This window comes from Chelonia mydas, chromosome 8 (genome assembly GCF_015237465.2).
Source record: "Chelonia mydas isolate rCheMyd1 chromosome 8, rCheMyd1.pri.v2, whole genome shotgun sequence".
Lineage (NCBI taxonomy): Eukaryota > Metazoa > Chordata > Testudines > Cheloniidae > Chelonia > Chelonia mydas.
Window position 1 is genome coordinate 29090208 of NC_057854.1, and position 1098529 is coordinate 30188736.

Below are 1098529 nucleotides of genomic sequence, written 5' to 3' on the forward strand. Positions count from 1 at the left end.
CTAGTTCACTGATGGGCAAACAGACACGGGAAGACAAAAAGTGACTTGCCCAAGGTCCACCAGGGGGATAATGTCAACAACAATAATAAAATCCAGGAGTTCTTGGCTCCCAGTCATAGGATGCTCTTCTCCCACACACTTACATTTAATTCTTCTGGGAGAAAAGAATGCTCCATGCTCTTGGGGAAGGATGTATTAAGGCAATAATGGGCCCTTACACAAGAGCACATCACCAGCGAATTACAATTCTATACAGCGAAGCCATTTCTCTCCAGCCTGTTTGTGTGAATTGGTGCTACAGTGAGATTTACAGTGATGTAGCATCTAGGCTAAGGCTTACATAGATGAAACCCAGGGCATGAAATGAGCAGCATCCTCAACAAATCAGAGCAGCACATCATTACCAGATACTGTACGATACAGGCTTATTGTGCAGGGAGCAATTAACACAGGGGCCTGTTGTGGGAACATCAGAGGCAGGAAGTGATATTATTTATTTATTTAATTTATTTAATATTTAGAACTCGCCAGAAAATACAGTTTTGAAATAGAAATTGCTAAAAGTCTAACTAAGGCTTAAGGAAAGGGGAATGTTTTCCTTCAAACGAAAATGTCTGTAAAAGCTCATATTTTTAGAGTCATGAGTTTAGCTGAAGATGCAGAATGGAAATATCCCTCCTGTAATCTTATGAACACACATGAAAATATGTTATCGCCTAAAAGTTATCCCCTTAAGACTTTTCTAGATTCCTTCCAACATTATGTTTACTCCTAGTTCTGTTTGGTGCTGACTTCACCTACGTCTGGATTGTCTTCACCCACTTATTTTGTCAGCTGTAGGACTCTCCTCTTGAGAAAAGAACTGTACACTATGAGGACCAGAGGTGGAAGTAAGCCGATACGGGCCAGTACAGCACACTGGTAAGAAAGTGGCCGCTGGTACGGGCTGGTATACAGCAGATGTTAAAGTGCTGCTGTGGCAGCTCTTTAAGCACCGTACCAGCAGGGCTGCTGACGGGGTGCAAAAGGGGCAGCGGCCTTGGGGCCCAGCAATTTAAAAGGGCCCAGCGCTTCTGGCAGTGGCTGGAGCCCCGGGCCCTTTAAATCGCGGCCAGAGCCCCAGGGCTCCTGGCCACCCCCGCCACTAGTGTGGCAGCAGCCGGAGCCCTGGGCCCTTTAAATCGCCACTGGAGCCACAGGCGGCACCGGCTGGGCAGTGCTGAAGGGCTGGCTGGGGGAGTCTGGCCCCAGCCCCGCCCCTTCTGCCCGAGGCCTGGCCTCTTCCTGGGGCCCAGAGCCGCCCTGCCGCCACCTTCCCAGGACCCTGGACACCCTGCATACTGGTAAGTTCTTTAAGTTACTTTCACCCCTGATGAGGACTGAAAAAGTTATGCATTCATTTTTCTGAATAGCATGATTTCCACAGTTGTCTGGCCTTCACACAGAAATGACTTGGTAGAAACCTGAGCTTGTTACTGCTGACATGGTCCTGTGATTCCCATCAATAATACATATGATAAAAAATCCAAAGAATTATGATCAAGTAAAACAAAACCTGTTAGTGCAGGTCAAGAAAATAGAACTGCATTTTCACAATTTTTAAAAAGGAAGGACAATGTTTAGTTCAACGTTTTTCTTTTTTTTGTTTGTTTTTTGACTCAAAGTGTTGCGCTATTTTACTCTTTCTTAAAAAATTGAGAGAAAAGGAGGGGGGGCAGTTCGTCCAATGAAATCTGACCAAAAGCATGCCATGAACATTTTTGTTTTGAAAATGGTATTTGAAAAAAAGATTTTTTTCCATGAAAATGTCTTTTGCTCAACAAGCCATAAAAAAATCTTTGATGGAAATTTTTTGACTAGCTCTAGTCCCCTGGAGATTTGTGTTAAAAGAAAGAGGGGTCTGACCCTGACCTTCATTTCACTGGTATAACTCAGACCTAACCCCATTGAAATCAATGGTGTTAAACCAGCATGCAATCAGAATTGGTTTGAATGTATCAAAACAGATTTAGATGATGACATTCTTAAAAAAATTCTATAATTCTGGAATTTTAACCCAGTAGATTTGAATTTATGTGCTACTTTTCTATTCAGCTACTTTTCTCATTGCTTGTATGCAAGTACGATATCTGTCATCAGTCAGCAATTTCGGCAGTAATCAATGTAAACTGTGTGTATCTCTGCCCTATTATATTTTACGCCTCTTTTGTAGGAAATTTTTTTTCTTGGAAGGTCTAGGACTTTTTGGCAGCCTCACTGTAATGGATTTTATTTTGGAATATAGTTCTTTGAGGTTTTGTTTCTTGCAGGTCAGTCTCCCACAGATTTAATAGAGTTTAATGTCAAAAGACTCAAAATAGCTCATCTAGGCTGACCTCCTGTGTATTTCAGGCCATTAGATTTCACCCTGCTGTCCATTGGTTGAACCCAGTAACTTTGGTAAGAATAAAGCAATCCAGTTCTTGGGAGACCAAACTGTGGTGTACCACAGGCAGAGAACGGGAAAGACCAAGGTGCAACCAATGCCGAAGACCCCTGCAATGGCAAGGAATTAAGAGATACATAAATTCCAAGGTCAGAAGGGACCACTGTGATCATTTACTCTGACCACCTACATAACACAGGCCAGAGAACTTCCCCAAAGTAATGCCTAGAGCGTATTTTTTTAAATAAAAAAAACCAAACCAATCTTGATTTTAAAATTGCCAGTAGCTGGAAAATCCACCACAAACTTTGCTAAAGGTGGGATTTGATAGGATAGGCCCAAATGATGCTCATTGATGATCTGTGTTCCATGCTGCAGAGGAAGGGAAAAAAACTCCAAGGTCTGCCAGTCTGACCTGGAGGAAAATTTCTTTCTAGACTCCAAATCTGGCTACCCTGAGAATCTGCTGAACATTTAAGAAAGAGGACCTCATGTGGACAGTTCATGTGAGTAAAGATTTGCAGGGTCAGACCAGTATCTGTATTCTTATTAGCTGGGATAAAATAAAAAGGAAAGCAAGGGAGAGCACTTGCCCCACCTATGCTAAAAGCATAAGTAGCACTTTCTCCACTCTCCTTGTGGTCTGAGACAGCATTGTTCTTCCTCCTCTGATGAGTTAGTATTACCAATCCTAAATGTTGAAAAATCATGAGGCAGGCCCCCCCAAAATCAGGGGACTTTTTATGTAATACATTTGGGGTTCTAGTTCTTTTCCTCCTGACTGGTCCCTTGGGTCACCTTTTCCAGCATTTCTCTGCAACTAACAAGGCTAGAAACATTTTTTAAATAAATGAAAACGAAGATTCTCACTTAATCCCAGGACTCCAGGAGCCAGGGCTGAAGGATACAGATTTTGCAAGACTTGTGGTACAATCACAACGGTTCACAACAGTGGTTTCTGGAGCTGACGGAAGGGTTGCTTGCTTTTAAGTCCCACTGTTTGTGTGCTTTTTTCTACATTGGCTGAGAACACCTTTGCAGTTCCTGAGACCATTGTGTACAACAGTGCCACCTCGTGGCATGTGCTGCACAATGCGGCTGGGCCCATACCCACTTTCTAGAGTAATGTTTCTCAAACTGGGGGTCCTGACCCAAAAGGGGGTCACAAGGCTATCGTAGAGGGAGGGTCGTGGTATTGCACTACCTTTGAAGGCAGTGGCACTGCCAGCAGCAGTGCACAAGGAAGAGTGGCATGGCATGAGGGGGGAAGGGGATCAGTTTTTTTTTTGGGGGGGGGGGTCAGCACAGCCTGAAATATTTTCAAATATTTCCAGTAAAAAAAAAGTTTGAGAACCCCTGTGGTAGAGCATTGTGCCATGCTTCTCCAGGCCCCTACCCAGATGAAACTCCTCTGGCGCAGCAAGGGACAAGCAGAGGGGAGCACAAGCCTTTCTGCTGGTCAGCAGCATGTGGAGGAGTGAGGTAGGCTAAAGTTGCTGAGCATCCTCTGAACCAGTCCCTCAGACCTGGAGGCCTTGGCATGTTTGGGGTGAGCAGCCAGCCGGGATCCCAGCAATGAGATGATAGTGTTGGGGCTGGAGAGGACGAGATTGAATTGGGGGAGGGGTTAAGTCCTAGGCCTTAAATATGTTGATCTTTCTCGCCTCTGAAGGCAGGCCTAGGGTTGCCAGGCATCTGGTTTTCGATCGGAATGCCCGGTCGAAAAGGGACCCTGGCGGCTCCACTTGGCACCACCGACTGGGCCATTAAAAGTCCGGTCAGCGGCGCAGCGGGCACCTGGGGCTAAGGCAGCCCCCTGCCTGCCCTAGCACCGCGCGGCTCCTGGAAGCTGCACCAGGTCCCCGTGGCCCCATGGCTCATGGGCGGCCAGGAAGGCTCTGCACACTGTCCGCGCCCCGAGTACAGGCTAAGCATCTCCCATTAGCCGGAAACCGCGACCAATGGGAGCTGTAGGGGTGGCATCTGCAGATGTGATGGCAGCGGAGCATGTAGAGCCTCCCTGGCTGCCCATGCACATAGTGGCCACAGGGATCTCACGGCCACGGCCACGCCGGGACCCTGCACCCCGAATCCCCTCCCACACTCCAACCTCCTGCACCCAAACTTCCTCCCAGAGACCGCACCCCCCACCAACACCTCAACACCCTGCCCAAGCCCTCTCCTGCACCCCATACCCCTCATCCCTGGCCCCACTCCAGAGCCTGTACCCCCAATTGGAGCCTGTGCCCCCTCCTGCACTCTGAACCCCTCAACCCCAGCCTGGAGCCAGGGATGAGGGGTTTGGGGTTCAGAAGGGGGCTCCAGGCTGGGGCTGAGGGGTTTGGAGTGTGGGAGGGGGTGCCTGATGGCCCAGCTTAGTGCAGCTGTGGCAAGGAACCTGGGGAAAGAGTGTGGTGGGGGAGGGAGGCAGCACTGACAACTGCAGGAAGCAAGAGAAGTGGTGAGGGCCGCACACAGAAGCCCTGTGGGTGGAAGCAGAGGAGGAGTGGGTGACCTACTCGGGCGTACCCCAATGGAAGGAATAGCCACCAGGCCTGCAGGGAGAGGAAGGAGCAGGAACTGTGTTGCGCCAAGCAAGGTTGGGTTCGGGTGCGGGGCAGGAGATTCGGAGGAACCACTGAGGGGAGCCTGCCCCAGCGGGAAGAGCAACTGAAGGGAGCACACTCCATGAGAAAAAAGCCTCAGGAAGGTGGGTGAACCCTGATGCTAGGCCTAGTTGTAAGAACAGGGAGTTAAAGGGCGATGCAGGCAGCAGAACCCCTGAGGAAAGTCCAGGCCTTAGCAGAGGAGGTGGTAGGTTGGGCAGGTGAAGAAGCCAGGTGAGGCCTCACCCAGGCAGCAATCACAGAGGGTGTGTGACATGGGCGTGGGGGGGGCCCCGCCCGGGGGCCCCGACCCCATCCCCCACACCTGGACATGACCTCGCTAATCACTGCTTGGTATCCATTTCCTAAAGCTCATGAATCTTTCCCCCTAATTATACTTAAATGAGAGGGAAAAAATGAGAGTTGGGCTCCATTGGAAAAAAATCTTGGGGGGAAGGAGTGGGGAAAAAAGTAAGAAAAATAAATGAGGTGAAAGATGTGGGTTGACCACATTTCCCAAAGAGAAAACAGGGCACCGCATGGGGCTGGCCCCAGCTGCTCACTCAAGCCCCCTTCCCCACGTGGGGCTGGCGTCGCTGTTTGCCTGAGCCCTGCCTGCCCCCCTGTGCAAGACTGGCCTCTCCACTCGCCCCCCCCCCCACGTTCTTTTGCACCCCACTCTTTTGACAAAAGTGGGCATTTGTCCCATTTGCTTTTGCCAGCTGATCAAGCTGGCAAGATTAAATGGGAGAAATGTCCACTTTTGCCATAAAAAGTCAGGATGGCCAGGACAGGGCTTAAAAAAGGGACTGTCCTGGCCAAAACGGGACATATGGTCACTCTAGAAAGATCGTTTCCTTGGGCCCAGTCCTGCAAAGTGCTGAGCACCTTCCCCTGTTAACCGTCCCTTGCAGGGGCAAGCTTAATTTTCAGCTTAATCCACTGACCTCTGCAAAAGTGGTAAATTGTAGGCTAGATTGGTACAGTTTAATGAAGCAGTGTACTCAAAATCCATACCCACTGATATGTGTAAGTGCTATGGAGCCTAGCTGATTTAGTCATGCATAAAGTAGTGGGAAGGAAGCAGGTGTCAACTCACAGTGTTGAGGTTAAAATTTGAATAAAATTGGGTCATGAAGTTATAGCTTCATATATTTTAGGGACCATTGTGGTCATCACGTCTGAGCTCTTGCATAAAACAGGCCATAGGACATCACTGAATTCATTCCTTAGCCTACGCATACTGGTGACATATGCTGAGTAATACATTCAACATCCTTTCCCGCGATTCAGCTACCTTTAGTTGTAACACTTTTATAATATTCTATCAAATCAAAAGTTTTTTCACAATATTACAAGTAAATAAAGTAAGCAATAAACATTAAATTTTACTTTTAAATTGCAGAGGGCACATTGGGCTAGTATGTTTCACCCTGGGTAGTTGGCTTAATCCTCAGGTTTGTTAAGTGTTGGCGAATAAAATATAAAGTTGCAGGGGTTGTAAATTTTTCCCAAGTGCTGTTGGGACAACTAAGAAAAATGATCAAAAGGTGATGGTTAGGATTGGGGTTATGTTAGCCAGTGAGCAACGATTGTCAATAAGCATATTATTTCTAATGTCAGCTAATAAAAGTCACACAACCCTAGTCTGACATGCTATGAAATGGAAGTGGAAAAGCTAGTTTAAAAAGAATATCCAAGCGATTTATAGACCATCTGTCCCCTCTCTCTAGGTACTTTACTGTGTAGTATTCGGTTCTTGTGGATCAGGGGCTGAGAAAAAAGGGTATTCCTCAAAGACACAACCATTCAAGGTCATTGAGCTAAATATTTTAGGTGCCACAGTCTCCTAATCCTTCCATAACTCTGACACCTTACTTATTTGGTTTGTTGTAGCACGACTGTGCTAAACACTATAAAACATTACCCCCCCCGCACCCGCACCCGCACCCACACACAACCCCTCTAAACAGTTTCTGCCACAAAGAGTTTACAATCTATGGTCACTAGCAATATTTAGCAACAACTGTTTAGCAGCAAATTTAAAATAGGTGATTAATGTACATTGGGGTTTTGAGGGGGGCCATGTTACTCCCTTGACGGCAACCCGTTTTGAGGACTCAACTTACATTAATAAGTGTTGTTGTGGTCCGTAAATGCTCAGCGCCATCCATGGGTGGATGGGTGGTTGTGCTCATGCCCACTATATTCTTTGCATGCTCTAACCACTAGAGGAAGGCAAAGCCTCTTCTTGCAATTTTTTACATGATTACTACAATGAGAAAATGTGCAGGACAGTAGAAACTGGGAGATGCAGGCCAGATTCTGTGGAAGAGGCTCTCCTTGGAGTTGCCCCCTAATCATTCTATGTGATGTAGGGGTTCCATGGAAAAAGTAGTACATCTGTAAGCAAACATTGGATCAGGATCTGCGAATGGGTGGTAATATTTTACTATGTTCTTAATGTGTTGTACAGCACCCTGGGCACACGTGTGTGTGGGGGGGAGGGAGAGGAACTATAAAAATGATTGGTTAGCTGCATTTGTTCACTCAGGGTTTGTAGGGCTCGTATGACGTTCTGTATTCTGAATGTGTTTTAAGTTTCACAGCAGAACTCTGCTGTCTTACAACACCACTTGCTTGATGTGTGTGAATGGTCTGTGCCTTCTGCTACAGCAATAACAGTACTTATTTTTGTTAGCAGGCAGCCAAGAACAGATGACTTAAGCCACACTGCTTGCCTAGCATGGCTGTTTTCTTAAATGCGCGCTTTCAGTGCTGGTCTTTTAACCCACTTCTTTTGGGCTCATCTGTGCTGTTGCTTTGACTTCAAGACTGGGAAGTAGGGTTAACAAAAGAATACTGGGATGTCAGTGTCTAGGACAGACTGATCAGAAAACGGGAGAGAATGTCCCCTAGATAACACCACAAAAGTGTTTCAAAATAATCAGCTTTCGAAAGCTCTGATTGACAGATTTGGGTTCTTTTGACCTTGCCCTGTCTTGGTTGATCTCACTGGCTTTCCTACCCTGTGTTATCATAAACACCACATTATGGTTCAACCAGTTTCTATTTCAATCATATCTCTCATTGTTTGGAAAATCCTGAAGATTATTTGATGATTTAGGGCCACTTTGTACTCTCTGCAATCACAGGCTACAGGGATCCAGAGGATTCCAACCTTGGGTGGTCCAGGTGTGAGCAGTGCCACCTCCATAGCAACATATCCCTGCCTTCCTTCCCCACCACAGAAGGGTCTTAGTGGGAGTCAGGGTCTGTGTGGAGAGGGCATGGGGCCAAGGAGACATCACTCACTGTCATCTCATAGACTTTTCATGGGTAATCTTACACTGCTCCACTTTTTCCCTCTGTACCACTGAACTCCCTCTTCGCTGGTGAATCCTGTCAGCAAAGGCTCATACTGACAGGGTGCTGGAAGGAGCAGAGGTGCAGAGACTGTGCCAGGGTGACTTCATGTCTCTGGATTCATGAAAACCTCTAGCAGCTGCTGGTTTTTGTGGCAGACCCTCTGTGCACAAGGGTGGGGAGAAGGGGCAATTTTGAGTAAGTCCTGTGAGTGCTACCATAATGTAAATGTTACTACTATGGCTTCTTCAGTGGGGCAAATGCAGCCCCTTTATGCCCAAAGAAAGAATGTGATGGAAACTCCAAGAGGAAAAATTTTTCCAGACCTTCTTTGCATTGGAGTTGCCCGTACAGGAAGTTATGTTGTCACTGTGACCAAAGTTGTGTATGTTCTCATTGCAATACTTTGGCTACCTCACTGGTACAAGAGACGTGAAGTGGCCAGACGATGATACCCAACATACACAGTTGAAAGAAATAATCTGCATCACACCACAGGATATGTTATAATCTTCCATAACCCAACACTTTATTTAAAAATTACATCACAATGAGAGTCTGTTAATAAAATACACTAATTCACACCAGTCTGCATTGCCTTCTTACTTGGTTTTTTCTTTTTTTTAGGGTTAGCATCTTTCTTCACTTTATTAAAAACTTGATATTTTTTAACATTAACTACTGCATTGTACCTACAGTAGCTGATATCTACCGTAACAGGCAGGTTACAGAGGAAACTTACACAGCTAATTAACACTTCAGTTAAACTGATATTTTTGGCACCATTAAGTTTTTTTAATTAAACCAAGCAAACTACTTCCATATTAAGCCAGTAAAATCACTGATCTGAAACATGGCAGTGATTGTCACGCAACTGCTGTCTAGAAATGTGTAAAAAATGCTTCTTTTGGTTTAAAAAATAGGAATTCTGAGTTATTTGTATGTCACAGCACTTGACTGTGATTACAGAACAGGGCCAGCCCCATTGCACTGTAGCTATTATCATTTTGCTGTGAAGTTTTGGTTAACACGTCAATCTGGGATTCATTTAAGCGGCCGTTGATGGCTTTTTTGCCTTTGGTAACAGTCACAATTTAAAAACCTGTCAGAAGATTGGGGTGGGGGAAAGAAGGAAACATTATTTTCTCTCAGTCATGCTGCTGTTTGGATGAAACCATTGGCTACAATTTCAGTTAAGTTTTCAGGGAAGGCAATGCCACACAATGTTTTGGCGGTTTACTGGCAGCCAATTATCCATCTTACTAATGAGACTTTAAAACATTAAGAGTGCGGAAGAAGTGCGATTCACTGGTCAAGTCTTAATTTCTCTTCCCTGAAATGATGGCTAACTGCATCTATGAAAATGCACTGAGAAAGAATGTATCAATAATAGTAGATTTGTACCAGGGCCATGTTTATACAAGCATGTGCAGTTAGATGCTTTTGCAAATTTTTAGAATCTACAGATTGGGGGGCAGGGAGGATTTTGTTTTTTTAAACTTTATAAACTCCAGCTGCTTCTAGCGTCACATATTATCACTCAAAATGAAATGAAACCTATGCTATATATAACTGTTTTTTTTCTGGCTCCTGAACTGTACTATTTCAATCAAGTTTTGGCACATTAACTCGTGATTGTTTTATGTTTCACTGATTGCAGGCTCTATTGTACTAGTATTTATTCTGAAAGACTTCTATTGTATCACTTACTTCCCTCCTGCCCAAATTACTCTGGGAAACAAAAAGGAATGCTGACTACACTGTTATGAATAAAAAGGGTTTTAGTTAGAATAAAGCCTATAAGCATCTTAGGGCTGCTGGTTCCAAAAAAGGACAAAGATTTACATTGTAACTGCGATAGTGTCTGTTTTTTTTTCCTGAGGGGAATGTAAATTTGTACTGGCTATGACAGGAATCTGTTTCATGCTCTTTTTTTTTTTTTTTTTTTTTTTTAAAAAAAGCCTCATTCAGGCAAAAGCACTAATTTACTTTTTTTTTTTTTAATAAAACTGATGAGCTCTCTTTCTGCCCCTGCTCTTAAAGGGCCTGATCTTTTCCATTGACTTCAATGGGCATTGGGTCAGGCCAAAACTGCAGGGCATAAGCTGTGTCTTAGCTGTTTCTCACAAACATACTCATTGAAGAAAGGACCACTGTACTCAGTACCCTTACAGGGAGAAAGAGAAATTACTTGAGGAAACAATGGAACAGTAATTGACAGGAATTAATTCATGGTAATAGAACACTTCAAGGCTTGTGTAATGTAATCAATGTCCCTAACAGGTAACCCTGGCAAAACCCCCAACACACTAAGGGTAAAAATATCACCTCTCAGATTCACACTGAGAATTTGTCATCTACACCAGTGGTTCTCCAAGCTGGTCCGTCACTTGTTCAGAGAAAGCCCCTGGCGCGCCGGACCGGTTTGTTTACCTGCCGCATCTGCAGGTTCGGCGAATCGCGGCTCCCACTGGCTGCAGTTTGCTCCTCCAGGCCCATGGGGGCTGCGGGAAGGGCGGCCAGTATGTCCCTTGGCCCATGCCGCTTCTTGCAGCCCCCATTGGCCTGGAGTGGCGAATCGCGGCCAGTGGGAGCAGCGATCGGCCAAACCTGTGGACGCGGCAGGTAAACAAACCGGTCCGGCACGCCAGGGGCTTTCCCTGAACAAGCGGCGGACCGTTTTTCAGAACCACTGATCTACACGGATCTCTGCTGCATACTCAGAGTTCATTCTGCACGCATGGCTCCTGTTAAAGTCAACGGGAATCCTGCGGGAGGAACAAATGCAGAATATACAACAGTGCAAGTGAAAACATTTTTAACGTGGATTAGTCAATCTATATAGTGAAAAGTGAGAGCAAAACTATATGGAGATATCAAGAGTCTCCTTAAGAACAGATGAAATCTCTGTTAAGGTGGGACAGACAGCAGACCTATAGGAATTCCACATGCATATTGTGCAACTTACACTAATTTGAGAAGTAGCAGGTGGAGAAGCAGCATGTTGGCCATTTACCATAGAGTGTGCATTAATAGGCAACTGTGGCAAGGAGTAAAATTTTGGCTGAAGTAAATGAAAGTAGGAATAAAGTACAATATATTAGCAAGGTAAATTCTGGTTCTTGGGATATTTTCACTCTCTTTTAAAATGGATTTATACATGAACTTTGAAAGCTGCAGTGTCTAGGTTTGCCAAACTTCATTGTAGTGTATTCCCCACATTTCATATACAAAAAAGAACTCAAGGCTGAGAGCAGTGAGGCATAAACCTGGGAAATAACACAGGAAGTGTAAGTTGAAATAGTTAGTATGTTGCTTAATTGGAGTCACTTAGCACTTATTTTTGCCTTTTTGGACAAAAACTTCCCAAAATGTGTTTCCCACATTCTCTCCCCCACTTCCTTTTGGATAGAGTTGTCTGTGCTATAGAGATACCGTCGCTCAAGTATATACTGGGAAAACAGATAAAAATATAAAATACAAAACAAAAATGCATTACACTATTATAATATTTGAGTAATGGAGTCAATGTCAGACCGATGCACTTTTTGGGGAACTGATTCAAGAGTATCAAGCTGAGCCACTGTACAGAAACCAAACACAAACTAGCATTGTTAGGCAAGGGTAAGAATTGAGAGGGAGACATTTTCAGGGTGCACAGATAGAAGAGATGGCAGTCAGATGTGAGAATGTGCTTTCCTGTTGTACCCACCAGAACCTCAGAAAATATTTTTTTCAGTCTGTATCTATCGTTTTGTGGCAGGTCCTTGAAATATCTTCACATTTGGCCATCGTGCATGCTTATAAACTTACCCCATTTCTCCTTTTGTTAGGCTATGATTTCTTTATTTTTAAAAAACATTTTAAATTTTTTTAACAACTGTTAAAAAAGTTTTATGGTAAAAATAACTCACTATATGATACATATACCCGAAATGGTGTGATACTTTATATAATAAAAGATGAAAATATTCACTTTCCATAATAAAAATAAGTTCTATTTTTTGTTTATTTTACAATATACTTAATATTCTTTTCTTCTTCTTCTTCTTTTTCTTCACGCTGAAAGTAAATAGGTCCGATTAAAGTGGCAAGAGACTGGAGAATGCCTTATAAGCATTTTGAGCAGCCGCATTCCACATGCCTCTCCAGTTCTTCCATGAAGGAGGATCCATCCACACACTGAAAGATGTATTTCCGCCTTTTGCTCCGGAGGGGAACGCAACACTGCCCATTACTGCAACTGCCACGACATTCCATCTGGGGAACTTTGGAGGCAGTGACACACGAGCTGTAGCCATGCTGCTTATGGATCACTTCTCGGACAATCTCCCCCTGGCAAAGATTCTCTGTTAAGACAACGGAGAGTGCAGAGATAGGTTTGTAGAAGATTATAATTTAGAGATGCTCCCTCATAAGGGACAGTATTATGAACATAGGATTTTGGAGATGTGCCCTAAAGGCATGGCTGCGCACAGCAGTTCACCAGAGACGCTCCCCAGTTGTGTTATTAAAGTTTTATTCCTTTCTCATTCACTGGCTTGTTACTTAATGAACCCCAAGATCGTTAGAGAGAGGAAGGATGGGGAAGGTGATAATTATCTTGTAACCCCCTCCCTACCAAACAGCCCTGTGCATGTACTGACATTTATTTTATTAAAGACAAACAACAGTGCACTGGGTCTCCATTCTCCACTGCTTTGTACCAGGTGTAAAATGCTATCAGGACAGACTAGAACTCTCTTTGTGCAGGTATATATTTATACAAGGCCATGTAGAATCAGGCCTGTTGCCTTCAACAGAACTGGAGATGCTTAAACAAACCATAGTTATTTAAGCTTCCAGAACCCTTTAAAGTATATATTATCCCCATATTAGATGGAAAATGGAAAAAATATATTAATAGTAAGACCATTATTCACCATGGGAATGGTTTAATGGCATGAGACTCACATTTGAAACACTTAAGTTCCCGAGAGCCACAGGTACAAATCTCGGTAAGGCTGATCTGTCCTTACATCCTTTCAGATGAGATATATGGAGTTCCATACAGCTTACTCTGTGTAGGTCTTTAGAGGAGGCTCTCAAACCCAACATTCAGCCTACTTGTATGAACTTTAATAATCTGGGGTTTGCCCAAGTATACTTGGCAACATTTCCTGTCCTAACCTATTGTGCAGTCACTGTGCAGCAGTCAGATTCATGGAATTGGCAAAGACTGTGATCCTTTCAGATGAAAGCTGCTACCTAAATAAAACATGATGGGCCAAACTGTTGCTTTTGCAGGGGAACAAAGGAAGGACTAGAAGACGGAGTTATAACTTTCTTAGTTTCTAATAGGCCATTTCATTTGGGGGCAAAACAGGTGTGGAACAGACAGGGGGCTTGGCCTCCCCAAAAGACCAATAGGAATATAGGAAAAGCTAAGAATTCTCCATGAGATTCCATTTCAAACTTGTACAGCTCAGGAGAGGGAAGGAATGAGGGCAACTCACATTAATCATCCTACACAGCATGGTTCCTAAAGGAGCAGTGCTTCCTGGGAATTCTGCCTTTGCCTTTCTGAACTTCCCCATCGGGGATGTGTTTGTGTTCTGGGGGGAATTTTCATCCCTAATAATGCAGTGAGGACAATCCTTATAGTGTATGAAGGGAAAGATGCCACAGAAAAGCACCCACATCCCAAGCCTTCTCCACTCAGACGTCCCACTCAGAAACCACAGAGCTACAAACCTCCAGGATTCAGGAGGAACAGAGCTATTACCATAGATCTAACTTTTCCATGTGTTCAGACATCTTCTGGCCAGCTCTTGTGTGGTTTCCCTCTCCTCCTCCTTCAATAGCTCTGAAGGGGCCATTGTCCCATTAATAAGAGTTAAATGGAGGAAGAGTGAAGACAAATGTGAATAGAAATGACAGCAAAGCAGCATCCCAGGCACTGTAGCCAGGCATACCTTTGTCGCAGTGTTCTCCGCTATAGTTAGGGTCACATTCGCAGTATGGCTCCCCATGTTCTGAAATTTTACACTGCCCATGGTTGCATTTCATAATTCTGCAGGGGTTTGAGGAGTCATTCTTCCTGTCGCAGTATATGCCCATATAACCCTCTGAGCACTTACATGTGTAAGCAAAGTTGACAGCCATGCATTTACCATGGATACACCTGAGAAAGAAGAAAAGTTTAGAGCTGGCTTATGCTTGTGGGGTTTGAATTAGGGCAGGAAGAGACCTCAAATTTTCCAGGAATGTTTACTTTGGATGTGTTAGCTCCCATTCAATTTCTGGCCAATATTCTAAAGTGAAGAAGTTCAGTGCCAGGCATGCTGGCAGAAACTGCAAGTGAATATTAGATAATATTCACAGAAAGCAAATTCTGAACTTAGTGATCATGAAATGTTCTCATGGGAAACCTGAGAAAGGGTTAGGCTCATTCAATCACAGATCAAACAATACAATTTATCCAAACAAAATAGCTCAGATTCAGAGTATCAATACTTGAAAGAAATTGCTTGTGAACAATCCACATGTCAAAGCGTACTTGGAAAAATTATTCTACAGATTACATCACATGATGAATAAATGCGAGGAAAATGGTTATCTGTCTGTGGAATTTGTGGACAAAAAAGAAGCTAAATTACTCCAAAAAACTTGACTCAGTTCTAGTTTAATGGTTTCATGATTCAAGAGTCCTGCAGTGGGATTTGGTATTTCTGGAGAGGTGGTGCATGATAAGGAAGTGCAATAGATCCCTCTATTCAGTGGGTAGATGAAGACTCAGATTGTGGAAGCAGGAGATGAAAGGGGGCATCTTTATGCGGGGAGATGCCATCCAGCATACAAACATCTCATAGATACAAAGCTCTCGCTTACATAAACTTTTCCCCGTTTGTTATTTTTACTCCTGGAATTTTAAATTATTTCCCATTTAAAAAAAAAAGTTTATTTTAACCCTTGCCAGTTTCATATGTGTGCAAAATAGGCAAAAATAAAAAACAAGAAATAATAAAAGCAACAATGAGGTCAGGATACAGAAAAAAAGGGTAATTAAGTGGAGTCACATTATTTAAAAAAAGGCAACACTAAACTAATTGCTGCTCCTCGATCACTAACCCTTGTTACTCCGCCCCCACCCCCGTCTCCTCCGTATTATCACATCTCCACTTAGATTGTACACTCTTTAGTGTACTTGCGGCACCTTAGAGACTAACCAATTTATTTGAGCATAAGCTTTCGTGAGCTACAGCTCACTTCATCGGATGCATCCGATGAAGTGAGCTGTAGCTCACGAAAGCTTATGCTCAAATAAATTGGTTAGTCTCTAAGGTGCCACAAGTACTCCTTTTCTTTTTGCGAATACAGACTAACACGGCTGTTACTCTGAAATCACTCTTTAGTGTGGAGATCATGTCTCTGTCTGTATGGCACCTACCACTCTTTTGGACACCCAGGGTGAAACAAACCTTCACCATTTAAACAACTGCAAGTCCCTCTTTCTTTCCTTGCCCAGCCATCCTGGCTATTTGCTGATTTTGAAAACTCAGGGGACTGCTTGTGCATCCTCATTGGTGAAATACAATTACAAAAGGCTAGTTTAAATAAAAATAAAATCAATATTTCAGCATTGTTTAGGGTTAGGGTCATGTATCCAGATCTGTCTCTTATTTTACTCTACCTAGTTTTACTAAGGCTTACAACTTAAAGGGTTTCAATCCTGTGAGGTGCTAGGCATACTCAGATCTCCAGCATTGAGGGAGCTCAATACCTGCAGGATTGTGCCCAGAAGCTAGTTTAAAATGGTTGCTGTGCCAAGTGAAATTCCTGTTCACTGCAGTCAGTCACACAGATAATTACAGATTGGGTCACTCTGCCTGTCAAAACCATGTGTTTGCAATATCCCTTTCCCACAGATTCTCCAACAGCTTACCATGGGAGTAGCTTCTAACACAAAAGTATTTCCATCTGTTTGAGATAAGACACAGGGCTACATAGACCATTGGTCTGTGCTAGTTTGTCTATTTGTGTTCCTGTCAGGAAATTAATGTATCTATCCAGTACTCTGACATGAATGTGCACTTTGTTTCTTTGAATTATAAATACTTCACACATAAGCCCGTTCCCTGAGACTATACACTATTCCTTACTCTATTGCTGTTCCTCAGATGTTCTACTCCAAAGGGAACTCTTAAGGACAGCTGAGTTTTGGGGGATTCTGAACGAGTTTAAGTTGGAATACATAGTTCTAAGAACAACATTTATGGCCTTTGGAGAGTTAGACTCTGAACATCATGTCCAGCACATGCTGTAATGGGCACTTTCTTTTGGATGTGGATGCATCAAAAAAATGTGCACCATCCCCCTACAGAAAACTCATCCCTGGGTAACGATATGCAATCAGTGGATCAAATGCAATGTGTGTGATTGATGTGGGGTTTATGTATGCAATGTGGGGCTGTGTATTTTGGCAGGCACATCCACTGCTGAAAATGTAGCTCTTGATATAAATGCCTCAACTTCCCCTGAACTGGAGAACAGATCTATGGCCTGCCTGCATTCTAAACAAGAAGTGGTTGATGTAAATTTTCAGAGGTAAAGAGGCCTCAGAACTCCTAATGGCTTCAGTGGGAGTTGTGGGTATTCAGCACCTCTGAAAATGAAGCCTGGCTCTGCAAGATAAAAAGTTAAATGTCAGTTCATTGAAGAGAGCATTCCCATCAGCACCAATGACCTTACTTGTTACTAAGGCAGGGGTCTCCAATTTCCTGGTCACACAGTGGGCCTGTCCAGCCTGGGTGACACTCACAGATAACGCTTGTCTTCTCTATGGACCGGCAGATGCCATGCTTGCAGATGTTACAGGATTTGCAGCCAGGAAGGACTCCTAATGACTGCTGGGGTAGATCCTTAAAGTCCTGCAGCTCGTTATTAATGCGGACATCATGGATACATCCATGAAAGCCGTTTGACATCCTATCTGTGCCTTGGCGCAATGAAGATAGCCCAGTAGACGTTGGGATCCCTTCAGATAAAACAAAATATAAAGATTATCTTGCATTCACAATAATACTGGAATAAATTATAATGGCTAGCATCTTCCCTTTGAGCATCCCAAAGCCCTGCATAAACACTAATCTAGACAGGCATAAAATAGCTATTCATATTGGATGGGACACTGTGATTAACACTTGGGACATTTAGTGAGTATAACTGGGCACATCCTTGGTTTTACATTGCACTTAAAACATGATCCTTATAGAATCTTCATGGAAGTAACATCACATTAGTCCTTTGAATTTATAAAGCTCTCAGTCAAATGTTTACATTTTCAATTATAAAAGGACAGAATTTCGCAATATGTCTAGAGAGGAGCGATGTTTAGCAGAGCTATGTTAGGAAGACATTGAGCTTGCAAAAGGAAGTAGTCAGAAGCCAAGACTACTTTAATGCTCCCCCATTATATGCTTATGCATTACAAAAGTCTAATTACACGATCTTTTTATGCTTATTTCCATAGGATATACTATTTATGTTGGGTGGTTCAGGGGAGATGGTCTCCTAGGACATACTATTTATGTTGGGTGGTTCAGGGGAGATGGTCTCATAGGACATACTATTTATGTTGGGTGGTTCAGGGGAGATGTTCTCATAGCTCTGTTGCCAGATCATCTCTGCTGCATGAGGCTCTTTAATCTCTGACATTCTTAATATGAGCCAATTGTTAAGGTTCAGCTCTGGCCAAAACAAGATTATCCAGTTTTCAGATTTGTGAGGATAATAATTCAGCGGCCATGTAGAAAAGGGATTATTAAAAGGGATTATTCACAAAAGGCCTGATCCAGCACACAGTGAAGCCAAAGGGAATTTTTATCATCAGCTTCAATGGTTTTTGGATCAGGCCCAATGGCCCTTAGGGATCTATTATAAACCTGCAGCCATTTGTGCTTGGTTTTAATCTAGCTAATTTGGAAAAACCATGGCTGAGGAGGAGATGCTCCCTATCCAATCCAAGTTCTGCCATCCCTATCATTGCAATATCTCCATGCATCCCTTCATGGCTTCACAGACTGTTGAATTAACGGGGCTATTAACATCTCGTCAGACCATAACACTGGAATGTCTTATTTTTTAAATCTCTTAATGTCTTTATTCCAGGCAAATCATTTTCATAGCAGTAACATGATCTGCTGGGAGATGCCAGCTGTATTATTAGCTGAAGAAACTTTTGGAAAATTGTCAAGGACTCAGCTATTCTTGCGAAGAGTGACTGAACATACCTCCAATGTAGAGCGGGGTGTTGATGCTGACTGTGGGTTGTTTCTGCAGTTTGCCAAGACTCTTGGGGGTTCCTTTATCCACAACCAAGTTCAGTGTTTGGTTCAGCATAACCAATTCCACACTGTGAAACTGCCCATCATTTATTGTTTCCACACTAAAGGAGAAAACAAAGAAGGAAGAGAATCAGAAGGAGCTTAGCTGTGACTTTCTTGCTTCTGTTACAGGCAATCACCCACTTCTATCCTTGGAAAGAAAATGGCATACTGTTGGCTGCTTTGTGATCAGTTATCTTTTTTATAATAAGCACTTTGCTAAGGGTAAAGAACTTAAAAGGTGCAATTTCAGACCTGTGTCAACTCTCATGTAATCAATACATAAACAGATTCAACTCTTAAGACACTTGTTAGTTATTGGGGAGGTTGGGAAGATTAGAAACAATTTGTGGGAATAATCAATTAACATGACATGAAAATGAACTCCATATTTGTTGTTCTACACCTACAGATATTTTTATATGCGAATAGAGTTTCAAATAAGTTAGGCACACAATCTCTCCAATAATTGCACATGCTAAATGTCAGTTTGGATCACTTGTACAACACACAAAATTACCTGTTCTTCACATGCAGTCAGAGTAATTACACAGAAATTAGGAGCACAATTGTGCACCTAAGCTTTTCTGAACTCTAGCCCACTCGATACATTGGAATAAATTTAATCCTTAGAGCAACTTAAACTCTCAGCCCTGTAAATTGCACACTGCAGTGCCATGAAACAATATGGAAATTTCATTCTACTCCAAAGTGCAGAGAAAAGAGAGGGAGGTAGGAGAGGGATGCAATGGATACACAAGGGATTAACTGCTCTTTGACAAATGAGTGGGTTTTTCAAAGTGCACTCATAGTGATGGAAGTCAACAGATTTTTCCACTGATGCAAATTTAACGAAACATTATAGTCTCTCTTCATTGTACACATGTGAACTTTAATACATAATGAGATACTAATAGCAATGGCTACAGCAGGTGTTGAATAATGTGCTACGTAAGCTACCCAGGCACTCAGCTTTGCCAATGAATATCATTCTTGACCTGCTGCAAGCCCTGTCCAGTGCCAGGCCTCTCCTGAATAGATTCCCCAGTTGTGTGGTGGTTCTGCCAGGAAAGCATGGGGGCAAAAAGATGTTGTGTGGAAAAGAAGAATTCCAAGATGTTGCTTAGTCTAGAAAACTAATTTGGAGTTGCTGGACAAAACATGGTGACAGATGAATAGAAGTCCATCAACTCATTTATTCTCAGTCAACTGGAACATATGCCCAGCTTCATATAGCTGATTAAGTTAAAAGTATTTAGGGGCCAACCCTGAGTCACTGATGTCTATGGAAATTTTGGCCTTTAAGACGAGACATTTAGAAACAAGATACCCAAAGGCAGGGGTGAAAGTAAGTCGAGTGACTTACCGGTACGCTGGGGCCAGCTCTGGCCCCTGGAATGGGCGGGGCTTAGGGCAGAAGGGGCAGGCTGAGGGGGTCAGAGCCAGCCCCAGCCCACCCTGTAAGGTAAGTGCCCCCCATCTTTCTCCTCCTCCCCCACCTCTCCGGGGTAGCAGCAGCAGCCCAGGACTCCGGGGGCTATTTAAAGGGCCCGAGGCTCCCCTGGTTCTACTGCCTCGGTCCTTTAATTAGCCACCGGACCCCTGGGGAAGCGGCGGGACTCCGGCGGCTATTTAAAGGACCGGGGCGGCAGAGGCAGCTGGAGCCCCCGCTACCCCAGGGCTTTGGGGGCTATTTAAAGGGCCTGTGGCTCCCCTGCTTCTACTGCCCCGGTCCTTTAAATAGCCCCCGGAGCCCTGGAGTAGCGGCGGCGGGGCTCCAGTGGCTATTTAAAGGGCCGGGGCGGTAGAAGCAGGGGAGCCCCGGGCCCTTTAAATAGCCACCGGAGTCCCGCAGCCGCTACCCCAGGGCTCCAGCAGCGGGGCTCTGGAGGCAATTTAAAGGGCCTGGGGCTCCAGTCATTGCTGGGAGCCCCAAGCCCTTCAAATTGACCCCTGGGGAAGCCGGGCTGCCCCAGTACGGTGCACTGGCTCTTGCCGGTATGCCGTACCGGGGTGTACCGGCTTACTTTCACCTCTGCCCAAAGGAGGAAATGACCAAAATTGACTTGTTCATGGAATAGTTACAATTCTACAACCACTACAATAGACCTGGTACAACTGATCATATGCAAGCAGGATTAGGCAGAAGCCACCAATATGGAGACTTCTGAAGAACACCAGGGCGCCCAGAGAAGTGGCATTGCTGACTCAGTAGGTAACACTCTGAGAAAGGACTGAACCAATGCCCCAACACAGTGTTGGAGGTCTTGTACTGGGAAGGCCTTCCGGATGAAAGAGGACATGAGCACTTGTGGTTTTTAAAGGTCATGTGAAATTTTATGGAAGTATGAGGTGCTTAAATACTATGGCACCATATAAGAAACCAGATAGACATACAGTAGATTCCTGTTAAAATGTTGTAAAAGTACTTCTTCTGCAGAACAATTCCCACAGAAATGATGCTTATGGAACTTTGTGAACTTGCATTTCCAGTGAGTCCTTGCTGTTCATTCTTAGGATGGAGAGAGGACTCTGGGGAGGCAGGTATTGGTAGTTTGCACTTGGTGCTGCTGTAGTTCTCTCTGAGACCTAGAAGTGTTCCTTAGACAAAAGAGACCTCACACCACACAGAGGGCTAAAACTTATTTAGCTGCATTCCTGAAAGATTTGATAGAACAGATTAAACCAGTTTCCTGGACAAATTCCATCTGGTCATATTTTACCAATTGAAATTCCCTCTGCAGTGTCAGTTGGACAGAGTGGTGTTGACATATTGCTATAAACTGCTGCTTAGATGTTCTTGTGTGCTATCTAATATCTGCCAAATTCCACCGAGGAGATGGCTGTGTTTCAGTGGTGGATTAAATGACCCCTATATATCCCATAACAACCTCACAGGAGTATTCTGAGGCTTAATTCATATTTATAAGCATTTTGAGATTCTCAGAGCAAAGATGTTATACAAATGCAAAGGCATATTTTTAATTGTTAAGCTCTGTAGATAAGTCAATGAGAAAGGAAGAAGAATAGGCAAAAATATTTGCTCTGAAGCATGTGCGTTGAGGAGCAAGGATGAATAGCTGTTTAACAAGCAACCCCTGTCCTAGTAGGATTGATCTCTGAAGATGAAACAAGACCACATTCTTATCTGAAGAAGCCCAAGCTGCGACTATGTGGCAGAGGACAACATTATCACATTTGGCAGTGCTAGTTCTTATTTGGGCCAGGACTTCACAGACATTAATCATTAACTCCTCCACAGCATACGGTTTTCCAGATTAGATCTTAAGTGCTTTGATTAACAGGCAAATGGAGGCCCATGTGTCCCGTTGATGGCGTCTAAGCTTCAACTCCTAATTCTTCACTATTTTTAGTGTACTCAGAGCTAACATTTTAATTCCAGTGGGGAACTAGAGGTAGGGAGGGCTTCTCTGGTGCCATTCTGAAGCTGTAAGTGGTTGTTGTCAAATTCTAACCTTTCTCCTTTAACCCACGAAAGAAAAATATTTCACTCCCAAACTTTGCGAAACAGAAAATCATTTGTTGCCCTAGCCAACCATTTCAGTTTTATGAAGCTGAAAAAGTCAAAACAACCCGAGCACACATTTTCTTTTAAAATAAATGCTCATACTCAAGGAAGGGGCCAAATGCTAACACCCAAAGGAAAAGGGGCTCTGAGAAAACTGAGATAGTGGATAAATCAAAGCATTTGTTGTTGTTGCTGTTGACAGAAGAGACTTTTAAAAAGCTTTAGATTCCGAGAGAGAGAGACACAGAGTAAGGGTGAGGGGGAAGTGCTACGTGAATTCTTCCTTACAGCTTAGTGTGCCATTCGGCCTCTAGGAGACTCAGCAATCGTCTGAGACAGTTGGAGACAGTGGCTTGGCGAGAGATAAAGGGAAGAAAGCCACAGATGCTGAACAGTGCATTGTAACTGGGCTCAGCACAAACTTGCTGTGCTCTACTTTTTTCAAGGGGCTTCTTCCCGACCCGGCTCTCTGTGAGGTTTTTATTAAAATGCTAATTGAATTCTTTTTGGTGATCCGGTGGTTTTACAGCTTATCCACCTGAAACAGCCCTCAGTATATAACTACCTATCTGAGTCAGGGATTTGTTGCCTTTTATTGGTATTTTCATTCTACAAAGCTACAGTGCCAGAGGCACTTTAGCTTTTAAACCTGCCATGTTGACACTGGCAATGATGCGACAAACATGAGCGGTGGTGTTAAGATAGAAACAGTAAGATGTAACCATTTTATGCATCTGCAATGCCCAGAGGCAAGAACTCAGAAAAGGCAGCTATGTTCACTGTGACAGGTTTCAGAGTGGTAGCCGTGTTAGTCTGTATCAGCAAAAACAACGAGGAGTCCTTGTGGCACCTTAGAGAGTAAGAAATTTATTTGGGCATAAGCTTCCATGGGCTAGAACCCAGAACCCACTTCATCAGATGTACATCTGATGAAGTGGGTTCTAGCCCATGGAAGCTTATGCCCAAATAAATCTGTTAGTCCCTAAGGTGCCACAAGGACTCCTCGTTGTTTATGTTCACTGTGATGCACAATGTACTCTAAAAGTCTACCACTAGATGGAGATGCAACATCACAGAAAGGATTGTCAAGTTTGAGAAAACATTCATGGATATTATTCTTCCAAATCCTCACTCCACACCAGAATGTTAACAGCTTGATACACAAATGAATATTGCATTAGGTTATAAAGTCAGGATACACAGCTACAAAAATTAAAACATTAGAGGATGGAGCTGAGGGTTTGTTTTGGCTTGTTAGAATTTATTGACTAAAAATAAGCTTTTGTAAAGTTACACACCTGCTGGCTGAGATTACACAGTTTGTCCCTTTTTGCAAATGCTTTTGTGATACGTGATTAAACCATAATCACTTATCTGAACAAATGTGGAGGGAGTTGAGTCAGGGTAAAACACGAGCTGGATCAGAACCAACTCTGGTTTTGGAGTAAAAAACCAAGTGCTAGCTCTTGAGATTTTCCAGCCGATTAAAAACCAGTCCTGAACTTTTCATCTTGAGCAGCTTCCAATGGAACAATTACAATATTGTGGGCCTTTACGATAGAATAGCCTAAGTTTATAATAGATACTTATTAAATAAAGGAAGGAAATATTTTAAATGTAAACATCTGAAGGATGAGCAAGGGTTGCCATGATTTTGATTTTACAGAACAACTTGCCCAAAAGTAAACAGTGGAAAGAGCCTACACACCAGTTTTATATCCAAAATGTGGGAATTGCTGCACCAACTGTTACAAACAGTCTGTAAAGGACCCCATGTTGGTCACTGACAGTTCACTGATTTTTACTACAGTAATTAAGATTTATACAATACCTTCACCCTGAAGCATTTTACAAACGTTACATGGAGGAACCATTTCACCTACCATCTAAATGCAGCCATTTCTAGCTCTTTGCCCATAGGCATATCAAGCAACAGAGTAGAAGAGGAAGTGAGAAATTATCCCATTGAAACTGCAGGGGAGAATTCATTAGCCAAAGTCTTTAAATAATGTTCTGAGGACATCAGTAAGTCAGCCAGAGGTTATGGGTCTATTACAGCAGTGGGTGGGTGAGGTTCTAGATGATCACGATGGTCCCTTCTGGCTTTAAAGTCTCTGAGTCTATGAGACAGTAATGACCTAGATGCAGTCTTACTCTTGCCAAAAGTGCCATGGGAGCACTAACAGTCCAAGAGCTGTGGTTCTTGGTTTTACTAGTTTTCTTCCAACAGTGCAGTACCCTTGCACACCAGGCAGAGGCATTAGTTCAGCACTGACGTAAAGAAAAGAGTGGCACCTACAGAATCACCACCACCACTTCACCCTGCATCTAGATATTAGTGGGAGGTCTCCTCTCCAGTTACTTATTGGTCCTGGCTCTGTTTAGCTTATAAGATCTGACAAATCACATCTTCAAGTTTTATAGCTATGGATTCTGATGTTCCTTCAGATCTGCTAACTCTCCCATTTTCCTTGGAAGATTCCTGCTTTCAGGTATCCTGTCCTGGGTGCTTGTTTGGGTGCTTGAATTTTGTGGGAAACCTACTCCCACATACTCCTAGTCTCTATGGTCTCAGCAAGGTTGAACCTATGGCTGAATCAACCTGCCTGAGACCATACAGACTAGTAGAGAACCTCACCACCATTTTCCGACCTCAGAGCTATGACAATTTACTCCAGCCAAAGATCTGCCCCACAGATATGAGCAAAGCTAGGTCCAACACCAATTGCTGCATTACCTTTTGATGACTCCCCCAAGTGGATATTTTGTCCTGGATGGAAAACTGGTTGAAACGTCAGGAGTAATGGCAGTGTTCATATACATATCTGGGTATAGCACCTTTGACTCCCTCTGTATGTGAGGCTGGTGGCTTTCAGAGTGTGAATTGTGCTGATGGCAGCGATAGCATAGCAGGGCCTGGAAGTGGCCTCTACAGTCCCAGCTTGCCAGAAGTTGGTCTTGTCTGTCTGATACAGAAACCTCAGAGACAGACAGACAAAAGTGACTCCCTTTGAAAGGCCCAGGAGCCTGACTGAGGCTCTGTGGGACATTGCTAGAAGTAATCACTTATATGACGATGGTGCTCAAACCCAGGGCCCTATTGTGCTGGACACTTTACAAACAAAAGACAGCCCTGAAGAACGTACGCTCAAAACCAGAAACAGATGAAGGGGATGGGATACAACATACAAGCCAACGGAGTATGGTGAAGAATTTTGTTAGTTAAATGATAACAGGAAAATGCACTGAAATAAAAGCCATGTAAAAAGAATTTCTTCCCTTCTATATTTCCTCTCTCCCCCACACTCTGCTGTCTGAGCCCCTCACGCCCCACTCCTCAGTGGCTGTCAGAGATTGAGAAAGGAACCACCACAATTTTGTCAGCAAATAAAAATACTTTTTCAACCACACCCCAGCATTTAAGTTAATTTTGTAACAGGATTATTTAAGTGCCTTTGGCTGTAGCAGAGCAACTGATACTGTGCAGGAGATGGAATAGAGGTAAGAAATAAAAACAGCTTTTACTAAAAATACAAAACACGTAAATGAGGTAATACATAGCCACCAACGATGCAAATTAGGGTATGTATTCATTAGCAGAAGTCTCCACATTTCCAGATCTTCCATTTAAACAACTCCATGCCTCACTTAGACTACAGCACTATGCAAAAGTAAAGCTGTGAGTGACTGCGGGGGTGAAGCAATGGAAAAGGCTAAAGTGAGGGAATCGTTAAAGTGCAGAACAAAAGAAAGCAACGTGAAACCATTCTTCAATAGAATCTAATAATCTCACAGCAGAGCAAGACAAATTCTGGAAGAGGTGTGCCAAGGTGAAGAAATATCATTTGGGGTCTGCAATGAGGTATGGTGGGGCAGGAACAGGGAGCTCCATCTCTGACAGCTTTGTACCTCTGCTGAGTTTTACTTGCAGTTCTCGCCCATTCTTAATTCCAATTATAATTTAAATTAGCCCCTGAGCTAAAATAAACTTTAAAGTTCCTCACGGCAATAAAAGCAAAATGAATGAATCAGAGTAGCATTTGTAGTTCTGTCACTTGTAGTACTAACATTATCTGAAGCCAAATTAAAATTTATATTATACATGAAAATTTATGTGAATGAAACTCAGGATCAGAGAAATATAAGTGCAAAAAACCTATCAAATTACTTATAGCCAGCCCCTTGGCCAGTGCAGGATTATTCCCCACAGCATATTTTGTGTTGTTGTGTTCACTCCAGTTTGAAATGACTCTAGTGTCAAGGCTTCGAGTCAGTTCCACAGCCTATCAGATCTCACCACTGATGTCTCAGTTTCTCTTTGCTTTTTTTATCCCATTTTGCCCAGTTACAGCTCCTTGGACCACCCTAAACAATTCCCCTCTCTCCTTGGTGTTTATAACCTTCAGATGCTTACAGCTGATTATGGTATGTATCTCCCTTAATGATCATTTGGCCAAGCTGTGTGTATCCAATCTCCACTCATAATTCGATCCCGGCAGCACACCTGCCAACAATGAAAGCTATAATGCTACAAACATTTGGAGAGAAAAAACAGACTTTTTATGCTATTGCAAAATGTAATTAACATGCTCTTGACCCCCCTCTCCCAGATTATTAATACAGGAAAGATCCTCATCTGGTGTAAATTGTCCCTGCTTCCATGTCAATGGAGCTATGACGTTTTACTCCAGCCAAGGATATGCCCCACAGATGTTAGCAAGACTAGACCCAACATCAATCTCTGCATCACCCCTCAGATGCCTCCCCCAAGTGGATATTTATGTCCTGGATGGAAAACTGGTTGAAACATCAGGAGTAATGGCAGTGTTCAGATCCAAGTCAATCTGAATTTATTTTTCAAGTCAGAGATTGATCCTGGATGTTATGGCTGTCAATTAATCACAGTTAACTCACATGATTAACTCAAAAAAATTAATTGTGATTAAAAATAATAATGATAAACAATAGAATACCAATTAAAATTTATTAAATATTTGTGGATGTTTTTCTACATTTTAAATATATTTATTTCTATTACAACATAGAATACAAAGTGTAGAATGCTCACTTTATATTATTTTTATTACAAATATTTGCACTGTAAAAATGATAAACAAAAGAAATAGTATTTTTCAATTCACCTCATACAAGTACTGTAGTGCAATCTCTTTATTGTGAAAGTAGCAACTTAAAAATGTAGATTTTTTTTGCACTCAAAAACAAAACAACGTAAAACTTTAGAACCTACAAGTCCACGCAGTCCTTCTTCTTGTTCAGCCAATCGCTAAGACTAACAAGTTTGTTTACATTTACAGGAGATGCTGCTGCCTGCTTCTTATTTACAATGTCACCTGAAAGTGAGAACAGGTGTTCGCATGCCACTTTTGTAGCTGCCGTTGCAAGGTATTTATGTGCCAGATATGCTAAACATTCATGTGCCCCTTCATGCTTCGGCCCCCATTTCAGAGAATATGTTTCCATGCTGATGATGCTCGTTAAAAAATAACGTGTTAATTAAATTTGTGACTGAACTCCTTGAGGGAGAACTGTATGTCTTCAACTCTGTTTTACCTCCATTCTGCCATATATTTCATGTTCTAGCAGTCTCGGATAATGACCCAGCACATGTTCGTTTTAAGAACACTTTCACAGCAGATTTGACAAAACGCAAAGAAGATACCAATGTGAGATTTCTAAAAATAGCTACAGCACTCGACCCAAGGTTTAAGAATCAGAAGTACCTTCCAAAATCTGAGAGGCAAGAGGTGTGGAGCATGCTTTCAGAAGTCTTAAAAGAGCAACACTCAGATGTGGAAACTACAGAACCTGAACCACCAAAAAAGAAAATCAACCTTCTGCTGGTGGTATCTGACTCATATGATGAAAATGAACGTGCATTGGTCCACTCTGCTTTGGATTGTTATCGAGCAGAGCCCATCAGCACGGACACATGTCCTCTGTAATGGTGGTTGAAGTTGAAGGGACATATGAATCTTTAGCACATCTGGCACATAAATATCTTGCGACGCCAGCTACAACTGTGCCACACGAATGTCTGTTCTCACGTTCAGGTGACATTGTAAACAAGAAGCAGGCAGAATTATCTCCTGCAAATTGTAACCAAGTTTGTTTGTCTGAGCGATTGGCTGAACAAGAAGTAAGACTGAGTGGACTTATAGGCTCCAAAGTTTTACATTGTTTTATTTTACAGTGCAGTTATTTTTTGTACATAATTCTACATTGGTAAGTTCAACTTTCATGATAAAGAGATTGCACTACAGTACTTGTATGAGGTGAATTGAAAAATACTATTTCTTTTATTTTGTACAGTGTAAATACTTGTAATCAAAAATAAATATGAAGTGAGCACTATACACTTTGTATTCTGTGTTGTAATTGAAAACAATATATTTGAAAATGTAGAAAACATTCAAAAATATTTAAATAAATGGCATTCCATTATTGTTTAACAATGCAATTAATCAAGCGGTTAACCGCAATTTTAAAAATCATGCGATTAATCATGATTTATTTTTTAATCGCTTGACAGCCCTATTGGATATCAGATCATGGGGCTGTTGCTTTTCCAAGTTAATCCCATAGCACAGAACAAGCGTGTGTCAAAGTTCGGACGAATGTGTCATGATGTTGCTGTCAGCACATTGCAATGAAGTGGCTCTTTGCCTGGCAACATCATGATATCATTACTTGGGTAAAAACAGTTTCATGACATAGACTTCTATCAATCCAGAAATGATGTCAGGATTCATGAGAATCCCATATATTACCCCGAGAAAATATGGATGACTGCAGACATCAGAGAAGGACTGGCAAAGTCTGAGGGCATGTCTACACTACCCAGTAGATCGACACTACTGAAATCGATGCAGCAAGTGTCAATTTAGCGGGTCTGGTAGAAGACATGCTAAATCGATGGGAGAGCACTCTCCCATCAATTTGTGTACTCCACCTCCCCGAGAGGCGTAAGGGAAGTCGACGGGAGACGCTCTCCCATCAACACAGCATAGTGTAGCCACTGCGGTAAGTGGATCTAACTATTCACATAACTGAAGTTGTGTAAGTTAGCTTGATTTACTGCGGTAGTGAAGACCAGCCCTGAACGACTTGTAGCTCTAAGACAAGTGACTTGTAGAAGACAAGTACTGAATGCAAGGATCCTAACTGGTCAGAGAATAGAATTATTTTACATTGAGGTACCTGTATCACTCGCAAGAATGAAGCCACCAAGCAGAGGGAAAGCTTGACCTGCACATTCATGCCTCACAACAAAACATGGCTGCTAGGTTTAATTTTTAGACCAAGTGTCAAATCACCACTGAAAGCAATGTTGGCTTCAGCATTCAGTATGACAAATTCTTTGTCTCTTCTGACAAGAAAAAGTAGCAAGTATCTTCAAGGGTCCATTCTAGAATAAGGAGTGCTTAACCCCCCCCCCAACAATGGTCCTTCTTTTATGCTTCTGAAAATGTGTTGGTACACACCATTCACTAGCAGTTGCTGGTGACAGTGACTACTGCTTCTGCTGAAAGTAATTAAAAATGCTTCCAGCTTGAATGACTGGGAGCGAATGAAATTGTTCAGCTGAAATTGGAAACTAGGCACTAAGAAAGAGAACTAGTGTCTAGTTAGAAACCTGATATATGTAGACAGGAAATGAAATACCTTCCACTTTATTTTCTGGTGGCAGTGTATTCATAAGTACGTGCTTTCCCTGCCCTGAAAATAAACAAACTCCACTCCTGTTTGGAGACCTGGAGAGTAGCAAATGTCTTACCTACCTGCTAAAAAGGCAGTAGGGTGATCCTGGGAGTTATAAAGGAGCAAGCCTAACTTCTGCACCAGGTACATTTATTGAAATAACTCAACAAAGAATTCTAGAACACTCTTACGCTTTGGGCACTTTACATCAGTAGCTTCTTTGGGTGTAAACCATCTACTAGTGCAGGGGTGGGCAAACTTTTTGGCCCGAGGGCCACATTGGGGTTGCGAAACAGTATGGAGGGCCGGGTAGGGAAGGCTGTGCCTCCCCAAACAGCCTGGCACCCGCCCCTATCCGCCCCCTGACTGCCCCCCTCAGAACCCCCGACCCATCCACCCCCCCTGCTCCTTGTCCCCTGACCGCCCCCTCCCGGGACTCCCCACGGGACCCCAAACCCTATCCAACCGCCCCTGCTCCCTGTCCCCTGACTGCCCCGACCCCTATTCACACCCCTGCCCCCTGAGAGGCCCCCTGGGACTCCCGAGCCATCCATCCCCCCGCCTTCCAGGACTCCTGTCCCTAACTGCCCACCCGGGACCCCACCCCCTATCCAACCCCCCTGCTCCCTGTCCCCCCCCAAACCCTGGGACCCCACCCCCTATCCAACCCCCCATTCCCTGTCTCCTGACCGCCCCACCCCCCGAACCTCCGCCCCATCCAACCGCCCTCTGTCCCCTGACTGCCCCCCGGGACCTCCTGCCCTCCCCACCCTGTCCCCTTACCAGGCCGCTCAGAGCAGCAGGACAGACTTATTTGAAAGCCTGGGAGGTGGGCGGGTGCAAGCTGCACTGCACACGCGGTGCACTAAGGCTGCGGGGGAGGGCAGATGGTGGGGTGGGGGTCGGGGACTAGCCTCCCCAGCCGGGACCTCAGGGGCCAGGCAGGATGGTCCCGCAGGCTGGATGTGGCCCGCAGGCCATAGTTTGCCCACCCCTGTACTAGTGGGTGGAGAGCTTAGAAAGTTATTTTCCCGATAAGCAGTTTTATTCCATAATATTGCATTATGGGGGTCCTTGCACCTTCCTCTGAAGTATCTAGTATTGGCCATTGTTGACAACAGAACATTTTATTGTGGACCAATGATCTTTTAGGACATTTAGAAAACAACTGGCTTGGGTTTGCATACCTCTCTCACATATTCACTGGAAGTGGATTTCAGCATGAGACCATGGTTCCAACATGCAGAAACAGAACTACCCCGTGAAAGCTGGTCTAGTATCAGTTTGCTTTTACTTGTGCTCACTGGGTGTCAGAAAACTTTGTTCTGCTCTGTCATATTTTAAATGTTAACTTCTCATAAAGGAGGCAATGATATATTGTTGATAGACTGAATCAATTACCTGCTGGGGTGGAGGACAGTCTTATCATTTAACAATTACACCTGCTGTGGCCATGCAGTTCCTAACTGAAAACTTGCACTGAATTTATCCCAGCTCATCCCAGACACTCAATACAAGGAACAGGTGACAAGTAACCTCCAACACACCCAAATGGAATCTTTACTAGCAATTTCTGTTCACACTTAAACCTCCACAATATCAGGCAGAATGCTACAGAAATAAAAGGAAATAGTGATATCCTGATTTACAATCATTTTCTTCTCATTGGATAAGGATTTAAGGACCTGATCCTGGAAAGTAGAAACCCTGGAACTGCCACTGTAGTCAACAGAGTTACAGGTACTCAGCATCCCTCAGGATGTAACCCTACCTACCCACCATTGATTCAGCCTATTACAACATCCACCTTCCATTTGCTTTATTTATTAAGTCCCTATATACACACCACCTCTTAATTCTTCTTTTGACCAATACTGCTGAACTGATTCATGTACAATAGAAGGCCCTGGAAACCCCATTACATTTTGACTCTTGTCTGCTGCTTAGAAGCAGTTTTATTGTATGGAAGCTGCATAGGGTGTTGTAGTTTTCTCCTTTTTACAACACCATGACACAATATTGCGGAGCAATTTACAAACTAGAGTGTGCCTAATGCTAACTTACAACTTAGAATAGTGATACTGACCTTCTTTGTAATGTGTTTGGAGAGCTACTGATGTAAAGTGCTTTTTAAGAGATAGATATTGTTGTTATAAAGTCAATGGTACTGGTTTAACGGAGGTTGGAAATAAAACCTATAAAACATTAACATGGAGCATCTGGATTTGGTTTCTAGATGTTAATATTGTTTTTAGGCACTCCGTTATTGTGTGTTGAGTGCAGGACAGATAGCTAAGATGTAAAAAAACCCCAATATCATTTAAGCATATATTCTCATCCCAGATAGTTGAGGGAATGACATATAAAACATTCATTAATGCCAACAGGATTTTGCCTATATAAATCCAAATGAATCCTGAAGAATGAAACTATACCCGCAAAGCATTCAGAAGCAGACTGTTCCTGAATAACACAAAATCAAGTATTTCATTCCTAAGCCTGAATTCATCCATCCTTTGCCTTGGCTCATGCAAGATGTATAAGTACATTTGAATTTTACAACATTTACTGTGCAGGTCAGAGATTAATGCCAGTTGCTTTCATTATATTTGATGCAAAATCTCTAAGGGGATCTGAAAAAATGAAAGTGCGGTAGAGAGAACAAAATGAATTGCAAATACTCATAACTGTTAAGGACCTTCTGATGTCTCATGGAAATCTCTGAAAATGGTCTATTTGGAGACCGTTCAGCAGCATCAAATAGAGATCCCAGTGGGGATCAACACAGCAAAAGCTGCAGGGGATAAAGGTATTGGAATAAAAAGGACCAGTCATACAGACAGTCAGCTTCTGCAATCAGACTTCTGGTGAATATTGTATTTGACAAATTCTAATAATTATTCTAATGATAATTAATGCTTTTGCACTCCTATAGTACTTTCCTTACATGGAGCTCAATGCATTAAAGAAGTAATGATCAACTCTGTTGGGGGCAGGGAAGTCATATTACCCTTTACTGATGAACAGTTGTAGGTACAGAGATATAAGGGGAACATCCTGTCTCCTTTTCCCTGCCTGCTGTGGGTGTGGAGGCTTCTACATACAGGGGAACTACTGCAGTTCCACTGCTTGAGGAAGGATTTGCTGCACAGTACAGAACCCAGCTCTGCAGGGGTTGACAGTTACCTATCACAAGCTTTGGAGTATGATTGAAAGTGGATAGGGATAGATGGTTGAGATCTGGTGGACCTCATGCTCTTCTGACCCATCAACCATTGCGCTCTGTAAACAGGTTCAGCAGCAGGCACAGACTAACATTCGAGCACTTTGAGGGCCCTTCTCTGGGCATGAGAAAATCCATTTCTGTTCTGCAGCCTTGTGGAGGAAGAAATCCTCTGAGAGATCCCCTGCACCTAGCCCAGTTACTTGAGGCATGTACCATGAACAGGATTTACACCTGTGTCCTTCGCAAAGTCACATAGAAAGCATGTGGCAGAACCAAGGGAAAAAAATAGCTTCAACTATCCTGACTTCAGGTCTTGTGCTTTAACTATAAGAACAGCCATTCTTCCTATACACATACTAATCAGATCACTAATTTTTTTTGTAGACTATTTTATTGCATTTTATGTAATGTCTATATTTTATGCAGTAGATAGTAGCTGAACATTCTTCTAAATTTTTTAAAGAACTCTGACATTATTTGGGATTAGACACTGAAAGAGAAACAGCCAATCTGGTAAGCAGAATTAATAATAATAATTTACATTTCTACATTTTTATTGCGGCCAGGAAATTTTCATGAAAATACATTCTATGTTTCTTAGGAGATCATTGACTTCTGCTTCTCATTTTTCACCTGAAGTGACAGTCTGTTTGCAACATGTCAGTTACCGTGGAGAGCATTACATTATCAGATCATTGGCCAAAGTCTGATCTCACTCAGAGCCATTAAATAAGGAAAAATTCCATTGAAGTCACTGAAGTTTACATCAGTGTAAATAAAGAGGCAGAGAATAAGGTCATGCTCTGGATCAAGAACATAACAGAAATAGAAGATAGCTGAAATTAAGAAGCTCTTTACTCTAGAAGACAAACTCATGAAGTAAATCTAATGGCTTGAAGTTGGATATCAAAAGTGGCAACTTCGTTCCAATTTGGAGTTTTAACCATTGGAACAGCTCAGTAGGAGGAAGTAGTAAGTTCATCATCACTTGGAGTTTTTCAACTGACTGGTTATCCTTCTAAAAGATATGTTCTAGCTTAACCACTCATTATTGGGTTCAATAGTGTTCAGTAATATAGTACGGAAGAGTAATTCTCCCCACTGCAGAAATTACTGGGTGAAAAGTCTATGGAGTATGTTATACAGACTATCTTATTGGTGCAATCTGGTTTAAAAACTAGAATGCTCACAAAACAGAATTTTGTTTTCCTACATATATCCTCAGCAATAATTAAAGTGATAAGAGGAAGCAATGAATTGCAATGCCTCTGTACAGAGTGGATCTTTTGTAAAATGTTTGTCATGAGGTTCAGGTTGTCTTTAATTTGCAATTCAAAAGTGATCCTCACTCATAATAGGACAGTAGGGTGTTCTCTTAAAGGCCAATATTAATGTAGAGTTTTTCATACATTAACTTACATCTCCTTACAACTTGGTGATAAATGGCAATATACTTTGTATAATCTCATACAATGGATATTTGCTGACTTCTACCTGACTTTATGGCTAATACTCAAGAAAACATTAATTCAAACTTTGACTTTTCCATCCATGTCATAATGCAGGAGTGGAGAAATTTAAAGTAGGTCCAGAACGAACAGCCAATTAGTCTTTTCCTAGCTAACTTTGCATTACAATTCTACTTAAACAAATCCACTGAAGGGAGCAAGTAAGATCCTGTAATGGGTTCCCCCTAATCCAATCAGAGACCACAAAAACAAAGCAACACACCTAACAGGCAGTATAAGCTACTTTCACCAGGCGTGCTAGCAAGCCACTAACATTTCGCTTCACCATGCTTGATTAATCCCCCAGGGTAACAGCCCTAAGGAAGCCTGTCGTCTCAAAACTCCAAAGCAGGTGAGGTGAAGTTCAAACTTATAGATACAGATTTTCCGTTTCCTAATAATACCATTTGAGGAATACAACATGTTACTGGAACCATACTAACAAGAGGGGAAATAAATCCAACAGAACCCAACATACATTCCTCATCCATCTTTCTAGCACTCCTTACACCATCATTAGCTTGTGGGGATGGTTTAATAATCTAAAGCCCAAGTTTGAAATACACTGAAACAGCAGGTTCAAAGCCAGGGAGGGCCAACTGAGCCCATTATAATCAAATAAACTGAGATCATTCCAGGCAGTTTGCCATGCATGGGTCTTTAGGATGACATTTTTAAAAGAACAATGCATGGACATTATGGATCACGTGGCTTTTGAGACAAGTCAAAGGAAAATTTTTGAAAAACACTAAGTTAGAAAGCCAAAACAACATCTTATCTACCCCGGAGATTAACTATATTAGTCACTCATTATCTTTGTTTCATTGTTATTCAACAGTTGTAAGTCCACTGGGCCACTTTCACTCAACTATGCAGACTATGGCTCAGAATCACCAATGATGGAAAGACTGCTAGTGGGCCTGTGACCCATCCACAGCCAGGACAGCCCCAAAGGTCACAGAATAGCACAGGGGCTGGTACAACAGAAAGAAGGTGATCTGCATCTTCTCTGCAGCCTCAGCTGATGAACAGCCAACTGAAGAGCTCCTGCTTGAATGTAAAGCCTCCCTCTCTCCCAGCAGATACTTCTGAAGGACAGTGGTGAAAACACTGCTTATCCTTGCCTGGGGGTATATTCCCCTTGGGGTGCAACAGCTCTTGGTGGTGCCGGTTGGCTAAATCTGGCCCAAAAGATTTGAGTGAGTTCCTCAAAGCGGGCCTAGGAGTGTTCAATCGCTTTACATAACCCATTTGACCACATTAGACAGGGAAGGAGCAAGTAGCCTCTGTATATGGCACCGGTGAGCCCAATACTACAATACTATGGGCAATTCTGGGGCTCACATTCTTAAAAGATTATTAAAAAGTTGGAGCTGGAGAAAATGCCTCACACTGAGAGATTTAAAGAGCTCAATTTGTTTAGATTGTAAAAATGGAGATTGAGAGGTGACTTGATTACAGCGTACAAATACATCCACAGGAAGAAAGTACCAGTATTAACAGGCTCTTTAATATGTAGAGAAAGGCATAATGTAAACCTATGGCTGGAAGTGGAAGCCAGACAAATTCCCACTGGAAACAAGGCATACATTTTTAACAGTGAGGGTGATTAATCATTGGAACAAACTACAAGAGAAGTGGTTGATTCTCCATATCGTGCTATCTTCTGAATGTCTTTCTGGAAGATACGTTTTAGCCTAACACAAGTTATGCATTAGTCAAACCCAAGTTACTGAGGCTCAATACAGGGATAACTGGATGAAATTTAATTGCCTGTGATGTATAGAAGGTCAAACTAGATGATCTAATGGTCCCCTCTGACCTTAAACTCCTTGAATCTGTGGAGACAAGCAGGTTTCTCTCCCTTCCCCCATCCTTAAGGAAAACGTTTTAAAATTCATTTAGAAGTCTCTTTTTGACATTCTATAGCTGCAGTTTTTCTCAATCAGCGTCATCTTTTCCCATCAAGCTTCATGCTAATCCCATTCTGCTGTACTCCTTAAACTAATAAAAGATTAGGGTGACATTTCAGAAAGGGCATCGCATTAAGCAGCAACTTTCCCATCTCAACAGATCACATGGTGCAAAACGTAGTGAGCAGGCCATTAATCTTATGGTAACGAGATGTCTTTCTGAATGGAGACCTCTTCCTTGATCAATACGAAGGGCACTGGAATAATGAGGGCACTGATGCTTGCCATCTCTGGCAACTTCACCAGAAGGTAGTGGATCCATAAAGCACTCTGATGTCAGAAACAGCTCCTGTCACTGCACCATTCTGCCATTGACAATTGAGAGCAGGCTCCCACTAGGATCTGTCACCTGGTGTGCCGTCTGCAGATAATGAGCCTTTTCCTATGTTCTAATTAGTGGCATAAAACTGTTTAACAACTTTGGCTTCGCTCTAACATGGAATCAATTAGGATTAGCAGCTGAATAAAGAGTAAATTTTCACGCCTCTCACTAAGCCTGCATCACTGGTGAAAATCACTAACAAAACCCTTTGTTCCTTCCTAGGGTGGACAGAATAGCACAGACCTAATCACTGGCCTTTCTGTTCCAGTACAGGACCTGCTGATATCATTACATTGCCTAATTAGTCTTTATACCCCAAGAATAGAAAGCAGCCTACTGATTTATTTTCGTTTGTTACATATATCTCAGCTCTCAAAATGAAGAGACAGCAACTACAGACAGAGGCAATTATACATCTGCCTTGTTTCTGGGGGACTAAAATCTCACATGAAGAATTGAGAAAATCTTTAGGGAAAAAGTTTAAGCATCATCCTCTTTATCTGCATATAAACTGCATTTTTATACTTGCTCTGATAGGGCACTACCCCTTTAAGAGCAAGACAAGCTGGGTAATCTCACCAGCATATAAAATAAAGGCCTGATCCCTGCAATGACATCCATGCAGGCAGACCTTGGCACCTATCATTGAATTCAACAGGCTCTGTATGGGTAGAGGGGTATGACCATATGGAACAAATTTAGCAGATCATGGATTAGGTTAGCAGAGGGAAGTCAGTCTGGGGCAGGCTCTGGTGGAGGAAAGACCTGTGGGCACTGCTGTCAGGGTCCTAATAAAAGAAACCCACTTTGGATATGGCTTATACCCTTTTTGTCTTTGGTTCTCTCTCTTGTGGTTAATGAATTGAGATTTTCTCTTGTTATCACTTGGAGTGTTCGAAATTGCAGGCTTCTGGAATCCAGATGACTCTGTGTCACACTTGCCCTTCTGTTTAATTCCATTAGCTATGGTTCTTTAACCTTTTTATTTTGTTGTTGATGCAGGTATCAGTGCTTCTAAAAACATCTGCCCTGTAATAAAGTCAATCCCTTCCTGTCCCATTTTATCTAACTGCAATCCTGTAACACTGGCATTACATTCTATTGCTTTCTCTCTCAGGATTCAGAGTTTACTGTAGATATCAACAGGAGGAAATTGATTACAGCGGACAGTTGCAAAGTCACCAAAAGCTACCACACTGTAATATCTGTGAAATCACAGTATTTCCTTACTCTCAGAATAGGAAATAACTGCAATAACTCATATACATCTGGGAAGTACCTGATTAACCTCTGCTAAGAAGTCAGTGTTTATGCAACCATCCTAATTTTGCAGTCTGTGAAGACAAAAGATTCCCAGCTAACGAAACAGGTGTATTGGATATTGGCGCGGGGGGAGGGAAGGCAATTCCAACTTGGGACAGATAAGTAAAAAAAAAAAAAAAAAAAGAGCTTGTCACATTCTTTGACAAAGATTTTTCATAGAAAGTCCCACCTCTCCATCATTTGGAGAACAGTGCATCCTGTAATAGCTTAGGTGGAGGAACTTACCTGTACACCGTGGTGGGTGGAGAGGTCCGTGTGTCGTAGATAAGCCTCACATGTCCTTGATACAACTCCAAAGCCAAAGGGTCATTGTCCCCTTTGTACAATAAGATGCCATTGTCTTTATCTGTTGCTACCTGTGAAACATCAACAGTTTGGTGAGGACGCTTTAGAGTTAATAAAAATGGAAACACTAAACTTGTATCATATGGAAGGATCCTACATTTAGATTAACAACTCTACTGACATTTTAAAAATCAGATACAACAAGAGCAGTAGCAATGCAAATTCCCCCAAACTGCCTCAATCGTTGACCATGAGCTGAGGGTGTAATTCCACACCCATTCTATCCTTGGTGTCTCTTAAGACTGCCAACGAAGGTTTAGACTGTAATGGTGAGTTTTGCAAGGTGGACTCTAGGTATTGGAGAGGAGCTGCTAAACTCATTTTATATAGGTTGTTCAGCTGCCATCATAAGCATTGGTCAGCAGAGTCAGGTCAATTCTGCAGATAATGTTCTGCTGAGATCCATTCCCATTTTTAAAGTATTTACTTAGGCCCTTTGCAATGTATTCCCTGAACATTTGTGCAATGGAGTTTACTAGTTCAAATGCTCATGGGCTGTGAATTTTAAATCTTGAACATTCAAATGTTAATGGAAATTGAACCCAGTTGTGAAAACCTCACATCTCACTAGGAAATGTGATTAACCCTGATGTAGTGTCTTTGTGTGAATGAGCAAGTGACTGAGATGTCATTTAGCTGCTGGGTCTTGACACAAAAAAAGGACCTACCATAGCCACTAGTCCAAGGTGCTTTTTTTAGTTCAAATGGTAGAGACCTGTATTTTAGGAGATGAAGGCACGATTCTAATTCCAATCTTTCTCTCTTGAATCTCTGAGCGTGAATTGTGACTGTTTTTTGGCAGCACATGATTCATTTCACAGTTCAAGCAACAGCTTGAATTAGGGATTTAGAAAGGCCAGGTAGAGAGTAAATTAAGTTTATCAAAATTGCAAACAAATAAACTTGAGAAAATTTCAATCCGATCATGGATATTCTGTGAACACAAAGAGAAACTAAAGTGTGCCTAATGGCTTATACATTATGAATTTTTCACTCAACTCTAGTTATCACCAAGCCAGACTGAGTTCAAACTGGTGACCCAGAGGGTCAGAGTATAAGAACCTTCCAGTCCCTCCTAGATTTCCATCTTTGGTGTCCTAAGATACCCAAAAGCCTAAACCCACAGGTGATGAATCCACCTTCCCATGAGGTGCCCCTAAAAGTGAGAGTAGAAAAAGACAGAAAAAACTTTGAACAAAATCTGCCTCAGAGTTATTTTTGCAACAAATATTGCAAAGGTTTTTTTTTTTAATGGCAGTTAAGTGGCAAAACTAAACAGTTAAATATTTTAATCTATTTTCATTTAAACAAACACTCTTCCTTGCCCCTTAGGAGAGCATGATTTTCATTCTTTTATGAGTATGTTTTAATAGGAAGCTCTCTTTAATCCCTTTTTAATGGCCACGGAGGTATCCCAATTTTACTTTGTTGGCAATTAATTAGCAGAAGCAGAAATAATATTTAAACTGGAAAATAAGATTTGAGAACACGATCTGTGGGTGTTCTATGTAGTAAGCAGGCCTGGCCTCTGAGTTATTGCTGGGAGACATTTACTCCTTGTACATTTTACTTAAGGGGAAAATGTCACGGGTTTCAAGCTCTGAACTTAGCCAATGGTACAGTTGAGCCCTTGAGAATATCAGACTTTCTAGAGTCTTTGAGAGACTTTCCTAAGATCTGAAATGAGAGAATTTGAAAAAAATAAAAAGGAGAAAGTAATCTGTCTTCATGAAGTGAATTGCTCTCTCATATAAACTAAGTATACAGACTTGTTGGCCTCTGCATTATCTACATCATAATAAAGATTCATTATTTTTAAAAAAGCAGCTTACAAAGAAATGCTGAGCAAGTCATGCAACGTTAAAAATTATTTATATTTTCAACTAGTTGAATCTTCAGGAGTGAGGCCTTTGATATAGAGGCAAAATTCAGATCTTATGATCCCATGATTCTGATCTTATGATTCCTTTAGTTTGAAATAATTCACCTATGATAGAAGACATTAATCTAAACAGGTGGTGGTAATGTTGGGCCCAATACAAAACTTGTTAAAGTTAGTGGAAAGAGTCCCATCGACTTCAGTTGCTTTGGGATCAGGCCCTTTTGTGGTTTTTGGCAACACCCTCATGAATATTATTTGTAGATTTTTTTTGTGGCAGACATAGAAATTTACAATATTTTTTCAGTCTACAGAACAAACTTGGTAGAAACCATCTAAATAAGACTTTGAAAAAATCAATTCTTAATCCTGAAATCTAGTCCTGTCTTCAAAGTCTTTCCCACTGGTGTTTTGACTATGTTGAATTTACGTTCTCACAAGTAGTTCCGGAACATTATTTGCAACACCAGAAGCCATTTCCTTTCTAAACTGAGAAAATAAAGCAAAATGAAGGAAGACTAATACGATAATCTCCCTCTTTCACATATCCTCATTCATCACTTGAAATGCCATGCCTCTTTCATGGGGCAAGGCTGGGACAGTAGCAGTTCAGGTGCATAAGCAGTGGTATATGGAAGAGATATATTAGGTCACAGATTAATTTTATGTTTCTCTTTTCTCTTCATTACAAACTGTTAAAAGGGGCAGATTTTTCCCTCTGTTACCCTTGGCCAATGGAAAAATAATTACGATTCAAATGACATTGGACATACAAAAACAATTTTAAAATATGTCTAACGACTTCCAAAAGACATGGATCTAATATTGGATTTAGTGGCTCCAATCCAAAGCATCTGTGATCCAGAAAATACAAATACTGCAGGAGAGGCATGGTAACCATAATGTTTATTTTCCATCATCTTCTAAAACACATGACACAAAGCAAATTGAAGTGATCTAAGTAGACATTTAACCAAAATCTATCCACTTTTGTCTACGTGAATATGCACAGTAATGCCAGAGCAGTCTAATTTCTGGAAAAAAACATTTCAAGAAGCATCTTTTTACAATGCTGTGCCCTACTATTCACTGATGAAGGATGAAAGGCTAACCTGTACATCAGCAGCGAGACAGGGAAATTTGCAGATACCGTCTCTGTTTAAACTGCCAATACCACCTTGTTATGCGAGTCTCAGACAGTAACAGGGCGGAGAGGTTGGTGTGTGGTTGGGGGGGGGTGTCAAACCAGGGACGGGACTATCTCAGTTGCTGCATAATGTGACAGCACAGTTGCAGAGCAGCCACTGTCACCTGCCCAACATGGCCCCAGCTGTCTGTCATTCTGTGGGTCAATAAATGCACTTCCTCCGGGATTAAAAGCACTGAAAAGTTATCTCTTGGAAGGACACTGGGCTGACAGATGAGCTGTTACCTCTTCTGTGCGACATACCTGGAGGGAGATGTTTGCCTGAGGACGGATTTTGGCCGACGGCAGCTCAACATAGGAATCCTTCCCAACAAAGTTGACGGTGATGAGTTTCTCGCACTTTTGGCCAGCGAAGCCAGCCAGGCAGCGGCAGACTGGTTCATGGTGCACTACAATGCACTGAGCCCCATTCTGGCATTCATAGTGGTCACAAGGGCTGGTCTGTAGCAGAACCATTGGAGGGGGATTTTCACAGAAGAGTCCACTTTAAAGGAAAAAAAAAAGCACCTGTAATTATCACAACCCTTCAGCATTCTGGCAGCATTTCCAGATCTGAGATTCAAACACCGAATTGTTTTGTGACTCCCCAAGTCTAATAAACCACATGGCATTGTGACTCCCAGCTGCTTATGGATATTTGGAGGAGGCCACTTCAAATTACATACATGCAAATATGGTATCATTAGGCAAGGGACTGAGCCAAAACTCCAGATCTGATTCTCACCTTCCCCTACACACACCTCCGCCCTTTGAAACATTTCAGATTCACACTTTGCAGCTTAAGCCTATCTCTGTTTTCACAACAGCAGCCCTGAGGCCAAAGCCCTGCTTTTAAACGTTTTAAAAGGTCTACCTGTTTGCCTTACCCTAGGGCTATGTCTATACTGCAATCTGAGGTAGACATGGATAGACAGATCCATGCTAGTATAGCTAAAAATAGTGGCAGAGGCTGTAGTGCGGGCTTCAGCATGCACTGGTGGTACAAGCAAGCTGAGGACCCTCGATACATACTCATGTTGCTAGCCCAATGTTTACACTGCTGTGTCTACAGTGCTATTTGTAGCTGCACTAGTGTGGGTGAAGCTAGCATGGGTATGCCTACCCATGCTGCAATCACACCCCAGACTGCAGTGTAGACATGCTCTCTATGTATGAAGTGTAAAAAAAAAGAAGTGTGCTATCTCTAGTGATGTGACCAATTTCTGAAACTTATAAAGGTTAAGGCGCGGACACCATGTTATTTGTTGGGCAGTTTCCTAATGATGCTGCTTCTAGCAGCCACAGGAACATCAGATCCCTCTTAGGTGAGCTTCTGGTTATGTTAAAGGACTGAAAAAGTTCTGAGGACAATAAGGTCTGCAATAGTTAGAGGTGGGTGAAAGCAGAAATGTCATATCTGAGCACTCATGAAAGCTTAGGTGGGGAGAGGGATATTCTGATCCAGGTCCATACTTTGTGTCTGACTTTTATCTGTCTAATAGGCCAAATCTGTGAGCCAAAACCATGCACACAAACACCTGAACTTTGGATCTGATCTGGCCTTTGAGGCTTGGGCCCACATGTACAACCATAGCTATGGTTCAATTTCCTGTGTTATTTCCCCGACTTCATTATAGCTGGAATTTGTTCCAAACTATTTGCTTTCTCCAACAAGCTGGGATGATGAAACCAGTGGTGAGCTAGAGCCGGTTCGCTAGAACCGGTTGTTAAATTTAGAAGCCCTTTTAGAACCGGTTGTCCCGTGAGGGAGAACCGGTTCTAAAAGGGCTTCTAAATTTAACAACCAGCCAAAAGTGGTGCCTTCGGCGCCGACTCCATGAGTGCTTCGGGGCTGGAGCACCCACGGGGGAAATTTGATGGGTGTAGAGCACCCACCGGCAGCTCCCCGCCCCGCCACGCACGGCCCCAGCTCACCTCCGCTCTGCCTCCACTCCACCCTGCTCTGCTTCTCCGCCCCCCAGCCCCGGCTTCCCGCGAATCAGCTGTTCACGCGGGAAGCTGGGGGGCTGAGAAACAGGCAGCGTCTTCGCGCTCAGGCCCAGGGAGGAGGCAGCGGAGCGGAGGTGAGCTGGGGTGGGGGGGGGGGGGGCTGCCCGTGCAGCAGCAGGTAACTGGGGAGGGGGAGCGCGCAGGGGAACCGCTCCCCACCCCATCTCATCTCTGCCACCCTCGGCCGCCGCCTGCTTCTCAGCCCTCCCCAGCTTACCGCACGAACAGCTGATTTGCGGGAAGCGGGGGGGGGGCGGGGGGGGCAGAGAAGCAGAGCAGGACAGCGCGCTCAGGGGAGGAGGTGGAGGCGGAGCGGAGGTGAGCTGGGGCCGGGTGTGGAGCGGGGAGCTGCCGGTGGGTGCTCTGCACCCACCAAATTTTCCCCGTGGGTGCTCCAGTCCCGGAGCATCCACGGAGTCGGCGCCTAAGGTGTCACTTTTGATGTGATCAGTGGGGGGGAGTGGCTGCTCCCCCCTAGGAGCCAGAGGGACCTGCCCAATGCTTCCTGGGAGCTGCCCCAGGTAAGCACCGCCGGGACTCCCCACCTCGCCCCCCGGCAGGTCCCTCTGGCCTTAGGGGCGGGGTGGGCACCCACTACGGTGGCCCACGAGACCCTCCTGCCCAGTTCTGGGGGTAGTCAGGGGACAGGGGAGGGGGGTGGATGGGGCAGAGGTCCGGGGGGGGCGCATCAAGGAACACGGGGGGTTGGATGGGGCAGGAGTTCCTGGGGGGTGAGGGTGGGCCACGACCCCCTCGTGGGGTGAGGAGGGAACCGGTTGTTAAGATTTTGACAGCTCATCACTGGATGAAACTTCATTGAAATAGCAAAAACAATATTGTGGGGGTCGAGGGGAGGGAAGGGAGAGTGTAAAAAATTGCAGTGATCTTACAATGTAATTCTACTTGACACACTAAACAGTAAAAAGCATATTGAACATTTCTACCTAGTATTCCCATACCATCCATGGGCACTGCTAGGCTGCCACATTAAGCAGACAGTTTGTTACCCCACTGAGATGCTCAAGCAGAAAAGCGCATCAATGCACCTGCTGTCTGCCCTGAAGTTCCTAATTACAGTAGCTTTCCAAAACCAGCAAAACCTTTGTGCTAATGAATACAGCATAAAGTTCTGTGATCACTTGGAACCACTGGAGCTTGTGAATAACAAATGAAATGATGAAAAATCTTTGCTCAGTGCACAGAGATTGCAAACAGAACTTTGCTTTTATACATGCTCAGTGCTCAGAGATGCTTCATGTTCCAACCATGGTATCAATGTCCTTTTTGATAAGAGAGTTATGGAAGACGTGCATACACACAAAATGCTAGAATACCCAGTGCAATTCTGGAGAATTAAAAGTCAACCTATCTTGCAGGGAAATTCCACTGGATAAGAGTTCTTATTGAAAAAAACCAAAACCAACCAACCAAACAAAAGAAAATTCCCTTCCTCTAAGGAAATGAAACCTCCAGGAGTGTATATAGAAAGCATCTACAACTGAAGTTAGAATATAGTCTTAATCCCTTTACCAAGCAGTACTACTAGGAGTGCAATGGTTGTTAGCAAATAGGACAGCTGTTATGTATTCAGTAGAAACTCCAGCTTAGCCACGAGCTTACTTTTGTTGAGATAGAAGTTAGTAAAGAAACTGGGGTTATGGCATCCTCTACTCTTCACTGTTGATTTCCTCATGGGTAATTTACCAGAGAAAGGAAATAGTTAACATCTCACCCAACAGGTGGCATGAGTGCAAAACACTCTAATACAGGGGTGGCCAACCTGAGTCTGAGAAGGAGCCAGAATTTACCAGTGTACATTGCCAGAGAGCCACAGTAATGTGTCAGCAGCCCCCCATCAGCTCCCCGACCCTGCTCCCAGTGCCTCCCGCCCACCGGCAGCCCCGCCGATCAGCACCTCCCCCTCCCTCCCCGCACCTCCCGATCAGCTGTTTTGTGGCATGCAGGAGGAGGAGCGAGGGCATGGCAGGCTCAAGGGGGGGGGGTGGGAAGGGGTGGAGTGGGGGCAGGGCCTGTGGCAGAGCCAGGGGTTGAGCAGTGAGCATGCCCTGGCACATTGGAAAGTTGGCACCTGTAGCTCCAGCCCCGGAGTTGGTGCCTATACCAGGAGCCGCATATTCACTTCTGAAGAGCCGCATGTGACTCCGGAGCCACAGGCTGGCCACCTCTGCTCTAATATTTCACTGCAGTGATAGAATGGTGTTGGACTTAAATCTAGTGATCTTTCAGTAGGCAATCAACTGGGCCATCTTGATACCATACAATAGAGGTATTTGTATCTGAGGAAATGTGGATGGGTCAAATTTTGAGGTCTATCGAAGCTGATGATATTACTCTGGATTTACACCATATTTGAGAGCAGAATTTGGCCCAGTATTTTATAAACAGAAGAGTAAATAAAGTACAAATGTTAATTACATTTTGGATTCTTCACTTGAACCTGCTTCCGCAGTACTCCTGCTTTCACAGCCAGTAAGAGGGTATCCCTGGTTTGGGGGAAATACAGATGCAAGAGGGAACCTCCGCTTTCCTTTTTCTTTCTTAGAGTTCGTTTCCCTTCTTTTTCTTTGGGCAAATAACCTTGAAAGAATAAGTCAATGGCTAAGGGCTGGAAGGAGTAAGCAGCTGGGCTCTACCTACTTCTGCAGGTAGCCAGTGGGACCTAATGATCTCCCCACCCGCATCCACACACAGATCTGTTTATACAAATGGAGTCTGTTAAGTTTGAGTTGTACCACAATAAACCTCTTCTTAACTCTCCCCCAAATCCACAGCCTGGCCCTGTACATGGCGGTGTCATCACTGCAGACAGGAATCTATTGTATAGGACTCCGAGGTGGGAGTTGGGAAAGAGGTGGCAAAATACTGAGTAAGTGCTCAGGCTGCCTCCGCCTACTTTACAATGTGTATCACCCCTGGGGATTGCTCCGGTCCAAGGCCAGCATGACACAAAATCCAAATATACTAATGTGGCTAAACATTCTTTCTTCCTTGTCAGCCACCATCATCTCGCCAGGCTTTCCAGGATAAACTGCATTTCAACACTTTTCTTATCATATTACCAAACACTTCCCGCATCTGCCACACGAACGCAGCCACATTACACAGCCAGACTCCACATGTGCACAGAAGTATGGCCTCAGAGCGAATTCTTCTCTTAGATAACAATGCCGGGGACAGCAATAGTTAATTAGGAATCCAGTCCTTTCCCATTGCTTGGAGCTGATGCATTGTGCTTTCAGGGGGTCACAGTGGCGGAATTTAGCACAGGCTGAGGGGAACATATCTCTTGGAGTCCTCTGTCTATCTACCCACACAGCATAGTTTTGCAGAGGGACTGGCGAACCTATTCATATGTTTTCCTGTTTAAACAAAAAAGTGTCCTCAAAACTGTAGTCTAGAAGGCAGCACCACTGGGCAAACATAAACCACCACTTATTTATATTTTGCTCCTGAGGAATATACTGACAACGTTGCTGGCATAGCATTATGTTCAATTCATCAGCAGAAACGAGGAAGGCCAGCTAGAATTTTCTGAAGTGGGGAGTCCTCCCCAGGGAAACTGTTCCCTTCCCAAAACTTGGTTCAATCTGGTGCATGCCAAAGGCAAATATGCACTTTAAAACATTCCTGATGAGTATCAGGCTAAAAAGTTCTCTCTGGCAGGTGTGAGTTAGCTATATCCAGAGAAGGGGTGTCATCTGAGGCAAGGAACCCTGTCTTCAACTGGGTAATGGAGATTTTTCCATGAGCTCTAGTTACTCCCCACAAGCCCCCGCCCAAGTATTTTACTCAGGAATACACCATATTCTACAGTGGAGTTATCTGAGGTCCAGTCTCCAAGGAGGCAAGGGAACAAAAAGAGTAAGAGTGCTGTCAGAAGCTAACCTAGATACACAAAGGAGCACTACTAACATGTCAGCTTGCTTGCCAATTTAACTCAGCTGCTACAGTAGCTCCTACCCATGGATGCCGAGGCTTGACTGTTTATTAGCACACTTGTCAGTTGCAGCCCGGCACTAAGGAAAGCTGGAGGACTAATCAAAGCAGATTTTAACACCAGCCTCTACACCTGCTAGCCAGATACTAGAATGGACATGTCCAATTACAGAGACAAAGTGGGTGAGGTAATATCTTTTATTGGATCAACTTCTGTTAGTGAGAGAGACAAGCTTTTGAGCTACACAGAGCTCTTGCTCAGCTCTGGGAAAAGTACTTAGAGAGTGTCACAGCTAAATACAAGGTCGATATTACCTCACCAAGCTTGTCTCTCTACTATCCTGGGACTGACATGGCTACATCAACACTGCATACAGCAATGGAACGTGTCCAGTTAGGGCAGTCTCCTGGTTTCATTACGTGCCAGATTGTCATCTCAAATCAGGACTCTTGTGATTGGCTGGTGAATGCTCTATCAGGGCAGTAGGAAGAGAATCTCTAACCAGGGCCAGTTTAGTGGGAAGCTACCACTGCTGTCCTAGTGTCAGCTAAAACGGACTCTTTAACTGTCTTAGGCTGTGCAACACATTAATGGTAGCATGGGCGGCAAATTCTATGGGCCCTTGGTGCCTGGGCACCAGGAATATTCCTAGCCCGGGGCCTGTCTCCAGCAATGTCTGAGGCCATGTCTCTCCCTTGGCTCCACCTTCTGCCCCGGGAGCTCCAAAATGGCCTAGGGCCCGCACTCACCACCAGCAGCACAGCGGCGCTGAGCAGATTCCTGCCTGATCGCTCCATGTAGCTGCTGGCCCCTCCCTGCGGCCCCTGGGCAGGGTGAGTCTGTGTCCCGCCCCTGCAGCCAATAGGAAGTTGCAGGGGCAGAGCCTGGGGGTAGCAGCACATGGAGGCCCCCCCGGCCCGCCCTGCCTAGGAGCCCCAGGTAAGCGCTGCACCCCTCTACCCCCTCCCAGAGCCTGCACCCCTACCCCTTTCCCATACACCCCCTCCTGCCCCCAAACTCCCTCCCAGAGCCTCAACCCCTGCCTCAGCCTGGAGCCTGCACCCAGCACCCAAACTCCATCCCAGAACCTGTACCCCAGACCCCCTCCCCCAAGCAAACTCCCTCCCAGAGCCCAACCTCTCACCCCTTCTGCACCCAAACTCCCTCCCAGAGCCTGCACCCCAATCCCCTGGCTCAGCCCAAAGCCTGCACCCCAGACCTCCTCCCCCCACCTAAACTCTCTCCCAGAGCCCTAGGCAGGTGGGGAATGGAGTTCGGGGCGGGGGGGGGGGGGGGGGGCTGGCTCTGGGTGTTCTGGGCACCAGCAAAATTTCTACAAACCTGCTGCCCCTGAATGGTAGCACTAGTATCTCAGCACTTAGTCCTTGTCTAGCCTAGTGTGAGCTGTTCTGTTTTGTCTGAGAGAAATAATTCAGGTAGAAGAACACTAAGCCTATATATTTTCATGTGAATTTAGGAAAATCACCTGGCCCATACCAGCTTCCACTAACAAAGAGGAAGTGCTACGGAAGCTGTTTTGCCTGTAGACAGTGTCTCGCTCAAAGATTTCTAAAGAGTTCTAATGCCCAAATCTCCACATGGATCACTTGGTAATTTACTCCCTGCAATCACATCCCACTTACTGGCTGTCTCAGTGAGATATAGCTGTTCAGCTACTAGCATCAAAAAGTTACACTACACACAAGTGTTTGTTAGGGGCTTTTTGTATACCCAACGATCGGAAGTCAAAGTCTGGCCCTGCTTGTCCAAGCTGCCTGAGTCCACAGGGAAGGAGTCTACGGGGCTGTATAATCCTGTTTTATTTGAATAATCGCTGAATTTCCTGCAGTGAAATATCACAAGGGGGAGCCACACAACGGAGAAAAATACCAAGATGGTTTATGTAAAGCTCAGCAGAGTTAATATATGTTTCCCCTCTGAAGCAACATTTATCAGAACAACACGGCTGTTCCATGGATTGCTAAAGGGAACATTTGACAAGTCAGATTTTGCCTAATAGGGTTTCGTGAATTGTAGAAACAGAGTTTGTCCGGGGTAAACAAATCATACTTTGGACAGAAGACACACAGAAAACATTTCAGGAAGAAAAGCATATTAAGTATTTGAAAATCACATGAAGCAATAAGCTATAGTTGCATATAGAGCAACTATAAATTAGCAATTAATAGCTCACACCATAATGAAATGACTGGTGTGAATGCATACTACTAATCCCTACTGGATGGAATCAGAGGTGCTTAACTCTACAGCTGTGGCCCTAGACTGCTATAGCCAATGGTGATTGTCTCTTGTTCAAATATGCTTCCTCAGCAGAGGAATATGGGTTTTAACCCCACGCTTACTGTGCCGTCCATGTGACCATGATGTACAGCACAGTCGTAAGCACAAAACTGCTAGGGAACCATGCATTTATTACAATAGTATAGACACAACTATTGGGAGATTATTCTGTACACTCACTGAAATGCTTTCTGATATTTAGCCAAACATGTCTGTGCTCAGTTTCATCTGATACCTCCTTAGTTATCTTTCTTAGGCCACCTCAAACCTTCTCTCCCTCTGTCAGTATTTAAACATTTGCAAAGTTATCCTATCCCCTTAGTAGTTTGATGCCCATGGCATATATCACTGCATATCTTGCAAATGCACAGGAGGTGATTTTACATGCCTGCACATCACAGATCTGAACTCTGTCTCTCAACATGTTTGCAATTACAATCTTAACAAAAAAAGTCACACTCCCGTTCAGAGCTGTGTGCTTTGAAACTACAAAAGGCCAGAGGCATGAAAAGAATAATGAGCAGATAGTTTTTGTTAGCAGAATTTTAATGCTCACTTTGAAAAAAACCATAAACTGTTCTGGATGGACAGTAAGAGTGGACTAACTCCAAAAGCCTAAGGCAAATTCAGAGTCCACCGCCCATTCAGCCTGTAAGCCTCTTCTGAGGCTACTGGGATGCAAGTCAGACAATGATCATTGTGACAGTGATATGGTGATGTGGATACCACTAGGATCTGAACCTAAACAACCGAACTCATTTAACACTAGTTGGCAGTAGGGCTCGCATCTACATTTCAAGGCAATTTATAAGAACTATATGAAAAATATCATAAGCTGATTTCTAAAACAGACCTTCCTCACAGTGATTTATTCACTACATGGAATCATGTAGGAATTTAGAATTAAAACTTGAGGGTGGTGGTGTAGTCAAGGGCAATGGACTGAGGAGCAGGAGATTTGGGTTCTATAATCCTGGCTCTGCCATTCATTTGCAATGTGACCGTGAGGAATTCCCTTAAGCTCTCTGTGTCATTTCCTCCTCTGTAAAATGAGGCTAATGCTGCCTACCCGTTTCATCCTATGGCTGAAAAGTGCTATATCAGGGCTAATCATTACAGCTGTGCAGAAAACAGTAATGCCATTTCATGGTGGCTTTTGATATTTGGAAATCCGGTTTCATTCTGATTTGGAACAACAGCCAAAGTTTTGAAATTCTCCAGAAAAGGGCAGGGAGTCCTAGCTCGGGGGCAGTCTGCATAGTGGGCTGTTCTAGAGCCATGGATCCTGGGCATTCTGGGGTCCACAGCTCAGGGGCAGTCTACCTGTTGAGCTGTGGAGGACCTGGGATCCTGGAAGCTCAACTTTGTGACAGACCACCAGGTGAACTGCAGAGGAGCCTGGGTGCTTAGGAGCTGGGCTTCCCAGGCTCATGGACTGTCAAACAGCTGGAGGCCTGAAAGCCCAGGCTGGCAAGGAGCTGGGCAGGTGAGTTTGTAGGAAATCAGAGAGGTTTCCATCAGAACTCTGCCTGCGTTCCGTTGCAATTGGGTCAAAATTGAAATATCTCCATGGAACATTTAATTTTTGATTCATTTACTTATAGAGGGGAAAATGTTCTATCACAGAATTTCCAACCAACTCTATTCAGTATATGATCCTTAGTGTGATTTCTTGAAGACGCACTCTCAAATGCTTGTTAGTACCTCCCTCTTGAGCATCAACTAAGAGACATTCCTTAAAACACAGAACAGATCACCACTCTAGCTGGGGACTCCTAGAGTTATTGCCATCTGATAGCTGCCTTGAGTTGGATTTGAACAGGAAGCGTAGAGGTGCATGAACCTGGAGTCCAAATCCTTGAATATGTTAACAAATAGCAAGGCTATTTAGTGATTAAAATTCTACGAAGAAAATGTCTACCTTGTACCCTTGTATTGATGTGGTCACTACAGGATTTAAGCAGGGAATGGAACATGATGCAAAAGGTTTGCTTAAGAAATTCAGGGGTCTCTCTTATATTTGTAAGATTTGGTCCTGCGAAACTGCATGCTTACTTTGCTGTAAATATCAATGTCAGTTCAATAGGAGGCTGACTGATTTGCAATAAAAATACTTGTTGAGAAAAAAAAGAATAAGGATGAAATAGAAGAATAAAAAAACTGCTATGCACAGAATAGGGTTTATAAATGCTCATGCAATTTTTGTTTTGTCCAGGCTGATCTTTTCAGGTACTTCTCTCTCTCTCTCTCTGTTTGTTTCAAATACAGAAAAGATTCAGTTGGAAGGAAGCCAGCATCTAACCTCAGGCACTGATTAGTGAATCCGTTTGGAGAAGCACTCTCATCTTTGACAGACAGCAAGATTTCCAGGAGTCTGATATATCAGCAGCTGTCAGAATTGGAGACTTGAAATGCACAGGCTGACTTGTGCAGAGTTCATCTACCAACAGACACAGAACATTCAGAACCCTATATTTTGAGAGCTGGATATGCTGTGGGTGAGTGGGTATACATATCTCAGCTGAAAAGGCTAGATCTCCACCTACCATCCCAGTTGTTTCTCTGATGGAACTTACATGTTCTCTAGTGGGGCGGGTGCAGTTCTTGGAGCCAGAATCTCATGAGGTCTCATTACAGCTTTGTGTAACAGAAGACTCATTTCTACAAACACGTGAAGTTTCACAAACAGCTTATTTGGTAACAAAACATGGAAAACTGTAAAACTCGGCACATCACTGGGAGAATGATCCCATTTTCACAGGAAAATTTTACAACAACAGGATCAAGTGAAATCCTTCACATTTTCTGTTCCGTTGTAAGTATTTCACCCACCTGCTCTGTGCATGTGTGTGTGTGTCAGCAAGCACAAGTGTTTTATGTGTGGCTATTAAACCACACACAGATATAATAAAAAAAATACATGGAGTTGTCCTCAAAGCATGCACACTAATTATCCAAGTGACAACTTCACTCTCCTCCCCTTCCTTATAATCACTTTCTGTTGTCTTGACTTAATGTAGAACTGATCCTACAAACACCCACTTCCTGGTGCAGTAATTACCAATGTGCACTGTTCCACTGATTTCAAAGGGACAGCTCACAGTATTAACTGTGGTTCTGGTTACCAGGTGTCTGCAGAATTGACTCCTTACATTGCAAATTCTTTGGATAGGGAATAAGTCTTTATAGGGTATGTTAAGAGCCATATCTCTAGTGCTAGACATGCACAGAGTGTATATGGGCCTGATTCTGATCTCACTGTCACCAGCAAGAATCAGGAGTCTACGGAGTTCCACAGATATAAGCAAGATGAGATGAAGACAAGAAATCACTCCTGGGTTAAGATTTTATATGCCAAGCTTTTTCTCAATATGAATTTTATGGCCAGTTTATAGAACCTTCTAAAATGGAAATGGAACAGAATGACTTGAGCTACCATAAGAGTCTGTATACTGAAAAGCCAAAGGGTTTTTTTTGTTTTAAATGAAGGCTACAGGAATTACCCTCAAAAGCAGGTCTTCAGTTTTCCCCCATTCATTGGGGTAAAGTACAGAACATCTAGTAAGTATGTTTACCCTTCCCGCCTGCTTAGGTGTTTGCAGATTTAAGTAAGCTTATTTCTATCATCCCCTTTCCTAGAAAGGCTGGATAATGTAGGAGGGCTGTGGTTCTAGAGCAGTTAGAGGAAGTGACGATAAGAAATCTAGCTCTCTCACTGGATGTGTAAGCTCAACCCTTTATCTGCTCTAGTACGCCACAGCGTGGAGAGCCACCAACTCAGAGTGACATTTCATCCTCATGTACACTTTTTTCAGCTTCTCTGCCACTTTGCCCCACATCTTGGTGGCAAGTTGGGCTGGATGCGATTCCTCTTAGCTGACAGCACTGCTGTGCCTCTGTCAGACACAGCGGTCGCTGCAGAGTGACACAAAGCAGCCTCATCTACGGGCTGAGTGGACAGCTCCTCTCCTACCCCTCCAAGCTCTCCTCATTGCTGCTGGCCCAGCGCTGAAACCCAGGTCGCTCACGTACTAATAGAATATTGGACAAGATGCTGAGCCCTGAGATCTTTTCTGTTTTCAAAGTAAGGAGAGAATACCTGAGTATCTGGCCCCAGCCCATCTGGAAGATTAAGAGCACTGAGCCATCAGTTCACACAGTAAATGATGGATAAATACCACATCTTGAGGCTTGTTTGAGCAATTGTAGGAAGAGACCAGATATTATGCAGAGAATACACACAGTCTGAATGATGAGCACAACGCTCTGCTTACCTGAACCCTTGGGGGCAGACACAGGTGTAGCCATTGACTGCATCTACGCAAACAGCACCATGGCGACATTTGTGGCTCACACAGTCATCATCGTCAGTTTCACAGTGTTTGCCACTGTAGCCAGGTAGGCACTCGCATCTGAAACACAATGAAGATCATCATCAGTAGGCTACATCCCTAGCATCCATCGTGATAACACACACTCAGGTCAATGTCTGATTAGATCAGGGTATATGGTTCACGATGTAAGGATGGCAGAGATAACACTCTTAGAACAGTCAAACAAACAGAGAGCTAAACATTAGCTTTCAGAACTGCTTGAGCTCCTGTGACTGCTGGGGTTACACGTCTTAGGCCATCAAAGCAAATACAATACCATATAATTTCTCTTTTCCAGGTCTGCTAAAGAGTGGCATTGCATGGTCATGTACGAGCTTTCTTTTTATATATGAGATAACTAAGTTACGTTGGCTAAGCTTATTAAAGTGTTTGACATGCTACTGACTCAACATTTAGAAGGACTCTAGTTTCTATTTTAACAGCATCTACTCAGCTGTCTGAGTCCCAGCAGGAATGCCGAGCACAGAGGTGACATACAGGAGTGTCATTTTGGAAGCCAGCCTGGGAGATCCCGGCCAGTGAAGGCCAGACACATTGCAGAGGTAGTACAGTCCATGCAAGAATGGTAAAAGAGGATCCTTATAGTTGCTTTCTTATGATTTGAGCTTCATTCATAGCAGCCACTAGGGACAGAGAGGTCTTCGGCCTTCAGACAAAAGAGAACGTGCACGCAAATCATAAATGAAGTCATGTAAATGACTTTGAAAGGCAAAAGCAAATTTAAAGGAGGTGATCATCAGTTTTTAGTCCACCACCTGTTTGCTTTTTCACAGCAGATACTCTATGGGAGTATCAGAGTAACAGCCGTGTTAGTCTGTATTCGTAAAAAGAAAAGGAGTACTTGTGGCACCTTAGAGACTAACCAGTTTATTTGAGCATGAGCTTTCGTGAGCTACAGCTCACTTCATCGGATGCATAGCATATCGTGGAAACTGCAGAAGACATTATATACACACAGAGACCATGAAACAAAACTTCCTCCCACCCCACTCTCCTGCTGGTAACAGCTTATCTAAAGTGATCATCAAGTAGGGCCATTTCCAGCACAAATCCAGGTTTTCTCACCCTTCCCCCCCCCCCCCCCACATACAAACTCACTCTCCTGCTGGTAATAGCCCATCCCTCTTTGAAACCTCTCTTTATAATGCGCATGATAATCAAGGTGGGTCATTTCCAGCACTAATCCAGGTTTTCTCACCCCCCCCCCACACCCCCCTCCGAAAACCACACACACAAACTCACTCTCCTGCTGGCAATAGCTCATCCACACTGACCACTCTCCTTACAATGTGCACAGCAATCAAGGTGGGCCATTTCCAGCATAAATCCAAGTTTAACCAGAACGTCTTGGGGGGGGGTTCGTAGGAAAAAAAACAAGGGGAGATAGGCTACCTTGCATAATGACTTAGCCACTCCCAGTCTCTATTCAAGCCCAAATTAATAGTATCCAATCTGCAAATGAATTCCAATTCAGCAGTTTCTCGCTGGAGTCTGGATTTGAAGTTTTTTTGCTTTAAGATAGCGACCCTCATGTCTGTGATTGCGTGACCAGAGAGATTGAAGTGTTCTCCGACTGGTTTATGAATGTTATAATTCTTAACATCTGATTTGTGTCCATTTATTCTTTTACGTAGAGACTGTCCAGTTTGACCAATGTACATGGCAGAGGGGCATTGCTGGCACATGATGGCATATATCACATTGGTGGATGTGCAGGTGAACGAGCCTCTGATAGTGTGGCTGATGTTGTTAGACCCTGTGATGGTGTCCCCTGAATAGATATGTGGGCACAGTTGGCAACGGGCTTTGTTGCAAGGATAGGTTCCTGGGTTAGTGGTTCTGTTGTGTGGTATGTGGTTGTTGGTGAGTATTCGCTTCAGGTTGGGGGGCTGTCTGTAGGCAAGGACTGGCCTTTCTCCCAAGATTTGTGAGAGTGTTGGGTCATCCTTCAGGATAGGTTGTAGATCCTTAATAATGCGTTGGAGGGGTTTTAGTTGGGGGCTGAAGGTGACGGCTAGTGGCGTTCTGTTATTTTCTTTGTTAGGCCTGTCCTGTAGTAGGTGACTTCTGGGAACTCTTCTGGCTCTATCAATCTGTTTCTTCACTTCCGCAGGTGGGTATTGTAGTGGTAAGAATGCTTGATAGAGATCTTGTAGGTGTTTGTCTCTGTCTGAGGGGTTGGAGCAAATGCGGTTGTATCGCAGAGCTTGGCTGTAGACGATGGATCGTGTGGTGTGGTCAGGGTGAAAGCTGGAGGCATGTTGGTAGGAATAGCGGTCAGCAGCCACACTATCAGAGGCTCGTTCACCTGCACATCCACCAATGTGATATATGCCATCATGTGCCAGCAATGCCCCTCTGCCATGTACATTGGTCAAACTGGACAGTCTCTACGTAAAAGAATAAATGGACACAAATCAGATGTTAAGAATTATAATATTCATAAACCAGTCGGAGAACACTTCAATCTCTCTGGTCACGCAATCACAGACATGAGGGTCGCTATCTTAAAGCAAAAAAACTTCAAATCCAGACTCCAGCGAGAAACTGCTGAATTGGAATTCATTTGCAAATTGGATACTATTAATTTGGGCTTGAATAGAGACTGGGAGTGGCTAAGTCATTATGCAAGGTAGCCTATCTCCCCTTGTTTTTTTTCCTACAAACCGCCCCCAAGACGTTCTGGTTAAACTTGGATTTATGCTGGAAATGGCCCACCTTGATTGCTGTGCACATTGTAAGGAGAGTGGTCAGTGTGGATGAGCTATTGCCAGCAGGAGAGTGAGTTTGTGTGTGTGGTTTTTGGAGGGGGGTGTGGGGGGGTGAGAAAACCTGGATTAGTGCTGGAAATGACCCACCTTGATTATCATGCGCATTATAAAGAGAGGTTTCAAAGAGGGATGGGCTATTACCAGCAGGAGAGTGAGTTTGTATGTGGCGGGGGGGGGGGGGGAAGGGTGAGAAAACCTGGATTTGTGCTGGAAATGGCCCTACTTGATGATCACTTTAGATAAGCTGTTACCAGCAGGAGAGTGGGGTGGGAGGAAGTTTTGTTTCATGGTCTCTGTGTGTATATAATGTCTTCTGCAGTTTCCACGATATGCTATGCATCCGATGAAGTGAGCTGTAGCTCACGAAAGCTCATGCTCAAATAAACTGGTTAGTCTCTAAGGTGCCACAAGTACTCCTTTTCTTTCTATGGGAGTAGTAACAACTGAATGTTTCCAAATCACATCTCCTGCTGAAATACTGATGCAATGCCACTTTCCTGCCATAAGGTGGCAACTCGCTCCTAGGATGAAATGATATGGGATGCTACCAAAACTGCAAGCATCGGCTTTTTTATTATTATTTTTTTTATTACAGTTGTTAAGTTTGTTGTGTTAAGGTTGTGTCAGCATTTCCATTATAAACCCTATTTTCAGAGGTTTATAACTTGACCATAAAAATGTGCTCTAGGCTGAAATTTGGCATCCAAGGTCTCAGGCCAGGAGTAGATCTTTTTGGAAAGTTGAGCTGACTCTTTCTGAGCCTGTAGACACTAAATTTTAGTCTGGCTTGAAGGTATTTTAGTCCATATACCATATTTCACTTCTCCCAGCTGGATTTTATTCCACAGCTGGAAAATAATAAGCATATCACTTAAACCAAAACAAAGGGGGAGCCCCAATTATCTCCCAATGTGCATGTGTATTTTACAGCACATAGGTCTGTATCTCCCTGAATTCTGGATTACCCCACTTGGAGTGGCTATGATCACAGCTTTCACACTCTTAAGGGCAAATATAACTTCCTCTCCTAGCTGCAAGGGTCCTTGGAATGGGTGCGGCTCCACTGGGGATGGGCAGTAAAAAGGATGGATAGAGGTAGGGCATGTATTCTGTAGGGCATGTATTCCATGTAGCATAAAGCCCTGACCCACATGAGCTCTGTGGGGACATGTGCAGGGGCAGGAAGGATTGGGGCATAAGCAAGGCAAGGGAGGTGGCACCTGAGGATCCACTGCTATGCAGATACTCCTGTCAAGGGCCAAGTGCATTATAAGATGTTAAACTTCAGATATTAGGCTGAAACCTCTGCAGAGAAACTCCATAATCCTCTGTGTGTGGGGGGGGGAGGGCGAGGCCGGGAGGAATGGGAAGGAATGGTAGAAGAAGGATTTCTCCACTCCCTGGACAATTACTGGGTGCTGGGTTTAGGATTTGTTCCTTAATGAGAACGTGTATGTGATTAATTATCACTTGGTGTTCGCCCATCAGGGAATTATAGGCCCACTCTGACACAGTGCCAAGCACCGTCAGTTCCCACTGAAGACAATATATGTTGTAGGCACTCAACACTTTGCAGGAGTGGCCACTTGTGACGGGGTGTCCACCCCACACAAGTCCTGAAGGGGGTAAGGTGGCTAGGCGAGCCACCTGGAGGAGGAGCCAGGGAGTAACAAGGGTTAATTAAAGAGGAAGTGCAGCTGGCCAGGAACAGGAGGGGCCTACATAAAGCCCAGTAGCTGGGAGTAGAAGGGGCTACAGAAAGAGAGGTGGCAGTCACTGTCAGGGTGAGAGAAGGCAAGGTAGGAAGTAGCCCAAGGATACAGCAGTATGATTCCAGACTGTGCAGCCCTCAAATGCTTGTTGTAGGGTCCCTGGGCTGGAACCCAGTGTAGAGGGCAGGCCTGGGTTCCCCTACCAGCCATTGGGCAGTGCCGCTGTTAAGGGACAGTGAAAGAGAAGATGGCCTGGGGCAGTGGGTCTCAAGAAACTTTGAGAACGCAACCCCTCTCCCTGCCCGAGGAAAGGGAAACAACAGTGACCTGGCCAGAGGGCCAAGCCACAAAGTGGGAACAGTTGAGTCCCGAGACAGTGAGACACAGCGAGAGTGACGGAGTGCAACCACAGGAAGGGGCATCAGCCTGGCAGTGCTAATCCCCAGACACATCCAGAAGGAGGCGCTCCAGCAGCGAGTGGAGCACCCTGTGACTCCCTTGTATATGATGATTCTCTCTCTTTTAGGCATTTGTAAGTATTAATAATATTGACTCTTTCATGGCACATTTTATCCATCGACGTGATCGGTAAAGCAGCCAGCCCCATAGTATCTAGCCTTCTATAGCCATCTGTAACACACCTAGCACTGTGCTGCGGCTGAGTAAGGTGGCACACATTAGTCTAAAACCAAAATAATCTTATCTGAGAAAGCAATGTGAGTGACTGAAAAAGTAGCTAATAGAACAGAATCTAATAACTTAGATTCTGCAATTATGGCAGCCTCAGGGGCCAGAAATGGGCGGGGCATGGGGTGGTTGCAGTTCAAACATCTGATGCTGTGCAGATCCACCAATTTCCTTCTCCACCCTCAGTGTGGTAGGGGTCCAGGTAATGGCCAACATAGGCACTCTTTAGTTGACATTCCACCTCTTGATGTCCTAATGGCATGCAATACGTCTTGGTGGCTATAGGAACAGCATGAATAACATAGTGTTGGAGATAATAAAACAAAACCCAAGACCATTCCTTCCCCAAACTCTGTAAGAGCTGAGCAAAGTTTTTCAGCAAGGTTTCTGTCACTCCTGCAAACAAATAACTTGCAAACAAATCTAAAGACTTTGTGGGGGGAAATGCAGCATTTAATCCCATTGTTTATTGATCCCTGTTGTCCTAATATAAAATGATGTAATAATGAATGATGTGCAGTTTCTTATTCAAAGCTGCCATGTATCACTTTTATGATGTGTACGGCCATCACGGTAATGATGGAACCACCACTTTTCTCTGCAGGGCTGCATTAAATCAGTGTTCTATGCTGTCAGGTGGTAATTCCATGCTTAGAAATAATAAAGCATATTTATATTGTGCTCTAACAGAGCCACAGTGAGTGGAAAAACATGCGTCTTCCCTGAAGTTATTTTTTAAAGGCATTTCATTGCATTAGCTAATTTCTTGGTCTGGTATACAGAAAGCTGGCCTTTTAACAATCACAGCACAATAAAGATCTAGAGGCTAGAAGTGAAGAAAGCCACCTGCAATTCTAGGTCAAAAAAAACAAAACAAAAAAACCAGCAAAGAACTCAGTGCAGCCAAAAGCACATACAAACATGTCAGTTTGTTTCCTAAGCTGAGATTTGGCCATGCCCTTTAGAAGCATAGATTTCTTTTCCATTCTGAAATTTCTGTTATTTTACAGTTGCTTTTTTTTAAACTTTGTCACCTCTAGGCTGGAGCTACCCCACCAAGCACTTGATGCCGTCCCCAATTTGGAGCTACCCCACCAAGCACTTGATGCCCCCTTTCAACCTGAGCAGCTAGTCAAATTTCAGGGTCCTGGGAACATTCCAGTTGTTTGTTTACAAGTCATGTACAAAGTCCTGCTTCTCTGAACACAAGAGGAACCAAGAACAAAAGGAGCAGTTTCTTAGCTTACAGCCCCAAGCCTCTTTAGCTAACACCAGACTCAAAAGCTCACTCTCCAGCTTTTTCCAGAGTCATACTGTCTCTTGCTCTTTTCTTCCCTCTCTCAGTTTGTGTGTATTCTGCCTTCTCTCTCTCTCACTCCCTCCCTCACAAACCCACCTCACTAACAATATAAGCAAAACCCCTCTGCCTGCACCAGGGTGAGTTCACAACCCCCTTTTGTATTAAGTGGGGGACTTCTGATTAACCCATCCTGACAGAGTATTTGAAGGGCTTGTTCGCACGCTGCCTCAAAGAAGTTTGTGATCAAAGCAGGCAGCAGTACCCCTCAGTGCAACATGCTCCTAAGGCAGAACTATCACAGAACATGGCAACATGAGTGCTTAGGAGCCTCTTGCCTCAAGTACTAGAGACACCATGGTTTGCGTTGCCTGCCTCTTAGAATATATCTCCACTGCAGCTGGCAGCAAGCCTCCCAGCCTGGACAGACAGACTCGTGCTAGAGGGGTTTGAGCTAGCATGCTAAAAGGAGCCATGTGGACATTGCAGCTTGGCCTGGAGCTCAGGCTCTCAAGCCTAGGGATTGGGTGAGCTCAAGAGCCCAGCTCCAGCCCAAGCTGCAATGCTTGAGCCCCTCTGAGTCTGTCTACCCCGGCTGGGAGGCTCATTCCCAGTTGCAGTGGAGACATACCCTTAGTGTCTGCAAAAAGAAAAGGAGTACTTGTGGCACCTTAGAGACTGACAAATTTACTTGAGCATAAGCTTTCGTGAGCTACAGCTCACTTCTCAAATAAATTTGTTAGTCTCTAAGGTGCCACAAGTTCTCCTTTTCTTTTTGCGGATACAGACTAACACAGCTGCTACTCAGAAACCTTAGGGTCTGACTCTCCAATGCCTCTCCAGACTGAAATGGAAACTCATAACCCCTTTCCTTCAACCACTTTGCACAGGTGAAAGCGATTACACAAGTAAAAGATAGCAGAGAATCTGGCATGTAAATTTTAGTACTCAAGCCTTAGTAAAAGGCCAATATACCCCAGGGACCATCAGGTGCCTGATATCCCAGTGAACCAGCTGATGAGTGGGGCTGAAATAGCCTGGAGGCAAGGGGTAAAATTTTCAAAAGCACCAAAACGACTTAGGACTTGGAACCTAAGTCCCATTTTCAAAAATGACATGAGCACCTAGGAACCAAAGTCAACAGGACTTAGGCTCCTAAGTCACTTAGTTACTTATGAACAGTTTACTTGGGCTGTCTCTGCTGACAAATATCTGCTCTGGAATGCTCTTCCCTCACCAAGTACCAGGACATCTTCCCAGTGAGACTCATGGGGTTTTCACTGCCTAGCTTTTTGTTTGGCAAGGGGCATTTTACTTACTCTTATGTTTGGGGAATGGGTACAAGGGGTTTGTTCTCCTACACCTGCTCTGAGATTTATTAGACTATGCTCTGACTTGGCTTCAGACCTGTGTTTTCTTAGGCACTCAGAGGCTTTCAGACATGGATCACTGTAAACATTAATATTAATTACTAATCAATTTTTGTAAGTCCAAATACATACTTCCTGCCTGAGTGAACCGGCACTATGTCCATCCTGGAGTTAATGGGTTTATTGTCTACAAGTCAAACGGTGGACAAAAGTGGCCAAATGTATGCGATGGTGCTGCTGCTTGAGCCAGTGTCATTCTGTATGTTGCACTGCAGTACTTCATATTAGATACATGCCATGACCACAGGCATATCTAATATGTGCCAGAGACATGGACTGCTGAATAGACTGGTAAAAGGATAAGGAGCTCTCCATCACTAGGTTGCTGGTTTGAATTTGGCCCAGGACAATAGCAACCAAACATTTTCATAACCAGAAAGCTGCTGCATGTGAAATCACTAAGTGGTCTCAGTCTATTTCTGAAGGGGCAGAGGGTCCATATAAAACTAAAAACCAGAACTGTCATTCTGGCTAAAGGCCAAGGACTGGTTGGGCAAAGGAGCTAAACTATTCTCAACCCTAGACACGGCACACACCCCGATATGGAGGGGCCACTAGTAAGGCAAAGTGGGGGAGAAGCCTGCTTCACCACTGCCTGTTAGGTACCTGGTCTTTGAATAAATAGAGGAACTAAACATACAGTTTGGGAGGTTTTTACATTATTATTTCATTACTACTGTTCTTACAGCAGTACCTAAGGATCCTGGATGAGGGTCAGGACCCCACTGCATGTGGCACACATCATAAAGAAACAATCCCTGCACTAAAGAACTTACAACTTCTACAATATCACTGCTCTGCAAAAGAGTGAACTGAAAAAGGTGTGTGTTATCTACATTCAGTGCTGGGGATTAATGACGGGTGGGATTATTCCTCCGTGGTGGATAGTTCCGAGAGCATGCCCAGAAATGGTGCAGCAGGTTCCATCCAAGGCTGTCTCATCCTCTCAAATCTCGAATGACACCGAGCACTTTGAGTTAATTTATGAATGTTCAGTTCTGGAACCTGTCAGGGAACTCTGAACCATGCTACCTCTGCCTTGTAACATGCTGCAACTAATGGATTAGTCAAATAATGGATTAGCTGAATGAGGATGCCTGAAGCAATGTCAAGTAGTCAGCAGCTATCACTGTACCCTTCAGAGGAGGTTACTTCAAGAACTGTCCTAAATCATTTAACAGTTTCCTTGCCCTCAGGAGTTGGGAGAGGCTCTTTCCCAAAGTCCTTCACCTGTCAACAAGTCATGTGACCCTGCATGGGATATCTGGTTAGTGGAGAATAGTGTGGGTTCAGCTGTCTGAAAGACTCAGTGCTATAGGAACATATGTTTGTAGTGTGGCTACCTGACAATTTCACTCTGACTCTCTTTAACTGTCCTGAAATTCATGAGCCTAATTTATTATTTTTTAGCAAGCAGAAGCATGTTAGGTGCTTCACAGGACACAGCCCCTTCCCACAACACATGCCAAGTTAGACACTGATAACAGTGAAGCTAAGATTGCTACTGCAGCATATATACCTCCTTCCCCCGCTCCAGTTTGGATTGGACAAATGCCCTGCGCTGTGGCCTCTCCATTTTCTTTCCAATCCCCCACAATCCCAGTGGCAAAATCAAAGAACAACCAGGAAGGGACTAAGGTGGCTATGTTGTCAGCTTTGGCTGGGCATGCAAGCTGCTTCAGCTTCCCTATAAGCTTTCTTGAAATCTCCCCACCTCCTCACTCTTTCTCACGTTAGAGTATGGGTTTTTTTTCCCATAACTCCCCCAGTTGAGCTCTGTTTTTGAACCTTTGGTGTGACTTATCCTATTAACAGCACAGTATTCATGGGGGAATTCTGTGCCACTTTGCATGCATAGAATTCATGTCCCCCACAGATTTCTTTGCTTCCCCGCAGCAAAATGACTTTCTGATGGGGAAGCAAAGGGAAGCCACAAAAGCAGTCATGCAACCCTCACCAGCAGTTTGTTTCGGGTGTGCAGGGCAGCCGGCACAGAGATAAATCACTGTGCATCAGGAGGCAGGACTGGGGAAGACCCTGCTGGTGGCTCCTACCCTGTGCCGGGCTCAGCTACTAGTCCCGGATGGGCTGGGGAGAACAGGACTTTCTCTTCCCCTGCACAGCGTCTGAGGCCGGGTCAGACCCACCTCTAGATTTCTCCCCCGGTTGCAGGAAACTCTGCAAACTCCCCTCTCTGCCTGTTTCCTGCACCCATCGCTCTTAAGCTGCAGGGGGAGGGATCCCTGTACAGGGAGCTGCTCCCTGGTCCGTCTAACCCCTGAGCATCTGGGTTCCCCCTGCGCAGTCCCCCTCCCCCGCCCCCGGGTTACCTGCTGCGGTGCGAGCGGCCCTCCTCGTGGCCCCCCCCCCGCCCGAGCTCACCTCCGCCTCCCTGGGCCTGAGCGGGAGGCCGCCATTTGCTTCTCAGCCTGCCCCGGCTTCCCGCGCGAACAGCTGATTCACGGGAAGCCTGGAGGGACGGAGAAACAGAGCAGGGCGGCGCGTTCAGGGGAGGAGGCGAAGGTGGAGCGGAGGTGAGCTGGGGCCGGGGGTGGGGCGGGGAGCTGCTGCTGGGTGCTCTGCACCCACCAAATTTTCCCCTTGGATGCTCCAGGGCTGGAGCACCCGTGGAGTCAGCGCCTAAGGCGCCACTTTTGGCCAGTTACATTTAGAAGCCCTTTTAGAACCGGTTGTCCCTTGTGGAACAACCGGTTCTAAAAGGGCTTCTAAATTTAACAACCGGTTCTAGCGAACTGGTGCGAACCGGCTCCAGCTCACCACTGAAGACCATCCTTCCCCTCTTGATTTAAATGTGATTTTTAAAAAATTGACTGAGTGCCAGAGGAGAATTATAATGGGACTTTTTTAATGCTTGAATTGACCCTTGTTATAGGAGTTGCATGTCTCTGGGGAGAGTCAGACAGATCCCTTTGCCTATCGACATGATACTAACTCATTCTACTAATGAGAAGACTTATTTTCAGTTTCCTAAACTGTTTGTTGTTTGGCTGGACAATGTTTATCCATTCAAGCAAGGGAGGGCTTTTTGAAGATGGGCAGACTGTCATGTATCCTCTGCACTGGCAACATACATTGGAAAGAAGGTCATATGTTTGAAGCGTGTGATGAACTATGCATGCTATCAGTGCACACTAGCATTTCCAATACCAAGGACACACAGAATCTATGAATGCATGAATCTGTGTATTTTCTGTACTGGAAACACTCGCGTGCACTGACTGCATGAATAGTTCACCACACTCTGCAGTCAGATGACCTTTCCAATTTCCCCATTCCTAAATACAGTACGTATCCATCTGGAACGACATTCCAAAGACAAGACTTACTGTTCCTAAAATTGAAAGGAGTGCAAATCTAATCCAGGCATCCAGTTTTCAGGGGTTAGCCATAGTTTTTCCTAAATTTTGGAGGTGAGGGAGGGGAAAAGGAATATTTAGTCTTTGTTGAAAATAGGTACTTATCTGTTTATGTTCTGTTCATTTCTGCCATCTAGTCAGGGCTGTGCCTAAATAGCATGATATTAATAAAATATATGGTATGGCCAATTTTAGCTGTCATTTTTGTTAGCTACACTACAGTGTGTGATCGCTTTTTCAATCACAACAGCAGCCTTACAATTACTACATGATTAATTGCCAGAATTAATCATCATGTGTTGAAATCTGTGCTATGCTTCCCATAGAGGTCATTCAGTGTGGTGAATCCTGCTCTCCTTGGAGAAGGGAGAACAAAAGACTCCTGCTATGTGAGAATAGCAAAAGTGATGTTGATGTCAACCTGCAAGCAGAGTTTCCACCCTTAAAACCTTGCTATTACCTCAGTATTTGCCATTTTCACTGTATTTACTACAGGGAATACTTAGAAAACCTGTGTCCCCTGAGGAATCTAGGGCAACTGGCAGGTTTTTTGAAAGGGTGACTGCTGTCCTTCACTTTATTTTATTTGAGAATACTTACTCTGCTTTGGAAGAGCACTAATTATTCTTGGAATAAAATAACTTAAATTCTGAGGAGCTGGAAGAAAATATAAGTTAAAGTACACCACCTCACACATACTACTTTTCAGTTTGGCTCATTAGGTCAAAGTCATCACAAGCGTGACTGCACTGTAGTCAGTAGACAAAGCTGGCCCAACACATGAAGACAAGGATATACAAACACTCACCTGAATCCTTTGTCAAGGGAGATACATTTGGACTCATGTTTGCATGGATTTAGCTCAGGAACACAGTGGTTGATCACCTCATCACAGAGCTCACCTGCGGCAAAGAAAATTAACAAGGCTGTAACACATCTGCTACCAACACAGCTCATTGGCTTTGCTAAAATAGCTCTAACCATGCTGTCCAGGGATGATAAACCCACCAGCTCTTATGACTACAGGTCTTACTAAACTGAGTTGATCCAGCAGTACAAGAGGAAGCCCCAAGACAGTACCTGTTATGATGGCAGGACAAACTAAATAAGAGTGGGCTCGCTCAATACTGGACAGTTAAATTCTAGCTACATTTAGCTATTCCTTAGCAACTGGGCTACACTGGGTGCAATGATTATCTCATACAAACCTCAGAGTCCCGATTCAAAAGACCTTATACTCAAGCCCTCTCAACTTCAGCTGGAGTTTTGCCAGACTAAGGACTGTAGGGTCAGTTCCTGACCCCAAGTTGCAATATGCACATTAACAGAGTCCTTAAACTTTTCACACCAAGTAATATTCTAGTCATAGTTGATCCTTTACTGTCCTAGGAGATGATCTGACATCATTCAAAAAATGGCTTTTCAGTAATGGGAAACAGCTTTAGGGCTGCACATAATTATACAACCCCCACTATTTACAAGAAGAGCACTAACTCTATTGTACTCTTACAAGATAATGTTTTCTATAAAAGTTTCTTATATGCAAGCCTTGCTCAGCTGGTTCTAGGTACTGTGTGTAGAATTCAGTGCATTTCCCTGGATTTGTGTAACTTTTAATAATGAACAGTTCCAGAGTGTTCAAAACCAGATAGGTTATTTAAACACCATCCTTCTTCTGAGCTCTAAATTATTAGGTTACACTTCAGTACCTCAGGACTTGAGATACTGCCAGAGACTGAGCATAAACCTTTGCCTTTGAAACAAACTTCTTCAAGGGAATGGGCAGGTCAATTATCCTTAGTATGGAAACCCTCAAACAAAATCCAGTCCCAAAGCCCCTTTTGCAGTAATAGTGGAAGACTGCATCTGCACAATTTTAAGGATATAGGCATGCACAATACATACATATGCTCATGTGCACACGCACACAGATCCTCTGAAAATAACAACCAAACAGTAAAGTGATGCCAGACAAATGTTCTCTGGACATCCTCTGATAAAGCCTTCCAAGTACAGGGTGGTATAAAATACTTAATTAGATACAACAGCTATTAAACAACAAAATCTAACACAACAGCCTGCAATATTGTCAATATTTTCTGGGCTGTGGCTCCAACCCTGGGCCCGGCTTTGGCCCACTGTGTGCTGTTCCACCTGTGCAAAGTGGCCCAATCCCAGCATACCCAGTCCCTGGAAAAATGTCTCTGAGTGGAATCTCCCCTCATGTGGTTCAGATCCACTGTAGCTGCTCCAACACTGTCCTCTTTCCCAGCTGATGGTAGGGGAGGCATGACTAGGGGAAAGGTGGCATTGGTTGGGGCACCATTCTAATGGTTCCAGTAACTCGGAGCCCTCCCTATCTAGTGTCCCATCTCTGGCCACTGGAGATATTTGCTTCGACCTGTTGCAGATAGGCCATTGTAGGCAGTCTCATCACACCGTCCACTCCATAATGTTGCTGGAACAATAATTTTTCAGAGCTTATTATTGTGACACTGACAGACCAAGTGCCAGCTTATGCTAAGGCCTATAGGCCTCACTGACCACTGACAAATGCATAGTTGGAAACCAGTCAGACACACCTGTGTATTTGCTTTGTTAAAATAGATGTAAGGTGTCTAAGAACTTAGTGTTTAGACTTTATGAAATGCTTGTAAATTGCTGCAAGCATTAATCTCACTTATAATATCTGTATTCTATGTTTAAGGAAATATTTAAGAATTTGCTCTGCAACTATAAAAGTGTTTGCTATGAAACTGGTAACCCATGCAGTCAAGAGAAAAGCATTACCACGTGTGAAATACTAGTTCATCACAAAAGGTGTTATCTCCTGTCCCCCCGAAAAGATTGCCCATAGACACCAGACAAGCCAATGTGGAACATCAGTAGACAAAAGATTTGCTGATTGTTTTCCCCACACCTATGAAGTGGGGATGAACACAAAAACTCGTCCCATCACATTTTGAACTCTAACGGAAGGGAATAAAAATCCCTGGCAAGGAGGAATTGTTATTGCTATGCTGCCTGGAATTCAGAGAGGGCAATATTTCTAAGCACAAGCAAGGGATCCTCAAGCTTCTTGGCTTGGGTTAGCCCTAAAGGACATATGGAGCTTGGATTTCATAGTTAACTGCTATTACCTTTTGGAACCTAAGACTGTATCGCATTTGTGTGTGTATATTTATCTGCTTTAACCTTCCATATAACTCTTATTTCTTTTTCTTAGTTCATAGACCTTTAGTTAGTTCATTATAGGATTGACTACAAACTTTGCCTTTGGTTTGAGATTTGAGATACAATTAATTGACCAGGGATAAGTGACTGATCCTTTGGGACTGCGAGTAACCTGAATATTGTGATTTTTGGTGTAAAGGACCATCTGTCATAAAGGCAAGCTTACCTTGGTAGCAAGATAGATCAGAGTGCCCAAGGGGATGGTCTGTGACTCCATGGTAAGACTGTTACAGTGCTTTAGGAGTTCACACTTGTTACTTGGTTGGTGAAATCTAATTACAGAACACACACATTTGGTATTTGAGCCCTTCTTCTAGACAGTCTGCCCTGAGGTGGGCACTCCTGGTCGTTAGCCATTCTAGACAGCTTGATAATCAGCACCTAGCTCTTATATAGCACTGAACTTGAAATAACTTGGACAAATACAAATAATGCATCTGGCTTGGAATGGGTGATATGCCAAAGAAAAAGAAGTACTTTCCATCTTTGAATCACTAGGCACACCAGGGAAATCAAAGCATATATTCTGCTTGGTTTGGGTTTTTGATGTTTGTTCTTGCACCTCATTCTTCATCCAAAGCAAGTTGGCACATTCAGTAACAACCTGCATGACTGAAACTATTGCTGAAGACGTTCAGTAACATTTTTGAGATGGCACAATTGGAAGTTTACTTTTATCTTCAAAAAACCTAAAAGAACCTGCAACCTAATTCAGACAGCTAGAAGAGACATTGACATCAACCAGGGTATGTCTACATGGGGCTAAAAGACCTGAAGCATGGCTGCAGCTGGCCCAAATCAGCAGACTCAAGCTCACAGGGCTTGGGCTACAGGGCTAAAAATTTCCATTTTGTCATGCAGGCTCAGGCTGAGCCTGAGCTCTGGGACTATAGGTGCCAACTCCGTGGATGCTCCAAAAATAGTGGGTGCTCAGCACCCACCAGCCATAGCTGTTTGGCGGCTGGAGGAGGCACTTGGGGGAGGGCGGAGAGCAGAGAGCGGTGGGCAGGCAAAGCCTCAGGGGAGGGGTTAGAGCGGGGTGAGGAGAAGGTGGAGTGAGGGCTGGATCTCAGAGGAAGGGGTGGAGAGGGGCAGGGCCTCGAGGCGGAGCAAGGGTTGAGCACCCCTGGGGAAAAATAAAACTTGGTGCCTGTATCTGGGACCCTCCATCCTCGCAGGGTCCCAGAGCTCGAGCTCCATCCCAAGCCTGAGTGTCTACCCAGCAATTTTTTAGCCCCAGAGACCAAGCCCTGTGAGCCTGAGTCAGCTGACCCAGGGAAGCCACGGGTTTTTTATCCCTGCATAGATATATCCCATCAGGTCAACCTTGGCTTCTAACTTCCTTCAGTTTGCCTTTTTTGTTTATTTCTATGAGCATAAAACATGACAAGCGTTCCTTAAAAAAGAAACCCAGAGAATTTCTAACTTGATGGTGACATGACAGGAACTCAACGTTCTAAAGCCTTCAAGTATCCTTTTGAAAGATAGCCTTTTTTTGTTAACAGAATACATTGGAGAGAGATGCCTTAAGCTATAACTTTGCTACAATATCCATAGGAGCTTTTTTTTTTAAAAATAAAGGAAAACAGACTTTTGAGAAAAGTCAGAATAGTGGTGTAAACTTCCAACTCCAGGAAATCATAATTCTTCTTAAAGTAGTTATCTCAGCCAACTTGGAAAATTGACAAATGCATAGAAATCCATTAAAAATTCCCCCAAAATATATACACTTGTCAAATATTATGACTCACTGTGTCATGCAGAAAGCACCACTATCAAAATTAGGAGGATTTCAGGCTTGGTACCAAACACAGCATCCAACTAATTTATCACTGTTCACAGAAAATTTGGAATGTTTTAGGCTCCTTCCTGTTACTTATTTTTTCTCATCTCTCTGTCATTTCAGATTTCAACATTTCCAGATTTCTCTTGGGAATGTCGTGGAACCCAGACAACCTCATCTTGGGGAACAAAATTCCTGTTGATAATTGAAAGGGCTTCATCAATGTTTACTGAATGGCAAACAGCATGGTAGGGAAAGAAAACACTTTTTAAACAGTGATACTCAAGGCAAGAGCTATACAAAGTTTCTTATGTTTCCGTCAGTTACTAAATATTTTGGGTAAAAATCTGTCCTCAAACAGGGGTATGTAACATTCAGTGGCCATCTGATTGCATGTTTCTGAGGGGAAAATGTGGCCCTTTTTACTTCTGTGCATGGCTTTGGGCTCCTAGTTATTGTAGCAATAAAAGGTCTATTCCAAGTTTTTCTCTGAAAAATGATACTTCCAAATATTATGTCATTTTGTTAATTATTTGCACACAGGCTATGCTGGGCTCTAGAGGCATTAAACAGCTTTTTAAAATTTTATCAAAAGTGTTTTATACAGCGGGCATTCCACCACATTAAAGCTATGGCTACACTAACAGCAGCATGTAGAATACATACACTGTATCCCCCCGCCCCTCAGCACATGTAAAAATAGCAGTGTATATGGTGAGGTACTGCTTAAATGAGGAGACTCAACACATGCCAGAACCCTACACAGTTCTCGACATGCCCAAGCAGTGCCTCCCACATCTACACAGCTATTTTTAGCTCCCCGCTGCCTCCCCACTTCCAGAGGCTTTCGCTGCGGCATGTAGCTACGCACCACAATGCAGACGCAGCCTGCCTTTCACTGTAGCATGCAGCGACACGTACCTTACACGCTGCCACCAATATAGACAAGACCTAAGAAATGCAACACTTTCCCAACCACCAACATCATCCTCCACACTAACCTCCCCTAGTCAACTCCACCCTAGGTACATACAGGTAAAAACACCTGCCATACATACATAAAACCAAAATTTTCATTACTCGCCCAACCAAAACAAAATCCACACTGTATATCCCACACCCTCTCTCCTTTCACCAAAGTCTGCAAGAATGGACAGGCTTTGCAGCACACCCTGCTGGTCAGCCAAATGCAGGGGGTGTAGGGCTTGGGGGGATTTTGAGGGAAAGGCGTTTACAAGTGGGCTCTTTCCCGGTTATATTTTGTTAGAGGCTTGGTGGTGGCAGCAATAAGGTCCAGGGACAAAAAGTAAAATAGTTTGTACCTTGGGGAAGTTTTAACCTAAGCTGGTAAAAATAAGCTTAGGGGTTTTTTCATGCAGGTCCCCTCATCTGTACCCTAGAGTTCAGAGTGGGGAAGGAACCTTGACACCCCCTTTTTTATTTGGTTCAATGAAATCCTAAAGAGGGACATTGGTCATTCTAAAATAATCTCTTTTTACAGTTCTCACCACTTACAAGGAGCTGCTAGGCTGGCATATTTATACAGCTCCGTGATCAAAAACAAAACAAAACAAAACAGCAACAGAGACAGAAACATTTTGCATGCAGTTGGTTTGATTTAATTATTTTGTTTATTATTTAAATGACCACATTGGCATATGTGCTATTTATTTCACACCATGTTAGATTTTTAGAGCCATGATCTGAATTATATTGTTCCTTCCTAATGGGAAAAAAGGCGAGGTGGGGTGTGTCAACGTTTTTTTTTTCCAATCCCAACTTTGAAATGATCATAACACCCACATTGTAACTTGCCTCCAAGTACCATGTGTTCCTCAGTTTTATTGTCTGCAGTGTCACTTAGGCAATCCTTTGCTCTCATTTCTAATATTAATCAAAATAATTAATAACATGGCATGGAAAATATTCTCAGTCTTATGTGAAAACAACTTTTACAGAACCTCAAGGCTAAGGGTAACAATGCTGTCAAGAACTTCACAAGATTAAATAGGAAAAAGGGAAGTGTTTGTGGGCAGTGTTGCCTGATTTTAGGGGATTAATATTATTGTTTATATAACAATATAACCTATAAACATAGGTTTAGGATGGAGAAATGGATGGAGACAGGCTGGCTGTTATGTATTGGGCTAACTTTTACAGCTTGCAAAGGAAAGAGACATATATTTGAATTGTTAAGTAGTATGTTACAGTCCTCTTAATTGTACTCAGTGAGCCAAAATAGGTGCATTACCTCTGGCCACACCGGTAAGAGCTGACTACACACTACAGCTGTCCTCGTGAGAAGTTACTCGTTGGATACCCAATAGTGACTAATGTTCCACAGAGACATGGATTCCCCTGCTCTTTCTCCTTCCCCTTTACGCTGAAAAAAAAAAAAAAGGCAATGCCAAGTGGAAATTTCAAATAGTCCTTAGCAATCAAGGCCACTGTCACCCAAAAGCTGATTGGCTTCATCAGTGGTAGACGTTACTGAGAATGTGCCAGAACATGCTGTGCAGAGAAATTATTGCCAATCAGGAGTAATGCTGATGCTTGATGAAGTTTAACAGACCTGAGCCAAAACATTGGATCCATCTATCTTGGACACTCCAATGATGCATTTCACAACATGTCAGTTTTGCGGCTCCAAACACCCACAAACAGGGGCGTCATTTCAGAAAAATCAGAGGGGAGGAGCAAAGTTGTGTCAGTATCCCCACTTCCACCTTCCCACTGAGGCAATGGCTGCTTGTGGGGGGTAAACGAGTTGGTCCCATCCCTGAGGGGGCTGGAGCAGTGGAATGCCAATCCTGTCCCTCGGAGCGAGGTGTCTCTCTCACCGATGGCTGGCTTGGGGCAGGGACTGGGGCCTGGCCCAGGCCATTGCTGCTGCTTCCTATCCAACCAGTGGAATATAGGGTTGGTGCTAACAATGAGGAGATTAGGAGCCCTGGCCCAGACAGCCTCAGATTGGCTCCCACTGGCCTGGGGGAAGACACCGCAGTGCTGTTGACTGGCAAGGGTATGAATAGTCTGGGTGGGAGGAGGGAAACCAAGGTCTGGTGGAGCAACTGTCCCCCACCTCATAGCAAACGACACTCCACACAATTTTAGGAGAGAGGTGTTAAATTTGAACTTGGGGAAGGAGTCCAATAGGGGCAGGGATGGGGCAGAGTTGGGGTGGGGACTTTGAGGAAGGGGTTGGAATGGAGGCGGGGCAGGGGCAGGGCACGGGGGTGCGAGCACCCACCAGTGCCAGGAGAAGTTGGCGCCTATGAATCTCATGGCTGATAGGCCCTTACCTTTATAACGGGCTGAGCCCAACCCCTGAACTTTGAAGAGATTTAAAGTCCAGATCCATACTTCTTGGATTATTTTTTTACATGAGACTCTTCCTGCTGGTCAGGGTTTACCAAGCTCAACATTTAGAAGTAAAAGCCAATATTTTCCAACCCCAGATTTTGCCTCAATCCATTGTGTTTGTTCACTGAAATGACGCACACAGGAAAGTCGCAGCCAAAGTCCTTATGGAGACAGTCCATTCAGTTGCCAGGCAAATGCACCAAACCCATTTGCTAAAAATTCAATGAGAGGTTTTGTTGCAAAAATTTAAGGCTGGATGCACAGTAGCTGATTTCTAAACCTCAGTTCTGGACTCAACCCTTGCTTGACAAACAGAGAATCTTGAACTCATAATTTTTATCAGGAAAATAATTACTTTGAAAATAATTTAAGACTGCTTATGGTAAACTCCGATATTAGGGGGAGATTTTTTTCACCTTCAAACATTTGGGCAAGATTTTGAAAAGTAGTAGCTGAAAGTTTGACTCCTAATTCATATTTAAGTACTCAAGTAAGGGGCTTGATTTTCAGAAATACTGAGAACCAAGCAGCTACCACTGCCCTTTGTGGTACCAGTGAAACCAGAGCTCAATCAGATAAGATGTGGGGAGAAAAGCAGGGATTCCAGCAGTATTCCCATGTGTTTGAGCAAAGAATGTGTTCTGCTTCTCTCCATTGACAAGATAAGGAAAAAGCTCACACAATCTCCCAAAGGAACACTGCTTCTTGTTTAAGGCACCAGGAAGATTTGACTTTAGAACAAGATGCTGTAGTGTACTGATGCCCTGGGACATCCTTAAGGTGAGAAAGGAATTCAAACCCTATCAATCACAGAAATTTAAAGACAGACAAAACATATTACTTTGGAGAGAGAGATCACAATAAGTGTTGTACACACATAAGCTGTTAAGTCATCTAAGTCTATTTCCCTGCCATTCAGAGGGGGACTTTTACAGCATTGGTGGCAATTATGCTGTTAGATATATATATATATAAGAACAACCATATTTACATTAGCTCGGCTAAAGATTTGGTAAGGGACAAATCCTCATGCATCAGGGCAAGAATGAATTACTAACTAATGGGCATTATTTAGAAATTCTGCCTTTTGGAAGGATATTCCACAAGTGTCCATTTTGAAGTTTCTTCCACCATCCTCTGAAGCATCTGATATTGGCACTGTCAGAGACAGGACACAGGCCTAGATGGACTATTGAGCTGACCCAATATAGTAATTCCTATCTTCTTATGTTGAAGAAGAATGGAAATTGGAATAAGACATGTCTCAGTGCTGAAGAAAATCCCTTTTGTGCCTATTAGTGTAGTACAGACATTATTTGTGGACACTTTATTCTTGGGTTAGGTCCCTGTAGTGCTTTCAAGCCTAATGGGAGATGTCAATTAAACTTGCACCCCCAACAGAGCAACTGAACACATTTGGCCAAATTATGCTCCAATTTATGGAAGTAAGTCACAGGAATCTTCAGCCCACTTTTTTCCTTTGAAGTTGGCTGCATCTACTCTAATGTCTAGCAGAAGGTAGTACAGAAGATAAAGTACAGCTTGTTTCTTTGCATACCAGTTGTTAAAATATAGCAATCTTCCTAGAATAATTTATATACAAGGATACCTGCTTACCTCTTGCTGGCATTTCTAATGTGCCCACCGAGCGCTGAATACAGTAATTAACGTTCACATAGAGTTGTCGACAGTGTTGTCCACTTCTCCTAGATTTGGCAGTTTAACATGCTGCCTTATTTACTGAATATTATAACTTGCTATGAAAGCGGTTAGGTTTTTGCTTGGCTTCTAATCCTCTAGCAGGATGTTCAGAGGTTGGGGCTCATCACCCTAGAGCACCCTATGTTCAGATCTCACAAACTCTATCCTAGGCCAGGGGTGGGCAAACTTTTTTCTGAAATTGTTTGGAGGGCCGGTTAGGGGAGGCTGTGCCTCCTCAAACAGCCAGGCATGGCCTGGCCCCCGCCCCCATCTAACCTCCCCTGCTCCTTGCCCCCTGATGGCCTCCCCAGGACTCCTACCCCATCCAACCCACCATCCACCCTCTCCCTTCTCCCTGGCCCCTGACTGCCTCCCGCTGCCCCATCCAACCCCCCCTCTCCTTCCTGACTGCCCCCCCCGGGACCCCTGCCCCCATTCAACCCCCTGTTCCCTGCCCTCTGACCGCCCCGCCCCCATCCACACCCCCGCCCCCTGACCACCAACCCGAACTCCCCTGCCCTCTATCCACCCCCCATGCTCCCTGCCCCCTTACCGTGCTGCCTGGACCACCAGTGGCTGGTGGCGTTACAGCCACACCGCCTGGAGCACCAGGACAGGCAGCCATGCCACCCGGCTGGAGCCAGTCACACCACCGCACAGCACAGAGCACAGGGTCAGGCCGCGGATCTGCAGCTGTGCTGCTGCTCAGAGCATTGTGACGGCGGCCCAGAGCGAGGGAGGAGGAATAGCAGGGGAGTGGCAGGGGGCTAGCCTCCTGGGCCAGGACAGTCCCGCGGGCTGTAGTTTGCCCACCTCTGTCCTAGGCAGTATTAGTCTCATTGTTCCACAGATGTGTGGCTGTCTTGGTGGGCCATGAATGCAGAGGAAGTCTGACCTTTGGGTCCCAACCCATGGGCAGCATTAAGGATTAGACTAGGGATTTGAACTGGCACCAGAAGCAAGCTGGGAGCCAAGGTAGGGTGCAGAGCTAAGGAATCAGACTGCTGTATTTTCATTTGCTGTGCTGCTTTCACCTTCATTCCCTGCACAATGAATTATCATAGTCTGACCTGAGGGAGGTAAACATGTGGATCGCTTTCAAGGAAAACTCAGACTGACTGCAATGACAGCAGGAATGGGCCCAAGATCCTTGTGTCAGTTATGTGTATCCAGCTCTTTTGGTGTTCATATTCTTTGATTCTGCAAGCAAAAACTTGGGGTTCCTGCTTTAGTCTTCTATACAGAAAACAAACAAATTTTACATTTGCCAAGTAACTAAACTGGAAAACTTCCACCGAGAGCAAGAATCTCTCAGATTAAAGGATGGGTGCACCAAACCCTAATCATTACTTGCTTTCTCTTTCAAGCAAATTATGGCTAAGGACGATCCCATAGTTCTGAAACTGGCTAATAGTTAGGAACTTGTTTAGGCCTTAGATACACATGTAATAGCTCAAATCCTTGGTGAACTTACAGAAGAAATACTTGAAACCACACTATCAGAAAACTTCCTGCTTGTATGTGTGACACATGAACTAAAAACATGCAAAGGCAACAAACCAATCTAAAGAGCTATGATTCAGATAAGTTCAACTCGGCACTGCAATTGGGGCCCCTCACTGAGATTGTTCTGAGCCATCTGACCACAATGGTTAGCTATGTGAAGCAAGCTAGCAAAGCTCCATAAACTAGTGGCAACCACAAGTCACCACAAGGCATCTTTCCTCCAGAGTAATTTTGTTTACTTAAGTACTTGGCTTTGGACAGGCAACAGCCCTGCAGTAAGCTGGGCCAGAGGGAGAAACTGTAATCACTCACAAACAGTGAATAGCGTGGAGTTGAAAAGGGGAAAAACAACAAAAAATCTGTGACAACAACATCTAACCCAAGAGACTGCAAGGTCCTCTGAGGTAAAAATGCATTAGGCTCATCTTGCTAACATGCAACACCAGAAATTGTTTCTACTTATTTTTCTGTGATACAAGCTAATGGCGACAAACCTTTCACAAGGAAATAATCTTACAGCCCCCATTCCCTCCTTCCCGGGATGCCATCTGTTTTAGAAAGAGGCTATTTTATTTAATATGGGTAATTTTTTGAAATTGTTTTCAAACCTGATCCCAATTGCCAGACCAAAGAGAGTTGAATACATTTGCTAAGACTCACTAGATCAGGCTTTTTAAAGAAATTTCTAGTGTTTCCCAAATTCCTTGTGGTATCTACTCATTTCTGCTTCTGACTAAGGACACAGATTGCAGGGGTGCATGAAATTAAAAGAAACACACAAAAGTTTAACTAAAATGTTTCAAAAATTTCAAAGACCAGCTCAGGTTTGGGACTGCTCAGATTCTGGCCAAGCGTTCACATAAATTCATGGATGATCGTTTGAGCTGCCAATCCCACACAGATGACAGTGTTTGAATACCACCATTAAAACAGTAAGACAGTACATGCAAGACTGATGAGGGGGTAAGAACAAGCTCTGGGTGTCTCTTTCTCTCAACCGCCCTCCCCCACAACCCACACATGAGAACAAGTCAAAAAGAAGCCTTGGAGGCTTCTAAAGAACTCCAGGAAAATTCTGTGGGCTTTGTTAGAGACTCCTGGGGCAGAAAGAGTTGCGGGGGCTAGCAGTAAACCATTTTCTGGAGTACACGGAGGGGGATGCTTTTAAGCAAGAAAGCCAAATATAGCCAAGTCTCTTAACGAAGTTAAGAGACCAGCAGAGTGAAGAAAGAAGCCATAAACAAAGGAAGATCTGAAAGCTTGAGACAGGAACCAAGTGGTAGGTTCCTGTTTTGAAGTCCATGGTTAGGAGTTCACCCACATTTCCCTGAATCAAGATGGAAGATTGCTGAGACCATCAAGAGGGCTCCAACAAACTGTTCAACTAGTTTCTGGTCCATTGTTAACCTTAGACTTCTTCTGAACTGTCTATCCTGGAAGAAGTAGAGTTTTTTGTTTAGCTGTAGGGCTAAACTACTCCTCCAGCGAGAGGAAGTTGAGGCAGGGGGAGTTAAGGACACTGTGTCACAGAGCCTAAATATGGCTTTAATTGCTTAAATTTAGGCACCCATATTTGCAACTGTTGAACTTAATGAATAAAATGGAAAACATTATCTTGTCTTATGGCTAACGCCTTGAGTGAAGAGATTCAGGCCTTTTACTTTTGTTTCAACCATTGAATCTCTCTCTGTCACATTCAGCCAGTAACATGCCATTACTATGCCTCAGTATGGACGTCTGTAGACAATTCTTACCTATTTCAAAGAAAGGCTGTGAGGCTCAGTTCATTCATGTTTGTAAAGCACTTTGAGATCACTGGATGGGAAGGAACTCTGAGAGAGTCAAGAATATATTTAATAATACCAAAATGGGGCCTTGGGTGTGGTAAATTCCTCCCCTCTGTAGTCATTTACCATATTGGACATTTTTCATCTAGGATCAGCTAGAAAAGGAAAACATTTGGAAAACTATTCCGTGAAGAGAAATTTACAGCCTTCATTATTTTAACCAATGAAAGCAAGATTCATACTTGGCATATTTTTCCCAAAAAGGGCATAATGGTAAAATTAGAGAAACACAAAATAACAAAGCAGGGCGATTCTGAGGAAATAAAGAAAATCTTGGATAATTCCAAGAGACTGGCATAATGCAAAAACCAGGAATGCATATAGTCCATTGGAGAATTCTGAATATGGGAGAAAATTCCTTTCTGACCTCGCAGTGGTTAGCTTATTCTTTGAAGCATGATATTTCATTAATCTTATTTTAGCTTGCAAAACCATATAATTAGTTATTAGTTTATCCTGCTCAATTACTTTTTAGATATACAAAGTTCCTCTAACTCTTCTCCTTTCCAAGTGATTTTTTCAGCCTTTCGTTATATGCAAGTCCTATCACACCTCTACAACCATGCATACTACCGTTCTCCAGACTTTCAGCCTTATTGTTTATAGTTATAATCAAATTTGTTTCAATTGCAATCAAATAGTTATTGGCTGTACAAAGGGTTAATATTCTAGGCCCCAGATATTGTATACAAAGGGTTAATATTCTAGGCCCCAGATATTGTATATGCAGTGTGTATCATGCATCTGAAACTAAAATCAGGTCCAAGGAGTTTACTGCATAGCTATTTGATGATCTGGTACACTCTAGCTGATGAACAGCTTACAAAAGGCAATATTCACTCATTCATTCTGGTAATAGTGAGCTGGATTATGATTGAAAATATCTGCAAATCTGACTCTGAAGTGTCATAAAAATTCTTTGGCCATAACCAGAAATGATTCACTGACAGGTACAATCTGCAGAAAAATCCTACTCCATCCCTTTTCCTGGTGTTTTTGTCTGCAAGAGCCATTATAGCCCATCATGAGGCTGTTAAAAAGGATAGAACATGTTCATTGTGCATTGGATTCAGTTCCTTGCTAGCTATCTCTTGCTTAGCTGCTCAAATACACTTCCTTTTGTAAACGTAAAGCCATTATCACCATATAAGGAGTTTTATTTGGTATCAGCAATGTAAAGCTCACCTTCATACAGTGCATATAAGAACAATTGGCTCAACATACTAGAAACAAAGTTCTTTGCTCTGGCCCAGCCTAAGCTTTGCCGAGTATTTTGGCAGAAGGAGTAGATACAAAACTCTAATAAATTTTCATTCAAGTCACAAGGCTTTTCCCCAGCCAAAGGTTTACACAGGCCTCTCCTATTGGCTATAAAAAGCATTTTTAAAGAGTTTGGGAAATTCTAGAAGACTTCCCTGTCACTTACCAAGCCACTCCAACTTTATACTTATTAATTCCAGTGATATGTAATACCCTCCAGCGTATGAGAAGCCCGTCATTAGTGCTCCATGCTCATAGAGTAACAAACCTATTTCAAAAGCATCAAAATAGGAACTAACATGGATATTTTTTTACCCCTGTATACTGAGCAGAGGAGATCAGTGGCTTGTGATGGGCTTGAGTGGCTTGTGATGAGTGAAGTATCTATCCCAGCAGTCATCTGAGAGGCACCATTTTTAATTTTTGAGCTAAGAGGGTTCCTAGCCCTACAGAAGATTTAGGAAGGAAGACATCTAAAGCACAGGACAGAGAGTCAGGAGATCTGGGTTCTATTTCCAGCTCTCTCACTCACTCACTTTATGACCGAGGGCAAATCACTTAGCCTCTGTGCCTTAGTTCCCTATCTGTAAAATGGAGGTGACTTAACCGGGGTATTGTCATGGTTCGTTCATTAATACGTGCAGTGCTTTGAGATCTTTAGTTGGAAGTCATTTTATAAGTGTTACTATTATAGTATAATTTGAAACAGGAGTCACTTTTATCCTCAGAAACGCTAAGCAGACGTATATCGAGCTAAGCTCAGTACTGGAAACACTTTTGTTAACACTTTTGTGGAAAAGTACAAATTTCTCTAACCAACAGATGAACTTGAGAATTTCTTGTTTATATATTTTAACTGTAGTTCCAGTAACTTCTGACCTGGGGAAGTGCATGTGTACAAAATATGCCAAGACAGTAATAGATTTTCCCCTCTGACCCTTCCCAAAAGCCTCCTTCTGGTTTGAATTACACTCTCTCAGGGGTAGCAGTGATCTCTCTGGATTAAGGGTCAGACATATTGCTGGAGCAGCATCTTTGCAAAACTATCCTCTTTTCTTGCCTCTGCTTACTGGATGAGCAGGAATTCATTGACACCACACTTGCAATTTGGGTACTTTAAAATCTACTCAGAACCCGGGTTAATTCCATGCATGTGATCTCACCAAGTGGGAGCGGACCAGTTTCTTATAGTGCCCCAGGTGGATGGAAGTTCCTTCAACTGCTTCCCTCAGCTCCCTATGCCCTTTGGCTGAGGTCCTTCCTTACCTGTGTAATTAGGAGGGCAGAGACAGACATAGTTGTTGATTCCATCCATGCACGTGGAGTTATTCTCACAATCGTTATCTTCACAGTCATCTGGGTTTATTTCACATCTCTCCCCCTCATACCCTAGAGGGCAAGAACAGCTTTGGAGTGGGGATAGAAAAAACAGAGAAAAAGTTAGTTTGGATTTCAAACTTTGCTTTTGAGCAGGGAGGAGGTACTGGAGTGGGATGAAAACTGATACAGATGAGCTGTACTCTCTGCTGTTGCAACACAGCGGCATTCACATTACTAGCAAGTTTGGTGATAGATGCCACAGTGACAAGCCTGGACACTATATTACTATACTTATCTACAGAAAAGGTACAGCATGGGCAGAAGAATTCATCTCCCCTACACCTCCATTGCCCTGCTTGCTGCTGTGCCTCATCCCTGAACTGTACTGACCAACTCTAGGGTGACAGGTTAAGATCACTCACCAAGGCTAATCAAATTCTTGGTTTCTCTGCATAACCAGCAAGGGTGTTGATTGCAACAACAGTGTTGGTTTTGTAGGTACCTGTCCACCAAGAACTGGACTGAGGACACCAACACACATCATCACACATGAATAGGAAACTGTTAAATGGCTCTAACTCTTTCACTATTAACAACCTAGACTGGATTTGAATTAGGGAGGTAGAAGCGAAAGTTTTGATCTCATTACCACCTTGTCTCCAATCCAAACAACAAATGTTTGTTAATGGATCTTCCAAACAGAGTATTTTAAGCGTTAAGGTATCAGCACTTTTTAGCTCCTTCAGTACCCAAGAATCAACCAGGAAAGAGTAATTAAATTAAATGGTGTGACTGTCCACATCCTAAGTATTTATGACTCCCAATATCTGAAGAACAGCTCTGTGTAAATTTAAAAGCTAGTCTCTCACATCAATAGAAGTTGGTCCAATAAAAGATATTACCCCACCTACCTTGTCTCCCAATACCTTGGTAACATACCCAAACAACAGACCAAATAAACAAGGACAGAAATACCGGGTTTGTAAGGACTTGGACAAAGAACTACTGCATTAAATACTTTATTTTCTGAAAATGTAGAGTGCGCCCACTTAAGGGAGTATGGAGGACTAGACGGCAGTGCAGAAAGGGCTCAGTTGGTCCCCAGAGTTTCCACAATTTTTAGGACATCTAGTTGTTATGGTTGTGAAGAAAACCTTGAAAATGTGACCCAAGTGTAAACCAACGCAGAGGGATCTGCCTGAGTTTGCAGAGAGCCTTAAACTCTATGAGGAGCTGAGTGGAGCTGAGGTTGTGGGGTCCAGTGTAGAATCAGCTGATCATGGTCTTAGGCAGCCTTCAATAGTTTGCATATATGGGGGAAATGGGTGGACTGGAAAGGCTGGGAATTGGCTGGTTCAGAGACTCATCACAGGGAGTATGGCCTCATCAATACTCAGGAATAACCCCTGATTCAGCAATTTATACAGCTGCCCTTTACTTGTAGACAAGGACATTTAGGGGGTTGGGCATATAAAGCATAATTGCAAAACCACATTATAAAGCAAATCCTGGCTTGCCTTTGTCTACAGGACAGCGTAGCCCAGTGAATAGAGCACTAAGGGGTCTTGGGTTCTATTTCCAGCTCTGCTACTGGCCTGCTGGGTAACCTTGGACAGGTCACTTCCCCTCTCTGTGCCTCAACTCTATCGCTAAAATAGGGATAATGATACTGACCACGTTTGTAAAGGGTTTTGAGATTGACAGATGAAAAGTTCTAAAGAAGAGGTAAGTATTAATTTATTATTATTATTACTACTACTGCTGCCTGGAGTGGAAAGCACCATTGTCGCCATACCAACTGCTGGCTACTGACTGCTGAATCCAGACTATTTCCAAATGCAGACAAGGCTTGTGTGTGTGCGGTGGTAACATTTACTGCTCAGGTGGTCAGGCTCCGGAGGAAGTACTTATCATGGAGGTAGGACTGAGGCATATAGACAAGGGTTGGTATTAAGTGGAGGCTCTGTATTGAAGAAACAGGTAGCTGTTAGCAGAGCCCCAGCCCTTCTAGGCTGGGTGCATGGATCCAGTATGGTGAGAATGACGCTGGCTTTCCCTCTCTTCCTCCTCTGCAATAAGGATTGGCTGCACATGGACACTCCACACATGCCTCAGCACGACCTCAAGGAGTAAACTTGGGTTCCCCTGAAACATGGGCAGCCGAAACATCCACTCTCATGGAAACCCAGGGAATAAAAACTGTGAAGCAAAGTGTGTGTGTGTGTGTGAGAGAGAGAGTGTGTGCACGCACTCTCAACCCCATCATGACTGGAAAGCTTCCAGAAGGGAATTAGCACAAGTGCATAGGTTAGCAGCAGACAGCTACATTCCGTCAGACCTATACTGACCGTTCACAGGTCATGAGAGCTAGAAGGGAGGGGAAACTCTTCAGAGCAAATGATTAAAAACAAACGGCTCCGATCAATTCAATTTAAAACACAATAAATCAATATGAAATATTTTCTTTGTCTGGCTCTGCCTCATTAGTACCAATAAAAAATGTCCTCTTTCTGACCCTGCAATGATCCAGGGGATCGCAGGAGGCAGATAAGAAAGAGAAGAGCTGGCACAGCACCTTTTGTGGCAAGGAGAGCAGAAGGAGGGTAAAGAAATCTAACTGAACAAATTTGTGCATTTATCCTGTCACCCATTTCCATTCCAAAACCCCATTTTTCAGGGGTTTGTAACTCAGCCTTAAAAATGTGCTCCAGGCTGCAACTTGGCATTCAAGGTCTCAGTCTGGAAGGAGACATCTTTCTTTCAATGTAAAGGAAAACAACAAAAGGAGATTGTGCTGGTGATTTTTATATTCTATGAATATTTCACCCTCTTCTTGCCACATCCTGACTGGGACTGTATGTAATTAAACACTGCTACAGTAATAGTTCAATTCACCAAAGTTTACAATAGGGACATTACAGTACATGGGATTGTTATTGTACAATATTACAACAGGAGGGTTTATTTGGTTCTTGTTAAGAATGGAAATGTCACCATAATTAATGAAATTTGGCAACCAGTTACTCTGTTCCAGGGCAAGTCTTTGTGTTATTATTTATGTCTCATTCTTTATTTCAATTTGTAGTCAGATGTTCCAATTCAGAGATCTGGGTGCAAGCATAGGCCTGAAGTGGTTTCCATCAAAAGAACATAAGAATGGCCCTACTGGGTCAGACCAAAGGTCCATCTAGCCCAGTATCCTGCCTTCCTACTGTGGCCAGTGCCAAGTGCCCCAGAAGGAATGAACAGAACAGGTAATCATCAAGTGATCCATCCCGTCGCTTATTCCCAGCTTCTGGCAGACAGAGGCTAGGGACACCATTCCTGCCTATCCTGGTTAATAGCCATTGATGGACCTATCCTCCATGAATTTATCTAGTTCTTTTTTGAACCATATTATGGTCTTGGCCTTCACAACATCCTCTGGCAAGGAGTTCCACAGGTTTATTGTGCACTGTGTGAAGAAATACTTCCTTATATTTGTTTTAAACCTGCTGCCTATTAATTTAATTTGGTGACCCCTAGTTCTTGTGTTATGAGAAGTAGTAAATAACACTTCCTTATCTACTTTCTCTACACCAGTCATGATTTTATACACCTCAATCATATCTCCCCTTAGCCATCTCTTTTCCAAGCTGAAAAGTCCCAGTCTTATTAATCTCTCCTCATACTGAAGACATTCCATACCACTAATAATTTTTGTTGCCCTTTTCTGAACCTTTTCCAATTCCAATATATCTTTTTTGAGATAAGGCAACAATATCTGCACACAATATTCAAGATGTGGGCGTACCATGGATTAATATAGAGGCAACACGATATTTTTTGTCCTATTATCTATCCCTTTCTTAATTATTCCCAGCACCCTGTTCACTTTTTTGACGGCCGCTGCACATTGAGTGGATGTTTTCAGAGAACTATCCACAATGACTCCAAGATCTCTTTCTTGAGTGGCAACAGCTAATTTAGATCCCATCATTTTATATGTATAGTTGGGATTTTGCTTTCCAATGTGCATTACTTTGCATTTATCAACATTGAATTTAATCTGCCATTTTGTTTCCCAGTCACCCAGTTTTGAGAGATCCTTTTGTAGCTCTTCGCAGTCTGCCTGGGTCTTAACTATCTTTAGTAATTTTGTATCATCTTCAAATTTTGCCACCTCACTGTTTACCCCCTTTTCCAGATCATTTATGAATATGTTGAATAGGACTGGTCCCCGAACAGATGCCTGGGGGTTACCACTACTTACCTCTCTCCATTCTGAAAACTAACCATTTATACCTATCTTTTGTTTCCTGACTTTTAACCAGTTACCAATCCATGAGAGCACCTTCCCTCTTATCCCATGGCAGCTTACTTTGCGTAAGAGCCTTTGGTGAGGGACCTTATCAAAGGCTTTCTGAAAATCTAAGTACACTACACCCACTGGATCCCTTTGTTCCACATGCTTGTTGACTCCCTCAAAGAATTCTAGTATATTGGTGAGGCATGATTTCCCTTTACTAAGACCATGTTGACTCTTCCTCAACAAATTATGTTAATCTATGTGTCTGAAAATATCATTCTTTATTATAGTTTCAACCAGTTTGCCCGGTACTGAAGTTAGGCTTACAGGCCTGTAATTGCCGGGATCACATCTGGAGCCCTTTTTAGAAATTGGCATCACATTAGCTATCCTCCAGTCATCTGGTACAGAAGCTAATTTAAATGATACGTTACACACTACAGTTAGTAGTTCTGCAATTTCACATTTGAGTTCCTTCATATTCAGGGTTTACAGTTTGGTTCAATGGTGCTCAGCATATATCATGGGTGCCAGTGGAAATTAAATGATAAAACATACAAATTGGAACTCTGTCTGGATTGGATGGTGGAAGAGTTGTCATTTGGGAAGATCTGCACATATTTTCCCAACACGGCCTAGAAGAAAAGTATAAGGTTTTCAGTGTAATCTGAAGGACATCAAATTGGGATTCCTGCTAACCAATGGTGAAAGTAAGCTCTAGCTATGAGTATACCGTATGGCCCAGTGGATAATGCATGGATTAAGACTCAGGAGACCTGAATTCTATTCTTGGCTCTGCTGGGTGATCTTGGGCATGTCACTTCCCCACCATGTGCCTCAGTTTACTCATTTGTGGAATGGAGATAACATGGGCCGTTTCTAAAGTGCTTTGAGATCTGCTGATGAAAAGTGCTATATAAGAGCTAGTTGTTATTATTAACGGAAAAGTTCCTGGGCTCTAACCTGCTGTTGATTAAGCTATGGGACTGTTTACCTGAGCACTCAAACGTTACAGTTTCACATAGGGAGAGGTGGTCTCCTAGATACTGTGACCAAAACCATGAAAAAAATTAAAATTCAGCCTGCTCTTCCAGTTCAGTTATTTCATGACACTGCTGTTCTCAGAGACCCTGGTGCTCCTGACTATAATTTCCCTTTCATTGTTTGGCAGTATGCTGGGCACAAGTTAGTTGCTTCCCTCTACCCCAGAAGTAGCTGCCCTTCAGAGGTGCAGTATCTACAGAACTTGTGAAGTGCTCTGGGGTGACAAAAACAAAAATTCTTAGAAGTTGGCTCTACTCTGAAAAGTGATTATGTAAAATTAGCAACGTCTTACATAACACACCAGCTTCCTTTGCATATTTAGACATAGATATGGTTGATCAAGTGATTGTGGATTTTTACTTCTTACACTGTGGTCTATTATTTCTTCTGCATCATCAGAATCTTAACATACTAAGTTCAACTTCCAGGATCAGTCCGATTCATCCATGCAACTGAAGGCATAATTTGAAGACAATGGGATTGCACAGTTGCCACTGAGGGCAGAATATGGCCTACAGAACCTTTATTACGAGGGAAAATGCATGATATGGGAAAAAAAACAAATGATTTTCAGATTCCAGGTTGAGTTTTCAGAGCTAGCTTTTAGGAATACGTATCTTTTTACTTGTAAAGTGAGCACATGTGTAAGGAGCCAGTGAGATGCAATGGAACAAGGAACTTAACAATGCCATTGTTAGAGTAACTTTTCAGAGCTAAACTGTACTGACAGCAAACTCAAAATGGTTGGCTGCACTTTGTCCATGCTATGATTAATCATTTTTGTATTTGGATAACAAAATACATACAAAGATGATCTATCATGCTTTAAAAAGTCAGCTCCTGTGTACACAGAGTAAATCTTTAAAAAAAAAAAAAAAGATGGCTTTTTGGCAGATGAACTTTGTGCACCTGCATAACAAGTGAATGACTTGATAGCCTGTAAGAGCTTCATTTATCCTTGACCAACGAGGCATTGACACTGCAGAATTTATCAGCTTCAGGTTTTTACATAGATAAGTGAACTTAGTGTTTGTGGAAGGCACAGGACTAACAGTCCTGGACAATGAAGCTCTCTTTATATACAGAATTGGACAGAGCAACACAAGACTATGTAAGTTTCCTCACAGTTCACTGACAATGGTCTGCTGTTCATCGGGGGCTAAATCTGAGTCAGAATGGGTAGCTCTGTCTCCAGGTCCCAGGCGGACCTTGACTGCAGTCTCAGTGGAGGTTCTACAAGATGCTAAATGATAGTATTGGCTTTTGTGACACAGATGTACCTGACACTACTGTGGCATTTTATGAATACCACCAAGCAGCTTTCACTGGGTGACCTTTGACCTAGCCAACTGAGTTGGATTTGAAGCAGCAATTTAGAGGAAGGAAAGGCTTTCTGTTCTACTACCAATCCCCTGAGCTACTCAGTTTCATTTATTAATTAATTTATTCATTTTGAAAGAAAACAAATCCACCATGATAAAAGGCATGAAAATGATTCAGAGTAAAAAAAAAAAAATGTTTAAGAAAAATAGCTGACAAGAGAATGGATCTGAGAACTCCAGCTGAACCTAAGCCCTTCACCCACTCCATTGTGGCTAACGATTACAGCAACAAAAATGAGAAGTGAAATCACCTGCTGTTTAGAGCCCCTGGCCCTATCTATGCACAGCCAGGGAGGGGTGTGTGCAAGGATACAGTCTCAGCCTTAACTGTGAATTTCCTGCCTTTGGCTGGCTTATGTCACCACTTTACCATTATTTAAAGTGTAATTTCGCTTGTCTGTGACTACAGAAACTTGAGAGTTAAACCGCTTGGCATTTTATAAGGAGGAAAGCTTTGGCTTAAGTTTCCTTTTACAAGAATAAAGATTTGACAAGCTTGGCAGCTGAGTTTGTATATTAATATATTCCTCCAGGGAAGAAAATCTATAGAAGATATAATTTCTTTCACAGGCCACACAACTGAAAACTCTAAGGGGGCCTCTCATTAAAATATTTTTTTGACATTCACTTCCTTACAGAATACAACCGAAGAGGATATTTTCCCATTTTGATGCACACAGATTTATGCATGTAGCTCCAGTGGATGTCAACAGGAGTAGCACATCCACTGGAGGAGGAAGATTTCCCTCCAGACAATCATTGTTTAAAATGTTTCCTCATCTTCCTCTGCTATCTCTCCGCCACCCCTAAGCTATCAGCGCCGATACTTTTAGATAATGCCTTATACTTCTATAGTACATCTTCTCTAGCAGAATGGGAGTCCAAGGTACTTGTAATACAGTGGCCATCATCTGAGCACCTCCTGATGGCCAAACGTTGCTCTGCAACAACCTGCCTGTTTTCCCCATCTTCACTGGGCACCAAAGATCCACCTCATTTTCCTCTTGTACCAGGGGCTGATCTAAGTGCCTGCATTCCCCCCAGCATGTGGGACACAGCAAGGCTTCTCCCCAGCTAAACAAGCACTCCTTGCCAAGCCCAGTCTCCTTTAAGTAGGTTTATTTGTCCAAATATAAGCCCATAACAGACAAAACACAGTTCCTCAGCTCACCCTTTCTCCTAGGGTTTCATGGCCTCCCCTCCAAGGGTCTCTAGTAATTGTGCTTTTTGCAGCTTACCAGTCCCAGCCAGCTTCCCTTCTCAGTCAGCTCCCTGCTCACAGACAGATCTCATTCAGCCAGCTCTGCTCTCAGCCAGTTCTGTTTGCCCTTTGGGAACACTGGCCACAAGGCTACCTCCCTGACCATCTGGCTACTTGTTCCAGGACCCACCACTGGAATAAGCTCCCTCAGTGGTTCGTCTTCCCAGGCACAGCCAGTCCCAAACACTCCTCCTCTTCCTTCTCTCTGACAGGGCTTTATAGCCCCAGGTTTAGCCCTGCCCCTTTTAACTGGCTCAGTTGGGCCCACCTGCTCTGACTTGGGGGTGGTGGGCCTGGTCTATTCACAGGGACTAGCTACTCAGTGACAGTGTTTTATAAAAGGGAATTGATGGAAAGCAGAGGTGTGTGGGGGACAGACATTCCTTTTCACGGAGGATTTTGAGATTTCAAACTTTGGCTTCATTCCAAATTGGAGCAAAAACAGAAAACTTCAGAATTGTCCATGAAAATTTGTTTTTTTAAATGTCTACGAGTCATTTGAAACATCATCTTTTGGAAAAACTAATGTTTCAATTTTGACTTGTCAACATTTTTGCATTATAATAAATATATAATATGATAAAAAATAAAATTCAAGATGAAATGTCATTTCAAAATGAGAAATTTCCTTATGAAAATGTCAAAACAGGATGTTTGGACACTGTTGGGGCCTTTTTTGCATTTTTTCTCCAAACAAAATTCTGGCAAAATTGGCTCGATTTCACAAAGCATTTCAATTTTGACAGAACTTAATGTTCCAGTGGAATACTGTTGCATCAGAAGTTTGTCTGATCAGCTCTAAAAGAAAGTCTGACTCATTTAAAAGTAAGACTGGAAAATGTATCTGAGGATGTGCTACACAGTATAATCCTCAGTTTGCTGAGCGTGGGCTAGGCAACCTAACCAGCGTTTTCCCCATCGGTAACCCTTACAATTCCGTGTCTCACTCAAGCCATCATTGATATGCTGCATATGGGAAAAGACAAAGCAGTCATTCCTGCAACAGGAACATCACGTAAGCCTTTTGTTCTGTATGCAGCTGGAACTACCGTACGGGGAAGTTTTGAGTAAAAGATAGCATAAAGGCTTTAGTAGCAATTTTTTCATGATCTCAGCAACTAATTTCCAAAAACCATTCTAGCATCCTTAATGCAGATAAGTGGCCAGAGCCTCAGTGTTATGTTTCAGCTGAAAAACAACCCCTCTGTGCACTGCAAAGTCCCTTAGACACACAGGACAACTGGAGAAACACTACCTTAGAGGCAAGGGTAACTTTTTCTAAACCACCACCATCAGCACTTCATGCAACTTCCTGGGTTCCCCTTGGAAGTCTCCTATCTGAGCAAGGTCTAGGCTGCAACCTGTTCATGTGGGGAGATTGAAGCCCAAGATGTTAAGTTATAGAGGTTGTTCTCTTATGGGCACTAAACCCTTGAACTGACATAACCTCTCCATTGTTCAATTCTTTCTTTAAAGCCTATTTGACTATGAGATTCTTCAGCATGAAAACATTTTGCATCTGGCTGTCAAGCAACAGATGCTCATTTTACAAATTAAAAAAGGGTGTGTGTGTGTTTGAAATGCCCCCAAGAAAATTAGTCTCTGGATAACACAAAGCAGATCAGGGGAATGCTCAAAACAGCTTTTAGAGAGAGTCCCATTAAGAGAAAATAGGGAGGCCTGTTTTAGAGGAAACAATATGTCACCAATGAAACCAAATTAATTTCATGTCTGGCAAAGAGAATTATTTGTCATGTATGGCAGTTTCAGTAAAGAAGCCATTAGACTTCATTAGTGTAAAATAGACAAATGTAAGGTAAATTCATCTCATCTTGCTTTAAATGCAATTCGCTCTCCACTACCTGAATCCGTCTTTATTTGCCTCAGTGAGATGGCAGGTCCCTCCATTCTGGCATGGATTCTGAATGCAGGCATTAATGGGCATATTGCAGTCCCGACCCTATTGGGAAAAGTTCAAGAGAAATTCAGTTAGTAACACACAGAGCAGCTGGACTAATCTATCTTGTGTATTGGGCTTTGTTTTTGTTTTCCCATTTGCATTGACAGAAAGGATGTAGTCTTCAGAGCTATCACATCACCTAGCATTCTTTACTGAATGACAGACATTTCTTAAACCAGGCTTTTGGGAAGGCAGGACTACAATAATGGCCATTAGTAGGGAGTGTATGGGTCTACTGCTTGGGTTTGAAGTCTCTGGCTGGTTATTTTTTCACCTGCTTGTTTGGAGAAAGCTGTTGGTTTTAACTTTACAGAAATATACTTTATTCTTCAATATTAGTTACACATTGAAATGAGCAAATAATTCTGATGAGAGGTACACCCAGAACAGTGCAGAGTCAGTATGCACTCAGCAGCACTTACAAGTACTCAGTCAAGTGTTATGGCAGCACACGGAACTCAATGCTAAGGATGGCCAACGCTTGAAGGTAAAAGCTTATTTTTTCTGCTAGGAGGCCCAGCTGACATTCCTCTACAAAACACAGTGAAATCTATTCAAAATAGCATCTTTACTAAGCAGCCTTGTGTTTTTAAGAGAACAGCCACAAATATCTCCAAGTGCATCAACGACTATAATTCTGCCCCATCACTAAAAGACTACCTGTGTTAAGCAATTGATTTTTGTTGGTCCTTTGAGTGGCTGTTAAAGCAGGTTCCACTGGACTTGAATCCTGCTGGCTAAAGCTGAACGTGCTATGGAGTTCATATCTACATCACAGACACTGGTCTTTTCCTTTGAGTTATTTCAGAGCAGATTATAAGTTTAGGAAGTCTCTGGTCTGCCAAAGTCTGTGCAATCACAGGAAACTGAAGGGATCTGCCCAGTGGTTTTAGGAAATGATCCCTTAGCAGTGTCTCTCTCTCTATTTGATTTGCATCACCAAGTAATCCATGCAGTCAATTCTGCCAATAAATAACCACATGCTAAGATAAGAAAGATATCTCAAATTAAACTAAAAGGTTATTGAAGTAACATTTTTCATTTAAAATCACGGTTCACATCATGTGTTACTAAAATAATATTTTTTGTGACTAATCTGTAATAGTCTTTATAAGGCTGAAGCAGTCCCCTGAGTCAACAGGGGCAGAAGAAGTGGCTGCATGCAACATTGGAGAACCTAGCTTCCATTTTAAAGTGTTCAGTGGCAGGTTTGGTGATTTGTCTTCAGCTGGATTCAGGTTTGGTTAACTTCTTGCAGACCTGTCTGCACTCAGAACAAGAGATAGATAGATAAGATAGATAAAACAGATTAAGATAGATAGATAGATAGACAGATAAACAGCCAACCCATTATCTTAACCAGAATGCTTGTTTTGCTGTCCCCAACTCCCCCTCTTCATTGTTACATCTTGGAGTGCTCAGTCAAAACACAGGCCCCAATCCTGCAACTGGGCCCCAGATGGGTGCGAGGGTCCGTATCCATGGATCGAACTGCAGGATCAGGGCTGGAAAGGAAGCTTATCAGGGCTGTTTCAATGGCAGCTGAAGTGCCTATCATGCTATAAATACTATGTAAATACCAACAACCCAAAACCTCTGCAGGCTTCCTACCCTGGGATTGAGGCAGTCCCATCAGTTTCAACTAGGTAGGAATTTTAGAAAACAAACAGTAGTCATGAGGAGCTATAGATAAATTGTTGAATATGGTTGATAGCTGCTTTTCCCTCACATTGCTCATGATGTATATTCCATCTAGGTGCTTATATGTTCCCCCACCCCAATTACCACAGATCTGAGTCCCGCAAATGTTAATGATCAACATAGTGTGAGGTAGGGAAATATTCCCATTTTACAGATGGGACAAACCAAAGCACAGAGAGACTAAGCACCTTGCCAAGGTCACACAGAAGTCTGTGGCAGAAATGGGAGTTGAAACCTCAGTTCTTGGGTACAAATCCATTGGTTTAGCCACAAACACACCAACCCCAGCATTAGGCAGAGGGGAGGGCTCGCGTTTGTTGTGCTTGTTTGTTCTCTCTCCAGGCCAAAAGGAGAAAGGGAGAACATCTATCAGGATGCTCCAGTTCTGAAGGTCAGGGAAGCAGGAGACCCAGGTAAAAAAAACAGGAGCCACACCTGATCAAATACCGGAATGACTGGGGACTAGCAGAGCCCACTCCCCAAATTAAGAACAATGAGTGGGCATGATGGGGCTTTGCTTAGCAACTGGCACAGGTGCTTTCTGCTTCACCGATACCCAAGCCTCGACCAAACAGCTTGGCATTTTCCATTTGAACCATTCACTCCAAAAGGTCTCGGGGAAGGGGGGGATGCTGAAAGCAAAGAGGAAAGCTCATGCAGCTTTTATTTTGGCACTGTGTGTTCCACGGCACTTACAGGATCCCAGCCACATCTAATATACTGCCACCCGCTGCAGTGTTGCAAACCCTACATGCTCGACATGTTATCCTAGTGAAGCTGGGATGATGCCATGCTTAATATTTCTCAAGTGCTCAGCACAAATGCTTTTCCATATCCCTGGTAAATGGAGTATTTTGCAGATGATTCAATACCGTAGATATCCTTTCAACTTCACACATACTCTGTGTTCTCTTGGTATTGAAGTCTGAAACCCTCTGTGAGCTAACTAAGCATAGCAACAAGCAAAATAAAAAGCCCAGCGTTAATTTTTCCAAAAGTTCTACACACACTCTCACAACAGCCTTTCAAACACCATGTGTATCAATATTCACATTATCTTTCATGCAACTATGCACGTTTCCTTGGAAGTTACTGGTGACTATTTCTGAAGATCTGCGTTAAAATGAAAGCACACCCTTCCAAAGCATTTTCTAACCTCTTGTATCTGCACATGAAATCCTGATGATTCAGAGCCCAGTTTTCACTTCTTCACTACATAAGCCTGTGTTATTGGGTTTTCAGGGCTTCAGTGGCCTCAGGCACCCTGGAAACTGAACAATGTCTTCTGCTGAATCAGACTTTTAATTATAACACTAATTTGCTGTGTGACACTAGGTAAAGCAGAACCGCTGCCTCAGTTTACCTATTTCCAAAAGCTGGGATAACACAACTTGCCTCTCTCTCTCTGATCTCATGAGTGTCAGCTGTCTGTTCAGCATTCTGAGTTCTTTAGATAGAAGGTGCTGTGCAAGTGAAATATTTTATTGTGCACAAAAATGTGGAAAACAGAGAGTAAACAGAGACTATTTAAAATATTAGTATTGTATAAGCTACAGGTAATCACTTCACTTCTGAATGAGAGAGACCATGCAGGGGTCTAATGTGCCTTAACTTCACAGCTTGAGTTAATGCATCGTGACTTTCCTGAGAGTTCCTATATACACGAGCCCTAAGACATGCTGAAAACATCTTTCAAATAAAACTTGCAAGTCTCTGGCCCCAATTTACAATAATACTGGCATATTTGTAAAAGATTAATTTCTTTAAATGTCAAGCACCAATCCTCAACTTGGTTCATTTACTCTTGAACTGAAGACAACTCTTTGACCTACATACCCTGAAAATTAATTATGTCTGTTCTCAAAAAGGGAAAACATTGAACATTTGGTCCAAGACTAAGGGTGTGCGAATTAAGCTGGAACTGGAAAAGGAGGTGCAAGCTTTGCTTCCAAAGATCTGGCCCATAGACAAAAACAACAAGATTGTCTCAGTGATTCATGTTGCTAGATTAGAGGCTCTCCTTTTGACTGTAACTCTATTTTTAGGGATTTGTAACTCTACTCTAAACATTTTGTTGTAGTCTGATGATAAGGCAAAAGCATCAGCCTAGAGACATTTTCTGATGAGTTTTGCAAAAGAACACCTGCCTTCCCCCTCTTCCCCCCGCAAAAGCTGGCCACTCCCTTAGAAGAGGGAAGGAACAACATGGATTTTGACAAGAAGTTCCTACAAATGGCGAGGCAGAGCGCATACAGGTCAGGACCACATTTGGATTTCACATGTACCCCTGTAAATCTGGAGAAAATCAACTGGCTCCAACGTTAGTAGAGTTGCTCCAAATGAACATTCCTGTGAATAAGCAGAATCTGCCCAACAGAAAACTTAAGTTCTTCTTTAAATAAACGGTACTGAACAGTGCTGTACATACAGGCTGTAGATCACAAGAATTGTATCAGATCCTGGACTCAATTACTGGCCTGTACTTATGATATTTTTCAGGATCAAATACATCATAACAGCAAAAAGCGAAGAAGAATTGGCATAAACCAACAGAGAGTTGGGCAAAGAGAGGTTATGTGAATACATGTTTGATGAAAAAACACATTTGCTTTGATAATATTTTGACCATTTAAATTGGTTTGCTGTCATAATGTGGAAAGTGAATATTTGTTTGTGCAATGGTTTGTAACATACAAGTTCACCAAGCCATCTGAGATTTTGGGGTTTTACCCAACTGCTTCTAAAAGAGTCAGCCAGTCACAGATAATCCTATTAGTTCATCATACCCCAGAAAAAGGGCTTCATCCTGCCCTACTGAAATCACTGTGTTTGACCACTGACTTCAATGGGCACAGGACCGAGCTCATAATAAAGAGACAACGTTAAAGCAACTTCTTCTTGGACAACCCATAGGCTGAAATATGTTTGCATGAAGTGTCTGAACAACTACAAACAACAGACAAAAACAGTCTGCTTTTGTACATAATCCATGCACAAAAAGAAAGCCAAAATTTGTCAAATCACTGGCTGTAAATTATTTCTCTGTCTCTACCATAAATAATAATACCACCTAACACTTTGCATCAGTAGATGTCTAAGCACTTTACATTATCATTATCCCTATCTTAATATATCTGGAAACTAAGGCACAGGGCAGTGATGTGATTTGTCCAAGGTCACACTGCAGGTCAATGGCAAAGCAGGGAACAGAACCCAGGATTCCACCCACTAGGCCACACTGACAGTCATAACCACTAGGTAGCCATATTTTTCAAGTGAGTTAAAAATATATTAGGCACCTGCTGATACAGAGGCTATTATTTCATATTATAATAAATATTTAAGGAATCCATCTCATAGTACTTGTGTGTCATTAACTGGGCAAATACTGCAATAATATTTCCATCAAGTATTTTATTCGGTATTTTAAATTAACTTGATTTGCCTGTGCCCTTAACCCCATTGAGTTAGCACCTGGCAAATCTGTCAATTAAGTTTTAATAGCACAAATATTCATGGAAAATTAATTTCAAGGTAATCTACACAAGAATTTGCAGAAATTGAATTTTGAATTTCCACCTGTGAGTATTTGCATCACAAGTGCTTGGGCACTGATTTAACCTGACCAATCACCACCAACATAAACAGATCAAATACTATCTACTCCAAAAACGCCTCATGTTTATGCCATGTAATTTTAAGAATTTACAAAACTATTAAGTAGTTCTGGAAAAAAAAATGAGGAAACCAACCAGCTCACAGATATTCTCTGAGCAACGGACTAAATAGACTGGGTATGTTATTCACTGAGAATTATTCACTTCTCTAATCAGTTTCCCCTTAAAGAAAGGAACATATCTGGCTCACAGATTAAAGGCACTGGAATCATTTTCCTACTCAGTTTTTTGAAGGAGGTTTGCAAGAAGAAGAACCTTGCATCATATCCTAAAAGCAGCAAAATTTAGGTATGGAGCTTTGATAGATCAACAGACGAGCCACCAAATATTATAATTCTCTTATTTACCTCTCATAAGGCAACTCTTCTTGATGCAAAGGACTGAATTCTGCTCAGTTAAACTAGAGTAAGAATGGAACAATTGCATCAACTTCATTGGAATGATTCTGTATTTATACCCCATAGCAGAAATCAAAATCTGGTCTAAAGACTGGCACTCACTGAAAATGTGGGAAAAAATCTCTGAGATTATTTCATTGCAGGAGACTTGACATACCACTTATAAGTGACTCCAGAAAAACTCAGAGATATGCTAGCTAGCCACTATCTACCGAAAAATGAAGTTACAAGATCTACGGCTGACTTCTTATGTTATTCTAGAATGAAATATTATAATTATCCTTATAAAAGGATGAAAAACCCCTCCACCTCCCCATCAATCTGTTCTGTGTAACATTAATCACTGCTGAGTCATGCTAAGTTTAAAGGTTATTGAAATGTTACCAGATACAATATTTTTCAGGGTACAGAAAGTGATAAAACAGAAGGCATAAAATGATTACTCCGGGTAACAAGGAGAACTGCTTTGTAATTAAGAGACATTTCCTGTAGCTGTAACATATGGTGACTCAATTCAATAAAAGATCATTTTGTAAAAAGCAACAGCAGACTTCAGACAACAGCAGTGACAGGGAGCCAAGAAGATTCTTATGCCTCCATGGAAAGACACTAAAGAAACTCTGAGCACCTGGGTAGGCAAAAATTGGAACCACAAGGGGATGAGCAGCAGATTAAGCTGCTTTTCAGTAGCAGCTGTCCTTTTTGGCCCTCTGAATTGGAAGTGCAGTAGGCTTCACGCTGGTAGAGACATGGAGGCCCACAGGACTTCCATGGGTTGGCAGCCACAGAACTTTTTTTTTTTTTCTGGCTGATGGGAGCCTTGTTCAGTGACTAACATGTCTTTGTATTGGCAGCTGATAAAAAAGTACTCTGGGAAAATGACTACAGGAGAAAGGAAAAGGGTTTCCAAGCAACTACATAGAAACTGTTAACTCTTCCCCCTATGTTATTCCTATTAATAGATTTTGTTGAGGCAGTGCATGGGCAGAACAGATGTCACAGTTTTCATATATTTAGTGCAGACACTACACCAAAGCAAATTCAGTGATAGAATTTTGAAGTAAGACCTAGGAATGTTCCTTGATCGTTTTAAGTATCTTATCTTAAGGTCAATACACCAAATCACTCAATTGCAAAAACACCATCTTTGAAAACATACTCAACTGATACTCCAAAATATCAGTGTAACATCCTACCACCACCACAAACAACCTCTCAAATGCCAGTGCACTCAACTTACTAGTGTTTTGAATAAAACCCAATAAACCCGCTTTACTGAACAAGAAAAGACTAAATAAGCTCTTTACTACACAAGAAACTTAAAGGGCCACTTTCCAGCAGCTAAACCAAAATGTAAACTACATTTAAGCATTTATCCGTCCTGGGATGCCATCCTAAGCTGAAATATCTACTGGGTTTAATGGTTTAGTTGTCCTGCTGCTGTTAAATTAAGAAAAGCTGAACATATTTTCCCCTTCCAAAATGTATTAGTGCATGACGCCATTCTTTAGCCACAGCTAATAGGGGTATCCCAAATTTCTTAAGTATTCAGAACTGTACTGCTACCTGTGACATTACTGATGATTGTCCCAGTCTTGCAATCATCGTTTTGCGTGGATTAATGGCAGTGAAAAAAGCTAATGTGATCTTGGGATGCATCAGGCGAGGTATTTCCAGTAGAGATAAGGAGGTGTTAGTACCGTTATACAAGGCACTGGTGAGACCTCATCTGGAATATTGTGTGCAGTTTTGGTCTCCCATGTTTAACAAGGATGAATTCAAACTGGAACAGGAACAGAAAAGGGCTACTAGGATGATCCGAGGAACGGAAAACCTGTCTTATGAAAGGAGACTCAAAGAGCTTGGCTCGTTTAGCTTAACCAAAAGAAGGCTGAGGGGAGATATGATTGCTTTCGATAAATATATCAGAGCGATAAATACCAGGGAGGGAGAGGAATTATTTAAGCTCAGTACTAATGTGGACGCAAGAATAAATGAATATAAACTGGCCACCAGGAAGTTTAGACTTGAAATTAGATGAAGGTTTCTAACCATTAGAGGAGTGAAGTTCTGGAACAGCCTTCCAAGGGGAGCAGTAGGAGCAAAAGACATATCTGGCTTCAAGACTAAGCTTGATAAATTTATGGAGGAGATGGTATAATGGGATAACCTAACTGCGGCAATTAATTGATCTTTGACTATTAGCGGTAAATATGCCCAATGGCCTGTGATGGGATGTTAGATGGGGTGGGATCTGAGTTACTATATAGAATTCTTTCCTGGGTGTCTGGCTGGTGAGTCTTGGCCACATGCTCAGGGTTTAGCTGATCGCCATATTTGGGGTCAGGAAGGAATCTTCCTCCAGGGCAGATTGGCAGAGGCCCTGGGGGTTTTTCGCCTTCCTCTGCCACGTGAGGCACGGGTCACATGCTGGAGGATTCTCTGCATCTTGAAGTCTTTAAACCGTGATTTGAGGACTTCAGTAGCTCAGACATAGGTTAGGGGTTTGTTACAGGAGTGGGTGGGTGAGATTCTGTGGCCTGAATTGTGCAGGAGGTCAGACTAGATGATCATAATGGTCCCTTCTGATCTTAAAGTCTATTATTCTATGACTCCGCAAAGGCATAGCAACCTGCCTGCTTAGATCAGATTTCAGGGTCAGGATATAAGTTGGTGTACATACAAGGAGGTAACTAGAACAAGGCAAAGCCATGTTTATTTTTGCTTTGTAAGAACCACCTCTGGTTTGATGGGGGAGAGCGGAGAGGAAATAGTCCATGTACCAATAAGTGGAAAAGACACAAAAGCCCTTTAGAGAAAGGCAGGTTAATTTCAAATATTCATTAATCTGTGTGTGTTTTCTTTTTGAAGTATAGAACAGCTTCCATTTAATAACTACATGAGATAAACACAAGCTGTAAATACAAATTAAAAGAAACAGGAAGAATTTTACACAGACGACTAAGAATACATGAAGGGATGAAGTCAGCTATCCAACCAATGCACTTAATTGTAAGTTTGGTAGAAAAAGCCTATCATGAAGTTCTGTTTACAACTGTAACATTTTAAAGCCCTTCATTATAAAGGAAACCAACGTTTATATGTTGAGAATGTTAAGAAAAACCAAAACTTAATGAAGTGTGCTGTAAAACTAAAAACAAACCATTACAAAAACCCTATTATGCAAACTGCTACACAAATGAAACTGGGGGACAGCTACACAAAGGGAAATATTTGGATTGCTACATGCATATATGGCGTAATGAACCTAAACCAGCTGCACATCTGTGTGAAGAAAGGATCTGGATCTCAACAAAATGATTACGGACGTTGCAGAAGCAGAGAATGAAACTAGCTTTGAAATATTTGATTCCTTTGATGGGATAGATATGAAAAAGAACACCCAAAACCACAGCCTATTTACTGTAATATTCTCTCCCACTCACTTTTTACCACAGAAACCGCTTAAGACAAAGGATTCCGTATCAAATCACATTGCCCTGGGAGGCAATATACATAGATTGCTGCATGAAGCTGAGGTCACTCAGATCTGTCTCCTTTTTGACAGATCCAGATGATGCAGTTTCCTCGTTTATCCTGTAGCTGGCCAACATAAGATGGCTAAGGCTCAGTCGGGATAAAATGCAGATGATGCTAGCTGGAAGGGTTAGGTAATTAGAAGAACTGTCAGGGTGCATGTCTGATCCATTTTTTGGTGGCATATATATAAATTATTTGACAAAGCAGGTATTCCGGACAACATTAAGGTACTTTTGAATCTGACAGCTCTTAGATAGCAAGCTAGATTTGTTCATCTGTGCTTTGTAAATGGGCTGTGCCTATTCCTTGCTAAAGTACACCTTGCACAGTCATTCATGCCTTTGCCACTGTGACACTGGCAGACCAGGTACCAGCTCATGCCAAAGCCCATAGGCCTCATGGAACACTGACAAATGCATAGCTGGAAACCAGTCTGGCTCACCTGTGTGTTAGCATTGTTAAAATAGACGTTAAGTTGATAAGAATGTGTTTAAACTTGATGAAATGCTTGAAGGATGCAGCATGTATTGATCTCACTTATAACCTCTGTAGTCGATGGCATAAAGTTAAATTGAGTGTTCTCATTGTAAATCTCTGCAACTGTGGATCACCAAACAGGAAAGAAGCACTAATTAGCGTAAAGTGCCGGTCCTGTGGACAAGAAGCCTCACTGAAACCACATGAGCCACTGTGAAACATCAAAGGACAAAAACTTTGTTGACTGCCCCCCAACACCACACCCACCCATGAAGAGGAGATGGGTATCACCCTAGATTCATCAGTTTGAACTTTGGGGGAAAGGAATAAAAATGCCTGATGAGAAGAAACTGTATCACTATGCTGCTTAGAATTGGTCAAGGGCAATATTTCTAAGCATGAGCAAGGGATCCCCAAGTTGCCTGCTTTGGATTAGTCCTAAAGGACATATAGAACTTGCATATTATAGTAGCTACTATTACCTTTTGGAACCAAAGACTGTATCTCATTTGTGTGTGCATGTTTACCTGCTTTAACCTGAGAAATAACTCTAATTTATGTTTCTTAGTTAATACATCTTTAGCTAGTACTATAGAATTGACTACAAGCGTTGTCTTTGGTTTGAGATCTGAGGTACACTTGACCTGGGGTAAGTGACTGGTTCTTTGGGACTGGGAGTAACCTGAATATTATTGTTGATTTTCGGTGTAAGGGACCATCTATCACAAAGGCAGGCTTGCCTGGGTGACAAGACAGATTGGAGTATCCAAGGGGACTGCCTATGACTCCATGTTAAGGCTGTTACAGTGCTTTTAGCAGTTCACACTTGTTGGTGAGGTCTAATTATAGAACACAGCCAATTGGGGGTTGGTGCCCTCTTCCTTGATAGTCTGACCTGAGGTTGGCACTCACACTGTGAGCTATCTTAGACAGCTTGACAGCCACCTCCAGGTTACATTACTGCAAGTGATAATAAATTAACCACATTCCTTGGTAACCTGTCTCAATGGTTGATTACTCTCACTGTTAAAAAGTTGCATTATATGATTGTTAACAATAATCCAATAATCTAATGTATTTAATGTGAGAAAAAAAGTTTCAATCATTTCCAATTTTAGTCAAAGTTTCAGATTTGGTTTGATCTCACCTGGAACAGTTCATTCATCTATTTTTGGGTGACACAGCAACCTAACCTAAATCCCGCCCACTATTTTTCACACATGGTGAGAAATACTACTTGCTGAAAGCCACAGAAGGTGATTTCAGGAAAAAAGATCAGTTTAGGTTTTAGCCTCTGAAACCGTCACAGCACTGGTGAGTGTAGTAAAGATACAGAGAACTGTTACTGCCTACAAGGCTGTATACAGTAACCTTCTGCACCAGTATGGCTTCATCTGGCATCTGATTAAACAATAATTGGACATGGCAGCAGCACTTTTTGGTGACTTCCTTGTCAATAAATCCTATTTGTCAATTTATAGTAAATTAGGCCAACTCTGCTCTCTTAAGCCTCATTTTATTTTAATCAAAAAGATTTATGATCCTCCAGGATATACTACACCTTCCATTATCTATGTAGCTAGTAATCAAGATTATCTCTGTCAAAGTCAAGGGGCAAGGACTTGAGGTATTAAAAATATTCTGGCATTGGTGCCCATCAATATGAAATTTGATTCTCGTGGATGCTTGAGGTTTATTTGTTAATAATATACATTATTGTGTATTTCTTCTTGCCTTATGGACCTCTGCTTACATAAGCATACTGTATTTCAATGCTCCTTACAGATAAAGGACTTCCAGGCTTTCAATCACCAGAAAGAAGAGGTGGAACGAGTCTACTACATGAAAAATCCACATCCTATACTAATGGAAGCAATCTCCATGAATTCAATGTTGGAACCCCTGGAATACTTCCAGAAATGTAACTATTTAAGAAGTAAACCAAAATCCTAATTTAAATTGAAAATAAATCATTGAAGTACCCTAAAATATCCTATTATAGATGTTTCCAGATTTATATCATTCAGACTACAGGAAAGATGTCAAAGGAGGGCTTAATTAGAATTTCAGAATTATAATTCAAACACACTGAAAAAACAGAGGAACATTTTCTCTTGTCTCTTTCCATTAATGTAGTGATCTTAGGTGCTACTTGTAAAAAGCAGGTATAAAAACTTTTTAGGCAAGAATGTGATTTTCAAGAAGACAATGTCTCTTTAAAGTGTGGCTTATTTCCTCCAAAAAGTCTGTGATATCAGACCATGCCATGACATCATGAAAGACCAAGTGTGACATGACTGATGGCCATATGTAATGATTGGGTACAGCCACGTCCCGTGGCTGATGTGAGATGGATGGACACAATTAAGTCAATTGGGTTAAATGGTTTTAGAGAGAGTCAGTAAATCAAAAACAATGAAAAGGACAATCATGTTTTATTCTCCTTTTAAAACCAGTAATCATAGTAAACTTTCAATATTAGAGCATTTTGTTCTGTGGAGGACACATAACCACTTGGCACCTAGCACAAGAGGAGCCAATGTGGCACTTAACATTGGCTTATTCCAGTCACACAAATCAGTAGCCAAAATACTGATGTTCACTTTTGTGGATTTAGGTGCCGATTCCACAAAGCATTTAAGCAGGTGAATAACCTTATCCCCCCGCTTGCCAAAGCACTTAAGCACAGGTTTACCCCAGAGACTCTCGGAGGTAAAAAGGAGGAACAGACTCCAGAGAGAGCAGAGGAGGCAAGTCTCTCTGACCTCCACATGGCTCAATGATTGAGAATGTGAGACCAATGGGCCAGGACTGACAGAATGCAAGAGGCTTTGATACAACTGTACCTATTGCGCATGGGCTTTGTCCAAATGAGCTGATCACCCGTTCTGAGGCAAGATATGGCATTGTACCCTTTCTGTTCTATAGGAGGTAATGCACTCTCATTGCCTTAATGAAAATTGTTTTCTCTACTGCCTTAGATTGCTTATAGAAATTTCACGCAAAGCCATCCCAAGGGAAGGGGAAACAAGGAATTAACCTCCAAGGAGAGGTAATGAGCTTAAACTCTGATGAGGGTCTCAGACAGAGAAAGACAAAGGCTAGAAGGTCATGTCTTATATGGTGAAGTCAATGCCAGAGCTGCACAGGAACAGCCGAAGGGTAAAAAAAAAAAAGAGCCAATCATGAGAGGCTTTAATAATAAGGACGACTGTCTAGTGTGACTGATGGCTTCAATCGGGTGGCTGGTGAGGTTGAAGAAAGATTAACAGTTAAATACATACAGCCTGACTGAGCAGGGACATAACAGTCTACAGATACCTGAAGGATGAGGACACCAAGGAGGTAGAGAAATTACTTAACATAATAAGAATGGGTATAACTAGAACTGAGAGGATGATATTAAGAAAAGGAAATTTAATTTGACATTAAAATAAGCTTCTACGAGTGAGATTTATTAGAGTGTGGAATGGGAAAAGAAAGGGGTGGGAGCTTCATCTCTTTGGACACTTAAAACTAGACTGATGAGTAAATGTACAATGGCAAACAATCCTGCATTGGCAGGGGACTGGAGGAGAAGTCTTCTCTACATCAATTCTGGGTTATATCACCAGCTGAGGCTCTGACTCTCTAATTTATTTAGAGTCACCTTTATTGTGGGGAAACATTGCTGCTCATCCCTTTTTCCTGATGCAGCACTGAACAATCAGAGTCAATGCTTCAAGTCACTCAACATCTGCTTTCTCACTGCCCTAGAGCAAATGGAAACATTTCCTCAGGTTTGGCTTCATTGTTAACAGCCTTCATTAGGCCACAGCATAATACACTGTGCTTTTTACAAAGCTTCTGATGAGTATGTGCCTGCCTCATCACCCTCAGCCAGCAACTGTGGCCTGTAATCCTTCCTTAAGCCTTTCATTGTTATACTCTTGTGCGTGTAAATCCTCACTTTCCCTAAACCTACTGTAGCAAGGGAAAAGGATCCTTACACAAATCAGCTAACCAATGCACAGTTGTGTCTTGGGAAGCATGAACAGGTGGGTGCTATGCTTTCCTCTTTCATAATCTTCCTGTCTTGGGGGGCATCAGATGAAACTATAACCCCTGCTGGTGCCAATGGTCTTTGCCTACAAAATCCACACACACACAGGCTCTTATTTTAGAGGGCCACCCATTACTTCCCCCTTACCTCTTAACTTCTCTGGCTCCCCACTTTATCTTGCGGAGAGCTGGAGTACTCCCACATTCACTGATAATTGTTCTAAGTACTGTAGCTTCATCAGAAAAATCTCAAGGCTTCCAAGGATAGCATCACAGGATGGGAATCTAGTTCATGGAGACAGAATCTCCGAACAGCAGCAATATTTCGCTGCACTGATTTTTTTCACACTAATCAAACTTGGCAAGGGACTAGCATTCCACTATCTTTCCCCCCTGCCCTGAGGCTGTTAATGGAAAGAGGCCCAAATAGGATAACATGTAAAGACCTAGATGTTTGAACTCTCCTTCATATATGGAAGAGTGCAGGCAAGATTTAAGAGTTCCTTCCAATTTCTCCTCTTTCTGGAATTCAGACTGAAGGATTTTTCTTGCACTGACTGATGTACAGGGGATTTATGCACATGTGTTAATAGACCCAAAGAAATAAAAGAAAGGAGTTGTTTTCCCAAATGGTATAGTCTAAGAAATTAGAGCTGACATATAGTCTTGTACAGTTGACATGTATCATAAGCCAAATTCTGCTCTCAGTTACACCCATGCAAACCCCACTCAAGTCAGTATAACTGAGGTTAGAGTTTGATGTTTTGCACAGACTGTTAACTATAGATGGGGCCAAACTTTAGCAAAGAAATGCTCTGTCCCAGTGCCCGAGAGATTTATCCAGGACTTTTCCATTTGCTTTGTCCTCATGAAGAATACCCTGTCTTGGAGAATTGAGGATGAAAGTTATCCCTCAGGATAGTCAGGTGTCAACACATTTAGGACTGTGTAAATTAAGACGTTGTCTTTTATCTCAATCTGGAAATGAATAGGGAGGAAGTAGAATTTATTGAGCAACATTGTGATGAACTCACATTAGCCTCTGTAACTTAAGAGGTGTGCTGTACCAGTTGCACCTGCTAAGTAATGCTCACCTTAAAACTCAGGGAGATTTGCAATAGCCTAATACTGAGGTGATGAAGTCATGGGTCAGCCATACTCATTCCATTTTATCCAAACCACCAAAGCTCGAAGAGGCGAGGAAAGGGGAAGAGCAATTATTCCATTAAATATTTTCATTTGGCCTTATTCTCACATATTAAATACAGCACAGAATGTGTTTTAAACTCTTCTTTTATTCTGCTACTCCCTTAATTCGGGAAGGGGGGAGAGTGATTATTGTTTAATGGAGATGATTTTCCTTTGCTTGTTCCTGGCTAAGTTCGCTATCAAGGGAAACTATTAAAAAGAACAAATAAAAGACCAACAAGTCATGCATGTCCAGTGAGGTCATTATCAGAATGTAGAAGGCCAGAATATACTTATCATATTCCTCAGGTTTTGCTAGCACACCTACTCTGGTAATGTTTTACTTTTTCAATTACCTCCCAATTCTCAATTTGATTATCCTATTTAATTATAATTTAGCCATGACCTGTGTGCTATCATAGAGATTGTGTAAAAACCGTACTCAATAGACTATGTGAATTAAAATCGTGCCATTCTCTCCATACATAGGAGTCCATACCGTCCACACAATTCAGCATTCAAAGATGGAGAAAAACCAGAAAGAAAGACTTCAGAATCTATTTTATAGTGATCCATCCTCAGACTGACAAACATCCTACAAGGGAAGGCACAGATATTTTTTAAATGATGGTATCTATGATGGGGAAGGGAGAAAGCAATCAATATGTTGGCCGAAAGCTTGAGAGCTAAGGGTTACCAGGTTTAGACACACACACTGATCATTGGAGCCTTGGGCACACGGGACCCCAGTAACGAAAGAGCGCTGAGAGAATGCAGAATCGGTCAACGCTACGCTCGGCTGATGCAGCAACTCATGGTGTCGGACACCATCAGGTGGTCGAGAGACATCTACATAGAACATATCACCGGATATCAGCAATACCAGGAGGGATAAACTGGAGTGCCGATGAGAAGCACAGTCAGGAAAGTAACTGAAATACTTTCCTCATGGATTGTATTTTCTAAATGGACAACCAACCTAATTCTGAATTACTGACGAACAATCTCCACTCATTGATATATTTTGCTTTCCACAACCAAATCTCTGTACAACTTTTCACGAGTGAGGTACCCGAGTATTCGGATTCTAATATCTAAACTCTGTTAAATGTGCTCACCTAAATTTGGGTTATTGCTGATTTTGTACTCTATGTATCATATGACTTTAAAAACAAACTTTGTATTTGTGGATAATCTAAGCACTATACACAGAAGTACAGATACTCTTTTCCCAACCCATGTATTATATAATTTTTTTAACATTAACTTTAATAAAATGTTTAAAAGACCCATATGTCATTGTTTCAGTGGAAGTTGTATATAGTGAACTTCAATTAAACAGCTGCATTTTAGCTGACAATGACATCCTGAAGTTATTCCCAGTAAATCCTGCTAGTCTCCATAGGTGGCACTCTTACACTATCCGTTGCTTAGACACCAACACTCTTCAAAGGCAAGAGTCCTGAAGGCAAGATTTCCTACAAGGCTTATCTGTAACGAACACATTCAGTACCCAATATGAGGAGAGAGCAGCAGCAGAGATAACTATCAGCACTTACTTTCCCCCATTTTAAAGCCAGCATATTTGTACCCTCATTAAATGGAATTGTCTGTCCCACAAGCCTGCCAGCTCAGATTTAGAGTGAACAATTCATGAGCTACCTTACTTTTAAGTCCAGCCTAAGACATGCAGTGTTATACACAAGAGACATTGCTAACCAATATTTACATGTGCATTCTAGTGGGGAAAAAAGACTTCAAAGGACACCAAATGTAGCATTTCTGGTGTAATTGTATCAAAGGGCCAGCTTTAAATGTGGTAATGCAAAGAAGATTACAAGCCTACTACTTCCACTGCCATGCTATCTATAGCAACTAGAAGAAACTCTTGATACCATAAGCTTGAACTAAATTTTCTGCTGAGTGGCACACTGTGATTTCGAATGGCCACCATGAATACTGAAACCCCAGAGAAGTTAACACCCCATTTCAGGGAACCCAGAGACACCGTATACACTTCAGCTTAACTGAATGAGGTTATAAGGAAAATAAGGCTGGTTGGTGTTTTTTTCTTCCGGTGATACACTCCTCCACACAGGATTTTCTCCAAACTTACATCAAACAAGGAAAAAATATGCTGTGAGGGAAGATTTAGGGCAATTTATCAAGATCTGGGAAATAGCTTCCAGATGGACAGAGCTGTTTGGTGCTGGCTGGTGAGAAGGAAGCAAGGTATTGTTATTGAATTAGCATGAATCTCTGGCGGAGAACAGCTTGGTAGAAATAGAGTGCTCCCTTCATATGGTTTACATTTGGACCTGTCAAATTTTACTTTTACTCAAAAACCCACAGTGAAGATGCAGGGTTCTTTTTTACTTATCACATTTTCCCAAGTTCTCCCTGTACTAGTTATAAGTCAGTATTTCTGAGCTGTCTGCTTTGCTTTAAATGCCACACCTGGGTATGTTCATTCTTTGCTATGCTTGCATGAGAGTTTGTTACTTACAAGCTCAAAAGCAGACCCAGTTCACACAGTGAATGAAACCTGTCACCTGAGAATGTGAGTCAGAGAGGGACAGAGAGAAGAAAAACTAAATTTTCTATAAGATATTTAAAATAAGTCACCTCAAGAGCTTATCAAAATGGTTCTAAGTAAAGTTGATCCACTCTGAGGTCTAGTAAACACTAGAGAAGGTTTGCTGGTATACATGGATAGTTATACTAGCAAACTCTCCTAATGTGGCTGCAGCTTTGACCAGCAAAAAACCCCTGCATCTACACAAGGGCTTTTGCCAACATAACATATGTAAAAAAACTCACCCCCCCCCAACCAATATTATATTACCAATCAAGGTTTGTAGTATACACCCGGCCTGCCTCACACATAGTTACTTCACAACGTGTCTGTTCTAGCATAAGGCATACAAAATATGAATGCATAAAATCTATATATACTCCAATGAGCATGGATCCAAGTTATTTACTTTCATTTACATTATCTCAGGAGTCTCCTAGTCCTGCTTTCAATAATTCAGGGTTAGGTTGTTGGTTTTTTTTACATACCAAATTCAAAATGATCACCCTGACTATTAGTATTTTATTGACACATGGAGACAAGATAGCCACAGATTTCCCTAAATTATATTAGTCAAACTTTGGTCATAAACTGCAGCTTCTGACTGATTTCAACACCCAAAGGAAGTCTCCAAAGTTATTTGCATATGTAAGGAGAAATGGTTCTCTCCAAGATAAACGGGTGATAGTAAATAATATGTAAAAATAGTAAATATAAATTATATCTCTTTTTCGCAATAAGATTTTCCTGGTTCAACATCTGATCTTGGCTTTTCTATCTTGAATCTACCAGAGCCAAGAAGCTAACATCAACCACCACCACTCTGAAGCTCACAATTTATTGTAGATCATTCCTCTTAGATTAGGTCTTCACTTACAGTGGTTTGCAGAGTACAGAGACCGTACGCCCAGCCAGCACGGCATGAGCAGTGGGTACAATAGACTAGGGAAGACTTAGCCTTCCCTGGCACTGCCGCTGACATGCCGCCGGACACCTGGGCCGCAGTGGCCCCCCCTTGCCTGAGGCCCCCACCCCCTGCTGCTGCTGCCTGCCTGGTCTCCTCCGCTCCACCTTCTCCCTCCGGAGGTCCCCGCTGCTTGCCAACATCCCTCCTCCTTGGGGATGGGGGAGTGAGGAGGCATGTGGAGAGCCAGCGGCCGAAGGAGTGAGAAGGCTCGGCTGGGCACTGGGGCCAGCAGCTCAGGGGGGGAGGGGCTTCAGGGGCGGGAGGGGCTGGCACTGGGGCCGGCCTGGTGCTTGGGAGGCTGGCAGCAATGGGGGCCAGTGTCTCAGCTCGGGGAGTGCTTTCAGTGCAGGGCTACCTGTACCTTACACACTGCCGCAAGTCTAAATAAGGTCTTACAGAGGCTCCAGTGAGATACCACTTGGAAAGATTGTTGTGAAGAGGCAGCAAAAGTCCAACTCAACTTGTTAAATAAAATTGTTTGCGACATTCAGCAAAAGCTGGCGACAAACAGACTGGTACAAACTGGATTGTTTATGTGAAAAGAACTATGATAAGGGCTCTGCAAGGCTCCTGGTAGATCTATGGCTTGATATGAGGACGAGCTGAAAGATTCTAGAAATGGGAGGAAACGTTTATAGCTGAAATCCCCAAAATGTGTTTTGATTGGTTAATGTTAATAGGATGAGGCTGTGGTCCCTTCTTGGACATTGTGCACCTCGGAGTCATTCAGCAGGAGCAGAGAACAGTTGGACTAGAAAGAGAGAGAGTTTACCATCATGGCTCCCACCCACCTCACCTCCTGGGACCGCCCCCCGGAGCCATTATGACACCACTGAGTCCTCAGCATCCTGAACCTGAAAGGCATCCTGACCAGACTGGGCCAGAGACTGGAAAACAATGACACCACCACCAGCAGCAGCTTGTACTAGGGCCTAAACAGCTTCTAGAATGTGAGCCTTGGGTTTCTGCTGTCACCCACTCCATCATGAGTTTCGTTCCTAGATCTCTCTTTTTGCCTTCCGTGTAATGAGAAAGCCAAAACTGCATCTTTGTAACACTGCTGTGTGCCAGTAAGGTAGCTAAAAGTGATGCCCTACATTGTCCAAAGTTGGAACAAGGTTGCCAGGCCTCACTGTGGCAGATAAGACTGTGTGCTAGGCCCATGTTTCTCCAGCAGCAAGGTGGCAAGTAAGAGTCACCACCAGAGACAGCAGCAGTATTTTCAATCTTTGCTGTTCTTTTCTGGTTTCTTGTTTGTGAGTGTATTTGTTTTGTTTTATTTTCCAGGGAACAGGAGCAGACTTCAACAACAGCAGCAGCTCCAGACTCTCTCAATGAATACCATCTCTAATACCATCTAAAAGACTCTCAAACAAGGGGTTTCCCTTATCAAAACTGTCTAAAGTGAAAGGGAAAGGAAGAACGGGAGATTGTTAAAAGGAAAGCTTTACTTAATAGTTCACGTTTCAAATGCTTTAATTGTTTTCTGTATCTTTAATAAAAAGGTTAAAAGATTTGTAACGGTGATTGTTACAGTGAGAGTCACCAGGGATAACACAAAATCCCAGATCACAACGAACTGTTCAATGTTGTAAGCGTGAACAATGATGTCATTAATATTTTATCCCTGGTGCACCAGAGACACCACCGTTTCAACACAACAGGATAAAGCCCACGATGGATGCAACCCGCTTCTTAATCTAAAGGGGTTGCCCCATTCTTTATACTTGACAGCCCAGTCCCTGACATGTATGAACATATGATTATTTGCATTATTTAATTTTATATTGTAAACACCATAACTACTAGCACCTTACACGTTATGCTACCCTTGACAGTTCTATTAAGCTTCCAGTGATCTCAGTGGGAGCTGGGAACCTAGACGAAAGGCAGCACGTAGCCCTATCATTAACCGTGGAAGTTCTACACCAGAACAGAGGAAATGATATTGCTAAATAACTAGATTTTCCAGTACACTCTACTGGAATTGATAGTAAAGTGTTCTCTCTCTTTCTCTGATACTGCTACGTATTCTATTACAAAGGATAACAGTACTTCACATCAAAAGTATTTCACATTTTCAAATTACTGTACAAACATTAACACTCACAACTGAGTTGAATTAGTGTTACTGGACCCAATCACCAGCTCTGTACAAAATGAGTATCAATTAGTGGTTACCATATAGGAACATCTCCACTCACTTATACCGGTGGTGGTACCTAACACCCACGTTTCCCCGATGTACATGACTACACAAGGTCAAGACTGAAGAATTAGGCCCACTATCCCAATTTGAAAGAAGACGACAGTTTACATGACTTAGCCAAGGCCACACAGGGTTAGTAAAAGAGTCAAGATCTAATTTAGACCTAACTTATAGCCTCAGGGTATGTCTACACTACGAAATTAGGTCGAATTTATAGAAGTCGGTTTTTTAGAAATCGGTTTTACATATTCGAGTGTGTGTGTCCCCACAGAAAATGCTCTAAGTGCATTAAGTGCATTAACTCGGCGGAGTGCTTCCACAGTACCGAGGCTAGAGTCGACTTCCAGAGAGTTGCACTGTGGGTAGCTATCCCACAGTTCCCGCAGTCTCCGCTGCCCATTGGAATTCTGGGTTGAGATCCCACTGCCTGATGGGGCTAAAACATTGTCGCGGGTGGTTCTGGGTACATATCGTCAGGCCCCCGTTCCCTCCCTCCCTCCGTGAAAGCAAGGGCAGACAATCGTTTTGCGCCTTTTTTCCTGAGTTACCTGTGCAGACGCCATACCACGGCAAGCATGGAGCCCGCTCAGCTCACTGTCACCGTATGTCTCCTGGGTGCTGGCAGACGTGGTACTGCATTGCTACACAGCAGCAGCAACCCATTGCCTTGTGGCAGCAGACAGTGCAATAGGACTGGTAGCCGTCATCGTCATGTCCGAGGTGCTCCTGGTCGCCTGTGTGAGGTCGATCAGGAGCGCCTGGGCAGACATGGGTGCAGGGACTAAATTTGAAGTGACTTGATCAAGTCACTCTCTTTAGTCCTTCAGTCAGTCCTATTGCCCATCTTATGGTGAGCAGGCAGGCGATACGGATTGCTAGCAGTCCTATTGCATCATTTTCTGCCGGGCAGGCAAGAGATGAGGATGGCATGCAGTCCTTCTGCACTGTCTGCTGCCAGCCAAAGATGTAAAAGATAGATGGAGTGTATCAAAACAAGAAATAGACCAGATTTGTTTTGTACTCATTTGCAAACCCCGCCTCGCCCCCCATCTAGGACTCATTCCTCTAGGTCACACTGCAGTCACTCACAGAGAAGGTGCAGCGAGGTAAATCTAGTCATATATCAATCAGAGGCCAGACTAACCTCCTTGTTCCAATAAGAACAATAACTTAGGTGCACCATTTCTTATTGGAACCCTCCGTGAAGTCCTGCCTGAAATACTCCTTGATGTAAAGCCACCCCCTTTGTTGATTTTAGCTCCCTGTAAGCCAACCCTGTAAGCCGTGTCGTCAGTCACCCCTCCCTGCGTCAGAGCAATGGCAAACAATCGTGCATCTGAGTTGAGAGTGCTGTCCAGAGCACTCACAATGGAGCACTCTGGGATAGCTCCCGGAGGCCAATACCGTCGAATTGTGTCCACAGTACCCCAAATTCGAGCCGGCAAGGCCGATTTAAGCGCTAATCCACTTGTCAGGGGTGGAGTAAGGAAATCGATTTTAAGAGCCCTTTAAGTCGAAATAAAGGGCTTCATCGTGTGGACAGGTGCAGGTTTACATCGATTTAAAGCTGCTAAATTCGACCTAAAGTCCTAGTGTAGACCCGAGCTCAGTCTTCTTCCCCCAGGCCTGGCTGCTTTTTGTTTTGGTGCTGATGTTAAAAACGAAATCAACTTGCCCTTTTACATTGTCTCCAGTATATAAAACGTTTAAAGAACAAATATACACACTACATGGAGTAAAAATCTGTAGCTGTGTGCATGAAAGGCACACAACCTACTTGAGCAAGGGATGCTTGAGCTTCCTTGCCTGTACAATTGACTCCCCTATTGATACAACATTGAGGAAGCCAGCAGAAAGCTGAGAGTACTGTGTGTCTTTTAAGGTAGTTCAAGTATAGTCATACCTTGAAACCAAATGGACATGTGCATCGATAGAACTCCACTGGATCATTGTTGCATGTCCCATTGTTCTTACATGGACTGGAAAGGCAAGGGTTACACTTGGACACAATGCTGATATCTACCGGTCCTGCAAAAATGAAAGTGTAGAATACAAGTGGAAAATGTGGATTGCAAAATTCATTCTTAGTTAATGCACAAGATACTTACCAGTACTGACACTGTGTGTTTTCTGCCCCCTGCAGTAACAATAGTATGTGCACTTCACGTGATAATGTTTAATCATAAAGGATTAATTCAAATTTTAAATCCTTCAAGTGTTGGACAAATCTCAATGATATCTGGATATTTGTCTAAAGAGAGAAACACCCAGCTTGCAAAAACAGACTGCAAATGTCATAAAATTTGTTTACTATCAAGATTTTTGGAAATTTCCACTTCCATCAATGCTGGAAATTCTGCAAGAGCGGCCCCTGACTGCTAATATTTTGACATTTCTAGTTTTGTGGATGAGACCAAAAGAGAAAGTGCAGATTCAGCAGCAAAAATTAAAAATGGGTACAAGAAAGTTGCACAAAGATTTGTGAAGCTCAAGAAAGGTTCAATTAGAGGTTTAGGAGACGGTTCAGTGTTTCACCACCCATAGTTTTAACATGGTTTATTTTCGACTGAATTCCCTCCTGTTCTTACTGCAGAAAAAGCATTAGCCAAAACACAGATATATCTGGGAAATGCTGCAACTGTTATTGCCCTGTATAAGACCACCAATCCATTTTTAAGCCATTTAATAAACTACATAATTGGAAACAACCATTCCAAATGGGTAGGAGAGGGTGTGACCAAAAGTATCCTTGCACTCACACCTTACATACTATTATAATAATATTTGTACAAAATATGCCTTGTGAGGCATAATTTGAAAATTAGTAACTCACTGGTCAATATCATCATGGTGAAATGTATTTAGCAACGTTACATGTAAAGTTATGAAATCCCCCTGTACGATGTTCATAGCACATGTTTAAAACCACAGCCCTACCCAGGCAGACGTATCCTGAACGAAGATTTACCTCAATTTACATATAAATAGTGAACAGGGTCCTTGAGACAGGAGGGAGGGGAAATGGCAGTAGAAAAAGCAAATTTGAATTTCAGCAAACAAAGATGAGGAGAAAGGACATGAAGCTTCCTTCACCATGAGACTCTATGTCACCTTCTTTACTGTGTGAATAAACTTTGCTTTCAGGTGTAACTCTCAGAAGAATCCACTTCAAAGACTATCCAATTGGACTATAAAAGAAACGGGGCAGAAAACCCCAAGCTCTCTCTCTCTTTCACCCAAGAAGACAAAGGAACCAGCCCTTTGACTTTATGGGTAGATCCTGATCTTAGAATTTGGTCAGCCATATTGCTGGGAACCTGTGGTAAGAATTTTACCTTGAACTAACTCAAACTTGTTGTGTTCTAGCTACTAGAAAGTGTTGTACCTTTATTTTTCATTATCATTTCTGACTTTAATACCCGATACTTGAATTCACTTAAAAACCCTAACCTCTTTTGTTAATAAACTTGTTTTATTCTTTAATCTAAACCACTCCAGTGGTGTGTTTAAACAGAACTCTTTGATAACTCCAGGTAAAGTAGCAGACTGTTGAGCATTAGATATTAAAGACCCATTATCCCTGTAAAGGGTTAAAGTGCCCAGGAGAGGGCTGTACAGTGCGGAGCACACGTTTCAGAGACTATTCAGCATTGGGAGTATGTTGGGGCCACCCTGCAGTTAGTAACCAAGGCTGGTGGGAAGCCAGAGTGTGACTGGAGTGTTGCTGACAGGCTGCTGGGCCAGAGCTACTGGGCCAGGGCTGCAGCTATACACAGGCACTCAGGCTGTGATCTGCATGCCCGCAGGCTCTTTGTGAGCGTCCCTTGTTGGGAGCTCTACACTAAAGCATTGTGAGGCATCGAGAGTTGCAAGGCAGGTGATGACAACCCTCACTGGTTTGGATTGCACCCCAAAATGTGACAGAGTGTTTGTGGGTCAGCAGGAACCTGATCACAGCCCAGAATAGTGGAATTTGGAGACTCAAGCTGAAAGCCCAGAGCCAGATGAAAATCATTTTATACCACAATGAATACCGGCCTCCAGCTACCACTGTAGTCCAGTGATTCCCCTGTCCTTTGCACAATCATCTGCCTATACTGTCTGGCTTGCTTGCTCCTTGTAGATCCTAATTGCAGTAACTAGCTCCTGTTTGCGGAGGGAGGAGACTGCCTATGTGGGGAACGGGAGTACTGATGCTCAGGCAGAAGAGCAAGTGATTGGGTAGTGGAGGGTTTATTGCAAGGAGAAGGGATTCAGGGAAGTGTGAGGAAATGGGGATGGCAATAAAGCTTCATGTGAACATATTGCAAATACATGGATTTAAGAATCAAAATGGTCTTGTCAATCTTTCTTAAATGTACTGCTTTGTACACAAGAAACATGACACTAGGACATGAGAGAAAGACAGTAAGTTGTTTTCGTTCCATTACTTTTGCGCATGCAAAATCCCTGTTTTAACTCCCTAAGGCACCGAGAAAGGATTGTGAAAAATGTAAACAAAAATAGAAACACACGAATACTTGAAACAAACACAGACTCTAGACACCACACACTCAGGCATCTACACCAAAGAGAACTTATGGCTTCCTGTGTAAACACAAAAAATACCCAAATTTAAAAACAAGTATTTATTTACTGGACCTGAACAGGTCATCTGCAGGGCAAAGCACTCAAATTGTCAAGGAAGCTCCATCGGAGTAGTTACTGTCTGCTGTGTCCACCTCTAGCATGCAGTTGGGTACTAAATCAATCAATATTATAGATCTGTTAAGATGTTAATAAAGATAGGCAAATTTGGAAATGTGAAAATAAAACTGACTTTGTAGTCACTAACTTTCAAATATTAATGACTCAAATGGTTTTAAAATGTAAAAATGGTCAAAAGACGCTAATTTATTTCAAGCAGTGAAGGTCTTAAAGCACTTTATTTCCTTTAAAAGAAAATATTTCTTTTAAGTGCAAGGACTCCTCAAAAGTACCGGCGATCAGTAATAAATTTTAAATAACTTAGGACAGACCAAGCACATAAGATATGGGTTAGGAGGGTTGAAAAGTATTTCACTAAAAGTTGGTAAAATCTGTTGTTCATCGGCTGAAATCATCTAGTCCATGGTGAATTTTCATCTCTGAGTTACGTCTGAGTGAAAAACATGCTTCATGTTTGAAATACTAACAGACCCTTTCACTGATGGCTCCTTTTGGGCAGTGCAAAATTGGCAGCCAGGTGAAAAAGCAATGCCCAAGAAATAGGAATTCTTTGCTATGATTGACTGTATTAGCATTCCATCATAAAATAGTGACAAACACCTTCCTTGTGGCAGATCTGTATATGACAAATGTGTCACAACTAAAGAGAAGAAATAAGTGATGAGCAAGAAAACTGACTTTGTGGGCTTACATTTTAGGAAACTGTCCAGTAATTTAGTAATTCACTATCCAGTAATATAAAAATCTATTGTAGGGTTTGCTTCTGACCTAGCAAACCCTAACTGAGATATTGACCGACCAAATCATTATTAATATTTATTATTTACATAGCACCAACAGGGAGCAAAGGGCTTAACAGATATGTACATTGACAAGGACTCTGCCACAAAGCGCCCTCAATCTAAGAGGCAAATTCTGAGCCCTTACTCACTTGCTTACACTGCAAGTAGTGTTACTGAAGTTAATGAATTACTAGTAAAGTTAGGTGCTATTTAGTCTGAATAAGGGTATTGAACCTGGCCCTAAACAAAACACTACCCAGGAAAAGGGCCCACAAAAGAAAGGAATACATCCAAAAGAAGACTTTTCTCCTCCTTTTCTGCATTTGTGTGTTTTATATCTAATCCATTCCTGTTCTGCTTTATTTTCACTTTTTTCCTATTTGCTGTAAAGTCTAGATACAACAGCTTGCCTGACTTCAGCAGAAGAGGTTAGTTTGAATGGCTGTAGTTATGTCCGTGGGTTTTTTCACCTTTATGTGCTACTCCTCTGTTGCTTCTCCCAAAAGTGAGATTAGGTATTTGGGAAAAACGAGGTAGCCCAGGAGGCAGCATGGATTATACTATACACTATATATATATATAGTGACAGGTTTGGGCTGGATGGCTACAGGAGAGTGATAGAAGGCAGATATATTAGCCCCAGGTTAAGTAGGTCCCTTTTCCCTGAGTAAGGTAACAGGGAAGGTTCCAGTATAATCAGGAACTTTCTGGAAACAATTAAGACAGAGAGGCTGATTAGAACACCTGCAGCCAATCAAGAAGCTGCTAGAATCAATTAAGGAAGGCTAATCAGGGCACCTGGGTTTAAAAAGGAGCTCATTTCAGTTTGTGGTGCATGTGAGGAGCTGTGATCAAGAGGTGCAAGAAGCTGAGAGTGACAAGGCTTACTACTGGAAGACTGAGAAGTACAAGCATTATCAGACACCAGGAAGGAGGTCCTGTGGTGAGAATAAAGAAGGTGTTGGGAGGATGCCATGGGGAAGTAGCCCAGGGAGTTGTAGCTGTCACGCAGCTGTTACAGCAGCCACTGTAGACAGCTGCAATCCACAGGGCCCTGGGCTGGAACCTGGAGTAGAGGGTGGGCCCGGATTCCCTCCCATCCCCCCAACTCCCTACTTGATACCGGAGGAGTTGAACTGGACCATGGGTTCCTCCAGAGGGGAAGGTCTCTGGCCTGTTCCCTGATCCACTAGGTGGATCAGCAGAGACTGCGGGAATTGTTCTTCTTCCTTTCCCCATGCTGGCCAGTGATGAGGCTAACTGAGTGAATGGCAGATTTGAGCCACGAAAGTGGCCAAAGTGAGGCTGCCGTGAACCTCTGAGGAGAGAAAATCCGCCAATAAGCGCAGGACCCACCAAGGCAGAGGAGGAACTTTGTCACTATATATATATATAGCTATACACATACACACACACATGCACATAGTACATCCCTATGGCATTGATCAAAGCCAATCAATGAAGGAGCTAATCAGAGCTCCGGCACTTAAGTAGCCTATTTCTTTGCCCTTGGGGGTTTGATTTATAAACCATGTAGCAAAAATGTTCGCAGTCTAGTGCAGTCCTTTCCAATAGTGCTACAGACAAGGAGGACAATGTAATAAAACACAGAGCTGAGTCTGCACTACTTGGGCCTCAAGTCCAGTCTTGTTTGCACTGTTCTGAGACAAGATGTGAACATTTGGCTTTTAGTCCAAACACTGGGTTAAACCACAATTTTGACAAAAGACACATTAATTTAGAAAGTCCTGCGTGTCATTCTTCAGCCTTGTCGTGCTGTGACCGAGAGGAATATGGCAATAATGAGGGGAAGGTAGTGGGCTAGAATGAAGAGATTGTTTGTTTTTATTAGGATTTAATTGCAATTGATTGTGGAGCTCCACTGACTTCATTGGGGCTCTGCACAGGTGAAGGACAGAGTTCACACACAGGCAATTGCAGGATCAGGGTGTAAGTGTGCGTATGGGGGTGACAGATTGCTCTGATAAGTTGATAAGTCTTGTACATTTGTTTTGAGTGAAGGGGAGGAACACAGTGGGAGGAATCCGGAAACTCTCTCCATTCTAAGCCAGCACACCAGCGGCTCTATTTGTCCACAGACTGCTGCTCGGTTCATGTGGTGGGTGACCTCAGGAGAATGTTTCAAGGAGAATCAGGCAAAGCAATTTCAAAATATGAGTGTTTCAAGAATAAAAAGTTAGCTACTTTTTTTGCTGCATCATATTTCAAAAATAGCTTCATCTACAAATGCCACATTTGTTTTCTTCACTTTTCCTTGTGAAAGTTAGCACATTGTTGGGTGTTTATTTAGGAATATTTGTAACTCTCAGCAGTGAAATTATAAACTCAGCAAAGAGCAGAGAGGTCTGATTATGATTTGCTGTCTTAAAGCTATCATCACTTTTAAAATAACTGAATTTGAATGTTCTAGTTATTAAAAATGAAGATGGAAGGTCAAAAAAGTCAGCTCCGGTTTGGGAAACAACCTTAACTTTAGCCCAATGTCAACACTCGTCCTCTGTTCAGCAATCAGTTTAATCCCAGCTGCTATACAATCATCCCGCTAAGCCAGTGACATTATTATAATTTATTATTACATATAAGCGTACGTGGCACTTCATAGATAAATAACAAGACTATGTCATTTCCCCTTAATTTCCAACCACAGACCCTCTTCTCTATTACCATAAATAGTAAATACACATCTTCACACTTCTGTCTTCACATATAGGCTAGCAACCCAAACATACATTTCACATTCCAAAAACAATTTTGACAGCAAAAAACACAAACATATCCCCTTTATTTGTCCACAATTTCATTAAGTCAGAAAGCCCACTCATTCTCATTCTACCTCCATATAATATACCTCACTATAACTCCTCAATCAGTTTCTCCTCATATAGCTCTTATATTTCATCACTCCAGTCATATACCTGCATCCTCTCCTGATCTTGCAACATAAAATAAATCTAATACACCCAGTTACTGATCTAGAGTTGGTAGGACTTAGGGTTGGAGTTCAAGTTGTTTGTGGATCTTCAGAACAAATGTCCTTATCAAAACATATTTGCTTTCCACCTGCAACTTCTTTCCTACGGCTTTCAAACTTATTTTTATAACTATAACATTCTCATTTTTTAAAAAATGTAGAATTACTTACTGCATAAACCTTCTCTTACCCAAGTTTTTTTGGGTCTGGAAATAAATTATTTGATTAATTATCCCTAAAATGACATTCCATACAGTAATTTACAATTATATTATCTGATGTAATGACAGTGTTGCTAACTCATGTGAGATTTGGTGCTTTCCTTAAAGCCCCAACTGCCAGAGCTAAGTGATTGCATGAGAATATCAGCTTTCACTGTAAACAATGACGTTTCTAGCCCTTCTGTGAGCGGAGAAAAGTTTGAAAACATGTCCCAGGTGGTCTTCAATAGCTCAGAAACCACAAGGCAAAAAAAAAAAAAAAAAAAAAAGAGAGCCCTAAATTTGTTTTAATATCTCATGATTGTTGAAGCTGTGGGTTGGCGATATTCTACCAATAAAGCTGTTTACACAAGATAAGCAATGACACTCAATCAAATGGTTTACAGACCTCAGCCAAACAGCTTGCTCCTACCTTTGCACTGGAAGTGATGGGTTGGTGTTGTGAGCAGCAGTCTGTCTGCCATGTCCTCTGGCCCACTGCAGCGTGCAATCCCTGGCTCTTTGTACCCTGCCTTCACCCATTCCGAAAGCCAGCGCAGACTGCAGTCACAGTTCAAGGGGTTGGTACCTAGAGCCCTGGTGATGTAAAACAATGAACTAGTTCCTTTGCTTGGAAGCAAAAATAGCCCCTCCGCCCCAAATGGCACATTTTACCCAATTCTCCACATTAAACTTTCCAAATAACTGGAAAACTTGATTCCAAAGAGCTGGAAAGAAAACCCTTCAATATTTAACAGAATTTCAATGTCTGATGTCTCCAAACAGCCCTTTGAAGATGTTTTTGGGCAAAAGTCATAATGGTAGATTAGAATTCAGCATAAAGTGGGCCATCAGATTTTCATTCTCACCTCGCTGCTCCATTTGTGTTCATTCCAGGGCTTTGTCGACGCTATGCACCTTTTAGCAACATGGCTGTGGCACTACAGCTGTGTCGCTAAAAGGTGCGCAGTGCAGCCGCTGTTTGTAGACAGGAGACAGGCGCAGTGCAGCCGCTGTTTGTCTCCTGCCGACAAAGCTACCACTGCTCATTGAGGCTGGACATTTTGTCGGCAGCAGAGTGCTCCTGCCGACAAAGTGCTGTTCACACCAGCGCTTTTTGTCAGCAAAACTTTTGTCATTCGGGGGTGTGTGTGTTTTTTTCACACCCCTGAACAACAAAAGTTTTGTCATTCAGTTTCCAGTGTAGACAACACTCAAGTCTCAGTCACAGGCCTTCTATCTTCCGCTATCCTTAGAACACTGACCCCATGCCTCTCTGACTGAACATTCTCTCCCTGGCTCCTTCCTTAAGGCTAACCTCCTCCAACAATCCTTCTCACACCTTTCTTCTCATCATTACTAAGCAGAGTTGAATAACTTACTACCGATCATTTATTCAAGAAATTTAGCCCATTTCCACTTGAGCGATATCTATACACACAGTTTCTCTAAATTTATTATTTTAACCTGACAAAATTCAGGTGTTGCTTGTTTGCTTGTTTAAACTCTATGGCCTGAATGATGATATTCCATGTTGAGCTGTCTTGCTTAGTTATCATTTCAAAGACAGTTTTTTTTTTTATAGAAGTAACCCCACTGCAGGCAGTGGCACTACACTCATGAATAAGAGTTTGCAGTTGCTTGTTAATTGCGAAGACACATTTTCTACCTCAGAAACAGTCATCTAAATAAACGAGGAAAACAGTTCAGGATAGGGTGAGTGAGTGAATTATTGATGGATATCAGCAAATAATGTAATGATTCTGTAAATGATTATTTCAATTTTTAGATGCATCTGCTTTAGTCATGGTCATGCCCATTTTTGTTTGCTTAATGAAAAAACTCAAGGGATTAAGTTTTACTGGCAAAAGTTAGCAGGTGATGACTTTCAATGTCACATGCACAAATTTTTGCAGAAACCAAGTTTTAATTTTGAACATCTAGCTATTCTTGGGGAAATGCTTATGTGCTGAGCCAATCAGGGGACAGCAAGAACACGAGGTGAGTTGTCTGATCAAAACAACGAATTTCAATTGGATCTTAAGCACAAACTTGAGAACTCTTCCTGGAAAGGGCTATTTTATGAATTAGGGTCTGAAGTTGTAAAATGCATTAATGAAAGGCCTCTCTTTTTTTTTTTTAAACCAAGTTTTGGTTTGTATTTTTAAAACTGTAGAGATGGGTAATATCAGGCATGTGAGTTGTTACATTTCCATTTTTCAAACTACTATGAAATGCATAAAAAATAAGTAGCACATTTCCTGTTCAATAATGAAAGTGAAATATGATCTAAATCTGCTAAAAGTAACTTTTTACATAAAAATCTATAAGATTTGAATTGGAGATATTCAGGCAACAAGCTGAAAGAAGGAATAGCATCTCCACATGAGAGAGACAACCATTCTCCTGAACATTTTCTAAAAGGATGTCTGTTTTTCTTTGGCTTACTTTTTAATAAAAATATATAGTGAATTTATTGCTTTTTCTTTTTTTTTAAAAAAGAGGGACTGGATAGCCCTCATAGACCGTGCATTAATGAGGGTTCCACAAAACTCTGGGATTGCACTCATTTTTTGAAACATGACATTGCTTTCATTCCAGCCAGCAAACAGTTCCTATTAAGTTTGTGTGTGGTAGTCCGGTGATGCGAACAGCACACATGAGAAAACTGGGACTAGCTTGAGACACTCAAACCTACTTTAAGGCTGTAATCCAAGTCACACTTTAATAAAGGTTCCCAGACTTGGATGGTTAGTGAAATAACCCACTGTGCCTCAGAGGCTGCTATATTTGTGAGTGTTACAGTTATTTATGGATTGCTGCCAACTATATTTAAAACATCATTGTTGGAGTTTGGAGACCAGAGTTCTGTTTCCAACTCTCTCACTGATTCATTGTGTGACCCTGGGCAAGTCACTTAACTTCTGTGTCTCAGATTTGTATTTTTTTTTAAAACAGGGAGTTCAACCAAATATATTTCCCCTTGGCCTGGGATAAATTCCATGTAGCAGAGATGCATGTACTTGCAACCACAAGATAGGAGAATCTATTGATTTGTTTTCCCATTTAATCAGAACTGTTTTCTTATAACCAAGGAAGGAGGCAGCACTTTCAGGGAAACAAATTTATATTAAGCTGCACTTTGCTGGACATATTTATATTTTGCTCCTGTAAAAAACAAGAAGATAAACCAAACCAACAACCTAGAATAACAGTGTGTTCAGTTTGGCTAATTTGCAGAGTGGTTCAGGTCTTGTGCTAAGCTAAACCAGTGGCTCTTAACCTTTCCTGTACCCCTTTCAGGAGTCTGATTTGTCTTGCATACCTTAAGTTTCACCTCACTTAAAAACTAGTCGCTTACAAAACCAGACCTAAAAATAAAAAAGTGTCACAACAAACTATTACTATTACTGAAAATTGCTGCTTTTCTCATTTTTACCATATAATTATAAAATTATAAAATAAATCAATTGGAATCACGTGTGTGTGTGTGTATGTGCCTTTGTATGAAATTTTAATTTGTACTGACTTCACTAGTGCTTTTTATGTAGCCTGTTGTAAAACTAGGCAAATATCTAGATGAGGTGATGTACCCTCTGAGACCTCTGCACACCCATTGAGAACCACTATGCAAGGGTATACTCCCCTCAGACATTTATTTTTAAAAATACTAGTTCTTTAGGACAATCTGATTCAAACCAAAGGCAAAACACTGTTTCTTTAGAAAGACATTAGGGATAGGTCATCTCTGGCCAGGATGATTTAGGGATAACTCCACCAGAGACAGGGAAATCACCCCAACTCATCCTTCGATTTGCTAGCAGAGTTTTAACGAGAGGCTCTCCTGTGAGTTGCTGTGAGTCCCATCCAAAATACCACTGTGTGAAGTGTGAAATAAATGCAACCTATTTTTCCATTTCAATGAGGCTGCAGCACAAACAAAAGAAATGCATCGATGTTGGAGGTAAGACCCACATGAAACAAATGCAATGGCATCTAGCCAGGCCATTGAGCCCATGTACCTCACAATTAGGAGCAGGAGGAAAGAAAGAAAACAAAATCCTGCAAAGACTGGGGTTTTCAAAGAAGCCTAACAGTGGTAGGTGCTCAACTCCCATTTAGCGGGAATTGTCTGTCCAACTCTCCTAAGCTCCTGGAAATCCCAACCAAAATGTGAGCGCTTGACCAAAGGCAGTTTAAAAAAATCAGCTTTGAAGAAACGCACATTAGAAGTCTATGCAGTTACTTTTTTGAAAGCAATGTAGGGTTTTAGCCATGTAACTCTCTTACTTTAATAGGCAGTCATGCGACTAAAACACTGTAAACTGATCTGGGCATTTAAAGGTATCAGAATCTACAGAGATTTTGACTTGGAAAGAATTATTACAGCATTGATGCAAATTGCTTTTTGAATTTTAGCTTTACCCCATGAATCAGACTACAAATCATTTTTAAAAATAATGTTTTGAACTCAAGCTTCTTTTGGATAAAAACGTTCAGACAGGATATTAAGAAAGGAAACCCCACTAAATTTGTTGATACATTTCAATGGGAGTGACTAATGAAACAACTGTGCCCTAGACAGACTCAACTGTAGAGTTCATGGGTTCAGTCCTAGCCAGGGCTCATTCATCAAAATTAAATGTGTACAGCAGCAATGCCTGAAAACCCCCAAATCCAGCCCCTTTTGTAGCTCCATTGCTTACAATGGAAAAACTCCAGGGATGACCTTTTGACCCCCTCTGCAATGCGTTGGCCCACTTGTGCAAGGCTAAACAAAACCCTACATTTCAAAGTTCGTCTAGAAATCATAGTTAACCATTTAGCACTGGACAAACCCCAACACACACAAGGTGAGAGGGAAATCACAAAATGAACATTGAAACATCCAGGTTAATCAATCTCTCTAATGCAGCTTGAAGATGAAGCTGCTATATAAATGCCAGGAATAATTTTGTTCCATAAGATGTATAAATTAAGAAGTGTATTTTTTACTTTCCACTAATTTTTATGTACCACAGCATGCTTGTTTCCACTCACTTCTCCTTTTATTTCTTTGGTCAATATAGCAAAACAATTCCTGGAGGTTAATCATCTCATACTGCTGTGAAACACTAAAGGTCTTTGCAATGAAGAGCAGATTTTTTCCTCTCTCAGACTTAAGTATTTCTCATTGAAGGGCAATTAAAATAACTATAGATGAGATGAACTAGAGATAGAGAGCACTGTGGAGGGCATAGTTTATTTTTATAAGCATCTAACATGAGCTTGAGTAAACAAGAGATGAATCAACAGGGACATGAATCTGAGCTGTTTATGTACAGAATATATGTCTCTCAGACATATTTTTAATAATGTGTCCTTTACCATGCTTTTGATAAACTATCTGGGTCAAGACCTCACCATGCAGTGGAAACTGGTAGTCCACTGGATCAGGTAGTTTTGGATGTGGGTAGCATGCACAGGCACTGAATGAATTCATGGGAGATCTCAAGCTTGCTTTGTCAACTTTAAGGCTGCTCCTACCTTAGCAAATTTAGAGCCTTTTTTTAAGCACTAGTATAGGAATTAGCGTAGATAAAGCTCAGACATTTTTATCATGGTGTCAGAAAAAAACTAAATTTACTAGTGAAGACAAGCCTCAGTTGGAGAGTATTCAGGATCGTTACAGTATACAGGCACAGATTCTGTACAAAAAGAGTATGTGTGTATTCCATAGATAAACCATCCTATCTCTCTCTCTCTATATACACCTACACCTTTCAAAAAGCTACTTTAAAAGAATGTTACTTTTGCAAAGCAATTTTGGTGAAAATCTTTCCCCGTGATTTGAGCAGCTTTGGAAAGTAGATTAGAGTAGGCTAGACCTGAGTTTTTAAATTTCCAATTTCAAACCATATTACAGCTGCAGCAAAAGGCTTTGACCAAAAAAGAGAAAAATTTTGTCTACACTAGAGAACCGAACCTTTGCAATTTACAATGGTCCATTTGAGCCATCGTAACTTGTAACAATGCTGCGTGTCCACACTAACCGTTCTGGCTAGAATAAACCTGTTCAACTTTTTAACACTCAGCATCTCCTCCCACCCTAGGAATACCATTATAAGTTCCACTATTTACTATGGATTCACACTGCCAGCAGAGAAAGTGTTTCTCACATGTAAAATTGTATTCACTCACCAGATATATGAAATTGATGCATGGCACTTTTTTGTTCCATTTATTTGAAAATGCCACAGCTACAGACTCTCTCAGAGATATGTGAATCCCAGAGAGATCTGTCAGTGTTCATAAAATACATTATTTTAAATTGTTCATGGCGTTATTGGTGAACTCAATTTCTTCAACTGTGTCAAAGACACTGGTCCTCCTAGAATTACAGAAGGCAAATGTTTCTTTAAAGAAACAGCCAAGAACAATTGCACGGTAGAACTTAATTGTTCACTGAGCAAATTATACCCTAGACAGGTCTTAATTATTTTATGGATGCTACTTATTACCATTCATTTGAGCTTTGTGTACTTTACACTGTCAGCAGCACATACTTATAAACAGAGGGGCTACATTGACTGTGCTGGGCCAAAGGGGATTTTATGACTCTCTAGGGTGAACAGTTTACCTAAGAAAGCTGTGCCTGCACTTAGTTTAATGTAAACTCTGAAGAAAACCCAAACAAATGGCACATGACATGTTTATCATTTCAGTTCTAAATATACCCTTAGACGCCAGCTTCCCCTGTTCGGAAGGTGTCACTAAATTTCCAAGTAGAGACAAAGGAATTTGGTACAATGACCCTGAATTCATCCCCAGACAATGCATAGAATGAATTTACTATACTATGAACACAGCATAAAAAACATTTTGTGTATAACAGATATTTGTACTTAAACATTTTATCTATCTTAGGTACAGGCTAAAGTTTGAGATTTGGATTTGAAGCTGAATTAGGGTTAAAGCTCAGGTTCAAATTCATGTAAAATTGTGTTGAAATTCCTTGAGTTGTTCACAAAAGATTTTGTCCCAAATAGTAACACTTAGTAAGTATCACTATCCCTTATTTTGTAAGGGGAAACTGAGGCATAACAATGTTAAGTGACTTCTCCCACAGAAACCTCTAAACTGGGACTAGGATCCAGGTCTAGAACTGAGCAAACATTTAATGTTTTGGTTCATTGGTAGCTCTGGAAAAAAAAGTCAATTTTTTTGTTGTTGTTTCGGGTTCAATAAAACATTCATTTCAAGTTGGAACTTAATTAAAATAAAATAAAATTGAAGGAAATTTTGAAACAAAACATTTTCGAATGCATTATTGTTTAAAATAAAAAAAATTGAAACATTTCATTTTAAAAAGATCAGAACAAAGCATTTCTATCTTTTTGGATTCTTTTTTCCCTGATCAAAACAATTTGGCAAATTTATCACAAATTTGCAAAATGTTTCTGTCAATGTGAATATGCATTTTAAATATTGCCCAGGTCTCCTGACTGCCAGGACATGCCAGTCTGATGCCTTATTCATTGGACCATGCTACCTCCCATCCTGAATAATGGAAATTTCAAGAAATCTGTTTTTGCAAACTATTTGAACACCCAAATCACAACTGGATCTGAACTCTGGATTTGGCCTGAAACCAAATCATAGGAAAAACAACAAGATGTCCTTGTGGCACTTAGAGACTAACAAATTTATTTGGGCATAAGCTTTCGCGGGCTAGTACCCACTTAATTAGATGCATATATTTTCCACTCCATGCATCTGATGAAATGGGTTCTAGCACTCCTCGTTGTTTTTGCTGATACAGACTAACATGGCTACCAGTCTGAAACAAATCATAGAAGTAAGTTTAGAGCCTGACAAATCAAAAGTAAAAGATGACAGATTAAAGTTTACCAATTTTGGTCCATCTCTAGGTGAGTGACTGGTCCAAGGCCATTAAGGAGGGAAGAAAGTGATGGAAAAACTAAAATAGACATTTGGATTTTCTTCTCACTTGAAAAGAGCAAATATATTTCATATATATGGATAGTGTGTCATTTTTAGAACATATTTTATATGTATGTTTGGAATGAAATACACAAAAAGTTCACTTTCATTATTAGTATATGTGAATTATTAGTTCATGTACAAGATACTATATTGACAAAATCCAGTATGGAAAACATGAGATATCTATTATGCACAGAATCCACATATAAGTTACTTAATGTTCTTGGTGGGTGGCTTCCTGTCTCATGCTCAGGCTTCTGTACCATCATGCTCTCTAAATTTCACATGCAAAGTACTAGATGACTGGGTCTTAGCACAAATGCCATAAAAGAGGAAATCTTCATATTATTCATTCAATTGTTTTTCCTAAGAAAATGTTTTGAGAATAAATAACAAGTAGTCCAAGCATTTATTTGATTTAATTTGAACAGAAAATGTCTGAATAAAGACAGTAAAATGCAGAGAGAAAATGGACACAAATCAGAATAGCTTAGAAACTAGATTAGCAGCATAATCTACATTGTGTTAGTAAAATAACACAGTCAAAAAACATTAATTCAGAGCAAGGGTACTTACAGATGTGAAAGGGACACAAGGTCATTAAAAGAACCTTCAGGAACACTGGAAATATCATTACCATGAAGAGTTCTAGAGCAGGGAAAGAACAATAAGACATTAGAACACTGTATTGTCATGCTCCACCCCAAATTTTGAACAAATAGTTACTTTTGGAACAAATATTTAACTGTCCCCACTGTAGAAACTCTACTAGCTTCATAACCCACCGAAGTCAGTGCTTTGTTATTTGTACTTTTACACAAAGATTTTATAAATAATGTTATCTGCTGTTAAAAATGTTAATAACTTTTAATCAAAGGAAAAGAGGGAATATGAAAGATGAAATTAAACACTGACTACAGCGGAACTCCAGAAGGGAGCGAGGGTCCATGTGATAGATATATTTGTAGGATCAGGGCCCACATTCCTACATCAGCAGCAGAGTATACCAATATGCAGTGACAGACACATTTGCACTTCCAGACAAAATACTTGGAAATCAGTTCTTTGAAGAGCCTGTCCACCTTCCTAGTATGAACAGAGTATAAGCACAGTCTTTACTGGAAGGATTCTAAATGTTTCTCAGATCATTTGAAAAAGAATTTTATTTCCCACCTCTTCCAAGAACTGTATTATTTTTATTTATATGGATGTCTGGAAGAATTTTTCTGATAAATTGTGGAACATGCTATTTGAAAGGTGCTACAATAAAGGTAAGTCCTTACTCTAAATATATGCAGTTTGTATTGCAATAGTAATCAAAAGCCACAATCTGGATTGAGGGATCATAGTGCTGTACAAACAAACAAAAATGCATTTCTTGCACCAAAGAGCTTACAATCAAATTGAAAGAGGTGGCCCAAAAAGTGCGTGCATCAGACTATGGGAAGGAATACAAGAACAATCATACTGGGTCAGAACAAAGGTCCATCTAGCCCAGTATCCTGTCTTCTAACAGTGGCAGTGCCAGATGCTTCAGAGGGAATGAACAGAACAGCACAATTTACTGAGTGATCCATCTCGTCGTCTAGTCCCAGCTTCCGCCAGTCAGAGGTTTAGGGATATCCAGCACATGTGGTTGTATCCCTGACTATCTTGGTTAATAGCGATTGATGGACCTATCCACCATGAACTTATCTAATTCTTTTTTGGCCTTCACAACATCCCCTGGCAATGAGTTCCACCGGTTGACTGTGCGTTGTGTGAAGAAGTACTTCCTTATGTTTGTTTTAAATCTGCTGCCTATTAATTTAATTGGGTGACAACTTGGTTCTTCTATTATGTGAAGGAGTAAATAACACTTCCCTATTCATTTTCTCCACACCATTCATGATTTGATAGACCTCCATCATATCCCCCCCTTGGTCATCTCTTTTCTAAGCTGAACAGTCCCCGTCTTTAAAACTCTCCTCACATGGGACCTGTTCCATACCCCTAATAATTTTTGTTGCCCTTGTCTGTAGTTTTTCCAATTCTAATATATCTTTTTTGAGATGGGGCGACCAGAACAGCACACAGTATTCAAAGTGTGGGCATATCATGTACTTATATAGTGGCATTCCCAATGTACACACATTGGAGCTGAGGCCAAACTGACCCTGACATGGTACCTCCCTGCACCATTGAGAATTTGGGCTTTGGGCTTTATTGGTCCTAACCAAGTCATGGACTATGCTACATTTTCAACTACTGGCACACTAACATTTCACATACATTCAGATATAGAGATTCTAAAAAGTAATCACAGCAGAAATGGAGGGAGAACACACCAGATCTTGTAAATCTTTTCTAACGAAGAGTCAGCAAGATATTGTGCAAAGAGGGAGGAGGGGTGAAGAGGGCATCTGAGCATCTTAAAACAATATTTTATTTATTTTGCAGTTCTATTGTGGCCTGTATCCGTTAAAGAAAGTACGGTAGCTAGTCCAGAATATTTATGAACACCTTCCTTGATGACAGGAAGGGCTGTATCTGCCTTTCACAGATGTCAAAGACAGTGATGTGCTAAGCTGCAGCAGCAGCATGCAGAATAGAAAACTGGTGTGTGTATATTTTATAATCCTTTTATGAGAGTCATTTCTTCTCTAATTTATTCTGGTATTTACGGTATGCAATGACCACCTCCTACTATTTCCTCTGGTGGCTTTATAGATACTCACAATGTTGCAGATGAACTTGAGCTGTAATATTTATCACTTAAAAATTATCTAGGCTCCTAAATAGAAGCCAGTTATTCTCATTTAAAACAAAAGACATTCTGGCGCTGAGTCGTCCTTCTATGTCATGTCCTTTCCCGTGCACTAGTCCCACTGCAATACTCACTAGAATTTACACTAGTGAATTACACCTTTACAGTGTTACCTTCCCAGTGCACACACAGCTGAGCTGAAGCCAAACTGACTATTGAATGACACGCACCTCCCTGAACTAGTGAGGTCCCTGGCACTGCAGTGGACATTAGGGCTCAGTGAGGGCAGAGAGTGTAATTGCTATTGTCCTTCCTCAGGCTGTACATGGACAAGAAGAAGCTTTAGTTCCAACCTTGTTACCTTGCTGAGATTTGCAACAGAGAAGTCATCCATGTATGGGGATGTAGATTTCCTGGACATGCATTCTCTGCTGCTTTGGGCACCAGTACCCCCAAAGCCTTGTTTTCTTACTGTTCTGACCCTGAAGCATCCTATTAAGTGTTTCACCCATCAAAAATAACTCGTGGCACTGACAACTTGAGCTGAATCTTCAAGCAATCCACCTCAGCAGGAAGGAGGAGCAGTCCAATACACTATCTCCAGACAGAGGACACTTACTAACAAAACCAAAACCAAGCAACTCATTGGGCCTTACCCAGCAGCCCGTACAGAGGAAACATTATTATTGGTATAGGGACTGCAAGATTGGGCCTGTTCATTAAGTGCTCAAAAGCCAGAACTGAATATAATGGCCTTGAACTAATTACCATTATAATGAGCTCACTACTATGTTATATTTCTGATCGCTGCCATTATTTTTTTGTATGCCACAAATGGGAGCTGCCTAATTTGCAGGCAATGGTGCAGTGGGAATGAAGCATTTAAGCTGATTTCCTTGGTTGTCTTAAGCCTCCTTATTTTGTAAATATTTAAATGAAAGCTGAGTTCAGCTTATAAAAGCCTGATCCCATGAGGGGCTCAACACCCACCGAAAAGCTTGGATGCAAGGGCTCCCACAGCAACCAATCCATGTTGAGGACACTCAGATGTCACTGGAGATCATAAGTACCCTGTGTTGTGTGTCTGTATATTTTAGGTTACGTTTGACCCACATGTGTCTTTAAATACTTTCTAGACATACACACACATTAGTTCTTTCCATATAAAACTAATTAACGAAAACTAAATCATTTAAAAAGATCTGTCTACCCATGACCAGGACACTTACATTTCAATTTATGCAGGTGCCAATCAACTAAACAATACTGCATAAACTGGATATAAAAGCAAAGTGGTCCAGAGGAAGAGCAGCTCTAGGAGTTTTACAAGCACACGGTATGCTATATTTATGGGAATGTACCTTTCCCACAGTGTATGTTTTTCTATATTTACATGCACCCAACTACAGTTTACATTTCACTATTTATCAATGATCCTGCTAGGCAGCAGTTCTGAACATGTAAAGCTGGTGTAAAATTTTGTAACTCATTTCATGACTGGGTCGTCACGATATTGCAAAAGTCATGCTAACGACTGGGGCCTGGGTTCTGCAAACGCTTACACTGGGGCTTAACAGTAAACATGAGTGGCCCCATTCATGTCAATGGGGACTGCTCATGCGCCTAAAGTAGTGCATGTGCATAGGCACTTGCTAGATGGGTTCTGAAAAAAGGATAAAAAAAAAAAATTAAAGCGAGAGAGACAGAGAAGCTGAGCAGCACAGCCAGAGAGAGAGGACATGGAACATGTAACTAAATTATCCATTCATGGGTATTCTGATTTTCAGATACATATATTCTATTTATTGTTCACAGAATAAATATAAGGAAAGCAGAAGGCTTTGGAAAGATACTGAATCACACATGAAAGAGGCCAGTTACCTTCAGAGGCAAGCACAGCTCAAGATGATGAAATATCGCACATATTTAAAAAAACAACCACCACCAACAACCCTGAAAATGTGGAAATTGTTTTGCTGATGTTTTCTCTTTTAAATTCTCCTGAGAACACAGATAATACATGACAATAACAGATTGCACACTGTCACTCGGAAGCACTTTCTCCCCTTTGGAGAATTGATTTTTAATAACAACATAGGTGACATGTGGCAAGAGTTGTAGCTGACACCAGAGTTTTGTAGGCCTTAATAAATCAAATCAATCTGGAGGTTTCCAAATGTATAGAGCACAGACAGAGACTCTCTTTTGGGCTTCATTTCACTAATGTTGTTTTGCGCAGGACTGAGGTTCTTTTAAGATTTGATTAGCAGATCTTCAAAGAAAGCCAAGAGCCAGCATTTGAATTTTTAAAAGCCACCCTTTGTTTGTGTCACAGTCCAGGCATGACCTGTAGAAACTGAAATTAAATTACGACTCAGCTACAAAAAACCCCTGGAGTGACCAACAACTGGGAATGGAGACATGGTTAGGAGTGCATGTCCAGTGGGAAAATTGACTAAGAATTTGCCATATAACAGCACCCATCCACAGCCACCAGGAACCTCTCCAGACCTCCTGAGCCCTAATAATTATACTTCGCTTTTCTACATAACCTTCTATCGAAGGATCTCAAAGCACTTTGCAAACACTCAGGGCATTATTTGAGATGTTGCAAATCCACAATTCCAGACAAAGTCAATAGCTTCTGCAGATGCACAGCATCTCTGAAATCCAGACCCAAATTAATTAGGTCTCACGACATCAGTGATATAGCTAAGTATTAACCCCATGCTACAGATGGGGAAGTTAAGGCTCACATGGGATGTTTGTGACAGGGACAGGAAACAGAGACTAGATGCTCTGACAGGTAGGGCTGTGCTTTTGTCACCCGACCACCTTTTCCTCTCCAAATGCACCAATCAAACCTGGCTTGAAATCTGTATAACAATCAATGTCCAACTGCTAACCATTCTTTCCTGTTTTCCTGAATTAATTACCTTAGACTCTAAAATGCAGGAATGATCACATATAATGCTAATAGAAAGGGTATGCCTTCAAAGTAAGGAAGAGAACATGATTTCTTCTCTTCAGCCCAACTACACTGCAGAATGAAAACACACGGCAGCTTAAAATTTCAGGAGCTTACATATAATGTTTAATTAGGAGCAGAGGTTTGCAAATGAATAGCCACAAGGATGATGAATGGCACACAGAATCTTTTACTGTTAAACTACCAATTAATATGTAGCAATACGTTTTGGTCACAACTAGAGGTAAGAAAAAAATGTTCAGTGAACAGTAAATTTGCCAAAAAATAATTTTTTGGGGCACTGAAACGATTTGTGAATCTGTGTCACATTCGGCAAATAGTTTCAACTGAAAAAAAAACCCATGAACACAAACATTCTGAAAATGTGGTTTCAAACTGACCTTTCATTTCCAATTGTTTTCCTTGACCCAAATAATATTTTTTTGTTTTGACAAGAAAAACTGAAAAAAAAATTCAATTTTTTTGAAATGAACTTATTTCCCCCCTGGATTTCCCATTTTAGCCATTGAACTGAAAAATCAGCTATTCGCTGAGCTCTAGTCACAGCCAGACTTGATGGTTAGAGGCCTGTGAGAAAAGCTGAATGTCTCAGTCCAGTGACCAGTGGATAAATGACCCCCACCCAATTGGCACATTCACTGATGTCTCTACGGAGGCCAAGCATGGAGATTTCACTATTCTTCTCACCAGGGCAGGATTTAGCACCTTGAAAGGGCAGTTTGGGGTAGATCATGCTGTGGGTGCCCATGATGTAGCTGTTTGGTGGAGAAAGAAAGGTCTTCAATCTCCAAGGCTATTAGTCTGGCACTCTTCATGAGCACTGCATTCACTGAGTACCTAAAATCAAACCTAATAGAAAGGTCAGAGCTATGGGAAGATTTTCCTTTCATAAATCTTATTCCTCCAAAGTCCCACTGCAGCATTTTAGCCAGCAGTAGCAAATCCCCCAGAAAGCAATCAGTCACTGTCTGCCAAATAGCTCTGTGAGGTAAGTGTTCAGTGGGGTGCACGCTACTTAGCTCTATCCCAAATCCTCTTATTGCGGATTGGAGGTGTGGAGATAAATAACTCTCAGTGCTCAGAAAATACTGTCCTGTGGCGCAAAAATGCAGGCAGCAGACCTTCTGCTCTCCAGAACAATGCTCACTGAAACAATGAAACCCACTCTAGTCTAGGAGCATTAACCTCTGTAAGCCTCCTTACCAGCCTCGCCCTTCACAGTCAGTCATTATTTATGTGATTATGGCCGGAAGGATTTTCCTTATCAATAACATGAGGAACTATAAGTTTGAACATGAAGAACTCCCACCACTGCAGTAACCCTGGTTTACTTTCCTCCCCAGTGTTTCATTTAATATGTAGAAACTTGTCATCTGTACAGCTTAGCAGGAACAAATGAATGCAAGATCAAACTAAAGGGGACAGACAGTTACGTTAATAACAAAAATACTTGGCACCTCTACTGCCGTTTTGAATAGAAAATCCCAAATCACTTTGCAAAAGTAGGTAAAAGTGACATGCTGATTTTACCACTGGGGAAACTGAGGCACAGAGCAGGTAGGAATCCTGCCCAACTTCACAGAATCAGTGGCAGAGCTGAGAAAATAACTTAGGTTTCTTCATTCTTGGTTTATATTATGGTGTGGGTGATCAAAGGACTACCTTGAACAATATGGCAGACAAGAATGGTCTTTTGCGATAATACATGTAAAGTGGATTTGCTGGGAAATATCGAGGGGGAGGTGAATGCAAATCTGCCCCCCAAACACACTGTTCCTGGAATCTGAAGTTCAAGGCCCAAACTCTATAAAGTAAAGACTGAACTTATGTGTCAACACTGTTCATAAGTCTTTGGAGAGAAAGCAAAATGTAGACATTGGCCTGTTTAGGTAGTCTCACTTACTGAGGATATTACAGTGTTGGCAGGGAACTGTGCAGCCTGGACAAATCCCTGATCAGGAGGGAGACACACACAGGTCTCCATGCAAGAGAGGGGATGACTAAGGAACCAGGAGCCTAGAGTAGGTGTTTTTTGTGGACCATGGATGTGAAATACAAATACAGTTGATCTGAACTGTGACACTCAGATGTGGGCACCCCATGGGTGTTTGAAATCTGAAAACCAACTTTACAAATGGATCCCTCTCTTTACAATGAAAGCTGTGGCTCCAAACAGCCTTAGACTTTAGGGGGCTTGAAATACAGAACTGTATTGCGTGACTTGAGCTTAACTCGTCTAACAAGAAAGAATATGAAGTTTCATTTATTTTAGAGTACTTGAAAGTTCCTCCAACGCTACACATACTATGGAGCCGAGTTTTGCAACCACTAATCTTGGCCATCCTGCTGCTACATGCTATACCAGAACTTACTTAACAAAGGGGAAAATATTCTCCTGCAAAGCCCCCAAGTCTTAACAATGGTTATAACTTTAGATGGGCAGTTCCAAAATACTTTGTAGATAACTAGAGTGAAAGTCAACTCTCTGAGATGTTGGTAGGTGAACATGTGCCACATAACATTGTGTTAGTAGCTTAACATTTGTAAAACAATTCAGAAAAGTCAAAGATATTAAAGAGCATGAACCTCCCTTGAGGTTCCCTTTATATGTTCCACTCCATATTACTCAACCAAACAGTTTTAGACCAAAACTTTCTGAAGGAACCTCATCTTCAAGGGGATCCAACTTGGGAGAGCAAGGCAGAGCAAGAAGTCACAAGGAAAGTAAAGAGCGCTTTAAGAAGGAAAAATCCATGATTTCAAGAAATAGGACTCGTTCCCCCTAACTGCTAAGACTCCCCAAGTCTGGAGCCTTAGGAGAAAAAAGGAGATTTTTGTTTTTTGTTTAGTTTAGTTTTATTTGGAGGGCAAAAGCATGGAGCGAAGTTCCCTTTTCCCCCATTATGTTCCCTAACTTTGCTTCCAAGAAAAATTAAAGAAGACACTAGTAAATTTTGTCCTTACCACAGGAGATTTGGGACAAGGGGCTGTCATAAATATAAAGGGATTGCAATTTTCCTTACCAATATTTTCTTTTGCTAATCATTCATTGGGTTTAAGTCATTTATTTGCATCCATACTGCCCAAATTAAAAAAAAGATGGAAAGCCTGTTTCTCCTCTCCACATCATACTCCTGGTCACATGGTACTGACTCAACCCTTTCCCCTACTATTAAACTGCATTACAAACAGCTACAAATATTAATTATTTGTGTAATGTTACTTCTCCATGTAAGTGATAGCTTTGGTTGCCACAGATATGTTATACAATCACAGATGGGACAGGAGGTGGTCCATGGTGATATACTATATGGTCTATATGAAATAGTTTGAGAACCTCTATTATATCACATCACTTTCATTCCTATGTATGTTTGATCAGTAATTTACAATAATAAAAAGAGAGATCAATGCAGGTTTGTATGTGGTGGTGGCAAATTTGAGATGAGGGCTCTTTACAGGAGGCACAGTTCTTGTGAGGTATGATCAAAAGAAAATTTCCTTAAAGTAAAAAATTAATGTTTTTATTGCATGCTGTAGCAAGGAGGTGGAACAATAAAGCTGAGGTGTAAACCACTAAATAGGGCAAGAAGAGTTATGGATTGTCTTGCACAATCAAACCTCGTATCTTTATTACATGGTGGATCCTCATTTCCCTCTGGTCTGAGAGGTTCTCATTTATCACAGCAATTCACAGAGCCACAGGTATGAAATATGAAAGTAAAGTACACAACCAGCCTGTTGCAGTCTTTTCCCTGCCATTTGAATGTTTCTGCTCTGATTCTTGATTTCCATTGAGTACCAGGTAAATATAGCTGTGGTAACTTAATTTAGAGTTTCACCTGCTTTCTGCATTCAGTATGCCCTTCCCCCCATGCTCATCCCATGATTCTGATCCCACTCATAATATGCTTTCAGTGCATCGTATCACAGAGGGGATTCTCATCAGCTGACCCATCCTGGCAACCAGCATAGGCAGACAGCTACCTCCACATCTACAATGTCAGCGTGCCAACCTGACCATCCTTGGGAACAGTGAAAACAGATACCTATACCCATCCTCGTAGAGGCAGAGAATCACTGTTGCAGGCACTAATTGCTCAGCCTGACAGGGAGAAGTCACTTCTTAATTTGGCTCTCCCATGCCAGAACATTACAAAGCCATATATCTGGCTGGTATAATCATCTCTGTTCACGCTGATTTCTGTGTACTACACAATCCAGGAACTGTCCTATGAAATTCAATAGGGTTCGACAGAAGTTCAAGCTTTGTTAAAAACTTTTAGGATTTAAAAAAGAGATACTTGCTATAGCTTCTGAGGCATCCTCTAGAAAATTATACCCATGCTCTAGAGTTCTATCAGTTTCTATAGGCCACAGGGGAATAAATGGAGAGATGTTTTCCTCTGTTCTGCACAGGCTGCTACCATTTTGTGTTCCAGCAGACAAATACACTGTAGACTGTCCCATGGAGACCTTTCTTGCTCATTCTTGTCCCCATAATATTAAAGCAAGGACATTTATACTGAAAATATATGGTTACTCTCTGTATTGTGAAAAAGCTTACTATTCACCTGCGTCACCTAGATGTAAAGGGAAATCATGCCTCACCAATCTACTAGAATTCTTTGAGGGGGTCAACAAGCATGTGGACAAGGGGGATTCAGTGGATATAGTCTACTTAGATTTTCAGAAAGCCTTTGACAAGGTCCCTCATCAAAGGCTCTTAAGCAGTGATCTCAAACACAAATCACCATGAGGGCCACATGAGGACTAGTACATTGGCCCAAGGGCCGCATCACTGAAACCTTCCATGAAGGCCTGCCCCTGCTCCACAGGTCTCTTCCCACCCCTTCCAACCCCTTCCCCAAATCCCCGCCTCGGGCCCGCCTCTTCTCCACCTCCTCCTCTGAGCGTGCTGCATCTCCGCTCCTCCCTCCTGGAAAGTCCTAAGCCCTGCCAAACAGCTGTTTGGCGGCAAAGCACTGGGAGGTAGGCAGAGGAGCGGGGACGCAGCGCGCTGCGGGGGGGGGGAGGGAGGAGGAGCGGGGAGAGGGGAGCTTGGCGGGCTGCAGGAAATAACTCCGTGGGCCGCATGAGGCCTGCGGGCTGCATGTTTGAGACCCCTGCTCTTAAGCAAAGTAAGCTGTCACGGGATAAGAGGGAAGGTCCTCTCATGGATTGGTAACTGGTAAAAAGATAGGAAACAAAGAGTAGGAATAAATGGTCAGTTTTCAGAATGGAGAGAGGTAAATAGTCGTGTCCCCCAGGGGTCTAGACTGGGCCCAGTCATAGGCATGGGAAGTAGGGTGTGGGGGGTGCTGCAGCACACCCAGGTTTTATGCATGGTCCTGGCTGCATATGTGGGGTTCCAGCTGCTGCCCCCAGCTGCTGACCATGGACACAAGGTCCTGCATCATGGCTGCTGGCCCTGTGCCTGGGGGTCCCAGCTGTCAGCCCGCTCCTGGCTGCTGGCCCCACTCCCGCCCATGCACATGGTGTCCTGCATCCTGGCTGCTGGCCCTATGCCCGGCTCCTGGACGCACATGCAGGGTCCCCGCTCCCAGCCGCGCATGTGGGTCCTGGGTGCTGGCCCTGCTCCCGGGCGCACATGCGGGGTCCCAGCTGCCAGCATGTAGGGCTCTGCTACTGGCCCTGTGCCTGCCCTCAGCCGTGCGCCCCAGCCTCAAGCCCTTATCCTTGTCCTTGTCCCCCCTCCTGGAGACACGGCCCTTCTCCCAGCCTCAGCTCATGGGGTGGTGGTGTGGGGTTAGGGGGCGCACGAGGTAAAATGTTTGGGGAGAGTTTTGCTGGCTTTCAGCACCCCCACTATAAAAAGTGTTCCAGCGCCACTGGGACCAGTCCTATTCAACATATTTATAAATGATCTGGAAAAAAGGAGTAAACAGTGAGGTGGCAAAATCTGGAGATGATACAAAAATCCTCAAGATAGTTAAGTCCCAGGCAGACTTGAAAGGATCTTTCAAAACTGGGTGACTGGACAACAAAATGGCATATGAAATTCAGTGTTGATAAATGCAAAGTAATGCACACTGAGAAACATACTCCCAACTATACATATAAAATGATGGGGTCTAAATTGGCTGTTATCACTCAAGAAAGATCTTGGAGTCATCGTGGATAGTTCTCTAAAAACATCCACTCAATGTGCAGAGGCAGTCAAAAAAGCAAAGAGAATGTTGGGAAGCATTAAGAAAGGGATACCTAATAAGACAGAAAATATCATATTGCCTCTATATAAATCCATGGTATGCCCACATCTTGAATATTGCATGCAGATGTGGTCGCCCCATCTCAAAAAAGATATATTGGAATTGGAAAAGATTCAGAAAAGGGCAACAAAAATGATTAGGGGTATGGAACGGCTGCCGAATGAGGAGAGACTGGGACTTTGCAGCTGGGAAAAGAGACAACTAAGGGGGAATATGTTAAAGTTCTGTAAGATCATGACTGGTATGGAGAAAGTAAATAAGGACGTGTTATTTACTCCTTCTCAGAACACAAGAACTAAGGGTCACCAAATGAAATTAATAGGCAGCAGGTTTAAAACAAACAAAAGGAAGTATTTCTTCACATAACGCACAGTCAACCTATGGAACTCTTTGCTAGAGGATGTTGTGAAGGCCAATACTATAACAGGGTTCAAAAAAGAACTAGATAAGTTTATGGAGGATAGGTCCATCAATGGCTATTAGCCAGGATGGAGAGGGATGGTGTCCCTAGCCTCTGTTTGCCAGAAGCTGGGAATGGGCGACAGGAGATGGATCACTTGGTGATTACCTGTTCTACTCATTCCCTCTGGCATTGGCCACTGTCAGAAGACAGGATACTGGGCAAGATGGACCTTTGGTCTGACCCAGTATGGCTGTTCTTATGCGTCAGTTGGTACAGGATGTGTTGCACAGAAGTACAAGTACATTGAAGCTAATTGTGTGAAAATATTTATGGTGTACTGAATCAAGCGAAAGCCATCTGCTCATTAAGAATCCTGCTGTCATCGACAGCATCCTAATAAGCTGTAACCCAGACCTATTGAACAAGTATTACTTACAGCACTCGAAGAGACTTGAGTCCATTAAATGCATGGGCTGGAATACACCGGAGTCTGTTGTAGCTCAGGATCCTAGGAGAATCAGAAAATGCAGTTACAGTATTATATGTTTCTTTGGTTATTTTGCTACTAATTTACTTAAGAAGCAGCATGGAAAGCCATCAGTTTACATAACAAGAGAGATACTCATTGTTTAATGCAACTGATTTTGTACGGAACAACAATTAAAACTGATGCCGGAACCACTGATTACTTACAGCGTTGATAGCTGAGTCATGTTGATGAAGGTGTAATTGGCCAATATGCTGATGCTGTTGTTGCTCAAGTCACTAAAGAAATACACACAGCAGATACATCATTAATATGAATGACTTTAAAAACAAGTCATTTTTAAATGTTAAAGCGGACTCAAGCAGCAAAGTAAGCATTTTCAAAGCTAGCTATTATCAATTGCCATCGTCTCTTATAATCAGCCTTGGAAGAATCCCACAGCAAGGCACATCAGAGTATTTCTCTATGAGACTCTCAAGCATCTTCTAGGGCACATTTTCAGTGCATTGCAACATAGAAGCAATGGATGTAAAAGAAATTTCTGGGCAGAAATTTCTGGACAGGTGAGGCAGTCACAGGCGCACAACGAATTTATCACATGGATCTGCAACTTGTCACATTGATATCTCCTCCACAGGTAGCGTGTATGTATTTTGTATACACATACACATGCAATTACTGCAGAGTACAAGGGTGAACAAAGTCTGATTGATAGGATCTGTTTTGAACCTACAGTTACGACAACTCCACTTCTTCTACATCAAAAAACGAAAAGGCTTTGTTAGGTGCCTTCATTTTCTCAGTGCTATAATATCATAAGCAATGGTTTAACCATAAGAAATTGATGTCTGCCTTTTAAGCCTACCAGCTTTGTACGGGTAAATCTGCCACACCCAACTAGTCACATAGTACATAATAAGAAAAGGAGTACTTGTAGCACCTGAGAGACTAACCAATTTATTTGAGCATGAGCTTTCGTGAGCTACAGCTCACTTCATCGGATGCATACTGTGGAAACTGCAGAAGACATTATATACACACAGAGACCATGAAACAATACCTCCTCCCACCCCACTCTCCTGCTGGTAATAGCTTATCTAAAGTGATCATCAAGTTGGGCCATTTCCAGCACAAATCCAGGTTTTCTCACCCTCCGCCCCCCCCCACCCCCCACAAACTCACTCTCCTGCTGGTAATAGCCCATCCAAAGTGACCACTCTCTTCACAATGTCTATGATAATCAAGGTGGGCCATTTCCTGCACAAATCCAGGTTCTCTCACCCCCTCGCCCCCCTCCAAAAACCACACACACAAACTCACTCTCCTGCTGGTAATAGCCTATCCAAAGTGACCACTCTCCTTACAACGTGTATGAAAATCAAGGTGGGCCATTTCCAGTACAAATACAGGTTTTCTCACCCCCCCCCCCTTTTTTCCATAATAGTACATAATAGTTTTACAAACACTTAAAGGAAACAATTGCTGACATGACAGGCAGTCAGAAATGAGTTCCCAATGACAGTTCCCCATATTCCACTCAAGACACGCAGAGGAAAGAATCATCTAATTTTGCTGGCATTAAAACCATGCATTTCTTACATCAGCGTCAAGTGTCTGAAGGTCAACAGCTCCTTTGGCACAGCTGTTAAATGGTTTCCTTCCAGATACCTGAAAAAGAGTCACATTTGGATGATTAGGCACACACGTTAACATGAACTTTGGCCAGGTCAGGCTGCGTCCCTTGTATTTTTGGGGAAATGCAGGATCTATTAGAACTTTAAAGTAGTAACTAGGGATGGAATCTTTGAATCATCACAGCTTTGAAACTATACTAAAACACCACTAGAATTTATTTGCTTCGCAAATCCATAGTCTCCAGTGCAAAGCACCATAGTAGCTTGTTGGTGGTTTTGCTCAGAAATGTGAAGTGAGTACAGCAAGAACCCTTGACCTGCAGCTCAAATAAAAACTCATTTAGCTCTTCATAGAAGACTCTTATAGAAAGAGAAAAAAATCACACATGGTGTGCCCTTGGTATAAGGTTATATTTAATTAAAGTTTTTACAAGCAACTCTAAATGCTAATTTACCCCATTAGAACAATTTCTGCCCTCCGACTGCAAACAGCTTGTACAGACAGTGTTTAAATAAACCCTTATCTGGTATGTTGAATCCCTTGATATTTGTACATCGGAACCTCACTTATTCCAACAGGGCCAACCCAAACATCTGATTATTTTTGAAAAGTTTCATTGCAGCAATCTCCTATCTGAGACTTCTTTTTATTATTATTATTTTTACAATCTATAGTAATACAGGGGGAGATTTTCAAAAACATAAGTCATGGTTGATTAACTCCCATTTGTACCCCGCAAAATCTCTCCTACATTCAGCAGGAATGCTTAACACAATCGACTGTATTTCCAGGTTAGGTATGCACTGCAGCACCATTGAAAAAAAATTAGTTTTGTCTTTAAAAAAAATACATGTTGTTCACAGGAATTCACTCTGCAGAGCAAGAAATCGCCTTTAACACAGGAGGAATTTTAAATGGCCAAGAGTATATATCAACATAAATATTATCTGTTTAAGACCAAATACATGACAACAAGTTTTTAGCCCTGGAAGGTTCTACCTATACCCGAGAACATGGTCAATCTTGGGCATGTAATTCTCCTTAACGTTCATGTACACAGAAAGCCCCACATGTCAAGATGTGAAGACTATTCCCTAAGATTAACTACTAAATGCACCAATCATTGAACAAGAGCTACCTGAATACACACAATACATGCTGGACTATAATGTTCTCTTCCAAAGTTATGACCACTTACTCCTTAAACACATTTCATTATTTAATGAAATATATAAAGATTGTAATAGCTCTGGGTTAATTACAAGTGTCCTTATACCAGAGACACTCAAATCATCACTTAATTTGGGTCTGAAAAAAACTCATTATAACTCCTAAAATTTTACTAGGATGTCCTCATTTAACAACGCTGGTTACGTATCTCCATTGCAAAGCATCAGAAATTACATATGCAATTATGTGGTTCACCTGTGCACACATGGATGAGGTGTATAGGTGCTTATTCACCCACACGTGCAAATTCAATTTGCACAAATACAAGCAGTAGCACATATGCAGCTGGGTGGAAAAGAATAGATCCTTTATGTCAATTTGTGGCTTCTCATAAAACCTCTCAATTTTAAATACATCCCTATTTAACACTATCAGGTCAAGGTAAGCCTGGTACGGTCAAAGTATTAAAAAGCAAAGAAAATGCAAGAGGGATTAATTATGGAAGTATTACAAAATAGAGATATTAGGAATGGTGGTTAAGGATTTGAAAGTGCTTCCAATAGCTACCAGATGGCAATAGTATATAGTCTCACTTCAAGTGGGAAACAGTACATTTCATTTCATTTTGTTAACTGGGCTGTCAAAATCTATGGAGGGTCCTCGCACTCTACTGGTGGACCCTGTGGACCCATATTTAAGATCTGGATGGCTTGCTCCTGCACTCCTTACCCAAATAACCTTCACTGAAATGAAGAATGTAGAATCAGGCCCTTGAAAACCAAAACTGCTCTTCTAAATGAACTCTGTGGAAGTGGAACAGGAACAGGAAAATGGCTCTACATCCTAAAGGTATTTCAGGCAGAAAGTGTAACATGGCTTCCCAGCATGTGGCTACACCTTCTCATTGCTGGGACTCTCGTACGGGAGACCTGTGGCTCAGATTATTAAATGTTTTTTTTATTTGTAAGAAAAACTGTTATGAGATTAAGACATAATTAAAAAAAGACCACTGAGCCAGATCATAGCCCTGACATCTACAAAGAAGGGATGGACATTCTGCACTGAAGGGGGGGCTTTGCTGCTTCTCTGGCACCCTCTTCTTGCACCCCATGAAGCCATGGAGGGTGCCCCAAGGTCCTGGGGCTGCAAGGAGGTTGTGATAGGACAGATTGGGGTGGGGTACGTGCAATGTCCTCATTTTGGCTCTGGAGAAATTAGCCAAAAATAATATAGCTCTAGTTCTTTCTGCTTTCATTCCAACGTTTTGGGGACAGCTGTGGCCAGTGGGAGGCAATGGTAGAGAAGTTCCAATGGAACTGTACTTCCAATGGGGAAAGGCCAGTACAGAACTGTAGGACTTAACATGACTTTGGCCCATGTGACTCCACAGGCATCTGCCAGTTTTCCGTGTAACTCCAGTGGCCTTTTCTACGAGGGGAACAAATCCAGCTTCCTCAGTACTATATACAGGGGGCGGGAGAAAAAGGCTCTCCTTCAGTCAATGCATGCAAAAATTTCATCCCTCTGAGGACCGTTTTGGTGGATTTCTCCATAGACAGACCTAGGTTATTGCAATCAATATGATGTCCTTCAAGGGTTATCAAGTATCACCCGGGAGTACGTACACCCACACACAGTGGAGAATAAAACACAATGATCTTCTCAGAATCTGTGCCACGCACAATTTTTATTTTCTTTGGCAACAAACCTATTTGGTCTGCATTTAGAACAGCAAACAACAATAATTATAGCGACTAACATGTTATAGGTTCTGTCTCCATGTAGGCTGCTACAGCACCAAACAATTTTGTGCAAGCTATTTGTTCTAAAAGACTCTTGCTGCAAGTTGAGTTTTCGTCTGCATTACTTAAAAGTAAAGAGGCGCATACAGAAAAGCTACTGCCATTTATTACAGAATATATTATTTATATCAACTCGTGTTTTATTTTCTCTCATCTGTTTCAGTGTAATGCCTTCATCCCCCATTTTCTGTTGTCTGAGCTCTGTCGTCTAAACTAAACAAACCCCAGGAAGAATTTCTCATATGATATTAGATGCTGGAGCCTAATAATAAAATGAAAAAATCCTTGGCTATCAAATGAATAGAAAGAAAAACTGACCTTTCCCTCCCCACTTATGAACTCCCCATGTGAACAGGAATCCTGATTTACATTTAGAGTAGATGGGGGAAATGACCCAAGTACTACTAGGATTAGATTAGAGAAAAGGGATCAAAACTTTTTTGCATTTTTATCCAAAGGCAAAATCCTCCCTAAATGCAAAACTTTCAAATAGATTGATCCTTCCATGCACAGACATCCCATGAACCAAGTGATGGTGTTGTACAGTGACCAGTTAACCCTTGAAAAGTAGTGAAGTAAATAAGCTACAGTTCAGAGAGGGGCAAATCCTGCCCCGCCCTCCCCTACCCTCCCCCCCGACTTCAATGGGTGCATAGGCCCATGAAGACAGTGGGTTGTTGGGAGCCTCTTGCTGGTGGTACTCATCACAGCTCCACAAGAATGCCTCCTGCATCGAGAGAGATGTTAGTGTGGGCCAGGGCAAATAGATACATAGCTATATGATCCATCAGCCATTTGCCCCACATGGAACGGGGTGCAACAGCTACGTGTGTAATTTCAGATCTGACACAGAAAAACTGGGAAACTCTCACCTGCGGGAAAGGATTCCTCTTTCTTGACACTTTTTTCCCATGCACCAAACCCCTGGACTCTGGCTAAGTAAAGGATCCAGTATTTGCTCCAAAATGAGGAAATCAAAAGTAAGTCACGCGATAAACTTTAGAGGCTACTCAGGAATCCTTATTTAGGACAGTAGGTAGAATTCTTGCAATACAGTGATGAAACCTTCAGAATATATTTTTGTGGCATTTTCCATTTGTTTTGACATGAAATGTAAATTTAAACAGCTTTTTTTGGCTAGAAAAGGTCTTCCCCCCTTTTTTCTTGGTATCTGGTGGGTGTTTAGGTGTAGGTTGTACTCTAATTCTTCAGTATTCTGACTGAGACAGGCACAAACCTTTGGGCCTCTGGAGTTGGACTGCTACAGCAGATCTCCTTTCAGAGAATATTCAGCTACAATATTCTCAACAATTTCCCAGTTGTCTTAGGGTATTAGCACAAAGGGTAATGTTTATACCAATGGAACATTTTGTGAAAAGAACATAATAGCTTCCTAATAATTTTACTCTGAAAAATTAATGATTATACCATTATCATGCACAGCAGTTATTAGGGGTGCACAAAGCTTTCCTATTTAATTTTCTGCCGTATTATACAAAGGATGGTGACATTTTCTAGAAAAAGAATTTTTTTAAAGCCCATTTAAGCTGAGTTAATTTGAAACAACCACAATTTTTCACAATGTAATGATATAATGGGAGACATGTTGATTTGAGTTGCTGCATTTGAAAAAGCACCACCATTTACACAGGACCAAACTTGATTGGATTCCACATCATACCTCACGGTGGAACTTTATTCTCATGACATTTACACAGAGCTAATCTAATACAGTAGCTACGGCCCATTCAAAGTCATGCACTTAAACCTAAGCCTAAATATTTCAGTGAATTCAACGTACATTGAACAATAATGTCTTTCCTTAGTGGCTATCCCCCATTTCAGAGGAGAACCTGTTTCTAGGTAGAGCAGCCAGTCTTGTAGCTTGGGTGGTAAAAGCTTTTGGTGCTGAAGATCCTAGCTTCTATCCTCACTGATGATTACGAGACAGAGGACATCATAGTGCCACATTTATAGAAAAATTTACAATCAAAATAATACAGAGAAGAGATTTTGTTTTCATTTCTTTCTTAGCCAAAGAAGCAAAACACAGAATAAATTCATTCACTTGACCTTTAGTAGACAAAGAAACTTTGGTATGAACCAAAAAAATGCACTTTTAAATTTATCTCCCACATTAAATTATCCACAGATTAGGTTAATAGATTCCAAGGCTAGAAGGGTCCACTGTGATTATCTAGTATGAACTTCTATATAGCACAGGCCATAGAACTTCTCCAAAATAATTCCTAGAGCAGCTCCTTTAGAAAACCATCCAACCTTGATTTAAAAATTGCTAGGGATGGAGAATCCAATATGACTATTGGTAAATTGTTCCAATGCTTTACTACGCACTGTTAAAAATTTACATTTTGTTTCCTGTCTGAATTTGTCTGGCTTCAACCTCTAGACACTGGATCAGGTAATACTTTTTTCTGTTAGACTAAAGAGCCCATTATTAAATATTTGTTCCCCATGTAGCTTCTTATAGACTGTGATCAAGTCATCCCTTAACCTTCTCTTTGTTAAACTAAATAGATTGAACTCCCTGAGTCTAACATTAAAAGGCAGGCTTTCTAATCCTTTAATCATTCTCAAATCTCTTCTTTGAACCATCTCCAATTTTCAACCTGAGTGTACATCAGCTGCCTTCATGTAGGAAAACTGTCTGGTGGCCAAATTAATATCTTTAGATTCCTAATGCTTTTAGATGCTGTAGCTCTGTAGTTTTAGATTTAAATATTTGGGCTCAATTCACCCCCACTTTAATTTCATTGCGTACAGCATCACACCGTTGATGGAGCTGGTCCGATAGGTACACTTAAAATTCCTATTAAGTTTTATCCATCGTTCTGATAATAAATTAATATCTGCCACTTCTCTGATGCAAAATAAAAAGTAAAGTGCAATCACATATAAGCCACCTGAAAAGGTTTTTCCAACCCTGCAGATCCTAATACAAATCTGTCAAGTAAGGATTTAAGCCCAGGTCCTCAAAGGTATTTAGGTTCCTAACTCCCACTGATTTCAATAGGAGTTAGGCACCTAAATACCTTTGAAGATCTTGGTCTTAGGAACTCTAAGAAGGTGCCAATTTACCTTCATTTTGTGAGTACCTATTTTATAAAATGTATGGATAATTAAGCATTCGTACAGCAACTTCATCCTGTAATCTCAAAGAGCATTACAAACAGGTTAGGGCATACTGAGTTAGGTGCTGTATAAACATATTGTAAGAGAAATTTATCCCCCTGAATCTTACAAACTATATTAACAAAATCTACTCCCAGACAAAGGGATAGGAGAGAAGTGATGCTATTTTACAGGAGGGAAATTAAGGCACAGGGAGTAAGAGACTGGCCCCAGGCCACACAGCAGTGTGTAAACTACAAGGCCATCCTCTCAAAAATTACATAAGGAAATTTCAGTCTTCTTTCCTAGCAGAAAGGACAAGCCCAGAATCACAGAGCAAATCAGAGAGAACAAGGAGGGACTAAACTCTTGACTTCCAGACCTGTGCTCTAACCACTACAACATACACTACCTCATAATGACTTCACCAGAGGAGATGAAAAGACTCAGGATTTTGGTAATGCGATATAGAAACTTTCCCCTCTAGGTTGCTCTTGTGAATCTAGGTGGGTCAATAACAAAGTTGTTACTATCAAATGTGTATTAGAGCCTCAGAAAAAGGAGATTAACGTTCTCATAAATAACTCCCAGCCACGTAGCAATAAAAGTTGCTCAACTCCTTTCTGGTAATCTTAGAGAGATCAAAGACTGCATGCCTCTTCCCCTAAAGATGGCCCTTCTCCCGCTCATGGTTGTGGCACATGGGCATGCCTTGAAGTGCTGCTGCATGCACTGTACTTGCTTTGAAAATAGAGAGAGCACCTCAGACTCCAGGAATTCCCCCCAGCACCTTTCACAGGCACTAACTTTACATAAAAAAACAAAAATAAAAATGATGCATTTAAAATGACAGCAGCTCGTTTTCTGACTTGTCAATTTTTCCTACCGGTGAACAATTGGATTTGAGGCGATACCACTACCACAAGGTGCCAAAGCGGCATGTAATACTTGGAATCTCTCATAATTTTTTGTATGATATGGCCTGCTTGGCCACAAAGGCAAGTCCACTGGAGCATTCTGTGCTAAGAGAGGAAGGCAAAAGGAAAATAGAGTTCTCAGACAGTAACTAAAGAGGCACGAGGGAAGGACAGGAAAAACTATTGTAATTTGCAAAAAGAACAGGAGTGCTTGTAGCACCTTAGAGACTAACAAATTTATCTGAGCATAAGCTTTCGTGGGCTACAGCCCACTTCATCGGATGCATGCAGTGGAAAATAGAATAGGACGATTTTATATACACAGAGAACATGAAACAATGGGTGTTACCATACACACTATAACAAGAGTGATCAGTTAAGGTGAGCTATTACCAGCAGGAGAAAAAAAAAACCTTTTGTAGTGATAATCAAGACGGGCCATTTCCAGCAGTTGACAAGAATGTCTGAGGAACAGTAGTGGGGAAAAATAAACATGGGGAAATAGTTTTACTTTGTGTAATGACACATCACTCTCAGTCTTTATTCAAGCCTAATTTAATGGTGCAAACAGATGGACATCATACCAAAAGGACTGTAGGTAAAAAATCCATTACAATCTACATACCACACAGACTATGCTGACAGATTGTGCCACACGCTCTCAAAGAAACTGCGGAACCACCTGATCAACATCCTATATAGCAAACAGGGAAAGATTAAGAATGACCTCTCAAAACTGGATACTCTCATAAAAAAACAACCTTCCACCAAAATTCCTCGTGGCTGGACTTTACAAAAACTAGACAAGGCATTTACAACACACACTTTGCTTCTCTACGAAAGAAAAAGGACACTAAACTATCTAATCTACTACATGCCACAAGGGGTCACAACAGTGGTTCCCTTAACCCACCCAGCAATATTGTTAATCTATCCAGCTATACTCTTAGCCCCGCAGAAGAATCTGTCCTATCTCGGGGCCTCTCCTTCTGCCCCTCCACCCCCACGAACATGATACAGTTCTGTGGTGACCTAGAAACTTATTTTCGATGTCTCCGACTCAAGGAATATTTCCAACACACCTCTGAACAGCATACTAACCCACAAAGACCTTCCTGCCAACACTACAAAAGGAAGGATTCTGGGTGGACTCCTCCTGAAGGTCGAAACAACAAACTGGACTTCTACATACAGTGCTTCCGCCGACATGCATGGGCTGAAATTGTGGAAAAGCAGCATCACTTGCCCTATAACCTCAGCAATGCAGAACACAGTGCCATCCACAGCCTTAGAAACAACTCTGACATCATAATCAAAAAGGCTGACAAATGAGGTGCTGTCATCATCATGAATAGGTCGGAATATGAACAAGAGGCTGCTAGGCAGCTCTACAACACCACATTCTACAAGCCATTACTCTCTGATCCCACTGAGGGTTACCAAAAGAAACTACACCTTCTGCTCAAGAAACTCCCTGAAAAAGCACAAGAGCAAATCCACACAGACACATCCCTAGAATCCCGAGCACGGGTATTCTATCTGCTACCCAAGATCCATAAACCTGGAAATCCTGAACACCCCATCATCTCAGGCATTGGCACCCTGACAGCAGGATTGTTTGGCTCCATAGACTCCCTCCTCAGGCCCTATGCTACCAGCACTCCTAGCTATCTTCGAAACACCACTGACTTCCTGAGGAAACTACAATCCATCGGTGATCTTCCTGAAAACACCATCCTAGCCATTATGGATGTAGAAGCCTCCTACACCAACATTCCACACAAAGATGGACTACAAACCGTCAGGAACAGTATCCCCGATAATGTCACTGCAAATCTGGTGGCTGAACTTTGTGACTTTGTCCTCACCCATAACTATTTCACATTTGGGGACAATGTATACCTTCAGATCAGCGGCACTGCTATGGGTACCCACATGGCCCCACAGTATGCCAACATTTTTATGGCTGATTTAGAACAACGCTTCCTCAGCTCTCGTCCCCTAATGCCCCTACTCTACTTGCGCTACACTGATGACATCATCATCATCTGGACCCATGGAAAAGAAGCCCTTGAGGAATTCCACCATGATTTCAACAATTTCCATCCCACCATCAACCTCAGCCTGGACCAGTCCACACAAGAGATCCACTTCCTGGACACTATGGTGCTAATAAGCGATGGTCACATAAACACCACCCTATACCGGAAACCTACTTACTGCTATTCCTACCTACATGCCTCCAGCTTTCATCCAGACCACACCACACGATCCATTGTCTACAGCCAAGCTCTGTGATACAACCGTATTTGCTCCAACCCCTCAGACAGAGACAAACACCTACAAGATCTCTATCAAGCATTCTTACAACTACAATACCCACCTGCTGAAGTGAAGAAACAGATTGACAGAGCCAGAAGAGTACCCAGAAGTCACCTACCACAGCACAGGCCCAACAAAGAAAGTAACCGAACGCCACTAGCCGTCACCTTCAGCCCCCAACTAAAACCTCTCCAGTGCATCATCAAGGATCTACAACCTATCCTGAAGGACGACCCATCACTCTCACAGATCTTGGGAGCCAGGTCAGTCCTTGCTTACAGCCCCCCAACCTGAAGCAAATACTCACCAGCACCCACACACCACACAACAAAAAACACTAACCCAGGAACCTATCCTTGCAACAAAGCCCGTTGCCAACTGTGTCCACATATCTATTCAGGGGACACCATCATAGGGCCTAATCACATCAGCCACACTATCAGAGGCTCGTTCACCTGCACATCTACCAATGTGATATATGCCATCATGTTGCCATCAATGTCCCTCTCCCATGTACATTGGCCAAACCAGACAGTCTCTACGTAAAAGAATAAATGGACATAAATCAGATGTCAAAAATTATAACATTCAAAAACCAGTAGGAGAACATTTCAATCTCTCTGGTCACTCGATTACAGACCTAAAAGTGGCAATTCTTCAACAAAAAAATTTCAAAAACAGACTCCAACAAGAGACTGCTGAATTGGAATTAATTTGCAAACTGGACACCATTAACTTAGGCTTGAATAGAGACTGGGAGGGGATGTGTCATTACACAAAGTAAAACTATTTCCCCATGTTTATCCCTTCCCCCGCTGTTCCTCAGACATTCTTGTCAACTGCTGGAAATGGCCCATCTTGATTATCACTACAAAAGGTTTTTTTTCTCTCCTGCTGGTAATAGCTCACCTTAAGCGATCACTCTCGTTACAGCGTGTATGGTAACACCCATTGTTTCATGTTCTCTGTGTATATAAAATCACCCTACTGTATTTTCCACTGCATGCATCCGATGAAGTGGGCTGTAGCCCACGAAAGCTTATGCTCAAATAAATTTGTTAGTCTCTAAGGTGCCACAAGTACTCCTGTTCTTTTTGTGGATCCAGACTAAGACAGCTGCTACTCTGAAACCTATTGTAATTTGGAGATTTAAAAAAAACATTTAAGATAAAAATTAGGAGTTGCTTGGCAATGCTACATCTAAGTTCTACAATTAAGTTAGGGTCAAAACATTTTTGATGGGATGTTCAGAACATTGTTTGAAATCAAGGCAACTTTCTTTTACCAGAAAAGATAGTCTGGCAGAAAGTGAGGGAGTGAAGTATGAAACATACCAGGAAATTTTAGGTTTTAATGACTTTAAGAAGTCTGGGGTTTCAGTTCAATTCACCAAGAAGACTGGGGCATTTGCAAAATTTGAATTCAGATCTAGGTTTAGGCTTGAGTTCTGAACTCTCTGAAGTATGAGCAGGGTTTTATTTTGGGCTCATCTCTACTAAAATTGCTATTTAAAAATGACATGTAGAAAATATGGTTTTGTTTAAAAGACAGTAATGAGGGCTCCCAAGCTAATGTTCTCTATCATGCTCTGTTAGTGTTAAAATCAGCTTTTTAAAGACTGGAAGACCTTAATACCCCTCAAAAGGCCATTTTATAACTATTGATCTATTTCCTGTTTTTTAAATGGTCAGATTTGAAATACTGATTTAAATTTTCTATTTTGGCTATAGCTAAAAATACCCTATTCTAGAATAATTCAAGCTCTCTCAATGTGAAAGAAATTTCCATTTGCAGTATATTAAGCAGACTGCAAACTCTTTCCTAACTGTAGCAGCCCCAAGGCCAAGTCTGCCTCAGCTTGCAGCTAAATTGTTTCTCTCCTTTTATTATTAAAAAGAAAATTCACCTAATTGTGTGTTAACTGTTAGTGCACAAATAGTGCTGACAGCCAGGAAAGCACAGACATTGGCATCCACAAACAGACATTTCTATCAGATATTCCACTTCAGGGTTATCACATTGATTAGCAGAAATGATGCAGATGGTAATGTAGCAGCACTGGGAAATGGCACACAGCATGCTAGTAAGTCTACATTAATCTCAGCTGATTCCTTAGAGTAAATTTGCTATATTCACTTGATTGCATGTACATTACTCAAAATTAATGTCAATGCTAAATGAACAGTACTATACCGAAAACTGCTGCTGGTACTTACTCTAGGCCACCATTACAAACTGGGTGTTATCCCAGTCTCACTGGTTAAAGTAGAGCAAAACAGGATGGAGAGCTCGCCCATTTTGGTGATGGTCATTGTACGGCTTGATGTACAGCAGGCATATGGGAGAGCGTGGTTTAACTTGTGGTGACAGGTAACAGCACAAGAAAACGGTGGGGACAGGAGGAGGAAGAATACTTTCTAAAAGTTCCTCTCTCCAAAAGGGCTCATAGTCAGTCAAGCAAAAGTGAGTTTGTGTGTGTGCATAGAGCACTTGGAGCTGTGCCAGGACTTATTCCTTGAGCTCCTTACCCCTGTTCCTGTTATGTTTGTATGATTGACCAGGACAGAGAATGGACACTATTAAAAAATAAATCAAACTGTAAAGCCTGGGCAGGATGCAAGGGACCAGTCCTTGGAAAACTGAAATATGCAATGCAATGTCCAACATGGTGGATGAAGACACTTCAAAAAGATTCTTAGCAAAATTATGCATTTGTGTTTCCCCCGAACAGTAGGGTTTCTATTGGAGTATGATACTGATGGGCTACCTTCTATCATTTATTAGGAACAGTTGCATTTCTGACTTGTGTCCAGGATGCCTAAAGGATAGGTACAATTGATGTGGCAAGACAACTCTCACAGTATCTAGATGCCTTTGATCTCACTGACCCTTGTCAGTCTAAGTCAGGGAGAGGCTGAGGGACAGGGCATGAGGTTGGGGGCTAATGGGCACTGCGGAAGAGACCAGGTGATGATCAGAGAGGGAGAACTGAGCAACAGAGAGGTCAGAGAGAGAAGTGCTTGGTGAAGATGAAGTCAAATGAATGGCCCTTTTAGCGAGTGAGAGTTGAACCAGATCTGCAGGTAGAATGGAGAGGTGAGGGTGGGAAAATGTACAGCTAAGCGGTTGGATGGGTCATCAACATGGAAGCTGATGTTGCCAAAGAAGAGAATGGGAGATTGTGAGGAAAGGAAGAGGGAGTGTGAGACAGGAATACATTAAACTTTTTGTATATATGCATAGCAATACAAATAAAAAAAGACACTAAAAAAGTTGATGTACATCTGCGTTTTCATACCACCCCCATCACTGTTCTATCCAAGTACTTAGGGTCACCATAGTATTATGAGTCCAGAGACAACATGATTGATGTATATTTAATCTAAAACTAGACTGTGCTCATTATAACAACATAAGTAACTCCAATGTTTTCTCCTCGAAGCAAAATCGTGCTATTTCCCATAGAACTAATAGCAGCAGCTGGATACTGTCAGGCCTTTATTAGATACGGCCAGGCCTTTACTACAGATTACTGCTCCTTTAAAAACAAAACAAAACTCAAGTATTGGGGTACTGCATGGAAAGCATGCTTGGGAAAGTTGCTTCAGACAAAAAAAAAAAAGCTTTTTTAAGGCACTGATGTGGAGGGAAGTTAGGCTGTATACTGGATCAGTATGCTACTCTTTTACTTCTGACAGCAGGACTAGAAATCTGAGTAAACTCAAAGGACAAGTCTTCCCTTCAGAACCGTGCACAGAGCAAAGGAATCCCATGTATGTACTGGCTAACAATACCAGTACCATAAGGAAGGGCAGTAAGAGATACTGAATGGCATCCTCCTGCTCCACAGGTTTCCTAGGACACCTGTGGAAAGCTTGTTCATGGGGGTAGGTTTTTGAAAGGCATTGGGTGGCTGGGGAATGGCAACTGTTTGTGATATCTTCCCTATTAAAAGCCCAAGAGATTTACACAGCCTGACCTTGCCTGACAAGCATTATCTTGTACACAACCTTTCACTGCAACGTGAAGACCCTTCTTCCAAAGGAAGGCTTGGGACCAACTACAGGTAGGTGTCCTTTGGCAGCATGGCTCCAAATGTCAAGGAAAGAATGGGCTTCCCGGTATTGTCTTCCATTTTATACCTTCCCCCAAATCTGTCCATGTGCTGTATGGCCCTTGGTCCAATCTGTGATCCCATAATAGTCCTACCGTCCTTTTGAGGGCAGTCCTTTCACTCCTTCCCCAGTTAATAATTTGTCAAAAACTTGGAGTTGATAAGACTTGTGGCGTTACACATGCCTCATGCAGATTTGACCCTACCTGTATAATTCCAGATTTCTGCACATCACAGAACCAGGCCATTTACTGGGACTTAATATGACTGGCAATCTCTACATTTAGAGACACTGGAATAGCAGGATGGAAGTGTGCTGGCAAAACAATACGGGGAAAACTTGTACAGCACGTGCCTGCACCATGCCTAGCTCTGGATAGTTCTATTAACCCCTGGTTTTGAGACTTCAATTAACTTACAAATTACAAAGTAGACCTTCTAGAAGATATTTCATATGTAAAAAGGATAAAAGCAATAAAGTTAACAGTAATTGCTTTACTGTGGGGACTTGATGCAAGTTGCCCTTTCTTAAAGTTGACATTAAGGGCACCAAGACACAGTTTCTATGTTCAGCATGCTTCTGAGTCTCTATAGTCAATCCAGAATGGAAACCCAAGAGGAAAATTGGAGAGGTGGAGAGCCTTGGTTTCCAGTCTGCCATCATTGTAATAACACCAGTGCTGATGCTCTACTTAGCCTTTTCCACTGAAGTAGGATATGATGAAATTCTACCCTCTGCATAATGAAATTCTTTGTCCCCTTGTCAGAGGTATATTCATTTCAGCACTTTGTTATTTAGTACCTGTTGCAGTTAGAAATTTCCTGTTGTAGAGGTATTTTGGAGTTTTATATGCAACACTAATTTACTGGCTTGGTAAGCTGTATGGCCGTGTTCTTTTATTAAAATGTGGTGTATAAAGTACGTTACATTTTAATAAAAAGCATTTCAGCTGACAGCTTGTTACAGAAGTTGCCATTCTAACATGGAAAATGGAAGTTTATAAATGCAAGACTCCACAGCATTCATCAAAATTCCACTAAAATATTCCCCTTTGTTACTTGGAACACCACAACAGACCTCTCCCAAAGAAAGAGCCATGAACCATCAGGAAAATTAACGCGAAATCCTTGCCCCAGTCATCACCAAGGGCTCTGTGCACAGTGACACAAGTACTATTCTAAGGCATGGTATAAGGGGCAGGATACAGCCACCCCGCATGAGGGGAAACATTGCTCTCCAGGGCTTGCTCACAGGAAACCATGCAGTTTGTCTGAGAATGGAGGTAGGCTGGGGGAGAAACTGGTCATTTCTCCCTTGTGGGAGGTCAGCACCTGCTGAAATGGTAGGCAAGTACTCAGTCTTTTGGGGAGTGCTGGAGTATGAGTGGCTGCGGTGGTAGCCATGGAGAGGGGCCACTGCCACTCTGGCTGGGGAGATCAAGTATTCCCTTCTTACACAGACCATTGTGGATCTTCTGTATATATAGACTAGCTACTCATAAGCCATGCAGTTTGAAGATTGGATCTTGAACCTGTCATAGGAAGAGGTTACTTAAATAATTGGCACCACTTGCCAAAGAATAATCACTCCCTAGCAGTATACAGCACCTTCAAGGACTCAGGATGTATCCTGTGATTTGTTGAATATAGACCGGCAAATCGGTCTGATACATCCTTATGTCACATAGCAATGCTTTGGTGAGAAGTAAAAATATCACCTTCACGGGTTAACTCTAAAATCTAGTTTTCCTGCAAGTTACTGAAATCTGCTGGAGAGTCTCCTGGGTTCCATTTCTTTCTTCCAAATCTACCATCTTGCTATAGAAACAGAGACTGGAAGACATTTGTTTCATAGTCCTATTAAACCTGCTGGGGTTCTCCTGTTTCTGCCAGAGCAGGTAATGAATATGTTGTGGTTTAAAGCAGTAGTTGATGCTATTAGAGAAACACGGACAGTTTAGAAATGTCTGACCTATGGAAGTCAAAACTTACTAGTTTAAAAAATCTGTTAAACTTTAACTGTCCTCAATATATGACAGGGACACGGTGGGAGGCACAGAAGAATCTATAATTGGTAATAGAAAAGGAAAATCTTCAGGTAGCTTTTACCCCTGAAATACAGTTTTAAAAAGCCTTTAAATCTAAAACTTTTGGAATTCTGACAGATAACTAGGTCCTAGATGATACAAGGTTTTCTAGAACATAACCAACATCTGGACCTGGACCTAGAAGCAAAGAGGAAGCTTGTGAGCTTGATTACATTATTTGCATTTCAGACCTGTCATGCTTTGAATCAAAAGATCGCACACCTTTTGCTTCAGGAACTGATGTCAAGGGAAATCTGCCTGGCTTTGTTTGTAGTGACAAACGGGAAGCTCAGCGCAGGTTGGCTGAAAGAATCAGCAAGTGACAAAATCAGCTGAGAAGGATTCAGGATTTTGCTTCCAAAACATACAAAATTGAAAGCATGCAAAAAGAGGTGTGGTTTGGAATTAGTTCCATTGCTAAATTTTTGGATTCAAAACACAACGCCAAACTAGAAGGTTGCAAATTCAAGTAGATTACACTGTTCAGTTCTATGCAGCTGTACTTGTAATATCACAGACTGCTACTTTCAAATGGAAAGGACGACTAAAGGACATAGCAAACTGCAGGAATTTGTGATATTGCTGTCACAATAGGAATGAAGTTAACTCATGTCACTGGTGTATAGCATATAAAATATTATTACACTCATTATAACAATCCTGAACATAAAAACATCAGTGTTGCACAGTTATATGGAACTGAAGTGATACCTGTAATTCCCCATTGACTACAAATCACGCCCGAGGGAAGTGCTGGAGCTCCAGCATGATGAGGGCAGAATCTAGTCTGCAGAAACTTTACTCTTGGTGATGACACATTAAAAGGATAAGAATCAACTTGACTTTCAGATGAAAGCATATTACTACTCTGTGAACTGAGCAAATTTGACCAGAAATCATTGGCATACATTAAACATGTACTCTTTCACTTCTCCAGTTAGAGTCACTTTTCAGAGCGGAATTATACTTCATTCAGCAAGAATTTCCTTTAATAACTAAAAAACAATCTTGAGCATTTTAGGTCCTAATTGGTTTTCCCAGTAGTGTGTGCATCTATGCAGAACACCCAGAAGCTATATTTTACACCAGACACCACACACACTCACTATGGATTTTTCACTGGAACACTCACAAAAGTTAAGCTTATTCAAGTAAAGCTGTGAAGTTAACGTGCATAATTTAGAAGTGCACTAAACCCTTGTGTGGACACTCTCTTTCCGAAGTAAAGTGGCTTTAGTTTGCTGTTGCTTAATCCTCACTAAAAGACACCTATGGAAAGTGTCGCATAGTGTTTGAGAAAAAAGTCAACACACGTACGGCTTGTGCAGCAGCACTGTAAATTTCCCTCCACTGAACAGCAGGGGCTAACGCTAAGAGTGAAACTGTAATGCCTGTTATATTCCTGGTCTCCCCTGTGTCTATCAATAATAGTGCTAATTAGCATAAATCAGATATGGTTCAGTAGGAAATGGACTAACTTCATATACTCTCATCATACGGTAACCAACTACTTTCATACATAAACAATCATTAGCTGGTAACAACTTCCAGTAACTACTCAGCGGGGCTAGATTTCAATGTGTGACCCAGAGGTGAAAAGCTCTATATTCCTACTACCAACCCTTCCAGCCATTCAATTTCTCCAATATTATGTTTTCTTTCCATGGAAAGAACCAAAAACCAATGTAAATTCACAGCAAATGAAGGAAGCTAGAATGGCTCCCTCATCTCAGGCACATTCACTTTACAATGTAATCTAATTAACTCTATTATTTTAGACATTTCATGAGAAGAGAAAAGAAAAGAATCCACTGTTTGTTTTCCCTGCTGTTTTTTTTGAAAAATGTCATGCAGTGGGATAATTAGCCCACAGATGCGTATGTAGGGAATATATTTTCCATAGCTCTTTCAAACTGTCTATTGTGACCTCAAGCTGCTGAAAATGCATGATATATTATACAGTATTGATTTATTCATTTGTTCCCCACATATAGAGTGAATAGAAACAAATACATGGCTTGCGTACAATTTAAAATGACATCTCCTCTCTGCGCAGAGTAACATAGGCAGTGACAGCCTACTCGGGCACAAGAAAAAGGCCACAACAATCAAAAAAGTCAAGGAAAGTATCCAAGTACAAAGATTCATTCACTGAAGTCAATGGCAAACTTCCATGGACCGCAACTGGCACAGTACCCAGCACCCTTTTCTTGTGAAAGGAGCAACATAAAATGCAACTTACAGCTCAGTCACATCCTTGGGGATGCCTTTGGGCAGGATGCGCAGCCCTTTGTTACTGCAGCGCACTACTGAGTCCACGCAAGTACATTGATCAGGACAACGAGGAGAGAGTAGACAGCTGCTTTCATCATTACCTGCAGAGATAGAGAGAATGAACATGAGAGGATCCTGATATTTGGAAATCAACCATGCAGGCCAGGAGGGCTCGCTTCAGAGGCAATTGCTCACATCTAATACAAAACAGGGACATCCATAAGTCTACAACAGTTAGGTTGTCAATTGACCCCTAATATTTAGTGTCTCTCCAACATCACATACTGGATCACTGATATCGGGGTGAAAAACTGTCCTGAAAAATGGTGGCAATTGTTTTAAAGGGAAAAGGAAACAAAGTTTTATCAAAAAGCTGGCTACAAATCTTCATCTATTAAATAGCAGGTTTCAGAGTAACAGCCGTGTTAGTCTGTATTCGCAAAAAGAAAGGGAGTACTTGTGGCACCTTAGAGACTAACCAATTTATTTGAGCATAAGCTTTCGTGAGCTACAGCTCACTTCATCGGATCCGATGAAGTGAGCTGTAGCTCACGAAAGCTTATGCTCAAATAAATTGGTTAGTCTCTAAGGTGCCACAAGTACTCCTTATCTATTAAATAGCCTCTCCCTGTCACCCGAACACATGCACCCTGTCTTAGCTTAAATGGAAAACTTTACCAGATTATTAGCCTTAATCTTACCTTGACATAGGATTACAAGGAATCTTTTTTTTTAAATAACTATCTAGCTTTATTTCCTCATGATGTAAATCTTTCAATGTTAAGGGTCGACTTTTAATGTTGGCATGGCACTTCATTTATCACTTTAATTGAAAAGCCTCATTGTTGACAAGGATAACTAGGCAAAAAAAAAACACCCCAAGCTACATGCTCAGAATTGCTGGCAATGCATCTGTGCATGCATAAAAATATCTAATACTCCTAAAGTGGATTCAAAATTCCATAAACAACAGATTAAATCTCATAATTGAAGAACAACAGGGTTTGCATGGAAGAAACCAAGTCTTTGACATTAAGAACATTAAAGCATGGATTTTCCCCAAAAACAACACGCTTCACAAAACATTAGGAAAATGAATACTCTAGTATCAAGATGCATATGGAAGGAAACACTTAGCGAAACATGCCCTAGATGATCATGATAGGAAGTATATAAATGTTTATGAATGCAAGCAGACTGAATGTACTGAACATTGAAATAGTAAAGTTAAACCATATGACCATGTTTCCATTAGATATTTTCATTTCTTTAAGACTGATACAAAGACTAATTGAGGCAGAGATGATTTTCCTTCCTTCATGGGTCTACCAGGTGTATGCTTGAGCCTTCAAGTTTAAACAAGACTGGAAGCCCTACTAGAGGTCTGCAAAGTAATTCCAGCAACTTTCACTCCGGAGTGTGCATGTCCAAAAAGGGATGGTTTCCATTAAAAATTACAGAGAGAAAAAGAAGAAAGGGGAATGGGAAAATAATCCCATCATTACAAACCAACCTATGCCACCAAGATATGAATATAACTAAGCTAAACTTTTACTGTAGCTCCTGGTCTCTCCTGCTCACTTCCCCCTATTGTTTACTAAACTCACTCATTACTTGCTAATCCTGCAAATGCTTAAGCCCAAGAACAACTTTATGCACTTGGGTAGTCCCACTGAACCAAAGGAGATGAATGTGCATTAGGTTACTCCACTCTCACCCTGCCCCCAAATCTTGCTTCACAGGGAGGTAGAGGCTGATGTGCACAGAAAGCACAAACCTCCTCATATACTGTCCCCACACAGAGCAACTGAAGCATTTCTGCAAAGTCCCTTGGATCACAGACCGTCGTTTTGTTCTGTGTTTGTACAGCACCTAGCATGATGGGGTCCTGTTTCATGTCCAAGGCTCCTAGCAGTTACAATGATACAAACAATAACAGCAGCAGCAGGGGGTCCTCCATAGCAGAGGAGGAAGGGTCAGAGTTTGCCCCTAAATGGCCACAGCCGTTCATTACACTTCACTGAATCTTTCTGATTGACTTCTAAATCTCTGATATTCCTATATTCCCATTATATTTCTACTGAAACTTCACAGCCCCAAGATCTAGTAGGTTCTCCAAGCAAGCCCCATTCCTACTGTCCTCAGGGTTAAGGGAATGGGAGGAAAAGTCAGTAAGTACACTGGCATCATTCTCAAGGAAGATTGCTTTGTTTGTCAAACTCCCTGGCAAGGAGCTGAATGCATTTAGTTCAAGGGTGAAAAAAAGGTGTATCCTGAAAGAATCTAGAGAAACCAGTCTTAGCTGATTGCACAAGGAAGAACTCATATCTAGGCTTGGAGGGAGGGGGCCCGGAACATGGGAATCTATAGGAAGAGGGGAAGAGTCAACTGAGACTACACCAAATATGAGCCCCAGGAGGATACAGGATGGGCTGAAGAGGATTACAAGGGAGAATAGGAATGGAAAGAACTTGCAGCCAGAGGGAACAGGGGATAGACTGGAGAATAGCACCGTCACCAGGAAAAGGCAGGTCTATGTGATCGGGCACTCTTTACTGAGAAGAATAGACAGGCCTGTAACCAGAGCTGATCCAGAGAATAGGAGGGTGTGATGTCTTCCAGGTGCTAAGATACGGGATGTAGACCTGAGGTTGAAAAGGATCCTAAAGGGATCGGGAAAGAATCCCCTAATTATCCTTCATGTGGGAACAAATGATATGGCTAGATTCTCACTGGAACGTATGAAGGGAGACTATGCTAGGCTGGGGAAATCGAGACTCAGGTGATCTTCAGTGGCATTCTGCCTGTTCCTAGAGAAAGGCAACAAAGGTGTGACAAGATTATGGCTATCAACAGATGGCTTAGGCAGTGGTGCTATAAGGAGGGCTTTGGGATGTATGGCCACTGGGAGGCATTCATGGACAGAGAACAGTTCTCTCGGAATGGACTTCATCTGAGTAGGGAAGGAAATAGACTTCTAGGATGGAGGCTGGCACAACTGATTAAGAGAACTTTAAACTAGGAATATGGGGGAGATGTCCAGGTAATCTCCATGCCGGATTTTAGCATTGAGAGGGAAGAAAACAAAGTAAGAAACGATACAGCCGTGGGTAGGAGAATGTATATCAGGAGGAAGGGCAGTGTAGATACCAGTCTAATAGGTTATACTGGCTGTAGAATGACTGTGCCTAACAGGGTACAGAATGTGAGCGAGGCCAAACAGCAAAAATTAAGATGTTTGTATACCAATGCGAGGAGCCTAGGTAACAAAAGGGAGGAACTAGAGCTACTGGTGCAGGAAGTGAAACCAGATATTATTGGGGTAACAGAAACATGGTTGAATAGTAGTCATGACTGGACTACAGGTATTGAAGGGTATGTGCTGTTTAGGAAAGACAGAAATAAAGGTAAAGGTGGTGGAGTAGCATTGTATATCAATGATGAGGTAGAATGTAAAGAAATAAGAAGCGATGGAATGGATAAGACAGAGTCCGTCTGGGCAAAAATTACATTGGGAAAGAAAACTACTAGAGCCTCCCCTGGGATAGTGCTTGGGGTGTGCTATAGACCGCCGGGATCTAATTTGGGTATGGATAGAGCCCTCTTTAATGTTTTTAATGAAGTACGTACTAATAGAAACTGCGTGATCATGGGAGACTTTAACTTCCCAGATATAGACTGGAGGACGAGTGCTAGTAATAATAATAGGGCTCAGATTTTCCTAGATGCGATATCTGATGGATTCCTTCATCAAGTAGTTGCTGAACCGACTAGAGGGGATGCCATTTTAGATTTGGTTTTGGTGAGTAGTGAGGACCTCGTAGAAGAAATGGTTGTAGGGGACAATCTTGGTTCAAGTGATCATGAGCTAATTCAGTTCAAACTGAATGGAAGGATTAACAAAAATAAATCTGCAACTAGGGTTTTTGATTTCAAAAGGGCTGACTTTCAAAAATTAAGGACATTAGTTAGGGAAGTGAATTGGACTGAAGAACTTATGGATCTAAAGGCAGAGGAGGCCTGGGATTACTTTAAAACAAAGATGCAGAAGCTATCGGAAGCCTGCATCCCAAGAAAGGGGAAAAAATTCATAGGCAGGAGTTGTAGATCAAGCTGGATGAGCAAGCATCTCAGAGAGGTGATTAAGAAAAAGCAGAAAGCGTACAGGGAGTGGAAGATGGGAGGGATCAGCAAGGAAAGCCACCTTATTGAGGTCAGAACATGTAGGGATAAAGTGAGACAGGCTAAAAGTCAAGTAGAGTTGGACCTTGCAAAGGGAATTAAAACCAATAGTAAAAGGTTCTATAGCCATATAAATAAGAAGAAAACAAAGAAAGAAGAAGTGGGACCGCTAAACACTGAGGATGGAGTGGAGATCAAGGATAATCCAGGCATGGCCCAATATCTAAACAAATACTTTGCCTCAGTCTTTAATAAGGCTAAAGAGGATCTTAGGGATAATGGTAGCATGACAAATGGGAATGAGGATATGGAGGTAGATACTACCACATCTGAAGTAGAAGCGAAACTCAAACAGCTTAATGGGACTAAATTGGGGGGCCAAGATAATCTTCATCCAAGAATATTAAAGGAATTGGCACATGAAATTGCAAGCCCATTAGCAAGAATTTTTAATGAATCTGTAAACTCAGGGGTTGTACCGTACGATTGGAGAATTGCTAACATTGTTCCTATTTTTAAGAAAGGGAAAAAAAGTGATCCGGGTAACTACAGGCCTGTTAGACATCTGTAGTATGCAAGGTCTTGGAAAAAATTTTGAAGGAGAAAATAGTTAAGGACATTGAGGTCAGTGGTAAATGGGACAAAATACAGCATGGTTTTACAAAAGGTAGATTGTGCCAAACCAACCTGATCTCTTTCTTTGAGAAAGTAACAAATTTTTTAGATAAAGGAAATGCAGTGGATCTATTTTACCTAGATTTCAGTAAGGCGTTTGATACCGTGCCACATGGGGAATTATTAGTTAAATTGGAAAAGATGGGGATCAATATGAAAATTGAAACATGAATAAGGAATTGGTTAACAGGGAGACTACAGCGGGTCCTACTGAAAGGTGAACTGTCAGGCTGGAGGGAGGTTACCAGTGGAGTTCCTCAGGGATCGGTTTTGGGACCAATCTTATTTAATCTTTCTATTATTGACCTCAGCACAAAAAGTAGGAGTGTGTTAATAAAATTTGCGGATGATACAAAGCTGGGAGGTATTGCCAATTTAGAGAGAGACCAGGATATCACACAGGAAGATTTGGATGACCTTGTAAACTGGAGTAATAGGATGAAATTTAATAGTGAGAAGTGTAAGGTTATGCATTTTGGGATTAATAACAAGAATTTTAGTTATAAGCTGGGGACGCATCAATTAGAATTAACGGAGGAGGAGAAGGACCTTGGAGTATTGGTTGATCATAGGATGACTATGAGCTGCCAATGTGATATGGCCATGAAAAAAGCTAATGCGGTCTTGGGATGCATCAGGCAAGGTATTTCCAGTAGAGACAAGGAGGTTTTAGTACCGTTATACAAGACACTGGTGAGACCTCACCTGGAATACTGTGTGCAGTTCTGGTCTCCCATGTTTAAGAAGGATGAATTCAAACTGGAACAGGTACAGAGAAGGGCTACTAGGATGATCTGAGGAATGGAAAACCTGTCTTATGAAAGGAGACTCAAGGAGCTTGGCTTGTTTAGCCTAACTAAAAGAAGGTTGAGGGGAGATATGATTGCTCTATATAAATATATCAGAGGGATAAATACCGGAGAGGGAGAGGAATTATTTAAGCTCAGTACCAATGTGAACACAAGAACAAATGGATATAAACTGGTCATTGGGAAGTTTAGACTTGAAATTAGATGAAGGTTTCTAACCATCAGAGGAGTCAAGTTTTGGAATAGCCTTCCAAGGGAAGGAGTGGGGGCAAAAGACCTATCTGGCTTTAAGATTAGACTCAATAAATTTATGGAGGAGATGGTATGATGCGATAACATGATTTTGGCAATTAATTGATCTTTGACTATTAGTGGTAAATAGGCCCAACGGCCTGTGATGGGATGTTAGATGGGGTGGGATCTGAGTTACTACAGAAAATTCTTTTCTGGGTATCTGGCTGGTGAATCTTGCCCATATGCTCAGGGTTTAGCTGATCGCCATATTTGGGGTCGGGAAGGAATTTTCCTCCAGGGCAGATTGGAAGAGGCCCTGGAGGTTTTTCGCCTTCCTCTGTAGCATGGGGCATGGGTCACTTACTGGAGGATTCTCTGCTCCTTGAAGTCTTTAAACCACGATTTGAGGACTTCAATAGCTCAGACATAGGTTAGGGGTTTGTTGCAGGAGTGGGTGGGTGAGATTCTGTGGCGTGAGTTGTGCAGGAAGTCGGACTAGATGATCATAATGGTCCCTTCTGACCTTAATATCTATGAATCTACTAAGGTGCCATCGCCAACAAAAAAACAATTCCCAGATGATATAGAACAATGACATTTGATAAAAGACAGTTCTCTCCCTCATGACTACGGTAGAACCTCACAGTTATGAACACCAGTCAACCCCACACCTCATTTGGAACCAAAAGTACGCAATCAGGCAGGAGCAGAGACCTTTAAAAAAAGCAAATAAAGTACAGTACTGTGTTAAATATAAACTGCTAAAAAAAAGGGAAAGCAGCATTTTTCTTCTGCAGAGTAAAGTTTCAAAGTTGTATTAAGTCAATGTTCAGCTGTAAACTTTTGAAAGAACCACCAAAATGTTTTGTTCAGACTTATGAACATTTCAGAGTTATGAACAACCTCCACTCCCGAGGTGTTCGTAACTCTGAGGTTCTACTGTAAATTTAATTCAGCTCTTTTCATCATGATATCGTGGTACTGATTAGGTAGAAAAACCAGCAGAGATACCAGTCTGGTAGTGAAATACCAAGTCCCATCAAGTTTCCTTACCATCACAGGTGAAATCTTGTATTGCCACATCTTGAATCGGAATCTCCTTTAAGAAAGAGGGTTTCTGGCAACGTGGATTTCCACTGACAATTCTCCTTTTCCTCAGCCATTTCCCTAGCCATGCCAGGTGGCAATTACAATTAAAGGGATTAGACAGCAAATTACTGAAAGGGAATCAAGACAAAAACACGTTGAACATGGTCAGCTACTACAGACATTAAGTGACTAGAGCGGGGATAGGCAACCTATGGCACGTGTGCCAAAGGCAGCATGCAAGCTGATTTTCAGTGGCATTCACACTGCCTGGGTCCTGGCACCCGGTCCAGGGCAGCTCTGCATTTTAATTTAATTTTAAATGAAGATTCTCAAACATTTTAAAAACCTTATTTACTTTACATACAACAATAGTTTAGTTATATATTAAAGACTTATAGAAAGAGACCTTCTAAAAACGTTAAAATGTATTACTGGCATGCGAAACCTTAAATTAGAGTGAATAAATGAAGACTTGGCACACCACTTCTGAAAGGTTGCTGACCCCTGGACTATGGAAAGCCCATATATTCAGAGCTCAAGGATTCCATTCAAGGCTCTGCCCCTCATTGTCAGTGAGAGCCTGGCCAATTCACTTAGGCTTGTTCTACACAGAAATTTTGTACTAGCATAATTGTCTGTAAGGGGTGTGTGTTTTATACTGATACAATTCCTTGTGAGACTGCAGTTATATTGGTATTACATTGATATAACTTATTCCCTTTCCCTTAAGGAAATAAGCACATTTATACTGGCATAACTGTGGCCACACTGGAGAAGAAGGGTATGTAGCACTTTATGTAAGCTAGTATAGTTAAAGTGATACAGCCTTTGTGTATAGATAAGCCCTTGATGTGAGTGAATGTACCTATCTAGAAAAGGCTGTGATAGTATCGTACTTACCTGCCACACAGCTATTGTGAGGTACACACCATATCTTGTAACTACTTCTGAAATATCTTTCATATGCAGTCCAACTGTTGTAGCACAGCATGCGACTACGCTAGCATTGTAACAATTCATGAAAAGAGACCATTGGATGGACTGCCTAAGAGGGGTAAGTATATCAGAGTTTGGGCTACCAGTTTTTAGAAAAAGAAATCCCTATGTTCTCCAAATATCAACAATCATGCTGCCAAGCAAGATTCCTGGGGAACTGTGGATAACAGCTGTCTTTTTAAACACATCTGTATCTCTAATGCCATTGCTGAAGTCACTGTAGACAGAACCTTAGTTCTTTAATTATTTCTTAAAGATTTCTGGATCCTTTGAATGAAAGCTGCTACATGTAAGGTGGTGTTATATTTAATACATTCACCGGGATAGTTCTAGGATAACTGGAAAAAGAACTGAGAGAGTCTTGAAAGAAGATAAATGCTACCTGAGACCACAGCTAATGAGTTGAAATGTCTCATTGTGTTTGTGCTGTTTTAAGCTCAACAGCAGACTAAGGGAAGAGGGTGATGTTCTATCTGATGTATGAAAAGCAGCAGTGGCTTCAAGTTTGTGAAAGACCTCCCCAAGGAAGGAGAATGAACATGAATGAACATGTTGGGCAGAAGATCTCCAGCAAGACAGCAGGAATTTTAAGGTCCAATGAATGCAGCATCTCTTGTTCATGCAGCAAGTGTGTAGATTTAGCTGGAAACAGTGACATGGAGACCTTGGAACCATTTGATATCCTACATGATCTTAAAAATCTGATGTCCCAGTCAAATAAAGCTATATCAAGGTTTCTTCCAGTCACTGGTCCTTCAGATTGCTATGGAATCTTATAAAAAAAACATCTGAGTGAACTGCGAGGAAAATGAATAATCATACCACTGCCCAGACTATATAGTTCTGGGCCAACACCACATACCCACAATATGGTTTACAGCCACTCCTAGAAAATTGGCTAATATTTTTAGCAAAAAACACCCCAATGCTAGCAATAACCCAGAGCAATGGGTGTGTAATTACAAGTTGGCCTAGCACAGACTATTGAAATTTATAGTTAGAGTAAAAAAGGCAGAAAGAAACTCAGCACGATGTGGTTCAACTACCAAACCCCCCCAACTTTCTTTGTCTCCACTATGACTCCACTAACCACTTCATTGTCAATAAAGAGGACTCAAAATGAGGAGGAAAGGAGCAGCTTTCAGAGTCAAAAAGTCATAAGCAAACATCTTTTCTCAGGTGAAGACAGGCACTGAAAACATCAATGTATTTCTAGTTATTTTTATCCTAAATTGTTTTCAATTTTCTTTCATCCATAATAGGACCACAGACAGGATGTCCTGTATATTTTCAAAATGGACTTACTTTGGCACAAACAATGTTTCCATGAGCCAAATGTTTAAACTGCCAAAGCCAGGGCAGCCAGTGCTTCACAGGCCATTTGCTATATTGCCCGTAAGAGACTTGAGCCATGGTTCACACACAAATCCCAAGAACAAAACACTCCACAATTTGGAGCAAATTATATGTATATACAATGAGTTTCTTGAAGAAAAGGCTATATTGAACTTAAAGAATATTTCACACATCTGCATCATCTTTATTCTGGGCATCTCCAAGAGCTTCATAAATACGAGTTTAATCCAAACCCTCTTATGAAGGTGATTATTGTCTCCACTTTACAGACGAATAAACTATGTCAAAGAAGAGTTTGTGGAGTAACCCTGGGTCCCAGCGATTCAGCAGATGATCAGGGAAGAGAACCCAGGTTTTCTGACCTCTCCTAGCGCCAGGTTCTAACTTATTAAACACCATTTCTCACAAACGAGACCATCTTTACCATCAGACTCATGAAGCTGTACTGATTTCTGGCTCTATGGGCTTCCTAATTAATAAATAAAAGGTCAAAACAGGAGAACACATAAAAAAGTAACCTTACTCTTTTATTCGCATTCACATTTCAGGATTCATACGATATACACCTTTAACTCACTGAACCCACGGCAAAGATCTCTTCAGCATAGAGTTTTGCTACATGGAAAAAATATTATAACTCAATTACAAGGCCCTGAATCTGTCATTTTTATTAATGTGGAGCAGTATTTTAGCACGCAAGCAGTCCTAATGTTTCCAGTAGAACTACTTGTGTAGTAGTAGGTTCTGCTAGTATGGGTGTCATGAACTGGGTCCTAAGGGATCATTTAGTCTGCTCATGCATATTGTTGAAATTTAACAGCTGTTTTTTAATTCACATCTAGTTCCGATTCTTAGACCTCCACTATGATCCAACTCAGGGGTTGTTTGTTCTGTATCATGAGAAAAATAGCCATCATTCTTCTGGGTGCTCTTTAAAGAAATGGAGAGGAATAAAGCTAAATCAAACAAAAAATGAGGCACGCGGCTTCGGAGTAACTGTTTAAGAATCAAAGTTGGATGAACAGTAAAACAAAGAGCGCTTACCAGAAGGGGTAATGCCCCTAGTGTGGACTGTTCTGATATAATACTATTTACCCTTCAGTATCTTATACACATTTGTCAACATAAACTCCTCTCTTGGTGGTTTTCCGCAGTAGGATTTCCTGTTTTTTGGGAACACTGTCTTTCAGCCAACCAGATTTTACAAAGCATAACTTTAAGGCTAATTCAGTGACAAGGACTCAAAGTGAGTTCTTAACACAATATTTTTCATGTGCTGGTATTGCCAGAACATATTGGGCATGACTAGATGGCACAGCTGGTGCATTGTAAGCACAATGAGAATAAAATTATTATCCTTAATATACAATCCAGTTAATTATGGCAGGAGGGCAGGGATTGCAACAGTTAAGATTGCATAATAGTATCTGTGCTAGCTCGCTGTTTTCAGCTAAATATTGCCCTTTGGGGATGAAATTTTTCACACTTGGTCTCCACTAAAAGGACAGGTTTTTATTAATTATATTATTTTATATTATTTAAAAGATAGAAGCTGGAGCAAAAATGGGTTAGCCAATTTTATCCACATGGAGACTAAATGCCCACTCCTATCATAGAAAGATTCCTGACTTTTTTAAACCTGGAATGGCTGTGGTAGATAGCTGGAAAACGGCATGACAATAAGCCCTTCAGGAGGAGAAGTGCCTTTAAGAAAAAATCAGATGTTGTGTGTTCAAAGTACATTTTGCAGGGGTGGGGGGGGAAGGTCCTACATTTTATGTTTTCTCTATTTTGACCTTTTATTTATGAATTAGGAGGCCCCTAGAGCTGAAGATCAGCACATCTGCATGATACTCTCATAAGTAAACTGTGGAAATGTGGCTGAGATAAAACTACTACAAGGTGCATGTACAAATGGTTGAAAGACCTTTCTCAAAAAGAGTGGTTATCTCGAGTTGCTGTCAAATTGTGAGGGTATATCTAGTGGGGTTCTTCAGGGGTCAGTCCTGGGTTTGGTACTATTCGATATTTTCATTAATGACTTGGATAATGGAATAAAGAGTATGCTTTTAAAATCTGCAGATGGCACCAAGCTGGGTGGGGTTGCAAGCTCCTTGGAGGACAGGTTTAAAATTCAAAATGACGTTGACAAATTGGAGAATTGGTCTGAATTCAACAAGATAAAATCCATTAAAGACAAGTGCAAAGTACTTCACTTAGGAAGGGAAAATCAAATGCACAGCTACAAAATAGGGAATAACTGGCTAGGTGGTAGTACTGTTGAAAAGGATCTGGGGTTATAGAAGACCACAAACTGAATATGAGTCATCAATGGGACATAGCTGCAAAGAAAGTGAATACAATTCTGGGGTATATTAACAGAAGTGTTGTATGTAAGACACGGGAGGTAACTGTCCCGCTTTACTGGGCACTGGTGTGGCCCCAGCTGGAGACATGTATCCAGTTCTGGGCACCACAATTTAAGAAGGATGTGGACACAATGGAAAGAATCCAGAGGAGAGGGGAAAAAATGATAAAAGATTTAGAAAACCTGACCTATCAGGAAAGGTTGAAAATACTGGGCAAGTTTAGTCTTGAGAAAAGAAAACTGAGGGGCAACCTGATAACAGTCTTCTAATATGTTAAGGGCTGTTATAAAAGGACAGTGATGAATTGTTCTCCTTTTCCACTGAAGGTAGGACAAGAAGTAATGGGCTTAATCTGCAACAAGGGAGATGTAGGTTAGATATTAGGAAAAACTTTCTCACTATAAGGGTGTTTAAGCTCTGGAACAGGCTTCCAAGGGAGGTTGTGGAGTCCCCATCATTGGATACATTTAAAAAACAAGTTGGACAAACCCCTGTCAGGAATGGTCTAGGTTTACTTGGTCCTGCCACAGAGCAGGGGGCCGCACTTCATGACTTCAAGGTTCCTTCCATCCCTACATTTCTATCATTCTATGATTTGTCAGCTTCCGTGGGTAAATTAGTGTCTAGAGAAAAATAATGGGTTGAGGAAGGGCTTTAAGTTTTCCCTACACATTTGGCAGGATATGGTGGGACTGAGCAAGGTGTGCTGAAAGGCAGCTGGGGCTGAGGACATTCTTCAATTTCTGCAAGGTGATCCAAGCTCAGGGACCCCTTCGATCCCCTCTGGAGCTCACTGAATTTAAAGACGCTCCACATGAGTGTGGAGGTCCAACCATGCAGATCAGCTTGCGGGATCAAGGATAAGGTGCACAGGAGGAAGTTCCCCTCTTGGGAGTTTTAGGAATTACATAGCAGGGGAAAGCAAAAGGCAGCCCAACTCCGGCATTGCCTGACCTAGCATTGCACAGTTAAGTTTTCTCAGGGTGAAATTTACCTGTATTTATAGACAGTACATGGCCTCTTGGCACTTCACTACCACATGCAGGGCTTAAGTGACGCAACAGCCTTGAGCAGTCTCTCTGCTCAGGGGTGAATTTCACCCTTCATATAGTTTCTGCTATGGAGAACATACATTCACAGGTCACAGTAATCTAAGCAACTCTTGATGATTTAATTTAATTAATTTTATTTGTAAAAATAAACACTGTTATAAACTATCTTGGCACCATACTCAGAGGGCTGGAAACTGAATAGCAAGGCAGCGTCTCTTTTATGTGATTGCATGAAGTTAAATGTAACCCCCGGCTTCAGATTTTCCCATTTATTGTAAATCTGAGATGGATCTGTTCCAAAACCCTGGATCCAAACACCCAGGAATACTGGCAAAATCCAATAATCTGGTTCCAGTCCAAATTTTGTAGCTGTAACTAAAATATTCAAGTGTAACTTTTATTTATGGAGGAAAATTGATAATGTATGTTATTGCATAGTCAATAGTGGGAACAATGATCAAATCTTTTCTGAATGTTACTATCTGAGGAAGCACGGCTTATTCATATGGAATGGTACAATAAATATCAATCAATCAATTAAACTTAATATTTTTCCAAATATACTGATACTTGCACTAATTACTTTTGAGATACATTATATAATTATACTAGAAAACTAGATACAGATATATTTTGGTACCAAAACAGCTCAAGATGTTTCCATGGAAACATGATGATGCCACTTGGCAGGACCATTAGGTCAATGATATCTAAGTATCACATGGAACAAAACCTTCACTATGCAAAATTATTTTTGATGATAAGCAATTTGAAAGCCTGGAAGGGACAATAAATTGCAACAGTGTTAGGATGGAGTTTGACTGAGGCTATTAAGGTGGGCATTTTCAGATCACAAACAGTAATGTTTGACAGTTGAAATCCTATAAAATTAAATAATCAGATTTTCTATACCTAATGATAGTAATATACCCACTCACATTGAAATAGGGCAATCAGATTTTTAGCAAAGGTGGCTTATTAAAAGGTTTCATTCAAAGACACAAGAATATTTTTTATAGCAGGTGTGGACAGAGCCCTTGAAATAAAGAATCAGCCAGTCAAATCAAGCAAATCAAGCAAAAATGTCTTTATTAACATTTGCAAAGAGCTATGGAAGCTGAAATATTTAAAAGGAAAAGTTCCAAATTGCAGCCTGTCTTGATACTGTTATAATCAGCTTGGAAACACAGTCTAAAATCTAGGCTGATATTTTAATATTGTGTAAGTGTGCCCTCTTAGCATGTTTAGTTCATGCAAAGCCCACTGTGGACAAACATGCTTGCCTAGGTATTAGAATACACGTATTAGGACTGGGCCTGCAAAACTGCATGCACACCTAAAAAGTGGGAACTTAAATATCTATTTAATTTATCCCACTGGTCGTAAGAAAACATAAAAACAGCTATGCTTTTGCAATGACACAAAAAATAAATGTATGTGCTCCCTCTGCTGGAAACCATTCCTTTGAGTGCTATTTTGAGAACTGTATACTTTCTGATAATGTTAAGGATAATGGCTGTAAGCAAAAAGTAAACAAAGCTGTTTTTAATCTGGTGAATGAGGTGAAATATAATTTCCCAAATAAAAAAATGGAAAGAAATGTTAGTTTGAAAGTGGTTATTATAAAAATGAACATAAAATGGAGCAGTTCATAGTTTTGTATTAATAAATGGCAAAAAAGTGAAACTTAAACACTGATTAATCCTCACAATTTGGGGTGAATATGACAGTCAATGACCTGAACTCTCTAAGTCATGAAAGTAATATTTAATCTCTAGTAGCATCAGGATGCAAGCACAGCCACCCATAATGGAATGCTGTTATGAAACACAGGTTGGGAAAACAACAGTTCCTCATTTTTCATGTAAGGTGCAACTACACTTATGGCGCCTTGTAAAGTACAGACACTGCGCACTCTGCTGACATAGGGATAAACAGCAGTGTAGATGGTGAGGTACAATTTAGATGAGGAGAGCAGAGTGCCTGCACACCTGAACCCTAGAGTAAATACCCTACATCAATGGCCAAGCAGTGCTTATCGTGTCTACATTGTTATTTTTAGCGAGTGCAGCACACTGCAGCCTCCCCGCAGCCAGAGCCTTTCCCCGTTGCGCCCAGTAGCTCCCCACTGCATTCCCCGACCAGAGCCTTTTACTGCTGCGGGTAGCTACACAACACAGTGACAAGAGTGGATGCAGCCTGCCTTCACTGCAGCATGTAGCTATATATGTAGTGCCTGTACTCTACGCACTGCCGTACATGTAGACACGGCATGTATCTGAATGATGTGACCCCAAATCCATAGTCCAGTGAAGTCAATGGGAGTCCTGCCATTGACTCGAATGGGCATTGGCTCAAGCCCTATGTGAAAATCTGTCTGAGTGAACTTCCTAATTCAGACATCGATAGGAACACAGTGTCCATCTTCCACGGTCAAAGTGACTATTAAAAGGCATTTTTGTGCCAAAGCAGCTCTGTCAATTGTCATCAGCTTTAACACACGGCCAGAGGCTGTGAAAATCATTACGTGCAGCTGAAAAATACCCACAAAAGTGAAAAATTCTTTCCAGCCATTAAAACATGACACAATCACAAATTACTCCCAGCCTTGTTTGTGCAACCAATAACCCAGTGAACTGTGTAAACAAAGGGAAACATCAGCATTATTTGTTTACGTCTACACAGCACTTGAAATTGTGCTTGTCCTAGGCTGTTAAAAATAGGAGTGTGGCCACCGTGGCAAGGTGGCAGCTTGGGCTAGCCACCTGAGTATATAGCCAGCGGGTTGTGAAGGATTGCATTTGGGTGGCTAGCCTGAGGCGCCACTATGGCTATCCTGCTATTTTTAGCACATTAGCTCTGCTCTAGACAGCATGTCTGTCTACCAGTGTTGGGAAACACTCTTCCAGCTGCTGTGTTGACATACCTTTTATTTTAGAGCATATGATGAGCTAGCTCCTTTCCTGACATTCAACAGTAAGTAAATGAGAGATGGCTTCCTGCTCTGAGGTCACACGTAATAGCAGACAAGCACACAGAGATTAGGAAAAGGGAAACAGAGGAAACTGTTAAAAATTGAATAGATTCACTGTAGACAGCATAGCAGAGGTGAGTTTTTGAGAGAGACTTAAAAGCAGACAGGACATGATTCTTGGGGACTAGTTCAAGATCATCACTCCATGCATAGGGGATGCATTGAAGGAGGCATGGAGGCAACTGCAAGAAGCAGGGAAAAAGGCAGAGAAGGCTGGGAATGCTGGCAGCACAGGAAAGGCTGGAAATGCTGGCAGCACACATGGAGTACTAAATATTGGAATGTATGGTTTGATCAATATAGAAGAATGAGCAATGAAGATGGTGACCAGTGAAAATCAATTCCACTACAGTTAGTGCCCTTGTCCTTCAATCTGCAGGGTGACTTTTAAGAGGGTTGTTTACCTCTCTCTCTCTCCTACCAAAGGGTGAGATGCCACAGCATGAACTGGCTGGTTGGGGAAAAGCTATTAACAAAATCAGGAGGTGATAAAAATGAAGGAAGGAGCAACAAAACATTGCAAGACCTTGGCTGTGCTACACCCTTTCCCCCCCCCAAACAAACGTATACTCCTTATTTAAAACAAGTAAACACCACAGAGGTTACTTTCCAGACCAAAATAAATAAATAAATAAATGCAATAGCAACAAAGAGTTTGTTTTGTTTGGATAGCTGGGTGCATTTTCAGTGCAGAGTGGATGGGATTAAGTAGATAACTTCCATTAACGGTTGCGTCAGTTTCCCATTCACAGCTGGAAGCACAGACCAGACTCTATCTCTCTATTTAACAATGTGTACTTGTATGAAAATAGATACACTAAGAAAGGGAATCCAGAAAATATATAAGAAGAAAAGTCAGAAATATTATAGAAAAACCTTGGGAACTTTTTGCAAATGTTTAGGCTGGGATTTGCAAATTCCAATGGGAACTGAGCTCCCCTTCCTTTTAGGTTTAGATATTCATTTTATAGAACAACTTTTTGACATTTAGGTTTTTTGATTAAATTGAAAAAAACCCAAGCCTTTTCTCTGCCCTCTGTCTGTTCAAACTGAAACTGAGCATGGAAATTCTAACGCAGTCGAAGAGGTTCTAAATTCTCCAAAACTTCAACTTCAGTGAATTAAAAAAAAATGAAGATGGTTTTGGGTTCTCCACATCTGAACACTCAAACACTTCGATTTCACAACTAACAAATTCCCTTAAAGTATGGGACAATAGCAGGGCCACACAGAGGTGTTTGGGGTCAGGGCCAAAATCTGAAACTGAAGCCCCCCCACCCTGTACCTAAAGCCCCAACGGTGGGGTAGAGGGAAGAGTGAGCCCACTCCACACTCATCCCGTATTGGTGGCCCCTGTCCCATGGAGCTGGGCCCAGCTCCCAGCTCCTTGTGTTGCGACCTGGCGCCTGGAGTCCTAGTGCTGATTTGAGTTCACAGTGGCCGGGCCAAACCTGAGTACCAGGCTGCAATGGACCCCTCCCTCCCGCCCCGGCCCAGGCAGTCCTGGATAATGGCACCATCAAAAAAACCTAAAAGGAATACTCACATCGTGGACAAAGAGACAAGTGTATTGAAAGCTCCAGGAGTGATGGTGGTGATGCGATTGTCATACAGCGAGAGCAACCTTACTGAACTTAGTCCTGTGAAGGTGTCATTGTTCACACAGCTGATCAAGTTGCTCCTCAGCATCCTGCAAAGATATAGAAATGGAATTAGAATACTTTTTCATACTGTAGTGACGGTGGTGGTGGTGGCAGCCTAATCTAAGGGCAGGGGTCCATGAATGCCATTTCTAACATCCATCTGTTGTAATACAGGACAGTGACTGACGCTAAACGAGCATCAGACCCCATTCTGTTTTGACTATCAAAAGTACAAATAGCTAACAAAGGGTCCTTCTCACCTCAGACGTGTATCATTATGAATCTCAAACTCCATTATTATATTTGCTCACACATGGCATTAAAGAGTGGTGGGCACTCTCCTGCTGAAATTACAGTGGGACCAAAAACCTTCGCTAGCATCGGACATGCAGTCAGCTTTAAAAATCTAATCATTTACTGAGTATGGGAGTAATCTAAAATGGATTTCTGAGGCCACCTGATAAGGGCTCTGGCTACCCTCTGAACATAACAACACTCACATTGCATTAACAGAATGACAATCCTAAATCGTTTTTTAAAAATTGTATTTAAGCAGTATGAAAGGAGACAGCAACGGTGGAAGCTTACGTATGGTATAGGAAAGGGTTTCCAAACCAAAACCAGCTCTGAAATCTTATTGTCATCATTAACTTTCCTATAGCAGCCAGAGGAAAAAAAGGTAGTGACTCCATAAAATGCCTCTTTGCTCAGTGCTTGTACCAGATGAACATACATTGCTGTGAGTTGTTATGGTAACAATGAATTTGATGGTAAAGCCTAATTGAATTGAAATACTATAATATCTAATTTTGCTTCATAGCCACAAAGACTTTAGAGCTATTCATGAAGCATGTGTCACATTTCATATAAAAGAATGTCGTGGTACATAAATGCCACTATTCATCTTCAGATTAAACATTATTCAGTATCTAAAGCATACCGCCAGAAAGTCCCAAAATACATGCGAACATGTGCTCCCACTCCAATAATCTAAGCATGTAAACTAAAGGGGATATAATTCTCTGCTCTGAAATCCAGGAAGTCTGCATTGAGTTCAGTATACCCTGTGTTCACATCCCCCACTGACACCAGCCAGCTAGGCAGTTGGATAGTACATTGATAGGAGGTACTTTCCCATTGCCTGAGAGAGATTAGATTTAGCAAGACAGATATAGATATTCACATTCTAATCAGACAGTAGGTGTGAAAGGCCATGACTTGACACTAGGTTTTAAGTGGATATACTTCCAAATCCAGTTATCACCTCAGTCACCTATAATATAAATAGATGGGTTCTAGTGCCATAAACAGTGGTTAAACAGAGCATGTTAAAAATGGGGAGACCAAAAAGCACATGACAAGAGATATTAACAGGACACCAAAAAGTTGGGAGGAACTTGTCCCTTCATGCAACGGTTCCATCTATGGCACAAACTCTAGAAGGAACATGCTATTATAAGAGAAGGGGGTGTCTAAGACCTGGTTGGATTAGGTCAGTTCTGGAAATATATTATATTGAAGTCATATGTCAGAATGACGTGTTTTTTGGATTCTATAAGTTTTAGAGGGTAACTTCACATAGCTAGGAAGGTTTTTAAATGTCTGTTCATCTCTATAACTATTTAATACATTTATAGAAGCACACAGGATTTTCAAAATCAATGCACGCCTCTGTCCAACATGGCCTCTTGGTTTAAGGCTACAGTTTTTATGCTCAAAGAATGCAGGTTTATAGATCCAAATATATGTCTCTGAAGCCAACTCTGGATTCTATACACACACTGGGTGCCCTTTCTGAAGGAAAACTTATACGTACAGATTTTCATTTCATGCTGTGTATATTTAGACTGCTTTAGCAGCTTGGGGGAAAGGCAGGTCAGGTCAGCACCATAGCTCAAATGCTAAATATCTTTCTATGAAAAAATACTTATTTTGTTTGGGAGCCCTGCCATGAGCTGCTTTCATAGCATAAAAAGTTAATTTAGTATCCACAAACAGTATTTAAAAGTTTCTCAGTAAAACACGCACAGCAGATGGACTAAGCCAAAGAAAAGCAAAAGTTGAAGGAACAGTGAAGGAAAAGTTCTCCAGTTTTTGTCTCTACGGGCCAAGTTGTGAGGTCCTCACCCAGGCAAACCTCCAAGTCACGTCAGGGTTGTTTTGCTTGAGTAAGGAGTGAAGGGTTTGGAACTATAATACTTTGCAAAGTAAGAAACACTTGTTGCTGTGACCAAACTGAGCTTTTTTAAAATTGCACTTGACATTTTGGAACCAATCACAGGGGAAGTCACATTGCTCAGATGTTATGTCCTCCTAGAACAGAGAGATTGTGCAAACAGGATATTTGTTAAGTTGTCAATTACATGCCATCATTCTTTCTGATTTTACTGGAACTTTTATCTCCGGTGTATGGAGCAGAAGCAAACTGTGATCCATTTTCCAGTGTCTGCTGTTTGTCTATAGGTCTAGGCACTTATGTGGCCCCATCACTGTAGGAACCTCACATGCATTAAAGAATTTATCCTTAACACTTATGAGAGATTGGAAACTTAAAAAACGGAGATATTAAGTGGCTTGCACAAGGCCATATGGGAAGTCTGTGGTGGAGCTGGGAATTTAACCCTTAATATACTGGAATCTAGAACAGTGTCTTCACCATGAGACCATATTGCATTTTATGATCACCATATGTCTCTGACATAATCACAGATAATGTCACAGTGAATTATACCAAAGCGAATTTTAAAAAGTAGAATTTTAGAAAGGATCTTAATTAATTCTAACTACCTAACTAACTAACTAAAATAGCTAAATGATTATATTCACTGAGCTTTGGCTCAAGAGTTTTACTGTCAATTTACTAATCCTTGAAAATCAGTTTATAAAGAAACAGAGTACCATAAAAATACACAGTGCTTTGTGAACACAGTAAGATACATTCCTTGCCCCAAAGAATTTACTGTCTAATAACTGTGGTGTAATTAGGTATGGCTGTAACCAAGCTCTTCCAAACAAGCAGCCATATTTTTCAGCAGTCAGACATAGATTTCACACTTACATTGTCTTGAGTCCTGTGAGGCCTCTAAACATTCGCCCTTGCACAGATTCCAGCTGATTCCCCGTCAGCATCAGTTCCTGCACTCCTGTTGCCCCATCAAAGGCACCTTCTCGGATCTCCTTGATCTTATTGTTATTCAGGTTTCTGGTGGGGGAAAGCAAAGGTAATAGGAAAAAGATTACTGTCTTGTTCCAAACATTTGTCAGCACAAGGGAAAGAGAGGCTTAATGAAGACTATGTGCTTTGCAGAAATTATCCAGCAAGGTTTTCAGTCTGTAACAGAGGGCAAGCAGCAGTTTGAAATCATAACGTACAAACAGCTCCCCTTTCACACCATTTATCACAAACACAATCATACCAAGATAGGAGACAGAACTGAGGTAAGCACGTGAGACCAAAGTCAAAGGAACTGCACCGTCACACCTGGTCTGAATCAGGCTCTTAATGGGCTTGATCCTGCAAGGTGCAGAGCATTCTGGCACACTACTTGTGCATACAGTTAAACACCTGCTTAAGTGGTTTTGCTGGACTGGGACCAGAGTGCTCAGCTCCTGCAAGCCTTATGTAATCACAGGGAGCAGAGCACATAACCCTGAAATATGGACCATCTTTACTTGGGTCTATTGTACAGCATCAAACACCACGCTGGCTTTAAATGTGTAAGCAATAATGAAGTAGAGAAACAAAATCAGATGTGAAGGGAACGATGAATGTAAATGTACAAAGTAATTAAACTACAAAATGGTTTAAACCTGAAATGAAACCTGGGCTGAATGTGCTGTATTTGTAAAAAAGCCAAATGGATTGAAAACTTCCATTTGATAAAATGCTGTTAGAGATTTATTAAAATAGGCTACTCTTATTTATGAAAATCAGGCCTTAAGTTCTTCAGAACCTTAGGGCTCAACCCTGCAAACATTTACTATGAGGCTCAGTGCATGCTATTCTGAATAATCCTACTGACTTCAGAGTTACTGCTCATAATAGTAAGCACTATTCTTTGTAATAAGGCTCTGAAGTATAGGGCCATGCATAAAACACATTTCTGTTCTCCAAAAAGCATACTATCTAAAGGCCAGACTCTGACACCGATACTCATATTGAGAAGCACCTTATTGCAGAAGTGGTCCCATTGCTATTCAACACAAGTAAGGGATTCCGAATCTGTGCCTAAATGAGGGAAAACAAGCAAACAAGAAGGCATTGGACTTGTGCCTGGACCATGCTTTTCTGAAGAATGGACAGTTTGATTAGGATAAAAGTTAATGGAACACATGGCAGCAGTACAATTCTGGCCTTAGATTCAAACAAACACTGTGGGGCTTGCTCTTTGCAGAACTTGTCCCTGAATGAAAGGAACTTTGTAGACTGGAGATGGGTTTCATGTGGTAAACTGTGGTAAGCTGGTTTATGTCTCCTGAACGACTGTCAGATACTGGGCCATACAGCATGTGACCCATCACCTCTTGTGCGTTCTGTAGTCAGCAAGGAGGAGAAAGAATGCCAACTATAAGATGGAAAAAAATCACGAAAATATATATACTTTTTTTTGGGGAGGGGGTGTGTGTGGATTTCCAAAAGTTTCTTGTGCTTTGTACTTTCATCCATGCTGTGAAGACAAGAGTTTATGTTCAGTGTCAAAGCCAGCCTAGTATGGATATTATGACATATGAATTTAATTTGGGGCTGAACTGTTGTCTGATGAAAGATAACTCAGTATCTCTTTTGTGTCTGTTTTGAATCCCTACATTATGTTACTTCTCCTGTTGCTCCCAGTGATTCCCTTTCCCTGGTGGTGACTATGGAGTGATGCATATTTGCTGTTTTGTTCTCTGACTGGTAATTCATACAACACCTTTGACCTGTAGTTCACCACTTATAATCCAACCCACACTTGTAGTGATTAGGTTTCATTACTATCTGAAGGCATGTAAAAGAATGTTTGTAATCCACTTCCTGGAGGACATATACCCATGTTGCAAAAACCAAACACAATCAGTAGGCTGGCCAGAGACTGGAGAAGGCCTTACCATCTCACCCTACAAATAGGACACACCAATCAGATCAGAAATAAGGCATATTACTTGACACTGTGTCAAAGCTTGCACCTTTCACTGTCAACAGAGTCACTACTGTAGAAATGGAACTTCAACCACCTGGGTTGTTGAACTCTGCTCCGTTCACCAGCAGTGCACATGACTAGTTTTTAAGTGTCCAAAAACATGCTAGGTGTTTTACAGAATAGACAAAAATATATCCCCAGCCCTGAAGATCTTAAAATTCAATATTAAATAGTATAAGATAAGCCAAACAGTAGAGGAGAGGAAAGACCAGGCTTACAACAGTAAATGGAGATCAGACTGTTCTGTAATCCCACTGGGATCATAGTCAAAGTAGACGTCTCACGAAGATCGGTTCCCTTATTTGTCTTCTTGAACCCATTTCCTCCCCATTAGACTTAAAAAAAAGAGATGGGTAACTGACAACAACTGCCCTTTACAAATATCTACCATTATGTGAAGGCGACCCTGAAGCCTGACTGAAATTTTGAAAGATCTACCAGAATCCTAGACCTTGGAAATAAGGGACTTTTCACATTCAAGCTGCCTAAAAAGATTCTCCCTGATGGCAAAATGGCGAGAAAAAAAAGCAGCAAAACTTTAACTATTCTTGTCTTATAATTTGGACAAAAAACAGGTTACCATTTTCAGAGGTGACAATGTAAATTCATAGTGAAAATGGTATGTTTCCATCTGGAATAAACATCTGAAAAAACTCTGACTTCACAGCAGACTTCTACTATTTCAAACATTAAAAGCCGTGTCCTTCAGGAATGCTGAGATTCCATCCCAAATCATACTTGAAACAAGTGCTTTGAAATAATATTAGATCAGTCTTGGCAACCTTCCAGCTCTATCCTATTTTCCATCTGTTACTCTGGATTTGTTTTACAGAGGTACATGAGTTTTCTTTTAAGTAAATTTGTTGGGGGCAAATAATGCTGGGCTAATCTCTATCTGGTGAGCAGGTCATACTACAAGTGGCAGTAATATAGGTTTCCTCATGCAGCCCTACTGGTGCACTTTGACCCTTCCATACAGCCTCTCCTCCTGGCTCCATGCCCATTGGTCTTTCTGCTGGGACTGCTGGTGGGGCACAGGCAGTTCAGAGACATGAATATCTGTCTTCTAGAGTCAGCCCTCCAACTCCTTGACATAGCCCAATTAATAACTTTGGTCACTACCAACTGCAGCTAGATTTGATCCTGTATTACCTAGACATGAGGGGCTCAGGGTCCTAACATCCAAATTCTAAGCCACTCAGAGCAAAGGAAGTTTCAGAGACACCGAGAACCATAATTCAGGCTAGTTCAGAGACACAGAAAACCAAAGGGTAGGCTTACCCACCACTAGAGCTGAACAGGAAATAATTTTCCCATCCCACAAATATATTTGAAATTTCAGAAAATCTTCCCTGTTTCACAGTGGGAGGAAACCGAGACCTTCAGAAACTTCACAAAAAATTAGAGCGAGAGAGACACATGGCCATATGAGCCAATAGCCTGGTGGGTTAGTGTACTCATCTGGGATGCGAGTGACCCAGTTCAAATCCCAGTTCTTCTTCATTTGTAGCAAAGACTTGGAACCCAGGTTTTCTACATCCCAGATGAATGCCTTAGCCACCAGGCTATCCTAGGGCCTTTGTTTCTTGTCGTGACCAGAAATTCCATCCTGGACCTGAGGAAACCTCTCTCAGTGAAAGTTTCATTATGCCAAACCCTTCTTGCAAAAAGTTTTGATTTGACAAGTCAGCATTTTCTGACTAAAAACCATTTAGTCAAAAAATTCCACACCAGTTCTATTCACCACCTTTGCCATTATATATCCAACCTGGACTTAAAAATCCTTGAGTCCAAACAATCCAGTACCCTTCTTTCTTTTGAAAAATAAAACAACAAACAAACAAACTGTGAATTGGATTTAAAAGTCTGAAACCTACTTTCCAGGAGAGAATGTGGCCTTGTGACTAGAACATGAGGTTGCAGGTTAAGAGTTCTGTTTCCAGCTCCGACACTGACAAGTGGCCGACCTCAGAAAAATCACCATCCACTTTCCTGTGCCTATATTGGCTCTGATTTACATCCCCCACCTCCACTTATAAATATCTGGGACAGCTCTAGAAAGTGTAAGATCCATTCCCCCGTGCATCCACTTCAGAATGGGAGTATAATAATTGGGGTCTTTTTCAAATATGCATGCAGCTCAACTTTATTAGATAGACCCTGTACTGGCTTTGTTGTATCCATGATGAGCTATCATGTAAATTTGTACTGAGAGACTTCTTAAAAATTGGACACATTTGATTCCCAAATCCAGGGGTCAATGAATCCTTTGGGACCATTTAAATACATGGCTTACTGACAGAACAGACAAAGGCTCCAAAGTGAAAACTGCCCGCACGTGCCATCTCTAGGGGAGAAAGCGGATGCCATTGCCTCTCCATACAAATAGGTTAGGCTACCACATAGAACTATGGGAGTTCAAATGGGCATAAATATGCAAAGATTGTGAGGTGCTCAGATACTGTGGAAATGGGGTGCATAAATGTACCTCACGTAGCTTGAGAGGGGATTTCCTTTGTTATTGTTAATGGTAAGAGTCACTTTACCATCCAGTATTACAACAAGTGTTTTGTCCAGCACAACCCTGGTGCATAGTGTTACATGTAAGGTTAAAAATGAAGGGAATAGGGAGCGCAGTGGAACCCAGCCCTGGATTAATGAGCGTCCACTGTGTGCTGCCAGCTTACTCCTGCCTCGCAGTTGCAGGAGTGAGGCATGGCTAAGGGCTTCATTACTATAAAGATCAGTTCAGGCCATGACTCCACAGACATGTCCATTCTCTGCCTATACCCTGTCCTTTTTTTTTTTTTTTTTTTTTAAAGCTTTGTACTTGTGCATATGAGAAAAGGGCTTGATACCACTAATTCCCACTGCTGTGTACCACTGCTGTGTACTAAGCCGAGGGCTCTATATCTCATTTCTGTTCACAGGTGGCCTCCACCAGCACTTGTGCTGGGGTGCAATTGTCAGGCACAATGCACAAAGACTAGCAGGATCAATGTTCTGCATCTACAGAGCTCTGGTTAATTTGGCTGTTTTTACGTAGTAGTGATAACCCCTAACATCCTGTTGCTACCATGCAATAAAATCCACCAAAAATGCATGGACAGCTGAAAAGGAAATGGGTCTTGAGGCATGTCTGCAAGCACTAATGTGCACAAGCATGAAACAAAGGGGAACACATACAAAGCCTGGTCATCATTAAAGACTTTGCTCTCTAACTTGTACCTGCTGGTAAAGTTTAAACCTGCACCCACATTTTGGGAGAGGAGGAAAAAAAGGAGTCTCTTGGAAGACTTGGCCTATCAAGATATTATATCAAAATGTGTCTCTGACCACACAGAGCGTAGAGCTATTAAGGTATAAAGGTGCCATTTTTAGAGGGCTACTGCTCAGAGTCTTATCTATTTACATTAGTGGGCAAAGTTTATAATGGTGTTATACCTGTTGGTCATGCAGAGTTAACATAGTTATGGGAAAGGGAGATGGATTCTATTCTGGGTCATACATCAACAGAATTGTTTATCCAGTGCTAATTGCTGGGTTAAATGCTCTTTTAGGTTTTTATCCTGCTAGTCATCACTGTAGTATGTAAGCACTTTCCACATAAAATCGATAACAGCACAGTCCCTAGTGGAATTTATGGAGTCTCTGGAACTTCTCCTGTTTCAGGGTAAAAATACTGCTTGTGTTAGGAGTTAAATTTTTAACTATGTCAATTGCTTTCTCTTGGTTTTAGGTTGATTCTTTCCCCAAGGGTTTTATAATTTTTTTTAAGTTGGTTGGAGAAGAGAGTTTGAGTACAAAAGCACTTTAGTCATTCTTATGGAGGAAAGGACTTTTTTAGCATTTTAGGCATACTAAAGACAACTGAGCAATTTTGATTTGGGATCACTGGGCCACAGTGAATATAGAACTCACAAAACTGATGATAGATTGAGTTGTTTTCAGAGTAGAACTGCTCTTTAAGGCTTTAATTACTAGAATAAACACTGCAATGCACTCAGTGACCAGATAGTGCAGATTAAGGAAATAAAGGAAAAACTCAGGTGCACTCAGGCTACTAGGTTCCAAAACACGCTAAAGACATATCTATCTGGTGAGCACCAAATAAAGTACACTACAGTAACGCTTGGTAGAGGTAATGAAGACATGGGTTGTCAGTGTTTTGAAGAAAGGATGGCAATTTAGGAATATTTTAAAGGAGAAAAAACACTCTTGGCCATGGGTGACATTTGAGATTCTATGTTCAAAAATGACCCCACATTGCAGACCCTATTGGCACACTTGGAACAAGGGAAGCCACCGATCAAGTGATTCTATAGACATTTCCCCTTACCCACAAGCACTTATTCCTGAGATTCCAGCTGCTGTTTTGCATCCACTTTGCAGCGTCAGCTAGGAAACCAAGAGAGTTGCTGTGGTGTGAGACAGTATAAAATACAGGTACGTCTAGCACTCTGCTAATACTATAGACTGTTCCATCCTATATATGGAATTACATAGTTAATTACTGAAGTTAATCAGGAAAAAAAATGATAGGCACAGAAGTTTTACCCTTTCAAAAATCAGCAAGCTCATTTTAGTGGTTTAATTTCTAAATAAAAGGCTGCCTAACTTGATATTATGGGCTAGTGACCTTTAGGATTTAATTTAGGACGAAGGATTTAATTTCATTTGCAGCCCTATAACATGTAAAATCAATTTAATCCTAGGCTGTAATTTCATACACTAAGATTCAGCCTAGAAGGAATATTTTCAAATTATTTTAACCACTGGATGTAATTGTATATTATAGGCCAGGCTGTTGCCTATGAACCTTGCCTGACACGTGCCATTATAAGACTCTGTTTTCAGTTGCTGATAACTTTTTCAAACTCTTGCCATTTCGGCAGATATTTTCCATGCTGGGTGTCTGCCTCAGGCTGACCTTTGAAAAACTGAAGTTTCCCCAGGCTTTGAAGCAGGGACTTGAAATTTGACAGGGGGCTGGCCTTTGTGTCAGGGTAGGTCTACACTTACAGCGGTGTGCAGAGTACCAATATTGCATCCTCAGCTATCAGGGGCATAAATAGCAGTGTAGACGGTGAGGTACTGCTTAGGAGAGTAGAGCAGAGCGCCCCACGTGCCAGAATCCTACGGTATATACCGTACATGGCTATCTACATGCCCGAGCAGTGCCACCCACATCTACACTGCTATTTTTAGCAGTGTAGTGTCTCGCTGCTTCCCCATTGCTGGACACTGGCCCCGCTGTAGTGAAAGAGTCAGGCAGCAGGAAAAGGCTCTGGCCGGATCTTTTCCTGCTGCCTCACCCCTGCCAGAGTCTTTCATACCGCATTTAGCTACACACCACCGTGAGTATAGTCGCAGCTTGCCTTTCACTGCGGCGTGTAGCTACACGTACCCTACATACTGAACCACATGTAGACAAGTTCACAGAGACGTGCTTTATGCCATTCCTGTGAAAATCTCCTCAAATTTGGCCAAGTTATAAGACTATGAAAAACTGCAGGTTCCACATGCTGCCTAGAGTCTTGAGATTTTAGCAGTTAAAGTCCCCCAAAATTCTGTCCATAATGGGCATGCTCCAGCCCAAGCCTGAGCAGGACTTGCCCTGCAATTGCAGCTCTGGTCAGCTGTGAGCTACACCGGAGAAGGGTCTGGGTGCAGGCACCTGGACTGTGAGCAGGGAGACTCTCTCTCTCTCCTGTGCTTTCAGTGCCTCCTCTGCTTGGCCTTGGCAGCGTGGAGAAGGAATCTGCATGATTTGAACGCAGATGGGAAGACAGCCAGACCTCTCGGGCGTAACCTTAGGGTGGCAGGGGTTGACTGTCCTTCAGACTGTAAAATGGGGATAAAAGTAACCCTTTCCCCTGTACCATCTAGGGGTGTTGTGAAAGTAAATTCATTGTGAAGCACTCAGATACTACAGCGATGAGTGCCATAGAAAAGCCCATGACACACGTAACACCGGTCATGTGGTGCTTACAAATGAATGTGGTAAGGACCCTCTCAAAGATGTCCCTAAAATGGTAGTGAAATCAGTCTGCATTCCACACCCACACTGAAAAAATGGGGGCTTGATCCAATTTTCTTGCCCTTTTATATGAAAAGTGGCAGCAGTAGGTGGCTGGAAGGCTTAACCAACATCTTTTCCATCACATTCCCTGCCACACACAATAAGCAGCTGTGTTAGAGTCAGAACCATCTGCAACCCCATCCACCAGTGTCTCCCTGGCACAGACACTGCTAAGTAAACCCCTTGTACAACTCACTGAAGCAGCCTATCACTTAGTAAAAGGGCATTTGGTAAAGGGCACTGTAGTGACCCTGAGTGGCCTCCCTCCCCACGGGAGAGCAAGGGACCATTACACTCCTCCTGGAGGGCAGAGCCTAGATTGCCCCACCCCACCTCGCCAGAAGTACAGGGCATAGCCGGAAGTATAAAAGGCAGGCCCTGCAGCACAGTTGAGGGAGAACCTGCGGAGGAGAAGGACGTTTCGCCTGTTCCCAGCCCTGAGACTGTTTTGTTGCTGGCCGCCTGAGCCTCCTCAAACCCAGGCCCCAGCTCAGTTATAGACTCCGTTTAATGGCTGGCAGCTTGAGCCGCCCAAGCCCAGGCTAAAGCCTGATCATGACTGTTGGTCGCCCAGCCCTATTGTGGGTTCTTGACTGTCCTGTGGACTCTGGTCCTGGCCAGACAGAACTGGACTGAGTGGCCTCCCTCCGCCTAGGAGAGCGAGGAACCATTACGGGCACGCAATGACATACAGGGGAGCTATTTTCCTGGTGGCTCAATTGCTTTATGGATGCTTCTAAAGCCATTTTATGAAAGTGTGTGTCTACAGTGTTTCAAACCATGGAAAGTGGTGGCATAATCAAGTTTGATGCATGCTTTTCAGGAAAACTAGCTTAAACTGTTTTAAAGAAGTCAATGTTCTCCAATACCTTTTTCTAAAATCCCAGCACGCCATGTGGGACAACCCTTTTACTAAAGGGTCTTCAGGTAGGGCAGGAAAAAATGAAGCCCAGCTAACCAGCATGGCTAGAGAATTCTCTGCTTGGAGGCTGCTATTGAACTTCTATATGAGGCAATGCTTTGTTATGAACTTCAGGGCACAATTACCTCTCCTTGCCAGACCTTTCATTGCCAGAATCCGAACATCTGAACTGCACCTGTAATCTTACATTCTTATCTTCTGCCAAGAATAAAGCACGGAAGATTTATTGCTTCATAGGAAACAAGCTCTTAAAACACATGGCTGTTTCATGCTGCATTTATGAATAGCAATGCTGCCTTGTCAAAATGCCCCAACTCCTTATAGATCTATAGGCACAAGAAGGACAGCTGCTCAGTCTCTTTTAAGTGTCAAATGAAATCAAGGAAATGATCCCTACTATCACATCTCTTATTTCCAACAACTAAAACATGATCATGTGAGGGGTTTTTTTGCAGTTGCATACACTTATTTATTTTGCAGTGCTATTTACTGTATGTAATTACGCACTATGACCTCTATAGGCAACAGGGCTTTCTGAAAACGTCACCAACATTTACTAAAAAGCAACAACATGCCTTCTTCATGGTATCTTTCATGGTGTTCTAGGCTTACAGATATGACTAACTCCCATGTTCTCTTTCAGCCCTGAGGTGCGGGATCTAAAATAAATAGCATCTGAAACATTGGCAGCCTTCAAATTGACAAAAAGGAACCACGCCAGGCTTGTGTGTCAGATCCTGAGATCTTGCATGACTTGAATCGGCCGGGAGGTTCCAGATGTTCAGTAACATGCGGAAATGTAAAGAATGTGCGTTAGGGAGAGCAAGTGTGGTTGGTTGGTTTCCCCAAACTTGGTTTGACTGACCTATGTAATTTTACTCAGTAGAAACTGTAGATGGGATTTGGGTGAGGGAAAGAGAGTTCAACAATAAGGTCCGATAAGAGCCACTTTCTAGGATAAATTTAAATAGAGCCCATAAAAATCCTTTTATAATAGAGCTCCAACGGGTACATTTGAAGCCATTAATACTTGCAGCAGAATATTTATCAGGAGAGATCTCATATTAGTGAATCTCCCAAAACTATGACTTATTCAAATATGCACACTCCATAGGGACAGAATGATGCATAGGGCTGATAAAGGACTATAGAACCTCAAAGGCAGCAGCTTTTTTCTACTCTACAGAATATTAGTGAGTACAAGAAGTTGGTCCAATAAAATAAAATATATTTTATATATCACCCACCTTGTCTCCCTCATGGGCCATCAACACAGCTACAGCAACCCTGCAAACATATCTTCGGAAGTAAGGGTTGAAGTACTTGGACAACATGGGAAGCTTGTGGTGCCATTGCCTGTCCCGCACCTGGTCTGTGGCTAAACTGAGGACTAAATTCACTTAAATCTAAATGGAAAAAATACCGGACATTCTACTATTGTCATACAGGACTGTCTAAATGGGACTCCTCCCCTTCTTCACAGTACAAGGTAGCAGGGATTATATTACATATGGATATTAACGAGACAGGAACTTGAACTTACATTTTCCTTAGGCTGGGCAGTTTCTTGAAGACTCCGGTGGCTTCTAGAACTGAGATATCATTGTCATTTAGACGGCTGGTGGGAACAAACAAAAAGGCACTTAATGCTTCATGGATCTCTGTAGCTGTGTGTCTGTGGTGTACAAGATTGCTACACAGAAAATTATGGCTTTTGTTAAACAAAAAGAAGCATCCCACCCTAATTTCCTGCCAACTCTCTATCCACCACCTATTTGAGCTCCATACAACAGAAGGCGTTATAGACAAAAAACACATAAACATAACTGTATAGAAAGCTTAGAATTTCCTTAAGAGGCATGAGATTGATTTGGTCAAAAATATTTTGTCATAAAAGGCCCTGATGACCACGAAGGGAACATTATATCCCTTCACTTCAAAGTGCAGGGTGCTGCTTTGGAAAGAAACCTCTACACAGCTTGAGGACCTGCTTACCTGAGGGATCTCTTTCTTCTCACACCATACTGCCACTGAAGAAGTGCTCTACCTGAAGCACAGTTCTGTGCAAATGAGAGGGAATGGCTTGCAGAGCATTTTCTATATGGCCCCTTAGATCTGAAATTTGCTTCCCATGTTTGGGTCTGAAATAGCCCATGCCCGTTGATCCTCAGAAGTACTGCAAAGACCATTCATTAGCAAGGGCTATTAGACACGGCAGAGAGCGTGGGTAGCAGGCTATATTGCCCTGACTGAATTTGTACCTGATTAAATTTAGTTTAATTTTGTTGTGTGCATGCTTTACTATGCTCCGAAGGGTTCAGATGTGGCTCAGCATCCTTTCTTTTCTTTTCTTTGTATTAAGTGGAAATAAATAAAATACCTTAAATACATGAAAAGATTTAAAGAGGACACAAGCACTAAAAGAGGACCAAATCCTGAAGATACTGTGCTATATCCAATATTGTCTTATACTCCATTAAATTGGATAATTTGCCTTTCATCTGAAAGGATCCCCAAAAGTAGAAAGCATACATAGAACATATTAGCTCTTTTATATACAGAGTCACTTCACAGTTTAATGTGTGCAGACAGTTCTGAGGTGGAATGAATGAGCTGGTTCACAGCCTTACAAAAAGATTTAGGCCAAAGGAATACCCTTTTTAAAAAAAAAAAAAATTAGCAGCCCTGCATTTTGAAAGGTCCAATAAACAAGTAGTTTAAAAAAAAAAAGAGGAAAAATGTGCAAAGGATGTTCAGAATGTCGCATTCACCATAACCACCTCTGGAGGGCATGCCACTTACAGATCGGTAGCATATTCAGGAAGGTGACTGGGTAAGCGGGTGAGTTTTTGGTTGGAACAGTCTACAATTGTTCCTTCGCAGCGACACTTTTCAGGACAGACAAGGTCCATGAAGCACTCCCCGGTGAACTTACTTCTGTAATCCTCTGAACCTGCAAGGAAATGGAAATGTAACCAGGTAAACAGCCTGACAATTAACAATCACAGAAATAAGAGATTGAAAGGAGACCCCTCAGTTCCTTGTCCTTCATTTCCATTCACTCCCCGTAGTCTCCCCTAGCCAGTGCAGAGCTGCTCCCTACATTACATTCCAAGGTGTTTTGTCCAGCTCTTTTTTCAAATGACTCGAGAGGATGGGCTCCTGCCTCTTTCCTTCTTCCCTTGGGAGATTATTTCATAGTCTTGTAGGCTTCCCTGTTAAAACATCTTTTTCTTAATCTTGTCTAATTATCCCTTTGGGGTCCATCCACAGGCCTGCACACATACAGCCTCGCTGCAGTCAGGTTTGCCCATGTGCACTTCACTCTTGCATTAGGGCAGAGGGTCTAATGGTGTCAGCAAAAAAGATGGTGTGTTCAAGTGAAGCAGTCATTTGAAACATGGGTGTTCAGAAAGGATTCTTTTACTAGCTATTAACCTAGCATAAGTGAGCCTAGTCACTTTGCAACAATTAGATATCTTGACTAACAACATGAAACAAAAAGCAGTTGAAAATAACAGCAGTTTAAATCATGTTCATTTCAATCAAGGTAAGCACAGACTGAACTTAGAGAGAATCATTCTCTAACATGCCATTATATTGTAATTGCCAAACCTCTTTGACCAGGCTTTTGACCCATTCTAACGAAATGCTTTTCCAATTAGGTTCAATGAACTACTCCGTACTTTTCAGCTTTTTTTTATTAATAATATGGGGTTTGAAACTTGATCTCTCTGCTTCTGGAGCCAAAAGTATTAACAAATGTGTATGTAAATCCAAGGGTTGCCAGGACAGATCTAGTCATGCAATACTTGCCTGCTCACTTCATATTTCATTATGGAACCACCAAAAACTTCTTTGGAAACATTTGTTATGCTCAAATGATCATAACAACCAAAACCATATTTTAACTTGTCCAGGGCCCCCAAAAGCCAATTGTAATTGTAAAAGGTCTTTGTCACTGCCAAAAAACACTTAGTTGAAAAGCACTAATTCAAACAGGCAATACCTTTTTCAGAGTGATTTGAACAAGCTCATTTTTAAAGAACTCTGGAAAAAAAAACAACAACTAAAACCCAAGTTGAAATTTGCCTTCTGAGAGTTGATGTCATTTTTATTCTAGTTTCCCTGTCGAGGCTGATAAAAACATCACTACTTGTTGTATGATTGCTAACCAGAAGAAGAAGAAATGATCATCCAATAGCACCATTACGTTATTAATTCCTGTTACATTATCACCTTACCAGGGGAATCAGGTGAAATCTGGTAGCTCCAAAGTTCTAGCAATTTGATCATCAGACCTGTAGGTTTAAGTCCCATAGATAGACTTGCATTTAATTTATAACACAATGGTTAAAACTACAGTGCAAAAAGGAAAGCAGGTAACACACTGCTTTGCGTAGTACAGATACCAGGGTGATGAATGCTCTGCAAAAAGACAGGTCATCATTCTGTTGAGAAATTAAATTCATTTAAGGTCTGATCTGGCTATTGTTTTTAGCCTGAAGGCAGGGGTGAAAGTAACTTAAAAGGACTTACCAGTACGCCGGAGTCCTGAGCGGGGGCGTGGCCTCAACTGGAAGAGGTGGGGCCTTCAAAGAGTTAAAGGCCCCTGGGCTCCAGCTGGGAGCCCCCAGGCCTTTAAATCACCCCCCAGAGCTACCAGCTGCAAAGGCGGCTGGGAGCCCCAGGGCTCAGGGGCAATTTAAAGGGACCCGGGCTCCAGCCACTGCTACCGCAGCAGAGCTCCGGGCCCTTTAAATCACTGCCTGAGTCCAGCTGCCGGAGTCCCAGGGTAGTGGCGGCAGGGCTCGGGCGGTGCTTTAAAGGGCCCAGGGCTCCTGCCTTTAAATTGCCAGCTTGGGGAAGCCGGTCCAGTCCGGCAAGGCGTACCGGACCATACCGGCTTACTTTCACCTTTGCCTGAAGGCACTGGAAACAGACTTTGAAGATATTTAAAACTGAAAACCTTTGTGCTCAACACTTCCTTATTCATTTAAAATCACTTAAAACATTAGGCAGCAATATCCCATTGTATGTTTTAATTTGCTTTAAAAATAACTACTACAAAAATACTTAAATTCTATTGTTTTCTGCAGTAACAGCCAACTCTCTCCTGAAAATCCCATAACTGGTGCACAAGTTAAAATGGTGACAGGTAAACACTACTGCATATGATGGAGAACACTCTACATCTGAGACCATTAGAACTTCAGAATTGTTGTTACACCACGCACACTGAGCAGTCCCCAGGAATTAAGGAGTGACCAGAAACGGGTTTGAGAATATATCAAATTTAACCTCTGAAAAATTCAATTGTCACTTTCATTATAAATCCATTCCTTGAAAGAATAATTGTGAATGCAATAATGTGGTGGCGAGTAACTGTTTATTTAGGCATTTTGTCTGCTTTGGACATAATATCCAGTGTCCTGTGGGTAAATGGGAGATGGGTGATGGAGTGGAAAATCTAGTAAAAAAGGTAGAAAGGAGCATATATTTTTGAGGGATGTAAGATACTAATTTCTAGACATTTTTCTCAACCTTTTTGGAAAAGCTAATAGAAGGAAATTTACCACATGTGACTTTGCAACTTTCAAATTCCAATTCTCCCGCTGTGCACATCTCTCATACCTATGCTGCATCAACCATTAGAAACCCATCTAGCCAGGGCACCAGTCCACCACCTGCATGCTTGGATCAGGTGAAAACCCTTCAGAGCTCAGCAGGAGAGAAAGGAAGCAAAGGGTTTAAAAAAAGATTTAAAGAAGAGTGATCTGTATAAGCATGGAGTCAAAGTGATAAATAACACACACATCCTCCTCAAGTAGTCAAAGTCATCCATTAGGCTGAAAGACAGCAGGAATCAGCTGCCAAAGATTAGATAAAATTTACTATTTGACTAGAGCCTGGAGATCACTTGGACAGGTGGCTGCTCTATTAAGTTATTCCCATCAGGGAAACTAATGTAAAATGCAGCCATCTGCTTGCAGAACTAGTTAAATGTGTATCCCTATCTCTACATGCAATATTTTATCAGCATATTACCTCAGAGGTTTAGGTGGATATGGTATGACTTAAAAAGCACAGTTAGAGATCATGTGCAAATACTACTTCATCTATTCTAAAAATTAACCTTAGTGAACCATGGAGAAGAGCTATAGAAGCAGTGCAAAAGACTTCAGCAGTCTCTCGTTGGAGTCTGTTTTTGAAGTTTTTTTGTCAGCCACACTATCAGAGGCTCGTTCACCTGCGCATCTACCAATGTGATATATGCCATCATGTGCCAGCAATGCCCCTCTGCCATGTACATTGGCCAAACTGGACAGTCTCTACGTAAAAGAATAAATGGACGCAAATCAGATGTCAAGAATTATAACATTCAAAAACCAGAGAACACTTCAATCACTTTGGTAACTTGATTACAGACCTAAAAGTTGCAATTCTTCAACAAAAAAACTTCAAAAACAGACTCCAACGAGAGACTGCTGAATTGGAATTAATTTGCAAACTGGATACAATTAACTTAAGCTTGAATAAAGACTGGGAGTGGATGGGTCATTACACAAAGTAAAGCTATTTCCCCATGTTTATTCTCTCCCCCCCCCCCACAGACATTCTTGTCAACTGCTGGAAATGGCCCACCTTGATTATCACTACAACAGGTTTTTCCCCCCCGGCTCTCCTGCTGGTAATAGCTCACCTTAAGTGATCACTCTCGTTACAGTGTGTATGGTAACACCCATTGTTTCATGTTCTCTATGTATATAAATCTCCCCACTGTATTTTCCACTGAATGCATCCAATGAAGTCAGCTGTAGCTCAAGAAAACTTATGCTCAAATAAATTTGTTAGTCTCTAAGGTGCCACACGTACTCCTTTTCTTTTTACAAGAATTAAGTTGCCTCTAAAAAGGAGTTGCCAAAGATGGTAATTGGGGAACTGCATTAAACTGAAGTGCCCGTTACTGTTACAGAATTTTTACCTAATAAGCTCAAAAGCACTGTTACAACAAGCAGCTGATAAAGCAATAAAATGTCCGAAGGCAGATACAGATTTTTCTCATTTCACAAAAGGGTAAACTGCAACAAAGTTAAGCACAAAATTTTCAAGAGAGTCCACTAAATTGGGGTGCCTTTTTTCTGGTCCTCAACTTGAGAAATTAAAGTTCAATGGCCAAGGACTTCTTTTTATAGGGATTCTTTGTTAAATTCTGAGATGCCAGACACCCAGCAGCTCCCAGTGGGTGCTCAGCACTTCTGGGAAATCAGGCCACATATAAGCACCTGGATGCCATTTTAAGTACTCATTTAGTTAAAATTTTGACATAGGTGTTTCAAATTGACCACCCAAAATTAGTGGACGAAACTGAAAATGTAGTTCTCAGTGCTTTAACGAAAATCAGAGTGGCAGAGAACACAACAAAACCAAACCAGGAATCCTGATGCCATTTCTTAAACTAACCACTAGATAACACTATCTTCGGATTTATTGGAAAAAATAGCCAGGGCCTGGTGATTCACTAGTCTGCGTCAGCAACTCTTGTCAGGCCTGATGTATTCATTGCCCTAATTCACTGTTGTCATAATCTGTATCTAAAAGATGCCATGTAAGGTATCAAACAAGCTGGTAACACACGGGCCAAGAAAATAATTGTGTGGGGTATGAACAAAGAGTTATAAATATGTGCTAGAATCATGTTCTTACAATGTGTTTGGCAAGCAACGTATAAGCTCAGCCTGCCCTAGACAAAGAAACGTGTATTTGCTTGTCTGACCAGTCTGGTCGTCAGGCAGAGCCAACGAAGGTACATTTACATATATGGTGAACAAAGCTAACAAGCGAGGGAGCAGACAGCATGGTGTCTGTACCCCAACAGGGGAAAGAAACTTTGCCAGGGCTTACTTTTCAAAGAATACATTTCAAAGGTTTATTAGACTCTGCAAAGAAGGAGCGAGAACCCCATAGTCATCCTTCACTTACGGAGACAAAAAAACCAGGCGCTTTGGGCCCTGTGATTGGATCCTGGCTAAGGACTAGCCAGCCATGCTGGAAGAACTTCTATGTGAGAAAATTTTGAACAAAATACTCTAGTTTGTTAAGTTGAGTTCCAGCCTGAATAGCTTATTTTCACATTTGTTTCTGTGTAACCACTTGTATCTCTATTACTTCTACTTGGTATCACTTTATAAACTTGTTTTACTTACTGTGAACCAATTCAGTGCTGAAGGGAAGGTTGTGTTAACCCCAGTTAAGCTAACAGGCTGCTGTGTACTGTCTCTTTAAAGGAACAGCAAACTTGTAATGTTTCATGAGTGTTCCAGTGTGAGGGACTGAGCACTACACGGGAGATAGTTTTGAGGAAACTTGGGGCTGGAAGGGTTGCTGAAATCCCCTACAAAAAGTAACTGGGTGGTGGAAGCCACGATGTGCCCTGAAAGCTTGTCTGCTGGCTGTTGGTGAAGGGCTATGAGGCACCGCAGCATAGCATATAGGACCCCAGAGTTGCAAGGCAGGTGTTGATGGTACCCCTTACTAGCTTGTCGGAACCCCAAAATGTTACAGCATCTCTCAATGTTATTTGATACTAGTGTTTTCAATCCTTACAAATAACTGCTTAGACAATTTAACAGCAGCAAAAACGTTTCTGACGTTAGCACAATTTATCAGTAAAGCTTCTAAACAAAATATAGTGCTGCCTTACTACTAAGCCTCCATGTAAGGCTCTCCAAGTCCTTTATAAAAAGATAGTCGTCATTTTCCCTATTTTACACAGGAGGAAACGTAGGCAGAGAGTACTTAAGTGCCTTGCTCAAGGTCACAGTCAAGATCAGATCAAGAAAAAAAACTCTGGTATGCTCACTCGCAGTCTTCTGCTCTAACCATTAGAGAATATCATCCTCATGTTAGAAAGTGTTTTCCGTTTCAGTAGACATACAGCTATGGAGACTCTCCTGAAATGTTCTATCAAAGTACTTTCTTTCCAGTTTTAGTTCAGCCCTGAGATTCTGTTAAGTAGTAGACATATAACTACTCATAACATAGCCTCAGCTGTGATTCCAAGGTGTGGTTCATGCAATATAGTTCATGGAATAGCTCTAAAAATAATTACTCAAATGATGATATCTCTAGCTAATTAAATTAACATGATTTTTGATCTTGCTAGAAATATCACTGAAGCCAGAGCCAAACATAATTCATCAACAAGATGTCCAATGTATTCACTTTAATATCAATTAATCAAATGAGTTATTTAGGGACAGTTATTCTGCATGCAGGCCCTTTGAAAAACCACTTTGAAACACTACTGTTCACTGGGGCTATCACCCCTGAAACCTGGAGTCGGCTGCTCAGCTGTAGGTGGGTCTATTTATAGAACACAAATAACCATTTTCACTTTTCTTGTGAGAATGAGGGAATCTCTCACCTTTTGATGCTTCTGAAAACAGCAGAAGTATCCCAGCATGCCATGCGGCAGGAAAGTATGCAGCCTTCCATGGTGCTTGACAGAACCATGTTCAATTTGTATTGTTCTACCACATGGTTAGATCAAGCACAAAGGAAAACCCCATTAACAGCCAGAGTCAGTGTTAGGCAGCGCCAAAGAGAGAGGAGCGTTGAGAGGAAGCAACATGGAGAAGCACAAGCTGGAGATTTCACTGAGAGCTGCTGTCCATTTCACCCATGCAAAAAGGAGCTGGAGTACAAGAGGTCATCATTTTATGCTACAATTGCAAGAACACTCTGTACAGAACAATCTGTTAGCATAAGAGAACAGGGACCAGAAGTTTTTAAAGGCAGAACTACTGCAACAGAAAACACTGCCAAAGAATTGCAAATGGCTGCCTCCAGTAGGTGTACTCAATAGACTGTACAGTGAGCATGTGGAGCTAGGAAAGCATATAAAATGTCTGATTTATGCTACTATTTACTGGGCCCCCTTAGTCGCCTTTGGTGACTCCTTTCAGAAGATACAGTGGAAAAACATACTCAACTTTTTTTGGTTTTTATTATACCATCCACTTAAGAAGCCAGGTTGGAGGTACAAAACGCCAACTTCATATGCCAAAGCACATACTGGTAAATATAGGATTCCAGCCTGATGGCCAAACTCTGGCTTCAGATGCTCTCACACAACTCACTGAAGTCAATGGGAATCGTGAGTTGGGACCTCAGGGCAGATTATGTCCCCCGAAATGGTCACACACACCAGTGGGAATATTTACAAGAGAGTAATAATAAGCAGCAATAATCATTGCTTAATTCCTGTTTTTTAAAACCACACTTCAAAAGGAGGACATAGCAGAGAACAACTACAGTTTAAAATATAAACAAGTTTATTGCTATTGCTCCTTCTTAGCATAATACCTGTAGTTTTCCATAGGGTAGGCGGTGACTGAAATTTGGCTAAATATTAGTTCTTGTCCACCATGGATCTATACAGTTAACATGGTGAGCTTCCCTCCTTCCCAGATCCCAGACTCACTTCCTTATAACTCACTCCTGTGTTCTTGACATGAGGCGTGGAGCTTTCAAAAGTGCTCGGTGTTAGACTTATTCTCCTCCTCGTGAAATCTACGGTAAACTCCCATTGACTTCAGCGGGAGCACAGCTAAGCCAACGATGAGTGCTTTTGAAAGACTCATCTCAAACCTATTTACACAGATGACAGGGAGCAGGATTGAAGAAGGGAAGGCTCTGTGCAGCTGGTAGGATGCTGGTAGGATAGCTAGTATCCAGAGGATAGAGGTCTTTGTCAGGGTAGGCCATTCACTGCAGCGACACAGAACAGCTTAAAAAGTTTTGCAGAGGCGATAGATAAGACAGCTGGGTTAACTACTGGGAACAAAAAATGTAATCGTAAAATCCCTTAATTTTTACAAATTTTGTTTATAATTTCCAGTCCCTGGCTTTTAGATTGGCTCAGGGAGGGACTAGACAGGCAGAGTTGGGAAATCTGACACTTTAAACATTTTTTGTTTAAGGATCACTTGAGCCAGAGACATCAATGGTAGAAAAATTAGGCTATTGTAATAGTTAATTACCTTTCTTTCATAATTCACACAAAGTTGCATGTGGATTCCACCTCTGGTTTATTTATAATGACTTCTGTCTCAGGGCTCTTGCTGGGGGTTTTGCACAGTCCTAGCTGTGAAGGATGCAGTCTCATACTCTTATTCCTCGTCCTGTTTAACCATGCATCCACTGAAGCCCTGGATTTTTGGAATAAAATCCCCTCAGGTGCTCTATTATGCAATGAGCAGACATATTTTCTTATCTACCAAATGCCTTTACTCAATGTATCCAATATTCATCAGAGTCCCTGTAAACAAAAAAAGTAATTTTGATGTGGGTGCACACTTTCAATCATTGTGGAGCAGGGCATGTAAAAATCACCAGGGCAGAGCTTTGGGAAATATTTGAACAAATCTGTGTCCCTCTGTTGTGTTAATTAAGCATTTCCCTTTTTTTAACTGTCTGCACTAGCCATGAACAAGAGGTAGCAATGTAAAGAGAAAGGAGTCTACCACAATGGCTAGTTCAAGTCCTCCTCAGACACAAGGGGACAGGAAGCTCAAAAGCACCACTACACCTGCTTTGCAGTTACATTTTGGGATTTTTGTTCATGGCAGCTGTGGCAAAACTATGCAGGTAAACAGCCTGTTTTTTGGATAAATGTACAAGGAAAAGCAGGAAAGCTTACTGCTTGTGCTTTGGTCCCAAACGCTTTGCTGCTTCATAAAATGAATTTCAGTTTGGGCCCAAAACTCATTCTCCATGAGCCTCTTTATGAACAAAACATCACTCATATAAATGTTTGCAAAAAGTAATGTTTAAAAAGGGATAACTGACATGGGAAATTTAAATTTAGTTGCCAATTCACTGAAAAGTTGGCAGACAATTTCCCCTGCCACTGGCCCAGCTCAAGAAGAACGATGTTAAATGTAAGTTACAGCAAAGTAAAATTGTATGATTTACTGTAAAAGGAGATTCCAAACTGTGGTAATCAGAGGTCTGTTATTTCAAACCAAGGGTTGAATCTGTAGTTTGAAAAGGAGTTGAATATGGTTCACTGTTTTCAGCTCTGTCATTAGATCGCATCTACTCAGCAAACTGTTTAGGTATAAGAACAATCGGACAGAAGATTTGTGATCTATTTCAGGCTCATTGTCACTGCGATTGTTTTATTTATCTGGCTTGTTTTATTTAACATGCCAATCTCTCTCCCATGCTTTTATTTTTTCTATTTAAGTGGCTTTGGGTGCCCATTAAAAGGTGCTAAGTTCAGTGCTCCAGTGAGTGACATTCAATTTAGCACAGAACAAGTGCAACAGAGGCACTGGCACTTATCCCCAAACTGGAGGCACCATCCACTAGGGGTAGCGGGTGACAATCTGTCCATCCCTTTCTGTCCAGCGTCTCTCTGCATAGACTCCCAATGAGGGTGCTGGCTGGAAATTTTTACAGACAGCTGATGAACTGTTGTCTACTTTCTGTCAAATGTTCTACTTTCATCAGAAGATTAGGCCTTAAAATAAACATTTAATTGAACACCTTCATATTTTACCCTCTTTTGCGGGACTATATTCTCTGGCAAACAAGATCACATATTTTAAGATGGACTTGTGCTTCCTTGAGAAAGAAAGCCTACAGTATAGATCAACAAAGCAGAGTAGGAGACCTTTCATATATCCTGGGACACTCACGGGTTAGCAAGTGAGAAGCTGGAATGACTGGAAAAAGAAACACATAGAGAGATCTGAATTGCTTCCAAAGCTTTTCTAGAAATGAAATAGTAAGATCAGTGTCAAAGTTAAATCAACTGTCTTTTTCAATTGGAATATTTTTGGAGTAAAAGGAAATTAAAAGCACTTATTCAATACCAGATCATATTGTTCTCTCTTTCAAAGTGGCTAGATAACAAAGGAGGTAAGATGCATAGTGTCATGTAAACCTAAGCTTGCAAATGCAGTTACGTTACGCAAAGACTTCATACTCATAAATATGATCAAATCCAAGATTCAATTTGCTCATTTCTCTTCTCCAACAACATTCTGTTCAAACAGACTTATTTAGCTATACTCTTACAGCAAACACTCACTTGGACAAACTTTTGATTCCCTTTCCCCTCTGCTTTCCTCCCAGCAAACCCAGTGATGAGCAACAATAAGCAACATTCTAGCTTCACTATGCTCTAACACCTCTGGGGGCATTTTCAGGTGAGCTTTTGTCTATCTCTTTCAAAAAAGAGGTCAGGAGACATAAAATGTAATTGACCTTAAAAACCAAAACAAAATAAAAAAAATGTTACTTTTCAGCTGCTCAGATCACATGGCACTATTTCATATGTCTCTCCCTGGCTCAGCTCAAGCAAAACTCTTGGAAGCAGAAGTGCTGGGAGCTTGGCCTCAAGCAAGTTTTTCTGCAAATGCAACTAGACTTCAGAGAAGTCTATTCAGTTCCAGATAATCCCCACTAGTGTCAAGTATAGTATGGGCTAACATAACAGCTGTCAGGTTCCAGTCTACACCTTCAGCTAGGAGCTGCTGGAGGCCAGCAGGATAAGAGCAGACTGAACAGCAAATCCCTGACCAGGTGTTACTGCAATACTGTAACTAGGCAGATTAGGGCATAGGGATATCTGCATTTATTAAAAGAGACAGGGCTGAATACTACAGACAGGAATATGAACATACAGTACGTGAATGATGGTCTTTGCTTAAGAAAATGAGGAGAATTTGGAAAGGAAGCATCATAGTGATTTGCAAGTTATAGGAACCACTACTAGCATTTAAATAAGATATTTCATGTAGAAAACAGCTGATTACACTCACTTAACTTGCATAAGTTTTAAACATTTAAAGGAATAATAATAATACTTTGCATCTTTCATCTAAAGATTTCAAATAATGTAAACAATACATGCATACAACTCCACCGCAGATATGGAATAATTATAACCACTTACTCTAGTTGAAACCAAGGCACAGAAAAATTAAGCGGCTTGCCCAAGGTGTATTAGTAAGCAGGCAACACAAGTGGAAAAAGTTTAATTACCAGGCTCTAACTAAATAGCCCTATCTCTTCATTCCTGGAGTTCTCTATGTAAGGTCCAATCCTGAGGCCATGAGATTTTTGCTTCAGTTAATGCAGTGTGCACGTCAGCCTTGGGCCAACAATGTAGAGGGGCAAAGTTTCAGTCCAGTGTACAGGAAAGGCCATCATGATCACAAATAATTGGGGGTGGGGGGGACTACGCTCTAGCCGGGAGCTCCAGTTCAAGCAGTTTGAACATGTTCACCACCAAAACAGTTGCCTAGAACCCAAATGCAAATACAAAGACAGCGAAAGGTTCAATGAACAGCTTTTATTAGATGCCTTTGATGCAGCTATTGATAAACTACATCATTCTCTAGTCTGATGACAAGGGTTATAGAAGAGATATGAAACTGTTCCTGAATGTGCAGGTGCTTATGTCTCCATTTTCAACATTTGTATCAGGGCTGCTGTCTTCTGATTGGATTGAATTACTGAGAGGCAGTGTCTGAAAGGGAGAGATTTGTGTTGGCAGATGGCTCATTGTCCTCCTTAAATAGTTCACCCTGTTTTTGGTTTGTACAGACCTATCTGGTGTTGTAGCAGCTAATTAAATTAGTTAAAAACCACAGGTGCCCAATGCAAGAGGAATTAAGGAGCCAGGTTTAGTTATTAGGGCTTCAAATGGGAAAGAAGTTCATGTTTCTACACTGTAGGAGGGGAAGCTTTTGTGATTTGGCGCTCTTAGAAACAAATATTCTTCAACCATCACCAAAAGCGGGGTGGGGAGAGTTGGGCAGGTAGAACTTCCATCAGTTTTCAAATGCACAAGAAACTGACATTATACCAATAAAGTGCATGCACTCGTGTACGCAAACATAGATACACACACTACACAAACAAACTAGGAATCTTGAGTGCAGGGAGAGCTCTGTACAATAGCCATTGTATATAGAGTAATCAAGGATTCTGACATTTCTTGAAGTGATAGTGAGCAACCACAGAGGCAGCAAAACCTAGTACTGGATCCTTTTTATTGCCCTAAAGACTGGTGCTGCTTTACAAAACAAAGCTTAACTTAGTCAAAAGCTACCAAGCAGAAGAACTTTCTTTTTTTTCCTACCGAGGATGAGATCCTCCAGTGACCTAGAACTGACATGTCCCACTGAAGCAGCAGTCTGTGTAAGCTCAAAAGCTTGTCTTTTTCATCCACAGAAGTTTGCCCAATAAAAGATATTACCTCACCCATATTGTCTCTCTAATGTCCAGTGTGCTGAGAGTGAGCAGATGCTGCTGAGGAAGGAAAATCCTATCATGCTCTTGTATTGCTGCTACTGAAAATGACACAACATTCCCCCTTTATGAGCATACTGGTGGAAGCTTGCATTGAATCTCCTTCCTTGACACACTCATAACCCTGTGAAGATGTGGCTGCTCCATCATCATCAGGTACACGGCAGTAAAATCTTGCCCCACTGGGCTGGGAGAGGAGCTGAGGGAGCTGCCTTGATGATGGAACAGTCCACAAGGAGAATACAATTTACCTTTGCAAATAATAGCATGAAGCCATAGGGAGGGAATGAAGGAGGAAGAAAGTACCAACTCAAGAAAAAAGCCTCCAGAAATTAATCACTGTCTTGTATGAAGCTTATTGTTTTACTTATCAAAGCCTGAGCCTATGCTCTTCCATCTAACCACATATCTCCAAATTCTGTCCTGACACCACTCCTAGATACAGAGCTGATGTCTCAAACTCCACTGAGCAAAATGTCTCATCTTTCCTCCCAGGCCTTTTTTTCCCCCTTTTTCCCACAACTCCATTGTCTTCCCCTCTCACCCCAAGATGACTTCTGAGTCACCTCCAGAGTCCACTTTTTACCCCCCTCTCTCCTATTCCACATACCATGCCTTTTCTCATTCAAATCCCTCCTGAAAAGACACTTTTGTGAAACCTTGGAGAATCCAAAGGAAGAAGAAAAATATCTGCACTGCTGGGGGGTTGGGCTTTGTGGACTTTCTGGGATGGAACTCCATGACACGGAGCCCATTTCTTCCCCTGTTGCTATAATGCTAAGTACACCGAAGGTGAACTAATTGTGGGTCTGATACTGAGAAGGGCTGGGCACATGCATCTCCCACAGATTTCAACAGAGCTTGGCATCCTCCACACCGCTCAAGTTCAAGAACCGCACCAGGGTATTAAAACAGGGTTGCCGTCCCGCCGCCCTTGAAAATTATTAATACATTTACTACTTTTTTGACTGAAATACATGCTTATTTCAGGCATATTTATGTTGTAATTTATTAAGGGGCTAACACAAATAAAATGAAAATACCAGTAGCCCTAGATGAGAAATTAATTTTGTGATCCCTGAGCAGGAAGGTGTAAGCTGTAGATTTGCAACAGAAACTATTTTCCCATTCCTTCATTGAGCAATAGATGCAAGAATCAGCTGAGAAGGATCCCTAAGTCAGCAAAGACAGACAGATCACTAAGTATTCTCATCACAGCAGTACTGTGCAGGACTGTCCCTGGGGAAAGTGATGCATTGCACACCTCTGTTTTTGCTCTAAATACATAATGATCCCACACTTCACATCTCTGTCTGAAGACATGTTGTGGCAAAGCCCAGGAAAGTTCGAGGTATGCCTTTTTATGGGTGTTTGATATTGTTGAATTAATCAGCTAGGCTGGAACGGATGGACTGAGAACATGATGGACTGAAGAAAGGACACAACAGAGGAATCCAGACAAAACATTAGTCTCAGCACCATTAGGTGAATTGCTGTCCCTTCTCAACTCTGATCCTTCAAAAACTGTATCAGATGGTCTCAGCTTTTTTTCAATGGCCTGTACCACTGCATAGGATGGGTGTATATATATACACACACATGTAACACATTTTGATTATTGCTTTGCCCTATTAATAGAGTGAAACAAAAATGGCAGATTGGGATAGATGTAGAGACATTAACTTCTTCATAGTGTTCTTTATTTTGTAAATATCCATGACTTCTCCATTCTCATTCCAAGTTTCTTTAAAGGCAAATATTGATGGTGAGTTACTGTGCTACAGGGATGGGCCTAAACAAAGTCCCTGGATCAAACACCCCATAATTTAATAATTTAAGATTTGGCTCTAAACTGCATGACTTGAGCCTGCAACTCAAATTACTGAAAGGCTTTAAGCCCTCCCTACAAGACTGATTGCAAATGAAGTTATCCTTCTTTTATTTTATCAGTAAAGGGCGGTTTATCTGAGAATATTGTTTGCTGAGACACACAATACAGCATTCTTGTTCTGGGCTGCTGCCATTCATTCTCATGCTACCTCAGTCTATAGTGCCATCAGTCTTTTATTGTCAGGAGCACAATTAATCACAATGTTTTTTCGGGGGTGGGGGGAAGGGGAGAGGACAAAAATGATAGTAATTTTTATAGAAAATACTGAAAAGTATTTCATCAATGACAGTCATTTTTCTTCTCAATACATAGCAGTAGATTTTCTTACACTGAAATTCTGCCTGTTCCTACAGCATGTCACAAGTACAGTAAATCTGAAACCTATGCTACCAGTACAACACACACATGAATAAACAGAGTCTGCTAAATTAGGCTGCATCAGGCAATATCCCTTTGTTGACATCTGGTCCGGAAGATGAAAAAGAGCTAATAGTACTGTTTATGAGGTGCTGGGGATGAGGAAGAGCTGTATATACTGTATATACATCATTATCAACTAATTACACATACTGTAAACAACAAAAGTTGTGGACCACACCCTGAGGTCAGTTTTGATTCATTCCTTCCTAAGGACAAAAATGCACTGACTGCAATGGCAGCTTTGCGTGAATGAATAAAAATTAAAGTAAGAGTTTCTGGGTTGGATCTGCAGAAATTAGTTATGGATGGTAAAGCCCGGCTAATTCATATGGTCTATTTCTGCCTGTTTCCCTCCGGGGGCACAACTGTTCCTTGCAGTTTATGTAGGACCTAATCCACAAGGTTCTTTTCTCTCTCTCTCCCCTGCGCCTCCCCCTCCACCCCTTTTTTTTTTTTTGCTGAGTACTTACTCAGGCAGAGCTCCCATTCAAGCCAGGATTTGGCCCAATGTACATCCAGGTTTCTGCCTTTCCCAAATACACCATTTGGCATATGAATTCATCTGTATCTCCACTGGTTTTCATAGACATTTTGTAACCCAGCATTCTTTAAAAATTAAATGTCAAGGATTTTTTAAAAAAAGACAAGCTACAGACTGGGCTCTTTTTTAATCCATAAGGTAATTGGTTTTCTGGAGGACTAACTGAATTTCCCAAATTTAATTTTAAAAGATGCTCCACAGTATCCATTATAGCAAACACTGTCCTGCAGATCTGATTAGCAGGCTCTCTGGACCTGCTTATTTCTGAATTGAAAGTGCAGTACAGCCTGGATAAATGAATTACCTGAGCAGCGGAACTTCTTGCTCTTGATCTGGCTGATTCGTTTGTTGGCAAGGCGACGTGGACTGCTGCATCGAGCGCCGCTGGTTTCTATCGGATTATCCTGCAGGTAATCAGCCAGCCACTTCAAATGGCAGTCACACACAAATGGATTCTGAGCTAAATGTCTGCAAGAGGGATGGGATGTTTAATCAGAAATGACCTGTGACTCTGTACTCCATCATTGTTTTTCACAAACGCAAACCTGAAGAGTAAAGTAATTGAATAAGCTCCCAAAAACTCAGGCCTGGCGGAAGCCACATGGAGCTGCACATGAATGGGAAAATTCTGTGAGCTATCGTATTTCGTAGCTCATTAAGCCTGCTGCAAGTCCTTTCATGGAGGAAGCAAAAATTAATACAGCAAAGCCTGATTTAAAGGATTCAGATCTTCTATCTACAAAGGCCAGTGTTTTCACTTGTGAGCCTGACATGATGTATTGTAATAGAAACACATCTTTTTAGAAACACCTGATTTGAGAGAACATTTTGTGCCCTGGTTTCAAAAGAAGGTTTATTGACAAGCTCAGCTTCCTAGGGATAAAAATCTGGATAAATAAAGGAGAACACCTTGGATCAGTGGGCAAAGCCACAAATGAGCCAGAGGCCTTCACTCAAGAGTGAAATTAATGTTTGCATATCCTGTTCAGGGCTAATAGAGTTTTTTTGCATTGATTTTGATCTGAAATTTTAACTTTTCAGAATTGACAGCTGAGGCAAACTAGGGCCTGACTAATATAATTCAGCTTAAGCCTGTGTGAAATACACTAGTCTAGTTGGCAAGGTATTTCACCAGACATTCAAATGCGGTGATAAAGTTCCTCTGGATTATCTACAAATATTTCAGGTAGAGGCCTCTTCTGCTCCACTTAGGCTCCCAGAGGTTAAGACAAGAATTATTTCCGCAGTTGTTTTGGTCCTCTTTGTTGGGCTCAGTGAGGTAATAAATACAGAAAGTTTGTCAGGACTCTCTCTGAGCCTGCTCCTGCTCCCATTGAAATCAATGGCAAAACTCCTACTGACTTCAAAAGGGAGCCGGATGCAGACCTCAATCATGAAAGGTCCATTTGTTGGAGAACTGGATATGGAAAGATGTTAACTTGTGTTACGGAGCAGAGGTATAAGGACATATTCCCTGAGAGTTATGGTCCTACTAGTATCTAGGCATATTTTTCTCTCCAGCTCATATTCCATCCACACTACATTTATTTCGTTTCCTTGTCCCAGGTATGGTTAGTGGTTGTAGGTTAATATAATGAAAATAACATGCCACCCGGTTGTGGTGGCAGCACCAGAGAGAGCAGAGTCAAATGAGTGTAAAGAGTGGGGAGAAAAAATGTTCCTTACAGAGGTTACCCAAAGAGGCTAAACACTGTTCCTGCATTGAGCCTGTAAACTAAATCCATTCCAGTACTGGAAGGTCCAAATACCAAACTAAACAGTATGTGATGGCAGGGATGGGCTGTGCTCAGAGCTCTAAAAAAAGGCAGAAACTGGAAATCAGCTACAACACCAAACTGCCCACAGAAAAATGTCTCAATGGGAAGCAATGAGGAAAGCTTGATATACACTCTAAGTAATGGTCCCAAGCTCTGTCTAGAAAAAACATGGAACCCAAGAAGTAACTTTTATAGCTTAACATTTTAAAAATATTGTTTCACTTAGTTTGTTGAATTTCATGAACATCTAGCATTTGCACCAAAGTCATATATACACACACAAACCAAAGCCAGTTATACATCACAGAAATATTCATTTTAATGTTTGCTTGGATTGGTGCACCTGGTGCTGGCCAAATATTTGTGGCAAATTATCTCCATGATCCCAGCCTCCTGAGCTTACTTGTTGCTAAAAACAACAATTGTACGTTTTCTTTTAGGTGAGCAAACATACACAAAATAAATTTACACAGTGCAGTGCCTGTCTTGCAGTGTGTGCATGTGCACGTACAGACACACGCAACGTTTTGGTCCTTTTTTAAAATGCGTTTGCCAGTCAGACTCTGTGAGAGGAGTATTATTCTTTCTTTGGAAGTTCTCACAGCTTTATGATGAAAAATCTTACCCTGTAAAATATCAGGTTTGGTGTATCCTTATGTATCCAAGAAAATAATGGGTTTCTGACCCCTCTCTTAATCCTAATGCCTTAATAACGTCTCACACTAAGACTCAGAGAAAACACAATAGATCCATGGATTTTTTTAAAAATTAATTATTTTACCTGGCCTAAATGATTAACAACTTACAGTGATACACATTTACCCCACATGCCTGGAATGTCAATTAAAATGTAGCTTCAGCTCTTATGAACTATGCAGCAGGGCTCAACATCCAGTAGGGATAAATAACAAATACTTAGGCCCACAGAAACCCATTATGCAAATATTTTAAAATATGTGAAGTCTGCTGTGCATATAACCTACATAAAGTCAAATGCACATGCCCAGTATCCTCCCTATTTAAAACCACTGAATGTCCCTGAATGAAATAATTATATTCATTAATAAATTTATGATATTTATAAGACCCCTGGAAAAGAGGCAGAACCTTGTAGAATTTGGCAGTGCTGAATTTATTCTATACTTTTCTTTCATGTTTTTCTTTTATTTCTGACAAAAATGGGAAGCTACTGGCCTTGGGTTTCTTCAATATTGTCTTAATGCCAGATGCAAAGGCAGTGCAAAGATAGGGAACATCTTTGGGGAAAAGGGAAGAGCTGTCAGTTGTAGCATGTCTGGGTACTCACAGAGTCTGGATTGATTGGAGAGGTGCAAAGAGCCCCTTGCTGATGGTCTGCAGTTTGTTGTCATAAAGAGATAGCAGGTTGAGATTATGCAGATCTTGAAACGTGTTTACCCTGAGGCAGTTGATCTTATTGGCATTGAGAAGCCTGAAAGCAGAGGAAAGGTTTATAATTCACTAATATTGTAATTACCAGATAAAGAGAGACTGAACTTTGGGGTTAACCTAGAAAAAATGAAACCACTCAAACCAAATCATTCCACATTAAAGGTCCTTGGTCTGCCTGTTACCTTAAAAGCAAAAACCCTACAGTCACCATTAGAGCTATCAATCTGAGGGACATATCAATCTGAGCCACACAGAGATGGCTATAACAGAGTCAGATAAGCAAAAAAAAAAAAAAGTCCTGAAAATATATTTTTGTGCACATAATTTGTACAAGATAATTCCAGACAAACATTGTATAGGGGTCATAGAGACAGCTTTCTCCTTAATAATCCTTACATAATTTACACAAAGAGATGGTCAAACAGTTGCCTTCCCCCACGTAGTGGCTATTGTATGGAAGTCCACTGTAAGAGGCAGACAGGGCACTTCTTTTAACCCACAGTCAGCAGGTGTTTGAACCCTGCACGAAGCTGCTGAAGTTCTGACCACCTCATTGCGGTAGTTGTGGCTAGTTAGTTCTATCAGAGAGCGAGAGCGAGTCTCCTGAGGGACAGGAAACTAGAGCAGTAGGTTCTGGAACAAAAATCTAGGGAGAGCCAGGCTCCCTTGATAGTTATGCGTGATACAGGTTGAGTTACTGATAGAGCCAAAACCCAGGAATGGGGTGAGTTTGAACACTTTACTCAGGGCACGCTGACATGAGGGACACAGACTGGCAGTTCACCATACATAATTGCATACAAAGTATTATTTTAGGAGAATATTCCATTTAGCTTCCATAGATCCTGAGCTATTTAATGCTGGCTTGCGATGACATGCAAAGATAGACCCTTTACATTTAGTGTAGTCCATAGATATCACAAGCAACATGGTTTCTATGATGACAATAAAGAGATAAGAAACAACAAAGTCAATCACACTCCTTTATTACCTCGTACATCCCATCAATTTATGTTCTATGGGCTGTAAACTCCAAGGGACTATCTATATGTGTGTACTGTACAGTGCCAAGCATATAATCGTTGCCAAACAAATACATTAGTAGCATAATAAATAAATGTAGTGTGAACCTTATTTAAGTCTCATTGCTTCTAGTTTCACAGTTTATCCACCAACATTAACTAATTGGAATGATCATGCTGGGGCCAGGCTGTAGCTTTAAGCTACTGGCCACATTAGCGCAGAGGGGTGAGAGAGGCCATGTACCAGTGGGAGTTTCAGGAAGAATTCTGACCAGCTCAGCCAGGATTTTTCCAGAGGCTTTGGGGAAGACACATCACAATGGGAGTTTCACAACCCTCATGAGATGCAGGTTCACTCATCCCTTTAAGAGAATAGTACAAACAAGCATAGTGCCTGCCTTCTCCACTTCAGTTACGTCAGTCTCCTGTGCAGGTGTGCAAGGGGAATAGTATAGAAGAAGGCATCTCAGTTCCTCTCCCACCTTCACATCTGCACAGAGGACCCATAATAATTCAAATGTAGTCCATTCATCCAGAAAAACAATACAGAATGGATAGCACCAAGGAAAGCTTCCCCCTACCACCCAGTCATGGTCACATCAACTCTGACATGTATGGATAATCTTCATCAGTAATAGCGGAGTGCAGTCTTCATTGCCCATTCAGGCTCAACTTTCAAGTACTACCAACCTGAGCCATACTCAAGACTGTGGCCTACACATGTAAGACCTCACACCAATCTAGACCTCTTCTTTCCTGTGTTCTACTGTAGTTTCTGAAGTGGCTTATGTTTCTTCAGGACCTCTGAAGTGTCTTGACCTAAAGCTTTTCCCTAGAGTTGTTTACTTAAAGAATTCGACAGCATTTTTATTTTTTGAAGGGATGCCTATCTTTGTTGAAATGATTCAGTAAATCTGTCATCAAACCTATATGAAACTGACCTCTCCATTTAACTTCAGTGATTCACCAAAGTTATCCACAAAATCCTTAACTATCTTTGAGCTTTCTGAAACTGACAATGGACTTTCAACATGCAACAACTTTCTAAAAAGGAAATCTTATTCTAGTTGGTAAGACTGAAACAGTTAGAGTGAAAGGCTGTTGCAATGGGATCCGAACCTGATCGCTGCTTCTGTGTGCTGCCTCAATAATAGTAATAGGGTTGTGTTTGCGGGGAGAAAGGTATCTTTGCTTCCTGAGCAAACTAGCATGAAATCTTAAATAACACTTGAGGGTGTCTTACACAGGAGTATTGTCTCCTGCATGAACTTGCACCTCTAGCCCTAAGGACACTAGGGCACATTCTGTCAGGTAGAAGTGCATTCCAGCTAGGGTAACATCTTGCAATCCTTTTCTCAACAAAGCATGCCACACAGAGCTTTCTTAATGCTATTCTACCCTTCAACTACAAGAAGTCTTTCATACAAATTAAGGCCACCACTACTCTGTACTCCCCATTTTATTTGTGGGGTGCCCCAGATATTGCACTGAAGTGTTACAATAGTTGTGCTAGTAAATACTCAGTTGTAATACTTGGAAACAGAGGGTCCTTTTCTCAAGGATTTACAGTGTGCAGTTCTTTGATGTAATAATGTGTCAGATTACAGTTTCCCTGCTTAACCAAGGGGGGAAAAAATCAATATTAATTCACCTGGATTTTCTTCATGATGCTGTGCAGCAGGCTACTGGTCTATGATGGGATAAGGTCCAATAGAGGGCAATGAGGGACAAATGTGGGCAGCTCTTTCTTGAACAAACAGCTTACAGCATTTTACAGAACTGAAATCTTGGTCTCAAATAGGGGGCTTACAACAGCACCCTGCCCCCTGGGCAGCTTAAAATGCTGCGACTGGTGATTATGTGGCATGTAATCTAAAATCTTACTGACCCTAGCTGTACTACAGAGTAATTTTCATATTAGGACACTTGAATAATTCCTCCAGTGTATTAGGCATGCTGAAGCTTTGCTTCAACAGCAAGCATGCAGATCATCAGTTAATGACTTGTTCTTATGATTTTCACTGTGTCCAAGACAAAGTAATCACCATGATCTCTGAGTTCTCATGCATTACTTGTCTCTCTTTCTCAAAGTGATACAGGTCAACACATTATAGAAGGCAGCATAAAAAGAGGATAGGTTTTGCGCTGTTCCCCCAAACAGGCACTTATGAGCCCTTCAGCTATCACCTCTCTTCTTATCTACTATCCCCACTTACTATTTCCCTATTTTAATGTAACATTCACTAACTGCTTGTTTCAAGAGGACTGTTCCATGATCATATTACAAACACGTTGTTGTACTGACCACAGTGCCCCAAACCATCCTCCAGCTGTCACTTGCTCAGAGCTGGATGATTTGTTTTGGACCCAGGCACTTGTACTGATGCACCAATGTTGTTCAAAGTGAAGCGCACCATCTGCAAACTGAAAAATGATGCAAGGTCAGCGCTGATGGCATTCCCTGGGAGCTGCTAAAATGCACTATTGGCCTTGTAGGGGAATTACTTCTGGCTGTCTTTTGCCTAGTGTGGAAAACTGGAACTGCTAACCGCCTGGAAGGACAGTCTTGTGATCTCATGTTATAAGGGTAAAGGACTGTGCAGCGAATGTAAGAGCTACAGGACGATCACCTTGTTGTCCATGCTAGGGAAGATGTTTGCGCATGTTCTGCATGTGTGTTTGGAGCCCCGGCTGCATCAGAAGCATCGCTCCCAACAGTCAGGGTTTACGAGAAACAGGTCCACATTAGATGCCATTTTGGCCCTCCGCTTGCTGTCAGAGATACATCGTGAGTTCAAGCAGCCCCTGCAGGTGGCGTATGTCGATCTTAAGGCTCTGTTCGATTCAGCTGACTGAGTCATGCTCTGGAAGGCCTTACAGGGCATAGGTGTCCCAACCACTTGGTGATCTCTCTCACTCTCAGACCTTGATTATGTGGATGACGTTGTTCTTCTAGTACAGAGCCCCGACAGGTTTTGCAACGCACTCCAGCAAATGGAGGAGGAGTCAGCTAAGGTTGGTCTCCATGTTTCGTGGTCAAAGACAAAGCTGCAAAATCTAGGGATCAGGTCCACCCATGACCCCAATCTCTCTGACTAATGAAACTGTCAAAGCAGTCTCCAGCTTTTGCTATTTGGGTTCTATACTCACCAGTTCCTCACATGGGGGTTGTTCGCTGGATTGACATTGCAGCATCTGTCATGGGTGGTTTAAAATGAATATGGAATCAACATCTTCTTGGCACAACCACCAAGTTCAGGATCTATTTCAGCTGTAGCCTCTCCGTACTGCTGCATGGTTGCGAAACAGGGACACTATGGCTCTCAGACTGGGCAAAGCTGGAGGCTTTCCACACAAAATGCCAAAATTGTACATTGGGCATAAAGTGGAACAACTTCATTTGGAATGCAGATGTTTACGGTTGCTCTGATCTACAGATTACTGGGGCCACTCTCCACAGACAGCATTTTACGCTTTTTGGACATGTCGCAAGAATGCCACAAGACATTCCAGCAAATGCTGGTCTCCAGATGGCTTGTAATATCCGGGATAAAATTCCACCAACCGAGGATGGAGGGAACCCAGAAGGAACCCAGTCTGTTCCAATGTTGGACTCTTGGACTGTCAAGCCCTTGCTACCACATAGGAAAGGATCAAATGGTGAACAATTGCTATGGCCAACCATTTAGCTAAGAGTTGAAGAAGAAAAAGCAGTATTGATGCCGTATGAGATTACAGTGACACATGCAAATCCCTTTCCTTTGGGCATGGAGGATAGATTTGACTTCACACCCAAATTGGGAGTCTTCTCCATTGTGTCTCCTTTTCTGATGTTCCTCCAGCTCTCTCTGGGTCTCTCCAACAACCCGCTAACATTCCCAGTAGCTGTTGCCAGTGATTTATGGTGCTGCTTTTGATATTCTTTTAACTACTATACAGAAATGTAACCCTGCATTATAATGCAATCTCTCTCTTATTTCCAGCCCCATACTGGTTGCAAGCTACCTGATCTCATCAACAGAATCTCTGACTTCAGCTCTGGATTTGAGTATCTGAAGAGATATTTTTTATTTGAAGCCAAAATGTTACTTAATCTTCATGCATGCCTGTGCAGGGCTGTGCACCACAGTTCGAATCAGAATCAGCTTCCAGAGTTCCTGCACTATACAACCGAAGTAGCATTTTCTGATATTCTGCACCACTAGCTCTGTTTTTAATGACTGAAATTATCTCACATTAATGTGTGCAGATATAAACCATGCCCTTCAGCTCAAACTGTGTATTATGTCAACAACAGCAGAAGAGGCAACGAACACGAGACATAGCAGTGGCAGCACTGGGAACAAACTATCTTAGAGTAAGTTCTCCAACTTTGCGGAATAAAATAAACCACTTTCTGTGAACCTCACCCTGACTGAGGAGTGATTGTTCAATAGAGTGTCCCCAACCCACCAATCCAGGAACGAATTTAACAGAGAGAGAGATACAGCAGAACTTTACTAATCTACACCCAAGACTGAGAGATTCATTGAGTGGCTGAATTTTGCCAGTCAGTAACACAAGTAGAACTTTAGGAAAATGCAATACAAAATGTGTTTTGATATTTCCTGCCAGTGGTCATTTGGCTGCAATTCTTTATGATAATTATTTATGGCATAGTTAGTAAAAGTAGCAGAGTGTACAATGATGAAATCTTAGTAATGAGTCCTCCCCACAGCATCTGCAATTAAATCTACACTCACAGATGGGGAAGCCCTACCTTTTTTTTGTGAGGTGTGCACCTTAGCAAGACTGTTCAGCACGGATGCAATTCACCCCTTTGTAGAGGGTCAGCACAGGACCTATGCATCACTTTACCTTTGTAACCCCTCAAAACAGGAGTGCTAAAAGGGATATCAATGCTATACAGCTCATCCTCTGCATAGGAGTGAAGATTGCACACACCAAAAATATTACAACATTGTGGTTGGAAAGTCTAGCCTTCAAAACTTAGGAAGTGCCAGAATCGAGGTTGCCTGTAGAACCCCTTCTGTGTATGCATTATGATACAATCTTTAATTACATGATCACTTCTTATTTTTTCTGAGATGGCTGAACCATTTTTGCTGAAGTTTATAATTATATATACATCATAATTCAGCCTGAGGTAGACACCCAGCATAGCAAACTGCAGCCCAAGCAACTTAAGTCTGGCAAAGTCGTGAGGAACTGAAAATGGGATTTTGTAACGGGAAGTGCTAGGAACCCTAAACTATAGCTCATGCCTATGGGCGGCTAAACAAGAGGCATGACAACAGGAATTTAAAGAGTGGTGCCCCTTCCACGCTACATATCCCTCACCTGAGGTCTAAAAACTATACACAACAATATTTATAATGTCATATTTATAACAAAAGGGAAAGAAGATATCCTTAATAGATGACTATTGTCTCATAGGGAACAGGCAACAAGTTCAAGAGCAGAGAAAGAGACGTACTGATCATATAGGTACTCTACATACAGAAATATCTGTAAACAAAATGGTTTTCAGAATTGTCGCTGAGGCATTTTAAAAGTAACTGTGTGTTAACTATAAAGTCAGCACTTAAATAAATAATAGCAAACAATAAGGAAGGGAGGAGTAAGAAAAACTCAAACACCCATTCTGAGAAAATCATGAACATCCCCAGTATTAGAAACTAGAGTTTACAAAGTTTGACTCTTTCCTGGTAAATATTTGCCACTATTTGCAGTAATGCAACCAGAAACAACACTGTGAGAGATACCACTGCTATGAGAGGTACGACAGAAATACAAACCTAGAGAGACTGAGTCTATATATACATCCAAGATATATAGGCATACTTCCTACTTTATGGATCACAGAAAGTAATTTAAAAAGGGACTTGGTTATGTGAACTAGAGTGAGCACTCACATAACCATTTAGAACCAGGAGCTCAGTTAATACACAACATACTTCTGTGACCAGCAGTTGCTGTTCTGTAGAGGATATATAGTACCTATGAAATATACCTCTAGTACCTGAAGTTACACAGCACAGACACAGAAAAAACTTAGAGGCAGAGAAGGTTGGAATTTTTTTGTCAAAACATTTCTGACAGAAAATGCCAATTTTTAAAATTCAAAACATTTAAAAAATGTGTAAATTTTGATGAAAATTCCCATCCCCAAATTTTTTTTTAGGAAAATTTTCATTTAGGAAAATACTGGATTTTTTTTCAGATTTCTGCATTTAGTTTAGATTTTTTTCATTTTTTATTGTTTTAATTATTGTAATTATTATGAATTATTATTATTATTATTACTGCATTACTGTTGTAATAACCCAGTTGGACACTGATGACAAACAGGAGGTAATTTGATCTAGTAAAGAAGATAAGTTGGTTAAATCAGTACTAGATCAGCAACTGATCTTAATTTTAAAAATAAGAAGATAAATTACAAATATTTCAGTGATTATATTATGCCATATTTAATACATACATGAACCAAATGCGCATTGGCTAGGCAGCAGTTCTGCAGAAAAGGACCTAGGGGTTACAGTGGACGAGAAGCTAGATATGAGTCAACAGTGTGCCCTTGTTGCCAAGAAGGCCAATGGCATTCTGGGATGTATAAGTAGGGGCATTGCCAGCAGATCGAGGGATGTGATTGTTCCCCTCTATTCCACATTGGTGAGGCCTCATCTGGAGTACGGTGTCCAGTTTTGGGCCCCACACTACAAGAAGGATGTGGAAAAATTGGAAAACGTCCAGCGGAGGGCAACAAAAATGATTAGGGGACTGGAACACATGACTTGTGAGGAAAGGCTGAGGGAACTGGGATTGTTTAGTCTGCGGAAGAGAAGAATGAGGGGGGATTTGATAGCTGCTTTCAACTACCTGAAAGGGGGTTCCAAAGAGGATGGATCTAGATTGTTCTCAGTGGTAGCAGATGACAGAACAAGGAGTAATGGTCTTAAGTTGCAGTGGGGGAGGTTTAGGTTGGATATTAGGAAAAACTTTTTCACTAGGAGGGTGGTGAAACACTGGAATGCGTTACCTAGGGAGGTGGTGGAATCTCCTTCTTTAGAGGTTTTTAAGGTCAGGCTTGACAAAGCCCTAGCTGGGATGATTTAGTTGGGGATTGGTCCTGCTTTGAGCAGGGGGTTGGACTAGATGACCTCCTGAGGTCCCTTTCAACCCTGATATTCTATGATTCTATGAACCATGAAGAAGGCAGGTATGGAATAGACTACTCTTCGGGAAAGTTTCTTCCTATCCCCCTTTAGTTAGAAGTTGACTTATGGCCTGAAGGATGCAAGTTTAAATCCCTTCCAAAGCTCTTGATTACGCTTTACTCCTACTATAGCAACTTTGGATATTGTTTTACTCCATGAAAATGTCCTGTTTTATCTTGTTAAGATCCTGGCTTAAATCATTACTTCAAATGATTAATTATTGGACTCAAACATGTGCATTAGGTAAACCCACAAAATAAATACAGATTTCAAATCCTCTAACATATTATAGGTGAGAAAGCCAGCTATAACTCAACAAGCAGAAAAACTGATTCTGTTTAGACACTGCACCTTTTAAAAACTGTGCTCAAAAAATGACAAGAGTTTCATTCTGTTTAGAGTTAGCAATGTATTTTGCAGCCGTATCTTAACACGGCCTTACCAATATTTCTCTTACAACAAATTATGGTGAAAGTAATTTCCACTAATTTTTTTCATTGTGTTATCAGCCTAATCGGATGTGATTTATACACTGGTTCCACATGTGGTACAGCATTCAAAGAGAAGTTAAAAATTCCAGAAGAAATAAAACCACATGCTACTTAGAGGGATGATGGATTATTAACTCAGCTCTCTCTTTTCATCCATCTGGACAAGTTAAAAAAAAGTGTGGAAAAGATCGCTCAGAAGTTTAAGATCCCATGTCTCCATAGTGTAAGGGAAAGTAGCTAACGACCTATGGTTTGCACTCTGTTGAAAGCCCTGAGCAGAACACAACTCTATTACAATACTATGATTGTGTTACTAAGAGCGAATTTGTCCAGGCACGCTGCAATAATAATGTGTTTCAGCTAAGTCATTTGAAAGAAAGTATACTGAGTTGGCACAGTAATGGTATCAGATGTTCACAAGTTCCAGCTACATAATTAAGATGGTCTTCCAACTGAATTATATACACAAGCACAGTGTCAAGTAATTAATATTTAAATAATATTTTGAACTTCCAAAACAAAATGATTGAAAATAATTGGTTTTTAAGAGTAAAGAGGGATGCTGATGAGGCTTTCACCCCAGTAGCATTTTTATTTTCTGCTCAGTGAAGACAAGTAATCAGACTATCAGCAAATAACTACATAACTCAAAGTCTGAAACAGCAGCCTAGCCTTAATGCACTCGGAAGACTGCGGGTTGCTCTCTGTTGCTAGTGGATGGATCAGAAATCATTCTAAGTACATTAATAAGCTGAGGGAAAACGAAGGGGAGAAAAGCTGCACAGAGCCACTGTGAAGCTATTTCTTCTTCCTTTTAGTTAGCTTTGTATTATGATAACGATGACAATACAGCTAGAATTAAAACAGCCAATATTCTGTCACTTGATCGATGGGGCCCACTTGCCAGACTCCTTTGGGGAAAATGAGAACAGTATGGGAAACAGCAGGCTTAAAAGACATTGGAGACTTGTAAGGAGATAGGTGACTGAAGTTATTTGCATGGATAACAGTAGAATTCAAATCGAATACACGTAACTCTTATCAAATAGCTACAGCAAAAGGCTTCACCTACATTCAAAGTCCCTGTGTGGGAGGTATGAAGGTATATCTACACTGCAAACCTGTGTCAGCTGACTCAGGCTCACAGAGCTTGGGCTGTTGGACTATTTAACTGCCGTGTAGATGTTCTGATGCAACCTGCAGTCTGATCCTGGGGACCCTCCCACCTCACAAGGTCCTACAGCCTAGGTTCCATCCCAAACCCAGACATCTACATTGCATTTAAGCAGCCCTGTAGCCCAAGTTAGCTGGCAAGGGTCAGCCATAGGTTTTTAACTACAGTGTAGTCATACCCTAAGAAGGGAGGCTGCATCAAGCAAGACACTGGGAATCAGGACTTGGGTTCTATTGACTCGCTTTATCATAGAGCAAACCACAACCATTTCTATTCACCTATATCTCAAGGGTGATGTGAGACTTAATTAATGTTTGTAAAGGTGTCGGATCCTCAACTAGCTGGTTACATCAGCATTAAAAGCCAGAAGTTAGCGTAGAGTGGTACCTAAGATTCCATACAGATAGCTGTGGCCACAAGGGTGTCTATATACAGTATTTTGACACCGTTACAATTTCTATCTAGGTGGAGCTTCCCAAATGCTGCTGTGATTGATTTAAAATATGGCCACCAGCTGTTGGTATAAAAACTGTATCTTTTTTTCCTGAAAGTATTCTCCTCTTGAAAGGTATTCCAAATATTGATGTCCTAAGCTAAAAAGATGTCTCCCTCTGAGAAAGATGGAATACATCTAATGCCATCTGTTTATTAGGCATCAAAGTATTAAAATATCAGTGTATTTCACTAAAGAGACTATTATTACAGATTAGTTGAGAAAGCAATGAGAAATTAAATGTCATTATTTCCAACAAAAACTAAGCACTGAAAGACCTACAATCTTTCCAGACTTAAGCCAGTATAATCCTCTGTAAAATGTGATAAAATGGTACGTAGTAAAATGATGTGGAAAAGGCTAAGATTTGAAAAGAAATCCCCCCCCCAAATGTATCTTAATATGCATCACTATGATCCAGTTAGAAGAAAAAAAAGTGCTTGTCATTACCAGTAGCTGGCATAACTAGAGACACCAATAAAAGATATTACAAAACTGGTATAAGCATGCTATGGAAGATTAAGAAGGCTTCTAGCAGTCTGATATGAAGAGCACAAAGCTTGCTACCCGTCATCTGCCTCAATATATTTAGAAAACCACTGATATATATCTTTTTCCATATTATGACTGGCCACCAACATTTCTGCCAGGATTCAGCTGACAATGCCAAGAGCTAATTCATTATCAGTTTTTCTCAACAGTTTAGAAAAGGAGGTGAAGACAAAGAATTTGTCCAGTGGAAATTAAAAAGGGAAACTCCAAAAGGTACAATTTAATTATTCATGTTGCAATTTAATCATGGTGCAGTCTAACATTTTGACTTTGACAGATTTTAAAAGCTTCAGTTTCACTTCTCCTCCAAAAGATGGCAGCTCAAGCTGAACAATGACTAACACTATACTGGGGTATTTGTGACTGTGAAGAAAGAGGGCAGTTGAATTACCAACACCTCTTGTCACAGCACCTGGGCTTCTAGATAGGTTCTCCCATTTAGATACTGACCCTGTTCAGCTTATGAAAGCCAATGAGATCATAGCTGATGTATAGCCACATAACACATCAGCTAAGTTTGTAATATTACCACAAGAGTAAACACAGAAAGATTGAAAGGAAAAAAAAAAAACCCACACTGCAAGTGGCCTGAAAATAATTTTAAAGCTTATTATACAGATCTATACAGAGAACCTTCTTCTCTACTCGGGACTAGACTCTGATCTGATTGTCGTCCTGTTCTTCCCAGGATTGCATTAAATAACAAGACAAAAGTGTCCCATGTGATTCTGCTAAGAATTGAAGATGGTCACTTGTTCCATAAGTAAAATGCTGTGATTGGTGCCACGGTAAGCAATCCTTTGCTTAGAAGTGACAGGGTGCACTGTAAAGCGAAATGTTCCACTGTCTGTAAGGTGCCCAGTAAGGCCCAAACTCACAAGGTGCTCAGCTCCCTCAACTCCCAGTAAGGGACTGGATTCTGAGAGACGCTCAACGCCTTCTAGGACCACAGTTTCTCCAGGGTATAGGTTCCTCACAGAATTTAGTAAATGAAAGTCTGTTGACTTACAGGGCTTTCCAGAAGACAATTTAAGTATGATATATAACAATCCAAATAAAGCACAGGAAAATCTGAAAAATTCTAGACCTATACAAACATTTTCTCAAAGACCATATTGCGTTCACCGAGTCTGCTGTTTCTAATGTGACCATTTAACTTGAGATACAGAGCATCTTAATGGTACTTCACTATCCCCTGCAGTGCTTCCAAGCTGGTTTAATTTGCAGTGAGAACACAAGTGCATGGTCTGCATAGCTTTTTCAAAAGGAAACAAAAACATCCCCACTTTTTAGAGAGATTGCAATAAAGGCAGTGTGGAATACACATATTTCTATTTGGTTTGGATTCATAACCATTGAATTTTGCTTTGTTCTGGGTTTAACCCAAACCTCTCAATTCAAAGCAAAATAAAGTAGAAATCATAAATAATTCTTTTAAAAATGTAAAATAATGACCCAGATTCACTCAGAAATACAAGTGGGTTAAATCAAACAGTTTGGATGCATTCGCTCAGTCAGAAGTGTAATGAGTTGACAAACACTGAAAGGTGCAGGTGGGACTCTTTTACTGAGCATTTATTGTGTGTTCTGAGACAGTTGAAAGATTGATTCAGGCAAGAAGGAACACGGACCCGCACGCGCGTGCGCGCGCACACACACACACACACACACACACACACACACAGAAAAAACCCTCACAGGTTTGAAAGACAGTTAAGTATTTTCAAGAGCAAGAGAGTGCAAATTCATTTTAAATGATTTTTCATCAATACCATGGGATTACAGAATGTTTGGAAGACTGGACTGAAACTGCATCTGGTTGTGAAAATAAATTGATGCTTAGAAAGTGGAAAAGCTCTAGGGTCCAAGTTTTAAAAGACTGGGATGGCAGCTTGGCAGAAATTGGTTCATCCAGGCACCTTATTTATAAGACTAAATGTCTAAACTGAAGAATTTCATGGGATAGGAAGAATTTACCTGTTATCGGAAGGGAAACAGGTGTGCTGATGACAGGTACACATGAGGTGACTAGGGAGTGTTGGGGGGCAAGCAATAGTGTGCAATGAAGGATTTTGTTATGAAAATTGCTTGTTCGTTCACAGGTTTTGTTATTTTTATATATGATTTTGTAGCACTGGTTAAAACTAATAAAGATATGTTACTTCAAAGACTATATTGGAGGTGCTGGACACAGGGGTGCAGAGCTTATTGCTTTCAAGTTTGCAGAGAGATTGTGAGAACTTTTCTGCCTTACATCACCCTGAGTGGGTTAGCACCTCTCTGCATTCCCTTTGAGCTTCAGATTCTACCTAACTCAAATCCAATGGCTAAACATCGAGAATCTGGTGGAAACTCGGTGCGATAATTGAATTCCACGTGGCATCCACCTAGAATTATAAATCAACTCACAGGCTAAAACTGGCACATAACTTCACCTCTCTGGAGCTTCTCTAAGTGGTCTGAATGACTTGGTGGTACAAAACTGGGCTGGAGATGTTGTGATAATAACATCCCTTGTGGAAGTACTGGAAATCTCATTACCAGCCAAAACCCACAACACAGAAGCAGAGGAAAATGAAAAGCAATGAGCGTTAACTAAACAAAAGTTTGACTAGCTTTTAGAGGGAAAAGGCTTGGGAAGAGTGTTCATTTGCACCAGTTTTCAAATGTCAGTGCAATTTCTCACTCTGTATAATTGTATTTTGAATAGACAAGGAAAGTTACTAGTTAACACCACACTTCACTAAAATTAGTGACTTGGATCTAGGGTTTTGGCTTGAGCCCATCTCTAATTCTGGAACACCTTTAAAATGCATTTTATCTGTTTATATTTCAGTGTACACACATTAGTATGTTTATAGCTCACTCCCCACTTCAGTGCACACATTTAACTCTGATGCTAACTGAAATCACAGACATTTATAAAATGAGAAGAGAACCCTAAGCTTCTGGTGGATTGTTATGGAGGTGAAGCTACAACAAACCCACCATTTTCCAGGTACAAGCTCTTCAGCACACTGGCATATAGAAAGAGTAAGTACAGGGCTAGATACAAAAGAACAGAAACGACTCTGGGAAACTTTTCTTGTGCATAATTGTCCAATTGACCTTAGCAAGCTCAACCTCTCAAGATTTAAGATCAACACATCACAGCACTGGTATGACCAGTGACAGTGTAAGGCAAATTTCCTTAAGGAACAAGATTTATTGAAAACTGATACATGTTAGACACTTGATAAACCAGATTACATTCCCTACTTAGGTACCTAATCTCTTTAAACAGAAAATGTTATGATATCCTTTTGGCTCCAGGGACGAAGATACCTCAAAGCATGTGGTGTTTGACAGCAATAAAAATGGTCTGAAATGTTTGTTTTAATATGGCTGCAAAAAGTGCATTGTTCAGATATGAAAAGTATGGTTAGACTCTGTGTGAATTATCCACAATTCATTGGCATGAGCCATTTGAATCGTAGCTCTGTTTCGCTGCAGGATGGTGTTGCAGATTTAGCCATGAGGGGGTAAGCAGAGTAGTCATCAAGCTTATTTGTCAAACTGCTGCAGAGAAAGAACCAGCCGTGTGGTGTTAAGTTTTACCTACTGCACTGTGATTGGCATGTTATTTGGGAAACTCAGGAATTCTTGAAAGGTCTTGTCCATGTTCCAAGAAAATTGAAAGACAGATGACTAAGTTGCTTTAATTTTATTCCAGCCTCCAGACAGACCAGGATTAGTTTAAAGCCTCCTGGAAAGGTAGTAAAACTGACTGTGGCTAACGTTTACATGAAAACATCCATCTCCAACTGAGGCACTTCTCATTTCTGTAATATTCATATACATGTCTATGCTAATAAAGCAAATGCTATTCTACAGCTGTGTTCTCCTTCTATATCTTGTTGCCACACACTGGAAATGAAGGTTACAGGTCACTAATGAATTCACACTCCAGTTCTCCGTCCTGGAAAATAGTACACTTCACTACAGGAAACTAAAACCCTGAGAGGCACTTGATACAGCCCAATAAGCTGAGTAGAAAGAACATGATCATCACTTCCATGAACAACCATCCAGAATCTTTACCATTTGGGCTACCAGAAGCTCAGAACATGACTAGTTTGAGCTTGATACAGTCCAAGAAGAGAGGTCCCACTTGCTCATTAGGATGCTAGAATCCGTACTGCAACTGGATTCCATGGATATTGCTGGTTACACTTGTGTACAATAAGATGATCTGGGAGAGCAGCATTTTAATTGAAATCCAATTATAGGGTTATTTATTATTATATGTTAGGTCAGCCAATTAGTAAGTTAATCATGGCACAGACTTAAGAAATTACATTTATCCCCAAATTTTAAATTAATCCAGGAGGGTAATAAAGTTAAATTTAAAAAGAAAAGATAGATACCGTCTAACTATGCCTTACTACCTATAGTATATATGCCTCGCCGACCTCTGTGTTGTCTGAATGAAATTACAGAATTCTAACCACCATTCCAAGTGGTCTAAAATTATCATCTTTCCCACATTCAAGGGACTAATAGGATTGTTGAAGATATTATGGGTCAGATTCTACCATCCATACTCAAGCTGAGCAGCACCTTGCTGTGAAAGTAGGCCACTGACTTTAGTAGAACTACTTGCAGAATTAAGATACTATTCTACCTAATTAAGAGAGGCAGCATGTGGCCCTACTTTATTATTTTATATACAAAACACAAGGTTAGAAAAGTTTTTGTGGGGCTTAAAAGAATAGTGTAATTGAGAGCAAACAACTGAGTAGCATCTGCTGTGCAATTTAAGAGATTTTCCTCCTAAACCAAAACCTGAAAGCTTTGAGAAGGACCCATGCTCACCCTCCCTTGCTAATAGCATGCACTGCTTTACAATGTACCGATACATTTTTAAAAATGGTCCCGTTCAAGCTTAGAAAATTACATTGGCTACCAATGTATTCTAATCAGAGCATTTTTATCAGTGTGTCTCCAGACTAATAAGAAGAAATCCAATCTAGAGCTCACTGAATGCTAAATTAGATCTAATCAGAGGGCAGTTTTCCAACTGTTCAACAGCAGGTCTAAAACCAATCCATGCCATTTATGTTTTAGGCATCCATTAAAATACAACAAGCAAATCTGTAATAGCTGCTTCAAAGCCACGGTCAGAAAAATGTTCAGACATTTGTTTGCATTTAAGCATGATCATTCAACTTTATCTTTGCCAACAGCTACTTTACATTCCAAATACCTTCAAAAAGTCATTTAAAAGCCCCCAAAGTAACATTATCCATGAATGCCTTAACTCGGACAATCTTTTAAAATTTATCCACTTAGATCTTCTCATCTTGATGCGGCTCAAATGGTTTAACAACAGTATCTTTGAACTATTTCCCATTACATGGATTTTGCCACTTTAACAAAAAAGTGTCACTTTAGCTAATATCAGTAGTAGTGTTACAATATTTGGTCTTAAAGAAGTAACATAAAATACTGTGTTACATATACAGAAGGACTATTATATAAACATAAGTGCAGTAAATAAACCTATCTTTATGTTTCATTCAAAGGTTCTACAGCCACATTTTTACAGGACACTTAGATAGCCATATATTAAGTGATCTTTTTTTTTTTTTTTTTTTTTTTTACTGAGAAGGAACCCATCTGTAACTTGTCCAGCTTTCAGAGTAACAGCCGTGTTAGTCTGTATTTGCAAAAAGAAAAGGAGTACTTGTGGCACCTTAGAGACTAACCAATTTATTTGAGCATAAGCTTTCGTGAGCTACAGCTCACTTCATTGGATGAAGTGAGCTGTAGCTCACGAAAGCTTATGCTCAAATAAATTGGTTAGTCTCTAAGGTGCCACAAGTACTCCTTTTCTTTTTGTCCAGCTTTGAATCCAATGACATAGTGTCCTTTTATACTCACAGCTGTAAAAGGCACCATGTGAACAGATTTTGACCAAGCTGAATTCTTCATATACTTTGCTCCAACATAACAAAACAAAACAAAAAAACCACCCATAACTAGATGGATTATTTGAATTAAAGGCTCTTTTTCCTTGAAGTTCCTTCACTGCACTGTATGCTGCTGTTAGAGAACTACAATAACTAATGTGCCTCTTAAAAAGAAAAGGAGTACTTGTGGCACCTTAGAGACTAACCAATTTATTTGAGCATAAGCTTTCGTGAGCTACAGCTCACTTCATCGGATGCATACTGTGGAAAGTGTAGAAGATCTTTTTATACACACAAAGCATGAAAAAATACCTCCCCCCACCCCACTCTCCTGCTAGTAATAGCTTATCTAAAGTGATCACTCTCCTTACAATGTGTATGATACATTGTAAGGAGAGTGATCACTTTAGATAAGCTATTACTAGCAGGAGAGTGGGGTGGGGGGAGGTATTTTTTCATGCTTTGTGTGTATAAAAAGATCTTCTACACTTTCCACAGTATGCATCCGATGAAGTGAGCTGTAGCTCACGAAAGCTTATGCTCAAATAAATTGGTTAGTCTCTAAGGTGCCACAAGTACTCCTTTTCTTTTTGCGAATACAGACTAACACAGCTGTTACTCTGAAACCTGTTAATGTGCCTCTTGTATCAATTGGTACTGCACCCAAGTTTCAGAATACTTCAGGATCTACTGCTCTCATGCATAATGAAACAAAAAAGCCTGCATATTTATTCTATACCTAGTGCACATGCTGGAACCAAAAGTAATTTAAGATACAGAGGGGCTTGCTGTGAATGGTGCAGGCTGACAGGAAAGGAGTGTGCAAAGGGCAACGAGAGGTAACTGCATGCCTGAAGGAGAGGAAGTTTGCAGAATTCTCTCCTGAAGATTTATAATAAATCCACCTTGTGTGCCCTCTCTCATCTTGTCTCTTTCCAGAGAAAAGTGATCCAGATTTGCAACTGAAAAACCTATTGACTAAATTACACATGAAGTGAGAGGAGAGTGTAAATTATCACTTATAGCAAAACTACAAATATTTTAACTCATTTTAGCTTTTTTTCTGTACCAAAAAGTTTATAATCCAAATCTCTCTCTGTCTTTGTACAGCCTCTAGTAATGGAGTGATGACACAGCTTGCGGCCTCTGAGTAATACAGTATTATAAATAATAATAGCTATTATTTGGATTTCCAACTCAGTGTATGTTGAGACAGACTGAGAGACTTATAAATAAGATGTTTTTGACTAATTTTGTTGTATTCCACCTAGAAATATTGTTGTATTCCACCTTGATTTCCCTATTTTCTATTGCATTCTCTATACATGTTTTATGGGATGCTAACCTATATGGATCAACTTCATCTATTTCTTTGCCTAAGCACATCTTCAGGGATTCTAATCCGAGCTCCGGGAACACAGTTTAAATCAATTTAACTTTTGCCCCCTCTACTGGCTGGCTGAAATGGTGGCCGATTTCTCTCTCCCAAAACAGGTTCAAGGTGCTAAATTTTGTTCCCACAAAGTGAAAAAGGCTTGGGATTTTAATTTTGTCTCATCTCTATTTTTCCCCAGTGTGTTAATGAAAAATGAATATATTTATAGTCCAGAGTAGATTTTTCCTCAGATCATGACATTGTTTTAGTGCAAACCAAATCTGCATCTCTTAAACTACTTGACTATGTAAATATACTAATGGCACAGGACTGAGACCATTTGTATTCAAATGGAGTCACAATCAATGTAATAAAAATAATAAAGATATGGAACTAGACACTGCAGGTAATTGCAATATCCTTAAATATTACTATTTTCCTTACAAGCACAGGCTATCTGCAACATGATTGTCAGTGAGGATCTACACATTCACCCATATATGTCACGGACGAATGGAAAATATGAAAAGTAGTATAAAAATGATCAACTGGCATCATCTTACTGGCATTTGGTGGTGACTTTCAGATCTTGAGTTTCTTCATAATTCACCAACAAGATACTTCCCCTCTTAGATTTAATGTGTTCTTCCTCTTCCTCCCGCAAACTTAATCTACTGTACCAGCTGCCTGCTACAGTTACTGAGCTGTAAAAATCACACTCACCTTTTTTCTTTTTCTCCTCTTCACCCCATTGCTATCCTAGTCAGTGAAGTGTCTCAATGAATTTTCAGTGCATAAGGTGATAGGCCAACAAGGGATTTTCTGAAGTTAAAACTAGAAGCTGAAAAAACTAAAAATCTGGTTAGGCTGAATAACAGTAAAAGAAGAGCTCATACTCACAGCAACTGCAGAGAGACAAGCCCATCGAAAAGGCCTTTGGGAATCTCAGTGATCTTATTTCCATAGAGCACTCTGAAAGATACGGGGAAACAAAAGAATAGTAAGTAACAGTCCAGCCTACTATCCTCTCATCCCTCTGTGAATTATCATTTTTATTGATCTCATGCACCATGACCACGATCTGTAGCCATTTAATTTAACTACTGATCTCATTTTCTTTTCAGGAGGGCACATGGTATTCAATGAGTTGTTATGATTCAGACTTTGTCTGGTGCTGAAAAGCATTTTTAATGCAGAAACTGGACATTCTCCAAAAACTGTATTTCACTATTTTTCAGCCTGTCTTTTTTCCTGTATGAAATGTTTTAACCATCGAGACCCTCTGTTCACGATGCAAAAAGTCTAGAATTCAGCATGGTGATGTTGCACTGTTAATTCCTAACAATCTGGACATACAAACCAGGGATGTGTACATTTTAAAGGACCCTGTCTGGACGAGGTCTGAACGTCTTATGACAGCTGAATTGTGTATAGAATGTCACACAAGCAGCATTTCAGGAGGTATTCTGCCCCCACCAGTTGCAATCTCAGCCTGACCCAGTAAGTGCAATGGAGCCCAAGAGGGGAAAATAAGGATATATGAATATTTCACAACAACAAAAATGATTAATTTATGAAACTGAGAAGCAATTTGGGCGCATAGCTGGGAGTTACTTTGTATAAACTGGTTCACTGCAAAGTGCCAGGTGCACTAATACTGCAGTAATATCAGAAAAGTTCCAAAGGGTTTGCCTCAACCCAAGCCAAACATACAGCTGTGGAAAGCAGTGAAAATCACCACCACAGATCAATGGCCATCGTGATAGCATTGCCCTTCCTGCTAATTACCCTCATCTTTGAGGCTATATTACACCTCAACCTCAACACCTGACACATCTGTTACTTGGGTTGCTACCCAAAGGAACCTTGGAATAGTGTGTCTAAAGTAATTTGTCACTGGTGTTTATTTAAAAGAAGCAAGGTTGTGAAATTCAATGCTCACTTCAATTTGAAATCTTTGAAACTATTAGATGTTGTCTATTTTTAAAAATTGTTTAAAAAACTTTTATAATAAAACAAAACTTTAGATTTGTAGAAGCCATAAAAAGAAAACAAACATTTCCAAGTGTAATGGGGCCTGCACGTGTGTGGCACATTAACATTTGAACAAATAACTGACTAAACAAAAGTCAGTATGATAGCTCAGGCACCCATTTGTAATTCATATTAAATGTTCAATGCTACACTGAGCCAAATTAACTAATGTCACTGTCTGCCCACCATGTCACAGTGGAAGTCAAACCTTCCTATGCAGCAGCGGAGAAACGCAGGGGAAGCACATGACATTGCATCTTATTTTCCTACATCCCACATTTCCATTTATTGTTTCTAATTGAGAGCCTGGGAACATTTATGCAGAAGCTGCTTTGATTATGTTTGAGACAGGCAAGTGTTCAAATGCCCACGTCTGCCTGGCTGTTGTCAGGTCCGCACTCCAAAGATATTTTGCCTTTGATACACTGTCAATGGCACGCCTGAAAGTACTGCTGCTAGCAGTTACTTATGGGAGATGCATCTCCATACTGGCCAATCTCACACCCCATTACCATATCCCCAACCTTTCATCTTCCTGCCTCTCCTGTACAAATGCACACATACAGCAGTGTTTCTGGAATACCAGAATTTAAGTCAGAAAAACACACCAGAAAGTACCCAGGAAGACCCAGCTGATCATTTCAATGATTCCACATACTCTCAAAGATGTCTTTAGCAACAAGGGGCCTATTTTTGGAGGTTTAGCTACAGAAATAAAAGCTGTAAAATGCATGTGTATTTTTGCTTCCCTAGCTTGAACATTGGTCATTTCTACTTTTAATGCATGCAGTTTTCAAGGTACGCGTGCAAATTTGGTACAAAGATGTATACATTATTGCATCCCTCAACACCTGAAAATCACACCCAAGATATTTTGCATTAAAATTACAGTCATACCCAGTAAAATACACAATAAAACAAAGTAAACAAAGGAAGTGGCTCTATCTGACAATTAGTGAATCAACAAAGACACTTCTACCTTTATTTTTTTCCCTCTGAGTCTCATTAATGCTTCACTTGCTTCACAGGCTATTTGGAAGAATAAAAGGATGGCTTTGTAGGGATTTATATACTTGTTGTTTAGTGCCAGGTAAAGGAAGAGATTTACAGATACCATCTCCCCTTGCGGTAGGAGGAGGAGCAAGAAGATTTCTGACTGAACTACATCTGTAGTACTCTGATCTTCATGCTCTTGCTTTGAAATTTAAAAATGAGTGAAAGAGTTAAAAGGGACCGCAAGACTGCTTCCTCTCTTCCCTGCTGCTCCCTTCCCTCTCTTCCAACTATACATAACCACAGCGGTGGTCTCTGTTCAAGACAGATACCAATCTGGATGTAGATGAGAGCCATGAAAACAAACACACAATCCTATGTACAAGAGTGTCCAGTGCATAAGTTGTATTCTGCTCATCCCTGGTACTTCTGACAAGCCTGTTTCTTCTAATGCCAGAATAATTAATACTGAAGAATCATTTACTATCTATCTGAGTCAAGCAAACTTTTCACAATACTGCAGGTTGCTTCCTAATGTTAGCGAGTTGTCTGGCATACGTACAGTTGATGCATCTGAGGGCTCTATTCTTAATAGCATGTAGAGCCATCAGCCTGCCAGTTCACAGCTAAATGCTTTCAGCGTGGCTGCAACCCACATTCTGCAATTCTGCAAAGCATCGGGCAGATTGGGTGGATTTTAGCTAGCAGCAATTTCCAGACTGTCGTCAACCTTCCAAACATTGATAAGAACAGTGCGTGAAAAACCCAAACTGCCCGCTGCAATGCAAACATTAGAGCAGAAGCCTGGGAGAATCGCCTTGTTAAACTGATGAAGAGATTTTTCACTAAAACAATAAAATAAAAGTCCCACAGTTATATTCAGCTGTTCATGGAAATTAAAAGTGCTCCTAGAAACAGGCCAATTTATTTAACTGATATAACTAATTACTTGGATTCAGAGAACTGAAAAAAGGAGTATTTTTTTACATATTCTTTCCCCTTTATTATATTTAACAAACGATGCATTACAGAAAGTGAACCTTGTTGTTCCTTCACTATTCCAAATAAAGTAGCTTGTCTTGTTAGATCTTCATAGCAAGAAACACAACAACCAAACAAAAACCCTAATTAAAGAGATCAGAAATGCCTTCAAATGTACCATGCTTGTCTGTTTCATATTGTTTGGTCACACACTTTTATGCTCTTATATTAAAGGTGTCTGCCAAGAGATGCCATTAAACTTGAAGAAAAGTTTAGCAGAACACGCTATTTTAGAGGTTAATTTGACTCAAATAAACTGGTGCCAAAATACCACAGTTGCTGACACTCTGATTAAATATTGATAGATTAGATAAAATAATTAGACAGAAATAATGAAAATTCTCCCCACAGTATGGTGTCTCAGCTTCTGGACTAATCATCTGATGTAAGTGGTGGAAGCACCACTTCATACCTACTATTAGAATATACTGAACACTAGAAAATATTAAACATGAAACAATCCTGCACTGGCAGGATCTTGGACCTGGAGGACACTAATGGCTTTACTACAATCTCAAGACATTATGAACTCCTTTAACAATCACAAGATTAAGGAATTTGGGATTACATGATCAGCATAATATATTATAGGCCTTCCATAAGCATCAAGGTTTAGTTGTCTGCTTTTCAAGTACCTGAAAAAATGGGTGCGTATTTCTCTCTGTTCTCTGACACTTCTGCATGCATTCCCACAAGCCTTAGTTGCAACTTGCTCAGTTGAGTCAGAGTCCCAGAACATAAAGCTTTTCTCCTGAAAGTTGACCCAGAACTTGCTGGGTATAAAAGCCCACTGTTGAATCCTTTAGTCTGTACCATATGTTTTCCAGCTAATAGTTCCTTTATTTTGGCTTGGTTATAACATTCTTAGTGAAGTGTCAAATCATGACTCTGGGCAATGGCTTTTTCAGCCCTCAAAAGCCTTTTAACTACCTTTCAGACTGTGAAAAATGATTCTTCTTATGAAGAATTATGTTTCCAAAATTATGAGGACAATGGCATAGGTTCAACAGGAATAAGAGCTCTCAAAACAGCAGCAAGGATTGTGGGTAATAGCAGCATTAAATTTCTGATATTTTAGGAAAATGTACACTTTTTTTTGGTACGGCATTTCATATTTCTGCATAACAATTAGGCCAAACAAATCAAGGTAAAAATACTGGCTGCAATTTGTTACTCTAAAATAGATTCAACATTTATTTAAATAGATAGCGTTTTAGCCCAGAATGACACGAGATAGATCATCATACAGCATGTGATGATGTAAAATATGAATGACATGCCAAACACTAAAACTAGTCTGTATGCCAGCTGATCTAAACTGATCAATCACTTGTGAGCCTAATTCAGATGGGGAAGGATTTCTCATTTTACACAGTTCTGAAATCTACTCCTTCACAAGTGAAGGGCTTAGGCTGCTTTGCTGCATCACACAAAATGTCTCCAGACTGTCTGGATAAGGTCTTCAGAACTCTGGAACAGCTGAATTAAATGTGCAGAAAGTCTACTGGCTCCCAGAATCCTCCTGTACCTTTGGTACTATGTACAATAAGCAGACACTAATCCCTCATCCAATCCCCTCTCTGATAATCAAGCCAGATGTTTCACTGGATGAACCAAAAAATAATTTACTTCAGAAAGTCCACGTGACAGCTGAAACAGAGTAGAAACAGGAAAGTGTTCTCAACTTATCCACAATTTCCAGCCTTGTATATGAAACTTGTATTTTATTAACAGTTATCTAATAAAGGGAAAATAATACTCTAGTTATACAGGTTATAAATCTAATATATTACTAACCTAGAGGTTTTCAAATGTTTGCTTAACATTGAGACAGTGGAGCCCCTTCCAATCAATCAATTATGCTTCCAAGTCTTCCCTACAACAACATTATCTGGCCTCTCTCTCACACACAAAAAGTAATATTAGGATAGTATTATGGAGGCAAGAGAACAAGAAGCCTTCTAACATGAGCCTGCAGGAATGTGTTTGTTTTTGGTGAGCCTTTTTTTTTTTTTTTTTTAAAGTGCAGCTGGTGACCAAATAAGTTTCTGGAAACTCCCAGGGAACTCTGAACTCCACTACAACTATTGTAGCAGAAAGCTTCATAGCTTGAAGACTGACAGGAGGATTCACCACTGTAACAAAAACAACTCCATAAACTACCAGAAGCATGGACAATCAGTGACCGACAGACCATAGGCTGAGAGCAATTTTATGTGGCAGAACAAAGTGTCATGGGGAAGAATGGAGGCGCTTCAGGGTAAAGTCAATGCTCTTTAACAAACTAGATTTATTCTCCCTGATTCTGGGCTCCAATAACTAACTGTAAAGGGAGTTGAGGCAGGGGTCAGAGCTCCCCTTTTCCATGTATTCCCTAGATTTTCTTTCAAGAAGAAAAACATCCCTTACCGCGAAGACCGATTCCAGACATGGCTGGAGAGCAAACTTCTGCTGAACACATGGGTTAGGAGAAACCAGCTACTTAATTTCCTTTTTACAGGACATGCTGGCAATGGAAGGAGCTTGAGGCCTTATACTGGATAAGCTCTTCTCCCTCTTGGTTTGTGCTAAAGAATTCACTGCCAAGGCAGGAAGTGCTGTTCTAAGGAGCTGGGATGTTATAATCAGTTTTAGTCTGAGCACTAGGAGATTTCTTGTTTGAAAAGGATTTTTTATTTTTTTAAGAAAAAGTCTGGTGACCCTGTAGTGCATGGGCCACTAGTCACGTTTAAGAGATTGGATTTTGTGTAGCGTGTGCATCTGCTGCTGTAATTAGCATCACTATGTTTAGAAAACTACTGCACACCTGTTTTCTTCTATTCTACTCTAACTGTGGTGGGAAGAGTACCCTGCCTCATCACTGAGGCCTTGTACCACTCAACTAATTACAGGAGAGTTTGGATTGGGTAAGCTACTATATAAGGGGCATCCACTGGTCAGTTGTTAGAAAAACATTCTTGACAGCCTTGCAGATAGGTACTTCACTCTCCTGGAAATAGAGAGAGCACCAGAAGTGCAGTCAGCTAAGAAGGAGCAGACAATGGGGGCTGTGGAAGAAAAGGAAAAGAATTCAAACAGCGGTGTTTTTTTTAAACGGGCACAAAGTTGCCTACTTTCATTTCTGCATTAGTTTGTCTCCTTCCTTTATCATGGTTTTAACTCTGAAAGCTACAAGACCACCTTACCATATGCAGATTTAATCTCAATGTCAGCAAATATTCTTATCAGACAACAACCTAATCACATTCAATATAAAGATAAGAAAAATTACTCAGCTAAGACAGGTTTCAGAGTAACAGCCGTGTTAGTCTGTATTCGCAAAAAGAAAAGGAGTACTTGTGGCACCTTAGAGACTAACCAATTTATTTGAGCATAAGCTTTCGTGAGCTACAGCTCACTTCATAGCTCACGAAAGCTTATGTTCGAATAAATTGGTTAGTCTCTAAGGTGCCACAAGTACTCCTTTTCTTTCAGCTAAGACAATGCACTGTAGACAATCAGAAAATGGAGCTGAATAATGTCACTGGGCCACCAGGGCTCCAAAAATAATGGACCACTTAAAAAAAAGTGAGTGAATTCTATATTGTTCTGTTAGGATATGGATATTCAGGCCTGTCTGCAAAGGCCTATACTTTAAGAATTCAGGTGTAATAGATATTCAGGCCTGTCTGCAAAGGTCTATACTTTAAGAATTTAGGTGTATTCTTATCACTTACCTAGTTATAGAGGTATAAAGGAAAGAATCAAAATCACAGTCTGCCTGTTTACAGGCCTTCTCTTACAGTGACAGTCTGAGGTCCTGTTCTTAGGCTAAGATCTTTGGCTAAATAGCAGAGGCAGCCATAAGCTAGGAAGCGACTGGTCACATCCTCACATTCCAAACTAGTCACATTGAAATAAGGCAATCTGGGGCTGTTAGAAAGGTGATCTGATCTATGACCTCCAGAGAAAAGGAAGAGCCTAGAAGATGTAAATGCAAATTTAGTTTGATAGTTTTCTGTTCGGTAAGAACTCACTTATCAATAGACACAGCTAGGAAACCCTTATGTCTTTATAGATGTAGTTGTAAAATCTTCACTTCTGTATTGTTTTGTCATTATAGTTCCCACTTTGCTATTGTTTATTTTCATGGTCTCTGTCTGGTTCTGTGATTGTTTCTGTCTGCTGTATAATTAATTTTGCTGGGTGTAAACTAATTAAGGTGGTGGGATATAATTGGTTGGCTAATCATGTTACAATATGTTAGGATTGGTGAGTTAAATTTCAGTAAAATGATTGGTTAAGGTATAGCTAAGCAGAACTCAAGTTTTACTATATAGTTTGCAGTCAATCAGGAAGTAAGGGGGGAATGGGAACAGGGAATGGGGGTGGGGAAATTGGAATCATGTTTTGCTAAGGGGGAATGGGAACAGGGACATAGGTAAGACTCTGTGGTGTCAGAGCTGGGAAGGGGGACACTGAGGAAGGAAACTGGAATCATGCTTGCTGGAAGTTCACCCCAGTAAATATCGAATTGTTTGCACCTTTGGACTTCTGGAATTGTTGCTCTCTGTTCATGCAAGAAGGACCAGGGAAATAAGCGGGTAAAGGAATAAGCCCCTAACATGTTCCCTCTTGTTCTGCTCCATTTGGTAGTGCCATAGGATGGGGACTGGCCCTTTAAGGGGAGTTGACTTCAGCCCCATTTATGCCTAGTTATCAGCCTCCCAGTTGATGGGCCTGGGCTGGTGTCTGGCTCAGGTGACCATGCATCAGATATTAATAGCCTAGGGTTAGGACTTCGTACAAGAGGGAGCCAGCTCCATCATGGAGGAAGACCAAGTTCAAGGAAAGACCTGAGGGAAATCTTTCTAAAAATGCCCAGATTCTGGAGTGGGCCTGGTGAGCTTCCCAGCTCAGAGAGAGCTAGAACCTGATGCACAGAAACAAGGAGAAGGAGAAGGTATATCAGCAGGGAGCAGATTTCAGAGTAGGAGCCATGTTAGTCTGTATCCGCAAAAAGAAAAGGAGGACTTGTGGCACCTTAGGAGACTAACCAATTTATTTGAGCATAAGCTTTTGTGAGCTACAGCTCACTTCACTGGATGCATGCAGTGGAAAATACAGTGGGGAGATTTTATATACAAAGAGAACAATGGGTTTGCAATCCAGTTTGCAAATTAATTCCAATTCAGGAGTCTCTCCTTGGAGTCTGTTTCTAACCTAGGAACCTATCCTTGCAACAAAGCCCATTGCCAACTATGTCCACATATCTATTCAGGGGACACCATCGTAGGGCCTAATCACATCAGCCACACTATCAGAGGCTCGTTCACCTGCACATCTACCAATGTGATATATGCCATCATGTGCCAGCAATGCCCCTCTGCCATGTACATTGGTCAAACTGGACAGTCTCTACGTAAAAGAATAAATGGACACAAATCAGACGTCAAGAATTATAACATTCAAAAACGAGTCGGAGAACACTTCAGTCTCTTTGGTCACTCGATTACAGACCTAAAAGTGGCAATTCTTCAACAAAAAACCTTCAAAAACAGATTCCAACCAGAGACTGCTGAATTGGAATTAATTTGCAAACTGGATACAATTAATTTAGGCTTGAATAAAGACTGGGAATGAATTGTCATTACATAAAGTAAAACTATTTCCCCATGTTTACCCCCTCCCCGCCGCATTGTTCCTCAGACATTCTTGTCAACTGCTGGAAATGGCCCACCTTCATTATCACTACAAAAGGTTTCTCTCCCCTACACCCCGCTCTCCTGCTGGTAATAGCTCACCTTACCTGATCACTCTTCTTACAGTGTGTATGGTAACACCCATTGTTTCATGTTCTCTGTGTATATAAAATCTCCCCACTGTATTTTCCACTACATGCATCCGATGAAGTGAGCTATAGCTCACAAAAGCTTACACTCAAATAAATTTGTTAGTCTCTAAGGTGCCACAAGTACCCCTTTTCTACCAGCAGGGAGGTATCTGCAAGGGAGCCAGAAGAGACCCATGGGTAGGAAACCAGCACTCCCTACCAACCGGATGGAAAGGCCTGACTGCAGTGACCTGCGAAGAATAGCAGGAGCAAAACCTTAAGAGAGAGTTGAGTGCCCATGAGGTGTATAATAGACTAGTAAGTCTCCAGGAGGAGCCCAGGAATTTCTAGATTTTATGGATTTTTTGGATTTTAGTATTCTGTTGCCAGTCAACCTGCTATAGATCTGGTCAAATCCCACATAAGTGTTAGTAAATGATTCATTGAAAAAAAGGGATGTTCACTGAATAATGTAATTTGGCACAGTACTAGACTAGCACTGCTCAACAGGCTTGTGCTCTAGGCAAACAGATAGAATCGACTTTCAGAGTCGAGGCACCTCCACTGCTAATGCCCTGCCAAGCTGAAAGGCATTCAAGTTTAGGTAGAATTGACACAAGCCCACAAGTTGGCCTCAGCGGCTAGGGTGGCACACTGGGGTACAGGAGGGAAGCCAGAACCAAAACCATGCTCGAATGAATTCAAAATGCTTTGAATTTAACTACCTGTGTGTAAATAATTCAGTTCCTTCAGACAGCAATTAGAGCACCAGCGGTAGTGGTTGGTTTGGCTACAGATGGAGGCAAACTGAGGCACAGGCAGTGTCCAACACTGGATGAGGAAAGACCCTGCTATAGGCAACTTCCCTCCTTTTATCCTCCTTTTGCTGCTTCTGGCCAAAACTATCCCTATCTCCTTTATGTACTACTACAGCTTTAAGCCTCATCTATACTTTACCTGAACTGGTCTGGAACAGTTTTAAACCAGTTGAGGCTCATTTGGTTTAAACAGAGTTTTGGATGACAAGCCAAAGAATTCGTAGTCCCCTTACTGGTTCTGGGGGAAGTCAAAGTGTTATTGATGCATTCGAGCATGGTTTTGGTTCTGGCTTCCCTCCTGTACCCCAGTGTGCCACCCCAGCCGCTGAGGCCAACTTGTGGGCTTGTGTCAATTCTACCTAAACTTGAATGCCTTTCAGCTTGGCAGGGCATTAGCAGTGGAGGTGCCTTGACTCTGAAAGTCGATTCTGTCTGTTTGCCTAGAGCACAAGCCTGTTGAGCAGTGCTAGTCTAGTACTGTGCCAAATTACATTATTCAGTGAACATCCCTTTTTTTCAATGAATCATTTGCTAACAGTTGTGTGGGATTTGACTAGAACTATAGCAACAGGCTGACTGGCAACAGAATACTAAAATCCATAAAAGAGGCAAAGAGTCCTGTGGCACCTTATAGACTCACAGACGTATTGGAGCATAAGCTTTCGTGGGTGAAAATATTCGCCCAGGAAAGCTTATGCTCCAATACGTCTGTGAGTCTATAAGGTGCCACAGGACTCTTTGCCACTTTTACAGATCCAGACTAACACGGCTACCCCTCTGATACCTAAAATCCATAAGTTATTCAATAAATACTGGTAACAGTATATATTTTTGGCATTCTACCAGGTGTATTTAGGACACAGGACAAAGCCCATCTTTTAGTATTCTGCTTAAAGGGCTTAGTACAGTATATAGTTGAACGCTGATAAGTCTTTCTATATTTGCATTGATCAAAAAGTTACACAGGTTATTTACTAATGCTGTTCAGCACCCAGAAAATGCAGTGATAGCAGCATTTGTAAAGTGCATAAACTGTGTTTAAGCCAACTCCATAATGGCTAGGCTAGTGGTCTCTAATCCAAATTAATCTAAATTGGCTTAAACCATATTTCATATTAACTCAGGTAATGCTATTCCAAAGCTTTAGACTCCTCTTCCGACCAGGACTTCTTCCCAACACTTTGCCTTTGGTTCATTTTCCTTTGCAGCAAATGACCTTGTATTGTCCCGTCTTTGTTATTACAAGCTTCGGTGTTTTAAAACAGAACTTAAATAGAACTAGTGGTCTGAGCTGGCTAAAATACAGAAATAGTCAAACTCAACTGGAGACCATGAACAGTTTCGGTTTTCAAAAAAGAAAATATTAGTTATCGAGATTCTGTTTTCCACCTTTGGTTTCTGTAGGAAGTAATATTTTAGTCCATGTACCTTGTTGATAAAAGTAGTACTTACAGGTCAGAAATAAGAACATTTTCTTGATTGGCTGAGGTCCTTCATTTTGTAATTTGAAAAAAGGAAAAGAGAATCTGAATGCTGCTGAGAAAATGGAAGAGGGCGCTGGTGTAGAAAAGGTTTTTCCCCCAAGACCTTTATACAACCACCACAGAAAAGTGACTTTGACTTTTGGACACCAAGACAAGGTGGGCGATAAACCTACATAACCACATACAACACAGTTACAGAAAGAATACACTCATTCAAACTGTAAACTGTTCCCTCTTCAAGTCTGCGCGATCAATTTCTCATTTACGAAAGATTAGGTTCTTCACACTAGTTGATGATTGTGCACAGAAACAAAGCATCACCAGCCACCACTTACTCTATTTTTTTTTACATTCAGATTCTCCCCAAACAACTCATTCAGCTCTACTTACAACGAGGTGAGAGATTTCAAGCCATGGAATGCATCAGGAGCAATGTCAGATATTTGATTCTTGCTGATGTCTCTGTAAAGATACAGGGGGGGGAAACGACAGGTAATTTGTAAATAGGAATTTGTTGAAAAAAGTTAGATTTTTTCAGTGTAATAAGCACTTTATTACTTATTTCATCATTATTGTTGTTTATTTGTATTATCCGAGCATTTGGGAGCCCTGATCACCATGAACCCATTGTGATTGGCATTGTACAAACACAGAACACAAAGATGGTTCCTGATCCAAAGAGCTTACAACTGCAGTTTAAGATAAGGGAGAACAGATGGACACAGACAGATGGGGGAATTCAAGAAAATAATGTGACAAGATTGGTCAGCATGATAGGCCATGTTATCAGCTCAATAGTACTCTTAAGTGTTGTCAAGCTTTTAGCAGGCATCATGGCAAAGGAGAGTTTTAAGGAGGAATTGAACAATGAGGTGGCTTTGAAGTTATTTACAGAGAGCATCTTCCAAGCAGAAGGAACAGCATGGAAAAAAGCACAGCAAGGCTTGTTTGAAAATTTAACAAGTGGGCAACTGAGGCTGGTATCATTAGCTAATCAGAGGCAGGAGTCAATTTTTCCAGACTGAGACAATAGATAGGATGGCAATAGGGTATGAAAGGCTATGAAAGTGAAGACAAGTAGTTTATGTGTAATGCAGTAGAGAAGGGGGCACAGTGGAGGGATACAAAGAGAGGGGTGACATGGTCAAAGCAATGGGCTAGAAAAATGAGCTCTACAGTAGCATGCTGAATGGATATGAGCAGGACAAGACTGTATTTGTCAAGGCCAGAGAAGATGATGTTGCGGTAATCAAGATGAAAGATAGTGACAGCCTGGACAAGAATTTTAGCTTCATAAACAAAACCAAACGTGTTAGCCCTGTTTAGGGTTAATCATCGGTTAGAGTAGACAACCATCCTAAGAAATGTAGCACTGGGTTAACAGATAAGAGTCTTTCCTGTGCCAGATTTCTGTTTGGCAGTAGTGTATGCTTGTATAGGGGAATAGATCAGCCATTTCTCTGATTTTAAAGACCAGCCTTAGTGCCACTCAGAACTGGTGCTGGGCAGTAATAAATTGTGCCACCGGTGTAAGGCTCTTAATGAACACTCTTGTCCGTTGCGGATGAGCAGAGCACATTCAACTGCACCTCTCATGCAAGGGGAACTCAGCTGAGCATTTAAACCTAGATAAAGACCCTAATTCTGCCACCAGCATGGTGTAAAGGGACCATAAATCACTACAGAATCAGGCCAAGGCGTTAGGTTTCAGTAAGGTCCCCTTCACACTCCCATTACAGCTGCGCTGGGGCATCTAGTCACAACATGCTTTCACTGTTTTAACAGAAGTTTTGAAAATGCTAGTTTGAAAAAAAACAAACAAATGAAGGCTGTAGAACAATTAGTTTGTTTGTAAATGGGACCAAATTCTATTAGATCCCTGTTAAAGACCCAGTCCATCCTTTTCTACAGGTGGGATATAAACATGTGCTGCATGCCCCAACATGGCTATGATGTCAAATCATCTTCTCCAAGGTACTTAGAACATGCCGAATGTTCAGCATATAAACTGTTCCATTGTCTTCCTTTGGAATGATAACTGCTTATATCAACACTGACTCTGTTCCATGATTGTTCAGGCTAGTACAATCCGACACGGGTAGTATTTCACATACTACATTTCCATTGTTACTCCATTTCTGCTAGAAGACATGTTCAGAACAGTGGATGGGCTTATTCAATAAACTTCATTTCAGTAGCAGTATCCTAACATCTCTTTAGGAATCTACAAGGAATAAGGTTTTCTCACAAAGCTCTTAACAAAGTGATTGATCTAATAATGTTTCCCACTACAGCTTTTTGCTTCACTTTTGTCCACTGGAGTTTCATTTTTGTGGTTTTTCTTAGGCTATACTCACCACAGTCAAGTCTGCTAAAGAAGAACCCCTTTCATTCCCCTCTGAAATCTGTTTAGGAAATCAGTTAACGTTGACTGCCCTTTGTGTCTAGACAGTAAGATGCAAATAGCAGCCTTCATAGAAATAGCCAAATTTCTTGGCACAAAGTTTGTACTATGGCATCTATCCAGGAATATTTCTGAACCCATTACAATGGAGCAGAGCAATGTGATAGATCAGAACCCTAACATCTGAAAGGGGAACCCTATTTTGGAATCAAACATCTCAGTGCAGCCTGTTTCTGTATATATCACATTTTGATTCAAACAGAAGATTTTGTCCCACCTCCCCCTCTCCAATTTAGGATGTTAATCTGGGTATAACTAATGGTGCCTGAACCTGCATAAATAGCATGCTGGGAGATGACATTCACCCACCTCTTGCGGATGTGGTATGATCAGCATTAGAAGATAATTAGACACATTATTTCCTTTCCATTAGAGCCAAGGCTCCAGTGCTGTTACTTAGATAGCACGGCTTAATCTCCTCCTGCCTTGATTGAGGCACAGGATTCAATTAAGATTTTGCTCTTCTTTTTGTTTCCTTTCTATGGCCTGCTGTTTTGTGGTAAGTTCACTCCACTCTAGTGCTTGATTTACATCAAGAAAGAGCGGGTACACGCTTTCCTAACCTTTCATTACTAAGTCAGTTTAGGTCACAGAGCACAAACTTCCATGGTTTTGGATATCACTAGAATCACTGAGTGGAACTGCAGCTCTTTAGCTGGGAATTTAATAGACTGATCAGGATTCCATCTAGGCAGAGAATTCATTAACCATCTCAAAGTCTCATCTCCTTATGCCCATGACAACACATAAATGATTTACTTTTTGACAAGGCTCATAAACACACTCTTGAGCAGTGGTGGGCAACCTTCAGCCTGTGGGCCGGATGCGGCCCATCATGGTAATCTGCTGGCGGGCCGCAAGACAGTGTTGATATTGACCGTCCGCAGGCACGGCCGCCCGCAGCCACCAGTGGCCACGGTTCACCGTTCCCGGCCAATGGGAGCTGCGAGAAGCGGTGCAGGCTGCAGGGATGTGCTGGCAGCTGCTTCCCGCAGTTCCCAGTGGCCAGGAACAGCAAACTGCAGCCACTGGGAGCTGCGGGCAGCCATGCCTGCGGATGGTTAATGTAAACACTGTCTCGCGGCCAGCCAGTGGATTACCCTGCCGGGCCACATGGATTGCCCACCACTGCTCTTGAGGGTGACTGCATGCAGCTGCTGTATAGGAGTGCAAATCGCTTCTATCTCTGCAGCAGGGTAGAAGGAATATCTTGTGCTTCTTGTAGAGCATATAAAGATGATTTAAGTTTCTTTACTGCCCTCTGTAAGAGCTTTTGAGACAAACTACTGAATAATGTTTAGAGCTGGTTGAAAAATGAAAAACGAACAAACCCACAATTCATAAAATAATTTGAGAAACAGTCATATTGCAACATTAGTTGGATGGGTGTGAAACTTTGTGACCTGTTTATTGTTAAGATGAAAAGTGTTAATGTTAAATATCAGAAAGAAGTGCAGTTATATTGTTATAGCCACACCTTTCTGGGTGCTGGAGTCCTCAGTCTTGTGCCCAAAATGCACCTGAGAAGCACAGGTAAAATAGTAGGAGATGGCTTAGTGATGTTTCTATAAATTTTCAAATCCCTAGACTATGCAACCATATATTTGACTACTAGAAGGGTGAAATCTTCCTTCTGAGCTAGATAAATTGAGCTGCAGTAGTTAACCATGTGTGGAGGCATGAATAACTGTACTGAGGTCCATGACAGATGAAAGGTTGCAACCAAGAGAAGATGGCATAAGTTCTCTTGGCTACTGCTGCTACCTGAACATCCAGAGGCAGTTAAGGATCCGCTCTAAATAGTGAGTTTTAACTAAAGGCAAGCATAACTTCTCAATCCACGGAACAGCTATAACTTTTTCCCTCTCCTCAGGATGTTGTCCTCATCCCACCTGTCTTATTTAGATTGAGCCTCAGCTAACCAGCTCTAACTCAAGGTCTAATCTTAGCCACACACTGGGAAACAAAAACTTCACCATCTTTTAGGAAACTGAGCTAAGTACCGTCAAAATACTGAAATAGTCCTTTTCCCCTAACATCCTCACATGTACACTGAACAGCAGAAGAAGTAGGATAGAACCTTCTGGTACTCCACAGCACTAGCATAATATCACCCTCTGATTGCTTTCAGAGAAGGAATGGAGGAACTTTTGTTCTCCTTGGTATACTCTTAGGATCCCCAGACATGTTATTAATCCCTCTGATATCAAAGGCTCCTGCCATTTCTAAAGAATCAGCATGAACAAATGCACTTTTCTCCACATTAGAAGGTCATCAGCCAATGAAGCCAGCACAGTCTCCATGTCATTCCATAACTAGGTCTAACAGCAGAGAGAAAGGAGCTAAGAAAATCTGAAGACTTCTGATGATTCCAGAGCTGTCTAATTGTAATCTGCTCAACACTATCTCCCAAAATATTAAGATTAGAGACATGACTGGTGAGCCTTTTAGTATTAAGAGCGAGTTTCTTGACCACAGTTCATGCTTGTATTAGTAATACTAGCATCTTGCAGTCCCAAATGGAGATGGCAATAACCACCAACAGTAATGGAACAAATAGATCTCCACTAGATTTCACAAACCCTGGTGAGCACTGGTCCAGATTACAGATGCTCACTGTCCCACAACAATTCTGAACCTCACTAAAGAGACAGAAGCAACGTTACAGCAGAGAAATGTCACATTTATCCTACCACACACTGACAAGGACATCTCTTGATCTCCATAGAAGCCATCTCTTCAGTGTCAATAAAATGTGTGAAGCACTTGGGGATTTCCTTGCTAAAAGTGGATAAATAATGTTAAATTAACATCTGGCATAATGGTTTACTGTCTCACTGTCATGGCAGGAATAGTAATAAAGCTGTGTAGAATCAGAACTGCAATAAAGGCTGTCTTTCCCATATGTACATTTATATACATTTGTAAATTGCAAAGACCTATTTTTAATGATACTACTTAACAGTATTTTCAAGAATAATCTCAAAGCCTATGCCAACAGTGCTTCAAAAGCCTATTAATGTAACTTGCTAATGGAATTCTTGCACACAAAACCTTTACTGTTATCCTTTTCATAATAAGCATCACTGCGCATTGTCCTGAATGGTTAGGGAAAAAAGCATCATTTTCTATATCTTGACAGTTGGAAGGCACCAATCATGAAAACATAAATAACAATAAAGGATCATCAAGTTCTAATATTACTAATACCTCAGAAAAAAATTAAAATAGTAACAAATAATGAAAGAGTTACAGGTTATTTACAATTCCTCAACTCTGGGAACTTGATGACCCTGGATTGGTGGCACAGTAACTTAACCCAATAGCCACTGTTCAACATGGGATCATGTCAAAGAGCATTAACTATTTGGTATTTCAGTTCTTATGTGAAACAATTTGACAGGATCAATCTTACTCATATCGAGCAGTCGTTCACATAAAATCCCCCACTACCCACGGTGCCTTCATGAGCAGCCTCAGCAAGGGGCCAGGGACACTGAATTAGTCCTCATCCCCAGAGGTGTCTGGTGCAGAGGAGTGTTGAGGCACATTGATGGGATGGCAAATTTAGCAGAAGCTTGTTTTACCATGATTTTGGGTTTAGTACTACTTCCAGAAGCAGACAACAATTTCCATTGCTGTGTCCGTCCAGCATCTCTCATATGAGCCTCAACTTCACGTCTGGGGAGAAATATATATATACCTCCAAATTCTGCTCTTTTACTATTGATGTAAATCTAGGGCAGCTATATTGAACATAATAGATTAGGGTTCTTTTAGATTTATACAGCCTAGAATATTTGTTTCGAAAACCAACCTAATTTGGATACTTAAGAAAACAAGGGCATACAATATATTGTTACAAAAGTTCAAACCCCTCTTGTAAGAACCATCTCTCCTGCCCAACCAATGGTAACTAAATTAAAGTGATGCAAACAGACAGGGTGACCATATTTCCCTATGCTGAATATAAGACACCTGGTAAAATTACTTGTATTCAAGCGAGTTCAGCGGCAATCGACCAGAACTATGCAGTACAAACATTCAAATTAACATCAAATTGACTGAGCCCCTATTAAAAAGAATCCAAGTAGGCAGTACTTCTTTTTATTTACCTTATCTTTAAGGCTTTAGGGTTCACACAGGGAGGGGTCATACACACACACTGGGAGAGGTGACATACCCACATTCCCGTTCACCTCTCTCACACAGGGGAGAACTGACCCTCCTTGCTTGGCGCTCTCCACCCTCCATTCCTGGCTGGGCCACTGGGACGGTCCCGCCTCTCCTATTACCTGGCACCGCATCTTCCTGAGGCAACATGTGGGGAGGGGGCATGCAGGGTCACACGAACCCCTCCAGATTTCTGCCAGAGTTCACACCAGAATGTGGCCATCAGCAGTCTTTCAGCACTGTGTGGGAGGGAAGGGACAGGAGCTGCTTCCAGCCACAGGGGAGTTTGGGGGCAGGATGACCTGGCCCATGTCTTTGCAGGACTCATTTCTTCCCCCACTAACTTCCCCTCCCTGTGACGGGAAGTAGCTTGTCTCTTCCTGCCGCACAGTGTCGAAAGGCAGCTAGAAGACATGGCTGCTGCTGCTGGTCACCGACATAACCCAGCTGCCTCCTCTTCCCCGGCTACAGTGCGGGCAGGAAGAGATTAAGCCCTAAAGATGCATTGTGCACCAGGGCCCAGGGAATCTTACTGCAGGGGCTTCAGCAAACCTGGCTAGAGAAGTGGCTCAGCAGGGGAGGGTGCCTAGGAGATGGAGCAGCCCCACGCTCTCTGGGGGCAGGACCCAGGGCAGTGGGGGTCAAGGTGAAGAGGGTGCGAAGCCCTTGTCCGGGGGGCTGCTGTGGACCCTGCAGGGTCGGGGCACGAACAGGCTGGAAATCGCTTCCGCCACTCCCTCACCACTCCAGAGCTTAGCTGACGGGTGGAGAAGCTTCCCCGTGCCAGCGCTGTGTGTGGCTATGGCACACACAGGGCTCAGCTCCTCATAGTCAGTCCCTGGGCCGGGCTTTCCTGGGGCGCTGGCCTAGCCAGAGACAGTGAGGGAAGGAAAAGCCTGCCGGCCACGCTGTTGCTGAACTGAGCATTCTGACCAGGCGCTGGTTCTCTGCGCAATGCTGGGAATAGGACACGCGCTGCTGGGGGAGATAGGGAGGAGCAGCGGCGCTGGAGGGACGGGGTGAAGGGGCAAAGCAGGGAGAGGACAGTGATAGGGGGAGCATGTAAATGGCTGATGGGTGGGCAGCATTGGCGGCACATAACTGGCTACTGCCTGGCACCTGCCTGCACTCACCAGTGACTACAGCTTGCAGCCAGTGCCGGCTGGAAACAGGACGGAGGGTGGGGCCATGCTGGCCAAGAGCCGGCACGCAGCAAAGGGCTACGCTGACAGACCAGCAGGAGGATCAGCCAGCCCCATGCACTGCAGCTTTGCCCCACCACCAGCCTTGCACACCCACCCCCATCGTCGGCCACTGGACCCCCCACTCACTGCTGGTGGGCAGGAGGCTGGCGAGCAGGGATCCAGCCAGCAGCAGGACCCATCAGTACTGATGGGGGAAGACAGAAAATATGGGATAATTTGTCCATTTTTAAGAAAAAGTTGGGACAACTGCAGAAGGGCTTAAAAACAGGACTGTCCCTTTAAAAACGGGACATCTGCTCACCCTACAAATAGATTTCTGAATGCAGAAGAGAAAATAATTATAACTCAAAATCTTGTCTGAGGAAAGGAATTCAATGTTTGGAAAGAAATAAAGGGGACAACAATTAATTACTTCATATGCTACACAATAGAGAAATGAATCTGCATGTTATTAAGGATTTCATGTACTGTTAAGCATCCTGGGCCAATTCCATGCTGCTTTATACTTTGAAAAAGAGTTTATCTATACAATCCTCAGTAGTTTCAACACAGAATTTGGTCTTTTATTTGAAAAATAAAGAAGATAAAGTTCAAAATAGTACAAGCTACAAGTATCACTCTTACATGTAGTCTTATTTTTAAACTTACATTCTCTTAAGTTTCTTGTACTGGGAAAAAGCTCCAGTGGGAATTGTTTTGATGGAATTCTGTTCCAAGCGTCTAAAAACAAACAGAGTAATATAAACATTAAATATAAGATTGTAACGCAGGAATAACATTAAATGTTATAACTTTTTTTGTACAAAAATATAAAACTATATTTGAAACAGATTTTCTTTGGAAAGCCACTAAAATTCAGCAAATAGCTTTTTTAGGAAACAAATTCATCTTCCTGACTAACCAAATTTCGACCAAAAAAAGAAAACCCAATTACGAAGTATGTCACAGTAAGATGGTAAATTTAGTTCTGTGGGAGCTAAGCTCACTTTGTCCTTTCTCAAGATAGACACATTGCAAATCACCACCTGCATCTTCAGGGCCAACCGAATTAACAGAAGATTTCTGATGTATATTGTAATATTTCTCACTTAGGATAAGGTAAAAAAATATCATTTCCCTCCATGTACAAAGCAGTTATTACAAAAGGATGGCAAATTTCCACCTCAAAGAGGTTGCTCTATTATTCTTCTCTGAAGTAGATAAAGGATGCTTTCAAGCTGAGATCTAAGACAATACTTTTTATGCATATGTCCACAACTCCCAATATAGTTACTTAAGATAGAATTTGGTCTGCAGTGTCAGACCACTAGACCTTGTTCTCTCATGGATAAGTAGATCTGTTTGTAAAGCATGGGGGTAAAAGCAAGGAACTCTTAAGTTCTAGACCTGGCTATGTCATTAACTCACTGTGTCACTTTTATAGACAAGGCCTTATAAATAACTTCTGTATCAGTTTTCCCATTCGTAATTTGGGAATAATAATGCCTTATTATCTACCTCACATAGGTGTTGCAAGGATTAGTATCTATTTGTGATATACTTTGAAAAAAGAAAATGCTATATAAAAAGCATAAGGTTTTTTGCCTCTTTTGATGCCACTCAAGAAATAAAAGGAGAGGTCCCAAGAGATGAAACAAAACACTTTTTTCACTACCTTAGAATACTAGGGTCTATTTTTAATGCCATATACAGAGAGGTATCCTATATAAAACACTATGGATGAGATTAACAGTAAAATAAAACACACAAGATTGACTGAGGAATATAAAATTTAAATGAGTTTCTGAAATATTTTTTCATAAAAAAGTTTCTAAGTAGATATTTTAAAAGGTTCCCATAATCCTCAAGAACAGGCCTTGTGATCTCACAGGTTAATAATAAAAGTGAATCCCAATAAGCTAAACTCAAAATACTCAACTTATGTTATCAAAAATTCTTATATCCAAATCTGACACTGGCATTGAAGCCTACTAAGCCTCTATTTTACAAAAAGAAAAAAGAAAAAAGAAAAGAAAAGAAAAGAAGATTTTTTCCAAGAACTTCATAAAATCCTGAGTTTTGACTATGTTGGCATGGTCACCAATCGCTCTTGTTGGAAATGGTAGAGAGTTGAAATACAAAAGCATCTCACCGACCCCAAAGGGGCCAAGGCAACCCAACACACTCCTTTCTTTAAAAGAAAACATGGTGATAGGTACTTAAGAAAACAACTCCCTGAGATGACATGGAGTTAATCAGCATTGATTACTGCTGCAACCACATGGAAGAGAGAAACAAAAACGTGAAAGTATGAGTATGGAGATAAAATGCAGTGCAGCAAGAAGGTGAAGCATGTGTGTCTTAAAGGACTGCAGGAGAATGAAGAGGGAGCTTATGAAGCCTATAGCTCTTTGCTTCAGAGAATATCCTCCAAATGATCAGTGCCTGCAATGAGTAAACAAAAATCCCACTTCCCCCAATGCATTTTCACTATTTTGGCTGTTTTACAGGAAACAGTTTAGTGGAACTGAAGAGCAAATAAAACAATGAGTATGTAGTCATTGCCATTAAACTTTACTGATACCATACCTATTTTGTGGATCCATTATCTCACTTAATTATCTCAATTATTCTGTGATTTAAGTCTATGTATAAGATTTCCCTCCCAGTTAGTCCTAAATAGTATGGTACGCACATGCACTGGATTGCAGGGGAATAAACAGCGAAATGCAAATTGCTGCGGATATCAGCACACTGGTGTTTTAGTGTGCATGTGCTACCCAGACTTGCAACAGACGTTTTCTAGACATTCGGAGGTCAACTTTTCAGTGAAGCCTTTTGCATTACAAACTCACAAAAGTTTGCCTGTGCACTAATTTCTATGAACAAAGTCTGGAGTTGTGTGCCAACTACCACTTTGCAGATACAAATTGGGGTTTCACATGCTTAAGAGGTGCATATCTATTTCCACAGGAGCAATCAATTGAACAGAATTGCAAGATGAGGTTAGCCTGGGTGAAAACTTGGCCCTGTATTAATAATTCTTTAAAGTACACAGGAAAATGTCACATAGAGAACAAAAGCAATGATATGTAAAAGATACCAACTCTCCTCCCTCTGCTTCCCCAACATGTACACACCCCAAATTGCAATCACTAGGGATTAAAGCCCACACCTCCTGCAAATGTGAAAAATAAATAACCTAAAGGAGGACAGAGTGGGGGAAAGAAAGAGAAATTAGGATGCCAGAGGGCTGTCTCACAGGGAGTTGGCCAGTAACACTCAGAAGCAGCATTGAGTTCTTCACCACTCACCACAAATGAGGAGCAGATGGCCTGTGATGAAAATAGATGGTCAAGGGTGGTATCACATGCCGCTGTATTTTCAGTTTAGTTCCGCAATAAGCTCTTGATTTTATTTAATTTTTAAGAAGTCCTTTCCGTGGGGTTCTAGGCCGAACAGATGATGCTTAGTGGGCCCTATCATGATAATGAGGTCATGCAAGTAGAGCGTGTAGATTCCAAATTTGCCACAAAGCACAGTCAACATTTACTATATAATATTAAAAGGCGTAATTGCAAAATATGAAGTAGAAACTTGGGCTTTACAATTTCTTTATTCATAAATGCATGTTATGGAACTGTGGGTACAAGCTGAAAATGGCAATTCATTTTTATATCATTAGAAATGTGAAAAACGTAAGTGATTCACATTACTAGTTTGTACTTCTACCCTGCCTGACCTCACTAGCTAGGCAACATGCGTACAGTCAGTATTAGATGGGAGATATCCAAGGAACAATTAGGTTCTGTCAGAAGAACATTAGGTGCTGATGGTTCTGAGAGGTCACTCTTCACCCTGAGCCAGTGCTGACTCACCATGGAATAATGGGGAACAGTGCTGCTAGCAAGCACAATCTTTCAAATGAGATGGAAAATGGAGGTTCTTACCAGATCATGTAACACTTTGCACCCCTCAAAAAAAAAAAAAAAAAAAAAAGTGTGTGGTAACCTGTACATCCTGGTTAAATTCTATTTTAAGAGTAGAGCTTGGCAGAATGAAATCGATCTAATTTGCATCTTCAGGTAGACAGCATTCTTTAGCCCATGTCCTAGTGTGTTGGCTGGTGTTGCTGTATGTTGTTAAAGAGCAACTTTTTTTCTGCCGCAGAGGAGACAGATTTCAGTGGTTGGTGAAGGAATATTAGGAAACAATTTTTGAGAGGCATTCTGAGATCTTCTGATGAAAGATGCAAGCACAAAATAATAATCTGTATTGGCTATTTGAACCCTTTCCCCCCTGTTCTAGATTTCTGTAGTTTGGATTTGAAGTCAAAATGTAAAAGTAAATAGTTGGAAAATAAAGAAAAAATTTCAGGAAAATTTATTTCCATTCTTCATCCAAATTTCATTTTCACTAACATTTTGCAACCAGCTGTATTTAAAGACACAGCACCGAACAAGTGGAATCCGTGAGAACACACTGTAAAGACTGATGGAATAAACTGACTCTATATGAAAGGTACTGTTCAACCTTCTCATGGGCTTTTGCTCATCCATTCAGTTATCCTCTTCATTCTGCCATGTCAGCTGCTGCCTGAGAACACCATTCATACTGCCCACATGTATTCTAGATGCTGCACTTCCCCCTTCTGACATGAAACAGTGTTGTGTCTGCCTTTGGAAGTTTTACTTTTAAAGCTTCAGTGACAGTGGATGTCAAAGGACAAAAGCAATTTCCTTTATTCCCTCTAATAAAGTATCAGAGCCTGGAAAACGCAGAACGCCTGATGGATTCAAATACATTTTTTTTTTCTAATAGCGTGACATGGGAGAAGATCTTTTTGATTTTTAAATGACTTTGTGGCACTAAGAGCAGATAGTAAACAAAACAGTTAGAAAAAGCAAGGGGGAAAGGATGCACTTAAAGGTGACAAATAATCCTCTGACAAAGAATAAGCACTCAAAATCCCATCCTAATCCATCTCAAGGTTCACTAGGGTGCAAATCTTTTCAAATCTCATCTGGTGCTTACACTACTCAAACACATGCAGGAAAACACAAAAAGATAAAAAACAATCACCTAACGCAGCTTTCTTAGAGCCAGATCACATTCTTTGGAGTGACAAAGCCATTTGTCTTGAAGAGTAATGCCCATTACAGAGTGGGGGAGACAGCCATATTAATTTGGGCCTCAGCTATCTCATTTTCATGGGGGGAAAAAAGAATTTGTTACTTGGCTTGCTAATGGAGCAGTTTGCTAGCAATTTTCCCATTTCAAACAACATCTCAGCCGCTAATGTGTAATGGTTTGTCAAGTCTACCCATAACACAGACAAATCACTAGCTTGGGAAAAAAGAGAGAGAGGGAGCGAAACATCAGTACTGATAATTCTTAGCTGTCAAATGAATAGAGTCTACAAATGAGACAGCCACGGTCTATTAACAGTGTTGTTGTGCTGTGCTTGAGATGTGTCAGAAAATGTCCCTTCTGCAAGAGGCATCCATGAACGTCCCTGCTGGGAGAGCATAAAGTAACGTACAACAGCCAAAGTACTCAATGGGTCATGTCGCTCTGCTTCAATGGCTAAGGTTCTTACAGGCTTGCACCATTTGAGTGGCCAAGAGCTGAAAGAAATATCTGGTAGAAAAAGAGGGGCACCAGTACCTTGCTAGTTCTCATTTGTCTGACAGGATACATAGAGCCTATTCAAAGGTCATCGGGAAGGTGTTAGTCCTCTGTCCTTGGCTGGAGGAAGGATAGCCTATCCTGAGTGCAAGGATTTGCAGGGTAGCAAGTCAAGGTCAGTAGTGGGAAATTACTTAATTCCTCCCAGTGGGATGTGCTGTGAAGAGTTGTGGACTGGGAATAGCAGTGTCAGGGAGGAAGGTGGGGGATATCTAGGTAGCATCAGAAACCCAATGAGAAGTGTGATTCCTCTTGATACTTGAGTAAGGTGAGATGCATTTTAAAAGTTGCCACACCTTATGCTTGGGACTTTGATGAAGGAAGTCTGCTGAATTTGTTTGGCCCGTAACAGGAACTGGTCAGGCATCAGGTTTACTCTTCTGTTTGATTACAGAGGTGTTGAAACAGGACCTAGGTCTGCTAAACCCTTTCCTGCCTTGAATGGCCTGTCACACTCTGCAACATTAGTTCCATTATAATTACACTAACTTATCCCTAGGTTGCTGTATCAAAGTATGTACCAATAGGTAAGCACTATGTAAAATGCACTGTGGTTATGAAAAAATACTGCTTTGCATTTACCCTATCAGTAACAGCTTCTTACTATGTCATTAAAGGAACAAAGTAAAATTCTATTTGTACTGAATTACTGCAGTGCACAACAAAACAATGCTAATAAGTGATTTGGACAGCATGTAAACAAAGTCTGAGGTCAAAATGCACAGTCTTGTTGCTTCAGAAGCTTTGTGGGTTGGCCCTGCTGAGTGGTGACCTTTGCCCCTCTTCTCTCCCTTCCTCATCCAAAAGCCAGCAGAAATGCTTTAATGGCTGTGTGTGTTTTGGGATACAGGAACACCAAATATTCTAAATATATCTCTTTGCACTCTCCTGTTGTTTTAAAGATTTCATTCCCTTCCTAATTGGAGCTTCTGCTACTACCATTATACAACACTGAATGTTCTCTCACTGTCTTAGGGATTTATACTGCCACCATCACCATAGTATCTGAGTGCCTTCCAACTAAAATCAATACTATTTATTATGAATCATAATGAAACCATTATTTTTCCACTGCAACCAAGGGAATTTATTTCTTCCCAACAGGACTCAAACTTTACCTTCCCACTTCATGGTTTCTTATGGGGTGGTGGAGCTGTGGTCAGCAACCTGCCCTCGCATCCTAAAACAAGAGGGCAGACAGCAACTTCCCTCCACATTCCTAGTGTTTTGTTAAGTATTGTTTTTTTAAAGAACTAGCTGATTATCTCCCATGCCCTAACCTACATCATCTTTGAGTGGTATTGAAAATCTGTCAGCTTCAAAAATTAGCCTCACAGAACTTGGATGTAATGCATACCAGAGATCAACATGTGACTTTGGATCAGAAATGATTAGACTGATAAATATCTAAGCAGTTTCTAAACACATGGACACTGCAGATTAATTCACCAACAAGTCATGTTGCTCAACTTTTACATAAGGTCTGAAACATTACAGTAATTTTAAGGAAACATGAGTTAGGTCTCAGGTATGTTCATTAGAAAACAAAAGATTGTTTACCTACATGGATTTTCATCCACTTATGCAAGTATGACCACTTCTTCCTCATTAGTTTTTCCTTTGGTTTCTCAAGGCACTTGCTCTTCTTTGTTTGCACTACTCCATTTCAACATGGCTGCAGATTTTCAGGCTTAACCCAGAGCCATGGAGCAGGATTATGAGTTTCCACCTATCAGTTCAAATCTTCCTTCAAGTGATAATGAAGAGTTGTTCACACAACTATGGGCTGTAGATTCTTCCGATCCATACTGCATCTTTAAAAAGCTAGTGATGGAATTCTTGACTGAATTTTTAACTATTTATCTAACTAAGGGCAGATTTCAGCAGCCAAAATTGCCATTGGAATTGTCAAGCCTGAAATGGTCTCTTAAAATAAATCTGTGTACACTAACCTATTTGGATAGCAATGCTCAGCAAAGAGCTCTCTAGTGTGACAGCTGACATCTTTTAGAGTAGAAACAATGTAGTTGCACTTTAAGGGCTTGTTCTGGCCTCTGGTATAGCGGTCTCTATTAAAAACTCAACAATTGGCACCATGGTATCTGCAGTTCATTGAGTCCAAGTAGATACTTATCAACAGCACTTTCACTACTAACTTGTAAATGCTGAATTTAGCAACCATTGTATGAATCCATAAGATACAACAGAGTATTTTCCATATGCTAGAGAGGAGAGGCCTCAGTCTGAATCAAGCACTTCCTTGTGTTAGGTACTCTCCAAACAGACAGGAAGACGGTCCTAATATTTCTTTTCTGCTGCTGTGCTCTGCAGTAGCTTTCTGTTTTTGAACCTAGTTTATCTAGAACATGTGGATGTGTCTTTCTTCAGAAGCAGCTGGATGACTGTGACATGCTGATACATCTGAACAAGAGGGTCCCAAACTGATGCATGTGGCAGACCCTGGATAAAATACTCTGCTCTTTGCTTTGCTTCTCAATAAATCCATCAGTGTCATGCTCTCCTGCCTCCCCAATCCATTAACCCTTTCGCCTCCAGACACCCACAGGAGTCTCAACACACCATGCTTCTGCCTCTCATGACCTCATTGAGGCTTCAATAGGTGGCTTCCCTCCCTGGAGGTTGTTCCTCAAAGCAGCAGCAGTAGTGGTGGTCGCAGGAGTTTCTCTTCTGGCTGGTAGAGGTGGGAAGAAGAGGCCTCCCAACTCCCTCCTAGAAGGTGTCAGTTTGTGGGCTGGGGCTGAGAAGGAAAACAGGCACGAGTGGGGCAGGTTCCAGGGCCTACTGGACTCCCAGTCAGGACAGCAGAAACCTGGCTTCAAATACTCTCTTCGGAATGCTTTGCTGGAGTGATGTTGTAAGAGATGGTGAGAGGGTCTATATCTATGCAGTTTCTCCCCCATAAGTAGCTTCAGGCACTAATGGGGAGCTCAACAGGTGACTGTTCCCCTCATGTTAACCGACATGGACATAGCAACAGTAAGAGTTAAACAAGGCCAAACACAGTTTTTCTGGGTTGAAAGTGAAACAATGTTTTGCTGCTTCCACCATTAAATATAACCCATTTTCTGTCCAGAATCACCCTACTCTGCATGGGGCTGCCTTGCCCATGCTTCCACAGGGGAGCGAGAGCACTGTGTGCATGGGGGCCCCTGTGTGTGGATCTGGGAAGGAAAGAGTCACTTTGCTTGAGGGGGATATTTGGCTCTTCCCAATCCCCCGCTGCTGAAATGGGGCCTAGAGCTACACATACCATTCATTGGGTATGCATTGGTACACATGCCAAGATGCCTTGGCAAGAAGAGGGGCAAGAAACTTGGGACCACTTCAGCAGTAAGAACTCTGCAGGCAGACTCCCATATCACATGTCACCCCACTAACTTTAGTGGGGCTCTGCATGTGTGGTTCTCAGTGCAGGATTAGGGTCTTAATTTTTATTATACATAAACAATGCAAAGCTTACAGGGCCCAAGGGCTGAGTCTGTTACCAAGAGGCTTGTTCAACCTCTAAGCCCTCTCCAGCTCGGCAGTATTTGAGGATTCTGATTTTATGTATTGGAAAACACCATTGCACCTTGACAATTTGATTTTAGTTAAATTTCATACACGTAAACAAGAAGTTTTTTCCAACTAATCAGTATCAACTAATGTATATGTCGCATTTGGACTTATCTCTGCTTTTTTGTTCTGCTTTGTCACAAGAACAACATCTAAATCCTTAATGAGCCACATGGTTATCTCATTATACTCATTAATCCTTAGCAGGCTGACATCCTATCCTCAGTCTCCAGGGCTTACAATTCCTCTATATGTCTGGCAGAAAACCTCCAGTGTAGGTCCTGAACATCAGCACACCAAGACTGTTTGGTTCCAGAATAACCAATGCCGAGTTTTGAGGCTGTGTGTGAATTTACAATATTGACATTTCGTGTTATTACTTTCTTGAAGTTTTAAAACAAATAATTATTGTACATTTGCTGGAAGCGTTACCTAATAGTAAACTGTTTGAAAGGAAAAATAGTCAGCATATAATCGATTATATAATTTGTGCACAATCCCACAGTTTTTTTAAAATCTATTTGTACTACATACCTACAACATTGACAAGGAAAAGGGATCAGAAGAAAAGGTGAAAAACAAGGACAGGTGGGAAAGGTGCAAATACTTTCCCTGTGCGATAAAGTGCTGTCACTTATAGTATTTTGTCAACAAAACAGATGTTTTAGGGCTCTGTTAACTAGATTCTACATGTTGTATATCCTTTCAGGGAAAACATCCATCAAAACCCACAGGTTCATTTAATAAAAGCAGCAGCAAAACAAACATACAAATCAAACATCATAGCACCTGCCTGCAATAATAAAACGGATTAGCACATTTTATATAAAATTCATGCTTTTGTATTCCATATTTATTTTCCCTGATGTCTTCTGCACTTTCATAATGAACTTTCAAGATGCATACACACATGATATCTCCTTCCTGCAATATTTCAGCCAACACTGTATACTGTGGCTTTCAATACAAGGTACAATTACAAGTACAAAAAAGACTGTGCTTTGCAAAATACCAGGTTAGAAACTCCCTTTGAGTGACATTCGTATTAGATAAAACAAGATCTCGGAGGTTTTTTGTTCTGAATGTCCTAGTCTGCATTGATTGATCTAAAGTTAGTCAATTTGATTACTTGGTATGTGTTATTGTCCTTATTGTTCATACAAATTCCTTTTTATTAACAGAGCCAGATTTATGTGTCTGGTGAGCTGAAAGGAAGCTTCAGAAAATACTCCCAAGATTACAAACTCCTACACAGCTTGCCCTGGTGAAATTCATCTGCATGCGGCTACCTATTACAAATGTCAAAATTATAATTGGCCAGAACAATCTAAAAAAAATGATGAAGCAACCATAAAAATGTGTACAATTATCAGACTTAGTAAAAATATAATGCACCTTCTTGTCATTGGAGGTGACAATAGTCACATTTGACAAATCAGAAAGTAAGTAAATATCTAAGATACACAGCTGAAATCTTGTGTAGTGATTGCTTATAGTACCTATTTTAATACCGAAACATCTATGTCAAACATCTCATTCAACAAATCTGTAAATATTTTATTACTGATCTACCCCACTCTCTTCCCTTTGAGAGTTTAGCAAATACTACACAAAGCAGAATTTACCTACTAGCAATTTAAATAGAACCTGAACATTTCTATTCAAACTGTACATGATAATACCCAGACAAAACAAAACTACATGTCCTCCTCAACTCATCTCTGCACATGAAAGTGTTTTTATTCCCACCATTTATCACTGATTTACATCTTCTACATTGATTGTTCAGTTCATCTAAAATAGCTGCAATTTTCATGTCCTTGTTCTCAGTGGAAAGTTCTCCGTGTACATGTTTTAAGTCTAAAGAGTAGAAAATTGTTTCTTGATGGTGAGCATAAGCAGCCAGGGACAGTTTACGGTGACATCTGAAAGCAGTAGGCAAAACTGACACGTAAAGATGTCCAGAGCCACTTTACAGCAGTGAGTGAAGATCGTATTATATGACTCAAATAGAGTAGAGAAACTCTGCTTTCCTACCCTGGGGAGCCTCCATTGGAACAGTCATTAGGTATGTTCAGAAATACCGTACTTGTCTAAGACACATTATATATTGGAAAACTGATGGGAAAAATCTATTATTAACTTCAGGAGAAAGGACAATTTGAATTGCTGAACTATCTTTCCTCTGCCCCCAAATTTGATGGGTGTTGCTTTTATTTAAAAGGAAATTCATTTTGAAAAAAAAAAATCTAAAGACTCGCCTCCAGGTTGAGACGTTTAAAGCCAAATTTCAGTGCAGACCAAGTTCTTATGTACAGTCATTCAGTAAATGACTGAAAATAATGGATTTATTCCATAAGATATTCTTCACACACTTCCTATTTTAAAGGTTTCTGTTGGTGTAATTTAATATATGCAAAATCAAATTTGTAAAATGACATCATAGAAATTTCAGTTTTAAAAAAGACAATGGAAAGGATATTTTGCACTTCTAGAACACCTTCATTCTTACAATCACAAAAGCTTCACCTAGAATTAATTATTTAAGTCTCAACACCCCTATGAAGTACATTCTCTGGGTAAACTGATCAACAAGAACGTCCCCAAAGGGTATCAATGAAGCAGCAAGAGCCCCAGAAATAGAACCAAGAACCCTTGATATTGAGTTGCCTGTCCGACCGACTGTGCAACAGTCCCCACTGGGATGCCCTCCTACTCCCTCGCACAAAATCAATTCCCTAAAATGTAATGGCTTGGCAAAGAAGCACATTTGCTAAAGGCAGAATGAACAGAAAGTTAAAGTTAAAGCTGTTTTCTCAGGGAAAGCAGCTTTGTTTGCTTTTCCCTAGGTAGTCAGAGGAGATAATGAATATCTAGAAGTGCAGGAACAGATATTTCCATAATGTTACGTGAATATCTCTTATTTGTCTCAAGCTATGAGAAGCCATTATTTACCAAAATGAAGTATATATTCTACATAACCAACAATGTTGGTTAGCAATAAAACAAATCAATATTAAGTCTTGGTAAACCAGATACTAAAAGACATCGGACTTGAAACAATCCCAGACTCTGTTTTGAGGTTTGAAAAAGTTTGGTTCAACTCAAATATTTTGCACACCTGACTAGTTACTTGTACTGGCTAGTGCTGGAAGTGCAAAAGCATAATCTTAGTGAAAACAGTTGCTCTGACTGTATTACTGAGCTGATTGAAACTAGAAACCCCTGATGCTTTTCCAACTGGTTTCTCCATATAAAAGGTTCAGATCAGCATCTAAATCAAAGCCTCAAACTTCAATGTTCAGCCATTTCTGATTCAGGTACATCGAGTTCGATTAAACTCTGCATTACTCCGATTTTATGCAATTGTGCCTCCATTCATTTCAGTGGAGTTATTCTAATGTAAAATTGGAGTGACATATTGGTGAATTAAGTCCAATGCAGGCATGGGTTTAAAACCTTCAATATGAGACATAAGGATAAATCTACTACAAGTGTACAGCTTAATAAGGTGTTAATATACTGAGTATGTACATTGGGTTGCTGAAGTGAGACTCATGGTGGTGTTACAAATTTGGGTATCATCCTGGGGTTCGTAATCTGCAATAGAATCACATGTGAAGGATGGAAGAGACCTAACATTCTTCCACCAAAATTGTTCCCCTTTATACATGTTTTTAATACTCAATTCTATTTTTCATTTATACCCAAAAAGCACTATTAAGAGGACACTATGAAGGTTGCAAAAATCAAACGTTCGAAAGTTAGGAAATGCCAGAATTAAGGTTGCCTGTGCCTGTTGGGGGGGGTGGGGGAGAAAACCTGGATTTGTGCTGGAAATAGCCCAACTTGATTATCATACACATTGTAAGGAGAGTGATCACTTTAGATAAGCTATTACCAGCAGGAGAGTGGGGTGGGGGGAGAGAAAACCTTTTGTAGTGGTAAACACCCATTTTTTCATGCTTTGTGTGTATAAAAAGATCTTCTATACTTTCCACAGTATGCATTCGATGAAGTGAGCTGTAGCTCACGAAAGCTTATGCTCAAATAAATTGGTTAGTCTCTAAGGTGCCACAAGTACTCCTTTTCTTTTTGCGAATACAGACTAACACGGCTGTTTCTCTGAAACCTGGAGTATGATGGTTCCTTAATTACATAATCACATACTATTTTTTTCAGAGGACCCATGTGTCATTCATTGCACAGGATGGATAGTGCTCACTTCATGTACAGTTATTCCATATTTTGTTTTCCCCTTGTACAGTGTATGGCTCCATTCCTTATTTACAGCACACTATTCAAGCCCTGCCCTTAAAACAGAATTTTTAATTTCCTTATGGACCTTTCTATGGCACTCATCACTATAGTCTTTGAGTGCTTCACAAACACAAATATATTTTTACAACACCCTTGTGAGATGTGAGATTTTACAGATGGGAAACCGAGGCACAGAGTGAATGGGGTTAAAAGTACCTACAAACTTAGGGTGCCCGATTTGAGACACCTATGTATGGCCAAAGAATAAGATTAGACTCCAGGCAACTTCATATTAAGCTCCTTTCCAATCTATGACTCTTGCTGCTTCATCCCCAGGAGATCAGTCAACCCATGGCAACTTCCAGGTACAAGAAATAAAAAGTATACAGGTCTGGAAGTTGACAGTAGCCTTTACTACTGAAAATGGAGCCTTGATGGGAAGGTGATCAACACCCCAGTTCTAAGAGTATATCTGACATATGCTTGCAGCATTACAGAAACCACAGAAATCTAAACAACTAATGAATCTCCAGGGTTTGATGCTGATGGAGGTATGAAATAGCTCTTCCTATCAGACCACTTACTTGGGGTAACTCAAATATAGGAACTATCACAACCAGACCCAGTGATGGTCTTGTCTTCAGTGTTCTGGATAAAACCCCAGAAGTCCATTTCCAGGAAGATATTTCTGCTCATTAAAGCGGATGTTTCATGCTGACATCCACAAAGAAAATAAGCCACGAGGCCTCCAATAGGAGCACAGACATCACCTGGAATATTTCAACTGCGGAACCCTCCATCTAAACTGGTTTATTGTTAAGAGGGAAAAAAAATAGAAATATAAACTCTGGTCCTTTCCTTGGGGCAAAGGAAATGGTCAGAGACTTAAAAAAACCCTCCTCTTTGAGGTTGTCCACATACATACATATCAAGCAAGATGAACCTATCACAAATTATTCCCTCTACCTCTTTACATTTGATGTTAGTAGATTACGGAGATCTTGACCAGAATCAACCATGCCAAAACTGGGCCTTCAGCTTCATCCAACAAGATGTCAGTGATACATGTTAGACATTATGATGGGTTGGTGCAGAACATTCTCAAAAGAACTAGTAATATAATATGAAGTTCTCTGGGGGATTCTTCTGCTACCCATGGGAATTACAATTATTCTCTAGAGCACTATCATAATAAGTATCTCCAGACCTGTTATCTTAGCTCCCTAATCCACCCAGTTCACCAGACCCATTGCCTCCCCACAAAGAATCATCGTTCATCTGTGCCAGCATAGAATACTACATCACAAGAGAGACAGAACAAGTACTGGTGTAGGAACTCCCACTTGACTATCTTCAAATAAAATATAAACAACGAAGGTATGCCCCTTTAACCTCCCCACTCTCGACAATTGATCATTCCCTAAGCACATCAAAAAGTTACAAATTTTAAAAAAGTCTAAGGGAGCTAACATTTTGAAAGTGTGAATAGAAAGTCTCCCTCTTCGCTTAAGCAAAGTAAACAATCATGGGATAAGAGGGAAGGTTCTCTCATGACTCAGTAACTGATTGAAAGAAAGGTAGGAATAAATGATTAGTTTTTACAATGGAGAGAAGTAAATAGTGGGGTGCCCCAAGGATCTGTACTGGAACCAGTACTGTTCAACATATTCATAAATCATGTGGTAAAGGGAGTGAAGAGTAAAGTGGCAAAATTTTCAGATGATACAAAAGTTACTCAAGGCAATTAAGTTTAAAGCTGACTACAAACAATTACATACAAATGGATCTCACAAAATCGGGTGACTGAGCAACAAAATGCCTGACACAATTCAGTGTTGATAGGTGCAAAGTAATGCACATTTATCCATAAACACAGTCCCAATTATCCATACAAAATGATGGGGTCTAAATTTGCTGTTACCACTCAAGAAAGAGATCTTGGTGACCTCATGTTACAGCTCTCTGAAAACATCTGCTCAATGTGCAGCGGCAGTCATAAAAGCTAATAGAATGTTAGGAACCATTAGGAAAGGGATAGCTATGGGATGGATCACTCAATAACTACCCTGTTCTGTTCTCCCCTCTGGGGGCACATGGCACTGGCCACTGTCAGAGACAGGATACGGGGCTAGATGAACCATTGGTCTGACCCAGAATGGCCATTCTTATTATTTCCCTTCTCATTGTTTTCTACTTACACATTCTTCAGGGTGTTTCAGATACTGTGATCCTTCCAACTGATACTTTCTTTTCAAATGTTTCTTACTATCATTTGTTCCCTCTGTTGTTTTCAGATTAATGGAAATCACGAACATATCTTCCGCCTACAGATCACTAACTTCCAGCAGCAGGTCCCATATAACTACTCAACTGTGCCCTCTACCTGTCAGCTTCAATATAAAACTTTACATAAAACATCTTCCTCTATTATTTCTGCATACCAACACTCTGAAATTAGTAGTTTCCACACTCTCTAGAACCGTATACTCTGATATAACTTCCCAAACAGATGCTCATAGCTGCATCCTTATTACCTCAGCAAATCTTTCATATCATTATTTAAAATGTTCATGCCTACAGTTCTTAAATCTATCATGTTATAAAACATTACATATATACATCCATATCCCTATAGGGTATATATTGTTTGGAATGCAAATTCAAGACTAATTTTTTAGTACTTCAGATATAATTTATACTGTAATTTTCAGGGGTAGAACATTTCTAATTTTTTTGGATTCCTAGTTGGCATGTAGTACAAGATGCTGTAATCCCAACAGAAGACTGTACATGTCTGAACTTTTAAGGGAAGCAAGTTTTTGAATTGTGATCAAGCATGTTACTATTTTTCCATTTCCAGTGAATATATTTACATGCCCAGGTTATCCTGGGCAGTATAACTTTACAGCATTGTTTACATCTAACAAATTTGTTCAATGAACTTGTATGTTTAAAATATCTTTTTCAATATGAGAGTTGCAAAGTCCACACAGAACATGGAAACTGATTAAATTACGCATAATGAACTACTTTATAATGTGCTGAGATAGTAACCACACAGATTTTGAGCTGAATCCTAAATTATAAGAATAACCAATGTAGTGACAGAGGAGTGCACATATAGATTAGAGCACCAGCAAAACCTATAGTTAGAGCATTTTGGATAAACTGTAACCCTCAAATTGCTGGGAGTCAGATATTAAATTGCAATGGGCCAGCATAGAAATGAGACAAGCAGCTAAGCTTTGTCCCAGAGAGTCTTGCAGTCTAGCAATATTTCTGCAGAGATGAAAAGCTGAATTGTTACAGTAACTGTATGGATATGATTGAATCCATAAAGCTAAGGCTCTTAAAGCTGGTTGCAAGAGGGATACTATCTTCAGTACAACAACCTCTGAAGGAAAATAATTGCTCACCATTCCCTATGGAACAACCAAAAGCAATTCTGTTTTATTTCACACTAATCAGGACTGTGGTAGATTGTGAAATACTATAACAGATAAAACTAGTAAAAACAAGTACATCTGAAAACCAGTATATGATATGATGATACAAGAAAGCGTTGAGATAAGTGTAAAAGTTTTGGGATAAATGAAATATAGAACAAATAACTGAACAATCTGTTCTAATGTCAGACTTTAGCAAAGAAAAGACCCCCGCCCCCCACCCCAGGTTCACTTTGCCTGTCTAACATGAGCTACTTCCATCATTTTGGGAGAAATCACCAAGGTAAATTGACATGTGAAAATAACTCTGTTAGGGAAAATGTAAAAGAGGAGCTGCTCTGTTTTCATTTCCTGGCCTCTAGATAAAAGTGACCATACCCCATTTTGGGGGGGGTTAAAAATACAAACTGAAATTAATTTGATGAGTATTTGATCCTGTTCTCAGATGGGTAGGGGTGTGTTGCACAATATCTCATTTTGCATTTAAGACCTGGATTAAGCCCTAAAATAGAATAATGTGTGGAATAATGGCAATGCGACTGGCAAATGGCCATGGTTATCATCTTAAATGGTTAAAACTTGCAGCTCCCTTCCACAAGTGAAGTGCACTAGATTTGGAATGACATTTGGAATGAGAATAGTAAGTTGACACTGGCACTTACATTTCCACAATGCCCTCTGGTAGGTTAGATGGAATTTCTGTTAAGCCTTTGCCTCGACAGTCCACAATGTTGTTGCTGCATGTGCAAGCGGATGGGCAAGTGATGGAATTAGCATTGCAGGATGGAGGTTCAGAGTGGGAACCTGAGAAGGAAAAGACAGTACCAAAAATATCAAGATTAGATTTACAAACTGATCACTTATTATTTTAACAATGAAAAATACAGCAGTCAGTGAATTTTCAATTCCCGTTCACATAATAAATGGTAATCCCTTTGGATAAAATTTATGTATTATTGTGTCAACTTCAGAGAAAATGCACAGAATATTTTTCCATTTTTACTATTACACCATCTCCATTTTATTAATTTATTGTTCTCCCTGACCTTTTTTACATTGGCCACATATTTCCATTTATTATTTGAATCTAAATTTGGAAAAAGAAGACTGAAGATCCAGGAATACTTCCAAATAATGAGGTCTATTGGAGTACTGAATAATTTTGTTAGGAGCATGATGGGAGCTCAATCTCTGGGGTCATTTATGTAAAGACAGGACAATGAGCTTAAAATATACAGTATATGAAGGAACAATCCTGCATTGGCTTAGAAAAGGCTAGCTGACCCAGTAGGTCTTTGCTTCTCCAGTTTCTATGAAATTTGCAAACTCTTGAGATTGCACATACTAGCTATGAGATGGAACCATTTTATTACTGATTAAACTACAAAGGATGGGGATAGTACACTAATTTTCACAATGCGAAGTAATGCAATCGATGGAGAGAAAAAATTACTCATAAAAATTAAGAGCTCTGTCCTGCAAACCTTTACTCAATCCAGTAGTCCCACTGGAGCTAAGGAAACTACTCATATGAGTCAGGCTTTATGGATGAGACATCTAGATGTATACATTCTGAACAAATCATTAAGTGCAAGTTTAATTTTACTTTCATTAAAGTTTCCAAAAGTTTATCACTTTCTCCAATTTTAACCTAAATGTTACAATTCACACATACACACAAAATATTTTAGTACCAAGTCCATAACTTGGTGGGTGTGTGTGTATATATATACACACAAAGAGAAAATCTGTGTGGTGGAAAACAGTTTTTATGCCTATCAAATTTTACAAATGATCGAAAGGTCTTGGTCAAACTTCCAAAAATTACATAGAGACGGAAGACATTTTTTGGCATTATAACCAAACGCACAGAGCTTACTAATAACTGCTACAATGTCATAGGCTTCATTAAAACAGCTTCTTCCTCCAGGCTGTGATTAGGGCTGATTGGCAATTTTTGATGGAACCTTTTTCCATCAGTAAATGCCAATCCATTGAAACTGAAACTTTTCATGGAAATATATTTGTTTTGATAAATATTTCATCAGGAAAGTTTCTCAGATCCAAACTGGGGCTTGGGGGGTGGGGGGTGGGGGGCAGAGGAGGAGACGGAGGAGCGGGAGAGTGGGGCGAGGCCCACCCCAGAATTGCCACTATTGCAGTGGTTAGAGCACTTTCATGGGATGTAGGAGACCTGGGTTCAAGTCCCTGCTTTGAATCAGGAAGAATAGGGACTTGAACCTGGTCTCTCGCATTCCTAACTACCGGGCTATTGGCTATTTTCAGGGGCAGGTCTCACTCTCTCTCTCTCTGATGTTTTTTCAAGAAAAAATGTGAAAGGTCTAACTATTGATTCTCATGTGGAATGAACCCATATGTCAAAAGCTCAGTTTCTAATTCTTATTTTCTGGCCAATCCTAGATGAGATACAAAGAGGCAGTGACAAAATATTAACAAAGTGATGAAAAGCAGAAGAACATGTTCAGTAGACAAATTCCATTCCTCTGGTTATAAAACACTAAATAAACTCCTTAGTGTTCAAATGACAAATTACAGACGACATGTGGAAAGTCATAAATGAAACTCTATATTCTTTAGGTTTGTGTTTAATTAGAAACATGTATGATATTAAGCCAGAGATTGGACTGAAGCTGGCAATATGGTCAAGGTGGTCTGAAAAATTCTGTTCTCATCAAATATCAGACATTATTATAACCTGCTTCTTTTGACATACCTCTTCATGCCATCCAGATTACAGCAAGACCTTAAATATGCAAAGCGTCCTAACTGGAGGATAGCTAATGTGACGCCAATTTTTAAAAAGGGCTCCAGAGGTGTTCCCGGCAATTACAGGCTGGTAAACCTGACTTCAGTATTGGGAAAACTGGTTGAAACTGCAGTGAAGAACAAAATTGTCTGACACATAGATGGACATAATTTGTTTGGGAAGAGTCAACATGGTATTTGTAAAGGGAAATCATGCTTCAACAATCTACCAGAATTCTTTGAGGGTGTTAACAAGCATGTAGACAAGGCGTGTACAGTGGATATAGTGTACTTAGATTTTCAGAAAGCCTTTGACTGTGTGCAGATATGGTTGCCCCATCTCAAAAAAGATATATTGGAATTGTAAAAGGTTCAGAAAAGAGCAATAAAAATTATTAGTGGTATGGAACAGCAGCCATATGAGTAGCGATTAATAAGATTGGGACTTTGCAGCTTGGAAAAGAGATGACTAAGGGGGGATATGGTAGAGGTCTATAAAATCATGAATGGGGTGGAGAAAGCAAATAAGGAAGTGTTACTTACTTCTTCTCATAACACAAGAACTAGGGGTCACTAAATGAAATTAATAGGCAGCAGGTTTAAAACAAAGAAAGGGAAGTATTTTTCACACAATGCACAGTCAGTCTGTGGATCTCTTTGCCAGAGGATGTTGTGAAGGCCAAGACTATAACAGGGTTCAAAAAAGAACTAGATAAGTTCATGGAGGATAGGTCCAGCAATGGCTATTAGCCCGGATGGACACGGATGGTGTCCCTAGCCTCTGTTTGCCAGAAGCTGGGAATGGGTGATGGGATGGATCGCTTGATGATTACCTGTTCTGTTCATTCCCTCTGGGGCACCTGGCATTGGCCACTGTCAAAAGACAGAATACTGGGCTAGATGGACCTCTGGTCTGACCCAGTATGGCCATTCTTATGTTCTTAACTTAAACACTGTGTCACAGCCTACAACTTTCAGCAGTCCTATATGTATGCGTTTATATACAGACACCCACATGCCCACTGTAGGGAAAAGAATTTGAATGCAGTGTAAACACCTAAAGATAACTGGAAAAGTTATCTTGCAAAACATAGCACTTAACACAACAAAACATTATTTCAATGACCAGTGGGATCAGGAGGCTCTCTTGCATCTGAGAAAGAGTAATTTCTAGACACTGCTGGTTAAGAGCTCTGCTAACTGCAAATAAATATTATATTGGAAAGTTTTGTGAGATTTGGATGGGTTCACAAGTCGCTGAAAGACAGCTCCAAACATCTCCACTATCCAAATTTGAGATGGAGGCAAATACCTAAGCCTCTTCATACTACTCACAAACATCACCTAATTTCAATGATGAATAAAAAAAATAGCATAGGGGTAAGTAACTTGCACCATATCATCCCACATCAGAAACATGTTTACGTTGATATGACTATAAATGTCATGATTTTGAAATGTAGATCCAGTTCCCAATAGCTGCAAAATGAAAACTGCTAGTGATTGGCCTTACACATCCAAAAGGAACAGAGAATTACTGCAAACTCATGCCTTCTGTCTGAGAAATGTCAGAGCTTCCACTGAGAATTGGTATCTGTGTGCTTGAATTTCCATTAGCTCAAATAGATTGCATCTGATGGTCATCCCTCTTTTGATATGTCAATATTATGAGGATAGGAAGTGTCAGAAAATAGGGAAGAAGAGAGAATATCAACAATGACTTACACTTTGAGGTATAGGAGTCTTAAAAGTGAGTCAAAAAAGTGTTCATCCAACTTTTATAGCGGTTTCAATTCCAACAGAATTAAAGTAGGGTTTATTTTAGAGACTTCCTCTGAGACAGCTGTGTATTTCACATTTTCTCACATTTCGTTTTTTAAAGGAACAGTGACAATTTTTAACTAGCCTTTCCTATTACTTGCACATCAGACTATTTAAGATGAAAGAATTACATAATTGTAATTTAATTTTCACTTTTGAATATTATCATTATTGGTGGAGCAGATAGCACTGCTTATTATTAAGGTTGCCTGAACTTTGGACTTTGAACTTTATAAAACCCTGTTTTCAGTTGCTCATAACTTTGTCAAACATTAATCATTTGGGATAAAGTTTTGCATAACAGGTGTCTGCCTTGGACTGATTTTTTTAGAAAACATATTGCCTTTTTATGTTCAAAGCAAAGATACCATTGATTTCAGATGCTGCTGTGAGTAATCAACACTTCTGCAAGTCAGACAAAGGGTCCCAACTCAAGTACCAAGAAAATGAGGAACATACAATAAGTGTCCACCCATGAAAAGTTTAAGTGATTTGACTAACATCACACAGAAACTCTGTGATATAAGCTATGATAGAGTCCATTATCCACGGAAATATTCCAGTTCTTTAACTGGGATATCATCCTTTTTCCCTTTCTACAATTCCCTGCCTCATTCACTACCTATAAACGTATGCAACAAATGAGACAGGCAGAGGTCTTACAAAGTCTCCTACACAGTCCTGATTCATCCCCTGAGCAGGTGCATTCTGTGCAATAAAGGAGAAAGGGGTCCTGTGGAAAAAGTAGCATGTGATCCTGTAATTAAAGACTGTGCCATATGCACATGCAAAAGAGGGCTGAATTAAGGTTGCACAGGCAACCTTAATTCTGGCATATCCTAAATTCTGAGTGCTTGACTTTGCAACCTTAATAATATTCTTTTAACATAGTTTTTGTGTATAATAAACAATTTATATTGCAGTAACATCTAAACACCTCAGACACATTGGGGCCTCATTGTATTATTATATCTAAACATATAGTTAGAGACGGTTCCTGTCCCAAAGAGTTTACAATCTAAATTTAAGACCAGACAGGACAAGAGTTCACCCCTCTTTGGCCCTTCTTCTGGTTTAAAAACATGGGGCTGATCCTCTTCTGTTGTGAATCAATGTAACTCCTTTAAAGTAAATGGAGCTATGCCAAGTTACACCAGCAAAGCATAAGGCTCTAAAAGTGTGTCCTAAAAATATCTGAGTGTCCCCGTAAATTTCTGTATCTCTTTTGCATATTAAAGGTTTCCTGAGCTCCTTTCACTTGTTTTATAGTGGGTCAAAGGTCTTTGCTATTTTTCCATCAGAACAAAATGTTTCAACACTGAAAATTCACTCTATCACACTCTATTTTTCTCCTTTCTTGTTTTCTATCCACACTGATTGTGATGTTCCAAAACAGACCCAAGACCATGAAAATTGGAGGCAGTAATTGATAGTCTTCAGAGACAGGCAGAAGCGCACACATTAAGAAAAAGAACTTCAGAGAAATGTTTGCTCCATATGAGGAAAAAACAAGTTGGTAGTTAGGTCAAATTTTCTGCAAACATTTCAACATTCAAGTCTGGTATGCTTTCTGAATGGACTTGTAATGAGGGTTGGGGGGAATGCTGTTTGCACTGATATGCCTGGTAATATATCACTGTGGTTTATGTGAGGAGAAGTATAAGCCCTTTTCATTTGAGTGTGGTGTCAGAAAATCTGTACTTGTATTGCCAGTTGATGTTCAAGTGTCTGTATCTCATAGTGCATTTAATTGACTACAAACAAGTTAGCTGACTTCAATATCTCCTAGAAAGCTTCAGCAGAGCTCAATGCATCATTTTGTATGACACAGTATTCCACAACAGGACATCATACAAGGTGATCTACATAACAGGGGGTCATTTAGGGAAGTATGAGGGGCTAGAGTTAAGCCAGAAGCACAAGCCTTCCCTGCTTGGAAAGTAAGCAGCAACAATAATAAAAGTGCTAATTAATTTTCCCATTACAGCTTACTATCATGAAGATTTCTGGTATAAGTTTTTCTGTGTGGGAAGCTTGCAGCTACTTCCGATCACTATTCCTGCTGGCCAGTGAGCTGTGGAAGTAAAGATTCAGAGAACTAACAACAAGGGATCTTTTTCCTTCAGTTCTCTATGAAGCCTTTCAGATCCAATCCATTCAAATGTCCTCATTCCACATCTACTGAAAACAAAGGGGAGTCCTTCCATTGACTTCAATGGGTATGGATTGGGACCACAAAGCAAGTTTCCACAGGGAGAGAGGAACTTTTCTGAGAAGCACAAAGCAGAGTTTTCTGGCTAGATGGAGATTAACCCACCACAGAGTTACCTGGACATGAAATAGAGGGAAAGCGATGCCGTGCCTTTATTCTCAGTACAAATGTAACAGAGAAGTGGAGAGGAAAAAAACCACTATCATGGTTTTAAGCATACAGAATCCACTAAGTTTTCATTAAGGAGAAAAATGTCCAAATAAATGAAAATGCAAGAGAAGGAGGATGGCTGTGCATGCCCCCTCCCCCACCATATTCTAGATACTTGATAGCAATGTTTAATTTTCCCCATTCAATTAAAAATACCCCCAGAAACTAGAAAAAAAATTTGTAAACATAATGTCATTATTCTATGTTTGGCTTAATATACTCTGTATCGTATTTTTAAGACCAATAACCTGTTGCAGCACACATTTTTGTGCTGGTTTGTGAGACTATCTTTTGATCATGTATCTAAATCTATTATAGGTCTCTTGTAGTCAATAAGCTCTTCATTTTTTAAATGAGTGGCAGCAGATCTTGACTGTCGGTTTTCAGAGCACCTTATTGGAGCAAAAAGACTTCATGCACAAATTGCAGAATCATTTCAATCAAGTGAGTGGGGTTGGTTTTATTTTTGTATTTTGTTTTGGGTTTTGTATTTATTTTTGGCAGAAGACAAACATTGCTTTATATGCAGCAGAATTTTATTAACCTTTGTATTACACATTCCACCACCATTTCAGTCAACATTCATCTGCTGATCTTAGGCTTTCTTTAATCAAACTGTAAAGAGAGTCTGACAAATTATTTGGATTAAATAGTTCCACCTAAATGACGGTTCGCGTTACTTTTACTTCATGCCAGGTCTGTGTGAATCTTGGGTGTAAGCGTATTGACAGGACAATGAAACACCATGAAGACAGAGTTTAATCAGAAATCTTCACTGCTGGTGGTCCAGATGAGATAGGTCCATACTAAAAAGAAGACTAATCAAGTGTCCAAATCCAAATATCCCTAGAATCTAGAGTTCTAGAAATCCAGATCTGGATCTGATTTTCACACATGGCATTTATCTTTATAATTATTCACCAAACCCCTGGTTCAGATCACCATCAAACTAAGGGATGTTCAGATCAAGCATTGAATTTCCCAGCTTTCTGCGATTACTCTAGTCCCCCCCCCCCAAAAAAAAGAACCCCCCAAGAGAATATATTTTAGAATCATAGAAGCATAGAATATCAGGGTTGGAAGGGACCTCAGGAGGTCATCTAGTCCAACCCCCTGCTCAAAGCAGGACCAATCCCCAACTAAATCATCCCAGCCAGGGCTTTGTCAAGCCTGACCTTAAAAACCTCTAAGGAAGGAGATTCCACCACCTCCCTAGGTAACCCATTCCAGTGCTTCGTCACCCTCCTAGTGAAAAAGTTTATCCTAATATCCAACCTAAACCTCCCCCACTGCAACTTGAGACCATTACTCCTCGTTCTGTCATCTGCTACCACTGAGAACAGTCTAGATCCATCCTCTTTGAAACCCCCTTTCAGGTAGTTGAAAACAGCTATCAAATCCCCCCACATTCTTCTCTTCTGTAGACTAAATAATCCCAGTTCCCTCAGCCTCTCCTCATAAGTCATGTGTTCCAATCCCCTAATCATTCTTGTTGCCCTTCACTGGACTCTTTTCAATTTTTCCACATCCTTCTTGTAGTGTGGGGCCCAAAACTGGACACGGTACTTCAGATGAGGCCTCACCAATGCCTCACGTCCCTCGATCTGCTGGCAGTATTCCTAGTTATACGGCCCAAAATGCTGTTAGCCTTCTTGGCAACAAGGGCACACTGTTGACTCATATCCAGCTTCTCGTCCAGTGCAACCCCTAGGTCCTTTTCTGCAGAACTGCTGCCTAGCCTCTCGGTCCCTAGTCTGTAGCAGTGCATGGGATTCTTCCACCCTTAGTGCAGGACTCTGCACTTGTCCTTGTTGAACCTCATCAGATTTCTTTTGGCCCAATCCTCTAATTTGTCTAGGGCCCTCTGTATCCTATCCCTACCCTCCAGTGTATCTACCACTCCTCCCAGTTTAGTGTCATCTGCAAACTTGCTGAGGGTGCAATCCACACCATCCTCCAGATCATTAATGAAGATATTGAACAAAACCGGCCCAAGGACTGACCCTTGGGGCACTCCGCTTGATACCGGCTGCCAACTAGACATGGAGCCATTGATCATTACCCGTTGAGCCCGACAATCTAGCCAGCTTTCTATCCACCTTATAGTCCATTCATCCAGTCCATACTTCTTTAACTTGCTGGGAAGAATACTGTGGGAGACCATATCAAAAGCTTTGCTAAAATCAAGGAATAACACATCCACTGCTTTCCCCCTCATCCACAGAGCCAGTTATCTCGTCATAGAAGGTAATTAGGTTAGTCAGGCATGACTTGCCCTTGGGGAATCCATGCTGACTGTTCCTGATCACTTTCCTCTCCTCTAAGTGCTTCAAAACTGATTCCTTCAGGACCTGCTCCATGATTTTTCCAGGGACTGAAGTGAGACTGACTGGCTTGTCGTTCCCCAGATCCTCCTTCTTCCCTTTTTTAAAGATGGGCACTACATTAGCCTTTTTCCCGTCATCTGGGACCTCCCCCAATCACCATGAGTTTTCAAATTTGGCTTTGCAATCACATCCGCCAACTCCTTTAGCACCCTCGGATGCAGTGCATCCAGCCCCAAAGACTTGTGCTCGTCCAGCTTTTCTAAATAGTCCTGAACCACTTCTTTCTCCATAGAGGGCTGGTCACCTCCTCCCCATTCTGTGCTACCCAGTGCAGTAGTCTGGGAGTTGACCTTGTTTGTGAAGACAGAGGCAAAAAAAGCATTGAGTACATTAGCTTTTTCCACATCCTATGTCACTAGGTTGCCTCCCTCATTCAGTAAGGGGCCCACACTTTCCTTGACCTTCTTCTTGTTGCTACCTTAGCTGTAGAAACCCTTCTTGTTACTCTTAACGTCTTAAGAGCTCTACTGCTTGTGGTAGCTAATAGTTTGGTAAGCTACATACCAGGTGAGAGTTACTAAAACACATGACCATGGCATACAGAGCTCTAACAGGTTAGCTCACCCCCAAAGTACTGTCGGGCCCAGCTTTCCTGTTCCAGTCCAGGTGTTCTCTAGTTTGGTGTAATGAGAAGGGCAGAACTACCCTCGGAGTTCTAAATGGGAAGCAGCCCAAGGGTAAGAGAGTTCAGAACCCAAAGTCCAGAGAGGGAGAAAGCTCAGAAAAAGAGTAGAGCTGGGCTGAGAGCTTCAGGGAAGGGACGACTCTGAGGGAGGAGAAGTGAGAACTCCTTAGTGAGCAGTGGAGCCAGACCACGGTGGTGAAAGCAGAAAGCAGGAAGGTAGCTGGGGGGAGGGTCACCTATAAACTTCCCAATGGCCAGAGAGGCAGGGCCAAAAAAGACTGGGGCAGTGGTGTGGGGTGGTAGCTGAAGGCTGACTGCAGCAGAAGGAGATGCCTACTGGCTCTCTGAGCCGGAGAGCTGAAGGCTGGGGAATGATGGCGGGGAACTCATTGACATCTCTGGGTAAGATCTGGAACGATACAGGAAAGAAAAAGGGCAAAGAAACATCTCAGCTAGAGGGGTTGGGGTGAGGCATGAGAAACGCCAGAGCAGTAACTGGGAGCTGGAGCTTGGTGAGAAATACTGGAGCTGTATTGGAGACTGCAGAGCTGTAATGGAGAGCTGCAGCATGGCGAGAGACTCCTGAGCTGTGCTTCGGGTGCTGATGAATTGCTGGAACTTGAAAAACTGAATGTATTGTTTGGATGATGCTGTGGAGATTTGAATTATGGTTCTGGGATTTTTTTGTAATAAATTAACCCTACAAATGGCTATTTATACTCTGAAACCTTATGTGGCATTACTGCCTACTCCAGAACAAAGGAGAAACTGAGGGAGGTGCCCCAGTCATGCCCCAGCCTGACACAAGAAGGCACCCCAAGAAGGGGTCACCATATGACGGGGGTTCTCACTACTACCTACAACCCAGAGAGATACTGCAGCTCTGCTTCTCCAAGTTAATTGCATATTTAACTTTATGGATAATAGAACTCACTTCATTCCTTTATATATATCTATATCTACAGCTATCTCTTTCTATAAATAGACAGATAAATCTCAATACCCTTTGTACCAAAATACGCACAGTTGGATCAGTCATCAGGCTGACAAAAAGGATAGTTCTCATCTATCTCTCAAGAAACAGAATGGCAGTTCTAATAATTTTAGTATTCGGTATTTTGTATGCTAAATTGCAGCATTTTGTTTTAGAATCAAAGTCCATAGGTTATGGAGGGAGAGAGAGGAGACTTGGGACCTTGGAGTTTACTGAGAAAAGTTAATTCCTGTTTTCAAATTAAATATTTCATTGACTTCTAGCCTTTTAAGAGCAGCCAATAGACTGAAATTGCACTTAGAACAGAACAGTTGTAGATTAGAAATGAATGATTTAAATGCCAGGGGCATTTAAATTAAGTTCTGAAATGAATAAATAAACCAAATCTCATTCCTACTGACGTCCAGTTACGGCGTGTTAATTAAACACAGAAGTAGGTTTCAGTTTAGTCCTGCTTCACCTAACCAATTGTTTTAATAGAAACCTACAAAATGCTTCTTGTTTTTTCAGAGGTTCTGCTAGCTTGAATATAAACCTGACAAGATGAATTTACTGGGTAAAGAGCTATGACAGGTTTAAAATAATTGTAAGTTTGGTGGATGCAAAGTTATTGATTAATAAACAAAATGGTACATTGTTGCAACAAATGCTTGGATCCATTATGAAAATGTGATCCTTGACCACTTGTGAGTAATTAAATGGCTCTAAGGTATTTTTCACAAGGTTAGGGATATCAGTCCTGGTATCTGGGTTAAATACAACTACATGATCTGTATTACAATTTTAACTAAGTTTGAAATGAATAAATTTGTCTCTCTTTGCTTTCCTAAAACAACTATGCTGCTCGTTTTGAATGGCCACTGCTTCCTAATGGTGAAATGTCTCCCCTCCATGTACAGAGCAAAACAGACAGAACTGGGTGAGCCATTCATCATGAACACAGACGGGGTGTCTTCTCAATTTCTTGACTCTTGGCTTTTCCCTCCTACTTACCCAGTTGGGAATTTCTGTGAAAATCCATCACTTTCACAAAGTCTGCCTCTTCTACAACTTAACTATTCTGAGCTTTGCTTGCATGCACTCTTCTGGCTGAGAGAGAGTATAGACAGACAGTTCCTTATGAGCATCCATGAGCCAAGTGGGGCATTTACTCTTCTGTGAGTGTTACACTTCCAGCATTCTGCCCTGTGCTGCATAAGTCTGGGTTGTTGTGCCCTTCCAACACAACACAAGTCCAAAGGAGGTACTGCTACTGGATGACGGCCTTAAACGGGCATATCTTGTTCCTGGAATTCTCAGTGGAATCAGCGTTGAGTAATCCCATTAAAGCCAATGCAACTATTTGAATGAGTCAGGGTGGCAGGATTTGGCTCATACCAAGTGAGAAGTCTATGACATCACCAATTTCCTACAAGCATCATTCTATGCTTCAACCAAAGGTAGCAGTAAAACGAGTCCCAATAATACCATTTGAGTTTTAAAGCTAATTTAAATTCAGAGAGCGCGGACACAGATTCCCTGTAACTCAGTGTGTGTCAGTCACACATGCATTGGAATTTTCATGTATTTTCCCTAATTTCATATGCATTGCTAAACAGCATAGATACAGGTTTCTAAATAAGTAGCAGAGGACACAAATGGCAAGCAGAAAATGGATTGTCAAGTCAAGGGAGTCAAGGAGATAAAAACGAAGAGGCTGCCCATGTGCTTAAGTCAAATGCTTACAAGAGTTTGAAGTCCAACTTCATTCTTCCCTACTCAGCAATATTACTGGAAGTAAACTACAGCTTCAGAATGGCATTCCATTAACACAAGTAAATGTAGCACTTTCACTGTATACTGAAATACTATTAGTGTATTAGTAATAAAACAAGCCATTAGGCTTAGACACCAAGACAAAAATGTAATTACATTAGCACTCTTGGAGTAATGGCTCAAAAGCTGACTTCCTGTATGATTATAGTTCAATCCAGAATCATTAAACAAGCAATAACACTATTTTTACAGAATTCTGCTTAAGGGGAAAAAATCCATGGCAAAATCAGTGAACATAACAGAGAGAAATAAATAAGAGGGAGTACTCTGATGCTGCTCCTTTCCACAAAAGCTGACTATAGTTTAAGGACAAGTTTCAGTCATGATCTCCAGAGAAATCGTAGTAACAGAGCTAGTAATGGGAGCTACTTTGTACCAAATTTAGCCCTTGATGTATGCATGGGGCTCACAATTAGCTTCTTGTGAGCACATTCAAAAGCTGAGCTTGGCCAGCCAATTGTGGATTACATTGACTTTCTTGAACAGAAACCGGCTTTGCTGTATTTAGAGTAAATATTTCTATTGTTTCACGCTATATAGTGCAGTGTCCCTCACAGCAGAGAAGAGGTAGGACTCTGCTGTCATGAATGTACAGGGAATTAATTATTCAGGCCAGGACTGGTGATAGTACTTTAGTGCCCAAGGCTGCTGCTACCCAGTGGTGCTACCTGGGCAGAGCAGTCCCAACAGCCTCCCCTAAAAATTAGGCACTTTGGCCTTTGCCTGTGTGGCCTACATTGTAGCACTGATCCTGATTCAGGATAGAAGTCAAAGATGAAATCTTGCAGTTCTCCCTTTTACTCTAGATTCCCAACTTATCATTATCACACAGGGTCTCACTAAGTCTTGCACTAAGCAGTAACAGAATGGATTGCTGACTATTCTACAGATGTCAATGTATCATCTAGATAAAGATGTTCTTGCTAAAACAACAAGCTGAAACAAACAGGTCACCTTTATAACAGATGAGGGGGCCATTGGGACTGACATTTGAAAGCTACTTGATAAGCATTGATACATTTCTCTAGTAGGTTTTTGATCCTCCAGGACAGTGGTTCTCAAACTAGAGTCGCCGCTTGTTCAGGGAAAGCCCCTGGCGGGTCGGGCCGGGCCGTTTTGTTTACCTGCCACGTCTGCAGGTTTGGCTGATTTAGCATTTTACCCACCTGCTAAATAAGTCTCCCTCACATCAACACCCAGTTTTGCCAGTGATGTCTCCCCACAGTCCCCAACTTAAAAAGTCTCCATCATCATCCTGGGTCAACCACAACCAGGACTTCTTATTCTAAAACAGTGTGTCTGCAACTGTTATTAAAATTAGCAATAAGAATGCAAATAGGGATGCTTTAGAAGGTCTAAACAAGAACACCCTCTACTGATCTGTTAAGTATTTGAAAGTGTGTTGGTGTATGATAAAAGGTTCAAGAATGCTGACACACACACACACGCACGCATCCACCCAATTTATCTTTGTGGCTTTTACTTTTTACTAGTTCTGGGTGGTTGCTTAACTTTTGTGTGCAGGATTAGCATTAACAAAAATATGAGTCTGACAGCCCCAGAAACAGAAGCCCTCCATTTAACCAGAGGAAAAGTTCAGTGTAGATAGCAGTACTGCAAGCATCCCCAAAACATGCTACCTTAAGTCTCCTAAAGGTAGGCCCTCTAAAATAAGGCCCCATTGGGAAAGAATAGTACCCACTGAAATGTTTCTTTAAACTAGATCTCAGTTAAAGTTGCTGATGACAAGAGTTGTTTAGCAGGAGCTGAAAATCCTTTTGAAATGTCACTGAAGGAAACCAAGAATAGATTCAGATCCTGATTTTCTCAAAAGGCTTTAAGAGAACTGAACAAACACAGTGTTAAGTCCTGCAGTTTTGCCCAGAATCTGGTGTAAGAATGTTTACCAGTACTCTTGGGGCTCTCAAAGGGGCTAAAACCCTATCTCAGAGACCAAAAAAGGTATTATTGGCTAATGTAACCCACAAGTCACTCACATAGAAACGGGCAAAAGTTGGAGAAAATAGTTAAGTTGATAAAAAGTTGGCAAATGATAAAAATACTGAGATCTGGTATTTAGTGGTAAACTGAGGATAGCAAACCAGCCTGAACTGAAGCTTTGCAAACCAACCAACCAACCAAACACACACACAAAACCACATCCAAAAAAATAAGAAAAAACCCTGATTCCCATGACCATTAAAATCTGGACAGTTGTAGGGGGCATTGCTCACCGCATCCCTGCAGGAATTGAGATCAACCAGTGGTGGGGGAAGGAGACAAAATCTTCCCCGCTCCCTCAGAAATTATTGTTGCTGCTCAGTAGAAGCAAGGCCTGCATAGTTAAGTGCATCACTTGATAAGATGCCCCACTCATCTCCTTCTTCTCTTTATTTGTCTTTAATCTACATTCCTTCTTTTTTTCAGGGGTTTACCACTTTTACCAGTTATCAGTACCTCCAGATAACATGCTGTAAGTAGCAGATGATTCTATATATTTATATTCTATAAATGAAATATAAGCAGAGTATTTTCCCCTGCTTTTCTCTTGGCATTTTTTTAATGTTCTATCATGATATCTAGCCTATGGAGTGTTTATTTATATTAGTTTTTCATTGTTGTTTTTCTCTTTAACGACATTCCATGAAGTAAAAAAAATGATTAAATCAGTCTAGTGATTCTAGAAGCCCTGGTCAGAGATTAATAGCTATGATTTTAGCACTGCTAGATCTCTTCTTAACAACCACCAAACAACCTTTCTTTCCTTGCTCTGGCTCTTGGTGTTGTGGTAAGAGGCAGTAATGGGATAGAGATACTGCATTACCCTCCGTATTACACCTCACACAGAGTTTTATCATAGGAATCCGGAACTTTAGATTCCCAAATTAGATTTGAATCAATTCCATGTTTCCTTAAAATCACTGTCAGCTGCATTAGTCAGAACAGATTGGAAGTTTGACTCTCTGGGACTGATTCTCCTCTCACTCCAGTTTTAGTCTGGTGTAACTCAACTGAACTTCAACTGAATTACCACTGATTTATACTGCTCCAAGTATGTGAGAGGAAAATTTGGCTGTGTGTGAATAGAGGGTAAGGAACAGGAAGCAGAAACCTCCCCCTCTACTTAATGGAAAAATAAAATTATTTAGGTAACCACAGTTCCCCACTTTCAAACTCCAATGTCATTGCTCATTAAAGAAAATCTGTCCTATAGGAAGCAGTTCAAAAATTAAATGTTTAAATTTATGTATTGTTACATTTCCTTTTGGAGAGTGCATTGAAAGAAATAAGTAAAAAAATCAGCTATGAATTGAAGGAGATTTTATATACTGGTAGTACCACTTACATTAAAAAACAACACCTTTTATATTTCTCCCCTGGAAACCTATACCTCTGGTTCTTACCCTCCTTTTATTTCTTTAAATAGTGCCCACTGTGAAGTATCCCAAGTGACTGGTAAACATTTTTGTTATAATATTGTAACAAACCAGTGTCAACCTTGGAGTTCAGGGTCATCACTATGCCGCGTGCCAGGGCCACTCAGACCTTCAAGAAGCAACGGGGACAAGCGTACTAGCCAGTTCATTACAGTATCGTACGATAGGCTCAATTTTCTTATAATGGAACTGCTTTACACTCAACTGTTTAGTTTGAATGAATATTACTTTATTTCTCCTGAGTCTCTTTCCTCATTCTCCTCATATATGCACTTTAAAAAACTCCAGAACTTAAGGATGGTTTATTAAAATATTTTGAAAAAAAATCAAAGTGTGATCTAAAATGGGGATATTAAGCGGATCACCCATAAGACACTGACAAGATGAAGGCAGTTGCTTGCTGACTGTATGGCTTCATACACTCACCGCTTTAGACTGCAAGGCATTAAAGCAAGTGACAAAAGGCTTTGTGACTCAATGTAGCTGATCAGTATGTAGATTAAACTCACCTTGAATGAGCAAAAATCAGGTAGGAGAAAAAAATCAAAGAGCCACAACTCAAATTCATGTAAGAATTAAGTCAGGGGACCTATGGAGATGAAACAGAACAGCTACCTTAAGGGGCTAGAGAGAAAATAATTTAACAGTGTAACATCTAAACATTGCTTGGAATCTGGTTTTCACCTAAAGCAGAGACTGGAAGGCTCAAATAGGTACCAACAAGCACCTCCCGCGACTGCTTCCCTGATACCAAGAAGAATATGAAAATAAACAGTCCCCTTGCATCAAAGCAAAGCTGATATTTCAGCTGACAGACATGTCTTTTCTTGGTGTCTTGTTACTCTTTGTTTCCATAATGTGGTTGGGAGTTGGAGAGTTGTGGTGGAGGAAGATAGGAGAAATGTGTCATACTATTTGTACTTCATCGATTGGCATAATCATCCTTTGGTTGAAAATACAATATCACCCTATTTAGTATGGTGCCTTGCATGCCAACTCTATCTCAAAATGTGTTGCAGAGTTAAATAAAGCAGTTTCACAGGGGAAAAGATGTGTTTGCAGATTAATTCAAGCATTAAGACAGAGTTCTGACAGAAGCAGCTGCAGAAGAGAAGACCGTTATACTAAGAGTGGACAAGTTATGTTAACAGTCAGAGAGAAGGCTCATGATAGATGAAGAGAGGGCTAGTTAACTATGCGGAAAGCTGCCCGACCCACAATGGTAAGACAGGATGCCAAATTATTTTTGTCACCTAAAGCCAGCACTGTTCAGGATCATATAAATTAGGTTTCTCTGCTGTCCTCAGTACTACAGAGCTGATTAGACATCTTTTGAGCTGTATTTGCAAGCCAGCCTTCAGGTTGCTGCACACAAATCTTCCACACACACACACGTGCCTGAGCCAACCACTCATTTACATGAACAAATCCCAGTGTGCCCAAAGCATTCAACTAGCATGTGTAAAATTTAGGTACACAAATTGAGAGGCCTGTTTGAAAGCTTAGTCCTTCAAGCTCTTTTATTCTGAATTTATGCATCTTGCCCATCTCTCTTACTATACACATTTACCATGACAGAGAGGTAGCATGGTGCTTCATGCCAGGCACTAGATATGGCATGTCACAACCTGGGTTCTTGTTCCAGTTTTGCTATGAGAGTTTGGGTGACTCATTGCATCTCTTGGTTCTTCAGTTTTCCAACCTTCCCTGTTATGGAGGATTCAGTATTTAGTTGGACCCTTAAATTCTCATTAATTCAAGTTTTAAAATTCGCTAGGAAATGAAAAAAATGTGTTTTTGGGTAGTGTTCTGTACCAGTCTGAAGTCATTTTCCCTAGTTCAAATAAATGACCTTTTTTACTTGAATTCCACCCCACGTGCACCTCCCCCCACCCCCGACTTCAAAGTTTGAAATTATCAATACCAAGCTTTGATCTAGAATCCTGACAAAGTCCGTAATATGGTGGTCAAAAAAAAATGAAGAAATATAAAGATCTCGCTCTTCTCCCAAGAAAAAATGCCCATTGCTATAAAGCGGTTCTGTCTGAAACCCTGAACAGATACTGAAGCACAATGGTGCAGCACATTGTATTCCAGCACTAAGCTTGTCACTATGAAACACAGAAGCCTTTTAGCACCACTTTGGGGCTTGTTACTGTTGTTCATATCATTATATAAAGTACATTCACAGTGAGACAAGGCCTGCACAGCACCATCATCTTGTACCGGTCTGATCTGAAGTTGCTCTATATTAAGATCCAGTAACTTCATAGTCAAACAATGACTAAACTAGTCTGTAAATTCAGGGAGGAGAAGTTGACATGTGAAACAGTGGGGCCAAGGTTTAAGATGCTCTTTAGAATGTATAAATCAGGGGCATCTTCAGCAAACTGTGCACATGGATTGGTTGTTTTTTTTTTTTTTTTTTTTTTAAACAAGTGGGCAGTAAATGGGATTCTGTGCTAAATCTTCCCATGATGAATTCTTGTAGATTTCCATTTCACCACACATCATTTACAACTGGGGGCTAAGGAATGCGTTCTCAGGACTACATAGCTGAAGGCTTTTTTGTTGTGTGTGGTTTTGTTTGTTTTGTTTTTTAAATAAAAAACAGGCTACCCTTAAGAGAGTTACCTGATAGGGAACCAGAGAGGACTCCTTAGTCATCCTATCTCCCCATCATTCAACTGCACTTCCTTTCCTCTTTTGGGACAGCATGGCTAATACAGAACACTATTTATTCTGGCAGGTACTTTTCCGCTAGGGAGGAGTTCCCCACAGTCCAGTTATACCTTAGCTCTCCTGATTTAAACATCTCCTTTTGTTTCACTGCACAGTACTGTTTTTCTGGAAGCACCAGTTATTGAGTTCTTTACTTTTTTTTATAACTTCCCTTGTAAAATGAGGCTCTGTCAAGGGCAATTTCCTTACCCACTTTTTTTTTCTCCTCCTCAATCCTCCCCTTCACCATGACCTGTTGTAGTCTGTCTCGTCTTATCTTTGTAATTTAGATTTTAATGGCCTGCTTTTCAGAAGTGCTGGGCATCCACAAATCCCACTGAAGTCCATGGTAACTACATGAAAATGAGGCCATGCATGATCCTTGGTGCAGGGGCCTTGTTTCCTATGTCTCTGCTACACACCATGCCCATCTCTAATTTTTTAAACTAACTGATTATCAATAATGCACTTAAGACTTTGATCAAACCCTTGTCTGACAAACTATTTACCTCTCACTTGTGGTCACAAATTAATACAACAATGGGGAAAAGCTTGCAGATGTGCCTGCCCCCACAGCCATAACCTGAGCACCAGCCATTTCTCAAATGTTCCTAGTGCAACCACCACAATTACATTTCGTACAGCTGACACTGACCCCTACGGCACAGCACTGCCAAGTGGCCCCATAGAAGGCAACAGCCATTTTGTACAAAAGCACACAAGAACTTGACAAATTCTTGTCTCCTCCCTTATGTAGTTCTCACATTTTCTCTCCTTGATCAAGCCATATATAAAAATAACTAAAAAACAGAGTTATTTGTACGGTACTATTTAGGTCAGATAGTGTAAGTTTTAGCATTGCTTTCTTCTAAGGTCAGGGTTAAAGCACCTACAAAAGAACATAATCTCTGTATAAAATGGGGCTTTTCCTGCTGTTTGACACAAGCTCTTCAGACTTCTCAGAGGGTCTCAGTACCGCTCTCTATATGTAATATGCATAGCTTTTTTTTTCTTTAAGTTTGGCTTTAAGTTAAATTGTCTGGCAAACTTGATGTAAAAAGGGATTCGTCCTGCACAGACAGTTATACAGCATGTGGGTGGTGGGTTTACCTTCCTCTACAATTCGAAGCACAGATCACATGAATGAGGGTAACACACCCAATCGTCAAAGCTTCCTATGAGAGCAGGAGGTGAGCATAAGCGCATCTCTGTCCTTGCCATCTAATACTATTACAACTATGTATTACTGCTGTAAGGGACCAGAGTGACAGCCCAGAGAACACAATCACCAACACCATTTCAAGCTTCTGCACACTACCACACTAATGTGCCTCAGTTCTGATGGACAACCTCTAACAGCAAAGGGAAAACATTATCTAAGATCATTCAGTCCTTGGCCTTTCTGCTGACACTGCCAGCAATTCCGGATAATAGGTTTTCGTAATGCAGGATCTCGTAGTCATATAAGCACAGAGTCAGGAATAAGTGACTCCTGCATTCTACTCCTAGCGCTGACTACAGCTTGTTGAGACACTTTGGGCAATTCACTCAGCCTCTCTGTATCTAGTTTCTCCACCTGTAAAATAGGGATAATAATACTTCCTCACCTCAAAGGGACAATGTTACTTAATATTTGAAAACGGGAATAAATATATAAAATGCTATGATGAGTAAAGATAATTATTATCTAACCTGAGCTCACCTCATGTTGCATACAACCCCAGTCATCAGGTGGTACAAACACACATTTGGTCACAAAAATCAGTGACAGCATTTTAATAATAATACGCTGATAAAACTTTGACAGACAGACAGACAGACACACACACACACATGCCCATTTTACCAGTAAGGAAAATTAGGTAGAGAGAAGTTCAGTGTCTTGATTTCAAGTCACAAATGAAGTTTGTTTCAGAGACTGGGACAGATGTCTCGACTTATAGTCCAAGCCTTCATAAATAGACCCGATTCCCACTGGATCAAACCCCATACTGGAAAAACAGCAATGTATACAGATCAGCATTTACTAATCCCTTCCCTTTGTAAACTAGTCAGCTGTAGAGATTAGAGGGATTTCCCCTGAGAAATGCCAAATTACTACTATTTAATTGTCTTTTCACATTAAAATCATTTCTAACACTACAGCTGAGAAAAGAATTTGAGAACAGAATAGTTCAACACTTCATATGAGACTGAATAAATCATAACGATTTACAATATTAGCAAACAGTTTAGCAGTGATATGACTGAATCAGCACTGGCATGGAATTACATTTAAATGGGATTAATAATAATACTTCATTCACTGATTTTGTGTGAACGTCATTATAAAAATGTCAGAAGATAGATAAATGAATAATCAGTGTCATACCAGAGCAGATGTATTCCTTTTTCTGAACATCCGCCACATTAAAACCCCGTAGGTGCACGGGTGCCATGCAGAACGTGAACTGCCCAATCGAGCGTCTCTGACGCAGCCAGTCAGACAGCCAAGCCAGGTGGCAGTCACAATACAGGTAATTGGAGTGAAGCCGCCTGCAATGGGCAGAAAGAGTCACATCACATCTGAATGTTTTAGAAACAGTGATTAAACACAGCAAACTCATACAAATTCTCAGAGACATTGTACTAAAAACCCTGCACATATTTTCACACATGAGTAAGTTGAATTATTATAGGTGAATTGTTGAGACTAGAGGATGAGGGGATCCACAAAATTGAAGGGGCTTTCATTTAATCAAATTGTCTTTTCTGTTATATTGAAAAGCAATAAGTGAACCTGACAAGAAGCAGAGCTCCAAGTAAGCACCCAAAAGGATGGGTGTGCAATCAACCCATGAAACTGAAATTTTTCCAGCAGGCAGCAATCTTGGGTGAAATTATCAGTGCCAGGAGTACCATAGCAGCTTCATGGTGGTTGGAGGCTTTTACCTTAGGGCGGTATAGACAAAGCACAGAGGACCCCCCAAAAGATAGTATCTATTAACTGAACTTTTTCATGAAAGGTTTAGTTCACATTTAGGTGACGATTCATCCTTCCCCATCATTAAGTAATTTAATAGAAGCTTCACTTGTCATCATGGCCATCCATTGGGCTTCTAAGAGGAGTCTGAGAAGTATTGTTCAGCAATGGGATGTCTATTTTACAGACTCACAACGGATAGAAATCTTAAATACAAAATACTCAAATTATGAGTACTTGTGCAATTTTGCTGTGGGTTTGCTGAATACATTAATTGCTCTCCCCCTCCCCCGGCCCAGTTCATTTTTAACATGATGCAGTTTCACAAGAGAAGATGTAAACTTCTAAGTTTATGCCAAAGACTTCCAGAAGCATCATCTAGCTTTAATCCCCTCCGTCCCCCATATCTTTTAAATAATAAAGATGCAATCAGGGAATGAACCCAATACTTTTAATACCTACCACAAACTTTAGGTCAAAGTTTAATAAGTTAAAAGTGGCAAAATTAAACATTTCATTCCTTTTAATGAGTCATGAGTTTGTAGCATTATGACAAAGTTGAAATGACAACCCCCCCCAGCCCCTGCCGAAGACTGCAAATCTTGTAAGATATAGTTAGACAAAGCATTCTTAACTGCAATTCAGTAATATATCAAGTATTATATTAAAAAAAAACAATCGGTGTTCACACAGGATTTAGCCTTGCCAGCTCCAGAAGAAATTAACCATCAATCTAGAGATACTCATATTACACAGTGGCAGTTGAGATCAGTGGTGGCGCCTGAACTGACAGTCCCTAGATTTGTACGTCTGGGGGGAGCCACTGACACATTTTCAGTGGCTGGACCTCAAGCTTGGAATTCACTTCCATGCTTTGGCCAGTAGTGCTTACATCTGCTGGGTACACTTCAGGGCACACTGTAAAGCATATCTATTCACCCAAGATTTCAATGAAGTGGCGAGGCGGGGCAGTGATGCTGTTATAAGATGTGAAAGTTTTAGATGACACTGCATCAACTTAGATCTTTGGTAAAATGTTTTTATTATGAATTTTTTTTATTTCATTTTTGATAGGCACAGCATATAAACTGAAAGAACAAATATATACATTCACAAAGCTGAGAGAACACTGTCTAGGAAAAGATCACGCTAATTGCAGCAAGGCTGTGGCAACCTATAGATGAACAATTTCATACAGCTAACCTGACAAAGAATTAGCATCCCTTCCCATCACAACATTCAAGAGCATCCTATGATGATATTCAGAATTATACTTTCTAAAGAAAGTAGGAACATGCCTTTTTTTGTTTTCAGACAGGGCTCATATGATAAAAATTTCACAAGAACTGCTTCCATTTCTCCTATTTGTTTTCTTGCTAGATATGTCAAATTAGTTTCTGGGTTTAAATATTTTAACAGTGGGAACTATATTCCTCCTCAATCCGCCTGCATTGTCCCATGTGAGCCCTATCTTTAGACTTGATAATGTTATTTGTGTTGAAATTCTGCAGCATGCCACGGGTGTTTGGGAATTGCTCTTGGTTCACTGTAAACAAGCTGTCAAGCTTAACCAGGTAGCCTGTAGGAATAGGTCTTTGATAAACAAATTAATGAATACAATAAGAATGCTTGAAAAGGGCTTCCATTGTGGTTGAGAAACATGGCATAACCACGCCTTGTGCTAGTCAGGAGCACTGAACCCATTTGGTGTACTTTTTTTTTTTTTGGTATATTTTACATTTTTTTTAATGTAATCATTTACCTCTGCAGTCACTCACAGATGCAGAGATAGCAGGAGACTCACCATTATAGAAATTAATACTGGGGCCATGTTTAGCATAAATAAAGCTGTTTCACGCAAATGAAAGCAGATCAATACAAACTAATTCCTGTAAATTCCAATCAAGAGCAAAAAAAAAAAAAAATCAACAAACAAAAAACAACAGAAAAGAGGAGTTAGGTAGAACAGATCAGCATAGAAGAGTTGACGTATTTATTTTATTTTTAAAAAAGGATTCTTAAGTGCTACAATTATATTAGTACATTTTTCTTTCCCTTAAAGGTCATATTGACTGGACACTTCCTTAATTTTTCCTCCCATGTTCTTCATAATGGAATGGATTTTTTTTTCTTTTAAAAAATTCACTCAATTCTTGTTTTTATAAAACAAGATGGATTGATAGCACTGAGAACAAACTTTTTATCTACAGAACAAGTACAGCTTCCCCAACTGCCTGTCAATGGACCTCAGCACTCACTATAAAGAATTACATCCAGTGTACTCTATCTAGGCCCATTCAATCTATGACCTCTTTAGTAATCCTGCTAACACAATGGCCAGGTGTGATGATAGTTTTGTGATGTGGACACCGAGCCACTGGGAACTAAATGAAGATTATATTCATTCTATCTAAGGAACTGCACAGCCATCAGATGGCTGAATTTGAACCACTGACTGAAGGATCGAATACTACATCCTACCTCTCCAACCCAATCCATCATGCCTGCAATAAATTCTGTGCAACATGTTTTCTCTCACAGATTTTGCCCCTTATGAAAACAGCTTCTTTGAGGTGTATATTAACGTGGAAGAAAAAAAAAAAGGTATTAAGTAAAATCAGAAACATGACATGAGAGAAGGTATTGCTGTTCCTTCCCTCATAAATATCTTCATATGAACATTTTACCTAACAGAACAATAAGAGACTTATTTCTCAGTTGATTTGTGCAAAGATGCGTTACCTGGGCAGTTGCAAAGGGGGATTATTACCTACTTCAGGAAAGCACATGTTTAATATCAAAGCCATATTATCCTGCAATATGGACCAACAATGGTCAAGTGTGTTTCTAATCATTTTTAGCCATGAAAAATAATTTTAATATTTAGACATCATCTTTGTGAGATGTGATGGTGGTGATTTGAGGAGAATGGAACAATTCCAGCTTTGAAGGAGCAGCAGAAGAAGTCATGAAATATTTGTGACATCTGTGTTTATCTTACATTTATTATTCTTTTGATGGCTTTACTACCTCTGACAAAGCAGGGAGAAGGTAAAATGAAAAATTAAACCATTGTATTACAATTCTACTCTTCTGCATGGGGCTTTTAAAAAAAAATACTGAACTATTCAGAAGAGGTGTAATTTGGCAGTCTTTGAGACTCGTACATGCCACTTACTATGGATGAAACTATCTTTGTATAACATAGGTGAATAAATACAAATGCCAGCTTTTAAAGGTGCCCTTTTAGCCACAGACTCTAGATTAAATTTCCAGCAAATCCTTTCAGAGTGGGTCAGCATTCATGTTCTGTAAAATGTGGCTCTCAGAATTCAATATAAAAGCGTCTCTTTATAAATCCCATTTATGACTTCCTTCCTTTTTTTTTCGCTCCCTTTTTTTCTTCTTTAATTACAGCGAAGGGGGATTAGTCAGTGTAAGTCTCCAGGGAGCGATATACAAAGCCATCTCCGAAATTAAACTAAAGGGAAAATGGCAGCAGGCACTGAGCTCTAGGAACAGACAAGACTGATTGATCTGAAGTAGCCGGGCAAATATTCTGGATCGTTACGGGAGAGAAATATTTTAACCCACCCTTCACCTCCCCCCACAAAAAGACGAAAATATAAATTCTCTTTAATCAGTTACATTAACGCTAACATCTTTTAATGTCATCCTTTAGAGAAGAAAAGAAAGTAAATATAAATCAGTAGTTACAGAAAACAGCCTTTCAGTATGGACAGATAAGAACCATTTTTCTTCAGTTCAGTTAATTGGCGTGCTGTGATTATATGAAAATATATATCCAAACACAGCATTTTGCTTCCCACTAGTATGAACAGCCTGCTAGTATTTGGCTTGTTGAACATTCTGGAGTAAGCACATGTTGGCTTGTTTTTATACTCTGGAGTAAAACCAAACAGGCTTTTCTTTAAAAAAAGACTTCTGGAGCTGTGTATTTATTTAAAGGGAATGATTTTGGAAATGGCTGGGTTGGGTAGAGCTGCAAAGCTGATGGCATTACCCTTTGGAATTTTACCTCTGAGCCCTCAATCTAAATTCCACAAAAATTACACACAGGTCAATTTAATTCCCTTTGTATATGTTTCTCTTAGAGCTGGTTGGAAATTTTCCAGAGGAGCCTTTTTCCCACTGGAAAAAGCAGATGTGTCACAAGAGAAAACATTTTGCAAAAATGGGTCAAATTCTATTAAAATTCATTTGGAGAGGAAAAAATCGAAAAACAAAATCTTTTAGATTTTTTGGTGCAAAATGACTTTTCATTTCAAAGTGTATTTTATTTTGTATTTAAAAAATAAAAGTAATTTAAAATGTCAAAATCGGATTGAAACATTTTGACTATCAAAATTAAAGGTTTTGACTGACAAACAATTTATTAATTAAATTTTGTTTCAAGGATATTTTGAAAATTTTGGGGTTTGTTCCTTTTTGGAACAATTTTATTTTTTTTTTAACCTCACAACATTTCCCACTAAATGAAAAATCTAGTTTCTGCACAGCTCTGACTTCTACATTATCCTAGGTCAAACTGTGCATGCATTTAAAAGCTGCGTGACCCCAACATATTGAGATTTGCATAGGGTGTAAGGAAGGGTTTGGTTTGGCCTCCCAGTATCAACTGAATAACAGAATTACATTTCATAATCAGAACGTGATGACAATTAGGCTCAACTGGTAGATGTTTTCCTCCCAAAACTAGCTTGAGCTGATTACCTTGGGGAGAGACTGAAATATGCTCTCACCCACTCAGAAGATTACCTCATTGCTGTTTACAAAGGGTTAATGTCACAAAATAAAGTTTTGGCTTGACCGATTTACTGTCCTTTTGTTAAAGAAAAGTGGTTTAAAAACCCTTTACAAAAGTATTCCTTGAATAAAGACAAATATTCAAAGCAAAGACAGAGTTATCCAAGGCTGCTACTTATTTCTGAATTTAGTACTTACAGAGTCCTGATCTTTGGCATATGGTTGAAACTGGTAAGAGGGATGCGGGTGATGTTGTTATTGTTGAGAGTACTGTTAAAAAAGAAAGAAAAGAAAAGAAAAACAGATTGATCAATTATTTACATTGCTTTACCAGCACACACTCTATAGAAATGAACTTCTTCAGTAACGGGTAATAAATCTACAGTGCTGCAAACAAGACGACGTGCTGACAAATATCTCAGGAGCGATTTGTGAGTTGTCAAGAAGGATATTTTTATGGCAAAGTAACCAATAATTGCGCACAAGTAAACAAAAATTGCTATTTAACATGCCCTGACCTGTGTAGCAAGTAGCACAAGATTTCATCCACTAGAAAATTTGGGGAGATGTTGGCACTTAAAGCCTCGTTAGCACAGCCTGTTGGCAATGAGACATACAGCTCAAATTGCTCCTTTGGAAATACATGGATGGATGAGGAATTCTTGTGTGGTTTCCTTAGGAAGAAATATATGGAATGTGGAAAGTACTAGAACAAACATTTTGTGTTCAAAGCATGTAAGGGTTTCAGATGGAAACTCCATATAGTGTATTTTATCAGCGCTGGTCTTAGACAGAATGGGACTCTGGCTGCCATTAGGAATGCTAATCATGTTTTTTATGATAAAATGACTAATTTAGCATCAACCAGGGTAGGTTGCCCTCATTTATGTTGTTCCTAATTATATCAGTGATTCCCTGGAAAATTAGAAGCTATAAAGTTTATCAATGATGGCCTGGGAAATGGAACACACACACACTAGGAAAGTATACTTGCCACATTCCAATTGCTCAGAAATTGCAACTACAGCTGCCTACTGTGTCAAGAGACTTGGTCAAACCTGGCTATTTGTTACCTACCGTGCTGCACTGTCCAACTCTAACTGAAATGGTTAAAGCTCTTCACATTTCCCTTATTTAAAAGGCAAACACATGGCAGTTGTTTATAGGAATGGCCCAGCAGGCTGTAAGTTATAACAGCCGTACTGCAGTGTTTTGGGCGATTACTGTAGAAACCAATAGCTTGGGCTTGTTTTTGTTTTAAATTAAGGGTTGTATGCTTTGTGCAGGTGATAAAATAAACAGCCACCTTAAATAACACTTTAAAGCCTTACTACTGTTATGAACTGTTCAATAGTTGTGATATTATGTATTTGTGCAAGGCATTTCATCAAAAGATTTTCAAGAGTTTTAAAATAATTAACCTTCTAATTCACCTGTAACTTCTTTCCAACAGATGCCTCATTTTCTGTATACTAAAGATCAGCATGTACAACAGAAACCTCTCCATAGATTCCCAGTTTGCACAGACTTAGTGTACTGTAGCCTATAATACAATATATTGCAGTATTTTAGCTCCACTAGAAAAACTGTCAAGTATCAGAGGGGTGTTAGTCTGGATCTGTAAAAGCGGCAAAGAGTCCTGTGGCACCCTATTGACTAACAGACGTACTGGAGCATAAGCTTTCGTGGGTGAAACTCACTTTTTCGGAATGTATGTAGTGGAAATTTCCAGAGGCAGATATAAATATGCAAGCAAGAATCAGGCTAGTTCAGTCAGGGAGGATGAGGCCCTCTTCTAGCAGTTGAAGTGTGAACACCAAGAAAGGAGAAACTGCTTTTGTAGTTGGCTAGCCATTCACAGTCTTTGTTTAATCCTGAGTTGATGGTGTCAAATTTGCAAATGAACTGAAGCTGAGCAGTATCTCTTTGAAGTCTGGTCCTGAAGTTTTTTTGCTGCAGGATGGCTACCTTTAAATCTGCTATTGTGTGTCCATGGAGGTTGAAGTGTTCTCCTACAGGTTTTTCTATATTGTAGGAGACACCAGCAGCTCAGGATTAAACAAAGACTGTGAATGGCTAGCCAACTACAAAAGCAGTTTCTCCTCCCTTGGTGTTCACACCTCAACTGCTAGAAGAGTTGTCATCCTCCCTGATTGAACTAGTCAGCCTCTCTGATTGAACTAACCTCGTTATACCTAGCCTGATTCTTGCTTAAATATTTATACCTGCCTCTGGAAATTTCCACTACATGCATCCGACGAAGTGGGTGTTCACCCACGAAAGCTTATGCTCCAATACATCTGTTAGTCTATCAGGTGCCACAGAACTCTTTGCTGCTTTTAGAAAAACTGGTAATGTCAGATGTTCAGAAATCAGAACACTCTCAAATATGGACGGGATAGGATGTTTGAAATCCAGACCTGATCCAAGACACACATTTCGTAATTTGAGCCTAATTGGAATCCCAAATTCAAAACACCCCAATTTCATTGGGAAGGGCAAAGAATTAGGGAAGAAAGTGCTGTCAATATCTGGAGTTGAATCCTGGATGCATCACTCATGGTGCAAACTAGTTAGGACAAACTGCAGTGCCTCACAGTGAACCTCTCTGAGGCTGAAAAGCTGCTTCGTCTGTCCACAGAACTCCCTTCTTAAGAGCATTACAATACAAAAATGAATTTTCCACTATGCCAGTTTGTATTTTAAAATAAAGCTCTCTTTATATGCAATCCTTATTGCTAGATTATGGTATCTAGCAGATGGTGCAGGAAATCGGTGGTAGACAACTAGTCAAAAGAAGTGTGTGGCACAGTAATTTTCATTCAAACAAACGAAACACTCTGTAGGAACAACTGACACCAAGTATTGTCCAGTGGCTCAAGCAGAGGATTATGATTCAGAACTCCTGAGTTCTTCCTATCTCTGTCACTAATTCTGCCTGTAATCTTGGACAAGTCACTTAGCATCGGCCTCCATTTCCCCATCTGTAAAATACTTACCTACCTAGCCACAGAGATACTGATGCTTAATATGTGTAAAACTCCTTGGAATAACCACCTTGGATGAGGCTGTAGAAGTGCTAAGCATTATTACTACTGTTATACCTCTGTTCTGATTTTGTTCACTTGTCCACCAAAAGAATAGAGGCAAAGTGTGTAAGTGACATATATTATTGAGAGCATTAGTATAGGAAAGAACTCCATGCAGGCACTGGGATCATAAATTGCCAAAGAACAACCATGCATATAGTCAGCTTTGAAAATTAAATCGTACACAAAGTTGACAACTGAATGTGTCAGTGAGGGCATTAAAGGATCCAATGCAAGTCAAACTGAATTCAGTGGAGACTTTCCATTGATTTTAACGGAACACAGAGTGGATTCAGAGAGTGAGAAGTGACAACGAACATCTTTCCCAAGTAACTGAGAGATACATTCTGTACACTACTCCCAGCACAACTGTTAAAAATTCAATCTGTACTATCAAACAGACTCAGATATATCTATTGTAAAAAAACCACATATTTAATAGACAAAGTATCAGTCTATTATGTAGCAACCCAAATCCGAGCTTTGCTACTTACACATTTCCAACGTTAAGAACGCATTTGTTGCTAGAAATAAGCAGGAAGATTTCCATAGGCCTCCAATAAATAACAAAGCAACAAATAATGAGGAATACAGTTAATACTGAATTAAGCCCTATTTCATTAATCTACTAATTAGCTAAAACATTTCAAGTATAATCGTAGCAGATAGCTACTGCACAGAAGACTTATTAATGCATTATTACACTGATATTTAAATGTTAACCATTATGAAGGCAATAAAGCATTTACGATTATAGCAGTATTTCAACACAAAGAAGGCTAAATACAGCTGTACAGCTTCTATTGCTCCACAAAGGGTACTAACTGACAGTGAACAGTCTGCATTATTAGTCACAATTTTAGTTGTGTGAAGTAAACCCCTTTGCAATGATTCTTCAGCATGTGGCAGTCTAATGTAGCAGCGTTCTTGTACAGGCACTTGCAGGGAGCCTTCAAGGTAGTTGGAGCAGTGGTAGAGAGGCATTTTGCAAACCTGAATACCAAGTACATGAAGCAGTTGCCAAGTGTCTAAAACTCATCTTCCCAGCATCGATTTTTAAGCCTGTGTGTTGTGGTGGAGTCAAAAGACCATAATGCACTTATATATGGAAGATGAGGGGGAACAGAGAAAATCTACTCCCCCAATTTTCTATTAAGTGCTATGAAGCCCAGTAGATATTTGAAAGAGACTAAGAGCAGAAAGCTATGTGAGGTCCTGGACTCTCAGAGCATCCAGGCTCCCTCCGCACCATATGGGGAGACAGGAGACGCACATCACACCACATTGTCATCAGGATCACACCTCTAATCTGTTGCTTATTTTAGAGCCAAGTTTACCCTCATCCCTCACAAACTCACTGTTATCATTGTAAGGTGTTCACTTCCAAAATGCTGAATCAGTAACCTGAGGTTACAGAGAGTGTTATTTATGGCTGCAGACCTTGGGCTGTGATATTGTCAGATCTTGCAAGCAAAGCAGGCTCAGGATGCATCAGTACCTGGTGGGCCTCCAAGAATTACTTGGGAGCTGCCCAAAATGTTGTTTTCCCTCTCTGAGGCACATCCTCAGCTGTGGTAAATTGTCAGCTCCAACGACTTCAATCTATACCACCTGAGATCTGCCCTCCGGGGTAGCGTACTGTTAGGGGGTGCTCACTTTCCCATAAGATATAAAACTGAGTTGTGGTAATTAAAAGATCACTTAGCATTTTTTCAAAAGTAGGAGTGTTGGCTCTGGAATCTTGTACATATGTAGGTATGTATCCCATGACCGATTTTCATGACGTTTCAATGGTAAGTTTTTATTCTGACGTTAGCCATCTCCTCTCTGGGTCTGGAATCCTGGTCCAATCCCAAATCTGGTAAACACAATCTAACTCCTTCCTCACACTTCCCATGCAAATTCATTTGCATTCAACATTCTTACTTACTTCCTAGCGGTGCTAAACTGTTGTGGAACATTGCAGTGTGCTGATAAAAAAATTACCGAATTCCACCCTAAAGGTGGCTGCATTTTCTGGTGAATGACATGATCCTTTGTATTTCCACAGTTGCTAAAGTGCTTTAGGATAAAAGGTGCTATATCTATGTAAAATCATTATAATATGTGAAAGGAATTAATCCCACATCATTAAAATATTTCTACTCTTGTTTTGTGGTCTCCCCATCATTTTGAGTGGGAAAAGAGGCGCTAATGGGTGAAATACTTATATACTAATCTTTATCCCAAATTCTAGAACAAACACAGCAGCTTTTTGGCACAGCCCAAATGCTCTGACCAAAAAGTGAAAAGATTAGATTTCTTATCTGCCCAGACTAACTACTCAGTTTGAAGAAAAGGAGGACTTGTGGCACCTTAGAGACGAACAAATTTATTTGAGCATAAGCTTTCGTGAGCTACAGCTCACTTCATCACGAAAGCTTATGCTCAAATAAATTTGTTAGTCTCTAAGGAGCCACAAGTACTCCTTTTCATTTTGCGGATACAGACTAACATGGCTGCTACTCTGAAAACTACTCAGTTTGAAAGACTCAAACTAGGAGTCTAACTATCTCCCCAAACCAGTTGGACTGATTAGGAACTGAAAAATCCTAGGACCTTTGCTGAATGGCCAGAACTCTCTCCTCTCTCTCTCTTACTGCTTCAAGCTACAGGGAAATATTGTGGGTTTTGTTCCTCTTTGTTGTCTTTTCACCTCCAACTTATAAAAAGTATGCATGTATATTAAAATTGCTGGCTGCTTACAAATCTTGTAATAAAATAATAAATAAATAAATAATATTAATAATAATAAAAATTAAAACATATCCACCCTACCTACTCCAGTTAAGTACTGGAAATACATTGTAAGACCAAAGATATCTTTTGGCAGTGCCATCAGAAAAGGTTGCAAACCAGATGTAAAAAGATTGTGTTAAATACTTGTATTACAACAAGTAAAAAGGTAACAATATTAACCGCCTTGCTATTTTTGCAGTCAACCACAACTTCAAGTGAGAAAACCGGTGGGGTTTTTTTGGTTTCTTTTACAAGGAAAGGGTCTTATTATATAACAATGATTAATTATCATCCACTGTACCCCAGCTAATACAAGTTATGCCATTCTATTTTATCAGTGCTATAAAGAAAAAGACCCCATTGCAAAATCTAACTTTCCTCCTCTAAACAGTACACTTTTTTCATAAAAGAACACACACAGGAAAACAACTATCAATACAATTTCCACGATGATTTTTTTTTTTTTTTAAACACAGGATTTGAATGGATGTAAATGACAGAAAAATCTACATGCAACACTAGGCCAGAGCCAAGGGCATGCTTTGGTTTCTGCATATAATAGGGACTCTGATTTTCTTTTACACCCCATTTCTGCAGCTGATTAGCACAAACAGCTAATCAAATTGAGAAATGATATGGTAGATTATATTTTTGATTAGCACTTTTTTCCAAGCATTAATGAGCATCTACCATAGTTACCAGGGGTCTGCTAGCCATTCAGCCTTTGATAAGCACCAGGCTTCTTTTGTGTAGTATTTGGCTCTGCTGATCAAGGGGGTTTGCAGCATTTGCAGAATTCTCAGCTATGAAGAAACACTAAGGCCTACAGGAGATCAGATCCATGAGAGGGAGAATAAAAAAAAAATGTACAGACATAGATTTATTGCCAGGTTTAACAAACTACTGGTAAGAAATATACTTTCAAGTGGTGAGAGGTAAATGGGAAAAGAGAAAGGGAACACGACCAGCACATTTTCTGTGTTTGTGTTGCTCTTTGAATTTCTTCTTCTTTTGCTCATTAGAGATTAATAGTCTCTGGTTTGTTTGCCAAAGTTTTGTAGTTTAAAAAAGAATTATTTGAACCCTGGAAATAACAAGCATCATTTGGCAACACCAAGCTCATGTTTATGTGGACTACAACTTTAAAACTCAACAGACACTATTTTAATTTTCATTCTGTCCCCTCACCCCCTTCCCCGCCCAAAAGACCAATTTGCTTACTTTTCTAGCTGTGTGGCAAACCCGTTTTGAATGTGTGCCTTTGATTTGCATGATCTGGGCCTGGACTTGAAAAGCTGACCTCCGAGGCTGGTGGGAGCAGCAGCAGCCGCTGTGTTACTGGTAGTGCTAACAAGTCTAACATTTCCCTCTGTCTCCTTTGATTAGACCACTACTTTATCACAGTGTCCTTTTTTGGTTGTGTGTGTAATCTGTGTGTTGTGTGTCCATAACACCATGTAATTGGCCCTAATGCAACATTATCATCTATATGCATGCAAGGACTGGATACAAATGGTGCATATGCCGGCTTACAACATTCTCAGGAGTGAGTTACTCACCTGTCATCCACCCTGATTATTGCCTCTGTCATAACTGCCATGCTTTTCAAGTTGCTTGTCCCCAAAGCAAATGGACATTCAATTCAAAGTGGAGAGGTAGAGGACGGTGGAATTCCAGACACACACACACGAACATACCCTCACTTAAACAAAACTGGAATTTTTCAACTAAGACATTGTCTAGGAATCTCCAAGCACATGTAAAAAACACAATTAAGCCTCAGAACACCCTTCACATAAATAGTATTGCTAAGAATGTTATCCCTATGCAGGGATGGGTGAATTGAGGCAAACAGAGGTTAAGCTATTTGCCCAAGGACAATGGTGGATCTGGGAAAAGAGCCCTGAGGAGCCCAGATATATAGTAGCCTACCAGCCAGGACCACTTAGACAGCATTTCCCAGATAGGCAAAAATCTCATGATTTCAAAAATCATGAAACAGGCGCTCAAATCATGAGAGACATTTTAAAAATGGGGGAGGGGCAGTTATTTGCCTTCCGGTTTTTGAGCCTTTGCGGTTCACATTTTCAAGCTTCCGTCCACAACCAAGTGCGACAAAGTTTTTTAAATGAAATTGAGATTCTCATATAATCACAGGATCTGGGCCATTAAGAAACACACCAAATACCTCAAGACTCGTAATAAAATCATGAGTTCGCAACCTTTTTTTTTTTTCCATTTGATCACCAGACTCCTCTTTATTTCAGACTTAGCTGACACCATTTTGATGCAGTACCACTCCTGGAAAAATACTGAAACCACCACAACATGAATAGTAACAGGGTTCCTATGACTTCATGTTTACAGAACTGGACGGCAGGAAATCTTTTAGTATCCATGTGACTAGATTGCAGAACCACAATGCAAACACTGTCTTTATGCATTATATAGAGATGACGGGTGTATTGGCTTCCAGTATTTTTCCTCTTTATTTCCATAAAGTTTATTAGATTTACCTTTTCTGAAGTATCAGCCCTAATAAGAAAGCCCATTTTCGGGGGGAGGGGGGAGAAGCAAAAATTAATAAGACTAGATTTAACACAGTGGGCAAAGGTATCATTCTGCCACTAATGCATTCTTTGGTAATAACAGTTATGGTCATCAATGGCAGCACTACCTCTTAGGCCCCTGCCTACATTGACACTTTAATCTTGCAAGTAGAACTGCTTTAAACTGTGGTTTAAAATCAGTTTCTGATAACAAGGTTTAATCACGTTTTACTAGGCCACTGTAGACCAGACACAGCCATTTACCTACATGCCAGGTCTTGTCCACAGTGGTTAAATAACTCCATTCTGAAAAGATGTTTATTACTGTCCTGATTTGTAAGGGCACTGCGCACCTACAGCTCCAACATACCTCACAGGAGTTAATACTGTTCAGCCCCTTTGAAAACCAGGCCATAAATCTGTTTTCAGTAGTTCAAACACACTTTCAGCACTTCCATTTTGTATGCAGGCATAATTAATCCACGTAAAGAACATTTGGATCCTGGGATGAAAGTTGCTATATTTTCATCAGTTGTAAAAAGGTTATATTTAGCATAAGTCAAAATAAATCAGCATTAAATAAAATGCATAGTATTTCTCAAAGAGGTGAGCTACCTCAACAACCTCACCCTCTACTTTCTAAGTGGTCAAGCAAAGGAAGACCCAGTGCTCCCAGGGGTTGCTTTCAATTTTTTTTTTCTTTTCCAATTCTGGGTGCTTCCTATATGCAGTTTCTTGATCTCCTCACAGAGCATTTAAATTAAAGCCCATAACCACTGTGTGGGCATATAATGAAAGTAACTGATGCTGCACTGATTAATCCATTACTCTCAACTGTTAGAAAACATAATGATCTCACAAGGGGCCTTATTCACTGACGTATAGCAGTTGAGCTGTAATCTGACACCTCAAATTAGCAGCAAAAGCAACAACAGCTGGGTTTTTGTCTCAATATTTGTACCCAACTCTAAAGTGCTTTGGCACCATACAAATGCTATTTTTAAACACAAGGTTAACACAGCCAACTAACATTTTAAATGGTCTCCAGGTGTCATGTAAAATCCACAGAAATAAAAACAATCAGTTGCCAATTTGGTTTCTATTCTGCTTTTATCTTAATAAACAGATTCACCATTAATCCTAGGTGATTGTTTTCTTTTTTCAAATGTGTTATCAAAGATATGAGAGGGTCTTCTATTGTTATCTCAGGTGTCTGGCAGTGGAAATTTAAACAAGCCAAAGGGAACAGGAAAGAGAAAATGTCCTTTTTTGGAAACGTCTGAGTGAATAAGCTTCATGTGATTAACACGTGTATATGCTCTGCAGAGCTGGTAGCACCACCTATTATTAAGGTTGCCTGACACTTCCCTCTATAATACCCTGTTTTCAATTGCTTTATATCTTTTCCAAACTTAGCATTTGAACTGAAATTTTCCATGCTGGGTGTCTGCCTCAGTCTGCATTTTTTCAGCCACCAGTGCAGCTATTTCCAAGAATAAGGCTAGGGAAAAATACACTGCTTTGTCCCATGTTAAAAAATTCTGGCAACCTTTTCTCTGAAATGCTAAATTGCTCTGAATGAGGCAGGGGTCCAGTGGAAAAAATAGTATGTTATCATGTAAATAAAGACCATCATAATGGATATGCACTAGGGGGCTAACTTTGGCAGGCATGACTTTGCAGCCATAATAATACTCTTTTACCATACTGTTTTTGTGTGTCCAATGTGTGTGCATACGTGCACGTACTCACACACTTCACGCACTGAATGTATTTTTCTGATTATTGCAGATTTATACTTTTGACATGATATTTAGGTTTCTCATGATCTATGCCCTCCCAAATATGGGGAAAAATAAAACGAAACAAAGGAGAAATGAATAAAAGGAATAGGCTTCTAAAAGTAGATCTTCGCCACAGGTTAATACAAGTTATCTACACTCAACTTTTTTCACTCAAATTAGCCTTACTCGTGTAAGAGCGCCTACACTGGTGCTGCACTCACTCATGTGTGGCACTAAGACGTCTAGGGGCATATCCCAGAGTTCTTTGCATTACAGTAAGCTGAGCCACTCTGCGAATTCTTTCCCAATGAACTGTGGGAGAATTTGTCAGTCCTTTCTGGGCACGGGAGGAATCGTGGGAAGGCATTAGAGGACTTGAGTGGTACTAGCCTGAGTCCATAATGCAGAGTGGTCTTGTTAGCAGCTGAGTTGTGCTATCTCAAACTTCAGCCTGGATCCCCTGACTGGTCAGCCAACGCAAGTAAAAAGCTTCTCCACATGCTAACTAAAAGGTTGTGTGTGACGACAGGGCTCAAGTTACAGCTTGATTTAACTTTTCAGTGATGATAATCCCTAACCAAGTCTCGGCTGTCGGGGGTTTTCTGGAGAATTATGTTCTATTTCAGCTGGTTAACTGAAATTCCTGAGAGTTTGTAGGTTGGTTTTCCATTTGATTTTTTCATTTAATATACTGAGCAAACAATGGTTTCAGAGTAGCAGCCTGTTAGTCTGTATCCACAAAAAGAAAAGAAGTACCTGTGGCACCTTAGAGACTAACAAATTTATTTGAGCATAAGCTTTCGTGAGCTACATCCGATGAACTGAGCTGTAGCTCACGAAAGCTTATACTCAAATAAATGTGTTAGTCTCTAAAGTGCCACAAGTACTCCTTTTCTTTTTGGAGCAAACAATGTTTTCAGCAATGAATTTACAAGAATTATTGTCTAGTCTTTTGAACAGGGCTTGCTTTTTTTCTTTCATGTATATTATATATATGCAAACAATTAGATCATAAGCCCGTCAAAGCACAGATCATGTGCTTGCTCTAAACTACCTAACATACTGTGGGTGCTACAATAACAATATTATTAATAGAAATTATTTTTATACATTCCTTCATCTTCTTTAACAGAACTTAGTTTTCCTTGGTGATTGTTGCCATGTTTTAGAGTGATTTCTTAACATAGGAGATCTCTTGCAATCCAGGCCGTCATTTTCATATTAGCCATAAAGTGCAAATTTACAAAGAAATAGTATTTCCATTTTTGGTGCACACAGATGAAGCTGTAAGTAAGGGACAGTAGTGACAGCTCAAGATGGATCATTCTTTGCAGAGTCCATAAAGAGCTACTAAAACATAATTTAAAATTCTTAAACTTTTGAACTTAGAAGAAAGAGCTTTAAAGTACAAGAAAGTAAGCGATCATCCTCTATACAGTGCCAATTTAATCCCTAACTGTATATTTTTGTACTATGAGAAAGGCCTTCTTCCAGCTCCAATATAAAATATTTTCATTTAGTATGTGATAATGTCTAGCACAGGAGATGGAATGGGCTGGAAAAGCATACTTGCCTATCAATATAGAGAAACAAAAAACTCTGCTACAGGATACTGCAAGATGTTTGATTTAAGACTATGTAAATGCCAGTTCCTGGCTTTGCAACCAACAGAGCTCTCAACCCAAATGAGCTAGTTGATCATCACTGAGATACCTAAATCCTAGGCACAGTCATTACAAATGAAGTTCAGGTCTCGAGGCACAGGGACAAAATGACCATCAATACTGCAAAGCCTGTGGTAGAAAAGGTAACATGTAAGACTCAGTGCTCCTTCAACACAGTTCACGATCTCAGATCATTATATTTACTAACTATTTGTATTGTGTTTATTATATTTTTACTTTTGTTTTTAGTATACAACCAAGTGGGTACAAACTGGCCACTAATAAATTTATGGTGGAAATTAGAAGACAGTTTCTAATCAACAGAGAAGTGAGGCTCTGGTACAGCCTTTCCACAGGAGTGGAATTAGGTTGGGGGCAAAACCTGGCCCTAGTTAGGTTGGGGGCAAACAACCTAATTAGTTTTAGGATGGAATTTGATGCATTTCTGAATGGGATTATATGATGGGGTTGTCTGCAGAAGCAGGGGACTGGACTTGATGACCCAAAAGGTCCCTTCCAGTCCTACGGTCCTAAACCTTTCTATCCCTGAAGAGGGACTTCAGCACAATACCTCTCTCCATTTCAGACCTAAGCATATGATGCCTGGAGTAATTCTCATTCAAAGAAAAAGATGATTGCTGAATAGGCAACCTAGTTGCCTCTTGTTGCAAAAGTATTTCAGTGATGACATTTTCCCATCTTCCACCTTAAATCATTTGCTTTCCCCATTGCCAAACACCTTTAGTCTTTCAATACAATGCTACATCCAAAGGCAGTGCAACTCCACTGAAAGCGTTCAATTTGCGTGTCCCACCGAATTTTTTTTTTTAATTTGGGGTAAGAGTAGTAGAAGTGCAGTTATTTTATAGACCATTCTCCTTCAGAAATAAAGTCACTCTCACTCAAGCAACTAAGACAAGAATGGGAGCTAAAATAATTGGTTAAAAGTAGATATCTTAAATTATTGATGGCTCCTTATGCACATAATAGGCTTGTCTTTCATCGAAGGACCTGAACATACAAGTAAATGATAAGACCATGACACTCCAAGAAAATGGATTTTACAACTATTTTACATATGGGAAACTGAGGCATGGAAAGATTAAGAGTCTCGTCTTGCTCTGATTAAAGTAAATGGGATTTAAATATATGAAGTGCTGCTCTGAACAGGGATGGATTTAACCACATACGTGAGAGTTTTCTACCAAATTGAGGCCCTACGTGGCTTGTTGAAGGTCAACACAGCATGACAGCAAAAGAACCAGGGAAAGATCGTAGGAGTCCCGTTTCCCAGTTCTCTTCTTTAACCATTAGATATCAATCCCCATTCGATCTACAGAATCATAGACTTTAAGGTCAGAAGGGACCATTATAATCATCTAATCTGATCCCCTGCACAATGCAGGCCACAGAATCTCATCCACCCACTCCTATAACAAACCCCTAACCTATGTCTGAGCTATTGAAGTCCTCAAATCATGGTTTAAAGACTTCAAGGTGCAGAGAATCCTCCAGCAAGTGACCCATGCCCCACGTTGCAGAGGAAGACGAAACCCCCCCAGGGCCTCTACCAATCTGCCCTGGAGGAAAATTCCTTCCTGACCCCAAATTTGGCGATCAGCTAAACCCTGAGCATGTGGGCAAGACTCACCAGCCAGACACCCAGGAAAGAATTCTCTGTAGTAACTCAGATCCCACCCCATCTAACACCCCATCACAGGCCATTGGGCATATTTACCGCTAATAGTCAAAGATCAATTAATTGCCACAATTAGGCTATCCCATCATACCATCTCCTCCATAAACTTATCAATCTTAGTCTTGAAGCCAGATATGTCTTTTGCCCCCACTGCGCCCTTTGGAAGGCTGTTCCAGAACTTCACTCCTCTGATGGTTATAAACCTTCGTCTAATTTCAAGTCTAAACTTCCTGATGGCCAGTTTATATCCATTTGTTCTTGCGTCCACATTAGTACTGAGCTTAAATAATTCCTCTCCCTTCCCGGTATTTATCCCTCTGATATATTTATTGAGAGCAATCATATCTCCCCTCAGCCTTCTTTTGGTTAGGCTAAACAAGCCAAGCTCTTTGAGTCTCCTTTCAGAAGACAGCTTTTCCATTCCTCGGATCATCCTAGTAGCCCTTCTCTGTACCTGTTCCAGTTTGAATTCATCTGTGTTTCATTCCTGAATGTGATTCACTTTTATAAGGCTGAGGCTACATTAGTCTCCTGATTCAGCTTCATCCGTGGGACCGATGGCAAAAGTGCTGGTGTAGACAAGGCTTCACAGCCACTGACATTTTTACTACTCTGTTGTCTAACCCTTGCCACCAAACAACATGATGATAAAAATACTGAAGGCCACTGTCACCATGCTCACACTAGTGCCAGTACCGATGGAGCTCAACTGGTGGTAGCAATGGTATATACTGTTGGGAGAAAAAGACAAGTGAAGACAAGGCTTAAGGGACTAAATCATTCTCGTTCTAGGGGATATTGTTAATTCAAGCACGTATTCAATCATGGGCCTCTTTTAAACAAAAATCACCAATGGTGCTGAACTATGGCGTTCACGCTGGGTTATTTTTTACATCCATTTCATCGGTATGATATCCTCTATTTAAAGTCAAAGCTGCTTTCAAGTTGTGATTCCAGAATGGGCCTATTAGGAGCTGTGCAACTAATTCCAAGTCATTACATCTGTAAAAGCAAGTGCCTTAGGTATGTATCCCACTTTTAATTTCACTATGAAAACAAGAGTACCACCTCTTTAGAGTACTCCACTATTCTGTCTAGAATGCTCAATGCCATTCATTGCTAGTTTCCTCAGCAGCAACTTCATGGTACACTACGAAGTACTCCATAAAGCCTCTCTCACTGAGTGAAAGCAGCTCTGTGCTTTCCCCTCCATACTGTTGCAATCAGTCAATATTGCATTCTTCCCTAATACCTGTACCCAAAGATCTGCAGAAATGCTGGTCTTATCTTTGCGAGCTTCTACACATCACATCTGCTTGCTCTCATAGACAGAAAGTGCAACTTCATCTAAACAGAAAATCCAGTTGTAAAAGGATCATTGCAAAGGCAAACTAAAAACTTTTTTGGTTATTTGTTTGGGGTGAATATTGTTCACTTGTTTTGTTATGTTTTTTGGCTGTGATGCAGCATGGCCAAAAGGCAGCAGGAGAGTGTTAGAAGGGAGCCTTATTCCCTGTAGAGGGAAGAAAGTTTGCTATAAATTAATTAAAGCACCTGAAGCCAATTAAAGCATTTGAAGCCAGTCACATGATAAAACCCCCCTGCTTCAATCAGACAAGAGGAGGAGTTGAAGCAGAGTGGATTGGTGTTGGAGCAGAGAGCAGTTTGGAGGGAAGCAGAGGAGAGTCTGGAGAAGTGCTGTGGTGGGCCAAGAAGACCAAGACCCTAGGAAAGGGACACCTGGTTTGTGCAGAGGGAGAGCAGGAAGCCCCACAAGCTGAAGGGCCGGGGAGGAAAGTAGCCCAGGGGAAGAAACCGCTAGTTCTAGTGGTTTACTGCTATCCCTAGGGCCCCTGGGCTGGGACCTGGAGTAGAGGGCGGGCCTGGGTCCCTCCCTCTCCACTCCCCTCCTCTAGGACACTAGTAGGGCAGTTAATACCCCAGTTCAGGGGCAAGAAATGGTGCCCTGAACCCCCACCCAAGAAGAGAAAGCGCAAGACCCATCATAGTAGTGCCAGCAATTTTGCCACAGGCTGTTTCATTTTTAAATAAAGTGTGTTCCAACAAATTATTGTAGTATATTCAATAACAGCACAACGGAGACTGGTTTTACTTACCTTTTAAAAAAGGGGAGACTTTATGAATTAAAGGTTTGCGTAAAATGTTTAAGTATTTCAGTGCAGCATGCTGAGAGAGATTATGTTATGGATCCAAGCCTCAGTAGTTTAATAATTTCGTGTAAATTATTCTGACAAGGGGAAAGACAACCAGGCCCACAATCACTGAGTAAGCTTTATTATAGAAGTTTTTCATGATATAACAGTTATAGTGGCATGGATGTTTGCATTTTGACATCTAATTTCCAAGTATTTGCAGCTCAGCCATACAAATGCACTTTAGGTTGATCATATATTACCACTAAATTTCTACATTCAAAATTTTGGTGAGTGAGTTTATAACTCCAACACAAACCTCCACACAAAAACACAGATTTATTCTACTGAATGCAGAACTCAACCACACCTATTTGCCGACTATAAAGTTTTAAAGTGATTTTTGTATTATGTTAATGATATCACATTGGTTGAAAATAACTTCTCCTTCCTGTAGTGGTGCGAAAAAGTAGTTAAAAAAATCATATGGTTTAATTCTTGCCTAAAACAAATCTGAACCAGTGAGTACAATTACCATCACTGCACCCAATCCGATGCCCACTAAAGTCAATGACTGACTTTCCACCGACTTTAATGGTCCCTGAATTAGTCCCTTGCAGTCTATTGATTTGGGCAAGGATTTTCAAAGGAGCTCAGGGGAGTTAGGCACTGAACTTTCATTAAGTTTCAATGGGATGTGGCCATCTCAGTCCTGTAGGCGCCTTTAAAAATCCCAGACTTGATCAAGAATATGCACTTATCAATAATTATTTTGTAGATCATGTTTTATGTAACACAGTGATCACCTGTAAAACAAAACAAAACAGAATTTACCAAATGGTGAGCTTTCAGCAGTGCCCACTGTACATTACCGTTCATTATATATTACAGTTTATGGGACTGATTTAGCTCCCACTGACGTTAATGGAAGCTGGATCAGGCCCTATATGCATAATTCATGTAAAGCATACCTGAATACATATCCACAAGGAAGACCAGAAAGAAGAGAGGAACTGAATGGGACTCATGTGAATGCTTAGTTCAGAGCCACAGCCTCTTGGCTATGTAAAACAGAAACTCAGCTTCCATTTTAAAGAGTTATTTATACGCCTTTCTATAGCAGAGAAAACGGTAAAAATGTAAACCAGTTCAAAGAAATGCAATCCAACTGCTAGGATTGAAAGGAACAAGCAGCTGGACTCCACTTCTGCAGCGAGATGCTGGGGGAATCCAATGATCCACATGCCACAGCTCCCAAATAAAGAAGTCCTGCAGTATAAAATCTATTGGGACTATCTATTCAGTCAGGTTATACAAACAGAAATTCTAAATGATAACCATGATAATTTTCTAATTTAATTCAGAAGAATGTTTTCATGCTTCCAGATATTTTTATTTTATTTTGCCCCACCCTAGAGGATGTTTAAAACAAAAACAAAAAACATACAGTATGGAAAAGTTATTTCCTATGCTATTCTGTAAGACTTCTCCATTGATGCGCACACAATTGTTTTGGCAAAACAAGTCAGTTGAGTGGTGGGGAATCTCCCAATAAAACACCTCCCCAAAATCCTCAGGTCAGCCCCACGCATGATAGTGTGATTATAGTAGACACAAATTGTCTGCCTTTTCAGGTATAGAGAGGGATAGCAAAACTTGTCTTGTATACTCACTCAAAAATGCTGTGATTGTGTCTACTTGTTAAAATGTTCCCCCTCTCCAAGGTTCGCCCTGCACCAGCTGCTGCTAGTTGCCGCAATGCGGCATTGTCTGCTGTTACTGAGGTAGCCTGCATGCCCCACTTAGGCCACTAGGAGCGCAGAGGGACAAACTATCAAACTCTATACACCACATTACCAGCTACTCCAAAAACATAAGGATAACAATGAGTAGGAGGTGAGGCCAAGATAGTATTCCACTGAGTTATACGGCTGCAGCCCATCTCTTCACCACACCATTCTTTTCCTATCCAGCCTCATCCCAGAGTTTGGAAGAGGAGGTTTGGGAGGAAGTCTAGAGCCCCACTCCCACCTGACCCTCCACGCTAGTGACAGAATACTGGCTTTCCCCAACTAACTGCTATGATCTGCACCCCCCACAATAGACAAGGGGGACATGAAGAACCAAACAGTGAAATCATGGAGGGATATGAAATGGGGAGCAAAAAAAATGACACTGATTTTTTTGAAGGGACTTGAGAGAGGAAAGGAAACGTATTTTATACCCAGTGAACACCACATGTATTGCCAAGTAAGACAGAACATTTCTCAGGTAGCCCTTTGTTAAAATTTTAGGTTGTAAAGGTGTATGTATAGCCCTCATGGTGAAGTTACATGAGTTGTAAATTAAGGTTGTTATGTATGCTATTTAAATACACCCTAACGTATGGGGCATGTGTCTCACACATAAACTGGAAATTTAGAACTTGCATGTTCAAACATTCACACTGAAAAAGTTATCATTTATATAGCATGGGAAACTGAATAACAGACCTTTGCCAAACCCAGGCACAAAGGCAACTATTTGTGACACACACATTCTTTTGGGTGAAAGTACAAAGATGTCTGCACTTAGATACTAAACTAAAAATGGACTATTTTTGTAGTAATGATGTTTCAGGCAAAACCTGTCTAACTTAGAAAGTAAAACGTTAAAAAATATGCTAAAAAATATCACCTTGTCCTGACTAAATTTACCTAAGGTGCTGCTTGCCCAATTGTCAGAGCCAGGAGGCTTCTTCAAGTCCCTAAATGATTACACAAGTTAGTTAATTCACTACCACGTGCTACGCGCAAAGAAACCAACACACCTTAAATACTGAATACTCACAAAAAGAACAGGAGTACTTGTGGCACCTTAGAGACTAACCAATTTATTTGAGCATAAGCTTTTGTGAGCTACAGCTCACTTCATCGGATGTAGGTCACGAAAGCTTATGCTCAAATAAATTGGTTAGTCTCTAAGGTGCCACAAGTACTCCTTTTCTTTTTGCGAATACAGACTAACACGGCTGCTACTCTGAATACTCATAGTGTTCTACTCATATTCAGTTCACAAAGTAAAAACTTGCAAAACAAAATAAAAGTCTGAATAAATATGAAGCAGTCACCTGATCGTGAATATTCTGCAAACATGAAAAGAAGCTAAATAAATTGAGTCAACTATTCATTGTAAATTATTTGCTCAGCTCTAATAGCTATACACACTCACAACAGGGTACTAATTCCATTTTGGATGCTTTGCATCTCAATGTTGAAATGTAGCAAGTATTAGCTCAAGCACCTCACCTGATTTCAAATGCCATCACAGTAGATGGGGAGAAAGGTTGGTTCTGAGATAAAATGGATCCAAGCCTTATAGGATTTTATAGATCAACCGATCTTGAACTATATCCAAGAGCCAATAGGCTGCCTGTGCCGTTGGAGAATTGCTGAAATAAACTCCCTGCTGGTGACTCCGCCCAGTAGACTGACAACCTCATTCTGCACCAACTGGAGCTTGTGACTGGGCTTCAAGGATAGTCTTATGTCTGCTGCATTGCGGTAATCCATGGATTACTGTGGCCAAGTCCAACTCTGAGACAGATGGTCACAATCACCCTCACTACACAAAAATGGAGGAAGGCACTTTTGGTGACTGACACCAGCCAAGATTCCAGAAGTAGAGGGTGTGAAAGCACCTCCAAACTATGCATCTCTAGACAAAGGGCAGGTAGACCTTTTCATTAATAAGTGCAGAAATCCTTCCTCTGTACTCTCTAGAGCTTTCCACCAACCCATCAGCCTCACCTCTATCTTGTTTGGATTAGAGCAAGATACCTCAAACTCAGTCCAAATCCCAACCTTTGCCAGGCACTAGGAAACTGCAGACACAATGTACCATCTTGCTTTGATGAAAATGAGACAGAGATGCATATTTGCTGAATACTATTGGCGCTGCAGCTCAAAATGTTCTGCTATCTCCCTCAGTGCCTCATATGAAATAAAAAAGCCTTGCAGAACCTCACTTAGTAAATCCTATGGGACAGATTAGCAATTGTCCAAATCTACACTCCGAGCTCTCTAAAAGCAAGGAATGGAAATACGCAAGAGCAATATAGCTAGGGTCTGTGTGAGATCCAACAAAAGCTTAAAGTCAATGGTATTTAAAGAACCTCAACATAAACATTTGTCCAATATTAGTACATACTGAACATATGTTTAACAATAATTCACCCAATAATTTAAACTCCTCCAATTTATGTAAAATTAATAATATTCTCATATTTTGATGTATTTCCTTCCTTTATTAAGGCTGAAAATTACAAAAAAAGTGTTCTACCAAAATTAAGTTTGTGATAATGTTATTTTAAAATTAAGGGTCATGCTTTCATCCTTAACAAATCCTCTTTCACCTTTCTTTCTTTTAATAAACAAAACAGCACATGCTAATTAAAGAATTGAGCATTTTCCTTTCTGTATCCTGTCATAACATATGTGTGATTGTCTCATTAAAAAATCCTCAGTTTTTCCTCTCAATTTTTTGTGTGGATGTGTATATATATTATAGAAATATATTTTTAGATTTATTTATGCTACATGCATAAATACAAGTACAAAATTAAACAGAAAAATCTGGGACTGCTGTCTTTTAGATCAAAAGCAGCCTAGAATTCTGCACTTGCAATTTTGTGCCGATCAATTAATTGGAGAGGCCTTTTTCAGGCACAAATGAATTCAGACACAAATGTACCTGATTTGCAAGCACAATTTCTACCTACAAATTAATTTCTTAAATGTCTATGTGCTACCATTTCAATCACCAATTGGCTGGAGATGCAAAATTATTGGCCTATCTGTAAATTTTTGGAAGCTTTAATGTCAAACATTATGCAGAGTTCGGGATCTCAGCAGCTACATGTTAAAGTTAAATATTTGGCAAGGTAGATGGAGCACTGGACCCACAACTCTGCTACAGGGAGCATCCTAGATACATTCTTTTCTACCATATTCAAAATTTAAACTCAAGAGAGTCTAATTTGAGAAGAATCAGGGTTATTACGGACAAAATGGGTGAACGAGTGCTTTAGTCCCAGAGCCCTCATACAGGTGCCAGCAGCACTCTCTCTCTTATAATGACTGGGATCCAGAGCAAGCGCTTGTACTGTCCGCAGCTGTGGCAGTGTGGCAGAAGGAGAATGACAAAAAGCAGATTCCAGGGCATTTAGAACTTTATAGGTCATGACCAACACCTTAAACAGCATCTGGAAACTGATAGGAAACCAGCATTGATCTCAGAACAGCGGAGTAATGCACTCCCAGCCACGTGCCCCACAGATGTTGCAACAATCTAATCTTGAGGTGACAAAGTCTTGAACAACAGTAGCAAGGTCTGCAACAGAACAGAGAAGTTGCAACCTGTTGGCCAGGCAGATGGTAAACAACTGACTGGGTTACTGCTGTGATATGATCATCCAACAACAGCTGGGAGTCATAGCTGGGAGTCCTGGTAACTCACAGCAGATCCACTCCCTCCACTAATGACAGGTTTCAGAGTAGCAGCCGTGTTAGTCTGTATCCGTAAGAAGAAAAGGAGTACTTGTGGCACCTTCGAGACTAATAAATTTATTAAAGCATAAGCTTTCGTGAGCTACGAAAATAATATGTTGAACTGCATGGTCCAATTCAAATGAGTGAGATACACACAGCTGGGTGTCTTCAGTGATGAATTGGGCACTTACATCAAGATTGACAGTCAAAATTAAAAGCTTGCCTTATGTTTCCTGTACAACTGATGAAAATACTGTATCAGACAGAGGGGAGGAAGGAGTAGCAAAGTAGTCACAAGATGAACAGTGCCTGCAAATGAAACAACTAATATCAAGAGAGTCTGGCAGAAGTCCCTGACAGATCATAAAAACAAGTCCCTCTCAGAAATGTATTTTGTTCTTGATTCATGAATATAATAGTTCCAAATGGGCACTGCTGTTATCTCGATGAGTTCTTCATCCCTAAGGGCTCCTGGGTGTTATGAGTTTAAAGGCGATAAAAACACCATGATAGTGGGGGTAGGTGGGAAATGAGCAAAGCATTCAAATATACTTCAGTAAGTCAAATCCATCTTCTGTAGATATAGGATATAGTTAGGCATCAATATTGCTTTTTCATGGACATGGCTAGAATACTAATACTAAGAGGACTAACAAAATTACTAATTAAAGTACTTATGTGAATATACTGAACCCATCCATAAAGCAACTACCATTAAGGCCGTAACAGGTATCAACGACTCTTACAGAGAGCCTCTCTTCCCCCCTCTTATTTTGTTTCTGCTGGTCTTGATATAAAACCTGTTACCTTGGCGCCATCTGGATACTGTTCCTTTCACCATACACTATACTTCCAACCTTAGATTTTTTAAATATGTTATACAACAGAGGATCTCTCACATTTCATTTCCATATTGTTAGCAATGACAATAGATGTCTCACTGAAAAGTTTCAGCAAATAAAAAAATTCCTTATTAAACATTAAAGCATTCCACCACCCCACCCCCCCAGCCTGCCCTCCTGGTGCGGAATTCTTCATTTCCAAATGACAAAACATGCTAATCGCATACATCAGGGTTTCAGTATATTTCAGAAAGTTCCCAGGACTTGAGAGAAAGTCCTCTAGGGCACAGATTTTCTGTTCCTCTTATCTCCAATTTGATTCCTATAGTGGAAAGTGCGACAGCAGCCATGCTCTTTGGGAACATTGCTCCCTCCTTCACTGTGGAGATCTACAATGAGACATGCATCTGACGAAGTGGGTATTCACCCACGAAAGCTTATGCTCCAATATGTCTGTTAGTCTATAAGGTGCCACAGGACTCTTTGCCTCTTCTACAGATCCAGACTAACACGGCTACCCCTTTGATACAATGAGACAGAAACTGATGGGGCAAGGACAGTTACTGGGCATTCTCATAATGCTTATCACTGGAGTAGTTCCAGAAAGCTAATGAAGTAGAGAAAAGAGGAACTAGCCATCTGTGCAGTGATACCTCTATACACTGGGGCAGTGTTACTTCGCCACAGCCAAGTCTACATTTGTTTCATCTCTGGCTGTCTTGTGAGACTAACTTCCTGTCATAACTCGGGTGGGGTGTGGGGGGAGAAGTCTGGTGATACTGTTAGAAAAGGCATAGCTGGTATTCCAAATTATTTTGGATTACACGCAACGGAATTAAACCATACACTCTGATTACCCACACCTTGCCACTAGTAACCCCTTTTGAATTTTTGTTTTCATCACGTGTCTTATGTGTACAATTACTAGTGAAGAAGTTTAACAGATTTTTAACCCAAATTCATTATGAGCCCAACTGTATTATTTTCCACTTATTTGTTATTTTAATTCAACTGCACACAAGCATGAATGACTAAAACAAGTGTTATACACACAATTTATTGTGAAATCTAGTTCCCACTGCAATATTCTGATTGCACTGTAGCAGTTAAGAATGCACCTCACACAGTTCAAATTTAATCTTGATTGCCAGAACTGATGATAATTTGCAGAAAAATAGAGCAAGAAATCATTCTCGTGACATTTTCAGGCTTTCATTAAGCGATGACATCTCATATATTTAGAATTATGTCATGACTTTAACGCCCTGCTCTCATGATAGTTGAAGCAAATAAAATGTTGAGACATACCTGGCAAAGCATTTTGAAAATAAGTAAAACTGGCTCTCTGTGTGTATAATTTTATATATCTATATGTATGCGTGTGTATAATTATAGGCAGCAAGACCGTAAACAGAAGAAAATTGGAAGAAAAATTAAGTTATGCTATATCTGAAGACCCTGTTTCATGCTCACAAAAATGTTTCAAGTTTGTTCATCTGAAAAAGCATTCACTGTGTATTATAATCATACATCTGAGAGTTCACTGTCAGAAGAGGCACAAGTTATTTACCAGGTTATTGTGGAATACTGTGTTATTTTACATGTTGGAATATTACCAATGGTAACTTGTAACTCAAGGTAAAGCTGTTGAATTCTCAACATAATCTGTGGCAACAAAAATGGATTGAAGTAGAAAGTCTGACTAAAACACCACAATAATATCCCCATTCTGCTTGTGAAAGTTTTGTTGCTGGTCAATGGGTGTTTTGCGCATAGTTCAAGGGTACCACACTATCCAAATTTAAACTGTTCTCACAGACTCTGATGAGTTCTCCAGAATACAAGCTTCCATCTAAAGCAAATTTTAAAAAGCCAAGTGCATTATTTGCATCATATTGAGAGCTCCGTATTTCATAAAAAGAGAAGGAGTACTTGTGGCACCTTAGAGACTAACTAATTTATTTGAGGATAAGCTTTTGTGAGCTACAGTGCACTTGTGAGCTGTAGCTCACGAAAGCCTATGCTCAAATAAATTGGTTAGTCTCTAAGGTGCCACAAGTACTCCTTTTCTTTTTGCGAATACAGACTAACACGGCTGTTACTCTGAAACCCGTATTTCATAGTCTGCATAATGAATATGTTTTGAGATACCAGGTTCCAGTTAATAATCTGAGTCAGAAAGAAGAAAAGTTTGAACTCCAGTACCCCTTTTTGAATTTTCATTTTCAAATTATGTTTATTTATTCATTTATTTAAAGTTTTTGATAGTCCCAAGCACTTTTCGCTAGGTTTGAGCACTGGGACCTGGAAAATATTTTTCGTAATTTCTTTTTCAGATCAACACCTACTTTTCAGACACTTACAAGCTAATGAATAGAACTGAGGTTCTGAGCTTAGTCTTTGGTGCTCAATTCACGTATTAGAATTTCAGGCATGATTTAGGTTTGCTCTAGAAATCTGGCTGCTAGGTTGCGGTTTTTTCAACCTTTGAGAGTGCACTGTGGATGCATTCCACCCTAAATGACTTTTAATGCTGAATGCCTCTTTACATAGTTTGTTATCCATTAATTTAAACAAGATTATTCACACAAGTAGGACTATTCGTGGCAAAAGGATTGGAAGCTTTTGTCCATAGCTTGGAAAGCCTCAAAACCCAGTATGAGAGGCATAAGATGAATGAATAATTATAACAGTAATTAACACTATTAACAACATACCAAGAAGAAAACTGCATTATTAGCACTGCACAGTGAGAACAGAATGTGTTTGAAATGATACTCTTACCACACTTTTCTATGGGAAAACTCTTGGTAATGTGTACTGAAGTGAACAAATACGCGGAGGTCTTTTTGTTCCTTTCTGTATTGTGAAATCTGCAACATCCAGAAAGTTTTCAAGCTCCAACTTTCAAAGCTATTTCAAGTAACTAGCTCCTCAAAAATCCCAAGATTTTAAGCATTTCACTGCTGATGGGGATAGCGCAAACACCCAGCTAGTACTCACATTCTCTTGTCCAGTTTGGCTGGACGTATTGAACGCACCCTGACATTCATTCCTGTTGAAAGGATGTCCCACAGGAATGAAGATGAAATTCTGAATGTTGAAATAGTTGTGTCATATATTCAGTATTCTTTGGATTACTTGGTTAATCAAGATGTCTGCTAACACCTTTATAAATAAGGATAAAAATGGCACCAACTAAAAAGTGTTGGACTCCTGGGATATGGATTGGAGGATGTTGAGGTTTGTTTTGTTTTTTAATGAATCCTAGCCTGTCGGCAGCTAAGCTTGTTCAGTTTAATAATCTAATAAATATTTCTGAACAGTGCCGTTGTGTTGTATGGTGATATCTGACATTATAAGCTAAGGATTTGGTGGAGTAGAACAGAAAACAAAGAAACCCTCCTATAGCAGAAATCACACTTTTTGTTTGGTGGGAAATTCACATCAATTTTGCTTGCATTTTCACTTTACAAATGCATATCAGTTTTATATTTTATTATGATTTTACTCATAAGATGCACCCTCCTTTGAGGCTTAAATTGTAAAATTCAGTTTTGAGTGTTCCTAAATTTAATCTAATTGTAGTTAGTATGGAATTACTAATATATGAAGCTTCCCGTACTATTGTGTCACAATCCATCCACTCCAATCTATTTTTGTATTTTACTTCAAACCACTCTGCTGGCACATTATTAGTAAGACTTTTGGAGATCCAACAAAAGTCACATGCAAGCACCAGTGATGCTTACTGATGAACCAGCACAGGGTACAGTAACAGCAATGCAACTTGGCAATTTATGCCACAGAGTCTGAAGGGCACACTACTATATGTGCCAATTACAAGTCTGTAAGCATCCTAGTATACACAATCACATTCCTTAACTGAGATACAGGTATCCCAGCTGTTAACACAATACCGTATCAACGCACATTTTGGGTAGTGCAATTAATTGCAGTGACAGGGCAGAGTGAAGGTTGAAAATTGGGCTGTTTGGTGCTAGTTTATTAATGAAAAGAGTTTAATGACAAGTTTACTAATGACAGGAAGAACTGATGTTAAATAGGCTCTTATACAAGCATCAGAACCTCTCTCTGAGAACCAATAACCCAAAAAATCAGATCATGGGGCTCTCTATTCTCAGGGATAATTCAATAATTTTCCTTCCAGTTCTTAAATCTACTTGGAGAAGCTCGTCAAATTCCTCTTCTCCTCTGATGAGTTTCAATTTGAAAAGCAAATGGAATAAAGAGATGGAATTGCTAAAATTTAGTGTAGTAATTTATTTTCTGTATAGCACTAAGAATGGGCTAGATATGTTAAGCAGCTTGCAAAAAAACATGGCCTCTACCCCCAAAGAGTTTACAATTTAGGCAAGAATTTACCACGAAAACAAATCTGCGTACATTTTGAGAAAGACTGTAATATTTTAGTTAGTAAGAAAAAGAAAAATGAACAAGGCTGCATCATTTGGTATCACTGCAAATTGTTCAAATTGATTATCGTTAGTGAACAGTATTTGCCAAAATTACCGTGTCTCCATTATGTGATGGATTATAGGTGAGAACATATTTGCATGCAATTATGTAGTGGTGACTGCACTAGGGAGTGGTCACTTGATGTTCTTCTGGTTCCATTGTTAACATTCTTTCTAAGCGTTGACACCTTTTTGATTTTGACTCTTTGTAACAATATTCAGGATGAAGGTGTGACATCTCTTAGGAAGTTAAGCCATTTGTTTTGTTTCACAGACTTGAAGTGCTCAAAATTGCTTTGAAGAGCTTAAATAAAAATTTCAAACTGGGGAGGCAACATAATACTGAGGATTTTGTGCCTGTAAGAAAGATATCTTAAGAATTAGTTAGTGCCAACCAATTTTCTCATTTCTTAGAATTAAGACTGATTTCTCCCATAAAAGCGTGCCTATATTGAAAATTAAAACTGCAAAGTATAATCAATTATGGCCAATTCTAAACACAGAGCAGGTTAGAACAGATTCTAAGAGAACACCCCAACAATTATATTGATTTGGGGATGGTTTAGAATCAAGCCATTATAGACAGATAGGTAGATAAAGTAATTCAACATTTGATCAGTTCTGATAACAATGGGGAAGAGAAATATGTTGCTAAACACTATCTCAGAGCCTACAGTTTTTAGGATATTATAGTACAAATATCATGTAATTTGCTAGTCAACATACTTTGTTGAAGTAATAGCACAATCTAGTGTCAGCGGATGTCAGGTGCATCATCCTTGGATAAAGAAAACATGCAATCAGAAAAAATATTAGACTTGAACTTATTCTTTGTGTAAAATTGGATCATGCTTCTGGTAGCTTGTGATGACTTTAAAAAAATCACAATAATCCTTTCAATCTGGCAGAGAAGGAAAATGTTATTGTGGGATGTCATTACCTGTTCTAAAAAATGCTATTAATTCAAAATAAAGGTTCTGTCTTTCTAACTGTATTCTTCACAAAACAAGTTTCCAGCTAGGAGATCCTTCAAAATACCTAATATGAGCTCAACACAAGAGATAAACAGTATTAGGTCAATCACAACATGTTTATTATACATCATGGCTTCAAAACTTGAGAGACAGAGACAATAAATATCTAAAATGACTATCCTAGACAAACAACCATGGAAACTAGCCTTAGGTCATTTAGAGTCGAATCCTGCTTCTACTCAAGTTGATGGCAAGACTCCAATTCAATCTCCACACTTGAGTTGTGAGGAGTTTGGTTATTATTATGGGCTCTCCATGTACTGTCCTTTTGTGTTGCCTGTTCTCATAATTCAAAAGGCTCTGTATTGATTCATCTCCAGTTTAATTTGCCTTCACTAGGCATGTGCACAGTTTAACCAGCCAATATTCAACTGTTTGCTGTCATCTAGCTAAGCAAAACCTTTGCTGGTAGGCTGGATGGGGCCTTCTCTGCTGTAATTCACTGCATATAGTTACTGCACTGGACCACTCTTACCTCCACTTCAGGTGCTAAGGGGTTTGCTTTTCTTTTCTTTTCTGCCAAAGAGTTACACATCTTCAGAAGTGTTCATGCTTTTAGTTTGGAAGAATTAATTTTCCAACAACAGGAAAGCCTTTGCATCCATTTGCTTAGTTAAGCAGTACACTAGAAAATGCGTCATTGCTCAGATATAGTAACTATGTTAGCAATAGTCAAATTATTCTATGCCTAGATACTTAACTCTTCGTAACATCTGATTTTACAAAAAAAATTAAAAGCGCGCATAAACATAGTTTTATGTTTGTAGCTCAAAATCAGGCTTCATTGTTGAATCCAATTTTGCTTATTCTCATTCCGCTATTTCACTAAAACCATTCAAAGGATGCACTTTACCAAAGGTTGGGAAAACATTAAAAACTGTGGTATTTTTGTGCTGCAGCTTTAAAAGAACACACCTCGGCATGATTCTGGTTCTCCAACTGGGACCTTCCCCATAAGCTAATGATGTGAGCAAACATGTCAAAGTCCCCTGCAATCCCCCTCCCACCTTTTTATTTTATATTTTATTTTACACATCCTCTTTCTGTCTAGATCAATTGTGAGATACCTCTAAACAGTCTTCTCTCCAAACCTGTTACCCATCCTCTACTCCATATTACACATATACAAATAGGTTTCTGGCTGTACATACTGTACAATTGCATGTGCTCTGGATGTTATTGAACCCCATCTGTTTCACACAGTAACAAATATGGCAATTTCTATGCTCCTCAGGAGCATCAGCACATAAGTCCTCTTTTGTAGTTTAATTAGCAGTAATCCCCATTTGGGGGAGATGAGACATTTCACTTCTCTGGTTATAACACTTTGGCCAGGGTAAGGAGGAGACCAAAAAACAAAAAAAAATCCCTACATTTAATCAGCACTGCAGCATGGAGAGAGACAAACACACACAGACACACAAAAGAAATCACAAAGTCAACTCACAGAATCTCCAAGTCACGCAGGGCTCTGAAGGCTCCATCTTCAATGCAGCTGATCTGGTTGTTGTCCAGTTGCCTGCAGGAAGGAAGGGAAAGTATGAAGGTTTGCTGGGTAACTAAGCTGCCTTAAAACACCGGGTTCCAGTCTTTCCTGTCACTGAGGTGTCCCTCCACCCCCTTGCAGTCTTTGCTCGTCCCCCAGGAGGAGGCTTGCTCATAGCCTGCCACGCTGCTCTGTCTCTTCTCACTGACTGTCTGAAAGAACTGCACAGAACAGCACACTGAAGCCTGTCAGGTCTCAGTAAATATTAATTGCGCTTTTTTTTTCTTTCTTTTTTTTTTTTAAGGCAGAAGGGAGTAATTTCATTACATTAGGGCATCCAATCCATTATGAGCTTTTACCGTCATGTCACTGAAACAATTTCATTAAGCTAAAGGCCTGTAAATCATTGGAGGTCACTGCACTGCCCTCTGCGACCTCCCAGAATGCCTTTTTTTTCTTTTACTGGAAGTTGCAGTCCTCTGTCCTGAAAGTACTAAATCTCAAGGCTTTATCTGCCCAAGAGCTGCAAGAGTGCACGGGGAATATACCAATTCTAAATTAGACTCAACTAATCTAATTTTATAGTCTTTTTATTATTCTAAGCACCAAATGTCTGTGGTGTTCGAGGCTTCTTTCTATTGTTACTGGTCCCATCTGGTTGGCCATTCTATTGAAAGATTTTTGACTAAATACAGATTCTGCCTAACTGTATCAGTGAGAGAAATCCATTGATAGAAAATATTCAAGAAATTGTGTGCATGCGCGCACACACACACACACACACACAATTACCGTCTTAATAATATAGTACTTTGCTATGAAACAAGTGTAATTTAATACACCTAATATTGATTTTTCACATTTATTTTACCCAGATATGCATGTTTAAATATATTTTACAGTATTTGGGAACATTTGGGTACATATGCAAACGTGTGCATTTCAACTAGAAATTTTTTTTTAATGCTCCCAGCGCTTGACTCAAAATGTACAATTTAAGGATTTAAGTCCCTATGTATCTGATAATTTACATTACACCACTGTAAAAAAATCTGTATTATATGCTACTGTACAAACTATACATACATTTAAATATAGAACAGACATTGCAAAAGATGTGAATACACACCCCTCGTTCTGTGTGGTCCTTTGCCTAGACTACAAGGTTGGCGGGACTGTCTGTTCTGCATCTCTGTACAGTATCTAGCTGCGCACAACAGTGCTATGATCTTTTTGGGGTTTATAGGTGCAAATGCATATTAAACAAAATTATTATAACAATGTACATATAATAGTGTACATATACACACTTGCACCGGTAGAGATATGATAATGTGGTGGGGTAGAAAAATCATCATCCTCTGTGCTTTGCACTGTATAGACATTTAAGAAACCATGCATTGCCCCAGCAACCTTCCAGTGAAAGTAGAAATAAACCATCGACTGGATATAATAATAACTATAATACAATAAAAAAGATAGTTAGCATCTTTTTAAGTAGAAAGTGTGTGTTAATTTACAGTTCTAAATGACTAACATTCATTTTAAACTTCATGAATCGCCACATAGGTACAAACTGAGCCTACTGATATAAATTATGCTGAGTACGTGTATATATATATAAACCCCAAGTGACATTTACCCAAGCTGATGTGGTCCTACCATAATGGACCAGGTTCAGTAAACTCCAAGCTTTTTATGATTTAAAGTGTATGAAAAATCATACTGATTATCAAGGCTACCAAACAGCTTACAAGCACAAACCCAGTTTAAGTTTCTCATAGAGCTCATAACTTAACAAAACATGCTGAATTCGGCAAATCTTTGAGCAGCATCCCCCATGCTGAAACAAAAGATGTAAAATCATCTAAATGGGATCTCACACACACACATATGCACACACGCACTTCTGCATCTTTTGGGGGTAGAAGGAAAGAGTTGCTGAGAGGCTACTTTTTGGATCTTTATTTACTGGTGGTTTCTGAAATGTTAATACGTGTCACTTTACTGGAACGGTGTCTAAGTGATAATTTAGGTGTTAGGATTGCTGTAACAAGCATTTAAAATGGAGTAAAACACATGATATCCGTTGTGTGTGTATTTAAGAACTTTATATTGCAACTTGCTTCCTCATGTACATTATTCATCTAATTCACAGGTGCTTTGCATTTGATGTTAAAGAAAAAGCAAGAGCCAGCGATTAGGTGAACACGAGTACCACCTATTTCTTTCTTTTCAAACTCATTAGGTTGTGTTGCCTAGTTTTAATTGAGGTACAATATTCTATCTACTTTACTGTCAAATATGTTAAGATCTAAGTAAATAAGCCCAGAGTGATTAATATACGTATTCAACATCAGAAAGCCTTCTGTTAGTCATATAAGTACACGTAAACAGCATAAAGTTTCTTTTTTTTAAGAATGCTGTTCTGTTGCTTGGATTTTATGGTAAAATGTATTTAATAAATCATATATAGCTCTCTATGGGCCCAATCCTGCCAACACTAACTACCAAGCTTAAAGCCTGAGAGGTCTATTAATCAACGGGCCCATTCACAGCAGTAAGGTAAGCACTACATGCTTCGCAGAGCTAGTACTGTATATTCATAGGATCGGGCCCCAAATTATTAAGCTTTATAGATGGATCTCATTTTGCATTAGTTACACCCTGCCCTTTAGGACTAATTTCAGCTTCCTAACAAACTATAGGAGCATGGTGTCTGAAAGACAGCCAGGGTAAGCATTTAGAGAATGCAACAGGGGGCCAGCGCCACCTGAGTTTTAGTCTTCGTTCTGTAAATGATTAAGGCCCCAATCCTGCAAACACTTATGCATGTGATTAATTTTAAGCATGCGAATTACCCCTCTGAAGACAATGGGATTAATCATCATCTTAAATTTAATCACGTGTTTGTTTGCAAGATTGGGGAAACAAATCCTATGCTGTGATACTCAAAATGGACAACTTGTGCTTTTAAAGCAAAAAATCAGGATCTGAGAAAAGCTATAGCATACACAGAAAAACTGAAGAGTCAGAGAGAAAAAAACAGAGAACGCAGGACTGCATTTCCCTGAGTTACACGTTGCACCACAACTGTCTCCTCTTAGCACTTAGCTCCGAATGTAGTGTTCAAACATGCACATAAAAGAACTAAATATTCATTTGTCAGCTATTACTATCTTTCGGGTAAGTTTCAAAAATGGCATTCGTTTTATGTGACAGGTTTGAGTGTCAGCTTTCAGACGTTTGTTGAAGAGATTTTTCTCCTTGCTATTACCAAAATAATATAATTAAGGGAGGCTGCATCTCTGATAGTTAGAGCAGAGGACAGGAGGACTGGTATTCTTCCACCGCTCCCATGATATGTGATCTTTGGAAACCTGCTCTTTACCTGACTTTCTCCCCACCTATGAAACGAATACAACACTGACCACCTGGGGATGTTTTGAGGCTTATCTAACACTTGCAAAGTGGTCGAATTGCCTCTTATGAAAGGCACTATAAAATGTGCCCACTGCAACCTTTATGAAAGTGGGTCTTTGTATAGCTGGCTGGAAGAAAAGGGGATTTGCCCCTGTAGGAGCTCCCTTATAGCAAGTGGGGAGAAATGGGAAAGTTCATAGATATGGACAGGAAGGGCAGGAAGCAGATGGGGCCAGGTTAGGACAAGGTCACTGCATTGTCCTTCCTGCTGACTAGAAGAGTAGGGGGGTATTTATGTTCCAAGCAACCTCTTTACCAGGACAGGGCTACCCACACATGTCCTTGGCAAATTTTGACCCACTGTGGGAATTATACTAATTGCCCTATTCTTTTCAGAGCTGAGAAGGAATTTTCCTCTTACCCCGGGATTGGCCGAAGCCAGATGTTTGTTTTTCTTCACCTTCACCACAGCAGTTCTGTGACCTCGTGGGGTAGAGTAAGGGGATTAGGTTATACTGTCACAATTTACTACGTAAAAGTTGTGGTGGATGTCCAATGCACATACTTGGTATAGAAGGAATGCAGTTATTGGACAAAATGGATTGGGAAAGGATTTGAAGAAAGCATTCCTTAAGGAAGTTAAGTAAGAAGCGGTTGGGGATCCTACACCTCATCAGCAGGGAGTCAACCCCCTCCTTTTCCTGTCCCCCTTGAAGGGGCTAAGGAAGAGGGTTTGGGACTCCTAGCTCTTGTCAGCAGGAAGCTGACCCCCTCCTTCCTGAGCTGTACAATATGTTGCCTGGTACCCCTGGATAGTATAAGTGAATACAGTTGCAGCCTAATTAAACCGCATCCACGGCCTCCTGTCTTTTTTCCGCACAGATGGACAGATACAATGTATTCTTATGATTAATAATAAAGAATATGTTTGGATAAAATTAATAATTTGAACTACAAAAGAAAACAACAGACGAAACAAACTGCATCTTTTCGCTCAGGCAGTAGCTGCTGGGGTATTACTGGAGCCTCTGAACAGCAGGCAGACTTACAATATGTATCATGTAGGCTGTGATAACTAGAAACAAAGGGGAGGGGGGGGGCTTGAGGAAGGAGTGCCAGATTTAATTTTGAACCTCCAGGCTTTTGTCAGGTTAAGATGGATCCCTAACATTAACAGGAATTAAAGTGTTTGCTTAGGTTTAAATGGGGTAAACCCCTCGTGAATAATTTCATACATTAGACACTGGCCTTGGGTCTGTGGCTTTTGTCAGAACTGTCTCTTGCTTTGACGTCAGCAAGCATAGGAAACCCTGCAACATATGTGTGATTAAATAGCTGCTCTGACTTCACCCAAGAGGCTCCAGGGAACTGAAACTTCTATGACAGGCAATTAGCTATTAGACAATAACAACAGCTACAGATATATAACAAAAGAATTCAGAAAAAAAGAGTAAAATTGGATATCAAGGAAAAGATGTATTAGCTACTTAAGATAAAGGTAACGTTTGAGACAGGAACACTTGAAGCTTGTAAGCTGTTTACTGAAGAAATGAAATATTCCCTTTTTAAATAAATCTGCTCTTGCAGATATATCTATATCTATATCTCTATATATAAAATCATAGAACTATAAGCAAGAAGGGGACAACTAGTCTATCCCTCTGCATTGAAGGAGGATTAATTATACCTAACATACACCATGCATATTATATGTATAATAATATGGTGTTATGTATAGGATAATTTCATGTCACCCATTTACTACTCAAGTGTTTTCAATAAGAAGCATAGAAAATATAAATTATAATTGACCAAGAAATTACGTGACTGATGGATAATTATTTGTCTTTAAAACTGGCATTTTATAATACAAAATTAAGATAAAACATCTTTCGTTAAAATTGAGAAACAATGCTGCACTCCTGTAACTATTAAATCCTTATATTTCAACTGTTATTTAGCCAAGAGATGGAGCTAAGTTTTAGCACCAAATCCCATGATACTGCAACACTTTGGCTCATATATTTGGATTTGCATATTATCTACCATAAGGTGAGCGTTAAATTTCAAATTTCATTATAAGAAAAACTAGGATTTCAAAATGCTGATTTCCTTTTGCCATTAAAAAAATCCTTTAATATTCAGAAATCTAAATTGATCATTTTGGTAATTATTCTGCAAATAACACTGTTCCTTTGTTCTATAATCAGATACCAAATGCAACAGAATTCACTACCTTTTTTTGCAACTAACAAGCATAGGTACCGAAAGAAAAAGACAATGAAGCACTGAGTATGTTGAAACAACAAGCTAAATTCTCACTTTGTTTTGATATATTTTGTTTATTTGTAGTATAGGAAAATATTTTTTAAATGTACAAACATTAGTCAGGACATTGTAGAATCCAAATGATCTATTCAAAAAACAGACAGAACACTAGTTTAATTAATGTCTTCACTTTGTATGTCCGGTCTGGAGACTAGTTAAAAATGTAAACATGAATCTGTTTTAACAAGGACTATTATGCGTACTTTGCAGTTATTCTCATTTAATACATTTGATTTCCTGTATTTTATATGACTATTTAGCATACATGTTTGCTAATCGGAAGAATAGTTTTACATCCTAATAGCTGTTCATTTAAGAGAACTCCACACTAATACAAATGCACGTGGCAGAGTAATATCTCAGAAGTATGTCATGTGTTAGCAAATGAAAAAATATTTCACACATCAGTGGGAAATGTCAACAACAAATTCATTTTCACATTAAAATATTTTACTGTGTTTTAGACTGAGGTTTTTTACGGACATTTAGTGGGAAGGTGCTTTGACTGTACCCTTTTTTAAAAAGGCAACTGTCAAGGAATTTAGGCCCACAATTTAAGATTAATTAATCATCCCTCCAAAATACTCATTTTGACAGATGTGTTCATAGGAACTTTTTCTTAACACTCTAAAGGAAACAACTGTTTGGATGTATTTCACCTGCAGCGAATGCACTCCGATAGTGCAGCACTTAGACAGTTTATAAGAACCAGAAATAGACTAGTCTACGTTCGCTGTCCAAATCTAGAGTCTGATCCTGCAGATGCTTAAGCACATGAATAATTTGAAGAAAATTGGCCCAGCACACACAAGTAAAATTTCTCACATGCCTCAGAATTGAAGGATTGGGCGTTTAGAGAGGTTTCATACATAAAGAAACTCCCCAGAGGGGGCCGGGAGGTACACATTTTCAATTCTTTCAGTTTCAATAATCAACAAGTGCATTAACAAAGACGACGGAATTTTAAAAACATTATTTTTAATCCATTTTAATTTTTCATTCTTAATTTTACTCATCTTTGAAGAATTTCAACAAAATTAAAATCTTTGACGATATTTTTAAAATGTGTAGATTAAATAAATTGATGTTAACATTAAAATACAGGTTGAATGGGGTAAAAATGCGTCTATATAGGGGAAAGAGCTAAAGTGATCAGTCTGTAATCCACCTTTGACATTTTGAGCCTTACTCCAGAATTGCTTGTTTTTAGGACAATTATGGTTTGGAGACAGCAACATTCAAAGCATTATGCAGAAATAGCTCATTTGCATAGCATAACCGGTCAGATCTGATCAATTCTCAGTCCCATTCTGTGTTACCAGGGTTGTTAAGTAACAGATTAGGGTTTTTTTGTTTTTGTTTTTTTTAATTATTCTGCAGATTATGAAGTTTAAAGTTACCAATATTTGCTCCCTCTGTAAATAAAATTACCTGGCTTTGTTATTTTGGGGGCAAGCAGCATTTTATATAAACATCACATCAATTTAAAGCAATACTTAATTAAAAAATTAAAACCTTCCTCCCCTCCCCCACATCCAACATCTCCTTTCAATTTCATGGTATTTACAACATCCTTATTTTACTGTCCCCGGTTACTGATGTAACAAATAGTGCATACCAAACACACAAATGGCTGTCTCCATAGCAATTGGGGCAGGTTTTGTGGTTTCCCTAGTTACTCCTGACTGATAACCATCTGCTGTTCTTCATTGCCATAGGCCCAACAGGAGGGGGAGGGAAGAAATCAGAAAGATAAAATCGGTGATTGTTAGATCATTTGAAAAGGTATCTGTTGTACAGTTTTTTAACCCCCCAAAAGGATTTGTACTTATTTGGGTTCCAATTCTGTCTTTTACTTTCAGTAGATGTGAAATAAGTACCTTTTGTAGAAGACGACTCTATTGCCAAGTTTCAGGGTGGTAGCCGTGTTAGTCTGTATCAGCAAAAAAAGAACGAGGAGTACTTGTGGCACCTTAGAGACTAAGGTGTTATGTTTGAGCATAAGCTTTCCTGGGCTAAAGCCCACTTCATCAGATGCATGAAGTGGGCTTTAGCCCAGGAAAGCTTTTGTTCAAATAAATTTGTTAGTCTCTAAGGTGCCACAAGTACTCCTCGTTCTATTGCCAAACTGGATCAAAGAGGGCATTATCCTGAGGGCAAGAATTTGCCAGTTTTTCACTGAATTGTTACATTTTACACCCACTTTAACACTTTTTTTTTTGAGCTAGAATCACAAGGGCTCTAAGGTTCCATCCACAAAACAGGAGGAGAAAGAGGTGGTGGTGCTCTTAGGCCCAATAGTCCAGTTATTTGGGTACTCACCTGAAATGTGGGAGGGAGACCAAGATTAAAATCCCTGCTCTGAAGCAGGAATTTTAACCCAGGTCTTCTCTGCTCTAAGGAGAGTGCCCTGACAACCAGTCCATAGGCTATTCTGGGATGGAGCTCTCAATTTCTCCTGCTGAAGCCGGTCCACTTTGTATACGTAACGATTGGCAAAGCGATTTGAACTTGGGTCTCCCATCTGAGTGCCCTAACCACAATAGCTACAGAATCATTCTCAGTCACTCTCTCTCTCTCTGGCTCAATGACTATTGAAGTATTTTATACAAAATAGAATGGTTTCAACGGGAGAGTCTGAGAGACACACAATGCAGAATAGCCAATAGTCTGGTGGTTAAAGGCATTAGTTTAGGAGTGGGAAGATTTGAGTTCCAGTCCCTGCTCTAGGAAAGGGATTCAAACCCTAAACACTGGGCTATTGGATATAAAGGGATTGCTTTGTCCTCCTCCTCCTGTTTTATGAATCTAGCCCTTCATTTCCTTAGCTTTTATTAAAAAGAGACTAACAATGCCCAGAAACTAAACATTTCATGTAAAAAACAAACAAAGCATTTTGTTCGACCCAACATCCATCTGTCAACTTTTTGATTCACCAAAAATTCTGAAAAATGTAGCTTTTGGTTCCTGTTGAACCAAACTCCATCCTCCTACCCCCCACAGCACTGCCAGAGAACCAAAAGTCAGTTCTTTGCCCATCTCTAGCCATGATGTAGCAAAGCAAGATTATTTAACAAGGGTGCTTGGCAGAAATTATATTAGTTCCATGTTTCATTGTTTGCTTTATTGTTTTTATATATATTTAAAAAAACATGTCTCTGAGAGAATACTAGGGTTTCTAACCCTATAAGAAGGCATGTATTCTCTGGAGGACTTGAAGGGAGATAGGATGGAGTGGTGATGATGAAGATGGGACATTTGAGAAATCTTAACCACGAAGATAGCCTGTGAGCTCCCCAGGGGTCAGTCACACACACTCACTCATCTAAAAAATCAAGAGGAAGATGAAGCAGGTGGCAATCTTACTGCTGAATCTCTGGGCATTTGTCCACTCAGGTCACACCAGTTCAATTACTTTAATATTTTTTGTATATTCCGTTCTACCACCTTGTAGTCAATATCCATTTAATTTTTATGGATGACTTGAGAACAAACCAAATGAGCCAAAGACAAATGAGAAGATTAAAAATGAGGGATACATAATACCAAAGTAATAATTGTTCCTAGTTAGTCCTTACATTATTGCACCAAAATCACCTGGACATTTAGATTTTACTTTAAAAGGGAAAAAAAGAAGAAAAGTTTGTGGATTGTTTTTAAATTAGAAACTGAAGATTCATGCTACACTGAAAATATACTGAAGAATATCCAAGATGAGGGACAGCTAGTGTATTGACTACATCATCTTAGCAACATGCCACTGAATTATTAAACTGAAGCTTTGTATAATAAGCCCACTAGACTGTTTGTTGAGTTGCAAACTGGGATCAGCAGCCAACAAAAGTATTCCAGTAAGTGATTCTGGTTTACCAATACTCTATTTTTTTCTTAAGTCCCAGTAGTGCCAAGGAGGGGTGAGGGAGTTTTAAATATCTCAGTGCATCCCTTTTGATACACATTTCCTGTATACCCCAAAACTACTGCCCAAATAATAATGATTTGACTTGAATCACAGTGGCATTTGTAATGAAGACTATAAATTTCAAGCTGATGCTTTAGCCTTAAATCATGCTATTATGACTAGGAATAGCCGAGGTTTCCCCAGTACGGATCATTCTTAGCATAGGCCTCGTCCTCATAGGCTTTCCACAGAGGCTGTACAGGGCAATTACAGGAAAGGTGTGGGGGCTGGGGTTCAGACGATCAGGTGCTGCATATGACTGGAGCCAGCTCAGAACACCAACAGAATGCAGCTATCTGTTAATATGCTGACATGGCAAAAGTGACTCTGCCCTTGCGGCACTGAGGTTAGATTATTCTAATGAGCTTGATTGTGGGTCACTGAAAAATTAAGTAGTGCACAATAAGCCTCTCTTGATTGCTCTAAGAGAGTGAGTATGGGGACACAAGGTCTTCTGTTTTACTATTGCTTTATTCTTTTCTCTGTCTGTCTCAGTATGAAGAGAGTTGAAGAATTGGGTTTGCTTATTTAAATGCCCTGGGTCCCAGATACAAGGTCCCTCACCAAAGGCTCTTAAGCAAAGTACGCAGTCATGGGACAAGAGGGAAGATCCTCTCGTGGATCGGTAACTGGTTAAAAGACAGGAAATAAAGGGTAAGAATAAATGGCAGTTTTCAAAATAGAGATAGGTAGATAGTGGTGTCCCCCATGGTTCTGTACTGGAACCAGTGCTGTTCAACATATTCATAAACGATCTTGAAAAAAGAGGTCAACAGTGAAGTGGCAAAATTTGCAGATGATACAAAATTACTCAAGAAATCTCACAAAAGTGGGTGAGTGGGCAAAATAATGTCAGATGAAATTCAATGCTGATAAATGCAAAGTAATGCACATTGGAAAACATAATCCCAACTATACATACAAAATGATGGGGCCTGAATTAGCTGTTACCACTCAAGAGAGACATCTTGGAGTCATTATGGATAGTTCTCTAAAAACATCCACTCAATGTGCAGCAGCAGTCAAAAAAACTAACAGAATGTTAGGATCCATTAGGAAAGGAATAGATAATGAGACAGAAAATATCATAATGACTCTATATAAATGCATGGTATGCCCACATCTTGAATACTGCATGCAGATCTGCGTCTCAAAAAAGATATATTAGAATTGGAAAAGGTTCGGAGAAGGGCAACAAAAATGATTACAGGTATGGAACAGCCACAGTATAAGGAGAGATTAAAAAGACTGGGACTTTTCAGCATGGAAAGGAGATGACTAAAAGGGGATATGGTAGAGGTCTATAAAATCTTGACTGGTGTGGAAAAAGTGAATAAGGAAATGTTATTTACTTCTTCACATAACACACGAATTAGGGGTCACCCAATGAAATTAACAGGCAGGAGGTTTAAAACAAACCAAAGGAAGTACTTCACACAAAGCACAGTCAACCTGTGGAACTCTTTGCCAGGGGATGTTGTAAAAACCAAAACTATAACAGGGTTCAAAAAAGAATTAGGTTAGTTCATGGAGGATAGATCTGTCAACAGGTATTAGCCAGGATGGTCAGGCATGCAATCCCAAGATCTGAGTGTTCCTAGCCTTTGTTTGCCAGAAGCTGGGAGTGAACAACAGGGGATGGATCACTCCATGATCGCCTATTTGTTCACTTCCTCAGAAGCACTGGAATTGGCCACTGTTGGAAGACAGGGTACCGGGCTAGATGGATAATTGGTAATGGCTCGGCAGGCAGCAGCGTGTGAGTGGCTAAAAATTGCACACACCCTGTTATTTTTGTCTTCTCCACACACGCGCCAGTCCAACATTCTTGTTTGCCTTATGAACTTATGTCTTGTCTTTTAGACTGTTAGCAATTTGGAGCATTTTCTGCATGTCTGTGTCGTGTCTTACTCAATAGAGCCCCGACTTGGTTGGCCTTTGGGTACTTCTGCAATATAAATGGGAAGCAACAATGTTGTTTAGAAATGCCCATTGTCTAGTAATCATGGCAAATAACTTGATGTATACAATACTGTTAGGTTTCAGAGTAACAGCCGTGTCAGTATGCATCCGATAAAGTGAGCTGTAGCTCACGAAAGCTTATGCTCAAATAAATTGGTTAGTCTCTAAGGTGCCACAAGTACTCCTTTTCTTTTTACAATACTGTTAGAAGCCCAGCCATTCTGATACGATGTGAAATTGAAGACATTCTACTACAAGTGAAGACAACTGGCTACCCAGTTGAAGATCTCATTTCACTTTTCTAAAAGAGCAAGTGTTCTGTTGTTCACTGCTGTATGTATAGTACTATTGAGTGTGCTTGCAAGATTTACCTAAGGTGTTACTGCAATACCTATAACTGTATCTAGCAAACCGAGTTGTAAAAAGATGCGGGATATTTAGTGAACAAGAGGTTCTAGATAAACCCAAATTGCATTTTATTGTCTATATGCTTCCTTTTTTAGGATGAAAAATGAATATATATATACAAAAAGAAGTAAAGAGAAAACCCAGAAGAGGGGAAAAAGGCAATTAGATAATTGTTGGTTTGGGAAATATGAACTTTTTTTGTAATATGTCAGAAGTAATTCTGCTGTTGGTGGTTATCTTTGGGTCCCACTGAATTTAACTGGCTTTATATGTGTTGTATAGAACCCAGACACTCGATGGGTGCTTTAGAAATGTACACTGAAAATTAAATTAAATTGTACAAAGACTGATATCAAAGACTAAATGCTCCTTTAGTATTCAGTGAACATTCATTTCATTTGTGTAACATTTACTAAATAAGCTACCACATAGATTTAGTTTTACAAACATTTTGTAACCAATATTTTTACTGGATAGTAATCTGTCTCTCTCTGATATATCAAGATCACAGTACAGGTACTGAATTTTTGTTAGCAGATCACTGACCTTGTGAGCAGCACTCTACTGAATCTCTCTACCACAAGCATGTCCATGTGGTAAAAGTGCACACAACATTTGTGACGAATCTTGCACATATTCTTTCTTTCCCCCTAAATTAAATTGTGTGACCATTTCACTTAATTCAAAATATCAAATGGCATATGTCTATCATAGGTACTTATCTGACAGGCTTCACCATGTATTTGACAGGTTTCAGAGTAGCAGCTGTGTTAGTCTGTATTTGCAAAAAGAAAAGGAGTACCTGCGGCACCTTAGAGACTAACAAATTTAGTTGAGCATAAGCATCCAATGAAGTGAGCTTAAGCTTACGCTAAAATAAATTTGTTAGTCTCTAAGGTGCCACAAGTATTCCTTTTCTTTTTTCATAGTATTTGAGTCTCTCACAATCTTTCATGTATTTATCGGTCCAACTTGCAGATACCCAGCTAACAGCAGGATGAGGCTGTCTAAGACCTCAGGAATTCAACACACCTCTTCCATCTCCAGAATATCTACATTATCTTTTTTAATTAAAAAAAACTTATGTCAAGTGTTAGCCCAGAGTGAAGGAAACTAGAGATTTTACAATGGAAAAGCAGAAAACCTAAGAATGATGATACGATGGAGCAGTATTGATAATGTAAGCATCACTGCACAGTACAGTTATAAAGATAAAAGGAGAAAATTGTACACATGATATTACAGTACTAAGATTTTTATTGAAGCAACATATCTCTAATTAAAAGTAATAATATCAGGAAGCAATATTGCTACCTGATATCATCATGTAAGCCTAGTTCTTGTGTCGGATTTAAAGCAGTCCAACAAATACTAATGCACTTCATTCAGCTTTCCTTCTGGATCTCTTTTACTTTTGAGAGATTAGCTGATACAGCTCTGGATACAGATCTCAGCTCTGGATCTGAAACATCATAGTTTAGAAATCTAGATACAAAGGGGCAACCATAATCTCAAAGACTGCATCTGTTATCAAAAACAAACCATGTGTCAGTTCCAGGTGCGTTTATTCCCTCCGTTTTGCAGAGGGACACACTTCTAATATGAAAGTTAGAAAGTCTCAGTTTATCTTTAGGGGAAGCATTTCTAATTAGGGGGATGGTGAAAGAATTATTCCTTACAGAAGGTGATAGAATGTATAAAAAAGCAAACAAACCCACTCTCTCCAAATATAAAATAATTTTACTCCTGAATGACAATTAAGGATTTAGACAGATGTGGTCTATTTTTGTGAGACATGTGGCTAAATTAATTTTAACTTAAATACACACTTTTTAAACAGGAGATATTGAAGATATAGATTTACGTTCAGATATTGCTTTCTATAATAGGAATTAATATTTTTCTGTGGAATTTGTGGCAGTTTTATTTTGTTAATGAAATAATTTTAAAAAGTAAAACCCTCAGGCCCTCTTAGGCAACTTTTTTGGCAAATGTAAACAGCCATATATCTAACCTGACCATCCATATTAATTATTAACCATTAACTAATTATTCAAAGGGCTTCATGAAACTGAAGTTATCGGCTAAGAAGTTGAAATGTAGCACGCACAGTCGTACTCAATCTGCAAAGTAAGACTTTCAACCATTCTTTCTTACTTCCAAATTCCTTTATACAGATTTTCTTCATCAATATATCCATTAAAGAGACTACTGCTTTTCCCCCCACCAACCAAGTAATCAATATTAAGTCCAACACAAACACTTGTTCGACTGTATTAGCTGCCATTCCCCAAAAGGTTCAGGTAGCAGTTTGGGTCAGAACAGCCCTGTCAGTAATCTTAGCTATTATAACCCAACTTCAAAACGTCTGAATCATAATAAAAGGAGAAAGCACTTTCATAAAATAAACAGAGACAAAATCTGTCCCAAAATGGTCTTTTAATCTTTTTTATCTTAGTCTTGCTACTAAAACAACCCTTTTGTAAGTATGTAAAGAAGATACCTGTGCAATCTTGGCTTGATAGTACATTTCTCCAGCCCTTATCTTCGCCAATCTAATTCAGAATGCCTAAATTATTGACAACAGGATTTTGCTGCTTAACCCCTTCAGTGCCTGAAGGTTAACACCTAGTTAAGCTCAATGGTTTCTCAAGAGAAAACATATAACCAACACCCTTAAAAAGCAATGTGAGTTAGTGGTAGCAAGCAAAAGGCTTGGAAAGCAGTCTGTTCAACTATATTTTAAATCACTCTGGCTCACTGTATTATCTTGGGCAAATCACTTGGCCTCCCTGCAACCATCATCCCAACTGTAAGGAAGGTTTTAAAAGCAGGATCTAACCAAAAATCCATGCTGCATCTAAGCTACGCTTCACTGTGTAAATATATTACATACAAAATAAGGCAGACACAAGGGTTGACACAAGTGCAAAATCTTGGGTGGCATGAACAAGGGGTCATGCAACAAACAGAGACAAGAATTCATCCTTATTTCAAAAGCTAGCTTTCACATGTCAGAAACAGCAGTTTCCTATTCCAAGCCATGATAACAGAAGTTCAATATTGTGAAGTTATGCTGGTGAGTGGCTGGGGTATGGAGAATCATTTATCAGACATCTGGGATTATGACGGAGATGGCTTATACAAACTTCCCGGTTGTATTGGAATGTTTTTATGTGCCATGTCTTAGCCTCATCTTGTCCATTATTCTCACTATCTACTTAAATGGGAATTAAACATAAGTATTGTGATAAAACGTGTTTATTAAATGCCAGGTTTCAGAGTAACAGCCGTGTTAGTCTGTATTCGCAAAAAGAAAAGGAGTACTTGTGGCACCTTAGAGACAGTATGCATCCGATGAAGTGAGCTGTAGCTCACGAAAGCTTATGCTCAAATAAATTGGTTAGTCTCTAAGGTGCCACAAATACTCCTTTTCTTTTTATTAAATGCAATACGGTATTATTACATTTTGACGCTTTAATATTCTCAGCTTTAACTGGCTGGCTATTTAGAGCAAAAATTGCACAAGTAAGTTACCCAAGTCATTTTAAGAAGATTAGTGTGCTAAAAAAATAAAAATGAAAATGAAAACAACAACAAAAACACTTCACTTTGTCCACTAGGATACTAAAAAAAAACCATTCTATTTAATGAGTATTACACTCTGTAAACCTTGAACTCAAAATTATCATTGGATTATTGTACTAATATTTGCGGCTTTTGAAAACAAACTTTAAACGACACTCTCTCAGATTAAAAAAAGACATCACAAAATACTGGATCAAGGATCACATTCACAGAGGAACCAAATTCTACCATCTGTTACACATGTGCATCCCTATTGACGTTAATGGGACTAGAAGGGGGCAATGAGAAAAGCAAAATTTGGTCCCACAGGCTCTTACTAGGGAAAAGGTGAGGAATATTTTGTTGTGGAAATAAACTGTGTAAAATTAATTTCTTTCTATTGCTCTCAGAAGGGCACATTCTAGTGTCCCCTCTGAATGCTACTAGATCACATTTTTGCGCCATGTTCTAGTCTAACACTGAAGAGTTTTTATCCTCTGTGGCCCAGCTATTTCACAGCAACTTGCTCCCAGATTTCCACCTATCTAACCTACCCCTCAGTATTTCTATTAACCACATCACTAATATCTAAGTGCCAGAGGATTCCTGCTGTGGTTGCCTTAGATTTTGTCACTCCATTTTAATTTAACTAGAGACAGACCATTCCTGACACAAGCACAATACCTACTCTTATAAGAACTTCCTGAGATCATTAATGTCCCTGCACAGTCTATGGAACCTGAGTTTGCTTTGATATCAGAAGCAATCTGTTACTGCTCCTCCCACATTGCTGTACAATAGCTTTTAAAAGCAAACAGACAGTGTCCCCTGTTGTATTAATATAATACAGTGTACATATAAGAGCAATAAATGATGAAAAGTTAACAAGAAGGATTAAGGCATTTAAGTTTCATACTTTCTTTTCTTATTAAAATAGTTTCATTCCAAGGAATAGCGACCTTGTCTTAAAGACACATGAAAATGGCTCAGTTTTCCTACGGCCACCCCATGTCCCACAGAATAAAAAGGATGGCAAATCTATGCAACAGTAGACTGATAGCTGTGAAATCAAGAACGTATATTTTCATTTCTATGTACAAATATGGGTAAAAAACTATACCAACTTTATATGTGGTTCTCTCCTTGCAGACAGTGCTGGAACCATGTTTACATTTCCAAGTGGCCTAGAAATCATAGCATAACATTTGCCTTTTGGACACCGATCTATGGTTTTATGGATAAAGCATAGGAATGGGAGTCAGAAGAGAGAGAGTCTTTCTATTTCCAGCTCTTGACATAGGATCTCTTTCTGATATCGAGCAAGGCATTTACCGTCTTGGTGAAGTGTGAATATTACTGCTTACTGTTTCGAAACTGTCAGGTTAAATCCATTAATGTTTTTAAAGCACTTTCAGATTTTCAGAAAGTGGTCTGTGTCTTAAATAGTGGTATAAATGCATGAATGATGCTGACTATTTGCAAAATTCAATTTCAAAAGTTAATACCATTGAAACAGTGCAACAACTTGGCTGCTCAGAGACCACAGTATCAATATCTAGATATTACATTCCATCTTCAAAACTTTGATTAAGTAATATCTAAGTACTTCTTTATGGTTCCCTTATGATATAGGCACAATATCCATATACAGATAGGAAAACTGGGGCAGTGAAGGAAGTCACAGAGCAAGTCAGAATCAGATCCAGTATTAAAACTAAGGAGTTCATCCTATCCTCTAACCAATAAACTGCAGCTCTCTAAGATTAAACAAACCAACAAACTTCTAAGGGTTTGTCTACACTTACCAGGGGATCGACGAGCAGCGATTGATGCATCAACGGTCAATTTAGCTGGTCTAGTGAAGACCCACTAAATCGAGGGCAGATTGCTCTCCTGTCAACTCCTGTACTCCACTGAATCGAGAAGAGTAGTCGGAGTCGATGGAAGAGAGTCTCCCATTGACATCACGTAGTGTGGACTCCGCGGGAAGTAGATCTAAGCTACTTCGATTTGAGTTACGCTATTCACATAACTCAAATTGAGTAGCTTAGATCGAATTTCCCTGTAGTGTAGACAAGGCCTTCGTTTTTTTACCTGAGTCAGACATGGGTTTGGCTTTTTATTTTTTTTTTATTATTATTATTATTTTTAACTAATCCCTGCATTATAGGACCTGGTGAAGCAGAGAAAAATAAACAAACAGGCCTATCACTTAACTTGGTTCAAGTGGATAGGTCAAATACAGGCGTACTTATTCTGACAGCGCCGGTGGGCAATATTTATAACCCCATTATTCATGGGGGCTGTGCTGAAATTATATTGCTATGCTGTTTTGGCTAAGAGAGTATGCACTGACCCTGCTATGCCCAGCACAGCACCAGAATAATTCTGTGCAAAAGGTTTGATTAAATGTAATGAAGCAAATGACAAAAATCAATAAACCAGGAACGGTGTGGCTATCATAAAAATGATGTAAATTCAGAGTTCAGGGTGGTTATGAAGCTATTTAGAATTGTAATTAAAACCAGCACCATTTTTTTCCCAGGATAAAAGCCCCTTTGACAACCACAAATGAATGCTACAGGAAATTTTCAACAAATATATTCAAAATTAATGTATGGCACAAAGATGGCATAAATTATCTAAGGATAACCTGTAAATGTCGACTTCTGATCAAGTTTAAGAGTACAAAAGACAGGGAATTTGATTTTCCGTAAGATTTTTCAAGTGACTCTGTCTTCCATTTTAATTAAGTTTTATATTAAAAGGGAACTATGGATGCAATATATCCCATTTTAAATAAATTGTACTTCTGAAGGTTTCAGAGTTGTAGCCGTGTTAGTCTGTATCTGCAAAAACAATGAGGAGTCCTTGTGACACCTTAGAGACTAACAAATTTATTTGAGCATAAGAAGTGGGTTCTAGCCCATGGAAGCATCAGATGCATGGAGTGGAAAATACAAGAGCAGGTATAAATACACGAAAAGATGTGAGTTGCCTTATCAATCCAGGAACTAAACCCTGCAACGAACTCCGGTGCCAACTCTGTCCACATATCTATTCAAAGGAAACCATCTAGGACCTAACCACATCAGCAACACCATCAGGGGCTCGTTCACCTGCATATCTTCCAATGTGATATATGCCATCATGTGCCAGCAATGCCCTTCTGCCATGTACATTGGCCAAACCGGATAGTCTCTACACAAAAGAATAAATGGACACAAATCTGACATCAGGAACCATAACATTCAAAAACCAGTCGGAGAACACTTCAATCTCTCTGGTCACTCAATAACTGACCTAAAAGTGTGAATTCTTCCACAAAAAAACTTGAAAAACAGACTCCAACATGAAACTGCAGAACTGGAATTAATTTGCAAACTGGACACCATCAGATTAGGCCTGAATAAAGACTGGGAGGGGTTGGGTCATTACGAAACCTAATTTCCCCAATACTAATTTCCCCCTACTGTTACTCACACCTTCTTGTCAACTGTCTGAAATGAGCCACTCATTACCACTTCAAAAGTTATTTTTCCTCCTTTGGTATCCTGCTGTTAATTGATTGTCTCGTCACACTTGGTAAGGCAACTCACATCTTTTCCTGTATTTATACCTCCTCCTGTATTTTCCACTTCATGCATCTGATGAAGTGGGTTCTAGCCCATGAAAGCTTATGCCCAAATAAATTTGTTAGTCTCTAAGGTGCCACAAGGACTCTTCGTTTTTGTACTTCTGAAGTTATTCTCTGTCAAAGAGACTTTTTGAAGACTATTAACATTGCAATGAGAGGACCAAATCTGCCATTCATTACACTCCACTCATACCTCACTCATGCGGCGTTTAGCCAATCCTAACACGCAAGATAGTATTTTATACCATATCTATATTGTATTTATACAAAGGAAACACTGAGCATATGCATGATCCTTGCCAAAATTAGTAGCTCCATTTTGACTAACATTTCTTTGACACTCGCCCATACACCAGATTCAAGCTTAGCAGACAAGAGATGAGCAGGTGTTAACAGATGTGTTGACTACTTATTTGGGTGAGTTAACATCACTAACAACTACGGTTGCCAACCTTCCAAGATTGTCCTGGAGTCTCCAAGTATTAAAGATCAAATCTTTAATTAAAGATTATGTCATTTGATGAAACCACCAGGAATATGTCCAACCAAAGTTGGCAACCCTATGCAACACCTGAACACTACCCCAAACTTGTTCCTCTCATGCATAATGCATGAGTTACTCAGGAGTTCAAGTTGGAGGGAGTGCATAAATAACGTTCAAATACTGATAGCATACTCCCACAGCATATATACTTCCTACCAATCAGCAACTCTCGACATTTTTAGTTGCAAAGTATCCCACAATTCAAATGGCTCTCAATGTCAAACTGGGAATGTGCAGCATGTGACCTCGTTTAAAAATTCATACCAAAGTGACATTTAGGAAAGTTCAATACTGTAGCCAGACAGCCAGCCCCCCCCCCCCCCCCCCCATCCCTCAGACCAGCATTGCTGGAAACACACGGGAGCCAAAACACTCCAGCACAGCCTTTGAAGCTGTGAGAAGCACAGGTGTGCTGCTACAATGTGCCTCTGGGAACATATACAACGATTAGGCTCACAGCAGGCAGAGGCCCTGTGACAGACATGGCTCTTAGCCCCTACTAAAACAGCATGATACACACACACCAACATCCTAGGTGGGAAAATATTTACCCTGATAAAAGAAGTGTCCAGTAGTCAAAACTTATTGTTTCTCCCTTGCAAGTGTGAACTACTCTTGCGAGAGCTGGCGTCACCCCGACAGACCAGCCCCAATTTGGCATAGAAAGGAGAAAGAGAATAAAGGAGTACAGAGGTATAAGTAGAGGACCTACAGCACCATGATTTTTGAGTGCTTTTCACTATCTATCTGCTGGTCAGATAAGTGCCAGCCTCCCAAGGCTTCTGCAGCTAAGAGGGTCCCTAAGCCTTGTCCCTTATTCGTCTTTCCGCGGAATTGAGTGACCGATCCTGGCTTGGCACCGCTGGAATCGAGAGATGCAAGGAGGGTAAGAAGCACCCGCACCTGATCTCCTATCTTTAGTGTACAGATATTTTGAAATAGAGCTCTATACTTTGTTTTCTTTCTTTGGGATTGTGGCTTCAGTTTTGTAACTTGTTTGTGTGTGTAACATCTCTACATTTAAATAAGTAGGCACTAGCAATTTTGTAACCACATGATTAGGATCTAGTTTAATAAATTTTGGTAACCATTGTGCATAAGCCTGACTTGTTTCTCTGGTTTACTGTAAAGCAGCCAACACAATTAAAGAACCTCAGCCGTTTTGGCTATAAAGCCTGGCCATTAGGTGAGAGTACTAAGAGCCTAGCGTTGAGTTGTGCCGCCTCCACGGGGCAAACTCTTGGGGCACCTGTCAGTCAATCCTGACTGCCCACTGCGAAGGAGCTCTGAGCTCTAGCAGTTAAAGTCACGGGTGGTTAGGACCTTGGGGCATCCGTCAGCCTAGCCCGGGCTGCCCGCCGTGAAGGGACAGTGCGTCCTAGCGGTTAAAGTCACGGATGGTATAAAACGGGCATAGCTGGCACCTCACCAAACATCCCTGGCCATCGGCTAACAAATACATACATGTTAAAATAAAAGGATTCTCATACCTAGTTTTTAATTGTTATTTCCAGTTCAATAAATTGGATAAAATCCAATATAAACTCAAAAATAACATTTAAATTTGAGATTCTCTCATTCAAATACAAACCTTTTACAATGCCCTCAGCTGATGCAAACTGGTCATATCACAATGCTGCAGATGCAGTGCTTGTGAAGGGTACTGTCCATGCCATTCTTCAACACACCCATTGCTGGGAAACTCAGTAGGCTGCATTAATGATACCTTCAGAAAACAACATTCTCGGGCGCTCTTAAACAGGCAAGACGAGAGTAAATTGTGCAAAATGAAGAGAGTAGATCACGGCAGGATAAGATTTAAGGTAGAAGGAGAGGACAACTTGGGCCACATGATATTAATTTCTTGGCACAAGGCCTTCCTACTCTATCAATAGGATTTCATCCTGTGAATCAAGGACATTAGAGTCCATTTAAAGAAGTTTGAGAACCTTTAAAAAAAAAGCCAATATTTGTCTGTAGTTAAACAACCAGGAAAAAATGAAAATTCATGGGAAGCCAAAAATATGACTATTGAAACACTGTATACATTAGAGCAGGGTGGGCAAACTTTTTGGTTTGAGGGCCACATCGGGGTTCCAAAACTGTATAGATGGCTGGGTAGGGAAAGCTGTGCCTCCCCAAACAGCCTGTCCCCCACCCACTATCTGGCCCCTCCCACTTCCTGCCCCCCGACTGCCCCCCTCAGAACCCCCGACCCATCCAACCCTCCTGCTCTTGCCCCCTCCCGGGAGCCCCCACCCCTAATTGCCCCCCCGGGATCCCACCGCCTATCCGACCCCCACTGCTCCCTGTCCCCTGACTGTTCCTACCCCTTCCACACCCCGCCCCCTGACAGGCCCCCCGAGACTCCCATGCCTATTCAACAGCCCCCTGCTCCCTGTCCCCTGACTGCCCCCAGGACCCCCCTACCCCTTATCCAACCCCTCCTTCCCCCGCTCAAAGCACCAGGACTGGCAGCCATAAGTAGTACACCGTAAGTAGCACATTCCTATGGGGAGCAATTTAATACACTACACCAGTGACTCATGCAGCTGCGCTGCCCAACAGGAGCTCACAGCCCTGCCACTCAAAGCGTTGGCGGCACGGCAAGCTGAGGCTGCAGGGGAGGGGCCAGGGGCTAGCCTCCCTAGCCGGGAGCTCAAGGGCCAGGCAGGACAGTCCCATGGGCTGGATGTGGCCTACAGGCCATAGTTTGCCCACCTCTGCATTAGAGGTATAAAATAAAAACCATTAAAATTTAATCATATTGTAAATGAGCCTTGTTGCAGTGGCATAGGGCTTAGATTTCATAAAAATCTAACAATAATTAAATATCTGTAATTCTCCAGTGAATCTAAATATTAAAGATTTTTAAAAACATGAAAAGGCCATTTTTTAAGGCTGAGATATAGGCTGAACTAACATATACTGTTATTTTATTTATTTGTATTTTGCAGGTTGAATACTTCTAAATAGACAAAGGAGATATTTCAGCTTTATCTAGTTGACATTTTATGCAGCAGAGGGGAACTAAGACCAGCTCTGCAGTAGGGAAATTCACTTTCCAAGGGTCACAGGTTTGGTTTCTAATGATTTATTGTTGAAAAATCCCTCATGGCTGGTCAAGCCCACCGCTATGGACAGCCACAGAATACAAATACTTCCTCTAATGCAAATGGATATCAGAAGCCACATTAATTAATATGGATATGCTTATGTAAATTTCAGTGATATCATTCAGTTACACACAGATAATCACAGGAAAAGGTTCATATCAGGGATGGATGTACTTGAAAGGTTTAATATTTTTCACAAGTGCTAGTCAACTGATGTTCTATTTAGGAGAAAGAACATGGAAGACAAGATCACAAAAAGCAGAATGTGTGTAATAAAGGAAAGCAGTGATAGGCTAAGCAAGCAACTAAAGGAGGCATGGATAAAAAAGGATGATGTCATAGTCCCCAAACTTCACATAAGGCTACTTGGAATTCTTCCATGTCTCACATATATCCCCTATATCCTTAATACTCCCCAAGTACCTCACATTTCTTATAGATCTTCCTGCTGCTCTAAAAAAACAACATTTCTTTCAAAAATATTCCCTTTAAAATATGGCCAGGGGCAATCTTTGCATTTAAGACCAAACTCTTCAGCTCCCTGGGGGGTACTGTCATGCACAATAGTAGCTGATAGGTGTTTGTCCAACCTGTTTTTAAAAACCTCCTATGATGGTGATTCCACAATCTCCCTTGGAAACCTATTCCAGAGTTTAACTATCCTTATAGTTAGGCAGTTTTTCCTGATATCTAGCCTAAATTTCCCTTGCTGCAAATTAAGCCCATTACTTCTGGTCTTACCTTCAGTGAGCATGGAAGCATGGAAAACAGTTGAACCCCATCTTCTTCATAACAGCCCTTAATATATCTGAAATCTTATCAGTCTCCCCTCCCCCCCCCCCCCCCGAGTCTTTTTTTCTCAAGACTAAACATGCCTAGTTTTTTAACCTTTCCTCATATATCAGGGTTTCTTAACCTGTCCTCAATTTTGTTGTTTGTCTCTGGACTTTCTCCAATTTGACCACATGTCCTAAAGTGTGGTACCCAGAATTGGACACAGTACTTCAGCTCAGGCCACACCAGGGCCAAACAGACCAGGACAATTACCTCCTGTGTCTTACATACAACACTCCTGTTAATACACCACAGAATAATATTATCCTTGTGTGCAATTACATCACATTGTTGACTCATATTCAATTTGTGATCTGCTATAACCCCCCAGATCCTTTTCAGCAGTACTAGCACAGAAGGGGGAATAACTGACATTTGATTTTTCCTTCCTAAGTGAAGTATTTTATTGATTTTCTTCTTGCTGATTTGAGACCAATTCTCTAATTTGTCAGGACTGTTTTGAATTCTAATCCTGCCCTCCAAAGTGCTCACAACCCCTCCCAGCTTGATGTCATCCACAAATTTAATAAGCATATTCTACATTCCATTATCCAAGTCATTAATAAAAATATTAAATAGTACCAGACCCAGGACTGACCCCTGTGCAACCCCACTAGATAAACTGGGAGGGTCTGACAACGGACCATTGATAACTACTCTTTGAATATGGGTTTTTAATCAGATGTGTACCCACTTTATAGCAATTTCATCTAGACCATATTTCCCTAATTTGCTAATGAGAATGTCATGTGGGCTATGTCAAAAGCTTTATGAAAGTCAAGATATACCACATCTACTGGTTTCCCCCTATCCACTAGGCTTGTAAACCTGGTAAAGAAGGAAAAGAGATTGGTTTGGCAAGATTTGTTCTTGACAAATCCATACTGGCTATTTCTTATAAACCTATTATCCTCCAGGTGCTGACAAAATGATTGTTTAATAATGTGTTCCGGGATCTTTCCAGGTATTGAAGTTAGGCTGGCAGGTCTATAGTTTCCCAGGTCCACTTTGTTCCCCCTTTTAAAGATACATATTATGTTTGCCCTTCTCCAGGCTTCTGGGACCTCACCCGTCCTCCAGTAGCCCTCTAAAACAACTGCTAATGGTTCCACGATTGCTTAAGTACCCTAGGATGAATTTCATCAGGCCCTGCCGACTTGAATACATCTAGCTCATCTAAATATTCTTTAGCCTGTCCTTTCCCTATTTTGGTTTGCGTTCCTTCTCCCTTGTTATAGAATCATAAAGTATCAGGGTTGGAAGGGACCTCAGGAGGTCATCTAGTCAACCCCCTGCTCAAAGCAGGACCAATCCCCAATTTTTGCCCCAGATCCCTAAATGGCCCCCTCAAGGATTGAACTCACAACCTTGGGCTTAACAGGCCATTGTTCAAACCACTGAGCTATCCCTCACCCTCCAAAATCAGTTTCAGGGAAATTATATGGAGCTTAGCATGGCATGCAGATATCATTGTTGTCAAATATTAATTGTGTTGAGTCACCATTGACCTTTTTAATGAAGACTGAAGCAAAACAGGCATTAAACGCCCCAGGCTTTTTGATGTCATTAGTTATTAGCTCTCTTTCCTCACTAATAGAGGACCTACACTTTCCTTCATATTTCTCTTCCTCCTAATGTATTTATAGAACCATGTCTTATTAGCTTTTATGTCCCTTGCCAGGTTTAACTCATATTCTGTTTTAGCCTTTCTGATTTTTTCCCTACATGCTTGTGCTATTCTTTTGTACTCCTCCTTAGCAATTTGTCCATGTTTCCACTTTTTGTAGGATTCCTTTTTGATTTCCAGGTCATTGAAGAGCTCCTTATGAAACCATATTGGCCTCTTACTATTCTTCCTATCTTTTCTTTACATTGGAATAGTTGGCAGTTGTGCATTTATATGTCTCCTTGAGAAACAGCCAGCTCTCCTGAACATCTTTTTCTTTCTATTTTCTTCCCAGGGGCCTTATCAATTCTATGGGTTTGTTAAAGTCTGTTCTTTTTTTAATTCCAAGTCTAAAATGGCTGTCTGCCCAGTTAATTTATCCCCTTTCTGAAACAAAAAAAAAATGTCCCAATACATTCCAAGAACTTATTGGAAATTTTGGTCAGATTTGGCAACCTTCAGGTCATGCCACAAGGCATTTTTCTTGGACAGTGAGAAGTGCCACATGCCAAGATAGCTCCAAGTAATGCAGCCTTCATCAAGTCCCAAGGCTAGAATTTAGCACACAGTCACAAATTAGTGGGCGTCACTGTGGTTTATACACAGTATTTTAAATTCAGAATCTCAGGGATAAAGAACACTCAGGAAATAATGCACTAATATCTCAGGTGCTATTTTCTGAGTGGGTAATTGGGTAGGAGAGGTGTTTAAGGGCACGGGAAGGTGATAAATATGTGTTTGTGGCACTGCCAGCTGTCCTCTATGTGGAATAGGAAGCCAGAGTTTAAGTTGTTTCTCAAGCTTGCAAGTGTACACAGTATAGTGTCACAGTAAAGATGGAAAAGGTTTATCCAGACAATTCCCACCCTGATTCCCTGGTGGCAAACACAACACGCTAAATTCTCAGTGCAATCGCTCTTTATAACACTTTAATTCAACATGAGAAGAAAGAAAAATTTCTGTATCAAGAAATATCTAGTACCAAGCCTTAACCTCTCTCCTTGATTGCTTTGTGCATGATAAGAAAAATCATCTTAAATGCATGCTGCATTGTACAGGGAATATGCACATGCATTTCAATCAATCACATCTTTTTAATGATGTAATTGTGAAATATGTGGTTTTTGCATTTATAATTAGGGGTGGATCAGATGGTGAAAGTTAAACATATTCATTAAATTAACAAGAGTTAAGTTGATAATACATTATTTTAATAGTACAATAATGCTGCATTATCATGGAATTTCTCTGAAAGTGATTGTGACAGCTACAGGGATACCTCCTGAATACATTATGGTCAATATCACAATGAATAGCAATTACAGAGTTAGAAAGATGTAATCCACTAGAATACTTAGAAAGTAATTGTGAATTTAGGGATATGAAGAAAAGAAAACTTTTACAAGGTTTTTAGTTATAAATAATATGATCCATTCATGCCTTAAAGGATACATGAGACTTGTCTCCAGAATAAATTTCTCATATAAATGGTTATACTTTATCTCTGAACCATTTGGCACCTCTGAAGATGCTCAAGAAATATCAATGTTCAGGATCAAAGCCATGTGGAATCCATTCCATAATAAAAATTATTTGCCTTTTAAACTCTTATATATTGGAACATATTTAAAATATTATGTGTCTGACATAGACATCAGAGACAAACACTTGTTGGTCAGCCTTTGTGTACACAAATACAAAAGCATAAACATGCAGGACCCAACTTCCTTCTCATTTAAGTGGTTTTATATTGCTGTAATAATTGACTTTAATATTTACTCCAGATTTTACACCTTCTTAAACCAGCGGACAATCAGACCACTGATTCATTTTCTCTTCCCCAAATAATTTTGTCCAAGCTCCAATATTAATGTAATGTTAAATTGGCAAACTCAACCATATAGGACTCAAGAAATTAAGATTAGGATGTTCAAAGGGCCTAAGAGTTTAGGCTCCCCTGAAAATCCCACCTAAGGTTGTTAAGGTTTCTAATGCAACATTAATTAAGATATGCTGCACATTGTAAGCAGAGCTCAGCAAATAATTAATGATCACTTACCTTCTTTCTGCTTCTGAAATACCTGCAAGCATATTGTCATTTCCTCAGATTTATTCATTATTTTAATTAAGTAGACTATTTATTTATTTATTTACTTACTTCTCTCTCTACCTCTCTCTCTCTGTGAATGGATCATGAATACTGTAAATAGAAACTGTGATGGGTAAGAAATGTCACACAGCATTCTTCTTGTCCCCTGGTTGTATGAGTGCACAAGCAACTGTTCATATTAACAGAAAAATTCAGCTTTTGTGAAAACTTGAATATGCAACTTGGAAATTCATTTTTTAAAAAAGCTAATCTGATAAATGTTAACAGAAAGTAAATACAAAAGGGGTATGAGCATAGACCAAGAGAACTCATTTAATAAGTAGACCCAATATTCACAGAAAGGTTTTTGCATGCTATAATGTTCTAGATATTATGGTACGTATTTAATAGCAAAATAAATGTGCATAGGTTTACAATGTGTGACAAAGTTCCTCCTCTGCCTTGCTGGGTCCTGAGCCTTTTGGTGGATTTGCTCGCCTCAGAGGTTCACGGCAGCCCTCAGTTTGGCCGCTTCTGCTAGAGGCTCAAACCTGCCATTCACTCAGCTCACCTCATCACTGGCCAGCATGGGGGAAACGGAGAACAATCTCTGCAGTCTCTGTTGTCCCACCTAGTGGGTTGGGGACAGGCCAGATCCCTTTCCAAATTAGACCTTCCCTTCTGGTGTTGCTCACAAAACAGGTCAACTCCTCCTGTGTCCAATCAGGAGTGGGGGGGGATTGGGGAACCTGGGCCCACCCTCTACACTGGGTTCCAGCCCAGGGCCCTGGGGATAGCAGCTATCTACAATGTCTCCTGTATCAGCTGCGTGACAGCTACAATTCCCTGGGCTACTTCCCCATGGCCTCCCCCCAGCACCTTCTTTATCTTCACCGCAGGATCTTCCTCCTGAAGCCTGATCACGCTTGTACTCCTCAGTCCTCCAGCAGCATGCCTTCTCACTCCCTGCTCCTTGCACACCCTCCACTAACTGATGGGAGGTCCTTTTTAAACCAGGTGTCCCGATTAGTCTGCCTGCCATAATTGATTCTAATATGTTCTTAATTGGCTTTAGATGTCTCAATTACCTTGCCTGCCTTAATTGGTTCTAGCAGGTTCCTGATTGCTCTAGTGCAGCCCCTGCTCTGGTCACTCAGGGAACAGAAAACTGCTTATCCAGTGGCCAGTATATATGCCATCTACTACTCTGCTGTACCCAACTGGCCTGGGTCTATCACTTATCCCTCCCCCCTGCTCAACACAAAGGGGTTGGACAGCTTGGGAACCAGATAGTGTACACATAAGCCATTGGCATTGCCATTTTGACACCCCACTCTGTGCTGTATGCAGAACTGGAAAGGTTGGAGGGATAAGAACCACCTGGTTACCCTTATGTTCTTTTCCTTGTTCCATTGCATCCACTGAAGAGGGGCATGGTCGGTCACGAGGACAAATCTGCGCCCCAGAAGGTAGTAACACAACGTTTCCATGGCCCATTTTACGGCGAGGCATTCTCTCTCTACCACTGCATATTTTTGTTCCCTCAGAAGGAGTTTCCTACTGAGGTAGAGAATTGGGTGTTCCTCTTCCCCAGCCATCTGCGACAGGATGGCCCCTAACCTCACCTCGGATGCATCTGTCTGAAGAATGAATTCCTTGGTGAAATCCGTGGCTATCAATACAGGGTTACTCAGAGGGCAGTCCGTAGGTCCTCGAATGCCCTCTCTGCTGCGTTGGACCATCTGACTGGATCAGGAGCCCTGGCCTTCACTAAGTCCGTTAGGGGACTTGCCCTTGTGGCAAAATGGGGGATGAAACACCAGTAATACCCCACCACCCCTAGGAATGCTCGGACCTGCTTCTTACGACTCAGCCGTGGCCAATTTTGGATGGCCTCTAACTTATTCAGTTGGGTTTTACCAGACCTTTTCCTACCACGTAGCCAAGATATTTGGTCTCCATGAACCCCACAGTGCGCTTAACAGGGTTTGCCGTAAGGCCAGCTTGCCTGAAGGTATCAAGCACCGCCCCCACCTTCTTCAAGCGGGTTTCCCAGTCTGGGGTATAAATCACCATGTCTTCAAAGTAGGTCGCAGCCTAGCTGGCATGGGGCCGTAATAGCTTGCCCATGAGGCGCTGAAAGGTAGCTGGGGCCCCATGTAGTCCAAAAGGAAGGACCTTATATTGGAAAAGACCCTCTGGTGTAGAGAATACAATCTTTTCCTTTGCATCTTTGGCTAGGGGAATCTGCCAGTATCCCTTTGTCAAGTCTAGGGTCGTCAAATACCGGGCATTACCCAGACTGTCCACTAGTTCATCTATGCAGGGTATAGGGCAGGCATCAATCTGGAATATCTTGTTTAGTCAACAGAAGTCGTTGCAGAACCTCGTGGGGCCATCAGGTTTAGGCACCAACACTATGGGCTGGATCACTGACTGTGGGATTCTTCGATGATCCCCATCTCCAGCATTTTCCTTACTTCCGATTTTATTTCTTCCATTGTGGCTGTCGGCACCTCATAGGGCCTCATTGTTACTCTGGCCCCAGGGTTCGTGATGATATGTCCCAGTTGTGCGACCCGGCTTTGTCGAGAATACGTCTTGGTATTGGGCGCTCATCTCAGTTACCTCTTTCTTCTTGGCTGTTGTTAGACCGGGAGACACCCTCACCTGTTCAGGGGTTTTGTTCTCTTGGTATATGTCCTCTTGAACCACTGTGCATGCCTCTCGGGCATGCCAGGGTTTCAGAAGATTGACGTGATATATCTGCTCCAGTTTTCAATGTTCTGGTTGTCGCCCCTTATAATTTATTTCCCCTATGGGTTCGATTATTTCGTAGGGCCCTTGCCACTGGGCCAACAGCTTACTTTCGGCCATGGGTACAGTACCATTACTCGGTCACCAAGTTGTCACCAACTGTCACCAACAGGTCACCAACTGTCAAACCCTGGCTTGATGTTTGTAGTAGGTTCGCTGGGCCTCTTGGGCCTTCTCTAGGTGCTTCCTCACTATGGGAGTGACCTGGGCTATCTGATCCCTCATCCGTAGCACATGCTCTATGTTCTTCCCCTCACTGCGTTCCTCTTCCCAAATTTCCTTGGCAATGTCCAAGATGCCTCAGGGGTTTTGTCCATACAACAGCTCAAAAGGGGGAGAATCCAGTGGAAGCTTGGCGAACATGAGGGACAGTAGTAGGTTGTCCCAATCTTTCCCATCCTTGCTTACCACCTTTCTTATCACAGCTTTGAGGATCTGGTTAAATCTGTCCACCAGACCATCGGTTTGTGGGTGGTAAACCAAGGTCCACAGGGTCTGGACATGGAGCAAGGAACACAGGTCCTTCGTCAGCTTGGACATGAATGGTGTTCCCTGATCTGTGAGGATTTCTTTTGGTAGCCCTACTCAGGCGAAGATTGCTACTAGTTCTTTGGCAATGCTCTTGGAGGCTGTGTTTCATAAGGGGACAGCTTCTGGGTTGCATAGTCTAGGATGACAAGCACATACTGGTGGCCTCTGGTCGTTTTCTCTAGTGGCCCCACAAAATCCATGAAGATCCGCTCGAACGGAACTTCGATGATCTGCAGGGGTACCAAAGGGGCTCTTAGATGTGGACGAGGGCTGCGCAATTGACATTTGGGGCAGGAGACACAGTACCGCCGGACATCTTCATGTAACCCCAACCAGAAGAACTTGAGTAAGGTTCACGCCTGGGTTTTCTCCACCCCTAGGTGCCCTCCAAAAAGATGACTGTGAGCGAGGTTTAATATTGCCTTCTGGTGTTTCGGGGTACTAGGAGCTGGTGTACCTCTTGCGTCTGCATTTGCACGACCTGGTATAGGAGGTCCCTCTTGATCACAAAATAAGGCCCTGGCCCATGGGCCTTTCCCTCTATAGGTACCCCATCTATCTCGGCCACCTCCTTCCTGGCGTTCTCGTACCTTGGGTCTTCCACCTGGTCCCGTCCAAAAGTCTCTCTCCCGGGACTTATCAGCCTGAACTGTCTCTGCCCTCTTGGTCGGTTCCATGAGGTTGGGGTTGGAACTGGTCTCTGACCCCTCCTCCGTCTTGAGACCCTCCCCTTCGGTTGCCTGTGTATGTCTGCCTACACAGGTGGCCCTCTGTCCCTGTAGGAGGATTCGGGTACCCAAGGCCTTGGCCGCCCTTCTTTCTCTCTTGGTCTTCCTGCCTTTCCCCGGGTCAGGGAATAGTTCATGGGACATTTCCATGAAAAATGGGAGGTGACATTCTGCTGTGAAAGTCTCCCAAAGTTCAGGGAGCTCCCTTCCCACCAATACCTCCGGTGGGAGCAAGTTTCCAAACTCGGGGAAATCTCTATCTATGAGCACGGGGTATGGGAGGTTTGGGACTACCCCTCCTTTCACCCTGGTGACATTTCCCTGAATTTCAATTTTCACTGGTATGATGGGGTAGTAACTAACAGTCCCATGGACACAGATTAACCCCGTACTCTTAGCTTGCGTTAACTGGCTGCACTTTACTAGTTTACCCGAAATTAGGGTGATAGCACTCCCCGAGTCTACGAGTGCCATGGTTTCTACCTCATCCAACTTTACCTGCCTTGTATATTTATTTGGGGTGACTGCAATCCCTACAAGATTGAGTAGGCTGCATGGGTCTGCCCAGTCTCCCAGGTTACACTGCATGGGGTCTATGATATAGGGGCACTGGGCTGCTATGTGTCCCCACTCCCCACAGGCGTAACATCTGTATGGGACCTAGGCATTCCCTGGTCTCTAGGTTTGGACAGTCTAATGTCACAATCCTCTTCACCCTTAGTGCTCTGACTTTTTGTGGCCTCCGGTGGGCCCTCAGCCCCTCTCTTTTTCCCCCTGGGCCTTCCTGTGGGCCCCGTCGTCCAAGCTCTGAGGCTTGCTGCTGCTAGTTTAACCCAGGGTGCCTCTTCCTTAACTGGTTGGGTCAGCTCCCTCTCCGTCCTTCGCCCCTCTACCAGTGCGACAACCTTGTCGTAGGTGGAGGGTTCATTCTGGCTCATTCTGGGCGTGAAGGTCTGGTGGTAGTCCCCTCATGTATCGGTCAATAACCAAAACCTTGAGTATCTCTTCTGGACTCTGGGACTCGGTTCATAAACACTTTCATGCGAAATGGATGAGGTCATATAATTGGGAGGGTGAGGTTTTGTTTTCCTGGTACCTCCACTTGTGATACCACTGGGCTCGCACTGCATTTGTTACCCCAGATCTGGCCAAGATCTCTGCTTTCAGCTGGGGGCAGTCTGCCTCAGCCTCTTCAGACACATCATAATAGGCCTTCTGGGCCTCCCCACACAGGAATGGAGCAAGGATGCCAGACCACTGTTCTTGGGGCCAAGCCTCCCGCAGGGCTAGACTCTCAAAGGCCAGGACGTACACCTCTACATTATCCTCCTGCGTCATTTTCTGCAGCAAATTGCTGGCCCGTATGAACTGCGTCCCATCATGGCTGCAGTTCCGCTCTGTAAGGGCTTTTATCTGATTTACCAGTTCCCGCAACATAGCATGGTCTTGAGCAGCCTGGTCCATCAGCAGGCGATTAGTCTCTTGCTGCAGCCATACTGTCTCCTGTTGGGCGGCTGCCTCGACACAGGTAGCCTCCTGCTGGGCGACCGTGGCTTGCATCAGTGCCCGCACTACATCCTCCATTGTGGTGGTAGGAAAAAAAAATAATAAACCCTCCCCTCCCCCCCCCCTTTTTTTTTTTTAAAAAAAACCACCCTTCCGCTACGTAGTGCGCCTAATCCCACCCCTGACACCAGTGTGACAAAGTTCCTCCTCTGCCTTGGTGGGTCCTGAGCTTTTTGGTGGATTTGCTCGCCTCATGGCAGCCCTCAGTTTGTCCGCTTCTGCTAGAGGCTCAAACCTGCTGTTCACTCAGCTAACCTCATCACTGGCCAGCATGGGAGAAAATGGAGAACAATCTCCACAGTCTCTGTTGTCCCACCTAGTGGGTTGGGGACAGCCCAGATCCCTTTCCAAATTAGACCTTCCCTTCTGGTGTTGCTCACTCACCAGGTCAACTCCTCCTGTGTCCAATCAGGAGTTAGGGGGATGGGGGGAACCCGGCCTGCCCTCTACACTGGGTTCCAACCCAGGGCCCTGTGGATAGCAGCTGTCTACAATGTCTCCTGTATCAGCTGCATGACAGCTACAACTCCCTGGGCTACTTCCCCATGGCCTCCCCCCAGCACCTTCTTTATCCTTACCACAGGATCTTCCTCCTGAAGCCTGATCACGCTCAGGGACGGTGCAAGGATATTTCGTGCCCCAGGTGAAACTTCCACCTTGCGCCCCCCTCTCCCTCCCTCTCCTTTCCCCTCCCCTCGTACTGCTTCACTACAGTACAAAGTGGCAATGACAATATCAATATGACAAATCTCAACAATCTACACATGCATATTCGCACACAAACATATACACTCAAATACTGAACATACACACACAATTGACACAAAGTATTAGCGAAATGATGTAGCAGCACTTGCTAGAGTCTTAGATCTGAAAAAACTCAATAAAAATAGTTAGCCTCAGTCGACAACCTCCAAAAACTAGTCAACTTAGCATTATAAACAGCCTGTCAGAACTGGTGATGGCTGTGCGCGACGAGAAAAATGACGTGTCACACACACACACACACACACATATATATATATATTCTGGGTACCCAGAGAGGGAGGTTTCCATGTTTGGTAACTATAATGCCTCATGGTGCCCACTTGTCTCCACATTGACCAGCTGTGGCTCCAGGTGAGCACTTCCCATAGAAATCCTGAGATGGGTAAACTGCCCCAAGAAATTTAAAAGTGTCCTGGGCCAAATGTAGAATAAGGGGGGCAGGCAGGGATCTCCGAGGCTGCTCGCTGGGGGGGGGGGGGGAGGGCTGGGGCACCAGTTAGAAGGCTGCCAGAGACACACAGGGAGGCAGCGGCAGGTACCCAGGTACCCACAGGCTTTGGGCAAGGAGTCCCGCTCCATCCCCCTAGCACCCGCCTGCAGCTCCCATCTGGTCTCGCCACAGCCCTGCTCTGCGAAGGGTACCGCCTTAGGGGGACGAGCTTGGCCCACCTCGCGGGCCCATGGGGGCTGTGCTCTGCCCCAGAGCAGGCCAGACCCCATGCTCCCCACCCCGGAGGGGCCAGCCCAGCTCCCGCCAGGGCCGGATTAACTTTTTGTGGGCCTGGCACCAAACATATTTGTGGGCCCCGCCGGGAAATGTAGCAGCCAGGGACAAGAGCACAGCGGGCAGGTGGATTTGATTTAAATCATGACTTAAATCATCAGTTAGGAAGACTTGATTTAATCATGGGTTTCTACATAAAAGTGAACTCTTGTTGGTTGTTATAACCTTAATACATATTCTTCACAACTCAGATAGATGTAGGTTTCATTTTTAGAAGGTACACACTATACATTTTTAAATCATGATTTATTTTGAAAACTTTTCAGATGAGTTTTACAGCTATATCAGAAAATGAATGATCGTTTGGTTATTTCATTTATCAAAGATAATTGAAGCAGATATTTATGAAGTCATTGGGAGGTGAACTATCTTGAATTCAAGAGGTTAATCATTAATATTTGCAGGATTTTCTTGCCAGGCTGTATTAGGAGGAGAACACCACCAGACAGACATTTACATTGTTTTGTTTAACTAAAACAACAATGTTAAGTATTCTGGATTTTTGCTTCAACAGCAAACATAATATTTTAACAAAAAAGCATATGTACCTCACTTCTCACAATTATCTCCAGACTTCTTCTCCTTGTCTATTCTGCCCCCAACAATCTTCTATTCATTGAACTTTTTGAAACTTTTTACTTTTTACTTTTAAGAGAGGTAAGGATTGCCCAAAAAACAGAAGGCTGGCATTTAATAAATTTTAAAGTTGTAAACTTTTAAAGTGCTGTGTGGCATTTTCCTTCCCTCCTCCACCACCCCTCCCGGGCTACCTTGGTAGTCATCCCCCTATTTGTGTGATGAATGAATAAAGAATGCATGAATGTGAAGCAACAATGACTTTATTGCCTCTGCAAGCAGTGATCGAAGGGAGGAGGGGAGGGTGGTTAGCTTACAGGGAAGTAGAGTGAACCAAGGGGCGGGGGGTTTCATCAAGGAGAAACAAACAGAACTTTCACACCGTAGCCTGGCCAGTCATGAAACTGGCTTTCAAAGCTTCTCTTATGCGTACCGCGCCCTCCTGTGCTCTTCTAACCGCCCTGGTGTCTGGCTGCGCGTAACCAGCAGCCAGGCGATTTGCCTCAACCTCCCACCCCGCCATAAATGTCTCCCCCTTAATCTCACAGATATTGTGGAGCACACAGCAAGCAGTAATAACAGTGGGAATACTGGCTTCGCTGAGGTCTAAGCGAGTCAGTAAACTGCGCCAGCGTGCCTTTAAATGTCCAAATGCACATTCTACCACCATTCTGCACTTGCTCAGCCTGTAGTTGAACAGCTCCTGACTACTGTCCAGGCTGCCTGTGTACGGCTTCATGAGCCATGGCATTAAGGGGTAGGCTGGGTCCCCAAGGATAACTATAGGCATTTCAACATCCCCAACAGTTATTTTCTGGTCTGGGAATAAAGTCCCTTCCTGCAGCTTTTGAAACAGACCAGAGTTCCTGAAGATGCGAGCGTCATGTACCTTTCCCGGCCATCCCACGTTGATGTTGGTGAAACGTCCCTTGTGATCCACTAGAGCTTGCAGCACTATTGAAAAGTACCCCTTGCGGTTTATGTACTCGCCGGCTTGGTGCTCCGGTGCCAAGATAGGGATATGGGTTCCGTCTATGGCCCCACCACAGTTAGGGAATCCCATTGCAGCAAAGCCATCCACTATGACCTGCACATTTCCCAGGGTCACTACCCTTGATATCAGCAGATCTTTGATTGCGTGGGCTACTTGCATCACAGCAGCCCCCACAGTAGATTTGCCCACTCCAAATTGATTCCCAACTGACCGGTAGCTGTCTGGCGTTGCAAGCTTCCACAGGGCTATCGCCCCTCGATTCTCAACTGTGAGGGCTGCTCTCATCTTGGTATTCATGCGCTTCAGGGCAGGGGAAAGCAAGTCACGAAGTTCCATGAAAGTGCCCTTACGCATGCGAAGTTTCGCAGCCACTGGGAATCGTCCCAGACCTGCAACATTATGCGGTCCCACCAGTCTGTGCTCGTTTCCCGAGCCCAGAATTGGCGTTCCACCGCATGAACCTGCCCCATTAGCACCATGATGCATGCATTGGCAGGGCCCATGCTTTCAGAGAAATCTGTGTCCATGTCCTGATCACTCACGTGACCGCGCTGACGTTGCCTCCTCGCCCGGTATCGCTCTGCCAGGTTCTGGTGCTGCATATACTGCTGGATAATGCGTGTGGAGTTTAATGTGCTCCAATTGCCAAAGTGAGCTGAGCGGCCTCCATGCTTGCCTTGGTATGGCATCCGCACAGAAAAAAGGCACGGAACGATTGTCTGCCGTTGCTCTGACGGAGGGAGGGGTGACTGACAACATGGCTTACAGGGCTGGCTTACAGGGAATTAAAATCAACCAAGGGGGTGGCTTTACATCAATGAGTATTTCAGGCAGGACTTCACGGAGGGTTCCAATAAGAAATGGTGCACCTAAGCAATTGTTCTTATTGAAACAAGCAGGTTGGTCTGGCCTCTGATTGATACATGGCTAGATTTACCTCGCTGCACCTTCTCTGTGAGTGACTGCAGTGTGACCTAGAGGAATGAGTCCCCTAGACGGGGGAGGGGGGGAAGCAAATGAGTACAAAACAAATCTGGTCTATTTCTTGTTTTGATCCACTCCATCTATCTTTTACATCTTTGGCTGGCAGCAGACGGTGCAGAAGGACTGCAAGCCATCCACATCTCATGGCTGCTCGGCAGAAGATGGTGCAGTAGGACTGCTAGCCATCCTCATCTCTTGCCTGCCTGGCAGAAGATGGTACAGTAGGACTGCTAGCAATCCATATCGCCTGCCTGCTCACCATAAGATGGTTCAATAGGATTGACTGCAGGACTAAAGAGAATGACCTGGTCAAGTCATTTCTAATGTAGTCCCTGCACCCATGTCTGCCCAGGCGCTCCTGGCCGACGTGGCCAGGAGCACCTCGGACATGACGATGACGGCTACCAGTCCTACTGCATCGTCTGCTGTCACAAGGCAAGGGGTTGCTGCTGCTGTGTAGCAATGCAGTACAAAGTCTGCCAGCACCCAGGAGACATACGGTGACGGTTACCTGAGCGGGCTCCATGCTTGCCGTGGTATGGCGTCTGCACAGGTAACTCAAGAAAAAAGGCGCAAAACGATTGTCTGCTGCTGCTTTCACAGAAGGAGGGAGGGAACGGGGGCCTGACGATATGTACCCAGAACCACCCGTGACAATGTTTTAGCCCCATCAGGCATTGGGATCTCAACCCAGAATTCCAATGGGCAGCGGAGACTGCGGGAACTGTGGGATAGCTACCCACAGTGCAACACTCCGGAAGTCGACGCTTGCCTCGGTACTGTGGAAGCACTCCACCAAGTTAATGCACTTAGAGCATTTTCTGTGGAATATATAAAACCGATTTCTAAAAAAATGACTTCTATAAATTCAACCTAATTTCGTAGTGTAGACATACCCTGTGTACACAAATTTGCAGAGGGACAATAGAGTTAAGGTCTGTTATTTCTCACCTCTATACATTATTTATTTATTTTAAAACATTTTTGCTGTTAAAAAGATTACCACCTCTGGAGACACAAATCCACAGTTTCAGAAATGCAAACCTAAGCATCTCTGATGGTATCTTCTAGACTGAGCATCGAGTCCCATTGGGTAGATAGAAAAATTAACCTAAATAATCTATACAGAAGCCTGTGGAACCCCATAGATTGGGTCCCTAATCCATGAACTATTAGAACTCATTTATAAAACTTTTCTTAAACATTACATGAATATATTGTCTCATACTATAGAATTAGAATTTATAATCCCTATTCCATGATATAATGTATCTTAACTAAAACGATCTTTTCCCCTCACAAATCCAATTTAAATAAAAAAAAAAAATCCAATTTTTTTTTTTTTTTTTTAAAGTCATTGATTTTTATCCACTCTGACAGCTGGGCATGGTGGGGGGGAAGGATTGGTCACCAGCTGGAGCGAGGCAGGGGCCAGGGGCAAGAAAAGCACAGTGGGTCATGGGGGGAGGATTAGTCCCTGCTGACTGGAGCAAGGCAGGGGCTGGGGCAAAAGCACAGTGGGGCGGGAGCTAGGGTTGGTCCTTGGAGCAAGGGACAGGCCGGGAGTAAACTGCAAGTGCAGCAGGGCTGGGGAGAGGGTAAACAGGATCCCCCCCTCACCCCTGCCCACACAGAGCGTGTACCTACCTTCTCCCTGGCTCTACCTGTTCTCTTTGTCTCTCTCTGCACCGAGCTGAGGGTGGGGGTGCAGGGTCTGGGAGGGAGTTAGGGGGCAGGAGCAGGCTGGGGGTGGGGTGCAGGGTCTGGCCAGGAGCTAGAATGAGGGAGGGAGCTCAGGGTTGGGGCATGAAGTTTGGGTGTGGAGTGCTTATCTGGGGCAGCTCCCATTCGGTGCGAGGGTTGCAGGAGCTCCTGTTTGGTGCTCAGGGTGGGGGTGGGGATGTGCAGGAGTCAGGGCATGAAGTGGGTGGGGGTGCAGGAGTCAGGACTGGGGGCTGGGTGTGTGTGAGGGAGGGTCAGGAGTCAGGGCAGAGGGCTGGGGGTGTGGGCTAGGGTCATGGGGATGCTCCCAGCCCCCTGCCCTGAGCGGCTCATGGCAGGAGGCTGGAAGGGATCCGCCCCGATTCCATCCCTTTCCCCAAGGCCCCGCTCCTGCCTCTTCTCCGCTTCTTCCCTCTCGCGGGCAACAGCTGATCGGTGGCAGGGAGGGTGAGGGAGTGAGAGGGGGAGGCGGGAACCCAGCATGCTGGGGGAAGAGGCAGAGGAGGGGGGTGCTTGGCTGCCGGCACAGCCTGCCCTGTTGAAGCAGGACAGAGCCCCGAGAGCCGCAGCACCAAGCTTCTGCCCCCGCAGGGGAAAGCGGGGGATGGAGAAGAGTGGTTGCCTGGGCACCTTCGGAGTGTGGGCCCGGTGCCATAGCTGGCACCTTGGTAAATCTGCTACTGCCCGCAGTGCTGCCCCACCCACTGCAGTGAAAGCTGAGCCCAGTCCAGGCCCCGCCCCGCCGGTCTGTACCCCGGCTCCGTGCGCTGTGCGGCAGCCAGGCAGCGACCATGCTCGGCAGAGAGAAGACAAGTTAAAATGTAAAAAAAATGTTGGGGCACCGCTTTTTGGCGCCCCCAAATCTTGGCACCCTAGGTGATTGCCTAGTTTGCCTAACGGTTGCATCATCCCTGATCACGCTTGTACTCCTCCGTCCTCCAGCAGCACGCCTTCTCACTCCCTGCTCCTTGCACACCCTCCGCTAACTGATGGGAGGTCCTTTTTAAACCAGGTGTCCTGATTAGGCTGCCTGCTATAATTGATTCTAGTATGTTCTTAGTTGGCTCCCGGTGTCTTAATTAGCTTGCCTGTCTTAATTGGTTCTAGCAGGTTCCTGGTTGCTCTAGCGCAGCCCCTGCTCTGGTCACTCAGGGTACAGAAAACTGCTTATCCAGTAACCAGTATATCTGCCTTCTACTATTCTGCTGTACCCAACTGGCCTGGGTCTATCGCAAATGGATACCATGCTATGTAAGTGCATTGGCAAGCGACAATGTAAGCACTGGCAGTGACACTCAAACAGTGTTGTGAAAACAGGTGGGTTTATTAGTCAACTGGAACACAGCATAGGAAGTCCCTAGGTTAGCCTAAGAAATGAAGGTTCAAGCATAGAGCATTCTGGTTAGCCCAGAGCCCAGCCAAGCCGTAGTGAATCCCATTATCCAGGCTCTGCCTCTCTCAGTCTGATCTTGGTCACTCCCCAGGTGAGAACCCTGACTCCTTCCAGCAGCCAATTCTTATTTCCTCCACCTCACACCTTCCCAACTCCCTCTGGGTCATTGGTTGCTCGGTGTTACTGTCCTGCTGACTGGATTTGCCATGGTCTTCTCAGATTCTCCAAATAATATGCGGGGTTGGCCTTGGCCAGTCCTTTTCAATGATTCATTCAGACATAAGCTGCTAGGCGTCATTCACACCTATGTTTCTTTGCCTCACGCTGAGAGCAAACAGTCCTCCTTCCACCCCCCCAATATAGGGGAAACTGAGGTGCATATAGGAGTCATAAAATTATTTCAGAAAATTCCTGTATATATAAACTAAAGCCTCTCGTACCGTGTGCCAGTCTTGTAACATTAAAGATGTTTGTAGAAAGATGTAAGTAGGACATTTGCTATGGAGAGGCACTTCAAAAAAAGAGTGTTCCAATGGGGTCTACAGTAAAAATACCAGATTGAGAAGCTAATGAAAAAATCTATTATGTAGCTAAAAGTGCTGGAGTGTGCTGCTGGAGCCAGCTTCACCATCACAGCTGCCAACCCCACCATGTCCTGGGACCCTGGATCTTCATCCTGATAATTACATCGCCCCCACCTTCACTGACTGAAACCCTACCACCCCTGGGATTATGGAGTGTCTCTCATATCTCTCTCGCCTCCCCACTCCAGCATATGCCCTTTTCCTTCCCCACCTTATTTCTTCTCTTTCCTCTCTCTTTTTGTCCTTCTGTCTAATAAGAGCCTGGCTTAGCCAGCCAAGACTGCATATTTTGCAACAGTGGTGTAAGGCTATGACTAGAAAGAGGCAACTAAATGAAATGCCCTAAACAGCCTGAGGTTGGTACATGTTTCCAGTTCCAGGTCTCAGAGTGGCCAATAAGACCATGTGGTGTGCCTGTGTTTTTCCAGCCACAAGATTGCAAGTAAAAATCAACACCAGAGACAGAAGCTGCATTTTCTATCTTGCTGTTCTCTTCGCTCCCTGTTTCGTATGCTTGGCTTTTTCTATTCGGAAATTGGATCAGACTAACAGCAGCAACAGCTTCAGCCCACCTCTACTAACTTCTTCTCTTTTCCTCAAAAACACAGTTATTAGCATCTTTGATACCATTTTGGCTTACACAATTAAAACTTTATTTTTACATTTGTGATAACTGGGCCTACACATTTATCCTAACTGTAAGCTCAATTGTAAAAAGTAGGTAAAAGTTTACAAACAAACAGTCACAATAACCAATAGTAACAAATGTACCGATTTGGCCCATGGTCCACCTATTGACTATCACTTCCCTAGACTGATGTGGATGGACAGACATGTTTTAAGATTAGAAAATAATTCAATTTTCTTAGAAATCAAAAGATTCTCATTGCAAATATCCCAAATGAAACACAAAATATCCATAAAATGGGGTAATGGACCCCTATATCTGTACTCAATGCAACACTAAGCTAACATCATTCAGTTCACTTGAACACTTGCACAATCTAATGTAGAAGAGGGGCTGTTTATTGCATGTACTTTAATTCAAATTACACTTCTATTTCATATCTACAGATACAAAGACACTTGGTAATACCTAACCATCTACTATGCTATGACTGCTGCTTATTACACAGAGCTTAATAGTCTCAGTATTACCCTATGCTTCCCCTCTCTCTGTTTGTTATATCCACCTATTATCTCTCGGAGCAGACTCAGTGTTTACATTATATGTGCACACAGTGCTTAGCACAATGGGGTCACTATCCCATGCACTGCTACAGGCTGGGGACAGACTGGCTAAGCAACAGTTCTGCAGAAAAGGACCTGGGAATTACAGTGGACAAGAAGCTGGATATGAGTCAGCAGTGTGCTCTTGTTGCCTAGAAGGCCAACGACATATTGGGCTGTATTAGTAGGAGCACTGCCAGCAGATTGAGGGAAGTGATTATCCCCTCTATTCGGCACTGGTGAAGCCACATCTGGAGTATTGTGTCCAGTTTTGGTCCCCCCACTACAGAAAGGAAGTGGACAAATTGGAGGGAGTCCAGCGGAGGGCAATGAAAATGATCAGGGAGCTGGGACACATGACTTATGAGGAGAGGCTGAGGGAACTGGGCTTGTTTAGTCTGCAGAAGAGAAGAGTGAGGGGGGATTTGATAGCAGCCTTCTATTACCTGAAGGGGGGTTCCAAGGAAAATGGAGCTCGGCTATTCTCAGTGATGGCAGATGACAGAACAAGGGGCAATGGTCTCAAGTTGCAGTGGGGCAGGTCTAGGTTGAATATTAGGAAAAACTATTTCACTAGGAGGGTGGTGAAGCACTGGAATGGGTTACCTAGGGAGGTGGTAGACTCTCCATCCTTAGAGGTTTTTAAGGCCCGGCTTGACAAAGCCCTGGCTGCAATGATTTAGTTGGTGTTGGTCCTGTTTTGACTGGGGACTGTAATAACTCATGTCCTCATGGCACAGAGGGAGACCTGTAATACACACTCACCATAAGGTTACACTACCACAGTGCTAATACTCCTAGAACATATGTTATGTATGTTACACAGTTTTACAATGAATTTTAGAGACTTTTGCCTCCCTTTTTGAGTCTAGAAAGCAGCCTTCTTCAGGGGGAGGAGACCAGGCACTGAACCCCTGCCTCACTGACAACTTGCTGGCTATAACCATGCTTGTTTCAAGATGGCCCTATCTTGCCTCTAACAGTAGCAATGGAGTGGAGTTTATGTGATACTAGCATAAGGCAAAAAGAAAAGGAGGACTTGTGGCACCTTAGAGACTAACACATTTATTTGAGCATAAGCTTTCGTGAGCTACAGCTCACTTCATCGGATGCATTCAGTGGCAAATGCAGTGGGGAGATTTATATACACAGAGAACATGAAACAATGGGTGTTACCATACACACTGTAAGACATACACATCTGGCTGGGATGATTTAGTTGTGGATTGGTCCTGCTTTGAACAGGGGGTTGGACTAGATGACCTCCTGAGGTCCCTTCCAACCCTGATATTCTATGAGAGTGATCAGGTAAGGTGAGCTATTACCAGCAGGAATGGGGGGGAGGGGGGGAGCCTTTTGTAGTGATAATCAAGGTGGGCCATTTCCAGCAGTTGACAGAAATGTCGGGGGGGGGGGGGGGTGGGCGAGGGGAGGTAAACATAGGGAAATAGTTTTACTTTGTGTAATGACCCATCTACTCCCAGTCTTTATTCAAGCCTAAGTTAATTGTATCCAGTTTGCAAATTAATTCCAATTCAGCAGTCTCTAGTTGGAGTCTGCTTTTGAAGTTTTTTTTGACGACAAATTGTCACTTTTAGGTCTGTAATCGAGTGACCAAAGAGACTGAAATGTTCTCCAACTGGTTTTTGAATGTTTTCTTCAACAAAAAAAACTTCAAAAACAGACTCCAACAAGAGACTGCTGAATTGGAATTAATTTACAAACTGGATACAATTAACTCAGGCTTGAATAAAGGCTGGGAGTGGATGGGTCATTACACAAAGTAAAACTATTTCCCCATGTTTATTCCCCCCCGCCCCGCTGTTCCTCTGACGTTCTTGTCAACTGCTGGAAATGGCCCACCTTCATTATCACGACAAAAGTCCCCCCCCCCCCCCCCCCCCCCCGCTGGTAATAGCTCACCTTACCCTGATCACTCTCCTTACAGTGTGTATGGTAACACCCATTGTTTCATGTTCTCGATGTATATAAATCTCCCCACTGCATTTTCCACTGAATGCATCCAATGAAGCGAGCTGTAGCTCACGAAAGCTTATGCTCAGCTAAATTTGTTAGTCTCTAAAGTGCCACAAGTCCTCCTTTTCTTTTTGCGGATACAGACTAACACGGCTGCCACTCTGAAACCTAGCATAAGGCAGTGCAGCACAGATGGCCTTTAGATAAGGTGCAGCCATGGGAAGGTAGAATAAGAAATCTTTACATAACCATATTCCTTTGTTGTATGTTTAGAGAAAGCCAAGGGCCAAACTAATTTAAAGTAATTGTATTACCACAAACAGATTTTACCCTTAAATGGCATTCATTAGAAACACAGGACAGGAATGCAAATGGCAGACAGAAAATAAACCTGTTCATCAAGTTAATTTCTTCTGCCTAGCAAAAGTCATACCACTTTTTCACTTTCTTTACTCTGAAATTTGTGGTGGATCTGTTTAGCTCTGACCTATGCTCTGTAATATAATTATCTCTACTCTTTGAATGAAGCTGTGGGATGAAGAACAAAAACACAACTTCAGCTAACATCGTGATGCTGGTCCCTTTCAACTTCTCACTGATCTACTCTACTGTTTCCTTTGACTGATACACTTTAGCACATAGTTTGTAATTTACCCAAATTTTGCAGGGTAAGATTATGCATTGTTGGCATAGTAGGGTCTCCCAATTTAAGAATATAATCTGCACATCTGTCTTTGTTCAGAACTGCTACAGATGGATGGGAATTGTTAGTGTGTACTGTGGGGAGCATATATGTTCTTTGACTGTAACCTCTTTTTAGGTGCAGGGACCATCTTTCTATGTGTGCTACATAGAGCTGAGCCCACATCTGATGCTCAAATAAATAATAGCAGTAGTGCAAAGAACATAAGAATGTAACAACTTAAGAAAGGCCATACTGGGACAAATCAACGGTCCATCTAGCCCAGTACCCTGTCTTCCAATAGTGGCCAGTGCCAGATGCTTCAGAGGGAATCAGCAGAACAGGGCAATTTATCAAGTGGTCCACCCTTTGTAGTCCAATCCCAGCTTCTGGCAGTCAGAGGTTTAGGGACACTCAGAGCATGGGGTTGCATCCCTGATCATCCTAGCTAATAGCCACTAAGGGACCTATCCTCCATGAACTTACCCATTTCTTCTTTGAACTCAGTTATATTTTTGGCCTTCACAATCCCTTGGCAAAAAGTTCCACAGGTCGATGGTGAAGTGTGTGAAGGAGTACTTCCACACGTTTGTTTCAGACCTACTATCAATTTCATCAGGTGATCCCTGATTCTTGTGAAGGGATGAATAAAACTTCCTTATTCACTTTCTCCACAACATTCGTGATTTTATAGACCTCTATCGTATCCCCACTTAGTCGTCTCTTTTCTAAACAACAATCCAGTCTTTTTAATCTCTCCTCACATTGAAGCCATTCCATATCTAATCATTTTAGTCCCCCTTCTCCAATTCTTATCTTTTTTTAGACAGGGTGACCAGAATTGTATGCAGTATTCAAGGTGTGCATGTATCATGGATTTAAATAGTGGCATTATTACCACTTATTACCACTAAGTGTCTTATTACCACCTATCCCTTTCCTGATAGTTGGTAACATTCTGTTAGCTTTTTTGACTGCTGGTGCTGCACATTGAGCAGATGTTTTCAGAGAACTATCCAGGATGACAGCAAGATCTTTTTCTTCTGTGGTAGGGTAACAGCTAATTTAGACCCCATCATGTTGAATAGACTTCACAACAAACACCAAATAAAGCATCACTTACAAGTTCTTCACATCAGTAATTCCTCGAAAGGCCTTCCTTGGGATTCCTTGAATTTGGTTTTCACTTAGATCTCTAAACAAGGGAAGAGGAAAAACACATCATATTAACAAAGAGAACACATTTCCCTAAACCGCTTTGAGATAACAGAATATAACCAGTCTGGCAACTCCAGACTTTCTCGACTTTGGCAAAGAAATCACATTATTTCCTTTATAAAAAAAAAAAGTGGTGGCATTTGTTAAAAATGGCTGTACAAGCAACAGAACTTCCACCACATCTCTAAATGTGTTTTTTTATGGGCTGTCATATCAATCAGTGCGAGTGAATCACTACCACGATATTTGCAGCACAAAAGTGCACCTCAGCTTTGTAATCTTTTAATTTTGGTGCAAGTGCAGCTTTTTCCCATTTCTCCTGTGACCTGGTATTAATCTACCTGTTTAAAAAGCAAATAAAATTGATACATTATCTTAACAACATTTTAAAATGCTGGGCTTTCCTATGATCAGATCATCAATTTAGGTTGACATTGATAGCTTAACTAGGGTCTGGATGAACAGAATCATAGAATCAAAAAATTTACTCAAATTAAATGCAAAATAAAACAAATACAAATTTGACTGGTTTTGCTCAGAAGGCATTGTGCTGCGTATCAATTAGAAAGATGACATTTTTAACCTGCAATACAACACTTTAAGATGTGTTCTTCGCAGATCACTCTCAAACTTCTTTGCCCTTAAAGTGTTACAGAACTTTTGTAAGTTAGACTTTTAAGATTTGCATTAGAGGTGGCACAGGCAGAGTGCCAATACTTCAGGTTGCCCAACTTCTAATATAGGTTTGTCTACACATCTGCTACGAGCATGTTTCATGGCCGGGGTCAACAGACTTGCTCAAGTGGCGCTTGCGTTAGTGCACTAAAAATAGCCATGTGAACGCTCTGGTTCAGGCTGGAGCTTGGGTTCTGACGCCTCCAGAAAGGGGTGAACTTCAGAGCCAAAGCTCCAGCCCAAGCCTGGACATCAAAACATCTGCATAGCTACTTTTAACATGCTAGCCTGAGCCCCGCTGGCATAAGTCTGTTGACCTGGGCTGTGATACTCACTCCCAGTTGCAGTGTAGACATACCTTATAAAAACCCATATTCATTTGCTTATTATTTTGCCAAACTATATCAGTTTGTGTTGAAATTATTAATGCTGGGTGCCTGCCTAAGGCTGAAATTCTGAGGGATCTTTCAGTTAAAATTGTTCAACCACTTATAGGAACAAGATTAGGGGAAAGTAAGTGTTTTGCACATGATTAAAAATTCTTACAACTGTTTTGTTGAGACGGTCCAGAGCCTCTAGGCTTAGGAGCAACAAGCTGGAAATACGGAAGGGGTCCTCTAGTGTCAGAGATTTGGATGTCCAGAAAAATTCACCCAAATGTGGCTAAGCCATGAACCTCTGAAAACTACCATTCACACATTCTCAGGAGAGGTTTGTTAAGAGTCTGGCAGCTACATTCTCTGAAGGTTCGATCTGCCTGGAGCATGCTCCCTTCCCTCACAGCTATTACATGCAACTGGACAGTCCATGCACCATCTCCAGACCATGACTGAAGTTGGCTCATCCCGGGAACATGGGGCTGAGCAAGACTTCCCTGTGAGATTGCTCCTCCTGGCAATGGGCGCTGGCATTGAGAGAAGGAGACTACCTCTCTGGTACTCACAATGCTCCCCATGCTGGCACCCAACCAGCAAGGAGAAAGAGGCAACTTGATTCAAATGCAAAGAAACAAAATGGGTCAGGGTGGGGTGGGGGGAGAGATTAGGAGCAAGATGAATAGGAACAGGGGAGGCAAGGGGTGGGTGAGGAAAGGAATGGGAGGGAGGGGATGGGGAAAGGGCAGAAGCAAAGGGATTGGAAGAAGATAGGAGCAAAGGGAGAAGGAAACATGGCCAGGACAGCATAGAATCTGTAGTATCAGTTTGTGTGTTCATTATGTTGTGTTAAAACATTCGTTATGATCAAAGGAATTTGCCCTGGCATGAGACCAGAAGTCTGGTTTTCAAATGATTATTAAAAAGGTAAGTGACAGCAAACACAAGGCATGCCACCAGATATCTTTTTCTTTCAATAAATTGTGTATTGCTGTGAGATCCCAATCCATTCTCCACCAAATTGACTTTATTGAACCTCAGTCTTGGAATCAGAGCATTTCACAAAAGCCCATGCTGACGTTCCAGGTCAAGCCATGTCACAGAGGGCTTTCTTCTGTTTGCCGTCAGGCGGGCAGAGAGAGAGAGAGAAAGAAAAGGGGGTGGGGGGCTATGTCCTTGACATCAGACTAATTCAATTTATACCAGTCATCTAGTCTACACCAAATTCTTGTAGTAGACAATTGTTCACTCAGACTCTCCCCATTGAAAACATGTTGTTGTATACAAGAGACTCTTTTTCAAGCTAGATCCAAATTCCTTCCCAATCTGTCTGCCACTGATCTATGAGGCAACCCTTCCTCCCCCTCTCCTTTCTTCTGCGGCTTGCCAATGACAAAAAATCAGTTGTTTGAGGATGGTCCTTCATCCAAGACAAACAAATCTGCAACCACTATAGATAGAAGAACAAAGCAAAGGATTTCACAACACCTCCCCTAGAACAATTGGCTTTGGTGTGTGAAAGACAGGAGAGAGCTATTGATGCTGGTAAAAGAGTGGCAAAGTGTGATTAAGATGTGAAAAAAGAAATAAGGGTTGAAAGCAAAAGAAGGACACAGACCAAAATAAAAAGGGCTTGGAGTAGTGAAATTATGAAACCAAAATCAAATACATCCAGGAAAAAAAAAAACTTAATTCATACTTTAATGTTTTGTTCAAGATTTTTATTATGCATTGCCCCAAATCACCTTCAAACACAAAATCCTGGTTTCAAGCAATTCTTCTAACAACATTACGGCCTAACTAGGCTAATTTATGCTATTACCTTCTGCTTTCTCCCCATGTCTAAGCCTTTTTCTTCAGACAAGTAAAAACAGGAGACTGTAGGAAATTCATCCATTTTCTACGACAATCTGCTTGTAAATTGTATTAATTTTATTTTCCATTGAGGCTCTCCTCTGGCTAACAATACTGCCTCTATAAATCTCTAGGATTGTGTATTGATTTCATAAATACCTCCAGTGATCTGACAAACTGACAGCTTTAATGGTGTTACTGATGCAGCATAGAGAAAAAGTTCAGTGCTGCATGTTTCATTTTATGTAACTGCCCTTTCACAATTATAAGCTTGCCTTTTTGAGATAGTTACTAATAGTGTGTTTATCTCTGCTTGATAGCAATATGCCAAATTATTGTTAAGCACCTTTCATAAGCAAGTAAACCACCACCAGATCCATCCAAAACACTTTACAAAATCTGTCTATAAATGTATAGACGCTGAGTTCTAGCCAATTGGTGTCACAGTTTATTTCGTTTCATTTTTGTCAGTCTCCACTGCTGTTTTGTTCCGTAGTGAAGGAAGCATCAAAAGCTCTCCTGTGAATATTAACCCAAAACAAAAACTAGCAACCAAAAAAATGAATAATTATTTGTTAGCAGAAACTATGGAAAAATAGATAAAATAAACAATCACAAAATAAAAGATTGATTAGAATTTTGGAATAAAAATAACAAATACATTATTGATCATAATGCAGTCCTGAATCCTTACACAGTAGTTTTTATCCATCTATCTCAAAGAGTGTAACAGAGGGTATGAACCAGAGTCTCTAATTTATAATTTATCACCAAGGAAGTTAAGTGGAATGAATTTAATCTTTAGACAAACAAAAACAAAAAACAAGCCACACAGTGTAGACAACAGATACGGCCCATCAAATGTCACTCAGTGTGACGGTTTGTGAACTCTAAGATGTGCTATTAAGCCTCTGAAAGCCAGCTATTAAACATCGTATCCTCAATGGGCCATCTCAGAGAGAAAGCAGCAAGACCAAAACCTTAGTGTTTCTGCAGGTAACAGGAAAAAACTAGTTAGGAGAATGAGGTGCTTCCCTTAGATCAAGGGAGGAGCGTCTGGACATGAATTCTGTCCTGTACAGGGGTCTTTGATATCCAGGTTGTTTAGGAGACAAGGTCCTGGACTGCATGAGATAGGAATTCAGAGGGGACAAGAACACAGCCAGGACTTGCTCTTGGGACATGTAAGATTGTTTTTGGCCTTGTGTACACAATGCAGGAGTGCACACCAGTGGGCTGTGAATTCTAAATGTGCACCAAGGTGTCATGCACTAACTGGCCTATGCAGACCCTGCTGGTGCATACAAAATATTCCTGAGTGTGCATTGATGTAGTCCTTTTCAAACAGTATACTAACACACACTAGGGAACTTTTAATGCATACCAGCAGGGTCTACATGAACCAGCTAGTGCATGACACATTGGTGTGCACAAGAATTTACCTCCTCCTGACAAGCACTCCCACACTGAGTAAACAAGACCTTGGTCTGTAACTGAACTATTTGGGTTAGATTATGAGATGTATACATTTAGATGTGTTAAGCAAATTGTTTCTTTTTGTTTTACTCCACCTTCTCTGTTTTTAATAGATCTTGGTTTATTGGGAGATACACTATTGCATGTGAAAGTTTCACCAGTCAATCCTCAAGGACAGTGGTTCTCAACCAAGGGTATGCGTACCCCTGGGAGTACACAGAGGTCTTCCAGGAGGTACATCAGCTCATCTAGATATTTGCCTAGTTTTACAACAGGCTATGTAAAAAGCACAAGCAAAGTCAGTATAAACTACAGGCAATGACATGTTTATACTGCTATATATACTATACACGGAAATGTGAGTACAATATTTATATTCCAATTGATTTATAATTATATGATAAAAATGAGAAAGTAAGCAATTTTTCAGTAATAGTGTGCTGACGCTTTTATATTTCTATGTCTGATTTTGTAAGCAACTGAGTTGAGGTGAAACTTGGGGGTCCACAAGACAAATCAGACTCCTCCAAGGGGTCTGGAAAGGTTGAAAGCTACTGCTCAAGGAAACAAACTCTGCAACTTTGAAGGAAAATTGAGGAAGAGTAAAGCGTTACTGGAGCCAAATCTCTCCCTACCACTCAACTTTAATCTTGTCATCAGGGCACGGGCAAAGCCATCTTTTCTCAGCAAAGGGTGTTGCTAAATGCTGAGTCAGATGTGCAAGGGGAGAAACCATGAAACCAAGGAAGCGACAAAGGTTGACACTAGGGTTAGGTAACTAACAGCTTTTACCAACATTAATTCTAGCAACACGCCCTTGAGGAACTCAGGTATTCTCCTCGTTTCGCAGATGGGAAAATAGAGGCACAATATAAAGTAGCTTGGCTAAGGTGCACAATGACTCAGAGGCACAGCAGCTAGCTGACCAAATCCAGAAGTCTAGACTAGACTCAACACTTGGCATGTGTCAATAAGTTTTTATTTTTTATTTTACTCATAATTTATTAAAATGCTTTGACACAGATTTACTCTATTTGTAAGCATAATGCTTCACCCAGCTTGAAATAGGAAATGCAAGCGCTTTAATAAAAGGGTTGGGGAAAACAAAAACAAAAAACCCCACTAGCATCACTAAGTGGCTCTATAGCTTTGACTAAAGTGCTGTTTTCTAGGTTCCTGCTTTAACACTCCCTGGTGCATCCAAAGTGAGATTTCAAGTGCCTTCCACAGCAACAGACATCAGGTCTATTTTTTTTTAAATTTACTTGCCAACAATGGAAGAATAAAATAAATCAGTTAATTGAAACACTAGCTCTACACAAACTCACATGACAAGATTCTCAATTGAAGATCTTAAAAAAAAAAATCTAACCAGCTGCTTAAAAAGTATCATTTCCGTTACAATGTCATTGTAAAACAGATGCATGCTGATGAAAATCACATACATTGACATGCGTGGGTTTTCCCTCTCCATTTTGTTATTTTAATTCTTTGCATGCCGAAGAGTCACCTGCCAACCTTTTCTTGTATGTACAGACCCTAACATTAAAAAGACTCATTTTCAATAGAGAACTGACTGAGAAGAAATTGGATTGATAAATATTTATTTAATGCAGCTCTTTTATGATTCCTCTTTCTAAGCTGGAATGAAGGACACCACAGAATACAGTAATATTTAATAAAGCATTTGATTTGCTTCTTCTGCCTAGAATGCATAGTTTAGATATGCACACACGCTAAGTGCATGTCTACACTACAGTTAGACACCCACGGCTGATCCTTGCTAGCTGACTCCTGCTCTTGGGGCTTGGGCTGTGGGGCTGTTTAATGGCTGGGTAGTCTTGCAGGTTTATGTTGCTATCTGGGACCCTCACACCTCACAGGGTCCTAGAGCTCAGCCTCCAGCCACAGCCTGAATGTCTACACTGCAATTAAACAGCCCTGCAACCTGAGGCCCACGAGCCCAAGTCAGCTGGCACAGGTTTTTAGTTGTGTAGACATACTTCAAGACTTAAAAAGTCATCAAGAGTACATGGCCCTCAGCCCAACATACATCTTTTGTGATCTGTTACTGAGTGTAAATTGAATCATGAAGTTCCAATACATCTAAAAAGAAGGAAAAATCTGGGTTACTTGAGATGGTTCCTTAAAATATTTTTTTTAGTTTTATCCACAATCTCATTGTTCCATTGCAATAAGGCAGTGAAGCCTACATACAATGACGCTTTTAGATTGCTGAAATAAAAACCTGAGCCAAACCTAGACTGACTGGACTGTAGGTGGGCTTGATAGTGCAAATTAACTAATTCATCCCATGGGCAATCCACTTGCTTTATTCATAAAGATCACAAAGATTACAGCGGTTGGCTGTATTTCTCCATGCAAATGATATCGCGTGCTGGCTTTCACAAAGCATTTCCGGTTTTTGATACAAGTAAATGGAACAGATGAAACTCAGAAGAACCCACCCCCTCTATACTCTTTCCCAGGCTGCATTCTGCAAGTTGAGAGGAAATCTGCTTTCTCATCTCCTGTATGATAATGGCAGAAAGAGCGAGAGAAAAAGCTGGCATTATCACGTCCTCCTTGGCTGAATAAAGGTATAAGAGAAAATGGCCATGGAAAAGTGAATCCAGAAAAGCAACACAAAGAAAATACATTTTTGACTACTTCTGGTTCAATATATTGAGTAGAGCTGGCTAGAATAATAGCAGGGTTTGTCTTGACATTTTTCTTTCTGTTTTCATTCAATATTTTTATTTTATTTTTATTTCTCACCAGTTCCAACATTACATACTCTGATCATCAGAAATAGCTGCCCAATATGTAAATATCATGACATTTTTGTAATTCAGGGAATCAATACAGTGCACTGGTATTAAAGCTTCCCTGATAAATGGGGTGAAATTCATGATTGTGTGTGTGTGTGTTTGTGTGTGAGAATTATAGTGTTAGTAGATTACAAAAGCAAGAATTAACTGTATCCAGATGTACCATTCTTATCTGGTTAATAATCAGCCATTTCAGATATTTGTTTGCTTATTTGTGTGTTTGTTGTAAAAGCAAACTCTTTAGTTTTTGTGCAGGCAAAGATCTGCTAAATGTTTGTGACCATTATCAGAAAATTTTTCTTTACATTCCAGACTAGAGACAGGCTGATCTAGCTTGGAAAAGGTCAAGTACTTCTATAACTTGCTCATGCAATTTGTATAATTCTGAAATACTTTATATTGTACATCATGTTTCACATAAACACCATCCCAAAATGCCCTAGGGTACACCTACACTGCAATTAGGCGCCTGCAGCTGGCCCTTGCCAGCTGACTTGAGCTCGCAGGGGTTGGGCTGCAAGGCTGTTTCATTGCACTGTAGACTTCCAGGTTTAGGATGAAGCCTGGGCTCTAGGACCCTGTAGGGTGGGAGGGTTCCAGAGCTCAGGCTGCTGACCAAGCCCCAATATCTACACTGCACTGAAACAGCCCCTTAGCCCAGGCCCCATGAGCCTGAATCAGCTGGCCCGGGCCAGCCAGGGGGTTTTAATTGCAGTGTAAACATACCCTCAGAGTAAACAATGCATTTATGGAGTTAAACAGTTACAGATGGAGAAAAATTAAATAGAATAATCAAGAGAGAAAAGGTACGATCTCAGAACACAAATAATAATACAAGATGTGAATCAGCCAGTGGACAAAGATACAGAAAGGCTCTTTCAGAAGGCAGAAGCTGCAGAGAAGAGAGTTCTTGTACCCAGAGTGTCCAGATTATGAGAGAATAGAAAGGCCAATGCTAGTCAAGTGAATGGACTGCCGAGGGGGGAGGGAAGGGGGAATGGAAGAGAAGAAAAGATAAGAGAAGGCAAGACACTGGGGAGGAAAAGGGAGAGACGTTTGCTTGGTTACAACTGTAACAAGTGTTTCAAAAACAAAGATTGACCATTCTTTGCCTGTGGCCACTACATCCTCAGGGAAGTCTTGGCATCTCCTGAAGATTTTATTAGTCTGCAATAGACCAACGTACTTCAAATACAGTCTAAATCAAAACCATAATCAACCCGGGCACCATCACAACAGTTCCAGCATGCACCACCATGGGCTCCATTCTAAGTGCTGCAGATTCTTCTTGTTCGTCAGTCAAATCCAGATTAGAGGCTAGAGCACTGCTGCTCTGACACCCTGCAGCCTGCACTGGCCTCTTTCTCTCCCGCACTGCAACAGAACCCTTCCAGGTGTAAGAAGGGAAACAGAAGATTCCAGTCCTTTTTTGTGATGAGTCAGAGAGAACCGTGAGTGAATGGAGAGATTACTGACTCAGAAGATGAGTGGATGAGTCAGGAGAGTTGGGTAGCAAGTGAATGGTGTGGTGGGTTTCTGATGCACCTGGAGCAAACAGGTGCAAAGTGTACATTTGCAAGAAGATCCATCTGTGTGAGATACATACACACAAGCCCAATCATCAAGGTCACATGATACAAATGATGGTGTCTGTGCTGATGTTTATGGTATGGATGATTCAGCAGATTTTTCCTGGCTGGATATATTTTTCATGATAATTTCTGCAAGGCTGAAATAAAATTTAGAACTTTTAACAGATTGATGGTGTTATTGTATAAACATTACTATTAACAAATTTTCTAACTCCCGTATCAGCAGGCAATGTTACCCCATTTCATAGGTCAGTTAAAAATCCCATAGCCAGCTCTTTAGAATTAGTCATATGCTCTTGGCCCCTGTCCTGTAGGTATGTCAGATTTATTTCTGGCATGCAGCATTTTCCAGCTTGGAACAGCAATTAAGGCCAAGTTTGCTTACTGCGACTGCAGTATGAGTGACCCATGGCAAACCCGGAACTCATGTCAGCTCCTCTACGATCAGTGAAACACAATGATTCTATGATACTACTAGATGTCAAGCAAAAAAGATAATACTGAAGCATAATGAAGGAGCAATTGCACCTGTCTTCATGTTTTAAGAAAGTATGTAAGAGGCTAACTGCTGATGTGGTTACATGACAAGATCTTAAGCAGTACAATATTGTGACCGTTACTTTGTGGAAGCAGCAAGCATTATAGTGTCACTTCGGCTTTGATGGAAGGCAGACAAAACTTGCCGCCACGGCCGTAGAGAAAGCACAGACATCAGCAGTGACTCAGATGTATAAGACAAGAGTGGGTTCTCTCTCTGACTTGTACACTGAACAATTAAAGATTCTTGTTATTCTTACTAAAAATAATACTGCTGGAGAGCAACACTCTCTAGGAAACTACTGAGAAAGCCCCATTCTGAAAAAAAGAGAGAGACTATAGCTGCAAGCTACCTAATAGAAACATTGTGACACTTTTGCAAATACATAGACATGCGCTGCTACTCATGTACTACTGCTAAACCAAAAAAAAGAACAGCACCTTAGAGACTAACAAATTTAGTTGTGCATAAGCTTTCGTGGGCTACAGCCCACTTCATCAGATGCATAGAATGGAACATACAGTAAGAAGATATATATACACACACAGAACATGAAAAGGTAGAGTAAGAGGCTAATTAATTAAGATGAGCTATTATTAGCATGAGAAAAAAACTTTTGTAGTGATAATCAAGATGGCCCATTTAGACAGTTGACAAGAAGGTGTGAGAATACTTAACATGGGGAAATAGATTCAATGTGTGTAATGACCCCGCCACTCCAAGTCTTTATTCAAACCCAAGTTAATGGTATCTAGTTTGCATATTAATTCAAGCTCAGCAGCTTCTCCTTGGAGTCTGGTTTTGAAGCTTTTCTGTTGCAAAATTGCAACCTTTAAATCTGTTACTGAGTGGCCAGAGAGGTTAAACCAGCAGCTGGAGGATGCACACTAGTATTTCTTCATTGCTGTTGGTTCTATTGTGGCACACTTGATATTGGCTCTATACTCGACATTCACACAACACTCTACAAAGCATAAACCCAAGGCAGCACACAAGTGCATTCTTTAAGGACTGGAATACTGAATATATACTGAGTTTAGAGGTGGGGGAAGCGATTAACATACAGCCAAGTAAAGACAAATTAAAGGTGCCGATCCTTTTTTCAGCAACAGCCTTCTCCTTCTCCAAGGTCAAATTTAAAAAAAATAATTATTTAATAAAAATCTTTACCCTGGGTTCCATTCCCACAAAGGCTTACACGCATGCCTAATTTTACACAGTAGGCAGTGTAGTTAATGGGACCACTCAGCACATAATGTTAGAGTTTAGTAAAACCACTGTAGAGTATTAAAAGTGCAATATTTTAATTTTAATTTGCTTTACACCAGTTATGGGGCTTATTGATTTTTTTTGTATTTTGCTCATTTCAACCACAAAAAATATCACTTGGTTTCGCTGCCCACTTCTTGTGCACTAAGTAAAATGCTGCAAATATTTGGGCTACTAACACTGCAGAGGAACCTCCGATGCACCCAAGACAAAAATCAATTAAATTTAAAATCTACCAAAATATTTGTCTCATGAGTTTTTGGAAAGTATTTTTTATTTTGTTAATTTTAAGTAAATGTCAGTAAACTACACAATGATGTCCCTTTTAGGGACCATATTTGTTCTACTTCATTGGCTTTTATAGTTATTCATGAAGTTCTCCCTACCCTTCTCCTCAAATACTACAATAGCAATGAACGCTGGTGAGATAATACTTTGTGCAGCTCAGTCCTTTTAAAGCAACCAGACATATAACTTGTATATTTTGTTACCTGTTAACCTCTGACAATTTACACACACACCCACACACACCCCCCAAATGTATACTTTCACTTTCAATCTATTTCTCTTAACATCCAACTTCAGTGAATGCTCAGGAGCAGGAACAGACCATTACCAAAAAACACTGGACTCTTATTTATGCACATAGGGGGAAGTGCTTTAAATAAATGGAGAACTGCCCCAAAGAGATTATACAGACCCTGACCAATAAGAAGAACCTTCTCTAGGCTACTTCGTTTTCATGCTAGTTACATCCAAGCCTTATCTATCATTAGGGTGACCAGATGTCCCGATTTTAGACGGACAATCCCAATTTTTGTGTCTTTTTCTTATACAGGCTCCTATTACCCCCCTCCCCCATCCCGATTTTTCACATTTGCTGTCTAGTCACCCTATCTATCATGGCAAGAGGGACTTTCCAGTAGCAAAATGGTACATGGTAGTTTTTTTATGTGAACTTTAATAGGAATTTATCCTATTAAGTAAATCTCTTTTATTAGTGATTTAGGCACTGCCATATGTTTGCAATAGAGTCACTGTCAAAGCAAGATGAAATCAGGCGTATGTCCTAGTTACAAATCACTGATTTCTATTAATGCATTTCCATTACACAGCTTCCTTTGTCCAAGCAAGATTACAACATAGCTACCTAGTCAAAATGAACCACATTTAGCTCAATGAGCTAGGACCAATGTACTGACATCAATGGAAGGAGAAATAATTTCCCAACACTTTCTAATTACTAAGAAATATTCCATTGCTGGGGGAACAGTAAGAATTTACCGGTCTCTTGCTGCCTTTATGATATTAAAATTTAATAAAGAAAGGAAAACCAACATAGGTGCTTTAAGTCCTGCTTTCTTTCTCAAGATCATTAAAGGAGTAATATTTATACTATTCAGATGTTTTACTGAATTGTATTAGGAAAAAAAGCCTGCACTCACAACAAATTCTAAATATAAGTCGCTCTACTTTGATCTACATGGAACAAAATAATACCTCATAAAGCACAGATTGTATGATTCCCTTAAAGGAAACAAATTGAAAGATGTTTCATATCTTTTTTTAAATTGATCATTCTTTACTTTTAGAAAATAAGCAGAGGTATGAAATGTTAGGGTAAAGAACTATGTCAAATATTAAAATTCAACTGTGTCACCCTTGCAAATCTAATTAGGGGCCCAGTTAGGAGCAGGGCTGGACCTTTAAATATCCTTCGTTGAGTTAAGTGTGTTAGTTTTTATGAAGTTAGCACTGAAATTTTATCAGCAAAGAAAACTGTGCACTTTCATGATATCCTCCACAGAAATACAGCTCCTGAGTCAGCCATGCCCAGTGCATATAAAATATTCTTTTTTAGTATGGACTAATCAAACCATAATATTATTTCCTAATGTGGATTTAATCCTGAGTCCTGTAAACCTCGAATCATGAGACTAGCGTCTTTGAGATCATAGGAGTAAGAAGTATTTGCAAGAGTCACAATCTGCAGACTAGACCTCTTTGATCATCGACTTTTCAGGGGAGAGCCTATCATTTAATTTGTATGTAAAACCAACATGCAAGTCTCTGGGGTTGTAAAAAAGAAAATAAATACTTAGTTATAGTGGACGTAGGGTTGACAGGCATCTGGTTTTCAACCAGAATGCGCGGTTGAAAAGGGACACTGGCAGCTCCAGTCGGCACCACCAATTGGGCTGGTCAACAGTGCAGCGGGGGCCTGAGACTAAGGCAGGCTCCCTGCCTGCCCTAGCTCCATGCAGCTCCCAGAAGTGGCTGCCAGGTCCCTGCAGTCCCTAGACGCATGGGCAGTCAGGGAGGCTCCGTGCGCTGCCCCCACCCTGAGGGCCGGATCCACAGTTCCCATTGGCTGGGAACCGTGACCAGGGGGAGCTGCGGGGGTGGTGCCTGCGGGCGCGAGGGCAATATGCTGAGCCTCACTAGCTGCCAATGCATCTAGGCGCTGCAGGGACCTGGTGGCTGCTTCCCGGGAGCCACAGAAAGTGCCACCATGACCCCGCACTCCGAACCCTCTCTCATACCCCAACCCCCTACCCCAGCCCTCCTGCACCCAAACTCCCTCCCGGAACCCACAGCTCCCCAACATCCTGTGCCAGTCCCCTCCTGCACCCCAAACCCCTCATCCCCGGCCCCACCCCAGAGCCCACACCCCCAGCCGGAGCCCTTATCTCCGCCCCCCACACCCCAAACCCCTGCCCCAGCCCGGTGAAAGTGAGCGAGGGTGGGGGAAAGTGAACGATGGAAGGAGGAGAGATGGAGCAAGCGGGGGGAAGGTCTCAGAGAAAGGGCATGGCAGGGGTGGGCCTCGGGGAAGGGGTGTTTGGTTTTGTGCAATTAGAAAGTTGGCAACCCTAAGTGGACACCTTGTACAGTGCAATTAGCTACAGCTAAATTCCATTTATTATGGTGAAGCAGAAACGACTCAAATTATTTTAATGCCGCCATGTGAAGAACAAAATTCTGCTTGGAGTTTGTCTGTTTATCACAAAGCTATTCTGTGGCAAAAAGGGCAGCAATAGGAGAGGGTTCCACAACAGCCCAATGTTATTACCCGTTATGTAACAGAATTATTTAAAATCAGATGATAACCTATAATACCTTTTTCTGAAATATCTCAAGTGAACCCTGCAGATTAGCACAGGGAAGTGCCAGGGAAATTACGTTAGAAAAGGGTTTTTGTATCTTGCCTCTGATTTTGTTCATACCATTTTTAGATTCTTATTCCAAGACCAGAAGAGACCACCAGATCATCCAGTTTGTCCGCCTGTATATCACAGGCCACAAACACCATGCAGCACCCACACACTAAACACAACACCCAAAATTAGATCAACGTTTTACAGCTGCAGGAGACTGAACTGTTTTAACAGGAGAGACTGAGGTGCACCAACGCCTGAGGCCCCTGCAAAGGCAGGTAATTAATTGAGCTAATCTCAGCAAGTGACCCGCACACTATGCAGCAGAGGCAAGTGAAAACCTCCCAAGGTCATTGCCAATCTGCCCTGGGAGAAACTTCCTTCCTAACCCTACATATGACGATCAGTTAGACCCTGAGAATATGAACAAGAACCAGACAGGTAAGACGGGAGAGAGAGTGCTCAGAGCTACCTCAGTGCGCTGGTCCACCCCATCCAATGTCTTCTCTCCAGCTGTGGCCACCCATGATACTTCAGAGAAAGGGAATGATAAACTAAACAAAACCAGAACACCCCGGGGAGGAGAGGGGGGAGAATCCCTTCCTGACTCCTCCAGTGACCAGCTGAAGACCTGAGGCATGACCTCTTGTGAACACAAGATAAAAACAGCATGTCCCCGCAAGGGCTGTTGAGCCCTGCCACCCACCATCACAAACAATCCTGTCATACAATCCCACTCATAAATTTGTCCAGCTTCTATTTTTTTCTCTCTCGTGACTCTACCTTTACATTTTACCGGCTGTGAATCACTTAGTTCCTGAAAGCTTTTGAGAAATACTGAATGTGTAACTAGATATAGTTCGTACTGTAAGGGGAAGGACTGTGTTTGGGGAGGGCAAAGCACATAGGGGATGCTAGTGGAAACAATTAATACCAAATATGAAATGGTATTTAACTACAAACCTTTCAAACATTTTTGTATTTTTAATCATGCGTTCCATGTGGAGATAATATTTAGGCTTATTAGACCAAGATGTATGATCTCATGTGGTTTATCCTGTTGGGGGTATTCTCATAAAAAATAACTGTATAAGGAAGAGATTCTGCTTTCATATGCCAGACGACATGAATTCAACCCTGAGCCTCACATACTACTCAATTACACCCGCTGTAATACAGAGGAGAATCAGGCCTAACATCTGTGCACTCATCACTGAGGCTGCATGAACTTTACAAACCTCATTCCAATATTTTCCCATACATAAGATCAAAGATTCATTGAACCGTTACCTCATTCATTCCCTTTCAAAATTACAGAGGCAGGCACAAACACCTTGAGAACTCCATTAGACAGAAACTCACAGAAAGTTTATCACTCAATACCTCTTGGCTTTTTTTGTTAACTATAAGGTGTGGTGGAAAAGATTTTCAGTGTGGTATATATTATAGTATAGTACAAAGAGATAGGTGCCCTTTTATCTTGATAAGGATGTCTGAATGCTAACCATCCGTTGTGTTAATGCTTCTCAAAGTAGTTCCTCTTTCAGCTTGCACATGTGTTTAAAATAATCATAGAACTGGAAGGGACCTCGAGAGGTCATCTAGTCCAATTCCCTGCACTCATGGCAAGGCTAAGGATTAGCTGGACCACCCCTGACAGGTGTTTGTCTAACCTGCCCTTAAAAATCTCCAATGATGGAGATTCCACAACCTCCCCAGGTAATTCATTCCAGTGCTTAATCACCTGGGCAGTTAGGAAGTTTTTCCTAATGTCCAACCTAAACTGCCCTTGCTGCAATTTAAGCCCATTGCTTCTAGTCCAATCCTCAGAGGTTAAGGAGAACAATTTTTCCTCCCTGCTCCTTGTAACAACGTTTTATATACTTGAAAAGTGTTATGTCCCCTCTCACTCTTCTCTTCTCCAGACTAACCAAATCCAGTTTTTTCAAAAGCGCCAAAGAGTCCTGTGGCACCTTATAGACTAACAGACATATTGGAGCATACGCTTTCATGGGTGAATACCCACTTCGTCAGATGCATGTGACGAAGTGGGTATTCACCCACAAAAGCTTATGCTCCAATACGTCTGTTAGTCTTTAAGGTGCCACAGGACTCTGCCGCTTTTACAGATCCAGACTAACATGGCTACCCCTCTCATACTTGACACCAATTTTTTCAATATCTCCTCTTGTCTTCTAGACCTTTATTCATTTTTGTTGCTCTTCTCTGGACTTTCTCCAATTTGTCTTTCCTGAAATGTGGTGCCCAGAACTGGACACAATACTCCAGCTGAGGCCTAATCAGCACAAAGTAGAGCGGAAGAATTATTTCTCGTGTCTTACTTACAACACTCCTGCTAATACATCCCAAAATGATGTTTGCTTTTTTTGCAACAGTGTTACATTGTTGATACGTATTTAGCTTGTGGTCTACTATGATCCCCAGATCCCTTTCTGCAATACTCCTTCCCAGACAATCATTTCCCATTTTGTATGTGTGCATCTGATAGTTCCTTCCTAAATGGAGTACTTTGCATTTGTTCTTATGGAATTTCATCCTATTTACTTCAGACCATTCCTCCAGTTTGTTCAGATAATTCTGAATATTAATCTTTCAAAGCACTTGCAACCCCTCCCAACTTGGTATCATCCACAAACTTTATAAGCGTACTCTCTATACCATTATCTAAACCATTGATGAAGATATTGAACCGGACCAGAACTGATCCCTGCGGGACCCCACTCAATATACCCTTCCAGTTTGACTGTGAACCACTGATAACTACTGTCTGGGAATGGTTTTCCAACCAGTTTTGCACCCACCTTATAGTAGCACCATCTAGGTTGTATTACCCTAGTTCAGGGGTGGCCAACCTGTGGCTCCAGAGCCACATGCAGCTCTTCAGAAGTTACTATGTGGCTCCTTGTATAGGCACCGAGTCTGGGGATGAAGCTACAGGCACCAACTTTCCAATGCGCCGGGGGTGCTCACGGCTCAACCCCTGGCTCTGCCACAGGCCCTGCCCCCACTCCACCCCTTCCCCCCCCTTCTTCCCACCCCCTCCCCCTTCCCCCTCCCCCCCAGAGCCTCCTGCATGCCATAAAGCAGCTGATCAGGAGGGAGGGAGGGGGAGGTGCTGATCAGCACAGCTGCCCCTGGGCAGGAGGCGCTGGGAGCCGCGGGGGGAGCTGATGAAGGGCTGCTGACATATTACTGTGGCTCTTTGGCAATGTACATTGGTAAATTCTGGCTCCTTCTCAGCCTGGCCACCCCTGCCCTAGTTTATGAGAAGGTAATGCAAGACAGTATCAGAAACCTTACTAAAGTCAAGATATACCACATCTACCACTTCCCCAGTATCCACAAGCTTGTTACCCTGTCAAAGAAAGCTATCAGGTTGGTTTGACATGATTTGTTCTTGACAAATCCATGCTGATTGTTACTTATCTTATTATCTTCTAGGCATTTGCAAACTGATTGCTTAATTATTTGTTCCATTACCTTTCTGGGTACTGAAGTTAAGCTGACTGGTCTGCGATTCCCCGGGTTGTCCTTATTCCCCTTTTTATAGATTGGCACTATATTTGCCCTTTTCCAGTCCTCTGGAACCTCTCCCGTCTTCCATGACTTTTCGAAAATAATCGCTAATAGTGCAGATATCTCCTCATTCAGTTCCTTGTGTATTCTAGGATGTATTTCATCAGGCGCTGGTGACTTGAAGGCATCTAACTTGTGTAAGTCATATTTTAACTTATTCTTTCCCTATTTTAGCCTTTGATCCTACCTCATTTTCATTTTGACAGGTTTCAGAGTAGCAGCCGTGTTAGTCTGTATTCGCAAAAAGAAAAGGAGTACTTGTGGTACCTTAGAGACTAACCAATTTATTTGAGCATAAGCTTTAGTGAGCTACAGCTCACTTCATCGGATGTAGCTCACGAAAGCTTATGCGCAAATAAATTGGTTAGTCTCTAAGGTGCCACAAGTACTCCTTTTCTTTTTGCTCATTTTCATTGGCATTCACTATGTTAGAGGTCCAAGAGCTAATAATGCATTTCTAATGCACTTCTCCAAAACTGCAACAGGTAGGTAGCAAACTTAACTGTGACCATTTCACCAAAGCAACTGAGAGTTTGCACTACGTTTTCTCTGCAGTCAGACGTGATAGCTTAATGGTGCTGATACTGGGTGAAAAAAAAAGTTTTATTGAATATTCTGCTACTTTAATACTTTGGTAGTGCTTCTATTCAGGAGATATAGTAATATTTAGGGAATGAAGTAAGGTACATGGAAAATTAAGGCAAGCTATCCAAACATTTGCAACACTCCCAGAACTAACTTCCTTGCCATTTATGCACATAGCAAGTCTAGCTTGCAACTGATGCCTGAGCATTCAGTTGCTTATATGAAAAGCTATGTGAGGGAAAGAGGGGACAAAGATTAGACACACACAAAAGTATGAAATAAATCAAATATTATTCCACTATGAAAGTCTTGCTTCCACTTTGTCTCTACTGCACAGTTAAGACTCCACTTTTAAATTGGATTCAATAGTTCACACTAGGGTTCCACTCCCCTAACACACACACACTAATTGAAGGAAGATGTATGTCCATATTATTTAAAACAACAAGAAAAGGCTTTTGTGACACATTTCAAGCTTTAGTCCTGAAGAAGACAAGGAGCAAGGGCACTACTCCGATTAATCAGCAAATGTCTTGCTTCAGCACTCTGCAAGAGGATTTATTTACATAAAGCCACTTCCAGAAATGAACTGTACTTTCCTCTGAGTCACTGTCAAACATGTTACTGGATTTCAGATTGACAATGTCAGCTCAGAAAATTAAATTAAGCATAAAAGAAGCTGAGGGCTGAGAGGGGAGAGGGAGAAGGCCCCTCTGTGTGACAGACTACAAGCGGGAAGCAGGAGAAGTCCACATGTTCCTGTTTCGTCTTTCTATATTATAAGAAACAACAGGAGAATCACAAAGATCATCCAGTCCCAAAGCAATTCGATGTCATCATCCCTGGATGGGTTTGAATTTCAGTACCAATGTCAATTTAACTTCCACTCTAGCTACGTGAGCCTACAAAAAACTACTCATACCAACAGTTCTTGGCTTTTAATTAGCAAAATCTCTAAAGTTAAGAACAAAACTGGCAAACGACCAGCTTTAGTGGCTAGTCAGTCAGTCAAGAGGTCCTGCATATAAACAGCAGAAAGGATTGAATGGTTCAAAAGAAAACCAGAGTGTATATAACTGAATAGTTCATTTTACCTTCAAATACACTCTTCTGCACTTGGAAAGAAAAATATTCTGCAAATGCAAAGCACCCCAGATACCAGATCCTTAGGTGCTAGCCACTTCTAATTGAACAATTTAAGCAGTATTATAGCTGTTTGAGGCAACTTTTAGCCTTTTTTGGTAGTCAGTCAGAGAGTAAAACTTCTGAGCTGAAGAAATTATCCCAGAATATTCTTTCAATAAAATCAATGCAACTTTAAAGAGACTCAAAATTATTTTCTAGTGTTCACCCAAGAAGTAAACTAATTTAGTAGGAGCCGTGTTCTCTAAGGTTTGGAAGCAAGGTACCTAGTAGCATAGCTACTCCAAAGATTCAGTATTGTATAATTTTGTCTTCTACATTGTGTTTGTTCTGTAGCACACTTTTTGTCCTCATAAAAATTTTGAATAGTTTATAATTGGCTTTCTCATCTTATTTAAACATTCAATAATTGAAACAACATTTTTAAGATCTTCTGGTTATTGAGAAGTATATTTCTACTGTAAATATTACCTTTTACTATTATTTTTCTCTTAAGTATTTAGTTCAAATATTGAACATACACTTATATGACATTGGAAGTTTTCATTCAGCTATATATTACCACACCTTTATTTCCAGCTACTCATCTTGAAAGATAATAGTTAAGGGACAAACTGAAGGATAGCTCAGTCAGCTGTAAGGAGAAAATAAATGAATTAAGGTTGAAATGGTCAACGTTTCCGATGCCAACTATCTACTCTCCTGGCCAAACTGGGTGTTAAAGGAATTTCTGCACTACTGCTCTATATTTCAGTTTTAAAAAAAAAGTAGAATTATTCAAAGAAGCTGCTGTTACCGGAGCTCTGACACAATCACTCACCTCTTTTGAGAATCAATCTGTGAACTCCTGGAAGGACACCCCAAGAACCATAAACCCACGTCTCATCCACAAGATGTTTTATTACATAAACCTGTGTGTGTGTGTGTGTGTGTGTGTGTGTGTGTGTGTGTGTGTGTGTGGAACATTCCCATTCTGCAGATAGTTTGCATCTTTACCTCAGTCTTTCTAAATCACAATCCATGCAAATGATGATCTGCCAATGCAACTTGAATACGATTGTGAGGAAATTATCAAAAGAAGGCAATACAATTGAAAATAGGATTCAAGGTGTTTACAAAACTGAGTAAAATAGTAAAAACAGGCAAATAAATAAATATATAGAATGGCCCCTAGATCTTTTTGAACATGTTTTATATGTGCTGTGGTTAGTGATGTTATGAAGGAGTTATAAGGAGTACGTCATAGGGTATCCAATTCAAGAGAAATAAATTGAAGCATTATACATAAATATATCTATCTACACATGCACGCGTGCACACACATATACACACACTCTCCATTCAGGTGTTTTGTACATATACACGAGCAGTAGACACGGTCAGGGTGGTATATGGTAAGTTACAAGAATACAGAATTTGCTACACCAGAAGAGGCCATTTTTCCATTTTCTCTCCAATTTCTAGGGATTAAAAAAAAAAAAAAATCCATAGTCCAAAACACGTCTAGCCATTAGAAAAGCATAATACAGAGGGAAACATCCGTTTCCCACTTCCACAGTGGGACAGAACTTCCACTAATGACACCTTAAATATATATTCCATATGAATCCAAACACAAAGTGTACATGAATTTTCCCTCCCTTTGGGTTTACAGTATAATTTGGTCTATGTGCAAGGTGGCATCTTCATGCATAAGTTATCCAAATAAGGGCCTCAACCAGCAATGTGTTAGATCCTTATCTGCAGAGATAATACTGACACAGTCACTATTCGCACAGCAATAACTTGCACTTCAGACAAGGACATTTGAACCTGCTAGAACGAAGAGGAAGGCCACATATAATACCCAGGGTTTATTATACTTCAGATAATAATACTTTGAGATGCTGAATTTGACCTGGAAAACTGCAAGGGACGGGAGGAAGAGAATTCAGTTTAATACCTCATCCAAAGGATAGCACCTTTAACAATGCGACACTGATAGCACTGCACTGCAGTGTTGTCATTGAGAATCAGGCCATATAAAGATCTGGTGCTTAAACCCACAGCTTAGAGGCTCAGAGATGATTGTGCCACCATACAAGCCATAGTGATACTGAGTAACACATGGAAGCATGTTAATTTATAGCAATTTGTGGCTTGATTTAATAACCTTCTACTGTTATTGCAAAAAGTCTTCTTCCACTTGCACACACTTACCTCCTTGCACACATTTTTCTACAGCTTTGTCCACTTTTAAAGAGGAACTTGTGACAGTTAAAACAATAATCATCATACAGCTATTTATTGTAATGCATACTGGTTCCTGAAAACATTGTTAAAGAAAGATATGAAAAGCCTAATGTTACTTATGGGGACTTTTATTCTTAAAAGGTCATCTGTAGTTACAGAAATAATATCAATATCACCTAAAACAGCAAGAGTTTTTCACTTTTATAACAAAATAGTGAAATAAACATGGGAACATAAGTTAAATGTAAAGGTTGTAACTAAATTTAAAAACTTCCATGAGCAACTGATTCACAGGCCTTATTTTAAAGGAGGCTATATACTGTTTTAACTTGTATGAGGTGCTTTCTAGAAAGCGAGGAAAGATGTGTTCAGACCTTTTTATCAACTGCTTATTTGATAAATCTATCAGAAGAAAATTGCTAACACTGTCCCTGGCCATCTTAGACTTGGACTAAGTGTAAAAATACCTCTTTTTGGATGTCACATCCCTACAGAAAGAGTAATCATAAATATACTGAAGGGAGAAGTCAGAGCTGCAAAAAAGATCAGAGTTTATTTTTGTGAACCTTGACAGAACCCTTAAGTAGAAGGCATATGGGCTGGCTGCACAGGACTCTTTTGAAAGTCTCAAATTTATACATCGCAAGCATCTTCAGTTAAATAACATAAAATTTCAAGGCACATAGTTAATGTTCAAATAGCACAATATATTGATTCTCTGCCCATCCCCTAGTGGCTTAAGTTTACCCAAAAGACACTTTTATTTAATTAACTTGATGCTTTATTAATATAAATATTCCACTATTGATCATAAGAGAAGCTGACGCATGTTTGAGTCAGGCATACATCAGATCCATTTAACAGAGCCCTACTTAGGAGAGTAGTTGGCCCTAAATCAAGGTAAATGGTAGCAAGTGCTCCTTTGGGATGACAGGGCTTAGCTGAATCTATAACATTTTTACGGAGCTAGTTTTTTTAAAAGCAGAAAGCATATGGAAATTAGATATGAAAATGGTCTCTCCTTGCACGTATCAATTAAGCATGTCAATACCTTAATTAAATTGCTCAACTTAATGAGATTTATATCAATGAATATGTTTTACAGTTATAATAGCTTTTTTGGCTAGTGTTCAAGATGTCAAATAAATTGTGAAAAGAGGATTAAAAAAAAGTAGTAATTGACATTTTGAACTGAAGCCAGTATTTTTTCCTCTTTTTTTCCCCTCCATTCATGTGATTTTGGAGAACGTATATATGTAAGTAATGAACCCTGTAATAGCTTCGCTTTTTAAAATGTCTTTCTTCTGCAGTTCTAATCTTTCTTATCAAATCCTCTGTCTAAGAGGCACACCATTTGATTTAAAGAGCACTTCATCCTCAATGATTACACGCACTTTTTCTACCAGACTCGTCTCCAAGTCCAATTGAAGTAACTTTCTTCCCGCTTGAAAATGTAGCTTCTGTAGAGTCGTCTCTACCCATAAGAGATAGCACAATACTTTGGGGCATATAGTGTAGTTGCTTACACACAACCACTAACAAAAGGAGAAACAACAAATCTTGATACTCTGGGCCTGTCCACTGCTTCAGGAAATGAATTTTTTCACCCTCACCCTCCACTTACCCACGTCTACTCCATCCTCCCTGGCTCAGTCCAAATATGCCCCCTCAAGATCTACAGGAGGATTGAAGAAATGGTACAGAACAAGTGTGAGAGAGTACAATTTCCAGAATGGAAACTCCCATTTTCTTGATGCTTTCTGTAGTGCTTTAACAAAAAATTATAAAGCAGTGTCACCAATGGAATGAAAAAGAAGGAAATTACTAACTCACTGCTTGAAAGACGAATTTCCAATTAAATAAATGCCATACTTGCAAACTGCTAACTCAGGACTTACTGAACTCATTGGGCTCCCTACTGAGTTAGAGACTCTTGCTCTGGTGACACTAAACCAAAGAACTGCAAATTAGACAGCACACTCTCAGCTTCAGGTTGATCATGAAAGACTAAAGGCTTATAATGAGATCTGGCCGACTACAGGCCAGAATTTGGCCCCATGATATCAAAACCTCAAGATGTAGCATGTTGGGTGGGGGCACTGTAATCTAGTGAGCAGACAGAATTAGTGCGTGGCAAGTCTCCTGCCCTGAATTCTTAGCTCTGTCTCTAATATATTCCGTGCAACCTTTAAAAAGTTACTAACATTCCCAGAGCCTCACTTTTCCAGTATGTGAAATGGGATTAATAATTCATTCTGCAGAGATGCTGTCAGGCTATGTTAATGTTCATAAAAGTTCTACAAGATTCTCAAATGAAAGGTATTATGGAAGTGCCATACGTTATTGCTAGTGAGCTGTCAAACTGGACTGCAGTGCAGTGAAAGTACAGAATGCCATTTCCTCTGCATGGAACAGACAATCCGAGGAAAAGGCACCTAGGAAGCAAATTTTAGTTCTTTCACATAAGATTTGTTCTGTCACTACCTGTGGGCAGATAAACTGAAGATAATAGAAGGAGTTCAGAACCAGGGTAACATTTCATTTAGAAAAACCCAGTCAAAGAACACCTCTAGATGAACACTAATTATGAAGTGAACGAAGGGATTTTCACATGGAAACAATTGTTTTAATTTAAATGTGCTCAATAAAACCACATACTTCACAGATTTTCCCTCCAAATTCTGACTAAATAAAAAAGTCTGAAGTAACTTTTAGTCAGTTGAATAAATAAGTGAAACAGTAACATCAGAAAAGGCACCTCCTACCAATTCCTCTGGACAGCCTGAAGATTTGTTAAGAGCTGGCCGTCTTAAACTAAACTAGGGAAATGTTGGAACGACAGATCATCTTGCAGCCCTTTGGAAGGTCTCAGAAACCCACACTGTTAAAAGCCATTGACTGCAGAGGAGAAACCTCTGATCTCTTGCACGTAAGGCAGACAAAGGTATTTTTTAACCTTTATTTAGTGTAGAGCTTGTTGGATCATATTAAAGAAGTTCTGTATTAGAATCACAAATGAGTTTGATTCCCCATAGTTTAAATTCCAGGGTATTACTAATTAAGAGGTCTCTTGGTTTTTGGTACTGTTTCTCTTCCTCTATGTGTGAAACTTGCAAGCTGCTAATTGTGTTAGTACATTCTAAGACAGAGTCTGTTCTCAAAGCAATTCACAGAGAGAGAGAGACTCAAAGCAATACTCTAACAACAGAAACAGCACCCAGAAACTCCCCGCCCTTTTGTTGTATTAACAATTGTGATTAAAACAGAGGTAGAGGATGTATGTGGATGGATGCTTGGTGTGGATAATAACTAAATGATCAGGGAGGTGCCAGCCTAAGAATCCATTGTCCATCGGCTGAAGAAGGCGTGAAGTGGAAATAACCAGAGGACCCCCGGAGGGCAGACTGGAATCCACCCAACAGCCTCAAGAATGGGAGAACCAAAGAACAAGATAACATCTTGGAGCCATCAGGAATGTGCTATCTGCTGATTGATTCAGCAACAGCATGATGCAGCAATTCCCATAGACTGGCATAGGAAGAAATCCCTATAAAAATAGACTCTAAAAAGTGAGAACTTTGGGGTCTGATTCTGCAAACCAACTTCCAGGAGCATCAGATGAGCATCTGACAAGGCCCTGCTCCCGCCTCATGTCCAGGCCACCTGGCCAGTGGCTTGGCATGAGCAACTCTAAGGCTGGTAACTATGATAACAACTTTGCAGAACCTCTGTGTGTGTGTGTGTGTGTGTGTGTGTGTGTGTGTGTGTGAATGAATGTGTGAATAAATATGAGATTGAATGGAAAGTTATAGCTATAACTAACTGCTTACTATGATAACAACCTTGCAGAACCTGTGTGTGTGTGTGTGTGTGTGTATGAATGAATGTGTGAATAAAGATGAGATTGAATGGAATGTTACAGCTGTAACTAACTGCTTACTATGATTCTTTCTGTATTCACAATAAATGTGGTATTTTGCCTTTTTCCCTTTAATAAGATCCTGCTGGTTTTTAATTTATTGGTACAACATTTTGGTGGAGAATTGCGAAAGGGGGAATATTGGTAAAAAACCTCAGTTATTGTAAATATTGGTGTGCACACCGCCAGCTCTAGTGAGCTAGGCATTTCTATTAGGTTAACCAGACCTGCTGGCCTCCGAGAAGGTAGCAGGGGACCTGCTGGCCTCCGAGAAGGTAGCAGGGAAAACAGATTAAACCAGACCTGCTGGCCTCCGAGAAGGTAGCAGGGGACCTGCTGGCCTCCGAGAAGGTAGCAGGGAAAACAGATTAAACCAGACCTGCTGGCCTCCGAGAAGGTAGCAGGGGACCTGCTGGCCTCCGAGAAGGTAGCAGGGGACCTGCTGGCCTCCGAGAAGGTAGCAGGGAAGAAATAGGTTAACCAGACCTGCTGGCCTCCGAGAAGGTAGCAGGGAGAAATAGGTTAACCGGACCTGCTGGCCTCCGGGAAGGTAGCAGGGAACCTGCTGGCCTCCGGGAAGGTAGCAGGAGAAAAACGCATAGATTAAGCTATGATTTCAGAATCTAGGCTGTGTCACTTGCTAAGTAATACCATCAGTGACAAAGAGATTGAAATATCCATGTTAAGATGTTTAAAAGAAAACAGGGTAAGCCAGTACCAGAGGGAGGAATGGAGTCAGAAGGAACTCCAACCTCACCTTTTGTTAAAGAAATTACACCTTTTAAACAAATCCTTCAAAAATTTGGGCACAGTCCTTGGACTAAACAAGCCCTAGCTGATGTCTGCACTATTTCGGACCTAGAGGATAGATTGGCTCAGTATATCCTCATATACAAACCTTCTAGTGCTGCCAAAAGAGATGCAGCAGCAATTTGGTTGTTGTGGGAGGCATGTAAGGATTCTTCCCTCCGCTTGTCTTCATGTAAAGAGGAAAAGACACAAACGGAAAAGGGAGCAGACAACTGGAAGGTGCTGGCTACAAATACCCAAAGCCAGCTGAAAATAGTGAAAGAGGCACTCCAGGAATACAAAAAGAGTGAAAAAGTTAACTCTGCAGAGGCTGGAGGGAGGCAGGTAAAGGGGGAGAAGGTCCTATGTATGGCACCCCCAGGCATAATTACAAAGAGAAAAGAGTAAAAAAAAAACAACAACTCTGCAGAGGCTGGAGGGAATTAAGCAGCTAAACTTTGTGAAAATGTTAAAAAGGAAAAGTGTTAGAGAAAGAGCATTCTTGGTTTCTTTGCAGCCATTCTGAAAGAAAAATGGGCCCTTTTCCAAAGGAATGTCTGTAAATTAGCCAAGCAAAAATAAACTATCTGATTAAAATAATTTGACTGGACAATTTAGTCAAATTTGCTAAAAGAACATAAGAGGATTCTATTGGAACTTAACTGCCTCAAATGTATAAAGGGAATGTAAGATGTAAAAAACAGAGCAGTGTGGAAGGGATGTTAAGGAAAAGAAAATGTGTATGTATCTCTCTGTGTGTGTGTAAATATGTAAAGTTCTAAGGACCAGTTGGTTTTGTTTTAAATAATGCCACTAAAAATCCATTTGACTCTTTAATTCAAAGTTGCAAAACTGACAGACCTTTTTGCTAGACACAGGTAATTAGTGTTATTTGGCTTTGGGATTTGGCATTTAACCCTTAAAAGGTAACTCAATGCTTTACAAAAATTAAAATGTTTTTAAGTTGTGGCTGCAGCAGGGCAGTCAAAATCAGGAGAATATAAAAAAAAAATTCTGGATTCTTTTTGTTTGTTTGTTTTTTGTTTGTTTGTTTTTGTAACAAAATAGCAGATGAGAGTTGTAGTAAAAAAAAAATAAATAAAAATAAAAAAAGACAGTGCCTCTCTGAAGCAACAGCAGGGGTGAGGTGCACAAAACAAAAAGAAGCAATGTTAGAAACACTGAGTCTTAAAATGGCTCTGAGTAATCAGACTGTTACTTTGATAAAGGTACATGAAAACTCTGTAAGCAAAAAAAAAAAAAAAAAGAAATAGTGACACCTTATGTAAAAATGGATCTGGACAATGTTATAGAAGTTAAACTATGGAAGGAATGTGCATTTGCCCCAGAACATGTGCAGGGTATATTGTAGAAGGGGCAAAAGAAATGCAAAAATACCATGCTACTTAATTAAAATGCTATTAGGGCTCCAAAGGGAGCCACAATAGGTTGGGTTTTCTTTTTCAGATTGCTGTGTGTTTTGGAAGCAGAAGTTAAAAGTAATCAAAACTCTGGTGAAAGTTGATTGTGTCCCTTTTAACTTAGAGTCTCTGAGCTGCTGATGGCTTTAAATCCAAAAGCAGGAAGCTTCTGTGAAAATGCAAATTACCTAAATGATAAAGGAAGGAAAGAACTAGCAGCACAAAGGAGCTGCAGATAAAGGACATACCTGGTCAGCAAACAAATTGTCTAAATAAAAGGCATGGGATAACAAGATAATTTTAATACATTTAATGATAATAAGTATCCCTGTAACAACGTATAGTGTGTATGATTTTTGGAAAAACCCTTTAACGTCGTATGGTAATGATGCTTCTCAGTTATTACCTGTAAATAAAACTTAAAGCTTAACACAGCAGGAAAAACATTATAAACTTGGTCTGCTGTATAAGAAGGAAAACTCAGGGATTTAATGACTAAACAGTGGGATAATTTCCCCATAACCCTTAAAAGATAAAAGCCATTGAAACCTGGCCTGCCTATAGAACAAAAACAGGAAAATGTGGGGGCAATTGCTCTGTTTTGCCTGCAATCAGCAAGGGTATTTGTAAAAGAAATATTTTAAGCAATAATCTGCCACCCCAAAAGGGGTAGAAACATGTTCTTTTTGTCTTTCAGAAAATCAGGAAAAGCTGATGCCAGCTGAAGCCTGCAATCAGCAAGGGTATTTGTAAAAGAAATATTTTAAGCAATAATCTGCCACCCCAAAAGGGGTAGAAACATGTTCTTTTTGTCTTTCAGAAAATCAGGAAAAGCTGATGCCAGCTGAAGAGCAACCCAATACTATGAATCTACTAGAAACTGTGTTTTGTGTTCTAAGTGTTGTCTTGTGTTTTGTCTTGTTGCTAGCACTGTTGTGTGTTTAAAAAAAAAACAAAAACTAAAGACCTGCAGGTAATTAAAAATAAATTAAGCTCTCTGTCCCAGCTACAGGACAGTCTGACACAAAAACAAGTACATGCCAATGTAGACTTGGTCCAAATTGGTCTGGGTAACCTAAAAGGCCAATGGAATCTTTAGTAATGGCTTAATACTATCACATGGCTTATCCATAAGAAAAAAAAAAAATTAGAAATAGGAAACTACACAGCCATAGCTATGGGACGCACTGAAATGCAGATACTTGCACTAGCTACTTTGGAACACAAAATGTTCTGGGTCATATTGGGAAATATTAAGGGTTTGATGCATTTGTTAAAAAAGAAAGAGATCATTGTTTGACACTTAGCAATATGAATGGATGCAATATGTTTCCAGTATTGTAAACCAGACTTGTTAATGGGAGAAATTGTTGTCAAAATTGCACACCAACAGTCCCTGGAGGCAAAGGTATTGAAGGTTAACCCACTCCCCATATTACACATGGGATCCTTCTGGCTACCCTGGACCTTGAGCCAGTAGGCTGGGGAGGGAGGGAAGCTATTGGACACTAGAGGTTCTACCGAATGGACTCCTCAAAAGTGGGTGTGCCTCACCTTGCCTGTTGCCCCGGAACCTTGTAGTAAAGATACATCACTAGGATCATATATGTGGCATGAATTGGAATCACAAACTCAAATTGCCTCACAGTACTTTCTCTTGAATAGGCTACATAGAAAGTGACACTGACGATTATAAATCTTAGTGTCAAAAGGGGGATTATGTTGGATCATATTAAAGAAGTTCTGTATTAGAATCACAAATGAGTTTGATTCCCCATAGTTTAAATTCCAGGGTATTACTAATTAAGAGGTCTCTTGGTTTTTGGTACTGTTTCTCTCCCTCTATGTGTGAAACTTGCAAGCTGCTAATTGTGTTAGTACATTCTAAGACAGAGTCTGTTCTCAAAGCAATTCACAGAGAGAGAGAGACTCAAAGCAATACTCTAACAACAGAAACAGCACCCAGAAACTCCCCGCCCTTTTGTTGTATTAACAATTGTGATTAAAACAGAGGTAGAGGATGTATGTGGATGGATGCTTGGTGTGGATAATAACTAAATGATCAGGGAGGTGCCAGCCTAAGAATCCATTGTCCATCGGCTGAAGAAGGCGTGAAGTGGAAATAACCAGAGGACCCCCGGAGGGCAGACTGGAATCCACCCAACAGCCTCAAGAATGGGAGAACCAAAGAACAAGATAACATCTTGGAGCCATCAGGAATGTGCTATCTGCTGATTGATTCAGCAACAGCATGATGCAGCAATTCCCATAGACTGGCATAGGAAGAAATCCCTATAAAAATAGACTCTAAAAAGTGAGAACTTTGGGGTCTGATTCTGCAAACCAACTTCCAGGAGCATCAGATGAGCATCTGACAAGGCCCTGCTCCCGCCTCATGTCCAGGCCACCTGGCCAGTGGCTTGGCATGAGCAACTCTAAGGCTGGTAACTATGATAACAACTTTGCAGAACCTCTGTGTGTGGTGTGTGTGTGTGTGTGTATGAATGAATGTGTGAATAAATATGAGATTGAATGGAAAGTTATAGCTATAACTAACTGCTTACTATGATAACAACCTTGCAGAACCTGTGTGTGTGTGTGTGTGTGTATGAATGAATGTGTGAATAAAGATGAGATTGAATGGAATGTTACAGCTGTAACTAACTGCTTACTATGATTCTTTCTGTATTCACAATAAATGTGGTATTTTGCCTTTTTCCCTTTAATAAGATCCTGCTGGTTTTTAATTTATTGGTACAACAAGCTGACTGTGCCTATGGAGAAGGATAAGGCAGATTCTGGCACCCTTTCTGATGCTCTTTTTCCTTGTCCAAGGCCTTTTAAGGTCCTCCTCAGCTATTCCACTCCCGGCACAGGGAGGAGGGGCATACCCATGGCACTATGGCTGATGCCAGCTCCACCTCCTGCAGTATTCCTGGATGGTGCTCCCTTTCCCTCTCTCTGACGTGGAGGGAAGAGGAGCCCTGTTGGGCAGCACTTGTCTGTTGGAATCAGAGACAGAGCTGTATTTGCTTTCTTCCCTCTCCTCTCTCCAAACAAGGAGATATGCAGAGGATTGGCCATAAGGGGGTGAGGATTTGAGGGGAGAAGTGCTGGAGACAAAGGAGTAGGAGTTCTGAGGCGAGGTGTCTTACACTCTGACGGCTCTTTGATTGTCTTACACTCTTTGACGACTCTTGGACGGCCCTCTGCTTCCCCCTCCGAAACGGTCAGCCCCCTCAGGATCTGAGCCTTCCCCACAGTTCAGGCAGAATGCATCGCAGTGTGGCATCTGTCCTGTATTGTGGAATCCTGGTTGGGGTTGGCCATGCTACATGCTAGCTAAGAGACCTCAGTGCATATGTTACAAAGGTCCTGCTTTATGGGGTGCTCTGGAGGCAGCTGCACACAACTGTGTCAGTCTTCCCTCAGCCTCAGGGCTTCTTTGATCTCCTGTGCACACTCTGAAAGGGATCCCCCTCTTGCTGGAGAAAGAAACAAGTCTAAGGAATGACTAGGCTCTTATAAGTGCTGGAAGAAGATATCCTAAAAAACCTCAAGGAACTATAACCAAAGTATCTGGACTGGTACAGATAAATGGAGAGAAAAAACAGTTCTTCTTCAGATGCTTTAGTTAAAATGATAATGTTAACACTGTCAGGGTGTATCAGTACACAGGCATGGGAATAAATACTTTACCTTTACATGCAGTTCTAACAAAAACTAATTATGATTTGATCAATTGGTGTCCATTAATTTCCAAATAAAATAGGATGTTGGTAGAAGAGTACAATAAAGTTGGGATGGAGGCTACTATGTTCTAGAAAGGCAAGCACTATAATAAAGGCTGGAATGTCTACAAGTTACTAATGCCCCCCTGATTATTCAAAGTAATAATCAAAGTCTTTCAAAAATCCATTATACCTCTCACTATTTTATTCCGCTGGTTTTCTTTTTGCCACTCAGCTGTGACAACAGGAACACCTAGTCAGTTTCACTTTTATTTCATTTCAATAGTCTTTATCCAGTTTACGCATTACCACCAAGCTAAAGTGTTTTGATTGCAAATGCTTCAAGGAAAAAATATTTTAAAAACTATTCTATGACTTGATTGAAGAGGAAATATTTGTACTTATCCTTTGTAAATTTCACAAACTATTTTTTTTTCCAATGTCCACTTAAAATAATGATAATGTCCATCTACAATTGACTAAGACCTCCCCACAAAAGGACTGTAGTGTCAATAGCAGTACACATTGTGTTTTTGTAAATTGGCAATTTGCGCCAGTCACCTCACAGGACACTGCATTGTTAACTCATATACTTTAAACAGGACGACGTTTCCAGTATAGTTACTACTTAGACTTTAGTTTCTATCCTTATAAAAGGGATGTAATGTTGATCTAATTTTGTTCCCGTCGTCAAACCAATTTCTTTAGCAGGATATCACAACAGCACCCTTCTTGACAGTGAAGTATAAACTCCTTGATATAAATCAGTTTGCGGTGTTAATATATTAATAAAATTATGGTTGAAATGTCAGGGGAAAAAGAATTGTACAGACTCAGTGTTATTTCTCTGCAGTGTGCTTACAATATTTAAGTCTACACTGGATTTCAACTGATTAACACAAACACAAGTTACACAGACTCACACCCTTATAGCAACATTTTATTCACACTATGGTATTATTATTTTAGATAAAATGTAAAGTAACCTGTTATTTGATTAGACTAACCACCATTTCCTTTATACAGTTGAACTACAACCAAATATTTTTGTTAAATATTATACTATTCCAGTCAGACAATTAAAATGCCTGCAGAATGTTACAGTAAATCATTTAACTATGTTTTTTATCTCCTTAGCTTTGCCTGCTGACTACAGCAATATAGAACTGCTGAAAATCTATTCGCAATTAATTTTCAAGTAAATTGCAGTTTGCTAAAAAGTACAAATTAAATGTGATTGTCACTATCTCCAATAAATTGTTGTCCAGTTAAGAATAATCTATTATAATTTGATGGTCTAAAGAAAGCAAAAAAGTGTTTTAACACAAAGTGACATATTCCTCTCATCTGGACTATCTGCTGTGACCTCTTCTCATTCACACAGTGCCAACGTTAGATTCAATTACCCTTTTTATTTTTTCAGCATATCACTGCAAATCACTGCATTAGAAGTGCCTTGCTGCATTGTTGCCCATCTTTCTGAACGCTCATCTCGTGTCTTTATAGCAACATAAAGCAGCCTTGTAATATTCTACTTGTCTAAAACTAGAATTTTTGATAGGCAAGTAAAATATCGTTAGGGTTTTCATGATCACCCTTGTGTGTAAGTTATACACTACAGTAGCAGTATAGATGTTCTACCTAAAATGGGAAAATATGACGAATCAGTTGTGTACATCTGCAGACACATTTAGGGGAAAATATTTTCGACATACGTGTACAAAATCAAACGTAAACCATTGTATGTAATTTTCAAATATTGCTTCCACCACTTATACCTTAGTTTGAGTGTACATGCATTTCTCATGGCTCAAAATCACCCGTGTTTTTTTCCTTTACCTGCAGTGATGGTATTTATATTTGGTTGTTATCCCATGACATATTTTCGTGCTGTATCTCATTTCTCATTTGGGGCCTGAGTTTCAGAACACACTTGTGGGTTATATTTCCATCTCTCAGTTTTGCTCGCAACTGGGGACATAAGGAGTGAAATTCTGGCCCTATTAAAGTTAATAGAAATTTTGTCATTGATATTAGCTAAGCCAGGATTTTACCTATGGTTCAGAGGCCTGCTGAATGTATGTCATGCTAACATGATGAAGTCTGTCCAGACAGCTGATCAGGAGTCAATATTGCCTAGGTAACTGCTATCAGAACTTGCTTTGATTTTTAATTTGTTCCTGCCAGCTGATACCAATCCCATAGTATAGATTTTTTGGGGGATATCTAAAACTAGGAAAAAGAAAAGGAGTACTTGTGGCATTTTAGAGGCTAACCAATGTAGTTAGTCTCTAAGGTGCCACAAGTACTCCTTTTCTTTTTGCGAATACAGACTAACACGGCTGCTACTCTGAAACCTAAAACTAGGAAAGGCAGCTAATATTAGGGGAAACAAAGGAAAAAATAATGAATTTGAGTTGGGCACTAATCTAGATTACTATAGATATTAATCTACATACTATAATTTATCTCCTATTTCCTTCTCCTAATACCAATCTGAGAAAGTCAGATATTTGTAGTTTAAGTGCTAATTGCCTTCTATGATGAGATAACTGGCTCTATGGATGAGGGGAAAGCAGTGGACGTGTTATTTTGACTTTAGCAAAGCTTCTGATACGGTCTCCCACAGTATTTTTGCCAGCAAGTTAAAGAAATATGGGCTGGATGAATGGACTATAAGGTGGATAGAAAGCTGACTAGATCATCAGGCTTAACGGGTAGTGATCAACGGCTCCATGTCTAGTTGGCAGCCAGTATCAAGCGGAGAGCCCCAAGGGTCGGTCCTTGGGCCGATTTTGTTCAATATCTTCATTAATGATCTGGAGGATGGCATGGACTGCACCCTCAGCAAGTTTGCAGATGACACTAAACTGGGAGGAGCTGTAGATACGCTGGAGGGTAGGGATAGGATACAGAGGGACCTAGACAAATTAGAGGATTGGGCCAAAAGAAATCTGATGAGGTTCAACAAGGACAAGTGCAGAGTCCTGCACTTAGGACGGAAGAATCCCACGCACTGCTACAGACCAGGGACCAAGCAGCAGTTCTGCAGAAAAGGACCTGGGGTTACAGTGGACGAGAAGCTGGATATGAGTCAAGTGTGCCCTTGTTGCCAAGGCGGCGAATGGCATTTTGGGATGTATAACTAGGACCACTGCCAGCAGATCGAGGGACATGATCATTCCCCTCTATTCGGCATTGGTGAGGCCTCATCTGTAGTACCGTGTCCAGTTTGGGGCCCCACACTACAAGAAGGATGTGGAAAAATTGAAGATAGTCCAGTGAAGGGCAACAAAAATGATTAGGGGGCTGGAGCACATGATTTATGAGGAGAGGGTGAGGAGACTGCGATTATTTAGTCTACAGAAGAGAAGAATGAGGGGGGGATTTGATAGCTGCTTTCAACTACCTGAAAGGGGGTTCCAAAGAGGATGGATCTAGACTGTTCTCAGTGGTTGCAGATGACAGAACAAGGAGTAATGGTCTCAAGTTGCAGTGGGGGAGATTTTGGTTGGATATTAGGAAAAACTTTTTCACTAGGAGGGTGGTGAAGCACTGGAATTGGTTACCTAGAGAGGTGGTGGAATCTCCTTCCTTAGAGGTTTTTAAGGTCAGGCTTGACAAAGCCCTGGCTGGGATGATTTAGTTGGGGATTGGTCCTACTTTGAACAGGGGGTTGGACTAGATAACCTCCTGAGATCCCTTCCAACCCTAATATTCTATGATTCTATTCTATGATCTCTATGAAGCAATTTGCAATCAGTTTGATGGAAGACCCCAAATACATGTCAAAACCTGTTGAGCCACAAGTGACTATTTGGTTGACTATTAAAGGGTAAACTAGGTTTCCCTTCACAGCATTTATTACAAACTTCTTATATCTGTTTGTTACAGATTGTGTGAGGTTCCTTTTCTTATACAAGAATGGAAAAATAGCTACTTGTTTTCAAAGCAGAGCAAAACATCTAATCAAAGGGGTGTAGGCAGAACCAAGTCACATAGGATGCCTCTAATAATCTTAAAAATAAATCTGTCAGCCATTCTTAATAGGAGAATCATATTAGAACATTTAAATGTTTGGCTACTTATTTGAGAGAAAGATTGTTTAATTAAATGCTAATGAGGCCTAAAGTTCATGTAGCTTTCTCCAAGTCATAGAAAAATAAATATCGGAGGTAGAATAACCTAATAAGCAGTGGTTTTAGTTCCTACAAGACAGTTACTCAGAAGGAAAACAATAAACTGATGAAGTTTTTGTTTTGCTTTTTGCCATCTTTAAATGGAAAACACAAGTGCAACATGAAAGTTGACTATTTAAATGTCATAACATCCGAGGTAAGTGCCTCAAAATGCAGTATTCTCTGCAAGTGACAATTCACCAGAAACTATGGCTTGTCAGTGCAGTAACACACACCATGCTATTTTTCTCCTTAAGACAGCTCTGAATATGCTTCCCAAAGTCCACTTTGGAAATGGAAAGAAAAGTAAACTAAACATCTTTGCCACATAAGACCCCAACAAACACTTCGCAGGCTGTGCACAGTGAAAGTGGGAAAATAAAAAAACAAACAGAATTTTCAGATTTATTTACAAAAACAATAAGAATATACATAGATTTGGCAGCTGGGTACAATACACATTCCAGTGATAAAAACTGTTCAACACATGCATGTGTGCATGCACGCACACACACACCCCAGACATACACATGCACGCACATATACTAAACACTGTCTCAACTGGCCATTTCCTTCAGTTTTACCAGGTGAAAAGATATATGCTAACTAAATGCGAAATGAGTATTAAAACATTTGCTGGAGGAGAGTAATTCTGCAAGAGATTACAATCAACTGTAATCTGTACATTATTTATTTATTTAGATTTAAAATAATAAAGATGCTAATCCAAGGCTCTAGGTGCCCTATTACACCACAGTACATGTTTTTTAGTACCATATGGGGATGTTTAACATATAGTGGCTATCTGTGCTTTCATTTATGAGCATTTTTGTGCGTTAAACAGCAGTTCTTCTTACGTTTGTTAAAACTGAGAACATAGTTCCTATTTTTTATCATCATTAATTCTAAATAAATTGTTTTTAATCAAAGCCATTGGCATTAAATAAGCCAAGGACCTCTGAGGAGTAGTATATTCAACAGATACTGTATAAAGACTGGCTTGTTCAAACATCTTCTGCCTGGTGTAGTGTTAACTACTGTGAGCAGAGTGAGGGAAGATAACGGGATTGCTCATAATGAGAAGCAGTATCTTTCTGGTAGGACTGGGTCCCAGGTTAGCATATCTGAGACTCTTCAAGCTGCAAGCTGACATCAACCTATGCCTGTGCGAAACTCTTATTAGCATTAATGTGATCTGCACGGGCCTACAGAAACAAGAGAGCCCCGAATTAAAGCTTTTTGTCTGCCTTTCTAAAGGAATTGGAAATGATGATTTTGATTCAAGAGCGTTTATTTAACAATCCAAAATGAATTAAACAGCACTGTTGACACAGTGTAGTGACTGAAAGAGCCAGTCCAAAGCTCTTAATTCTGAGGGAGACCTGAGAACAGGCAGTGGAGATGCAATTCACGCTGAACAGATCCTGCCTTTTTTGCACAAAGTTCCCACTGAATATGAGTGACAGTTTTGAAGACACAAGGAAAGCAGGATAGCGTCTTGTGAGGAGGGATAAAGGCTTGGGGGAAGGAGGCACTGGTACACTAGGCGCCAGCACCACAGGCTTTATATGCTACAGGGCAATTCATAGAGCATGTACTGGACTCTTGGCTTTTCTCTGTTATATCCATGTGCTCCAGAGACATTCAGTCACATGGAACACATTCTGAATAGTATTGTGTCAAATGATGGGGGGGAAAATATCAAAGGTACTCGGTACTCTGCTGCACTTGGAGTAGGTAGGGATGGAACAACCATGTGCCTGTGCCTGGCTTTTCAGTACAGAGAGTAAATAGCTGGACAAAGTTTAATGGGTCCTTACATATAAAACAGAAAATGGTGGAAAGAATCACACATCAAATGTACGTGCACGTACGAACACAGAGCGGGATGCAGTAGTTGAGATCTTGGTTTGCCTCTTCATGTGATAGGGCAGTGTGTTTTGTTTCCTGCTTTCACACAGCAATACAGTTTTGGAATGTAATGCTTCAGTACAGTATGGGTCTGAACTACGATACAGAAGATTCCCATTTTCATTGCACTAGCCAACAAAACAGGAAACGTGTACCCATATCATTGACAAATAGATCTGTCCACCATGATAGTGGTACTTTTAATCACACATGGGCAATTAATAAAATTCTTAAATATGGCTTTTTATTCTTGCAAGTACACTTTACTTTTCCTACTTTTATAATTTTACACTAAAAATGCTCCAGAGCTGGAGAATAACAAACAGAAAAGCAGGCAGATAGCCTATAAACTTGGCAGCAAATGAGAGAAAATAATTACATTGTACTCCCCTGCTAAGACCTCATATGTCAGCTGAATTTTGTCCAGTCTCTTCTCCAGCAGCTGCTTTAAAAACATTTCTACCGGTTTGGAAAAGATTTTACAGGATTTTAGAGACACTTCCTATAAATTACAATGGTTTGGAACATTCTTAGATCACATTAACACACAGTATTATTATTCTTACCTTTGTCCTTCCTTCCACTCCCTCCTTACTGCCAATTCCATTCACTTGTTGTATCTTGTGATAACCTAGATTGTCCGCTGTGGGGCGCCGAGACCATATTAGTACAGCGCCCAGCACAAAGGTGCCCTGATTTTGACTAGGGTCTCTGATCATGACAGGAATATAAACAGTAGAACTACATACTTATAATGTGAAATGTTGGTCAAATTTATATTTCATATTTGACAAATTTCTCCGAATACCTCTGACTTCAGTGTTAATATTAGTATCTATTACTTGTAATCCAATAGTACTTAGAGGCCCAAACAAGTTGCTATGCGTTAAACACACACACATATATTAAGATATAGTCCCAGGCCTGAAGAGTTTACAGTCTAAATGGACAAGACAGCAAAAGGGTAGGAGGAAAGGCTAAAAAACAGAGAGGAGAGTGCCAGAGTTGGGAATAAAATCCAGATGTCCCAAGTCCCAGTCTTGTGTCCACTGGACCATGCTACTTCTCTGCAGTCAGTAAGTACATTAGAATAAGCACTATACCTGATAATACGTTTTGGCAGGACTGGGCCCTAAAGCAAAACACATTGCTTGTATGTTAGATGCTGCCAATTCCACAGACTCTCACTTCTGAGTTTAGTGCTAACTAACAGGGAGTAGAAAATTCAGTGGGATTACTCTTGGTAGTAAAATGTTGTACCCAATAGTGTTGGCACAGTCAAGTTTTTATCCTTCCATAGTCTATGCCTAAAGAAAGGAAAGTAACAGAGAATAAATGGAGTCCTTGTGGCACCATAGAGACTAACCAATTTATTTGAGCATAAGCTTTCGTGAGCTACAGCTCACTTCATCGGATGCATAAAGTAGAAAATGCAGTGAATAAATGTAGAGTGACCATGTGGTTGTGTGTACACAATATAATATCTACTTAAAACACTACTAGGGTGTAACATTGTTCCCTGCCACTCCAATAACTGTGGACGGACATTCTCTTTTTTATATGTAGATAACTGAAAATTCAGGGGGGAAAAAACCCTCCAGGAAGCCTATCAAATCAGTGTGTACTGTAGTTAGTTGTGTTCTTGGGAAGAAACACAGTAGGAAAGAACAAGTGGAATAGTCTGTGACTGGGAAGTTTATTCTTGTAACTGGTCCTCTCTGTTGCATTTGTTTATGTTTAATAAGAATCCATGCACTTTGTGGTGTGGTGCATATACATTTTCTACCCATCCAGTAGCCATGTAGGCTCTGAGTTTTATTGTACAATGTTGCCATTTCCTGTTGCTTTAAAATTTTTTCCAAAATAGGGCATATATGACACAAATATAGTTAGCAGGATTCTATTATTACAGGCCTGTAGTAGATGGGCTTGGCTTTTATTCTTGTTTGCCTCGTGTATCTATAGCTCATATGCCTTTTTTGCAACATTGTTTCGGGAAGAAACTCATTTTTGGTGAAACATCTGTTGGGAGAGAGGGCAGCCTGTTGATTACTGACAGGGAAGAGATGTCAGGACTTTGGGGCTATATACCTGGCTTTACCTCATAACCTCTCTTCTATTAACATTAACTGTTTTTATGCAGTACTACAGATTACTTAACTCACTGGAACTAACGTAAATCATGCTTGGCAGCCAACAAACCCTCCATGTTAAGTTGTAACATACGTAGAGCTGGACCAATGACATAGAAGTCACCGGGCTGCATGCTGGGGTTGTTGGTGATGACAGTGCCGGGATTCGTTGAGCTAACACTTGTAGAATTTGGCTTGCTGGTTGGACCATTAGCTTCCCTGACTGCTGTCAGGTACTGGTGGGTAGCATGACGAGGATGCTGATCCATTGCCCCTAATGGCAATGGCAGGTTCATCATGGGGTGCTTGTGCTCCAACTTTGCAGACATCAGCTCTTGCCACCTCCTATTCGGTGGCGGAGTACTGCGCACCAGTTTGGAGTTGATCATCACACACCAAACTGGTGGATATGCAGTTACATGCTGCTATGCGTATCATCTCCGGCACCCTGTGTCCTACTCCACTCCCATGGCTTCCAGTTCTGAGCAATATTGCTCCTCCTCATATCAGACAAGAGGTTGCCACTGACAAGTTACTGCAGAAAGTATGCGCCAACTCAAGCCTGCCGCTGCACAGTGACTTTTTAAAACCACCAGCTGCACGTTTGTCATCACGTCGCCCATTATGGTCTCACTGGCCAAGCCAGGATGTTAGGGCGGAAACACTCTGGTGAAAGGAATGGATATCTGTTATAATTCCCAACCAGTCCCTCGTCGCCGACACCACAATTTGCCCACTTGGTTTTGACCTGCCCCATCACCAATGGTCCCTGTTGAACAGGTTCCGGACCGGGCAAGGTCTCTGTGCAGCCAACCAGTATCACTGGGGCCTTTGTGCAGCTGCAGTGCAACAGAGATGATGACGCAATTGTTGATGAATGCCTGCTGACTAGGTTCAGCGGTGGCCTAGAAGAACTGCATCATGCCACTGAAGATGCCATCATTTGGCTAGACGACTATGCACACGCTAAATAAATAAAAAATACTGGAACTCAATAGCCACCTTAATCAGCTGCTGGAGAAAGTAAAGCCCTATATACCCAGCCAAAATAGCCAAATCCTCACCACCAATATACATCTCCTAGATTAAAAAAAAAGGTGCCCACACCTGAAGATCTAGAACTGTAAGAAAATATATCAGAAAAAAGGGAAAGGAAGGCTTTTGAAATAACATTTAAAAAGAAAACATGATGTGTGCTATCTCTAAAATAGTGTGGGGTGACTTGTGCCTCAGTTTCCCCACCTGGACATATTTACCTGCCTGCTGCAAAATGAGTGATTACATTTAAATCAATTCCTTTAATTGCAAAGTCAACATAGTGGACCTAATTTGGAGTATGTCAACAGTAACTCTGTATCACAAATTAAGTACTATAAAATACAGCTTTAAGACAAAGATGCAGAGAAGCATAAATTCCTACTCCTTTTAAACGCCTTATTGCTCATTCCCTTTCCCATGCAGAGTACAGTTATCACACTGTAGGTATTGATCTGTGACCACCTCCTTGATATACATTGAGAACGGGAACTTCTGTTATACAGATCAGAAAGACTAACTTTGATGGTCTTGCTCCTAAAATGGATTGGAAGCTAAGATGGTAACTGCTCCGTTGTGTTTTACCTCTAAAACTGGAATTTTTAGCATTAAACCATAGCTAGCATTGTATGTACATTGCTACTTGGCTTTCACTGGATCTATCTATCTATATTAAAGTACACCCCAATGTAACATAGCATTGTTTCATATACACCCTTGACATGAATGAACTCTGACAAGAACCTGTGCTTTGGGAGCTAACCAAATACATTTGATGGTAAATCTACAAGATTTTCCTTCATGAATTCCTGGTAATCACCAGAAAATATTTCTTTTGATACTTTCATAATGTCATGTGAAAAGAGATTGAAATGATTGGGATGGTTTATCTTAGAGAAGAGATGTGATAAAAGTATACAAATTAATGAACCGTAAAGGGAAGGCAGACCTCCAGGCAAAACTGATGAATATATTCCTATTCCACCTTAGTGAAAAAAAATTGGCATTTTTGCCCCTAAAATTTCACTGTACAAAAATGATTTTGCAGCAAATGTAGTTTTTTCTATCTATGAGGCAGCTCATAGATAGAAAAAGCTGCCAAATTCTGGACACGCAAGTCTTGGCCTTAAAAAAAACCCTACCACCCCCAAATTCTCTTGCCATCTGAAAGAAGTTTGATGATTCAGCAAGTTGGTGATTTCTGGGAGTGTTCATTCAACCATAATACATGCCAATTCATTTCCACGAGGATGGTGCAACTCACAAAGACTTCAAAGGGGTTAGCATATAGAGGAGGTAACTCATTCTGGAGATCACATGTCTCCCAAGACAAGATTTATTTTTTTCTGGCAGAAGTGGTGGAGGGGGCCTACTTTCATTTGGGGGATACAATGCCTACATACCTGGCCCTCATGAACACAACGACTACAGAGTTCACCAGTAATGGTTTATACAACCTATAACTTGGGCCACCACTTAGGTTGGTTTTGTTTTATTATGGAAGGGATATCTAGTGTCTAGCGAGTTTCAAAATTGCTCTTCTAGCTTGGAGTTGTCACACAGGCCAAAAACATTTGTTGTGGGACTGATGTTCAGAAAAGCTCCTTTCTCTTTGTGTAAATGGAGGAATTTGCAGGCACCTTTATTTAAGTTAAAAGTTATGCACTCCAGAAGGAAGCAGGTTTTTTTAAAAAAAAAAATCAGTAAAATCTAAATGGTATTTTTGAGTTGCCATCAATACTATCTGCAGAGTTTTGCATTTTTTCCAGCTTGGTGCTTCATGTGTTTATGGTTTAATTTCCTACCAATGTCAACATTCAGGCTGCCTAGTGGTTTATCAAAAAATTATGACTTGGTTCCGGAAGACTACAGCATGCCTTTGTGCATGGGCAAAAGAAAAGGGAGCCATCGTTATGTGCATATGCACTATCGGCTCTCCATTCTTCAAGTATGTTATTATGCTAAACACACTGTTGCTGGGGCTAATGCAGTTGGACATTACATAAAACTCACTGACATTGTGACTATGCAGAGACTATGGCTTGGGAAATAAAAAAGGATGAAAGCATTTGCACAAATCATTTCAGTGTCAAATGCATAACTTCTCTTTTAGCGTGTAGCTAAAAGAATTTTTATGGATCACATTCAAACATCGTGACTGGGCTCGCTGTAATTTAAGTTTGGTTTATTGTTCCATTTCTGTTGGATTTTTTTTTCCAAAATACCCTTGCAGGGGAGATTACATAAGCCCTTTTCTAATGGATTTCTATCTCTCTCTATAGAAAATTTATTCTGTTGGTCATGTTCCCTAATTGAGTTAATTCACATGTTAGCAGAAGGGCCAAGTTGCTTTCCTTTAGTGAACTGGAATAGGTACTTCAGATGAAGATGTCCCAGAACAAGAACTTTTATTTATTAAGTTCAAATTAATTCAGAATGTAAGAGCTGTGTTTCAATTTGGAAATCAATAACTAGGACATTTACTCGGTCTTATAAATGGAACTCATTAGTCAACCTGATGTGATTAAGGAATGAGAGGACTCATAGGATTGATTTCACCAGCTCTCACCGTTCTTAGCGTCCTAACCAGCCTTGTAGCAAGAGGCTAAGAATCAGGAATCAAAAGCCGGGGTCCCTTGAGGCAAGAATAATAATTTGCAAGTACTTTTTTGTTCAAGAATGTGTAAATTATTTTGTTAATACTAATAATACCTAGCTCTTACATAGTACTTTTCATTAGTAGTTCTCAAAGCCCTTTACAAAGGAGGTCAGTATCTAATTCTCATTTTGGAGATGGGGAAATTGAGATTTACATATTTGCACAGCTACTCAATGGCAAAAACAGCAACAGAGCACAAGAATCCTGATGCTGAACCCTCTGTTCTAACCACTAGAAAGCAGTCCCTCCAGTAAGGTGCAGTATTAGGCCTTTAGGATGCCCACACTTGAGTTTTCACCAACAAAAAAAGAGACATTAAAAAGCAAGCACAAATAAGAACCAATGCTCTACTATGTTTATAACAGATTATACTGGTACAGTACCATAAAGTCTAATGGAGGTAGGGGAAAATCACCTGATTCCAATTAATACAGCTAAACTAAAGGTCTAAAGAGTGTACAATATTAGCGTATCACAGAATCTTAAGAGTAACATTCTTTCCTTCCCTTTGCAAAACAATTCCACTTGTGTTCCTGGGGTCAAAATATTAGCTAAAAATTATGTTTCTCCCCACCCTTTACTTTTGTCTTTCAAAATCCAGGCTATTTTGGAATTAGCATAATGCACAGGGTTGTACAGTACGTTTGGACATTCACTTGAAACACTTCCCACTTTCCCATCCACCGAACCCAGGAGATTGTGCTCCTTTGGCTATATTAAGTGTCACTCAGAGCCAGACAGACAGACAAACAAACAAAGAGACCCTGACTACCCAATAACCAGTCCAAAATTTACCTACTAGGTCTATTCCACTCTGCCCTTTCCTGGAACATATTTAAGTCAAATGTGTCTGAAATATATCCTGGTCACCTTTCTCAAAAGAGTAGTCCATTAAAGGCAGCTAGACTCCTGAATAAAGCAAGCAGAAGTCGGCCCTTAATCTACAAAGGTTAGAAAAGTAAGTTGATGTTAACCTCAAATGAATTTGTTAGTCTCTAAGGTGCCACACGTACTCCTTTTCTTTTTGTAGATATTTGGATTTTGTCTTTGACAGGAATAAAGAAAAGATGAGTTTTTATACTGTGCACTAAACAGGTTCCCAAAGAAGTTTGATCAGCACTGAAACTACTATTTAATTTAATTCCACTGGAACCACTAGTGCAACTACCAAGCAATGGCACATCACAAAACAGTGTGGAACAGGGGATGTGCTACAATCTGTGTATATGCATCATTTACCGCACTCTGAGTAGCAAGCATTACATGCGCCCTTCATTATCACTAATGGAATCCCAAGGTCAATGACCACTCATAAATGTCTATTCTAAATAAAATGTATTGAAGGCACCCTGCCCAATGTCTTTTACACAGGTTTCTGGGGAGACGAGGAGTGTCAAAAACGCAGTTAACCTTAGAAATAAAAATATTATCATCAATTGTGTTGATTTAGAACTTAATCTGTTTCAATTAAGTTTACCAACTGAGATTATATATTTCCTGTGAATAGTTCCTAGTTTGTTATATGTTTTATGAATATTAATTTTTTTGCTTTGACCCTTTAGTATTTCTCCAAGTGGTGGTCCCCTACTGTGCATGTGTACGAAACCTTTGTTGGGAATGCTAGTACTGCTATAACCCACCCGCTATGGTATTTTATTTTTGATAACTACATATTCTGTATTTTCAGTTTGCATTTTTCTCCTCTCTCATAGGGAACAGCTGGAAGGTATTAAGAATAGCTCTCCAATCCTGGTCACATAAGATGAATAATATGTTTGAGATCAGAGAGATCTAGGAGAGGGAAAGAGAGGTGACGAAACGAAGGGGTACATTTGTGTGGGTTTTTTTATATTTTCCCTCAGTCTCTCTCCTCCTGCCCCCCAAATCTGAGATGTGTGACTAAAACACAGAATAACATCAATATACAATAATGACAGAGTATATTTGGGCAGAGGTCTTTGACCCTAGAACTCATTTCCCGTCTTGCTTTTACAGAGCACTGATTTTGATGAAACTCAGGATGACCTGAAAGACTCATCTATTTTACCAGGTTTTTCTGTCAGGGACGGAAAAGAGAGAGTATGGTAGGGTGGAAGAAAAGGAGAAGTTGAACAAAGTTATGAGTAAGGAGGGACAGAATGTGCAAAGGAATGAACACCAGGTCCGGGTATGTAAGAAACTCTGTCTTTTGGAAATACACACAGAGTGAGTAAATCACGTTGGAAACAGAAGAGAGCTGATAACCAAGAACCCAGCGTCTACAGCAGGATCTGAAAACGCTTCTTCATCCCACATATACTTTAAACTGCCACATATACTTTAAAGTACCGATTTAATATGGTTGTAGGAAGTTTGACCTGGATTGTGCATGAAAATTTGTATTGGACAACTCTGTCTAGAACTCTCACACAGAATTCATGAATAAGGCAATGACTAGGAAGAGGGGATAACTGGGCATACTCTACAGACCCTTTTTTCAGAGTAACAGCCGTGTTAGTCTGTACTCGCAAAAAGAAAAGGAGTACTTGTGGCACCTTAGAGACTAACCAATTTATCTGAGCATAAGCTTTCGTGAGCTACAGCTCACTTCATCGGATGCATACTGTGGAAACTGCAGAAGACATTATATACACAGAGACCATGAAACAATACCTCCTCCCACCCCACTCTCCTGCTGGTAATAGCTTATCTAAAGTGATCACTCTCCTTACAATGTGTATGATAATCAAGTTGGGCCATTTCCAGCACAAATCCAGGTTTTCTCACCCTCCGCGCCTCCCCCCCCCCCGCCCCCAACTCACTCTCCTGCTGGTAATAGCTTATCCAAAGTGACCACTCTCCTTACAATGTGCATGATAATCAAGGTGGGCCATTTCCAGCACAAATCCAGGTTTTCTCACCCCCCCCACCCCCATACACACACAAACTCACTCTCCTGCTGGTAATAGCTCATCCAAAGTGACCACTCTCCCTACAATCAAGGTGGGCCATTTCCAGCACAAATCCAGGTTTTCTCCCCCCCCCCCCACAAACTCACTCTCCTGCTGGTAATAGCTCATCCAAACTGACCACTCTCCTTACAATGTGTATGATAATCAAGGTGGGCCATTTCCAGCATAAATCCAGTTTAACCAGAACATCTGGGGGGGGGGGGGTAGGAAAAAACAAGGGGAAATAGGCTACCTTCCATAATGACTTAGCCACTCCCAGTCTCTATTTAAGCCTAAATTAATAGTATCCAATTTGCAAATGAATTCCAATTCAGCAGTTTCTCGCTGGAGTCTGGATTTGAAGTTTTTTTGTTGTAAGATAGCGACCTTTATGTCTGTAATTGCGTGACCAGAGAGATTGAAGTGTTCTCCGACTGGTTTACATGTTATAATTCTTGACATCTGATTTGTGTCCATTTATTCTTTTACGTAGAGACTGTCCAGTTTGACCAATGTACATGGCAGAGGGGCATTGCTGGCACATGATGGCATATATCACATTGGTGGATGTGCAGGTGAACGAGCCTCTGATAGTGTGGCTGATGTTATTAGACCCTGTGATGGTGTCCCCTGAATAGATATGCGGGCACAGTTGGCAACAAGCTTTGTTGCAAGGATAGGTTCCTGGGTTAGTGGTTCTGTTGTGTGGTATGTGGTTGTTGGTGAGTATTTGCTTCAGGTTGGGGGGCTGTCTGTAGGCAAGGACTGGTCTGTCTCCCAAGATTTGTGAGAGTGTTGGGTCATCCTTCAGGATAGGTTGTAGATCCTTAATAATGCGTTGGAGGGGTTTTAGTTGGGGGCTGAAGGTGACGGCTAGTGGCGTTCTGTTATTTTCTTTGTTAGGCCTGTCCTGTAGTAGGTGACTTCTGGGAACTCTTCTGGCTCTATCAATCTGTTTCTTCACTTCCGCAGGTGGGTACTGTAGTTGTAAGAATGCTTGATAGAGATCTTGTAGGTGTTTGTCTCTGTCTGAGGGGTTGGAGCAAATGCGGTTGTATCGCAGAGCTTGGCTATAGACGATGGATCGTGTGGTGTGGTCAGGGTGAAAGCTGGAGGCATGTAGGTAGGAATAGCGGTCAGTAGGTTTCCGGTATAGGGTGGTGTTTATGTGACCATTGTTTATTAGCACTGTAGCGTCCAAGAAGTGGATCTCTTGTGTGGACTGGACCAGGCTGAGGTTGATGGCGGGATGGAAATTGTTGAAATCATGGTGGAATTCCTCAAGGGCTTCTTTTCCATGGGTCCAGATGATGAAGATGTCATCAATATAGCGCAAGTAGAGTAGGGGCGTTAGGGGACGAGAGCTGAGGAAGCGTTGTTCTAAATCAGCCATAAAAATGTTGGCATACTGTGGGGCCATGCGGGTACCCATAGCAGTGCCGCTGATCTGAAGGTATACATTGTCCCCAAATGTAAAATAGTTATGGGTAAGGACAAAGTCACAAAGTTCAGCCACCAGGTTAGCCGTGACATTATCGGGGATAGTGTTCTTGACGGCTTGTAGTCCATTTTTGTGTGGAATGTTGGTGTAGAGGGCTTCTACATCCATAGTGGCCAGAATGGTGTTATCAGGAAGATCACCGATGGATTGTAGTTTCCTCAGGAAGTCAGTGGTGTCTCGAAGGTAGCTGGGAGTGCTGATAGCGTAGGGCCTGAGGAGGGAGTCTACACAGCCAGACAATCCTGCTGTCAGGGTGCCAATGCCTGAGATGATGGGGCGCCCAGGACTTCCAGGTTTATGGATCTTGGGTAGTAGATAGAATATCCCAGGTCGGGGTTCCAGGGGGTGTGTCTGTGCGGATTTGATCTTGTGCTTTTTCAGGAAGTTTCTTGAGCAAATGCTGTAGTTGCTTTTGGTAACTCTCAGTGGAATCATAGGGTAATGGCTTGTAGAAAGTGGTGTTGGAGAGCTGCCGAGCAGCCTCTTGTTCACATTCCGACCTATTCATGATGACAACAGCACCTCCTTTGTCAGCCTTTTTGATTATGATGTCAGAGTTGTTTCTGAGGCTGTGGATGGCATTGTGTTCCGCACGGCTGAGGTTATGGGGCAAGTGATGCTGCTTTTCCACAATTTCAGCCCGTGCACGTCGGCGGAAGCACTCTATGTAGAAGTCCAGTCTGCTGTTTCGACCTTCAGGAGGAGTCCACCTAGAATCCTTCTTTTTGTAATTTGGTAGGGAGGCCTCTGTGGATTAGTATGTTGTTCAGGGGTATTTTGGAAATATTCCTTGAGTCGGAGACATTGAAAATAGGATTCTAGGTCACCACAGAACTGTATCATGTTTGTGGGGGTGGAGGGGCAGAAGGAGAGGCCCCGAGATAGGACAGCTGCTTCTGCTGGGCTGAGAGTATAGTTGGATAGGTTAACAATATTGCTGGGTGGGTTGAGGGAACCATTGCTGTGGCCCCTTGTAGCATGTAGTAGTTTAGAAAGTTTAGTGTCCTTTTTCTTTTGTAGAGAAGCAAAGTGTGCGTTGCAAATGGCTTGTCTAGTTTTAGTAAATTCCAGCCACGAGGAAGTTTGTGTGGAAGGTTGTTTTTTTTATGAGAGTATCCATTTTTGAGAGCTCATTCTTAATCTTTCCCTGTTTGCTGTAGAGGATGTTGATCAGGTGATTCCGCAGTTTCTTTGAGAGCGTGTGGCACAAGCTGTCAGCATAGTCTGTGTAGATTGTAATGGATTTTTTACCTTCAGTCCTTTTGGTACAATGTCCATCTGTTTGCATTTGGAAAGGAAGATGATGTCTGTCTGTATCTGTACAAGTTTTTTCATGCAGTTGATAGATTTCCACTCCATACGGCTAAATGCAGTGCCTTGCATAATGACAGGTTTCAGAGTAACAGCCGTGTTAGTCTGTATTCGCAAAAAGAAAAGGAGTACTTGTGGCACCTTAGAGACTAACCAATTTATTTGAGCATAAGCTTTTGTGAGCTACAGCTCACTTCATCGGATGCATACTGTGGAAACTGCAGAAGACATTATATACACAGAGACCATGAAACAATACCTCCTCCCACCCCACTCTCCTGCTGGTAATAACCCATGTCTGCTGTTTGAGATGTTTTGAAAAAATGTTTTCTCAGAAAAATGTAGTACAATTATTACCCTGATTTATAAGTTATATTCGAGGCGGGGAGTGGAGATTTCACAGAACTTGACTTGACGGCTGAAGTGACAATGGGTCAATTATGTTTGCTTGAATTTATTGAAATATTTTGAGGAGAATAATGTGCAGAATTTTAGTAGAGAGTATTATTAGTATTTAATAGAGAGATTCCTCCCCAAAAGAAATCAAATGAAACATTTTTTTAAGAAATCTTCCAGACTACAAATTATTCCTTTTTTTCATAATTTTAAATTGGTTTATGGTTAAATAAATAAAGACTAGAGTTTAGATAGGTGATGGATATAGGGTAGCCACTCACACATTCCTGGAATACCCAACATTCTGGTAATTCCAGGAACAATGTGTGCTCGCCCTTCCTGCCATGATCCTGCCTCCCTTGGCATGACCTTGCACACACGGTGCATGGAAGGTTACATCTCATGGGGATGCCATTTTGAAGAGTGCACCACCCCATCGGCATGACTTTGCATACATGGTGTTTGAGAGGTCACACCAGCAGGGGCAGAGAAACACGTTCTTCATTATGCAATCCCTCTTCTGAAACCGGAACAAAACCGTATTTGGTTTTGTCTCAATTCTGGATGAGGGACAAACATTAGAAAATCAGAATTGTCCTATTTAAAATTGGATGAATGCCCTGACTAGATAGATTAGAATAGTCTGGATGTATCTAAATCAAGTCTGCAAAATCAATTTTGTTTTGTGAACACCATTTTGAAACTGTACTAAGCTATATTGGACTGGGATTCCAGGAGATGTCAGAATAATTTTTTGTACTTAGCAGAGGGCTAACAATGGAGAGCACCCAGCAATCATTACCTTGGATGGCCTTCCATTCAAATGAAAGCCTTTAGGACAACGAGCAGGCTGCAGCCTTGGGGAACCATCTTTTAACAGTCTGAATTGCAAGAGGCCATGACTAAGCAACAAATCACCTAATGAGGGACATGAACTCAATAAGGAGTCACCTGATAAAAGTGTGCGCGTGTGTGGGGGTGGTCTGGAATCTTATAAATGGAAGGATGTTCCACTGGCCATTTTTGAAAAAGAGATTAGAAGAAGGCAACATTGCACAGGAGGAGGGTCTAGGGACCCTGACAAAAACTTGAAGGGCTCTCGGGGCAGTGAGCAAATAAAGGAAAGGTTTTGTTATTTTTCCATACATCTGTATCTCTCTTGTACTTTGTCTGTGAGTAAAGTGTGATGGGTCTAGAAATTCTTTTGCGAACTCTATGCATTACTTGCTTTCACTGTCACATAGTCTCTCAAAGGGGAAATAGTAATCCAGAGAGTCCACCCCATCAGTGGAACTTAACAGCATTCAAGAGCTACTGGGGGTCCTGGGTGAGCTGCTGCTACTATCAGGGTCCAGGCATTTGGACTGTGGATTCTACATCTGTCAGAAAGGGGAGCTAACCAGAGGATATACACTCCAAGAGTGTGGCTAGAAGGCCAGTGCCAGGACTCTATCCAGCCCCAGCCCGCCTATAAGCATGAAGCCATCCAGTGAGTGGATCCAAGCATGAAAATCTGGAGAACCTCCACCAGGAAGAACTCTTTAGGTAATAACAAGATATATATTCATCATCATATTTGTTATCTGAACTCAGATCACAGAAAGAAGGTAAAGTAAGCAGTTTAAGACTTTCTGCCCTTGTAATTCATTGCACTACTAATGGTAGCCATTGTCGGCTAACTAAACTTCAGCATACAATGACTTAGTACCAGAAAGGGTAAAATCTCTGTGCAAGATGTTATTTCTTTAAATAATGGTATTTGCCAATTGTACAGAATTAAGGAGGTTATAAAATGGCCCAAAACTAACAAAAATCTGAAGTAATTCTTGAAATTTTTGTTGATCTCTCTCCTCTCAATTTCTCTTCTCTAAAATCATCGCTACACAACCAAAATAATCCTTTCCAGCCACAGCTTTCTCCCATAAACACCAATTTAACCTAAGGTCAGTTACCTACAAAGCCTTGGAGGCAATGTGCAAATGTCAACAGATGACAGGGTCCCAAACTGAAAGAAGTGGTGAAACATGACTCCTTGGGAATCAATGCCATCCTTTTCATGCTTTGGATCACTAGGTGGGAGTACTAAATAAGTTTGAGAGTCACTTTATGAACAAGGAGACTTTATCCTCTTCTACATTAATTTCAGAAACCTGCCAGTTTGGGCCATTCCTAAAGATTTACAACTTCTCTAAAGAAGAGAGATTGAAGACTGCTTTGTTTGTACTGCAGATCCATGAAGTTATGCCTTGTGTACAGTGAAAGCACTCAACTTTCCTACATAGTACAATGTGCTCCAGACTGGAATACTTGATGAAATACTGTTATACACTTAAAGCCCTTACCTATTTTGGGCATGGGGGGCTGATTAATAATAAAAACTATGTAACATTATTTTCAGTTTCAAAATATTTTTCATACAGAGGAAGAACTACAGACACATTGATAAATACACCAGTCTCCATCTAGCCCTCAAGGGTTAATTTTATGTTATTTTTTAAGCATATTGTTTTCTTCAGATGAGCTACATTAGACAGATGCCAAATTGATACAATAAACAGCAGTGCCAAATCTAATAAATTAAGAAAAAGAGAACCAGAGATTCTCAGATGAAATCAGGTAATGACAGGAAAGAAAAATGCAGATCTATTAAAATGATTTTTTAGCTCAACGTTCAAGGTGTAGAGAGATTCTGAGCAGGAGGAAGCCTGACTCTATGCTGCATTGATCGTACATATGCATTTGAGCACGGTGAGTTGAATATATTTTATTTTTTTTGTAGAGTCACTTGGGCTCTAAATAAATCTGTATTCCACTATACAACCCAGAAAAAGACTCCTACACTGCTGGGAGTCAGAAAAAATAATTGGATTAATTAAAATATTCAGTACACTGTTTGTTAGAATGAAATTTCATATTTAAGTACTTTGCCGGATGGTTCTCCAATTCACTTGCACCAGACTGGCTTACAGAGGCTTGTTGATTACAAACAAGGAAAGAACAGCAAAAAGGATGCATGTGTTTGTTACAGGTGCCACTACTATTTAAAGATCAAACTCATCTACAAGGTGAAAATGCTGCAATAGTGCAAGTGTATTTCTAACAGGATTAACTGCACTCGTGGATCTTTATGACATAAGTATTATGCTGTGAACCACATTGCCTGGAGTGAGTTAAAACCCTATTATATCAAGGGAAGTCTAGATTCTTTATTCAGGAGAGCTCACTGCTTTCTCAGTTCATGGTAGATGAAGTTACTGCATTTATTGTGTTGGTTTTTTTTTTTTTTTTTTTTTTTTTACTTTTTAATAGCAGATTGGTTGGAACTGGAGAACAAATAGAACGTGAATGGCTAGTGAAATTCAAAGAATGGATGTGGGTGGCCATACACATGCATTGAAATATCAAATACACTGCCACAAACTTTTTAATCTAGAAATGTGCCTTTTTTGTCACGGGATCCTGACAAACACTGAATGTAGCCAGCAATCACAGCCACCAGTCTGGGCTGACACAATGTGTTTTGACTGCCAAAGTATAGTCTTGATTTGGACATCTTCGCTGTCACCGTTCTGGAATCTAGGCATGGCAAAACCATCACAACTACTCTAAATGTTGGTTGGAATGAAATTGAAGGCTTTAGGGTAAATGATACCATCAGCACATTGCTAGCTTCTGCTCCACAAACGACAGCAGGAATTTAAGCAGGCCTTAATTCATCAAAATATATTAATATGAGGTATGTATTGTACTCTCAGATCTGCCATTGTGACATGTTAACATTGTGCACACTGCATATGTCCCTGGTACCCATATCACCCCTCTCTGTTGTGAAAAGCTTCAAGTTATATAGTCAAAATTGAGAAAACACAGACTAGAGATGAGTAACATACAAATAACACATATGAAAGAACTGTGGAACAGCTATATATCACGGAGAAGCAATTTACTGAAGTTAATAATTTGTAATGAACCCTGAGGTGGGCGGGCGGGGAGGGGCCTGAAATCAAAGGTATTACAGACTAAATGACTTCTTAGATTAATAATAGTCACATTATAGCTGCAAAACATAAACATTCAGTGTACAAGTTAGCAGAGACAGGAAAATAAATTTAGTAGCACTCATCTCTTTTACGTATGGGGGCTTGGAGACCGTGGGTAAGCTCAGAATTGCTTCCTGAACTGCTTTTCTGTGAATAGCTATCAGTGCACATGTATCATTCATAATTTTTGGGACAGTACTTCTGAGAGCCATATTATAACAGGTGCTAAAATATCCTGGCAAATACACTATGGGGAGGGAGGATATTTAGTGAGTACGCAGGGAGAGCAAGTCTCTCTATTTCAGCTTATGTCCTTCATCTTTGGAGAGACTGTATGAAAAAGTATTATTTTTTGAAATACATGTATTTTATGGTCTACATAGTCAAGTGTAAATAACAAGGCAAACACATCTCAGCATGAATCCAGGCGCTGCTTTAATATTGTTTTCATCTTTACCTTGTATGAGGGCTTACCCATTCTGTCTCCTGTATATATACCTAGAGTCTGCACCTGCACCCATTGACTCAATGGCAGAACTCTCAATGACTTCAGTGAATCCCATAATTTGAGGAACTGCCCTCTTCTTTTGCATTTAATGAAGTTCATCTGTATCTCAGAGGAAGACCTGTAGTTTAAGCCTCAAAATTCACATAATCTATTAGTAACAATTTCAGGAATTGTTTTAAAAGTTTTTAGAATTTCTCTGTAAAATACTATGTCTGTTTCTGACATGGGGAATGTTGTCTTGTCTAACACTGTCATATGTGGTTGATGATTTTTTTTTTAAGTTTACAGGGCAATAATCTCTTTAGTCCTAGCAAATATTAGACACTTAAATGACTACAAATGCCAGGCAAAATACCACCAAAAGATATTTCTTTTAGCTTTAAATGGCTTAATCTATAGACAGTCTCTAATTTTCAATATCAAGTTTTTCTTTAATATCCCAATATTACAATACATAATACAATTTGGGTTTATAATTTTAGGCAAAGATAATAAAACTCAAATCAAAGTAAAAAAATGGAACAGAGATATTAATGAAATCTACAGTGGAAATACCTGAAATTTAGAATGTTATGAAATTCTGAAACATATTTGTGAAGAGGGCTTACAGGCCATAAATAGATTTTGTCCCTATGCTGATCTTCTCACCAATCTTTCCTAGAAACAGCTAATGCCTGAGCTGTTGCTGCATGTTTTGTTATTACCTGTCCCAGATGACACTTGGGAGCTGGAGTCGTGCCTCATTTGCCCTGAAAAGGACTGTGTGCAGTTGGGTCACTACAGGAATTCCACGTGCCTGCTTTTCTTATTAAGGCTCAAAAAAAAAATATTAAAAAAATAAAATTAGAAGAATGAGGCTTTAAGGACTGCGGGAACTATGAGAAGGAAGAGGAGACAGTCAAGGCTATCCTTTCAGCTGGAGTAGCTTCCAGGGTTTTTTAAAGAACGTATACAGAATGTGGGCATATTTGAACTGGCTGGAACTTAGTTAATGTTTGATTTTCTTTTAAATAGATACCAGCACACCTCTCTGTTATGACCACAACAGAACAGGGGTGAAAAGGCTTCACTGGCAAAGGGCTGACATGAAAAGCTATTTCTTTTCTAAAACAGGTAGTTATGAAAAGAGAGCAGAGACCAGATCAGATATTTACTCTGTGTGCTACTATCTATGCCTTACTCCCCTAAAAGGGCTGGGCACAGCAACTTGGGAAACAGAGGAAGGACACTAGGCCTCCTTGCGGTGACGGTGCAGCTAGTGGTTGCCATTCATTTCAATACAGAACATTATTTACCTTTTTTGGTGTGAGGGGCAGGGGATTCTCCTATTTTTATAATCCCCACCCCACACACACACACATTTTTATGGGGAGAGAAACAGGGGGATGCAGTTGAAAACCAAGTTACTCGTGCCCCAGCCCTCTGCCTGGTAAAATTAGATGTACCATTGCAGGGCGACAAATGGCCTCCTCTGACTGGCAGAATGAAAATAGGGTGGAGCCAATATACACATAAAATGTAGTTCCTTTCCAGCAAGGATAGGAGGTTGTGGAGCTCCTGTGAATCTCCTCTGTTGAATCTAATGTCAATTCCTGAACCCTTCTGCCTTTGTAATGTTTTGCATGCAGTGGGGAGGCCTGAAGTTTATTATTTTGTTACTCCCCAGGCCATCTGTATATTAATCTACTTATCTTTAGCAAACCAGACTGTAAATAATGCCCTGTTCATGAGAACCGCATGAATGATTGCATTACGAGACTATTACAGATTGCCAACTATGAAACACAGACTATCCAAACATGAGCGGGCCCCAACCCTCCAGTACCCTGGCCACACAGCAACCTTATAGAGCTGTCACCACCTCAAGGCAGTGTTTAATGTGTTGACGTAACAACTGCAGTTCATAGGTTTGCCAGCCTCCATTGGCAATATAATGATGCCACCTAGTAGCTATAGTGCTGCATCTTTTACAGAGATGCTTTCTGAAATTGTGAAAGATCACTGCTAAGGGATACAGGCAGTATAACTCCTTCTGAAACGTCACAGACACACAGGGATGTGTCAGTTAACAAAATACCCCTCCGCACTGACAGAAGCTCAGAGCAGTAGTTCTCAACCCATAGCTCAATCAGCACACAGCTGCGGCCCATGTAGAATATATTTTGTGTGGATGTACAGGTAGAGAGAGAGAGAGAGAGAGAGAGAGAGAGAGAGAGAGAGTGTGAGTGTGTGTGTGTGTGTGTGTGTAGACACAGAGAGAGAGCGAGCGAGCGCACGCAAGCTGCATATGCGGCCCACAGTGGTAAAAAGGTTGAGAACCAATGGCTCAGAGCATCATCTGCACTCAGAGCTCCTGCTGAGAGAGCCACAGTGCAGCCTCAGGGACCCCATAAAGCAGCAGCAACGCCAATCTAGCTAGAGTGTCATTTTAACAGCTTCCTAATAACGTTAAATGTATCCCAGGACATACACTTAGTAGTTTTTCATCGTGGTTTGCCAACAGCTAATTCAGGATCTCTGCTCTTTGTCACAATCTTCACTGCTTGGTTATTAGGTAGTGGAGGATGTGCTTTCATGTAGTGATTATTGTTTTGGTGGCAAATCAACAGTGAAGGGAGATAGTTACCTGGCAAAGAGGGGGGTTCTCTCCGTGCTTTAAAATAAATAAATCAAATAAAATCAGATTACCATTTGCTAACTCAGCAGATTCTTCAACTCAAACCAACACTTGGATGACCCGTTTTCCTCGTTTGTAAGAATGTATGTTTTTATTTTTATTTTATATGCACACACACATACTTAGGGTGCCAACTTTCTAAATGCATAAAATCGAAAACCCTGCCCCCAGGCCACGCTGTGCCCTGCCCCTTCTCCGCAGCCCCGCCCTCACTCGCTCCATCCCCCCTCCCTCTGTCGCTCACTCTCCCCCACCCTCACTCATTTTCACTGGGCTTGAGCAGGAGGTTGGGGTTGCGGTGTGGGAGGGGATGAGGGCTCCAGCTGAGGGTGCAGGCTCTGGGGTGGGGCCAGGGATGAGTGGCTTGTGGGGTTCCAGGCTGGGGCCAAGGAGTTTGGAGTACGGGAGGGGGCTCTGGGCTGGTGGGTGGCACCAGGGATGAGGGGGCTTGGGCTGGGGCCGAAGGGTTGGGAGTGCAGGAGGGGGCTCAGGGATGGGGTAGGAAGTTGGAGTCCAGGTTCTGGACTGGGGCTGAGGGATTCGGAGTGTGGGAGGGGGCTCCAGGCTGGGGGGCAGAAGGGGTGAGGGCTCCAGGGTGGGGCCAACGGTTTCGGAGTGTAGGAGGGGGGTCAGGGCTGGGGCAGAGGATGGGAGTCGCACAGAGCCAGGGCAGGCAGGGAGCCTGCCTTAGCCCCGCTGTGCCGCTGACCGGACTTTTAGCCGCCTATTAAAATCTCCCAGATTGCTTTCAATAGTCACCAGGAGATCAGTGCCAATTCCGGTAGACTCCTGAGTTTCCGGCCAATCCAGAAGGGTTGGCAACCCTACCAAATATATATATATCTTTATGGCAGAATGCAGGTAAAACAGAGCAGGGGACATACAATTCTCCTCCAAGGAGTTCAGTCACAAATTTAATTAATGCATTATTTATATTATATATATACACACACACACACACACACACACACACAATAAAAAGAAACCTGCATGTACATATATATGTGCATGCATGCACAGGCGCACACACACACAAAGCTGTTATGAATTTAGTGGTTGTACAAATGTGCTGGATTGCTAGCCTGGAGTTCTGTAGTCAAGTTTTTAATCCACACAGAAGTACACCACAGACAGCAGCTGTTCTAGGTGCTGAGGTAGTGTCCTCAAACCTGACATGTGGTCAACACCTCTCGGAGTAAGAGAATAGTTCAGTCTCCAGACCCCTTTATCGCTTGCCCTTTCTGTTGAGGTAACAATTAGTGGTAGTGGGATAGACACACACAACTTTTTTTTTTTTTTTTTTAAGATGGTGGTGACAGTCCCCAGGCAGAACATATATGAATGAAGGAAGTCTTCACGGAAGGTTTAAGCATCATGCAGATCTATACTGTTTTTAAATGTTAGTATCAAGGACAGGTTTGTTGAGAGTTGTTTAAAAACAGCAATTGAACTTCAAATCCTTTTGAATGGGAGCAAACAGTATAGTAGCATCAAACCTGATTCAATACAACAATACTCAGTTTAAACGCCTCAGAGATACAATGAAAAAAGAACAACAGTGAACAGTTAATCAGCAGGTGGCATCAGAGTTCTCAGACACTTCTCCTTGGAATATTATTTTATCTTTTACAGAGACATCTTCCAACCAAAGGACACCACCCATTCAAAGAGTTAAAAACACTCCCATTAACCGGCAGAACTGCATAGCTATTAAATAAAAAAACAAAACAAAACTGTCAAATAATTAACAGAAGCCACTTCGGTACCGTCAAACTAATTAAAACAGAATGTCAATACAGTTGAACTTTGTGACTGCATAATGGTATTCCAGTGGAAGATAAATGTGGAGAAAAAAACGAGGTAGTCACAGAAAACAAACGAGGTGCTGGAGACAGTTTTCTAGACATAATATATGTTTCTATTGACATCATACTAAATGATTTATTTTCTTTAAAAAATAGGCCAAGGCAGAAGGGCAAGTCCAGCAGCAGATCTGTACTGCTGTAATTTTAGTTTTGAAACTGCTTTTCAAATATTTGATTTAATGTTTTCACTATACTGAAATCTGATGGCAAGTTCTGGGTCAACTCTAGGCTTCCCTTACATTTGTACAGAGAATAGGTTCTGCAGGATTCTTCCCTGACACTCTACCAACCATGGTGCCTCAAAGACTGATTTTCATGAATCAATCGTTGGCATTGATTGATAACTGCCAAAAAAAGGTCAATCCATCAGTACCAGCTGTGGTTTTGATCCTGTGGTGTTGACATTTGTGTATTGGGAGCTGGACTGATACTCTCAGCTGGGTTATTGAACAGCCACCAAATGGCAACAAAATAGTAATAGTTTTTTTTCAGCTTTGTGGCAAGAGGTCAGAAAAAAAACAAAATTAGTTTGAGACAAGTTTCATGAAACTTCATAATTTTCAGTTCATCTTCTTTTCTGTTAGCCATGTTTCACCTGCCTAAGATTTGTCTATACTCACACTTCTGATATAGCCAAACTATGTGTTTTTAATGGCCGTAGTTGTATGAGACATTCAGCCAGATGAGCTAAAACACTTTTTCTTCTAAGTTGTGAAAACTTGTGTGTCTAAAATTTCCATTTTTCGTCCCAATCTAAATTTGTTGCCCAAATATGACTCAGCACTGCTACTGATTAGGCTCATTATGAACTGGTGACTAAGTCATCGAATGCCTCTTACCAATCCTCTGAGCTAAATCACTAAGGCCCTATGAATTCATGGTCCATTTTGGTCAATTTCACGGTCACAGGATTTTAAAAATAGTAAATTTCATTATTTCAGCTATTTAAATCTGAAATTTCATAGTGTTGTAATTGTAAGGGTCCAGACCCAGAAAGGGGTTGTTCAGAGTGGTGGTGGTCACAAAGTTATTGTATGTGGGGGGGGGGGGGGGCAGGGTTTGCAGTACTACTACCCTTACTTCTGCGCTGCTGCTGGCGGCGGCGCTGCCTTCAGAGCTGGGCAGCTGGGGAGTGGCAGCTGCTGGCCAGGAGCCCAACTCTGAAGGCAGAGCCACTGCCAGCAGTAGCGCTGAATTAAGGATGGCATGGTATGGTATTGTCACCCTTACTTCTGCACTGCTGCTGGTGGGGCGCTGCCTTTAGAGCTGGGCACCTGGCTAACAGCTGCCACTTTCCAGCCACCCAGCACTGAAGGCAGCGCAGAAGTAAGGGTGACGATACTGCAACCGCCCCTAAAATAACCCTGTAACCCCCCGGCAACTCCTTTTTGGGTCAGGACCCCCAACTTGAGAAATGCTGGTCTCCCCCATGAAATCTGTATAGTATAGGGCAGGGATCAGCAACCTTTGGCACGTGGCCCACCAGGGTAAGCCCCTTGGCAGGCCGCGCTGGTTTGTTTACGTGCCGTGTCTGCAGGTTCAGACGATCACAGCTCCCACTGGCCACGGTTCGCCGCTCCAGGCCAATGGAGGCTGAGGGAAACGGCACAGGCCGAGGGATGTGCTGGTCACCGCTTCCCGCAGCCCCCATTGGCCTGGAGCGGCGAACCACAGCCAGTGGGAGCCGCGATCGGCCGAACCTGCAGACGCAGCAGGTAAACAAACAGACCCGGCCCGCCATGAGGCTTACCCTGGCGGGCCACATGACAAAGGTTGCTGATCCCTGGTATAGTGTAAAAGCACACAAAAGACCGGATTTTGCATGGGGAGACCAGATCTCACAGTCCGTGATATGTTTTTCATGGCCATGAATTTGGTAGGACCCTAAATATAAGATCTAAAACCCCCCTACCTTTTTCTCATCAGCTTAGAAAGTTCTCCTGTGAATCAATAAAGTAATTACATCAAAAGTATGTTGATTTCAGTGAAATGCTGATTCCCGATTGGTTGGTTCCCTGTCTCTATTTTGCTATTTATTAATATACTTTAATAACTCAACAGCCAACACACAATACAAAAAAAAAAAGACATGAATCTGTGATTCCTTCTATGATTGGTAGAAAGAAGATCACTTATGGTAATTTAAAATTTGCATGACAGCCAGTCCTACTCTGGCTAATAAGTGGAATACCAACAGCCAAACCATCTGTTGTTCTCCTCCAATAAAGGCTAAAACACTCCAGTCAATGTGTCCGATTTTTAACTTAAATTTGGTTCTCTCTCTGGAGTTTGAAAGATTTTCCCTCTCCTCCATTTCCCATGCCCTGATTGGAGCAGGAGTGGCACTCTCTTCCATCTATGCCACTGTTCCACTCTGTGGCCTTAGGAAAGCCACTTATCCCCTCAGACTAATTTTCCACATCCATAATACTGGTATCATCATTGAACGAGAGGTTAAAATAATGCACCCAAAACATTAAGAGATCCTCAGAAAAAAGATGTTGTGTAAGTGCAAAGTATTGTTTTTAAGTGGTCCTCTTAAGTATTGCTTGCTTTGAAGTCTGAATGTTTATTTGTATAAATTATGTTTCTCTTAATAAGTGAATTTCATTAAAGAGTGTATTAAAATAAAATTCTGTAATTAAGATGCTGTGCATTGTGACAATTTTCTTTTAATGCTGCTAAGTGCTTTGAAGACAGACAACTTACAGGTATGATAATACAGACAGACAGAGGGAATGTTTACAGTGCCTTAGTTTTGCTGGAACACACATGAATGTATGCACACAAAGTCTCTAAGAAGTTTAAAACAGATGTTGCTTGTTAGATGGCAGCCAGTAGATATCATTAGGCAGGCCCAGTGCCGTCAGTGGTTGGTGGCTAGGGCTAGAGGGGGGGTTCACCCCTGACCCCTGCAAAAAATCTCTCTCCGCCTTGTCATTGGCAGGCAAAGTCCCACATCCGGCAGCACCAGGAGGGCACTGAGGGGGAAGGCCCTGCCTACATGACAGATTCCCAGCAGGTGTAGCTAGATTTCTCACCCCGGGAAGAGGTGCTGACTCCTGAGCAGAGCTTCTCAGGAAGGTTGAAGTTTGAAAAGTGCTGTTTGCAGAAGGCTTCACCACATGCAGGCACAGGGGCTGCATCTGGAATGGGCCATAGGGGAAGAAGGAACTATGGTGTCTGGGAAACCCCAGTAGGTGAGCGGGAGAGATCTGGCCAAGTGGCGATCTCGGAAGGTTCTCTATACAAGGAGGAGATGAGGTGGCACAGAGTCCCCACTGGGGACTGGGATGAGGATCCCTGGGGCATAAGTAGCAGGGAAACTGATACCATGAAGTGATGGGGGAGGAGAAGAAGGAGAGTCCCAGAGAATGGAGGAAAGATCCTTAGGCAACTGAGGGGGAGTCACAGGGCAGGAAGGAACTCCTGAGGAGATTGTGTTTGTGTGTGGTGGGGGAAGAGAATCTCTGATGTGGGAGGGGATCCTGAAGCCCCATATTAGGAGGTGTCATGGCTAGGAAGGAGATGGGGAGAGCATTGAAGAGGGAGGGCCTCAACTGCATGCAGACACATGCATCAAATGACACTGTGGCAGGCTCCTCCAAATCCAAAAGCGGTGACTGAACAGGCCAGAGCTGCGCTCAGCCCCGGAGAACAGGAGCTGCCATTACGGGGTGAGTGAGAGGCAGGCTCAGCCACTCCAAAGAATATTTTCACCAGCCACCTTTGCCCAGTGCTGCAAATGCTACTAGAACAGAACAAAATTCTGGTTTATACATTATCTTTCAAACTGAACCTATCCCAAAGTAAGGGATAACATCTTAAGAGCGGGGCCGATGTTATGCACTCAACAATTGCTCCAAAACAATATCAGAAAACAAAAAGACCGTTGATCAAGAAAGTAGCGCTATCACCCCCTTTTTTAACAAGCCAAAACAGGATATTTAGCCACAAGACACAGATGGATGTGACCTGTGTTACTGCAATTATTTTCCTCCTTTCTGTTGCTATGAAGCTCTAGGTACAACATTCACAAACCAAGGGCTGGATGTTCTGATCCTTTATATCGTTAAGTGAAAGGATTTTCAAAGTACATTGAAATTGGCAATAATAGTGAATGTTCTATTTTAAAAACCACATCAGTGTTGACTTTACATCCAATACTTCAGTGTTTTACTGTTAAAATCAGAACATTTGAGCTGAAACATTTGGGTAATGAAGCTTCAGCACATCTATCTGGGACTGAAGAATTGGATAAGGGTTAGGAAGAAAAGGATCCTTTTGGTCGTTAGGGTTCATATTGACATAACTGACAATCTCAATTCACAAGTGAAAAAATATTAGTAGATTCCAGTCCCTTATTCCCTACTATATCTTTATGAGTCCTGTACAAAGTTGTGGTTACTTCAGCATTAGTCTTGGAAATATTACACCAAATGTGTAAGAGGAAGGATGGTCCAGGGGTTAAGTTGCTAGAATGGGCTTTGGAAGATCCGGGTTCAATTCCCTGCTCCAGCAAAGACTGCCTGTGTGACATTGGGGAAGTCACAATCTCTCTGTGCCCCAGGTTTTCTTCTGTAAAATAGGGATAAACTTCTCCACCTCAGAGGGGTGTTGTAAGGATAAATACATCCAACATTGTGAGGTGCTCATATAATCATAGAACTGGAAAGGATCTCGAGAGGTCATCTAGTCCAGTCCCCTGCACTCAAGGCACGACTAACTATTATCTAGACCAGGGGTTCTCAAACTTGGTTCACGGCTTCTTCAAGATAAGCCCTTGGCGGGCCGCAAGACGCTTTGTTTACCTGAGTGTCTGCAGGTACGGCCGCTTGCAGCTCCCAGTGGCCGTGGTTCGCCATTCCCAGCCAATGGCTTACTCTCTAGGCCATTTTCTAAATCACTGATGAAGATATTGAACAGAACACGACCCAGAACCGATCCCTGCAGGACCCCACTTGTTATGCCCTTCCAGCTTGACTGTAAACCACTGATAACTACTCTCTGGGAATGATTTTCCAACCAGTTATGCACCTACCTTATAGTAGCTCCATCTAGGTTATATTTTCCTAGTTTGTTTATGAGAAAGTCATGCGAGACAGTATCAAAAGCATTACTTAAGTCAAGATATACCACATCTACCGCTTCCCCCCATCCACAAGGCTTGTTACCCTGTCAAAAAGAGCTATTAGGTTGGTTTGACTCGATTGTTCTTGACAAATCCATGCTGACTGTTATTTATCACCTTATTATCTTCTAGGTGTCTACAAATTGATTGCTTAATTATTTGCTCCATTCTCTTTCTGGTAGAAGTTAAGCTGACTGGTCTGTAATTCCCTGGGTTGTTGTTATTTCCCTTTTTATAAATGGGCACTATATTTGCCCCTTTCCAGTCTTCTGGAATGTCTCCCGTCTTCCGTGTCTTTTCAAAGATAATCGCTAATGGCTCAGATATCTCCTCAGTCAGATCCTTGAGTATTCTAGGATGCATTTCATCAGGCCCTGGTGATTTGAAGACATCTAACTTGTCTAAGTAATTTTTGACTTCTTCTTTCCCTATTTTAGGCTCTGATCCTACCTCATTTTCACTGGCATTCACTATTTTAGATGTCCAATTGCCACCAACCTTCTTGGTGAAAACTGAAACAAATAATGGGATAGAAGACCCTGAGATAGATAGATGGAATACAGATAATTGTAAAGTCCACTTTCCATGGTAACTAGGGTCCAGTCATGCAGCTAACAGCAACTTCCCGAAGGCCATTTATGTTCTGTACAACCGTGTCATGAACTATGGGCCTAATCCTCATCCCACACTGTATACTGGTACCTGAAGAAGAGTTACTTCAATGTAAAAAGAGAAGAATCACAGACAATTAGATAAGATGCTGATGTAGCAAACAGAAAGAAGCACAACTAACAGATAAAACTCCTAAAACTCCAATGCTCTGCTTGCAGAAACACTCCCTCAACTGCATACCCAGAGGGACGTTTTCACAATAAATAAATAAATAAATAAATATCTATACCTAGATCTTATATAGTGCTTTCCATCAGTAGATCTCAAAGCTCTTTAGAAAGGAAATGAATACCGTTGTCCCCATTTTACAGATGGGGAAACCATAAGGCTAAGCTAAGAGACAACCTGTCAACTGGAAGTAGCTATTGCTGATATTTTGACATGACGGGGTGTCCAAAACAAATTTTTTTTAATCACCATTCAGAATGAAACATACTAGAGGTGAGAGAGAAAAAGACTAGATAGCTATTCAGCAGGACAGCAAGGTCTGTTTCAGCGTCAGTAGATTACACGCCATTCCTTTAAATGAAAACATAAGGGTTTTGTGTGGTTTTTTTTGGGGGGGGGGGGCGGGGGGGGGAGCTTTTCCACAGTCTCAGAGTAGTGGCATTTAACCACCAGTTTAAAGAATGAGATAGGGTATGCTCATTTTTCCTCAGGAAGCACACCGAATTTCCTGCTTTAAGCACACTGTATAATTAAGAACCAACAAATAATGAGCACCAGGATGTACAAGTCTATTAGAGTGTTGGCAATGTTAAAGACTCATGCTGTTTTACTGTGGGCTCCAATTGAAGAGGTGATTTATGGAGGACACTTTTTCATTAAGTAATGGCAAATGGTTTCCACCCTCTCAGTAGCAAGCAATCTTCTGGGAGCAGCACATTGATATTGAAGTCCTTTCCTGGGGAGGAGTGTTTCAAGGACTTTTGGTAGATCATAAAATGACAATCACTTACTCAAGGTCAGTAAAACAAGGGCAAATGCAACCAGAGGTTAAACAGAAGGCACTTGGGATACATAAAATTGGTCTTTTAGAGAAAGAACACAATTGCTTTCAAAGCACACAGGCACTTTAGTAATACCTTCGTAGAGACTAAAAGGTGGCCAGAGCGTCTCCGGGCATTGCACACTGCACTGCTGCATTCTCTGTGTTCATTACTGTCTCTAAACAGTTAACTTCTTGTCACTCACGTTTTCTAGCCTTGCATACTTCCTCAGCTCCCACAGTCATCTAAATACTTCTTCCTCAAGCAGAGCATATACAAAAGGCTTTGTTATAAAGCAGCAAAGGCACAAGTAATCCTTGTGTGTCAGCAAACACCACAATAATATTGGTACCTCATCATTTCAATTACCAGCTTCCCTGTTCTCTAGAAGAAGAGCTGAACACAATTACATTGGCACTCTTGCTACCGCATCTGCTTTCTCCTCAATTCTCCAGTGCTGATTACCACAGCCTTGTGTCTACTAAGAGGGATTTCTCTAGTGCAGTGCTGAGCAGAGTGGGAAATATCATAATTACAATACTTTGCATCTCTGATCCACTTGTTTAAGGATCTCAAAATATGTTATGAACATTTAAAGAATTCTCATGACATTAATGGGAACTACTATTCCCATTTTACAGATGGGGAAGCTGAGTGACAGAAATTAAGTGACTTATCCAAGAAGACATTAAGTAATTGACAGAGCCTTGGAGTCCTGGTTCCCAAAATCAATTCATGATTCTCTCAAATGTTTTCCTGCAACCATGATAAAACCACTGGCATGCAAAGATGTCATCACAATGAACCAGCTGAATATGAGGGAAAGTTACCGTTAGAGCTTCAGATTAAGCTCTCACACATGCCAAGCAAATACTGTGCTGAAGAGCTACACACATGGGTCAAGATTCAAGGCAAGCAGACAAAAAACACTTATTTATATAGTGTCTATCTGCAAAAATATATTGATTTACAAGAACTATAGTTCAAGAACCAAGTATGATGGGGGATTCAAATAAAACTTTAAGCCACAATTCCATCCATGTGCTGTGCTGAAGGCTGTAATGCCAGCTCACAACACCTCAAACACTTTCCTCAACCACTAAAAAATCTCCACCAACTCTTTGATGCCACCTCACCAAGTCAAAAGCCTGAATGAAGACATATCTTGCAACATGCCAGAAGATCAATACTCTTGAGAAAGAGATAGTTCCATAGTTGTTCTCAAACCAAGGAGGAGGGCTGTTCCACAGCACTGAGACCCTAGGCAAAGATATAAAAAGGTCATTCATGCCCTAATGTCCAACAACAGCCTCAGCAAGTGATGTGATATGCTGGTAACCTATATCGTCCACACAAATGCCATGCTCTCTCAGCAGACACGACAGGGGGCTGTGTAATACATTTTTCATGTTCTTCAGGTTGAGATAAGTTGGATATAGAAGCAAAGCAAGTCAAAGCCAAGCACATTTGCTCAATGATCATCACTTAATGGTTTCTCTTAATTAGCTTCTTCCACTACCCTACATAGTGGGATGCCACTAAAAGAGGCACATCACCCCAAGTAGGCAGTCTGGGAGGCTGTCATCCTGGGGCTTTGAGGAGTAACAATTGCTATAGCACTATTGGAGAAGGTTCTTCCTAATGATTTGGCAAGCTCTAGTATTCAGCGCAAAGAGTGAGACCACAGGCTTTCCCCATCCCCGATCTCTTTGGGCAGTCTACTACCACCTTTCTTATGGGAACTCCATCAGGGGAGGATCTCTGACTTCAGGCAGGATTCCTCAGCTGCATCACAGTTGGAAGATGACAGGGTGACATGCTGAATCATCCCATCTTCCAAATGCTCTGGTCCCAACAGATCCTTGGCCAGCAGCACACACTTTGAGCAGCACCAGTAGATTCTGGCTCTCAAGGGTGGTGGCAGTTGCCGCTGGCTTGAGTCCCACAGAGCTCGTCACAGGTGCATTTTCTGCTGCTAAGTACTACAGCCTGGTTTTGCTGGTGAAATCAAACAGGCCCAGAATGTACAAAACAACTATATTGTTATTACAGATCCTCAGATGGCAATACATGCACTTGGCGGTATCTCTATGAAAATACTTCTACAACTCCACAGTGAGAACTGGCATTGTAGCCTTTATTTATGTACCTCAAAAATATGGAAGTCACTCCATGTGCAATGAAATTACCTCTTCAAAAAAATCCCTGAAATTTTATATTCTTCTCTTGCTCATTTTTCAAGTAATGCCAAGTTTAAAGAAACCAGCTCTGCAAAAATCACATTGTTCTCCATCTGCTTCCCTCATTCATCTCCTATAAGAGACAGGAACTGGAGATGTGTCAGCTACCACACCCACACAGAAGTCTCATGCACTCTGACATCAGTCATGTTATATGCTATGTTGTGTCATGCACATCATCAGTCACTTTACGTGAGCAACATTAACAAGCCAGATGCAATCACAGGACAGATACTTCAACATGGGGCATTAGCAAACAAGTACAGTTACACCTATGAAAAATGCTGTTAAAACAAGATGATTTTTCATAACTAGCTCTTCTTATCTTTTCCTTTTTTCAGTTAACCAAACTTTCATCTTGTTTCTCCCAACTCAGTGGCCTGATTTGGAAACTGCTACTTACCGTATGTTGAGTAGTACTGTACACTCCACAAAACTACTCGGATCTGGTAAAAGCTGCATCTTAAGTAACAGGTAAAGAATAAACCCCTAGCCTGGTCCAAATTTCTAGCACACCTTGGTATATAACTTTACAAAAGGCTGTACTTCAGGGATGCTTGATAGCTTGACAGACAGCTAAAGAGAGATATACTACATCTCCAAATATTTAAGTGCCATTTTTAGAAAACAGCTTTACCAAAGGAATAGTTTGTTGTATCATCCAGGCAAGGTACTAACAAGCTTCAACAGGACTTCATTTTCGAAGTGGAAACCTCTTTACCAAGCTGCTGCTGCACCCTCTGTAGCTTTCTCCCCAGCCTCTCAACTCCTCCCCCCTCCTTCCTGTTTCCTGTCCTTTCAGACTCCCAACAGCCAGTGCTCCCAATTCTAATAATTGCAAGCAACATCTAAACACCACATAGTTTAAGCTTTACACATATTCAGTACAAAAGTAATGGCTTGCCTCCCACAGTAATAGCCATTATCCAAAGCATACAGAATATTCTACCCTAAAACCCAGCCGGAGGATGGCTGGGGGCGGTGGGAAGCACAGTAAGTACTAATAATTATAATTACTACTACATGCATTTATTTAGTACAAATCACTCTCTTGTGCCTTACATGGCTTAAACTGGTCAATTCAAGGTACTGGTAGGAGTTCAGATACTATACTTTTCTACACCGTTATCCACTAAATCAAAATGAAGCCCTGTTAATTTTAATTAGAAATGGTCTCCAGATGTAAAACTTTCACCTGGATCAGGATTTCAAATGCTGCACATTTCAAAGGCATTAGTATTAGGTGTTTGTTTGGGGCTATTATATTGACAGAGGGATTTACAAAATTCAGTTGTGGGTTCCTATTTCAAACATACTCGAAGTTTGGGGCTCTTGCTGTGAAGCCAATCTACACCCTGAATATTGTTTTGATTTATAGTTACCGTATATACTCGTTCATTAGCCCGTTCGTTTATAAGCCAACCCCCCAAGGTGGATAGGTAAAAATAGTAAAAACTGTATGACCCTTTCATAAACCGACCCTATATTTCAGGGGTTGGCAAACTTTGGCGCCCGTCCCGTCAGGGTAAGCCGCTGGCGGGTCGGGACGTTTTGTTTACCTGGAGCATCTTCAGGGATGGAGCCCCTCAGCTCCCTGTGGCCGCTGTTCGCCGTTCCCAGCCAATGGGAGCTGCAGGTAGAGAACAGACCCTGCATGTCCAGCTAGCATGGGTATAAATAGCGTTGGCACATCTTAGATAAATAGACCAGAGTAAGAGTCCTGCACACCGGAACCCCTAGGATAGATACACTGTACAGCTCTCTACATGCCCAAGCAGTACCTTCCATGTCTACATTAGTATTTTAGCAGTGTAGTGTCTCACTGCCTCCCTGCTGCTGGAACCTTTCCCCACCACAGGGAAAGGCTCTGGCAGCAAGGAAAGGCTCCAGCACTGGGGAGGCAGTGAGGAAAGTCTCTGGTGGGGTTGGGGGGCTGCCAGAGCCTTTTCCCACTGCCAGAGCCTTTTACTGCCATGTGTAGTTACACATGTAGTGCTTGTAATTCACATACCGACACAAGTGTAAGTGTTTGGGCAAAGGTGGAGGCTTAGCCACACTAAAGTTTAAACAACCAGCTCTATCCCCCAATATGCCTCCCCCTGTACCCTCCACCTCGCAATACTCTTTTTATGGCCCAGTTTCCACCATCCTTTCCTGTCAATTCTCTATGTCCCTGGCCTTGTGCCCCTTCTCAACATCTTCTATCCACCTCTATTTAAATCTCTTTGGGACAGACTTTTAAAAGTATAGAGGCAGCTAGGGGGATTTTCAATAGCACCTAGGCTCCTAAGACCCAGTTAATGGATGTTAGACACCTCGATGCTTTTGAAAATCCTACTGGGCATCTAAATACCTTTAAAAATTTGGCCACAGCAGCTTTAAGTTTTAAACCTAGAATATTAGCGGGTTGTAAAGTTTCATATGAATTGAAAGACTCCACCTTTGTCTGTCTCCCACAAAACTTCCCTCAGCTCCCTGCAGAACCTTGCATGTTTCCCCCAGGTTTCCCTTACTTCCATCCACCAACCCCCAACATCTCATCCCAAATAACTCCCCTGGTCCACACAAAAGATGGCATACTTAAGCCTAGAGAGTGGGGAATGGAGACAAACAGTCCAACTTTATCTTACTGACAAAGCAGACAGTACAGCAAAAATGGTCAGTTTCCTATTTATCCTTGCAGACTGGGTCTATGTCAAAGAAATTCCTGACCAAGTTTCTTGGGGCTGGAAAAAAGAGCAACTCATCCTGGGCAACCTCTCGGTACCTCTGCTGTAACAAGCCCACAGTTAACCCCTTCCCTGCCTTACGATAGGGCGCATACACCCCATCACAAGCTCCTTATGCTTACCCCACTATCCGAGTTCTATCTTACAAGAAGGCACAGCTAACAATTTAAAATATGCACATGCTCTGACCAATCCATTGCTTTGCCAATAATGCATTTATATTCTCCCCACACCAAGGTCACCAGCACACACAAAGTAATCCGGAACCCAGCAAACTCAGTTAGACAAAACTGTAACAGCGATAAGGACCCAGTAAAGAAAAGTAAGAGTTACTAGTGTGCACAAAGAAATGTTCAAAGTTAATGCTATTACATGCAACTAGTATGTTGCCAAGCTGAAAAAGACAAAAAACCCTAAAAGAATAAAAGACATCTAAAACTGAAGTTACAGTGAAAGAAAATTAATCATCCCCTAACTATTAATAGGTGCACTGCCTTTTAATAATGCTAAATTTGCCCATATGTCAAGTGTAATAGCTTTCCATTATCTTCCCCCCTTACGAAGTATAAAATTGTAAAAATGGACATTTACCGCAAAGGTTCTAGAAAAGAGTGCAGGAAAACTAACATAATTACCCTTTTAGCTACTGCCAATTTCTAGCAAATAGTATCTGCAGCTCACAGGTTAAAAATCATGGTTTTCAATCTGCACTGGAAACTGAAATGTTTTTCTCCCATAACAAAAACATTAGAATTTTTGGAGTTGCCTAGATCTATCAAGTTTTCTTTGTCATTTTCACGCAGTAAAGGATGTGCCTTCTCATATGACTAGTATGCTTCTTTTACCTGTCCATGGTGACATCTTATTTTGAAGGATAAACTCTATGAACTAGCCAACAGCCTTCCGATCCAATTAGGGTTTTCTTGACACCTCATTGCTCACACGCTTCCTCTTCCTAACACTCACCAGAAAGCCTCAGATGAAAAGTAAGACAAATGTGTCATAGTACATCCAGAGTGTGCTTGTTTAACAGTTAGCAATAAATGAGAAGGAAATATTGATATAAAAAAACAGGCTTTCCAGAGAAATCAAAAAGGACTTAAAGTAAAATCTTCACTAGTAAAAGAATACTATATTCATGTCTGTGCTTTGCATAATTCTAGAATGCTTTGCTTAGAATGAGAAAACCCAATGCGTGTAGAAAGTTTTTAACTTGAAGTGGAACAACTGACATATATAGAGTGAAATCTTGTGTCAGGATCTTCTAACATAAATCCTCAAGCCCTTTTAGAGTCTCATGGGGCAGGGGTAGAACCTGACAAAGCACTGGGGCATTGGTTTTAAACATGCATATTACCATACAGCTGCTATTGCTTTAAGAATCACAATTTTAAAACTTCCAAGTAATCAAGAGGAGGGAATTTAAAAAAAAAGGGGGGGGGGGTGTTTAGAACACTAAATCCACGCAGGTTTCAGAGTAGCAGGCGTGTCAGTCTGTATCAGCAAAAAGAAAAGGAGTACTTGTGGCACCTTAGAGACTAACAAATTTATTTGAGCATAAGCTTTTGTGAGCTACAGTGAGCTGTTGCTCACGAAAGCTTATGTTCAAATAAATTTGTTAGTCTCTAAGGTGCCACAAATACTCCTTTTCTTTAAATCCACACAGTTTCTCGTCAAGAGACAGCAGCACACACATACACACACACTCTTATACCTGTTGACTTCAAGTTATAACCTATTAGGATACAAAATTTCTATGGGCTGAGTAGGAATTAAGACGTACATTCTCCATTAACATTAATGAGACTCACTGGGGTAAATCCTTGAATAAACTGCTGGAAGCAGTCCTCTTTAAATTGGCACAGAATGCACCTCATATTTGCTGCTGCTATTTGTTTAATAGTTATATTCTCACTATGGGAAACAGTATTATTGCAAAAAAATTATTATTTGGACCATTTCTGAAGGATTTATAGTATTTTATACAAGTTTATATATATAAAGGGTCACATCTGTTAATAGTTATCAGATAGTTAAGCAAACTCAATTCAGAGTAAACATTCTGCTAGGGGAAATAAGACTGCAAGATTAAGATTATTACATATTAACTCTAAATTCTTCTTTTGGTTTCCTTTTGTGAGGTGCCAGAAATTGAAAATAATAAAAAAAATGATATAATTTCACATTTTATAATCAGAGAATAGGATTTAAAGAATACAAAGGTGCATAACAAAGCCACAACTTGAACGGACCAAAACATTTATTTTGATTTAATTTTCAGCATTCAATAAACTGATGAATCTGTTTTAGGTATCCAGCATTGGGCATACCCGAACTTCATTTCATAGTAGAGAGGAAATTCAAACCCCTGTGGAAAGGGCATGCATCTATGTAACATATATATATCTCCAAGATATATCATATATATCAGATATCATATATCTCCAAGATATATGAAGGTATTTAGCAATGTCAGAAAAGCAAACTGACAAGACAGAAAAAAATCCACACTTATAATGAAACAGTGTCACAAAATTAGCCACCCCAAACATTAAAAATGCTTACCCACCCTTACCAAAATGATGCTGATAATAAGGGAAAGAAACAGAAAGAATACATTTCTAATATTCAACCAAAGGTTTTTATAGCTCCAGGCAAGCTGGGGTTCATAAGGCTATATAACAAGCAGATTAACTAAATGGATAATGTCTAAATGTTTCTCTGTATAGTAATAATTAAGAAGCATAAAGTTACAGTCTGCATTCTAATATCACACAGTAATATAATTCAGCACTAAGCTACAAATTAATGTATAGAATCTAATCGCTTATTTCTAGGTCATTAGGTCAAGTTTTATTTAGCTTGTGTTTGGACTGGATCTTGAAATCTGAAAAAAATACCAAGAATAATTCTACTTCCTTGTGTAAATAATTTAAGTCAACAGGGCTACATTTTCTAGTAAGCACTTAACTTGGGGGAAGCTTCTATATAGACTTAGGATCTGTAGTATCTCTCTTACCTGCAAAGAGTGGAGCTATATAAAATAATTAAAATCAAGGGTGAAAATCAAGCTGGTAATCAGAATGTTTAAGTGCAACATCAGCTACACAGAGGGACACTGGGTTGGAAAAGGCAGGGTTGGCTGAGAGTTCATGCATCATTTTTCAGGACTAGTACTGAATCAAATCACCATAAATTTGTAAGTATTGGAGGAAAGGTTATAACATTTTCTTCTCCTTTAAGATTTTTCCATGTTCTTTAATTTTCCCTCTCTTTCTCTCTCCTCCTCATACCCTAATTATCTAGGAGCCAATTTAATCCGGTCTTGAAAACAGTGCTACTCTTTGTTTTGATGGCTTTTCCTTTGTAAATTCAAAGGGTATGGTTTTAAAAGCATTTTGCAAGTGGTGAAAAAGTGTACACATAGAATCATAGAATATCAGGGTTGGAAGGGAACCCAGAAGGTCATCTAGTCCAACCCCCTGCTCAAAGCAGGACCAAGTCCCAGTTAAATCATCCCAGCCAGGGCTTTGTCAAGCCTGACCTTAAAAACCTCTAAGGAAGGAGATTCTACCACCTCCCTAGGTAACGCATTCCAGTGTTTCACCACCCTCTTAGTGAAAAAGTTTTTCCTAATATCCAATCTAAACCTCCCCCATTGCAACTTGAGACCATTACTCCTCGTTCTGTCATCTGCTACCATTGAGAACAGTCTAGAGCCATCCTCTTTGGAACCCCCTTTCAGGTAGTTGAAAGCAGCTATCAAATCCCCCCTCATTCTTCTCTTCTGCAGACTAAACAATCCCAGCTCCCTCAGCCTCTCCTCATAAGTCATGTGCTCTAGACCCCTAATCATTTTTGTTGCCCTTCGCTGGACTCTCTCCAATTTATCCACATCCTTCTTGTAGTGTGGGGCCCAAAACTGGACACAGTACTCCAGATGAGGCCTCACCAGTGTCGAATAGAGGGGAACAATCACGTCCCTCGATCTGCTCGCTATGCCCCTACTTATACATCCCAAAATGCCATTGGCCTTCTTGGCAACAAGGGCACACTGCTGACTCATATCCAGCTTCTCGTCCACTGTCACCCCTAGGTCCTTTTCCGCAGAACTGCTGCCTAGCCATTCGGTCCCTAGTCTGTAGCGGTGCATTGGATTCTTCCGTCCTAAGTGCAGGACCCTGCACTTATCCTTATTGAACCTCATCAGATTTCTTTTGGCCCAATCCTCCAATTTGTCTAGGTCCTTCTGTATCCTATCCCTCCCCTCCAGCGTATCTACCACTCCTCCCAGTTTAGTATCATCCGCAAATTTGCTGAGAGTGCAATCCACACCATCCTCCAGATCATTTATGAAGATATTGAACAAAACCGGCCCCAGGACCGACCCCTGGGGCACTCCACTTGACACCGGCTGCCAACTAGACATGGAGCCATTGATCACTACCCGTTGAGCCCGACAATCTAGCCAGCTTTCTACCCACCTTATAGTGCATTCATCCAGCCCATACTTCCTTAACTTGCTGACAAGAATACTATGGGAGACCGTGTCAAAAGCTTTGCTAAAGTCAAGAAACAATACATCCACTGCTTTCCCTTCATCCACAGAACCAGTAATCTCATCATAAAAGGCGATTAGATTAGTCAGGCATGACCTTCCCTTGGTGAATCCATGCTGACTGTTCCTGATCACTTTCCTCTCATGTAAGTGCTTCAGGATTGATTCCTTGAGGACCTGCTCCATGATTTTTCCAGGGACTGAGGTGAGGCTGACCGGCCTGTAGTTCCCAGGATCCTCCTTCTTCCCTTTTTTAAAGATTGGCACTACATTAGCCTTTTTCCAGTCATCCGGGACTTCCCCCGTTCGCCACGAGTTTTCAAAGATAATGGCCAAGGGCTCTGCAATCACAGCCGCCAATTCCTTCAGCACTCTTGGATGCAACTCGTCCGGCCCCATGGACTTGTGCACGTCCAGCTTTTCTAAATAGTACCTAACCACCTCTATCTCCACAGAGGGCTGGCCATCTCTTCCCCATTTTGTGGTGCCCAGCGCAGCAGTCTGGGAGCTGACCTTGTTAGTGAAAACAGAGGCAAAAAAAGCATTGAGTACATTAGCTTTTTCCACATCCTCTGTCACTAGGTTGCCTCCCTCATTCAGTAAGGGGCCCACACTTTCCTTGGCTTTCTTCTTGTTGCCAACATACCTGAAGAAACCCTTCTTGTTACTCTTGACATCTCTTGCTAGCTGCAGCTCCAGGTGCGATTTGGCCCTCCTGATATCTTTCCTACATGCCCGAGCAATATTTTTATACTCTTCCCTGGTCATATGTCCAACCTTCCACTTCTTGTAAGCTTCTTTTTTATGTTTAAGATCCGCTAGGATTTCACCATTAAGCCAAGCTGGTCGCCTGCCATATTTACTATTCTTTCGACTCATCGGGATGGTTTGTCCCTGTAACCTCAACAGGGATTCCTTGAAATACAGCCAGCTCTCCTGGACTCCCTTCCCCTTCATGTTAGTCCCCCATGAGATCCTGGCCATCTGTTCCCTGAGGGAGTCGAAGTCTGCTTTCCTGAAGTCCAGGGTCCGTATCCTGCTGCTTACCTTTCTTCCCTGCGTCAGGATCCTGAACTCAACCAACTCATGGTCACTGCCTCCCAGATTCCCATCCACTTTTGCTTCCCCCACTAATTCTACATAGCTGGATTAAAAACACTTAAGGAATTAATTAGGAAAATAGTACTCAGACTTTTTACATTAAACTTTACTTTTTTGTGACAGGTTATTTTAAATGTCACGGTAAATATGATATTGGGTAAAAACACGTACAAGCCAGGGACATAAAAGCAGTGATTACAGTTCCTTTCAAGACATGATGCAGTAAGAGAAAATTACAGCAGATAATCCCAATATAATAACTATGTACTGTAGGCAAAGATATATGGAATAACTAACCATTTCACACATAAAAATCATCATGATTATGCACTTCATATAAAAATAGCATTAAAACTATGCATGGTTTAAGGAATAAAATTTGAACATTGTGGTTCTGGGGAACTAGTGTGCAATTCAATCATGTTGCAAGCCTACCCTGAGTGGAGGCCTGTGACTTCAATAGCCAGGAAAGTACTATAACTCCTCTGAAATTCATTGCTTGACATAGCTTGTTTCTGTTATGAATTGAAAGTTATATATAAAAGGAAAAGGGTCATATCTATTAATTTACTGGGTATTATTCAGACTGGGCATGAAATCACTGATACCCAATCAGAATGCTCCAGCTTTAAAGTCATTTTATAAACCTTAATAAAAAATTGTAGGAAGTGAATCGAATCCTCTAATTTCTTTACTTGTCATATTTTACAACTATCCAGTATTATATTAGGTTATGTGGGAAGGAGTGGAGGTTAGATGGTATGAAATCCGGAGATCTAATACATGCATTTCATGATCTGAAGTAAATCAGTTCCAAAATAGTTCTTCCAGATTTTAGTAGAGATTAATTTTTAAAATAGAGTTCCTTAGTAAATCTAATGAATTTCAAAATGTTAACCTCACCAATTGTTCAGTAACAATGTAAATGTTCATCTCGCCAGCAGCTGAAAATACTGCACAAAATAATTACAACATATTAGCACATTCACTCAAGATACCTTTGGAAAAATTACTGAACTGATGGGTCCAAGCTGCTGAAAAGGTGCAGCCCAGGAGACTAAGCATGGAAACTGGGAGTCAGCAGGCTGAGGTTATAGTCCCAATTCTCTAACCTTTCATGGAATCTTGTATAAATCATTTTCTTCCTCTTTGCCTCAGTTTAACTCTTCTGCAATAACTGTTACAATGGTTGTAAAGTGCTTTCAGTTCCATGGATAACAAAATACTATATGATGTAAATTCAGAGTATCAATTATTATCATACTTAGAGCAACATTAAATTAACATCTATGACAGAATTAATGATATAATGGCACTGAGGGCATAAATCAAGGACAGTACAATATAGAACTGCTGAATCTTACTTAAAGCATTTGACTCCGTATATGATCAGAAAACTGAATTTTTTTTTCAATATTTTTTAGCAATAAGAAAGCGTCCAGCTTTGGGGCTGAAATTTTTCATTGTAAACATAATATTATTGTGAGGGAGAAGGGATGAGGAATGAGAAATAGAATTCTGAAGCCTCCCAGAATTTATTCCCTCCTGTACTTATTCCCACTCCCATAATACTGGACATTTCTAAGTCATCCATTTTCAAAATACTATCAGAACTGGTGCTTTCAGATTTCACCTGGAGTAAGAGCTATAACCTCAGAGTTATAACCATCAGGAGTTTTAACCTCCTGAAAACAGAGGTTTTAATAGAACCACTAAACAGACCCTTAGCTACAGCTTCACTACGGGGCACTGCCCTAATTAATATTACATAATACATACAAACACATGCTATCAATTTAGGGATCCCTTGCTGTTCTTAAGCGAATGAATGTGATTTATCAGCTCCGATCTGCCACTTCCACTTAACTGCAGAAGTGTCTACATTTCATATTACATTCTAAAGCATGCTGTGAGAACTCCATTAGAACTCACATTATTCATATAATGATCAAGTCCCACAGATGTAATGAGTAAATGGGCAAGACAACGCCTCTAAAATCACAACATGAAACTAAAGGAAAGGAAACGGGGAGTGGGAACACTTGCCTACTAACTGGGGAGTTGCAAGAGAAAATCCCAAGCCAAACCAGCTTTGCTTCAGGCCATTTTTTGCATAACTACCACAGTTTCTCTGCATTTTTCCCAGAAGTTGCACATTTTAAAGAAAGAATAGGTTTAAAGCTTGGCAGAATCTCAGCCAAAAGCTTGTGCAGTTTTAACTTTCCTGAGCTAACACCATACTGGTAGCTGAAGGGAAACACCAGATTGGCACTTTGGCAGCTTATCTAAAAAGAAGTGGCCAAATACTAGACAAGATTTAAACACTATACAAGAATCTGTTATTCTCATTGCAAGTAATTGTATAATTCCCAAACTACAGACCAATATTCCTATTTAGAAATAATACAATTAGCAATTGGGAGAAGTTTTCTTATTGACTCTTGCTGTTTCCCTACTTGGCAAAAAATGGAATTGAGACAGGTAACACAGCTAGTCAAAAAATTTCCAGCAGAACAGTTTTCCAGTAAAAAACACTGATTTGATAAACCAAAGTGCTTTGCTTTGATTTTATTGTATTGTTGCTATTATTATAATAGTTGCAGCTTTTCATTTTGATTTTTCTAAAATTCATCTTTTCTGAAATGTTGTTTTGCAGAAAATTTTGAAAGTTTGTTCTGATTTGGGACTAAAGAAGATTTTGAACTATCAGAATGTCCCACAGAACAGAAATTTCAAGTTTTGACTAGCTCTATTAGGTAACCTAATCTTTAGAAACAGAAATTAACTATATCAACAAATACTAACACCACAGAATCCTCCAGAAGGGCAGTCAATTTCTTACAACTAGAAGTTTCACGATAAATGAAGGCTCACTGAGGGATAAAGTCTTGTTTAGCAGCCACAGCAAAGGACTGGGAGTCAAGATTTCTGTGTTGCATTCCTGACACTAAAGAATGAACTTGAGGAAGTCACTTAACCTCTCTGTGCTGCAGTTAACTTTTCTTTAAGATAGGTATAATACTCAATTTACAGAGTGTTGTGAGGCTTACTTAATATAATTGGAAGGTACTTCCTGTTTAACTGGTAATAGCCTTTTCCTGGACTAAAATAATCTGAGGCCTAGAGGCTTACAGTAAATCATCTTTGAGCAGAAAATCCAGGATACAGTGACTATTGAGTTCACAGGACCTCAGATTATTATTACTTTGACATGTGTAAATGAATATTAATATTGCAAATGAAAAAGAGTAAAAAAAAGATTGGGTAAGATGGGTAAATAAGGAAAGAGTAACGTGAGAAAGTACTTGATTCTGATCCTATTCAACTCTAGTGCAAGGATCCTACCGACTTCAATTAGAATATGACTGGGCATGAAGGAGACCAATGGAGTAAAATAATTTAAAAACAGTTTTCAAAAACCATTTTCCCTTCCTCTTTTGGATTTTTTAAAAGGTGTTTCTCTGCTTCATCAGAACAAAATTAAGCTTTGGCAATGTCTGAATTTTTTAGTTGTTTGTCGGTGCAGAGGAACTGCAGTAACCAAACTTAAGAGCTGCAAAAGTTACAATATGGTTAATGAGAATGAACCGTAAACTTAAAAAATAAACTAATGGAGTACGACTGACTAATAATAGCTGTCAATCACAATATTGATACAAAAAATCCAACAAAATGCAAAATAGGGAGAAAGCTGTATGGTTATGGTTCACTAACTTTCAACTTCCCTGGTTGGATTAAATATTTCCATTTCAGCCTAATGGCTTTTAAAGCAACGAGAGGTTCAGGTGAAAAGCACTATAGACGTGCCAGTTGTTATAAGCAGAATTACAACGTGCACATTGCAATGCACTGAAACAATTCAGGACTTTTTTTTCTATTGTGCTAAAATTGGAAATTCAAGTGTTCCAGATAAATGGGTGCTGTATGTTAAAACTACAGAGTGAAGTTGATTGGAGAAGTATGTTTTAGGAGCAACAGTCCTAGAAAACCATCTTATTTTTTAAAAAAATGATGTTTAGGATTCCCATAATAAAAGTCAGAGGTTTTAACTACTCTTAGTTATTCTGTTTTATTTGTTTATTTTATACATAAATAAATCCAATCCACTTACATTCACTGCAGGGTGTCACAATGAAAAGCCATTCATTCCCCCCTCCCCCACACACATACTCCAGCATGTCCTGCTAGGTCTCAGACTGAAGTCTTACTTTGTTATGCTCAGCTCTTATTCTAGAACTAATCTTTTTATAACGAACTTAATCCAGTTAGCTGCGAAGGATGACTAAATGTCAAAGTAATTGGATAACAGCCTGAGATTTTGTAATTAGTTCATTATTCAGGCAGACACTGTTTAAAGCTGTACGCCTTCTGACTGGCATCCTACCAGACAATGTTATAAGCAGCAGCCGTGGAGGAGTATCACACAAGTGGCCATTGTCTCCTTTCTCAAGATCACACATTGTTTCTGACCTCTTGCTTTGTGGGAGAACGTGTAGCTGAAAACACTGTAACGCATCTTGTGTTAGAGAACTCTGGTGACCAGACAGCAAGTGTGAAAAATCGGGACAGGGGTGGGGCGGTAATAGGAGCCTATATAAGAAAAAGCCCCAAATATCGGGACTGTCCCTATAAAATCTGGACATCTGGTCACTCTATAGAGGAAACAACGGCTACTCCATGCGCTAACTTCATGCCAAACATTTCTAAATTAAAGTGCTGAATTAGAACAATGATTAATGCAGAATAGACTACTCTTATACTCAAACAAAATGGTTGGTTTAGCAGCTTTTACATACTAACAAAAAATGTTGTTACTCCACCATGAATTCTGTGCTTCCTTTTATTGTAATCCATCTCTGCTACGCATTATCCAGCACTGTTGGAGGAGTTTTGAAAGAAAACCACGTTGGAGTTTTAGACATGTCTATGGTGCTTTGAGGTCCTTTGTAGTTTGCCAAAATTTTCAGTTCTAGTTGGTAGCACAGCTGGAAAAACTAGAAATGGAAAAAAAATTCCCCTATGTTGTGAGAAGTGAAGCTTCATTTGTACAGAAGATTAGACATTTTAAAAACTGCAAAATGTAGTGCAACCGAAATGCAGATGGCTATGTTAATACAGCTCTCAATGGTGTGAAATGACAACAACATGTATATGAACATGTAACATACACACATGCATGAAAGTGAACAGGAGGGCTAGAGCCAGATAATATAAATACATGAATGTTGTTGCACATAAAATGAAGAACAACAGTGACATCCGTCGGAAAGGTAGTATGAACACAGGGTCTCTGTTTTTTCAAGCATCTCAATTATAGTTGAGCAAAAAAATTGCAACCACAGTAGTAACTTACCCTACTAAATTAGCTTCATTCTGTCTGATGAATCTCCATGAGCATACTGACTTGTCTCCAATTTATATTAATTATGTACATTTATTCAACTCTTTTTTTATTTTGGCAAATTTTAAGGTCTAGATTGACTGCAAACAGTTCTGAGTATTTGGGATTTGTCTTTCGAGCTGTGTTAGTTTGCTGTGCTGCATCAGTGGTATTGTTTCTGATACAAGATTGTGCATTGGCACAAGTATGCAAAAACTGCCTTTCTGAATATCTGCATATGCAAATTTAAAATATAGTTTACACATATACTCATATGTGATTTTAAAGTTTCCTTTCAGCAAACATTCTTTCCAGTAAATGGTATGATATCAGCAATAGTAGAAAGTGAACAAGGGGCCCCAACCATGGCCAAAATGAATTAACTGAAAAATCTGAACAAATATTCATTAATATTATTTTTCACATTATCTGCCTTAAGTCTAGTCTCAGGCTTATCTGCCGCTTGCAACATCATTCACTCACTATCATTATTAATAGTGTACTTTACTGAAATGGTAGAACTACAAACCAGGGAGCATTCTACAGGAAAGGACATGATTCTTTCACTTCAATTTAGAACTGAAGGGCCCAGACCCCGAAAACACAGACAGCTTTTGCAACTCCAAGAGTAAAAATATCATGAGCCGGAACACAAAAAATTATGAGGTTGGAGAAAATCACAATATTTAGGAGAGAATGTCATTTTTTTGGTCTGTCTTCTGGCTCTTGAACTCCCCTTGCCCACCGCCAATGTGTGTGATAATTACAGGGTAGAAACAGCCTTAATGTGCGTACACAAAAAAATGATGTCCACGGCTCCCCTCTGCATCTGCTTCCCAACTGCCCCATCCTCCTCCCTGGCTTGCTGCGCACACACCCCTACCCCAGCAGGCTCCAACTGCCCCATCCTCCTCCCTGGCTTGCTGCGCACACACCCCTACCCCAGCAGGCTCCCTCGGCACCTCATTGGCAGGCTCTCAAAACCCTGCACTTCTCCCTTGTAGGCTCCCACAATCCCCCCAACTCCCACCTGCCTTCAAGGGAAGGAGCTGCCCTGTGCTCCTACCTGCATTGTATTATCTCCCTTTCCTGTACTGGGGTGGCGGGAGGGGTGAGGCTGCTCCAGCTCCGCTTGTGGCTGGGAGGGAAGTGGGCAGCTCCACTGTGCTGTCCCACTCAGAGTGTGTAGGGCACAAGTACTGCAGACAGCAGCTACAGCTGCCTGAACAACTGGTGGCACAGACACTTCTAGCACACAAAGCAAGGAACCGGAAACAGTGCCGGCAAAATTCCTGGGCTGTTTTTTTTCCTCTCGTAGCAGCCCCTCAAAAGTCAGCCCAAAATTGTGACACTCGGAATAATAATCGTGAGTGCTGGAAACATTACTTAGGCACCTGAACAACTTCACTCCCACAAATGGCATCAATGACTGTGTCCAATTCTACGAGTGTCCCAATATAAAATTAACTGAGACACCTTACACATCTATCACAAATATTTCCAATGCACTAATTATGGTACTTTATTATTAAAGCATATAACTCAGGTCAATACAAAAATGTGTACGGAACGCTGACTTGGCGTTTCCCAGCTTCCGGAGCTCTGGTAAAGAACCTCTAGGGATCCCTACCAGGACTACAACTAAGATGGCTACCAAATACCCCTGATCCCATTCCCAGAAGGGGTGGAGTGATAAGTGGGGATAGAAGAGAACAGAAACCCCTTCTGGGGCAAATGGGGAGGTTTCAGCATGGGCTGGATCTAGATGAGCAGCCAACAAAGCCAGGGCTGCACAGCCCCAGCACGCTAACTGGGGAAGGGCAACAGACTGTTGAGAAAGAGTTTAAGTTTGTAAACTGAAAGAGACATTGTTGCTGAGGGGGTTCCTCATAAAATCCCACTTTTCCTGGGAGTTTGTGCCATTCTGAGACTCATTGCAGGGATCAGACAGCTTCAGCAATACAATGATCGGCATCCAGAGAAAGACTGATCAGATCCCAGCACCAACTACTAAGAAGCAGCCAAGATCCAAGAAACATTCCAGACCATAAAATGGAGAGGACACTGCCCAACACAGGGGTGAAAAAAAAAAGGGAGGGGGCTTTTATTTAAACCAGTCAATGCCACAGAGCTTCAATACTCCATCTCCGGCGACCACATCTCATCTAAACCATCCACCTCAGGAAGGCGCAGGTAAAGGAACTGAGGTTTGGAAAGTTTGTGAGTGTAAGGAAGTTGAGAATTGCCTTACTGATAAATGTTTACTAGTTAACCTTAACTGCTTCCTTCCCCAAAGCCTATTTTTCCTGTTCCCAGTAAAGTCACCCCCACTGTTATGTTATTTTTGGTGTGTCTTTCCTTTGCGGGGGTTTGTTTCATTTACCCCCGCAAAGGAAAGACACACCAAAAATAACGTAACAGTGGGGGTGACTTTATAGGCTGGCAAGGAGTGTAAAGTCCAGTAAAGTCACTGATTTCTCAAGGAACAGTAACCCTGTGCATCCGGCACAGTGAGGAGTCACTTCAGGTGGAGGCACTAGGTGCCAAGAAGGAACCCGAGACCTGACCCCTATGAGGTAAGGGAAAAAGCAACTCCAAACACTGGTGATAACAAGTACCAGGAACACAAGAGAAAAGGGAGAAGACTTACGACATACCTCAGGGGAGGAGCAGATACCTCATCTCTGGTATTTTCCCATATGGAAGTTAGAAGCTTTTCCGGTCTTGAACTGAATGCTAAATTGCAATGTCTGGCTTCTGACAGCTAACAGCCTTCCCAGAGCTTTTCGCAATGTAAAGCTTTTGGGGAAGGATTCTGGCACAAATATCTTACAGAAGTAGGTCATCACCTTTTTGTCACACTAATTTTTTTAATGAGCATTTCCTCAACTCCAGCAATCATTATTCTGATACCCTTTGTTTCCAAATACATATACTGGTTTTTCTGCCACACCTACCCACACAAAGAAATGTGTTACCTCTGTGGAGGGAAAAAAGTGACTGAGAATCTAGGACCCCCAGCCTGCTGGTTTTAATATATCCCATGTGTGGTTGTTTGCACTCAGGCTCTCATTGTGACTTTTTATTCCCAGGAGGCAAACCAACATGCAGGAGTTTGCAGAGTCTTGCAGGCAGACCTGACTACTTTTGTCTGCATAAAAATTTGTAGGAATTACTACACAAAGAACATCAAAATCCAGCCCCTTCCAAAGCATGACCCTATACAAAATGTAGATCAATGTGCAGAACTTAAGTACTGCATGTGAATGGATAAACAATAGAAATCTGCTTGAAATAAGTATCATATAAATCTAGTAACAAATACATTTGACTTCTATATGAGAGAGAGGTACAACAAAGAGATGATAATCACCTTGTCACACAGAACAAGTCAGACTGCCATAAGCAAAAGAGAAGCCTAACACACACGATTAAACAGCTGTGATTATGCTGTTTTCTCTGAGTCACTTTGACAGAAATGCTTCCTCATGCATAGTGACCTAAGAATCCTGCTGCTGTCATGCTGATATTATACAGTCATCTACAACTAAACTAACACTGACAAAAGCAAAACTCGTTCTCTGAATCCTTCCTGAAGGTAGCAGCCATAATTACCTGTAGGATTCTTCTCACTTGGATGCAAATAGCAATTACAGGCAAAGAATGGAGAAGGAAATGAAGGTGGGAATAATTATGCCAATGGGGGGTCAGCTTTAATTCGTAGGTCTGAATAAAGACACGCTATCAAAAAAACTACTGGAGCGAAGTATCTACAAGGAGTGTAGGGCAACTTCCTTAACAACCTCCTATAGCCACTAAATACGAATCCTAGAGAATGTAGGAAAACTATTTCCTTTATGAATCTCAACTTCTGTGTTTCATAATATTGTATGTTAAAAAAATCTCAATGGATTTCAAGCACTGTAAATATAGATTGGCCTCACCATGCTTTAATGAAGTCTGATCCAGTAACTCGGAATATACTCTCCCTGTACATGATGATTGTAGGATTATACCAACTACTATAAAGAAACTAGCTTTCTATGGTTGTTGCCTGTTCCAAAATAAGCACTCCCCTTCATCAAAAGTACAACAGTGCACACATGGAGGAAAGTGCATACGAGACAGTGCAGTGTCAGTTCTGCTAAGATATAAAAAAAAGGCAGCAATTTCAGTTACGTTCAAAATTTACAGCCCTTACCATGGCAATGTGACATATTACTTACTCACACTCAAGACAGATTAGCACTGCACTAATTCACTATGTTGATGCAGCATGTACACTGCAATTTACAAGGAGTCCTGAAGTAGGGTTGGTAAGGAAATAGCTACCTACAAAAATATCTTAGTAATAATAAATACAGGCCACAATATTTTAATAGTTAAACCCAGAAAAGAGCATATAATTAATAGAAAACTTTTATTAAATACTGATTACGTAGTGACAGTACAATAGGGAAGAGTTTGAGACAGAACACTAAATTTTCTTCAGCACAGCCCAATGCATTTATTATACAAGTGAGTTTACTTAATAGGTAATAGAATATTTACCCCCAGATCAACATTTTTAACAGGTTGTATTACAACAAAATAAAATAAGAAAGAAAAGTAAAAAGAAATGTGGAGGTGACTATCTGAGATCCCCCAGCCAATGAGGAAATAAAACTTGCCCCTACACCTCTCACTATGCAGTACACAGATTTTACAGACCACTGGCAGGAGAGGCAATCGCACAGAAATCTCTGTTCACGAACTGATTTAAAGAGCTACCCATGTACTCTTGGGAAGCCATGAATCAGTATAAAAATCTCTGTAACAAGATACACCAGAAGAATGCTGACCCCTGGGTTGGTCATTAGATACTGTACCTTTAGCAAACACTGCAGATCAAGAAGTCCTGCTATGTAGTAGAGGAGGTAGAGGATTTTTTTTAATTGAATGGGATTACTTTTCAAGTGCTCCCAAACAATCTGTAACTTATTTGGTTGACAAATAGGCTGAAGAACGGCAAAGTGCTCTTGATAATAAATAAAATTAGGTATTGCAAAAGCCATTGGCAGTATTTTATCTTTATTTTTAAAATGAAATGTTGGAACAATCCTAACAAACTTTAGGGATGATGGATCACTGCTCTAAAAGGATAAAATGGACAGGGGGAAAAATAAATACAAAACGAGGCCAGGTTTTGATACATCTTTAGTTAAGAAGAAAAAACGAACTTTTCTTTCCACTCTGAGCACTACAGCTGTAACAGCTTTATTACTGGATGGAGCTTTATATATGTTTACATTTTTAGCTGATCATTGGCATCCCAGCCACATCTGGTATCATTTCTCTTAATGTAGTACTATTTTCAGCATACTTCCCTCAATCCCTGAGCCTCTTGGGGATTAATCATGCCTATATCCCTCCCTCTCCTTTTCACCTCTTACCTTTTCCTCCAAGTCTAACACTTTGGTGGCCTTCTCTTCAAAGGAAGGACGACAACATACAACACTTTTTTTCCTCTCCTTTCTCCTAGCAGGGAAATACAGTGCCGACTCTGCATTTTTGTTATTACAGGCTAGCCAGGAACATGATCGTAACCTTTACTCTGACCCCCACTCTAGTGAGCCTGGCCAAACGCTATATATTTAACCCTTTTGTGCAATTAGCATTGCATCCAAATAAACATATTTTTTCCAGCAGGTTTTTCCCATCTCCTTTATTCACACACACTTTTTTTTATAAAATGTCAATGAAATCTATCTATACTTCCCTAATAACTGCAAAGGTATGTAAAATAAAAATAGCCATCAATTTCTGTAAAAGAAACAAAACAACTGACCAACACATTATAAGCTAAATACCAAATCAAATCTGTCAGCTTGATTTTTAAAAGGGCTACAATATTTATGACAAACATTTGTGCCTCTGTGAACTTAGGTAACCAAATCTTAGGCTACAGAACATGAGTTTATTGCCCACAGTGGGTCAGAAAGAAATACCCTACCTCATGTACAGCACTGAATTAAAGAGGAACTGCCTTTTTTTAAAATATTAAGTATTAGGGCCACTGTCAAAGGAAAGATACTGGACTAGAAGAACCCCTGGTTTGATCTGCTATAGCATAGCCCATATTCTAAGTCTCAAGTGACCAACCTGTGAAGTCTTTGTGTCTTTTCACACAATTCCAGGTAGTGAAAAGGCAGCTTTTGTCACCATCGTGGCTTTTAACAACCAAATAACTCTCTTTCCTCCTAACCATCTGAAAACAGATTTCTGGATATTGTTAAGGCTCATTTAGTTGTTATTTGAAAACCACACTTTAATGCTTCCCTAGTGGCTTACGATGGGCGAGAGGTGGCTCACTAGAATCATGGAAAATTTATTTCACACGCTCACTCATGAGCGGGCAACCTGTAACCAGACTAGATCTGAGTGAGGCTTCCATAATTGGAACTAGCCAACAGCAATTTGTAGCATTTGGGCAGGTGAATAACCAGGAATAGCCTAGGATACCACTATCTTCACCAGGGATCGTTAGCATCACAAAAGAAATGAGGCTGGGGGATAATTGATGGCAGACAACTATCCTTAAATGGTGGTTAGGACTCAGCAAACCCTCCAAGACTGGGTTGTACAAGCTACTAGAGACCCCACAGAACTTGCTCATGGGCACTGGCCCACTTCCAGTCCTCTGCAGATTCACTGCTGACCAAGAGAAACCATCCACCCCAAAACAATACAACCTTGCCTCTGCCAAACTCTGCAGCTCCACTGCTACCATTCCATACCACATGTTACAAATCCCTCTTGGTGTCCTGCTATCTTGCTCCATGCCTGCTGATAGGCCTTTTCCAAAGTTTTTCAAGGAAGGTGGGATGGCTATTCCCACAGTGTTCGTTCTTAGGATCAGCAGGATGTAAGGGAGATTGCCCTGCCCCCCCGGCTCAAAAAATCCTAAATGGGGAGCAGGAAAAGTCTGTCCCTTTCTCCCAAGGCACCAGAAGCACACACTTGCCCTGCTGAAGCCATCAGCTTTACTGAGTTGGCAGTACAAATATCTTATAGTTCTTAGCCAGGGAACCCTAACAAACATCTGGTAATTTGTGTGTGTGTGGCAGGGACGTTCCCATCATGGACCCAGCACATTTGCATTAGGAACATTCCTCCTCTCCTGCATTTGTTTTTGTTTGTCATGGGTAGAGATTCCCCGCCCCCCCAAGACAGCGTTAAAGGGAGCAACCCTCCGGCACTCCCTGAACACATACAGAGAAGGGGACGCTTGGTTCCAGGATGGATTGTGGGGTAGTCTGGAGGGGTTGGGAGGTGGGCTGTCACCACTTCATCTTCCAGAGACATCTAACATAACCTGAGGTCATGAGCTGGCAGGTTATGGTGGCACCTTTAGATGGGGTAGTAACGTCAACAGTCAAGACCTAAAAGCCTCTCACAAACATATGTGCTATTTCCATGAGGTAAGATCCTGAGCCCACAAGGATTTTCAGGAGGTTCAGGGCTAAATGCCAATCTTTCATATGGCCTTAAACAAGGCTCCCAGTTATCTATGAACTCCCCTCTCCACAATGTTCCCAGCAACACATATAATTTATTGCATGGAATAGAGGCTCATAAATAAATACTTTAACATTCGAAAGGTGAACACAGCTTTCCTGAGCTCCCATGTAGAGGCTTATAGTCAAAAGGGGTAGTCCTACGAGGATTAAAGGATACAGAGGTGACACCTTGTGAAGGTTTAGCTCATTAGGGCACGGGTGTGCTGCCAGGTGTCTTGAAAAGTGGAAGAAGGAGAGACTACTTCACTTGAAGATAAAGCATTTAAATTATTTCCAACTCTTTTCCTGTACCTGTAATACTGACAAACTTTCATTAAAATGTCAGAATTCCTTCAGATGAAGGAGACCAGGAATGCAAAGATCTTTTTTGCCAGAGACTTCATGTAGTGTGCTTCTGGTGAGATTAAACCTATAGAAGGTCTAAGCTCTGACTTTCTACTTACTCCTGCCACATAGTGGCACTCATGATCTTTAAAAAGGACAATACAAGCCAGAATAGCCAGGTGTTTTCTATTTAATTTTGACAAGCCAGGTTTTAACAAGATCAATTTATGAGTATGACAGTGTCACTGGTGGTCTGTGTGGTTTTGAAAGCTATACAAATGCTGCCAAAATACATTAACAGATCAATGGGGAAGTTTTTATTTTTTACAGGTTGCACGATTATGCTCATTCTCTGGAAACTAATTTAGCTCAGGGCATTTCAATTATTTCCAGGGGAACTGGAATGACTGTTATCTATAAAGAAAGGCCCTCTATTGATTCTATATGAAAAAAAGTGGATGTAAAAATCAGAGTAACCCCTGCCTTCTGTTCCCTTTCACAATAGAAAAACACATCATAAAAGTGAAATGGCAGCTGTAATCAAAAGACGAGTATTGATGCAAAATGAACCATTAATTTTGCTTTCCTGTCTCTGTGAGTATGTACTAACTAGAAGATTACCACCACTTGGTTCAGTCTCCTGGTTTTCCTCCCTACCCTAGAGATTGTTGCAATTCTTGGAATTCACACATCTATAATCCATTTAAAACTCACATTGATGTCTTTTCAACTATATCTGCACCCCATTACAGCTGAGCTGTTCACCTGCCATACCACAGCACTGTATATCCATCATGCAGTTGCACAATATCAGGCCAAACATTTTTTTTTTTAATCACCACAGTAATAATGAAAAACCAACCACCCCAAAATGAGCGACCTACCCATAATCTCCCCTCCTCCCGAAACAGTATTTACCCTAGTGGGGGTATGAATAGAACTCTGCAGGGCTAACATATGTGTCTAATTAAGACACCACTTCTAAAGGAAGGGAAGACCTTGTCTTTCATGTCTTTGTAATGCACTGTCTTCACTCTGTTCACCATTATTTACGCAAATATTATCTCCTATTCTGAATCCTTATAATATCCTTATTTACAACCAGAAAGAAAATGATATTTTTATTAAAGGTGGGTTTTATGAAAATCCACAACTTTTCTCAACAGAAGGTATGTAGGAAATTTGCCTTAAAACAACTGAGTTTTGCTAGATTTGTCATATTTATTATGGTCTTCTGAAATATTTTCTCCTGTAATTAGTGGTAAACATGAATAAAACTACATGCCGCAGCTTTCATCTAAAAAAACGTCTTCTTACTCATAGTATCCATCTATTTTTAGGGGGGTTACCACCTTCATATCTAAGCACTAGGGTATTTTGTCGGACTATTTGCTACCAAATAGGCAGAGCTTGCATTAGACCTATGCATATATTCCATGAAATATAAAAAGCCTTTAAAAACGAGGGAAACAATTATGCATACTGTACAATAACCAAAAATTATTTTTGCAGGTATAAACCAGAACAAGTAATCCTCACACAAGTTAATAGAACACATGGTACATGTTATTCCATATATAACTTATATCTTTTAGACATTCAAATAGAGGGATACACCAAAAATAAAATTTTCCCCAGTCTAACACTACATGTTGATGACTTTCTGGACAGTAAAGTTATGTATTATTCGCAAGTAGTCTTTTCATTTGGCAAACATAGGAATGAACTAGAATTTATCTTATTTGCAGCATTAAGACATGAGCCAAAATACAGTTTGGATTTTAAAACTCAGTGCAATTTATATTGATTCTTACTAAGAACCACAGGCCTTGCAAGCTTTCACAATTATATGGCACAATTGTTTTGTTTTGTTTTTGCTGGGAAAGTTCTATGAAAGCATCATTATAAAAGCATCCTCAGTCAGTTCCTCAATACATTTACAAAATATCTTTTATCCCAAAGGATCCCTAACCAGCTTACAAACCTACATATGCACATAGACAACATGAACAGAGAAATAAATTAATTCACCTTGTTTACCGTCACACAGCAACACTACACACCAATTCAAGGTAGTGAAGAACTTGATTCCCAGCTAACATTGCAGCGAGAGAAATAAGGTACTAGAGAAGTTGGGATCTGACTAGGACACCAAGACCAGACCTCCACTGTCATAAGAAGTGCCCAAAGATCTTTTGTGACCTGAATTGGCCAGAACCTTGATTTTGTAGCCTCTACAAGGGCAGAGAAAATAGACTCTAGAATCAATGAAAAAAAAATGAATTCTTCATTCAGGTTGCTGGACACAATTTCTTTTCTTCTTCCTCACTCTCTAGGTCCCCAACTAATTAAATAAAGCTGTGCTTTTTATGTGAACCCCCAAAGCTGAAGTAATTTTGACCTAACATAACCAATCCTGTAAGGGACTGCAATACAAGCTTAACATCTCATTTGAAAGATTGCATCCAGAAAGACAGCTTTCTCTTGCTCTGTTTTGGAGCACTGGTTCAGTTACAGACTCAGAATGCCAAAGAATTCATTCTCCAAAATACCAAGTAATGAACCACCAGCTCCATTACCTGTGCCACCCTAGGTTTTCCTAGAGACCTAGACTATCTCCCATCCAACTGTACTTAGCTTCGGCGATGACCAAAATCTCAGTTCAGGTTGGTATAGCTGCATAAACAAGAATTAAGAAACTACCAAGTCAAGCTCTTCAAATGTACTTCAGGAATGAATAATGTAGCCTAGACAGAGCTCTCTTTCACACTGATGCTTTTAAAAATATTAGGCACTTAAAAAACAGTAACTGAAGTATGTTACTATAACATTCAAAAACCAGTCAGAGAACAGACCTAAAAGTGGCAATTCTTCAACAAAAAAACTTCAAAAACAGACTCCAACGAGAGACTGCTGAATTGGAATTAATTTGCGAACTGGATACGATTAACTTGGGCTTGAATAAAGACTGGGAGTGGATGTGTCTTTACACAAAGTAAAACTATTTCCCCATGTTTATTCCCCACCCCCGCGCCCTGCTGTTCCTCAGACATTCTTGTCAACTGCTGGAAATGGCCCACCTTGATTATCACTACAAAAGGTCCCCCCTCCCACCCTCCCGCCCCGCTCTCCTGCTGGTAATAGCTCAGCTTACCTGATCACTCTTGTTACAGTGTGTATGGTAACACCCATTTTTCATGTTCTCTGTGTATATAAATCTCCCCACTGTATTTTCCACTAAATGCATCCGATGAAGTGAGCTGTAGCTCACAAAAGCTTATGCTCAAATAAATTTGTTAGTCTCTAAGGTGCCACAAGTCCTCCTTTTCATTTTGTGGATACAGATGAACAAGGCTGCTACTTTGAAACCGAGTATATGTACAAAGCACTAAAAGTGAAGGGTATTCTGCTTCTCCTGCCAACATCCAGGCCTGTCCATTCCAGAGACAAAACCAGGCAGCGATGTTACAACCTTCCTAACAGAAGGACAATTGGGGATCTCTGAAAATAATATACACAGCTATGCAATATTATCCAATATTTAAACTTCTTTTCTGATAAGTTTTAAAAGCCTATTGTCCCATTTGAGTTTAAAAAGCTCAAACATGTCAGTGTGGACATAATGTTAAGTGTACCTATACTGAAAACTAAAGCTTTCATTTTCTTGGCAAAATGCAAGCACTAGTTATTTTAAAGTTGATTTTGTCCTATTCCAGTTATGGTAAATCCTTTCCTATATTATAACTTTCAGTTGCACTGTATCTGATGTATAGTGAATTGTTTCAAATCCCCTTAATGCAAAATCAGTGGTCAAGTCTTTAAACTATATAGACACACTTTCCACTGGTCCAGTTTTCATAGAGACTAGATAAACACCGTGGGCACATGCCATTACGGATCAAAAACTGACTCTGGAAAAGTGATGAACTTGGCCTGCGTTGCACGTGCCATAATTATTTTTTTTTATTGAACAAGGCCTTGCTGCTGGCCAATGAGAGAGGGGAAATAATATAAATGATAAATGGTGGTGAAGGGCAATTATGATCCTTCTGATGAGAGACAGGGCCAGTGTTCACTTTCCGACAGTTGGGAGTAGAAATCATGACCCTTCCTCCCCCCCCACCCCCACGGGAATAGGATAAGAACATGGGATTTCCTGGCTCCCTGAATGGCTAATTTCTTTCAAGCTTTGAGGCAAGAGGAAGCCCTCCTGGTCATAAGACTAAACAAAAGGAAATGGCATAATAAACTTTAATCTGGGATGATAAAGCATCTCTTTTTAAAATTCCTTTCCTGTTCTGAACTGAATGCTTTACATAACTTAAAATTTTGTATCCAGCAAGGGAATGTGAATATTATACAGACAAACAACATATCTGTGAACTGAGTAATCTAACAAAAATTCAAAATCTGGAAAGCATATTGAGCGTGTTCACTTACAATGACATCATAAAGAGTCTGACAATGTGAAACATATGTCAGCAGTTTTCTGCATTCCCTACCCAGTATGCATGAAAATTTACTGAACCTTGATCATTTCAGTGGAGAAATTAACGACATTTAGGACCTAAATTAAGAAAATACATAACTTGAGCACCAGTTAACCTCGAATTTCAGGTAAAAGGTTATAATATGGCTATACTTTTTAAAAACAGAGCTGTATGCTTTACTACAAGCACCATAATTCTGAAGTTTAACATAACACTTTGAATCTACTTTTGAAGCAAAAATTAGACAGTGCACTTGAGTCAGCCATTTATTACAAAGGATGCACATGAAGTGATGACAATAAAAAAAAAAACCTCCTTCCTCCAGCACAAACATGCATGACACACCGAAAAATCTAGCAAAGAGACTGGCATAAAAACTAAGTTACCAGATGTACCTATTAGTGTGGCTGCCAAAGCTCCCTGAAACATTCCATCATGCTGAGCAATGATATCTCTTAGGTGTGAGTTAGTGTTGCCCCCTTTGCGTATTAGGCATTTCTGAGTCTTCCATGTGTTGTGCACACACAGGAGCCATTCACTTTTTCTTCTGTTGTACGTATTTGGTGCAGTTCATCTGCTTTCACTTTCATCTCTGACATGGTTCACTGCAATTCTGCTGCCACTGGAGTGCCAAGCCAGATATGGCTGGAGACATATTTGAAAATGCAGAAAATTAATCCCTGACATTATGTCTCCTGTTGATTGTATCAAGGCTTTATCATGTCATGATTTAGAAAACGTATTTCACGTAATATCATCCACACTTAGCGTCACCATCAGGAGACATGAAAAGAATAATGTTTGCTGCCCAAAAACAACCTTCACCAATATTGTAGAACAGAATTTCTTTTCCTTCCACCTCTGGGAGAGAGTACACATGCCACTAATACCGTGTTTCAAGTAAAGGTCTTTCTTGTCTCTAAATTTTATTTTTAAAAAAGGTTCTATTCAGTCCAAAAGTTAGTTAATTACAATATTGTTTACATCTGTGTTTTCTACGGGTGCCTAATCCAGAATTAGAAGTAAAATTCCTGGACAAATTTTTGTTCAGAGAGGGGAACTGGAGAATATACCTCATTTATAATAAAACATTAAATACCCAAATTAAGAAAATTCAAGTCTAAATGTCATAAATTAACCTTCTGTCCTCGCATACTCTCACCAGAGATTCTTTCTAGCTGTCACATGAAATTTATGTCTGAGGTCACGTGTTAGATTATATGACAACCGTACCTACAACATACTAAAGGAAAGAAGTTATAGCTCTGTAGTCCCTTAGTTGGTTTTGAAGTATTGTTTTCTTTTAAGTCTTTAAAATTACTGAAATTACTAGTACCCATGTCTAAGTTTTCCAGAAGAGACAATCTTTTCGCCATTATGCAGCTATGGAACATCTTGCTGCTTGCAAGGGAGAAGACAGAAGCTTAGTATTTTTCATTGGCTTATCCCCCATTCACAGAAAGGAACAGTAATATCACTCAAGCGCCAAAGGGCAGTCTGGATTCCATGACTGAAAAGATTAAATTGAAGATATGAATCCAAAATTTAGATACTCCCACCAAACCCCTCCTGACACACTCTTAAGGAAATATAAAAGATTTATCTTTCAACATTTATCCAATTGCACTCTTGTCTGAGTTCATAAACCAAGAATCTAGGCCTTTAATCATGTTTGTAATAATGCTGCTTTAGCTGCTGGAAGACTCTTTCTGCATTAGAGAGAAAGATATTTAATTGGCCTTTGTCATAAGTCACTAAAATTTATTCTGAAACACTCTTTCAATGTTATTTTCTTTAGGGTTATACAATCCATTAGAGTTATGCAGGCAATTGTTGTGAGGTCCCTATTTGTTGTATGTTGACAAGGTGCAGACAGATTTGTCTGTGATGGTTGCTTTCTAAGATCTATGGAGAGTGCAGAATGGTGTTTTTTTCTACATTTGGAGGGTGCATAGGATACAGCAGGTTATCTTTCATTAAGAGGGATGCTAGTTGGGGAGAATATAATGTGTCCTGCCTGTATGTGAAAAATAAGACAAGACAGTTTCCAGACTTCAGCAGGACAGTGACCTGATGGAAGGTAGAGTCTCAATGCCCCATACACAGTAAGTAGCTCATAAGCAAGTATGAAGATTTTAGGCTTATGTGAATTATGAGTAGACAGAGATCTTACAACCATTTAAAAAAAATCCAAGTCCATTACTCACAAATCACTTATCTGGCTATCTTCAAGGGCTTTTCCAAATTCTCCTCGTCGGACCTAGTGTCATGGGGTCCACTTATCTCTGAGAGTTGGTGTGCCCTCTTCAGGTGGTACCTCTCATGTCATCCTCTCATCCTGTGGACCACCTCATTCCAGGAGCCACAGCATGCTCCTTTCAAGACTCAGCCCTCCAGTTGGATCACTAGCCGCGTTTCCCCCTTCCGGGGTTACCCAAATTCTTTCTATGCAAACAGTCCCAAGCAATCTTCTCCTGTGCTTTCCTGATGGTGCAGTCCAGTCCAGTCCAGGGACCATCAGCTCAGCAGTTCTGGGCTCTACCCTTTCAGCCTTCACTGCTCCTTCCCCGGACTGCTTCCTGTTCTTCCTGATCTCTGCCCTTCTCTGCGAGTACCAGCTCCAAACCAACTCTCTTCTCCCTCTTCTGAAGGGGTGACTGCCCTTTTGCCCAGCAGCCCTGTCTGTTCTCAGCTCCTGGGCTTTACAAGCCTGGCCTATTCCTGCGCAGCTGAGCCTCCTTTAATCAACTCCGTGCTTCTTGGCTACTCTTCCAGGTGCAGCCTGGGCAAGTTAGTTGGCCTACTTGGCCATCTTAACCACTTCTAGTCCTGTGTGAGGTGAACCCCCTGTCACACCTAAGCTTGGATATAGATATATGCATGCAGAATGTCTTGCTGAAAGGAGAACCTGGAGAATGGGGATAAGTCAACCCAATTTCACAATGGAAACAGTCAACCTCTGAAGACTGCAATACAGTGCTGGGTTTTTCAGCATATTACCACACAGCATAAATCAAAGCTTTCTCAATCCCTCTCTGCCCAGAGTACCAATATGAAGGAAGCCCCATGCTTTACCTGTGAGGCTGCAGTCACATAAACTCACTGTTCTTGCAAATATTTAATAGGTTATTCATATATTTGTCTTTAACTGGATGCCCAGACATAGTAGCAAACCCACAGACCTGGAATATTGCCACAACCGCTATGCTGTTGTACTTGAAATAGGTTTCAGAGTAGCAGCCGTGTTAGTCTGTATTCGCAGAAAGAAAAGGAGTACTTGTGGCACCTTAGAGACTAACAAATTTATCTGAGCATAAGCTTTCGTGAACTACAGCTCACTTCATCGGATGAAGTGAGCTGTAGCTCACAAAAGCTTATGCTCAAATAAATTGGTTAGTCTCTAAGGTGCCACAAGTACTCCTTTTCTTTTTACTTGAAATAGTTTCCCTAAATACACATATTTCTTCTATACTGGAGCTACTGCTCTCTCTTCCAGTAACTGCTGAGACACTTAATATCCAAACTAATTTTCTATGACAGTGCCGAAGAAGTAAATCAGTTTCTCTGAGTGGACTAAGTAGTACACCGAGTTAATACTTTGCTCTATTGTGGAGATTAGCATTCAAAACTTGACATATGCCACAAAATGCCACAATAAGAACTAGGTGGGTGAAACCAAAACAGTCACCATGCTCTCAAATGAACTAATAAAGAAAAATGATAAAAGACAAAAAACCACCATATCATCTGTGCGTGAACACTTTTAACAAAATGATCCAGCCACATCTGACCTCTCAGTTTTCATCCTCAAAGGAAACCTGCACAACACCTTCAAAAGACGAGCATGGGAACTTAAATTCATATCTTTGATAGACTTTAAAAATCATGATCTTAATAAAGACGCTGAATATATGAGAGGCAGGGTGGGGTGAGGTAATATCTTTTATTGGACCAACTTCTGTTGGTGAGACAGACAAGCTTTCAAGATTTCAGGGAAGGGGCTGGAATGGGAACAGGGAAGGGGTGGGAAGAGGCGGGGCAAGGGCGGGGCCTCACAGAAGGGGTGGAGTGGGGGCGGGGCTGAGGCAGCGGGGTGGAGGGTCAGTGGTGTGTTCCTCAGGCCAATGTACTCGTCATTTGAGTTTGAGACCCCTGGTCTAGACTGAAGTGTATTGGAAATTTTTTGTGGAAAAGCTAACATAACGTCTGCCTTCATTTTGCTTGGCTTCAACCAGAACTCCAACCAGACCCTGAACTCCAAATATTTTATATATATTTAAAAAAAAATGCAAACAGGATTTTTCTTTTAAAAAAAATTCATAAAGTCATCTAAGTTTTAAATGCTCTTTAAAAATACCTCTTTTCTCTTCTATTAAGGAAAATATAAGGTTGCAAAAATCATGAAGTGTTTTCATGTGTGGCACCTGAAAGTTTTATTTTTTTCTATTGGTTAACACAACTTCAGTCATAAGATATTGCTACAAGACAGGTGTTAATTTACAACCTACTTCCCAGATGTGAAGGTTAACAGAGTACTAATTCGTAGTAATGCCAGCAATCTCCAATTTATCCTGCAGCTCTCAGTGGTCTATCATTAGGGCTATAACCTAACATTTATCCTGACAAGGAGATTCCCTCCTTAGGAATAAAAAATGATACCTAACATAATTAGTGAAAACTTCATCTCCCAGAGAAGTTATGATTTATACCTCATCTCTCAGATTGCTTACACTTAGGTAGGACTTTGCATGTGGTTTTACTTAACCAGAAAGTTGTTAAACTCTTGTCCTGGTCAGTTGATACCTAACAACAAGTCAGGTCTTTCCCCATTCTGTGGTTGTTCATGGAGAACTAATGTAAAACTTACTCCAAAGGCATCAGAAAAAAATCAGAACAAACAGATAATAGGTTATCTTAAAGAGCAAAGGATACTCCTGTCTCTTGCTGAGATGATTCATTTGCGCTTTGGTTTTACAAATTAGATTAACACCACAAGTGACGTTCTGCCTTCCTAACAGACTATTTCATTTAAACACACACACACACACACACACACACACCCTTTTGAAGAAAGTCTGAATGCAAATACAAAATTGTAAGCATCATTAACTCTAATGCATGATGCATATGTTGGTGCTTCAGTCATAACAGCACCTAATGAGATTGCCTTCCTGAACTGATTGATATAGGTTCTTAACAGACAGATTCAGGAATAAGATCTGCTTGATTTCTCTTCAAGACAGTACACATCTATCTGTGATAGACAGCAAAAACTTGGTTAAACATTAAATTTAATGAAGCATTTGGGAACCCACTTTTTTACACAATAATGACTTGTTGAAATTGCCTTGTCAAACGAACATAAAATTAGTAATGGACTTAAAGAGAGATGCTGCAGAAGAGAATACCCCATTAATTTGGTCAAAATAATTGAAAGTAGTATATGATGAGAAGTTTGATATTATCATGTTTGTGGAGAGGGTGGTATACTTTGTCTTCCATTTATGCTGCTTTGAGGTAAGAAGGTGTTGGGAGGCAAGATACTTCCACAATTTTGTTAATTACTTTTACCATTTTTGGTGACTGATAAAAACTCAGACAATAATTTTTAAAATGAAAGTCATTTATCAGGACTGAAGGGTTCTAAATTTTCCCTGAAGTGCTTCATAGAACACAGCCCCAGACACTAAGATTTAAATCTCTTTGGGATGAGTTTGTTAAAACAGGAATGCAATTTGCTTTTGGTATTATTCATCAAAGCCTCTATTCATGAGACTAATACATGTTCTGATATTATGATGAAGCCCAGACTTCTTTACTCTTGAAATTGGCTACACAATACGAGAACAAGTGGAGGTCCCCAAAATTGTGAATCATTAGTGGGTGGGAGTGAATATAATGTATTAAGGTTAGGATTTTAAAGGATGCTAAGAGGATCAGTTGCCATACTCCCACTGACTTTCATGTATATTTGGGATCCTAATTCCAAGAGGCTCCTTTGAAAATTCCAGCTGAAAAGCTTAAAACATCTGTATATTACTGAGCTAAAATGTGGAATAACTTTTACTGCGTTCTGGACCAGTGAAGATATAGATTAGGAAATAAGATCTAGTTGAAATAGGGAAGAGTAGCTGCTGTCGAAGTTAAGGCTAAAATTATGTTGGTAATCATACTGGACATCCCTGTGTTGAATCCAGTCCTAGAGCCAGCATTGTGACCACGTGTATGTTTGTTAATGGCTATTAACCAATTTATTTGTTGGTATATGGTCAGGAATGCAAAAGTCACATCTGAACATTCGGTCAATGTCTGGACACCAGAATATTTATGAATTGCTGATGACTGGCAAAATTAGTAAGCAAGTGTGACCTAATTCTGCTAATTCTAGGACACTGGAATTATATATATAGGCTTTACTGGTCTGTGTAAAACTACTTCAGATTGGGCCCAATGTTGATTTCTCAGGGACCCTTAGGGAGGTGCTATGGGAAAGAGTGACCAAGATCCTCAGGGATAAAAACTATTTCCACACGTCAAAACTTTACTTTCTGATCCCTCGCACCATGATTCCTGAGCTTCCAATCCAAAATACCAAAGAAAGATTCAAGTATGAAACCTGGAAAGACGGGCAAACTTGCAGAGACCCAGAACATGATTCTATTGACATCATTATTTCAAGTTACATGCTTTCCAGAAAGTACATAAATCTGTTTGTATTTATACAAAAAAGAAGCTTTACATCATTATCAGCATATTTGGGGTTTGGTGTGTGATTTATTTATGTGTGTGAATTAAACGATGTGGCTTTCAAAATCACTACCTGGAAGGTAATGCTGAATTATATTGGTATGTTAAGAAATTAAGGAAGTACCTATCTACATTCTAACTAGATTCTAATGTAGTTATTTGGTTGACTTGATATGATCAAGTTATATAGCTTGAAAATGGCATTCCAGGTTGCTTGGCAAATGAGGGACCTCATTCAAGATCCATAGTTATATACGAATACAAAATTTATCTATTCAAAATATTTTTGAATAATTAAAAATAAGTTACTGCAGTGCAATAAGTTTTACTGTGAAAAATATAGTTTTGTGGATTCAATTTATGGTTACTTGATAAAGTTCTAGTATTTTAAGTTAAGTTCAGTCTTTGAAACATTATAAACACTACATAGCCATCTTTGTTTTCCATTCTGTAACTTCCACTATACGGTAACCTTAATATTTGTAATAAAATGTTATAAAAGTCTATAAGGTGCCACAGGACTTTATACCAACAGATGTATTGGAGCATAAACTTTCGTGGGTGAATACCCACTTCATCAGACATGCAACCGACAAAGTGGGTATTCATCCACGAAAGTTTATGCTCCAATACGTTTGTTAGTCTATAAGGTGCCACAGGACTCTCTGCCACTTTTACAGATCCAGACTAACACGGCTACCCCTCTGATACTTGATAAAGGTATAAGAATCTTGAGTCTATACCTTAAGCCAGAGGTCTAATGAATGGGTAGAATTGCAATATGGTAGTCAATTACTTAATCAACATAAATGTCATCCCTTGTGTACTCTATCATTCTCATTACACTCAGTGGATCATATATATGAAGAATCCATTCATTATTCAGTGCACATTTCAGTAGTTCAACGTTGATTAAAATTGACTGGAAACTTTTTTTAAAAAAAATTCTCCCAGGAGTGCTAGTGTCCTGGACTGAGCCTAAAATTTTCCCAAGGTGACATCATAACTGGTTTTGAATAGCCAAATATTGTAATGCATTAATGAATTTGTATTTTTGTAAATGGCTGATTTATTGGAACTGCATTGATGACTGACCTATAGAGTAAAATTATTTCATGTCGCGTGTATGTTTTCATAAGCATATATAAAAACATAGTTGGATTTAGCAAGTGCATGCTTGAAAAGCATAATTTGATAGAAGCCATCAGCATGGAATTATAAGAGAAAGGCACACTCTTTGACTATATATTACAGCCAACAGTGACAGAAGACAAGGAGGGCTTCCATTTAAATACTCTTCATATGATTCCATACACAATTGCCTAAATTAATGTCCTTGGCAGGGGGCAAAACAGCTTGCAGAATGATCAAAAATATGAAGGGGTTAGCAGCAAATTCAACAAGAGTGTTTTGGAGAAACTTTGTCCACAATAAATGATGAACAAAAACAGCTTTGATAAGATGAGAAAGTTTAAACTCTAATCAAATTAGAAAATTTTAATGGATCGTTAAAGAGCTTTGAGATACCCAAATAAAAGGTGGTCTAGAAAGGAGAAATACTACTAATATTGCTAAACTAAAAGGTCAAGAAATAATCCAAACAGCTAGACCGAAATACAGTTATTCTAAGTTGATGGGCAAAAAGAATAAAAAATAAAAAAGGGAAACTTGCAATTATTAAGTAAGTAACAAGTCTGGGGGGAAAACAAATGAAATAGAGAGCTTATTTCTAATGCAGTAGCCGTACGATTTGTAGAGAATCAGGAAAAAGGATTTAGGGGTATTGTATGGAAGTTCTTGAAGCAGTCCGTGCAACATATCTGGAGTACAGAAACCAGACAGGATATCAGGATGCCACTGTCTAGACCTCAAAAGACAAAGCGTTAAGAGACAGTACAATATAGCACAGGCAGGCCAACTGGGGGATTAAAATATATTTGTATTGAGGAAAAGGCTAAACTTGGTCATTCTAGTTTCAGGGGAAGAGAGAAGAGCTTGAAGTCATCAAATGGAGGAATTGTGGCTGGGATTTTCAAAGATGCAGGGGATTTGGATGCCAAACTTCCCAACACTCCTTTGAAAATACCTGCCTTGAAGAATTATGAAAGGGTTTGGCAAAGTGCAAACAAACTCTAGTGCACTGGAAAGGAGTTCAAAAGCCAGGGAAAATAAGAGTATATCATCAGCTCTGAGGCAGATTCCACTAAGAAACAAACATGTGAAACAAATTGCCATTGCCATTGAAGCCTGCAAGCCAAGGATTCTAATTAGAGATAAGAGAGACATTTTTATGAAGAAAACAGGGAATTAGATGAGATAAAACAGATTTAGGAGGGATTAATGCTCAAGGGGACGAATTCTTCAGGACACAGGGACATTTCCTGTCCAGCTCATTCCTGGGGTCTTGCAGCTTTCCATTCAATCTCTTAACTGAGAAAATCACTGGAAACAATCCACATTAAAATTTGCTTCAAAAAAGGAATAAAATGTTGGTGCAGACATTGACCATGTTCTCCTTTAAAAGGTGACTACATTTACAGTAATACTCCAAAAACCTACAACTTACAATAATGATATTACATGTTAGTTGGTGAGAGAGACAAGCTTTCGAAAGCTTGTCTCTCTCACTAACAGAAGTTTGTCCAATAAAAGATACTACGTCACCCATCTTGTTTCTCCAATAATGTTATTAAAATATTTGAGGGAAAAATGTATGCAACTCCTGGGTTCCTTTTCCAGTTGTTTTTCAATAATCAGAATGTTAGCTAAGAGAATCTGTGCCACTGAAAGTTCACTCACCTATTTGCCAAGAAGAGGGTTTATATCCTCAGTTTGTATAAACTGTCATAACTCCACTGGCTTCAATGGAACCATGACAATTCACATCGGCTAAAGATATACCTCAAAGCCTTTGGAAACCAGTTCTGTTACCCAGAAAAGTACTCTGCAAAACCCGAACATAATGAAGTGTTATAATCATTGTCTTACATGAACCTCTCTCTTTCCATTTTGTGCTTTGGTACTCAATATATATTCATGTTCAAAAGGACCTGGATGCAAGCCTTGAATGTTCAAAGTATCTCCATAAACAACACATCTCCACAACAGTCTCCCTTATCTGAGAGTGGTCAGAGCTTAGGAAAACATAATGTGCAATAAGTGCCTGAAGATATGCTATATTGATCATGAGATATGATCGTGAATTTTTATTACCCTTCTGGAAAAAAAAGGAACATAAAAGCAAGGAGTTCTGTTCCAGATGTAAGAGTTTAATACTATTCATATCTGATTAGCATTAGGAACACATGCTTTGAATATGAAACACTTGTAAGTCTCCCCAGGTGAGTACTCAATCTTATCTTTGCAATTTCTGTCAGACATTTATATACTTGCTTCTTTTCAAACAGGACACAGATGAAGCCTGATCTAGCAGCTAAATGACTTGGAGAACTTGATTGTTCCTCAGGTAAATATTGCAATAGAAAAAAAACAAAAGTTTCACTGCAGTTTCATCTAAGAGTGTTCAAACAGAAATAGAGTAGGAAGTCATCTTAGGTTTCTCTCCTTTCTTTTTTTTAAATTGTCCTTTCACAAAATACTTTCTATTTACTGTGAATACCATCCTTAAAATTATTTATTTATTATATTTATTTAAATTTCTCATAATATTATTTTTAGTTACCATACTGTAATGTTAACTAGCTATGAAGAAACTGGTTGGGGTAACATAAGAACTCACATACAAGTCATCTTCGCAAACTAATCCAATCAAATATCTTCACTTAACAGGTTTCAGAGTAGCAGCCGTGTTAGTCTGTATTCGCAAAAAGAAAAGGAGTACTTGTGGCACCTTGGAGACTAACCAATTTATTTGAGCATAAGCTTTCGTGAGAAGTCGTTCCACCACCCCCACCCCCCTTCCTCAGACTTTCTTGTTAACTCCTGGAAATGGCCCACCTTGATCATCACTTCAAAAGGTTTTCTCTCCTCCCACCCCACTCTCCTGCTGGTAATAGCTCATCTTAAGTGATCACTCTCCTTACAATGTATATTTTTTCATGGTCTGTGCGTATATATAAAATCTCCTCACTGTACTTTCCACTTTATGCATCCGATGAAGTGAGCTGTAGCTCACGAAAGCTTACGCTCAAATAAATTGGTTAGTCTCTAAGGTGCCACAAGTACTCCTTTTCTCTTCACTTAACATTACCTCTGGTTTCCAGATTGGAGAAGAATTGTTAAAATACAATAAAAGGTCACTTTCAGGAGACATCCAGCCAATTATGTGTTCTAAATAAGAATCTTTGGAACTAAGCCTCTGAACTTTGTGAGGGTCTCATTTAAGTAAAGCAGTGACTACAAACTATAAAAACATCACATACTGCAACTACATACCTGGAGGAATGAGGATATGATACACACATACACAGTTCTGTACAGAGTTGCACGTATGAAATCTACCTCAAAGGTGGAATAAAATCTATCTGTAAAAAAGTTATTTTACACCAGAGCTGCTGTTGTGTTTTTCTTTGAAACAGAAATGATGGAGACAGTTAAATGAGCCTAACTTTAAATGCAGACGAGGAGTGAAACAGTTTTAGGTTGTGATGAATAAATTATATGGAGGTTTATTCTCCTCGGATGACATGAAGCATCTGTAGTGGCTTAACTTCTAAAAGGAGACATTAAGCTCAATACCAACAGACAAGTGTAAAGTATGTTGCTAATGAGCTCCGTGTTCTCCAATTGTTCCACATTTATGATAGTTATTAAATATTTTTATGATCGTTGCAGCCAGGGGGCCCAGATTCTCTTTCTACTTTCAATATATTTTAGCTCAGACAAGGAAGGCAAGAAGTATTTTGCCTTTAATTTTTGTACAATCCTATAAAGTTTTTGTACAAAAAAGAAGCAATCTGCCCATGCCACTGGACAAAGCTGATAAACATATTCACCTGATTTTTCTGACAATTTACTAGCCGACAGCTTGATAAATGGGAATGAGAGACACTGTAATGGTATTTGACAGATACTGTTTCTATTAATTCCAAAATTCCTGAATATTTCCAAAAACACAAGGGGAAAATGATTTTTTCTGTTTGCTTTAGAGTTCAGACAGTGATATTTTTGACAGCACAGCCCTGTTAGTTTACACTATGATATTTTATATGCAAATTCATATGAACATAACTGACTGAAATAGATAGACACAACTGTTATGCCAAGCTAGACTATTTTTCTGACTGAAAAATATATTTCTGAAAATTAGGCATGGCAGAAAGTCAGTGGCAGACAATAACTAGAATGATCAGTGACACCTTACAGTATGTTTGAGACGTATTGTCCACATGGATCTCACTTCCAGTATCCATGCCTGTGAGGTCACATTATTTTGGACAACAGTGTCCATTAGGGCTGCTATTTTGCATTTTGTTTTCAGGCTTTAATCACTCTATGTAGTGATATATATTAGAGCTGGTTTCTAATCTTATGGGTGCTCTTCCTCACACATCCTCTCTCTTATTTAAACATTGTCAGCTAAATGGAAGTTATAGATGACACTGCCAGTGATGCAGAGATGCATCATGGAAGCAACCTGGAAATTAGTGGCTATAACCAGATTTTGAGAGACTCTTCCTCCCTACCCACAGGAACAGCCTATCCCCATTAAATGTTTATGAAATCAAGCTCAGAAAGGCCTCTCTTTTCCCTCCAGTCAGCATTGACCTATCCCGCACATGGTAGAATAGCTTCATCCTTCTGTGACATTCCCCTCCCACCCCCCAATAGTTATTGCCCAACATATCAAGCTCTGGGGATAACATAGCTTCAGCCTGCCTCTGCTCACATACTTACCCATACCAATTATACCATATGGGGGGGAAAAAAAAGACCCAAAGAAAAATTATTATGGCCCCAATAACAGGCAAGAAAATCATTATGAAATGTTATGAAAATAATTATCTACTGGTAAGTAGACTGGCACTTATGTTAAGAAAGCAGACACAGTACAATGGAAATATTCACAAAAATACATCTTTATTGTGATTCCTTGTTAATCACACAACATGAACATTTCACCATCTGTTACTGCATATGTGGCAAAGGAGCCAAGAGTTGGATATAAGGGTGCCACACAGCTATCATTGCTGCATCTGACTTTCATGCTGAGTAAAGCTTCGGGGTAATGTTTGGCTAAGCACTTCAAGGAGGAATTCTTTAGCCACGCCTATTGACTCTTCAAAATTTGGTTGGAAATGCCAAGAGGGCCAGATCTCATACAAGATACAGCGCTCTGTGGTTCTTGTTGGGGATAGATCATTGGAAGAAGCATCCCTGTACTTTTTCCTCCCAGCCCTGGCTGGAGCTAGAAGGTGGAAGAATTAGAGCTGGTCAAAAGTTGGCCATCAAAATGTTTCTTTTAAATGAAAAATGGCTTTTCAAGTCCACAAATTTTTATAAAAAAAAGTTATTTTAGTCAAAAATATGACTTTAAAAAAAACCAACCAAAAATGCAGAAAAAAAAGGAAAAACAAACGTACGTTTGTCTTTGTTGACATTTTTCAAGGAACACAAATCATTTCCTGACCAGCTCTGGAAGGAGTTCATTTTCACACCCACTCAGAAACTTAGTCTTGGGAGATGTGCTGAGGTATATATTTTGTCCAAGTTGTTTTGTCTATCAACCTCAACACTTCTCAAAATTGTGCTCCGTGGACCTTGGCCAGGTGGTCTGCAGAATACTGGCTGGAAACGCAGCACTGACTTCTCGCTGTTCCCAGCTCCTAAACTGCAATAAGAAAAGCGAAAAATACATTCTCTTCCTTTCCCACCCATAATAACCATACACAGATCTTCCAGCCAGCAAAGCTGCTGGTAGAGCTCCTACTCCCAGCAACAAGGCAGAACTTGCTGCAGTATGATTCAGGGGGTCAGCTCCGCTCCTTCAACACCCCACCTGCTTCTTGTTCCCTGCGTCCCACACCTGCCTGACTACCTCTTTCCTACATACCCCTCTCCCACCTTCAATTCCCTCTGCCCCACATACTCCTCTCCCATCTCTAACCTTCCTATCCAGGCCTCTGGCTCCTCTCGAGTAATTTACTTTGCCTCACTAGTTGTTTGTTTCTGCCTCCTCAGTACACCACACCAAGCCCCTCAATAGGTTCCAGTCAACTGCTTTCAGGCAACCTCTTCCAAGAGAAAGGAAAAAGAAGAATAAGAGTGTCAATGAAGAAGAAAGAAAACTTTCCAACTACACATACACTAAAGTCTCTCTCCGGAGTTTATCCCAATGAGCCATTCAAACATGTAGGTTCAAATGTATGGGAACTTCTGTAGAACCTCGATCGTTATATAGATTTATCCTGCAAAGCAGAAAGCCCTAACTATATAGCATTAACTTCTGACATCAGCTTTCACCTCTCTTTGACCATCCACAAGGCTCTCTAGAATGATATTTCATTACTTCTCAAAGTTAAACATTTATTTTCTTTTGTTAGTCTTCCATCATGACACATTTTTATTGTGTTTTTGGAGGTGGGGAACCAGGAGTACAACTGTTTATAATCTGATATCTAATAGCATATGCACGAGGCTCAGTACAGATGCAATCACTTCCAGCTTGCCTTACACAGCCTCTTTGTAACCATGCTCTAGGACAGACTGTGTAAGCTTGCATTCACCAGAGATCAGCATGCTAGTTAAAAGCTGGAGGGATAAGAGATCCTGGAGAGTATCCAAATCTCTAGTGGGAGTTTGCATAACTGATTTAGGTAATTCTCCCTGGAATTTCTTTTCAATTAGGCTCAGTGAATACACAGCATGCCAGCAAGCACTAGCTTGACAATTAATTTACTTTTCAATATAGATTTGCCGGTTTAGTTAAAATGGACCTTTGATCGATTGAAAGGAATTCTGTTGTTACAAATGCTTTCTAACATTTTTTCCTTGTTTCCTCCTTCCACCCGATCTAAAATGCTTTCTCTCTGGGAAACCTTTATCATTCCGCACAGGGATACAGGATTTTAATAGGTAAACAATTCTTCTAAGAGAACAGGAACTCTTTCCTCACTTGGTCTCAGGTATTTATTTGCACGTAGTTAAGGGAAATTGCTTTATTGTCTAAAGAAATCTGACATGATTGTTAAAGAGAAACCATCAAGGTTGACACACACACAATATTTAACTAACTGTACCTTAATTATGTAATGCATACACATATGTATATAGTAAACTGCCTGATTGATTCCCCCCCATCCCTATTTCATAACAAATGAAATATTGTTAAAAATCTAATTCCACAACCATCAAATTACCAAAAACAACCCCAGAGCAACCACCCTACAAAGACACAACATGTGATGTTTCGAGAGTTAGAGAGCAGTGTGATTAAGGCCCAAGATAGGAGGAGATCTAGGTGCTATTCCAAGCTTTTCCACGCAAATCCTAGGTGTGCTTAGCAAATCACCTCTCTGTTTTATAAATGAGATATTACTACCTACCTTCTTCAGGGTGTTGGGAAAATTAATTCATATTTTAAGCCCTTTGAAATTCTGGAAGGAAGCATTATAGAATTATACTATTCTTATTACTGATGTTCTTCTAGTGACACCACAAGCATGCTCACATGTAGGAATACTGCTAAAAGTTTTCAACAGTACATGTGTACAGAGTACTATTGGGCTTCATGCTGCCTGCCTCATTGAGCCTCATGGTTTGAAATATGCTTATTCTAACTAATCTATAAAGTCAAATTAATGCACAGATTAAACCCAATAATAACCTCTGTATCCCCACGTACGTGTCAAGAGTGTGCATGTGTGTGCACATGGGCGTGTGCCTCTCACTCTGGCAATGGAGCAGGAATCCAAACAGAAGAGACACACTATCTCAGTGCATACATGTTGTCTTTCTAACATCTGACCAATAAGTCAGGGCTACGCATTTAGAGCACTCAGCACATCCTGACCATCTCCTAAAGCCATTAACAGCTTTTGTTTGGATGTTTGTTTTTAAAAGGAACATAACATTGTTTCATTTAATCAAACAAGACTGTAATGTATTGATCCCTCATCTCAACGAAATTACTCAAAAATAGTTCTTAAGTAGCTTGCTAGCATGGATGATACAAGATTTTTGGGAGACAAAAATCGAGTTACAACAATGAATGTCAAAAAAAAAAAAAAAAATCTGATGCAGTAGCTTTGTATGCCTCTGACATGACTCTCTGAGAAAAAAAGGACAAAAAGCCTTTTCAGTTCCAGGAACTGAAGCATTCCCATGTTAACCAATCATCTGAAATCCTTCCTATAAAGCAAAAAATAAAACACAGCAGAGCAGCTAATGTGGCTACCAACTAAACAAACTAAAATAAAATAAGTAAAGAAAGCTGATTCAGCACAGAAAATTTATTTTCATATTTACAGCTGTATGAATTAAATACACCATCTCTTTCCATCTATAAATTAAATACATCATTTATATCTTTCCATCTATAAATTTATCCCTCTCATTTTTCTATCTATCTTTCAATTTGGAAAAAAGACACTGTATACTATAAATTATTAATTTTCTAGTCAACTAGTTCTAACACCAGTTCCTTTTTTCCAGTTCACTGACCTCCATATTCCATTGATTTAACCAATGAACTATCTACAGTGTTATGTATTAACAACTATATTTGGTCTTTTAAAATACTTCTATACCAATGCATCAAACAAATACACAAGCTTTTTCCTTGGGAATAGGGTTCCCCTTCTGTTTTCATGCTGTCTTCAATAAAAGGTATTAAAAGTAGTATTGTCTGTTTTTTTAATGCCAGCCAGATTCATATCTGAATGGCAAAGAGAGACCTAATCCTACTCTCATTGGAATAAACTTCAAAGCTCCTAATTTAAATTAGGGTCCTAAAAATCCTATGCCATGGGTCTTATTATAAAGAAAGTGTCTCATCACAGTGACACCCACAGGTAAAAATATAAGGCTTGACTCCTCATGTTGCAAAACATCCTCAACTCCCACTGACTCCAAATAGAGGGAAGGGCACGCTACATTTCACAGGATGGAACACACAAATACTAAACAAAAGGACCTTTTAGATTCACAAGGACTGCAAAAATGCACTGAAAGGCTGCCAGGAAAAGCTGCAAATCGTTTGCTCTCTCTTACCTAGGGCAACTGACTTCCACCTGCAGGGAAGAGAAACCCACCAGCACTAAACTCTATGCTTTCCGCAAAGTCACTGTATGAGTCTCCCACATAATAATGCAACAGGCCATAGAAAATAATAGGACATGATCAGAAAAGCTAGGAACAGCTTGGTAAACTATGTTTAACAATGCATTATGGTGAAAACAGCACAGCTAACTTTCACAGGTGCAGGGAATACAACAAAAGTCTCAGACCCCACTAAGTATTTGACATGGAAATTGGAATTATGTTTCTTTCTCTCTTTGCATTTGTATTGAAAACAGCATTTTGTTCTCTCGGATATTGATTTATATTAGTTTGAGAAAGTTAGAGCGCTTTCCAGCTAATACAGTGACATGGAGCAGAAACACCTGGCTACACCACAAGAGGGAGGGAAGTACTGTGACTCAGACTCACAGACTTGAGGGTCAGAAGGGACCATTGTGTTCGTCTAGTCTGACCTCCCGCACATTGCAGGCCACAGAACCTCACCCCTTCCTGAAATAGACCCCTAACCTCTGGCTGAGTTACTGCAATCTGAGTCTATTGCAATGAAACCTGTGAGCTTCCACTGCTAAACACTGTGTCCGTTAACAGCTTTCATACCACGCATCTTCCCAGCTCATCTAGGGATAAGTTTCAGCTGACATAAACCTGACTGTAGCTGAAATGGAAGAGAAAACCTGTAGGTGATGTGATTTTAGAAAATATTTGTTCATTCCTTTTCTCAAGTACAGCAATGGCAGGATGAATTCTACCCCTCTCCTTCCAGATGAAACAACGAACCTGTCTGGTTGTGCTTTCTTAACCTTTTCTCGTTTGAGGTATGGGGATGGGGATGGGAGGGGGGGATGGCTTTAGAATTTTAAATGAGAGCTGAATGATCCTGCCCAAACACACACAGCAAGTAACTAAACCCCTAGAAATACTTAACCAAGAGCCTCTTAACTTCTGGAAATGAGAGCCTGGAACCAACTATTGTGTTGGAACATTCTTTTTAACAGCTTTGTTATAAGGTTCAAACTGTTTTTTCTTTGCAGCCAGAAAGTTTCAATACAGGAAACGCATACGTAAAACATTACAATTTTTGAACCTTAATCCGTGCTGCAGATCAAATACACATACAGAAAGTTCTTAAAAAATAGCAAGAGAAATATGGAAACTATTGATTTTTAACAGGCAGAAAGTCAGTGCTGGTGGGATACAGTGCCCTCTGCTGACCACAGAGTATTTTACAGCCTAAAGCATAATGTTTGTATATAAAAAAATATGTTAATTAGTACTGTAGTTATGCTAAACTTTTCTGAGCTGAATTTCTCTTCATTTATTTTATAAATGGGCCAGATTAACCCTCAATTAACTTCTTTGCACCAACAAAGCGCTTTGTGTCCTGGGTTGCATGGACATTCACAGGAGCGGAAGGCAACATTCAGGTTACGCCTACACTGGAGCTGGAGGGTGTAAAATCCAGCTCCAGGAGACACATCCACAGTAGCTCACATTGAGCTGGTATGCTAAAAAGAGAAGCATAGCTGCAGCGGTGGGCGGGGCTAGCTGCCCTGAGTGCGAACCTGTCTGAGACCACAGGTATGTATTCAGAGCAGCTAGCCCCTCCTGCTGCTCACGACACCACCACAGATACACACTATTTTTAGCACACTAGGTCAATCAGAGCTAGTGCTGGTATGTCTCCTGAAGCTGGAATTTACACCTTCCAGCTTCAGTGCAAATACACCCTTAGATACACCGGAGGAGGCTGCTTTCATTTCCACATGGAAGCCCAGAGAATCCCTGCTGTCAGATGCCATTGAGGGGGTAAACAAAGTAAGCAGAGCTCCTAGCTGCCATCACCACTCCAGCTTCTTGGACAGCACTGCCCATGCTTCAAGAACAGGAGATTATGGCTTTTTGCACTGTCACTCTTCCCCCTCAGCAAAATACTAGGAGTCCTATCCTGTGGATTAAATCAGCAGATGAAGACATAAACCAGGGAGAATTTAGCACTCCATTGCCAATTCAACAACGCCCTACACTGCTGATGAGTAAGTATGCATTGCTTGCAGTTTTTATCCACTACTGAAAACTGCGCAAACTTATTATACTACTTGTATCATGTTGGTGGATTAAAACCATGACTAAATCTAAAAGCAAAAGAATACACACATTTTTATTGTCTTACTCCTCCTCTCTGATATTTCGCTACAGATACCCCTGCTTCCAGAACATAAAATCAGATATAAACCATTGACCTCACTGAATTTGCCAGTGCAGTCACAATTCGTGACCCAGCAGAACCGGGTACTTTGGTTTTCGATGATAATGTTTGAATCACTAAGGTTATCAGGGTTTCTGCTAGAGCTGGGATAATAACTTTCAGCAAATAAGTCATCCAGTGAATTTTGCCTCCTGCTCTGTTCACTAATTGTCCACAGTCTAAAATTTGTCCAATTAAATCTACAAATAGACAGGTTTTGAGCATTTGGCAGAATATTTTTGATATTTACAATTTGAGCTGTGCCTTGGCCACATGGTGTGATTCTGTTCCCAACTTGGGGAGTGTCTCTTTTAGAATCAGGTTTCCAGTGCAAATACTCAAAGTATAAATTATCGTTTTGGAGACACTGAAATTGGCTAAACATTTGCTGTTCACATAAATATTCCCAGCAGGAAATTGACTGTTGGAATATTTGTAGGAAGTGAACCTCGAAAAAAGAAGGAAAGTGGGTCATCCCCCTCCTTATTGCTCAGGTCTAGTTTCCACTCTCTGTGGTTGTGCCAGAGATTCCACTCAAACCCTTTCTGGTATCTATTAAAAACAAGACGATCTAGTATATCCTGGCTTGACATTTTGCTCTCAGGACAAAACTTCCAAAAGGAGCACAACGCAGGCAGAAAACAGGTGATATCATAGATGCTGGAACTAGGGGAGCTGCTGCACCCCCTGGCTTGAAGTGGTTTCCATTATATACAGGGTTTACAATTTGGTTCAATGGCTCTTAGCACCCCCACTATAAAAATTGTTCCAGCAGTCCTGGCTGATATAGTCAACACATATTCTATGAAAGCTACCACGGGTAGGGCTTGAACTCTCAGTGCATGAGTGAAGCACTGGTTCAACAACCACAGCATGTCATGGTGAGCCATCTAGTTACTGTGATAATATCCTGCCTGCAATACATTTGGCTTCAGCAGAACTGTAGTCTTATTGCACATGCACATTTCATTCTTATAGGCACGTTGGTTTAGCTCATGCTGACCTGGAGTTTCAAACTTTTTCAATATTGCTTCCCTAAAGGGCCACTGGGTGCTGGGTATCAACTGAGCTGCTGGGATCAGTGTGGGGGGAGGATCGGAGCCACAGCTTGAGTGCTAGCTATCCCCTGCTCCTCCCCCCGCCCCACCAAAAATAAAATAAAAATCAGGTGATTTTCTAAACAGCTGATTTTATGGGATTTCTTGGGAATCCCTGACTCAAATAACCCCAAATTTAGATCACTAACCTTATCCCACACTCCCATGAATTACAGCAAATTTCAAAAAAAGAAAAGGAGTACTTGTGGCACCTTAGAGACTAACAAATTTAGCTGAGCATAAGCTTTCGTGAGCTACAGCTCACTTCATCGGATGCATTCAGTGGAAAATGCAGTGGGGAGATTTATATACATCGAGAACATGAAACAATGGGTGTTACCATACACACTGTAATGAGAGTGATCAGGTAAGGTGAGCTATTACCAGCAGGAGAGCAGGTGGGGGTGGGGGGGATCTATTGTAGTGATAATCAAGGTGGGCCATTTCCAGCAGTTGACAAGAACGTCTGAGGAACAGCAGGGCGGGGGGGGGGGAATAAACATGGGGAAATAGTTTTACTTTGTATAATGACCCATCCATTCCCAGTCTTTATTCAAGCCTAAATTAATTGTATCCAGTTTGCAAATTAATTCCAATTCAGCAGTCTCTCGTTGGAGTCTGTTTTTGAAGGTTTTTCTTGTTGAAGAATTGCAACTTTTAGGTCTGTAATTGAGTGACCAAAGAGATTGAAGTGTTCTCCGACTGGTTTTTGAATGTTCTAATTCTTGACGTCTGATTTGCATCCATTTATTCTTTTACGTAGAGACTGTCCAGTTTGACCAATGTACATGGCAGAGGGGCATTGCTGGCACATGATGGCATATATCACATTGGTAGATGTGCAGGTGAACGAGCCTCTGATAGTGTGGCTGATGTGATTAGACCCTATGATGGTGTCCCCTGAAATAGATATGTGGACACAGTTGGCAACGGGCTTTGTTGCAAGGATAGGTTCCTGGGTTAGTGGTTCTGTTGTGTGGTTGCTGGTGAGTATTTGCTTCAGGTTGGGGGGCTGTCTGTAATCTCTTTGGTCACTCAATTACAGACCTAAAAGTGGCAATTCTTCAACAAAAAAACTTTCAAAAACAGACTCCAACGAGAGTCTGCTGAATTGGAATTAATTTGCAAACTGGATACAATTAATTTAGGCTTGAATAAAGACTGGGAGTGGATGGGTCATTATACAAAGTAAAACTATTTCCCCATGTTTATTCCCCCCCCCCCGCCCTGCTGTTCCTCAGACATTCTTGTCAACTGCTGGAAATGGCCCACCTTGATTATCACTACAAAAGATCCCCCCCACCTGCTCTCCTGCTGGTAATAGTTCACCTTACCTGATCACTCTCATTACAGTGTGTATGGTAACACCCATTGTTTCATGTTCTTTGTGTATGTAAATCTCCCACTGTATTTTCCACTGAATGCATCTGATGAAGTGAGCTGTAGCTCACGAAACCTTATGCTCAACTAAATTTGTTAGTCTCTAAGGTGCCACAAGTACTCCTTTTCTTTTTGCGGATACAGACTAACAAGGCTGCTCCTCTGAAACCAGCAAATTTCAAGACAATCTGAATTACCATGTGAATTTTAGTGCATGGTAATAATAAGAATAATAATCTCTTAAACAGTAAGCGTCTCAACCTTTATTATAGCTGAGCTGTCGCTCCATTTTAATCAGAAAGATATTTGTTCTATTCAACAAACATTAATATGTTGACTAAGCAATATAACTTCTGATGCTGAACCAGCATGCCAGCCAGCCAGAAAGAGTTACTGACGCTCTGACTTTTTTGTCCAAATAATCCAGACTGCCAATTGAAAAAAAGAGACTTTTGGAAAGATGGTACATTCCCCACCGCAGCAAGTTTAGAAATGTATAGTTTATTCAAATCCTTCCAGTTCAAATGCAGTTCATATTTTGTACTTGTTGACATAATGTGAGGCAACTCTGGATGTTGGGATTTTTCCAATTTTTGCCTGAATTTGGGAGACTTACTTTGTCCTTTTTGAATGCTTGATATTCTCTCATATACATTTCTCATTTGAATTTACCAAAAACTTATCTTGAAAAGAAGCCAACATTCATGTTTTCCAGTGTTTTGTGACAGAGTGAAACAATAATGTAGTATCATTTTTGATTGCACACCCTGGAAACGTAGAGGGCACTGTTAAAAAGTCAATTTTTGCCAACAGGTACCGCAGAGTTTTTTTTTTTTCCCCTCCCCCACCCGCTTTCTCCACATCTTTTTTCCACATATAGATGTGCCACACATATACAGCTGAACTAATCTCAGATATGCAAAATTCTACTCCTTTTAGTGCAAAAGGAATTTACTCACCAATCAGAAGAAATCATTAGTATGTTTTAGCATCATCAAAGATGGAAAAGAGTGGACTAGCAGAGTTTGTGCTTCAGCTTTACCGACAATACTGCGAAGATGCTATTTTAAATATATTTTAGCAATTGCCAATAAAATTGACATAATTTCAATCTTTACCACTGAGTAAGGTTAACACAGTATTTGTATTAGTCTCCAAACAAAGTACAGAGGAACACACGAAGATACGGTGTGACCTAATGGATAGAACACCGGACTAGAAGCAGGAGACCTGTGTTCTATACCCGGCTTTGCCACTGGGTTGCTGGGTGACCTTGGACAAGTCACTTTGCCTCCGTGCCTCAGTTTCCCCATCTGTAAAATGGGGGTAATAACGCTGATCTCCTTTGTAAAGCACTTTGAGATCTATAGATGTGCTACTTAAGAGCTAAGAAATATTATAGTAATACTGTTACTTGGAAAGGCAACTGTAAAGATTTTATTGGTGCTCACTGTACACATCCTGTAACGTGTGTAACAACTGAAGTTTCACATATATTAGGTGTATGGATAGAAAGATTCCCTTAGCAGATCATGTCTGTCTTTGGGCTACCACAATACATTTTCCAATTTGAGTGTGATTTTTCACAAGCTTCACCCCCTAGCACCCACCCACACACCGTCCTGCAAACTCATGACTTCAGCATATTTGTTTTTAAAACTAATACACGGAGGGGATCCAAACTACTTCAAACAAGTCACCTAGGAGAATATAGGTCTACAACCAGCTCAATACCCAGATATTCTGATTTCGTACATTATATATTTCTCCTAAATTTGCCGTTCTAATGTCTTACTTCAGTATCTATGCAGACAGGGAGAAAGTGGAAAGTTGGCTTCCAATGCATTCAAGTGTAAAATGATACCACAACGAAACCTGTTAAAGCTGGACTCTGGCGCAAATGAAAGGTAATAAATCCTTGGAAAAATAAGCTAATGTCTGTGAAATATTAACTAATGTTTTCATAAATATTCCAGCAATTACTTATAGATCAATTCTGATTATGGAGACTATATGGAGAAGGCTACATACATTGAGACCTTCACTTAATGTGCTGAATTCACATCTTCAAAACTTGCTGAAAAATTCTATTTTTGGTAAGAAATGTTCTATGCTTGAAGGTGAACTTTCGTAAAAAAACTTGAGCAAAATTCCTTCCATCATTGTTTCCTGGTTATGGAAGAACTAAACAAGATTGTACTTTTCTATTTTAATGGAATGTAAGGGGATTTTTTCTCACTAATAACACAGTTGAAGACCAACATCTGAATTTTTTTAAGCTAGCTAGTTATCAGGGAAAGATTTATTTTATTGTATGCAAAGAAAACTTAAATTATTTCCATAGTAAATGGATGTATAACATCTGTTGTGTTAAATTCTTAAATAATACTCTCCTTCTGTTTATATCTCACTCACTCTAACTCTGGTACTTCTCAAATGATGTCTTTTTATTGTCTGTTTTACCCCTGCTGGAAATTAGTCTCTTTACTCTGTCCCTGCTGGATTTTTTAAAATATCTATTACCTTTGTGGAATAATCATTTTGGGTCAGAAACGGAGACTAAATTAGGTCCATGGGGAGTTCCGAGTAGAATTTGTAGACAGGTGGCAACATACGGACTGTAAAGGGGGATGGTGATGTAATTAATTCAGATAGCTACATTTATTAATGCACAGTATGCTGCCTCTACCTGCTCCAGGAGAGAAAACTTTATACACTCACAGCTAAATACCTGGACTACCACACTACGGAAAGCAATATTGGTTTTCAGTCCATCATCTTCCCATTCTTTTCAGAAGAGAGTGAGTGATAAATTCTCTCAACTTCCAAGAAGCGCCGGGTAAAGGCAGAAAACAGATTCAACCTCAATGATGACTGGCGTAACCAGTGTCATGGCAACACTACCCCTGTATAAATCAGATTCTAAATGACCTCACTCAACAAAAAATACATACCATCTCTTATTCCATATTTTACACAAACAATTACACTCCTGGTGTTATACTCTGTGATTTTATACTAGTGTTTTTCAGTCCTCATAGTATAAAATGCACTATATAATAGTATTTTGTTCTATGTTATCAGTCTAGGTGCTGTCCTCTTTGAAAGAAATAGGTCAGTCATAGGGACGTGTGAACTGCCACATCAGAACTAATCGTCTGTTTAACCTGCTCTCATATGGCATCTTGTCCAGCGTGCTTCTTCAGAGGAGAGCAAAAGGCCATTAAGGCAAGCTGGCTAATACCATGGTGATGGTATGTATTTCTTCCAGACTCCAAGATGGTGATCACCTTATCTCTGGAGAATGATGGAAGACTTAGCTAATTAAACCACTCCTATTAAAAAAAATTCTCACTGTCTTTTTTTTATTCCTAAGCATTATATAAATATCCTCCGGCTGCGTGTTCCACATGTTAATTTTACAAGGCATAGAAACACAATACTTCTCTTCAAAACATTAGGGCCTGATTCTCATTTACTGTAAGGCCTCTTCTCTGTTGCTAGAGTGTTATAAAGAGACTTAGGCATTAATGAGAATCAGGCCCTCTGCCTTAAGTATCTTTGATTGTCCCACTGTGCCCCTATGGGATAATAGGAGCTTTCAAACAATCTTCTATACAGCTATTAGTTATTTTAGAATACTTGCACCACTGTTGCTCTTATTCTTTTCCTTTCCAAACTATACAATGTGAGTCAACCGATTAATTAAAAACTTTGGCACTGAGCTCAAAGGTTAAACACCCCCCACCCCAAACACAACCAATGTAAACTCCCAAATAGTTTACTATTTCAGTGCTTTAACTCAGCTTAGCTCATGACCCCCCCTAATGCTGGCCAGTCTGAAGAATGGTTTACTGCTATTAAAATAGTTACACTAACTTAAAAATTCAGCTGAGAGCAGGCAAAATTCTTCCCTGTGGAGACAATATTTGTGGGAGACAACAGCATCAAGAATCAGGAAGTCATCTTCTCACTGTGCTTTAAAGATTTTTGCTATTTGAAGAAAAAAAATTAAAAGCAAATTACTACTATGTTCTCTTTTCCCCCATGGACTTTCTCAAGGGATTTCTCTTTACTTAAAAATAATGTTTTACTCACTGTAGCTTACCAAAAAACAAGCAAACAAACAAAAACACCATTGCAAGCTTGAAATGGAAATCTGTTTCTTTCAAATGGTCAACTACATTATTCACCAATTTCCAACCTCATTTATTATTGTAGGGTGGGCCATGAATGTTAAGATATTGGCACTGTTTTTTCCCCTCTTCCAGTGGAAAAAAAAAAAAAAAAAAAGACAGCAGCCACCCTTCTAAAACAAAATGCATACCTCAAAGCATTACTTGGACTAAACATACGAGTAGATAAGATAGATAAGATAGATATGCGCTGATTCAAGCTTCTAACAAACTCAGGGCCATTTTTTTTTTCTCTTTAAAAACAAAACAAACAAAAAAACCCTCTTTTTTGTAAGCAGTGAGAGTTTCATTTTTGAGTTTGAGCTGGTTAATGACAATTTATAGTGCTGGTGAAAGGTGCTGGAGATAGTCCGGGAAACTGAAGTAATCTATTTGTCCACAGAACAAGCAATGGCAGCACAAGCTTTTCCTAAGAGCCCAGTTAAACGTGCCGACTTAGAGAGACTACTTCCAGAGATGAAAGTATGGTTCATTTTCCACCTTCATTCAGTCCTTGGCCTCTTCGAAAAGAGTGACACGTTTACCACCTATTAGCAGTTCCATTAGCTATTTTGGAATGTGGACAAGAAAGTTCTCTACTATTGTACTATTTCATGTAACAAAACCACGGCACATCCTGTATTGTCACCAATGTGGCTTGAAGCCTGTGCTAAAAGAGACAGACGAACTTGGAGTAACAAATCCCTTCCGAAAAACACAACATGCAATACCTGGAACAACAGCCACGTCTATAATAATACAACAATGGACACTGCATTATTTACATTTATTGGCTATCATTCCTTCCAGCTGAGCTGTGAAATTGACAAGAAAGCTGGCTTCTGGCTCCCCAGCTGGGCTGCCGGTCTCTGCTCCAAGCCAGGCTGCCACCCAGGCTCCCCAGTTCAGGCTGCTGCACGGGCTCCCCATTCCCTGCTGTCCCCCAGAGTGCGAGCTCCCCACTCCTAGCTGGGCTGCCGCTTGAGCTCTCAGCTCCTCAACCAGACTCTAGGCTCGGATCTCTGTGGGAAGCCCAGCTTTTCTCCCTACCCAGCTTTCCACTTCCCGCCGGGTACACAGCTACACCTGGTGGGGAGCATCAAGCACCTATGTTAGGTCAAATTACATTTATAGTGTAGATATGCCTTCAGAGGTGCTAAAATGGGGAGGGGGGAAATAAACATAACCAGCGGATGTCTACATTTCAGTTAGACAACCTGTGGCTGGCCTGTGCCAGCTGACTTAGGCTCACAGGCTGTTTAATTGTGGTGTAGACATTCAGGGTTGAACTGTAGCCCAAGCTTTGGGACCTCACAGTGTCCCAGAGCCTGAATCTCTACATCACAATTAAACAGCCCCTTAGCCTGATCCTCACAAACCCAAGTCAGCTGGTATGGGCCTGCCATGGGTTTTTAATTGCAGTGTAGACATACCCATTGAGATACAAAGAAACCCTCTTTAGTTAAAGGTTTATCTGCATTATCCAGATTTTCTGACTATTCTAATCTACTGCTTCTATGTCTACATTAATGTGGCAACCATCCTTCCAAACACAGGACATGTTTCTTTCAACCAACCTCTTATTGTCCTACTTTGTCCTTACTACCACCCATTAATATTCAATTTCCATCCATCTTCTCTACCTTTTCTTCCAAGTGCTCAACTGCTTTCAGTTTAAAGTAGAAAACAAATTCAGGAAATATTTAATATCCTGCATGTTTGTAACATGCCACAGCTTTTTCTCAGGACCAAAATGTGAAGGTTACACACACAGGACATATTATATAATGTAACATATGGAAGTGAAGCAAAGCTATGAATGACTAAGTTAGAGCTAATTCTGGGAATGGAAATCTGTCTCAGCACACATCTATAATCACCATCTCTCTTTTCCAGTAACTAAATCAGTATCATGAAGTAAGCAAGCACTTTTATTACTAGAAGAAAAAAAAGTGGCTTTTTACTACTAATTAGGAATAGTATAGCTTGGGTTTTAAGAGAAAACAGCACTGCAATAAAGTAGCACTGTGAATTGCAAGTGAAAGTTGGAGATTTGATGAGTCCACCGCAAAAGCGTTGCTATGGAAATTTCTGATTATAGCACAATATTTCATATTTTTATCCTTGTTACCATAGTTAACTTCCTCAAAATGCTATGCTTTCAAACCTAAGGTTTTCCTGATCTCCTTTTTATTTCACACTGACTACAGAGAAAAAGCCTTCCAACCTTAAGGAATGCAGACCCACACTTGGCCATGTCCATGTTCATCCACATCCAATACCTGTGCCTTGGAAATTAAAATGTTCAATATCTAGTGAAGTCCTCTGTTCATTCCAGGGTTTTGCTCTGGCTACCATTAAGGTCATTTGCAAAACTTCCACGGGCTTAAACCAGAACAATAATCTAGCTTCTGAATTACAAGAAGGTAGGGCTTTCATAAGAGGGGTTTGTCGTCCATACCAAGGCTGGAATGGTTCATAAGTGGTGGGTACCAACTGTGCTAGGCTTGGTACAGCACCTTCCTCAGACACAGTGACCCCTCCCTTGGCTGGCATAGAATTCTTATTTTCAACACCACCACAGGTTCATCCAACTGCAAAAGCAAATAATGCTTCAGAAAATGAAGGATACTAAATGGATGTGGAAATGATTTCTCTACAGAATTACAGCATGATTTATAGTTAAATCAGGACGAACAGCTTCTCTTGACAGATTAAGTTCCTAGAGACAGAGAGATCGCCTTCCCATATGCACTGCAGCACAAAAAAAAATCTAAGTAGTAACATTCTCATTGTTGCTACTGAATGAAACCAAAACACGTTTAAGAGTGTACACACACACGTACGTAACATTTTAAAAAATCAGCCAAGCTTTTACAAGCCTCAAGTAAAGTTCTGCTCAGATTTGAACTTGAGACAGTCACTTTCTTTGTCACTATCAAAAATGGGATCTTTATTTTTGTGGGTATCATAATAGATTGCTTAGTTATTCACAGGTAGTTTACTATCATCACACTTCCAGAGCCCACTCAGCTTTGCCATATAAATCTCATGCACCCTATCGTAAATCCCCAATCCTGCAAGTTGATCCATGTAGATGAAACCTTGTGATCTTGCAGAGCCAAATAACATGGAAGGATCCAATTGCAGGGCTCTGCTTTTCATCCTTTGGTTTAGTCAGAAACACAGAAAAGTGAACAATTGCTCCAAAATAAGGTGTGCAATAAAATACCTGCAAGTACATTCTTTTATTTAATTATATAAAGTGTCACCTCATATTTTCAGGTAGAAATTTTAAATGGCAAAACCCAGCATTGTGTTTTTCAGCCTACTGGTAACAGCCAGTTTAATATCAGTTAGTTTCCAAACAAGATAAAGAAACCAGCCATTATTAAATTATGTGGAAGAGGGTCAAAGATTAAAAATCCTCTGCCTCTCATTATTAGACTTGAGATGACAGATTCATTCCAGAGCGCAGAAGGAAATATATTATCCCAAAACAGGATATGAAGTTCAGTCCCAGTAGATTAGTCTCTGTTAAGTAAATTTACCATCCAATCTTTTAACTGTCTCCCTAAAGTGCTGTCCAAGAAGCTCTTTCCTATCAGCTTTAAACCCACTCAAAAACCAGCACTGCCTTCTGGTCCTGCTAGGACTTTGATGGAGCACGAACTAAAAACAGAAAAACAAGAGGGGGCATGGGTAGGAGGGAAAGGACTGTAACTGTAATCAAACAACTAATAAAACCATGATTTATAGAGTGCAGGAGCTTTTTTGTGGGGGACTGGATAGGTAGAAGAAGAGAGAGAATAAAGTGAGCACATTCTGTCTCCTTTGAATAAAAGCTGAAAGTCCAATTGACGTGTTCAGCTGTGCAGATTTCTCCTTTGTTATGTTTACCTAGTAACATCACTGTTTAAATACAAACATTGAAGAAAACGTGAAAAAAAAAGCTGCATTTGTGCAATGGTAATTTCTGAGCAAAATTAAATGCAGCACACAAAGCTAGAAGGTACATCAAACAGACAGCAATTCTATCTCCTTCATTGTTTACCAAAGAAGAAGCAGTCTTCCATAGAATGCTACAATTCTAATTCCCTGTTTAGTCTAACTGTAGCTCCATGAAATTATTTGCAAAGACAGGGATTCCCAGCAAATACCATTTAAAAAAAAAAGATTTTCTAAGCAGCTTTTCCTCCTCTCTTAACTATTTCTTTGTTGGTTTATTCCCTATATGAGAAACAGAGAACAAGGAATCAGGCCAAGGCAAAAATAATACTGTAAAATGAACTAAGAGAGCTGCATGGCCATGGAACCATTACTAGTGTCCTTGATACCAATGAGGAAAAAATACTTCACAAAAACAATTACAAGCAACACCTAGCAAATGCACACTGGGCTAATGGTTCATATTGTAGCTGGTATCTTGTCTTTTGTGTCTCTCAATAAGTCATACAACTACTCCTTGTTCTGTCTCTGATCTCCTTTTATCTGGTACTTAATCTCTGTACTCCACTCACATGTTTTTCCTTGTCAAAGCTGCCTTGTCGCTTTTTAATTTAATACTCTCAAATACTGCAATTGACTTGGTTTGACCGATTGAGTGTGCTGTCTGTCTCGATGTTAAATCTAGTGTAACACCACTCAGGAGTGTGTGTGCATGCATTCAGCGGGAAAGCGTCTATTGCAAATACTTGATATCTGCAATAAGAAGTTTAAATAGATACCACCCTGTCATACCTAATGTCTAGTTTCCACAGGGCCTATTCTAGGCTACAATTCTCTGCTTCAGAAGGGTTATGGAGGATAGGGTCTTGTAACTTTAGTGCTTGTGATCTCAAGCAGCAGTTAGGTTTCTTTACAAGCCCTCTTTATTAGAGCTAGACAAAATGTTTTGGCTGGAACTTCTTTTGGGGGCGGGGGGCTGGTATAAAAAAAATAAATCAAACAGGTTCAGTAATGCCAAAATATTTTGTGAATTCATGCAGTTTCTCCAAATTGTTTTGGTCAAAAAAGACCTACCGGTAAAAAAATTTAAAAGAACCTGAAATGTTTGATTGTGACCTTTTCAGAATGAAACATTTTGATTTTTCAGTTCAAAATGACTTTGTTTTTAATAAAATATAAAATGACTCAAAATCAAAAATGTTTAAAGAAACCTCAAAATATGAATGCAACTTTACATTTAACCCAAAACATTTTTTTCCTGACTTTTCTGTTTGCCAGGAAGATTTTTGGATCTACCCAAAATTTATTATTCAGAATATCCAGCAAACCAAAAAAAAGTTATTTGCCGAGCTCTACTCTTCATTACTTTCTTTTTTTGGGTCAGCGGCGGTGGGGAAGAGGTTGCACCAGTTTGATCACAAAGTCTCTAAATTAACTATTGTTACGTTGGCCAAGGGAAGACTTTTTTCCAGATTCAAGAATAAGAAGGACCACAGCATGCATCTCAAATGCCTCTCATTTCAGTCCCAAAGTTAAATGAACTCAATGCATATTTATACAAGTTCACTTATTGTTGGAAACTTACACCAGAAAAAGAATCATGGAAAAAAGTTATTGAGAAAGTTATTTGCTCTGAAGAATGGAATCTCACTGCATTTTCTGTGTCCTCAATGGATAATTTGACCCTCTTATGTTCTTTTAATATATTATGTCCCATCTTGGGACCTTGGCAGAATGGTCACAGACACAGTAACTGTGTTACTCTAATATTCCTTGTTTTCAGTGTTGTACACATATTTGATCCCAGGTTTCTTGTAACATGTGTTAGCCTCTTATGCTTAACAATCTGCAGATTATTAAGCATAAGAGGCTAACACATGTTATTTACCTAGTATTTAGGTATTTTATTTACCTAGTATATACCTAGTATTTTTACTAGGTATATTTACCTAGTATTTACCTAGTATTTAGCTGTGACAATTGGATTACTGTTCCAGGCTGGAAGAAAAACTCCATGAAGCTCCAAAGTTTGTCTCTTCCACCAACAGAAGTTGGTCCAATAAAAGATATGACCTCACCCACCTTGTTTTTCTAACACCCTTTGTCAATTAATTCTCAGGAATGCTCCCCCTAAGGTAAGCAAGGAGATTTTGAAGGTGCAGAAGGATAACATCCCCCCTCACATTCACCGCACCGTAATCAGTATGGAAATCATCATAAAGAGTGGGGAAAACACATAAGAAGGAGTACAGGAAACTAGGCAGCCAATCACACTATGTGAAGTCAATCACACTGTCCTTTCCTTATAGCTTAATTCTGAAAACATTTATACATTGGGAAATTAACTAACAATACATTTGTTTCATTGTGTTGATGTAAGAGACTTAGCAAGCAATTTACCTCTGTTTCCTGCACTGAGATGCCACTTGGAACACAGGTCTTAAGTGAGCAGGCTAAAGGGCAACAAGTAGACATGCCAAGCACCTGTAAAATCAAACTCACAATCCAGCATACAAAGACATTTACACATATACATGCAGATTGCAAGTCCCAACCCTGCAGGTGTGCTCAATGGAGCAACGCTGCCAGGGTCCCCACATTTCCACCTGTAACCCCTGTGCTCAGTGGAACAAAGGACATGAGCTCTAACCAGTGAAACTCATGAGTATGGAAAGAACTGCACAAATCCACCGCTAGCCTGAATAATGTAATGTTACTGTAGTGCGTAGGCTCTCAGGAAGTGCAGTGTTTATGGATACGTTCCATCAGGACTCAGAATAAAGTCTAATATTCATTTCCACAGGCAAAAACAGAGGAATGGTTTTGGGGGCATCTACAAAATTATATTGTAATAATAATGGAGGAAGAAAATAACAAACAGTAAAGGAGCTAATCTGATGAGGGAGAGCATATACTGTTATGATACAAACCTAGAACTGATTCAACCCAAAATCAACACGCTTATATCCTTATCTGACAGATATATACTTCTAGCTAAGGGAGAATATTACAGACTGGTTTTGGAGCCCAACAGCATCTCTATTAGTCACAGATGATGTGCTCCTTCCTACCCAAGAGCTTAAGGTGTATTCTCAGCCCAGAGCCAACTGAACTCAACTGTCCTGCATGGTGATAAAAAGCAACAGCAATCACTAACCACTGTACTGGACCAGAATTTCATGGCTTTCAGGAGCTTTATGGTGTACAGAACTCAAAACACCTGATAAGGTTTTCAGCCAGAACATCCTTTTTTGCCCTCAGGTTAATAAACTCCTGCTTAAAACTGCTCAAAATTGTATTCTCTCTGTATCTCATTTCTATTTCCTACTAGAATCTATAATGGGTACATTATAATTTCCCTTAACAATGGGCAAACCAAACTAGTATTTTTCCCTCACAAGTTCCACGAATATTTTGACGAGCCATATGTTTAAGACAAGGATTTTCATATTACAAGAGAAAACTCACTACCAAAATAAGTCAAACTTCAAATTCAAGAAACAGTGAACCAAAAACAGAAACTAAGTGACAGACATATTGCTTTTAATATCTTTGATTTATACTAAGCTGTCAACTATCTTTGTTTAAGCAACATACAGTAAGTCACAGAGGATTATTTTAGTTTTCTGATCATAAGTAGTAAGATTTTTTGGTATGTGTCAAGAGTCTTCAGATAAACATGTACAAGCTGCACTGTTTCATATATGATTTTTGCCAAATTTTAACAGCAGCAATCTCATCCAGGATGTGGCTTTTGAAAGTTCATTCAAAATGTGCTTTAATTTTTGGACTTAAAATCAATGACAGTCTCCAGAGACACATCAGTGCATTTATGCATATTAAGACCAGAAAAGACCATTACGCTCATTCAGTCTGACCTCTTGCATAACACAGGCTATGTCATTTCATTTAGTAATTGTTTATGCTAATCACTGTTTGGCTTTTCTTCTTCTTCTTCTAGCCTTAGTCCCATCTATATGGAGTCAACTCTTCAAGTCCTTACAGTCTGTCTTGAAACAGGTCCTGAGAAACTACTACATGATCGTTCCCCTCTATTCAACATTGGTGAGGCCTCATCTGGAGTACGGTGTCCAGTTTTGGGCTCCGCACTACAACAAGGATGTGGATAAATTGGAGAGAGTCCAGCGAAGGGCAACAAAAATGATTAGGGGTCTGGAACACATGACTTATGAGGAGAGGCTGAGGGAACTGGGATTGTTTAATCTGCAGAAGAGAAGAATGAGGGGGGATTTGATAGCTGCTTTCAACTACCTGAGAGGTGGTTCCAGAGAGGATGGTTCTAGACTATTCTCAGTGGTAGAAGAGGACAGGACAAGGAGTAATGGTCTCAAGTTGCAGTGGGGGAGGTTTAGGTTGGATATTAGGAAAAACTTTTTCACCAAGAGGGTGGTGAAACACTGGAATGCGTTACCTAGGGAGGTGGTAGAATCTCCTTCCTTAGAAGTTTTTAAGGTCAGGCTTGACAAAGCCCTGGCTGGGATGATTTAATTGGGGATTGGTCCTGCTTTGAGCAGGGGGTTGGACTAGATGACCTCCTGAGGTCCCTTCCAACCCTGATATTCTATGATACTCAGCTAATCACATTGTTTCATATGACATCTATCCATCCAAGTTCTTCTAAGTTTAACACCCTGTTTCGTATATATTCTTCTGATCTTCTTTTCATATCTCCCAAACCGTCAAAGCCTCCCTTTTTCTATAATTGATATCATCTTCGTACTTACCCTAATTCATTCATTCTGAACATGGTCCATCCTTGTAACTCCAAGCTTTCACCTTAACATTTTCATTTCCACTGCATTCACGTTCTGCTCCTGATTCTTCCTCTGTGCCCAACATTCAGAGTCATACAAAACTGCAGGCCTGTTTACTGTTCTGTAGATCTTACTTTTCAGTTTGATAGGCATTCTCCTATCTCAGATCACTCCACTAACTTCATTCCATTTAGTTCATGCCTTTCCTGTGGCTTTTGTCTATTCTTTGTTTCTGTATTCAGTTTCTTTCACAAGATGTTGCATTCTACATCAATTCTAAGCAATATAACTCAAGCAACAATATATAAATAAAATGCATGGTCACTAACATTTTAACAACCATTTTCTACAAAAGACCATGCCTGAAATGAAAGTTCCAGTGTGGTCCCAGAGAACTAGCAAAAAAGCTACGTATAACACCTCGGCTCCATTATTAAATAAATCTAAACTAAAATTAGGCTAAGTTAGCATAACTCAGCAGGATTCACTGATCTCAACTGGCTACAATAAGAGTTGATATTGATTTATTTCAGAGTAGCAGCCGTGTTAGTCTGTATTCGCAAAAAGAAAAGGAGTACTTGTGGCACCTTAGAGACTAACCAATTTATTTGAGCATAAGCTTTCGTGAGCTACAGCTCACTTCATCGGATGCATTAAAAATTCTTCTGAATACAAACAGAGCTCTTCGACCAGAGAAGAGTTTCTTACATACATTATTCCCAGCAAAAAAACTTAAATTAAAATTAAAATAATCTGAAATTATCTAAAGCTGCAGGTTTCCGCTCTCTCCCTCCCCTCCAACTTCTGTTTTCACATAAATCCAATGAAGGCTTAGCATTCTGTCATTTTGATTGCAAGATCTGGAGTTCTTTCCCCTTGTGATATATAAGGGGCTCTCCACCTCAGAAACTTAACGTCTAGAAGTGGGGTCTTTTCCTTTGCATATATAGATGGGGCTTGGATTGTTTATTAAAAAATATTAATATGTTCTTTCGGCTATTTTGAAAAGATTACAACACACTTTCCTAAAGTAATAAAGTAGTACATCCATAATCCACCTTCATTAAAGTCTTCTGGCTGAAATGACCACCAGGTCTTGATGACTTGAGGTCACTAGAAAAGCCAACCAAATTCTCTGCAAGAACAAGGCTGGTCCAGCCAAATTCCACTTTTCACTATTACATCATGCCCTTTAGATTTCACTGATTGTGGTATTATTCTTCACTTCCGGCCCTCAATTACTGTGTGGTGCTGCTGCATATAAAACAGTAAACATGCCCCACAAGTGACTGCAATTCACTGGCCAGTGAAGTAATTTTTGACTCAATGACTTTAGGATATTATTGGATAATACTAACATGGTAAATGTACGCATGCCACTACTCCTACTACAAATCAAGAACTTAGTAAAAAGTTAAGGCTTCTGTTGTTCTGGAACTAACTCGTGGAAAACTGATTAATTATTATGTTTCACCAATGGCTTCTAAAGACAAAGAAGCAGCACATATCATAGCACTGAATGATAAAAGTATTAATTCAGATGCTAGCTTATTAGTGCTGACTAAATTATCTATGCACATTATTCTGAAAAATGTCATCATTTTTGCATTGTATAGTGTACAAAGTTTCAACAATTAAATGTAACATGCAAGCATGGCATTTGATTGCTGGTATCTAAAATACTAAATAACTTTATATATTGCATGTTGACTCCACCAGTCATTGTAATAAATAATATTCGTGTATTTGAGCAACTTGCTTAATGAAAAGTACTACAACAGATGTGGGCAATTTATGGGGAAAAAAATATTTTCCATTTGTTTTGGAAAAATGTACATCCACAAAAGAGGAACTGTTGTGATCCTAGTGGCTTTAGATGATGTTTGAAAAATGAGAACTCCAGTGTTATAATGAAAACCAAACACACTGAAAAAACAGTCCAACTTCTTTCAATTAGTAGATAATACAGCCAAGCTCATTGGTCATTTCTCTGTGTGCCTCCCACTAACGTGCTGTTTTCAGAAGAATTGCTACAAAATAAGTGGAAGAAAAACAGAAAGGAAAACTCTTAGTTAAGTATAAGAGTCATGATTACTAACAGGAAGACTCAATTAATAGCGTGTACATTCTACAAATAGTATTCGTTAGGGAAGAAATGTATGTACTATGCCACATGGAACCTCTTAGAACTGTTTATTTTCAAGTCATTTAAATGTATTAATTGGTAATAAAGTAGAGTTTGAGGAGGAGTTTGTGTCTACACTTCATAAACAAAGTGCAAAATAAAATAATCTGGAGTTAAAAAAACCACTGAAGCTATGCTAATGACGATAGGGTACATGTAGGTGGAAGCAGTTTGGGACAGAGAAGAACTGATGCACACAAAAGTACTGATTTGGTTACTTTTCGGCTCAAAGTGTGGCATGATGAGTGTTGCTATAGGAAATATAGAAAGCTAATGTTCTTGATCTTTGTTTGGAGCATGAAGCCAATGGGAGTAGCTCTATACAATTCAGTGGAAGTTGGACTGGACTCAGTGCAGATACAGAAAGCTTTTGGCTTTATTGAGAAGTGTGGATAATACTCAGCAGCATGAGCAAACCCATACTCCCACAATGGACTCATCACTGAGGAAAGTGAGAATTATGATGGACAGAAACAGCATGTAAGCACATACATCCTATCTACTGTGGCAAATGATGTCCACTGTTTTAGAATAAAGTAATGTAGGTACTGCATGGTACTATGCAAGCTATCGAACCTAAGCTCAAATACAGACATCAACATTTATCTTGCAAAATCAGCTATTGACCATGAATTCCCAACCACAGTGGTGGTTCTGGAAGGAATCTTGCCTAGAATGTGACATTGCAGAAATTACCTAAAGCATTGTACCAAGTAGAATAGCTAGTCCGCAGAAAAACTTTTGGAGTGATGGTTCTCTATAGGGATTGCGTGACAAAAAAGTAAACAAACAAAAGATCAAATACAAAAGGAATTTATGTGAAATTTCTTTGCATCAAGTATCTAACTGAATTTTTTTGGCACTCCTATAATTTACAAATGGCCTGATAATTATTGCATTGCATGTTACTCAAAATTAAACAAAGTACATGTGCCTGTGGTGAAACCCATTAAGTCACATTTGGACTGGAGGGAAATTATTTATAGTCAAGTTACATACTATGTAGCTGAAAATGCATCTATGATGGAATAGCTGACAAACTCAACTACAGGACATCAGCATAAATGGTGCACTATAATTCATTTACTTACTTGGGTGTCAATCTTATCCTAACATTAATAATGCATTGAAAGTTGGGGAAAACCAGGTCTTATCAAAGCTTCTCAAGGCTGCTTAAAAAACACTCTCTGTTTTGGGTCAGATTCTTCCTTGTTAGTGCAGGGAATTTTCAGTCACGCCCTCCCTCTATTAGTTGCTCTGCAGAAGGGAGATTCACCCAGGGAAAGGCAAGTGGTTGTACTATAACAAGTATTCCTTGATGGTAACCACCAGCGATTTGTGGGTTAGGAATTGGAACAGCTTTAATTTTCATCCCAGACTCCACAGGAGCCTCATTATTCATGGTGTATACTGGGAATACCCTCAATCAGCCAGTCCCCAGACTCAAGCTTCCTTCCTAGCTAGAGCCACTCACTTTTTAGTTGTTGTGGTGGGTTTTGTACCTCGTCACCCCTTTGATTCCAGGGGGAGGGGAGTGTGAGGTTAACCCCGCCTCTTAGCTTCTACGCCAGTTCTACCACCTCCCCGGTAGTCAGGGCTGTGTGGCCCAATGGCCAGAGTCCCTCTAAATCTTCTTCCCCTGGTGGGATAGCGTGGCTTAGCAGCCGGAGTCTCTATAGTGCGCTCCTAAAGCGGTGTGGCCCAAGGGCCAGAGTCCATCTAAGTCCTCTTCCCCTCATAGGATAGTGCAGCCTAGCGACCGGAGTTCATCTATCTCCTTTGAGGAGAGAGAGGGGTTGGTGAACTATGTCGTCATAAAAAAAAAGGGGAAGGGGGGCTCGAGACCCCCGGTAGGGGAGCCCGGGCCCACCCGCCTTCACCGGGCTCCAACCCAGGGCCCTGTCATTGACAGTGTAATCCACCCTGGGTCAGCGGGAACCCTACCACAACACGCTGCCCTCAGAGTGGCGGGAGATACCACTCCCTTTCCTTTACTGGGTCACTTCCTACCAGTTCTCCAAACATAACAGTCCCTGTGGCATCAAGGTCTTCAGGTTCCTCAGCCCCCGGTGCTCCCTGGGGTTCCCACAGCTGCCAGTCTCTCGTCCCACTTCTGGCCCCCTCCGCTCCCTCCTGTACGAGTTGCCACTGCTCATGGGCTGGAGCCTCTGCTGGGCATCCTCCTTCCTCAGCTGCCAGCCCTGACTGAACAGCTCTGCAGGCTTTTATACTTTACTCCCTGTTGGAGCATGCCCAGCAGAGCCTCAGGGGTGTGGCCTCCTCTGCCAGCAGGGAAGGGTTAACCCTCTCAGTCCCAGTGTGGGGCCAGTCCGTGCCATCACAGTTGTGTTGCCTAATACAGGGACCCTGGCAAAGCAGAGATGGTGGATGCTTTCCCTTGCATATTACTTCCCCAAGGCCCTCTGGTCTTCCAACATATTCCTGAGCTGATTCTATCCCTCCCTATAATCCTAAACTGATTGTATCCCATCACACTCAAATAAAGTCTTCATATTCTAAGGGAGGTACTTTAAAACCTTAGCCTAAAAAATAAGTAACACTCATTCTGAATGAGCATTCCCTGTCAGGGACTGAAATACAGTCCTGAGGAGAAACACATCCATTACACACACGAAGGACTTACACTTCATAACCAATCAAGGATTATTTACTAACTATACTGAATTGACAAAACACTTCTTTCTGGTTCCCATGCAGAGAGAATGGTATTGGTGTCTAGTTTCTTACAATATTTATTTAATCAGGCTATTATAGTCACTAAAGGCTACAATGATTGCATATCTGTCGGTTTACCTCTTTGTTCTAGCACATGGTGGCCTGTAATTCAACTTGGGCAAAGCACCATCTGATCAAAAAGTGTTCCAAATGTTGGAAGTCACCTGTTTATTACTAACATTTATCACTTGACAGCTTTGGATGTCTTCTTCTCTGCCAGAACCCTCCATGTTCCTGATATATGTTACTTTCTACATGGCAAACACAGATGGTGTCTTTCCCCTTAGAATTAGGAGGTTACCCTTGCCACTCTATTTAGCTTTGGTCACTCTATATTTTAAGTACATTGTACTTCTAACTTGGTTTCAGGAACCACAGCTGATCCAGATGTTTGTGCTGCATAAACTTTATATATATGTATATATAGAGAGAGCGAGCGCGAGAGAGCAAGCGCGCACTTTGCTCCAGAAATTCTTTATACGCCAATAGTGAGGCATTAAGCTCCCAGGCACACCAAACACAGACCCTGACAAAGTAACTGAGGAATACAATATTGTGTTTGATGCTTTCTGTGAAATTACAGATGCGCTATTTGCAAGTCCAATATGGGGATTAACTATTGGAAGTAGAGGCAGACGTGCCAGGTTCGTCTTGGCTTTTGCTTTGATACAAATAATTTACTACAGTGGGAAGAACAAACTCTCCTTGCTAGCATCTAATTTCTTTGCTTTTCAGCTGAGCCAACTACGTGAAAGAACCCTAAATAAAGAAATCTGCCAAGCAAGTGATGAAACCTTAAGTAAAGAATTAGGACACTGGGTCCCAAGATACCCTGTGAGAACGTTTTTTCCCATTTACATTCAAGAAACTAAATAACATTTTCTTCACACTTCCACCCTATGATGATTATAGTACTTTTTTTCTATCCCTCAGCCTTTCTAACAAAACGGTTAGAAAGTTGCATCCAAGTACAGGTTACGTACAGGAAAACTGGGTGGCAAAACTCTAAGCAACATTTTTTATCATGTAACTAAAAAGCGCACACTTCACAGCCAACTAGCTGGGGGCCCAATCTCATCAGACCCACTGCTTATACTCTGACACTGGATTTGTTTTTTAGATGACGGGAAAGTATTTCCAGAAATATGCATTCAACACCTCCCCACCTCTCACCCTGAAAAAAAACCTCAAAAAACAAAACCCAACAAAAACTTGTACTGGAAATAATAAAAATCCTATTGACTCAAACCAAAGCATTAATATTGCATCTTTGCATACAGGGAAATGCATAAGTTTAATGGTAAGTTTCACGACATACAAAGATGTAATATTAATGCATTGCTTTAGACTACGAAGACTGGGTCAATAGTAATTTTCTATATTATATAAAATAATAGAAGTTGCATGTTTTTAAACGGTCCAATTCTCTCAAGGGAAATCTTCTAACAATGATTCAGAACTATGCAGATTTTCTCAACAAAGTGACAAGTTGCAAATAAGCAACTTTGTTATAACTACATTTTTGAGGTTCTGTAGAGATCCTTATACAAAAGCAGAGAACTAAAAAATGGCTTCCTGACTCAGCAAGGGATCTGGATTTCAATTTGCTTGGTACTCAAGTCAACAAAATGTCACTGAGAATGTAAGCTCTGAACACTGAAGCACAGTAGTCCTGCAGTGATTTTCAACAGCTAAGCATCCCTCAGTAGGGACCCAATTCAAGTACGATAAAAAACTGAGCGAAAAAACTCCATAGACTTTGATGGAAGATGAACCGGCCCTTAAAGCATTCCTATCTCACATTATTTTTCAGGTTCCAGAGCACAACATGCAAGTTCCCTCTTTTTCCCTAGAAATTAAAGGCTTGTCTTCACAGCGTGGGAGTGCAAATGAGAGGGCTGTAAATTCGAATGCGCACCAATATGTTGCCTACTACCTCGCCTATGTGGACCCTGTTGATGCACACAAGAAGTTCATTACTGTGCATTTACATAGCCCCTAAGCAGTACTTAGTTAACATGCATGAGGGGACTTCTAGTGCGTACCAGCACGATCCACCGAAGCCAGTTAGTGTGCAACATCCTGGTACACATTAGAATTCACACCCCACTTATGCGCCCTGTAGATAAACCGTATAAGTGTTCTTATCATGAAAACTTCCTTTTATTTTACCAAATGCTAATCTTTAATCTTTTTAGAGCAACTAAATGAAGGACTTTTCTCCATGAACATTCCATTCATGGCAAGCTAGGGTGTGAATCTACCGCACACTAGCCTGCCAAAGATGAACTGTTCATGTGCATCAGCTGGGTCCACATGGACAGTTCTTCCACGGAAGGCTCGTGGGGAATAGATTTACACCCTAGCTTGTCACAAAGCAAATGTTCATGTAGACAAGATCGAAACTGTATACATGTGTAGTTCAGTTCTCTGCTGTGTAATTTACTCCCTGGAGAGCAGAAGATAAAAAGAGCTATACTGCTAGACTACTGACATGCAGCAAGAAGCCAAGTGAAATTAGGGTAACTCACAATATATATAACTCAACTCAGCATTGTGAAAAGGCAAGGGGGGAACTGAAATAAGAGATTTTGACACAAAGGACGGATGGTTGCAAAGACCAACTGACAAGCTAACAATTGTACACCTTTATAGAACATTGCATACATACTCTAACAACATAATCTAGTAGGTTACTGATTATACACCCCGTTCCATGCAATGTTTTGTTCATGCACATCAGTGTAACATGCCAAGTGTAATAATCTTTACCCAACACATGTGCAAGAACACTCAAAAGCCACATTATCAAAGAATTTCAATTATCATTTTTCTATTTATTGTACCCTTTTTTTGGTTCTTGGCTTCATCTGCTTTCCCAAATTTCCAGTCATGATACTGAAAAGCTGCCCCACAGCTATGCCCTGGCTGGCTTGCGTCTTTTGGTAGCAGCAAGGTGCTGCAGCCCATCCTACCAAAGATCAACTTTCTGTTTGCACAAACTATCCTCTTCCCAAACCAAAGTCAAATGAACTTGAAGGCAGCATCTACGGGACAAGCCATAGGCAGAAGGCACAGCTTTAAAAGATTAGGAGAAGCCATTGTTTTCATGTCAGACATGTTTTTATAATACAGACCATGTCTATCCTTGTCATTTCAATTTAATCATGATGCCAGTTTTTCAGCAGTCACCCGACCCTTTCCCACACCACAGCTTTAAAGGCTCATAAACATTATCTTATTTAGGGAGACCCAACATTTTAAAACAGATGTGAACCTCCCTCCTGCCAAGAACCTACACACAGTGTGATTCAGAAGGATGTGCATGCTGTAATGCACAGAAGACAAGTCATTTTAAAATTTAGAAAACCTTGTGATCAACTGTCTGAAGGCTTATTTTTGTTCCTCCCCCCAAAAAAACCTGCCCAAGAGTTTCTGTACGGGTGTGACAATAATTGAAAAAAAAAAATTACCTGTTTAGGGACACTTTTGCATCGAGAAAATCAGACATGATATTCAGGATGATTAATGTAAAAGGGAGAGAGACAGCATTTTAGAACAGTTGAATTTTAGCCCTTTGCCTGCTGATGTGGCAGCACAGGACGAAGGCAATTTATCTTCTACTGGAAGCAGAAATGACATCACCTGTGGAGGCTGACAACAGGTAAGACTGAAGGGAAAATTCTGCCCACGTTTCACCAATAATCTTCACTGGGGCATAGCTTTATGGTTCGTGTTTAATGGCCATGAGTGCTTTTACTATTAGTTAGTTTCTTCTGGGCGGGAAGCCATTTGAGTTTCCTGCTACCCCCTTTCCCTCCTTGTGGTTTTGGTTTTTGCCTGCTTTTGTTTTGTGCTGTACTTTCTGGAATACAGAGGGCTTTTGGGTTAGGAAGACATTTTTACCACAGTGCAAACTTGGCCAGTCCTGCATGGGTATTTTTGATTACCTTCAGACACTAGAAGCTCTGTTTTCTTACATTTCAGAAAAAAACTTTTATGTAGCAACCTTTGCAGGAGTATTTCATGGTGATCAGGGTGGATAAAAATCAATGATTTTTTTTATTTAAAAAACAAAAAAAATCAGATGTTTTTTATTTAAATCGGATTTTTTTGATAAAATGCTTTTTGAGGAAAAACACCTATCTAAAGATAGTTTTAATTAGGATACATTATAGCTCAAAGATATTGCATCATGGAATAGGGATTATAAATTATAATTCTACAGTATGAGACAATATATGTATGTAATGTTTAAGAAAAGTTTTGTAAATGAGTTCCAATAGTTCATGGATTATGGACCCAATTTTATGGGGTTCCAGGGGCTTCTGTATAGATTATTTAGGTTAATCTTTCTATCTACCTGTCAAGGTTCCTCCCCCACTCTGAACTCTAGGGTACAGACGTGGGGACCTGCATGAAAACCTCCTAAGCTTACTTTTACCAGCTTAGGTTAAAACTTCCCCAAGGTACAAATTAATTTTATCCTTTGTCCTTGGAATATCCACTGCCACCACCAAACTCTAACTGAGTTTACTGGGAAACGTAGTTTGGACACGTCTTTCCCCCCAAAATCCTCCCAACCCTTGCACCCCACTTCCTGGGAAAGGTTTGGTAAAAATCCTCACCAATTTGCATAGGTGACCACAGACCCAAACCCTTGGATCTGAGAACAATGAAAAAGCATTCAGTTTTCTTAAAGAAGACTTTTAATAGAAATAGAAGTAAATAGAAGTAAAGAAATCACCTCTGTAAAATCAGGATGGTAGATACCTTACAGGGTAATTAGACTCAAAACAGAGAGAATCCCTCTAGGCAAAACCTTAAGTTACAAAAAAGACACACAGACAGACATAGGCATTCTATTCAGCACAGTTCTTTTCCCAGCCATTTAAAGAAATCATAATCTAACACATACCTAGCTAGATTACTTACTAAAAGTTCGAAGACTCCATTCCTGTTCTATCCCCGGCAAAAGCAGCGTACCGACAGCCACAGACCCTTTGTTTCTCTCCCTCCTCCCAGCTTTTGAAAATATCTTGTTTCCTCATTGGTCATTTTGGTCAGGTGCCAGCGAGGTTACCTTTAGCTTCTTAACCCTTTACAGGTGAGAGGATTTTATCTCTGGCCAGGAGGGATTTTAAAGGGGTTTACCCTTCCCTTTATATTTATGACACTACCCAATGGGGCTCAGCGCTCAGTCTGGAAGATACCATCAGAGATGCTTAGTTTTGCAGTTCTCAAAACTGTGGATTGGTGTCTCCAGAGATAACATGCTTGTTAACAGCAAAAATGTTTTTAAATAAATAATGTATAGAGGTGAGAAATAACAGACCTCAACCCTTTTGTCCCTCTGCAAATTTGTGTACACAGAGTCAATCCCTTACCTCTCTGTAAAAGTGCAAAGTTTCAAAAAGTTCAATGAATAGAAGGGGTGGAACAGATCTGGACAAGGAGAAGAATTCTGGAGATAAATGTGAGAAGGGAGGGACAGGCAGTAGAAACAGAAGTGAAACTGTCTGAGCAGCATATTCCAGAAGTCTTGAGGTCTTTCTGAGTGTAGGATTCATTGATTTGAGATCTACCATACCATTCTCTCACTAGAAGGGAAACCTATAATGGCAGCAGGCCATAAGAGACCCAGTTTGGGAATAAGAACCATTCAAGAAATATATGTTTGCTGATGATGTTTTAAAGAAAGTCACACCAGTGAACGGGTGGAAATCACTTAATAACTAGGATTCAGAGACTGTTGAAGTGATAATCTCAATTTTAACAGCAGTAGCTTCTTCTGCTAGTGTAGAAAGAACATTTTCTTCCTTTGGACTAATTTATTCCAAATTGGGACCTGAAAAAGCAGGAAAGCTTGTTTTTCCGTCCATAATCTGGAAAAAAAAATCAGGAAAATGAAGGTGATGACGACCGAGTTAGCAGCAGAAGCCATTATCTTAAGTTTCTCATGTTGACCTGGCTGACAGTCTATTTAATTTTGGGTTTTTTAAAAATATTTCATTTAACTATTTTAGTTTAAAACAATTTTAAGAAAAACAAACCTGATTTTAAAAAACTTGAATGTTTAACTAAATTCAAAAATTTATATGCTTGTTTTGTTAAAATATTACATGTTTGCTGTTGAAGACAAAAGTCAAGAATACATAACGTTGTTGTTTTAGTTAAATAAAACAATGTAAATGTCTGTCTGGTGATGTTCTCCTCCTAATACAGCATGGCAAGGAAATCCCCCAAATATTAATGATTAACCTCTCGACTTGGAGATAGTTCACCTCCCAATGACTTCATAAATATCTGCTTCAATTACCTTTGGTAAATGAAAAAACCAAATGATCATTCATTTTCTGATATAGCTGTAAAACTAATCTGAGAAGTTTTCAAAATAAATCACTTTAAAAATGTATAGCATGTACCTTCTGAAAATTAAACCTACATCTATCTCTGAGTTGTAAGGAATATGTATTAAGGTTATAACAACCAACAAGAATGCACTTTTATGTACAAATCCATTATTAAATCGAGTCTTCCTGACTAGTGATTTAAATCAGTTTGATTTAAATCAAATCCACCCTGATGGTGATTGAAGTTTGCAAGGCCCAGTTGCCAAAATGACAGCTTAATTACTGAGGCAATCTGAGGGCTTCACATAATAAACTGGGCAGGGATATGGATCTTAAAGGATTCATGCATCCTGAGATGCTCCTTTATGGCCTAGGAGTGCCAAAGGAATGTGTCTGCAGACCAAATCCCTTGTGGCTGGATTACCTCCCCTCTAATGGCTTATGGTGCCCAAAATTGTTGTGTAGTAATTGTGACCACAAATGAAACCTAAGAGAAAGGAGATAAAATTATATTGTTGCTTCCACTGCATCTCTAGAGGATGGTCACAGACAATACAAAACAATGACACATCAAGAGCAGAAGTCTGACCAACCTGTCAGTTGCATATATTCAACTCCCAGTGACTGCAATGGGAGCTGCATTCAAGTGATGGTAAGATCAGACCCCAAGTGTTTGGAAAACTAACCTACAACACACACAGTAAACATCAATTTCCAGGGTGAAATTGTTAGATCACATTGTTTTGAAATTAAAATGGTACTACAAGCACTGCTGTTGGCCAGTAGATGGCAGCTATTTCTGCAGCCTCTATTTTAGAAAGCAAACACAGACATAATTTTGAAACTTAAATTAGAAACGATATAACCGAAGTAGTTGTGAAGATGGCTGAACACATTCAATATTGACAGTGAGGATAGGTTAAACATAAAAATAAAAAAAAAAAATCTGCAATCACAAACAGAAATTAAGTTACAACAGCTGGAGTTATGTTTGGAAATATGTTTAAATAACTAAAAGGAAAGATTTCCTATAAGCACATTGCATTTTAAATAACCAATCTGAATATTAGTAGATTCAAAGCTAAGCATTTACTTAATGGAGATGGAGTTGAGATATCCTACCCACTTACATCCAGTGGGGATTATCCATTAAGAACCATTACTAGGCTTAATTGTGAAGTAGTATAATCAATGGTTCAATTCAGAAAACAAGCTCTGTGTTATACTATAGCAACACTTCTACACAAGTGACAACAAACATGTTAACTAGAGCCATATATGTTAATTTATATTGCATATTTATCTGCATAAAGATGACAAACAACGGAATATACGGGGGGGGGAAAAAGGCAGACCATCCCTGGAAGAGTTTACAACCATGCCTGAAGAGAGGAATTGGTGTAGGTCGGTATGCACATATATGCAATGTGCAAGATTGTATGTAAAATAAAAATATTTCCCCCCTCCACAGAAAGGATAATTTGGCAGCTAGAATTAATGTGCTACAAGGCATTATCACTCAAATTATTGTAATTAACTCTGTATCTGACATCACTTGCCCTCTCTTAAATAAAAGCCAAGCTGTTCCTTTGTGGGTGTGTCTAAATTTGGAGCTGCATGTGTGTGATTTTCAGCTCAAGGAGACAATCTGAGCTAGCGCACTAAAAACGGAGCAAAGTTGTAACAGTGAAAGTTGCGGGAGGGGCTAGCCATCCTGAGTATGTACACATACAAGACACTAGGCATGTTCTCAGGGCAGCTAGCCCCTCCTGCTGCTCACACCAACATGGCTACACTTCATTTTTAGTGCACTAGCTTGATCAGAATAACGCCAGGTATGTCTCCCCGAGTTGGGAATCAGACTCCCAACATGCAGCACAAACATGCTTTCTGTGTCATAAACCCCATGCTGTTATCATCTAATGGAAAATCTTTGTTAGCTAAACTGCTTTCAAAGCAAGAGGATATTAATTATATTTCCGCTGATGCCAAAACAGTCAAGGCCCTGCTCGCTCACTCCTATGACAGGAGGGCTGCAGAGGGCTCACTGAGCTGCCCCTGGAGGCATTCAGCAGCAAAATGGTAGTCCTCCATGCTGGGCCAAGATTTGGATAATTCAGAGATTCAGATAATAAGGTTTCGGAAAACTGGGAGTATACTCTACTTGCTAGCTGAATTAATTGCTTATTTAAAAAGCAAAGTAAACACCAAATATATATATATATATATATTTATATATATAACAAAAACAAAAACATAACAAGCTCAGTGTGCACATTGGGACCTGCCTTGGACAACATTTTCTAATTGCATTTGCTCTTTGGACGAAAGCCATTTCTCCTTCTGGTGGCTCTGACCCCTCTGGGCCATGCACCACTCAGCTGAATAGCTGTGAGGTTGCCACTTGCAGGCAAAGAGGAGGTGGGTTTATTGGATCACATTTTGAATTTGGAGGACGTGTTTTCCACATTCTCTTCTTCTTAGTCAAGTTCATAGAAATTCCACCCAAACTCTGTGTAAGTGCTGTACTGAGATCAAAAGTTCACTAACAGATCCAAGGGTTTCCCTACCAACCAAAAGGGGGTGGGGGAGAGGAACAAATACTTGCATGGAGCAAATTAGCCAATGCATTTGCCTAAGCTTGCTCATATTCCTCTTGGGACCTATGAAGACTGATCTCTGAATGGGGCTGGCATATACATACAATCACAGCTTAGATCCTGTGGAATGCCTTCAACTATAACAAAAATTCTTTTGACATTCTTTCTCAGAGCTATGAAGAGGACCAGAAGAGGACCAGTAATTCCCATTACTGTACGTTTCAAACGCAGAGAAAGGAGAGGTTGTGTTGGAGGGCGGGGGAGGGAAAGCAAAATTTCACTTTGCTTTGTCCCATATCTAAGCAAACTAGTTTAACCCTGCCAGTTGCTTTTATCATCTCAAGTTGAAGGTTAACAGAATGTAAATCAATGCAGGAAAACTAGCTGTAGCTGAACTGATTCATATGTTATTTTTATTGGTGTAGTTACAAGCTGTGATGTTTCACACCTTGAAGAAGAATAGGAGGTGGGATGAGGGAAGAGGTATCATCTTTTGGTCACTGGTGGGTGGCATTTTGGCACAAAGCGGGGTGGCTGTGAGTACCACACATGTGATGTGAAATTACGATTGTGTTTCTAAAATCTACATCCTGTAAAGGTTCACTTGAAGTCCCTCACATTACAGGATAGCATTCTTTCAAAACTAAAATATAGATTTCCTTCTAACCCCCATATGGACTGAAGAAATTGGAGAACTAGAAAAAAAGAACAAAAGAAATCTAGATTACATTCCTTAAGAGGTATCAAACTAAAGTTCTGTTAAACTGTAACAGTAGGTTGCATAGATGTTACAATTCTAATATTCAGCTATATGTTTCGCTTCAAACAGTGGCTTTATAACATCACATGTTAATTCAAGTTCTGCATTATAGCACTCTGAATCACAGAAATTAGCTTAAAGGCAAGTTGGCTTGTAATATGAAAAAGCTTTCATTAATCCCTAATTAAATATTTCTGCACTCATAAGAAGTTAAGCAGACAAATAAGAAACATAATGAAAACAAAGATTTTCCAGGAAAACAGAGATCAGTAAATGAATCTCAAGAGAATCTAGTTTCTAATTTCACCGGTTTTTTATTGTTCTAACCTTTCCTCCAGTCAGATGTTCCTGAACGTTTTGATGAACAACCCAGTTATTTTTGAATAATTTAAAAAGAAATCCGGGGATACACCAGCACAGACTGACTTTGAAAAAAAGATCCCAGATGCAGACTCCCACACGCACTACTAGTTCTGCAGAACCACAACAAAGGAAAGATTAATTCAAAACAGCAGTAAGCGTCGCTGTTACCTGCCTTAGTCAGTAGCTAGATAATTTAAATAATAATGTTATAGCTTAACAGAAATAAAAACAGAAGGCAAAACAAAACATAGCAGATCATCATGCCAACCTCTCTTTTCCAGTTTTTATCCTGCCTCTGCTTTCCCAGTGCAAACAAGCTATGTTATTAACATCACAAACAAAACTCCCCTCCACTGAAAGAGCCTGGGAAAAAACAACCTAACACATAAGTTATAAAGACGACATACTTTACATTTTAACCAGGTTAGTATTCTAAATTGTTACATTACATAAAAGAAACTTATAAAAATTCTTGAATTGAATTGGCAGAATAAAGTGTCACTGGTATAAAAAGAACACACTTCTATTTTAAAAATAAAGCCATGCAGAATAGGTGACACCTTTGCAGTCTGTAGCTTCAGTCTAGTATCTTACTTTCCGGTTTAGAATATTTTTAAGGAGAAAATGTGAGTAAGTGAATGATGCTGGGGTTCATACTGCAGCCTTTATTACCTGGTAAAGCAGTTCATGGTTGCTTTCTTCTGTCACTCATGCTGTTACAAAAAGTTGGCAGACATAATGGTGATAGCCATGCAGTGATGCCCAGGCTATGGAAACAATTAAAGTAGTTTACCTGTGTTTCCACAGAATTAAAATATCAGACACCACAATATTAATTGAATTGAAACCAGCTGATGGTATGCATTGTCAGAGTTGGTTCTCCAAAAATGGGGGTTAACTGAAAATATTGTTTTCCACAGATACTGTCATTTCCCCCCCCCCATTTTTTAAAAGGGAAATTTTAAAACAAAATATAAATGTTAATTTCATTTTAAATTGGCATTTTGCTTAGTTTTGGTTTGGTTTTAGAAAACTGATTTAAAAAAAAAATCATATTTTCCTCCGTATTCTCTATTTTTCTTTTTTGTTAACGAATGTAATATAATGAAAGTTCTTTAGCTTTATTTTTTTGTTTTTCCTCTCTAATTTTTCTAAATTTCTCCAGCTTTGGAATAGTTGCAGAGTAGCAAAGAAAAATAAAACTTTGCCACTCTAACTTTTCAAAGGTTGGAGAAAGTGCAGCATTAGAAAGGAAAAAAAGTGGGAGGTGGAAGAAAAAATGAAAATGAAATGAAGACATTCATTTTATTTCACATAGTGGCAAAAAGGGGGAAGGGGAAAACAAAAATCCACGATATACACATTCTAAAAATTATTTTTTTAAATTAATTAGAAAAATGGGGGGAGTTCCATTTAGAATCCAGTGAAATGGATACCACATCAGCAATTTTGGTGACATATTTTTATCCATTTTTACCAGCTGTAGCATAGACCCATGAAGCTCATGTCAGTATATTCCAGATAAAAATGGCAGAATGCTAATATATATTTCAATCTTAAAAAAAAAACCCTAGTAGTTGGCACACAAACCACTTTTTATTATGAAATGGTGAAAATATGCATTTGTGAAGTAACATCTGGATGGATCATTTGATTATGCTTTCCTTTCACTTTGCAATGTATCTTCAAGAAACTACACTTTGTGCTGGGAGGAAGCAAGCAACACACAACAGAAGACCAAACAAACAGTTCCTTTAAAAGGGATACGTTTATTTCCACATCACTGCCCCAATCCATGATACTCTGAAGACTCAGAGTACACAGGATTCATTCATATGTTTTCTTTACATAAATACTGTCTCACACATGCACACTTTTGTAATGTGCACCTCTCTCTGACCTTAATACTCTCTTAATTAAATTCTGAATCTGATTACTCAAAATTATTGCATCACCATTGCCAGATTCAAGCTCTGTATAATTTCACACAGTTAAATCCCAGAAATAGCCAGTAGGTGGCTCTACATTACAATTCCCCCCCCACACCACCATTTAATAAAGCTCACAGAACTCCCCGTGTTTAAAAGTTCTGCTTATATTAACATATGAGAAACTTAACTAAATTGAAATTAAACTCTATGTCTAATCATTACGACTTGTTAAATCCAATTTAACAGGGAAAGCTAAAGTTGGATGGCCATACTGATTAGCCTGGGTAGGAAGAGGTTCTTTCAGAGAATTTTAGACTTTAACTGGAAAACGTGTCACGTGAGTTTATCCTCCAGTGTTTATTTAGAATTGTTCCCTGCACCTCTAGTACTTTTTCCAATACAGTTTTAATATGTACTGGAGCTTTTATGCACACAACCCACTCTCTTGTCAACAAAACATAGGGCCAAACTGAAAGCATGGACTAAGCTCCCGCAAACTTAGGTATGTTCCAAGGCACCCACACCTGGATCAAGCGATTCCACTGCCCAGTCTCTTTAAGGAACAAGGTGCCAGGTTGCAGACCACCATCCCAGGACATAGCAGCCCAACAATTGTGACTGGTGACGCTTGAAAGTGCTGCTTGAGTACACACTTCAACATACCCGATAAGGTTCCAGAAGCACAGTGGTAGCCACCGCTGAAGTCTTTAGAAATGGCTTATCAAGCAACTCACATTTCACTGCTATTCCCTATGGGAGATGTATGGGTAGTATATATTAATGCTGCTGATCTGATCAGTTTTCTATGGCCTAACAGAATATTATTCCAATAAACCTGCACTGCTCCTTATATTTCTAAAGTAACTAGAGATGAGCTTGAATTGTAACTTCAGGAAGGTGTAAGTTAAAATACATCACCACTTACTTTAACTCAAAAGTTCTTAAGAGTCCCGAGGTGCAAGTAGCATCAAATTAGACTCATAAGGTATATTTACATTAGGGACATTTTTGCTAATTTTTCCTATTTTTGCTACTACCAGTTGTAGTAACAGCAGCCACTAGCATACACACAAAGCTAAGGTGGCCACTGCTGTTTTAAGCACCACGTTGTGTTGACCTATTCTGAGCAGAGTTCGGTGACAACATACTTTAAGGTTTCAGAGTAACAGCCGTGTTAGTCTGTATTCGCAAAAAGAAAAGGAGTACTTGTGGCACCTTAGAGACTAACCAATTTATTTGAGCATAAGCTTTCGTGAGCTACAGCTCACTTCCCCCCCACCCCGTTCCTCAGATGTTCTTGTTAAACCCTGGATTTGTGCTGGAAATGGCCCACCTTGATTATCATACACACTGTAAGGAGAGTGATCACTTTAGATAAGCTAGTACCAGCAGGAGAGTGGGGTGGGGGGAGAGAAAACCTTTTGTAGTGGTAAACACCCATTTTTTCATGGTTTGTATGTATAAGAACATCTTCTGTATTTTCCACAGTATGCATCCGATGAAGTGAGCTGTAGCTCATGAAAGCTTATGCTCAAATTGGTTAGTCTCTAAGGTGCCACAAGTACTCCTTAACATACTTTAAACATCACATCTGCCTGAAGCCCTGTCTACACTGTCTGAAAAAGTGTTAGCAACAGTGGGACATTTTAGCAAAAACGTCTTAGGAGAGACACAACCTTACATTTCCCCTTCCTCCAATCAATAAGTGGGTGTAGGTGGCTCCAAGGGAAACAAAGTAAAACTAAAGGATACAAGTTATTCCCAAAATGGTGCCTAGAAGCAAATTTTTCCATTCTGGTTTCATTACAGTAACAATCTTCTCACTCTGACTAAACTATGCAGTGTGTTTGTTCCTTAAACAAGGTGTCCAATTATAAATAAAGCAATAGGAGGAGGAAAAGTGTGTGTAAGTGGTTCCACTCACTGCTGTAGCTCCCCCCTTGGCATCAGGTCATGGTGTTACAGGGGTTCTCATCTCCAATGCCCACTATAGCATCTAGTTTCTAACGTCCATTTCTTTGGCCTGCGATGGGCTCTTTGTTTATGACTTTCGCAGCCCAGCCCCCAGGGCCAGGTCATGTTTAAGCTCAGCTCTCTTTCGGGGTAAAAAAAGTTCTACTAAAGAATCCAAATAAGAGTCGAAACAGAAGACTCTTCTGCATACGTTACAGTTCCCTGCTCTACAGCCCTGCTCCCAGGCACTGCAGAGGTCTCTTCTTTGCCCCTTAGGGCTGACACGGCCTCCAAGGGCATTTTCCCTGTAGGCCCTTCTTAGCAGGGTTCCCCACTGTCTTCCCTCCCAGGCAGCTTCTCTCAGGGACCTTCCCTGCTTCTTAGGGTGCATCTTCACTGCAAAATAAACACATGCAGAGGCAGCGATTCTGAGGGCCCGCATCTAAGGCTCAGGGTGGCACTACAGCACTAACAGTAGCACTGCAGACATTACTGCGCAGACTCCATCTAGGGTTGCCAACTTTCTACTCGCACAAAACCAAACACCCTTGCCCCGCCTCCAAGGCCCTGCCCCACCCCACCTCCCACTCATTCCATCCCTCCCTCCGACACTCGCTCTCCCCACCCTCACTCACTCTCAACGGGCTGGCTCAGGGAGTTGGGGTGCGGGAGGGGGTGAGGGCACTGGCTGGGGGTGTAGGCTGCGGGGAGGGGCCAGAAATGAGGAGTTCAGGGTGCAGGAGGGGACTCCGGACTGAGGCTGTGGGTTGGGATGCAGGAGGGGAGGAGGGCTCTGGCTGGGGGTGCAGGCTCTGGGGTGGAGCCAGGGATGAGGCATTTGGGGTGCAGGAAGGGGATCAGGGCTGGGGCTGTGGCTTGGGGCACAGGAAGGGGTCAGGAATGCAGGCTCCGGGCGGCGCTTACCTCAGGCAGCTCCCGGAAGCAGCGGCATGTCCCCCCTCTGGCTCCTATGCAGAGGTATGGCCAGGCAGCTCTGCACGCCACCCCATCCGCAGGCGCCGCCCCCATAGCTTCCATTGGCTGCGGTTCCCAGCCAATCGGAGCTGCGGAGGGAGTTGCGCATGGAGCCCCCTGGTCGCCCCAGCACCTAGGAGCCGGAGGGGGTACATGCCACTGCTTCCGGGAGCCGCAGGGAGCCTGCCTTAGCCCTGCTGCACTGCTGACGGAACTTTTAACAGCCCGATCAGCAGTGCTGACAGGAGCAACCATGGTTCCTTTTCGACCACGCGTTCTGGTCGAAAACCGGACACCTAGCAACCCTAGCTCCATCAAGAGGTGGGGGGCCTCCTAGCCTGAGCTCAAGCCTGAGCAGGAACATCTAGATGACTATTTTTAGTACCACAAGCATGAGTTTGAGTCTGTAGACTGGGGCTCTGAGACTTGCTTCTGCAATGTTTTTTTCCCTTCTAAGCACTGTAGGCATATCCTTACAGACCCTAATCACAGGGTGTGCACAGGAACTTACTCTGCTTTCTATAGTTTTCTCCACCCTGCCTCCATTCGGCCGTCCTCGGGGAGAGAGATCTCCCTTTGCTCCTCTCTCCTGGGTCTTCTCTTCCCAAGTTCTTGCTCATTGTCTAATCCTCCCTGACCCTTTCATAGCTGGCATCACTGAATTTAGTCACCTGATCAGGATCAGCTGGGGGATAACTACTTGATCACAGGCAAAGCTGAACCCAACACCCCTTAAAGCCAGCCATCCTATGACAGTGTTACTGAACGTGGTGGAGTTTTTGTCAACACTGCTGAAATTCTAGCAAGTGTGAGACAAAGCTGTCCAAACTGTTGGGTTTGGGGGTTTTACAGGGCTATAGGCCTGCCATTTGGCTACTAGTTGTTTATTTATGTTTGGACATCAAACACTTTTGACAAGAAGGCTGAAATCTAGGTAGAGTGCAGAAAAGAGCTTGATAATCAGCTTTATTATCTTCTCCCGCTGGTATTTCTGTTCCCCCAGGTCAAAAACGTAGTCAAGTAAATTTGAAACAAACCAAACATACTATTGATATAAATCAAGTTGAGTTAAATTAAATCAATCTAATAAAAACTATGGAGTACGAGTGCTCTGTTTATCAATGAGGGATAAGCATGCTTCCAAAGAAATATTTTGCAAGTTATTTTATTCCTGAATGGCTCATCATCAGACAGATTTGGTCACCTATAAAACGTTACATATTGATGAAACGTTTATCGTCAACCAAGCTAAGACAGCACTATGCATTTGCATCTGGTCTTCAAGTCTGTCATTAAACCAGACATCAACTTTCAAAATATCTGACTATTTTCCTATATGAATCTATCTTCCTTCCCCATAACAAGTACCTCCATTAGGTGTTCACCTGATAACTGTTAAATGGGTAAAGACTGAAGTGGATCTTTAGAGACCTGTATGATGTCACTTAGCTTTGGTTAAGAGTTTGGCACAGTGACACTTAATGCAAACACTTGCAATAGGCAATCAGGGACAACTGAAAATAATGCACACTGACAGTCAAGGTATTACGACCATAAATCCCTTAATGGCACTGAGGGGGCATGAAGGCAAACAAAACCCATTCTTTGTGTGTTACAATGTCATTTCTCCATTATTACACAATACCTCTTTTTTTTTTCTTTTTTTTGTATTAAAAGCAAACCTGAACAAAGGAAGTGGCTTATCCTTTTTCAGATGGATGAAGTATCTGGCTTTTAGATCAGACAAGTTCAGGACCTATTGTGTCAGTGCAGAAAACGGAAGTGACCTGATTTATCATATCTTTGAGACGCTCATGTTCTTACATTGCCTGAGAAAGTGCAGAGAAAAGTCTTTCTAGTATAGAGGAGTAAAAGGGATGTCTGACGGACACACTGCATGTTGCTATAAGTTATAAAATGGCATTTCCTCCAAGTGCCCAGAGTCACTTACATAAGAGGTAAGTCAAGCTAGACCAGGTATCACGGTGTCCCTGGGCGATGCTCTGGAACTACTCCATACGAAGCCAGTCAGCACTCTGTGGGAGCCTCGTCTCTGTGAGCATACTGTCCCCATGGCAAGAAGCTTACACAGCTTTGACCTTCCTGGGTCTGACCTCAGAGCATTCAGCATCTCCTTCCACACCGTGTGCTTCCCACAGTGAGTCCACACAGGCCGGGCTCCTGGGGAAGCCAGAAGCCAGACAACTCCGCAGTCAGATGTGACTCTCAGCCAGCCAGGAAAACAGAAGGTTTATTAGACAACAGGAACACGCTCTAAAACAGAGCTTGTAGGTACACAGAACAGGACCCCTCAGTCAGGTCCATCTTGGGGGGCAGGGAGGCCAGAGGTCCATCTGGCCCTCCCTCCATTTCCCCATCCAGCTCCAAACTGAAAACTCTCCAGCCCCGCCTCTGGCCTTTGTCTCTTTCCTGGGCCAGGAGGTCACCTGATCTCTTTGTTCTCCAAGATCTTCAGTCGGCACCTTTGCAGGGGAGAGGCCCAGGCCATCAGTTGCCAGAAGACAGGGTGTTGGCCATTCTCTGTGTAGACGCCATTACACTGGCCCTCTCGGGCTCTGCAACAATCACACACCCTTATCCCCCCACCTAGATACTTAAGAAATGCAGAGGGGAAACAGGCACCCACACAGTATTCAGAGAAAGCATAAAGAACATTCCCACTTCATCACACCAGGCAAACTTTTTGGCCTGAGGGCCACATCAGGTGTCCAAAATTGTATGGAGAGCCGGTTAGGGGAGGCTGTGCCTCCCCAAACAGCCAGGCGTGGCCTAGCCCCCGCCCCTATCTGACCCCCACTGCTTCTCGCTGCCTCACAGCCCTCCTGCCCCATCCACCGCACCCTGTCCCCTAACTGGCCCTGGAACCCACACTCCTGACTGCCCCCGCCCCGGCCACCCCATCCAACCCATCCTCTCCTTCCTGACTGCCCCCCAGGACCTCAGCCCCATCCCATCACCCCTTCTCCCTGCTCCTCCCCAGAACCCCTGCCCCCATTCAACCCCCGGTTCCCTGCCTTCTGAATGCCCCGACCACCACCCCAAACTCCCCTGCTCTCTATCCAACCCCCACTGCTCCCCTTACAGCTGCTTGGAGCACCAGTGGCTGGCAGTGCTATAGCCACACTGCCCAGAGCACCACGACAGGCAGCCATGCCACCCGGCTGGAGCCAGCCATGCCACCACACAGCACAGAGCACCAGGTCAGGCCGTGGCTCTACAGCTGTGCTGCCCAGCAAGAACTCGCAGCCCCACCACCCAGAGCACTGCATCGGCGGCGGCGTGAGCCGAGGCTGCGGTGGAGGGGCCGGGGGCTAGCCTTCCCGGCCAGGAGCTCAGGGGCCTGGCAGGAAGGTTCCATGGGCCAGATGTGGCCCGCAGGCCATAGTTTGCCCACCTCTGAGCTAGACAAACCTTTCCATCTATTTATTAATGATTCTGCAGTCACATTTCAAGGCAAGTGAAGCAACAGCGAATACTGAGCAGAGGAAGTTATTCTATATCCAAAGACATGTAAATTAATGCAAAGTTAAAGCAAAATTAGAGCTAGACTCTTGGGCCCTCTTCAGCTCTTGAAGTAAGTAAATAGAACTAGTCAAGTTCAAGAAAAGGCACAAACCAAGAAAACTACAGAAATGTAGGCTTTATGCAGTCTGGGGACATAGCCAATGGAGTAGTTACACTGATGTAATTTACCACAACCTAAGTTGTATTGCTACAAGCTGTAGTTTATGGCAGTGCAGCTACATCAGCATGGCTATGCTAGAGATTAAAAACCCCAGTGTGGATAAGGCCCTGAGTCACAAAAATACTTACATCAAACATTTGCTGTACCCTCTTCCCCACACCACTACCTTAAGAAGAATGGTAAATAGACACCAAAGGAGCACCCGAGATGGTTAAAGGAGAACCAAAAGGATCATGTCCCAAAAATGAAGAGGGCATGATTTCAAGGGGGAGGATGTCACTGACCATAAGTAGCTGCAGATAAAGTTTAAAAAAAAAAAAAAAAAAACGCTTAAGTGATCCTATTGATTTGCAATGGGAATTGTTCTTCTAAGTCACTTAGAGGCTTTTGAAAATCCATTCAAAGGCTAAAGGAGTAGGATGGTGGATTTTTATCTGGAAGAAAGCAGAGACCTTGGTGAGAGCAGCTTCAACTGAGTGAAGAAGGTGTGTAATAAGTTTGACCGGAGGAGATGCAGATGATGTTGATGAAGAGGAACTGAAGACAATGCTCTTGATGCATTTGAAGCCAATTAACTGAAGGTTTGTCTAATTTCCAAAAATCACACTGTTTGGAAAGAAAGTTTAACAAAGTTTTCAAACAAGCTCTGAAAAATGAGTTTAAGTGGAATTTAACATGTTTGTTTGAACAAAGAGTGCTTGGTAGTTTAAGCCCTAGAAGTCAGGAATTTTAATTTTAAAAATTAAATCTCATATAATTAGGAATCTTTTCATTTTTACTTTAGTTGGCAGGCTTTGGCTGGCTGTTTTTGTTAGTTCAAGGACATTCCCCTGCAGGGTTTGCAGCCCCAACACTGCAGTTTATAGCTAGTTCCTGATAACTTTTTATGCGTGTAGTTTGTATTCCTTTTAGCGGGTTCCTAGTATTCCCTTCTCACATTTTGCCATGTGAATGAAAATGCATAGAAATGTATTTTCTTTAGAGAAAGGGCCCGTATAAATTAATAGGAATGCAAATACTATCTTGCATTTTCATATCGTTTTCTACAGAAATGAAGTCATTTCTGTACTTTTTTTAAAGAATCTACATAATTTGTTTCTACTGTATTAGGGCATTTCAGAAAAACATAGAAAGGACATTAATTTCTCTTAAATTCAATAAGACTTTTCCATAGCATAATGCATAAAGTGAGCATTAATTTATATACTAACATACACTTCTGTGATCATGAAGAAAAAGGAAGGAAATCAAAAGTTAACTGTAGTTTTATGTATGGTCTCATGTTCTGTATCTGTGGGAATAGCTTGGTCTGTTTTTGGGCCTGTGATTGCTCGGTCAAATCAATCAAAGAAACTATAAAGATATAAGAGTCAAGCAGCACCAACTGGGGACTTTTTAAGGACTCTTGCCAGACATAACAAGAGTAAATATGAAATGGCTTCATATTCCAAGAATGAATTAATGTTGGGGTTGTGACCGGTAAACACAAAATAGCTAAACAGCCCCTGACTTACTGACTCTGCAGATTATGGAGCCCATATTCTCACTGGAAGGCTTCTTTTATTGATGGTATCACATGCCTTGCTGTCTGGGAGAGGTTTCCCTCTCCCAGGCACCCTGTAATGAATTCTCACATAAGCAAAACAGTGGTAAATCATCAGCATAATCCAGGAATTATTTATTTTTGCAATGTTAGCAAGATTCCATTTTTTTAATCTGCTTCTCATTTTCTCTACATGTGCTATAGCTATCCTATTACTTTAATGTAACCTTGGCTTCAACTCTGTTACCAGTATGAGAAAAAAGTTTGGAAAATTATGTAAGTTCAGGAAGAGTAAACTGAATTCACCTAAAATATTTACCTAGGGCTTCACAAAAAGCCACGTTGTATTTCTTTCCAATTGGTGCTGCACGGACTGTTGGAAACATCTCTGTTTCTTTTTTGTATAAGTAGCTTGGCTTCTCACCTTATTCCAGTTAATGGATGTGTTACCTTTCAACTATCCTAGTCTGAGATGACCTTCATTTTAGGCACACGTTTTTATTTGGTTCCATACCAATCCAGTTTTCTCACATGGTTGTTATTGTAAATTATTGACAACAGAAGTCGGATCAAGTAATTGAGGTTAGGAAATGCTGTTTATGCTGAAGAAACAACATTTTGGTAGGCTTCACTGGAGCTTTCTTCTTATGTATACTTTAATTTTAAGTCTTTGTCCCAAATAACTTGAGTTGGGTTGAGACATGAGAAAATACTTATAAAAATGAACAAAAGAATGATTTATACGAAAATGCAGGAGCTAATAAAGATGATATTGGTTTCCCTTACTGATTAAGAAAATAAAAGGGATGAAGAGGACATAAATCAGTAAAATGTCACTGTAAAACAGCCTGGTACACATATATCAACAGGATTATTCATCTTTCTACCACTCTGTAAGAGAATAAATCATCCTTATTTGGTACCACACTGCCACAATCTAGAAAGCACATTTCTCCTTTTTAAGATCTGAACTACTACCCACTTAGCTACACAAATCCTTATTGAAGTTCTCAAAAGGAAATAAAAGTTATGTAACGATTTTCATCACTTTGCATCAGAAAACTATGATTTTTTTGCTCCTGCCCCCAATTTTCTCTAAGTGAATAACACCTAAAATCCAGTCATTAATGCCACATTGTATTACTTCATGAACTACCCCATGCAACTTTACAGTGGTTTGTAATAAAATATGCTGAGGAGCTCAATGAATAGGTGCTAATATGGGAGAGCATAATTCCTCGGATTGGGCAGAGAATTGTCATTGCTGCTACATCGAGAAATGTAGGATAGATATATTATTTCCTTTACATTAAATGAAGGCATGGCCTTTCAGCCACTTACTCCCCCTTACACGGGCACGTTCCTGGAAAAAGCATTTATTTTTCATGGAAATTGTATAAGTGTTTATAAATCAATGTGTGAGGGGCATCATTTTCTGAGACGCTTGGTATCCTTAGCTCCCATTCTCTTCAATGGGAACTACAGACTATTCAGCATCTCTTGTGGGGCAAGAAATCACAGCATAGGTGCTTAAGTTTTGTATGAGAACTTTGTGTCCAGCTGACACCTGCTATGGATATATATGGTAGCACAAGACTGAAGACTAACTGAAAATGAGTGAGCCCCCACAAAACCCCAGGCCACTATCTGGCTTGACATAGCTTCCTATGTGTATCACCACTGGGATTATGAGTAACAGAGAACACCACCAGACCTGTAGCTGTGTCAAAGCCCGCTACACAAAGGAACTTTTTGAAAGAGGGTTTCAACGTAAGGGGACTGTTGTCTCCTTACTAAAACTCAGTGGGGGTGTTTTGGTTGGCTAGCTCCCAGTACTAAAAGAAAGGGGAAGGGCCGATGGGAAATCAGGACCCTGAGACTGACAGACCCCAAGAACAACGGGGAGAGGCCAGTGCTCCAGGTTAGCCTGATTGACAGGGCAGGCAAGCTAATCAGGGAGTCAGGAGGCCAGGGGGCTCCTGTCCTCTGTATGTGAGCTGGAATTCAGAGTGAGTCCAAGCTAAGGAAAAAGCAGGGACCCAAGTTGGGCTGGGGAGTAGAGCCGTGCCAGCCAGAAAAGCAGCCGAGGAAGCAGGTCAGTGCTGGGAGAGCTATAGAAGCAGCCCAGGAAGCAGGTCAGTGTTGGGAGCAGAGTCACAGAAGCAGCCCACAGACAGACCTGTGCTGGGAGGAGAGCTGCAGCAACAGAGCCAGAGACGCAGCCCAAGGAGCTGGAGGCAGAGCAGAAGCAGTGCTGGGGAAGAGTGGAGCTGAGGCTGGAGCAGTCCGGAGCCGGGTGTGGTAAGCAGCTGGGGAGATGAAGGGGGACCCTAGGCACGAGGCCCAGCACAGGGAAACGCTGCCAATCAAGAGGCCTTGCAGGCCAGACTTGGAGGGGAATCAAAGCCCCGACGGGGTGGGGGGTGATGCTGGGAAGAAGGGTCCTACCACCCAGAACCTGAAAGCGTGTGGCCACCGTCAGAGCAAGTGTCTGACCTGCAGCATCCCTGAAGCACAGCCAGGAGTGGAGAAGGAGGCCTGGGACTTGTGAGGAACAGACTGAACTTCCCTTACATTCCAGAGACGCTGGTTGCGATGTCCCCATGGCACAGAGCGGGGTGATGTGTTTTCCTTTAACCTTTCCCATTTTTTCCTTATTTTTTAAAAATTGATTGAGGTCTAATAAATTGTATTTGCTTTGAACTCTATGTAATGATCAGTGGGTCAGGGAAGCATCCAGTGCAGAGAGAGCACCCCAGAGTGGGGATGCCCTAGTCCTTGCCTTAAGTGACCACGACAAGGTTGGGGGGGTCAAACTCCCCAAGAATCCTGAGCCCAGCCTTGTTAGGGTTATGGGGCTCTGCCACACAGGAGAGTTGGAGGGGAGCCCTTGAGGTCAGGCAGGCCTCTGGGTAAAGGGGCGAGGACTCAGATCCTTTCACTAGCCCATTTCACTGGGGTATGTATAAGCCAGGAAACTGCCCCACAATAGCGGGACGATTCCCCCTCTTACATAGGGTTTTACATTTTTTCAAGTTATGAATATTAGAGTGTCAAGTTAACACAGATCTTTGTGACATATTCATGTGAGAAAACACTCGACAGAAATGGCTAAAAAGCCTCTCCTGTAAGTTACACATTCCTATATTTAGTCAAGGTCCATCCTTTCTCTTTTTTGAGAAAGACAAACCAATTCTATATGCAAGACTGGGGATATGTCTTGTATCAAATAAAATGGGTTCCACATCTCAACTGCTGCTGAGTTATCTACATTAAGTATGAAGTCCCCACCTATCAAAAGGTAGAAGTCCTATGAAGTGCATTTGTAACAAGAAAATCAAGATAGTGTAGTGATTAGAAGTGACAAAACTCTCTTTTGATACAATTTTATGTAATTTTACAATTTGTGGTTCATCTGTTTTCACCTTTTCTAAATTGTGTGGTTCAAATTTTAGAAATAGCCAAATTTCTGATATAACAAAATTGATAAATTTAGATTCACACAACAAGTTTGGCTATTTTGGATAAACTTTCATGAATTTATGTTTTTGTTTTGTTCTTCTATCTGCATACATTAAATCAGAGTCCATTGCATCTCAGCTATAATTATATATCACAATTACAATTCTTGAGTTGTAAAATCTTTTACTATTTTTCCATCGGTGTTACTCCCTAGCCATTTACAATGCTGTGTAATAGCTATCTTAACCAAAGAGATTTGATAAATTGTGTGTTCATACTGTTCTTGGTACAGAGACCCAATAATAATATGGACCAATTTCATCACCACATAACATTTCTTAATTATTTTAGTTTCAGGAAGTGGCATTACTGATTTTAAAAAATGTAACACAGTACAAGAGTAAAAGTCAGATAAAAATGGGTACGTTTAGATTGGAGTTAAACTAAAGGAAGCTGAGTTTCAGATATCACAACCATAAAGAACTGTAACAATCAATCAATCAGCTATACCAAATATGCAAATATAGTTTTTAAGTCAAGACCATTGCTACCACAGTTAATCAAAACTTTTAAGCAAAACAGCACGGTTTTTACAAAATATTGTTTATCGAGAAGCCTCAAGCTATGTTATAAAGAACCATGCACGTCATACAGTTGCAAAAATTAAAGCACAGGGAAAAATATAGTTTTTCACTTGAGACCACTTGGAACTGTGCCAAACGCTAAGTTACAACATGAAGTAATTAGAACCAGTTATTATTAGGACACAAAGACACTACCCGAAGTAGCCTTCTCATTTTGGGTTCAGGAAGTTTCTTGATAAACTGATAAATTCATTGCATCAGAAACTGAAGAATAATCTGAATTCTTTGGGGTCCCCCTCACTGCTATTTCCAAATTCTCTGCACAGACCTATACGTGTTACAGCCATGAAATACTACACGATAAGTCCGGAAACCAGGAACTATGTACACAATACTATGTTATGGGTTTATAGTATCATTCTGACATCACTAGGTCTTTTGATGGAGAAAAAATAAGCACAAATTACCATGTGTGTGTACCTGAGGCTGCAAGTTCCCAAATTTTGGCCATTAGCAAGCATTTTTTTATTTGGAAGCAGAGAGTGTCTGTCAAGTTCTGATTTTTTCTATATAAAAATGATGAATTCATATAATAATTTAATGGGTAATTGTTATTTCAGGTATAAAACCTAAAATGATCATCAAGATCTCTGGCAAGCTACAAATACACTGATTAAGTTGTTAAAATAACAGTTAGAGAGTTTTAAAGTTCTCAGTTATCAGCATGCGACAAAGCCAGCTCATTTTTCTTCTTTCTAGAAAGCATTAGAAGTATTTGGTTTCCCATACCATTCCCATTGCAAAACCAGCTATTTTCCCTTGATAGTGCCAGATTCAACATTCCCTGACGCCTTTGAATACTGATTCACCTCTACTTCTTATCCCACACAGAAAAAATGAAATTTATATTAACAGCAAGCAAGGCAATCAATATATCGGATAAAATTGTCTGAGTGAAAGATAAAAGAAGAGAGCGCCACTATCTACAGGGGACCCTAATTACATTAATGTAATATTAAAAACTGAACTTAAAAGATTTCACAAAGCCTGGGAAACTACACTACAAGAAACTGCTCCCTCGCCCATCCAGAAATCCTGATTTCTAGATGAACTACTGAAATGCCAGAAATAATTTTCATCTCCATTATTTATCTGAGATAAAGATGATGACCTATTAGTTCTGATATTGCCAAATAAAAAAATCATGAGTCAGGCCTCCAAAATCCATGAGATTGGATTAAAAACCACTACATTTTTTATAAAAATTATACTTTTGGGGTTCTTTTGCCTCTGGTGCTGGAATATTTAGGATTCATGTTTACAAGCTCCGATCCACAGCCATAAAAGCTGGAAGCTTCCCTTTTCTTTTAAATGAAAACTGAGTTTCTCAATTAATAATCTGATTCCAATTTAGTGGAACTTTAAACAAAACAATTATTGTCAGACTTGTTAAAATCACAATAGGCTCTGTGTAATTCTAAACCTGCCTTTTCCCATTGTATTTATTTCAGTGTCAATTTTGGCGAAGATAGAACGTGTCATGACAACTCTTTCCAGAGCATGAAGGACTTAAGAGACGCTGTAGTTATTTGGAACTGTAACAGGGACCACTACTGCCTTCTTGGGGTGGCCTAGGCTCTTCCAATGTCCACAGTCAGTATTAGAGATTAACACATCTGTTGTCTCCTTGCTAAATCGTCTTATTCCTCATATGACCAAAGGGTTTGATCTCTGAAATCAAGTGAGTAACTGCCAAAGACATAAGATTTTGGGAAACCTGCCAAATCCAAATGAGGGGATCTCCCTCATTCTCAGGAGCATGCCAATCTTTCCATTTTACAGGAAATACATTAAGCCACTTGCCACGCTCATTCTACACACAGCACTCATTTGCAACAGTGGGAGTTGCACAAATGCATCAATGTCAATATACAATACTGAAATTATAAGGACATTGGGAAGGGTGTAGAGACTATGTCTACTAGCTTTACAATTCCCAATACACAAGCTTGTTACAATTAAAGAAATGGAGGGGAAAGCTTCATAAAAGAAGAGAGTTATTCCGAGCGCCAAAATGGTGAGACATTACATGCTGTTAATATCACATGAACATGCAACCTTCACAAGAGATTAGGAAACTATTACTCCAGTTGCATACAACTAAATTGCTCCTGCATCCCAATATCAGTTGTAAACTCAAGCGATAAAAGAGAAAATTGCACATGAGATGAATAGCCTGATCCGATCTTACTGAATACCTGTATTTTTGGCAGGCTTGTAGCTAGGAAAGTGGAGGTACATCAATTTTGTGGAAATAATCTGTAATAATGTGATTAACCAGTTTGCACCCTTGGCTCAGACATTGACACTTATGTCATTACCCGGTATCTGTAGCATAGCTGCTGTTTTCCTAGTCTAAATTACTGAATAGTCTGGACTGGCTGATTGCAACAGGAAATGAACATTCCCTTCTTTTTACCAGAGTGAGTGACCTACACAGGAAGTGACCCAGGAAGGAGAGGTGCCCTAGGTCAAAGCAGGAAGGCTTGCAAGAAAGGAGCTACTTCAAAGAGGCCCTTGCCTGCCACCCTATATAGGGTAGCAATTAGCTTTAGGAGAAATGTGTTCATTTGTGGACATACACTTAGGGACTATCTACAGTGGCAAGTTTGCGCGCAGTAAAGCAGCTTTGAGCACTGTAACTCCCGAGGTGTACACACTACCAAGCCACTTAGGGCGCAGATGCAGCGCTCTTAAAAAACACACACACACACACACACACAGACCCCGGCGAGAGGCATAGAGCTTTCTGTGCTGGGGCTACAGCGCTGTGGTGCCAGTGTAGACACTATGGTGATTAGACAGCTGCGACTGGCCCCCGGGAGGTGTCCCACAATGCCTGTTCTTACCTCTCTGGCCATCGGTTTGAACTCTACTGCCCTGCCCTCAGGTGACCAACGGTCAGCCCCACCCCATACATTCCTTTACAAGTTTGAAAGTCCCCTTCCTGTTTGCTCGGTGATGTGTGCAGTGGTCTCAGCGCATCTTTCCAGGTGGCCATGTCTGCTCCACGCACCAGGCCATCCCCGACTTGGGGCAATACCGAGCTGCTGCACCTCATCGGCATTTGGGGAGAGGAGGCAGTGCAGTCACAGCTGCGCTCCAGCAGTCGGAATTATGATACCTACGGACAGATTTCTAGATGCATGATAGAAAAGGGCCATGACTGGGACACACTGCAGTGCAGGGTCAAAGTGAAGGAGCTGCGGAACGCCTACCACAAGACGCGGGAGGCAAACCACCGCTCTGGTGCTACGCCCATGAGTTGCCTGTTCTACAAAGAACTGGATGCAATACTCAGTGGTAACCCCACCTCCACTCCCCTGTGGATACTTCATTGGCTCGCATGCCAGTCGAGAGTGGACTGAGCCAGGAGGAGGCAATCTTGGATGAAGAGGGGGAGGGGGAACCAGAGGCAGAGGATGACTTGGAGGCCAGAGATGCATGCAGTCAGGAGCTCTTTTCTACCCTGGAGGAGCCTATCCAGTCACAGCAATCGGATCTTGGCGAAGAGCAAACAGGAGAGGAGGCCCTGGGTAAGTGGATCTGATTTTGGGAATTGCTGAAGCGAGTTGTTGGGGGCAGGAGGGTTGCAGAAAGCAGGCTTGTCTTCCACCTCATGCCTAGTTTGAGCGGCGGAACGGGCTGTTGATACACTCCCTCACTTCACCGAGAGTCTCCCTCAGAGATCTCCAGAAAACTCTTGTGGAGATACTGGGCAATCTGCTGCCACAGGTTCCTCGGCACAGTTGCTTTGTTTCTTGCCCAATTAACGGTAACTTTCCCGCACCACTGTGCCATGGTTATCCACAAGCAACTGGAGAACCATTGAGAAATACCCCTTCCGATTAATGTACTCTGTGGCTAGGTGGTCTGGTGCCCGAATTGGAATGTGCGTGCCATCTATCCCCCCCTCTGCAGTTAGGGAAGCCCATCTGTGCAAAGCCATCCACAATCTCACGCACATTGCCTAGAGTCACGGTCTTTCGGAGCAGGATGCGATTAATGGCCCTGAACGCTTCCATCAACATGACTCCAACGAGCGACCTTCCCACTCCGAACTGGTTAGCGATCCATCAGTAGCACTCTGGAGTAGCCATCTTCCACAGTGCAATCGCCACGCACTTCTCCAGTGCTCATTCTTGTGTCCTTGCGCTGCAGGGCTGGGGCGAGCTCAGCACACAGTTCTATGTATGTGGCTTTCCTCATCCAAAAGTTCTGCAGCCACTGCTTGTCATCCCAGACATGCATCACGATGTGATCCCACCACTCAGTGCTTGTTTCCCCAAGCCCAAAATCGGTATTACACTGTGGTCAGCACCTCCATGAATGCTACAAGCATTCTCGTGTCATAGCGGGTATGCGTGGTGAGATCAATGTCGCACTCCTCTTGCCTCTGTAGTTTAAGGAATAACTCCACTGCCACTCGTGACATGTTGGTCAGTCTGAACAGCATTCTGGTCAACAGCTCGGGATCCATTCTTGCAGCCAGAAGGAGGCAGGGCAGGGCGCGCAGTACACAAACCATTGAAAGATGGAGCCAAATGCGGACGGAAACACAGGGATTGCTGGGATGCAAAGCAATGCATCACGGGGCACTGGGACAGGACCCAGGATGCCCCGCGACACCTTCCCACAAATCTTAGCGGCAAAAGAGAAAGAGGTGATCTGTGGGATAGCTGCCCAGGTGCACTGATTCAAATAGGGCTGCAAGTGTGAACATGCTATTGCGCAGGCAACTGTCAGTGTGAACACTCAACAGCAGTTTTCCTTCGGCGCTCTAGGAGTGGCACTGTAACTGCCAGCGCTATAACTTTGCCAGTGTAGACGTGTCCTTAGTTTCTTCATTGTAATAGTTTTAAAGCACTAATAAATCACAAAACAAACAAGGAGTCCGGTGGCACCTTAAAGGCTAACAGATTTATTTGGGCATAAGCTTTCATGGTAAAAAACCCACTTCTTCAGATGCATGCTCTGAAGAAGTGGGGTTTTTTACTCATGAAAGCTTATGCCCAAATAAATCTGTTAGTCTTTAAGGTGCCACTAGACTCGTTTTTGTGGATATAGACTAACATGGCTACCCCCTGATACTTAATAAATCACAAAACACTTGTGCGTGCACCAAAGCATATATTGCCAGAACCAATTTTTGGGGAATGTTCTGTGCTTCCCTGAAATGGCAGAAATAGGGATTCTTCTCTTGTGAAATCACAGAATCTAACTGTTGGAAATTGCCAGTGTTTTAACACACATTAGCAACAGACAGACAGATTTGCTGCTATGTGCTGAGTGAATCACTGGTCTCGTTAATGAGATCAAGGGACCAGTGGAGGCAAGAAAAAAAAAAAAAAAAAAAAGAGGAAATGTACTTTGGAACCTGTTTTTATCCCTCTGTAATTTCAGATTTTAAGTTTTTAATCTTACTGTGGATAAGACTATAGTCCAGGGTTTGACACTGACAGTGGGGTCAAGAGCCAGGATAGTACGATAGGGAAGTGAAACAAAGCACTCCCTCACAGTGGTTATTGCCCATAGAAGAGCTGTCTTTGAGCTGCTAAATTAAAATTCTCTTGGTCTGACTGCCATTATCAGCAACCTATTGCCAAAGGCAAGATAATAGTGCACTAAGTGCCTGCAATTATCATTATACTGGATAAGGGGTACAGCAGAAGGGTTTAAGTTGGTGAAAAAAGAAACTTTATGTAGAAAAGGAGGCAGAAGAGAAAACGTGAATGGAGTGGAATAGACTTCTAGCAAAACACGAGCTTTCAATTCTATTGCTTGTCTCATTCTTCCTTTTTGGCATAATCCTTCTTCCTTCTGATTAACAGCTGGGGGAAGGTGGGATATGGCCTTCATCTGAAAATTAGACCCCCACATTAGCAAGGGAGCAGACGGGCTGGGGCAGAGGTTCTCAAACTGTGATCCACGAGCTCCTTTCAGGTGGTCCATGGATAGTTCCCTCTAAAGTGCGCGCCTGGGCAGCTGCACACAAAAGAATGAAGGGCCACCCACTTAATTAGTGGAGCTGCACAGGCCTGGCTCCACTAATTAGGTGCCTGGAACCTGGAGAAGACGCACATGTAAGGTGAGGTGGTGCCCTTGGGGGAAATAGGGGGTAGGCGGGAGGGGGCAATAGAGTGAGGAGGGGGCAATAGAGTGCAGGGCTGCGGTGACCAAAGAGGCAAATTTCCCTAGCTCCAGGGCTGCGGGTGCCAGTGAGAGACAGCCTTCCTTCCCAGCCTCAGCTCTGTGGCTGCTGTGGTGGGGGAGAGAGGAAGACACCCCCCTCCTTCCCAGCCCCAGTTCGGGGGCTGCCACGGTAGGGGAAGAGAGGGTACATCCATCACATTAGAAAGGTAAGACTACTGATATTAAAATATGAATTGGGTGCTTTTATTTGTAGAACAAAAAAACCCCTTTAATTATTAAGTGGGTTTTTTATATAGCGCTTTTATCCTAAGCGCTTTACAGTAGTTAGCTAATGGTACAAACAACATTTGGAAAGATCATTAAGTGGTCTGCTGAGACCCTCAGCAATTTTCAAGTGGTCCAGAAAAAAAAAGTTTGAGAACCACTGGACTAGGGGACCCATTTCAGGCTCAGACAGAGCCTCTTTAAACAGCTCATATGTCATACAGGGGCTGAAAAGCTGGCATAACAGCCACTCAGAGCACATCACCAGTCTGGCGTCCCCTTATTACCATACCTTGTGCAGTTCCTGATGTGGAAGAAGGGAGTATGCCAGGACAGGTATGGGAGTGGCTGGAGCTATTTGGGACCTGGCTATTCTCAGCTACAGGGCAGCCCAATGGCATCCATGGGCTTTAATTGGGGATTAGTCCTGCTTTGAGCAGGGGGTTGGACTAGATGACCTCCTGAGGTCCCTTCCAACCCTGATATTCTATGATTCTATGAGTAGTTACCATATATTAGGTCTTCCCATTTAACTCAGTAGGAATATTCAAGGGCGTAAGTGTTCACAGGATCAGGACTTAAATATTCCACACTGTTAGTGATATTTCAAAGTCCCCTATCCATTATGCTGAAGTACCGTACATTCCCTTCTCTCCCAGCCAGTTCACAACCCATTGTTGCATTCACTGATTAAAACAGTGAAGCATTAATTTATTTTCCAAATTCAGCATGCAGAGTCTCAAGAAGATCATGAATTTTTTCTATCAGCTGAAATGTTTTGAAGCACTTTCTGAAAAATAATATAAATTCAAAATGCATTACAAATTTGTAACTGGAACACGTTCTGTTCTTATTTATTATGTACTGCCATTTACAGATTTAAGTACAAAACAGAACCAATTAGGAGACAAACTGCAAAATGCAAGTCCTTGTCAATTTACTTTGTTGTATTTGAAGTTTAGGCCCTTCATAATAACATCTACGGTAGAAGACGTTTATAGTTAAGGATGTCAATAGACTTTCACCATAATCTCCATGTTCAGTCATTGCTACTGTTTCCCATGTTTATTTTCCGTTGAAACTTGAGATAGACCAAGTCATCGGGACCGCCCCTTCCCCATTATTTCAGTGAGAAAAATAAATATTCACCATTAGAAAATGAACATAATTAATTATAATTAAGTATTTATTATTGGTGAGCTCAGAGACCCCAAAAAATCAGTATGTGAACCTTAGTGTGTTAGGACCTGTACATACACAGCATTTTTCTTACTAAGTAGACTATTAAATATTTCTGCTGGTATACAGAATACGTATAATGTTGGTTCATATTACAATCAGAACATGAATTCTATTGGTTATATATAGTTATATTTTATTTTTTTCCCCTGCTGATAATAGCTCATCTTAACTAATTAGCCTCTTACTCCACCTGTTCATGTTTTTTCTCTCCCTCTATATATCTTCTTATTATATGTTCCATTCTATGCATCCGATGAAGTGGGCTGTAGCTTATGCTCCAATAAATTTGTTAGTCTCTAAGGTGCCACAAGTACTCCTGTTCTTTTTGCGGATACAGACTAACACGGCTGCTACTCTGAAACCATAGATTTATACTGTTGACAAGGATTTTATTTCATGTGCTAGTTATATTTGTCCCCCTCATGTACATAACATGCCTGATCCTGAAGGCACCTAAATTGCTCTAACTAAAGTATAATACAGGATTTACCTATTTTCTATTTACATCCTTCTGCAGAGGAAAGCAGCAGCAATGTTAAACTTCACTTTTTAGAAGGCAGAAGTGACAGCAATCAAGTTACTTTTAAATTTTACTTGGTTATATCACAACCAAATAGCAAGTAAACCCCATCCAACCTACATTTAGAAACTCGCTGGGAAACTATGGGTATTTGAAAGTGCTACATTTAATTTGATCTTATACCAGGTCCTGTTTATGAAAGGTGCAACAACAAAAAATTTAGGCTAATGCAGGTTCATTCTGTCCAAATTAGATGGAGAAGCCAGAGACCAGAATAACCTCTTTTTACTGTTTGTGGTTCCTGGAACAACATGACTTATTGGTCTGACTACTGCTTCTTTTGTTCACCGTCTCTTTGTCTGTAGGACACCCGCTATCAGACAAAAAGCTCACTTGACTGCCCAGCCCATAGTAAAGCTGAGCTGCTGACTGTGATTTATGAGGGAGCAAGCTGTGCAAAGTATTAGAGACAATGACCCTTGTGAATTGTCATTTAGACCATGGAAAAATACAATGCTAAAGAATGTATGTTAGTAGGAAATCAGCACATCTATGCACTGAAAGTTCAATTGTTGCTTTTGCCATATCTCATTATCATATTTTAAAATGTCCTTAGAGAACCAAAGACATGTAGTAGGTAAAAATTTATGCTAGCTGATTATGTAATTACCGATCTCGATACAACTGCTTTTGCAGTTATAGGAGATGTTTGCTTAGTGCACAGCAGGGAACCAGATACACAAATCTTTAATCCGGTAGGAAGCAGAAAACATCCTTCTCCTCTTTAATGAAAACAAGAATCCATGTTAAACCTATTTCATGTGGTCTGAACAGGAGACTGTCGCTGTAAAAACAACACGACAGCATCATGTCTCATTACACTTCAGTAGCCCACCTGAGATTACAGAGACTGACTAGTTTGCTTTGAAACACCAGTGGATTTCATTTCTCTTCAAAACAAGAGTGAAAATATGGGAAGGCTCTCTTAAGAGTTGATTTCTGCAAGGTTGCTTAAAACTGCTAAGGAACAAACTGCAAGGATGCAGAGGATCAAACAAGTATGGAGAAAAATGGCAGCCACTTTCTTTATGCAAAACATGACTGCTGAACAGTAGATTGCAATTCCAAATAACTGCCTTTTTACAATGTTTTCATTTCAGTAGCAAGTTTTATTTGTAATTTTAAGCCAAGCTAGAATGTATCACATGAACTTGACTTGCAGCATAAGGGACAAAAAAAAAAAAAAAAAAAAAATCAGGCTAATCTGACTTTAGGAAAGGTCAATAGGTAATAATGTAGCACCAGAATTATAAAAAGGCCCTAGCTGGAGGCCAACATAGCAACTAGTAACTTGTAAATGTAGAGCCATTACTAAATACTCAGATTTCATTAAGAGGCTCATTAAAATTTACAACAGTTATAATAAAGACGAAAGCGAGCTTTTGAAACAGTTTTGTTATTTTTTCTTATTCCAATAAATATCTAGGGATTGAGCTGTATTAAGCAATGTTACTCAAATTAAATATGCTTTAATAATCATTTAAGTTGGCAGAAGAGGACACACTGTAATCTATCACATGGAAGTTTACTTTAAGGCAGTTTTGCTAATTGTACCCACAAAAATTACTTAGCTTATTCATTTCTATGTACATAAACTTCAAATCTGCATGCATTGGTGAATTACGCCCATACAAATACCATTTTACATACATTATTAAATTAGTTTGTACACGCAAACAGATATGCTCACAGTTACTATATTTAAGAATGATTGTGTCTGGGTGTAATAGAGCCGGACTCACCCAGCGACGCCTCCTGCTGGTTGTCCTTGCGAATTAGCTCATCAGCCCCTGGAGCGCCCTCTGCCATCTGGTGATCCACCTTACCGCCAGCCCCAGTCCCTCCCAGGACCCGGTGCCTCCTCCCACTTGGGTGCTGTCCCCTGGCAGTAAACCCCAACAATCCCTGAGAGTCTCCCGTCCCCGGGGAACCCTCACCCACTACCCCCACCTTGCCTCAGTCTTGGCTACTACCAGTCATCGCTTAGCCCCACTCCCTGGGGCAGACTGCAGTGTATCAGCCACTCATCACAGGCGAGGGGGTTTGGACCTGCTGCCTCTGTCTACCTGTGGGCTGCCCCCTTGCAACCTCAGTACCTAATAGGCCCTAATCTAAGCCTTGCAGCCTGGGGGTTTCCAGGCTGGAGCTCCCCCGTTCCCAAGGCCTTTCCTCCTCAGCCCTGCTCAAATCTAGGCATTCCCTCAGGTCCCTGCAGCCAGGCCCTTCCCTTTCTGAACACAGAGAGAGAGACTGGCTAAGCTTCAGCCTAGAAGCCCCTTTACAGGCCCAGCTGCGGCCTGATTGGGGCATGGCCCAGCTGTGGCCATTTCCCCAATCAGCCTAACTTTTCTTGCCCTCAGCCTGGCTCTCTCCCAGGGCTGGCTTTTAAGCCCCACAGGGCAGGAGCGGGTAACCACCCCGCTACACTGAAGAAATATCAAAGATATGGTCATTACATTATCATTCTAGTCAATTACATGGTCTTGAATTGGCTCTATATATTCAGCATACAGTGACTAAATTTCACTCTGCTATTTATCAAGGTGTCCAACTCTTATTAGGCATTTTCACCATTGGACATTTCTACCTACAAAACAGATTATTTTGGTTTCACGTTTATAAAATATACTGTATTGTGCAACTCAACAGATCAAAAATCATGAGTCAGATCCCCAAAATCATAAGATTGACCCAAAATCATGAGATTTTTAAAAAAAATGTATATTGAGTTTTTGGTCTATCTTTTGATTTTTGAATTCTGTCGCCCATTCCCAGAATATATGATATATCTTTGTGAGAGAGAGACTGTGCGTGTGAGAGAGAATATTAGGGTATGTTTACACTGCAGCTGGGATTTGTAATTCCCAGCTCGAATAGATGTACATGTGCCAGGTCTGATGGAACTAGCACACTAAAAACACCGATGTGGCCGCAGCAGCTCAGGTGGCAGCTTGGGCTAGGAAGGAATTGTACTTGGGTAGCTAGCCTGAGCCACTGCAACTGCACTAGCTCTATCAAACCTAGCATATGTCCATCTACCCAAGTGGGGAATTACAGCTCCCAGCTGCAGGGTACATGTACCCTTACTGATGCCCACTCTCCCAAATTTATTGGGTCAGATGATTTTGGATCCTGCTGCAGGAGCTCTTACCCCTGCATCTGCCTGTCCCCTGCCCAACAATTAATCCTGCCCACAACCTCCAAATCAATCCTGTCCTCCCGCCCCCGATCAGTTCTGCCCCCTCCACTCCCTTCTGTTTCTCCTGGGGTTCTTCACCGCCCTCTCTCCCAGGCCTGAGTGGGAGGGAGGGACAGGGTCTGCAGCAGGTTTCTCTCTTCCCCTTTCAGGCTGGGGGAGCAGCTCCATGGGTTCTTCACACCCTCTCCCTTCCTGGGACGGGTGTTGCAAGCAAGGAGCAGAAGAATTGTCCCTTTACCACTGCTCACAGGAAGGGAGGGAGAGGAAGGAATGGAGCCATTCTCAGCAGCTGGGCTCTTTCAGCTTCCCTTGCCTTCCTGTGAGAATAGTTTTGGGTTGTTGATGGGAGGGGGAAGGAGAGAGCACTCTGCCTGAAGCAGCTTTGGTGGTTCACCCCTAGGAGGTGGGCAAGTGGGACAGGAAGCCAAACTGAGTAGATTATTTCTCTAGGCAGGGCTTAAATTCACTAGCGGTCTGGAGGTTCTTGCATCACAGTAAGACTGGTTCCAATCCCAGCTAAAATCCAGTCACTTGCAAAAAAAAAATATCACAAGAGATGGCAACACTGCACCTATAAGCAGAATAGGGAAGCCTTCTAGACAAACTGAAGGGAGTACTATGAAGGTTCTTGGGGGTATCCTGGACTATGAGTCACCCCTGCCTCTAGCAAGAGGTAGCCTTGCCTGAGTGTTAGCTCCCTAAAGCCTGGTAGGGACTTCAGCACTCTACTCTGGGCTATGCCAGACCTGTCTTTTCCATGCAGGTTAACAGCTGCACCCCAGTTCCCAAGTTCCCTTGAAGCTCTCCACTCTGATATCACAGAAATCCCAGATCCTCTGTCCCCAAAGAAGCAGTGTACTCCAATATATGAGGTTTACCTTAAATCACTGCCTCTGTAAACCACACAGCACTTGTAGGCTCTTACAATAAAACAAAACTAGGTTTATTTAAGAAAGACTAGAGATTCAACTAGAAACAAGAGAGAGAGAGAAAGTGATGGAAACAAATGGTTGCAATACAGAATAAAATAAGAAGACATGAACGAGGGTTTCATACTTATCCATAGTTACCTTTTCTATCTAATAAAGCAAGTTTCCCCCACAAAGTTCATTCTGTTGCAGTGCTGTCTTGCTTCACAGGAACCAAGGTACAAACTTTCATGAAAATACCCCTGCTCCTCAAGTTGTTTCCTCAGTGAATGGATACAGAGTGCCTCTCCCCACTCTGTGTTATCCTGAAAGTCTTCTGTCCCTATTCATAGACAGGGTGATCCACTGTCTGTTGTAATGTTCCTTTTTTACCTCCAAGTGGTCTTGATTGTCTGTAGTTGTTGTTGATGGTTTTCCATTGATAGTTTTGGGATAGTGCAAGGCTAGATAACTGAGCCTTGCATCACATCACCAGCTAACAAAAGAGGGGTGACAATTCCCTCCTACTTCAATGGGCCAACACTGAGACTTATCCCCTAGTGACTAACTTTTACTCCAAGACCATAAAGCATACGTTCAATATAGTTAATTTAAATATTATTTAAACATTAGTTTAACATTATTTAAATATTACATGTACATACATCTCACAGTGATTATGAGTCTTGATAAGTTACAAGTTTTCTGTAGGCACTTACAGGTTACCTGTTATGAATAAACATGTTCACTGTAATGAAAGTTGTTTGCCAATAACCATCAGCTACTTTAACATTTTCCTCTTCATCCACCCCACACACATTCTATATACAGAACAAGACATGCATGCACCTCTAAGTATGAATATTGGCATAGCACGCTGATTCTGACTTTTTACACTACACATCAGGCATCATGTGTGCACTCAAGACAGGTATGGACTAAAGCGTGCTTGCTTTTGAAAATCTGGGCTTATGAGTATGATACTTAGAGAGAGAAAAGATGAAACCTCATATCCAAGCCCTTTGAATTTTTAGGAAGTGGGACAGTTGGCTCTGAATCCTTGGATTTGAATCTATTCCTATGACGTTGGGTCAAGATTGCAGCCTAAACTGAAAGGGGGCTACTTTCTAGCTGAGGGTCACATGTGGCCCAGACAGCACCTGAAGGTGTCACAAAATTCTAATGCTCTGGAGAAAGAACAAAAAGGAGAAACAAATGATTTTGCCTAACATATTTCTGGTTTTGTTTCAATTTGGCCCACTGAATAGATTTTCTGATCACCTGGCTGAGATGCCCAAAGCATTCTGGCATTCAAGCCTTGTTTTCTCTATTTGGCTTAATAACATGGACAGCCTACAAAGCCTGAGGACAAACTGTTTCTACTACTCGCTCTTATGAAGAGTGAGCCAAGAGGCCACTGGTTTCCAACAAAGCAAAAATTCTTCATAGTCATAAATATTAATTAAAAAGCCATTCAGTGTGTTTCCATGTAGAGAAAAACAGCTTAACACAGTTCATTATAATTTCTAAATTTTATAAAGCACAATAAGGACAGAGGTCTCTTTGGTTTTGTAATTAAAACGGAAATACAACCTTTCTTCCTAGAGTCTCAGCTCCGAGATCAGCTTTCAACCCCGGTACCTTGATGTTTATTAAACCCCAACCTGTCTAAAGTATTGAGTTACTCAACATTCAACAGCTGCTTAACCTCTTTCACTTAATTTCTTTCCTAGGTGACTACCCAAAATGAATTAAATGTTTTCTAAATACATGGCTTGGGGCAGAGTCTAAGCCAAATCCATGCCTCAGGCAATAGAGGAAGCTATTGGAGACCATCCGATGAAGAATAAAATGTTCAAGAGAGTTAAACATATAACTTTGGTGTCAGAAATTTATAGGGATGTATAAATATAGATCACTTCAGTCTACAGTTTGATAATATGTAACAGTGAAACACTTTTATGAAGCTCACAGTGTCTAGGATCAATTACTACACTCCTATAATCTGTTATTTTTCACTGAGAAGTTGCTGGTGTCAATTAACACCAGCAACCTTGAGGTTAAACTGCCCACCCCTCACCCCATGAATGTTTCCATATTATTGAAGCTGCTCTCACCAGGGTGTCTTATGGTTTCCTCCTGGCAAATCTCAGGGTCTCTACTCTACCATGATCCCCTGACCTCCTTCCTGCTTTGGATTCTGACAATCATCATCATCTTTTTGATGCCTTTTCCTCAGTGGGTTTGCGAGATACCGTCCTCTCCTGATTCTCCTAACACCTCAGCATTTTTGCATCGTTCTCTCCCCCTCTCTTCTCCTGCTCTCTGTAGGGTTTCCCAGAGATCTGTTCTTGACCCTATACTCCTTTCCCTTTACAATCTCATATGATCACATGGCTTCAGCCATTATCGAGATAGTGATGATTTGTAAATCTCTCTCCACATTGCTGAACTGTTTCCTTGTACTATCTTGCATCTCAGCTTCTCTCTCCAATATCTCCTCTTGGATATTTCTCAACTGAACATAGCCAAAAACAAGTTCCATATCTCTCCTTCCAAATCTCCTATTCTTCCCTCCTTTTCTATGATTGTCAATACCACCACCACCCCGTGACTCAGGCCTACAAATTGGGACAATATTTAACTCCTGCCTCTCCCTTGGCACTCCCCGCACAGTCAAACCATTTCCAAATCCTGTTGCTTCTTCTTCCTGTTAACCTCCAAGATATGTCCTTTTCTGTGCATCATCGCAGCCAAGTCTCTTATTTAGGCACCATCATTCTTTCCCTGTAGCATCCACTGATTACTGCAACTTCCTCATCTCTGATCTAGCAAATACACACAGAGAACCCTTCTTCAGTTTGCATAAAATGCTGTCAAACTTATTTTCTTTACCTGTTTGATCTTGTAACATCCTTTTCTCAAGTCCCAGCTCTGGGTTCCTATCTGATATTGTATCAAATTTAAGGTTGTCAGTTCCTTCAAAGCCCCATATAAAACTTTGCTACTCTGTTATTTATCCTCTCTTATCGAGATTTGTTTTGTCCCCTACCCCGTTTGCTCTGCGAATGCTCCCACCCTCATCCACCTATTTGTCAGATTCCACACAATCACCTTCACGCTTTGTTCTATGCATACCCCCTTATGCATGTTATAACCTCCGTGAGCTCAAGTGTAAGGCTCCTACTCTGTCCACAGTGAAATCTCTCAAAGATCCACTTTTGTCATGTTGCCTATTTTATAATGAATCAAGTTGCCATTTACTCCCTTTCCCATGGTCCTTTTCCTTTTTTGTCCCTAGACTATGAGTCCCACAGAGCATGGACCATTCTTTAGTCTATGGAAATTGCCTAGACTTGTAATTTACCACAAATAAATTACAAGCCATCTAGGTCACCTCCCTTGACAAGATTTCCCTCTACAGTGATTTTCTAGTGCTTTACCTAATAGAATTCATTGTTAAGAAGTTGTTCCCATTATTTGTTTTAAATTTTCCTTTCTTAATTTCATCCATTGTAATGAACTGATGACAACAAACAATAGGCACAATTACTGTATTAATCAGACACACCACAGGAGCTGGGACTAGAATCCTACTGTTTCAGATCCAAAATCACAGGCATCTTCCACTGCAGCTACAGGTGAGATACATACTGGCATAGAGTAGGCCCCTTATCCTTTCTGTGGGCTGGCCAACAGAGGACAGTAACACACATTCTCATATAAAGTCAGCACATTACACTATGAGCAGTTTTATCCCCTCAGACCAATTAAAATTCCTTTCCCTTCTTGTGTTTATAAGCACCCAATGCTCATGAGTAGGTATTACATGCCACATACCTATATCTGTAGTCATAATTTAGCTATCTCAATTTAGCCATATCAAATATTTCTTTCCTCCAGTCAAATTAATGAGCTATTTGCAGTCCACATCTGCAGTGGGTTTTTTTAAAGATATCCAAGCACAATTCATATAAAAAATAAGAGAGTGGAAAATACCTTCAGTAAGATAAGAGGTGAACAGAGAAAGAGGCATCTGCACACTAAAGTACTTATAACTGAGAACAGGTCAATATAGATTAGGTGGTACATATGGCAACATCCTCTGCCAATTAACAAGCATCCATTTGATACACTGGCTTTCTCCATATTCCCCATATGGGAACCGGGTGCTTTATCTGTACCTAGTTGGTACACCTTTTACTGTCCACTTTGCAGTACATTTTCTGTGGGCTGTTATATTAGTGAATCACCACTATATAGCTTCTGACGGATACACAAAAGACATATGCAGCTCGGAGTAGCATTTTGACATGATATTGAAAGACTCTCAGAAATGAAGTAAGCATAAACACAATCTAACAGGACAAGCCAACCTGAGATAAGGAGACAGTAAGAAGAGCTTGAAACTTATACACAGCACAGTGAATAAAATATTTATTCCAACGCGGGGTGCATGATAGAGACCCACAACGTCAGTACTAGAAAGGGGCCAAATGCACAAAGCTGGATTCTAGAATAAGACTGAAATCAGAATTCTCCCACAGTTTGAAGGTGTGTTTTTTTAAATGAAAGTTGTCAGTTCAAGACCATCTCTAGCACTGACACTATGTGAGCTGATTAATAGGAACTTTCCTCCTGGAAATGATGAAGTGGCTGAATTGTATCACAAGCTTTGTAGTCTCATTACTCTCTGAAGCTGAAATCCAGAGCTCCAGTATTTCCGTGGAGGGCTGAACATAAATTCTAAAGATGAGCAGAGCTCCCCAAAGCAGTGAGGAGCTCCACAAGGAGTCAGTCTGCAGGCCTTCACATGCTCTCCTCCCCCATCGCCCCATCCTCCATCTTACCCTGTCCTATGACCTGCCCAGGCTATCTATGAAGCTATATCTCTCTGCTTGTGGGAAATGCACATTTATTAAAATTTGAGACAATCTGTTCTTGCAAACGTGAAGCACTAGAAACTAAAATCTTATATAAAGGTTCATAATTACTTGAGATGTGTATATTTTTAAACTAAAGTTGCATGGGCAGGGAATCTTAGCATGACTGACCTGATGTGCCTGTAGAACTAGTGCAAGAACAAACAAAGCTTAATGAATTTCACACATTTACATACAGAATATATCCCCGTTGGAAGGCATAAAGTGTGAATATGATGTATGAGGAATGACCACACATTTCTCCAGTTCCCATTAATAAGTTATGATTGGCTAAGCTCCCAATGCATCACTCTGGAAATTTGTCTCAACAGAGGTTCCTGAAACATAATTGCCACCCTGTGTTTAATGTTATGCTCATAGCACTTAAAAGAATATTACAAAGTTGTATAGGAAATCAATGCGCCATACTGTGCTATCAGTCACTTCAGTACTGTTAGCTAAACTAAATGTCTCCATTCATCAACAAGAATATTAAGAGCACCTACCTATATGGAGATGTCATGGAACAAGCTGGGCCTTAAAAAGGAAAAATTCCTCACAGATCATGTCACAGACTGACTACGTGACTATGGGATGGCAGCAAAACTATATAAATCTGCCTTTCCGTTGTTACCAGAGAGAAAAAGAAGAGGCCAACCTCCTAGGGCTGTGGAAGAGAGCCTGGGAGGAGACCTAGGGACAGACAGACAAACAAGAGAAGGGTGCAGAACCTTGGGAAGGGATAAAGCATGTGAAGGAAAAGGACTGCAGCAACACAGTAATGGTGTGGGCCCCTAAACTGGTATTGACACCAAGGTTTACTTATGAGCCCCAGGCATAGACTTCCACTGAGGGTGGGAGGAAGTTGCACATTCCACTCCCCTGTATCGACATGGATGAAATCTATGACCTAGGAAGGAGCAAGGAAGGCAATGATCAGTCCTCCGTCAACAGTGTCAGAGACTATTTAGCACTATGTTAACAAGGTCAGAGAGAGTTCAGCCCAGTGAGGCCTGAAGGACTAACGAACCCAGGCACACCTAATCCATGCTATTACAAAAGGGAGACGAGACTACAGACCAGAAGGGAAAGAGGCCTTGCCTGATCTGACAGCAGAAAGGACCCACTACACACAGGCAAAGTTCCAGCAAACACAGGCAAATCTACATGACATTCTGGAGCAAAAAATTACTATTCAACATCCATCTCCTTGCATGCAGTCATGTCAAGTTCAAACATATGCTGCATCTCTTACACAAGCTCACTAACTGATTTGCCTGCAAAAGACATCATGTGTCAACAGTTAAAATATTTTTACATTTGAAATCTTGGCTAAACTGACATATGCCAGATTATCCAGCAATGTTTAAAACAGTGGGGCAGACTGAGAAACTTTAGGTTTGCTAAAATCTAGTCTGCTTTTCCCATCATATATTATGCCCTGGGACATTGACAGCTCTAAGTTAGTGCTACCTGTGGCCATTTTTCATACTGAAATTCCCAGCTCCAGAAGAGAACAGGCAGGCAGAGACTTCACAGATTTACACCACAGTACAGTGCTTGCATAATCCCACAAAACACCTTGGAATTCGAGGAAAACCCTGCTCAGAATTGAGAAGATTGAGAAGCAAAGCACAAATTTGTGTGAAGAATCATTTCCTACAGTAATGAGATTAAGAATGTGAAGAGAGAGTAAAAGGAAAACTGGAAACAAACAAATCACAGGATCTCTTTCAAAGCCAAGCAGCAGCATTGCAGATTAGAGGCAAATTACAAGACACATAACATACTTAATTCAGCATAGATTTCTAGGGTGAATATCTCTGCTAACCAGGGTAATGAGCAATAAAAAAAATTAAGTATTTGTAGTTACTTATATTATAGTTACTTGTGCTGGTCACTTTCCAAACAGAGGAAGATATTTCCTCTCCCAAAAAAGTGCATACACAATAAAATGTACAATTTAAATGAACATGTTCCATTTTTAAATACCAGAACACCACATCACACATACCAGAAGTCTCATTACAGCAATATAACCTCTGGTATTTGTGATTGCACAGAATAGGGCATTCTGGGATATACTCTCCTAACTAGATAACACCAAGAAAGTTTTACAGAAACTTTTTTTAAGGTTTTATTTAAAGACTTGAGCTACTAGTCACATTCAACCATACTTAAATTTGGCCTTACCTCACATTTTAATTTTTGCTTTGTATCACGTTTAAGAAAAAAACATTTGTAATGACCCTGGGAACCGAAATTGGGCATTCACATGGGAGTAAGATGAGTGGATGAATTGTGAAGGGCAAGAGAACAGAGTGTTTGTCAATAGGAAACAAACACGTAACTGATAAGTTGCATGCTGCTGACCAGTATGATCACTTGGCTTCTCTGTTGTATCTTCCCCTTCCATCTTTTGGCTCTTTTTAGACTGAGACTACTTTGGGGAAAGGGCTTTGCCTTCACCTGTGCTTGGAAAGTGCCCACAGCATGATTGGTGCTATTCCCATCTAAATAATACATGAGAACAATCATGAAATCAAAGGGGATTGGATCGGCAGGTGAATGAAAGGAGCTCTCATGCATAATGTGTTGCAAAGAATGGAAAGATCAGAGAACCACACAGTCAACAGCACTGTTCTGTCAGTAGAAAGTAGCATTGCGAAGTGTTAGTAATCATAAAACAATTACTAAATAAATTACTCTAATGAATTACTAAGTAAATCAGTGAAGCTACCAATGAATGAAATCTGTACATTCAGTATATAGAAATGATTAGGTTTTAATAAATAATTTATCCTTGTAAATTAATAAAATTCTAGCAAAGCAAAATAAAATAAAATACCAACCAAAACAAAACAAAAAACCCTGTATTCATCCATGTTATCTGCCTGGAGCTCTTTAATACCCCATGGCAATGACTGTCTGACTAAGCTTAGAATCGCCTGTGCCTCGCCCTAACAGCACACGAGGCAACCCATTTTTCCCATTGCTGTCTGACCAAAGGAAGGTGCTTTGCTCCATTGCAAGTTGTCTCCACGGTGACAGCAACCTTTGCAATCATCCTGGGATAGGTTATTCTTTGTCCTCCACAGCTTCGCTTCCCTCCAGATGGTATCTAAACTAAGATGTACCTTGTGCTTCTGCCACGGGCAGCCTGATGATGTGGCCAAACCACTATGTAGTCTTCTCTGTCTAATTACTGAGACTGCAGTTTGGTGACCCATGTGGGGCAACACTTCAACTTTGCTTATGCGATCTCACTAATGAATTCCCAAGATTCTTCTTAAACAACACTGGTGGAATGCATTGAGCTTCCTGTTCTGTACTTCCACCATCTGCCATATTCCGAGGTGTACAGAGTGTTGGGAGCACAACAGTGCTATTCAATTTCATTTTAATGTGTAGATCTATCTTTTACTCTTTCAGACATTTGACAAACAGGAAAATGATCCACTGGATTTACATATTCTTGCCTTCACTTCTCCAGCAAGCTGACCATTTGCAGATATTTTACTTCCAAGCTAGACAAAGTCACCATCTCCTTTGTACTCTTCTTCATGATCACACATCCATGAGCAAGGACAACATTCTCTCCTATCTCCATGGTCTTGATCTTCTGAGTACAGATATGAAGTACCACTAAAGCAGCTTCTGCTTTTATGTTCATAAAGAGTCTTCTCATTCCATCCAAGTTGCAATCCAATATGACTGTACTATCTGTAAAATCTAAGTCTCGCAGCTTCTCTCTTGCCCAGACAATACCAGTATCTTTGGCAGCAGCCATCACTCTTCTCATCACAAAGTCTATGACAATGTAGAAGAGTAGAGGGGACAGTGTGCAACCTTGCCTTTCACCAGTAACAATCTAAACCATGCTGTGTCTCCGCTCTCTGTCCAGCATGCAGCATGCAGAATTGTCATTCAAAGCTTTTATCAAATTAACAGTCTTTGCTGGAATTCTGTAGTGCCTCAGGATTTTCCAGAGGGCTTCTCTGGGGATATGATCAAATGCTTTCATAAATCAAGGAAGCTAAAAGATACTGTATTTGCAAATCTGTGACAAAAATGTCTGGTCTCTGGGTTGGTTCTGTAACAGAAAGCATTTTTGCACGAACAGGTTGTAAGCCCAACTCACGACTCAGGAGGATCATGGCAATGAGGTCAGATCAAATCCAAGATCTTACTGGAAATCTAGTGAAAATTACTTTAAAACCTCCTAATAAGCCAAGGTTACTTAGAATCTAATGGCTCATACAGTTAGAATGCCCTAAATATATACCACCCTACTCTTGAGAGGTGCTCAGACAGTTTGGCAATGAATGCCAACATGGGGATGTATGGAGATGGATAAACAAACAAATCCTTAGGAATTTATCATGATGGTACTAATAATGACTTTTCCTCCCATGTGTATAAAATGCCAGTTTATTATAATACAATGTACAGGAGTCTATTATATTAAGCATCAATTTCTTCATACTCTTTCTTACCGAGACATTTGTTCTAAAAAGCTTGTGAAAAAACTACAACTGCATATTTGTACTGTGAACAAAAAACAATACATCCAAAATGCTACTAGTAAATTGAAAATGTTCATGTTAGAAATGGTATTAAGAAAGCTGGTCAAGAAACAGATTATTTCCACGAAAAATTTCAGAAAGACTTTTTTTTTTTTTTATGAAAACTGGAAAAAAAAATTGAAAATGGAAATTCTCCTAAAATTTTCCATTTAGTCAGAAAGGCAAAATTTTGTCTAAAAAAACTGGCGAATGTTCTTCCTCCAGCAATATGTATCCATGTGCTGGTGCAATTGAATATCATGATAGTATCTTACTATAACTTTGGGATACATTCGGTGGGATTCCTGCACCAGAGCAGAGATTGAGAGAAGGCATTTTGCAGCTCCCATATTCAGGGGCTGCTATTATCTGGTGTGGTACCTGAAAGAATCCTGAGGGCTACTTAAATATGCACACTCCTCCTCAATGACTCCAATAGGACTTTTTAGGGTCACAGAATACTGAGCTGACAGTCCCCGCCCACTCCCACTCCTATTACACCCCCTACTATTCACAGTCTATCCCACCCACGTGCTGCCCCACTCTGGAGTGGTTCCCACACCCAGGGTTCCTGCATGAATAGCTAAAGGCTGCCACCAGGTATTGGGCTCCACTGCACTTCAAGGCAGGGATTTCCCTACACTCCCTCCCCCAGCCCCAGTTTTGTGAACTAGTTACATGCAGTATTGCCAATTTAGTGATTGTTTGGAAATTTGAATTTAAATTGGAACATTAATATACACTTTAAAAGCATATAAAGTGTATGATAAAATAGGTGTATCTAAAAAGGTATAATAGATTTGAAAAGTATGAACATAGACTAGCTTCCTTATACACCTGTTGTTTTTTATGACGATGTCAGTGCACTCATTTCGGTGATGTTGGCCAACCTAATAATTTCAAATTATGATTTGTAAGTAATATCTAAATGAGCTCTCCCTGACAGCTAGTGATGAGCTGGGGGGAAAGGCTTCAGGACCACATTGTATTTACATTCACACCTAATCTACCTAGGTATCCAGCAAACAGAGCTGTGTTGCCGAAGTGATAGATTTTGGCTCTGGTTGGGTTACAAATCACTTGAATGCGGGGGTGGGGTGGGGTAATGAAATGTTGTTATTCTTACTGTATGAGTAAAGGGTAGTAGAACTGTACTTAGCCTGTACAGGCTAAGAGAGAGGGCACCAAGAGAGAGGGTGGGGACAGGTGTTTTGCTTGATGGTCTGCCTGAATCACAAGTACTATTTGACCTGCCCCGCTCCACTGTTTAAAGACAGAGCTGATTAGATAGTCTTTTGTTCTGTTAAGTGACCACTACAGCTGAAATCACTGATAATCAGGTCTAAGTGCTTAGACCTGCTGTGGGACAGTGTTTCTGTGGAAGAGACGGCCCAGTCTGCACTAGCAGCGAGGTTCCCCCACTGAGAGCTCAGCTGAAATCACTGAGAACTGGGTGGAACCTCAAGAGACCAACTCACAGAGATCACAGTGGCAGGTGGCAGCAGAAGGTGATGGCGCAGAGCCATTGGCAACAGAGTGATGGAGTGAACGGTGGCACAACGAACAACAGTGGCCAGAGCGAACAGTGAGCAGCTGGAGGAACGAGCAAGGTGCCTTCTTGCCCCCAACCTGGGAGGTGAATTCATGTGAAAGTACCTCTGAACTCTGAGTCTCCACTGACCAAGGACAACACCAGTGAGTGTTAATGAGGCTGTTAAGAATGCTGGAGACACAACACAGTTCATGCGAACAAACATGGCTGTGGCATCATACTTTCTATTTAAGTAAGAAATACCACACACTACAAACTGGAGGCCAATCTTAAGTGCACTGTCACTTGTTCATCCTGAAGTTGAACACTGGTTCTGAACAAGACAAGCAAATTCTCACTATCTTTCTGCAAGAAACTCAACTGTCTGTCTAGAAGCATGTGGTGCAATAGTGAAAGACTCAACAGTTGAAAACATTTGCATACATGGCTGATGAATGCACTGATGCAAATGGGCATCAAGTATTAAGTCATTGTGTACGTTACCTTGATGTCATTCGTAAGCCAGTAGGTGCATTTCTAGATGTTCAAGTTATAGAAGACACATCGTCTGCATCTGTGACAACCCACATCTTAGAAGAGTTAAATGCTTGTTGATTGGACCCCAAACAGATGGCTGCTTGTGCATTTGATGGAGCTGCAAACTTCTCTGGAAGACATGGTGGAGCACAAGCTTTGCTCAGAGAAAAGTATAACCCTAATCTCTCCTATACACACTGAAGAGGACATCTACTCCAACTAGCGCTAGTATGAGCTGCAGACTCTTCAAAAGACATTTTAAAAAGCTATAAATTTAATGTCTTCATCATTATGTTATTTTTTCGGCAAGAGTCAAAAAAGACTGAATATCTTGGAAAATGTAGAAGCTACACTGGGACTGAAGTTCAAATTAGTCCAACCTGGGAAAACCCTCTGGCTTTCTCATGAGTGATCCTTGGCTGTTGTCTTAAAATTACTCCAGCCATTATTACTGGCTCTGGAAAGTATCTACCAAGATGGGATGGATCTAAGCAGTGAGGTTGGTGGATTACTTTTGCTACTACATTCAGAGAAGACTATTGCCATTCTCTCATAAGTCTACTGTTGAAACCACTTGGGTCCTTAAACAATGCCATCCAGGCATCTCCTACAACAGTAGTAGATCTTTGTCCAGCAATAGAAGCTACATTTGGATCAATCAGAGAGCTATCCATTGAAAAAGTACTGGAAGAAGCAAAGACTTCAGTCCAGAAGTTGACTAATGAACGCATTTATATTGAATCGTTACGTGAAGAGGACAAGAAGTGTTTGTTAAGACAACTGAAAAAGTACACAGACTTGATTCTTAAAAATCTACAACAGCGACTTCTAGATTCTACTCAACCACTACATAGCTTTTACAGATCACGGTCCTATAAAACACCGACAGTTGAGTGGAGTGAGGCACTACCAGCGATGGGGCTGCCACGTGCTCGGGACAGAATAGAGAATTTGAATACAGAGTGGAATATCATACAAAGAATGAATGAACATTTGACTTCAACTTCTTTTTTATCATCACTAGTGGCTCGACCTGATCTTTATGCTATGTTTCTTGGGATGAAAGAAGTAGGAATTCATCTCTTGCTACTCCCAGTCACAACAGCTACAGTTGAGCATTCTTTTTTATCATTGAATAGCATTTTGTGTTCTGAAAGAAGTTGCCTTCTGCCTGATCATAGGAATGAAGTAATGAGCATATCAATTGAAGGAATGGAAGTACCGGACAAATGAGAAGCCACCAAAGATGAACACATTGCATTCAAGAAGTTCATTAACAGAGTTGTGCAAAATTATAACAAGAAACCAAGAAGGATGTAGATGTAGTGCTTCATAGAAGGCTTGAGTAGCCAACTTTAATTTGTGTGATGATTTTAAAACATGAATTAAATCTAATAAAATGGTCATGAAACATTTTTCAGTTTTTACTATGGTGCCATACAGCTCACCTTCACCTTCACAGTCTCACCCCTCATCGGCCCTGACCCCTCCCATCCCCCGCAAATTCAAACACCCCCCCCCAATTTCAATTCCTGGGGAAAACACTGCTTCAGGGTGTTCACAGAAAGAGGAAGCAATTGTGCCAGCCTTGCTTGCATAAAAAGACCACAGGGCAACGATGAATAGGGCTCACTATACTGGATGTGCCTGCTATGAAAGATTACTCAGAGTGTTTATCCATATGCTCTAAACTAATACAGGGTTGGTTGTTTTCTTTTTGTAGCGAATGAAGTGACGATCCAGGGTTTTGATTCAGGTGCATCTCTAATTTAAACACAAATCATTGAAATGCTGTAGTGAGCCTCCCTTATTTTATCTGAAATTGACATCCATACATCTGACCTTTCATGCAGGAGATACTGCTCTCCAGTATGTCCCTTTCTGCAGGTTGCCAGGCAACAGAGCAGCATAACCAAGTATGTACCTAGATGTGTGCTTCTATTGTACAATTTTTTGAAAAAATGAAAAACTGGTTCAAAAATATGACACTTTTCATTTCCACAGCATCATTTGAGTTTGAAGCTTCTAAAATGCAGCAGGAGTTCCGTGATAATTCATATCCGTAGGTGGACATGTCCATATTCCCATGTCGTATTATAAATTAATTTTCCAATCAACAAGGCAAAAAAAAGTGATTGCCATTTATAATTGCAGAAAAATCATATTCAGAGAAGCAGAACGCACAGGAATAGGTAACAAAAATATAGTAACAAATCTTTATGCTGCTGCCTTAAATTCAAATACATGCAGTATGTTAAAAACAAAATTCAGACAGAGTAGTAAATTCCTAGAGGTATATCTAAATGCATAAAAAACTGTTTGGGGGGCTGTGGAAGTGGTTTGTTTGTTTTTTTTCGGTTTTTTTTTTTTTTTTTTTTGCTATTTAATGATTCTGTTCCTGTGCCATAAAATGTTGTCTTTGTAACATATCCTGAAGTTGTTTCCTTTTGAGCAATTCAAACTAACTAGCATGGATTCATTTCAAGTAGGAGTAGCACTTAAATATGCTATACCTACACATTGTATTCAGCACTAACAACCATAGCATAGTCTCACAATATTTGGTATCTTTCTTGAAGACCCAGTTACTGGAGTTATGTCATTATTTGAGAATCTCACTTTTCATTTAAAAAAAAAATTTCTAGCCCTCATAGTTGCAAAGAAAAGCTGAAAACTAATCCAAATGTACTGTAAAGGCTCAAAAACCAGAAGGCAAATCAAGAAAACCCCAAATGTTTTTTTTGTTTGACTCTCATTATTTGTCACCGAATTTTATGCTTTTTGAATGCTTGGGGTTGCCAATGCTGTATTATTTCAGTGTGAATCACTGAATTAGAGAAAAGTAGGACTGGAAGAGACCTCAATAGGTCATCTAGTCCAGCCCCCAGCACTAAGGCAGGATTAAGTATTATTTAGACCATCCCTGACAGGTCTTCGTCCAACCTGTCAATGACGGGGTTTTGTCAATGTCAAAACCTCCATTGATGGAGATTCCACAACCTTCCTAGGTCATTTGTTCCAGTGATTAACTACCCTTACCATTAGGAAGTTTTTCTTAATGTCTAACCTAAATCTCTCTTGCTGCAATTTAAGCCCATTTCCTCAGTGACTAAGGAGAACAATTTATCATGCTCCTGCTCATAACAACCTTTTACGTATTGTGTCCCCTCCTCAGTCTTCTCTTCTCCAGACTAACCAGATCCTCTTTTTTTCAAACTTTTCTTGTGAGTCTTGTTTTCTAGGCTTTTAATCATTACGGTTGCTCTTCTCTAGACTTCTCCAATTTGTCCACATCTTTCCCGAAGTGCGGTGCCCAGAACTGGATACAGTACTCTAGTTCAGGCTTTATCAGTAAGGCTACAATTCTGTCACGGGTATTTTTAGTAAAAGTCACGGATAGGTCACAGGCAATAAACAAAAATTCATGGAAGCCTGTGACTTTTGCTGAAAATATGCTGGGGGAGGAGGAGGAGGGGGGACAAACAGAGCACTGCCGGGTCTTGCAGCAGCTCCAGCCCCACCACCACTCCTGTGGCAGGGACTGACTGCTGCTGCTCCAGGCCCGGGGGGCTGACCCAATCCAGCCACTGCTCCATCTGGCCAATGGTCAGCTGTTCCTGCAGCCACTGCTCCAGCAGCCCCAGGACTGACAGCTGCTCCAGCCCTGCCTCAGAAGTAGTTACAGAGGTCCTGGAAGTCATGGAATCCACGCCCTCCATGACAGAATCATAGCCTTACTTATCAGTGTTGAGTAGAGCGGAAGAATTACTTTTTGTGTGTTGCTCACAACACTCCTGCTAATACATCTGTGACAAAGTTCCTGCTCTGTCTTGGGGGTCTTGCGCTTATTGACGGATTTGCTCGCCTTGGAGCTTCACAGCAACCCTCAGCTTGGCCGTTTTTCTGAATTCACAGTCCAGGTCAACTCCTCCTGTGTCTGACAAAAAGTTGGGAGGATTTGCAGGGAACCCGGACCCGCCCTCCACTCCGGGTTCCAGCCCAGGGCCCTGTGGAATGCAGCTGTGTAGAGTTCCTCCTGGAACAGCTGTGTGACAGCTACAACTCCCTGGGCTACTTCCCCATGGCCTCCTCCCAACACCTTCTTTATCCTCACCATAGGACCTTCCTCCTGGTGTCTGATAATGCTTGTACACCTCAGTCCTCCAACAGTCCGTGTTCTCACTCTCAGCTCCTAGTGCCTCGTGCTCCCAGCTCCTCACATGCACACCACAAACTGAAGTGAGCTCCTTTTTAAAACCCAGGTGCCCTGATTAGCCTGCCTTAATTGATTCTAGCAGCTTCTTGATTGGCTGCAGGTGTTCTAATCAGCCTGTCTGTCTTAATTGTCTCCAGAAGGTTCCTGATTGTTCTGGTACCTTCCCTGTTACCTTACCCAGGGAAAAGGGACCTACTTAGCCTGGGGCTTATATATCTGCCTTCTATTACTCTCCTATAGCCATCTGGCCCGACCCTGTCACAACATCCCAGAAGGATGTTTGCTTTTTTTGCAATAATATTACACTGTTGACGCATATTTAGCTTCTGATCGACTACAGCCCCCCCAATCCTTTTCTGTAGCATTCCTTCTGATGCAGTCATTTACATTTTGTATTTGTGCAGTTAATTATTCCTTCCTAAGTGGAGTACTTTGCATTTGTCCTAACTGAATTTCATCCTATTTACTTCAGAGCATTTCTCTAGTTTGTCCAGATCATTTTGAATTTTAATCCTATCCACCAAAGGATTGCAAGCCCTCCCAGCTTGGTATCATCCGCAAATTTTATGTGTGTACTCTCTATGAAGATATTGAACGGAACCAGATCCAGAACTGATACTGTGGGACCCCACTCGATATGCCCTTCCAGCTTGACCATGAACTACTGATAACTATTCTCTGGGGACGGTTTTCAAACCAGTTTTGCACCCACCTTATAGTAGCTCCATCTACGTTCTATTTCCCTATTTTATTTAGGAGAAGGTCGTACAAGACAGTATCAAAAGCCTTACTATAATTAAGGTATACCACATCTACCACTTCCACAATCCACAAGAATTGTTACCCTATCAAAGAAAGCTATCAGGTTGGTTTGACAAAATTTGTTCTTGACAAATCCATGCTGACTGTTATGTATCACCGTAATATCTTCTAGGCATTTGCCTAATTATTTGGTCAATTTTCTTTCCAGGTACTGGAAAGAAATGACTCAAGAGCTTTTGAAAAATTTACCATAGAAACATTGTAATTACAGTCCAGTGGTATAGTGACTGTAACTATTATAAAGAGTAACTGAACAACAGGTTTCCAGTGTAACACAAGCAGGAATATGGTTCTGCTCTTGCAATTATTTTATACTCAATTCAAGGCAGAAATTCAGAAATGGTGATTGAATTCCTTAGCAGCTGCTGGGTTAACTAACATCCAATCTACTTGACACTTCTCCTAAACCTCCTTTATCTTCACAATGTTTCATCAGATGGCATACATGAAGTGAGTTAGTTATCTCAGTGCAATTCCTAGCGGGCATGTTTTGGTATCACAAAAACTACTACCACAGTTGATCCAAAATGACAGATTCTGGCAACATCAGCAGAGAAGCCAATTATTAAATAGATCCTGGAAAATATCTCCCTCTTAATTGGGTTGGAGTACATTGGTGGGAGAGAATTGAAATTACATTGTCACTGCGTTTGCTATACTTGTTCTGTGGACAGAGGAGGAATTCAGTTTATGGAGCTGTCAAGGAAGCACCATTCACAAGGACCAAATTCCTTCTAAAACTCACCTCCGTGGTATAACTTGTATTTCCAGATATTCAGCATTTACGCTTCCATACAATATACTTACCATTTAAAAAAAAGAAACAAGCATCTCTCCGACCAGCAAGCATACCTAGGTAATTAATTTTTTTAAAAGACAGGTCATGGCATTTCATTTCTCAAAATTAATCTACTTGGGGGTCTAGAGCTTGGCTATAATTAAAAAGTGTCTGAAAGCCTAAGGATGTTATTTGTTTGGCAAGATTTTAAAAATGTCTAACTGATTTATATTACTGTAAATATAAACATCTAAGTGAAAACTGATCTTATCTTAATAACAAGTATTAAAAAATAAGGCTTCCAGGCCAAACCCTGCATTGCGAAGATCTCATGTAATGCCATCTAAAATGGCCAATATTCGAGTCCTGTTTTTTTTTAATGGAAAAGCTGAAACAAACCAAAGCAGCACTTCTCCAGACACTAATATTTTTGTTTAAATGAAGACCGAATGCTTCCCCGGGATTCTTTTTAAACTATCTGTCATTTTGGGTCAGTCTGATCTATTCCATAAGCAACAAAAAAACAACCAAAGTCCTTTGTAAGTATCTTTATGAGCCAGAAATGACAGTTACTCCTGACAGGGATGGCTTAGTACAATCTAGAGAGGAAGATGCACTTCAGAGTCAGGAAGGACCTCCCCCTACTGCATCAGAGCTTTTTAATACAAACCCTGAACACAGTAGATGAAGCACAGGCATTTCACTGAGGATCTAAGTCCTCTCGGTCATGCCAAGTAAAGTGGAGTTTAATATTTTCTACAGATTGCCCAAGTAATTCCTGTCAGAAAACCACACACATTTCAACATAATAAGCAGCCTCTGCTCAGCGTCTTTTCTTTGAGACGGAATTACACACCTCACCCACGGCAGGGTGGTCCCTTCACATTAATGCTGAAATCTTTTTGGCAGACTAGCCAGCATGGTTGAGTGCCTGGTGTGCAGATAAACAGAAGGAATTCAGCAGCAGTTCCAGCCCTTAGGATTCAGAAGTGAAAAACATTTGGCAAAACAAGCAATGAAAAAGCAAGTGAAAGAAACCCTCTTTCTTGACCATTTCATTCAATGTTTATGAAATTACCCCATCCATACCACTGTGTATCACAGACACAAAACACTGTATTACTTGGCTCAGTCAGGCAAAACCTTGTGCGCATTATCATCACTTTAATTGCAAAGAAAATATTTAAATTAAAAAAATGTGGATGGTCTTGCTAAAGCATCAGGCCCTGCGCACCTAATAGCTCAAGGGACTGGTAATAGGACAGAGCCTCTTTCCCAGCTCTAAGTTGTGAGTTCAAAGCTGAAACATTTGCTGCTTTTGGAGGGCTGTTGGGAAGTGTAGAGAACAAGAAATAAATGTGAGGCTCTCAAGCTAGTTCTCCACAGACAGGTGTCCACATCTAACACATTAACTGACAACCTTCTTTAAACTTATCAGTATTATCAGAAACACCCAGCCTTGAGCGTGGCCGGATAATGAACGATCCTCTCACCCGTACTGGTGGGTCCTCTCAAGGCAAATGAGCACAGGTGGGGCAATGTGTGGAAAACTGATGCCGTTTCCTGCGTTGGATCTGACTGCTTGGATAAGGGGCTGCAGCCTGCAAAGCTGCCACTTTCGTACCAAGCTAGATGGCTGTAGTGCTCTGCATGATTACTAAGTGTTCTTTTCAACTAGAGCTCCGCCCTCGTTGGTTATTTAATTGTACCATTACAAAGTTCTCTCATTTGAATGTAACAACACAGACATTTGGTAAAGATCTCATTGGTCTACTGAACACAGGTAGCTTGTCGTGCTGTCAATTTGCATTCAGGTTTAGGAAGTTCCATTTTTTCCCTCCATATAAACAGAAATTGAACACATTGTACACACACTAGAAGGTGTGCTAGAACAGCAGTTCTCAATCGGGGGTCCACGACTCCTTTCAGGGGGGCCACGGAGCTCCACAGCTGAAACCCGGTGCCCAAACCTCAACGCTGAAGCCAGGAGCGGTGCAGGCCTGAAGCCAGTGCCCCCTCCCCAGCCCCCGAAGCCAGGAGCTATGTGTGGCTGAAGCCTGCAAACCTCCATCCCCAAGCCAAGAACAATGGGGGGGCTCAAGCTGGGAGGCCCAGCACTCCCCCCCAAAGCTGGGAACCACACTGGGAGCCCCCCTGCCCGTACACCCCCCCGGCCTCTACACAGACTCTAGCTACCCCCTCCCTGCACCCTGAGCTACTTCTCTGCCTGCACATAGCACCCTGAGTGGTTTTCAAACTTTTTGAACTGAGTCCTCCCTTTGAGTTACATTTTTTGGTTACGTTTCCCCCACAGCCCAGACAGGCAGGGTGGCCTCCTGAGTGAGTCAGGGGGTGAAGGTTGCGCTCCCTCCCTGAACCCTGCTCTGCGGAGCTGGCTCAAGCCCCTGCCCCCCCCCCCAGAAGTAAAACTATGCCTATGCCCAAGGTCTGTACCCCCTCCCACCACCCCGGCCTGGAGCCCCGTGCTCTGCCCCCTCCCCCGCTGCCAGGCCCTGGCACTTTTATAGCATGCTGAGGGGGGCCTCAGCAAGAAAAAGGGTGAGAACCCCTGTACTAGGACACACATCTTCCACTGCAGGATATATGCTCACCAATACCTGAGCATGGGAGGAGGGGAGAGACACCAAAATTAACCTCCATCCTAGTAAAATATTGCTCATTGAGAGGTTACAAGGATTTTATTTCTCACTGTGAATCCTCTGACATAAACAACTATATGAGTGAGGATAGAGGAATAGATGGACATTAGACTGTTTCAGAATGGAAATGTTTACAGAATCTCACTAATAAATATATTCAATACTAGAGATCAATCCAAATCGCAACCTTAGATCCAAATGTGTCCTCCCCCACCCACTTACTTAGAAAAAAAAAGAACCTGATACAGATCTAAACTTTGAAGTTAACGCCTGAGGAATGTAATAATATAATTTTACATCCTTCAGCAAAACTGGTTGAGGTCCCGCACCTGCACAATACACTAATGGTGGAAACCAAAAATTAACATAGGAGTTACCCTCCACTTGACATTAGAAATGGAGGTCATGAGGCAAAAGAATGAAAGCTGTGCTGGGGCTTGGTTAATTAGGAGTACTTCAAATTAAACAACCCTCTAACCCCCAACACAAAAGGACGAAGCAGGTTAGAGGGATTGCTATAACAAAAAAAAAAAATGTGTCCTAAGCTCCCATTAGAAAACAAAGGGAAACTATGATCAGGAAAGGATTTATGAATCTCCATTTAAGTTCATTGCCACTTGTAATGTTCCTTAATATTACAAGTAATATTGCTTTTCAAATTCCAGACACAAACCCTGCTTTCACCATCGATATTTTCTTTTTTCTTCTTCTCTCTCTCTCTTCTGATGACTTATTCCTGGTAATTTGATCTTGCTTAGAAATAACTCTAATTCTGGTTCAATGCCATGGACTCAGAGGGATTCAATAATTCATAATGAATGACTGCAGAATCCTTATAGATTCAGAGACTGAATTATCAATTGAGGACTATATCTCTGATGTCTTTATGCTCTTCCTATTATATTATTAAGCTATTACATTAGCCACTTTTTTGACTTGCCTCCCCTTCTTATCATCTTATCCAAATTCAATGCATTCTTAACCTTCAGGGAAAAAAACCATTTTACAGTTAATCCATAAGTAATATTTGGAGGGGGAGAACTAGGCTTTTGCTGTCGAAAGAGAACTCAATTTAGAGCTCAAGTTCCTTCATTTGGTTGAAATGAGAGTGATAACGGCTTCCATAGGAAAGCTTTTCATGAATCCCACATGGTACGAGCAAAGGTGGGAATAACTTTATTTTTGATCAGTTTAACCCTACAATAACCACAATGTTCAATAACCCAAAGACATGGTCCACAACAACTATATTCTTGTACTATTGAGAATTAAATTTGTGGAGTTCCAGGGGCCAGATTCTGGACTCCACTGGAGACTTCCATTGACTTCAATGAAGTAATATGCTGTGTGAGACACAACTGGATGACGGACAGGAATTTTAAAGCAAGGATTACCTTCTGAGAAAGAAGGAAAAATCAGGAAATATTGATTTGAGAAATTTTTTTTATTTGTATAAAAAAAATTAAAATCTTACTTTAAAGGATAAAAGCATAGCCATTGGGCAACTTAATTTGCATGCTGACCTCTGATTCAAAGGGTAGAAAGAAGGGTTAATATTGCTTTATCCAGTAGAATGATTGCTGAGGTTTAGGGGTTTGTATATCCACACCTTTTCTTACAATAGCAACTGTCTATGGAAACCCACTCAGCATAGAGACGCATAAAAGAGTTGGGTCATCTTTATTTGAACCTTAAACATCTGTCTGTGTGAAGTTGTGGTTTCCTAATAAAACATTAAGATTGGCAACACAGACATTTTTATCAACCATGTGCTTAGGAAGGAACAGGCAATTAAGAAGACTAAACGTAATTACCCTTTAGTACTTATTTCTGCAAAGGCATGCTTTGACTTAAGACTTACAGAAACTATTTAGCTTTCTTTGTTCCGCTACATTTCATGGCGACAAAACAGTGACAGGCCTGTCTAAATATTTAAACACCTCCACTATCATGTTTTTGTTGTTAGGTCTTCTTACAAGCCAAGAAAAGAGGTTTAAACACATTTCTTCCTATAAATCACATTCCACTTAGGGATAAGGATAGAAAATGACTGACTCATTCTTCTCCAATTTACAGGGTAACCCTAGCATTAGCTAGGTAAAGCTATGGCATTAGATTCCTACCTTGTTCAGCAGCCTCTATAGCACCTGGCTGTCTGATGTCAGCCCCTGTGCTTCCATTCAAAATGTGCCCCATAATTCTTTACAACAATTGAGAGTAGGAGAATGTTAGCCATTCGCCTTAGTTCTCCCTTGCCCTGGTAATTGTTCATACGGCACACCAAAGTACCCCCAGGGCCTCCAAAGATTTTTGTAGTCTCATGAGCAAAAAGCCCTGGAAGAATATGAGATATCCAAGGCAACAGATATTCCCATACGCAAACTTTAAATTGCATATTTGTCCTGAATTATTTATTTTTCTATCTCAACTTAACCAGACATCAAACATCATCAAGGAACAAACAGTCAAGGCAACACATATGAGATATAGCTTCATTAATTCTGTCTCAAGTCATATTCACCTTTCCCATGTTACTTTTAATAAATATTACTACTGTACGACCACAAAGCTGCTAGTAATTAGAACAGATTTCAACAAGAATTTCTAGATAAATGTGTCATCAGTATAATGTCACAGCTTTTGTGTAGTTTAAATTGGTTGTAATACTTTTGGGTTTTTTAACTGGACTTGGTCCACTCCAGTCAAAATGAGCTCTTGGATAAAATAATTCTCTTTCATTGTTTATTTTGATACCTTTGATGGGGGAGGGGAAGAGAGGAACAAACAAAAAGAAATCAACCATGTCCAATTTATTTGCATAAACAAGAGACCAAGGTAAGGACCACTTCTAGCAACTGCACCTTTGCCTTTTTGTACATCATTATTCCCTGTATTTCTCAATAGATTCAAACGTTAGCCAAGAAATATTTTAAACATTTTTATTCCAAACTTAAACAGCAATCCTCTTAAGTATCAGTACTTCGAAAAAGTGACCTGGTGCATCGATGATTGATGCAGGCTGAGGAACAAAGGTACTTAAAATAAATTGTTCTCTCCCTAGCCACATCATTAGTTCCTGATGTAGCTATACAAGAGTAGAAAGTAGAACAAAGGCAAAAAAAATACATGGCATGTTCTCAATAGCGTTCTCTATTGTGTATCATCTGAAAATTGTATAATTCTAAACTTCTGACAGAGACCCTGATAATTTCTGAAGTACCAACATCACAAGTAACACTGAAAAATCTCAAATACCATAAGCAGTCCCCAGCATATTTCCAGTTGAAAGAGAGAGCTTTTGGGATCATTAAAACTATGTTTGCTGCCTTTTTCTAAAAATTTGCTACCTGGCCTATACTGATCATCTGTGTTGGTACAAGAGGAGCTAGAGCAGAACTGTAATTAGAATGACCTTTAAATTCTAATTAGTTGTCTACAATGTTAATCGTTTTCATATAGTTGACTAAAGAGCATGGACAAAGAAAAGGGAAATAAATATACAGGAAGAATTAGAAAGTCTTGGGTGAAAAAGATCTATGCTTTAAAGTAAGCAATTATTTTTCTATGCTACTCTTTGTAACAGTAACCATAGTAGGAGGATTTATCACCACCCTGGACATTATTGTTATTCACCCCCATGCAAAAAACGTAATGTGCTATCTCATCAGATTCTTAGCAAATAACAGCCACTTAGCCCTGGGGTAAGTCTTTTTCCTCCCACTGAAAATTAGCCATCTGACATGGCCAAATGCCAACAAAACTAGAAAAAAAAAATCCAGGCTGGGTAATGAGCTATTTATCTGGACCAGCCCTTGGCTACCCTAATCCATTCAGCTGGTTCTGTATTTATTATGACATGCAGTCACTTCTCAGTGCTCACGAGTTTCACCACCTCTAACAAACCATTAGAGCTGCTGCTTTTGCAAGCTGTTATCAGAGAATTTGCCCACTGCAAATTCGGTCCAACCCCCCAGGTATCCAGATCCTTAGCTCTTGTGATGCTGACCATTAGGTGGATAAAGAGTCATGATCTCGTGAGCTTTCTCCACTAAAAATGTACCCACTCCTCCTTTACGTCCTGGTCTTTACTTCTCCTTTCTTGTTAATTCCCACACCAACAAGTTTGTGAAAACATGTTTTGATCTCCCCATACTATGTGGATAAAATGTGGGTTTTGCACATCCTTTGTTCTGTGGTTCCAGACATGCACTGCAACATGTAATTCTACGTGCATCTGAACATAAGAAAAATGCAGTTTCTTTGATTTAGTACCAGTCTTTCCCCCCACCCCCAAATTCAATGGGTATTTTTCACATTCCTACCAAAGCCTCTCTGTTTACAGCTTCTGCTCTAAGCAATTTACAGGCAGAAGATCCAAGTCTACCAAGGAAGCTTAGGTGATAGATGTGCTTATAAAAATACTAAGTAAAATGATAAGTTAAGATACTACATAAAATTAATTTAGACACAGACTAAGAGTAGTATGATCAAAGGCTGTGGGACGAAAAGATGACAAAATTAGACCATTCTGAAATCCTCCAAGAATACATGATGTTATGACGGAGGTTGTTTGAAGCCTTTTTGAAGCTGTTGGGCAAGATAGATGTCCTTCATTCAGGATAATATCATAGAATTATAGAACTGGAAAGGACCTCGAGAGGTTATCTAGTGCAGTCCCCTGCACTTGTGACAGGACTAATTATCTAGAACATACCTGACAGGTGTTTGTCTAACCTGCTCTTAAAAGTCTCCAATGATGGAGATTCCACAACCTCCCTAGGCAATGTGTTCCAGTGCTTAACCACCCTGACAGTTAAGAAGTTTTTTCCTAATGTCCAACCTAAACCTCCCTTACTGCAACTTAAGCCCATTGCTTTTTATCCTATCCTCCCAGGTTAAGAAAAACAATTTTTCCTCCTCCTCTTTGTAACAACCTTTTACATACTTGAAAACTGTTATCATGTCCCCTCTCAGTCTTCTCTTTTCCAGACTAAACAAACCCAATTTTTTCAATCTTCCCTCATATGTCATGTTTTCTAGACCTTTAATCATTTTTATTGCTCTTCTCTGGACTTTTTTTTTCCAATTTCTCCACATCTTTCCTGAAATGTGGCACCCAGAACTGGACACAATACTCCAGTTGAGGCCTAATCAGTGCAGAGTAGAGCAGAAGAATTACTTCTCCTGTTTTACTTACAAACTCCTACTAATACATCTCAGAATGACGTTCGCTTTTTTTGCAACAGCGTTACACTGTTGACTCATGTTTAGCTTGTGGTCCACTATGACCCCCAGATCCCTTTCCACAGTACTCCTTCCTAGGCAGTCATTTCCCATTGTGTATGTGTGCAACTGATTGTTCCTTCCTAAATGGAGTACTTTGCATTTGTCCTTATTGAATTTCATCCTATTTACTTCAGACCATTTTTCCAGTTTGTCCAGTTTTAATTTTAATCCTATCCTATCCTACGTAAGAAGCAGTTAAATTCCTTTTTGGAACAAGACAGCTGAAACAACAGGAGTCGCTACCCAAAACACAGGCCACATGCAAACACAGTCAGAAACTGAGCTTCTGGGGGAAGGGGTGTTAGCAGAAGCACTGAGACAACAGGCTGGGAGAAGCCATCAAAAAAGCCAAGGAGACAATCAGAAGCATAACCACATAACATAAGAACATAAGAATGACCATACTGGGTCAGACCAAAGGTCCATCCAGCCCAGTATCCTGTCTACTGACAGTGGCCAATGCCAGGTGCCCCAGAGGGAGTGAACCTAACAGGTAATGATCTCGTGATCTCTCTCCTGCCATCCATCTCCACCCTCTGACAAACAGAGGCTAGGGACACCATTCCTTACTCATCCTGGCTAATAGCCATTAATGTACTTAACCTCCATGAATTTATCCAGTTCTCTTTTAAATCCTAGCCTTCACAACCTCCTCAAGCAAGTTGACTGTGCGCTGAGTGAAGAACTTCCTTTTATTTGTTTTAAACCTGCTGCCCATTAATTTCATTTGGTGGCCCCTAGTTCTTATATTATGGGAACAAGTAAATAACTTTTCCTTATTCACTTTCTCCACACCACTCATGATTTTATATACCTCTATCAGATCCCCCCTCAGTCTCCTCTTTTCCAAGTTGAAAAGTCCTAGCCTCTTTAATCTCTCCTCATATGGGACCCATTCCAAACCGCTAATCATTTTAGTTGCCCTTTTCTGAACCTTTTCTAATGCCAGTATATCTTTTTTGAGATGAGGGGACCACATCTGTACACAGTATTCAAGATGTGGGCGTACGATGGATTTATATAAGGGCAATAAGATATTCTCCGTCTTATTCTCTGTCCCTTTTTTAATGATTCCTAACATCCCACTTGCTTTTTTGACTGCTGCTGCACACTGCGTGGATGTCTTCAGCGAACTATCCACGATGATTGCAAGATTTTTCTCCTGATTAGCTGTAGCTAAATTAGCCCCCATCATATCGTATGTATAGTTGGGGTTATTTTTTCGAATGTGCATTAACCCGGAGAGAAACCCTAGAAAACCTGAGAGAAACCCTGGGAGCATGAGGCTTGTAAATGAGAAACTGCCTCCTCTTTGATTCCAACTGTGTTCAGGGAAACAGGACTTTGTGTGGATTCTTTGTCAATAAATATATCAAAGAAACTCCTGACTCCATCACCAATTTCATCCCCCAACAGAAAAAACTACAACGCCCCGGATATTGGCTCATAGCTCAGGTCAAAAGGGTTAACAGTACTATGGATCATTAATTTACATGAATAAAACCCACTGCTTCTACTGGAAATAAAATTCTGATGAGTCAGGGTTCTGCGCTCAAAATCAAATACAGCAATTAGGGTCCAAACAGATGTTAATGGCATTCCAGTTACTGCACAGCTGAGAAATGGTTTCCCCCACTGAAATTATAACAGAAGATCTCAGGGTGCTTCTTGGTGCCTCCCTAAATATAACCTTAAGTCTGATAGGTTCATGAGTTTATTATAACTCTTGCCTAAGTAATTCACTTTTCCAGGACATAGAGAAAGATTAATCAATGAGGAGGTTTAAAACTAGATTACAATACAATTGCTTAAATCTGGCCATGGAACTCTACTTATATTCCTGTCTGCTCAATACTGCAAGATACTCAAAAAGAAAAGGAGTCCGTATGGCACCTTAGAGACTAACACATTTATCTGAGCATAAGCTTTCGTGAGCTACAGCTCACTTCATCGGATGCATTCAGTGGAAAATACAGTGGGGAGATTTATACACATAGAGAACATGAAACAATGCAAGATACTGAGAACCCTCAATTCCCAATTGATGCCCACAGGATGTGACAAGGTTGGACCCTTACTGCTACTTTGTAAAACACTCAATTCTCACATGAAGGGCACCAGAAAAAAAATGACTGTATGTTTAATAGCTGAAGAAATTGTAAAGGACTCTGATCTATAGGAATTAAAAAATAGTGCTGTGATGTCCAAAAGTTTACAATGCATGTTTGGTAGCAAAAAAGAATACAAATTGATGCATCATATTCTTCTGTCAGGCAGATACAGTGTGCACTATTATAATATATTTGGGGGTTTAACTTAGCACAGTATCACTACCAGCTACAAAAGGAGAGAAACTGCATGTGTGAAAGCAACTGAGAGGGCATGAGAATAAAGAGGAGAGAAGAAATTGGGCACAGAAATCCCAGATGAGCTAGTGCATTACAATTCAGAGGACAAGTCCCTTCAACCACATGCAGCACTTGCTGACAAACAGGAGGTGCTGTTGAGTCAGCATGGCATGAAGATGCTGCATAAAGTTTCCAAAAGCTCCAAAATGACTTACGAACATAAATCCCACTATCAAAAGTGGCCTTAGGCCCTATATTTTTAAAGGTATTCAGATGTTCTTCCACTCAGCGTTGCAATGCCTAAATAATTTAGGAGTCTAAATTTCACTTCACTGACTTTCAGTGAGACTGAGGCTGCTAAGAGCCTAAATCACTTTTGAAAATAAGATTTAGGCACTGGAACACTGAATGGGACACCATCTAAATACATTTAAAAATCTGGGCCTTAGGCCCTTGAAAGCCTACATTTCACTGAAAGTCAAGGGAATAATACTTAGTCCTGCCATGAGTGCAAGGAATTGGACTAGATGACCTCTCGAGGTCCCTTCTAGTCCTATGATTCTAAGATATAGGCTCCTAAGTCACTCAAGTGCTTCTAATGTGTAATCCAACTCTGGCAGGAGCTGCCGTGAAAGGCTCTCTAATCAAAGCAATACTTAAAAAGATAAGAACTTACTGAAAATACTCCCTGCAAAGACTAGGAAAGAGACAGGCTGTGGCAGCATAACAAATGCAGCAGCCTGACAAACAAAGTTTCATACGGTACGTGCCACTTTTGACTCCAAACAACTCCTTTGGAACGTAAATATCTTAGGCCTCTCCAAGTGCCTGTCTGATATTACCAATAACAAATTCGCAGGGATAACAGACATCAAAGAACTTTATAACATCTGTTCCTGCTCTCTTTATGCTATGTTAAATTAAAAAGGCATTATCATCCTCTCTCAAAAACTCGCTATATGGTGTCCAGTTCAACTCAATAAATTTAGAGTTTATAAAAATAAAAATACATAATTTTTAAAAAGAAGTTGGCAAGAGATCCAAGGAAAGTGCTGGGTTTTAAACATGTGAAGAAAAACAAATCTCTTCTTATGATGGAAAATACTACTTCAGAGTTGACTAAAGAGTGTTCAGTCAGATGTCGGTCAAACTACAGAAAACACAGTGAAACAGCTTAATTACTTCTTCTTCCATAAAGCAAATGTAAAAAAAACAAAGCATTTCACTTCTGAATATGGCAAATTTTTTTATATAAAATATTTAAACAGGAATTAGCAACACAACAGGTTATAACTCAATCTTTGGTTTGTTTTGTTTTGTTTTTCTTGACACATCACGGGGATATTTTGGCATAACTTATTTTTCAGTTACTTCCTCAAAACTAGATTTTCTTATACACAGCTTTTGTAATTTAAAATAAATGCAATTCCTTTCTCTCTTTAATGGTTATTGAAGTTCAACTGAACAGCACTGACCAACAGCTAAAAGCTCAGCTTTTACTTGCTAATGTCATGTTCATACAAAGATACATAGTGCTGTTGCCAGAAGCCATACATATCAAGAAGCCCTAATATTAAGATAGGCTTCTCGGTCAAATGAGCCTTTGCAAAGTTGTTTTGACTTCTCTTGAAGTACACTATTACTTTTTGATTAAGTTGCCTGAAGAACACAAAGCTACTGCTCATCTTACATGACTTCAGATGTAATTTGAAAGTTCTGATTCTAAAAATCAAAACTCAGCATCAGAGCAGGAAATAATAATTGTATAGTGTACTTATTGTACTACTAGATGACCCTGGCATGCAATATGCAAAGGCATTTGGGCAGCTTCACTAAATACTGTATACTAAGATCGGAAAAATAAATGTTTACACTGAGTCGGCAACCGCAAAAAGCATCAAGCATGTTTATAATAAAATTAATTACAAAAGTGCAGCTGCTACATTTTGTGTTTATTTATTCATTATTATAGCTGTACAGAACTGTGTTTGCCTTTTTCGCTGAAGAAATTCCTAAAAATGTGATCAATGTAGCAATATCTGTCTGAGTCTGCAGACAACCTGAAACAATAGTTCTGAGATGCATGAACTGCCCGCATACATCTGAGCTGTAGCTCACGCTCAAATAAATTGGTTAGTCTCTAAGGTGCCACAAGTACTCCTTTTCTTTTTGGGAATACAGACTAACACGGCTATTACTCTGAAACCTCTCAATGGTATGTTATCTACAAACCCCATTGCACCAGCAAAAGGCTGTGCGTATGGCAGGAGTGCAGCAGGCCCAGCCCACCCTAACAGATACCCACTCCAGGAGTGTAAGAACTGGGGCAACCCCTGCAGCCGCCTTTACTAGACAAGGAATAAGGCACCAATGTCAGAGAGAGGCAGTATAGGAGAGGCCTTTGGAAACTCTCCCAGTTGGTTTGGATGTGGAGACCAGAGACGAAGAGGAGCTAGTAACCCCATGCCTCCGCAACTGCCTTGTGCTCTGGAGGTCTGTCCGTGCAGCTGGCTCCTAGCTTGAAAAACATCTGTAATGCTGTCAGTGGACCTCAGTTGTATGACAGACATGACAGAGGTCTTGTGGAAATACAGCACGTGATCATGTAATTAAATGCATATGTGCAAGAGTACTGAGTTAAGGTTGCAAAGGGGGACTTAATTCTGGCATTTCCCAATTTTTGAGTGCAACCTTAATACTGCTATTTTAATGTAGCTTTTGTGTGTGTGATTTCTTAGTTGTTTTTTTTTTTAAATCCAATTGAGAAAAACAGAAATTCCATCATGTGGCTTCATACTGACACCCACATGGATCATCACCAGGGGTGGAATCTTTAAACCCACTGCACAGACCTCTCCCATTTGAGCTAACAGAGTAACTGACAGCCATAGCAGTTTATCATCCTCTATGTCAGGGGTGGGCAAACTACAGCCCGCGGGCCGGATCCGGCCCATCAGGGCTTTGGATCTGGCCCGTGGGATTGCCACCCCTGCAGCTCCCATTGGCCAGGAACAGGGAACCGCGGTCAATGGGAGCTTTGGGGGAGGTACCCACAGGCAAGGGCAGCGCGCAGAGCCCTGTGCCCCCCTCAACCCCCCCGGGGCCGCAGGGACGGCCACTTCTGGGAGCAGCACGGGGCCAGGGCAGGCAGGGAGCCTGCCTTAGCCCCACTGAGTGCTGCTGCCACCCCGGAGCCACCCAAAGTAAGCGGCGCTGGGCCGGAGCCTGCACCCCGAACCCCTCCTGCACCCCGCACCCTAACCCCCTGCTCTGAACCCTGTGTCGCACCTCTCTTGCACCCCAACCCCCTGCCCTGAGCCCCCTGCTGCGCCTCTCCTGCACCCCAACCCTCTGCTCTGAGCCCCTTCCTCCACCCCACTCCCATGCCCTGAGCCACCTCCTACACCCCGCACTCCCTCCCGCACCCCAGCCCTACATTCGTGGCCCTGCATGCAATTTCCCCACTCAGATGTGGACCTCGGGCCAAAAAGTTTGCTCACCCCTGCTCTATGTGGAGCCTCAGTAATGGGGTATGGGGCACTTGGCCAGTGGGCTTCATGGATATTTGCTGACAGCAAAGGAATAGTGAGGCTCAGGAAATGTGGAATCCATTCCAGGCTCTGGAGGGGAATGTGATGTAGCGGAGACAGACTGGTCTGCTCATTTCCCCCACTCTTGACCCTTTCTGCCACTTCCACTCCAATATATCCCTGTCCCAATCCTGGTCTGTTCCCCACCCCTGGTACTTCATCACAATCCCATTCTCAGGCTTCTCATCCCCTTCTAAGTCTTAATGTTCAGCAAATCCCTCTCTCACCCCTCCAGTCTTCATGTCTCCATCTCTCTCACCCAGTTGCAATTCCCTTGTCCAGCCATTCCCAGTTCCTCCTTCCACTCCTGGAGCCTCATCCAACTTGGGTCTCTCCCCCGGCTCAGTCATTCCTCACCGTACACTGCCCATGCTCCCCATCCCCATTCATTCCCAGTCCCAATCTCCTTCCCAGGAGATCTCAGTTCTCCTCCACCACCCCCAGCTCTTTGTCCCAGCCTCTGCCCAGTCAGTCCCAGCCCCCACACCCATCCCGCTGCCCAACTCCAGCTCCTTGTCAAATCTGTTGTGCCGCCCTCTATTACTCCTTCCCTCACTGCACCACTGGTTCACAGCCCCAATCCCTTTGCCAATTCCAGGCTTCTCCCAGCATCTCATCCAATCTCAGTCTTCCCACACCTCCTGGCTCCCAGTCCCACCCTCATTTCCCTTCCCTGCTCTTAGTCCCAGGCTCCAAACCAGCCAGTCTCGTCTGCCCCTAACACAAATTCCCAGCCCAGTTTTCTTCTCCACCAGCCTTTAGTCCCAGTCTCCCACCGCATTGTACTTGAACCAGTCTACTCTCCCCTTCCCTTCCCACTGTCCAGCCCTTGTTCCCTCTGCATTTAAGTCAGGCTGCTTCCTCTTCTGTTCTCTCTGGACACCAGTGGGCAGGGGGTTCCACTGAGAGCACAGGAGAGACAGATTCGTTGCTCTGAGTTCAGGTGTCATGACCTAGCACAGCCTGCAGGCGCAGCAGTTCAAAACCACGATTGTAGGAAAAATCCTGCTCAGTTCTGAGCTGGAGCATGCCAGCGTGCATAGAATCTTTGGGCAATTTAGCTGCTAAAAGCTACATCTCTACTGAGCACATGGAAAATGCAATATTTGAAAAGTTTATAACTTGGCCAAATTTGGGCAGATTTTCACGGTTATGGCAGAATGCAAATCCCTGACACAAAGGCCATTCCCCTGCCAAATTTCCAGTCCCTGCTCCAAAGCAAGGGGACACTATAGCTTTTTAAGGTAAAGGTTGCCAGAGTTTTTAACAATGGCAGAACAAAATATTTTTTCCCAGCCTCAATCTCAGAAGAAAGCGGAATTGTTTTGCCTGCAATTTTCCAGAAAATCCTGCCTGAGGCAGACACCCAGCATGGAAAATTTCAGCCCAGCTATAGTTTGGCAGCATCATAAGCAACTGAAAACAGGGCCTTATAATGGAAAATGTCGGACAACCTTAATAATAGATGGTGGTTCCGTCTGGCATATTTTATATATATAATTTTTTTTTACACATTTCTATTGAGTAAAGTGATTTTATTAATAGGAAACATCATTGTGATCCAATACTAAATATATCTGGAGCACCTCTATTTGAGTCAGTGGAATCCACCTGTGTACAAATGGTGTGTTAGACCAGGAACTTTATGACAAAAATTGATGTGGCAAGACTCTTGTAAAGATATTTGTGTGCCAAATGCACAGAACAGTGATGGGCACAAAAGACCGGGACTACTAAAATGGTATTTAATATGGAAACCGTTCCGGTTTTTTTCATATTTACACCACAAAATATGTGCAAATGGAATGGACCTAAGCCACAAAGCTTGGATGTAGCTCCAGATCAGAACTTTTCCAAACGTCAGATCTGGCATCATGGTTTGATATCATCTCTACCCTTCTATAATGGAACATACCAAATCCACTGGAAAAAAATAGTCTGTTTTTTTGCCAAGTGTCTGATCAAAGCCAAGATATTCGCAATTCTGAACAGAATCATAGAATCATAGAATATCAGGGTTGGAAGGGACCTCAGGAGGTCATCTAGTCCAACCCCCTGCTCAAAGCAGGACCAATCCCCAATTAAATCATCCCAGCCAGGGCTTTGTCAAGCCTGACCTTAAAAACTTCTAAGGAAGGAGATTCTACCACCTCCCTAGGTAACGCATTCCAGTGTTTCACCACCCTCCTAGTGAAAAAGTTTTTCCTAATATCCAACCTAAACCTCCCCCACTGCAACTTGAGACCATTACTCCTTGTCCTGTCCTCTTCTACCACTGAGAATAGTCTAGAACCATCCTCTCTGGAACCACCTCTCAGGTAGTTGAAAGCAGCTATCAAATCCCCCCTCATTCTTCTCTTCTGCAGACTAAACAATCCCAGTTCCCTCAGCCTCTCCTCATAAGTCATGTGTTCCAGACCTCTAATCATTTTTGTTGCCCTTCGCTGGACTCTCTCCAATTTATCCACATCCTTCTTGGAGTGTGGGGCCCAAAACTGGACACAGTACTCCAGATGAGGCCTCACCAACTCCAGATGAGGCCTCACCAACCAATAGCTCTGTTAATCTTAATAGCAAAATGCATGTGCTCACATGCACATTGCTTTCACTACAAAGTTTTACGTTTTCACTTTTCTCACCATGATACACATATAGAAATGTAAGTTGCAAGAATGTTAAGCAATAATTTCCAAAACACTGTGAAACCGATCTAATATCATAAAGAACATTGTTTTTAAGATAAGACACAAATCATAACATCCTGAAATGGGAATGAATAAGATGTCATACACTAGTGTACTGTTTCAATTCAAAGCAAATTTAAAAATCGTGGGTATAGTTTTAGTTTTATGGATAGTACAGCAGTACACCTCTACTCCAATACAACGCAGTCGTCGGGAGCCAAAAAATCTCACCGCGTTATAGGTGAAACTGTTATATCAAACTTGCTTTGGCCTCGAGCATTTCTGTGATTAATAGTCACTTCCCACCCCCGACTGACCCCTCAGAACCTCTGACCCATCCAACCCCCTCCCCGCTCCTTGTCCCCTGACTACTCCCTCCAGAGACCCCCCCGCCCCTAACCACCCCTCCCAAGACCTCACCCCCATCTAAGCCCCACTGCTGCTTGTCCCCTGACCGCGCCCTCCAGAGACCCCCCCCATCCCTAATCACCCCCAAGACCCCACCTCCTACCCAACCCCCCTGCTCCCGGCCCCCTGACTGCCCGGACCCCTGTCCATACCCCTGCCCTCTGACAGGCCCCCCGGGACTCCCACACCCTAGCCAATGCCCCCTGCTCCCTGTCCCCTGACCGCCCCCCAAGACCCTCTGCCCCTTATCCAACCCCTCGGCCCCGGCCCGGCACTCTTAACACGCCACTCAGAACAGCGTGTTGGAGCCAGACACGCTGATGCGCTGATCTGCCGGAGCGTGAAGCCCCGCCCCCAGCATGCTACTTTACCGCGTTATATCCGAATTCAGGTTATATCGGGTCGCGTTATAACAAGGTAGAGGTGTATCTGAAAGAAGACACTTTTTTCTCTGTGAAAACACAAACCCAGATCTTTTGTCTTTTTTATAAGCGTAAGCTATTTTGATTACTGCAATACTTAGAGACAACAAAACACATCATGGCATTACTACAGCTAGATTTACTACTACTGTCGATTTTCCACTCTTAGAATCCCTTCATTACAAATATTCATTTTCACGCTAACAGGAAGTATGGTGGGGTTTAAACCCTGATCCAGCAAAAACATTCACATTTTGCTGAACCAAGCAGAAGAGTAGCCCCATTCAAGTCAAGTGGGCTACTCACATGATCGATCAAGTGATTTACTTTATCAGAGCCTAGGTGAAGTACTGAGCTACTGACCAATTAACTCCTTCATTTCCAAATTTAAAAAAAAAGTGGAATGGGGAAGTGGGAAGACATGGCAACTGGGCGACTGCATGCTGAAAGGCAAGGTATGTCATCTGTCAGACATGAGAACAGTGAGCAAGTGTGTAGAGGCACCAGGAAGGTAAGAGAAAAGAGTGGAGTAATTCAGAACACAAGACCGCCAAGATGTAGCTGCAGGACATGAGCCATGCTGCATAAACTAGCAAAGAGATGTAACGATGTATCAAAAGAGAAAAGGCAGACTCAGGAAAGGCGGCGATCAATCAGCCCAGGAGAAGTGGTGTAGAAGATCCATTGCACCCCTGGGAAATTTAAGCCCACTCCTGACATACCGTTTTAAGAGATCACATTCAGAGTTAAAGGTATTGTTCTTACTTGGAAACAAGGGGTTTATGCCATTTATCAATTATAGGTGGAGCTGGTAGCAATAGTTAAGGTTTGCCCAATATTTCCCTGTTTTCAGTTGCTGATAACTTTGCCAAAATGTAACCATTGGGGCTGAGATTTTCCATGCTGGCTATTTGCCTCAGGCTAAACCTTCTATTTTTAAGTTTTCTGTAAAGCTCGTTCAGCCATTTCCAAAAAATGGGGTTAAAGGAAAATACCATTTTGCCCATGTCAAAAAATTTCCCATTACCCTTTTGTTTAGAAGTTCTAACGTCTCCATGCTTTGAAGCAAGGTCTTAATATTTCACAGGGTGGTTGCCCTGGTACCAGAGATGTGCCTTTTGTTATTCTCATTAAAAACTTCCCATATTTAGCCAAGTTATGAGCCTCCAGCAATCTCTTCATACATGCTCAGTAGTCACTTGTTAGACTTTGGCCTCCATGATCCCTGAAGCTTCCATTTGCATGGGGTATGCTCCAGCCCAGGGCTGAAGGAGCTAAGCAGGACTTTCCTGCAATTGCTGCTTTCCCGCAAGTGCTGTGGCACTGGGCACCAGAACTCAGGGTAAGGGATAGCATCTCCTCTGTGCTCTCACTGCTCCTCTTCTGGCACCCAGGTAAGGTGGAGAACAAAACAGTCTGACTCAATTTCTAAATAGGACAGGAGCCAGACTTGGGACAGGGAGCAGGGGAAGGGAGCTAGAGGCAGCTGGAATAGATTGGGACAAAAAGGTAATGGAGCCTGGGACTGGAGAAGGCGGCTGGGGAAGGGAAGAGACTGGGACTGACTGGACAGGGCCTGGGTTTGGGATGAGAAGCCAAGCGGGTTAGGGGAGCATGGAGTCAGACTGTCTAGGTGACAGGTAAGCTTAATTCTGGCATTTCCTACAGTCTGAATGCTTTACTCTTCAATCTTATTTTTCTTTTAACATGGGGGGTGTGGGTGCGTGTGCATGCGCACGCATAATATATTAATTAGGAATGGGTGACATTGTTCAAGAGAAATAAGCACAGACTTGAAGCTTTGTACTGAGAATAAAACATTTTATCGCAATCAGATATGTGCCAAACAGAAGGCAAAACACACTACAGATCAACCCTCCCATGAAATAAGAATGGAAAGTAGTCAGAAATAGTAACCTTAAGCACCATATGTGATTCATATTGTATACTGTATTGATATTGAGTACATATATTTTATAATTGTGTTAACAAAACTGCTCCATCCGGTTAACTAGAAGAGCTAAAGATAAAATTCTCCCATTAAGCCAATTTACTAAAACAGCATCAATTGGAAAGGAATTATGTTTGCAAACTCTGAAACAGCTCCTCCAGTGGTAAAAACTGACATGACTCCATTGGCTTCAATGAAGCTATGACAGTTAACACCAGCTGAGGATCTATGCCCTCGTTCACATTAACAAGGATTTGAAGCAAGTTCATGTAGTAATTAAAGCAGGAGTCTGGACTTTTGGTTTCTGAACCTGGCACTGAAAAAAAAAAAACCCAGCCTTACCTTGTGTGTCACAAAGCCAAGTTTTCTAACGTGGCCACCCATTTTAATATGATTTACTATAAACAACATTTACCAGGAATTATATTAAACTCAGCTCTTCCGAACGTAGATAACATTAAAACATACTTTTAAAGAGATCTCAAAGGTGTCTCCAGAGGTGCAAGGTATATTAATGATTACCCTTTTGAAGAGAACAGAACAGGTCAGCATCTCCATGATGGTATCTTATATGCCCATACCATTGTTAAAAGAGGAGTAAGAAAGTTGATCTCATTACTCGTGTGTTCAGATTATTTTATGTTAATAAAACGACACTTGGAAATACAACTACGTACACACAATCATCAAATCATATTATGGTTCATTCAATATGCTTGAAAATTCGTCAAGTATCCCCATTTTGGATTAAAGCAAACAGTTTCAGGAGTGGACATTGATTGTCAGTTTCTGGGCACTCAGCTTGACAAATCTCGGGCCTGATTTTCAGAGATGCCCAAAAGCCACAGTTCCTCCTGCAAAAATGAGTAATGTAACTGCTGGTAATCGCACACTGTGTTTATATTAATTTACAGTTTGCATTGCACTGCAAAAGTCATGGCCTGTCAGTTCAGTTTAGAAAAGCCAAACATGTCCTTTAGTTTGTTTACACCTCCAAAATCTCTGTATGCTAGTTCAATAAAGTACTAGCTTATCTAAATAAGAATGTTACTCTTTTATCCCAAAGCACAGACACCCAAGCCTTCAAGAACACTTCATTTTACAAGCTGTAGAGATGATCAACAGCATATAAATATTTAGAAAATTGCTGGAGAAATAAAACGAGAAATAAACAAGCTGCTGCAACGCTGTTTGAGCTCTCTTGCATATTCAGTCTAACATTGTAGGTGTATATTTCCTCGCTATGCAAAATCCCACTCTCCCTTGACAACTTCATTTCCTGCACACTTTGGGAGACAGGCAGATGAATATTTAGTGTAGAACATGATTGTGATTAAGCTTCCAAATGAATTCTTCATCTGGATTCCAGCTGGTACAGCATCTCAATTACTCCTCCACCTCTCCTATGGGAGAGTGTCTTATTGATGTATTGAGCGTCACATGAAGGTGCTGGATTAAAAAGCTCCAAAGACCCTCCAAAACTTCTGACCTCAATCAATTATCCCTTAATGAAGGAACAGAAAGTTCTTGTGCAAAAAATATTATGGCCATCGCTCAAACTCAGGAACTTCTTATTACAGCACAGCCTTTAACAGGAATACAAATAAATGTTTTAAAAGAAATTAAATTGCTTCCCACTAATTTTGCTTCATTTTCAAAGGCAAATTTACTGATCAAATTTACTGTTAAGAGAACTGCTAATCAGAACATTATGAAATTGTTGAGAACTTCTGAAATTGTTGAACTTTCCATACTGATTCTTTTAAAATTTGTTTACTAACCAGCTATAGCTAGAAGGCTGTGATGCAGACATTGTCTATTATGACCTGCAGCCATGCCACATCGTAAACATGGCTGCATGCATCCCTGCAGAGGAGCAAGGGATCATTTAAAATACTCCTAAAGCCCCTTTGGGCAGGCCAGTGAGGTCACACACAAGAAAGGAGAGCAGTCTCCACAGGATTGTTATTCCCCCTCCCATGTAGATGTGCAGAGTCTTAGCTCCAACCTGCCAAACAGTGCAGCTGAGTCAGTGCAAAGAAGGAAGGAAGCTGCACCAAAAAAAGGACTGGCCCAGCTTACCTCCCCCACAGAGCAAGGGAAAAGCAAGGTCCACATTATGGCTATCAGTCACAGTCTGGCTCTTCCCCAGCTTCTCGAACAGCGCACCTATGCTCTGTCTTTATCAAGCTTGTAAGGTTACATGATAGCTTTTGACTACTGACACCATGACAGCAGGCTCTGTGGTTTCAGGTCTGTACCATGTGCGGACCACACAGCAAGAACGTGAACTATCTGAGCATGGTAGAAGGGGTGGCACAGGGTACCCAAATGCAAATCCCTCACTGTGTACAGGTATCAAGAGGAGGTGGTAATGTCCTTTCTTAAAATCTCACAGCTGTCATCAGATGGCTGAAACGGTCAATCACACTTGCCCCTCTCCCACATTTTCTATCTTCAACACATGCTTTAGTTCCGCTACTCAGCTACTGAACAGAACATCTATCCGCTACCATCCTGCCCACTGGTCCAGCTCACTGCCTGGTAGCTTTATTTCCACCAACCCTGTTCCTCGAGGTAAGGATTCAACCCTCCAAACCACCTCGATGGCCCTGTCACTTTCCTCCACTTACATTTCAATTTTGTGTCTAAAAGTGTGCTTGGTGGGCAAGGACCACTTCGTGGAAGAAAGATGAGGAGTGCACAACCACACTAATACATGTCACTGTCTACTCCAATGATGGTTTCATGTCAGTGGCCAGAGTAGTGACAGTCTCACTGATATGAAAGAAGTTCTCTTACACTCAGGCAGCGCTTGCCTGAGCTCAGCTTTTACTGATCATTAGAGAAAGATCAGAAATCTCCCTTGAGGTTTGGATTCCATCTGGGATTTTTCTGACTACTACATTTTCCAGTCCCTTGCAGAATCCTCCATGAGGAATACCTGTTATGCTCACAGAAGAACAAAGTCTAGCAACAGTTATTCCACTAAAAGGTTTCTTCAAGTTTGGGGGGAAGAGGCTGGCTGTAATTTAGTCAGTCTATTTATTTTATGATTGGCCTGCAGTCACAAAAATCCTTTGCAGAACATAAAGGCGGCTAGACACTTTTCCCCATTCCCCAGTTGTTCTCTATGAACTTCCCACTCCGAAAAATTAATTATGGTACTTAAGAGCTTCATCCATCCTGTCTTCATTTTTCCCTCCTCCTCACTGTCTGTCTCTAACCCCAGTATCTGTTAAAGCTGTCAAGCATTTCCTCCCCTGACACATTTTCCCTTCACAAGCCCCTGATTTCTGTAGTCTCCAGTTATTTTCCTTACATTTGCAGAAAGATATCTCTATATATCTGCCCATTTCTCTTAAAGCAATTAATTGCTTTATGGACATACGACAGAAACTGCTTGCCTTTTCAGACCACAGTAACAGTCTACCAGAGACAGACTGCCCACATACAAGCCAGAGCATGGCCAATCCCATTCAGATAGTTGTGTAAAAATTTGCAGTGAAGCTGTGGTGCAATCCAATCTAACTTCAAGTCTGGGGTTTGGAGCAGCCCACACTCCATTGCAGCACTTCTGAATAAGGCCAGCAGAGGTATACTGGGTCCCCACATAGACACTCATTAATTAAGGGAGCTGCAGCTTAACACACCAATCACATAAGCCTCCAGTATGAGCAGGGGAACACATCAGTGGCTGGTAACCACTGTGCTAGAACAGAGTGCAGTTGTTTTATAGAACCATTACCTACAAAGTTTGCTCTGTTTGCCACATTCTCTTTCTACTCGAGTATTTCCATTTGTCTTGTGTTGTTGCATAAAATCTCTTTGTAGGATGTAATTTAAGCATTCCTGTTTTTTCATCCAAATCAATGAATAAAAAAGGAAAAGTGGGAAATGGTTGCATTATGTACGTAAAAGCGGAATGTGCCATTTTTATAAGAATCTTCGGAATATTCCCAGCTGTATTAAAACCATCTTTTCAAGAGGAAAACCACTGCATAAAATGGGGAAAGGGAGAAGGGGGGGCACTTAAATTATCTTTCTGATTATGGAAGTGCTTAACACAATTCGCCTCACACACTTAAAAAATCCTTAGAAGATAGAAGAGGCTTCACAGTAGCCTAAAGCATTGTAAACTCATGAAAAATTAATTTAATTGCCAAAACCAGGACCAGCAAGAGCCGCTCTACATAACAAAAAAGTGTTCAGTTGCATTATTAAAAACATTGCTTTTGAGAGATCAATTAATCTCAAAAGGCTTGACTTTTAGAAATTATCAAAGACAGATGTACTAAAAGGATCCTTTCTATCAAGCACAGTGCCCATCTGCTCTATCAGTGTTCTAATTGCAATGTTTATCATCAGTTTAAGAACCTGTGTGTTCCTTTGAATGTAAACGTTTATGTAAGATTCCCCTAAAAACCCTTATGGTGAGTGAAAAATGGCAGTGAGGGTGATACCTGCTGCATGTGGCTATGTCTTCACCCAAAAGGTCTTTACTAACTTTATTGATAACCCACCTTTTCCAAGGTTCTCTGGTTCTTCAAATGTTAAATACACATCTAGAGGTGTCTACCCAGTCTTCTGGGAGCCTAACCCATAAATTAAGGATTTCAATATGAACAGGCATAAAACTGTACATAAATATATTCACCTCAGTCCACAGCTTCCTTGACAGCCTTCAGTAAGGGGATGTCTACAATTAGAGCTGGAAGTGTGACTCCCAGCTTGAGGAGACTTACTCATGTCTAACCAAGCTAGCATGCTAAAAATAGAGGATAGCCACAGCAACATAAGTGTCAGGAAAGGTTAGCTGCCCCAAGTACATATGTATGCTTGCAAAGTATAATGTGGGCTCTGGAGGACTGACTTGAGGTAATGATTTTGAAGATCACAGAGTATGCCTTGCCAGCAACTTCCTCTCATTCATATGAAAGAAGCATCAACTTGAGTGCCTCTGCTGATCTTAACTATGGCAATACTTCATGAGGAGAGATGCAGCCTTCTACTGGCAAACAGAGTGGCTTGAATATGTTTTGTTTTGATATTTTTAAAGCAATGCCATGGTAGGTTTAGTGCCCATGTAACAGAGTAAGAGCACTAGCTTCAGATTTTCTATACTCATGGGAGATTGGCGTTTATACAGAGAAGAGTATATGTACATATTTATTATTTTAATTGCCTAGAGGCTAGAGACTGATGCACAAATAACCCAAGGAGGGACTGCTACACTGTGGGGGACAGTGTAAAATGGGGCCAAGATAGCGCTATCCCTGCCTCCAGAACCCCCAGGCCCAGAACTGTGTAGTGGAGACACCCCTTTCTCAGGGGGCAGGTGGTTTTGCCTTTCCTCCCCACTGCCATGTGATGTTGCGGAAAACCTGCAATGGGGAACCAGCCAGAGACTCCAGTGGTTTGGAGCAGCGGCAAAAGCAGCCAAAGCAGGGACCTTCAGAGAGCCAGGTCTATAATGTTGACTGGACTTATTCTTCCCTGTCTAAATGGATATTTGCGCCAACCCTCCCCCTCTCTCGTTGTCTCTTCACCGTGGCTTCATTCCACACCTGCCCCAGCCCTCACCCTCATCCTTTCAGTGTCCCTCCTCCCTTCACTGTTGTTTCCTTTTAGCTGAACCCCTCCATTAAACCACTCCCAAAAACATAAATCAGTCATGGTGCTAACTGACTTTTGCTGCCCTCCCACTTGTCTCTCTGCAGTTGTGTTTTAACCCTTCCCTCACCCTATGTCTGTCTGGTCTATTGAGATTCCAAGCTCTTTCGGGCAAGGACTGTCTCCAACTCTGCATATAGCACGTAGCGCAATGGGGGCCCCATTCTTGGTTGTTTCTTGAGTATCACCATAATAAGCATGACTAATAAATAAGTGACCAGGTCAGAGCCCCATTGTGCTAGACCCAGGGGTTGGCAAACTTTTTGGCCTGAGGGCCACATCAGGGTTGCAAAACGGTATGGAGGGCTGGGTAGGGAAGGCTATGCCTCCCCAAATAGCCTGGCCCCCGCCCCCTCCCACTTCTCACTCCGATTGCCCCCCTCAGAACCTCCGACCCATCCAACCCCCCCGCTCCTTGTCCCCTGATTGCCCCCTCCCAGGACTCCCCACCCCTACCACCCTCCCCCCGGGACCCCTATCCACACCCCCGCCCCCTGACAGGCTCCCTGGGACTCCCACACCTATCCAACCCCTCCTGCTCCCTGTCCCCGACTGTCCCCCGGGATCCCTGTCCCTAACTGCCCCCCAGAACCCTACTCCCTAACCAAACCCCCCTGCTCCCTGTCCCCCTGACCCCCTCCCCCCCGTTCCCTATCTCCTGACAGTACTGTACAAGCTTCCTAAAGACAGAGTACCATTCTTCAGTGACATCTGGAGCACAGCACAATGTATGTGTCTACTCCATATACTATTCATTCAAAGACAGTATATGACTGTGTTTGCATTTATACTGGTAATATTCACTTACCTCTTTGCCCTAATAGAATCTTTCTTCTCAGTAGTGTTTTCCTATCCTTATGCAAATTATAAATCACTGAAATTAGAAAATGATGTTGTGAATCTTAAATTGCCCAATTCAAGCCTGACATTGTTTAGGCATACCCCAAGAAGTTTTCTTTTAGTGTTCTTATGTAGTCTAGCCCCAGCATCTAGCCAAATTTTAAATACACATTGACACCAATGAATGACAATGTGTGACACCATACTGTCTCAGATAAATTTATCACTAAGTTCAGATACTAATCCAGTATACACCGTCACTGGTACTTATTCTAACACCCAAATCTCTGAGAAAATCCCAACTTCCATTTTTGTACATCTGCCTGGTCCAGAAATATTTCTTCTTCCTCCCATATGTGGAATTCCTCCATAATAACACCTACCTCAGACCCAGGATGGGTAATTCAGGCTCATGGGACAGCAACAGCTTTTCAAGATATACGTATCACAGCTTTGATGTATCAGAACAACGCTGGGCTAGAAGCAGGAATTGTACACCATGGGAAAGGAGGGATTCTTAGCACTCACTTCCATTCCTGCGAGGGCCAGAAATATTGGACTTTCATTTATTTGGGATACTCAGAATAAAACTTACACATGACTATTGCATCTATCCCAAACTCCTACTGATAAAACCTTTCTACCACATTTAATTATCAGGTATTTTGTATTGCCTGCTTGTTACAAGAAAGCTCTTCTCATACCTTGCTAATTAACTAAATTAATTAAAAACTAGTCATCTACCTTGTCTCCTAACATGACTTAGTAACCCATGTGGCAGACCGTCTTCCACTTGGCACAATAATTTCAGCACTGCCTGGGGGAGGAGGGGAAATGTCCCACTATTTTCTTTTTTAAATCAAGCCTATCCAGTGTCCTTCCAAGCAACAGCTCGTTGCACACTTTGTGATGTAGATTCTGAAATTGTAATGTCAGAATGTGATATTGAGTTCCTTCTCAAGTGACACTTAAGAATCTAATATTTAGTAGATCTATTTTTTTCTCCATCTAACTAGTCAAGGAGATTCTACTAAGAAGCAGGCTGTTAGCTCTGATCTGCCATCTGCATATTAAATAGTGTTTTATTTCCACAGGTAGTACCCTTGAAGTAAGTTTGACTAATGGTAGCTATATCTGGCCATAAACCTACTAGCCAGTATATGCTAAGCTTTCCTTGAAAAAATATCTGATTAAAAATTAACAGTAACTCAGAATAGTGAATAGCACACCCGTTAAAGATCCATGAAAGCCACAATGTTTACACCAGGGCTGCAATAAATACCTTTGCAGAGAAAACTAAAATGAGAACTACTGCCATAGAACTCAGTGTAAATTGTTAAGATACAGATCTTGCTTAGCAGCACTGAAATCTTTTATCTATCTACATATACTTATTACTGGAGCACATCAAGCTGATGGAAAATGCTCTTCCATTATTCAACGTATCTAGTATTAAATCTCTTCAAGTATTCTGAGAAACATTATAATGTGACTCCACTTCAGCCAATAAAGTCAGCATAAAATAAAAGCCTTAGATACTACAAGTAAAAAGAATATTCGATCTTTTGCTTCACAGAATTGCACCAAAATATTACTGAATTCTTAAAGCAGATCTTGAAAAACTATTTAAGACCAATACAAATTAAATAGGTTCTAGAAACCATGAAGTAGTTCTTTCTGAATCTTCATATATGAAGGGCTAGCTGTATATTACATATTTTTTGTGGACCTTTGGCATGCAAAAAAGTAAGCCTGCTTTACAAGCCTTTGCTAAGAGCACAGATGACAAAAGAATAAAAAGCATAATTTTCACTGCCCATATTCAACTGCTAAGAAAAGAGATCACAAGTGAAATTGTTTTGAAAGCTGGAATTGCAACATAAAGTCTTCCCTTTGCAAAAGCACTTACAACTTGTTTACAGTAGTGAATGTTAGCGTTTTAAGATATGAGTAAGACCTATAAAATGTCTTAAAAAACCTTCTTGGATCCACATCCAAAAGCACTTTAACTGGTATATAAGCATTCCAAGAACACGCTGGAATACAAGTCAGTTCAGTCTATAGCGGGTGATTGCCTGTGTGCACGTGGACAAGCAGAAACAGCATAACTTGTGCCCTCACCTTGTATCTCCTAGTCGGCCAGTGGCCTTGTGAAATCTCTCAGAACCCATTGGATAGAGGACTGTTTCAGGAACTGCAAGACTGGCACTGAGAGGTCATTCCAAGAGAAATTGCTTAAAAAAGAGTGATCGTTTGAATGCAGGGCAAACCATTGGTTCCCAAACCCTTTCAGTATAGCTACCCTGAACAGTTTGTGCTAAAACTGGTTCAATTACAAAACAGTTGAGTTTTTTATTGTTGGGAGCTCGAGTCTAGTGTCTTTCCTACACAAGTTTAGGTGGACTATCAGTGATGATGATCAAAACTTACAAGGTCTGGAGGTTAGTTTTAGATAAGCACTCAGAAATTCAAATGATTATTCCGAACTGTACAATCTCCTGGGTCTGCAAAGCTGATCTGGAAATATCATCATGAAAATATTACTCTTGCTGGAGACTGAAACATATGTATTGTACATCACTTGTACAAACTTTTATTTTGTTTTCAATATCTAAATTTCTGTGCTCACCAGAACTTAGGACTGCTGTTCTTGCAACACAACATCTAAGACCAGTCATTGTCCCCTCTGACAGTGGATCAAGTCTTGAAAAAACTCACTCACTCACCAGTGGCAAGCAGAAAACTCTTCAAGGTGAGACAGCAGGGAGAAAAGGCAATGTGTCTCAGTGTGCTAGCTTTTTGGTTGTGAAATTAACATTACCAACAATAACTGAATGCAAGCCAATGCAGTGCTGACTTCCTGAGTCCCCATACAACTCCAGTGGCACAGTGGTTTGTGCCTTTCCCAGGGGACCAAAATGAAATAAAAAAGAGGATTGTTCATTTTGCTGCTGATATGCAGTAGCCTGTGGGCACTAGCAAAAACTTAATGCATGGATTTATACTCTGCTGCTGCTTCTTGAGAGGGGTAGGAGCCTCCTTTGCAAGAATTCAAGTTCTTCACGTGAAAGGAGACATCTTTCCCCCGATCCCCACCCTCCAAAAAAGATAGGAGAGCAACAAAGTAGCAGAGCCACATCCTCCTCTCATCCACAACCCATGTGTCTCATGCTCAACATTGCTCAACAGTCTAACAAATTTCCTGTCATCGGTAAATAATTCCTTGATGGCTGAATCCAGGCCAGGAGTTAGGCAGGCCCCATGTGGCAGCACTGCACCTCAAATGGAGTTTTTGATATCTATAGAGTCTGGGTGTGTCCAATTTTCAAAATGAAGAAACCCTTATTTATTTACTACACCTAAGTCTTGTCTCTTCATTGTCACAATGAACACCGTGGAGCTAGAAGAAATCATGATGAGCGGTGAAGAGAACTTTCATATTTATGACACCTATTAGAGGTTTATTTGAAAGATTAGCCCCCTGGATGATCAAAGACCTCCATCCTAATAGAAATCAGTGCATCTTGTCTTTTTCCAACTCATAGGGACTTACCAGAAAAGAATTTTTCCAGATCTCTCTGAGGAGGTCCCCTCTCATCTTTCATATCTACCTCCAGTTAATATGTTTAGTCCTCTGTGTCTGCTGTCTATTATGTTCTTCACACCTTCAGTTAAGCTACATGAACATGCTCTGAGATTGAGATTTCTGATGCCTGCACAAATATCACAAGAATAATCCCATCCTTTATAGTTTACCAATTTGACTTCCAATTGTGATGGGAGTCCAGAAGTGCAATGAATACTGAATGCATTCATCCAAAGAAGATGGCAGTTCATCCCTATCGCCAGCACCTTCCCTTTTTCACAGAATGATACCCTGAGAATACAGCTAAAGTCAGAATGCTTGTAGCACATAGGTTGAACCCCCATCAGCCACTGTTCTAATATGGTTATAATAAGCCAAGAGCAAGTTTAAAGGAGACACAGGTTACCAGCAATGGGACTAAATCATGGCTTACCCTTTGCACTTGGAAGAGACTAGTGTTCCTAAGTAAATATGGCAGGTGTTCGCACTGACAATGCTTGCTGCTTGCGTCATTTCAGCTGTGAGCATAAGTATAAGGTCAAAGTTTCCAACTCCATATAATGTGTTAACAAAGCATAAAGCCATCTTTAACAATAAAGTGAAAAATGTACTCAAAATGTCAGCTTTGCTTTAGTAAGAGCAGATGGGCTAGTTTGGAGATTTGTGCAAAATGCAGTTACCACAGCCTCTTCTACAAGTGAATTATAATGTAAGTCACTGTAAAGAATTTACAGAATATATCTTTAATTGTGTTACTGTAGAATCCTCAGCCCCTTGCATGGGGACATAGAGACTTTTAGTTAGACAGAGTGAGTGAGCAAATATTATTTATTTGGAAAGAATCTCTTTTTTCTTGCTAAGATAAGGGAGTACTAAGCAGATCACACCCTGCCACAGTTCTCAATCCCTTTCTTCAAGATGTAAACTGCCACTTATTTTACAACAGCGAGGGCAGAATGCTTCTGGCTTCCAGAGAAGCTGTCTTTAATTTAATGCCTGTTATCACAATTTACCAGCAGGGAGGGAAGTGGGGAGGCTCCAAACACAACAAGGAAAGGGAAAATTAAAGGCTAAAACTCCCCTCATTAATTTGCTTCCTCCCTGGAACATGCAGCCATGATAAAGATACTGCAGCTAATGCCATCTCACTTGCTCATGTACCAAGGCACAAGCTGGACGCTGAAGAATAGAACAGAAGTTATTCAAAGGGAGATGTTCTACCCTTAAAGACATCCAGCTAACCACAGACAGTGCTTGTATGCTTAACAAACTACATGACATCGCACATCCTCACTTCCCAGTGGCCAATGTTTTCTGAAGGAGATTAAGAGTTTCTACCTGATAGGGTGTGGACATCCAGGAACTGAGTTCTACACCCAAGGAAAGGAAAGCATTTTATTTTCCAACCCAGGATTAAACTACTAGGATTCTGAGCCATGACAGCCATGGAGATTTCAGCTGAAACCTAATCTCAAGAGAAATGAGGCCTTGTTTAACTTACTTCAGCCTTTTCAAGTTGGGAATAACATGGTTTAAAATTTAGTCCAACTAAAGAATCCATCTTAAAATCAGTGGGTACTCAGTACCTAGTGATGATTCCCTAGCCTTTTTTTAATAGCAAAGACTTTTCCATATGCAATAGCAAGATAAGTGATATATAGGCTAGTAAGTAATAGTAATTTATATTGCACTTGTTAGTAATTGGGAGCCAGAACAGAGTTACCATATATAGGAGCAGAGTTTTACAATTAAGACTGTTCATTCAGGGGAACATTATGTATTTTGGACTACATAATACACATACTGCACAATGTATATAGATTATATACACTAGTATTTTGTGGACATGTCATGTACAGTATATGTGGACATTGCCAAGAACAAAAAAAAAAAAAGCCAAGAAAATTTATTGTTTTTGTTGTGGATGTCATGATGTAATAGGTATACATAAAATCTAGTATACAGATCAATTGAAAATGCATAGAAGTTTCTTTGCACTGCACTACTGGAACTATGTTGCCTAAAATTATGACCGAACTTGTAGCTATAGAAGTCTGGACCTACTTGTTGCTCGCATGATGTTGCCAAGAGTTTTAAAACTGGCTTAAAAATTATTACAAGAATAAAATAAGGAAGTGTCAAATCACTTTAACTAGCATTTTCATTGACAAACGGTAGCCTAGCTACTCCACACCATCTCTAAGTGCAACTACACTGGGTTTTGTAATAAAAAAAACAATAAAAAAACAAACCTTACTCACAGTTATAGTTTTTACAAATCATTGTGTTTGTGCATGTTAGCTGTGATACTGCAAAAAGCAGAAATGGGAAATTTTAACCAAGAGGGAAAAATATTGGCCTTGCATGCTGTTGGTCGAACAACGTTTTCTCTTCATTTGCTGGGCTACTTGTCAGAACTACTAGCAAGTCTACTGAGTCAATCCTAGTAATTTAGTCTGAGATGAAAATCCATGAAGGCATATCGTAATTTGTGGCCCACTCTCTGACTAAGTATTGCTAAATTGGTCTGAGGAATTTAAATTGTATTACAGCATTATTATTGTTTTAGCTTTCCTACTGATTCTTCATCTCTGTCCTCTGATTTCAATCCAATTTATATGGACATTATGGCCTGATTTTTTCAGCTTGAGTGCCTATACTTGGTGGCATCTTTAGGCAACTAAATCTAAGTGACTGGTGTTCCAGATAATGCTGAGCACCAGCAACCCTTCTGCAGTCAGTGGAAACTACTGGGTGCTCAGCACCTCTGAAAGTGTGGTGCTGAGCACCAAGTAGTGCTTAGATTTAGGTGCCCAACCTTAGGCCCCTAAAATGAGAAAATTTTGGGCTATATACTTATGTAACTTGTTAGCAGTCTATCTTCCTATGTCTCAGAAATCTAAGATTTTGCACAGCCCAATCCAGAAATGGATGCCATTGTTAATACAATATAATTTCCACTCCCTAATATCAGTTATTAATAGGACTGTCAAGGGTTAAAAAAATTAATCGTGATTAATCGCACTGTTAAACAATAGAATACCATTTATTTAAATATTTTTGGATGTTTTCTATATTTTCAAATATATTGATTTCAATTACAACACAGAATACAAAGTATACAGTGCTCACTTTATATTTATTTTTGATTCCAAGTATTTGCACTGTAAAAAAAACAAAAGAAATAGTATTTTTCAATTCACCTAATTCCATTCCTTTAGTGCAATCTGTTTATCATAAAAAGTGAACTTACACATGTAGAATTATGTACAAAGAAACTGCATTAAAAATAAAACAATTCTTCCCCAAGGAGTTCAGTCAAAAATTTAATTAATGCATTTTTTTAATGAGTGTCATCAGCATGAAAGCATGTCCTCTGGAATGGTGGCCGAAGCTTGAAGGGGCATATGAATGTTTAGCATATCTGGCACATAAATGCCTTGCAATGCCAGCTACAAAAGTGCCATTGAAATGCCTGTTCTCACTTTCTGGTGACATGGTAAATAAGAAGAGGGCAGTATTGTCTCCTATAAATGTAAACAAGTTTGTCTTAGCGATTGGCTGAACAAGAAGTAGGACTGAGTGGACTTGTGGGCTGTGAAGTTTTATATTCTTTGGTTTTTGAGTGCAGTTATGTAATTAAAAAAAATCTACATTTGTAAGTTGCACTTTCATGATAAAGAGATTGCACTATAGTACTTGAATGAGGTGAACTGAAAAATACTATTTCCTCATTTTTACAGTGCAAATATTTGTAATCAAAATATACACTTTGATTTCAGTTACAACACAGAATACAATACATATGAAAATGTAGAAAAACATCCAAAATATTTAATACATTTCAATTGGTATTCCATTGTTTAACAGCGAGATTAAAACTGCGATTAATCATGATTAATTTTTTTATCGTAATTAATTTTTGTGAGATAACCACGTGAGTTAACTGCGATTAATCAACAGCCCTAGTTATTAAGTAACTTGATAGCACATCCACTGGAGTTTAACAAAGTCTGATGATTTTCACCAGTAGTCAATATTCAAGCCAAAGTGGAAACAATGTTTGCTTCAAGTTTCTCAAGGGAACACATTTTTAATGTGTTATTTTATTTTCTGATGCATTGGACTTGTTGTACGTATGGGTAGTGTAAATTATGCCTGTCTGCGTTGTACCTGCATTAATCTATTTAAGTGCTAAACTCTAAGTGGACAGACTGTAAGGAGGAAATGAATTCACAACAGGCGATTGATCCTCTATTTGATTAGCTTTACCTTCAACAGTGGAGTCAGTCATGTTAACTGAAATCAATATACAGGAGTTAAGGGGGCACAGGAATAATTAGGTGAGGCAGAGAGATGGATCCATCAGTTCCCAAAATAAACTCTATATTAAGAGCTTACTGTAGTATGTGACAATGCTGTACCACATCAGAATACCACAAGCATTTTCACTGTGCTGATTTAATAGGCAAATTAAGGTCAGTTTGTCATAGCTAGTCTGAAAATCTAATATGGGGGAAAAACTTAGTCATAATACAAATTATATCAACAATAGGCTGATGAAGAGCAATATGAAAAGTAGGAAAGGCAAGTTCCCAATAGTGAGTTTATACACCTGGCACATAATTTGTGAGCCTACTTTTAAGCAAAGTAAAAGTGATATCTGTGTTCTTAGAATCCACCCATATACCATTTGCACACCACAGGTCATAGTTTTAAAGCATGCAGGGAGGAGCAAATTCACTAAGTTACTTTAAAAGTGTCCTCCTAGGCTAATGCCAGAAACTGAAAACAAAAGCACAATATGGAGAAATCTTGCCATTTATGCAAGAGATGATTGAAGATTTACACACAAAAACTTAGATTTTCTTATTTAACATGCATATTTATTTTCTTCAATTTAAGAATACACAATGCCATTGCTCTCACTTCACAAGGACTCATTTTTAGTACAGAAAAGGTCTTTTTTTTACTCCTATGGCAATATGAAAGGCAGAAAATGATACAAAAGTCATTTGGCCAGAATTTCTTCCCCTCCCCCCCCATTCCTTTAGGGAATACAATGAATGCCAGATGTTCTAGTGAAATGTCTTCATCACTTCAATTGCAGCAAATACCTCTAAGACAGCCACACTGTATTTTATTTATTATTACACAGGGGTCAAAAGGTATTTAGCAGATTTATATAAAAGCTGCGGCCTTCTACAGTCTTTTATCTTTTCCACGTAAGTTACCCTGGCCAATTAACTGTGAAGATTAAGATCACTGGTTGTTTCCCCATAGGCTAACAAACAGCTTGTCAAAACCAGTTAAGCACTTGAGTTTTTTAGTTGTTTTGGGTTTTTGTTCTTTTTAAATTGTCAGAAGAAATCAAACAAAGGAAGGGAGACCAGGGTAACCTCCAAGCAGTAGCCAATCTGAGAAAGAGTAAAGTGACACAAGATCAAGAGGAAGGGAATTGGAAGAAGTCTCTGTCAACCATTAAGCAGGCCAGTCAAATCCTCATTGTTCCTTCCTTGCTCTGGTCACCAACCCCAATAATGATCACATTGTATGCAGCTCAAAGATGTTAAAAGAGGTTTTTAGAGTAAGGAAAGTGGTCATTTCCTCCCCAAAGCCACAGATTTCCCTTCTGAGTTTCCGCCAAGTACCACTGCTGAAATACCAAGTCATCACCCTTGATTAGCTCGCTGGCTTTAAGGGATACTGCCAACAGTATACTGGTCTTACAGCACACACCCACACCATACCTACATTTCAAAGCACAGGAAAGGAAACGTTCAGTTTGCTGATTCAGAGAGAGCTGCTTTCTCTAGGTAAACTGGCTTAAAGTATCTGGGGGTCCCTCAAACAAAAGTTGTTTAAGACTCACTCTAAACATAAAGGATTAGTGCTGGTATCCCTGCACACTTTGAAAATTGTGTCTAAAGGGGGAATTTGCTTACTTATTGAAAAAATGTTGTGCTGTACCAATAGATTTTATAGTATTACTGTGTCTTTTAATACACTTACTGGATACATCCAAGGGCTAGGACTTAGAACCCACCCAGACCCTATTCATTTCAGCTAAATACCAGATATAAGGTTTCATTTCTGCTGGGAAATAACATTCCCTGCCCCACTCCCACTATGAACAAGTGCTAGAACTGTTGCTCAATTTAATTGCAGAAAGATATGTTATATGCCCAGTTCTCATTTAGATCTCTGGCCTTTCTTGGAGAGAGAGGTCAGGGCCCTTTTACTTCATTTCAATGCCGACCTGTTCCTGAAGAAGAGCACGGTTCGCTCAGTCCCAAAATCCAGGAGAATTTACACTGTGCCTTCCTGAGAAGAGCTCTTCAAGTATAAGGATGTTTCCATATGTAGCACTGTGTGGTCTGCAGCCTAATGTCAAACTCCTGGGTTCCGTTAAAGTAAGCTGATATCTACCCTGTACTTCAGTTTCCCTATCTGTAAAAATGACACAGTTGTGGGGTATGACTTTTAAAAGTCTTTGATATCCTCAGATGAAAGGCTGCCTATAATTCTTGTCCAGATATTTACTTGGCCCACACCACTGTCATATGTGACTGCAGATGGCTTCCAATTGCAATTTAGGCTTGGTCTACACTAGCAACTCATATCAGTACAATTATGTCACTCAAGGGTATGGAAAATCCACACCCCTGAGTGACGCAGTTATACCAGCCTAATTCCCAGTGTACACAGTGCTATGTCGATGGAGGGCTTCTCCCATCGGCACAGCTAATGCTTCTCAGGCACGTAGAGTACCTATCCCAATGGGGTGCCCCTCCTCTCAGCATAGGTAGCGTCTTCACTGAAGCGCTACAGCGGCACAGCTGCATCAGTGCTGCAGTTTAAGTGTAGACAAGTCGTTACTCACATCCCCACTTCAACAACCTCACCGCTTAACTGACAACAGTCACCACCTTACAAGAGGCGACTGCAATGCCAAAGTGAGATACTTGTCTTTACAGCCAATATAATAAAACTAAATGATTTCATCACTACACTCCAGAGTTTTAAAATTCCAGATACCTAGCTAGCATAGCAGATATTTGGACACCCCAAAAAAATCTGTGTTGAGCACTGGCATGGCTGGTATCTTTTTGATGATTGTTTTTAAAAAAATATATAAATGAAACTTGCTCTGACTTCAATACTCCCTCTGCTTCCAGACGCAGGAGTAATTCCCAAAAGGATTTGTTTGGAATAAATACACTGGTTATTGAAGCTGTTCATTTAATATTTTAGCCATTTATTACTGGTTTTTTGACAGCTAATGAAGAATTGTTTAGTTAAATGTACTGCTCAGAAAGCTTCAACACTCCTTTGGATGAAGAAAACAGGGGACTTATCCTTTCATCTTGAGGAACGATAACTTTCAAATGCTCTGTGTAACTAGCTTGCTTTTAAGTTCCAAGGGCTCCTGAAGCATCTCACTGGGATGGTAACACATGCAAAGCATACTACAGTCTCTCCTGTAGCCAGCCACTGCTTAGCTCAGAGATGGCCAAAATCCAGCACACAAGTCAAATCTGATACAAATCAAAGGCCAATGTGGCCAATAGTGGTCTTAATCTTTAATATACCAATTGAGGCTTGAAGGGGTTCAGAAAAAACATGATAATTAATTAAAAATTCTACTCCATTTATGTACATGAAGAACGAGGCAATGCTGTGGCATTGAGCCTTCTCATCGAAATAGCTTACTGGATGTTGGTATGGATGCAATGCAAATTATCTCTAATATTTAAAGCTTGCAGGACGGAAGAAGTGTTTTCTTTTTTAAAAAATCATACTTTAATATAATAAAATGACTAAATTATTTTTTTAGAAACACTGTTTGCATTTACTGGATGTTTGCTTAGTTATAAAGAGTGGGGATATTTTTGTTCCACTGTTTCAAATAGTTTTCATTAAAACTACTATTTTGTTTTACACAGTGCACATGCAGTGTACCAAATGCATCATACCTGATGTTTCTTAAAGCTATTCCCACTAAAAATGTGGGGTTCCATTAACTGCAAAAGATTAATGCAGGGCATTAGCATTCTTTCCATTATTATGCTAAACACAGTTATGGATATTTCATAAACAATAAAAACAGGTTTGCCTCCACGAGGTTCAGTTTAGGCATAGTTAAATCCATCTTGATGTCTGTGGCAAAGTTGCTGCCCCAACACACACTATTGTGGCCAGATATGGCATTATGGCAGCTGTGCCTCAGTTCCCCCCCAACACCCCACTGTCCTTTGGCCGCCTCCAGCCATAGGAATATGCTGGCCCTTCGACCAGACCATTCTAGGGACTTCTTCCCCTTCTGGTGCTACAGAGTCCTTTATCAAAGTCCTTGCAACAATCCACCTGTCCAGGAACTGGCACATTCCTCCTCTAACTCAGGGGTTCAGGGCTGCCACCTGTCCAGGTTTTCCCAGAATCATCCCTTTTTTTGAGGTAGCTGTCATGAGAAAATTGTAAGAGTGCTCACGACATACCACCAGCTATCCAATTTTATGGGCTCAGGATCATCAATTTTTTTTGTACCTCAGAAGTGAGAACCCTAGGCTCAGGCAGGCTCTAGCTCCTCAGGGCCCCCATCTCCAGTCAGGCTTCCAGTCCTAGAGCAGCTTGCTTGCTTGGCTCTGCTTCCTGCTTCTCAGCCTTCTTTCAGGCTGCTTCCCAGAGAGTGGGCACTTCCCACCTCCTCTGCTCTGGGTCTGCTCTGAGTCTCCTCCCCCAGGAGACATTCCTCATGCTCACACAACAGCATCTTAGTGTTATATAATCATGCAGAGTGGGTTTGTTCATCGGGTACCAAATATGCTGTATGGACCCAAAACTGATGGCCTGTTTTTAAAAACACTCCAAGACTAACAAGAGTCAATAGCTGTAATTTAATAAGATATGCACTAGTTTAGTCAGCAGATAAGTGTTGTCAGGATTTCAGATTTAAAAAAAAAAACTACAGGTATTCCTTCAGTCAAGAACACAAGCTGTTTCCTCTCAATTCTTTCTAGCATTTTCCCTCAGCCTAATTGAAACAACGAAACGGACCAGAAATAAAGAGCATAACATATATAAACTGTGTGCATGAACATACATCAGCCTCCATTGCGCCAGCACTAATATTGATACCAGCACCTCCGTTCACCACACCACCTCCATGCAGCATCACATCCCTGCTAACACTTAGGATATGAACACTTCCTGACAGAACAGAACAGAACATCTGACCCTTTTATTAGTGCAAGAACTCACAATGCTGGCTTCTGAATGCTCTTGGTTTGCTAGCATGATTTAAGCAGACTTTGTGCAACACACATTGATTGCCCAGCACACAAAGATTGCTGAGGGCAACAAATGAGCAAGCAAGGTGGCAAGCCAGGAAGCAGTGCAAACACTCAGGAAGGGGTTGTCCTGGGGTGAGACGGAGAAGCAAACTGAAGCAAGTGGTGAGGATGGGGGAGGTAGTGCGGGAGAGAGGGCAATTCTCTGTTCAAAACTATGTTTCTCTTTAAGGAGCAATGAGTCTGACAGACCTCCCCTGCATGTGTTGATATCTACTCTATGTTGTCTATCAAATATGTACACAGTTCACTTAGCCGTAGCATATGTGGGAGTTGTACTCACCTTCCATTTATGGGCACATTTTTTCTATGAGAGACTGAGGGATTGATTGCAAAAAGCTGTGAATCAGAGCACCCTGGGACCCAGTGCTGAAAAGCTTTTGACTCCAAAAACAGGATTAGGATTCATGGGAGCCAAGACATGAACGTCCTGTGGCAGCTTCTTGTCCAAACCACAGAAATTACTCCTTGGGCCTGAATAGGGAACTAAAGTAAAAAAAATAAGGCTCTTATCAGGTTACTGGCACACTCATCATCCAGCCTCATTCACCCTACAGCAGCCTTACATAAAGGCCTAAAAAAAATTAGAGCTGAGAAAGAGAAAGCTTTCGGAACAGCTTAAGTAATCATGCAATGGTGTGATGTAATTACTTTAACAGCTACAACTCAACTGCAATGTAAACTTCTTAGATCTCTACCTGGTTTTTCTTACGTGTGTACAAGTCACTAATTAGTGTTTCCTGCTTGCTGAGGTAAATTTTGCATTCCATTATCCCCAACTCAAATTTCCTACCTAAAAAGCAAAACATCAGCTCTAGGTAGGTTGAGCTGGATACAAAGCAATAATCCTTTCTGTACCACTGGAAGACATTCCCTTTGTAGTGAACCAAAGTGAATAGAACACACATAGGAATATCCCTGTCTAAATTTGTACAGTTCCAGCCACAGTGAACTTCACTGACAACAGGCAAATCCCAATAAAAATATGTTGCTAAAACCATAAAAGTTCATAAGATGGGAAATTCAGAACGAAGATTCCACAGCCAACCCATGCTCCCATCTAGCCAGCACCTGTATCCCCCATCTTCAAAACAACCCCATCTACCCACTCCTAATATTGGCTACAGATCCACTGTATCTGCTCTAACAGTCGTACATACTGACCTCCAAAGCATTACTCCAACCAGTGCACACTGATGCCCATTACATCCTTCACTACAATCTATCACAGACTATTTCCTTCCCACAAATATCTTGGATTTTACTCTTCACACAGGGTCCCAGAGACTACATCCTTTCACCTTCTCCATACAGTTTTGTGTGAGATACTCCATGTGTTGTGATCACACTTAAATTTCATTTCATATTTAGAGATACTGCTGGTTCAAGCAGTATCCCCTATTTTGGAGTATAAAGACTCTCAAAACTTTCAAAATGGAATAAGCTTTAGGTGGGTTGTACCCTTTTAATCCTACATACAGGCTAGAACTCTCAGTGCATCTACCTTTGACATCCTCTAGTTTTGGCTGAGATCCCATGCTTCAGACTCATGCCCAGTATGCATTTAGTCTGCTCACTTTGTGAAATACAATGCCACAGTTACTGAAACAAACTGAAGCCTTCCTTCTTTCCCTGGAGAGGGGAACTAGCAAGATTTTACCACAGTCACATGTAGCTAAGTATATGAACAGTTTCTCCAGTTTATGGAAGTGCGTTGCTCGTATCCCCATAGTGGATTTGATCCCAGTGCCCTACCTCAATAGGTGTAGGATTGGGGTCTAGATGGATGCTGGGCAGATTACTAAATATATATTTAAGTACCATGTTTTTTCCCCCAGAAAGAATTTCAGATTCAGTGTATATAAAGTGTGTCACAGACTTGTCTACACTATATCACACTGCAAATGCAAGCAGCCCATTTTCAGTAAGAGGTAAATAAATCTTTCAAATGTTATATTTATTTATTAAAAACAAGCAAATCCTTTTAACTACAAGATGATTTTTTAAAATACAGCTAAGTGACTTATTTATCCATTGTTAATTATTGTTTGAGGTAAAGTCACTTACCCGAGATACAAAGCCCTCATTAACTGCTAACACAATTGCCAATAGACCCTTAAACTACAGGTGCATTCCACTATACATATATAACCACCTATGTATGGATTTACTCTATCAAGGATTCAATCATGTGGCATTGCCAATTTTAATTTTTAGTAATGTTGTAAAATCCATATTCAGAATAGATTCATTAAACTAAACATCTCCGGCTTGATCTCAGAAGGTGCCCAGTACCTATTGCAAAGTGCAGGAAGCAACAGCTACAGTGGGAGCTGAGGCTGTTCTGCACCAGGATTTATGTAAAACCTTGGCTTTTCTCCCTTGTGCTCTTGGTTACCAACAACATTTGAGATTTACACAGCTAATCCCAGTCCAATTATTTTCATCAGAACATTCACAGTCCTTTAATTACTTCTCTGGTTCTCTCAAATTATTCACTTGGACAATAATATTTTTTTTTCTTTTGGCCTTTTTAATTACTTCTGTATTCACTTAGAGGTTCATTGTTAATTTCTGCATCATTTGATGTCCAACCCTAATCATTACATACTGCCTGTGACTTTTCATGTTTACAATGAATTCCACCTATCACTAAAATGGACTCAAACTGCATGCAAGAACCGATGAAGTGAACCCACTGAAAGTTTCATATTTGTGATGTCTTGCACTGTAAATCTAAATTGCTGTTAGTGTTTAAATCTATGAAATGCAGAGGGAATTTAAAGAACGATTCAGTCATGAGGGCAGGTGGTTGTTTAAGTTGCTGAATGTTCATCCTGCTGTTAACAGCTTGCACATTTATATTATAGAACAAAACACAGCAAGGCACTTGGAGAAGGAACATAAGGTGTTAACAACTGCTACAAAATATTTCTTTAAGGTATGTTTCCTTCATTTCACATCAGCATACATTCTGACAACAGAAAAGCAATATTAATCCATGTTATCATTTATATTTAAAGGCTGCTTTTAATTTACAGGATAATAGGAGTCTAAATTTCAATAGCCAATATTTTCATAGTCAGCATTTAAAATATTACTTCATCTGCCCTTTTAAGTAGAAGCATCTCATTAGTTTCCCAGTGATTATTTACTTATTCATTTCTATTGAGATATTTTTAAATAGACATATTCTATTTAAATAAACACATACTCTGCAGAAGCACTTCTCCTTTATAGAGTATTTACAGCACATCTGCATCTCCTAAAAGAAAATCATTTTTTCATTAGAATGGCAGCCTTCAGTTTCCACACTAACATGTTGATCCAACTGTATTTCACCATTGCCCAAAGCATGTGTGTCCCCAAATCCCCATTTATGATTGAGGCCCTCCAACATACACATACTTTGGCCAAGAGCACAAATCGTCAGCCCGACACCCAAGCTTTCTATGTTCTGACATGTACAACAACATTTCAGTATAATTTATTCTGCCTCCTTGCTGAAATAACTAACTCTCCAGAGCCTCAACCAATACAGAGTCCCAAATGACATGTAATTTGACAGATCGTTCACATAAATACCAGATTTTGCATTTTGATATAAGCCAATACTATCGTGTGGAAATTGGGGCCTTCCTGAGAGTGATTCTAATCCATACCCAACAAATGGATTACAAGGAGATATAAATACAGAATTACACAATATTTTACTTATCTTTCAAATAAATATTATACCTGTTTTGCTCAGCCTAGAAGCCTGCAAGTTAAGAAGAAATGAAGCACCTCTTGGCATGAACAAACGGTGAAATGAATATGACAACTGAATTCCTTACCAACCCTAACCCTAACTCTTGTTCTCTGAATACATTGCCTCGACAGAGACACACTGCAAGGGTCTCACTATGCAGCCATGCAGCCATGGCCACTTTGAGCAATGGTTGGTAGTTATGGGTCAAACACAATTACCTTGATCCTTATATTTTGTAGACCAAGGGCATGAATACCTCGTCTACTCATTTCCTCTCTAACCCTACCACGTGCTGTTTAGAGCCTGGCTCCAAACTTAAGCTGAGGAAGTAGGGTCACAGGGAGACCCTTTTAAGGCAATACATTCAGAGAAAAAGGGCTACTGTTGTCAAATAATCCCTTTTCCTCTTTTTAATATCATCTTCACAGTCCCACTTTACAAGAGTAGCTAGCAGCAATCTACCAGAGGAGGCAACAGGCTGAGAAGCCTTCTTTGTTTTTTACACCTTGTTCAATTGTGCCCACCTAACCGGGGCCAGCTCCAGGCACCAGCTTTCCAAGCAGGTGCCTGGGGCAGCATTGAGAATGGGGTGGCAGTCCGTGTCCCGCCGCGACAATTCGGCGGCAGCCCCGCTGCTCTTCCGGGCACGGCAGCAATTTGTCGGTGACTGCTTGGGGCGGCAAATTTGGTAGAGCCACCCCTACACCTAACACACATTCTATATGGAATATTTTTGTTATCTTTAATGGTTCCTTTTCTTGTGAAGTGATTGTGATTTGTGACTGACTTGATAAGTACATCTTAAATCTTATAAACCTTTATAAAAACAAAAGCAAACAAAAGTTCTTTGGGGGATTTCTCAAGATACATTTTTTTAAAAAAATGTATGCAGGTAAATAAAGATTAAAACTACATAAATGACCGAGGTGGTCCAAGCTAATAATGTTTGAAGACCAAGGTCCATAATCCTCTAGTAGGTCTGAAATTGTGGGCATCTGTGAAAAGGCACATTCTACAGTCAACACATTAAATCATTAGGTGTGCAAGGGAGGTGGAAAGCACTTGATGAGACCACATCTCTCCAGTACTTTCACATTGGTAGGTTAAATAATCAATGGCAGGTCAGTAGTAGAATACATTTGTGCAGGCTCTCTCATTTCTATTAGTTTCCACAATGGAGAACCAAATCCAGTTTCCAAATTAAAGTCAACTACTTCAGTGTTTTACTAAAACCTCCTACTTGGATGAGACAATAAAAATATCTACCTATGCTTTAAGTTTTGTGGAGGAGCATCATGTCTTCCTTTGGAAGATAGAGTGACCCAAACACATTTAGTCATGCTGCAAAAATCCCACTGATACAACATGGAGCAGGAGCAAGCCCAAAACTAGGCATGGCAAAAAGAATCCACTGCTTAATCACAACTTATCTAAAAAACAAAACAGGTTTCAAAGAAAATCAACTACATGGAAAGTTTGAAAGAGCAGTACTCCTGGTGGAATTCTGTGCCAAAAAATTAAAAATTCTGCAACAAAAATTAAAAATTCTGCGCACAACATTTTAAAATTCTGCAAAATTCTGCATATTTTATTTGTAAAAGTAACACAGTAGAATCATACCAGCTTCAACAGTTTTTGGTATTTATTTCAAAATACCTGTCAGCAAGTATGTCTTCAACAATACAGACAACAAAAAAGATTCAGGAAATGTTTTTTGACAAACATATTCCTTACTAGGCATATTAATACAGAACTCGGAGCAATAATTCATTTAAACTACAATACAGAACCGTATTTCTCACACCCCTCAGAAGTAGTGCAAAGGTTTGGGGGAGTCAGGGGTAATGGAGGAGCTGAGGGAGAGGAAAGTAAAGGAGCCTGGGTGTGAACTTGAGGGCTGTTGGGTATGGGTGGGAAAAGTATGGAACAGGTTTTTTTGGCGGCGGTGAGGAGGGATTGTTAGTGAGCTTCCCCCATGCAGACCCTGGCTGACCCCTAGCCTCTCCCAATCAGTCAGGCACATCTGCCCCGTTCCCATGTGTCTCTGTGCCCTCACCCAGCCACTCCCCTTGTCCCTATGTAGCTCTGTACCCCTCCACCGTCACCATGTGTCTCTGAGCCTGCACCCAGCCACTCCCCTGTCCGATGTCTCCCTGTACCCCCTCCCCCCACCCCCATGAGTCTCTGCATCTCCCTCCCCCCGTGCCTCCAGTCCCATTCAGCCCCTGCCCCAGTCTGTCCTCCCCCATTAGCCCTTATGAGCCTGTCTGACCCCCCACCGCAGCACCCCACAACCCCTGTCTCCTGACCTGGCCTGACAAGCGCTGGGAAGGCAGCTCTCTCTCTTCCCTCGCTGGTGAGGAGCTGCAACTTTGTTCTAGCACCACAGCACTCTCTGGTGGGCAAAAGGCGGAACTGCAGCAACATTTTGGTAAAAGCTTTTTTCTGCATAAAAAAATAGAAATCTGTGGGGCTCATTAAATATGTGCATGCGCAGTGGCGCAAAATTCCCACATTCTGCATCAGGACAAACCTGAGACCTTGCCAACTTTTTTTTTAATGAAAAAACAGAGAAAGAGAGTGACCCCCCCAGACTAGCCAATATCCCAGTAGTAAGGGCACGCAGCAGGCTAATGGCTGCTCTGGGATTGGTCTCTCAATCTCTCCTGTTGGAGCTGTTCCGCTTTGTATAAATAATTAAATATTCATTGAGAAAAAGAGACTCACAATAGCCTAGTGTGTGGCGAATCAAGCAGAACAAAGACTTGAGGCTGGGTCTCTTACATGCCAGGATAGCCACATATTCTGACTACCAGTGTATTAGCTATTCTGGGATTGGTCTCCCTCTCAAAATTCCATGCTGGACCTGAGAAACCTTTTCTCGATAAATGTTGCACTGAAACATATACTGTCTCATGAGACATTTCAGTTTTGTCAAAAAACTCCCAAACAAGTCTAGTAACGAGCCATTTTTGAGGTACAAAGAGAGGAAAAACATTAAACCTGAGTCAAAATTAAAAAGCATTATCCTAACATGTAATTATCAATAACTGAAGGGATTTGATAATTTTCTTTAAGATCAAAGTTTTTCCTTTGTTTTCAGAATAAACTATGCTGAAGTCAGAAGGGACAAGTTAAATTAAGACTTCAGAAATTAAACTTGCTGTCATCTTTAACTATGGAAAGGTGCATCATCTGAGGACAAAAGGGTAAAAAGAGTATTTTTAATGAAAAAAGTCTGTACAGTATATACTACAGTTAATACTGACTACAAAATGTGTCCTACATGTAGCAATACTAAGCATTCCTGGCTTGCTCTCATGGGATGAAGACTAGTGTACATACTGAGTAGCATTCCCCCTTATTCCACAAATGAAAATACTAAATGCCCAGCCTTTGTTATATGTCATGTTATTCCGGGTTCCATCTTTCGCTATACACTATATTTTCCATAGAATGCTTAGATTATCTTTTCCCAATATGTCTTATGCACCAGTTTTGTTCAGGGGAAAGCAGCAATAATTCTTCACTGAAGTATGTTAGGAAGATTGCCCACCAGGGATCGTGGGTTGCTATTCCTTCATTTCAAATCACCCTGCCAAGGGGCTAACCTTAGCTCAAGGAAGACTTTATATTAGCTATAACAAGCTAAATAATTTCTCAAAATGTACAGATATAGATACTTTGCTTCTTACATACGCTCTGAGGAAGGCTATAACCTGACCTATTTTTTCCCCTCTACCCCAGCAGTAAAAACAAGACAGTACCTTCAATATCCAGAATGACACTGAAATTAATTTAAAGAGAATCAGCAGATTATTACAAAAAGATAAGGTTGATAGGGCTTTTATGAAACATCAAATCAAGTTTAACGTCTAGGGTGAACCTAGTGAAGGTCACAAAATTCACCGTGGACTCTTAGAAATCCTAAGGGAATTTGGGATGATAGCATGGTCCAAGGGTTATAACAACAATCTAAATACGTAACACACACTTGATAGACAAGTCACTTAACCTCACTGTGCTTTAGTTCTGCCATCTGTAAAGTGTGTCCACCCTTGTAACCTGCTTTGATAATCTCTTTATGTGTACAGATAATCTGTTTATGTTTCATTGCACATTGTCCAGTTATGGCAGTTAAAGTAATTTCTGGACAATAGTGGACAAACAGATCTAAACATGTACTTTCAATCTAAAAGTGGTTTATGTTAGATTAAGAAGCAGTAAAGCAGACGTTAGCACTGCATCTTTCCATATGAAGTTATATAGAGAAAAAGTATCATAATATAAATAAATTAATGGTACAAATATGAACATTGAAGTGTGATGTCCAGGCATTACATACCTAGCCATTTTTAAAGTTAACTCAATCAAATATTTTTTGGCAGTAGATTGGGTTTTTACAAGTAATGCCTCCCAAGTTTTCATCTTATATGTACACTGTAAAATTTCATAGGCCTGAATTATGAATTGTGAGCTACTCTATTTTTTTAATATCTGTATTGTTATTCTGTATGATCGTGTGTATTGACTCAAAGTAACAATGTGCTTTAAAAAAATATGTCAACTGTCTAGAAATCAGTATCACCCCTTCAGTAATAAACCTCTTTGCACATGCAGGAAGGTTTATTGTCTCCAAGCCCAGCTAATCACCCCTAATTCTCAGAGTAGCTGAAACCTGGAAGAACTAGAAATCTCAAAAGGAAGCCTGGTGTCAGAAGGTGTTTGAGACTTGGCCAGTCCAAAACTCAAGTGACCAGTGTGCACAGCACTCACACTTTTGGGAGTTAAGTCTCAGCAGCAATTCTTTCCAGAACCTAACTATAGGATCACTTTCCTGAGGTTGATCCCTTTCATCACAAAAAAATTAACTGGGGATCTCCCAACCACATGAATAACCCTTATCTACAACCCCAAACAGGTGAGGACATCTTCCACCCCCCAGAATCCAGCTGAGGAACACCCCCATTCCTTACCAAATTATAACATCTCCGTCCCTCACCCAATGCCTACACAACTTACTCAACTATTCCTAGGGTCTTCACAATTATTATTTCATAGAGAGCCCCACAAAAGCAGCGCTGACTTCACTTTTGAGATCGGCTTCTCACAAAGATATAATAGGACACAATACAGGGATTCCCAGATCTGTCTATGCCTCACAGTATGAGCTTGAGCAAGTCATTTAACCTGTGGCACAGTTTGCACATTTTTAAATGAGGAAATTGACACCCAACTTTCTCAAGTTCTTTTAGCTCTATGGAGTCAAGTGCTCACTAAATGCTAAGTGTTATCATTGAATTGTTTTTGACCTATGACTCGCAGAGAGGAACATGGGCAGGTTTCTACTACTCCATTTATAAAAGGGCTGTTTCATTTCTACATAAAGAAAAGACGACAGGCAGTCTTTGGCTGGAAGCCGGTAACATGAAGGAGATCATGCTGTGTTGAAGGACTTAAAAGTAATTGTTTAGTTATGATCATTATTAGCTGCTTTTAATCACAATAATGAACTAATACAGTAGTACTTATGTAGGGGAAAGTCAATGGAAATCCATTAAAAAGCTAATTAAAAGACAGTCTTTAAGAAGAGTCATGGCTTATTTATCTCTCTATTAGGTAATATAAACTAGTAAATTGTGCAGCTTGGAAAATTTCCATCAATAGAGCTGGTAAGCACTATTCCCTCTGCAGCTGTAAAACTACAATAAATCCTGCTTTAGGAGAATTTTCTATTGCAAGGAGAAAGGGGAAAAGGCTTTGCTATTCCCTGTGTGAGTAGAATTAAAATGGGAGAGACACTGTTCAGCATGTTAAATCACAACTGGCATGTACACTGTATCTGCACTGGCAGGACCAGGACCAAGGATTCATCACCAGAAGAAACGGTTGAAGCTGTAGTGTAGACAGAGCTCCAGAGTTTACATGACCACTTTTTTCAGGAATGGACTGGTTTCAATGAAACTTTAAATCAGGAACGTTTCTCAGGTCCAAGGTAGTTGAAGGATTGGAAGAAGCGGAGAGAAAACCATCCTGTAATACCCCATAGTCTGGTGCTCAAGGCTGTCACTTGGGATGTGGGAGGTATGGTTTCAAGTCCCTACTCCAAATTAGGCAGAAAAGGGTCTTGAACCAGGGTCTCCCAAATGCCAGTTGAGTCCCCTGATCAGTAGGCTATTAGCTATTCTGGGGTGAGTATCTCCCTCCCCGATCTTAGCCCTGAGAAACCTTCCTGACAAAAGTTTTGTCAAGTTTTCCCTAGAAAAGTTTTGATTCGGAAGAATCAGCATTTTCCAACAAGGAACTATTTTGTCAAAAAATTCACAACCTTCCTGGTATCACCTATTTACCATTCTTTCTTTAGCACTTACAGCCCATCCAAACCACTTCATCAGGCATAAGGTGGATTTCAAAAAAGAAATCAAGGCAGTGGTTTCAGGATTTAAATATATTAACCGTACAGAATTTGTAAGTGACCTGATAGAGTTTAAGTTTCCTGGAACAGTCAAATACAGAAACAGAAACAAATACCTGGAACTAAATTAAACTGTTACTTTGAGTAAAAATAGAAGGAAATGGTGCCTTTAAGGGAAACAGAGTTCATGAAACACTGATTAAAGCAAGTGGTAGAGTGCTGTGTAGAATGTGGCAAAATTACTATTCTGCTCTGAAAATGCACATGAAAAGAGGATACTGTTCTCACCTGTGGACCTTTTCCTTTAGTCAGGGTCCCTAATGATCCAAGTCCCTATAGTTTACCTCCAGTTCTTTACTTCGTTTCCTTCCAGACTCCACTTTAACATTACTCTTCCCAGTATCCTGAGATCAAAACTTAAATGTACTGTTGATTCAAATATTTATAACAGGAAGAGAGCATGCTGCAAATATAAGGGATTTAGTCTCTTTTGTATATGTTATCAATAATGATTTTTTTTTACTTTTATTCAGGAAATATTTATCCTTTTCTATAGACTTTTTTTTTATTACTTAAGGTTCAACATAGCAGGGCAATCTGAAGGAAATGACTACACTCCATAAACACAAACATATGTTTGCTGAAAGAACGCATTTAAATGCTCTACTGCAGTTACAACCATAATTGTGGGGAAAGTAGGTTTAATATAGTATCGCTAATGCGAAAATTCAATTTCAATACACAGCAAACACTTGACATTTCTTTAAAACGTATTTAACCGACGCATCTTTTTCTGAAGCAGTGAATATTACAGCATCCCACTGGGAATATTGTGCCACATTGGTCTACTGAACTTCACAAATAAGCAACTATGTAAGCAAGGTCCTACCACAAAGGGGTTTAACCACACCCTAGATTAAAAATCTGTGAAGGAAGACATCCACTGTAACATGTGTGTGATTTAGATAAATGCACACTAGAATGCATCTTCCTAGTTTGCCATTAGTAAAAAACACTCAAATTTGATTCTAAAAATCTATACAACAGCACATTGCTTCATTCCTTCCTCACACAACCACTCGATCACCAAGCATCCAAAATATACAAGACATCTAACTTGAACCTCCAAGGAAAGCCCCACTCCCAGATATCGCAGTAGCTCTAAAGGAAAACAGGTACGGGAAAGTTACATGTACTGCTTTATTCATGATAATGTTAATTACTATTGTTATTATTTGTATCACAGTAACATCTAGATGCCCAAACTGAGATCAGAGCTCCATTGTACTAGACACAAGACATGTCTCTAAGCCTTCACCATCCAATGACTTGATCAAAGTCACACAATAAGACACTAACAGAGCTGTGAGCAAAGCCCAACTCTCCTGACTCACAGTCCAATGCTTTGTGCTAGACCATGCTGCATTCCAGTTATGTGAGCAATGTAATATTTATGCGACCCTATGTTATAGTTGTATTGGGTTATTATAGACATAGCAGATAGCACAACATATTAAATTTACCCAACACTTGCCATTAGAAGACCCTCTTTTCTTACTTATTACTCTACAACTTTCCCAACCTTTAATTGTTTTGTCTGAGATTTCCCATGCTGGGTGTCTGCCTCAGGTGCAACTTTTTTCTTCAAGGTGCAAAAAATGCATTGTTGTGTCCACGTTAAAAAATTGTGGTGAACTTTTTCTGAAGAGCTCTAATATACACCGATTTTGGGCCGGGACATGACATTTGGCAGGAGGTGGTCTTTGTATCAGGAATGTGCCTTTTGCCATTCATGTGAAAATCCAACCAAATCTGGCCAAATTACAATCCTTTGAAAAAAAAATCTCATATCACACATGCTCAGAACAGACTACATTTTAACCGCTACAATCTCACAGGATTCCACTTTTACTGATCACACTCAAGTCTCTCACAGCTCTCAGTGCTGACCAACCTACACATGTATCATTCCCCCCAGAGTGACTGAGCACGTTCTCTCCGGCCCAGGGCTATTGAGAGACCAAGTTCCCTGTAATGGCTTCTCTCAGATGCTCCAGGCTGGGGTGGGGCCAGGTCCCAGATTGGAGAACCTTCTATGACAACCCCCCCAACTGCACCCAGGCATCACGGAGGAGGAGGCAGTGTCATCCAAATTCAGAGGAGGACCACAAGCTGGACCAGGTGGGAGGAAAAGTAGGAGATTGGGACAAGCAGTCTGGTGAGATTGGAGGAGGGCTGCCAGTGCAGGAGAGAGAAACTGCCTGGGACTAGCTGGGAAAGGTAACTGGGAATCAGGAGTCAGGGACAGGGAGGCTGGAACCGTTGGAGCACAGTGACTGGGAGCTAGTGAGGGAAACAGAGGGATGGGGCGCAGGGTGCACGTAGAATGGGAGCCAGTTGGTGGGGTGGGGAAAGAACACTGAGACTGGACCAGGACCTTCCTTTCTCTTCCTGCAGTACCCTGCCTCATTCACTACTCACCTTCCAACTTCCCCAACAAATGCAGAAGAGGTCCTACAGATAACAGCCATTCTTCACTTCACAACTCTGATTCTCTACCCAGAGTAGGTACATCCTGGGCACTGAACGAGGCAGGGGTAAAGTGGAAAAACTAGTAAGTGATTGTGTAATTAAAGATTTTATCATAATGCACATGCACAAGGGGGCCCAATTACAATCACACAGGCAACTGTATTTCTGAGTGCTAACTTGAAAGTTATTGACTTTGCAACCTTAATATACACAAAAAACTAAGATAAAAATAATTATTACTTTGGTAATAGGAAGTATATTGTTGTTTTCACTTAGCAACCTTCACTGCTTTAGTTTTTAACAGAATGAAGTCACCACATGAGTCATGTTGCTTCTGTTAAGGGACAAAAAGCAATGACTTAAGTGAAACATTGAGCCTTCTGATTTGACTGTTACAAGTTTCGTTGTTTTAGGACAGTCACTTTTGCACTATTGTAATTGAGTTTGGTATGTTTGTGGTAAAACCCCTGGGGGAAGAAACCACAATTCTGTTATTGAAGCACATGTTTCAGCACGAGTACATTAAAATAGTTTTTACCTCTCATATTAAAATAAGTGCTCAGGGACTTTTAATATACAAATATTCAACAGGAACCTTTTATACATATGACAATGTTTATAAACACAAGTATTTTTTCCCAACTGTCCCCCACAAATAAAAACTCATATTCAGGTGATTTCTTTAAAATCTTACAATTGACCTGACACTAATAGATCTCTTGGTTGGACAGGCTGTAAATGCTCTCTATCAGTGAGCAGGTCAACCAATGCTCATGCACAGTACGTACATATCTTACAAATTCTAAGAACATATTTAATTAAGCAAGATGTCAAATGACAGACCTGTTTTCTAAATAAACAATGGTATATACTTATTTACTTATATATCCAAAAGGGACTAACTCAACATTATGGTTCAATAAACAGAAGCTGTTCATCCAAAAGATGAAGTCACCGAATGTTTTAATAGCTGAGTGCATCTGTTACTTATACAAATATCCATAGGTTTCAGAGTAGCAGCCGTGTTAGTCTGTATCTGCAAAAAAGAAAAGGAGTACTTGTGGCACCTTAGAGACTAACAAATTTATTTGAGCATAAGCTTTCGTAAGCTATAGCTCACTTCATCAGATGCATGCAGTGGAAAATACAATAGGGAGATTTTATATACACAGAGAACATGAAACAATTGGTGTTACCATACACACTGTAATGAGAGTGATCAGGTAAGGTGAGCTGTTACCACCAGGAGAAAAAAAAAACCTTTTGCAATGATAATCAAGGTGGGCCATTTCTAGCAGTTGACAAGAAGGTGTGAGGAACAGTAGGGCGAAAAATAAACATGGGGAAATAGTTTTACTTTGTGTACACGACACATCCACTCCCAGTCTTTATTCAAGCCTAATTTAATTGTATCCAGTTTGCAAATGAATTCCAATTCAGCAGTCTCTCGTTGGAGTCCGTTTTTGAAGTTTTTTTGTTGTAATATTGTGACTTTTAGGTCTGTAATCGTGTGAACAGAGAGACTGAAGTGTTCTCCGACTGGTTTTTGAATATTATAATTCTTGACGTCTGATTTGTGTCCATTTACTCTTTTACATAGAGACTGTCCGGTTTGGCCAATGTACATGGCAGGGGGCACTGCTGGCACATGATGGCATATATCACCACTGACTTCCTGAGAAAACTACAATCCATCGGTGATCTTCCTGAAAACACCATCCTAGCCACTCTGGATATAGAAGCCCCTTACACCAACATTCCACACAAAGATGGACTAGAAGCCGTCAGGAACACTATCACCGATAATGTCACGGCAAACCTGGTGGCTGAACTTTGTGACTTTGTCCTCACCCATAACTATTTCACATTTGGGGGCAATGTATACCTTCAGATCAGTGGCACTGCTATGGGTACCCGCATGGCCCCACAGTATGCCAACATTTTTATGGCTGATTTAGAACAACGCTTCCTCAGCTCTCGTCCCCTAATGCCCCTACTCTACTTGCGCTACATTGATGACATCTTCATCATCTGGACCCATGGAAAAGAAGCCCTTGAGGAATTCTACCATGATTTCAACAATTTCCATCCCACCATCAACCTCAGCCTGGTCCAGTCCACACAAGAGATCCACTTCCTGGACACTGACAGTGCTAATAAACGATAGTCACATAAACACCACCCTATACCGGAAACCTACTGACCGCTATTCCTACCTACATGCCTCCAGCTTTCATCCAGACCACACCACATGATCCATTGTCTACAGCCAAGCTCTACGATACAACCGCAGTTGCTCCAACCCCTCAGACAGAGACAAACACCTACAAGATCTCTATCAAGCATTCTTACAACTACAATACCCACCTGCTGAAGTGAAGAAACAGATTGACAGAGCCAGAAGAGTACCCAGAAGTTACCTACTACAGGACAAGTCCAACAAAGAAAATAACAGAACGCCACTAGCCGTCACCTTCAGCCCCCAACTAAATCCTCTCCAACGCATTATCAAGGATCTACAACCTATTCTGAAGGATGACCCATCACTCTCACAAATCTTGGGAGACAGGCCAGTCCTTGCTTACAGGCAGCCCCCAACCTGAAGCAAATACTCACCAGCAACCACACACCACAATGCCCGTCTCCCATTTACACTGGCCAAACTGGACAGTCTCTATGTAAAAGAATAAATGGACACAAATCAGATTTCAAGAATTATAACATTCAAAAACCAGTAGAAGAAGACTTCAATCTCTCTGGTCACTCAATTACAGACCTAAAAGTCACAATATTACAACAACAAAAACTTCAAAAACAGGCTCCAATTAGAGACTGCTGAATTGGAATTCATTTGCAAACTGGAGACCATTAAATTAGGCTTGAGTAAAGACTGGGAGTGGATGTGTCATGTACACAAAGTAAAATTATTTCCCCATGTTTATTTTTCGCCCTACTGTTCCTCACACCTTCTTGTCAACTGCTAGAAATGGCCCACCTTGATTATCATTGCAAAAGGTTTTTTTTTTTCTCCTGGTGGTAATAGCTCACCTTACCTGATCACTCTCATTACAGTGTATATGGTAACACCAATTGTTTCATGTTCTCTGTGTATATAAAATCTCCCTATTGTATTTTCCACTGCATGCATCTGATGAAGTGAACTGTAGCTCACAAAAGCTTATGCTCAAATAAATAAATTTGTTAGTCTCTAAGGTGCCACAAGTACTCCTTTTTTTTTTTTTTTAACAAATATCCATGTGTGCAGTGCGAGTCAATGCTATCTCTCTCACCTCTAAGCACTGGGGGAAAAAACTAGTGTAGTAGAGAATGAAAATATAATGTCTTAGGTTAAACACATTTGACAAAGACTTGGCTCTAAAGACACCACACAGAAGACTAAAGTACTTTTGTGCAGAAGACTAAGCACCCAGTCCTGCACCCACAACATACAACAGCAATATTCCTATTAATTGCTCTCATTTGACTTCTCTCCCCACTACACCATTATACCCCGCCCCAAAAGTGCGTGCACGTATTGAATTTGAAGTGGTAAAACTGAATTTAATCAAGTTTTGAGGAGCTACTTGCTCTCATTGTGAAAATTCCTACAGCATGTTTTAGCCTAGAGGTGTTTTTTTAACACTCACATTCACACCTATGTTATAAACACTTGAAAACATGGACCTTTAACTCAAGTGGTGCAAATTGGCTTGTCCATCAGCAGAAACATGCGACTCAACGAGACTTTATGTAGTTGGTTACAGACCAAAGGGAGAAGTATATTTTCACAATGGAACTACCCTTTTAAATCATTATTGTGTACTGAAGTTAATTGGAATTACTGTTTTGCATTTTTAACACTTCTAGCATCTGGAATAGCTTTAGCAAAGGGAAAACCACCACAGAACAAAAGCTGTCAATAGGGAGACCCTGCTGTAAGAACAATGCATCACTTAAACTCTTGTAACGGCTGGATCATATTTCATAACATGCATTAACAGACTGATCTGCTTGCTGTGGTTACAATGTACCATAGTTTCATTTCATTTATGAAAGCTCTTGTTTGCAGATCAACTGATAGCAAAAAAGTTGCCCCTCATGTCTTTTTCATATAGTTTGCTTTGCTGAAGTGTTTGTAATCATACAAAATTATTAATTTATTATTATTATTAAATGTCCTGGAGCATCTTAGAATAATTTTGTGGTAACAGGGGGAAAAGATGTTGTCCTGGTTCATTTAATTTTTTTGTTGCTTTTTAAAAAATTCTTTATAGGATGGGAAGTCTCAATATGCTCATTTTAAGTTCATCCTGATTTGATGTATCCCAACATGTAAAAATCTAACATGAAATTTATTATATTTTGGGAACAGGCTTCCAACACATGCAACAATATTGCATCTCTCTGGTACAACACATTTGGTACAAAAGGAAATAAGAAGAGGTTATTTAAATAGATTATGAGCAGGAGAAAGATGAAGAAAAGTGTAGGCCTTTTACTTAGCGGGATAGGAGAGCTAATAACCGATGACATCAAGAAAGCTGAGGTGCTTAATGCCCATTTTGCTTGAGTCTTAAAAGGGTAATGACGACCAGATACTCAACACAATTAATATTAACAACAAAGGAGAAAGATGCAAGTCAAAATAGGAAAAGAACAGGTTAAAGAATATTTAGATAAATTAGATGTATTCAAGTCTGCAAGGCCTGATGAAATTCATCCTAGGGAATTAAAGGAATTAGCTGAAGCAATCTTGGAACTGTTAGCAATTATCTTTGAGAACTCGAGGAGGACTGGTGAGGTCCCACAAGACCGGAGAAGGGCAAACATAGTACCTATCTTCAAAAAGGGGAACAAAGAGAAATTTGGAGAATTATAGACCAGTCAGCCTAACGTAAGCATCTGGAAAGACACTGGAACAAATTATTAAACAATCAGTTTGTAAGCACCGGGAGGATAATAGGGTTATAAGGAACAGAGGGCATGGATTTGTCAAGAACAAATCAGACCAAACCAATCTAATTTCCTTCTTTGACAGGGTTACTGGCCTAGTGGATAGGGAGGAAGCCGTAGACGTGATATATCTTGATTTTAGCAAGGCTTTTGACACAGTCCCACATGATATTCTCATAAACCACCTAGGGAAATATGGTCTAGATGAAATTACTGTAAGGCAGGTGCATAAATGTTTGAAAGTCCATACTCAAAGAGTAGTTATAAATGGTTTGCAGTCAAATTGGGAGGGAGTATTCAGTGGGGTCCTGAAGTGGTCAGTACTGGGTCTGATACTATTCAATATTTTCATTAATGACTCGGATAATGAAGTGGAGAGTTTGCTTACAAATTTTGTAGATAACACCAAGCTGAGAGGGCTGCAAGCACTTTGGAAGACAGGATTAGAATTAAAAATGACCTTGGAGAACTGGTGGAAATTTTACAAGATGAAATTCAATAAAAGACAAGTGCAAGTTCTTCCTAAGAAAGAAAAATCAAATGCACAACTACCAAATGGGGAATAACTGGCGAGATGGGAGTACTGCTAAAAAGGGTCTACAGCGGTGGTTCTCAGAGCCGGTCCACCGTTTGTTCAGGGAAAGCCCCTGGCAGGCCGGACCGGTTTGTTTACCTGCTGCGTCCGCAGGTTCGGCCAATTGTGGCTCACATTGGCTGTGGTTCGCCGCTCCAGGCCAATGGGGGCTGCGGGAAGGGCAGCCAGCACATCCCTGGAGCAGCGAACCACGGCCAGTGGGAGCTGCAATCGGCCAAACCTGCGGACACGGCAGGTAAACAAACTGGTCCGGCCTGCCAAAGGCTTTCCCTGAACAAGCGGTGGACCGGCTTTGAGAACCACTGGTCTACAGGTTATAGTGTAACACAAATTGAATAGGAGTTAACCATGTGATGGAGATAAGAAAAAGGCTAATACCATTCTGGGGTATATTAACAGGAGCGTGGAATGTAAGACACGGGAGTTTATTGCCCTACTCTATTTGGCACTGGTGAAGCCTCAGCCGGAGTACTGAATGCAATTTTGGATGCCATACTTTAGGAAAGATGTGGACAAACTGGAAAGATTCTGGAAGAGAGCAACAAAAATGATAACAGGGTTAGAAAACTTTTTAGGAACTATTAAAAAAATGGGGCATGCTTAGTCTTGAGAAAAGAAGATTGGAAAGGGGAGACCTGATAACCTTCTTCAAATATGTGAAGGGCCATTATAAAGAGGACAGTGATCAATTGTTCTTCATGTCCACTGAATGCAGAACAAGTAAATAATTAATCTGCAGCAAGGGAGATTGAGGTTAGATATTAGGAACAACTTTCTAATTATAAAAAGAGTAGTTAAACTCTGGAATAGCTTCCAGGGGAGGCTGTGGAATCCCCATCATTTGGAGGCTTTTATGAACAGTTGGACAAACACCTGTCAGGAATGGTCTAGGACTTCTCAAGGTCCCTTCCAGTCCTACACTTCCATGATTCTTGCACTTCATTTTTGCAAAAAGCCCCATTGTCTTTGCTCTTCAGATGAACTTGATGGCATAAGAGATCTCTCAATACTCAGAAACTAGAAGCTCAAATCCTTTCAGCAAAGCATAAATCGGAATTACTAACATTTAGCTCTATATCAGAATGAACACTGTTGGGTATTCAGTTATAATAGCCATCACACTTGTACCTGATCACAATTTCTCAAATGCTCATGAGCTTGTTAGTCAAAGTTCCTACATAGCCTCAAGAACCAGCATCTCAACACTGCTAACTCACTCATCATCTTCAACAGTTTACATCCTCTGTTCTGCTAGCTTCCATAGTCACACATAACAAGGAAAACAAAGATATGGGCAAAAAACAATTCAAAATGCCCTTACGAGCAGAGAAGGACCTACTCATCTAGGACAATTATTTTACCTAATCCACAGATATCCAATAGCTTCTGAAGAAGCTCTGAGATTTGATTAGTTAAGCAATTAACTAGGGTGTTGTCTCTGAGGGGTGCTACGTAAAAAAAATATTGCTGTTCATTATATATGGAGAACAACTGCAACACCGGCAGTCACACTTCCCGCCTTTAGCTTCAAATGGGAGCATTTCTCTTCACTTCGCCTCCTGTAAAAGCCTTTTTACGTTACTGGAGCTGAAGAGCTCTGCTGTTCTACAACAGAGACAGCTATGTTTCAGTGAAGAGTAAAGACAACCCCCCCACCCAAATGCTTGCAAAGTCAGAGATCCTTTCTGACTGAAGCACACCAATTAAGTAAAAATTTATCTGCCCTTTGCATTTTTGTGGCAACAGATCAGTTAGCAATTTCTTTACAATTAAATAGTGTGGGTGTTTGTTTTCCTTTTTTAAGATGATACTTCATTCTGTTCATTCGACAGCAAATATTACTACAAACATGGAACAATTAGTCTTTTCAGTTTAAGGCAATTAGGGATGGAATTTTCAATAGCTCCCAAGTCACTTGGGCTCATGCTGCTAAGGCACTTTCTAAAAATCCCCACTAAGTGTATAAGGTGTCGAACAGTTTCTTTTTAACTAAACAAGATCATAAGTGAACAATTTCTCCAGGCACATTAACATCTCAGCAGACATTCATTAAGTGTCATATATTTTTCTTCTCCCAAGTAGCAGATGTTAAGATCTCTTATATGTACTTATAAAGGTCTCCCCATTCTCTTTCCTTGTTTCTACAAATTTAAGGTGGCCTTAACAGATTGTGTGCCTCTGTTCAGGATCATTTCTACTGTTTCTGTCCTTAATTCCACTAGAAGATTGTACAGCACAAAGCACCACCTCTTTCGTGGGAAAAGGAAGTGTGAATGTTGGTTGGGGAAAGATAAACAGATCTAATTGTTAAAGTCGGGATTTGGGAAATAAAGAGATCCAGGATCTATTTCTGGCTATGCCAGTGAATCATTATGTGGACTTTTAAAGTAATTTAGGGTCTGACATTCAGAACTGTTGCTCCAATTGCTGTCAACAGGAGCTGTAGGTGATAAGCACCTCTGAAATCAAGCCTCTGTGTGCCTTAGTTCCCTCATTGCCATATATGGAACAAACTCCCTACTCCTAGGTGTGTTTTATCAATTAACTCATGTTTGTAAAGCTCTTTGATATAGAAGAATGACTTACTATGCTATGTCTATCACAACAGTTGGATGTGTTTCAGCATTGTGTAAAAAAGCATCCAAGATTGCTAAGTCAATCACACTGTTCAGTTACCTGAATTTAATCATGCTTTTAAAAAAGGAAGATGATCCTGCATTTAATAATAAACAACCAGAGCTTTTCCTATTGCTACAGTTGGGGTCATGGAGAGAAATTTAAATATATTATTAAATCTGTATATACACAAATACAAATATATATTTTGTATGCACACACACACACACACACACACACACGTGTTGGTCAACATTTTAAATAATCCTTGCTTTAATATATTAATTTCACACTAGAAGACGTCTTCATAGTTGAGCATCACATCCTCAGATAAAGTCTTCAAGGTCTCATCTTCATTGCTTACACAACACTGTTGTAACAAAAAGAAAACCCCCTGCAAGCCTTAGTATCTAGCACAGCTTCACACACGGAAGGGTAATACTGATGCGAAATTCAAATGGCTTTCTGACAGCAAGTTGTGCATAGCTGAATTGACAATTTGTACCAGTTGCTCTATCGTTGGAAAAATATGAGGGGTATTAAAGATTTATAGGCTGAAAGAGCCAATATTGGATGGGCTGCCAATTGTAAATTCTGCACCATTATGGAAATTCCAAATGCTGTGTGGGCTTGCAAATGAGTATGATCCTTTTGCAGAGCAATTCATTCCAAATTTCCAGCTCTGCATTCTAACCCTGTCTTTTCACCATCCACTCACTTCTGGTCACCACTTTATAGCTACAACCTAACCAGGGCTGGACAGGAGAAGGAGCCTTCCCAAAGGGAAACATTCCATGCATTTGACTTTGGCAATGACACTGTAGTTTGTGTTTGAGGGTTAATTCCATTTATATCACAATTCTTGGCTAAATTATTGCACAAAATTCACAATACTTCACTGTCAATTCCCTCAACTCCTATTTATCATGAGTACCAACGGAAAAAAACCTAACCCACTGGTTTTAGTTACAGCTTTAACGTTTTGTAGAGTTCTTTAAACTGTGAAATACAAACCTGACATTTTATAAATAACTCGGGAGAGGTTAGTTATGTGGTAAAACAACCTCCTCCCTGGAGTTCAGTCTCCTTCTCAGCCTCCTTTTCTCTCTTCCACCCTTGTTTTAGTTGTTTTACGTTAACGAGGTACCTTTTATTGTCCCTTTTGCATGCCTGTTGGGTTATTCTATGTTCTGTACATCTTACATGAACACCGTACTTCATTAGAAGATATTTTAGAGACAGAAAAAATAGGATGCCAGTGGCTGATTCTAGACACATCTTCTATGTGCACTCATTAGGAATGGCCTCAAAGCTGAGGGAAGCATGAGTTCAATGTCTTGTGAATTCTATGCCTGATACTTTGACTCTGCTTCAACCTTGTTTTATTTCAACCTCAGTTGTAGCCAAATGCTCAATTGGCTCTATAGTAATGCCTGAGGAGAAAATTCATTAGATCACTATTTTCACTCAAGCAATTTTTCAATAAATTTTTTTTGGATTGAAACGCCTCCTGCTTACTCCTAGCCGAAGGATAATTTTGTTTTTGAGCATTCCAGGAAAGACTAGTCAACTATTCTTCAGTGATACAAACAAAAAATATAAATTTAGATTCTTTGGGGGAGGGGACAGAGGATATGTAACTTAAAAGGGAGCTAATACAAGATAAAACATTTTCAGAGACAAGAGTGTGATTTTTCTAATGATGGTGTCTTTTTAACCCACTAGAACCGACTATTTCTCATTTGTGCAAAGTAAAGTAAAATAGGAAAATGCGAAGGTTATTATTATTAAATGTTAAGCATGCAGAGGTTTATTTCATTTTGACAGTATAGATATATCTTTACTTCCAAGACACCTTTTAATTGCAGTACAATTTTTTAAGAGTAAGGATTAAACAGTATTTCCTGCAATGACCAGTCTAACCGTGAAATTTTTGTTAGTCTGTTCAGTGAGAATTCTTTTTGTGGTCTTTGCAGAGATTAACTTTTTAAAAGTCTGTTTATATTTTTCCTACAGTTATAATTAACATGCCATCTCTACTTCTTTCTGAAATATTAATTACTTGCTATTTACACTGAAATATCATAATACTTCAAGATTTTTTTATTTTTAATTTATTTATTTATTGCTCATCAGGTTAATTACTGTTTATCATTTTGGTTTTTCAATTAGGACAAAAATGCAAGGAGACAAAAAGCTTCAGGCATTTAAGGGTGAAGTCTCATCACTACAGTAAAAAAAAACTGAACAAAAAATGAAAGCCACTTGTTTTAAGTCACACCAACTTGCCCAATGAAATTCTCATTCTGCTTCATGCATGGTAAGGTCAGAACCGTGAAAACATCCGATCTGTCATGCAGTAGAAAGTAGATGATTTAATTTGGTTTTAGCAGTATTCATTGAACTAAGCCTGTGAACGAACTAGGCTGCATGTATGGTATGTCAACTTGGCACTACTGTAGTCAAGGCAGAATCAAAATGTCATCTAGTTTTCTTTGAGCACACTTCGTATTTCACACAGGATGACCCACAGCTTGTTAGTCTTGTCACTCTGGCTAGCCCCAGCCTGACCTTCAGCTTGTTTCTAACAGCAAGAACTAGAATGGATAATATTGAGGGCTTAAAAAAAACCCACACACTTTCTCACTTGCTGTGAAGAAAAAATCTCAAGCCTGGTGCTGACTTGTTAATTGCCAGAGGGCAACAGCCGCCATAGGTTGCACTAAAACCGCAAAGAATGTTCAGGCCACGTTTCAACATCCAAGGGTCAGCCAGGTGTCGTCCACTTATAAGAAAACAATTTTCTACTTCTGAACTTTGTCTTTTGCTCCTGGTTTCTCCTAAGGGGCAGGCTTCCTTTTCCTTTCATTAAAAATGACTAAAGGGAAGGAGATGAAGGAATAGAACCAAGGATAAATGTGATATAACCAAGAGGCTATTCTGAACTACTCTTGGCAAACATAACCTAAGAAGTTAATGATTCTTCTTAATGAAGGTGAATTCTTAATTCTTAATTTTGTGAACCTGCAATCTCTACTGAATTCAGTAGGAAAGGGACTATCTGTTAAGCTACAGAGACACTTCTGTCTACAAAGTATTTTTGGGGACCGAGGAAGGAATTCTCCTAAGAGGTGTATTACCCAAAAAATAGACTTCTTGGCATTGAGTAATACAAGTCTTTTGTGACGCAGATTCTCTAATGGTGAAAAAAAATGCTCACTACTTGAAACATGTGCAGTGAGTTCTAAGTTATTCTGAGAAAATTTGTTTCCTTCTGAATCTGATATCTGGAGTTTAAAGTTATTTTAAATATACATTTAAAGCACAGTATTCTTTTGTATTCCTTTTGATAAAGAAATTTTGCTACCCTATATATTCTGCCTGGAGGGAAGAATTATGTGACAGGTTCGGGCTGGATGACTACAGGAGAGTAATAGAAGGCAGATATATTAGCCCCAGGTTAAGTAGGTCCCTTTTCCCTGGGTAAAGTAACAGGGAAGGTACCAGAACAATCAGGAACCTTCTGGAGACAATTAAGACAGACAGGCTGATTAGAACACCTGCAGCCAATCAAGAAGCTGCTAGAATCAATTACGGCAGGCTAATCAGGGCACCTGAGTTTAAAAAGGAGCTCACTTCAGTTTGTGGTGTGCATGTGAGGAGCTGGGAGCAAGAGGCACTAGGAGCTGATAGTGAGAACGCGGACTGTTGGAGGACTGAGGAGTACAAGCATTATCAGACACCAGGAGGAAGATCCTATGGTGAGAATAAAGAAGGTGTTGAGAGGAGGCCATGGGGATATAGGCCAGGGAGTTGTAGCTGTCGCACAGCTGTTCCAGGAGGCACTCTAAATAGCTGCATTCCACAGGGCCCTGGGCTGGAACCCGGAATAGAGGGCGGGCCCGGGTTCCCCCCAAACCTCCCAACTCCTGGTCAAACACAGGAGGAGTCGACCTGTACTGTGCATTCAGAAAAACAGCCAAGCTGAGGGCTGCTATGAAGTCCTAAGGCGAGCAAATCCGCCAATGAGCGCAAGACCCACCAAGGTAGAGGAGGAACTTTGTCACAATATGTAAAGATCTTAAAAAACACACAAGGTTTTGGTAGTGGGCCATCTACATTCTGTGATGTTTAGATTTTGATCCTGTTTATAAAGTGCTCATCAAGACTCCATGATAAGCAGCATCTTTGTACACTAAATTATATTCACATGATTAAATTCACAAATTGGCAATCCTTTCAGGGGTTTACTAATGCTAATGTGCTCACATCCACTATCTACCACAACAAAGTCAACCCTACAAAATTCCTTCTTTATCTTATCTTCAGATAAAATAGGGGTAAAAAAATTTCTTTAAAAATGTGCTAATGTCGATAACTATTTCAGATGCAGTAACCCTGACAGTGCAGCAGAAATTAGTTTCATTTTCTGGTCTCTACTCAAATATAAACAAAGTATTGCTATTGGTGTGTGAGTAAATCACTTTGCATTACCACATGGCTTAAGTCAATTATCTTTTTAAAAAGTAACTTTTAATAAATTATACCCTGAGTAACAGGAGAGGAAAATGTATGCTTACATGTCATATTTGCTCAAACAAAAAACAATTGCTGCTGGATGCCAAAAGGGGGTTTTAGTTAAAGTTAACACACACCTAAACTGCTGAGATTCCATGTTTAGCTTTATCTGAGGAAAAGCAACTAACAGGAAATTGTTCTTGTGATCTCCTAATCTTCAAAGTAGTAGCCTCTCAAATCTGTTTATTGGTTCAAAGTTTAATTAGCCATTTATATGCACTCAATCTGTGCACAGCAGGGAAGGCAAAACACTGTCCAGATTGCACTGAAACATCACAGACTACTGGAGAACACAGAGCCTGTTTTACAGCATCCCATCTTTATTGGCACGGCTGGCATTCCTGAACCATTCCATGGATACCTATTAGCAGTCATTCCAATCCAGATATCCAGCTCCTTTCCTTCAATTCAGATGGCTCTCATGACACAATCTGAATTCCTATAGTTTGCACAATAACCACCACACCAGTGCAACAGAACATTTCACGAAGGGCCTGTCTACTCACAGGGAAACTGACTGGCACAACCACAGCAGTGTAACTCCGTGTAGACAAGCCCTAACACGGATTGCCAAGCAACGAGGGTGGAGGCTCTCTTTGAATCGGGGGGGGGGAGAAGGGGGAGAGAGGGGACAGAGGGATGGGAAAGAAAGTGCAGGGAAGTCCTGACACTTGGTGGGGGCAGGGACATGGGGGCAGCCACTGCAGGCTGGGAAGGAGGGCACCAAGGGTTCTTACCTGCTTCCAGGAGCATTCCTGTCCCTCCTGGTCCTGCTCTCAGTTCTAATCCCAGATTCCATCAAAGCTGCTCCAGTCCCTCCCTTCAGGTCCCACTCCCGGCTCCCCATCCCAATCCTGAGCCTCACAGCGGCCACTCCTGCCCATCTGGGTCTTGCTCTTGCTCTTGCCTCCACGCACCCCCATCCCCAGCGCATGCACAAGTTAACATGAGAGCAGAGCCCCCACAATATTTCCATTGCACACCTCTCTCCAGTTCCACCAGCCCGGTGGCCAAGTATTCAGGTTTCTGTTTATGTTGACGTGCAAGTCTGTGCTCACGTTAGAACTGTCTCGCTCAGATTTCACTGTTTTCTCAGCAGGTGAGAGGGAACTGCAACACAGTAGTGTAAATGGACGATTCTCTGTAACTTGAAGCATAGGTGCCAACTCCATGAGTGCTCCAGGACTGGAGCACCCCAGGGAGCAGCCTCCCTATCAGAACCTCCTTCTGCCCCCAGTGTCTCCTGCCTGCCAATGGACCCACCGATCAGCGACTTTCTCCCCGCGCCTCCCGCACACCACAATCAGCTGTTTCGCGTCATGCGGGAGGTTCTGGGGCAAAAGGGGAACAAGTAAGGACACGGCATGCTCGGGGGAGGGGGCGAAACTGGGCAGGAAGAGGCAGAGCAGGGGTGGAGCAGGGGCAGGAAGAGGCGGGTGGGGCCTTTGGGGAAGGGGTGGAGTAGGGGCGGGGCCTGGGGCAGAGCCAGGGTTCGAGCACCCCCAAGCACACTGGAAAGTCAGCGCCTGTTATTTGAAGTCTTTAAACCATGATTTGAGGACTTCAGTACTCAGCCAGAGGCTAAGGGTCTATTTCAGGAGTGGGTGGGTGAGGTTTTGTAGCCTGCCACATGCAGGTGGTCAGACTAGATGATCATGATAGTCCCTTCTGACCTTAAAGTCTATGGGTAAGTATTTGGTAAGTGAAAGAAGCCATATTGTTACATTTATTGAAGGGAAACTGTTTGAACTTGCAATAGGTTTACTTGACTAAGAAAGAAATGTACAAATACATAAATTCATCCCAGAGTGGAAAGACGCAGCAGAAGTCTGGTGGCAGATCAATTTTCTGTGTTTGGACTATGGCACGTTTTAATTATATAAACCTCAACTATAGACATGGCTGCACATACTGATTACTATACCTGTGAACAGAAGATACAAATGAATATTGTAAATTTCTTGGGGCATGGATATTATCTTTATTCTTGCCTTGTACAGGCCTGAACACACCCCTGGTACTTAATAAAAAATGATTAGCAGTCTCTCTGACTATATAATAATCATACTAATTTTCTTATTTATTCCCTCCTTTGAAATGTATTAAGCAGACCAGGAAAGTAGTGTTATATTGTAAAAACAATAGTATAGATTAACATGCAGTTTGCCCTCAGTTGTACCATAAAAAAAAAACTAAAATCAGAGCTATTTAGAAAATTAACAGCTGTCAGAGCTAACCCAAAACAGATATTGTTTATCATCATGGATGAGAACTGAATGTTAAATTTTATGTCTAGATTCAGTCTTGTCTGAGACTATTTAAAATGTTATCAATTTCATTTATGATCTATCTATAAATTGCATAACATCATCATTACAAGTTTCTGTGGTTCAGTAGTTCTCTTAAATAATCATCAACTGGAAAATATTTAAGGACAATTTGGGATATCATCCCTTAAAACGTCGTAAACATTTGCTATTTGCTTATAAATTGGGATTAGCAAGAGTTCCTGGAAACTATAAATCTTATTTCTTAAAATTTTATTTCCATCAGACATTAAATCAACAAGTAACATATCATTTGCCAATGCTTTAATAAAGTGCTTAATAAGGGAAGTCTTGCTTAATAAAACTGCTATAATACTTCCTCTTAGTATTACTAGATTTTCAAACCCTGGATATCTGGATTAGGTATAATAGGTGGTAACTGTTCGTATTCTCTTGCTTATGTCAGGGATCTGATATCATAAACCTGTTTTAATGACTTTAAAAGGAAGTTACAAATGAATTCTGAAAGAAATAATTCTTATTCTAAAGTTATTGGAAATTAATTAAGAAAAAATAAACTGCTGTAATATACTGCAAAATCACAAATCTTTTCACAAGGCAATGTTTCAGTGGACTGAGAAATTCAGAGTATACTGAAAAAATTAACCTATAAAATGCTGTGATATCAAGAAAGTAGATAAATTGGGGGGGGGGGCAGGACATTTTCTCTCTAATTTCTAACAGTTTTGTATAGGGTTTACAACAGTAGATAAAACTTACTCATGGAGAAGTATAGTTATTCATTTGATGGAATCTCTTCCTAATAGCAATATATGGGTGACAATATAAATCAGTGCATGCACAATATGTGCTATAGTACCGTAAAGGTAAAATCTCATCACCTGCTGTTGTCATCATTTTGATAGACCTGAAGAACGTTACCTTAGCAAAGATAACGTCAGCTTAACTTCAGACCCATACTTAGTAAAGACAAGCTTGCATAGTAAGATCACAGCAGTGTTGCTCAGAATGTATTCCTCTTAGAATTCCTAAAAAGACTGCTGAAGCAAGTTAATGTTTTCCCTGCAGCACTATTTCTCTCTCCCACACTGACCAACTTCAGTATCTGGGCATCTGGCAAAATAGTAGCGATCAGTGGTTCCCTGACCCAGTTATGTACAACACAATAACAAACAGTAAAGCTGAGATTTTTCAAAGCTTCCTAATGGATTCAGAAACCTATCCTCATCAGTTTTGTGAACTGGCCACCCTAATTGTTCAGGAAGCTCTGAAAAGTCTCCCACAGAAACCTAGTATGTGTAAAACAAGAAACAGGTAAATAATGCTGGATTTTTTAAAACTAATTCATTTTAAATAACGTAAGTTGTTTACAAAGTTAAGGAAACCTGTTTGCTCTAAATACCTGGTTTTTAAGTGGACAGCATCCCTCAGTTACAACATTTATGTTCCATGTTTGCAGTTAACTGATGATTGGAAGCTTTTTACCCGAGAGCTTAGGAAAACAAAGAAAAATGTGAAAAGAAAGGGGAGGTGTGATTAAGGCAGCACAAACTCTATAGCTAGGTCCTAAGGAGCTGTACACAAACAAAAAAAAATCACTACGAAATACCCACAGTAATGGAGTCTGAGTGGTCCTTGTTTCACTAATTATGATTAATGAAGAGGCATTACAGACTTGTAGATGTAATCATGAAAATGTCTGACTCTAATAATTTTCCATTTATTCTACTGCACTCAATAACTTTGGTAAAAAACACAGCAACACTGGAGAGAAAAAGGGAGTTTAAAATTACAAGCAGAACTAGTAGAATGCTAAGTGAACAGCTGGTAATGCTTCAGGACATTGGAGGTAATCCTCACACCAGAGTAATTTTGCAGGACAAATTAAAGTGAACTGTCTCAGGAAAATACCGATTAAATACTAAGAGTCTTATTGTTAACAACGGAGAAGGGAAATAGACTATGACTTAAAATGTACACATTACTTTCAGTTATAGAAAGCTTAGACTTGTTGGATCTAGTCTATCTATATCAATCCTGGAGAGAGCAGGGGCCAGTCTGACCATGGGCACAACATAAAGGAGCCTCAGGTCTTTACTGGGTTGTGCTGGCTTGTAACCACTCCATGCACCAGCTGAAGATTTGCTCACACTAGGGCAGGGGAGGAGATGCTCAGATGTTGGCTGAGGGGCGTTAACAGGTCTGAGGATCTGCATCAATAGCTACTAAAGAGTATTTAGGTTATGGAAACAAAATCTGAATCAGTAAACAACTATTGTCCCAAAAGAAACCAACCAACCAATACTGTTGCAAAGATTTCACACAAGGAAACAGTAGTTCAGCAGGTATGGAACTCTGAGATCAATGTTAGATGCTATCAGCTGTGATGCCAAGGCACGTGAATATGTTACACCGTTTGTACGTTGCATCTGAACTTCCCTGTTTCACTTTGGGTCTCTCCTTAGAACAGATTTATTCAAAAACTATTTTGTACGTTAAGTGCTTATTTTTAACGTAGTATCGCTGAGAACAAAGGGGAAATACCCTGTGGAAACGTATGGCAGCTGACAATCAACTAACTCCTCTGGTTTGTTGAATGTACACACACTTAGCACTGAATACATGATTTTTTTTTTTTAGTTAAACACTTTATCTAGAAAACCAAAGCTGTTCATGCAGAGCCATTACATGCTAATAGCTCACTAGATATACAAGTAAATTTCTGACATGATGCTCAGATGCAAAAGTTTAATACAATTAGACAACCCTGTGAATATCCCAAAAGTAAGCTATCAGGACCACTTATGCAACTCACTTGCAGAAAGCATCATCATTATGCAATACGGCAACAATGGCAAGGTAGAGCCTTTCAATTACTGCACATGAAATATTTCACACAGTCTAAAGGCTATAAGAGTGGACTAGGGTTCAACTCTCAAAGGTAAGAAACAACAAAACTTTTAGCCAAATACCATTTTCACTCACCAACAAAACCACCAGATATTAGAGGTTTCAGAGTAGCAGCCGTGTTCGTCTGTATCCGTAAAAAGAACAGGAGGTCTTGTGGCACCTTAGAGACTAACAAATTTATTAGAGCATAAGCTTTCGTGAGCTACAGCTCACTTCATCGGATGCATACAGTGGTACTCCTTTACTTTTTACCAGATATGAGGTGAATGCTATTTAAAAGCAGCAGTGGTGGGTATGCTTCCTTTCGCTGTTCATTGACTGAGATTCTCCATTATCACAACTCTATGGAAAAGGAAAAGTTTATGCAAAATTCTCTGCACAAAGGTGAATAAAGATGTGGAATAAGCTACCATGACAGCCACTGAAGCAGACAGCATCATTGTGCAGTATTCAAGTGGGACTGGATCAGTTTCCAAGGAGACAATAGGAAAGTGGAAATATAGGAACAAAAGGTCAGATTTGATGGGAACCATAGCCTTTTCTGTTTCTTGTTCCAATGGTTTATCATCTTAAAGTCAGACACTGTTCAAACATATCTTAATTCATACCGATAATTAGCTATAATTCCACTCATGCTTGTAATCTCTTTGTAATCTGCTAGCATATTCCTTGCATAACTTTCACAGGTCTGATAACTAGAGATAACAAACATCAGTTAAGTTGGTCATTAAATTAGCTTTAGGAACTAATTTTTTTTCCTCATCATAACACTGCTAACTGACTGATCTAACAGAAGCTCAGAATAGACAGAAAACCCCAATCCTTACATTATATTCAAAACATACAATTGACTTGTTATATATTTTACCTCCCACTTAGCTACAGGTTTGCTCTTTTTCAGTGCATAATGCTTTCTTTCTGGTTGCCTATTTTTGTGTGTTTCATTTGGATATGTATTTTTAAAATGTTCTCCTTTTCCCAGGAGAGGCTAATACCCTTTCCAAATCTGAGCCAATAGCTGCAGGTAGGACTGCGTGTTGTACTCCCTGAATTGACTTAAAAATAAAATTAAGACTCAGATTCATTCCAAATACATCATATCAGTCATAAATTTTACAACACATTTGATTTGTGATTACCCAGCAGAGTTACATTTTTAAGTAACACTGAACAAGCGTTTAGAAAACAGGAAACATGAAATGTTAATTCTTTGAAGACTGCAGTTGGGAATATTTTGCAAGTTTAGCAACTGCAGACAGTCTTGGGACTAATGATCTCAATGGGAAAATAAATCACATCTATTGTAGGAAGCTGTAGAACTGAAGTTGTGTCAGTCTGACAGAACATAGTTCACAGCTTTTGGCTTACCACCTCAGACAATGAAGGAAGATATCACCTACCACATATGCACATGGCACAAGACCCAAATCTAGTTCCCAAATTGGTCATTTACAGTATCGAGTGCTTGTGTATCTTAGCATTTTGCCAATTTTATTACAAAAACTTACCAAGTTTATAATCTTTAGAGATACAAAACTGAACAGTACAAAAATAGATGTGATTCTGTTTTCTCCACATACTATTTTATCCTTCTTTATACCTTCAAGTATGCTTCTTGACCACTGTACACACCATGCCTTTGAGAATGGGACTTGGTGAACAGCCAAACACATTTTACTGCCTGCAGTTTCCCCAATAGTTATTTCTTATTACATTTTAGTCTTATTTCATTTGGAGTGCTGATTTGTTCTCACATATGCTACATTGTTAGTACAATCATCATAAGCGACCCCATTGGAGTCTTCACACTACTTCACATATTGACCTTCCATCAACACTCACAGAATATCCCTATTTTTCACTAACAGCTGAGCTCAGCTTCATCTAGTTTGCCTGGGAAATTCTTAATAGCTGGTTATTATGTATTCTATACTTACTCCACTAACCTCCAAACATGGACAAATATTAAAGGTACATACATATTGCAGAAGAGCTGTGTTCGTCTGAGTCTGATGAACAGATATTGAACAGGTGATTGCTTTGGTATGCATCAGTGAATATACTGTGCATGACACACAGAGTATAGCACAACACAGACCTTCTGTCATTCTCGAATTAAGAATAATAATAATAATTTCTACTTTTAGAAAACAAAATGTGATTCCAGGAGCCAGTTTGACAGTCCACAAACAAACAAAGATGCATTACAGGATACTTAGCTCTGAAATTATGTCTTCTGTAAAAGCAGGTGGGGAGGGACGGGAGCGAGGGGGAAAGAGAAGCAAAAATAATTGTACTAATTAAATCGCCCGAGTGACTACATTTCTGGCTAAAACTAAACACCTTCATCACTGCTGCACAGCATGCAAAAGGTCAAGAGGCAGGCCTGAGGCTTACTAGCCAATATCAGAGCTAAACCATGCAAGCAATTTGCCACCTCTCCAAGGTCCAAGCTTTACTAAATTCATAGCATTTTTCAGGTCACCTATGGCATCCCTGGGACAAGGACTAGAAAGCAGAGTGAAATATTCTAGCTAAGTGTTCTCACCCTTCCCACCCCTAGCTTGTTAACTAAATGTAACATGCTTAAAATTGTGTTCTGTTCCAAGTATGTGACTCTCACTTTTCAGGCTATGGTCACACTAAGTAGGTTATACATCTTGATGCGGCCCAAGGAAAGGAGAAAATAAAGGATATTTTAAAGTACTTCATCAGGTTACTGTAGTTTATGATTCATTTTAATTCTAGCTTAACTTGTACCCGCCAATCACCAACATGATATGCTAGTTTATAAGCATGGGCAACGTAAACAGATGAACCATTATAAAGAAAGCTGATTTTCAACTAGAGTGTGGTTATCAAAGATATGACTGACCTTTCATTAATACTACTGAACTAGATAAAAGTATTGCAGAGCTTCAACCCTACTTATCTAACCCAGCTGCCAAGCATTCCTTTGGCACCTCTATTGTTTTGAATCTTGCAGAGCGATGAAGCACTGTGTAAATAAGTTATTCAATACCTTGGAACTCCAAAAAAGAATTCTCTGTTCATTCCACGGCAACTTCAAAAGTGAGACAGCAGAGGATTCTCTTGGATTTGTTCTTGGTCTGGATTAGTACTTTACTCAAATGCATCAACAGTCATATCTCACCTCTGTTCATGCCAGGAATAGATAACAAGTGGTCACCATTAAAACAGGCACGTGCAAGATCACATTTATTAAGAGGCTCCTAAGAACATGCCTGCAAAGTGAGTATGTCTAGAAGCTCACATATAGATGAGTTTAAGCATGCATTAATCCACTTCCAGTTTTTTAAGTGTCTGTTCACTAAAAACCCTACATTAACAGAACAGGAAAATCAGCGTAACAGAGAGAAATGGAGGGATGAAAGTAGGGAAAGACGCCTGAAAAGAGTTGTGCCTGAACAGTGTGGGCACATATTTAGAAGCCCACTTGGAAATGTGAACTGGAGAATCTATTTTCTATTGGTATATTGCTATTTTGTACCCAGCTTAAGAATTTTTTTGCCTGGTTTTGTTCCAATGTAAAGCTGCAGCCTTTTAACAACAGGAAGTTCCTAATCCTTACTCAGGAATTCTGTACAAACCAAAGACCCTTAAAATCCACAGGCATGTTCCCAAAGATAGTCTCTTGGGTTCTTCTTTCTTTATTGAATGCAGAACACATTGCCAAGGAAGTACTATTTTTTAAGAAGAGTAGTCCTTAAATTTTGTACTAGATAAACTGTCCTAGAGACCACAGCTGTGTAACTGCAAAACCTTTGAAGATCTAGGAACAAGAAGAAAATCCATAGAAATGTTCGGGGTCATCTCTCTCTCTAGAGTTTCAAACCAACCCATTACTGTATACTATACTCAGAAGGGTGGGACTGCTGCTGTATGCTTAACTGTTTGGTGTCAATTTCTATTCCACATTTCCAATAAGAAGAGCTCCTTGTGCCCATTAAGGATGACTATGCCACTGCAAAACACGCCTTCTGCTATACTATGGGTCAAGTATTTTTACAGAAAACTGTATAGTCTGACCTATACTGCTATGTGGAAGAAACATCTGGAAAGGAATGGTACATGTATGTATTACCTCCTTCCCCTCCAGAAGTCTGAACAGAGCTCTAGTCATTTGCGGTATGTCTACACAGCAGCTAGGAGCATGCTTCCCAGTCCAGGTAGAGAAAGAGGTGCTGGCTCTGCTCAAAAATAGCAGTGTGGCTGCAATGGCACCGGTGACGGCTAAGCCTAACCACCTGAGTACAAACCCACCTGACCCCCTGGGTATATACTCAGGTGACTAGTCTGAACCGGTGCCCATGCCACTGCAGTCACACTGCTACTTTTACAGTGCCAGCAGAGCTAGCACCTCTGTCTACCTGCGCCGGGAAGCACTTTCCCAGCTGCTGTGTAGACATATCTTTAAAGGGAAGGCTCAGCTATAGGAATAAAATGACATTCAGTACTTTTTTTGCTGAACTAATCTGTTTTTCACCAGTGTAAATGACCAGGGACAGAATGGAGGCGAAACAAAATGGCTTCTATTGGCTTAATGTTTAGTTTCTGCCCCAGAATGCAACTAACACTTGACTATTCGGTTTTTTTTTGAATTATTATTTCTTTCTATAGTCTAGTCTGAACTCTGAAATGACAGTGTTTCATAACTGGTCATGTATCTTGTTTCACCAGCATTCAGTTCCAAAAATAATATTACTCTTAATATATTATTCTTCATTAAATTGGCCCACAACGTGCACTGTACTTAATTCACCTATTATTCATGCTGCTTTTAATTCTCAACATTGACTTTGCAGCCGGTAACATCCAGTTCACTGTATCACATCATTCCCTATAGAACACATTTGTATTATCGGCAGATAAATTACTGGAAAAAAATACACAATGGATAAGAGATTTTTCCTATACTAATTATTTTAGCCTTTTAAGGAAAACGTTTAGAGAATGAACATGTAGAAGATAATTAATTGTACTTAATTATTTAAGCAAAGAGCTATTGTATGCTTACTGAAGTCACATTTTCCATTGTACTTTTGAATCCTCTACAGACATCTTCACCTAACCTAATATTTTCATTTGTCCAACTGGAAGCTATTAAACTTTCATTAGGCTTCACACATTTGTTAAGTCAACTTAACCTTCGGTCAAAAATACTTTCTAAGCATGAAATATCAGACCTACAAATTAATAAAATCTTTCTGTAACTTCACTTCATAATTATATCTAGCTTGTTAAAAATTGAAAGATCCTGTACTCCATGAATATTTCCTAACACAGACGCAGACTAGTTGGGCCTACATACAAACAGCTTGTATTTCCCCAAAAGGCTGAGGAATTACAGTGAAATCAACACAAGCCTAACTATAATGGTTACAAATAGCTATACTTGGTGCTTAACAAGCACGAAAGGCAACGCCCTTGCCCTGAAGAGTTTGTTATGCATTTGTGCTATGCATCTTCTATCTTTGTTTTGGGGAGATGAATTTTAACTCATGAAATGTATTGGAAAAACTGCCTTGAATCAAAAGTTAAAATTAATAAAATTGATAGTAAAATTGAAAACTTAAAACATAGATAAACACTGTTTAACAACAGAACAAGCACAGCACATACCACACCACAGCCAACACAGCCCTCCCAAATGTGTTTCAACCCTAAACCTAAACATAAACCTAAACCTAAACATAAACCTATGCATCCGATGAAGTGAGCTGTAGCTCACGAAAGCTCATGCTCAAATAAACTGGTTAATCTCTAAGGTGCCACAAGTACTCCTTTTCTTTTTACGAATACAGACTAACACGGCTGTTACTCTGAAACCTAAACCTAAAGTGACAACTTCTAGCAATGTAAGAGTTGTTCAGTCTCCACGACCATCCACTCCATGCAGGAATCCATTAGTCAAAGACAAAAAAGGCAAATACTCTTAATTCTCACTTTTGTTCTCCCTTTTTAATATAATGATTTACTAGGGTCTCACCTGTTAGAACCTACATTGCTGTGACTCTGAGATGAGAGTTTTCTAGCGCATTCATTGATTCCAATATCTTTTTCTTATACCCACTTAGCTTCAATACATGAGTCTGTCCTTTTCAGGAAGTTTTGATAATAGCTCAGACAAATGTGAATGTCTTCACTCAGACTGCATCAGTGAACATTTAACTAAAAGTGGCAGCTTCCTTGTCAAACATGTGTCTGATGATGTAGGTTGCTCAATGTTTTAGCTATAAGTTGCAAGTGAGGTAGCTGTAGGAAAGACTTCAATCTGCAGTTAGGAACATGCGCAGAAAAATTAGAACTGTTTGACAACTAATGTATATTATCTAATGTTGATTTTAATTTATAGTGCAAACTCCAAAACTTTTTATTATCTTTTAAAAACAAGTATAGACAAAAAAAACCCTCATTTTAACTGAAATTTTGCTCCAACTGAAAACAGTTTCAGGAACAGAATGGTTGGAAGGGCTTCGATACTGAATTCTTTCCATTTTTAAAAATACCAATATTGTTCTTACTAGGAATTTTTGAGGGGTGAGGGACAGACAGACACACACATTTTCATTGCCTAATTTCACACTCAAATGAAGTTCATGGTTTCAAAAGCTCAATTCTAATATCCCCTGCATTTACATTCTGCACAGGACAGTGAAACAGAATAGACACTGTAAAAAAGGAAAGGGAAGGAGGAACAGAGAAATTCTACAAAATACAAGTTAATATATTGTACCTAGGAAACTAGTCCTAGTGTAGGTTTGGAGGTGGTGATCTGTGATATTCTCATTCTGTCCCCCCCAATCTCATTCTCCCCCCTCACCCCCCCAAGAAAATGTAGGTTATTTTTAATCATCTTCAGGAGCAAAAACATGGGGTATACTATGAGAAAGAAATTGTAAATGAACAATTCATTTTTCTAACACAAAACATAACTGAGATTTATCCAACCTTTGATCACCCATAAGTGCTGTGGAGAATGTGTGCGATTTCTGCACTATTTTTATGAAATATTATATGTGACTCATTTTAGCTATATAATTTTGTGCTAATTATTATCTGGTCTCAAAGGGTTAAATTCTTTCCAGAGACACTTGCAAGCAGTGGGAAATAAGCAATCAATTATGTGTGTGTCACATAGCCATGTCTGGGTCCAGTGAGTGAACTATCAAGATTCACTGTCATGTGAATAGGTTTACCTGGGTAATACAATAGATATGCTAAAGACAGTGGCCAAACCAAGAAAATTGGTTCTACCAAGTGTGCTGGTAACCAGACAATGGATCACCTGGTGAGGGGCTTAGATCACCTGATGAGGTTGATCAGGCGGTGATGTGGGGGGTCACCTGACAATAGAAACTGGAAGTTATAAAAAGAAGGGTCTCTCACCAGCAATTTAGAGAGAGTGGAAGGATACTGCTTACAGGGGTCAAAGAGAGAGAAAGAGACTCCATGATTTGTAGAAGAATTCATGAGCTGCAGGAGGGATAATCCTGGATACTCTAGAATACTCTTGACAAAATCCCAAGGAATGCCCAAGAGCGATGAGGAAACACAGTGAGAGTGGTGTACAGGTGTTCTATCTAGATCTGTGTATCTTTTGTGCTGTCTAAAGTAGTGAGTAATTGTGTTAGAAACCTTTACAAGGCCTGTGCCTTCTTCCTGCAACTATAACATATCACTGAGGAGGTGACCTGTAAACCCACAGGTTGGAGCTCTGGGAAAGGGTGTGCTTATGCAAATGAGGAGTCTGGAGGAGCCAGTTCTAGTCTCAGGACCTAGACTATGGACTATGGCATCACAGCTCTCAGATGAACATGCTAGAAAAAGAACCAGCAACCTAACAGTATGCATAGAAACCAAGAACCAGAGGCAGTGCTTTGCCTCTGCTCAGACTCAGGAAAGCTTAAAAGCACACAGGTGTTGAGACTTTAACAGTGGGGAAACTTAACCAGGACAGCGACAAGTGTTAATATAGGTAAAGAATAATTGCAAGTGAAGGTGGTGAATAATACCCAGTTTCTTAGAGTGGTTATAAAGCCCTAGGAAGGGATAGCCCTGTTCTTATTTATGTTAAGCTATTATCTCAACCTCATCTTAAGCTGCATGATATGCAACCCTCACTGATGGAACAGCAAAAATACTGCTGTTGAACTGCCTACTGTTAAGCAGCAAAGATGGAAACATGACTAATTGTATCAGATTTACTTCAGAGATTATAAAGCCATGATCTTTGGCTGTAACACCACATGCAGCTCTTTGAGACCCACACTTGAGCAAAGGATCATTATTCTTATACATTAGACATCAGGTTCAGAGAAAAACTATTTCCAATTATTTTATTTATTGATTGGCACTTTTTATACCACTCATACCAATTTGACCTTAGTCACACAGTATTCCGGGCCAGTTTATTTTAGGTTCATTTATTAAGGGGCACACTCTATCAGTCAAATGTTCAAAATATTCTACAGTTCTACATATACTTCTTTGAAGGAATGTTTGTGTTTCTCTTCCTGTCCAGAAAGTGGTGCCAATCACAAAATAAACTGAACTAGACTCCTTGTAAGAGCTATCACCAAAGTAAGAGCATTTAAAAGGCTTAAAATAAGAATCTCAAATTACATAAAAGATTCAGCTGACATTCAATATTCACCATTTGTAAGTCAATATTTACTAAGTTATAACTGTTATCTTTGGCACTTTATCATTTACCCTGTACTTAGCAGAGGAAATAATTGTGGTAACTCTTGTAAGCATGGACTTATAAAACTGTGACCACTAGCGTAATACCAGAAAAACTGCAAGAACAAAATATACTGTCCAAAACAGGGGAATACGGTTATTCTGAAGATGTAATGGCAGTCATCAAATGAGTGTTTGATCTGTAGATAATCAGAGACTTGGTTAAAGTGCCATTGGGGGCAATAAGCATCTTCTTTCCAGCTAAACAGAATGAATAATTAAGCTCCTTCTTATAATGAGATAGCTGGAAACAGCAGAACCCACCACTCAAAGTAACAGGCCACATGCTATGGCTAATCAGAAACTAAGCTGTGTCAGCCGAGAGGTTCTCTGAGCAGGGGCTAAGGGATTGTTTGACAAGCTGTGCATATGTTTTAGAGAAAGAAAGTAAGCAGACAATGAGAGACAGTACAGACAGAGCTTCTTGTGGTACAGAACTGACTGGAGGGGCAGATTTGGAAATTGGGAGCAAGGAAACTGCCTGCTTTTTGTTTCTACTGTGTTCAAGGAAACAGGATTGTGTGTACTTTCTTTGTAAGTAAACAGGATTGCACCAAAGAAAGATCTGACTCATATATCCATTTCTCCTCCTAACAGAAACAATCCGACAAGGCCCTGAATACTAGCTAACCGTTCAGGCCAAGAAACAACAACAACATATGTGGAATATATTGAATCAGCACCTAAAGGTATTATTTCGTCAATTGTCTGTATATTTAGGAACGTTCTTGTTTTCTTTGCTTGAATCATCTTCCGCAGGCATCACAATATTATATTACTTAAGAACAGAATATGGTAAAGTAACTTCAATGTTAAAAAGTTGTAGCATCTTCCCTCCCACTGTGCTATAAATATAAGCATGCTGCCTCTGATAACTTTTACACAGCTTGGATTGCTGCCTCAAAGAAGGAATGACGCTTCAGAGCTTCAGATCAGACTGTCCCTTAAAACTAAAAGTAAAACTCTGAAAGTCTTTACATGTTTATGAATAAAGAAAAACTTACTGATTCAACTAATTTCGTAAGAGTTGGCTCCTAAACATGACTCTAACCACAATAGCTGTGAAATTGTTCTTTCATTTCAAGAGGATGTGGGTTAAAACTTTTCTGAAGATTTGTATTCCAAATCATGAACCATGAGCATAGTGAATCCAGTGTTATAATATGACCTCCCCTTTAACAGGTTGGGTGGGAAGAAGGATGAAGTGGTTTTTTCCCCGTTCATGGAATATACTGATTCTATAGTCAAGTTTATGACCAGATGAAACAAAATGGTTTATATCGAAGGGCAATAAATATGTTCCTTAAACAGTTGCCAAGAAGAATTTAGGATGATGGGTGCAATTAGATCTAAGTATAAAGGACCCGTGTTACCTATATGCTCCATATCTGCCATTCATTTCTTGGGAAGCAGCAGTTGTCAGAATGGGGTTCTGTCACCTCCACTCTGCATCAGAGGAATTGCAGACAGGACAAGAAACATGGTCCATCTAGTTCAGTCTCCAAGCCGCCAGCAGTAGTTGCTTCAGAGCAAAATGCAATACATTTCTATAGTAGGCAGATACAGGTTAATCCCTACCCGCAAAGGAGTATCTTTCATTTCCCTTAATAATACTTTCGACCCCCAGGGAGTATCCTCCTAACCTTTAATAGTTAGAGACTGGTTTAAGCCTTGAAGAACAAGGTTCATATCACTTGGTGGAAAAGATACACCTATTTTTCAGATTTTGACTAGGCAACTATTATCCATGCCTGACACCCTGAGATTAGAAACTGTAAGTGCACTCTATAGAGTGTACATATTAAGACTATTCTGAATATGGTTGCCTGGTTCGGGACATAGTGCAGAACAGAGATACCTAGCTGTTGTGTCAGGCTTCTGTACTGTAAAGTGGTCTCCATCACTCAGTGGTCTACTCTGACTCTGAATTATTATTGTTATTATTTATTTCGTTGTTTTGCAGTAGCCTTTAGGCTCCAATTATAGACCAGGACTCCATGGTGCTAAGCACTATATAAATGGAACAAGAAAATGTTACCTACCTCAACCTAAGAGTAACACAAGAGACACTAGACAGACAAATAGCTGGGGAAGTACAAGTGAACAATGGGACAATGGTGATCAGCATGATAAGCAGTCATCTCAGCACACCAGATGCAGTACCATTAAGCTTTGGTAAGTACCATAGTAAAGGAGAGTTTTAAGACAGGATTTGAAAGAGGAGAATGAGATGGCTTTGCAGATGTGTACAGGGAGCTCCCCCAGAATGTAGTAAGCAGTGTGGGAAGAAGCACGAAGTTTCTCATTTGAAAATGTAACTAGCGGATAAAGAGGGCCCTGGCCTATGATTATGGCTTCTAGGCACTACAGTAATACAAACAACAAATTATCTTCCTCCTCTACAGAGAGGAAGTGGGAGTCAACTTCTTGATAGAATACGAGAGATGACAGATAGCATGGGGAAAGGCTGTACAGGGCTTTGAAAAGTGAAGATAAGTAACTTCTTTTTTGTGATGGAGAAAGGGGAACCAGTGGAGGGACACAAGGGATGCCATGGAGACCAAAGATATGCTCAAACCTGAAGGCAAGAGGTGGGAGACAGAAAGAGATTTTCAACATTCCTCTTAATAGAAAGCTCTTGGATACACCACTTTCCATACTGCCAAGCACAGGAGTTGAAAAAAGTCTGGCCCAGAATGTCATGAAGTTGGCTTAAAAGTCACAGCATTTTAAAAAATAAAGTATTTTGGTTTTTATTTGCCTTCGGGGTTGGAGTCACTAGGGAGCACGTTCTGAAGCTTTCCTTTGCAACCATGAGAGTTGGAAGTTTGTTTGGTTATTTTTTTTAAATGAAAGAGGGCATTCTCACTGAATTCAGGAGCACAGCTTTTTAAAACAAATCACAAGCAGTCATGGAACTTGCAACAGAATGTCAAGAGTTGGCATCACCACCTGCTAAAAGCCTAGACTAAATCAAGACAGAAACTCTCCCTGGTGAAGCTGAGGTGAAGAGTACAATAGCAGAGCCATGACCACTCCTCTGACATGGGGAAAGAAGAGATACCTTAAAGCATGCTCAAAACAGACATCCCCCAAAAAGTCCCATGTGGTTGCTGGGGGTGCCACCCTAAAATTAAAGATTAAAGCAGGTCAGCGCCAACTGCTCAACTCAAAAGCTGTTAAACAATGATGTAAAAAACAACCAACAATACATTTATGCCCTTATTCACATTTCTAATGCAGACTGGAGCAGTTGTTCTCACATACTCTTGCTATAGAACAAATGGGGATAACGCATGTGGCTTCTGGAGCCATGGATTACATCAAAGTACTAGTGAGCACTAAATACCAGGATTTAAAAGAATTCCCTCTCCATCTGGACAGGAATGGGAACATGGAAATAAGCTGTGATCTGGAGAATTAAATCCAATTTGAAAACTTCCACATAGAGTCTTCCTAAGGCATTAACACCGCAAATAGGAGGAAATGGATGTCCAAAATTGTTCTTGTTCCTTTATGTGAATCAAACAACTTTTTTCCTTCACAATAATCAAACTCTGACTAGGAAAAAAAATGCTGTCTGTTTCAAACGCTCTTTTTAAGCCAAATGAAAACACATTGATCTAAAAGGACAAAAATGTTTCACAGATAATTCCCACAGGTAAATTTAGAAAGTGTAGTACAAATGAAACTTATTCACGGAGGTGATGGGTTGTTTCCCCAAAAGCTATAATAAATGCTATGAGGAAAACAAAATTACAGATGAAAATAGTTACCTTAAAATAAGTATGAAATTTGAAGTTGCTCCCTTTGTTTTTCTTATAGTCATCTTACATGGGATGTGTTACACAGTTCTCAGCAACAAAACAGTGATTGATCAGCTGAGTGTCTACTTAAATTGTTACTCTGTATGTCTGCTAGTAGATATTTGAAAATCATTTTGTATTTTATGTACATATGAATTCACAAAAGCACACACTCACCTTTGCAATGTTACATTGCCCGCAGCACATTGAAAAAGGAACCTAATTGAGCATTTAATTAATTTTGCACTAAACAAGTCACCATTTCAGAATTAACTTGGACACATCTTGGCTACATGAAGCAAAGATAACTTGACAGATTTCAGAAATGCATTCCTTCAATATATGCATAGCCGGAAAGGAGTGGACCATCTTTCATTGGCTGGTATTTTCTCTTTCTACTCCGTATGTTCATTTGCGAAGCAGTCATTCTTTCATTAAATGTAAATACTACCACATCCGGGGATGCATATGTAGCTGATGTTCAGGCATGACTACAGCATTCATTTTCTGCCAGAGCTAAAGTCTCATGCTGTATTTTAGGGAAATGTCAAATTATGTTTCAAAGATGGCCAGAACAGAAAGCAGTACTTTATTCCTCCAAATTATAGCCTCAGTATACCAGAAATAGTCTTCTGCCTCTAACTATCCCAGCTTGGTGACCGAACAATAAAGCGAACAAACAATCAATGTATGCAGCTTTCTTGTGTGTGTGGTTTCTGATCATAAGGGAGCTTGGTTGCTTGCCTAACCACCTCGGGAGGAGGCCGAAAACAGATGAACGTCTCCTGGCAGTACAGACAGAGAGGCAAAACTCTGATTAAGCCACTGACATGACAACTGGCAGCCCCTGCTCCTGGCACTCTTTAAAAGAGAACAATATGGCAATTTTCCAGCCAAATTCTCCCAATTAGGTAGTTAGTGAAACATTATCCACCCTAGGATATAGTTGATGATAGGAGTAGAGGGGTTATATTTCACTAGATTATGAGCGTTGTTAATGCTATTTTGGCTTTCATGGCATTGGGTACACATTTTGTTAGGAGCTCAGTATCTGTGTAATGTGTTATTTTGTGCTATCCACAAGGTAGAGAAAGGCTTCTGCCATGGAAATGTGATAGGGGATCCTTTATAAAGCATGGGACCCTCACCATGCTGCATTACAAAAGGCTTCATGGCTCTCTTGGTCAGCAGGGCAAGTGCCAGATATTTTGAAAGCCATTTTACAAAGCTTTTATCCATCAACACTGCAGAGGACGGTCATGTTCCCCCCTCCCCCCTTGGTTTTTCGGGTTTTTTAAGTCATTTAACATTTCTCATTTTTATTTTAGCATCTGAAAAACAACTATTCCTACATTTTCCAGACTGGTATAGACAAAATGAAAAAGTTAATTGTGTCTGACAATGCAGCCATAATAGTGGTTCAAAACCTTTCAAGATGTTTCGCCAGGATTCACCATAGGTGTTTCATAAGTGTACTGTGTTAACTTTTGGGCACCATCACTCACCATGAAATGTGTTATTTATTTTGTATTTTCTTAGTGAAGTGTCCAAGTAACTGGCAAAGCAATCAGCAATCTATAAGCAGAAAGACAATTCACAGATTACAGTACCAAACAAAAATTCTTCCAAGAAACATCTGTCTCCTTCCCTCTAATAAATAAAAACACTCTTTAGCGCCTGTGCTACTTAATGGTTACACAAGTGGAGGGATAGTTTTGTGGGGTTGTTTTGTTTTTTAATGTGAAATATTAACGAATTATCTATAACGGGCAAAATACTTCTAATTCTGACAACAATAGTTGCAGTCTTCATATGAGAACAAGAGCAAGTTCGTGAGATGGCCAGTCTTCTGTATTGCAAGTAAACAGCATAGGTGAACAGCACACATTTTAAATGACATGCCTGGCTTCATCTTCAAGCCTATTAGCATATGTGAAATACTACATGCCAGCGTAAGTTTCCCATTAGATGTTGTTTCACTGGTGTGTCCAAATTAGCTAATTATAGCATTTTAATACTTTTTAATTGAGCTGGTTAAATACTATAAGTAATTCAGCAAAGTGCCATGGCCCAGCCCACAAGCCTCTTGAGTCAGTAGGAAAGGAAGCGGTCATCCCTGCCTCCCTTAAGTGCCAGTCTACAGAACTGAATGGATGTGAAAAGGGGAAGCTAGCTGCAAGTCAGTAAAGGGCTGCAATGAGTTAGCCCCCCCGAGTATAGAGGAGGAATTTTGGTTGAGCCAGAGTTCCTTCTAAGGATTCTTCCTGGGGCGGCATAGCTTACTGCTATCCTTACAGGCTTGAGTCCAGGGACTCAGACTAGCCCATTACTGAAATAATTTTTGAATAGTTTAAAATAAAAAAACCCATTACTTTTTAAACTACACACCATTCTACTTGTAAAGCCTTGTGTAGCATTTAGGTTTAAAACAAATATATAGAAGTGAAATGCACAAAATATTGAAAAGAACCAGCCCAAAATATTTACCCATTTCTAGAAATGAACGCAGAATGTTCTCTAAAATGGTTTAAAAAAAAATTTCTCACTTTAAATTTTTGGCTATGTGGTTGTGGAAATACCACAGGAAAGCTTATCATAATGACATTTACTAACCAATTTTGCAGGCTTAAAGGGATGCAATAAATTTTAAGTGGAGCTTCCATACGCTTGCTAACTTGTGAGATTGACCTGTCTAATTCATGACAGCTTTGGATAAATCAGACCATACAAGTTTCAGGTTCTATTGGGACTTAACGATTAAGAGAATTCTTCTGTCCTCATCACAGAGCTTTGTAACTGAAAGTAAATGGATAAACTTAATGTTTGTAGAGTTGCAAGAGATTTATAAAACTGAAGAGCATCATTTTTAGTTTCCTGAAATACCTAGTTGTGTTTTGTGTCTTTAGGGTTTTGTTTTTTTTAAAAAAGTGGCTCCTAGTAAATGGAATTTATAAGACACAACCAAAAGCTATGTAAATCAACTAAAATACTTCCTACGTTAGTTAACTGTTCCTGCCAATAACCAGGTACAATTTTTCACACCCGCACTTCAGAAACAGAAATGGATGCTTTATGAAGGCTGAGCAGCAGTTTGGCAGGAAGAGCATAACTAATGCCAAATAACTCAAATAGGGCAAGTAAGTGCCATTGACATCACATTATGGCAGCCACACACATGGTTTCAAAATGTCCTGAGGCATTTAAGTGTATGTACAACTTGAGTTGCTAGCATGCTGACTTCTAGGCAGTTCAAACTAGTTTTCACCAATTTTAAGTTTCTTCCTGTCTAACACTCTGTTTGAAACCTTAAGGCTGGAATCATATTTACTGAGACTCATTTTTCCAAGGAGACTTAGACACCTGACTGTAAGTTTCTGGTTGACTCAGGCTGTTGGTATTAAGCACATGCACACACAGACTTAAACACACAAAGGAAGACAGAGGAATAACCTTTTCCCTCACGCACCATTTGAATCTTTAGATAATATTTGTCCACTCACTTAATAGTGCATCAAAAGGAGGCTTTTAAGTCCTATATTTTGTTTGACTGATGTCCAGGGTTAAGACTTCCTTGCACTGAGCTACTCATTAGTCTGGATTTAATGTTTCTTAGATCGTGACTGTCTTTGGATTGCTTCCACTGCAAGGACACAACAGCACTTCTAATGAATGAGCCCAATTTTCACAAGATCTGAGCAGCCATGACTTCACCTTAAATCAAGGGGAGCAGCTCATGCTCAGCACCTCAACCTAGATCCCAGAGCAACACACTGCTATGCTTACTCGCACTTTCTGAGCTTCTAGCTCCTATTTTTTAAGTTAACGACAACATTTCTGAAAGGCATCACTGGAAACTTTCATTTTTCACGTTTCTGAACGATGGGTACAAACCAGCAAGATTCCCATTCTTATTTCCACCATCCCTGCACCTACTCAGACCCTCAATAATGTTCTTTACTCTGAAAGGACCACCTGAGATGAGGATGTGGAGAATAAAGCATTTTTCAAGATCTCTGCTGAGTTAGCTAACAAGAGTGGTAGTTAGCAACAGTAACTTTATGAGAGATGAACCTATAAAACGACTGACGATGGAGACACCGCTGACCTTTAAAGTAAGGATCCAAACCCGAATTTAAGATCTTGGGTCAATCTCTAGTTTTCAGGCTGCCACCTACAAGTGAAACCCATGAACCATTTTGTACAGGCCAAGCATTTTCCCACATCACCTCCCCCTTTCAGGCTGTTCAAAAGAAGCCATTCCATTAAGTGATGGAACTAAGGTTCAGTACGCAGCATGAAAAACATTACAGCAGCAAGACAGTGTGGGCCAGATTGTGCCTCACCACGCACATAGCAGTGTGCTGCAATGGAGTTCCTGTCATGCCCTTTGCAACTTCAAAACAAGGACCAGGCACAATGTTCCTGAACTTAGTGGAGTTCACCAGCTGATCTTTCTTAGAACCCCGAGGGACTCAAGCCAAGGGAGATAGGAGGCTCAGAACACTATCTAGCTACACGAGCTGCTACAACTGAACCATGACGCACAATCCTAAACTCTCCCATTGCACTCGCTGGAGTTGCAGAGGGGCACCAGGGATATCCCTTGGGCAGTCAGACTCCCCCAGGTCCCTTATTCTGGACTGTGCATTAATGACACAATTGATCTTTTAATGTTTAAACCTCGACCATTTACACAGAACCTAGATCCAGTCACAAGAACATGATGAAATTAATGATGGGATCTCTGCTCCCCAAACACAGAAGTCTTCTTAGACACACACAGAACTATGAGAAAGTGTGTTTCCCATATTCTTTACTAAACTTAAAAAAGGAAAAACTTGACTCTGTAAAACTAATTACCCTAAACTGCCTCACAGGACCTTCTAAGCTTCCTCCCAAGTAACTACTCTCCAGTGTGATCGCTTATCTGATTTTGTAATTAGATTAGCTGAACTCTCTCATTCACGCTGTAATATTCTGGGTTAGATATATCGAATGTGAAAATCTTAGGAAGGAACTTCATGACAAGTACAACCAAACTGCAATTTATAAGCGAACATCATCTACATTGGAAAGAAATAAACTGAGTGTAGAAAGAGAAAAGAAACTACTGGACTTTAAAACATTTCCTTCTAGAATCTGCTCTGCAGCGGTCTCTATCAAAAACGTCCACATCTACACTAAGATGCAGATAGACATTAAAATACCTACAATGCCAGGGACTGAAATTAAATAGTACTCCTGAAATAAAAAGAGTATTTACTTTGTAGCCCCTTAAAGCTTAGGCTTAAATTTGGCATTCAAAAGTCATTTCCAAACTGAGAAGAGATTTTTTAAACGAGTAAGCCTGGGAAAGTATATGGACGCTGTTGAGTAAATCATCGAGCTCAGGTTCAGCTACTGAATTTTCAATTTTCATTAAATCTGGTCATTTTGGATTTAGTTGAGTTCCTGCTTATTTGAGAAAGTGCTCATCCTAAAGGATAATTTGTATTACTGCTCCACTTAAGGCATACACTTTTGATATAGCTAAATGGCAAATATGTCTGAAATTAATGCACATTAGGTTCTGAGTAGAGAGAAAGAAGCAGTACTAGAAATATTTAAAGTTTTGCAAAATTGTATTTATCAGAAAACCCTTCCTTGCCTCTAGAAAGCTACCAACAACGATGGCCAAATGTAATGTTCCAGCTTCCTCTTCAAGGGCCTGAACCATTAACTTCAAAGGATGTTGGACCAAGCCATGAAGTAGTTTGCTGACACACACCGTATAGGGCCAGATTTATCCAAGAGACATTTGATAAATTTGGTCCTTAAAAAGCGGAGGGGCTTTTCTTAATAGTGTAATTGAAAATGTGGCTTCAGCAAGTGAGGCATCTGTTTGTGCAGACATCCAAATGGCAGAATTTGCTACGTCCTCTAATTGGTGGCATATTCCATTTTCTTATTGATTTTAAGCTCCTGATTAGAATGGTTGTGGAATAATACTCTCCAAAACAATATTACACCTGAAGTTTTCTTTATTTTGGGTTATGCTGTTACTCATTTTCAAATACAGAGATTCTTTTAAATAGAATGTAAAATGGAGGCTGTCAGAAGTATAATTGTGTACACAATCAGGTTTTATTGCATGCTGTGATTACAAAAATGGAGGTCTAAGACCACAATCTTTCATGCTGAACTCAGACTGCCTATTTTGTTGCTCTTTAAACTGTCATTATTCCAACCACTGAAATTAAAACAAGGATACCTCAGTAAGGGTTTGGTGTGGTATTTTTGGAAGCTTCCATTCTCCAGGCTCAAGTCATACATGCACACACTTACATATGTTGCTATTGTATCAGTGTTTCCCCTTCTGATGCGTAATCTTTTTAAGCCTACAAGTCACAAGAAAACACCAACTTGGGCCATATGTTCTCTCCTCCCACCATCTTTTAAATACACAAACAGTTACAGCATTCACTTCACTGAGAATTTAAATGTTTTTCAGAGCTACTTTACAGGGACTTTCATGCTTTTTAGGGAGATTTTCTTAATCACCATAGGAACAGGGTTTCTAATACTAAGTGTTATAATCCAGGTGAAACCCTAAGAGATTTTAAAACCATGGGAAAGCTTCCCATTCATAAAGTGGAGCGACACAAAAATCAAGAAACTATGCCATGAAATTTGGGTGTCAGAAGAAAATTTAAACTACTATGTAGCATAGGAACATACTTGTCTTCACCCATTTTTCCAGGATTTCTTGTTAAATTTACTATTTTATTGTAAGAATGGCTTTACTGATGTGGTGCTCGCTGTGAGTCATAGTAGCCTGAACTTCCTATTCACAACTGTTGGCAGAAAGTTGAAGATGACACTGCTTGCTTCTCTCCAAAAGAACCCAACAGTGTGATTTGTGCAATGTTTCCAGCCTGAGGAATTCTTGACAAGTGCATTCCTTCCATACCAATCTATCACTTGGAGGAATTAAGCCTGGACCCAGTTTCTGCAATTCACTGAGCATACCTCTCATTAGCTGCAGAACATAAACGAAGATCCTAAGAGATTTGCACATCAGAAGAGTACTACAGTTACTTCTAATTAATTAGTTAATTGCTGCCAAGAAATGTTTGGTTTCACCATGATTTTATTTTAACATCCAGTTATTTAGCTTTATTTGCCTTAATGCTATTTTAATTATAGACTTCCAGGAAAAAATGTATAATACATTTTCAAAGCAGGTACTAGTGTCATTTTGGAAGTAGTTCATTGTTAACTGCTATAAATTAGTTCAGCTGAAGGAAAAGCACATTTGTTTTTTGGGATAAAATATAGCCCTGTAAAGTAGCACTCTCAGTTCTGAAACAGTTGGGCTTTAATGTCAAATACCCAAATCAACAACAACTGTCATGTTTACAACTGCAGAGGAAAGACATAGTGGCTAACCATATTTAAACTACCAAAAGCAAGAAAAACAGTTTAAAGCGTGTAATTTGCTTCAAGTGTAACTGACATTTCAGTTTAAAAGCTCCTCACAACTGTCCAGACATCATTCTCTACTCAGAATAAAATAAAAGCAGTCAGTCACAGTCATACATGGGAATCACTCAAACTACTAATGTGGGCTTGTGATACAGTATCACTTTTCAGAGAGGTCTGTGGCTGTGACAGTGAGTACACTTGTTCACATTTGATTAAAAGATGCCCATAACTGCCAATGGACTATCATGGCTGCATATGCACGAAGCACACTTTCAGGCATTCATTCTGGGTTTAGAGGGCCTAAGCAAAACATAGACATTTGAAATTTTTGGGTCTCTCCCAAACAGTAAGCATTTAATATGGTCAATATCTCCTTGCCCAAATTCATATCATATGGCAATGTGAAAATAAAACAGTCTGATAATGCAACCATTATCAGAGGTTAACAGTGTGAGAATGATAGGAAATGTCTAATCAGTTCTAGGTTATCGCCTGTCATACCTCATATGCTAAAAACTAAAGAAGTTAAGGAACATCAGATTTAATGAAATGACTTATTTCCAAACTTTTTATAAAAGAGGCCAAGTGCCTAATATTGTTTCTGTACTGGTTATAAGCCCTCATGTTCAACTGCTTATAACTTGATCAAACTTTAAACATTTGGGCTACTGTTTTCCAGGCTTGGTACCTGCTTCACAGTTTACTTTTTAAAAGTCAGCAAAAACTGATCAGACATTTCCTAGAACAATGAGAGCAAAAATAGATTGTTTTGTCAATGTTATTTTGTTATTTATTTATTTGAAGAACTCTTGTGGCATCGTGATTAGAGCCCTACCAAATTCATGGTCCATTTTGGCCAATTTCACGGTCACAGTATTTTTAAAATAGTAAATTTCATGATTTCAGCTATATAAATCTGAAACGTCACAGTGTTGTAGTTGTAGGGGTCCTGACCCAAAATGGAGTTGGGGGGGGGGGTGAGGGTGGGGGAGGGGTCACAAGGTTATTGTAAGCGGGGTTGTGGTATTGATACCCTTATTTCTGTGCTGCTGCGTTCAGAACTGGGTGGCCAGAGAGCAGCGGCTGCTGGCCAGGAGCCCAGCTCTGAAGGCAGTGCCGCCGCCAGCAGCAGCAGCGCAGAGGGAAGGATGGCACGGTATGGTATTGCCACCCTTACTTCTGCGCTTCTGCCTGCAGAGCTGGGCCCTCAGTCAGCAGCCGCCACTCTCCAGCCGCCCAGCTCTGAAGGTAGAGTGCAGAAGTAAGGTGATATGGTATGGCACTGCCACTCTTACTTCGGCACTGCTGCTGGCAGGGCACTGCCTCAGAGCTGGGTGCCCGGCCAACAGCTGCCACTCTCTGGCCGCGCAGCTCTGAAGGCAGCGCAGAAATAAGGGTGGCAAAATAACCTTGTGACCCCCTGCAACTCCCTTTTGGGTCAGGACCCCAAATTTGAGAAACTCTAATCTCCCCCATGCAATTGGTATAGTATAGGGTAAAAGCACACAAAAGACCAGATTTCACGGAGGGAGACCAGATTTTACGGTCAGTGACATGTTTTTCATGGCCGGGAATTTGGTAGAGCCCTAATCATGATTAGTAAGTTGGCAGGGGGAATTGGTGAAGTCAGAGAAGTGTTTTTTGCTGTCCATGAAACCTGCCCAAATTATAAACCTCTGAAAATTGCTATTTGCATATGCCCAGTACAGCTTTTTAAAATCTTGCTGTTATAATTGCAAATATTCCACCTACACCAAGCACAAACCACAATCCACTGACCTCCATCTGCACTAAGTAGTCTCTGATATCACAGACTTATACAAATGCACTAACATAATACTTGTGAAATAGTTTTCCATCACAGGATATAAAGCTCCCTACAGGAACTTGTCGTATTACATAAACTATGTGCAAGATGCTTGGTACGGGGAAGCATGTTTTTTGTGAGTTATGCTTTGATAATTAACAAATTGGCAATGAGACAAAATATCATAGTTTGAAGAGCAAATAAAGACATCAATGAGAGGGAATGACACCCAATATGAGTTTTTCATCAATAATATAGATGGCAAAAAACTTAGGCCCATAAAATTTTAAATGAAAATCAGTGGAGGAATCAGCAATTGAACATAGATCAAGTCCCACTTCCCATTTTAATTATAAAACTATCCTTCCCTTCACACACTTCCAACTGAAAATAGTGATTGTGCTATTTGTCAAACTATTTCTATCCCTGTCTGCTTAATGTGATTAAAGTGTTCATTAAAAAAAAAGTAATTTTCAACCCCGACCTTACAATTTAATGATCCATTTATCTTAAATAAAGAACTAAGGAATCACTGACAACAGGGAGTGAATTTCAGAAAGATTTCATCCCTATCTGACCCTACCTGATCCAAATCAATAGAATAATTGGAAAAGGCAAACTACCCAGTCACTCGTAGCAATTATTATGAACATGTGTGAAGGTACCCATCACCATGGTATCTCTGAATGCCTTAAATGATTTAAATTAGATCACTAACAGTTCCAAAGTGAGGTGCAATAACACCATCTGCTTTCGCTAAGATACAGAGATGATACAGTTCTGGCCAGTTGGCTAAGAGCCCAGGCTTTCATATCTTACAATCAGTTGAAAGCCTAGGCAAAAATGAGTCCAGCAACCCTTTCTGAATATGTCCCGGTTTGCACTTAAATATACTTTCCGCATGGGCAACCCTGCTTCTATGGAGCTCCACAGTACATTTGGGACAATACTAAAAACAAAAAAAAATACTAATTAGGGAAACCATGTTGCAGCCTAGTGAAAGTAAAACCAGAATAAAATCTAATGGTAAGCCAATAACACATCAAATGTTTTATTTTTCAAAGCATACTCTTTGTTTCCCTGCTTCTTAAATTGATGAATTCATGTTTCCTTGACTGGCTCTCATTTACAGACTTCAAGGATATATCCAGAATGAAGAGCAAGCACAAAGGAGAACACGCTCAGACCTTACTTTTATGCTGAAAGTTGCTAATGCCCACCATCAAGAGTCTTGGACGCAAGACACTCACAGGCATCCTTAAAATAAACAGATGTGCTAAAGCACCTTCCTTTATGGCTAATAGTAATAAGAGCAGTTGAGACTCTCTTGCAGTGCAAAGAAGCTGGGCAAAAAGGAGGGGGCTAATGCCAGGAACAAAACCATGCAATGCCACGAGAGATGCAGTGTGGAGTTAGTTCAGGTAGATACCAAAGACATGGCTGGGTGTTGGTTCCTTGCAATCGGAATGATCTGAAGGTGCTGTAATGTGATGCTGTAAGGAAGCAGAAAAACAGCCATGCCCTGGGCTCAAGACTTGAGCATCTGTCTTGGAATCTCTGCAGAAGCCTATGTGCTGTAAATTCCTAACACTCTTCCAGGAAACAGGAGAGAGAGAGAGAGAGAGAGAGAGAGAGAGGGAGAGAGTGTGTGTGTGTGTGTGTGTGTGCGCGCGCATTCCACTGAAGAGTGTGTTTTTACGCTGAGATAGTGATCTCTGTCTCACCGATTTCTCATCCCAACTGAATCAGCCCACAAGACCCTGAATTTTGACTTTCCACTCAACCAAAGGGGCAACAGTATGTTCTTTTTAAGTAGTGTTTCTAGTTGCCTACTAGATGAAAAAGTTTGCTACAATGTTTACCACGGCTCAAGTTGGTTTGCAAGACCTGGAGACCACTGTTTAATACTGAACAGCTCTACTGGGAAGTGTGTTATATAACTAACCAGTCAATATTAGGCCACTGAGTGGGTGGGATGTCTTTTCCTTACTCACACACCTATAAAGCTGCAATGATGTAACTCCTGAAGAATGCTCCTGTTGGGGGAGGTTGGGGTTTAGACTCATTTTTACCTAATTTCCAACCTTATTTGATTTAACATTTCTAGGGGCTTAGGAGGTAATCATGAAAGTTATACTCTACCCTTTCCATGCTCTCTTTTCACGAAGACCCCACCATAACCACAAAATCTGACTTCTGTACCCATACTGTGGAGATACAATACTCACAAATCTCCATATGGTTTTAAACATTTATAGGCTCACAGCACTGACACTTTCAGATAGCTAAATCTCAATCATCCAAGTAAAAACAACTTTAGCACAAAATTTTTTTGTTTTTATAGCTAACATTTTCCCAGCATCACTTAAACTCACATTTTCTCATTCTGTACTGTTAGTAAGTTTGTGGAACAGAAGAAGCCATAAAAATGCAATATCAGAACAAAAATATAAATACCCTCCATTTAACAGGGAAAAAAAGATGGAAAATAGCGTACTCTAGAGAAATAAAGCAAATTAGTTTACCATCTCAATTGGCTATAGACAGAGAGCAGAAATTCTGTGATACGTAGCATGAAGGACATAGTCAAATTCTCCAGCTTCTTCATTTTGTGGACCATATTGAGAGACACGTTCAACATGACCCACCTCCCCAACAATCCATTCCTTGACTCTCAAAATGAGTTATTCTGTTAATTACCAGGAAGGGGTGTGCTGACTACGGATGGTCAACTGATCTTTACTTTGTACATTGCTGACCATCCAACCATTTAAAATCTTTAAGCTAAGGTCTTAATAGAAATATTTGGGTGGGTGGAGGAGGGCTTGTTAGTTCATTTCTAACAAGATGTGAAACATCTTCAGCTTGACTTTGTTCATGAATTTCTCTGGAGTTCTTTCCTTAAAAATATTTGCTTGTGTTGCTGGATAATGACTGTTGGGGGTGGTGATTAAGAAGTAACATCTACAGGAGATGTGTGTGGTACTATGGGAGCTACAGCTAGTTGGATTTAAGATTAATGGAGGTTTCCCCATAATCCTCACTCATTTTCTGCAGATTACTCCAGACTCCCATCCATGCCCCCTCCAGCTTTCAGCACCCCTTTTTCATGCATTCCAGGATCCTGCATTCCCTCCTTCCTCTGATTACTTGACTTCACCTATGTACCTTATTATCTGCCTTGGTATACATCACCCTTTCCATGTCTGTAAGATCTTCTACATCCCCCCTCCCTCCCAACTCACACACATGCACAGTATGCCATGCCAGGGTCCTTTCTCTCTACCAGCCCAAGTCTCTGGGTTGTGGCCCTCCTATTGTGAAACCTAAGAGCATAGTTCTATGCAACCTGTTTATTTGCACACTCCATCTCCCTCTCCCCCCAGCAAGCTATGTTCTTTCATATTCATATCCCTTCTACACTCTTGCCCCACTTAATTTCCTCTATTTCTACTCCTGTTCCCAGACCATATCCCCCTACTGAATTAAGTAGCTCATGAGGATATATTTATGAATTTCACAATATTGAGATCCCCTTGGATACTCTTCCTCCAGGACATTACTCCCCTACTTTGAGATTCTAAAAGGCATCATTTTAGCAAAATAAAATGTACGTGGAATTTCTAAACCAACCCCTTTCTCCAATATGCTAAGCCCAACGGACTTTTTTTTAATCTTCTTAAGGACGGATATATTTGCAAAACACTAACTTTTAAACTTTTCTGAATTTTACCAAATTTCTTGAAAAAACTCTTCTCAGAAAAGATGTAGCACACAACATTTCTTTTCCAGGAAGTACATGGAAGGGATTAAAGTCCAGGGATCTTGTATTAAGTTGCACATGGCAATCCAACGATGGCAATTGCAGTGGAAAAATGAACAGTACATACTATGCTAACTTGACCTGAAAGTTGTGGAATTATCAATAAATATACTCCAATTCATTATACCAAAAAGTTGTAGAAGTTAAAAGCTTTAGAAAGTTGGCTTATAACAGGAAACTACCTTCTACTTTAACTTTGGAATTGGGACACCCACTTCATAACAGCAACATTCCATATTGTTTTCTTTCCATACTCATGCAGAATGTTGATTTTGTTACCTTCAAGACCATTTGGGCCACTGTACAGGTAAACACAGTAATCAACTGCTGAGTGAGGGATAATTTTGATATATCTCTTCTCTCAGTGTATTGCAGCAACTCTGCAAGAAAGAGTTTTTACACGCTCTTAAGTTTGTTATTCTTGCTTAGCTGTTACTTGGGCAAGATGTTTCTTGAATTAATGAACATAACTAAAAGGGGAAATTAGCTAAGGTGCAAGAGGGAGCTCTTCTCTCCAGATAAAGGTTCACATTACTCGCCAGGGCCATGCAGTATCTACCCCCTACCAGCAAGTTTTTTAAAAAAATATTACCTGACAAAAAAGTATGATAACCTGCTGCTAGAAACACTTAATTCTCTGCTACTCCTTCTGAACCCTGAAGTGCAGGGTTGCTACTCAGTCAGGATATTGGTTTTACAAGAACTCTCTCCATTCTACAATGCTACAGGAACTGTGGACAGCAGCTCCAGAAAGTGTAATTACAAAACAGTCTCAAATGACAACATCAAAAGAGCTCTGGTCATGTAAGCTCACACTAATCCTTTTGTAACAAAAGAAAGGCTTCTATCTGGAGTCAAAAGAAGCAGAAATTATCTCTTCAGACAGATAGAGCATTCAAAGGAAAAAGGGCAATAAGTAAGCTGAACCCTCACGGCAGTTACAGTACACCACTGACCTTTAGGGTTCCTCAGAGTGTTTTTTTTAAATGCAAGGACAGTTATGATTCTTCATGGAGGATCAAAAAGGTGGCTTATTAAAACACACTTCTCCCATTTCCCTACTGGTCACTAATTCTTTTATGAACTACTGGCCCTTTGTTACACTTTTGAGTGCAAGAGAAAAGTTTTAACAGAACATGTAAAAACAGTCAAAACTCATTCACATTTGCTTGGCTACACACACTGTTTGGTGGATTGAAAAGTGGCTCTATGACAATAAACCAAGGGCAATGGAATATACACTCTCTCAGGTTTACGGAGTTCCTAGTGCCATAACCACAGAAGCCTTCAGGTTTCATCTCAAATATCTTCATTAGTGATTTCGAACAAGGATGAACTAGCACATAGTGATATTAACAGTTGATACTACATGGTTAACAGCAATAATGACCACGTATAAAAACCTATATAAGTTAACAACCTGGGCAGAAATTTAAGTGTGTTTCAGCCTGTAAAAATCAGAAGCTAGTACACTTTTGGGGGAAATAATAGGAATGGTGATTCAAGAGAGAAACCTGGAAAGCATAAATACTAGAAGTGCTTTAAGGATAACAGACAACAAATTAAACAAGAATTGAAACGCAGTATGGTAGCAAAACTAAGCGAGTGCAATTGTGGGCAATGTCAATGCAATCTTTGATGTACTGTAGAAGTACAAAATCTTCACATGATATACTGCAATCTTTTCCCATTTGAGTTGATCTTTTCAGTGTTACCTGCTCCATTGTCTTGATCTTAGGTTATGAAGCTGTAAACAACTTTGTGCTATGCTAGTTAAGCTGACGTTCATTTGATAATAAATATTCATGCAACACAAAATTAAGATGGTGAGGATGGTCAGTCTTAACATAGTCTCTGAAAAGCCATATTCTGACACAGACAGAGAGCTCATTTAAAACTCCATTGACCAAAGCAATCAAGAATACAATGCAGGAATTTTTTCTGACCTAGCAGGAGAGTGGGGTAGAGGACCTAATGTATTGTTTTTCTATCTTTAAAGTCTACTTTTAGATGAAAAAAATGTGTATTCACTAACATCATTTCAAAAACATTTTCTTTGCTTCAGTGTGACCATAATTAAAATGGTTTTGGTAGAAAGAGCTTGTTTGTCAAAGGCTTCCCTCTTTGAAATAAATAAAAGTATACCATTAAGCAAAACAAAAAACAAAATGAAAACATTTCTCTAAGCTAAAACATTATATATACCCACATGACAGGTACTATGTTTTCATTTCTGTCCCCGTAACTCTAGGTTCCCCACAGTGGCATCTACAATGCTATAGAGAGTTCTGCTTTGAGGCATAATCTTTATAACTCTAATGCTATGTTGATATCTATCCTTCGGTTGACTGACATGACTAAAAAAAAATTAATGATGCTGTGACAGTTTTATTACTTCTTCATTTACAAACTAATAGGATGGATGATCTCACACTGCACACCCAGCAGCCTACAATCCCTGTTCTTAATGCGTTTTTCACACAGCAACCACCACCTTCTGCAAAATAATGTCGGTTTCTCCCCCGGGGCTTCAGAAACAGTAGTAGCAACATCCTACAGCAGATCCACTATCTCCTGAACATCAGTTTAAGACCCCTTTAAGTGCTCATGCAGAGAAGTCACAATAGGGAAGAATAGCACGGTATTCAAATAACAGATTCAAGCCAGGTACTTGCTTATGTATACTCATCCAATCTGCATGGCTCTTGAAGGTCAGGGTTCTCATGCTGGTCATGTATGACAATTCAGCAATGGCAATTTGCACTGGAAAAATTAGCGTACTGTGCTAACTTGATATGAAGCTTGTGAAAGTATCAATCAATATACTCCAATTCCTATACCGAACATAAGGCTAGTTTGCTTTTCTGCATTGACCTAACTAATACAAGCTGAACACCTCTGTAGCTTTTTAAGCAGCAAGAAACAGCTGGCAGATAATGCTCAGAATTTTCCTACTAACTAGCTGTAACTAATGGGTTAGGGCAACAACAAATAATCTCTTTCAAATGATTGTGCTCATGGGAGCAGCTGAATTTCTGTAAGAGAGCCTCTGACAGCTCCAGTAAGTGTGCAGGGAGCCTAGAAAAAAAAGAGGGTACCGAATGGCTGCCAACAGAATTAACTCTAGAGGATAAAGTACCGCTGCCCACTGAACTGGGTATGCTCCTGCAGTAAAATGGCTCTAGGTGGAAATAGTGGAAACTCAAGTGGCACAGCAACCTAAACATATGCTCTACTTGAAAACCAAATGGTTCTGGTGAGGGAGTCTGCCACCATGAATATGAAACCAGTAGAGTTTGGCACTGCACCTGGATACCTTCAAATTCCTTTAGACTCTTTCTGAACAAGTTTTGCTGTACTCAAACGGTCAAAAATGCTAATAAAATTATTCAGTACTGTAAAACAGTGATTCAGATTTTGAAATTAATATGGAAATTCATGTTTGAATTACATAGTGGTACTTTAAGTTGTTTTAATCATCTCCTACTGTTGGACATTCTAGTTTCTTCCATCATAACCCAGGAGTTAAGTTGGCAAATTAGTTCAGGCTAATAAGAATCTAAAGTAATTTCCAACAAGGTTTTGCCTTCGAGAGTCATCTAATACCAAATAGTAAGTTACACTTAGATAGCACCTTACCAACATTAAGCTTCTCAACAATCACGCAAGGTACTATCCATGTATTACACTTCACAGATCTGAGGTACAGAAAGTTTGGTAAGTTTCTACCAGGGTAACAGAGCAAGTCTCTTGCACATACTTAATGTAGAATTTCCTACTCCCCTGTGACCTGCTGTAACCACTATTGAACACAATTTCCCAAAAAAGGCACAGTGGACCGGTGATTCAAGACTGTATTCCCTTTCTCTGCCACTTACTTCTCATATGACATTGCACTTCAGTGTGCCTCCATTTCCCCTGCATGTAAAATTGGTAAATTGTATAAAGGTTTATTACTGTCTGAAGCACTCTGGGACCTCGCGCATGAAAGGCAGTATGTAAAAGAAAAATTACTATGTTACATTATGGTCTGGGATTAGGGTTTTAATTTACTGTGTGGGTTTTGAGACGAGGGACTACCCTACCCACAGGATTTATTCAGCACACAATATGATCTGAATACAACTCGGTCTTCTGTTGATTTCATTAGATTTTTTTGTAGAGATTGGTAATTTACTACTCTCCATAGGTCATATGCCTTTTTGGCTTTAATTTTTTAAATTAATGTCTCCACCCAAACTGCTGAGAAATAATCCCTCCTCTGCTCTAGAATTTCATGTTTACTTTTCAAGAAACAACACGGCCTGTATCCCTCCCCTTGCCCCGCCAGTTAAACCATGTTTAAAATATGCAGTTTCACTCCTAGACAGCACAGAAAGGTAATGCTGAAAGCGTGCCCCAAACCTACCACCCAGATTCTGTTAGACAGAAAGATGCTTTGATACACAGCAGCCATTCAGAAAATCAGGTAATTTCCCAGAACAAATAAGTTTCCTCTTATTATGGGGGACGGATAGCTCAGTGGTTTGAGCATTGGCCTGCTAAACCCAGGGTTCTGAGTTCAATCCTTGAGGGGGCCATTTAGGGATCTGGAGCAAAAATTGGGGATTGGTCCTGCTTTGAGTAGGAGGTTGGACTAGATGACCTCCTGAGGTCCCTTCCAACCCTGATATTCTATGATCTTAAACAGAAAAGCAGGTTCCTTAACAGTTTTCTAATGGTTTTGCACCTACATATAACTGCACTTGAATTCTGCCTCGAATTTCATTGTGGACTTTCATAATAAATCATGTAACTATCTACCAGTTTACAGATAGATACCGAATATTTGCACGATCAAGATCTGAGGTGCTATTCTGCAGCTGCAAAATTGTAGTCAGCTAATGCCATGCCCTGAGGTCTATTATTCTTAATTGCAGACATGCTAATTGCCATGCATCTTGTGAAATCTACAAATGCACTTGATTTTACAAAATATGAAGAGGTAGCATATGTCACAGCAGCTTCAACCTTTGCTTGTTGACCTCTTAACTCACTTGACGCTTACTAATCCTTTGTAATAAAGGTTTCAATTGCTGTTATACTTACAATTAAATTTAGTGCCTCCAAAAAGGTGGACATTTCTTTGGACTGTGAAGTACTGTCACTGTTATATTCATAACAGTATTTTAGTTGTCTGCATGTGGATTCAGATATACTGTAATAGTAACTCCAAAACAGCAGTGTCACTAAGATGACTGTTTCCATGGAGAAGAAAAAAGGTCTATTCATAATTAATGGAAAAAAAATTCAACGCAACATCAGTCAAGGTTGACAGGGGAACTTTTCTTTTAAAGACTAAAAAAACCCTTGAAAAAATTGTCATCTATGTCAACTGTTTACATTGCTTTTTTTCTCTAACTTGAAGGCAATGTCTCAGAGAAAAGCTGTCATGGAAACACATTTTTATTGCAGATGACAAGTTGGCATAAAGATAACGCAGGTGAATAAAGGCTAAGGGAAATAAAGCTCCTTGTCAGGCAGTAACAGAGGAAAAAAGAAGAATACACCACACAGTTTTATTCCTGTAATTAAATGTCAGATGTACACAATGCAAGAAAATAATTAGTACAGCATAACTGATTACCATGCAGCTGAAGCCCCGTATATTCGCCAAACAATTTGTACCAACACAACACAAGCTGTTCAAAGAAACTGATTTTTTTTTAATTTCTCCATGTAACAATCCGATTCTACCAGTGCCTAAAATACAGTGTTTCATTATTAATACAATGCCTTCTAACAAGCTAATGGAAGGTCAATTTGTAACACAGGCATGCATGAGAGGTTGCAATCTTTACCATGCAATAGTTGATTCTCAAGATAGTACACATAATGCACCCCATTTATCTAGGAGCTGGGTGAAGCCTTCAGCAAAAAGAGCTGGCATTCTATAAGAGCATCTGATAACCTGCAAGATATGACTAAAAAAATCTAAGTACTGAAATTAATTAACAAATGTCTTGATCAAGTGGGCTGCTTCTGGGAGCCTTCTCTGCTCAAGAGATACTTAGCTCCAGACATTGCTAAATGCTTGGGGAAAATCTTCTGATATAATCCAGAACTACAGGAATTCTGCTTGTCTCAGTTCTGGTCCAAATAATCCATTCATGGTAGTACTTATGTATCCTTCATCTCCAAGTGGAAACCCCAAGCTTCATATTTTCTCATCTACAGGGTGACATGAGTTATTTGGTGTCACAAGTTGTTTACCAGTGTTTCTGTGAATCTCACTCTAATTACCATTGTTTTCAATTAACTTTGTTTTTACCACCTAGCTTTTCACACACTGTCACAGCTTGTGAAGATTTACTGTACACTGCATAAAAGCAAAATAGCTGGTGTAAGTAACTGTGCTCTAGGTGCCCAAATTTTCTTGAGATGGACCACAAAGTTACATTCTGCAATCCTTACTCAAGCAAAAATGTCCCATGGACTTCAATGGGGGTATTATACAAGTAAGGAATGCAAAACATGGACTTTTGTGATCCATTCTTACAAAAGGAAATACCATGAGATCTCATGGGAAGTCATTTTTGGGGTAATTGCTGCAAACTGCAGCAATGTGATTTTTAAGAAACTAATCAAAGTGTGTTTGACTTGGTTCTGGCCTCACTACAAGTATTTCTACCACCAGAAAAATTTTTGACACTTTTACTGCTCCTGCTTTTTTTTTTCTTCAGTTGATCCTTATTCTTTTCATTATGCTCAAACTAAATAATCCCATGCCCCGTATATTTATCTCTGATTATATTCAGAACTTGAACCATGTTGCCGCTTTAGTCTTAATCTCATTTAAGAAAAGATTAACCTCCTTTGACCTTTCACATGGAGTCAGCTCTTGAGAATTATGATGTGAAATTGTGCATGTGCGACTTCGCTGTGCACCCTAACCCAATACAGCTAGAATTCAAATGTTCTCACAGAACAGTGTCTGGCTATGCCAAAAAACCAGAAGACACTGGATGTGGTTTAATTAGGCTGCAATTTTATTCCCAAATGTCACGGAGTACCTGGCAGATAAAAGTGTACAATGCAGGTAATTCCATAATCATTTACATATACAGGGGGTGGGGAGTGCTGCTGTCAGCCCTCCCCTTTACCCATCTTGGTCCCCAGCCAATCCACTTCTGGGACTCCTCCCACCCTTGAATGAGGGTTAAGGGGGACTATAAAGGAAGAGCAGTGGTTGGCTCCCTGCCATAACAGTCATAGGAGCCCTGAAACCCCTCAGCCCCATTTCCGCTCCTTTAAAGAATACCTCCCTTAAATCTTTTACCAGTCCTTTTTATCTGATTACCATATCCCTTCCCTATGGAGTACCTGCAGGAGACATCCACCCCATACTTACATATGGAGTTGTGATTTCACAGCCTAACCTCCATTTCATGTCTGCCACAAGTAAGCCCCAGCCCGCAGTGGAGAAGGCAAAGAAATCAACAACCCACAATCTCACCTTGGCCAATCTGGCAGTGAAGGAAAAAAATTGTTTCCCAGCCCTGCAAGAAAGGAGCGACTAGTGCAATGCCCACAGCGGGTCATCACAAAACCTGGCATCTAGCTACGTCCATAGGTCGGAGGGTGGGTGCTACTCTGCCTGTTCTAGGTAAAAGAGGGCTTTTCCCACATTGCAGAGTGTCCCCCACCCCTCTTCCAGGAGCAGGGGAGGAAGAGGAGAATGGGTCAGCATCCCCACACTGACCTGATCTGAAGCTGCCACAGCAAGTCACACTCTGGGTATCTAGTCCTTAAAGGAGCCACACATTTTCCTACACGCCAGACAACAGCCCCTACTGCTTAATGCATAGTGAGGTCATTTACAGCAGACTATGCATAGATTTAGGCTATGTCTACACTAGAGACCTTACAGTGGCACTGCTGTACTGATGCGGTGCCGCCTCTGTAAGATCTCTTGTGTAGCCACTCGATGCCGACAGGAGAGAGCTCTCTCATTGACATAATTAAACCACCCCCAATGAGTGGCGATAGCTATGTTGGTGGGAGAAGCTCTCCCATTGACACACGCTGAGAGCATGCTACCGCTTATGTCGGCGAAACTGATGTCGCTCGGGGAGGGAGGGGGTGTTTTCACCCCCTTGCCAACATAAGTGGTAGTGCAGACATGGCCTTAGGGAGGATTGCTGCTACCTAGAGCTTCTGTATTCCATTGGCTTGTAAATGGAAAAGTATCAAAACAGCTGTCAGAACAGGGCACAAAGTAGTTCATAGCTGTCCAGCAGAGGAACATTTGAAACACTTTACACTAAGTGTAAAGTGGATATGTAAATAGTCCTGTCATAATTAGGACACTAAAAAAGGAAAAAATCTAAAACATTCAACCAGTGAAGTGAAAACATGTCCACACAAACTGAACAGTGCCATCAAAGGACAGGATTTCTTAGCCAGCTCCCTGTGAGGGGTGTTCCCAATGGAGTGGTATTCTCGAAGGTATCATGTGAAATTAGGCTGCCTTCCTGCTAAACAGTTACAGCCTGGACTGGTGATTCATTTGTTTCAACTAACCCACCAACATGCTTGAGTTTCTCAACCATCAGTAACAGTTATGCACCGTGACTTTCTTCTCTTCATTTTGTAACCCTTTTGTTTGGGGGGCGGGGGGGGGGGGAAGCTGGATTGAGATGAGGAGCAACAAGAGAGGAAAGAGTTCCACTCTAATAAATTTCTGTATTAAAAGGCCAGGAACCCCAGCAGTGTATAAAGTATTCTGAACAGAGGTCATTCACTTAAGCTTAAAGGGTACTGGTAAAGTGTCAAACAGCAGTACTGGACTAGATGGACTACTGGTCTAATCCAACACACCAATTCCAATGTAATAACGGATAACACCCTACCAAAGTATAAACGCGTTTCTATTACACACGGCAATTATTACACAAAGCAATAAGTGCTATTGAGCTGCTGTCTCTTCACCTGTGGCCTCAACTGTAATCAACTAATTAAATTTCTACTGGGAAGGGAACTTCCTATTGCACAGAACTCAGGCATGACCTACCCCATTATTGTACAGATGTGCATAATTGTTTTGTATGCAGGTGGAGCTCATGTCTACAGCCTGAACAAATTAAAACATGTATCCTTTAAAGTAACTTTTCATAATGACCTCTGCAAAATGCTTAAATAAATATGTACAAGATTCATAGATACTAAGGTCAGAAGGAACCATTATGATCATCTAGTCTGACCTCCTGCACAATGCAGGCCACAGAATCTCACCCACCCACTCCTGTGAAAAACCTCACCTATGTCTGAGCTATTGAAGTCCTCAAATCGTGGTTTAAAGACTTCAAGGAGGAGAGAATCCTCCAGCAAGTGACCCGTGCCCCATCCTACAGAGGAAAGCGAAAAACCTCCAGGGCCTCTTCCAATCTGCCCTGGAGGAAAATTCCTTCCTGACCCCAAATATGGCGATCAGCTAAACCCTGAGCATATGGGCAAGATTCACCAGCCAGATACTACAGAAAATCCTTTCCTGGGTAACTCAGATCCCACCCCATCTAACATCCCATCACAGGCCATTAGACCTATTTACCATGAATATTTAAAGATCAATTAATTACCAAAATCATGTTATCCCATCATACCATCTCCTCCATAAACTTATCGAGTTTAATCTTAAAGCAAGATAGATCTTTTGCCCCCACTGCTTCCCTTAGAAGGCTATTCCAAAACTTCACTCCTTTGATGGTTAGAAACCTTCGTCTAATTTCTAGTCTAAACTTCCTGGTGGCCAGTTTATATCCATTTGTTCTTGTGTCCACATTGGTACTGAGCTTAAATAATTCCTCTCCCTCTCCAGTATCTATCCCTCTGATATATTTATAGAGAGCAATCATATCTCCCCTCAATCTTCTTTTAGTTAGGCTAAACAAGCCAAGCTCCTTGAGTCTCCTTTCATAACACAAGTTTTCCATTCCTCGGATCATCCTAGTAGCCATTCTCTGTACCTGTTCCAGTTTAAATTCATCCTTCTTAAACATGGGAGACCAGACCTGAACACAGTATTCCAGATGAGGTCTCACCAGTGCCTTGTATAACGGTACTAAAACCTCCTTATCTCTATTGGAAATACCTCTCCTGATGCATCCCAAGACCGCATTAGCTTTTTTCACGGCCATATCACATTGGCGGCTCATAGTCATCCTATGATCAACCAATACTCCAAGGTCCTTCTCCTCCTCCGTTACTTCTAATTGATGCGGCCCCAGCTTATAACTAAAATTCTTGTTATTAATCCCTAAATGCATAACCTTACACTTCTCACTATTAAATTTCATCCTATTACTATTACTCCAGTTTACAAGGTCCTCCAGATCCTCCTGTATGATATCCCGGTCCTTCTCTAAATTGGCAATACCTCCCAGCTTTGTATCATCCACAAACTTTATTACCACACTCCCACTTTTTGTGCCAAAGTCAGTAATAAAAAGATTAAATAAGATTGGTCCCAAAACTGATCCTTGAGGAACTCCACTGGTAACTTCCCTCCAGCCTGACAGTTCACCTTTCAGTAGGACCCGCTGTAGTCTCCCCTTTAAGCAATTCCTTATCCACCTTTCAATGTTCATATTGATCCCCATCTTTTCCAATTTAACTAATAATTCCCCATGTGGCACGGTATCAAACGCCTTACTGAAATTTAGGTAAATTAGATCCACTGCATTTCCTTTGTCTAAAAAATCTGTTACTTTCTTAAAGAAGGAGATTAGGTTGGTTTGGCACAATCTACCTTTTGTAAAACCATGTTGTATTTTGTCCCATTTACCATTCACCTCAATGTCCTTAACTACTTTCTCCTTCAAAATTTTTTCCAAGACCTTGCATACTACAGATGTCAAACTAACAGGCCTGTAGTTACCCGGATCATTTTTTTTCCCTTTCTTAAAAATAGGAACTATGTTAGCAATTCTCCAATCATACGGTACAACTCCTGAGTTTACAGATTCATTAAAAATTCTTGCTAATGGGCTTGTAATTTCGGGTGCCAATTCCTTTAATATTCTTGGATGAAGATTATCTGGGCCCCCCGATTTAGTCCCATTAAGCTGTTTGAGTTTCACTTCTACCTCAGATATGGTAATATCTACCTCCATATCCTCATTCCCGTTTGTCATGCTACCATTATCCCTAAGATCCTCTTTAGCCTTATTAAAGACTGAGGCAAAGTATTTGTTTAGCTATTGGGCCATGCCTAGATTATCCTTAACCTCCACTCCATCCTCAGTGTTTAGCGGTCCCACTTCTTCTTTCTTTGTTTTCTTCTTATTTATATGGCTATAGAACCTTTTACTATTGGTTTTAATTCTCTTGCAAGGTCCAACTCTACATGACTTTTAGCCTGTCTCACTTTATCCCTACATGTTCTGACCTCAATAAGGTGGCTTTCCTTGCTGATCCCTCCCATCTTCCACTCCCTGTATGCTTTCTGCTTTTTCTTAATCACCTCTCTGAGATGCTTGCTCATCCAGCTTGGTCTACAATTCCTGCCTATGAATTTTTTCCCCCTTCTTGGGATGCAGGCTTCCGATAGCTTCTGCATCTTTGATTTAAAGTAATCCCAGGCCTCCTCTGCCTTTAGATCTATAAGTTCTTCAGTCCAATCCACTTCCCTAACTAATTTCCTTAATTTTTGAAAGTCAGCCCTTTTGAAATCAAAAACCCTAGCTGCAGATTTATTTTTGTTAATCCTTCCGTTCAGTTTGAACTGAATTAGCTCATGATCACTTGAACCAAGATTATCCCCTACAACCATTTCTTCTATGAGGTCCACACTACTCACCAAAACCAAATCTAAAATGGCATCCCCCCTAGTCGGTTCAGCAACTAACTTGATGAAGGAATCCATCAGCTATCGCATCTAGGAAAATTTGAGCCCTATTATTATTACTAGCACTCGTCCTCCAGTCTATATCTGGGAAGTTAAAGTCTCCCATGATCACGCATTTTCTACTAGTACTTACTTCATTAAAAACATTAAAATGGGCTCTATCCATATCCAAATTAGATCCCGGCGGTCTATAGCACACCCCAAGCACTATCCCAGGGGAGGCTCTAGTAGTTTTCTTCCCCAGTGTAATTTTTGCCCAGACGGACTCTATCTTATCCATTCCATCGCTTCTTATTTCTTTACATTCTACCTCACCATTGATATACAATGCTGCTACACCACCTTTACCTTTATTTCTGTCTTTCCTAAACAGCACATACCCTTCAATACCTGTAGTCCAGTCATGACTACTATTCCACCATGTTTCTGTTACCCCAATAATATCTGGTTTCACTTCCTGCACCAGTAGCTCTAGTTCCTCCCTTTTGTTACCTAGGCTCCTCTCATTGGTGTACAAACATCTTAATTTTTGCTGTTTGGCCTCACTCACATTCTGTACTCTATTAGGCATGGTCATTCTACAGCCAGTATAACCTATTAGACTGGTATCCACACTGCCCTTCCTCCTTATATACATTCTCCTACCCACGGCTGTATCCTTTCTTACTTTGTTTTCTTCCCTCTCAATGCTAAAATCCGGCACAGAGATTACCTGGACATCTCCCAACCATCTCCCCCAAATTCCTAGTTTAAAGCTCTCTTAATCGTTGTGCCAGCCTCCATCCTAGAAGTCTATTTCCTTCCCTACTCAGATGAAGTCCATCCCGAGAGAACTGTCCTCTGTCCATGAACGCCTCCCAGTGGCCATACATCCCAAAGCCCTCCTTATAGCACCACCGCCTAAGCCATCTCTTGACAGCCATAATCTTGTCACACCTTTGTTCCCCTTCTCTAGGAACAGGCAGAATCCCACTAAAGATTACCTGAGCCTCGATTTCCTTAAGCGTCTTCCCCAGCCTAGCACAGTCTCCCTTAATACTTTCCAGCAAGAATCTAGCCGTATCATTTGTTCCCACATGAAGGATAATTAGGGGATGTCCATTTGTGTTTTGCGGACTTTCTCTGCCAGATTCTTTTCACAGCCAACATCAGTATACTTACCACAGATCAAATTCTCTGAGCGAAATAAACATGCCTTTATGGTAGATTGTTTTTCCTGGACACTTTCCATTCCAACCGTTATCATTTGTTAATGATAGAAATGGGATTGGTCAGTGTCAAGTTGCTATTTAACTCTTTAAGCACACACACAGTGACATTCTTTTGATCATGAATATAGAAACTACACTAACTTACTGAATTGTGCACAGCAAAAACCTTGCAATACAAAACTAAACATTTGGACTTTCAGTTAACTTAATGACTTCTCAATTTTTGCAAAAAGAAAAGGAGTACTAGTGGCACCTTAGAGACTAACCAACTATGCTCAAATAAATTGGTTAGTCTCTAAGGTGCCACTAGTACTCCTTTTCTTTTTGCGAATACAGACTAACACGGCTGCTACTCTGAAACCTCTCTGTTTTTGGTATTTCATTTAAAAATACCCACTTTTACATATCTTATATTTCTACAGAAGCTATCACAGCACCGCTTATGTCTAGTAAGTTATCTGAGCTCATCTCGTGTTAGAACAAACCCATGTAGAATGCTACGACCTGGTGGTAATTGCTGAAGTTCTAACACAGGGTCTGATGACTCTCGCCTTTTATCGGTTGCACCATCATGATGGCCAGTAGGTGATATCGTGTAACTTTTGGTGAGGAGTATCACTTACCTCAGACATCTTCCTAGCATTACCTCATCTGCAGTTACTTCAAAATACGTCCTTAAACTCTGTTTAGAGTAGTATTTTCTTTTTAATCTGATCACACTACCAAAATGCAGGAACATTGCTAAGCTCACTTTAGCCCCAAGCTTTGGTTATATAAATATACAACGCTGCCAGACAAAAGCACAAGCCCATAAAAAAAATCTAAGATTATTTTCCCTGAACAGCCCATGTCTACATGCATCACCATCATGCAGAAGCAGTTTTCTTTTGCTCTCATTTAAGTCCCCACACATGCTTATTCAGATGCTCTTAGCATGGCATGTTTAGGGATTCCCATCCTGCCCTTATCTGCCATCCCTCCACACCTGCCTGTGCTCTCTCCCTGACAGACGCACATTTTGCTTTGGAAGTGTCTCCTGGTGTAAGACAGGGCAGACATCCAGATTACACATCAAAGCCAAACTCTTGCAAAATACAGCCAGGCCTCAACAGGAATTTAACCCCAAACTCACCACACAATCTCTCCAACAATGCTCTAACCCCTGGCACTACAGTTACATGATGGAAAATCTCATCTAAGATATTCTGCAAATCTTGTATGTGCATCCCCTCCCAAAGTACCTCAGGCATTCAAAAGCCACGAGTCAGAGCCCCAAAAACCTGGACGTTGGCTCAAAAATTAGAAGGTAAATGAAAAAGCACACACACACATGCACACACACACTATACATATTTAATCTCATAATTTTTAAGCAATTCTCCACAACCATAAGAGCTAGTCACTTGACTTCCTTATGCAAGCTGTGATTCTTGTGTAACCACATGGCTCCAAGGGCTCGGGCTTTAAGAAAAAAATCAAACATCTCAAGACAAGACGAGCACTAGTGATCCTATGTGAAGATGCTAAGGAGAATGGAAGGGGAAGTGCCAGCAACATTTCAGTGTGATGCAAACATCACTGTGGTAGCAACAGGCAATGCTGCTGCCACAAACATGTATCAAACGATTGCAGCTTTATGTGAGCATTTGAGAGCCAGAAAGTGCATACCACCTGTTTTTCCTTTCTGTAATTCTGTCATCTTGGACAAACAAAGAACAGCAAGTGAGATTGTTCTTTCATTTTAATAATATCAAATGCCTTCTACACCTAAGACATTCAATTTATTTTAAAGCCATAACTTTTAATGTGGTACTCAAATTCTTTTTTCCTTTTATTTCTGCTGGATTTAGTGTGTCAGCTCAATACCTTGGCAGACGATAGTCAATGGAGTAACTCCTACAGTATTTGCTAAGAAACGAACATGGATAGAGCATGGGAATTTCAGTCAGGTGACAACTTCTACTCCCAGCTCTGCCACTGGCCTGCTGTCACACCTTAGGTAAGTCTTTTCATCTGTCCCTGCCTCCATTTCTGCTCTCACTCTAAGTCCATCTTATCTATACTGACTAAGCCGTTCGGAACAGGGACTCTCTTACCTACCATGCGTTTGTACAGAATCTGCCACAATGGTTTGAGCCTCTAGGTGCTACCACAATACAAACACATGAACCAAAAAACAATGCTAGGAAAGACCAAGTGGGACCATACAACATACAGCACACTGGAAAAGCTTGTATCACCTACTTTGTGGGAGTGCATTCTAAGACAGTTTACTCTAGGGCCATATTTTGTCACCCCGGTTTCCCCTACCCCCAACTTGTACATTTACACTAGAAAAGTAGCATTAGTTGTATGCCCATATTCCTGTTGGCTGTAGCCCATGTAGTGCCAGCTTGCCCCTTCCACAATGGCTATCCCTGCCAGATGCTTTAGTACACACGACAGGAAATGCTGGTATTTGCCACTTACCCAGAACACTATTCCCCACCCAGAATTGTCTCTTCTGCAGCTACACTTGGAGAGATTGTAAATGGTTTGAAGGGCTTCAGGGATCTTGAATCTGAGCACAACATTTTCATCCTCTGACCACAGCTCTTTGTGGCCTTTGCACATGTACTGACACCACGCAGAACTTGGTTTCAACACAAACTGTTGGTGGGAAACCAAAGCCATCTTCCAGTTCACAAGGAAATCAGTTATGCAAAAGTTACCTGCTTTAATAGGACCAAATGGAAATGTTTCCTTCATCTTAGCATAGCTTTCATGCATGGGGAAAAAATAAATTGAACTCCTGGGTTTAGTTCTTTTCAGTATGAATAACTAGCACCCTCCATGTACCACGTGCTTAGCTTCTATGCCTCTCCAAGCCTATTACAGTATGTCATAATGGACTGGTTCTCCCCCTCTTCTGCTTAAGTATTTTAAACCACAGTAGGATACAGAATCACCACTGCAGACTGTATTTGTTCAGTGAGAAGGGGTCTGGGTAAAGAAACTTAGCAAATTTTGAGAGAGATAATGGAGAATTTGTACTGGTCTTTGGCCTGTTAGAGGAAGTTCTCTAGGTAGTCTGTATAGGACAAATACATTGAGTGCTCCCTGTTATCCTCACTCTTTCATTTAAAACATGGAATGACATTTATTTAATATATTTTATACAGCTTATAATTAAATTGCAGAACCTCCCACTGGATATTATTCAGGTTAATACTTACTGGGATTAACAAATTGTTAGGTATTTATTGTTAAATATTTGTATTACCATAGCACCTGGGAAATCATAGGACCAGGACCCTGTTGTGTTAGGTGCTATTCAAATATGGAAAAAACAGACAGTCTGTGCCTCAGAGAGCTTACAATCTAAGTATAAGACAAGAGACAACAGTATTTTACAATCCAATATGTTAAAATCTAAGTGTAAGATGTAGAGAGATAGGGGAGTACAAGGGACCAACGAGGCCATATGGTCAACATGGTACACTGTTGTCTCTGCACCTAGCAGCCTAACCATTGTCATTGTTATGAATGATAACATCCATAGTTACACTAAATGAAATACAAACACTTATAGGGGATACTAAATAGTTGGGTTTCAAGTCCAGGGTTGGACCTGTGAGCAAGTTATTCTCCATTGTGTGGTTTCCTGCGTATTTCCCTCAGGTGTCTGTTACTGGCTACTGTAAAACAGAGTACCAAAGGCGAGTGACTGCTGGTCTGCTCCAGCAGGTCAATTCCTACGCTCCTATTCCAATAACACTAATGATTATTCAAGAATAATCATTTTCAAATACACATTATTAGCTCCCTAGTGAGTCAGGGTGGAAACTGGTCCCAACAATTTAACAGTCACACATAAGCAAGCCTTTATCATTTCCGCCCTCCCCGCAACTACCTCTGGTGTAGCTGTGAAAAGGGGCCAGGCTGCTTGTACAATTTTATCCATTTAATTAAAGTTTACTCAGTGGTTCTTTAACAAAGACACAAACCTGATAACATTACGTACATGTCCCTTTGATCAAAGTAAGGGGGCAGTTATTGAGAATAGTGTCACTTAACTCAGCAAATAGCCAGGCAATAGTTTATCACACAGAAATTACTTGAATTAATGCCCTTTCCTGTGTGATGAATAGCAGGGATTTTCACTCAACAAAAGACAAATGTTATTAGCAACCAACTGACACAGGACAGGGTCCTTCTATGTATCCAAATGCCCAATATTCAATGCTATATTTCAGTGCTTCGTTAGTGGAAAAGGTCAGTCAGCACATAGAGATGGGAAAGATTTTATTAAAACAAGTCCTGAATTGACATTCTGGGAAGAATCTGAAATTTAGTATGTTTTCAAAGAACAAGTAATTTGCACGAACCCCTTCGATATGTTTATAGTTCAAATGAGCCCCTAAATTTAAAAAAAATGTTTCTTTAATGTAGCTTGGGAACAGTTTCACAGACAGACACTACAATATGTTCGTAACTGAAGGACAACCGTACAACATTAGGATTAAACAGCTGTATCTAATAATTAAATTTGTTTCAAGCACAGGTTGAATTCAGATACCGGCTTGCTAGAACTTGGCTTCTCCATTTATCTGGCTGCACCAATCAGACCTCTCATTTAGTGGTGGGTCTTCGATTCTGATTTTTCATTGCCCATTCACATAGCACTTTTCCTTAGGATTTGAACTAAACTTAGTGTGTGCTCCATGGCCTTTGGATGGTACAAATTCACACTACAATGAGTGTGTGTGACAGGGTGATAGCTGGACTGATACCTTAGAAACCATTTGAATACTTAAATGAATTTCCTTTGACTGTCTTAGTGCTCTAGGTGTCACTGCTTTCTGTAAACTTTCACTAGCAATGATGCTCACAGAAATGTTCATGGAAGCAATTAGTGCTACACCGGTTTTGGAGAAGTCTTGCAAAAAGAGTTGTGTATTGGTCAATGAAAAAAATTCTCAACACAAACCAGATTCTACAATTCAAACTAGCCAGCACTGTTCATATTCGGTATTGCAAATACTGGCAAGGTTCTTCTCACAAGTGGTGCTTGGCTCCTGGCTTATCAGAAGTATTCAACAATTTTCATATAATGAATAAATTCCTGAAAGCCACCGTCTGCCTGAAAATATTAAATGAATCAAAATTTTTTGGAACTAATTAATTAGTAGAAATATTCCTTTTACTTGGTAATGTACTTAATGGCCAAGAAGTTTAGGTAAATGCCGTAGGTAGATCCTGTTACAGACATGCTGACAACCAACATAAAGTTCAATATAATTAAGTAAAGTGAAGTGGCTAGTTTTCATTTAAGCTCTTCTGAGGATTTGCTTAGAGCTCCCAATCTTATTAATGGGAGTTGTATGCACATCTGAAAATATCAACTACTGAACTTCTGGCCACCAGGTAACCTGACAACAAATTGAAAAGCCTATTGCACTTACAGAAAACAAGAATAGAGAAGCAGAATCGGGGGGAGGGGAGGGGGAAAGGTTGTCAAATGGATTTACTTGCATATTACAGCAAATTATACATAGTATTATATAAATCAATTTACAACGGAGAGAACATCTGCCAAAATAGAGCCTCATATGGCAGAGCTCATCTATAAACCACTATATTTGCTTAAATTACAGACATATAACCTATTATTTTCTGGCCTGAAACAAAATATACATTAAATTACCATCATTCTTTTTCTTACAACACCACAATTTACAGTCATGTAAAGTCACAGGCCATAACAACACATGTATTCTTGTTATTGATAATTAACATGCCTCCAATGATATTCTGAGAAACCGTATAAACCAGTTCTTTGCACAGATATATTTGCTATATTAGAGAAATACTTTCTAAAGTAACTGAAATCTCATGGGTCACTTGATGTTTAATGTTATACCCATGTTACTGAGTTGGGTTCAGATAAATCACTACCACTTTCTTTTAATGTAGGGGGTGTTAAGTTCAACCTCTTCAGGGTCTGCAATCTCTTAAAAGCCTGAGGGTCAAAGTCACCTCCAGTAAATCTCCTGATTGATGTGGACCTCCAGAGCTACTTGAACTTGGAATATTGAGCTAGAGGGCATCATACTATATTTCTCCTAATTACATAAGGAACCTTGCAAGTTCCTCACTATTTTGATATTAAAACCCTCAAATACTATTAAACTTTGTAACAAGAAGCAAGAATAAAAGCACTCCAATGATCCATGATGGATTCTGACCATTAAAATGTCAGAAACTCCCCTTGACAACGATCTGTATTTGATCTTGATAATGTGCTGTTCACCTAACAATTCTGACAAGACCAAAATTTTAATATAAGAACTGATATTTCTGCTTTTCAAACAAAAACCATCGTACATTCTAAGCCCAACAAACACAGCAGCATTCTGCAAAATATACAATTGCAGAATTTTAGTGACTAGATTTTTAAATTACAAATGCCCTGTGAAACAGACAGTATCTCCAACAATAAGATTAAACAAATAATTAGAGTTACTACCTGCAGTTAGACTAGTCAAAAGTAGCAACTCCTCCAGGTACCTCTCTTAACTACATCAATTCATATATTCAAATTATGTGCACAGCTACCACCTCTTTTAACAGCTTTTGTGGCTTTAAAAACACAAACGTGACACTTGACATTTTAATTGTCAAAAAAATGCAACAGGACTTCACTTTTTGAGTAACAAGCAGCAACCCCATCATAAAACCTAACTGCCCACAGATTTCTGAGATGCATAGGAAAGGAACAAACAAACCTTGCCCTACAGCAGGGTCTGGGGCTTGCAAAAATAAAGGGCACTGGCAGCACATAAACCTTTCAAATAAATAACTGTCCCCCTTTTATTAAGGAATGGACATTTACAAAGTCAGAAAGTGTCAGAAGCAGCCAGCCGCTTTTATAGAAGAGAAGGAAAGAGAAAACCAATAGCTTCTAAGAACCAGTCTGTGTAAAACTCCATGTTCTTTCTATTCTGCTCACTGTAATCCACAGGAGTGCAGTCTTTACACACCAAATGATTATGTTTAATCAAAGTCTTTTGTTCTAAGGTTATAATTATCACCATTCCACTCTAAGCTGCAAAATTAATTGCCCCTTAATGAAGCTGTTTTGCAATTAGGAGCCATGGATTTGCAGACAAAGGGGAAGCTAATTTAACATTTAAGGGGAGAAGTTTTGCAAAGGTGTGCCTCTACAGTGAAACACTTTTTACTCTTCTTTTAAAAATATACCATAAACATATGACACTCCCTGAACACACGGTGAGAATGTTCTGAAACCTTTTGTTTCTTCTAAATTATAACAAAACTCAGTGGGTCTAAAAAATGGCTTCCTGACTAAAAAGGGAAGGCTAGTTTGTTAACTGCACAGAAAACACGATGTGAAAATAAAGATAGACATTCAATGGCAATTATTCCAAATACACATATTACATTTTGACATGGCTGAGAACATTGTGAGGGAAGTATATAAAAAGGCCTCTCGTGCTGTACCCACACAAAATCCAAGTCTGTTTCAAAAGTAATCTCAAGTACAATGGTCCTCTGATATAAATGTACAGCACAACTTTCTCTAGAACAAGCAGCTTAAAACTTCACTGCCCTTAAACCAACCCAAAGTTCGTAACTATTATGAATGACACCTGACATAAGATCCTAGGAAGCTGGAAAAGTCATATAACTTTTGTAGGTTTATCAGAACATTCTTACAATATCTGCTAACCCTACTAGGCAGAGAATATAGCTAGCCAAGGGAAATGGAACTGCATCCCTCCCTCACTCTCCACCTTTTCTTTGGGCATGACCAGTTCCAGGGAGTGGAGCTTCTGGCCACATGGACTCTTTAAGCGTGGGTATACTCCCCTTGCAACTCCCATATTTCCTTCCTCTGACTGTCAGGAAACCAGCATGGGACTCCTGATTGGCTGCTTCTCTCCACTCACACCCCATTGACTGTCATTTCCTTGCTTTTCTACCCTGACTGCCATTTGGCACCCCTCTCCACATTTACCCTTCCTGGTCGTGAGTGCTGATGGTTTCCCTACACATTTGTGGGCTTTTGCCAATCACTTCATGGTGTGAGGAAAACATTTTTGCCACATGGCAAGAGTGATATATGCTGTGTGGGTTGTTGTTTTTGTTTGTTTGGTTTGGGTTTTTTTAAACTTCCTTCCAGCAACCAGGAGAACTGGTTATTATGCGTGTTATGTTTTTGTTTCAACATTTGCACTGAGAATTCTAGCACAAGTCCAATTTGCAAAATAACACACAATTAAACGGGGCATGATGGGGCTACAAGATGCAGGGTGGAAGTGTGGGTCTCTCAAATCTGGCACAGAGAGAAGCTCCACTCATCTGTGCCTTAACACTTCTACAAGAAAAGGGGGAATGGAAATTAGACTACAGAGCCTACTATCTATTAGGATGAAGCAGGGTGGCTATACAGCCTCCCCGACTTTGTGATTGAGACTTTGCACGTTGAAAGGGTCAAGTAATTTGAATCTACACTGGACTAGTTCTTATTGCTAGCTCTGAAGGTGATTTAACCTGTTTACTTCTATTGATTTATTACGTTTATTGTTCATTTAACTAGACCTTGCTGTACAGTGTCTCATTCCTGAGCGCATGCTAAAGACATCTCATCAATGCAGTTTACATTTTCCTACACAATAGTCACTGTTGTATTTTTTCCCCCAAAAGATCCAGATTAAATTTAGCATCCCTTTTTAATATAATTTCAGGCAGGCAACTTAACTATTTTAATTGCTTTTCAGTTCTTTGCTTTTAAAAACAGGTATCCCCTCCCCATCTTTATAGCAAATTTTCAGATTCCCTGGGAGGTATAATAAAAAGAGATCAAGAGTGCTCTAACTGCTTATTTCCACTAACTTAACATTAACATATCAACTGTTGTCTCTGAGGTTCTATTTGTTGTCAATGAGTTTGACAAATATGTTTCATTTAAGTTTCGGGAGATTTCTCAGTCTAAAAAAACCTAGTTAGTATCAATATACTTTTTTCAATTGTCTTAGACAGAAGTTATTTCATGAATTCATTTGTTTACAAAAGATACTGAATTTCAAATAAGATGAAATTGGTAAACAGGCATGATATTAAAACCTTTATAACCATGGCACAGCATCATATATTGCATGTTACTTGATACACATGGACCTCTTTCCTCCCACCTTAACAAATGGTTGGGGAAGAGGATAAAGAGGGAGCTTTCAAATGTATCTTATATAGATATAAACACAAATGTAAAATACGAGTTATACATGTCACTAAGTAGAGGAAGGGTGGGAAACTTATCTGCCATTGGGTCAGTTAAAGAGAGCAAATTTTCTCAATCAAATGGTGAGATACTATCACAACTATTCTCTTTATTTTGCCTGAAGGCCTATCAGTATTAGCTCTTCCTTACATAGCTTGATCTTCAGACAGCTAATGCTCTAAGTCCCAGTCTGGACTAAAAACTGGGTCAATCAAATATCATGGCTGAGTTAGACAATGTTAACAGGCTAGGGAAATCATATGGAGGAAGTAGTAGAGAACACCTGCACACTTGATTCAACAAGTTGACCTGTGTCTGACTGACATTTAACTTGGAAATCTTACCAGATCTACATGTAGAGTCAAGAGTTAGCCTGCAAACAGGTTGCAGCACAGGCATGATGGTAGAAGAGGAATTGGCCAAGTTTGCGTACCAACTGTTTTAATATCTTGCCATTTGGAAGTTAAAAATTACACAACAGTTAATCAAAAATAAAACTGTCTTTAAATTGATTTTTAATTAACAACCATTTAAAATACATTAAGTTTAGACACTTGTGATTATGTATTCTTTTTAATTAAACACATAATAAATAAAAATAATACTATTTAGACGTCTGAAAGTAATATAGTTTAATGTCTCAATATAAAGAAAGCCTGTTTATTTGCTTTGATAAAATTATCTCCTTAATAGTTCAAACATTTGAACCAACTATATATTTGCATAATGGTAACATTTTTAAGTTAGAAAAACACAGCAAACATACTGAGACCTCTTCTTTAGATTTATATTCTTTAGGCTTAATCAGTGCTAAAAGCCATTTCATAGCAAAAAATACTGCCCAGATTCCAATGTGATTGGCACATCAGAAGTTCAGACCAATTAGGGCTAGTCATGATTGGAGTTTTAGATCTGATTTTATCAGTAGAACTAATATCTAAGGGCTTGTCTATACCCAGGGTGGCCAAACTTACTGACCCTCTGAGCCATATACTACAATCTTCAGAAATTTAAGAGCCGGGGTGCATCTGCCAGGACTTGGGGCTTCAGCCCTGCGGCAGAATGGTGGGGCTAGGGGGTCTTGGGGCTTCAGCCCCACAGGGCCTGTCTGCTGGGGCTCAGGGCTTCAGCCCCACTCTCACCCAGAGCCTCCTGCGGGGCTGAATCCCTGAGACCCCCTCTCCCTGCTGGGCAGAAGCCCCAAACCCCACCACCCCGCCGCAGGGCAGAAGCCCAGAGCTCCCCCAAACAGTCCCGTAGGCAGAGGATGAGAGGGGCGTTGGGAGCTCTGAGAGCTGCACTTTAACTGTAAAAGCGTTGTGTAAAAGAGTTTAACTTTAACTCACAATCCGTGGTTTGGCCACCCCTGATCTACACTTACAGTGGTGCAGCTGCGCCGCTGTAGCGCTTAGTGAAGACACTACTTATGCCAACAGAAGAGGTTCTGCTGTCAGCATAGGTACTCCACCTCCCCAATAGCCAGTAGTTATGTCGATGAGAGCAGCCCTCCTATTGACATAGCGATGTCTACACCAGGGGTTAGGTCTGTACAACTATGTCACTCAGGGATGCAGATTTCTCACTTCTCTGAGCAATGTAGTTATAACTACATACTTTTGTAGTGTAGATCAGGGCTCAGCAATGCAGACAGGCTACTCTGTTTTCAAACACCTTTCAACTTGCTTTTGTCACTCCAGTTTTATTATGCATCTTCCCCACTGAAGAAAATCAGGAGTCCGAAATGGAACAGAAATTCCATTCTGCCCATTTCTTTGCAGTCTTTTCAATACAATTTATCAAATCCTCAGGTTGGTACAGCAAGAGACTACTTATGTATGCTTTAATATATGCATTCCACAAGCTACTTCTGACAGACATAGGAAACTGGCTTTGCAGAAAAAGGAAAACTCAAATTTCACTTCAGAGGAAAGCTTCTCCAAAATCTGCCCCCTTCCCTACATGCAGGTTTCAATTCACTAAAGGACCAAGAGGCAAATTTCAGAGGCATGTAGATTCAGGGTTTTAGTTTGGGCCTACATTTTATTACAATAAAGGTAGCAGGGTCTTCCTCCCCGCCCCCCATAGCATGTCTGTCTGAATCTTGTACTTTGTTTCAATTGGCGAGGAAGGATTTTAGCCACACGAGATATAAGATACTCTACCTTCAACTTCTGCAGCATTGCTAAGAACCTCAGTTCTCAGCTGGGTCTTATGTGCCAGCAAGCTAAGTACATAGCAAGCCTTCAAGAGCTTCATTGCTAGATGGGACCTGTAGCAGAGCAGTTCTGAGCCCCAGTCAAGAAGTTAAAGAGCTCCTCAAGGCTCAATCAACCCCCACCCATCACAGCCGTAAGGCCAGTCAATCCTGGAGAAGGACACATCCTTAAAAGAGAGGACCCTGGCTCAAGCTGGGAAGCATTGAGGAGCAGACAGAACTTCTGCACAGAATTCCATGGGGCCCAAGGAAACACAGGCTGTCTGTTGGGGAAACTATTTGAGAGCACCAGCCACCAGAACCCTCTGAGTAATCAGATGAGCCACCTTTTCCTTACTTGCATTTTTGGAGTCCTGGGATTCAGTCTTGGTTGTTTGGACACATGAGGGAAAAGAAACCAAGGCCTCCCTCCCAAAGCCTATTGGCCTCTGCCCTGCATGAGACACAGGGGACCCAGCTCTCTTCACAGGCTGAAGAGGTATATTGCCATTTCCTTTTGGACCATTTTAATACCTCCCCTCCCCGGAAAGGGACAGACTCCCTCATAGGCACAGCCGGAGGGCTGTACCCAAACCCTGGAACCCAGACCACAGTCAGGCCACCGTCCAGAGAAGGAAGTCTGAGACAAGAGGCACTTGCCTTACCTCCAAAGGGGCATCAGAGAGATACAAACTATCCCAAGACCAAATTCTGTAACAACATTTTAGTCTATTACTATTTCATGTCTTTAATTTCCATTCTCAGGCCAATATAAATGTCTGCGGTTCAGCTGAAAATACTCATTGACTAAATTTGTTTTCTTGAGTACTTGAGGATTGTTTTTATGCTGTGCTCTGTGGGAAGCCTGGCTCCACTCCCAGGGTTTTATCTCCCATGACGAAGCTCACCGCTTTGTTTCAAGTGACAAGCTCACAGCTAGCGCTAGTGACTCATATTGTGGCACCCAGGGCCTAAGCTACTGTGCTGTTCTCTGCCACTTGGGCTCCCCCTTTCGCCCTGACTACAATCTGGATTGCAGCTCCAAATCCTCTCTCACATCATACGGTTGCAATAACATCAACAGACCAAGCCCTAGCAGAAGACAACAGGACTGCCACAATATGGAGGCACCAGGCTATCTGCAATATATCAATAATAGCGAACAACTCCCACATCCTCCAACAGGGAACATAAAATCAGAACCAAGTGGGAATCTGATGAAGATGGCATCTGAAAGAGAACAAATGAGTGATCCTTCTTGCTGTCTAGGGACAGTGGGCCAAAGGCAATCCATTCCCCTTGATGATTTATGTCTGGACCATGGCTGAAGGAAGCTGTTAGCATGCTGGCCATCTGGACTGAGAGACTTCAACGGGGTACAGCCTTTTGCACTATCATATGTTGTTTGTACGCTAACAGTACCTCCCTGAAACTAACATCACAGTTCCAACTATTTGTGGCTACTGCTACAGATGGTAAATTCTTTGTGTTTAGCAGGTTCAAGGTGAAGGGAGATTAGATCTTCCACCAACATGTATGTGTCAAGAAATGTGGAAGAGAAGTTCTGAATATCTGGAATGAATACTTATACTACATAAAACTGCAGGGTTTCCATAGAGAGTCTCTAACAGACATTGTGAACTCTCCTGCTGAGAAGACAGACTGAGAAGCATGACACAGAGTAACCACAATTACAGCAAGGTAGCTAGAGTGAAGTAAGGCTTTGTATTTAAACAGAAGCAGATTTTTCTTGTTTGTAAGTGGCACACTATTTCTGTCTTCAATATATCCATCTCTGAGCCCAGCATGCAGTTTCATTAAATGTATACTTTATAGCCAATCTCCCTCTGTGAAATGTAGTCTGTCCTCCCCAATCTCTCTTTCTCTTTTTTTATTACCATTTCATTTGTTTAAAGACTCATGTTTTTATTCCTAATATTTCTTTTGAGCACACATCGGCCTCAACATTTCCAGAAATTAAATGTTACTAGCCTCATTCGAAGACACCTGGTTCTGAAAACCTAACACGCTTTAAAAGCTAACAAATAACAAAAAGTATGCAGGTATGGCTGCCATGAAAATATGATCAGAGCTTTTGCAACACATGACTTGCCTGCCAGGGTTTTAGACAAGAGACTGCTATAATCGTTTTCCAACTCTTGTTTTCCTCCTTTTACTGTGACACTTCATTTGATAAATATTGGGATATTAGATTCTCTATTTCAAGCCTGGAAACTAATAAAGGAAAAACTGAATCAGGGCTACAACTTGACAGAGGTAACAGAATTCCATCTTTGGTGGTTTACAAGCTGAGTTGTGCTAGGCAGTTGACCATTCACCACTAACATTAATCTCCTTGATAACGTAACTTTTTATTCCTCTTCCCTACCCACATACTCAATTTCAAGTGCTATGCTAAGACTCAAATTGTGTTCAGAACAGGGACAAAAATATCTTACCCATATTAAGATCTTCACCAGACCCAGATTTCTCACCACATTCTCTGCACAATTTCAAATCACTGCACATTTCCTGTAATTATTATCTGAGCTGATGACAAGCTAAGTGCCAATTTTTGCAGGCACAGAAAGATATTGCAAGGCTATCTCACATGAGCTATTCACTCAGTTATTACAGGCCTATTCTCTCCTTTTTCCAATCTAAAAATCAAAATATTTCTGACATACAATATCTCACAAAAACTACACAATTAAAGTCAACTCCAGAGAAATTCTGCATTCAAATCATTACATTGTTTAGCAAGTTAATGTATGACTTTGGTCCATGTGATTTGTTTTGTAAGACTACAGCAACCTATCTTCAAACGTTTTCATAGACTGTATGTCATATTTCATAATGGAAATGTTATCTTGGATGACAACAGGGATGAGATGATTCCTTAATTAAGAAGCTATTTGTAGAGAAGTTCAGCCATACAAATCGAAGTCTTACCATTTGTTGGATGTGAGCTACTTGAATATATCTGCTATGTGGCCCTGTTTCCTCTCCATCCCTAGTGTTTGTCTTGCTCCTACTAGTAGGCCCTCCCTCAACTTATTCTGCAGCTCCAGAGACTGCCCTCTAACTCCTGCCTACCCAGTGATTGATGTTTTTGTGATATGCTCATTAGTATACTAACCAAGCACCTTACTAATCATCCACTTAACTCCAGCCCTATGCACTTCATCTGCTTCCACACTGGCACCTTGCTCCTATAGACTCCATCCATTCTTCAGGATTTCCAGGATTCTTCTCCATATCTATGATCTCATAAGGTACCAGACCACAGCAAGGGGCATTGCTCAGATCCAAAAAGTCTCAAGACCATTTCATAATCATAATTCTGTTTACTTACTGTCCCTTTCCTGTACCACCTGCACCATAAACACACAAATTGCACGGCATTGTTCAGTACCTTGGTTTCTTGGGCTGGTGTTATCACACACAATCTCCCCCAGTTATAAAATGGGTCTAATTTAGAAAATGTATGTATTTGCTGTGGATGTGTTATGAGGGCAATGCGTATGAAACCTACATCCCATTCCTACTCACCCTAAACGGGGCTAGTTATTTCAGCCATTGATCATGCAATGATACCAAATGAAGATCAATATAGAAGCTCTCTCAAACTACTTTTTATATGCTACATTAGTGTTTGTGTTTTAACTAACACAAATGTATTAGTAACATCACCGTGTAAGCATTTAAATCATTTCCTCAAGTACCGTACTTTCTGCTGCATGTAAATCTTTAATTGTTAAACAAAAAAATTACGACAATTATTTGTTCAACAATTAAACAAATAATGACAATCCCCTGGTCCTGCAGAAAAGGACCTGGGGATTACAGTGGATGAGAAGCTGGATATGAATCAGCAGTGTGCCCTTGTTGCCATGAAGGCCAACAGCATATTGGGCTGTATTAGTAGGAGCATTGCCAGCAGATCGAGGGAAGTGATTCGGCACTGGTGAGGCCACACTTGGAGTATTGTGTCCAGTTTTGGTCCCCCCACTACAGAAGGGATGTGGACAAATTGGAGAGAGTCCAGCAGAGACCAACGAAAATAATTAGGGGGCTGGGGCGCATGATTTATGAGGAGAGGCTGAGGGAACTGGGGTTATTTAATCTGCAGAAGAGAAGAGTGAGGGGGGATTTCATAGCAGCCTTCAACTTCGGGGGGGAGAGAGAGTTCAGTGGTTTGAGCATTGGCCTGCTAAACCCAGGGTTGTGAGTTCCATCCTTGAGGGGGCCATTTAGGAATCTGAGACAAAAACTGGGGATTGGTCCTGCTTTGAGCAGGGGGTTGGACTAGATGACCTCCTGAGGTCCCTTCCAACCCTGATATTCTATGATACCTGAAGGGGGGGTCCAAAGAGGATGGAGCTAGGCTGTTCTCAGTGGTGGCAGAGACAGAACAAGAAGCAATGGTCTCAAGCTGCAGTGGGGCAGGTCTAGGTTGGATATTAGGAAACCCTATTTCACTAGGAGGGTGGTAAAGCACTGGAATAAGTTACCTAGGGAGATGGTGGAATCTCCATCCTTAAAAACCTCTAAGGTCCGGCTTGACAAAACCCTGGTTGGGATGCTTTGAGCAGGGGATTGGACTAGGTGACCTCCTGAGGTCTCCTCCAACCCTAATATTCTACGATTCTATAATTCTATGAATTACAGTGAATGCTTTGGCAAACAGAATTCTGGGGGCCATTAACAGACATTAAACAGAAATCAGAAGAAATTATTCTAAGCATTGTGTTATGAGCTGAGTCACATGTGAAATACTACAAGCAATTCTGGTTGTCTTACCGGAAAGAACACAACAGACATACACAGGATCTGGAGGATCTTTTAGATAAAAGTTTGAGAAACCTAATATTATTTGGGAAAAAGATTAAGTTGTTAAGGGAATAGTAAGGACACATCCTACTACATACGCTAAGACTATTTCCACAAATACTGAGCTAAAAACGAGTATGGACAGTTAACTCTTAGGGGCTCTTTCTCTAAGACAAATATCTATAGCTGTATTTATCACCAAGTAAAAATAGAAGTGATATTTAGGTTCGCTTCTTCAGAAATATTGTATTCTCTACATTACCAGTCTCATCAATTTTCACTCAGGGAGCAATTAAAAAACTGTGCAAGCATACCTACAAGCAAAAAAATCAGTTGAGAGTTCCATCAGTGTGAAACAAAGAATCCCACCAGCTGAAAGTAAGTCAGAGTGATTGATAAGAGCTAAATAAATAAAGAGAATTTTCCTAATTTTTTTCAGAAGGAGTTAGGGAAGCATTACCATTAAAGTCTCTTCTGAATTGCTAAATGCAGGCAACAGATCTAACTGGGCCCCCTTACCTTTTCACTCCTAAAATTCCCCCACAACATATCCTGTGGGTTTTTTTACCTCATATGTAAAACCACTGTGACCCAGTTTTGAAGTCTACAGTTACTCAGATGAAGAAATAGTCACTTCTCAGTAACTTCCAAAACTTCTGTACTGCATAGGCAGTGCAGCAAAAATATGACTATAGTAGTGAGAGTGGGAATGCAAAAATATCTATCCAGTTGTACTTGACAGGGGATTACTATGTTGCTGCAAACCCCTAATTTGCTGATTAACCTAAAATAAGAGTCACCCAATGGCAGCACAAAGCCTGATTTTTTTAAATGTGTAGTTTAACTGTGACCCCATTCATCTCTGCTGAAAGGGTCTTTGGCTCGAGTGATTATGCCCAGGTGCATATAAAGAGAATCACAAGTTTGAAGAGAAAATAAATATTCCAAAGAGGGCAAAAAGATAAAAAACCTTATTTTCCATTTCACTTCTTAGATCTAATGACTGGCTACAAATGGGGTGTCCTGGGGTGTACTAGGCTCAGAAGCCCCCCGATGGAGGCCTCCTGGTCCTACCACACCCTGCCTGAGGAAAAAGCAGTAAAGGTGAGTCCTCCAGGCTGCCTAGAGTGGCTACGGGGAAGCAGCCAATCAGAGCCCAGCAGCCTCATACAAAAGGAGCTGCTGGACAGAGCAGAGTCAGTTGCTGGCTGACTACAGGGACTCAAGAAGGACTTCAGCCCTGGGTAAGGGTGAAGGTGAAAGCACTGGGTCACAGGAAAGTAGCCCAGAGAACAGTAGCAGCAGCAATGGAGTAAAAAGGCATATAGCAGGTGGCTGCTCTTTATAGGATCTTTGGGTCAGAATCCAAAGCGGTGGGAGGGCCCAGGTCCCCCCCAGCCACTGAGGAAATGGCTTAAGCCCTGAGCAAGGGAGTAGCCCAGGGAAGAGAATGATGGCCTAGAAGAGTGACTCAGCTGGGGAAACTGGTGACGAATCTTCAGGGAGGAAGTCCTGGGGGCACTGCTCCATTCCACAGCAGAGATCATTTGAGAGCTAGCCCAGAAGAGGCTGAGGGACAAGGGAGTTTGAGATTGAGCCCAGGGAGGGCTGCAGGAAGAGACCAACCGAGTTACTGTGATAGGTCCTGGTAGACTTGTACCCTGAAAGGGCGTTGTTGTTTCACACATGGACCGCATGTGAATCTGCTGGAGAGTTGGGTCGCCAAAGATCAACCTGACAAGGGTGGCAGCCGGCGGAGGCACCCCAAGCAGTGCAAACCTAGAAAAGAAGAGCAGGCACATGCATACCTGCTCAAGGGTGCCCACAAGAGGCGAATGGACCAAATCACATCAGGCAACTGTATTCTATTTCCACATCAAACAAAACTATCCCTATGGTTTCCTGAAAGGGTGGTGGGATCCTTCATTATGCCAACCCACCTCTCATCTAAATAGGTCCAAAATAACTTGTAAAAAGAAACTCTACTCTTCACCTAAATTGGACCCACTTTAGGAGTTTGTATAAACCTTTCATTCACTTACTCCATTTACTCCCTATACAGACAGGAATCCTGCATGCAGGTTAATTTCCATTATGTCAATAGGAGTTAGGCTTAAATTCTTCACGAGATACCCAGAGACTATAACCCATGGCATTTACAGTTAATTTTACAACCAGCTTCAAAACAAACTCCACATGCTTTGTATGGCTGAGTGAAAATATTATCAGGATCACTTTCATTGAACCTCAACAAAACCAGTAACATACCAAATAGGATTCTAGTACCAAACAAAGGAAATCATTCAAAACTTGCCTACTAAAATTGCCATTTCTACAGAAATTACATTTTTAATTTAAGTGCTGTTGTTGAAGAAGGGGTGGAGAAAAGCTTTCACTGCTTTTTTATTTTGAATAGTTTTGGAAAACTATTGGAAGCAGGGAAAACCACCCATCTGTTTATAGTAGACATATGACTGAACAATAACCCTAGGGCTTGTCTACACTTGAAAGTTAATTCAGATTAAGGTAGAGCTTGAATTTAAAGGACAATAGCTATTCCTAAATGACTCCACAAGAAGTTATTCTTGAATAACTATTCCTTACTAAATAACTCCATGTGTGGGAAGAAAAGGAGTACTTGTGACACCTTAGAGACTAACAAGAGCGATGGGTCGTCCTTCAGGATAGGTTGTAGATCCTTGATGATGCATTAGAGAGGTTTTAGTTGGGACCTGAAGGACGACCCATCACTCTCACAGATCTGGGGAGACGGGCCAATCCTTGCTTACAGACAGCCCCCCAACCTGAAGCAAATACTCACCAGCATCCACACACCACACAACAAAAACACTAACCCAGGAACCTATCCTTGCAACAAAGCCCATTTCCAACTGTGTCCACATATCTATTCAGGGGATACCATCATAGGGCCTAATCACATCAGCCACACTTTCAGAGGCTCATTCACCTGCACATCTACCAATGTGATATATGCCATCATGTGCCAGCAATGCCCCCCTGCCATGTACACTGGCCAAACTGGACAGTCTCTACGTAAAAGAATAAATGGACATAAATCAGACGTCAAGAATTATAACATTCAAAAACCAGTTGGAGAACTCTTCAGTCTCTCTGGTCACTCGATTACAGACCCAAAAGTGGCAATTCTTCAACAAAAAAACTTAAAAACCAGACTCCAATGAGAGACTGCTGAAGTGGAATTAATTTGCAAACTGGACACCATTAACTTAGGCTTGAATAAAGATTGGGAGTGGATGTGTCATTACACAAAGTAAAACTATTTCCCCATGTTTATTTCCCCCCACTACTGTTCCTTACATGGCTGGAAATAACCCACCTTGATTATCACTACAAAAGGTGGGGGTTTTTTCAGGGTTTTTTTCCCTCTCTCTCCTGCTGGTAATAGCTCACCTTACCTGATCACTCATTACAGTGTGTATGGTAACACCCATTTTTTCTCTGTGTATATAAAATCTCCCCACTGTATTTTCCACTGCATGCATCCAATGAAGTGAGCTGTAGCTCACGAAAGCTTATGCTCAAATAAATTTGTTAGTCTCTAAGGTGCCACAAGTACTCCTGTTCTTTTTGCGGATACAGACTAAAAAGGCTGCTACTCTGAAACCTGTCCATGTGTGGGGACACTTATCCCAGAATAAGTGTTCCTGTTCTTGTTTAGCTTAAACAGAAAAAAAGACACTCTTATTCTGGGATAAGTCCACCCACATAGCTATTCATAACAACTCCACATGTGTATAAACCAGAGATTGTGGGAGTTTGTATGCAAATCCAATTATAAATCATAATTTCCTAAATCTGAACCCTCACTAATTTAGCCAAGTGTGTACACTAGTATCATTTATGTAAGTTAGCACTGGCATAATTAGGTTATACAAAGTGACTTAAAACAATAGTCTGTTTAGTTTGGATGCAACTTTTAATTTAGTTGGTAGATTATGCTAGTGATATTGATAGGAAAATATTCTCAAAATGCTTCTCCCTATTCTTTGAGTACATTAAGTCAAATCTTTACCAAAGGATTCACAGAGAAGTTAACATTACTACTACAGCATGTGGATTTCCTAAGCAAAAAAATCAACAATAACCATGAAGGACAAGCTGAGATCCCAAGAAAGACAAGTCAATTAGCAATTAATTTTTTGATGGGTTTCCTTGATGCTATATGTACTTAATTTATCCTTCTCCCACCCTCTTTTTTCTCCCAGAAGTTTTGGTGTGTGCATGTTAGCAGCACTGTAACGATGGCATTTCTAACATCAATAGGTAGTAATCAAACAGTCCGCTCTTTTTTAACAAATGAAATATGGCAACAATTTGACGTCGCAGCAGTGTTTTGCCCTCCTGAACCCTGGAAATGACCCAGAGGATTTGCACTCTGCTGCTAATCAGAATGCTGGCCATGGCCATTTCCCATGACATAACTGGAATTCTCCCACTGCTTGCCCTCCCGGCTTCAGTTACCAAGTCATACTGAAACTATTTGTTATATCCCCAGGCTGTCAATCATAGCACCTTTCCCCTAGACACTCCTCCGCAACACCACAGTCTCGTAAGTTCCGCCATGGGGGAGCTGCAAACCTTTGTACCCTTTTATTACTGACCCACAACCAGAAGTGAAAACTCCCTCAGCCAAGCCGCTTGTCCTAAAGAGCTGCCTTTTAAGCAATGATATACCACAGTAAAAGTAGCAGCTACTCTTGCCTGCGCGCACCAATAGGAAAAGAGAAACAGAGCATTTTATTCTTAAATTGAAACTATTAAAAGTGTGCTCTTTAAACACATTTAAGAGTGAAAGTTTCTGGGTCACAAATTGACAATCCAAAGGGCCAATTTTACTACAATATTTAATCTGCTATTCAAAGTTCCTCCAATCTGCCATGATATTCTCTCTAAAGACACACAGAGAGAACTCAGGTACATTTATTTTATCTTTGCAGATAGAAATTAAGATGCCACAAGTTGACATGCCACAAGAAAATAGCAAAAATAAATACCACAGATGACTGAACCCACAGTCCAGCCATATAATTCTGTGCCCCATCAGCAAAAAGGGTAGCATGAGAGGCTGCTAAAGAAGGGAAGAGAAATCTCATAATGCAATGTGCCATCCACGTTGACCACAATCCTTAGACGAGAAATGCTGTAATAGTATTGACAGGTATCTGCTGTACACTAACCACATTTTTAGGGATCCCATCATCACACCTCAAATCAGCAGACAATTGAACCTTTGCTGCCCTTTAGGCCCTTTGATCAAGAACTTACACTTTCTTTCCATTTATCTGTGTTTTCTACTTTTTAAGAACTCATCAAGAATATTTATTTAATCATCATACGGCCATTGTTGGCATCTTATTCTTTTAGTTTCTTCCCCTCTCTCACTTAGATTGCCTTGATTTATTCCCATTTACCTAATTTTAAGAGGGTTCTTTATCGTGTATTTCATAATGGTTTTAATTATACTCTTATTTGGTTTATGTCGTTCAACTGAGCACTTTGTAGAAGAAAAGTTACCCATCAACAACTAATGGAAAATGATGCCACTAAGTTAAGCCTCTTATTTTCCTTGTGAAACAAAGTCTGCGTATCTCCTAATTAAAGGCAACTTCAAGCTTTATCGTTTTAAGTTCACAGTATTTAGCCACGCAACTCACTGACTTTCCTAGCCCTGGCATAGATACATTTCTGTGCTGTGCTTTAAAGTCATAGTGTGACAGTATTTAAGCATTGGCACTGTGTAAGATTAGGATTTACATGATGAATTTTGATCTATTGTACCTGCAGAAACCAAAGCTATCAGAGTTTAGTCATTCAGCCCAGCCTGCTTTGTTTCATTCTGTATCTTTATAAGCCAGAAGAAAGAAATCTCAAGCATATACAAGCATTTTTCAGAATCACCTTACTGTTCTGGAATTTTCCTTCTAGCGCAGCAAGTACCCCAACTGCTAGTAAATATACCTATAATAAAATAGGGGGAAATCACGTACCAAGTTAGCTATTCTATTTTACCTTTTAATGGACTCTATTTTATTTTAAAACATATGCTATACCCTTTTAAACTTCACATTTATACTGTTGTGGTACATACTCCATTCATTTGCTATTAAATTTTCTTGAAATAGGTTTTTGTTTTGTAAAAATTATACCCATGTGTTTTCAAAGCTTACCACTGACATCTCATTCTAGGAAGCATATGCCTATTAAAAGCAGAAGAGTGTCCTTGCTCACAGTAAAAGGCCTGAAACAAGGAAAGCTATTTAGTGAGCTAAGAAAATGCCTGGAAAAAAGTCCTATATGAATGCTGGCCAATTTTCATTCTTCTGTTTGGCAATCTAAATTATTTTATCCAATTATTTAGGACACTGCCTCAATAGCTCAAATAAGGCAATTATTTCACCAATTAAATCACTCCAACCATGGCAGTGAAGCTATTGTTCACTATACCCACAGCCTCTTCTCTCTCTCTCTCTGCGTCTAACAATTAGAACTAGCACACTGGTACTGAGTGCTGTAATCCTTTCTGCTTTGTTTAAAAATATAATCACACAAAATCAGTCTCAAAAACACCACTGCTAGTTTCTCAACAAGTGAATTCTCTGTGTGAGGTTTTTTTTCCACAAACCACAACACGAACAGGTTCAAACTGTTGGCCACGTAAGTGGGGAGCTTTTCAGTACACGGGCCTTGTGGACACCTATCCTGAAACCTGGTGTGACAACATTTCATCTGTGCTAGTGGACACACCTCTCCTAATCTGACCTTTGTTCTTTAGCATTTTTAGGTGCTTAATGACACAATTACTCTTTAGCATTTTTCCATAATTAGATGTATTTAATTATAGATTCAGTACACTGGACAAGCACATCATACTCTTCTCTTTCAGGAGTACTTTACCCTTCTGTGTTCTACCGCCTGTGTACATACAGGAAATTGTTTAATTCAGTAAGCGTGTTACACATCTAAAATTTCAAGTATATTCATTATTCATCTCTAAATAAATACCCTGGATTTGTTTTTACCCTATTACGCAACATAAGCACATTTCTAGGTTTGTATGTTACACTTATGAAAACAAATTAATGTTTTTACGACATGCCTTTAAAGGAAAAATCAAATTTTATTCAATAACCTTTCAATCATTTCTTCATATACATACAGCAGGGACAAGAAAATTGAGTCCATTTTAACAGTGGACTCCACTGTTAAATGATGATCCACAGGGTCACAGTACAAAACCATTACATCAGGATCCCTTTTTGGCTAGTGAAATTCGTAAACTACCCATGATATGTTCGCATATCAAGAGACAGGTAAATGTTATATCTTAATTATGCACAGTATCTATATGCTAAGCATAAATGGGATAATGGCAGAAAGCTTCTCTTGATGTTGCATTTCAGGTATTATTTCTGTTGAGATTTCAACATTCTTAGCAGGACACTTTATAAAAAATGAATGTACTTAAATTGATCATTTGTATTCCTTGAAAGCTTGAAATAAATTACAGTTTTCCAATTTCTATTGCTTTTTAAATAGCCTTTAATTTTGTTAACTGTTTTAAATAATTAGCCATCAATATGTTGATTATGATGCAGTAAATGTAATTCTGACCAACAGACAATGGTACGCATGAAGAGTAGGAGGCATTCAACTTTGCTATAATAGAGTTAATTATTTTCTTTTTCTTTTTTGAGGGGGTAGGGGGGAAAGCAGGCGCAAGGAAGCAAAAATTCCATCAACAATGCTAGCCCAATTTAACAACCCTCTGTTACCAATAGTTTAAGGCAGAAAAATTCCTAAGAGTACCATACAGAATACAGGGAGGCTTCAGAATGGCATGAACAATCAAGCAAACATAAGGATTAGCCTCCACTGAGGGATCTCATTGCTGTATTACATGGTTATGCACTGCTCTGAAGAATGCCTTCCACCAAAACTGTAGCAGACAAAGAAGACTGAATAACCATGTTTGTTTCATTGTTTTACATTATTTGAACAATCTACAAAGTGATTACATATTTGATTTTTATAGAAAATATTTGAATTGAATGGATTTTCAATACCACAAAAATAAATCCCCCCCCCAGTATTTTCATATTCATGTCACACCATAAATAACAATTAACTCGCTCATTATCTACCATTTGCATTTTCTATATTTAATCTGTGCACAGTAGCCAGTTGACTTAGCTAAAGATTTTTATTTGAAAAAGATATGAACAATCTAATTTATTTCTATAGCAGGCTCACAAGGTTAAAAGCTGCAGTATTTTTATTAATTTTCAGAAATTTTTTTTGTAATATACTCGTTTGTTTTCTATATGCAAGATTGCCAGATGTATTCCTAGAACCTTCTTGGAGCAAAAAAAAAACAACCAGGATTTCAGAGGTTCTTCTGGCATATACATTTAAATCCAACATAAAAGATCCACAATTCATTGACAATAGGGGAAAACTTTACATTCCACAGGAAACAGCCACTGGAGAAATACTTTGCTAACTGTATACCTTTCATAAATTCCCCCGGTTGCTAAATCAGAAGTCCTAACTTTTCACTGTAGCCTGAAAAATAACTCCATATAGGATATTTGTACATATAATGTGAATTGCTTGGGAAATTTGCATGATAAAAAATAGAGATTGAAGTTTTAGATAGTAAACTCTAGTGAGGGACTTTTTCAGAAGTAAGCTAGACTTCTCAACACTTTATCAGAAAGCTTGATTTGTTTTACTAGAACGTGTGTTCATAAACAAAGTAACTTAGATAATTGCTTCTTAATTATTGTTTGTATTATTTGCATCTATAGGCCATAACAAAGATCAGGAGCCAATTGTGCTAAGCATCTTATGTATAAACAGTGAAACACACACATGCATGTTCCTAAGAGCTGATTGTCTAAATAGGCCATACAACCAAAAGGTTGGAAGGAACAAGAAACTGAAGTGATCTGTCAAAATTACACACAAAGTCAGTGGAAGAGCTGGGAATAAAATCTAGGCCTCCTGACTTCCAGTCCAATGCCTTATCCTATCCATAACACCACATTGCCTCTCAATTACTTGTTTGAAACTCACTTTAGGGACACAAACAGGGTTCCAATTTCCTTTCAACCTCAGTTGGATTTATGTTCATGCTCCCATTAAGGCAATGGATATTATACCACTTCCCAAAACTGGAATTTTGCCACAGGCCTCAAAAGTAGGCACACTGCAACCACTGCACATTTAGTTGATACCCATCAATGCAAGAATGCATTTTCCATTTTAATACACACAAAAAATTTAGTAACGCTATAGTATACACCTCCCCATGGGTAATCTTCCCCGGCCACATCCAACACATACCATTTCATACATTCACTCAGTTCATTTGAATGAATTCATCATTTCCTCTACTTACCACAATCACCACCTGCAGTACAGACCTGATGTTATAATAGCCCGAACCATTTCTGAATTACAGCTCAGCTCAGTCAACTCAGAGCTGTAGGTCTCCATTTACCCAGATTATGATAGCCGGGACCTTTATTAAAATGTAGACAGCTTGCTGACACATTGATAAGCATTACCTTAGAAGTCATGCAAATAAACTGTAATGCTGAATCAAGTCAGTAGCATCCAGATAAGAAGAGTGAACAACTTTCAGGGCTGCCCTAGTTGCAATACAATCTGAAACTAGATTGTCTCACACACTGAAGATCAAAAGCTATGTCCTCAGAAACAGCAGGACGGACACTAAACTCTCAGTATCTCATATCAAACATTACCATGTGCTCTGTCTCAAGACTGGATTGGTAGGTGACATTTTTTCAAGTCCACTTGGAGCTTTTTTTCCTTTCTATATTCAGGCAGAACCTCCCCACTGAGGTCAATATGAGTTCCCACATGTGGAATGAGAGAAAGAGAGAGAAATCCCCATCGAGTATGTTTTGAAAGATCAAGTTTGATATGTATTTCCAAGTATTGATCCCTTTTTTCAGATCTGTAATTCCATACTCATTTGAAAGATTTAATACACAACCTTACCTAGAGGTATATCCAAAAGCTTCACTACTGTAACAGAGGCTGCTTTTGAGAATTCCTCTAAACTTTCTACTTTAATTCACAGCAGCAAAAGTAAATGGTGTATTTTCTCCACAGGAAAAAAGGCAAATGTGTTGACATCAGCACCTTCATAATACCAATTATAAAAAGCAAGAACATCAGTAGAAAAGTCAGCCGCCATCCAATGTGGTGGTCACTATGACAACTAAGTCATTTCTTTTTATCTACCCTTATGATAAAGTCCTATAGAATTCAGCAGGGATAAGGTCAGTTGTGTTCAATGTAAATTACTCTAAAAGTCAATAGAAAATGATATTATTGTCGTATAATAATAATTATTATTATTATTATTGTCGTTTAAAAATTCTACAGACATTATGTGTCATTTGCTACACAACTCCGAAGGTATTTTCCATAAGGGTGGGTATTAACACATCCTTTCCCCTGGTATCTGAGTGTATAGCATTAATAGTTGTGGGGGGAAGGTGGGAACGGAGCTTCAAGCTGAGTATGTATTTTGATAGCAAAATGGAACGTATCTGTACAAGATTTGAAATCACTGATTTAACTATCAAGAGCCATCTTGGTCAGAGAAGACTATCAAGGTAGAAAAAGCCTGAAAAAGTTTGTTTTGACAATGTTGTTTTCAATATTTTGTTCAAAACATTGGTCAATACAGGAAGAACTTCCTTACACACATTTCTACTAAAACAGAAATCTGACTTCTCATTTTCGGGGGCAACAGATTCAGGCTTCCTTGAAATGTTTCCTGTGCCTTAGGGAAGAGAAGAGTTCCTCCATTTCTTTTTATCATTTATTAGGGAGAATCCTATTCATGGTTAGAGATATCAAAGTTTTTATACAGCTGTAACAGATAAATCTTTCTTTATAAACATAGTATATAATCTCCTGCTATCTCTAACTTTCAAATCCCACTGGAGAGTCAACAGACATGATGCTCGTTTCTAAAAAAGTGTTGTCATTTGGGATTAGGACTGGCAATGGATGAAGGAAGAAGGGTGGAAGGAAGAATTTGCTTATAGCACTTGAAATATCAATTCTAAAGATTAATTCAACTAATATTGACAGACTCCAAAGGGCAACAAAAGGTAACAACATTTAATGCTGCTCAGGAAATAGCTTAATTGATTGTTGTATTTGGTGCCAAGCAACGTACTACAGTCTTGGGGAATTATTTTGCCCCAAGCAATATCTTTATTGCTATTGCCCCTGCTTCCACTCAGTATTTTTAATTTCTCTTTTTAACACCTCTCTTTTTAACACCTCTCTTGAATTTTCCCAAAGAACTATGTTGATGTCGTCTTGAAAATAAAAACCAAACAGACCCATTTTGCTCTGGTGGATTACCACTGACCTCATTCTAAGATGTTGAGTACAAACAGAAACATACTGTCATGTGCGTCATCCTTCCCAATGACATATCTAATTTAAACCTTGGAACCACAGAGCTGAAGCAAATACTAATTCATTTAGATGAATAATTTGTCTTCTGGGGCAATATTACTAGATTAACTGCTTGGCCCTGGATGCAAAAGGTCTTTTCTGTAAACACAACAATTAAAACCACCCAGATGCCCTCTAACAGTATTTTACCCCATGCTGCAAGAGACCTGGGCCAGGGAGAGGTATTTGAAGGCTCACTCCCTTGGCGGCAGTGCAGGAAGTTCACATAGCACAACAGAAATATTATGTGGAAAGCGGAGGGGGAAAAAACCGCAAAAATACTCCTCTCCTTTGCCCCAGCAGAGCAGTTCAGCTGCCATTCTATTAAGAGAAAGGCTCAAATTATTAGTTTGGAAGGGTGGAGGATAGGGAATGGTGAATAACTATGTTTGTTTAATTGTTTTACATTATTTGAACAATCTACAAAGTGATTACATATTTGATTTTATAGAAAATATTTGAATTGAATGGATTTTCAATACTACAAAAATAAATCCCCTCCCCAGGGAAGCAAAGCAGCTGAGTCAAGAGGCAGGCAAAGATCCTGTTCATCTGAGAAGGTATGTTTATCATGCGTACAAATTAGTTCCAGCAGAACCAGTTCGCAGGCTTTGAGGATGGTAATTCTCAGTGCAGCCTGTGACCATCCTTCCTTTCCAACCACACAGGAAACAAGTTGATGCAGGATTCTCCTTGATGCTGTCATCATGATCAGCATAATGCCACACAAAAGGTTCTCTACATGAGATTTCCTGATAGAATACCACAAGAATGTTCTCTCACAATGGAAGCTAATTTGTTTAGCCACATAACCAAAATGTATATTTTACACTTTTTTATTTTTCAACATAGATTCATAGATACTAAGGTCAGAAGGGACCATTACGATCATCTAGTCTGACCTCCTGCACAACGCAGGCCAGAGAATCTCACCCACCCACTCCTGCATTTTTCTTGCAATTCACAAACCACTTTGAAAGTCTAAATCTCGCATACCAATCATGCAAAAAGCATCAAAATTAACATCCATGAGCATCATTACACAGGAATAAAGCTGTCCATACCAGCAATTTCCTGAAGGTGGATGTCCTTCCATTTGTCTCCAGCAAATAGCCCTTTAGGCAATTTATTGTACTGCAGCACCATTACCACACAACAAAGATGCAGGCTGGTAGTCCGCTCAAAAAACATTTCCTTGAGTCACTGCAAACTGTTTGCATATTTGCCACAATTTATTTTCTAAAATCCAAAAAAGAGAAAAAGAATGAAAGGGCTTGAGAATCACAGCACGTCTATACGCACAGTGAGACTTTGAGTATTAGAATGGCAGATCTGTGCAAAAAACCAAAAACCCAGGGTGTTGTAGGAATTGGTGGTGACACTGGGGTCCTCTTCCACTGTTATTCTGATATGCAAGAAACTGAGACTCTGATAATTTATGAACATATGAGATAGTACAGCACATTTTGGAGGAGTAGCAGCATTTACTTCAGAAACCTTTAAATATCTGAAATGCATTTAACAGGAATGTCCAATTATACCAGTCATGTATAGTAAGAAGCTCTCGAAAGTCCAGCCTAAGCCTTCTAACATCTTCCTAAGGCAGGTATGGTACATCTTTTAGTTTCCAGGAACACAAATAAGAATAACAACCAGGAAATACTTGGCTTTACATTATTTTATCAAAAATAACTTCTATTTGAAGAAATTACAGTCATTGCACTTGCCCCTGCAGAAGGGGCTGCTGCTAAAACACAGCAGTTAGAAATCTAGTTGGCTCACGGGATTAGTGATGAGAAATGGCCTTTCATCCCTAGGTCATGGTTTGAAACCCAGGCCTGGTTTATAGTGGTCACAAGTTAGCTCTGTTTGGTAACTCATGAACTCATTCACTTACTCAGAGTAAGCACTCACATATCACAACTGGTACAAATTAGCATCCTGGACAGATATCTCCAAAAATGCACACTGAAACAGAATTGACAAGTAACTTAAACTAGCCTTTTAGCTCACTATTATGATGGGGCATATTAGAGAGTGGAGTGAGGTGGAGTGGCCTCCCACAGACCCTCTCACTGAGCCCTGGTGGGCGGAGCCAGGCCAGGCTCACCCCTCCCGCCGGAAGTCAGTGGCCGGGACAGGAAGTATAGAAAGTGGGTCTGGGAGCTCAGATCAGCACCTCTGGCCGGGCCGTTGACTGTCCGGTTGATGGCACCGCCATGCCGCGCAGCGGGGCTGGCACAGCTCCTGGATCGGGAAGCAGCCGGCATGTCTGGCTCCTAGCCTTAGGTGGTCCCCAGGAGAGTCCATGTGCTGCCTTGCCCCCCGTCCGCAGGTGCAGCTCCTATTGGCTGGGTCAGGGCAGGGGAGGAACAAGTGCAAGCACGACTCACGAGCGCTCAGTAGGCAGCTGTTGAGGGGTCGCGTGGCACGTGCCTCTCCCGCTGCTGCCTGGCCTCTTCTCCTCACGCGGCTGGGCTCGAGCTGCGGCGCATGCCCTGCGGTGAACCGCAGTCCGTCTGTCACTCCATCGCCAGCACCCAGGAGTTTGAGGTATGTATACCCCTGTCTCCGAGTGCTGGGAATGGAGCTGCACCCCCATCCCCCCGTCACTTCATCCCTTCCTGTCCCAACCTCCCCACACCCCCATCCCCCGACATTGCATCCCTCCTCATCCCAACCCCGCCCTGCTTCCCCATCCCTCTCACTGCATCCATTCCCCATGTCATCCTGTCCTGCCCCCAACACCTACCCATCCCAGCCCTGTATTCCTTACAGTGCTCTCCCACCCATCCTCTCCACCTCCCAGAGCTGCCACCCCATGTCCCTCACCTGCCACAGCCCTGCAACCCCATTTATCTCCATATACTGCTGCACTCCCATTATGTCCCTATATACCCTGTGCCCCCCACATCCTCATGCACCTGTAGCCTTCTGCCCTCCTCTGCATCTCCATCCACCCCGCATACACCCACCCCCCCTCTCTCCCTGACTGTGTTTGTTGCTAAGTCCCTGAACACAGGCCAGAGCTATAGACTCTTTTTCCCCACCCTGACCAAAGGCCTGGGCACCCTAACTGTACTTGTTGCTCAGCCCTGACCACAGGGCTAGAGACTTGAGCTGTGGATTGTCACCCTGCTAAGTCCCAACTGTAGGTGACGAACAGAGACGTAGTGAGGTGGAGTGGCCTCCCACGGATCTGGAGAGGGAGAAGCCTCCACCGCTAAACCACTAGAGAGAGCTATGGAGGGGATCCTTGCATTCCACTGCATTTTAAAGACTACCTGGTCTTCCATGTCTCAGTGCTGTCAGTCCAGCATCTTTCACAAACACAATATTCACTCTTTTTTAGTTCAAAGGGCAGCAGATTTAACAGAAGAATCATTTCAAAGGATAAAATTAACTCCCACGTTCCTATTCTGCCAAAATCTATTAACAGAGACTGAGTGTTATACTTATTCTGTTCTTTCCCTTAATGACCGTGATTAAGCTTTACAGGCACTGAGTTCACTACTGATTCTAACCCTGTTTCTATGAATCTTGGTTAGATTTTTACAAATTACACAACTTACTGTTCTCCCAGATGATTTTCATCTGCCTTCAAAATTAGCGAATGCGAAAGTTTCAGAATGAGAAGTCAGACATATATCAATGCACTAAAACTTTGCTTATAAGTTTGGGATTTTTTTTGCAAACTAAGTAATACCCATGTAGAAACAAACAAATGCTTTCTGACTGCACTGAAATCTACTGGCAATTTGCACAGCTGGTCAGCTACAAGTTTTTGTGCTGCAGAGTTCAACAAAAGCCACTCATGATTTCAACAGATGTTCTGATTTCTTTATAGGCCAATGGAAACAATGCTTCCCCAACCTCAGATTCCCAGAAATAGAAGCCAGAAGAGTCAGAATCCAAGAACTCTGCTGTGAGGGTTTAACTAGCAACATTACAACTTGAACTGGTGCTAACAGATGCTAAAATCCAAGATCCTAAGACAAATGTATAAGCATGATGAGCCAATATGCCCACCCACAATTATTGACTGGCAAAATTTATAACTCCTTTTAGTCATAAGAACGCTATATGAGCTTTTCCTTCATAACAGGAAGCTGAGTCAAGTATTTTCCCCCAGGTTTCCTTGGCACTGTAAGACACGAGCAATGACGACTGGTAAAAAGAGCACACTTAAGAACTGGTGAGCGTGCATGACCATACTCTGAAAATATCTGTCCACTTGTCTAGTTGGTGAGTGGTGACGGTCCTGCTGGAGTCTTCTTTGCTCCTGCACTCTCAGATAGAAGCAGTGAACAAAGAAGCCTCATGCACCAACAGCCGGCTCAGAGACTGCAGCCTTTTCTGTCATAGAGAACCCAGTCATGATGATGCATACCTGTCACTTCCAAATGATATTATTGTAGGGCAGTGCATTTGGTGCTGGACCTGAAAGAACCGCGAAGTTACAGATTGTAGCAACCCAACTGCTAAGCAGCACCAAAACAAATATCATTCTATGTGAATCATGCAAAACATATCTGCCCAGATATGAGTCAAATCAAAAATCCTCATATACAAATCCCTCAAGGAACTGAGACTTAACTATTTCAGTAGTCACCTTTTTGTCTGTGACTTGGTATGCCAGCTGTAATCAGCAAGGATATCATAGCTGTCACAAGGGATACACACTTTGTAGGAGAAAGCAATGCACAGTTGAAGGCCTGCAGCTACAGTACCGTTTACTCCAGAGATCAAGCTCAGCCTGGGTTTTGTAACACTCTTTCACCTCTTCAGGGAGGCCTTTGCCTAATGGCTGTCCAAGGTTCCACAGTTCTACTTGGAGACTGATCCTTGAGGGTGGACACAATGAAGCGATTGAGTGAAGAACTATGCTCCCATCAAGGTCACGCATCCCACATGAAACTGTACTCAGATACTAGAGTTGCTTTAAAGGTACAGATGTTAATATTCATGCTATGTTTTCTGAAATTGATATGGCTTGGTATGGAACCATGCCACAGTACATCTGTAAATCACACAGGAGAACTAGCAGCATCTCAGATCTTGGAGTCTTATCTGTGGTTCATGTTCATTTTTAACAAACTTATTTTTAATAGTAGAGTCCTTCCTAGGAGTCCCTCTTTTCCACCCACAGTTCTGCAACCTCCACCCATCATGGCAGTTCAACCTACCTTCCTGCTGAATTCTAGAAATAAATCCCTTTGGAGCTAATCACTGCCACGTGGTGCTGTCACCAGGAGCTGAGTGCATCATGCTCCCATTGCTGCCAGCTCAACAAAAGATATGGGATTTGGTATCAAATTCAAGCAAAATCCCTAGCCACACAACCAACAGAGGTTCCACAATTTTTTAAAAACAAAATTTTGTCTTTACATAAGAAAAGCTTAAAAAGAGGTTTGTGACATAGTCTGCATATGTTTAGGGGGGAAACACAGGATTAATGTGCGTGACAATTTGTTTTACATAATTGTGGTAACAATTACACTGCCACACACAGGCAGCTATTAGGTAAAATGGTTTTGCCCCTTCTCCCAAGAAGTTTTTCGCTAAAATAAATGGAGGATGCTGTGACGCTAGCAGAACAGGTGCCAGCTCATGCCAAATCCACAGGCCAATTTGCTTGTGTATTAGTATAGATCAAAGTGACTGTTAAATGTATATGAGTGTATTTGGTGTTTGAACGTCATAAAAACAAGTGGGTTGTTATTTGAATTATTTCCACATGTGTATCCCATTATAATGTAGTAGCAAACATTTACATTGTTTCTACCCCATAACTAAATAATCTATCAGATGAGAAAGAAGCTGTGTGGAATGCAAATGAAGACCTTTAACAGAGAAGAGTTAATTTCAGAAAAGAGCTAATTTCAAAGCAAGTACTCATTGTGTGTGATGATCACAGGTCAAAGACTCAAAATGCATTCCCCACTATCCATCATCAAAGGAAAAGCCCACGTGGGTAGTGACACTGTCAGCTTGTTTTCTGTGAGAAGAAGCTATAAGTATGGATTCAAGGAAAGGGCTCTGAACAATGTGAGGAATCCTACAGGGAAATGTACCAGATGCAAAGTGGAGATCTGCAGAAACAATCTTGGTACCCTGAAAAGACTTTTGGGAAACTAGCAGTTTATTACTTCACTGCCACCATTTGGAATTACAAACTGTGACTCACCTTTGCATATATTTTACCTGCTTTAATCTCTCAATAACTCTCATTTCCTTTTCTTAGCTAATAAACCTTTAATTAGTTTACTACAGAATTGGCTACCAGTGTTGTCTGGGGTGTAAGATCTAGGGTGCCCATTTTCTGGGGCAAGTGACTGGTCTCTTGGGACTGGAAGCAACCTAAATGTGATGTGATTTTTGGTGTAAAGAACCATTTTATCACAAAGTCCAGTTTGTTTGGGTGGCAACATAGACTGGAGAGTCTAAGGGGACTGTCTGTGACTCCATGGTAAGACTGGTTTAGTGATCCAGTACTTCACATTTGTTACTCGTTTGGTGAAATCTAATAATAGAACATACCACCAGTTAGGGGTGTCTGCCCTGTTTTCTGACAGTCTGCCCTGAGGTTGGCAACTCACAGTCGTGAGCCACTCCAGACAGTGTGACAGATGCTTCTGTCATGTATTAACTGTGGCATATTAGTTGTCTCATCACATGCAGAGAATTTGGGATGCTTCAGGCTATTAGTGTATCACTGGAATGACCTGAAAGCTTTAAGCAGAAGTAATTTATACTGAAAGCAAGTAAACAAGCCCCCATAAATAAGCACCACAGATTTTTTTTTTTTGGTTAACCTTGTTACTTTATCTTTTCAGTTATTTAGTATGAAACTCAATATAAAAACTGCCTAATGAAGTGCTTTCCAACAAATAGTCATCAAATTATATCTAAAAAGAGGCACTGTTAGTAACATTTCCCATGTTGAGATAGGTAATCATGGCTTACAGTTAGAAAACTACCTTAATTAGCATATCAATTTAGTACTCTAAATCGAAGGCTTGCTAATTGGTTTTAGGTAGCCAGCCAATAAATGTGTACAATAGAGAAACAGAATGACACCACCCCTCAGGAGAACTTGCTCCAATGAGTTTGGTACTGTTGAGTTACAAATGAGAGATCTATGTCTTTCCATTGGAAAATGACATGAAGATATGTAAATCTTCTTGTAAGTAAAGCAGCCAAAATAAGATACAAAAGGGCAATTTAAGAAAACACTGGTGTAGATTCTGTAACTGAAAGCTAAAATTAGTTTTCAAAAGCAAAGAAATTAAATATAAACATCCTAAACAGTAATCTGGGCCACAATACACACTCCTTAGCCATTTAGGTGCTAAACCATTGCCTAACATTTTCATTGAGTGGCCTGGTTGACTCTAGACTCTAAACTCTAGTCCTAGGCTAAAGCTGCTAGTGAGAAGGAATTCAAAACTGGAAACAAGCTGCATGACTGGCTGACCAGCTTAGTTTTTCCGCTTTATTGTTTTATAAAATAGCATGATGAATCTGCTGAGCAATAATAGGTCAGCAGAGAGCAATGTGATAAATCTGCTGCTGTTACTCCTCTGTTTCCAGACCGGAGTGTGATAGGTCAGCCAAGACAGGAAGCTTTAGTGGCATTTGGGAGGATCATATGAGACATGGAGCAACAGTGGTGAAAACAGCTTTTCTTGATGGCTGCTGAACATGACCTGTGTATGGCTGGGTCTACCTTGGTTGGTTTAAGCATAAATTAAACATCTTGTATATAAGAATATGCAAATAGTGTAAATAAACTAAATTACACCATAATCCACTCCATGATAATAATTTCTGTCTATCAATGAAAGTTGACCTGCTACAAAAGGCCCATAATCAACAACCACTTGATTGAGGGGCACAGTTGTTTGACTTTCTTAGCAGTTGGTAAAGTTTCTCTTTTAGTACTTAGCTCTATAGTGTTGATAGTAGCTGTCATTTCTATGAAGCCTGCTAGTTAGTTCTCTACTGATACATCCAGTCAACACATGTACTTTATTTGCAGATTTTACATAACTCTAATTTCCATTCATCTTATGTCTGTTCAACATCAGTTCTACTGTTTTTGCTCTTTAAAGATTGTCAGGAGGAATCCTGGTATCCTAGGTCTAGCTAATTAGAACTGATTACAAAGATGCCACTTTTCTCTCACTTTTTACTGATGTGAAAGATGCTATATTTTAAGCAAGTGATTCTTCACAGATTTAGGAACCCAACCATCATACTACCTCAGCAAAATTAGCCACTTCAGTCTCAACTGAGATGATTTGGACATAGTGTTTATTTTCAACACCATGTAATAACAAGTAACGCATCAAATAATAGCCCATTTTCCTCTCTTAATTATCAGTGTATTTTAAATGCATATATTTCTGAAAATTACCAGATGAGAGGTTAGAGGACCAAAATCCTACAATGGGTTCTGAGTGAGCAGACCCTTGTGCCCATGCGGATACACCTGCACTGAAGTCCCAAGTCCATTATTTTAGTTTAGTTCATGTTTGAACACTGCATAGAACTCTATGATTTTATTTTTCATTTTGGAAGCCTTCCTAGAGTTTGTGTAAAACATCTGGAAAATTAGGGATTCTGAATGTCAGCTTTGCATATAAGACTGAAGAGAAAAGGTTTACATGCTTTGCTTGTTCTGCAAGAATGAATGTACACATTGCAAACAGAGATGGAGTGTGTACAGCATTATAGTATTTAGTCTTTATACTTTATCACCTCGCCATTCATATGCCATTATTTAGAATGTGGTCAAATTTACTGCAGAATACTTCTGCCAGATTATTTTCTAATCGGCATCCACAACTCCTCAATCTTGGTCCAAACAGCCTAAATTTGTTGATGCAGGCCAGGCACAGCATTTTCCAAGCAGTCTGTATGTATCTACGTTTCGGGGACAGGAATGAGTTGATGCATAAGTGGGAGGAGAGTTATTGAGCATTGAGTTTTTTGGCATTTGGCCATTTCTACCACAGGAACTGAAGGAGAGCCACCCATGTTGAGAGACTAAAGTGCAAAAAAAAAAAAAAAAACGCCAAAAACAAAAAACACCCTAAGTCAGCCTACTTAGCCTGCAGTCCGATAGCAGGGCTAGTTGTCCAGCACACTAGTTAGGGGCTCTAATGTTTTTAACTGAGAAACTTCTGCTTAAACTGAGGAAAAGAAGAAAGCAACCTCTCTTATTTTACGACATACAGATATGACCTGGCACTGGATGCTATCATACTAGGGTGTTTTGAAAATGTGAATATATCTACGCTATCCTTTTTAACATATGGGAAAACCAAGAGACAGAGTAACATTCCCAAAGCTACAGAGCGAGTTAATGATAAATTAGGATTACAAATCAGGAATACTTGGACCCCAATATCAAACTCCAACCCAAAAAACATGCTGCCTCTCTGAAAACAAGTGTGACTATTTTATTGTATTCAAAAATAACAAACCTACAAAAAAGTCCTGTTTTTCAGTTGTAATGGAAGAATGCTGTTGACTTCCATCAACAAAGTACTGTCTAGCATCATTTATTGGTGTGGATATTTCTTCTGGAAATGAACAGTTCTTTGCCACAAATGGCCTTCAGTGTTTACACAACTGGATAACCCAATCAGTAGAGAACCTAACAATAGACAGCCCTTACATGACACATGGCCCTGAAATCACAAGCAAAGTCTCAAAGTACCACCCTCTCCCCGATTCCCTCTACCTCTACCGTTTAGGAAACCAAGACATCTGCACAAAGTAGTTTTAAATAACTAACTTCACACAAGTCAGAGACTAGAATCCCGGATGGAGAATCAATTACTTATTTTCTGACACTGCCTTTTTTCATTTTCTACTAACAGGTGCAGAAAATATGAATCATTCATAATTAAATAAAAGAAACCGAGCCCTCTGCCTGCACTGGGGAAGAGCAGTGAACAGAGAGTCACAATTAGACTCTGCAGTTAAGGCCACTTCATTTCCAGACATAATGTTGCTAAATATGCTATTTACCACTAGAGCAAAAAAAAAGCAAGCAATAAAATGGCTCCAGCTTGATAAACGGAATAGCTGTCACCCAGAAATCTCCAATATGTGCCTCTGACGTAACGTATATCTTTTCAAACCAGAAGTGCTCCCTAGACATCAGCAAACATTTATTGTAATTATTTACTATCTTCTGAACAGACCTGCTGTGAGCTATACACATTAAAACTACAATTATTGGATCTGGAAAATACCATAGCAACACCCCATTATGGCCCATACTATTTTGTCAATGTAATGCCCAGTAATTCAAGCTTATTGAACAGCTGACTTGTAAAGGCTGGGCTCCAATGATACTGGAGCTTTAAGTCTATCCTCTGTCTAGAGAAAGAAATGAGGACATTAAGAGAATTTATGAACTGGTTGCTTGTTCTGAACACAACTTCTCCTGATGCTCATTAGCTAAAAGCCTCCGGATTAGGTCAGAAAGTCATGATTTCATTCTTAAAGTTTCATAAGTATGAAGGTGGAATTGGGAACTTAAGGGCTGTAGTTCTAGATATTGTCTCTTTTAAAGTCAATTTTTGATAATCCATAAATGTCCTCAGAAGTATCCTGGCTATAGTTAACCCATCAGGTACTGTATCAGCCATAGGCAAAAATCCAATCCACATTACACTTAGTGGACTCCTACCAAAAGAAGCTGACCCACTGGGCCAAATTCTGCCTTAAGTTGCACCTCTGAAGAATTTGGCACATTGAATCTGGAAGCTAACTCCAGTTTTCACACCTTTGCGTGATACTCTGTTTATTGAATGGACAGTGTATCAGCTGTGTAAATCCAGCTAATGCTGTTGGAAATTACTTATCTAAGAATAGTGAATGGATAACACACTTAGATCTTCACATCGAAGTTCACCAGAAGGAAAAGAAATTCTGAAGATTAAAACGTATACATTAAATAAAAAGTCAGACTATGACAGTTAAACAGTTGGCTTGAACTTACTTGTAAATTCATCAACATGATTTTGCTGAAGTTTCCGGACCCCTAACGGATCACACATTTGTAATCACAATCATCAGGCTTTGTCACCATTTCCATTATCAGCTCTTATTTTCGGGTGGTTATAAAGTAGCAGTGGATACCTTTTACAGGCTCAAGACTAGGACCACTCCAAAAAGAGTATTTCTGAAAGGTCTTCAGAAAATACTTATTATATATTTAGGTCTAATTTTTATGTATGGACAAGGAATAGTAGAGAAAATGGAGGTTAATGAAGGTCAAAAAGAAATCCAAGCTTCTCAGTTTTTCCTTGACACATTAACAAGTCTAATCACATATGCTCACTTGTTCAAGTCTTTTTATACCCTGCTATGCATTATGCCCTATTAGCTAGCATTAATGTGCTGCTTATCTCATCCCAGACTAGACACTTAATAGAGGAGATCTGTAATACAGCGGACAAACTCAATTTATAATCTTTGAGGAAACTGTTTTCATTTGCTAATAACTTTATACAGAGTAAGCAAACAATCCCATAATAAGGAAGCAGACATTTATTTTGGATGGGAGAATTTTCATAGTTAAACTTTTGTCTCTTTCCCTTTTGTAAAAGATTCACAGACCTGTTACAAATGGTATTTAATGTTTGCAAAGCTCTGAAGATTTTTTGATTTAAAAAGGTGTTAAATTCACACATCATAGTCAAACAGCTCCCAGTCAGCCATCTATCATCCTGGATTCCACAACATCATTTGTTGAAGGGCATTCTGAACAGCATTCAGAACACTGCGGAATTTTGATTGGAAGGTGAAGTCTGTTTTCCCCACACTGGTTTAATCTATTATATATTTGGCAAGTTCTCATTTTACAATTTGTATGAAAGAAAAATTATTGTATTATTAAGCACTGTCAGCACTTTTAATGATAAACATCAACAAGATAAATACTAACACAGATCTGAATTACAACCAAAGCTGGAATAAATTAGTAGAAGTGAATGAAGGCTTCAAAGTTCCCCTCATTGTTATAAAAGCATCATTTCATGGGTGGGATTGGTGCCAGTTTAATTTCTCTCACCCTTACCACACAATAAAACAGAGGAACAGCATGGACTAGTGGACTGAGCACAGGCTCTAATCTCATTTTTGCAATTAACTGTGTGTCTTAGTCCAATATTCACCTTCTGTTTTCTTCCCCCTCTATAAAAAAAAATGGAGATAGTGCTCTTCTCCCACCTTCACATCTATTTTGGGGGCTAATTAATGTTTGTATGGTGCTCTTTGAATGGAAAGCATAAAGTAAGTACCAACTATTATTGCTACCACAGTGAAACCTCAATGGAATGCATTAGTTTACAGTTGGGTGATTTATAGTTGGAGCTGCTTGCTTGTTGCAGGGGGAGAGGGGAAGGGACAATACGCCTTGTAACTAACATATGATGTTGTTAATGACTGAAGCTCTAAGGCCTTGATTCAACAGGAGAGGAAACAGCACATATATTCTGAATAAAACCTATTTTCTTATACTGAGAGATGACTTTCACAGCCCAAAATGGATAATGTAGCCTGCTACGATGCAAATAAACTGAATTTACCAGACGTAGTACATTCAAAACACACATTCATGGGCAACAGCAAAATAGGTTTCCCATTCAGAAAAACTAACTAAAACATAGATGTGAAAACAGTATTCTCAGACTGATGAGTTGATTAATTACTGTAACAAAAAGTTCGTACCTGCTTTATTTCACCAATTATTGTGAAACTATCTACAAACTGGTCTAATGATTTTACTAAGAAATTGAAGCGTTCACCCCACAGACCAACTTCGTTGGCAAATTCCTTTTAGCCACAAATAGTTAGAGCCTGTTACAGGCTATATGATGTTATATTCAGTAACCTCTACCCATTAGTATCTGACAACTTTTCTGGATTAAAATTAGATCTGGTCTCTCTTTTCAAACAAAAAGGAACTGGATTTACAGTATTAATTTTCCAACTGATGTGGTTACCTGCATGTCTTCTCTTGGACAAGTACAATTTACAAGTGGAAACGACAAAATGTTGGTGCTTGATTACGTGCAATGCTTTACAACCCTTTGATTTTAAAAAGGTGCTATAAGTACTTAGTGAGGCATAAATTTTGCCTGGACCAGCATAGTTCACAATTATAGAATCTCTCTGCTGCCAGGCTGCATTTTAAAATGTCAAGATCTCTGTATTTTAAGGGTATGTCTACACTGTAATAAGACACCAATGGCTGGCCCAGCTCAGCTAATTTAGGCTCACAGGGCTCAGGCTGTGGGGCTATAAAGTTGCAGTGTAGACGTTCGGGCTCAGGCTAGAACCTGAGTTTTGGGACCCTCCCCCTTCATGGGGTCCCAGAGCCCAGGCTCCAGCCTGAGCCCAAGCCCAAGCCCAAGCCTGAGCCTAAGCCCAAATGTCTACATTGCAATTTATTAGCCCTGCAGGCTGAACCCTGCAAGCCCATCAGCTGACCCAGGCCAGCCATAGGAGTTTGAGTGTAGTGTAGACATGCCCCTAGACTGTTGGTAATCTGCTGTCTTCATATATTCCAGACCTTCTCAATCTTACCTAATCTGATCCATCCATTTTTCAGAACCTCGCTGGCTTTGTGAACTGACAAGCCACTATTGGTGACAAAACCTAACAGATACTCTTCTGACCACAATCAATTGTGAATTCAGAAGGCTAACCAATCATTCAATCTCATTCAGGTTAGCTTTTTAAAAATAGTTTTCTTCAAAGGCATATTACTTCCAGTGAAGTGCTTTGGGTTGGCCTTGGTCATTTAAAACGCTACACAACCAAATACGTTTATGTTGGGTTCTTTGTACAAAAACGTAAGTGCCATGACCATCTCCAGAAGTCACCTATGCATACTGAGTGTAAAAACTATCCCCTTACACGCAACCCACAAAAAAGGCTTTTTTAAAAATTGATGGAATTTAGGTTCTGGCTTCTCATGTTAAAAAATTCAATATAATTGCAAATCACAGCTTGTTTTTACAGTTGATAAATAGGCTTTTGTGTTTTGTTTTTTGCATATGCACACCTCAGCTTAGAATGTATTTTTAAGTTTAACATTATTCTTGTTATCCATTTGTTAACTACTGATAGGCTCAACCTCTGGATTTGTCTGGTTGCCACCTCAGTTACTTTGATTTCTGGATTTAGTAAGGTGCCCTCCCCCTACATACCTATGCACCGATCCAAAGAATTTGACCATTAACTTTAACAGTGATTCCAATAAAGGTATTTATGTTAAATATTAAATTAGTTGGGAGACAAGGTTTAGATTAAGACCGAGGCAATCAAGACAACAGAAGAATGACAATTATGCACACCAGTGCAGCTGATCATGGGACCATTTATCATAAGCATTACCTTAAAACTCTTATCTTCTAAGATAAAGCAAATATTAAATCCATGAGCTCCAAAGCCCCACCTTCCAAAGCAAAAGGGTCCATATGTTTTATGCACCGGTCTATGAGAAACTCATTTTGTGGGATGTTTCACATTCCACTTGGAAGTTTATTCCTCTATATATTCCTGTGGTAATGTCAACCAGATGTGACAAAGAAGCCTGTGAATAATCATAAAAATTACAAGCATATTCAAATTCTGAGGTACTGTAAAATCATAGTTTGTTCTCTACCATCCCACCTCGTAGACGGCATCTAGGACTACCTGCTCGTTTTAGAAAGCTTATCAGTTAATGACTGGTTCTTCATCGTACATTAATTGCTTATTAGTGCCGCAGCTGAGCATGGTGTTTTAAGGTAAATAGCAAGCCAAGCTCCTTTACCTGATGGTTTTACAGTCTAAAAATATATCAAAAGCAACTCAAGGACAACTGCACAGTGAGACTCGTTGAGACAATGATCTGGAAGAGGGAGAAGACACCACTTCATGATATAGCTTCTAGCACAGAGCAGAAGAAAAACTGTCTGCAAAGTTTTTATTATTAACGAATATTTGGGGGAAAAAAAGTAAACAAAGCAAGTTTCCACATCAAATAATGCTCATCCCCTCACGTATGCTTGCTTTTGAGGAGACATCTAAATAAGAAGAGTCTAAAGCTCTTCCTTCCATACAATAAGTAATTGAAAATCAACGTTGAAATTTTATATACACACGAGATAGCTTTTTTCACTGAATTTAAGTTTCGTTATTTTAGTCTTGAACTCTTCCTGTTGAATACAAACATTAATCCAAGAAATATGCTGGATCTGGAAAGAATGGTAAACAACTATTAGATTGAGAATTAATATTTCACCAGTAAAGCTGGAGGAGGAATAAGAACAGCTAACTAAATATTAATTGAAATTAACAAAGTATTACAGAATATCTATGTGTAAAAAACAAAGCTAAATCTGTCGTGCTGATCAAACTTTGTGACTTCTTGACCAAAAATTTCTGCTCATCAAATCAAAAATGACTAAATGTATAATGTCTGTTGAAACACGTATTTCACTGTGCATGAATATTCTTACAGACAGTAAGCACCATCACATGGAAACTGAGGCCCAGCAAACACAACATCAGGTACTGCCTACTTGTGGGCTACATATGTTGGGTCTGATTTTCAGAAGTACTAGTATCCCAAACTCCAATCGAAGTCAATGGGAGCTGTGAGTGTTCAGTCAGCACATGATTACATCAGGGCTAAGGCCAAAAGTAAAAAGAAGCTCTCAGAAACGAAAAATATCTTACTGATTTTTAGGATCCCAAATGAATCTTGTCTTTAGGGCAATGTTATTTGCCTCTGAAGTTTTATAACACCATAATAGAATTAGTGGGGAAGGGTTTATGTATTTTTAAATAGTCTTCACATAGCACAAAAGCTGTTTTAAAGACTGGGAAAGACCTCTCTTAGACTAACAGGAAAGCTGTGTACTCTATCTTTCACTCTAAAAAATAGTACGTCTTATTAAACTTACAAAAAGTTGCAAGCATCTGATTGGTAATGAAGCACAAAGCTCAGCTTGAAAAGTAACCTGAAATTTCCCAGGAGCTGAAGTTTAATGACCTTTGATTTTTAGGGGTGAAATGTGGTTTGAGATAAGTGTTAATTGCTTTCTTTCCAATTTGAGAATTGTAGAGCTACAAGAAAGCACCAGATTATTAGATATTTCATCTGCCATCTGCAGTAAAGGAGGAGCCACAGACAAGGCATTTACTCAGGCTTTATTGTCATCATTTGTATAAAAGAAGGAGCCTACACTTCTTTGTTTCAGGGGCAGAAATGTAAGGGTCCAAGTATTTAGCAGAAGCACTATTTTTTTAAAGCAGTTGCAAGTGTTACATCGATGAATTTAACTGTTTTCCTTACATTTAGTCCATAATAGCCAGTAACGTCTGTCTAAATATACATGAGTGAATAGGAAAAAAATGGCCAGAAAGGAAGGAGTAATAGTTCTCAAGACCCGGAATTATTTCTCAGCTCCTCTGAAGGATGAGGTTATTGATTACTGCAGGTAAGCAGGTTCTGGATTGCCAATATGCATCCCAACACATGGTGAATGAACTTTTAAAATCATCACCAGTTTTCTCCCCCCAAGCCAAGCAAATTAAAGGGTATGGAAGAGGAATGCATCTGTCCCAGCTCTGAAGTCTGCTACTTCAGACATGTTTGCTTTAATATGCAGTCTTTAATATGCATATCACCCCTGAAAGAATTTTCGCTCCCCTCTGCCCTCCCAAGTTTCCCATAGCTCAAACAAAACTTTAAGAGGTTCTGCTGAAATAAAAAATATAAACACACACAACTTTAGTCCAACAGGAAACTAACAGGCAACATTTCAACTCAGACAGGAACAGTTCCAGGCAGTCATGATCTGTGGAACAAAAGTAATTTAAATTTATTTTACAACCTTTGTGACCAATTCCGAAAACACTTTCAGGTCTTCTGTCGAACTACCCAGGGTAACAGGAAGTTTGCCCTGGTGTTCACCAGACCGGACCATCTTGCGACACCTGCCACCGATCGCAGTTGCTACCAACACCAGTGTTAATAAATAAGATAAAAATGCCAACTCTCATGGAGTTATCACCCAGCTGGGTTTTTTGTATTTTTTCGGTAAAGTTGAATTGGATGGCTTGTCATACCTTTTCTTAGGGTCCAAAAATCTTCTGTGTGTCCGTGTGTGTTTGAAATAAGCAGCTGATACACAATTACTGGGCTTTCGTGAATGTGTATGGTTTGTATATTTAAACAGAAGCTCTGCAACCTTATATGCTACAGACAGCTTAGCCCTACTGTTATGTAATTTAGTTTCCTTCAACTACTGAATTAAGAGAGTTACAGGCATGGATTCGTTCTGGTGAGCAGAATTAGTAACTAACCTGGTCACAAATCTAGCTGGTTGTCTATGTTCTAACTTTTACTAAGAGGATAAGCGAAGTGATTTGGCAGTCCAGTGGGCTAACCTGTGTCAAACTGTGGCAGCCCACACAATACATGTTTGAGTACTGTGCATAACTAAAAAGTTAGATAGAAAACTGAATCAGTATTATCATCTTTCCCTCTTTCTTCCATCTTCCTTTATTTTCTTCTTTTTTTGTCTGACCTCCATTGAAGTCTCGTCACTCTTACTCCTGTTCTCTCTTCATTTTTGCCTCACTTCTGTTATTCCCCTTCCTTGCCGTCTTAATTGTTCTCTTTTCTCTTGTAAGTTCATGCCAGCTACTGAAAAGGAATATCAGAGCCATGCCCCTTCACTGAAGTGTTTTACCCAGAGACCTATTGCAAGTGAAATTGATTAGTTTTTCTGGACTCCAGTGAATTTAGCTCACAGCAGGAAAGTGAAAAAAACCACCTCTGAATTTTACTGTGGGTAGATTCAGAGCAGTTGTGCAAAAATCAGATACCAGTGCTAGCTGTCCAGTTTCCTTAAGTAGAAAAGGGGTAAAACAAAAAAGAAAAAAAACCTTCCATCCACATGCATCCCAATGGTTAGGTTGCTGCTCCGGTTATTCCTGCACCACTGAAACACGTCTAGCAAAACTGGCCTATTACTTTTGGAAGCAGCAATAATGATAAATTGTTACTGTATCTAGGGTACAAGTTTCACTTTAAACATTATTTCAATTTAATGCTTGTACCTTTAAGAGAAAAGACTACTTTCTGGCTAAGCACAGTATGAGGGGATAGATCCCAACTACTACCAATGACTGAGACCCTGGGATCACACCTGCATACCTCACTGGGCTGATGAGACTCTTTATTCACTAACATTTATAAAACCTTCTGAGGGGAATCACTATAGAAGTGCCAAATTCATACTCAACTAGACCTCTCAGATAATTACCCCACAAGCTCTATAAAAGCACAACTATTACCCTAGTTTTCAAGGGCAATGAACAGCTTGATTATCTGAATAATCAAAGGAACGTACTTTTGAATATATTTCATATCAAAATACCTGACTACTTACACTTTGATTAGTTCCTTCACCTTATATTAAGGCATATCTTCATAGGAGTGATACATGAAGATTTGTACTGGCATATATAAAGCCTTTCCATAGATGCTGCAGATAACTGCTTCACTGATACCTGAGATTACGGAAATACTAAACTAGATTATTTTTCTATACCACTGTTTTGCTGTAGGAATCTTAAATGCATAAGGGAAGGAGGTCTTGTGTGTTATCAAAGTGTGATATGATCACTGTACTTGTGTATCAACATGCTGAACTGCAGAAGCTGCTTTAAACCTAATGATAATCACAGATCGTGTGATAGCTACCCATGGAAGAGGAAACCTTCTGCTTCTTAAATAACTGAGATTATGTTATTACATACAAATTAGCTTTGCATAATTTTACCTTAACAAGTGCTGGCACTTGCTTATAAAACACAAGAACCCAAACACTTTAGGAGAATGGTTTAAATGGGGTGTGGTTATGACCAACTGCCCTATCAACAAGATATATAGCAGTGTGTAGTTTTGACTAAAGAGCAGTTTCAACCTATGGAATTTACACAAACTTGCACGAAGAATCTTAGAAAACTCTAGCAAATACCACTCAGTCCTAGAAAGTCCACTCAATGAATGAAGAGTGTTAAAAGCTGCAGCAAGGCTAGCATTCCAAGAGCAGGTATGTCACACTGGTACTTGAGAGTCTATAGGTAAATTTTGAAAGTAAAAGACAAGTATGGCTTATGAGATTTTGTCTCCAGAACTGTGCTGCTGATCAGAAGCTCCAAGAGTTACACACAAAGATCTTCACAATGAAATTCTGACAACACGAAGGAGTTTAATATGTGAAAATAGGTCCCCACAACGGTATCACGACTGCTCCTGGCTGAACATTGCACAATTCCTTTGCTTTAAAACTTGGACAAAGAGTCTATTTTTAAAATAGTGAATTGGTTCCCAAATTCTGCTTCACAATCGCCATGTGTTTCACATTTCCACAGGAAGAAAAAATTATTAGATTGCCTCAGTGGATAGTTTGATTGCATAAAGAGGTATTAAAACACAATTATCACAACCCCACATCAATGTAGCAACTTTTCATTCACCCTGTAGCAACTTTACAATTTTGCTAGCCAGTTTTATGCCAACATGCCCATCTTAAATAGCACAAGAATCGACTATTTCTCTGTGGACAGCTTACTACACTGAAAGCAAACCGTGGCCACTTCTGCACTAATCCTGCAACTCTACACAGCAAGTTTTAAGTATAATGACTCTGAAGGCATCATTTTGAATCTACATCAACTATGAAACAGGGAAAGAAAGTTTGTGGTTTCTTTCATATATGTATTTATTTTGTAGTACATAAATACCATAACATAATGGTAAAATGTCCTCATGAAACTATGGAAATCTAGATGTATCTTAAATGTCACTAAAGTACCTAACCAAAATATCATAGCAAATGCACTATCCACATAATGAATCAAGGCACATACACAATAAAAGTAAACTATACTTACAATCTGGTTAACTTCAGCGTGTTCTGGAAAAGCAGCTCTGGTAAAACCTGTAATTTATTCTTGTTCAGACGCCTAAATAAATAAAGAGAAGACAGTTAACACAAAAAAGGCATTAGAATAATTTTCATACTCAGGAGCCTATTCCATCTTCCGCAACACATGTAACTCCCATTAAAGGATGTGAAAAGCCATGGTATTAAGCTAATACAGAACGTAGGAGCCTTTGTGTACATTATTAATACACAAGGTCAGTACATCATGCCATGTGTAGACCACCTGGCCAGCTCCTTGCAAAATAAGACAGAGACAGCAAACATTAAGTCAGAATGCTATAGTGTGTAGGACTGTATCTGCATTTTAGAGTTGTGTTGGATGTTTACTAACATACAAATCACATGGCTCCCATGTTGAGTTTTCAGTGTTTTGAAGAGGTTTGCGGAAGGTATCTGGTTTTCATCTTTCTTTCTAAAAATGTAGGCAACAAGTTAAATATCCCAACCATCCTGGAATTATTTCCAGACTGCCTATTGTGTCCACTGTACACGGTCATGTTAATTTTTTTTAAACTGTATATTAAACATTAACTTTGGAAATCTGGGCACTATTGTGAAAAGAATGAAAACACACTTTTAATGGGATTACTGCATCCTTCCAAAGGCTTCTGTGATTGGAAATGCAACCTAGTTTACTGAAAGTATCTCCTAAAATCACTTTTTGGGACCTGTTTTAATATTTATTTTCTAGTTAATTTTAATATATTCATTTGACCAACTTTTGCACTGACTCACTAACACATCATGCCATCTGGGAAAAGTTTATTTGCCCATCCTGCCCTCCATCAATTACAAAAGTATCTATCACCCCGAAGTAAAAATTATCTTTATAACAGTCATGCAAAACTGAAATCAGCTTAATGTAGACAAAGCAACCCACTTTAGAAACACAAGTTAAATACTGCAATGTACAGCAGAAACAGATATCTGTTCATCCACAAGCTCAGTAAATGTTACTTAAATTTAACAATTGACCTGAACTCACAGAAAAGACATACAAAGCTCAAACTAAGTATCTGGCTCCAGTCTCCCACAGAATAGTTCTGTTTTGTGTCTCTCTATAGCTGAAAAATAACAACACACAGCATTTGGCTAATCTGCCCCAAATGTTTATAACAGTAGTAATGAGTCTGATTCCATGATATGATGGGGGTTACTAGGGTTCTGCTCCCAAAAGCCACATGGGCTCTTTAAGAGACATACTGATGCTTAGCCTCCAATTCCTGGTTTCTAATTTTCTTGGATGCTGAGTACTTCATTTCATTTTCCATGCCTTTCTGGATTTATTCACATTACAGGCCTCCACCATTTTGGCCTGAAAGGTCTTCCTTAGGGATCAGTCTAAGGTCACTGGGACTGAAAGGCTGGAGTTTTCATATGGCTACCATATGAATAAATCCAGCAACAATGGAAAAAGGCAATCATATATGTACTTCTCTTCCTGATATCAAGAACAGACAAGGTTGGGTTTGGAAGATTTGCCTACAGTTGGACATACTCAAAATTAAGGACATACCTAATGCAAACAAGTTATACAATTGGTTCACCTCCCAGTACATTTCAGTAACAAACACCCAAGTTAGTTTTCTATGCAAGTGCATTTAATGACTAAACACAGCAATAAATGAAATACTATCAAAAGCCACAGAACAGGTTTAATCAGCAGATGGGAGAGTCTAAGTCTAAAATGACTAGCAGAATGAACTATAAGGAAAGCAATGATTTGTGATAGCACATAGCCAAACAGGGTGTGGATAGTTTCTGTCATTTCTAGCATTAACCAGCTTTAACTAACTTAACCATCAAGTTGTTGTTGTTTGCTGAAGTTGCAGTGAAATCTGTGTAGACAACATGTGATATCTAAAATAAGTTATATAAGGTACGTAATGAAAAAATACTCTAAAATACATGATTCGGAAGGTAAATTAAGATTCACGCAGATTTCAAGCTGAGATGCTGTTATCTGCACTTATCCAAGAGCTGATAGCATTTTTCTTAATAATAGTTTGTCCTGGCCAGTTTTGGGACCAATCTTCCCATCCTTTTGCCCTTTTAAACCTACTGGTTAATAACCACCCTCACCTTCCACCCCCAGAGATGGAATCATAGCATGGTGCGATTTTCACTTCTGGTTCCTTTGTGTGGAAAGGCGTCGACAATGCTACATTTCATGCCACAAATACGTATCCATGCTAGTTATTACATCTGTCAGTTAACTGAAGAAGAAAACCTAAGTATCTTAATACCTTTGAGGGCATTTTGCATACCTTTCTAATTTCCTTTAGAAAGATTTGTCATCATGGGTACTACTTCCGGGACCAGCACTTCAACACCACTATTCTAACTTTATCAATGATTATACTATTTACCAAAAGGAATTCTATGGAAAGAGCATCACTGTAAGGAAGTTGTTTTTTGGAATATGCTGACTGAATGATACTTTATGTAGTCAAAACTCTGATAACTTTCGGCTCACTCCCATCTGGTTTTTACTGAATATGAGAAAAAAAATTGTGCTTGTAAAATCCGCATAAGCTTGAGTACGATTTTATTCAGGGTCCTTAATGATAGCAGCAGTCACATAAATAGAGCAATTATGGAATAACAGTTGAAGCTATTTACTAGGATACATTTAGTCTGTTTTATAATTCCAGAAGCTACTACACAACAAGCACAAAGTTCTCCTGCCAGGACTACAGAAAAATCCTGCATTCCCCCTTTATCTACTGAACAAGAACAGCCGTATTTTTAAGGGGCGGGGGAGATTAAGTGGGGGCACCAGGTCTGTCAATGGACTCTGTCAAGAAGTGACTCACTGGCTGTCATATAACGCGCCTTCCTTCCCTGGCACCCCGTGCTGACTGCTGCTTTGGCCTGCAATAGTCTGCTTCTCCTTGTGACTCAGCCCTCTGGCCAGGTTACATTCTGCCCCACCCCTTCTGGATAACAAAGAGTACCAGAACACAGTAGTCCAATGCCTTTAAACCAGGTTTTTAACTTGACTGGGCTCAGTGGTCCCTCTCACCTCAGGAGGCTTCCATGTCACCTTTGTCAGTGGCTAATAGGGAAACTCAGGCCCTCCATCTACTCTTGGTTCCAATCCAGGGACCAGTGGCAGACAACTAAGGTCAGCTCCCTTGGATCACTGCTGCCTGCCTGCACTACTTCCTACCTCTGGCTTGTTTCTAGGCTCTTTTACCCAGTCCGTTCCTCCACAGACACTTTGCCCTTTCCCAGGCTCTACAGAGTTCTCTCTTGGACCAAGTGGTGCCTCCCTGGAGGCCTAGGCTCCTCTCTGCCCCGCCCAAGAGTCTCTGTGTGTTTTCCTCTGGAGACCCAAGCCCTGGGCTGCCTCCCTGACCTGAGTCTTATTATCCTTTTGTCCAGGCTCACCAAAGGAGCTTTGTCTCTCTGGCTTCCCAGTGTCTCCCTCCTGGCCCTTTGCCAAAGTTTCTTTCTTAGGAGAAGATCAGAAGGCTTAATCTCCTCCTGGGGCTCTGGCCTCCTTTCTACTGCCCTGAAGTCCTTCCTTTATGAGTCACCCCACTCCTTGCAGCTAGGTCATCCTTAACTCAGCCACTCAGTTCCTCCCCAGCAGGGCCTAATTTTAAATTGGACCTGGCCCACCCTCCAGGTGCACTAATTGCTCTCTGGTTCCAGTTAACTTTTTCTGACTGTGGAGTATAGGCTGTATCACAACTCATTTTCTCCAACTTCAGCTACAGTACCCCAAGGCAGCATTAAGACAACACACCAGCTTCAGAGACTAGTTCAGCACTGACCCTTTCCTGCAGATATTGGGTATAACTAAGTGATTCACATCTGAGGTACTCAATTAAAGTTTCCAGATCACAGGCCCTGGTTCTCATGGGGGACTTCAATCACCCTGACATCTGCTGGAAGACCAATACAGCAGTGCACAGACATTCCAGAAAGTTTTTGGAGAGCGTTTTGGGGCAACTTCCTGGTGCAAGTGCTGGAGGAACCAACTAGGGGCCGTGCTCCTCTTGACCTGCTGCTCACAAACAGAAAAGAATTGGTAAGGGAAGTAGAAGTGGGTGGCAACCTGGACAGTGGTGACCATGAGATGGTTGAGTTCAGGATTCTGACAAAAGGAAGAAAGGAGAGCAGCAGAGTACAGACCCTGGACTTCAGAAAAGCAGGATCCCCTGGGAGCCTAATATGAGGGGGAAAGGAGTCCAGGAGAGCTGGCTGTATTTTAAAGAAGCCTTATTGAGGGTGCAGGAACAAACCATCCCGATGTGCAGAAATAATAGCAAATATGGCAGGCGACCAGCTTGGCTTAACAGAGAAATCTTCGGTGAGCTTAAACACAAAAAAGAAGCTTACAAGAAATGGAAACTTAGACAGATGACTAGGGAGGAGTATAAAAATATTGCTTGAGCATGCAGGGGTGTAATCAGGAAGGCCAAAGCACAACTGGACTTGCAGCTAGCAAGGGACATGAAGGGTCATGAAGGGTTTCTACAGGTATGCTAGCAACAAGGTGGTGGTCAGGGAAAGTGTGGGATCCTTACTGAATGGGGGAGGCAAACTAATGACAGATGATGTGGAAAAAGCTGAAGTACTCAATGCTTTTTTTGCCTCAATCTTTACAGACAAGGTCAGCTCCCAGACTGATGCACTGGGCAGCACAGTACGGGAAGGAGGTGAGCAGCCCTCAGTGGTGAAAGAACAGGTTAAGGACTATTTAGAAAAGCTGGACACGCACAAGTCCATGGGGCTGGATGCAATGTATCTGAGGGCGCTGAGGGAGTTCGCTGATGTGATTGCAGAACCATTGACCATTATCTTTGAAAACTTGTGGCGATTGGAGGAGGTCCCGGACGATTGGAAAAAGGCAAATATAGTGTCCATCTTTAAAAAAAGGAAGAAGAAGAATTCGGAGAACTACAGACAGTCCCCAGAAAAATCATGGAGCAGCTCCTCAAGGAATCCATTTTGAAGCACTTGGAGGAGAGGAAGGTGATCAGGAACAGTCAACATGGATTCACCAAGGGCAAGTCATGCCTGACCAACCTGATTGCCTTCTATGATGAGATAACTGGCTCTGTGGATATGCGGAAAGGGGTGGACATGATATACCTGGACTTTAGCAAAGTTTTTGATATGGTCTCCCACAGTATTCTTGCCAGCAAGTTAAAAAAGTATGGATTGGATGAATGGACTATAAGGTGGACAGAAAGCTGGCTAGATCGTCGGTCTCAAAGGGAAGTGATCAACGGCTCGATGTCTAGTTGGCAGCCAGTATCAAGCAGAGTTGTCCCAAGGGTCAGTCCTGGGGCCGGTTTTGTTCAACTTCTTAATGATCTGGATGATGGGATGGACTGCACCCCCAGCAAGTCCGTGGATGACACTAAGCTGCTGGGAGAAGTAGATAAGCTGGAGGGTAGGGATAGGGTCCAGAGTGACCTGGACAAATTGGAGGATTGTGCCAAAAGAAATCTGATGAGGTTCCACAAGGACAAGTGCAGAGTCCTGCACTTAGGACGGAAGAATCCCATGCATTTCTACAGGCTGGGGACCTACTGGCTAACTGGCAGTTCTGCAGAAAAGGACCTGGAGATTACAGTGGATGAGAATCTGGATATGAGTCAACAGTGTTCCCTTGTTGCCAAGAAGGCTAACGGCATATTGGGCTGCATCAGTAGAAGCACTGCCAACAGATTGACAGAAGTGAGTATTCCCCTCTATTAGGCACTGGTGAGGCCACACCTGAAGTACTGTGTCCAGTTTTGGGCCCCACACTACAGAAAGGAGGTGGACAAATTGGAGAGTCCAGCGGAGGGCAACAAAAATGATTAGGGGGCTAGGGCACATGACTTATGAGGAGAGGCTGAGGGAACTGGGCTTATTTACTCTGCAGAAGCCCCGTTCTGTCAGCCTCTGTTCATGGTGACAGATGATTATGGGGGAATTTGATAGCAGCCTTCAACTACCTGAAGGGGGGTTCCAAAGACAATGGCGCTAGGCTGTTCTCAGTGGGGGCGGATGACAGAACAAGGAGCAATGGTCTCAAGTTGCAGTGGAGGAGGTCTAAGTTGATATTAGGAAAAAATATTGCACTAAGAGGATGGTGAAGCACTGGAATGGGTTACTTAGGGAGGTGGTGGAATCTCCATCCTTAGAGGTTTTTAAGGCCCAGCTTGTCAAAGCCCTGGCTGGGATGATTTAGTTGGGGTTGGTCCTGCTTTGAGCAGGGGGTTGGACTAGTTGACCTCCTGAGGTCTCTTCCAACCCTAATCTTCTACGATTCTTTGATAAAGTTAAAACAGACAGGTCCAATGTGCATTATTGCTCACAAATAACTATGTGGAAAGTCTTTTCTGACATTGACAAGCATTTGAAACAATACTGTTTAAGGAACATATGTCATTTACAAAAAGTTACACCAAAATGTACTGCTGTAGCTTGGCTACCCACCTATATATATCCATTTAGTATGTTTTTACTCCTACTAATTCAAGAACAAGACTAGAACCCATAAACCTCAACTTTCCATGGTGAATCTTCCTACTTTGCTACTGAATAGGTTCCTGCCTTCCAGAAAACTGTTTAGTAGTCTATTATTCCCTCCTGAACAAAGTTAGTGATTTCTTTAATAATTTTTTCTGGGTTTTAACTACCTGAAATTTACTGTAACCAAAACATATTTAGGTCTAGGTATGCATCCAGATTGTTGCAATCTCAGAGCCAAACTGAAAATCTCAGTCTTCTGACATTTCAACTACAGTTGCACAAATTTCTGCTCTTTTCCACACTTTAGTGGTCTATAGTCTGTTAGCTACCCTTCAGACTGAAATGTTTACTGGCCATTTTTCCTTTCATTTCATTAAAAAAGTTAATATCTTTAAATTCAGAGTCAATTTGCATCTCTCTCTCTCTCTCATTGTGTTCTCTACTCTGATTTTAATATCTGGGAGATAACATGAAGGCTTTCAATGGAGGGTCCTCCACTCAACTTCATTCAATAGGGTACAGTGTATGATCTGTCTATTTACTAAGCTTTTGACAACAGTGAGACTGATTGAGCCACGTACTGAGTTAGTTCATGAACTCTGTGTCAATATCTATGTGAATTCAAATATATTATTGCTGCTGATAATGGTTAATGAATTGTGTTTTGTTTTAAATGTTTCTTCTATCTAAAACGTTGCTAGATTTTACTTGAGTTTTAAGGAAGTACAAGACTACATTAAAAAGATGTAGTTTGTGCAAAAAGCTTCAGATTAGCAACTCCAGAGACTGGAGTACTGTTTATCCCTGGAACAGTCAAACCATGGGCAACAGAAGCACAGCCTTCCCAAAACTGCTCCATCAACATTCTGATTTTGAGTGACAACTGCTAGGAATCAGAGGAAATTTATCCTTCAGCTCCATTCCTTTCAGCATCTGTTCGGAGACTACCAACAGTACTTGATTAATGGCAATTATGTTAAACTCATTTATCTATTAGGAATGGAAGAGACTGTCAATGCATTTTATATATTCCAGCAAACTACCATCTACTGGTTATGACTGCCTCTGATCTGATTCCAGATGGTGTTTTTGAGGTGCAAGAATCCATATCCCATTGCCAATTCCAAGCTAGTCATTCTCCTGACTGCTTTCATAATGTATACTACAACCAGGAAATGGCTATTGAAATTTTGCCGTGAGTAGTCACAGACAATCTTAAAGAATTAACTTTAGTTGAGTTTATACCCACTGTTTTTGCAAATATAAAAGTCTCAGTTTCCAAATCAGAAAACTCATCAGCACAACAGCATTGAGGCTAATATTGTTGAATGTTCATGAAAAAGCATATCCAGAGAGAAGATCAGCTTTTCAGAGTCAAATACTTTGAAAACTTCATTTGAATCAAATTTCCAATTTTGGATATTACATGCAAACAACTGTTTGCAAAACACCTAGCACCAAGAATTGTTCAGGGTAACAAATACGTTTGAGAAAACTGCTATCACACAATTCAATGGAAAGGCAAAATAGATTAAATCATAGAATCATAGGACTGGAAGGGACCTAAAGAGGTCATCTTGTCCACCCCACTGCACTCATGGCAGGATTAAGTATTATCGGGACCAGAGGTGGGCAAACTACAGCCCGTGGGCCACATCCGGCCAGCGGGACCATCCTGCCCAGCCCCTGAGCTCCCGGCCAGGGAGGCTCGCCCCCACCCCTCCCCTGCTGTCCCTCCTCCCCCACAGCCTCAGTGTGCTGCGTCACTGGCACTCTGGTCCACCGTTCTTGCCGGGCAAGGCGTCATCGTGGCTGCAAGCTCCTGCCGCTCTGTGCGGCGTGGTAAGGGGGCGGGGAGGGGTTGGATAAGGGGCAGGGAGTCCTGGGGGGTAGTCAGGGGACAGGGCGTGGTTGGATGGGGCGGAGGTTGGGGGGTGGGGGGGTCAGATAGGGGGTGGGGTCCCAGGGGGCAGTCAGGAGGCGGGGGTGTGGATAGGGGTCAGGGCAGCCAGGGGACTGGGAGCAGGGGGGTTGAATAGTGGGTGAGGTCCCGGGGGTGGTTAGGGGCAGGGGTCCAGGAGGGGGCAGTAAGGGGACAAGGAGCAGGGGGGTGGGTTGGATGGACTGGGGGTTCTGAGAGGGGCAGTCAGGGTGTGGGAAGTGGGAGGGGGCGGATAAGGGGCGGGGTCCAGGCTGTTTGGGCAGGCACAGCCTTCCTTACCCGGCCCTCCGTAGAGTTTCGCAACCCCAATGTGGCCCTCGGGCCAAAAAGTTTGCCCACCCCTGAGCTAGACCATCCCTGACAGGTATTTGTCTAACTTGCTCTTAAAAATCTCCAATGATGGAGATTCCACAACCTCCCTAGATAATTTATTCCAGTGCTTAACTAGCCAGACAGTTAGAAAGTTTTTCCGAATGTCCAATCTAAACCACCCTTGAGTATTCTAGGATGTATTTCATCAGGCCCTGGTGACTTGAAGATATCTAACTTGTCTAAGTAATTTTTAATTTGTTCTTTCCCTATTTTAGCCTCTGATCCTACCTCATTTTCACTGGGATTCACTATGTTAGACACCAATCGCTTTTAACCTTTTCGGTGAAAACAAACAAAAAGGTCATTTAGCACTTCTGCCATTTCCACATTTGCTATTATTGTTTCCCCCTCCCCTCCATTGAGTAACTGGCCTACTCTGTCCTTGGTCTTTCTCTTGCTTTGAATATAAATGTAGAATATTTTTTCTGTTACCCTTTATGTCCCTAGCAAATTTAATCTCATTTTGTGCCTTGGCCTTTCTAATTTTGTCCCTACATACTTGATCTGTTAACTGTTATTCATCTAGGGCCATGTTACATTAGCACTTATGTTAGCAAAATATTGTCTCTCAGCGTTGTGAAAAAAACACCCCCAGAGCAACATTCAGTTTTGCCTGCATAAGCACTCATGTGCGGTAGATGTTCCCCCACCGACATAGCTACCACCGCTCACTGATCTGGTTTTATTAAGTCAACAGGAGAGCCCTCTCCCATCGACATAACACGGCTATAGGAGTGATCTTACAGCGGCACAGCTGTGCCGTTCTAAGCTTGTAAGCGTAGACATGGCCTTAAATTTTTATGCACACACATTGTCTGCATGCAGATTAATAGAAATTATGTCCTTTTTATACCTATATAACAGTACTACATAGATTTCAGTGAGGATGGAGCTGGGTCTGTATAACTTTCTCCTAATGCCCTCCAGGAATCCAACTGCTTTACAGTCAGTTGTGGAAAAGTAATTCTTTTGCATGGAAATCTGAATGCACAGAACACTAAATAATTATGTGTGTCTTATATAACATGTATTTGCATACTAGAAAAAAGATGCTTACATCAAAACTACACTGAAACTACAAAACACAATATCCATTCAACCAAATTCTAAGTTACTCTTGTAAACAACCCTCCCATCAGCATTTTAGTATTTCACCGTCTCACGCTGTTACATTTTAGCTTCCCTGATAATCAAAGCAAGCCAAGTTCATGCAAAAACAGTCCATTCAGACTTTCACATTCCGAGTGTTCACATTAAGATTTGTTGCGTGTAATAGCAACAAACATTTCAAATGAAAACTGATTCTGAAAACAGGGAGATATTCAAATATTTGATTCCACTATTCCTGTGACTCAAGTGTTTAGTAACTAGGATGCCCTCAAACATCTTCCTCTTTTTGTTCCCAAGTGGTTGCCAAGCTGGTCTACAAAACCCAGCTACTTGATGGTACTGTTACCTAGAGCCCGACTTTCAGAGGTGCTAGTGGTATGCAAATTTCTGTCTGCCTACAGATCATGTGGGTAGTAAATTAGTTGGATGAATAACTGGTAACTATTAGGAGCTGAACATGTCTGAAAATCAAGGATGCAATAGTGACTTATTTCAATCTTTGTATAAAGTGTATAAGCAAACATATATACTAGTTACACAGTAAATAAACATTAATATTCAACTTCAGGCTTTACACTTCTATATTAGATAATATCCCTTCTCTTTCTAATACAAATGTACCTATTGCCTTCAAACAGTTTCCCAGGATACCCCCTAACCTGAGAGGCGGTATCCAATGTTCACAGGCAGCTCCCACCTTCTAGACTGTCCCTCAAATTCTGGATGAAAAACTCAGTCCAGGTCTACACTATAAATTTACACCAGTATAACTATGTCACTCAGGGGAGTGAAAAATCCACAACCCTGAGCGACGTAATTACACCGACATAAGCCTCACTGTACACAGGAGGGCTTCTGCCGTCGACATAGCTACCGCCTCTCATGGATGTGAAGAACCTGCTCTGATGGGAGGAGCCCTCCCATCGGAGTAAGTAGCATCTTCACTGAAGCACTACAGCAACACACCTGCACCGATGCAGTTGCGCTGCTAGAGCAACCTGCCCTCAGTTTCAAGCCTCCTTTTAAAAGGGTTTTTGCCCCCTTCCTGTCTGTCCTGGAATGGTGACTTATGGTTATTCAGATAGTGGAGACCCCCTCTTCACTTGAGAGCTGGGATGTCTCAATGTACCTCCATTAACTCTAACGGCCCATCGTTGCTTTTTCCTGGGTTGCACAATGGATTGTTACTTGAGTCTGGTTTTGTGTAAACACCTGGCTCGGGAGCTGCCTCTCCCTGACTGATCGCTCACTGCCATGCTTTGAGGTGGAGCCAAAGTTTATGAGCACAGTTCTCTATATGCACAAATACATAAATTCATAACCATAGTCTAAATACGTATCTCCTAATGATTATTATGTTTACAACACTTACAAGCTTTCACAAAAGACCTCACCAGACATACTTTTATGATACAATAATACAATATGCAATCAGTTGCTCATTTTGGAGATTTAACCCTTCTGTTCTGCCTTTAGGGTGCTTGGGCCCCGATTGTCACAGTGACATGAACAGCAAGAACTATACAAATTCCCATGTGACTTCAATCCTTCTTTATTTCACTTTTTCTATGCTAGAGAGAAAACTTTAAAGCCCTTGCCAGAAAAGCCATTATGAAGATTCTCAACATGTGGTATGAGACTTCCTTATATAGGATTTTTTAAAAATTAACCTATTTTGGAACATTAAATTGAGCATGTTTTTAAATTTTAAATTTAGAAGAATTGCGCTTTAGAGGAATACATGCTTTAAATGGCCATTTAGTAGTGCTACTTTCTTCAAGCTGACAGGTAAGTGCCTGCCAAAGTGCCTGAGTGAACCGTAAATGTTTTTTTCCAAAACACAGTGTCCATAAGAACTCCACCTCACTGCCACATGGCAGTAATCTTTGACAATCACAAAGAAAGCTCAGCATAAGCTTTAAGTACAGCTTAAGTACTGAAGCAAATATTAGAAATGGCAGTACAGGGTCTGACAAATTCTATCCTTCACCTCTTCACAAGTGGCACATGAAAGCATGAACCGCACATGCTTTGGGAACACAGCACAGCAGCACCATTCTCTTCCCAACCTAAAATGCTCAGGGGTGGAGAGTTAGAAATTCCACAAGCTGGCTGGAGCCTTTTATCTGCGACAGCATGTCACATCTGCAGCCTTTACTGCCATGCAGCCATTAGGTGACAGAAGAGACAGTGTTAATGGACAAGTTCAGTATGCAAACATTGGCAGGACAGTGCCACTGATGGAGACAGCTCCCCTCTATTTGCACAGGTTTGTTTCATGTAAGTGGAGAAGCACATTATACAGTCTGCTTCCTACTTCTTAATTAATTCTCTTTATAAGGCAATGTGAGGTTTAGCAGCTTTAATGACACATCCCCTCATGCTTGGAAAAGGAGGAGAACTGTTTCTTTGATAACACTTGAACATTGCTTTTCTATTTATTCAGCAGAAGAATCAAGTCAGTTCTCTCATGACCTATTTAAGGTCAAGTTTATTTTACAGAAAGCTGTACTATGTTGATATTTCAAACAATGCTAAATGCTTCATTGCCCTGCTCTTTCCTAGAGCCTGATCCTGCCATGTGATTCATTCATCTTGAGTACAGAATACCCTCAACTTCCAAAGTCATGATTTGTCTTCAAACTTTAGGCATAAAAAATGTACTTTTTATTTGGGAAGTAAATGAAATGGAATGAGGACTAATATCAAAATCAATGTGATAGCTATTGAGGCTATGTCTTCACTACAGAGTTAGCCCAAAGGATTGGCACCTGGGTCAGAGAACCCAGGTTCACTGAGTCCAGGTGTGAGCAGCCACACTGGCTATGTGTCACTGTGACTTCTGGAGGTAAATCCATGGCTCTTTTGTGCTGCAGTAAGATGAGACCCTCTATGGTTCTTTCCCAGTGAACTGTGGGACAACTTGTCTGTCATGTGCACACTGGGGAATTGTGGGAAGGTATCGGAGAACTATCAGCACTCAGATGACGTATCCTGCATCATCGATGTAAAGAGGTCAGGTTGCCAGTCTGAGTGAAGAGTGGAACCTGGGCTTTAACCCACACCCCTCCCGCCTGTGCCAGCTAGCCTAGGTTGAAAGTATCACTTAAATTGGGTCAGAGGTTGCCCTATGTGGAAAAGAGGGAGATTATGGACAACAGCCAGGTAAGAGCCTGGGCAAACTCAGCAGTGAAAAAACAGCCTTAAAGGAAACTCTCTAGGAGCATGGAAGGTCACTGAGGAAAAAATGTCTTACTACGAATAAAATGCCTTTAATTACAATAAGTCTTTAAGTCTGCTACTGAGTGCAGTCAGCTTGCCAAAAACCAAATCCATTTGTGACCATAGCGGAAAGGACGCACAATGGAAGTACAGAACAATATTAAAATCAGCTGCAACATGGTTTCATGATCATAAAGAGATAATCTGAGCCAAATGTTGATTTTAAAATTATTAATTATGATGACATTTTCCTTGTGACTACACTGTGTAAAGTAAAGTAATTTAGAAAAATCACTACTTCAACTATAGCGGTGGGATATTCAATATATAAGATGACAAGAAGATTTGACAGCTAGAATTAGGAATTAAAGCCTAGTTTAGCATTTCTTATTAACTCTGTAATATGCACAATACATATGAAATGGGACTGACAAAGTCACTTTTGGGCACATTTTTACTAGAATTAAAATCTTCAGTAAACTAAAAATTGAGACGGAGCAAAGATATCTACTGCTCCAATTAAACGACTGCATGTCATCCACAGAAATGGGCACGTGTGATGTGTTGAACCAACCACTGGCAACAGTTTACAGGGGTTGTGTATCAGAGATATTACAGAATACTTATTTAATAGAAATCTACATTTATCAGCATGAACACTCATTGGCACATAGATCAGAATTATCTGACTGCTTCAGAAGCCACATTAAGCACAGAAAATATGGCAAATGTATTGGCATTTACGGATCCCATGTATTTTTTGTTAATTTGAGTAAAACACTAGAATTATAAAGAAGTGCTTTACATCTGCTCATGAGCACAATTTATTGCATTTTGCATTTCACGCAAAATGCTTTACAAAGTTCAAACTGAAATTAAATATTTTCAGAAGAAAAATGTTTGCAAAATGGTGCCCAAGCTGGTACTGAATTTAGAAGCCACAGTGAATTATTTATCTGTCCATCAGTTCAGCCAGTGCCACAGGAAAGTGCTGCTATCATAAACGAGACCAACAACTGCTCTTACAAAGCACATACTTCCAAGTTATTTCCTGTGAAAGACTGAAGAGGCCCCAGCATGGCTTTATAGAAAATCATTACACCGAACTTCATTTGTTTCCTCCCTGGAATTCTCATTTACTGAGACCTGTCACCTGAGGGGTCCATTCGCAAGGGACTGCCTAAGAGAATAAGGCACCACTTGCTGTGTAACCATGGCAGAACAGTGGGAATAGGGGGTGTTGTAGTCTAAAGTGGAGTGAACCACAGACTTACACTCTGGGCAATAATGCACGTAGATGCCTGTCCCTAGGAAAGTGTCCCCAGGAACAACTGGGGAGAGATCACAGTATGGCTATACTGTACATGTACCATGTCAATTCTGATGTACTGAGAATACAAGCTTCCAGTCTTACTATGACACTGAGTAGGATTTACAGCCACCACCATCTTCTGTAAAATATGTCTTAGATGCTCCATTTTCAGCCAAGAAAACTAATCTGACACCAGGGTAGTTGAAGCACATGTCTTTAGAATGGTTAATTGCTGCACAGCAAGTCACAATATGCCTAATTCTTGGAATGAGCCTCAGTTTTTTGCATGAGCAATTTAACTTATGTAATGAGCTGTAGCTACAGTTTTAAACCTACAACTCATGAAATACCATGGAAGAGCATGAACAGGTTCTTAAAATTCTGAGTGCAATTCAGAGCAAGAACCTACTAAAGTGGAGAGAAGCTTAGTGTGAACATCAAGTTCTTACAAGTAGTTATATGGCCATGAAAATGAGTAGGCATTACTAAAATTAGTACAAGTCACTCAACTAGCACTAAGAAAAGGAGTACTTGTGGCACCTTAGAGACTAACCAATTTATTTGAGCATGAGCTTTCGTGAGCTACAGCTCACTTCATCGGATGCATACTGTGGAAACTGCAGAAGACATTATATACACAGAGACCATGAAACAATACCTCCTCCCACCCCACACTCCTGCTGCTAATAGCTTATCTAAAGTGATCATCAAGTTGGGCCATTTCCAGCACAAATCCAGGTTTTCTCACCCTCCGCCCCCCCACACAAACTTCCTCGTGGCTGGATTTTACTAAAACTAGACAAGCCATTTACAACGCACACTTTGCTTCTCTACAAAAGAAAAAGGACACTAAACTTTCTAAACTACTATATGCTACAAGGGGCCACAGCAATGTTTCCCTCAACCCACCCAGCAATATTGTTAACCTATCCAACTATACCCTCAGCCCAGCAGAAGCAGCTGTCCTATCTCGGGGCCTCTCCTTCTGCCCCTCCACCCCCACGAACATGATACAGTTTTGTGGTGACCTAGAATCCTATTTTCGACATCTCCGACTCAAGGAATATTTCCAAAATACCTCTGAACAACATACTAATCCACAGAGGCTTCCCTACCAACATTACAAAAAGAAGGATTCTAAGTGGACTCCTCCTGAAGGTCGAAACAGCAGACTGGACTTCTACATAGAGTGCTTCCGCCGACGTGCACGGGCTGAAATTGTGGAAAAGCAGCATCACTTGCCCCATAACCTCAGCCGTGCGGAACACAATGCCATCCACAGCCTCAGAAACAACTCTGACATCATAATCAAAAAGGCTGACAAAGGAGGTGCTGTTGTCATCATGAATAGGTCGGAATATGAACAAGAGGCTGCTCGGCAGCTCTCCAGCACCACTTTCTACAAGCCATTACCCTATGATCCCACTGAGAGTTACCAAAAGCAACTACAGCATTTGCTCAAGAAACTTCCTGAAAAAGCACAAGATCAAATCCGCACAGACACACCCCTGGAACCCCGACCTGGGATATTCTATCTACTACCCAAGATCCATAAACCTGGAAATCCTGGGCGCCCCATCATCTCAGGCATTGGCACCCTGACAGCAGGATTGTCTGGCTATGTAGACTCCCTCCTCAGGCCCTACGCTACCAGCACTCCCAGCTACCTTCGAGACACCACTGACTTCCTGAGGAAACTACAATCCATCGGTGGTCTTCCTGATAACACCATCCTGGCCACTATGGATGTAGAAGCCCTCTACACCAACATTCCACACAAAGATGGACTACAAGCCGTCAAGAACACTATCCCCGATAATGTCACGGCTAACCTGGTGGCTGAACTTTGTGACTTTGTCCTTACCCATAACTATTTTACATTTGGGGACAATGTATACCTTCAGATCAGCGGCACTGCTATGGGTACCCGCATGGCCCCACAGTATGCCAACATTTTTATGGCTGATTTAGAACAACGCTTCCTCAGCTCTCGTCCCCTAACGCCCCTATTCTACTTGCGCTATACTGATGATACCTTCAGCATCTGGACCCATGGAAAAGAAGCCCTTGAGGAATTCCACCATGATTTCAACAATTTCCATCCCACCATCAACCTCACCTTGGTCCAGTCTACACAAGAGATCCACTTCCTGGACACTACAGTGCTAATAAACAATGGTCACATAAACACCACCCTATACTGGAAACCTACTGACCGCTATTCCTACCTACATGCCTCCAGCTTTCACCCTGACCACACCACACGATCCATCGTCTACAGCCAAGCTCTGCGGTACAACCACATTTACTCCAACCCCTCAGACAGAGACAAACACCTACAAGATCTCTATCAAGCATTCTTACAACTACAATACCCACCTGCGGAAGTGAAGAAACAGATTGATAGAGCCAGAAGAGTTCCCAGAAGTCACCTACTACAGGACAGGCCTAACAAAGAAAATAACAGAACATCACTAGCCGTCACCTTCAGCCCCCAACTAAAACCCCTCCAACGCATTATCAAGGACCTACAACCTATCCTGAAGGATGACCCAACACTCTTACAAATCTTGGGAGACAGGCCAGTCCTTGCCTACAGACAGCCCCCCAACCTGAAGCAAATACTCACCAACAACCACATACCACACAACAGAACCACTAACCCAGGAACCTATCCTTGCAACAAAGCCCGTTGCCAACTGTGCCCACATATCTATTCAGGGGACACCATCACAGGGCCTAATAACATCAGCCACACTATCAGAGGCTCGTTCACCTGCACATCCACCAATGTGATATATGCCATCATGTGCCAGCAATGCCGCTCTGCCATGTACATTGGTCAAACTGGACAGTCTCTACATAAAAGAATAAATGGACACAAATCAGATGTCAAGAATTATAACATTCATAAACCAGTCGGAGAACACTTCAATCTCTCTGGTCACGCAATCACAGACATGAAGGTCGCTATCTTACAACAAAAAAACTTCAAATCCAGACTCCAGCGAGAAACTGCACATTGTAGGGAGAGTGGGCACTTTGGATAAGCTATTACCAGCAGGAGAGTGAGTTTGTGTGTGTGTGTTTTTTGCGAAAAGGGGGGGGGGGGGATGAGAACCTGTATTTGTGCTGGAAATGGCCCACCTTGATTTTCATGCACGTTGTAAGGAGAGTGGTCACTTTGGATAGGCTATTACCAGCAGGAGAGTGAGTTTGTGTGTGTGGTTTTTGGAGGGGGGTGAGGGGGTGAGAGAACCTGGATTTGTGCAGGAAATGGCCCACCTTGATTATCATACACATTGTGAAGAGAGTGGTCACTTTGGATGGGCTATTACCAGCAGGAGAGTGAGTTTGTGTGTGGGGGGGGGGGGGGGGGCGGAGGGTGAGAAAACCTGGATTTGTGCTGGAAATGGCCCAACTTGATGATCACTTTAAATAAGCTATTAGCAGCAGGAGAGTGGGGTGGGAGGAGGTATTGTTTCATGGTCTCTGTGTATATAATGTCTTCTGCAGTTTCCACAGTATGCATCTGATGAAGTGAGCTGTAGCTCACGAAAGCTCATGCTCAAATAAATTGGTTAGTCTCTAAGGTGCCACAAGTACTCCTTTTCTTTTTGCGAATACAGACTAACACGGCTGTTACTCTGAAACCTGTCAACTAGCACTGTAAACTTATATATTATTTTGCAAGCCTTTGTTATGACATTTTTCTTGCTCCAACATGCTTACAATTCAGGATATTAACAGAAAAGGCATGGTAGCATCAGACACTCTGATTCTTCCTAAATTACTATACTGGTGTCCATCAGCATACTCTCTGTAATTAAGATGGCCCTGAAATGTGAAATGCAGGTCTGCATACAGGCTTAGCTGGAGTTTTGTGATTTCTGGATACAAGAGTTTGGTTTGTGTCTGTCTCTACTTCTCTAATAAGTTTCCTGACATAGAACCCTTCCATTGCTGCTGCAGCATTACCACATAGTACAAAGTTAAACCTGGCAAGTTTATGTGTACAGTCCTTGAGTATTGCAGGACTATCTGCCTACAGATGAACGTGCACAATACACTGCCATGCCTCTACATAGACCACAACTGTTTTCAGCACCCGCTTTGTAGCATCAATTCTTCATTATTAGACATTAGTTTAATTCAAGGCATGTCCCCTTTCCACAAGGCTGTGAAGAATGAGCGAAATATCTGTACTGCTTGGGGAAAGACAATACGGGTGAGACATGGAGAGAGAGACAGAGATAGAAATTGCAGGTGAAGAACTTCTCTCTCCCTACCCAGACACAGGCAGAGCATATAGCAAGGCTGTGGAACTAAGGCAGGAGCTCTGTGCAATGCATCTGAGGCAGCTGGGCTCACCTCATCTTTGAATTTGAGCAATCCCCAGGTGCGTGGACCTCAGGTGATTTTAACCTTTTCCGCCACACGCTGTATATCTTTGGGTGAATGGACAAAATGTGTATCTGGGAAGAGCTGTTTGGAGTCAGTCAGTTTATTTAGCTGCTAGTCACAGGCTCCTGGAGAGGCCTGACTTGCAGGTACCACTTGGACTTGTCATGTTAGCATGGTTGAAACCCAGGGGACTATCATCCCAGGATCCCATTGAAGGGCTTGTCTCCCTGGAGATTTAGTGAGCACCAAGCCAGGGTGTACATCTACCGCATGCTAAGCTGCTGTGCAGTAACTGGCCATTTCAAACAGCAGTAGGTCAGAGTGGACTGCGGAAGTTTTAGTGCACAGAAACAGTGGTTCACATAGCTAGTTAGGACACTGCAGGCTAGTAGTGCTGTAGTTCTACCCCTTCCCATCCACCCCCGGCTTGCTCTGCACTAAGTCTCCGTGTAGAAAAGCCCTAAGAGTGGTAGAACTGTGAGGTTCTACCAGGAGAGAGGTGAGGGTAGTGAAACCTGTCACTAGAGGGGTCCATTCATGAGGGACTGCCTATGAGAATAAGGCACCGCTTGCTGTGTAACTATTGCAGAACAGTGGGAATAGGGAGTGTTGTAACCTGGTGATCCAGTCTAAAGTGGGGTGAACCACAGAGTTACATGCTGGGCAATAATGCACATAGATGCCTGTCCCTAGGAAAGTGCCCCCAGGAACAACTGGGAAGAGATCACAGTATGGTTGTACTGTACATGTAACACATTAGTAAAAAGGTTAAAGTTTGAGACAAAGTAATGAGAACAAGTCCAAAGCTCACGTGCAGCATCTCTACCATTCTTTGTCAATAATTGCCTAAAATAGCCTTGGACATCAATTAAAAAAACTGACCTGGGTTATGGAAATAAAGCTTTTCGCACTTACTGACCAGGCACCACATAGTTCAAGATGATTGCAAAAGTTCACGTTATTAAACAATTCAGTTCGTCTTTAATAAAACATTACTAACACACACTTACATGTGATTTACAGAGCAGGAACATGAGAAGCACTTCAATATTTTTCATGGTTGGCCTCTACTTGATAGCAATCCCATGCACATAGCTTTTGGTATGTGAGACATGGGAAACACTTTGCTCAATCTCATCCAGAAGCTTCAGCTTGATATTGAAACTCATATTCATAAACAAGTTTAGTGTAGAGCTCTGTGGAGAATTAGGTATTTATCTGTATTATTTGTTTCTATGAACATCATGCGCATCTCACTTTATCTTCTTGACATTATCCTGCTTTACTCCAAGGACTTACATCAAAAGAGGCTTTTGGAAGGAAACGAATAGGAACAAAACAAGGTAACATCAGAGAGAATACCAGAAGTCCTTAAAGAAAAAATGGGGAAGTGATTAACTGGGGAATACCCATCTATCTGGCTCCTGTGTGGGTTCAAAAGGGATGCTAAACCATTAAAGTCCCTCATTTAGGGAGGAAGGAGGTTTGAATGGGAACAGCAGTAGCTGGAGATGCATCTATGACAGAGACAGAGAATGCTGCATGGTCTGTAGGAGCTGGGATAGCTGGTCTGAATAGAACTGACTCAACACTTGCAAGGAAAGAATGAAGCACACAGAAGACCAAAGCATTTAGACCCTTCATTGTTTTATCCTTTTCCCCATCTTGCTATGTGCTTTTGGGTGAATAAACAATACTTTAAATGTGAGCTGTGTTTTGAGTCACTTTAATCAGCTGCTCCCAAAGACAAGTTCTCCTGCAGGTGACAAGTAAAGTTGGGCCTGTCATATTTACACAGCTGGGAAACTGGAAGGCTGCAGCCCAGACATCCAGTCCAAAACTGGTTGGACCAAAAAGTCCTCCACTACTGAGAGACGGGAAGAGAGCCAAGCCTGTCACCTGAAGGGTGTATTCAAGAATGATTGCAAAAGGACCAAAACACAGCTCACCTAGTAAACTAAAATAAGAAACTGGGAGGCAAGTTCCTGACTCGTCAGCCCATTCCAATGTTGAAAACAGTTTTCAGTAACAAGTTTTCCTGCTGTGCACTAAATCTAAAAGCTACGCCACAAAGCAGGAAACAAAAGTAACCTCTTCAAACTATGTACCTGACCGGTGACAAGCAATTCCTAGGACATTTGAGTTAAGCTTCGTGTTAGCAGAGCCTTAACAGTAAACAATTCTCTTAAGGTAGAACTAGTTTGTCATCTGCCACTTTAGGCTAGGGTGACCAGATGTCCCGATAAAATCGGGATTGTCCCGATTTTTAGTTCTTTGTCCTGCGTTCCGACCGATGCACACTCCAGCATTTTTCGGTTTTTTTGCTTCGGCAACTCAGCTCCGGCCGCTTTTTTTTTTTTTTTTTTTTTTGCTTCCCTCATGTGTCCCGATATTTTGTCCATTTCATCTGGTCACCCTACTTTAGGAAAACACATTAAAAGCCTAAATAGGGACAGCTGATGAGCTTTTCAACCCTCTTTATGTCAGATTCTAAGCCAGTAACTATTTGTACAATATATAAAGGGAAAAATGCAATTTATGATGGCATGAAAGGTCAGTTATACCACAACTGAATATCCTTCCATCCCCAAGTACTATACCACATATGGAAGCCCTATACCATATGGGCATGAGAACATTCTTTTTCTTTTAACAGAGATCTCTGCATTGCTCACCCTAACACATTTTTTTTAAAATGTTAAAAAGCTTTTCGTCATTGGGCACCAAGTACTTCTTTTCTTTTTTTCCCCCTTGTAACTGGATCATCCACTGGAGAAAAAGTAATAGTCCATCAACCTTTTGGCCCAGCATACTGTTAGTTAGTAGGCATCCACTTGGCCTACTGAGAGATTATCGACATAATCTTTTGTAAAGTACTGAAAACAAAAGGTTTGTATCACAACATCTGAAATTATGAAGCCTCTGTAAAGTCAGATACATGATTTATGCTGGATTTTGCTGACATTTAACTAAATTTCTCAGGAAAGAAAAGGACAAAAATTCACAGAAGTCTAGTCTATCTCCTCAAGTGTGCAAACCTATTCCTACTCACACGGATACATTAACTATTGTTATTTTTTGTATTTCAAAAGTTTCAAGGTGTGACACTCTTGGAATATGTGGGACACTTTATGATATTGATACCAATATTATAAAATTGAAAGAAATCTGACCAGATAAACTGTGTGAGGTATCTGCAAAAAAGTTATAAATTTTCCAAATATGATAATCTTGTTTATATGTTTGTATCACCTTTGTATGATGAGTTATAGATATGTTTGGTATATCTGTATTTCTAAACTTGTGCTGTGTTTCTGGGTGATGCCCCTGGACAGATTGGCATCAGCAGGCAATCAGCAGGCATAGGCCTACTTGATGGCCCATCAAGGGACACAGCTGTACAATGAACCCATTGAAAGGAGTCAAGGACTACACCTTTGAGTCAGCATCAAAACACGTAGTACGCCTGTGGACAGAGAACTCTAAGGATTCCATACCATGTGCTGGGCCGCTTGTGTTTGGAACAAAGGAAATCAATTGCACATATACAAAAAGGGATCTGGGGGTCATAGTGAATCACAAGCTAAATATGAGTCAACAGTGTAACACTGTTGCAAAAAAAGCAAATATCATTCTGGGATGTATTAGCAGGAGTATTATAACCAAGACCCTAGAAGTAATTCTTCTGCTGTACTCCGTGCTGATTAGGCCTCAACTGAAGTATTGTGTCCCGTTCTGTCCGCCACATTTCAGGAAAGATGTGGACAAACTGGAGAAAGTCCAGAGAAGAACAACAAAAATGATTCAAGGTCTAGAAAACATGACCTATGAGGAAAGATTGAAAAAAGTGGGTTTGTTTAGTCTGGAGAAGAGAACACTGAGAGGGGACATGAAAACAGTTTTCTAGTACATAAAAGGTTGCTATAAGGAGGTAGAAAAATTGTTCTTCTTAACCTCTGAGGATAGGACAAGAAGCAGTGGGCTTAAATTGCAGCAAGGGCAGTTTAGGCTGGACATTAGGAAAAACTTCCTAACTGCCCGAGTGGTTAAGCACTGGAATAAATTGCCTAGGGAGGTTGTGGAATCTCCATCATTGGGGATTTTTAAGAGCAGGTTGTACAAACACCTGCCAGGGATGGTCTAGATCAGGGGTGGGCAAACTTTTTGGGCTGAGTGCCACATCTGGGTGGGGAAATTGTATGCAGGGCTGCGGCAGGGGTTTGGGGTGTGGGAGGGAGTGCGGGGTGCAGGAACAGGCTCAGGGCAAGAGATTGGGGAAGAGGAGGGCTGTATGAGGGGATTCAGGGAAGAGGATTGGGGTGCAGGAGGGGTGAGGATTGCGGGAGGGAGCTCAGGGCAGGGGGTTGGGGTGCAGGAGGGGCGCAGGGTGCGACAGGGGGCCCCAGGGACATGGTGCTGGCCACTTCTGAGAGCGGCGTGGGGCCTGCGGCACCACGCAGGGCAATCCTGCAGGCCGGATCCAAAGCCCTGAGGGGCTGGATCCAGCCTGCGGGCCATAGTTTGCCCACCCCGGTCTGATAATACTTAGTCCTGCCTTGAGTGCAGGGGACTGGACTAGATGACCTCTTGACGTCCCTTCCAGTTCTATGATTCTATGAAATATAAGCCGCATGGCAAAAGGCTATAAAAGGCAGTTGCATCTTCTCCATTTTATCTTTATTCCTGCTTCTTACTTACGCCTGGAGTAACTTTTTTACAAACTGAAGCTCCAAATGAAGGACTGAATGACTCGTCCATGCTGTGGATGTGTTCCAGAGGGACTTTCAAGCCAGCAAACTCACCAATACTGCTAAGCCCCTGATATATAGGCTTTGAAGTCTTTGTATGTATGTGACTGCTTTGCCATTTAACAACTCTTTCTTGTTCTTTCTTTTTTCTTATTAATAAACTTTTTCGTTCTAGATACTAAAGGATTGGCTAGCAGCATGGTATTTTGGGTAGGCTCCAGCCGAATATTGACCTGGCAATGTAGCTGGCCCTTTGGGGTTCAGAAGAACATTTTGTATAGGAGAAGAGTTTTTAAATAACTCCTCACCTTACTGCACTTAGGTGCGGATTGGGAGCCAGAGAACTGGAATGCAATAAAGGGGGCTGTGTGATTTCTTTCTTTCTTTTTTTTTTTTTTTGCTTCTTGATAACCAGTATGGGGGATCAGGAGCATAGTTTGTGACCACTGAAGAGTGTGACTTGAGTGTTAAGCACCAGTTTGGGTAGTATCTGCTCTCCCTTTTGCAGGCTGCCTGGACCTTGGCATTTCCAGTGAGGGCTGCCCGAGGCACAGTGGGTCACACAAGGTATACAGTAACTCCTCACTTAAAGTCATCCCACTTAACTTTGTTACATTGCTGATCAATTAGAGAACATGCTCGTTTAAAGTGACACAATGCTCCCTTATAACGTTGTTTGGCAGCCGCCTGATTTGTCCACTGCTTGCAGAAAGAGCATCCCCTTGGAGCGAGCTGGTGGGGGCTTGGAACCAGGGTGGACCGTCAGCCCCTCATCAACTCCCCACTCCCCTAAGTTCCCTGTGAAGCAGCAACCCAGCAGGCTAGCAATTGCCAGGCAGTGCAGCTGTCCCTCCCCCACTGCCATGTGCTGCTCCTGCTCTCTGCCTTGGAGCTGCGCCTGGGAGCCTCCTGCTTGCTGTGCGTGGTCGGGGGGTGTGAAGAGGAGTGCTAATGTCAGGATGTCCCCCTTCTCCCGCTCCTGCCCCTGTACCCCCATCTCCACAGAAGGGCAGGGGGGCATGACAGTGCTCAGCTTGCTGATCTACTTAAAAAGGCAGTGTACTTAGAGGGGGTCAGTGTACTTAAAGGGGCAATGCGGTCTCTCACATACAGACGGGTGTGTCTCTGTCTCTCTGTGCTATGCTGTCTCCCCTCCCTCCATTCGTGCTGCCTTGTAGACGGTAAGACTACATTAACAACAACGTGTTAAACCTTGAGGGGTCAGCCAAGTGCTAGTTCATCATTTAGCAGCAAGGCATTCCCTGAGAAATATCCCACCCTCTGACTTCACCATCTCAACCAAGCTTCACAATCATCATTGGTGTGTACAGTATTAAATTGTTTATTTAAAACTTATACTGTGTATATGTATATAAAATATAGTCTTTTGTCTGGCAAAAAAAATTCCCTGGAACCTAACCCACGCCCCTCTCCCCCCACCCATTTACACTAATTCTTATGGGGAAATTAGGCTTTATGGAAATACGCTTGTGAATGTATATATGACATAACTAGAATATGTTTTATGCTACATATGCCATGTAACATATCTCTGTAAAGATTATGATCTACTGAATCTATTAATCCTATTTGTATGCATGTATCATTTTTGTATTCAAAGTTAGAAATATGGCTATGTACTGGCTTGATTTTTAGGTAGCCTTTCTAAAGCATTTGGTCAGCTTCTTGAGAAAGGAATGTGCAAATTAAGTGCCCAATCAAGAAGCACTTAACGAAGAATGGATCATGGAATGCTCCAATCCACATAAGAAGTCTACTTGAGGACATTCAAGGAAGCATGTGAACCATGGCTGCTACCTGTAAGTTCTGAGTCATGCATGGACATGTGACTTGCCCATGTGACTCCAAAACTCCATCTTGTAGCTGGACTTCTACACAGGGGGAGGGAGGGGTATCCACCCACAAGAGAAAATCTATTTAAATTCCAGGGAGACCCCTCCATTTTGTCTTCAGCTTGCTCAAGAGATAGCTTCTCCACCCCCAAGGATACCTGAAAGAAACTGGAACAAAGGACAGTAATTATAGGGGGTGTCAGTGATTGCTGGACCCAGACAAGAAGGAGACTAGTCTGTAAAAGGAAGCTTATTGAGGGAGGTTTTTATCTGTATTCAGTTTTCTTAGACATAGACTTGCATGTTCTATTTTATTTTGCTTGGTAATTCACTTTGTTCTGTCTGCTATTACTTGGACCCACTTAAATCCTACTTTCTGTATTTAATAAAATCACTTTTTACTTATTAATTAACCCAGAGTATGTATTAATACCTGGGGGGGGGGCAAACAGCTGTGCATATCTCCCTCTGAGTGTTATAAAGGGCGAATAATTTATGAGTTTACCCTGTATAAGCTTTATACAGGGTAAAATGAATTTATTTGGGGTTTGGACCCCACTGGGAGTTGGGCAGCTGAGTGTTGGAGACAGGAACACTTCTTAAGCTGTTTTCAGTTAAGTCTGCAGCTTTGGGGCACGTGGTTCAGAGGCTGGGTCTGGCTCAACAAGACAGGGTGCTGGAGTCCCAAGGGGGCAGGGAAAGCTGGGGCAGAAGTAGTCTTGGCACATCAATTGGAAGCCCCAAGGGGGTTTCTGTAATCCAACCTGTCACACCTAACCCCCACTCTTTACATTAATTCTTATGGGGAAATTAGATTAGTTTAGATTTGCTTAAAGTAGCATTTTTCTGGAACATAACTACAACATTAAGCGAGTAGTTACTGTACCTAGTTGCATTATCTTCTGTAATGTGCAGTAGATTTGGAGATCAGCGACCAAATGTAGGAAGGAATTCAATTTTAAGAATTGTTAGAAATATAATTTCCATTATGGCCTAATATAACCATTTAAAAAGATACCTTGTATACACACTCCAATTTCTGTGTTGTGACAAGCTAAATTTGTCACTTCTCCATCAGCACTGTACACATGTGCAAATGTACATTTAGGAGATTTTTGTTTTAATGTAATGTGTGCATAATGTGACCTCTGATGCAAAGAGAGAGGGCTGTTAAAGAGCTCAGCCTTCCTGTGTCATAAGGAAGAAGTGTACACAGAATACATAAAGAGCTCTACTGGAGCCCTTGCCGAGTTCGACACACACATGGTGAATGTCTGAGCATTCTATTATTGAGCAACTAATAGCATACGATGTGGTTTTTCTTCTTGGTCTAAACCTAGGTAATTACATACCAAAAGCATGTTAGATAAACATCACTACTTTAAGTCAAGCACTCAAAAGTCAAGGAACATAATGCAACCTTAATTCAGTCCCCTCATGCACAAATATTTTTAGCCATCTGTCAATACGCAGGAACTAACTATTTTTTTCTAATGTATGCCTGTATCATTCCGTTTAGGATTAGGATGGCGTGAAGGTTCAGGCAAGGGGCCACAAATTCAACACAAAGGATAATAAATCCCTTTGGAGGGATACCTTGTTCACTAGACACCCATCATCATACAGGCTGAATGAGGCAAGGATGTATGGGAATAAATGATAGACTACTGTGATGCAAAGTAATATAGGTAAAAGTAAACTTAACTTTGACATATCCTTACCAAGTGCTTTCATTTGGAAAGTATATCATTATTTTAATGTACTTTATATGAAATACTTTTTATCCTACTGTCATTTGTTCACCCCTAGAGCAGGGCTGAGCATCAACCAGCTTTTTTCTTGAAACCATACTTTTTTCAATACTCCTGCTTCAAACAAACAGGTCAGTAAGTCACACTAGTGAACAGAGTAGAAGGAATTCCTGAAAAGCATGCACTGTCAAGGGAACAGACTGTATGTAATTTCATAGATCATTATCTGTCATTTTTAAAATGATCATAGGCCATTAGAACCTGGACCAAGTGGCTTCTGTTTTCATTGCTGGCAAGTTCAAAGAGAATGTCAGCCTACCTCAAGGACATTCTTCTTTTCCAGTGGATCAGACTGCATGTGCACATAAGTATACATACATATATATAAAGATCCTTTAAGCTTTTCCAGACATCCACACATCCCCTGATTTGCAACGGTGACAAATCCCCACAAATAACTAATTAGAGCCTTTTCTGCTCCAACCAACTTTTTTAGTATTTCAATATATGCTATGAAATGAAGATACCCATATTTTGCTACTAACACCCCAGGTCTGAGCAGCTAATTTGCAAAGATATGCCACTGCTACAATCAGTTTCTCTCTCATTTTGGCTAATTCCTTTCTTACGTGCAATTTCCTCACATGTAGGATTTTAACACGCATTTGAATCAAAGTCTGCATAATAGTTTATATCCTCAGCCCCACACACACTTCTCTATCCACCCGCCTTCCTTCCATCTGAAATAAGCCCAGGGTAAGTAGTTTCTAACAGAACCAAGCTTTCAAGATTATATCCAAACCTGGTTTCATCTCAAACTAAAGCACAGATGTTGTCCTTGTGAGAAATAAATAAATGACCAGCCTGTGGATTGAACCCAATGATCTTCCTGAATAACTTCCAGGTGTTTCAGCAGCTGTGCTACTATCAGACAGTGTTCTGTCAAAGTTACCCTGTGTTCTCAGTAAACTTATCTCCAGACTCATCAGAGATTTCTACATGATACACAAGTAAACTTAATTGACATCAATCCTTTTTGATTAGTCTATATATAAACATAGAGCAACCTCTCTCTTTCCCAACTCATACCCCTGAAAACCAGTGTTTATTGTTTAAAATTAGTTGCAACAGGACTCACATTGAAGCAAGGATTAAGTTAGATGCCAATGTGCAACGTATTAAGTCATTGTTCTCTGCATTGCCTATAATCAAATGGTATTCAGTTTTAGGACACAGTTAGCAAGATTAAAATCATATGATCATGAAAAACTGGAACAGAATGATGTTCCTCTGTATTAAGTATTGAGAAGATTATTTTTTCCACTGTTCTTAGTGCTTTATTCTCTCCTCAAAGAAAACATATTGCTCCCATTTCCTTCACATGATAGTGAACAGTAAAAGGAGAACTGACCCATTTAAGTTTTAACATCTCAAGAAGCAAATCTTAAGGGGCCCACAGTCTGTGATTGTGGATGAGCGGTTTGGCCCTAAATGTGTAGTTCACCAGCACTACCCAGCTTTCAGAATGTTTAATATCTTTCGTCGCTGAGGCAAATAGGGACTCAGTTGAAGTCTCCATAATAGGTACTGTCATAAATATAAAGGGAAGGGTAACCACCTTTTTGTATACAATGCTATAAAATCCCTCCTGGCCAGAGCCAGCATCCTGTTACCTGTAAAGGGTTAAGAAGCTCAGCTAACCTGGCTGGCACCTGACCCAAAGGACCAATAAGGGAACAAGATACTTTCAAATCTTGGGCGGGGGGGGAGGGAGGGAAAGAGCTTTTGTTTGTGCTCTTTGTTTACATGTTTGTTCTCTCTTGGGACTGAGAGAGGCCAGACAGAAATCCATCTTCTCCAACCCATCCAATCCAAGTCTCCAATACTGCAACCAGTATAGGTAAGCCAGGCAAGGCGGATTAGTTTATCTTTTGTTTTATGTGAATTTTCCCTATGTTAAGAGGGAGGTTTATTCCTGTTTTCTGTCACTTTAAGGTTTTGCCCAGAGGGGGATCCTCTGTGTTTTGAATCTGAATATCCTGTAAGGTATTTACCATCCTGATTTTACAGAGGTGATTCTTTTACCTTTTCTTTAATTAAAATTCTTCTTTTAAGAGCCTGATTGATTTTTCATTGTTCTTAAGATCCAAGAGTTTGGGTCTGTGTTCACCTGTACAAATTGGTGAGGATTATTATCAAGACTTCCCCAGGAAAGGGGGTGTAGGGCTTGGGGGGATATTTTGGGGAAAGACGTCTCCAAATGGTCTCTTTCCCTACTCTTTATTTAAAACACTTGATGGTGGCAGCATACTGTTCAAGGACAAGGCCAAGTTTGTACCTTGGGGAAGTTTTTAACCTAAGCTGGTAAGAATAAGCTTAGGGGGTCTTTCATATGGGTCCCCACATCTGTACCCTAGAGTTCAGAGTGGGGAAGGAACCCTGACAGGTACTATAACTCACAGAACATCATTCCCATATAAGGTTTATATCCCAGTTGTGGAGCTTTATTTTTTCGGCGATGTGTGTTGATTTTAAGCCGCAAGAGAAAATGTATTGAGATATCTAAGGTGTTTCAGATCAGATGCTCCATGAAGACGCTGTCCAATATTCAAATTTTTAGAGTTTACTCATCACCTTTTATTTTTCCAAAAATGTTAGCATTTCTATACTGGCCCCAGGACAGTCTGACTGGATTTAAAGGCTATTGGGAAATTACTTTTTGCATGTACTCATAAGACGTACAAATATATTTTCACAACTGGAGCTTGTTATAATTTAGGGTGAAGTGTGGTTGAATAGTCAAAGAGTTTTTAGAGAGAAAAAATCATTTCTGGTAGTATTGGGGCACAAGATTTCAAAATAAAATAATCTGATAGCAAAACTCCAGAATTTTCACTTTAATGGTTTGTTGTTCTACCTTCAAAACGGTTTTACTTCGATCCAAAACTAAGCCAGGAAGGAAAATCAATGCTATCAGCTTTTCTACAGTCTTAAAACATGAGGTGTATGAACAAGGCAAATATTATTCAAAATTAAGTTTTTGAGAAATAAAGTTGCCCATTTGAAAAAGCACAGGACCACAAAAACATCAGGAGTTCATTCTATATTACTGCGAGTTATTGGTTGTGAAGCTTTGGAGTATTGCTTACTGTCTGTAAAACAAGCTTAACATTAACCTCAAAAGTTTTACAGTCACATGTGTTTAAAGAAAATAAGAATGGCCATTCTGGGTCACACCAAAGGTCCATCCAGCCCAGTATCCGGTCTACCGACAGTGGCCAATACCAGGTGCCCCAGAGGGAGTGAACCTAACAGGTAATGATCAAGTGATCTCTCTCCTGCCATCCATCTCCACCCTCTGACAAACAGAGGCTAGGGATACCATTCCTTACCCATCCTGGCTAATAGCCAGTAATGGACTCAGAACTAGATAAATTAATGGAGGTTCTTTTAAATCCTGTTATAGTCCTAGCCTTCACAACTTCCTCAGGCAAGGAGTTCCACAGGTTGACTGTGCGCTGTGTGAAGAACTTCTTTTTATTTGTTTTAAACCTGCTGCCCATTAATTTCATTTGGTGACCCCTAGTTCTTATATTATGGGAACAAGTAAATAACTTTTCCTTATTGGCTTTCTCCACACCACTCATGATTTTATATACCTCTATCATATCCCCCCTCAGTCTCCTCTTTTCCAAGTTGAAAAGTCCTAGCTTCTTTAATCTCGCCTCATATGGGACCCGTTCCAAACCCCTAATCATTTTAGTGGTCCTTTTCTGAACCTTTTCTAATGCCAGTATATCTTTTTTTGAGATGAGGAGACCACATCTGTACGATGTATTCAAGATATGGGCGTACCATGGATTTATATAAAGGGCAATAAGATATTCTCCATCTTAGAAGAACTTTGTGATCATCAAACTGAAGGTGCTACGGAAGAAATAAAGGACCAGGCCACTACCAACAAGAGAACCACAAATCAAGAAATAACACAATATATATTCACATACCTACTCATTTTCATTTCAATGATCATGCAAGTTGTATTATTTGATAATACGGGATAATTTTATATTATACATCCCTTCTAAAAAATTAAGTTTACATGCAAAATCATGGTGAAACAAAAATATATCCCAGGGCTCAATTCTGCCCTCAATTATAAAATTGTGTCTCCCATTGGCTTCAGGAATTTACCCATCCAATTCCCTACCAACCATCTGTGGCTTCTGAACTAGATATAAGTATTGTAATTTTGTCAAGATAAAGTTTTCCCCCCCATCAACTACTATAGCTATTTTAATGCTTTTATGGTTGTCTGCAAGAAATTGCATTTGAAAGAGATCCAGAGTGCTTCCAGAGAGATACCTATATTAATACATTTTATCAAGAGCTTTGTCAATAGAATTTCTTGTACTACACTAGACTTAGTAAAAATAGCACACAGGTAACCAGTCAATTCAGTACATCTTTAGAACCTGTGCTTGTTTTTATACTGTTTGAGATCAGTATCTAAATTACTACCTATGGCAGAATCCATGACACTTTTATTTAATTGCAAATTCATTTAATCTATAGTGCTTCTTTGAATCTTTCAAGACGCATGAAGAATGTTTAAGGGGCTATCTGGTAGTACAGCTAATGACACCTGGAAGCTTTCCAACAGGACCTTGGGTTTAAGCCATGGCTTGGTCATTTATTTATTTCACACTAAAAACATCTGGGTTTCATTTTTGGGGGGATACACACACTCGTTGTAAGACCTTGCTTTTTTGTTTTGTTTTGTTTTTAAGAGCTGTACTACACTACCCTTGGAGAGGAGCCTCAGGGAATGCAATGTAGTTTAAACTACTTTGCAAGAGTTGGTTTAAGAACAAAGCAGTCAGATGACAGGCTTGGGTATAACCAAGAAGCCATAAAAATAAAATAGCTCCTTACAGCAAAACAGACAGAAGAAGACAAGTAGGCTCAGAGGATCAGAGCCGGCGCTAGGCATAAGCAGACTAAACAACTGCTTAGGGCCCCAAGCAGATCAAGGAGCCCCACTATTAATTATTAGTATGTGTCTGGGGGAGGGCAAAAATATTCCTGCTTTGAGCCCCCAATGGGCTAGCACCAGCACTGCTGAGGATTTAGCACATTTTATCTTTTAAAATAGTGCATATTTCAACCTAAGAAAGAGTAAACTAGAAGCACAATCATAATTTGTGTCCATGGAATTGCAACGGGAGCATGACAATTCCAGTGATTATAAATAGGCATACTAAGGTTATGAATATAATGAACAACTATGTTAGGCACATCAATTTTATGTATTTTTTTGTAGGGGATACTGGTTGAAATTCAGTGTCCCTCTGAGAAACAGTCAGTATATTCTGTTAGCACTCCTTTGCATTACTGCAGTTGGACATAAAGATTGAGGACTGGAATTTCAAGTAGGCTGCCAAGAAGGCGGCCACTAGGGCCAAAACCCAGGATTATGGTTTGAAATAAATAAAAACATATCTATTTACATTCATGTCTTAGTACAGAAGTTTTTCCCACAACAGTGAGAAGTGAGACTTTACCTCACTATAATGAGCTATGCTTATAAAAAAGAAACTGCCTACATTGATTAAAACACTGAGATCCTTTACTGATAAACAGATGGGAAGGTCTTGCATAACCGTTTGAAGACTGGGAGAGATAATGGTCTGTGTTAGCTGGACGTCATCAGATGGAAAACCGGAATCTTCCACCATCCAGTGGAGAACCTGTATAGGCACTTACATGCAGCCAGTAAGACAGATCTCTTCCACCTCTCTACAAAGAAATAATATGTACATTGGAAGCATTATATGTGATTTTCAGTTTTCAATCAAAGTTACTTGAGAATTTCTCAGGTTTTTTGGTTGTTCGTAATGTATATAATATCTTATGGCGATGGGGACAATGCTGGCCTCTGTAATTTAAGCTCAAATTTCCTTTGCCTGGGAGTAGATATTTTCTCATGGCTTTAGCTCAAATTAACAGTCTTAAAATTCCTGCACACACCCCCCCAAACCGGCACATTATGATGGAAAATTTATAAGCTTGTCTTGAGCAGCCTAAATGTTGGATTTGATACTGCATACAAATTCAAAGCGAGAATGCTGTAATAGTATAAATGTCTGAAGTATTAAGGACTTTGAAGTCATTGTGAAAGATGCAAAACAGTTCCACACCTCACTCTAAGGCTATGTCTACATTTGGAGCCAGGGATGTGAGCCTCATCCCATGCAGATATAGTCACACTAGCTCTCTTCAAGCCAGTGCACTTAAAAGTAGCATAGCTGCAGTAGCACTAGTAGTGGTGGCAAAGGCTAGCCACCTTTAGTACCTACCCCCAGGGTCCAGGTGGGTTTGTACTCAGAGCAGCTAACCAATGCCTCTGCTATCCATGCTACCACGGCTACACTAGTATTTTTAGTGCGGGTATGTCAGCACGAGCTGGGACTCACACCAGGCTTCAAGTGTAGACATAGCCTATGAAAAGGAAGAGAAGGTTACAATGAAAACTGAAGAGGGGAATGGAGAACAAAAATGTCAGGTGGATGGTAACTAATAACTCAGGAACAGCAGCAGAACTGCACAAATATCCAAAGTCAACGTACCATATGGTCACAGAGCTACAGTAGATTACAAACTCAGATTTAATTTCCTCCTGCTTTGCCTAATGCCTAACACATTAAGAGAGTCCAAACAAGATGGATCACCAATGCACTCACATATATCCAGGCACATGTTTGGCACAAGCTGCTTGAATTTTAGTTACAATTTTTTTAGTAAGTTTAAGAATAAGAGTCTTTTATTTTATAGGATGTAAACAGAGGTTCTTACAAAAAAGATTAATGGTGGCTTAGAAGATTGATAAAAAAATGGAGCTTTCCCATGTTTCTGGATAAAAATTCAGTACAGGCTGATAGCAACCAATTGTGGTTACCATGATGAAGGTTCTTCAAAAGCCTATGTGAAATTAGCATGTTGGTTCCACTCCAGTTCCCAATAGATGTGTTTCAACATTACCAAAAAAGGACATTTGACAACTCTTTAATTTCAGCATAGGTGTCAAGGTTAGACTAGGCATAGTCACCAAATTATTTTATTTCAGGTCAAGGCTGAGGCACAATGAAGAAACCCAACAGGAAAACTTATCCTGACACTTCCCAAACTCTACCTGTCCTGTTTATAAAGACTTCAGTTTGGAATAATCAAATTGTCCCTTTCCAGAAGCCCTACACTCATGTTAAAATTAAGAAATTAAAATTTAAGTTGAGATATTGTGGCTTTATTTTTTTTCCAAGGCAAACACCATGTATTTTCCTGGTAAAGTGGTTCTATTTAGTAAATCCAAGGCTAACCTGCCAAGCCTGTCCACTGTACTGTAAAAAATGCTCTAGTGGCAATATTTGTTCCCTCCACTCTGGGGCTACATGCCATTAGCCACCACCAATGAAATGAAGACAAAGAGAACCACCTCCTTCTCTGAATTGAGCTGGATGCTTGACAAAAGTCACACTCTCCAGAGCCAAACTGAAGGGAGAGGGGGAGGAAGTTATTTACTGACACAAATCAGCACACTGTTAACCAGGGTGTCCTAATAAGAGAAAGAACTAGGGATAAATAAAATCACCTTTAGTCAGAATAGAGGCAAGTCCTACCCTCAGAACCAGACATCATGGATAGTCAGTCGTTAATTTTGATAGCAATACTAAAGCTGGATAAACCATTACTATTAATTATATAAATTAGAATGATGTCTCTATCTTAACACATGACACATGGCCTCTCTCTCTCTCAATTTCACAGTGCTTTAACCTTTCCCCATTATTATTCATTATAAACAACAACAATTTGTATTACTGTAGCACCTAGGAACGCCAGCCATGGACCAGGACCCATTGTACTAGGTGCTATACAAACACAGGACAAAACCTAAATTACTTTAAGCCACCTCTCTTCTGACCCTGCAAAAACACCACAGTAGTTTGGCCTGGATTTTCTGAAGTGCTCAGCACCCAGCAGGTCCTATTTCTCAGTGCTGAAGATATTAGGAAATCTGGCTCTTTCATTCTCGTGACTAAATATGTGCTGAGCTTTTGAAAATTTTGCCCCCATTTGTGGGTTCTGGGCACTTTGAAAATCTGAATATTTACACACACACATCCCCCCACCATCTTTCTCCAACTACTGCCAAAAGGTCAAATGCAAAAGAAGAACAATGCAGCTAGCACCCAGAACACTAACAAAGCTGTAATTGCCTTCCCTCCTCTAAAAGCATCTTGGAGATGAGTAAAAAAAAAGAAGATGTAGCAATTAGTGTATCACTTTGTGAATCCAGAGAGTAATATTAGAAGGTTAAAGGTGAATTTTAAACCAAGACCAGTCATGAAATAGAGTTAGATTTCATGCCTTTGGAACACTGCAGTTTTTTCTGCTCTAGTTCAACAAAGATACTGACAAACTGGAGATACTAAGGAGTAAAAATAGGATTCAAGGCTCAGGAGCTGATCTATGATGGAAAGGCTCAGATAACTAAATATCAAAGGCTTGATGAACAGAGAATTACAACACATTAACTACTTGTATTTCATCATGAATATTTCATCACTTAATAATCAGGAATAACTGTTTAAAGTAGATCAAGGAAAATACCTACAAAGTTCAGGATTAAATTTAGCCAAATTCAGGGACATTTTACACTGGCATCAAAGTAGTGTATGATGATCAATTAAATGATGCAATAAGCTCAAGCCAAGAGAGAAAATACCTGTTGGTGATGTTTTCATGTTTCTGAGACTAAATGAAGCATTTGGGAAGATGACCATATTCATGGATTGGATGCAAGTTTACCCATTACTAAGACAAACCCTTTAATATTTTCCGTAATGACTGCTAAAACCCAAATGGCAAAACATTAAATCATATTGCTTATGCAAAGCATTCTGTAAATCCCCCTGAAGTACAAAAAAAATGCAAAGATCAAACAAATAAACCACAGCAAGAATAATGTTTAACATCTTCAATGTAATGATAAACATTAATCTAAAATTCCATATGAATTATTCCTATGCTGTATATGAAACATCATTACTTCATTTGCTCTTACAGTCACCACTTTTGGAAGCTTAGAAATTCTGTGGTTACAAAGCCTCTTGTCTATTTAAGCCTGACCCAAATTTGTTTTTCCTTGAGTTCTTACGGGTCAGTGACCTGCTATGAAAATGTTTTTGATGAAACCAGGATGGTTTATTATGATAATTGTTAAAATAAACTACTTTGTTTTGCAAGCCTGGACAGATGTACCAATGCAAACCAAGTTAGTTTGCTCAAACACGTGTCCTCCACTCTTCCGAGCTGCTCTCTCTTCCACTCTTCCTGCGTTCAGATTCCTCCTGTGAAGACTTGTTGACAGAGCAGCTAATGGTTTCCTTTCCAGAAGAGGCGCCAACTTTTTGAATGTTTAGAAAGGAGAGAAACATCCACTCTCACATCAGCAACAGCAAAAGAAAAGATTAAAGGTTCATAGTAGCAGGGTAATGTAACTATTTAATTACTAACTGTAGACAGACATACTAAATCATAAATTAAGTAGGGCATTAGTTCCCTATAGTACATAAACAGTTAGTGTGCATGATCCACACTTGATAAAGACGCCATCCAGCTATAAGAGATAACAAGAGAAAGGTCATTCTGAATATACAGCAGTGCAGATGAGCCACTACAAGTGGTGGTTATCTAATTTGAGACATGCTGCTTTATTCAGTGTACAGCCCAAAAAAGGAGAAGGGGAAAGCTACTATACAATTTCACAGTTTGGGTCCAAATATTTTCCCATACAAATAAACACACACACAGTTCTACAATCCTTGTTCACTTTCAACTTGACCTTTAATGGGTCATCATTATGCTGTACCTCCAATCCACTGAAGTTCTAGACTGAATGTATCACTATTTAGTGTAGCCAGAAATGGAATATAAAAGCCACTTACTTCAGAACTTAAAGCCATAACATCCACATATTAGCAGCCAAGAAGAAGATATGAGAATCACATTCACTCTACAAAATAGTATTGCACATCTGAAGACATGAAATGGGGGACAACCCTAAAATGACTTGGGGGGTGGGGGTGTCATGGTGGATAATCAGCTGAACATACCGTCCCAGAGGCATGTTGTGGCCAAAAGAGCTAATGCAATCTTTGGATGTACAAACAGGGGAATCTTGAGCAGAAATAGAGAGGTTATATACACCTCTCTATTTGGCACTGGTGCAGCTGCTACAGGAATGCTGCATTCAGTTCTGGTGTCCACAGTTGAACAAGGATTTTGAGAAATTAGAGACAGTTCAGAGAAGAGCCACCAGAATGACTGAAGACTTTTGAAAACATGCCTGCTAGTGAGACACGGAGCGCCATCCATTTAGCCCATAGAAGAGAAGCTTAAGCGGTGACTTGATCACAGTCTGAGAGTACCTACATGGGGAACAAAAGTTTAATAGAGGGTTCTTCAATCTAGCAGACAAAGTTATAACAACATCCAATGGCTGAAAGTTGAAGCTAGACAAATTCAGACTAGAAAGAAGGAGCAAATTTTTAACTTTGAGGGTAACTGGCCATTGGAACAATTCATCAAGGATTGTGGTGGATTCTCCATCACCGTCACTTTTAATATCAAAATTGGATTATTTTTTTAATAAAATATGCTATAGTTCAACAACACCTATTGGACCTGAAACAGGAATTAATTCCAAGAAGTCTTATAGCCTGTGTTATGCTGGAGATCAGACGAGATCATCATAATGGTTCCTTCTGGCCTTAAAAATCCATGAATCAATATTCCACAGAGGAGCACAATATTTTCTATTTGTTTACACCAGTGGTTCTCAACCAGGGGTAGTGTACTCCTGGGGATACTCACACATCTTCCAGGCGGTACATCTATTTATCTAGATATTTGCCTAGTTTTACAACAGGCTACATTAAACGCACTAGCAAAGTCATTACAAACTAAAATTTCATAGACAATGATTTGTTTATATTGCTCTATACACTGAAATGTTTATATTCCAACTGATTTATTTTATAATTATATGGTAAAAATGAGAAAGTAGGCAATTTTTCAGTAATAGTGTGCTGTGACACTGTTCCATTTTTAGTCTGATTTTGTAAGTTTTTAAGTGAGGTGAAATCTGGGAGTACTCAAGACAAATCAGACTCTTGAAAGGGGTATAATAGCCTGGAAAGGTTCAGAGCCACTGGTTTACACTGCCCAGTTTGATCATCTGCCAACAGGCTGGGTCCAAAAGATTGACACACTTCTTCCAAGTACTGCAAACTAAAAGTAGGATTCTATGCTTCTCTCAAGCACAGATAAAGTCCATTGTTTTTCACTAGTTAAGATTTTTCTTCTCCCCCTCTCATTCCCACCTGTTCCCTTTCTGATCAATAACCATTTGAAAAGTCATCCAACAGTGCTTAAATCTAAATGTTAGTTCTGTATTTACTACCTTGGATGGGAAATATTTTAGATTCAAGTGACAATTTATTCTTGATTACTATATAATGAAACTAAGTTCTAAAGTAAGTTTTAAAGAAAGTAGCCATTCTCCAATTTCACCCTTTAGTAAGAGGCTCCCATTGACCGTATCCCCACTGCAGTAAGTTCGACAGGAAATGCTTTTATGTAAATCCCAGAACAGACCAAGTACAAGGTCAGGTGACTCAAAGTAGAATTCTTTCAACGTCAACAGCGAAAGAGTCAAAATTTAGGAATTACACTCAAATTTCTTCCCAAGTCTGCATTTGACACTCTGGGATGTTATAAAGCAGTGTTAGAGTTCAATGAAGCACCGGAACTATTTTACATTTAGGAGGCTTTGGACTTCATAGCAAGCAGTTTGCAAACTTACAATGCCATTCTGGGTTAAACAATATAATTATGAACATTTCCATTTGTGGTCAAAAGACTGAATGAGAATTATTAAATTAAACACTAAGCCCTGGTCTACACTATGGGGTTAGGTCGAATTTAGCCACGGTAGGTCGATTTTAAAATGAATGCATCTACACAATCAACCCCGTTCCATCGACCTAAAGGGCTCTTAAAGTAGACTTCTGTACTCCTCCCTGGTGAGGGGAGTAGTGCTAAATTGGCCTTTCTGGGTCAAATTTGGGGTAGTGCAGACGCAATTCAACAGTATTGGCCACCTGGAGTTATCCCAGAGTGCTCCAATGTGACCGCTCTGGACAGCGCTTTGAACTCTGATGCACTAGCCAGATACACAGGAAAAGCCCCGGGAAATTTTGAATTTCATTTCCTGTTTGGTCAGCGTGGCGCGCTCAGCAGCACAGGCGACCATGCAGTCCCCCCAGAATCACAAACAAGCTTCAACATGGACCGAAAGAGAGACACTGGATCTGATTGCTGTCTGGGGAGAAGAATCTGTGCAGGCCGAACTCCGATCAAAAAGAAGAAATGCTAATATATATATGCCAAAATTGCACGGGGCATGGTGGAGAGAGGCTACAACAGGGACACACAGCAGTGCCACGTGAAAGTTAAGGAGCTCAGGCAAGCTTACCAAAAGACAAAGGAGGCAAATGGTCCGGGTCAGAGCCCCATACATGCCGCTACCCCACCATTGTCCGTGGACACCTGCAAGGGGGGAGTCTCGTGCAACAGGGAGGAGGATTTTGTGGATGAGGAAGAGTAGGAGGAGGAGAATGCGCAGTAGGCAAGCGATGAATCCGTTCTCCCCGGCAGCCAGGGAGAAATGTATGATTTGCCCTGAAGAACTGGGATGTATTCACGGCCAGTACAGCTACTGGAAAAGTGTGTTAACGTGTCTGGGGATGGAGTGGAAATCCTCTAGAGACATCTCCGTGAAGTTCTCCTGGAGGTACTCTGAAAGCCTTTGCAGAAAGTTTCTGGGGAGGGCTGCCTTATTTCGTCCTCCACGGTAGGACACTTTACCATGCCAAGCCAGTAGCAAGTAGTCTGGAATCATTGCAGCACAAAGCATAGCAGCGAATGGTCCTGGGTTTTGGTCACATTCAAGCAACATTCAGTCTCTATCTTTCTGTGTTAGCCTCAGGAGAGTGATATCATTCGTGGTCACCTGGTTGAAATAGGGGAATTTTTGTAAGGGAACAGTAAAAGGACCCCATTCATGCTGGGTTGTTTGTGCTTGGCTAAAAAGGATCATCCCAGAGAATAGCCACGCGGCGGGGGGAGGGGAGGTGTGTGCTGCACATCCACCCGAAAACCGCAGCCCCTCCTTTTAAATGTGAAACCCAACTGGCATTGTTTGCTATGGGAAAGGATGGCGCTGCAGTCTGAAACCATTCCCACACGTTATGAAGGCGTAAGAAGCCAACCCCCTCATACCAAAAGGCTTACCATGGCTGCCTGGAAACCGAATTCTGTTGCCCAGCCGTTTGTGATGTGTCACCATACTGGCAGGCGCTCAATATAAAAGGCAAAATGCGACCTTGTATCTAAACCACATGTGCTGTCTGCTGTGAACTGCTTGATTCACTGTGAAAGAGTCTCCTTTTTGTTCTCAGAAATGTATCATCTTAAATTTTACTCTCCCTTTTTTTCTCCCCCCAGGTGCAAATGTTTCTATGCTCCCCCTATCATCTCCGTCCCTGAGGTTATCACAGATTAGAAGGCAAAAAAAAACATGCTCTCGCAATGACATGTTTTCCGAGCTCATGCAGTCCTCCCGCATTGACAGGGCAGAGCTTAATGTATGGAGGCATTCAGTAGCAGAGGCCAGGAAAGCATTAAGTGAGCATGATGAACAGAGGCAGGAGGCGATGTGGAGGCTAATGGGGGAGCAAATGGACATGATGAAGCATCTGTTGGAGCTGCAGAAAAGCCAACAAAGCACAAACCCCCGCTGCATCCATTGTACAACTGCCTGCCCTCCTCCCCAAGTTCTATATCCTCCTCACCCAGATGCCCAAGAACAAGGGGAAAGCTCCAGGCACCCAGCCACTCCACTCCAGAGGATGGCCCAAGCAACAGAAGGCTGTCATTCAAACAGTTTCGATTTGTAGTGTGGCTTCAATAAGCAATGTGGCCTTGTCCTTCCCTCCTCCTCCACCCCACCCAGGCTACCTTGTCAGTTATCTCACTTTTTTTTTTTTTAATTAATAAAGAAAGAATGCATGGTTTCAAAACAATATAGTTACTTTATGTCCTTTGCCAGCTGTGATCGAAGGGGGGAGGGTGGTTGGCTAACAGGGAATTAAAATCAACAAAGGGGGAGGGTTTTCAGCAAGAAGAAAAACACACAACTGTCACACCGTAGCCTGGCCAGTCATGAAACTAGTTTTCAAAAAGTCTCTCTGATGCACAGCGCGCCTAGCTGTGCTCTTCTAATTGCCTGGTGTCCGGCTGCTCAAGATCGGACGCCAGGCGATTTGCCTCAACCTCCCACTCTGCCATAAATGTCTCCCCCTTACTCTCACAGATATTATGGAGCACACAGTAAGAAGCAATAACAATGGGCATGTTGGTTGCGCTGAGGTCTGACCTAGTCAGCAAACAGTGCCAGCGAGCTTTCAAACATCTACCACCATTCTGCATTTGCTCAGCCTATAGATGAACTGCTCCTTACTACTGTCCAGGCTGCCTGTGTACAGCTTCATGAACCCTGGGAGCAAGGGGTAGGCTGGGTCCCCAAGGATAATTATTGGCATTTCAACATCCCCAATGGTAGTTTTATGGTCTGGGAAGTAAGTTCCTTCTTGCAACTGCTCGACCAGCCCAGAGTTCCTAAAGATGCAAGGGTCATGCAACTTTCCGAGCCATCCCACACTGATGTCGGTGAAACGTCCCTTGTGATCCACCAGTGCTTGCAGCACCATTGAGAAGTACCCCTTGCAGTTTATGTACTGGTTGGCAAGGTGGTCTGGTGCCAAGATAGGGATAGGTGTTCCGTCTATTGCCCCACCACAGTTAGAGAACCCCATTGCAGCAAAGCCATCCAGTATGACCTGCACATTTCCCAGAGTCCCTTGATCACAGAACGTCAGTGATTACATTGGCTACTTGGATCACAGCAGTCCCCACAGTAGACTTGCCCACTCCAAATTGATTCCCAACTGACCGACAGCAGTCAGGTGTTGCAAGCTTCCACAGGGCTATTGCCACTTGCTTCTCAACTGTCAGGGCAGCTCTCATCTTGGTATTCCTGGCTTCAGGGCAGGGGAAAGCAACTCACAAAGTTCAAGGAAAGTGGTCTTATGCATGCGAAAGTTTTGCAGTCACTGTGAGTCATCCCATACCTGCAACACTATGCGGTCCCACCAGCCTGTGCTTGTTTGCTGGGCCCAGAATCGGCATTCCACTGTATCAACCAGCCCCACTGCTGCCATGATGTCCCAACTGCCACAGCCCATGCTTTTAGGAACATCTGTGTCCATATCCTCATCACAATCGTCCTCATGCTTGCGTCTCTTAGCCCGGTTCTGCACATACTCCAGGATAATGCGTGAGGTGTTTACAATGCTCACAACAGCAGCGGTGAGCTGAGCAGGCTCCATGCTTGCCATGGTATGGCGTCTGCACGGGTAACCCAGGAAAAAAGGCACAAAAGGATTGTCTGCCATTGGTTTCACAGAGGGAGGCAGGGAGGGGCAACTGATGACATGTACCCCAAATCACCCTCGACAATGTTTTTGCCCCATCAGGCATTGGGGGCTTAACCCAGAATTCCAATAGGCAGTGGAGATTGCAGGAACTGTGGAATAGCTACCCACAGTGCACCGCTCAGTAAGTTGATGCTAGCCACAGTATTGAGGACACATTCTGCCGACTTAATGTGCTTAGTGGGGACATACACAATCGACTGTATAAAATTGATTTCTAAAAATCGACTTCTATAATATCAACCTAATTTCATAGTGTAGACATCCCCTAATTGACCACTATCCTTAACTCCAGGCAGTTTGATGCAGCGAATTTTGGTAGATGGTGAGTACCTTAGAAAGATCGGTTATTTTCATGCTTTGGCTTATGCTTCTTCTGAAGCATACGAGTAAGTTCAGAATTATGATTTTGTTGTCCCATCAGACAAGTAAGCACTTGGAGATCCCTGGAAGAGGAGAGTTATGTAATTATTTTCCTCCATGTTTCCATTTTTATGTGGAGTTGTCCTTTGTAATAAAAACAATCAAATCCAAGCTCTCTCTCTTCAAATATGTTTGCACTATTTATGTCAGCTGAAGCTCGAGGAAAGGTAACTTTTAAAATCTACAAGGAACAAACGCTAACCAGTACCCAATATAATTAGCTACTCTGCCAGTGCACTTCTGTACTAAACTAGAATGCATTTACTTTTCCAGTCCTTGGACTTCACGTACTGTACACTAATCATATTGCAGACTGCCCAACTGTGGTGGTTTGCTTTTGACTGGCAATGAAATACTTCTTTATCTTATTTAGTTGGTTTCCAAAGAATATAACATCCTCCATCTGCATAAACTATGTATGTGTATCACACAGTGGTTCCTCATTTTAATGCCTGAAGCATACTTAACTAACTCATATGAATGTTAATACATGATATATACTTCAAGATGAAAACATATCTGTATTTAAATAAAAGCTATATTGGCTAAGCATCACATATGCTGCCTTTGATCCTTGAAATAATGCCAAGTTTAATGGGAGTACAGTATGTGGCTAGAAATAAATATTGTTGTACCGTAGGTATGCAATGCCAAGCTGCTACCAAATATCTATACATGAGACTTTTTAAAGTAAATGGTAAAAAATAAATTCAATATTTCTTAACATTGAAGTCTTTCTTGCTCCTCAACAAATTAAATCCTTTCCAAAAGAAGAAAAAGACTGACAATTAAATGACATGATGACTTAAGCCATTTGACAATTTTAAATAGAAACAACTAGTCATGTTAAAAAACTGAACAGCACTATGCATAAGCAAAATACAGCATAAGATGCTCTTCATAACACTACATTTTAAAATTATTCAGAAGCTAAAGTTGGTGCAGAAAGTGGCTGCCTGCTTACTGGGTGTTGCTTCACCACAGCACATACTATACCAGCATTCCATAACATGCACTCATCCTATCAGATGCACACCTTTCATCACAGTTTGAAATCTTCTCTCTATAGAGCCTTAATTGACTTGGAAGTTTGATAATGTTCCAGAGAGAGCATCTCTCCTTGTGCCAGACTGTCAGACATTTCGATCAGCAGAGGCATTCCAGCTCTGTCTCCCCATCTGAAATCAGGTGTGTGGCTAGGATGCTAACAAAAGTTGCTAGGAGGGTCTCATGAGGCCCCTTGACTCTGCAATTTGGTTTTCACTCTCTCTGTTTTAAAATAGCCTGGATCTATTAACATTCACGGCACATTGAAAAGCCCATCTCTTGTATGGAGCATTGAGCCCTCTGTTTGGATAATTTATTTATCTACATGCCAGATTCATATGTAGCTGTGTGGTTATTCTTTAACATATGGATGTTACGTTTAACTATTAAGATACTTGTTAAGATACCTGGAATAGTCTTTATTTACACTTACATGGAATCCCACAGGAAACCCAATGGAGTCAAATGACAACAGCAAAAGGTGTCCAAGTTATGGGGGATAACAATAGGGTCAATCTGTTGTTCACTTTAAGTCAGGGATGAGAAGTAGGGGTTATCCTAAATGTCAAATTATAAGTCAGTGTCACATTGAAACAAATATTTTTGAAGCTGCATATTTAAAAATAGCTTTCAGTGTATTTCATATTCTACATGTACGCTGCCATCTTTTAAATCTTTATATCACATGTGCTTTCTTTTGCACCATGCTCAATTCACCACAGTTCCAATAAAACCTTGCATGGTTGGCATTTCTCAAGCAGATGGGATCCAACATGTGACACTTGTCACAAAACAAACTGAATATTTGCATGACACAGCTTGTAACTTAGTTTATTTTCTTCTGTTCAGTAACTGGTCAGAGTAGTTTGACTCTATATGGAAAAGTATGTAGAAGAGATTTCAAAACATTCCTTTCAAACAACAACTTTTTGGACTAGAAGATTTTTTTCCCCTTCCATAACTTTTTTTTTAAATCTAGCATACACTGGAGTTGTGGGAACAGCAAAGTTAAGAGAAAGATATCTATGAAACATTGATCTTCCCTGACCAGATCTGGTATGCAATTTACAGGACAGAGTAATGCTTCACTAAATCACAGGAACTTAAACAAAACTACAGTGAAATGTCCTAAAAAGGCCACTTAACAGTTCTGACTTATGCAACTGAAGAAGGCAAATCTGAAATCTTAATCATCATTTTGGCAGCCAAGGGTATAGCTTGGGAACATTTATTTTGGCTGCTTGAGCCAATGTAACATTATATAAAGTTCAATCAATGGCAGCAGCACATTACTCTGAGCTCCCCACCGCCCAAAGAATTATTAAACTCAGGGGTTCTATCACCCTAATCATGTAACAGCCTGCTGCTTTAAATCCATTCAAATGTATGTCTCTGGCGTGTCCCGATCAATGATTTTATGCTCATTTACTCTGAGCTAGAAAAAGGTTATTCATGTGTTATAGGAAAACTAAGGTACATAGCACAATTAAGCTTCTTCCCCAAAAGGTCACACAGGAAGATTGTTACATATAAATTAATATGGCTTAGTGAGATGAAAGAACAAGTGTAGTGTCTGCAGTTCCAGAATATCTAAATTTCACACTCATTTGGAGTACTAAAATAGTAAAACTCACAGCAAACCAACATGAGGAGGTCACCTACTGTCATCATTGTCACAGTTCTCAGGCTGTTGACAGGTGCCTCCTACTGTATAAACACTGAAAAATCCATACGACACCCCCATCTGCCTAAGTAAGGGTGTCTATGATACAAATTGAGTTAAATTGTCCATTTGTGTTGAAGGGAGTAGGGTTCTTGGCTCCCGCTCCCACTCCCCTAGTCTCTTTTGTATGTTCTAAGATTTCCTAACCCCAAAAGGGGTAGAGCATAGTGGTACCAACCACTTAATCAACTCCCCTTGAACGTAAGAATGGCCCTACTGGGTCAGACCAAAGGTCCATCTAGCCCGTATCCTGTCTTCAGACAGTGGCCAGTGCCAGGTGCCCCAGAGGGAATGAACAGAACAGGTAATCATCAGGTGATCCATCCCCTGTCACTCACTCCCAGGTTCTCGCAAAAGGAGGGTGAGGACACCATTCTTGCTCATCCTGGCTAACAGCCATTGATGGACCTACCCTCCACGAATTTATCTAGTTCTTTTTTGAATCCTGTTATGGTCTTGGCCTTCACAACATCCTCTGGCAAAGAGTTCCACAGGTTGACTGTGCATTGTGTGAAGAAATACTTCCTTTTGTTTTAAACCTGTTACCTATTACATTTGGTGCCCCCTAGTTCTTGTGTTATGAGGCTTGCAAACTTGTCTTACCCAGTCAGTGCCCCAGGGTCACTGTCTCCTTGTAGACATGGGGAGAGGGGGGAAGGGGACTGGTAAATGGCATTCCTGTGGGCAGTACCCCGAAGGCTTCCAGGAGTCTCCTTTCAGAGCTGTAGAGCCATTGTCTGCTCTGTCCCAGAACTGCCCAGCAGCTTCTGGGAAATTCCTGCTTTCTAAGCCCTTATTCCACTCTTGACATGAGTGAAACGGCCAGCTTTGCCGATAGCAGCTTTTTAACCCCTTCATCACAGGTGTGGCGTTCATACACTCTTCACAATTCACTAATAGAAAATGTCCATTTTGAAAACTTTTCCTGAATAGCTATCACAGAAAATAGAAGTTTCTTAACCTTATGCAAACCGCTGCTTTGTTACTCTGCTCTATTACTGGGTGATTCATAAACTTAGATTTTTAGGAATATGGAAAAAAAAATCATTTTTGCCAGATGTAAAGGAACTCTGCAAACTCTGTATAAACAGCATAAGCATAGATCCATCTAGGATGCCACAGGTCTGCAATAAACATTTGTTTACAATAGTGAAGAACTATCCGATACATTTATTATTTTACCCACAACTCTGAGTCACTTAGCAATCTTTCCACTCAGCATGTTAATTGTGGAAAATGCTTTTTGTATTACATGACTTATTTAAAGCCTGTTCAGTCCTAATTGATGAGGTCTAGATTGCAAAGCATCTCTCAGAACAATTTATTCTTCTCCACTAGCATCCTTGGTCACTAATAGTGATTTTACAGTACATTATGCCCAAACAACACACTTTAATGTCATAATCAAACATTTAAAATTCAGCTTATAGAAACATACACAGTAGCATCTCTCCAGTTAAAGGTCAAACCCAATTTCCATTTTAAAGCTCTATTGCTGCACAAAACAAGGGTTCTGGAGTTAAAACTTGGCATCCAAGTTCTTTGTCTGAGAGCTGATTATTTTTCCGAACATTGTAGAGATTAGATTTGACTATATTTATAGTTTTTGCCATCCTTTAAAAACAGAAACATATTGTTAGTGTTTTCAGATGTTGAAATCCTTTAGTCTAAGCTAAAGAAGCTGATCTGAGGAGAAAGAACAAACTGTGAGCTAAAGTCAACCCTTTTGAAGACAGTAGGGCTGTGTGACAATTTTTGGCAGACGGTTGTGTTAAAGTCAAGACTATTTAATGTCTTGTATCCTGCCTACAGAGATGTATGACATCTGGTTGTGGGAGGGATTTCAATCTGTACTTTGGGCCCCATCATACCCAGTATCATGAGTTTATCCATTTACTATAGTACACCTACGTTCTTGATCATGTGTCTCATTTTGTTTGTATAATGTGTAACGACCTTTCTGCTCACTTTGTTATTTTATAAATTTAAGTATGATTGTGTAGCTGAAATGTCAGGGTCCAAACAAGCCAATAAAATATTGTTTTTTAATTGTATTAAAACCTTTTTGTGCCAATATTTCACAGTATTATACATATTAAGCTCACAGTACAAATCAGATCCAGCTATATTGTAAAATTCTATTTTTATTCAGATATATTCCAATGTTATGTGTTCTAGATAAGTTAAGGCAAAGTCAGAAATAGTGCATCACATTAGACACTTATTCATCCTGTCTGAGTACTACATCCCGCACTTACAGGGATTGGACCAATTTAATCATAAGGTTATGGGAGAAGAGGAAGTTGTTAATCTGACCTTGAGGAAGGATCACAAATCTTTAGGATACTCCTCAGTGGAGGATTTTACTTTTGATCTCTTAACTACACCAAATTAGCTTAAAGAGGTATACAAATATTTATTGGCCCCTCACTGGATACCAGTATTGGCGATTAAAGAGCACTCTGGAGAACACTAAGTTTCCTAGTCTCCATTTTAGAAAATGTGAAGCATCTTTCTAAAACTTGAATCATCCATAGCATTTATATGGCACTTCACATGCTCAACAGACTCTCCAAATATCTCTTTAGTTAAGAAAGGGCTGGAGTTCATTCCATGGCAATTTTAGAAGGCTTGATTGAAATCGATATCTTACAAATTGTACCCAAGATTCTACCTTGTGAATTACTGTCTTTAAACAATTCCATGCTCATTGGCATATGTTTAGTTCATGCTTGAATTCTCAGAACACGTCTTTTTAATTTTCCTTAGCAACATGCAAAAATCTCTGCTTCTTGAAGCTTTCCATCAGCAATGTTAGTCATGTTTTACAGTTGGTCCAATAATTAGCCCCACATAAAACAAGCATGAACAACAGTTGACTACATAATTTCATTTTATACAATGAAACATAAATTGAATTAAGGGATAGGGCTCTAATATGAAGGAGCTGGAAATTACTAAGCAAGTGATGCTGTCTTCTGACATATTCCATATACCAAAAGGTAGAGCAGTTACCCTAAAATGGTTATAGTGCTACCAGCCAAGTGAGTTGAACCCTGGGGTATCATTTAGAAGATTCTTGGAGGGCACTCCAATTCTTTCAGCTATTTTCATAACTACTTAAATACTTATTGAGCACTCCTACTATTCACAAGACCTGACACATGAAGTCCTTTAGCAGACATAAGTTCATCACACATTTTGGGAGATCGTACTGTACCTCTGTGCTACAAAGATTATGACAGCAAGAGCAGTAGCAATCAAACCTGATAGAAGACTTATACTAATGCTGTTTCAGGGCCTCAGTCCTGCAAGCTGTTTCATGAAGGTGGACACTTAAACACTCATGAAGACTCTTAACTTCCATGGGGTAGTGCACAAATGTGGAGTTGGCCTATGCAGCGTAGGTTGCAGGATTGGACCTACAGCTGCAGAAGAACAAACGTTTAAGTAAGGCAGACTACCTGCACACATTAGTTTTACATATGTTTTGTCTAAACCATTTTTTCTTTTGATGCTTAGCCACCACAAGAATTGACCCTTTTAGTTCTGGCTTAGAAAGGCATAGAAGGTGACAATGTTGTAAAATCTAATCCGTGGTGTAAAACCACTAAATAAAGCCTACTTTTTTCATGTGCTGAAGACCTGTAGCTCCCATTTAACTTCACTGAATTGGAGTTGTAGGTGCTCAGTGATAGAGAAAGTAAGGCCCTTAAAGAACGTAGGAAGTGCAGAAGACAGCTTGCAGAATCCTTGTTGTATGTGGGTTTCCATATCTAACGGATATTATCAAAACCCAGTCTACTTGGAAAGGTGAAGAAAAAAATGGCTTGATCAGAAATAGCTAGCTACCGTCTGCAATATCATTTTATCTACCAAGTCTGCATTGCAGCTCCCCATGTTGTGACTTGAATTCAGTGCTTAAGCCTGCCTGACACTTTCCTCATCTGCCACAATTTTTGACAGAAATTTGCCCTTTGGATGCTCTGCTTGTATTGTGAGAACTAACATCCATTCACTCAGTAAAGCTAAGTTATAAGATTTTAGAGATGCAAATGGTAAAAGTAAAACAATTGGAAAGTTATCAAGAAGTATGTTTGTGACATCAATAACTGGAACCTATATAGACATTTAGTTTTACAGTTTTAGACTGATTTAAAGGAGGGGAAAGACATCACAGGCAATAAATTTCACAAAGAAAACTCTGTCCATATTTTTAGTTAATAATGAGAGTTTTGCTCTGATGTCTAGACAAGTTAAACTACATTTAAGAGAAAATAATATTCATTTAGGGTTAATGCCCTTTGAGTGATCACTACTGTAAAAAAAAGCAATATATTTCCAATGTTATTTTGAATAAAAAAATGTAATGTACGATATTTTGCCAGGAACAAAATTACTCAAGTTTTTAAAAGTCTGACCCACTGCAGCTGCTTTGTTAAAAAAAGCAAACGATTACTTTTGCATCCACTTTAAGAGATCAAAAGCCAACTGTATTCCAAAGCCTGCAGCAGTGTAAGTGAAATTTTTTATTTGTTATTTGAAATAAATTAAATGGAAAAAAGCCAGCTTCTTTTTTTTTAAATTCAGCTATCGTATTTTCTGCATTAATATTTTGTGGTGCTTGACAATAGTTAATAAAATAGTTTTTATATTGCCTAAAACATTGCAATTTAGCCCTTACAAGTTATGCCAAACTTTCCACAATTCCTTCTCCAAAGCACACTGATCCATAGCAAAAGATTAGATTTATAGTCATCTCCTATAAAATGACTTGAGGTGAAGCACTGAAAAGTTGTGAGTTTCCCAATCTCAAATTCAAGGTATATTCATTTAGGAAACATTTTAATGACAGGTAATCCTAAAAGCAAGGAGAGATACAGTGTATGTTTGATTTTGAGCATACACTATGTAGCAGGCCAACTTAAGAGTTTACAGAGAGAAAATTTAAGGGAGGCATTCAGATATCACATACTTTAGCAGTTACTAGTAGAAGAAACCCATTCTTTTATTTCTGGTTTCACACAAATGAAAACATACAACATAAAGAAAAGATTTGCTTTCTAGTTATGCTCATCCATTTAGGTATCTTCCTAGCATTTTTCCCAAATACTCCTTTTAGGTAGATGAGGAATCATTTAAAGAAATAAATAGTGGGGGAAGAGGAGAGAAGGAAGTTATTCCATTAAAGCACATATAATGGATGTAAAACTTCATGACTTAGTGCTGACATTTTCTTTAAAGAAGAACAAATTTTTAGCTAAAACAATCGTAATTTTAGTGTCAGGTTATGCATTTATTATTTTGTAAGTAACTTTGTTACTCTCTGTTACTTCCCAGACGTTTCCCTGAACACAACATACAAAATCACCACCCTTGTACCCTTAACAGTGTTTTATATTTCAAGATCTATTTTTCTAAGGAGCAGATTACAATCTCAGTGTGAATCTTAACTACATCATTTCAATTTCAAGCAGTTTTGTAACCCAAGACAAGATATACATTTCTCTTATATGAGTGAATCCTGAGTTGTCAAAAGATAAGTCAATGTGTAAAAAAGCAACTCACTTGTCGATAATTAAGGCAAGGCCTCAGTTGCTTTAGCACAGCAGACTTCTTTATTCTATTCGGTGTACACAAAATTAACCACTCACCATGCCGATTTAGACAGAGGTGTTTTCCCACCCTATGCACAGCAGACCCACTCAACCAAAACAATGAGACTGTGGTTACCTTCATATATAGAATTCTACACAGATCACGTTATATACCATAATACATGGCCAGTGGCCTTGTAAATGATGGATTTAAGATTATCTAAATCTTTTAGATCCATTTTATTTAAATCACTAACAAAAGCAGAAAGCCAAGGGCCTTATTTTCTACTCAAAGTCCAATTTTACACCTCTGGGACTCCACCAATATCACTGCCATTGAATGAGTATAAAGCAAATGTAGCTATATAGATAATCTGACACAAGGAGTTCTACTCTCATACGGAAGTGCCGGGCATTTATACTATGGCAATTCCCAGTAGTGCTGGCTATTAAAACAACCCATCACCATTCATCTAATTAGAGAAGTCATCCTGAGAACTTCAGAAAACAAAGTGAGATAAAATTTAGACTTGACTAACTTTGCCTCAGTGATTAGCTACAATATAAAATATGTATTGGTGGTTACAGTTTTCTTAACAAATTATTGTTAATATTATTTTGAATTACAATAAATCATGGATACCAAGGTTTTAATCTAAAAAACTCAGCTCTGTTCTAAACTATTCTTAACTCTAATATATGTCAATTTTTTTGTTCATTCTAGTCATATTATTTCTTTAAGTCATTATATAAACACAATAAAAAGGATGCATAAAATAAGGCAGAAAATCTTTAGTTCTTTAAGTCAGCATGTATGCAATAAACATACTTACAGCCGTTCAAGTTGCTTTAGATCCTGAAATGCTCCACGCTCTATCATACTGATTTGATTTTCTTCCAAATGCCTATGATTAAAGAAATACCAGTTGACAATGATAATTTAATAGAAAGCCTTATACAGACAATATTTTATTCTGCCATTTCTCTACACACTGCTTGACTTAAAGTGCTGTTCACAGCAACACCAATTACAGTGACAGTGATAGACTGGTGAAAGCCACCAATGGCAGTGTTTTTTTCATGGTCACTTCTACCACCAACAGAAGATTAAATTTACAGTCCAAAATACATATCACTGGTAGTTTTTGCATGGATGTAAACTGCATCCTGATTACCAGGGCTAGTAACCACATTATTGACTTTTATTTTTATTGCCAAAACCCATTAAAATCTTGCAATTAGTTTATTATAGGCCTGATTCTACCCCCTTAGTACTTTACTCTTCGCACTTCCAATCATTTTAATTTTATTCAGTGGAAGTAAGGATGGAAGCCCATAGTCAACATCAGAAGATTAACGCAGGGCAAATAATCCAGAGAAAGCATTAAGTGATAAAGTGCATGGACATAAGCATCTGCATGGGATTCCAGACTCCTCCGGAAGTTACTGAGCAGTTCCTATTCAGTGCAGCTTCTCCAAGGGTGCAGGAGTGCCAGCTGTTTGTGACCACTAAAGACAGTGGGTCTGCATCATAGGGAAAGGTAAAAGCTACCAAGGGAAGTGCTCAGGCACTCTGTCCCTTTTTCACATCCCTGTCTCTCCTTTCCTCCCATGAGACAGGGCATGGGCGGGGATGAATCAGCTGAAGAGATTGGAGGCAAGCAGAAATGCCTGGAATTGTCTTTATTTACCATTACGTGGAATCCCACTGAAATCCTGTCGGGCCAACCATTTAACACTGAAGTGTTGTACTGAAGGGGGGCTCATTGACAGGTAAGTGGAGCCCCCACTCCACATATGAGCTGCAGTGCTGTGACACATGGCCCTGGCACTCTGATTAGCTAGGGGATGGACACACAAGAGAAGAGGGCTTCTCCACACCTCACAGAGCCCTGACTGGCTAGAGGCCTGGCAGGAAATCCTGCCTATATTTCCTGCCACCGGGGGTGCTGGAACTAGGGGCGCTGCCGCACCCCCTGGCTTGAACTGGTTTTCTTCATATACAGGGTTTACAGTTTGGTTCAATGGCTCTCAGCACCCCCACTGTAAAAATTGTTTCCGTGCCATTGCCTGCCATCAGCTCCTTCCCAGTTGGAAGATGGGATTGCCATTGGGGAAGGGACTCTGTGGGCAGACAGGGCACAAGCGTCTGTTGCAGGGGCACAGCATGCCAACAATCTGAGCTCAGGACTGTGGGGCAGGCCCATGGAAGCAGTTAGTCTCTGTGGTCATTATGAGCTTGCACCACATGTGATAATCAGCCAGAGCCCACAGGAAAGGCAGCACCTTGATCAGTGACTGATGGACTGGATGCTAGGGGCATTTGGACTGTGTTTGCTGATCAATGTGATTGATAGTCACTGAGAAAGGTGCTAAAGTGCATGCTGGGTGAATTCCTGCCTCTCCAAAATGTCGCTGGGGGGGAGGGGGGTCTCCACTCCAACTAGTTTGGATCCAACTATGTGTACACACACACACACACACACACGTACGTACGTAACATAGATTATGCCAGATTTTAACTGTATTTATCATGAATAACTCGTGTGGTATAATTTAGCCAATATTTTGTACAGTACACAAAGCATAGCAGTCAGTAAAAGAAACATTTACCAACAGTCACACTACCATGTCAGTAAATGTTATTTTAATAAGGACCCCCATAGAAATAGTGAGAGCTGGGATATAAGCCAACAAACTTTATATGGCTCCAAGCAGTAGAAAAGTCTTGCTGTAGTAGTCTCATCCTGCAGGCAGAGGCAACAAAGCAGGGAAGTCAGTCTTCTAATAAATTTGAGATTTTTTTTATTTAGCTGTAGAATAGTTATAAGAGTTTACGCCATATGTTTTGAAGGAACAGTGGAAGATATTTGTATTTTCATCACAACCATATTAAGCATCTGCCCATTAATTCACAATGTTAGAAAGTTCATCCACTATTTATCTCCAAGGCATCTTGTAGGACTTTAAGGACTGAGATAATTGTACAAAAGGTGGTGTAAAAGTAGTGTGTTCACTACAGAGGGCAAGTGGGTGAAATAGAAGATTTTCCCTTACTTCAGCTTTTAACTTACCTATAGTGTACCTACACTTCTCAAAGGTGCTTATTTGGGGAAAGAGAGTAGAAAAACCACCTCTGAGCCCCTCTTTTGTGCAATGCTAAGCACAAGTGGTTTTTGTTACTGGTCACTTTATAGGGCTTTAGCTTGAGGGCAATAAACTAGCTATAGGCTTCTAGTGAGCTAAAGGGGACACATAATATTGAATTGCTATATTGAATTGTTAATTTGGGACACAGGGAATTATACAACGCCCATCCAACAGGAGCTGGGTACTGAATTTTTCTATACATAATACATTAATGTTACCGTTCTGTGTACATGCTACACTGGTACTTCTGTCATATTACAGATTTTCCAAGAAAAAAAAATCAGCAAGCCAGTTAAAGAAAACCAAATATGAACTCACCAATAAGACTGGTATGGTTATTAATATTGCTCAACTCCAGTGTCACAGTATCATTATGATCTGTGATTCATACAGCGCCAAATCTAAAACTTAGCCAAGACTAAGGCTATGTCTACACTGCCATACCACTACAAGGTATGCCATGTAGCTGCATCTCCCGCTGACAAAGCGCAGTCCACACTGGCGCTTTTTGTCTTTAAAACTTTTGTTGGTCAGGAGGGTAATTTTTTTTACACCCCAACTGACAAGTTTTAACGACAAAAGAGCAGTATACACATAGCATAAAATCAGTGGTAATTGTGAAAGGCCCTTACAAGTTGTCTTCAAACTTCACTGAACCACTTTCACTAACTGATTTTAAATTTAAAGTTCATCTCTTGTCCTAAGGCACGGCATAAAACTATAATCAGTGCTTTAGTTATAGAAACTGTACAGAGTGTCTGATGTGGATGCTATTTCACAACTAGAGGATGTAAACAGTTCTACAGTACATAGAGCATCAGCAGCACACATCTTTCCAGGTGCTTATTTTTGGAGGCCAATGGTCTAATGCAGCATTTTGAAGGCCAAGCTAGTTTTATACTCACAAGACACGGAGATTCTTCAGCCCAGCAAAGTCCATCTTGGTGATTCTTGAGATATTATTTCTGTCTAAGTCCCTGCAAAGAAAAGAAAACAGAAATTCATGTTCAGGCACTTCAGTAACCTCACAAAACTCTGTTTGAAGAGAATGCAACTTGTTCACCTGGGCATTTATTTATCACCGGGTTCTCACAGGGGGTCGGAAACCCTCAGGGGGTCGCGAGGTTATTACATGGGGGGTTGCAAGCTGTCAGCTTCCACCCTAAACCCCACTTTGCCTCCAGCATTTATAATGATGTTAAATATATTTTAAAGTGTTTTTAATTTATAGGGAGGGGGTCGCACTCAGAGGCTTGCTATGCGAAAGGGATCACCAGTACAAAAGTTTGAGAACCACTGGTTTTATCAGCACTCAAAATTGTACAAACTAGTTTTCCTATTAAAATCTTAAATGAGTATGTATATATATAAAAGGGAGTATATAAAATGAGTAAAGATTTACTAATACTGATGAATTTTGCTTCCCCCCCCTCACAGTGATGCTACTTTTAACTCAGTTTTTGGGGGAAATGGAGGGGGGGGGGGGGAGAAGAGAGGGATTTTCAATACACCTTAGCCACACTGCACTTCAGTAGGCGCTGGGTGTTTAACTCCCTCAGGCTGGGATTTTCTAAAGAGCTGGAGTAGTTTTAACAACAACCAGTCAGTACACTGTAACTGACCCCACTGCAGGGATTCACTCAGTGGGTGCGTGCACTAGCCACTCTTGGTAGTGTGCTCTGTCTACCACAAAGTCAAGAAGCCACGCTGTAGCTACTCTAAACAGTGATCTGACTCTAGCTTTGACAGAGTCTCATGCAGCACGTGCAGGTACTGAAAGTAGTAGAATTTAATAGGGCTAGCAGAATGGAAAGGTACAAAGGCTTACATCACTATCATCTAATTGCAGCCTCCTTTCTCCCAAAGCCCTTATGGGCAGTCCTGTAAATCAAAAGCCTTAGTGTGCTCCCTGGGGCTCCTCAGACATTCTCTCCAGCCCATTTCTCTCCGAGAGAAAAGCAGCACTGGCTTGGAAATCATACTAGCTACAGCTTCCCATATAGTGTTCTTTGCGACCCCTTCTGCCCTGTACTTTCGTCCAGACAGGTAGCTGCCTCACACTTCCGTGTGCAAACTATTTCCACAACTCTGTCGCTGCTGCAAACCCTTTGCCAGCCACAGCCTGCTTCGGCTTTACTGTTCAACCTGTTTTTCAGGCACAACTCTTCAACTGCCTGCTCACTTGTATCCCTTCCCCAATGAGCTGCCAAGATATTGCTTCTAGCCTCCTACTCCCCTCTCAGAGACTGCTCTCCTCTGCATGTCACTTCCTTTTCCAGGTCAAGAAGCATCACAGATCCCGCAATGGACTTGTCATGGGACAGTTATCCCGCTCCTAGGAGAAAAGGTTAAAGGCAGCTGAGGTAGGCTGCTTGAAGAGGCAGCCACAGCTGTGGCCATACCCAATCAAGCCATAGCTGGCCCTGATATAAGGGCAAAGGGAGGAGCTGGGTCACTATTACTCCAGCCTTGGCGAGGGAAGGGCCTACGTGCTTGGGAGCACAGGGTACCTGAAGCAGAGTAGTGCTGGAGAAAGGCAAGAGGAGCTGGGGAGCTCCAGCCTGGCAACTCCCCAGGCTGAGGCCTTGTTCAAGGCCTAAGGAAGTACTGGGGCTGCAGAGGCAGCCGGTCCAACTCCCTTGCCAATGATGAATGGCCATTACAGACTGCAACTTGCCCCAGAGAAAGGGGGCTAGATGACGACTGGCAGTAGCCACTGAGGCAAGGTGGGCATAGGGGAGGGGATTCCCCTAGGAGGGAAGACCCAGAGAGTGAGGGCACCGCTATGGGGCAGCAACCCAGGGTGAGAGGGCACCGGGGTCTGTGAGGCAGGAGAGACACCGGCCAGCAGGAGGCACTCCGAGTGCTAGAACTGAGCTAATTCCCGAGGCAACCAGCAGGAGGCACTGTGGCAGTGAGTGCTCAAATTGCTATAGGACTAAACAACAAACTTGGTTACAGTGCCCTTGTCTGCTAGCTGCTTTCCCTCCAGTTCATTCTGGGCATCAGGGAGGTACCTAGAAATGATCCTTCTTCTTAATTAAAATATTACAAAAACCTGTCTCAAATTTATGCTTACAGAAGGTTATGGTTAAGGATCTTTGTTATAGAAATTCTTACCCAGGTGAAGAGTTCAGTGTTGTCATCTTAACAATCATGAGTCTAAATTACAGATTTGGGGTTTTTTAGATTTGCTTTCTGGTGTTGGAGCCTTTAAAGTTCACATTTTCAACCTTTTCTATGTAACTGTGAGGGCTAGAAGTTTGTCATTTAAAAAAAAATTTCACATGACTCCAATAGCTTGGATCAAGCGAAACACCAAATATCAGAATGAACACAAATGTATTTTTTAAGAGAGACATTTCTTTCTGTAATAGCAAGGTTTGTCTCCCCCATGATAAAACATAATTTCTTAACCTTGTTTGATCGTGATTAATTTCTCTAAGTGCATTTGGCAAAAGCCAAAAACGTACAAAAGTCTGAACGTGAGATTATTTCCCAAAAGCAGATAGTCCTGTTAAGGTGTGCTATTTCTCTTGAGAGTTTCCTTAAATATAAAGGGGACAGTAAAGGCAGGAGTGGGACTTGGGAAGGTCCTAAACCAAAACTATCCATTAAAGCAAAGAAACAGTGATTACATATCAATACCATTTCTATAATAGTCAAGGTTTCAGAGTATGTGTCTGTCTTCCTTTCAAGTTTATCTTCCATCATCATTGTTTGTACAAATTAATTTCAGTAGATCTTGACAGAATTTGTTAATTTCAATACTGTTGGGTTTTTGCTTTTCCAAATTAGGAAGAGTTTCACACTAGGAAAATTGAAAGACACTAACATTATTTCATAATAATCAAGTTTCCAGTTCAGATTCAGATAAAAATCAGATTAGATGCTTTATCATTGTCACATGACACCTACTGAGCATGAATCTATAAAATATGGATCTAACACAACAGGTTATATAGTTTGAACTTCTCAGGAACATATCTGCCAATATAGGAGTAGCATAGCACCTCCAGAAAGATCAGGACATGGATCATTGACTTGAGAGAACTGGGTTATGTTTTTATTTTTACATAAATAAAATTTAGAAGAAAGTAGCATACAGAATATCTTAATGTGCTTCATGAACAGCGTACACAATTCTCCACTGCTGTTGAGTTTTTATGAGAGAAATTAAGAGAGGGATGGAGGACAGTGTCTAGATATGGTTGGTTAAATACATAAATGTTAAGGGTCATTCTTTAACTCCTGCCCAGTGTGCGAGTTTTCCACAATCCAAGCATATCAGGCTCTCAAGAAAACAGGACAACCAGAGCCTTGCATGGGAGTCAATTTGTGGCAGAGAAACTCCAGATTCGGGGATCAAAATAATCCCTAGTTTCCGCTAAGAATGTTTGCATTTTTTCATCTCAGGAGTCAAAGTATCTTCTTCTCTGTATTAATACGAGAACAGACAAGGTGGTTGAGATAATATCTTTTATTTCAGTGGTTCTCAACTAGGAGTCCAGGGCCCCCTGGGGGTCCGCCAAGCAGGACCAGTGTTAGACTTCCTCGGGCCCAGGGCAGAAAGCTTAAGTCCCACTGCGTTGGGTTGAAGCCTGGGTCCCTGAGCCCTGCCATCTGGAGCTGAAGCAGAAGCCTGAGCTACTTAGCTTCATGGGGGGGCATGGGGCCCGAAGAAACTGCCCTGCTTGCTACCCCTTAACACCAGCCCTGGCTTTTATATACAGAAAACCAGTTACTGTGGCATAGGTGGGCCATGGAGTTTTTCATAGCATGTTTGGAGGGCCTCAGAAAGAAAAAGGTTGAGAACCCCTGTTTTACTGGACCACCCTCCAGTACAAGAATACTTTAACATAAGAAGTAAACCTCAAGAGGACAATCTTGAAGCCATGAAATTTTGAACTGAGAATAGGGCACTTGCATCATTTATCCTTTAAAAGGTTCAGTGGGAGATGAAGAAGGCTCATTTAAAAGCATATATTTCAACCCAATAAAAACTGCTTTCTGTGGAAAAGGTGGAATCCTATTGGAAAACTGCTTTAGATTTTAAGTTAGAGCTCAACATATAGCCATTTATTGACTGAGATCATGACCATAAAAGATAATGAAGGAGAAACCTCTACACTTGCAAAATCCCTGGTTAAAAACAAGTCTTTCATAGTGGAAAAATGTTATGCTAAATTCTGGGTTAAGCATTTTTTTTAAAATTTTTATCAATTTAAATGTTCACAGCTGTCCAAAATTATGCAGGGATTAGACAATGGGGCGGGGTCGAGGGGGGGGGGTGATGTCCGACAATTATTTAGGACAGTAGACACTGATGCTATATAACCATTAACACAAATTGTCCACATCACGTGACAAAACATTAAAAGTAAATATCCTTAAATCAAACTCTAATTGGTTCTCAAGCAGCATTTTTCTTACTTTGCGGATCTGTAACTTCAGTTAATTAATTTCTATGGACATATTTTTGTTGGTTTGCGTGTGTATAGAAAAATAGAAAAAACAATGTTTACCAACATTTATCAATAAAAATCTAATCCATCCATGCCTCAACAAAAGCAAATAATATTTTAGCATGATTTGTAATTGTATAAGCATTATACCAGACCGCCCACACAAAACATGAAACCACATTCCTTGACAATCTGAGTAATGAAACTTTGTAGTGTCCAAATTACACCGACTCCAATATCAAATGTCAAAATGGTGTACTATCAAACTAAAGGAATAACCCACCTTTTAAGTAGGAATTTTGCACCATAAGCATACACAATACTCTTCAATGGAAGAATTGTACCAAACAGATTCCTGTACTAAAGCCTGTACCCGCGCCGCTTCCCGCAGCTCCCATTGGTCTTGAGCAGCGAACCGGGGCCAGTGGGAGCCGCGATCGGCCAAACCTGAGGACACGGCAGGTAAACAAACCGGCCCTGTCCGCCAGGGGCTTTCCCTGCACAAGCGGCGGAACGAGTTTGGGAACCCTGATCTAGACCGTCCCTGTCTAACCTGCTCTTAAAAATCTCTAATAATGGAGATTCCACAACCTCCCTAGGCAACTTATTCCAGTGCTTAACCACTCTGACAGTTAGGAAGTTTTTCTCAACTAAATCTAAACCTAAACCTCCCTTGCTGCAATTTAAGCCCATTGCTTCTTGTCCTATCCTCAGAGGTTAAGAAGAAGAATTTTTCTCCTTCCTTCTTGTAACAGCATCTCATCAGTTCCATGACTACAGCTAGATCAATAAAGGGTATGACTCGGTGAGCTGTTTGCAGAAGGAAAAATGGGGTAAAGAAAGCTCTGCACTTCAAATTTCTCTCTCAACAAGCAATGTCTCTGATATGGAGGTTATTGACCACCAGCTTTCATCTTTCCCACTTGTGACAGAGCTGTAAAACTTCCACTCTCCTTTAAATACCAATCCATCTGGTTTCCAATATAACTGGGTTTTTTTATCCTCTTCCTGGCTGGCCTATGATCTTGCCTGACAGTATGAGTGCTGGTGTCATAAATATAAAGGGAAGGGTAACCACCTTTCTGTGTGCAGAACTATAAAATCCCTCCTGGCCAGAGGCAAAACCCTTTTACCTGTAAAGGGTTAAGAAACTAGGATAACCTCGCTGACACCTGATCAAAATGACCAATGAGGAGACAAGTTACTTTCAAAGCTGGAGGGGGGGGGAACAAAGGGTCTGTCTGTCTGTCTGATGCTTTTGCTGGGAATAGAAAAGGAAGGGAGTCCTAGAACTTAGTAAGTAATCTAGATAGATATGCATTAGATTTCTGTTTTGTTTAAATGGCTGGTAAAATAGCTGTGCTGAATGGAATGTATATTCCTGTTTTTGTGTCTTTTTGTAATTTAAGTTAACTTGCCTAGAGGGATTCTCTATGTTTTGAATCTGATCACCCTGTAAGGTATTTACCATCCAGATTTTACAGAGGTGATTCTTTTACTTTTTCATTAATTAAAATTCTTCTTTTAAGAACCTAATTGCTTTTTCATTGTTCTTAAGATCCAAGGGTTTGGGTCTGTGTTCACCTATGCAAATTGGTGAGGATTTTTATCAAGCCTTCCCCAGGAAAGGGGATGTAGGGCTTGGGGGGATATTTTTTTTTTGGGGGGGGGGGGGGGGAGGGAAAGACTTCTCCAAGTGGGCTCTTTCCCTGTTCTTTGTTTAACACGCGTGGTGGTGGCAGCATAGGGTTCAAGGACAAGGCAAAGTTTGTACCTTGAGGAAGTTTTTAACCTAAGCTGGTAAGAATAAGCTTAAGGGGTCTTTCATGCAGGTCCCCACATCTGTACCCTAGAGTTCAGAGTGGGGAAGGAACCTTGACACTGGATTCAAGTGACTCTGCAGAGAGCTATCTGTCCACAGAAAGATGGTATTGTTTAACCTAAAGTCTCAAGTAGTTATACTCTTAAAATGCATTCTTCTGATCACCTCATGCAAAATCAAACTGAGTACCCTGGCCTGAACTAATTATGGGATAATGTCAATTCCAGAACAAAAAGTACCTGCTGGTCCTCTTTTCCTCAGCATAAGTCCTAATTGTCTCTCTTATGCAAGCATAAGTTGTAGGTCTGTTGAATGAACCTTTCCTTTCCAAGCAAAGCCCCTTGGCTGGCTGCAATTCCCAAGTCAACAAACGCAGCTTCCTCTTAAGCACACAGTTGTGTCTACCTCATGACACAGCTCACTAAGGGCTCACTGGTGGGCCAGAATGACCTGGGCCTGACAGAAAGGGTGGGAAGTGTTAAGCCAGAGATGCAGCATTTCTGAAAACAGACATCAGTATTTATTTCACCTGTATATATTTTGTTGCCTTCAATGCTATTACCTCATAAATTTCTCCTTGGTCAGTGTGCACCAAGTCTTTTTCCTTTTCTGGCAAGCCCAAAGTCACTATACAAGACAAACCCCAGCTTGCATGACCAAACTCATACCCTTTTGCAGGTACTGCTTCTTCTGTCAATAGTCTCTAACATGGCCCTGTCTACGATTGCCAGGCATCGGGTTTTTGACCAGAACGCCCAGTCAAAAAGGGACCCTGGTGGCACCATCAACCAGGCCACTAAAAGTCCGGTTGCAGTGGGGGCTAGAGGCCAAGACAGGCTCCCTATGGCTCCCAGAAGTGGCCGCCAGGTCCCTGCAGCCCCCTAGGCACATGGCTGGCCAGGGAGGCTCCGCATGCTGCCTCCACCCAAGTGCCGACTCCGCAGTTCCCACTGGCTGGGAACCACAGCCAATGGGAGCTGCGGGGACAGTGCCTGTGGGCACAAGGGCAGTGCATGGAGCCTCCCTGGCTGTCCACGCACCTAGGGGCTCAGAGACCTGGCACCTGCTTCCTGAGAGCTGTGGTAAGCACTGCAGGGACCCTGCACCCCCTCTCCTGTTGGTAAAGAGTGTTTGTTTGGGGGGGGGGGGGAGAAAACCTGGATTTGTGCTGGAAATGACCCACCTTGATTATCATACACATTGTAAGGAGAGTGATCACTTTACATAAGCTATTACCAGCAGGAGAGTGGGGTGGGGGGAGAGAAAACCTTTTGTAGTGATAATCACCCATTTCTTCATGGTGTGTGTGTATAAAAACGTCTTCTGTACTTTCCACAGTATGCATCCGATGAAGTGAGCTGTAGCTCAAGAAAGCTTATGCTCAAATAAATTGGTTAGTCTGTAAGGTGTCACAAGTACTCCTTTTCTTTTTGCAAATACAGACTAACACGGCTGTTACTCTGAAACATGTCTAAAAAGGGGATTCAAGCTGAGCGGGAAGCTGCCTAAGATAGCCAGAAGGAAATGCTGAGGAAAGGGATGTGGCAAAAACCCCTCTCCTCAAAAGGCAATTTGAACCCAAACTCTGGACCAGAGGGAGGCAGCTCCCTTCAGTCGGGATTCACTGCCATGAACTCTCTCCTGGAGTTTGGCACCTGAGTCAGCTCAGCCCTTTTTCCAAGTTAAAATGAAAAGGAGCCGGAGAGGTGGTGCCCCTTCCACATTAAGCTCAATATCCCAGTGGCCAGAGCTCCCGCTCTGGATGTTTGAGACTCAGAGGTTCAAATCCCACTTTTGCCTGATGTGAAACAGGGAATTGAACTCTGGTCTCCGACCTCCCAGATGAGAGCCCTAACCACTGGACTATTGGGTATAAAAGGGGGCACCGCAATCACCTCCTCCTCCTCCAACTGTGGTGTGTGGAGCCTGATCCAGCAGACGTGCTCTACGGCCACCTGTGAGCATGCCTACTGGATTAGACCCTGCAGGAGAGAAGTACAGGGAAATTCTTATGTTGTGAATCCCACTGGGGCTTATGTATGAATTAGGCATCAAGCTGCTCAGTGATATCAGTGCTGAGGCAGCTGTGCACATGCCAACAGCAATTTAGATGCCTAGGGGACTTTTCCAGTGCAAACGTAGGCATTTACGGAGTTTAGGCTCCTAGAGGTTAGGCAAACCTAACCAAATCCCAACCAAACTTTCTACAGTTGCTTCCGCTCCAGCTTCTCCAAGGATTGGCATTTTTTCTTCCTTCTTCTCAACTGACTGTTTACTCCGTCACAATCTGACCCCTGCCTCCTCTCTTTGTACACAGTTTCCTGCCCATCAGCTGCCGGAGCAGAACTCTTCCTTCAGGCTTGGCTCTTTTTGCTGTGAGGAACAGTCAGAAGCCCCACTGCCCACATGGACCATTCAGTGCTTAGTGCCCTGACCCAGAGTCAGGCTTGTACACTCTGCTACAAAAGCGGAAGACCTTTGCAACCAATATTCTTTTTATGCAATGTAACTTTGGGATTCTTAAGCTGTGTTATTTTTTGTTGGTGATTTATCAGTTCACAAACTTGAGTTTCATCATTTGCCAGGCAACAGTGCATTCTTGTCCTGTTAGGTAAATTCCCCTCTGTAATTCACTGACTTTCATGGGCATTAGAGCTGATTGAGTCGTCACACTATTTTTCTTTTAACTGACAAATGATTGTTTTCTTAAACAATTTGTTCATTGTTCAGCCAGGTCTACTAGAGACAAAATTAAAGATGTGCACGCTTTTTGTAAGCAACTGTGCCCAGGAGAAAAAACTCTCCTGGTTTCAGCTTGTTATTAATTTGGATTAGGTTCATCAACAGGATTGTAGGGGTTCATGAGCCATACAGTTAATTTAGGCCAACCTACAATTTCAAATGGCAATTGTTTATTGCTTGCTTTCAACAGCAGCTCTTGAAACTTTGTGCTAACATAGACACTCAGGAGTGATGAACCACTGACAAAGCCAAAGAGATGGCATAAACTCCAGCTAGCCAAATCTAATTAGTTTTTCCACTGTTTTCCAGGGTATGCAACAATATTGCTTTGTATGCTAGGGATTTGCTACTGGCATTTGTGGGAAAACAGCATTTTAGGTTTCCTTTATAAAAAGCACTGTTTTAATCCATAGTCAATGACCAGCATAAACAAAAAAAGAGACAGGATGTATGCCTGCCTTACACCTGTCTTGATGCTGAATGGCTTACTCAATCCATTTTCCATTTTAATGCAGCACTTCATGAAGGCATTCTATGCCAACTCAATGTTAATTAATTTTATTGGCATTCCATATTGTTTCACAATTTTCCACATTGTTTCTCTGTTTACACTATCGAATGCCTTTTGAAAGTCTACAAAATTGATGGCAAGACTGCTTTGGAATTCAATTGTTTTCTCAATAATCCATCTCAAGGCGAAAATAGTGTCTGTGCACAATCTCCCTTGTCTAAATCCAGATTGTTGTTCACATAGGATGGTATCCATCTTTCCTTTCATTCTGTTTAGGAGGACTGCTGCTAATACTTTTCCTGTGACAGATAGTGTTACTCCCCTCTAATTTAAATAACTGTTTAGATCACCTTTCTTTGGTAACTTGATTAGGATACCGAGGTTCAATTCTTCCAGCACTTTCTCCTCCGTCCATATTTTGTTGCAAGCAAACAAATGAATGATTCCACGTCTTTGCTTCCATATTTAAGCATCTCAGGATGAATGCTGTCCAAACCAGGTGCCGCCTTGTTTTTCAGCTTCTGCAATGCTTTTTTTTTTTTTTTTTTTTTTTTTTTTTTACTGCTTCAATTTTTACCTCAGATACATCTATATCTAGGTCTAATGGTATATCATTGTTAAATTCCAGTCTTGTAATTTGTTCTGGCTGGTTTAGCACTTCTTTGACTTGTTCCACCCATCTATTTCCTTGTTCCCCCTCTGTTTTCACAATTTCTCCTTGTTTCCTTTTTACTGAGACACTTCTGAATTTTGATCCATATCCTGTTAACTGTTTCAGGCTCAAGTAGACTGTTTTATCATTTCTTTCCCCTGCTTCTTCAGCTTCACTAGCGTTACTTTCTATCCAGTTTCACTTATCCTTTTTGCATTGTTTCTTTACTGATTTGTCAAGGTTCCTGCAGGTTTGTTTTGTTTCTTCAGTCACATGTTGTAGTACTAGAGCCTAAAATGGAACGTTAAAGGCTATTTGATCTATACTTTGCTGACGACATCACTCTTATCAATGAAGATGCCAATGGACTACAAAAATGCACAAACCAAGTAAAAGGAGTAACGGAGAAGATTGGTTTGAGATACAATGCAAAGAAATGTAAAGTCATGCTAATGGGGACTATAAGAAGAGAAATTGGAGAAGGTGGACAATTTTATCTTAGAAGTACCACCAGCCAAGAGAGTACTAGCTCAGAGGAAATAATACAAAGAATTGGGAAGGCAAATGCTGCATTGGGAAGACTCAGAAACATCTGGCAACTCAAAAACAAGCATATACAAAGCAATTGTTATTGCCAACACAACATATAGCAGTGAGACATGGCAACTTAACGAGAAAGATATGCAAAAGCTGGATGCATTTCATCACAAATGTCTGAGAAGACTATTGGGAATAACAGAGATAGGAAGATGAATGAAGAAGTCAGAAAAATTACTGGACAAGGCACCCTCTCACAAATAATCTGCAAAAGACATCAGTGGTTGGGACATGTGCTGAGAATGGAAAAAGAACGCTTACCAAATACTGCCCTTGAATGGAAGCCAGAAAACACAAGAAGAAAGAGAGGAAGACCACGAATAACATGGAAATGAACAGTTCTGAACAACGTCAAGCGCCTTAACATGAAATGGGAAGATTTGGAGAGGAGAGTTGACAGGTAAGGGTGGCAAATTTGGTAGCCCAATGTGCAGCAAAGCATGGGATGGACTAAGATCTAAGATAAGGTTATAAAAAGCTTTGTAGGTGACTGTAGGATCACTAGCAGGTTCCAACTGCAAAAACCTAACCTTAACCTCTGATCTTCATTGGCTTTCAAATATATCAGTATACTTCTGAACTGCCAAAGAAATGTACATTAGAACTGATCCAGTCTTTTAGTGGTTATGCCAAAGTACCTTTCAGTGAAAATTCTTTAAATCAAGCCATTCAAGGATGCTTGGAAAATTATACTGCAAGTCTAAAGAGTCTTTTACTTTATAATTTATAAGCTCTCCATTTTTTTAAGCAGATTCATACAAAAAGATATATGCTTATTACGGATTAATATCTCCTCGGGGCAGAAGTCCTACATCTGACTGGCATTCAGGGCCAGCTACAATCCTTTTGCAACATGTTAAATTTCACCCTGCATGCACAAGAGCCCTGTTAATATTGTGTGAAGTTACATGTTCAGAGAACACTATCCCATATAGCTCATGATACAGGAAAGCTGGCAGTCATGAGCCAAGCTGTTCTCTCGTGGTTCATAAGTAGTTCTGTTAACACTACTCACCTTTAGCCACAGGAGAATAGATTGAGATTGTGACCCACACCAATTTTAGTAAGACTGCTGGTTCTTATGACTCTCTGGGTTAATTTATTTTTCTTTTGGCATTCAACATATGAAGCAGGGCAGTATAAAAACACTAACAACTTTTAATATAGGTGTTGTGGGAGCTTTACGCAAACAGAAGTAAACAAACAATGGAATGGAATGATTTCCGCTGGAACATAATCATGGATTGCAATGGCATGGAATGAATATTTTGTGTGAATACCAATAAAGTAAGCTCACACTGAGCTGTCACTTTAAAGGATGTTTTACCCATAAACATATCCCCCCATGCTCTAATAACTATATAATTTGATACATATTTGGTAAATATGCTGAAGAATAAGTCACACAATGTGTATACTTATTGCAAGCAGCAAAACAAAGCAATTGGAAAAACCCTGCTCCAAAGCAAGAATTCTTCAGAGTTGCTTAATCCTACATTCCTCTTTGAAGAGAATTTAGAGGATTCAAGCCAGACATGTAAATAATATTTTAAAGTGCCTCCATGATTCCATGATGCATGCCATAATATACCTTCCAATACAATTAGAGCTACATGTATTTTTCTATCCTCCAGCACATTTTGAACAATTTTTAGTTCACGGTTATCTTTCTGTGCCACTCAAACCCTTCAAAAAGCAAGCTGGGAATCTGTTCTTCCAAAAATCCCACCCTCATCATGAGAATTATACAGGCACATCACTGGGGGAGTAGATTCATTTGTCACAGTATTGAGAGAGAGAGAGAGAGAGAGAGTGTGTGTGTGTGCACACGCACACATGTACACACACACACACACCATAATTAATTAGAGGGAGCAGACTGAAGTATTTCAGTTCTATTTTCAATACTGCCTTGCAAAGCTGATCTTGTGCAAATAATTTAACCTCTGCTTACCTCCGTAAAGTCACAGTACTTTGTGAGTGAGGAGTTAGAATTGAGGTTTAAGAAATATTTCAGATGAAACGCCTCAATTTCTCATATTATGCAATGTTAAACAATAATCAGGAGGAGAAGATGGTTAGAGCTGGAGTACATGACAGAGCATGTCTACACTACAAAATTAAGTCAACCTACCTTATGTCGGCATACAGTTGCCACAGTAATCACATTACTCATGCATGTCTACACTTCGCTCCTTGTGTCAGCGGTGCACATCCTCACCAGGAGCATTTGTACTGATTGAACTGTCAGTGTGGGGCATTGTAGGACGGCTTCTGAAAGCCTGCAACAGTTGATGTAAGTCTACACTGACAATGTGTCAACCTAACTACATCAACTTCGACTCTACGCTTCTTGTAGAGGTGGAATTACTAAATTGGAGTAGTGGGTGAGTTAGGTAAGGAGGAGCTGCCTTGCATCGACCTAACTCTGTAGTGTAGACCAGTGCCCACTCTTGAATTCAGATCACTAAGCCATCCTCACACTGAATGAGTGAAATGTATATATAAAGGAGTATCTGATACTCCTCCCGCCCCTTTGCAAGTACGCTTATGGTGGGTGCAAAAGGCATGCAAGCTGTTAGCAGACCAATAGGAGCATACTTCCACACATGCCTCCTATCACAACCTGATCCCAGTCCCATTTTCTGGATGGACCCCTGTCTGTTGTGATTGGATGCAACAACTGAATCACACATGCTTCTAAACATCCTCGATCTGGGTAGTGACTGATCACTGATCCTAGCTCTGAGCATCTCAGGTGCATTTCCAGATGCAGACCCCATGTCTGGACACCCTTCTGGGGCAGTGGGGCCCTGCAGTGTGTTTTCCTAGACCCTGGTATCAGTGCCTAAGTCCTCCAGAGCCCCCAGTTGCTTAAACATATCCAACCCGGAGACTGGTTTCTTAATTACACCCTTCATGGACAACGTGGCAGTGAAACAAGGCACATGGACTTGCCCAGGAATTTAACCACGAAAACTTTCACTCTTACAAAGCAGAAGAGTTATAGATCTATGGAAAACAACAAACTCCGAAACACAAAACCCCTCAAGTCTGACTTCAACAGCTAAGCGTCCTAGGTTTGGTCCAAATCCATAGGCCAGGCAACTCTTCCAGTCTTCTTGGCTAACAGACTTCCTTTTGGGAGTGGAACAACCCTCCTGGCTTGGAGGACATTCTTCTTTTAAAACAGCCTCTTTCACCTTTTCTGCACATTCACTTCTGCTTAGATATTTCTAAATACCAGCCCCACTCCCTATTCCCCACTGGCTTCTAGGCAGAGTTGTTCAAAGTCCCTTGCCCTAATAAAGGGCTGTAGAATGCCACTATCACCCCAGCAGCCTGACTCCCCAGCCCAGAGTTAAGTGAGTAGCATTGCAACCTGGCACAAACCTGAGTAGTCCTGCGACCCCCTGAGTCAGGTCACAAGGCAATTCACAAAATTTGGCCAGACAGACTAGCTCATGAGTAAGTGGCACAGTGTCCTTGTGTGCAGAAGTTTGCCCTGGGTAGGCCCCCAGCTCTGCAGACTACAGTCCTAGGATAGCAAACCATTAGTAGGACAGAGCCACTGACTCAGTGTTGATGGTCCTTGATTGTTTTCTCTCAGCTTTCCAAACTTAGTCTCTCCACTGGATGTCAAGTTCCTGCTACAAAATCAATTCTCAAAGCCACACTGAAGCTTACATTCAAAATGCAGGTTAAAATACAACATGGCATTCACAAAACCACAGTTCATATCCCACAATCTGTCTCATCTCCCACACAAAGCAATAACTGGTTAGTTTCTCTTAAAATTTACTCTTGTACAAAACAAGCTATGTAGACACATCTACAATAATGCCAGCCAAACTCAAAGATTAGCCTCTTGCATCTGCCTCTGGAATGGGATTGCCCATGAAAACCAGAACCTGCTGTTAAATTCTGTCACTGCCATTTAAATTTCTAAAACACTGTCTGGTAGCCATGAGATTAGATTTGTGTCTTCTCTACATTCATATCAGGAGCCCTTAACTAGCTAGGCCATTCCTACAATTAATGCATTTATAATACCATCCTTTAGTAGCACATTTTACTCCTCCTTTTGGAAAACTTCCTTGGACGACTCAGCATAGCCAATGCAGTTGCTGTTTTAAAAAATTGAACATGAACACCATTTCTGAGCCCCTGTTACTTCATGTTTGTGATTGATTGTACCTCTCAGCATTAAGCACCCTGAGTTCTATAATGGCCATTTAAGTAAACTTTTCCTGGAAGGAAGCAAGTTACCTCTTTATTGGTCTGTTTCTTTACACTTTGAGAAGCTGTGATAATAAACTAAAATATACAACACAAAAATAGTCTAATCTCTCAGGATATGAAAACACAAAGGGTGAAAATCCTAAACTTTCTCAAGTCAATGGCAGTTTTGCCATTGACTTTAAAGAGGGTCAGGTTTCCACCAAAGGTGTAAAGAAGGCACACAGAGAGTTTGAGAACAACTAAGTGCCAGTAACTTAGTCAAAGGGTCACTATCTTGGAGCACCGCCTCCTGGCCTGGGGTGGCCCCGCAGGCATCCCATCCTCGGTTCCTCCTTCTCAAGGCTCCTCAAGAGTATTTTTCCAGCACTGAAGCTTAGAACTCCCTTGTCACAGGGTAATTATTATACAAGTCTCAAAGGCATAAACTAAAGTCACATATTGGAACTCAAAACCCCGCTGGCTCTGACATCTTTTAACACTCTTGACTCTTCTTCAGTCCCCAGTCTTTCTTCAAAATGGAGGGCTCCTGGGTTTACGTCTGTTCAAAGGACGCATTGAATCAGTAATGCAAAGAATGAGTTTAATGAACTAATTCAAGCAAGAAGGAAATAAACTGGGATTGCATGACAGGGGATGGCTCACTCGATAATTGCCCTGATCTGCTGGCATTGGCCACTGTTGGAAGACAGGATACTGTGCTAGATGGACCAATGGTCTGATTCAGTATGGTCCGATCAATTCTTATATACATATGTAATGTCTTCCGACCCTGGGCTCATTACCACATCCCATCTGAGTTCTTTCCCATCTCCCTGCCACAAATAGAACAGTGGCAAGAGGACACTTTTCTGCACCTTTCTTCACCTCAACACTCGGAAATTAGCAGGAAGCAACTCCTCTGCCATTCTGCAGGCTGTTGGCTTCCTTCCGCTTCAACTGTCTCCCACTTTCCTGCCCCTTATACAGGAGAGTGGTATTCCCTGTGCCTTCCTCTAGTTCCAGTGTCTCAACATCCCTTCACCCTGGCCTTCCTGCTTCTGGCCTGTCTTTTCCTTACTTCCTGGATTCTAAGTCTCCTTATAGATCTCTTGACCCCCTAATCAGGCCTACCCAGGGCACACCTGTTCAGTCACAGGAAGACTAAGGCAAGTTTGAGAGTCACTGCTGAAATCCATGTACACCACAGTGCAACATTCTAATCCATTCACTAGAGAATTGGCAGAATGTATTTATTGGAAAGGCAACATCAGCTGGACAACTGCCCTTCTCGAATTTACCAAAGTAGCTGAACCTTGATTCGTTAACAAAGAGTTACTGGTATTGTGCATTAGGCTACTTCCTCCAAATAACTCAAGCAACTCACATTCTTGGGAACAAAGGTTGTATTGTTTATCAGTGCATTACTACAGAGTTTGCTGATTCAGACCACCTGTTGGAATGACAATTGAATAATCACTTTAAATTTCTCCTGTTTGGCTTCTTTCCTCCACCTGCTCCACAAGGTAACCATCAACTCAAACATACAGCACCTAAACAGTGGTATCTGTGGGATTTTAGAAGGCAGACTAACAAATTGTAAGTTACCTGCCTGTGAAAGCAGAATATTTAGTAGCACAAAGTGGTCAGCATCTCTGCACTGTATTTCATGGGAACCATTTGTGGAGTTTGATGCAAGAGAGTCTTCAGTAAACAAGTTCAAACTCTAATACTGTCTGTCCCTCCCCATGAATGTTTTGGTGATTAGTATAGTACCATTCTCATGCTGCACCACATAATTTTATTTTACCTGTTACCTGAAGCCTCTGCTGCTGACCTGCTTTGTCTTTAATGGATATACGCTGCAATCTGCCTCTAGTCTTACATGACAAACTACATTTTCAAGCATGAACTAACAAAGGTTTGTTACCTAGGAGGCGAGCAACTCATTCAAATATTTTGATTTAAGTTATTTCACTCTGATATTGACACACCAGATCAGACCATTGGTTCATTAAGTCTAGCATCATATTTCCTACAGTGTCCGATTCCTGAAGCTTCATCAGCTTACCGCCAGCCCACCTCCCCAATTAAGATTTTGGTCTGCAGTTTAGTGATGTACCATACATTGGAGGGAATTTCTTCCCTGATCCCTGTAGCAATGAGCTTGATCCTTAAAAAGTAAGGTGCAAGTAGTTCTACCTCAAGATGCAAAACTATGTTATTCATCACATTATTTAGGCCCTTTTAAAATCCAGCTGCAGTAAAATAATTAATTATATTGTATCTCTATATCTAGGTATTTAAAGCCCTCCTCTTCAGTTCAATAGCTTTTTGAACACCATACTGTAAAGAACCATTAATGGCATCAGCTCGATTTGCAGGAAGGACAGTGTTTCATTTCTGAAGCTGAGGAAGGAGGGAGGCAAAATATCTGGGTTCTATTCCTGGATCTGCCACAGTTCCAATATCACACAGGTATACAGCTCATGTGATACTGTGGCTTAACTTTGTGACGTTTTGCCTGTCTGTTACAGGAGAATCTCATTACTTTCCCTACTTTGCAGGTGTGTGTTACGAGGCTTAATTTTTCATCATCATAAAGCACTTGGCATTTCTCTAGTGCCTTCAAACAATTACCGGCCTTCAATAACATGTCCCACTTTAAATTTTTGTTCCCAGACAGTTATGCCAACAATTGCTTTAAGCTTTGGAAAATTGGCCCTTTTAAAGTTCCAAATACACATCTTACATATTAGCTGGTGCCATATTCCATTTGCACAAAGTAAAATGTAGCCAGATCATGATCACTGGTATCTAGACAACTGATAATGTTTAGGTCAGCAATTCACTCTTCTCTGTCAATCAGAGTGAGGGCCATTATTGAGTTATCCTGTGCCGAGTGCAGGACTTGTATTAAGAAATCATCATCTATTATTTTTAGAAACTCTAAGGAAGTTTTGTTACTGGCTGCATGCAATGTCCAGCAAGTGTCCCCCAGGTTCAAGTCACCCATGATAACAATATTTTCTTCCCACATAATACTTACAGATGGTTAAGGAGCAGTTCATCCTGCTCTCTAGTGAGAGTAGGTGGTCTGTAACAGCTGCCCCCAGTACTACTACTTTAGCTTTACTCGGTAGAATATTAATCCATAAGCATTCAAGGTCCTGCAGTTCTGAACTATGACTAACAGGTAACGTGTGTCTTTGTTGTAAAAGACCATTGCTTTTCCCCTTTTCCCATTCTATCCTTACAGAACAACTTCAAGCCATCAATTTTATTGTTCTAGACATAAGAGAGTCATCCCACTAAGTGTTAATAATACCAACCATATCATGTTTCTTTCACACATAACCATCCTCTTGTTTATTACTTAGGCTCATAGCATGAATAATTAACAATTAAATGTGTGTTCTATATGTCCCTTAGCCCTTGGATCTGTCATGTGTGACACCATGAAGATGGTTTACATATTTGTCTGTTTGTACCATGATTATCCTGTTATCACCCTCCCCCTTCATGGTTACTTTACAACGCTCCTGACTACCGTAGCCAATCACTGAAAATAGTACCTGTACTACTGAGATTGAGGTCATCGGAACCATACAACAACCTCTCTGCACAGTAGGTGTCTCAATGTTCCACAACACTAAAACTTGCCCCCCTTACACCACTTACTTAACCAACCATTCATCTCCAATATCTTACTTCTGCCTTCTTTCTTCTCTTGTTCAAGGGACAGAAGATTGTCAGGATATTCCTCTCCTTCCGTTCCTTTCTCAGTTCCCTGAAGTCTCTGTGGAATGATCTCTACTGTGGTGTCAATGGTGCCAATGCAGACCACCAAAGACATCTCCTGCTGACATCAGAACCTTGTTTATTCTTGCGGTGACATCCTGAGTCTTCACTCCTGGAAGGCAGAAAACTGTCATGCTATCCTTCTGCCCCTTGCAAAATGTCCTGTCCATTCTTCTTAGCATGGCATCCCCAGTGAGGACTGTCTCCCCTTTGGGCAGTTGTGGATGCTCTCTTGGGCTTCTGACATCCATCTGAATTGAGTTAAGCTGCAGTTCTCAGTCCTTTCCTCTGGTTTCTTCTTGCACATTGTTATCTTCAAATATCTTACTCAGTACCTAATAGCAATTCTACACTACCAGCCTGAAGATATCCTTTCAGTTCTCCTACTTCTGGTGGTGACAAATTTCCAGTCTTCCTTGTTTCTTTGTCTCCTCTTGTCACTTAACTCCATTGTCTCCCTCTGCAGCACCTGTTGTAGTACTGATCGAACCTAGGTATCCAGGAAATCCTACACAAGGGGGCCAGCTGTTACTCAAGACCATGAACCTTCTCCTCCATGTGAGCTATCAGCTTGCAAATGAAGCCCCCTCTTTCTTCAGGAAGGAGGGAGAACATGGCATATTGGGTGCATCACAATAACTGATGACTGTCCATCTTTGTTTCTGAGATGAAATTGCACCTATAAAAGCAAAGCCTCCAAACTCCCTTCTACAAGTTGTCCTGGAAATTCTACCGTTAGCTGCTCAGACTATATGAGTGTTATATCATCAGTTTTACACTATCATTATCAGCTTGGCTTCCTCTAAAAGAGTAACATGAAGCCAACAGATTTCAGATAGCTCACCTTGGGTTTCTACAAAACAACCAATAGGCAATACAAAAATCTTTGCTTTCTATTAAGAAATTACTGCCCCTCACCCAAGCCGTAGGAAAATGTGGAGTTTTACAAGACAGCTTCCATAGGAGGAATTTCATGTCAGAGCCAGCTATAATGGTGTGCTTTTTAGAACTTCACACTATGTAAGTGAGGCCTGTTGATCTGAAACCAAGATAGATTCAAATGCACCAAGGCAGCTCCAGAAGCCTAGCTCGCTCAGTGCCCACCGCTAGCAACAGGCTTCTTCCTTCCAGCTCCCTCATCCCATGTCTCCCACCATCCCAATCCAAGCATCACAGAACCTGCTGATTTTAGCTAATTTATTACCCTCCAATCAGCTGCCAGAGGAGAAGCAAAGGATTCATACTCAGGGGATTCACCACATTATTTAAATACACCGTACTTAGAGTTTACTGTCACCAAGTGTTGCCAACTCTTGTAATTTCATCCTGAGACTAATGATATTTGGTGCTTTTCTCAAAGCCCTATCTCCCAAATATTGTTATTTCATGAAACTCTCAACTTCCATTTCAAAATAAAAAGTATTATCCCCTTTATGGTGGAGCAGAAAAGCTTGAAAATATGACCAAAGCATATCCTACAGGCTCAGAAACCGGAAAGTAAATAAACCCCAAACTGTTATTTTTTTAAATCTTAAAATTTAAGTTACTCACTAATGGGAACCTTACTCATGTGTTTTGAACACTTGAGTTTGGCAACAGTCTATTACCTGAAACTTTGGATTGCATCACGGCCCTTTATTTCCTGGTTATTTTTTTCTGTACGCACTGCTGACAGTAGCTAGCTGACATAACTGGTCTTTTGTATCACAAGTGACAACATATGGCAGAGCTGTGCTGCCCTTTTTATTCAAGGCTTAATAATAGCAGTTAAATACTGATTTATTCCTCTTACTGTTCATGAAAGTTACCAGATTTGCCTTGCATTCTAGTCCAAAATCATGGTTCTGTCCAAAAACCTAAAAATATTGGGTCTGGTTAATCAGCAAAGGCCTTACATCACCCATTCACAACAGTGAATTTGTGCATCCAGGGTCACACAAACTGTTAAACCCACGCTCTGTCCCCCTCTCACGTGACAAAGAGTTTGTCAGGCACTTTTTTAGCTGTCTATGTATTTCACGAGAGTAAATAAGGATACAATTTGTTTAAACAAGTATAATATAAGAACATAAGAATGGCCATATCGCATCAGATCAATGGTCCATCTATCCCAGTATCCAGTCTTCTGACAGTGGCCACTGCCAGGTGCTTCAGAGAGAATGAACAGCATAGGCAATCATCAAATGATCCATCCCCTGCTTGACTAGGACTACATAGTTTTCTTCAGAAATGGACATCACTGATCTGTAATACTATACTACATAATGATAAAACTATACCGAGATACCCCATTTAACATGTTACATGTAATCTGGTGATTAACTGCATTGGAAGGACTCACTCACAGTCTGAGCAAATGAAGGAGCACTGCAACATGGGGTGAAATACACCAATTCTGTTTATAATTTACAGCAATTTTCTAGTGGCTCCATCATACTGCCACACAATTTAAGGCTTCAATTCAAGAAAATTAGTTGATCCCTTGTGGGTGGCAGGGTTCAGGTTACAGGCTGCCTGGGCTCAGGCTTCGGCTTTGGCCCTGGGCCCCAGCAAGTCTAAGCCAGCCCTGGCGACCCCATTAAAATTAGGTCACAACCCACTTTGGGGTCCTGACCCACAGTTTGAGAACCTCTGCTCTAGGGGATAAGTCCCTGGTCCCCCATCCAGGGCAGTGGAGCTCCAGCTTTGTTCACCCACCCCACGCAGGGCAGTGGAGTTCAGGCTTCAGTCCCCCCTCTTGCAGTCGTGTAGTAATTTTTTGTTGTCAGAAGGGGGTCACAGTGCAATGAAGGTTGAGAACCCCTGAATTAGATGCAAGTCTGTAGGGCCTGAAAAATTCATCCTGGAATATTTAAGGAACTAACTGAAGCAATCTTGGAATTGTTAGCTATTATCTTTGAGAACTCATGGAGGACTGGTGAGGTCCCAGAGAACTGTAAAAAGGCAAACATAGTACATATGTTTAAAGAGGGGAACAAAGAGAATCTGGGGAATTATATTTCAGTCAGTTAGCCTAACTTTAATACCTGGAAAGATACTGGAACAAGTTATTAAACAAGCAATTTGCAAGCATCTAGAGGATAATACGGTTATAAGGCAGAGCACAGACAGACTAACTTAATTTCGTTCTTTGACAGGGTTACTGGCCTAGTGGATGGGGGTGGGGGGGGAACAGCAGACATGACATATCTTAATTTTAGTTAGGCTTTTGACACAGTACCACATGACATTCTCATAAGCAAATTAGGGAAATGCAGTCAAGATGAAATTACTATAACGTGGGTGTACATCTGATTGTAAAACCATCCTCAAAGCGTAGTTATCAATGGTTGCTGTCAAACTGTGAGCACATATCTAGTGGAGTTCCACGCCTGGTACTATTCAACATTTTCCTTAATGACTTGGATAACGGAGTGGAGAGTACTCTTACCAGATTTATGGATGACACCTGTAAGTAGGCCTACAAACATTTTTAAGGGTTAAAAAACATTTTTAATGTAAACATTAAAAAATTAAACCTTAAAATTAACTCACTAACTCATACAGTTGGTCAAGCCATTGAAAAAAGGAGAAATTAGTACTTTAACCTTGCAGCAAAAGGTATTAACTATTAATAATATGTAAGGCTGTTAGTTTGCCACAGGAGGATTCCGTGACTTTCTGTGACCTCCGTGACTTCTGCAGCGGCTGATGTGGCTGGCCCAGGGGCTCAGATGGTCCCTGGGCCAGCCACACCGGCCACTGCTGGGGCAGTCTTGCCCCCCTCACCATCCCCCAGCAGCACAGCAGGAGTTTGGGTGGGGAGCTCAGGGCTGGGGAAGGGGTGAGGGCTGTGGGTGGCACTTACCTTGGAGGGGCTCCCTGGAAGCAGCGACATCCCTCGGCTCTTAGGGGGAGGTGCGTCTAGGAAGCTCTGTGGGCTGTCTTCACCTCCAGGCACCACCCCCACAGCTCCCATTGGCCGCAGTTCCAGGCCAATGGGAGCTGCAGAGCCGGTGCTCAGGGAGGAGGTAGTGCGCAGAACTGCGTGGCCACACCTCTGCCTAGGAGCTGAGGGATGTCCCACTTCCGGGGAGGTGCAGAGCCAGATACCGCCCCCACACCCAGCACTCCCCCGGGCCAACCCCCAGCACCTGCGGTGCCCTCCAGGCTACCCCCTCCCCAAGATTTAGTCAGGGGTATATAGTACAAGTCATGGACAGCTCGAGGGCCGTGAATTTTTGTTTACTGCCCATGGCCTGTCCCTGATTTTTACTAAAAATACCCGTGACTAAAACACTGCCTTAATAATGTGCATTCCATTGAGCAATCTTTACAATGAATGAATATATCTGTAAATGTTGTAATTAGTTCATTAAATAATGTTTTTAGGCAATTTCGTGCAGTATGTATGTTATCAAACTTGCTATGCACCTAACACAGGAAATAGAAGAAACAGAGCAGGGGAAATGGTCAAGATTATTAAACAGCACACTAATCTGGACTACACTAGTAGAAAAGAGAATTAAGAATGTTAAGAAGAAAAATTTGCAAGACTAGAAAGTCCTGGACCTTGAGCACCCATAAATTAATAATTCAACTATGCCAATTACATTTACTATACCTAGATGGATAGGGAATCCTAAAAACAATAGTGTAGGTTAACAGTATGAATACAATAAAAAAATAAGACCTATCAATAGCATTATCCCAGTATGAAAATGGCCACGCAAGGAGAAGTAAACAGCCTGCTGTAAATGAATGAAGCACAGATGGTTCTAGGAGCGCTCAGCACAAATAAACCTAACCACAAGGAAGGAAGGTTGGACCCAACTAGTCATTACAAAGGAAGTGAAGGAGGTGGTACAGCTCGGGAACACAGTATGTGCTCTGAAATACCACAAACTTTTTGGTGGGGACAATACCATGCCAGGAAAGCCTAAATGGATTTTGTCTAAACCTCACCCCTCTGACTCAGATTGAGAGCCATGCCCTATGCCCAAGCACGTAGATGAAGGAGATTGGGAGAGAGGCTGTGACAAACATCCCAAATGGGAGTCATTGGTAACCATTCTGTTTGCATCTACACCTCCCTTGTCCATACCACTAATTTTGTACAAAGAAAAAAAAAAGAACAATTGGTGTCCATTGCCCAACTAACAGCAGAAATGAAAAACAAAGGCAGTGGTATGTAGGTAGTCTTGACCTAATATGAGTAATTAAATATGGGGGGTAGGGGAGGAGGCAGGCGGCCTCATTCTTTGGAAGATAGGATTAGGGAGGTAAATGAACGATCAGGCTGGAAACAGAATGTTTGTGCTAACTAAAATAAGCAAATAGGCCAGTAGGCTAAAAGACAAAATGTCTGAGCCAGCTAAGATAAGAGGGAGAACACTCAGGAAACCATTTACTATAAACAAAACAACAAACCAAATACATTAAAAATATAAAAATCAAGAGTAGGTCAAGCATAAATAAAACGTGAACAGAGCATGCTATACCAGAACTGGTTCCTACAAGATAATCAAGCCAAGCCAAGCATTACAAGTATGTAATGTAATGTAATGTAATGTAATGTAATGTATAGTAAATGCAATGAAATATATAATTATGTATAAAAGGAGGGTTTATGTGAAACTTTGGAGCTGTGATGTACCCTGCACCCACGTCCCCCTGAGTTTGAATCTAATCAACTCAGTGTTGCGGTATGCCAAATAAAAATGTCTAGGTAACAAAACGTAAAATCAGACAGGGTTAGAATTCAAAACGATCTTGACTAATTGGAGAACTGAGCTGAATTCAACAAAGACAAATGCAAAGTACTTCACTTAGGAAGGAAAAAAACAGACATACAGCTACAAACTGGGGAATAATAGTCTAGGGCTTACTACGGCTGATAAGGATCTGGGGAGTGAAAGTGGATCATAAATTAAATGAATCAACAATGTGATACAGTTGTGAAAAAGGCTACCATTCTGGGGTCTATTAACAGGAGTGTTGTATGTAAGACAAGGAGAGAATGGTCCAGCTCTACTCAGCACTGGTGAGGCCTCAACTGGAGTATTGTGTCCAATTCTGGGCTCCACGCTTCAGGAAAGATGTGAATTGGAAATAGTCCAGAGAAGAGCAACAAAAATTATGAGAGGTATACAAAACCTGACCTATGAGGAAAGGTTAAAAAAGCTGGGCATGTTTAGTCTTGAGAAAAGAAGACTGAAGAGGGACCTGATAACCATCTTTATAAAACATCTCTTAACATATTTGAACAGGACTATGATCAATTGTTCTCGTTGTGCACTGAAGTTAGGATAAATAGTAACGGGTTTAATCTGCAGCATGGGAGATTCAGATTAAATATCAGGAAAAACTGTCTAGCTATATGGGTAGTTAAGCTCTGGAATAGGCTTCCAGGGGAGGTTGTGTAATCCACATCACTGGAAGTTTTTAAGAATAGGTTGGACAAATGTGCGAGATGGTCTAGGTTTACTTGATTCTGCCTCAGCACCAGCGGCTGGACTTGATGACTTTGAGGTCTTTTTCAGTCCCACATTTCTAGGATTCTATTTCCTAGGTACAAAGGAAGAAACCTTTGATAGCAAATTTAAGACCAAAGCACAATGAACATACAGAAACATTATGGCTATAGCAGAAACAGACAGCTTCATATGGAGAATCCCAGATGCACAAGTTATCTAAAGTAAAGAAGAGATTGCAATAATCTGTGGCACTTTAGCTCAGGCACCATTTTCTTTCCTCTGAGGAACTCGTATAGAACTCTACAGTTGTGTTTACAAGAGCTTATTTTTTGGCTTCATTTAGAGCTACATGCTATTTCTTTCCAGAAGTCAGAGTACTTTTTTAAATTAAGCACTGCTACTTAATTTCCTACAGCAATTACATACTCCCTGTAGGCTACGGTAGCCCCCTCCTCTCTTCCAAATCCAACATACACCAGCTGGTTCCATGGACATGTAGGTGGTTACTACATCAATCCAACGTGTTTGGATTGAAGCCCAAACAATGGTACAGACAGGAATGTGAGAGATTCGAGTACCTTTGCTCAAAAAGGCAACACTTCCACCAGCTATCTGCTGCATTATGTTAGTAAGCTGTGAAATGCACCTATATGCTTGTTTCACTTTGTACTTACAGACTTCATCGTTAACTTCCCCAGTGACTAAGTGAATTCACATACACTCACATGTATTGTTTTAATTTCATTTAAGGATACTTTGTTAGTGAATAAAGAAGGTAAGTTGAAGTCAAGATTCAATTCTCTACGATAATATCTCTGCACCCCACACCCCAGTCCTCAAAGCATATATGTCATTTAAAGGTAAGGTTACATTACTACTCATTATGAATAGCAATTGCTTATCCTTCCCAATCCGTGTCAAGGATTTCTTAGAATATGTTAAACATTGATGTGAGGTTAAGTGTGTTTGCAAGCACAACAATGGGGACAAAGTTTCTGTGCCCAAGAGCTTAAATAGAATGTGTTGAACAATTTAGTGACATCAAACATGGGGTTAACATAGGAAGGTTTCTCAAAAGCAGTAGAATTTAAACAGGGACTTGAAGAACCTCAGAAAGATGCTTGGAACATAAAGGAGAATCAGCAACTTGAAGAGCCAGCAAGAAAGGATGGGAGAGAACTCAAAGGATTAGAAGGGTAGAATAGCAGAGTAGAGGCAGGCAGTGGAGGAGTGGTGCACAGCCTTGAGAATGAGAACTTTGAAATTAATGCATCAGGAAATGAGACACCAATGCTTTTTGTGAAGTTCATGACTGAATGGGATGGGTAGAGAAAGGCTTTCTGTGAAGAACTGTAAAGCCATTTTATGTTCCTTGATGTGTTGGACCATTGTATAATTATGAAGAGCATTTCTTTAGCTGCTGCCTTAAAATTTAGCAAAAGATGTATTGCTGTGTTCCATGGGGCCAACATTTCATCCTTCCCTCTAAACCTTCATAGCAAAATTATTAACGATTGGGTGCCTAAGTTTAACTCAGTGAAGAAATCAGGATCCATTTGTGAATTATGCTTTAACACAAAAGGTTCATACTGATGACTAATATTTCACCAGTTGTAGTTGCAATGCCTGTTCAGTATTGCATTTTTCAATATGAAACCATCATCAATAAATGAAGATGCTTTCTGTCAACTTCAGGGCTGAGCCTTGGCACTCCCTGACTTTAACCCACACGTTGGCTTAGAATTCTTCATAGAGCGCTTGCATTTCATCTCTAGGAGTACATGGAGATATGCCTCCTAAAAAGCAAGCAGCTAGAAAACAACTGTCCAGAGTAATGACTGAAGAGTTTTAATAAGTAAACTGAAATGATGAAAAATTCTCTATTACTTTGCCAGTTATTCATAGAGTAATGTTAAATCCCCATGAATCCTAATGTCTTTCCTGTGGCTTCTTCCCTTGAACTCCCTCTGCCCTCCATTTTTGGTTTGGCTGCTTGGTGGAAAGATGCTGATCTGACCTATTTTACAGCACACTTCTGTGTGTATTAAGTCAACTTTAAATTCCACCATGCAACAGAAGTTACTGTAAACAAGATTGGTTTCCCACAGGCTACTTAAATTGCACTCACATTTGGCATGACATATTATCGTAACCATTCTTGCTTATGAAACTGTTTTGCGTTGAGCTGCTGTTCTACATTTAGGGACTGCAGGGCAATCTTCATTGAAAGCAATATTTTTTTGTTGTTTGTTTAATTTAAAAAGTAATGGCAGTCTCACCAAAATTTGGAATTATTTCATGAAATGTGAGAGCCCAAAGAGCCATACATTTTGCAAGGTTTCTAGTAATTCATAAGTGCACATAGGCAGTTATTCAAAAACTCATTGGAACAAATACTATCTAAATATAGTACAGCATTTTCTATCTTGTGGCATGAAGTAATTTAAAAAACACCATGTACTTAAACCCGCTCAGAATGAGGGGCCTTCTCACTGTTAAAATCTTGTGTGTTCTTATCCAAGGGACTTCCATCCCCCTCCCTCTTTCCTCTCCAATGGTCTTTGCTTCTTGGACCTCACCTCTCTGAACACTCATTTCCATTTATAGAAAAACAAGGCTCTGATTTCCGTTCTGCACTTCAAGAACTCTGACTCACTTCACTGCCATGACTTGGTCCTGCTTTCTCCCCTCCTTATGGAATTGTCCTCTCTTCCTTTCCCCCACCACCCTACACATACCACAGCTATCTCCTACAAAATGTGTTCTCTGTTACTGTTTCTTCACTCATCAGCATACAATTATCTTATGTAAATGTGACTCCCCCAGTCCTCCAGAGTCTGCTTTCCATTTGAAATACTTACTACGCCACTATCTCGAATCTGCAGCTACCACTTTTGAGGAGCACTAGATGGAATCTGAACACATCTCCTTCCACCACCCAGAACATTGTTTAGTACAGCTATCCATCCCAATTTGAGCAGACTGCCCATTTTACATGGCTAACTAACCAGGGGACTGCTATGGAGCGAGTACCCTGGCCAGTTTTTAAGAGAAGAAAAGAGAATAACTTCAAAAGACATTGCATCCAGACATTTCAAGAAGATTCAAAGCAAAACCTCTCTCCTTCAACATAATAATAATTTAACTTTATGAATAAAGTGACAATTTAATAAAAGTTCCTAAAGCAAGGTCACTGCTATATTGCAATTTAAGTATTATATACAATGCACAACTTCCATTAGGCATGTCAGCTACACATGAAGACACAGGAACTCCCTTCAAAATGAAGTTCTCTTATCAATATTGTCCCATGTGTTTTTCAGGTCCCACATGCACTGATTTGATTATGTGCTAAAGTTGCCACATATTTGTGTCATTAAGAAGGATTAGTCAAAATATATTTGCAACTATTTTTTTCTTACAGGCCTGGTGCTTTGTGACAACATCTCTTCTTTATTCCAGCCTTGCTCTAAGGTCATCACAGAATAGGAATTTCCTGTAACTAGCATGGTGGGCCTAGCTAATCACTCGCCCTTTGGAGGAAGCAAAGCATTTTGTATTTTTCACTATTCATTTATTGCTGGTGAAACATGCCTGTTCTAAAGTCCTGAAGCCATAAGCTCTCTACTTAGAAAAGTATGTACACTCATAATATGTACACTCAGTAATTTAAATTCCTTCAGTTTGTCCTACCTATGTTCTAGAAAGAGACTATGACTAGGGGATCAGAGTAGTATCATCTATGCAAGTTCAGGGTGAGATTTTCAAAGACAACAAGGCAGTTAGTTTTGAGTTAAGCATCCAAGTCCTAATGACTTTTAGTGAGAGTTCAATTAACTTTTGAACAAATTTCCCACCTATTCTTTAGCTTTTGAGACTACAAACCAACACCAAGCACACCAAATAGTCAACAGTGGCAGCCATTTTGTGATGTCAACCTCAGTTTTTCCAGGAACATGAAAGTCATACCCATGTAAGCCCTAAAAGCCATTAAAAACAGCCAAGCCACAAGTTGATCATTAACTACCTGGGCTCAAAAAAATCAGAGGTTTTCCCAATGTTAATCCAGTTCTGTTGGCAGCTATCTATTGATGATAGATTACTTAAATGTAATCTGATGGTTTTGCATACTAATTAGTGTGCATTCAGTTAAAAGCATATAAGGCCTTTAAGAGTGAATGTGCGATTAAAAATTCTTGTTATAGCCATCAGTGTTTTACTCATTCATGTCTTAAGGAAAAGGTACAGGGCATAGGGTGACCAGTCAGCAAGTGTGAAAAATCAGGACAGGCGGTGGGGGGTAATAGGCACCTATATAAGACAAAGCCCCCCAAAATTGGGACTGTCCCTATAAAATCGGGACTTCTGGTCACCCTAACAGGGCAACATATTAATAGATTATCCAGGTACAGTGATATAACACAACAAGATCAGTTTTATTAGTAATTTCTTACTAGCCATGGCAACGGAGAGGAAGAGGCAGGAAGAAGAAGGCTGGCATCAGGAAAAGGCAATCCACCCTCAGTGGTTACCAGTATGTGCAAGTACTCAGCTATAACTTTGCTTTCATCATGCTTTAACTAGTTACTTGTTACTTTCTAGTTAAAGTGCTCAGTGTCTGATGTAAGTTTATATGAACGTCCATCCACAAAACTAGCTGGCTCATCTTTTTCCCTTAGAGTAAACTAATGAATCTCCAAGTCATCCAGCTTCAGGGAGTACAGTTCTAAACCAGATATTGAAAGCTAGAGTTTGCAATGCTGTGACTTTTTGGACTTAAAAGACGAGTGTCTGAAATTTGCTAAAAATAATGCCCCTGAAGGCCCTAACAAGCCCCATACCCATTCTATCTTCCTCTCCTGAACCCACCCCATGAAGGCCTCAGCTCCCTGCTGACTCATATGTTGGGAGCGGGAGGGGGAAGCTTACTATCTTCTCTAGTGTGATTAGAAGCAAATAGGGCAGTCCTCTACTGTCTATTCAGGAGGCTTACATGGCCAACCTACCACCAGACCAGCATCTTCATGAACTGTCAACCGTTCACACCCACACACACTCAGTAATTCCTTGTGCCATCTTCAATGTCTTTTTTGCCTTCAAGTAGCAGTGATCTGGGGGCTGAAGCTATTTTCACTGTAGATGGAGGTGAATAAGACTGCCTGCTCTCCCTGACGTGTAACAGTCTGAGAAAGAGAAGAAAAGCCAGTGGGGGGATTGCTGAAGAGCAGCATAAGAGGCTTAAAATGATTAGTGTTGGCTATCACAAGCACATCTCTCCAGCCCCCTCAGAGAGAAAGAGAGCTGTAGATGGAGCTCAAACTCAAGTACCTCATCCAATTGAGGTCCACTGGAGAGCATGAACAAATAAGAGAAACTGAGGCTATTTTTTCCACTTAGGCTAGGCTATTTGTGAGGCACTTTTGTCAGATGCTTCATAGGTCTGGTGATATGACAACATTTTTAGATACTTCAGTGGTTTTGGTGTGGGGAGGGACTGATTGTGGCCTCAAAACAAGGCTTAGGCAAAAAGAAATTTTTCCTCTTATCCACCTCAGCACTGTGGTGAGCATTCTAGAACCATCCCTTTTAACTGCAGGGAAGTGGTCTACAAACTGAGGTGTTAGCAGGATGGAATTATGCTAGAGGAGGATGCAAAGAGTTGCGTAACTTGGAGTTAAGCAGCTCAAATCTCTGAAAAATAGGAATTTAAGGTTATGCAACTCATTTGTTGGTGTGCAATTACAGAGAGGAAGTCAGGCAGGAAAAACAAAATCACCCTTTTCCAGGTGGGCTTTGAGAACTTGGAATTAGTTTTCCAGTTTTGTCAAAATAGTTCAGAATTAAATATTTTCAAAGCACAAGGAATTAGGTATTTACATGAACTTTAAATGCTAAATAAAAGTTCAGTGTTGTGTTCAGCCAAAGTTGAAAAACTAGAGCTGGATGAAACATCCCGGTTTCCAGAAATGTTGTTAGAAAGTTACAGCAGCATTGGCGGGGAAGAGTTGGATAACAGTACAGCTGTGACCAGAAGGAGAGCCTGATGTATTTAAGTTGCATACAAGCATTTTGTTTTCCTTTTTATAGGCCTGTGTGTATATCCAGTGAGCCCAGGGAAAAGCCAAGATCTTAAGCAGTGGCTTCCTCTCCTCATCTTGATGCAGAAATGAGAGAAGCTGCATTCCTCTTAAATATCCTATTCACGAGAAATGGCTGCCATTAGGCCTCGGCCAGTCCAGCTGCTGTTCATTTCCAGGGACCAGGTGCAAAAGCGGGCAGCCAAAGGAAATGAGGCACTCTGGGCAACTGGAACTACGTAAAGGGACCTGGAACAACTAAACCTTGGGTCACTTGAGCTAGCAGCTCCTAGGAGGCACCACATCCTGACTCAGTCTCCGGAACACGCTCATAAGCTAAAGTGTGTGATATTTGCCATACTAAGACTTAAGCTGTTAAACTCCTGTTTACTGGCTTTTGTTACATGGTTTATATGGTGTCCCCGTTCCCCTGCCACTATCTAGAAACCTGAGGTTATGTCTACACAGCTCCACAGCTTGGATTAGAAAGGTGTGATCTGCAGCGTGCACTAGTATGCTGTTCTCTGACATACCCAAGGCTATGCTGGGGTGCCAGCTAAAAGCACTTAGTTCACATTAACGCTGTCCTGTTAAAGAGTACCACATTAACATAAACTAGGTACCTTTTAGTTCACACCTGTAATGTCCACACAGGGGAGTTAAAGCACTGAATGCTAATGCACGCTGCAATTTATACCCCGAAAGTCCAAATGACAAGGCCATGTAGACAAACTCAGAATATTTTAGCCATCCACAAGGGCCATCCAAGGAATACTAATGTTGGATGTCAGTGTCAATACCATGATCAATGCTTGAAAATTATGGTACATTAAATAGCTAAATTATGCTGGTATTCCTGTACAATTACTGACTATATCCATATGATGCTCAAATTAATCCATAGTGATTAATGTTGTTACAGCAAATACCAAACTACTGAATAATGACTGGATCCTTATTTACATTACTTAAATGCTAGTCAAGTTTTTCCTGTCTTGTAAAATGTCCAGTTACCGTAGGTATTTTCATATGGATACTGGCGATAATGCAGATATTTTAAAATTCATTTTGAAACCAGGCCATTAGGAAAAAGTTTTTTTCCTTTTTTTTTTTTTTTTTTGTCAGTGCCATCAGTCAGAATAGGTCTGAAAGGGCTTCAGCAGGTAACTTTAGCCTGCTTCAGTGGGGTGCTGTGACATTTTTAGTGAAGCACAGAATTCTCCCTTGCGTGACTTAGGTGGTCCAAAATGGCATCCTCTGCATAGTATGACCTTGCATGCACTGCACGTGCAAGGTCATGCTGTGCAAAGGATGTCATTTTGCTCTACAATGCGCATTCAGGGGCCGGACAGAATTGTCCCAAGGGCTGGATCTGGCCCATGGGCCACCAGTTGGATCACATTTTTTGAATCCTAGAGCTTGCAATGCATGCCTTGCATACACATCAGAGAAGACCAGTGGCCTGCTCTGCTTCAGCCTCATTTTCTAAAGCCAGTGCTAAAAAAAGCAGCGTACGCACCGTTTAAATTATTGGATATGCCTAAGGAAAAAAAAGACAGAATAGCTTTTTTTGCAAAGATAGCCTTGGCCTTTTTTGCTGTACTTCTTTCAGCAATGTCTTTGGTATGAGCTTAGCTTTAAAAGACTAAAAGGGGCTTTAAAGCATGATGGGGTCAAGGAAATAAAAATAATATAAGCCCACAAGTATCATCCCTACTTTATTATTATCTACTGTTTCTAAGTTAACTTTTCACCCATCCTCCTGTAACAGAGATACCCAAGATGACAGACCATCTCTGATCTGCTGTTGGCATAAGGAGACCATTAAAGTTTCAGCATCTGACAAGAGAGCGCAAAAGTTGTGCACATTGCCAGACCACGTAATTACCGATATTGTGGTTGCTACGTTCGTGCCCCTTCCCCTTCCATTGTTTAGGCAATAAGCAACTATAATATAGTGAGACCATGATCCAGCAAACATGCACATGCTTTACTGTATGCACATGAGCAGTCCCATTAAATTAGGAAGGCAAAGACATGTGAGTAAAATTAGGCTAAGGTTTGTTTGTTTTTTGATCAGGGCTTTAAATAGCAGGCTCTTCTAAACACAAACTGTCTCCCCTTACTGGCAAATGACCTAGTACAATGGGTCTTGACTGAGGCTTTTGGACACTACTCGTATATACGTAAGTTAATAATTATCATTAGAGGTAAGACTTCTTGAAAGTCAGAATGTTAATCTGATAATCAATATATTTTAAATATTTGCATATATTTTAAAAAATGGTCTGCAGCAATACAGAAGTATTGAAGAAAGGAGCTTGGAGTAAGTGATGTGACAAACAAAGCTGAATAGCTTGAGAAGTATTACAAGCCAGTATAACCTCGCAGTTCCATTCACTCAGGCCAAGACCACCACAATAATATATTTATACAACAGAAACCACAGACCACATGAAAAAATTCCATAGTATGCTGATGACTAAACTTCCAAATTGCTCCTAAATATCAACATACTTGAATTAGCTACTCAAGCATAGTGTAGGAGAGTGATTAGCCTTGCTATGGAGAGTGAAACAAAAACTTTGCTCTACCAATTCAGAATAGTAATATGCCACCAAAAAACTTACTATTTAACAGGAGGAGGAGGAGACACTGACTGTTGAGGAACCAGATGTGCTCAAACGTCATACCTAACAGAAGCTAGATCTGGAGCTCTATGTAAATTTTGGCTACGCTTTTCAATCTTAAACATCTTCAGATTTGGAGTAGAAGGGTATTATATGGTTCAATGGGACCAGTGACTGGCTTTGATACAGTGCACTAGTCAATGCACATGTGCCTCAGCTAGGGTGACCAGATATCCTGATATAATCGGATCAGTCCCATATTAGGGGCTTTGTCTTATATATACACAACTGTATCCCTCTTCCCCACTACCCCCCAAAAAAGTATCCCTATCTTTCACACTTGTATCTGGTCACCCTAGCCTCAGCCTCCCGATCTGTAAAACTGGGGTGACTGACTAAGTGTTATGTGCTTTGAAATCATGGATTTAAAGTGCTGTAAGAGTTAAGTCTACATTACAGATCTAGGTTTCCGTTCTAATTAAATTAATAAATTCAACACCATAACTGTTTGACATGGTCTGTCCTGAATAGCTCACAGCATCCCAAAGTGATATAGCAGTGGAGTCCCTCTTCACACGCACTACACAAACAAAATCACAAGTTATGCTGTAACTAGATTACAAACAACTTCCAAAAATAAGTATTAGAAGATAAGTCAGTTCCCTGCACAAATGCATGTCAAGAGCCAAATTTTTAGATCATCATCTTATGATGGTTTCATGAACGTTACATAAAAGATAACTTAACCAACAAGCAGAGAAGCTAAAGGCATTTTCCAATAAAGCAATATTCACAAGCGAATACTAGCATGCCACAAAACGAATTGGCCTTGGGAATGATTTTATCTGTACAACTAAAGATTCTAACTACAGCAATATCTCCCTCTTCATAACATGGCACAGCCAGTCAAGATTCCACTGAAAAAAAATAGAATATAATGTGAAATTGTACATGGAAATGACAGCACTTCCAGAAACTGATTACAGCATACCAGCTCAGTTAGTTAACCAAGTATAGTCCTATAGAATATTAGGTAAAGTAAGATACATCCAAAAAGCTGAATGTGAAGTACATCCTTACACGTGCTATGTAATTTCTAAATAACCAATATTTGCTTAGGTCAATAATCCTTCATCGGAGCCACATATATCACTACTTACTGTTTTCTGTACACAGTGACTCTTCTCTACAGAAGTTGATCAAAGTGCTTAGCTAGTTACTAAAGGCTGATAAAATTTTTAAACAAGTAATTTTCTCCATTATTTAGGGTGCTTGTAATGTGGTTACATTCACTTTTCAGGATTTTGTTATGCAAGTCTGCAAAGACTAAATGTTTGTTTAAATATGTAAGTTACCAGTATGTACTTAAGCCAAGAAACAAAGATGTCAAACCACGCTTTGCCTATGCTACTGATATACTTGTTCATGTAGAAAATTTCTTTAAGGACCATCGGTTAAAAAGCTTTAAAAAAAGTAAAAAATCTATTTTAGAGTCAATTTTATTTTGTTGACTGTTCTTGTCTGAGGTTTTGGGTAGAAGGAGAATTACAATTGCAGGTTCCTTTCGTAGTACAAAAGGTAAACACAACATCTGTTTACTCTGTGCTTCACGGCAAATATTTTCATTTCAACTACAATTCATTTCCTCTGCATTTAGCCATATCTTTGCTTCATGGATACATTACACTGAAATCTCTGCTGTGTTTGTTTAGCTTTGCATATAACACTGCTAGCATAAATTAAATGTATACAAGACTTTAAGGGAAGGGGACTAGCATAAAATGTGCTGACATTATGTAAAATGCAGCCATGCTTATACTCTAGATTTGATACTGCAATTTTTTACAATTTACTATGGAACATTAAATTGTAAAAAGTTTAGTCCAATCTTCCTCAGGATTATATCATCTTGGTGACCACTGGTTGCTCTGCAGATTGCAGCTCTTGGAAAGAGTTACCACCACCAATTTTCTTTCCAAGAGAAGCAATTTCCAGACATTAAAAAAATAAAGCATAAGTTTCACATACATTATTAAAAAACTGTCAAAGTAGTGACTATCATACTAAAAAAAAAATCTAGTGACTTTGCATTTCTCTTGATAAAGGTAGATTTGTGCTAGTTAATTTTAAAGCACCCATTTCTTTGGTGGAATGCTTTTCTCACGGTCTCCTTAATGTTACATTTTTAGTTTATTTTTCATTTGGATTCACTTTAAAACAAAATTAAAATAATATTTAGCCTGGCTGCACTGGCCCAAACATTCTGGAAGGTTTGCAAAACCAGAATTTTAAGAGCTAAGTGTGGAAGTATTTTAAGTGATGCTGTTAGATCTACTGTCAATTTCAAATAAAAACAAGCTGCAACTGGCATTTTCAGCCTATATCTTACCTGGGTGCAGAAAGGATGAAAACTTCCCTTTATACAGAGTGAAGTACAGTGGCGTACAAATAGCTGTCAAGAAACTCATGAGTACAACATTTGCCAAAGTATCTTACGAACCACAGCTATTTGCTTCCTGACCTGGGTGATAGCACTATTATTTCATGGCTATTTAAGCATTTTTTTTACTAGTCAGAAGTCAGTATATTAAGCAAAAGAGTAGAAAACTACAAATCAAGAATCAGAGGGGTAGCTGTGTTGGTCTGTATCCACAAAAACAACGAGGAGACCGGTGGCACCTTAAAGACTAACAGATTTATTTGGGCATAAGTTTTCCTGGGTAAAAAACCCACTTCTTCAGATGCAAAGCTTATGCCCAAATAAATCTGTTAGTCTTTAAAGTGCCACCAGACTCCTCATTATTTTTACGAATCAAGACAATCTAACGTCACGCACAGAATTAGCAGATTGCCATGGAGCACACAGAACTGAGTGATATAATCACTCCATTCAAGTTTCACTTGTCATTTTTCAGGCAATTGGACCCCTTAGTAGGCTCTGAAATTTAAAAGGAAAAGTTAAGATTGAGGGTAACTGCCTAAGGTGGCTGTAAGATATAGTGAGATTCTAACAGCACATTTCAAGCCCTGAGCAATTATTGAATACACAGAATATTTATGGCTAAGTGAACAGAAAACAGGCATGTATTTAATAGGTGGAAAAACAAGGCACTGGAATGAGTTCCTGGTCTGATGAATTTGGATATCAGAGGATATCCAAAAAAGGCCTTATTTCCATCTGTGAATTTCAAGTTCACTTTATAGAGTGCTCCCGTTCTGCTCACTCTCTCTAAAGCATCTGTCACTTGGTATGGTCAGGGACTGGATACCGGTCTAGATGGACCGTTTGGCCATAAGCTTTGCATAATGGGTCAGCCCTTCTTATGTTCTTGTAAATTAGTGTAATTACCAAATCTTGCATAAGAAAAAAAGTTTGTTTACTATACCAATTTAAATAAGGATTCAAAATAGACAAAGTATTTTGAAAAGGTTATACTTCAGCTGATATTCCAAAAACAGCAAATGGTTCATAAGATACTATCAGCATAAGATACTGTCAGCATCAGGAGAATAAAACATTGATGAAAGAATGGGTACTGGTAGATAGGATGCGGTAATAAAAATATAGACTAATATACATCTTCTAGACAGTCCTCAAACCTTATTACACTGCAGTCTGTATGCTACTTTCACAAGCTATCAGTTAATACTATGCATGAGTGAATACTGGCAAGTTAATAGCCTGCTATTTTAGAGTCTACATTAATAACTTAAGAAGCTCTCCATTTACACATTATAACAAAGATCATCTGAGATACTGTATTACACCAATAAGATTAATTTTCCGCAAAATGGTCTTCAATAGTTTTTATTTCTGAGGTAAGTTAGGCTGATAAAACTTGAAGAGTCTATTATAAAAGAGTACATTTGTGGTAAAGGATTAAAACTTTAGTGTTTTATAATCTATACTGGATATTACAACCACTTAGTGTACATTAAACACTTGTACATGCATATAGATTCATAGAATTTATGGCCAGAAGGGACAATTATAATTTAGCCTGACCTCTGGCATAGCACAAGCCATTAAATTTCACCCAATAATACCTGCATTAAGCCCACATCTTGTGACTGAGCTAGAACATATATTTTAGAAAAGTCTAAGTCAAGACTGGATGTCTTAAGTGATAGTGAATTCACCATGCCCCTAGTAAGTTGTTCCAAAGGTCAAATACCTTATTGTTAATATTTGCACCTTATTTCTAGCCCAAATTTAACTCACTTCAGCTTCTAGCCCTTGAATCTTGCATACGGAATATGCACATCTCACCAAGTTTATGAGTTGTGCAGGGCATGTGAATTTAGGGTAATACATGGACCTAGTGTTACTGTTGTCGACTCTGTATTCTGCTACTAGATTGAACTCTATTCTCTAGATTTCCAGGCTGCTGCTAAGCAGTGTCTCAAGTTCCAGATCAGAGTTTTATGCAACAATAGATCTTAATCATTTTTAAAAAAAACTCACATTCGTTTGCTCAGTTGGTGTTAAAATGGTCTGTCCGTGAAATTGCAAAGTATCGCTGGATTGCAAAGTATGGAAGATGGGAAGTTGTGTGGTTTGTAAGATAACAGAACTGCTATCATTAAAGGGCTTGTTAATATTTCCATTATGAGTTGTATTTGTGGAAGCATTAATGACCTTCTTAACAATTCACCCTTGCTGAAACTTAGCCTTTGAGAATTGAGCCCATGAGAACTTTTTGCTTAGTCACAATTCATCTGCTTACTTTTTAGTTCCAGAAAGGTAAGACACTTTGAGGGTCTGAGCTTTCACTAAATAAACTGAAATGAATAGCCAAAATGAAATACGGTGGGCAGTCAGTCCCTACATTGGACTAACTGTGTAGTTTGTAGAAGAGTTCCAAACCACTGAAGTATATTTTGTATGGGATAGCTAATTTTTCAAATGTTAAAAAAAAACTTAACTACACTTCAGTTTGATTATCATTGGCAACTAACTATGGAGCTGCAACGACATTCTGTCAAATGTTCAGTTCTACACATATCCATTACACATTGTGTGAAATATCTATATGCCATATGCACTGTAGTAACCAGTGTCAGAGTTACATTCCACTTTGCTTCAAGGGATCTCCAGCATTCCAGTAAGGGTTAATTTGAGATTGAGAAAGCTGAGGCATTCACAAAAACACTTTAGCCTCAAGATAGCAAATTAAGCGTGCATTTATAGTGTATGGTCACAAAGCTGTAGAAAGCATTAGAGCCCCTAACTCCTCCTGTTGCACTCAGGTATTGTAGCTCATGCTGTCTGAAATACCCCACCACACAGCAATATCTAGGATATACCATAAGGGGAGTTAAGGACTAAGTGACAGGCTACCCTGTAACATTGCCTTGCTCTGTCAGTTTAAGACAGAAACCAGAGATTGTTTTAATACAATCTATTATCCATTTTACTTTATTTCTGCCGGCAGCTGATGTTTCCATGGGAATGCAGTCACAGTGCTGGGAAACAAAGCAAGAAGGAATCAATACTAGTCTCAAGGTGAAAGCACCCAGATTTTTAATCATATGTTAAATCTCCTGAAGTGTTTCCAGTGGTAACCCGTGTCTGTGCCAAGGCCAGACTTTTGAAGCCCTTAACAAACCAGTTACTGCAAAACCTACAACAGCAAGATTTTAAACTTAAGTTACTGCAAGAAACAAGAACCTGACACACAAGGTTTGATTAGCATAGAAGCAGGATCAGAGCGGCTGTAACTTCCGAAAGGTTCCTTCCCCTCTCCCCTGCAAACGTGAATCTGTGCTTGATTATTCAAGCTGTTAGGATTGTGCGGGCTCCGAGTCTGCACCGATATGCAGCTGTAGGGAATCTCACCAGGAGCGCGCCTACAGTACTCTGGAAACCTAAGTGTGTGTTACTTACAGTCTCTCGGCATTCCTGGGAATGCCCCGTGGCACGGTTTTCAGTCCCAGCCCATGACAATCCACGTTGGAGGCAGAGCAGGTACATTTATTGGGGCACCCTCCAACAGACATCCAAGCCCCGGAGCTCCAGAAGCCCAGGATCACTCCCAGCCACAGGGACGCACGGCTCCCACCGGGCAACATGGTCTCCTTATCCCTTCCCCAAAGGGTGCAAAAGGATGCAGGGGCAGCCGGTCCTCAGAGGTGGGAAACCCCAGCGACAGAGAGGGCAAAGGGCTGCGAGGAGCTCTCAGCACAGCCCAAGAGAGGCCACTTCTCCCCGCATCTCCGCTCGCACTCCTGAAGTCCTTGGAGCACCAGCCAATCTTCCGGGGAGATCTGGGGGGAGGGTTATGATCCGTGGTGCCTTTTAGCCTTTCAGGTTTCCCAGCGCTATCAGACCGGCACCAGCAGGCGAGGGGCTTAGCAGCGCTCCAGCCAGAGGAGCAGGGAGTTCAGGTAAACAGAGCTAACCATCCATCAGCGGGTTCGGCAAGCAGCGCCCGCCCCACTCCGCATCGCCCAACCTGGCAGGGCAGGTAACCGCTCGGGGAGGCGACGGCGGAGATCTCAGAGCGCTCCAGCGGCCCAGCTACTCAGTCCCTGGCTCCTGCACCTTCGCCGCTCCCATGCCAGGCCAGCCTCGCTGGGGGTGGCCGCTGTGCAGAGCCCCGGGATCGGCAGGCACTGGACGCGGCTCCCGCGGCGGCCGCCTTCCCATTCACTGCGCGCAAGGCGGCCAGGCAGACACCAGAACCATGGGGGCCACTCCTCCCCCCTCTCCTCCCAAAATATCCAGGCCAGCGCTCATTGGCTGCTGAGCCCCTGACGTCGGCAAAGTTCTGAACTTTGCGGGGAAGAGAGGGGGTGGAAGTTTCGGACGCGGAGTGGCCCCGAGCAATGGCCATTGTCCCGGGCGCTCTGCCGGGCGGCACCCGGGGGGGGCGCGCCCCGTCTGCAGCAGAGCCCAGGGGGCAAAGGTGCGGGCTCTGCGGCGGCCCCACTGCGGCTTGGGGTCCGCTCGCTGGGAGCGGCCCCGGCCCGGGCTTCAGACAGGAGCGTGCAGGCTGCAGCAGCGCCCCCAAACCGCCCAAGGCTTCAGCGTCCTGCCCGCCGGCCCCAACTTTCTCCCTCGCCAGGGGCAACTCGCCGCCTCCTTTTGTTGCCTTGTTCTCTCTCTCGTGCTGCCCTCTGGTGGTGAGAGAGGCGCACGGCTCCTTCTCGCTGCTCGGCGGGACGTCTGCCCGTGACAAGGGATTTGCTCATCTGCTCAAAGTAGCCCGAATTCAGCAGGCCGGGGATTCATTCCAGCCCCCGGGAAGGGAGATGGGACTGACCTGTCTGACCTATGAGACAGTGATCCTCTATTGCTTTCTGCCCTTATCACTCCTGGGTGCCACAGCTCGTGTTTAGTCCATAAATGCAGCGTGTTAACCCTGCAACAGCTAGCCTAGGTGCTTAAGCCATATTTCCTGGTATTTAGGGCCAACTTTAGGGGTAGAAAGCAGAGCAATTGCCCTGGACGGCATGCCACAGCCCTCCTCCTCCTCACCCCTTTCCCCCCCCTCCCCAAATTGCATCATATCCCCCAGTGACGGTAGATAAATAATGCCAGTATTACAGTAATTTCATGTCTAAAAGGGGAAATCAACCACACTAAAGCAGAGGATTTCATGCTGTGGGGCCTGCCTTCCAAGGGGGTGTGGAGGAATGGTTGGAGGGCCCTGAGGGCTGCAAGCAGGTTTCAGGGAGTCTGCCAAGCATGGCCCGCATTAGACTTGCTAGAGCCCAGGGCAGAAAGCCAAAGGCCCGCCACATGGGACTCCAGCCTGGGGCTGAAGACAAAGCCTCAGCCACTTAGCTTTGAGGAGCCCCCTTTGGTGTGGGGCCCCAGATAATTGCCCAGCTTGCTACCCCTTAAGGGTAGCTCGGGCTTTTATATACTTTAAAAACAGCTGTCATGGTACAGGCAGGCTATGGAGTTTTTATAGCATATTTTGAGAGAGACAGGAGCTCAGAAAGAAAGTGGTTGAGTACTCCTGCTCTAAGACAGCTAGGCCTCAATCAGTTAAAACTACATCCGGAAATGAGTGAGCAGTAAGTGCACACTGGTGTAAAGGAGTGGCCTTTATATAGCTGAAGAAAGGGCAAGTGGATTCAGGACATGAGCTATGTAAATGCCTAGAAGCAGGTATGGGACTCAGGCATCAGCATGTGAGCTGGCTGCTTTTGCCCCCTCAGCCTGCCAGAGATCACAGAAAGCTGCCTTTGAGAAAGGAAGTGTTCACGCAGCTCGACAGCACTGCTCTCCCACTTCCCAGATCTGTACAGGAACACAAGTGGGGGCAGAGTAGAGCGTACGGTACTGTGCTTGATCCTCAACTGGCCCTCTTCACAAGGTCACCACAAGATACTTTTAACCTAGTTCAACAACAGTAGATGGCAGCAACACAACTCTCCTCCCACTGTTAGCCTCCTGTAGGACCTAGAGCAGCACTAGTTACTGCCATTTGTCACCTGCAGGGTCCTGACTACGCATCTCTTTTCCATGTTTGCTTGCAACGCCAAAAGCTCAGCTGCGTCAGTGACACTCCTCCCATATCTCTCCTTCTGTGCAAGCCCCAGCACTGCTAAAGTGACAGTCTACAGGAGATTAGCTCCCTGATGAACAACAGCTGGCTCAAATGCAGCCCAGGCAGGACTAATGGGAAAAGTGCTCTGAATAACCAGCCAAAATGCTGTTTCCTCCTCACCCATGAGAGTATAGAGCCTCCATTTGTTCAAGTGGTGTGAATTCTCAGGTTCCCGGTTGGTCATCCAAGCATAGCAATGAGTCAGACTGCACTATCTCAGAATGCCTTTTCACCTCTAGTTGACTAGCAAACTTGGCCCATTCTTTCCAGATGAGGACCTGGCCACAGAGAAGCATTCACAGATCGCCACCAGATGGGATTACTATATTCACTGTATCTGACACTGAATATATAAGTCCAAAGGCCCATACCAGTGGGGCTGCTTTCCATCTTCATGATTTAATCTATTGTGAGCATAACTCCATATACCACTTGCTTCTATTGGCCTCCAATCTCCTTCCAACAGTAGTGCAAGGGCTTTGATCCTAATCTTGAAAGCTATTAGTGGATCAAGCCCCATCTCCAGTAAAAAGCCAAAATTAGGTCAGGGGACTTAAGATGAATTCAGAAGCTGATCACCTTCAGGAAATGCTTCCTCCAATAAATACTTTCCACCATATCAATTACGACATTAACATCCTTCTATACTCTTCACCCTTCTCCCCCAAAACAAACTAAACTCCACAAACCACCAAAATAAAAAAGAACCCGCAACAGATCTAAGTAAACCAAAGGAGATGGCCAATAGACAACTGAACCAAAAGACAACTGTTTCTACACCCAATATAGGTTAAACTATATCAAGGCCACCAAGAACGGTTACTTTAACTGAGAAGTATTCAGGGACTATGGGTGACAGTATTAAGCACTACAGCAGTGCTTCACTGCTGCACTCCACTATTTGTGGAGTCATTGTTTCCCTTTTCTCAAATTTTGAGACACTTGAGCAGATTGCATAAGGTTGGAAAATGTATCAATTTCAAGAATTTTAGTACTCTAGTGTTGAGGAACTGAAAACTTTACTCAGATGGACTTTTTACTATTGGCAATTGCTAGGAACTGAAAAAAAGGAATAGACCTTCTTTGTGGTTCATCTTGTTTAGTATCCAATGTGACAGTGGCCAGTATCACATGCATCAGAAGAAAGTGTGAGAGACTACACCCTCGTGGCATAATATGGCCAGAAGGGAAGTTTCTTCCTACAGTAGCTGGCACTTCAATAAGGAAAAGTAGACATACATTTTAAGTGAATTCTTTGAAACACCTGCAGGCTGGAAAGCGTTCATCTAAAAACATGTCTAATGTAAAAGTGTGCAGTGTCTAATACAATGGAATCATGATCCTTGATTGGGGACTCTGGGTTCTACTGCAACAGGAAAAAAAATTAGTTTACCCCCTTTAGGAACAGACCTTGCATAAACATGGGGATGGATGGAACAAACATCTCTTTTCATGATTTTATCTACTTATTGACTTCAGTTTTGACTTATCTTCCCTTTCTGGACACTTTTGGATTTTCTTTATCTTTAAAAAAGTATTAAAGTATAAAAGGTCTAAGTTCTAGAGGGGGCATTTATAAATATACTCTGATCTTAACAACTCAGCCAACATGCTTTGCATTGTGCTCTGAAATTAAAAATTCGTCAGGCTCTGGCCAGTGGGGGAAAGGGAGTTTAAAGTACGAGTTCATTGGAGAGAAGGAATGTAGCTAGCACTTAGGAATTTGTTAACAGGCTGGCCAATACATTTCTTCCCCCTTCCCCCATCATCTTTAAAGTTAGACGAGCTGTTATACTCATTATGATCACTAACAGTAGGTGCAGGTATAGTGGATTTACTGTATGAGTCTAGCAGAATGAATAAAGAGCTTGTTGATTAAGCTGAAACCACTGGCAGCGTGTCAAAAGAAATATTGCCAGAGTTAATTAAAATTTGTAGGCCTTGTCAAAGATGGCATATACCTGCCTACACCTATGGCAAAGCAGCATCAGTGGCTGTTAGTGTTATGTATAGCGGAAATGTTGGTCCACAAGCACTTATTAGAACCCATGCCTCTCTAGCCTTTATTTGTTTTTCACAAATGTTTGTGCAATTTAATTTATTTTTAGTTGAAAGGAAAAAAGTAAATTTGGAGCCATAGCCAAGGTAAAGGGAGTAGAGTAACATTTAGGTCTAAATGAGCAACAGTTACTTGGCATGGCAGGAAGGAATGAGAAGTTGAAGTTCTTCATAGCACCAACTGTCTTATGTATTTGGTTACATCTTGCACAATGGGGCAGTGAACTTCGCTGAGGCCTCTCAGCAATATTGTACCACCAGCAGCATTCATTTCTCTCTCCACTTGAGAACGGAACCGCCAAAAGACTTAAGGGGATATCTCCACTTGCACCCCATTATTAGGTGCTGTGTAAACTTAGAACTCTCTACGGGCAGCAGGAGACTCCACCTTTCTAAGGACCTCATCCTGCAGCTTATGGGCCTGGGTGGAGCCAAGGCCCAAGGATCAGAGTCGGGCTCACATGGATGAGGTTTCAGGATCCAAGCTCTAAGTCAATGCAATTCCTAGTCAGTTAACCATTTTGAACACCTGTAAGAGGAACTTCTAACAAGCATATCCACCACAGCCAGAAATGCTCCATCATCTGATCATCATGCTGATGTGTGCATTTGAAGTCTGCATCAAGCCTCAATCCAGCTGTTTGAGTCCATTTAATTTTGAAGTCATTGATTTTGACAGTCTGGGAAGCAATGACTTGTGCATTACTATACTAAGTTATGTACCATCTCAGTATTTTAGGCCAAAAAAAAGGAAAATAAGGCTACCGCTATTAAGAATCAAGTCAACAGAAGGTATATGTTAAGCTTTACTTCAGCTGCAGAGTTGGGAATACAACAGACCTCCCAACATTCCTGGGGTTTGCAGGACTGTCCCACTTTGACCCCCAGCACTCCCACATCCCAGTTGAAATAGAGAATTTCCTGCATTAACTTGGCTACCTTAAATTAGAACCCATTACTATGGGTGAACAAAAATACAATTAAAATTGAACATGTAAGTATAGCCACAAAATTGTATTTCATTTGTTGTGTAAAGTCACAACTCTGTATTGTTCTTTTTTCAAAAACTTCCACATTCCTTGTGTTATTAAAAACCACATATGCACTTTGAACATCATGTTGAGAAGTAGTCACACAAGAGTTGAAATTTGAGGAGAAAGCAGCAATAATCAGCAGCAACGTGAGGGTGTTGAAATGAGTAACGGTAGGGATAGACCTACCCTATCGGTTGTGGAGTCACAAATAAATTAAAAATTAAACTTGAGTAGTATAGGTCAGAAATTGCAAGATGACAAACAGCAGCAGTGGCTAACAGACACTAATACCTCAAAGGCAAAAAATGAAGAGAGTCTTTAAAAACTCTTGGTGGGCACAGCACCATTTTCAACAAAAATCAAGAGAAGGACTAACATTTGCTTTTGGGGTATATTGCAGAACTGATTTTTCTGTTGTTGTGAATACAAGGATATTTCAAGACATATCACTGTAGAGAAATGTGACTGGTGCCAATGCTGTGACAGTCGGAATCCCCCCCACTTGCTGGGCCAAAAATGAATGATCGTATAACCACAGCTGAAGTTTTATTTACAGGATTTCTTTTGGAGCATAACATCCCTCTTGCAACCATGTTAGACTTTTATTCAAAAAAATGTTCCCAGACTCCAAAATTGCCAAGAGCTATGCATCTGCTTCCACAACAAATGTCCCACATTATACAAAGGGCAATCACACTTCAAGAATTTGAAAGTGTACCAAGTGTGATTGAAGGTCATGACTGATATTTTGGATTGGCATTGGATACTAGTTCTGATAAGCTTGTGTATTCTAATCTTGGTTACATATGAACACCCAGCAACTGGCCTTACAGTTACTGAGTTTTTAGATATGGATTCTTGCACATTGAATAACTCTCAGGAATTGTTTGATGCAATCCAGAATGTGCTATCAAAACACCATGTCGACTGGAATGAATATGCTATGTATTCAGCAGACAATGCTGCAAAAATGCTGTGCAAGCACAACAGTCTCAAACGAAAGCCAAGCAAATTAACTAAGGAGCGTATGCAGCGGGGAGCTCCTGCCACCTTGTTCCCTTAATGGCAGAGCATGGCTTGAAATCACTGAAGAGGAATGTTGAGGATTTGATTATTGATTACAGCTTTCAGAGAAGTGTCAAAAAGAGTGGCATCATTGAAATGATTATATGGCACATTGCAGTACCAATGTGAAGAAAATTGTGAAGCATCTAAAAAGTGCTGTCTGTCTTTGGAGAGATCTATTGAATGTATCTTGGCTACTTGGGATGGGCTGTATTCCCAGTTTGTCAGAATCTTTGATGAGGAAGAACAAAGAATACTGAGGAACTTAAAGAATCCTTTGATGAAGGTGTATTGTTTTAGCATGCAGTTTTGCTCACATTTAAAAAGTTCAGCTGACTCCTCCAGACTGAAGCACCGATGACATTAACCTGTGCATCCAGCAATGGTGATGCTATGGTAAAATATTCTTTTGGAATTTGTGCAACCCTCAGTGGTAACGGTGAGTGAAGTGTTATGGGACTAAATTTACAAGAACTCTTCTGTTCAGTAACCAGTATCTGAAGTGTTTGTGGGCTTTGAGACTATGAAACTATGCAAGAAAACTTACATGATCAGTACAAGGCCATATAAAACATTCTTAGTGGAAGCCGTGCAATTTTGTTTATTTGTTTGTTTTGGGGGGGTAGAAGCACTGCATTATATGAAAAAGGCAATGCTTGTGGAAGACTTTGTTTTTAAGAGCCTGGCTTTTGGTAATCCCACCAGTTGTTTGTTAGCACCTTTCCATGATCTGCTTTCTGAATTCAAGGATTATCAAATCTTTTATACAATTCCTGAATATGACAGCATTGTGAGAATCGAAGAATTTTGGGATAAAATTTCAAATGAAAGACCTAGTAAACAGCCAGGCAAGATTCTCTTTGCTTTCAAAACCTGTAAAATTCATATGTTTAATCCCCCACAGCATAGCTTCATTTAAAGACTATTCAGCACAGTATGGAAAATAAACACGAGAAGGTCATTGGGGAAAAAAAAAAACAACCATACCATGTGTATGAAGAGGCAACAATGGTGAGGAATAAAGTATGTGCTATGCTGGCAGAAAAGTCAATACCTTTTCCCACATGAAGCATCGCCAATGGCAGCCTTCAACTGGAGTCTGCTAAAGGCAAAATCTGCCACATATGCCTGTTTGTCCAGCCAAAAGGAACACACTGCAAAGTACCAGAAAAAGGAGCTTTTATATAGGCAAATACTTACTTTGTTCTATGCAAAACAGGCAGTAAAATAAAAAAAATCTGGAACCTAACATTCATTTCACAAATTGTCAGTGGTGAAGACAGATGAAGAAACATTTATTGGGCTTAGTTTTTCAATAGTTTGAACATATAAGCGTCAAAATCTTTCCCATAAACATAATTACTGTATTTTTTATTGTGTCTTGCTGAGAACACTTAAAATGTTGGGAGGTGCAGTGACTGGGTCATGGGCAGTCATCAGGCCTAGTGGTCAGAGCAGAGGGTCAAAACCAAAAACAGTTGCCAAGCCAGGGTCAGAGCTGGAGACAACATCAGAGTAAGGCAGAGGAGCAGGGGTGTGGAGTAGGGCAAAACAGCAGGGACTGGGAGTATATGGTGGTCTGGGATGGGAGGACAGGAACCAGGAGCAGGCAGGAATGCTGGGCTGAGGTAAGCAGGAGAGGTCCGGAGTTGCAGCCAGCCAAGGATTTCTCTAGTTGCTCGGACAAATCTCTGGTTTATATAATGCTCCTTAGCCAATGTGGGGGGCTGGATGTTTACCCATTGGGAATGTTGGGGGCGGTGTCCTCTGCAAGCTAGCCCTTCACTCGACCCTACTGTAGTTAGTCAGATGAACTGCCAGGTGACAGTTGTGGCCTGAGCAATGCCTGGGGACTCGTGGGCCCAGGTTTGACACCTGTGATTCCTCACAGGAGGAATAAGACAACCTAGATGTAGGGTTGCCACCCATCCGGTTTTTACCTGGACAGTCTGGTTTTTGGCTTCTGTGTCCAAGTGCCATTTAGGATTGCCAGGTTTCTGGGCACCTGGCAACCTAAATGGCACCTGAACCAAAAGTCCTATTATCATGGGGTGGGGAGAAGTGCTGGGTCATTAAACTACACCAGCTCCTGCTCAGCCAGGGCTGCCTCCTACCTATAGGCAGGCTCCTTGAGATGATCCTGCGAGCAACAAGAGGAGGGGGAGGGAGAAGGGGAGAGGAGTGAGCAACAGGGGCAGGGCCTTGGGGGAAATAGGCAGAGCAGGGGGTCCAGTTATCAGCAATTAGAAAGGTGGCAACCTTTAATTTAGATTTAATATGGTAACTCTCAACAATTGTGCGATGTTACATTTCTGAGGATATGTCTACACTGGCAGAGTTATATCATCGGCAGTTACAGCAAATCTCAGAGAGTGCTGAAGGGAAACATCTGTTGTGTGATCACACGGTCAGCTGCCTGCGCAATACCATGTTCACACTTGTTGCATTTGCAGCAGTATTCAGAGTGGTGCACTGTGGGCAGCTATCCCACAGAGCATCTCTTCCTCTTCTGCCATTAAGAGTTGTGGGAAGGCGAAGGGGGTCATGGGGCATCCTGGATCCTGTCCCAATGCCCCTTGATGCACTGCTTCACATCCCAGCGATCCCTGTGCTTCCATCCACATTTGGCACCATCGTTTTTCAACGGTCTGTGTACTGCACATCCTGCCTCTTTCAGGCTGCAGGAATGGATCCCACACTGTTGACCAATACTCTCCTCGTTCTCACTAACACATCACGAATGGTAGTGGAGTTTTTCCTTAAACTACAGAGGCAAGAAGAGTTTGACATTGATCTCGCCATGCATAAGTAGCTATGACACGAGAATGCTTGTAGCATTCATGGAGGTGCTGACCACAACGTAATGCCGATTTTGGGCTCGGGGAAACAAGCACTGAGTGGTGGGATCACATCGTGATGCATGTCTGGGATGACGAGCAGTGGCTGCAGAACTTTCGGATGAGGAAAGACACAGTCATGGGACAATGTGATGAGCTCGCCCCAGCCCTGCAGCAGAAGGACACGAGAATGAGAGCTGTCCTGTCATTGGAGAAGCGTGTGGTGATTGCACTGTGGAAGGTGGCTACTCCAGACTGCTACCGATCAGTCGCTAACCAGTTCAGAGTGAGAAAGTCGACCGTTGGATGCATGTTGACGGAAGTGTGCAGGGCCATTTATCTCATCCTGCACTGAAAGGGTAATGTATGTGACATTGTGGATGGCTTTGCACAAATGGGCTTCCCGAACAGTGGGGGGTGATAGATGGCACACATATTCCAATTCTGGCATCAGACCACCCAGGAACCAAGTACATTAATTGGAAAGGGTATTTCTCAATGGTTCTCCAGGCTCTTGTAGATCACCGTGGGTGTTTCATGGACATTAACGCAGCCTGGTCTGGAAAGGTGCATGACACATGTATCTTTCAGAACACTGGCCTGTTCAGGAAGCTGCAAACAGGGACTTTCTTCCAAGATCATGTAGGGGAAGTAGAAATGCCCATTGTGATATTGGGAGACCCTGCCTACCTCTTCATGCCATAGCTTATGAAGCCATACACGGGGAACCTTGACAGCAGCAAGGAGCGGTTCAACAGGCCGAGCAAGTGCAGAATGACTGTTGAGTGTGCTTCTGGCCGTTCAAAGGCCCGCTGTTGCCGCCTATATGGGAGGCTGGACCTGGCTGATGACAATATTCCTATGCTTACAGCCGTGTGCAGTACACTCCATAATATTTGTGAAGGGAAGGGTGAAAGCTTCACTCAGGGCTGGACCACTAAGGCTCAGTGCCTGGAGGCTGAATTTGAACAGCCAGAGACCAGGGCTATTAGAGGGGCGCAGCATGGGGCCATAAGGATCAGGGATGCCTTGAGGCAGCAATTTAAAGCTGAAAGCCACTAATATTTGCTGCTATGCTCGTGAGTGTAGCAATGGTGCACCCCCAGTGATGGCAGAGTGGTGCAGGAAAGTTACCCTTAATGGGGCAAGAAACAAAGCAGCTCTGCCAAAAAAACCTGTGACTGTGGATTGCCCAGTATCTGAGAGTTTTATGGAGATCTCTGAGGCAGATTCTTGTGAAGTGATGAGTCAATCAACACCCTGTTCTGCCACTCAGACTAGGCATGTGGTGGTAAACGCATCATATAGACACAAGCCTGCTTTCTGCAACCCTTCTGCCCCCAACAACTCGCTTCAGCAATTCCCAAAATCAAAGCCACTTACCAGGGGCTCCTCTCCTGTTCGCGCTTTGCCAAGCTCTGACAGTTGTGACTGGCTAGCCTCCTCCAGGGTAGAGAAGAGCTCCTGGCTGCATACATCTCTGACCTCTGAGTCATCCTCTGCCTCTGGGTCCCGCTCCACATCCTTGTCCAAAATTTCCTCCTCCTGGCTCAGTCCACTTGCAATTGGCACACGAGCCACCAAAGTATCCACAGTGGTCTTTGCAGTGGAGGTGGGGTAGCCACCGAGTACCGCGTCCAGCTCTTTGTAGAACCAGCAGCTCGTGAGCACAGTACTGGAGTGGCAGTTTTCCTCCTGCACCTTGTGGTAGGTGTTTCACAGCTCCTTCACTTTGACCCTGAACTGTGGTGTGTCCCACTCATTGCCCCTTTCTCTCATACATCATGAAATCTGTCTGTAGGTATCAGAATGCATACGGCTGGAGCGCAGCTGGCACTGAACAGCTTCCTCTCCCCAAATGCTGATGAGGTCCATCAACACGGTATTGCTCCAAGTGGGGGGGATCTCCTGGTGCGTGGAACAGGCATGGTTACCTGGAAAGATGCACTGAGACCAATGCATGCGGCACTGAGCAAAAAGGAAGGGAACTTTCAAAATTCCCAAGGAATTTAAGGGATGGAGCTCCCGGTTGGTTACACGAGGGCAGGGCAGTAGAGTTCAAACCAATGACCAGAGAGGCAAGAGCAGGCATTGTGGGACACCTCCCGGAGGCCTATCACAGTGCTGTAATCGACCAGGGTGACTACACTCGCACCACAGCACTGTAGCCCCGGCACAGAAAGCTGTATGCCTCTCGTCAGGGTGGTTTTTTTTACAGCGCTACAACTGCGCAATTTCTGTGCACTAAGGATTGTCTACAGTACCAGCCATATCGACAGGCAGTGTCTGATCCAGCAGGGGTTGATTTATCATGTTTAGTATAGACACTATATAGAAAGATATACTGGAGGAGATGGTATGATGGGATAACATGATTTTGGCACTTAACTGATCTTGAACTATTCATGGTAAATAGGCCCAATGTCCTGTGATGGGATGGGATCTGAGTTACTACATAGAATTCTTTCCTGGGTATCTGGCTGGTGAATCTTGCCCACATACTCAGGGTTCAGCTGATCATCATATTTGGAGTCGGGAAGGAATTTTCCTCCAGGGCAGATTGGAAGAGGCCCTAGGGTTTTTTTGCCTTCCTCTGTAGCATGGGGTACAGGTCACTTGCTGGAGGATTCTCTGCACCTTGAAGTCTTTAAACTGATTTGAGGACTTCAATAGCTCAGACATAGGTGAGAGGTTTATTGCAGTAGTGGGTGGGTGAGATTCTGTGGCCTGCATTGTGCAGGAGGTCAGACTGGATGATCATAATGGTCCCTTCTGACCTTAATATCTATGAGACCACCGATCGGTCTAGTGTCGACTCCGGTATTCCACCTTAACGAGAAGCACAAGGGGAATAGACAGGAGAGCGTCTCCCGTGGACGCACTGCAGTGAAGACACCGCAGTAAGTAGATCTACGTATGTTGACTTCAGTTACGTTATTCAAGTAGCTGAAGTTATGCAACTTAGATCAATCCCCCACCCTGTAGTATAGACCAGCCCTAAGTGGCTTGGCAGTGTGTGCACCTCAGGAGTTACACCACAGAAAGCTGCTTTACTGTGCAGAAACTTGGTAGTGTAGACAAGGCCTGAGTGTGCAGAATCCGTTAAGCAGTGGTTGCAGACAGCATAACTGAGCTTAAATCACTAGACAACTATTCCAGCAGCAGGAATACACATAAGAGTTTTGATTTTGAACATACTAGTGCTATCACAAGTAGTTTAACTTCCTGTCAAGTTGTATCACGTTGCAGTCTGGTGACTGATTAACCCTAAGCCCTGGTCTACACTACAAGTTTAGGTCGAATTTAGCAGTGTTAGGTCGATTTAACCCTGCACCCATCCACATGACGAAGCTATTTTTGTTGACTTAAAGGGCTCTTAAAATTGATTTTGGTACTCCTCCCCAACAAGGGGATTAGCGCTAAAATCGACATCACTGGGTCGAATTTGGGGTAGTGTGGACGCAATTCAACGGTATTGGCCTCTGGGAGCTATCCCAGAGTGCTCCATTGTGACCACTCTGGACAGCACTTTAAACTCAGATGCACTAGTCAGGTACACAGGAAAAGCCCTGGGAGCTTTTGAATTTCATTTCCTGTTTGGCCAGCATGGCGAGCTCATCAGCACAGGTGACCATGCAGTCCCCCAAAAGTGGGGGGAACTGGATCTGGTCGCTATATGGGGAGAGAAATCCGTGCTATCAGAACTCTGTTCCAAAAGACGTAATGCCAATATATATGCCAAAATCTCCAAGGGCAAATGTGAGGTGTTTACAATGCTCACAACTGCAGCGGTGAGCAGAGCGGGCTCCCACTTGCAGTGCTATGGCGTATGCGCGGGCAATCCAGGAAAAAGGGCGAGAAATGATTGTCTGCCGTTGCTTTCACGGAGGGAGGGAGCGAGGGAATGGTCACTGACGACATGTACCCAAAACCACTGACGGTTTTCTTGTCCATTATCTCAATTTTTTTAAAATTAATAAAGAATGCATGGTTTCAAAACAATAGTTACTTGATTTTGAAGGGGGGACAGTGGTTGGTTTACAGGGAATTAAAATCAACAAAGGGGGTGGGTTTGCATCAAGGAGAAACATGCACAACTCTCACACCGTAGCCTGGCCAGTCATAAAACCGCTTCCGAAAAATTGACTTCTATAAAATCGACCTAATTTCATAGTGTAGACATACTAATAAGGATATTTCAACTAACAGTGACTCCTTTAGGTTATATATAGGCTTGGCAGAATTCAATTTTCACTTTTTGATGTCTCTTTATTCTTATGCTTTTTTTCTATTTTTATCTATTAAATTTTCAGTTTTGGGAAATTATGGGGAGGTCAGACAATTGTTTAATGACAGTACACATTGAGTTTCAAAAAGTTAAAGCTTTATAACCATTCATACAAATTGTGAACATCACAAAAATATATAAAGTAAATATCCTTAAATCAAACCCTAATAAATTCACAAGCAGCATTTTTCTCATTGTGTTTATCTGTAAATTTCTATTATCAATGGTAATATTTTGTTTCAGTTTGCTTGTGTGTACAGTGAAAGCAACATTTACCAAAACCCTAATCCTTCCAAGCTTAGTTATATACCAGAGGTCTGCACTGTGTATTGGTAGGTCCCAGATTCAACCCTAAGGAAAACCCATGTTAGGAAAATAATGGCTATTTGATTAAATAAAGAGTTTCATAAGACATATCCACGAGACACCAAAAATAAAGTGAGATAGGAAATGCCAGAATGAAGGTGACCTAGTTTGACTTTACAATTATGGTTTTAATACAGTTTGTGCTCCCACATCACAAATTCACCACCATGCTTAGCACTAGCTGGCCAGCTAAGAGGCACTGAGAACTGTGCAGGTGAAGAATAAACTCCCCTGTTAAGTCTAGAAGCCCTCAGCCAGGATTGTGGCGGGCTAGCAGGACACTCTGAATAAGCTTGCTGTGCCCCTACCCTATACATACCAAGCTTCATTTCCCACCCAGTCAAGCTGGCTCTGTTTGATACACATGGGCAATAAAATAAGGGAATACTTCAGAACAGGATTTCTCTGTAGTCACCCACATGTGCCTCTCATCAGCAACAAGTACATAATCATAGAGGCCCATGATTTAAACTTAACATTAAGAGCCAATACACAATATCCATCACCTACTCACTCATTTGTTTAGACAGGGAACAAACTGCAGCTGTCCTTGAAAAGTGGAATCAAGTTATTCCCATTGACTCATTTCTAATCATGGATGAGCATACAACTAAGCCTGATCCTCATTCTTGCCTCTTTCGCTTCCCCATCCAAATGTTTCAAGTCAAAATGGAGAGCTAATAGACTAACATCCACAAAAGACCATGCCCCTTACTGTAGCTGAAAACATGTGTTAAAGGTTTTTAACTTATTCCCTGTGAAGAAACGGAGAAAATGTAGTTTCCCTAAAAGCTTTGCAAATCCAATTAGGTTCTATTGTATTACATCTGCCTCACCCAGGCAGCACTCCACATCTCTCATTTCCATACCACAATATGGGTATGAGTCACATAGGATGCAACATATCCCATGGACCATGGAGTGTTAATGCTGTCAGTTATTTAGCTATTCATGTCCTGAGTAGTACCCATCCAGCAATAGTCCTCTTTGGCTTTTCATCTTGATTGCACTCGGTCTTAAGTAATGCTACTTGATTTCATTTTCATAAAAAATTTAATGTAAGTGGGAAACTGCAAAATGAGATCTGTGGTTTTGGTACTGGTTTTTATTTTAAAAAAAGCTTAAGAAATACACATAGTAACTGGACATTTTGATCCCAAACCAACAAAGCCTGTGATCAGTATGCAAAGGCTTGCACGTATTGGTCGGTGTTCAATAAGTCTCATTGTCAGTTTGCAAGGGCATCTAGGCTTTGGAGATAAGGGATCGAGCTACGAGGAAAATCTAAATGGTTTTCAAGTACTTGTGGAAAACAAAGCTCTATGAGGCTTGTGTTTTGTTAACACTTCATTAACTAGCATAGCCATAATAGTTTTTAGTTGTGCTGAAAATGTGACTTTTAAAACTATATTTTTCTTTCAATTTTTGTAATGTTGATAAAGTGTTAGATATAGACTAAGTGGTCAAATTCAGCATGGGACACTGAAAAGTTGTGCTCCTTAGTACTAATTCAAGTCATGTTGTGTTATGTTCTTTAAACCACTGTGCTGATGACATACCATAGTAGCTCCTCCATTGGAAGTCATGGACTGTTTCCCAAGCATTAAATTTTAACAAAATTAACTCAATTGCCATGTATTACCCTGACACAGAATACTTTCTTTCATGTTGGTGGTGGTTTGCCAGAGTGCTTCTGAAACACTAATATCCCAAGTTAACATTATACTTGAGCATTTTAATAATGGCTTCTCGTCAGAGTACCCCTTCCCCTCTGAGGAACTAACTCTGTTGAAGTTATAACTTTGTTGTAGTTGTGGGCGTTCATTTAGCTGTCCTGTGAAAATGTGAGATTGTGAAAAAGTTTCCCCATCCCAAATCAGGCTGAAGAGTTAAAGTTGTGAAAATGTTCATGAACCCAGAATCTAAAAAAAGATAATTGGTTTGAGTCAATTGAAACTGTTTGCTTTGATTTTTATTTTAAAGGCTTGGTGTGTTGGTTATTTTCTAAATAGTCATTTTGAATAGGAAAAACAATTGTCATTTACAGAATGTCAAATTGAAATATTTTAACAATTTCCCAATTTTTTCCCCAAAATATTTGAGTCAAGAAATCAAAACTTATCTATGCCCTCAGATGTTTTCATTTTTAACAAATTGGCATTTTCTCACAAATTATTTTATCAAAACATTGCAGCCACCTCTAATAAGAACTCTCACAGTTCTGGGGTTAACTGCATCTCTACTTCCTCCATGATCTGCTCCAGGGTGCCCCTTTAAGTCTCAGGTGTCACCTCTCTATTGGCAGGGACTTGTGTCCCTCTCCCTCCAGACCAGGAATTTAGACTTGCAGTTCTCCTGCAATTCACTGTGCTTATCCCAGCAGGTCTAACGTTAGTCCAGTGCCTTCTGCTCTGCTCTCTTCCAGGGGCTATGACAGTGGTTACCAGTGACCAGCCAGCTTTCACAAAGCACAGTTCGTTTATTTTAAAACAAGCGTTACCGAGAAAACATTTCAAAGCAATCAGCAGCTTACACACATGCTAGGTTACCAGCTGTCACCCATCTTTCACATAGAGATCCTAGCAGGTCCTTCAGACTTTCCAGCATGATTTTTGCTCCCTTGGTTACAATCACATGGCAGGTTTGGATCAAAATGAGGGAACTCTCAACCAATTCAGGCTGATCCTTTTATCACAAGCTCTTTCTTTGTTCCCTGGGTTGCCTGAACGCACTCTGAACCAGTTCACCTAAGGGGGTGGTATTCTCTGCAGTTGTTTGCCTGTCCCAGGATTTGCAGTAGTTATCCACCATTGATTGGAGTTCCTGGAGGATAACCCTCCCCCATCCTAGAATACAATCCCTAGCTCTCAAAGATACATACAACATATACAGAAACACAAGTTCATTACTAATCCGCCTGCTGGAATGGAGTTGGTTGGAAATGTTCCACTGGAAAGTTTTTGTATCAGAACATGCCAGTGATGGTGATAGCCAACTTTCACAGGAATGTGTGCTTTTCACCAAATCTTTCTGCCTGCTTCTCCAATCATGGGCTGTCACAGAGCTGGGACCCTGGAAATCCCAGTTGCACCTGTTCAAGCCAGGGCTTCCCAGGCTTCTCAGTAACCCAGCAGGAGGGCAGCCAGAGCTCTGAGCAGCCTTTGACAATTTCATTTAGAACGATCATAATGAAATGTCATTTTGATTTTAGAAACCAAACTTTTGGACTCACCTGTTCAGAGGGAAATTTTGAAGTTGTCAGTTTTTATTCTGACATGGAGAAAGCTTCTTTTTGAAGGGAATTCCAGGTTCTGACCAACCCTTCTTGGCAATACCTGTTGCACAGGCAACTGATACACCTTTCAAAATGAAGCATGTGTTGCTTTCTACAGTGAGAGTTATCCAAAGGACTCTTCAGGAAGGGGCACAGGCTTGGCTTCACTGTGTCACATTCTCGTAAGAGTGTCTTTTAAGACTTGTTGAACTGGAAACCCTAGTTTCCTGGGATGACTAAGATTATGGCTGTTGTGCCCTGTCCATAGCCTTACTGCCATGCACAGGAAGCTACAATCCAGCCTTACAAACATGTGCTTACAATGGACCGTCATTACACTGGTGGAAAAAGCTATCTTTTCTAATCCTTTTATCATTCTCATGGCTCTTCTTTGAACCCTCTCCAGTTTAATCAACATCCTTCTTGAATTGTTGAAGCAAGAACTGGATGCAGTATTCCAGCTGTGGTAGCACCAGTGCCAAGTACATAGGTAAAATAACCTCTTTGCTCCTGTTAGAGATTCCCCTGTTTATACAGTTAAGGATCACATTAGCCCTTTTGGCCACACAGTCACATAGGGAATTCATGTTTCATGACTCTAAAGGAAGGGGCGGGGGGGCGGTTTCAATGCTTCCCAGGATAGAATCCCCCATCTTGTAAATGTGTGATCATCTTATTTGACTGTGCTTTATTGCACCGCTACAGCCATTGTATTTTCTTCCTTTTTGCCTACTGTCACTGGGCATGACATCCTGCAGTTGCAGAGCTAATTCATGACACCTTGTAGAAGACAGATTTTGGATTTCTCCTTACATGAAACTTCACATTCTGCCTGAAAATAGAATGGCTGAATAGTTAGAGAAGAGTATTTTTAATGGTGTGTTCAATAGCTATGCTGTAAACAAGAAACAGAAGGCCAATGAATGAGATATTCATCAGTGGCTGGAGACAATGGCTGTTATATAAACAGCTTTCATAGGGAAAGGTCAGGTATTCAGTTAATATTTTATAGATACCATATGTCAAAGTAGACTTGTAACAGGAACAATTGGAAGCTTTGCAAAGAAAGTGGCAGCAGGGAAGGAATAAGCAAAGTAGTCAGTCAAATTTGGCAGAGGACAAAAGCACCCATCTGATGCTCTTGTCCCATCAACATGTAACATTTCTACGCTATCAGTATTCTTTGAGACATTTCATGTATCTGTTAAGGATGGCTTGCACACAGTCTTCTCCAACCCACAGTTTGGAAATGGATCTGCACAATTGCACACTAGTTCTCTAATATATCACAGTGCAGTTTGTAATGCCTGTTCAGGTTGCCAAGCTTCTACCGTGGTGCTCTACCTTCCCTTACCCTCATCAGGAACCATGACAACTAAGTCTAGCATTTCACTGCAGGTGGGGGGTTGTTTGTTTTTAATCTCAGGGACCCTAAGCTATTGAACGTTCACCTGCTTGTTTCAGTATAAACCTTTGTTACTTGAACAACAGTTACACACTTTATACCCAAAGTGCACACTGCCTTTAACTAGATGTCATCTGCCTTCCCTTTATGATGTAGAAGTAGAAATTTTATTTACTATGGCTTCAAGGACAGGCTTTATATATTCAATGGGGTAGCTGAGTAAGGTTTTTTAGGTCCAAAAAAGCATGTTGTACTTCAATGGACATTTCACTTTCTATACACCAGCATTTAAAGGGGCATCTTATGTTTTGATAAGCTTGGTACGTGAGATACTAATAGCCCTTCGATACAGTTGGGCAGGAAAAGTCTATTTAAATAGATTCTCTTTTACAATGACCTCTACCTGACCCTGTGCCTCTTTCACGCCGTCATGATTGATATTGTTCCTTATAAACATCAGGGAAAGCAGTACTTGCACTACAGATGGATTCAGTTTTCCAAGATGGAGTGTGGAAAATGATCTCTCTCTTCTGCCATGATAATGTCCCCACAATTAAGACTGAAACAGGAACTAATGCTAGTAAAGGTTATTCTTTATTTTCTGTGCAAGTTTAAGGCCAAATTTGAGATTTTTGGCTTTAACACTGCAATGGATATATGGGGTTGGGAAATGCAGTCCACTACATCTGACTTTTTATTGTCCACTGGGTATTTTAAATTCAGCTTTTTTCTGCACAGCTGAAGAGTACAGAGACCAGGAGATGGATAGCACTTTGGGCTATGTATTGTCAAATCTGTTAATACCAATATAAAAAAATAATTCATTCTGCATAGGTTGGTGGGAGGCTTTGTTGAAAACTTTATTAAGACTGTTTTGCCAAGTCATAATATTATGGCATGTACAGTACTCATCATAACATATGCACAATCAATATCAAGTTGTTTTTAGTGCAAACAGCTGTTGTACGGCCTGACCAAGATGATTTGCAATTAAGTTCATATTCTATTTCTTTCCCTTCATCAAATGCATTTCCTATTATGTTTCTGGCTTCATTACATTTTTAGAGTGCTGGGAAATACAAGGAGAACCTAGAACAGGTGCAGTATGCTAGCAATGAGACCATTTGGGTAATAAGCACTTTTTTGTAGGAAAGAGAGGCCAAAACTTCTCCAGGAACTCACTGCTGATCAGTAGTGGATCTCATTTAAATTTCTCCTGTGGCTGTGGGTGCTGAACATCTGGAAATGGCCAGATTTCCTACTTCCCTGCACGCTGTCAGCTGTTAACCAATAGTTAAACACTATTTTCCTTGATAGAGGACTGACTTCAATTCTTTGTTCAGACTCGTTTTCATTGACTTTGCTCTTAATTACCTCTTACCAAGTGCATGCCAAGAGTCTCAAAACAGGGCTTGCCACACATCATTCCCACGCATTCTCAACCACAACAGTTCTACAGTTTGGAGTATAGCATCTCTCATGAGTGCATGCTGTATGATAGAAACACCAGGAAAACTGTTGAAGCAGCTGCCCCATCAGATCACCACAAATGGCTTGTTTTCAGTTCCCATCCACAGCACCTAGCCCCATTTCTCTATGTTTGCGGCCAAAGACGTAGAACAAAAAGGACAGAACAAGTAGTGATTCCATTACTAGGTTAATGGTCACAGGCTGAACCCAGAAGAAGACAAGAGGCTGATGTCATGTAAGCCTTCCTTGTTGGGATTCCCTGAGACCTTTTCTATTCGGCTTATCCAGAACACCTGACCAGGTCTCGAAGAAGACTTGATCCAGTTCTCTGGGATCCAAAACACCCAGTTCGACTCTGGATTTCATCACTCAGGTTCCCTTATTTGGCATGCAGCAAAACTACACTGAGTTGATTAGACAGAAGCACAGGGGGCTTACCAGACATCCAAAGTTACACAGACAACCCTTCCTTTATATACACATTACATTGCATTTGCTGTACATTACACCACACATTTGTGGATTGGATTGGTTACTTGCAGTATCAAATCCCTGCACAGAATGCTCTGTCCATGTGCTGTTCACATTCCAAGTTTATCTTGTCCATAGTCCCTAGCATCCAAAAGTTGCTGCTTATCTTAGCTAGCACACACATCCTGACTCCAGCAAACTGTTTGTCAAGCTCCTCTTTACAACTTAACCTTTCATTTACTTTCCCAATTATGCCCACTAAGAAATTAGGCAAGTTACTTATGTCAAGCCAGACCTACACCGCTCTTCATCCATTCAAGTTTGTGAGCAAGGTTTCCATCCACACTCAATATTACTTTAAAAGGTTTTATCACAGCTCATTGTACCAAAAGGAGGGCAAATGGTTTCAGTCAAAGCACGGATGTCAATTTTCAATGTTGTCTTTTGAAAAAGTGCACACCTCCCCAGCCAACTATTCATCTCTCACGTCCCATTTTAGCACATTTGGACTTGCTTGGCTGAAGTTTTCCAGTTGTAACCCCTCCAGTATCAAAAGGTGTATAGGTGGAGGGAGAGAGGCTTTGCCTGGTCAAGCAGGAAGAGAGTCCCCCCCTCTCCTTTGGGTTGAAAGAGGATAAATGACTGAGCTAGGGGCTGGCTGGAGGGATTCAGGTAAGCCATTTGCCCCCATGGCACTAAGGGGAGGATATACATATGCCCTGCCCTGCTGGATGGCGTCCTCTCTTATGCCTGGATCAACTCCCATCTATGGGAAGAGAGTGGAACCAAGGTTTTTGTGGTCAGCTAGGGGCATTGCACTAATCGCTTTTTTGAGAGGAACTGGGAAAGAATTTTTCCCTCACTGCCATTTGGGTTTTTTGCCTTCCCCAGAGCTTAGATAGGTCAGGTGGTATGGTTCAAGTTCTCACAGCTTAGAGAGTACTTATTCCACAGAGGATCTAGTTCACTGATTAAGCAGAAGTGGAGGTAACCTCAGGGGAATGCATCTCCTAAAAAAGCTGGGGAAAGGGCTCTTAATGTCTGCTACAGTGAGGAGGCAAGCCCCATTCTACAGCACCGTAATCCTTGTACAAGAAGAGGGCAGCGGGGTCCCAGTAGAGAACTCGGGGTAATGAGAAGGTGGAAATGAGTGAGGAAGGAATGATAACTAGCATCATACAAGTTATTACCAGAAATTTCCCAGATGAGCTAAATAAAGCTAAAACTGATTAAACAACTTCTGTTGCAACATATCAGTCTTCCTACATGCCCAGGACAAAGCCTAGGTGCTTAAGAGACAATTAAGGGTATCATTTTTAAGGGCCAACACAACTGAGTGTTAGGTTTATCCAGTTAGTAGGCCAAGAATTGTATTCTGTTTATAGAATGACAAGTTCTTCATTTTTGACCAGGTCTGCCTTGCTCCCTTCTGGTAAGCCGCATTTGCTTTTTTTGACCCAGTTTTTTCAGTTGGAAACTTTCATGCATAACACTTGAGCTTTGTCCTGCCGTACTTATTTTGCTTAACTCATTGAACAGAGGCCAATTTTTTAATAAATAGCCCTTTCTAATGTTTCGTTATCTTAGAGAAAACTTAGCTGTGAATATCATCAGTTGACATTCATACGCCTCAGGTGCTTTGTTTAAAAAAAGAAGTGTGTTATTTGGTCAAGCATCACAGCCAAGAAACAGGTCTCCTAGTTCTACGTGTTCTGTTATCCAGATCTCCTTTGCTAGCCACTATCATAAAGTAACATTATCTTAGTCTGTCTTACCTGGCAGACACGAATATTTTTCTGGTTTTCAGCCAATAATGTCACTCCTAAAAAATGTCCAAAATAAATACTAATTTCAAAGTGATGCTTTAGGCTAAACACAAACTTTAAAGGTGTCTAGACAATGTGGTTGGTATTAGGGCATTGGCCTTTTCTCTTAAGCATGCTTTAGGTAACAGGACAGAACGTGTCACCTTTTGCAATTACAACCCATACCTCAGGCCCTGGAGGCCAGTTGTTAACATGACTATCTTGTTGTGGGCTCAGTTTGTCATGTCACAATAGCGTTTGCATAATTTCCATGCAAGGAACATGGAATGGATGCTGTGCATACCCATGGCACTCAAGCACATCTCTTAAGCAAGTCTCATTTCCAGAGAACGGTTCATTCTTTGTTTGCTTGTCTTTATTGTAGTAGAAATTTTGTAATGTTCACTAGGTTCTCAACTTCAGTGATCAAACTTAGTAATGGACATGAACTCAAACAAATTAACTGAAAATTGAAACAAGTGGTTCTCCCCTGCTAATTTGATTTTTAAATCCATGTAAGCTCACTCCGACTAGGCCAATGTGTCTTTGTGCCAACCCACCTCGCCCTCAATCCTGTGAGCACCTTACTTCAGGATACTGAGGGGGAAATTAGAGTATCAGCTGACTTTTTCTGATGTAACCAAGAGATTTAGCCACTCAGTCATATTAACTTCAATTGGACTTGTGTGGCTAAATTGTGGCCAGCTTTGAAAATCTCAGCCCATTGGTTTTAAGTGCCTACTGACACAGGTATGATGAACACAGGCATACGTTTAAGACTGTTTACCAAACTTTATAAATTGTCTGTATTTCTGTGAGCCAGGGACTGTGTTGCTGGCTAGCTGGGGAGAGTTTAGAGTTCCCTAAAGGAACTAAAAATCAGTGCCGGGGTCATACCTGCTGGGATAATCAAAGTGAAATGCAAGGGGCTGCAATTTAAATCCCTGGTCGGGGGAGGGTGGTAGAATCAATCAATCAATCATAGAATCATAGAATATCAGGGTTGGAAGGGACCCCAGAAGGTCATCTAGTCCAACTCCCTGCTCGAAGCAGGACCAATTCCCAGTTAAATCATCCCAGCCAGGGCTTTGTCAAGCCTGACCTTAAAAACCTCTAAGGAAGGAGATTCTACCACCTCCCTAGGTAACGCATTCCAGTGTTTCACCACCCTCTTAGTGAAAAAGTTTTTCCTAATATCCAATCTAAACCTCCCCCATTGCAACTTGAGACCATTACTCCTCGTTCTGTCATCTGCTACCATTGAGAACAGTCTAGAGCCATCCTCTTTGGAACCCCCTTTCAGGTAGTTGAAAGCAGCTATCAAATCCCCCCTCATTCTTCTCTTCTGCAGACTAAACAATCCCAGCTCCCTCAGCCTCTCCTCATAAGTCATGTGCTCTAGACCCCTAATCATTTTTGTTGCCCTTCGCTGGACTCTCTCCAATTTATCCACGTCCTTCTTGTAGTGTGGGGCCCAAAACTGGACACAGAAGACGGCCTCTTGCCATCAACTCTCACTTGACAGCAAGAGACCTGAAATTTAAGGGACCATTCCTTGAACATACCATAGAGGGAGCCCAAGGTGCAATTAACCTGAAATGGACACCTGCCTTTAGTTGAAATTTGTCAGTCATTAGTTTAAGGGGCTGGGTTTTAATTCTGGACCCCTCTGTGTAACCCTTTAGGTCTTCACTTTTATATTTTAGTTTCTTCTTTTATGGAAAGGGGACGATACCAAAGTGTAGCTCCTGCTTGCCTGGAGTGGCACTCTGTCCCCCTCTAGTGGTGGCAAGACCACCTAGAGATTGATGAGCCTAATACTGCCTTGGCTAAGAGAGAAGTGTCTTTTAGCTCAGGCAGTAGAGGATCATGCATTTAGCTCAAGAGGTCTCAGGTTTCATCCCCACCAATGAAGCCCGAGGTGCTTGGCATCAAAAGTGGTGGCCCGTGTGAGGAATTCAACTGGAAAGTCTCTGTAGCTCACTGTAGAGTTTTTAGGACAAAAACTTTGTTGTGTGTTAACAGCGCCTAGCTCCTGAATGGGACTTCTACTAATGTAGTAATGAAGTATTTTTAAGAGCTCAAATGAAAGGCACTATATGAATGGCCCCAATTAAAGTGATAAATATAATATATAGCATTTATATAGCCCTTCTCATGCGTGGATCTGAAAGCATGTTAAAAGGAGGTCTGTACCATTATCCCCATTTCACTGAGGGGCAAACTGAGGTCAGTGAGAAGAAATGACTTGCTCAAGGTCACTCTGCAGACATGAGGTAAATTTCCAGCTCTGCCCCTGGCCTGCTAAGTCCCACTCGGGTGTTCTATCTGCTAGGTCACATACCTCTAATAGGGAACACATTACCAACTTAAAAATGTTAAAAGAAAAGGAGTACTTGTGGCACCTTAGAAACTAACCAATTTATTTGAGCATAAGCTTTCTTGAGCTACAGCTCACTTCATCGGATGCATACTGTGGAAAGTGTAGAAGATCTTTTTATACACACAAAGCATGGAAAAAATACCTCCTCCCACCCCACTCTCCTGCTGGTAATAGATTATCTAAAGTGATCACTCTCCTTACAATGTGTATGATAATCAAGTTGGGCCATTTCCAGCACAAATCCAGGTTCTCACCCCCTTCCCCCCCCCGCGCACACACACACACAAACCCACTCTCCTGCTGGTAATAGCTGGATTTGTGCTGGAAATGGCCGAACTTGATTATCATACACATTGTAAGGAGAGCGATCACTTTAGATAAGCTATTACCAGCAGGAGAGTGGGGTGGGGGGAGGTATTTTTTCCATGCTTTGTGTGTATAAAAAGATCTTCTACACTTTCCACAGTATGCATCCGATGAAGTGAGCTGTAGCTCACGAAAGCTTATGCTCAAATAAATTGGTTAGTCTCTAAGGTGCCACACATACTCCTTTTCTTTTTGCGAATACAGACTAACACGGCTGTTACTCTGAAACCTGTCATTATGCAAGGCATTAAGAATGTTCTTAATCGTGGTCTGGAACTGAGTGACCAATGGTGTACCGAAGTAATTTCTTCCTGCTTGAAAGCCAGTTCTCAACATATGCAGCTAGGATACTTTAATCTATCTTCCTGAAAGCCTGTCAGGCCAGGCTTTTAATACTTTGCCATCTGACTCATCTTCACATTTTACCAATTGTGATCTAGATGGAAGAACTATTAACTGAATGTAACAACTCACATTAAAACCAAGGACCACAAGGAATCTTAAACAGTAATCTGGGTAGCAACTCAAACTAATTTGTACAAATTGTCTTCAAAATCTTTATGACAGTTACACTGAATGCAATTAATTAGGTTAGAACTTTCACCTCTGAAGAAAACTTCAGTGTCATTCCTCATTGCTGCAGGAATAACCCCTGAGCAAGTCATTATGTCTGGGAGTAGGAGCCACATCTTCACAAATGAAACTACACATTTTTTCATCAGTGTAGAGGAAAGCATTGTGGAAGAGTAGGGTCAGAAGCAAGTCAATGCTATGCCTAAATATTACTCCATTAATCAACATTTCTATGGGGGCAAATGGCTCAGAAAACATATCTGAGCTTCAGATGACCAGTTTTCTAACCCAGGTTAGTACATTTTAAACAAGATTTATTCTTGTTTCAGAGTCTCAGTAAAGATTTTGTTTTACAGCAAATTTTGGAATTATTTGAAAGTTCACTCAAGTGAGGTGTTAGTACCTTATCTCATTTACCTGTGTTTACTTGGTATACAGAAGTGTGCGTAAGGAGTTTTGAGAGGGCTGGATTCCCCTCCCCCCCCAGCAATGCAAAACTGATTTTTGGGCGGGGAGAGAGAGAGACTATTTAAGGTGAGACGATGAAAATAATAAGGATGTTAGATTGCTCTTATATTGTGCAGATACTCTTTGTCCACTGCTTCATTTGTTTCCAGGGTGGGATTTAGTTTTCTTTCATGCACATACATTTAAATAGAATAATTTACACAAATAAGTCAAACGGAAGGAGTGCACATTTACCAATGCTTTTCCATTTATGTTTAAGACCTAAGTAATTAGTGGGAAACGATGATAATGGGCATACTACAGTAGAACAAAGCGCATGAAGGAAAGGTGTTACTAACATTACAACATAAGCTGTTGGGTATCAGTGCACAATAAGGCTCAACTATTTACATTTCAAAAATGTTAAGGCATATCGTGCATCCACCACAATATTTCCCAACAAATGATACCAAGCGATCTGGCTCTTATTTACTGAGGCTAGAACAGATAAGCATTCTTATATTTTAACTGAAAGGACTTTTGTAACAAGAATGCACACAGCGATAGAAAAAAAAATTTCACAGGTGCTGAGAACAAGTGATATTTCTGTAGTTCAAGACATAACAGAACTGTCTACTCCCATACACATAGTAACATGACAAAATAATACCAATGCCAACCCACAGAAAGTGTTATGACAGGTGTCAGATAGACAAAATTACATCAACATAAATCTAGTGAGACCTGTGTTCACATGCAAAGAAAGGCAAAACAATGGAAGCGAGCCATGACAATAGAAGTCTCTTATGCCAAGAATGGGTCAAAACAAGTCTGTATATATTTTTACACATTTAGTTGCAATCTATGTTAACTATATTGTTAGGCGCATGTGTGTGTACTATGCTTGTTTCAAGAGAATGCTCTGAAGTCCCTGCCCCTTCTTGAGGAATTACATTCACTCAGTTGCATAAGGTATGTGTATTTCTATAATTTGCATACTTAAGAACACATGAACTGGGGAAAGTGGTGGCACTACATCAGGCAGAGAGAGCATGAACTCGCAGGACTTGCGAGCGGTACTATGAACTCTCTAGGGAATCTGGAGCTTGCCAACACCTACCTGGGGTCACTGTATTAGTCTCCTAAAGCATCTCTTAGGGTTGAAATAGGGCCTTTGCACTCACCCAGGCCCTGGTCCAGGCAGCCTGCTGGGTCGGAGATAGTCACCCCTTCCAGAGTTATCAATGAACAAAAGGAAACAGATACAAATTAACTCTCTCATGGTCCTGGAAGGACTGTTTCCGGGTAAACTGTGGGCCCCAATCAGGCTTATAGGTCAGTCTGTTATAGTCCCACAATAGTAGTTCAGTTCTGGGCCCTCGGGAAAGGGGCTGTCTAGCAGCCATTGGCAGAGAAGTTCTTGCCTTGAGCCAGCCCTTCTCTACAAGTTGAAGACTGAAAATCTGCTCTGCTCTGTCCTCAACTGATCTGCGTTCTCTCCCTTTTAATCTCCTCCCTCCAAGTTTGATATCTCTCACAGGTGTGTGTGAGGGAGGGGGCACAGCTGGTTGAACCCACACTAATTAATTAAGATCATTTTGCCTCCGGTGGGGTTTTATACCCCCATCACACTGGAGAGTAAGGATAGAAGACTAGGTAAGTGCCTGAGGAGGTCTTGAAGGGACGGTGAAACTTTAGTGTAGCTCTCATTAGGGCCAGGAGAAGCAACAAGTATGTGGTTGGACTAGGACTGAATTAGGGATATTAGGAAAAGACATCCACGCCTGTGGGAAGCATTGTGGGTAGGGTCCTTACGCTTTTAATTCCTACACCTCAGGCAAGTCCATAATGGTCATCCTTTACAAAAACTAAATAAATGTTACCTCAGTATATGCAGTATTCTCTCTGCTTTTTATAAGGCACATACAAGGAGTTGCTTCCAAACAATGAGACAGTTATTAAACACAATTAGCATGTTTAATTATGTTGTGTACATGTCTGATCAATTATGGCTCTATAGTTCTGTAGCCTCATAAAAATGCATGCTTTAGCACCACATTATGTGGGTTTGGGATAGCCTCCAAACTAAGCTAGGGTGGAACTGCAACTAAATCAGAAGGACCTTTATTCCTCATAATCATATGTTCCGAACAGACCACATCTTACACAAAAAAAATTGTTTAAAGTTCTAGAGGGTTTATAGGGTTTCATTGTTACCATTTCTCTACATCTCTTCACTTTTAAAGCCATGGGCTGCTTTTGTACTTAAAATCTATCTTTCTGTAGTTAATAAATCTGTTTTATATTTTTACTTAAAACAGTGTGTTCTGGTTGAAGTGCTTGGGAAATCTCAGCTCAGTTTACAAAGGCTTGTGTATGTTCCCTCCACATTGAGGGAGTGGTGAACTTAATGAACGTACACTGGTCCGACTTCTGACCAGTGCAAGATGGTACAGTTCTGGGGTGCAAGGCTGGAGAGCTGAGGGAAAGTGGCTGAAGCCTCTGGTTAATGAGTGGCTGGGAGATCATTCATGTAACTCAGCTGGGTGTGTCCCTGCCTGAGGATGTCTGTGTAAGTGCAGTACCTGTCAGAGGTTTGTGGCTTGACACAGCATAACAGTGTGAGAGGGACACCCCAGGTTGGTGGGACAGAGGGCTCAGAGGTCCCACAGTCCAGGTTGCACGCCAGGGACCCCGTCGTAGAACCATGGTCAACTTAGCCCCTACCCTATTTTATCTGTTTTTTTTCCCTGCCTCCCCCCCCCCCCCAACCCTTTTACTGCTTACAAGGATGCTAACTGAACGGTGGACGAGTTAATGAAAAGATTGACTGAGACAGTCAGTTCATTTGATGTACTAATCAGCCATCTTAAGACCATCTTCTTATTAAAACTTTCTGTCAATACTGACATAAGTCAGATTTGGAACAGTGACCTACAGGTAAGAAGTTTTTTATCTTCTTTACAATCCAAATTACTGCTTAGGCCAAAAGTTCTTCACTTTTAGAGCTATCTGCTATCTGATTTTTATATGTAGAAAGTTAATGATATTCATCCCTCAAAGCAAAATGTTTTAAATCCTTGTGGGTTAATTTCCACTAATCACTATAGCATTAACAAGCTGAGTCTTAGATATCAGTGGGCACTAACCATCCAAATCTTTGTACCCCATCCGATAGGTGGTGAAAAGTAAATAACACTGTTAAGTTTACATATCTAACTTATATTTATGACCTCATTGCATCCACACCGGCACTAACCCATTTTAGACCAAAGCTGTTTAAGAGTAATCAAGTTATTCAAATATATTCTACTCCAACCCATTCTTAGAATGATGAATTTTTAAAATTGGGCTAAAAGTCTTAGTACATTACCAAGTATTACATGGAACTGTTGTCAGAATACAAATAGGTTAGCATTTTGTCTGAACATTACCAATATATTTAATGCAAACTTCTAGATGACTATCTTAACGAGAAGGGGAATAGGTGGAGTTTATGAACTGACATAACCTGTAGACCTTGCCTACAAACAGAAGTTCTATCACTTTAATTATTCTGGCATAGTTAGATTGGTACAACCCTTTTAGTTGGGAAAGAGAATAAACTGCAGGAGTGTAAGTTACCTGTATACTAGTGTAACAGTTCACACTAGAGGGGTTGTAGCAGTATAATTATTTTGGTTTGTTTAAAAAAAAATAATCACATTCCAATCTGAAATAGTTATACTAGTACAAAATGTGGGTGTAGACCAGGCCTTGGGGTGAGCGGTGGTGGGGAGGCACCTCCCACTGCTAGATTGACTCTGCAGTTTCTACCTATACAAAACAAATGCAATTTCATTTATCTGCATGCTACTGTGGAAACATACTTAGGCCTTGTCTATACTACAAAGTTTTGTCAGCAAAAGTTGCCTTTTGCCAACAAAACAGTGGAGGTGTACACACTACAAAGCTACATTTGGCAGCAAAACTACTGTTTTGCCGACAAAATAAAGCCACTGACGAGAGGCATAAAGCTTTTTGTGGCAAAGTTAAAGTGACAAAGTGTCAGTGTAGACACTGCTGTTTGTTATGTTGACATAACTGGATTCTCCTGGTATCCCACAATGCCTGCCGAGACCGCTCTGCTCACTGTTTTGATCTCTGCTGCTCTCATGGGCAGAGCATCACATAGGCTGGGAAAAGCTGTGCCTCCCCAAACAGCTTCTGTTCTGCCCTGCACTAGGCACACAGAGACAGGCAGACAGGCAGACTGCTGCTGCAGGGAGTGGCAGTGGGGAGGACTGCTGTGCTGCTTTGACATTCCTCAGCAGGAAAGATCTGCTCAGGATGCTCCTGGCAGCTGAGGAAGCTGTGGGAGAACTTGGAGGGAATCACAGAGCCGCAGGCAGACGGGGCTGCTTCTGGGGGTGGGGTGAGGAAACTGCTGTGCAGAGCATAGCCAGGGGTGGATGGGGCCGGGGGGGGTATACCCCTCTCCCTGTTTCAAGATAGGTTGGTCAGCCTGCTGTCTCTGCCTCCCCCCGCCCCACCACTCTCCTCTCCTCCCCCACTTCAGTTGAAAAGCCGCTGACAATCTACTAAGATACCCATGGAATGATGGGATTGATAAACCTGCATCATGCTGTACCTGCCCCATGAGGCATTGCAAACCCTTCCCAAAGCACCCTGCGGCCAGTTGCACAGTGGGATGACTACCACAGTGCACTGCTCTGTGTCGATGCAAGAGCTGCCAGTATGGATGCACTCTGCTGCCACAAGGAGCATAGTGGGGGCATGCAACAGCGGTTTTAATGAAAGTGGCATAACTTTTGCCGAGAAAGCTTTGTAGTATAGACAAGGCCTAAGTTAACTATTTACAGCAGTAACTTTTGATTGATGCTTCAAGTTGCAAAAGTACAGTAACTCCTCACTTAAAGTCATCCGGGTTAACATTGTTTCGTTGCTGATCAATTTGGGAACATGTTCGTTTAAAGTTGCGCAATGCTCTCTTATAACATGGTTTGGCAGCCGCCTGCTTTGTCTACTGCTTGCAGGAAGAGCAGCCCGTTGCAGCTAGCTGGGCAGAGCTTGGAACCAGGGTGGACCTGCTCCCCTAAGTTCCCTGTGCGGCAGCCGCCCAGCAGGCTATCAATTGCCAGCAGTTCAGCTGTCCCTGCCCCACACTGCCATGTGCTGCTCCTGCCCTCTGCCTTGGACCTGTTCCCGGGAGCCTCCTGCTTGCTGTGAAGGGGGAGAGGAAGAGAGGGGCTAATGTCAGGGTGTCGTCCCCCCGGCTCCTGCCCCCTGCTTACCACTTCTCCATATAGAGCAGGGTGGGGACATGACAGTGCTCAGGACAGAGAGAGCTTGCGGGCCGCAGCTGCTGTCTCAACTTCCTGATATACTTAAAAAGGCAATGTATTTAAAAGTGATGTCAGCATATTTAAAGGGGCAATGCACATCTCTCTCTCTCTCTCTCACACAGGGTGCCATGCTCTCTGTCTGCCATGCTGTCTCCCCTCCCTCCATTCATGCTGCCTTGTAGAATGTGAGGCTACATTAACAACGTGTTAACCCTTGAGGGCTCAGCCGAATGCTAGTTCATCATTTAGCAGTAAGGCATTCCCTGAGAAATATCCCACCCTCTAACTTCACCACCTCAACCAAGCTTCACAATCATCATTGCTGTGTACAGTATTAAATTGTGGTATCCACGTGGTATCCTACAGTTTGCAGCAGGCAGTGTTTGCATCTCAGTGGTCCATGGTCTATACAGTGAATTTTTATCTCAATTAAATACAAGATATCTTATTCTTCCAACATTATATAAACCATTATCATGCAAGTGAAGACATGCAGGGAGGCCCACCTGAGTAGTAATTGCCTAAGAGCGCACCATTTATCGACTGACTTAGTTTAAATTTAAATTCTGGCCAGTGTCGGCGTAACGAAATTTATGCAGAAACACCCTGTCTTTTTAAATTATGACTGCCAAAACATTTCCAGTTATGTTGACGACATTTTAAAGGATAATGTTTTTGTTGGCTGAACATCTCTATGAGGTAAAGGTGCTTGAACACATAGTTATGGCAATGTATTTTCTTACAAAATGCTAAACACAAAGTTGATTAGATATGTGCAACTCATTTATTATACACACAGGTCCCTGAACACAGGTCTTCAGGGTTATTAACTTATCCTTATATGGCAGAACATACCAACCACAACAATTCAAAACTCAGTCTACCTTTATTTTATAAAATTATATTTGGCAGAATATGTGATGGAAAAGTCAATGCAACAGAGGTACTATATTGTGATTGTTGGATGTGTCATAGGCTATTTAGACATCTATCACATTAAAACACATTCCTTTTATGAGCTACTAATGATTAGATTTGTCATGCCTGACTTAAAAAAATTCACCCAGTCAAACACAGGAGTATTTATGCCCCTGCTTCCCTGATTTATCAGGTGCCTTGCCATCAGTAGCTTTAATTGAAAGTTCAGTTCCAATACAGAAACAGGAAGTTTGTGGTTGCTAGCTAGTGTCATGTGATATCAACCATGCAACTCGTCCATTAGTACTTAACATGCTGTTAATGAGGAATACAGCACTTCGAGGTGTCAGAACAGCTACTCAGGTATCACTATATTTTCAGACCCTTTATTGTAAAGTGATACTGTAGACCTAGGAGTACCACAGAACATCTTTAAGACTCTGATTCCATAGTGGAAAGGTAGTACTTGTGCCACAGAGCCCTCATAGGCTTATCCTCCAATCCCCAGAGGAGGAAAAACCTGTAGAATTTGCTAACCACACAGAACTGCAGCTGCGTTCTGGTCAATTTTAAAAAAAAAAGTAGATTGTGTGTGGGTTTATATACATGGCATTGTATAAGAACAATAAGATTGAGGCAGGACTGAATTTCTTAATGAAATAAAATTATGTAGCATGCCTTCTCCCAGGTACCTGTTTTGTAACCTTCAACATGGGTGTTCCTCAATCTTATTAAAACCAGTTCACTAAAGTTTATCTAGAAACATTTCAGTACAAAAGCATTAGGGTTAGTTTTAAGTGGCATTCTAAAGTTATCAGTTCTGTTACAATTCTTTTCTTCGGTCAAGTTGTCGCTCTCTTTCCCTTTACCTCTTGCCCTTGAATTACATGTGACCCCTTAATTCTGAAGGAGATCTAATAATAGAGACTTCACCTCAACAAAAATAAATGTTGATTAGTTCCCTTTCTATCTTGTACCCCTGTCCTAGATCCTTTAGCATGGGAGGACACTGATAAATACAGCGGCAATTCATTAGGTCACTTAAATTATGCTCGTAGTTGAGCCATCACTTAATCCTTCAGTTTCATCACTGTGCCAGAGCAAAGATATGAGAAGGCCACATGCTTCATCACTAAGGCACAGCCATACATAAAAACTAGGCACACCTTCATCCCTGTCTTATGTGCAGTCCACAGGCATTAATTACAAACTCTTGCAGTTGAGAGAGGGGGCAGCTGGAATATCCCATCTTCCACTCAGTGCAAGGAGTAATAGTTCTCTACACTACAGCAAGGGGAATTTAAATTTTAATCAAGTTACAGGTGCAAGGAAAATGACCACATGGTGATACCCATCTGAAGATATACACCAACCTGACTAGGAATAACCTCTGCACTAAGTGCCACAAACTTTGGGAAACCCTGGTGTCATGAATCAGGGCCTGCAGCAGAGCAGATTGCAATCTAATGAGCAACCTAATGACCTCAGCTGGCCTATAGGAGGCTGCCCGATTGGCTACACCACATGATTGGTGGGAAGAGTCAGCAGACCAGCTCTTAAGCCCAGCAGCAGCAGTTTGGTGCCTGGTCAAAGCATTTTCCCATGGTTGCAGTAGCACTGTGACCTGTTTGTTCCCAGCCTTGCTCTAATCCTCCTACTGTCTTATTCTAGCTCTGCAGCTGTGCCTGCCTCAGCCCCTCTCCAGGTAACCCAGTTCTGGCTCTGATTGTGGTTCTGACCGTCAGCTCAGATTCACAGCTCCTTCTCCAGCCAATAGGCATAACTGCCATGTCCCAATCTTTAACACTTGGGAATTTTGCAAGCTTCTAAGAAGTTAGGTTTTGTTTTCCATGGGGGGAGAGCTTGTTTCTATCTATAGTGAGTCACTGCTTAATATAGTCAATCTGAAAGGTGGAGCAATTTCACAGCTCCAGTGATTCTGTACTTGAGTCCACGGTTTCCCCCTATGTTGCTTCAACACTTCAAGTTTGGCAACTTAGATCCCATGTGTACAGGTTCACAAAACCATGACTAACATTATGCAACCTGACAAAGAGAGGGACTTCCAGCTGCAACAAGCTTAGCACAACTTCTACCATGTCTTAATGCAAAGGCTCCCTTTTGGCTCATTGAGTAGAATGGCTGACTTTCAGCATCCTCCCTTAAAATGAGACTTTGCATTTGTACACTTCCAAGCCCTTGACAATACTGATTTGCCATCCTAAACTGCTTTTTGAAAGAGTTGACGATGCCAAATAGCTAGTCAATGTGAAATCTGGGGATAGAATCCTGGTCTTAATTGCTAGTCCAACGCACTGGACTTCCCTGTGACTAAGAGTCCCAATTCACATCTCTGCTCTCGCTGTATGCAGAACCGTGCATATTGACTCCAGCCATCAGAAATGGGGCCTGTTAATTGGCTGTTACATTCCAGGGTGTGGCCAATAGTTCGCTGCCAAAATCAGCCTTCTCATTACTGCCATCCGTGGCCTTCCAGACTTGTCACTTTTTTCTACCATTTCAAATCTGAAGGGTTCTCATAGTCCTTAAAATCCATTGGGCATAATCCAAGCACCATTTGTCTCTCTAAGACTACTTAACTACATATGTGAAATCTGAATCAATTATTACTGACAGCACAGAGACATAACAGAGGGAAAAGAGTGGGAAGCATTCCAGAAACATTGCTGTAGAGCAGACAGAAAATATACATTGACAGGAAGAACACAGTCCACAAAAATCCCTCATTGATACAGAGGGACAGTCATGCTCGAACCATTTTGACCTTTTTGTGGAGGCAGGCATTAAGTCTCCAAACTCTAAGCTTTCACCCACAGAAAACTAGTTCAAATTAACTTTAGTTAGCCTCCAAACAAGTAGATTTAAGTATGACATTTATATCCTCATTCTTTTCAAAGTAGTGTTAACAGCAAAAGCTAAGGCTTGGGGAGACTGCTCTTATCTGTGCAGGTTTTCAATTGTTTAGCATTTATATTACTATAGGAATTATGTAACAAAACCATAAAAAAATAGTTATTTGAAACTGCACATGATAAACCAAGACTTTTATGTTGCAAAAGCATGTGCATGTGCTTTGCTCAAAGCCCACATGCAAGTCTTTGCAGGACTGGAGCACAAGAGAATATCAATTGTTTCCTAATATGAGAATACTGGAGCAACAATTTTACCATTGATGTCAACATGGGGATAGATGAAATCCCCCATTATTATTGCATTATCTGCCTTTGGAGCCTCTTTAATCTCCCCGAGCATTTCACAATCACCATCACCATCTTGGTCAGGTAGTCAATAGTATATTACTACCGCTATACTCTTAATGTTCAAGCATGGAATTTCTATCCATAGAGATTCTATGGGAGAGTTTGATTCATTTAAGATTTTTACTTTGACTCTATTTTGTATTGCACATATAGTGCCACTCCCCACGAGCACAACTTAATCTCATTCTTATATTTTGTACCCTGGTATTATGTCCCATTGATTCATTCCACCAAGTTTCCATGATGCTAGTTTTTTCAGTTTACATGTCAGCAGTCTGGTTCTGTTTTGGTTTAGTGGAGTTCATCCTTCCTGCGTAGGCTTCTCCTTTCCCAAAAAGTTCCTCAGTTTTTAATAAACCCAACTCCCTCTTCCCTACACCATAATCTCACACTGCTAGCTTGTAGTGTTCACAGTTTCCAGGACACCACATACAGCAAGCCACATTGTCATGAAGATCGGCACATAGGATCTATGCATTTTTTGTCTTAGTGTATTTGGAATCTGCTTCAATTGGCTAGCGGTGAAGATTAGAATTAATGTCCAAGAGTATATCTGAGGATATTGTCTATGCTGCAATTAAAAACCTGTGGCTGGCGCATGCCAACTGACTTGGGCTAGAGGGGCTTGGGCTAAGGAGCTGCTTAACTGTAGCGTAGACATTCTGGCTCAGACTTCAGCCTGAACTCCGAGCCCTTCCTCTTGAGCCCAAATGTCTACACTGCAATTAAACAGCCCCTTAGCTCGAGCCAGCTGGCACTGGCCAGCCGCGTGTTTTTAATTGCAGTGTAGACCTTCCCTGAAGGAGCTCTTGCCAGCTACAGTTTAGCAAAGCTATGCACTTATCCCATACATTTTTGATAGCACAGTTAAGCAAAAAAAGTTTTAACCCCCATTTGGCAATTTTTTCTTTGAATGCTGTTTTATCACTTTTACTACTAGGACTGCAATCTTGTGCTTAGATGCACTATCAACAGTTTTCAGAGTGGTAGCCGTGTTAGTCTGTATCCTCATTGTTTTTACTATCAACAGTGTTCCAGTAGTGATGCTTGGTTAATTCCCCTTAATATCAGCAGAATCATTTCAGACTAAGATATGGTCACTGTATAGACTGACGGGTAGCAGAACTGAATTATCACTTAGTGAGCATTGGTTGTCCTCTAGGAAGTTGCTTAAATACATTTTTACTTATACTCAGTGACTACATATCCACATACACAGAAGAGTGAGCAGAAAACAATCAGTTCTGTGAAACTTCCTGTTTCTACCCCCTTTCTTGGGTTTCTTAGCCTGGCGTGCTAAGTGACAGAGGTATTTTGTTCTATTACCCTTAAAAGTTCTTCACGGTGAAGTGAAAATAGCTAGTATTCAGGCACTTGAATACAGATTTAGTGAGTTACCTCTGGGCTGAACAATATTCCAAATACAACCAGCAAATACACCTGTATAGGTTGACTTGTCCTGCAGACAATGTCACTGAACACAAAGATGAAGAACATGTGCAAGTTTCAGCAACAGACACACAACTGGGACAGCTGTATTCAATTTGGCTTTGATTTGTAGGACCAAGTACAAAGAAATATGTGGAGCTGCCATTACTAACCCTTTATCTGTTTAATGGGTATACTGAATGAATGTCCAGGTTATTAATTGGATGCAGACTATCTAAAATGCATAAGGCATGGAATGTGCTTAAAAACCACACACAGACGTACACAGGAATAAACTCTACATGTGCATTTTCCCGGAACCTCTTGATGTTCTTCTGCAACTTCTCTTTCTCCATATATTTGCAGTGCTCCTGAATTTATGCCTACTTGACCAAACCAAGAACACACACAGAGACCCTTTGATTCCTGAGGCTTCAGAAACCACTTCGCACTAAGTTCTACCAAATGGAGTTTTAAGGCTTATGCTAACCAGTATTTGGCCCTTACCATTAACCCACAATCATTTGGAGAGTTAAGTGAGGCATTTATCAAAATAAATGGATTCAGTGAGGGTATTGGTCAGGTTCTTCACTCAGCCAGAAGCTTAGCAGCACTCCAATGTGTCAGGCTGCAAATTGTGTGGCAGCTAAGGAAACTCTAAAAAGGCAACTGATTTCAGTTTGGAAGTTATACTAATTGTATACATAGTGTTCCTTTCATTTTGAAGGGAGCTATTTTATGCTTCACCTATTTTTAACGTATTATTCTTTTTCTATTCACTACTAGGAATGGGCGTACTGGTGAGCAGAGTCAGAACCAATGTGCACTATTGCCATGAATAAGGTTTTTGTGTTTCACTGTCTGGCTCTATCCAGTCAATGCCAGAATTTATCAATCTACTAATTTTTGCAAGATATACACAGTTTCTTGAAAAATTAACCTAGTTGTCTTAAGCAAAGGAGGCACAAAATTGTGAAGTGGAACTAGTTAAGAACTTAAAAGTGATTAAAATGAAATGTAATAAGTTGAGAGTTTTTTTGTAAGAAATAAAGCTAGTGGGAAATCATCAGCTTTTCCCTCAGCTGAGCCCACTCATCACGACACAAGACATGTGTAATGTTCAAATGGTATAAAAAGTTACAATTGTAAGCAAATAGTTTTCCCTTTCTGAAGCAGATTCCCATACTGGAGGGAAAGCCAGTTGGCACTTGGAGTCACTTGCTAGTTACTTTATATGCCACAATATTTACTTCCTTAACTGCGTGTTGAGCTAATCCACATCACTGACAGTTTAAATTTAAGATGAAAACTAATTTTTCATGAAAAACAGAACTGAGTCATCTTGTTTTAAACATCAAGACTCAATTTAGCAGCACTAGCAATTCATTTTTCACTAAAAAGAAAGTAGAAAATTGATTTCCCATTTATTAAATTTCAGTGCATTGTGAAATACTAGCTAAATAGGAACAGACAAAGCTCCCACTGACCAGTTGTTTGAAAACTTCCAGAAGAATTGCTTATGAAAAAAATATAGGAAAATAGTAGCTAGTCAAGACTCCTTGAACAGTATGGTTGCCTTCCCTTTTATGACTATACAGTGAACATCCAAACTCAATCCATAGTGAGATCGCAATAATTTAGGTTGTACTGCTACTTGTTAGTCTCGTGGTCAACTGTTGACTGCAAAAGTAAAAAAGCTGTACACTGTTCTCTCTTGCATTATAATTCGGAACTTTGTGTCAGGGATTTTGTAAAAGTATTATTATGAAGCACATTTTGTTTTGTGTTGAAAGTGAAAACTTTCAGTTTTAGTTATTTTTAGAATTTACATTAGCTGCCAGTAACTTTTTGTACACAGGCGTTGATGCTACCAACATGGTTTGCTACCAGCATGGTTTACTACCACCAGGAAAAACTTGAGCTCTTTGAAAACATATACTTAACTAAATTTGTTTTTATCCACTGACCCAGTTAAATGTAGTGACAGTGTATAAGTTCAATTGTGGTTTATGAAGTCTAGCCATGCAGCTTCCATCTTTAACAGAAATATTTATCACTGTCTTTCCAGAACGCATATTTGTAATAAATTCTATTTTAAAAAAGGCAATTGTTAGCTGTGCGGCCAAAGGAACAGAAATCAACATATTTAAATCAGAAAATTTCCACTGCGGTAGTTTAATCCAATATCTCTCCCAAGTGTTTCTCAAATAGTTGTGAAATAATCTGCTCAAGAAGTTACTGATATCTCCACTTTAATCTAGAAAATCAATTCTTTGCTGGAACCCCACCCCTTAGAATTAAGTGGGGTCTCTTGTTTCCTGTATAAATCTTTTTTCCCCTGCTGGGAAAATAGAAGCAATTACTTTCCTGAAACTATCTATTTAGTTTTGCCACATAGCCCACATTTAACCAAAAGCAGTACGATCAATTTACTGAAAGAGAAATATTTTGAAGAGGCAAAGGGACAGATTCAAACAATGTACAGGATTTCCATAAAGATATGAAACTCCCTTTAAAGGGAAGCATATCTAATGGATTCATTACTCAGTTCTTAAAAATGTAAGATTGTATCCCAAACCAGCCATTCACCCCTTATACCCATGGGGAGTGGGACAAGCAATAACAACACTGATCATTTTTGTTGTCGTTCAACTCCTTACTGTAGTGAATGGACTCTTAACAGCCCAAGAAAATGTTGTCTTAAAGAAATTTTAAGACAGGATCATGACACCATTATAATGGGTAGCATCTTAATCTGCTAGTAAAATCAACTAAAATCAATTGGCTTTCTGGGCAGTAACTTGATCAATGTATTCCAGAAGGACTAACTGACTAAGTAGTTTGAGGACTGAAAATGCTCATTAAAGCTTCATATTCCAGGAATGAACAGTTTCCTGAATTAGTTTTCAGTCTAGTTTCAGACTGGTTCAAACTAACACAGTAGCTATTTAAGAAGTCTTCAAGAACAGTCACTTTACCCAACCTATTACTGTTGGTATGGGCAACATTCAAAGGCAATAATAGTGGGTTCCTACTATGATATAAGAGGGGCAACAAGAGGGCTATTGACCAGGGCTATACATTTGAGTTCCAAAGGGACCCAAATAGAGACATTTCAGTTAAAGTTCTTTGGCAGCTTGACATTTTTGGTGTTCAAAATGTCGTGTTTGCCTTATGCTGCGTTTACACATTTTGTTCACAAAAGGAGCTGCAAAACCAGTTCTAATTTGGTCTTGTAACTGTTCCTGGACAAATGAAAAAAACTCAAGATGTTAACAAATCCTGACTGTTCCCAACTGCTCTATAGTCAAGGTAAATTGCAGTATGTGAGAATATAACACAACTTGATAACACTGCAAGCTGTGGAAAAGTTATGATACACATTTATAAAGATACAATGAGAAAGAAACTGTCTCAAGTCAGGACTGAGTTTTCCCAGGCTAACCACCCTAGAATTGCCTGACCATATTTCTCTCTCCCCTATTACCTTTTACATCTTCTCCTCAAGAGAAAGTGACAAGAAGGTGGGCAAGCAAGAATAGCAGCATCCCCAGGTACATAACTGTCCATTTCTGAAAAGTTTAGTATAAATATTTTTTCTTAGGGAAAACCACACCTAACTCCATTGAAATATATTTGCCTAAGAACTTTTTGGATGGACCGTAAAAGCAGTTATTGAATTGGTTGAAAAAAAAATCAGTTTCCGTCCTATACAGCAATGTTGACCAAGTGTAGCCAATTCTGATGTTTAAGTCTACAGAGCCCTGAGAAGTAGTCAAGCCCTCAGCCTGGAATCCTTTGTGTTTGGCACATAGGAAACAATTCCATGACCCTGCTCTATTGTTCTGAGGCCCAGGCTGCTATTCCCTTGTCCCATACTGCAGCTTTAAGGAACTCTTCCACCATCTCCACCCCCAAAATGGACATAAGGTATTGCAGGAATTCTGGCAACTTGTTTGCTGATATTGACCATTTACTTATGCCTTGTATTATAGGTACTAAATAAAGACCCATTAGGGAGGTTTATGACTTCAACTTGCACCTGGGTTTTTTTAAAAACACTATGACATTTCATTCAGCTCTGCCAATTCCTTTTGCCATAGTTACCACTGTAAAGTGTAACCAACACAGAAAAAAAAAATCAGTTTTGACTTCATTAACTCAGTAGCCAATTTAGGCTATTCAGAAGTGCTTTACACAAGTGTGAACTATGTTAATGATCACTTCACTGGCCATTAAAATGCAGCCACTTCTATGTAGTATGCAGCAACTGTTAAAGTCATCACCTATTCAATCTATTAACTTTAAAAGTCTGGGCAAAGAGCAGACAATAATTTAGATGTCAACTTTCAACGGAACATGGCAAATGGACAAATGCAATTTTGGGCTGCAAATCAGGAGCACAGCAGGAAGATCCAATCCCTCACTACTCAGCCCGAGTGAGAAAGCTAGGAATGCTGTATTCAGTTCTGAGAACCTCAGTACCACGAAGACTACATTAGCAAGTTGGATGGAAATTATAAAATAGCAACAAATATGATTTAGGAGAACAATAGTATTATGAGCAAAGATTTAAAAGGACTAAATATGTGAAGCTCAACCAATGCTGACTAAAGAGAATACACTAATCAACAACAATTTGATTTCTATGAACCCACGCCAGTTGCCTCAAAGCACCTTAACAGAAATAATTCATTTGTTAAAAATTGGTTTTCAGTTTAATTAGCATGAATTTTACATTGCTAAATTGTATCCCAGTTGCACAAATGGCTGTTAAAGAAGTCAAGTTACAGAACAAACAGATAAAATCTTTGTAAGTTCCCTTTTACTTTGTCAAATTTTACATTGTCTTAACATTAGTTCTAAACAGCTTAGCTTATAAATTAATAAATTAACTCAACCATAAGTCTGCCCCTTACGATGGGTATGTCTACATGGAGATAAAAAATCCACGGCTAGCCCAGGTCAGTTGATGAGGGCTCTTGGGGCTGGGGCTCAGGCTCAGGGACTGAAAAATTGCTGTGTAGATGTTTGGCCTTGGGCTGGAGCCTGAGCTCTGGGACCCTGTGACGTTAGAGAGTCCCAGAGCTCTGGCTTCAGCCCAAACTTCTACACAGCAATTTTCAGGCCCACAGCTCAAGCCCCACAAGCTTGAGTCAGCTGACCCTGGTCAGCCACAACCATGCTACAGGGCTTTTATCCCCATGTAGATGTACTGTGGCATTTTGTAATGACTATTCATCTTTTGTGGATTGCAACTGAGTTCTGTCCCTTACTAGTGTTATGTCCCATGCAGTATGGGGGAATGTTAGCTCCAAGACCATTATGGCAGAGTCTTTGCTTTCTATATATGCTCTAGAGCCAGATTGCTCCCTTTTCCTTGTGCCTAGTGACTGGGATTGAGAAGCAATTGAGCTGTCTATGGGGCATGCAACAACAGCTGCTCTGCTGCATACTCCTTACCTCTCTGCTTCCTCTGATCCCACAAGGGTGCCTGCATAGGCATTTAATGCAGATACAGCTCCATGGATCATGACCCATGGAGCACCTGATGTACATACCTGACACCCCTTGAGCCCAGTGGATTTTAATGGGAATTCAATGCCCCCTTAGCACCTTCTATATCCCCTTGCCCAGGTTCTATGCTTCTAAAAACCTTGCTCTCAGGGAAGAGGGGCATATGTGGGGTGACCAGATTTCCCATTTTTAAAGGGACAGTCCCGTATTTAAGCCTTCCTGCAGCTGTCCTGACTTTTTCTTAAAAACGGGCAAATTGTCCCATATTTTCTGTCTCCCTCCCATCTGTACTGGCAGATCCTGCTGCTGGCCAGATCTCTGCTTGCCACTGCCCAACCACCAGCGGTGAGTGGGGGTCCAGTGGCTGACAATGGGGGTGGGTGAGCAAGGCTGGTGGCAGGGCAAAGATGCAGTGTGCAGGGCCAGCCACTACCCCAGCAGGTCTATCAGTGCAGCGCCCACTGCGTGCCGGCTCTCGGCCTGCAGGGCCCTGCCCCCGTCCCGTTTCCAGCTGGCACTGTCTGTGAGCTGTGGTGGCTGGTTACAAGTCGCCTCTGCTGCCCATCCATGTGCCCTTTAGGTGCTCCCCCTCTTGCTGTCCTCTCCCTGGTTTGCCCCTTCCGCCCCCAGCCCCGCTGCTCCTCCATACCCTCCAGCCCACGTGTGGCACATCCTGCTCCCAGCACTGTGTGAAAACCAGCCCCTGGTTGGAGCACTGAGCTCACCAACAGCCTGGCCAGCAGCCTCCTTCCTTCCCCCTCTGCCTCTGGCTGGGCTGCTGCCCTAGGAAAGCCCAAGACCCTCCGGCCCAGGGTGCTAGCCAGGAAGAGCTGAACCCTGCATGTGCCAGAGCACCACACAACGCTGGCATGGGGAAGCCTCTCTGCCCCTTAGCTAAGCTCTGGAGTGGTGGGGGAGAAATGATTTCCAGGCTCTTCACTCCCTCAACCTGCAGGCTCCACAGCAGCTCCCCAGGCAGGGGCTTAGCATCCTCTTCACCCCACCCCCGCCCTGGGTCCTGCCCCCAAGGACTGCAGGGCTGCTCTGTCCCCTAGGCACCCTCCTTTGCTGAGCCACCTCTCTAGCCGGGTTCACTGAAGCCCCTGCAGTAAGGTTCCCTGGGCCCTGGTGCACAATGCGTCCTTAGGTTTTAACCCCTTCCTGTCCGCGCTGTAGCCGCGGGACAGGAGGTGGCTAGGTTATGTTGGTGGCCAGCAGCAGCCTGGAGGTGTTAGCAGCCTTTTGACACTGTTCAGGCAGGAAGGAGACAAGCTGCTTCCAGCCACATGGGAGCAGTGGGCTGGGGGGGGAGATGAGCTCTGCAAAGACACAAGCCAGGTCACCCTCCCCCCCCCCCCCGCCTACCCACCATCCTCCCCCCCACTCCCTCCCCAGCTGGAAGCAGCTCCTGTCCCTTCCCTCCTGCACAGTGCCGAAAGGCTGCTGCTGGTCACATTCAGGTGTGAACCATGGTAGCAGAAATCTGGGGATGGGGGGCATGTGACCGTGTGTGCACCTCTTCCCCACGGGTTGCCAAAGGAAGATAAGGTGCCAGGTACCAGTAGAGGCAGGTCCATCCCAGGGGCCCAGCCAGGCATGGAGGGAGGATAGCACTGGGCAGGATTGGGTTGGTCAGTCACCCCCAACCCCATGTGAGAGAGGTGAATGGGAGTGCGTGGGGGGGTGTTACCCCTCCCCGCGTGAGCCCTAAAGCCTTAAAGATAAGAAGGTAAATAAAAAGAATCCAACCAGACAGTATTTCTTTTTAACAGGGGCTCAGTCAACCTGATGTTAATTTGAATGTTTGTATGACTGATTGCCGTTGAACTCACTTGAATACGAGTTATTTTACCAGATTTCCTGTATTCAGCATACGGAAATATAGTCAACCTAGGCACATGTTGGTTGCAGCCCCATTTCTCTGCAGAGCCTGAAGCTTTTATCTAAGCCTGAATCTCTTAGTCAGTTAGCACCAATAAAGATCTTGTACGCTCCAACCCTCCAAATCCTCTTTTGCCTGAGTTTGCTCAACATGGAGTAACTTGCACGGTAAATATTATACATTCACTTATCTAAAATATATTAGTTCTAATGAATTCAAATGTCATTTCTTTAAAAGCTATATTGCTATTAAAATCCAATTGTATTGATATATCTAGTTTAGAGAAGTGAAATTAATTTCTGGCAGGGCCATGCACCACTTTTCACAATGAAGAAATGACATTGTGCTTATATTTCTGACTTCACACAGAGCTCCCTTTAGAGACACTGCAGTCAGTTTATTTTCTCTCTCTAGAAAACATCAGCTCATTAGGCATTTTGGTGGAAACATCATTAATTGCCCTCAGGACTGTGCTGGTTATTACTAATTAGTCTTATATGCTACCTTCTGCTTCAGTTAAGAAAACTCAGCCCAGGAGACAAAGCTGTTTGGCTTAAATAGAGATTTTTGAAGTGTTAATTCATTTAGTAAGACTTCTATCATATTGGATTTGTATATGATAGATGGACACCACACTTTCTTAAAAGTCTTTCATAGCAGATGTGATGGTCATGGAATTGCTGTGTAATATAAGAATATAGATATATAATAGTTTTATCAATACTGTATCTGGCATGGTCAGTTAGATTTGCAAACACACCGTATGCTATTTACTCTCATGAAGAATGTACAGCTGAATGGGTCACTGAAACTGAAAATAGGAAGCCCCGAGGATTGCAAGGCCATGGGAACAAAAACATAGAAACAGCCAAGGGAAAACAGCAGGAAAACAAAGTTACTATCTTCAGTGTGATAGATTGGGGTTGAACACCTTCCTGTTCTCACTTGTGTATTAACTTCTGGGAAACTATCAGAGAAAATGGCCTTGAATCATCAATTATGAAACACCTCTGTTCATGAAATGTAAGTTGGTGACAGGAATTTTGTTTTCTGTCAATAAACTAATGCTGTACTACTAAAGTGCTAGCAATGTTGGGGCACTTTTAAATATTGAACCCAATTCTCATACAACTGTCTGAAAATAAAACGATACTGGCACCATGTCACTGATTTTATTATATAGCAACATTTTCAAACAGTACAGAAACCTTTCATACATCTTACAAATATATATATATATATATATATATATATATATACCTGCAGTCATGGGATAACAGGGCAGATCTTCTCATGAATCAGCAACTGGTTAAAAGATAGGAAACAAATGGTAGGAATAAATGGTCAGTTTCACAATGGAGAGAGGTAAACAGCAGAGTCCCCCAAGAATCTGTACTAGGACCTGTGCTGTTCAATTTATTTATAAATGATCTGGAAAAGAGAGTGAACACTGAGGTGGAATAATGTGAAGATGATACTAATGTAGCACCCCCTCTCCCCCTGGCTACCTCCTTTAATGCCAATCCGCTTACAGGTTTTGATGGACAGGTCTGGGTTCTTTTGGATCCCGCCACCCACTCAGCAGGGTGTATCTTCTTTCTTTTTTTCCTATGAAATTATTTGGCGGTGCCTCCACCCCCCCTTGCTCCTTCCTGGCAGGGTCACCAGGGCAGTTTGGACAGAAAATTCTAACAACATAACAGGTAAAACACTATTTTTAGGGTCACCGGTGCCCACACTGCAAATATCCGTGACTTGATGTACCAAATGTAAAATTAGTGTCCCATTGGTACACGTACTTTGCTGGGGCCCTTGATAACCTATAACCACAAAATTCTTCTCTGCAGTGGTTTAGCAGCATGACTGACTGGGTTCAGTACAGCTCAAAGGACTCACAAGTGGGAGAAGGTAGTAAATCCCTCCACAAATTTAATATGCAGCAGGTTATAAAATCCTTAAACCCTTACTCCCTGACTTGAGGACACAGTTCAGGGAGTAGGGGGGTCCCCAAAACAAACTCCCTGACTATCTAACTAAACGATGGTGCACTCACAAACTCCATGAATGATCCTCAGGTTCGAAGACAACCCTGGACTCCTCCATCACTGCAGAGGGGCTGCTTTCTGCTGGCAGGGATCCTCCTCAGGCAGGAATCAGGCTGCATCGGTCCCAGGCTTACCCTCACCACAAGGGGGTGCAGGGCTCAAGGTGTAGGTTACACAACTACACTAACATCCAAACTGTGGCCTCCTAGCCCAGCCTCCAGACACTCACTCAGCAGGCAGCTTCCCTGGCATAGCATCCAGAGCAGAGCTGGCCACGTGGTGACTGGTCTCCCCTAGGGAGCTAGAGGGCGAACTCAGCCTAGCTGGAAGTTTCCAAGCAAATGCTACAAATTGGGAATCATCAGTGGGGAAGGATCTGCTGTCAGGTCCTTAGAGGCCTGTTCTCAGGGGGAACCCTGCATGCAGGCCTGGGACTCACCAGCTCCCCACACAGCCAGTCCTGCCCTTTTCCTGGCTGGCTCCAGACTGACTCCAAAATAGCTTCTCCCTGGAAGGGCCTCTCACTCCCTATTGGTTGCTGGGCAGACTCTGAGTTTGCTTGGCTCCCCCTCTCTACCAGGACACTAAATTACTCAAAATAGCTTGAGTGTGAAGAGTTACAAGGGAAATCTCTTAAAACAGAGTGACTGAGCAACAAAATGGCAAATGAAATTCAACACTGATCAACGCCAAGTAATGCACATTGGAAAAAATAATCCTAGCTCTATATATATACACTGATGAGTTTTAATTTAGCTAGTACCATGCACAAACGAGATCTTGGAGTCACCATGGATAGTTATCCAAAAACAGCAGCAGTCAAAAGGCAGTATGTTAGGATCGATTAAAAAAGGGAGAGAAAAAAAGACAGAAAATATCTAATGCCACTGTATAAATTTCTGCTGCACCCACACCTTGAAGACTGTATCCAGGTCTGGTCATTCCATCTCAAAAAGGATACAGTGGAACTGGAAAAGTTCAAAAAAGGGCAACAGAGTGTGCTATGTGACTTCTGCCCTGGCCCAAATTTGCTCCTTCAACTCAAGAAGTCCCGCCCGTGCAGATTGGGCATGAGGGAGGCACTTGAGCTAATGCCTACTCCAAAACTTGTTATACAGGCTCCTCCTCCCTTAGACACAAACAATAAGAAAGTTGAGTTTTCACTCAAAATTCCATTTGCACTATTTTTTGTAATCTGCATTACTAGAGCTACTGCTCAATTTTAGATGTTTTTAATTAATCAAATTGGGGCTTTTAGCTTCTACATTTCTCAGCTATGATATTCAGATCTTTGGTGTAATACTCCATGTACGCGCTTGCACTCTACATCAAGTACAGATTTGTGAACTGACCATCGGAAGTGAATGAGGCTCTTTCTTAGTGACTACTTGTACACAATTCTGACACAGAGTAACAGTCAGCATTACAAGATGAGGAAAGCCTCTATTATATGATTTTGTTTTGTGAGAATTTCTTCATAATCATAGGATGTAAATGATAAAGGGCAGTGCACATTATCAAAGCCTAACTAAATTGGGTCAGTTTCCACACAGTCAGTCCATCTCTTGATTGGCTTTGGGCTTTAACGTTCAGCATGAGGGATGGGTGGTCTGCCATTAGCATAATCAATTCTCATTAATATCTATGCCATTAGTATCTTTCCAGGAAGTTTGGGAACTTTTAATGAACTTGATTTTCAGACTAGTTCCTATCATTAGGCTATAGTACATAAACGGTTGTTACAAGCAGGAGGGAGAAAAATTGTTCTTCTTAACCTCTGAGAATAGGACAAGAAGCAATGGGCTTAAATTGCAGCAATGAAGGTTTAGGTTGGACATTAGGAAAAATTTTCTGTCACGGTGGTTAAGAACTGTAATAAATTGCCTACGGAGGTTGTGGAATCTCCACCATTGGAGATTTTTAAGAGCAGGTGAGACAAACACCTGACAGGGATTATCTAGATAATTTAGTCCTGCCATGAGTGCAGGGGACTAGACTAGATGACCTCTCGAGGTCCCTTCCAGTCCTAGGATTCTATGTTCCTGTATTATAATACTCCATGTAACCCAGTATTTATGTTATACCAAAACCTAAAGGCCCTAACTAAGAGTGGGGCTAATTATCTAGGCATTGTATTGGATCTCACCACCATATGTTAAAAACCTATAGCATAATGGAAAACTTTGCCTTCAAGTGAGTTAATAACTCATGTAACAATAGGGATATTTTCCCCTGTGTAGTAGAGGCAGAGTGTATGTTAGTACACACATCTGTATATTCCACTTAAAAGAGGAAGTTCAACTTAATGCTCAGTTTGAATCTTCCTGCAGGTGCACTAGATTGTGAAAAGATTTAAAATGTTCTCACTTAAAACAGCTTACACCCCTTTTAAGAGAAAAAGTGAGGCTTTAATATTTAAAAAATTGACACAAAACTATGTCCAGCATGCTATTTCATCTTAGCCATGTGGCTGGAAGGCGCTCTAAAAATATTCTAGAGCTTTTCAAACTTGAAATTCATTTGCAATCCACATAATTTAGTTTGCCCAGGTGACTAGATGTTTTTGGCTGCAGCATTTTTGGCTCCACAGAGTTCATCAACTCCAGTAGCATTTTCTTAGCAAGTTACATTTAACTCAAGTGCTCCTTTTTCAGTCTGACACTATCATACTATTATCACCTCAGGCATAAATTAAGCTACATGACTGAGTCTTTTACAAGGGTTGTAAGAGTTAAGCCTTGCCTACAGAAGCACTACAGCCAACAAATTCCCTGACTTCATTCACACCTACTCATATGTTTACTACAAAGTATAGTTAGATAGTAAAGATTTCCATTAACTCAAGATGCAGTGGTAGCACTTCACACAATCAGAACTTATTTTTGGTTAGTTTCCTGTGGTGTTACTTATAGTTAGGGAACAAGTAATGAGATGTAAATCATTTGTGAACTGCTTTACATAGCTATGTACAACCACTGTATTGACCATTATGCTATACCCAGTGAACTAAGCTATTCCGTCGTCAAATATGAATGTACTGAATACTAATACTGTACAACAATTTCATTTACATTGGACAGAATAAAGTATATACAACAGTATGTAATATAACTTCTTCCTTTGCACTCAGTCCTCTGAAGAATTAATATCATTGGCATATCACTACCATTCTTAAAAGTACTCATTCTACCAGCAACATTTTATCTTGAAACGTCTTAAATCTTAGCTATACTAATTACTACAGTTGTGGAAAGTTACTACCATTTCTAAATACTTTGAAAAAACACAATTGGTTTTTCTATATGTCATCTGAAGCTATTGAAAGCTGTTCAAAACTATATTTTAGAGACTAATTTAATCCAAATACAAAAAAATTAACGGTTGAAGTCTACAAGCAGGGTCAAGAGGAATTAATGAATTGACCCTTTAGACATGAGTTACTCAGGAAAAGTCAAATAGCCAAAAGCACTTGGAAAATATCCATTTAAGATTAATTCCACTCAGTATGTGCTGTATAGTATCATCTGTTATGATCTCACAAGGTGATAAAGACACTGCCCTAAAATATAATGCCAGGCTTGGCAATCTCAAAACCATGGCTGTTTGTTCCTGTCTTCAACACAGCTTATCTTGATTCATCCTTGAAGTGAAACTTTCTAGGAGGCATGCATGATAGATTCACGTGCAACTAGACATGATCAACATATATGCAATCTCTTTTATACTTAACTTCAAACCTACTAACAGGCTGAAAATTTGAAGACTAAAGACTGTGGCATTTTTATCTACCATGAAGAAAGATAGAAGGCACAGAAGAAAGTCAATGCTGAACTAAAGTAATCCCCTATGAAACTACGATAATCCCTGCAAAACTATACAATAATGGCCCAAATCACTGCAACAACACTCCTGTGAGTGTACATTTTAGACTGCTCCTGTAGTATTTTTAGTATACCTGTAAAAATACTAATCTGCTCTGTGATGCACAGGGCAGATTATGAAAAGTACATCTTTGGATGCAGTATGTTCAACTATGCTGAGAAGACTTATATTGCAGCGTCAAGCATCCAAAAAGAGTGCCATAATTATGGATACCTTTGCAGTCTTAATTCTGCCCCTTTGTGTATTTATGGTTTGTGCTCAATAAGACACGGTCTGGGGATGAAACCAGACTGATCAGAAATTAAAGAGCTGACCTTACTTACATCTGACTAATGTATCTTTACCAGGAGCACTCTAGTTGACAGCATCTGCCCTCAGATTTTAATACTAATTATTTCCCTCAGATACTTGATAAAATTATGAGAACGGACAAAGAAGTTCATTTCTGTGATCAAAGAATAGCATCAATACACATAATCAAGGAGAGGAACCCTTTCATTACAGCTATCATAAGACTTCTATAGCTAAACTTAGAAGTCATGAAAAGTTTGATTTCAAAACCATTGATTGAAAAAAAAATGTCTGAAGTGTAGTTAGACCTGTTTTGGCAAAGGATAGCTTTTGTAAAGATGACAGGTTTCAGAGTAACAGCCGTGTTAGTCTGTATTCGCAAAAAGAAAAGGAGTACTTGTGGCACCTTAGAGACTAACCAATTTATTTGAGCATAAGCTTTCGTGAGCTACTGCATCCGATGAAGTGAGCTGTAGCTCACGAAAGCTTATGCTCAAATAAATTGGTTAGTCTCTAAGGTGCCACAAGTACTCCTTTTCTTTTTGTAAAGATGGTGATTTGTCAGTTTCTCTTCAATAAAACCAATAATCTAATGTAATTGCACCACCCTATAAACACCTAATCGTTCCATTGCATCAGTAAGTGTGCTTTCCAGGACATCACTCAACTACTTTCAGGAAGTTTAAGGACTCATTTGTTTTCATTATTTCCCATTTGCTATTTTGCCTATGTTAAGAGTCATTGAAATACGTTTTCTGAGGGATGGTTATTCACAGAAGAAAATGGGATGCCATTCATGTAGCTAATTTACTGGTTAGATTGATGTACAATATGGTTCTTGCACAGCCTTCCAGTATCTGTGCTGCTATATTCAACAGCTGTAAAATGTTGCTATAACAGACTTGGCTTTACAATTTTCTTGAATGATGCCTACCAGCTTTTTACATACTAAGTGCTTTAGTCTATCTAACACAGAGAGCAGTAATACAAAGTTAAGGTTCACAGTAATGACACTTAGTGTTTGTTTATAAATTTCAGTTTAGGAAAAAGTACCTTTTAAAGCAGTTAAGCACGTTGCTTTAAGCACTTCCTCTCCCTCCCCAAATACCTTCAACGTTATATTTTGAGCCCAAATTTTGACTGCCAATTTAGTGAGTGAAGGTTGAAAGTTTAGTTATTTATGATTTAAATCAGTTGTCACTTCTGGATTAACACCAACTTAAAAAACCTTAGCATATGATTAATTTTAATCATACAGTCAAGTTTATACAGAAGACTGGAATGTCAATTACTGGTAAAAAAAAAAGTCTCATTTGAGGAACTGCAGATTTGCTACCTAAATTCCTCTTGCCATTTGGGAGATTTGACCACCTCATGGATGGCAAAGGGCAAATGTAGCAGACTGAAACATTTTAGCACCCAGATGGAGGGGAGAGAGGTGGGGCCTACAGCAGCAGATGCAGAACTGCCACCTTACAACTGGAGTAGCTCGTGTATCCCAAATTGCAAGTCCAGCCACAAGAACAGCATGTTGGAAAAGCCTCTTCCACCTGTTTAAGAGGATGAACACAAAGTTTAGCCATGACCAGGCTTTCTCAGTGGAAGGTAGTTCTTAGGGATGAGCCAAGTTCCCACTTGCCTTAGGGAAAACAATCTGGAGTTAAATGCATTTCTAGAGCTGGAACACAGTGTGTCCTTCTGTTTAAGAGGCAGTTGTGCTTATATGCTATAATTTTTGGGTGCCATCTTGTATTTTATGTTAAATGTTTGCCACCATCTATATGCACTCATCCAGACTTTTGTTTTAAACTGCTGTATTAAGTTGCCTTGGCTTTCCTGACATTGTAAATGTACTCTAGTCACCCTGACAGTTGCAAAATGCCTTGGCTAACAAAGGTTAATTCAGTATTTCAAGCAGCTCTTAAATATATTGCCCTTCTATGGAATATATTCAATATTTAAACACTAGGCTTGGTTGACAAGTATAAGGATGGCCACTTTCCTCCCCTTTAAGGATACTAGTAATGCCACATGCCATTGTTATGAGTGTGTCACTGGCTGGTAGTAGTTTAAATGGAAGTTTTGGCATTTATTTCTTTGTAAATTACAATACTTACATTATATTTTTAAAGTAACACCTGGGGTCTTATGTACTTAAGGCCAAAGAACTTCTTAACCAGGCAAAGTTTCTATTTAAATCAATGGAAGCTTTGAGCGGCAGCTTGAGAGTTTTGTCCATAATACTATAGTTAACCTGAAGCAATGGCATTCTTTAATTACTGAGTCAATTTGAACTATGGTCTGTGAGCACTTACTGGTGATTTGTTCAGGGCTGACTCCACATCGTTGCTTCGACACATCCAGGCTCATCACTCTCAATAAAGTTGGATGCCTAGAGAGAGACAGTGGGGTTCAAGTATGAAGATCCACAAGGGGAGGCAGCTAAGCTAGCTCCACGAGTGTAGTCTGATTTTGAACAGGAGCTATGCCAGAGTACCAACAGCTGCTTCTGCATATAAGCAATTGGTGTAGTTACCACATGGATATTTTAAGTTGACCCAAGTAGTTTTCATGCTTGTGATTAAGTGGGGAAGTGATTCACAAGGCAGTCTAGTACAATGTGGTCTACACTTATGGTAAAGTTAGAGAAACTTGTACAACCATCAGGTGCTGTTATTTTGAGATTGACTCACCACCCCAACAAGTGGGCACATAAAGTCCCATGTGGTTTAAAAGACAACTGTCAAAATCCTTGTAGAATTATTTGAAATGTGAGTATTTTTAGACAAGAACCTTCAAGTTTCATGCATTAAGATTAATGTAACTTTACTAGATGACCTGAGGTGGTATTGAAGATGTGCTACCAAGTAACATTTGAAACAGGTAGGTACATTTAAACATAGTATTAAAGGTGAAGGAAGCCAACCTTATGTCTTATACAGTGTTGTTGTAGCCATGTCGATCCCAGGTGGATGAGATGATAAAAGATATAACCTCACCAAACTTATATTTTGTCTTCCAAGATAGTTTAAATCAACCTACGCAACTTTTTCCACCTTGCCCAAAGTATACACGTTTCCTTTTCAAAGGGCTGACATGTGCTATTAACATTTTAAGCTTGCCTTTAGATAGGATTTCTAGAACTACTCCATATAGGTGGGGAAAGTTTTGCCTGCCTCCTTCAGACAAGCAGGTTGTGTACACTGAAGAAACTCACTTTCAATACCTCAATTCTAGACAACTATTCCCCAAGCAAGCTCAAAGATAGCCAGAAGGCCATCTATAAGCTCACCTAGTTCAACATATTAACAGTGTCCAGTTAAAGATGTTGGCAAATTGGAGAGAGTCCAGAGGAGAGTGACAAAAATGATAAAAGGCTTAGAAAACTTGATCTATGAGAAAAGGTTGAAAAAACTGGGTTTGTTTAGTCTTGAGAAAAGAAGATTGAGGGGGGCCTTGTTAACAGTCTTCAAATACGTTTAAGGAGGATGGAGATCAATTGTCCACTGAAGGTAGGACAAGAAGTAATGGCTTAATGTGCAGCAATGGATACTTAGGTTAGATTTTAGGGAAAAAAAACTTTTAAACTAAAGATAGTTAAATACTGGAATAGGCTTTCAAGGGAGGTTGTGAAACTCCCATCACTAGCAATCTTAAGAACAGGTTGGATAAACACCTATCAGGGATGGTCTATGTTCACTTGATCCTGCCTCAGCACAGGGTGATGGACTAGATGACCTCTTTAAGGTCTCTTCCAGCCCTACATTTCTATTGTTCTATCCTAGACCAACCATTATCTTGATTCAAGACATGGGAAAGAAAAATCATTTCAGTGGCACTGATGGATAAACTCCTACTGCCAGTGGATGGTGGGGAGACATCTAGTCTCATCCTCCTGGACCTCTCTGCAGTATTTAATACTGCTAATCATGAAATACTGCTGTCCTGCCTGAGAGAGGTGGCAGGAGTTCAAGGGAACATATCAAGATGGTTACAGTAATTCCTAGAAGGACACACCTAAAGAAAAGTGATGAAAAACTGCACCTCCACTGCTAGATCCCTCGCCTCTGGAATCCCACAAGGATCAGTCCTCTGTCAGATCCTATTAAACAGCCAGTAGATGAACCAAGAAGGTGACATAGGTTCAAGAGCCAGCAATATGCTGTTCACACACAACTCGACTCATCTTTCACTATATAACAATACCACTGCTACCCAGTTAGCTTAGGGCTTGGATGACTTCAGCTCATGGATGGATGAACAGCTAGTTGCAGCTGAAACTGAGCATGATGGACACAAATCTGGTGGGCAGAGAAGAATACTATAGAGAGTTTTCAGCCACAGTGCAGTACCCTTTGGTTCAAATGACACACCCAAAATTAATTAATTTGGTCTGTAGTTTAGGATTGCTTGCTTTCAACTATCTTTAGTTGGCTATGTGACTCCAACCCATCCTAGCAGATGGTGACCTGTTCTGAGTTCTCATGTAGCCTTTATAACCTCCTGTGGGGACTACAGCAAGGCAGTGTATGTGAGCATGAAGTCCAACAACTACAGAAGGCTGCAGTGCATCTCCTCAGCATCATGGTCTATTGCAAGCATGTTAAACCTCTCCCCTGCCCTCCAGACTAGCTTCCCATAGATTGAGTTAAGTTCAGGGTCTATCCTTATCTCAATGGCATGGGCCAGCATATCTCAAAGGTCCCCTCAGTCCCTGGGATAATGACTGGTCAACATTTTGGATCCTCAGAAACACTGCAACTTTTTACCAGAAGGGTGAAGTTAATCTGTGCAGCAGACAGCATCTACCCCCCACAGCACTACACTACACAGCTTGCACAATTCCCCTTAATGAGAAAGAAGGAAGAAAGCTACTTGTCACAGATGTTAGTCATGTCAACTAATGTACTGCTGGAAGGTGCCCAGCTACTATAGAGATGAGGGTGGTATAGAAACTTAAGTAGAACAGTATAGCTAGACATGGCAACTCACATTTAAAGTGCAAAACATTTTACTGAGCTGAGATTTCTGTAAACTAGGGTAACACATTTTTCCGGAAAAATGCAGCCAGTTAAGTTTACCCAATCAAGGAATGAGCAGGGCTGGGAGCATTGACACATGCCCTTACATTTGTGTTTTGATACCAAGTATCTGGACACCCCTTTAATCACAAAAAATTGGAGTGACATAGTGGGACTCCATTTTGAAACACTCTTGTAAAGGGGCAACATTTGAGGGCTAACAGATAACTGGTTGTTTCTGTTCGGTAGCTCCAAACTGACCACCACATTACTAATGGCACACCACACCAATGACTTAAATGTTGACCCTCGTTTCTTAAATTGAAATGCTTCCATCGACTTAAATGGGAGCAGACAGTGTTAAGCACTTGGCCAGAGGCCTGTGCCACCTTGCACAATCAGACCTAAAAGAAAGAGGTTTAACTGCAAGCACTTCCATTCAAGTTGTACACAGTTTGTACTAGTGACTCAGTCTCAGGAGGCAGATTAACACTCATCATCTGTGTTCTTGTTATTCAACAAGAAGAGTTGAACTACCCATTTGGAAGACCACCTTGAAGGTCTAAGCTGCAAGTTAACATAAAATCATCTTTATGGATAGGGTGGTTCTTCTTTAGTTGGGGTTGGTCCTGCTTTGAGTAGGGGGTTGGACTAGAAAACCTCCTGAGGTCTCTTCCAATCCTAATCTTCTATGATTCTGGAGTACTTGTATCAGTTATTTCAGTTTTAACCCAACTTTTCAAAAACTATCTGTTTCAATCCTTTTCCTTCATTCCCCAACCACTGCTCTGTTGGGAATCCATTAGAACTCTCTCAAACCTCTGAACTGACTTTCATTTGAACAGTGTTCCTTGATTAAATGCAGAAATTAAGGGTTTTTTTTAAATGTATTCTGAATCTCAATAAAACTTGAATCCAATATTAGTCTATGTTTGCCTTGTAAATCAAGGTTGCATCTGTTCCTAAACCCCAAAAGCCTTAGCCTTAAGGGCAAAATATTTCAGAATGAATGGACTATCTATCTCCAAAGGATTAGCTATCCTGAGGTACACCTTAATCTCTTTATGCAATGCAAGAGCTGGTACAAGTTTAACGTAGTAGGAAATTATCATGGCCAATTTTTATACTTGTCTCCCCTCGGTTTGACTCTAGTTTTTCTCCTCGTCAAGTGAGTGTGACATCTTTAACAAGCACCACTTAAACTGAGATTGTTACACCTGGTTAGTGGGTTTATTGGCTGTTTGACAACATTCTGTGTCTAAATTTGACTTTATTGCTCAGCTGCCAACAGCTCCAAAAAGAAACTTAGTCTAAGTTGCAATAAGATATAGGCAATTATGCTACCACCAGAACAAATGCTTCTAAGTGATTTCTTAAGTATCTGGAAGGTGAAAGTACTGCAAATAATCATTTTTGTAGCAAACAACATTTTGTACGGGGACATAAGGACAAGTGTTTTATCTTTTGATGAGTGCTACACAAAGATTGGTAAGAACCTTTTACGCAAAATTCTATAGATGCAAGTTGAAAAATAGCTGCATGTTACCCAACAGCTTTTCATTATCTGCATTTAAATTACTTTTGAAAAATCTGGAAATAGCCATTTAAAGAATGGACCCTAATAATTTATTAAGAATAATTCTATATGTTTGGAAGAGGTTCAGTCTTCTGAACTATTCAAAAGTCATGTACAGGAAGTATGTTGATCTGATGTGGTAATCCACATGTACACTGGTGTGATGCTTTCTCAGAATTTTCAGAGCTGTAAGTCACCCTGTTATTTCTCTGCCTCAGTGAGAAAGAGATTTGCTGCTCCTGAACTGTGTGCCAGCTCTGACTCTCCTCTCTGTTAGTCATCCCAACAAATTCCTCATGGCTCTGCTAGTCTTTTCCTTGCTTTGAAGGTAACACTTTCTGCCCCCAATTCCCAAACGCCATGGAAGAGCAGCCTTTGCAGTATCCAGTCCCTGCCACTGGACAGTTACAGAAATATCAAGTCTGATGTCTCTGAAGAGACAGAACACACATTACCCTGGTGGCTCAGCTGAGGATGCACACCTGACTTTACTATAACGGCACAGAGGTGAATTGATAATTAAACAAGAATAAGTTTAATCAATAAAGAACAGAGATTTAAGTGATACTAAGCAGATAGAATAGAAACAGAAATGGTTACAAACAAAACAAAAGTAAAATACGCTTCTAAGAGACCACATGTAACCTTAGTGGGCTCCAATCTTTGTCTAGAGCTGCTTTTTTACTTACAGCTACTTCTGACTATCACCAGCCCACATAGTTGAGGATCCACCTTTCATAGATGCAAAGAGCACTGACCTCTTTGTTCCTTTAGTGATGGATAACAAAGGGGCTTTCCCCCCTTTATTTTATAAACCTTTGAAGTATCCTATTTGTGCTCCAGTGAACTGACCATGCTACTCTCAGTTTGCTTTTCTTGTTGACTCAGATGCAAATATAACTTTCATGGTCTCTGGTTTTAGGCAGACTAGTAAATCAAGATTACTTGTTTAGGAACTCTGCTTCCAAAACAAACCTATTTCCAGCACCCGGACATAATTCTTTACACACCATCTGTACATACCTCGTGCCATGTTATTAGTGACCAGTGTGTCACCAGCTTTCATTTGATATTTCACACAACACTCTTTCTTAATAAATACCATGATAGCAATGTGTTAGGTATAGTGAGTGTGTCAGGCCTGGTAGGAGTTAGACATAGGGCCCTCTGCTAGTTGGCATTGAGGGGCTCTTACGGTCCTCATTGAGTATTCAGCCCATGTTCACATCAAGAACATGTTTCAACATAGCTGCCCAAGGGCAGTTTATTGGAGTCTTAGTAAAGTCAGGTCAGGTCATAATGGCCATGAAAAACTTCCCACTCACATTTCACCTACAACAAAGTACAGGTTACCCCCACCTGAAATTACACGGAAAGTTTGAGACTCTTGGGAATGTACCTAACCTTTTGTTCATTTATTAGTCTCCACCCCCAGATTTAAAAATCCTTCCCTATGCTTTTGAGGTAGATTAGGGGAAAGATTGGCACACACTTAGGGTATGTCTACACTACGGACACCACACCAGCATAGCTATGTCACCGCAGCTGTGTCGGCATAACCCCATCCTGCATATGCAGCCTACAGTGACAGAAGGGGTTTTTCCCCCACTGGAGTAGGATCATCACCTCCCCCAAGAACAGTAGTTACATTGATAGATGCACTCTTTAATTGACATAATTGCATCTGTGCTGGGGGTTAAGTTGGCATAGCTATGTCAATTAGGGATGTAGTTTCTTCATAGCTTTCTCAACCTAACTTTTAACTGTAAGCCAAACCTCACTATTGGGCTGGGCTGGATTAATGTGCAGGCAAGATAGAGGAGCACCTAGGACCCAACAGATAACCATACAACACACTCACCACAGCCAGGCTGCCTATACTATGGATCCACCTGGACCAGCTGCTGATTCTGCTGCTGCTCACCACGAGGGGGGTCACAACACCGCTCACTCAAATTTGGTCTGCACAGCATGACCAGCCCAGCTGCGGTAAGTGTGTTGTAAGGCTGTTTGTTGTTATTCATGAGACGGTAGGGCCCGATAAATGTATTTTTCCTAGGGGCCCAATCATGAGTTAATCTAGTCCTGCTCTTGGGCATTGCAAATAAGGGATCAATTACATTTCTTCACATCAGGGTTATCCAGTTTGTTTGTCAGCTGGGTTAGCTCACAATCAATGCATTCTAACTAACTGTCTGAAGGTTGCATTTTCAAAAACTCTCTCCCAGGGCTGCATTTAAACCAAGCTCTTACTTCTTGACTAAATGTGGAGGACTGTCTTCCCCATAGACAGTGTTCAACAACAGGATACCCACAAAACTGGAGACCATCACCATATGGCTTATTATGATGAAGGCATGACTCATCTTAATTACTCATTTGGAAATCCAGAGATAGTGTGAGTGAGACCCATTCAGGTTTGTTCCCATGCAAGCCAGCCTCAGTGAGGCTGTATTTGTTTTGACAAGTTTATACAAAATAGTTGTGAAAAACTGAAATTTATGGTTGAACCAGGGACAAGATCTTATTCTGACCCACAAGTCCTGCACCTCGTTTCATGGAAATGTCAACATTCATATCTTGTAAGTAAGAAAGGCTGCACTGCATCTGCTCAGTCAGTCATGGCCATAATTGAAACACAGAAGTTATTTGGGAAAGCCAAGAAAAAATATTTGAGATAGATAATATACTACAGTGAATTTGTACATCTTATACTTTTAGAGTCACATGTCTCATGTATTCTCCACTTTCCAAGGATACACTGCAGCTATACAGATAACATTTCAAATTCTTATAAGACAAAATTGTAGTTTCCTTTCAACTAGGCAATATCATTTTGTCTTTTGCAATTTGAAAGAGCAACATGTTGACATTTGTTTATATAAGGATTGTGCTCCATTTAAGACTTAGAGTATCTAAAATATGTAATGATTTCAGCATAAATATAATAGGAAAGGCTAGTTTTATTAAACAAAATTATAACTAAACTCCTTGGAAAACTTGATTCTTGCTTTTCAGTTTTCTGAAAAACCCTTTTATTAAATCAGGCTTACTTCTGGAGAAGAGTAATCCTGTGTGAAGTGTTTTTAAACGAAGATTTTATAAATAGGTAGATTGCTCTGGACGTGACTTACAATAGAAAACTTGTGACAGGTAAAAAGAGTTATGGTCTGTGAATACCTCAATCATTTTTCAGAGAAACTCAGTTTTTAATCACATTTTCTGTGTCAACACTGAATTCAGTTCCAGTGTGTGAAGGAAAATAATTTAACTTGAGACTTCATCATTCTCTTAAAAGCCACCATAAATTCACAGCAGCCCAAAATAAATCAATGATGGTATAGTTTTCTTTTGCCTGCAAACCCCCATCATCAGTTTCTCTCACTTGGGTTCTCTTGAGTGAAGTCTCCTTGGAGCAGTCACCAAGAATGTCCATTATTCGTCATCTATTCATCTCCATGAAGATGTAATGACAAATGCAGCCTCATTTACTTTTGTTGTACAGGTTAATGGAAAAATTTTCTACTGTAATCTAAATTTTCTGAAGTGGCAAATAATTTTGGTTGTCATAATTTCTGGGTATTTATCTTGACACCTTGGGATGGTTTCAGGAAAGGCTGAGTACCAGCACCTCTCACTGACTTCAAGCTGAACACGAGGATCAGCAAGTCTCAGCTTCAAGCTGAATGTGCTGAAATGGAAACTTTTAAATTTAGTTGCCAGTTTTGAAAAATATTTGCTGATATTCTTGTTCTCTGCAGGGGGTGAAGGGAAAAGGAGTGGGAATTTAAACATGGTTCAATAGAAATACAATCCTTAGTTCAATTCTAAAGCCTGCCTTTGTTTAATATGGAGCTCTTGGTTTTATTTGTATCAGCCTCCGGAGTACTCCATTTCCCAGCTCCAATTAGCAGAGGAACAAGTTAGAGTTTGCAGAGCTGCTCCCTATTCAGCATTTGAAAAGAAAGTTAAATGAGAACATGTTTGAAGGGGGAAAAGGAAGCAATAAAACGTTACAAAGATATCCACAGGTGTTTTAAACAGTCAATTTCAGAAATATAAACTGCAGCAGAACAGATCAGTTACTTCATATATTTCACCACTAGATGTCCTTGTTTAAGTATAAACAAAACAGTCATTCTGAAAGCGTGTAATGCAATAGCTATGAACGGGTATAATCTCATTTCTGTGATTACTATGATGATTGGGTAGAAGGAACAAGTAGGGACGTACAAAGAATCTGGAGATTTGCTGCACCCCTGCATAAGGTTAATTTGACATCTGCCCAATTCCACCCAGTCAGGTAGCTAGGAACAATGTGATTTTTGTGGTAATATAAGTTAAGAACTAATCACACTGGCCTTAACAAGGCATCGTTCATAGCATATCCTACCCAGTTTCCCCTCCCAATGATACTAATAGTACCTTAAACCTGAATGGTGGCATTCCCTTCCAGGCTTGGACTTAGTTTAAATAAATTCTGCCAGTTGTTCTACTGCATGATTTGGGCTATACCTCAATAGCGTCTTGATGTGCTAATTTATCTTGGTTTCACCTGTGACTTAAATGAAGAGTCCAACTCACATCCTCCACATAAAGGTGAGCATGCACTGATCTGCCACACCACTAAGCCTTCATGAAAGCTCTGGTGCCTCCTTACGTGAGCTTTTTGCGCTCTCTCTCTCGCATGAGAGAATCTCTGCCTTTCCATCGTACGCTGTGACCTTCTGAAGGGACAGGCTGTGTTTCTCCTATTAGGAATTTATAAGCAAATGCTAACAGTTAAATGTTGAAGAGTGAGGGAAGTAGGCAACAACTTTACTCATCAATACCCAAAAACATCTCATTTAAGCTTACCTTTAGTGTTAAAGTCAGAAATTGAGGCGTTAACAAGAGTTTCAGAAAAACAGAGTCTCTGCTTAAGCCTTACAATAAAAGTAAAGTATTCTATATTATCTGCTCATTGTCTCAGCATGCACTAGCATCTCAAGTATTTATTGGCTTAGCCATAACAGGCCTGAAATAGATGCTAAATCCACCTTGCACAATTAGGGCTCTTGATACAATTTTCTAACTGGAGGAAACATATTAATTATGTCATAGGCTTGTTATTGACTGAGCCTTTGGATTAAGATTTAGCCATCACATTTATATCTATTCAAATACCATGTGAGAGAGAGTTAAAATTTAGGTGTCAAAAACTAATAAAATTAAACAGCAGCTACATCCCTGCTATGAATTCTCTAAGGTAATCAAAAACCATGGGAGAATGTTTAAATTGTATATAAACCTATTGGTTTCATTATAATTATTATAGGACATTTGTTTGAGTTGAGGATGTTTTCACTCTTTTCCCTTAAGTCAGAGGTTCCCAAACTTGGTTAGAGTCTTGTCCTGGCAGACCGCGAAATGCTTTGTTTACTTGAGCGTCCGCAGATACGGCTGCTCACAGCAGTGATTCAAATTAAAGCCATTTAAACTGGTACAGAGTTTGCATTTCCTCCCAGAACCAGTGTGAGTGTCCTAGCCTTAAGGAAACTGTTACAGTTAAGCATTTCAGTTCCATGAAACATGTTTTTAATAGAAAAAAATTCTCATTAACTAGCACTAACAGCCTTACCTTCACACCCTTTAAATTAGACATGAAATAACCTGTGACCCTTGAATTCAAGTGAATAAAGTTCTTCTACAATAGAAGGGCTGAGACAATTCATTTTTCTTTGCTCCTTGTTCTAGCGAAGAACTGTTCATATATTTACAAAATATAAAAAGCAGAATTGATACATAAGGATTATATAGAGCTCTTTGACAAATTTCAGTTATTATGACAGAGCAGCTCCTTTTAGGGGACTATCAGTCTGGCTTAACCTTTGCAGAAGGGTAACTTTCACAAGAGGAGACAGCAGTTAAAAAGGCCATTGCTGATCATGTTTAGGTGCTCCTTTGCTGATCCTATAAAGTAAGAGAAGTCTAACATGAGTCTGCTCTCGCCTTTGCTCCAATAGCAAAGGCCAGTAGACTACTACATAGGGCAGCTCATATCTGCATTTCACCAAGCAGTCTTGTTAGTTGGAGAACAAGCCTTTGTTCCTTTTAAGCTGAAGGAAAGACCAAACAGTGAACTTTTTGCTTCAATGGAGTCTAACTACTCACGCATAGTAATGAATTAGTTATACAGTACGCTACTTAACAGCACTGTATTGCACAGGCACTCTGACACCTTGCTTATATGAATTCACAGAAGTTAAGCTAAGGGTAAACTTGAAGTTTTATATTGCCTTTTGATTTACTTCAAGCAGCTTAAACTAATAGAACACTGTTTGCGTATTTGAATGAATTCTCTTTTAGGGATATAAGAAAGCTCTTCAACCTAAATTTGGAATCCACTAAGATTCTGAGACTGGTAAAAACCAGTTATACCAGTTACAAGAAAAGGAAGAGAGTGCTGAAGCGTGAAGGAAAATTTCTATACAAGTATTCATGTTTAATGTGCAAAGCATCCACATAAGCCAGGCGAGCTTTTGGAGTCAGAGAGTTCTTCCACCTCTTATAGAGATCTGGTGAAGATAGTGATTTGAGTGAAAACTAGATTTCTGTCAATAGTAGCAAGACTAGTCATAAATATTAACAGTATTGACTACACATGATGCTTGCCAGCAGGGCTGGATTACCCAATAGGCAGACTTAGGGCACCAGCAAAGCAGGGGGCACCAAAAAAGAGATTTTTTTTTTTGAAAAAATTTGATATTTGATATTTGAAAAAAAGCATCGAAGTAGTCATCATGGGAAAAATCAGAACTTTGTTAGACTTCCTTACACTCCACTACACACTCTTTCCCCATTTTTCTGTTCTCTTTTTATTACTTATCCCCACCTAAACCAGGGGGGTGTCCTACTAACGTAGATCGAAATAATGCGAGGAAATCAGATCCTGTCATGTATTGCAATAAATTTATGTTTTATTATTGATATATTCTTCTGAATTATACGTACTGGATTCGTTTTTTACTTTCTTATATATTATATATATATACATAAAAATAGTGTACATTGTGTAATTTGTTTTTTTTTTTAAAGTAGATAACTGAGATAAGGGGCAGGATGAAACGTAACCAACTGAGTGGAGCACAGAAACGTAAACTGGGTGGAAGAAAAAAAACAAAAAACTAGTGAAATTTTCCAAAATCTTCCAGAGCGGACATCATTTTTCAAAGCGAATCCATCAGAAGTAACATCTTCTCTCAGTAGCACAGACATTGTTCCAAAACCTGTAGGTGTTTCAGAGACCGACCCTTCTTCTATTTGTGAAACAAACACCATTCCAGAACATGTGGATGTGTCAGAGACTGTAACTGATCATCCTACTCCTGGTGGTAAAACAGACATTGTTCTAGGTGTGGATGTGTCAGAGACTGAACCTGCTCATGCTGTAAATAATAAGAGAAAAGATCCTGGTATGTGGGTTGATTTCAATACTGATGATGTAGCTTACTGGATAGATCGAGGACCAAATGACTGTCAACACCACACTGGGTGATTTGAGAAATCACGTCGGACTTTTACCAGTGGCAAACAAACAAGATACTGTCCACAAAAAATATTTTTCGGCATGAAAGCAAATGGTGAGAAATATACTTGAGAATGGCTACTGTATTCACCATCAACAGGGTCTGTGTACTGTTTTGTTTGCAAACTTTTTGCATGTAAACCTTCAACATCCTGATTTGTTGCAGATGGATTTAGTGACTGGTGGAATACTGTTTTAATTGAACAACATGAAAATAGCATTACTCACAGAGATTCAATGTTGACATATTTAAATAGAAGACAAGGCTTTGGATTGACACAAAAATTGGAAGAACAAATTAAAGGTTAGTGTGAATACTGGCAACATGTCTTGCAGCGTATTATAGCTGTTATTCAAACATTAGCTGAGCGTGGTCTGCCTTTCTGTGGATCAAATGACACATTTGGATCATTGCAGAATGGAAATTTCTTGAGATTGTTGGAGCTTGTGGCTCAGTTTGACCCATTTTTAGCAGGCCATATCTCAAAATATGGGAATGCTGGCAAAGGTAACCTATCATACTTATCCAAGACAATATGTGATGAACTCATTGGTCTAATGAGTGACAAAGTTCGTTCAGCTATTGTGGATGAAATAAATACTGCTGGGTACTTCAGTTTATCTGTCGACTCTACACCTGATCTTTCACATATTGATCAATTGAGTATTGTACTAAAATATGTGTCTCCCACAGATGGAAAACCAGTTGAACAATTTATAACATTCCTCAATTTGAAAAGCCAAACTGGTGAACAAATGGCAAATCAAGTACTGCATTATCTGTGCCAAGTTTGCAAAATACATTTCTCAAAGTGCAGAGGTCAATCCTACGACAATGCTGCCAACATGTCAGGACATTATCAAGGAATGCAGAAGAAGCTTTTAGAACAGAACAAATATGCCATATTTATACCATGTGCTGCACACTCTCTCAATCTTGTTGGCCACAGTGCTGTTGATAGTTCTCTGGTGGCAGCAAGTTTTTTCTCAACAGTCCAGTTACTTTATACATTTTTCTCTGCCTCAACACACCAATGGGCAGTTCTTAAAACATATTTGGGCAATGATCATGTGTTGAAATCTCTTTCTAATAGTCGCTGGGAGGCACATGCAGTGGCAACAAGTGCAATTCTGGAGTCCTACTCAAAGATTGTGGATCCATTAGAAAGTATAGCTGAAGACCAATTACAAAAGGGAGAAACTATACGAGAGGCAGAAAACATTGCAAACAAGATGCAAGAACTAGAGTTTGTATTCAAAATTGGATTTGAAAACATGTGAAGACCTCTGTCAATCATTAGCAGACCACTTACACACTTTGAGGAATGATTTCAAAAGATTTGAAGACAGATCAAAAGATATCTTGCCTGATATTAACTACAAAGAAGCCCAGTCCTGCAAGCGAATCAGGAAAAAACAAGCAAATGATAGCAGTGCAACAGAAACAGCATGGAATCCTAGAGACAAATTTCATGTATCTGTTTACTACACTATAATTGATACACTTGAAGCTCATATGAAGAGGAGAGGAGAAGTGTACAAAGAAGTATCAAGTAGATTTTCTTTTCTAAAAGATATGGACTTATCTGATGAACAATATTACAAGGTTCCCAAAAGCTAGTTGACTTGAACATGAATCTCTGTGGAGAAGTACGGCAGTTCCACTGTTATACGTGCGCAAAGTTTAATGAAACAGGAAAAATGAAATTCAGCCACATCCATCTTCATGACACAATATTGAAAGACGGAATACAATCTGTATTTCCAAATGTAGAGACCGCACTACGTATTTTTCTAACATTGATGATTACTAACTGCTCCGCAGAACACTCTTTTTCTCAGCTGAAAAGAATAAAAAACCCTCAGAGAACAACAACGTGTCAGGACAGACTTGATTCACTTTCCCTATTGTGTGTGGAAGCGGCCATGCTTTGTCGAGTCAGCTTCGATGAACTTATCCAGAATTTTGCAATCTGAAAATCTAGAAAGAAGCTATTTTAATTTCAGCATACATGTAAGTTTTGTGTCATTTCAAAAAATAAAATTTATTTTACGGTATAGTATAGTTTTTATTTTGAATTACATATGGGGGGGGCACCATAATCTTTCCAGTGCTCAGGGCCTCTAAAGGTCTTAATCTGGCCCTGCTTGCCAGTGTTTGAAGTAGGCAAGACATGGCACTTGGAGACAGGATCTGGCAGTTCTGAGAGCTCCAATACCTTTTTAAGAGTCTGTGGATGACTGAACTTTTGTTAAGACATCCTGCTGCCCCGTACTTGTTCGTGGCATGACTGATCACTTCAGGGACAATTTAAGCTTGCTTTTCAGAACCTACTTTTCTTCATTGTACAATATTTTGGCTAGGGAACCACCTACCCCTTTTCAGTAAGATGTCTTTGTTTGGTGTTTTCATTATTTTATGTGCTGTTGTGTCTCAAGGTGTGGGAGGAAATAGATCAGATGGATGTTTTACAAGTAAATGAAGTAGAGCCAAAATACTGAAACACCACCTAACTCTGAGGATGACAAGGTACGTACAGAGTATTGTGCATGGACTCTACAATGGGCTGAACCAAAATCAGATCTCTACACTGAAACCCAGACAGATATCGAGAGACAAGTGCAAAGTAGTTGGAGGAATGCTTAATCCAACTGCTGTATTGCATTACTAACCAAAGAGCATTTTGCAATTGTCTCTCTGTCCTTGAGTCATTGTGGCAACAATCTGTTATGCCCATTTTGAGAGCACAGAGGTCATGCCCATGCACTCCCTTTTCCTCAGGTGTGATGCTGCAAGTGAGCCTTTCCTGGTTACTTCACTTCACCCAGGTTATAAACAAGTCCAGACATATCTTTTTATCAAAGAATATCCCCCTTTCCAAAGGTCTCATTTATGAAAGACAGCCATAACTGCAAGGAGGAGCTTACTCAGATACACATGGAGACACGTCACCTCAGGACTCAGTCCAACTAGCCTTCTCCAGCTCCTTCATTCAGGAGATTCTACTTTTCTGCACCTGCTAAGAGTCTGTTTCTGGAGCCTTTCCTGGTTCCTTCTGTGGATTACTCCTTTTTCAGTCCTGCCTTAAGAAGGAGTCCACAGCTCTCCTCTTAGTAACTGGGCTATATTAATTAGCCCCTTACTCTCTCCTTAAACAGGAGTCTCTCCAGCTCTCCTCTCTGGAGCAGAGTTCTGGGTTAGCCAATTTTGGGACTTTGTCATCTTCTCCCTCAGTGGGCCCCTTCACATTAATAAGTCTGCAGGGTGCACAGCAGGCCAGCCTTTCCTTGCTGAAGTCTCCTGGGGTTTTCTCTGCTCAGAAGGAAGCAGCACAGCTTTTATGCTGGTCACTTCTCCCTGTTCATTCCCAATTGGTTGTGGGAACCTGGTCCACCCTCTCTGCAATGCTCCTGGCCCCAGAACCTTGAAGATACAGTGAAAGGATTTCCTCCCATGCACCCTTCATTCCCAGGACCAGTTCCTCTCTGTCCATATCCCCCTTATGTCTTTTTATATATAATGTATATTGGATCTTTCAAAGCCTTAAAGAGCCATGCCATGTGGTGGAGTGGGCTGACCACTAGTCACACCCATTTTTAGATGGAGAAGCGTTTTGTCTGTAGCATTTGTGAGTGTTTTCCCCAGCATGTGCTTCAGGGTTGTTGTTTTTTGCACAGACAGCAGAAACTGTATTGGCATCAGAATAAACACTCATATTATCTTCCCCTTCCCCATATTGTTTTGAATGTAAACCTTTGCAAAGATGTAAAAAAGTTTCATTATTCCTCAATATGAAAAGCAACAGCTTAACCATTCATAAGTTTTATAATTAGAGATCTGAAATACTTCCTGCACAAAATATCAAGCTAGCACAGTATATTATTTGTTTAATATTCCATGCTTAAGTTGCCTTTACTTTAAAAAAAATCTTCCTTGAAATGAAATAAGCTTATTTTGGTTCAAGGATCAAGATCCACTTTAATAAACAAACAGAAAACTCCAATATTTGCATCAGATTTTATAGGAGAACACACAAACAGCAAAGGGTTTCATAGAATTGTTATCACTTGGGTCACCATGAAATTATTTGAGTATTGGACATATATTTTATTAGCTGCTAACATGAGAAGTTGGCTGCATTATAATTCACTAGGTTAGTTTGCTTCTGAACTGTGCACAGAGAAGGAGCATACTTTATATCTAGAGCACAAAGACTGGAAGATCTCTAGTTCAGTTACTGACTCGCTTTCTGACATGGGAAAGACATTTTGGGAATGTATGGGGTAGTTTGGGGGTCTGACTTGAGACATCTGGAGTTTAACTTCCTGTAGTGCTGAGCAGTCAACTCCCATTTGGGTCAATGGGAGCTACCAGTACTCAGCTACCCTGTTTTGAAGAGCAATTTCCAAATGCTCAGCACTCACTGCTCCCACTGATGTCAATACTACTACTACCTACTTCTTACGTAGCATCTTTCATCAGTAGATCTCAAAGATCTAATCTCTACAAGTCAAGTCCTTAACCTGTGCCTCAATTTTTCTGATCGGCAGCATTGATTCACTTCCCAGGGGATGTTTCAAGAATTAACAAAGCTGTATCAAGGTGTCAAGGTTCCTTCCCCACTCTGAACTCTAGGGTACAGATGTGGGGACCTGCATGAAAACCTCCAAAGCTTACTTTTACCAGCTTAGGTTAAAACTTCCCCAAGGTACAAACTATTTTACCTTTTGCCCTTGGACTTTATCACTGCCACCACCAAACATCTAACAGGTATATAATTGGGAAAGAGCCCGTTTGGAAATGTTTTACCCCCAAAATCCTCCCAAGCTTTACACTCCCTTTCCTGGGGAAGGTTTCATAAAAATCCTCACCAGTTTGCATCAGTGAACACAGACCCAAACCCTTGGATCTTAAGAACAATGGAAAAGCATTCAGATTCTTAAAAGAAGAAAAAGTAAAAAGAATCACCTCTGTAAAATCAGGATGGTAAATACCTTGCAGGGTAATCAGATTCAAAACATAGAGAATCCCTCTAGGCAAAACATTAAGTTACAAAAAGACACAAAAACAGGAATCTACATTCCATTCAGCACAGATTATTTTCTCAGCCATTTAAAGAAATCAGAATCTAACGCATATCTAGCTAGATTACTTACTAAGTTCTAAGACTCCATTCCTGTTCTGTCCCTGGCAAAAGCATCACACAGACAGAGAGAGCCTTTGTTTCTCCCCCCTCCAGCTTTTGAAAGTATCTTGTCTCCTCATTGGTCATTTTGGTCAGGTGCCAGCAAGGTTAAACTAGCTTCTTAACCCTTTACAGGTGAAAGGGTTTTTCCTCTGGCCAGGAGGGATTTTAAAGGTGTTTACCCTTCCCTTTATAATTATGACATGCCCCCCAAATCACATATAGGGTGAAACGCAGGCTGTGATTTCTTCCTGGCGCTCTAGGAGAAAACTGAGTTAATAAGACACATGCACCTCTAAATATACTACCAAGTATATAAAAACTAACAATATTTTCCACATCTCAAGGACGATTTTAACCAGTTGATTCCGGGAAACTTTCATGGGAGAGTGCATCAGCCACTTTGTTAGAAGCTCCTGAGATGTGTTGGATGTTGAAATCAAAATCTTGGAGAGCTAAACTCCACCGAATAAGTTTTTTGTTATTTCCCATGGTGGTATGAAACCACTGTAGCGCAGCATGGTTGGTTTGCAGGTGGAAACACTGTCCCCAAACATATGGGCGTAACTTTTCCAGAGCATAGACAATGGCGTAACAGTCTTTTTCACTGACTGACCAGTTGCTTTCCCTCTCAGACAGCTTCTTGCTGAGAAACACTACAGGGTGGAATTCTTGATCCTGTCCTTCCTCCATTAAAACTGCTCCCACACCATGCTCGGACGCATCTGTGGTTACTAGGAACGGTTTGTCAAAGTCTGGGGCCCTTAGTACAGGGTCAGACATGAGTGTCGCTTTAAGCTGGTTAAAGGCCTTCTGACACTCTTCGGTCCACTGAACAGCATTTGGCTGTTTCTTTTTGGTTAGGTCTGTCAGTGGGGCGGCGATTTGGCTGTATTGTGGTACAAATCGCCTGTAATAACCGGCCAAGCCTAAGAAGGATTGAACCTGTTTCTTTGACTTTGGGACAGGCCACTTTTGGATAGCATCCACTTTGGCCTGTAGGGGGTCGATAGTTCCTTGACCCACCTGGTGTTCAAGGTAAGTCACTCTGTTTAGGACTATTTGACACTTCTTAGCCTTAACAGTTAGTCCTGCCTCCCTTATGCGCTCGAAGACTTTTTGTAGATGTTCCAGGTGTTCTGCCCAGGAATCTGAAAACATGGCCACATCGTCAAGGTAGGCGACTGCATATTCTCCTAATCCCGCTAGGAGACCATCTACAAGTCTTTGGAAGGTGGCGGGTGCATTCTGCAGCCCGAAAGGGAGTACATTAAATTCATACAGCCAGACATGGGTGGTGAAGGCTGACCTTTCATTGGCAGATTCATCTAGCGGTACCTGCCAGTACCCCTTGGTTAAGTCCAAGGTAGAGATGAACTGGGCCTGTCCCAGTTTCTCTAATAGTTCATCTGTGCATGACATTGGATAGTTGTCTGGGCAAGTTACAGCATTTAGCTTACGGCAGTCCATGCAAAAACACATCTCCCCATCTGGTTTGGGAACTAGAACCACTGGAGATGCCCATGCACTGCCAGAGGGGAGGATTACACCCATATGTAACATATTCTGGATCTCCCGTTCTATAGCAGTTTTAGCTTGAGGAGACACCCAGTAAGGCTGGACTTTAATTCAGTGAGCATTACCTGTGTCAATGGAGTGGTATGCCCATTCAGTCAGTCCTGGGGTGGCTGAGAATGTCAGCGCGTAGCTAGCACACAGCTCCTGGTTCTGCTGTCGCTGCATATGCCCAAGGGTCATGGAGAGGTTCACCTCTTCCACGCCACCAGCACTTTTCCCTTCGTAGTAGACACCTTCAGGCCACTCAGCCTCATCTCCTCCCTGGGCTGTAAACTGACAAACCTTTAATTCTCTGGAATAAAAGGGCTTTAGAGAATTAATATGGTATACCTTAGGTTTTCGGTTGGAGGTGGGGAATGCTATGAGATAATTAACAGCTCCCAGGCACTCCTGGACCGTGAATGGCCCTTCCCACGATGCTTCCATTTTATGGGCCTGGAGCGCCTTTAAGACCATGACCTGGTCCCTTACTTTGAAGGAACACTTTCTGGCATGTTTATCATACCAGGTTTTTTGCTCTTTTTGAGCATCCTGTAGGTTTTCTTCAGCAAGGGATAGAGAGGTTCATAGGGTGGTTTGTAGGTTGGTTACAAAGTCCAGAATGTTAGCTCCTGGAGAAGGTGTAAATCCCTACAATTGCTGCTTCACCAACTGTAATGGCCCCTTAACCTCACGGCCATATACAAGTTCAAATGGTGAAAACCCTAAACTAGGGTGTGGTACAGCTCTGTAGGCAAAGAGCAACTGCTGCAACACTAGGTCCCAATCATTGGAGTGCTCATTTACGAATTTACGTATCATGGCCCCCAAAGTCCCATTAAATTTCTCCACCAGGCCATTTGTTTGATGATGGTAAAGAGTGGTAACCAAGTGATTTACCCCATGAGCTTCCCAAAGGCTTTCCATAGTTCCTGCCAGGAAATTAGTTCCTGTATCTGTGAGGATGTCGGAGGGCCAACCTACCCTGGCAAAAATGTCTGCTAGTGCCTGGCACACACTTTTAGCCCTGGTGTAGCTTAGAGCTACTGCTTCCGGCCATCGGGTGGCAAAATCCATGAAAGTCAGTATGTACTGCTTTCCTCTGCGTGTCTTTTTCGGAAAAGGACCCAGAATATCCACAGCTACTCGCTGAAATAGAACTTCAATGATGGGGAGTGGCTGGAGAGGGGTTTTGACCTGGTCTTGGGGTTTTCCCATTTTTTGGCATACCTCACAAGACCAGACATAGGTAGAAACATCCTTGCCCATTCCCTCCCAGTGGAATGACCTCCCCAAACGGTCTTTGGTCCTGTTCACCCCAGCATGGCCACTAGGATGATTGTGGGCTAAGCTCAAGAGCTTGACCCGGTACTTATTTGGAACTACCAACTGTCTCTGAGGATGCCAGTCTTCCTGGTGTCCACCAGAAAGAGTTTCCTTGTATAAAAGTCCTCTTTCTACAACAAACCTGGATCGATTAGAAGAGCTGAGAGGCGGTGGGTTGCTCTGTGCCGCCGCCCAAGCTCTCTGGAGGCTTTCATCTGCTTCCTGTTTGGTCTGGAACTGTTCCCTTGATTCTGGAGACATCAGTTCCTCATTGGATTGTGGACCTGGGCTTGGTCCCTCTGGAAGCGATGTAGGGGATGGGGCTGTTTTCGTTGACTGTGAATCGCTCTCCGCTGGTGCACTATGTTGGGGTTCAGGCTCTGGCTGAGCCTCTTGTGTAGGGTTATCGGCTGCTGCCGGTTCAGGTTCGGTGGGGCCCTCTGGTGTTGGGGTTGCAAGTACTGGATTCAGTGCTGGCAATGGGTCTGGTGCTAGTTGTTCTGCCGGTTCTGGTTCTGGGACTGGCTCTGTCTGGGTCTCTGGGACTGGATCCACTGCTGCTGTTGCAGACATTGGCCTGGGGTCCGGGTCCATCACCTCTCACCGGGTCCTGGTAGAAGTTTCTGGAACAGAGCTAGGCGTGACGGCTGGTTTAGCCTGGCTGCGGGTGACCATTCCCACCCTCTTGGCTAGCTTCACATGCTTCGCCAAGTCTAGCTAGATATGCGTTAGATTTGGATTTCTTTAAATGGCTGAGAAAATAAGCTGTGCTGAATGGAATGTAGTTTCCTGTTCTGTCCCCAGAAAAAGCATCACACAGACAGAGAGAGCCTTTGTTTCTCCCCCCCATCCAGCTTTTGAAAGTATCTTGTCTCCTCATTGGTCATTTTGGTCAGGTGCCAGTGAGGTTATCCTAGCTTCTTAACCCTTTACAGGTGAAAGGGTTTTTCAAGGCGTTTACCCTTCCTTTTATATTTATGACACAAGGCTTCATGCAGGAGTGTACACTTTGCATGATTAAGGGCTGCAGAACTGGTCCCTTATTAATTTTTCTAATATGAAGTCATATGCACAACTGTGAACAGCCTTTGCTAGGCAGTAGGACCACTCCCTTGGACTTCTATCAAATGTCCTGTAATCCAGCTACATAGAAGCATTTATAAAATTTACTTTTCATTCAAAATTTGTTATGGGAGAAAATCTCCAAAAATAATGCAATATCAAGAATTGATGCAACCAGTAGGTGGCTTAGAAGTAGCAACTCCCAATGCATGCATTTTTAGCCTTTTCTGTATGCGGACCAGTAGTAACTGAAAGTTATCAGAAGCAAGTGGCTCGTGCACTCTAAGTTTAGTTGTTTATCTTGGGTTAGTTTCTAGTGAAGAGGTGTTCCACAAAGCTCTAGAACAGCATTTCTCAAACTGGGGTCCATGGACCCCTGGGGGTCCCTGAGGGTAATCCAGGAGGTCCGGGGCCCTCGCTGATCAACTCCTTCCCCTCCCTCCCTCAACTCCTCCTCCTCCATTTCCCAGAGGCTTACTGAAGCCAAACCGGGAGATTTTAGGTGCTAGAAGTCCAGCGGCGCAGCAGGGCTAAGGCAGAACCTGCCCTGGTTCTGTGCCCCTCCCGGAAGTGGCTGGCACGTCTCTCTGGCCCCTGGGGCTGAATGGGAAGAGGAGACTTGGGGGTCCCTGAAAATGTTTAAATCAAAATGTGGGGCCTTGGGTTGCTAAGTTTGAGAACTGCTGCTCTAGGAATTAGCTGGTGGTAACCAGCATATTTTACACTGTCTGAGATGGCCAGAAAGATATTTCAGGCTCCATGCTCAAACTATAGTCCTTGCAGAGATGTTATCCTCCAAATGGAGTTTAACCAAAATTAGTGGAACAACATAACTAAATAAGCATCGCCAAGGTCCATGTTTTCCCTACGCTGTAGACCAAGTATTTCAGCATTCTGAGGTGTCAGCTAAACAGTTTTCAATAGCTCCAGACACAAATGCCAGCAACAAACATTCAATATGGGTGCAAGAATCCCACTGAGGGTTAAGCAGGATAAAAAGAAAGCATAAGCTTGAGAACATACTCAGTAGTGAATGTGTTGCTTAAGAGCCACTTGCTCTAAGGGTGACTCTTACTGCCATTAAAATAAAATAGGAGCCTTCTATACTGCTGCTCAAATTCCATTATTCTCCATAGTTATCTGTTTTAACAAGAGGTTTTTCTATGCCACCTGTTTTTAGACATATGGAACTTCTAACATTAACCGAATGTTATTTCCCTTGCCAGAACTTTATTAAATCTTCGGAAGATTTACTGACTTTGAGAGCTCTACCTAGTTCTGGCCATGCTACAGTTACATCTGTTCCAAAGACAAATGGTGTTATGCACACAGATTTTTATGTATTAGTTGCTATGTGTTGCATTGTTAAAACTAGCAACCAGTAAACATGAAAAGAAACTGGCTTCAGTGTTACAGCAGTGGTTCATCTTCTCCAAAACTTAAGTGAGAATCAGCTATAATTTAAAAGTTTTTCAGTGAATTTTAATAGCTTTTATAACAGCACAGATTTTTCTGAAAAGGAAGATGAAGTTTAGCAGCTCTGAAAGGCCTTAAATTCTCTTGATAGGTGGAGTCAAAAAGCAATAAAGAACCCATGACAGACTTAATTTGTGCTCTCAGAACACTGGTGCTGATTATGAAAATCCAAGCACATGACCTAACTCAGCTATGATAGGGATTAAAAATGGTATAGTATTTGGTGGAAGGATCCAGATACATAACATAGCCTTGGTATCTTGAGTGGCCAGGAATAAGTGAGTTTGCCAAATTCTGACTGAGAAGCAAGAAGAACTTTTGCAAAACACTCTCTAGTAGACATAACAGGCTTGCCAAACTCTACATCTTGAAACACAGTAAATTGCTGTATTGCTCCATACCCCATACATTCTGCAGCTCACTGCAAATTACACTAGTAACCACTATGCAACAGTCTTCACTGACTATCCTGAGTGGCCTTTAATAGCCTAGTCTTGGGAATTGGATGTAAAGTAGAATCCAGCAGTGTGCACAGTATTTGTGTGAAACTATCATTGCTGCCATAATCTGTCACCATATAAGCCACTGTCCTAATTGGTTAGGTCCTTGTGGAGTTCACCATTGTCCATTTTCTAGGCTGACCAAACTAGTGTGCTGTCATCAAACTACCCTTCATTACTCACTTTCTCTCACTAAATGTTGGTACGCAGAAGATTGTTCCTACAACTGATCCTCAGGGTAAAGGGTAAATAAATTGTATTAATTGCCTCAAAGGTTGATATTTCCAAACTGGTCTACAGAATTAAGACAAATCTTCCATTAAAATGGGTAACACATCTGGATGAGATGAGTACTGTTATAATTTGTGGCCATGATATCTGTAACAGAGGTCCGGCTTTACCAATTTACACCTTTCCTTGTATGGTAGTGAGAAGTTTGCTGCCAGGATCACTTTTGGTTCTTTTTTTTAGGAAAGGGCTATACTTCAAGTGAATGGGTGACTGATACACTTTAATCTAGCTAGCACGGGTAAGAACAGTAGTGGGCTTTAATATAGACTAGCATCCAGAGGATAAGTGGGTACATACTCTTGTTGTTAGTCCATGCCAGCCCATCTTCACTACTGTTCTTACCCATGCTAGCTAGATTAAAGCTAGCCCATATAGGGCTACCCATGTTACAATCTCACCTTCACTTGCAGTGTAGACATGCCCTCAGAATTAACTTCTTAGTTGGCCATCTGCCCTTGAGCATGCTAGCTTTTTGTTGTTATATGGTTTTGCTGAAACTCAGTGTTGGTTCTTACAACTCTCAAATGAATGCCAATTAATCCTGGTTATTCCAGTGACTGAATAGTTTTACCACTGGTTTTTTTTTTAATCTGACATGCATTTAATAAAACTGGGCATCAGCCTAGCTAACCAAAGTTTCTTTTCAAAGCTGACGAGTTTTCAGGGAAGAAACCCAAATCCCACAGTGTTCCCTCTAATTTTTCCCACCCATGTGCGGAATGAATTTTGTTATGTGCACCAATATGGAGGTGATGTGTCACATATCACCTCCATATGGTGGTGGGGGTCGAGGGGTTCGGAGTGTGGGAAGGGGCTCAGGGCTTGGGCAGAGGATTGAGTGCAGGGGTGTGAGGGCTCCGGCTGCGGGTGTGGGCTCTGGGGTGGGGCTGGGGATGAGGGGCTCAGGGCTGGGGCAGAGGGTGGGGTGCAGGGGTGTGAGGGCTCCAGGTGGGGGTGCGAGCTCTGGGGCTGTGGCTGCAGGATAGGTGCCCCTCCCCCAGTCCCAGCAGGTCCAGACCGGGGTTGGGCCGCCCCGGGGTCCGGTCCGGGCCAGGCCGCTCCGTCCGTGCCTGGGGCTGGGCCTGGTTGTGGCCGGTCTGGGCCACTCCAGGGTGGGGCTGGGCTGGCCCGGCCACGCCACGCCTGGGCCCGATCCTGCCGGGGCTGTGTCCAGGCCGCAGGCTGAGTTTGGGGTTTGGGGAGGGGCGTCTCTCCCCAACTGCAGCAGGTCTCCAGTCAGGTTCCCCGAGCGCCTGCGTGGCACTGAATAGGATGCTACTCGGCCGCGTGGCTTACAGGGAACTAAGCCTACAAACCTTTAAAAGGTGTTGTGCACCTATAGACTAAAACAGCTTTAAAAGCTTTCCCCTTTCAGATGACTACACAGCACACATGATAATGTTCATGAAGGCTTTTGAGTCACAGGCAACTGAAATTTTTACCAATTAACAAAGCATATTTGTATAGCGGTTACTCTTGTGCAAGTTACTTCCATTTTGAAAAATTTGTTATTTTGAGAGAGATACCCTTTGCTTACGAATAGTTAACCGCTGTGGAAATAGTCTTTCTCCCTGGGGGAGATGGAAGTGTGTCCACTATATGCCTTTACAGGTGGTATGCATATTCCAGACCTAATTTCACTTACATTTCAGTATTAATAAGTATTAACTCCATTTTTTAAAATATGGATCAGTTGAATAGCAGTATGACTAAGTTACTGCAGGATTAGGCACACCCATATTCAAGGTTTTTTACTTTAGTTTTCCTTCCTGGGATTTATGTTCAACTTGAAAGCATTTGTTTTAAATAAATGATACACATGAAATCCAAATTTCTGGGGAACTTTAGAGCCCAACATGGCTCCAATTATGATCAATATGTCAGATTCACACCTTATAAAATGCCTTTCAACTCCTTCAAGCAATTAAATTTGCTGCTGATTTCCAGAGGAGCAAAACTGGGCTAATGTTTGTTAAAATCTTTGTTTTTCACAGCCACGAGAATTAAGTACTACTTATCTCTATTCCTGAAGACTTTAGAGTCTTAGATATGTAGTACACTGGATGCAGTGTCTGGCTTCTCATTGTTTCCAACAGTTTTAATCAGTTAGTTCTCTTTCCCACTTTGCTCACTGCTTAGCAACTTTGCTTTTAACATTAAGACAATTCTTATTCTGGCAACCCCAGAGTTAGGCTAACTATAGCCATGTCTATACTACAGTCTCCCTATGGCAGCATGTAGAGTAGACACCCCAGGCCCCCCAGCATATATATATATGTAAATGGTGAGGTACTACTTAGGTGAGTTGAGTAAGAACACACCTGAACCACTAGGATATGTACCCCACAGAGCTCTCTGCACACCAAGCAGTGCCTCCCCATCTACACTGCTATTTTTAGTCACATAGTATCCTGCTGTTGGAGCCGTTCCCTGTTGCCTCCCCTACACCAGAGCCTTTCACTGTGGCGTGTAGATACAGATTTCCTACATGCCACCACCAGTGTGTGCAATGAAGATGTACTTTATGGGTCAGTTCAAACTCTCACTGGGTATACCAGGAAGAGTTCACTGAAGTTCCCCTCCTAATTTATTAGAAACCTCAAGACAAACTTAATCATAGTAGCAGGAGTATCTTGAAGAGAAGTCTTTCATAATTACTGCAAGTCTTTTTCCTTTTGTCTGAAAAGTTCTTACTTTTTAATAGGTCAGAGCCCAACACCCCATTCCCACTTACACCTACAAGCTTTTGTAAGGAGTTCCTTCCTGTCTATTGAAGAGGGTAGTTTCTTCAGTTGGCTTCTCTCATTTTGGAAGCTCATCTGAGCATATGCTCCTCACTTCAACTGACTGCCCTGATTGCGTATCCATGTTTGTGTGTACTTAAGAAGCAGTTGAACTTAGAAGAGTGCCAAATTCTCAAAATGGAATTTCTTAGATTCAGACTTTGATTTGTTGGCTGAAACAAAGTGAATATGTGTTTCTCCGAAAAAAAATTTCAGAAGTCTGCACCTCGTTCCTGTTGCTCTGAAAATTGTTTAATTTCTCAAGCTATATCAAAGCTAAGGAAAAATGCATTGCTACTATTAAGTTATATTATTTATGAATCATGCGTTTGGTAATGTGAATGTGACTTTGAGCATTTCAGAACATGTTATTGCACAATAATTGTACACATTGTGCCCCAATGCATCAGAATCATTTCGGGCCTGACTTGCATTGAATAAGCAGCAACAAAACTACTGCAGCTTACATTGTTACCTGCAGTTTGCATTTCCATATTGAAGAACTAGTATGTGAGGAAAAAAAGCTAGTTTCTCTCATCAGCGCGTTTACTAAGCATATGTTCAAGCATGTTAGGATTTAAAGCTTGGTTTGTTGTCAGATAATAGCACAACTATGGTTAGGAGACTAAGCATTAAGAAAAGTAAAGCAAAAACCTCCTTATCACACAGGATCTGCTCTAGGCACTCTGGTGATTATTTAAGGCTGTACAATAAGGGCCCATCCCCCCATTCTGTCAGGGCCAGGCCACGGACAGCCTGCATGCACTGGTCAGCGGCTAACTTGCAGTCATGAAAGATGTAGAGGGGGTGGGAGCATGGATGGCGAGTTCTATGGCCCCATGGTGCCTGGGCACCAGGAATATTCCTGGTCTGGGATCCGGCTCCAGCAATGTTTGAGGCCGGGTCTCTCCCTTGGCCCCACCTTCTACCCCCGAGCGCTCCCCCGCACACATCCCCCAGGCGATTTAAAATGGCCTGGGGCCCCCACCCACCACCGGCAGTGCAGCGGAGCTGAGCTGCTTTCTGCCTGCTCACTCCACATGGCTGCCGACCCCTCCCTGCAGCCCCTGGACAGGGTGGGTCTGTGTCCCACCTCAAGCGCCCCTGCGGCCAATAGGAAGCTGCAGGGGTAGCAGCACATGGAGGCCCCCCGGCCCACCCTGCCTAGGAGCCCCAGGTAAGGGCCGCACCCCCTCACAGAGCCTGCACCTCCACCCCTTTCCCACACCCCACCCTCCCGCCCCTGAACTCCCTCCCAGAGGCTACACCCCACCCCAGAGCCTGCACCCCCAGCCCCTGCACCCAGCACCCAAACTCCATCCCAGAGCCTGCACCCCCACCCCCTTCCCACACACCTCCTCCTGCCCCCAAACTCCCTCCCAGAGCCTGCACCTCTACCCCTTGCCTCAGCCCAGAGCCCAAACCATGCATGGCCCACCATACAATTTCCATACCCAGATGTGGCCTTTGGGGCAAAAAGTTTGCCCAAACTCCATCCCAGAGCCCACCGTCTCACCCCTTCAGCACCCAAACTCCCTCCTAGAGCCTGCACCCCAGACCCTGCCCCAGCCCAGGGCCTGCACCCCAGACCTCCTCCCCCAACCCAAACTCCCTCCCAGAGCCTTAGGCAGGTGGGGGGCAGAGTTGAGGGGGGGCAAGTTTTAGGCCTTCTGGACACCACCAAAATTTCTACAAACCTGCCACCCCTGGGTGGGAGTGAGCCAGGTGAGAATACCAGGAAGTCAGGGTCAGACACCAAGTTGCAGGTAGAGAGCAGGGTGAGGGTAGGGCTGGCTCAGAATAGCAAGAAGTCAAGTTACAGACAACAAGCAAATAGCAAAATTAAGGACAAATCAGGGTCAGAAGGTAGATCTAGGGTGTATAGTAAGACAGGTCTGGCACAGAGACAGGCAGTCTGTATTGTTGCTCAGATAACTCCCTTTGATGGCTTCCTGATTTGAATACTAGCCTCAGCCAGTCAATGGGCAGTACTTCCTGCCAAGCCTGGCTTCATAGGGTCCTCTAGCAGAACGCCAGCCTAAGCTTCTAGTAGTGATGTGGAAGTATCCAGGGTTTAGAACAGGGGTAGGCAAATGATGGCCCAGGGGCTGCCTCTAGCCCTTCAGACTTTTTAATCCGGCCTCAAGCTTCCGCCAGGGTCCGGGACTTGCCCTGCTCCGACGCTCCAGCCAGGGAGCAGGGTCGGGGACTTATCCCGCTCTGCGTGTGCTGTGGCTCCTCTCAGCTCCTGGAAACAGCGACACGTCCCCCCTCCGGCTCCTACATGTAAGGGCAGCCAGGGAGCATCGCGTGCTGCCCCACCCCAAACACCGCCTCCACAGCTCCCGTTGGCTAGGAAATGAAGCTAATGGGAGCTGTAGGGACGGTGCCTGCAAACGGGGCAGCGCACAGAGCTGCCTGGCCATGCTTTCGCGTAGGAGCCAGAGGTGGGACATGCTGCTTCTTCCAGGAGCTGCTTGAGGTAAGTGCCACCTGGAATCTGCACACCGACCCCCTCCCATGCCCCAAACCCCTGATCCAACCCTGATTTCCCCCTCCCCCCGCCCTCTGAACCCCTTGGTCTGAGCCTGGAGCATCCTCCTGCACCCCAAGCCCCTCATCCTCAGCCCCACCCCAGAGCCCGCACCCCCAGCCAGAGCCCTCACCCTGCTCCCTGCACCCCAAGTCCCTGCCCTAGCCTGGAGCCCCCTCCTGAACCCTGAACTCCTCATTTCTGGCCCTACTCCAGAGTCCGCACCCCTATCCGGAACCCTCACCCCCTCCCACACTCCAACCCCCAATTTTGTGAGCATTCATGGTCTGCCATACAATTTTCATACCAGATGTAGCCCTCAGGCCAAAAAGTTTGCCCTGGCCTAAAACCTCCCTGATTCTAGTCCTGCAAGTTCTTAGATTCCTTATGCACCCAAAAGTCACTTAAGTAAATGATCAGAGATTTTCTAGAAATTGCCTGTACGGCTCTGCAATGAGGCATTAGCAGAAGGATACCCTACATTCTGCTCCTCACATCTGTACTTTTTAATAGGAAAAACTAATCTGTAGCACTGTCAAGATCAAGGCTGCACTTTGTGTCAGTATTTGAACCAAGGCAATAGTTAGTTTTCTCTTCATTAAACACAGAGTTACCTCCACCCATTGGTGCTTTGTAATGGTAACCTATAGTGTAAAGGCTGAGGCCTCATTTACACAAAGAAATTGAATCCATTTAACTCAAAAGTGTTTATAAACCAATTTAGTTTATAAACCAATTTGCAAACATGAAGAATACTTTACACCTTGGCAATTTAGCTTGCATTGGTAGTTGTAGAAGAGTGTTTTGAACTCTTTTAATAAGCTTGATTTGGATGAGTAATTTATGTGGTGGGAGTTGTGCTTAAACCAGGCCATTTGTGTCTTGCAGGCACACTCAGTGGTGAGCTGGAGCCAGTTCACACTGGTTCACTAGAACCGGTTGTTAAATTTAGAAGCCCTTTTAGAACCGGTTGTTCCGCGAGGGAGAACCGGTTCTAAAAGGGCTTCTAAATTTAGCCGGCCAAAAGTGGTGCCTTAGGTGCCGACTCCATGGGTGCTCCAGGGAAAATTTGGTGGTTGCAGAGCACCCACCGGCAGCTCCCCGCCCCACGCCCCGCCCCAGCTCACCTCCGCTCCACCTCCTCCCCTGAACGCACTGCCCCGCTCTGCTTCTCCACCCCCTCAGGCTTCCCGCGAATCAGCTGTTCGCCCGGGAAGCCAGGCGGGCTGAGAAGCAGGCAGCGGCTTCCCGCTCAGGCCCAGGGAGGCGGAGGTGAGCTGGGGCAGGGGGCGGGGCATGAGGAGGGCTGCCCGCGCCGCAGCAGGTAACCCAGGCGGGGGGGCGCAGGGGAACCGCTCCCCGCCCCAGCTCACCTCCACCATCCTCGGCCTGAGCGGGAAGCTGCTGCCGCCGCCTGCTTCTCAGCCCTCCCAGGCTTCCTGCCGACCAGCTGATTCGCGGGAAGCCGGGGGAGGGAGGCGGAGAAGCAGAGCGGGGCGGCACATTCAGCGGAGGAGGAGGAGCGGAGGTGAGGTGATCTGGGGCTGGGTGCAGGGTGGGGTGTTGCCGGTGAGTGCTCTGCACCCACCAAATTTTCCCCGTGGGTGCTCCAGCCCCGAAGCACCCAGGGAGTCGGCGCCTAAGGTGCCACTTTTGATGTGATCAGTGGGAGGAGCGGCTGCTCCCCCTGCTCCCCCCTTAGCTACGCTCCCCCGCCCCTAGGAGCCAGAGGGACCTGCCGGATGCTTCCTGGGAGCTGCCCCAGGTAAGCACCTCCGGGACTCCCCACCTTGCTCCCCGGCAGGTGCCTCCTGCTCTTAGGGGTGGGGTGGGCACCCACTATGGTGGCCCACGAGACCCTCCTGCCCAGTTCTGGAGGCAGTCAGGGGACAGGGGAGGGGGATGGATGGGGCAGGGGTCCGGGGGGGGCGTCAAGGAACTTGGGGGGGGGATCGGATGGGACAGGAGTCCCGGGGGGGTAGGGGTGGGCAACGACCCCCTCGTGGGGTGAGGAGGGAACCCATTGTTAAGATTTTGGCAGCTTATCGCTGGGCACACTCCTAGGTTGGGTCACCAGAGAACTGAACAGAGATACATTAGACTTGATACAGTACAGAGTTGTACAGGGTGTAGGTATTTGTAATTATTCCAGGTAAGCAGAGGGAAGGGAAGTGTTAGCAATGCAATGGTAGCATTGAACATTTTACATCAGTTCCAGGACAAATGACAATGGCTGCTACCTGCTCAGCCATTAGTACTTATTCATTCCTGTACTAGAGAGTTACTACACAAGATGTTTAAGTGAAGGCAGAAGGCTTTCTCACCCATTTCACCCAGTTAAGTAACTAAAGATTTTCAGAGTCAAGGTGTAATTATTGTAGTTAGGGTGATAACTCAGGTAACACTGATTGGCTCTGTACCATATTTATGCCAATATTCTCTATATTACCACTGCTGACTACAGAAGGAATGCATTAGAAATTTTTTTAACCATTACTGTTGTAAGTCATCCCTTTCCCCTAAATGTTCCCTGCCCATTAGTTTGAAAGTCTTTCAATCATTATAAAAGGCCAGCCTTAAAAATTCAACAACATCTGAGGACTCTTGCAACTGTTCATTCCAGTGAAGTGAGTGTGGAATACCAGACCATATTTAATAGCATACAAGAGGAGGTAATTTCCTATATTAAAGTTCTTTTGTTCCATGCATTAAGCAAACTTTTCAAAGTAAGTTTTCATAGCAAAACAATCTAACGTATGGCAACAAGTCCTACAATGAGGAGAAAATCTTTTAGCCCTATCAAAGCTTCATGTATTATGAAGACTGATAGCTCACTGTAAATTTAAATGACTAGTAACGATACCTCTAGTTCTCTCACACTAGATTTGAAGGAATATATTAAACCTATACAAAAAGCTATGGAAATACCATTATCTTCTATTTTGAACAGATCAATATATTTCAACCATATTGAAGTGAGGACAATATGCAGAGGCAGGCAAGGATTAGAATAGTGGATCTTGGTCAAAAATCATACTGTGCAGTTAAGTTAATGATCCTGATTGATGTACAGTTTGACTCTTGCCTCCTTGTTCTGTTTCATTTGTTTGCTTCTCAAGCCAAATTGTTCGTCTTCCTTTGCAAAATGTTAAACTGAGTTCACAATTTTTTTCCACTTTAGTGAGTATGCATGCCACATAAAACATTCAAAGGACCATGGGGAGACAATTACTTGCTGGATGGAACTTGAAGAAAAATTGGAAGGGGGTCACCACTGACCGAGGTATGCATCCACACCTGCTATCCGATGCAGGAGGATACGCAGCACAATAGTTTGTGTTGTCCTCTTGGATATTTTGCTGTATTTAGGTGAGAGATGTTTAGCTTTGAGATGTTCAGATGAGAAATTAGTTCTCATAATGGTAATTTTTTGCATATACTAGAATTGCTTGCAAGGTATGATAGTGTATTACAAGATCACATGGAAACTATTAAGGTATCACAAAGGTGATGTACTTCAACAGAATTCAAAATTAACTTTAATTGGTAGGATTGCAAGACAAGCACGGCAGAATATTTTGGACAAGGTTAGGACAGCTAAATACTTCTGTTATATTTGATTGTGTTCCAGACCTCACCTGAACTTAAACAAGCATCTCATGTATTAAGGTATGTTGTGGTTTCAAAAGACAGAGTGGAGGTTATTGAGAGCTTTGCAGATTTCACTGCTAGCTGCACCAAAACAGGGGGATATGGCAGAGGTTATTTATAGAAGCTGAGAGAAGGCAGTTTAGATATGTCTGATTATCAGAGACAAAGGTATGAGAGAGAACATGGCGGCAATATACAAAGATGTTCAAAATTGAATTCTGCAGGTAAATTAGCACGTGTCTTTCATCCTCTGTGCTGCTGATCAACAAATCTTTTCGGAGTAGCTGCTGCGATGGTTATTCCCCAAGTTGTTCTATTTTTTGGAGTTGTTCAAATATAGCATACCTTCTTTTCTGCTTCTACAAGTTGTTGGGATGTGTTTGAAAAAACATATTAGATTATCTTAAAATGCTAAAACATGACAACATATTTAACAAGGGTAGAGAAAAATCAGTCCCCTGTGAAAATCAGCCTGAGGGTGCCTTGACATGTTAGATGAGATCAAGGCTTCAAACAATCTTTCACCAGAACTTGAGTTGGAAACTCCTAGCTTGCAAACAAACATTGCAGCGTTTTTGTTCCTTTTTTCTGACTGAGATGCGGTATACCATCTTCTCAAAAATTAATGTGAGCAAAAAAAAAAAATTGCCAAGTCTGGATCCTGAGATTCAAAGAACTTGTGGTTTACTTGGTGGCTTTGGAGGTGCTTTGTCCAAATTAGTCTTCTGGTACATACCATGTAAGGAAGCTATTGCTTCCCAGTGTGAAATTTTAGGAATATCCATGCAATTCAAAGAGAAATTATTTTGAAGGATGAAAGTAATGCCAGACAAACTTTCAAAGGACAAAAGGTTATCAGATCCCAATAAAGTTTTTGGATGAGAGGTTTCCAATCCTGCCTTAAACACATTAACACAGTCAGATAGGATGTATAAGTATGATGGAGTTGGAGAAAGGTTTGCTTTTTTTTTTTTTCCAGGGGCAAGAAACTGAAAAGTTTCAGCAGCAAAAATCTACAGTGGCACAGTTGAAACTTAGCAAGTAGCTACCCAGAAGATTTAAACTCAGTTTTGAAAAGGAGATCAAGGTTTTTGCCAAGTGTTGAGAGCAAATATTTAAGGATGACTTGCGAACAAAGACTCCCGTTGATTTCCTTAACTACATTCACGGAAGGTCGTCGGATGCGAGTTCCCCTAACGCAGAAACAGCACTGCCTATTTTTTGCTGTCTTTCCATAACTGTGGCTGCTAATAAAAGGAGTTTCAGAAAACTAAAATTAATCAAGGCCCCTCTAAGAATGTCCATGGTACAGGAAAAGATAAGAGACCTGCCAGTAATTTCTATAAAGGACTCAAAAGCAGGGAAGATAGATTAGGATGAGCTAAGTAAGGAGAGTGCTTCAGGAAGAGTTAGGAAGATCCCTGTGTAAGAAATACTTAGTGGTGATTGCAGGTGTTCCTCCCTCAGTAGGAGGGCATCGTTTTGAGTCTTTGAACTGAGCCAGGAACACTCTTGTCATGGCACTGAAAACAGTTCCATTACTTCCTGCCAGGTTGTGGAAACTCCATGAACAACAAGAATGGAGCTTCACAAGCTCTGCCTGAATTTAGGGGAACACCTAAGCAAAGGCACCAACTGATTGACTCAGAATGATCTAGTTATGCCGTCCTGCTTGAGTGCAAGGGTCTGGACTAGATGACCTATTGAGGTCCCTTCCAGTCTGACACTTCTGTGATTCTATAAAACATTACAATTAATGTCAAAAGCAGCTGCATGTATATTCATATGGATTACATACAAATTCAAAGTGAACAGTATATAGGATAAATAATTTTATTTCCCCTGCTTGAGGATTGGAATGAAATTTCCCCTATTCTACCATTCGTACCATTAAAGGAATTCTTTGCTTTTATAACAGGATTGTTTCTATCCTGAACTACATGAACCCTGCACTTGTATATTGTAGGGCAATCAAATCCGGGTTTTAAATTTCTTAAGCATTTATCTACATTGAGATTCAATTAGTTAATGCTGAGAAATGTGACTTAAGTCTTTGCATGTAAATCCACACAATCAGTAATGCATAGGCTCTGTCAGGGCCAATTTGATCCTACCATGACTCTGCAGTGTGCCCTGCCACCACGTCATAGAGGCAAGGTCTCTGCCCCAAGGAAAGTACAGTTGAAAGAATACTTAAAGTTCTGTGACCTACTTGGCCTCTGTGCTGTGAGCATGCACTAAGGCCCAAGATGCACTATGCCCTGAAACCACACTGCACTCTGCATGATTGGAGTTCTGTTATCAACTCTGATGACTTGAAGCAGTGAGAGTTAGGTGGCTTTCTTAAAGCAACAGCTGCTGCATTCAAGAGATTGCCTGAGAATTTCATTTTTCAGCTCTTCGTGGTTTGGGTAAAAAGCTTTACAATTTGAAACAAGTGCAGCCTAAAACTGAAGCCAGCAGGCAAGTGAGGAGAACCTAGTTTATTTAAAAATCCCAAGATCTTCAAGCTGATCTTATATGTGGATGCTTAGGGTTTGTATTACTAGTGGGACCGTACGTAACAATTACTATCTGGTGTGATAGTGGCTTTTATGATGTGGAGACCTTTCTAGTATAAACAACACTGAGGCTATCAATCCTATTCATCTGTTGGAGAAAAGTCCATTGCTGTTGTTGCTTTTAACTTCATTCTCTCTCTCTCACACACACCCACACCCCGCCCCTCCGTTCTCACCATATATAGCTCCGTTTGATACTGGTGTAGCACTGCAGTCTTTGAGATTGTGCTAAGCAACTGCAGCTCCGTGCTTTTTCTTCTACAGAACTTCCCCTCTCAGGCAGTACAGTACAAGTGTCAACTCTCTTAAAGAAGTATTGATAATGGCTTAGTTAAAAGAATAGTGGTTGAACAATGTTAAACACTGAAGGGGGAAAGAGTAGATTTTTCTCAATGTCTTCCTTTTTCTCTATGGAAAACTTTAATGTCACTAAAAAGTGATTATGTAGTCTTTAAGGTGCCACCAGACTCCTTGTTGCTTTTGTGGATACAGACTAACATGACTACCCCCTGATACATACTACTTGTGTGCCAGGCCAGATGTTATTTCTTTAAATTTGTCTTTAGTATGGCTCTTATGAAAAGTCTGGTAATATTCAAGATTAAACTAAATGCACTTGCATCTGACCTTTGATCATCAAATGAAATTCCTAAGCCTGTCCAGATTTTTCAGGTTTTATTTTTTAGAAAAATATACTTATAGATAGCTCCCCAGAAAGTAAATATATTCAAAGTCTGGGTTTGTCTTGTCCCACCATTGCAAAAGCTGTTTACATACCATTGATTTAAAGTTAATTTGACCTTGTTAGAGTTTCCTCCTTTGTCAGTACACTAAATATTTTTTTTTGCAAATGATATACCCTGTTGTCCCTGAAGGCAAATATGTCTATCTGCATTATTTGTAAGGCTCTTTAGCCTGAAAGCCAGTCTGTTTCAAAATATGAAGGTGATATCAGTGAGGACTTGAAGCTCTGCCTGTGTACTCTTTTTGCACACAGACTGTACAAAGGGAACAGGTCACCTGCTGAGGAATCCCTAATCTGGTGTTTACCATGCTCCATGCAGTTTTGGTTAAGCATGCTCTATCACTAGGTTTGGCAGAATTCAAAAAAAAATTTTTTTGGTAACTTCAATGGATAATTTCAATGTTTAAGTATTTTTATTGATTTAAATGTTCACAATTGCAGGAAATTATGGCAGGGTCAGACAATAGTGTGTGGGGGTGGGGGTGGGGGTGGGGCGGGATGAGGCAATAATTATTTAATGACAGTAGGTTGTGAAACGCAAAAAGAGTTACTAAGCTTTATAACTGTGAAAACCCAGGTTGTCAACATCACACAACAAAATATATAAAGTAAATATCCTTAGGTCAAAGTCTAGTGATTTTTCCAAGCTGACTTTTCTTTCTTTGCTTATCTGTAAGTTCTAGTTATTGATGTAAATATTTTTGGTTAGTGTGCGAACAGTGAAATCAGTGTTTACTCACATTTACTGATTAAAAACGTCTAATTCTTCGAAGCCTATGCACAACAAATTCCCTTAGTAATTCAGGGATTCGGGTAAGGCATTATTTTAAAATGAAGGCGTGTATATGTACAGTTATGCCTGAACCAAAGCCATGCATGTGAACAACCTTAGTTTGATAAATCTGGGTTTTACATACAAAACCAACTTTCCTAGTGGACGCTTAGCTGTATTAAGTTGAGTTTAACATATGAAGACTGGTTTTGCCTTGTGTACTTCAGGGCCCTTTTTACTACTATAAGTTCACAAACTCAGACTGAATTGAAGCTGTACTATTATGTACTAGTCTGTAGGGTGGATGGAGGAAAAGAAAAGTGGTTTATTTTGTCCATCCATCAGCGCTGCAGCCAGTGATGGTCTAGTACTTATGGGCTTTCATGGGAGTCCTGGGCAATCCGCAAAGTTTCACAGGAGGTAAAGTAAAGCCTCAAGGGTAAGGGATCTAAAAAGCAAGCAGCAATCCTGGGGCTGGAAGAGGGAATGTGGGCAAATTCAGTGTTTTGGAGCACAAGGAAAGCAAACTGTGCAAGGAATAAAGCTGTACAACAATCACCTCATTATTCTAGCTTCATATCTTGTTTTAGTTTAGGGCTTAATTATTGGCCCGCTTTATACTTGAGAGCCATTCTTAAATTACTAGGAAGTGCTTTCAAGTGTCCAGGGAGCCTGGTGTTTGTTTAAATTTACAGTCTTAATGTTTGGTTGAAAACATACAACATTGCCAGTTACCGACATCTTTCTGTTGGTTTCCAAAATGTTTTTCTTCCAAGTTGTGTTTATCTCTAATTTGAGACATCAAGGGAGAGCTTAGTTTTGGCTTCCATTCTTGCCAAAGCAAATGGTTATGTGTAAAAGTTCTTTTCATCAGTGCTTCAGCATATTAACAGTTCACTGTAATGTGTATAACTCTGTATCAGGGTTACAAAAACTTATGCGGAAAAAGGAATTGAATACATATGTTGAAGTGATAGAGACTGGAGGAAAACACTTTCTTTAAAGAAACTAATTCTTAGCAAAGTTTGAAATAAGGAGATATCACAAGATGTAAGGACATGGATGAAATAATGAAAATTGGGTTTTACTGTGCTCTTAAAGTAAGACTAACTTATTTCAGAAAAGTTTCCGCCCAAACAATTCTGCAAATTTATTAGTTTGACTTTTGTAGAGTAAACTAACCTGTTCATTAGTGTAAATTCTAATAACTCAAATACACCTCAGAAGTTACACGAAAGAGATTCAGGAAGTCCTATGTACATAGTTATAAATATGGCTGTCTCTTCTTCTATAATTTAAGATAAACATTAGTCAAAGTTAACTCCTTGTGCATAATGCTTAGCTAGTTAAAGATGGTTTACATGAGCTACTTTTAATTCAACATTTGTTGAAGCCCTTTTAAACTATCCTGGAGGAGATTATGTTACCTCTTCTGTCATACCACAAATATAGTTCCCTGCATTCCAGATTGAAATCTGTTGGCAAATGAAGGCCTAAAGCCTAAGCATTTATCATGAGTATGCTAAAGAACTCCCATAAAGCTCTGGAAAAAGTAATGCTAAAAGATTATATACAATTATTAGCCAATAAAAGCTGAACTGTTAAGTGGAAATTTGTTTAATCACATAACCTTTTTATGACCTATCTTTACAACCTGCTTAAAGTTGTAATGGAAACCACAAGAAAAGAATAAGTGGATAAAAACATTATCAAAAGGAAAAAACAAGCCATGAAAAGGCAAACATAATGGAATATGACATTTAGTTCGTTAAAAACTTGTTTTGAACCCATGTTAAAGTAGGTCAAAGTTGTAGTGACCTTTTGTGTGCTGGACATTTCGAGTCTATGAGGGCATGAAGAAAATCTAACTGTCTAGACAACTGGCTGCAAGGTAGATATGTAATTGTGAGTGGACTAACTGCAAACATTTTTATATGGGATAAACATGGGGAAGGCATCTATATAAATCCTTAGAGTTGTAGTGTTAACTTGGACTACTGTAGGCATGCCGGCCTAGTACCCCAGATTTGGTCAGTTAGCCTTTTCTGTTTATGCTGTTTGATTTCAGATGTCTAGTCTGATTAATAAACCAAACTCCAGTTCGACCAGATGTCTTAATGGGTTTTTGCTTATTTATTGATTTATTTACAAATCTAACATGGCATACAGGCAATTGATTTTGTTAGTCCAGGTCAACATGTTGTTGGGGTTGATTTGACACAATTTGTTCTTGAAAAATCCATGCTGAGTGTTATTTATCACCTTATTATCTTCTAGGTGTTTGCAAATTGATTACTTAATTATTTGCTCCATCATCTTTCCAGGTACAGAAGTTAAGCTGATTGGCCTCTAATTCCCTGGGTTGGCCTTATTTCCCTTTTTTTGTAGATGGGCACTATATTTGCCCTTTTTCAGTCTTCTGGAATGTCTCCCGTTCTCCATGACTCTTCAAAGATAATCGCTAATGGCTCAGATATCTCCTCAGTCAGATCCTTGAGTATTTTAGGATGCATTTCATCAGGCCCTGGTGATTTGAAGACATCTAACTTGTCTAAGTAATTTTTGACTTGTCCTTTCCCTATTTTAGACTCTGATCCTACCTCATTTTCACTGGCATTCACTATGTTAGAATGTCCAATCGCCACCAACCTTCTTGGTGAAAACCAAAACAAATAAATCATTAAGCACCTCTGTCATTTCCACATTTTCTGTTATTGTCTTCCCCAACCCCTCATTGAGTAACAGGCCTGCTCTGTCCTTGGTCTTCCTCTTGCTTCTATTGTATTTGCAGAATGTTTTCTTGTTTCCTTTTATGTCCTCAGCTAGTTTGATCTCGTTTTGTGCCTTGGCTTTTCTAATTTTGTCCCTACATACTTGTGTTATTGTTTATATTCATCCTTTGTAATCTGACCGAGGCTTCACTTTTTGTAGGACTCTTTTCTGAGTTTTAGATAATTGAAGATCTCCTGGTTAAGCCAGAGTGGTCGCTTGCCATACTTCCTATCTTTCCTACGCAGTGGGATAGTTTGCTCTTGTGCCCTTAATAATGTCTCTTTGAAAAACTGCCAATTGTCTTCAATGGTTTTTCCCCTTAGACTTGATTCCCATGGGATTTTATCTACCAGCTTCCTGAGTTTGCTAAAGTCTGCCTTCTTGAAAGCCATTGTCTTTATTGTGCTCTTCTCCCTCCTACCATTCCTTAGAATCATGAACTCTACCATTTCATGATCACTTTCACCAAGTTGCCTTCTGCTTTCAAATTCCCAATCCATTCCTCACTATTTGTCGAAATCAAATCTAGAACAACCTCCCCGCTAGTAGATATCTCCACCTTCTGAAATAAAAAATTGTCTCCAATACATTCCAAGAACTTGTTGGATAATCTGTGCCCTGCTGTGTTATTTTCCTAACAGATGTCTGGGTAGTTGAAGTCCCCCATCACCATCACCATTGTATGATTGTATCATTCCTGTATCTGAAGCTAGAAATATGAAGTATTACTCTGAAGTCCTATTGTAATTATGCAAAGTGGGGGCCATTAATGGTGGTTTAGAATCTTGATGGCTCCCATTGACCAGGACAACTGGTTGTAAATGGCTCTGTTTACTTGTAAGCCTTCCTGCGTTCCTGTGAGTCAGGCTGGGAAGAATGGAGGCTTGGGGTCTCACAGGACATGTGACCATGTCAGCTGGTACTTAAACCTGGTGCTTTTCCATTTAGAAAGAAGGGTGGGAACCTAGAGAGACACAAAGGATTCCTGCCTTGTGCCAAAGATATAAAAGGGGGTGGAACAGAACAAAGGTGGCTGCCAGTCATGAGAAATCCCCTCGTTACCACCTGAGCTGGAACTAACAAAAACTGTACCAGGGGAAAGGATTGGGCCCAGACTAGGAAGGAGTCTAGTCTGAAAGAAACTTATTAGAACATCTCTGAGGGTGAGATTTACCTGTATTCAGTTTCTTAATGTATTAGGCTTAGACTTGCGTGTTTTGTTTTATTTTGCTTGGTAACTTACTTTGTTCTGTCTGTTATTACTTGGAACCACTTAAAGCCTACTTTTAATACTTAATAAAATCAATCGTTTATTAATTAACAAAGAGTAAGTGATTAATTCCTGGGGGAGCAAACAGCTGTGCATATCTCTCTATCAGTGTTATAGAGGGTGGACAGTTTATGAGTTTACCCTGTATAAGCTTTATACAGAGTAAAATGGATTTATTTGGGGTTTGGATCCCATTGGGAGCTGGATGTCTGAGTGCTGGAGATCGGTGACTTGCTGAGCAGTTTTTGGTTAAAGTCTACAGCTTTGGAGGCATGGACCAGATCTGGGTCTGTGTTGTAGCAGACTAGCATGTCTGGCTCAACAAGGCAGGGTTCTGGAGTCCCAAGCTGGGAGTGGAAAATGGGCTCAGAGGTAATTCCAGCAAGTCAGGTGACAGTCTCAAGGGGGTCTCTGTGACTGAACCCGTCACAAGAGAGCATCCCCAAGATCAATGCTTAGAGCACTCTCCTGAGAGGTAGGATACCCCTGTTCAAATCCTCTCTTCATCAAAAAGAGGGGGGAATTGAACCTGGGTCCCCCATACTGGAAACAAGTGCTCTTGCCACTAGGATAAAAGCTATGAGGTAGGCACCAACTCTTCCTCCCACCACCAACATTTTTTTTGGAGCAAGGCAGATGCCTAACTCATTTCTTGCAAGAAATGCCTTGGGCACCTAAAGCTGATGACTCCAGAAGAGGGATTCCCATTCATGGATTGCTAGCAGAGACACACCTCCCTGCAGCCTGGACTTAGGCAACTATCTCCATGAGAGGAACAGGATTTAGGACAACCCTCCCGTCAGAATCTTCCATTGGCTAGCTTGGGCTCATCTTTGCCTACTGTGCTGCCTTTTGTGGATCCTATTCCGAGACACCTCTGTCCGCATTCACTGCACACCTAACTCAATTTGTGGCTTGCAGTGTTGTTCTCCTGTGATTTTTAGGTGCCTTAAAGTTAGGTACCATAATGCTCAGCATTGCATAATGCTCAGCTATTAGGCCCTTTGTGTATCTGGGCCTAATAGCCTAACTTACTCTTACTTTGTAATGTGGTCCCATCACTAGCATCTGAACTGCTAGTCTTGTCACCTGATAGTTAGCTAAACCAGGAACAGGTGAGGCTGAACCAAACTCTTCTAGGGTAAGTCTTTTAACATGTGCAGTAGGTCATGGTGGGACTTCAGGAGTAGGGCTCTGTTACAGGTAGCTTCTCAGTGGTGTCTCACTCTTTGCTGCCCTTAGTAAGCACCACAACAAGCCAGCCAGCCAAATACTTATCCACACGTGATTTAAAAGAAAAAAACACACACACACCAACCACAAAACAAGTCTTAGCAATTCACACTATGTATGGAGCAACCAAAAGTTAAGCTTTGCACTAAGCTCTGCTGTTGTGAATTCACCCTCTAGGAGCCTAACAAGCTAGTTCCACAGCCAAAAACCCCTTCAATGAAACAACCATCTCGGGTGTTTAAAGGTAGGTGCTGTCTGCTGGAGTGACTTGGCTGATCACAATCATAAGGATAATGCCCCAGAAGAGGGGAGGGACCAAATGCTATTCCCACCCTGTTGTATATCTTGAGTAACTCAAGTAGTTTCAGTTTATACAACCCAGAATATCTGTAACCTTCTAGCTTGACACTGATCTCACAGCTTTTTAACCCTAGTGCAATGCCACTGACTTCACTTGAGTTGCTCATGACAAGCAGTGTAAGAGTAAAACTAGACCCTTCTCTGCCTATGCATCCTTTCTACTTGACACCAAGTGAACCACACCTGTTAATAGCCCTTAGATTCAATTAGCAGAGTATTAGTGGGGGTCATGTGATCTTTGGCCCTGAACTCAAGGTCTCATGGGAAATATAGTTTTTAATTAAGTTAAATGCCATTGGTGGCATTCTTGTTTATAGAAGTGATTTTACCAAGGAAATTCTTGTACTATGAAAAGTCACCTGGCCTGTTTGCAATATGTAGGTTACTGGGATGGGGGAGTAATTGAATGGAGGAAAGGAATTAATAGATGGGTCATTAAGTTTTTGCAAAGGAAGAACAGGTTATAAAGAATTTACTTTTAAAAACCTGGGGTGGAGGAGGAGATGGGTAGACAAAACTACTAAAATTAATGACTCCCACTCAATTTAATGTTGCTGACAGTCTGCACAGAAAAAAAAGGAAAATGGTTACAAACCAGGTGGATGGAAGCAGGGAGATCTCAACAGTATGATTCACGCAGGAGAATGCAGCACCTTTGAGTTTCCATGCTTAGCTTCCACAAGCTTTGGTGCCTCTCTATTAGCCCCATTGTTAGGACAAAACATTATTCCCTCCCTCCCCCCCCCCCGCCCGGACCCCCCATCCCCGATTGGCAAGGGGCTTTGCAAGAATTTGTCATAATTGTGAATGATGGCCAATAAGATATTATCACACCAAGAATAATTCATTGCAGTTTGTAAGCTAATCAGTGCAAAATCAGGGCTCTGTATGTGAGTTGGTATTCATACAAAACTAAAATGATGGAAGTTATGAACAGTAATTGCCTGTCAAGCCATACTGCTGTTTTACTTCAGACTGAACTGATCATTTGTGACACCCATTTAAGCATATTTTTTACCATTTTCTCATGTTTGAAAACTGTCTGTTTCTGTTACAATGAAGCTCCAACTACTGGCTCCATTACCAAAATCACTAGGTTGTAAGAAGCTTAAAAAAAAAGTCTTAAAATTAAGCTTCCAGGACTTCACCAAGTCCTATTAAGCCCTTTGTTACAGAAGTAATGAATTAATCTACAATATTATTGAAATGTATGTGTGGGTATTAATAGAACATCATTAGACTTCTTTTATTAAGTCATACATTTATATAGTTGGTTAATTACAGGAAGATCCATCAGCTCTCGATCAAGAAGTCCTGTGGTAGTAGAGCAGGGGTAGGCAAACTTTTTGGCCCTAGGGCCACATCGGGGTTGCGCAACTGTATGGAGGGCCAGGTAAGGAAGGCTGTGCCTCCACAAACAGCCTGGCCCCTGCCCTCTATCCGCCCCCTCCCACTTCCTGCCCCTGAGTGTCCCCCTCAAAACCCCCTACTCCTTGTCCACTGACTGCCCCCTCCTGGGACCCCCCGCCCCAAATCCCTCCCCCAGAACCCCATCCCCTATCCAACCTCCCCTGCTCCCTGTCCCCTGACTGCCCCAACCCCTATCCACCCCCCCTGCCAGGCCCGCTCGGGACTCCCACGCTTTATCCAACCCCCTCCCCCTGTTCCCTGATCCCTGACAGCCCCAGAACATCCGCCCCATCCAGCTGCTTCCTGTCCCCGGGACCCCCACCGCTGCGCTTGCATTGCGGCCGCCCCCTTACCATGCTGCTCAGAGCGGCAGGAGCTCGCAGCCCTGCTGCCTGCACAGCTGCGTAGCTGCAGGGGAGGGGGGACAATGGGGGAGGGTCTGGGGGCTAGCCTCCCAGGCCAGGAGCTCAAGGGCTGGGCAGGACGGTCCCACGGGCCATAGTTTGCCCACCTCTGTAGTAGAGGCTATTGTAAGACAAAATTTCTAACAGTATATATCATAAAATGATTTTAGACCCTTGAATGGGAAGTCTTCAGCTTGTGTAAAACAGTAAAGGTTCCACTGGAGTCAAGGGAGGCGGAATTTGTAGCAGCCTCTTACATATCTCCGAGTTTGGCCCTTAAAACAACATTATAAAATCCACTGCCTTGACTTGTATAGCTCTTGGAGTAAAGCTCTCTGTCAGAAGTAATAGTATCTCACTTATTCATCATAATAACGTTTTTAAATGTAATAATGTCAGTTGAATGTAACTGTTCAACCAACCTGGTGTATTAACAGTTATTGGGAAGGGGAAAATAACTTTCAAGAGAAATAAAGAAAAAGACAAGTCACATGCTCTTTGGTTATGAAATATTTTTTCAGGTGCCAATGTGATAAACAAGTACCATGTTGCCTCCTTATGAAGTCAGTTCATTGGATTTGGCCCCAAGCATTCAAAGCAGCCTCAAGCACTGTTCTGATTTGCCCCTTGCTGCTCAAGGCTGCTACTGGACTTGCAGCAGAGCTGGGGAACAGCTGGAGCCAGGGCTGCTATAGCAACATTCTAATACATGGGACTTGGTTTGAAGAGGGTGTGCAGAGCAACTTGAGCTCCCAGGACAACACTGTGGCCAAAAGGGCTAATGCAACTTTGAATAATAAGCAGAGGAATCACAAGTAGTACAGAAAGGTTATGTTACCTCTATTTGACACTAGTGTGACTGCTGCTGGAATACTGTGTCCAGTCCTGGTGTCCACAATTCACAGGAGGATGTAGTCTGGAGAGGGTTCAGAAGCGAGCCATGAGAATTAAAGGATTAGAAAACATCCTTAGAAAACATGCCCTATAGTTAAGGCTGTGTTTTAGTCACAGGTATTTTTAGTAAAAGTCACGGACAGGTCATGGGCAGTAAACAAAAATTAATGGTCCATGACCTGTCCATGACTTTTACTATATTCCCCTAAAACTTGGGCCAGGGGGCCTGCAGGTGCTGGCCGGGGACCCCCGCTGGTGGGGGGGGATGGGCGGTGGCACATGGCCCAGGACCCCCGCTGGTGCTGGGGGAGAAGGGGTTGGCGGGGCTGGCAGGCTCCCTACCAGCTCTGACTGGCATGTCCCTGAAACTCCTAGTGGGAGGGGCGGGCCAGGGGGGCACTGCATGCTGCTCCTGCTACAAGTGCTGTTTCTGCAGCTCCCATTAGCCGGGAACTGCAGTCAACGGGAGCTGCGGGGTGGCGCTTGTGGGTAAGGGCAGCGCATGGAGCCCCCTGGCCCCTCTACCTAGGAGCTGCAGCGACATGCCAGTGGGAGCCTGGGAGCTCCCCTCACCAGGTAAGTGCTACCCCATGCCCCAGCCCTGAGCTCCCTCCCACACCCAAACTGCTGCTGCTGCTGCTGGCACAGGGGCTGTCCGGCTCAGGTCACGGAGGTCATGGAAAGTCATGGGATCCATGACTTCCGTGACCTCCATGACAGACACACAGCCTTACTTACGGTTATAGATTCAAGGAGCTCAATCTATTTAGCTGAACAAAGAAGGTTAGGGGGTGACAGATTACCTTTTTTAAGTATCTACATGGGGAATAAATATTTATTATTTAGCAGCCTACTGGGTTAGACCAATGGTCCACCTAGGCCAGTATCCTGTGTGTTAACAGTGGCTGATTCCACATGCTTCTGAAGGAGTGAACAGAGCAATCATTGAATGAGTCATCCTCTGTCATCCAGTCTGAGCATCTGGCAGTCAGAGGCTTAGAGGCACCCATAGCATGGTGTCGCAACCCTGATTATCTTGGCCAATAGCCATGGATGAACTGATCCTCCATGAACTTATTTAATTCTTTGTTGAAGCCCATTGTAGTTTTGGTGTTCACAACATCCCCTGGGAATGGGTTACAAGTTGACTGTGTGTAAGTGGGCTCTTCAATCAAGCAGAGAAAGGTATAGCGTGATCCAATTGCTGGAAGCTGAAGCTAATCACATTCATACTGGAAATAAAGGCAAAAATTTTAAGTGAGTAATTTTCCATTGGAACAGCTTACCCAACAGTTCTGGTGGATTTTCCACTACTGAAAGTTTTGTGAAAAATATTTTTATTAATGTTCATAAAGAAACAAATACAGAAAGGTAAATGACTTACAAATTGTATGTGTCACCAGATATCACACATTTGACAGGCTGGCCAATAAAATTATGCAGTTATGCAACTTTACAACTTGTCAAAGCTGCAAGACCAGACAATACAAAATATGTCTGTGTAAGATTGTCAAAACATAACATATTAGGGTGAGGGTAGCAATAATAGTAAAGATATACACAAATAGGCAATCAAGGGAAGAGAGGAACAGGTAGCAAGAGAAGAGGAAAAGAGGAGAGGTCAGCAGAATGAAGTCTTGCATTATTGGGCTCTCTCAGCATTCTTTATCCAAGCGTGTCACTAGACAGGGTCCACATTTTTTTAAATAAAATATTCTCTTTTGCTGCTAACTCTGGTTAGAATATTACAGACAATTTTTAAATCAAAGATTGGATGTTCTTCTAAAGGATATTGTCTAGGAATTATTTTGGGGAAGTTATATGGTCTGTATTATACAGAAGGTCAGACTCGATGGTCAAAATGGTCCCTTCAGACCTTGGAATCTATGACTCTTAACTATATAGGAAATTTTAAGCTCCCAAACTTTAATATAGAGGAAGGCAATGACTTGTTAGTAATGCTGATGATTATGTTCCTGACTTGCAATGAAGTTGAATTTTATGTAAAAGGATGAGAGTGGTGTTAACAAAGGCTGGGCAGTAGGGATGATGGCTTACCCATAAGAGGAGTGACTAGTTACATACCTTCTAAGTAAGATGGATATGAATATTGAAGCAAAGCTTCATTAAAATTCATGTTGAGTTTTCAATGACTGGGAGTTGCAGCTCCCATGAAATCACTAATGTACCCACTTGATCATCTGCTGTTTGAAGTTTGAGCTACCCAAGAGCAGCCCTTGACCCATGTCCCTCCCTCCGGGACACACAATCCAGGACGATGGAAGGTCCGGGTCGCCGCACAGCGGTCTTTACCCCCAAAATCCTCCCAAACCCTACACCCCCTTTCCTGGGGAAGGCTTGATAAAAATCCTTACCAATTTACATCGGTGAACACAGACCCAAACCCTTGGATCTTAAGAACAATGAAAAATCAATCAGGTTCTTAAAAGAAGAATTTTAATTGAAGAAAAATCACCTCTGTAAAATCTGGATGGTAAATACCTTACAGGGTAATCAGATTCAAAACATAGAGAATCCCTCTAGGCAAAACCTTCAGTTACAAAAAGACACAAAAACAGAAATATACATTCCATTCAGCACGACTTATTTTATCAGCCATTTAAACAAAACAGAATTTAATGCATATCTAGCTAGATTACTTACTAAGTTCTAAGGCTCCATTCCTTTTCTGTTCCTGGCAAAAGCCTCACACAGACAGAGAGAACCTTTGTTTCTCCCTCCTCCAGCTTTGAAAGTATCTTGTCTCCTCATTGGTCATTTTGGTCAGGTGCCAGCGAGGTTATCCTAGCTTCTTAATCCTTTACAGGTGAAAGGGTTTTTCCTCTGGCCAGGAAGAATTTTAAAGTTGTTTATCCTTCCCTTTATATTTATGACACCTGGTGATAGCAACATCCTAATAATGTAATATATGCAGCTACTACATCAGGAATAATCACTGTCACATTCTGAGAAGCAGTGTTCTTAATGGCTCTTCATCTAGCAGTAAATATTTTTCAAATTAAAGTCAAGAAACAATAGAGTGTAGCTATTGTCCTACGTTTAAGAGCCTTGTACTGGTTCTGCATGATCCATATGAAATAAGAACTTTAATCTTTCTTTCAATCTATAGTCAGCAATGACTGGGCCCACATGGATTAACTTCTCTGATGACACTACCCAGCTCACATCTATCACTATTAACTAAATATGCTTCTTAGCCTCCATTCAAATCAGCTGACTACCACAAATTCAAAATTTCTTATCCCCTATGACTTTTCCCCAAGCAGTACTTGTTTCAAAGCTGAACAATAAAAACACTAGTTATTTGTAGAGGGAAGGTGCTGAGAATAACCTCCTGGGTATTTCCTCTTATGCTTAGACGAATCCTTCACAGTGGAAGGATAAGCTTCACCATTAACTTAAAGATTGTTTTTTCAGAAAGTTTTAAAATTGCAAGGTCTTATTAAAGAAGTCACTTCATGATATGAACTAATAATTCAATGCACGTCTTGAGTTGCTGAAAACATCCAACTGCTCAAAATAAGACATTTAAGACTTAAAGTTGTCCCTAGAGCTCTTGATAAAGCTGTGGCATCAGAGGAAACATACCAAAATATTGATACTGCTTGCTTGAGTTCTATCTTAGAAAACTAGTGATAAATAGTCAAAGTAAAAACAAAGCAATTATGAAGTATAAATGCAAGGAACAAACCTTTTTCTGATGAGAACCAAAGAGATGAATTTTTAAGGAAAAGATCTCGTAGGGGCACTCTACATTTAAGGGAGATGCAAGGGTTTGTCTGAATGGATCAAGAACATAAAAAAACAGATTTACCTGGTTAATGAAGTCCTTGTATCTGCTTCCTCTCAGATATCTTATTGGTTCCCAGGCAGAAGATCCTGCTGGCTTAACCTTCGCTACTGAGTAAGGGATTGGCAGGTAACCCAGTGACATCAGCAGGATTGTCACACAAACTATAATGCCTTAAAAGGGACAGGAAAATATTGAGATAGTTAAAGGGAATAATGTACAAATATGGGCCATACTAAAGTAAGAGGCAAAATAAAAACATAGGGCAAAATTCTGTATGGCCCTTATTTGCACAATAGGAGATAATGGCAAAGGAGACTTCCCCCCATGCATGGACTCTATAAGGGACTGGCACAATTGCAGTCTTGGGCCCATATCCTCAAAAAGAAAAATCAATGGGAATTAGACACATAAATACCTTTGAGGATCTGGCTGTTGGTGTTTAGTGTGCCGTGGTATAGAGAACAACTCTGCTGGTTGGGCTGGATGGTCATCCTTTCTGCAGGGTCCAAACTATTGTGAAGTTCATCTGTTCTCAAGATTGTCTGACTCCTAGATTAAGTTCATCAGCTGGCACTCAGGTAAAGCCAAATTTCAACATGGAGCCTGTGAAAGCCTCAAAGCTGGGTCCATACTAGTTGGTAAATGTCTTTGGCATAGCTCAAATCCTTCTATAAAAGTTAAGCATAGGGTGGGTCTAAGGAAAAGGGCAAAGTAGGAGGTCCACACGTTATGGGACTATGGTGGCAGGCAGTGATCATATTAAGACTTTTAAATTTAATTGCAGAAGGCTGTTTTAGTGAAAGGCAAAAGATACAGCTGGTCCACTTGACTGTCAAAACATCTGGCCATCAGTTTGTTTTTTTTCTGTGAAAGCCAGAGTAGCAACAGAAAGAAAAGCTTCTGCCTTGCCCCCATTTTAACGAGAGCAGTGTAGTTACAGAAACAAGAATATTGCTTTTTACCAGGTCTGAGCCCTGAAACAAAGTTCATAGAACTATCAAAACACTCCTCTCCGGATTGGCCTTTCCTTACTATATGAGAGTTCTTGCAATCACATGGGAGCTTATCACATTAAACACATCAGTAAGAGAGGATAATCTCTGGAAACAAAAAGTACATGTGCCAGAAATGTTAACTTTTTCCTTTCAACAACTATGGGTGGTCTTCCAAAGAGACTGGTGTTAGCTGGCAAATAAAAATGTGTTCCATTTAAGAGTGTAAGCTCTGCCTTGATCAGCCAGGAGGACTATTTTCTCTCTAGTTTTCCAGAAGTTCTCTTTACCTCAGTCATTAGGGTGGAGGGAGGAGAGGAATCAGACATGAAAATGAAAGTAAAAATTGTTTAGCTTTTTCTGCTAAAGCACCAGCTAAAGGGCAGTGTGAGGGTTATCTGCTGTGACAGCAACATCTCAATGAATTTGAGTGGAGTCTGAAATTAAGGCCAGCTTTCTTTTCTCAAATACAACTGGAATTGCTGTGGGACACTATCGCTAACATAAAAAAACTCTCATGAGTTAGAGGCTGGTAAACCTTGGATTTTTGTTTTCTGTCTGCCTGGAAATGATTTTCTACTCTAATTCCCTTGTCTAGGAGCGCACATAGTGCGAAGGAAGAAACTGTAACAAAAACCAGATGACATAAGTATTTTGATTTTCAGTTTAGGATATTGCAGACGAGCTGACCAGTTAATATAGGTTAACTACATGTCCCTAGTCCTTCAGCAACTAAACTGTACAATACTGACTATTTTTTTCAGTTGCTATAAAGTGCTAGTAGAGATCATTGTTTGTCAAAGGGCAGATTATGACTTTATAGTTAGATGACTAATGTGTTTCAATTATTGGCAGACATTCAGAAAACTGAAGGAAGTTGATAAGCATTCAGTGGACTTCTCCTTCCAGATGGCTCTATGACTTAGCGTTTGTCCTAGAAATTGTAGTGTTTATGTAATTAATGAGCTCTTTAAACTTCCCTTATTTTTAATAGCTTAAAAATACACCTCATTGCATGACTTTTATGTCTGAGGATCTGGTCCCTCATATGCAATCTATCACCACCACCACCAGATACCTATTCCAGGTCACCAGGAGCACATTAGAAACACAATACAAGGAAAAGTCAAGGACAGAGATAACTATGCATCTTGACAGGATCAAACATTGTTAATGACTGCAGCACAGATAAACCTATAGTAAAGTGAGACTCTTCTGGCTGGGAAAAACCACAGAGGATCAAATTGCTACTGATGGTTGAGCTTCAGAGGAGTCGCAAGACCTAAGATGCCTATAACACTATGTTAGATATATGTGCATGCTGCTCCACGTGAGAGGATGCATTGCTGGTTCCAGGGAACATTTAACTGTTCCTTTTACCCATTGTAATTTTTACAAACTTAACATTTAGGGGAATATCCCAGTGCCAATGACAAGTGGGACTTGCACCAGATTTTCACTAGAAAAGGTCTGCCAATACAGCTAGAATAGGAAATCCTTCTACTGTCGGAACAGTTATACCAGCATAACTGCATTTTCTGGTAAATTCATACTAGTTTTCCAAGCAAAATAAGTTAGAGGCAAAAGAACTTGTATAGTGGTGTAACTGTACATATGCTAGTGCTTTTGCTGGTATAGAAATGCTGTAAATAACCCCAATAAATAAATTGCATGGCTAACTGACATTAATATACTGGCAAGGGTTTTTAGTGTAGATCTGGCTTAAAGAATACATGGGTTGTGTGAGGTTACTCAACTGCCACCAGATGAGAGGTACCATACCACTTCAGAACAAAAACACCCCGCTATTTAACTCTGCTTCAGATTAATTGTTTAGGAATTTAAAATCAATTTGGATCACAGACATCATCAGTGAGGTTGAGTTCACAGAAACGCTTCAAGCCAGCCTGCACTCCCAGTGGACAATGATCAGCCAGGCCATGAGGCAGACTGACATCACCTTTGGAGGCAGCCTTCAGCTGCTACTCAGGCAAGGAGATTGAGACAAATATTCGGATAAACTGATCTTTGGTGACTTAGAGTGAACCTTCAAATACGTAACCCCAAGTAAAGTTTGGATTTCTGGTTCACTTAAAGAAAGTGAAGGGGATTATTTTATGGAGTGTTTTGAAAGATTAAAACCTGAATTTATGACAGAGACCTTGAAGATGCCTGAAAAACAGAAGGTAGGTCAGTCTGTCTGTCTGTCTCTCTCCTTGCCCCACCACAGAATGTGCAATGAATTTACTTAAAGACCACTATTTCACAAGTGCTTTAACACTGCTTGATTTTAAGAAGCCACAGTATACAGTATGTCCATCTACTTCCTACAACCCATACCTTTTACGTGAATTATAAAAAAGTTAGTTTAAAGAAAAAATGCTTTCATACAACAAATGACCTCATGAAGCGAAGTTTTACTAACATGAACAATGCAACAGAATAGATTACATGAGTAAGAATTTCCCAAATGAGCTGTAGGACTAGGACCTACACTTGTAGGTGGAAACAAAGTATTTTCCAACTAGAAGTTCAGCAGTTGCATTTGAAAAGACATTCCATGAACATTTGTTACTAGCTCAGTACAATATATAAAGCACTGTACAAAACAAAAGATATTGTTCCTGCACATAGGTTTCCCCTAACAGTACCTACTATACAAGAAAGTATTTGAAATCTCTTGTGCTGGAAATACAGTTAAGAATTTGGAATACTTTTTCATCTAGCTGCATTTAAAATGGGCACACCAATTAAAAAAAAAAAGAATTGGATCTCCCCCAGTTGACATTTTTTTGCCAACGTAAGTAAATCTGCATGGTTGAGTCTCAACATCTCGGTGCAGCTTGGGTTTTATACTACAGATGACACAGCCCTGTAATTACACTTGTGAAAATGACACCAATGTTGAACTTATCTGTTGACAGAAATCTAAGCCAAGCCTCTCAAATAAAAAAAGCTACTCTGGTGTTTATTCTTCAGTTTCTCCAGTGCAGCTTGCCAAACTATTAGTTCTCAAAGACATGGCATCATAGTAGGGTGTAGTCTAGATTTTCAATGGTTTTTCAAGAGAATTAACATAGCACACAACAACGCTAGAAGAATGTGTGTGTAAAAATATATCTGCTTTAAGTCCACTTTGTCACTGAGGCTCATGGTCAATGAATATTTTACGGGGAGATGCCCCTTAAAAGTTTTAATCAATATTGAGTTTTCTACCAGAACCAGAGTTTTTACTGGTTTTACAATTTCCATTATTTGAACAGTACCATTTATCCTTCTAAAATAAGATAGTATTTCTGTAGGTGAGAAAACCTTAGAATCTATACAGTAATAAAAGGAACAAAATGCAAACTCACAAAGGAGAATTGCTAACCCCAGAGACTATTTTTTAGGGTATGAATAACTTACTAAGGTAAACTTAACAAGTTTTAATAAGAAATTTTATTTTAAAGCTCCTGGGACTTGCAAAAAAGTCAAAGAAATCCTTTTCAGTGAGGTGAAGACCTACAGCAGAGAAACTATTTCTCATAAAAAGTCCTCTGAGCCAGAACACCACAATAGTAACTAAGCTACTAGCTGTAAAATTATACTGTCTGAATGCTTGTAAATTAAAATATGTTATCATCAATTTAGACAAAGCGTGCAGAGTTTATGAGTCCATAAATGCTGAGATTCAATGGCATTTGAACTCATTGTTAACAGAACTTTTAAGCATTCTACACTGAAGTTTTTAAAGAGCTTTAAAAGAGCTGGCTGAGACACTTGCAAATTTTCAGTATGTCTGAAACACCAGGGCAGTTTGAGATGACTTGAAGAAAGCTAATATGCTGATATTTAAAAAGGGTATACAGGAAGACCTGGACAATTACAGGCTTGTCGGTCTGACATCAGTCCTGGGCAAGATAATGGAGTAGCTGATTTGGAACTTGATTAATAAAGAATTAAAGGAGGATAATATAATTAATGCCAGTCAACATGGGTTAATGGAAAATAGATCTTGTCAAACAAACAATGTTTCTGATGAGATTAGAGGCTTGGTTGATAAAGGTAATAGTGCTGATGCTATATACCAGACTTCTGTAAGGCATTTGATTTGGTACCACATAACACTGATTAAAAACTAGGAAGATTTCAAATTAACATGGCATACATTAAATGAATTTAAAACTGGCTAACTGATAGGTCTCAAAATGTAATTGTAAATGGCAAATGAACAAAGAGGTGTATTTCTAGTGGGATCCCACAGGGATCAGTTCTTTGCTCTATGTAATTTAATATTTTTATTAGTTACCTGGAAGGAAACAAAGTCATCCCTCAAAAAATTTGCAGATGACACTGACATTGTGGGGAGGAGGGAAGTGGTAAATAATGAAGAGGACAGGATACAGAACGATCAAGGTCACTTACTAAGCTGGGCACAAGCAAACAATATGCATTTTAATGTGGCTAAATGTAAAAGTATACATCCAAGAACACGGAATATAGGCCATACTTACAGGATGGGGGACTCTCCTGGGAAACTGACTCAAATATATTTAGGGGTCATGGTGAATAATCAGCTGAACATAAGCTCCCAGTGCGATGCTGTGGCCAAAAGGGCTAAACAGGGGAATCTCGAATTAGGAGCATGGATGATATTTTACCTTTTATCTGGTACTGGTGTGACTGCTGATGAAATACTGTGTCCAGTTCTGGTGCCCACAATTCATGAAAGATGTTGATAAATTGGAGAGGGTTCAGAGAAGAGCCATGATAATGATTCCAGGATTAGAAAACCTGCCTTATAGTGATGGAGTCAAGGAGCTCAATCTATTTAGCTCAAAGAGAAGGTGAATGGGTGACTTGATTACAGTCTATTAGTACCTACATGGGGGACAGATTTTTTTAATATGCTCTTCAGTCTAGTAGAGAACATGATCCAATGACTGGAAGTTGAATCTGGAAAAATGCACACCCGAAATAAGGCAAATTGTTAACGATGGGAGTAATTAGCCATTAGAACAATTTACCAAGGGTCGTGATGGAATCTCCATCACTGACAATTTTAAGTCAAGATTGGATGTTGTTCTAAAAGATATGCTCTAGGAATTATTTTGGAAGCTCTATGACCTCTGTTATCCAGGAGGTCAGATTATATGATCACAAAAGTCTCTTCTGGCCTTCAAATCTATGAAATTAATAGATAGGAAAGTCAACTTTAAGCAATTGAACTAGAGTGTACATATACACTAAAGATGCATGGTCTTCCACCAAGAACTGATTATGTGCATTAGAACTGGACTGATCATTTCTAAAACAAAGTAATTGTGTGATTCACAAACCATCATTTACTTCAAACCAGACAAGTAGTAGAGGGGCAGGTAAGATCTTTGAAGTAATGAGAATATGTTTTTAAAGATTCTTCAATTTCATTTTAATGAGAATTATTTAAAAAAATCAAAACTGGTGTTTGTCACTAAAAAGTCTATGATTATGGCTAGAATAAAACCAGCCAATCATGTGTCCTTAACTATCAAGAAGATTTTTTTAAAGTGTGAAGTACACTATACTTGTATCAGATTTTACTAGTCTATTCTCAAGTTGTAATTGGAGACAAAAGTTGATCATCTGAAACATTAAAAATAGCCCGTATGTTTACAGAGAAGAATGAAGAAGCAAGCAAATGCCAAGATACATTTGTCTAAGCAATTCTGGAGTCTGCAAACTCAACCCATTGTCCATGTGAACAGCAGATGTGAAACAGGGAGGTAGTGGTAACCAAAGAGTGAACAGGCAAAGGATTCATTGGATCCCAGCTCCCAATAAAAAGTAGACATCTCGATAAAGACAGGAAACCCTGTAGTAAATATGGTTCCACCTTTCTTTAATGTATATTAATTTTTTACAAATTTTTTAGTTATGTTAAACTTCTCCTTTGGTCCTTCCATTTACATTCCAAGGGGCATATTCCTTCTTTGGGATCCGTGTTCTTGAGGCTAATGAGTATGGCTATTAGACTCTGCAGGTGGAAGCATTAAGAGTAATCAGCACAAGCAGGTATGTGGATAATAGGCCTCTCCGCCCAAGTTCTTATTGCTGGCCTCCAACCCTTTAACCTAGTGCCATGTGAAACATGCTTAACACCAACCTCTTGGTATTAGCCCTTAAAAGTCTCTGGTTCCCCCTAGGAAGAGAAATACTGCCATGGTGAGAGAAATCGGGAGCAGTGTATCAGTGCAGAAAGGAATAGGAGTTTCTCTACTAAACAGTTAAAATTTTAACATGCTGCAATTAAAAGGTGAGTAAATAAGCCCCACCCTCTCCTAATCATATTGGGGTCCAAAGACAATAAAACTCTTGCTCTGGAAGAACAGGAAGCTAAAGTCCAATAAACCTATTTTAAAATGGTTTAGAAGCCTATAAATTTCCCAGTCCACACCAGAAAAAGTATGGGGTTTACAGCAATGGAGGAAGGACTAGCACAAGCAGACAGCTGTGGGAGGTTAATTTACCCTCCTTCCTAGAATAGATTAAGTTTCAACTGGAAGTTTAAAGTTCCCACTCAGCCTGAAAGACATTATCTAGTGATAACTTCCTGTTTCCTTGAAGGGAGTCTATCACAGAAAGGCAAGACCCAGTTTCAGCCAGACAGAAATACAGCTTGGCTGGAATACAGTAACTTGAGTGCTGTTTCCTCTGTAAAACATTACTTGTAGGTTTATAAAGTTAACCTAAAACATGCCACAGTCATTATATAAATACTACCCTCACCTTCCTCTCATATATCTATCAATATCACACTTGCAAAAGTCAAAGGGCAGGACAGAAAAGGAGGGAGCTTGACAGGGTTGTAGGGTAGATCAGGGGAAAGTTTTAGTCAGCATCGCTTCCTCCTCTACCTTCATATATACTGCTACCAGTTGTATGAAGTTTGATGCTCAGAAGAGAACAAACTTTGCATGATTTCATGCCCTTTTGAGAATGCACAAAGTTCACGGTCTGGTAGTAACACAGCATACCTGCCTCCATGTTCCTGTGGCACGATGGAAAGCTAGATGGTGAGAATACACACCCCTGACTGAGATCTGTGTAGCTAGGGCTTGAACTTAAACATGGACCCCAACTTCTTCCTTTTTCAAATACCCACAATCCCCATGCTATTACCTTGCTTGCCTGCCCTGTGGTGGGGCGGCAGCAGACATGTCAAAACCCACAGGAGAGGTGACTATCATTTTTCATTTCTTTGTGTAAGAGGGGAACCCCGCCACTGCAGGGACCACACAGTGCAGTGTTACAAACAGATGTAACTGTTGCTTTCATATTATTTTGAATCTCTTCATTTGGCCTGTCTGTTGAAGGTAGGCAAGTCACAAGCCATTGGCACTGATGCAATGCCCTTTTGTGCACATAGCTGATCAAGTTATGGCTTGTGAAGCTAGAATCTGGCCCTTAGCTTGCACCCTGGAAAACTGAAATAAGCAGAATGCAAAGAGCCATCAGTTGAAGTGACTGATTACTTATATTTTGCATTTTGCCTTCTCCATTAACCTAACAGCCACAGGTCTTGTTAGTTCTGAGCCTTGTAGTACTTCATGTGGAAGGAATACTGTTCTCAAGGCTTTTTATGCCTGTGCAACATGCTTGCTGCTTTTGAATGGAATCAGACCAGCCATCTCTACAGTGAGAAACAGGATCATCCTACCATTCAGCCTATCACTGTACCACTCCACCAATGGAGGGAGTGATACCCCTGACATTACTGCCATGGACATCTAGGTGGAGCAGAAGTAGAGGACAGTGGTAACACAAGATGGACAACCTTTGCATTCTCTTTTGTTGACACTGAAGTTGCCCTGGGGTAAGGCCATATGTTGAGAGAGTGCCTGAAAACCCCTCAGTGTAGATCCAGAAATGTCAAATTTGAATGCATCAGGTGTTGGAGTCAGACCACCTCAATATTAAAGCAGCTATAATGAAAAACAGACTGCAATAGGATGCAAGTGGGTTTCTTAAAATAGAGTGGGAGAACTTCCTGGACAGTCTGTTCATGATAGATGCTTAGAGACTACCATATCTGAACATCTAGAACTGTTGCCTTTGTTTCCTCAGCTTTTTGGTGCCCAAAAAGGGTCAGGCAATGAGTCAAGACACCCTGTGTATTTCCAAATGCCAAGATGAATACACATTCTCTCTGTATACACAGAAAAATTAGTGCAGATGGCCCCCCAAACAAGTAGTTACTAGGAAATAGTTTTGAAATGTGTCTCAAAAAAGAGAAGATTTCTATCCACTGCATTTCAACATTGCCGGGGGACCACATAAAGGCATCACAAAGATAAAGCCCAATGCACAGGGTACTTGGAGTAATATGGGTTTAGGTCTACTAGACCGAGGAAGAGTCTAGAATGTGAAAAATGTATGCACAGCATACTAAGTATGGGCAAAGGCTCGTCAGAGCCTGGCTTGAAAGCTGACACACAGAACAGCTTTGTAACTGCTAAACCTAAATGTGCGTTCTCTAATCTAGTCTAGCAGTAGGATGCCCAGTAGTATAAAAGTTAAGCATTCTCCTACAGAGGATTAATTGTAGAAAGCTCATATACAGCTGTGCACTACTAAATCTTTACTTAGACATGAGGCAGAAGCCAGGTGCTTCAAGTTTTTTTCCGTTTAAGGTTGTGACCCTCAGAGCAGGCAGCTTGCCACTTACCAAATTAGCGGTTTGGGTCACCAGGGTTGTTAGTGCTGCTGAGTGTGGCTACTGCTGCTGGCTTCAGGAGTTGTGTGCACTCTGCACCAGCAGAGTATAGCTTGCTGATTACCAAACCTCGATGTTATTTATAAAGGCAGACCACGGCCTTGGTTCAGTGGCAAAGGCACTTGGTGAGGTTTATTGTTAATAAAACAGAACTAGCAGCCTGTCCAACAGGTTACAGGTAAAGGCTTAGTTAACATTCCAGAATGAGAAATCAAAGTTGCCCCTTTTATAACTTTTTTTTAAAACTTTTTATACAAACAAGTTACATATTACACTCCACATGTTAAGTTACCACCCTTATAGCTTGTACCTACTAGTTTTAACAAAACCTATATATTTTTACAAAAATTCAGTGTGTTCTTATACCATCTCAATAATGTGTTTATGTAGTTACTTAAAATAAAATTATTTTTGTACCATCCTCTCTTGTCAAAAATGTACTTATTTGGTTAGCTAACACCTAGTATGATACTATTTTGCCAAGGCCTACTTTAATTTAGACTTTTAATTATGCCTAAAGCTTCAGCAAGGCCTATAACTTCATAAAGTGAAATCTATAGAATAGGAGTACAAATCAACTCACAGGGCTAGAGGAAACTGGACAAGAGTTTCAAGACACTAATGACAGGAGTTAAAGAGTATAAGCTAAGTTCCCCCTAAGCCACGCGGCCGCGCAGCAGACTATTAAGCACACCACAGGGACTTAGGGCTGTGGTGGGGAGAGGTGCCCCTCCCTTGGCCACAGCCCAACCCCGGCCCGGCCCTGCCATGGCTGGTGTAGAGGCACCTATCCCGTGGCTCCAGCCCCAAAGCTGCTGTGGCGGGGAGGGGCGCCTCTCCCCCCTCCCCCGCCCGGGTGCTGCTGTGGGGAGAGAGCACTGGGAGGAGAACTCTCTCACTGCCGGAGCCCCTGGGCAGCCTGTACTCCAAACCCCTCATCCCCGGCCCTACCCCAAAGCCCGCAGCCCCAGCTGGAGCCCTCACCCCCCCACCCCAATCCTCTGCCCCAGCCCTGAGACCCCTCCTGCACCCTGGACCCTTCATCCCTGGCCCCACACCAGAGCCCACACCCCCAGCCGGAGTCCTCACCCTCCCACACCCTAATCCTCTGTCCCAGCCCTGAGCCCCTCATTCCCGGCCCCACCCCAGAGCCCACACCCCCAGCCAGAGCCCTCACCTCCCCATGCTCCAAACCCCTTGTCCCCACCCCTGCCACATTAATTTTGTTATGTGTACCAATGTGTAGCTGATGTGTCACCCATCACCTCCATATTGGTGCACATAACAAAATTCATTCCGCACATGGGTGGGAAAAATGAACGGGAACACTGAGCATAAGTACCATTGATTTATTTTCCCCCAAAGTAACCTGAGCCATTAAATCTTGAGTGCTTTTAAAAATTCCACCCTTAAGTCACCAATTTTAAAAAGGCTGGGAAAGAAACAGTAAATGCTCCTGTGCAAGAATTGATGATACCACACAGACTCTGATTTGAGCCTTCATAAACTGGTTTACTGTGCAACTAGTTTAATGTGTATCTGACAGTCATGGCAATTTTCTGCTGTGACCGTGACAAACCTTGTTGAATTAAGTATTTTAGGAGTTCATTTTATTAAAAATGCAAGTGTTTATGTACTATTGTTCAATTGTATATAACTTCTTTAGGAGGAGGACAGGATTAATGCAATCTCTGACACTCACATTACTTCCCAAAAGATTATGATAAACAATGTAACAAACCAGGATGATCTTTTGGGACCACACATGTGAAGTGGAATTCCAAGGAACACTTGGGAAGAGGGAATTGCAAACTTCCACCTAAGAACTCAGCTCCTGATGCTTCACCCTGAGAGGAAGTGGGGGAGACCATTTGTCCAGGTGATAATCTATTCTGTCACTTTGATTACCCAAACTCAAAGGAGTGACTCTCAGTTAGGAGGGGGCTAGTTCTCAATGAAAGCTGTTATGAACAGGTGACCACAGGAAAAAACCCATGCTGGATTTGAAGGAGTAATCACCAACTAGAGACCTTGTTGGGGTGAAGAGGTGATCTCTGGAAAGCTTATTAGCTTGGATGTAGGTTCTTTTATTGCTTAATACATTTTCTCTGTAATGCTTGTACCTTAAGAATAAAAAGTACTTGCTCAGAAAGAACTGTGTGGTACCTTATAACTGTTGGCAGTTACACTGTCTACCATCTGAGGACAAAAGTGAAGCAAGCCTGCTTTGACAGTCTGACTTTCGGGAAATAACAGTGCAGAGAGGGAATTGTTCAGCCAGTCAAAAGGAAGAGAAACGGGTCCACCCAAAAGAGGTGACAGCTGAGGAGCCTGGAGCCCAGAAGCTGTGTCCGTGTTGGATTATAGATGGGCAATACAGGTGGAGTTGCCTGAACTGACACAGTATCCACTGGTAGCTGTGACATCCAACAGTGCAATATATTTTGCCCATACTTAAAATCTTGCTAAATCCCTAGGCAGCACGTCTGTCCTCGTTGCACTTATGACCTCACCAAACATTAAGCAACATCGGTCATTGTCTGGCTTGGAGGGCTAGATAGCCAGAGAGCAACTTGCTGTGGCAGCTTCAGACCAGATGAGTGATGGGATGCTGACCCACTCCCCACCACAAGGTGACTGAAAGAGAGGATGGACTATTTAGGTCCATGCCCATGCAGGAAAAGCCCTCTTTTACTTGAACCAGGCTGAGCAGCACTGACCCTACCACCTATGGATGTAGCTAGATACCAGATTTTGTCATGATCTTCTGTAGGCATTATACTAGTCACTCTTAGAGCCTGGGAAGGAATTTTCTTCCTCCCTGCCAAACTGAACAAGGTGAGGTGGGAGATTTTTAGCCTTCCCCACAGCAGATTCGGGGGACTTAGTCGGGGCAGATGTAAAACAGGGGTTAGGCTGTGATGTCATAAATCATTATCTAAGGTGGGACAGCTGTCCAGTGCAAGTACTCCATAGGGAAGGGATACTGTGATCAGATAAAATACATTGGGAAAGGATTTAAAGGAAGTATTCTTTAAAGGAGCAGAAATGGGGTTTCGGGGCTCCTATGACTGGTACAGCAGGGGGCCAACCCCCTCCCCCATTCCTGTTATAGCCCCCTTAATCCTCATTTGAAGTGGGGGGGCAAGGTCCCAGAAACAGGTTGGCGGGGACCAGGATGGGAAAAGGGGAAGGGCTTACAGTAGCCCCTCCCCCCCATACATAAGTTATAGAATTACCCACACTGTATGCTTTTATTTTCTGGGTACACACTGACATTTTGGAATAAAGTTGTGGCCTAATTAATCCACATCCAGTGTCTCCTGTCCTTCTTCCATCTTAGCTGAACAACTGCTTTTGGTTCACAGTCACCTACAAACTTAAAGCTAAGGAACAGAGGTTTCACCATCAAACTGCAGTATAGGCAATATCTTAATAGCCAGACCCTTCCCATTCCATACATAACAATTTACCTTGGTTCACTGTTTGCTGTTATCAATTGACACAACAATTCATATCAACCTAATGTTTGGTTTTGAGTGCAACTAAATAAAATTTGTAGCTTTAGCTGTACATTGTGATGCAATCCATGTGCTTTGTTAATGTAAAACAGATAATCTTGGGCAGCATATTAGTCAGTTTGGCCCCTAATGGATACACATAACACTCCTTTGGCAACTTTAAATCATCGAGCATTTACCTTCAGAAGTATCTTGTGTGTGAGCCTGATCCTTAAAGGAGAGAACTCTCATCTACCACTGAAGCAATACCAGCAACTTGCAAGATTAAGCCTTTCAGTGTAACCGGCTAGCCTGAGGCAGAAGCCACAAATGCAAGCCCAAAGTCATGAAATATTGTTCTATTATGCTGAAGAAACTAATCCTGGCAAAATGTGTTATTTCCATTATTAAACTAAATTAATAAGCCCCAGTGAAGCTGTACACCAAGAATGCAAACGATTAGTAGTTGGAAATACAAACACTTTTGAAGAAACTAAGTTAGACAGGTTTGATTTCAACATAGAAAAGGGAAAATGTAGGCTGAAGACCAGGAAAATGATCCTGTCAGTGAGATCTATTAAAGTATAGAATAGTCATCTAAGGAAAGTGATATAAGCCACATGAGACAGTAAGAGAAACTAGGAAATACCATAAAGAACCATCTTATACCAGTAAGGAGACAATATACCTCTAACTTTCATGGTTCCATGAAATATTTGAACAAGACAGGTTAGAAGCAAAACCCAACTCTGGCAGTAGACATCCTATAATTAAAAAACTAGTACCTTTCTATAAGCACCAACCTTATTATGAATAGCCTTATGGTAGGCTAACCTGGTGGTAGAATGTGACCAATATTATCTATGAAGCATTCATGAAATACAAATATTGTCTTGAGTATTGGTGCCAATCCCCATCTTTTCAACTGCATTTGTGGGTGCAATCCAGCAGGAATGCCTACCAATCAGGTCCCACTGTATGGAATTCCTACTTTCATAGCTCCATACTTTCTTTAGGTCTATTAACCCTTAGTCTTTAACAATTCCTCCAAGCACTCTCTCTCCCCACCACTCAAAACCACAATGGGAAGCTCTGGAAGAGAAAAGGCACAACTGTAATACTTTAATACAAGTCTTTTTCCTAAAGAGAGCTCCAGATTAAAATAGGAATAGTGTCATTTACACTTGAGTACGTACCCATACATGTTTTTTGTAAGTAAAATAATACTCTGTGCTTTTGCTACAAAGTTAAACCTCAAGTTGTAACATGTACTGCAAGACATCAGGTGGTACTATGGACAATACAACTAGGTCCGATTAGAGAACCAGTGTAGTCAATTAAGGGATGGATCATATCTGGCTTGTAATCCCATGCAGGCACATAATTAAAACTGGACAGCCCCTCAAACCCTGCAGTATCCTGAGACCTCTGCATCCACTTCCCCCCACTCCCCTCCAAACCAAACAAGTACTTAGAGCCTTAGCTCAACCTCCTGCATCATCCAGGGCAGGTGAGCCAGAATGGGCGAGGAGAGATAACGAGTCGTTGCAACCAGTGCCACTAGCCCTGGAAGGAAGCAAGAAATCAAACCGTGTGCCTCCAGGAGGGGTAACTGCTTACCTGTGCTGCTTTTGGAGTGATTCAATTTTATGCCACCTCTTACAGATTTTAGGTGTAGCCCCAGGTATTTCTTGATGTCCAGCTGAAAATTTTTAGGGTCACTGATTTATCTAGATTTCATAGTGAATATCTTCTCAAGCAGAAAAATCCACTTCTACCTCTATTTTAGGGCTTGGGTACACAGGAAAGTATTGGTATTTGTACTGGTATATCAGTATAGTTAAACCGATATTTATACTGGTACAAGCCCACGTGAACACTTTAATTCCAGTGTAAGAATGGCCTTTTTTAGTTTCGTTTATCCCACCATAACCAAGACAAGCTAAACCAAAAAAGGGTACTTATACCCTAATTAGAGTATCTACAGATGGTGTTATATTGGTATAACTATATAAATTTAAATTTACACCTTAGCTTATGCCAGTCTAACTTTCCTGTTTAGACAAACCTTTCTTTGCATACTTTAAACTGAAATGCATTGAATGACATTGGTCCAAAGTGACATGTTAAATAACTCAATGAAGTATAATGCAGGAATTCAGGAACTTAATCCATTACATCGAGGAACATGAAATAAGACATAATCAGGGTATTCAAAATACAGATTCAATGTATTTATAGCACAGATTCAATGTATTTAAGTTTTTGTAGTTTCAGGATGTATCACCCCCAGGAATCGCCACGCATGTCTTAAAAACTAATGCCATACACCAGTTATCCAAGGGACGAGAGCCCTTAACATGCTTCAAGCCTGATAATTTCTGTAAATACATGCTGCAATAATGATGTCACTAACATAGTTGTACAAGACTGACAGATAAGCCTAACCTAACGGTAGTGAACAGACAACCCAGTCTGAAGAATGAAGAAATAATTTGTGACACAGTAAAACTGAGTTGTTGCTAAAAGTCTGCCCTTCCAAAAAAAATAAAAAAAAAAATAAAAGGTTAAGACAATAGTATTCCAGCCAAAGTGGTGACCACCACCAAGTGGAAGATGCCAACTTTTGAACTAACACAAAAACCATGGTTCCATAGTTTAAGGGCTCAGAGCTTCACGCTCTGGTATCTGTTAACAACAAAGTGTGTTTGCTTACTTTTTGTTATCACCCGAAGGGGTCTTTGCCTAGCTTGTTTACTAGTTGTATAATAAATGTTCTGTGTGTTACACTTTATTCTGCCTCTGTTTTAATCGCTCACCAAATGATAGATGCGGGAGGGGACAGGATCTGCAGATAGCCCATCTTCTGATCTGTGCAGGCCATAGTTACATCTGTTTTGGGCTAACAACCCTTTCATATGAAGCTGTTCCTTTTTACAAATGTCACTCACTGGGCAGCATATATAGCTATGAACGTCATTCTAGGTCTAGTAAAACCCTGCTGTAGTCAAAGAATACAAATGTAAGTAAGGATTATATTGTTGGTGCAGGTCCCACAACTTCAGTATTCACAGTTTGCAGAAGAGTTGTAAGTGTAAGGGAGAAAGCAATCATTAAGTGTTCTTCAAGAAACATTCAGCAGTGCAAGAGGTTAATAATTGGTAGATAAATAGAATCTCATTGTTTACTGGACAGCAAAACAAGTATCCTAACTTTTCTTTAGCAGCTGGTAAACTGCTTCCAGCCCTCTCTCCTAGTGAACGCCATTATGGACACTCCTGTCAGTGACCAACTCACAGGCAGTTTTGCCTAATGGTTGGAGCAACAGTCCACCCTACCAGAGAGAGCTGAAGCCAGGGAAGGGTTCAGGAGAAAAGCCAAAGGTCAGAGTTGAGTGTCAGAAGCCAAAGGGTTACCTGGGGGCACAGTCAGGAGGCATATGCGAGGGTCAGAGCTGGGAATCAGAAGCCAGGATAGAACTGGAGCTGTGCTAGAGCCAGCAGGGACAGAACCAAGTACAGCTGCAGGTGAAGAGCACATGGAGCAGCCACTAGACTCGTGCTGCTACTGAGCTTAAATATCAGTCGGCTGACTCCTCCAGCCAATCAGGTGGCTCAGTCAGACACAGTCTATGAGGGCCCACTGTGCTCATTAGGTGAGCAGGAGAATGCTGTGCTACAGGCTGGCTCCTGCCAATTCTTCTCCAGCTCACATCACATATTGCTTCTAGTACACAGCTTGACTTGAAATGCAGCCCTCATTGCAAAGTGCTTCTTTGTGAAATAGTGATGAAAAAAATGGCTGAGTTAAAAGATGCTTTTAGGATCAATTGTAGAAAGTAGCAAGAGAATACTATAAGTCAGTGGTGGGCAGCCTGTAGTCCGTGGGCCACACGTGGCCCATCAGGGCAAGCCGCTGGTGGGCCACCAGACCATTTGTTTACATTTGCATGGCTGCCCGCAGCTCCCAGTGGCTGCAGTTTGCCGTTCCCGGCTACTGGGAGCTGTGGGCGGCCGTGCAAATGTAAACAAATGGTCTGGCGGCTCATCAGTGGCTTGCACTGACGGCCTGCATGCAGCCCGTGGGCTGCAGGTTTTCCGCCACTGCTATAAGCCTTGATGAACATGCATATGCAATCTGATTAAGGGAGTACAACTGAATACATCTGCTGTTGATTCAAATCGCCTTCGCTCTGAGACTTAGGAAATTATAACTTGTGCAAATACCTATATTCATATACAAACAATAGTATTGGTGTGCACACAGCTAACCAGTTACTTACTATGACTCAATTGTTGGCTGTTAAACTCGAGGTCTTATCCCATCAGGGAGCTGATAAAACACTAAGTGACATGCATGTTTTCATATAATGAATCAACGCAAACAGTTGATGGAAAGCTGACTGCACAGTTGCATTTTTTCCACAGATTTTTTCCCACCAGAAAAAAAAATAGTTTGGAAATACATTTTTTAAATTAAAAAACTATTTCTTATAGGTATGTTTGAAACAAAATAAACATTTTTTTTGGTGAGGGGGGGGGACTACAGAACAAAAATTGTTTTTCTACATCATATATTGTTTCATTTACATTTTTGAAAACTGTTTGATTAAAAGGGTTTTCATTTGCTTTTTTGACTTTTACTCTCCTCCTTTGTTCCAAAGTGGATGCAGGAGGTGAAACAAGTGAGAGGAAACACTTGTGTTTTAAATTGTTACCAAAGTTTGGAGAAGCTTGAAACTTACTTTAAGTTACACACCCTTTTCCCAACTGACAAAAGTTGGAAGAGAACTAAAGTGGAACAAGCGTATTGTATTTTAACAATATTGGTGGTTAATTTCCTCATGCAGAAATATTTTTCCATGGGCAAAGTGACCAAGGAACTAAAGATTAAGGGTTTGATTAAAAAGGTATGTAGGCATCTAAAATGCAGAGATGTGTCTAGTGGTAGTAACAAAAGCATCTAAGCAGGTGAGGCACCTAACTCCTATTGACTCAAATCCAGCACCTAACTCACTTAGGTGCCTAGTGGGACTTACAAAAGTAAATATCTGCATTTTTAGGTGTGGAGAAATGCAGAAACAAGAGGGAGACAAATGGAGGTTCTGTGACCAAACTCAATTCTGTCATCTGCTAGCTTCTAATTCAATCTCGCCAGATGTATTCGATCGGTATGTAACTTACTAGGTTTTCACAAGACTGAAATAGAAATTGCATCCTATGGATCCATATACAGGTCAATATGGTTCATCAACAGGCTGGACCTTGATCTCCACTGATGACCTCAAGCACTTAAGTATCACTGGTGGTAGTAGTAAAAACCTCTAGGTGGCCCAGCCGTTGGAGGGGTTGAGAAACTTTTTGCTAGTGGGTTTTCACAAGTATGTACTAGATTTGGGCCTACCATTTTAGAAATCTAAGTTCTATTACTAGCTCAACTAAAAGTGACACTGAGACTTGTTAGCCCACTTGGAAGGTGAGGAAAGTGATAACTTGCTTCCTATTAAGATAGGAGTATGAGATGTTGTTAAATGGCTGTGATCTTCACAAAACTAACACCCAGCAGAAGAGCTGGGAGTAGAAATCAAGATGTCCTATTGGATCCCAGCCCAGCATACCTTCCCCTAGGTCAGAGCGTTGTATTTAAATCCTGGGCATTTTCATGTGTTATTTCCAGCCCGTGAGAAATGGTAATCTTCCCTCTTCTAGGTGCCCCAGCAATGGGAAGGGTGAAGAAAGAAGGAATCTGTTAGTATGAATATTCAAATAAAGGGTTTGTGGGACCCAGGTGTGACTGGAGAGTTTAGAGAAGCTAGTGGGAATCAGTAGTAAACTGTGAAAGAGCCCAGTGATCTGACAAGGCAGGAGACCCTGAAGCTACCTCCACATTACTTTGCTTCATACCTGTCAACTAGCATGGATAAGTCAGGGTGAATTCCACAGGGATAGCATAAGGTACCTCCTTGCTCCCAGTGTAACATCCCTGCCAAATTTCACATCTTTGTTCCAAAGCAGGGAGGTGCTATAGCTTTCAGCAGAAAAGGCACATAAGCTATAGGAATAATATTTTTTAGCAGCTTTAACATTATTAGAAATCAAACTGGAGTGGGTCAATTGGCAAGAAAACAGAGGCTGAAGAAGAGAGCCAGCACACAAAATTTCAGCCTAAATGGTTAAAAGTAGCAAAGGATCAAGCAAGTAAAAATGGGATGAGAGTAAGGAAAGCACTAATTGAGATGGTCTATAAAAGACACTGCTCAACAATAAAAAGTAGAACAACCTAGCCTAGATTCTTAACTCAGTCTCTTCCTGGTGGTATGACGAGGTGATAGGTATTTGTTTCCCCAACTATAAAATTACCTTGTTGCTACTGCAAAACAGCAGCATTTCAAACGGATGTCACAGTGTAGTATCAAGTGTTCATTTAGTAAAGACGAATATTTTCCAAAGAAAGGTGCTACATACAGTAAATAAAGTAAATTATTCTCCACGTCAGGGCTGGTAAAACAATAGACTATGGATGTCTTGAAAGACAACTGACTGACAATATAGGCAGTAAAACTTTTCTCCAAAGATACAATGTAAGTTGTGGAGCACTTATATTCAGAAGCTAGGCATGTCACCATTGAAGCCAGTTTAATGCCCTTGTCTCAATTGCTTGTGGGTACAACAGTTACATAGAGTTTGGCCCATGCAAGCCAACCAATACTATGACAAAGTGCAGGAGGCTCTCTCACAGTCACCTCCTGGTGAGGGAGGGGAAGATACTGGAAGGGTGAAGAGGGATTAGATGGGGTGAGATTAGCCTTCAGAGGACTATCCCAGGATCTGCAAGCTGGGCAGATAGGGGCAAAGCTGGGAGAGTGAGAATGATTGGAGAAATTTTAGTGAATTTAAACTTCTGCCCAGCATTACTTCTCCCCAGTTTTTTCCATGACAGGGCAATTCTCCCACTGGAATCTATATTCAAACTCACATTGACTTGAAAGGGAGTCTTGCCTGAATAAAAGCCTCAGAATCTGACCCTAAAATCTATTGAAAAATAGGCTTACATGCATGGTCACAGGTTGGCTGGCCCTTTAAGGGTAGGTGGACTCAACTACCAGCTTAGCTATTCCATAGCTGCACCTGAGCAACAGGAAGGCTTCTGTGGAAGGCCCTGAGTGAGGATCTGCAGGAGACTGTCGGGTTCAACGGGTAGTGATCAATGGCTCCATGTCTAGTTGGCAGCCGCTATCAAGTGGAGTGCCCCAAGGGTCAGTCCTGGGGCCAGTTTTGTTCAATATCTTCATTAATGATCCAGAGGATGGTGTGAACTGCACCCTCAGCAGATGACACAAAACTGGGAGGAGTGGTAGATACACTGGAGGGTAGGGATAGGGTACAGAGGGACCTAGACAAATTAGAGGATTGGGCCAAAAGAAATCTGATGAGGTTCAACAAGGACAAGTGCAGAGTCCTGCACTTAGGATGGAAGAATCCCATGCACCGCTACAGACTAGGGACCGAATGGCTAGGCAGCAGTTCTGCAGAAAAGGACCTAGGGGTTACAGTGGATGAGAAGCTGGATATGAGTCAACAGTGTGCCCTTGTTGCCAAGAAGGCCAGTGGCATTTTGGGATGTATATGTAGGGGCATTGCCAACAGATCGAGGGACGTGATCGTTCCCCTCTATTCAACATTGGTGAGGCCTCATCTGGAGTACTGTGTCCAGTTTTGGGCTCCACACTGCAAGAAGGATGTGGAAAAATTGGAAAGAGTCCAGCGGAGGGCAACAAAAATGATTAGGGGACTGGAACACATGACTTATGAGGAGAGGCTGAGGGAACTGGGATTGTTTAGTCTGCAGAAGAGAAGAATGAGGGGGGATTTGATAGCTGCTTTCAACTACCTGAAAGGGGGTTCCTAAGAGGATGGATCTAGACTGTTCTCAGTGGTAGCTGATGACAGAACAAGGAGTAATGGTCTCAAGTTGCAGTGGGGGAGGTTTAGGTTGGATATCAGGAAAAACTTTTTCACTAGGAGGGTGGTGAAGCACTGGAATGCGTTACCTAGGGAGGTGGTGGAATCTCCTTCCTTAGAAGTTTTTAAGGTCAGGCTTGACAAAGCCCTGGCTGGGATGATTTAATTGGGGATTGGTCCTGCTTTGAGCAGGGGGTTGGACTAGATGACCTCCTGAGGTCCCTTCCAACCCTGATATTCTATGATTCTATGACTCTAGGCTCCGTCCCAAACCTTGAAAGGACTGCGAACTGAGCCTAGGGCAGAAGAGGTGCTCAAGAAGGGAGAAAATACTTTGTGTAGGGGACTTTTGTTTGGACTTCTTAGCCTGAAAGGAAAGGGGATTTAACTCAGAGTGACCCAACCAGAGGGCTAAACCGTAGTTATCTTTCAGAGACACAAAACCTGGGTTAGAAAAAACTGAGGGAGGCAGTGTCTGTAATGCCACACTTGGCCAGTAGGGTGTGCTACAGAGAAAGCATGGCCCACAACATACCATTGAACTGAATCTCATTTAACAAAACAACCCAAATTGCCAAATTGCTCGGTAATTCAGTGCAGTTAGTCACCCTCTTGAACTAATTGAATTAGTCTAGGGATAAGTCTCAGCTTGGGTAAAATGAGGTGGGTCCAGTGAAGTCGGTGGAACTACATCATTTTGCCCTCACTGCAGATATGACCTACTGTCTGTATTGTAAAAGTACAGTCACTGTTGTATTGATTTTATAACATTTTATGCACACAAGCAGGTTACAGAGATGTAGCTCAGGATAATTCCTTTGCATATAATGGAATCAGCAAAAGGGCTTAGTTAGAAAAAAAATGGAAGTTTCAAGGGAAGTAGATATTGTTTTCCTTTATAGAAGTGAGCTAAGGTTTTGGTTCCTGAGCTGGTGATTTTGGCCTGCATCTGATTTTACTAAACCGATTCAGTGCATAACAAGCTTGCATTTCTTTAACTGGAAGAGCAGGTAGAGAAAGTAGCAGTACTGTACATAAGCTATTTAATAAAGAACGCACTATTGACATGTGTTTCTGTTGAAAGCTTAAATAAAAAAGTGAATATTATATTTCAGTCCCTAGCAGTCAATCATGAGTTCTCCAGCACATGGCCTAATGTGATGGGGCGGGAGAAAGGCACAACTCTATCTCTAGCACAGTGCTTTGTGAATGAAGAGGTGCAAAGAATGTCATAAGGTAACAGTTTTAATTGTAGTCTTCATAATGTTACAATGCATATTCTGTAGCAAAGATATCTTGCATGGATCACTAAGATTCTCATTTACAACTATTTCACAATAAATAGGAGCCAAATCAGTAAAAGTAACTTCTTCCAGATAAAGTACCGCTAAATTTAACCAAATAGAGTCCCTTGTTTTTTTAAAGACTGCTGTGAGCCAAGACAATAGAAATGGCACCATCTGCTAATAATCCAATTAGAGAATTTCAGAGCAACATCTAAAAAGCTGACTGTTAGTGATTTATTTTTGTAAACATTTTTCAATTACAACACATGGAGGTCTACATTCCTTCTAATTACATTCTACTTGGAAACTATAACAATTCATGGGATCAAGGAAAAAGTTCAGGGTGGTGTAATGGAAAACTAGGTTCTTTCCCAATGACATTTTCATCTCCAAATGTGACAGGACACATCTCTGGCTTAGCTATCCTTGTGTTGACAGTTTCCCCCATGGTACATTATAGTCAAATACATTTTGTACATGACTTTGAGCAGTGATCTCAGTGAGGAGCTGGAATACTTCTTTCCACTTTGTTTATGGCTGAAATAGTTATCAGATGTACAAATGCTAAGCCAGTTTACCTACTGTGATTAAGTTCTCTGAGATGCAGGGGGTTAGAAAAGAATTGTGGCAGATAGTTTAAACAAGAACATGAGTGTGTGCGCATGTGTGTGGCAGAGGAGAGGGGAAAGATGTGTGGCTGAAAGGAAAGGGAGGGTCAGGCACTCTGACATGACATACAACTCTCTGCTTGTCAGCCTCCCTCCAAGATGCTAGAAAAGCCACAGAAATAGTGTGTACTATTGCTGTGAGGAGCTCAAATCACTTCAAACACTTACCTTCTAGGCTTTTAGTATGTACAGAAGGAGAGGCATAAAGACTAAGGACCAGATGCTCAAAGGAATTTAGGCACCTAACTCCCAAATCAATGAAAGTTAGAGGCCTAAATACTTTTGAGGATTTGGGACTAATTGACTTGACTAAAGTCACAGCATGTTTCTGGCCAAGGCAGGATTAAACTCCCAGCCTATGAATCTAGTACTAGATTACTAGACCATGCTTCCTTGAGCACCAGAAAAAATGTCAGCATGTCATAAAGATAGATTTGGTCAGTTAGTTTGGTTTAGTTGACTCTGATGCAGAACATGAAAACATGAGCTCTTCAAATGGAACTGGATCAAATCTGTCTTGTAAGCGGAGTTTCACTGAGTTTGGTTTTGTTTTAGTATCTGTGATGCCTTCAATATCTTTGTGCCTTCAGTATTAACTTCAGTATTGTGTTAACTGAAAGGAACTTTCTAGGTTCAGAACAGTCCGGAGAGGACCTGTGTCACCCACCTGCATATTTAGTCCAGTACAATAAATCATAACCAGGGAAACAATACTGAGTGGAAGGTGGGAGATAAGAACTACTGTAAATTTAACCTACATCATTTAATACTGTTTCCCAAAACTAATAGACCTGTCCCCATTCTGCACCGACATAATTTTATTTCAACGCTATTCCATTGGGGGGGCATGCATTACCAACAATATAAGAGATAACTGGATGTATTGACTAGCAGAGGTCCATTGTAAGAGTATTTATCCATTACATCATATTCAGTACTTTATTTCAGTTTCCAGGATACATTATAGCAGGCTTATGTATTAATGTACCTCTTCATGTCCTTAGTGCTAGTTTGTGTTTTTATAATGTTGAATTTTATCTGCTTCAAATGATAGGAAACAAGAAGCAATAGGCAGGAAAATTGCACATGCTAAACTTCACAAGCAACTGTCAAAAGTTAAGGTAACTTGTGCTTCAGTAACTCAACCACAAGTAAAAAGTCTTACTGGGTAACTTGTGTCCTGCTAGTAATGCCAGCTAGTAATCCCAACTTTACATACAAAATGATGGTCTACCTACATTAGCTATTACCACCGAAGAAAGAGCTCTTGGAGTCACTGTGGACAGGTCTCTGAAAATTTCCATTCAGTGCACAGCAGCAGTTAAAAAGGCTAATAGTATGTTAGGAACTATTAGGAAAGGAATAGATCAGAGGGTCTCAAACTGTGGTCCTGGACCACCAGTGGTCCTCAAGCTCAATTCATGTCGTCTGCTATAGTTCTCTCTAAGGTGCATGCCTGGGAGGCCTCACATGAGAGAATGAAGGGCCACCCACTTAATTAGTGGAGCTGCACAGGCATGGCTCCACTACCAAGGTGCCTGGACCCTGGAGAAGACACACATGTAAGGTACGGTGGTGGCCTTGGGGGGCAATAGGGATTAGGTGGGAGGGAGTAGTGGGGTGAGAAGAGGGGGTGGGTGGAATTTGGGAGTTGTAAGGCTGCAGCAGCCAGAGAAAGAGGCAACTTTCCCCAGCTCCAGAGCTGCAGCTGCCGGGGAGAGACAGCCCTCCCTCCCAGCCCCAGCTTGGGGGCTGCTGCGGTCGGGGAGAGAGGGAGAATCCCCCTCCTTCCCAACCCCAGCTTGGGGGCTGCCACAGCAGGAGAGAGAGGGCACATCCATCACATTAGAAAGCTAAGACTGCTGATATTAAAATATGAGTTGTGGGCTTTTATTTGTTGAACAAAAAAATGTTTACGTTTTTTTCATCTAGCACTTTTATCCAAAGTTGTTTACAACAGTTAGGTAATGGTACAAACAACATTTGGAAAGATCATTAAGTGGTCCGTTGAGACCCTCAGCAATTTTCAAGTGGTCTGTGAAGAAAAAAGTTTGAGAACCACTGGACTAGATAATACAGAAAATGTCATAATGCCACTATATATATCTCCCTGGTGCACTCACACCTTTAATACTGTGTCCAGTTCTGGTCATCCCATCTCAAAAAGGATATAGTGGAACTGGAAAGAGTTCAGAGAATTGCAACAGTGCTGATCAAGGGTATGGAATGGCTTCTGTGTGAAGAGAGAATAAAAAGATTAAGGCCTAGTCTACACTACGGAGTTAAGTTGACATAAGGCAGTTTATGCTGACCTAATAATGTCTGCATCTATACTACCAGGTCTTTCCTGCCGATGTAACTCACCTGCTATGTCAATTTAATAATTCCACCTCCATGAGAGACATAGCGCTTAAGTCGATATAATTAGGTCTATGCAGTGGCAGCCTAGACACTGCATTGCTTACATTGACCTAAATGACCTTCAAGAGGTGTCATGCTCGTTGTGACCACTCTGGAACTCCACTGCCCTGCAGCCAGGTACCCAGGTATGTGCTCCACCTCTTTTAAAGTCCCAGGAAGTTTTGAACATGTTCTTCCTGCTAGCTCTGCGTGGCGAGCTCACCTAGCAATTGCCCAGCTGAGCATGCTGTCTCTACGCAGCAAATGCATTCTTGCCTGGAGTACATGGGAAGTGGTGGATCCCCTGGGTTTGCAGGGAGAGGAGGCTGTGCAGTCACAACTCTGCTCCAGCTGCACAAACTTTGAAATCTAAACCCAGATGGCTCAGGGCATGGAGGAGAAGGGCTATGATAGGGACACGCAACAGTGCCACATAAAAATCAAGGAACTGGAGCAAGCACATAGATGTAAACTGCATATACACAGGGAAACATAAGTATGTTTGCATGGATGTAGAATAAAAATCTACTTATGGAAACTGAATTTATCTTTATTATTCTCCATCACATGGTGGCTGCTGTTAACATTCATAGACAATTGGTGCATGTGCATTGTTATAGGTGGGCACACACAGCAATCATTACAAGTTTCATAACATGGTACTAACAATGCCAGGCTCAGCACACTACAACACACATAACTGTGGCTCATTGTTAAAATGCTCCTTCAAGGCCTCCCTCAGCCAGATAGTTCATGAAATACTGCAGGATCAGGCACGTTGTGTTCATAACACACAATACTGAAAAGCAGTGCAGGATCCATGCTTCGACAAATGGCTGGCGTGCAGGTTACCAGGGCAGCTGAAAAGCAGTGTGAAATGTATTAGGATGCCAAGGGAATGATGGGATTGAGAAAACTGCATCATGTGACACTGAATCAGCCCCCATGAGGCACTGCAAACCCTTCCCAAAACACCCTACAGCCAGTTACACAGTGGGATAGCTACTCATGATGCACTGCTCTGTGTCAATGCAAGAGCTGCTAGTGTGGATGCTCTCTGGTCACACAGGAAGCATAGTGTGGACATGCAACAGTGGTTTAATTACAGTGGTTGCTGTATGTCGATTTAACTTTGTAGTCTAGAGAAGCCCCCATGGCTTAGAAAAGGGATGACTAAATGGGGATACAGTAGAGATCTGTAAAATCATGAATGGTATAGAAAAAGTCAATAGAGAAGTATTAGTCACCCTTTCCCACATTACAAAAAACAGGGGTCACCCAATGAAATTAATAGGCCACAGGTTTGACACAAAGAAGAGGATGTCCTTTGTCGTGCAACCTACAATTAACCCGTGGAACTCATTCCATGGGAAGTTGTGATGGCCAGAAGTATAAGTGGATTCAAAAAAGAGCTGGATAAGTTCATGGAGGATAGGTCCATTAAGGGCTATTAGCCAAGACGGTCAGTGGTGCAATCCCACGCTCAGGGTGACCCTAAACATATGATTGCCAGAAGCCGAACTGGAAGATGGGCAATCTTGGAGTCATACACCCCTACTTCTGTACATCCTCCCTGAAGCTCTGGGACTGGCTACTGTCAGAATATTGGCCAACATGGACCATGATCTGACCCAGCATGGAAGCTCTTAGGTTACTTGTACAGGGCAAATCCTGATGCCATTGAACTGTCATTTTTGACAGACACAAATAGGTGGACGATCAGACCCACAGTGCTGTAAGGGAGAAAACAGCCTACTTGTCATCTTAGTGATTGACTTGAGTCCTTCTGTTAACATCCATTCAGGGGTGCTGGAACAATTTTTATAGTGGGGGAGCTGAGAGTGATTGAACCAAACTGTAAGCCCTGAATATAATGGAATCCACTTCAAGCCAGGGGGTGCTGCTGCACCCCCAGCACCAGCACCTATGCATCAATGAGCTGTGAGGCAGGCCTGCAGCATAGAAAGTGCAGGGACAAACACATCAGTCATGCCCTCCATATGCTACCTAGTGCAGGCACCCTGCATGTAAGTGAATTTTATCCCAGAATATATATTACAGCAGTTGCCCTTAAATATTAAAACTTAGTCTTTGTCGCAAATGTTACTCGGATTACCTATATTGAGAATGGTAATGATTTGGAATATTTTAGTGAACTCAGCTACAGTACAAAGTCAGAAGTGGGGATTTTAAGGAGAACACTGTTACTGTATTTGTATTTTTCACAGTGAAGTTAGAAATAAAATCAAAGGATTAAAATGAACCGTTTGGTATCCTTTAAAAAACCCAGTAACTTCCATAGTGATAAGGTTTCACATATGCACATGGGTCACAGTAAAATAAATGGACTATAGAAAACTTGGATGTTTTGGTTAAGGCTACTGAATTGCAAAAACTATACACTTAGTGTCCAAGCTAAGTGAGAAAAGAATAAAGACAGAAAACTTGTTTACTAGGTGAAAGAAAATAGAGCTGCCAAAGGGAATTAGAACCGTGCATAGTCTAACTCTGAAATGCTCTGGATATAAAGGGCAGGAAGCCTTCTCACTCACCTTGTCTCACATGCAGGTCAGCTCGCACTGTGGATGTTGATATTCAGGAATCCTGGCCCACAGAACTTGCCATATTGGCAGGACTTCATATGATGTTACATAAAGTGTGAAATAATTAGGTCTGGCTTTCAGTTCCGTTGGCTCCAGAGAAGCAAATCCTCCTAATAGAATGTGCTGTAGCATCTTGTTTCAATCAAGTACAATGTCTTCCAAGCTGTAGGGTTTTTGATCCAAAGGTGATTTACAGAAAAGAAAAACATGTTAAAAGAAAAAAATATTCTTCTGGGAAAGACTTCAATAGCCTCATGGTCTCCTGTGGCCTACAGCTGCCAAGCTGTAAATCACATGTCCATCATAAACTGGGTAGGACTCTGTTTTGTAATTTTGTTTCCTAATCTTTCTCTACCAGAGATAGTATGTTTGTCCTTCCAAATTAATGATCTAACATCAAAGGGCACGGAGCACCAATAAATATTAATAGAAGTTGTAGGTGCCTATTATGCACCTAACTGTACGTGGATGCCTCAAACTGCTAGTAAGACTGACTTCCTAGGTGGCATTGGATGTCCACAGCCTTGATTGTCCTCTGATTTATGCTCTTTCTATAGATATAATGTCACTAACTTCAGTGGGGCCACTCCCAACATGAACTGGTCTATTGTGATTAGAAAACACAAGACAATGTTGTATACCGTATCATTTTTGTATTTCTGTTTTACGGATTCTTTCAATCCTCCTATAGAACTGAGAGAAATTAATCCCTTAAGTAGAAATAGAATTTCCAACCTACAAAAATACAATACTATATTTCAAATACAAAAGATGTTTCGAAAAACAACAACATAGGACTGTCAATCTGATTTATAAGAACTACTAATTGACTATAAGGGGCACTACAGGGGCCTGATTCACAACTGTGCTGACTTACACTGGAGTGAAACAAAAACAACAAAAATGATTTGGGTGCAAACTGTTTTAGCTAGGAAAAAGCAAACTTTAACTTTTTCTGCTTCAGTTGCATTTAAGCAATATGTTTAGAAACTACATCAGTGTATTGCACCATGAGCTTTTTAAAAAAGCTAGACACGCCAAACGCCATAATGAGCATTAGATTGCACAAGCAGATAGTTAGGAACCTGGGCTTCTGAATGAAAACAGTTGGAGGTTTTAAAAAAAAACAAAGTCTTGCATTTCCCTGCACAACTGCATTTCAGAGTACCTGCTGGGCCTGGCACTGTCAAAGCTGCACAAGTTACCCTTGATATATTTTGCCAACGGCTGCAATGTAAATAAGGCAATCTCAAGCCAAACAAAAGCCTGCAATGGCAATACTTATAAATGTGTTATATTTAAGGTACAAACCATTTGTTAAGTGCAATGAGTAGATGAAACATCATACAACTTGGGCTCATGCCCTAGTGTATATAGTGGTGGCTGGGGAAAAAGGCACAGGTAGAGGCTATATGTTGCTCACATTTTCGGTGGTACATACACATCAACAGTACCAATGAAGTTAATGGGGATATTCATAACAGCAAGGGCTGCACTAGCCCCTAAAGAAGGGGACGTTTATCTTGTTTTGTGGAGGAAGCTCTTGTACCTCAGAAGACCATACACAGAAAAAAAAAATCTATCTTTTTGTTGCTCTTCCACACAGTTTCTCACTTTTTATGTCTTCTATTTGCCCCTAGTATTTCTGCAGCCTGAGTTTCATGATGCAATTAGAAAACATAGAGAAATTCAAAAGATGGCTATCTGAAATTTAAATCACAACCCTTTTTCTTAGGGTTGTCTTCATCATGCCTGGTTACAAACTACTGTTTGAGCTTTACAGCCTCCTGTTTCCTTCTTTGAAATACAATTCCTCCTTGCCAGGCAGTAACTTACCTTCCCTGGAATGAACCACCTCAGGATACTCTAAGATTACCCAGCAGAAAGATTTTGATGCATCTCTAAGGATGGTCTAAGCACACCAGGATCTCATAGGCCTTCGCTCCTCTCCTAAGCCCTCTGGCCCAATGCATCTCCCAGAAGTATCATGTCATATGCCATCATCAAACTATGGTTCCTCCCTGACATGTCATCTGCTGATTCTCTGAACATGTTGTAAAGAGCAGCCCGAGGGATAAAAAAAAACAACAACTTTGCCTGCCTTTGTACCTTGCAAGGCATGAGGGAAAAGGGAGGAAGGGATATTTTACCCATGATACTGCACATGCTACAAGCTATAAGAACAAAGTGCCAAACGTTGAATTAGGTATGCCCTAAATGAAGGAATGTTTCTCAGGAGCATTATCGTATTGTCACATGTATTTGCCTTTTGTCATTGCCAATAGGACTAACGGGTGCAAAATTAGAGCTTAAGACATCAACACAAATATATGCCATATCTTACATTGCCCCTAAAAGGCCACCTAGTTGGGGTCATGGACATCAGACAACCTGCCTACTTACCAAGGCAAATGCTCCATATCTAACCTGTCCACTTTGTAGCCTTAAATACCTGCCAATTCATAGCCATTTAACAATCTCTTTTCTGTTTTGTTGTTCTAGCATCTGAAGCATATCCATAGAAAAGAAAAGAAAGAAAGATGTGCAACATCATATCAGTTGGGTTTTTTCTGTCACAAGCAGCTTGTGCAAATGAGGTGTTTTCCAGAGTACGCAAGCTGACCCAGAATCAAATTTAGGATTATTAGGGATTTTGCCCTTATGCATCAGTTTGGGAAACATATTTGCCTGAAGACAAAGATTATTCTAGAGTTGTAAAATACTATGTACGTGTTGTAAGTCTTAACTTCCAGCTACAACTATAGATGCACCAGTCCACTTGCACTTAGTGATAAGCTTCTGCTGGGGGTGCAATTCCCATCACAAGCGATATACTAAGAATAATAATATAATCGGGGTAGCATGAGCAGCTGTGAGAGGCTGCATGGACTACTCAGCTTGACTAGATATCCTCAGGGTCCGGTGAGTTTGTACGCGGGGTGACTGGCCTTTCCCACCATTTGCTGCTGCCCATACTACCGTGCCTACACTACTATTCTTAGCATGCTAGCTCAGTTAGAGTTAGTTCAAGTAGGCCTCCCTGAGTTGGGAATCACACCCCCAGTTACAAACATAGAAAGAGCCTCAAACTAGTTACTGCATGGAAATGGTTTGCATTTTATACAGAAAGAGGCAGTTGTTGCAATTCTCTTTGACAGAATGAGCAAATTTAATGGCAGCAGAGTTAAGTATTAAGTTAATTGGTGATATAATTTCAAGAAATGACAAATTGCTAGCGGGGAGTGAACAAAAAGCTTCTTCACTGCTTTCTGTACAAAGTTGCACACACTTACTAGTGACTTTAGAACATAGCACTCCATCTTCAGGTTAGTAGAAGTCTGATTTAGTTGCCCTTCTAAATGATTTCTTAAAAGTTTCCTAGTGAAATTCCTGTTTCCAAGTAGGGACTAAAAACATTTCTTATTTGCTTGACAAAGGATTTTGCCATATTAGAGGTCAATAACCATTTGATGTCTTTTTTTAAGCTTGCCAATTTAAGTTCTTGTCCAATAACCAGGACAGAGCAGGATGAACATCAAACATTGTGCTTCTTCTGCCTTTTGGCTTGCATCAAAAGAGTAACTAACTTGGAAAGAGGCCTAACACGTTGAACTCAGAAAAGTATCTACACAATTACTTCATGAAAAGCCAGCAGTGGTGGCAAGAATTGAAGTGTAAGGTACTCCTTCATCTAACTGACTTTCAGCACCCATCAGCTGTTTCTAATACTAGACTTGTCTGTCCCCTGTACTACTTTCGAATTGTTTCTTGAATGGATCATCATGATGTGATGGTTAATGCCTTCCTTTCCTTCCCATTTTTTTACTCTTTTTGTTCTTCCTTTATTTTTGTTGGGGGTAAGGGGAATTTAGATAAATGAAAAAAATTAAATAGAAAAATGTGAAACAATGCATATATTTGCTTTATATTTCCTTTTAGTAATCCTTGTCACAACAGTCTGCAATATGCTTTAAGATAACAATACACAAGCTGCACAGCTATTCTTATGCTACCCTCATATAGGGATAGCAATATGAAGAGTGAAACACAGTTCTGGCACCATTGTGTGCATTCAGGCTTCAGAATCCTGCAGACAGCACAGATGGCTGAATGAGGCAAGATAGACACATGGTTAAATGACTAATAACTTGTGTGGAACAGGTGGTGTCAATTACAACTGAAGCTCCAGACTTCAGAGTGAGCTAATAGATATTGCTGGTCAAGAAAGTGTTGCTTCACCTAGCTAAATTGCATTAGAGATCTGTCAGCTATCTTGATCCAAACTAGTGTACACTAACCCCCTTGACATATGCCCATTGGGCTCATACAGGAGCAGTGTTCTGCCCAACAAGCCCGTGGTGAAAGTCCAATCAGTGAACACAAACTATTACTCAAAGAAATTGCTACATTGCTGTTATTAGTTGCCATCAGGGGCAACCATAGGGGCAGGTGAGCAGGGCGGGTACCTGGGTACCACATCACTCCACCGTGTGTGGGGTTTTTTGTTGCTTCACTGGAGGGGGAGAAGGGCACTGAAAAACTCTCCTCCCTGGGCACCAAAAATCCCATCAAAACAACTAGGGACAGACCTGGTTGTCTTAAACAGTTTACATGGATAGCATGAATTCAGAGTAATACCCACCTCTGGGAGGCACCTTTCCCTCATAGTTGGAGGTTTAGAGCTACTTTGTTATAGATAACTGAATAAATCACATGGATCAGCTCAGCTCCAAACTCTTAAGTGTTCCAAATCAGTGCTTACTTCTTCCTCAGGGAATGGAGCTACTTTAAAAGCACACTTCCCTCTTGAAAATACATTACAATATACCTCATGCCTACCGCAAACTTGACCATCAAAACCTAGGTAACTCAATGGCATGTTGGCCATCATAGGAAGCACATGTTTGAATTATTAGGTCAGAGTCAGAACTTCTATGGAATAGATATTCAAGAGTAGATCTGGGTGAAATTTTTCAGATGGATAGTTCATTCACCAAGTCATGAACTTGACATATCCACCAGATAGTGTTGGCCAAAAGAGTTTGTGAAGTTGGATTCACAAACAGACTTAGGCCCCAGCCACAAAACAGTGGCAGGTGCAGGTGTCACCTCCTTTATAACCCTTAGCCTATGGGTTAGAGCACTCATCTGTGTTGCCGGCACCCAGTGCCGAGAGGCAACACAACAGCAGGGGTTCGTTACCCGGTGTGTTTCACTCAATAATCACAATGGGGTGGAGAAGCAGAAAAGTTTATTTGCAGTTGCAAACAAGGTACAGGGAGAATAGAATCTCAAATCCTGCACACCAGAGCAGGTCATTACACACACTTTTATATTCCTTAATGCTACTGCACTACACATCAGCCAATTAAAACTTTGCACAAATACTCTGCCTTCCTTATGTGGGTTACAACAATGTTTATTTCCTGCAACCTCCAACAAGCATTCCTAGCAACTTAAACAACCAGCACATTCTGTCTGGCTTTGTAACTATCTCCTATTATCTTTAACTTGCCGTCAGCAAACCTTACACTATAAGGCATTATCTGCGGCTGCAACATTGTTTTAAGAGCAAAAGAGCTTACTCAAATCAGCCAGGCCTGAATTCTATTAAGGGGGTTGAAAAGATTAGTCCTTCAGCAGGGAGACTTCCTCGACCCTTATGGCCTTCTATCCCCTCGACTTAACTAGTGGCCATGCCCTGGGGTCTCCAACAATTCCCTCCTTTGAGAATACTCATTTCTATTGCTTGAGTCTTCTCATCTTTATTTACTTACTAGCGGGCTATGCATAAAATTAAAATTTTCAAAACTATGCAAAATAAGCATTTTTACACAGGACCACATACAACACAGTAAATATAACATGATTAATACAGGGAAAAAAAACTTAAATAATAGGCTAAACAACCCACTTAGCCACGGGGAAAGGCCCCAACCAGAAAATAAAGAGCCTAGCCAATCCTCCCCAGTTTGCTAATGAATGCCCTTTACCAGCTGCTTTAGGCGTTGTAAATCAGCTTCTACGGATGGCCCTGCATCTGTTATATTAAAGCAACACATGCCTGCAAACTCCTGGCATAGGTGACCATGGTGTAGAAGCAAATAGTCCACAGCCAGCCTGTTCTGTAGCATACCCTGACGTACTTCCCCTAACTCATGTGAGAGTTGGGCCAGGACGGTTGAGGTTAAATTAATGGCCTTTGCCACCGTACAGGCAAGGTGCTCTACTGCGTGATAATTATGCACCACAAGCCCAGGGATACCAACTAAGGAAAAGGCCAGAGCCGCTTCCTCACTCTCTGAGAATAAGGTTACCTCTGACCTACAGGTGGAATCAAGGGGAATAGCATCCCTTTTATGACGGGCAGATAACTGCGGAGGGTATGGAAAAATCAATGGAGCCACGCGACCAAGAGAGCAGGGACCCCAGAACTATTGGCTGGGACATAGGAATACGCATGTCTGCCACATATAAGGAACCACCCTGCTGGCAATTTCATGTGCCCGTAGGTAAAGGAGATTTCCACACTGTTATTACATTTAAGTTCTTCATTCGTGAGGTTTTCCCCAATGTGAGTAGCATTTACAAACCTCATACAAGAGGGGGCAAGGGTTGTATTGGCTAGGTAATAAGAAAACATGGAGGCATCTAACTTATACTGGGCAGATGCAAGGGTATATAAATCAGTATAAGTAAATGTTTTATTTATGGTTTTTAACAGGGAATAATGCTGAACCAGGGTTGGGGCTGCACATACACCAATAAAACAAGTCTCCATGATTGCACCCACTGAAAATGTATGTGGCAAACAAAACGATGTTGCGTTCACTTCACTCTGGGCTAGTGCCAGCCAGGTATTTACGGGTACAATGCCTGAAACAGCAGTACCAGTTAGGCACATGGCCAAGAGGGGGAATAAAATATACCCTCCCATCTATTTTCCTGCCTTCCCAGCGGGCTGCCGTTTAAATAGCAATTTTAGTCCAAGATGCTCAGTGGAGGGGGCTGAATGCACGGTCCACCTTTCAGCTGGGGGGGGTTGACACCACTTTCAGCCAGGTATAATGAATCCAATTCTTGTGTCCCTCAATCTTTGCTGCTGTGTGGGAGACCAGCAGGACAGTATAGGGTCCCTTCCACTTTTCCTGGAGGGGCTTGTCTTTCCAGGTACATACGAGCACTGAATCACCAGGCTGCAGGGAGTGGATGGGCGAATCCAAGGGTAGAGGCTGGGAATCCTTAGTATACCTGTGAAGAGACAAAAGAACAGCAGACAGGGAACACATATACTGAGACAAAAACCCATTCCCCAATTCCCACTCTCCCCCTGACACAACCGGTGTACCATTCATAGGCCATGCCCTTCCAAACATAATTTCAAAGGGACTGGGCCCTAATCTACCCTTCGGGAGAGAACGGATGCGGAGCAGAACTAGGGGCAGGGCATCAGGCCACCGTAGAGAGGCCTCTTGGCATACTTTCGAAAGATTTCGCTTAAGGGTCTGATTGGTCCGCTCCACTACCCCACTGGCTTGCGGTCTCCAGGGTGTATGGAGTTTCCAGGGAATCTGTAAGGCGTCTGAGATGCTTTGGACGATTTTTGACGTGAAGTGTGTTCCATTGTCAAATTCCATCCACTGGGGAAGTCCAAAGCGAGGAATAATCTCCTTAACAAACTTGAGAGCCACTGTCCTGGCAGTGCAATTGCGACATGGAAAGGCTTCCGGCTATCCGCTGAATCTATCCACTATGACAAGGAGATACTTGAACCCTTGGGTCCGGGGAAACTCAGTAAAGTCTATTTGCCACACCCGTCCGGGGCCTGGAGTGGGTTCCAGGGCCGCTGGTGGTACTGGGTGTCCTGGTCGGGGGTTATTCTTTTGACAAACTAAACAGTCCGCTTGTACCTGGGCAGCCAGGGGTCGGAGTCTGGAGGTTATGAAGTACTTTCCCATTAGTTGGATAAGTGCCTCCCTGCCAGCATGAGTGGTTTGATGTAATTTCTGTAATCCTGACAGAATTAGGCCCTTTGGTAAGAGGACTTTCCCTTCCAGGGAATGAAGCCATCCCTCCATTTCCTGGAGACCAAGTTTGTCAGCTAGCTGTTTCTCCTCCCCAGAATACTGAGGGGTCGGGAGCTCCCCCACTGATGGGATAAGGGCATGCATATAGGTGTTCTCAGTCTGAGGGGACATCAGGGTGGCAGCATGCTTCGCCTCTCTATCTGCCCTGGCATTACCCCGGTCACATCTTGATCCTCCCTCTGATGGGCCTTACAGTGTCCCACTGCCACTTCCAAAGGCAGTTGCACTGCCTCTAGAAGCCGGAGAATTTGGGGCCTGTACTTGACTGGGGAGCCTTGGGCTGTCAGCATTCCCCTCTGCTTCCACAGGCCAGCAGGAGCATGCAGCACACCAAAAGCATATTTGGAATCAGTGAAAATATTGACCCGTTTTCCTTTGGACAGTTCGAGTGCACGGGTCAGGGCCACTAGCTCAGCCAACTGGGCAGAGGTCCCAGCGGGCAAACTTTCAGCTTCCACGGTATCATTGAGGGTCACAATAGCATAACCCGCCCTTCTTTGCCCATTTATCACCATGCTGCTACCATCAGTGTACCACTCATAATCTGCATTTGGGAGGGGCACATCCTTCAAGTCTGGGCGGCTAGAATATTGGGCATCTGTGATCTCCAAACAGTCATGTTCCTGTTTCTCAATTTCTGGTAAGAGGGTGGCAGGGTTAAGGGATGGACAAGGCTGCAGCGTGACCTCAGGGTTCTCTAAGAGCTTTGCTTGGTATCTTGCTATACGCGCTTGTGTGAGCCAGAGGCCGCCCTTAACATCCAGTAAAGCGCGTACCATGTGTGGTGTAAAAACCTGTATTGTTCCCCCTAGTGTCAGTTTCTCTACTTCTGCCAGGGTCAGGGCGGTGGCTGCCACTGCCCGCAGGCATGCTGGCCAGCCCTTGGCTACTTGGTCCAGTTGTTTAGAAAAATATGCCACCGGATGTTTCCATGCTCCTAGCAGCTGTGTGAGTACTCCCAGGGTCACCCCCTGTCGTTCATGTATATACAACTGAAATGGCTTAGAGAGCTCTGGCAGACCTAGAGCCAGGGCTTCCATCAGCTTTCTTTTTAGGATTTTAAATGCCCTGTCAGCCTCTGGGGTCCAATGAAAGGGGTCATGGTCTGCTCCTTTTACACAGTCATACAGGGGTCTAGCCCATAGTCCAAACTCTGGGATCCATATCCTACAGAAGCCTGCCATCCCCAAAATGCTCTGAGCCGCTTGCGATTACTCGGGATAGGAACTTGGCATATGGCTTCCTTCCTCTCATTTGAAAGCTGGTGTTCCCCCTGCCGTATGTAGAACCTGAGGTACTGTACCTGCGGGAGAGCAATCTGAGCCTTACTTCGTGCTACCCGATATCCTCGGAGTCCCACAAAATTCAGGAGACTCACGGTGGCTTTAAGGCAAGGAGTTAAGCCCACAGTGGCAATTAACAGATCATCTACATATTGCAAAAGGAGGGCTTCCTCATTATCCCACTCCTCTAGGTCCCTGGCCAGAGCCTGGCCAAAGAGGGTGGGGGAATTTTTAAACCCCTGGGCTAACACTGTCCAGCAAAGTTGCTTTTTAACTCTGTTTCGGTCCTCCCATTCGAAGAAGAAAATCTCCTGTGATGAGGTGTCAACTGGGATGGCAAAAAAAGCATCTTTTAAATCAAGAACTGAAAAATGGGTATACTGTCCCCCTATAGAAGCCGTATAGGGTATACGGGTTAGGGACTAGAGGGTGCAGAGTCTTAACCCATTCATTAACTGCCCTTAGGTCTTGTACCAGCCGGTACGTGCCATCAGGTTTCTGTACAGGTAAAATGGGAGTGTTCCAGGCTGACTGACATTCCCGGAGAATACCGTACGTTAGAAATCGATCTATGGTTTCCTGTAACCCCTCTCTGGCTTCCTTCTTGATTGGATATTGCTTTACCTGCACCGGGCCTTTCCCAGGTATGAGCTGGACATGAATGGGAGTTTGGTGAGTAGCTTTTCCTGGGATCCCTGATGCCCACACAAGGGGATACACTTGAACTTCCCACTGGTCCCATTCTGGGGCTTACATAGCCGAGGGTTCAACTGCAAGGGCCATAATCCATGCATTTTCAGGGGGTAAGGTAAGGGTTATTTCATCTTGAGTAAAATGCAGGGTGGCACCTAGGCGACACAGCAGGTCCCGTCCCAGCAACAGTGTTGGGCATTCAGGGAGGTATACCAGCTTATGGGATATAGTTCTGTTTCCCAAAGCACATTCTGCTGGGGCATACACTAGGCACTTGGTATCTTTGCCTGTGGCTCCTGTCACAGTGAGGGAGTCTGCTACTGGCAACTGAAGGGGTTGATTTACAGCAGTTTGCGCCGCTCCAGAGTCCACTAAAAAATCTGTTTCTTCATTTCCCACCCGCATTTTTACTCGGGGTTCTGGGGGTAGGATGATCCGTCTCCCCTGACACCCCTATTCCTGTTCTTCTATCGCCATCATAGAGGTACCCTTTCCTTCTTGTTTGGGCACTCATTCTTCCAGTGTCCCTCTTGCCGACACAGGGCACACCTATTGCGCCCCAGTCGTCTCTCCCGCGGGCCTGGACGTCCGCGTCCATGGCCCCTTCCTTCTCTTTCACTTCCCTTCGTGCCTGCCTGCACCGCCGCTACCATCAATCTCACTTGCTTCTTCTCCTTCTCCACTTCTCTTAAACTATACACTCGATTTGCTGCTTCTAAAATCTGTGCCATGGTCATACCCATCAAATCCTCCTTTTTCTGTAGCTTTCTCTTAATGTCGGGGACTGCCCTGCTTGTAAATACTCCTTTAATAATTGCCTCAGTTTGTGGATCATTAGGATCTGCATTGGTATACTGTCAGATCGTGTCTCAAATGCGCTGTAAAAAGGCTCCAGGGCTTTCCTTTGGATCCTGCACTACCTCATATAGTTTAGTCCAATTATTCTGTCTGACAGCTGCATGACGGAGTCCATACAGTAGCAGCTCCTTATAGGAGGTGAGGTGGGTCATAGCCTGTTTGTCATTTGGGTCCCACCTAGGATCCTTTATAGGAACCTGATCATCTGGGGTCGGGATATTGTTACAGTCCTGGTCATGTCGCCTCTTTGCTTCCTCCCTTGCTTTAGCTATGACCTGTTCTCGTTCAACCTCAGTCAATAATGTTTGCAGAAGGACATTACAATCATCCCAGTCTGGCTTGTAGCTACTAAGACATCCCTCAAAAACAGATACAAACTTGCTTGGGTTAATAGAAAATTCTCCAGCCTATGCTTTGAAAGCGGCCAGGTCAATAGGATTAAAAGGTGCATGAGTATAGACCTGCATGGTAACAGCTGGTCTACCTTCCGCTGCATTCCGAGCAATTTTAGTCTCGATAAGTAATGGGTATAATCGAGTAGATGGAGCTCGAACCTCACTATGAGCTTCACTAGGAATCTTACTCTGAGCCTCGCTCTGTGTGGGTGTAGGGGCCGAAGGGGACACACTCTGTGTGGGTGTAGGGGCCGAAGGAGCCTCACTCTGTGTGGGTGTAGGGGCCGAAGGAGACACCGGATCTGCCATTACATTTGGGGTGGAGGTCTGGGGACTGACATTAATTGCTACCAGGCCAATCGGGGTTAAATTACAGCATTGTAAAATATCAGTACGAGACCACAAGGTCATAAACAAGTAAGCATACGAATGCTCATTCCACTTCCCCGTTCGCTGACAGAACAGGAGTAACTGGAGGATTATATTATGATTTAGTGATCCTCCGGGAGGCCACTGTTCCTGGTCCTCTAATTGGTACTGAGGCCAGTCAACCATACAAAATCGCTTCAATTTACCCTTAGTCATTGGATCTGATCCAAATACCTTCCAATTTACTAAAATACACTCCAGGGGCGTGCACCGTACCCTACCTCCCGTGCTCTGTTCCAGTCCCATACCTACAGGATAACTCTGGGCGTCCCCAGGTTCCAACAGAGCATACAATCCGGATTTCAAAAGGCTCCTACCTTATCCAAGGGACCGGTTCCCCACCGTCGCCCGCAGCTGCTTCTCCACTATGTGAGTGCGTTGCACCGTTGTGCCCTCTGGGGTCGATCAAACTGCGTCTCCCCCAGGCCCCCGATGAACTCACCAGTGCGCGCTGGGCATCGGTTGTTGCTGCAATCCTCGACCTCCGGAAGGGATCCGGGCAAGGCTAAATTGCAGCCTCGTCGCTCCACGTTGGGACGCCAAAAGCTGTTGCCGGCACCCAGTGCCAAGAGGCAAAACAACAGCAGGGGTTCGTTACCCGGTATGTTTCACTCAATAATCACAAGGGGGTGGAGAAGCAGAAAAGTTTATTTGCAGCTGCAAACAAGGTACAGGGAGAATAGAATCTCAAATCCTGCACACCAGAGCAGGTCATTACACACACTTTTATATTGCTTAATGCTACTGCACTACACATCAGCCAATTAAAACTTTGCACAAATACTCTGCCTTCCTTATATGGGTTACAACAATGTTTATTTCCTGCAACCTCTAACAAGCATTCCTAGCAACTTAAACAACCAGCACATTCTGTCTAGCCTTGTAACTATCTCCTATTATCTTTAACTTGGCGTCAGCAAACCTTACACTATAAGGCATTATCTGCGGCTGCAACGTTGTTTTAAGAGCAAAAGAGCTTACTCAAACCAGCCAGGCCTGAATTCTATTAAGGGGGGTTGAAAAGAAGCCCCTAGTCCTTCAGCAGGGAGACTTCCTCGACCCTTATGACCTTCCATCCCCTCGACTTAACTACTGGCCATGCCCTGGGGTCTCCAACATCTGGGATGTGAGATACCCTGCTTTAATTCCCTTCTCTGCCTGATGCTCACCAGGGGTTTGTATTTGGGTCTACCACACTTCAAGAGAATACCCTAAGCACTGAGCTATGGGAGTATTCTGGGCAGATCTCTCCCACTGAAGCTGTTACATTGTGTATAAATAGTCACTGGAGTAGGGTGTGACATATTATGGCACAATTCAGACCAATGAGTAGTTGTCACCCTGCCCTGTAACCTGGAATGCCCTTTACAATTCCTTGCTGCTGTAGCCTCCAACCTGGACTGCTCACAAACAGCCTCCAGCACGTAAGTCACTCCCAGCTATGTCTGTGTGCTGCAGCCAACCAGACCTTGGTTCTTACTAGCCTTGGTTATATTGCAGGGTGATCCCAATACAGCGCCAGTCCCAGATCTTCCCCAGAAATATAAGTCCTGTACTGTCCAGCCCTCTCCTGGACAATGCAAATATATTAAGTCTGTGTGATAAATGAAGGCGGGGGTGGGGTGGGAGAGTAGCTCCCTTTTATGGGCCCAGCCAGCCAGTTAACTATAAAATTCTTCCTAGTAGTTGTTCTCTACTTGCTTTACCTGTAAAGGGCTAAAAAGACTCCCTGCATAGGTAAAAGGGAGGGAGTGGGCACCTGACCAAAAGAGTCAATGGAAAGGCTAGAACTTTTTAAAATTGGGAAAAAAACTTCCCCTTTGTCTGTCTGTGTTGTTCTCCCGGAGAGAAGGGACAGAGAAGCTATGCTGTAAGACCTTGGGCCAGGTATGAAAAATCATCAAATCATACCTAAAAACTACTCATTTAAAACCACATATAAGTAAGTAGATCTGGAAATGTCTAGGAGGATGCGATTAGGTTTATCTCTGTTTATTTTTTTATGGCTTGTGAACTCCTCTGTGCTAATCCCAAATGCTTTTATTTTGCTTGTAACCTTTAAACTGGACCTCAAGAAGGTTATTCTTGAGGCTCAATTTTTGCAAGTGGGTTTTTTAAATCTAGCAATAGCCTGAGTTTTCAAATGCATATTCTTTCTTTTTGTTTTTAATAAAATTTACCTTTTTAAGAACAGGATTGGATTTTGTGTCCTAAGAGGTTTGTGCACATGTTGTTTAATTTGCTGGTGGCAACAGCTGGTTTCCTTTGTTTTCTTTATTAGCTCTTCCCCAAAGGACTGTGTGTGAAAGGGCTTCTGGGTACCCCACAGGAAGGAATTCCCAAGTGCGCCTTCCTGGATTCTCAATTGAGTTTTTGCACTTGGGTGGTGGCAACATCTATCCATCCAAGGTCAGAGAAAAGCTGTAACCTTGGGAGTTTAATACAAGCCTGGAGGACCAGTATTAATTTTTAGAATCCTCGTGGGCCCCCACCTTCTGCACTCAAAGTGCCAGAGTGGGGAAATCAGCCTTGACAGTCTGTTATTCCTTTAAGGGAATAATATGCCAGCTTATTTTAAATAGTAAACCTAGCCTTCATTTCCTTTTTAGGGGTCACCAAATGAAATTAACAAGCAACAGGTTTAAAACAAAGAAAATGAAGTATTTCTTCACACAACGCACAGTCAACCTGTGGAACTCATTGCCAGAAGAGGTGGGGAAGGCCAAAACTATAACAGGGTTCAAAAAAGAACTAGATAAGTTCATGGAGGATAGGTCCCTCAATGGCTATTAGCCAGGATTGGCAGGAATGGTGTCCCTAGCCTCTGTTTGCCAGAAGCTGGGAATGCGTGACAGGGGATGGATCATCATTCCTGTTCCAGTCATTAGGGCTGACCACCCTTGTGACAGTTTCTGACACTGCCCTACTGAATCAGATCAGTGGTCCATCTAATACAGTCCTCTAACTGTGGACAGACAGCTTACTCACAGGAAGATGAAAAATCTTGCCATGGACAAAGAACAAAAGGCAGTTTTCTAATCCCGGTCAAAGGCTGCATTACTGCTTGAAGATTTATATCGCTTCCAATACCTCATTGAATATAATTGTGGGTGACCAACTTACTCATGTAAATAATTTTGTAAAGTTCAATGGCTCTAGGTTTGTGATACTAAGTTTTACACGCTGACTTGTTTTTAGTTGAGTTCAGATTTTATTTAGTGTTTCCCTATTTTGAGTGTAAATGGAAATACCTGGTCTGACACATTGCTTTTATTGCCTCCTTTATGACAATCCCTCAAAGGATATCTGAAAGTCTAGACTACACCCACTGGTTCTTCCTTTCTCTGTTGCTTGGCAAACGAGCTTCAAATTCTGAGGCTTCTGTATTTTCCTTCACAGAAACTGCTTCAGCATGTCAGTAACTTCAAGTGTCAGTGAAAGTGTGTCTTACTTATATTTGTGATTAGGATGCAGGGCTACATAAAAGCGGTGCCACTTAAAAAGCAAAAGTTGGGGAAAGGAAACACCATGTGTTCACTTTAATTTGCTCCTTAGTTCCTTTTTGTTTAGTGCCTCTTTAACCTGTCAGACTGCAGTATATAAATTCAGTAAACTGCCACTACTACTACAACGTGCCAGCAGAATACAGTTGGGGATTGCGCTCAGTCTGATGATGCTACTGTCCGTAAAGTCTACTGCACTTCTTCTAGCTCATTCTGTCTTTGACTGTGGCACGCAGGTCAGACACAAGGACGACCGAGGCCTTGCTTTAGTATTAACTCCTTAGTTCTGCTGCTCACACGATACTTAAATCTTGGGAAAAAGAAAAGGAGCACTTGTGGCACCTTAGAGACTAACAAATTTATCTGAGCATATCTCACTGAGTTGCCAACACCTCAGTTTTGGATGTCATGATGTTAAGAGCCAGATCCTTGATTGGTGTAAATTGACAAAGTGTCCCCATAGTAGCTGTTGCTCTTACTCAAAATACACATGCTCTACAGGGTCCAAGACAGACCACACAGCAGACTTGAATAGGGTGCAAAAGTCCAGAATTTGAGATACTCCCTGACACACAGCACAGGCAGGGTTTCCTGCAACAGTCTCGTTAGACCCCTTAGCCCAATTGTCCTTTCAGTAGATAAACAAAAGGAAAATTGTCCCCAAAACAGCCTGAGTTCTGTACCAGGCCTGCCTGCCTGCCTTCAAAAGAGCTCTGGCACTCAGCCACCTCTGGAGTTTCCGGGCTGTTACTTTCCTCAGGGAATAAAGGATAGAAAGTCTATTCTCCTCCCTGGGATGCAAGTTATTGAGCTCTCCTCTTCCCTTTTTAACTGCCTCTTCGTTATCTGACAGCGAGTGCAGGTGTAGCAGGGCCGGACTGAGTGGGTGCATAGCAGTTTGTGAAATCTTGCTGGCAGTGAAGGGTTGGTATACCCCCATCAAAGGGTGTTTCTGCTGTTCATACCAAAAAATAACTGCAAATACTCAGATAATTAATAATTATACAATACAAGGTAGAATACTTAATATAGTAAGTCACCATTGTTCCCCAATAAAAGTTACTCTTGTTTCATACAGCAACTGACAGGTCACAGAATGGCTGATCATGTCACTTTAGGTTCCAATGATCTCACACATTAGTAGAAAAATTCCTGCTAAAAGCAAGAGTGTAGCAGTGCTTCAGACAGTTTGAATTACACTCTGGCATTAAAATCTCTGAAACAATTCCATAGGATGGTTCAAAATCCTACCCTGTGTCACAGTTTCAGGGTAACTGCACCTGTATACCCCCTCCCTGGTCCCTTGAGGGCATCCACTTAAAGTTTCTGGGTCCCAGCCATCACCTCTCTTGGGCAGAGACCCACGTCTCTCTTTCTCCCTCCTGACCAATGTTTTAATGCTGCACAGTTCCTGCCTTATGCTGTGACATCCCCAGCAGCTTGTCTGCCGAAGAGCCAGCACCTGTGCTTTGCTCTACCTCTGAAGGCTACGAACAGTGTATTGACAGCAGTTACAAGTTACCACACAGCTCTTTCCATGCAAGCACATTTATTCTTAATATCAAAAGCATTAGAGAGAAAATAAAAGATTCCATGTGCATGCTAAAAGTTTACCAGAGGTCACTCCCACTCTAACATAGGGCTCTGGTTGGTGTCAGTCTTTCAAACCCCACAACTGGGTTTGCCCACTTGGTAACAAGTTCATGTCAATTTTTAGACCAGGACCCAGACACTGGACTGAACAATTCAGCTGTTTCTTTTTGCACTTGGGCCTTCGATCTCCAGTCTCTAGGAACAGTTAATCACCAGTTGTTGACCCTCTCTGCAGGGTATAGTTTGAAAAGGCTGAGTTTTTGCTTAACCAGGGTTGTAGCATTTACATTAACCAATCCCCAGGGATTCTCCAGGAAATCCACTTAACACTTACTGTTCCACGGTGCCATGCCTGTCTGACACATTTAAATATAGTCATTTGAACACCTTAAACTTTCCAGGTCACACATCTGTCAGACCTTGTAAGAAAAATAATCTTCTAATCTCAGATTTTTAGAGTAACTACTAATGTGCCAGTTCCCTCGTTATTGAAATGTGTAGGACTCAGTGTCTGAATTTGCTCCTAAGCAAAATAGTCCAATATCAACTGCTGCTACAAATGTTGGCATTCTCTCTTGCACGAAGGACTTCATATATGTGTATGGGAACATTTAAAAAAAATCACTTGCACTAAACATGACAAGGACTGATATAAGAATGGCCATACTGGGTCAGACCAAAGGTCCATCTAGCCCAGGATCCTGTCTTCCAACAGCAGCCAATGCTAGGTACCCAGAGGGAATGAACAGAACAGGTAATCATCAAGTGATTCATCCCCTGTTGCCCATTCCCAGCTTCTGGCAAACTGAGGGTAGGGACACCATTCCTGCCCATCCTGGCTAATAGCCATTGATGGACCTATCCTCCATGAATTTACCTAGTTCTTTATTGAACCCTGTTATAGTCTTGGCCTTCACAACATCCTCTGGCAGAGTTCCACAGGTTGACAGTGTGTTGTGTGAAGAAGTACTTCCTTTTGTTTGTTTTAAACCTGCTACCTATTAATTTCATTTGGTGCCCCCTAGTTCTTGTGTTATGAGAAGGAGTAAATAAACACTTCCTTATTTACTTTCTCCACACCCGTCATGATTTTATAGACCTCTAGCATATGTCCCCTTAGTTGTCCCTTTTCCAAGATGAAAAGTGCCAATCTTATTAATCTCTCCTCATATGGCAGCCATTCCATACCCTAATCATTTTTGTTGCCCTTTTCTGAACATTTTTTGAGATGGGGAGACCACATTTGCACGCAGTATTCAAGATAGGGCATACCATAGATTTATATAGAGGCAATATGATATTTTCTGTCTTATTATCTATCCCTTTCTTAATGATGCCCAGCATTGTTTGCTTTTTTGACTGCTGCTGCACATTGAGTGAATGTTTTCAAAGAGCTATCCACAATGACTCTAAGATCTTTCTTGAGTGGTAACAGCTAATTTAGACCCTATCATTTTATATGTATAGCTGGGATTATGTTTTCCAATGTGCAATACTTTGCATTTATCAACATTGAATTTCATCTGCCATTTTGTTGCCCAGTCACCCAATTTTGTGAGATCCCTTTGTAGCTCTTCACAGTCTGCTTTGGACTTAACTATCTTAAGTAGTCTGTATCATCTGCAAAATTTGCCACCTCACGGTTTACCCCTTTTTCCACATCATTTATGAATATGTTGAATAGTACTGGTCCCAGTACAGATCCATGGGGGATCCATGGGGGACACCACAATTTACCTCTCTCCATTCTGAAAATTGACCATTTATTCCTAGCTTTTGTTTCCTATCTTTTAACCAGTTACCGATCCATGAGGACACCTTCCATCTTATGCCATGAGTGCTTACTTTGCTTAAGAGCCTTTGGGGAGGAGACCTTGTTAAAGGCTTTCTGAAAATCTAAGTACACTATACTACTGGATCCCCCTTGTCAACATGCTTGTTGACCCGCTCAAAGAATTCTAGTAGATTGGTGAGGCATGATTTCCCTTTACTAAAACCATGTTGACTCTTCCCCAACAAATTATGTTCATTTATGTCTGACAATTCTCTTCTTTACAATAGTTTCATCCAGTTTGCCTCGTACTGAAGTCAGGCTTACTGGTCTGTAATTGCCAGGATCACCTCTGGAGCCCTTTTTAAAAATTGGCATCACATTAGCTATCCTCCAGTCATTTGGTACAGAAACTGATTTAAAATGATAGGTTACAAACCACAGTCAGTAGTTCTGCTATTTCACATTCCTTCAGAACAATTGGGTGAATACCATCTGGTCTTGGTGACTTATTACTGTTTACTTTATCAATTTGTTCCAAAACCTCTTCTAATGACACCTCAATCGGGGACAGTTCCTCAGATTTGTCACCTAAAAAGAATGGCTCGGGTTTGGGAATCTCCCTCACATCCTCAGCTGTGAAGACCGATGCAAAGAATTCATTTAGTTTCTCTGCAATGCCCTTATCGTCCTTGAGTGCTCCTTTACCATCTCAATTGTCCAGTAGTCCCACTGGTTGCTTAGCTGGCTTCCTGCTTGTGATGTACTTACATTTTTTTTTTGCTATTACTTTGAGTCTTTGGCTAGCTGTTCTTCAAATTCTTTTTTGGCCTTCCTAATTATATTTTTATACTTCACTTGCCAGAGTTTATGCTCCTTTCTCTTTTCCTTATTAGGATTTAACTTCCACTTTTTAAAGGATGCTTTTTTGCCTCTCACTGTTTCTTTTACTTTGTTGGCTAGCCACGGTGGCACTTTTTTGGTTCTCTTACTATGTTTTTTAATTTGGGGTATACATTTAAGCTGAGCCTCTATTATGGTGTCTTTAAAAAGTTTCCATGCCGCTTGCAGGGATTTCACTTTTGGCGCTGTACCTTTTAATTTCTGTTTCACTAACCTCCTCCTTTCTGAAATTAAATGCTACAGTATTGGGTCACAGTATTGTGGTGTCTTCCCCACCACAGGGATGTTAAATTTAATTATGGCCACTATTACCAAGCCGTGCAGCTATAGTCACCTCTTGGACAAACCTTTGTGCACTGGCCTGTGCTGCTCCGGAGAAGCTTGTTTCCTTTGTAGGCTAGCTACTGAAAGGGCCGAGGTACACCACACCACTGCCACCTTAGAGCTCATCAGTAAGCTATTTAGGCGGGAACTAGTTCTGCATACCCAACTCTGGAGCATAAGTCTAGTTCATGGCTAAGGTAGCATCCTGATATGGAACCAGGTCTTTTGGGGCTATTTAAAAAAATCTGTCAAAAGCACTTCTCCAGCAGACTTCCACACATTTACTTAGTGGAGTGTAAGGCCCAGATTTTAAAAGATATTAGGCATTGCTGAGCTCAGTGTTGCAACACCTAACTGACTAAGGAGCCTAAATCTCATTGTTAAAAGCCAAAGTCTAATTTTTTGACAGTCAACAGAACATTGGCTCCTAAGTGCCTAAATCAGTTTTGAAAATAATGCCTAGGCTCCTGAATCAGGCACTGCAATGCTAAGTGCAGCAACATCTAAATACCTTTAACAATGTTGACCCAAATGCCTTTTCCTCAAAACGTTTGAGAAGAGAGACAAACTTTAACCGTGTGAAGTACAGGGAATGGGGCTGCCTTTCAAAGGGAGAGAAGTGATCAGTAGGAAAATGAGAATCAGTTCAGGGGGAGTGAAGGATAGTCATTTTTTGCATTTTTAAATTGTAAAGAACAGCAAGACTTGAAACAGCACCCATCTGTGGAAGCTGGTGGTACTGTTTTGCTGCTGTTCATTCATTTGGTTGGTTCTCAGGTCCAATAAAGAGTTAGATTAGTGTTCTAACTCAGGGATCCCATAAATTACAAGGTGTGTGGCTTCCAAATTATGTGACTATTGTTAAATAGTCATCCTAAGCTGCAAGATCAACATGAGGTAGTGAAAAAGCCTGGCTACAAAAATGAGAACCAGACTCCTGAGAAAACTAAACCAAACGGGGGGCAGTAAGATGGATTGATCAGAACTCAAGTACTTGAAGCTCTGTTGTGTTAAATCTCCATATACAAAAACCTGAGGGATCTCTTGTAAACTAGTTGAATGTACTGATGTTTTTAAAATCTGGAAAATGGTGGAAGAAGATGTAGCAGCTGCAAGTGAGAGGAGAGGATTTCAAACTGCCTGGTAAATGAGCTTGAACCTGGCTGGTGGCAAATTTCTAGGGCATAAAGAACAGAGAAAACCCTTAAAATCAGTAAATAACTACCACAGATTAAGGGCTTAGTTTTTGAATACAACCTTACCAGTAACTACTTGAATGTCCGTGCAAGGTAAGCTTCAGATCAATGAAATGCTCATTCCCGCATGTAGGGAATTGCTGTTGCAGTCTGCAAGAAATCTCTTGAAAGGTAGCATGCTGGAAATAATTTGAATTTTGGAAACTTCAGGATCTGGAAAGCCTATGGGGAGTTCTCAGAAGTCAGAGGAGCAGCTGAGAGAAACAAACCTTCAATTTCACACACTTCATAATGGAGAAACAAGTGTTGTACCTAAGAGGATGTGCTCCTTGACTAAGGCATCAGATAAGCATGCAATAAATATACTGAACCCTATAAGAGTGTCATGGTGAGAGGGTAAGTGAAGAGTTAACATATCAAAATATTGGCATCGAGACTCAAAAGATAGATGTCGAAAAAGGCTGTCAAGCAATTTAAAAAAAATCGCAATTGAAAAATTAACTACAATTCATCACACAGTTAAAAAAATAAATGATTAATTGCACAATTAATCTCACTGTTAAACAATAAAATACCATTTAAATAAATTTGATGTTTTCTACATTTTCAAATATTTTGATTTCAATTACAACACAGAATACAAAGTGTACATGCTTACTTTATATTTTTGATTACAAGCATTTGTACTATGAAACAGTATTTTAATTCATCTAATACAAGTACTGTAGCAATCTCTTTATCATGAAAGTTGAACTTACAAATGTAAAATTATGTACAAACTGCATTAAAAACAAAACATTTTAGAGCCTTCAAGTCCACTCAGTCCTACTTCTTGTTCAGCCAATCACTCAGACAAACAAGTTTGTTTACATTTGCAGGAGAGAATGCTGCCTGCTTCTTATTTACAATGTCACCTGAAAGTGAGAACAGGAATTTGCATGGCACTTTTGTAGCCGGCATTGAAAGGTATTTACGTGACATATGTTAAACATTCGTATGCCCCTTCATGCTTCAGCCACCATTCCAGAGGACATGCTTCCATGCTGATCACTCTCATTTAGAAAAATGCATTGATTAAATTTGTGACTGAACTCCTTGGGAGATAATTCTATGTCCCCTGCTCTGTTTAACCTGCATTCTGCCATATATTTCATTTTATAGCAGTCTTGGATGATGACCCAGCACATGTTTTTCATTTTAAAAACCCTTTCACAGCAGATTTTAGAAAACACAAAGAAGGTACCAATGTGAGATTTCTAAAGATAGCTACAGTACTTGACCCAAGGTTTAAGAATCTGAAGTGCATTCCAAAATCTGAGAGGGATGAGGTGTGGAGCATGCTTTCAGAAGTCCTAAAAGAGCAACACTCCAATGCGGAAACTACAGAACCTGAACCACCAAAAAAGAAAATCAACCTTCTGCAGGTGATATCTGACTCAGATAATGAAAACGAACATGCATTGGTCTGTACTGCTTTGGATCCTTATTGAGCAGAACCCATCATCAGCATGGACACGTCCACTGGAATGGTGATTGAAGCATGAAGGGACATATGAATATTTAGCACATCTGGCACGTAAATATCTTGCAACGCCAGCTACCACAGTGCCATGGAAACACCGGTTCTCACTTTCAGGTGACATTGTAAATAAGAAGCAGGCAGCATTCTCTCCTGTAAATGTAAACAAACTTGTTTGTCTGAGTGATTGGCTGAACAAGAAGTAGGACTGAGTGGACTTGAAGGCTCTAAAATGTTATATTTTGTTTAATGCAGTTTTTTGTACATAATTCTACATTTGTAAGTTCAACTTTCATGATAAACAGGAGAACACTTCTGTTATTGAGAGTCCAGGGAGATTGAAGTGTTCTCCTACTGGTTTTTGAATGTTATAATTCTTGATGTCAGATTTGTGTCCATTTATTCTTTAACGAAATTTCCCCCCACTGATACATTCTTGTCAACTGTTTGAAATGGACCACTTGATTACAATGGCCTCATTAGCACTACAAAAGTGATTTCCAGCCCTTCTTGTCAACTGTTGGGAGTAGCCTACTTCCACCTTAATTGAATTGGCTCATTAGACTGATCCTCTGCCCCTTGGCAACTCCCATCTTTTCATATGCTGTGTATTTATACCTCCCTACTGTATGTTCCACTCCATGCATCTGATGAAGTGGGTTTTAGCCCACGAAAGCTTATGCCCAAATACATTTTAGTCTCTAACGTGCCACAAGGACTCCTCTTTTTTTTGAGGTGGGAGAGGAGGTCATACCTTAAGACCCGACAGTGCTCTAGGAAATAAGTTTAAAAACAAAACAAAAACAAACAAAACACACACAGGCCCCCTACTCACACATTTCCCCCTAAATGGATAAAGGGTACATGACTTGAGGAGTGTGCATATGCAGATGCTTGTTTCAGATTCCAGCTGAGGGAAATACCATACTGAAAGGCAGTTTTTCCTTGAATTATCCTCTCTGGATACTTAATGTCTTCTACCTTTGTTGGCCTAACAGTTGAATTGTTTCCTACTAGTAGTTTTTAACTACAGTACATGATTCATCTACAAAAAGAGAGAGAATAACTTTGCATAAAAAAACTGGTCAGGAAAAAACCTGAAATTCAGTTTCTAAATACTTCATTTAACTCAATAAAAACTTTAACTTGTTTTAAGACATTTCATAAAAGTTTAACTTATTGAAGTCTAACTGATAATGTCACAGTGTTGTGGTCAAGGTGAGCATGTCAATAATTACATATTCTTAAAATCCCATAACTGATCTCATAAATAAACCTTAGAGCATTACTGATGTACTAAATAAAGATGAATTCTCCAGAAACCACCAAGTAATGGAAATAATTGTCACAGACAATAAAAGCAGATACTTCGATTCTTACTAGAATCTGAGTTAGGTAGACTAGCTGAGATACAAGAACAAACCAAACTTCATCAAAACTGAAAAAGCCACAAATGGTTCAATGCTTAATTTAAAACTTCCCATGTACCTCTGCGGTTGCTGGATGATATTTTCAGCTGAAATCTTTTTCTATGACTCAGTGACACAGAAAACTTGTGTCATTTTCACTAAATAGTTTTGGACACACACACAAAAAAGCCACAACTTAAGTTAAGACCCTGAACATTTTGATTTTTTGGTTCAAAGTGAATTTGTTTCAAAGTTCCATTTAATTTGATTTTAAAAATGTTTTTAAATGGTGGAAACTGCAGTGAAACATTGTCACAAATCATTGTTAGACCCCAAACAATGTTTTTTAATTGCCAGCAAACCCCAAAACCTGTTATTCGCACAGCTCTATGGCTAGCTGAAGGGCCACACTCCCAAGTGTGCCGTGTTGGATTAGCCTTCCTGGCATCTCCACTGCACAGCTGAGTTTCGGCTGGATCTTCACTTCACCCAACTGCATATTCTGTGACCTACTGAGCACTGCAGGCTTCCCAAAGCTGAAAGCTCAGGCAACCACCATTAAAGTTAAGAGAGTGCTGGAAGAAGGGTTCACAGTACGATCTTTCACCCAGGGCAAGTATGGCACAATTTGTCTTTAAGTGATCTTGGCTTCTGCTTTTACAGATGGCTTTACTCTTTCTGTTTAAGGCATGTGTCTTTCTTTGGATTCAGCTTTTTAAAACAGTAAAGTTATATTTCAAAATAGTGCTCTGGCTGGCCAACAGATAGGTAATGGACTCCATTTCCTGCAGATCAGTCTGCAAAAATCGAAACAAATTTAAAAAAAAGAAAAGAAAAAGGAGTCTGATTCTTAGTAGTTTACATCAGAATAGGCCTAATTCAATAGTCTTACTTGAACAGGTGATGAACCAGGACTTTTGTGCTTTGACTCACTTATGTCCAGTAGCTGCAAAAATATATATATAAAATGGTACTATAAGCCACACCACACAAGCTACTACGAAAGATGTGCTTCAGCTGGACATAACTTATTGTACAAAAATAACCTGGTAATTCAAAGCTACTAGATACTTTACATAGTATATTTTGTCTTTTTATAATAATGGTTTATTCCTTGACAGTGCGATGGCCATCACTGGAAGACATTTTTAAGTAAGGCTATTTCTGAACTTTGGGTTGATCTATCTCCCAATTCCCAGAATGTCTTAGTTTAATGGTAGCTCCTGATGTGACAGTAGCACTTTGTGGAAGAAAAGTTGATCAGTTACAGACTGATTGTTGAGCACAGCTGAGCTGTTGATTCAAACAGATGCTATATCCCTTCAAAATCCAGTGGGAACCTTAGGAGTTTCACTCTCCATTTAGGAACAAAAGGCAGCACAGTCAACACACTGAAACACATCACTTGCCACTGAATAAAGAGCTAAACCCATCAGTTGCACTGGGACATGAATCCAGGCTGCCCAATGGAGATCCTTGGCAATGTGATACCTCAGGATTAAAACAGTCTCACATTTCCTGCTTTTAGGACTTCCACTAACAGTATTCCTGAAATCTGGACTGGACCCTGGACTGCCAGGCCAAAGAAGGGAAGACTCTGAAGTCTGACTTCAGATTTATTGCATGTAACATTCCCATTATAGGAGACTCCATTAAAACTTCTAGTCTGGAATACAACCAGACTGTTTTAAATGTATATTTAATGTCAAATACTTACCTTTATAATACTCAATCTAAACTTTGAAATATTCATGCCACTATACCATTACCTCCATGATTGTTGCTACCTGATAACGTTTTGGTAATGCAAGACATTTGAGGGGGAAACAAGACAAAGAATCACAAAGTTAACACTAATACTAATAATTAGGTCCATTAATGTGAGGGGCAGTGTTGGAGGGCTTAGCTTTGGCTGTGTGCACTTACATTCCAGTCTCATATTTTGAGTTGTAGGACACAGTGAAGCTACTAATATGCTCCTTGATTAATCCATACTAGCATTATTTGTGAAAAGTAAACCAAGAAAATAAGCACACCTAGACAGCTTCATTATTCCGAGTGATCACTTGAAAGTTTTGAAATGTTTTCTAGAAAGCCATATAAAGAAGTTAAGGATAAAGCAGAGTAAGTTCTGTAGAATCATAAGCTCACACAAGGAAGTAAAAACGCTGTTTTGAAGCAACAGGAGCTCGCAAATACTCTTGACAAGCAATCAAAAAAATTGCAAGCCTAGTCATTCTCAACTATTATTAAAACCAATGGAATTGCATTTTAAACCTAAAATCCCCCCACTATATTAAACATGTATGACCCATTTCTCAGCCCCAAATTTGAAAGGTCACAATACAATTTTGCTCCTAAGCTATATCAGCTTCAAATGAATGTCAATAAATGCCTTCAGGCTTAAAAGTTGTAACTTGCTTTCCACTCACTTTTAATTCCAGATGCCCTGTCAGAAGTAAAGATAATGGGGTGAAGAATAAGGAGGTCCCAAATTCTAATCTGGGTTCCAATTAGAAGGCAAACTGCACGTAAAAAAATGGTCTAAAATAAGCCAAAATTACTCAAAGCAAAAAGTTAAATATAAACATAAGAGACAAGGAACGTCAGGACAGGCATGGCCACACTATGGAAGTTTTAGTTAAGTATGGGATTTTCAAAAAAGCCTAAGGGGAGTGTAACAGGGTAACCATCCCCTTGTCCATGATGCGTCCCTTTAAGTTCTTGAACTCTGAAAGCAGATCAAGACCTGGGGAAGTTAGAGCTAGGTGTTGGGAGAGAGAAAGATAGTCCCAAGGGAACAGTTAAGGAAAACCTCGGCTACTGTTTCTTTAAGGACCTGGGACCAGAAGGATTCCCCTGTTTCCCCTCCAATGAGGAGAAGCTCTGGAAGAAGGCTAAAGAAACACAGGCCCAAGAAGAAGGGGTGGCAATTCCTTGAACCCAAGGAGACTATTTCAAGAGTATTTGGAGTTAAAGTAAAACCCTAGCAGATGGACTTGACCTTTGAAGTGTGTTGGGTTTTTAATCGACCCTGTGCGGAGGAAAACTGAAGTTGAGTCATGCTTGCCTGCAGGGGGTACTACAGAGGAGGCATCCCATTTGTCAGAGGACAGAATGCCTAACTTTCCAACTCCATTTTATTTGAAAATCCCAGCCCACGTTTTTGAAGAAACCTCTCCCTAAGCAAATAAACCACTACTTGTTATTAACTATTGACTCGATGAACATTTTTCCATTTTTTAGAAGTTGCCTAATAGGAACTCTCAATTTGGCCTTGTGTTTTCAGCCTGTAAAATAGCTGACCAAACTGACTCTCTCACTAAGGGAATTTCACCCTGTGAAAACAAAGTCTCCAAGGCCTGTGGATCACTCAAGTCTCCTCTGAGCACAATCTTTAGGACACGAACGTAGACTTTCTGCTGCACAGAGGTAACATTGTGGGAGGCATTGTCAGGTAGTAATACCTAAAAGAAATGAACAGTGCAGAAGTTTTTTTGGAGGAAGAGCATGTCATTGGGTCATAGTGGGAACCATATTTCCTCTTGGTGACTAGATAATGCACTGATGGACACAAAGAATGCATACATCTACATATGAATCTGATCATTTTAGAGGGATTGTAAGAGTATGCAATTGCAGGAATACAATTTTAGGCATGTTTTGGTAGGTAACCTATTAAGTTAAATTTACTGAACTTTATGTGAAACTATAATATAACCCATATGCCAATGACTTGCTGCAAAACTGTTTCTCATTACTGTACTTAAAAGCTTGGAAAATTCATGTTTTGCATGGAGAGATGTAAAATATAAGATTCAATAGCCTAAGCTACTTTTTATGAACTGTGCACCCAGTCAATACTGTTGGTGACTCTTATGCCACGTGACACTAATAGAGCTTTGTGTAACAGGGGAATATGTACAGGATAGGCAACAACAAAAACTTGCATAGTCTTAAGCCGATAAAAAGTGAAATGATTAAACTTACATTTAAGTTCAAAGGCTGATACATCTTGCAGAACTATGTTAGAGCACAAAGGGAGGGGAAATACTGATGGCAAAGCTTTGAAAAATAAGAAGATACCAATTCACCTACGAGTAAGGGCCACTGAAGTCAAAAGGGATACCCCTAAGGATGAATTTGCTACTAAATTTCTTACTCTTAGTAGCCCATGAAATCTCTTGCACCTTTTGAATGTGGTTGTAATCCCAGTTTTCCTGCTGAAATACTGTAACCTTCAACAGGTAAATTCACCTCTGCCCCTGTCTTTCCTCCACCCTTGTATATTTAGATTGTAAGCCCTTCAGGGCAGAGACTCTTACATATTAGGATCCCATTGCTCAGAGTACCGTTCATATGTCAGTTGGGGCTTCAGACATTATAATACAAATCATAAGAAAAACAAAGCCATACAACTTTGAGGGGGGGGGGATCAATTACGTGTTTGATATTGCTAGTGGGAAAGAATGAATCAAAAGAGCAAATGGATAGTTAGTGCCATATAGCGAGATGACTGGGGCTGGTATTGCTGCTTGTTTCAACAAACCCTAGTGGTGCAGGGTGTTAACCTTGAGGATGCGTAGCTCTAACTGGTAGTTAAATGCTAGTTGACTTTTGGCCAAAGCATGTAAGCAAATTGATCTTGATGGCCTAGGGAAAGCAGAGAAATGCAATGGGTATGGTTTTCTGCCATAAATATAGCATTACTGTGCCCTTGTCCAAGAAGCTCAGGTATGCTTTTGGGTAACTAATTTAACCTAGATCAGATGGTATTGATTCCCAAAAGCATCTTTATTTTTATCTGTGCTTGGCAACTCAATAGGGATCACTCCTCTCTGGACTTAGCCTCAGTAGTTAGCTTTAACCTCCAGACTTGGAGCACAATGCAGTTACCATATGACACTACTCACAAAACCTGAAACTGCAAATTTGCTTCATGAGATTAGCTAAAGGGAGCCTATTACTCCCGTTGATAGACAACATTGCTCCCTATTTGTCTTCTAGTGCCATTCAATATGTTGAATCCAATCTGCAAAGCTCCATATGCATTGTGTCTTAACTTTTTGAGATTGGCATTGATACTGATCTCCTTCATGACTTTGGGTTAGCCACTATGACATAATTTACCCGTCTGTTTAATTGATATATTAGTATCCTCTCAAGAGGGTTCTGAAGCTTAGTTCATGTTGGTAAAGAACTTTAGGTTCTTGATGTATGATTTAATAGTGAAAAGCAGCATTTGGGTGGTTTGGGTCTGATTCAGATGATGTCCGCCAAACGTTTCAGATCTGAGTCAGCATTTTTCTACAAAACTTTTGTTAGAAAATGTCCAACCAGCTCTACTTTTGAGACAAAAGATGGATTTGATAGGTTTAGCTTTATGTATTGTTGGCTTGAAGTATATGCTCAACCATGCATCTAACCTTGAAACCACTATAAGCAGCAAAATTAAGGATAAAGTAACCTTTCAAATTCAGTTTCAGGATGAAAAGCACTTGTCTAACTCAAGACTGAGTACTGTATAAGATGTTAAACTGAAATCCCAACAAGAGTGAAAAATCTGACTTCAAGCTTACTTACTGTACATTATTAAACAAAATTCAGCTAGATCATAGAGTGATTCGGCCATTTTGGGGTTCTTGTAATGGCATTGCAGGACACAAACTCTGACATTGTTTTAATACCTGAGAATCCATGAGGGAGCAATCTAGGAAGATCCACGGTTGAAATAGTTTTGGCCAGATCCTCAACTGGAGTAAACTGGCATAGATCCAGTGAAACACTGTCTGAGGTTCTGACTCTTCCTGGTTTTCTTTAAGTCCCAACCATGTTGAATAGAAGGCAATGAAGGAGAGACTGATTGAAAGTGAGGTTTGCTCCTCTGAGGTTGGTTTTTCTGGTTGGCGACAGAGCTTCAAGCCACCCAATTTCTAACACTGTAGTAGAAGTTCTAGATTCAGGGACTGGTGAGAATACTGTTAACGGCCCTTGTCTAGACAAGTGAAGAAAGCAGACAACTCAGCTTAAACATAGAAAGATAAAACCAAGCATCAAGGAAAGAGAAGAGAGTCTTTCAGGCAGCTTTTATGAGACTCTCAAAAATAATACCAATAGCAGGGATAGAATTCACGAGTAAAACCCAAATGCTGTAGAAGTAATACATAGGAGGAAGAAATAGAGAAATATGAGCATAAGACTGAGTGTAACTGAAAAGGAGAACGACGTTAATGGGTAACACTTTGCGCTCCTATGAGCTTTGAAATGGGATGGTGTAAATTGGTGCCATTTTCTGTGCTACTTATAGGAATCTTTCTCACAGAAAAGATAATGAGAAGAAGGGGATAATAAATTAGGCCTTAACATTCTGTGATAACTTTTCCTGGTGCGTGACGCACTAAAAAAAAAAAAAAAAAAAGGAAAAAAACCAGGAGGGTAATGCATTAAATGTGATAATCTTGGACATTTGTGACATCTTTTTGTAAACATGCATTTGTTTGTGAAGTAAGATTGCCGTAAGGAGTGGAAATTAAAACATAATTAACCATTCTCAAGCAACTATTAAAATGGAGTACTTGTGGCACCTTAGAGACTAACATGTATTTGAGCATAAGCTTTCACGAGCTACAGCTCACTTCACTGGATGCATGTAGTGGAAAATACAGTAGGGCGATTTTATATACACAGAGAACATGAAACAATGGGTGTTACAATGTGTATGGTAACAAGAGTGATCTGGTAAGGTGAGCTATTACCAGCAGGAGAGGAAAAAAAACAAAACACCTTTTGTAGTGATTATCAAGGTGGGCCATTTCCAGCAGTTGACAAGAACGTGTGAGGAACAGTAAGGGGGGGAAAAACATGGGGAAAATAGTTTTACTTTGTGTAATGACACATCCACTCCCAGTCTTTATTCAAGCCTAATTTAATGGTGTCCAGTTTGCAAATTAATTCCAATTCAGCAGTCTCTCATTGGAGTCTGTTTTTGAATTTTTTTATTGTAGTATTGCAACTTTTAGGTCTGTAATCAAGTGACCAGAGAGATTGAAGTGTTCTATGACTAGTTTTTGAATGTTATAATTCTTGACATCTGATTTGTTTCCATTTATTCTTTTACGTAGGAACTGTCCGGTTTGGCCAATGTACATGGCAGAGGGGCATTGCTGGCACATGATGGCATATATCACATTGGTAGATGTGCAGGTAAACGAGCCTCTGGTAGCATGGCTGATGTGATTAGGCCCTATGATGGTGTCCCCTGAATAGATATGTGGGCACAGTTGGCAACGGGCTTTGTTGCAAGGATAGGTTCCTGGGTCAGTGTTTGTTGTGTGGTGTGCGGTTGCTGGTGAGTATTTGCTTCAGGTTGGGGGGGGCTGTCTGTAAGCAAGGACTGGCCTTTCTCCCAAGATCTGTGAGAGTGATGGGTCGCTCTTCAGGATAGGTTGTAGATTCTTGATGATGTGCTGGAGAGATTTTAGTTGGGGGCTGAAAGTGATGGCTAGTGGCGTTCTGTTACTTTCTTTGTTGGGCCTGTCCTGTAGTAGATGACTTCTGGGTACTCTTCTGGCTCTGTTAAGCTGTCATGTCTGAAACCTGTCATTATGCAAGGCACTGAATTTAGCCATATGGAGTGGAAATCCATCAACTTCATGAAAAAACTCATGATACAGACAGACAGACATCCATCATCTTCCTTTCCAAATGCAAACAGATGGACATCATACCAAAATGACTGAAGGTAAAAAAATCCATTACCTTGGCCATTAAATACAGAAGCCTTAATGCCAGCTCTCCACTGATCACTGATAAGCACCCTATATTTATTTGATATCATGCAATTTCTCTACTTCTAGAATGGGAGGCAAATGGGGTATGTCATCCCAAACTGTAGTGTACTTCTTAAATAGAATCTGTCACAGTTTTGGGGTTAATGGCATCTCTGTATCTACTCAAAGGCACCCTCTTGGGTCTCTGGTCTCCAGCAGTCACCTCTGTGAGTGGAGACCTATGTCCCTCTCCTGCCAGACTGGGAATTTAGCCTTGTGGTCCCCCTACAATTCATGTGCTTATTCCAGCAGGTCTGACCTTAGTCCGATGCCTGCTCTTCTTCTCTCTCTAGAGGCTGTGACAGCGATTTCCAGTGAGCTGCCAGCTTTCACAAAGCACAGTACCTTTAGGAAAAAAGCAGTACAGAGAAAACGAGTCATAAAATGATCAACAGTCTATGTCCACACTAGCTTGCCAGGTGTTACCTTCTTCCTCATGGAGACCTGGGCAGCTCCCAGTCCTTCAAACCCTTCCAGCAGAGTTTTGTCCTCTTGGGTACAATCTCATGTAAGGTTTGGATCAAAATGAGGGAGCTCAGACAGTTCAGCCTCCTGTTTATACCAAGGTCTCGAACCTAATCTGAACTAGTATATGCAATTCCTTCCAGGGGGTGGTACTTCTCTGGAGTTCTTTACCTGTCCTGGGATCTGCAATCATTACCCATCCTCATTGATTTTGTTCCTGAAAGAAGCTCAGTAACTCTCCCCCCGTGAAGCTAAAATACATTCCCTAGCCCCCAAAGATACATATAATATTTGTAGACACAAGTTCATGAATACACCCTTTGCCCATAGGGTCAGGTACATTTCAATATAATAGTTGTTTGAAGTTTCTCTACTTCCAAGGTCTCATTTGTCACAGCACCATTAAAATTACAGTAAAGTAAATCAGGCTACACAGCCACTTTTCTCTCACTTCAAATTCCTTGCCTCACTTGAGTGCTTGGTCCCTTCAGCCATGCAAGAAAACAGCCTAGGCCTGCATATGAAACTTGCTGTTCAGTATCAAGTGGGCATGTACTTCACATAGAAAAATGCCTGGTGATGATTAATTGTAAGGTGGACCTTATAAACCACTACAAAAGAAAAGGTTTTAATTCAATCTTGGCTATAATTTTGTGGCCTCTGCCCTTTACAGATAAAAGTGCAGGACTTCTTTCCAACCCTGTCAAATCTGAAGTTTCATTTTTGTTTAAAAGTTGAAGACACACTGGGCCTGGTCTATGGAGAAGGTTCTGTATGAAATGTACCATTTCTGTATGAAATGTTACCTGGAACACAAAACCCTTTTACACATCTATTTGCTTTTCCAGTGTGTGAGCAAGTATATGGGAATGGCATAAATAAATGGTTGTAAATAATTCTCATTGACTGATAACATCTAGTTGGATTTCATATAAAACTGCTTCAACAGCATCCGGTGAGGTTCTGCTATGCTGAGCTGAATAAAAACATTACTCAAAACACATGAAATATTTTCATATCCTCTCAAGTCACAAATGCACAACATAATGCTCAGGCAAATTATTCTTCCATGAATCTTAGATTGGCAAATGATAGCGATCCCATATGGAAAATATTTGTCCTTATATTGTTATGGCTTAAATAACTTACTCAACACTTGAATAGAATACCAATCTTTAGTGGAAAATTTTCCAGTAAGTTTATACAGAATTTAAAATATGAAGTGTGAAATACAATTAAACATGTCATGTATTCTTTTTTCTTTAAATCACTTAATTGTGAAAGTGGAGGGGATATAGTAGGGAAGATGTACTAGGTTCACAGCAGGAATCAGGACTTTTGGATACAGATTTTGTGATTTTGGATTACAGGAGGTACAAAGGTGACTTATTATTTAAAATGCTAAGCTTATAGTAATTTGAATCTATAAATCTCAAATGAGTAAACATCAGTAACCCTTTTTAGAAGTGACAAACTGAGGCACAGAATTGAAGGTATGTGGTATTGGCCACACTGCACATCAGTTGCAGATCTGGGAATAGACCCCAGAATCCTTGCACTGCTCTGAAAAGTGCTTTTCTGAAACATTCATGGAAAAGCCTACATTAGGTGTCCAGTAAAAATAATTTGAATTCAAGAACGGATGAAGCTGTGGGTCCATGCAACAAAATACCCAAGTTTAAAAGAGTTGCAGAAAGGGAAGGTGGCTTATTGGTGGAGGAGCTCGGACCCATTGAAAAGTTAACAAAAAAGGAATTAGCTGCAAGTAGAGATGGTGTGAAAGCTCCTGGCCCATCCTATGGCATCTTCATAGCTGGGGGGTCAGGGAGAACACAAACAGCAGCTTCTATTAAAGGGTCACATTCAGAAGGAGCTGAACCCTATCTTAGACTTGGGAAAAAGAAAAATGCCTATTACAGAGTGAGGACCAGGGATTGTACTGAGCAGATACATAATGGCATGTTGTATTGAAGCTTCCCTGTTAGTTCCCTCAGCTTCTACAGAAGAAGTGTTTTTTTTTTTTTTTTTTAAAGCGGCTTACTGATGACACACACTTCTCCTATGACCCAAGTAGTGCTGTCCCGGTGCAGAAGACAGAGCAACAATAGATAAGAACTTCAGTCCTCTAGGTATGTATGGTGTTTAGTCAAAAGCCAAATGACCATTCCAATGTCAATACTATTTGACTGCTAGTCATTACAGAAGTATCAAACTATTCTGGGACTGTGGGTGGAGCTTGAGTAGAGTACTGCATCATTTCACCCTCCCCCCAATTACCCATGCAGGGAAGGAAGGCTTGAGTTTTAAGGTAAGCAATGAGAAGGAAGAGATCCCTGGAGAGCTATAAAAATAGCTATTTACAGTGAGCCTTTAATGTCAGAGCCTGACTGTCTCTGTCCAAAACCTTCTAACACTTGACCTTGTCAGGATGCTACAGTGACCGAGCCCTGATTCCAATGCCTTGAGACTGAAGGCAAAGTCTACTCTATAGAAGGATCTTGGTTGTGGAAAGTAGTAGTCAGAGACATTCATGGCACTTTACAAATCGTTTTTTTGGGATAGACCTTAGCAATGAACTACATAACAGCATGGCATGGTGTCATAGGTTTCACTCACCTCCTGCTGGCTGTCTTGAGAACTAGCTTTGCCAGCCAGTCCACCCTCTCCTGGTGGTACCTCACCCACTGTCATCTACAGACCCACCTCAGTCCAAGTACTGCAGCATCATCTTCATGGTTGAGCCCTCCGGCCATGTCATGTCCGTGTTCCCCCCCTTTCAGAGGTGGTTGAGCCAGTCAATTGTCCTGCCACTTCCCCAGTGGCAAGTGGAGGGAAGACCCAGCCCTGCCCACTACTTTGGGTCCCAGCCCAGGGTCCCTGTGGATTGCAGCCTCCTGTTGCACCTCAGCAGTGGTGAGAGGAATATAGGTCTTCCTAGGCTACTTCCCCATGGTCCCAGCACCATCTTCACCCTTCCACAGGGCCTGCAGTTACCCAGTCTCAGCAGCCAGCAGCTCCTCTTGCTGTCCCAGTCCCTGACAGCAACTGCTCTGTCCAAGATGCCACAGGTCTCTCAGCCTCCTACACAATCTTCACTCCTTGAGCTCCGGGCAGGAATTAACCCTGCTCTGTCCTGCAGCTCTTTTCATATGGGCCTTCTGGGCCCTGATTCGCTGTTCCTCACAGCCCCTCTCCTACTGGCTGCTTCCTGCACAGCCTCCCTAGGATGATATTAACCCCTTCTGTGCCAGTGTGGTGGCAAATGCACCATCACACACAGCAAAGTCAGTGTCCCAGTTCAAGTTAAAACCTAATAGGGAAGGGCTGTATATGAAAGTTAGGAGGAGGGGAGCTTAATAAGTTACAAATGATTGTTTTCTAATGTTCTGTATTGATGCCTAGACTGAAGTGACAGGTTTCTGAAGTGATGAACTCACCATGAACTTTGAAGAGTTTAATCTCAACTTCTAAAAATGTTGTTAAATTTCAGCAAGGACTGACGAAAACCTGAGGCAATACAGAATATTACGCAGAACAGTGAACAATTCAGGGTCTAGTTCGAAGCTGAGTTATTTTGGAAAACTCCATGTACTTTATCATTTTGGATGAGAATTAAGTATTAATCCAGCTCAGCCTGCTTTACTGGGAGGGGGAAAAGCTTTAAAACTCTACCTATCATTTGTCTCCTTGAAGGAGGTATCCATGGGACTTCATATAAAATAGGATTTCATGGCACACTTATGATCCTTCTTACTATATGGGCTGAAGGGAAAGTCAAAATTAATGACTTTCAATAGCTGATTCTCTGTGACTGGACCACAAAATTATGGCAACCCCCTCAAAGAACTACACTAAAATTCTCTATTTGAAAGTTTACTGTGAAAAATGGACAATCGTCTGTTTCTTAAATGGCATAGTGATATGGTACTATTGGAAACAAAGTGATTCCCAGGTAAATGAGAGGAGAAATAATACAGCCTTTGTGGATTTCATCCACTGTAGCTCTTCTGCCTTCCGTGGTTGTAGGAAACTGAGTTCCCTCTTTCATTATTTAAATTCTACTATTTTTTCATATTCTACGAAGATTCCAGTAATAATGGTATAACCCCCTGCTTTCTCAGAGTGCCACTCTGTCCCCCTCAAAAGGTGTCAAGGCCACCTAGAGAATGACGAGCCTGCTATAGCCTTGGCTAACAGATGTGTCTTTTAGTGCGTGCAGTAGAAGCTCACACATTTAGCTCCAGAGGTCCCATGTTTGATCCCTGCTGCAGATGCCTGTATGTGGGTCAGTGTTACAGTGGGAACATGTGCGCAACGAGCACTGCAGCAAGCACAAAATGTAGCCTGACCGGATTATTTTGACTGTTTCTGGGAACTTGTCTGACAGAAGAATCCCTTTCATTGAAGGCAGGGCTTCATCCTAAGCTTTGAGCTAGCTTGTCCCAAAGGATGGAAGCTGTCTTGGCAGGTCACGTGTGGGATATTACCTCACTCAGCTTAGCAGGTCATGGACAGAAATGCAGTCTGCTGCTGGGTCATGGTCTTTAGTGGCTTTAAAGATCAGGCACAAGGATTTGAATTGGAATTACAGGGGGACTGGCAGCTGTCAAAGGGAGCTGAGCATGGAGGCAATGTGCTATCATTCCATTATGAAAAGTAACTTTTTGTCCTTCAGTAATCAATGCCTAGTGCTGAAGTAGGTTTAAAACCTAAATATGGTTTATGCATATGTCGAACCCAATCCTGGATTGCTAAACCCCCTGCGAAGTGGGTGGTGGGGGTGTGCAGGTAGAAGGGAAGTGGGAGTATGTAGGTAGTCATCTCATGACTGCAGGATTTATCCTAAATTGTCAATTGAAAGTTTAGTGATAAAAAACGTCCATTTCCCAAGTCATTAGTGTCTCATATGCTGTGGGACAAATCACACCAGAAAGATAAAATTAGAGCCAAAAAAGCTTTTGAACAAATCTTAATTATTTTCCCAGTCAAATGTAAGACCCTTTTTGAGGCTTTTTGTCATAGTTCATAAATGTACAGTTGTCAGATTAATTGACAACTATCCAGCTGTTGGCTCACTTCAGCAGATGCCCTCACTCAACTAACTGGCTTAGTCAGGAAGAATTAACTATGTGAAATGCAGTGCCACTCATACAACTCTGAATGGGAGTTTACAATAATTAAAACTTTCATTTTAAGATATTAAGTTCCATTCAACATGGGACAGTTGGTGCAGTCAGATAAATTAGCAAAGGAGTCTCTAAGTACGTCACTTCACCAAGTAGCTGAAAGATTGTACAGTCGAAAAATTGGTTGTCTGGCTTTCTGGCTAGGTAAATACAAGAAAAAATAGAAGAAATATGATAAATCAAATTTTAAAAAAATAACTAGGGCTGTCGATTAATCGCAGTTAACTCATGTGATTAACTCAAAAAATTTAATGGTGATTTAAAAAATTATCACAATTAATTGCACTTTTAATTGCACTGTTAAACAATTTCAATGGGTATTCTATTAAATATTTTTTCTACATTTTCAATTATTGATTCAATTACAACAAAGAATACAAAGAGTACAGTGCTCACTTTATATTATTTTTGTTAACAAATATTTGCACCATAAAAATGATGAACAAAAGAGGTATTTTTCAATTTACCTCATACAAGTACTGTAGTGCAATCTTGGTCATGAAAGTGCAACTTACAAATTAGATTTTTTGGTTACATAACTGCACTCAAACAAAACAATGTAAAACTTTAAAGCCTACAAGTGCACTCAGTCCTACTTCTTGTTCAGCCAATCGCTAAGACAAACAAGTTTGTTTATATTTACAGGAGATAATGCTGCCCACTTCTTAATTACAATGTCACCTGAAAGTGAGAACAGGCATTCACAAGGCATTGTTGTACCTGCTGTTGCAAGATATTTACGTGCCAGATGCGCTAAAGATTCATATGCCTCTTCATGCTTCAGCCAGCATTCCAGTGGACATGCTTCCATGCTGATGAGGCTTGTTAAAAAAAATAATGCATTAATTAAATTTGCGACTGAACTCCTTGGGGGAGAATTGCATGGCTCCTGCTCTGTTTTACCCACATTCTGCCATATATTTCGTGTTATAGCAGTCTTGGATGATGACCCAGCACATGTTCATTTTAAGAACACTTTCACAGCAGATTTGACAAAACGCAAAGAAGTTACCAATGTGAGATTTATAAAGCTAGCTACAGCACTTGACCCAAGGTTTAAGAATCTGAAGTGCCTTCCAAAATCTGAGAGGGAGGAGATTTGGAACATGCTTTCAGAAGAGTTAAAAGAACAACACTGAGGCAGAAACTTCAGAACCCGAATCACCCAAAAAGAAAACCAACCTTCTGCTGGTGGCATCTGACTCAGATGATGATAATGAACATGCGTTGGTCCACACTGCTTTGGATTGTTATCAAGCAGAACCCGTCAGCAGCATGGACGCAAGTCCTCTAGAATGGTGATTGAATCATGAAGTGACATATGAATCTTTTGTGCATCCGGCACCTAAATATCTTGTAACGCTGGCTACAACAGTGCCATGCGAATGCCTGTTCTTACTTTCAGCTGACATAGTAAAGACGAAGCAGGCAGCATTATCTCCTGTAAATGTAAACAAACTTGTTTGAGTGATTGGCTGAACAAGAAGTAGGACTGACTGGACTTGTAGCCTCTAAAGTTTTACATTGTTTTATATTTGAGTGCAGTTTTTTTTGTACATAAGTCTACATTTGTAAGTTCAACTTTTATGATAAAGAGATTGCACTACAGTACTTGTATTAGGTGAATTGAAAAATAATATTTCTTTTGTTTTTTACAGCGTGAATATTTGTAATAAAAATATAAAGTGAGCACTGGGCACTTGGAATTCTGTGTTGTAACTGAAATCAATATATTTGAAAATGTAGAAAATATCCAAAAATATTTAAATAAATGGTATTCTATTGTTTAACAGTGCAATTAATTGCGCAATTAATCGTGATTAATTTTTTTAATCACTTGACAGACCTAAAAATAACATGAGCTGGACCATCTTGCCAACTCTATCTTGTAGAGTAAACATAGTTTTATATCAGAATCCTGCCTTTGAAGTGAGTCACAGTTCCATATCTTAAAATAGTATTGTCCTAATACTGTGGTGATGTTAGATAAACTCAAGGGAGAAAAAACAGTTTTTCCAATTAAAGTGCTACAAAATGCTCCAGAAAGTGGAGGAAATTCAGTACCTTTAAAGATAAGGGCCTTATATTTTGCTGACAGCTTGAAGTTAAACATTTCCATTGGCTGGGGAAGAAGATCTTTCCTTGGGGGAACTGGTTGACTTAGGTTATAAGAGAAGCTTGGACTTCGATAATGAAAGAGCTGGCTCAAGTCCATCCCGGGATGGCAGTGAGTCAGTGACTGACAGCCATTAATCCAAACTGCCATCAGGTATAAATGAAATGAGCTCAAAGTCTCAGTGAAGTTAATTATAGATAACAAAGCTGTATCACATAAAGCACTTGTAGGCAGCCTACCTGGCTGCCTCAGCAAAGAGGCCAAGGAATGAAAGGCCATGGAGAGTAAAGTGGTCATTCTATGGTCTCTATAGATTAGGACTAAGGCATGTTATATTGTCTCTTGCTTGTTACCTCTCATCTTCATAACTCTTGATTACCCAAGGCATTCAATCTAGCACCTTTCTACAAGCACTGATTTTGTTGGAAGAAAAAATTCTCCACCTCAATATTTGACTTAATCACTTCCTTATAGCCTAGGGACCCTGTAGATAGCAGCTGTCCACCGTGTCCCTTTATCTAAGTCACACTGCTGCTCTAATTCCCTGGGCCACTTCCTCTTGGCCCCACACTGTCTTCACCCTTACCTCAGGGTCTTGTCCTGATGGAGTCCCAGTAACTAGCTTAAGGCTCCTTCTCGCTCTCCCCAGCTTCTGGTAACACTACCTCATCTGAGGTCCTGCATCTCCCTCAGCCAGCCACACACCATTCACACTCCTGCAGCTTTAGCAAGGAACTGGAATTTACTCCGGCTCTGTCGCTCTTCTTATACTGACCTGGTAGGCCCTGATTGGCTGTATCCCACACAGCCATTCTAGGCAGCTTGGAGGACCCTCTCTACTGCAGTGCCCTTGGCTGTCTTTTATTGGCTGACTACAGGACAGGGACTGCAGGACTGGCCTATCCACGTGGTACATGGGCTAGATCTGAGGGCTCATAAGAAAGGGTCAGAATAGGCTCAGGGGAGAGAGCAGATAGGCTTTTGTTATTGTCTTTAGAAATTCCTGAGCAAAGTCTATGTTCCTTTCTTTACCTGCCATGTGGCTCACACCAGAGCGCCCATAGAGGTATGCTCTGGAGGGAGAGTGTAAAAGTGACTGAGGAGGCTTGGGAGCTCAGGGAACTGGTTTCAGGCCCTAAGGTAGTTGGATTGTGGAGTCCCACATCCCAAGAAAGAAACCAAACACAGTCTCTTCCCCCAAGCGTGTACCCTCAAAGGCCCAGAGTTAGAAACCATGACTGGACACTGCCTCGGCCCAACTGGCTTGCAGGCACGTGAGATCCAAAGTTAGGACCAATTAAAACATATTTTGGTGTCTGTCCACTAGGGGGACTCACCCAAGTCCGTAACACCTAGTACAGCTCTTAGGCCCAGATCCATCAAGGTACTTAGGCAACAGATATAGGCACCTAAATCACAGTTTTGAGCCCCACTGTGATCCACAAAACCCCCGCCTCACTGCTACCTAACCGTATAAGCACCAACGTTCACTCAGCGCCTACATTTTCAAGATAAAAGCTCGCTAGGTGCCTATGTTTCTGCCTGTGCGCATGCGCACTGCTGCCTCAATTTAGGCATCTGGATGCCAATCTCCAACCTATGCCCCAGTGTGATCCATGAACAGCGGAAATAGAGGCAGAGGCTTGCCTATCTTCCCTGCACAGCCAGATGCAGTAGGCATGCTCTGAGCAGACCGTATTGATCAAACCCCATACATAATCCAGTCAGAAGAGGTGGCGGTGGCCTGCTTAGACCTTTTAGCCCAGGAGCTGGAGCACTCCCCTGGGGCGTAGGAGACCTGGGTTCAAATCCCCTCTCTGCCTGAGGGTGAGTAAAGATTTGTACTGGGGTTCCCTACACTACTCAGGGGAGTGCTCCAACTACTGGGTTATCGGATAGTCTCATAGGAAGCTCCCTAAATCTTCCCTTTTTATCCTATTGCACTTCGGATAAATAAAGAGTCATTGGAGCTGAGGTGGGGGCCTGGACCCGGGGTGGGGGCCTGGACCCTGTGTCCCACATCTCCTCAATGGGACCCATAACCATCAGGCTATAAAGTCCTTCTCATGCTCTCTCTCTAGCCCAGAATTCTAATATGTGTATATAATCCCTCTTAGCTGCACAAAAGTACATAGCCAAATGTGCTGCACCCATCAATGATACTGTCAATTTTTGAAGAATTTTCAGACTTTAGTTCCCAATGCAGTCCCTTCTTAACCCAGACTTCAGAGAAAGTGAGAGTAAATGCTGGCAAAATGCTTAGAAGTCTGTCATCTTCACTTGATTTCCATATGCACCTACACTGGAAGAGTTAAATAAAATGAGATTAGCACCTCACTAAATCAGCCCTGCTATTTCCTCTTTATTTTTGTCCCCCCAGTCTTCTAGCATTATCTGTCTCACTTGGACTGATCTTCAGCCACTAGCTCCCATCAAAGCCCCAGCTTCAGCCAAACACTAGGAAAGCCATCCTACAGTTTCCAGAAGACATTGAAAGGACAGAGCAGAGTACCACCAACACACAATGGCCCTGAAACTAATGATTATGCCATCTCTTCAGTTGGTGTTGCATTACCACTGGCCAGTGATGATCCTGCAGTAGCCTACATAAGACGACTTTGTGATAATTGAGCCATTGCCCAATTCTGCTCTCCTGGAGAGAGAAAAGTGTAACTACCCAAGTGCTATAAGGGCCCACAGATGTCATCTTATGGTCAATGATATCAAAGGCTGCAAATACACCCTCAAGAACCATTATGAACAGTGGGAACCACATTGAGCCCCACCACAAGCAATGGCATAAACTAAAGCTGAAGTTGGTCCTTGACCTTAGTACCTTGCCAGTACAAAATGATCTGTCAAAAAGACCAGTGCCTTATCCGGGGCTAAAATAAGACTTAACGGTCAAAGAAATAGGGCAAAGTCAAATGAATTTTCACAAATGAAGATGTTAAAGCTGCCAACATACTTGGCATAAAGTCTTCTACAGCCACAGGAAGAAGGCAGTGCTATTAAAGATCAATTTGACGGTTCATCTAGTCAAATACCTTACCTCTGGCAGGATCCAACACCTAATGCTCCAAAGGAAGGTATCGCCCCCTCACCTGGCCAACTGTGAAGTATTAAAATAAGAATGGGCAGCTTCTTCCAGATGCTACAAACTGCATGAGGTGTTTGGACAAATCTGATGTCATGAATTGCCAGCTGGCTCACATAATGAATCGGTGGTCGACTTGGGTCCCTCAGCTCCCACTCACCTCTTCTTTCCACCATGCTGTCATAGGAATGAGTGCCTGCAGAGCATGGCAGAGGTTGCATGCTTAGCCCCTGTGGGGGACTACGGTTTCTGTGGTGCTCTCTAGCAACCTGGCATGGGTAAGTGAAAGAACAATGTTGGTGAGCCGTAGACATCATTCTAGCTCTTCACTTTGTTGAAGTACTTGCAGGAGTCACTGAAGAGAGGAGGAAAGTGTGGCGGATCTAGATTACCCCACATGATATACCTGGGAGGTAGAAGATGTGGATTCAGATTTTCTCTTTGCCTGATTCAGACAAGGAATTCCTAGCTGAGTGCCTTAGCCACCAGGCTATAAAGTCATTCTCACACTTTTTCTTTCTCTTTGGTCCAAGGAATATTTAAGTAGTTATACAAAGTGGAACAGCTTCACCAGGAGACAGTGAGAACTACCAACCCAAGAATAGCCTATAGTCCAGTGGTTAGGCTGCTCACCAAACAGAGGGGAGAAGTATGTTGAAGTCCCTGTTCTCACAGTAGTGAGTGAGACCTAGGACTCCTACATCCAAGGCAAGTGCCCTTACTGCTAGGCTAATGGTTATAAGGACAGACACTCATGGTTCTCTGAAGCTGACTGGAATTTTCTGAAAGTTCCAAATATTTTCAGAACTGAATATTTGTTCTGATTTTCATTTTGCTGGCCAAACTGAAAATTCAGTTATTCACTCAGCTCTAATTACAATGCAATTGCTTGCAGTTGATTTGCATTAGAGATGTGTCTACCCAGAAGAGTTCACAGTCAAAATTTCCTTTCTTAATGCTTACTTTATTAAAGCACAAAAGAGTTTTGCTTTAAGCTCTGCATCTGTAGATTGACAGTGACCTCCAGTGGTGTACTACGTAATCACTCTAATGTTTTACTAAGAATATGTTTCAAAATACATATTTTAAGCCCTATTACACATCTAAATGTAATACTTTAAATTCATGCTGATACCAACTGCTTAATCAAATCAGTGCACACCTAATTTAAAACAGATACTAGAACTGTTAGTGTGCGCTGCAAAACTGTCTACATATCACAGAAAACAGACTCATTGTGATGATAGTAATACTATCCTTTGTTAATGATGTAAATGTTGATAAATTGCATAGTCAATTGCTTGACCACACTTTGGTTCATTATGAAATATACTCAAGAGATCAAATAACCAATGTCAGTCATATTTATTAATATGGTACAGGAAATGATACCAGTCTCCAAAGAGCAATCCCATGGAGTGAGGTCACATTCACCTTAGCAGAAGGCATGCTCCCCAAGTTATGCATTTCAGCTGGTACTATTTACATGATTTTACAAGTTACACATTTCTTTACATGTCACTAAAATCCAACCCATCAATTTGTTCCAGTTCTCTAACTTGTCATTCTGTTCCTTACTTACCATTGTTTTGGATACTAGCATTCCAGGTACTGATCCATGAAGGTACTTCCCTAGCTTGTACTAAGACATAAAATAAATGTATCAAGCTTCCTACCTGCTTATGCCAAATGCTTACTTCAGCGAATACAAGGTGTTATGGGATACTTAGCATAAACGAACAGGATTAGGGTATAGGCCAGTTTAGGCTACATCACTGTTACAATATTTGTGCTTAATGTTATTGGTGCTTAATGAATACTTATATATTTATATGCCAGCCAGCATATATTGGACAGCATAGAAATGGTATACTAGAGGATATGTCTGCAATGACTGGGGCCTGGATGGTCAGATCTATGGGTCAGAGCCGAAGATCAGAACCAAAGACAGCACCAGGTAGCAAGTCAAAGGTCAGAGACAGAGTCAGGTTCCAAGCCAGGGGTCTCAGAGCCAGACACACCATCGGGGTAAAGTGTAGGAGCAGGGACTGGGAGTAGGCCAGGGTCTGGGATAGGATAACAGGAACCAGCAGCAGACAGAAATGCAGGATTCAGCAGACAGATAAGCAGGTAGGGTTCACAGTAGCAGCCAGCCAATAATTCCACTGATTGCTCAGACAGCTCTGTGTGTTACTTCCTGGTTCACATAGAGCTCCTCAGTCATTGGGGAGGTGCTACGTGTTTCCACCATGCAGAAGCTTTGGGAGCAGGGCCCTCTGTGAGCTAGCACTTCACTAGTTCCCTTCTTGGGTTATGCAGGTGAACTGCTGGGTGGCGGTCATGGCCTGAACCCTGCCTGTGGGACTGTTCAAGGCCTGGGAGCCCACACAACTCAATACCCCTTCTTCCCACAATGTGATACCAAATTCCCATGAATCTTGATGCTTAAACTGAACTTTAGATGAACCTAGTGTGATCAATGATGGATTGTGCATCCTCTTACTCTGACCCATTGACCCTTAGGATATGTGTCCAGATGGCCAGAAAGGGACTACTTATGGTTGATGAGGGGCATATGTTTTCGATACTTAATAATGACCTATTGAGAGATGCTTTTAGCTTATCGGGAATTATTAGATGTTACAGGTGTTTCTGCCATAATGGCTTGAACAGATGTCTTTAGCTTATCAATTATGTAAATTGAGATACCATGAAAAGAGCTCCATGGGTCACTAGGTTGTTTTCTTTGACTCTGTATGGTTTAAAAGGGTACGTAGTGTTGTAGCCGTGTTGACTCCAGGATATTAGAGAGACTAGGTGCATGAGGTAATATCTTTTATCTTCTGTTGGCGAGACAGACAAGCTTTGAGCTACACAGAGCTCTATTTAGTTAGTTTAGCATAAGTAGTTAGCAGAATTATCTGTTTGACTTTGTATTTAGCTGTGAGTACCTTTCGCAGACCTAAGGAAGAGCTCTGTGTAGCTTAAAAGCTCCTCTCTCTCACCAGCAGATGTTGGTCCATTAAAAGATATTACCTCACCCACCTTGTCTCTCTGCTATATGAGGGTGTGAGTTTCTGAGAGCTAGTTTGAACTGTCTAATGCTGCTACCTACTCCCCAGACAGGTATGGTATGTACAACCTTCCTTTCTCTCTTGTGCTGCGTTAATCTTTGATTCAATTAATTCCAGTTGAACCTGTTTATTTGACCTCTTATTAATACCAGAACTGAACCTAAACCAACAAATATAAGATCAGCATTAATAAAGAATCAACCCCCAGAAAAAAAAATTGTTAAAAAAATCCAGTTAGGTTTTCAGGGGCCACTATTACATTGCCAGTGGTCATGAGTATCTAATGTAAACCTCAGTATTCACAGTATTTTCTAGGTAAAGCCTATAGTGGGTGCAGAAGATACCGTAAATATGGAGGTAAACATATCGCACTTTTCTTCTGAAGAAACCTGAGGGCAATCTCCGTACTAGGAGGGAAACAGAATATAGAAGAAGGGGGAGGAGGGGGAAAATGAAATGTTTTGAACATTACCTGGCTGAAAAACTGCAGTTAGTATTAAACTTGTGAAATAGTGTAGCTACAGACAAAGGAACTTAGCATGGGTTTTAAAATACTAATGCCTTGGCTCATTAACTTTAATACTGTCAATATAAATGTACTTAGAGTACTGACTGTTACTTACCGATGCACTTCAGAAGAAAGGAAAATCTCAACGCATACTCATCCGTCGTACAAATTCTCTCCCTTCAGTATTCTAAAAAGAATTTGAAAGGAACCAACAGAAAGAAAAGAACATGCACCCCCCTGCACCATCAAACATATTACTACAGAAAGTCAGGCATGTGGGTGTATGTAAAGGGGTATACAGGCCCATATTGTTGAGGAGAGGGTTAATTGAGGATCTGACCCAATTAGCTCTGCCCCACTCTCCTATATTTGCAACAGATGTCAGGTGTGGAGAGGGAAGTTAAAAGGAGAAGACCTAGATGAGTTGGGGATTGACTAAGAAGAAGAAGAGAGAGTGTTGCTTCTTCCTCTTTAAGAGAAGACTGATTGCAGCCAGGAGTCTGTGATATGGGATGACCAGGTCCTAGGAGACAAACCAAAGGACTGGTTGTTTTTGAAGACAGGCCTTGAGTCGAAAGATGGGGGTCCTGCCAAAGACTTATTGGAAGAATCCTATTTTTTCTTATTTAGGGACTTTATTACCCCAGAAGGGGTGAGACTGTACATGACTGTCACTAGAAGAACCAGACAACCCCAAGATGTCAGTGGCCTTCAGAAGAAGGTAACCAAGGGGAATATCCTGCAATGACATGCTTAGCCATGAGGGGCATTACTGGCTTGTGAATCATTCTCCTACATCTTAAAATGGTAGTATGTTCCTTTGTACTCTGTTGTTGTCATGATAAGGTTGCTAAGGCAGTAAAAGTACAATACTTTACATGGCTTTTATCATGATCAACAGGACATACTGTCCATCAACCAAGGTTAACTCCATCGACAAACTCTCCCAACATCATTCCGTGCCATCACGTGCACATGGAAAGCATTTCAGGAACTCGTTCACCAAGCCACTATTATTGCAGGAGTACTTGCTCTGTGCTGCCCTTCACAGGGTGATGTTGCTGTAATTGAGACAATATGAGGGTCTTAATGAGAAGCTGTGTGGATGGAGGGCAAAGGCCAAATCTTAGATGATAGGCAGGAAGAATCAACAATATTTAAACACTGCCAGGATGTGGGGATGTACAGAGTGGAGTCGAGGAGCACATCCAGATTATGGGCTGAAATAAAATGGAGGAATAGGTGGCGTTCACAATGACAGGAGGGAGGAAGGAAGGAATGCATGAAGGGGAGATTAAAGGGTTTGTTTTCACCAGGGTGAACTTAGTCCGACGTTTGGATACCCAAGAAAAGATGTCAGCAAAACAGACTGAAGGTTTGGTGAGGACATGAGACTGGTCTGGAGTGCAGAGGTAGATCTAAGTAGACTATCACCTCCAGGCTGATTGGTTATTAATTATTACTATTATTATTATTATTGAAAATAAGTTTTCCTAGAGGGAGACTAGGTGATCAATGGGCTGAGCCCTTTGAAGCCTCCACCGAAAGTGGGAGTGGGGATGATGAGCCATCAAATGACACACCAAAGGAGCAGTTAGAGAGGCAGGAGGAGAACAAAGAGAGAACTAAATTACAAAAGCTGATGGGATGGGGACAAGATTTGAAGGAGTTGTAGGACTCCATTTAACCTTCATCTGTTTTAGATTGTAAGCAGTTGGGGGTACTGACTGTCTTGTTCTAAGATTTGAAAGCACCTAGACCATTTTGGTTACTATGACAAGAAAAAGAAATGGTGCAACTAGAACAGAGTATAATTGTCTAACGTCTGTCATGATAGATAAGTAATTGTACAACATCCTTCCACTCTGAGACAATTACATAGTAGTTAGTGTGTTTATGTATTACGCAACAACAAACCAGCATATACTACCTACAAAGAAGCAGCTGCACATCCATATTTCTGATGAGCTGAAATAACTGAAAGAAAAAGAATTGCTGCTGAAAAATGTTCTTGAACAAAAAGAGTGCTTTCTTAAAGTATTAGTAAAGGTATGCCGTGTTGTAGCTGTGTCAGTCCCAGGATATTAGAAAACAAAGTCTAACCATGGGGGGTGCGTTAAGGATTGGGGCAAAGAACGATATAGGGTGGATCCAGGTCCTCTTCATGGGGTTAAGTGTAATCTGGCCTGAGAGACTGCAGTGAAGACTGCGGGGGGAAGGAGGGGAATTAAGGGAGAGGTGGATAACTATGGTGAACAGGAAGGCTAACTGCCTGCCATGAAATTGTATATTCAATAGCTGAGTTAATCAGGAAAGATGGGGTGCACCACTGCCTGAGGATCTGATAGGATTTGGTCTGATATTAGGGAAGGATTTAACAATTGGAGAATCTGTGATGTACTGAAAACTGTTAAAATTGTAAATTACCAATTTAAACTATCTGGGGGTTTCCTGGGCTTGCTTGCAGGGTAGGAACTCTGTAGGGAAGTGAGTGACCTGCGTTCTGAGTGGTCAGCATGCAGAGAGCCAGGCCACAGCAAAGTGGGTTGAGCTGTGCCTCTTTGCCTTAGGGAGCTGCCTGCTCTCTCTCTCTTTTTGTGTGTTATGTGCTAAGGTTCTGGATGATGAGAAATAAACTAGCATCACACTGCAATGTTCCAGAAAGATAAAAACATCATATACTCTAATCTCTCTGTTGGGTGTGTTGGGAACCCAACAGGCCAGCAGGAGCAGGAGGCAGCCAAGTGAACTGCTGGCATCTGGTGATGGCAGGGGCCTACTGTAGGTAATAGTTCAACAGACAGTCCCGTTCTGTGATAAAACAGAATTGGAAGCAAATTAGGAGAAGGCATTTCCTAAAGAAGGTGAGGAACAGGACTGGGGCTTCTAATGTCTGGTACAACGAGGAGACAGTCCCTTTTTCCTAATCCTAGTATCAGGCCAACAGTGGTGGCATCTTGGCACCAGGGTGGGACAGGTTAAAAGTGCAACAGGAACAGGTGCTGAGGGCAGTCCTCTCCCCAGGTGTTAGGAATTACAGATGGACAGATAACCTGGACTGGGTGAGTTATTGCCCTATCATTTCTCATGTACTACTTTCTGATATGTTACTTAGTAAAGTTCCAGCCTAATCAAACTACATTCCTGGTGTCTTGTTCTTTTTTCTTGTAGTATTCTTGTAGTATCTTGGACAATACAGGAATCATGGAGTGAGTTAATATACAAGCAACCTTAACTCTGCCCCTTATATATGTACTAATGTGTAGTGTCATTACAGGAAAACATTTCTCAACTGATAACTAGTATGACATATTTAATTCTAGCCCTAGCAGAGGGATTTAATTGTACATGTGGTAATGAAGACTGCCAGAATCACGGCAGACCAATTAAAAATATAGGATAATTCAGGCACTACTAGTAAATAGAAAACAATCTGGAACTTCCTGGTCTGCTGTCTGTGATGACCAAGTGACTTAATTTAAATAGTCCTGTTCAGTGAAACAAAAGCTCTGTTAACTCCATCTTCACTGATTAAAGCAATTTACCTAGTTTTGTATCCCCACAAATAAGCAAGTACCGTTTTGTTTTTCCTAATCATGCAAATCTCCAGTTAGGACCTGTTGTCACACTGTGATGCTGATGGGTTTTCTTAAAATATGATTGATAAGAATCTGTAACAGCCTGTAGTTACCTTTCAAGAATTGCATTGTACATGGTGATAAAAGCTTTGCATTAATTGTTTATCTAGCAAAAGGATGTTGGAAGGCATCTTTTAAAAGATGAAAGGGAGGAAAGGCTGGATTTTCACATAAAATAGATGTTTTCTCAACTCCCTGAACTATGTAGTGAAAGGTGAGCTCTGATATTTTTATTCTGCAAGATTGAATCGCAGTTTGGGATTAATATAAAGTTCAACAATCAAAGCAAGATTAGAACTGGTCAGTTTTAAGTGTATTGGGAATCTTATGTAACTTTGAGGGACAGGTTCCAGAATGAATTGAAAAGCTTGTCTGATAAATCAAAAGAAATTCAGGTTTAAAAATCTCCACAAGAAAAGAACACTGCTGTTTCAAAGTAAGAGCATCGCCCTACCAGCTTGGAAAGGATTAAGGATGCACAACAGGTGCTGTCATGACTAAAAACTTCACTATCTGGAACCAGGTTACGGCTTTGTTCTTTGATGCTCACTTGTGGCTGATTTTAAAGTGCCTTTTAAAAAGTAGATTAAGGGTTGGCCATTTAATTAATTATAAAAGGCTTCTAAACATGTAAAGCCTTTTCAAGCGTACTATGTAATTCAAAGAATAAAGGATATGAATTTTCAGTGGTTCTCACTGTCTCCTGACTGAGTCAAAGATTTCACAAGGTGCATGCAACCACTGCCAGATTGATTTTCATCAATAATGAAAGGGTCTGGATGATCAAAAAAGCAGGAAAGGATGTGATTATTAGTGCACATCTTGATAGTGGTGAATTTTTAAAAATTCTTTTGAGAGTAATAAACCACTTAAGTGACAGTGACATTTCTGGGTACATTTGAATGAAGAAAGGGAGTGGCATGGCAAACAGAGACTAAAGGTTGAGAAGCTTGGATGAGCTTGTGTGATGGGGCCTATCAGGACTTCTCTATCTTCTGCTGGAGGCATTGATGCCCTGACACAGTCCCGCTTAAGGAAATCCACTCAGATTACAAACAAGACTTGGCCCTCCAGGTGCCTAGTAGAGCCAGGAGGAGACAATGTTCAACTGGGAGCCAGCAGGCTGTTAAGAAGGCTTGGCTATTTCCTCTCACGGGGCGTGCTAGTTGAGGCTAGGACCAGAGCAGAGCTTCTCAGCCCTGGCCCAGAATTCCAGGGGCAGGGCCTCGGTCTTAAAGTGCTATGACCATGCAGTTGCCTTTTTTGTATGTTTAAAAGTGCAAACAGCCAAATTCTGAGTTAGTTGTTGTTTGGCTGTTTAAAGACTGACAATGACCTTATGGCATAGGCTGCCCTGCACTAGATAGACTGCCACACCTTGTGAACTGAGGCAGGGAGCAGCTGCAGTGCCATGTTTGACAGGAAGGGACTGTGATGGGGCAAACACACCTGTGACAGTGCTCACAAAAGAAGCTGGTGTCCCCATCAGCACCATTTATTCTTTGAATCAAATAGTTAATCCAGTTCATTTGCTACTTAAATATGACCTGTTATGATGAAAAATAAGAGGATGGAAACTAGTATTAGTTGGAGAAAATACTTGGGCTTTAGAAATGCCACCTTAGTTACTTGTTGCCAGAGTGGCATTTCAGCTCCTTTTACACTGAAGAATTTCACATCCAGGCAAAAAATATGGGAAATTAGGAACAGACTTGACAAAAAATGAAAAATTTGCATTTGGCTGACTGATTCGTGGGCGTTTGCTTGGCATTGTTCTGACATACTCCAATGTTAGTGATAAAGTCACCTCTGTAGGAGCTCTATATATTACAAACATTCTGAAAGGCCCTGCCCAGATGATAACATGTGAAAAGAAATAGTTTTTAAAAAATATGAAATGCTTGGTCCCTCACTTGCTTTACAGCAACTTCCTTTTTGTTTAAAGACCTGTGGGTATTCAGAGGCACTGGGCCAAATTCTCCTGGCAGACCTCAATTACACAATGGAGACTGAGCTTGAACACAGGTGATAGAGAACAGGGTTTAGCCACTGATGGCTGAAGGACATCTACCTGGCTGCAAGGCAAAACAGACCACAGAATGGCGGGCGGGGAAGTGCTCCAAAGTTATCACCCAGAGACTGAATCTGGTGAAATGGACCATTTTAAAAGGCCTGTTTGGGGCTTTTAAATATGTGAAGAAATAACCACTTCCAGCAGGTTAATAAAATACAGCTATTGCTGATGGCAAAGTTCATCTGCTACTGTCTCCTTCTCATTTAAATTATTTTGTATGGAATTCCACATGCTCTGATATAATAAATGGAATCTTCCACAAAGCTGCTTCATGGGGAATTTGTTTCTCCTTCACAACTTGCAATAGTTTCTGTGGTTTTCAGGCATGGAAGGTCATGCTTCACTAATCTGCTGGAGCTCTTTGAAGACTTCACTGCAATGAGAGATAAGGAAAACTCAATGTATTTCTGAAAATCTAAGCATCAGAAAGTCAGGTTTCACATGAGAGATTAAGGCTAAACTAAAAAGCCATGGAATAGGAAATAACATGAGGTGCTGGATAAAACCGCTACACAGCAGGAGACAAAAGAGTTGAAAGCCAGATGGGAAAGCATGAGTGAGACACCTAGGGGGCAGTTTCATGACCTCTATTTACCACACAAAAAAATTGATTTGAATGAAGATACCAGAAAACAGAACTAAATTCTAATCCTCTACTGGAGGTATAGCTGTCTAACTCTGAGTTACTCTAGACTCAACATTGGAACACCAGTATAAATGACAGGAGAATTGGGCTCAAGAGGTCAAAGTTTCAGGGCTAAATTACACTGGTGATAGAACCAATATGAGGAATGAAACAACCTGACAAAAGGATTTAGATCACTTCAGTGTACAGACCAGGCGACGGCAACTGCAGAAGGCATTTGGGGGCAAAAGGCCAAACTAGGAAATGGAGAACCAAGAGATGAATTGTTTACATAGGGACTATCCCTATAACCCCTATGCAGATTACTCACTGTCGTCAAAGGAAGTTAGGCTTTATTAGAGGAACAGGATTTGGCCCATAGCTGAAACTATAAAATACCAGAGGACACAAACTAAAATATGTATCGGTTTTTCAGCAAAAATACAAAGAAATCAATGGGGAGTGCTGCTTCAGTTGCATGTGAAAAAAAACATATTAGTTTCAGGCACTTAGATCTGACCCTGGAAAAATGGGGATTGGTGTAGATTTGACCCTGGAGAACTGGGGATTGGGTGAAAATACAGGAAGATCAACTAAAGCTATGAAGAGCAGACAAGCTAAGACAGATCAGAGTCGTATGTTTGTAAACTGCTTTTCAAAAGTATTTGGTCTCAGTTGGGCAATATTCAAGTCTGTGGGAATTTTGAAACTAACCACAATGGCATAGGATCTAGTACTTACAGAGCAGTCATCGAGTTGCTTTAAAAAAATGGGAGGGTCTCTAGTGCTTGCCAGGAACCATAAAAGCTTGGAGGGAGTGACCCAACAAGTGTTGTTTAAAGATGTTAATCCCATTCAACATACTGAAGGTTTCAGAGACTTTCTTTAATACCACATTCCTTTGAAAGGCCTCTCATGCTGCTAAACATGTTTTGCAGAGAACTGAACGATTACATCTATAAAATTACAACGAGTTCCATAAAACTTAACACTATTAAACAAACTGTTTTCTCAACTTCATGTATGCAGTTGCTTTGTCAGTGCTAGGAATGAGAAATGAAAGCAAGAGCAGGATTGAAAGCTAAATCAGTAGTTTGAAAAAGGCCCTAGTGTGTTTTAAAGCCTCGACTAAACCTCCATTTTAAAGCTATGTTAAATTAGGGCTGTTTTTCATTCCACACTTCCTCCTTGGTCTCTCTGTTCCTTGGGCTTAAATAAATAGTCAAGCCGTGTGCATGCAGTATTTGTAGAAGGCACGAAGGATGCACACTGCACAGGTTAACTGACATATTTTCAGCTGTCGTAATTGTTCCAAAAGTCTTTGCTGTAATATCAGTAACCACTGGATGGCATCATGCAAAGGAATATTGACAATACAACAGCCAGCTAACACAGTTTAAGCAAAAAGAAAAGAAGTACTTGTGGCACCTTAGAGATTAACCAATTTATTTGAGCATGAGCTTTCGTGAGCTACAGCTCACTTCATCGGATGTTCAGTGTAGTGTGTACAACACCGGTAAGTTCAGCAATGTTACATCCAATGTTATGTAACATGGAATTTCAGTAACAGCATTGTAAACCAAGAAACTATTTAACCACTAGTTTCACAGAAAAAGTGAAGAAGACTTCAAGAAGACTGAAATAACTTGTAATTTTTTGAACAGTCGGGCACTCACTAAATGAGGAATACACAGCTCTTGATCACCTGTGTAAAGTTTGATTGAAGATATTTTCCTAGTAACACACAGGAACTCTGTGGCAGAGGCATGGATAGAATCTATTTCTTCTGTGCAGCATTCAACTGCCTTAACTGTGAAATCATCCTTTATATTCCTGCGAAGCCCTGCCTCATTTATTACTCACCTTCCAGTGTCTGCAACAAATGAGGCAAAGGGCCTGCAGACACCCTTCTTAACTATATACATGATCCATCACAAAGCAGGTCCAAATTGTGCACTGGATGAGACAGGGGTCCTGTGTGAAAAACAAAATATAATCATGTAATTATAGACTGTAGCACAATAAGAAAGAAGATAATAAGGTGATAAGTAACAGTCAGCGTGGATTTCTCAAAAACAAATTGTGTCAAACCAATCTGATAGCTTTCTTTGACAGGGTAACAAGTCTTTTGGATGGGGGGGAAGCGGTAGACGTGGTATATCTTGACTTTAGTAAAGCTTTTGATGCTGTCTTGCATGACCTTCTCATAAAGAAACTAGGGAAATGCAAACCTGGATGGAGCTCCTATAAGGTGGGTGCAAAACTGGTTGAAAAACTGTTCCCAGAGAGTAGTTATGAGTGGTTCACAGTCATGCTGGAAGGGCATAATGAGTGGCATCCTGCAAGGATCAGTCCTGGGTCCGGTTCTGTTCAATATCTTCATCAATGATTTAGATAATGGCATACAAAGTACACTTCTAAAGATTGCAGACGATATCAAGCTGGGAGGGGTTACAAGTGCTTTGGAGGATAGGATTAAAATTCAAAATGATCTGGACAAACTAGAGAAATGGTCTGACATAAATAGGATGAAATTCAATAAGGACAAATGCAAAGTACTCCATTTAGGCAGGAACAATCAGTTGCACACATACAAAATGGGAAATAGGAAGGAGTACTGTGGAAAGGGATCTGGGGGTCATAGTGGACCATAAGGTAAATATGAGTCAACAGTGTAAAGCTGTTGCAAAAAAAAGCAAACATCCTTCTGCGATGTATTAGCAGGAGTGTTGTAAGCAAGACACAAGAAGTAATTCTTCTGCTCTACACTGCTCTGATTAGGCCTCAACTTGAGTATTGTGTCTAGTTCTGGGAGCCACATTTCAGGAAAGATGTGGACAAATTGGAGAAAGTCCAGAGGAGAGCAACACAAATAATAAAAGGTCTAGAAAACATGACCTATGAGGAAAGATGGACAAAACTGGATTTGCTCAGTCTGGAGAAGAGAAGACTGAGAGGGGACATGATAACAGTTTTCAAGTATGTAAAAGGTTGTTACAAGGAGGAGGAAGAAAAATTGTTTTTCTTAACCTCTGAGGATAGGACAAGAAGCAATGGGTTTAAACTGCAGCAAGGGAGGATTAGGTTGGACATTAGGAAAATCTTCTTAACTGTCAGGGTGGTTAAGCACTGGAATAAATAGCCTAGGGAGGTTGTGGAATATCCATCATTGGAGATTTTTAACATCAGGTTAGACAAACATCTGTCAAGAATGGTCTAGATAATTAGTCCTGCCACAAGTGCAGGGGACTGGACTAGATGACCTCTCGAGGTCCCTTCCAGTTCTATGATTCTATAATGCATCACACCAGGGGCCAAATTAAGATTTCACAGAGAAACTTAAATACTGGCATTTTCTAATGTGAATGTTTGACTTTCATAAGATTGGCAAGATTGCAATCTTTTAACTAGAGCCAATGTTTTTTAAATAAAAAATTTCAACAAATTAAAATTCATTTCAGTTTTCCAGGAAAAATTTTGATATTTCCCAAAACAATTTCATAGAACACTAAATACCTGGGTTGTAGTACCTCATGGGAGCTGTAGTTTGGTTGCTTCATTGTTCTTTGTAGGGCAAGGGCCTTGGTCAGACTACATCTCTCATGATTCACCACAGTCTCCACTCTTTGTAAAGGAAGGAGGTGCATCACAGCAGCTGCATGCCTATGGTGCCTGATGGGAGAATAAATCCATTGGGGAATCTTGCTCTTACAGGAGATTGGGAACATGAGACACCAAAAACTACAACTACTAGGAGGCACCATGACAGTATTTGTGGTTTTGGACTTCAATTTTTTTGATTAAACAAACCCCACAAGACGTTATATAGAAAACATTTTTCACACACACAAAAAAATTGTTTAGCAAAAAAACCACAATTTCAAATTATTTTTTTATGTTAAGATTTAGACCACTCCTACCTCTAACATATATATTTTATTTGTAGGTTTTTTAAAAAGCAAATGGGAAAAAAACAAATTCCATTATTTAGAACACTAGTCACTCCCACAGCATTCATCAACAAGGTTGGAATGTTTAAGATCCACTGCTAAGACCTCCGCTACTTGAGCGAACAGTAAATGATAGCAGTAGTAGGTTGCAGTCTTCTATGTGGACCAAAAACTAGAATGGGATGAAACACACACTTTATCAGTCCAGCTCCTGTTGCTACAGTTTAAAGATAAATAGGGTGGAGATTTGGAGGCTCTAGGAACTGACTAAGAATGAAAACAGTAACCACAAACAAAATTGCAAGTATAAAATCTTGCTTGTATTATAAGTTATAAGTTACACTTACGTATCCATTTACACAACCCAAGAGAGTCCAGGCACTAGGAAATGCCATATCCAAACTCTCATACCCAAAGATTTCATAGAGTTGGGTGGATCTCTCAACAGGTGGTCATTGAGAGAGGGGTGGCTCCTGCAGAGGTTGTCACAATGAAATCTTCCATGGGTCTTCCTCCCATCTTAGCCTAACCAAAGAATCTCTTTTATCTTGTTATGACCAACACCTTATGCATATGTATACAGATTTCAATCCTACTTTCCTTATTTGTACATTCATAGCCCATGAATGTTGGGATTTCCCTGTTTTTCATAGGTTGTTTTATCAGTTTCCCTTATTCTCATTAGCATCTCTGCACAACATGCCTCCATGATAACCTGTGGACAAAGCAGGACATCCATGATGTGACAATCAGATGTCTTGCAGTCTAGACCAGTTGTTTTGAAACGTTTTTTCTGGCGACCCAGTTGAAGAAAATTGTTGATGCCTGCAACCCAACGGAGCTGGGGATGAGCAGTTTGGGGTGTGGGAGGGGCTCAGGCCTGGGGAAAAGGGTTGGGGTGAGGGCTGTGGGGTGGGGCTGGGAATGAGGGGTTCAGGGTGTAGGAGGGGGCTCTGGGCTGGGGTGCAGGCTCTGGGTTGGGGCTGAGAGGGCTGGGGTGCAGGAAGGGGCTCTGGGTTTGGGGGGGGCTCAGGGCTGAGGCAGGGGATTGGAGCGCGGAGTTGGGGTGTGGGCTTACCTCAGGCAGCTCCTGGTCAGCAGCACAGCAGGTTGCTAAGGCAGGCTCCCTGCTTGTCCTGGCACCATGGCCTGCACTGTGCAGTGGAAGCAGCCAGCAGTAGGTCCTGCTCCTAGGGGGAGGCGCTCAAGTGGCTCTGCGTGGCTCTTGCCCGCAGGCACTGCCCCCCCCCCACAACTCCCATTGGCCGGTTCCCAGCCAATGAGAGGGCAGAGTTGGTGCTTTGGGTGGGGGTAGTGTACAGAGCCCTGTGCCCTACCTGCCTAGGAGCCAGACCTACTGCTGGCTGCTTCCGAGGAGCAGCACAGTGTCAGAACAGGTAGGAACTAATCTGCCTTAGCCAGGCAGCACTGCCAATGGGACTTTTAATGGCCCAGTTGGCAGTGCTGAGCAGAGCTGCCGCGACCCAGTGCCTTACATTCTGCAGTTTGAAAACCACTGGTCTAGATGGGTACATTACAACCTATTTCCCATAACATCACCCACTGGTCTACTTTTTCTATTACTCTTGTAACCTTAGTGGCATAGAGTTATTCACAGGACATCCACTTACGTCAACTGTTCTAAAGCCTATGGCCTAGTACAGCTAAGCTAAAATCTTACAGGTCTCAGGTCTTGCATTGCAGCCATGCATTACTTCTATATCTAAGATACACTTTTCACTTCTAAACACTTGTCAGTCTTATACTTCAATAATCCTACAACTTAAAATCTATTGAGCATATATTATATATGGAATAGCACATGTGTTGACCATAACAAAATAATAAATGGATGATTATATGAACTAATTAGCTTCACTATCATAACAAATAAATAAAGGTTTGGCCGGCCACAATTAAGCCTTCAGTGCAGTTGTGGAAGCTCATTGTCTCCAGTAAGTTTGCAAATGGGTAACTGAGACAATATATAAAGAAAACAAACAACAATGAGGAGTCCTTGTGGCACCTTAGAGGCTAACAAATTTATTTGGGCATAAGCTTTTGTGGGCCAAAACACACTCCATCAGATGCGTGGAGTGGAAAATACCATAGGCAGGTATAAATACACAGCGCATTAAAAGATGGGAGTTGCCTTACCAAGTGGGGGGTCAGTGCTAACAAGCCAATTCAACTGAGATGGAAGTGGCCTATTCGCAACAGCAGACAAGAAGGGGTGAATAACAAGAAAATCCCTCCCTTGACATACAACTAGCAAGGTCATAAAGAAAAATCAGTGTATGTAAAATCTCTTCCCTTCTCTGGATTTCTCCCTGTGGCGCTATGGCAGGACTTGTCCTCATCTTTGTCATATACAGCAGCAAGCGCGCTGTCCCTGTTAGGTGAACAATCAATAACAAGGCTGGTTATCTGAAGTGACTTTTTGATGTTAAAACTTTATCACTAAACAACACTTTGACTTGCATGTTCTGCTATAGAATAACATTCAGCATAAGCTGAAATGGAGCCCCACAGTTTTCAGTCAGCTGCAGGGGTGGGTGGGAAGCAGGGAAGGAAGCGCTCCAAGAAAGCCCATAGGTGAGACAGCAGAAGCAGCACAAGAAACTAGGTGATGTGTGAATGCTGCTCCCAGTGACCTGCACTTTTTCCCGTGAATTAATCTCAGAAAGGATCATCCTATGAAACACCGAGCATGTTTGACAGAGTGGATAAAAATCAATGACTTTTTTTTTTTTAGAATAAAACTGTTTTTATTTGGATTTATTTAAATAAAATACATGTTTTGTTTTAAAAAGATAACCTAGTCAGTTTCAAACAGGTTTAAGACCTAAACCTAGTACAATCTATTAAAATCACTTAAATTAAAACACACAAAAATTAAGCACTACATGTTTGCTGCTGAGTTTTAAAGAAAGTTGATCCAGTTCAGTGGTTTGAATCACTGATTAAGCACATGGAGCCAGTGCTGGTTGAAGTGCTAAACCAGCTTTTCACAGCAGTAGCCTCTTCAGCTGGTGCAGAGACTGTTTTCTTCATTTCAGTTTATTCATCTCGGTCAATTCAATGACTAATACATTCAAAGTTAAGAAACCCATTGAAATTTGCAAACAGCAGGAAAGCTTATTTTCCACGTCAAATGTATAAATTAAAATGTTGTGCAAGAGAATGAGATATACCAGTTGTAAATCTTGAAGGACATGATGACCAGAAAAATCAGTTCAAATAACTACAGATAATATTTCTTGGTTTTAACAACCTGTTTTTAATGCAAAACATGTTGGATACATTTTCTGGTAGACTTTTCTTATGTATCCAGCACGCTAAGATAGTTTTATTAAATAAAATAATGCTATTTTTGTTCATTTTAATTTAATTTCCATCCACATTGAGTTTAACATAAATCACAAATAAAAAAATTAATCATCCTGCAAATAAGACATGCATCATTCACTCTTTTCTAACACAATAATAAATGTAAAATTAAGAATGTGAATAAATATAAATTAAGCTATGTAATACTCAAATGTTTATAAATGTAGTTTATTCTCCTGGTTAATTAAAAGAAGCAAACTTCATGTAAAGGCTATATTCAGTTGAAAATCAACATTTTAATAGTTATCAACCTTTCCTTTGTAAAATAATAGAAGTACAAATGCAAAACATCATTAAAATCTATTCTTTAAACCAAGGTTTCCTGCTTGCTGCCTTAAATCATGATTAAAATTGGTGATTTAAATCAATCTACCCTGATGTTTGACCGTCCGGTAAACCCAATGCATGGCCTTCTAAGCAGAGAAGCAAGAAAGTGGCAGATACCTTGGAAATGACTCAAGTATGCCTACCATGGAAGTAGCCAGCAAAAAGTGGAAGCAACAAAATGATGAGTTGTTTTTTGCTTTAGTTGTGGCTCAAACAGGAAAGCACTAGGAGATGGGAAAAATACCCAGCACTTTAAAATACTTCAGAAACTGGAGTGGAATTTCTCTGGATTTTGAAACAAATGCACTGTGATGTATTTTATTTGTCTAACTATTCTCCACTTTGATAGGTCAAAATTTCACATTTGCTTGTTACAATTGCCAACCAGGAACACATGAAACACAAATGTATTTGCAAAGAAGGTATACTAAAGAAACTCTTTAGAGCCATCAGAAAGATGCCCAATGACACATATACAGAACATAGGGAAGATCTCTTCACTATTTGCAATCCAAAATACTATTACTACATGCTAGAGAAAATAAAATTGCTTTGACTCAGGGTATCAGTGCCACAAGACACACTGAGAACCTTCTCAAAGAATTACACATCAGCAGATAATGTAAGATTGTGAATATCTTACTATGTAGCCAACAGAAGAATGCTTGTTAAACACTGGGCTAGATAGAAGTTATTTCCTGTGAGGTGAACAGTAATTCAAATACTAACAGATTATGAACCATTGTCTGAAATGCCGAAGCTAAACAGGATAATTGTTTATTTCTGAGGATACTTTGCAGTTGCAGAGATGATGGCGCATCTTGAAAGTATAACAGAAATAAACACAGGTGTAAGCAATATCTGGGTAAGAAGGTTGTAGCATGTATGTAATACTGTGACTCGCTTAATGATGGTTCTCAAAGTCTGCTTTATGACTTATTAAACACAAACATCCTAGACCACTATCAAACTGGTGCAGGAGCTGTGCATATGCAATAAGGCTAACACTTCAAAATGTCATGGCTTGACTTTCAGGTGCTAAAGTTGGACAAAGTTGGCTAACCTCTGCACTAAAAATGTTAATGACACTATGATTAAATTGGGGTCCTTATACTGTCTAATGCAGCTGAGATCCTCACAAAAAATATCCATAGTAGGGAGGTCAAGAGAGCAGGCTTAATCAGTGTTAGATGTGGTGGATGTAGCCACTTTTGGGCCCACCCTAAGGTTCTAAGCCATGTGGCAGGGGTAAAGGGGAGGAACTCGATTGCCACCAACTAGCCCCCAAAGCTCTTTGTTCCCTTCTACAACATTGGTGTTAAGAATTAACCCTAGAAATAAATGTTGCATTCAGCTATAACACCAACCCTTTTTTTTAATCTGAAGAGGGGCAAAAGCAATTAGTGAAAGGAGCCATTCAGGGGCCCCTTGGGGGGAGTCTCAGTACCACCCCAGCAATAGTCCAATGTACTGAATCCAAGGCTGAAATACAGGGTAATGCTGCCCATCCTGACTATTGGAATTGCCCCTTAGACTTGTGCCATCCTGGGGACTGAAGAACTAGCACCTGGTACTTCAAATGCTTGCTGATGTCGAGATTCAGTGTAAGCCCTGAATGGTGAATCCCAGTGTCTACTGTCAAGACTCCTCTACTGAGTCTGGCCACTGTATAATCCTCGCTCCAGTTGTGGCCCAACTTTCCCCCTGAGCTGATGCCCTAGCACTAGGTCTAGGTTGCATTTAGACCTTGTTACCTCTAGCAGCCACCAAATCAACATGTACTCCCGGCCCAAACCCTCAGCTTTCTCCCAGTGCCATTCCAGAGCCAATCAGGAGGCCTTCAACCAAACCCTGCCCCTTGGGGCAAGATTGAGCTCCCACGCAGGAGTGGAATTCCTCTCCTCCCACAGGAGGCAGGCTGGCACCTCTAAGTGAAAAGTAGGACTTGCAGTCCTCTAGCCAACCAGGACTCTGGGGAAGAGGGGCCCGCTCTTGGCCTTAACTGCCCCTAATCAATCAGGTGCACAAAGGAATAGGTCTGGGACAGTAGATGTGCATGTGGAGTAAGGGGTTGCATTGTCAGGAGTAAGGACCCAGAGCCATCTTGCTTAACTACACTGCAAACAGCTTAATGCCAAGCATGTAGCCAGGAGAGCTGTGCCCCATGTGAGCTGCCTGACTGGCTGAAAGGACTAACACACCTGCTCTTAAGACCAGCAGCAGGGTACTGGCTACTCAAAGCATTCACCCATGGTTGTGACAGCTCCTGTGTTTGCTTGTTCCCAGCCTTACTCCAGGTAACCTGGGTTCCGACCTTTGAGTCTGACCCCTGCTCTGACTACTAGACCTGACTGGCCACATCCCAGTCCCTAATATCCGCAGATACGAAGGCATTTGATGTCCTCTGCTCTGGTAATGAACTTAGTCAAAGTCCAGATAACCTGGGCTTGGAATGTAAACAGAGGAAAGCGTGAGAGGCTGAGGGAAGGGGGCAGGAAAGAGGAATACCCGAGAGGTAAAGGATGTGTAGTATTGCTAGCCAGAATAGGAGAGTGTTATAATACTGTTTGGGCAGCATGTATGGATGCCCTGTTTGGGGGCATTTATTTACCTGACTAGAATCTGGCCTCATGTCCAGTAATAATGTGGGTGGCAGGCAGGGAAATATTCTAGCTGTTTCCATTATTTATTCCAAACAGCAAAAAAGATGAGCCCACTGCTGAGTTGAGAGTTAAAAATCCCTTAATGTACAGACTTTTATTTAAGCAACGAAGGCAAAGGGCTCCACTCATAACTTAAATGGCAAAACAGCTTTTTTTTTTTTTCTAAAACAAATAGATGTAAAACAAATACATTTCTTGGCTGAGATGTTGTGTGGCAGATTTCAGCCTGGAGGCTTTTTATAGGTGAATTAACCCCCCCGACAATAAGTGTTTCTAATGCAAAGTATGACAGACCATTAAGTGCAGCACCACAGTATTCTATGCATATTTATAGTAAGTGATGAATGACATCTCTGTAATTGTGTTTATCCAGTACTATAACAAATAGACTTAATCAGGCACTGTCTCATTTTCCATATGAAATGAGGCGCCATCTCTGTTTCTGTATGCAAGAGTGCCTGTACTAAAACAGATAAAGAGGAAGTAAAAGAAAACACACTCTTGCAAATAGCATGTCGTAAATGGAGAGCTCACAGAAAACCAAAGGAGCAGGAGTCAGCTGAAACTGCAAACGATCTCATGTGTTAAGGATAAGTTCAAGTAAGTGTACTGTAGAAGCCATATTAGTTACAGGGCTTAGGGTGATTTTTTTTCCCCCCAGATACAGGGTCAGGTTAAACTGTCATGTCAGTGGTAATGTTAGCACTTAAAAGTCATTTTTCTATGTTTCTTTATTGATCTTGGATGTTAGGTATAATTCTTGGCAACTAGCCATTCCATTTCTGTAGCTTTTTATAACGTACTAAGAGAAAGGGCAGCCTGAGTTCTGACACTGTTGGTTTTCCATCACTTGTCAGATTGTTTGACAGCAAGCATACAGTATGGGGCACATTGTGTGCTGGTGACTCCACTATAAATCTGCAGCAAGTTCAATGGAATTGTAAATGGACCTAGGGGTGCCACCTATGGTTAAAAAGTTGCCTGGTATCCCTCATTACAAGATCCTTTTCCCCATTCTTACAACTTCACAAAACTAAACGTTGCAGCTGAATTATTCCATGCCAGGCATTTGCCTCAAGCTGAGGTCTGTTCCTTTTGGAAATTTTCAGATGAAATGATACAGCCATTTCTGAGGACAAAGTTGGGGAAAATACACTTTCCCTGTGTTTTAAAAAAACATCAAAATTGCATTGAGAAACTCTAGTGCCTCCATGCGTTAGAGCAGAGACATGAAATTTGACAGGGGTGTTGCAATGGAGCCAGGGAGCTTCCTCCTGCCACCCTGTGAAAAGTGCCCAAATCTGACCAAGTTATAAGCCTTTGAATATCTCAGATCATGTCATTAAAGACTTGTAATGCATATGTACAAGTGGGCCAAATTAAGGTTCTACATGCAACTTTAATTCTGGCATTCCCTATCTCTCCAGTGATTAACTTAATTATTTTTTAAAGATAGAGACATGCAGAAAACCCTAAAAGCTAATTTTCTTGCTTTTTACAAAAGCAAACTCAAATCAGATTCCATCCTGTGGCACAGACAGCCACAAGGGTTCTCAGCAAGGTAGGACCCTTTAGGTCTGCCTCTAGACCTCTGCCACTTGAGCAAGAAAGTAACTGATGGGAGCAGTCAATTGTCATCCTATAAATAGACAAGAAATAGAAGGCAAGGCATCCCATTCCTAGTGGGTTTCATGGAAACTGGCTGACTGCAGAGGAATGGTGAGAATCGGGAACCATGGGTTCCAGTCCAGGTTCAGTAGGGGCGTGTGCTCCAGTGGGCAGAGACATTTGTTGTTTTTTTTGCCAAAACTTGACCACTTCTGCCTCATCCCTGCCAAACTGTCCCAGTCCTGTGTCTTCCCTGCCCCCAGTTCCTTGTCCCATTCTTTTTGCCTACTAAATTGCAGCATCCACTCTTCAGGCTTATCATTCCAGTCTGCCCCCCTGCCCAGCTAGTTCTAAACTCTCCCTCCAGGCTCACTCTCAAGTGAGAGTCCCAATCTCCACTCTTGCTCTCACTGGCTTCCCCCTACCCACTCCTAATCTCAGTCCTGGCTGCTCGCTCTCATCTGAATTCTCTCCCACAATGGTTCCCAGCCCCAGTTTGCTTCCACAGTCTCCTCATCCACTCTGTCTCTTCACCCCAGTTTGCCTGGCCAATTGCCATTCATGGTCTCCCTCTCCCCAGTCCAACCTTTCCTCCTTTCAATCCCAGTCTCACTCTCCTTGTCTCAAGCTATTCCTTTTCCTCCACACATCCAGCTTTTGTCCCCTCTGCGTTCAAATCCGATATCTTCTCCTCCACACTGATTCAGAGCTGGGGGAGAGGGCGGGGGGCTCAAGTGGACAAGAAAGACAGGTTCCTTGCTTTCAGTTCCAGTGCCTGGCCCCAGCCTGAAGCAACAACTTCAGGGAAGTTCAGCTTTGCGTCTGTTACCTTGGATTGCTCAGTGACTCTGGAGATGGTGCATCTGCAATTCATGACAGACAGAAGCTGTGAATGGATGGATCATGTTCAATTGCTTGATGGGGATGGTGTATGCACAGTTTGGTCAGCCTGAGAATTTATGAGATGCCTGAGCATGCTCAGTGAGGATGGAATTCTGGTATATTTAAGCTGTTAAATTCTAGCAAGTCTTAACAGAGCGTGGGCTCCTCCTATTCCCTTGCCCTGCCTTGATTCATAATTTGGGCATATTTTCATGGGGAAGCCTAAAGACATAAATCCCTGATACAAAGGCCAACCTTGCCAACTATTAAGTCCCTGCTGCAAAGTACATTTCAAAGAGCATTTCAAAGAAAAGGTAAATTTTTTCACATGGGTCAAACACTTTTACTAGTCTCACTCTCTGAAACAAAGCTGAACCATTCTGGCTTACACTTTCCAAAACCATTGAGCATGAGGCAAACACTCAGCCTGGAAAAGTTCATTTAGAACAGTTAAAGTTTGGCAAAGTTATGAGTAACTTAAAACAGGGTTTTATGATAGGATGTGTTGGACAACTTTAATAGGCAGTGCTGCCAGCTCCATCTATAACACATAAACAAATGTTTGCAATCAATATTAAGAATAGTTTTGAACACCACATTAAATAGCACTACTAGGAACATCAGTAGATCTACTGCCTTATACAGGTTTACCCAATTCACTGCTGTTGCAAATATTTGTGATGCTATGTTCCCTTCTGTTCTCTTAAGAGGTGATTTCTAAGTCTCCATAGCGTAGCCTCAAAATGGGTATGTCAAGTGGAGTCTCTAGAGTCCGAGACTGGCAGCCTCTGTTTTCTTACAAACCCTTCAGAATTTCTTCAGTAAAAAAGTAGGCCAAAAAACTCTTAAAGCCAGCATACAGTTCCAGTCTGAGCTTACAGTTGGTCTCTTTAGTTTTTAGCAAAAGAGGGAAGCTGTAGCCTCTCTCCAAGGTGGAATAGTTATTGGAACAGGCATTAGAATGCAGTCTATACTGATTCTACTGGGCTTTCTCCAGCTCCCATGTTTATAACTTTTCCCCCCTCTGAGCTCTTACTGACACATAAGAGCAGCCACACTGTCAGACCAATGGTCTATCTAGCCCAGTATCTGGTCTTCCAACAGTGGCCAATGCCAGGTGCTTCAGATGGAATGAACAGAACAGGTAATTACAGGGAGTCCTCAGACTTATGATGCCCGACTTACGTCGGATGTCACTTACGACTTTTCAGTTGACTGCCTGTTTCGACCCATGACACTTGTTTTGCCCTTACAGCGCTCAATTTGCGTAAAGTTTGCTTGAAATCACTTCCTAGTTGTGTTTGGCTGTTATAGAGCTGGAAAGGGTTGCTTCTGATTGGCTTCGAGGCAGCAGCGTAGCTTGTTGCCAGGTAGGGTTGTTGCTTGTTTTTGATTGGCTCCTGGCCCTGGTTTCAGTAAATAACTAATGTTGTAAAATCAATGTATCTATAATTCATGTAGTACAAAAGTTGGGTTATTGTGGTGAAAATAATGGATCAAGCCTTGGTTCAGGAATCAATCCCCCCCTTCATACCATTGATTCCATGGGAAAAGCGGTTTTGACTTATGTTTCAACTTACAACACAATTCTGAGGAACAAATTGTGTGGCAAGTCCAAGGACTCCCTGTATCAAGTGATCCATCCCAGGTCACCTATTCCCAGCTTCCAGCTAACAAAGGCTAGGGACATGTCATTTTTTGCATCCCTGCCCATCTTAGCTAATAGCCATTGATGGACCTATCCTCTATGAACTTATCTAGTTCTTTCTTGAACCCTGTTATAATCTTGACCTTCACAATGTCCTCTAGCAAAAAGTTCCATAGTTTGACTGAATTGTGTGAAGAAATACTTCCTCTTGTTCATTTTAAACCTGCTACCTATTAATTTCATTTGGTGAACCCTAGTTCTTGTGTTATGAGAAGGAGTAAACACTTCCTCCATACTGTACTTTCTCCATACTGGTCATGATTTTATAGATCTATCATATCCCCACTTAGTTGTCTCTTTTCCAAGCTGAAAAGTCCCAGTCTTATTAATCTCTCCTCATATGGAAGCTGTTCTAGAACCCTAATCTGAATTTTTTCCAATAGATCTTTTTTGAGATGGGGTGACCACATCTGCACCCAGTATTCAAGATGTGGGCATACCATGGATTTATATAGAAGCAACATGATATTTCCTGTCTTATTATCTATCCCTTTTTAAATGATTCCCAACATTGTTAGCTTTTTTTTTTTTTTTTTTTGACTGCCACTGCACATTGAGTGGATGTTTTCAGAGAACCATCCACAGTGACTCCAAGATCTTTGAGTGCTAACAGTTAACTTAGACACCATAATTTTATATGTATAGTTTGGCTTATGTTTTCCAGTTTGCATTACTTTGCATTTATCAACATTTTGTTGCTCAGCCATTCAGCTGGCAGTGCATGTGTGGAACCTGAAAGACTGCTTGCCTTTAATGGAAACTTCCTGTAAAGTTTCTGGAACAACTACTGAGTATGGCTAGTAACCACTGCACCTCTCCTCTACATGTCTAACTAAACAGCCCTTCTAATTAAACTGCCCTACCCTACTGAGTACGGTGAGTAATCACTGCTCATGAGTGTGGTGGCTGCTGCTAGGACAAGTTAAATGAGGCGGTATTCTTCCTGGCAAGCAAAGTCTTTGAGTAAGGTTCTTCCCATGTGCACTTCAAAAGAACCAGAATTTTAAATAATTAATAAGTGGCTTTATTTTAAGTGCTGCCACACATGTGTTGGCTTGTGGCAAAGTGTTCTTATTGGTGTCCATGTTTGAGAAACTTCACATAGACAGGTTTGGTTCTCTACGTTTTCAAGCCCCTTGAATTCGGGAAAAAATGTCACAAGTGTTCAAAAGTGACTCATGGGATGGGTGAGCGTCAACCCCATCCTTGAAATAACTCTTGGACACTTCGTTAATTTTCTGAAAGTTCAAAATTTCCCCAATATCTTGATCACTATGCCACAGATTTTTGCCTTTCTCTGCAGCATGGGTCACTTGCAGGTTTAAACTAGTGTAAAGGGTGGATTCTCTGTAACTTGAAGTCTTTAAATCATGATTTGAGGTCTTCAGTGACTCAGCCTGAGTTATGGGTCTGTTACAGGAGTGAGTGGGTGAGGTTCTGTGGCTGCGATGTTCAGGACATCAGATTAGATCATGATGGTCCCTTCTGGCCTTAAAATCTGAGTCTAAATCTTGTCTAGTAGGAAAAATGACACTAAACAAACACCAATATCAATTAAACTACAATTGAATATCCAATAGAGGGCTTGAAGAGGTCATGCTTATAATTGGGAAGGGTTGAGAAATCACTACAGATATATTGAAAAACTGCTGTAGTAGAAAAACCACGCAAGCTTTCTAATGATGGCAAGAAGGGAGCATCAGAAGTTGAAATTATACTGTGGAGAGGGGCAGGAGAAGGTGGGTAAAGTCTGCTGTGCTAGCCTGATGCCAATTAAGGACTCCTGGACAGAGAAATCTCAGATAACTCGTTAACCTGGCTGCAGTGGTACAGAGCCTGCCATAGGGAAAATGGCGCCCTGGGCGAACTTTCTTTGGCACCCTTTAAGCACTGCTCTCTGAGCAGTGGGTAGCGGCTCAGCAGGCAGAGCAGTGGTAGTGGTGCTGCATGTGTCATGCTGCTGGGAGGGTGGAGAAGGGCCATGTGCGAGTGCCTGGCTCCTGCCCTGCAGCCCCCTTTATTGCCTCCAGGTGGCCCTTCTGCAGCCTCTTGCCCATGGCGCCCCCTGACCACATTGCTCTGGGTTGTTGCCCACATCACCCACCCATAAGGCCAGCCATGTGTGGCCATGACCTGGCCTATATACTTCATTTACAGAATGTAACAAAAAAGTCAAAGTGGGGTGAATGTTTTCTGGGTCCATTTTTACAGCCTTTTACCTGAGCAGCACTCTTCTGTATCCTACTTGCTCATGCTAGATTGATGGATGTGTAACTCTAAAACGTTAGGGTGAATTGCAGCATAGGAAGAAACTTTAATAACTAAAAAAAAAAAAAAGACACTAATAGAAATTAAAAGAAAACTAAACCTAGGAAAAAAATGTAACTTTTTGCAAATAAATACTATGTCTGCACTGTAGTGAGCACCTTTGTTTTACTTATGTATCCACATTTAAAACAAGTCAGACTGAACTGCCATGACGTGCAATCAGAGTGCTATCTTGCAACCATGGGAAAGTGTCTAAGTTCCTCTTGGTATGTGAGTATATTTAAGAAGCAGGAAATATCTGTTTACATCTTATGTAAACAGATGAGGTGTGAGATGGCTTGTAATTTAGGTAAATGCCTGCAAGTTGGGCATTATTTTTAAAATCACTTATTTTCAGGATAACTACTACAGCTTATAAAATTGACATTATGACTAAGTATACTGGAATCCTAGCTGTGACTCCGGCTATTCTGAATACCCTATTAAAGTGAACATTTCCTGAACTCTTGTTTCCTGCATATGTTTTTTTTTAGTACTTGAGAGAAAAATAGCATATTTAGAGTAATGAAGCTCCCTAGTTTATAGTAGTTAAAACATGAGGTAGTGATATTTCAGGATTTCCCCATTCTGCCCCACCTATGTGCTTCCCCTATGGATCAAACAGTCAGTTAACCTCTTTACCTATTTGTCTTTTCTCCTCTTAGATGAGACTGGTAACACCTCTCCCAATTAATGGTAATTAAGAAGAGGTTTATGAAATGCACATATTTTCTGGTAGCTGGACTGAGGCCCCACGATAATTTCAAACCAATTACCAAACAGCTGTGACACAGTAATGAATATCAGTTAGACATATCAAAAGTTGAACCAATGATATGGTGTTCAAAGCCTTAGTAGCCCATTACTAATTCCCTGAGCCCTTTAGTATCCCCTACAGAAAGACAGCAAATATTGCTGCGCTATGTAGACTAACACTTGCAGATAGTAAATATCAAGTATAAATTACATATTTTCAATTACATGGCCTAATGTGTTTAAAACTTTAAAAACTGCATTGAAAACAAGCAGAAATATAGCTCATTTGGGCTAATTATTAATGTGCATTTCAGTAATTGAGCTTTTAGCATGTTTTGGACACCACTTAATTTGACACTGATTGCCAAGACAAAATTCTTGAAAGATACATACCATTGCTTTAAATCTGCAGCAAGAAACCAGGAAGAACAGAGCTGGGGAAGCTTCCAGACAGAGGCTCTACAGAGAATTCAAAAGGAAATAGCTATGAGAAAAACACTTTTCTTATTGTAACACTGAAGAAGGATTTTATTAGAAGAAAGACTCACGTTCTTTAAGTCGTAGGGCAGCTCTCATTGGCTTGAGGTCAAAGGGAATTGAGGATGCTCAGCATGTTGCTGAATGGGGATCTTCATCCCTAAGAAGAACTACTTATTTCAGTGCTGCTGGAACAATGTTTATGGTATGAGAGAGTGGGGGGGGGGGGGGGGGGGAGGCGATGACATGGGGGGCTGAAGGTGGAAACCATGTATTTGTGTTATTACTACTTCAACACAGGGGGTGCAGTAGCACCTCTAGTTCCAGCACCTATGCTGTATTTGACTTATGGAAGGCCTGCTCCAAACCTATTGTAATCAATGTAAAGATGCCAACTGATTTCGGTAGGCACTGGAACAGGCCTGGAAATGGCTTAGTTTAATGGAGTTACACATCAGTGTTTCTGATGTACATTACCACTCACATTCAAAAATATGATTTCTAAAAGATTTATAAAATAAACCTCCTTGTAATTCAACTTTAGAGCTTTACAAAACAAATGCACAAAACGCTGCAGTTTATAGTCCGTAAAGTCTCCCATTCACTTAGGATTTGTCTGAATAAGGACTTGAAGATGTGACCCTGTGACATTAAGCCAGATGGAAGAAATACATTTGGATATTTTCAAAAGGGTGAACCCTGTATATGAGGAGATTAGGCCTCACTCAAATGGTTTATTTTTCTGCTCAGAATAATTAAAGGGCTGCCAACTCAAGCTCCCCCTTAAATCAATATAAGTATAGTTATACTTTTCTGGATTCAAGATTTGTTAGTGTTCACACTGTTTTTGTATAGCAGGCCTCTATAGCAGCAAAGGGATTATACATGTTTGTCCTAACTCTAAGTGGTGGAAAAACTGAAAAGTCCCATAACTTTTACAATGAAGCTATCCTACCTCTAATTCATGCCACATTAATGGTAGGAAGTTGAAGCACTGCTCTCTTTTGTATAAGACTTTAAGCCAAGTGGATAGGCTATACTGCACAAGCTTTGTGTTCTGGCTACTTTCCCATACTTGTATACATTATCTTTGGTTTCTGCTAGTTTTGTTACTTTTAAATATAATTTAACATCTAATACATCATTCTAAAACATGTTTACCTGACAAAAAGCTAATGTGTTTCATATGTTTTACTCTTTTCCATTAGTAATTTAAATAAATAAAAGTGGACTTGAAATATTACCTGTTTGCATGTCAAAGATATTGTAAAACATGCTTATTCCACAAGCTATCAAAATATCCGCTCCAGAGGAAGCTGGCAAAACCATGACAGCACCTGTTTATGTTCAACTATTGTAGACTGTTTTTTTCCCTCTCAACTTGTAATGTTATATGCCAAGGAATAAGTAAAATTATTAGTGATCCCAAAGAATATGCCAATTGCAAAAAATAGAATTATAGAGCATTCTTGCAGAATGTTTCAAAATAAGGTTCTGTGCATTCCATTTATAACCACGGCATCATTGCTGGTGCTGGTGGAGAAGGGTCATCACCATGGTGGTGGTCATGGAATAAACCAGAAGTGCCAGGATAGAATGATGGAACTGAGCATCCTAAATTTCAGATACTTTGCAGTTCTGTTCTTGAGGTTTGTAGCCCTGTTTCACAAGTTTTTCCACTCTGCTATGAGAGCACTGGTTAGAAAACAGAGGAAGAAAAGGTGATTTAAAAAAAAAAATTATTGTCCAAAGCTTCAGTTTTAGGCGTAGGCCTAATTGAGTATGTCTCAACTGACTTTCCTATCCCACTCAACTACTAAAACAATTTCATTAGATTGATTATAAGAAATTGTTCTGAAGATCCTGGACTAGTCTTTGATCTCACTTACGCTAGTGTAAATATGGATTAACTCCACAATCCTGTTTGGCGGGGGACAATTGGGATTGAAGAACAGATGAGACTTCTTTATCATATAAAAAGCACACATTCAAATTTTCATAAAGAGGTACAAATTGATATCCTTCATGCTTCAGAATACAGGCCAACAACTAAGTGCCTCAAGCCAAGAATAAAGTCTGCCCCTGCTTTCCCCCCACCAGCATGTTGTCGTAAAACTGTCCATTATGGGTAAATTTGTTTGTTTTCCTTGGAAGCATGCCATACTGGCCGCTGATGGATACAGGATTTTAGGCTAGTTTTAATGACTGGCATGAAGCTTAATGTGATGCATTAGGACAACTGGTATTAGCTTCAGTGGAGAAACTGAGAGTTTATACCAATGTAGTTGAATCTGGTCCTACAACAGAAAATATACCTGCATAATTAAAGCAGAAGAACTCCTAGTGTGCATGCAGTTATAAACAAGTGTCCTTATACCAATCGAGCTTATTCATGTAATGTCCTCACTAAGAGTTTGTACCAGTAGAACTTGGTCTTTGGTTTTTGTTTTTAAAAAAGTGACCCAACTCATGGACATAGCTATAGCAGTACAAAATCTGTATGTAGACCAGGCCACACTGTGTGAAGTATGGGGAACAAGTGAATATGGATTAGTTATTACGTTCCTAGCACCACAAATGGAGATAGAATCAGAACTGGAAGGAACCTCGAGAGGTCATCTAGTCCTATCCTCTGCACTTGTGACAGGACTAATTATCTAGAACATTCCTGACAGGTGTTTGTCTAACATGCTCTTAAAAATCTCCAGTGATAGAGATTCCACAATCTCCCCAGGCAACCTCCCTAGGCAATTTATTCTAGTGCTTAATCACCCTGTCCATTAGGAATTTTTTCCTAATGTCCAACTTAAACCTCCCTTGTTGCAATTTAAGCCCATTGCTTCGTGTCTTATCCTCAGGTAGAGGAAGAAAAATTATTTTTCTTCCTCCTCATTGTAAAAACCTTTAACAGTTTTCAAGTATGTAATGTCCCCCCTCAGTCTTCTCTTTTCCAGACTAAAGAAATCCAGTTTTGTCTATCTTTCCTCATAGGTCGTGTTTTCTAGACCTTTTATTATTGGTGTTGCTCTCCTCTGGACTTTCTCCAGTTTGTCCACATCCTTCCTGAAATGTGGCACCCAGAACTGGACAATACTCAAGTTGAGGCCTGAGTAGAGCAGAAGAATTACTTCTTGTGTCTTGCTTATAACACTCCTGCTAATACATCCCAGAAGGATGTTAGGTTTTTTTGCAAAAACTTTACACTGACTCATATTTAGCTTGTGGTCCACTATGACACCCAGATCCCTTTCCACAGTACTCCTTCCTAGGCAGTCATTTTGTATATGTGCAACTTATTGTTCCTTCCTAAATGGAGGACTTTGCATTTGTCCTTATTGAATTCCATCCTATTTCAGACCATTTCTCCAGATCATTTTGAATTTTAATCCTATCCTCCAAAGCATTGCAACCCCTCCCAGCTTGGTATTGTCCACAATCTTTGTAAGTGTACTCCATATCATAGAATATCTGGGTTGGAAGGGACCTCAGGAGGTCATCTAGTCCAACCCCCTGCTCAAAGCAGGGCCAATCCCCAATTTTTGCCCCAGATCCCTCAATGGCCCCCTCAAGGATTGAACTCACCACCCCAGGTTTAGCAGGCCAATGCTCAAGCCACTGAGCTATCCCTCCATTATGCCATTATCTAAATCATTGATGAAGATATTGAACAGAACTGGATCCAGGACTGATCCTTGCAGGACCCAACTCGTTATGCCCTTCTAGCATGACTATGAACCACTGATAACTACTCTCTGGGAACCAGTTTTGCACCCACCTTATAGTAGCTCCATCTAGGCTGGATTTCCCTAGTTTGTTTATGAGAAGGTCATGCGAGACAGAATCAAAAGCTTTACTGAAGTCAAGATATTCCACATCTACTGCTTCCCCCCTATCCACAAGGTGATGCTGTTCAAAACATGCCAGTCAAGTAACAGCCTTACTCTTTTAAGTATGCCTAGTTGGAAGCCAATGGTAACTTTGTTATAACTGCAATTGATATAAACATATGAAATAAATAGCATATGTGGGGGTATGTTATTAAAACTTACCAGATAAAACCCCTTTAAGAATTTTAAGTTTATAAGTAGCTTTTTGGAGGGGAGAGGGATGTCCCAGAATTAGTGTCTGTGGTATGTAAAACAGTACATGTTTTAAAAACTGATTGATAAAGGACTCTTCCCAAAATGGCTAGCAAAGGATGACTTAATTCAAATCTGATGGGATTAAGCTGCATGGCTCCAAGGTAGGCCAAGCTTGATTCATCTGAAGCCCTTAGAGGGAAGTGCTGCAAAACAGAGTAAGTGAAATTTGCAAGCCATAAGAATCAAGTGAAAGGCTGTGCATCTTAACCTTCTTGATCATGAAGCCACATGAGAGAAGACTGATGTTCCAACATCTCCAAGACCTGGCTACCTTGGAGAGAGGAAGTAAAGATAGCAATGAATGGGGTACACCAGTCTCCCTGCACTTGAAAAAGGTCTGCTAGTGAGAAGCACTATGAGCAGAATTTCACTGTCTGACTCCTTGATTATAGTTCCAGCTCCTACTTTATAAGAGTCCGGAAGTCTGAAAGAGCTGAACAGTTTGCAAAACCCCAGATATCTCAAGTACTTTATTTTCCCTCTTTGAGGATGGTGGATACCAATTGGTTAACCTGAAAGCCTGACCAGCTTTCCCTATTTTAGCCTTTTGTTCTCACAAACACGAACCAAGAATGTTTCTAGCAGGGTATTAGTTAATACCTGCTAATTTAGCACGTTTGGCTTGGAAAGCAGTAACTATGTCTGGATAAGCTAGGCACCACAAGGTGGAGCTGATGCCTTGTTTTGTCAATGTCACTCAGCTCTAATGGAGTTCTAGTCAGATTCAAGAAGTATGAAGGCAATACTGTGGTATGGATGGCAGAAGGAAGGAATAAAGCATCTTAACTAATACAGTTCTCGAAAAGGAGATGAGGATGCTACTGAGGGAAGCAGTCTAGTTTGTAAATAAATGAGTTCAGAAAGATTTGGGTTGTTAAACTGTTCCATTTTTTGTGTTGTGTGTGTAATTTTGGTTGGGTAATAGTGTTTGCATCATTTTCCATTAACATTTATCTCAAATTATCTCCCCACAATACAGAGCCTGGGGCTGTTGCCTAGTTGCTTCTCTCTATCAAAGGGGAGGTGGGGGACAGATACTAATGTAACTATTGATCAATGCAACAGTAAAATCTCAGCTGGTGCTTGCTTCCTTGTGTTGGAACTCTGATGGATATGAAGTCAATGAAGCTGTGCTGATTAATCTAGTTTTCTGTTTCAGCATTTGTAGTTGGCCAAAGCAGTCAGTGTATCTAAGCTGATTGCTGTGAGGCACAAATGAATAGAGGTCTCTCAAACAAACTGATAATTAAATTGCTTAAACACTTTTCTATAGAATAGCAAGATGAAAGCTAAAACCATATCAACTTCAGATTAAATAACACTGCAAGTATGTAATACTTGGTAAGGTATCTGACAACCCACTCAATATATTTTACATTTAACAGTTTAGTACTTAATCAGTGCAAAATAAAATACAACATTGAAATCTCAAACAAAATTTACATTGGAGGGATGATTCGAGCTTTTGTCACAATCTGATAAAGATCTTTGGAGTGGGGCAGTTGCCCCACTCCTGGAGAGCAGGGGTTAAACGCAGCCAGCCTAGGCTGATTAGGGAAGCAGCCCCAGCTGTGGCCAGCTCAATCAGGGCCTAGCTGGCCCTGATAAGAGGGCTGTGGACTAGAAGTTGGGGGTGTCAAATATAAAGGGAAAGGTAAACACCTTCAAAATCCCTCCTGGCCAGAGGAAAAACCCTTTCACCTGTAAAGGGTTAAGAAGCTAGGATAATCTCACTGGCACCTGACCAAAATGACCAATGAGGAGACAAGATATTTTCAAAGCTGGAGGGGGGAGAAACAAAGGCTTTCTCTGTCTGTGTGAACTTCTGCCGGGAACAGAACAGGAATGGAGTCTTAGAACTTAGTGAGTAATCTAGCTAGATATGTGTTAGATTCTGTTTTGTTTAAATGGCTGAGAAAATAAGCTTAGGGGGTTTTCATGCAAGTCCCAACATCTGTACCCTAGAGTTCAGAGTAGGGAAGGAACCTTGACATGATGGTAGAGCGGTGGGATTAACTTGAAATCATTTTGAGATCAATTTGAGATTTTTTGAACCAGAAGCACACAGATTTTAAAAGGAATTTTTTTTCCCCCTTTGGGCTGCTGGAAAGCAGGTTTTTGGCTGAAAGCAGTTAGAGTTTATTTTTTTGTCTCTGCTTGGGGGCCAGAGCAGAGACAAAAAGGGAATTGTCTTTTGTGAGCTGGAGTTCTCTACCTAAAGGCAGGGTAGTTAACCTCCTGCAGGGAAATTCATAAGTCTTCACAGACCTAAAGTTTTTTTTTTTTTAAACCTAAGAGCAACTAGAGGGGTTTTCTGTCTATTTGCCTGGAGACAAAGATGTTAGGTTTTTTTTTTTTTTTTTTTTTAAGGATTTTTCTGTAGCCGGACAATCGCTATCAGAGAATATAGGTATCATATGACAGCACAGCAAAATTTTACGAGCCCAAGTTTTTTTTTGTTTGTTTCCAACTCTCGGGTGTAAAGTTAGTTAAAAAGAGAGGCAAAGGTGACAGAAACCAAGACAACACAAATTGGAGTTAATCAGACTGGAGGCAGCGAAAGAGGCAGAAAAAGCCCTAGAAGCTGCCTACAGGAGAGCTATGGAGGCAAGGGACAAAGAACTGGAGGAGAAGGAAAAAAGAGAGGAAGCATGTACTGGAGATGGAGAAGGCAAAGGCTTAGCAGAATATACCAACAAACCCTAGGAATCCTTCTCCAGGTACCACTTCCCATCCCAGAAAGTTCCCCACCTACAAGGCAGGCAATGATACCGAGGCCTTCTTAGAACACTTCAAAAGGGCCTGCCTTGGGTACAGCATCTCTACAGACCAATACATGGTAGAGCTGAGGCCACAGCTCAGTGGACCCTGAGCTGAGGTGGTGCCTGAAATGCCTAAGGAACACATGAACCAGTATGAACTGTTTAAAACCAAGGCAAGAGTCAGAATGGGGCTAACACCTGAGCATTCCCGTTGGCGGTTCAGAGCCCTAAGGTGGAAACCATAGGTGTCATTTACCTGACATGCCTACCACATTGTGAAACATTGGGATGCCTGGATATCAGGAGCAACTGTTAAATCTCCAGAAGATTTGCCCTTCCTAATGCAAATGGAGCAGTTCTTAGAGGGTGTTCCTGAAGAAATAGAAAGATACATCCTAGAGGTGAAGCCCAAAACTGTAATCAAGGCGGGGGAGATTGGAGCCGAATGGGTGGAGGTGGCAGAAAAAAAACTGGTTGGAGCGGATACCAGAAGGGACAACCTCAGACCACACCCTACTACCGGGGGCAGCCCAAGCCCCCCCCCCCCCCCAGACTACCCCAAGGAACCCTCCAGCCACCTTATTGTCCTGCCACACCGTTCTCCAGCAACCCACCTCACCCCAGTGACCCGTCATCTGGACAATGTTTTAAATTTAACGAGCCGGGGCATGTAAAGGCCAACTGCCCCAAGAACCCCAACAGATTAGTTTGTTGCACTGGAATCACACCAGAGGTCCTCAGGCCCAGATACCTCCCAGATACTCTAAGAGCCGAGGGAAACTGAGTGTGGCCGGGAAGAAGGTCACCATGTGGAGGGACACCGGAGCACAAGTGTTGGCTAGCCATACTTCCTTAGTGGACCCCAATTTAATTGACCCAGAGATTCAAGTGACAATTCAAACCTTCAAGTTGAACTCTTTCAATTTGCCTGTCCAGTACAAGGGCTGGTCAGGAATGTGGACCTTTGCAGTCTATGATGATTATCCCATCCCCATGCTGTTGGGGGAAGACTTGGCCAATCATGTGAAGCTAGCCAAGAGGGTGGGAATGGTCAACTGCAGCCAGGCTAAGCAAGCGATCACGCCTAGCTCTGTTCTGGAAACTTCTACCAGGACCTGGTCAGAGGTGATGGGCCTGGACCCCAGGACAATGTCTGCAACAGCAGTAGTGGTTACAGTCCCAGAGACCCAGACAGAGCCAGTCCCAGAACCGGAACCGGCAGCAGCCGATAACCCTACACAAGAGGCTCAGCCAGAGCCTGAACCCCAACATAGTGAACCAGCGGAGAGCGGTTCATGGTCAGTGGAAACAGCCCCATCACCTGCATGGCTTCCAGAGGGGCCAAGCCCAGGTCCACAATCCAATGAGGAACTGATGTCTCCAGAATCAAGGGAACAGTTCCAGACCGAACAGGAAGCAGATGAAAGCCTCCAGAGAGCTTGGATGGCAGCACGGAGCAACCCACCGCCTCTCAGCTCTTCTAATCGATCCAGGTTTGTTGTAGAAAGAGGACTTTTATACAAGGAAACTCTTTCTGGGGGACACCACGAAGACTGGCATCCTTAGAGACCGTTGGTAGTTCCAACTAAGTACTATGGCAAGCTCTTGAGCTTAGCCCACGATCATCCTAGTGGCCATGCTGGGGTGAACAGGACCAAAGACTGTTTGGGGAGGTCATTCCACTGGGAGGGAACGGGCAAGGATGTTTCTATCTATGTCCAGTCTTGTGAGGTGTGCCAAAGAGTGGGAAAACCCCAAGACCAGGTCAAAGCCCCTCTCCAGCCACTCCCCATCATTGAAGTTCCATTTTAGCAAGTAGCTGTGGATATTCTGGGTCCTTTTCCAAAAAAGACACCCAGAGGAAAGCAGTACATACTGACTTTCATGGATTTTGCCACCCGATGGCCGGAAGCAGTAGCTCTAAGCAACACCAGGGCTAAAAGTGTGTGTCAGGCAGTAGCAGACATTTTTGCCAGGGTAGGTTGGCCCTCTGACATCCTCACAGATGCAGGGACTAATTTCCTGGCAGGACCTATGGAAAGCCTTTGGGAAGCTCATGGGGTAAATCACTTGGTTGCCACGCCTCACCACCAAACAAATGGCCTGGTGGAGAAATTTAATGGGGCTTTAGGGGCCATGATATGTAAATGAGCACTCCAATGATGGGGACCTAGTGTTGCAGCAGTTGCTCTTCGCCTACAGAGCTGTACCACATCTCAGTTTAGGGTTTTCACCATTTGAAAAATGTATATGGCTGTGAGGTTAAGGGGCCATTACAGTTGGTGAAGCAGCAATGGGAGGGATTTACACCTTCTCCAGGAGCTAACATTCTGGACTTTGTAACCAACCTACAAAACACCCTCCGAACCTCTCTATCCCTTGCTAAAGAAGGCCTACAGGATGCACAAAAAAAAAAAAGCAAAAAGCCTGGTATGATAAACATGCCAGAGAGCGTTCCTTCAAAGTAGGAGACAGGGCATCCCTAACACAGTATCAATATTGATGTTGATAAACACAAATCCATTGTAACAAGTTTAAAAAGCACCCAAACCATATTGCCTTTCAATTTAAAATGATGCACCCTGCTTCACATGGCCAGTCTGCTGCAGGTTGCTGACTGCAATTGATAACTGTTCTTTAAGTCTTGCATATAAAGATTGCTTTTACAATCACTGCACATATATACATCTTTATTAACCTACACACATACACTAGCACTATACTATAACTGACAAGCTCAGTCTGCCTGCTGACTTTACTGCACTGTCTCTCCTGTACTTTGTCTCTTCTCCCTCTGCTCCAGTGACAGGACTCCTGTTGCTGCTTGCTCATCTGTCAATGCTCAACTCCTGTCAGCTGTCCCCTCTCCTACTTTCTCAACTGCCCACTGACCTTTATACCATCCTGTTAGAACTTTCGAGAGACTTCTGCTCATATCTTTCTGTCCAATCTTTCTTGGATGCACACCAACGCATTCTAAATGGTCAGTTCTATTTCTAGCCTTTTACTCAGTGTTACAATCTGCTGTTGCTACCCCTTCTCTGCCAATTCTATTTTAATGCTATGTGACCTGCAGTTTCTGTTTAAGGGTGGCGTGACTCTTTGCTTGTAGGGATGGATACAAAATAGAATCTTGCTAATTTCCCTAGTATCACCATAACAACCCAGTCTTTGATCTCTTAGCATTTGGTGATCATAGCAATATTGCCACCTTTTGGCCAAATTCAAAAGAGGATTGCTCAAAAGGGCAAGGGAATCTAGCTTTTCTCTTCTTGCTCATCTTTATCTCCCTTCACTTCTCATAGCTCAAGACTTATTTATCCTCTTTCAAAAGAATTTTTACAATCAAAAATACATGCCTGTGTATCATCCACCTTATGATAGCAGAAAACAGATGGAAGCAAGATGAAAAATTTGTGCTGTTTAAGAGTTAATTTACACAAGCAAAATGAATCCAAAAAAATTGGACTACTCCAGCAAAAGACCCCTAGCTCCTTACCAAAAACTGACACCATATTTGATTAAGTATTGAATCATCAGAACTCTCATCGGGTAAATATACCTTGCAGACCAGACACAGTTAGTACTTTCTAAAAGCTGCTGATTTAAAAATTAACTAATTCATGGATGTCATGCCACAGTACTGCTATTGGCTTCCTGCATAGACTCCTTGCTGCACTGGTTACAAGTCAGTGTCCTATATATGGACAGCATTACTATCTAGTCCCTCTTCTCTGTCCTGCTGCGGTAGTTGTCATGGTTGCAGGGCTAGCTGCATTTTTGGCCCTGCTGGCCTCTTTGATTGCATCCCCTGCAACATGTAAGCCTTCAGCCTTTACCTTCCTGGGGGGAAATCTTGGTATTCCACTCCAGCCTTTGACTCTGTCCCCAGTCTATAGCTGAGACATATCAACCATGATTACTCAACGGACCTGACTTAGTTCAACCTCCGCAATTCTTCTGTTCAGGAACTGTGACCAGTGGTTAATACAGTGAGCAGATAACCTTTTGAAAAGGTTAAGTACTGTTGAATCTTAACAGTAGGAAGACAAAGTATAGTCCGGGGGGGGAAGGAGAAGGACTTTAAAATGACAGATCTATTTTGACAGATGCATGGCTATCTTTCTAAGGCTTGCCATCCCCCTGGAAGTTCAGGAAGGCCCAACAGCTTCAGAGTCCTGCCATGTTGACCAGTAGGTTGTCCATATGGGGACAGTGTGTTGCCTTCCCACGAGCTTCCTAATACCCCCACTCTTAAACTAAATGAACATATGCATACATTAAGCATTTCACTAACCCATATGGTAGCCATCTCACTAAACAGATAGTATTCAGCATAGACCATGGAGCTGAGGGAAGAGCACCTGGGCCATGGTGACTACTTTGTGACCTGAGATGCTTGAGATGAGAAGAGGAAGATCAGGCAGAGGTAGGAGGAATTTATGCCTCTCCCCACTTTCCATGGTGCTCTGCAGCCCTTGATATACATTTATAAAGTATTACAGCTCAGCCTCATGGCCTTCAAAATTGTATTTTGGGTTGCTGCCAGACATAGGACTGGTACTCTAAGATTAAAGGAGAGCTGGAAGACTTTGTAATATGTACCACTCAAAAAGGAAAAGAAGAACTGGTAGCCCCAAAGTACAATGTGTTGGGGTGTGGAAAATGTTTGAATGTCATCTCTGAAAAAACGTGATATGTGAGAACCTGCTCCCATCCTAAGAGTTTCCCCCCGCCCCTTCATCATTAACCTGCTTTCATGTGATAGTCAGGAAAGAAGGTCAATACAGAGGCTGGGACAAAGTCTAGTTTTTTTTGTTTCATAATACAAAGTGGCTGTACAGTAATTATGTTGGCTCAGCTATGGGTTTCTATTCAGAAGTTATAGGAAACTGAATATCACGCAAGGCAGGAAGTTTAATGACCTATTTCTCAATTAACGTGTTGGTAAAGAGCCCTTGTCATTGTTTCACTTCTCTTTGGGATTCCCTGCCATCCCATGTGTACAGAAACAGCAGGAGCATTATGTGAGCCATAAATTAAAGTCATTTAATGAGTATAGCTTTTAAATCTTCAGTAATCGAAAACAAACGGAGCCATTCAATTTTCTTAAAAGCCTTTCCTGCCAGTAAGGAAAGGGCTGCCCCAAACCTTCAAACAAATCTGTAATAGCACTTGCCTTAACTTATGTACACTTGGAAAAATTAATTTGCACTCAATTTCTATATCTACCTGACACACAAGAATGGTTTATAATACCGAGAGGAATGCCCTGATTAAGGTGAGATGCTTAAACACACACAAACAGCTATCAGCAGATACCTAGAGTTCAGTCTTGTGCATGGCACTCCTCTCCACTGGTGAACATGGAGCAAGGAGCTTTCTTTAGATGTTATTGGTCTTAACCAAGGCTGACTCTAGACACCAGCATTCCAAGCAGGTGCTTGGAGCGGCAGTTCCACCTGCTGCCGCAGCAATTTGGAGGCAGCTTCTTCCTTTTGCCGTCTGCAGCAGCAGGTTTTTTCCACTGCTTGGGGTGGCAAAAACTGTAGAGCCGGCCCTGGTCTTCACCAACGTCCATTGAAGTAGAATGAAAAACCTCCCATTGATTTCAATGGGTTCTGGATCAAGCTTTTATCGTGCAAAGAGCTACTCAGTCTCATGCAATGTTGTTGTATTTCTAGAGTTTGTACAACTGTTTTATTAGGGAACACTTCATTTTGAATTAAATGGCTTAGATGTCTAAACTAGAATTTGGTTAATGAGTCAACAAAAACAAGACAAATTTTACTTCTTTTGGCTTGCAAGAAGTGGTTTTTATATACAGTTGATATCTACAAAGTATTGAGAGGTCACTTTTTAGGGGGGTCATAACTGCACATTTATACATTTTGGCAAAACTATCTCACCCTTAGGCACCAAAGAGATGTTGCATTTGATCTTAAAGCATAAAGTCATTGTTTCAACCACTCTAATATACCCTTTTCCTTACATCTTGCTTGAAGTTGCCTTTAAGGGAAGCTGTTCCTCTCCACAAAATATTTCCTTTGCCATATGCAGTTCAGGGGATGGCTTGTTTCTTTTCTGCAGGAAGGGGACAAGGATTTGGCTCTAATATTCACATATTGGTATTTGTAGTCCTTCATGTTTTAGGCTCTCTATACTGCAGTGTGCTAAAGGGACAGACTTGCCTGTAACATAGTGTGCTCTGGGAATTCATTCCTAAAGCATTATCAAGCCAGTGCAGAAAGCTAGAGAGGGTCACAGTTCATGGATGGAGAGAATGATAGTCAGCAAATTGTCTGCTCCTGAAGATAAAAGGCCAGATTCTTCCACCCAATCTGAGTTGTTTAAGTAGCACAACTGAGCTGGAATCTGGCTCTAACTGCACAGATGAGAATTCCCCCAGTAGGGACTATGGGTGCCAAACACAGCCATACAGGGGGATTGTCAGGGTGGAAAGAAGTATGTTAGGGTGCAAAGTAACTGTGGTTGGCTAATCTAAGCTGCCTTTGGGACTCCCTTAGCTATGGCTAAAGTCACCACACATCAGTTCACCATCACACAGCAGTGGCCTGATACTTGGTGTGCCCTCCCCCATACTTCTGCGTAGGAGATAATGCCCAACATGTGCTTTTAGGGAAAAAGGTCTCCTTTGCCTTTGTCACAGAAGCAATATGGAAGGGTGTGGCACAGCTTGATACTCCTGAAAACAGAAGGAAAACCTGTCCACTCGGTTAGAAACAAGTGGAGGAGAGGTACAATGAAATTAAAAATGTCACAGCAAAACCAGGATATCTCCTCCTGTTTTTTCTGTTTTTAACTAAATCTGAATAACTTTTATAAATATGTAAAGATCATGTACAAAGAAATAGATCCAAGGACTGGCTGCAGGAAAACCAGTCAACTAAAATTAATGCAGAGCCCGAGTAAACACTGGCTGTTTTTTTTTTTTTTAAAAGTTAGATATTTCCAATGGTAAAGCTCCCATTGTATTCAATGGCATCTTGGCTAGAGAGTACCGAGTATAGAGACTGCAAGATTTGGCTCCTCTTTATTAGGTGCCTATTCATTATTTAGCCCTTTATATATATATAGGGCATTAAGGCTACCAAAATAATATTCATTATTAATACTGCATTGTTGCAATTATATGAGCGCATGTAGTCACATGGAATTGATAATTAAACACTCATTTAAAGAAAGCACTATTAACAATGCTACTCTGGCACAATTGAGCTACAGACATGCTGGTGAGCTATTTAATATTCATATCAAAATGTAACCCTTCTGCCCATCAGAGTTAGCAGGAACAAGGGCTGGGTTCAGTATCTAGTGGTTTCTTTTCAATAAGAGAATGCAAAACTGTCTCGAGTGCCCATCCAGTGACCTGGGACAATTACATACCACCCCTCTGGGCGCCTCTAAGAGGCAATACTTCCCTTCTCACAAGCACGGAGTCTGTGTATAGCAAAAGCCTTTTAATAAAGGAGGGAAACTATGTGGGGAAACACCACAAACAAAAACCATGAGCAAAAGACCCACCCCCAAGTTAGTTTAGCAGTGTCCTTTCCCCTTCAGGGTCTTAAGTCCAGCAACCCAAAAGTCACCCCTCCTACAGTTTCTGGCCTTGGTCAGCACAGCCCCAGAGTTGAGAAGTTCATCTGCAGTTTACCTCCCAGCCTGAGTGGAAGGGGGGCGGGGGAGAAGAGGTATGGGGGCACCTTACATGCTCCTCTGCTCGGGCCAATTGCCATGCCTCTCCATGGGGTTCTGCTGCAGTCTTCACTGCCAGCCACACCTCTCCACTAGCTGCTCACCAACATGTCTTCAGCCCCCCCCCCGCCCCTTAACATAGCTCTCAGTGATGTCAGCTCTTAGTAACTCCAGCTCTTTAGTGATTTCAGCTCTTAGTAGGGGAGCCTCAGCGCTGATGCACCCAAAACCACTTGCCCAAAGTAGGCCTAGTGCCTAATTCTAGGAATCAGTGATTTCAGCTCTGCAGCACATAACAAGACCCCTAACTGAGTCAAAATTAGCTCTGTTATTACATCATGGAGAGGTCAAAGTGGTATTTAGGGCCCTTAGAAGGAGTGCACACGCTACCAAGTACACATACCTGTCCCCAGCCTCTCTCAATTCACTGGGCTTTGGAACCCATGTCCCTTGCCTAGTGAGTGCTACTTAGTTGAGGGGGAGTCCCTCTGTCATAAAATGCCAAGGACAGTTCCACTGTCCTTGATTCACATAACCAGGATAACACTATTACTCCTGCCCCAATAACAAAGACTGGGGATCCCAGAGCAGCCAGAGTGACCATTTGGGCAAGCAGTCCCATCATGCTAGGGATGTGTGTCCATGCAAACAAGATCAGCCCCTGAAGTCCTTTTCCACAGCTTACCACCAGATGTCAGGTTAGAGCTCATTCTGACTCTGCTTACATCAGCAAATGACCTATTGTATAAACAGTGGAATTTCATCCTAAATTGAATTTGGTTGCTAATCCTGGTAAGCAATCCAAATGCTGCTTGTACTATTAAAAGTGCAGGCTGGCATGTTCTGCCCCATTTCAACCAGTGAATAATGGGACAAAAATTGTAGCTCTTTATTTAAAAGATTTATTTTCAAAGTTTAAGATGCTGAGTTCTTAAAACATTCTTGATGATGCAGAATAGGATAAGGTTTGTTTAAATTCCCACTGTGATAGAAAATTAGTCTTGCATCAATAACAATATTGTTAGGCATAATTGCTTATTTTTTAAAGACCTTGAATTAGTTAATTGGTTATCTCACTGATCTACCAATAGTATATCCCAGCACTTTTTTTTTTTATTAAGGAAGGAGGAGGAGAAAGCATTTAAAGTCTTGGCATTAAATTACTGAATTTTGGGTACATGAAAACTCAGCCTTGTACAAGCAATTATTTGCAGTCAAATTTAGGGTAGTTAGGAATGTCACTGCTTGATTTTGATGTACAGAATAAATTCATAAATCTACTCCAACTTATTTACCTCTTTAGGGGTAGTAGGAGAAGGTATGAAGAAGGTGTCAGGCATTCCCATTAATGATACCTCATAATTAGGGCTGCCAAGCAATTAAAAAATGATTAATTGAATGATTAAATAATAAAATACCATTTATTTAATTTCGGATGTTTCCTACATTTTCAAATAAAGTGAGCACTGTACACGTATTCTGTGTTGTAACTGAAATCAATATATTTGAAAATGTAGAAAAGCATCCAAAATATTTAATAAATTCCAATTGGCATTCTATTTAAAAGTGCAATTAATTGGGATTAATTTTTTTAATCATGTGAGTTTACTCATAATACAAGGCAGAAAATAAAATCCATTGCCTTTATATCTTATCAGAATTAATAAAACTGATAAATGTTATGGATAACATCCCAGTATTTAAGATAATATATAAATATAAGAATAAAAATACTATCAGTTTAAGAATAGGAAGAATGTTTCCCAGAAGCAGTTATTCCACAAAATTGCGCATTACAGGGATTCTCAAACCATCCTTGAAACACTTGCTCCTGATGCTGCCATGTGAAGTTAGAGAAGGTAATATTTTTGTCTCCTGTGATGTACAAACTCTACTTACTTCAAAAACTTTTGGTCAATAGAGATACTAGATTGAGTCCCCTTAATTTGAGAGGATGCAGGGGTAGAAGATCTTCTGTGATATGCGGGGGGCGGGAGAGAGCCTTTGAGGTGAAACTTCTGCCCTTGGATTGAAATAGTCTGGAGTTGTTGACCCTCAGAATAGGCTACAAGACTCATTTTGCTTCCTGGACTTTCTAAAGAGGGCTGATGCTAATGGTGCACATGGTGTAAGTAAAGATATGAAGGAAGGAGCTTTGGAGGTGAAAGAACAACCTACTGGATTTTACTCCGCAAGGAGCTGCAGTTATTCTGGAGATTTGATGCTGTTTTAGTCTTTGTTTAGGTTTATAACCTATCAAAGCTGCTCATAGTAGTACATGGGTGCCTTTTTAATGCCATTACATAGCAAAAGAACTAATTTGCATTTCAGGAAACATATCTACGAATATACTCTGAACAGGTACTGCATCTCAATCTCAAGGAGCTTTGGAGGTGAAAGAACAACCTACTGGATTTTACTCCGCAAGGAGCTGCAGTTATTCTGGAGATTTGATGCTGTTTTAGTCTTTGTTTAGGTTTATAACCTATCAAAGCTGCTCATAGTAGTACATGGGTGCCTTTTTAATGCCATTACATAGCAAAAGAACTAATTTGCATTTCAGGAAACATATCTACGAATATACTCTGAACAGGTACTGAATCTCAATTTTTCCAAACGGGTCCTGTTTTTATCTGGGATGGCTGACTTGCGTGAGGTCAGAGTCGCTCATTAGTTCAGCTGGGATTATAAACAAGATATTATTGGCTTTCAAGCTGTGCTGTAAGCATGTGGTCTCTTTCAAACTCCAGCAGCATTAATACCAGTCTTTTTTTTAGTATTTAAACCATGCTCAAGAGATGAATCCAGTTCATGGATTCAATTTAAAACTAAAACTATAAATGCCTCATGCAAGAACTCCTCTTGCTGGTTTCATGCCAATTTAAGAATCATATAAATAAAAAGGGATGAAATCCTCACTCCACAGAAGTAAATGTAAGTTTTCCCACTGACTTCAGTAGGGTTAGGATATCCTCTGAGGTTTCAATATGGGGTGAAATGACAAGGTTTTAAATTTGTGTTTAAAAACCATTAACCCTTAATTAAATAGTACTGATAGAAAGGGCAAGCACAGAGGAAACTAATGATGCAGGATAAAGGATAACACCCCCACACCCAACACTTCACTTGCTGTCTCAGTTGTGCCATGGTACTCAAAATAACTACCAATTACCTACTTCTAGAAAAATTACTTACAACAAACTTGCCCAATCTCCACTAAATTTGGAGGATGTTATCTCAGAAGTGGAGTGGCTCCTAAAATACTTTAGTCTAGCCCTATGTTACTAGCAATGTGAAGGCTGACTGAGCTATTACCAGGTAGAGATTACACAAAAGCTCTTAGTTTTCAATTGCCTAGATAAAGGAAACAAACCCACCCACTTGCCATAATTGCTGTTAAGGAACATTTATGTACTGGCATGGCTAACACTGAGAGGACAAGACAAAAGCTTGTGTTTACATTCTGTACCAGGTCAGCTGTGCACAAAGTTGTCACAGAAAGGGATGTGTTAAGAGTATGTGTTGATAAAGTTGGTAGCCACAGTTAACTTGTATATATCTACATAAATTGAAAAATGAATGCACAAACTATACTTAAATGTAGTAGGCACTTCCCAAGGAAGATACAAAAGATCAGAGTAGCAACTGAATTTCTAGAAGTGGTATCACAGAAAAAGGTGGCAATTATGGGGGTCAGATGGGGGTGGGGGAATGATTAGCAAAACCCAAGATACTAATTCAGCTATACATGTGGGCTACAAGAAATGAAAATGAAATGTGCATTGAAAAACACACACTTAAACCTCATTCACTGAAATGTCAGTCACTAAGATACCTAGCAAGAAGAAGAAATTATTCAGACTAAAATGTCTGATCAGTGCATAAAGGCCACTGTACACAAGAAGTTCTAAGAGGCAACTAGCCTTTCCTGCATTTTCCCTTCACTACACTCCTTCACAATAATTACAAATTTCATAAAGTAATTAAAAATTGTTACACTAGAACAATAAAAGAAGTTCACAAGCCTTCTCCTCCTCTAGAGGCCTCCTAGTATGGAGGACTCTAATAGTGATAGAAACTCAACATTTCTTTCAGTCATAATTATATTTTCATTGTTCACAGTAGTGGAAAATTTTATATATTTCCATTGATGGTCATTCTCCACACTGCAAATCCCACGCTCTTCTGAAGACTTAACAGCAACTGATACAGTGTTCTACACATTGTGACAAAGCTCTATCCTTGCCTCCATGGGTCCCACATTTCCTGGCAGATTTTGTTAGCCTCAGAGGCTTACTGACCCTCCACATAACCCTTCTTTCTCTAGAGACAAGGGTCACAGTCTACTGAGCCATTTTCATCATAAGCCAGCAAGGGAGATGAGGAGAAGTTATCCTTCCTTACACAGTCTCTGTTGTCCCCCAGTCTCAGTGATTAATCAGGGGGCAAAGGTGAAGGGGGGGAAGTGGAGGAACCCAGGCCCACCCTCTACTCCAGGCTCCAGCCCAGGGACCCTAATAGTATCAGCTATGGTAGCTAACCTTTTAGAAACATGACATGTACAATTCCCTGGGCTACTTCCCCCACAGCAGCCCTCACTTCCTCAAGCTCCACTTCACCCTTACCTCAGGGCCTCCTTCCTTGTACCTAATATAGTGTGTACTACTCAGCCTCTCCAACAGCACAACTTCTTTCCACAACTCCTGACATACACACCCACCTGACTGGCTGGGAGGCTTTTAACTAGTTTCAGCCAGCCCCTGATTGGCTTCAGGTGTCCCAATCAACCTAGCATTCTCCCTGCCTTCTGGAAAGTTCTTAATTGGCCCCAGGTGTCTTAATTGACCTGGAGCAGCTGCCATTTCACTTATCCTGGTACCAGGGATTTGTTTAGCCTGGAGCTAATATATCTATCTCCCACTGCTTTTCTATAGCCATCTGGCCTTGCCCTGTTACAACATCTACAATTTATTTCCATGAAGTGTGTTATTGGACCAATGCTTTTACATCCTTTTCTCTGTAGAAAAGTAGGTTATTCTATTATCTCCTTCTGTATAACTTTTAGGGAGCACAATTTTTTTGGGAAATGCAAGTCTGAAGTACCCAAGTCAGTGTCTTAAAATGCTGTAGCAAGGAAAACCAATTCTGAGGTGGCTAATGGGGAAATATTTTACATCTAAAAATTGACTGGTCACTTTGCAGTTGGTATGAATTACTCCTTCATTTGTCTTGGGTATACACAAATAGTATGAGCAATAGAGAAGATTGTTTGGAGATTTTCCAGCTGCTTAAATATTCTGACTCATGACTTTAATGGATATCTAAGGCAGTAGACTGGCTTTACAGAATCTTAGAATGACTTTTTCTAAAATATATGTTACCATTTTGCCTCCATTACGTTAAAGCAACAGTGCATTAAATGTGTTTTGTTAAAACATATTTAGTGTACAGTTCCTCTAATGGGCTATTATAATAATACTTAGCCTTTACAAAATACCTTATTTTCCAAGATGTACTAATATTGACAAATATTTATAATTCACCTGATAAGTAAGGAAGTGTTACCCCTGTTTTATGACAAGAAAGTTGAGCAATGGGCATAAAGAGCAATTGCTTATACAGTAAACATGGCAGAACAGGATTAGAACAAAGGATTTTTTGGCTCCTAGCTCCCATTTTTAATTAACCTGTCCACCCTGCCTCTCTAAACTAGTCTAAATTTAACTTGTTAATCCAATTTCTACTAAAACCTTTGCTTTAGTAGAGTAAAATTTAATACCTTGTTTTGGCTCTTTACCTTTATTGGCATTCTCCCTAGCATTTTAACCATATGCTAATAATGCTTTCCAAATTGCGTTGTGGCTTTGCATCTTAAGTCTGCTGAATTTTTTTGTCCAGTTTGACACAAACAACAGACGAGTGTCCATTTACAGTCTGTTTACAGCATTGCAAGACATTTTACATCAATATGCTTATTTCTTCAAGCCAGAAATTGCGCTAAGATACACCCAGATATTAAGGTTTTTATTATTTTTTTGGAGGGGTGGGGATGCAAAAAGTGGTCTCTTGAATGGCTGCTGCTCTCTAATCTGTCTAGTCATCAGTGCTGTGATATGAAAGACTCCTCTTCCACTGTCTTCGATACACAGCTGTCTTTGTACTGCAACCAATCCTGATTGTGAACATGGCAAACACAAGAATTTCTGCTGTCCTTTCCTTTAAAATGCTAAAACCTTTTCCTTATCATTGCCAAAATTTCTGCTTTTGATATTTCTAAAAGTGCTAAAGAAACTTAGGAACAGAAGTCTCATTTTCCAAAATGACCTTAATAGGATGGCTTGCCCTTGGGCTGGAGAGCATGGGGGCAAGCCTAGTCTGATAACCATATGATATTCCTGAGGGTGCATTCTGTGCCAAAAAAATTAAAATTCCATGCACAATATTTTAAAATTCTGCAAATTTTATTTGTCAAATAAATGTGGAGGCTCCAGCATGGCAGTGAGTAGCACAGGCCACTGGCTGGACAGAGGTGGGAGATCACAGTACAGCTCCTTTTCTCCCCCCACCCCCCGGCTGGGGAACACACTCAGCACTGAGGCTGCACTCAACCCTGCTCCAGCGCAAGGACCAGGCCTGCCCCACAAACACCCCAGGGCCCTGCCCCTCCGTGTGGGCAGGCAAGCTCAGCAAAGCAGGATCCAAGTGTGGAGGGGCTTAGCGTGTGGGGGATCTAGGTGTGGGTTGAGAGGGGTCTGTGCGGGGCAATCTGGGTGTGGCTGGCTCAGTGGTGGATCTGGGTGTGGAGGAGGGGTCTGGCTGCACAGGAGCTTTGTTGGGGGAGCGGTTCTGGGTGTAATGGTAATGGGACTCTGCAGCAGGGTCTCAGTGAAGGTGGTTGGAACTCAGCAGGTGGGGAGAGGTCAGGGGGGGATACAGCTTGGTAGAGCGTCTGGGTGTGGGGGCTCAGTGGGGGATCCAGATGCTGGGGGAGGGGGGTTCAGTGGAGTGGGGATCCAGGTGCAGCTGGTTGGGGCTTGGTGAGGTGGCTCATCAGGTGGTACAGGGGAAATGGGGCTCATTGGGGCAGGGTTCTGAGTGTAGGGGAGTGAGGCTCGGCAGGAGGATCTCGGTATGGTGGGGGGGTCTGGATGCATGGAACTTAGGCATATGGCAGGTGCGGTTCCCTGTACAGGGATCCCTCCCCATACAGCTGAGGAGGTGTGTGTGTGTATGTGAGAGAGAGAGGATGATGTACAGGGGAAGAGGAAGTCCTGTCCTCCCCAATCCACCCAGGACTAGCAGCTGAGCCTGGCGCAGGGTAGAAGCCACCAGCTGGGTCTTCCCCAGTCCCAGCCCTGAGCATCTGAAACATATTGCTGGTGAGGGCCACATTACCACACTTGTGACTTCCCTTTGGTCCCCCACCAGAAAGTCATTTTTCTGCAGGGAAGCAAATAAATCTGCAGGGGACATAAATTCTGCATAGGTGCAGTGGCACAGAATTCCTCCAGGAATAATGTATGGGCCCGCTCCCTGGGGGGGGGAAGTGAGGGACTCCAGCCCCAGCTGTTGCTGCTGCAGGCACCATCACCACCACCACCACCTGTGAGGGGTCCTTCCTGCCTGGCCACCAGACTGCCTCCTGGAGCTGTTGCTGAGGAGTTGCTGGAGGCCCAAGGAGGAGAAGAAGAGGACCATCTACCAGTCGGGGAGCACTGAGAGACTTTGCAGACTACTGTAGAGGGGGGCCATCATGGACTGAGTAACTTTCTAACTGTACTTTTGTAGTGGGGGTTTTGACTGTGTTTGTGGGGACATGGGGTGTGGTGTGAAGCCTGCCCCCCGGTTCCATCTGTGTGTCCCCTGCTGCTCCCCCACCCCCACTGACTGTTTACCATCTGCCTCAGCTCCTGCCTCTAGACTCAGCTGCTTGCTTGGCTTGCCACGCCCCGCTTCCACCATTTGGGCCAGAAGCAGCAGCCAGCCCAAACAAGGACCCTTTTGTGCAAGCGCACGTGCGTGCATGTGCCTCCCCCCATTTGGACTGCCCACCCCACAGCTTTGCCCCTTGCTATTTGCCCCTTGCAGCCTTTTGCACCTCCTCTTTGCCTCAGCCCCCCATTACTAGCTTCAGTTTGTTTGCCCCACCCCAGCCTCTGAAGCTAGCCCCTTGGCTTCCCTGTCCTACCTCTAGCCTGCTTAGCCTCTCACTCCGTGCACCCATGCCCCCTCCCATGTGCTCGTGCCCCTCCCCATTTTAGTTTGAACCCTCTTCACTGCACCCCCCAATGCTGTTGTATTCTCCCCTCCCCTAGTAAAAAAAATTAGCCTGATTGCCCCGTGGTAGGGCTATTTCTTTTAAAGAGCAGAAGATGGTTCTACAAAGGGGGCAGCTTTGGGTGTTGGAGTGAGACTGCAGAGAATGAGACACCCCTGTTAGGAAGACCCTGAAGCCAGGGGAACTGCTCCAGATGAGAAGGGCTGGGAGTAGTCTGTTATGACAGGAGGGACTCTGACCAGACCAGGGGAGTTTAGTCTGTATGCAGCTGAAGAGAAGACTTGCGTTTTGTTTTGAACTTAATAAATTGGACCCTAAGCAGGGCTGTTGTGATTGACTAAAAAAAAAACCCTGCATGGAGTTTATTTGGGGATCCAAGAAAGGAAACTTGAGGTGAGGAACTGCAGGCAGGGCTGCCATGAGACCACCAGAGGAGCTGTGATGGGGCCACTTGTCCATAGTTACTTAAACACTTAGCCTACTTCCTGGTAACTTGGGCTCCACGACCCTGTCAGTTTCAAAACTAAAACTTCGGCAAGTTTACATAGTCTTGCAGTTTGGACTACGGGATACAGACAGCAGTGCTGTAACTCATAGAATATCAGGGTTGGCAGCGACCTCAGGCGGTCATCTAGTCCAACCCCCTGCTCAAAGCAGGACCGATCCCCAACTAAATCATTCCAGCCAGGACTTTGTCAAGCCTGACCTTGAAAACCTCTAAGGAAGGAGATTCCACCACCTTCCTAGGTAATCCATTCCAGTGCATCACCACCCTCCTAGTGGAAAAGCTTTTCCTAACATACAACCTAAACTGCCCCCATTACTCCTTGTTCTATCATCTGATACCACTGAGAACAGTCTAGATGGGGGTGGGCGAACTGTGGCCTGCGGGCTCAATCCGGCCCGCAGCCTTGCCCCCCATGGTGCTGCAGACCCCGCGCCAGCACCACATCCCTGGGGCTCCAGGGGGCGGAGGGCTCTGTGCATTGCCCTTGCCTCCGGGCCCCACCCCCCGCAGCTCCCATTGGCTAGGAACAGGGAACCATGGCAAATGGGAGCTTCAGGGGAGGTACCTGGAGGCATGGCAAGGGCAGTGCACAGAGCCCTGTGCCACCCCCAGCCCCCACTGGGGCTGTGCAGGCCGCTTCCTAGAGCAGTGCCACATGGGGCCAGGGCAGGCGTGCAGGGAGCCTGCCCTGGCCCCAGTGCGCACCGCTGCGGCCCCACAGCCACTTTAGGTAAGTGGTGCCAGGCTAGAGCCTGAAACCCTCCTGCCGCCCAACCCTAAGCCCCCTGTCTGCACTTCACACCCCTTCTGCACCGCAACCCCCTTCCCTGAGCCCCCTCCTGCACTCTGCACCCTAACCCCCTTCCCTGAGCCCCCTCAGACACTCCGCACCCCTCCTCTGCCCCAATCCCTTGCCCTAAGTCTGTTCCTGTACACCACACCCCAACCGCCTGCCTCAGCCCTGCATACAATTTCCCCACCCAGATGTGGCCCTTAGCAAAGAAAGTTTGCCCACCCTGGTCTAGACCCATCCTCTTTGGAACCCCTCCTTCAGGCAGTTGAAAGCAGCTATCAAATCCCCCCTCATTCTTCTCTTTTGCAGACTAAACGATCCCAGTTCCCTCAGCCTCTCCTCATAAGTCATGTGCTCCAGCCCCCTAATCATTTTTGCTGCCCTCTGCTGGACGCTTTCCAATTTTTCCACATCCTTCTTGTAGTGTGGGGCCCAAAACTGGACACAGTACTTCAGATGAGGCCTCACCAATGTCGAATAGAGGGGAATGATCACGTCCCTCGATCTACTGGCAATGCTCCTAAATATACAGCCCAAAATGCTGTTCGCCTTCTTGTCAACAAGGGCACACTGTTGACTCATATCCAGCTTCTCGTCCTCTGGTGGCATGGATGCTGCAAACATGAACAAGAGTCCTAGTTCACATTCGCATTGCCCTCTTCAAACAGGACTACATTACTATGGAGTAAGAACTTCAGGCCTGCAGCGCCCACGTGGGGGCATTCTAGTGTGGCACTTTGGTGCACGCGGCGATCCACACCCATCTGGTGGGAAGGATTTGGTGTGTTCAGCACCGCATGGAGCTGAATCAGCGCAGGAGAGGCACTGAAAGGGACAAAAATACATCTCAGGGTAGGCAACTCGTCCCAGTTGCAGTGAGGTGGGTGCTGCCGTGCACCGCTGCTCGCCCCGGTGCTGCAAGCACGCGCACACGAAGGGGTCAGTGCCCCGTACTCCCGCCAGCCGCCTGCTCCACCTGGGACAGCCGCTTCTGTTGGCGCCGCTTGGAGGGCGGCTGGCCGGCTCGCGTCAGTTATGGGCTTCGCACATGCGCAACGGGAAAACGTCGGCCGCCCGCTGTCTTCTGCGCCTGCGTACTTCTGCGTACTGCGATCCAAGGCTCACGCACTACATGGTGGTGAGCGCACGTATTCGGGGGGAGTAGGGGGTCTGTGGACGCGTGCGCGTTGACGCGCTGAGAGGAATGATGGGCGGGGTGGAGTGTGTTATCGCGAGGTTTGTGGGGTAAGGCTAGAACTGGAGCCGAATTTGAACGCGGCGAGCGGAGCCAGATCTGAAAGCCTCATTGCGGGCCGGGCCAAGTAAGCGGGAGAGGCCTGGGGGCTGCCCGGTGCCGTCACTGCCGCCGCCGCTGCTGCTCTCCCCTGAGGGCTCGCGCCGGCGGCCGCCGTTAGCTGTCCGGGACTGGGGGCGGGTTTGGGTTGTCCCCTTCCCCGGGCAGGCGGGGGCCGGAGCTGGGCGCGCGGAGTCCCCCCTTCTCCGGGTGGAGATCGCTGGCGGCGCCTGGTGGGGGTCGGAGCCGGGTGGGCGAGGTCAGAGCTGACTGTCCTTTCTTTCGTTCTCCACTCTCCCCTGTGGGGCGGCTGGTGTGGGGCAGTGGTTGAACCTGCCAGATTCCGCAGTAGACTGAGTTTTGTGTGTGGAATCATAGAATATCAGGGTTGGAAGGGACCTCAGGCGGTCACCTAGTCAACCCCCTGCTCAAAGCAGGACCAGCCCCAACTAAATCATCCCAGCCAGGGCCTTGTCAAGCTGGGCCTTAAAAAACTCTAAGGATGGAGAGTGTACCACCTCCCTAGGTAACCCATTCCAGTGCTTCACCACCCTCCTAGTGAAAAAGTTTTTCTTGATATCCGACCTAGACCTCCCCCACTGCAACTTGAGACCATTGCTCCTTGTTCTGTCATCTGCCACCACTGAGAACAGCCAGTGTAACCAGTGACCAACCTAGAAGAACATTCAGGTTGCAAAGTGGAGCCCTCAGAAGTCAGGGAATGACAGGATTCACATGTCAGTTGCAACTGTAATTTAGCTCCCTTGTGCATATTTATTATCAGTTTTACGTGCCCACATAAATTTTATAAGAGAGACCCTGGTCTTATTTAGCGCATGGAATGGGAGGTGTTCCCTGAATGAGTTCTCTTGGTTGTGTGATGTGTGACCTTATTTACTGCATATTTGCTATTGTTACTATGCCTGCTCAGTGCTAGTGCAAGTAAGACCTTAGGGCAGCGGTCGGCAACCTTTCACAAGCGGTGTGCCAAGTCTTCATTTATTCACTTCAATTTAAGGTTTCACGTGCCAGTAATACATTTTAACATTTTTTAGAAGGTTTCTCTCTGTCTATATATTATATAACTAAACTATTGTCATATGTAAAGTAAACAAGGTTTTCAAAATGTTTAAGAAGCTTCGTTTAAAATTAAATTAAAATGCTGATCTTACACCACTGGCCTGCTCAGCCCGCTGCCAGCCTGGGGTTCGGTTCACCTAGGCTGGCAGCAGGCTGAGTAGGGCCCGCGGCCAGGACCCTGGCTGGCAAAGGACCGGCAGCCAGAACCGCAGATGGGCAGCGGGCTGAGCGGGGCCAGTGGCTGGGACCCCAGGCCGGCAGTGGGCTGAGCGGCTTAGCCCGCTGCCACTCAGTCTGCTGCCGATCTGTGGTTCTGTCTTCCGGCTCCTGCCAGCCAGGGCCTCACTCAGCCTGTTGCTGGTCTGGGATCCTGGCCCTGCCCGCATAGAGTGGGTACCTACCTTCTTCCTGGCTCTAGCCCATTCTCTTCTGCTCTCTGCACTGAGCTGAGGATGGGAGTGCACTGAGCACAGGGCTGGGGGTGAAGGAGTAGGCTGGGGGTTTGGGTGTAAGGTCTGGCCAGGAGCTAGAATGAGGGAGGGAGCTCAGGGTTGGGGCAGGAGATTTGGGTGTGGAGTGCTTACCTGGGCAGCTCCCGTTTGGTGCCAGGGATGCAGGTGGGAGTGTGTGTGGGAGATGCAGGAGCTCCCGTTTGGTGCTCAGGGTGGGGGTGTGAATGTGAGGGGTGCAGGAGTCAGGGGGCTGGGTATGTGTGAGAGGGGTGCAGGGGTCAGGGCAGAGGGCTGGGGGTGTGGGCTAGGGTTGTGGGGGTGGTCCCAGCCCCCTGCCCAGAGTGGCAGGGGGCTGGAGGGGATATGCCCTGATTCCACCCCCGCGGTCCCCAAGGCCCTGTCCCCACCTCTTCTGGGGCTCCGCTTCTCCCCGTCCTCGCAAGGGCCATCAGCTAATCTGGGGCAGGGAGGGAGAGAAGGAGGGGCAGGAACCCAGCATGCTGGGGGAAGAGGCGGGGAAGGGGGGACCTTGCCTGCCCTGCAGCAGCAGCCGGCAGGGCCAAGCTTCTTCAACCTGACCCTGCTGGGGGGGGGAGAAGGGCGGGCAGGATTTTTAATGGCACGCTGCTGCCTGCTGGGGTCCCGGTCGCTGGCCCCGCTCAGCCTGCTGCCAGCCTGGGTTTGGCAGCAGGCTGAGTGGGGCTGCCGGCTGGGACCTGGCAGGCAGGAGCATGCCATTAAAAATCGGCTCACGTGCCGTCTTTGGCACGCGTGCCATAGGTTGCTGACCCCTGCCTTAGGGTCTTAAGTTGGTTACCCAAAAAATGAACACACAATTAGTAACCATCTGTGAAAAGTTTGGTTTAAGTGATTGCCTAGTAACATGGACGGTTTCAGAGTAGCAGCCGTGTTAGTCTGTATTCGCAAAAAGAAAAGGAGTACTAGTGGCACCTTAGAGACTAACCAATTTATCTGAGCATAAGCTTTCGTGAGCTACATGCATCCGATGAAGTGAGCTGTAGCTCACGAAAGCTTATGCTCAAACAAATTGGTTAGTCTCTAAGGTGCTACTAGTACTCCTTTTCTTTTAGCAACATGGAGGAACTTAGTGGCAGAAGGGAGGGATAGAAGCCAATTCTGTGCACAGCATTCAACTACTTTAACCGTATGATCATCCTTTCTCTTTTAGTCCCATGCTTCATTCCCTATGTCTTCTAGCTGTTGCAAGAAACAAAACAGACAACAGCCAGCTGTGAAGTTGAGGACTTTGCAAAGTTAATAATGTTCTTTTAATGTAATTGTTGTGTACTTTGCTAAGATATTAAAAAAGCAAACTTGAGGGGGGACAGATTCCTTCTTGCGGCATCATACTGATACCCACATTGTTAATTAGCCTCTTTGTGGACCTGCACTAGAGAGGAATGGGACACTTTGACTGTAGTTTTTACAGATGTTTGCTGACAGCAGAGGTGTGGTAAAGACTTGGAAATCTTGAGTTCTATTCCAAACTCTGGAAGGGAGCGTGCACTAGTACACATTTTTCTGTTCATTTCCCCTAAGCTTGACCACCTCTGCCCCATCCTAGTCCTATCTCTTTCCCACTACTGGCTCCTTGTCCTAGTCTCAGCTCCTTAGCCTTCTGTTCCCAGTTCCAGTCTCCTTGCTAAAAAGTCCTAGGTTCACCTCTCCATATTCCCTGTCTCATTCTTCTTCTCCGGCCATTCCCAGTTCACTCCTCTGCTTCCTAATGTTTCTTGCCTGCCCGCAGCCCTTGTCCCCACTAGCTTCCAATCTCCCTTTCCAGGCTTCTCATCTTATCTGTGTTCTTGCATGCCCCAGCTCCTTGTCCCAGTCTCTTTACCCAGCCAGTCGTAGTTCACTCCCTGCACCCTGGCTCATTGTCAGGTCTGTCTCCCCTTTTCTCTTCCTCATCCTCTGCATCTATTCTCAGTTCTCTCCACCCACCAGCTCCCTGTGTTGCATCACCTTCCTTCCCTGGCTCCCAGACCTAGTTTACTGTCAGCTCCTTGTCTAACCTACTCCTGCCCTGCAACCCCATACACTTGAATCAAATGGTTTTCTCCTCCACACTGCCTGGGTGGGAGCGGTCATAGAGAGCATAGGGGAAACAGACTCTGCTGTCAGCTCTGGTGCCCAGCCAAGAGCAGCTATTGAGTAAAAATCGCTGGGCTGGAGGGAGCACAATCAGTCACTCTGTGGGCATGCCATCTATGCAGTTTTGTCATTTGCTGGAGCTATGAGGGAATGGAGTATGCTCAGTGGGTTTGGTGTATGTGCCATCCTGTCATGTGTAGATACTCTTGTGGGGATGGTGCATGCTCATGGAGGATGCAGTCTTCAGAAATCTTAGCTGTTAAATACTAGCAAATATCCATTGAGCGTGTGTGAACTGCAGTTTTTTTCAAAGGCTTCCAACTTGATGAAATTTGGCTGGATTTTCATGGCAAAAGGTGCATCCGTAATACATCGGTCACCCCCTTCCTAATTTCAAGTCCCTATTCCAAAGCATGGTGAGACAACTTTCCAAAGAAAACCATCCAAAGACATTTTTTTAACATGGGGGGAAAAAGTTGTTTTCATTAGCATTGTTCTCAGAAATGCTTGAATTATTTTGACTGAAGCGTTGAAAAGAAAAAAAAAAAAACAGCCTGAGGTAGATACATGAAGTGGAAAATTTCAGCCTGAAGAGTTAAAGTTTGTAAAGTTAAAAGCAATTGAAAACAGGATCTTATTGTGGGGAGTGTTAAGCAAATATAGTAATAGATGGTGCTACCAGCTCTGTGTAGAATATCCCCTTCCTTAGCCTTGTGTGCTCTTCCTCCCCTCCCCCTGTGCAAATGTAGACTGGTGCTGTGTTTCTCCATGTGGTTGACCCTTGCTTTGAGAGAGGTTAGATATTGGGTAACTTCTGCAGTGGTTCTCAACCATGGATATGTGTACCCCTGGGGGTATGCAGAGGTCTTCCAGGAAAGGGGTTCTCAACCTTTTTCTTTCTGAGGCCTCCCCAGAATGCTATAAAAACTCCTTGGTCCACCTGTGCCTCTAAAAGCCAGGGCTGTCATTGGGGGTTAGCAAGCAGGGCAATTGCCTGGGGCCCCACGAAGCTAAGTTACTCAGGCTTCGGCTTCAGCCCCAGGTGGCGGGGCTTGGGGCCCCGGGCTTCAGCCCTGTTGGGCTTCAGCTTTCTGCCCTGGGCCCCAGTGAGTCTAATGCCAGCCTTGCCAGTCAGATTTTAAGCAGCCCCGCAGGGGGCCCCAGACCTCTGTCTGAGAACTGCTGTTCTAGGGGGTACATCAACTCATCTAGATATTTGCCTAGTTTTACAACAGGCTACATAAATAGCACTAGCAACGTCAGTACAAACTAAAATTTCATACAGACAGTGACTTGTTTATACTGCTCTGTATACTACTATATGCTGAAATGTAAGTACAATATTTCTATTCCAGTTGATTTATTTTCTAATTACATGGTACAAACGAGACAGTAAGCACTCTTTCCGTAATAGTGTGCTGTGACACCTTTGTATTTTGTCTAATTTTGTAAGCAAGTAGTTTTTAAGGGAGGTGAAACTTAGGGTATGCAAGACAAATCCTATTCCTGAAAGGAGTACAGTAGTTTTGAAAGGTTCAGAGCCATTGTTCTAAAGCAGCAATGTCCAATGACTTTCTGTAGGGTTTTTGGCTTCCAAATCAATAAGGCATTTTTGAAAATTTTACTGGCCTTGAGAGGCTGGCAAATGATTGACGACAGCAGATTTTGTGGGAGGTAAAGCCATCCTGTGTGACTCTTCTGCAGGGAGTTTTGCCTCTTGTCAGATTGAAGGAACTGGCTGGAATATCTGGAGAGCATTGCTTATATTGTGAGTAGAGGGGATATGCAACAATTAGAAGGAAGTTCAGCTTTGCACTCTGTCCTGTTGTTGCTGTTGCCAAGAATGAAAAAAATAAGTATGTGGATCCTATCAGTCTTGCATTAACGTTTTAAGATTCAGGTGTAAGAATCTTTCATTGTGTTTTCAAAGAAGCGTTACTTCAGGTAAGTAAGTTTACCAAACTTTGTGTAGCTTCTAAGAGCCTGGGAATGGGCTTGGGCTGCAGATTTCTTTCCACAGAGCTTGAAAAAGCCAGTGAAGCATTGGGGAGGTGAAGAGGTGGTGGGAGAGACCACAACGTGATGTTATGCAGAAACAAAGTTTTTTGTTTAAAAATGAGTTCAGCCCTTGTGGTTGTGAAAACAGATGCACTGCTGTCCTCCAGAAACTGCAGATAGAACTCCTGCAACTCAGCTGCTGCTCAGAGCTCTGCCAAGTAGCTGCTAAATTAAATTAATAAGAACCTGGTTGCTTTTGTTACTCTGAACCTTGGACTTGTATTTATTAGCTAACTATAAAAGTATTTTAACATGACCTTGAGTAGTTTAGTTAACCTGATGGGTTAAATATGACTTAGTTTAGACAGTGATTTTTATGTGTAACATTTTGTCAGCAGATCATGGGTAAAAGCTCCTGGAACCATCGATGCTAGCTTAAGTGATAAACATGCAGGTCACTGCCCATGCTGTTCTAACCCCCCAAGTAGCAGCAAAATGTCACAATTCTCCCTCTTCCCAGCAGTGGATGTTATGGCAACTGAGCTTTTCACGACGATGTTGCCCCTGAAATATTGTACAATCTTTTCTTCCCGCCCTCTTAATTTTCTTTGAGGTCTACTAGGTTTTGTTCGCTGGTTATCCTTTGAGATCCTCAGAGGTAGGGAGTTAAAGAAGGGGAAGTGTATAGTAGTCAGGTTGAAATTTGCAGATTGTTTGTGTTGGGAGTAGAGCAGAGCCAAGGATGTAGCTTCTTGTTTTTTACTGACTGGTGCTAGTTACAGAGAATCTGTCCCTTGGCAGCCTAGTGTGGTTTTGCTGTTCCTGTACTAGCTGACAGCTGCCTCAAATGGGATTTGAATGGGATTTGCATTTCCATAGGGTCTCAGTCTGATTTGCATTTTCAAAAGGCAGCAACAGACCAGAAAGAAGTGCGGAGAATAGTCTGATATGCCCAGCTTCAGCTATGGGCAGAAACTTTGTTCGTATAAATTAAAGTTGTACATTGAGGATAAAATCTGAATAGTTTAATGGACTCATAAAGGTGAGTTAGAAATGTTTTCTCAGAGATTTCTAAAAAAACAGACTTTTTGATTAAAGCAGAGTAAGAATGTATTTCTGGGGTAATTTCAAATTGACTTTGTATTATCTTTGTTTCCTTTATAAATCCACACTACAAGCTGTTAGTCATAGTTCATTTACTAACATTGAACAAGGAAGTAGGAAAAATGATCCTGTGCATGAGTATAAATCTGGTCTGCTATTATTGGCTTAATATCACTAGAGACCACCTATATTCCTAGTTAGTCCTAGTAGCCTCCTTTTATGAGCCATGAAGAATCTAGAGTTTTAACTACCAGGGTGATATGATCTTAAAATCTTACATTTTAGAGTTCTTCTTGTCTGTGGCCAGATATAGATGTTATAAATGCCAAATTTGGTGACAAACACACGTTAGGAAAAGATAGGGAGTCCTAGATTCTGTTTCCAAATCTGCTCAAACTCGCTCTGGTGATCTAATTTCTCTACCTCAATTTTTGTGCTGTAAAATGGTATTTATTTCAGAGGGGGATCTGTGGCTTAAGTAGGTACTTGTATGAAGAAAATAATGCAAGAAGAAGGGGATGTAATAAAATGGAAAGGCAGCTAATTTCAACCTAATACAAGGAAACCATTTTTTAATACAAAACTTGTAGAACTTGCTGCCACCAGATTGAGACCAGCATCTTGGTAGAATGCAAAAGAAGAACGATGTGTTTATCGACAGCAATGCAATCAGTTAAATTAGGTGTTTAAAAATAATTGTTTAGAGCAGTGGTTCTGAACCAGGGGTATGTGTACCCCTGGAATATGCAGAGGTCCTCTAGAGGGTAAATCAACTCATATAGATATTTGTCTAGTTTTACAACAAGCTGCATAAAAAGCACTAGTGAAGTCAGTACAAACTAAAATTTCATACAATGACTGATTTATTCTGCTCTACATACGATAACACTGAAATGTAAATACAATATTTTTATACCGTTGAATTATTTTATAATTGTATGGTAAAAATGAGACAGTAAGCAATTTTTCCGTAATAGTGTGCTGTGACACTTGTGTTTTTATGTCTGATTTTTGTAAGCAAGTAGTTTTTTAAATGAGTTGATGGTATGCAAGACAAATCAGACTCCTGAAAGGGATACAGTAGTCTAGAAAGGTTGAGAGGCACTGGTTTAGAGGGACAAAAATCTCAGCCGAGTCTGGTTTATTGTCTGAGAACTGACAGAGGGGTTAGGAAGAAACTTGGGTTATGGATAGGTTATTCCATAACAGTGAACTAAAATTTTTTCACGCTGCCTATACAAAGCATTTGGTATTGACCACTCTAAAGGACAGGATACTGGACTAGATGAACCCAGTGATCTGTGTTTGCAATTGCTGTATTTCCAGGTGTTTGTGGAAAGGGCCTGACAGTGGCTGGTGTGTACTTCAGGACGGTGGTGAGGGTTTGCTTGGGAGGTAGTTTTTGATATGGTTGGGTTTTTTTGGTGTAGTGGTGAGGAGCAGCTGTAAGTCTCAGAGTTTTAATGTTTTATTACAAAAGGGACTGAAGGCCAGGATACTTGTTTTTTATGATACAAGATGTATAAAAACAAATGGCTTTTCATTTGTAAACTTGAGTCAGCTGTTAGTAGTTAATTCTTGTTATGTCAACTTGTGATGCTCTTCCAAATGATTATGCTGTACTTAACCTGTTAACCATTTAGCCATATGTTTCTCTTATCAGGCTAGCCTATGTTTTCAAAAGCAATTAAGAATAAGCCTCAGACTCAGTAGATAAGTAGACTAAATACATTAACCCTTTTAGAAATAATTCCAATTTGTTCTCATTCACTGTACTTCAACTGTTCATACCACTCCACCATATAACTCAGTAGCTGATAACACATATGCACGTAAATAACTTCAACAGAAATAGTGGGACTATTTGCATGCATGTGTTGGCAGAATTAGGGTTTAGGATTAAGTTTTTGTCTCAGATTGTTAATTTAATGTTCAAGCCTGACAAGTCTGTAGTTTTAAGTGGGATCATGCAACAGTATAAAGAATTGACAGTCTTGAATAACCACGCTGAAACATTTAGTTACAAAATTAACTGTGCCCAAAAGGCATTAATTTGGAAAGTTTCTTCAAGAATGAAACGTTAGTGGTGGTCTCTATTATATACATACTGGGCTAGATCCAACAACAAATATATGAGAGCTGAAGTATATATAGTCTGAACTATTTTATGTTACATCTCCTGTATGTTGAACTTAAGTTTTGACTATCCAATGATGTACTAAAATTCATAATCAGATCTCAGCTTGGAATTTCCCAAGCTTTTCTAGTTCTCTACCTGGAGAACACAATGTTTTCTTTTTGGTAGTAGAGAGGTATGGATAAGAACCTCCATAGGGTATTTAAATGCCATATGATTTGAATAAATATGAATAGAATGCCAAAATACTAAATAAGCAAAAAATGAGTGTGTGGAAGAGCAAAGGTATACTGAAATATCTGCGACACATATCTTCATATGTAGTTGTACTCTGTCTCTTGTGGGGACTCCAGATTGCTGTGAGGGAACCAACCGCTAGATCCCATGTGCTTTAAGCTTCTAGGGTCTGAACAGAGTCCAGGCACAGACATTATTTTGGAGTCCCTGGCCATATTTTCAGGACACTGGTCTTCTGTCTAGCACCCATTTTTGATAGTTAAGACCCCAAGATCTGACTGCTTAGTCCCTGGTAGTAGTGCTGACCCTCCCCTCTCCGATATCTTAAACACACACTTTCAGAACTCTAGGCATGTGGGCATTCTGAGTCCACAAATAAACTCTTCGAGGACAAGTGATAGGTGTAACACAACTTATACACAGACTTCGCACAGGATTCCTAGCCATTGTTGGTCTTTACTTAAGGGCACGAGAACTATGGCAGTCTATACAAAAATAAACTCTACACACATTTCCCTGCCTCAGTTTCCTCCTCATTCTAAGCTTTCTTTGGGCTAGGGTCAGTTTTCTAATGTTGTCCAGGGTCTTTCTGCAGTACATTACTTGTCTTCCTAACTGTGGAGCCTCTCCTCTGCTTCCTCCTCAGCTAGCTTGCTTTGACCTTTATTGGTCCTGAAGCTAAATTCAGGCCCTGTTTTTAATAATAAAAAAAAACCAACCAGAAAAAACAAGCCAAATCTCTTCTTTCCCAGAACTCCCTATGGTTCTGAGTCTTCTCCGGCAATGTTTCCAGCAGCGATGGGTTCCTGGGCCTATGTTATTGAACATTTGTATCAATGACCTGGAAGAAAAAAATAATCACAGATAGTTTCCAGGTGACACAGAAATTAGGGGTGTGGTAAATTGTGCTGTATCGGAGACCAGTCTCCTTTGCTGTTAGGATCTCTTGGTAAGCTTGGTGCAAGCCAACAATATGCTAAATGCTTAATATAGCTAAATAAAAATGTTCACATCCAAGAATAAAGAAGATAAGCCATAATCACAGAATGGGGGGACTATCCTGGGAAGCTGTGACAGCAAAAGATTTGCAGGTTATGATCAGCTGAATATGAGCTCCCAGTACAATGCTGTGGCAAAAAGGGCTAATGTGATCCTTGAATGTATAAAGAGGGGAATCGCAAATTAGGAGTTGGGAGATGATTTTACCTTTGTATTTGGCACTGGTGATACCACTGCTGGAATAAAGTATCCAATTCTGGCATCCACAGTTCAAGGAGAACGTTGATAAATTGGACAGGGAGAAGAGCCATGCGAATAATGAACTAATTGGAAAACATGCCTTTAAATATAGTGACACTCTAAGAACTCAATCTATTTAGCTTAACAAAGAGAAAGTTAAAGGGGTGACTTGATCAATCTGTAAATACCTAGGTGGGGGGCTAGTATTTATAATGACCTCCCCAGTCTAGCAGACAAGGTATAGAAGAGGAAGCTTGAGAAATTCAAACTGGAAATAGGCATAAAATTTTAAGTAATCAACAGTAGGAGCAACTTACCCAAGGTTCTGGTGTACTCTCCATCTCTGGTAATTTTTTAAAATAAAGATTGGACCTTTTTCTAAAAGATTCTCTATTACAAACAGGAATTATTTCAGGGAAGTTCTCGGGCCTGTGTTATAACAGAGATTATACGAGATGGTCACAGTGGTTGGTCCCTTCTAATCTTGGAATCTATGAAAACCCGCCTAGTGGTTTTATTTATTTATTCTTCCCCCCCCACCCCACCAAAGGCTAGCATCAGCACCTTGGGGTCTTTGTTCTGCATTTGAATATCATCTCAACTCCAGACACCAGCACCATATTGAGAGGTTGGGGAAAACTTGTTCTCCCAATTTCTCCAGTAATATCTTCAATCCCTGTGTGTGTCTAATTCAGAAGTTGCTTGACTCTCTGGTGTATGGAAAGTGGAAGAGGGCCAAGACTATAACAGGGTTCAAAAAAGAACTAATTAATTCATGGAGGATAGGGCCATCAATGGTTATTAGACACGATGGGCAGGGATGGTGTCCCTAGCCTCTGTTTGCCAGAAGCTAGGAATGGGTGATAGGATGGATCACTTGATGGTTACCTGTTCTGCTTATTCCCTCTGGGGACCTGGCATTGGCCACTGTCAGAAGACAGGATACTGGGCTAAATGGACTTTTGGTCTGCCTCTCTCTAGAAAACTTCTGCCTATAGCATCTGATCTGCTAAATGCAGAAATTTTTGGTTGAAGTTCTATGGCCTGTATTAGGCAGGTCAGGTGACATTATCATAATGGTCCCTTCTGGCCTTAAAACATGATTGTGGGATTTAATATTCCAGTATCATCTAAAGTTAGAACAGTTCGATCCCAGGCTGAGTTTATGTGACTGAGTTAATATTAATTTATAGAAATTGTAATTGAGAGATAATTATGGAACCTTATTGTGCCATTTTAGTTAGCTTTCAGAGGTGAAACACTTTTAACATAAAATGCCCTGAAACTAGCAGTTAATCTGGCAGCAGTGCCATCCTCAATACTGTTTCTTGCCCTTTCTGTTATGACTTTGGTTTCTACACTAAATGGGTGGTAAGCACAGTAGGCAACATTGTAGATAGACTAAATGTGAAATTTGGCATGATATACAGTATCTCATTAACAGCATTTCTTGGCTCTTAGTTTGTATGCCTTTCTCTTCTATCTTACAAAACAAAGCCACTGAATAATAGACATAAGCATTAACCCAGATACTCTTCTCTGGCCTTCACAGACAGTATTTGCTTTGAGTTATGAGGTGTTCACTCAAATCAATCTACTTGTGAAAAAAATTAAATGAACTCAAAGATTGAGTTTCTTTAGTTGGTCTTAAACAAATTACAGTATGGATGTATCAAACAGAATATTAGAAACGGTTCACACTTCAATGCTTAACTAATAACTATAATATTCAAAATGTAAACTTGCCACTTGGCACACGTTTGTCATTAACACGTCAGAAAAATTAAATGTAATAAAAGCATGACAAAATTTGATGCTAGAAAACTGATTTAAGGACTCATGGAATAGAAACTGAATATATTCAGAGTAATTTTTTTTAGTTAGAAATTTTTTGCTGTAGCTAAGTCAATCAAACTTCATATGTAGATAAAAGTTCAACACCCCCAAAGGTTTCTACCATGCCTGTACAAGATGAAACATGGGTATAACTAGGGCTGTCAAACAATTATAAAAATAATTATGATTAATCATGAGATTAAAATAATTGCAAGATTAAAAATAAAATATCTTTTATGTACATATTTTTGGATGTTTTTCAAATATATTCATTTCAGTGACAACACAGAATACAAAGTGTACAGTGCTCGCTTTATTATGTAAATATGTGCGCTATAAAAAAATAGTATTTTTCAATTCACCTCATACAAGTACTGTAGTGGAATCTCTTTATTGTGAAAGTACAATTTACAAATAGAATTTTTTTTTACATAACTGCACTCAAAAACAAAACAAAAGTAAAACTTTAGAGCCTACAAGTCTCTTTATCTTGGTTTTTACTTTCTTAAATGAGCAGTGTCAGTTCTTAATTTTATTTTTCAAAAATCCACTACACCAAGACCATACATCATATTGGAATGTTGAAAAGGAATTTTAGAGAGAAACTAGGTTTTTATATTGAGCTTTGTTTTTATGTTGACTCTAAATTTGTTTGCTCATCTTGTATGTGCAGACTTCCAAAAGAAGCTGGAGGGCGAAAAGAAAATGGAGACAGAGGCAGTTTCTAATCTTCGTCGCCAACTGAAGGAAGCAGAAGATGAGCGGAGAAAGGCAGCACAATATGGCTTGCATATACTGGAGCAACAAAATGAGATGCAGAATCAGTTAGATCAGCTACGGAGTGAATTGAGCACCAAAACTGAGGTGAACTTTTATGTTAGATTTGACAGAATATTTTTATTTTTTGTAACTTCAATATCATTTTTAACTTTTGTGATTTTTAAAGTACTTTAATTTTTACAGTTCTGGGAAATTAAGCAGGGGATGGTTAGGGCAGCTCTGAAAGCGGGATGAGGCTCCCAGTGTGGCAGACCCTTGGCACAAGGTGTTTTGGGGGGGACACTGCGGCCCTGGCGGAGCAGAGACCTATGGCCAGGGTTGTGAGGAGGAGGACAAGACCCTGGATGTGTGGGGAGGCCACCTTGCTGCTGAACACTTTGTGCCTGGGGTCAGTCCTGCACTTCTGGCTGGTGAGTGAGTCAGCGAGCTGGGCTGTGGACAACTCCCTCTGCAGCTGCTGAGCTAATGGCACTGAATCCCTGCAGGCACAAGGTGTGGGAAAGGCTGCAGTCCTGGTAGAGAGGAGCAGAGGACCCTGGCTCTCCCAGCTGGTGAGAGAGTTGGGCTGTGACAGCAGGGCTGGAAAGGGCTCCTTGCACTGCTGATGACACCTAATCTCTGCAGGTGCAGAGAAGGCTTTGGACTGTGGGGAAGAGGATCGGAGGGGGAGGGGGACCTCCCCCTCCCCCCCCCCGCCCCGGGCCACAGGGGAGGTCACCCTGCTGTCCACAGGCAGGCACCACGTAGGCGTGGGGTGGACTCCCCAGCTGCCAGGGGCTGCTATTCTTTCTTGTGGCCCTGGCTGGGGTCTGTGGCAGGGCAGAGCAGGACTGCAGTGTTTCCTGCACCTTGTGCCTGCAAGAAACCAGCATCAACAACACTGGAGCTGTGCAGGGAGCCCTTTGTTCCCTCACTCATGTGACAGCAGGGATGCAGAGAGTTCTCTGCTGGCACAGGGCAGGTGACTCATGATCACTGTAGGTGGAAGGAGGTGGGGGAGGCTGTGCTTGTGCCAGCTGTTACAGATGGATAATTTTGTGTTGATTTTTAGTCAGTTGAAATTGACCTTTTCCGATATCTCTAGATTTCAATCAAATTGTGCCAACCCTAATTATACTCCTCTATTCTAGAGAGGTATTTTTGCCATTCTGTCTGTCTCATTAGATTCCATTGGTTTAGGCTTTTATACTATCCTCTCCTTGGAATAGCATCTTTTTCCAAATTTCCAGCTGAATGAAAGCATAAAATGTAGGAAACCCAAGCTCTTCTTTATAGTTAGCTAGCACACTATTTTGGAAGTCTTGTAATAAACCACTGAGATGGTTCTTCGAGCTGGAAGCTGGAATGATAAATGGGACTTGCATCTATGTTGTCATATGTCTGCCTGACATTCAGATCAAGTTTAACAGTGAGTAAACATTTGAATAATTCTTTTCCTTCTTAATAGCCAAAACATGTCATGTAAGCTAACATTTTAAAATGATTGTTAAATGCTAATAACACATTAAAGTATTTCATGTTGTATTCATGTTCCTCATGTTAGTTGGACACTGATGGTGATATCACAAGATGGTTCATGACTGACATGCCCAAACACTAACACACTGGGGACCACGCGGTGGGGGACTCTCTGCAGTCTGCCTGGAGAATTAGAGGAATATAGGAACTACTAAATAAATTACAGAAATTCTGGATGGATGGCTCTTTCCTGTAAGACAGATATGAAAATCTTCATGAAGCAATTGATGACTTTTGAAGAAGACAGATCAGCTGGAGTTAGAAGTCCTAGTAATTAATTGGTCTTGGATCTCGAGTCTAAATGCATTAAAATAAACCAATGCCTGAGGAACCACTTAAAAAGAAACAAAGACTTATCAATATCACATTTCTTTTTCAGAAATTTGAACAAGACAAGTATTCACTTCAGAGAGAAGTTGAGCTCAAGAATAGAATGTTGGAAAGCTTGAGCTTTGAATGTGATGCTCTTAAGCAGCAACAAAATATGCAACTGGACAAACAGCGAGAACAATTTGAAAGAATCCATGGACAAGAAATCAGACAACTTAAAAACAAGGTTTGGGATGTAATGAACTGCTAAAATGTTGCTGACATATTAAAGAATATTTGCAATATTTGCAAGAATACTTAACTTATTTCTTGAAGTAATAACTGCAACTATCACCCCAACAAATCAAATGAATGGTTCAGACATACAGCTATTTTTTTCCCCTTCTACTTGGTACCTACATTGAAAATTCCAGAATTCAGTTAGCCATCAATCCTTCTGACCATTTACTTATTTTTAATCAAACGTTCCAGCACAGTAGCACTTAGTAACTAATAAAATAGTATTGGAGACAAAAGGCTGCTTATGGTAGAATTTCAGAGGGAGGAAAATATCAGCAATATTTAAATGAATATTGCTGATTCTATACAAGATAATTATGTTTGTTCTGCAGTTTACTGAAGCCAGCTATTCGTTGGCAATGTGGAATTTAGGTAGAACGTAAGGAAGAATGTTGTCACAAAACAATGTAGTTGGCTTCATGGTAGCCTGTTACAAAAGCAGTATGTTATGCCCTAGCAGAGAGTGCAGTGTGTCGATTCAGCAAACCTCAATGTTTCTCATAAAGACCATGTGCTTAGTTCGGTGGTGAGGGCCAGGTTTATTGTTGACAAAGTGCAGTCCTAGTGCCCTGGCTTAATGGTTACAGGTACATTAAGATGTATGCCTGAGGCAGCATAGCAGCTTAATCAACATAATGTAATACTGTCCCCTAGGCCTGTACAAGATGTCCTTCCTATGACTGCTCTCTTGATACATTGATACAAATAAGTTAGGTATTACACTCCAGATGTTGTTAGTTACCACCTTTATTCTTGTACCTGGTAGTTGGAACAAAATATCCTTCTCCAATATTCTGTCATTCCCTTTATCTTTACAAGAGGTCAGTGCATTCCTGTACCGTTTCTTAGGAATGTGTTTATGTAGTTACTTGAGAATGCTGTGTATCTCTGTACCATTCTCTTAGGTCAGGAATGTGCTTACTTGGTTAGCTGATGCTCAGTATTACTATTTTAGTAAGGCCTACCCTAATTCACGGCCTTCGGTTCATTCTGTTAATTGTGTCTGGGGCTCCGGCAATATTTACAATATCAGTTGCTTCACTAATGTGTTTTTAAGTTGGAGAAGCTGAAAGCAGACCTAGATGAAACCCGACTAAGTGAGAAACAACTAAAGCACAAAGTGGAACATCAAAAGGCAGTCATTAATGCCAAATCAGAAGAATTGCACATGATGTCTGAACGTGTACATGAAACGATGTCTTCAGAAGTGTTAAATCTCCAGATTGAACTAACAGAACTTGAAAGTGTGAAGGTATGTGACTAATACTTTATCAGTGTAAGTTCATGGTATGAACATTCTATTTGAAGACAAATGTCTACCTCTAGTCTCCTCCTGTACTAACACAGTTTTAGAAGGTTATGTACAGTATTCTGCATCTTGTGAATAAACTGGCATACTAATATGGTTCTTCCAAAAGCTAGTAATGATGGCCGGGGCAAAACTTTTTACCTTTGTATGATTGGCACTGGAGGGTGAGAGCCGCCTTTTTTGAGTAGGCGATGCTGGAAAAGTTGGACTGATGCCAGAGTACCTAACTACTACATAGAAAATACAAGTAAAATTATTTTGCTGCTACTTGTTTTTGGGACAGGCCAGTGTTGAAGAGAAGATGAATGAATTGCAATACAGCAAAGAGCAACTAGAACTTGCAAACAGCAACCTACACAACCAGTTGGAACACCTTCAGGGAGAAAAAGAAGAGAGAGAAAAAGAAATAGTTTCTTACTGCAATGCATTAGAGGTACTGTGCCTATAGTTTTAAGTGCCATAATCTCAAAATACTACTTTTCATACATAGCTGGTAATGAGAATCAAAATGTGAGGGGTTTATTCACAATTGCTAGATTGTTAATGATGCAGCACTTCCCACAAGTACCTTTTTTATTTATCTAGATTTAAAGACTTGCGTCTAAGGGATCTTCTGAGCAAAGCAGATATTTCTATGTATGATTGTTTTGTATAGTGTTAATCTAGGATACCAAATATTTTCAATGAAAATTAATGGGAGAGATGTCTACATCTCCTATATACCTTTTAAAAACTTCAATCATATATTGATACTGGCTTTTTCCGTAGTTTATACAATCATCTGAGGGGTTATTGAGTTGTGTCCATAAACTTTTGAGACAACAGCTGCTGGGAAGTGGCTTTTCGCTTCGTCTTTGAGCTCCAAGAGTTTGAAATTGACTTCCTATCCAAGGACACACGAGTGGCATTTCCGTTGTTGTATTCATTTGTGGGGCTTCTGGGAGGGTATGCTGATTCCTTCTTTCCTTCTTTCGCTGAGGACCATGGCCCATTGAGATGACAAAGGTGGGGGCTGGGGAAAAACAGTTGAAAGATATAGTGCAAATTGTCAGTCCTTTTGGCCATTTGTTGTTCACTTGAGTGCAAAGTTTCATAGTTTTAGGTGACCAGCCACTCCTAGATCATCTTACAATGATGTCCTTGATGGTTTTTTATCACTTGCGTCTTGCCAGAAGATATCTACCACTTTGTTTTAGGATATGGACCTTAAGACTGCAATCTGCACCTTTATCATGAGGAGAAATCACTGTGCCCCTTCACCCTATTATCTACATTTTTATTTTCTCCCTACAATTACCAGGCCATATCAGTCACTTGATTTCTTTCTATATTGTCTCAGGGTGTCTGTGCACAACTCACAGCAGTTCAAAGGTGGTGTTTTAAACTGATGAAACAGCTTGTGTGGACATTTGTTTGTTTTGAGTTGCTTATATGCAAGTTGCTTAGATTCCTAATACTTTAAACAGTTACAATGGCTAATCAGCTATTGTTTAAGAGCTGCTGAGAGATTTGACAGCGGACATTGTGCTGGTAACTTGCTGAGCTTGGATCTGTACTAAAACATGCAGTCAGTGAGAATAGAGGGTGTAACTACAGTATTGTGACCAGCTGAATCTGGGGACTTTTTTCAAGAAATTTTCTGTCCTTAATTGTGTAAAGTAAGAATCTTTTTATCCTTTGTTCTGAATATCAAGCTACAGGGTAGAGCTACATCATCTTGTTCTAAATACTGTAGATCTAGGTCAATAACTAAGTTATACAGTGCCTGCTGAGATACCCAATTCATTGGGAAGCATGCAACTATTACTCAATATTTTGCTTGGAACAAAAAAGATGTTTCAGCTGTAGCAATTAGAAATTTTGAATGAGTATACTTTGCAATAAATACTTAACAGCCTTCCCTTCCCAAAAGCTTCCCTCCCAGCCCACAGAGCTAGGACTTCGGCAGTGGCTCGCCATTGGCTGGGGATGCAGGGGCTCCAGTCCCTTATCTCCTGCATGGTCCCTTGGCATGGGCAGGTTTCCAGAGCTGCAGTCCTAAAGGAGGTGCTGAGATGTGCTCAGCAGCAGCCTCAGGCAGGTTTGTAAAGTTACAGGTAGAGAAGGCACATCCTAGTACTTCCATTCCTAGCTGCAGCCCCACAAACCTTTCTGCAGCTGAGGCATGGGTGTATGGGTTACTTCCCCATGCTGTTTCCTGGAGGAAGGGAGTTAATTATTCAACCTGGCTTGGGGACCGCTCAAGTGAGGAGGGGTATTGGTGCAAACACCTTGATTGTGGGAGTAGCTTACTAGAGGTCTCCGGGAGCCTGAAAGATTGCCTGCCTGCCTGTCTCCGGCTGGCTACTACACAAGTACTGTAGGAGTAATCTAGTACCACTTGGGGCTTCAGCCAGTCATGAGTCATTTTGAACATGGGAAGCTACTACTCACTTTTTCCCTCTGTAATCCCATGAAAGTATAGCTTAGTGGGGAGTGGAATCCCTGTGTGTTTCAGATCTGGTCAGAGACCATCTGAAGTGCTCCTTGCACTTTAATATGGAGCTAACCTATGGAACAACAGAGGGGTGGAGAGACACCCCTTCCTGCCCTTCTGACTAAGCCCCATTCCCTGGAAGAGTGAAGATTCTTGGGCTCAAAGCCAGACAGGAACAGTTCCCACAACACTGCAGCCTGAAGAAGGGCTTCACATGATTATCATGCTTCTCTGCATGTCCCGATAGACTCACTACCCTGCCTCATGTGGAAGCTTGGTAGAGAGCACTGAAAGTTGGTTTCCTCTCACACGAGCATAAGATTTTTTCAGGTCAGTTGTATAGTCTCCAGCACAATGGTTTCTTGATGTTGCCTTCAGGATGGTTGGCTGGAATTCTATGACCAGCTATCATAGAAAATTGGTACCAGCCCTAGCAATATTGTTTTGGCAGGCACAGTGGACTCCTCCTGGTGTCAAGATTAACTGGAATGATGCTAAACAAGCCTGTGGCTGAATTTGTATTTCCCATTATTTCAGAAAGAGGGAGGCATTGAAATTAATTCCACTATATGAGGATCACATTGCTCTTGCAGTGAGGAAGAGGTTATAATAGCTCTAGAAACCTATAGAAAGCCAGTTTTGTTTTTTTTTTCTACAGTTCCTGGGAAATAACTTTCTCATGACTTTTACATTATTGTGGCCCCTTTGGAAGGTGGTAATGAATGAGGATTCCTAGAAGTCTGAAGATATAACTCAAACAGATAGAGTACGCACTCAGATTGTACCCTGCTCATCATTCCATCCAAAATGCCAGGTCTTTAGGGCCTCCAGTTGCTGTAGGGAAGGTGTTTAAAATCCTTCAGTTTGCACGCTTGGCAAATGGGCGACTATTTACAGAGAAGGAAAAGGTCCCTAGTGATGTGAGGAAGGTGTATGTGGAAGATTTAGTGAGTAGGTTTCCATTCCACTGCAGAAGCATCCTCTAGTGGGAAAGTACCACACTGGTTCTTAATTTTTTAAATTACAGAGCTCAGGCTTTATAGGGGGCATACCCATTTCTAGTTTTTTTTCTACTATACTTTCAATTCTGCTGCTTCTTCCTGCCCCATTGCTTGTGTTTCTTACTCTATGTGCTTACTACCTCCCAGTAGTGTTTGAATGAGGAGAGAAACTGATGTAGAAGGCAAAATTAATCACCTGATACCTTTCTGCTGGCCTCTTCTCTCATTGTATACACCGTGGTAGCCTGAAAAACTGGAGTACAGTTTATAACAAACTGATTGTTTTCCTCTAAAGGGAGAATTAGACATACATGCCTTAATGACAGTTATATCAAAGTACTTGTCTTATTGCTAATAATCAATTGCTGGAGTATTTTTACAGTTTTGGAAGAACTCTTCCAATGGTTTGAGCTGAATGGTAAAGCTCCAGCAAAAACAGTGAGGCACTTAGCTCATGTCTTGAAAACATTTCTCTATAGTTCTGACCTGTAATATAAACAGACACTGTACTGACTGTTTTTCTGGCTTTAATCTAGAAAGCTCGTGAAGCTAACCAGGCACTCCAAGGTCAGCTGGATCATGCACTGCTTCAGGCTTTGGACCCTACCAGTAAAGGCAATTCTCTGTTTGCAGAGGTATGTTATGCCACAATTATTGCAGAATGTGTTCATTGGAAAGAGCTATAAATACTTCAATCACTATAAACTTGTACCTTCAGTTACACACTAAATGCTGATGTATTTGTGTTTCCAGAGGCATCAAATGTGACACTCTACAAAGACTAACGTAGATGTTGAGCTGTTTGTGGGGACTGAGTAGTAGACATTTGTTACTAGTCTCTAAAGTGGTGTGGGAGTTAAGTGTGGTAGCAACATTAATAAAACTGAATTGGACCACTTTGGAAAAACTTGAGGGTTGGTGGTGTAATTTTGGCTACTATACTAAGCTAAATGAAAACCATAAGTTGGGAAGGAATATTCAGCTGGATGCTCTTATCTAATGTATTTGGGGAGTTAACTGATGGGGCTGTGTCTGACCTCCTGTAGGAGCCTGCCTGTGTTTGGCTTAGTAGTTGAGACATACAAGTACCGGATAATCCAATCGTATGAAGGGGATCATATCTTCTTACTTGGCATTTAAGAGAGTACCATGTTGTAGTTCTGTTCCAACTTCTCTCTGTAAATTAGTGTAACTGTCATGAGACCTTTTTTTAGGTATATAAAAATTTCATGACAACTTGCACTAATGTCACTAGGCAAATCTATGTGTACCGTACTACTAAGGGATCTTAGGAGTTACTTTACTTGTGTAGCTGTAGCACAAGGGGCTAAAATCTCTATTGCAATCCATTGACCTTGCTCCTGGTAGTAAGGCAATATCTATTCATTCTAGATGCCTTAGAAGTACATGAAGTGTGTTGTTGGAGAAGTCACACTTCCAGAAGTGTCACTGGTGATGACTGTAACCTCATGTTCTTACCTTAACATCTTAAAAATTAGCATCCAATTGACCATCATTATGATTTCCATAGTAATAATGTGTTAACAATGTTCTATAGGTGGAGGACCGTAGGGCAGAAATGGAACGTCAGCTGATCAGTGTGAAAGTAAAATATCAATCACTACAAAAACAGCATGCATTCACTAGAGAACAATTGCAAAGAATGAAGGTATGACCATTATTGTAATACTCCAGGGTTTCCTTGGGGTCTGACAAGACACTGCTTGAGAAAACGGTTTAGGAATTTGATTCTACGGACTATAGGTAAAAAACGTACAAGTAGTCTTCATACAAAAATAACAAACAGAATATGTCTGAGGATTTCGTCCATGTTCAGTTTAGTATCACATGAAGACTTAATTTATTGTTAAGGATATTTTATTGGTAACTTAAGAATTATTATCAGTCATCCCAAGAAATCAAACGTTAGACTAAAGCTACTTCATTGTAGTAGCTGTTTTGTTCTGTTGTCAGTCGTTCAATACAGATTTTGAAAGCATGCAAAATAATTATTCTATTTTTGTCCTTGTTTCACCCCCAATACTCATTTGTTGTCCTTTTGCATTAATGTTGGAATCTATTTGTACTCTAATAAGCATTTACTTCTGTGCCTTATTAGAGATTGGCAATAACGTTGGCTACCTATGCATTGCAGGTCAGGCCAAGAACTAAGCATGTTTTTGCTTTGTTTTTCCTCTGATCCTGCTGCTTTTACTGTCTATTGCTTTCTTGTTCTGCTGATCTGTCATCCCTGTCCCAATACTCAACTCAGTCATACAATTCACAAGACCTTTTCTCAAACGTTGAGTACTTTATTAATTTTAACTGACAAGCAAATTAGGATACTATCACATCTAAACATCAAATATTGTGCACCCTCCTGAGTTAGAGCATAGTTGTCCCATCTTGCAGGAAAAACTCTAGGGGAAAGTTGTCCATAAGAAACTCTGAAGACCGCCTGGAAGCCAGCATTTGTGCACTATCTTAAGGTGAAGGGGCCAATTTTGATTTGGGAAAGAGTGGGACTGGATGCACAGAAAGTACTCAACTACCATGTAGGGGGGACGATGATTATGGGTGGGATAGGGACTTCCAACCTTACACTTCCTCCACAGTATTACCTGGATGCAGAAATAAGCTTAAAACAATCCTTTTCCAAAAGATAAAAGACTAGGAAAAGAATTATTGTAGAACTTCTGCATACTTAAGATAAGCATCTGGTGCATATATGCACCCAGTTGAACAGCTGAGATGAAATTTCTTGCTCTGCATTCCCAGCAAATGTTTGAGCAACTAAAATGGCTAGCCAACCTTCAAAAAGACTTTCTGATACTTCACCATAATAAATATTAGTTTTGATTTTTGACTGATTTTGCATTTTGGACACCTAATGTATGAATTTTTCATTTCCCACCAAAGATGAGTAAAAAGCAAAAAATGAAATTCTAAATGTAAATATGAAAGGTAAGAATAGTGACTGTCTCAGTTCCCGTGTTTTAAAATGTGATCATTTTCCCCCGCTTGTTGTGCTACTTACCAATATTTGAAATGACTTTTCTGGCAAGCATTGCTTCTGCCAAGGTGGTTTTCTTTATTTCCTTGTCCCTTAGCCGTGTTCGTTCTTCTTCCTTATCAGTTTCCTTTCTACGCCACTCTGCCTTGTAATGTTCTCCAGTTCTTGCCTAACTCTACTATGTCTAACAGTCCTCAGTTGGATTATCATCGGCTAGCCCTGGAAGAGGAAATCCATATTGTCACTACATGCTTTGGGAGCATCCTTCACTGTGTGGATACCCACTGTTGCCACCCTCTTTCCCTTCCCCACATAAATTCCAAATGTATTAAGGACTAGCCTGTTCCTGTGGGTCCAGTCTCTGAGTGTAGTGGAAAGTTGTTGATTTCCATAACTTTATCACATCTGAAATACTGCTTTCCACAGCTAATTCCTTCCCTTCCTCAGACTGGCAGCCAGCATGGGGAGCAGTAGTAGGGGCAATAGAATCTGACAGTGCAGACCGGCTCTACTCTAAAATGAGTGGAGTAAGTGTGAAATGAGCTTTCTGCTTGCTGGGAAGAGTAAGGGTAGCATCTCTCAGGAAAGAGGAGTTGGGAGAGATGGTATTGGGTGGATTAGGAGGAGGGTGAAGGAGTAGGAAGAAGCAGAAACTTACCAGCTCCTGTCTGTTACAAATCTTAAGGATGAATATACTTGACCTCAGGGACTTCCAGGGTTAATGCACTTCATTTATCCATCTGTATTTTACTTCTGGTAATGTACATGCTTTGGATATAGTCTTCATTCCTATCACTTTTATACCGTCTCATTCAATATTAACTGTGTATTAGGTTGTTAAAGCTGTTTTTACTAAACCAGTGAAATGTAATTCATAATGCCTTTGCTATAGCATTACTTTCAGCCTGTGCTCTTACATAGAGGATATACACTGCTATTCTATGTTGCTTAATTGCATGTTGCTTCTCTTTTACTTCGTGTACACACATTAGACATATAAATTAAACTGGAGTCTTTGGGATGTGGAGGACAGACCTTCTGACTTTATAGGTCATGTCGTGAAGATATTTTTGGATGGTGCAGATGTTAATTTAATAAAATAACACAACAAAAGACTTCAGATGAAAGCTTTGCTTGTTTTTATTTTTTGTGAATGATACTTTGAAAATCACTTCAAAAGCAAGTCAGTTGAATCGATGGTCTTGAATCCACATTTAAGTGTTCTCTCTGTTTGGCTACAGCTGAAATCAATCTTTTAATTATTCATGTGCCTTATAATAGAAATGGGTTTGGTGGATATTAATATTTGTTTGAACATGTGGCATGTAAATGGAATTTTATTTGACGGTTGACTGCTCTGGCTAAATGACTACAAAAAGGCATCTTCTTGGATCTGCTCCCTGTGTGTACTAGAATGATTCCTTTCTTTAGAATCAAACACTTTTTTTTTACTGCTTTGTTTTTGTTTAGCCATACAAAACAAGCATCTTGTAGCTTTCTTGTGTATAACCAACACAATTGTACATGAAATTTTAGCTGGGCTTACAGAGGAGTTTGTAACTAGGCTTGGAGAACGTCACTAGGTAATGCCCAATAAGGACAGCTATGACTTGAAAACCAGCCCAGGTTGAGTTGGATAGATGAGCAAGTATTAAAAATCCATCTTTATTGTATAAGAGCATAACTTAATGCCATTTATGTACTTGTAGGAGTTGAAAAGTATTTAAAGTATTGCAGTGAATGTCAGCTGCTGAGTTAGGACTGCAGTCCCCTAAGTTTCCTGGGTAAGGATATGGGTTCCGAAAGGTTTTTCTTTGAGTCTTAACATTGGTATGGTTTTTGCTTGATGTTTAGCTACAAATGGCTACGCTGCTGCAGATGAAAGGTTCTCAGGCAGAACTTGAGCAGCTAGAACGCTTGCAGTCAATGTTAGAACAAAAGAATGGTGAAATAGAAGATCTTCTAATGAAAGTGAGGCAACTGGAGAAATTTAAGGTACGTATTTTACAAACTAAACCTGTGAAGTTGAACTCTTGTAATGTGGAACAAATAAGTTCTTCAGAATATGAGAGGAGGCTTTTAGCATAAACTCTTTATTTGTAATTCCATATAATCTCAACACTGCTCACAACTCTTATTTAGGTTGGTAACAGTCTCCGTTTTACAACTATTATGTGCATCTTTTAAGTCCTAAAGAGTGCCACAACTCTAATTTTTATTCTTGTATTTTAAGGCCAGAGGGACCATTCTATCACTTAGTCTGACCACTTACATATCACAGACTACCATTAAATTTCACCCGGTTTCATATGTATTGAGCACAATAATATGTATGGCTAAAGGATATCTTTCAGAAAGGCTTCTAGTCTTGACTTGAAGAAATAGAGTATCTGCTACTACTTATTAGCTTTTTCAAATAGCTAATTACTCTCGTTGTTTAAAAATGTCTGTCTTCTAATTTGAATATGTCTGATTTTAGCTTCCAATTATTTGATTCTTGTTATCCCTTTTTCACTAAATTGGAGCCTTTTTGTACCCTATATCTTTCTCCCCATGAAGGTATTTGTACACTGAATCAAGTCATTCTCAATCTTTTTTGATAAGCTAAACAGAGCTTTATAAGTCATTGACTGTGAAGCATTTTCTCTGGCCCTCAAGTAACTTTTGTAGCTCTTCTCAGCACCCTCTCTAATTTAAAAAAAAAAAAAATTTGGATACCAGAACTGGATGCAATATTCCATTGTCTCAGCAGTGCTGTATACAGAGGTAAAATCTCCTCTTCTCCCCTTCACTTGCCACTTTAAAATAAATGTATTTTGCTTTGTAAAGGCTAGCTGGTCACTGGTATTCAGTGGTGCGTGTGAGAGAGAGAGAGAGAGAGAGAGAACGAACTTCAAAGGGCTAGACCAGGGGTAGGCAACCTATGGCACGCGTGTCAAAGGTGGCACACAAGCTGATTTTCAGTGGCATTCACACTGCCCAGGTCCTGGCCACCGGTCTGGGCAGCTCTGCATTTTAATTTAATTTTAAATAAAGCTTCTTAAACATTTTAAAAACCTTATTTACTTTACATACAACAATAGTTTAGTTATATATTACAGAATTATAAAAAGAGACCTTCTAAAACTTTAAAATGTATTACTGGCACGCAAAACCTTAAATTAGAGTGAATAAATGAAGACTCTGCACACCACTTCTGAAAGGTTGCTGACCCCTGGGCTAGACTAAGGTCAGACCTGCTGGGATAAATGCACTGGTTTACAGGACAGCTGGAAGCCTAAATACCCAATCTGGAGGGGCAAGGATGCAGGTCCCTGCTTTGAAAAGGGTGAGGCCTAAGAAGCTTGAGACATTGGCGGATGCCCTCACAGAGTTCAAGAAGGAGATCCAAGGGGCAATTGATACCGTGACTGTCTCAGTTCTGGTATCAACAAGGAGACTTTTTAATTCTGTTTTTTACTGATAATCTACAGAATGGTTGGGTAGTTTATGCTATGCTGGAAAAGGAGGGGTAACTTTTTAATCAAGGCTTTTTGTGTACCTTTGAGACAGGAGGATCTTTTTCAGTTCTGGCTGCTTCTCTAAGACAAAATTTTGGATGAAAATGCTCAAATGAAATGAGGCTCTTGCTACCTCAAGTTTAAATCCCTTTATAAAGACTACCTAGCAAGTAGCTTTTTCTGCAGCAGTTGTATTAAAATTTTGATGGAACAGTGAAAACTGTAAGAATAGAACTAATGCACTTCTGAAAAAGCCACTAGTTGACAATTTTTTAAACTCTTCCCTTGCATCAGAATTTATATGAGAACATGGAAGAATCAAAACCTTCTAGTAGCAGTTCAAGAGGTGGAGAATTTGGAGATGGCTATTATACAGATCTGCTTCAAATGAAACTTGAGAACTCCAAGTAAGAGTGTGGGGGTTTAGAGCCTAGAAATAGAATTTAGGTATTGTTTTAATGTTTAAAAAAATACTTGTAATCTACATCAACTCAGAGCTGTCTTGCACTCTGCCATTTCTTGGTTTGTTCACATATATTCTGTTCTCGGTGCACATGGACCCCAGGTGCTCAAGATTGTAATCTTTAGGTCATCAGTATCCTGCGTGTACCAGTAGCACAAAAGACAGAGTGGCCCTAGCTGCCCCTCGGTTATTTCTCACCACCTGTGACTGAGATGGAGCTCCTTGGTGCCCGTGATTTTTACACATGCTTTTTTAAAATTACAGTTAGCTGTGTGCATATTAGTTTTGAGTACAGTCAGTTAGGGTACCAGCCTGTTTGGTAAATTCTGATAATTTTATTATTTGGAAGTTTTAACTTGCTTATTTTGTTTTAATTTGTTAATTCTCCTCCCCAGTACCAGGACTTGGGAATGATCTATCTTAAGTCTTCTGGCTTTAAGTATTGCCCCTTTTGCCAGGCAGCAGTTCCAGAAAATGATGGATACATGAGATGTCTGTTCTGTCTGGGGCATCCCATATCCCCGACAAATGTGCTCTGGTACAGTCTTGAGATTTGGAGTTAACTGCTGCTAGTACAGAGGCCAGGGCATTGGATCACCTCAGCATAGTGCTTCAACATTGGAACTAGCCTCATTGGTCTTTCCCCACTCTGAACTCTAGGGTACAGATCTGGGGACCTGCATGAAAGACCCCCTAAGTTTATTCTTACCAGCTTAGGTTAAAACTTCCCCAAGGTACAAACTTTTTACCTTTTGTCCTTGAACCTTTATGCTGCCACCACCAAAGTGTCTAACAAAAATAACAGGGGAAGTGCCCACTTGGAAACGTCTCCCTCCTCCCCCAAAATATCCCCCCAAGCACTACACCCCCTTTCCTGGGGAAGGCTTGATTAAAAATCCTCACCAATTTGCATAGGTGACCCGAACCCTTGGATCTTAAGAACAATGAAAAAGCAATCAGGTTCTTAGAAGAAGAATTTTAATGAAAGAAAAAGTAAAAGAATCACCTCTGTAAAATCAGGATGGTAAATACCTTACAGGGTAATCAGACTCAAAACATAGGGAATCCCTCCAGGCAAAACCTTAAGTTACAAAAAGACACAAAAACAGGAATATACATTCCATTCTGCACAACTTATTTTATTAGCCATTTAAACAAAACAGAATCTAACGCAAATCTAACTAGATTGCTTACTAACTCTTTACAGGAGTTCTGACCTGCATCCCTGCTCTGGTCCCGGCAAAAACATCACACAGACAGAGAGGTCCCTTTGTTTCTCCCCCGCCCTCCTCCCTCCAGCTTTGAAAGTATCTTGTCTCACTGGTCATTTTGGTCAGGTGCCAGCGAGGTTATCTTAGTATCTTAACCCTTTACAGGTGAAAGGGTTTTTCCTCTGGCCAGGAGGGATTTAAAGGTGTTTACCCTTCCCTTTATATTTATGACAACTACTCTAGGGTTTCTTAGTTTTTATTGTCTTGGATTTTAGTTCTAGAGGTCCTTGGATTTACTTTCATCCTTAGCTGTATATAAATTAATGCCATTGCCACCCCCAGTCTAAGGTTACATGTTACTCTTATTTCAAATTGAAGAGAAAATTCTGTATCTAAAATATTATTGGGAACTTCCTTCTGGTTTGAAGCCCAGGTTTCATCATACAGAATAACAGTAGTGTGCTCTTCTACTAAAATGACCCAATTTGGTACTGTATGCAGAGGAGCAAAGCCTCGGCTTCAGTGGAGCTATGACAATTTAGATCAGCAAGAGATCTGTCCCCCAGTCTTCAGTATTTAGCTCAAATGGACTACTCCCCCTCCAAACATTGAAAGTACAGGCTGTGAAGTTGAAAACAAAACTAAATCTTATTTGTCCATGCACAGGTTGTGATTTGGGAGGGAGGGTTCTCTGATTAAATTTGTATTGTATAATTTTCACTACGGTGTTAGATAACTGTTTAAGTAGCTTGTGTTCTCCATTAATTAAACTATTATTCCTATTCTAAAAATGAAGAGACTTCAAAATTCAACTTTGGGTTGGGATTTTTCAAAGCTCCCTAGAGGAGCTTCCAATTGCAGTTAATTGTTCTAAGAGGATCTGAGCAACCAAATACTTTAGCTTTGAAAGCTCACTGTAAATTGTTACCTAATTTGACTCTTGTGAATTTCAAACTGGTCAATTCCTTTTCCTTCCCAGTAAGGAGACCGAAACTTTGAGAAACGAACTGTCCTTACAGAGGATGAAAGCTTTGTATGAGAGCCAGAGGGTTCTGGAGGTAGAAAGGAAGCTTTTTGCCAATGAGAGGCACCTGCAGGTTTGCCAAAGTGAGAACATGAACTTGCGAGTTATGCTGGACGAGCTGAAAATGAAGTATGAACCTGAAGGTAATTTTTTCTGATCACTAATACAGTTGAACAAAATAAATACTTGAGCCTCTTTTGCTATAACTAGGTTTTTGTTGAGGCATTAGTTTTCAACCAACTAAAAAGACGTCTTCAACCTGACCATAAACACTCTACTTAAACAAGTGACTGTAAACCATCCTGCTGTCTTGTAAGTTGCTGAACAGCAGTGATTTTTAAAACATTGCTTTATTGAAATGAATATACTGAACTAGTATACTGACTTTTAATTTCACAAGTCTGAAATCTGTGTGCGTGTATATATAGTTATACATGTGCTATAGAATTCTGAAACTAAAACATGGAAATTCACAGCAAATAGTGAATGGAACTTTTGAAGCAGGATGGAAACTCTGGATGCTAACATTTTTTACCGGTCAAAGACACTTGGCCTGCACATTACTTTGTGGAGATCTCTGAAGAAGCTCAGAGTTGTTTTTGAAAGTGAGGGTTGACCATGTAACTTTCTCCTTCGTTAGAGAGAATCTGCCACAGCCATGGGTACAAAGCAGGGACTTAGCACTCTAACCTTGCCTATTATTATCCTAGCTTTTAAAGGCAAATTTTGTGTTGGAGTCCACCCTTTCCTACCCTTTAGAGCCCAAGCTCCAGCCTGAGCCACAGTTTCAAAGGGCTGTCTATGCAGCTATTTTTAGAGCGCTAGCCTGAGCCAGAGTCTGTTGACCCAGAATGGGAGGCTCACTGCCATGGACTGTATAGACATCCACTGAGTACGAAATCTTTTGTGGTGCTGGTTACTGAATGGGTTTACCTGTTGAACTCCTTCCTTTCTATATGTCCCTCCTCTTCTACGCAATATGGCATAGTTGGCAAACAAAACATTTCTCCTCCACTAGAAAATGGTGGTCAGGTTGAATCTCTCTTGAACTCACAAAATCTTGCCAGAAAAGAGCACATGCTGGTTCAGTCTGACAAGACTGCCATGTCCATGCTTGTTCATACTCTAAGCCTTGACTTTTTTCCCATCATAGCTCAAACTGGGGAGAAGTCAGAATGTCACAGTAGTTCCTTTATTATGAGTGAATTCTTCCAGAGTCTGCCTCCCTGAGAAACCTGTTGGGTGCTACTGTGTGGCCACTACAAAGCTTGTGGATGCAGCTAATTGTTTAGCTGACATTTAATCCTACAGTGGAGATTTGAAGGAGTCCCGGAGTCCACAAAGAGGTCAGCTATCTCAGATACTGGCAGAAAGAGAAGTGCAAGCTCGGATCTCTGCCAGTCCGAGACACTATCTCTAAAAAGGAAGCATTGGTAACATTTTTTGGTTTCTGTTGCCTGCAAGAATGTTTTATAGCCAAAATGGCTTTTTAGTAACTGTTGTCTTGTTTCAGCAGTGGAGCAAAGCCTAGTTTGGTGTCAGTGAAAACTGTTGTGATTATTTCTAAATTTTCCATTAGCTGCAAGCTGCCGGGTATGCTGATCACTGTATAATCCTCATTTTTTTTCTTTTAGTTGTCTTGGGACAATTGCAATCTTCCTTTGAATTTCTTGGAGCAGATGAGATGTGTACACTGAAAGATTAGATTAGAGGGCAGGGTGGGAGTGCTGCACCATTGTGACCATGTGGGGAGGATCAAAAATTGTTTTGAAAAGAACAGAACAATTTTTCTGCTGAAGCATTTCAACGATGTGAATCCTGAGATTGCATCTCCAGAAAGTTTACTAGAATCTGAGTTGCGATAAAAATATTTGAAGCATTTTTCATACCAGCTGTAACCAAGTGCCTTGTAAAATTACAGCTCACTGACTGAAAACAGATATTATGCAAGTTCTTTCCTTATATGGCTAATACATTAAAGCTTTCAATCAATCTTTCAGGCAGTGAGAAACTGAGGCATATGCAAGAAAGATGCTTTCAGGTGACAGTAGTTGAGAAAATGTGGAAAACACAAGAAGTCTGGGAACTACTGAGAATCTTCATACCAATAGTGGTAAAAGGATGCAAGGGGCCGTAAGAACAAATTGCTAGATGAGTTAAGCAGGTGGCAGCGAATCCTTGACTGTCTTAAAAATTCCCTGGCTTCCAGGTCCCTTCAAAGTAGAAAAGTTTTTAAGATAGAGTGATGTGGTCACGCTTCTTCATAACGATTGGAAGAAAAAATAAAAATTAGCATTTTTGAAAGTTAGGTGTTGGAAAGCCCTAGGGTAGGGGAGGTCATACTTGCCCACCTAGAGATGAAACTATGGCCCACATGAAGAATACTGCAAAAATAATAGGCAGATATGTAGTGAAACAAATGTGGAAGAAGTCCATGGTCGTGAAGAAAGGAAACTAAAGTTAGGAAATGGAGTACTGTGTGAGGTAGCTCCTTCTGCCTAAAAGAAGCACTTGCCTTTCATTTGAGCAATATGTCATCAGTAAGTTTTAGCTACTAGGATAGCAGCCCAAAATGTCAGAAGAATCAGAACACACAAAAGGAGGTGTGTGCAGTTAGGTATATCTGCTTAAAAGGGGTTGGTGAAAATTTTAAAATAGAGGTGAGAGAAGGAAAGCGGAGGTACCAGTTAAGTTTTTGAATTTAAGTCTTTTGGGACACTTAGATGTATGTTACTAAAAAGTCACTGTCTGATAGTTCCATCAGCATGGAGGCAGTTAAACATCTTGGGATGGTCTGTATTAAACAAATTGTCACCTAAATAGGTTCAATGCTATCTTGCTGGTTTCAGTAATTGTATGAACACGTAAGTTTATTTCAATTACCAACATGTATGTTTGTATACAAACATAACTATCATTCTTCTCTAGAATTAATTAAAATCCCTAAAAGCATAAAAAGGAGGGAGAAGATTCCAGTGGACATGACTGCTGAACCTGTAGATAGCAAAAATGCTACAGTAGAGGAAACTCCTCACTTTTCATCTCAAAATAAGGAAGAAAGAAAGATATGTTCCAAGAACTTGGAGCCAAGTGATGCCCCTCAAAGAAAATATGTACTTGTGCCAGCGCCAACGAACTTCACGCCTCTTCCAGCAACACAGCTAAAGGCTGAACCTGAGAAGGACAGGAAAAGAGTTAAAATCAAAGAAGATAACACCAAAGGTTCAAGTGAAAGAAATGGAAATAACTCTCTAACTCCAGTTGCCTGCAGGTCAGTGTCATCTTGTGTGTATGCTTATGGCAATCAGCGCAGACCTGCATCTGTTTTTTTTCGCTGCATGAACTTTGCTATCCACTTCTTTATCTATTTTCTCAGTGTTGCATGCAGTGTAATTCCTCAGTTCCGGCTGCCTACACTCAACTTTTCAAAATCCTTTAAAAAGGCTAAAATGATTGCTAATGAAAATGACTCTTAGAATCATGAACCTGGATCTTGGGAAAAACTGATTTTTAAGGTTTACTGTTGTTCAAAATATCAGTGTTTTGATTTGTATATCTTTAACTTAACCATGATAAATCAAACTTCATTTGCAGAGGCTTCAATATGAGGCTTCTTTTCATGGTCTGTTTGAGGCTGCCATACAAAACTAACCATGGCAGGGCTTTAGGGATTGCATTCCAGGAGTCGTTTGAAAACTCAAGACTTAAAATAATACATAACCTAAAATTTGCACTTCACAAAAAAAATGATTACCAGTAGCTTTCAAATGACTTTTTATTATTCAAGATCATGTTTTAATGGATTATGTAATAACTTTTTGTTTTGAAAACTAATATTTGTCAAAATTACTAAAACTTTCACCGTTTTATTCAAAATTTAAGTAATGATTGATAGAGACCTAGCACTATGTACAGAGGTCCAACGATTTTGTCTTTGTAAAAGGAATGCTACTTTCTGTTTTCTGTTCAAGTTAATATTCTCATGTGGGAGCATGTGTGGGTACACAGAAATCATGTGAAGGCTAATATTATTCCTTTGAGCTCTTATGACAGGTCAAAAAGTTTATGTAAGTAAAACTAGAGAGAGCCAACATTTTCTGATATTTCAGGTCAGGCTCTGCACACAATAGAGTGTAGCCATGTTGAGAAGATTGCTGAGTGAAACCATTCTGGAAGGAGGGTGGAATAGAATGTTGAGTGGGGGAAAAAAAGAACACTTTTTAAAGGAAATTTAGCATTTTCCATGAAGTGTCCAGCTGCCTGACTGCTTTTCTCTTTACCATGTTCTTGCCTCAGTCTTTCAACTTAGTATTGCATATAGCTCCCCGTGGGGCAAGATAGTTTGCCAGAAAATAATTGCTGCAGGAATGTGAGCCACTCCCTTTAATGCTGACTCTGTCTCCTTTATAGTCCCCCTCAGAAACTTCGCTTTTTTCCCCTCCTCTCTTGTTTCTGAAATATTTTTTTTTCTTAGGCTTCTATTTAGCGTTGTTCATGGTACAGCATAATGCTTTATATTGGAACCATATATATTACAATCAAACATAATACAAACTGTTTCCAAAGCATATGGAAATTAGATACAGAACTATGCTGAATGAATGTTATGGTTGTGAGGTCAAAGTTAGGAAATGCTAGAAGTAAAGATTCCTGTGCAACCTCTTTATTGCTTCCTTGTATGGATATAATTAGAGGCAATTAAAATGGCGCGATCACAATATTTTTTTGCAAAACTCAAGTCTCATTCACTGCACTTCATAACTACCCTGTTTTATATTTACACTATTTAGAGAAGCTTTAAATATAAGTTCAGAAAAGATCTGATGAATAATAGGAGGATATACTGAGAAAGCACAATGGGTTGTAAGATTGCATCATCACTGCGTTGGAAGAACTTGCTGGTTCCATTTTAATTAGTAGGTTACATGGACTGGGGGTAGTAAGGCTTTGCATGATGAAGAGGCTGTGGCTTGGGAAGTGGGATTACTGGAGGCATTACATATATGCAGAAGCATGGAAAAGGGCTTGGGTGAGAAGAAAATCAAGGCAGCCTCAAGTCTGTCATGAGAAGAACAGAGGGGAATATGGCAAGACAAAATCAGATATTGGTCAGGGAAGAGAAGAGGGACTTAAATGCTAGAAGATGATGCTTAGTATTGGCATTAGTTACTAGAGTACCTTTTTAATGGGTGACAGTGGGCTTACTAACAAACTAAATTGTGACAAGTGTCTGTTTCAACGCATGTGGAAAAGGTCGCAAAGGTTCAGTTAAGTGCACATACAACTTGTAAGAAATATAAGGAACGCAAAGGTAATTATTGGATTCTCCTTCTGGCGTGTGTGGTATAATTCAGATATTGAATGTTTTGGTTTGGGGGGCACAATTTGTGAGCTTCCAATGTAGTTAGAGTAGAATCTCTCCCCTCCCAAACAGTCTTATGAGCTTATTGTCCAACTGATTTTAAGTAAATTAGTCACAAATACTGACTCCCACATCCCTTATCTAGGAGAAAGGTGAAGAGGAATGAGCAGGAATGTCAAAAATTGGGAAGGCCTGAGAGGGCCAAATTGGTTATAATGGCTTTTCGAGTTTCGGGCCTCCATTGGGGCCATCTTGCCTTATCTAGAAGGGAAGGAAGCACTTAAAGCTGGATATGAAAGAGGTGCCCAGGTATGACTAACTGATGAAGCAACATCAGCAGGCTTTGGAGAAAGTAACATTAATAGTTCATGGGTTAATGGAAGGCAGTTAAAATGTGTAGCATTTCTGAGGGTGAAAAGGTGGATTAGAGAAGTCAGCTGTGGGTTTGAAGGGAGGAGGAAGCCAAGTAGGAAAGTGTGTCTGACAAATGGAGGGTTTGGGGAGTAAAGGAGGGTGGTGGGTGAATGAAGACTAAATAAAATCAAGCAAAATTTTTAATCTATGGGAATAATTTTTATTTCTCCTGCACCACTTTATGTTGGTCTAGATAGCACATAGATATGTAGAAAAGAAAAATTAAAACTCTAAGGCTTTTGGTCTCTATAGAAATGTTGGTTTGTTCTCCTTGGTTTTCTTTTCCCAGGAAGAGGAAAGTGTTCTGACTCAACCATTCTAATTTCATTTAACTCTTCCTTTTGGATTATCCTGATTGTGCCCCCTAGTGCAGACTCATTAGAGAACAGCAAGGCTTTCATTCCTGTTTGGCAAAGTTCTGTAAGCCTGTTTAGCTCCATTGAAGCCTGTTTAAATCATGATCCCCAGAGGGAAGAGCAACTGCTTTACTCAGTGTCCATTCTTTGAAATTTGTGATGTTCCATCTTGAAGTTTAAATTGACTTTTTCCTGAAATATCTTTCTGTGTAGGAACCAGATTGCATGGTATTTGGCAATACACAGTCCTTCATTCTCTTATTAGTTATCACTCCTCAGCTCTCTTCCATAAACTTGTTGTTTGTTTCATGATATACTATAATGGGGGTTGGCAGAAGAAATAATGTGAAGGAGAAAGGAAGTTTACTTAGCAATAACCAGAGTCAAGTTCACTTAATATACCCAATGGATACTTGCTGTACCATCCTCCTTTTACTTCATTAGGGTTGAGAAGCACAGATGATGGTTAGGTAGAGAGGGTTTGTATATCTGACTTGACAGTTGCCTTTCTGTCAGTTGGCTTAATATATTTTGGTTTAGGTGAAAAGCTTAATTACCTGATAAGGTAGGTAGGGGTGTGTGGGAGGGTGTGTGTATGTGTAAGTAATACCTCAGTCAGACAAGATGCAAGATGATGTTTGCTTCAAAGTAGAAATAGTCTTAACAGAACTCTTGATTTGGGTAATTGGTACAGTAACATGTTGCAGCTTGAAACTTGCAGACATACGTGGTGACTTATTATTAGGGCCCTACCAGATTCACAGCCATGAAAAAGTGTCAAGGACCGTGAAATCTGGTCTTCCCCTACCATAAAGTCTGGGCTTTTTTGTGTGCTTTTATTCTATGCAGATTTCACAGGGGAGACGAGTGTTTCTCAAATTGGGGGTCCTGACCCATAAGGGAGTTGCATGAGGGTCACAAGGTTATTTTAGGGGGGGTCGCAGTATTGCCACCCTTACTTCTGTGCTACATTCAGATCTGGGCAACTGGAGAGCATCAGCTGTTAGCCAGGCACCCAGCTCTGAAGTACCATACCATCCTTACTTCTGCGCTGCTGCCTTCAGAGCTGGGCAACCAGAGGGTGGTGGCTGCTGACTGAGGGCCCAGCTCTGCAGGCAGCAGTGCAGAAGTAAGGGTAGCGATGCCATACCATGCCATGCTTGCTTCTTCGCCGCTACTGGTGGCGGCTCTGCCTTCGGAGCTGGGCTCCTGGCCAGCAGCTGCTGCTCTCCAGCTGCCCGGCTCTGAAGCCAGCGCCACCAGCCGCAGCAGCACAGAAGTAAGAGTAGCAGTACTACAACCTCCCCTACAATAACCTTGTGACACCCTCCCCCCCCCCCCCATTCTTTATGGCTCGAACTCCTAAAATTACAACACCGTGAAATTTCAGATTTAAATAGCTGAAATCACAAAATTTACAATTTTTAAAATCTTATCACTGTGAAATTGATAGGGCCCTATTTATTATTTGTGGACGCAGTTATCCAATACTGGGCCTATCTTGTAAAAGTTTCTGGTAATGTTTCACCAGAATTTGTAATGTAAGCATACTGGATTTTAATTGGCTTTCTGTGTGTTTTAGCCTTCAACCAATTTTTTGTCAGAAAACTCAGCCATTTTATGTGTGCGCGTGTGTGTGCATGTGTGTGCGCACGTGTGTGTAAGAAAGCTTGGATTATGTGTGGAGTCAAACAAAAGCTCAGGCATAGGTTAACTGTTTATTTTTAATCAACTACTGTTCATCTGTTTGTTTACACGGTAGAAACTACTGGCTAAATATCATTATCGAGAGATAACGAGCAGAGTAGCACACTTTCAAATCTCTGTCAGAGGGGCTCTTTTCTTGTACACTTTAAACTGCCTAAGGGACTTACAGGTAGTGGTCCAGAGGGCATCAAGGGAAGGATGGGTGGGGGAGCCATCAAGCAGAGGGAGCACTAGCAAGAAGATACTTGGCAAGCAAAGCTCCAAGTGCTACAGGAACATAATTGCTTTTTTAGATGAAGCTCATCAATCTCGCTGGACAACAGACTCCTTACCAACCATGAAGTTTGCAAGATGGTTCTTAGAGTATATGTTGCTATGAGTGCATCCACCTTGGTACCATAGTACGTGCATACGCCTGTGCGCTCTTGATTGGAGACTGGAAAGTAGTGCTTATGGGCCTGTGCCTGCACAGAACAACATCTTGTGGTCCAAATAAGAAGATATCGGCAGGCACAAGCCAGCCACCACTCAGTTCCTGCTCAGCCGCCTACAGCTTGAGAGAAAGTCTTTGCTGTTAGCTGTTTCAGCTTCTTGCCTTTTTCACCTTTTGGAAGTCTTTATTCATTATTGTTTGTTTCCCAGTTATTTACTTAGTTCTTTTTTTGTGTGCTTCTGAAGAGGGATTTTTCCTCTCATACTTCTGGACCTTTGTGCCAGAGCATAATTTATGCCTAACACACCTGTGTTTAAGTCCTACCACAGGTCTTTCCCCTGCAGTGATGGACATTTAAAGTAGCCTGTGGTGTTTGAGGGACTCCCATATCCCCTCAAAATGCAAGGTCTGTCTGGGATGTAAGGGTAGGTCCAAAAAAGACGGGGAGGCTAGACTAAAAGTCCTCCTAATGGAATGTTCCCCAGGTCCGGAGAGAATCCTCTCCTTCCCCGTTACATTGACCTAAAAATTGCAGGCTGCTTTTATCACTGGTCCAGCTTTGTCTGTGACCGTGGACCTGAAGACCTCATAGAAGAAGCAGCACATATCCCTAATCTTGGTGCTGCAGGTCAGCCCACAAATAACTGTGAACACTTGCCTTCAGCTCTTGGGTCACGTCTGCCTCTAAGTTCATGACTCCCTACATGAGACTACACCTCAGATGTCCCTAGACATGGTTAAGAACAGTATATACCCCAAACAGATACAACTGCTCCAAATCGGCCTCTAAAAGGTGTTGGATTGCCTTACATGGAGGAAGAACCCACAAAGGGTCTGTGGGAATCCCATTGTTAGGGGGCTTATTCCTTCACCCACTTACTTCCCTGGTCCTTCTCCCATGAACAGAGAGCAACAATACCTGAAGTCCAAAGGTGCAAACAATTCGATGTTTATTGGGGTGAACTTTCAGCAAGCATGATTTCAGTTTCCTTTCTTAGTATTTTTCTTTTTAGCTTTGACACCACAGAGCCTTACACCTGTGTCCCTGTTCCCATTTTTGCCCTTAGCCAAACATTATTCCAATTTCCTTACCCCCATTCCCTGTTCCCATTTCCCCCCTTTAGCAAAACATGATTGCAATTTCCTTACCCTTATTTTTTGTTCCCATTTTTCCTTTTTAGCAAAACATGATTCCAATTTCCGCACCCCCATTCCCTGTTCCCATCCCCCCACCCACACACCCACTCACTTCCTCATTGACTGCAGACTATATAGTAAAACTTGAGTTTTGCTTAGCTATACCTTAACCAATCATTTTTCTGAAATTTAACTAACCAATCCTAACATATTGTAACATAATTATGTAACCAATTATATTCCACCACCTTAATTAGTTTACACCCAGCAAAATAAATTATACAGCAAACAAAAACAATCACAAAACCAAACAAAAATTATACAGACAAACAATAGCAAAGTGAAAACTATAATAACAAAACAATACAGACGTGAGGATTTCACATCCCAGCTATTAATAAGTGAGTTCTTGCCAGACAGGATGCTATCAAACTAAGTTTCCTTTTACATTTTCGAGGCACTTCCCTTTCTCTGGAGGTAATAGGAATACAATCCTGTCCTGATAGTGCCTAACAGCCCAATAGCACCTTATTTCAATGTGACTAGTTTGGAATGTGAGGATGTAACTGTTCGCTTCCTAGCTTATGGCTGCCTCTGCTGCTTAGCCAAAGGCCTTAGCCTAAGAACAGGGCCTCAGACTGTCACAGTAAGAGAAGGCCCTTACACCAGCAGACAGTGATTTTGATTCTTTCTTTTATACCTCTAGAACTAGCCAAATAATAAGAATACACCTAAATTCTTAAAGTACAGGCCTTTGCAAACAGGCCTGAATATCTATATCCTAACACCCATTCTCACAACAGACACCTGTCTGTTCGGATAGGGAGCTCAGTTGCAGGGAAATACAGTTCAGGGCAAATGATCTCTGCAAGAATTGACACTTGACATCAACAGTTCGATATGCTTGCCAAAATTTTCTCCACAACCTACAAGGCCACTTGGTCAGAGTAGTGCTTGACAAGAGGGAGGTGATGTATTACATCGTCCACCAAGGCAGAGCAAGATCCCAGTCCTTATGTGCAGAGTTGCTATGATTCTAGAACTGGTGTATTTCCTGTTGAGTAGACTTATAAGTGGTCTATCTACCTGTCCTTCAGATTACGATCACTGACTCCCTGAGCAGACACTTCTGGCAAGACCACAAATGACAGCTCAAAGATGGTCATTTGCAGCATCTGCCAGACCTGAGGTCTACCACAAATAGATCTCTTTGCCACCCTGAATGACTCCAAAAGTCACCTGTTTTGCTCTGGGGGAGATGCGCTGATAACTCCATAGCCTCATGCCCTGCTTTTATACTTAACTGCCGAGACAGTCCTCAAGACTGTTCTCAAACTATGCACGGAAAGAGTGAGAGCTATTCTCATAGCACCAGCCTGGCCAAGATAGATGTGGCACTTAAACCTCATCCATTTTTAGGAGGTGGCACCCTTATAACTTCCTACCACAGAGGACCTATTGACACAGAACTCGGGGTCCTTTATCCACTCAAGCCCTTTCTCTCCGATTCTCAACGCGTGGCTCATGAATGACTCTTGACCATGGAATTGACCTGTTCGGAGGCAGTTCAGTCAGTTCTTTTGGCCAGTAGAAAACCCTGTACCTGCAAGACTTACCTCCAGAAGTGGAAAGGCTTTCGTTCTTGGTACTCTTCTATTTTTCCAAGACTTAGAAGTTCTGCTTACCAAGATACTGGAATTAAATGCGAGAGGTCTGTCAATAAGCTCAGTATTTCTATATTAGGCTTCTGCACAGCTTCCCACTCCTCTATCTAGGGGTTCTTGGTTTTTGCCCACCTTGCCACAGCTAAATTTTTGAAAAGTCTATACAATTGTATCCTCCTATCTGTGACCCAGCCCCCAGTAGGACCACAACCTGGTTCTTAATGCTTTAAGGAGAGTCTTCTTCGAGCTGATTGACCGTGCTCTCTTCCACTTCTCCTTTTAAAACTTCACTTCTGGTCACCAGTACTTGAGCAAGAAGAATGGGAGAGCTGAGGGAACTTACGGCCAACCCACCATATACCACCTTTTATAAGGGCATGGCTGTATTAGGCCCCCATCCCTCTCCTCCCATCCCCCCCAAAGATCTCATTAGCATATCACATTAACCAAGGGATTACCTTCCTGTATTCAAGCCAAAATCTGATACCTCAGAGAGGAATCGAGCCTTCATTCAGCGGATGTTAGACAGTCCCGTGTCTTCTATTTAGACAGGACTACATTTTAAGCTATTTGTATCTTCTTCTTCTTTGAGGAGTGTCCCTGTGGGTGCTCCACTTTGGGAGTCTTGATGCACTGTGCTTGTAATCAGAGATTTGTGGTACGAGTGCCCGGTTGGGCCGCGCATGTGCCATTGCCGTCTTGCGCTGCTCCGAGTGGTTACATAGTGGTGTGCAGCCCCAACCATCGCTCAGTTCCTTCTCTACCACCTTTGGCTTGAGTTGGAGCAATCAGCAGCGCCTTCTCTTTCTTGTAGATAAGATTAGCATTAGATAGTTTATAGTTTTAGTGGTAGGATAAGTAATAGATATCCCTTACCTCATTTATTTTACCAAAAAAATTTTTCCCTTCTTTTCTCTGTATTTACCCTGAGTAGGAAGATAGGTTTAGGTGCCCATACACTGTCTGTCCCCTATTGCATTTTGGAGACAGACTTATCTGGCATGCCTGGATCACTAGCTTTCAAACTGTCTGACGTGCAGACTTTCTATCCCGGTTTCTGACGAACATGCACAGTGCATCCAGTGTCTTGGCGAGACCCAAATTTCTCAAAAGCATCCACATTGCTGAAACCTCCAGCCAGAACCAGGAAGGCAAGGGATCTCCAACTGAAATTACTCATGATGGAGACCTTGGACCTTGAGTCTCAGACACCTCTGGACCAACAGTCTCCATCAGCAGCATCTGACAGAGGACCTGCTCCTACCTTCCCTCACCAGGAGCATTTACCTAAAAAGGCCACAAAAAAGAGGGCTCAGACTTCTACTCAGAGGGAATCTGCTAAGAAGCAGCGATCCCCACCTGCCAAGTCCATCTCGAACCAATCGCATCAAGTGCATCGGACTCAGAGACCCCGGGTCCTTCCGGCAGTGGGTGCTCTCATAGAGCAAAGGACTCAAAGTGGGCAAGCTCTAACAGCGCCTCAGAGGGCACAACAAAGCCCTCCACGTCACCACCCACGGAACCTGTGGTGCCTGCACAGCTCAGCCTAAAACCTTCGGTGCCTGTAATGTGTATGGCTGCGCTGCCAGCAACGCTGACGTCAACACTGATGCTGTTGGTACCACACCAGTTCTTATGACATGCGGATCTGCGGGAATCCTCAACCCCTGAATTGCCGCTCCTCAGTACTGACAGCACTCCAGCCTGGTCGGTACCAAGTCCACTGACGACTTCACCTTGCTTAGCTCCGCCTCTTTAAAGCGACGAGGATGAGGAAGACAGAAAAGTGTTTACACGCCTCATCACTCCTCACCCAAACTGGGCCCATCACACCAAATCAAATTACCCTGCAGCTGCAGATGCGTGCTCTTGGTCTGGGCACACATGGGCTCTGCCTCCCAACATCGCAGACGTCCTATCCCATCAAGACCCACAGCTCCGCAGTCGTCACCACCATCTCTCCCACCACCTTCGGACACACATGAGAGAAGGGCAGAGGAAACGGAGGAATTCTCAGATCAGAAAGCCCTACCACTGGCTAACCTGTCATCTTTGTCACCTGATGAAACAATAATGCTCCTACCACAGGGACGACTTCAAGCTGTTCCAGGACCTTTTTAAGAGGGTAGCAGAATCCCTGGACGTATCTCAGGAGGAGCTACCCGAGTCACAGTACAATCTGTTGGATATACTCCAGATATCCACTTCCAAGATTGTATTGCCAATCAATGATGCTATTATGGAGCCTGCCAAAACCATCTGGCAGATGCCCAAAATAGCACCACCTTCTTGCAAAAGATCTGATAAGAAATACTGTGTTCCATCCAAAGATGTTGAATTCCTTTTTACACACCCCACACCAAATTCCTTGGTAGTGAAGTCTGTTTATATAAGGCGGAAACAGCACCAAGCCAGAACAACTCCTTATGACAAGAACCGAAAGAGGCTAGACCTCTTTGGTCGCAAAGCATATTCGTCTGGCATACAACAGTTCTGCATAGTGAACTATGCATCTTTACTACCCAAGTACACTCTCTGTGTTTTCAAAGATATCTGAACCTATTGACCATTTGCCAGATGAAAGAACAGTTCAAAGTCAACATTACAGAAGGCCACCTCATCGCCAGGCCTCCCTGGACTCGGCAGACATGGCTGCACAATCCATAGCAATGTGTGCGGTCATGCGCCGTGCATCTTGGTTACATCTCTCCAGCTTTCCAAGGGAATTCCATTCGACAGTAGAGGATTTGTCCTTTTAAGGCCCAAAGTTGTTTGCGACCAAAACAGATGAGTCCCTTCACACTCTCAAGGCTCAAGGGCAACCTTAAAATCTCTGGGCATCTATACACCTGCAAAAAAAAAAAAAAAATAGGGCAGGTATTATACACAGAGATTCTGCTTAACGCTGTATTCGCAATGCCACAGGCAGTATGACTAACTGCATAGACGAAGATGTCAGCAAAACCAAGATCAACCCTCGACGTCTCAGCAGTCCACTCCAGACAACAATTTTCAAGGTGTGATCCAGGGCACGAGACCACCATGCTCTCTAACTCTGGAAACAGAAATGGTCTCCTGTCAGTTCGGAGATTGCTTGTCACCATTTTACCAAGTGTGAAAACCGTCACAACAGACAGATGGGTTTTAGAAATTTATCCAAAAGGGTTACTCCATCCCCTTTACTTCTATTCCACCTACCTCTCCCTCCACCCACCTTTCCTATCCCTCTTCAGAAACTCATCTCACGAGCACCTGCTGCAACAGGAAATAAGTCACCTCATACAACTCGGTGTCGAGGAACCCGTACCAATGTAACACGAGGTGGGAGAGGGGGGTGGTTGCATTATTTTCTAACACAGAAAAAAATCTGGCGGGTGGAGATCCATCCTGGATCTACAGAAACTCAACAAATTTGTAAGAACACAATGTTTCAAAATAGTGTCATTATCTACAATAATTCCAGTATTAGAGAAGGGAGATTGGTTCTCAACCTGCAGGACTCATATTACCATCAACCCGTCACACAGAAGATTCCTGAGGTTCACCCTAGGGAAACAGTTCCAATACATAGTACAACCCTTCGGCCTGTCCACCGCACCGAGGGTTTTCTCCAAAGTTCTAGCTGTCGTGGCGGCATACCTCCTCAGGTACTGAGTAATGATATTTTCATATTTGGACAACTGCCTCATAAGGGCACCAACGCAACAAGAAGCAATAAACACTATGCAGAGTACGATAACCCTTTTCACGAGCCTAGGATTACAAATAAATGCACAAAAGTCCACACTCATTCCTGTCCAGAATCTGGAATTTGTAGGAGCCTGTCTCAACTGTTTAACAGCAACACTACCTCAACAATGCTTCCTCACAGCAGTCAGTTTAATTTTGGCGGTGATGGACAGCCCACAAACATCTGCCAGAATGTCTTTACAGCTCTTGGGGCATATGTCAGCAATGACATCTGTTGTCAAACACGCCAGACTTCACATGAGATGCCTGCAGGCCTGACTTCGAACAGTGGACATACTGCAGAGGCACTCTCTAAACAGACGCCACACTGGGTAAGAGACTCCCTAAAATGGTGAACATAACCAAAGAACGTCTGTACGGGAGACCCATCTGAAATCCATGCAATCACTTTCTACCTCTAAATACACAGCCATCGGGATCCTCACGGACAATATAGCATGCATGTTTTACATAAACCACCAAGGGGGAGCACAGAGACAATACAACTTCGGAATTGATGCATCAGCAACCACATCAATATATCAGCATCCTACCATCCGGGATTTCAGAACACAACAGCGGATGCCCTAAGCAGAGTTCTCACAAACCCATGAATGGGAGATGGATCCTGGAATTCTGTGCCATATTCGAACTATGGGGATTTCCCACCATAGATCTCTTCGCAACAGCACACAATACCACACACTATTGCTCCACAGCAAGATTGGGACACCACTCCCTAGCTGATTCTCTCCTTATCTAATGGGATGCACCGCTGATGTATGCATTCCCTCCGACCCCACTCCTAAACCGGGTCGCTCACAAGACCAAGAAGAACAAATCCAGAGTCATTCTGATAGCTCCTACATGACCCAGACAAACGTGGCTTCCATATCTCCTTCAGATGGCAGTTTGAGCCCACCTCAAACCCTTCCCCTAGTACCTCATCTTCTATCACAATATGCAGGACATGTCCGCCACTACACCTCACGGCCTGGTTACTCCATAGCTGACTGTGGTCGAGGAGGCCTGTTCAGATTAAGTAAAAGATATATTACTGAACAGTTGGAGAGCAAGTACAAGAAAGACCAATATCCATAAGTGGAAATGATTCAGCGTTTGGTGTCAAGATAAACAGATCTTACCAACATCTTCCCCTTTACCAAGGGTCTTGCACTACATATTATAATTAAAAAAATCAGGGCTTTCCACAAGCTTCATCAAGGTACATTTGGCAGCTGTTTCCTCTTTCTGTGACAAAGTGGATGGAGCCATGATATTTGCCCACCCGATGACTAAATGCTTTCTTAAGGGCATTGAAAGTGCCAATCCCACAATAAGGAACCCTTTGCCCATGTGGGACTTCAAACTGGTCCTACATGGGCTTATGGAAAAACTATTTTTGAGCCACTTGCCACATACTCACTCCTCCACTTATCCATGAAAGTGGCCTTACTTATTGTCATTTCATCTGCCAGAAGGCTGGGAGAACTGGGGCATTAATGGCACACATCCCATACACAACTTTCTTTAGAGACAAAGTTGCCTTAAGACCACACCCCAAATTCCTACCCAACATCGCCTCCCCCTTTTTTCTGAATCAGCCTATCTACTTACCTGAGTTTTTTCCAAAACCACATGCAGATGGAAAGGAGGCATCACTCCCACACACTGGTCGTTCATCGAGCTCTAGCTTTCTACATTGAAAGAACAAAACCATTTAGAAAATCTCAAGACTATTCGTTGCTATATCTGCTTCTCCTATTGATCATTCTATCTCAAAATAGATACTATCTAAATAGATATCAGGATGCATCCACCTCTGTTATCAAAACTCTCATCTACCAGTTCCAATGAACTCTACCAGAGTACTTTGGACATCAGTAGCCATCTTCAATAATGTCCCTATTGTTAACATTTGCAGAGCAGCAACTTAGGCATCAGCCCATACATTCACAAACACTATGCCTTAGAGCAACAGTCTGCTTTGGACACTTGCTTTGGACTCAAGGTGTTATCCGCCATGCATACTGCAACTCCGAAGCCACCCCTCCCCCCCCCCTTAAGGGGCACTGCTCAACAGTCCCCTAAAGTGGAGCACCCACAGGGACACTCCTCAAAGAAGAAAAGGTTACTCACCTTGTGCAATAACTGAAGTTCTTAAAGATGGCTATTTCTGTGGGTGCTGCACAAGCCCTCCCTCCTCCCCTCTCCTTTGGAGTTTCATGCAGTTTCTCCTGGGTAGGGCAGGAACAGAGGGACGGTTGGCTGTGCACCACTATGTAACCACTCGGAGCAGCAGAAGATGGCAACGGTGCATGCACAGCCCAATCCGGGCGCTGCCACTACAAATATCCGATTACAAGTGCAGGGCCTGAAGATACCTAAAGTAGAGCACCCACTGGGACAACCATCTCAGAAAACCTCAATTACTGCACAAGGTGAGTAACCTTCTCATTTACAGAAAGAATGAAGGGCCAATCTGTTTCTCTGCAGTAGTTGTCAAAATGATTTTCAGGTTGTATTTTGACCTGTTAGGAAATAACTGTTATGGAGTCCCCCATATGACAATGCATTCCACTTGAGCTCAGTCCATGACTACTAAAAGATGTTCCCATAGCAGAACTGCAACTTGTTCTTCTCTTCAGACCTTTGCCAAGCCTGATGCCACCTTACCTGCTTCCAGAGAGGACTTTGCCTTTGGTGATGCAGTTCTCTGAACAGTTCTTGACTTACCTTCCCAGTACCCACCACCTCTTTGAATTACTTCTTGGGAGTCTCCTATGGGGGAGTGCCCATAGAGACATGTACTCTAAAAAGGAGAGGTTACTTATCTTACAGTAGCTTGTCCTTGTGGAAGCTCCACCTCCCTCCCTCCTTCCCCTCTGCTGTGGAGTCTCTGGCTTTGTTGCTGTGAAGGAACTGAGTGGTGGTGGGGTTGCCCCTGCTTATTATCCCTTTGTTTGCATCACAAAGTGTTCAGTGCAGGTATGGCCTGCAAGCACTACTTTGCATTCTCCTTTCAAGAGCGCATGGGCACTCGCATCCTATGGGGGGACAAAAACCATCTAAAAGAATTCAAATTGCTGTAAGGTAAGAAACTTCTCCTTTGTTAACTTGTAAAGATTACATAGGGAGCCTAGCTCTTGGCCTGCAGTTTTGAGGCTTATTGAAGGTGAGAAATGAGTGCTTTCAGGGACTTCTGTGCAGCATACCACAACTGGTGAGAATTTTATGCCATTATATTTGGTGTAAAAACTAAGTGGGATGTTTTGCAGATAGATGGGGTCAGGTAAGGACTCTAGAAGTCAGGTTCATGTTCCAACAAAGCTTTTCAAGTCCCCAGAATTAGATTTCCTTACCCAGATGTGTGGATCTTATGCTGTTCCTCTCTTTCCATGGCAGATGATCTCTGACAACTGCAGCACTTGTTTGCATGGAAAAATAATAGGAAAACCATTTGCATTGAAAATGGTTATATAGCAGCAGTAAATAAGGGGCCAGCGCCATATGATGGGCAAGACCTATTAGAAAATAACTGAATAATTCCTTATATATGTTGGAAATAGATTACAAGGAGTATGATTCAACATGACATGTCTGATGTACTGAAAGATGACAGACTTGTAAAAATCACTTATAATCATTAGCTTAATTAGTTAATATTATGCAATTTGAAAACTTGTGTAGTTGTAGCTTGAAGTCTGAGAACCTGTGTCTTAACGGAGGTCTTACACCACAGTGTGGAAGCCAACATTCCCCCTCCCCCACACACACCTGTTTAGACTACAGGCAGATTAAAATCATAGCTTTGGCAAATTATGATAACCTTTGAGCCCAAGTAAGTCAATAAAAACTGATTGAGCTTCTAAGGTGTTCATGACCATCAGGACAGAGGCTACTGTAGCAGAGAGCCTGGATGGAAATTGTTTGCACTGAATTTGGCCCTATATTTTTGTCTGTTACAATACAAAAGTTGAATTATGAGTTTGCCACTTCATGGTCATATGTAATGTGTTAATCAGGAACTGATAGGTGGCTTTCTTCTGGAACTTGTGCTTTTGTGTGTGACTTCTGTTCATCTTTTGTTCCACGCATGGGATGATATTGTTTCAAGGAGGATAACAACCAATTACCATCTTTGATCATCAGTTTCAAACTGGTTCAGTAGATCAAACAAATTGGAAACCAAAAGCTTTTTAAAGTGGCGAAGTAAACATGGGGAGCATTGCTATGTGAATTCAAAACAGTTCTGATGTTTTTATATTTTCAAATCTTGTAGTAAAAATACTATCTGACTCTATTTTCTCTTGTGGATAGAGCAATTGGTATTCCATTTTGGTGCTTGATCTAAGTTAAAATGAGACCCGCAGCCTTGATTTTCTTTAATAAAATATGTATTTAGAATGGATGCTTTGCCTGTAGGTTAACAGCTGGATCCAGACTTGAAACTGTGGAAAATGACGACCTGCGTGAAAAAACAATCAAGCCTGAGAAGAAAACACGAAAGAAAACATACAATACATTGTATGTGTCTTCTAAGCCAACTCCTGAAACACAATGTCCTCAGCAATAAAACTCACTTTTTCCAGAGCAAATCTGGAAACTTAGTCTTGCCTTAAAGATTCTGTTGTGCAGCAATGAATACGTAGTGTACCGTTTAAAGTTCAGAATGACTACAGTTGACTATGGACGTACTGTGAAGCTATATAATAAATACAGATATAAACTGAGTAGGACTGCATGTTTATCTAGTGAATAAAATATTGTGACACTGGACTGATGGAAGGGAAGCTAGAGAGAACAATAAATACCAATGTGGTTAAATATCCTAAAGTTTGTTTTATTTGTTTTAAATGGGCACCTTTCAAAGCTACATTTTCCCCGAATGGGTAGCAATTTCTGATTTTCAGCGCTCCCTGTATACTTAAATCCCATATTTAACACCTTCTTTAAAAGTTATATGAAGGTTCTGTGCATTTGAAATGCTAGGAAGTATCTTGTAAATGTACAGCAGTTAAAATAAATCTTGCTTTACTCCTTTCTAAGGTGCCGATAAATGTTGCATTGTATGACAAAGTGCTTAGTTTTCTAAATGTAAAATTCTAAAAAAAAAAAATTCAGGAAATCTTTTTGTAATATTCTGTGTGTAAAAACTGTTACTGCTCTTAATGTAATTACTTTATTAATTTTGTTTGTAGAATACAAAACGTAAGCTTTCTGTAACAATAAATGGCTTATTGCAACTTGCACACTGTACTTGGAATAAATATGCAGCTAATGTGCAGGTTAATTCTAATGGATGTTTGTTCCCAATTAAGACTTCTAAACTACTTAATTAAATTTGAAGTATGATAATTGCTACAGTTGCTCTGGTTTCCCTTAGCGGCTAATTCAGCCCTTTCAAGTGCTTGCCAATAGCCTTTGTAGCTAAGTTTTCTGAAAGTCTTAGTTGGAAAATTTATTCCAGTAGTTTTTACCCACTGATAACCTGGTTGAGTAAGTCTTTATGCACTTGTGCCCTGATCTCTTCCCACCCCTCCATCCCCAAGGCATTAATCCCCTAAAACTTCCATTGAAAACTGTGTGCACCAAACAGGAAATGTAAACACTCCCAAATGTGGGTGGCTGAAGTTAGGCTCCTAAATGTGTTCAGCACTTAAACCAAAGTGGATCCAAGTTTTTGTGTTAGTTGCAGGTAATCAACTATTTAGAAAACTGAGGTGACTAAAATCAAAGTTAAACTTATTACAAAGCATGAGTCTTAGCTGGCAGTAGAACGTGACCATTCCTGTTGTACTTTCAGCAGTTCAATTAATTTTTTTCTTAGCTTGTGTTGTACTGATGCCCTTACACACAAGGCAAGTGATTTAAAAAATAAATAAATAAAAAAACCCCTCAGCCCTGGTAGAGCTGCCCCTGCCTGGACACGGACCAGGTTATTTGTGTCCCTCCACACTGGGCCTTGTTGAGTTCTTAACCTTCCTTTGAACTGAGGAGGCTGCATCCCTGTCTTTTTCCTTGGTCTCCTGGTGCACTTCTTGGGCACAGACTGTTACCCTTTCACAGAAATGGGATCACATTGCCCAGCTGCCCAAGGACCAGTGCTGATTCCCCATTGGCTTCACTATATGTTCTCCCAGAGTTCCAACCTGGTGGGTGCTCTGGGTTTACAATTCACCTCTTTGATGTGTAATAGGTATAGCACATAAAACACAGGTTTGGCAATGATTTAAATACAATTACATTAGATTGAGACAAAAATAAAATCTTACATTCATTTCCCTGCCTCAGTTTCCTCATCCTTTGGGAGTTTTCTCTGGGCTTAAGTCCAAGTCCTTTTCAGTGTCCAGGATCCTTCTGTGGCTCGTAACTTTTTTGAATCATGGAGTCTGTCTTCTACAAGTCAGCATGCTTTTCCCTTGGCTGGTTCCACAGTTAAAAACACTTCCCTATGTCAGAACTATATGCCCCTTTTGTTCCTCTCACCTGCCCTATGAATTTCTTGAGTTTATAAATCCTAACACAAATGTCTGGTTCCGATGTTCTGCCTCTGAGAGAAAATTCCAGGCCCCAAAGCCTATCACCCTACAGAAAAGTTAGAGAAATTTTCTTCCCCAAGGCTACAACCTTCTTATTGTTCCAAGGTGGTCAAATTCAAATGGAATTTCTTCAGGTTCACTCCATTATCATACTTGAATTTCAGTCCAAAATGGAGGTAAAGGCGGCAAGCCCCACGTTCAAAATGGACTTCACCACCTTGCACAAACAGTCTAATATCAAACAGAATTCATAAGCTATATATAAATTCCCCAAACTATCATTATGGGCACTTGAACAGTGGCTCAGAGTAGCTTCTTAAAAATAAACTCTTACCATGGGCTAGATCATCTTTCCGTGGGAGATGAGGATGAAAACCTATGGAATAGGAGACCTGCCTTTCAGATATAGAACTGCAGAGTATATTGCACATAAGGACTGAGATGTATTGTCAAAGCTGTGCTGGTAAGTTTGCGTTCACATCTCTTGTATGAATACTAAATCCACAGAATCATGAATTTTCTTTTTAAATCTTAAATTGACTTAAAGTTTATAATTAACTTGAAGTGGCTCTAAGTACTTAGTCCCTACAGCCCCTTCCCACCCTTGCATCCTACTTTAGTGCTGCTATTCTATTTTTAAATTCTTGAGCCACTGCCATTTGAGGACCCTTAAAACTTAGCAGGTAAGTGATAGCAAAGAAGGGGAGTGTATCTGTTTTTTGATAGCAGTAAATCAGGGACTTTAGCTCACATCAGCCTGCTTTTCTTGGTCTTGTACATGAAAACTGTGTCCATGATTTTCACCAAAGGAAATATTGACGACTTTTGGTTTTATTTGACTCTCAAAAGTTCATCCATGTAAAAGATTAGATGTTTTTCCTAAGGCTTTTCTTTCTAAAAAAATCCAAAATTCAGTTCAGGAATGTTAAAATATTGTGTTAAATAAGCAAGTATAAAATCAAAAATAGATGTGCTGCCTTAGAGTAGAATTAGTAAAAATATCACTAAGCAGGCAATAGACTTGAGTTGTAAAGTAAGGATTGCATGGATTCTTGCAAGAATTGCAAGAACTAACAACCGCCTTCCAGCTGTAAAGCTATATCTCTACTTTAGTTCAGTCTTGATCCATAAATGATTAAATGAGTACAGGTTTTTATTGCCCTAAACCAGTGATTTTCAACCTTTTTTCATTTGCAGACTCCTAAAAAATTTTGAATGGAGGTACGGACCCCTTTAGAAATCTGAGACATAATCTGTGGCACCCACGGATTCACGGACCACAGATTGAAAACCACTGTCCTAAACCTACTTTCATATTTGAGGTCAAGCGGGGGTAGGGCATCTAATTGTTTGATAGCCAGAGTCAATTCAAATAGGCAATTCTTACCCAGAGAAACCTGATAGCCCCCAGAGAATAGTGATGCTTGCAATGGGTTCCTTCTGTCTCTAATAATTCTTGAATGAACATACTTGAGACTGATCCAAACATGTACCAAGGTGACATAAATATAAAGGGAAGGGTAACAACCTTCCTGTACACAGTACTTAAAATCCCTCCTGGCCAGAGGCACAATATCCTTTTACCTGTAAAGGTTAAGAAGCTCAGGTAACCTGGCTGGCACCTGACCAAAAGGACCAATAAGGGGACAAGATACTCTCAAATCTGGGGGGGAGGGGGGAAGGCTTTTGTCTGTCTGTCTTTGTGTGCTTGCCAGAGAGAGATCAAGAAAGCAAGCAATCCAACTCCGTTAGAATTAGTAAGTACTAGCAAGGAAATGCGTCCGTTTACTTTTGTTTTGGCTTGTGATTTTCTCTGTGCTGAGAGGAAGGTGTATTCCTGGTTTTCTTTTTGTAACTTTAAAGTTTTTGCCCAGAGGGAAATCCTCTGTGTTTTAAATCTGATTGCCCTGTGAGATTAGCTTCCCTTCTAATTTTACAGAGGTGCTTCTTTTACCATTTTTCTTTCTAATAAAGTTCTGTTTCTTTTAAGAGCCTGACTGATTTCTCTATTTTCCTAAGACCCAGGGGTTTGGGTCTGTGATCACTTTGTAACCAATTGGTTAGAATATTATTCTCAAGCCTCCCCAGGAAAGGGGGTGTAAGGGCTTGGGGGGGATATTTTGGGGGAATAGGAACTCCAAGTGGTCCTTTCCCTGAATCTTTGTTAAATCACTTGGTGGTGGCAGCGTACCCTCCAAGGGCAAAGAGTTTGTGCCTTGGGGAAGTTTTACCCTACGCTGGTAAAAATAAGCTTAGGGGGTCTTTCATGCGGGTCCCCACATCTGTACCCTAGAGCAGTGGTTCTCAAAGCTGGTCTGCTCCTTGTTCAGGGAAAGTCCCTAGTGGGTCGGACCAGTTTGTTTAGCTGCCGTGTCCGCACGTTTGGCCGATCGGGGCTCCCACTGGCTGCGGTTCGCTGGTCCAGGCCAATGGAGGTTGTGGGAAGGGTGGCCAGCAAGTCCCTTGGCCTGCGCCACTTCCCACAGCCCCCATTGGCCTGGAGCGGCGAACCACGGTCAGTGGGAGCCGCGATCGGCCGAACCTGCGGACACGGCAGGTAAACAAACCGGTCCGGCCCACCACGGGCCTTTCCCTGAACAAGAAGTGGACGGGCTTTGAGAACCACTGCCCTAGAGTTCAGGGTGGGGAGGGAACCCTGACACAAGGTAAACCTTGGCAGGCAAAGCTGGCATGTCACTACTAATAGAGAAATAAAATAGATTAAAGTCTTCATATGTGAAGACTGTGTGAAAGGCTAAACATACAGGACTTAAAAGTGCATTGGTCAACTGCCTCCAATATTGCTTTTGTCAATGCAGTTTTCTAAACTGTCAGCTAGCTTAGTGAATATTTTATATTGACACTTAAACAGCAGCATTGCTCTTCCCTGCCAAATTGATTAATCCAGCCAATAAATTTTATTCCCAACTGGGCAACTTTACCTAACGGTATATTTCCAAGCATCTTTGAGTCATCCTTTAGTGTTACCGTTCCCATATTCAAAACTTATTTGTTGCATGACCATTTCTACTGCATAAAGCTTCTTTAGTTTTAAATGCTATTTAGATTGTTCTATGAATAAGTTTGGCCATCTTGTTTGCGGTGCTGCCAAAAGTATCAGATCCCACTCGAACCAAAGTTCGAAAGATTTTTTTTTCATCAGCAGTTCTGCTTATTCAAGTCAAGTATTACTCAGACAGTAGTACTGCAGCATAAAACTTAACCAACAGTATAGTGCCAAGCTGATTGGAAATACAAATTAACTTTCATATTAGATATGTACTTCTGTAACCATAGGCCAAATAGTGAAGATACATAAACTTCAAAGAGCTGGAAAATCTTTCTTGGGATATATAATATTGATGGGAAAAAATTATTTGTAAATCAGATCAGCTTCTTGTTTCGCATTGGAAAGTAATCCTTGTGCTATATTATAACACAAGTAGCTGAGGAATTGTTCTGAGACAACTACTTTATATGAAATTATTTTATTAATATTAAAATATTCTTAAAATGGTATATGTGGTTTGTTAACTTTAATATTGAGTATATGTTTTTATCAGTGAGATATTGATCTCTATCTGGACAACTTGGACTCCTGACGTAGCTACAGAATTTGAAGATTTGGGTTTAATTTAAATATTTTAAGATTCATTTTGAAGAGGAAATATGAGTTTAGTTAATACCAGAAGCAGAACATCCTGACCACAGAAAGCTGACTAAAAATCAAGTGGCTCTTAAACTATGAAACTGGTTACTTTTTTTATCATACTTGCTATGTCACTTTTGAACAAGCAGAACTTAATCCTTGGGATCTTGGATGGCATTATTTATATTGCTGTAACCCTTTTCACAGAATCATAGCTAAAGTGGGCATGACTTGAAAAATGAAGACTTACTATCTCCTGAATGTAAGCGTACCAAAGTATCTCATGTGTCTTCCACAATAAATTACAGGAAATAATGCACAATGCTATTTACCTTTATTGCAGTCTCACCTTTTAACATACTAAAACTACTCAAGACATATAGCATTGGAGCATAACTAGATATTGCATTACGTCCCCTTTGTGTATGTCTGAGTTATAACTATATGTAGCATGTTTATCTTAAGTTTATGTAAAATAGTAAGGACTCATGTTGTGACATTTAGGTGAGGGAAGGGAGGAATGGGCAGTAAAACTGGCAAGAGGCACATCACATGTTTCCACTAAAGATGAATTAATTCTCTACAATGGATTTTCATAATGGTATTACAATGAATATGCTTTTACTAGGAAGTGTTATTCTTTTTTTTAGGTGGTGTCGCAGGGCAGAGGTATAAAACCTTTGAATGCCCTGCTAAAGAGCCAGCTTCCCTTTGCTTTCCTGTAGGGTGGCCGGGTACATGGGCCAAGATCCTTAGCCGGGACCCCAGCTGCAGGCTCTACGGAGGGCAGGCTCATTGTAATCTGCTGAGCCAAGAGGAACCAGTTGAGTTGCTGACTGGGAAGAAATATAAACCCAGGGAAGAGCTCAAGGGGTGAGGCTAGCCAGGCAGGAGGATAGGAGGGTTGTGGCTCTGTCTCTGCTGGCTGATACAAGCCTCAAAGGCCAGGGGACGCAGTGAAGGGTCAGAGCGGGGACCGGTGTTGGGGGAATTGGGACTGTACAGCCACTGTAAATAAAAGAACACGGGTGAAGCACCGGCAAGAGGCATCTGAGACCCTTTCTTTTGCCAGCCTAAGCACAGGGCCCAGGGACAAAGGGAAGGAAACTTGTGCCACCCTGCGACAGTTGGGGGCTTGTCCGGTGTGCCCACAAGGGCTGGGGGGGAAGATACCAGCGAAAGGAGGACACTCAGGCCTAAGAATAGTAAACTATGCTTTATTGAAGGAAGGAAGAACTTACGCTCCAATCTGCGCGGGGAGCCCCTAGGACGCGTGGAGGACTGGCCATTTGGGACAGCTGACCAGGCAGGACTCCGCTGGGGGGGGTCCTCTGCAGTGCTATATTCTCCGCGCTTATCTCGGGGTTACATGTGGTCAACAGCTGGCTACATTCTTATATGTACTATTTATGCTTATTACATAAACTGACTAGTTTACAGGCAAAAATATGCTGAGCTATGCTACAATGTCTTTTGGAAGGGTCTGTCGGACAAAGTTCATTGAAACTGCCTGCATCCTCCGCTTACATCCAGTCACATACTCAGTCAACCACTTAGCTCCTCACCAATCTTCCGCAACCTTGCCCCTACACTCCGCTCCTTGGCGGACTGAGGTGTATTAGTTACTGCCACCAGCGCACTTTGGGCGTGTGCACTGGTTTGGGCGTTGCCAGTCGGGCCAGGAGGGCGGAGGAGCAATTCACGCAGCATTGAAGAACGACAAACACACATACAAAGCCCAGTAATCCAATCAATAGCAGGAGCCCAATGCGTCTCCCCCAGGTGCCAAGATCCGGAAGCCAGGAGGTTAGCCACCGCCAAGGATCATCCCATACAGAAGCCTCAGAGCCCACGTCATGTAACACCTTCAAGTGGTCCATCCTATTATGAATATCAGTCTTGATGCGCTTATCCTGATTTGAGTAAAAACAACAACTTTCATTAATCAAGGCACAAATGCCACCTTGAGCAGCTAATAAGTAGTCCAATGCCATACGATTCTGTAATTCAACTTGCGACAAAGAAGCTACTTCTAATTGCAGGGCTTGGATTGCATCTATGGTATTAATCTCTATAATCTCTAATGTGGCTGAAATATTTACAATAGCCTGCTCCAGTTTGGCCACCCCTAGCCAGGGGAAGAAAGTGCGGACAAAGCGATGGAAGCCTGTGGGTCTCTGCACAATGGGATGTGGGTTCCGTCTTGGACGTGCCGCCAGTATGTAATTATGCACTGCATGAGCATGCATGGTTTGCATTCCATACGTATGGGGAGGAGCTGTCCCAGTGTGCACCATCCACAGCATTGGTTGGGTAAGGTTTTATATGCCCAACGGCCACATAGCCAGTACAGCCCCAGCAATCCTGTCATTTGGAGACGTGCTATCTGAGGCATTGCGACACCAACTATTGGAGCTTTGGCCACACCAAGACCAGTAATGTGCATGCGGGGTTTGCCTATGCCTAATTGTGCTGAGGGGCGTTCTCCATACGGGGGCACTGGCATTGTAAGAATACAGAAAACCATGGGTATGTAGTCCCCACTCGTCCCAACACCACCACCGGTGGCAGAGGGTGGTACCATTGGTATTAGTCAAATTGGTTTCGGAGGAACCGGAGCAATTGTCACTCGAGACCCACACCTCTCCGGCCATCCACTCACTGTGCATTTCCGGTGGGCCAGCAGTAACTTTAAACTGCTCGGTGTCTGGCAGGTATTCTGCTATCACTGTGCACGAGTAACGGGGAAGTTTTTGGATGGGTCGAGCGGCATCCGTTGCCGAAGGCCGCTGAACACACCAATACGCGTCCCCCAGTATCACTACCGGTGTCCCTTGGCGCCGGTAAGGGGGTGTTTCATTATACTTATTGAGAAAAGTGGTGTCGTTAAGGGCCCAGGATTCATTCCACGGCACTGCAGCCCATGGAATGCCAGCACTTGCCAATTGGGGGGCATGTGCGCAGTACCAACAGTCCAACTTGTTACCTGCTAGTGCCACCGATTGCATCGACTGGATGGCCGAGTTGTGGTGCTATGTGGCTTGGGCACCTATTGCAGCTAAAATTAGGTAGTATTTCCACTTTCATAGGGTCTGAATCTGGGCTACCCCAGTCCATGCGAGCGGGCTTTCATCCCGGACCCAACCCATAATCGGAAGCGGGGTACGCACCTTTACAGGCTCTGCGCCTGTTATGGGCTCAGTTTGCTGCAGGGCCCACATTACTGCAAGCAGCTGCTGTTCAAGGGGTGTATAACGCTCAGCTGAGCCTCACAGGGATCGTGACCAATACCCTATGGGCTCTTTTCGAGACGAAGCTTGCTGCCACAGCCCCCACGAGGCCACGTGGTCAACTACCGTTACCTCGAGTTCGAAGGGGGTGCCTCGTCTGCCTGGGCTCAGCACTGCGTGATGGCTGAGCGCCTCTTTAGCCTGCTGGAATGCAGCATGCTGCTTGGGCCCCCAACTAAATGTGGCTTTCTTTCAGACTCCTGCTTGTATGGGCTGCAAGATGTACCCTAGATGGGGAATAAATGTGTGCCAAAACCCAAGGAGGCCCAGGAAAGTTTGGGCTTGGCTTTCGCTAGTGGGCTCTGGGAAGTGGGTAATTGTTTCGATGGCTTTTTGTGGAATGTTACGTTGAGGCCCCGACCAAAGTATTCCTGAGAAGATCACTTCCTGGCTGGGCCTCTGGATTTTACTAGGGTTGACTGCCCATCCCCTGGCTGCCAGAGCCTGCAACACATTGTTCTTGGCCTCGGAGAGTGCTGTCTAATGGGGCCCGCTCAGCAGGACATCATCAATATAATGCTCTAGTACCACTCCCTCCCTCCAGGTCTCGACTAATCAACTGGTGGCAGATGGTAGGGCTATGCTTGTAGCCCTGAGGCAGCACACTGAACATGTACTGCCGATCCTCCCATGTAAAGGCAAATTGATCCTGGCTCTGTGGGGCAATGGCAATGGAGAAGAAGGCATTTGCCAAGTCCACCACGACATGCCACTGTCCTACCCGCGTCGTGAGGCGCTCAATGATGGAGACCATGTCGGGAACTGCTGCTGTCAGGATTGGGGTGATCCTATTCAGGTTGCGGTAGTCGACTGTCATGTGCCAGGCCTTTTTATGGACTGGCCAGATTGGGCTGTTAAATGCGCTCATGGTGGGGTGAATGATGTCCGCCTGGAGCAGACCTTTAACGGTAGTGGTTATTTCCTCGTGCCCACCAGGTATCCGATACTGTTTGGTGTTGACCACTGCGGTGGGGGTTGGAAGCACCATGGAGTCCCACCGTGGATGCCCCTGCAGCATGGTTACAACCGCTCGGACATAGAACGGGCGCCCAAAGGAAAAGGATCCCCACTGGGTATCTATGGTCTTCCCTTGAAGGAGGTCTATACCCAATATATATTTATGAATGGGGGTGATTAAAACGGTGACTCGTATGGGGGGGTCCTTCCCAATGGCCAGCTGTAACTGCATCGGCACAGCCCGAACATCCGCCTCTCCGAGGCCGCTCACCCTTACCGACCAGCCCCAATGGGCGGGGTGCCATCCAATATAGTCACCTCCACTCCTGTGTCCACAAGGGCCATTACTCATTGTCGCCCCCCCGCTAGGCCAGTAGATCTCTACTGGGGCATATGGGCAGTGGTCCCCCACTACATAGCACCTTACCTCCAGGGGGAGGGGTGGGGGGGACCCACCACCCCGTCAACACTGGGCAGGCAGCTTCCATCCAACATAGTCTCCCGGCAAGGCTGACAGTTGGGGCCACTGGGGGGTGCCATCAAGCTTGTTTTGGGGCCCCCCGTCATCGGGGCCCCTACCCTCTCCTTGGTACGCTGTTCCGGCTTAAGCTGCAACCAGCGTTTTAACAGCTCAGCATTGGTTTTCCCATCCACTTCCCCCAGGGGAATCCCTGCTTTCAGTAGGTCTTTAAACATAGTATTGCAGCTAACCCTCTCCTTTTGCTTCACATTCACCTGCCACGGCTTTGTGGTTTTCGTCATACTGTCAATTTCTGTTAATTGCATCATGAGCTGCACCACATCCCCCACCGACCCTACAGCCCCCCCAACCATCGGCAGGATCATCGCCTTGACGTTGGGGGGGGGGCGTTCCGCAGAAGCCAGGTGCGGATGGTATGGGTCAGCTCCACGATATCAGGCCCTTCGAAATGCTCAGCAAAGATGCCGGTGAGCATGCCCAGCTGCCGGAGCTGGCTAACCCCTCTGGGATGGAGGTCCACTGTTCCAACCCATCATCCATGTCTGCTGACGAGCTCCAGATGGTTTTGACAGCCATGGTCAACCATTCCATGAGGGAGGGATATGGATAATTTGCCTCTGAGTTGGCCCCTATCTTGAGACTCCTACAAAGGAGGGGATCTGTGGTGAGCAAGCCCATCCTGCCTATCTCAGCAGGGGTAAGGGTAATTGCATCTGCTCTATCGTCTTCCTATCCTCTGGCGCTGAACCAGCAGCTGTTTGTCCACCACGCGGAGCACGGTCAGGAAGACCCATCCCAGGTCCCCTGCTGCTTTCCGCTCCGTGGGTCCTACTTTGTCTAGCCGGAGCTTGGATATCAGTTCCTCCAGCCTAACTGGGGTAACCCCCAGCTCCTGCTCTAGCTCTGGCCATGCGGCGGGGGCAACCAACCCCACCAGCTTGTGAGCCACTAGTGCCCACCGTCCCGTGGAGGGCCACCCGGGGATGCGGCTCTCTCCCTCCTCCTTATCCTTCCTTCCCCAAAGAGGCATCCCTCCGCTGGTATCCTGTTCGTGACGCCAATTGTTCAAGGGCTGGGGGAGAGGGGGAAGATACCAGTGAAAGGAGGACACTCAGGCCTAAGAATAGTAAACTATGCTTTATTGAAGGAAGGAAGAACTTACGCTCCAATCTGCGCAGGGAGCCCCTAGGACGCGCGGAGGGGCTGCAGGGGACTGTGGCCATTTGGGACAGCTGACCAGACAGGACACCGCCGGGGGGGAGTCCTCTGCAGCGCTATATTCTCCGCGCTTACCTTGGGGTTACATGGGGTCAACAGCTGGCTACATTCTTATATGTACGATTTATGCTTATTACATAAACTGACTAGTTTACAGGCAAAAATATGCTGAGCTATGCTACAATGTCTTTTGGCAGGATCTGTCGGACAAAGTTCATTGAAACTGCCTGCATCCTCTGCTTACATCCAGTCACACCGCTTAGCTCCTCGCCAATCTTCCGCAACCTTGCCCCTACATCCGGGATTCCTCCTAGCCACCGATACCAGTGGCTGCCCATATGTAGGAGACCCTGAAATGGCTGGTTACTACAATGCAGGAGCTGCAGCAGTCCCAGCAGACGGAAAGGCAGGCCCTGATGACGTGGCAGGGGGACCAACAATGGGCTCTCCAAGAGTTCATCAAGGAGCAGTCGGTGGCCCAACAGCAGATCCTCCAGCAGGTGATGAGTCCATTGAGCGGAGACGGAACTAAGACAGCAGGGTGGGGGCTCTGTAAGATGGGCCCCACAGATGACCCAGACGTCTTTCTGGGGACCTTTGAATGGGTGGCTACAGCAGCAGGCTGGGAGAGTTCGACATGGGCCTCGCGGCTAGCCCCGCACCTGGGAGGTGAAGCCCAAGCGGTGTTTATGGCTTTGGGGGAGAGCCAAGCCAGAGATTATGAGACTGTGAAGGCCGCTATCTTGGACTGGGTCAGGGTCTCAACTGAGAGGTACCGTCAGTGGTTTTGGGCAGCCCACTGGACGGAGAGCCTGAGGCCCAGGGCATTTGCTCAGAAGTTGACTGACTGGGCCACTAGGTGGCTGAGGCCCACAGCCCAGACAGTAGAGATAATGGACCATGGATAATGGATAATGGATAATGGATAGTGGCTTCCGGACCCATTATGCGTTTGGGTCCAACTACATCAGCCAGCCCACGTAGTGGATGCAGTCCGGCTGACGGAGGAGTACATTGAGGCGGAGGCACCCAGAAGGCAGTTAAACCCATTAGGGGAGCAGGACCTGGAAGGAGTCCACTGGAACCTGCACCCAAGAGGGGGGTGGACCCCTGGCCCACCCGCAGCCACGAACTGACCTGTTGGTAGTGCAGACGCCCTGGCCATAAAAAACAGGACTGCCCTCAAATGGAATGTGGGCTGGCAGACTTTTGCAGGTGAACCAGGGGGCAGGAGGGACCAGGAAAATGGCCCTTAAACACCATACCTGTGTTGGTGGGGATGAAGCCCCGAAAGGGTTTGGCGGACTCCGTCTCCACCTGCTCCCTGGTCCGTAAAGGTCTGGTGAAGACATGCTGGATGGTTCCGGGGAAAAAGGTAGCCCTTCAGTGTGTCCATGGGGACACCCGGAGCTACTGGATAGCCCAAGTTCCCCTGGAGGTCCAGGGGCGTTTCTGGTGGCAGCAGGTAGGGGTAGTGGAGAGGTTAGCCTACCCAGTCCTACTGGGAAGCGATAGGGGACCCCCTTCTTGTGAGACAGGAAGTCGGCAGGGAGATCCTGAGGAAGGGGGTGGGAAGAACCCAATTAGGGAGGTGAAGGGAGATTGGGGAGCTGGTAGAACCCCCAAAAGTAGCAAGAACTCCTGGACAGCAGTGGGAAGAAACCAACAAATGTTGGTTTTGTGGTTACAAAGGACCCTCCGGGCAGGAGTGCAGTCCTCGTGAGCCCGAGGAAGGCAAGGGACTTGGGGCCTTGGAGCCGACCCCCGGAGTCGGGGTATGCCAGAGAGAGGGCCGGAGGAGGCAAGGGAACAGTCAGCCATGGCCTGAACAGGAGTGTGGACTCTGTCGGGCAGAGGGACACGTGTGGGAGACTTGCCTCTACTGGGGAGGCCCGGGGGGTGGGGCTAAAAACCCCAGGGAGGACCCACAGGAACTCACAGTAGGGGTAAACGAACCCCCGCCGAAGGGCCAATATGTCTGGCTGAGAAGAGGCTGGGGGCTGGTTGAGCCTGGTGGCTCATTAAAGGGGGGAGGTGTGTCACAGTGCAGAGTATAAAGTATAAAACCTTTGACTGCCCTGCTAAAGACCCAGCTTCCCTCTGCTTCCCTGTAGGGTGGCTAGGTACACGGGCCAAGACCCTTAGCTGGGACGCCAGCTGCAGGCCCTAACGAGGGCAGGCTCAGTCTAATCTGCTGAGCCAAGTGGAACCAGCTGGGTTGCTGACTGGGAAGAAATATAAACCCAGGGAAGAGCTCAAGGGGTGAGACTAGGCAGGCAGGCGGATAGGAGGGTTGTGGCTCTGTCGGCTGACACAAGCCTCAAAGGCCAGGGGACCCAGTGAGGGGTCAGAGTGGGGACCGGTGTTGGGGGAATTGGGACTGTACAGCCACTGTAAATAAAAGAACACGGGTGAAGCACCTGCAAGAGGCATCTGAGACTCTTTCTTTTGCCAGCCCAAGCGCAGGGACAAGGGGAAGGAAACTTGTGCCGCCCTGTGACAGGTGGCTTCTTTAACAAGTAGAGGAGAGATATAGTATCTTTCACTGGGTACTTTCTTAACCGTTCCTCCCCCGGAAGACTGAGTTTTGCCAGCAAAAAAAAAAAAAGACTTAACGGAAGATACTTCAGGAGGAAATGTAATTACCATCCACTCATCATTTTCTCCTATCTTTCTTACTACTTGTTCATTTATTGGTGATGGGAGCTGTACAACGAGTAGCCAAAGAGAACAGAAAGAAGGGTTTGTATTAAAAGTACTACATCTAAAAAGAGACTACCTTAGTCCCATTGTGGACTTGAGGAAATTGAACAGTTATGTCAGAAAAAGCAAGATGCACGTGTTGGTTCTGGCTCCTACCAAGCTTATCCTTCACCAGAGGGTGGTTCAGCGCTGTAAGTGTTATTTTGTATTATAGCAAGGTTGCACTTTCCAAACATTCTTCATAAGTTGAAGCTGCCTTCCCTGTAAATAATAATATATTTTTTTAAAATAGAGACGTATCCAAATTGTTACTGACTTTAAACTTAGTGCCTAAGAAGACCAATCCTCTCCAGAGTCTCCTGTCACACCGTAGAAAGCCTTAAGAATACCTGGGCATACAGGTCCAACAAAATAGGGTAGGGGGTGGCTGAATAACAACAAATTCAGTGAGACACATCAAGAAAATGTTTATCACTGGTGTAAATTTGAGCTAATGTGAGTTAGCTAATGGATTAATTTGCTCCATTAGTCTAAATTGGGGATGGGAGTTGCACACTAGAAATGCCTACATTTAAAAGGAGGGTTAAAGATTTCACTACAGAGGTGGGAATAACAGACTGGCAGTTGTGAGGGGAGAATTTCAGTGGTTCAGAATCCCCTTTAGTGTAAATTCCCATTTCTGTACATCAAATGCTATCTTTACTGCTAAAATGTAAGGTACCTTTCTCAAGTCGACTTAAAATAATCAAGTGGTTGCTTGGGAACTTCCATCACCCTTCTGAAAATACCCTTTTTCATAAGCCTGCACCACACAGGGCTTGAATTAACAACAAAATGAACAGAACTGAAACACTCAAGTTTGCAGACAGGACTGACGTTCGCAAGCTAACACTCAACTAACACTGTTGCTCCACACTGTCTTCAGTAAACTGAAGCTTGGATTGGCAGTGTCTGTGCTTGCGTATGTGGTCTGTGGATGAAATGAAGATTGAAATCGCAGGATTGTCAGTGCAGAACGTCATACCAGCATTAGAGCTACTGAATTTTTCAGAAATGTTTAAAGGTAAAAAGCAGGTGCAAAGAAATCTTGTACCAAGTGAATTTATCCCACTGAAAAAACTTGGGAACATAACTCCATCTAAAGGATTCTTTTAAGCCTCTGTCCTTGTAAGACAAGCTGAGAGAGAGAGAGAAGTGAAGGTGAGGCTTCATGTCATTGGCCATCTGTATCTTGCTCTCCAACTCAACTTTGAACACCTAGATTATGTGATCTTTACATGCACAAAACTTAGTTTGTGACATTACAATGGAATATTAAAGTTCTTCACTGTT

At 41.3% G+C, this 1098529-nt stretch overlaps 2 protein-coding genes across 9 annotated transcripts; one reads left to right on the plus strand and one right to left on the minus strand.

Moving 5' to 3' along the window:
• Nucleotides 1-11093: 11093 nt before the first annotated feature.
• SLIT3 (slit guidance ligand 3) lies at nucleotides 11094-809534 on the minus strand. Of its 2 annotated transcripts, XM_037906776.2 has the most exons (36): nucleotides 808302-809534; nucleotides 768350-768421; nucleotides 765128-765199; nucleotides 712581-712652; nucleotides 369448-369519; nucleotides 323415-323486; nucleotides 294568-294639; nucleotides 289012-289175; nucleotides 268315-268456; nucleotides 251352-251423; nucleotides 243252-243323; nucleotides 231580-231651; nucleotides 212298-212441; nucleotides 209518-209681; nucleotides 193834-193984; nucleotides 192575-192649; nucleotides 181906-182049; nucleotides 178751-178894; nucleotides 168362-168525; nucleotides 161377-161509; nucleotides 143555-143623; nucleotides 142162-142233; nucleotides 141905-141976; nucleotides 129674-129745; nucleotides 121545-121708; nucleotides 114334-114458; nucleotides 91560-91657; nucleotides 81669-81808; nucleotides 66517-66610; nucleotides 54315-54452; nucleotides 42036-42276; nucleotides 38587-38717; nucleotides 18669-18823; nucleotides 17128-17413; nucleotides 14352-14560; nucleotides 11094-12746 (listed from the first exon to the last, which is right to left on the minus strand). In XM_037906776.2, the coding sequence occupies exons 1-36, from the start codon at nucleotides 808484-808486 to the stop codon at nucleotides 12508-12510; spliced, it is 4563 nt and encodes a 1520-aa protein (XP_037762704.1). In that variant the 5' UTR covers nucleotides 808487-809534; the 3' UTR covers nucleotides 11094-12507. The 2 variants fall into 2 exon arrangements, with proteins under 2 accessions (XP_037762704.1, XP_043409011.1); XM_043553076.1 differs by lacking the exons at nucleotides 323415-323486; nucleotides 369448-369519; nucleotides 712581-712652; ... (1 more) ...; nucleotides 768350-768421; nucleotides 808302-809534 and adding an exon at nucleotides 313373-313462.
• Nucleotides 809535-1034098: 224564 nt separating this feature from the next.
• SPDL1 (spindle apparatus coiled-coil protein 1) lies at nucleotides 1034099-1083609 on the plus strand. 7 transcript variants are annotated; one of them, XM_037907268.2, is made up of 12 exons: nucleotides 1034099-1034297; nucleotides 1047325-1047515; nucleotides 1049329-1049505; nucleotides 1050616-1050810; nucleotides 1051151-1051300; nucleotides 1054881-1054979; nucleotides 1055903-1056013; nucleotides 1059212-1059352; nucleotides 1061152-1061264; nucleotides 1063511-1063698; nucleotides 1066484-1066826; nucleotides 1082783-1083609. In XM_037907268.2, exons 1-12 carry the CDS (start codon nucleotides 1034195-1034197, stop codon nucleotides 1082931-1082933), a joined length of 1962 nt encoding a protein of 653 aa, XP_037763196.2. In that variant the 5' UTR covers nucleotides 1034099-1034194; the 3' UTR covers nucleotides 1082934-1083609. The 7 variants fall into 7 exon arrangements, with proteins under 7 accessions (XP_037763196.2, XP_037763194.1, XP_043376816.1 ...); XM_043520881.1 differs by lacking the exon at nucleotides 1034099-1034297 and adding an exon at nucleotides 1034341-1034481; XM_043520882.1 differs by lacking the exon at nucleotides 1034099-1034297 and adding an exon at nucleotides 1034388-1034404.
• Nucleotides 1083610-1098529: the final 14920 nt, after the last annotated feature.

What these genes read in the sequence shown, in the direction of transcription:
- SLIT3 (XM_037906776.2), bottom strand. Translation starts at nt 808,486, where the DNA reads ATGTTGCCCGGTGGGAGCCGTGCGTCCCTGTGGCTGGGAGTGATCCTG. An exon ending in CTGAAGAATCTCCGTGTCTT is followed by an intron (nt 765,200 to 768,349) that starts GTGAGTATAAAA and finishes CTTTAATCATAG; the next exon opens with GCATTTGGAAGAAAATCAAA. An exon ending in CCCAAGGATGTGACTGAGCT is followed by an intron (nt 143,624 to 161,376) that starts GTAAGTTGCATT and finishes ACTCTTTTTCAG; the next exon opens with GTATCTGGAAGGAAACCATT.
- SPDL1 (XM_037907268.2), top strand. Translation starts at nt 1,034,195, where the DNA reads ATGGGCTTCGCACATGCGCAACGGGAAAACGTCGGCCGCCCGCTGTCT. An exon ending in AATTGAGCACCAAAACTGAG is followed by an intron (nt 1,047,516 to 1,049,328) that starts GTGAACTTTTAT and finishes TTTCTTTTTCAG; the next exon opens with AAATTTGAACAAGACAAGTA. An exon ending in GGCAACTGGAGAAATTTAAG is followed by an intron (nt 1,059,353 to 1,061,151) that starts GTACGTATTTTA and finishes CCCTTGCATCAG; the next exon opens with AATTTATATGAGAACATGGA.